At 36.6% G+C, this 1153433-nt stretch overlaps 6 protein-coding genes, 4 long non-coding RNA genes and 2 pseudogenes across 29 annotated transcripts; 6 read left to right on the forward strand and 6 right to left on the reverse strand.

Moving 5' to 3' along the window:
- The first annotated feature begins 548 nt into the window (after positions 1 to 548).
- CSRNP3 (cysteine and serine rich nuclear protein 3) lies at positions 549 to 198917 on the forward strand. Of its 5 annotated transcripts, none has more exons than XM_036090418.2 (8): positions 549 to 698; positions 11471 to 11598; positions 18266 to 18436; positions 49318 to 49406; positions 122426 to 122596; positions 172099 to 172358; positions 186495 to 186791; positions 189071 to 198917. In XM_036090418.2, the coding sequence occupies exons 4-8, from the start codon at positions 49394 to 49396 to the stop codon at positions 190151 to 190153; spliced, it is 1824 nt and encodes a 607-aa protein (XP_035946311.1). In that variant the 5' UTR covers positions 549 to 698; positions 11471 to 11598; positions 18266 to 18436; positions 49318 to 49393; the 3' UTR covers positions 190154 to 198917. The 5 variants fall into 5 exon arrangements, with proteins under 5 accessions (XP_035946311.1, XP_035946310.1, XP_035946312.1 ...); XM_036090419.2 differs by lacking the exon at positions 549 to 698 and adding an exon at positions 5964 to 6003; XM_036090417.2 differs by lacking the exon at positions 11471 to 11598.
- A 30867-nt stretch (positions 198918 to 229784) lies between these two features.
- GALNT3 (polypeptide N-acetylgalactosaminyltransferase 3) lies at positions 229785 to 273336 on the reverse strand. Of its 2 annotated transcripts, none has more exons than XM_078070927.1 (11): positions 272964 to 273336; positions 252432 to 253052; positions 248361 to 248533; positions 243722 to 243871; positions 241458 to 241692; positions 240854 to 240971; positions 239182 to 239382; positions 236641 to 236772; positions 236351 to 236452; positions 231737 to 231889; positions 229785 to 230865 (listed from the first exon to the last, which is right to left on the reverse strand). In XM_078070927.1, exons 2-11 carry the CDS (start codon positions 252941 to 252943, stop codon positions 230743 to 230745), a joined length of 1899 nt encoding a protein of 632 aa, XP_077927053.1. In that variant the 5' UTR covers positions 252944 to 253052; positions 272964 to 273336; the 3' UTR covers positions 229785 to 230742. The 2 variants fall into 2 exon arrangements, with proteins under 2 accessions (XP_077927053.1, XP_077927052.1); XM_078070926.1 differs by lacking the exon at positions 272964 to 273336 and adding an exon at positions 272648 to 272911.
- A 48904-nt stretch (positions 273337 to 322240) lies between these two features.
- On the forward strand, positions 322241 to 322327 carry LOC118534514 (U6 spliceosomal RNA; annotated as a pseudogene).
- A 13814-nt stretch (positions 322328 to 336141) lies between these two features.
- Positions 336142 to 417743, reverse strand: TTC21B (tetratricopeptide repeat domain 21B). 5 transcript variants are annotated; one of them, XR_013447197.1, is made up of 30 exons: positions 417606 to 417743; positions 413749 to 413878; positions 413547 to 413657; positions 410283 to 410449; positions 407620 to 407742; positions 404711 to 404868; positions 399709 to 399793; positions 398383 to 398481; positions 396249 to 396441; positions 395695 to 395792; positions 395164 to 395364; positions 391167 to 391296; positions 387763 to 387920; positions 386053 to 386274; positions 384058 to 384296; positions 382383 to 382455; positions 381792 to 381902; positions 380931 to 381069; positions 376857 to 376963; positions 369296 to 369484; positions 367754 to 367864; positions 366678 to 366759; positions 359039 to 359189; positions 358678 to 358839; positions 356413 to 356608; positions 352649 to 352873; positions 351591 to 351732; positions 351316 to 351476; positions 347648 to 347768; positions 344044 to 344057 (listed from the first exon to the last, which is right to left on the reverse strand). XR_013447197.1 is itself a non-coding variant. In XM_078070928.1 (29 exons), the coding sequence occupies exons 1-29, from the start codon at positions 417624 to 417626 to the stop codon at positions 336167 to 336169; spliced, it is 3936 nt and encodes a 1311-aa protein (XP_077927054.1). In that variant the 5' UTR covers positions 417627 to 417743; the 3' UTR covers positions 336142 to 336166. The 5 variants fall into 5 exon arrangements, 3 of the variants coding, with proteins under 3 accessions (XP_077927054.1, XP_035946308.1, XP_077927055.1); XM_078070928.1 differs by lacking the exons at positions 351316 to 351476; positions 351591 to 351732 and adding an exon at positions 336142 to 336232 and having other exon boundaries at positions 343990 to 344057; XM_036090415.2 differs by lacking the exons at positions 351316 to 351476; positions 351591 to 351732 and adding an exon at positions 341418 to 342553 and having other exon boundaries at positions 343990 to 344057.
- A 20086-nt stretch (positions 417744 to 437829) lies between these two features.
- Positions 437830 to 582084, reverse strand: LOC118534495 (sodium channel protein type 1 subunit alpha). Of its 7 annotated transcripts, none has more exons than XM_078070931.1 (27): positions 581886 to 582084; positions 515740 to 516052; positions 506236 to 506356; positions 504056 to 504143; positions 502320 to 502448; positions 500354 to 500445; positions 499194 to 499463; positions 495891 to 495954; positions 495243 to 495384; positions 494383 to 494589; positions 491839 to 492120; positions 490512 to 490892; positions 489121 to 489253; positions 488072 to 488310; positions 486375 to 486548; positions 485036 to 485392; positions 483108 to 483590; positions 465695 to 465818; positions 463791 to 463945; positions 461828 to 462001; positions 459352 to 459474; positions 451774 to 452055; positions 449319 to 449372; positions 447652 to 447789; positions 445255 to 445359; positions 443451 to 443721; positions 437830 to 441113 (listed from the first exon to the last, which is right to left on the reverse strand). In XM_078070931.1, exons 2-27 carry the CDS (start codon positions 516001 to 516003, stop codon positions 439936 to 439938), a joined length of 6030 nt encoding a protein of 2009 aa, XP_077927057.1. In that variant the 5' UTR covers positions 516004 to 516052; positions 581886 to 582084; the 3' UTR covers positions 437830 to 439935. The 7 variants fall into 7 exon arrangements, with proteins under 7 accessions (XP_077927057.1, XP_077927061.1, XP_077927059.1 ...); XM_078070935.1 differs by lacking the exon at positions 581886 to 582084 and adding an exon at positions 581250 to 581372; XM_078070933.1 differs by lacking the exon at positions 581886 to 582084 and adding an exon at positions 559977 to 560079.
- Positions 582085 to 582161: 77 nt separating this feature from the next.
- On the forward strand, positions 582162 to 847189 carry LOC118534498 (uncharacterized). 5 transcript variants are annotated; one of them, XR_013447198.1, is made up of 7 exons: positions 582162 to 582407; positions 631733 to 631912; positions 648503 to 648678; positions 662477 to 662575; positions 711655 to 711784; positions 842206 to 842399; positions 845690 to 847189. It is a non-coding gene; the product is annotated as an uncharacterized LOC118534498 (long non-coding RNA). The 5 variants fall into 5 exon arrangements; XR_013447201.1 differs by lacking the exon at positions 662477 to 662575; XR_013447200.1 differs by lacking the exons at positions 711655 to 711784; positions 842206 to 842399; positions 845690 to 847189 and adding an exon at positions 665776 to 667996.
- Positions 627507 to 801398, reverse strand: SCN9A (sodium voltage-gated channel alpha subunit 9). Its single transcript, XM_036090406.2, has 27 exons — positions 801126 to 801398; positions 730431 to 730738; positions 726982 to 727100; positions 726343 to 726432; positions 725689 to 725817; positions 724140 to 724231; positions 722942 to 723151; positions 717189 to 717252; positions 715611 to 715752; positions 713332 to 713538; positions 711470 to 711757; positions 709114 to 709485; positions 706253 to 706382; positions 704669 to 704907; positions 696059 to 696232; positions 694843 to 695199; positions 689891 to 690367; positions 665762 to 665882; positions 657240 to 657394; positions 653205 to 653378; positions 649022 to 649144; positions 644880 to 645161; positions 644170 to 644223; positions 643123 to 643260; positions 636851 to 636955; positions 634843 to 635113; positions 627507 to 631958 (listed from the first exon to the last, which is right to left on the reverse strand). Exons 2-27 carry the CDS (start codon positions 730686 to 730688, stop codon positions 630766 to 630768), a joined length of 5964 nt encoding a protein of 1987 aa, XP_035946299.1. The 5' UTR covers positions 730689 to 730738; positions 801126 to 801398; the 3' UTR covers positions 627507 to 630765.
- On the forward strand, positions 694975 to 708870 carry LOC144381621 (uncharacterized). The gene is made up of 4 exons (XR_013447203.1): positions 694975 to 695107; positions 706305 to 706337; positions 706861 to 707058; positions 707818 to 708870. It is a non-coding gene; the product is annotated as an uncharacterized LOC144381621 (long non-coding RNA).
- On the forward strand, positions 801750 to 815154 carry LOC144381620 (uncharacterized). Its single transcript, XR_013447202.1, has 6 exons — positions 801750 to 801861; positions 802030 to 802211; positions 804103 to 804177; positions 809613 to 809773; positions 813951 to 814005; positions 814951 to 815154. It is a non-coding gene; the product is annotated as an uncharacterized LOC144381620 (long non-coding RNA).
- Positions 839375 to 919200, reverse strand: SCN7A (sodium voltage-gated channel alpha subunit 7). The gene is made up of 25 exons (XM_036090408.2): positions 918848 to 919200; positions 900586 to 900821; positions 897251 to 897363; positions 896807 to 896896; positions 895371 to 895499; positions 893866 to 893957; positions 887763 to 887969; positions 884784 to 884853; positions 882912 to 883053; positions 878473 to 878679; positions 871990 to 872092; positions 871025 to 871263; positions 869758 to 869931; positions 867911 to 868267; positions 862329 to 862766; positions 859184 to 859289; positions 857232 to 857386; positions 854750 to 854923; positions 852401 to 852508; positions 849553 to 849831; positions 848516 to 848569; positions 847592 to 847729; positions 845935 to 846039; positions 845115 to 845385; positions 839375 to 842431 (listed from the first exon to the last, which is right to left on the reverse strand). Exons 1-25 carry the CDS (start codon positions 918855 to 918857, stop codon positions 841365 to 841367), a joined length of 5064 nt encoding a protein of 1687 aa, XP_035946301.2. The 5' UTR covers positions 918858 to 919200; the 3' UTR covers positions 839375 to 841364.
- A 37893-nt stretch (positions 919201 to 957093) lies between these two features.
- Positions 957094 to 967054, reverse strand: LOC118555646 (DNA primase small subunit pseudogene; annotated as a pseudogene).
- A 28304-nt stretch (positions 967055 to 995358) lies between these two features.
- LOC144381502 (uncharacterized) lies at positions 995359 to 1012785 on the forward strand. Its single transcript, XR_013446759.1, has 3 exons — positions 995359 to 995379; positions 1007394 to 1007503; positions 1012502 to 1012785. It is a non-coding gene; the product is annotated as an uncharacterized LOC144381502 (long non-coding RNA).
- Positions 1012786 to 1153433: the final 140648 nt, after the last annotated feature.

Genomic DNA, 1153433 nt, shown 5'->3' on the forward strand with positions numbered 1-1153433 from the left:
TATTCTAATTCTCAGGAAGAAACATCTTTTTCATACTGATTAGACTCTGAAACTGGTTTTAAATGGAAACAGTGCCAAACAGAGGTTGAAATGCAAATACATTACATTTACATCAACGGGAAGGGTCTTGATTCATTTTAATTTTATCTCTTTGCAAACTGCATATGCATAATGTTATCTTGATGTTCAGTCTCAACCTCCTCTATCTACATATCAAAATGTACAACGGAGAGATCTTTTTTGTTTTTTTCCCCTTAGTAAAATCAGTGGGAGCTGAAAAGACAGGCAATTTACCTAGGTTTTATCATGAGTGTTTGGCTTTAATTTCAGGTGCTTGAGACACTGATTAACCCTATTTTCCTAAATCCAAAGCAAGGCATTTTACTTCAGCTGAGTTCACCTGCAGATATTTCTTTTTTATAGTTTGGAGCTATTCTTTGAAATATCTTTCATCTCTTTATTCCTTTCCTCTTCGTATTCCTGTTCTCCACTCCCTCTCTCCCAGCTGCCAGGATTTGCCCTCTGAGAGAGTGGGGGAGGGAGGAAACAAGGGATGGCAGCAGAGCGGGGAGCGTGAGCCCGAGAACGCCAGGATCTGGCTTTGTTATTGGTTGACTGCTGCCTGATGGATAGACGAGGGAGGAGTGAACTCTTCAGTCTGTTCTGACGGAGCTGAAGTACAGAAACCATATTTACAGGTAAGAGCAAAAAAGAAAAAAAAATCTTTTTCTTCAAAACAGAATGCTTCTCAATGCCTATGGAGACAATTCCATGATACGAAAATTATTCTGAAGACGTTTCTCGAAAGTGTGTCCCATTCATTGCTGAAGGAAGCTTTGCAGTGAGCGGTTTTTGCTCCCTGCCAAACCATTAGCTGATAAAAACACCAGAGGCATGTCTTACCCTGTTTAACTTTCTAGGAAAGTGTTCTTGAAGCAAAATTAATAGATACAATGAGTCACCATGTGTCTTTTTTGTTTCTCTTCAAGTTTGTGTGATTGGGGATGAAAGGAAAGATGAGGAAAGCCCGGTAAATTCCACAGGTTCGGAGAAAATGGAGCTTTCTCTGAATATACGACATAAAATTTCATGTGGTGTCTTTTAATATTTAAAATACAGTAAATGGTCTAGGAAAATAATTTTTGTAGGTTGTAGACTCTTTAAGTGCTGAATTAGAATGAATGATTTGCGTTTAAGCTCTTTTATTTAACTTACTCCTCTTGATAAATCTCATGCTATTGAATAGTTGTATCATTTTATTTAGTAAATTGTAAGCTTATGTGATGAGAAAATAGCAACATGCATAGGGCTGTTTTCATTTTAAAAGCTCAGAAACCTGTTTGTGAAGGATTAAACATTGCTGTAAAAAAATAGCATCTTAATAGGCAAATTTCACTGGCAGTTTCATTTATCAATCAAATATATTTAGATAAAGGATTCTTCACAGCATTTAAATTGTTGGTAATATCCCTAGGGCAATAATTTTTTTTTTTTTTAACAGCTCAGAAGTTATGATTTTACTTCACCAGTTGCTTGTATCTCTTAATACTGTCTTTGATTTTCTCTTAGGGAAAATAGGTGAGAGTTCTAAATATATAGACTAAATGACACACTTACAGTAAAAAGAAGAAAAATAATTTTACTACAAGTCATTTAATTTTCTGGTCATTTTAATTCATAAACATGGGGCAGTTAAGGGAGGGGTGATCTCATTAAAATCAAGCTTCTTTTAAGAAATATTGCTACTGACCTGGCACACTGGCAATCAAGACTTGTTGATTATAATAAAATAAAAGTCTTTTACTGATGTAAATGATGTGTTCAAGTATTTTTAAAATACTTCCTTTGAATGACTCACAAACTAACAGGAATGAATATGTATCATATCTAAGAATTTTTTTTGATCTTGTCTTTGCTTTTTGTTTTTGTTTGAGAAATGGATTTTGTTTTTGAAAGACCAACAAAAGCAAAACAGTTCTTGAAAGATTAAAAAAAGAGAGGGGGAGAAAAACTACTGAATATTGGGAAAAGATCATCTAAATGAATGGAGAACTATCTTAAATTTCCTAAACATATTAAATATAGCTAATAATATGTTTACACACTTATGTCCTATTGACCCAAGCAAATACACTTGCATGGTTTATTTTGAACTATTTCTGGATTTCAAAAATCATTATACAATACTGAAATGTTGCTATGTTTCTAATTATTGATGGAATCTTCTGAGCTTGTTTTTTTAAAACAAAATGATGGTAGAAATTAATCTACCCCTAGATTGGAATTTAAGGTGATATATAAGACCAGATAGTTGTCACCTCCTAAAATGTGTTCGAAAAAAATAAATCAAAGCAATTATGTTTTTTGGAAATTATAAATTCCGAGTAAAGCTACCTCCAGGAATGAAGGGGAATTGATGAAAATTAGAGAGCAGAGTTCCACATGGTTTTAAATTATTCTGTTTCCTTGGAAACCAGCTGCTGCAGATGCATTTTGCTTTCTTTGGCTAAAAATATCATCCTTTTAATAATCGCTAAGGGAAAGGTTCTGAATAAAACCAGAGTACATTGTTGCTGCTTTTTATAATTTCCTTAATGGTTCACATATTTTGGATGAAAAGTAGATAAACCCTTTCTCAATCAGCATTTCCTATCATCCACTGGCAGACGTCTGCATGAGGCGTCTGCATGAGACATCTCCATGAGATAACTATGGTAGGTTTTACTGCAGAGACTACAGGAAAAAGAGTGTGTGTTGGGGGGGAGTGGGTGTGTGTTGAGGGGGATGAGGTGTGTGTGAGCGCGCTGGAGTGGAGGCAAGAGAGGGAAAAAAAAGCATGAAAGAAAACAGTTAAGAGCTTCCTGTCCAAGTGAAGGATGAAACAAGGCAAATGAAAACCATGTAAGGCTGTTCTGTGAGAGATGGCAAACGCAATACCATTTGTTTTTTCCTTTAGAGCATTTTTAAGATTCAAATATAGGTTTTTATATGTTATGTGTTTATATGTTATGTATGTTCCTTTTGCATAATACTTTCCTTTTTCTATTTATGTTTGTAATGGTTAGTAGTATACTGAATGAGACAGTAAAATTATGAAACATTTTAATGCATCAATCATTTAATCATAGAAAGAAAAGCTTGAGATCTATATTCAGGCTATGGATAGTGAAGAAGATCAAATTCATATTTTGACAGATGAAGACTTATTTAAACTTAATGTCCATACTGTTTCTATAATGGAGTCATTTCCTTACATTTGTAATCTAATATATAAAAAATTACACATCACAACAACCTAAAAACTGTTTTAATATTATTAACATAATGTATTTGAAATTTAAAAGGAATTATTATAAATACACATATATTCTTTTCATTTTATTTGAAGCCTTTTGCTTTACTTGGAAATAAAATTTCATTCTATGTGGCTTTTTTTAAATAAGAAGTAAAAATCACAATTATCATCATATTTTACCCTAGGCAATTTCCTAAATTAAAACATTTTCATTATAAATATTTTTTCTCTCGGCTAATTATTGAGAGGGAAAGTCATCATAAAGCTGTTATATCGTTCCTATTATTTTATTATAATTCAGGTAAGATTCCTATTTTCTCTTTTACCTCTCACTTCAATGTTTTTGACATATAATACTTTATTTTCATAACAATAGCCTTAGTCTTTTAGATTTATTGTTGGCAATGCAGCAAGTAAAATACCACATGCTTAAACTATATTTTAATATATTTAATATCTAACCAATATATTACTTAAATTAATTTGGTACATCAGAACATTATTTTTCACAAGGAGTTAGGGTGATGGGAGGTGTTTAGTTTTCATCAATTAACATGAACAAAGCCCTTCAGGGGCAACACGTTCAACATAAACACAGATGACATTAAAGAGCACACTGACAACAAAGCAGATGGATGAGGAGATGGGTCGTACAACCTGTGCGGATAACCCTTATTGCAGGCACGATCAAAGTTATAAAGTGCATTTCAGGTTCCTGAAAATAACACATTGCATAGGCTCACCTACAGATGATTTTAAAATACAGTTGGTTAGTAACGTCTCTTTGCTGCTCCGTGGTTCTTTATTTGCTGCAAGTAGCTGGCCAGATTCGTAGGTATGTTTACACGGGTCTCTTAAGTCTCACAAAATGTATTCAGGAAAATGAAATATTAATAGCTGCCCCTATAATGTAGGTAGACAACTTTATATCTGTCATGGAAATATGCTAGTTTGGCAAATAACCCCACATTGCTGGGAATGTACGGTGGGATTTAAAAGAAATGAAAATTACACCCGGGTAAGAAAGCCTGGGTCTTGTTTCCCAATGTTCAAATCGTGCTAGGTACTCAGGTAATTCAAGCAGATGAAAATTTGCTTTAACATTTGTACTATGGTAGGCCATAATTCAAAAATATTATTGATCGGAAGTTAGTTTTGACTTAGTATATATTTAATAACTGATAATTATAAGATAGGGCTTATCTAGGTATAGAAAGGGGGTTGGTCCAAAGCAGCATCATTACACTTTAATTACCACTTTGTACATCAAAAAGTAAGAACTGGATTTGATTATCAAGCTAATGATCACATTTGGATGTTTCGCATACTCTGTGAATCAGCTGGGCAGATCATTTGATTTGTCAGTCAATTATTCAGATCTTAGTTGTTATAATAGACTGAATAGTTTGACCCAAAAATTGCTGAGTGTGCATACTCTGAGAATACCAACTCAACATAACTTTTCAAGCATTTGATTCAAGATTATGATGACCTTGATAAATGTCAATGCTAATTCTAAGAATAACACTCTAGCAAGAAAAACCATGTGACAGGAGCTCAACTTTGCCATTCCTTTTAATCTTATGGCTAAGAGGTGAATAAAACCTATGTAATAGGTTCTATCTATGTAATAGAACCTTATTTCCAAAGACTTTCTACTTTAGTTAGATGAAGCGATCAAGAGCTTAACACAGGGGCTCCTGGTTGGCTCAGTCAGTTAAGCATCTGCCTTCAGCTCAGTTCATGATCCTGGATCCTGGGATCGAGCCCCGCTTAGGGCTCCCTGCTTCGAGGGGAGCCTGCTTCTCCTTCTTCCTCTGCAGCTCCCCATGTTTGTGCCCTGTCTCTCTCTCAAATAAATAAAATGAAATCTTAAAAAAGAGCTTAACCCACTAACTTCCAATAGAACAACAAAAAGTGGTACACATATTTCAATATTTCTCCTGACTTACATTGCACATTTGTACAAAAACCACCAGCCACCAGGCAAAAGTAGTTCTTATGTGAATTTTTGTATCTTTAAAGAATATTGATTATAAAATCCTTTGGCAAGTACTCATTTTATTTTCACATATTCCTTTTGAATATTTTAGTCTTCTGTTACCCTAGAAACATGGGACTGGCCTGTAGAGATAGTTTCTTCCTAGGTTCCTCATTTTACCTATGAAGAAAGAAAGGCACAGAGAGGGATTCCCACAGAGATTTTTAAGTAAGAAACTGAGCATTTGCTTATGCAAAATAACAACAGCCAAACACTATGTGTTTGTATTAAATATTGGATATAATGCATTAAATACTGGATGCAAGAAAAGCATCAGTTTAGGAGGACTTTGGAAGAAGGCGAAAAAGCATGGTGTGGCCAGATGGTCCACAAAGCATAACAGCACAGGAATTTTAGAGTTGCACGGAACTCTCCACTTTAGACCTGCCCCTGGTATCCTTTTACTGATCTCTTTGACTTACTGTCACAGTCTCCTTGACTTTTTGTGAGCTTGCTGTCACCATAAAAAATGCATTTGAGTTTTGTTTTCTAGTAAGTGTTGGTACAGTTAGCTGCTGTCATGTTGTGGATATATCACAATATATTTAATAAGTGAAACAAATAATTTCCCAAACAGGACTCCTGAATGCATTTACAAAGATTTCCTTTTCTCTCCCAGGTTGGGCTAGCCACAGAAAATCAATATCTGTCATCAGTCATTACCCAGGTAATACTGGTTGTGATGCTGTCAGCATATTAAGCCAGAAAGACTCTAAAAAAGGTTTTCGAACATTATTTAGAAAAGCCTTGTTTTACTTTCTCAAAATTCCTTTCTGGTAGCTCATAAAACTCATCCTTAAAGTTTGAGATTCTTTGCCCACTGTTACACCTAAATCAGTAGGGGCCCCAAGTGGACTCTCCCATGCTACACAATGAAGTCCTCTAGGGCTCAGTGTCAGATGGGAAGCTGAGCCTGGGGACTCCCCTTTTCAGCTTCTATATTCAGAGATCTCCACACAAGTTCTGTGCAGAGTCAATGAAAACAACCCAGAACCACCTCGGGCTTGTCCTGTGCTTCCTGCTATGGCTTCTTGATGTGGTCATGAAGGCCACTTTTTTGACCTCTCCATAAATTTTTATTCAACTATCTTAACTATAATTCTTGGTGGCAGGGGTGTCCTTTGTCTCTATCAACAACATCTAATATAATGCCTGATACATACTATGTGCCCCCAAATTGTTTTGCTGGCTGACTAAGGGAATAATTGTGTCAGATAGTCATCTTACCCTTGTCTTGTACCCTCCCAATGACAGACACCCATTCCATTCTGAGATAGTACCCTCCTTCCATGGGCTTCTCTGTTAAGGCTTTTCAATGTAACAATGTCCACGTCATGTAAATGTTGTTAAGCCATGCAAAATTACGTATTGCAGACATTTTATTGTGCAAACTCCATTTGAGCTCACCTACTCTAACAGGGGATTTCATCTGCATACGTTCCGCATCTCATGACTCCCTGTTCTGTGCTGTTTCATTATCTATTACTCTGTTTTTGACACACACATCATCATCATCACCATGTATTAAGTGAATAGATTAATTGTATATTAACAGAATTAATTATAATTTTTGTATTAATATGTAATAAACATTAAATCATGTTTGCATAAGAAGATGTAGTAATATCTATTTTACCAATCTCTGAGTGTTCTCATACATATACTCTTATTCAATTATTCTTCACTCTCTTGAGTTAAGTTGTTCAGCAACATTTGATTAAAATTAGAATTATTCAGCATTACTTTTCTTCTGCTCTGGCCCCTTGTTCTGCCATTTATATTGTGTTCTGGTGAACAAGTCTAAGCCATAATGTTTGGCAAATGACAATGCTGAATTACCTACAAAGAAATCAAGGTTGCATGCTGAGAGTTTATATATCCATTTTACTGGGGTTTCATATGTCTTGAGGTAAAGGTAGGCAGATAATATAAGACCAGTGGAAGTCCCAAAGTCTACCACAGCCAGGTAGAACTGACCAAAAAGAAAAAAAGGAATGTTATGCCCTGATGTGATGTCTGGGAGTTTAAAGAGAAAGAGTGATTCCTAATATACCATTACTGTGGTCATTTATGTGGGAACTATACTGTGGTATACATATATACACCTTAAATGAATGATTTAGTCAGCCAGTCAGCATGCCTGCTTCTAGAAAGGCATACTTTGAGCTAATGGGGTATTTTAACTTTGGCTGACCTATTAGTTTTTTAGGTAGTATAGCGTAATAATTGATGGGATGCATAACGGACTTTGCTGTCAGGCTGACTGTCCTTCAGCTCTTAGACATGCCATCTTACTCCCTTTGTAAATTTGAGCAAGTGACTTAAGCTATCTGAGCCTCTTTTTCCCTTTCTGTAAAATCTGGTTATCAAACTTGGGTGATATTGTAAAGACTGATAGATATATGTTGAACACTTTTCACCACAGAATTTGGAACATAATATGGAATTGTGTGTAATTTTTGTTGTTATTGCTAGTCATCCTTTTCTGTTTTTAAGCTAAGAATTAGAAACTAGGAATGGAAGAATGGAACCAAACAATACCCAGGGTTTTTTATGGCCTCCTAAGTATTATTCTTCATTAAGGTATTAAAAAGCCCATAAAATTCCTCTTGATTGGCAAGTTTTTCTACTCTTCCACATTAACTGCAATTAGATCATTGGACATCAGATAGTTAAGTTAGTATTGCATGAGATGATATTTTTCCATGTTTTCATAATGGTGAAAACAAATCCTAGAATCATTAATGGATAACAATGGCCGGACTTTCAAAATATCGAACTGGTAAAGCATTTTTCAAAGTTCTGAGAAATGTTATTGAATATTCCATGAAAAATATATTCTATGCTTAAATAAATTTGGAAGAATCTGGACGAAATTTAAACAATACCAATATCTGTATAGCTTTATTATGCTAATGCACAGTGAGATGCTCCAGAAAGGATATATAGTATTAAGAATTTTCAAGACTTATTTGAGGGCACCCGGGTGGCTCAGTTGGTTAAGCATCTGCCTTCGGCTCGGGTCAGATCCCAGGGTCCTGGGATCAAGTCCTGTGTCGGGCACCCTGCTCAGCGGGGTGTCTGCTTCTCCCTCTACCCCTTCCCCCTGCTCATGATCTCTCTTTCTCACTCTCTCTCTTTCTCAAAAACAAAAGACTTATTTGATCATAGACTCTCTTTCCAACACAAAACTTCATCCATTAAAATTTTGTGGATCAAGTTTGGTATATGCTACATTAGTCATTTTTAAGACAGATATGTATCTGTAATCTCCTGAAGATCTCTAATTCAGAGGTTAAAACATGGTATATGCTTTAATAATTTTTTAATATGAAAATAGTTCTGATGTTTCCAATATAAAACCATTTCCAAGATTACTCCATGAATTGCGTATTCTTCATAAGAGTAATATATCCAAATTTTATATTCTCTTTTTCCCCCTATGGTTTGTTTTTAAATTTCCACAAAGTAGCATGTGTGCTTAATGTTTCAAAATATTTGCTGTCACAAAGGAGCCTTATGTCCAAAATACATAAGTAACGTACATTCTAAGCTTCATCTTGCTCAATTATAACAAGGAAACAATAATACTCATTTCAGAGTCATTATAAGTGCAAATGAGACAGCACATTCACAGAATTTAGTTTCTGACACCAAGTAAGGACTCAGCAACATTATTATGATCTATTTATTTAAAAGAAAATCAATTTATTAATTAAGAAAAAAAATAGAACATAATGGACAGTATGAAGAAATCCCAAGGGATTCTGATTTAAATTCTAAGAACCGACTCGGATGTAAAAAGTGTTCATGACCTATTTCTTCTGTAAAAGTAATGTAAAAATACCAAAAATCACAAACTGGAGTGTGTTCCTTCTAGCTATAATAAAATGTCTCTAAACACAAACTTGATGTACACTTCACTGGGAAAAAGGATGTTAGGTAACTTAGACAAATGCAGACAACACGAACACACAGAAACCCATTAAGAATGGAAAGAAAGCTCATGGGAAAAAATAGTTCTAACTCACAAATATTCAGAGAAAACCAATTTCAAGCAGTGAGATACCATCAAAAGTCAAGAAACAGTATGGTGATTAAAAGTATGATTCCGAGTGCCAAAATGCCTGGGTTCGAATGCCGCCTCTAAGACTAATTAACTCTATGATCTTTGCCTAGTCAGCTCCTTTCTCTATGCTTTGGTTTTTCTTTGGAAAATGTTATTAATAATAAAGTCTACTTCATATATGTGCAATGAAGATTAAATTAGATGATGTTATACTAGTTTTTTTATTACTGTGTAACAAATGACCACAAATTTAGCAACTTAAAACAATGCCTGTTTATTAGCATATAGGTCAGAAGTCCTGCACTGTGTGGCTAAGTTCTTTGCTCAGGATCTCACAGGGTGGAAAGCAAGGTGTCAGTTTGGCTGAGTTCTTGTCTGGTAATTCTGCGGGGGTGGAACTCTACCTCCCAGGTCATTCTTTTTGGCAGAATTCAGCTCCTTGTGGTTATAGGACTGGGGTCTGTGTTTCCTGCTTGCTGGGGCTGGAGCTGCTCTTGGAGCTCGTAGAGGCTGTACACGTCCCATGTCACAGGACCCCTTCCATCCTCAAAGTCAGCTACAGAGAATCTCTTACTTTGAATCCTTCTCACCCTTAATTCACATCTCTAGATTTAAAGGGTTCATGTGATTAGGTCAGGCCCACCTAGATAATCTCTTATCAGGTCACTGATATGGGACCTTAAGTACTTACTCAAAATCCCTTTGCCCTGTAATGTGAACATAGTCACAGGAGTGATATCTCACTATATTTGCAATCCTGGGGGTGTAAAAGGCATACACACTAGGGGATAGGGATGCCACTTTAGAATCCAGTCTAATATATATGTGAGGTGCTAGAACAGTGCCTGGCACATAGTAAATACTATATGTGTATAGCTCTTATTCTTATGGAGTATCTGAAAAACTCACAGATATTTTATTTTATTTTATTTTTATTTTTTATTTTTTTGAACATTTATTTATTTATTAGAGAGAGAGAGAGACAGAGGGAGAGTGTGAGCAGGGGAAGGGGCAGAGGGAGAGAATATCCAAGCAGACTCCCACAGAGCACAGAGCCCCACATGGGGCTGGAGCCTGACACGGGGCGGAATCCCACGACCCATGAGATCAGGACCTGAGATCAAACCAAGAGTCAGACGCTTAACTGACTGAGCCACCCAGGTGCCCCAAAACTCATAGATATTTTTAAAAATAGCAATGCCATATTCATGGTAAGGGTGTGGTAAAATGATATCCCAATGCACCATTAAAGAAACAAATTGGTAGAACCTTTCTGCCAGGTAATTTGACAATGTATATTGAAAGCTTAGTACTTCCACTTCTAGGGCTTTATCCTAAAGATATAATCAGAGATATACACAAAGGTATGCAAAGAAAAGTTAATTATACTTGATTTATAATAATAAACACTTAAAGAGAAACTAAACATCTCCCTTTAGAGTTTTAGTTAAATATTATGGCATAGCCATTCAATGAAATGCTATGTAGCCTTAAGCACAAAAGTAAAATTGAAATAAAATAGTAACACATAGTTTTTGAAAAATATTGAATGAGAAGGAGCCTCATGATAGAAGTGGAGAAATTATAGGTTACAAAATTGCATATGCAGTGTTAATCAACTCACTCTTTTTCCTAGAATGCTAGGTGGCCTTTTAGCAAAACATGCTCACTTGACAAGGGAGGGAACAGACCCTGACAAGCATCCTCAGATTGCTGCAGGTACGACTAGGTTTCTAGAGACTTCTTAGGGAGCCTCAGCATCCTTCCTAAAGTTTGAGGTAGGTTTTTGGCTAGACAGGGTCACTTGACAAGGGAGGAAACATACTCACATGTCTGTCCATGTCCATCAGTCAGAACAACATGGGCATCCTCAGAAGAAGACTTTGCATCATCTCTCCTCACTTTTTTTTTTTTTTTTTTGTGCTGTTAACATTCATTCAATGCCTCAAAATACAAATAGTGTGGTCTGGTCACTCATTCCTAATGTATAGCCCTGCTTTATATTAAAGTGGCTAAGTTATGGTCTCAGTCAAGATTTTAGAGAATGGTTTTTGTTTTGTTTCAGCTATAATGCAAGATTCTGCAACACATAATAATACATACCAATGGAGGAGGTAGAAGTGAACGATTATGAGGAAAGCACTGTAGTGCACATTCTACCACTATACCACAGCTGTTAGCCCCGCTTCACAGGTGAGAAAATGTTGGCTCAGAGAAATTAAGTAACTTGCTGAAAAACTGCTATTTAGAAGATGGTGAAACCAAATTTTTAAGCAACTGGCTTCCCTCTTTTCATCATGTCATGATTCCTAATGGTTCCTGAGACTATATTTTTAAAGATATCCTCTGGAAATGTTAATGATTAACCTAGTTTAAATCCTCTGCAGTATGTATGTTCCTTGTACCTGAAGGCAAATTAGTGGTGACAGTAACAACAGATTGTTTTTTTTTTCTCTTTTCCAGCTCCAGCCTCTCAGATCTTAAATTTCAAAGTAACAGATGTGTTTTTAATTGGGGATCAAGATTATCACCACAAATTCAGATTAAAGAAATTCTTCCCAGTTCCCTCTCAATCAAATGGTTCCATAATCTTTGGAACTAGCATTTCTCCAGACTCTAGAGCCCAGGGTAGTTTCTACTACCTCTTGCTTTCTGCAATTAAATCCTTGATAAAAATCAATGCCCGGATCTCCCAAGTCACTTAATTGTCCATTTCTCCTTTGGGGATTTCCCTCTATCTTTCTCAGACTCTTCTCCTTTGCCCTACTTTCCCTCCATATTCCCAGGACCATCCATTCATTTTTATTCACCTTTATTCTGCCTCCTTCTCTAGCTCCAGCAATCTGTCCCACTCTTGTTCTAGTTTTTGCCAATTAACCTCAGTAATCAACTCAAGGCTACAGTTGTATTCTAGCTCTATAGGAAGTGTCCCTATTGCAGAGGAAATAAAAAGAACATAAAAATACATTTATGTGGTTGTGGATCTTTACTATTTAGATATTTGGGCTCTCTGGTATTAGCGTTATCTAATAAAAAAATCAACCATTCGGTATTTTGTTCTGTAAAACTTGCCTAATAACAACAAATATTTAAGTTCATAGGGGAGATCCATATAAGTTCTAAACTATTATTTAAAAAAAAATTCCATTTGTAGAAAGGTCAATGTACACAACATTCATAGTAGTTCTGACCTCAAAATGGCAAATTATATTTTTACCTTTACATTCTTTTAGCAATCTGTCTTGACTCAGTTACTTCTCAGTACATCATCAATTGAACATAAAAATTAAGAACATACAATTTTCTTCTCTTAAATACTAATAATCTCTTGCCTTTTGAGGGTCTGGGTTTGTGTTAAAGTATTAAACTATTGTTTCAAATATTTTAATTCAAAATCTGACTGTTCTATTTGACGGATATACAAATTGTAAGTATTTTCATATTAGAGCAGTACTAAGAAATTATATTTTATATTCTTCTCAAAAGGAATTACTAGATATAGAATCAGTAATAATATAGTATTCCCATTAGGTAGAGCAAGAAAACCGAGAGAGAGAGAGAGAGAGAGAGAGAGAAAAGAAAGAAGAAAGAAAGAAAGAAAGGAAGGAAGAAAGAAAGAAAGAAAGAAAGAGAAAGAAAAGAAAGAAAGAGAAAGAAAAAGAAAGAAAGAAAGAAAGAAAGAAAGAAAGAAAGAAAGAAAGAAAGAAAGAGAAAGAAAGAAAGAAAAAGAAAGAAAGAAAGAAAGAAAGAAAGAAAGGAAAGAAAGAAAGAAAGAAAGAGAAAGAAAGGGAAAAAAAAGAAAGCCAAAGAAAACTTTACTTTTTTGGACCTAGGAAATGCGAGACCTTTTTGGGGACTCTGAAGTAGAATTATAAAACTTTTGACTTCTAACAAATACACAAAAAATAGCATAATCTTTTTGATGCTTACAAATTTAAATTAAGCCATCTGTACTTCCCTGTTTGCTAACATTTTCTTCCAGCCACATGCTCTCAAAACAGTATTCTGTGTCCTAGGGTGACTTAATATTGTTTAGGACTGTTTCCACTTGACTATGTGGATGGGGAAAACTCATCCAAGGACATTCATAACTTTTCTTTGGTCTTCCTTCCCACTTCTTACTGCAGAAAAATGAATGGGGGAGCATCTTAATCTCACAATTTAGCTTCTCCTGCATGATCTCATGTCTGTTGCCATGGAAATAATTGTAGTATTGCAATTTTAGTCCTACAACCAGAGCACACTCCAGTGGGATCAGATTGGCAGACACAATCTGTAGGATGAATTCTCTCTCTTTCAACAAGTGTCTGCTATACTTTGGGACATTTTTTCCCCCTTACCTTTCCTTTCTTTGTATTTCCTCTGTGTTGAAGTCTACATCCCATCTCTCTTCAATGACTTTGTCCAAGATTCTTCAGGGCCACCACGGCCTAAAAGCATAAATATGAGAAAATCCACATAAATTATTTATATTGATTTCATATCACCTAAGGAAAATTTTTCAAATAGTTTCCTATAACTAATAAACTTAAGTTTTACCAACATTTTAAAAAATCTATCAACAGTTTTCAGTCTTTAGGATCTTTCCTATAATTCTTCTAAAATCTCTGTAAGTCACCTGAAGATTGGAAAGTCACTTCAACCAAATAATGAACGGTTATATTAGGTTACTACATGACTTTTTAAGCTGGAGACTGTCTAACTTTTAAACAGATCCAGAGTCCTATAATCCCTGCAGTAGCAGGTGATTGTTGTATATTTGACTTTTTAAAAATCTAGAATAGGGGCACCTGGGTGGCTTAGTCATTAAGCGTCTGCCTTCGGCTCAGGTCATGGTCCCAGGGTCTTGGGATCGAGCCCCACATCGGGCTCCCTGCTTGGTGGGAAGCCTGCTTCTCCCTCTCCCACTCCCCCTGCTTGTGTTCCTTCTCTCTCTGTGTCTCTCTCTGTGAAATAAATAAATAAAATCTTTAAAAAAATAAAAATAATAAAAATCTTGAATAAGTAACTTTAGAAAGGATGGTGAATCAAATAGTTATTAACTCCTTGCCTCTATTTTCCCATGGATAATGGCCATTGTCCATTTATTCTCTCTTTTCTGCCAAACTAAAAGAAATATTCCTTTAGAGTGACAAAGGAAAGCTTACTTTTTTATTGTTAATTTTATTTGCCAAAGCAACATCATAAAGTGGTACCAATGTATCTGAATTGGTCCTATTTGAAACCTAGCAGCTAGGATGGCCTTCACTGTCATAAAATAATTGTTAAATCTAAAGACAGAGGTGGTTCTAGGTAAAATTAAGTAATCCTATTGCTTTGGGAAGCACTTTGGTTCCCTTCCCCTTCTAAACTCTTTCTAAATTCTTCCTCCCCAAAAGAAACTATAACCTCTCCAGTCCTCTGACTAGTCAGGTTTTCTGATTCTAACTGCTCATCTGAGGCACTAAGTCCTCTCTAGGTATGTTCCTTAATTCCAGACCTTTCCCTTTCCCCATGAAATCTGTCGTCCCTTTACCATCGGCCCTGTGTTTTCTTGTGAAATAAGCGGCTAATGGGTACACCTTTAAAAAATATAAGTCAGATCTTGTCACTCCATTACTTAAGGCCTGTGGTGGCTTCCATCTCATGTAATGGCCGAAGTCCTCCCAGGTGCTACACAATCTAGCCCCCATTCCCCTCTGCCCTAATTGTGCACTATGCCCAGCCCAAGACCTTGGCACACATCATTTTTTTGTCCTGGAATTCTTTTCCCCCAGATATCAAAATTGCTGGCCCCATTACCTTCTCCATATCTTCATGATATCCTTCCTTGCTGTGACATTAGCTCTCCAATCAATTAAAAATGGAATATTTTCTATCAGCCAAACTTGTAGTCACTATACCACTTAACTGCTTATTTTTCTCCATAACACTGATCTCCATATGACATATTATATATTTAATTTATCTGTTTATTATTATTTATCTATTTGACTTTTTATTATTATTTACTTATTTGACTTATCTGTAGCTAGTAAATAAGCACCACTGGAGAAAGGAATTTTTTTCCTGTGCTCTAATTTATCATTTAATGATAAGATAGTCACTAGTTCCTGATAGAAGCATCTATTGAAATGTTTACTAGGGGCGCCTGGGTGGCTCAGGTGGTTGGGCGTCTGCCTTCGGCTCAGGTCATGATCCCGGGGTCCTGGGATCGAGCCCCACATTGGGCTCCTGGCTCAGTGGGGAGCCTGCTTCTCCTTATCCCTCTGCTCTCCCCCTGCTCATGCTCTCTCTCTCTCTTTGTATCTCTGTGTCTCAAATGAATAAATAAAAAATCTATAAAAAATTAAAAAATGAGATGTTTACTAAATAAATAATAAATAACCTCTAAACCTCTAAACCTCTAAAGGGCAAAAAACAAACAAATCTCATTTCTATAGAATGGCATAAATGACTAAATGAGGACCCTCAGATTCACTTTCTCAATAATTTGAACTGAGGTGTACGGAAAGAATGAGTCAACTAGTGTTCAGAGTTGAAACTTGTGAGATACAATGAAGTAGAGGCAGATCTGTCCAAAGCCAAAGCCATGCACCCACTGGGGATATAAGGAATCAGAAAACAAAGAACAGAGAGAGTCAGTCAGCAGAAAGACTTGGAACAAGTATATCCCAAGGAAATGTAGCTACTGCAACAGGAGACTGTGAGGTCAATGAGAGGCCCAAGGAGGGTAGACAGTCCCAAGGTCGCTACGTTTTTACGAAAGTCACTCTAGTTAGACTTGTTCTGTGTTACCAAAAGGCATAGATAGGCCTGCCATGCTGAGATATAATGGCTTCAGATGTTACCTTTCCTTGGTAGCATATATCGTGCAATGGCTTTTGTAAAACCAGTTTGTTCCTCCAGCTGATATTTTCTAGCAAAGGCATTTTGGGTATTGTGCTGAGTAACTGGAGAAGAGAATGTTTTGATTTCTTAGTCTGTGAGCCCTTCTGCGTCACCTATCTGAACCATTCTTTGTCATTCTTCTAGAGCCAGTCCAAGTTGGGCTTTAAATTACAATGTAATCTAAAAATTGCTCCTCTAATTTTATAAACAAGATTAATAAGAGAAAAGGGGATGGGGAATGTAAAATGTAACAGTGCAAAGGACTGCTTCTGAATGTGAAGGGGACACCGGCCAAGTGTTAGAGCAGCTTCAGCGGGGAAAGCATGGGGCTAGAATGACCTGGACCTTAGTAGCAGCTTCCCCCTTTGGCCTGGCTATGCATCCCTACTTCACCACAGTTCATGCTACTTACTACCAGCTATCTCCTTGGTTGTGAGAACATTTATTATTGTGCTTATGCTCTCAGAGTGATGTGGGCTGGCAGGGTTTGAGGATCCAGAGGGGTCCCGCAGGACCAGCCAAGAGGGTCCTTGGCTTTGCACAGGATAGAAGAGAGGAAGAGAGAGCAGAGTTTACAGAGAGAGAGAGTGCACATACAGGCAGAGCTTCCGGGAGGCTTGGAAGGGAAAAAAGAGTGAGTCTCATCTTTGCTTGGGGCTTGGGGTTTTTATTGAGGATGGTGGTCTGGTGCACATGTCTTCTCAGGCATCCAGGAACAAAAACAAGTGTTTAGGTGTCCTCCATGAGTCACTTATGCTCTGGAGGCAGAGGTCCTGGTGAGTCAGTGGTCTTGGAGAACCCTGCCCGGTCACTCCTTAGATGTTATCTACTGCGCTGGAAGACTCCAAAGAAGTCATTAACTCTGACCTTCACAAGGAGTATGTGCATTATCTGTTCTATAAGGCATGTGTAATGTGGAGACGTAGGTCCTAATAAGAATAGAAGCGGGAAAAGGAGCAAAAAAAAAAAAAAAAAAAGCAGTTTTTCATGGTTTCCCTTTAATTTTCCTGTCTCAGTAGGGTAGAGGAGTATTTCCTGATACCTTTGTTACAAATAACAGTAGACAAGAAAGAAGACTGAGATGACTTCATGATTTTATTACATCTGACCCTCTTTACTCATTGAGGCTACCTGTCACTGGAGGAACTGCTGATCATCTTAACAGTTACTCTGTAGCTATGAAGAAATTATTATTCTCAGAGGTTTAATGACTCACCTAAATTGACATTAACAAATTTTTTAAATACATCAGGCTACCTCTGACTGGCTTTCACTGACCATGTTGATGCAGAGAGTGAGGAGTCTCAAATTCATATTTTATCCAGTAAAAGATTTAGGGACTGTGGTTTACGCTGCATAAAATCTATTCAGCCAACCTCCTGGGCATAGGACTCAAGTATTCCCTGCAGCTCTGCTGAATTGACTAGAAACATGATAAGGCATCTAAATTCTGCAGGTATAGCCAGCCATTCCTAGCAACCAATTTGATTTTTGACGGACAAAGAGCCCCGGGAAAGTAGATGCCTTTGTACCCGAGAAAAAAGAAATCTCAAGCAAGACAGACATGCCCTAATCAGTATGCTCTGGGTATGACAGCATGCAAGTGAGTGATCTGTTTTGTTCTGAACTCTAGCTCTGTCAATGACAGTACACGATTTACTAGAACAAATCAAATAAGTGTGGTGGACTCCTGTTTTGACGTTTCAACACAGTGAACCGTATTTCCTTATGCCGTGCTCTGATTCCACCTTCTTAATTTGGGCTTTTTCTTATAAAATGCCGTTGTCAGAAATGAGAATGCAAATAACAATGAATCAGGGTAGAATTGTTTCCAACACTCTCAAACATTACGGGGAGAATAATTTCTGCACAGAGATGATAACGTGGTAAATGCAGTTCAAAAAATTACAGCCTCAGAAAACGATTTGGAGACTTGGACTATGCCGTGGTCAGACGTTTCAGGGCTCTGTTGTTCCTGGTCCTGTTACAGGTACATGTCACCGCGCTGCAGCTATGAGTGGAATTTTAAAGGGGAAGTTTGAAGAAATTGACGGCTCCTCACCCCGCTCCTCCGGGAGGGAATCAGATGATGAAGTTTTTAGCTGTGACGGCGCTGAGAGTGTTGATAGTGTCAATCCGTCCACTTGTAATGCTTTCACTGGTGAGTATCTGAAGCTGTATTTCAGGCTGTACTCTATCTAAACTGTGTTGGATGGTCGATTCCCAGAGTTTCTCTCTTTATCCACTGCCTTATATCTGCTCCAAGTTTTTCATCATATCAGACTTATTTGTAAAACGTGCTATCATTTTGGTTCATTAAATCTCAGTAGCATTCTTCTGTTCATCTCTATGGGGTGAGCCTGAGAGGCAGGAATGAGTCCAGCTGAAGGTAAGCCATTGAAAAGGATTTCCTCTGGGCCTTTAGCCTTCTAAAATCCATCTTTTTGAAATCTGATCAGTTGAGCTTTTTTGAACTTCTAATAATACTGGTCAATGAGCTATGGAATTTGCAGCGCTCGGTCCAGCACATTTATTTCCTAGGTGACAAAATGGTGTTTGTTTTTAGAAGACTGCTGCTCTGAACTCAAAGCCGTGAAAGCCCTCAGCTTCTGTCGCTTGAACCCTGGCAAACCTCAGACTTGAGGCCAGGTTCATGCCCTGTAGTAAGTGCCACTTTCTGCACGTATATAGCTTTCCTAAGCAGTTAATGTGAACAACATCATTTGCCTTTGTGTGGTATGTTCTAACTTAAAATTCTAGCCGCTCCAAACTGCCTTCCTTGTAACTGATGTACATGTAACTGATTTTGGAATAGGTGAATCTTTTCCAACATCTCTGTGTCCATTCAATCCCAGTCATTAGGGAAAGAAGGATCTCTAAAATAGCTTTAGAAGTTAATCATCCAAAACAGAACTAAACAAGGTCACATAAAGTCCCAGAGGATGATGGATATCAACTTCCTTTTAAAGCTCCTTTCCAGAAGTAAAGGTATAAATTATCCAACACAAAAGAGAGGTCTTGTGGGTTTTTCTTTCCATAATAGTTTTTTCTATATTATTTTTCTGAGGCATTTGTGTTTGGGGATTTTTACCAAACTTACCAAAACAACCTTTTCAAATTCACACTGATGTTCATGCAATGTGGCTCTACAACCCCTGAAATTCCATTTTTAATACTCTTTCCTCCACTCCCAAGAATTTGAAAGTTTGATATTCATGAATTCTCCCTCATCTCTGTGAGAAGCATTTAGAATAAAAATAGGTATAATTTTATAAGACCGTTTAGACTTTGTATCATTTATCTCTTGACTAAAGTTGAACTTACTTTTATGAACTTGTGGGAAGTATAAAAAGTAAGGAGGAGATAAAGGAAAACTTACAAGAAGGGAGAAAGCAGCAGCTGTTTCGAGAATGGGATTCTCTAGTTACCTAGGAAGGTTATTGTCAGTCAGTAGTTTTGGGGGGTAGGTTTGCTTAAGATTTATCCGTAGCCTTTCACCTCTTCTAAGCGACTGTCGCCCTATGGAGGGCACACACCTTGCTTTCACCCGCAGTGCTGAAGAATACTGAGCAATGAATAATGCTTAGACTTCTTTATTGAGTGATTGGATTAAATTTAGATAATTCTTTTCTTCTTTTTTATAATAATTATCTTCTTTGACAATAAACATTGTACATATTTAAGATGTACAATATGATGTTGTGATACATGTATGCATTGTGAAATGATCGGCACAATCAAGCTAATTAATATTCCGTCACCTCACGTAGTTAGTTTTCATTGTTGATGGTGGTGAGAACACTTGAGATCTACTGTCTTAGCAAATTTCAAGTAGGCAATACATTATTTTTATAATTTCAGACAGTTTTTAAAAGCCAGAGAGAATGAATCTACTGGCTGTCTTTATCCTTAGTGTATATTTAAATACAAGACCCTCAAGGATGCTATCGAATACCTTGCCTGTGTACCTTGGAGAGTTCTCCTTCACCAAGCCCTAGAATACTGCAGGAGCTGCCTAGAATTTTTTGACTTTTTCCCCTTAGCCACTCCTGAAAAACATCATCAATCTAGACTCTATTTCTTTGAGATACCACCTCACCAGGGCAGCAATTTCCACATGCCTGTGTTGTTTTTTTTAAACCTTCAGCATGCTTTCAACCTCCCTGGTGTCTATGTCTCTCCTAAAGTTACAAGTTGACTCTCTCCTGGAAAAATCAATTGTAGGACTCTCTATGCAAGATATCTATTGATTTCTATAGATTGTGAGTTCACAAAGTACCTATAATGTTCATTTAAACACCATCAGGCCCTACAATTGTGGCTCAAGATGCTTTCCAGATGAAGGTGATGTTCTGGTAGCTTCGAGGAGTTTGAAAAATTATAGGTCAGGCACTTGTTATGAGCACCTGAGCGCCCTGGAAAGGTAAAAGCTTGAGTGGAGAGTGGTTTTATTTGGATAAAATAAACTATTTGATAACTATTTGGACATCTGTTCACAAGTTTTCTGTTTCATCCCCATCATGAGAGTCTGTGGAGGAGAAGGCTCCAGGGTGCAGAGGGGAGAAGTCAGGCTGATAAAGAAAGTTGCTTCAAAGTTTCAGTAGCTCTCTTCCAGCACTGTTGCTAATGTACTTAGTGAATTTTCAAGGGTTTTGAGGGAAACGTTTACTGATGTGACTCTGTAAGGAAATGGTATGCATAATCGAACAACTCGTGATTGAATGTGTGATCAAAACCATGATTTGAGATAAATAGTGGGGAGGAGGGTAGGAAAGAATGGATGGAAAATGTGACCTATGGATGGTTTCCTGTTATTGTGAGATATTCTTAGCTTAATCACCAATATAAACTTTACTGATTATTTCATAAAGTTGGGCAAATGGAAGAAGAAAACCCATTTTAATTTCTTTTGAGAGAATCCAACACTGTGTAACAGAATAAGACGAAAACACTGGTGAAGAGTCAACCTCATTTTGAATTCAAAGAATGTTAGGACTAGTAGGGCCTTTGAGAACATCTAGACTGTTTCTTATTTTTACAGATGTGGAGACTGAGGCCCCAGCGAGAGTAACTAGAGAAGAATCCAAATGTCAGCTATTGGCAGAGGACTTTGTTGTAGATCCTTAGAGTCTACCTTTCTACTAGACTGCAACTGCTGCCCTCTGATGGGGCTGTTGTATCACTGACCACTAAGTAGGACCCAAATCATCAAGAGAGAGATATTGGCTGTATCTTTCGTGCCAGCTCCTCTTAGAAATAGGATGAGTTTATCTTTTGGTGAAAGGGCAATTGGCATTTCATCTCTTGTCTTTTTTTCTTTTTTTTTTTCAGTTGGTTTCTAGTGAAAGTGCTAGTATCTCTTGGATGTAATATAGTGCCGGTGATGAGTTTATGAATAAATTCAATGAGCTAAAGAAATAGTGGACAGAAAATTCAATTTGAGTGTAAATGAACACTTTCCCTTCCCCTTTCTGTAAGTAAGTGACAAGGCAGACTGTTGAGACTTCCCTTGTATGTCACTGACATTGATGGAAATATCTTACAGCAAACATGTTGTTTTACATTTCCGTGAAGGAAATTGGTTTGTCTTGGTGACATAATGCTACTTGTGATAATGTGAAAATGCTACAGTGAAAAGAAGATGAGATGAAGTATGCAGTGTGCATCTTTAACAGCAGCTAACAAATAGGGGGTTATTTCATTTACTTTAAAAGTAAAATCTTTGTATATTCCACTTTTGCCAGAGGGGTGAACGGACATCCTGGACTCCCTAGGAAAAAAAAAAAGATAATGATATCTTTCCATCCCTTGAACGGGTGGACCCTACATTACTTGTTCAATAATTCAAGACTTCAGAAACCCACTTACCTTGCATTTCGATTAGACTCACTTAGTCACAGCTTCTGGCTGAATGCAGTAATTATATTCCATTTTACTGCCTAGGTACAGAATTGGCTTTTATATTTGCTTGTTTGTTTTAAGCCCTGAAAAACTTAAATTTGGCTTTAAACTTAAAAGCACAATTGGTCTGAATTTCAAATACATTTTTATATATATCACTGTCATAGTGAATCTAGAAAAACAACACTTATTGCTTGTGGTTTTAACTCTCAGTTAGCAGCCATAAAAAACTGAATGTAAAGGTGTTCCTAAGTGAAGTTAATGGTACTATTTCTCACAGTATACAGTGATAAAGCCCTAGTAGGATGGGATCCAAAATATATCATAGCAAATCTTCTGATTTCCCACATCTATTATTTACTCAGGATGTCTATAGATGGAATTGATAGGGTAGCTGTATTTCTTTTTTTTTTTTTAAAGATTTTATTTATTTTTATTTGACACAGAGACAGAGATAATGAGAGAGAGAGCACAAGCAGGGGCAGCGGCAGGCAGAGGGAGAGGGAGAAGCAGACTCCCCGCTGAGCAGGGAGCCTGATGCGGGGCTCGATCCCAGGACTCCGGGATCATGACCTGAGCCGAAGGCGGCCGCTTAACCGACTGAGCCACCCAGGCACTCCGGGTAGCTGTATTTCATAAGAGCACAAGAATTAGAGTTGCTATTAAATATTAAAGACACCATCTTCACATTAGTGATCAGAATATTTTCATCTGACAATGTAATTTCTTTACACATATTTCATAGAGTATTTGCATGTTTTATAAACCTCTTGATAAGAATCACATCCTTATTTTGGGGTCACCTAGGAATAGTCACAGGCAATAAATAGATGATTGCCCAACTGCAAAAGATGGTGACTTAAAAAATGGATCCAAATGAAATTGAGGTGATTAAAATTCTACTAACCATTTTCAAAGCCCCATGATCTTTTGGCTTTGGTTTGAATACCAAAGGTTGACTGGCTTTATACTTGTTTATGATGGTGACGATGAAATCATAGTGCCTGAAGCAAATGTCCTTGTGTTTCTCAAAAGATTTTAAAATTCATCATGCAGATTAGGCACTCTGATGCTTTCTGACAGCTCGAGGGAAGTATATTTGTGTGCATGTGAATGCAAAAAAGAATTAAATCTGGTCTTGCTTAAAAAAAAAAAAAAGAGCCAGTTGGTGCTATTTCTGAATTGGCTGTGATATTTAACCATTTCACTCTGGAGAGTACATGTTTGTACTCTGAAAATGTTCCTTTTTTTTTTGTCTGAGGAATTTGGGAGTAAACTGGGAATGTTTTAGGGCCACAGAATTGTTGTAGCATATGTCTTATATGTTCAGCTACAGTGATCTGGCATGAACTAGAATTGTTAAATATCTCAAGTTTACTGAATTCATTTGACAGTGGGATTAAGGTTAAAAGTTTTCACATGTAATGAAGAATGAACAATCATAATAAGTATAATTAAGACAAATATTTGATTTTCAATCAAAGGTCAGCTCATAAAAATTAGAAAGACACTTTTAAAAATGATATTTAATGTTCAAGTAGGAAAGTGTAGTGAATTAAAATTGAAATGGATGCTCAGTTTGTTGTATTTGGTTTTATTTTATCTCACAAATAAATAATAGAATAGTAATAAAGATTGATTTATGTAATTTAGAATTCTAGGACTTCGAATGAAATGTTATGAAACTTGATTTACATAATGAACTATTAAATCACTTTAAGATCCTTAATGGATAGCTGCCGTGGTCTTAATTAGCATGACCAAAAAAGCAAACTCTATTAAAACAATTTACAAAGCAACATGAAAGCTAGGGAAGATTGCTAGACAGAGTGCTAAAAGCACTAGATATTTCTGGCTGAAATGCAATAGTGAGTCCCATTAGTTGTGATATGGTAAAGACCTGAAATGCATGTAAAACTACATATTTTTATGCCATGATTGGATGATCATGGTAATGGATATATTGTAAGATGTAAAATGTACACATTTAGTATTAAATCATCTTAATAAAATTACTTTTAAATATTCACAATTGAAGAATATTTAGTATATTTCATCCTAAAATGGCTCTGATGCTTACAGCTTATACATTTTTTAAAAATGTATATACTTTAAATCTTAACAATGTCAGGTTTGTGGTACTTAATTCCATCCCTGAGAAACTTGGTTTGGAAGAAATAATGACTATTAATTTTAAACATGGTTATTTTTTCTAATATAGCCGTCCTATTTCACAATTTCTTCAAAGATGCTGCTCACTATTTTCTTGTTATGTCAGATCTGACTTTCTGCTGTTTGCTATTTCTATGACAACCGTCATTTTAGCGTGGAGAGAGTAGTACCTATTTTAAATATATATACGTTTTCAGATACACACACACACACACACACACACACACACACATTTTAAGAATATTTTACTTACCAAAATAATTGATCATTAGGCTGGCAATTATCATGGTCATTAATCAATACTAAAATTAAATGTTATGCTAAGATCATGGCTACATTAGGACATATATATCTTACATTTGTCCTAGATTTTTAAAAAACTATGCATAAAGCTAGAGAGGCTGCTAAAGAAAATCTAAGAATTAAACTTGACTTAAGTAATTTATGGGTACTAATAAAGAAACATACATAGTTAGAAATTCCCCTCAATTATGAGGTAAATAAAAGTTTTGATGAAAAATTTATAAATGAATGGAATCCAAAAAGGATAAATACAGCCTAAATAAATATTGTTATATTTCAAATAACTTTTTTTAAGCATACATTAGCTTCGTAGCCAGAATATGGAAAATGGTTGAAATTTATCATTATAATTATTTTAAGCTCCTTGATAGTAAGAGCTGTAACCTATACTCGCCCCACATTGCTTAATGGTAATAATCACAACAAGCTTTATTGAACATTTATAATTTGCCAGGCATTGTGCTAGATGCTTTAAACAAATTATTTCATTTCATTCTGATGTTAGGTCTTAAATAAATTTATTTCTGATTGCCATGTTCATGTCTTTTTTGAAAAAGGAAATGTTTAATTGAGTAAATGATTTATTGTTTTAAACATGACATGAGTTAACTGAAATAGGCTAATTGTAGAGAAATTAAGATTTTTGGATACAATTGGGGTGACCTTCAACAGGTGTAGACTCAGGAAAAATGTTTTTATATCAAATTTTCATGAAATTTCCAATTTATGCACACAATATTGCCAGTATAAGTGAAATCCCTCTCCAACCCCTCTACATAGCTTTACCAACCTTTAAGTTTATTCATTAAGTCAGAATATTCTAAGATTAGAACATTGAAGTATTTTGAATCAATATGTTTAGCATTTACTTATTACTTTTAAAAGCTGAATGTATAAAAATTTTAGCTTTAAGGATGATTTTTGCAATATTTTTTCTTATGGTGAAAAATAGTATAGAACCTATATACCACACAATTAGTTAAATAATCTATGGAAAACCCATACTGTCAATTACTATGTGGTCAATAAAAACAGTTGAACAAATGTATCTATTGACATAAAAATATATTCACATTAATAAAGAAGTTTGCAAAATTATATTACATTTTCATCCCATTTGTAAAATCATATATGTATGAGGTAGGTATAAAATAAGATCTAGAGGTAAAAAGAGAAACATATTTTCTGTAGAAATATAGAAAACCTTAAGAGACATTTTCTCTGGGTAATAAAATTATGGATAATAAGTTTTGTTATTTATATATTTCTCAATTTTCACAATATCTATATATTTTCTCAAATTATTTTCTTATATTTTTCACCTAATAAGACTTGTGTTCATTAATTATAATAGCTTTCTAGATTTTTCACTAATATAATTACTGCTGTTATGACATGCTCATAGATAAATCTTAGAATAAACCCTTAAAAATGGAAATCATAGTTAAAAGGGTATCATTTTAATTGTCCTCCAGAAAGCTTTACCAATTATATGCCTACTTTAAGTAATTGAGTGCCTATTGCCCCACATTTTGCCCGTATACACCCTTTGGCCAATTTGGTTGGTAAAAACTGATTCCACTGGTGTTTTAACTTGAATGTCTCAGAATACTACGAAGCCAACTACTTATATGTTTATTTATCTGCTTTTTTTCCTGTGTATATAAATGGTCTATTTTGGTTCTTTTCTTATTATGATGATGATTTCTCTTTCATTGCTTTATAATATTAAGGATTATTTGATTAACACATATGCAATAATGTCTTTCCTATTTTGCCATTTGTCTTTTAACTCTGTTTATGTTTGCCATAGAAATATGTTTATGTGGTCAAATATATCATGGATTTGGCTTTTAGGAAATGCTTAGGCAGAACTTCTCTGCTCCCAAGATTAATTGTGCAAAAATAATTTCTTCTAGAACTTTCATAACTTCCTGTTATATATTTATATCTTTAGACCAGTTGAAAATTATGTTGGCATATTGTGTGAAATCGAAAGATAATTTTCCAGTTTTCCAAAAATCATATACTGAATAATATATTTTCTATTAATATGAAATTGTATTCTTTTCTTGAACCAAATTCTTACATACAATAGGGCCAGTGTCTGTGGTCTCCTTTCTGTTTCATGATCTGGGTGGTCATTCCAAAACCAACAATAGTGTTATGTTATGACTCTATAGTAAGTTTTACTATCTCACATAAGAGTTCCCAATTTTCCTTAACCAGAACAGAAACACCACACACTACCGTACTCTTTAAAGGCTCTATAAGCTATTTCACATGATCATTATTTGAATTTTAAAAGAATACTATCAAGTTACCAAACAAACCATTGCTATGACATTGGAATTACATTAAATTTGTAGGTTAATTTGGTTCACAAGGAAGGTTAACATCTTTGCTATATTGCTTTTGCATTTTAGGAATGCCAGATATCCTTTCATCTTTAACTGTTATTTTGCCCACAGTAGAGTTTTGTGCTTTTCTTCTTGCCATGCATTTTCCTTGCTGAGTCCCTAAGTTTTTAAAATATTTTTGTCCCTATTATGAATGAGACTTTTTTATACATGTTGTAACAGATTATTTTTGGTACTAAAGAGACATTGTTTTTCTTTTTTTAATGGAAATCTTCCCAGGGTTGCATCTTTATTTGGCCATAGGATATTCTTTACCCTACATGAAGGAGGTATCTTTCCATTAAGAGTTTTTAATTAATAATCACTATAAAGTTACATCAAAATCCTCATTAGTACATATCAAAACAATCCCATTTTTTATGACCTGTTAATATTATGAACTGAAAAATATTTTTCCAAATATAAAACTATTATTGCCTAGAGTCTATTACATCATAAGGTAATTTAATCTCACATGAGGAAGGGCACCTGGGTGGCTCAGTCAGTTAAGTGTCTGTCTTCGGCTCAGGTCATGATCCCAGGGTTCTGGGATCCAGTCCTGCATCGGGCTCCCCCTCAGTGGGGAGTCTGCTTCTCCCTCTGGCCCTCTCCCCCGCTCGTGTGCACTCTCTCTCTCGCAAAAATAAAAATAAATAAAATCTTTAATCTCACATGAGGATCAAATTTAGTCTGGCAATGTGTGTGCATTAAAGGGCCCTTAGAAATGTTCAAGGTTAATTTAAAATCCATTTTAAAATGTGTTTCATTAAGAAAGAACAAAGCTGAAGGCAACACTCTTCCTGATTTCAAACTATATTATAAAACTATAGTAATTAAAGCAATATGGTACTGACATAAAAACAGATACATGGATCAATGAAACAGAATAGAGATCCCCAAAATAAACTCATGCATATATGGCCAACTAGTGATTCACAAGGGAGCCAAAATATGCATTGGAGAAAGGTTAGTCTCTTCAGTAAATGGTGTTTTAAAAACTGGATAGTCACATACAAAAGAACAAAACTGGATTCCTATCGTACACCATTCACAAAAATTTCATTTTAATTTTGAATGCCTTTGAATCATTATCTCATTTAATCCTCACAAGACAACCTATGAGATGAGTGAAGGTGGTGATCTTGGTGGGATTATTCCCATGTTACAGATGAGGAAACTGAGAAGAAAATAGCATAAACACGCCTAAATTCCCACAGTTTGTACATGCGGGTGCTGGAATTAAAACCAGCTCATTTGCCAGAGCCAGCATTGTTAACCACTACACTCTGACATTCTTTCCTGCTTTGTCTAAGATTAGTTGACCATAGAGTTGAGGGTCCATTTCTGGGCTCTCTATTCTGTTCCACTGATCTATGTGTCTGTTTTTGTGCCAGTACCATACTGTCTTGATGATGACAGCTTTGTAATAGAGCTGGAAGTCCGGAATTGTGATGCCACCAGCTTTGGTTTTCTTTTTCAACATTCCTCTGGCTATTTGGGGTCTTTTCTGGTTCCATACAATTTTAGGATTATTTGTTCCATTTCTTTGAAAAAAGTGGATGGTATTTTGATAGGGATTGCATTAAATGTGTAGATTGCTCTAGGTAGCATTGACATCTTCACAATATTTCTTCTTCCAATCCATGAGCATGGAACGTTTTTCCATTTCTTTGTGTCTTCCTCAATTTCTTTCATGAGTATTTTATAGTTTTCTGAGTACAGATCCTTTGCCTCTTTGGTTAGATTTATTCCTAGGTATCTTATGGTTTTGGGTGCAATTGTAAATGGGATCGACTCCTTAATTTCTCTTTCTTCTGTCTTGTTGTTGGTGTATAGAAATGCAACTGATTTCTGTGCATTGATTTTATATCCTGCCACTTTACTGAATTCCTGTATGAGTTCTAGCAGTTTGGGGTGGAGTCTTTGGGGTTTCCACATAAAGTATCATATCATCTGCAAAGAGTGAGAATTTGACTTCTTCTTTGCTGATTTGGATGCCTTTTATTTCTTTTTGTTGTCTGATTGCTGTGGCTAGGACTTTTAGTACTATGTTGAATAGCAGTGGTGACAGTGGACATCCCTGCCGTGTTCCTGACCTTAGGAGGAAAGCTCTCAGTTTTTCCCCATTGAGAATGATATTCGCTGTGGGTTTTTCATAGATGGCTTTTATGATATTGAGGTATGTACCCTCTATCCCTACACTCTGAAGAGTTTTAATCAAGAAAGGATGCTGTACTTTGTCAAATGCTTTTTCTGCATCTATTGAGAGGATCATATGGTTCTTGTTCTTTCTTTTATTAATGTATTATATCACATTGATTGATTTGTGGATGTTGAACCAAACTTGCAGCCCAGGAATAAATCCCACTTGGTCGTGGTGAATAATCCTTTTAATGTACTGTTGGATCCTGTTGGCTAGTATTTTGGTGAGAGTTTTTGCATCCATGTTCATCAGGGATATTGGTCTGTAATTCTCCTTTTTGATGGGGTCTTTGTCTGATTTTGGGATCAAGGTAATGCCGGCCTCATGAAATGAGTTTGGAAGTTTTCCTTCCATTTCTATTTTTTGGAACAGTTTCCATTTCTATTTTTTGGAACAGTTTTTGGAATAGGTATTAATTCTTCTTTAAATGTTTGGAAGAATTCCCCTGGGAAGCCATCTGGCTCTGGGCTCTTGTTTGTTGGGAGATTTTTGATTACTGCTTCAATTTCCTTAGTGGTTATAGGTCTGTTCAGGTTTTCTATTTCTTCCTGGTTCAGTTTTGGGAGTTGATACATCTCTAGGAATATATCCATTTCTTCCAGATTATCTAATTTGCTGGCATATAGTTGCTCGTAATATGTTCTTATAATTGTTTGTATTTCTTTGGTGTTGGTTGTGATCTCTCCTCTTTCATTCATGATTTTATCTATTTGGGTCATTTCTCTTTTCTTTTTGATAAGTCTGGCCAGGGGTTTATCAATCTTGTTAAATCTTTCAAAGAACCAGTTCCTAGTTTTGTTGATCTGTTCTACTGTTCTTTCGGTTTCTATTTCATTGATTTCTGCTCTGATCTTTATGATTTCTCTTCTCCTGCTGGGTTTAGGCTTTATTTGCTGTTCTTTCTCCAGCTCCTTTAGGTGTAGGGTTAGGTTGTGTATTTGAGACCTTTCTTGTTTCTTGAGAAAGGCTTGTATTGCTATATACTTTCCTCTTAGGACTGCCTTTGCTGCATCCCAAAGATTTTGAACAGTTGTGTTTTCATTTTCATTTGTTTCCATGAATTTTTTTAATTCTTCTTTAATTTCCTGGTTGACCCATTCAGTCTTTAGTAGGATGCTCTTTAGCCTCCATGTATTTGAGTTCTTTCTGACTTTCCTCTTGTGATTGAGTTCTAGTTTCAAGGCATTGTGGTCTGAAAATATGCAGGGAATGATCCCAATCTTCTGGTACCAGTTGAGACCTGATTTGTGACCTAGGATGTGATCTATTCTGGAGAATGTTCCATGGGCACTAGAGAAGAATGTGTATTCTGTTGCTTCAGGATGGAATGTTCTGAATATGTCTGTGAAGTCCGTTTGGTCCAGTGTGTCACTTAAAGTCTTTATTTCCTTGTTGATCTTTTGCTTAGATGATCTGTCCATTTCAGTGAGGGGGGTGTTAAAGTCCCCCACTATTATTGTATTGTTGTCGATGTGTTTCTTTGATTTTGTTATTAATTGGCTTATATAACTGGCTGCTCCCATGTTAGGGGCATAGATATTTACAATTGTTAGATCTTCTTGTTGGATAGACCCTTTAAGCATATATAGTGTCCTTCCTCATCTGTTATTATAGTCTTTGGTTTAAAATCTAATTTGTCTGATATAAGGATTGCCACCCCAGCTTTCTTTCGGTGTCCATTAGCTTGGTAAATGGCTTTCCACCCCCTCACTTTCAATCTGGAAGTGTCTTTGGGTCTAAAATGAGTCTCTTGCAGACAGCATATCGATGGGTCTTGTTTTTTTATCCAGTCTGATAGCCTGTGTCTTTTGATTGGGGCATTTAGCCCATTTACATTCAGGGTAACTATTGAAAGATATTAATTTAGTGCCATTGTATTCCCTGCAAGGTGACTGTTACTGTATATTGTCTGTGTTCCTTTCTGGTCTGTGTTACTTTTAGGCTCTCTCTTTGCTTAGAGGACCCCTTTGGATATTTCTTGTAGGGCTGGTTTCGTGTTTGCAAATTCCTTTAGTTTTTGTTTGTCCTGGAAGCTTTTTATCTCTCCTTCTATTTTCAATGACAGTCTAGCTGGATATAGTACTTTTTTATTATTATTATGTTATGTTAATCACCATACATTACATCATTAGTTTTTGATGTAGTGTTCCATGATTCATTGTTTGCGTATAACACCCAGTGCTCCATGCAGTACGTGCCCTCTTTAATACCCATCACCAGCCTAACCCATCCCCCCACCCCCCTCCCCTCTAGAACCCTCAGTTTGTTTCATTCTTGGCTGCATATTTTTCTCATTTAGTGCTCTAAATATATCATGCCAGTCCTTTCTGGCCTGCCAGGTCTCTGTGGATAGGTCTGTTGTCAATCTAATATTTCTGCCATTGTAGGTTACAGACCTCTTGTCCCAAGCTGCTTTCAGGATTTTCTATTTGTCTCTGAGACTTGTAAGTTTTGCTATTTGATGTCGGGGTGTTGACCTATTTTTATTGATTTTGAGGGGGGTTCTCTGGCCTGCTGGATTTTGATGCCTGTTTCCTTCCCCAAATTAGGGAAGTTCTCTGCTATAATTTGCTCCAATATACCTTCAGCCCCTGTCTCTCTTTCTTCCTCTTCTGGGATCCCAATTATTCTAATATTGCTTCATCTTATGGTATCACTTATTTCTCGAATTCTGTCCTTGTGATCCAGTAGTTGTTTATGTCTCTTTTTCTCAGCTTCTTTATTCTTCATCATTTGGTCTTCTATATCACTAATTCTCTCTTCTGCCTCATTTATCCTAGCAGTTAGAGCCTCCATTTTTGATTGCACCTCATTAATAGCCTTTTTGATTTTGACTTGGTTAGATTTTAGTTCTTTTATTTCTCCAGAAAAGGCTTCTCTAGTATCTTCCATGCTTTTCTCAAGCCCAGCGAGTATCTTTAAAATCGTCATTCTGAACTCTAGTTCCGACATCTTACTAATGTCCATATTGATTAGGTCCCTGGCAGTTGGTACTGCCTCTTGTTCCTTTTTTTGAGGTGAGTTTTTCTGTCTTGTCATTTTGTCCAGAGGAGAACAGATGAATGAGAGAACAAAATGTTAACAGGGTAACAATGACCCCAGAAAAATATACATTAAACAAATCAGAAGAGATCTGAAACCAGGGGAAAAGAAAGGGAAAGAAAGAAAAAAGAAAAAAAGAATATGATCAAATATGATCAGGCTGGTGAATAGATCAGTGCCACACACTAGATTTTGGGTGTATTTTGGTCTGTTAGAAGAAAGTGCCTCCCAAAATTTTAAAGAAAGAAGAACTTATATATGTACAAAACTAAGGGTAAATATGATGAAGGGATAGACTATGACTGTAAAGATGAAAATTATAAAAGATTTTATAAAAGGAATTAATAAGATAAGAAGTTAGTTGAAAAAAGAAAGAAGAGAAATTAAAGAAAAAAGGGAGAGAATGTGTTCAGGCAGGAGACTAGAACAAAGCCATACACTAGAGATTCAGGGTGTATTTTGGTCTGTTAGAAGAAACTGTATCCCAAAATTTTAAAGAGAGAACAACTTATATATATACCAAAAATAAGGTTAACTACAATGAAGGGATAGAATATGACTCTAAAAATGAAAAATAAAAAAGATTTTTAAAAAAGGGATTGATAAGATGTTGGTTGAAAAAGGGAAAAAGGAAAATTCAAAAAAAATAGAAAAAAAAAAGAAAATAAAAAAAATTAACTTTGAAAGACTAAAGAATCAGGGGGAAAAAAGCCATGAATTCTATGTGCTGTATTCTCCTAGCGCTGGAGTTCTGCTATTCTCATTGATGGGTAAACTTGGTCTTGGCTGGCTGTTCTTGCTGATCTTCTGGGGGAGGGGCCTGTTGCCGTGGTTCCCAAATGTCTTTGCTGGAGGCGGAATTGCCCTGCCCTTGCCGGGTCTGGGCTAAGTAATCTGCTCAGGTTTGCTCGGGAGCTTTTGTTCCCTGCAAGATTTCCGTACAGCTTTGGAGGACGAGAGTGAAAATGGCGGCCTCCCAATCTCTGCCCTGGAGGAGCCGAGAACTCGGGGCCCCGCTCCTCGGTGCACCCCCAGAGAAAAGCAGTCAGTCACTCCTGGCTTCCTGGTCCCCAGCCACTCTCCGTGCTCAACTGGCCTGTGACCAAGTGTTTCTGTCTCTGGCATCCAACTGTGTGGAGTCTCCAAACCCAGCAGATCCCTGCGGTGCACTCTCGTGCCGCTCCTCCCAGGGGAGGAAGGGGAGTCTCCCCGGATCTGCTGCTTGTTGGGTCCCTGCTGGAGGAGCAGTGGCCCAACTGTGCTGCTGATCACGGTTTATGGCAACCCCGAGCTGAGAGCCCACTCCTCAGCTCCATCTCTGCAGCCGGCTTCCCTGCTCTGATACCTGGGAGCTCTGGCACACTCAGGCACCCCCGCTGTTTCTGTCACCCCGAGGGTCCTGAGACCACACTGTCCCAATGAGGGTTCCAACCCCCGCTTAGCCACTGGAGCAATGTCCCTCAGTGGAGCAGACTTCTAAAAGTTCCGATTTTGTGCTCCGCGGCTCTATCACTTGCCAGTAGCGGCCAACGGAGACCCCCTCCCCCACCGTCTATCCTCCCGAATATTGCCTCGGATTCACTTCTCCGCACGTCCTACCTTCCAGAAAGTGGTTGCTTTTCTGTTCAAAGAGTTGCTGCTATTCTTTTCTTCAATCTCCTGTTGAGATCATAGGTGTTCAGAATGGTTTGATCCCTATCTAGCTGAATTCCTGGGACCAGACTAAATTTAGGTCTCCTACTCCTCCGCCATCTTGCTCCTCCCCTCAAAATCCTTAATTTTTGAAGAACTTGCTACATTAAAGACAAGTGGTTCTTCAGTCCTCCTTTACATGAATACTAGTGAGAATAAAATGAAATGCCACTGGAAATGATAGAGATTGAGATTCTGGTCAAGTTTAACCCATCTATGCTGATTGCCACTAAAATTAGTTTCGTTAAGTGCCGTACCTCCGGTGTTCTTGCCCCTAGTACCTCCATGACTGAATGGGTATAAGTTCTTCCCATATATCAAGAGTCTATTAAGATTGTATCCCTAAGAGAATTAATGGAGAACACTGTGTGTAGAAGACTATGGCGATGTATTACAGAGTACCGGCAGAGTAAAAGCAGGCTCCTGTCCCAGGGAATATTCTCACTAGACGAGTAGTCCAGACTAATAGACATGAAACCATACTGAGAAATATCATTTTTATCTGGCAAATTATGTAGAATGGAGAAAAATCATCTCTGATCTCCAAAGGAAACTTTGACCTAGAAGAAGGTGCATCATTGAATGGGAACAGCCTTGGTGGGTGGGGGGAGGTTTGTAAATTCATTTTTCAAACAAAAATCCTTATTGGCAAGTGAGATCTTACTCTTAGTTCTACATAGTCAAAGCAAACAAACTGCTAACCACCTTTAGGATTCCAAGGATTTCTGTTCTATAAAGCAAAACCTATTAATTTCTATTTTCCACTTAATTGAGGAGTAGTAAAAAGATAAAGTACAGATATTGATTGATATGCAAGATGGAAAAGCTAGAAACAATAGTGTTCAGCACAAGTAAACAGATACGGTAGTTGACTGGGCCTCCTTTACCTTTTCTGCAAATGGGTTAAGGATAAATCATTCACTTACATTATTAAAAGAATTCTCTTTTGAATTGTTGAAGTAGGATAAAAGAGGATGAAACTGCTCTGTTTAGCATCCCACATATTATAGCTGCAGATTAACTTTAAATACATTTTTGTTTCTTTGTGGCCAATTTTTGTTTTGATAGCCTCCATCTGGCATTGATCTACATTCCTTTTGTAGTCTGATTACCAGGCATGAATCAAAGAAATCAACCCACTCCTCTGTCTTAAGAGGCTGGGGGAAATTACCTTCTTAGATTCCTTTTTTTTTTTTTTTGTATTTAAATTCCTTATTTAAGATAAAAGAGAAAGAGAATTCATTCAATATTATGTCAACCAAGACCTGTCAGCATAACCACGTTCATTTAATTTCTTTTACTGGTAACACATAACTATATCCATTCTTTAATTGCTTTTTTTTTTTTTTTTACTGGTGATATTCGACATTTGTCCTCATCCTCTTTAAAATATTCAGTTAATGGTCATAGTTGTGTTAGTCAAGACTTTTTATTGCAAGGGGAAAAAGCCCTAAATAATCTAGTTTAAACTAAAAAGAGACCTCTTAGTTCATGTAATCAAGAAAGACAGGGGTGAGGTCATATCGGCAAAATGGTTGTGGGGCTCAAGTGGCAACCTCAGCGCTCTCCCCGCCCCCTCTGACTTGCTTCTCTTCTCATTATGAGAAGGCCTCATTTTCTCTGACTGCATATGGGATTATGGGTTTCCCTAATCTGCACAGGATATCTGCCTGCACGTAGACACAGATGTCTTCCTAGTACTATGTTCTTGAAGGCAAGGAACAATCTCTTCTAATCCTGGCTCCAGCAACTTAGATGATGAAATATCTCGTCTTTGTGAGAATTATCTTAGTGTGTCAACTGTGTGCCCATTTGTGTTCAGATCTAGTCTGCCCTTCCTCTGAAAATTGTACCTTGCCCACTGGTTTCCAGGTGGATTCAACAAATGAGAGGCACTGGTGGGACAATATAGGGCAGGATGAAGGGATAAACCAGAGTATTCCCACCCACTCATCCATGCTTCTGCTGATACTTCCAGTGGCCACTGCATCTCCACCATAGTTAAGCCTTTGCTGTCATGACCCTACTTTTGTGGTCACAGACTCCATGGAGCAGCCTTTCCCCATATCTAGCTCCCATGAGGTAGCACCAGGTTTTGAGTTCTGGTGACGTCCATCCTTCCGTTTTGCCTCCAGCTGTAGGAGTGTTAGCTTCTTCTTACTATTACTGTTCTCTGAGTTCCTTTGTTTTCTGTTTTGTTTGGCATCTCAGCTCTTAGAAAATTGTTACAACCAGTTCACCATATGAAATTCCTTCCATTTGGGGGCGCCTGGGTGGCTCAGTCGGTTAAGCGACTGCCTTCGGCTCAGGTCATGATCCCAGGGTCCTGGGATCGAGCCCCGCATTGGGCTCCCTGCTCAGCAGAGAGCCTGCTTCTCCCTTTCCCTCTGCCTGCTGCTCTGCCTACTTGTGCTATCTCTCTGTCAAATAAATAAATTAAAAAAAAAAAAAAGAAATTCCTTCCATTTGGACCATCTAGCATTGCCTCTGTTCTCTGAATTGGACCCTGCCTCATAACTCTAGCCTGGGTCACCTGCCCTTCACTGAACCAATCACTGTGGCCAAGGAATGAGGTTCTTTGATTGACTAGATCATGGTCATTTACCCACTCTTGTGGTAATAAAAAAGGAGATGTGGAGTATGTTACCAGAAAAAAAAAAATAGGAGAAAGAAAAATATGTTGGGCCACCAATAATAATGGCTATCATACTAGTAATTCATTTTGATACCATAGTTAATAAACATGAAAATCTAAATCGATTTTTCAAAATAACACTACACAAATAAATCATGAATAGTGGAAATATCTCATGTCAATCGCTTTTTAAATTTGTAAATACTCTATCAAAATTCTGCCTTTTTGCTTATAAAATAATAAGTATAAAATAAATGAGAAAATTAGGGGAAAGGAAAGCAAGGTAAAAACAAGATTAAGTCAGGAGTGACGTTAGGTTACCCTTCTTCTGATTAAGAAAGAGAACTAATATGTTAAAGATCTGCTATGAGTCACATGTTGTTTTAAGTGCCTTATTTATCTTTCCTGAAAAATACAAAAATAAGAGTTTATATGCCATTTAACAGATGAAGAAACGGTGTTTCTTAACCTGATGTTAATTGCCCAAAATCACAAGGTAAGATGAAACCATCAGTAAGATGTTAACGTCTGTGTTTTTGATACACCAGAGACTTAGCCCTTTATATTATGTTATTATGCCACTAATATTTCTCCCTTGAACTGTATTGAATCAACATTTCCCTGCTTGTATTTAAAAAAAAAAAAATCTTCACTCAGGGTTCATTCATATTCACCTTCTGGTAAAATCACTTTATTATAGAGTCATCTATCATGAAGTCTATTAACAGACTTCTGTAACAAAATTCCCTCATATAATATCCAGAATGAATCCCTCTTTCCTTTATTCACACTTCATACTCAGCATTGGCACAATGTGTAACAATATGGTGTTACAAGCAGACCAATTTGTGACCAAGTTAATTACATGATTGTATACACCCCACTTCTGCCTGCCACAACATGCAATGTTTCTGAAATATGAAGAAAGTACATAAACATTTATGAAATAGTAGGTGCTGGGCACTTCCTACAGGAGCATATCTGTGAGGCTCCTTACATCTTATTGTGGCCGAGAAGATAAGAACATATTCTATAACACGATGTCTCTGATTTGTTCCTCATTATTCTTTAAGGGAATGCAAGTTGTCAGGGCAGCCCCAGCAACCATTCAAGACTTTATCTGGGTGTCCCTACCCTGTGGGACAGTAACAGTATGGTTTCCATGGGAGGAAATGCCCACCATAACAATTAAGGTAGATACCACAGGCTGCTTCGACAACTAAAAGTTGAGTGAACAAATTCTGAAAGTTCTTCCTCTTTTATTCCTGTCCGTGGATATTGCTTTTTCTTTTTTTAGGTTTGATTTCTATTTTCTGCAGTACACTAAAAGTACACCGACTAACATAGGCTGCAATTTAGCTGTGTTCCTAGGACCATCTGTAAGAATTTATGCATTTCCTGGGAATCTGATCAATTCTAGCAGTAATCCTCTATTTTCTCTCTGAGATTAAGGAGCCTGCAATCAATTTTATATTTAAAAGTTGATTTCTGCTTGAAAAAATTGGGGGCCCAATGTCCAGAAACCATTCTGTGCTTCAAAATTGATTTCCTGAATAATTCTTTCATGCAGACACACATGCATTTTTATGTGAAATCATAAATATTGTTTCACAAAATCTATTTAAGTTCTTTTCTCCCTCCCTTCCTTCTTTCCTTCCTTCCTTCTTCCTCTCTTTCTCTTTCTTTCTTCATAGTATTCCACAGCACAAGTTTACCCCTATATAGTCATCCATTCTCCTGCCAGTTGTTTTTTAAGTTGTTCTCACTTTCTTGATATTAAAACCTATGCTGCTCTAAATATTCATGTACATAGTGTATGTTCAATTTTATACATTGTTCTATCAATTACTGTTAAATTATTTTGATGGTATTTCCTGGTTTCAAGATAATCCACACATAATTTAATTAAAATATAATCTTATTTTGAGCTCCCTCCCTCTCTCTCTTTTTCTTTTTCTTATCCCTACTTCCTTCCCTCCCTCCCTCTTTTTTTTCCTTTCTTTTTATTTTGCTTGGTTTTTCCCTTTTCTTCCCCTGCGTTCATCATCTACATCTCTTGCTCCTATAGGTAACTCTTATTGTCCTAGTTTATATCCTTTCATTTTTTTCAATATCAAATAATTATAAATAAACTTACTGTCACAAAAAATTTTTTTGTCAAAAGTGGATCATCATATATACATTTTTCTTCATCTTGATTTTTTCATTGAACAATACCTTATGAAAATTCCCCAATGTATTTTTCATACCTCTATTTTATTCTTTTTGATGATTGCAAAATATTGGGTATATCCTGTTTTTATCAATCTTTCCCCTATGAGTGTTCATTTGTTTCAGCTTAGTTTTTATGCTACTATGAGCAAGGCTGTAATGCATGTTTTTTTGAAAAAGTCTTTATAACTGGTGCTTGATTTTTTTCCCTCTTTTTTTAGAGGAGGGAAAGAGAGGGAGGGGTGGGAGAGAGAATCCCAAGCAGGCTCCATACCCAGTGTGAAGCCATCACAGGGCTCTATCTCACAACCCTGAAATCATGACCTGAGCTGAAGTCAGGAGTTGGATGCTTAACTGACTGAGTCACCCAGGTGCCCCAATGCTTTGCTTTTTTTAAAAAAAATATTTATTTATTTATTTATTTGAGAGAGAGAGGGAGAAGGAGAGAGTCCCAAGCAGACTCTGCTATGCATGGAGCCTGAGGCGGGGCTCAATCACACCACCCCGAGATCATGACCTGAGCTGAAACCAAGAGTCAGAGCCCCAACCAACTGCACTACCCAGGTGCCCCCATTGCTTTACTTTTTTGAGGCTAGATTCTTAATAGTACGAGCACTGACTTAATAGATATTGGCATGTTGCTTTTTCAAAAGACAGCAAAACACATACTTCTACCAACTTTGCATATGATTATACTTTTCTCCATAAGTCCCAAGCAGAAAGTGTTTATTTATTTATTCAAAAAGATGAAGTCCTTCATCTCATGATGTTTATTTACATTAGTAGTCAAGAAAACGAGTAAGTGAATAATATGATGATGACACAAATATACTGTGAAGAAAAATAAAGCCAAGTTTGGCGTATAGAAATAGGGATGGCTATTTTAAATAAGTTGGTCATAAAAAGCTTCTGCAAGGAGTTGCTATTTTGATAGAGGTTTAATGGAGTGAGGGAGTGGGCCATGTAATATCTGGAGTAGCAGGAGACTTCTAGAGGGAATAAAGAACAAATGCAAGACGTCAGCAAAGAGCTTGATACTTCTGTGGATGGGCAATGGGGAATCAATGGAGAAGGCATAGACCAGGTGGGAGGCTATTGTCGAGTGATAGAAGTGAGAGATGTGGGACTTGGGGAGAAGTGCTCAGATTTACAATAAATCTTAAAGGTAGAGCTGATGGGAGATGCTGATGTTTAGATGGGAGGTTTAAGAAAAAGAGATAGACATGAATAATTCTTGGGCTTTTTAACTAAACTTTATATTTTGGAATAATTTTAGATTCACAGCAAAGTTGCAAAAATAGCACAGAATTAGCTAAAACCTTTGCTCAGCTTCCCCCAGTGTTAACATCTTACATAACCATGATACAGTTGTCCAGACTAAGATATTAACATTGTATCATTTATTATTATATTAACTAAACTACAGACTCTTTTCAGATTTATTCACAGATATCCTTTTTCTATTCTAATAAGATCTACTCAAGGATACTGTGTCGAATTTAGTCATCATGTCTCCTTATTTTCCTCTGTTTTCTCAGTCTTCCCTTGTTTTTTATGGCCATTACTTTTTCAAGAGCATAGTTAGAAGTTCCTCAATTTTAGTTTTCTCTGATGTTTTCTCATGATTACATGGGGTGTGGAAGAAGAAAGCCACAGGAAATGTAGTGCTCTTCTTGTCCAAATATATGAAGGACTAGATGATACCAGCATGCTGGTGATATTAATATTAGTCATTTGGTTAAGATGGTATCTGCCAGGTTTCCCCAATTTATCATTACTTTTTTTCCTTTTCTCCTATTCTTTGGAAGCAACTTATTTAAATACAGCTCACACTTAAGGTGGAGGGTGGGGATCAAGTTCTACTTCCTGAAGGGGAGAAGTATCTACATTTATTTTTTGGAATACTTGTAAGAAAGATTTGTTCCTTCTCCCCTATTTATTGATTCAGTCATTTATTTCCATGAGTATAGACTCATTGATATTCATTTTATTCTTTGTGTTATAATCTAATACTGCCATTATTATTATTATTATTTGCTTAAATTATTCCAACTTTGATCATTGAGAGTTCCTTAAGATTTGTTCTTGTATCCTTTTGACATGCCTGTGCCTGTTCTTTTTTTCTTTCTCTTCCTTTCTTTCCAGTACCATAAGATGCTTCAAGTTCATTTTGTGTTTTCCCTGCCCCAATCCTAGAATTAGCCATTTCTCGAGGAGTTACATTTTCATTATGAGTCACTGGGTAAACACTGATGTCATTTACTGCACTGGGAAAGACTGGAGTAGGAGGAGGAAGCCTGGAGTATATTATTTTCTTTCTTTCTTTCCCTCCCTTCCTTCCTTCCTTCTTTCCTTCCTTCCTTTGTTTCTTCCTTCTTTCCTTTCTTTCATATTATTATTATTATTATATTAACATGTTAACTTTCAAAAGCATATAAGCCATTCAAGCGGAGATGTGGAATAGGCTGTGGATATAAGAATCTACAGCCCAGAGAAGAGGTTCAAGCTAAAGAGCGAAATTGGGGATTCATAAATAAATGGTGGTATTTAAAGACATAGGACTGGATCTGCTTTTGTAAGAAAGAATCAGAGAAGAAATATCAGACCTCAATCTACTAAAGGATTTTGACATCAGGAAGATTAGAAGAAATTAGGCAAAGAGGTTAAGAAAGGGCAGCAGATGAGGTAGGAGATAAGCCTACTTCATGCATGGTATCCTAGAAGCCAAGTTAAAAAAAAAAAAAAACAAAAAGGAAAGTGATTATCTGATTCAAACTCTCTTGAGAGAAAATTTACCATTTGGTTTGTCAATATCCGAGTTCACTGCTGACCTTGGGAAGCGCTACTTCAGTGGAGTGGTAAAAATGAAGCCTAATTTGGAGGAGTTCAATATAGAATTGCATCTGAGGAATGGAGAATGCCCTCTCTGGGGAAGTTGCTATAAAATGGAGTTGAGAAATAAAGAGATGAGATGGGGAACTGATGTAAAGGGATTTTTTAATTACGTTTTTAATTTTAATTCCAGAATAGGTAACATACAGTGTAATATTAGTTTCAGATGTACAATATAGTGATTCAACATATAAATCACTCAGTGCTCATCAAGATAAGGGTACTCTTAATCTCCTCCACCTATTTCACTCATCTCCCCCCACCTCCCCTCTGGTAACCATCTGTTCTCTATAGTCAAGAGTCTGTTTCTTAGTTTCTCTCTCTCTCTTTTCCTTTGCTCGTTTGTTTTGTTTCTTAAATTCCACATGAGTGAAACATATGGTATTTGTCTTCCTCTGACTGACTTATTTCACTTAGCATAATACTCTCTAACTCCATCCGTGTTGTAAATGGCAAGATTTCATTCCTTTTTATGGTTGAATTATATTCTACTGTGTATATACACCACATCTTCTTTATCCATTCATTTACTGGTGGACACTTGGGCTGCTTCTATAATTTGGTCATTGTAAATAATGCTGTACGTATTAGGGTGCATGTATCCCTTCAAATTAGTGTTTTTGTATTTTTTTTGGTAATGAAATTACTGGATTGTAGGATAGTTCTATTTTTAACTTTCTGAGGAACCCCCATACTGTTTTCCACAGTGGCTGTACTACTTTGTGTTCCCACCAACAGTGCATGAGGGTTCCTTTCCCCCTCATCCTCGCCAACACTTGTTTTTTCTTGTGTTTTTGACTTTAGTCATTCTGACAGGTGTGAGGTCATATTTCACTGTGGTTTTCATTTGCATTTCCCTGATGATGAATGATGTTGAATATCTTTTCATGTGTCTGTTAGCCATCTGTATGTCTTTTTTGGAGAAATGTCTGTTCATGATTTCTGCCAATTTTTAAATTAGATTGTTCATTTTTTGGGTGTTGATTTTATCAGTTTTTTATTTTATTTTTTAAAAAAGATTTTATTTATTTATTTGACAGAGAAAGAGACAGACAGAGAGGGAACACAAGCAGGGGGAATGGGAGAGGGAGAAGCAGGCTTCCCGCTGAGCAGGGAGCCTGATGCGGGGTTTGATCACAGGACCCCGTGATCATGACCCAAGCCGAAGGCAGACGCTTAATGATTGAGCCACCCAGGCGCCCCAAGTTTTTAAATATATTTTGGATACTAATCCTTTTTTGGGTATGTCATTTGCAAATATCTCCTCCCATTTGGTAGGGTGCCTTTTAGTTTTATTGATTGTTTCCTTTGCTGCACTTCTAGAAGTTTTTATTTTGATGTAGTCCCAATAGTTTATTTTTGCTCTTTATATTCTTTGCCTTGTATCTAGAAAAACAGTGCTACAGCTGATGTCAGAGAAATTACTGCTTGTGCTCTCTTCTAGGATTTTTATGGTTTCAGGTCTCACATTTAGGTGTTTAATCTATTTTGAGTTTATTTGTGTGTATAGTGTAAAAAAGTAGTACTGTTTCCCTCTTTTGTATGTGGCTGTCCAGCTTTCCAAACACATTTGTTGGAGAGACTGTCTTTTTTCCACTGTATATTCCTTTCCTCTTTTGTTGAAAATTAATTGATCATATAACTGTGGGTTTATTTCTGGATTTTCTATTCTATTCCATTGACCTATGTCTGTTTTTGTACCAGTACTATACTGTTTTGATTACTATAGCTTTGTAACATAATTTAAAGTCTAGAATTGTGATATCTCCAGTTCTGTTTTTCTATTTCAAGATTGCTTTGCCTATTGGGGGTCTTTGTGGTTCTATACACATTTAGGATTGTTTGTTCCAGTTTTGTGAAAAATGCTGTTGGTATTTTGATAAGGATTGCGTAAAATGTGTAGATTGTTTTAACAGTATTTGCTCTTCCAACCATGAGCATGGACTGTCTTTCCATTTCTTTGTGTCATCTTCAATTTCTTTCATCAGTGTTTTATAGTTTTCACCTCTTTGGTTAAGTTTATTCCTAGGTATTTTCTTATTATTGGTACAACTGTAAATGGGATTGTTTTCTTAATTTATTTTTCTGCTGCTTCATTATTAGTGTATAGAAATTGAACAGAATTCTGGAACAGATTTCCTACAACTTTATAAAATTCATTTATCAGTTCTGATAGTTTTTTGGTAGAGTCTTTTGGGTTTTCTATATACAGTATCATGTCATCTGCAAATAGTGAAAGTTTTACTTCTTCCTTGTCAATTTGGATACCTTTTATTTCTTTTCATTGTCTGATTGCTGCAGCTAGGACTTCCAGTACTTTGTTGAATAAAAGGGATTTTTTTAAAGTTGGGAGATATTACAACATATTTGCAGACAGATGGGAATAATCTGGTAAAATGGCGGGGGGGGAATGATGATGCAGGAGCAAGAGGGAATAATTGAAGTAGCAAAGACCTAAAATTGGTGAGAGGAAATAGAATCCAAGAGAAGGGATTGATCTTAGGAGGGAGAGAGGAGTTTCTCCATTATAACAGGATTGAAGGCTGACTATATGGGTATAAATATCAAGAGTATACAAGATACAGATAAGAAGAGGAAATTGAATTGTTCTTCCAGTTTTCTTAGAAGCAGTATCATAAACTGAGAGAGAGATGGGCAGAAATGTTGGAGAGTTGCAAAGAAGTAAAGGTACTTCTGTTAGTGGTGTGAAAGAGTTGAAGCCTATGACCATATATCAATAGTTATGCCCGTAATGCAGTATCCTACATTTTCTCTAGTCATAATCATCTGTTCGGCGACTACGGGTAGTTTCATAGTAGAAAGAGATCTGAATTTAACCAAGTGATTTTTTTTCCTCTTTTTTTTTTTAAATTTTATTATGTTATGTTAATCACCTTACATTACTTCATTAATTTTTGGTGTAGTGTTCCATGATTCATTGTTTGTGTATAACACCCAGTGCTCCATTCAATATGTGCCCTCTTTAATACCCATCACCAGGCTAACCTATCCCCCCACCCCCTCCCCTCTAGAACCCTCAGTTTGTTTCTCAGAGTCCATAGTCTTTTTTAATCCTGCTGATCTGAAGAGGAGAGAGAAAACTCCTGGAGGTCAGTCTATACGCAAAGATAGTCTGCCATGTTGAATAACAGACCCTAAACTGGGAAGTGTGAACATGAGTGGGGGGGAGTGAAAAATGTGTAAAGGTTGAGAAACATTTTTGGTGGTCAAGTGTATGCTCTAAACAACTTGCAACATTTTGTTATAAAGGTTCATTAAGGCTTCCCTATAACCTGCTTGTGCCCTGTGACCGCAGAGCCCGAAACAACTTTTTAATCTCTTTTAATCTGTTTTATCAAGTTTGTACCTCTTCTTGGATCAATTTCACTAATTGGAAATTTCCTAGAAAATTATTTAATTCTTTAAGTTTTAAAATTTTTACCTAAATTTTCACCTAGATTTTCTTATAATTCTTGCAAATTTCCCATAATTATCGTTATGTTTTCTCCCACGTGTTAAATAGAGATCCATCTGAACAATTCTAGAGAAATGTGTGTAAAATTTTGAGCACAGCTGATTGACTGGAAGAATCCCATGGTGACTACCTGATACATAAACAGCCTAATTAGGACTGATTTAATTTGTTTCAGTAACTCTTGTCCACTTTACTGAAATGGAATGACTAAGTGCTATCATTTTAGAAAACTTTCTTGGTCATGTGATACTACTTTATTATAGTTCAACACATGTTAGGAAGACACAGAAATTCATTTTTTGTTGTTTGGTAAATGAGTAGATGCTGTGTGTATTTTGATAACTTCACTTTGACATGTGTGTGAAGTTACAAAATTAGAGTGATCTTGTTACTTAAGAAAGAATTCTAAATAGAATCAATGTGACTGTCAGTGGGGTTTTATTCTTTTAGAAAGATAGCGTCAAACTTTACATGGCAGATTGGTCTTTCCTGCTAGATTCTTTTGCCCTAGGCCCTTTGTTTCTGTCAGGAAGCTGTCCTTCAGAGAGAATGATGCTTTTGCTGGTTGCAGGCATATTAATTATGCAATACTATATTTTAAGATGCAGTTGCAAATGCAATTAAACTACTGTACTGAACTTATAAGTCTTATTATCACCTTAGAAATAGTGAACAGCAAATTCACATTTCTTCACTTCTGTTCACAAAGTGACATTTCCTTTTGACATACTGAAACTGATACGAAGCAGGCTTCCAGACATGCAGAAATGGTCAGCTTGGGGATCTCAAATTCTGTGATCCTGAGAGAAACAAGTTTATTCTCAAAATCTTGGCATTTGCAAGAGATTTTTTTTAAAAGACAGCAACAAGAGTGTCTTAAGCAAGCTATATTTCCTTATAGTTAATCAATGAATCATCCATTAAAAATAATACAAGCTGATCTGATAGCTCAGTCAAGGCTACCACTGAGATGTGCCTTCAGTAACCTCAGTGAAGTCTAGCATGACTATTGATTAAAACATGCCAACAAGAGCTTTGTGCCTCACTGACCTACTAAAGGTGCCCTTTAAGAAAATGTTGACAAACACGGGAGAGTGCCTTTACCCTTGCCACTACAAACAGCTGCTGGGATTTGTAGGATGGCTTGCAGTAATGTCCCTGGGCAACTAGGAAGTCAAGGAACCAGACACAAGGAGAGGTGGTATTCACCATTCCCTCTAGCTTCGCAAGACTGCAGAAATTTCTAAAAGTGAAAAACTGGGTCTCAGGGAATTTCTTAATCGAATCCCAGATATTAGAAAAGACCAGATATGAACCATGAATGTTAGGTGCACATTCCTAAATGATAACATAGGTTTATGTCAATATTACTTTTCATAGAACTTATAATCCTAAACCAGGATTCTTTACATGAGTACCACAAAAATTTATGAAGACAAATGATGGTGCATTTACATTAGTGTGTACATGTATACATTACATACATTCGTGTACATGTTCCTGGTCTTCCATAAATTTTGCTCTCCTTGAATATTTTACTTAGTGCCTAGGATGGTTATATTTATCCACAAATCAGTCCTGATGTCACTTGTCACTGCTAAGGCCATCCATAGGACTGGGATCCTACTCAAGTACAACCTTAACAGGCTATGCTAGGGGTATGCATCTTAGGTCGTGATTACTTCATAGACATAGGATTCCAGGAAAATGGCAGTCCCCACCAATCTTGTGTACATCACCACTGTTGTGCCCAGAGGGTTTGCAGAGGAAGAATAACAGCCCCTAGATCTTTCTGAGATACATTACCTAGAGATTATTCCTTTACAAAGTTGCCTGGGTCTCAGAGTGAGTTCTATTGATCCATAGATCTTAGCATAGCTCTTCAAATTCCCTCTCTCTCAATAAGTGTACCCACACTTGCTCACAGTCTCATACAGCCCATATCCCCAAGTCACATCCAGAGAACCAAGCTGCTGGGTTGGAATGGTTTTCAGCAATAACTACTGCACATTGCCCCAGAACTAGCATGATCCTCAGATGCCCAATCTTGGGAATTTGCATTGAAAATTACTTGTTCTTCCAGAATTATTTTTCCTTTGTGATGGACTCCTCCCAGGGGCTCGACTGGCCTCAGTTTGGGTCAACCCTATCCATCAAATATATGTTTATGTATTTGACTTTCAAACAGGTCAGAGTTTGGGTTCCTTTTTTCCATTACCAAGGGTCCTTTGGCCTCTATCTAAATTACAGGATAATTGCAGGTATGTAAATAGACTACCCTCAATGTCTATAAAAAGTCTTTTATTTATTTGGTTTGAAAATACAATTATGTTTTCAATTCCAATTTTAACAATCAGCAGTCAAAAAGTATTTCATCTCTTACTTCAGATTTAGCTACATGTCAAATATATGGCAGTTTTCATATTTATAAAATAGGGAGACTGAACTAGATAGCAGTTTCCCCATTTTTTTAAATAACAGTAAAAACTTTTTATTTTTAGGATAACATCTTAAACAATACCTCACTAGGTAAAAGTGACATTTAAATAATATGGAATTCATTAACAAGAAAATTTGAGTTGAGATTATGGATGACATTTATAGACATATTCAACTCAGCATCTAACTTATTTTTGGTATTTTGTTTTAATTGCAAATAATTTGTAAAATCTTTATTCAGTGGATATATTACAAGCAGGTAGAGAGATCTGTTAATATACTTGCTTATTGGTTTTAATTGCTTGACCTGCAATCTTAGGATATGTATATGTCATTAACAGAGAAGACAGAAAAAGTTATATTCTGAAATATTCCTCAAAATGAGTGTAACAGGTGATACAAGAGATTGTTTCAGTGGTCTTTAGTATGTCATCATTTGAGGGTATAATGTTCTCAACAGAGTTTAAGATATTTAAAATTATCTTTAAAACTGAATTTTGAATCAATCTCTCCAAAATTTCTCAACTTCTTCTGCTGAATCTGGACTTCCTCAGAACCAAACTAGACTCAGTAACCTCTAGTTAGCTCTATAATTGCAACTATAATTTGATAACATTTGTGAGTGAGTACCACGGATATTCTAGTCTGTTCTAAATCCATGTATAATGTAGATGTACATAAAGGAAGAAAGAGGCTCTCAGAGACACACTGTTCCTGAGACCTTTTTTTTTTCCTTAAAGATTTTGATGTTTTAAGATTGTCTGAACAACATCAGCCCACTTTGTTTGCTCAGGCTATTTCTTCATTCAAGTAACTCATGTATAGTATTTCTACACTACCTATTGTCATTGGCCATGGTCTATGATGGTTCATTTCTGGCTATTGTGGAAATAATAAATGAACCACCCTTCACAAACTTCTCTATCCCATCTTTAAGGAAAACTTTTACATTTGTATCTGACATAATGATTTACTTCAATATTTTAGAAGGGAAAGTTCATTAATTCTTTAGAGAAAGTGATTATGTACATTTTAGTTTGAGAAAAATACTAGTGTACAATAATAGTGAGGATTTCATCACCTTTTAAAATTATTGCACTAATCATTTTGAATTATGGCACTGTAATTTTAAAAATAAGATTTTTCTTAAGGCATGTTTATTTTAAAGAATGATTTGTCTAAATTATTTTCTTAAAACCTAAGATATCTTAAAACCAGGACATATAAATGTTTGAGTTAATTTTATTATTAAATAGTTTCCTTTAAGCAAATCAAAAAACTAATAAATATTCATTGTGATTGCTACCAATTATATAGCTATGACATTTTGGATGATTTTCCTGGATTTTTGTGTGTCTTGAAGATATGAATCCCCTGGAAACCAGAAAGTTATTGAAATCTAGTGTAATGCTGATTAATAAGATGGAATGTCTTGAACTTCTTGTGCATAGTAGTATTGGTTTATTGATTAGAAATTTGCTATATTCTTCTAGGATGGATATTCTTTCTGCTAAATTATATACAGTGTGATTATTTAGTTTTATATTTAATGCTTTGTTTATATTCTAGGATTCCTACTGATTTTCCTGTGTCACATTATATTTATACCATGTAGTTAGCTTTACTTTTTGCAAATATAACCTTATGTGACATATTGAGACATGTTTTCTTTTTTAAGGAAAAAATAAGGAGATGTCAACAGACTGAAAAGATGTTTTCAGAAGCATAGAGTCTTCAGAAAGATACTGGAGTTCATGAGATCTCAAGGTTAGCAGTTCACACATTATTATTTTCATGCTTTTACAGATCTGAGATATAAACTGCTCCAAGTTGTTCCTGCTAATGTGTAATTGGATGCTAAGGACACATGTTTACTTAAAATACATATTTTAAAAAGATCTCTTCAAAATTTTTTTAAAAAACTCATTTATACCAGAAATATAATATTTAGTTCACTTGGGAATGGTTAAAAGAAAATATTGTTTCAGTAGAAAACCATTGGTTATTAAAATTTGCTTTGCTTTTTATAAAGGGCAGCACTGTTAAAATAAAAATAAATAAATATTAGGCATCTTTATAAAATTTTATTTCTGATTTGTTAAGAAATGTACACCTACTCTGCAAATTTTTCATTTATTTTGTATCTTTGGCTGCAACATATAGCATGTACACAAATAGTTTAGAAGGATAGCTGATCATCAATCCTTCTACAATCCTTTGAATCCTACTCCCTGACTTTCCCTAAGTACAATCAAATAAATTATGCTTTTGTTGGAAAATGTGGTCTTAATAAAATGACAATTCATATGAATGAGCAGAAGAATATTTGAGGACCTTTTCTATGTTGTTTAGAGTCCTAAGTCTGGAAAAGCAAAGCAAAATAAAACAGCTTATTAAACAACTTATTTAATAATTGCCTACCATAAAATATTCATTTGGAAGTTTGAATTACAGTGTAGGTTGAAATAGTTTATTCTCATGGGATAGCTTGAGAAAGTGGTTGATTTCTACCTTCTTTACTTTGTAGGACCCAATATCAAATATTCATAATTTAAAATGAAAAAGTATTGATGATCTTTTATTTTGATTGCCTTGGTCAGACTTGTCTTCTACATCTTCTACATCTTTTCCTCATTCATCCAAGGGTATATTCATTCAAAATTTATTTAGTACTTACCATATGCATGGCAATGGGTTAAGTGCTTTGGTTGTTTCAAAATGAATAAGATATGGTTCCTGTTCTCAAGAATTGCCCAACCAATATGTTACTCAGAAATTAATTTTATTATTAACACAAGCAACAGATAATTAAAAAGACAAGCCAGATTTAAAAGGGCATGTAATGAATTCTAAAATGCAATGAGAATTATATGGGGATTGTTCATATTTTCACATTATGGCTTTTATTAACCTAGCATAGTGAAGGTTTATACCAATGGGAGTGTTGTTACTCTATTACAACCCACACCCAATTGATGTTTTATGAAGTAGCTCTTTAAGTACAACACAAGTAATATGAAATTTTTAAAAAGAAGCTTCTTTTTTGCCACAACTACAAATTTAATGTTGTAGGAAGTCGTTAATGCAAACACCTATGAAAAGAACAAAGTTGAGCATTGCCTACTTGGTGTTCTTTATTTTTATTCCAATACATTTAACTTCTTTATTAAGCTCACCAGAGAATTAATCATTTCCCCAACGACCTAGAAAGGCATGTATGTAGGTTTGAAAAGGATTGAACGCTATAAACCTCTAAGGGATCCACATGCAAATAGTAGCTGGATGAGTAAAGAATTTGCAGTGGTGTGGGAGTCCAGACTGCTTGAAATGGCACTGCATGCTTCTCATGAAAAGCTTTTAAGAAGGGGATAACTGAAGAAAACAGATCAAATCATTAAAAACAGTAAAATTGTTTTTTGAAAAGTCAGTGAAGACATCTCTTGCTTAATTGTGCCATTAGACAAGTGGTTAGATTAATTTACATAACAACTACAATTATTCAACAAATATTTATTTATCTAGTACCTACTATGTGCATGGGAGCAGCAGTGAATAAAATACACCAATATCCTTGCCTCCATGGAAATTACATTCTAGAGGGTGAAAATATATAAGCAATAAAAAAATTAATTATATATTATGTTAGGTGGTTAGAGTGCTATAAGGGAAAGGGAATAGAGAATGTAGAGGGATAAAATTTTAAAATAAGCCTAATGACTTAGTACTGCATAATTTACACAAAAGAGATAGATACTACCTTTGCCCAAATAGTGCCAACTTTTCTGAAAATGAATGTGATGAAATACAACGCCTACTGGTAAGTTTTCTAAATCATCATTTTTAAAGTAAATGTTGTTAATGTATATAAAATAACTAGTGCTTGTCTTCCTTAATTTCAGCAGAAGGAAAGGATGTATTTTTAAAATGATAATACACTTACTACATGTACATAAAATGTGGTCAAAGAAAGGTACAATTGAACATGGATTAGTCCAATCACTTACTAAAAGGGTAGAGGCTATAACTATTCATCTGTGTAGGGGAGAAAATTAATCCAATTTTTTTAATTGAATAAATATTATGAACCTAAAGTAGTTACAGATGTCTATGTCAATACATATAGATGACACATGGTGTTAAAAAGCTCTATATAATTGTCTTTCTGTTGTTTCATCATCAGTCTTATTATCATTTTAGGAGAGCTCTAAGTACTGGGACTACAGACAGAAGGGAATTATTTAAATACCATCTCATTCCCATAGTACTAATTTTTTAAAGGACACATGTCTTCCTTTGTACATTTAGTAGAAGATATATGGAGATTTGGAAATTAAAATAAATTCATCTATTTGTGATCATCAGCAAATGAGTCATCAAGTTTCTTTTGATGTAATCTGGTTGGGAATCTAGAGGTGTGTATGGCCCAGAAGACCTGTGCATTTTTTGCAACCCATCTAAACCATAGATGAATGTATCACATAAATTGATATTATCTTAAAAGCTATTCAGTATTGACTTTAGTGGTTAGAATTAAAAGGTTTAGCCAACTTGCTATGCAGAAAAAGAGGTTAAATCAATTCTTTTTCAGTGTTAATAAGAAGTTAATAAGTGAAAGGAATATCTAATCATCCAAATAAACAAAAATTGGATTAGGAGGTCTCAAAACCTAATAAATATTGCAACTCCTTCAGTATTCCAAAAGGCAGGTATTTTATTTTTTTTTTTTATTTTTATTTTTTTTAAAGATTTTATTTATTTATTTGAGAGAGAGAGAATGAGAGACAGAGAGCATGAGAGGGAGGAGGGTCAGAGGGAGAAGCAGACTCCCTGCCAAGCAGGGAGCCCGATGCGGGACTCGATCCCGGGACTCCAGGATCATGACCTGAGCCGAAGGCAGTTGCTTAACCAACTGAGCCAGCCAGGCGCCCGGCAGGTATTTTAAACAGCTTATCATCTAAAGTAAATAAATGTCCAGTATTGGAGTATTACAAGAATGATGCAGTGAAGGTCACAATTGTTTAGAAAGTCTATTTTAATTAAATAAGAGAATACTTATTGCATGTAGTGTGAATAGAACAGACAGTCAGCTCTATGAGTTTGACCAAAAGAGGCAACTGGTACTATTTGCTTTGGGAAAACCAAAAGAAAAGAAAACATGAGAGATGCAGAGGACTGGTGGAAGGCCATGGAGAAAATAAGGACATCTTCTTTTTCTTTTACTAAAATATTTTTTAAAAATTTTTAGTTTTTTAAATTTTTTATTTAAATTCAATTTAGTTAACATATAGTATATTGTTAGTTTCAGGGGTAAAATTTAGTGCTTTATCAGTTGCATATAACAAGGACTTATGTAATGTCACAGTGTCAGAGATAAATTCTTTCCAAACCAATATTCATCTTTGTTGCATTCATCTGGAAACTTCAAAGGAAAGAGCTAGAAGCTCTTTTGTTTAAGGATAACTGAAATGTGACTTTTCAAAAGCAAGTGGAAAATTTAAATTCCCTTACTTTCATCCTCCCTATATTTGCTTTATAATAGTTAAACCCAGGAATCATTTACAAATTTGTACCACAAATCCAGTTCCCCGTGGGCTGACTCTTCCATCCTTTCGCAAATCACCACCCAAAAATACACATCTTTGAATCCCACGTTACCTGGCATGCCTATTGCCCTGGGTCAGTCCTTTTCCTCCCCCTTTCTTCAGTGGTTCTCCAGATGATTTCCTACCATTCTCAATATTCCGTCAGTCTTATAAATAGTTTTAACTAATCCAGGTTTCTCAACCTCATCAATATTGACATTTTGATCAGATAATTCTTTGTTGTGGGGGCAATTTTGTGTGCTGTGGGATGATCAGTAGCATCCCTGGCTGCTCCAACCCCCGTTGGAGGGACACCAGAGATACCCCAACCCCCATTGGGAAAACCAAAAAATGTCTCTAGACATTGCCTAGTGTCCCCTTGGGACAAAATTACCCCAAGATGAGAACTACTGAACAAACCCTAACCTCCACAACCTCAATAAACATCCACTCCCTATCAACCAGAAAGCATCCTAAACACCTTCAGCATCTTGTTTTCAATTAAACCTCAACTGAGACATTTGACAGCTTCTCTTGTCAAAATGAAACTTACCTCTGTCTGACCATCTGTGTGCTTTTAGTTTCCTTTTATTTGCTTATGCCTGGCCTTGTACCTAAAATGTGTCTTACAAAATAATGAGTGGATATAAAGCAAGTGAGGAAAATTAGGGAAAGGGAAAAATAAGGTAAAAACAAGATTAAGTCAGAAGTGATGCTAGGTTCAAATGACATAAACCCTTTTCTTGTCACTTCTTTTTCTTTGAATTCAGGGAGACTTGGATCTTTCCATGTTCTCCGAGTCTTGCTTGAAATTTAGCTTGGACACCAGCACCTTACTGTCTACATTTCTACAGCCTGTCCTTTCTCACTGCAACCTTCAATCCAAAGTAGAGTGGACCTTCTCTTCTCTTACACCCAGGCGCAAGAGTGCTCCAGGAGCAAATAATCCACTCTGCAGATTTATGGTTTTCTAATCCGAGTTAGCTCCTCAATAGCACCCACTAATCCTTCACTCTGACCACAGTCAGCCACTATTTCAAAAGTTTATCACCCCACTCCAGCCATACAATCTCCCCCCTTCATTCTCGGTGCACCTGTTATTTTAACAAGAAAATTGAGGTCATTGTGTGGAAACTACTTGTGCCTCCTTGCAATTCCCTCCAGCATCAAACAGCTACATCTATCAACATTCTTACTTTCTTTCCTCCAATCTTAAATGATCGGGAATCCTTTCTATTCAAGGCAAAGCCTGTGTTTGATTGTATTCCCTCTCACTGATGCTGAGGCTTTGGCCATTAGTTATTTCCTTTTTGTCCTTTATCTTCAACTTTTTCTCCCTTGCTCACTCTTTTCCTTCAACCTGTATACATTCTTCAGATTTCTATCCAAAAAAGTAAGTCAGCATACAAAACAAACTGACCTCTCTCTTCACTAGATTTCACAGGCACTACTATCCAATTCTCTCCTCCCAACCCATTCAAACTCTCCATACAGCAGTCTACATTCATTATCTCTGGTTTCTAAGATCCAGTCACTCCTCAGCACAGTGCCATCTGATTTCTAACCCCATTTAGCAGAGCACGCTCTCTCTAAAGGCACAGATGACCTGGCAGCCCGTATCTTGACTGGCTCTCTCAGGGGTATTTGACACTGTTAAGTTCATTTTTCTTCTTCCACATCCTGGACTGTTGTGACACCCCACCTCTTGGTTTGCCTTACACCTTGTAGATCCTTTTGTAAAGGCCCCTTTGACAGGTTCTGCATTCTCTCCTCTCTCACAAAGTCTCGAATCACAAACTCAAATACTGATAAGTGGCCATAGGTAATATAAATGAGTGAAGTCAGCTAATTTAAAACAATAAACAATGTAGAGGCCAAATAACAGGCCCAAAAAAGTTCTTGAAATTTGACTCTTGCTCAAATCACAGTGCTCCCCAGAGATCCACCCTCAGCTTATTGTTCATCTATCCTCCCCATTGTCCCTGATCAAGCCGAACCACTCTTACAATTTTGTTAATTACATAGATGATAATGACTCCAACCTTTTTCTTCGATTAGGCGGCAGAATTACATATTACCCACACATGTCTATAGGATACCTAACAAGGACCCCCACACACACAAACAAATCATCAGAGCAATGAAATGGAATAGAAAGTCCAAAAATAGACACTATATACATGCAATAATAAAATGCAACAAAGAAATAATCATAAGTCAATGGAGAGGCCCCTCAATGAATGGCTATTAACACTCCAAGTACAGGTAATTAATTAGTGTCTGCTAAAGAGGGCGTTTCAAATGGGGGAGGGGGAATGAAGCAGAGAAGGAAAACGGCTTACTGGATAGAAGGTACTAGAACAATGTAACTATTTGGAGAAAAATAAAGTGTGATCTACACATCATATAATATTAAAGTAAAATGTAGGGGCGCCTGTGTGGCTCAGTTGGTTAAGTGTCGGCCTTCGGTTCAGGTCATGATCCCAGGGTCCTGGGATCAAGCCCTGTATTGGGCTCCCTGCTCAGGGGGGAAACTGCTTCTCCCTCTCCCTCTGCCTGCAGCTCCCCCTGCTTGTGCTCTCTCTCCCTCTGTTAAATAAGTAAATAAAATCTTTAAAAAAAATAAAGTAAAATGTAGATAAAGATTTAAGATATTATTTTAAAATATTTTAAATTATATATTTTTCAACATTTAAATTATTATTAAACATTAAATAAATTCAATAGCTTTCAGGTTTTTATGTACCTTTGGTTTAGGAAAGCATTTAAATACTGCAAAAAAGCAAAGAAAAATGAGAAGTCATTTATTCAGCTTTATATTTATAAGCAATAAAATTCACTCTTCTTGGTTATAGTTTCATGAGATTTGATAATTGCACAGAGTCTTGTAATCTTTACCACAATCAAGATACAGAACAGTTCTATCACCCCCAAAATAACCTTGAGCTGCCCCTTGTCAACTCCACCCTCCCCCTGAAATCCCTGGCAACTGATCTGCTCTGTGTCACTATAGTTTTGCCTTTTCCAGAATATCATATCAATAGAAACATACGGAATGTAATCTTTCACATCTGGCCTTTTTCAGTTAGCATGATGCATTTGGGATTCAGTCATGTTGTTATGTGTATCAATAGTTTGTTCTCCATTATTGCTAAGTAGTATTCCATTGTCTGTATGTACCACAGTTTGTTTATCCATTCACCCATTGAAGGACACCTGGGTTGTTTAGCTCTTAATGTTTGGAATAGAGCTGCAATAAGCATCCATGTAGAAATTTTTGTGAGAAACTATGTTTTCACTTATCACAGGTAAATACCCTAGTGAGATTGTGTATCACATGTTAAGTATATGTTTAACTTTCTAAGACACCATAAAACTGTTTTCCAGAATGGCTTATACCACCTTGCATTTCCACCAACGATGTATGAACATTCACTTTGCTCCATGCCTTCACCAGCATTTGGTGTTATCAGTTTTTATTTTATTTCAGTCATTCTAATTGTCATGGTGGTTTTTAATTTTCAGGTCCTTAAGGAATAATAATATTGAGCAATTTTCTCTGTGCTTATTCACCACCTATACCTTTATGAAGTGTGTGTTCAAGTATTTTGAAATATTTTGTCCAACTTTTCAAAAAGACTATTTTTTTAGGGCAGTTTTATTTAGATTCACAGCAAAATTGAGAAGAAAGTCTAGAAATTTCACATATATTCCCTGCCCCCACATGTGCACAGTCTCCCCCATTATTAACAACCCCTACCAGAGTGAGACATTAGTCATAATTGATGAACCTCCTTTGACATATTATAATCAAAGTTCACAGTTTACATTAGGTTTCATTCTTGGTATTGTATATTCAATGGGTTTGGACAAATGTATAATGCCATCATTGTAGTTTCTATAGAGTATTTTCATTATCCTAAAAATGTTCCATCTATTTACTTTCCTCCCCACCCCCACAATCCCCTGGCAAACACTAATTTTTACTGTCTCCATAGTTTTGCCCTTTTCAGTATGTTATATAGTTGGAATCATACAGTATGTAGACTTCTCAGATTGGCTTGTTTCACTTAGTAGTACACATTTAAGTTTTCTCCGTGTCTTTTTTGTGGCTTGATAATCCATTCCTTTTTAGCACTAAAAAATATTCCATGGTCTGGATGTATCACACTTTATTTATCCATTCACCTACCTGAGGACATCTTGGTTGCCTCTAAGTTTTGGCAATTATGAATGAAGCTTCTAGAAACATTCATGTGCAGAACTTTTGCTTGGACATAAGTTTTCAACTCCTTTGGGTAAATACCAAGGAGCACAATTGCTAAGTCATATGGGAAGAGTAGGTTTAGTTTTATAACAACCCACCAAATGAGGACCCCTGGGTGGCTCAATCAGTTAGCCTTTGACTCTTGATTTTGGCTCAGGTCGTGATTTCAGGGTCGTAGGTTTGAGTCCCAAGTGGGGCTCCGTGCTCAGCGGGGAGTCTGCTTGAGGTTATCTTTCCCTCTCCCTCTGCTCCTCCCCCACCCACTCTCTCTAACAAAACAAAACAAAACAAAAAAAGAAAAAAGAACCCATGAAAATGTCATTTGAAGTGTCTACACCATTTTGCATTCCCAACAATGAATGAGAATTCTTCTTGCTCCTCATTCTCTCCAGCATTTGGTATTGTCAGTGTTTTGGATTTTGGCCATTTAATAGGTGTAAATAGTACCTTGTTTTAATTTGTATTTCGCTGATGACATATGATATGGAACACCTTTTCGTATGCTCATTTGTCATCTGTATATATTTTTTGGTGAGGTATTTGTGCAGGTCTTTGGCCATTTTTTAAATGCTTTGCTTCTTTTTGTTAAGTTTTAAGAATTCTTTATGTATTTTTAAAAAATATTTATTTATTTTTAAATCAGAAAGAGAGTGAGCACAAGCAGGGGGAGTGGCAGGCAGAAGGAGAAGCAGCCTCCCTGCTGAGCAAGGTGCCCAATGTGGGACTAGATTCCAGGACCCTGGGATCATGACCTGAGCCGAAGGCAGCCCAAGAATTCTTTGTATATTTTATTTTACTCTATTTTTTATTGAGTAGCTTTCTATTGTTGAGTTTTGAGAGCTCTTTATAAATATTTTGGATAAAAATCTTTTGGGAAATGTGAAATTTGTAAACTTTTCCCTTTCTGTGGCTTGTTTTTTATATTCTTTACTGTTTTTCATAGAGTAGGGGTTTTTGACTTTTATGAAGTCTTATCTATCAAAGTTTTTCTTTATGGGTTATGGTTTTGGTTTTGTATCAGTAAATTCTTTGCCTAACCTAAGGTCACAAGGATTTTCACCTATTCTAAATATTTTATAATTTCATGTTTTACTTTTACGTATATGATTAATTTTGAGTAAATTTTTGTATAAGTTTCAATATTTTGCGCATAGACATCCAACTGTTCTATCACCATTTTTTAAAAAGGCTATCTTTTCCCTATTAAGTTGCCTCTGTACCTTTGTCAAAAATCAGTCATATTTGTTCAGGTCTATTTCTGGTCTCTCTATTCTTTCCCGCTAATGTATGTATTTATATGTTTTCCCATTATCACATTGTCTTGGTTACTGTAGCTTTATAGTAAATCTTCAGATCAGATAGTGTGCATCCTCTTCTCTTTCAAAATTGCTTTGGTATTTTAACTCCTTTGCCTTGACCTATAAATTTTAGAATCAGCTTGTTGATATCTGCAAAAAATCCTGCTGGGATTTTGATTGGAAAATTCATAGATGTATATTAGAAAATGCTCCAAATACAACCTACATAAGAAAAGACACTTGAAAAAATATTTGCAGCATATGTAAGTACAAATGGTCAATATTATTAAAATATAGAGAGTTGTTAGATATCACTGAGAAAATACAAACTTCATTAGGATAATTGGCAAGGCCTTGAGGGAACTTTTTACAAAAGAAATTCTGGTGACCTCTAAACTTGAAAAAGAAAATGTTCAACCTAACTAGTAGTCAAAGACACTTGATAAATAATGCTCATATAAACATATAAAGCTTTGGGAAATAGTGTAGCATACTGACAGAGAGCATCATTTTTAAGGTCAGACTGAACTTTGAGTTCATTTTCCACTTACCTGTGAGGTTTTAGGCAAACTATTTTTTTAAAGATTTTATTTGTTTATTTGAGAAAGAGAGAGAGTGCATGCACAAGCAGAAAGAGAGGCAGAGGAAGAGGAGAGAGAAAATCCAAAGCAGACTCCATGCTGAGTGTGGAGCCTGACGTAGGGCTCAATCCCACAAGCCTGAGATCATGACCTGAGCTGAAATCAAGAGTCGGAAGCTTAACTGACTGAGCCACCCAGGTGCTCCAGGAGTTAGGCAAACTTTAAGCTTTCTGATGTTCAGACACTTTACCAGTAAAGTAGATACAGAATCTACTTTGATTTGAGATTTGTGATGATCTACACATCATATAATATTAAAGTAAAATGTAGGGGCACCTGTGTACATGGTAAACACACAAATCTTAAATTTATCTAATGTTATCATAAATATATCTAATACTGGTGAAGATGTGGAGAAATGAACCATGTCCCACTATAGGAATGGACAGGTAAATTGGTTCAACTTTTCTAAAAAACAATTTGTTATTATGTATAAATGACCTTACTCTCTGTATACTCTTTGACCTAGGGATTCCAAATTTTTAAAAGCCTTAATGAAAAAGTCAATTATGAACACAGAGCTATGTATACAAAGATGTTTACTGAGATGATATTTAAATTAATGAAAATGAGAAACCTCTGCGTGTCTGGAAATAATGAATTAATTAAATAAATTATTAAATATCCACACAAAACAATAATCTGAGGTGGTTAAAATAAAAGTTTTTCCACAACATAGTTTATTATTGGAGACCTAAGTGAAAAAGGAGGCTATAAAACAGCACTCACAGTGTAATGCCACTATGCTTTCAAATGATGTGTAATGCATGGAAGAAAGGATGATTATGTAAATGCATATGTATATATGTGTATGCACAGGCACACACACATGTAATAAAACTGGTTATATCTGGGTGGTTAAGTGTAGATTTAATTTATTGTCTTCCTGGTATTTTTCAGTAGTCTCCAAATTTCCTCAAAATGCATCTTATTATTATAAGAAAAGATAACTTAAAATATGAAGTATGAAAGGATAGAAAATCATAAACTACTATAAACTATAAAAAGATAAATAGCCAACTACTTAAAACATTTCATAGGTGACAGTGAAGGGTGATTACCCTTATTATTTAAGGAAATCCACAAATTAATAAGAGCATCAATAAGGCTCCATAAAGAAAATGGGGTAAAAGAAATGAAGGAACAACTTGCATTAAAAAAGAAATATAAATAGCTAATTAACATATAGAAAAGTTCATCTTCAAAAGTACTCAAAGAAATGGGAATAAAACGTAATTTTATACCTATCAAATGAGCAAGATTTTTTACTGCATATCTGTTTCACTGACCTATCCTCTTAATGGAAATATGCTAGGGGCAAAATATGTCAAGAAACTTTCATATGCTTATGCTTTCTTAACTTAAACAAGCAGTAGATTTCCAGACAAGAGGAAATATATCATAGCATTATATATAATTGTTTGAAATATTGAAAATAACATACATGTTCTATATTAGGAGAATTGTTTTAAAAACTGTGGTACATCCAGAAGATATCACATTACACAGCTACTAAAATTTCATTTACAGGAAATTTCAATGACGTGAAATGTCACTAAATATGACATTTATTAGAATATGTTAGATGAGAAAAATACACATAAAAAAGTGGAGTTAATATAAATTATATATACACAAAGGACCATTAAAGTAAATAAAGGACAGGGAGAATAAATCAAATGATTTACCAATATATTATAATAATGTAAATATTATAGTGTCTGAAATGCAAAAATTTCCTTTCAGAAGTAGAATGACAAGTGATTTGTTCTTTTTTTATTCATTTCTAAATGTTTACAATTTTTATGTAAATCTTAATTTAAAAAAGAATCTGCTTATCTCGTCCCTGGCCCAAATCTTTTGCTGCTACTATGTTCACCATCTTAGTTATAAGTAGCCAGTCATCTTGACAGGTGGGTGGCTTGGTCGGTTAAGTGACTGACTTTTGGTTTTGGCTCAGGTCATGATCTCGGGGTCCTGAGATCAAGCCCCATATCCGGCTCTGTGCTCAGTGCAGAGTCCGCTTCAGATTCTCTTTACTGCTCCCTCCAGCTTGCATGCTCTCTCTCTCTCTCTTGCTTTCTCTCTCTCAAATAAATAAGTAAAATCTTAAAAAAGAATAAGTAGCCAGTCATCTAAGTCAGAAAGTTACAAAGTAACTAAGATTATTACTTCTTACTCACCAGCCACTTCCAGAAAATCATGACTGAATTCTATGGAGTTTCTTCCTCATGCTACTTTTCTTCTCCTCCTGAGAACTGCATTGTCACTGCTTTAATTCTGTTGCTCTTCATCTCTCACCCAGATAATGTGATAGTCTACTGATGAGTATCACAGATTCCATTTGTGTCTCTTCACATCCATTCTCGATACAGCTGCCCAGAAGCTCAATCTGAAACAAATATCTGACCATGACCTTCAGTTACCCTCTTAAATTTCTTCAAAGATTTCTTATACATTGTTAGGATCCAAGCTCTACCACTGAGCCAGCCAGGTGCCCCATCACAGTCCCCTCTTTACAGAGAGAGGCTTAGATCTAGTGACTCTTCCAGGAAGTCTTTCTGTGTTCTAGCACCTTGTGTTTGTGTCTATTAGATAATTGACCACTTTATTTAAATTACCTATTTACATGTTATCCTCCCCTCAAGACCAGTGAGTTCCGAAGTCTAATGCATATAACCTCCTATGGGGTGAGCAAGTGAGAAGCAAAGTAAAAATATTAGTATCTTTCTAGAATTTAAATAAAAATTTGAAAAAAATGAGTTGCATTTAACCTTGTTATTCCTATTATTTTTATTTTTCACATGAATATTATAATAAAAATTGTTGAAAAATAACCAAATTGATCGAAAAATATTAGTATCTATATTTATGATTTTTTATCATTTCTAACTTCTATGTCTAAATATTCATATAATTTAGATAATATAATACATTATATTACATATAAGTACATATACATGCATATACATATGTATATATATACATTTACTACATATATGCATATATTTTATATATATATATGTATATATATATGGGTGAAGTACATGCAGAAACTTTCTTTTTTACTGGTGGGGATATGTGATTTAAAATGCATGAAGACAGGGTGCTGGGTGGCTCAGTCAGCTAAGCAACTGCCTTCAGCTTGGATCAAGATCCCGGAGTCCTGGGATCAAGTCCTGCATCGGGCTCCACTCAGCGGGAAGTCTGCTTCTCCCTCTGCCCCCTTACCCAGCTCATGCTCTCTCTCTGTCAAATAAATAAATAAAGTCTTTAAAAAAATAAATAAAATGCATGAAAACCTTTGCTCTGAACCTTTTCAAGAGCAAAGAATACATTTTATTTATCCTGAGTATATAGCAAAGTGTTGGGCACATACAGACTCTCTGTGAACTTCACTGAAATTAAAATTTTAGCAAACTCTTATCTACATTTATGCAGTTAGTAGTGGAGTTATTAAAAATTTGGATTAAGGTGGAAAATTCTCTCATTTACTAACCTGATGTGTATGAGAGTTAGAGAGAACTTAAAAGAGAAAAATAAAAAGCAACAGAGGACATGTCCATACTAAAGTAACTTTCATGATTAAGAATGTTTTAAAATTGTGAGGACTATAAAGTTTTAACAGATACGTGCTTATAGTATTTCAGAGGAAGCTAAAATTCAACAGTGTTATAGACTAGAAGATCTATGGGGATTTATAAAAGGGAGTATACATTTTTGAAGCAAATGAAATTTTGAAGATAGAGTATGTTTGTTGACCCCAACTCTACAAGCTCAGAACTCACAAGTCCTTTAAAATTCTTTTCAAGGAGCTGTCCAATTTATATAGTATGTACATATGCATGGGGATATCTGCCAATCAATTCCAATACTAATCTGATAGAAGAACCAGAAGTCTAAACCACAGAGAATTCCATTCAAATAAGTTTGATTACCTTATAGTGAATGACTCTCTTAATTTTAATAAAATTATAGTTGCAGTTATGTATAATTCCAGGCAACAAGTGTAGGAAAAATGTAAAGAAAAGTCAACTTTTGGTTTGTATAAGAGCAAATGGATACAAATGAATGAATAAAATATTAAAAGCTGTGTTTCAGTGTTGTTTTCAGGGTAAAGTTGAAAGTATATATCTAAATATAACATCAGATGTTGGAAAGGAATTTTTCTCTCTGATTAGTTTTTAAGAAACATTTTATGAACATGATGAATTTGGAGGCCCTCTTGGGTTTTTTCCCTATACAATATTGTAGCTCTATGTTTTCCTGCCCCCCTCCTTTATTTTAAGCAGAGCTGATTCTAATTTAATTGTTTTTAGGTTTTTAACATCAAGCCCAAAATAAGCTTCTAAAACTTTGTGTTACTTTTTGAAAATTCTCTTCTATTCTAAGCATACATTTTCTGAAACAATGCTATTTTTATCTCACTCAAGATTACCTTTAAGAATCAGAAGAAATGAATCCATGGTATGAGATAGTTCTCATACGGTCTCATATATTAGAAAAAAATAAAAATAACAGATGGAACCTATTTCAGAACACCTAAAAAAATCCCTTAGTATTAAAGTTCTTTTATCTTCCAAAATGACTTTTCAAAACAGGATAATATTTTATATTTTGAGCACAATCAGTTAAGGAATTGTTCTCAACACAGGTTTGATTTCCGGTTGTCAATATCATCTAACTATTTCTTTTACACCCAGCAGAGGTGGTAGCTTTATACCTTTTTCTTAAATATAAATTGAAAGTGTTGAAAAATGGCTGTAATTTTATGCTTTATTTTATCTCTAGGTATTTTATTTTTCAGGTCTAAAGAAAGAAATATGGCATAAATAACAGCCCAAAATATAAAAGTACAATTAGAATTACATACTGACTCATTCCCAAACTCTCCTTAATCATCATCACCCTCATCTCAGACTGACTGAGGAACTATTCTGCTTTGAAATCCATTTTTTGATGCACCCTGTAGCAATGGGAATCCTTTACATGAATCTCTGTGCTTGACAATCTCATAAGGGTCAAGGGCATAACAAAGTGCTAAAAGAGGCCAAGCTGCCTCATGCTCACATTGTGTGCTCTGTGTTGAAACTTCGAGAGGTTTATTGATGCAGTGGGACTAGAAAAATGAGAACAGAACCAATTTTCTCCATGGCCTTCACCCTTTCTCACAGACCACAAGATAACCACTGTTATCAAAAGGAAACTAGAATTTTCCTCTTCTGTTTTTTGTCAAGCTAAAATAATGGGATTTCTTTTTTCTTCTCAAGGATGTTTTACTAGGTTAAATATCAATCTTAGCAGGATATTACTTATATTCGGGACAAGTAGTGTATTTCCATTTCTTTTTCTCTATTACTGATATGTGAATAATACGAGTATTAACATGATCTTACATTTAAGTTTAAAGATTTTATACCAACTTGACAAAAGTTAGAAAATTTTGTTTATGCACGAACAAAATATAATATTTTTTATGGTTTTCAATGTATCATAAAAGGTTTGTGTTGATAAAATCAATACAACCTATAATAAATCCTAAATCTAGGAGAGAATGAATTCTCATATTTGTAAAATTTGAGAAAAAATATAAAGAAAGAAAATTAGGTTAAAATAAGATGTTATATAGTGAAATTAATTATCTCATCAAAGATTATGCTACTTTCTCTAGTGAAGGAATATCTTGCTTTAAAATTAAAGAATCAAAGTGAGGTGTATTTCACTAAGACAAGGGCTGAAAAAACTGGCAGCCCGAGAACTAAAGATGTATTTTGTTTGGCCATCATAGTCCCTACCCCCCGCCAATCAAATTTCCATTACTTCCCCTTTTCTTACTCTGTGTTATTTCACATATTTTGTTATCTGTCCAGTCCTGAAGTCATCTGAATTTGTAACCTCAGCTTTAAAAAGTTATTGAATGATTTCCAAAACATTGACAACTGTGTAGAACAGATTCTTTTATATATTATCGGTAGACATGTAAATTCTTTACAACACCTTTGAGGGTATTTGGCAATATTTACCAAAACTTTGATTCCTTCGACTCTTCTCGCTCTCTGAAGTTATTCTACAGAAACACTTATATAGGTGCATAAAGGTTGTTCACTGATACATTGATGAAATTAAAAATCAGAAACCTTCCAAATATCTGTCAATAAGGTATTAATTAGTGTAATAAATTCTAGTAAATCCATATAATCAAATATTATATAGCTCTTTAATAAAAGAATGAGGTATTTCTAATATACTTTGATGTGAAAAGATATTAAGTAAATATTAAGTAAAAAAAGAAAGTGGCAAAATATTTTCATGTTTCTATGAAAAATTAGGTCATTAAAACAGTAATACATTAGTATATTGCTAATAGATATCAAACTGGTAATAATGGCTATCTTTGATGGGGTGGGTGGGGTTATGACAGATTTCTTATATTCTAAACCCATATCCCTATAATATTTAAATTAGTAGAACAAGCGTATGTAACACATAATAAAAATCTAAACTATAGAATCCAAAACACTGAAACTTTCTATAAAAATTTATCAGATAAAAAATCACTTTCTTATATTTGAACTTGTGTCAGAGCTTGGCTATTGATACAGTGAGAATAATGGTATATAATATGGTTCAAATTGTAAACAATGTTTGGGTTATGTTTACTAGCTTCTTGCTACTTTATGTCTTCTTATTTAAAAGAATAAAATGCATTTTTAGAGGTATAAGAAAATTGTTAAATTTTAACTCATTCTTAGGAAGAAGAAAACACTTAAATATTTAGGGACATATTTTTCATAGACATAAGAAGAGAAACATGTTTGGAGCTTCATGAAAAGTGTTATGCTGGGGACCAGGTCTATACCAAATGCTTTAGATATCTCTTCTCCTGACTCACATTTTAAAATTCTGTAATAACCTGTTTGGAAAGGAAAGAAAAAGTGTAATCCTCCTACTGTTGAGAAGAAAAATTTGTCATCTCTGACTTAATCATGAAATAGGCAGTAAGTTACAAAATAAACTGGGCAAAATTTAGATGCCCTGTCCTTGTAAACCATTTGGTCTACAAATGGACAGATGATATACAATATGACCTTCCTGTCATCAAGGATAGGATCAAGAGTGAGTCAAGCTTGCATGCAAGAGAAGGAATTTGTGTGCTAGCCTTGGAAAATTTTATGTCTGACCTGATCTCAGTGACAGGTTTATTGCCATGATGAGAAAGAATTAAAACCTTGCTGGCCTAGAGAGGAACTTGAAAATAAAAAGGGGATCACAGTCTGGAAAATGAGATCATGGCTTAGACTATTGTCATCATTATCAATAGCAAACATATACCAAGAACCCACCAGATGAAAGGTATTGAATTAAGTGTGGTGAGCCTGATGTGATAAAACCCACATGAGAAGCTGACAGAATGATATATATTCACATAATTGACTTAAGAGTGTATTTAGTTATTCTAGACATCATCAGAAGTGGTAACATTTGAACATTTCTGTCTCCCATGACACCACGTCTCCTCTCTCAGAAAAATGCACGCAAAAGTTTGCAGGTGAAATCGGAGGTTCATTCCTCCATAGATCCCTGGTTTTACTTTAAAATGAGTTTCTTAGGTTAACACTTGAGATGGAAAAGACAATCTGGATTTGAGCGCCAGCATATATGTACATTTGTGTGCCAATAATAAGCTTCTAAAATTTATTTTAATTAAATATTAACCAAGTATGTCAACACAAACTTTCTGAGCATTTGTCAGTTTAAACAGAAAATGTCATATATTCTAGTTGCTTGTCAAATGGTAGTGTTGTTGTTGTTGTTGCTTTAATGTTAGTTCAGGACAGGCGGCCTCAAAGTTTTAAAATGCAGATTCATTTGGCTTCAAATAACTCTTAGCTATTTACTATTAATCATGCTGGAATAGGTTGCTTCAGAGTGCATCTGGGTATGCCTTTTACTCCTTTCCTAAGAGTTGATGACTAAAGTTTCTACAGTGTTGCCGTAAATTAAAGCTGAATATACTTTTCACATGATTCTACCCATCAATGAACATGCTCATATCCAATGGCCACATGAAAACTATACTTTTTCACCGAAAGTATTGGTTCTTTCAGGTGACAAATAGATAATAACTGTCTTCAAGACTTAGATATTTTTCTAGGTGTTTATTGACCTCACCTTTATGAAATTACTCGTAGAATTTCTGGAGTGTGTTATGTAAAACATGTGTCAAGCCCTTCAAATCAGTATCGTGAACAGAAATGTATATACGGTTGTTTGAGCTCCGACTCTGCCACAAAGATGCTGATACAAACACAGATTCTGGCAGAATCTGCTCATCTTCCCCAAAGGGATATTTAATCATGATCCACTATATGTAACTCCTTCACGTTTGTTAGCTATTGGACACATTCAATGTTATATCCTAGGAGAATAAGATCTTAAAGTATGTTTTCAATTAAACAGATGAATAAATAATATGCTTTCCTATTAGTTAGTATGTATTAATTAAGATCTGCTCTAAGACTATATGTCGTTGCACTGGGTACAGCTATTGTTTCCACATTGTATCAGATGTATGGCAGTCCTCAAAGGGATACTGAAAACAGGATACTTAAAGTGAACAGTTAACCAGGAAACTCTGCATTCCCTTTCCTCTCTGGCTCAGGGGACCCTCCAGAAGAACTCTCCACCGCAGTTCATACATCTATTTTTCACATCACTCTATTGTCTCTGCTGCCCAGGACCAAAGATAAATCAACTTCTTCAAATGTCGGGAAAGAAGGACAGTGGATAACAAACTTGACTGCTACTGACACATTCAACTCCATGCTGCTTTTTCGTATTTGTGGCAAAGGGACAAAGCAAGGGGGAAAGTAACCACTTACTGAGCGCCGGTGGTTTATAGTTTCTGACTTGGTGAATACTGAGCTTTAGGGATCTGTTGGCCATACAGTAAATATATTCAGACACCAAACAACAGGGGACCCAAAGGCCCTTAATGCCAGAAACTTCACCTTGAATTTTCCAAAAGAGAATATCCCTGGATCCTAGATATACAACGAATCATATTTATCTGCTCTGTTACATCAGTGTTGTATTATGAGTAGCTGAAAGAAATAGTTTTTACCATTACCAATTAATATTTTCTGTCAGTATTGTAAGTGTAAATGGGGGAAAAGTTATTACTAACTTTAGACTCATTTCTTATGAATTATTAGCAATTATACAGAATGTAACACCTCCTCTCAATGAGCTCGTATTTTTTTTTTTTTTACATTTAATTTATGGTACCTCAAAGGAGCATCATTATGCTCCCTTTTCTGTGCCCTCTTGGTGTTTCCTCATTTCTTTCTCTTGCTTTTCCTTTTCCCCACCTTCCTCTTTCCATTTTCTTCTCTTCTTATTGATCTTCAAGTTTCCTTCCCTCTACCTTAATTACATGTATGACCTAGAACTGTGGCTTGCCTTCCATTTTTCTTTTTGATTTGTTCAATCCAGAAAACATTTATTATCTACCATGTGTACATACCATGCTCAGTGCTTACTGAGCATCGTAAGTGAAGAAGAACTAATTTCTGCCTTGAGGAAACTAGGGAGCTTTTTTTTTCCCTTCGGCTCCTAAGGAGTAAGAAAAGCAAAGCTAGAATGCTTGAGGATAAAGGAAGAGGACAGAGTCAGCCTCCATCGTTAGCATTCTTAGCAAGGACCACTATTCCGGCAGTAACCTCAGTAGTTCAGCTGTGGCCACGGCTCCTTCCGGGGACAGAAGCTGACATTTGAAGCTATAGCCGTGCCTATAAATACAAATACCCCTGAGAGAAATCTAGTTAATTAAGCTCTCCTTATTTGGGATTCCCATGGTGCATTGTTTAATTTCTTTTATTATTATTATCATTATATACCATTCTGCCTATAATTGTGCCATTTCCCCCAAACCAGTAGGAGAAAAGTGGGGCAGGCCATTTTGAGACTCTGGGATTCTAATTTCCAGGGATACCTTCATCCCTCTCATTAGTATTCTCGCTTCTTCGAAGATCATATTAGCTGCCTCTACTTTCCCATATTCTTCATAAAGTAATTATCCTTGTGTTCTCTATGACTTACCCACTGCCCACACTTCCATTCTATCTGTTCCTCTATAACTCTTAGGAAGGAGGAGCATGTCCAGTCTGTCCAGATTATTTCCATGTAGCTTTAAGAACCATTTTCTGGAATTCCTTTTGAAATGGATCATTGCCATTTTCAATGGCATTCCTCCTTAGTATCTTGCCTTGACATTTCTATCATGTTTTTCACAATAGTCTCCAGGAATAGAAACGGATATTCTATTCCTTTGCTTCAGTTGAAGTGTCCCCTTCCCCTTAATTAAAGAATAATGAAACGGCTTCTCTTTACACTGAGTCTTGACATATTTTCTGGAATGTGATGATACATTTGTGAATACTATTTTAGGGACATTCTCCTCATTTATGAAGGATCTAGCATCTGTCACCATTGCTAAGTACCTGCCTTAGCAAATTCTCAAATAGCAAAAACTGCTATGTATAACATTTCAGCCACTTCTTACTTTAAAATCACCCCAAATATATTTGGGGTTTTCCCCACACTTGTTAAAAGAACTTTTCTTAATGATGGACTAGCAAACATGAGCTGTCATGGGGTAGAGGTTGAGAAAGTAAAATGTTATTTAAGTAACCATGTCAAGCTCAAATTTTCTTTGAGTCTTGCCCTTTTTCTTTAAAATTCATGCAACTCTTTGCATTCAACTCCATGGCATATTTACGTTGATTATAAAACAATAGGATGTTTTGATTACTTAAAGCATTTTCTCCAAAGTGTTTTCAGTAAAACCATCGGATCAATATGCACTGTTTTTACTCTGTGGTTTCATGTTAAGTCCAACTTGCCTCCCCTGATAGGTGGGAAAAGACAAGAATTTGCTTTCTCTTTCACCCTGTTCAACTAAGATAGAATTTTCATAGCTAACCTACTTGATTTTCTTCCTAGTCATGTACACCCCCACTTTTTCCCTCACTCTTAAATAAGCTGACATTTTACCTGACATTATATAAAAGCCTCACCTGTTTGTCCAATATTTAATTATTTTTCCCAATGCTTATATATTTTGAGCATTTTTACATAGCTCCTTCTAGATGTCTTTGATTAAGAACTCCAAGAGGACAAATGCTTTGTTCTTTTCTATAATTTACAGCGTGACTTGCATAGCTAATGTATAACCAGATGTTTAATAAATGCATTTTGATGACGATTTTTAAATTTATTTTCCAGCTTCCTTTATATAACCTTCTTGCTTGAACTACTGTGGATTTCTATTGCACTCCAAGTGGTTCCCTGCCAGAGACATGGTTAACAATAAGAGAAAAGTAGGCAATAACAGCAGTAATTGTTGATATCAAAATGGCATAAATTTTAAAAATTAATTTAATATGTAAGAGAATTTAATTTTGATTTGAGACTAGTTCTTGGCTGAGCACGTCTGTTAGTGACTATGTTGGGACAAGTTGTAAAAATCCTTCTTGACTTAAAACCAAAGGTGCTAGAAATCAGGATAAATCTGCAGGTAAAGCCTAATCCTTGAACTTGAGAGATCTCCAGAGCTGCTGATAATATGCCAATAAACCCAAAGGATGAAATGCCAGAAGTAATTGACCTGTAGGCCATCCCTAATAAAACAACATGAAATTACAAGTCTCTCCAGCCCAAACCTCGAAGCTACTGCTGTTCCTGGAGAGAAGAGTGCATTGTTTCACCGAGGCAAGGTGTCGGCAGGCAACCGGTGCTCCCTCTCTTTTTTGCTTGAAAATGGCATTGAATAGGCTGTTGAACTTGTTTATATTATTTGCTTCAGTGCCTTGCCTTGGCAAATTACTCCCTGTCTTTATTGTTAAATTCAGTGCACTGGTAGTGTTTTAATTTTAGTTTGTAGCCTAGTGTTTAATGTTTCCACCAGTGTAAACAATATTGGATAAGTTGATATTCTCTCTGAGACAGAAGCTTATACATTTTATCTGGTCCTCTATTTGGAAGTCTTTTACTTGCTCCCTAGAAAGTCTTTATTTTTTGCATTTAAAGGTATCCTAATTTTATGGGAACCATAATTAATACCTATAATCTTGTCCTCTGCTCTGCTGCTATAGGCAAGGCATTCTCGTCCTTATGTCCTTTGAATGCTTAACGGCGAAGTCAGTTTCTCCCTACCATTCTTAGCTCACTAAGCTCTGGAGACAAACAGACTTGCCCCTCTATTTCACAAGACACCTCATTGATCTTTCCAGTTTTATCACACCAGTTCTTTGTTTTCCACAGGAATCCCTGCTGGCTTGTCCCTACAGGATTCTTGCTGTATTCTGAATTACCTAATTAGTCTAAATCTCTAAACCTGAACTCTGGATTCTGTAACTCAGAGGGAGAACTTAGCTGCCTGGTCTTGCCTGGAAGAGACAATCCATTTTCTGTCCTTGGTAGTTTGATAGTCCTTCTGTATTTATCTTTAACATAGTTTCTAGATATTAGTGTGATTTGTGCATCTAGAAATAGCATCCCAGGAACATTTTGCATATATTTTAAAAAGCCAAATAATTTTATGTGGCAGGGTTTTCTCTGGAAAGTGTGCCTTTCCAAAGAAAAAGCCAAATAATAACATACATACGTTGCCCTGACTGCTTGAGTTTGGAGTAGTTCATATTCCATCAAACAATCAACCTCTTTTGCTTGAATAGCCATCTGCAGGGTCAGTTGCTGTTCAGAGTTCAAATTCTAGCTCAATCCCAATCTGGCCTCTCTCTACCTCATTGCCTGGTAGGTAATCACATGCTTTCTACCACATGGAGGTTTTTAGACAGTGAGGAAGGACTGTCAGGTTCTATTACTTATTGCACAACTCACGTATTGGAGATTATAGTTTATAAAGGAAAAGTCCTTTTGCCTTATTCTCTACCTGATGGCTTTCCACATAGCTTCTAGAATTTGGGCTTTCAGTGACTCATGAGCATTATAGAGATTGTCCTAAGGCCTCTCTCCTTTGTTTTTAGCTACTTCAGGATGACCTTAAAATTGGTGGTCTGCCTATCACATAATGGGTGGTACCTCCCACCAAAGTTTTCTGCCCATTTTATAGCACAGATTCTTCTCACACATCTGGAGCACTGCGGGGCATCCAGCCCAACTGACACACACCGTGAGATACAAAGATGAATTAGGTCATCTATGCCTACAGAAACCATGGATATTGACACAATAGCTGCTGAGCTCACATGTGGCCATGACAGATGTCATGTCCCTCAGCAGCTCTTTCTACTCTAAGTACATGGGTCATAACCTAAGCCGTTGTTTCCATCCCTGCATTGTGCACTCCATGAAGGCACAAGTCTCCACAAACCCCAGGTCTAGGGTAAATGCTCACATTTGCCAAGTTAGTGGGGCAGACAGTGAATTATTGCTTTCCACAGATTTTATTTTTTTTTCAAGTTGTTTATATAATATCAGAAAATGAAGGTCCCGTAGGTAGAGGGCAAAACTGCCTTCTTACCACTGAGGAAACTGAGACTTTGTGTGGTCAAGTGATTTGTCCAAAGTCTTAGCCAGGTCTAGAACTTGGAAATCTGTTTACTACTGTAGTGTCCTTGCAGGCAGTCTTGAAATACAGCAATCACAGCCTTGGAGCAGTGATTAAAATTGTCAAAGACTATTTTTTTCAACTTGCCCATTCCCTTCCAGAACTTTTGATACATCACCCTAACACTTCTGACATTCTACTCCCTCTTCTGGAAAAATTAGTTTGCCTATTTCAGAGTATCCCTGATGGGATTGTTCTGTGTGAGTGAATGGCATGAAAAAACTAGAAGCGTTGAAAACCAGGCCTTTGAGAATTAGATGAGCTTTCTTTAAAAAAAGAAAAACAAAACACATACACACACACAAAAACCCATACCCACAAATTTTTGTATATAATTTCCTAAGACTCATGAATCTCTTAAAGCTCATGATTACCACTTGGTGTTGATCTTGTTAGCAATAGTAAAAAAAAATATATATATATATGATACATGTTGTGAAATATATATAGTGATATACAATAGATATGTGTATGTATATAAGACATATGTATATAAACATCTAATACTTAAACCAAAAGACTCAATTCATAATGTTAACATTAGCTGCGTTTTTCAGTTGTCAGTATATTATGAACCTCTTTTCATATAAGCAAATATTCAATGACCTCATAATTTTAATGGCTGAGTAATATCACACTCAGTATGGATATATCATATTATACTATCCAGTACATATTATAATATGTTCTAAACAGTGAGGTTGTTTATATTTTCCCACTATTCACAATGATCCTTAGAGTTAAATTTTTAAATACATATATGATTGTTCTCTGTGCATAAATCCTAGAAATGAATTTTAAGACATTTGATAAGAAATGCCGAACCAATGGACATTTATCTTACATAATTCTAATTGCAAATGATTGTGGTATTCTCTCTCAGTAATAGATTGTTATGTTGGAATAGACATGATTATTTAGAATAGTCATACCTTTTAAGATCTCTGGTGACAAGTTTTTATGGAGTATTCAGGAGTAAATCTGAATGATAGTTTTCTGAATTTATCAGGAATCTGTGCTTTAATACATACAGTGGATTCTCAAACTCCTCTGAATCAGATCGAACAACTGGTTGGCTCTTATTAGCAGTTTAGATATGTTGTGTGGCTGTGTCCTCTCCTGAATAGGCTGAGGGTGACTGTTATCTGGCTTCCTGGAATGGCTGAAACATCAGCTGACTCATATTTAATTTGAGGCCTTGGAATTTTCTTCTACTTGAGCTAGACCAGGCTGTCTCATCCATCTTCCCTAACTATGCCAGACATCTACCTGGACTGCAGAGCTCCAGCTGCTTTTATCCCTAAGGTCTTCCTAGATTCTAATATTTGTTAACCTTTCATTAATGAAATTTTTGTCTAATTGGTTAGCTTTTTTAAATTAATAGAATAAAATGCTTGTCACAAAAGGCATACAACTTAAATTATACTTAGCTAGTAAATATAGAAATAAAAATTAGTTGAAATGATTTACCTAAGATCTTGTGAACATTTAAATTATATTTTAATCAGGATTTGAAACTGAATGTGCTGTTATTTTTTTTAATTAAACTCTATGCTTGAACTCATGACCCTGAGATCAAGAGTCACATGATCTACCAACTGAGCCAGCCAGGCATCCTTACATGTGCAATTATTACCACATTTTAAATATCATTTAGTTATAGCTTAAAAAGATCAAATATATTATTTTCTGTTTATCTAAAAAAAAAAGCTGATTTACCTGGAGGAGGGACAAAGACTTCTCAGTCATTGAATTCAATTATTTTCGTCCTAATCAGGATTGTGTTGATTCTTCTAATGATTCTTCTAATGAAGGTAGAAGTTGATCTAAATAGTAGGATTTAGGGGCGCCTGGGTGGCTCAGTCGTTAAGCGTCTGCCTTCGGTTCAGGTCATGATCCCAGGGTCCTGGGATCAAGCCCCGCATCGGGCTCCCTGCTCAGCAGGAGCCTGCTTCTCCCTCTCCCACTCCCCCTGCTTGTGTTCCCTCTCTAGCTGTCTCTCTCTCTGTCAAATAAATAAATAAAATCTTTAAAAAAAAAAAATAAATAAATAAATAAATAGTAGGATTTAGCCTGTTTTAAACTTACAATAACATCAGTAATTTTAAATCATTCATTGAATAAATATTGATGAAGCTTCTACTTACTATGTGCAAGGTACTATTCTAGGGCCTTGAACACATCAATGAATAAAAGAGATCCAAATACCGCCTTCCAGGAGCTTATTTTCTAGTGAAAGGAGACACACAATTAGCGACTAATGTATTCTATAAAAACAGAAAATATGTGAGGAAGTGATATGGACAAAAGGAAAATAGAACTGGGGAAATGGGATCTGAAATACAGAGTAGGGAGGAGATTGTAGTATTAAATAAAGTAGATAATTCAGGCTTTAATGAAAGGGAGAAAATGGAAAGAAGTGGAGAAGGTAGCCCAGGGTTACCTGGGGCATTAATGTTCCAGGCAGAGGAGCCTGCCAGAATGGAGGCTCTCGGTGGGAGGAAGCTCCCATGACCACAGTACAGCAGGGAGGCTATGTGTGGCTGAGGTGATGAAGAATGACTAAAGGAAGAGTTGTAGGTGGTAGAGTCAGAGCGGTGGAGGGACTTCGTTTATATAGGCCCTTTTGGCTAATGAAAGACTTTATTACTCTGAGTAAACGGAGGAGCCCATGAAGGGTTTTGAGAAGAGGGTGGTGTATCTGACTTAGAGATTTAAAAGGATCCTCCAGGCTGCTATGTTAAAAATTTCCTGTACAAGAGAAGGAAGACAGAAACCTTTTAGGCATTTTAGACTGAGTGATAGCCGTGGAGGTAAAAAAGGGGTCTAATTTTAGATATGTTTTGAAGGCATTCCAATGGGATTTATTGATAGTTTGCATGTGCTAGAAAAAGAGAAGAGACCAAGATAACGGAGCAACTGGGAGTAAAATATGATCAGTAGACATAGAGAAGGTCACAGATAGCAAGATTGAGCAGAAAATCAGAAGTTCAGGTGAGGACATAGTAAGTTTAAAAGATCTGTGAGGGGCGCCTGGGTGGTTCAGTCTGTTAAATGTCAGAATCTTGATTTTGGCTTAGGTCATAATCTCAGGGTTGTGAGATGGAGCTCTGTTTGGGCTCTGTGCTGGGTGTGGAGTCTGCTTGGGATTCTCTCTCTCCCTCTCTCTCTCTGCCGCTCCCACTCCTCTCTTTCTCTCTCTATAAGTAAGTAAGTAAATAAATAACTCTGTTATATATTCAAGTGGAGATATTGAGAGGGGCAACTAGATATCAGGGCATTGACTTCAGAACAGTCTGAACAGAATATATGGGTTTGGGAATCTTCAGACTACAGATGATGTATAAAACCATGAGGAAGCATGAGATCACAAAGGCAGTAAATATAAATTAAAACAAGAGCCAAGATTTGAGATCTGACCCTCTCTAGTTTAATTAAGATGTAGGAGAGAAGAGCAGTACCACAAAGAGGAAACTGAGAAAGACCAATCAGTGAAGTAGGATTGAAACCCAAAAGATGTGGCTCCATGGGTCACAAGTGAAGAATGTGCATCAATGAGAAGGAAGTAATTGGTTTTGTTAATTGCTTCTGACAGGTCAAGTAAAAGGCAGATTAAGAATTGACCTTGCTTTTAACATCATGGAGACCACTAATGGCCTTGATGAGAACAGTTTTAGTGTGCTGGTGGGATTAAAGCACAATTTAGGAGGGTTTAAGAGAGAATGGGTAGAGAAGATTTAGTGTGTGCATAGATAATTATTTCAAGGCGTTGAGCCACAAAAGGGAGCAAAGACAGCGAGAGTAACTGGAGGGGAGATGGTATCAGGAGAAGGTTGTTACTTTTTTAAACAAAGAGATAACAGAATATTTACCTGAAAATGATCCAATGGAGAGTGAGAAATTAATGACATTGGAGAAGGAAAGAATTACTGCTTCAACTTCCTTGAGCAAGCAAGATGGGATAAGATCTAGTGCATAGAGAAAAGGAAGATATTGGAGAGATTTTAATATACTTTGACACTGTGTAATGTCAGGGGGTCATTCTAAATAGTTCAAGGAGTCCAAGATTCAGAGTGGAGGTTGGGGCACGTGGATAGGTATCTGGGGTTGTTATCACTTTTTTTCTAAGTTATTAATTTTTTTTTTTTAGCTCTTAAACAGTGGCCATGAGGATAGTGACCAGATCTATTTGATCTGCTTTGTGTGTTTGGTGCCTAGCATGGGTCCTGGCACATTAAATAGGTACTTAATAAATATTTTCCGATTGACTGATTAGATGAAGGAGCTATTTTCTTTTCCTCTCTTTTACCTGTATTTCTTAAAATTAACCTAACATTTATTACTTTTTTTTTTTTTTTTGAAACTTCAAGCTCTTTTAATGCGAGGCTCTCTGGGCATTTATTACTTTTTAAATGAAAGAATGAGCATTATTAATCTTAAAGAGATCAGTGGATCCAGGAATCTATGATTGATGATTTCAAGTGAAGTGTAACATTTGAAAAATAGTCTACCTTGGGTGATTTGCTAAATACTGTATAGTTGTGAACCAAAATTAAATAATAATAATTTTATATATATAATATTTTATATATAAATTTTATTATGTATAATAAATTTATATATATATTTTTATATACAATATTTTATATATATAATAAAATAATAAAAAAATAATTGGCGTGGATGCCAATAATGTGGTAGGGGGTTACATTTATGTAGTAAAATATTATAATCAGCTCCATTTCATAGATGAGGGAACTGAGACTCACAGATGTTAAGTAACTTGCCTGACATCACAATGTGAATTGAAGACCTGGACTCATTCTGGGTCTGCCTGACTCCCTGCTCCTTTCACTCAATCCCCTACTTCACAAATCTGTCTACCGCAGTTCTGGTTCTCTGCATAAAAATATTACCCAAATGCCTAATGCGATGTTTTCTTCAAATCAGACTCATTCTGAGCAGTTTCTTCACCACAAAAATTCAGAACTGGCTGTTTTATCCTGGCTTAAGGAATATTTTAAATTATTAGTCTTTTAAGAGATGTAGAAGCACATTTGAATGAGTTCAGAGCATTGTCCTCAAATGTATAGCCAGATTGTGTTTTATGGTAGGTACCTATCTTTATTACTCAAGGGGAGGTGGGGGAAGAGAAGCAAATTATAGTATTGAAACCCATCCATAATTTGGGACCCTGGAAAACTACAAAGCAGAAAGTGAATTACTTGTGCTTTTTTCAAAAGTGGAATTCCAATTGACCGAGAGAAAAGTACGGAACTTAAGTCAATTTTAGCTATGTTCTGATTTTTTAAAAATTTAATGTACATTCGTAACCATTGTAAAAATCTTTTCAAATAACATTAAATATGTTAAGCAAAAAGTGAACGCTTCCTCCGTATCTCCCTCTGATTTACTCCCCTCGTAATTGGTAAGCCCAGTCCATGCTGATCATGCGTCCTCTTAAAACTTTTACTGTGTATAGTAAAAAAACCCCACTATCTTAGTGTTCTCTTCTTTGGAACATACTGATGAACCACATTCAAGTTAACACCTGCAGAGTATATCATATTGTGAACGTGTCATTACTCATTTAACTATTTCTATATAAAAGGACATTTGAGAGTCTTTTCAAAATGTCACTATTATGAATAGTGCTCCAACAAGCACCTAAGTATTTCCAAAGAGTATGTTCCTAGTAAAATTACGAATTGAAGGTTTTGGGCATTTGAAAATTTTGACAAATAATGCCAAATTACTGAACAAAAAAACTGTGTCCTCAACAATGTAGGCAGAAGCCTGCTTTCATAGCCCTTTGTCAACACTGGATATTATTCGTCTTAAAATCTGCCAATCTGGGTGTGTGTGTGTGATTGGTGTCTGAGGTTTGTTGTTGTTTTGGGTGTCTGGGTTTTAATTTGCATTTTTGTGATTATTGGAGATATATGTATTGGCAGTTGGTATTTCTTTTCTCTATGAAGTACCTGAATAGAATTCAAAATATGCCCAGCTTCTCAATGATCTTCTTTTACTTTTTACTGAAATATTCCAGAGGGTACCTGAATTTCACCCAGAAAATAATAGTATATATGTCCAGGTCATTATTTTCAAAATAGAAAGTATTTCTTTTTGTGGAATCTTTTCTTGACTATAAAAGTAAATTACGATAATGGTAGGAAAAAAAGATCCAGGTGTGCAGAAAATTTAAAAAATTATTAAGAATGCCATTAAGAAAAATGTTAAAACCACTTACAGTAACAACAGGGGTAGCCACTAGTAACATTTGGGTTAACATCTATATATGCTTAACATGGTTTTGTAGTACACCATTTTACAAAAGTGACAGAAGATTACACATATCGTTGTGAAACCTGAAGGATTATTTCAAATTTTAATTTATTTTGTTTTTATTGTGAAAATAATGCACACTCATGGTAAAGCATGCAAATACATAGAAACGATATGGAACTCGAAAGTTTCTGCTGTACCCTGCCCTTGGTGATTTTTTGGTTTGCTAAATTACTTCCTTAAAACCTGCCTTACTATTTTGGCATTCGGACTCATATAGAAAGCCTACTTAAACAAGAGTGAGGTAGAAATTCCCTCAAAATATGCACTGACAATAACTAATCCAGAATTTTGCTTTTCCTGAAGTTTCATGGATGAAACATAGCCTTGGGGCTTGAAGACATGATTGGAGTCCCATTTCTGCTATTTACAGCATTAAAAACTGCTTCATTCCTCCTCAGTTGTAAAATGAGATTAGTAACACATCCTCTCCAACATACTCTGTGAATTAAATGCCAACACTGCCTGACACATGGGGATGTGCCCAATAAATTTGATTTGACTTTGAATTATCCAAACTACTCTATCTAACTGTATTTATCTTATAACTAGACTTATATAGGAAATGATGTTATGTTCACCTCATTTATTCATAACCCAAAGTCTGTCTTATCACAAAGATGGCAAAGAAGATTTTTTTTTAAGTATTGTATCATAAAACTTAAGAGCTTCACCAGGTCATAACATTTATTATTTTCAAGCAAAGGGAGTCTAAACTGTTTTGAAATCATTTATGTCATCAAAATTAAGAGATGCATAAATATGAACAAGCACATAAAACCTACAAGTAGCCTCTGGTTTTGTTGTTCTTCTTGTTTTTATTGACATGCGAGTGACATATTTAATTATGATATCTTAATATTTCTGTGAAGCATCTATTGTGGACAGGATAGCCTCTAAATAAAAGGTTTAGCCACAATGATGTCAACAATTAATACAATCCATATTCGTGGCATTTTTCAGAATTACTCCTTTAGGAATTTCTGTTCCGGTCTAAATAAAAGGGGAATTAGCTCTTAAAAATATTTTCCCATTGCTTACTTTCTTATCCTTTTAACTTTTCAAAAACTGTTTTCTGAGGTAATGTCTATGATTTTTTTTTAAGTGTAAAGTAGTAAAGATTTTTATGGCTTACTTAAGGGAAACGACTTTTGCATTCTTGATTTTTTGACTCTGGCTACTTAATCTACTCTTAGTAGATAAAAGGCCTTGAAGGAAGAATTTTGAGCTGGTGTTTCCTATTGTGAAGATGTTTCTATTTATAACCTGTGCTAATAGAGACTGCATTGTTATGAAGTCTCCATCTTGGAATTCTGTTAGATCTGGTAAGGACCGGAAATGATTGTCATTTTTTTCAGTGTGAAAATATGATAGTGTCTCCAAGACTCAAAACTAAAATCTATTCATTTAATTGGGAGGGTTGAAAGTCAGGGTAATAAATGTAAATTTAAACTTATGTGACCAATTTGAAAGTTTGCATCTATAGTCCACTGATCCAAGGTAATAGCTATTGTCTGCTTATGAAACTAGGCTAATAGAAAGTTTGGCCTCTCTAACACAGTTAGTGCTGGAGTTCAGTCAATTCTTTACTTGAGAAATATATCCTAGTTATTTACTCAACCTTAATTTAAGTTTAAATGTGGTAGCTCTCAGTCACATATAACATTATTGTTCTTAAAGCGCTGTTACATTTTTCTTCTATGTTATTCCATTTAAATCTTTGCAAAATTGCTGAAAGACCCATCTCTTCACTAGCACTCAAATTGGGAAGAATCAAAGGGGTGGGGAATATGACACAATCTAGCATGGGAAGGAGCGAGAGACCATATTTTTCTCTACCCATTAAAACCCCCTACAAGGCCACGCAGGCTCTAGAGTACAATGAAGATTCATTGTTACGGAGGAGCTTTCAATTTTTCTGTAGTCCATATGGTACAGATGATGTGTCTTTTCACATTTGTATTGACGTCTAGAGATAATCATCAAAATGACCTTGGAAATGTGCAGAGGAAAAAAAAAAAAGAACAGTCCAGCTCATGGTTTTCCTGTAGTCTGTGGCTCCTCACTAAAGTATCTTAATATTTTAGAGTGGGAAACATATCAAATCTTTAGCAATAAAATTGTTATTACATGTGTAGAACCATGAGTATTCTAAGATCTGGCTGAATAACCTTAGCCTTAGCAAGGAATTCAACATGTAGTAAAGTGATAAACATTCTTCCCAGACTATGCTGATCATTGTTAATGACTTGAGGGCAAAAAAAAGGACATTTGAGGGAAAAAAATAATTAAAAAAACCACCAAATTTTCAAATGTCACTGGCAATGCGTGAACAAACACAGAAAAGAGAAAGAAAGAAATGCAAGCCAACTGAAAGAAGGCAAAATGTTACTCTGTTATTGTAGAATGTTATTGAAAATAAGACCTTATTTTAGAGAGCAATTTAATATATCTGTGAGCCTATGGATGAATTATGATGTGGTCCTGTGGGAGAAAGAAAATCAAGGGGAACAGAGTAGACAATTTATTTTGAGTAGAGTGGGGATGATATTAACAGCTCAATTAAGTGCCAAGAGTTTAGAATTAGCTAAGAGTCATTGTCTTCCTGGGACAGATAAATTCTAGCTGTTTTAACTTGCTTTATGTTTCACATAAATGTGAACTAAAATGTGCTTACATTGTTCCTGTTGACAACAGAACAAACCAAAAAAGGCTACATTTGCTGAGGAGAAATGAAGATTCATCCATCTTTGTTTTCTAGATCATTGTCAAGACACAAATTCTTTTACATTTCTATATTTAGATTAATGTAGCTACATTTCCACTGGAGAAATCTGGCCCAATCTATTCTGAATCTTTCCCATTCCTACCTGTCCTACTTTCTCCCTCTGTTTCCAGCACTTGTCACTGGCTTGCTGTCTTGGGAGGTCACCATCACTCTGTAGGTAAATAATGTTTTTTCATCAGTTCTGTACTGTGTTCAGGGCTCTGACAAGAACAATTGTTTGATAAAACAGCAGAGGTCAGCTTTTCCTCAAACACAGTTTTTCTGCACTTTTCCTTTTATCATGTAATCTTGCTTTTTCTACCTCACGTCCTGAAGAATTGTTTCGCTTTACCTCTAAAGTCACTCCTTCAGGTCTACCTTCTCTTACCATTTTCTATCATTTGTTTTCAGAGCTAAACAGCTTTTACACTTCCTTCCTGTGCTACCACTCTCTGAGTCCAGATCTGCCTGAGCTTTAAACATAATCCCAAGGTCATTCCCACACGGAGTGGTAAAGCTCTTGTTTCACACTTGCTAGATCAATCTAATACCCCTAGTCAGTTCATCTCCCCTCAGAGCCCGAGGATATACTATTACGTGTTGTTCCCACCCAATACGAACTCCATAAAAGAATATTTAAACAGACATTTTGAAAGATCCTACCAAGAGAAAATGAAGTATCCTTCACACCTTATTTCCATAGTGCCTTGTCTATTTCCCCCCAAATCTTTTAGTCTCCTCCAATACCCAAGAGAGTAGTGGGAACTCCTGCTGTCTGGCTGTCTGCCCCTCATCTTTCTCTTTTTCTGTTGTCCCTAAGTGCTAAGTCACAAGAGGAGATGGAAATTACACATTAAAAACTCTCTTGTGTATCCAGCAATGGCAGAAGTCCATTTCAAAAGCCCCTGCAGATCTTGATAATAACTATTTCTTTCTAATTCTAGCTGTTCATTGTTCAAATAGAAAGCTGGGAGCAGAACAAAGTTGTATTTCCAGAGAAATCTAACTGGTAGCACTTCGTAACAAAGTAAAAGTTATGCTTACTAAAGTGCTGATTTATAAACTATGACTATGTCATAAAATACTGGGTTATCACTCTGGATCTGGTAGCAAAACAGGAATATGTGGATAATTCCAAAAAGAATAGCTCAGAACCCCGTACAAGTGTAAGCTATAACATCAACCTGTCTTTAAATGACCAGATACATAGAGGGAAATCTTTAAGAGTATTGGAACAGCCACAGAAATTAAATAAATATGAAAAGTGTGAAAAAGCAATCATGTTTATTTCCAATGAAGAGTCTAGCCTATTAATTCTCATGACATGATGATAAATCAGTAAGAGAGCCTATATCCTTGGTTTCTGAAGACTTTATAAAGAATACTGTCCTCCAAAGTATGGAAAATTCACTTTACTGGGAAAGCCAGTGTCTCATATAAAATCTCTGATCACTCCCCTTGCCCCACATCTTTCATTTATAAGCATGTTGGGCAGCGTTGCTCAAGGAAAATTTAATGAAGAGAGGAAAAAGCTATTAGTTTGTCTGTAAATAGGTAAATCATAATTATATGGAATTCCTTGTTAATATAAGATTATATACTCAAATAGTCTCATCAGAGGATTTGCACTTCTTGGTGCTCTGAAGCCCACCCCTACTACAGACCACTGCAGCCATCCTGATCAGTAATCTGGATAGAAAACCAAAGGTCAGTTGCAACACAGAGCTCATCCTGTCAGTATTAAGGTGAGTCATGCTTTGGTGTTGGCAACATAGTTGTCAGCTATGGACAAGGTAGGATAATAAAAGCTGGTATTTATTGAGCTCACCATGTACTGGTTACTCTCTTCATCACTTTATGTTCATATCTCCTTTCATCTGCAGCAACCTGAAAGGTACAAACTATCATCTTCCTATAGAGTTATTTACAGGCCCCATATCACTCCTTCCTTCCCTGAATATTATAGCATTTATCTCACTGTTACTCTCTCTAACATCATGCCTTCATAATTCTTGGATTATATGAAAATCCATGTAGATGATATCCAGTAGTAGCTTTACGACTACCTTCTCCAATAGTGTTATCTTTTACTTTCCTTCTCTGTACAAACCATACAACTTTTTATAACCAATAACTGCAATCCTTCTATGATCTCGATCTCAAAAAGCCCATTCTTCAACCACTAATTCCTATCTTTCTAGCTCCTTCCCTCTAGTAATCTGATTCTTACAATTCTTCAGCCCCATTAGGACCTACCATGCATTGATCTCACCACTTTTCCATTCATGCCTTCCTTTCTTCCTGAAATAAATGAGATTCCATGGCCCATCATTGTAATCACTTTCTTAAATTTACCCTCAACTCCCTTTGCCTACCTCTCTTGCTGGCATGACCCCAGCTCAGGTTCACACTCTGCCTATTTCATACCTATTTCTAGCCAAACATGCCTGGAAAAATATGTGCAACTATTTATTAAGATATTTAAATTAATAACTACTAATTTCAACTGAGCCTTGTCTGTAGTCACTAATCCTATCTTATTTTCCAGGTCCACCCAGTTCCTTCCTATCTAGATTCTCTCTTCTTACAACAAAACTTTAACACCTTCCCCACCATCTTCAAGATCAGCTTATGGTCTTGTTTCCTATTTCACTGAAAAGATAGAAGCAGAAGAGAACTTTCATAGGTTCTCTCCCCGCCTACCCATATATCTACCTTCTATTTGTCATTATGGATGAACTGTTTATGTTTCTATTCAAGACTAGATATCAACTCGTGTACTAGCTCTCATTCGTTGTTGCTTACTCAAAGGTATTTCTCCAGTAGATAACCCTCTCTGCTATATATGTTATCAATATATCTACCATATCATCTCTATCAGCATCTGAGTATACTTTTTTCTTTAAAAGTGAAAAGTATCTTTTCTCCCACATTACCTTCTACCTACTGCCCCATTTCTGTCCACTCACTCAGCAAAACTCCTTGAAGGAGCTGTTTACACTCTCTGGTCAGGCATTGCCCTACCACTTTATCAAAACCTCTTGTCAAGGTCACATTGCCCTCCATGTTTCTAAATCTAATTGCAAATTCTCAGTCTTCCACTTACTTGATCCATCAGTAGCTTTTGAGAGAAGTGATCACTCCGGCACGTTGTCCCCCCCGCCCCAACTTTTTTTAAACCTTCTTTACTTTGTTGGCAGGAAACCACACTTTCCTGGTTTCTTCTTACCAGTTTTGCTGCCTCTTCTCAGTTTCCTTTACTGGTTCTTCCTCATTTCCCCAGTCACTACATATTGGAGTGCACAAGCCTCAGTCCTCAGACTGCCTCTCTTCTCTGTTTACAGTCTAGAGGCTTTAAATATTTGTTCAATGGAAAATTTGTACCTTTATCTTAAAATCCTTCCGTGAACTTCAGCTTAGATAGATAGATAGATAGATAGATAGATAGATAGATAGATAGATAGATATAGATAGAGCTACCTATTTGACTTCTCCACCTCAACAGATAATAGACATCTCAAAGTTAATTTGGCTGAACCTGAACTCCTGTTCTTACCCATCCTTTGGGAAACTTTTGCAGGCTTTCCCAGCACGAAGTGCTAACACCCTCCTTGAAACTGCACAAATGAGGATCCTTGGAATCAAGTTGTCTCCTCTCTTTTCTCTCACTCAACATCCAGCAAATCCTTTTGACTCTACTCTAAAATATATTCAGAATAAATCATGTTTGACCATCTTCACCTGATCCAAGCCACCATCATCGTTCATCCAGATTACAGTAACAGCCTCCTAACTTGTCCTTCTTTCAACCCTTGCCCTGCTACAGTGTATTTTCAACACTGCAGCCAGAATCATCTTTAACCTTAACCAGATCATTCATTCCTTTGCTCAAGACCTTCCAGTGACTATTTATTTCACATGGAATAAAAATCAAAGTCCTTTGAATGGGCTACAAATGATAGCACTGTCTCTTGCTCTTCTTACTCCCTAACCACCTTGCCCAAATCCCTGATCTTGTCTCCTCTTCCTCCCTCCCTTGCTTACTGTTCTCCAACATTTTGCTCCCATGTTATTCCTGAAACATGCCAGAGCCTTTGCTGTTACTATTTCTTTCCGGAATTTTCTTCATTTTAGCTATTCTCATGGCTCATTTCCTTGTTTCCTTCAGGTCTTTGCTCAAATATCACTGAGTGACGCCCTCTGTAATCACTGTATTTAAAATTTGCTAACCACTTCCTATGTTTCACTTTACTCCCCATCCCTTGTGTACTTACCACTATATAACATACAGTGTAATTTATTTAGTTGTTTTCTTTTTACCTACTTATTTTGTCTCTTTTGTCACCTACTTCCACTAGAATGAATGTTCCTAGAAAGTGAAAAAAAAATTTGTGTCTAGAAGAATGCCTGGAACATAGTATATGTTTAGTATTTTTTCAAGAGTGAATTTAGTTTCCATTTTAAAGATGAGGCTTAGAAAGTATAAGCTCAAAACCAGAGAGCAAGTATGCTTGGCTTGCCAAGTTCTTCACTTCGGCCTGATTACTAGGTACCGGAGGAGGAGCTGGAGAGGCAATGATGAACCTACCTTGTTTACTCAATAATGATGAAGCTGAGACAGTTACAGAAGAGAGAAGTTGTATCTTCAATACAATTTGGTAAACCAAGTGGAAACAATGAAGAAAGGCTCTTACAAATTCAGAGGTGGAATCTTAATAGATAAGTAGGCATTAGCTAGATGAAGAAAAGAAATATTCTAGGTGATAGGAATAGCATGTACAAAGACACGAGGTATATAGTTGCATTTTATGTTCCGTCTCTATTCCTGGGGGATAATAATAATTCACACACACACACACACACACACACACACACACATAGAGGATTGGATAGAAGATAAGACGGAGGCAGGAAGCAGAGTCCAAGTGGTGAAGAGACTTGGTGCCATGCTAAGTATTGTGACAGTGAGTCACTCAGGAGTTCATTAGGGGAGTTTCTTGATTACATTTGTTTTAGATTGCCCACCCGGTGGTAGTGTGAAGGGGTGAGACCAGAAACTAGACTAGTGCAATAGTCCAGTTCAGCAAAGAAGTGTTGGCTTAGGACAGCAGCAGTAGGGATGCTGCTGAAGAGGCAGAAGAAAGAAACATTTGGAAGGCAAGCCAGTTATTCTTAGTACCTAATTAAGTAGAACTAGAAGTGACAGCAAGAAAGCACTGAGGATGATTCCAAGTTTCTTCACTTCAGCAGCAGGGGTGGTGTCACTGGACTAAGACCACAGGATGTAAGAGAGAGATGTCTGGTGGTAATACTACAGGTTCATTGTTGGACACACTGACTTTGAGACGCCTCAGGGAAATCCAAGTGGTGAAATGAGTTTGACTATCTAGTGAGATGTCAAGATCGGAGACACAGACATGAAGGTCACCTGCATAAAAGTGAAAAATCAAACCTTGAGAATAGATTAGGCTGGCAAGGCAAGAACAGGGTACAGGAAACAGTGGGCTGGGAATGCTGGGGAATACCACTTGGGAAGGGTTGCAGGAAAGAGAGTTGGATGACGGGGAGCTGCCATGGCAGTCAAGAATCAAAAGTCAGAGAGGTGGAAGATAACTAGGGGAATTTAATGCAAGTGACAGAAGTAGAATATTTTCAAAAGGGGAAAAGGGAAAAGTTTCTTCTGGAAAGGTCAGTTTTAAAGAAATGGTGGGAGCACATACCTTATCAAAGAATGGATTGAGAGATTTTAAATTAGAATAATTTTCAAAAATACTGGCTATAAAGAGGAGAGAAGGGGGCAATATCAAGATGGCAGTGGAAGAAGAGTTTCATTTTGTTCTCTGAATGAGATAAGAAACCTATGATCTGGGCTGATGTTTACACTAAGATTACCCACTAATTTTTTTTCCTTAAAAATTTATTTATTTGAGAGAGAGAGAGAACACATGGGGAGCAGGGAGGGACAGAGGGAGAAGGAGAGAGAATTCAAGCAGACTCTGTACTGAGCATGGAGCCCAATGTGGGGCTCGATCTCACGAGGCTGAGATCACGACCTGAGCTAAAACCAAGAGTTGGACGCTTAACCCACTGCACCACCCAGGTGCCTCTACCCACTAGTTTTTAAGGCTGGTACCAGATCTGGTTGGCTGGTTTATCTATTCTGAATGGTCAGAACCCAGAGTCATTAGTCAATGCTCAGAGTACCTGCTAAATATTTTTAATATTCCTTCGATTATAGGCTACAAGGAAGAAAATAGAAAAGAGGAATGGCAAACTTTTATAGCAGAGGTCAGCAAACTAAGGCTGAGGGCCAAATTCGGCCACTACCTCTTCTTATATGGCCCTCAAAGAAGGGCTCTTAAGTGGTTGAAAAAACAAAAATAAGAACATTTCACAGCACATAGCAATTTTATGAAAATCAAATTTTGGTGTCCGTATATAAAGTTTTATTGGAACATGGACACATCCGTGTGTTTACATATTGTCTACAGCTGCTTTCGCATTACAGCAACAGAGTTGAGTAGTTGTGACAGCCTCCATATGTCTTGCAAAAGCCTAGAATATTTACTATCTGGTCTATTACAGAGAAGACTTGTTGACTACTGATTTATAGTAGAATTTCCAAGACAAGAAAGGAAGATGGGATCAAGGCACACAGAGTGGTATTGGACTCAAACAGGAAAAAGGATACCTGATCCTATGAAGTGGGGAAAGGGTGAGAGGACTGTGCGAATACAAACAGGTTTGTAGCTAGAGGAGAAAGAGGAGGGAGCCCCGCACCACATCCACTCCCACACTCTTAAGTTAAATGTGTTGGCTGCCATCGACCATGACATTCTGGAGGACAAAAACTGTGTCGTGTTCATCTGTCTCCCTCACAGCGTTCAGCACAGTGCTTTCCTTTCAGCCACTCTCACTAAATATTTAATTGAATCCCAGGTGAAACTCTATTATAAGTGCATTCCTAGAAACCTCCACCCTTAGGGCCTTGCATTTAATTCTCTTACTATCTGGGCCCACATTTATTAAAGTTTGATGTTATGTTTAGAGGTGTGAAGAGCATGGAAGATGGCTTCTTTAGTTAATTTCCAGTTAGCTAAATGGAGGCAATATAGTCAGAGAGTTAATATTCTTATTCAAATTGGCCTGTTTTCCCCTTTATTTTCAGCCTGAATAGTTCCATATATCACTAAGGGATTTTGAGACTAAAACTAGTATTTATGGAGCTACTAGCAATGTAAAAAAAAAAACAAAAAAGGAACCATAGGAGACTTGAAAAAGTTAAGGGGGGAAATTATTACAGAGTACAATATATGGCAACCCTTAGTTATTTTATTTAGCCAGCATGCTGAGTTTTAAGAGTTTGAATTTTAACACCCTTAGCTATACACTACTCATTCACAATTCACAGTCTCACACCTGCTCATACAAATATATTGCCAGCCTACCTGAGAAGTACTTAAATTTGCTAATGAAGAGTTATCTGAAAACACAAGAACAGTCCAGATGACCAGCTTGAGTTTAGTTTTATTATGACCTAAATATACGCACACACACACACATACATATATGTTCACATGAATATACATATATTCACCCCAATTACCCAAATCACCAGATCGCTCTTGTTTACTTAAAAAGTAACAGCATGACAGTGGTAATCATATTGCAAAAGATAAATGTATCAAACCAACACCATTGTACACCTTAAACTTATACAATGTTATATGTCAGTTACAACTTAATAAATTAATAAACATCAAATTAAAAAGATAACAGCATGTATGTGAAAGTCTCAGTGATTTTTCCTATTCATCCATTGAGAATGGAAAGATTAATTTTTCAAGCACTCAGTTATCTAATGTTCTTTAGTCCCTTCAATAAATCTTTGCATCTCCAAAGGGAGTTATACATGTGATGACCTATAATGCTATTCATCTTGCCATGATCATCCTTATCATTAATCTTCTAGTAAGGCATAGATTGCTGAAAGGAACGCTCCAAAGTGACTGATGACAGCATCGTACCGCTCAAAGACAGAGAATGTATCTGTGCGTGCAACCTAATAGTAACAAGCACATTTTCATATTCCCATACCACAGCCTCTGATCTACAGACTAACTTATCTATAGTATAGCACCAACTTACAGGAAAGCAATGTGTCAGAAGCTGTTAAGAGAGAGAATGAAAAAAAAATGTGTAAAGAAAAAGAAAGCAAAATACGTTCCTCGTTAATTCATATGGGAATTGGAATATAAGGAGTGTTAGTTTCTTCTTTCTGATTGCATTATTTTCAACATAAGCAAATCAAATTTTGTTTCTTTGCCACTTTCTTCAATAAATCACTCTGGTACCAGAGAAAAGCAGTGTTTGGTCTGTGAAGGTGAGAGAAAACAGCAATAAAAATATAGTCTGTCAGCTGTTGATTTCTACTGATAGAGGTGTACCACTAAAATAACTTGTTCTAAATGGTATTAAACTCCTCATAAATAAAGGCTAGGAAAAACAGGATACAGTCATCAGTTGTGCATGCTTTTTACTAAATATCTTATTTTAAACTTTCTAACTGAAGAATATTTAAATGCACTAGACCAAGATAAATGTTGGAAAGCTGACTTCTAAAAAAAAAAAATGAACTAAACATAATTTATTAGCAGACTATTCTTTGGAAGGTGTCCCAGAGTCATCCATGAGTAAAGAAAAGGGATATATAATAGAACTAATAGTTGTACTAATGAGAAAAATCAGGTTCTATTGCCACCATTTAGCTTTGACATATTAGAATTTAAGGGAATATAACTAAATTAAGAGATCTGTAAGAACTAATAGGAAAAATATTAAATTTGTGTTTTTAAGTCATTTTTATACTGTCCTATTTGTCCTGTATTATGGAATTACTCTGTATGTCATACTTTTAAAAAAATGAATGGACCATTTTTTATTTATCCTTAATCCAAGGACTAAAGGTTATAGTTGGGAAGCTCACCAATCCTTTTATTATTTTACCTGGGAAATATCCCCCTTGTTAAATGGTGGAGGGAATGGAATTTTTTTCCTAAAAATATTTTTTGAATGGGAATATCAGATTTAAATAGTTTAGATGTACTCCTTCTAGAGGCAGACGACATTGTTCAGTGACTTCTGTAAAGCCATTTTGAAAATGACCCATGGTCCTGAACTGTGTAGTAAGAGTACCAGATAGTTACAACTCTTTGTTAGCACTCCCCTCCGCCACACTTTTCATAATCATCTGCGAACAATGCTTATCTATTTTCCTGTATCCTCTTCTGTCATGTTACTCTAGAGCCAACCCAAGGTGTATGCTATCTTTTCCCTCGGGGTTCTTGATGAATGATTCTGACTGCTCCACAGCTTTCCCATCTCCTCTGAGCGTCCACCAAACCACCGGAAGTCTGACTGCCATATTACAGCATTTGCTACCAAACTGAGCTTGAGTTGCTCAAATCATTCTGTTTTTCACAGTAAGAAAAGCAATACAGTAATCAGGTGACAAAGTACTATCTAAAAGCAAAGCTCAAAATATTTATGTATAATTTGGTGAACTACTCGATCAGTTATGAAATGCAGGTCCATATGGTGAACCAGATGTTGTCCCTTTATGGACTTGGCTTGTAGATCTAGTTTTTGAGTGATCTGTCTTTAATCTCTAAACGATTTGTTTCACTAGTGTTCATGAGGTGGTTTGGTTCACTGAAGCTTAAGCATTCAAGAGACCAAAAAATGCTATTATTTTTATATTTAGCTGTCCACTTTGGTACAGTGTGTTTAAGTCCAAGAAACATCTCTTTAAACACTATCCATTCATCTAACATATAAAGGAGATACTTTAATTCTCTATATTAGTTACTAAGGACTACCACTTGTCAAATACATTCCTGCAGTTAAATAATAAAAAGCCAGAGTACTTGAGTGAAAAAAGCATTTCTCTAAGCTAAGAAAATGGCCACTTGAAATATTTATGCCTTACTTTTCCTGTCGGTAAAGCGGATAAAGTTACAAGTGATCTTCCTGCTTGCGCATGGTGACTTAATGATGAAAAAAACCGTTTAAAACATCTCAGGAGAAAATTCAAGTCCTTAAAAAGGTTGAACAAATTCAAGCTAGGCAGCACAAAGCCCCTAAAAGGCCATATGAACTTGGACTTATAAAGAGACAGTGGTTGAGATCTTTTTTCTTCCTCTCCAAGAATAATTTCTTACTTTTCCAATTCAGTAATAATTCTTCTGTTTGTTCTGTGTTCTTGATATTCCACAAAAAGTCATTTCAATTTTGGCAATATAGTCACTGAATCCAAAAATGGACTGCTCATTTGGATTTTATTTTCTCTGCAAATATTATAAAATTACATTTACTCTCTCTTCTACAAATTTAATGCCAATGTTTATAAAATTGGTTCAGTATAGGCCACATTAAAATCTCTTTTGTCTCTGTGAAATTCTCTATAACTAAATTGAAATCTTACTATTTTCCACAGCACAGTATGTCCCTTGCCTGAAGAGGAAAGAATAGACAGTTGTGATAGACAAAAACTTAGGAAGGAATTTCTACTTTGTAAACCCTTTTTCTTTCTGGTCCATCTGTTGTAGGTTTGATGGGGGAGAGGGGCTTCTCATTATCAATCAATGTCTGAACAAGTATTTCTTATGTTAATGACTATTGAGGTCCAGTGAAATTAATGCTGAATGAATACAAATGAAAAGTTCTTCTATATGTAATATTACACATGGACATTTTAGTCTACCTTATATAGCTTTATATAACACATGTCATGAATTGACAGAAGCCTCTGTGGACAGAAATAGTATTCTTAAAATGTCTTACATATTGGCAGAGGTGTTGATCCAAAATATGAAAATGTTTGCGAAGGCTCATTAGCAAAGCCTTAATACCTCTTGCTGTGCATGCGTCTGTATTCTAAAAGAAATCTACCTATGACTTCAAAGAGACTGTGTTGGGTAAATAAGTGTGTGCAAAGTAAGTGTGAAGCACAACTTTTCTGTATTTGAAGGAAAAGAAGGGAAGGGAGGAAAATTATTGGCAAGAGGAATAGTAATGATGATTGATATTTGAGAAAAAGGCTCAAGAAGTTTTATCAGTAGGAGAAATTTTTAACAAAGCTGAATATGTGTTACCAGCTGTGGAATGGCTATAAGAGGAGTTAAATTGCAAGATATCCTGTCTGATCCAATTTTCCTAACTGTTGTGGGGGGTATGGGGGAGGAAGGTTGTGCAAGATCTCCAGCTTCTCATCATTTTTTTTTTTTTTAATTTAGACAAGCTCCAAAAACACAAACTGGAAACAAGTGTTAAACAATAATTCTGTCCTCTGAATAACAGCCTGCATGTTACAAACATTATCAGACATTCTAAAGACAGCTTTCTAAAGGCTTGTATACACTTTATATTCTAAAAACACATTCACAAGAACTTGTTCAACAGCTCTGAGCATCTCTAATGTGAAAGGCTCTAAGGATATAAATATGAAGATGACAGAGCCTTGAGATCCCAGTTTATTGGTGTCTTTCTAGAATGCAAACACATTAATACAGTATGATGTTATAACAATTATAGTAGACTAATAAACATGGAAGAGAGAGAAAGGAGTGGCCTCCTTTTCCCCCATGCGCAAAGGATATGGAGATAGGCTTTAGGATGGCACTTTTGAGCTGAGTCTTTAAGAGGGACTCAGTTCACCTGATGAAGGGAGGAAGAGAGTGTAAGAAATCAGAGTCCATCTTACAATGAATACTGTGCTGTGGACTGCGAATGGGCTTCTATTCCAAACTCTCTCATTTATAGCCAAAGATTCATTGGTTAATACAGATTAAAAGTTGCCCTTCACATTGTTGCCTGGACAACACTCTCAGACTCTATTATGGTTGGTTCTTGCCAATATACAATTAATAACTGTACCCAGGGGTGCCTGGGTGGCTCAGTCGTTAAGCGTCTGCCTTCGGTTCAGGTCATGATTCCCAGGATCCTGGGATCGAGCCCCACATTGGGCTCCCTGCTTTACGGGAAGCCTGCTTTTCCCTCTCCCGCTCCCCCCTCCCACTCCCCCCCCACTCCTCCTGCTCATGTTCCCTCTCTTGCTGTGTCTCTCTGTCAAATAAATAAATAAAATCTTTAAAAAATAATAATAATAGGGGTGCCTGGGTAACTCAGTTGTTGAGCGTCTGCCTTTGGCTCGGGTTGTGATCCCAGGGTTCTGGGATCGAGCCCCACATCAGGCTCACTGCTCAGTGGGAAGCCTGCTTCTCCCTCTCCCACTCCCCCTGCTTGTGTTCCCTCTCTCGCTGTCTTTCTCTCTGTCAAATAAATAAATAAAAACCTTAAAAAAAATAATAATAATAACTGTACCCAGATTCACTGACAGTGTGTTTAGTTTTAGATGTCTCAGCATCACGTCTCTCTGGGAGAGCAAGAAAGCAAGAGTTCAGTTGCTGGACTTTTGCATTGCAGGCACTCTCCAAGCCTAAGGAAGACTTAGTAGGAAGACACTAATATTTTCCCAATTCAGCATTTCATTCCAGGCCTTCCACTTTTTCTGTTGTTAAATTTCTACTGGAACAACATAATGCCCAGCTACAGATTTTTTTTTTTTTAATTCTCAAGCTCTTTCTCCATTTTAAATATGTATCAGGTTCTTCTAGTGCCCTTACTAGTTTTGTTATAATATAATCTCTTTCCTCCAGGTAAGTAAAATAATTCACCACAATGTAGAGCTCAGCAACTGGGTCAGAAGTAAGGTTACTCACTGACACCTCATTGTGCCACCTGCAATCACACCTTTGGGTCCATTGCCACTTAAACAGAGGGTGGGAGTAGATATGTGAACCTCTTTGCAGTGCCTCACAGTGAATTTAGAAAAAACAACACAGTGTGTGGTTGCTCAAAAAAAGCGTTGGAAAGATATCTGTTCATCAATCAAAAGCAATCATGTCTTAAGGGAGCCTCATAGACGGGATGGCATCAAGCGCCACATCCGACCCGAGGGTAGAATATGGAGACGGAGTTCAATTTCCCTGATATCTAAAAGCTTAAACGTACAGCAGCTGAAATCATTTGAACAATATTCTTATTTTGAAATGCTTTTCTTATTATTAAACTAATTCTAGCATAATTGCATTCAACAAAACAAGTCTAATATTAAATTTTACATTGCATTATTAGTAACAGAAAAAAGAACACTTGTGAAATATTTAAAAAGCCAAAATCAAAAATCAAAATCACCTATTACCTAACATCCAAGAGATAACTAGTTTTATGATTTTGATTCTATTTTTCCAATTATTTTATGCTTACACATATTGAAAATATTGAGATCAAAGTGTGTATATTGCTTCATAGTCACATATACTCCCTTAAGACCTTTAGTTCTTCTCCAGTCTTTTTCCATACATCTTAATCATAACAGTATTTGTTAGTATTTCTGGTAAATTTTTTCACTAATTTTGTACACATTTTTATTGTTTTTAAATAGGCACAATGATTCTGATTTTAATGGCTGTCTCAAATTCCGCCACATTAATAAACCTATATTAAGTATATTTAGATGATTTCAAGGTTTAATTATTCTAAGTGTGCTATCTTGAAATATCTTTGTCTTTAAAAGCCTTAGTCTTTCTGTAGTCCATTAAACCATAAATCTGTTGCAGCTACCTGGCTCCGTAGTGGCCGCAGAACATAGTAAATTAGAGTTAAGTTGCAAGTGGAATAATGTCCTCATCAGCTTCCCAGGTCAGAGAAACACTATATAAATACAATGTAGCAAACATATACAGACAAGGTTAAAGTCACCTCACCATGAGTGGCTGGAAAACAGTAGCAATATGATGCTCAATTTTTTTCTCAGCCATCATAATTGCATGTTCCATAGATAACTATCAGTAATTAAAGAGGCAAAGATCCCAGTCATGCTCTGGCCTCCAAAGAGTAGCAATTGCTGCAGTATCCATGGCTGTCAACTAGTTATCATGGATCATAATATTCAAATAAAATGTGTCTACACTTCACTTTATTCTTAATCCTACACGGTTTGCTATTGACCTAAGAAATTCTTAGAATATCTAGAGTTTCTTGAGACTATGATCAAAACTTGTTTTTACTAGTTTATTTACAGGACAGATGGCTTTTTTTTTCAATGGCATGTTGATATTCTAAACTAAAACAGGTGTGAAAAGAATATCTGTCCTTTAGCCTGACCACCCAAATTAAGTAGCACCATCTTCTAATATGAAGGGACACGTATATACTATGATCACATACGTACATAACAATCATATTCCAGTATAGTAAGGGTGTATAATTTTCTTCCCTCCACAGATAAAAATTAGAGCCAAACATGCTTGGATCATGGTTTCATGTAATCGTGCTCTTTGATAAAAATAGACATGAATAATGAATACTAAATAGGAAGCTGACTATATGAACAAGAAAGAAAATGCATGCCTCATTTCAAAGAAGCCAGTCACTAGCATTAATAGCAAGCCACAGGATTAAGCTCATTAAAACATTTGCCTAAAGGAGAAATCTAATTTATTTCTTGTATTTCTTCATGTTGTATGATTAATAGAAAGCATGGAGGTGGATTTTGTGATCTGGATCATGATTTTAAACTGCGCAGAACACTTTTATATAGTTATATATATATATACATACATATATATATATATATAACACCACCATAATTAAGTTCAATTGGTGGTATTCCAGACTTGAAGTTTTATTGTGGAAAAGTCACTCTTTGTTCTTTTTTAACCTTTAATCAGGCCACTGAGAGAAATTCTGTACTCTCACAAGTTATCTGTGATGGAGGGAATTGTGTATTTGGGTAATAGGTTTTGTCTGTGAGCTCCTCTGGCAGGCACTGAGCACGCAGGGGCCAAAATGGCATCTTTGTATCCTTAAAACTTTATACTCTTGCCTGGTGCATGGTAGACCTTCTACTACTGAATGGCTTCACATCTAAGCTTCTTTGGTATTTCTAACCAAGGGTAGTGGTGTCCTTATCCATGCTGTCTCCCAAATTAAAATTCCTGGATTCAGGGTTCTCCCTCACTTCCAGCCTAAATATCTGTTGATTTACTTTCTCAATATGTTTTCCTCTCAGTTCACAGGGGGGCCACTGTCTTCATTCAGAGCTTTGTAACTGTTTTCTGGGATATTTCAACAGTTCTCATTTGGTCTCCATTCTTCTAGGCCCTCTCTCCAATTCATTCTCCAGAGTTACCTAATAAATCACAAGCAAGCCACTTAAACACCCCCTGTGAGTACAAACTGATGCCAAGGTGAGTTCCAAACATCCCAGCATCCCAAATGCACAATCCCATGAAGATCAAATAACCTTATCATTCTCACAGTGAAATTTTTAGTTTTCTTCATACGTATATTAGTCATGCTTCAGAATCTATATATTCCAGCCCTTCTGCCTAGAATATACTTCTCCTTTTCCACAAAAGAACTTCTACTCATCCCTTCAGATTTATTTCCCATGTCACCCCTTCTGTGAAGACCACCATGACTGCCTTAGGTTACATGCTCCCAGTAGAGCCATACTGCCCTAAGCCATACTGCCTGGGTCTGGACACTGATTGTTGCATTGGCAAGTCACTTAACCAGTCTGGGCCTCAATTGTCTCATCCAAGAAGTAGAGATGGTAAAAGTAGTTATTTCATAGGCTTTTGCAATGGTCATATGAGTTAATTAATACATATACAGTAAAGCATTTTGGTCTTAGTAAGTGCTTGATAACTTTTAACTATTTTTATATAGTATTATTCACTCCTGTCTTGAGGTTCTTACATATTCTTCAATTATAGAACTTATCCCATTATGCTATAACTTTTTATATCTGTTTCTACCTCTAGATGGAGAGCCACTTAGTTTGTAGACTGTGACTTATTCATCTCTTTAAACTATCAGAGCACTGAACCAGGTTCTGAGCATATAGTACTCAGTGAATTTGAAATGAAAAAAATGTATGAATGAATGAATGAATGAACAAATGAACAAATGAACTCAGGTAAATAATATGCCAAAGCTGTTTCTGTATGACTCTATTATATAAATCAAAGTAGATTCAGTCTATCAGCCAATTCTATGGGTGAAATAAAATATAGGAAACTTTTTTGTGTGCCTTACCTCAAAAGCAGCCCTTTTAGTTATGGTGCAACCTTCCCATTGACAAGGAAAAGCCACCAGTCCTATTAAATTATTCTTTTTTCTTTTTTTACCTGTTCAGTTCACATTTGATTTTTGTATATGCTGTTTGACTCCATATTTTTTGTCCCAGGTTAGACATCTAATTCAGCATAAGAAGAAATCATTGTAATTAATTTTGATGGTTACTAAGAAATAATGTATTCTTTGTGTTCTCAGGGAGGAGGTTTGCTTCATTTACTCTTTTCTCTTGATAAATGCTGTTTTTAATGCCTTTGAGGTGATAAAGAGACTGAAGGGTAGGGGGGAAATCTGGATACTTTCTTCTCTGGGTCACTTTGCATAAAGACTTCTTTATAGCCATGTTCCCATGATTTATGTACATATTGTATGTGCTGTAGCAGCAATTATAGAGCTATTCCTACCATTTAACCTGCATCATTCTGAGTGGCCATTCACTGGCCACTTAACATCTGTTACTTTGGTAGCCTAATATCCAGATAGAATGAAGATTCAAAAGGATATAACTCCCAACAGGCTTGTTTACTTTGGTAGGTAATGGTGTGTGTGTGCTGTCTTAGCTTGCATTATCCAAAACTACCTGTTTTTTTATCTTAACAGAACTAGGGCATATTTGTCTTTTCCCTACAGTGTTTTCCTAACTTAGGAATCAGACAACAGGAAGAAACAAAAGTGCTGTCCTCTACGTACTTTATTTAGGGAAGGTCTCATTGTTTCAGTCTTTTGCAGACTCCCAAACACAACATTAACCATATTTGATAGGAACAATTTTTCACAATATCTGAAGGTTGACAAACTGAGGCCAATACAAATGAAAATACCTGTGAAATTACTAAATCTGTCTAACAAAACCAGTTTAATGTTCTCCACTTGTCATATGTAATTGGTAACTGATTCATAGAACCGTTGACTTTTAAGCTATAAAAGATCAGAGACTGGCTCATCCAACCAGTTTTAAATTCCTTCTTTCTTCATTAGGAGTTCCTTTCTTCTCATTCCTCACTCGGTACCTTTAGTTCAGATGCTCATCATTTCTTCCCATCTCTTCTTCATCAGCCTCCCTGCTGCTGCCTCAGCGCCCCATGGTCTAGCCACTCCCCAGCTGTCAGAGTTGCTTTCTTTGACACTTTGACCACACCACTTTTCTTATGCCTTGGTGACTTCTCAGCATCAATGTTGCAAAAATCTCCTCATCTCAAGCTTCAGAGCACTCCCAGAAAGATCATTAGACTTCCCTTTTCTCTTTCAACCTCCCATCACTTGCCTGTCATCCAAATTTCCTCAGAGTCCCTCTCATAGTTAGTTAGTTTCTGGGCTTTTCCCCAAGTACCATTTTGCAGATAGGAATTCTTTTCTCTTGGCTAGTTATGCCGTTTCTTCCCTATTTGTTCAGAAAGCCAGTTCCTGCAGTACAATCTTCTCAGATATCTCAGTCCTTCTTTGCTTTGAACACTCCGTGAATGTTTTTGCTTCTCTTTTTTCATGCTCCCAAGTTGTATTTCCTTTTAATACACCCATTCATTTTATTGAATGAAATTCCTTGCTTTCATTGAATATGTGTATCAGATTGTAGTTTCATGTACTTTAGGTTTATTGTATTGTCTCTGTCATACATGTCAATATGTTCTAGTTAGTAATTGCCAAGTAACTGCCACAATACTTAGTGGCTTAAAACGGCAACCATTTGATTATATCTTATGAATTCCACATGACAAAAATTTGAGAAAAGCTCAGCTAAGTGATTCTTCTCCACATAGTGACAACTAGGATCATTTTTTTGGTGTCCATTTGGTGGGCGGGTAGGTTTCAAGGGTCCAAGATAGCACTTTATACATGTGTCAGGCATCAGGAATGGCTAAAATGTTGGGCTCAGTTGGGACTGTTGACCAGAAAGCCTATATGCGACTTCACCCTGGCAGTCTTATGGTAGTTAATCCTCTTATGTGGCAGTCAAGGCTCTTGGAGAGAGTGTTCCAAGAGCTTCAAGTGGAAATGGCAACATTTCTTAGCACCTAGCCTTAGAATTTCCAAAACATCCATTCTGCAGCCTCTCTTGGTTAAGCAAATCATTAAGACTAGCTTAGAATAAAAGTGAGTAAAATTAGATTCAACCTCTTGATGGGAAGTATAGCATAGAATTTGTAGTCATCATATATGTGTGTGTGTATTTGATAAATGATTTTTAATTACAATAATGATTTTCTGATTTTAGGAAACAATGAAAATGTACAAATTGTATTAATTGTACATAAAATGCATGTTAAGTCAATAAAATATTCAAACTTTAAAAAAACATGTCCATACTTTACTACCCTCCCATAACAGGCTCAGCAATTTATTTCTTTTATTTATTTATTTATTTATTTATTTATTTATTTATTTATTTATCTATTAGCTAGAGAGACTACAATCTTCTTAGGAACAGTGTATATTTCATTTTTTATATCCCTAGCAACTGTTTCAGAGCTTGGTACATGGTAACCTCTCAGTAAAGGTTTGTTGAATTGAATTGAATTAGTCTTGGATTTTGAGGCTGACACGGGCAACTTATTGACTTCTCTGAATGTGATGTAAAGGAGGATGAAACGTAGCAAGAAAATCCTGCCTGATCAAGGGTAAATCCAGCAGGAGATGCTGGTGTATATGCCAATTAATACAGTTCCAGGAAACACAGGTGATGGTATAAGGAACTCTCCTCCATCTTCCTTCATGCAGTAGAATGCTCAAAGGATCATCCATTTAACATGTCTCTGCCCAAGTTACTGGATGAGCTGGATAGCACACATTTTGGGTTACTTCTGATAAGCTTTGGTTATTTTTGGGGGGGGCAGATGAAATGATTTTATGATGTATCTTTCTCATTAGAGAAAAAACAAGCTAATAAGAGTCATTAGTAAGAAACAAATATCTTCTTTCAATTCACAGTTTTTAGTGTAACAAAGTAAATTAAAACATCCTTTTAATCTTGGATAGAATTTGCTCCTTTAAGTTGTGATCTTGTGTTTCTCTGTTAATTTCAAATTTTAAGAATTCTTGGCTGATGAAACTGTTATATAAGCAGAGGCACCATTGTTCATTGTGTAATGTGAGAATCAGATGCTCTGCTGCAATTCTCTTGTCATGTCACTGACAGAGAGTTCCAGAATTTTGATTGGAAAGATGGGTATATTTCATAATTTGTCTTAATCCTGAGACAATTTTATGAGTGTTGTTTCAAATTAGTTACTAAGTTTATTTCTATTTTTTTTCTGCATGTATTAGAAAAATAAAATCATCTCTTGCTTCAAAAGTCCTGTTTGTCTCTGCTATTAGGATAATGTGTTTAAAAATTCTTTTAAACAATCATTAGGATTTTACATCATCTTTTCTTATTTTATTAATATTAGTTGACAATGCTTGGTTAAAGCCAATTTAGACAACTGAACTATAAAAATATGCTATATATTTCCATGACATGCTTTCCAAACACTTTGCTCTTCCTGTTTTGCAGACTTAAAAACTAAAGCATGAGATGCTAGAATAATTCACCAAATGACCAAGGTCATTTAAGACAATAGCAGACCTGGAAAGATTATTACTATTTCATGATCATTCTGTCCTTTTCTAGATCTTTCTAGCTCCGTTGTCCTCCTTTAAATACTTTTTTTTTTTAAATATTAATGGACTTAATAGGCTTTTACATTTTATATATATATATATATATATATATAGTTTATATAGTCTTTCCATGGGAGAGTCTTTATTTTACTGGTATTTGTTTTAATTGCTAGCTATTTCTATATTCCTTGTATTTATTTATTTATTTATTTTCCTTATTATAAATTATTTCTTTACATGCATTCATTCAAACTTCACATACATGTAGTTTTTATTTCCAATTTCACACCCCTTCCCTCCCTCTCCCAAGAATTTGGAAGTAATTTGATTTTCTGCTGATTCTTTCCTTCCATTTGGCAACCATTTTATTTCACTGTTTTTGAGGGTGATGCAGTAAAAGAAAAATGGCTGCCTTTTGTTTATTTCCTTGTACATTAACATGATGACATCATCAAAGATATTAGCTAGAATGTACATATCTTTAAAAACCTAGAGGCACACTATAATACATGAGCACTCTGTTTCCCTTTTTCTTTTAATGCCCCAAGGTTTTGTAGCTTTAGCGTAGCTCTTGTGTGCAGAGGAAAAAAATGAACATGAGCATTTTGGAACAAATGCATTAAAATGGTGGCATTTAAAACATATCTGAATAGTTTTCAATGTTAAGAAAAGCCCACCAAAAGGCATCTGTTTAAGTCATAAAACATTCTAAATCAATGTTAACTCAACAAAAAAATATTGTAAAGAACGATGTTAGGTCATTGTATTTAGGGGACTGGGCTATTTAGCTACACTTGCCTAGTCTGGCTTAAAATTATTTTTAAAAAATTTCAATTGACACCAAAAATTTTAAGTTTTAATTGTTTCCAGAAAATAATTTCTTATTAATGGAAGGCTTAAGCAGGTATATATGTTTACTATTTTTAAGATTACTGAATTATTTACAAATACTATTAAAATGTACTGTATGTCTATACAGAAAATTTATTTTCTGGTCTTCATTTATGATGCTTCTGTCTTTTCCTTCTGTGCTCTTTGTTGCACTTTGCATGTATTTGTCATAAAATTTCAACTGAGATTAACAAACAACAAGCTTTCAATTACCAATTCAACGTAGACAGATTATTAAAGAGATAAGAAATCGATTGTTTTTTCATCAAGTTCCAATAACTAAATAGCTTTTTCATTTGGAAATCCACAATCCATTTTCGAATGTGAAGAAATAATTTTAGGCAATTATTTAATTATTAAAAAACATTTTTAGAATGATACTCTGACTATATATATGTACATATGTAGACATGTATGTACATACACACATATATGTGTGTATAGATATTAATTTAACATCTATAGAGCAGAAAATTCCTGTAAATGTTAAATAGTCAGCTCTGAAACTACTTGTTAACACTGAAATCAGATAAGGTAAACCATATGCTTTATTGAGGTTAGCTGTCTAAAATAAGTTACTGCGATTTTAAGAATTAATATGAACCACATGTCCTTTAGATCTTTAAATTGAAATCTTCATTGTTCTTTTAAGTCAGCTGTTCTAGGAATGTGTCATCTTTTGAGAAGATAAATTAATCACCTACCTCATTCATACACATCAATAAGAGAGTTACCCTCTTATCTACTTTATCAAAAGTAATTAGAATAACTCTGTTTTTATTCATATATAGTATCTATTAGTGATTGAGATTTTTCATTGAGGAGATTTTGAGGGAAACAGCCACTTATCCTTTTAGAAAATAACCTCCTCCAAGAAAAAGAAACCCCAGCAACCTAAAGGTTAAAACATACTGTCAAATCATTCGGTTGAGCAAGGCTCTTTAATAATATTTATACAAAAGTACTTTCAGAAAGCAGAAGGTAGAAAACCGCTTTTTGCTAGTTCCCTTTCCTTAAATTATTATTCAGCCTCTTATTAAAATAAAATCTAGTTAACTTCTTTTGAATGCCTGCTCAAACGTTTTCCATAATAATAATAATAAAAAAAATCTTGTGAAAGGATTTCCATAAGTCGGGCTGCATTAATGACTTAGAGCAGCTTCATAATCTGTTATTCCTTCCTCCTAGCAGACCTCAGCTGATAAAAATATCCATAGACACAGTGAAGTCAGTGGCATGCCTGGCTTTCTCAGACAAAACTCCCATGTGATCACATATAGGCAGCCTCAGTGAGGCTGATGCCGTGCAGCAAGCAGTAGGTAATGAGTCTTTGTGCAGAGTGAAGCTCTTGTCGCTGAACAATAAAGCATACGGTACCAGCAATAAAACACAGGGCTGGCAAATTTAAGAAGATTCCGCTGAACCAGGAAGAACAGTGCCTTCGGTGATGCTGACACATATTATAAAATGATAATCTATTTATTTCGGATTCTAATTGATAAAGAGTGCAAGGACTAAGACTACAGCTATTTGAACAGGTCAGTGATTTTATAAATTACTCCAACACTTCCTTGTGTTTGATTGGATTTAAATTAGGATGGGCTAATGTGTGTTTTCCCTTAAACAAAAACTTTGCAAGATATTTGCAGTGTGTAATATGAAGGATGCACTTGAATTGACCCAGTGTGATTAAATTGTTGCTGTAGTCAGATGTGATAGAGAAATGTTTATATGATTATAGTGAACTGAAAAGTTATTTATCCTATTTAAAAATTTATGGGTAAGAAAAAAATGTATCCAATGATTTCTAATCTTTTGTATATGCAGAAATAATATAAACCAGAATACTACTAATAAATAGCTCAAATAAAAAGCTCCAAATTTATTTTTCCAGTGCTAAAAAATCCTGTATTGCAATAGTTTACATGTCTTATAAATTGATGATATATCATTCAGATTTTATTGATGTCTCTCTGTACACTGCAAGAGGAAGGTTTGGCATATTTAATTATTTAAATGAAAAAAATTTAAATAAGAAAATTTTGAAACGTTAATAATGTTACTATTAGAACAATGCATTTTGTATTTAACTACAGTAATATATATCTATACTAGTTGGTTGTGTCCCTTTTATTTTTCATTTTATGTATCTTTTGATAGGTGGAAAATACTTCATAAAGCCTTTTATTTTATAGATATCATTCACTCACTAATGGAGAAAAACAAATTAGCTTAATTTTCAAAAGAAGAGTGGATTAATTTTGTGATGATGCATATATCCATTGACTTACCATTTGGAAAAGAATGTGTGCCTTCATGTATATTTATAAAAATATGTACACACATGACCTTCTGTATCTAGAAAATAACCACTTCTTTGGTTTATGAGCAATAGAGAAGTTTATGTTTTAAATAGAGAGATTGCTGTGTGTAGGAAGACAAGGGAAGAAATAACTCTAGCAAATAATAGCACAACACTGAACATCTTTGCCAAAGACAGACAAGCATTACTGCTACATGAATCTTTAAATTTCAACACATAGTTTAACTTTGCTCTACATTTTTACTGCTGTATTGTTTGAAAGGCATCTTGGGAGCTAAATTCTTAACAATTAATTTCTTGGACACCATTTAGGATGATCGTCTTTAAGACACTAGGGCACATTTAACATTTTATAGAATTACCATAGTGACTTCATGTATTTGTACAGTAACTAAAAGATATTTATGCTTGTGAAATGCTGTTTAAACCACCACCACCACCACCACAACAGAAAATACCCCACGTCCCTGATTATGCAGGCAATATCTATGCCAATGGGAGAGAAAATAGCTATGTTTCAAAAACAAGAGAAGTTAATGAAATTTTTAAATTGGTTTTCCACATGTATTTAAATGAAGTATTTGACTATTTGGGTTTCCTTGGTTACCATAGTTGCTGCTGACAGCTTCTTTTGGTGGGGAGGGGTGGAAAGCAGGACTCTGTTTAAAACAAAGAGTTAAAAACACTTATCCATTAATAGACTCGGGGTCTGGGATGCAGGCAGCCCAGAGAAGCCCGTGCCCGCTCCCCAACGCCCGTTCCACCGCTCCGGTGATTCAGGTATTCGGGCACAACTGCAGTTCCACACTTCCTTACCCAGCATTCCGTTTCGGCTGCTGGAGGGCTGCCTGAGCCTTATGCAAATGAGACCAGCTCCGAGGCTTTGACTGCAGAAGCGAGGGCGGGTGGGGGGGGCAGAGGGAGTTCAAAGGTCACAGGGCCGGTGGAAGGCTGGATCAGTTGCCTGAAAAAAATGCACTGGGCTTCCCTGCAGCAGTGTTTTGCAGCGGTTAAATGAAGTGTGCTTTATTTCTCAGAGTGAAGATTTTACAGCGTGTGTGCCGTAGTCGTTTAAAGTGCACGCAGGTACGGTGACAGATTTCATGATGCGCCTAATTTTATTTCTATAAACGACACTGATGAGGACTGGCTATTTTAATTCATTGTGGAAATTGGCAGGGTGTTCTCAGTTTTCAGCTTCCCTTAACTAGTTTATTAAATCTTCTTAATGTTTTTTTCAATTTGAAACATGGGTGTTTTGTTCCAATGGAATAATTTCATGTGAGGAAAACATTGAATTTGGGCTTCTAAATAATTCTATTTTTTGGAAAGTTTTTGAAGGCAGAGAGATGTCTGGGTTGAGACATCTAGATAAATAAATATCGAGACTTACAACTTTTACGGGATTTTCACATTTTTAAAAAATGTATTTTTAATTAGACCTGGGTTCATAGCCTAAGAGTCTTGTGAGGTATCTGGAATTAAATAATGGAATTCTTTTGTTCATATCCCACAAGACATCATAAGGACAGTTTTAATAAGTTGTATTTTCATTTCATTTTAAGAGAGGGTTTCAGTTTTGATGGTGTTCATTCTATATTTTATTGCTAAGCGCTGCATCAAAGAAAGAATTTCTTATTTGGGGGTTATAGTTTTTAAACGCCTCTTTAATTTTTCTAGTTGTTACTAATTTTCTTTGGGACTTTTTAGACAATGACATTTTGAACTCAACATGTTCAACTTCCTATGACTTTTCCTTTCAGTTAAGTCTGGATTGTAAAGTGATCCTCATAAATGTCACAGGCAGGACAAAAGTCTTCTTTTTCCATGCACTAAATATCACACTTTGGTAAAATGTGTGATTACATCATAGTAAGGTCTGACCTGTACCAAACAAATGTGTACTCACGTTTATTGTTCATACTGCTTTTTTATTTCCAAAACATATTTTTAAATAAACTTAATGAAAGCAGCATGATCAGACTACGTTTATCCATATCATTAAAAATTTTAAATATATCAATTCAGCAGTAAAAATGTTGATGGGGAAAAAATGTTATCTAATTTGCATCAAGTGTGCATCTGTCTATATTACAGGTTGTATGTGTATGAAAATTTATGTTGGAAAGATGAAGAGACAAAATAATGTTTAGTCATGAAATTACTGCTTTATGCTTTTTTATTTGCATAAGATTTTAAAATGAATTCTATGAAGCTTACATACAAAGAGCTAATACATATTTAGATAAACTTAATTACTTTCTCTGCACTGAAAAGAGGGCGTTAATTTTATTATAACGATTAAGGCTTAGTAGTTTGGCAACAATATCTTTTATTTAAAAATGGGGGGTGGGGTGGATAGAGGGTGGACCAAAAGAGGAGGATAGCTGTTTAAAACAGTGAAGGACAGTTATTTCAAATATTTATGAAATCCCTTTGTGGTAGTTATTTAGGGCCAGATTCTTACCATTTATCACTTTGTGGGGACATTATGACATTTATCCTGGATCCTGAGATTAATTTAGGAAAAGAAATTCATGTTTTGTGTAAGTTTTTTAAAAATGCAAAAACTGCCATTTTTTTCTAAACTCTTTCTCTTTTGAAACTTTCAGTAATGACTGCAGCTAAAGGGGTATATTTTAAATAATTTCCTTCTTATGTTGAATGGAATATGCTGTCCTCTGACCCAAACAACACATTTGTAGACTCTTGTTTTACATATATATAAATTGCATGTGTGTGTGTATAATTATATATCATGAAATAAATATGTATAAATACTTTTCATATATGTTATATATTACATGTGATATATATTATATACATACGAAGTCAAATAAAATCTTTCTTATGGTCAACCATATTTAATTGAACAATTTTGAAACACAAGAATTTTTATTTTACTTTTACCTCAGGTCATGCCCATAGTTTGGGTCTACTAACCTGTGTGTGTGTTCTAGGCAGAGCATAGTGAGGAGGAAAGAGCCCAGCTTAAAATTCATTTAGGCAGTGCAATACTGTTAACTTTTAAATGCAACCAGTACCAGGTAGCACATTCTGAATATTGAAATAAAAACAGTATGGGCCAAAGAGGAAACCCTGTGACAGTTCTTGGAGAAAACCTGGTAATAGACAAATATGAAATAAAGAGAATTGTGCTTCCGTAAGCCACAAGAGAGCTATATGTCCTGCAGCAAATTTATGGCTTTGAATATCCTGGATAATTTATGTCTCTATGCAAATTCAGTCAAAACTTTGAAGTCTTTTTTGCATTAGCTTGAGCACACTACTTCCATACAAATCTCAGCAGCGTGGACATTGTAGGTTCATGGACTGGATATTTAAATGTATATAGAAAAATGTGCTTGTGTCAATGCAGGTCAAATCAAAATTGTAAAGTAGAAGAGTAAATAGAGTAATATAAAAACAAATCATTGAAGGATATGCAGTTAGTGTACTTGAAGAAATGGTGTTGTATCAGATTTCAAAGGAATCTTTAATGATTTTTCGAAAATTAATTTCCTGCTTTCTGATTACCAGTCTGTCTTTGTCATCACTCAGAACTAGAGACCATATTGTAAGCTTGGAAAAGATTTTAGGGCAAATATGTTTTACTCAGTCTAGCAGAATGGAACATAGTCTAAAATCTACAAATAACTGTTGTCATCTTAAAATCACTTGTGTAAGTTTTAGGTTGTATTATCACTGTATATGTACTTCTCCTGAACTTCTAGTGGCTATAAATAAGAGCAAAATGACTTATGATATATAAAAGGCAAATGCTCAAAATAATTGAGTATTCAAAGCAATCACATTTCTTTCTTTCTTTTAACCTGGCATTTCTTAGGAAACAAAATAAATGATTGCATTTTTAGTCATCTATTCTGGAATTTAAATAGAATTATATTCATTTTATCAAAAAGTATAGTAAGATTGTAAAGTGATTTTAAAGACTTATTCCATATTATTAGACACATGGCAATGCTATAGTAATACTTTGTCTAGCACAGTTGGGAAATAATCTGCACTAAATAAACCAATTTTCCAAATAGGTGAAGTTTATAAACTTACTGGCCAGTTTTTTAAAATATTAATTGCTTTCAGGGAAGCAAAATATAGAACATATCATTCTGCTTTGTTGAGCAAGTAGAAATCAGTTTAGGCTTTTCTTCATGGCATAAGAATCATTATTCCCACCATTACATTGGACTTACTGGAAAAGATAAAACTGCTCCCCAACTGTTCCCCAACACCAAACAGTGTTGCTATTATATGTTTTTGGTATACAATGGTATATGCTTTTTATATATTTTATATGCTTTTTATAATTTTACTCTTTTCTCATGTTACTACTTATTATTTTTTAATACATTTAGTCATTGCTCTTTATCTGAGAATAATTTAAAAATCAAGTTAATGCACTCTGTTTTATATTAAATTCTAAATCTTTTAGGCTTTGGCAGGCAAAGGGAGGGAGATAAACATCCCTCCATACTTTTCCTATATACTGAACTTCTGGTACGTGCACATACACAGTATTGTAAACACAGGGACATAAAAAATAAAATTTATCTTAGTTTTTCTTACATTCAGGGTATTGAAAACCGTTATTTGAACTCCAGTTCTTGTTACTACAATGAGAATCTGGCATATTACACCATCAATAGGAACTTGAAACTGCTTTGTTTAATAGGGAAATGAGGAATTTCTAACAGGTATACCAAAGAAAACACACAGACCAATTTTTGTGTGTGTGTGTGGCATTTGACTAAACATTGGTGCCATATACCTATTCTTACCAACTTTGGAGGTTGTGGTCTATTTCATTCTCAAATCCTGGGGCTCTGAGATTCACTACCTCCTACTCCCATGCTAGTTAGGAAGAGTTGTTGTTTGAATAATCTTTTATCTCCATACAAGTTTATGAATCCACATATTGATGCAGAAATGTATTTAGTCGTGTGCATGTGTGGGGGGGGGTGTGCATTTTCCCTAATCACATACAAAAAAAGTAAGACAGCTGAGCCATCAATCTTCATTTCTTTGAAAATTCACTAATACAGGGTATGTGTTAAGATATACAAGGTAGCTAATGCCATGCTAGCAGGCCAGGGTTCTTAGTTCACAAGTTTATTATAAAGAACACTGCAGCATTCTTATGCAGTAACATCATCCTACAGGAGGGGGAAAACTGTTCTATTCAAAACAACTCGCCAGGTTCTGACAATAACAAAGAAAAACATGAGGTTGAGATTTAAGAAGGGAAATAAACTGAGTGCAGAAAGAATCATACGATTAAATTAAATGGTATCCCTGAAAATAAACAATGATTTCAAAATTCACAAGTAGAGGGGAGGCCTCGGTACTTTTTTCTTTTTAATGTTCATTAAGCTCCAGTAATTGTTTACTGCCATCTTTATCTATAGTCATGCTGAGTAAAGCTATAGCTAGATGGAAGTTAAAGTGCATTCACAAGGTGTTAGTGTTTATATCTTATTATCTGCAGTCTTTCAGAGAAAGCAAAGGTAACTACAAATAGCGCTCTGCCAGAAACTGGTTTCTTGACCAACAGTGTCGCTTTAGCACGAAATGCATTGGTTCATTCTAAAGTGGTCACAGCTGTTGATGACAAGCGGCTTTGTATTTTACATGGTACATCTTTTGGTGCATGTGGGCAAGTTTTTTTTGAATGTTAACTGTTCTCAGACACTTTGGAGTTACTGTCATCCTTCCCATTTCCATTAGGTCAATAGGTGGTCTCATACACTGTGAAGAGCTTTGAAGATGTGAAGGAATGTTGGTTCCATGAACTTAGTGTCAAAAGATACTCTGTAAGAATGAAAGCTAGTCCAAAGTATTGGAGGGAGGGGGAGCTTTCTATTCTGGTCTTCTTTTACCTGTTAGCATTTTAAAGAGCCTGAGAACTAGACCTCAACAAACCTGGGTAATCTTGTTTAATACAATAGTGCCTTATAAATTTAGGGCAATTCACGAACAACCAAACAACCAGGAAAATATTGTGTTGTTTTCTTGATAGGTAAATGCCTTCACTATGTAGTTTCTTGGATATGTGAGTTCAAAGTATGAAGAAGAGTGTGAAGAAGCTGAATAGGTTAGGAGCTAAGATTTAAATTCCAACCCTGTGTCACTTCCAAGACATGGTCTGCTGCTTAGAATCCATGTGGCCTTGGACATGATACTTGGATCTGTAAGCCTCATCTTCATCTGCGCAGTGGGGTACATCATCTTTATGGTTTTTATGAACATGAAATGGCATGATGCATGCCTAGCACATAATAAGAACCTTGTAAAGGAGAGCTAATATTTTTCAACCCATAGGAGTTGATTCCCTGGTGCTGATAAGGCAAGTTCAGCTTAAGCCTGTAGTTACAGAGACTTTTGATGAAACATCTTAGATTTCAGCAGAAGAGGAAGAGACCTGCTTTCCAAAAATAGAAACTCATGAGCAGTTTACTGGAGGTCATACCTCCCTAGTACCATCTTCTATTCAGATGCGGCGAGTAGAGAAGGGCAGTACCACAGTCATCAAAGTTCAAGCTTCAGAGGAACCTTGAATCTTGCCAAGTGGAAGCACAATCTCCACAAAAATCCTCACATACGTTGTGGCAATATGTACTTTCATGAGCTCTCACTTTATATCTTTTATTGCTTTAAAAATCCTCATCAATGTGCCTTTGCTCTACTTTTTTTCCATTTCCATGTTGACTACAACTAAGGTGTTAGTCATTCATCTCTGCTCCATCCAGAGTTCCTGTCTCATCCACAGACTATGAACTTCTCAATTATAGAGAGCTCCTGGCACATAGTAGATGCCCAAGAAATAGCTGCTGATCCAAGCTGTAATGCAGCATAAAGAGTCTGATTCTAACGAATGAGTTAAAAGGGCTAATTTCTCTGAATCATGAAACAATCTCTGTGTCACGGGTTTACTGTTTTAAAGTTCCTCTAGATCAGAAGGATGTTTAGATATATTGTATCAATTGATGTTATCATAAAGTTTTTCAAAAGAAATTTAGTAGCATTCCTGGAAGGGCTTTTTGATAAATATACATGAATAACAAATGTTGGGTAAATTGGTGGGGAGGAGGATCATGACTCTCTGCTTTTGTAAAACTTGTTTGAATGGTGGAACTTCTCTAAATAGTGAGTTTCCACCTTCTGGGAGATTGTATGAATTTGATGTGACTTCTGTTGTGAACCAGTTTTAATCTGTGCCAGTCAAACCTTCACTGAGACTTCAAAACCCAGGTATTTAATCTTACACTCTATATTATTTTTACTAATTGCTCTTTAATGCAATGTTAGCCGCAGGTTGAAAACTTGTTCTATGCCTTAGGTAGTAAAAATCTAGATCTTGCCTAAGGTGGTGATTCATTTTTTTTTTTTTTTGTAAGTTCATTGTTCTTTTTTTTTTTAATGTTATGTTAATCACCATCCATTACATCATTAGTTTTTGATGTAGTGTTCCATGATTCATTGTTTGTGTATAACACCCAGTGCTCCATTCAGTGTGTGCCCTCTTTAATACCCATCACCAGGCTAGCCCATACCTCCACCCCCCCTCCACTCTAGAACCCTCAGTTTGTTTCTCAGACTCCATAGTCTCTCGTGGTTCGTCTCCCCCTCCGATTTCCCCCCCTTCATTTTTCCTTTCCTGCTATCTTCTTCTTTTTTTTTTTTTAAACATATAATGTATTATTTGTTTCAGAGGTACAGGTCTGTGATTCAACAGTCTTACACAATTCACAGCGCTCACCATAGCACATACCCTCCCCAATGTCTATCACCCAGCCACCCCATCCCTCCCACCCCCCGGTGGTGATTCATTTTAAAGAATGCCCAAAGTACTTTTTTCTACTTATTCCAATTTTTTAAATCTCCTTTATTTTTTGCACAGTGTCTTTGGCAGGATCACAGTGCTTGGATGGTTATGGTCTTAAAGCGTGGCCATATATTACCCTGATGTCCACTTTAGAGTACTTTATGAGGAAAATGTTTTCAAGGTTCTTTTCCCTTTGGACTATTCTGATGATTCTTCTGAAGTAAAAGGATATCATATCCCTTAAATACCCTTTGATCTACACTGGCTAGTCTACTTTATTATTTAATCAGAAGCTTTCTAAAAGACTGAAGAGAAACTTCTTAAGTGCTAGGGAGAAAAAAAAAAATGTTGTCTTTCAGTGTTGCTGTAATAATTCTAAATTCTTCTACGTATGTGAGGTCTTTTTTTCCCCCTTAATGCAGTAAGTCTTGCTATTCATCCAAGGAATTAGGCTAAGTACTGTTCTTTAGTCTTAATAGCAAGCACATAAAATAAATTTTTCATTGGCACTTTTCTTAGAGTAGGAAAAATAGGCTTACAATGGACACTTGATCAATTTTCAACAGTTTTAAAAGCCTAATCATGTTCTTGGTTAGTTTTCTCTGCTCTTGCTACGTAACAGATTTAACCTGGAAGTTAACTTTAGGGAAGGACTTGGGCTTCTAGTTCACATGTATTCCAGGATGCCATCTTGCCAAATACCAACTAGTGATCAATGTTTAGGGTTAAGAGGCATTAAAAACAAAGTTCTGTCTTTCTTATATTGGTACTAATCTTAATGGCAGGTAATGCGGAAAGCTTCTTGGGGTTCCCCCAGCCAGAGAGAGTCATAAAGAACACTTTTTCCATTAGTAATGGTGGAGGAACCTTTCATCAGCAAGGTCTTTATCAGCAAAGCATAAGTCAATTTAGCCCTTGGCATTTGCATACAGTAAGGGAAGTGGGTATGGACAACTAAGAGGCACCCACCTTTGATGGAGGCCATGGCTCTTATCATTTACTGCCGGGTAGTGGGAAATGCGTTGCATCAGAGCCTATTCTTACCAGTTATGTCTGTCCCTTATTTTAACAGAAGTGGAAATTGAGACCCAAGGAGGTAATCCTCTTACTTAAAATTAGGCCACTTGTTAGTAGCTGATCCAGGATTAGACTCCAAATTGATGACCATTCATTTACTGAGCAAGCAGTGGTGTACATATTCAGTCCCTGAGGAACCTTACAGTCAAGTGTGAGAAAATGGCAGGTAAGCTAGCAATTATGATACAGTTTGATAAGTACCATGTGCTGTGAATGCAGAGAAGTCACTTAACCTACAGTGTAGTGCTGGTCATGGAATACTTTTCAGAGAAAGTTTGGATCAGATCTCTTGGGAAAGTGATCTAGATTTCTGAAATCTCAGTTTCCTTTGTTAAAATTACCTTGCAGGATTGGGAGAACAATTGCACAGAGAGAATAGGTACAAAGAGTCTAGCCATAGTAGGTGTTCACTAAAAGCTAACTGGTATTATAAATGAAACAAGGCAATCCACCTTTTAGGAAAGACAGATGATGTTTGGGGGAAATTGTAATGCAACCTAGAACCATTCACCAAGCCACAAAGTTCCAGAGGAAGTCAGTTTGGAGTAGTTTTAGAGTAGCAGGTGGCAGCCAAGAGAACAGTGAAGAAAAGAACCCCTAAAATTGGTATGGAATGTCCCCTTGAGATTCAGTAGACCCCTTAGCACAGATGGCAGAGACCTGGAAGGACCGACCGCTGCCTTCGGAAGTGGATGACCCTGGTGGTAAAAGCGATAGGACGCAACAGATTCTCAAACTTCTTTGATACCTTGAACTAATGTGTTCACAATGAATCATTTCTCCAGGTTCAGGATAACCACCAAAACTGGAGAGATGTTATAAATCACCAGAGGAGAGGTCCTTAACCACGGAGTCCATGGATAGATGGCATGCATTTGTGCTTATGTGCACTTTTTTTCTGGGGAAAGCATTCATTTCTTTCATCAAATTCGCAAGCTACAAATCAGCAAGCTGCAAACATTTTGAGATCCAAAGCACATAAAATAACTCAGACCTTTAACTCAAGGTCACAGGCAACTCTGGCACAAGAAATTCATACATAATTGGGGAACCCTGCAATCATTTCTCCAACAAAAATATTCATTAGGCAGGAGTGCCCCCAGGGTTCTTGGCTTAAGCCGGTACCTGGGCAAGAGAGGTGTATTTGGCCAACTTGCGCTTCCCAGATTGGCAAGCCACCAGCAGCATTTTTCACATTGGTGGTGCCCCATGGAAACACCTTGCAGGATTTTACCTTGTGAAATCGTTGCCAAATCCCTATTCTCTTGGCGGCAGATATGTTCATTTCTTGCCAAATGGGTTAAAGCAGAAATGGTCCTAGTATTGTGGAAGATGATATCCCCTCTTTTTTTTTTTTTTTAATAAGAGAAATGCATAGTTCTGAGAATGTGTGGAGTGATGTGTTCAAGGCATAACATCTGATGCCAACTTTTTAAAATAATGATTTTCTTATTCAGCAGAAACTTTAGTCCATAATTGGTGTTTGATTAACAGAATAGTGTCAGGGCAGTAGTAATGTCAGTGTTTAGGGCGAACATCACAGATTACAGATTACTCAAACTCATGGCTTAAAAAAATCGGGGATGAGGGACACCTGGGTGGCTCAGTCGGTTAAGCGTCTGCCTTCGGCTCAGGTCATGATCCCGGGGTCCTGGGATCGAATCCCACATCGGGCTCCCTGCTCAGCGGGAAGCCTGCTTCTCCCTCTGTCTGCTGCTCCCCCTGCTTGTGCTCTCTCTCTCTGACAAATAAATAAATAAATAAAAACCTTTAAAAAAATAAATTAATTAAAAAATCGGGGATGAAAAGGATTTGATACAAACTAACTTGATTAAAATTGTATCCTGATAGTTAGGAACACATCTAGATAACTAAAGATATCCCACCAAAGAATTCAAAATAACAGAGTATGATTTTTCTTAGCTAATCTCTGATTTCTTAAATATTGGAATAAAACCTATACACCATTAATTGAGCAACTGTCCTCTTCATCTTCTATCTGGCCCAGTAACAATCTGGCTGATGAAGTGTGACATTGTGAATAATCTCGCTTTTGCCAGCTAGGCTTTTCCCACCTGCTATCACAGATGAGCCACACACCAGTATTTTTGTCAACCTGTTTGCAATGCTGCTCAGCTCATCATTAATTTGGTGAAGCAACCAGAAGAAACATCAAAACTGCTTTCCATTCTGAAAGAAAATAAAAAAAAGTAAGCTTCTTTTTCTATGCAACTTAATCCTCACACTGGTGCTTCCTAGGTCCCAGGCCCATCGTTGATTGAAGCCAGCAGCCTCACCTTATCAAAGTCATTGGAGTAGAATTTTATCATAGTTTCTTAGCTTTTTGTGCTTATTGGAAGAATTTGATGAGATCATAAAATAAATGATTTTGTTCTTTGATAAATCATGAAGAAATGTCCTCCCTGTTGTGTTGTAATGCAAGGTAACATGCCCCTTGATGTATGCCACATCACCAAGACACCAAGTGTCCTTGTGAATGACCCTTGCAGTTAAAGATGAGCCTCACTTGGGGTAACTACAAAACTAGCAAGGAAGCAATGCAGAGGATAAACCCAGGCTCCCAGGAAAAAGTGAACAGAGGGTTCAAAAGTGAACTCTCTTTTTTCCTAAGAGAGTACCATGTAAGGCTTCTGGTCTCAGCATCCTCCATGGAATAAGGACCTACCAGGTCAGATGAACTGGGAACTCACAGCTCACCACTCTTTTCTTTTTCTTTTTTTCACCAGGCCAGGGAAGAGACAGCATCTCACTAAAAAGACCTCCTCATTCTCATAGAAGGAAATTCTTGCCATGCCAAAATTACTTCCTTTTAAATTCATTTCTTCCTGTACCAGTGATAGGCCAGACCTGCCCTTAACCTATTAACCACTACCCACCTCCTCACCTTTTTTTTGTTCAATTGTTTGATAAACTCATTATTCACCCTAATGACCTTTCAAGTTTTACTTACTGAGTTTCATCTGATTGGTAAAGGGCAAAAATACTCATGTATGATAGCTCCAGTTGGTGGGTGGCATTTCTTATTTAGATGTTTTTGTTCATTTCATAGTCATTCTTTCTCCTCAAGAGCCATGAGCACCCCTTAGGGTTGTCAGCAGAAATGCAGGATGCCCAGTTACATTTGAATTTCAGATAAACAACAAATAATAGGTACAGATATATCTTGAAGGTGATTTATTTTTTTATCTAAAATTCAAATGTAACTGGGTGTCCTATATTTTTATTTGCTAAACCTGGCAACCCTGAAGTGGTTCTGCAAATCAGATCACTCACTCCTCAGAATTTGGGGACCGGTGATATTCTTAAGGCATATTTTCTGTGGTCATTTCCTTATGATACATAGCAAAGCATTATGACATCAGGACAGAATGAAAGGAGAAAACAGGATTAAATATTAGATGAATATAAGTGGGATAGTAAGAACTCAATGAGCTACCTATGAAAGCTATGAAATTTTTACGCTGTCAGAAGAGAGTGATATGAACAAGATTCCAACAAATATCCAAAGTTAGCTTCAGTCATTCTTCCAAATGCATTAAAATGTACATTTCTATCCAGCTTCTTGATTTGGCATTCTTAACGAAGCTCTCCCACTTACTTCAGTCTGCATCCTTCTGGCTTCTGATATTTTTTCCAGAAATACATTAAACAAAAGAATTGCACTTATAACCATAAAACATCTAGTGTAGTTCATCGACATTTTTTTGTGTGTGTGTGGAGAGATTTGAAAACATTTATACTGCTTTACTACTTTTTCATTAAATGTGCCCAGAGGCTTCTGAGCAATGGTTACATCTAATAAAAATTTGAGAGCAATAGTATATGTTAGTCAAGAATAGTGGATATCCAAGACCACAAGATGCTTATTAGAGTTTTATAACAAAGTGGTTATTAATTAAACTTGGCAATAGAAAGGGTATGAGGGTGCAGGGAGAGGGGAAGCTGTCCAAGTGGTGAATTTATAGACTATATTAATAAATGAAAAAATAAGATAAATCAGTGTTAGACAAGGAGAAAACACTGGCTTTGAAATGCAGTTGAACTTATTGAGGCCTCTGAGTGAGATTCTCTGGAGTAGTACCTAATTGAGTGGCTCTTTGCCTTCTGGCCATGCAGTTGAGTGATCAAAGGGCTGACCTCTGACCCAAGATGGGCTAAACTGTTACTTACTCCTTGGAACATTAAACTTGAACTGTGAGACATAGAGAGAAGTTCCTGGGCTTAAACCTGGTAACGGTGGTGCTCTAGAGAAAAGATCAAGGAATTTCTACAGTCATAATCCTAGAAGATGTCCTTATTCCTGCATTCCTTTAATTTTGGATTTCAGCTCGATCTTAGATTGCATGAACTAGTTCAGTATTTTTCCAACAGATGTCTGTGTGCTTAAGTTAGCTAGAATTTGCTTTTGGGTTGCTTGCAAGCAAAAAAAAAAAAAAAAAAAATTGTATGACGTTTTGAGGTCAGTTTCATCTTTCATTTTGATTCTCATTCAATCAAAAATGCCAGATATTTTGTTAGTCAGGAGGGACAGAGTGGTGAATGAGATGAACATGATTGTTTCATGGAGCTTTCAGACTAGCAGAGAAAACAGACACTGATAAAGTAGTTAAAGTATAGAAATGGAAGGGTTTTTTTATTCATTCATCAACAGACATTTATTAAGCACCTATAATCTATAAGGCACTATTCTAGACTGTTGGTACATCAGTAAAGAAGACAAAGATCCCTGCCCTTGTCTTAGCAGGGGATGAACACGGTAAGCAGTAAACATCGAAATATATAAATAAATAACATGGATTTAGAAGATGGTAAGTGCTATGGGAAAACAAATTAGAAAGGAGATTGGAAGGAATGGTATATCAAAAGTCCGGGAGGCCAGAGAGAAATGGCGGGTTGGAGAAACTGAAAGATTATTAGAGCTAAAATAGTTGACAACAAGGCAGTGGCTCAAAATGAAAATGAAGAGGTTAGCCAAAGTAGATTGTTAAGGACTTTATAAGCCATTTTGAGGATTTTGGACTCATCCTAAGACAATCCAAAGCCACTTAAGAGTTTTAAGCTATAGACTGACATGATCAGATTTGCATTTTAGATTTATCATTCTGCCTGCAACCTGGAAAACACATTGAAAGCAAACAGTAGTGGATGGGAGAGAATAATTGGGAAGCTCTTGTCCTAGTCCAAATGAGAAATGGTGATGCTCTTGACTAGCATATGTTTCATGAATTGGAAAACAGTAGCTGTGTTAAAATGGCTGTTATTGAGGCTTAGACTTTCAGCTTCTCATATTTAGAACAAATTAATGCCTGTCCAGATTTATCTTCTGTTCTTTGGGCTTTGATGCTATATAAAGCCAATTTGAAATGTTGACCACTTTTTCATTGGCTTCATATCCATGAAGTTTAATTATGCCTCATCTTTAGGAACAAAAATATGATAAGTGGATATTTAAGGAGCCGTGGCAGCCATAAGACAGGCATTCATTCTACTCACTTGCATCTGTAGCTAACTAGCCATGTATTGTCATCCTCGAATTCTGAGAGAACCAGTACAGGATACAAGCAAACCAGGAATATACAACTCCTTTATCAATAGGGCCTTTCCCTAAATTCTCATATCCTTTTCCTCCCTAGTGAGATAGTGTAGATGATGTAGGAGAAAACCACATGCTCTTTTTACCACCCCACCGTTGGGTTTAGATGAGGGGTTACATTCTTATAAGCAGTGGGTCATTTCACCCTCCTAATTTGTTGTGACATCTTGTTACACTCATGTAGTATTTTTTAAAGGCAATGCAACTAAATAAGTGTTATACTTGCTTGCTGCACTTAACAATATTGGTTAAGTTCAGCACTTAACCAGCATCATGGGTATATGTTAAGGTTATGCCCCTTTGTAATTATTTGAAATTTTAATTTCCAGCTTACATACTAATCCCAAACTAAGTGGTCAAACGTTTCTTCTTTCCTTCGAACTGTGTCTAGCTCAGGCTCTTTCAATCTCAAAGATGTAGGCAGAAATTGTATCTAACCTTCAACTCCTTTGCTTGCCAGTCCCAAATATAACAGCAAAAAGAAAGAGACTTTTCAATTTCCTTACCATCCCTCCAAAAATTTCCCCTCTCATTTCTGAAGAGAAGAGTACCTAGTACCACTTTTTACCATATTGGAACATGGTTCCCTGCAGTCCAATTGAATGTCCTTGGTTCTTGAGACATCTGCCTTTCCTAAGGAAGCTGGGATGGGGAAATGGAACTTAAGGATATGGTTTTTAACTGTTCCCATTGCAATACCTTATTATAAAAATGTACTTTTTAAACATGGGTTCCCATCTTGTATTACTTTTTGTCTTGGAGTCTCTCCCTCATGAATTACTTTGCATCTTGTTTGAAGTGAACCATTTTAAAATTTATATCCTGTCCTACTTTTATTTCAAGAACTTTATTTAAAATATCTTTTTTTTCTCTTGCCCTGCTCAGATATGCATGAACATTTTATGCATTTCACACTCTTTAAGATAGAGAAAATAATATGCTAATTTGAATAGTGGTAAAATCAGAGTCAGAATAGAGATTTTATTCTCAGAGAGTGGACAGTGCAATATCTTCTTAGGGCTATCAGTTATCTCCATTGTTAATATAAGTCATGCAAAAGACATGGATTGGTAAAACAAGGCAGTAGGAGTATTCTCAGTTGGATGGAGCCAGCATAGTGGATGTTTGCTCCTCGAGGACAGGTAACCTGTTCTATTCCCTTTTCTATCACCTACTCCACCCAAGGAGTCAAGCATATATACATACCAATTACTCAACATGTAGTTAGATGAGTAAATTGAGATAAATGATAAATACTTATGAGACATCTAATACTATACTTAATTTTACTAGAAATCACACAGGAGATAGTGAAAGAAGAGATTTTGATTAGGTTTTGAGACTGGGTTATGTCACTCTAGGGCTGGTATGGGGACACCCCCAAGGAAGGAAGAACCTAGGAAGGGAGCTGCTGGAGAGAAGACTAGAAATCAGACAAGTGGTCCTCCAATTTGAGTATGCAGAGTGCTAGGCACTGCCTCCTGGGAGTTTCCGATCCAGGAGACCTGAAGCGGGGCACGAGAATTTGCGTTTCTCACAATTTCCCTCCCAGGTGATGCTGATGCTGCTAATCCAAGTAGCCCACTTAAAAAACTACAGAATTAGACCTTGGAGAGCTGGCTCAGCTGAAGGGACCTGGACAGGCTGCTTGCTGTGTGATCTGCACAGAGAAGGGGTGATTTCAGACATGTCTGAGGGCAGTATCGAGAATAGTTTTTAAGTCTTGCCTCCTCTCGATCAACAGGACTGATGGCTACACTCTGGCAAGAAAAGGAGAGAATGGTTTTACAAACTCAAATGAGAGTTAAAATCAGCTGACATAAATAAGATGGAAGATGGGATACATGGAATCAACTTAGTAATACTTACAGCGAAGTTAACCTAATTTAGCAATGTAAGACCATGTACATATATATCTAAGCTAATTTATATATAGGTTATTCCCCGAAATATCCTTACACTGCAAGGAAAGTTTATGCTCTTTAGCTGACTGTGCAGACGTCAAGGTAAATGGGAAAGGTGGAGAAAGGGCAGCCCAAGGAGAGAGAAAAGCCCATTCATCCTAGAGAAAGCATTTAGGAGAAACCACTCCCACCCTTCCCCCTTCCCACTCAGCGCTGTCTCTCAGGTAAATAGCCTTAGAAGTTTCTGAAACCGTGGCAAGGACTTCAATAACCAGGGGTCCTGGGAACACATCTCATCTCATTGCAGTATTGAAATGGAAACTACCTAAAATTTAGAACTGATTTCATAGGCTTTGTTGTGTTCAGCTAATTAGGTTCTTGCATTTTAAAACTCGACTCTCAAGTTTTTGCATAATTATCTGTGTTTCTTCCACATGAATTTTGTATAAGGCAGGAATCATTTAGGACTCTGGGTGACGTTGGCATTTTTTTCATTATAGAACTTCATGACTCAGGTGGATTTTCTCAATTTGCCAACAAAAAAGGAATAGAGATATTACATTAAAATGAACTGTGGCTTTAACAAAATGATACATTTTGGTAACCAAATTTTCAATTGCTCGTATTAATTTAATTTTTGTTAATTTGAAAATATTACAAAAAGTAAACCTGCTTAGTGATCCTTCCAAGGAAGGGCTCAGCTCATGTTTAATAAAACCACATAAAATGACTCTGGAGACCTTGGCTACACATCTAGCGGTCAAATATTTCAATGCTTCGTTGCTCTCGTTCCTTTTACAGGTACATGTGACAGCGCTGCAGCTATGAGTGGAATTTTAAAGAGGAAGTTTGAAGAAGTTGACGGCTCCTCACCCTGCTCTTCTGTGCGGGAATCAGATGATGAAGTTTCCAGCAGTGAAAGTGCTGACAGTGGGGACAGTGTCAATCCATCCACCTCGAATCATTTTCCCCGTGAGTACGGAAACCATACCTGAAGCTGCTTGTCTGGTTCTGCAGTGAAAATAATTGTGTCATCTTGGTCATTTTTTTAAACCTTTATTACTAGTTTTGTTTTGTTTTTGTAATTGACTAAAAACAAGACATGATTAAGTAAAAATGAAATCTCTTTGAGGTAGCAGTAGATTCTTCTATTTGGATTGCTTTTGGCAGTGGATTATTTGATAGTGTTAATCAACTGACTCAATGAAAACAATGGTATTTTATTATTATTAATTTTAAGGAAGCACCCTACTGAGAGTAGATAGGGAAAGACAAGTCCAGGCCCAAAAATGTATCCTCCCATAGCTGAAATGATATTCGGGGGGGGGGGGGGGCGCACGGGGAGCGGGGGGGGGCAGAGAAAATAGATGCATTTGGGAGTAGAAGGTCTAGGTTATGATGAGAAAGAGCTTGCCAGCATGAAGAGATGAGAAAGCTGCAAAACTCTCCCAAGTGGTCAAGTGCATGCAGTTTATTCTTCTTTCCACCCATTCTTTTATCCTTCATCCTCAAGAATAATATGTAAAGCCCACAAATGAAAAAAGAGATGTATGCCTTCTCATGATTCCTTTTTCTGCCACACTGTAATGTGAGCCCTTCCTGTCATGAAAGGTATTGTGGAGATTGCAGGACTGAGAAAAATTCTTAAAGTAATACAATCTATAAGTTAAAAGAAACTGACTAGTAATAGCTAAAAGATCTTATATTTATGTTTCCAACAGGAAGATTTTACTATATCATGATACCACGGTAGATAACTAGTCTTAGTTTTTCCATTTTTCAATTAAGTGGCTATATTTTATTAATATATGATCTATAACATAGAATTTACTTTGGAAATGTGACAACCCAGAAAACCAAAAGAATTAACAATAGTTTTAAGGGGGTAATAAGAATCTCAATAAAACTGTTGAGTATGAAACAAACACACTAAAATCAAAAGCATTGCCTTAAACAGGCAAAACTAATAGAAAATGTAATGAAAGGGCAATTACAATGATCATGGCAGATAAAAAACCATAAAATATTCAGGGACAAGGTTATTGTGTAATGTAGGGGATCTGCAAATACATTTACATATGTCATGATGATATGAAATGAGCTTTTGTTTTTGATTTAAAAGAAGATGCATTGTACCTATTTGGTCTTAATATTAATAGTGATAATAGCAACAACATGATCGTCTGATGGAATTTCATGAAGATCAACAGAACAAGTGAGATAATATACATGAAAGAACTTGGTAAAATGTTAACTACTAAGCACATGTTATATTGGAAATTATGATCATAGCTAACATTTCTTGGGTACATAAATGCTCCAATAGCTTTATATACATTATCCCTACTCTTTGCATCAATTCTGTAAGTACCACTACCTTCAATTTAAGAGGAAATACCTGAGGCTCAGAGGCTAAGCATCTTGCCCAGTATCACACACAATTTGAGCCTAGGTACATATGTGTATGTGTGTGTCTCATTCCATAGTCTTCACTTTTTCCATTACCTCATGCTTCCCCTTAATTGTATAATATTGGACATATCTTTAAAATGTTGTTTATTGTGAATTGTAAAAGAATTAGGTGAATTAGTAAAGAGATGAGTTATGTTTCTGGATATAAAGATAAATAAAGTTATCAAAGCTTTCCACATTAATTTATACATATGAGTATAATATCAATAAAATCCTCAAGGGCATTTTCTTAGAAGGCAATAGAATGATAAAAATCGATTTGGGAAAATAAGCTAATGAGAATAAAGGTATATTTTAAAAAAGAAACTATAAATGTTGAAAAGCCATTCCAGATCTCAAATCATAATAGAAGATTATATAACTTATCTTTTTTGAAACTCTGCTAGATCTAGGAAAGTATAGAAAAATCTCAACATGTTATATATAAGAGTTTAATGTAAAAGAATAGAGCATTACAGAGCAATGGCAAAGGGAAGAAGTAGTTAATAAATGGTTGTGGTGTTAGAGTTTGAAAAAGAAGTAATTTAGATACACATCTCACAACATATGCCAAAATACATTCCAGATGGATTAAATAGATAATTTAAAAAAATCAAATTACGGGGATATTGCTTATTTATCAGACATTTGGTAGGATCATTACCTGATCTTTGAAGTAACAACAACAACAAAAAACTCACATTGCAAAATACTTATAATAAATACATTATCTATTATATTTAATTTAGTAAAAAACACATGTAAATTTTTTAGATAACCCCCAAAGGCATTCCACACAATAGCAAGTATGATTAACGAACATTTGAAAACATTAAACAATAATAATAACAATTCAGATTAAAATAATCCTAATGATATTCCATTAGTATGAAATCACAGAAATTTCATCTCCATGAAATTAGCACTCCTCTCTCCAATAAAAACTACTGATACCTAAGTGCTGGTGAAAGTCACAGTGTAAATCATAGGTACATACTTTGTGACTGATGGCAATGAAATTTAGAAAGCACTGGGTTAATATAAGAGCCATAATAATATTCATATCTATAAGTCTGTACTTCAGATAATTTACCTGAAGGGGGAAACATCAAAAACAAGTGGAAAACTACATAAGTGAAAATGTTGGTGGTTAGTGGTAGTACCAAAAAACGGGGGTTAAAAAAAATGGGGGTTGGAGGTGGAGAAGGGAAAGATAACATGTCTCAGAGAAGGAAAATGCTTTAAGTTATGGTGACTTATACAGTTTATTTTCATGATAGTTATGAAGACCTTATGACAATTATGTAAAATAAAATGCTCATGAGATAATGTTAAGAAAAATCAAACACAAAATCTTAACATACTGTCAGGGAAAATCTAGTATGCATAAAGGCAAGGAATGGTATGGCGCCCTAAGCACTGAAAATGATTTGATTTTTTGAGGTATTAAAAAGATGGATGGATTTTCATATTTATTAATTTAAAACAAATAAGTTTTAAATTTAAACTAAAACGATAACTGTAGTTCAAATTGTGTTTGTATATGTGGACAGCAGATTGAAATGGTGTGATCAGCTAAATCATTCAATACTGCAGCTAACTAGTAAAAGCTTTTATAAGTTAAGTCTAACAGAAATGATTTTTCCTATTAAAGAAAATAGACCTATTTTATGATGTCCAACAAGTCATCAAAATGGGGGCACTGGCTGGCTCAGTCAGTTGAGCATGCAACACTTGATCTCAGGGTTGTGAGTGCGAGCCCGATATCGGGTATAGAGATGATTAAAAATAAAATCTTAAAAAAATTAAAATACATATTTAAAAAGAGAAGTTATCAAAATATTTCAGCTCATCATTTATTATCAGTGGTAGCTGGCAATGTGTTAGTTTACTAAATTGCTGATTTAACTGTATTAAATGAAATCTGACAGAGATTAATTTTTAAAGATAATTAAATGATTAACTAAAAAGTGCCCTTTTCATTAAATAGTCTGCTCAGGTCACCATATTCATATTATGGAGAGGGGAGGAAAAAGTGGGAGGAAAAAGCACAGAATCAAGAGATAAAAATTCTACCTAGGATATTTATTGTATGAAAGACCTGAGCATGTTAACTAATGTGAGAGGGGTAGTTGAAAGGCCTTCTTGTTTCTAGAAATGTATTTCTAATTATTCACTTGCCCAAAAATTTATATACAAGTTTTAAGAAAATTTTTTTTTCATCTCGATTAAAGTATGTACTTAGCGGCAGTGGTCTTATCTGCATGTAAATCTATGGATATAAACTTTTAGGAATGTTATCATTGGTGAATCCTGTTTATTTAATATGTCTCTCCACTTTCCAAAAAAAACCTGTCTTAGAGTAAAGAAGGATTTTTGATGACTATCAAATTTGTGTAGCATTAGGAAACCAAATTTAGTTTCACATTGAGAGTTTTTTAAATGTGGTTATTTAAATCTCACCCATCATGAGCTCATCTTTCGAATTAAAAATACCCCATGTACTCAGTGCTTTATAGGCATTAACATATTGTGTAACATAACATTTTGTTGTCATTACAGATAGAGGCATTGATAAGATTGTTTGGTAAGTGTCAGCAGCTATGGTAGTAAAAAATTCCATGCTATTCTAAGCTTTCTGTAAAGATATTCAATTTGCAGCACATCACATTATGATAATAAAAGCTTCAAAATATAAATCAATAAGGGAATTATGCCTTTTTCCATGGACTTCTGAGTTTTGCTGGCAACTCGCATGCTCACCGGCGATCAACCAAAGTCATATCTTATACTTCCCTTGAGATAGAAGCATCTGGATTCTGTATTGCTGTTGAACGCTTTGTTTCATCAAATCCCTGTGGCTCTATAGCCAATCAGCCTGTACTTGAGCGCTGTCGAAAGGAAAGCTGCAAGAAGCTAGAGAGGAAGGATTTTTTTTCCTGCCCTCTCAAGGTTCTTGGCACTTCACACGAGTAATGAGAGGCTGTGTGATGAAACATCCTCCCAAAAGGAACACATTATTTTTCCTGAAACAGAGTGTTTCTACAAATAAATGTACAGTATTTAGGAAGTGAAAATATCAAGAGGTAAAAGAATAGATCTACACTGCGCATGAAAGCAGGTAGTCGATGTCTCACATAGGGATACTATTTTCTAACTGATAAAACACTTTCACATTCTTGAGTTCATTTGATATCCCAAAATTGTCATGTAACCATTTTATAAAAGTAGAAATTACCATTCAGAGATGTATTCCTAATTTACCCAAGAGCTAAGATTATAATGTTTCCCTCCCTCCCTCTTTTTTTCTTTCTTACTTCCTTCCCTTTTCTCTCTGAACCTGCACAGGGCATAAGTATGCTACCATGCTCACCCAAAAAGGCTGTTTCTCCAATGTCATTTCCCTCCCACTGACTGCACATTTCTTAATGGGATTAGAGATAGAGAATTCACAGAAAACAGATTTTGCCATGAAACTTTGTACTGGAAGTATGACTGAAACATACCTATTCTCTTACCCAAGCAGTTAAAATGCATTGAAGATTTAGATTCAGTTCCAACAAATAGAGTGTATCTTATGTTCCAAGCTCTGAGGTAGTTGCTTTCAGACATGACAAAGTGATAGACTACAAGTAGTAAATACAACTTAAAAATACAGGGAGAGACCATGTCTACACAGCACTGTGGTTTACTTCGAGAACTTACTATGCCAAAGATAAATGTAGCAATCTGCCTCTGAGCCTTTGATTTTTCAAACAATGGAGGAGTGTTCAGGCAGAAACCCAACACAGGAGTTTTAAGGGAAGTCTTTGATTAAGCAGGAGACAGGGTCACATGACCCTCAAAATCTCCTTTATACTCTGTGATGATATGATTCTAAGAACAAGGATCAGAATAGCATCTTAAGTTAGAGCTGAGACCAAGTAAGAAAAGGTAAGCAGCATAAGTCAAGAAAAGCTACTATTAAACTAAGAGATCTCCAGACCCTCTGCATCCCCTTATGTTGAAGAAGGCCAATTAGCATGGCCCTTGTCAATCAGGCCTGGAACCAGTTGCAGATACACTTATACTAGGTCAGTGTCCCTATCTGAACACCAGACATGGACCAGTTGAATAATTAGGTATTTAGTTGGTTGGGGATATGGGGATATGGGATATAATTTAGAGTGGAGGAAGATATGAGTTAGTGGTCCATTTAGAAAATATTCATTTGAACCTACTGTAAAGTCCCAATTCCAATGCAATGGAATTGTTTTCAGATCATCTCGTCTGAGAGATCTGAGAGATCCAGTATGATGAGTCGGAGATGGTGCCTCCATTGCTGCCTCCTCTGTCAGACCGTCCTTCAGGCTGAAATGTCTTCTCTGCCTCCCAGTCTCTATGAGGTTCAATACCTGCTTTAAGGGTCACATCAGATATTTCTTTCTCCATGAAAACTTTACCAAGTCTCTCATTTTACTCCACTCTTTACCTGAATCTTCTGGTATTTTGCCAACATTCAAAAATGTTGACAGTGGTTTTGTGTCTTCTTTCCATCCCAGGATCTCCCCCCAAACCATGATGTCAGTAGCCCCGTGAGGGCTCATTGAACCATTGGCCTCATATTTCCTTGACAACCTCTGTTCTGAAGTCTTTATTTCTATCCCATTTCTGTCCTTTACCTCCACTCCATTCAGCTGCTTATGTCCACAGCCTCACCCATAATATTGTTACAAACTAGAACAGCCCTACCCCCCAAAAATCAAATTTCAGTGTTCCAAACTCAGACCACAACCCCTTTTCCTCCCATGTCCTTCCTCCCCAACCACTTTTTTAACTCATCCTCTTGTTTTCCCCAATATAACACCCACCTCTTGTTTTTACGTACCTTTCTACCCTTTACCATTTGCTCCATTATTTCTGTTTTTTGGTTTTTTGTTTTTTGATTTGGAGGCCAGGACTCTTCACCATTTTCCTCCTGTATTCTTCACTCCATATTCCCTTTTTATTCAAATATCTGAAAACTTGAAAGAAGTTTTGAAGAAAATAGCCAAAACTGTGTTTTCAGATTCAGTGCTCATGGTTGCCATGCTGCCATCCTGCTAGGCACCCCCGGTCGGCTTTCTCTCCCATCTCACAGCGCAGAGTGTGTCAGACTGGCGTCACTCCACCTCCCACCTCGTACACAGCAGACCTTTCCTTCTCATCATGGTGGACCCCGCCTTCAATATTTGTCTTTCTCCCTTTAAGCAGGGCACTCAAAATGAGTTTTGAAGGAATGAGTGTAAGCTCATTAAAGGCAGGAACTAGGTCTTTGTATGCCCAGCTTCTTGTAAGCCTTTAATGAATATTTGCATAAATGGATGAAGGAATGGATGCTTATTAAGCACATGCTGTTTGCTATTCACTGCACAAGTAGTAGGAGCTAGAACTATGAAAGTACATGAGACATGATTAAGCTTCTGTAGAAACTCACAGTCTAATAGCACTGAAGCACATCTCCGACACACCCGAATTCTGTTTCCCATTGTAGTTATTGGTGTACCCACCTTATCTTTTCTGGAGATTTACAGAGCTCAAGCTTGTGTTCTTCTCAGTACTTAGACTGGTGCAAGTTCAATTACTGTTAAATTCTTGATGACGCTTAGCTTTGTAAAGAGTGGTCTTTTTTTAGTACAACTAAACCATACAAAGAAAAAAAAAGAATGCATTTATTGTAGGACTTTATAAGGGCATGGACATCAGTGGGAATAAATACCAATTTACAAGCTAACTCTGTAATTTATGATTTTGATGGGTGTCATTGTGATATATCAGGATCCTGATTTAACAGTTATTATATCCTAATACACGTAATGGTGAACTGTGTTTTAAATAGGGCCCCGTTGTAATTATGTATTCCTAACATGTACCTTTCTGGTTTCATTTGCTTATATATAGCTTTCCCAGGCAGAAACATCACTGTTTAATTGGATGCTGTGCAGCTCTTTATGCAGTCGCTGTATAACACACTTGAGGGAATCCAAGTTGCTTTCACCTTCACCATCCTTTGAATCAGCTCAGAAAAAAAAAGGCATTACCAAGTCAGATCACTAACATTACATAAATACAGTTCGTTTAGTTGTTGTTTGGTTTAAATTCAGCAGCAGGACCTCAGATTTAGCCTTAATAAATGGTAACATTAGATTTAGCTCTTCATTCCAGCTGATCAAAAATTCTGTTATTGTTTTATTTGCTTTTCCTCCCCCAGTCGTGTGTTATATAAATATGTCTCAAATCTGTCCACTTCCCTCCATTCATGTTGCCACCCAAGCACATCTGACTTTCCTCTCTCCTGGACTGCTGCAGGAGCCTTCCAGATGTTTTCTGCTTCCTCTCGTGTGGGAGCCTCAGTCTTATCTCTATGCGGGAGTCCATTGGCTCTCTTCATTTTTCTACTTAAATCCTTAAGGTGCTTTCAGATGTACTCATTGCCTCCAAAACCCTGTACAGCCCCATGATTGAGCCTTTGCTCTCCCCCCACAGCCTCCCACCCTCCTTTTCTGTCCATCTCCAAAATTCGGTCACACTGATCTTGACTCAGGTTTTGTTTTTTTTTTTATGTTTTTATTTAAATTCTATTTAGCTAACATACAGTGTAATATTCCCTTCAAGTGTAACATAACAAACCTTTCCTGCCCTAAGATCCTGCCTGGAACAGTCTTCACATGACTGACTTTATATTTCAGGTTCAGCTTAAATATCAGCTCTTTCCCGGAGCTGTCCCCGATCATTCAACCAAAGTAGGCAGGTCCAAAGTCCTCATGTCTTAGAGATGTATATGGAAGTTTTACAGGAAAAATGATAGATATCTTGGAGTTACTTTCAAATAACCTGGGGGGGGGGGATGAGGGAAAGAGCGAGAAAGAGAAAATAAGATTGAAAAAAATATTTATATTACTCTGTATTTTTATATAATTAACACTTTACATAATTCATTTTAAAAATATGTAGATCCAATTTATCCTAAAATTACTCTGAAAGAGTCAAGGGTTAAAAAATGACCAAGTAAAATTTTGAAAAAGAATAAGGAAAAGGGAAAGCATACTGACCCTTACAGATTTCAATATTTCAAATGCTAAAATAGTTAAAACACATAAAATTAGCTCAGACAGACTGCACATGGAATAAATAAAGAGCTTAGAAACAGACCCACATTTAAATGGCAACTTGGTATGTGACAGAGGACACTGCAGATGAGTTGGAAAAGGAGGGACTGCTCTAATAACTGACCTTTTAACAACTGGCTAGTCACATTAAAAAAGATAAAATTAGTGGGGCGCCTGGGTGGCTCAGTGGGTCGAGCACTGACTCTTGATTGTGAGTCAGGTCATGATCTCAGAGTCATGAGATCCGGCCCCTCTTCAGGCTCCGTGCTCAGCCTACTTAAGATTCTCTCTCTCCCTCTCCCCTCCGTCCCTTCCCCCCAGCTAGTGTGCACACATGTTATCTCTCTAAAAAAAGAAAAACAAACCAAAAACAAACAAGATAAAATTAGATCCCTACCTCTTACCATACATGAAAATTAATTCCCAGTGGACTAAATACCTAAATGTAAAAAAACAAATGAAAACTATAAAACTTGTAGAAAAAAATAGGAAAATATCTTTAGTCAGATATGATGCAAAAAAGACAAAGCATAAGAAAATATGTTTGAATACATTAAACTTGTTTATATGATCAATTATGCCATCAAGAAAGTGAAAAGATGGGCTACAGACTGGAAAAATATATTTGCAATTCATTAACTGACAAGAAATTAGTATTTGAATATAAAAGGAACTGCTACAAAAATAAAGAGCCAATGCAATAAAAAATAGTTATAGAATATGAATAGATAATACACAGAAAAAAAACTAATACAATCATGAACAAATGTTCAATTCTGTTAATAATTAGGGAAATTAAAATTGAAAGAAGACACCATATCACATGTATCGTAATATCAGATTGGCAAAATTTTAAAGTTTAACAATATCATGTATTGACAAGTGTGTGCTGAAGCATGAACTCTCATAATGCTAGTGTGAGTGTCAGATGGTTCAATCACCTAGAAAACCCCGTAGTGGAAGTTAAAAGAAAGATTAACTGTGCATCAGTATAGGATTGGATAACTGTAGTTTGTTCATATAATGATAAATTGGATGATTCTGAACCAAATAGTCAAATTTACATGTGTGTATTGTTGAGTGACATACGCAAACTGCAAAACTCTATATGATACACTTACATAATGAAAACACACAGAGCAACACTATATTTTATGGAAGTAAAAATATGCATAGGAAAGAATGATACCCAGCAATGTGAGGAATGGTACACGTAAAGATGAAAAGTATAAAAATAGGTGGTAGGTGCTTACCTGTACTTTCTCACTTTTGTCTATATTTTAGAAGTAGCAATCTTGGGGCACCTGGGTGGCTCAGTCATTAAGCGTCTGCCTTAGGCTCAGGTCATGATCCTAGGGTCCTGGGATTGAGCCCCGCATCGGGCTCCTTGCTCGGCGGGAAGCCTGCTTCTCCCTCTCCCACTCCCCCTGCTTGTGTTCCCTCCCTCGCCGTGTCTCTCTCTGTCAAATAAATAAATCTTTAAAAAAAATAAAATAAATAAAAGTAGCAATCTGAAGTAAATATGGTAAAATATTAACATCCATTAAATATGAATAGTAAGTACATATTATTTCTGGAAGTTTGGAATATTTTATAATTTTTAATAAGTTCTACATACCTTTCACTAGAGATTAAAGTCTATGGATTATCCCACCATTCTCTTTTCCATCATTTTCTTTCTCAGCACCCTTTTTTTTTCAGTCACAGACAATTTGCAACTATTTTATAGTATATTTGTTTTGGTTTGGTTTTTTGGGGGCGGGGGAGAGAGCATGCGCACACAAGTGTGAATGAGGGGAAAGGCAGAAATGAGAAAGAATCCCAAGCAGGCTCCATGCCCAGCATGAAGCTCAGTCTTGTGACCCTGAGATCATGGCCTGAGCCGAAATCAAGAGTCAAATGCTTAACCAACTGAGAGCCACCCAGGTGGCCCAGTATATTTGTTTATACTTGTGTATTTTTATATTTGTTTATGTTTGTGTACCTGTTTTGTTTAGCATTGTATTCCTATTAGGAAAAGGCAGAAGAGCCCCGTAGCACATTAGAAACTTCCAGGCCAAATTAGGCCATTACGTAGAACTAAATTTAATATATTCATTGAGAGTCTTCATCTTGTCCACAGTGATAGCCAAGTGATATTGCCAAATGTTTCCTTGAAATCCCTTCACACAATTCATTGCCTAAGGGAGCCATATCTTCCCCAGGTGTTAGGCTCTAGGATGCACAGTGACATTTAGAAAAATTCCCATTGGAAATTGCTTCTTGTGCTTATAAAATACACTACCCACTGTTGCGCTATATATACAGTAAGTCCCACGTGGCCTTTTCCCCCCCTGTGGTGTTAAGGTAGAATATTGTTTCTTTAGTTGATCATCAGTGAAGTAGTTGCTGTGTTTGGGAGCCATTGTGAGAGAAAAATATTTAGGTTTTCTGTGATTTTTCTTTCCCTAGTGCGTCAGTTAAATTTGTGCAAATGGGACTCTTGGAAATTCCTTTGGTTTGTTATAATTGGAAAATCCACAACCAAGGAGCCACGAGATTCTCAATCTAGTTTTAGTTCTGTTGAAAGTAGCTCTGATTGTAGTTAAATCATTTAACCTGTTTCTTCATTTGGAAAATGTGAGAATAGATTGATTTTCAAAGTATGGAAATTTGCATAAGTTTCAGGTAATCCTCCTTCCCTCCGAATATAATATGCTACTGATAATACTTTATGCTTGAGTTATTTATATCATATTTGAGGATATCTTTGTGTTTTCAATGTTTATGCTGTGTACCATTGGAATACCTATATACAAGTCCAATAGAATATTCCATTTGGTGATTTTAGCTTGTAGTTTCCACATAAAGAAGTGAAAATCATGTGAATTATTTTAATTGATTTGTTTTGGGATGTCTTGATTAAGTAGATAATATTCTCAAAGCATAGTATATTAGAACTATAAAAGACAGTTTAATAATATAGGACTGAGTAAAAATAAATGATGATATTTAGAGTAAGGAGTTTTATATGTTGGTCTGTTGGCAGAGAAATATTGGAGAAATAAATAGAATATTCATGTGCTTAATGATTTTTAAAAATTATTTTCAAAGCTGTCCTTAGCTGAAATGTGTAAGTGAACACTCTGGAACATCTCATTACCACAAAGGAATATTCTAACTGAAAATTTCTAAAGAAAGTCACAAAAGGATGAAAGATTAGCAGAAATGATTTATCTGGAACATTTTTAAAATGCATAGTCATTTGATATCCTGAAATGTTATTTATAACTGAATATCCACATTTGTCTCATTTATGTGCTAATTGTGTTTTAATATTGGTGAGGTCAACCCTGCTTGTGAACAGATTGTGTAGGCATTTAGACAGTATATTTTAAGAGGCATTTCTGTCCTAAAATATCTTTTACCACATGACTGAAAATTTCATCATGAATGTAATCCCTTTGGGATGACTATATTAAAATATACATATATGTGGCCTATCTAGTAGGTTTAAAATGTGATGTCTGGACTGAAATTTCCTGGATTCTCATCAAAAATTCTCTACTCAGAGGCAAGTAACGTAATTTCTCTGATATTTGGCTTCCTCATCTATAAATACTGATAGAAAACAATACTACTGGGGCGCCTGGGTCGCTCAGTCGTTAAGCGTCTGCCCTCGGCTCAGGTCATGATCCCAGGGTCCTGGGATCGAGCCCCGCATCAGGCTCCCTGCTCGGCAGGAAGCCTGCTTCTCCCTCTCCCACTCCCCTTGCTTGTGTTCCCTCTCTCGCTGTGTCTCTCTCTGTCAAATAAATAAATAAAATCTTAAAAAAAAAAAGAAAACAATACTACCTACATTGTAAGTTTGATGGTGTCTTAAATGAGTGAATATTGCTTTATACTGTACTTGATATTTAGTAAATACCCAAACAGTATTAGCTATGCTAATGATGATTCCAGTGAGGGACAACACAAATTTTATTTTATTTTTAAAGATATTATTTATTTATTTGAGAAAGAGAGAGAGGGAGAACACAAGCAGGGGGAGTGGGAGAGGGAGAAGCAGGCTCCCTGCAGAGCAGAGAGCCAGATGTGGGGCTCGATTCCAGGACCCTGGGATCATGACCTGAGCCGAGGGCAGATGCTTAACCAACTGAGCCACCCAGGTGCCCCAACACAAATTTTATAGTTATTCTGGAAAACTACCTATATAGACAGTAGGTACCCAGAGGAAAAATACATATTTCAGTTATGTTTTTGATAGAGTGGGAGAGACGTCTGGAAAGATCTAGATTACAGATGTAAATCCTGGATCTTCAGATCCAGGCAAGTCATGTAAGTGAGAAAGCAGACAGGTAAATGACAAGAGGGTATGGTGGACCTAGAGTGTATCTTCCTAAAAGGCTTTATATTTAATAATAATAATAATAATAATAATAAACCTATCTAATCCAGTGAAATTCTTCTTCAAGCTATTTTCAGTTTACCATCTACCTGTTTGCTAATCCTGGTCTAGGTAGTGGGACATTATTCAGGGAACATCATGAAATTCAATCACAAGCTGCTGCAGAAGGAAGAATTTCCAGCATACACTCACCATTTTTGTCAGCATTAGTTCTAAAAAAATTGTAAGGATTCAGAATAATAATCCTAGCAGTAATAACTGGCATTTATTGAACTTTCATTAAACGTTCAGTGCTAGGAACTGCACTCACATCTTATGTGCGTTCTCTTACTTAATTAGCACAACCTATGAAGCATCTGATGCTGATTTTAAGTAGGTACCCAGAATCACCAAGCTAATAAGCTTGTGATCTTTGCATCATTCTGACTTGGAATCCTGTACTTTATACATTGTTTCCTGTAATTAATGTTGAAAACAGCATTGTCAATCTTTCTCATGCTAACATCGCCTCTCAGACTTCTGAAAACATCTCCTGACAGTTGGCATTCAATTCCAGAAAATCTAATAAAGTCTACTGCTAATGACTCAAATAGCATAAAGATTCCATTTTAAATTAGAGAAGCTCAATAAATAGTGCATGGGTTGAGTTCACAGAGAATAAGCTCGATTTGCTTACTAAGTCTTGCATGCATATGGCTTTTTGCACTGGCATCATAAGCCTTTGTATTCAAATGCCACAGTCGATAGAACTTTGCCCACTTAGAGTTCTCTGCAGCTAAATCACCCAGTCTCTTTCTGAGTGGTGTTTTCTTTTCCAAGTAAAAGGAGTAGGGAGGAAGGGAAGAGATGCTGACATTGTTATGACTGAGGGGGTAAGACTGGGCATTGTGGCACCTCTCAGCCAGGCTCACCTCCCTGCAGGAAGTGTTTCAGAGCTGCAGGGAAGGGGGCATCTTGGCAGCTGCCTCCTCTTTGATTGACCACATCAGGCTTTAAAAGCATCTATGGGTTCATTAGCATCAGCCATTTGCGGGGCTCTTCTGTAGACCATCTTAATGGGAACGTGTGAGAGCTTTTATGAGTGTACTCCAAGATAGGATTTATGGGAAATAGTCACAGCAAGTGTTTGATGTCTTTTGGACTTATTCTCCTAAACTCTAGGCACCATCAGAACATCAATAAAGCATGACTTTTGTGTAAATATCAGGACAGAGAAGTAAGTGTTGGCACAGGTATTTCTGGGAATGTTTCTGTAACAGTTATCAAGGAGAATTTACTAGAAGAAATGGAGAGTAACTTGGGACTTAAAAGTCAAGCAGAGGGAAGAAAGGAGGGAGAGAGAAGATAATGCAGTCGATTGGACTGAAGATGTATACTTGTATACTCAGAATATGGGATTGAAAGGAAGAGGTAGTGAACAGGAAAACGATTGCAGGACGGAGGGCTGTGCTTGCTCAAGCACACGGCACAGATAGCAAGCACGTAGGTGGTAAATAAACATAGGCATTATGATACCAGTCGTTACTGTTCCAGTTAGCGTCTCTCAAAGTTCCCAGGTAAGAGACAAGAATCTATTGCTACCTCCTAAGAAGGGTGGGCTTCTTTTGAAATGGTAAAAGAAATGTGAGGTTTTCAAAAATATTTACTACTACACTTTACATGCATTAACGCATGCAAGGGTTACAGCAATCCTAGGAAATGGGTATTACTTTTAATTCTAATTATACAGATAATAAAACGGGAGTTCAGAGATTAGTGACTTTTCCAGAGTCCTAAGGGGGTAAAACCAGATTCCAACCCTGGCCAGCCTCACTCTGGTGTTTGACCCCTTAAACATACGCTTTCTTATGGAAACCTCAAAAGACCAGCTCAGTGAAAACTTCATTTCTTAATCCAGGCTTAATCTAAGCTTTGTAGAAATCTATGGGGGTATGATTTAATTTTCTAAGTAGAAAATAAAATCATTGTGAAATGATTTCATTTTAAAAGTCTTTGTTGTACAGCTTTGATTTGTATTGCCTAAAAAGTAAAAACATCTATAATTTAACATATTTGCTCTTGCCTTTAACTCCTCTTTATAACAATCACATTCATATTGTCTAGGAAATATTTATAAAACCACAAGGTGTTTTCCAAAGTGTTAAATGCTATTTGCACTCCTTAAAAACATTATTTTTGTTGTTTTCTTGGTAATCAGCTTGTTCTCCAATTTTTCAAAGTTGTATTTTGTATAGAGTAGCAAAATTGATTACCTTAGAAGTGCTGAATAATAGAACTATACCTGTGTAAAGGAGAGTGAGAGTACTATATGACTTGCATTCATTTTTTTCAAAGGTTTAATGATATATGGGTGAACATATCCATTGTAACCATCAAAACAGTGAAATTCCAAAAAGGTTGTCTTACATATATCAAACAGCTCTTTTTCTTTTGTTTTCATGCTTATTTTGTATTTTGAATCATTCCCACAAAAATTATATTAACATAAAATTTATATTAACTTAATTTTTCAGCCGTGGTGTGGGTATTTGCACCAGGGAAATTGGCAAACACCATACATCAAAATGACCAATTTATTATTTTGTAGATTGTGTAGACTTAAGAAAGCAATGAGATAAAATGTGAATACAAATTAAAATTATGTCATTTCTGTAGCTTTTGCATGGTACATAGCATAAAAAGATGAAAAAAATATTCTTCTAATAGTCCAAAATTATCTTACCTAGCAAAGAATTCATTCATGTCATGGATGAATGAGCTGTCTCAACATGCCTTCAATTCTTCATTTTCCTTTTACTCCTTTACTTAAATGAAAATGTCAACCAATATTTATATCTAAACCACACTTATCTGTCAATTGCAACCAGAGGTTGGTGATGGATACATAATTAAGAAAAAATCAATTGACAGTTGATTCGTGAGAACCAATTGATTAAATGGAATTACAATAAAGAGTATTTATATTTTATTATTATTTGCAAATCATGGGCTATGCATTCTTTATATAAGTAAAATTTATAATAAATGTATGCATTTTTGTGGGGAGCCAGTTGTTAAACATACTCCAGAACACCACTGGGTTTGCTCTATGATTATATTTAAACTCACCAGTTTTTTTGTGTTTTTAAATTTTTCTGCACTTTTCTTTTATTCCTTTGAATGCCCTGGGTATAAAATTTTAGTGTTTTTTAACTGACAAAATATTTTGTCAACTTTTATAAATATGAACTCATTACAAATTCTTAAAACTATAAGAGTTTGGGGGGAAAAAGAATTACATGCCATTCATTACAATGAAATGAAAAAATAATTCGAGTGATAACTTGTAGATATTTGCACTTAAGTATTTAATTTAAAAATCTAGCTTTGCTTTTATGTTTCTCAACTGTTTACAGTCCTCTTTTGCAGCAGGGTTTTGTCTGATGTGTGGTCAGTTAACTCAGTTAGAATTTGAATGTTAATATCAAGCTCAATCCCAGAGTGACTGCTGGACAGCTTTATTCTCCACTGTTACGGGTTAACCCTAATTCTGATCAGATAGCTACAGTATCTGTTCTTCAATACTAAGGAAACTAGAAGATAAATAAGTAAATGAAAACCTATCACAGTAACAGAAAAACACAATTCGAAATGTGTGTGCTGGATAATTTTTGTATACAGACCATAGTCACAAAGGATCAACAAAAATATTCCATCTGTGGCTTTTCAACACAGTTGTGGCAGGTCTTTTTGCTGTGCTGTCTTCAAGCAGTTGCTTGAAAAGCTATGAGTGTCTTTTTTTCCCCTCTCTTGGAAATTGAAGTGTATTATCTTATTAACATAGCTGTCATTGTCATCAACATTAGCTAACATTAACACCCAAATGGCACTGTCATTTAATTGGACTCTATGAAATTCACGAAGTTAGGCGCCCTTGCTACTTAGGAGCAATTGTAGCAGGAAGACAGGATGAACAAGAACTAAACAAATTGCCATTTACACAGATTATGCCATTTATATAATTGTGTAGCTGGCATAAGGAAATCTTTGCTATTCATTCACCTCTTCCCCCTGTCCACAGCGCATACAGTGCAAATTATATATGTGGAAGGATTATAGAGTGCTAGAATAACAGCTGTCACAGGGCCAGGAAATCCTCTGAGGGTTTTTTTTTTTATAAAGGGTTTATTAGGAGAACCAAATTTTGAGTTGGACTTAAAGAATGATGTGGTAATGTATTAGAAGTTAGAAAAAGAAGTGTATAGCGAGATTAAGCTAGATTATCCTTATGAAAGTTATTATTTATATGGTGTGAGTTTGGAAAGCTATTCAAAAATGCTATAACATGTTAGGAACACATTCCTTTTTATTTAGACGCACTTTTTTCATTCTCTCTTTTGGGGTGGTTAATATTAGCACTTTACAGTCACAAAACTATCAGGCACACCCAAGGTAGTATGAGTGATAAGTTTCTTTTTTTTTTTTTTTAATTTTATTTATTTATTTGACAGAGAGAGACACAGTGAGAGAGGGAACACAAGCAGGGGGAGTGGGAGAGGGAGAAGCAGGCTTCCCGTGGAGCAGGGAGCCTGATGCGGGGCTCGATCCCAGGACCCTGGGATCATGACCTGAGCCGAAGGCAGACGCTTAACGACTGAGCCACCCAGGCGCCCATGAGTGATTTGTTTCTAATAGAAGGTGTATGGGGTCCCAGTAGTGTTCTGTGTATCTGAATAACAGAAGAACTACAATAAAATCAAGAAAAGGAACAAGAAAAGAGAACTAAAGCCAAATCTCTTCTAATTTATAATTTTACCTGAAATTGTTCCTAGGAGAATACAGAGTAGATGAGAGATTTATTATAGGAAAATCCCCTCTTCTATATCCTAATTTTCTATTTGTTGAGTTGTGAAATTAAAACTCACACGGTATTTTTTTTCTTCCTGTCTAAACTTTTTTTGACTCAAGTTGTAATCTGCAGATTACAAGTATGGAATCACATTGACTCCTTTTGCTACCATAATAATTTCATTACATTAGTAGTGAGCCTAGGGAGCAAACAGTGCTTTGTGGTGAGTTGGGTTGTTGGCAGCCACGTGCGATCACCCCACCCATACACCCATATTGTACGTCATAGCTGCTGGCAAAATCAAGAAAGTGACAGAAATATCAAGAGAGAACATGTCAGAGAGAGAGAGAACATGTCTTTTTAAATCAATTATAAATTTCTGCACACACAATGTGTAAAGCATTATCAAAAAGAAAAGAGTTGGAGGCTCAGAAATGCTTGCCTTGTATCCTAGAATTGATTTGCTGGCAGATCCTACTATGGTCATTTTGACCTAGGGTATTTCCCTACTAGCTCAATCTGATAAAGATACTGAATTGCTATATAACCACCGAAGTCAAGAGGACTTAGAAATTCCAAGGATAAAGAGTTTAAAGAGTTCTTTAAAACTTAATAGGGAAGTCATTCATTTAATTATTAATTAAGCTAAACTTATTACTCTGGTTGGAATAATAGCCTCTTCCTAAGGATTGGAAATCAAAGAAAAATTCTCAAATGAAGGACATATATCTGAAGTGGGCACCCAAAGGAAATGCACCCTTTTTTCTTCTCTTATTTCTTGGGATTATACAGTGGACCCTCTGTCAGCTGAAACTCTGTATATAACTGTTGACTCCCCCAAAGCTTACTTACTAATAGCCTACTGTTGTCCAGAAGCTTTACTGATAACATACAGTTGATTAGCACATATTTTTTATGTCATATGTATTATATACTGTATTATTACAAGAAAATAAACTAGAGAAAAGAAGTTATTAAAGTCATAAGGAAGAGGAAATACATTTGTAGAACTGTACTGTATTTATAAGAAAAACCCATGTATAAGTAGATGTGTGCAGTTCAAAACTGTGTTGTTTAAAGGTCAACTGTAAATCACATAAGCAAAAATATTTTATTGCAAAAATTGTAAAAAGTTGAATTAAAGGCAGCTTTGGAGTTAATAATTATTGGTAATATGGTTTTCTATAAATATTACAGGATAAACCATCTAAGCAATTTAAAGGTTTACAGTTTTTCTTTTTGATCAATTTGATCCAGCCAGAGTTTATGCCTGTATAAACCTTCCAAAAATTATCTAAGGTATCTGATCATCTACTGTTCAAAAAAAAAAAAAGAAAGAAAGAAACATCATCTGCAAAGTGAATAAATATTTTTAATGTTCTAATTTTTTTTTAGAAATCTATACAGATGCTGTTATATGTAGTTAAATAAAACAAATTCAGTTAAAATAATTACAAGTCCAAAGTGGCTTTTCTTTTCATGTATTTCTCAATTAAAAGATAATGTGGGGGACCCCTGGGTGGCTCATTCGGTTAAGCCTCTGCCTTCAGCTCAGGTCATGATCCCAGGGTCCTGGGATCGAGTCCCGCCTCAGGCTCTCTGCCCATTGGGGAGCACGCTTCTCCCTCTGCCTGCCACACTGCTGCTTGTGTTCTCTCTCTCTCTGACAAATAAATAAAATCTTTAAAAAAAATAAAAAATAAAAATAAAAGATAATGTGGGGGAATGGTAATTTTGATAGTAAAAGGGGGCTTCAGTCTTGAAAACATTGAAAAACCATTGCTCTAGATATTAAAATACAATTTAATCAGAAATAAGGATATGTCCGAGGGTGCTCATAAGGTAGATCATTCAGCACTTACTAGTTTCTCATAGATGTCTCTGTCACTTCCTAGAAGATTACTTTGTACAAATTAACACTACATAAATGTCTATTTTAAGAATTGTGTAGGTTAATAAAGCAGAAAAGTTTTTAAATATTACCAAAGAATTTGTGAAATATTATAAGCATGCCCTTGATAATTTGTGACTGTTTTCCTATTATATCCTATAATGTTAGCCCATAGTGGGTACTGTAACTATTGGTATCCCATAATTGCAGTGGCTGAAATCTTACATTTGGTTTTTACAAGGTGCCTCCTCATTCAGTGGATGCTCACATATATTCTTAGAAGGAACTTATCTGAAGGATATTACATTATAATTCCTTTCTACAACTGAAATATCAATGTTGCCTATGGATTAAATGGCCTCAAATTTTGTTTATCATCCCCCAATTTCATCCTTTCATGTGTATGTATGTGAGATATGATTACATATAATAACAAATGCATATTATTTATTATGATAAATATGCATCATGTAATAAACATCTTATTTTATATGTATATGTGTATATGTATATAATGATCAGTTCTTTAACTGACCTCTTTCTATTCCGTTTTTCTTCATATTTACACTTTCTAAGAGAAATGACCACCACATAGTAACCTCACTTTCTTACCTTATTTTAATTTCTTTCCTCATTGTAAAAGAACATAAAGGTACGGTCACAGTATGATACACTTGAAGCTGGAAACCAGAAGGCAAACTAAAGAAATAGCAGTTCTTGGTAAGCAGTCTTGGATCATTCTAGTCCTGGGTGTTAGGCGGAGTCTTGTCGGACCACAGCTGTTCTTGGCAGCTTTGACTGCCGGCGCCCTACCAAAATATTATTATTTGTGTTCTTCTCGCCTCCTTCGGTCTTTTTTTCGAAATACCATTGACACCAACTCCGGCTTTCTTTCCTGGCTTTTCATCTCACTTTCCTTCCAGCAGGCACAATTTTCCTCAAGTATTCTTCCATTTGATATGCTAAGAATGGAAGACACAAAGAAATAAAACATGGCCAGGCCCTTAAGGAACTCCCAATTTCGCTGATGGGAGAAGAAGATGCAAACAGTTTTCAGCAGAGCAGAAAATGAGTCGGTAAAAACAAGGGAAAATCTGTGAAACAGCACAGAAGCAGAGTGTGTTACTGTTTAAGAGGGATACGGACCGAGAAAGTCTTACAGATGAGGGGATGTTGGAACTCTTATGTTCTTTCATGGCAAATCACATCGTTTCTGTGTTAAAGTGAATTTAGAGTGAAGGTCTCGTCATTGCCCCTCTCTGTCTTTTCTTGGTCTTAATACAATTTATATCACTGAAAAAAAAAATCTATCTGTTTTAAACAGTCTCTCCACATTTTGTCTTCTTACCTGTGTGTGTGCGTAACCTCACACGCACTCTGTCTTGCATCCCCTATTCTGACCCCATTTGTTCCTTGCCTTCCCACTTGATATTTCTACCTATGTGTGATATTGAATGTTTCTACAGACGAGAATGCTTAGTTTGTCCTTCAGAGCCTTCGGCTTTCTTACTTAGAGAATTTTCTTCAGCTCATTTAACATGTCCCCCTACTCTTACAACTCTCAAAGGCAGGCAGGACTTCCCTCTTTGTGCTGGTCTTTTGATTCTACTTTGAAATGTCTCCTTTCTAATTCAACTCTTGCTATATTTCTGCTGTATTTTCCACAGTAAAAAATGATTTCTGAAGTTATGGTGGCAGTCAGAAACGAGAAGGTCTCCAATTGAATTTAAAAAATTCTTCTTCCTTGCAAATAAATATTTTAAATTCTAGCAGCCCATTTCCCTTCTTTCATATGGTATTTTTCCACCATGTTACTCTCCAGCAAATCCTCCCTAATTCTCATTTGGCTTTATAGATCTCTTGATGGATTAGTTCTGGGTCTGTAGTTTTTTGTAAGAGTCAAAATAAGTACTTTGAAAAAACAATGTATTAAAGAGAGGCATATATTTAAATCACTTTTTCTTTGGTATCTATGTATTAGTTTGGCTGCTGTAACAAAATAATAGTAGTTTTAGCTACGTTGTAGAATATAGCTGATGCTCAAGCTTATTATGTAGCTTAAACAAAATGGAGGTTTTACTTCTCTCTAAACATAAGGGTCTACTCATAAACAGCCCACTGCCATATGGCGGCTCCTTGATTTTAGGAACTCAGGTTACTTCTATCCTCTTGATCTATCATGCTTAATGAAGTTTCCATGTTATGGTTAAGATTGCTATTTAGTCCCCTACCACTGTTGTTCACATTCCGACCAGTGAGGAGAGAGTAAGAAAAAAAAATGGGGGAAAAGACACTTCCTTTAAAAACAGGATCCAGAAGTTGCACACACTATTTTTTACTCATACATATTGGTCAGAATCTAGTCACTTCATGACCCCACTTAAATGCCAGCAAAGCCGGGTGACTAGTTTAAAATGGTATGACTAGAGAAGAAGTCAAGATGTTGGGGAAAGAACTACCAGTCTCTATGCCAATGTACACACGTATATTCTACTTTCCTGTCCAACTCAAACCTCCGGTCTTTAAATCCATCGGTACTCCGCCTTTCTGAAGAGTCTCTGTGCCTTTTGATACAATAGGCTCTTGTGCTACATTTATTGTTTCTTTGATGTCCTTAAGCAGCAGAGTCTTCAGCCCTCCAATATTTTGAGGATGTCAAATGGGCTCTTTCCCTTCCTCCTGGATTCCCACTCCTGAGAGTTGGATTCTACTTCTCGGTGGCTGTTGTCTAAGCTTTTTGTCCCGTGCCATTACTTTTTCTAATGCTCTTCTCTTCCCTTTTTGAGCAGCGTCGAGTGGGATGACTCTTGCATGTCTCCTTCTCCCCACAAAGGCAGCTGTCTCCTTGTCTGGCTTCTTCTGGCTCCTCTGGTCCCAGCAGCACGGGAGTTCTGTCACTTTCATTTTTTCATTCTTCTCTGGATTTTCCTCTTGCTACCCCCAATCCCTACATACAGTAACAAGAATCCCAGCTACCCTGTCCTGTCAGTCCTGCTCAGTTACCTTGTTGTCTTCTTTCATCCTGGGCCATAAAGAAGATTCAGGAAAACTATCCTGGAATTTTGGGGGGGGGGGGGAATTAGCCCTTAATTTACATAATTTTGATTTTTTAATAAAGGAATTTTATTATTTTTATTTATTTTAAGCTTTTCCATATATATTCGGAAGCTAAAGGGTAAAATAATCTTTATCAAAACACAGGCCCAGGTTTGGATTCTGAATATGTGCGTCCTACCCTGGTTCCATGGGGCCTCCTGGGGCAGGAACAAAGGTTCCAGCGCCCGCTCTATAGAATTGCCACAGAGAGCTTCCATCAGGCCGGTCCTTTTTTCTTCCTAAAACCTTCTCCAAAGTCAGTCTTTTTTTTTTTTTTTCCTTTGATGTAAGCTTACAATTTCCTCACTTTCAGGGATTTAAATTACTGCAAATGTTCTGTGGTTTCAACCATTTTTTTCTCCTTGATTTTTTTTCCTTTGAGGTGAAATTCACATAAAATCAACATTTTGAAAATGTACAATTTTCTCTCTCTCTCTCTCTCTATATATATATATATATTCCAAAGAATATATTTTTTAAAATTAACCTTGATGTTCTTCATTTACCATGAAGGATCAAGATACCTGTTTCATTATTATTTTTTAACAAAAATGTATACATTTAAGGTATATAATGATTACTACAATCAAGCTAATTCACACCCATCTCCACATCGTTATCGTGTGTGTGTGTGTGTGTGTGTGTGTGTGTGTGTTGGGGGGGGGTGAGAGCACCTGAAATCTACTCTCTTAGTAAATTTCCAGTTTACGGTACAGTATTATTAGTAGTATTACAGTATTATTAGTCATCATGCTGTACATTAGCTCCCTGGACTTATTCATCCTACATAACTACAACTTTTAAGGGTTCGTCCATTTTGAGGTGCCGTGGCACCTGCAGAGTCCCTTGTTGGCCAGCCGCTCTCATCCATTGTTAAACTGGCACTTCATAAATTTCCCCTTAGAGCTCCTTTCTCTTCACAAAAGCTGCCTGGGTTTTCTTCCCTTAACTAAGAAGCCTTCTGTTCGTCCCACAGCCCTCGAGGAAAGCCAAATATACTTTGGAAGGCCAAAGTTCTCACCTTTCCTTCCCCTGCCTCTCCATATTTCCTCCTTTTTCCTAACATCTCATTCCTTTATTTATTCTGTCCACTCCAGTGGTGTCAGCTACCATTCACTAGGATTCTCTTAGGTGCCAGATGTTATACTTGTTAATCTCCACAACCCGGTGGGGGAGATATTCTCATCTTACAAAGAGGAAACAGGCATAGAGAGGTTACAAAGTCTCAAGCAGGTGGGAAACTAAATAGTGGCTGAGCCAGGATGGAAATCCCATTGTGACCCTGGAGCCAACACTATGTCACACTGCCCTTTGGGCACATTTGTCACGTCATGTTTTCAGAGAGGTCATGCAGAATAATTGAAACAGTGCGACCGTCCAAAAGATCCAATTTCAAATCCTGATTCCATCATTTCGGTTGTCTCCTAGGCAAATCACTACACTTCTGAGTTCATTTCCGCACCTGCAAAATGGGGCCAGTGATCCATTCTTTCATTCAAACAATATTTACCGAGCACTTCTTTTGTGCCAGCCACTGTTCTGGCCATTTAGAGGATGGCAGTGAATAAGACCGACGCTACTCTGTTCTCAAAGAACCAAGGTGTTAGTGGGGACACATAGAGTAAGTATACATATCGCGTAGTTGTAAGGGCTCTAAAGAAAAACAAGACAAGGAAAGAAAGGGTAAGGAAAGGCTTTTCCAAGAAGGTGAAACTTAGGCAAAGTAAGTAAGCAGGGAGCCACATGGACATCGGGGATAAGAATATTCTAGGCAAAAGGAAAAGTGCAAAAACCTAAAGGCTGAATTTAGTAGTAACTAACTCAAAAGCTTATAATGATTAAGTTAATCTTTACAGTATATATAAATTGGTATATTTCAGGCACATTAATGTCTTCTTTCTCCCTTCAAAGTTTCCATGTATTGCTAATGCTTAATATTTCCTTGTCCAAAGCATATTCGAGCGCTGAACACATTTAAAAACCTACCGTTTTGCCTCATTGCTCTGACATGCTGGGACTGTGACCAGCCTCCAAACAGGTCAGCCCAGAGGGCCTGCAGCTACTGCTCGCGTTCTGCCACCTTCCATCCTGCTGCTCTGTCCTCTTTGTACCGAGTGACCAAGTGGCTTCAACGCAGTGTGAACCAATCTCTTCCCGCAGGTGGAAGTGCTTCCTCCTTCCATGCTTTTTAACATAGAATTACTTATATTGTCTCATGCCAGAGAAAATGCCCACTCCATGCCCTCAATTACATCCCATTTCCTGACGAACACAATGATCAGATTCTTTATCCCCCCTAGCCGCTCTTCCTTCACCATCACGTAGGCCTGTCGCCGGCCTCCTTCTTCCCCATGTGATACATGGGTGTTTTTGTGGCTTTATGCTTGCATGCACTTTAGAGAAGGTTATTTCTTCAGGGCTTCCTTTGAACCCCTTCACCTCCTATCTCACTATTCTCTTTCAGCCCCTGCTGGTTACCCTGGCTCTTCTATTAATGGGTCTTCTTCCCGCCCAGTATTTGACCACCCTGAGATCTTGTGGAAACCATTGAACTTGGGCTTGATGTTCCCCCTCGATATTCTCCTTCCACTCCAGGGCTGAGACCTTTACCTCTGACGCAAGCTTACCAATCGCCTCTGTAGTAATTTTCCTTTCATTTTCTTGATGTCCCCATTGTGTCTCCTGAGCTAGTTTGTTTGGCTTCCCACCACCTGAAATCCTTTGCCATTTCCCCTGCAAGCCCTTTTGCACTAGCTGCCTTTTCCATTTTAGCCACAAGTAGCTCTCCTGAGTTCTGTTCCCTTTCACTCTGGACCCTTGAAGTAGGCATAGCTTTACTGGGAAGTGATTTGTGCTGGTCTGTTTGAAATAGCTTTCTCTCTCTCTTTTAAAAAAGAATGCACTCATAGTCTCTCTCCTTTGAAACCCCACTTTTCCCTTGACATTGCAATGATTACTTGAGTCACCCACAAACTATGTTTTTGGTGCCCTCCTTCATTAGTTAGAAGCACTATCTACCTAAAAGAAAATGTCCCAGTAACACTTTCTTCCTCTTTTCATACGACCTCACTTAGTTTTTACAAATATTGCCCCACCCACGAGTAAATACAGTTGAATAAATACCTTTATTTTATCTTCACCACCCAGGGACAAGGTCAGTGTATGACACTTGTTCTTCTATGGATGAAAAACTATGATCTGAGAGGTTGTGCAATTCCACAGCCCCTCCCCCCCAAGCACACAGTCAATAAACAGCTGCCAGTTGGACCCTGTCCTCTGTAGACCCTCCCTCTCCAGTGCCCTCTTACACATGCCCCAGCAAGTGGCACTGGGGCTGTCGATGCCTTACGATGCTTGCTGAAACCAACTAAGGAACTAACAGATTCTCTTGGAGCCGTCGTTGAATGCCTAAAGAGCATGAGTAGTTCTTAGCCTCAGCCTATTCCATGGAATTGCCTCAAAATGTTTCCCGCTACTCTACTGCAGTATCATTTTATTAGTAAGCCTTACCCTTAGATTTCCGGGCAGGGGGGGTTTACTTCTAGTCTGGTTTAGTAGACTCGCATTACCATTCAGCCCTGGGGGATGTGCTCCAGATATGTCCCTACCCCCAACCACAAACATACTCTTCTTTCTGGTCTGCTTTATTCTCGTGACACCATTTTATGCCCTTTACCCCCTATTCTACCTCTCTTGTCCTCTTGGTTTACCAATGTGCCACCACTTACTAATTACTTTCTGTACTTACTAGCTCCTGATTCATGCACCTCATTCACACAGATAACGAAAGCTCCCGGGACTTTTCTTCAAAATGCTATGAATTCCAGAGGGCACGTATGCTCTCCCTATCTCTGTGAAGCTGCTGGAGCACCGTAGATAGGTGACTGGTCCAAGGTCGTTCGGTTACTCGTCAAGTCAGGAGAAAGGGCAGAATCCGAGGCAGAGTGTCATCTTGTCCCTTCAGCATCGCTCATGAAATATTCAACCAAGGGACAAATGAAGATATCTCTAGACATGTTCGTCTCCCATTAGTAAACATTAAGCCCCAGGACCATCAAATTACTGTTTGAGAAAACCTGAAGCAGTGGCCAAGCATTAATCCTATTCGATCACCCTTTTCTTCCCTTTAAAAGTTTTCGTCTTTATGTATCGTCATTTTGCATTCTACCTTTCATTGATTTCCTCTTTTATCCCTGGATGCCCTGCCTGCAGCATTCAGGAGACCATTCCTTCTCTCAGATCTAGAGGACCCCAAGCTGATTTCCTGTGGTTCAGTTCTCAACCACTTTAAAGAAAGGTTGCAGCTTTTCCTTTTGTAGTCAGGTGAATTTGATTGTTTAAAACAAGCTCGCTTTCAAAGAACCTCAACAGACTCTACAAAAGCTTAATCATCGTTTCTGTATGTAGACTAAAATAAGACCTAGAGCACACCACCCAAGGGTGCCTGTTCTTTGATTTTTGAAGAAATAAAAAAGCCCCTTTTTGTCTCCTCTTTTGCCTGAAAAATTAAATTCTAGTATTCTTAGTGAACAATGTATTAATCCTAAAAGCATGCATATGTATTTTGAATTGGTCTTTTCATTTTTAATTGCAATTCTTATTTCTTCTACACCTAAATCTGACTCCCTTCCTCCAACTGTTTATTCACCCTGCTTTTCTGACTTTCCTGCCTTCTCCTTAATCACTTTAAAGTCCACCATATTTTCTCCTGTCTGTTCTCCGCCCCTCTTACCTCCGCAGGGCATTAACTCCAGTGAGGGTGGTGACGTTTTGGGTACCCATGGCTGCCTGTCCTGGAGCTTTGCCCCTTTAGCTGGACACCAACAGCTCTCCGGCCTGGGGCTCCAGGGTCTCTCATTGCATCTCCTTCTCTCCCAGGTATAAAATAGACACTTTATGTTTATTCTGTACATGAATATATCTCTCACCGTCGTAAACTTTAACACCACTTGAGGAAATACTGACCTTGTATAGCTCTCCTCATGGGAATTTTATCAGAAATTCTTTTATTTCTCATATCATAAAATTGCTTATATTTCACATGCTCCAAATCAGCCATTTAGTTCTTCAGAGCTGGTGGAGCCAAGGCCCATTGCCCTCATTCACTCAACAAACATTTATTATAACCCTACCCAGGGACATACCAGGACATGTGAATGCCCCAGGGAGGCTAATTATTTGTTCAACGTTTTCTTATTAGGGCCAGGGTTTTCAATTATTTGTGTACCTTTTTCATTATGTTCAAAATGAGAGATTTATTACCTGCACTAAACATTATGTAACATTATAACTTAATTGTAATTGCCTTTCTATTGCAATTTGCTGAACCAGATAACTTCTGAGGAGGCATAGAAGAGGGTTTTAAATTTAAATGATAAAATAAATCACACGTTCCCCGTAAACAGCAGTTACGCCACGTGTCGTGCACCGTGAGAATTTCAGCTCTCAGTGACTGCGACTTGAGGCAGCGGACTCGGGCCGGGGACAGCATCTGTGCAGGAACACGGTGGTTCTGCCTGTCGCTGCAAGGAGCGGCGCGCTGTGCCTGCCATGTGTATCCGCAACAGAGATGAGTGATGCCAGTGAAGTCTTTTTATATTCTCACTCCTGGGAGCTGTTAACTTCGGTGGGAACAAGACCAATGTATATGTTGCCAGTTTTCTGGGGAAATCCAGGTTTACTGGCACATATCTTTTATTTATTCCAGTGATATTTCTGTAACCCATGATGGATGCCTCTATAGAATAGAATATAGAGTAGGGGCATCCATCATGGGTTACAGAAATATCACTGGAATAAAAGCAAGATGCACTCCATGCCCCAAAAGACCTCAGGCTAGCAGACGAGGAAACAGATAAATTACATAAATCAGTAATTAGACAACCAGAATATGTCACGGTGTTTAGATTCTATTTTTATAGCAATCATCTATTTTATAGCTTTCAGCAAAACTACAACCCTCGCAGGCCAAACCCATCCTGTCATCTTGTTTTGTAAGTTAAGTTTTATTAGGAGGCAACTACTCTCATTTGTTTGCATATTGCACATATGGTCGTGGCGGCTCTTTCACTAGAATGGCAGAGCCGAATAGCTGCAAGAGACCGAATGGCCCACAAAACCAAAATGCTTACCATCTGGCCCTTTATAGACAAAGTTTGTTGACCCCTGCAATAAAATATGTATGAACCTGTTTCAAAGGGCTGGGTTCAAATACTGTTGGCATTTAAAGCATCGCCTCAAGACTTGCTTGTAGTACTTTCACAGTTTCTGTGCTGCATGGCCAGGCCTAGAGACAAAATGAAATACGACCCTCATACACTAATGATAATAGAAAACCATTAAACATCTCATGAGTGCTTAGAATACAACCTAGGTATTAATTCCGAATTTAGTGAGGAAATATTCTTTTTTATTTTCTTATCAATGTCACAAAGCTGTCATCCTTTTAAGGAAAAGAAAGTGAAATAAACCAAATGTTGTTGTCTCTCTCTTCATTAATCGTCTATCCCTGCAATGGGAACTTAGAGCCTTACATCTACACTTTTTAAATCTATATCTAAAGATCAACACATCTAAATCTTTTATATTTTAATAAGTTCTTCGTCACAATATCTCATTTTGATGCATAAAGAAAAACCTTGGATTAAAGGACTATTCTTTCATGGGATACTTCCAACAAGTATAATTATGGCCTACCCCATGGTTCACCCACATCTTTATTTTGCTCCTGTTTTTATCAGAACTTTGCACTCTCAAGATTGGTTGAACAACAACTAAACTAAGCAACTTACCAGCTGTCAATTTCCACTTTTTGCAAAATAGAAATCCTTTATCTCATTTGTAGGGCTGTGCCAAGAATTAATGAAACAAAACTCGAAAAATGCTTTGCACCGTGGTAGACATGTGAAACATGTTAGTTTCCTTCCCTTTTTTGATATATTCTGTAATACTTGAACAATTTCATGTCATATTTAATGCAAATGTTCCTGTCCCCTTAAGCTTAGGAAAAGGACCCTCTGAGTGAGCCAGACATTGATTACAGGGGTTAAGCTTGTTTAATGTCTCCTAAGGCATTCATCCCAGTCGTTACCAGATTATACCAGCAAGTGATTTAAATTTAGGGATGCCCTACTCCAGAGGACTGATAATGCAATAATATTGTGCAAAGGGAGGCAGTCAGGACTGTCCTTTATTGTTTCTTTCTATCATTTAAATCACCCATAACTGTTGGAATAGGAGCATTAACCTCCTGCAGCCAGCAGGTTTTTGAGTCTCTAAGAAAGAACGTACCGGCCTCTCACGAAGCCTCAAACTCTGCCCTTAATACTATTTTGATCTTGTCATTTTTCCAGGATTTCCTATGAACCTGCATGGGAAATGTTCAGATATTTTTTTAATTAAAAAAAGAAAGCAATCCCTTTGGAGATTTGCAGCTTCCTCCGGTCTTGCTTTATTCAACATTCTAATGCCTTTCTTTGTTTTCCACACAATAGCTCCAATCCCCCGACTCTCTAGCTTCCCAAGACTCCCCACTGAGTACAGAATAAAATCCAGTCTCCTGACTGCAAGATTTAAACTTAAAGCTGAACTAGCCTGTTCACCTATTTCCTATTGGATACCAGGTCTTGTGTCTTAGGTCTTTGTTCATTTCCTCAGTGCTGAGAATAGTACCTGACACATAGTAGGGGCTCAGTAAATATGTTAATTGAACTAGTAAGTGAAGTATAAACAGACCCTCCTCTGTAAGCACCCACCAAAGATACAGTGGCGACTAAGAATGACAAGGGCCCCGTTCTTACAAAGCGTATATATTGATGGTCAAGACGGATAATAGACTGACACATAATATCAGGCAGTGCTATGGACTCGGACAAAAAAATAGAAGAGGGAAAGGAATGGGTGGGTGGAAGGAATGGAGGAAAGGATGGGCAGGTGGCTCTCCACCCCCCCACAGGGATGTTAGCGACCGCCTCTGTGAGTAAAAACATTTATTTCACGAGGAAGTAACTGGGTCTTGTGCTAGGTGCCAAGAATATAGAGACCAGTGAAGCATGTTCCTTGCTCATAACGTCGTGAAGAGACCTACATGCCAACCTGTGGAGGAAAGCCATTCTAACACTGTTATGGTGGCCTTGCTGTTTTATGTGCTTCTGTGTGCTTTACTGTAATCTCGTCCAGAGCTATGTGCTGCTCATCTTGGTATGCCCTGGAGCGCTTACAGTCCCCAGGTGTTCTAGGCCCAGCAGGCTGTTGGATTCAGCCCCTGCATCCTGAGGAGAGCGGGCCCAGCGCTTAAGCAGGAGCTGGGGGAGGAGCCGCCTGGACCTCCTGTCTTGGTGTTCTCAGCAGAGGGAGCTGAATGCTCTCCTCCTGTGACTTACTGTGCACACTGAGAAGCCCGGTGGCAGTGGGGAGAGCTGTCAAAACAGTGCAGCCGGGCGGGGCCCCTGGGGTGCCCATGAGGTCATCCTCTAATGCTTGAAAAGCTTACTGTGATCATAGTGGAGATGAGTGGGCAGAGCCTGGATAAACTCATTCTTTTCTCTCCATATATATCAAAAATGTACCCCAACACCACGCAGGACATTTTAATTCATCTTGGTTGACAAAAGCCTGCCTCTATTTTCCTCCCAGGAAAAGAGGGAATTTTAAGTGGAAATTTTAAATTCCAAAGTCTTCAGAAACTCATTCTCAAAGGCACATTTGAGACTTGACTCTCGGGGATAATCAGCCACTTCAATAAGGGAGCTGGTGTTTGGTGAGGCAGAAAGAAAAAGAGCAAGTGAGAAAGGGCAAGTGAGTAATTTGTGCTCGGGTAAGAATACGGCATCATAGAATGTTCGTACTCACGGGACAAATGCCTATTTTAAATCCCCAATCTTATTCATGTATTATTTACATATGAGACAATACTGTCTTGTTTACACACAGTCTCTTACCTAATGGTATGACTAGTCTAGGCTGGTCTAGATTTTGTGTTAGATGATATTAGTCATCTAGAGGTTGTGGTCATGGCCCAGTGCAGCTCACCAGGATTGCGAACCAGAATTGTGTGATTCTGTAGAGTTGAAAATTGATTTCGGAGTCATGGGTAATCATTGCATGATAAAACATGCAACCTTCCTCCATCTCCGTGACTCTACTTTTCCTCGCTCCATAGCCATTATCTTTTCCCTTCTGAATTGCTGCCCTGAGAGCTGCAAGTCACTTCCTTCCATTATGCAAAGCCCTTTTGCTCCCTCCAGCTTCTGCTCCCAAACTCACATATCCAAACACAACATGGGGAGAAGCAGACTTGGGGTAAAAAAAAAAAACAAACCTGGTTTTCGTTGTAACTCTGTTTCCTGAATCTATGTAAATACATGACATTGTTTTAATAGAACTCCTATTAACATTAAGAGCAACAATGTCTTCTGTTGGGTCAAATGAACTTACTTGTTCTTATCAGCAATGGCCAGTGACAGACTTATATGTAAGCAGATTGACAATTTATGCAGAAGCCACTTAGAAACTGCTTGGGTTATAGGTGCTTAATAGATATTTATTCAGTGAATGAATACATATGAATGCATGCATTCATAATCAGATGCATAAATTAGGAGTGTGTAGGTGAAGAGCTCTTTGAAAGAGTGAATAACATAGGAAGATAATCTGTGTGTTTTTAGAGATCTGTGTATGAGGACAGTTTTTCTAATTCCATCGATAAGACGTGTCTTGTGATGTTTTCCCAGTAACACTGATGTTTTTGTGTTATTCAAATACCTGTCTCCCATGTTAAGTTCTCATAACTAATAGCATCGATGTGCAAGACAGGCAGGTGATCACTATCACCATGTATAATCTTGGCTTCACAAGAACCAAATTAGCAAATGAACCAGATATACTTATCATAAATGGGTTATGACTGTAAAACATAAATATGTGATATCTGTATATATAAGTCACATGCATATTTAAATTTTAGAAAACTTACACTTTATGGATATTTTCCCACCCATTCCAAAATTCCATCATGCTAATACTGTTAATTTTTTTTTTTTTTTTTAGTTTTTTAAAGATTATAGTTTTAAGCATTAGCTACTCATTAGCCTAAAATGTTTTTGGGTTTTTATCAGTGCTGGAGCAGAACACACAGAGATTTGGGTGGATTGGGACTGAGGGCAGTCACTGGGCAGTAGGGTTTACCCCCGTGGAAGACAACCAGCAGTCCTATTCACAATGCTGCAGGTATTATGGCATACTCAGTTCTGATCTAAGCCAATTTTCTAGGTTTTTTTATTTTTTATTTATTTTTTTATTTTTAGGTAAAATGTCTGATATGGTGGAGAGAAGTATGGCAGAAAGTATGGCTAAATGAAATAGACAGGTTACAAAGCTGTGATTTTAGGATGATTTGACAAATCTATAGCAGGAACTCATAAAATAGCTTGGAATTAAAGGAACAAGACCAAGTCCTGAGTAGGACGAAAGGGGTAAAAGAGACTAATGCTCTTAACCCGCTTCTAACTGTCTGGGTCTTTATATACAGATTTAGCAGAAATGCTACTATCCAGTGGATGTGAGTACGCCCTGAGAAAAAGAACAGGCTAATTGTGTACCTGGCATGGTAATGGAGATGGAGCTATTAATATATTTCCAGGCTTATTCTCATTGACTCGGAATTAGTACTTACAGTTGGTCATGATAGGACAGGCAAGGAATGATACATTTATAGCCATTGTGGAGTGGTTTAGGCTCTTGAACATACTTCATGGAATTCTATATATCAGTGCTTGTACCCATGTTTAATGGAATTTTGAAAATGGGAAACATATGGTCATAAGTGCTAGGGTATAAGATGACTCATTTATAGTAATGCCACTTCATGAATGTATTAAACAATTTTGTTGTCTTATGTTCAGAAAGCTATAGAAGTGTTTCTTAAAATATAAAATGGAGGAGCTTAAAGTCGGAAAACTTTTGACTCTTTGTGATGTTAATTGTATAAAAGTTGGAAAATTCAAAACAGTGTAAAGAAGCAGATTTAAAAATACTTATATAATCCTATCACTCTGAAACAAACAATATTCGCTTTTTAGTGTACTGTCCTATTATTTCCTTGGTGTATTAGGTAGTTGCTACATATCGTTCGGCAATTTTTTTCTAATCTATTTTTTTTCCACTGGACACTATAACAGGCATTATCTAGTATTGTTAAAAAAAATCTGCAAAATCTTATTAATTTTATTGGCTCTAAAAATATCTCTTCATATAGATAGAACTTCATCTTACTCAACCATTTCTATAGTCTCGAGTATTTAAGTGGTTTTCGATTTGTCATTATTATGTATAGCTTAACGATGGACATGCTTGGATACAAATAATTCTCTAAAGCTCTGATTATATCCTTAAGGCTTATTCCTAGATCCAGAATTGTTTTTATTCAAAAAAGGTGAAGATTTTCTAAGGTTCTTGGCATATATTGAGAAATTGCTTTCTGAAAATGTTGTATAGTGGTATAGAAAAGTACTCATTTCTTTGCATTATTGCCACAAATTAAGATTATTATAATTCTGTATTATTTACTAAGTAGATGAGAGAAGCTTGAATTTAATTATTGTCTTGATTTTTATTTATTAGTGAGGTTGAACACTTTATATGTTTTAAACCTTTGAATATCATTTTATGTCACTTTTCTATTTATTAACTTCACTTGTCAATCAATTGTTAGAAAAATGGCCCACAAAGAGGAAGAGTACATATAGCTGGTTATCATTATCGTGGTGGTTATGTTCTATAAGGTTACAGTGAACATTAAATTAGCAAATACTGAACCACTGCTATCCTAGGGGAAATACAGAGTTAGGTTTCTGGGAGCTTCTGGTCATAATGTTTTCATCCACTGATCAATACATACCTTGTTGAGTGCATTTCTGTCTTGAAGACACCTTATTTAATATATATTATTGATTGATTAACATTATACTCGTGGGCAACAGCGCTGTGACTCATGCTTGAACAAAGCTTATGTAACACATCCATTTTTTTTTTTTTTTTTTTAACACATCCATTTTCTCAAGAAGACACATCACAGCCTTCTCACGCTTGGGAACACAAGGCAGCACTTGAACACTTCGCTGTGGGGCCATTTTAAACAGCAAAATGACCAATAGAAAACCCAAAAGTGCAAATAATATGGCACTAAACATAGCAGCTGCAGGACGCTTTTTACACTAGGAGAGCTAAAACAAGAAGGAGGGCTGTCACCTTGTTCGGCCTCAGCTGGGATTGTGAGGCTAGTTCAATTTTTCACTGCTCTGGGCCTGTCTGTGAATGACCACGAAAGCGCTGCGAATATTGATTTGGGGGTTACAAATAAGTTTTAGCGAGTAGGCAAATTTACAAACACAGAATCCGGGAATAATGAGGATTGACTCTATCTTCCTATCTCAGCAGTCTGGCCACAGGTGAATGGTGAGAACTATGGGTGAGTAAAGAAATGAATGAATGGACAGATGCATGCAAATCAATTCATTTTAAAGGGAATGAGTAAAAATAGGTGTCCTTTAAGTCCTATAATTTTGAAATATAGGCAGGAATTGCCATACCCACAGCAAGGAAAGTGCAAAACTGAGGCTGGCAAAGTCAATATGCTGACACCTGGGGAGAAACAGCCCACGGGGCAAGGCAATGCAAAGGGCTCCCACGTGAAGGCAGACAGAGACGAATGTGGACCTCATTTCCCAGCTTGTGACCTTGGTGAGAGCCACTCGGAGCCTCCATTTTCATCTCCACAAAATCAATATTAACATAGCCTCCTTAGACTAAAAGTCCCTTAAGGGTACATTTTATCCCTTATTCACAGTTACAACCCTAGGATTTTGCAAAATTCCATATATATATGCAGTGTATGTATTGCAGTTTATATTTGCAGTATACACACACACACATATCGATTATCTGTCAGACCTATCTGTCAGATACTCAATGCCAAAAATGTACCAAAATGAATGCAAAAGCCTCCCTAAAAAAGTTTTTAAAGCACAGAATGTTGCGCATTTAAAATACAGAATAAAACATTTTAATTGTAAAGCCCTAGGCATGTGGGACCAGTCCCTGCCAATAAATAGTTTACACATATTGATCATTCTATTCCAGACACTCTACTGCTTTCTATAAATGATTTATGTGAATCCAAAATATATGAATGATTTATTGATTTCTTTATTTTTATTTAACAAACACTTACATAGCACTATGCACTAAGCATTGTTTAACACTTTATAAATATTAATTTATAATCCTTGTAACAACACTATGCAGTAGGTATTATTATTAAAACCGTTTTAAAACAGGAGGCGTAGAAAGAAGAGGTAACTTACCCAAGGTCACACAGCAAGTAAATGGCAGACCCAGGATTTGAGCTAAGTGCTTTGGCGGCAGAGTTCGTGTTTATAACCTCCACTTTTTTGCGATAGCCCTAGGAGATTCCAGACAAGGAAACAGGGGTTAAACAACTGACCCAAGGTGGCAATGAACCTACTGGTGTGTCTGATTCCAAAACCTGTGTCTTTAGGATTGATGGCTCCAGGCCACTAGCGGTCTGGTAATAAAACAATAGAGGTTCACGACGGTTTACTACTAATCTGCTTCTAACTGCTTCTAAGGCCCAGGCAACTTGCTTTCTCTCTTTCTGTTCTCTTAATAACGCAGTTAGATTATCATTGCCATAATTGTGGATTTTGTGGGTTCTGGGAGCAGGTGTTCAAGGAATATAAGAAAGAGTATTAGCCTATTCTAGAACTAAGGAAGGGAGGCGGTATATTGTCAAGATTAACAGCTTGAGCTATGGACTGACAGTGTTTTCATTCAAATCAGCCTGCTCTGCTACCAGCTGTGAGGTTTTGATCAATTTTTTCACCTCTCTGGACCTCACCTTCATTTATAAAATGGGTACAGTTCTACCCATTCAAACCATGATTGCATTGATTCAGGGATTCAATGAATTAATACCTGTAAAGCAATGAGAAAGGTCTTTGGCACATGGTAAACATACAAATAAAATTTCGCCCCTGGGTGGCTCAGAAGTTAAGCAGCTGCCTTCAGCTCAGGTCATGATCTCAAGGTCCTGCGATCGAGCCCCACGTCCGGCTCCCTGCTCAGCGGAGAGCCTGCTTCTCCCTCTCCCTCTGCCTGCCACTCTGCCTACTTGTGCTCTCTATCTCTCTGTCAAATAAATAAATAAAATCTTTAAAAAAAAAAAAAATTTCACGGATAGATGCAATACCTTCAAAGTATCCAAGTTTGTCTTTTATACAGTTTAGTGTCTTGTGTACTAGTAGTTTTCCAAATTTTTGTGGTCACACACCTCTGTCAGCGCAATTAGTATGTATACCAATATCCTTATTTTATGTATAAATTATGGAAATTATATTGCTGTAGTAATGGATTTCATGCAATTTTAAACTAGACCACAGGTTCACCAAGCCCTCTTTCATCTTTTCCCAATACGCCCAAGCTGCCCTGGGGCACCCCTGGATTGTTGCTCCTCCCTTCCCCGAAGAATTCTTTGTTCCAAGCTACCTCCGGCCTCCTCCAGTCTTTCTCAATTCCAGTGACTTTCTAAAGAAAAAGGGGTAGCTGTTGAAGGAAAGTAATTATATCCATTACCATCTGGGAATAATAGTAGTCGCTCAACTCTCCCAAGATTATTCACACACTCAAAAAATATCCCCTGTTATCTTTACTGAATCCTTCACCAAAGGCCAGAAGTCTGGGGGCCAAGGCAGGGTCGGCCTTAAATTGATGCTGCTTCTCACTTTTTCCTTCTCTAACTCAAAACTCCCAAGAGCCCCTTTGGCGAGTGCCATGGTCTCTGGCGAGGTCAATGATGAATATTTTGCTGGTGTAAGTCACTTAAAAATTGGACTGAGAGACACTGAAGACCTTATGTATGTGAGAACAAAGTCAGAGGAACTGGTCAGTGGAGAATGCTGAGAACCAGATTTTGGAATTTGAGTTTGCTCCAGGTGATAAAACAGAAGTTCTTGAGAAGTGATGCTCTTTAAAAGTAGAAGAGGTCGAATCCTGCTTTTATAAAATACAGTATACTCATTACTCTGCTCAGTTTTTATTTCCATCCCAAGAAATATAAACTCTTAAAAGGTAGAAGGAAAAGAAACCTCTTTATTCTTTCCTTCCCTCCTTATACAGTCCAAACCTGAGATTACATTTGGCTTTGGAAAAACAAAATATATTTATTGTAACAAATAACCCACATGTCATAAGAGTAGCATAGAAAAGGGCAAACATCAAACATGGAACCTTTGTGATTGCTCTGCATGCAGGAGAAACCGGAAATACCTAAGAATGAATATATATATATATATATATATCCCTACATGCCACATAGATGTGATAGTAATGTTGTAGCTGATACCACTCCTGGGAGCTGCTGCCAAAATTGTTCTAAAGATCTTTGGACTGATCCTCTCCTTTGGCAAGCTATGAAGAGACCTAGGGAAAAAATGCTCTACTTCGTAGGAATAAAAATACCTCACTAAACATTCTTCAAGAAACTCTTTAGTTCATAGACACTTTGCAGGAAAGATTATTTCTTCGTGTGTTATGAATATTGCTTTTGCATAATAAGTGATAGTTACAATATACATGCCTGTGAAATGATCATTTCACAAGAATTACAGTGTTTAATAAGAGTAGAAGCCTATCAATAAATCCCACTCATTCATTAAACAGCTATGTACTGAATATCTACTGTATGCCAGACCCTATTCCAGGTGCTTGGGATATATGAATGAACAAAACAAATAAAAATTCTGTTGGGAAACACTCCTCCATAGGGTTTTGTGTTCCTTTGTGTCTTTCTGAGGATGTCAGGAATGCACTGCCCTGACTCCCCTTCCCCAGGGCCATTTCTCAGTGTTGGGTTTGTAGGAAGCAACCTTGAGGGATGAGGTTATGTCTCCTCCTGGGACAAAGAACAGGATTGCTAATTGCAGCTAAAAACCAGTGGGTTCTCAAGCTTGTTAGGCCTTTGGTACAGTGCAGACCTACTATGTGTAGCATTTCTCTGGTCCCTCCATATTGCCTCTGTGGACAATTTGGGGGACAAGGAATACCAACAGAAACATGATGCTCGTGCTGTTTGCTGTGTTACAAACAGTAAAGTTTGTTTTGGACCCAGAAGTCTGGTGTCTTTTGCCCCCATCGGTGAAACATCAACAGGATAACTTTTTAGCTTTAGGGTAAAATCAGTCCCACACATGACAGATTTCTGCCCTCATTCCACTTCTATTCTAGCCCATATTGTTTCGGTTCTGTCTTGCTTTTACATTTTAATAAAAGTTTAGAATTCTCCTTGCTTATTTCTGCTCCTTGTCTCAAGAAGTCATCTGGGCCTTTTACTTATGTCTCATCGCCACTCCCACCAAAAAGAGAAAAATTATCTGTCTTACAACATGACTATATATTATAAAACTTCATAGGAAATTAATAAATCTTGAGCAATATGATTTTATTTTTACAGGACGGTCACTGCTCTGAGGCAAAGATGACAATTTAAATACTAAGAGAGAATCATTTTGTAGATCTATCACTAAGGGACTGCTAAAGGCAGGACTTTCAGTCATGTTTTTGCTGGAGGTCAATAGTATTTAGTGATATTTTATCAGCAGGATTTCTCTTTCAAAATCATTTTATAATACTCGGGTAACTCTTCCCCTACCAAACACTTGCTTTTTAGAGTTGGATTTACAAGCTCATTATTGATGGATTGTTTACAGGTTTATTATGATGCCAGAGTTGGTTTGTTATGTTAGATCTTCTGATATGTAAAATATAGTGTATTTCAAATGGCTTCTAATACAAAAGTTATGTGTACCCTCAAGCCATGAGGGCAAAGTGTCCTCTCTCCAATACACATTTTTGTACTGAAAAGTACCCCGGGAAAATAAAGTGACTAGAAGTAAGGAAGGAAGGAAAACGTGTTGACCCTGGAGCTCCAGGGGAAAGCTGTTAAATGTCACTTTACCATTTAAAATTAAGGAAAACATATTTAGGAAATGTAAATATGTTCTTAACCCAGAGTTCAGTTATTCATTCATCTAATTTAGTTAAACAAACACTAATCAAGGAAGTCCTAGGTGCCCAGCGGTGTGTTGGTGTGTTGTATGCTGAGAGTTCCCCGGGAGTGAGATATGGTCCTTCTACCCTACGTCCGAAGCTGGTAGTAGAGTAGAAACACACACTCATATTATCAGTACCAAAGCAGGGATGATCTGGAAATGTGTAGAAAGAGCACTCACCTCATTCTTAGGGGGGTCTATGAAAGGCTTTCTGGAGTTGACATTGGAGATGAGTCTTAATTTTGTTTTTCTAGTAGATATTGGGTGATAATTCTATGCCAGACATTGTGCTTGAAGCAATTCATAGTTTTAAAAAATATTAAAAAGGACAACAAGGGCAATATTAAAAACCTGAAGTATATGCTCAATCAAAAAATATGTACATTTGTAGAAAAAATCATAGTTAAAATTTCTCTTTTGTTTTTGATGTTTACAATCCTCCCAAATCACTCATTGACAACCAGGAAACAGCACATCGGTAACCCCAGCTGCCCCCCACCGCTGCATTCCCAACCTCATCTTTCATCCCAATTTCGCAACCCTGCGTCTCTTTTTTAAACTTAGATTTCTGACATAGGGAGCCAGTAATATAGCATTGATGAATCTCTTCCTTTTATGTTTCTCAATGATTTGGATTTCTGTTTGGGATAAATATAGTAAAGGCTTTTTAATCTAACATATTAAAAAAAAAAATGCTTCCAGATTTCATCCTTCCTGGCAAAGGTCAAAGTTCAGTGTATAATCTTTGACTCAGTGTTGCTCTCCTGAATGACTGGATCTTAGAAAAGTTTTGTTGCTCTTGTTTTTGGAGGTTTGATTTTATTTTGTTTTCGTTATTGTTAGGTGATGTGCTGACCTGGATTATCATGATATATTAGGCTTGATGGGGCTGTATTGTTAGACCAGATGAGATACCGTGTGGGAAAGTCATTGAGCAGGTGGAAAGTGCTGTTTAATTCTTCTAACAGGAGAGGCTCATGGTGGTATTGAGAAAATGTAAAATGCGGCGGAACAGGTTACTAGAGACAAAAAACAGCAAATGTCTCCTCTGTCATTGTGTGCGAATTTTAATCAAATGGCCTGCGTCATGCAGCTTTATTTTGCATTGAGATATTCCATGTCCCCCAAATATTTCTCCGATGGTGGTAATGAATTGCATTGCCCTCTCGGTTGTAAGAGTACGGGTATTCTGCTGCGGAGCCATATGGTTCCCATTTATTTTAATGAGTCTTTGACATCAGGAGAATTGCTGAGACAGCAGAGGAAAGTGCTTACATCTTGGACTGCAGCCAGAGCTACGATTATTTATGTGTAGTAACGACTACCTTTTTCCTCAATAAGAAAGAATACCGTCTTAAGATGGTATCCATGTTGAGATTTTAATAAAATGAAAGTATAAGTTTATATATTTTGGAAATGGCTGTCACTTTAGTAGTAGTGAAATGTGTTTCTTAAGCATGAAGTTTTAGGGTTTAATTGCACATATGAGAAATTAAGGAAACAAGCTGGGAAGTAGGTATCCTTATTTGCTCACTGATAATAAAGGAATACTCTTTTTATTTGGTTTAACGGCATCACCGTTAGTACTCTGCATATGTAATGCTTTCTGTCTGTGATTCTTAAGGCTTTTTACAAAGGTAATTATTCCTGGTAATATTCCTAGGAGGTAGATAAACATAATTCTGAAAATATTAATGGAGGAACTGAGAAATGCAGATGCTCATGGATGTAATCTGTACAATGGATCTTAGCAATTATTAGAATTCAGATTTTTTTAATTGATTACATTATTTAACAATTCATTATTTTCCACGTCCCAGGACAGGATGATGTTGTCTCTAATTCATTAGTAATATGACATGCTTACAATCAAGAAATATCCTTTAAAATGTGAAGACAAATAAATACCTCCACAACAATGTATGTTCCATATGTTCGACGTGTAAATGCTAACACTGACTCTGTAGAGATCTTCAAGATTCCTTGAAAAATGTTAATATTACCTAAAGAAATGTATATAGTGTGAAAAGAGAAAAGAATTGATCTGGTCAAAATTCTATAAAAATAGCTCTTACCGGTAACAATGTCAGATGGCTAGATGAGTATGTGGACCAGGGGAGAAAACGTGCCCTTTTCCAGTCTGCTCTGGGCAAAAGGGAGCCGAGCACAGGGCCTAGATTTAGCAAAACTGTATCCTATTACATTGTGTTTCAAATATTTTACACAAGGATTTGAACATATAGATTTTTATTTAAGTGATGTCTTACATAAAGACAAAATGGAACCAGAAAGAAGACTGCACATCAAACAACAAAATTCATGATACTAGTCACTGTACATTTATGGGTGAATTGATAAAAAAGGAAAATTAGAATGAAAATCAGTAGATCATTCAGTTAGTGGTATTATTTCATCTATCATTTGATCTAAATTTGCTTTAGTTTGGCAATTCACCATCCCCAATATCAGTCACATTTTCTGGTGATGGCTAGAGCACTCTGTGGTCATAGCACATTTGCAGTAGAACGTCAAATTAATGCAAAGGGGACAAGGGTCAATGTTAAGTCAATTATATATTAAGATTTTCTACATAAAAGAGAGCATGATTTCTTTTTAAAATTTTTGACCCTTCAATTTTCAATTTCAATTTTATAACTTTAAAATACAGTATTTATTCCTTCCATCCCAATACATATGAGAACAATTGATTCCTTCCCCCCCCTTTTTTTTTATTCCCAAGAATTAGTGGGAAAGTGCAGGGGACATCGTTAATAAAATAGAAATGTGTGCATGAAAAATAGCTAGTTCTGAAAAATGATCATTCTTTGTGAGTTAATCATTTTAATTATTTATGACATCAAAGCTGGGAGGTCAAAATTTATACTTAGACTTAATTTTTGTATGCAGCTTTCTGAATTCACATAAAAATCTTGGGTGGTAAATCTTATTTTTTTTTCTAAGTTGAAAATTGCAAATAGATGATTATGCTATTAAAGCACCCCTAAATGTCGAATCCAGCTTGCAGCGTCTGAGGAGCTTGGGCTGGAGCTGTCTGGAGAGGCTCAGGAGAGAGCTCATCCCCTCTGTGCATTTCTCTCGCTTGCTTGTGTGGATATAGCCGACAGACTGAATGGATGACGACGTGACGTGCATGTTCATGATCCAAAACAAAGCTTTAGTCATCCAGCCTCAAGGGTCATCTTTTTATATTATTTCTATTTTTGCTCATTTTTTTTTTGTTTAATTGCATGTGCAGTATTTGGACGTATCTTGATAGAATACTTACTGCACACAGTCTTAGATGAGAAGGTTTTTGTTTTGTTTTGTTTTGCAAACTGGTGACTTAAACAAAAGAGTGTCATCTTGAATTTTTTCACTTAGAAGCTGCAATTCACAAAAGACATGATGAGTCTTGAGGGCAATCCTTTGTGAATATTTTCAACTTAATATTAGAATGGAAAAGACATGTAGCTAAATGATTAAACAACCTAATCTTGCCTAAGAATTATAAAACTATTCCTCCTCTGCAGAAGGACTGAAATCAGAATGATGACTGGTTCTTATGTATGTTTATCATATTTTATATGGTGCAAGTCTGTTTGCCCCTATACCAGCACACGAGTTATTTGGTTGGTTTGAAATGGGGAAGAGTGACATTTAGAGCCTCGGGAGAGAGATGTGCTACAATTTTAAAAGCATTTGGAGCTATCATTCACACTGTAGGGAGCCAAATACAAACTTGGATTTGACATCACGAGCATCCTTGTATGTGGGAGCTATTTTTCCTTGATTTTTGTTTTTGAATGCTCTTTCAGAGTAAAAGGGCAATAATACAAGGGGGAAAAAAACCCTGATTTGCCGTCCATTTGGAGGATTCTGACATTTTCTTACATTTGTCGATTCTGTCTCAGTTCTGATTACTTTTTTGGAAATGCAAAGCACTTCGACTGTAAAGTATTGGGTAGACCCAAGTATTGCCTGTCCAGTTGTTTGGGAGATTCTCTTTCTTTTGTTTGTGATTGTGTGTATGCATTTTATACCCTTCATAACTCAGTATAAAATAACATACTGAGTACACAATAATGTAACATTGATTTAGCCATAGATAATAGATCACTTTACATTCCATACTTAAGGTAATTTGGATTTTATTCATGGTTGGAAAGAAAATATCCCCAATTAGTCTTTACTTTTGTCTTGCCTCTCATTCACTCATGCCCCAAGATATTACCTTATTATCAATCTTGTAGAGTTTCTCCCACTTGAATGATTTACTACTGCCTTAAAGACCTTACTTGAGCAAAATAATGAAAGACGCAACTGGGGCAAGTATGTTCAGGAAACTTGAGGATGTAACTTAAAAAAATAAAAGGGGAGAATTAGAACAAGGAAGGATTGCTTTTAATAGCAAACTAGGCTTCATTTTCAAAGAAACTACTCCTATATTTCTTGGTTGCTGGATCCATTTTCACTTTTGTGGTTAGGATTTGAGACCATGTGGTTGACACCTAATCAAGAGGGGCCAACCTGGACACTCATGTCAAGCTGGAGAGGATATGAGAATATGATCACAGGCCATTTGCAGAAGTCACTTGTAAAGATTAGGGACATATTTTGTTTTAATCTTAATAACTTTAACCATTGGAAATTGATGTAATATCTGAGCTATGAGGCTAATTTTTATACAAAATATTTTCTGGTGAAACTGGATTTTCTGTTTGTAAGCTAAGCTTCATGACTTCATAACTGACTTGATCTTGATTTGTTCTTCAAAAGGTAAGACGCAGCATGCACACTTGCAGAGCCCCTGATTAATTTGGTGTGTATGTTTTAAAAAACAAGAGTTTTTATTGCCCAGGATTTACCAGATAAACAAGTTAATTTCAGTAATGTCATTTTGCTTAGACTAAATTTCCCCCAAATAAATGAAAAATAAACTCAAAATATAGACTTACAAGTCATCTGGCATTTTCCTTTTGAGCATAGTGCATAGGAGAGAGAAATATATTATTGACTTTAGACCCACATGGTAGAATTAATATTTTCCATAATTTGCCCCTTGTTCAACATCAGACTGGACCACTAACTCTCAACCTCTGTGTACCAAATTTAGTGCCAAAACACATAGCTCAGTTTACTGCTTTCTGCCTTTCAGGCTATGCCAGTGCTTTGCTGATGGTTGTTGGCACTAAAAAGAACAACTGCTTTGAGAGGGTCACTGGCTTGCTGCTCAAGCATTATTAGCTCCAGAGTGCTGCACTACGTGGGATCAATGGTCTAAGATGTGGTCTTCAGTCTTACAGGCCCAGACACAGGATGGTCTCTTGCATGCAGAGAAGGCAATCTCAGATGGAACGACATACTAACCACATTCAGAAATGACTGACTTGCACATCTGAAACAAATTTGATTATTTTCAGCAAGAGATAAAATTAATGAGTCAACTGGGTAGTCTTGTTGATCTGAAGATGTGTTCCAATTTGTATGAACAGGTTGGTTTATGAGTGTGGAAGTGGAGCAAAGTCAGATGAATTTTCTTAGAGCTTAATTTGATTCAACGACGATACCTTGATCTATTCATCTCCTCTATGGGATCAGAATATTCAGAATATTTGTCTCATCAAAGCATTGACTTTCCTGTATGGTCTTGCAAATATGCGTCCAACTTTTAGTTTTGGCTTCCATTTCAAATCCACTCTGTTCATAAACTCTTTATATAACTTATGGCACAGATTATTTTATTTTATCCACTTACATTCTTATCCTGGCATTGTGAATTAGGCAATTGCTCAATTCTCTTCTCCATTCACTTCTAAAGTAGTATTTTAGGAAGGCTCTATTCTGCAGATAACTAACATCAGTAACTCTGTGCTCTTTATTCCTTTAGTTGACCAAGATCGATATTATCTCCATAATATGTGATCATTTTACAGTAACACCAGTGTGCCCTGACGGGAACCATAATGGTGTTCTCAGGAGCTGTGTCCTGGGCAGTATACATAGTACTGTTGCATTTAGACACTTCCATTTCAGGGTGGTGACTGTGAATGGGATAAAAGAAATTGGGATGAAAGACACGAAAAACTTAGTATCATGTATGAAAACAGACTAATTATTTTTCAAAGAAGTAGTGAAAGACACCTTCACCCTTTTTCTACTTGCTCTTGACCTCACAGTGGTAAAGTGAATTTTGAACTCTGTAGAGACACAAAGTAGAGTTCAATCCCTCTGCAAATGGCACAAATTACTAGGTAAGCATATGAGGGAGGTTTCAGATTCCCTAAGGCAGATGTGCTGAGTGAATTTGGCCTGTTTTTTCCAGGCTTGAAGAACACAGACTCTTTTTTATGACTTCATTTTGTGATGTTAGTCAAATTGGGGCCTGGAGGCAGGAGATAGTCCATAAAGGCCCATTCTAGTGCTCCAATTCAATCACCAGAAGAGAGACGTGGGTGGCTCCTATATTCAGGAAAGCCACATTTAAAATATCTCCCACAAGGCTGATCTTATAGTATTTCAAAGCTTTCCTTTTAAATATATTCCATAGGCATTTTGGTCATTGTTTTTACAGTGCTATTTATAATATGCAAATTCTAGGACAAGGATAAGTACAGGTTTGAATTATAAACCCTCGTGGATAGGAACTGACACCAATCCAATCCTAACACACTTTGACCATGTTAGCAATGCCAAGAGCCCAGGGGAAGGGACTCAACAGTCTGCCACTATCGTTATCCTCAAAGCCTTGGAAAATTGTCTCTAAACTCTGTCTTTTTGGGAAAAGGTAATCTGGCTTTTTAGGAAGTGGTAGATTCATATCACAATAGATTCATCCAGAAGATTGAAGAATTCTTATAATCTAAAAGTACAGGTACAAATCTAAATAGATATTAAGAAGAAAAATTTGTCTAGACTAACATGAATTGTCTAAAAAATAAGTAATAAAATCATGAGAGATGTTTATAATAATTATTTTAAATGAGTTCATTAAAATCTTTTTTTTTTTAATCTGTAAAGTCATGGCCTTGAAAGGTAATGTCTTAAGGGCATAATTTTATGATATCAAGAGTGAAAAAGGTTGAAGGTTATCACCCCCAAAACCAGAGGCTCTCGCCTGCTGTAAGGTGGTGACGGATAAGGCTGTCAGATAGGGTGGCAGATTACTAGGCAGGTTGTTGAATTTTTCTTTCGACGGTAATCTTTTACATTTTGACAAATTCTTCCCTGTTTTGAGATGATTTAAATATACCATTATGAAGCAGATCAGAGTTTTTAAATCAAAGTTGAAAATTGTCTCTGCTGCCAGGAGTACAAGTATGTGCAGTGAACATATACATAAATAAAATGGGAAAATTGTGTACATGTTTGAAAGGCTTTGCTTTCTGGCAATCTCTTCTGGAGAAGTAAAACAGTAGAGAAGAGAAGAAGTTGGGAAAATGAAATTCTTGCCCAAATGTCATATTTCTCTTAACTCTGTAAACTTCTGAGTCTGTTCATTCTGTCTGAGTTTCTCATCACTGGAAATGAAAGCTCCATGTGGGCAGGAATCACCATCTGGTTTTTTCACCAGTATATCCAATCATCTGGAATGTGCCTGGCACATAGTGGGCCCTTGGTTTATAGTTATTGAATAAACCAATTCATGAAATGAGATGAATCATAACAGCCTCCCTGTATTTGGTTGGAATGCTTTGTGAGGTAGGGGCGGGGGGATATGAGACAAAGGAATTGAACCCCTTTGGAAGAAAGTGATACTGTAGTCCCTTTTCTCTCATTGCTTATACAGCCTTCTAAATCAAAATCCTCTTTGAAGGCAGCAGCAGTTGACACCTACCAGAAGTAGTATGACACCAAGTCTCAGCCTTGTTCAACTCCCTTAGGGTGGCTTCAGCTCTCTCTGTGATATGGTGGTTAAGAGCCTGGACCCTGGAATAATGAATCCCAGCTTCACTACTGGTTACATGACTTTGATAATGTTATTTAACCTTTAGTGACTTGGTTTCCTCAAATGGAGACATGGGTAATACCAACCCAAGGAGATGTAAGGATAAAATGAGATCATTCATGTAAAATTCTTTGCACAGTATAGCACTTGGGAAGCCCTCCATAAATGTTAGCTTGTATTACTTGTTGCTATCCAAGGATTTTTGCTCAATTTATTGTTTCTGTCTATTTTTCTACTTGAACATGCATATTAGTTTAGAAACAAAGTACCACTAACTCAGTGGCTTAGCACGACAGATATTTCTGTCCCACAGTTCTGGAGACTAGATTGAAATCAACGTGTTAGCAGAACCATGCTCTCTTGGAAAGCTGTAGCTTTCCTTGCATTTCCAGCTTCTGGTAGTCCTAGGCATCACTAAGCTTTCTGCAGCACACTCCCAATCTCTGTATCCATCTTCACATGAACTTCTCCCTTTGTCTTTTTACATCATCCCCCTGTGTGTGTGTGTTTAAATTTTCCCTTTTTATATGGACACCAGTTGTACTGGATTAGCACCCACCCCAATGACCTCAACTGATCATCTGTTTAAAGACCTCATTCCCTAATAAGGTTACAACCTGGGTCTTGAGGGTTAGAACTTCAACATACTGGTGGCGGTGGTGGGGAAATGACCCATAAGAGCATGATTCTATATTTTTCTTCTCAATTCAGTGTACTTTTCCTTCTCCAGTGGAGAAGCGTCATATAATATGGCACAGGATTGGAGGCACTTAAGTTTAAGTTTAGCTTTGCCACTACCTGCACTGAAAAAACTCACTCAAATTCTGCAAGTCTGGGCTACTTTATAAAATAGAAGGACTGGGTTAGATGATGTCTAGCATGTCTTCCAACTCCAGAAAGGTCATGTTTATAATGTGTGGCTCTCTTTTCCTCAACTACAGTGTGTATCTCAAACTTCCGTGATGTTCAATGCATCTTGGTGTCCCTGTAACTAACAAAGGTTCTGATGTATTTCATGACCATCTTCAACTGTCTCAGTGTATACTTGTATTAAAATCCCACTGTCTGTAATGCTATTTAAGTGTGGTTCTTATCAAATGAAAGCTTTGTTAGATTTAGGTTGTAAAAATGTCTAAATAGTGCCACTGAGCCTTTTTTGTGAGTTTTTATTGCTTTTTGAAATTTTCTAAAATTCGTAAATAGACATTTTTCTATGCCAAGTGCCCTCAATATCAAAATAAGATCCAGAATATAAGAGTTTGTAGTGTGTCTTTTCTGATTAGAGTATGATGCAACTCATGTGAAAACCATAAAACCTAAACTTAAGACGTTAGGGGAAATAAAATTAAATTCTGCCACTGACTCATAGACTATTGGCAACTTTCCTGAAAGTTTGCTTAGACTGCCGTTATAGAGGACTTAAAAGTCTACTCCACTACAGCTAGAAGAAAATTTAAGAAAGGAAATAGAAATCTGTGCCAGCTCTCAGATATAATATTTTTAGTGTCTCCTAGCCAAAAAGGGGTGACTGTAGATTCAATATCATCAAATGGCACTTTCTAATTCTTCACCTCATCTGAAAACCGCTGCCCTGGGTGTTCACTGAATTGTTCCTTTCTCTTTCAGCTTCCTCCATCCTCAAAAGAGAGAAGCGGCTAAGGACAAAGAATGTGCATTTTAGTTGTGTCACCGTGTACTACTTCACCAGGAGGCAAGGCTTCACGAGCGTGCCCAGTCAAGGGGGCAGCACCTTGGGCATGTCCAGCCGCCATAACAGCGTGCGCCAGTACACTCTTGGTGAATTTGCAAGAGAACAAGAGAGGCTCCACCGGGAGATGTTGAGAGAACACCTCAGGGAGGAAAAGCTGAACTCTTTAAAACTAAAGGTAAAAAAGCATTAGGAACTCACTTTTTGCAAAACCTCATATCCTTACCTTGACTTGGTTGAATTAACCATTTTCATATTTGTATTCATAGACCAAACTGGACATTTTACACAACAGATTGCCTGCTAAGGCTTTTTTTTTTCTTTTAAGGAAAAAGAGTAAAGTGTCTTCCCTGAAAGCAATGTGGAAAACTTACCTGACATCATTTATTTATTCATTCAATAAATATTTGTTATTGAGTACCACCGGGTCATAGACCCTATGCTTGGGCTGGGCCAACTGGTATCAAAAATAGATATGGTCCCTTCTCTCCTGGAACTTTCTTAGTAATAGGAAAGAAAAATATCAATCATGTAGACAAAATCAAATCATAGGTTCATTAAGTGCTATAAAAGGAGAGTTGCAAGGGGCTATGAAAGTTTGAAACAGGGAATTGGTATGGTCCAGAAGTCAAGGCAGGTTTCCTTAAGGAATTGACGACCGAACTGAAATCTGAACAGATAACTAGGCCAAAGGTTGGCACGAGTGGTTCAGGCAGCAGGAAGAGCCATAACTGCCTTGTGCTGGAGGAAGCACAGGGAGCACACAAAGGCTAGTGTGGCTGGAGCAGAGACAAAAAGAATAGGTTATTCATGAAGTAGATTATACATGAAGGAGGCAGGACGGGGCTTTGTAGATCATGTTAAGGCATTTTTTATTTTTCCTCTTCCTAAGAACGTCAAAAGTCATCCAAGAGTTTTGAGCATGGGGTCGGGGTGGTAGAATAATATGATCGGGTTCATGCTATGATGGGAGAATAGTTTTGGGGTAAGGGCTGCCATGCTGGTGGGGGAGCATGCAAGGTTAGACCAGTTAAGAAGCTATCACAGTAGTCCAGGAGAGAGATGATGGGAAGTTAGATAGACCGATGGTAGGGGAGATGAAGAGAAATAGACAGAGGGAGGAGGTTAGGAAGTAAAATCAACAGTTCCTGATGACGAGCTGGATTTGAAAGGAAAGGAGGGGTAGGGTCAAGAATGACTCCTAAACTTCTGGCTTACAAAACTGAACAGTTTGTGGGTAATAGTACTTTTCTTTATGAGGAGGATATGGCAAGGAATCCAGGAAGAGGAGCAGGTTAGAGCTGGGATTGGAAGGGAAGGGATAATGAGATAATGAGATTATTTTTGGACATAACTGATTTTGGGGAGGTTTTGATTTACTAAAGAGATGTCAAGGAGGTGTCCAGGCCACATTAGAGATTAAGTGGAGAGAAACACAGCTCAGAAAATGTCTTTCATCAACCAAAGACAATCTTTAAATATGTACTGATCCATCAGCCTCTCAATATATAGGAAACGCTCTCCCGCTCTCCCGCTCTCCTGTCATTATCTAATGACAAAGGAAATGTTTTTTAGGTAATCCAGGATACTTAACATAAAAAGCCTCTTATTAAATAGCTGAAACACCAATAAATACATCTGTGTTGCCTGTTACTTTAGTTCCCAGTATAAAGTCAAGCATCAGAGGTGTGCCATGTGTTTTAAAATACCTTGTTTTTATGTATCTTGCAGTTTATGTATCTGCCTTGTTCCCAACTGTATAAGAAGGCAGTTGCTTAAATTAAGCTAGGCACGACCTAGCCTAGAGCAGGTCTCATATTTCCTTTGTTGGTATTTTTGACAAATTTCACCAGAAGTCTTCTAAGATTTTTTTGGTAGCAATCCACTATTATTGTTGTTTTTCATGATTGCTTTGCATATAGCTTAGCTTAATAATAATTCTTAGATTTGCTTCTGAAATCCACCCTCTGCCTTTCTAACCCACTGTAAACCAACTCTATGCCCTACTCTAAGAACAAAGTCATTCTCCAAACTCAAATACTGGCAGAACAATAGTAATGGCTGCCATTCATTGAGGGATTTTTATTTGCTAGGCATTCTGTAAACTTTATTCAATTTAATCTTAACAAAGACCCAGTGGGATAGGTAAATTATGAGACCATGTGTGCTGAAGAAAAAGAAGCACAATGATGTTAAACACTGACTCACTCAATAGAAAACTGGTTATATTATCCTGTTACTTCCTATTCTAAAATTAATTGATTATCCCCCCTAGGCATTGGGAAAGACAATCTCTGTACCTATCGGGAGTCGTACCTTTCTGGGGTTTGGTACTGTGTGCAGTGGTCTTTAACAGCTGGGAGACTATAATTCTATCTAAGAACCAAAAGATTTATTGTGGCAAACTTTGAGGTACATTATACATGTGATGAATGTTAGGAAGAGCCACACACCTACAGGAACCTTCCATATCAGGCAGTAATATATTCTGATACTATAATTTGTATTCAGCTACTTTTATGCTTTTTCTTTAATAAGCTGAAGAAGAAAAGAAGAGGCAAAAAAATTCTCCTATTGATTCATCTTTTTTTTTTTTTCTTATTGTGCTTAGTGTTGGAAGTTGGAGAGGCAGTCATTCGAGTGGGTGTCATGGCTTGGTTTGTCATTGATAAGTGAAAACATGCAACTTTCCCTTTTGGTGAAGATATAAACAGAAGATATTTGGATATCATTGCTCCTTTCAAATGAATACCAAGCAAAAAGATAATGGGATTCTAAGGTGATCTGAACTTAGCCTTGCTGTACTAAAAATATTTAGAAACTCAGAAACATATTACACAAACCTAATTAAAGATCATAGCAATGTGGACCAGTTTGCTAAAAAAAATCTGAGAAGACTGAATGAAGAAACAGTTGTATATTTTAATTATAATTCCTTTAGTATATTAGCTTTTATGATTTTTAAAATATCATTGACTATACTTGTCTAAGGTTTAGCTATCCAAAATCTAAAATTAGCTATCCAAAAACATTAGCTATCCAAAAATAATCACTCAGATACGTGAAATTTCACTTTTCATGTAACATTTGTCTTGAAATATTAATATCGCTGGAGTAAGGAATAAAATAAATGTAGCTAAATTGATTCCATATTTTGACTGGGGCAGCAGTAGGGTCTCTGGCACAGAGAGGGGTCAAAAGAGGAAAGCAAGGAGTGTTATAAACTTCTCCACTTTGTCTTTGACTGGAGGTGGACCTCTGTGAGTGGCTGTGAACTATCTATTGAGTAAGGAGAGAGAAGGTAACATCTGGCAAGACACTTTCTAAAGCCCTCCCCATGGAGACCAGATACAACACCACAGGAAACTCACTGGACGTGGAACTGAGTAGTGTCCCTTTTCCTTATTTGAGAACCAACAGCCTAGAAGTTTCTCTTTCCACTGTGCCTCCAAGTCTTTCCAGGCTGTTTCTCTAGGTTCCAAATAGAGAACCCACTTATGCAATGGCACTCCTTCTGATGGGGCCTTCCTAGTGAAAGATTAGTAAACAGAAACATACACTACCCTCTTCTTGATGTTCCCTTATAATAAATAGTTTGGAAACAAAATAAGAATAGGAATTTAGTTTCTCACTGTAACATTGCTTCTTATTGAGTAATCCATCTCTTAATCAAATGATGAGTTAGACACATTGGGCAATAATCTATACAATTAGATGTGTAGAACAAGTCCAATTCCATTTGGGGGTTCAAGTGTCTTTTTTGTTGGTGGTGTTGGTGTTCAAAACATTGTCAAAAAACAATAGAGAAAGCTAAATGAATAAAATGCTTGTTCTTAGAAGAAATAACTAGCTTTAGATTTCTGAATTACAGAGAATAGTCCATTTTCCCTGTCAAGCCCATTCAAACATGTCATACTCTTCACAGAATCAAGGCAGTCATCTTAATACTATACTCTTTTCCAAATTAAGTGCTTAGATTTCATCATCTGCACCACATTGTTGAACAATTACATTAGCCTTTATTCCCATTTCACATGTATCTGTAAAATGCATTAGGCAGCCATTTATGCTCCAAAGAGTGTTGGCATTCCAATTGCCTCTGGGTTATATCTTACTGGATTCTACTACCTTGTTCTAGGAAATTTAATTTAGCTTTCACAGCCTTGACTGGCTCTCCTTCTCAATGTTTTTTCAACTTTGATTGTTCTCTTTCTCCTTTCTGAGATCAAGGGTCTGGCTCCACTCTGGTACCATTTCCAACTACTTCCCAGAGTTACATAGTTTTCCCAATTTTTCAGTCATGCATGTGTTCCTTGAGTGATGCTTGGTTGTTTGCTCTCTTTCTTCATTAAACAAGAGTTACCACCTGGTAGCTTTTAATGATCAACCTTTAATGATCAACCTTTTAAAAATTTCTATCTAAATTTTCTTCACTTGAAATCTTACATTTATGGTCGTGCTTTATTCACTTAGTGACTCACCCATGCGACATAATTCTCCACCTTCACCTCCAGCCCTGTTCCTTATATCCCTTCAACAGTCTTGTGATTTACTAACCTCTACGTGAATACCCCAAATGCTCTAGAAGATATAAAGGATTGGGGGTTTGTAGGAGATGGTTGACACACGCTATTATCTCAAATCTAGTTTCCAAATTTTTGTATGTGTCTTTAACTATTTCATCATACTATAGTTCTTTATTAGATGGGTCAAAGTCTGGTCATGGTATTTTTTAACTGCATTTATCCCTACAGAACTTCTCCGTTACATTCTGGAGAGATTGCTCAAGAGCATAGTTAGTGCCAGTGTTTCCAGAATGTATTCCTAAACGGAGGCCTGCTCCAACACCAAATGAAAAACTTTGATATTTGCCAAATACCTGTCATGTCATCTGTACAACCTATTTTGACAAGTACAGAAAAAATACACCTAACCATAGTGATGGAGACTGAGAGACCAGGCTTCAGCCCTGGGCAAATGCAATACATTTAAGAATATGTTCTTTCAAAATATTGCTGGTATTTTAGTTTTAATGGAACAATCAAACATATGTCATCAAATCTTTACATTCTTCCTATGCAATATATGTTGATCCTCTGGTTCAGGAGAAGTCAGCTGAACTGATTCTCCTGATTAAACTATGGAATGCATCCAGTGCTGTGCTAGAGGCAGCTCACGAAAGTAGCTCACTAAATTGTATTGTGCGTATATCTTCCCAGTGGTAGCTGGAAATCAGCTATGATGAGGACTGTTTACACCATGGAACTTGACAAACACAACATATTAGAACTTTTTTTTTTTCAGAGACACCATCGTTAAATATTTACCTGCACAATGTTGGCTTCATTTGGCTTAGTAGCCACCACTAAAAGGAGCAATGTTGATCTAAACCAGAGGCAGGATAATGGAACATATGAAAGTTTACATGTCTTATGTGTTGATGTTATCATCCTTTCTGGTGACTTTGGTGGTGGTATGTAAGCCACAGACACATTGTAAATTCAGGTTGCTGAAATTCTTACAGGCTGGCAAAACAAGCAAATCTTCCTGGCTCTTTGAGGGTATAATTAAATTGGTTCCAATTTGCCACCTGCAATTAACAACTAATGAACAGAAGAGTTATCCTATAAGATTTGACTGAATATCAAAAGAATATGAATATTTTTCTTTATTTTGCCAGAGAATTAGTGACTAGATTGTCTATCCAACTCATAGCACAAAACTATGTCCAGTACAAAGCCACTGACTGCACATCTTTGATGACCCGGAGCACATTGCTTTTTGAGAGAGCTGATTCTACTTATCCAGTTGTAATTGTTAGAAAGTTCTTCTTTACATTGACCAGAATGCTGCCATCTAATTCTATCTTTTAACCCTAATTCTGCCCTCTAGGCACACAGAATAAATCCTGCCCCTGTTCTCTAAACTCCAAGTGTTTGAAAGCAATGGTGGTGGATATGCCAATATTTGACAAGTGGGTTATGTGGGCTCCATGTGTTTCTTTCTATAGGTTTAGACATCCTTAGTTCTTCCCATTAATCCTCCTAAGACACTTTTCACTCTGGTAACATTCCCCTGGATATAATGCTGTTTGTTAATGTCTACCTCAAAATATGGTAGAATATTGTACCATAATACCAAAATATTGTACTCCAGAGAGGATCTATCCGGTATAAAGGAATGTGTTACATTATCCCCTCCCAAGTTGTGGATGCTCTATCCCTGAGTATACACTAAAGGTACAGTAGCTTTTTGGACCTTGATCATTTTGTTTGTTCATATTAAATAAGTAAATGTAAGTAAAAGAGCAACAACAAAAAGCAAGCAAACAAACAAAGCCCAGGTAAATCAGGTCAGCATCATCATATAAATTAAAACTTAATACATCTCCAGGCAAGAATCCTCTTTAGTGCTGGACATGACATACACGAGAGCGATCAATAAAGTTTGTTCTTTAATTTGAATAAGCCTGATGTTGTCATCCTCAAATGTGATAAGCCCACCCCTTAGCCTTCATCCAAGATATGATTTGAAAATTATATTTAACAAGACAGGGTCTAGGTTCAGGATATCCTCTCAGAGTAGTGATCCTCAATGGGAAAAGGGAACTTTCCCTTTCACCATCCCACCATGACCTCCACTGAGACTTGTTGGTGTATGTGCCACACCCCTCTTCCCAGCCTCACTGATCGTGTGGAAGTGCTGAGTGTCCCTGTTATTAGAGACATTTTCAACTGTACAAATAACTAAAAATTCATGTATCCAACCATACTCTTAATAATGAGTTCGCATTTTGCCCTTCTATGTAAAGAACATGAAAAATTTTGTCTGAGAATCACAGGACTAGATCAGTGGTTTTCTAGTTATGTTCCACGAGGTCGGGGCTCTATACCTTACTCCTGCTTTTATCTATTTTATATAGCTTGAGGTTCTGCACGGAGTCTAATTTGACAAATGGACATTCTCGCTTTAGTGACCTCAGTGATAACTCCAGTAGTCACGGCTCTCTTTCTTCAAATATTCAGAGACCATCTGTTTAAATAATCCTTTCTAGAGTATTACCTAGAATTAGTTTTTATTTTAAACAATTCACTCCCATTTTGATCATCTTTTGATATCTTTCCCCATAGCGCTTCACACATATTAGACTGAACAACCATAGCTTCAAGCTTTTTCATTGCTCGAGAGCGTGAATGGCCTGGACCTGGAGATTCTTACATATAACAGCTGAGTACTATCTCACTGTCTCCCCACCTCTTTTTTATATGTTAAATCCTTACTAACATATCTGTTCTCCCATTTCTGGTTTGAAGGTTTTCTCCTTGATAGAGATTGTGGAATCAGAATAGGAGCTAAATAATCCTTTGTGTCTTTGTCTCTACCCTTCCATTTCACTTGTCTATCATTTCCTTCTCCCCGCTGCTTCTATAACTTGCATGTACATTTTGTTGCCCTTACTGCACTGTATCACATTTATTGCATGGTCATCTCTCCACCAGGCTGGAAGCTCTTTAGATGGCAGAACTGTCATACATCTGTAAATCCTGTCACTTGTACAATAGCTGGCAGTATAGTGATTAAGCATGCATTCATTCATTCACTCATTCATTTATTCAAAAATATTTATTAATCAATTACTGTCGGACTGCAATTAACAAAGTTCTGGGGATACAGTGGTGAAAAAGACAGACTTGGTCTCTGTTCTCAATGCGTGCACATTATGTTGGGAGAAATATACATGAAGCTAATCATCAAAAATAATATATTATTACAAAATTAGGCAGCATACTATGCTAATTAAATACAGGCCAGGGTAAATGAGTTGAAAGTCGGCTGGGAAAATTCAACAGTGAACTTGGACCAGTTTCTTCTGCTAACATCTCCATTAGAAAGTCCGCCACCACATGCTCACAGAATAGGTGCCCAGAGAAATGTCATTTATCTTCAGCTTGCTTCCAGTTTTCTTCTGTTCTGAGCTCTTATTCTCTGATTCTCTGAATCATATCTTTCATTTCTGAATGAGCTAGGTCTAAGGAAGCTTGTACTGCTCTTCTGTCTGCTCCCATAGCACTGGGATCGGCTCTTGGAATGTAGCTGCAACCGTATCCTTTTTTCCCCCTTCTGTGTAGGGTTCTACTATTGCCCTAAGAATTCTTACTCTAAACTGCTCTTAAGAGCCTGGCTTTAGCTTTGAGGTCAAATAGACCTGAGTTTGATTCTCAGTACAATCACTAGCTAGACTTTGGCAAATTATCTTCTCAAGGCTCCAATTTTCTCAACAATTAAAAAATATTTCATAAGATTGTTGTACAAATTAGATGAGATAATTTATATAAAGTATAGAGCCCAGTGACTGGTTTTCAATATATGGTAGCTTGGGTCATTCTCAACATCATTATCATCACTATAATAAGCAGTAATCAGTGTTTGTGGAATTGAATTATTTTCATATTCTGATTTCTTTCCACTGTCATTTTTACATGTGCTAATAACTTTGTAATAACCAGGAGACTTTATTACTAAGAATACCTTTTAACTGCTAAAAGGGAGTGTTTTTATTTTTGTTGGTTTTGGTCTTGTTTTTAGCATTTTAGTAAATCCACATTTATGGTGGAATTCATCCCCACATGACATGGCAAAAGAAAAAAAAAAAAAGGCAGGGGGTTGAATGCTGACTTTCATCTGAGCCCCCCTTGCCCTGTGCTTGACTAAAGCAGTCTGAGAATCATTCCACTGATTCTGACAGTAATGTATCCCATCCTTCAAGTGTATTTAGATGGGCAAAGGTTTTACTCTATTGGGCTTATGAACTATTTGTTCATACTTATCAGTACAAATCAGACAGATTTGCAAAATTAAGATGTTTGCATTCTATTTAAAGAAAGTTATAGTCCTTTCAATTGTAGAATGAGTCTGGACAAGTTTACACAGTGACTCAAGAACTAAGTCTCATCTTAATTATCATTCCTGGAACAAAGCAAGCAAAAGTACACACACACACACACACACACGAGTCTTTGACCTTGATATTTTTCCATTATAATATAAATAAATGCACACAAGTAGGATAAATCTAAAGATAAAGATCATTTAACCAAATCCTGATTTAGGTCATTACTTATCACCTCTGAGGTGACTAAGGCAGGGGAACAGAGGAACTACTCTCTAGAGGCCTACAATTTATTTACTTTTTGTTCTTTGCTTATGGACCAAGACAGGAAGTGATCCTGCACAAGTCCAGTCTTCTGAATAATTTGTAGGCCAATAAAACACCATGCTCTGTTCCATCTCAGACCTTTGAAACTATATTGTTGCTGAGTGTGGAACGCCTTCTGCCCCCACTTGGTCATCTCACTGCTACTCCATCTTCAGAGTTTAGCTTAGATGTGGAAGTCTTTCTTCCTCACTCCACCACCAACACCCCCAGGTGCCCTGTGTTCACTCTCAGCTAGAAAATCCCTATGAACTGGATAAAAATTACTAGATTCCTCATCTCTTTACTCCAGTCCATTGAGATCAACACCTGTATCTTGTGCTCTGACATACCTAATGCTTAAATGCAAAGTAAGCACAAAGACTATTCAATATACTTTAATATATAAAAGTAGTGTACATATGTAATATCATGGCAATTAAGAGCACAAGCCGTGGAGTCAAGTATCTAAGATTGTGACTTGGTGCCCGCCCTTACTGCTTGAGATCTTGGACAAGTTATTTAGCACCCTGTGCCTCACTTTCCTCATCAGTTAAATGAGTATAATGATAGTATCTACCTGATGAGATTTTTGTGACGCTAAATGAGTTCATGCAGGTGAAGTGCTTAGAGCAGCGCCAGGCACGCAGAGTCAAAAACTGCTCTTATTAATATTGTTATAGGTATTTTTTTAAAGATTTTATTTATTTATTTGACAGAGAGACAGCGAGAGAGGGAACACAAGCGGGGGAGTGGGAGAGGGAGAAGCAGGCTTCCCACGGAGCAGGGAGCCCGATGCGGGGCTCGATCCCAGGACCCTGGGATCATGACCTGAGCCGAAGGCAGACACTTAACGACTGAGCCACCCAGGCGCCCCTCTTATTAATATTGTTAATCTCATCTTATATCTCTCCCACCTCCCTTTCATCCTCACCTCCAAGCTCTCTCTCTTTTTACACACACATACACAGAAACAAAAGTATGTTTGAGGGCCAGCATTATTTGGTAGTTAACCACAGTGTAGTTAAACCACATTTTGGCAAGTTTTTTTTTTAGCTCTTGGGAAGTCAATGTTACTTTGGGGAAAGAGCACTGAACTAGAAATGGTCCACGTCCCAGACTATCTTCTAAGGTATCTATCTCAAAAAGGAGCATTCCTTTGAATGTGCTCTTTACTCTGTATGCATTTTTTTTTTTTTATAAACAGAATAGATTTTTAGATACATTGTGTTTAATTACATGTAAGAGTTCAGCACTGCATTGTCTACCATCAGAAACTTGGAACCTTGAGGTACAGGGAAAAGCATATTAAATAGGGGTCAGGGAATTAGGTATTATAAGTGTGTGTTGGAGAGGTCACAATTAATCTGGGCCTTATTACTGCATAAAATAAGGAGGCTGCATCTGATGAACTAAAGCCTGAAAATTCAACGGATCTATTTTGAGATAGAGAAAAGACATTTAAAGGTAACACTCATATTGACAGAGAGAAATGTTATATATATGCAACGGAATCTTATCCAGCCATGAGAAATCCTGCCATTTGCGACAAATGGATGGACCTTGAGGGCATTATGCTAAGTGGAGTAACTCAAAGAAAGACAAATGTGGTATAATAGCACTTACATGTGGAACCTAAAAAAGCAGAAGTCATAGAAATAGAGAGTAGAATAGTGGTTGCCAGGAGCTGGAAAGTAAGGGAAATGGGGAGATGTTGGTCAAAGGCTATAAACTTCTAGTTATAAGATGAATACGTTCTGGAGATCTCATGTACAGCATGGTGATTGTGGCTCACACTACTGTGTTACGTACTTGAAAGTTGCCAAGAGAGTACATCTGAAATGGTCCCACCACAAAAAAGAAGTGGTAATTATGTGATACGATGGCAATATCAGCTAATGCTACAGTGGTGTTCATTATTCAATATACAGGTGTCTTAAATCGACACATACACCTTAAGCTTACACAATGTTCTAGGTCAATTATGTTTCAATAAAGTGGGGGGGGGGGGGAAAGAAAGAAATGTACAAAATGAATATTCTTGTGAAAATGGGTGGTAGAGTAAAGAAGTCAGGAAATGTAGGTGAGGCAATCTTGAAGACTCTCTGGTTTCTTTGCTCCAGATCTTGAGAGCATGATGGACGTGAGTTGTGCCCCGAAATAGGGAGCTCACTGACTTTTTTCCCTATTGCTCTAATATGAGAAGATGCTTTTGAAAATAATCTATATAATGCTCCAATTTTAAAGAGCATTTAAACTTGGTAGGTTTGGCCTGGGTTTTAAAGGAGCAAATGGGCACCGACCACAGGAGGGGCTGGGGAGGTAGAGAGTATCTCTCAATGGCTACCACAGCAGAAACTGTAAGGAAGGGGAGAAAAGGCAACTGACTAGGATGAACTCAAATATTTCCAATCTTCATTAGAAATGGCAGAGATGAGGGGTGCTTGGGTGGCTCAGTCAGTTAAGCATCCGACTCTTGATTTTGGCTCAGGTCATGATCTCAGCATCGTAAGATCTAGCCGCCCATGGTGCTCTGTGCTCAGCAGGGAGTATGCTTGGGATTCTCTCTCTCCCTTTGCCCCTCCCCCTGCTTTCACAAGCTCTCTCTCTCTCTCTCTCTCTCAAATAAAATAAATAAATTAAACTTAAAAAAAAAAAGAAATGACAAAGGTGATAGTGGGGAGGTGAGGAGAAAACCTTGCCACATCACCTCAATGTTAACACGAGATTTTGAAATCTGGATTAGGGCCCCTGTGGGTTCCTAAACGAGAGTGAAAACAGTATGTAGCTCTGTGTGAAGAGTTTTTAGATTCTTGAGTGAATTTTTATCTTGAAATGAAATTGTTTATTGTAATTTAAATATGTGGGAATAAGAGGCACATATTGTATTTCTAAGAGCACTTATATTTGGAATAAGCGTCATCTCTAATTTATTTGAGATAGCTTTTTTTTAATTTTTAGATGCCAATTGCTAATTCATATTCCCCTAACAATTTTCACTGATATATTAGCAGCCGTTTATTTTTTAAAAAATCAGGCCCTGTTGATATAAAATGGAGGGTTTTTCATTGTTTTGTGATGTTACCGGTTGCACAAGGGAACATAAAGATAAAACACGGAGAGTAAGTAGGAAAGAAATATTAAAATGAATCATGCTCACCAAGTCCTGGGTGTTGTACATGAGCTATGGAATCAGACCTTGACACGGCTCACGTAGACAGGCCAAGAATTAATGAAAACAAATCTAAATGCCACAAAGTGACAAGATGGGAAAGGTAATGCTTCCTATTTGTTAATGCAGCGTTACCTATCACAGAGGGTTGAGTATGTGCTAGATAATTACACACTTGAATTTCCTAGGAAATCAGATCTTCACAGATAGAAAGATGCTTATGCTTCTATTAGCAAATAAGAATTAACAAAAATGATAACAGCTATCAATCAAAGTAACATCCTAGTAGTGGACATCACAGAAACATGGAAACAGCTTAGCCAACATGGCATAAAGAAATGCCAACAAAGGAAATGCATTTGCAGGTCCCACTGAGAAGCAAAACCCCATAAAGGGGAAGGCCCATTGTTGCAAGAACACAGGCTTAAGCTCTGAATTATTCAAAAAATATAATTTAGTGGCATTTGAAAATGCAGTTCAGAGGCCCTCTGTAATATATTTTACTATACACTTGCTACTGTATTGTTTCCTCTTCTTGAGGGTAAAGACCAGTCTTCTACTTGTTTTCCAATGTATTCAGAGTTTTCCAGTTTGCGGTTTTTGGTCAATAATAAATATTTTTATCTGAATGTTGGACTTTCTCCTATGAAGATCAAAGGATGATGCCTGATGTCTGAGTATTTTAACTGTGGAATAACTGAACTGTTGTTAAGATTAAAAAAAAAAAATAGCATGGGGGGGCCTGGGTGGCTCAGTCAGTTAAGCGTCTGCCTTCGACTCAGGTCCTGATCTCGGGGTCCTGGGACCAAGCCCCACGTGGGGCTCCCTGCTCAGTGGGGAGTCTGCTTCTAGCTCTGCCTCTGCCTCTTCCCCCCCATCAAATAAATAAGTTTTTAAAAGTGGCATGGTAATAATTACAAGTAATGAAGTTTATGAAGTAAAAAATTTAAAAATTAAAGAATCAAAATAGCTTCTACATTTAGAGTAAGCCCTTATGGCGTTTCTACATTTATTCCTGTGCTGCTTCTCAGGGTACGTTTCTCGCTCATGTTCAGGGAAAATGTCTCTTTCTAAGTGCTTTTTTATGAAGGAAACATAATATGTGCTGGTCCAACAGTAAGAAGTGAAACACTGATTCAGGGTTTCCTGATGGATGAAATTAATTTAGAAAAGAAATATAAATAGAAGCAGAATAGTTATGAGTAGATGAGACATAGCTATCCACATGAGCTATGACGCAGAAGCTATTGCTTTGGGCACAGGTTCACGTGAAGTCCTTTGAGGGCTGAGTTTATAGTTTCGGTTGCCCGTTGGCAAGAGCCTGCCGGCGCTGCTCTCTGCTCCTTGTCTTTCTGATAGCACACTGACCTGACTGATTACTTCATATCCAGCCCTCATTCTTGGAATGTCCTGTAGGGTAACCGTGTTTGTAATCCCAATAGCACGGTGCAGGACGATGTTATTTCCTAGTTCACGGTTTTGCTGGCGCCCCAAAAGACAGAGTGGTTATTTCAAGGACATGTTTGCTGATTTAGGTGGCAGTGGCTTCCACTGAGATGCTGTCACCTCTGAACAAGGACACATTTATTCCACCATCAGGGCTGCCCATCACGAACTGAGTCTAAAGATAGCTTTCCCTAATGGGCATCTGTAACCTTTGGCCTTTTTCACATCGCACTGGCTAAAAACTCTAACTCCTTACATTAGGAGGTTCAGAGTTCCAATTAAGTCTTCTGTTACCAGTGCATTTAAAAGCCTATCATTCTGATGCCTTCCTTTTTCTTTCCTGTGACTTCTCCAAAGAGAAAAATAAAAGCAAATAAGATGACCCACAAACACTCTGGATTATGGGGACATGATGTTTTATAATAGTTTTATTCTACCACGGGTAAAAGTAGGAATTTGAGACCCTGCCGATGCTAAGTGTATTTGCTGCTTCGTGTTTCCAGATGACCAAGAATGGCACAGTGGAATCTGAAGAAGCTAGCACTCTTACCGTGGATGACATTTCTGATGATGATATTGATTTAGACAACACAGAGGTAGACGAGTACTTCTTTCTACAACCCCTGCCGACGAAAAAAAGGAGAGCACTGCTGCGGGCCTCGGGGGTGAAAAAGATTGATGTAGAAGAAAAGCACGAGCTGCGCGCCATCCGCCTGTCGAGAGAGGACTGTGGCTGCGACTGCCGAGTATTCTGTGATCCAGAAACGTGTACCTGCAGCCTGGCAGGCATTAAGTGTCAGGTAAGGATCTGGATTTCAAGGACTCCCAAGAGGAGACCTCATACCCCCCACCCCCCACGTGACAGAGAAAGAAGTTGCTCCCGTATAGGAAGAAACTTTGCAGCAAGGCACAACCTATGGCTCAAGAAGAGAGAAATACTAAGTCAGGGACATCTCTGGGTGTACATAATACGCTGATACAAATAAGATATGATGTGAGAGGCAACCCAAGCTGTAGCTTAGTCCATCAGAATTATTTCCTCTTGGATTCATTTATTGTACCAGCGTATTGTGGGCTTTTACAAGCACTCAGAGAGATCGTGACATCTCTGACATAGGAGTTTGTGTTTCCGGATCCATCGACGGGGTACAAAACGACGATAGGTGAGTGGTGGCACACACTGGTGGGAAAATGACAAGACTGGGACTTAAGAAAACGGAGTTCTACTCCTGGCTCTGCTTTCCACCAGCTGTGTGAAATTGGCAAGTCAGGTAAGCTTTCTGGGCTCAGTTTCCTTATCTCAAAAATGAGAGGGCTGTCCTGAACCGGCAGTTGGCAAACTGTGGTTCACGGGACAAATCTGGCTGCCACCGTTTCTGTAAATAACATCTGAGCGAAGCCCAGCCATTTTGCGTCTCTTTGTTTGTCTGTTTTGGTGTCGTCTGTGACCGCTGTCAGTGCTTTTACAGCAGCAGTGGGTAGTTGCCAGGGACACTGTAGGGCCCACAAAACCTAAAATATTTCTTCTCTGGCCCTTTACCAAAAAAAAAAAAGAAAGAAAGAAAAGGAAAAGGAAAGAAAAGAGTTTACGAACCCGGGGACTAGATGATCCTCAAGTCCCCGTACGTCTGTATGATTTATGCTCCATGATTGGTTAGGTGTCATTATTTTATGAGGAAACTTGCCTTTTTTGATAAGGACAGCCACTCAGGCAGGCAAAAAAAAGAGGCTAGTTCTCATCTGCTAAACAGTTGCTTAAAGTGGATTAACAGAAAAGGGATTCATGAGTAAGAAAACAGTTATAGATCTGGCTCTGCCCCCTGCCGTTACTTTTTACTGAAACCAGGATGACTGTGCTGAATCTGCCTTCTCCTCTGTGACAGAGGACATTCCCTGCGCCTGGATAAGGTGGCAAGCGGGGCCGGTTCTTTGTGGGGGCCCGTGCTCTGGTCTGCATACAGCTTAATTGGTAGCAATTAGCAAAGGTCTTGGGAGGGCCCTTGGATTGCTGAGAATTCCACCTACGATCACCTGAGCGATGAGTTCAGTCCCACCACACTTGGTGAACCCAAACACTCTGCCGACAGAGCCCAATCGCTCTAATTCTAGGATGTCGGTGACATGAGCATCCCTTTCCCTCAAGAAGCTTATAGCCTCCTGGAGTGGGGAGGGGCAGCGGAAAGCCAGGACCTAAATGCATGGGTCCACCAGCCAGAGTCATAAATGGGCACAACGGTCCCAGCCCTGCAGGACACGTACATGCACTGTGGACCAGGGATCCAAACAAATGGAAGGAAAACCAAGGAGAACGAACTATCAGGCTACATGAGACTAAGTGGTGTCAATCTGGCCATGTCGGGCAAAAAAGTTCATTTTATAATAAGCCAAGAAGAGGGGGGTGGCTAGTATGGAAAATGTCCTCTAGATTAAAAATAGCAGGTAGGGATGGGGACAGTAAGCTTGTGTCGTTTAACATTGGGCATGTGAGGCCGCGTGCTGTGGGGGTGAAGGGAGCCCGGGGAAGGGAGAGACTTTGAAAAGACAGGAGCATGGGGCGCCTGGGTGGCTCAGTCAGTTGGGCGTCTGCCTTCGCTCAGGTCATGATCCTAGGGTCCTGGGATCGAGCCCCGCATCGGGCTCTCTGCTTGGCGGGGAGTCTGTTTCTCCCTGTGCCCCTCCCCCCACTTGTGCTCTCTCTCACTTTCTCTGTGTCTCTCTCTCAAATAAATAAATAAAATGTTTTTGAAAAGACGGGAGCAAAAGTAATAGGCTGAGGAGAAGGGGGGGGAGGGGAGAACGGAGAGAGAAGAAAGCACGGGGAGGGGTGTCCGTGAACTAAAATGCCACACTTACAGCCGTGACTCATTTTTCTTTTGAATACAGGTTTTAAGCCCAGGCTGACGCTTAAGACGGTTACAGTCTTCCCTTGCCCTCTTCGTTTCTTTGCAGTATGATTATCATTGGTTCTGGCGCGAGTGGGATTAAGCGATGCCAGATTCAAAGGGGTTGCGGAGAGGTGCTGGAGTTGTCTTCCGTCTGTAAGAGTTCCACGGCGCTAATCTGTGTTCTTCCTTCCAAGGTGGATCGAATGTCTTTCCCATGCGGCTGCACTAAAGAAGGATGTAGTAACACAGCAGGTAGAATTGAATTTAATCCGATCCGTGTCCGGACTCACTTTTTGCACACGATCATGAAACTTGAACTGGAGAAAACCCGGGAGCAGCAGATCCCTACGCTGAACGGCTGTCATGGTGAGATAAGCGCTCACAGTAGCTCCATGGGCCCCGTCGCGCACTCGGTGGAGTATTCCATCGCAGACAATTTCGAGATTGAGACGGAGCCCCAGGCCGCCGTGCTGCACCTGCAGTCGGCAGAGGAATTAGACTGCCAAGGGGAGGAGGAGGAGGAGGAGGAAGAGGAGGAGGAGGAGGAGGACGGCAGCAGCTTCTGCAGCGGAGTCACCGATTCCAGCACGCAGAGCCTGGCGCCTAGTGAGTCAGATGAGGAGGAGGAAGAGGAGGAGGAGGAGGAAGAGGAGGAGGAGGACGATGACGACGACGACGACGAGAAAGGGGACAGCTTCGTGGAAGGTTTGGGCACCCATGCGGAAGTCGTCCCGCTCCCTTCCGTCCTTTGTTACTCCGACGGCTCGGCCGTCCACGAAGGGCACGCGAAGAATGCTTCTTTTTATGCCAACTCTTCAACTCTGTATTACCAAATCGATAGCCACATTCCAGGAACGCCTAACCAGATCTCTGAGAGCTATTCGGAAAGAGATCCTGTGAAAACCGGTACCCTGTCGCTGGTGCCTTACACCATGACCCCGGAGCAGTTTGTTGACTATGCCCGGCAAGCTGAAGAGGCCTACGGCGCCCCCCACTACCCAGCCGCCAACCCCTCTGTCATCGTTTGCTGCTCCTCTGCAGAAAGTGACAGCGGTGTGCCCTGCAATAGCTTATATCCCGAACCCAGGTCCAATCATCCTCAAGTGGAATTTCACTCATACTTGAAAGGCCCCTCCCAGGAAGGATTTGTCTCCGCGTTGAATGGTGACAGTCACATTTCAGAGCACCCTGCAGAAAATTCTTTGAGCCTGGCAGAAAAGAGCAGATTGCACGAAGAGTGCATCAAATCACCCGTGGTTGAGACCGTCCCCGTTTAGTAGCTCAAATGCTCCTAGGACCACCCCTTCTCTTACTGAAAGCCCTGTATTTCATTCGATTTCCTGGGCCCGTGGTTGTTTAAACTGGCGACCAAGAACACCCGGACTGCAGTGAATCTTCCAGACTGTATTTCGTTTTCTCCTTTCTAGCTACGTGAACTGTGGCGTTGCACAAATACGGTCTCTATGAGGATTTTAAAAGATTTCAGACTGTTTTGATAGAAAAATGCTAATTTTAAAAAAGCATAGCTCACAGTTGCCTACCTGTCAAACTGTGTGAAACCTGCCAAGCTGTGTAGATCAGAGCTCCAAGTTTTGGATTATCGGGCCTGTGCAAGATTGTTAACTGAGACTGGGGAGTAATAAGATTTAGAGTCCTAATTTTCGATAAACCTGAAGATGATGGTGACTTTTTAATGTAAAAGTAATTATTGTAAGAAAAAGATTTAATCGTTCCATGTGTATTTTATTTATGGTAGTTAGAAGTCACGTTTTGATGAAAATGAACAGCAGCATGTTCTTTTAAGCTGAAGACGCATAGTTAGTACCACCGCGCATGCCCACATGGATTGCGTCTGGAATCCATTCACGTTTTTATGATCATGACTGATCAGATTTGCAAATACTTTCTTAAGGGTGAAATAGGCCTATTTTTGCTATTTTGGACAAATAAATGAGTCTATATGTGCAGGTCCTTACACAGTTTTCTCTAAAGTTAAGAGTTAGGACAATCCTCTGGTGAGGGTCTAGTCATTGCCCTCCCTCAGCTGACTCCAGAGTTGGAGGTAGAAGGAATTGCCTTTCTTTTTTAAACAGCATCATCTTGGTTCTTAGCTTGGACAGCACCTTTAAACTCTACTCCCCTACATCCAAATGCACTTTAGTGCCCCTTCATGGTACCTTGTGAGGGGTGGGGACTGAGAACTCTTTGAGATGAAAAATTAAAAAAATTTTTTTAAATCTGTAACTATTATAAAGTTCATATAATTAATATAGAGGAATCATCCAATGATACTTTATGAAGGAAAAATGACCTATTTTCCTTCGCCACTCTGAAGACCTAACTCGGTAAAAGCAGAGGAGGCAGAAGAAACCTGGAAGAGACACATCCTCAGCAACCAGCCTTTTCTACTGCGTGATCAATCCATCTCTACAAAATGAGTATATAAGGAGATTTCCTTTTAGTGACTAGCTGATTGAAGGGGGCCTTTACCCAAATACTCAACTAGGCCTTACTTTTCTGAAGCGTTTTGATTTCTCTTGCCTGGGACAATTAGCAAAACAGTCCAGAATGCGTTGAATACTTTCTAATTACCTCACGTTCTCTTATTAAAGGGGACAGATAGAAATTAAAACATGCACTCCCCACCTTTAGATTATCTGCACTTGGTTCGTCGGAGGACTTCTAAGATCCCGTTTTCCTGTACATTAATTTAGGTACCTAACTAGTGTGTTCTACCTTCCCCCCCAATGCAATATGACTATGCTAAGTCTGTTTCATATTTTCAACCTTCTGTTGTTACAGCATTTCACATTTTATGCCTCTTTGAAATGTGGACATGCCTTGCTATTCAGTAACTGCATCGCTAATTTTTATGTCTTCTAGACTTAGGTGTTTAGAAATATGGATATAAATATATGGTAGATCTCAATTCTTTAAAAAATACTATTTTATTTCATTGAACTTAAAAATGTTTGATCTCAAGAAAGTCCTCCAGTGGAAAAGTTTCTACTAAAACTTGGTTTGGGGAAAACATGTCTCCTGGGCAGCTCCTTCCTCTTTGCGGTCAGTCCCGCCCTATCTCCCCCCTCCAGGGGGCCAGATTTATAACTATTAATGTTAACGTTAAAGGAGCTGTGGGTGTGTCCTTATGGAAGTAGCAGTAAGGAGGGCAGGCATGTGACTCTTGAATGATAAACCCTTTGGGTTAATCAGATTGGGGTTTTTGCTCAAATCTCAATAGTATGTCTCACGTTGTCTACAAAGTTACACTTTTTAGTGCTTGGTTTCCAAAACTGTTTCCCTTACCAATACAATCTAAAGAGCGCAGGCCCAAAGAAAAATGACAAGAGGCTACTGTTCCTTCATTTAGGCATGTGAAAAAAACCACATGGGTCCTATTTGCTGGACCATTACAAGCCCTTGAAATATTTACTCGTGAAGCAGTCAGCATATTCTTGGAACACAGATGGTGGCGGGGGGAGAAGAGACTCTGGCTGGGGCAAAGTTGAAGGGTAGAATGTCAGTCCAGTTTCTGCAAGGATAGATACTTAATTTGGTTCAGCTTTGTATTTGCAAGAAGGTTGACGCCTACTTGTTTGTTTGGCTAGGTCTCTGTTTTGTAGCTTCATTTCCAAAAGGATGCTTAACCTAGAAACAGGCAAACAAAAAAAATCAGAGCTTTTTCCCCTGTCCATTTGGAGTTGAAAGTCACTGGGCACAGAAGGATTAACCTTCCAAGCATGAATTCCATTCCAAATTTTCATACACATAAACTAACCCCTAAACATCTCCCACAAACTACATACACAGATTACCTATTAAAACACACACACACACACACACACACACACATACACACGATGTATACTACACACTGGAGAATGACAGATTTTAGGCTATGGCCAATAATAAATACTGTATTTTTTCCCTACCCTAGGACAGGATGCCGTTTTATGATCAAAAAAGAAGGTCTAGAAAAGAGGATAATTTGTAAAGCTATAGTTTGAAAATGTTGGGTCAAAGTTGCAAATAATATTAATGATGGATTCATTTCATTGTCACTTCCTTTCCCAGAAATGCTGAGAGAGCACAGTGTTCCATCTGACTTTTTTTTCCTTTAATAGCCCTTCTATTCAACAAAAACTGCCCACATGCCAGGAGAGCGCTACAGTCTTTCTAAGCTTTTTAAAATGGGGATCAAGCTAGATGCGGCCAGTTGGGATACTTAAGATCTTTATACTGAGACACAGTGACACCTGACCTGCAGCTGTTGTATTGCCCCCATAGTGTATCTAACCACATTTCTGTCTTTTTCTGACACGTGGCTTTTTAGTCATTGACTGCCAATGGCAAAGCGTCGTGCTTTGGTCCCTGTTGTTTTAGCACCAGCCCTACACTTTTTATTGGGGCTTAATTCCTAGTTATAATCCAGACCAGATTGATTTGCAAATCAAGTGGCTGGAGCAGCTTGCATTTTCCTTGTCATTCTAGGTTTCCTTTGGGAGAAAGAAGTCAACGAAAAAGATTTACTTAAGTTCCCCACCGCCCATTGTTTAATCATTGATTATTAAGACATAAGTAAAACGTGTTCGACTCATGTCTTTCGTTAGCTGAATAATATAGTTACTTTTTAAAAGTCAATCTTTTCTTTGTGATAAAACTATACTTTTCCCAGTGTACCAGCCACATATAAAATGTAAAATGAATATTATTCGAGTCATAAAATCTTCACAATCATTTATGGCCCAGCAATACCCTCCCCCCCCACACACACACACAAAAAAAACTCTATGAATTACAGAAACACTCGCCACAAAATAATCAAGAAGCTAAGATATTATGTGATTATGTTCTTTATATTTTTACATTCTAACAGATGATATCCCAGCAAAATTCTGGTTTGGTTATCATTAAACAGGGAAATAGATCATGATTTATTTCCTATACACTAATATATCATTGGTTCTCTAATTAAACTTCTGATATTGTACAAGTTTATAATTCTTTGATCTTGATATTTAGAATTTACTAAGTATCAACTCTATCAACAAATATTTATAAAACACGTACCCTGTTAGAGGAAGTGTTCTAAGTGGATAAAAAGAGGAGGTAAAACACTACACATTCTAAGGGATTGTGATGATGAAGAGGTACGGCATGAAATAATCAAGCCTCACTGTAATTCTTTTTTTTTGTTGTTCTTTTTTTTTTATTATGTTGTTAGTCACCATACAGTACATCATTAGTTTTTTTTATGTTATGTTAATCACCATACATTACATCATTAGTTTTTGATGTAATGTTCCATGATTCATTGTTCGCGTATAACACCCAGTGCTCCATTCAGTACGTGCCCTCTGTAATACCCATCACCAGGCTAACCCATCCTCCCACGCCCCTCCCCTCTAGAACCCTCAGTTTGTTTCTCAGAGTCCATAGTCTCTCATGGTTCATCTCCCCCTCCGATTTCCCCCCCTTCATTCTTCCCCTCCTGCTATCTTCTTCTTCTTTTTTTTTTTTTTTAACATATAATGTATTATTTGCTTCAGAGGTACAGATCTGTGATTCAACAGTCTTGCACAATTCACAGTGCTCACCATAGCACATACCCTCCCCAATGTCTATCACCCAGCCACACCATCCCTCCCACCCCCCACCACTCCAGCAACCCTCAGTTTGTTTCCTGAGATTAAGAATTCCTCACTGTAATTCTTTTAACTGGTGATTTTATATCACGAATTAGAAAAAGTGACATCAATTCTTGTCTAATTATATGCAAACTGTAACTAAAAGGATACTTCTTCTCCCTAAATTAATGGAATTCACTGGATGCTCTTCTTTTCCTCTCCCCCTGTCCAAAATTTCTGAATTAAATCTAGACTCAGCTAGAGGACCTGAATCGAATGAAAAAGAGATTTTCAGCTAATTGCTTCTTCAGTGTTAGGTCTATATAAGCGATGCTAAATTTATACTAGCAAATTCCTACCAGATAGTTTCCAAAGCTGGTTGACTCATATATAAACCAGGAAACATTTCAGGAAAACTTTGAAACAGTGATGTGGAACATAATCACCTTTACTTCTATTTATAAACAAACAGCCTAAAAAATTAGCAAAACCATAGTTCCAAGTTCCAAAGGCATTGCCTTGTAGCCTGTAGAAAACAGAGGTCATTCGGGCCACCTCAGTTTTCGCTGGGGTTACGAAACCATCAAATGAGCAGGTGGAAAATGGACATTCTCAAAAGTCAGATAGAGACTGCTTTTTTAAAAGGTGCCACGAGGCCTTCCATTTCTCCAAATATGACTTCACCTTCCTGTTTAAAAATGGCATCTGTCCTTATTCTCTCGCAGAAAGTTTAGAGTGTTATTACTGTAGCCAGTGTATAAAAGACCAACCTTGAGTGGGAAGTACCTTCTTACTTTCAAAGGCAAGACTCGAGTGTAATTTGAAACCAGAACTCTGTGTATCCTTTACCACAACCAACATGGAAAGCTTAAAGCCTTAATCGCTCTCCGTTCTAACACAAATTTGCAACTTCTGATTATATTATTCTGAGATCTGCTAACTTGTGCTCAAGCAACTTAAATACCTAAGCCACATGCCACAGCTTCGCACAAATAGCACAGCTCAACAGATGTTTACTGGCGCGTTAAAGAATTCAATTGACTTAATTTAACTGAATATCAGCAATTGAAAAGCCCACTAAAATTATGGCGGTGTCAGGGTGGGGTGAGGACGGAATCTAAGCAAAATAAGTGGTAGTGTCTCCCGGGAACCGTAATGTTTCCGCAGAGCTGAACAACTAGAATTTTCACCAGAAAAACTAGATTCACAAATGGCAGCCTGAAACCTAGAAGGGGCAGTGACAATCTCGAAACTCAGAGCCCAGTTGGTGTTCACATCTGCTGCCCACCATCCACATCGATTATGTCTTACTCTCTAAAGATCATTTGATGCTTGCTTTCAAAAATAAAAAAACCAAGCTCCAACATGCTAAAGAAACTATTTTTAAGATTTAGACACATTTTATATTAAAGTGACTGACAGACTATTGTCAAAAGTGATGAATATGGAAATAAAAGAGCTCTTTAATATTTTACCTGTCAAATCTGCATATTTAATGTGACTTTTTAAAATAGTCACTTCTAAGTTTTACTTCAACTCCTCTCAGCTTTCAAACTAGACCATGAGACCCCCTTCCAACCAACCAATGAAGGTGGGGTTTTTTGTTTATTTTCTTTCTTATCATAAATTCAAACTCGAAGCTTGATATGACCTGGGTTTTACCTGGTGAGTGGTCCCGCGGTTAGTCTAACTTTGGGCTGTCGGGAGAGTAAATGGACTGCCTTGGGTTTTGATCTCTGACAGTAGTAATTCAGACAGAATAATTGGAAGCAGGAAGGTGATTACAACCAGAATCAAAGCCTAAACCAGTTCATTCTTTATATGCAATTATTGTAATCTAATTAACATATAACCTGGAATTTTAGTAAATACAGGTACATGTTACATTCATGGAAAATGAAGTAATTTCAAAGATTTAAGTCATGTTGTTGACTACTTTCTTTCACTTGTGATAAATATATCACTATACAGGGTAATTGTTTCTTAGTTGCTACTTTACACTTGCTTATAATTCAAGAAAAGTCAACTCTAGTGTGTCATTTTATTTCATCTCATAAGTTGCTGGTAGAACTCAAGTTTCAAGAGATTATGATAGAATTTATTTTGGACAATATTTGCATTTAATGTGCTAATGATGACATTCCTTTCTTCGCATTACTCATTACCCCGGTGATAATCAAATCAGTTCAGTAACTCTCATTTTTGTGACATGTATGAGGCCATTTCAATATTTTAAGATGATGTATATTGATTCAAAGGATTTAGGAAAAGACAAATTGATGGTAGAAGTTAGCCTTGCCTTTGTCTACGTGAATTTATGTGGCCTGGTTGTATGGTTTTAGTGGCAATTTTGGAATAACTGTTCTGTTAGGTATGCCTTTCCTTCTACTTTGGCTTTCTCGTAATATTTTTATCTGGCTTGGGGGTGTCTTAAAAGTTTTTTATTGATGAGTATTTGGAAGGACATTGATTGAGAAAATATCTCTTGAAAAATTATGTAGGCGCTTCTATCACCAGAGAACTTTATCAAGTCTTACTGCCCACTATGTAAGACCAGAAACCCCTCTGTCAGGGATGTGTCCTCCAAATACAGTTTTGCTGTTGTCTCTACATAGGAAGCCTATTCAAAATTAGATAAGAATTTTAAACTTTGTAACATAATTTATCCAATTTTGTTTTGCTTCTCCTTTTTATGTTGGTCAGCAAGCTTTTCCCCTTAGCCGTAAAGAAAGCCACCCATCCTTAAAACAATTTCAAAGGAATTTGAAATTTTACTTATTTATTTTTGGAAATTTTATTTAAATGTAAAAGAAAGGAAGGAAGGAAATAAAATCAAAATCTGAATTCTCCTAAAGAGGAAAAACGTAAATATCTAAGCCTAAGAAATAAATTGCCTGAGGTTATTCTTTTTTTAATTAAGTGTTGTTCCTTGGATGCTTTAATGATACCCAAATGATATCTGAACTTGATAGACTTTAAATTTTAGTAGTTGGCACAGTCATTTCCTTTGTACCATAATTAAATAGGGTCCCCTGCCAAAGGTTACGCTCTGAATCTTGATTCATTAGGCGCTAGTCATGCCAAACGGGTGTCTTAGACTAGTTTAATCTTTTCATGGATACTCACAATGGCCAACTGTGTGTGAATAATGAAAAGTTTGAGATTCTTGTGTATTCTTCAAATTTTATAGTCCTGAGACTAGAAGAGATCTCCAGAGGTCATCTGCTTCATCCATCTATCTCCAGGGAGGACTGTCATTCAGGCATGCCCAACAGGATAGATACCCATCTATTCTTAACATCGCTAGGGAAAGCGGTTTCCTTGGCAACACAATCCAGTCCTCTTAGGTTTTTCTCACAATAAGAAAATATCTTGGCCAGTCTTTGTGGGCTAGGCACCTGGCAACAGTTGTGGTGATTTGGGCCATTGTCCTGGCAGACTCAAAGGACATTGGGTTTCCCCTTACTTTGATGATTATTGTATTTGATGACTCCGCAAGTCCCCTAAGAAATCAGATTCTTAAAAAATAAAGATGTGAGTATTGAGACCATGTTCAATACCATAACCTGCTTTCAACAAATATGACGGTAGTTTTTTTTTTATTTTTATTTTTTCATTTGTGTTCACCACTGCTGTAATGTCAGGAGGTAATGCTAAGAAAGGTGAATGTTTCAGATCCCCGGTGACAGACATCAGAGTTAGGATCAAGTGACTTGACTCACTCAATTTTCTGAGAAGTTACAATGACATCAAGTGAGCATTTTCTACCTTCTTGCTTCTAAATAAGTACCTTCTCATTAATCTTTCTCTACCCTAAAATGACAAATGAGAATCTCAAGCTTTTCCACTCCTTCTGGGGAAGATGTGACTAGTTTTGGAGAGTCTGCTATAGAATAAAATGACTCTGAAGAATTACTCAGCCACCATTTGATCCCAGCCTTTGTCCCCATGTTATTTTAAACAATGGCTGCCTGCCTTCTCAGGGATCAGCAGAATAATTTAAAAATTTGTCATCTTGACAAGGCCTGAAATCGAAGGGAGGAGTCTGGGAAGATGGTGATTTTTTTTTTTTTTTTTTTTCTGATTGCATCACCTGACCCCCTGCAGCTTTCAGAGCATTTTCTGTTTGCTCAGAGTCGTTTCCAACTCAGAGTCAGAACTAACCGGAAGATGAGGAGCACTCCGGAAATCAATGTTTCCTTTCTCCGTGGGATTTTTTTCAATCTAGATACAGCTGCTTATCTCCCCAACTCGGATGCTCTTGGTGAAATGACAGCCACATCGGTGTGGTTGTTCCCCACAAATAACACTAGGGGAAATAACCCTTTTGCTTTAAAAAAAAAAAAAAAGCTATAGAATGTTTATGTAAAGAATGTTGAATAATTTGGCCCATGTTTTAATTGACTCTAGACACCTCTATGGAAGTAAGTCTGAGGCGTAGTTTGTGAAACATGTTTCAAAAGTGTTTGATGTAAAATAAATGCTAGACATTTACAGTACAGACATAGTTAAAAAAATTTAAAAACCTGTAGATTACAACTCTGTTCCTAAGAACCTCAGCCTTTATTGTGTCTTAGTAAAGTTGATCTGCTTTCCTTTTAGTTTATTGCATTTCTGGTGTAATAGCCTCTTAAGATAGAACTATTAATACATATGTACTGGTTAATGCCTGTTAATGCAGAAAATGGCACTTTGTTATTTCAATGTGTTTCCCTCAGTGTCACAGGGTATATCAATTTGATAGGAAAAGGTCATTTGACATTGGTCAAAAATGCATTTTCCCCATTTAAAATATATATGTATAATTGGTTGCATAGACAAATGGCACCTTTTGCAGTATCTTTATCTTGATCATAGTCTTAGATGTCAACTGTCTCTCCACTTTCCAGCTGCCATAGCAATTTGGAACATTTGCAAATTCTGGTGAAATTGAGTGAGCTGAATGTAATGGTAGATCAAAGAATCCAAAGGACTTGAGTGTTATCCTTCAGTCTATGTTGAACCATTCAGACATTGGGAATGGTCTTTACACAAGGGAAGTCTTTTGAGAGTGTTTTTTTGTTTTGTTTTGGTTTGGTTTGGTTTGTTTTTTTTTGTTTATTTTTTGCTGACAAAAACAGTAATTTAAAAACTCAGTGAGATAAACTCACTGTAACATTTTGTTGACATTGTGATTGGTTTTATCTCTTCACTGATTTCTGTTACCGCTTCTACTCAATTTCAACAGTATTTCAATAGACATTTTCTTACTGTTATGTTCAATTTAATCACTCAGAAAAGTTGAAAGGGAAGAAAATCAAACAACAGTTCATACATACAGTCGCTTTACACTAAAACGTCATATTGTGTGTCACACAGTTTCTAGATTGATTTCTCTTGTGTATAAGTTATAACATCAAAGATGCCAAAGGGTATATAAAATAAGCTACAATAATATTCAACAGAACTTAACCTGGATCTTATGTTGTAATAATTTATTCATATTAGATGTAGTCTTCTGTATTTATATTTTCAGTATTTATTATGAATGACATGGAAATTCGTGTATTTATTGTGGCTTTTTATTGCAGTGTGTATATATATAAATCACAAATAAGCATTTTTAAGTCTTATCCTTAAGTTTCTTTTACTAGTGGCACTTGTATTATGCTGTACTTTTTATTATATATTGTACAATATCTTGTCCCTTTGTTTGCAGCAGAGTAAAACCGGTTTCTAAGTTGTATCTACTGTTGCATTCTTTTGTATTTTGTGTGAATCCTTTGTTCTTACATACTGAGCTGTCACAAAACACGCAGGAATACCTCCCTCCCTCTGGGTAACAGAGTCTTTAAACGGTGAATGGCTCCTGTGAATGGCTTATTACATTATCATCTCAAAGAGGTGTTAACTTTATTATGATTGATCCTGCTAACATTTTTCTTCCTCAACTATTCAACTCCTTCATCAAGTAATGATGTGTGAACAAATATGAGGGCCAGAGAGGAACTCCCTATTCAAATGAAATTTGGGAGGATATTTTGACAAAGATCCAATTTCTTGTAAATAGTATCCTGTAATACACCAGATTAGTAGTATTTCTGTTTTGCTTTGCTTAAAGCAGACTCTGTGTGATTTGGTGTTTAAAATATTTGTGTACACAGAGAGCATATAAATACCTGCTTCATAATGCTGAATTAAGGTAACCTTTTATTGACAATAGAACAAAGAGAAAATGGATCCTTCTTCATCTCCTATTATATACAAGTCACTGTCCTCAAACAACTTGTTTTCTTACTCTTGGACACTAGATTTATATTTTTGAAAGTGTAGTCATAATACGTGATTGTGAGAACATCCTACAACTCAAATTTGATCATGTTCCTCGCTTACTTAAAATATCTCCTCTGATAGTCCTTCCTCACTGCCAACAAGATAAAATCCAAACTCTTTGGGATGCCCCACGAGATCACCCAAGATCTGGGCACAACAAACATTTCCAACTTTTTTGCTCATCAAGCTCTCTCTTCACTTCACATGTCCTCCTTTGCCCACAAGACAGACTGCTTAGACCGTGTCCGCTACTCTATTTTTCACTGCCTTTGTTCAGCATGCCCCTTTTGTCCAGAACACACACCCCACAACCCTGTCCTAATAGCACAATTCTAATGACCGTCTGCTTGTTTTTCTGCTTGTTTTTCAAGGGAAAACTCAAATGTCTCTTGCTTTAAGTTGCCTTTCTGATTTTCCTGAAACTGGATTACCTGCTATTTTATACCCAGTGCAGACATTTCCCTTCACGGTCTACTGCACTCACTTATTTATGTACCTACTGCCTCTACAGGACTCCCTGAGAACAGAAAATGTGTCTCTACTCTCCATATCCTTAGCATCCAGCTTAGTGCCTGGAACATAGTAGACACGTAAAATGTTTGCTGATACATTTGTGGTACAATAACAAGGGTGCACTTGCAGAATTTCGGATGAGGGAAAGATGGCTGGCTGAAAGGGAGGAGAAGAAGTCAGATTCAAGGGGAGGGGGAATTTCAGCTGGTAGGAGACATTCCATATTCCACTTTATGATCAGCTTGAGGAGAGTCTGAGTCAGGACCAAGTCACACCCTTCCGTGCAGAGCAGAGGGACGTTGCTAAGAGCAGATGATTTACCTTTGGAACAAATGAACAATCAGATGAGAATCAATTCAAGTCAATTCAGATACTGAAAAGCTCTGAGAACCAGACCAAAGAATCTGACTTATATCCTTAGGGAAATAGGGAAATCCCAAAGACATCACGAATCAGAGTAGTTGCAGTACACAGATGGTTTGGGAAGATGAGAATGCCAGAGTAAAAATCTTCTCGGGAAGAAAATAATAATAATTGCTGAGGGCCTACTCTGTTTAGAGCACTGTGCTAGAAAATGAGGGGCCAGTGGTGCACAAGATAAGCAGGGTCCCTCCAGACCAGCGAGGATAGGGGTCTGGGTGATTGTGGCCAAGAAAAGGTCAGCTATTTGAAGCCCTACTGAGGTGTGAAAGATTAAGAGTAACGGCAAGATTATGAGTTTGAAATACTGTAGATGGAGTATGGGAAAGGATTTAAGAGAACAGATACATCATTACCAGACATTAGGAGGTTACAAGAAGGAAGATGTGTTCTTTTTAGACATTGAGTTGATTCTGGAATACTTAATGAAAATAACAATGATGGAGGGAAACAGGAGTCTAGAACTTAAATAAAAATGTAAGATTGGGGCAAAGGACTGTTTTGTTCGAGAATACAGGTTTCCCCTGCTATCCGGAAGTAGGGTGTTCCCACAAAACCTTTCATAAGCTGGAATGACGTATTACCATTTCGTAAAATCGAGTATCCTCTTCAGAGTTCTTTTGGTTATCAAAAGCAGCTACACTAGGGCTTTCACAGAAACCGAGTGGCCTCAAGTTAAGGAAATTTCAGAGAACAGGAAAAGCCTGGATGGAGAGAGAAAAAGAGGAGGAGAACGGAGAGGACTGAACATTTGCGAGGCGGGTGGTGCAGGTTGTGTTCTCCAGGAGCAGATGCTGAGATGGAGTTGAGCAAGTTTTTTTTTAGGGCTCAATACTTGTGGAAGCCAACGGGAGGAAGCAGATCAGGAAGAGGGAGAAATCAAGCTCTGATGCAGACCCAACAAAGCCCCAGCCAGGCCACCCCACTGGGGTACTCCGGAGCATAAACGGCTCCTCTGCCCTTGGTGGGCTGAAGACGGCTGGGCCTTTACAACCAGCCACGACCAGTCTTTGGGTGTAGTCCACCCCGGGAAGGGGGTGCTCTGGGGAAACATGGCACTCTATAGTAGGGGAGCACTCTCAGAAGCTGGGAAAATCCGTCCTTGAAGAGAAGCCCTTGAAGGTGGCATAGCTCCGTGTGTTCCACATTCCACCCCTCAGAAGCACTTCTTCATTTAAATTTCGGGGAGCAGGCCTTCTAGGATTCTGGAAAACTTAGACGGGTTTGGTGAGTGAACTACAGCCCCTGCCACTCTAGCTGGTCGTGAACCACAACTGATACTCATTATCTCCCTCTTTCACTATAAATTCTACATTCTCTTCTGCTTCAGCAACCACCTCTGCTAGTCTCGGTGGCTTACTCGGTGGTATGAGCCAGACCCAAGAGGCATCTAAGTGGTTATTCCTTCATGCTCCCAGGGTGTTACATCAGCCCCATCTCTTCCTGATGATCAAGGTTGTCAATTACCTCTACAAGGATGGTGACTCTTCTCCTTGCCCCAAAATGCCCAGGCAGCAGCAGGAGCGTAAGTTCTATGGGAATCTTTCGCTCCCTGATAGAAGTGTGCCCTGAGAATTAGGACCTTTAATCTGGTGGAGCCTACAGAGTTGCAGGGTAGGAAGCACAGATTTCCCCAGCGGGTCATGTTAAATGGGTCCATTTCTGCTTTCACCCCATGGAAGAAAGCTATGCCTTGGTATAAACTGAAAAGTACCCATGTTGGCTGTCCATCTACTTTGTCTCTAGATGTATCAGTTTCTACTAACTGTTTCCATAACGCTCTGTAGGTCAGGGTCCCTTGACTACCACTTTAACTTTGCTGCTCATTATAATTGTATCCTCCTTGTTTTAGTACTTACGTGTCATCACCTGTCCTCTATTGTTTTAGAGTTCTATCATCCCCATTGGCTACTACTTTAGGCCAAGAAATGTCCATGCTCCATATACCATCAGTAAGGGAATCCACATTACTAGCCAAGTGGTAAGTGCAGCTCCCAAACTTCTTCTTATTAACTGATTTTCTGGACCATTCCCAGTACCAAATGTCAGATTGGATTTTTTAGAAGCAGACTCTAAAATGGAGATGGACACGTAGGGTATTTATTAGGTATCAACACCTGTGGAAGCAAGGAGAAAAAGCAATTGGACAGAGGGATAAGCTGAACTATGATGCAGGTCTGACAAGGCCTCGGGCCAACTCACAGGGAGCCCAGAGCTGATACGGCCCACTGGAGTTGTCCCCTAGTGAGCCAAAAATGTCAGATCTTTATGTCCCCACCATGATCAGTCATTGGATGTGAGTACCCCAGGCAGGTCATGCTTTTGAGCAAGACATCTCTCTGCAGCTGAGGTCATCCCCAAAAGAGAGATAAGTTTGCCCTGATATGAATTTGGGTGGTACATCTCCACGTCCATCACATCAAAAGAAGAAGTAAAGACATGTAACAGTTAAGAGATCGACATCAAGTTTTGAACTTAGATTGAAAAAAAATGAACACATATATTTACCAGTACTATGGTTAGAAGCTCTCTTTGTTGGAATCTCTCAACAAAGTCTCCACTAATGTACTTTCTCATAGATGTTTTCCACGCACAAGTTCCCTATGCTTTCCACCACCCTGTCAGTATGGAACAGCTTCTGCTTCTTTGTCAAGTTTTCACTGGTAAAGCGAAGCAGCAAGCCAATTACCGAGATCATTCAGATGAAAATTTTACTTTTGCCTGAATTAGCCAGAGAATTGAAGCATAAATAGACCTTTTCACTTGACTGATTGAGATAATTGCCTCACTTTTCTAAAGGAGACCTATAGCTGGGAGGCTGTGTTTGGTCACCAAAACATGTTTGTAATATGCATTATTGACTTTTCTTGAAACAACTACGCTTGGCCAGGTGCCACACCCAAATGCTTGCCCTCATGAAACAATACACAGTAATACCATACCTGGAAAACCTCAGTGCTTGAAGTCTTTCATGTGGGCAAGCCGCAAAACACCCCAGCTCAGATCTCCAGAAGGGGTAAAATGGCCTCTAGGGGGTGGGGGGGGGGTCTGGGAGGAGGCAGCAGGGCAGGAGCTTGGCTCAGTGGATGCGATGCAGGAAGTGAGAATTAGCTCCAGGGGCATGGGGACAAATGGCCTTTCCTGAAAGGAGTGGGTAGGTGGACTTGAAAGAAACGTGTAATTTCCATTTATTATTGGAGGGGTGAGAGGAGTTAATAGAGAGACCTGAGTAGGGGCAGACATTAGAGCCGCAGCGGGGCTCCGAGCACAGCCTTTGGCCCGGCTCCTATGTAATAGCAGCGTTTTCTAACAGCAGGGGACACGGGGAAAGAGAGAGTCCAAAGAAACAGCACAGCATCTGAGTTTTTCTGCAGCATTACTATCTGGTGGCCTGCGGTTTCCACCGCACGGTCAGCAACGACCTAGAAAATTCACTGAAGAACAAGATACACATTAGAAAAACCCCTCACAAACTTGAATTCCAGGAGAAATGGTTGGCATGTGCCTGTAATCACTTTGTGATGGCTCCCCTCACTGGCTCACTGGCAGAACAGCTCAGATCCCCAACGGGAGTGGGAGGGCATACCCCTGAGGCATCCTACTTAACTTCTAAGTTGCCTGCACTTCAAAAAGAAAAAAAAAAGTTGCTAAAGTAGATTTTATTTTCTGAGTATCAAGGTAAATGAAGGGAAATCTCAGCCACAGAATTTATAAAATCCAGCAGAATTATTTTCTGATTTCTCTATTTATTTATCTTCAGTGGATGCTTAAAAGGTTTGGTGTTAAGATTTGTGATTATAAAATAATATGACTGCTTTAAACCTTTTAACTTTTAAAACTTTTATAGCACATCTAAGTGTTAAAACTATTTTTTTTTAAAGATTTTATTTATTTATTCATGAGAGACAGAGAGAGAGAGAGGCAGAGAGAGAAGCAGGCTCCCAAGGAGCAGAGAGCCCGATGCGGGACTCGATCCCAGGACCCTGGGATCATGACCTGAGCTGAAGGCAGATGCCTAACCATCTGAGCCACCCAGGCGCCCTAAGTGTTCAAACTATTTGAGGTGATAGATGAGATACCACAGCAAGCACACACACACGCATCAGGATTGATCTATCTAAATACGCTGCCTTTTTTTTGAGAAGACACAGTAGGGAGGCTGCCATTGTTCAAAGGTATCTTGAATTTCATTTAAAAAATTGTTTGGGATATAGCTTTAATTGTGACAAATCTTAATACTTTAGAAATCTGTTTGGCTTTTTTTTTAATATCCACGTCATTCAAATCAATTATGTTGAAACACCGATGAACTAGTAAAGTTAAACCATTTATCTAAAATAATAAAAATAGGGCGCCTGGGTGGCTCAGTTGGTTGGGCGACTGCCTTCGGCTCAGGTCATGATCCTGGAGTCCCGGGATCGAGTCCTGCGTCAGGCTCCCTGTTCAGCAGGGAGTCTGCTTCTCCCTCTGACCCTCCTCCCTCTCATGCTCTCTCTATCTCATTCTCTCAAATAAATAAAATCTTAAAAAATAATAAAATAAAAATAAAATAAAATAAAATAATAAAAATAGGGGCACCTGGGTGGCTCAGCTGGTTAAGTGTCTGACCCTTGATTTCAGCTCATGTCTTGATCTTAGGGTTGTGAGTTCAAGCCTGGCAATGGGCTCCATGCTGAGTGTGAAACCTACTTAAATAAAATAAAATAATAAGAATAAAATATGTCTTCCAAATTGTTCCCCAGGATTCCCCCCAAAATAATATTAAAAATGTCAGATAACGGTACTAAGTACGTATCAGCTACCTTTCCCATAGTTTTTGTATATGGCTATTTATTTGAATATAAGAACTGGTATATTTTATCAAAAATTTTAAAAACAATTTTACATATAGGTATCATCAAATGTTTTTATGTACATTTTGTCATCAGGAAGTCTAAGAAGACTAATTCAGTTAGTACAGGGCTAATTTTTTGCTTTGATCTAAGCCAAGACTAACAAATCTTGCTTGCAGAAGATACTGGCATGGGGAAAAACAAAACAAAACAAAAAACCTTTAAACTGATTATTTTATTTAAGCTGATCCTACAATAGATAGGATATTCTTGAAATTAACACATTCTTACTCTTTCAGTTTTATTTTTATTTACATTTATTTTAGCATATCCACTGGATTAGTTAAAAGATTCTAAAGTATGCTATGTTTAGAGACAAACAAGCCTTTAAATCTCAATGGTTGAAAACCCGGTCTCACTTCAGGTCCATCTTAAATGGGTGAGGCACTCCGCTCTAAGCTGACCTCCTGGGCTATTGAGACTGGGGAAGGCTCCACACTCTGAATCATTGCCGCCTCCGGGAGGGCATGTGGCTAATCACGCACTGCTTCTTTAAGGTTTCTAACTAGAAGTAACACATATCACGTCCCCTGCCGTTGCATTGCTCAAAATAAATCATACAGACAGAAAGAGAATTGCATTTTACTTCCTATCGTCTTACCTGATTCCCAACAAAGGTACTTGAATTATTAAAAGGGGGGAGGGGCTGGGTAATGCCACCTACTAGGTGCCAGGAAGAACAGAAACTGGTGACTATCAATAGCATTCGCCAAACGAGGAGCTTTATCTCAGTGCAGAGAAAGGAGACAGTGCTTCTTAGTCGAGAATCAAATGCAGCAACAGGATATAGTAAAATTTGAACTATATACTTTGATTTTCTTTTTTGTTAACAGCAAGAGGCCTACCATTGTATTTGCTGATTAGGTTTAACATCTGAATTTCTTTCCGAGTCCTACTTTTTACTGCAATAAATTGCGCTTAAATAGGGCTCTCTGGGGATTTCCCAGTGATTAATGAGATGGTGGGTAGGGCCACTCAGGATGGCTGGGAGGAGTGGGCAACGGCCTGCTGTCAGGGTTCCCACCTCCATCGTGACCGTTGCCATGGTGACAGCTGCAGCGGGAGCCCCCTGGGAGCCCACTAGACACCCCGCGGCCAGACCTTTGTATCGGACAGTGTACTATCCCCAGCCTTTCAGAATCAGCACAATGAACTCTTTAGCCAGGGTGTTTCTGCTTACTAACCTAGGGGACAGTTTATTCTTGCTTGGACTGTCACTGGCCAGATGTCAATTTAGAAAGAAACTATTTTCTCCTCCTTTTGCCCTCTTCCTCTCAGCTTATTTTCATCACACCCCATCATTTTTTTTTCTCATGTTATTGTTATGTACATAGGAGTTATTAATAGAGCAATTCACAAATTTAGATACAATGGAAAAGCCAAAGAAACAAATAGGGTCTCTCACACAGCACAACTCATCGATAGAATTTTCTGTGATGATAGAAATGTTCCAAATCCGTGCTGTTCAATGAAGCAGTCTCTGGTCACACATGGCTACTCAGCACTTAAAGCGTAGACAGTACAACTGAGTAAATTTTCAAATTTCTTTAATTCCTTTTAATTTTAATTGAAATAGCTGCATGTTGGTTAAGTGAGGACTACTGTACTGAGCAGCACAGTTCTAGAATCATATTTAAGCCTGGTGAGTTGTGCCACCTACGGCTGGTCAGGGAGGAACCATCCTCAGCAGCTTCCTCTCATTTGAAGTAGCGGGTTTATTATCTGCTCTAAAGCATGTTATTGTTATTGCCGCATACGGTATGCCTTGGCCTGCACTGACTGCCTCTTGTAAATTTAATTATGCAGCTAAAGAAAAAGGAGGGGAAGGAGACGTGATGATTTGGCCCATTACAGGTAATAATCATCTGGAAGCAACCCTTAAGGGGAAAGATGCTACTGTTTCTAAATAACATATTGGCCACATTACTGTGATTCTGCAAAAGAACCAGATCCTAACTAGAAGTCATCAGTTCTAGTCCCAGATTTTATGCTAGTTAACTGTGTTACTTAGAAAAAGACGCACAGCAGAGGGGTTTTTTGGCCTAAAAATCCTTATCTGTATGAAAAGGGAGACAATAGTATTCACCATGTGTTTACTAATATGACAGAGGCTTTATTTAAGTCTCATTTATTCCTTTTAACAAATTCATAAAGTAGGGATTATTCTGTACATTCCACAGAGGAGGAAATTGAAGCTTAGGAGGGGTAAGGGGTCAACACTTCCTACTAGTAATTGGAAGAACCAAAAGTCATTCAACCCTGAGTCTGTCTCCAAAACCCAAGCTCTGCCTACAGAATCTCATTAGAATAGGTCTAACATCCTCCTAATTCTTGTCGCTGAAGTGAGTGCCATGTATTTAACATATTGAATGAACTTTGCATACAACTAAATGTAGAATTCTTGACTGTACTCCATTTTTAAAAACATAATAATGACTGTAACCATTAGCAGCTTCCTAACCTGGACCCATCTATGGTGCCCTAATTCAGTGGTTTTGAACCCTGGCTTCACATTAGAATTATTTGGAGAATTTTTAAAAATACTAATGCCAGGGATCCTTCTCAAACCAATAAAATCTCCAGGAAGAATACGTCCGAAGGATAATTTGTTTTAAGATCCTCAAGTGAGGGGCACCTGGGTGGCTCAGTCGGTTAAGCGTCTGCTCAGGTCATGATCCCAGGTTTCTGGGATGGAGCCCCACGTTGGACTCCCTGCTCAGTGGGGAGCCTGCTTCTCCCCCTGCCTCTGCCTCCCCTCCCTGCCCAGCTCGTGCTTGCACTCGTGCTCTCTCTCTCTCTCTCTCTGAAATAAATAAATAAAATCTTTAAAAAAAAAAAAAAGACCCTCAAGTGATTCCAATGTACGGGTGCAGCTGAGAACTAATGTATCAGATGGCAAGTGGTGGAAACCTGGCTCTCCTGAGTCACCTGCTAGATCTTCATGGACCTGCCTCCAGGAGAAAACCCTTTGGTATCTTTTTTTTTTTTGAAGGGAACAAATCTGTGGTTTATTTTTTAAAATATTTTATTTATTTATTTGAGAGAGACAGAGATAACAAGAGAGAGCTCGAGCAGGAAGGAGGGGGAGAAGCAGACACCTCACCGAGCAGGGAGCCCGATGCAGGACTCGATCCCAGGACCCTGGGATCATGACCTGAGCCGAAGGCAGACGCTTAACTGACTGAGCCCCCCAGGCGCCCCAGCCCTTTGGTATCTTGGTCCATATGTTTCATTCTGTGGACTCATGCTGGAGGAAACTATCCAGTTAAGATGCGAGAGCCATGTCGCACAAACTTCTGACCACTGACTAACCGTGAAGCAAGAGGAATTTTTCATTTGAAGCCTCAAGGCTCTGAAGCCTCTGTCACATGCAAAACTGGAAGCAAAACAGTGCAAAGAGAGTACTCACCTGACGGGAGAAGGAAGGACACGGCAGCTTCGTTCTGGAGTCCTTTTCACGTGCAGCAGTGATGTAGTGACGCATGCCTACACTCAGGCTGCCCCGGGTTGACAAGGCTCCCAGCTGGCAGGTAACGCATAGGGATGCAGGTATTCTGAAGCAGGAGTCTCCCGCGGAGCAAAGGGATTTAATAACTAAGGTGGTTCCTAGACTAGAAAAACAGGCTTGCCCATACTCTCACACCTAAACCAACTGCCTTTTGTTTTAATTTGATCCAAGTTCTAAGCAGACTTTTCTCTTACCAAAAAAAGAAAAAAAAAAGCAATTGTACATCAAACATTTAGTAGCCCTCAGCACAGCTTAACTCTCACATGATTTTCAAGAGCTCAAAGTTTATGTTAAAATCGTGTTTTACTAATTTCACTCCTCTACTCATCCTCAAAAATCTTTTTTTTTTTTTAAAGATTTTATTTATTTATTTGAGACAGAGAGAATGAGAGAGAGAGAGCACATGAGACGGGGGAGGGTCAGAGGGAGAAGCAGGCTCCCCGCTGAGCAGGGAGCCCGATGTGGGACTCGATCCAGGGACTCCAGGATCATGACCCGAGCCGAAGGCAGTCGCTTAACCAACTGAGCCACCCAGGCGCCCCTCATCCTCAAAAATCTTAAGTGACATGCCTTTCTCAACAGCAGTGATTCACAGACTTGGAGAGTCTTGTTTAAAATGCATATTCCTGGACCCCACTCCCGGAGGTCTAGAAAGGGACTCATTCGAAATCTGTGTATTTTAGGGATTCCGGAAAACTGTGATAGGTGCTCATGGTAGGCTCAATAATGGTCCTCTAAAGATGTCCCTATTGTAACCTTCAGAACCTGTGAATAAATTGGCTTAAATGGCAAAAGGATCTTTGCAGACCTCCTGAGGTAAAGGATCTTGAGGTGGGAAGATTATCCTGATTATCTCTGTGGGCCCAGTGTCATCCCAAGGGCCCTAATCAGAGGGAAGCAGGAGGGTCAAAGTCAAAAAAAGGCAATGTCACATCGGGACGAGTGGTTGCAGTGATGTGCTTTGACGATGGAGGAAGGAGTCACGAGCCAAAGAATATAGACAGTCTCTAGAAGCCGAAAAAGGCAAGGGAACAGATTCTCAGATTGTCTCCTGTGAAGCCTTGAGAAGAAATTCTGCTCTGCCAGCATTTCTTGATTTTAGACTTCTGATCTCTAGAACTGTAAAATAATAAATTTATATCGCTTTAAGCCATTAACTTTATGGCCATTTGTTATAGCAGGTAATAGGAAACTAATACAGTGATCCATGAAATACAACATTAACCCAAATAACACACTTGCTATAGAAATCAGCTTCAATGCCTCTTTTTCTATAATGAACAGGAACCTAGAACAGGAAGGGTGAAGTAAATTATCCAACTTCACTCAGACTTGGGGAAAGTCCAGAATAAAAGTGGCTCTTAGTTTGGTTCTACTCTATCCTGGAGTTCAAGGTGTCCTTCTCGCTCTAGCCCAGCCTCTCCGGCATGTTCCTCTTCTTCCTCCATCCTTACTCCCATGGACAAAGCAAACTAGTAGACACATTTTCCTCCCTGAATAAGCCGCATAATTTGCGTTGCACTACCTTGGTGTATATACTTCCCTCCTCAAGTCCTTGCATTCTTGAATGATGAGGTTCCTTCAGGGTCAGCCTTGCCTCTCCCTGAGCTGTCCTGCGGCAAGAGGAGCACTGACCTCTGGCCTCTTTGATGTTGGTACAACTGTTTTTTAGAGATCAGGATGAAGAATACTCAGTGAATCTATTTATTCTTCAGTGTGATGATCTGATTGGCTCTGGGCTTGCTGATACTCCCTAAGGTAACAGTGAGGCAGGAATGGATGACTAAAGAACTTTAATCCAAGTCAAGTCCCTTGATTTTTAAGTTCTATGTCTTTATGAATTATCTTTAACTTATCTTAACAACTTTTAAATAATAAATTGGAACTACTTGTGTTGTTAGTGTAAATAGATACCTTCCTTGTTCAACAATTAAATTCTTGGGGTGCCTAGGGGGCTCAGTTGGTTAAGAATCTGACTCTTGGGCGCCTGGGTGGCTCAGTCATTAAGCGTCTGCCTTCGGCTCAGGTCATGATCTCAGGGTCCTGGGATCGAGCCCCGCATCGGGCTCCCTGCTCAGCGGGAAGCCTGCTTCTCCCTCTCCCATTCCCCCTGCTTGTGTTCCTGCTCTCGCTATCTCTCTCTCTGTCAAATAAATAAATAAAATCTTTAAAAAAGAATCTGACTCTTGGTTTCAGCTCAGGTCATGATTTCAGGGACGTAAGATTGAGCCCCGCGTATGGCTCTGCCCTGGGTGCAGACCCTGCTTGGGATTCTCTCTCTTCTTCTCCCTCTGTCCCTCCATGCTCTCTCTTCCACTCTCTAAAACAAACAAATAAAAAAACAAACCTGCACAGTTACTTGATTTATAGATGGCAACCTTGATATTTACATCTCAGTGGAGTAACACAGACTTTTTAAACATATTCCTTATTGAGACATAATTCACAAACCATAAAATTCACCATTTTAAAGTTGTTTTTAATATATTTACAGAGTTGTGAAACCATCACCACTCATTCCAGGACATTTTCACTACCCCACAAAAAAAAATCCTTGAACCATTAATAGACACTCCCTATTCTCCCTGCTTCTTAGCCCTGTCCCAGCCCCTGACAACAACTAATCAATTTTATCTCTCTATGGACTTGTCTGTTCCATGTAAATTAAATCATTCAATAAGAGGTCTTTGTGGCTAGCTTGTTTTACTAAGTTTAATGTTTTTAAAGTTCATCCATAAATGTATCAGAATCTCATTTCTTGTTACGATTGAATAACATACTCCTGTATGGATTTACCACATTTTTTTATCCATTCATCAGTTGACAGATATTTGGGTAATTTCCACTTTTTATGTAATATGAATAATATTGCTATAAACATTTGTGCACCAGGTTTTTTTGGTGTGTGAAAATATGTTTTCAATTCTATTTGGTATACAGCTAGGAGTAGAATTGTTGGAGCGTATGAAAACCTATACGTAACTTTTTGAGGTATTATCAAACTGTTTCCCATTGTTTTGGTGACTATGCCTATTTTATATTCCCACCAGCAATATATAAGGATTCCAATTTCTCCACATCTTTGGCAACACTTGTTATTTTCCTTTTTTATTTTAATTAGAGCCTTTCTAGTGGGTATGCAGTGGTATCTCATTATGGTTGCATTTCCCTAGTAGATAATGATGCTGAACCTCTTTTCTTGTGCTTTATTGACCATTTGCATATTTTTAAAGAAATGTCTATTCAAATTTTTGCCTATTTTTAGTTGGGTTATTTGTCTTTTTTATTATAGAGAACATAGGCTCTTAGATTACTCTAAGAGTCCAGAATTTGGAGTACACCTCCCAGGCATTAGCCAGCATCTTTCTCCTTTTCATAGATTCATTTGTGTATTTCAGGTCACCAGTCCTGTTACAGCATCCCCTTCCTCACAGCAATCAAAGTTAGGACCAAGAAATGAGTGGAGAAGCCACTCTCCCAGCTCCAAAGAAGTTTGGAGGGATGGTTGAATGGCTGCCTCCTTCTTGCCTCTCAGATCTCAGAGAGTCTTTGTTTGACCATGGCACTCACTTTCTAGTGTCATTATTTTGTTTCATACTTTCTGTGAAATGTGAAAAGAACTACCTAGAGGGATTCTTAGGTTGTCTAGTATCAGAGCCCCTAGATAGCCTCTTTATTCTGTTTTCTGTTTTTAAGAAAATCTGGCAAACTACAAGTGTACTCATATTCAATAGTAATTATCAGAAGTAATTCCACATTCTAGAAACTAATTTAACTCAATGAATGTGGTAACCTGGTTTAAGGTTAATCAGGAAAAAAAAAAAATGTCAGATGCTTTCATTCTTCCTACCCTCGTAAATAAAGCATAGTGAATATTTCATGTTCAGTTCTTGCATAATTTCAAGTTTGTCATATGGGTTTATTTTATTGCTACCACAGAGAGAAAAGAGGGTCTGAATGTACTCACTCCCCAGAAAACAGTATTTTAGCAGCACTTATCAGTAGTCACATACAGCTCTGCCACTCACCATCAGTAGAACTTCGGCAAAATGATGAACTTATCTGAGTCCCTCTCCCATTTTGGGGAAAATGGGGATAATAATACTATCTTACAGAAGAGTTTTGAGGATTGAAAACAATATTGTATCTAGCATTGCATTTCTTACAATAGGTGATCAGTAATATTAGCTGCTTTCCTCTCTTTAAATGTTTGTTTCATCTACAACTTTGTTATGGTGGGTAGAAGGGAGAAAAATTAGGTAAAAGATTACCAAAAGAAAAAACATTAGGGAAAGCAAAATAAGGCTCATCATGTATTTGGATACCAGCTAATGAAGGTCCACTCCAGACCTTCAGGTAGGAACCCGATGATCTGTGTCTTAACAAGCTCCTCAAGGATCCTAGTGATTGGCTAAGATAGGAAATTGGGGGTGCCTGGGTGGTGCAGTTGGTTAAGCTTCCACCTCTTGGTTTCAGCTCAGGTCGTGATCTGAGGGTCCTGAGGTCCAACCCCAACTTGAGCTCTGTGCTCAGTGGGGAGTCTGCTTGAGATTCTCTTCCTCTTCCTCTGCCCCCACCCCCGTGCTCTCTCTCTCTCTCAAATAATAAATAAACCTTTAAAAACAATAGAAAATTGATGCTGTACCTTTTATTTTTCTCCCCAGAAAAACTAATAAAGTTCAAAGTTGAACATTAAAGATAGGCAGAATGGGGGCACCTGGGTGGCTCAGTCATTAAGCGTCTGCCTTCGGCTCAGGTCATGATCCCAGGGTCCTGGGATCGAGCCCCGCATCGGGCTCCCTGCTCGGTGGGAAGCCTGCTTCTCCCTCTCCCACTCCCCCTGCTTGTGTTCCCTCTCTCGCTGTGTCTCTCTCTGTCAAATAAATAAATAAAATCTTTAAAAAAAAAAAAAAAAAGATAGGCAGAATGCAGTTGGCTTAACTACTGGGATAGAAATGATGCTAAAAAATTTAATAGAAACTTTTGTCAGGACTGTAAGAATGGACTGCTAAAGACCTATTGTATCAAGCACAAAGAAGGCAAAGATTTGCTGGGGACACAGTCAAATGCTGTTGCCTATGGGACATGAAACTTAAGACTCCCCATTCCCAGCCAAGATCAGTTTTCCTCTTCTATAGCTGTACTTAATTGAGTATGTGTAAAACTGAAAGTTGTTTTAATTCAAAAATAAAAATGCATAACACATTTCTTAGTTTACAGTCTTTGTTCCCAAAGTTAGCTCTAAATTAGTTGCTTAGAACCACATAAATATCTTTTAAAAGAGATAGTAATTGGTGCAAATGGTTAATGTACTTTTAGGTTTTTGCAGCATATTAAACATCTATTTGAAATAACATAGCAGAAGAACAGTTCAAATAGACCTATCTTAAGTTCTGGAAATAGAAGGCCATGGAGAGAATGAGCAAACACCAAGAGGTGAGAAAAGGGGAAACAAAGGGAAAGTGTGTTTCCTCTTCTTGTCTGAATGTGGGGTTTACCATAACGACAATGTTTTTTCCTCTTTCCTTGACGTTTTTGCTCCCTCCCCCCCCCGTACTGGTCTGCAGTGCCCTGAGTTATACCACAGGAAGACCAACCCTACCCCAGTCAAGGTTTTCCTCTACTTAGCAAACACACCCTGTACCTCCAGGATGTGCAAAATTATGGGAAAATCTTTATCTCATACAAAATCCTTTTATCATCTCCATGGAACCTACAGTGTTTTATGGAGGCTGTCATCCAGGAGAGATATAATATATGTAACTTATGGAATATTAGGCAACGCAAAACAGTGAAGAACAACAACAATAACAACACTGAAGTTAGGCTATCGGCAGGAATGCAAGGGCCTCTAGTTTTAACCCAGTTTTCAAAAAAACTCAAGGGGTACCACTGCTTGTAGTATTTATGCTGTTGGAAATGTGAAATTGTCCGTGGAGTCTTAAAAGACCGGAATTTCTTTCATTTACGGATAGCCCCAATTCCCTTAAATAGGTGGCACTTAAAATAATTTAAGTTACCAAAATCTCAGTAACACTCAGCTTTTCTTTACATATATATATACACACACATATATAATATTTATTTATTTATTTATTTATTTATTTATTTATTTATTTATTTTAGAGAGAGAGAGAGGGCACAGGTGAGAAGGGGAAGGGCAGAGGGAGAGTCTCAAGCAGACTCGCCTTGAGCGTGGAGCCCATGCGGGACTCCATCCCAGGACCCCAAGATCACAACCCAGAGATCACGACCTGAGCAGAAACCAAAAGTCAGACGCTTAACCCTTAACCAACTGCACCACCCAGGCGCCGCACCCAGCTGTTCATAATACACCAGATAAAGAGACATGGAGATAATCTTTTACTTAAATTCTTCGTGTCACAATGTTTCCATCATGCTAAAAAGAAAAGTAGAGTCAAAATGGAGATTCACTGTTATTTTTTCATTGTGTTCTCTTTTTAGGACATTGTAGTAGTTTTCTTCTAACTTTTAATTGTTACATAATTTCACATGTATAGAAAAGTTTCAAGAGTGTTACAAAAAATTTCCATATTCCTTTTACCCAGATCCCCCAAATGTTAAATTTTACTGTCTTTACTGTATCTCTCAAACATTCCCCACCCCGTGCCCCCCAAAAGTTTGGCTGTAAGTTGCAGAAATGATGTCCCTTCACCACTAAATCCTTCAATGTTTTACCCGCTCTGCTTGCTGGGTGAGTCTCCAAACCCTCTGAGGCACACGGGCTGGAGGGTTATAACGCCTCTCTCCCAAGACTTCCAGCTCAACGTTAGGCCCAAGCTTCCATTGACGGCAACATCTCCTCAGGAAATTTGGAGCAGCTTCTGGAGTCTCTTGAGAAGAAGAGGGCAGTAACTATTGTCTTTCCTGTCAGGGCCTTTGCTTTCTAACGCTTTTTGACATCCAAAGCTGCGCGAGTAGTAAAAAAAAATATATCGTTTCCCTCCCACCTTAGCTGCTGACCTAATTCAGCTGAACACACCCTATTAAATATTTACTAAACATCAGTTCGTGGAAGCACTATATCAAATGGGTACATAAGGGCAATGCCCACTGGGCGGGTTTCCAGTAAATCAAGAAGCACAGTTCTGAATTAGGAGAGTGGCTGACGCTCTGAGAAGAGTAAGTGTAACATGCACTTGACTGTTTGGAAAAACGGTTCTACACAATGGCAGGAAGTAGAAAAAGATACGTTATAAAGCAGAACCAGAAAGAGCAGAAGTACAGCATCAGAGAGGCTACATATCTCCCTGTGTTGAGATGGAAATAATCTTCCTTCATTGATTGTTCATCTTTCGCATTTGCAATTGCTCATTTCCTTGAGCACCCAGGGCAGATCTAAGTGTTGTGGATGCTGATGCTTTTACAATGCAGGGGTTTCTTGTTATGAAAATAAACATAAAATTATGAACATAGAGTCCCAAGGTAAATATATCTATAAAGAGAATTTAAACCTCAACAAATAAGCAAATTTTGAGGGGCTGACAAATAGCATAAATATCACAAAATCAATAATAATAACATACTAGATTTGTTAATTAACATGCCTTTACAATACTTTTCTTGCATTTTTTGGCTGCATGCTCTCTTCATATGATTTTTGTAATGTCATTTTCTACAGGGAGAATATAAAACTAATTCCCTCTTGGGGCACCTGGGTGGCTCAGTTGGTTAGGTGACTGACTCTTGGTTTTGGCTCAGGTCATGATCTCAGTGTTGGGAGGTGAAGCCCTGCGTTGGGTTCCATGCTCAGTGGGGAGTCTGCTTGAGATTCTTTTCCCCTCCCTCTGCCTTCCCCACCCCGTTCCTCCTCCCCCACCCGTACTCTCTCTCTCTCAAATAAATAAATAAGTTCTTAAAAAAAATAATAATTCCCTCTTACCTCTACCATGACTGGATAAAATTTCTATAAAAAATAAATAAGTTGAGGGCGCCTGGGTGGCTCAGTCGTTAAGCGTCTGCCTTCGGCTCAGGTCATGATCCCAGGGTCCTGGGATCGAGTCCCACATCGGGCTCCCTGCTCGGCAGGAAGCCTGCTTCTCCCTCTCCCACTCCCCCTGCTTGTGTTCCTGCTCTCGCTATCTCTCTCTCTGTCAAATAAATAAATAAAATCTTTAAAATAAATAAATAAATAAATAAATCAGTTGAGCCACGCGTCTGCCTTCGGCTCAGGTCATGATCCCGGGGTCCTGGGACCAAGTCCCACATTGGGCTCCCTGCTCAGTGGGGACCCTGCTTTTCCCTCTGCCTGCTGCTCCCCCTGCTTGTGCTCTCTCTCCCTCTCCCTCTCTCTGACAAATTAAATAAATAAAATCTTAAAAAAAATAAAAATAAATAAGTTGACTCCTTTATTGCTGCCAATTTTAAACAATGGTTTAAACTTCTCTTTATAATTACGTCCTTCATCCTGTGGATGGTGCAGGAAAAATTGTTCTGTAATAAGTGACAGGGTGGGAGTGAGGAACTTATCAGAGGCTTTCCAAATGTGAAACCTTTTGTTAGAGTGAGGGAGGAAGAACAAGAGGAGCTTGGGACATGGGGGAGGAGGAAGGACAATGAAAAGAGACAAGAGCGGAGAAGAGGAAGCAGAAAGCAGAGCTGGGGAGACAATGCTGAAATCATGTTTCCCAGACCTTGACTCATAAGGCCTTCCCTAACTTTTTCTCTTCTCCTATCACAAAGTGAATCGGAATGCCGAGGGGCAGGCGGGCTTCCATTGTTGAGAGAAACGGATCCTAAAAATAAGTAACAAGCAGACACGAATGGGTGACAAACATGATGAGCACTGCGGTGTCCACTTTTCAGTGAACCATAAAAAGATGTAAGCACAGATGGAAGAGGACAGTTGATCTTTGCTGTGAGGCTTGAAAAATAAAGACCAGAAATATAAATGCCGTCAAAATGTTGACTCTTCTCAAACCAGAAATTTTGGTTTCATATTCAAAGCCATGCCCATTTAGAAGAAACACACATTCATTTGGGTTTTGTGGTTTGGGAAAAGGACTGCCAGAGAGGAGGTGGTGGCCACAGCGGAGCATTCCTGGACGATCCGCAGCGGGCCCGGGGTGATCACCATGCTGGGGACTCCTGCTCCCTAATAGTCAAAATAGCAACAAGACCACAAATAATTCAAAGCCTGAAACATTCTCTTCCCTCCAGTTCAAACTCTCCTGCTTCTTCTATCAGATGGCTCCAGCCATCCTGCCCCCTCCACAAAACCTTTCCTCACTGACCCGGCGACAACTCCCTTTGAACTCCATATAAACACACAATTCCCATGGCCCCCTTGTAACTCCAGTAAATGCACTTGCTCTTTGCTTGCAACGTAATGCAAATCCTTTTATGCGGCATTTGTTCAATGCTCGTTGCTTTGGCTTCTCAGCGGTTATATTCGGCAGGCTCTTCTAAAGTATTGTGAGTTTCACATCCAATTCATCAAGCATTTTACTTAGCAAAACCTCTTCTACAGATAAACAAATATTTATAATTCATGCTCGGTGATAAATTAGAGACGAGGCCATTTTAAAGAAAATAAGGATAAAATAATGGTCAGCAAAGCAAACCGTCCTTGTGAGTGATGTGTATGCCTCCTTCCACACCCCCCCCTTACCTCCTCACCGTCTGCCAGTTCCTGCTTTTTTCACCTAACCTTTTTTCTCGTAATTATGAAATGCTTCATATACACCTAAGACCATATAAAATATAAATCTTCAGGAGCGCCTAGGGGGCTCAGTGGGTTGAGCGGCTGCCTTTTGCTCAGGTCATGATCCCAGGATCCTGGGATCGAGTCCTGCGTCGGGCTCCCTGCTCCGCAGGAAGCCTGCTTCTCCATCTCCCTCTGCCTGTCGCTCTTCCTGCTTGTGCTCTCTCTGACAAATGAATGAATAAAATCTTTAAAAAATATATATAAATCTTCATTTTCAAGAATAATAATAGAATGAACACCTGTGCACCCACTTTAAGAAACAGAACGTGCCTTAGACATGCCTGCGTGTCCCTTCACAACCACATCCCTGTCCTTCCACATTCCAAGGTAACCACGATCTCAACTTTTGTGTTACTCACTGACTTTTGTAGTAACCCAGACTTTTGCTATTCTTTCTCTCTAAGGATACATCATTTAGTGTTAAAACACTCAGTAGCAATCACAAGCCCATCTGTGTAAGAAAAAAAAAAATCAATATTGCCACTGATAGAAGACCTCTCCCGGAAGAAAATAAGCTGACAAAGGGCTCTCCATCCTAGTGTGGCTTCAGTTTCCCTGGGAGTTTACAAAAGTCATTAATAGTGAAGCAGAGGGAAATAGACAGGGAAAGTGAGCCTGCCAAAGTTAGGGCATCTGAGGGGTGAGTCTGGAGTTGGAGGTCTGGCAGTGATGTGCCAGGACAGAGGGCAACTCTGTTTTCTCTGCTTCTACGTTCACCGAGGCCCACTCCCTGCTCTCAAGAGGAGGTGAAAGATCACCCTCTTTTACCTTATCCAAAGAATAAACTCCAGATTACTGGTGTAATGTCTAAGCTGTCCTTCCAAGGACAGCTCACTTCATGTCTTCCACTAAAGCTTCCCTGACGTCCCCAGTGTGCATCCTCTTCGCCTTCTCCTGTCTTTGGGCATGTCACATCTTGGGCAGTTACTTCCGTGACTGTGTCATTTGCACCGGCAACGAGACCTTTCCACAGTGATGCATGTGAAATAAAGATGTTAAAAAATCTTTCCCACTTTATTTAGCCCTAAAACCAAACACATGTGTAATTGATTTTCTCATTTCCTTCTACTTTTTATAGCACAGCTGGAGGTTGTTTTACTCTCATAATTAAGAGGTAAACAGTAGGTGAACAAAATATTAAGAATGCCACTACCTTTTAAATAATCTTTTCTAACTATAGCTTTCTATGATGGTAAGTACCTTTACCGTATTAACTAATCTATAAAAATTAGTAAAAGAATTTTCCAGATTATCAGATATTGCTATCACCCAGAATTAACCCTGTTACATTGCTATTTATCCTTCCAGATTTAATTTTTTTTTTCACAAAAAACTTAGATCATCCTGAATATGCTGTTTCTCAACTTGATTTTTTTTTATTCAGTATATGCTGGGTTTCTTCCCATTTCAATAAATGCACTTCTAAAGCAGTAATGTTTAATGTCTGTATATGACTCCATACATGTGTAATAAAATCATAATAAAAGACGGGAAAATAAACACAAAATTCAGAAAAGTGGGTGTTTTTATTGAAAGGGGATTGGCTTTGAGAAGATTCTAGCCATGACTTTAGAGATATTAATATTTCATTATTTTTATACCGTACATACTGTTTATAAAACTTATACACAAATAGACGATTTTATAATATAGATACATCAAAATTCATTCAAGCAAACTCCTTCCAGTAAACATTTATATTTTTCCAATCTTTCACTAAACAACATTGATGAATATTCTTACACTAAAACATATTACAAATACCTTTATAGTTATCCTAGGACAAATCTCTAGAAATAAAATTGCTGAGTCAAATGGTTTGCATAATTTTGAGGTCATTAATATATATTGCTGAACTCCCATCCAGAAGGTTTTACTAATTTGAATCCTCACCAGCAATGCTTGAGTGTCCCTCTCTCTCTGTCCTCACCAACACTGACCACAATTATGAAAAAAAAAACACAAAATCTCTGCCAATTTGATTAGTGAAAATTTGTCTTCTGTATTTTCTCTAATTTGAATTTCTTTAATTACGGTGTAATCAAACACTTGATAAGTTTTGAGTCATTTCTACTTTTTCCTTTATTAATTACTTGTGAATATATTTTACTAATTTTTTTGATAAAACATTATTTTTATTGGTTTCTAAGAATTACTTATATAAAGATGCCAATCTTTTGTCCATCTTATATCGTGGTAGGCAGAATAATAGCCTCCCCAAAATGTTCACCTCCTAGCATCCGAGAACCTCTGAATATGTTGTGTTCTGTGTCAAAAAAGGAATTAAGGTTGCAGGTGGAACTAAGTTTGCTAATCAACTGATCTTAAAACGGGGAGATTATCCTGGATTATCCAGCGGACTCATAATGTAATCATAAGGGGTCATAAAAGTGGAAGAGAGAGACAAAGGCGGGACCCGAGTCAGAGAGAGATTTCAAGATGCTACAGTGCTGCCTTGGATGATGGAGGAATGGAGCCAGAACCAAAGAATGTGGGTGGCCTCTAGAGACTAGAAAAAGCAAGGAAAGAGATCCTTTCCCAGAGCTTCCAGAAGGAACACAGCCCTGCCAACAGCTTGATTTTGGCCCAATGAGACCCATTTCCGATTTCTGATCTCTTGAACTGTAAGGTAATAAATCTGTGTTGTTTTAAACCACCAAGTGTGTGGTAATTTGTTACAGCAGCAATAGGAAACGGATACACACGTTGCAAATGTTTTCTCAATTTTTTATACACAGAGTCTTTAAAAGCTATCAAACTGTGCTTTTTAAAATGTATTCACTATATTTCTTCTATTCTCAACTTCAGTGAAACAGATAAAATTTGATCCAAAACGCAAGTGGTCTAGTTTGGCTTCAAATATATATATTTTTTCTGTTTTGAGAAGTATTTATAAAAAACAAGAGATTGTTTCCTCTTGTTTTCCTCCTCTCTTTTTCCTTTCCTTTCTCGTGGAGGCGGCTGGGGGCTGAGGAGGTTAGAAGGACAAGGAGGAAATGGCATTGCTAGGGGCTGAGGAAATGCTGGTAGGAAGGGCGGCCAAGAAGGGCAAGGGCATAGTCAGGAGGCTGCTCACCTGCAGGGAGATTGAGCTAATAAGTAAATACATCGAAGATAATGGGAGCCAGGTTTCTCATGGTCAACGAAGGGATTTATAAAAATAGAAATGGGGAAGGCTAAGGTATTGGACTGCAACTGAGAGATAGAGAGCTATATAGTAATAAATAAAGATATGTGTACAGATATATAATTAAATAACATAGATATAATAAACATACCTGTGTCTGCCAAGAGGGCAAGAAGTAATAATACCCTACCAGTAATGAGCACACTGAGCACCCAGATACTGATTTCTACATGCCTCCGCAAAAAGGAACCACGTTCTGTGGAGAAATGGTCGATTCCAAGGCTGGGACAGAGAAAGTACAAAATGAGTCAGAAAGCACAGAAATGCTCAGAGAATGATGGGAACATGCTAAAAAACATCACAGGAGTCAGCTTGAAGAGGCTTCAGTGGCCAAATTTGGGACAATCAGAGCATCAGAATAAATAATGATAGTAATCAGATTATAACCCATTGAATGAAGCAAAAATCCATCAGGCCAGGATGAAGGAATGAATAAGAAAGGAAAGCTTTGGGGCGCCTGGGTGGCTCAGTCGTTAAGCATCTGCCTTCGGCTCAGGTCTTGATCCCAGAGTCCTGGGATAGAGCCCCGCATCGAGCCCCGCATCGGGCTCCCTGCTCGGCGGGAAGCCTGCTTCTCCCTCTCCCACTCCCCCTGCTTGTGTTCCCTCTCTTGCTGTCTCTGTCAAATAAATAAATAAAAATCTTTAAAAAAAAAGAAAGAAAGGAAAGCTTTTTCTTTCAGTAGAATGCCAACAAATGCATGGAGCAGGAACGATGACACATGTCACAGCGGAGTCATCGGTGGATGCTAAAGCCAGTGGGTAGTAGCTTCATGAAGAACCTATATGTTTGCATAGTCTTGGAGTATCTCTTAACAAAGCCCACCCACAAAGGGGAAAATGATGACCTTATGGTTTAGGAATCTGGCAGTTACAACTTGAATGAGTTATCAAGGTTAACATCTCCAGTGGTAGGAAGGATCAACACGGAAGGACTCTTGATGTAATACTGCAAGGACAACATCATCTCTGTGCTATTCCTGATAAGAATTAACGGCCTGAGTCTGGCCATTTGGAAATACCACAAGGCCTTAGGTTGATTGACATTCTTTATAACTCTAAAACTGTGAGCTACACGAACGTCAGGGAAAGACTGTGGAGCTGCTCCAGTCTGAAGGAGACTAAAGAAATATGAGAACTGGGGCGCCTGGGTGGCTCAGTTGGTTAAGCGACTGCCTTCGGCTCAGGTCATGATCCTGGAGTCCCTGGATCGAGTCCCGCATCGGGCTCCCTGCTCGGCAGGGAGCCTGCTTCTCCCTCTGACCCTCCCCCCCTCATGTGCTCTCTCTCTCTCATTCTCTCTGTCTCAAATAAATAAATAAAATCTTTTTTAAAAAAAAAAGAAATGTGAGAACTAAATGCAATGGACGATCCTGAATTAGGTCCTTAATATATCTTTCAGAAAATAAAGGAGGAGAAAACAACTTCCTAGTTTCGTGAGACTAGCACGAAATAACGCCCAGATAATGAAACCTGACAAAGCCATTACACGAAAATTCCAAACCAATGTCTTTCCTGAACACAGATACAGAATCCCTAACAAAATATTGGCCAATTAAGTCTTCCAAAATAGAACTAATAAACAAGTCCAGCAAGTGTGCAGGATACAAGGTAAATGCAAATGCAAATACAGGATACAAGATCAAATGCAAAGAACTTAGAATAGTCAAAACAATCTTGAAAAAGAGTAATAAAGTTGAGCAACTTATTCCACAGGATTTCAAAACCTGCTGTAGAACTACAACGATCAAGACATTTTGTATTGCCTAGAAAGACATGTAGAACAATAAAATAGAGTCTAGAAAGAGACGCATACAGAGCGCATCCATTCATTTTCAACAAGGACACCAGCGCAATTCTTTTGGGAAAGAAAGATCACAAATGGTATTGGAACAACTAGATATCTTTATGGAAAATTAAATAAATCTCAACCTCCATGTCACTCCAAAAACTATTTCAAGATCAGAATTATTTCAAGATTCACCCAAAATAAAATCTAGAAGAGTAAAGTGTTTAAAAGAAATATAGAAATATAGCTTCACAGCCTTGGAGCAGGCAAAGATTTCTCGGTATATAAAAAGAACTAAATATAAAATAAAATGTGATAAATTACAATTCATCAAAAATAAGGAGTTCTATACATTAAAACACATCATTAAGGAAATAAAGAGTCAAACTTCAGACTGGAAGAAAATAGTTACATGTGTCTAACAAAGGGCTTGTATTCATAATATATATTCATATATTTATATAATATATAAAAAGATCTTCTATAAATCAGTAATAAAGAAATCTACCCAATAAAATACACAGAAAGTTAAAACACTTTACAAAAAAGATATGACTGTCCAAAATGGACATGAAAAGATGTTCATTATTCATCAGAGAAATAAGAATAAAAACCACCATAAGATACCATTCTACATTCACTAGAATGCCTAAAATCAGAGACTGAAAATATCAAATGTTGGTGAGGATGCAGAGCCACTGGGAACTCTCATGTGCTGCTGGTGGAAATATAAAATATTACGATTTAAAAAAAAACACACATTGGGCAGTATCTTTCACTCATCAATTCTATAAACTCATTCCTAGGTGCCTGTGTAAGAGCAGTAAAACCATACCTTTACAGAAAGACTTATACGTGAATGTTTATAGTACTCTTGTTCAAAGGAGCCTCAAATTTGGAACTCAAATGTCCATCAGTGAAAAATGAATAAACAAATTGTGGTGTATCCATACATGGAATATTACTCAGCAATGAATCGACACACAAACCTTCATGGATGGATCTCAAAAATAGTATGATGAACGAGAAACAGATACAAAAGGATATATAATGTATGATTCCATTGATATAAAGTGGAAAAAATAAAAATGAATTCATGCAGATAGAAATCAGAAAGTGGTCATTTCCTGGGTTGAAAGTTTAAGTGGAAGGAGACACAAGGGCACTTTGTGGTATGATAGAAATATTCTATATCTAGTTTTGGGTGGTGGTTACAAGGATATCTGTAAGTTAAAACTCATCAAACCAAACCCTTGAGATTTGTGCAATTTATTGTATATAAATTACATCTTGATAAAAAGTTAATTTTCTAAAGCAAACTAAAACTTGTTGCTATAAGAAAACATGAATACGATATCTCTGTGCAGTACAGAAAATATTTTGACCTAATTGAGAGGCAAAAAACAGTGAGAATGTTCATAATATGATGGATTAAGTGGAAGCATGTTCATATATACTCTATGCATAGCCAATTAAATGTGTTTGCTTTACACTTTAAAGCAAAAGATAGTAAGGAAAGAACGCAAATCATGTTATAGTTTACAAATCCTAGGATTTGTACTAAAGTCATTTGCATTTTTTTAGCTTCCTGGCATCTGAACTTCTTTCCTAAGTCTATGAAATGTCTGCCTTCTGCTGCAGAGGTCCCAAAGCCAAGCTCCAGTGCTTTGAGAGGGCGCATGAACAGGCTCAGTCCGTCTGCACCCAGCTGGAGATTGATCCGGGAGCTGTTGAGAAAAGAAGCCGGCTGTGGGGATTCATTCTGGCAGGGGCAGCAGCTTGGAGGACACAGTCACAGCTCCGGCAGCAGTGGAGGGGGGGACATCCAGTAGCCAGTGCCGGCAGTGGGCAATGCCACCGCGGGGGGAAATCAGGTGCAAACCATTCATCTGGTGTTTGGTGACAGCAGGAGCAGTGTCCTCACCAGATGAGTTCTACCGCTTAATGTTCACTTCAAAGCTGTGTGCTCTGCTTTCCCCTGCCCATTTTTCTAGCCTTTTCTCCAGGGTTCCAAATGATTCTATAAACTCCTCAATACCCTTTCAAAAAATTCCTTTTTCACCGAAATCATCCAGAATTAATTTTTCTTGCCGGCAATAAGACCCTGTTGGGAAAATAAAATTAAAACACTCGAACATAGAATAACAGCAGAAATGATGCTCCTCCCAGTTATTTGGTTATTTTAAAAGTTTGGTTATTAAAAGGTTATTTGGTCTTTTAAAACAATTTTTAAGTCACTTTCAATAATTTAACATCCTGAGTTCAATTCATGCTTCCAAAGTATTTTTCACAATTAATGTTACGTTTTAAAAGAGGAGACATTTTCAAAATATCCACTGGCAAAAAACTAGATTTCTCCCATAATAATTTACACAGTGGATGACTGAGATTCTAAAGGAAAACCTTAAAGTTAAAAAAAAAATTGTTAAGTAGAAACAAATACATAGCTAACATTCAAGGGAGTATTCGGTCTATGCTATAGTACTCAAGAGTACTCAAGAGATATGCAGTACTCAAGATGCTGTTGTCTTCTGTGTCACTCTAAGAGCTTCAAGACATGTTAAGCATCCTACCTTTCCTTATCAGTTGTGAATTTATCAGTCATCAGTTTACTGAATCTACTTTATATCTACTCAAAATTTCCACCTACATAAACTCTTTAGGTAAAGAGTTTCATGGATTTACTCTTTCCTATGTGAATTAGTACCTTTATGTTTAGATTCCATTATTCTTATACCACTGGATTTTATAAATAAATCTATGACTCTGTAAAACACCTTTGGAAGAAATAATACATAAACTCAGAGAATTTTTTCCATTAAGATTTTTTTTTTAACTTGGATCTATCTTCATCAGTCCAAGCAAAATCCCTTTTTTTATGTTGTTCTCTCCTTTTTCCCCCCCATTTTTCCTGTTCATCTTCCATTCCTATGCTCATAGCCTTTCCCCATTCATACACATTCTGTGTTTAATATAAGTATTCTTGAAAAATACAGAGTTGTTTCATGTATAAGTATACTGAATTACTGAAAATTTAATGTGACATGAATTTCATTGCTCCTTACCTTGCCCTCACGAAGCTTCCATTTTGGTGGAGACAAAAGACAAATTCACAAATAAAATAAGACAGTAATTTCAGGTAGTGGTAAATTTAATAAAAGAAATACACAGGGTAGTGCAGTAATAATTGGGTTCCTTATAAAGGGTGGTCTCTTTTGAGAATGTCATTGAGCTGAAACCTGAAACATAAAAATACTGTGATGAAGAGCATCCATACAAAGAAGACATAGGCTTTGAAGCAAGAACAATGACATATGAGGTGACTAGAAGAGACACCTGCTGTGTCTGGAGCACGAGCCAGAGAAAAAGTGGTCATAGGCAGGGCAGGAGAAATAGGCAAAGAGTGGGTCATCTTGGGTCTTGTAGGCTGAAGCCAGGAGCACTGTTTTTATTTTAAGAACAACTGGAAGCCCTTGGAAGATTCAATGGCAAGAGGGTGATGTGTTTTTTATTTAAAGAGCAAACTTTAGTTTCTGTGGAAAAAAAAAAATCAGCTAATGGAATGAGAAAAAAGCAGGGAAGTTAGTTAAGAGACGATCTTGGTCCATGTGAGATATGATGGTTTGGAGAAGAGCAATAGGACTGGAGATAGAAGCTTGTGGTGCCATAGAAACCCAGAGAGGAGAGAATTTCAAAAACTTAAAAATGAGTTTGTAGTCAATCATTTCAAATGCTGCAGAACTTAGATATTTGAGGACATAAAAAGAAATATTGGATTTGGCAACTTGGAAGTTGTTAGTGACAGAAGATAGATTGGAGGTCGTTGAAGAATGAATGGAGGTTTTTTTTAAATTTATTTATTTACTTGACAGAGAGATAGAGAGAGAGCACAAGCAGGGGGAGTGACAGGCAGAGGGAGAGGGAGAAACAGACTCCCCGCTGAGCAGGGAGCCCGATGCAGGACTCGATCCCAGGCTCCTGGGATCATGACCTGAGCCGAAGGCAGACACTTAACTGACTGAGCCACCCAGGCTTATGCTATTTCAAAATTATTGGTCTTTCTGCTCCATAAGATCTAAGCTCAAAGGCATTATAAGACTCATTCTGCCTACCATAACTTTGGGCACAAGTTAGACATATAATAAATGTTAGTTGAATTGAAATAAATGTTGGCATTGTAATAAATTAAAGAATGCAGGTTTTGTTTTTTTTTTTTAAGATTTCATTTATTTATTTGAGAGAAAGAGAGGGCACGCATGTGAGTTGGGGAGGAGAAGAGGGGAAGGGAGAAGGAGGGGAAAGAATCTTCAGCAGACTCCGCACTGAGTGCGGAGCCTGACACTGGAGCTCAATGCTGGGCTCAACCCCACAACCGGAGATAATGACCCCAAGATCATGACCGGAGCAGAAACCAAGAGTCAGTTGCCTAATCAACTAAGCCAACCAGGCGTCCCAAGTCCCCAAGAATGCAGGTCTTTTAATGCAAGTTCAAAGTTACAAACAATGAAGTGAAGGAACCAATAATTTTAAAATATTTTCTTTTGTACAACTGAGGCTCAGCAACATTTAAAATATGAAGCCAATCATACTTTACTTCTTAAATAAGAATACAAGAGATCTCTATATAAAATGGACCAAAAAGAAAAGTGTTAAATCTATGTAGGCATCACATTTTTAAAAAATTACTCTATTAGATGCTCAAGGAATATCAGAAATTAGTACAAAATTTTCAAAATATCTAACATAGAATCCTCCACTCCCCATTTTTTATGCCATTACCACAAAATACTGGAGTTTTCCTTAAGAAATATCTGATGGCTCTACAATAGGTACTTAAATTAAGTATACAAAATTCATGCCCCCCCCATCTAATATAAATTATATATTTTATCCAAAAGAAGAAAGAAATTTAAATCAAATAATTACAACAGTGATAAGGATTCATTTTATTGTGTTTTCCACATAGAAGGATTTTTTTGATGAAAAAAATTCTTTACAAAGACAATCTAAATTGAATCAGTAACAAATAAAATTTAGCTTTTAAATGAGTCAAGTATTCTGCATTTGAAATTCAATTTCACAAACATTCAAGATTAGTGAATTTGGTAAGAAAAAAGGACTAGCAGAAAGGAAAAAGACACCTTTTCAACAGATAGTACTTTACAGTTTTTTTTTTAAATATTGCTTTGGGAAAACACACAGTATAGTTATTTAAGAAATATCTTTTAAGCAAGATTTAAGTGCTTTAAGTCAAGTGGGCTTCAGACTAAAAAATATTTTAAAATTTGCCAAGATACTGAAGTGTTAAAAATATTCTCCTTAATCATTTAATTTCATGTTTAAGGAAACCTATGACAGATAAGTAAACAAAAGGCAAAAAAGTTTACTTGCATTTTTATATAATAAATTCTAGATCTATAAAAATTTCCTGGTTTACACACAAAGGCCAATGCTTGACCTTCACTGATCCATTTCTATGTAGTTAAAAAAATATGGTATCAAATCTTTCTCCCTCCCCCCAAAAAACTAGAAGAAATATTTTAAATTGTGAGTGTGTGAATGGAGCTATGCATATCTTTAAGTGTACAAAACACACATATATCACTTTACTTAGAAAATTATTTTCATCATACTGTAAACATCTCTTCCCCTACATCTGCACATTTCAAAATAGTCTTTGGTATTATTAGTTATTGTGCTTTGAAACGGAAACTTAAAAGATTTCTGTAGCAGTGCTACATAGACATTTTAAGATATAAATAAGAAAAATGCACTTGGAATAAGTTACAATTAGCTGCTTTTGCATAATTTTCAAAAACTACAGTGTATGCCTAGTCACAGTTTTATGAGAAAGAATATCTCCTTTTTCAACTCCTTAATTTTAAGGAACACTTAATCATTTTGGCTAAAAATCCATTTTTGGAGTGGATCTGATGGATTGCATGACACCAAGCTCGGATGCTCTCCATTTGCTGAAAGGCACATTTTTAAGAATGGATTATATAGAAGTTGATCCTAGAATAAAAGGAAACACAACAGACATTAAATTTCAAGACTCATGGTTAACTGATAAATATGAAAACTACATTATGGTCTCATCGAAGCTAAAGGAGACTCACATACCAAAGGTACACAGTTAACTTTTAATCTTTCTCAGATCAACCTTGTCTTGATAAAATCTTGTTGGTTTCTGGTGTGAACAATACCATTTATACCACTACTTTTCAGTTCACAGGAGGTATTACATAAATAAAGAGATGTATAAAGAGTAAGGTCTGAATCAAGTTTTCAAATAAGAACCATCCCATTGGTATATCCATAAGTGACAAACTCTTTTTATAAATTATAAAAATCAGTCTTTTAGTGTTCTAGTATGGCACAGAACAATTTTTAGGTAAGAATTGCTGTGTTCCAGCTAAGCCTTAACACATATATTTAAAAACAGGAAGGATCTTTTTTGTATTCTCTCAATTCTAAATTCATTTTAAAAAACTACTGAAACAGGAGAAATGAATCACTTTAGGTGAGAAAAAGATAATGATTTTTTTTGTCTCTCTGCCATTATAAAAAAAAAAAAAAAAGTGACTGTTGCCAGAAGAATTGTAAGAGACTCTAAAGAGACAAATATGAGCAACTATTATTAATAATTTACAAAAGTGTTGATCTGTATAAGTTATGCTTTCATTAAACAACTTGTTTCTAAGAGTATTGAATTCATAGATACATTCTCTCATCACATTGGTAGACATACACAATAACAAAGTTAAAAAAGAGAAATTCTGATGGATAACATTAATAATGCTATGTTTCATGCATTTTCCCAGATAAGCAATTAGAGCTAATCAAAATAATTATAGAAAGGGGTGAATTAATTGCACTGAGGTACCTTCTGGATCTCCCATATCTGTTCTCCACTGGCCACTGTCCTGTGACCTTTGTAGGCACACGCTCTCAGCTGAACAAGACCTTGAGCAGCATGAAGACATAATTCCCTCTGGATGTTATGCCGAATTTCATGTTGAGCCGAGTATTCAAAATACTGTGAAAAGAAGAATGCTGTTACTGACCTGTATCCTCAGCCTGTATCCTCAGCTGCAAAATAATGGTCCAATAATACTAATTAAAAAAAACCCAGCAACTCACTGAATAATGAAGTCATGTGTATACACTCAACAAAATAATATAATAAAAATAGATATTAGAAATATAAGCTGAGCTTTTACAACAGCAGATGCTATAACCCTTTTCTAGCCTATCACCACAGGTAGTTAACGTGAAAAAGTAACGTCTCCCTCCCGTGTCAGAAGTGGGAAGTTACCAGGTGGAATGGAGGTTAGCTAGGACAGGTACGTCTCAGAAAAGGACCTGGAAACTTCTAGCAAGCACATTAACTGCCTCTCCCTCTCCACAAGTGTTCCTTCTCTCTTACTCATCTCAATTAATGGCATTTTCACTTACATTAGGAACAATTAAATGAGGTAATCTCCATGTCTCAGTTTCCTTGCCTGTAAAATGGGTAATTTAATAGTTTTCCTGCCCCACAGGGTTATGAGGATAAAAGGGCTAATATATGTATAACACTCAGAAAAATAACTGGTACATGGTAAGCTTTTAATTCATCTTAGCTGTTATTACTAGGATTAATGTTTCTCTCTCCCCATATGTCCAATTAATTAATTAGCCCCTTAGTTCCACTGAATTTCCCTCTCAGATGTCACCATTGTACTTTGCTCTGTACCTCACTTCTCTTTTTCCAGCACTCAGAATCTCTACTGTAGTACTTCCAGCTAACCTGCAATTTCTACAGTTTCACTCGGCTGCCAGTTAGTCTTTCATAACACTGATTTGATGTCCTACCTCCCTTACTTGAGTGAGTCACTACTGTTGCTAAGAGGAAGTCCACACTCCTTAACTAGTCCATGAGCTCTTCCATTTTCAATCTTACATCAACCACTGCCTGAACTCTACACCATGCTCTTTTCACACAATTTTACCAATGTAGAACATATGCATCCATAAGTCTAAGACTGCTTTACTGTGCGCTGACTGAAATATCCTTCTGAATCCTTCTCTGCCTAGCTAATTCCTTTTTTATCCTTGAAAAGCCAAATCAAATGTTACTTTGCTTCTTTAGTTTCCCTGAGCTTGTCCTACTGAACAAAATTACACCCTTTTCAGGGTTCCTATAGTACATCAGAAATAACTTTTATAGCACTCTATTGGAATTGTGCGTGTAGCTAGCTGGCTTCACCACAGACCAAAGCCAGGCAGTGTATCTAGTAATAACATCCATTACAAATCAAATATTCCATAATGTTGACATTCCAAAGGCAAAATAAGTGAACATAATGGATTTTCAATAATGAAATAATTAGTCTTAGCACTAAAATTTATTGAGCCCTTATTATGTGCTAAGCAGGGACTGTTTTAAACCCTTCATGTGTATTGGAGTAGGCACTCCACAAACATTAGCTGAATTAATCTTGAGTTCCCCTGGTCTTGGCCTCATGCTTAATTTAGCTCCTTCCACAAATACATCCATCATTTTTATAACCTGATAGTTCTTCAGATGGAGACACTGAATGAAAATGAGTGTAGATCATGAAAACCGCATTTTGGCTATACTTCTTCAAGAAAGATAAATCTTAGGATATCAAAGGTGGTAGGAAAGTCTGTCCAATATTTTATTTCACCCACGTTATTAAAAAAAAATCATTAAAAGGCAAGTTATAAGGAATAGGAAGTAGTTGAAGATACTTAGCCAGCCAAAAAGAATATGTAGTTAGCTCCCTGGGAACGCTGGAGAGACATAAGCTAGAACCAGGACAAATACGCTGGAATAGGAAGCCAACGAAGCAAAGCACCAAGTGCTACAAAGTCATAATGACTTAGCTGCCCTGCGCCAGTATATTGGTCTGTACGGTCACATTATCAAAATACTGACTTTTACTTGGCACATACAAATACTGTTACACTGGGGTTCCATGTTATACAAATATCACTATCTGCTCAAAACAGGAAAAGGGAGCATAAAGAAATGATCAAGTTGGATGATATCTCAAAAACGCTTAGCACTCAAGGAACTAAAATTTGCAGAGCAGTTTAAAGGCAATGTTTGACTGAAAAAAAAATTTAAAGGAAATAAAACAAAATAAAATTGATGGCTATATTACAGTGCTAGAAATCAGAAGACTTTTTTCTTAAAATATAAACCAGGAAATACTATTCTCCTGCTCAAAACCCTCAGATGGCTTCTGTCACACTGAGAATTAAATCCAAGTTCCTAGGGGAGGCCTGCAAGGCCTTCTATGACCAGGCCCCTTATCTACGTCTCTGACCTTGTTTCCCACCCTGTCTTCCTGGTCCACTCTGCTGCAGACACACACTAGCTTTCTGACTCCTCCACTGACCCGCCACCGGCCTCTAGCCTTGCACTCCCTCTGCCAGGATGCGCCCCTCCTAGAACACAGTTCCTCTCCAATCCCTTTAGGGCTTTGCTCCAAGGTCGCCTTCTCAAAGAGGTCCTCCTGAACCTCCGAAAACAAACCCCTCTCCCACTCCCCAGGTTCACATTAACCACCTATCCTGCTTCATGTTTCTTTATGCCCAAAATTACGTATTTTTTTTCTTTTCCGTCAAGATCACAAGCTCCACGAGGTAGAGATTTTGCCTTTTTCACTACGGTAACACTGCAAGTGACATTATAGTCTCTAAACAAATATTTATTGAAAGAATATGTGACCTACTTCTCCATTCCCAAGGGAATTTTTAAAAGACAGCTATATTGTATTTATAATTTACAAATTATTTTAGAGACAAGACTATACAAACATCTTTATGGCAATGACAAGAGAAAAACATATAAAACAACATATATTTTCAACTTTTATGATAAAATAAATGTAATGCTAGAGGAAGCCTGAGGAAAGTATTTATATTTAGCGATAAGATTTTTACAAATGACAAAATAATTCTCATTGTCCAAAATCTTAATTTTAACTAGCATAGTCCAGTGTTATTTCCAAAAGAATGCGATTATTTATATAATTATTTTTCTTTTAATATATAGAAGGAAATTTTAAAATATGTATGTATATATATACACATACACACATACACACATATGCACATATGTAGACATATACATGTATATATATATATATATATATATATCTGTGTGTGTATCTTCATTCCATTTCAGAATTACACCTTAATCATCCAGAGATGGATCCTATTCACTAGCTACGGCTTCTGGGCATCTGCGTCACCTACCCTCAGTAGATTGGTTCATTTGGATGAGCAGGGATTGGAACTAAATTAAGCTGAGGCTAATGAGTAGGGAGAATCATGGAAGAGGATAGACCAGGAGATAAACTGACTCTTTCTTCTTAAAACTGACATCACCAAAGTTCCATCCTCTTAAAATAGGACATCACAAGTATTTAATATTGCAAAAATCCTCTACACCCATCTTGGACTCTCTACCAAAATACCTGCAATTCACAGAAAAAAAGACACACAAGCTCCTCTCCTTTGTACCTTCCTCTTCATACTCTTCTCATCCTGTTCTCATTCCCATCAGCTACCTCACTAACTCCTATGCACCTTCCAAAAAATGTTTTCAAATGTCCTCTCTCCAAGGAAAATGTATGGGCACCCAGTCTAATTCATTCATATGCCCTCCTTCATACTCTTGAAGTACTCTGAATGCTTTATCCCAGATCTTTTCAGGCTGACTGTAACCACTGGCGTTGAAATGTAGATTTCCTGGAGGAGTCAAAATCTAAATTGTTTGAACCCAGCAGAATATCCATCTGGCATGCAGGGGTCACTCAGTGAATTTGTTGAATGAACAAATGAGAGTCCAATCTTTCCAGGAGTTAACTTGTAAAAGGCAAGGCAAGGAAGCTAAATACTAGAAATGATATTTTCCTAAGTTCTGTACCCATAGTAGGCCAAAGAGTGACATGTAACATTTGAGTCTTGATTGTTGAAACAGTCAAAGAGTGGTAACAAGCAGATATATCATCGGTGAAGGATAATCAAAAACATGCCCTTATTTAACAACATATTGAAATAATATCATGACCCACAAAGATAACTTCTAATACTGCTCTTTTGGTATTAACACTTAATATAATTTGCTATTGAATGCAGTTAAGTAAATATAGCCTTTATGTATAATTTTGCAAAATCACCTTGCCAGTAGTCCCCTAACATCAAAGATCCACTTAGAAGATCCCATTTTTTAACTTCAAATGGCTTTATTCTATTATTTTCTCATCTGCCTTTCTACTGAGTGGGTAAGCCACTTCAAGTTGTTTTCAGAGTCAGAAGGAGAGTCAAAATCAAGTACTCAGCAACTTTAATATTAATTGCCAAACTTAACCTAAAACATTTTAAACAGCCATTTACCTGAATACAAAGCTGATCTGGGACTTCTAACAACCTACTCGTGTTTGTGTCAGTGAAAAGGGAGGACTTTTAGTTCAGGGCTCACCTGGTTTCCCCCGAGGCCATGACATGTGTACAAAATTAACGGTTTGCCTCCTTGATTATTTTCTCCAACATCCAGACACAGAGGCTGACCAATGCTTTTAATCTGAAGGAAAATTTTCAAGTTATAGAAAAAAATTTTAATCTATGTGGTTGATATATTTTTTCAATTAATTTCAATAGTAATGTAAAATCTCAAAAGCCATAAACCAGAAAGTATTCCAATTTTCCCTGAACCACATAAATGTTTGTGGCGAGGCATATACCAAGTAAAAAGGAGCCGAAAATACTCACATATCCAGATATAACAGGATTAAGGTCTGGCACATATGCTTCTGGATAAATAGTGTTCAGATACCATGTAAAATTTTTACATTGAAGGCGGTGCTTTATTTCAAATCTTTTTGAAAGATCACCAAATGATTTCTGGAGAAAGATGAGAAGTAAAAAGAATGCTTAATCAAAACAGCACTGACAAAGGAGTTCAAATGCTATGATTTGTATTTATATTTGGGTCTTAAAAAAAGAATTCTGGGCCAAAATGCAAGATGCAATTTAACTGCATTCACCATTTATTCAGGCAAAAAGTACGCCTCCCTGCTTGTTTCTGCCTTGAAAGAGAATCAAGTTACCACTGTGGGTGCTGACGTAAGCCTATTTTATTCTTTCTTTGTGCTACCAAACCTCCCTTACTGAGGCAAAGATCTTTAGAGAAATGGTAGTGGGAGAATCCAAAATTGATCCTCATTTTACACCCAAAAATTATCTGTGAAGTGAGGTGTGAGGAAGCAGGTATAAACAAACAGTTGCCGGGACACCTGGGCAGCTCAGTCAGTTAAGCATGACTCTTGATTTTAGCTCAGGTCATGATCTCAGGGTTGTAGGATCAAGCTCTACCTTGGGCCCTGCACTGATCGAAGTTGGCAGAGAAAATATTTAACCTTAATTGAAATGATAAGCTTGAGTATTTAAGCTACTTATGTATTTTATATATATTCTCCCTCTCCCTCTGCCCCTCGCCCCCCCCACTCTCTCTCTCTTTCTCAAAAAAATTACATAAATAAAATAAACAGTTGCCAATACAATCTAATTCGTATCTCTTCTCCAGTCAAGACTACAAAAGACAACACAGTGGGGCATAATTTTTTTCTAGTTTTAAGGGTGTTACTCCTTAACAATAACAAAGTATTCATAGAAAAAGGCAAGTTTTTAATCAATTGCATTTTATTTTCCTTTATTTTAAAAAGACTAAGAAAAAAAATTTTAAAGAACACTGTTAAACTGAAAAGGTATTTGGTCTATAGGCAAAATTTTAAAGAAAAATTATATTTAGTACCTAAATATATACAAAGTTTAAACACTCAAGCTTACCATTTCAACTTAAGGTAAATATTTTCTCTGCCAACATCAATGTCTTGAATCCAGGGGTTTTAGCAAAAAGGGTAAAACTCTAAAGGACTTCTGGCTAACTTAGGCATTTTATCACAAGATCTGTTTGCCCTGTGGTAAAAACAAGGGTTTACTGGCTCGCTTGCCCCTTTGTGGGTGACAAGGGAGTGTAAGCTGCAGTTAGCGTCCACCTGCCTGCTTAGCCAAGTACCCGTGTGCAGTACACAGTCTGCCCAATTTGTCCTGCCGGCCTTACATAAACAGATAACAATCTAATCCAGTAGTGCTCTGACTTTGCATCTTACTAACATGTTACAGGGAGATACTGGAGACCAAAGAAAAGCTGGAAAGAGGTAACCAGACCTTTTGTTGTAACAGTCAAAATGCTAATGCCCTTTAATCTCAATATATACCCCCTGCAAATCAGCACTGTTTCTTAAAAAGGGTTGGGTGCCATTCACTGAGGCACACTCCTAAAACGTCTAGTTCATTTACCACAACCAATATCGAACCCGTTGGACCTCAGTGCCAATGTATTAAGCATCACAATTCTGCAAAGCTTTTATCCATGACAGGTCAGTAACAACAGTGCCATACATTTGCGAACACTTACTTCTTTATTTCATGACTACTCTGGGAGATAGGCAAGTATTTCACCTCTCAAGACGGAGAAGCAGAAAGAAGAAGGTTGGCTGAGCACACACCCCATGTTGGGCCAACCTCTCAACCACCCTATGAAGTGTCATCCCATTCTACAGTCTCAAAGGGGCTTTGCCAAGGTAACCCCTCCAGCAAGCAGTGCAACCAGAACTTGAAATAAAAAAAAAGGCTTGGGGCACCTGGGTGGCTCAGTTGGTTAAGCGTCTGCCATGATCTTGGGGGTCTGGGGATCAAGCCCCACATCAGGCTCCCTGCTCAGCGGGGAGTCTGCTTCTCCTTCTGCCTCTCCCCTCTCCCCTCTGCTTGTGCTCCCTCTCTCTCAAATAAATAAATAAAATCTTTAAAAAATATTTTTTAAAAAGCCTTGATATTCCTGGTTTATTATCCTGCCACATTCTGACACTGTGTCCATCCCCAGTTCAAAAAGCCACTTAGCACCTTTCTTTAGGTGTTAATTGCATCACCTAAAACCAGTTAAAAGTGGTTCCACTTAATCTTACTTTTCTTTGAGGAAAATCCTGAACCAAGGCAGTTACAAAAACAAAATATCTTCCATATTTAAAGAGTAACATCAAGTGGAATGCCTAATTTTTTTAAAAAGCAGCTTACTTGACTTTTCCTTAAAAAGAGAAAAAAACTGGCATCAATAAGATATATTTTGAGTTTAAAAAAACAACTTCAAACATAATTTTTTACAATGTTTTGTACTTGAACTGACTCAAATAAAAGAATATGTGAACTTGGTGTGGATTTTAATTGTAATTTAATTATTTAGCTCTAACTTACTTGTTTAACAATTTTTGCTGCATCTGTGTTTCTCCTATAAAATATTTCCTTGTATTCATCCATCCAGACTTCTGCAAGGCGAACTTGGTTGCGAGCAATCACCTGAGTGCCTTTTGGAAAGGTATGAGGGCTTTTGCTGCGAAAAACATGTCCAACAACAGAGCAAGGCATAATCTCCAACTGCCCACCACATTGCCATACCTGATAATTAATGATATTTGTTTAATTTACAGTATATTTACAAAACCAAAGTGCTGCTTTTAAGTTCATCTTTAAGATACTAATAAAAACAAAATATAGAAAAGAAATTTATTATAACCACAAATAGTCTCTGTCCCCTCCAGTTCAACTTAAATTCTTAAATAATAAAAAACAGTTTTATGAAATGGTACAAAAACTAAAGACAAAAAGGCATATTTTCAGAAAGTAATTTAATAAAATAGTGATTTCAGATCTTTCATAAAAACAAAGCCCCACGTTTCTTTTTTTTTTTTTTTTTTGCAAACAATTATGCAAGCTCTCTAATATATATACCAAAGACCAAAGGCTCTTTTGTATTTGACTTCTACCTTCTTACACAAGCTACATGGTCACTTCACTTGAACCAAAGATTCTCTCTTCTATGGCAGGAACTAGCAGTCTTGGAGTAAGTGGACCCAGACTCTATTTACTCCTTGCATATTCAATTTTGTAATTAAGAAAACAATTCCAGATAATACCCAAGTACAGTCTTGTGAAGTAGTTGGTCATTATAAAAAACTCATACCTATTTAGAGATAGAGGGTCAAAAAACTTATTTGGGAAATTATTAAATCAATACCTACTCACTTAAAAATCTTTAATACAGCAATCAGTTCTGCTGTAGTCACTAAGCAAAAAATCTAAAATGAAGACATGTTTAAATAGTCTGTGCTAGTATTAGGGCAAGAGGTCATATTCTTTTTTTTAAACAAATGAGAAAACTCAGTGGTATATTTAATTCAACAAATTGTGCCTGAAATCTAACATGTGTTAGGGGTTGGGAATACTTAAATGAATTAAAAAAGGCCCTCCCTTGAGCAGTTCAAATTTGGCTAAGATCATCATTGCCATTATGTGACGGAGCCAGAACTAAAACTTAAATCTTCTAACTCCTAGTTCAGTTCTTTTCCCACTAAATTCCAGTCTAAAAGATGAAAAATGAATGACAGAGTCATTGCAGAAAATGAACTCATGAAATCAAATAAGTGTACGTGGAGACCATCCAAAGTTTTTGTTTTGTTTCTCATATTAACTTTTAATATGCATAGGAAAAAAAAAAGCTCATTTAATGCAAAGAGTTAATGTCTTTTTAAAATTATACACAAATGTTTTTCCATCCTGACTCCCTTGATAATCAACTCATTTCCTGAAGCACTAGATTGAATTATATTTATCTTGGCTGGAATTCAGTAGCTACAAGTGCATTAATTGGTGCTATTGGCTGAACACAGGCGTTTAACTGATTCCTCTTGTTACATTGGCAGCAATGAGTTACATTTTAAAAGAAATACCCTTATTCTAAAATTTCTAGCAATTAAATTTTAGAAAGCACAAAAAGTAAAGACAGCACACATCTATGATAATCTGTATCAGCCAATTAGAACAAAATGTGTATTTTACTGTTTAATATGTACTATATTTATAAACTTACTCTGAAAGACATTTCTATATTTTCACCTCCCCAGATTTCCATTTCTTCATCGTAAGTTCCAATATATTCAAAATATTCTTTTGATATGGAAAAAAGGCCTCCTGCAAAAGTGGGTGTTCTGAAAAATAATCCATTGTCAAACTTCGTTATAAAAATTAAATAAGAAAGAAGAACTTATTTAAAGAGCAACTGAATCAAATTCCCAAACAAATTAAAGAGAGATCACAATTTCAAAAGTTTTACATAGGTTAATAAAAACTAAAAATGCTATCTTCAGAGTCAAGTTTTGTGGGGGTGAAGGGTAGTAGTTTAAATATCCTTTTCCCAGCAGAACAGAATTATGAAGTGTCTTCTAACCAAGCCTAAAGATTCTGAAGTAATGATTTATGAGGAAGACTAAAGACCTCACTTACTTCTACTTCCTGCTCAGTAATATCATGCGTAAATATATATATAAATGGCTTTTCATTCCCTACATAGAATGTGTATGTTCTTTATCTTGTTAGTGTGAATTACCTTGCAGGCAAAAACTGTAAAAAGGAAAGAGTGATTACATGTTTAAATAACTGAACTGCATATAAGACTTTGAGAGCAATCATCTTACTTAATTGGGTAGGTTTCATCTTTCCTTCTTTGCCTCTCGTGATCAGGAAGCGATTCCCAGCCAAATGAAAGACTCCAGTCAAAGTTTCCACGGTTGTGATTACTTCCATAAGGAGAAGGTTTGTTGAATTCAAACGTGTTTAGATCTATGGATGCGATATCCGGACTCACAACTGCTGTGTAGTTCTCGGCTATTCTAGCCAACAAAGGTTCTAACCAGCCATAGAAACACTCACCTGGAAGGAACATAATCCTAATCAATCCATTGAAAACACTGAGGGTTTTCTCCTTTGTCTTTTGAAGACAGTTTAGAGAAATGAATAATAGTCAATTGTGTTTTGAACATTTAACATCGAGGAGATTTCTTAAAGGTTTCTTGTGATGCGATGAGGGTAAAGCAAGATTCAGCATAGTTAGGAAAGTTTGTATACAGGAGATGATTTTTTTTTTTTTTTACCTTAGTGAGGAAGTAAAATGACACTGGAGTATTTAAGTTTCAGATGCTGTGTTTCCCTCTGAAACGAGCTATGAATCAAAGGTAACTTCTTGCTGATCCATGCCACCTAAACCCAGAAGTGTTCTGATTTATTAAACTCTCCCTGAGTAAGGTGTAGTAATCAAAATCATCATTTCTCTGACTGAGTCTTAGGAGAAAATAAGTCAAGGAGTCAGAATATTTTGATTTCAGCAGTTGGAGAAGGACCATTCAAACCTGCCCCAGCCCTAATGGAAAGTGGGGGCAAAGGAATGCCATAAAAAAGTCTTGGCCTGGCCAGGCTCACTTAACACACAGAATTCGGGAGATTCAGTCCTACCCAGGTTTCCCCATCAGGCAGAATTTGGCAGTTATTAGGAGGACCACTTGGTATCATGGAGATCCATCAAATACATTTGCCTGAGAGGAAGAATGCCCAGTCTGACATAATTGTAATTTTGGACCAGGAGAGGAAATATTGGAGAATGAACCATTTCCTTTTTTAAACACCTCTCTCTTCATTTAAGAGCCAGGTATTAAGAAAGTACTGGATATGATAGCTCTAAAGAGACTCAAGCAAATCCAAAAGCCCTCTGTAACAATTAGCATATAACCCAAACCATTTGCCAGGTCAAACATAATCTAAGGGCTAGTCAATTCAATTCAAAACTAAATGCTCATACAAAGAGTATAACCCACTAAATTTATAGCTGAGGGACTAAGTGACATTTTAGTAATCCCTAAAATGCACTTTATTTTTTTATTTTTTTTATTTTTTCATTTTTCTAAGATTTTATTTATTTTTTGAATGAGAGAGAGAGAGACAGGGAGAGAGGGAAAACAAGCAGGGGGAGTGGGGGAGGGAGAAGCAGGCTTCCCGCCCAGCAGGGAGCCCAATGCGGGGCTAGATCCCAGGACCCTGGGATCAAGACCAGAGCCTAAGGAAGGCAGACATTTAATGACTGAGCCACCCAGGCGCCCCTCCCTAACATGTACTTTAAACATGGACTCTAAAAATGCTATACACTTTCTTTAAAATCATTGACACTGGAGAACAAAACCATTAAAAATAAAAGGGGGGCGCCTGGGTGGCTCAGTTGGTTAAGCGACTGCCTTCGGCTCAGGTCATGATCCCAGGGTCCTGGGATCGAGCCCCACATCGGGCTCCCGGCTCAGCGGGGAGCCTGCTTCTCCCTCTGACCCTCTCCTCTCTCATGCTGTTTCTCTCTCGCTCGCTCTCTAATAAATAAATAAATAAAATCTTTAAAAAAAATAAAAGGGAAAAAACCAGTAGCAATAAAACAAAAATGGATAATATTCATTCTAAAATGCCAGAAGAGTTTGGAACACAGCACAAGAGGAGTCTGCAAATCTTTGAAAAATGAACTAAAATACAGAAATTGAAAGTATCAGGACCAGGACAAAACTTTCATTCATTTTAAACTGTTAAGAATCAACAGTAATAAGGAAAAACTTTTTTTTTTTTTTTTTGACAGAATGAGCATCTGAAAAAAAAAGCCCAGGCAAGGATAACTTGCTGGGGAAGTTGGTCACTGAAGGATACTGGAGTTGAGGAGCCTAAAACACAGAGGAGGTAAGAACTCCATTAAGTTAAAGGAGGTTCCTACCCAGAGCTGTAATCTGCTTCGGCCATCATTGCTATAATCACCAGTTGAAAATGATGTTAAAGAAAATACAATTAGTCATTTAAAGAAAAGTCGTCTTCAATTTTTAAATTGGAGGGAAGCAGAGGGAAAATGTTACAACTATGTCTATACATATATACTTACAGTGAGCATCTAAAAATGTGAGTGTTTCAGCTGTTGCAACTGTTGCTCCTAGCAACCTTGCAGTGATCAGACCTTTTCTCTCTCTTTGTCTGACTATTTTTACTATAGAAAATTGTTTTATATATTCTTCTAGTTTATCATGTAAGTACTCTGTAAGAAAAAAAATATCAGGATTAATTCTTCCTAAGTTTATATTCATATATAACACATGAAGGCTAATTAAAAAAACCACAGAGCAATGATATCTCCACATTTGTTGTCTTAACAGTTGCACACATTCTTCCATTAAGATGAAAATTGTATATTTAGCTCTTTAATGAAAAAAAATATAGCTATATATGCAAATCTTAACTTCTGAACTACTATAACACAAAACGTTTTAACACAGACTTCTCCTGTACATGAAATATCAATAAATATATTTGGGAGAAAGCAGAGACTTCAAATGGAGTAGACCTCAGGAGTTAAGAAGACTCATTTAGGGGTCTAAGAACATTAGCTAAGGGAGTGAGGGAAACTGAATTTGGCCAAAAACATATTTGACACTTTTTTAAAATTGGGATTTAAATCTGGAAATTTAAAGAAAAATGACAAGTATCAAAAGGATTCTGATACTTAGGCAGTGATAAAATAATTTAAAACCAAAACATTGAGGAAAATGGCAAATAGCAAAGTCCAAGGCTATCGCAGTTTGGGAATATTTTTACAGAGTCAGCATAAAATTTTTGAAAGCTCTGGAGTCCCCTGACACACAATTTTTTTTTCCAGTAAAAATATGACAGAAGAAGGGAGCATGTAGGTGAGGAATGAAGCTAAAAACAGGCTAAATCTTATTAATGGGTATATAATTTAAGATATTCATTCCAATTTGGATGAGAGACATGATAAGCAAGAGTTAAAACAGTAGATAAAAGAAAACACATTAATCACATCAGTCAGGTGTTGCTCATATCGTGAAACAACTTCTTAAGTCTGCTTTTTCACCATTAAATTCATGATTTTTTGTTGAGTATATAATATAGTTCCTCAGGTAGCCTTCTTAGGCTCATAGTACAGCCTCAAAAAGATCTGGGAATGCTGAGAACATCAATAAATGTCCTAGGGTAGATGTTTGCTTCTGCCAGATTTCAGAAGCAAGTACAGATGACTTCATCTGTGATTATGTTTGTTTGTTTGTTTGTTTTCTATTCTCCAGTGGTACAGATAAATGAGTTGCTTATTCAAAGCTTAAACATTCATAAAGAAGGTGAGAGTCCAGGAACAACTTCTGTGGAAAATAAATCTAAACACTGTTGCCACAGAGTAACAGACTAACTTTTTAACTGCCTTCTCAGGTACCTCAGAATTAATTCTCTGAAAGACAAGCAGGATTGTAATTTATCTTAAAATATAAATCATGGATATTCCTGTTTTAACCATAGATTTGACTTGTAAAATAAAAACTTATATAAAAACATTTCAAAGGTCTTAATGGGGATTGATTTTTTTTTTTTTAATGGAGTCACTACAGATTCCTTCAGTAAACTGTCTCACTGTTTGATTTGTTAAGGAATTTTTCATTTACCCACAACTTCTGAACTTCCTATACATTTTTATCTGCCCCTTAAATTCAGTCCCCATCCATACCCATCTTTTTGTGAGGTTAAGAGCACAAAGCTGTGAAATCCGATCTCCTGGGTTTATCTATTTATAGCACCATTACTTTTAGCTGTGTGACCTTAGGTAAGTTATTTTATTTTACCTGTACCTCAGTTTATCTCTAAGATGGGGATAATAACACCCTCACAGGGGATTGCTGGGAGGATAAAATGAAAAATTACTATACAAATAAAGCATTTAAGACAGGGCTTACCACATGACCTATGCTCTGACAATGTTGATTATCTTTTGTTTTACTATCATTGGGACTTACCTATCTTTGTCACTTGATTATCCACATATTTTTGCTGCTTTTCCCTAAACCAACTGAAATCAAGGATTATCATTTCTACCTCACACACTCCTTTACAGTGACTAGGGACACATTTTCCATAGTGGGTACTCATCATTAGATAGACCATTTATTCAATAAGACAAATTAATTACATTAGTATGCAAAGATATCCCTCACCAAGAAAACTATTAATTATTATAAAGAATTATAAAAATATCCAGGCCCTGGTGCCTGAGTGGCTCAGTTGGTTAAGCCACTGCCTTTGGCTCAGGTCATGATCCTGGAGTCTCAGGATTGAGTCCCACATTGGGCTCCCTGCTCAGCAGGGAGTCTGCTTCTCCCTCTGACCCTCCCTCCATCTCATGCTCTCTCCTCTCTCTCTAAAATAAATAAATAAAATCTTAAAATATATATATATATATATATATATATATCCAGGCCCTTTGACCAAGCAGTCTAACTTACCCAAAGATACAATTCAAATGGAGGAAAATAACACAAGCACAAGGATATTCATTAAACACTGTAGAGTGAATAAAGGTGAATGGTTAAGTAAAATGGTCCATCATGGTCATCAAAAATAAAGTTCTGAAGGTGAAAGAAATGGGCTAATAATAATATTATATGAAAATGTCAGATTTCAAAATTGATTTCTGGCATGGATATAATTAGATAAACATGTTTATTTAGACAGTGATTAAGAAAGAAATAGAAAAATTAAAATGAAATAGGAAGATTATGATTGGATATCACTTTCGTTTTTTTAAAAGAGATTTTATTTATTTGAGAGAGAGAGCACGCGTGTGCACACATGAGAGCATGAGAGAGAGAGAGAGAGCTTAAGCAGGGGGAGAGGCAGTGGGAGAAGCAGACTCTCCGCTGAACAGGGAACGGTGTGTGGGACTCAATCCCGGGACCCTGGGATCATGACCTGACCCAAAGGCAGATGCTTAACCAACTGAGCCACCCAGGGCCCCCACTTTTCTTTCTGATTTCCTTTAAATCTATTAATTTTATTTGTACAATTAAATAATAGAAGTTACTTTCAACTGAAGGCTTACTACAAGTAGCCTTACTGTGGCCCCGATTTCTCACTGCTTGAAAAATCAAACAAAATAAAAATCATCTGAGAAGAAAGCTCACAAAACCAGAGCAGGAATTTTTTTTTAATGACAAAACCTATGAGAGACATGCAGAACTTAATTAAATGTCACTTAAAACTCTATGGACTGCAGACCAAGTGGAAAGAATCAGAAAAAATTCTGAACATTTTAAGCAGTAAATAAATTAGTTGATTACAATTAAGTGGTGATATAACCTGGGTAGGAGGACTGGAAATTCAAGTCAGAGATCTGTATGTAGTGTTACCCATGAGGAGGAGACTTGAATTATAAAACTTGCCCATTTGGTGAATTGATTTCACATCCAGGTCAAAAATCTCTGGTGATAAGCAACCTTATTCCACTTAGATGTTAATGTAACTTCAAAATATAATCTCAGTTCACTCATGATATTTTGAAATTATAGAAATGTTTAGGATTGTATGTAGAAATAATTAAATAAGCCAGGTTAATAATTTTATGTTTTATTCACTTATTATCATTTCTTAAGTCTGGATAAATCTTGTTATTGATACGTCACTTAACAAGCAGTATTTTTTTTTCTTTTTTCATAGTACATAAAGTAATGGTTTATCTTAAAATAGATGTTGCTTTGGATTTGATGAAAGAGTATTACTATCTCCATTTTATAGATGAGGAAACAGCTAATTAGTATTAGAGTTGGAATTTGACCTTAAAGAATTTGGATCCAAACTCAACTCATTCAGGAATAAATTCTGTGATCATTGAAATAATCTGTATCTGACTGATATTTAAAATACTTGTAATGTTTGAAAATTTAGCAACATAGGGTATTTGTCTGATTAGCCTTGTGATTCCAATTTAAAATGTGTAATTTAGGACCTGACAATTGACTGGTAATTTTAAGTATAAATGCATTAAAGAATTTAGCTAACTTTGTAAACAATATTGGCATATTTAGCAGCCAAAGTAAAACAGAATGTAGCGACTCTTTAATGATTTTTAACTACTCATTTATATTATTAATATATTATTTATATTAACTCATCTAATCTTCAAAACAACCCTAGGAGTTATGCACTACTTACGTATTTCCTCAATTCTAAGCTGCACAATTGGAAACTTCTTATAATCAATGGCATCTTTGTTTTAATTGTCTGTGAGGGTTTTTTATTCAAGTGGTAAACAAACTAATGATGTATCATACAATACATTTGATGAAATATGGCGTTTTCCCCATTTTACTGAGAAAGAAACTGAGACATAGAGGAATTAAGTAATTTGCCCAAGTTACATAGCTGGTTAGGACCAGAGCTGGGATTCAAACCAAGGCAGCCTGACTCAAGGCTCAAGTTTGTGTTCTTAACCACGATGCCTTACAATAAAAGTCTTACACCGAGGACTACAAAGTTATGAATCATGGTACTTCATACATTTCTGAACTCTAAAATATTTAAATATGGACACACTTAGGTTCTCCTTTCATCCATCATACCTACCATTCAAGGTATTATATTCAAGTTCTGAGGTGGCATACAGAGAGTACAATATAATAAAATAGACTTTGGACAACATCAGATGGGATTTACTTGGGAAACAATCTAATTTGCATGTGCTTTCTTACCATCTACACTAGCATCATCCACCAAAATGATTTCCTTCAGCAGTATGGCGGGGGAAGAATAAAGCACACTGTGGACAGTTCTAAGCAGCGTGGACCAGGCTTCATTATGAAAAACTATTATGACACTGGTGGTAGGCAGGGGAGGACAGCGCTTAAATTTTTGTTCAATACATCTAGAAGAAGTCAAAGAAGTAGAAGAACAATTATGAATTTTATTACTTTATTTCACAGCTATGTCATTACTAAAATTATCATTATTTAAAATTTATCACCATAGGAACAATAGTGGACAAATATTTTCTATGTAAGTTGATCTTAATGCTATGGGAATATAAATAGATCACAACAAATTTTTTTACACAGAGATCATGTCCACTGACACAGATTACACGTCAAGGATTAAAATATGCTATTGTAAGTTTTCTCAACAATATAAAACACAAATAGCATTTCAAAAAGGGAAAATAACCTACAAGTGACACAAACCTGTAAAAATGGAAAATACTTGTAATTGCTCAAATAAAAACCAAGTTTTTCTTCTTCCTTGTAGAAATCATCCTTTTTTCTTATTACTTGCAATTTTTTAAACAGTGCAACTTTATTAAATGAATATTTATCTTTGCAGAGATTCTTATTTTCCTATGTAATATTTCTCAAGTTTTTAAAATCAATTTACTTAATCTATACTTGAACCAAAAGGGAAAAAATGGCTTACCATAAAATCTATTTTTTATGGTGTTTATGACTCAGCAAGACTTATTAAGTTGCTACCATATGCCATGCTGTGTTAAAGATTTTGCTCCAATAATCTGATCCACAGTTTATTTAAATAAGACCTAGCATTTTACAATACTAAACTTAAGAATTTTAAATAAAAATCCTAAATCCATGTTAAAAAGTCCTGTGATCCTGTTACCTTATGAAACATTATGGGCACAAGGAGAGAAGTAGTTTTTGGCTGATTAATGGTAGTACCCATTAGTTAAACACATTAGTTACAGATTAACCTTGAATTCATTTTTATAATAACATCTTCCTCAATGAAAATAATCTTCATGTGAAGCCGTTAGGTGTGGGTGGATCTGTATGGTCTCCAGGCTTGGAGACTGAAGCTGACCACAGTCCCTTGCCTACTGAGTTGAGGTGGGGATCAAAAGATACAACATATAGTAGAGGGCTTCAGACCACCGTAAAACCAAACAAAGTGACCCCGGGACACAAAAGATGTGTGGTCTATGGTAAAGATAAATAAAGAAAATAACTATCTTTAAGTTCACTTAAAAATCATAAATGGTTGTACAATTATAGACAATAGAGTATAAAATCCTCCCACACAGTAAAAAGGCACCACAAATACAGTGTGTGAACAATCAAACAGTGCTGTTCAAACCCAAAGATAAAGAAGTAAATCATTCACTTATGGAGATAAGAGTCTAGCACGCTTCAAATACTCTGTGAGGGTCCGTGGAGAAACCAGAGCCCCCAGTATGATACCAGAGGCCTGGGAAAGCCACCCTAAGAGAGATACCCTATAAACTCTCATGAATCACTTTCATAGCCATACCTCAGTATGAATGTGTTTCAGATCCTTTTCTGAGAAGAGGTCTTTAGGGTGGAATATTTGTAGTGATAAAAAAGGAATTAGATTGAGGATAGAGTATTAACAGAGTGTGTCAACACTGCTGAGTAAGAAAAGGAGAGGAAAGTTATAAGTGAAAGTGATTTTGCTCTCTCGTGCCTTCATGATTTCAAATATATATGCATAATCAGAAGCAAATAATCACATTCATCCTCACTGACAGATGAAAGCAAACCATTTATTTTAGATTGAATTTTGGATAAACTACCAATTAGAAATAAAGTCCAAACACAAACTACCTATTCATAATTACTCTTGACTCACAATTACACAGAAACAAATGACTAAATATAAGCTTGTATTTTTAAGACATAAAGGTTTACAAACCAACATAAACTAAAAGTAAAAATTATTAAAAACTCCATGCTATTTTCCTTTAAAAAAAAACCTTATGACTTAATTGTCTTATAAGCATTTTGGGGAGGAGTTTGGGGATTAAAAAAAAAATTTCCCTACATTTACTTGTCATGGGACTAATAAATATAATATTAATTGAGAATTACAAAAAGGTTTTGGAATTTTAAATATAAAACCTCACAAAAATTCTCATAAATAAAATCTGATCACTTTAATCTTACAAGGCTTTCCCTCAGTTTAAGCTAGGATTTATCTGCTTAACTGATAACTACTAATACCAAGTAAAGGTGTCATGTTATAACATTAATGCAAGTGATAATAAAATTTCACAGTATGATTTTATAAACCCCAATTATTCTGAAACAATAAAAAAGTATGTTTAACTTATGCTTTAGAAATTTTTTCACGTCATTTAAAGTAGTGAAATCAAACAACTTACCAAACCGACTGCATATTCCCAGTCAAACCATTTGTAAAATTTGACATATAGATATGTGCTTAAATTATTACATGAACATCTGCCTTTGGGAGACCCTGGATCTATATTTTTAATGAGCATGGAAAAGATCAGCAATTCTTCAGAAAATGTGTTCCTTGCTGATATAGGTTAAATTTGAAGTAAGAAAGTGTTAAATCTTCACCAGTTCTTCAGTTCTAGGTATCCAATTCCTATCCAAAAAAGGTTCTTTTGAGTGCTTAGTTGTTTTTCACTTACAATAATTTCATTAGTGAATACTATTGTAGCTCCTTAATGCTATATTGGGGGGAAAAACTTATCTTGAGCTGACATTGACTGTCACATCAAAGAATAAAAATTATGCTTCTTGATTTGTGATGTGGATTGCTTTTTAGTCAAGACCTCTCCCCAAATCAGTCAAATGCAATACTGCATTTTAACTATTAACATAAGAAAGGAACTATTCTGTGCCTTGTTATGAAGGTAGAATATTTTACAGACATCCATTTGTTTCTTCACACATTCATTTAAAAATGATGAGCACCTTAACTTTGAATCACACAGATTAGAATAGAGAGACAGAAGTCTAATCTACACAACTTCAATATTGAGTGATTCATAGTTAGAACAGGTATTCATGATCATAACTCTAGAAAAGTATGAGTGAAGCCATAGACTTAAGTCTATAAAAGTTCTTTTCTTCAGGTTCACTTCCAAATATAATTCTATCATAACCAGAAAGCAAATACGTAGGCATCGCTCGCTTGCAGTTTGTCTATCTTACACTTTCAACCAATCAACGGTGGTTTGAAAGTGGTGGAATTTATTTTAGCCTATTTGAATTCAGATAGAGCATTTGAACACAACCTCAAAGATAACAAAATGGTTAACTAAGGAGAGCACAGTAGGATCTGGAGGGAAACCATAGTAAAAATACTGTGTACTTGAGATAACATGTAAACAAAGTGACATAAAAAGCAATGTTGGCCTCTCAGAAGCTAAAGGGAGACAATTCTATACATATGATACTCAACAAAACTCTGGAGAAAAAAAAAAATCATAATTGAATTAGCAATTTAACAATATTGTTCCTTAAAAGAAAGGTTACAAAAGGTTACAGGGCATTGTGAAATACAATTACAGTACTGAAAGTAGCCACAAAGTCTGTGACTTAGTTCATAGAATATTCTTATCTAATAGCTCCAAAGTCTTGGCACTTTTTTAAACATTTCTATTTATTCTATAGCAATACACAGAGGAGAACCGAGACAGCTCCTCCGCCTCCCACATTTCCCATAAAAACGGCCCCATATTCCCTACTTAATAGATTAGAAAACTAAAGCATTTAAGAATAAAGGATTTCTTTGTGGTTCTACAGAAGTCAGATCTAAAATTTAGTTTTCCAATTTGTAAGGTAACAACTTTTCATGTCTGCAATGCCTCACCAAGCACAGATATGGTTGGCCTCAATACTAAACAAAAACATAATTAAACAAATTAAACAGCAATTGTTGATATTTGCCTCAGTGTGGCTGAAGAACAAGCACATTCTTTAGTTAATGCCCCTCCCCAGAAACCCTAATGTTAAACAGTAAACAATGAATATTCTTCAACATACTCAGGAGGTCGAGTGTCTGGTCCAAGATCTCGGTGTAAAGAAATCCTGTCACTTGCAAAAGCGTTAAAACAGTGTTTGGCTTCTCCACGTTCTTTTTCCTTCTGCTCTTCAACACTTAAATTGGTTGTCTTGAATGCTTTACCAGAAGCACCAGGTGCATTGGAATCCTGAGGTGGGCGGTCAAGAACCGGTTTCAATTCTGCTGCTGTATAATATCCTTGCAAACAGGGTCTCTCACCAGCATCAATGCTTTGCCTGACAGGTGCTCCTATTTGCATTTTTGGCATTGCATCTTTAATATTGTTTACAGCTTCTAACATTAAATCAAACATCTTGTTTTTGTTTATATTTCTTTCCATCTTTGATTCCTCTTTGGAATATTGAACACTTACTTCTCTTTGCATTAAAATCAAAAATATTATAAAGAAAAAAATTACTGCACCAAGCTTCCAGAACTTTTTATGATAATGTCTTTTAAGATGTAATTTTACTAGTCGCTTTATGTGAGCCATTCTGACATTAAAAGCTTGCCACTTGACAAATAACAGTTATAGTTTCCTCTGTTACTTATATTTTTTATCATAGAGTTGCTGGCAAGAAGATTTCATTAAATGGTAATACCTATAAACAGAAATGATAAATGGCATTAGTAGCTATTCATTCCTATAGGCAGGGGTCAATTCATTCATTCAAGCAACAGCTAAACATAAGGTATAAACAACGTACTCTTATGGTTAACAAAAATACAAAAATATCTTGCCCTCAAGAAATTACACTTTTGGAAGAACACATTGCTATAATTAGTTATAATCTATTAAGGCTATAAAACATTAGGGATTTCCCTCCAGTAAAAAAAAAAAAAAAAAAAAAACCTTGTAAGCTGTGGCTAATATTTACTATATGATAGGCATATAATTATTTTTATAAACAAATTTAGAGAATTTTTAAAAAGGTATCTTAACTCAATGACCAAGGGGCCAAAAGACTTCATTGAATTGATTATAAAGAAAGGGGGAAATCCATAAGAAAGCAAAGGTATATAGGGACTGTTAGGCATACATCTAAAATAGTGGCTTTTATTTTATGGAATTTGCCCTCAATGTATGAACCTCTACTCCAAACGAATCAGTTAAGATTATAAACTGGCATGCTCTCAAATTTGTTTACCTGATAATACTTGTGAATCCTGACAGAACCAATAAAGACTAGAAAATTAAGAGCATCTATTGCATTTTTATACCACAGCTATTTTCTTTTCTTTAACCACAGCTATTTTCAACAACTCACACAAATACAAAATCTAACAGCAAAAAGAAGATGGCACTAAGCTTTACTTGAAGTGACTCTAAAAAGGCAACAAAGATCATTGAGTTACAAAAGCAGTATTTGGTTTAATAAAATACTGCTTGCAGTTGACCCTAAGAACAGAGCAACATGTTTATTAAACTCTAATATGGGCCACCAAAAATGAAAGAAAAGAAAAAGAAAAAAGAGAACTTTGATGACAGCCTGAGTCACAGTGAGGGTTGATTTTCTTTATGATGAAGTTTTAAAAAAGGCAATATGAAGGGGTTTCAGTATATAATTACATACCATGCACCATTATACTCAATCCTATTTGCAGGGGCAAAGGGGAAGGAAAATGACTTTTTCCCTAAATCCTAACCATGTTTTAAGTCAAATTTAATTTATAGAAGTGAAAACTACGTTTGACACTTTATTCAGTTTCTCTTCCAAAGATATTGCTAAATTTAAAATTAAAAAGCCAAGTTCTAAGATGGATTCTCTGGCCTTTAGTAAGACATTTTAAGCTAAATAAATAAAATACGCAGAACTTGAATAGTTAGTTCTATATACTACCTCTATTTGGAAAGATGTATATGTATGTATGTATGTATGTATGTATGTATGGAATAGACACTTTGGCTTCAAAAGATAACTCAATTATAATGTATATTGCTCATAAAAATGAGATTTCAATATTACTGAATTTGGGTTGCTTCAAGAGCCGCATGTAAGAATTAAAATGACCTGGTTAGCTTTTTACATTATTTAAAGACATAATATAAATAGTTTTAGAACCACACAAATGTTGCTGTGCAAATTCTTATGTATCAAATGTTGTGCTAGGCTCTGGCTACCAAATTAAAGATAGCTCTTACTTTCAAGGAGCAGAGACTAGTAGGAAATATGGCATGCCAACGTGCAACCATAAAACATGTGCTAAGATGGAAGACTGAAAGCAATACGGGAGGTAAGGAGAAATGTTAGGGAAATTTTGCCAAAGATAACACTGGTGAGCAGAATCTTGAAAAGATAAGCAATTTTTAGGCAGGTGGACAAGAGAGAAGAGAAAGAGAGAATGACAGATGCAAACACATAAAAGCAAGACAAGACATGGGCAGTCCAAGTGGAAGACACAGATAGGAAATAGCAGGAGGGGACGCTGGGAGGTCACTTAAAGACTAGCACACAAAGTGAGTCTGGAATCCACCAATTTTGTTCAGAGTGGAAGGAAATGGATTATATTAAGGAAGAATCATAATCATATTTATGTTTTAGATAAGTCACAGGTTCCTCAGCACCAGTAAAGGTGATGAATACCAAAGAAATGAGGAAGGTAGAAAGGATGGAGAGGACTAATTCAGGAGTACAGGAAGTAGAATCAAATAGGACTTGGTGAAAGAAAGGGAGAATGGAAGGTGGATGGCTGAAGTGATGACATTAACAAAGGCAGGGAATATAGGAAGAAGGGTAGACTTGGGGTGGGAATTAGATAATTTGTTCAGTTTGGGAGACAAATTTGAGATGCTGATAGGACTTCCAAGGTGAGTTCTCATGAGCAAAAAGATACATAGGACTGAAAATCAGGGAAAAGTTCTGTGCTAGAGATGAAAATGTGGGAGTCAGTCTTGGGGTACTGAAGAGTTCACCGACAGTATATACAGTAAAGAGGCCAGAGAAATAGCTACATTTAAGGGGTGGGAGGAAAAAGGATAAACTGGAAAGATAGATCAGGGGGAATATGAAAACAAAATAGAGGACAGTCAAGGGAAAACAGGTTAACAGATAAAGTATCCATGTCATGTGGATATAGATTTTACAACCTGCAGTTTACCCTTGAGAGATGTTAATTCTTTGACAGTTGGTTCATCTTTAAAAGTAAACTGCACTAGACCTAGTCCAATGGGCTTTAGTGCAAAACCAGGAATGAACCTCGGCAGAGAATCCACTAGACTAGTTATAGTCCTGCCTCCAACATCTAGGGCTTAGGATCTAGGGTGCATTCAGAATAATAGGGCAACAACCTGATCTAAGAGGTTCTAGGAAGATAAGAACAGGCAAAAGTTGAGGCTTCATAGGATAATGGTCACCTATGAAATACTACCTGATCACCTTTAATCACAGTTTGATAAATAGATATAAATCAACCTATGTTCACCCTCCTTCCTGTCCCTGAGTCAACCACCAAAAATCCCCTTCCCCAGTGCTGCTAGTGATATTAGATCTCCTGAGCAGCCAGATATAAGCTAGATTAGGAATTTGAGAAGGAATGAGCTGGTCTTCTTAGGATGTTTTAACAACACATAAATCAGGAAAGGGTTCAGGGAAAGTACAGAGTAAAGGGAGATGACAGAACTAGATACTTCTATAACAATGATGGTTTTCCCAAAATATTATATGCCAGAAGTCATATTTGTGGGTAGGGTCGGGAATGAGAAAGAAGGATGGAATTAATGAGGTGGTTGGAAGAAAGGTTTTTTTTTTTAGGAATAAATTATAAACTAGAAAAGTCCTTCATCAATCGGACAAATAATCCTATCATTGTGTGTGTGTGTGTGTGTGTGTGTGTGTGTGTGTGTGTGTGTCTCTATCTACAGACGTCACTCAATTAGTAGGTTTTAGTTTAGGATGTCTCCAATGAGGGAGTCAAGGAAAACTCATGTAGGATACAGATAGTGTGTCCCTCATTCATGGTTGTTTTTCTGGCACTTACCAGAATGTTGGTGACACAGTGAACACCCAATATAGGTTTGACTGGAAAAGGAAAGAAGGACCAAGATTTCATTCATTATTAGAAATAATAAAGCAATAATTCATTTCTGTTAAATGTTGATTAGGTCCCTGATATTTTAACATTACACAGGTTCTCATTTAGTCCTCCAACAATCTTGTGAAGTCATTCCCATTTTACTGACAAACACTGAATGTCAAACTGATTAAGGGGCTTGGCCAATGCCATTTGTTTAAGTGGAAAGGTAGCATTCTCCCAAATGTGTTCAAATTTGAACTAAATTACTGAGCTTTTAACTTATCTGAAATAAGATCTTTAAGGGTCAAAAATTGATACTCTAGGGGCACCTGGGTGGCTCAATCAGTGAGGCGGCTGACTTCTGATTTCGGCTCAGGTTGTGATCTTGGGGTCCTGGGACAGAGGCCTGAGTCAGGCTCTGCACTCAGAGGGGAGTCTGCTTGAGGAGTCTCTCTCTCCCTCCCGTTGTGCCCCTAACACTGCTTGCGTGCACTCTCTCTAAAATAAATAATTTTTTTTTTTAAAGAAGAATTGATATTCTAAATGTAAGGAGATAAGGGAAAAACCTAAGGAAAGAACTACAAATAGCTTCATATCAGGTAAGGTTTTCTGGACAAATGAGTTAAAAAGGAAAAAAAAAAAACCCACACAACTGTTTTCAGAGCGTATTTTTAGAAATAAAGATTGAGGATGAGATTGTAGATTTTAACAATGGAGGATTAACAGATTGAGTCCTTTCAGTAGCAGAGTCTACTAATGTAGGAACAGGATGCTTTCCTCTTTTCAGATTATTTCAGAAGGGAATAGTCTTTTATCAATTGCTGATCACTTGAAGATTCCAACATAAATCTCCCAGGGATTTTTATATGACTTTTCTGTCCTTTGCTGCTAATGTGCAGTATCAGGATTCCATTAATGAAAATTACACTCAACATTAAGCATCTCTATCAGCGGTCTTCAACTCTGGATACACATTAGCAGAAAGCTCTTTTAAAAAGAGTGCTTTAGGCTTCCCCTCTAGAGAGTTTGATTTAATTGTTCCAGGGGCAAGGCATACATAGGGCCTGCTTTTGTTGTTATTTTAGGCTCTCTAGATAATTCTTTTTTTTTTTTAGATTTTATTTATTTGACAGAGACACAGTGAGAGAGGGAACACAAGCAGGGAGAGTGGGAGAGGGAGAAGCAGGCTTCCTGCGGAGCAGAGAGCCCCATGCGAGGCTCGATCCCAGGACCCTGGGATCATGACTTGAGCCGAAGGCAGACGCTTAACTGACTGAGCCACCCAGGCACCCCCAAAATAGATTCTTGATATAAAATGACCAAAAGTTATTTTGACTTAGATAGATTAGATGAAATCCAAAGCATGAATGGCCCAAAGTTTCCTGAAAAGGCTTAGAAATTAATGGTGATATAAATGAGGCACTGGGGTTTTATTACTAATTATAGTGTTGTAAAATCATTTTTAAAATATTTTATTCCCATTATAAAGATGGAAAAACCCATATTCTGAACAATAAAACACATAATCCAACATAATAAATGAATGAGTTAAAGAAAACCAGAATTCTTAATTCCCATTCCTGGGAATAACATCATGTTCCTAGACCTCACTACTTACCAAATTTGAAGACCTATGTGAAAACAGCCAGTGAAACAAAACAAATTTCTCCTAGAATCAACTTCCAATTAAACTCAGAAGTTTCAGAGATGAAAAAACAAAAAATCAGCACAACAGCAAATTCAGGATATAGAAACGAGCTGATGAAGGTCTTGTTCTTATTGTACTTTCTAAACCCTTAAATACACCTATCTAAAATGGTCACTTGCTAATTATAAAACATCAGATTCACAGGAGATAGGAATACCATGAAATTGTTTTTTAAACTAGAAAAAATTAATTTAAATTCAAAGACCTTCTAAATTCTAAAGTATAAATGTCTAAAATTAGAAAAATAAAATAAAATTCAGAAGCCCCTGGTCTTAAAGAATATCAATCTATATGCTAGTTTATATGTAGACATTACAAGAGGGCATTAATAATAAATAAAAATATCCACAAAATGATATTTTATAAGGCTAAAACAATATGCATTATTCTAACAGTCTGTGAGACTGGGTTAAAATCAATGGATTATTCTCAGGGGTAAAAATATGTTTCTCTCTGAAGAGAAAGAACTGAAATACCACAAATTAAAATAATCCAACTACAAAGCTGTGGCTACCAGTTATGTAGACTATGGTTTCTCAAACTCTAGTGTGACAATGAATCACCTGAGAATGTTGTTTAAATGCAGATTCAAATGGGAAAAGATCAAGATAAGATCCATCTTTAGTCTCTGTTGTCCCTTCCAGGTGGAAAAGGACACATTGCAAAAACATTAGTTAAGCTGTTAGTTTAATTTAAAAATTCCAACTGAAGCAATCTTCTAAAGCAGTAAAAACAGAGCATTTCATAACTGCACATGAAAGTAACATTTAATAAAATAAGAGGAAAGTGGTTCTTTCCATTTCTTGTTCCTATATTCAAGAGAATAAACTTTTACATCCCCAGGGATTTAAGGTCTGGTTCCAGGTGACTTTAACTGGCACAAAGCCTAATTGGTATATGAAATGTGCTTGCTACTGCAAGAATTAAAGCATGATATAAAGAGTTAAGGGTAATCACAAAAAGCAAAAAATTACAAAACTATATACCTAAAATGTAGCATAGATTGTAGATTAAGAAAAGTATAGCACTGCAAAATTAATATATACTGAATCACTGCCACACATTATCATCTAGATTTCCCAATCAAATTAAAACAAAACAAAACAAAACAACAACAACAAAAAACTTGTCCTAATAATAAACCTTATGTGCTCGGGCAGAGATTTTATTAAGTGCCCTCATCTGCTGGTTAGGGAAGGGAGGAGTGGCAGGAAGTCATTTCTGCTTGTATTCATTGGTAAAATCAAATTTCACAGTGACTTGCTATTGTGGTTTGTTAGTTTTGATTATGTCTAAGTCCATGTCCACATCCTTGCCTGCAATTCTTCTGAGCAGGAAGTGACTTGTGGATGTATGACAGGTGACAAACACTGATGCAAAGCAAACTGCACCGAGATGGAGGAGGCAGAAACATCCCAAAGATCCCAGCTAAAGACAAAGTAGAGTAGCTCTGGCTGGCTGGAAAATGCCACCAGTGGACAACTAATTGCATGTAATTGTCATAGAGTAGGATGACTTTCTGAACAGTAGTATCTGCAGGTTATGTGACAAAGAGCCTAGTGACAGAGTTGACCTCCAACAACTTAGAGGCACAGGTTTTAATACAGAAAAGCGTGTGGCCAAACATCCAACTTCTCAGCTAAACCTGGTCAGATAAGCATCTCCATTAACAATATTATCTTTGAAGGTGAAAGGTTATAGACAGGATTTTGTGGACCAGCCAATTCTACCGTTACAGTTTGGAGCAAACAAGTAATTATGGAACTATAATACACTTTGGGGAGAGGGTAGGATGATGGTGAAGGGGAGCTCACATACTCTCCAGCTACTGTGAATGAATCTGCAGCTGTGAAAGATATATACTGATAATTTATGACATACTAGACAGTAGAGAAATTTTGAGGAGTGATTTGAGTGGTCCCACAGATTACCCACTTAACTAGTACTTCCCCTGGGCAGAAGGACTACATTTTAAAAGATTTCTCTGTGTATTTACCTTGTAAACATAATTGATGGCTCTTGGATTAGTAAGGAGACAAAAACTACATAGTGATTTGAAAAAGGAAAGTTTAATCTATTATTGAGAGGATTGGAGTAACAGGGAATTGGTGAGTGAGTGAAAGAGAATTCTAAATGTTATAGAAGTAGATACAAGGGGCAACCACTACCCACAAGGCTGAGATGAGGGCCCAAGGAAGAACCCTCCCCTCACCGCGCTGAGATCCAGAGATCTCTACAGAGAGAGCACAGTGTTGGCTCCCTGATGGTGGAAAAGTGACAGAGGTGTTTCACTAGTGAGACTTGCCAAAAAAATCTGCCCTCTGTGGAGTCCCAGAAGAAGCCAGTCATAGCGAGGTGTCAAACCCTGGAACCTGCTAGGTGCTGAGGATAACCGCTTGCTTCTGGTTGCTGATGGCACCTGGAGTTAAGAAGCTGTCTTCTACAAGAGTCTAGTGTACGTTCATGTATAGCCTGGGCCAATATGGCGCCAGGCTGGTTCCTGGGATAAAATCTGGGCAGCAGGCTCCCTAGAAACCCAGTTTTGTGGGCCCCCCAGAGTGCACATGTGTGGGGCTAAACACAGAGTGTGGGGATCGGTGACTTAGGCAAGGGAACAGGTCCATGATGTCTATAACTCCAGGGTACAACACTACTGCCCAAGTCAAGCTCTGGAGAAAGTGCAGGGGGTAGGGGTGTGCCAACTCTAGAGAAAGATGTGCCACACAATTACCTAACACTAGTGAAAACTATGTGGAGGCTGAGAAATAGAGAAAAAATATGCCCAGAAAGAGCCTAACCAGGAAGCCACCCTGAAACCAGGAAGGGAAGCACCTTCTATTTCCAGTGTCCCTCCAGTGCCCTCTACTGGTAAGGCTTAACATCAATACCAGTCAGCAAAGGAGAAATATTTACAGGGCCCTGCTCCATTATTACAGAGCAGAAGAGACTACATTTGGACCTGAGAGACAATAAATTGGTAACAGCATAGTCTACCCTTTTGACTACTCAGTTTCCATATGTACACACTTTCTCACACATTTGAACTCTTGTACAATAACAAAACAACTCTATATTCTACCTAACAAGATGCAAGCATCCTCCGTACAAGTGAAGAGGAAACCTCAAAATGAGATGCAGAGTGCCGATAGCCATTGTATCCATTACTGTGACATTCTGAATTACTTTTCAAATTCTGTCACAATCCCACCTAATATTCTGTTACCTAAAGACTAAATTATAAACTTAATATTAAACAATTCCAATGTAATAATTTGTTTAAAGAAGAAGAAGAAAATGGGAAGGAGAGAAGAAAATGTCACCTCCAAAAATAAAGGTCTATTAAGTATAGTGACCCAGCTGAATGCCCAGAAATGTTACTGAAATGCTCCCAAATTTTTCTGGGTCTGATTACCCTCTGGTTCTCATAGACTTCACAAAGACATCTAAAGTACTTGCTACTTTTTGCTCATCAGATACAATCAACATAGTATTATCAACATAGTAAATCAAGGTGATATTTTGTGGGTTGTTGGGATAATTAAGATTTCTAGGACAGGAGAACTGACCTGGCCTTGGCTGTGCTAGATAAAAGCAAATTGCCTTTGGTGGTCCTTGTAAATTGGTATGGAGAAAAAGCAATTAACCAAGTCAATAGCTATATACCAAATGCCAGAGGCTGTGTTGATTATATCAAGTAAAGATATCACATCTGGGACAGCAAGCACATTTGGAATCATCCAGTGATTAAGTTTACAATAGTCCATTCATTTTCTAAGATTCATCCAACTTTTGCAAAGGCCAAATGAGCTAATCGAGATGTGATAGATATCTCAAGTCTTATTTCAAATCTTTGACGGTGGCACTGATCTCAACAATCCCCTTGGGGATACAGTATTATCTCTGATTTACTATCTTAGAAGGAAGAGAAGTTCTAAGGTCTTCCACTTAGCTCTCCTATCACAATGGTCCTCAATCTATGACTTAGAGAACCAATATAGGGATTCTGCCAGTCATCCAGAATGTCTTCCTTACACATTAAGGAAATGGAGAAATAAGCACAGGGTAGATCTGCTGACACCTGGGCCCCCTGTGAGTCAGACTTGAGCAAAGACTCCATCTATTACCTAACTACTCTAATTCCCCATTATGACTAGAGGGCCACAAATGGTATTTTGGCTCCCTAGGAATTCGTATGAAAGGTCTGAGTATTTTCTTTTCCCCAAAGCATGGCTACATGTCTCTCTGGAGAAGGCTTTTGAGGAAGATCTGTGGTAAATGCTTGAAGCAATTGTGCAGCCTTCCTCAAGACTAGGCCTCAACTTCAATCAAAGGGCTCTGGGCCTGTGAAGTGACTTACATTTGGAAACTGGGTAAGAGGTAATGATACTCAACTGTGGCAACCAAAGTCCATGTTTTTGCCCCCAGGCCTAGTTTTTTCTGGTATATACACAAAGTGATACTGTGGTACTGCCCATCTATTTCATTCATTCCATTTGCAAAACAATGCCTTCTGATTACATCTCTGTCCCCGATTTCCATTACTGCATATATCCCTTCTTTGTCTTTGGTGATTAAATGCTACCACTTGTCTTCTGCTACTATGGGATCCCATCATCTCCACTGAAACCAGGGAGCCAATCTTAATAGCCTACAAAGGAGAGCAACCACAGATTTTTTTCCCCCACTAATGCAGGGACTTCCCTCACTAATGTTTTTCTCAATATCTTAGTAAAGGGAGAGTATACTGGGCCTTATCATGGAACATAGTTAGAGGATAGGCATGCAGATTGCACACAGTAAGTTCAGCGAATATTCCTTTTATGAAGGAGTCCCAAAACTCACAATTAGTAGACAATTTCTATCCACTCATTCTCCCTTTTGAGGCCTCAGAATATTAAGGGATAAGGGAATGGGGGAGCAAGTGAGGAAGACTGCTTGCTGCTCAATTGCTATCACTTTGCATTCACCTTTCTACAGGCTTATCTACAACTCAATGGGTACTCATCCTCCACCTTTCAGCTTCCATTCCTCTCTAGAAAACGTGTCAGTGAACTTTCTATAAAGGGCTAAAGAGTAAATATGTTTTACTTTGTGGACCTTACGGTCTCTACTACAACTACTCAACTCTATTGTAGTTGTGCAAAAGCACTCATACACAATAGACAAATGAATGGGCACAGCCAGTTCCAATAAAATTTTGTTTACAAAAACAGGTGGTGGATAGAATTTGGCCCAAAGGCTGTAGTTTCCCAACTCCTGGTCTAGAAATCCAAAAAGTCTTCAACCTGAACATTTACATATTTCCCTGTACTTACCCAGTCTCCATTAACTTCCACATTCCCAGATATAAAAGAACCAAATAGTCCTTCACAAACCCGTAACATCATTAAAAAAAAAAAAAAAAAAAAAGGCATAAAATCAATGTCTGCCTTTAAGATTAGGCGATATTTGCACCTATTTTGAAACATACAATATCCCTCCACTTATCTAGTCACCATCTGAAATTCCTGCATTACCCACCCCTCATGGGTAAAGAATGAAAACGTCTTATTAATACATGTTTCAGTTGGAAATAAACCAGTGTCAGACTAAACTTTAATTCTTCTCTCAAAAGCCAACCTCAAACAGGATAATTTTCCTCAGGACCATACATAGTCAGTTACCACACAGTGAGGTCTATGAGAATGCTGAATGCCAAGCTCCATATAGGGAAGAGAGGGATACCTAATTCTGTGGGATTTGTACTTAATTCTTTAGGTAAAGGGGAGAGGCCCTGAGGGGTTTTAAATAAGGTGATGACCTAATCCCACAACTGAAATTTTAAAATGCTTATTCTTGAAGCTGTGCTGCATATAGATTTTTGGGGGCTGAGGGGCAAGCCAGAAAGGAGACTGAAGGTGATTAGGAGGCTATTAAAAGTAATCCAGGTGAGAGATTGAATAGAAGGGGTGTGGAGGTTTGGTAAGAGATCTGGGAGTCAGGGTTAGTTGAATTCAGCAAATGAATTGATGTGGAGGCTGGGAAGGTTGTTAAATGGTGAAGTGTGTAAAGATGGGTTCTTGACTTGCTGAAAAAGACCAGCTAAGGAACGCTCTCTGTTCTAGATTATCTGCAAAGGAGGACCTGGAGCTAAAATAACAGGGCAAGAGGCCATGAATGCTAACAGAGGTCATGATAGAGGGTAAGGGTATGAGAAGGAGACTGAGGTAATGACAGCAACAAGTCTTAATCAGTTCAAAAAAAATGGGTCATATCTGAGAAAAACAAAGGTCATGGTCAAAAAGCTCAAATAAAACAAAGAAAATAATTTGCATCAGAAGTCCTAGGTATGCAAATTATATATATTATATATTTTATACACATACACACACACACACACACACACACACACACACACACACAAAGAGAGCATTGTTTGCTCACAGGGAGGAAAATCAGGTGTCAGAGGGCAACAATGAAAGGAAGACTTATCATATACACCTCCTTACTTTTTTAAAATTTTGGACCCTGTGAAGAGAGTGACTACTTAAAAAATAAGCTGGAAAAAAGTGAAGATAGAATAAAGATTTTCTGACAGGTAATATCTCAAATTTCTTAATCCCATTTCTCAAGAAGCTACTGGGGAATGTAGTCCATCTACATGAGACAGTAAATAAACAATAAAATCATCCATATCTAAGAAATAGGGATTCCATCAGAAATGTCAGTAAAGAAAAATCCCAAACAACTGCTATGGAACAGCTCTAGCAAGCAATAGTCCAAATTGGAACGAGAGGATAGAGAGCTTCAGAAGAAACCAATAAATCGGTGTGATTATGTGGAAAAATCATACTGAAAAGATGTCGGAGTATATAGAAATAGAAACTGATATGTGGAAAAACTAAGCTTTTTCTTAAATGAATTAATTATTAACTCCATGATTAAAATAATTTTACTCAGACTCACAATATACTTGCCTCAGTAAACAATATGTACATAATCATCATAAGTAAATACTAAAATGGAAACAAAAAATGTGAGAATTATATTGGGAGGCAGAAGAAGGGAGAGCAAGGGGAATGTGTGTAAGAGAGCTAAATATTTATCTCCTTTAATGGGAAGTCAGTAGACAATATCAAATATTGATAACTTAAGAAATAGCAGTATATGCACATTATTGCAAAAGACAAATACCGCAAAAAACACCTAAAAGAGGTTGACGTTGTTGCCTAGAGGCAGCAGGACTGGGGGAGATGAGAGTTGACTGGATTTTTTAAAAATTTTTTATTCTTAATTTTTTTAGAAGATTTATTTATTGGAGAGTGAGTGACTGAGTGGGGAGAAGCAGACTCCCCACTGAGCAGGGAGTCCAACACGGGGACCCAGGGGATCCCACAGATACCCTAGTATGCTAGTAGAATGACTCTGCACATTAAAGCATCATTTTTATCTCCACAATAAGTTAAATAAAAAAAAAAAAAAGAGTTGACTGGATTTTTGTTGCTATTGCTGTTGTGAGCCTTTTAATAATTCTTTCTAATTTTACTTACATATAAGTAGGATAGAAGTACAGGATTTGGAATCAGACAGCCCGGATTTGAATACTGGCTCTGACATCTCACTGGCCTCATAGAGGCAAATTACTTAATCTCTCAATTTTCTTGTCTCTAAAATAGGGAGAAAAATAGCATGCACCTCATTGAGTGGCTTTGAAGATTAAATGTTTAATTCACGTAAATTGCTTAAAATATGCCTGGCACATAAGTGCTCAATAGTAAAATAGTAAATAAGGGCTAATACTTATTAAGACAACAAATATTAACTCTTGTTAATTAATAAAAAATATAAAGACATTAATTAATAACTAAAACCTCATTTTAAAAACAGGAGCCACATATTAAAGTCTTTTCCCTCTGTGAGAAAACTCACAAAGTTAACACCCCCAGGTACTAAGTTGGACTTTATTTCTTGAGACTACAGTCTTCACTTTAATCCACAGTTAGGGGTGGGGGTGGGGAAGGAGAAGACTGGTGAAAAATTCTACTTAGTGCTGGAAAGGGGGAGCTCAAACTGGAATCTGAAGGGTGAGTTTTAGCTAGATAGGCCAAAAGAGGAGGGAAGAGAGTTCCAGGCAGGGATGATGACCCTTGAAAAGACAAAGGCAGGAGGAACACGGTGATAAAAAAAGGCTAGCAGAGCCAGAACAGAGAGTAACATGACAGAGGTGTGCGCACTACGCAGGAACAAAATCGTGCCAGGCCTTTAGGCTGAGTCAAGGAGTTTACCTTATCCTAAGGTAATGAAGGGCTTTAAGCAGTTTTGAATGTTTTGAAAAGATCCCTCTGGGTACAGCATGGGGAACCAACCAGCAAGAATTCAGATAATCAATAGGGAGGCCATTTGCAAAAATCCAGGCAAGAGATGATGGTAGTGACAGGAATGGAGAAAAGTAGATAGATTTGAAAAGTATTTATGTAAGGGGCGCCTGGGTGGCTCAGTCGTTAAGCGTCTTCGGCTCAGGTCATGATCCCAGGGTCCTGGGATTGATTCCTGCATCGGGCTCCCTGCTCCGCGGGAAGCCTGCTTCTCCCTCTCCCACTCCCCCTGCTTGTGTTCCCTCTCTCGCTGTGTCTGTCAAATAAATAAATAAAACCTTAAAAAAAAAAAAGTATTTATGTAAGAGGTAAAACTGACAAAATGCCTTTTTTTTTTTTTTTGGTCTAGTCTGATTATATGATTTAAGTAAAAGCTGCCCCCCTTAACTCCTCACCAACAGCAATATACTCAATTGTAAAACATTCATAAACAAAAACTATAAGACATTTCAATCATAAAGTTAACTCTTCACTTCTAAATGGTAAAACCCAGGTCTTGGAACAAAACCAAAAGGCACAAAAATAATATAGAATTCAAAGGAATAAGATGGAAATAACAGCAACCTAAATTCAATAGACTAATTATGGACATGAAACAAGTTTCCTAACTCCTCAATTTCTGTGGTTGCTGCCCATTAAAAAAAGCAAATATCCTGCCTGCCCGATGCCTCTCCCCTCCCTGTGCCACTTTTACCCTAATATTTTTACTCCACAATAGGCTTAGAGGAAAGAGAAATATTCCATGCTTTGCAAATATCTAAAGGGGTGTGTGTGTGTGTGTGTGTGTGTGTGTGTGTGTACGAACACAGGCACAAAAGCAGATTATATTCAATCATATATGTAAAGTGCATGATAGAATTATGAATAGGACATCTCCCCCCAGCTCAGGTGTATATTGAGGTGTGTGTGTTGTGGGGTACAGTTTCCTAAGTGAGGTGAGAACTCAACTGAGTCTTAAAAACCAGAAAGAGTTATAGAGGTAAAGATAAAAGGAAGGTATCTCAGCAGGGGGGGAGTAACAAGAGAAAAGCACACAGGAAAAAACAATGAACTCTGTTGTTGGAATATAAAATTTTGGTTTACGGAGTACAGATCCATAATTAAACAAGGGTCAGATTCTGTGGGACCATTTTAAGGACCATGGGTTCTATCCTGAGCAATGAGAAGTTACTAAAAGATTTAAGCAGAGGAGAAATTCAGGTTTACATTTTTAGAGATCATTAGCTGAGGGGTTCTGCTGAGAACGGATTTGAGCTTAACACCATCTGCTAAGATTTCAGGTAGCAGGTGGCTATGGTACCCCAGTTAAGAGTTGATGAGACCCTGAACTAGAGAAGTAGAATTTGTGGGGGAAAGAAGGGTGAAAACGTTAACAGATTCAGTGATCTGATAGTTGTGGAGGTTAAGAAAAGAGAGTAAAAAAATGACTTCTGGATTTCTGCCATGATAGTTGGATAGTGGTACAGATCCATAAGCCATTCTCCAAAATCCCTGCAGCCAAATATGTTTTAAAATTCAGAATATTTTGAAAAAAAATTCAGAGTATTTTGGATGTTAGAAAGGAGATATGGTTTACATACCCAATATAACAGTGTACCCCCAGCAGTTCCTGGAACAATACCAAGTAATCAAATATAGCAGCATATCTGTAGAAGACACATCCCACCAAGTGGAATAAATGATAAATAGCTTCCTGACAGTGCATTTAGGTTTTGTAGCAAATTGAGTTCAAGTTTTGCTGACAAATGAGTTACCAAAAACATTTTGGTTTTCAGAGACTTTTTTTTTTTTGGTTCTGGAATTGTGGATAAGAAATGTTAAATGTAGTAACACCTACAAATAAAATATAGGAAGTAAAACAGGTTGTTTTTGTCTTTGATGGGATGAAGGTTCTGGTTTACTCAGGTATAATCTCAGATAATTATGACATCTTAAAGATGTCCAGCGGGGATTGGGATAGATGAACAAACTGGTTGGGACAGCTTGAAACTAAAACAATTACAGGGAAAATGTAAACTCGGGGAAATACTCTATTTGGTGCCAAAAATATGAGCCCAACTCAGAGAATGACTCAAGGAAATTTCATCTGTCAATAGTCACTAATGACCCAGTATTCAGAGTCCTCCTTGTCTCTGCTGTACCACATAAATTAATGCATTCTGGTCTCTTGCCATTGCTGGCACCGATTTGAATTCAATGTTGCTATTAGCAGTACATTAATTGTGTTAAAATTACCCAAATTATAGAAAATGAATTATTCTGATATTGATGCATAATTCTGATGCATAATTAGGTGATTGAAAATATGTTCTTCTCTATCAGATTTTCTAACCATAAAAGATCTGTCATAACAAATGCATTTCTACACTTTATGAACCAGAGAACTGAATATGTTCTCAAGATGATTTGGGCATTGATCATTTGCAAAATATTAAATATACTTATTTTCTTTTGGAGAAAAATTCCTTCTATCAGGAGTGAAAATTAAAAGCTTCTATGGAAGGCTTAATCATCCCATCAGAGCTTCCAAGCCTATGTCCCTACAGGTCACTTAGGGACCTCATCCAACCTCTCAATCTCCCAATCTAGTCTTTTTAGGGGCTAGGAGTCTGATTCCTAGAATTTGTCTCTTATATCTGTTTCATAGTAAAAGAAAAATATATATAAAATGTGAACAGACTACAACAATAAACTGGCTTATGTTTACTTTAATAATTTTTTTTAACATCCCATCTAGCACTATTAACATGCCATAAAATTTAGAACTTAGAACAGAGCTGGACAGAATTATTTTTCTCTCTCAAACTTTCACTTGGTAATTGTTACCATCAAAATCCCCTCAGAAAAACTTTTCGTTTTGCCTGTCCCCAAACATACTACACTATGTTGAAGGATCCATTTAAAACACAGTAATGTACAGTGAAATTTCATACAGTTCCTATGTTTGAGAGATTTAGTCTAGCATCAGGTCCTAGAGTCTCAAGTCCTAAATGTTTAATGAGAATTAGAGTACAATTCTATATTTTTAAAAATGTACAGTTTGGTTTTCTTGCTTTCAAATATGTGTGTGTATATGACACAGTATCCTAATAGAAAAATCAGCCTTAAAAACGCAAATTCAATAGGATGCCATTTTTTGCATTGTAGGTTCCAGCCATTTGTGGTCATAAAAATCAATCCAGTGTGTTGAAACCAGTATTTTTAAAATAATAGAGAAAATCCACGTTGTGAGGTTAATTATTGTTTTGTGAGCCTTGTTACACACACACACACACACACACACACACACACACACACACAGAGTATACTGCACTGAAGCATAGAATACATTTCTTATTGAGGATTACAGTCCAAAAAGAAGTTTTAAAAATACTAATGTTGAAGAAGTGTGCTTGCCAGCCAAAAATCTAGAGTGTTGCCAATGGAGGGATGACCCTGGGTTGCTGCCTCATAAAATATATTTTAAGCCAATACAATAAAAGATCAGAAGACTAAATTATGTTGTCCATGTTGACTTAAAAAATTAACTGTGGCTCTGAAATACCAAGGAAGGATTAAACATCTCAATCCACATGGCATCTTCAATACACATGTGATCCACAGTAAGAGAAGAATGACATCCTCACTCATTCTCCCTGGAGTTAGGCATCATCTGGACAAGTAGAAATTAGGGTAAATCAGAGCTGGACAAAGAACAACGGACTATTCTGTACTCATAAAGGCCCTACAAACTATATGAAAGACAAAAAGATAAACATCTTATGATAAGTGGGATTAAAGGTGGTGAAAAGATAACATGAGCCTTGAGTCAAGTCTCTGGAATAATAATGCCATGTCTACCACTAACTTGCTAACTTGCTGAAGTTAGAATACCTCTCTCAGCTTTGGTTTATCACAAACTGGATGGATTGACTAAATATCCAAAGTGAGAAGGGCATCCTGATAATGCTAGGACAAGAGGAGATTCCTGATTTAAAGCCTCATTATCTTAATCTAGGGAAGTTTGTTTGTTTGTTTGTTTTTTCTATTTTACAGATAGTTTAACTGAGGCACACTGTTACTCTAGCTAATGTAAACATGTTACATTTCTCCCTTAAGAGTAAAGATAGTCTAATGACATCTGGGTCAATAATCAATGAAGTTTAAATTAATACTCTAAACTTGAGGAACAACACCTACCTCTAATTTTTAAATAGTATTTAACATATGTATTTCTCTGAATGGAGAGATTAGGAGGGCCAGCCAGGCTCTTTTGACAAAAGCAGAAAGCATTGCTTGAAAATATCATTAATAATGACGTCCTGTTTGTGTGGCTGACTTTTTATCTTTAACTGCACGTTAAAAAAATAATAATAAATAAAACAAAAATGAGAGAGAGGGAGGCAACCCGTAAGAGACTCAACTATGGGAAACAAAATGAGGGTTCCTGGAGGGGAGGGGGGTGGAGGGATAGGGTAACTGGGTGATGGGCATTAAGGAGGGCACTTGACGGAATGAGCACTGGGTGTTATATACAACTGAACTCTACCTCTGAAACTAATAATACAGTATTTGTTAATTTGAATTTAAACAAAATATTTAATAAAAACAACAACAAACTATAGGATTTGCCTAAGGTATTTTGTTAAGTGTGCAAATTTAAAATATATTTTTAAAAACCAGCAAATATAGCATAAACAAATGTAGGCACTGGAATTGCCGTTTATTATTAGAAATCTCTATGTATAAATGCTATAGTTAAAGCGATATAAAAAGAAAGATGCTTGGTACAAATAAGCTGCAGAATGTTTAAACTAATATGTATGCTAGACTTCAGATATTAAAAAGTAAAAGTTAAATTTAAAGAATTCTAATTGTAGGGTATGACTTTAACCTCATGTCTTTTAGCCACAGACTCAAAGAAAATGTATACAGTAAAAGCAGCAACAGATTTTCTCACAACCGGAAATTCTCAAATGAAAACACAGCAACTTTCTTATTTTTTAACAACAGAATTTGAATTTAAATGTCTTCATTATGTAGTATAACTTTTATAGCAAGTTACACTGGCTTAATCACATTTTCTAAAATCAGAAAAATTGTTAACTCTATGGGGTTCTAAAAACAAATATAGTTATTTGATGAGTTTGAAGTGAAGTGTTTTTGATGAGTTTTGAGAGAGAAGGAAATAAAAGGCTAAGGTAAGCACCCGTTTCACCCTCAATTCTTAAGCTTCAGAAAAGCCTAATTAGGCAGGGAAAGGAATTTGGGCCTGGCACACCCAGGTTCAGTCGTGGCAGGATCCTGAAACAAAGTTTTTCTGAACCTTTGAGTCATATGCCACAGGCAAACCGGAGCCGCGATATACAGGGCTTAAGTCAACAGGTCCTTTCACGAGATAGTGTGCGGTTGGTGAGTGGCAGTTGGATTTCTTCCTGCCACGAAGAAAATAACTCTTCCCGATCAAACCGGAAAGCGGGCGCAGCTCTGGCTTAGGGAGTGCACCCGGAAAAGTGTACAGACCAGAGAGAGGGAGAGAGAGAGATGTCCGCGTCCCGACCACAGAGCGCTTTCCAAACCACTCGGAAACCATTTAAATGGCTAGGGCGGCCGCGGTTTCCAGCCTAGGACTGTCTGGGGTCCGGCTGGGAAAGTTGCCCGGCAAAGCCATGCCCTTTCCCGTCGCGGACTTGTTCCCCACCCCCCCCCCCCGCCCGCCCCGGCACCGGGACGAGAGGAGCCCAGCAACCTGTTAGCACGCGTGCAAACGCGGCCGTCTCGCGCCTAGCCCAGCCCCTCAGACCTCCCCCCACCCCCAACTCTGAGACTCTCCCAGGGTCAAGCTGCGGGCCACCGGGACTTCTGACCGGGTCCGGCTCCTCGGGAGCCTCCCTACAGAGACTGCCAGGGGCGACAGGGCTAACCCCCGGCGCGCCACCTGCCCCGGCCTCGGGCGCCCCTTTCGGCGTCTCGGGCGGGGCAACTGAAACACTGCTCTCGAGACCACCTCCAACCGGCCACTGGGACCGTACCCCTCTCCCCACCACGTGAACCTTCGAGTCCGTCCTACCGCCCCTTCCGACGCTGCCCAGGGTCTACTGGTCCCCCCGCCCCTGGCCCGAGCGCCGGTCCGCCCGCTTACCTGGCGGGTGGGCACGGCAGGACGGCGGGAAGCAGCGGCCGGGCGGGCGCTGGACTTGGGCCGGGCGCCAGGTGCAGGTGGTGGCGGCGGCGGCGCCTCCGGTTGCTGTCGCTACAGTTGCCGCTCAGTCCAGCTCCGCCTCCGCCGCCGCCGCCTCCTGCCTTCCCGCTGGGTCTCCTGCGTTGCCAGGAGAGGCCGAACCGAGGCTCCGCTTCCTCTCGGAGTCTCCCAGGTGAGCTCCAGCCTGCGACGTCGGCAGGGGCGAGGCCCCCGCCCCGCGCCTGCGCGCCAGGCTCCCGCCCCGCCCAAGCCCTACCTGAGCGCGCCAGGTGAGGATCGAGCGCCGCGCTCGCTGGGTGGGGGCGCTGTCCCCGCCGAGCGCAGCCGCCGCTCCCCTTCTCTCTCCGCGGACCGTGAGGCTGGTTCTCCAAGCGAGGCGCGTCTCTGTCCGTCTACATTTGAGGAGTCCTGCCCTGACCTGGTGGCAGTGGTCACCTTGTAACCAGAAGTCAGTCTGGGTCCTTGGGGAACCAGAAGGTCTGTATTCCCCTCACACACTTCTGCTCCTCTCCACGGTTCGCCAAAATGAAGGGGTGCCCTGCCGGGAGACTGGGGGGCCCAGTGCCCCGGAGAACCACCTCATGACGGCTGCAACTGTTGGCTCGTACGGTTTACTCGAGCAAGGTTCAGCAGCTTCTGTCACCAGTTAGGTTCGTGAGCTATTGGGTGAGCTTCCTTCCCATGTACTAGTCTTGATTTCATCACTTGACTCATTCGGCACAGCTAGTGGTTTCCGTTTCTGTAAGCGCGCGCTCTGGTAGGGGCGCCTCACGTCCAAAGGAGGAGCCTCCCTCTTCCAGGGAAGAGCCTCTGGTATTTGGCAGAGCGTTACTAACTTGGGGGGCACCAACCCTTCCTGGATTGCTATCGAAAGGCAAACCAATTCCCAGAGGAGAGAGAAAGCAGCGACAATAGAGAGAAACCTGCTGTCCTTGTTTGGAAAGACACTGGCTTCCTGGAGAGGTTTTCCTTCCACTGTAGGTTTGCTTGAAAGCTCACCATCTATTGGGAGGGTGACAATGCAGACTCTAGGGAGATAGGGGGTTTTGCCACTGTTTTTAAAGACAGAATTTGTCTAACAGTATTTTTTCCTTTTATGATATTTACAACTTTGTTTCAGCCTTCCTTCTGCTGTTATGACAAACATTGACACACCCAAAAGCAGGACTTAAAAATGACCTTTATGCCTTCCTATAAACTCATTCACTATTTGGCTCTATCTTTAATGTACATATAAATAGAAAAATAGCCAAAAATGTTTTAGTATCATGTTAAATTACATGGTGGTAGGTTTTTCTATAAAGTTTAGCTGTGGTCTTCCTCCTGTATTTTGACACATATACTTACGGTTTCTATTTATTGGTATGTTAGTGTTATGTGTGACCTAAAACTAAAATTTAGAAATACTGGTTAGTATAGTATCAATAGGTGTAACTTTAGAACTTGACTAGTCTGACATTGGTTTTAGCATCCACAGTACTATTCCTTTTTTTTTTTTGGAAGATTTTATTTATTTATTTGAGAGAGAGAAAGAGAGAAAGCATACAAGTGGAGGGGAGGGGCAGAGGGAGAGGGACAAGCAGACTTGTGCTGAGCAGGGAGCCTGATGCAGGGCTCCATCCCAGGACTCTGAGATCAGGACTTGAGCCAAAGGCAGACGCTTAACTAACTGAGCCACCCAGGTGTCCCCATCCAGAATGCTATTTCATACCACACCTATGAATCAGATTTAAAACTTCGGTTAGTTGTTTGTATTGTAGTTATTTTGCAAGCATCAAGGAAACTTTTTGCGTTTGTGACATTTTAATATCACTACCTACAAACAATTTTTAAGCTTTCCCTCTCTCCCCTGCAAAAAGTTCAAGAGCTCCTTATGTGTATGACCATACTAACTTGATAATATTTGTCCTTAGGTCCAAATCTGAAAATACTACCTACCCAAGTCCACCTACCCAGCCCCTTTTTTTGAGGTTCTGCAACTTTCTTTGTTGTTTGCCTCTAGATGGAGATTAGAGGCTCAGTCTTCGGGAAATTTGGGAGAAATCCTATGTGTATAACCACAGAGTCTGTTTCCCATGCCTTGCATCACCCATCTCTGAATGAGGCAGGAACCAAAGATTATCAGAGTTTTGAGGTCCCACCAGGCAAAGAACAACAATTTTGGCTGACAAGAGCAGAACAGAGCAAATGGATATAGAATAGCAATTTGGAATCCAAGGACTGAGATGCATTGACAGCAAGACAAGTAAAGTCAAATAATGATTGGAAAAAGAAGCTAGGGCAGACCTGCAAAAAGAGAGAGCAAGCAAATAAGACCAAAATGCTGCATGAGGGGTGAAAAAAGAACAGAACAAATATAAAAATCAGAAGTTACTAAAAATTGACTGCCAGTTTTACAATAGAGACAGACAATTTAAACAAGGAAAACAGTTTTTTGGGATCTGGCATACCTACCAGCATTATGGGTACTATTTCATTTCATTCTGAAAGCAAAGTCTTAAAATTAATAAAAGTTTTTTACTTAACAATAAAATCAAAATGCTGCAGGCCCAGAAGAAAAGTATTATGCTGCAATCTTTAATGCCCTAAATCCAATGAGATAAAGAGTTTTTGAAAGTATCATCCTATTCAAGATTATGAAATACAGAATTTGTGTTATAAAGGGGAAATTAGTATTTCTTTATAAAATAAAACCCAGGAGACTTAGTGTAGACATGCTTCTCAGAAACAAGCTTATTTCAGTCCTGCATGTTTGGCATGTAATGGCAGTTAAAATAGAAAATTAGAAAGATTTCACATAGGAAAGAAGAAACATATCTATCTACACACGGTGGGGGGTGGGGGAGAGAACTAGCCATAAAATGCTTATTTATATAGACTTAAAATAATATTCACTGTTTCATAATTTTTGTTAACATTTAAATTAATGCCAAGACCAGTATCTAACACTGAGTAAGTACTCAATAAATATTTGTTAAATTAATAAATTGATCCAGTAAATACCATGAAAAAAACCATCATGCATAATGTCTTACGCTGAGTACAACTCCAAAGAATGGTTTAACCAAATAGTATGGAGAAATAATCTAAGGCAAGTAGACTAATGGACTAAGAATTTGAGGGACAAGCGTCTAGTAACAATAGCTATCAGCTATCATGTCCTGATGTTTCAAAAGGCACTCTGCAAAGCAACTTATACTCCTACAAGTTAGTTTACTTCTGGGCTTAAATTTCCTCTTCCTCAAAATAAAACACTGGTACAAGGTGATTACCAAGTTCCTTTACACATTGATTCATGTAAATTCCATGATAAGATAATGGTAATGCAAAAAAAAAAAACAAAAATCCTCTGGATATAGGAATAGCAATTAATGGAAACCAAAGATGAAGGAATGGGAATTACTTAACTGAGATAGAATTTTTTTTTTTTTAGAGATTTTATTTATTTATTTGACAGAGAGAGACACAGCGAGAGAGGGAACACAAGCAGGGGGAGTGGGAGAGGGAGAAGCAGGCTTCCCGCGGAGCAGGGAGCCCGATGCGGGGCTCGATCCCAGGACCCTGGGATCATGACCTGAGCCGAAGGCAGACGCTTAACGACTGAGCCACCCAGGCGCCCCTGAGATAGGAATTTTAATTCATAAAATTAATTATAATATATAATATAACTAGTAAAATTATTCAGATTCACTAAGTCCAACTTTAAATGTCTTTAGTTTGTTAATTTGTTTGTTGGTTACCCAGGGCTTAGCAACTTTAGCTTGAAACATAACTGCCTGCCTGGCTTAGCCTTTAAAAACAATTTTGCCTTATGTGGAAACTGGAGTCTTCAGTCAGATCTCAAAGTCAAACTGAGAGTTTGGCTCAAAGACTAAACAGACTGAAATAATTTCTACTAAAAGAATTGAAAGGCTATTGATTTAAAAGGAGAATAGTGCTGGTACCATAGTGAAGAGCCACAAATATGTGGGTATTTTTTTTATAACTATTCAGCATAATGCTACATTGTGTTTAAAATATTATAAGAGTTAAAACAGTAAAACCATGAATAGATTATTTTTAGTATGAACTTTTTTGGACAGTGTCTTGTATGAAGATTGCTTATGAGGGTTTTTTCCCCTCTAAGAATATCAACAGAACAACCATCTGCGACTTTCAAAGAGGTACAGATTTCTATGATTGCGCTTATTGACTTAAAATGCAACAGAACTATGTTTTGTTAATCTTGTACCCTTAATGCTTGGCGCATAGTAGGTGCTCAATAAATATTTGATGAAATGGATTGAGTAGAGTGCAGTGTTTCAAGCTTTTAAGCATTAGCATAAGAGCAAAAAGAAATACCATGCTGAGTCAGGCTAATATTCAATCTAGCTAGCTCTAAATTCTGACGGTGGCATCAAAGCATTTCTTCTGGGAAAAGATGGTGATAGTCCTGCATGATGTTGACCTCAGATATGTACTCCAGGTGTCTCTTACTCACTCTTTCCTAAATTGATCTCTCTTTTTCTGTAAAATGGCTTTTTAAATTGTAATTCAATTCATATTTATTTTAGAAAAATCAGAAAATACAGATAAACTAAAAGGAATCAGTTGGAAACACCCCAAATTCCTCCCATGTAGATAAATCAGTGCTAACTACCAGACCTGTTTCTACTGTTTATCTCTCCAGATACTTTTGAAAAACAAGGGAGAGTGGAATGAAAGATATAGAAGGAGACAGAGACGTTTTTTTAAAATAAAAACTAGGTCATATTGGGATCTTGTTTTGTAGCCAGAGTTTTCTACTTAACATATCTTTCCATGTCAATGAATTCATTTTTTTACAGCATTGTTTTTAATTATTGCATGGTTTCTTTTTGTATGAATATATTTAATCAGTCACTTATTGGACAATGAAGATTGTTTTCAAATTTTGCTAAATTTTGCTATTCAAACCGTGCCATGATGCTCACATTCTTTAGTGCTCACTATCTTCATCTGTGGAAACATTTACACTGCCTTTCTTCTGACTTTGTTAAGCCACTTTGTATCAACCACCCAAGATCCTAAACAATGATATTAGAAGAATCACATCACAAAGACAAATCAAAGAAAATATATTAATGATTTAGCACTTCCTATGTGTAAAAATATTAATTCTAGTTACCAAAACTTTATGTAAAGCATACTAATTATAATTAAAACCTTATCAGAAGGACATCTGGCTGGCTTAGTTGGAAGAACGTGAGACTCTTGATCTCAGAGTCATGAGTTCCAGCCCCACGTTGGGTATAAAGATTATTTAAATAAATATTTTTTAAAAACCTTATCATTTTAGAAATAGGAAAGTAGAGTATGCCCTTAATATGGAAAAGTCAGATCTCTTACCTTCTCCTGATCATAGCACACTAAGCTTCCCACCTCTGAAAATCTGTGTGTCTTTCTTCACTTCTCCAAATCCCCTCCAGCCCAGTGAAGGCCCTAGTCTCCTATGGAACCTCCTAGACCAGCCCAAATCACCTTGGTATTTCTTAATTCCAGTGCAGTAGCATAAAGTAAATTTCCCTCCTCCCTTGGTCCTTGCCTCCCTCCTTACTCCAATTTCAAGAAGGCAGAATTGTGGAGAGACACTACAAATGGTATAATTTGTTGTCAAATGAGTTATGATAATTTGTTAAATAACTTAAGTCATAGAAGATAGGGATATTCTTTTAGCATAATAGCTCTCAGATATTAGGCCAAAAGAAATAGCATCATTGTGACTAAATTCAAGAGAGAAATATTGATTTTTCATGCATATTAGAAGGGGAATTTTGAAAGAAATTATATTTTTTCAGTGTCTTTGATTTTTTTTAAAGATTTATTTATTTATTTTAGAGAGAGAGAGAGCAGGGGGAGGGACTGAGGGAGAGGGGGAGAGAGAGAGAATCTCAAGCAGACTCCTGGCTGACTGTGGAGCTCAATGCCAGGCTCAATCTCATGGCCCTGAGATCATGACCTGAATTGAAATCAAGAATCAGAAGCTTAACCGACTAAGCCACCCAGGTGCCCCTTAGTGTCTTTGATTTTTAATCTATTAAGAGAAAAGTAATTTACTGCCCAAGTAGTATCTCATCATCATACCACCTTCTCTCCCCCCCCCTTTTTTTTATATTTGAGAGAGAGAGAGCATGCACACGCACTGCACATGAATGAGGGGAGAGGGAGAGAATCTCTAGCACACTTCCCACTGACTGTGAAGCCCGACTCAGGGCTTGATCCCACTACCCTAGATCATGACCTGAGCCGGAATCAAGGGTTGGGTGCTTAACCAACTGAGCTACCCAGGTACCTGCCTCCTTCTCTACATTTAATCACAAAATTGGAATGTACCTGTTCTCCACTCCCAATGGTTTCAGCAGACTCTAAGAGCACAGTGCATTCCTCACTTCCACAAAGCTTCAGGGACAGGGATTCCTGACATGCAACTGACATTTGGGGCTGCACACAAAAAAATCACGGTTAGGAAGGAAGTTTCTTTATTTCAATTGGAGCAGTTGGTGAATAACAGCGAAAAGGGGAGTGGGAATGTAGATATTATAGAAAGAGGTTAAATGGCTTAGAAATGACAGAGGAGGAGAAGAGTAGAGGACAGAGGAATCACCCATGTGGGACATCCTCTTAAGGCTTAAGGAGAATCTTTGGGGACACATCCCCCCAAGGCCCGGTACTGTGGCTTCACTCCTGGGAGTGAATACGGAGTGGAGGTAAACAAGGAATATCATCCAGTTTCTTTCCTTCTTTCCTTTTCCCCCTCACTGCAAACTCTGTACAGCTTTGGAATGATTAGCTAAACTCTGTTGTAAAGATCTTAGCATTCATCGAGATAGAGTGTATATTTGATTCACAGTAAGATAATACCCAGCAGGACCTCTACTAGCCTAAACAGTGTTCTGTGTGAATTAGAAAATGCCATCCATGAGCAGAGAGAGTCCATGAGTACATGGCTTGGCAAGTGGATGACCCCTTCCTCGAAGTAGATGCAAATCTACTCCAGGGCATCCAGTGAGCTGAATGGAACCCAGACTGCATGTCAACCCTACTTGCCCTTTGGCAGGATACTTTTATGCAGGGCATAGCATAACAACCTGGTGTCCAATCAGGTGAAATCCGTTTCTTCACCCTTTGTATCTGGAGTGTCTGTGCCACTTGCATTGACCAATAGAATATGGTAGAAGTGATGTTATGTCACTTCCAAGGCTACACTTTAAGTGATTTTTTACCCTCTGCTTCTATTCTCTTGGAATGTTGCCATGCTATGAAGAAGCCTGGAGTGAAAGACCATGTAGAGAGAGAGGCCCAGCTGTCCCAGACATTCAAGCTGAGCTCAGACCCTAGCCAACCACCAGCTAAATGCAACTTTGTTACTGATCCCAGGCAAATACCAGCGGAAGGACCACCTGGTTAACCTACAAAACCATGAGAAATATTAATTCATTGCTGTTTTAAGCCACTAAGTTAAGGGGGAATTTTTTTTTTAATTTATTTAACTATTTCATCTAAACTTGGTGTCTCAACAAGAACAAGAAGATAAGCACCTTTTACATTTGTGCACCCTCTGTACTCTCCAGAGAAAGGTTTTGAGATGCAAAAGCTTGGATTTATTAGAATTTTCAAAGTCTAAGCCTTGAATGACTCTGTGTAAAATATGTGCTATAAACCATACATTTTAAAGAATATATGCCCAGTCTGAATCAGCTTTCTATTTCCACCCCAAATCTTGATAAAATTTGTACAGAATGGGGAAAGAGAAGAGAGTCGGCGGAGGGGGGATGAGAGATGGGGGACATTGGCAGCATGCCTGAGCAGAAGCTCTGGAACGTCACCATGTAGGAATGCCATATTGCATCAATGCACACTTGACCCTAAAAAACAGGCTGTGAGGAGACTCTGACAGCAAAAAACAAGCTACCCTGCAGAACAGTGAGACCCCAGGGTTTATTTCTTGCCCAATGTTGAAGAATGGTAAGAACAGAAAACATTTCCAAATAGGGTATTGGACAGCCCCAAGGTCTCTTGTGCCCCAGGAAGATTCAAAGAGCCCCCCAAATGTTTCCCAATGCAGGAGAGAATGATTTAGATCGGGATGTCTTTGTAAATTAAATTTTATCAGAAGAGACACATGGCCATTCCTTTACCTATTGCTGTGGTTGCTTTGATGCTACCAAGGCAGAGCTGAGTGGTTGTGACGGAAACTGCATGGTCTGTCAAGCCCAAGATACTTACTATCTGGCCTTTTATTGAAAAAAAATTGCCGATCCTTGTTTTAGATGAAGCACAAAGAGCTGGGAAAACCTAAATTTTCTGCAATAACACATAACAAAAACGAAATGCTAACCATGACTGAAAGGGTCATGGGGACCAGGATGTCGTATCAGCAGGTGACAGCCTGGATACTTGTGATGGCCTAATGCCAAGTGTCCCACACAAATACATTTTCTGACTCCCATCCCATACCTTGGAACATCCTAGGAAGAACCTATGGAATGCAGTTGTGTTCCTCATGAAACAGGGGAAGTCCCAGATTTACTGATAGTTATTACCACCGGTGTTATAGGGATTTGAAAGAGAAATTAAACTTAGGTATAGATGTCAAAAAATAATTTTATATTGAGTTTCTCATATATCTGATTCTGTCTTCAGAAACTAGCACCCACTACAAGGCCTTCCATAGTAATAAGCACAGAACTGATGCAAAAGAAATCTATGTTGAATGTTCAGCCTCAGTAGGATTTCCTTTGGTCTCTTACCTTACAAAACAGCATGATGGTATTGCCTTTTTGTATAGGAAGTATGTAGTCACAACTCATGTCTTTCTTTTTTTTTAAGATTTTATTTATTTATTTATTTGACAGAGAGAGACACAGCGAGAGAGGGAACACAAGCAGAGGAAGTGGGAGAGGGAGAAGCAGGCCTCCCACCGAGCAGGGAGCCCGATGCGGGGATGCGGGGCTCGATCCCAGGACCCGATGCGGGGCTCGATCCCAGGACCCGATGCGGGGCTTGATCCCAGGACCCGGGGATCATGACCTGAGCCAAAGGCAGACGCTTAACCACTGAGCCACCCAGGCGCCCCTGACAACTCATGTCTTATATAAGCTTTCTCTGTTGATGGTGATGCGCATTCCTTCCCTCCATTGTAAGGTTTTTTTTTTTAAATTCCCTGAGACAACCATTCTCTTGTTCCAAACCTCAAAAGTAAAAGAGAATGGTGGTTGGGAAACATGTATGAAGGGAGTGGGAGGAGACGGTGGGGCAGGCATCCTGAGGTCTGTGGTTTATGTCACAAAAAACACTGGTGAGAGCTTTGGATGAAAAGGAAGTTGCTTATAATCTGTTGATATGACTTTATGTTCTTGTACTGAGAAAATTTTACTTCCTGCTTTGAGCTGGGATGTGGGGCAGGGAGAACATTTACTGAGTACTCACTTTGTCCCAGCAATTCTCCCTACATTATTTCATTTAGCCTCCACAAAATCCCTGTATAATCTCTCGAGTGAGGAGACCTCAAGAGGAGTTCAATCAAAGATGTATGGCTCATGGAGTTGGACTGGGAAAGCACGTCTGTCAGACCCAAAACCCATGCTCTGTCAAGCCCATCCTGTCATAAAAGTTATAAGATTATTTTGCCCTGAACCCCACGGTGAATGATTTTGTATCTTCAGCTTGTCTTTAAGGCATTCATTGACAAATTCTATTTTCACAGTTTCTATTTCATTTGTAAATGATAACATCTGGAAGAGTTAAGCAATATACGGGTTTTTTTCCCACACATATATCTTACAATATCTTCAAATACGTTAAATCCAAAGTTGTTAATTTTGTTTCATATAGAGATTCCTTTAAATATAAGATGCTGTGAAACAGTCATACCAAAAAACAAACACACTGATTTCTACAATCAGAACACTGAGGGGCGCCTGGGTGGCTCAATCGTTAAGCGTCTGCCTTCGGCTCAGGTCATTATCCCGGGGTCCTGGGGTCTGGTTACGCATCGGGCTCCCTGCTCAGTGGAAAGCCTGCTTCTCCCTCCCCCACTCGCCCTGCTTGTGTTCCTTCTCTCGCTTTGTCTCTGTCAAATAAATAAATAAAATCTTTAAAAAAATTTAAAAAAAAAACATTGAGGATCACAGGAATCTCTAGGTAACACAGGAGGATAAAAGAGGGCCCAAAGCTATCTTAATACAGCCTTCCATTTTAACAATAGATACACAAGTTGTTCATTTGGGCATTTTAAGTATAACTTTAAGTATAACAAAGATTGCCCCCAAAGCAGTTAAAAATCTGGCATAATTATATAATCACTGGTGATGTCATATTTAAAAAACATAAAATCCTCCAAAGTAATGCTTTGTACTATTTAATAGTATAATTTTGACCATCTAGTTATAACCAGAAAAATGTAAATGTCTCCAAATTGATATTTTGACATAAAAATATGAGTCTCTCCTACTTTTCAGTAATATACAAATTTCAGTTGAGAGTGAAACACTTGTGAAGAATTTTGGGCCAATAATTCTTGATTAAACCAATCTCTTGACAGAAGCAAAAATGTGAATTGAGAAGATACAATAAAACTCATTAATATAAAAAATAGAATTGTGAGTTTTGTAATTCAATTGTATTAGAGCCCATAGAAAGACAATAGATAGATGTATGGAATTGCAGTGTGTGGGCTGTACTAAAGAAATCATTCTAGAGGCATATGATATAAAGCTATTCAGTGAAAGGTAGACTAAAGTAAGAATCATCATGCATAGGGGCACCTGGGTGGCTCAGTCGTTAAGCGTCTGCCTTCGGCTCAGGTCATGATCCCGGGGTCCCTGGGATCTCGAGCCCCGCGTCGAGCCTCGCATCGGGCTCCCTACTCGCATCGGGCTCCCTGCTCGGTGGGAAGCCTGCTTCTCCCTCTCCCTCTCCCCCCGGCTTGTGTTCCCTCTCTCACTGTGTCTCTCTCTGTCAAGTAAATAAATAAAATCTTAAAAAAAAAAAAAAGAATCATCATGCATAAATACGTTTTACAACATCACAATGAGAGAGTTTTTAAAATAACTCTTCATTTCTAAAAATTGTCAAACACGAAAGACCTGAGACAGCCTGTCAATTTGTTTTATGGAATTTGACCTTTGGTAGCATCACAGGCCATAATGAACTGGACTGACTAGTTTTGCCATTTTTTTTTAAACAGCAATTAAACCTTATCATAATCTCACAAAAATCAGGAAATAATGTCCCAGGCCATACACAAGTAGATGAGTTATAAAGGACTGAAAATTATATTTTCAAAATATTTTTCTTAAATATAATAATGGTAATGGTTGTGTAGCAGTCTTTGCTTTTTATTGTTTTTACCAAATACTGAGCAGTTTCAAAAGAACATTTAAAACATATAATATACAATGAATGATAATGCAACAAACAACTGCGTACCTACCGCCTACTTCAAGAGAAAGAATATTATTCTGATACCTTCTGTGGGACCCTTTCGATTCTACCCTTTGAATTTTATATTTTGAATTTTATATAACTTTGAATTTTATATTAATCATTCCTTTGCTTTTCTTCAGAGTTTGCCACACATGTTTGTATACAACAAAATACTGGTTAATTGTGTACATTTTTCCCCCAGGTCAGTTCCTTTTTTTAGTTGAAGTATGATTAACCTACAGTGTTACATTAGTTTCAGGTGTACGATATAATAATTCAACAGTTCTAGACATTACATTGTACTCATCACAATAAATGAACTCTAAATCCCCTTTATCTACTTCATCCATCTCCCCACTCACCTCCTTTCATACATTTTTACATTTTTTAAAAAGATTTATTTATTTATTTTAGAGAGAGAGTGCGCGGGTTGGGGAGAGGTCGAGGGAGAGGGAAAGAATCTGAAGCAGACTCCCCACTGAGCACTTGATCTTATCACCCTGAGATCATGACCTGAGCTGAAATCGAGAGTAAGAAGCTTAACCAACTGAGCCACCCAGGTGCCCCCGGAACATTTTTACATTTTATATATTATAGAAATGTACGTATAATATTCTACTACTTGATTTTTTTTTTGCTCACTATTTAGATGAGACTTATACATGTTTTCTCATGTAGCTGTTACTATTTAATTTCACACTGTATTGGTTTTATCCACTCTGCTCTTGATCAACATTTGAAAAATTTCTAGGTACATGTATGAGAGAGAAAGAGATTACAAACAATATTGCTAAGAACATTCTTATACTTGCCTTCTGGTACATGTGAAAGAGCTTCTCTTGGATAAATACCTAGGAGTGAAATTGCTGGGTTATAGCAAATTTACCAGATAATGCCAGTTATTTTCCAGAGTGGTTATAGTTATATAATACATCCTTATGGTTTTGATGGCATGCTCCTTTACTGAACTATACCATATATGTGTATATATACACATAGAGAGATATACATATATATACACAGACATATAATTATATATATTACTCTTTTTAAAATATTATTTCTTTTCTGAAAATAATTTTATATGCTAGAAATCTAAATAATAGTATTAGTGCTGCTTTTTCAAAGAACCAAGAATTGTGAAAGATGTGGTTGATTGGGAATTTTTGTTATTTGTTGCCAGGAAACAAAATATTAACGAAAAAATGGGAAGAATGTTTTAGTTATGTCTTAACAGATGGAAAAGCAAATGTATTTATCTTTCACTTGCCTTCCATTACACTACCGATGTCTTCATTTCTAGGACTGAAATAGGCATTTGCTCCATTCTCAATCTTGGTCTTTGGTCTTCTAAAGAAGTCCAAGGGCTGATTGCTGACATTCAAAATAATGTGTTATGCAAGAAACCAATTTCAGGGATCAAGGGAAAGCTGCTCTTCTTTAGCTATAACTCCTAAAAATCATCAGGACGGGAGTACTGGAAAAGATTTCAATGTCTTTTTGTCTCCTCCATAATTTTTTTGTACTTTTTTAAAAATTTTATTTTCTCTTGTAACAATCCTCCACTTTAAGTTGAAGAGGGTTCATTTAACTGCCCAACTGGGTATATTTGAAATATTCTAAAAGTTTAGACTTTACTTAACTAAAATCCTCTGGGTACAATACCACCAGAAGCACATGCTTCTCATTTATATCTAATAAGATTTCTTTAATCAGTGCAGGCCTATAAAAACGTGTTGTTCTTCAGAAGAAACATTTTGTAAAATGCCAAAAAAAGGTGTTTTTTTTAACTGCCTTTGTGTAAACATCCTACTTTTCAAAGCTTCCTAATGCTGTAAGAACTCCAAATTATTTAAATTAGAATCAAGCAAGTGATGATATTATCTTGAAAATTCCTTGAGTGGTACCCTCCCAGCTCATGTGTTCAACTGATTAATGTGTGCGCCCTGTTGATCTCTTGCACTAGGACCAGAAATCTGTAAAATCCTATCTCGCGATTAGTGGCACAGTAGCTTAGATATTTCATGACGTGTTCATTCCAGTGGGGTAGTGCATTCACTGATAATGTTTTATAAATACTAAACGAGTAACCTGAGTTATTTATAAGAAATCATTGCTATTAACCTCATGAGGAATTATTGGCATTGAATACTATGATAAATATATCAGAGGTCTCTGCTAAAAATTAAACGGAGAATTGCAGAAATTTTCTAAGATATCCAAGAAAAAAATATATGGTTCCTAAATTATTTGGTCATTGTTATTGCTTTGTTGATGGAGGGCTACTCAGTGCAGAGATGCTTTCTAATCTACAATCCAATATTGCAAAGCAAACGTACCAGCCTCTAAAAAAGCAAACATCTTAAGTTAAAATAATAATGATATTAAGAGTGAATATTAATGAGGGGTGCCTGGGTGGCACAGTCAGTTAAGCGTCTGGCTCTTGGTTTCAGGTCAGGTTATGATCTCAGGGTCCTGAGATTGATCCCCAAGGCAGGCTCCACACTCTGCTAGGAGTCTGCTTGGGATTATCTCTCTCTCTCTCCCTCTCCCTCTGCCCCTCCCCACCAGGCACACACACTCTCTCTCTTTCTCTCTCTCTCAAATAAATACATAAATCTTTTTTTTTTTTTAAAGAGTGAATATTAACAAATGCTTATTATGTGTACTAAGCATTTGACATACCTTATTTCATTTAATTTGCACAAAAGCTCTATGAGGTCAGTAACAGTATTACCATGTTACAGATGAGGAAAGTGAGATTTAGAAGATTATGTAAATTATTCCAGACTAGAAAGCTATTGTGCAGCAAAGTGAGGATTCAGCTCATGCAGGCTGATACAGAAGCTTATGTCCTTAATCATACTGTGCAATTCTAAATAATAGTATGAGTTTTTTATTGGTAACTTCCTTCTCACATCTAAGAACTCTGATGGTCCAAAACCCAGGTATATACACTTAACATGTGAATGAGATGACTACTGTGTACATTGTGCTATGCGGAGTAATACAAGGACTCATTCACAGTCCCTCTCCCCAAGAAGTTTACAGTGTAGATGGGGGGTGGGGATAAAACACATGTAATCAAAAGCAAAATGTGACAAGTGCCATATGAGACATACTGTGGTGATGTACCAAGGAAAGAAATACTTTTGGCTAGAAGGACATGAAGAGTCTTTCTTTGTAAAGCAGGTGATATGAATCTTTTGAGGGGAGTAAAAGGGAAAGTCAGGATTTTTCACAAAGCATGCCCCGCAGCCAAAAGCTCAAGGCACGTAAGGCATGACTTGTTCTCTTTCAACCTGGTTGAGCTAGGACAGCTTATGTACAAAGAAGACCTGGATGCTAGGGATGAAGAATTTGTGTTAAATTATTAGACAAAAGGGAGCCACTGAAGGTTTTGAAGTACAGAGTGACACCATTCATTCAACAGATATTTATGGGGTGTCAGTGTGTGCCAGGCACTGTGCTAGATGCTGGGGTGAGCAGGGCCGGTCCATTCCCTGCCCTCATCATACCTCTTACAGGCTGATGGCAGAGAAAGAGGCCAATTTTCATCACCAGTGACAAAGTGATGATTGTACACAGAACAGGGGCAAAAACTCTGTGTAGAAAAGAAATTTGATGCTTTGGTTTATTTTCCCTGATTTTTTTTTTTTTCAGAAATAAACATTTTGCTTTAGAATAATTTGATATTCTATTAACATTTATTTTAAGATAGTATTAAATAATGACCTTTTTCTATTTAAAAAAAGTACATAATGAATCTGAACTTCACTGATTATGTTTACAGATCTGCAAAACATTTTCTTTTTTTTTAAACAGAAGTCTCCTGTTTGTCTTTTTTTTTTTTTTTTAAGATTATTTATTTGAGAGAAAGAGAGTGGAGAGAGAGCATGAGAGGGGGGAGGGTCAGAGGGAGAAGCAGACCCCCTGCTGAGCAGGGACCCCCCCCCCCCAACGTGGGGCTCAATCCCTGGACTCCAGGATCATGACCTGAGCCAAAGGCAGAGGCTCAACCAACTGAGCCACGCAGGTGCCCCTGTGAAACATTTTCTTGATACTAGTTTCTAGTACAGGTGATTTACAAAATTCATCTCAATCACTATTAAAATTGCTATTTGATCATTTAAGGCCTATCATTCCATGTCAGAGCTCTGTGGGATAAATTCCAAAAAGACAAAGGCTACTTTTTACAGGTTGGTTCCTGGCACAATACAAACTGCTTCCCATAGATACCCATGTTGGTGGGATGTCTTCGGAAATTCTGAATTTGACTCTATTTACTCTCCATATAGCAAATTACAAGGTTCTATTTGAGTTGGAGAATTTTGTAGTGACCAAATAAGTATCACAAATATGGGAAAGCCAGTTTCAAAAGGGGTCCACAGGAAAGACATATAAGCTAATTGCCCAACTATAATCAATCACCTTTATGAAAACAATTTTTGTGGTAAGACCTGCTTGTATTAAAAGTTTTCATAGGCTCAGGAACATAAAACTCAGATATTTTTGAAAATGAAAAACTAAAGAAGATTACTGAATTTATTCTAGGATAATAGTGTCTCAATAGAAAATAGCAGTTTAAGGTAAGCACTGCTAAACAATCTAATCCACATGGAGACACAAACTGATAGGTGGTGGTGAGCGAGGATTAATTAGGAATAAGAAAACAGATTGCAGCCATACTTTAAAAAGAATTTAAATATGCTGATGTTTAGTTTCCTTTAAACAGCTCCATACCTGGGTGCCTGGGTGGGTCATGATCGAGCCCGCGGCAGGCTCCCTGCTCCGCGGGAAGCCTGCTTCTCCCTCTCCCACTCCCCCTGCTTGTGTTCCCTCTCTCGCTGTCTCTCTCTGTCAAATAAATAAATAAAAATCTTTTAAAAAGGGCACCTGGGTGGCTCAGTCGTTAAGCGTCTGCCTTCGGCTCAGGTCATGATCCCAGGGTCCTGGGATCGAGCCCGCGTCAGGCTCCCTGCTCAGCGGGAAGCCTGCTTCTCCCTCTCCCTCTGCCCCTGCTTGTGTTCCCTCTCTCGCTGTGTCTCTCTGTGTCAAAAAATAAATAAAATCTTAAAAAAAAAACAACAACAAAACAGCTCAATACCTGATGTTGACAAATGTGGATACAGCTGGCAAAACAGTGTGTTAATTGCCAATATCACATAACTAATATTTACTCTAAAATATTTCTTCCAAATAATTTTCTGTCACCATCAGATATCCATATACATTTAGCATTCTTTGTTTATGCTTTGGAATCTATATTTATTATATTTTTCTTTCTCCTTTCAGGATTAAAACATAAAGTTTTATGTTCTCTACTATATCTACTTTAAGAATATTCTAAATATTGAAGATTTTATTTGCTCAAATAAATTGTATTTTTATGACAGAAAGAGCTCCTCATGGTTTCCATCCCAGCGATATTTCACTCCAGTGTTTACTTGTTCTGAAATTTCACAGCAACAGAAATTCTATTATATATTATGTTTTTATCTGGTATCTATTAAGAGTGTGTTTGGCTGCAATTTGGGGGAAAAAAAGCTGACTAGCAGGGACTTAACAAATAGAGGTTTATTTTCTGGAAAACTGGGCAGCAACATGTGGAAGAATAAAACTGGACCACTTTCTTACACCATACACAAAAAATGAATTCAAAACGGATGAAAGACTTCAATGTAAGGTAGGAAACCATCAAAATCCTAGAGGAGAACACAGGCAGCAACCTCTTTGACCTTGGCTGCAGCAATTTCTTACTAGACACATAGCCAGAGGTGAGGGAAACAAAAACAAAAATGAACTATGGAGACTTCATCAAGATAAAAAGCTGCACAGTGAAGAAAACAATCAACAAAACTAAAAGGCAGCCTAATGAATGGGAGAAGATATTTGCAAATGACATGTCTGATAAAGGGTTAGTAGCCAAAATCTATAAAGAACTTATCAAACTCAACACCCAAGAAGCAAATAATTCAGTTAAGAAAGGGGCAGAAGACATGAATAGACATTTTTGCAAAGAAGACATCCAGACAGCTCACAGACACATGAAAAGATGTTCAACCTCATTCATCATCAGGGAAACACAAGTCAAAACCATGATGAGATACCACCTCACACCTGTGAGAATGGCTACAATTAATAACACAGGAAACAACAGATATTGGTGAGTATGAAAACTGGTACAGCCACTCTGGAAAACAGTATGGAGTTTCCTCAAAAAGTTAAAAATAGAACTACCCTATGACCCAGCAATTGCAGTACTAGGTATTTACCCAAAGGATACAAAAATACTGATTCAAAAGGGTACATGCACCCCAATGTTTATGGCAGCATTATCAACAATAGCCAAACTCTGGAAAGAGCCCAAGTGTCCATCAACTGATGAATGGATAAAGAAGATGTGGTATATATATATATAACTAAGTGTTATATGTAAGTTTTGGATCACTAAATTCTACTCCTGAAACCAATATTACACTATATGTTAACTAACTAGAATTTAAATAAAGATTTGGAAGAAAAAAAAAACAAATAAAGGTTTGTTTTCTCACATAACAAGTCTAGAAGTAGGAGCTGCTGCCTTTGGTTTACTTAGTAATATAATCAATAACATTTATTTTTCTGCCCCACTGTCATTAGCATGTTGGTTTTCCTTCCCTCTGGTTACCATCTCAGGGCCACAAAAGACTGCCGCTGACCAGCAATACATGCATGCTCAAGCTACGACAGGATGGAGGGAGGGGTTCCCAGCTACTTCTGTCTCTTTTTGTCAGAAAGGTAAAAGGTTTCCCAGAAGCCCCCTTAGCAACTTCTTACATCTTAGGGCCACTACAAGTTTCAAAGAAGGCTGGGAGAGTAGGAAATGAGACTCTCATGATTTAGATTATCATGAGGCATTGCCCAGGCATGGGTACATTGACGTTTCAAACAGAACTATAAATTCTCAGCGAAGCAGGTGGGGGAACAGATATTTGGTAGGGAGCAAAAAAGGGTCTGTTTAAATGCCCTAATCATTTGGAATGTAAAATTCTTAAAGACTGGGGTTGTGTCTAGTCCTTTCCTTACATATAGGACTTAGGTCATAACAAGAATTGTTGACGGTACAAATCCTGTATTAGATATAGATATACGGACTACATTCTTTTTTTTAAAAAAAGATTTTATTTATTTATTTATTTATTTATTTATGAGAGAGAGAGAGAGAGAGGAGGAGCAGAAGATGAGGGACAAGCAGACTCCGTGCTGAGCACGGAGCCCGATGCAGGGCTCTATCTCAGGACCCAGAGATCATGATCTGAGCCGGAACCAAGAGTCAGCCACTCAATCAACTGAGCCACCCTAGCACCCCTGGACTATATTCTATATATTAAGGCAGTATCACTGAATTTCACTCAGTTGTACCAATAGGAGAGGTACTATACAAAACTTAGCTCAGACTGCTATAGCAAAATACCACGCACTGGGTGGCTTAAATAGCAGATATTTATTTCTCACAGTTCTGAAGGTGGGAAGTCCAAGCTCAGGATGCCACCAGATCCAGATTCTGATGAAAGCACATATCCTGGCTTACAGATGGCCAACCCACCTTCTTGCTGTGTCCTCATATGATAGAAAGACAGTATTCTTCTTAAAAGGACACAAATCCCAACATGAGGGCCCCATTTCATGACCTCATCTAATCATAATTACCTCTTAAGAGCCCCACTTTCAAATACCATCACATTAGGAGTTAGAGCTCAACATAGGAATTCTGGGAGGGACAAAAACATTCAACCCATAACATATATATGTAATATCTGATATTACATATATAAATATATATAATAACACATATATATGCAGAGTTTTAGTCCAAGTCTTTGAATACTTATTATGCATTCCTGTGACCAAAAAATTGTAGACACTGAAAAAATACTGACAGAAAATAGTTCTAGCTTTTAAGGCATTAAAGCCAAGACATAAAAGCTATAAATACAAATCCAAGCTGAACTAAAATGTTATGTGATCTATATAGTAATATCAGCCTTTTTACTTGATGGCCATTATGTATTAGCAATATAATGTATTTTTATTTTATTAGAATTTCCCAACAATGCTGCAAGGTAGTCATTGACCTCATCTTAAGGATTAGGAAACTGAGGGGCGCCTGGCTGGCTGAGTCAGAAGAGCATGTGACTCTTGGTCTCGGGGTCATGAGTTTGAGCCCCGCGTTGGGTGTAGAGACTGCTTAAATAAGTAAATAAATAAATAAAACACCTGAAGAAAAGGGATTAGGAAACCGAGAACACTGAGAGTTTAAGCAACTTGTTCCAGGTCCTCCAAGTCATAAGCAATGGATCTGAAGTTTGGAATAGCTCCCCTTCTTCCCCAAAGCCATGCTTGCACATAGCACACACACACACCACCACAGGCTGCTTACTTCATTTTGTGACTAGAAGCCTCCCTCATAATGTTGCTTCGTTTCACCCTTTTTCATTCCTCACTTTTTCATGGGTGACTTAGGTAAATGGGCAGAGGGAAACAAGAGCAGATTATGGAGATGATAAAATGATGAGGGATGAGATTATAAAGAGAGACAATGCTAAGAGTGAGAGGTGAATGAAAGGGTGGAAGAAGAGCCAAGAGAAAACCCATGGGATTCTGAAGGGAGCAAACAGGAAAGGGGAAAGAAGAGAATGAATACTGACGGGTATTTCTCCGGGCTGTGGATCAGTGGAATGGCAGTACCCCACTCCATGTCCCTGCTCTCTCTGATCTCTGGCCATGCGTGTGGCTTGGCCTTGTCCCTCTAACAGCAGGATTCTGGGAGAGGCTCGTGGTAGTGACTGAATTACACTTTCCTGAGCTATTCTTGTGTTCCAATTCTCCCTTGAAGGTCGTTTATGGTTAATCTCAAACCACATACATATTTAACTCTCCTTTTAGTTACATTCCAGAAGCCTGTTCTCAAACAAGCATGAGTTAATACTCTAAATTTCAGTAACCACAAGCTGAGATTAATCTGCCCTAATGTCACCGTGTTCCTTGTCTTCAAGTGAGTTTAAAGAATGATGTGGGAAAAGCCTTGCTCAATTTGCCACTCCTTTTACCCCACTATTAATGTAGCATAGAATCTCGTATATACTTAGCCAGTATTGCAATCTACCCACCCCTCTTTAACATTTTCCAAAGTGGTCTTTTAGCTAGATTTGAATGCTTCCTGTCCAGGGAGTTCCCTACTTCTGCAAATAGTCTTTTTTGCAGACAACTCTTTGGACAACTCTTTTAGAGACAGCTTTTTTTTTTTTTTTTGGCAGTCAGGATAACTGAGATATTCCACAATAACAAAGGCCTAAAACGTCAGTGAATTTTTAACAACAGAGGCTTATTTCTTACTTACATTATGTGCCTCCCCCAGGTCAGCTTGGCCCTGCCCCACTTTGACTTCCCTCTGGGAAAGGAGGAAAAGAGGAAAAGAGTTTATGGCAAATCCCATGCTGTACTGTAAGTGTCTACATTTCATTAGCCAACAAAAGTCACATGAAATCCTAACCCAGGGTGGGACAAGGAAAGGGGAGAAACATCCCAGAGAAAAAGAGCAAATATTTTGAATGATAATATAATCTACCACGTATTTATTGAGTTAAAATCCTTTTCCAACTAACATCCCACCTGTGGTTCTTGCTCATCATCTCTTCTTTCTACCAGTTCTCTAAGTATTAGAAAACTGCAGTCATGTTCTCTCCTTTCTAGTCTAATCAGCTCCAATTCTTTCATCAACCTGTTCCCTGTATTTAGTGTTCTCACCTAACATCCTCTTTTAGAGCCTGTTCAGCCATCTCAGGTCCCCTGGTGAGAAAATTGTTGGTTTATTCTCCAAAGGAGGGCATCCCCTGACACACTCCCCTTTGGGATGATGGGTTTTGGCTGATACTGAGTGTACAAGACAAAAAATAAAAAATAAATAAATAAAAAGCTTTCCTTAAAAAATACCTTATCCGATAGCTCTCCATATTTTTCATCAGCTCAGGCCCTTCAGCTTTTCACAAACTTCCAGGTCCCTTGGCTGTTACACATCAGAATGTGGAAATCTCGTGAGCACTTCTGAGAGCAGATGTCACATCCCTGACTATACTTTAGTTAATTCAGCAATTTGAAAAGGGCTGTGAATGGGAAAAAGTAGTTGTACTGGCAAAATTGCCCAAGCCTCCTGTTGTTGTATAGGACTGGTACACAGTATGGACTTCCCAAACAATTGGTCCCAGATCAAACCTGACTCCACTAAATACTACCTATGTGACCTGGGGCAAGTTACTTAACCCTGAGCTTTTATTTCCTCATCTAACAAGATTGGGATAATAATCGTTATTTTCTTCATGTGTTTTTTTTTTTTTTTTTTAAGATTTTATTTATTTATTTGACAGAGAGAGACACAGCGAGAGAGGGAACACAAGCAGGGGGAGTGGGAGAGGGAGAAGCAGGCTTCCCGCTGAGCAGAGAGCCCGATGCGGGGCTCGATCCCAGGACCCTGGGATCATGACCTGAGCCGAAGGCAGACGCTTAACGACTGAGCCACCCAGGCGCCCCTTCATGTGGTTTTTGAGAGGACTAGATGACACGACAGGGGAGCTCAATCAATGTATTCTCTTGTTACCATATTGAGGTCCTAACGCTCAAACCTATGTCTATCTCTATCTCCTCTAGCATCCCCTAGGCTCTCCATAGCTGTGCACGCTTTCTCTCCCCAAAATACCCTCTGGGCTTATGACATCTTTCATTCCCAATGTTAAAAATAAAACTAGAGGCCAAGGTAGAGGCACTTACCCCCAGGACAGTAAGCCAAGACCTAATTGCAGTTTCAACCTCTCCAAGAGTGGAATTTCTGGTCAGCACCAATGAGGTAATCTGTCACATCAGTGTCTCCATCCCCCAAAGGAAGATGAGGCGATCCACCTAATGAGACCCCCTGCGCGTCCCCCTAGGGGAAGGTGACCTTGCCTGAAAGAATCCTTTCTTTTCTTTTGCTATTAACATCCCTGCCCCACCCTTATTCCTATAAAAACCTTCCATTTTGTAAAAATTCCTCAGCGCTCCCTTCTATTTGTTAGATGGGATGCTGACCAACTCGTGAACTGCTTTAGATCTTCAAATTTACTCAGCTTAATTTCTGTTCTTTAACACCAAGTTGGCATTATCCAAGCTCAACCAGTATCTCTCAAAGTGTTGTCTAAGAATAGGCTGCATTAAGAAGCACCTGGGTGGCTTAGTCAGTTAAGCAACTGACTCTTAATTTCGGCTCAGGTCTTGATGTGAGATCCAGCCCCACATCTGTTTCCCCCCACCCACCCCACCCCCCCGCCACCCCGCTCAGCTGGGAGTCTGCTTGAGATTCTCTCTCTCCCTCTCCCTCTGCCCCTCCCCCCTGCATGCACATGCACTCTCTCTCTCTCAAATAAATAAGTCCATCTTAAAAAAAAAAAAAAAAAAAAGGAACAAGCCACACTGAAATCACCCGGTGGACCACTTGGCCCTATTTCAGACTTACTGAGTATGAAACTGGTTAGTCTGCATTGTAATAGGCTCTCTATGTAGGGTTGCCAGATAAAATACAGGACTTCCAGTTAACTCTGAATTTCACATAAAACATATTTTTAGTATAAGCATGTATCATGCAATATTTTGGGATATACTCATGCTAAAAAATTATTTATTTATCTTGAATTTTAAATTTAGCTGTGTTGTGTATTTATTTTTTTATTGAAATATAGTTGATACATTGCATCCTGCATTTTTAATTGCTAAATCTGGCAAATCTATCCCAGGGATTCTGATGCCTACTAAATTTGAGAACCGCTGATATAAGAGATTTGGCAAAAACATCAAATTCAACTTCATGAATTTCCTCTCAGGGAAAAAAAAAAAGGAGAAAAAGAAAAAAAGCTACAGAAATAACCTACATATCTCATGAGTCCCAAAACAAATATGCAGAAGAGCAAGGGTGCAGTTTTCTCTTTTTCAGAATAGGTTAGCTTTTGTTCCAGCAGCCACAATAGCAAAAGTAAACAAACCAGGAGCCAGAGAAGAATCCATGTCCTTATTTCTCTCATGCTAGTCTGTTTGTAGCTTTGGCTTGGGCTTTAGCTGTTCCCTCTGTGTTTGCCTTTCCTTCTTTCTTTCTTTTCTTTCTTTTCTTTCTTTCTTTCTTTCTTTCTTTCTTTCTTTCTTTCTTTCTTTCTTTCTTTCTTCTTTCTTTCTTTCTTTCTTTCTTTCTTTCTTTCTTTCTTCTTTCTTTCTTTCCACTGTTTTTTGTTTTTGTTTTCACTTTTATTACAGAATTTTCTCAAATGTACACATAAATAAAGAGACAAGTACAATGAACCCTCACATACCTGTCACCCAGCTTCTACAGCTATTCACTTTTGTCCATTTTTTTCATTTATAACCTACTTTCTTTGGTTTTGCTTGGTTTCCCTTGGGGTAATAGTATTTTAGAGGCCTTGTCTTTTTTTAAATTTAAATTCCAGTTAGTTAATATACAGTGCAATATTAGTTTCAGTTGTATGATATAGTGATTCAACATTTCCATACATCACCCGATGCTCAACACAAGTACACTCCTCAATCCTCATCACCTATTTCACCCAATCCAACAATTTTCACCCAACTCCCTTCTGGTAACCATCATTGTGTTCTCTATAGTTACCAGTCTGTTTCTTGGTTTTCCTCTCTTTTTTTTCCCCTATGATCATTTGTTTTGTTTCTTAAGTTCCACATATGAGTGAAATCATATGGTATTTGTCTTTCTCTAACTGACTTCTTTCTTTCTTTCTTTCGTTCTTTCTTTCTTTCTTTCTTTCTTCTTTCTTTCTTCCTTTCTTCCTTCTTTCTTTCTCTTTCTTCTTTTTGGTCTAATATCCCTATGCTGGTCATCATCTACTCATCTTCCATTTGGCACTTCCTCTTTTGCTCTCCCAGAAGACATACTGAGTATGTCTTCCTCTGTCTGCCCCAACTTCCAAATATCAGAATACTCTGCCACATGGCCATCATTCCCTTAATATCCAACCCGGTCTCCCTCAATTTCAGTCCTCTGATGGAAACTTCCTAACTCATAACTCTTTGCTTTTATGTGTAATATAGTAATGTGTTGTGTTTGTATGGTTTGTGTGCATTTATGGAGTCCTTAAAATAAACATTATCTTAGTGGATTTTCGCAATAACCCCATAACCTAAGCAGTTGAAGTGTCGGGGCTCAGAAAGTTTGAGACAGCAAGACTTTCGTCTGAGGGGTTTTATTGCTAGAGCAGTCCCTTTTCACTCAGCTGTTGCTTCACCTCAGCTTATTACACTTATGTTGTTCACCTGTCATTTAAGATAGTGATTAAAACACAGCTGTGTGACTTTGGGCAAGTTTTTTTTTTTTTTTTAAACCTTTCTAAGCTTCCATTTCCTCATTTGTAAACTTAGGTTACTAGTAGTACCTACATCATGAGGCACTGGATTTAATGAGACAATCCGGGTCTCAATGACTGCATTTTGTAAGTACTTCGGAAATATTAGCCATTATTAAAACTATCATCTGGGCTACATCATCTTCAGGCCCAGCTCTTCACAGTGCTGTCTTTCAGTAGAGGCAAAAATGGGAAATCTAGACCAAAACTAGCAAAACGAGAAGTACGAATGGCTGCACAAGGAGGTAATGGCCATCTAGGCTAATTTTTCTCTTAGCAAACACTTCCTCTTTCATACCATCCCCCTCCCTTTATTCTCACAACTTTATTCCTCTGTACAGTAACAGTTTTAGTGCTCCTGAACTAGACTCAACAGTCTGGAGAAGAACTAACCGAAATAGTAAGGTCCTTAGTCAAAAGCAGGGACTAAAGTGTGGTACCAATTGCTTGCCTCTTGTCTACCTTCTGCATTTATACTAACCTCCTTCACTTTTCCTTTGTTCCATAGTAATTGTGGTATCTGAGTGCCAGCTGGTTTGGAGCGACATTATCGCTATGTTCGTCTTCTTTTCCCATTAGGGTCTTTATATGATAATAAGCAGTGTGATAGCATGATACCCCTAGAGGATGAGATAGAGTGCCCCCTACTTGGGAGACCTCAATGCAGTCTTTTGAATTGCATCTATTGGGGCTATTTTCTTCAGAAAATACTCAGGGCAATGGTTCTGTGGGGAATGGGAAACAAATGGGTTTTGCACAAGGCAAATGAATGTCAAACTACAGAATAAGAAAGAGAGACCATCTGGATCAGTAGGTCTCAAGTTAGGGTCACTGTGCAGAACCAGAGGAGATGTAAGCAGCATTCTCTTCTCACAACTGGCCCAGCACTTGTGTCATTGCTGCCTTTCTCCTTAGACACAGCACACCACTATCCCAAAGATATGTGTGGGGCACAGCAGAGCAGTCTCCTCCAAAAATTTCTTTGGAAAGAATGTGATATTTGAGCCTTTTATTTTATTTTTTTTTTAATGATTTTATTTATTTATTTGACAGAGAGAGAAAGAGAGAGAGCACAAGCAGGGTGAGTGTTAGGCAGAGGGAGAGGGAGAAGCAGGCTTCCCGCAGAGCAGGGAGCCTGATGTGGGGCTCGATCCCTGGACCCTGGGATCATGACCTGAGCCAAAGGCAAGACGCTTAACCAACTGAGCCACCCAGGTGCCTGATATTTGAGCCTTTTAAAAAAGCCTAAAAGTGATCATCAGTGGGAAAAAATGGAATTTTAGAGGACTTTGTTATGTTTATTTTTGATTTAGAGTCTGTGGGCTTGGTTTGGTTTTTTTGTTTTTTTGGAATTCTACTTTTGGAAAGGTGGAAATGGGTACACATTATAATTGCTTTTATTGCTATAAACTCTAAATGGCTTAATCAAATTTAGACGAATACTGTGTAGGGATTGCTTGCCTTTTGCTGCTCAGACAGGTATCATAATCCCTTTACTACCCCATCTGGAAAATGCTGATTTGTTTTTCCTCTAAGTTGTGGAATTGTTGCTCTTTTATATCGAACACGTTGGATTATGTATTCCATACAGGCCCTCCCATGGAAGAAAACTGCCTCAGAAACCTTCAGTGGGTCAAATACCCTGTCTTTGAACCGTATGAGGAAGTAGACTATACCTGGGGCATACACTTGAACTTACTCTGCCCATTGAGATTCTAAGACTTTGATGAGGCCCATTTTAGTGCTATCTTATTCAACAAACAGTTCAATCCCACAAATATTGAGTAAGCAAGTGCCATCTGCAAGACATTCATTCAATAAATATTTCCAACTTCAACTATGTATCATGCACGAGAGATTCACCTACAAGAAAAAGAAGAAGAGAAAGAGATGGGGAGGAGGAGGAGAAACTATCCCGCTCTCAAGGAACTTCAAAGCTTCCCACGGAGAAGACATGTGAACATAATGGCATTACAATGCATGTATTACCTCCATGGACTGAGAGCTGGGGGTGGTGGTGGTGCTGAGAGTGTGGGGGGGTAGATCCTTGAAGAGATAACTGGGTGTTATTAGAAAAAGGGGAAATGGATGCTGGGAGGGTAGAAACTACTGCTGAAACATGCAAACTGAGACTTGAGTCATGCCTTAGGGAGAGGTAGGACTTTTATTTGAGTTGAAACACAGGCAGTGGAAAATATGGATGTGAGAGCTAAACATGATTTCAGACCTGACTTTGCCAACAAGCTGTATGACCTTGAACAAGTTATTTTGCCTCTCTGAGCCTTGTTGCTGAAATCGGAATTGAGGCCTCACCCTAAGTGTTAATGTAAACATTGGCTTAAGCCGGTCAGCCTCACACAATAGCTCCGAGTCTGGTGCCAACACTGAGCTATTAAACTTGGGCAAGTTATTGAACCTATCCGTACCTCAGTTTCCACATCTGAAAATGGAAATGATAATAAAAACACACCTACATCCCATGGTCGTGAGAATTAAATAATTATGTAATTAAAAGAGTGCCCACACATAGTAAGCCTTATAATCATTTGCTATTATAACCATGTATTTGATGCAATATAAGCCATTAAATTCGTATACTGCCTGGATAGCAGATGCCTAGTAAGGTTGGTTTTTTGTTTTTTTTTTTTTAATCAAATATAGTGCATTGTGCTAAACACTGTGAGAAATATAAACATGTGTTTTTAGAGAAGACAATGAAAGAAATTATATCCTAGTTGTAAGTAATATTCACAATAACCATAATCAAGACAGCGTGTGATAAATGTTGCAAAGAAGAACAGATACATCCTGTTGGTTGTATAGGAGAACAAGAGGTCAGGAAAAGAAAAACTATAATTGAGAGCCTAGGGGAAGGAGTGGGTGTTTCTTCCTGGGTGGAAGGAGAAATAATGATCCTTGAGTCAGCAATGCTAGGATAAGTAGGCTGCTGCTAGATGAACCAAGTAAGGAAGACATTCCTGGCAAAACCAAGTATGTTCAAAGGCAGAGAAGCATGGGAGGGCTCTGAGTGTTGCAGAGGAAATTCAATCATTCAAGGTAGATGGGTCATGAGGTGTAAACTTGGGGTCATCACTTGACTGATGGGGACACAAAGATAAATAAGACGTGGTAAGAAGTCTTTTTGGATGATGTGTACTGAAGATTGTTTCTTGTTTCTCATAACCTTTCTCCCTTGCCTTCCTCTTACTCCTTCTCCATTCTTTCTTCCTTCAAAATATATTTATTTATAGCTATAATGTGTTAGAGAAATGTGCCTTCCCTTATGACATAGTTTTGTCAAATCAAGATTTTTTTCCAAGTTACAGTGAGATCCCAAACCGGGTTCTTTCATGAAATACCTTGTTGGCGCACAGGTCTTCTCTGACCACCATGTCCCTGGAGGGCTCGGACAGCTTACAATTCTTTCTACAGTCCCCGGGGGCTTGGCACAGAGGAGGCAGGCAATAAATAATTGCAGAATTGAATTGCTTTGAGATCTTAAATGCTCTAGAGGGTATCTTCTTCACAACTTGGTAGCAAATTCTTTAAGGAACTGAAAGTTGGGTGTTTCTTAAGAGGGCATAAGCCTGTGGCGATCCTTTCTCTCTGGTTTAATAGCATCTACATGCTGATTTTTTTTTTTTTTTTGGCATTGGACATTCAAAAATGAGTGTTTTATTGACCTTAAATCAATGCCCATCACTGTTTCTGTTTTATACAGTGAGTTCTTTGTTTTTTTCATATTTTCATTGTGAAATTATTCAAGTGAAAAAACAAAATTTTGTCAAATCTACCAAACAGGGAGATTTTTAAAGGAGGTAGAGACTTTGACCGAGCAATTCTATTTCTAGAATTTTATCCTACTTACATATACTTACACGTACATGGGAAGACATATATCTCAATGTTTATTATTTATTGAAGCATTGGTTGTAAGAAAAAGAAAGAAGCTGGTAACAACCCAGCTATCCTTCAATAGGGAACTGATTAAATAAACTATGGTAATCCATATAATTAAATATTACGTCGGCATTAGAAAGAATAATGTAGATTTCTATGGGCTTATTTGGAATGACCTCTAAGACATATTTTTAAATTAAAAAAAAACATGAAAGATAAAGAGAAAAATAAAACTACAGAATAGGTATAAGGAAGAAAATTCCCATTTGTAAGACATATAAATATTTATCTCTATGTTTTATATATTCATTTCTTACATATGAATGCTGTGTATGCACAGAAAATTTTTGAAAAGATAAGCAAGAAAGTACAAATAGTGATTACTTCTGGATGGGAATCCGGACTAGGCAACAAGCATACTTTTCATCGTATATCCTTTGTATTGTGCATTTTTTGCCATGCTAATGTATGTTTTATTAAAAATTATTTAATTGAAGAAAGAAAAGTAACAGAGAGAAGCCATTTTTGTTTTGAAATAATTCCCTATTAATAAGCCCATATTTCCCAGCCCTAGTTTTATTACAAGGGCATCTTCAAATAGCTCAAATATGCATAGGATTATTTTAAGGATCTTAAAATAAAAATGAATGATAATTTAGTTTTAAAGGGAAACACTTCGGGAAAGAGAGAAGTGTTTTCAAAACGGGAGTAGTGTTCTGGTGAACAATCCTTTTGCATTCCTGCGTATCTTCACACTGAGTACAAACTCATAGTGTTCTTGTGGACTCCAGAGTAAACCTGCTTTATTTTTCCTGTATTTAAAGGTCAAAAACACCAGAGAGCCTATCATTCTTAACTTTAGCTCATTTGAGTAATATTTCTCTTTGCTCTGGAACATGGTTGGCTCTTGGGGAAAGAAACCAACTTTCCAGTTTCTGCTTTTCATGGTTTCTGCCTGCCCCTCGGCTTCAGGGCAGGTCAGTCACACAGATAAGCATTATGCCCAGAATAAAACTGGCTTTGTTTATCTGGACTAATAAATGAATGGAACCAGTTATTTTCATTGGCTTGGTCTGGAAGGAAACCAAACCAATTTTCACAGACCTTAAATTGGACCTCAGCCAAGCTCCTTGTCCTTACTAGTAATACCAGCGGTAACGATGAACCCAAGTATAGAAGTAAACATTTTTGCAAAGGTAATACATACTTATTGCCAGGAAAGGAAATTTGGCTAAAACTTGTAACTGTCGCTGGTTGCTCTGAAAGCTCTGAGAAGATCTGCTTCATTTCCATATCAATGAGTTTGAGGTTTGCGGGTCAGTGGAACCTTTCTTTATGTTCTAGAGGTGCCAATTTCCTTGTGGTCCATTATCGTAACCAAGTTATTCCACCTTACGCGGAGGAGCACAAAATGTGTGGTATCATCAAAACTTTTGTACAAACCTCTGTTTTACTCTGGAAACTTGTAAAACTCACAACTGTATTTCCAAGGTTCCCAGTAAGTACGCAGTTTATTTCCCATTTCATTAAGGAAACAGCGAGATGTTGACTCCCGTTGTGCACAGAAAATAAATGTTCTTATCACTGATGGTCGCTAAGCTTATGGAAGCAGTTACAGCCTCTGCTTTGGTCGTTGTTGTTCGTGCCTCTGTTTAAAGGGTGTCGCTGCCCTATTTAAGACTCACGGTCGGCCTTTTCATTACACTCCCAACACTGCCTCTAGATATAGTCCCCAAGGAAAATGGATAAAGTCATTATTAAAAAGAAAACCATAGGCCCAAAATGGCATCACTTAGGCCAAGTCCCCACACCACGGCTTAATACCAAATCTAATTGCAGTTTCAAGAACCGCCCCCCCCCCAAATGTATTTTAACAGGGCAGTCAGGCATTTTCTGATCAATGCAAAGGAGTCTGCCACAGGGACCCTCCCCATCGCCCAAAGGAAGATGAGGTAAACTGCATGATAAGAACCCTCCCTCACCCCTACGAACCCTCCCTCACCCCTACAAGAAGGTGACCTTGTCTGAAACAATCCTTTTCTTTTGCTAATAACGTTCATACCCCACCCTCCTTCCTATACAAACCTTCCTTTTTTTTTTTTTTAAGTTTTATTTATTTATTTGAGAGAGAAAGAACGAGAGAAAGCACAAGCAGGGGGAGGGACAGAAGGAGAGGGAGAGAGAGAGAATCTCAAGCACTCTCCTCATTGAGCGTGGAGCCTTACGCGGGACTCCATATCACGGCCTGAGCTGAAACCAAGAGTCTGGCCGCTCAACCAACTGAGCCACCCAGGTGCCTCTAAAAACCTTCCATTTTGTGTAACTCCTGGAAGTACCCTTCTATCTGTTGCCTGGGATGCTGTCTGATTGAATAGCCAGTTAGTTCTTCAAGTTTATTCTGTTGAATTCTGTTTTTTAACAATATTTAACTTACTTATTATCTTGCTCAAAGATTGGACAATTTCTTGGAGTTGCTTCCAGGACTATTATTTTAGGATGCAAAAGTTGTATAGCTATTTTCCCCATAGGTTAATCTGGATATATGAGAGAATGGAACAAATGCCATTAGAAGGAGGAAGGATTTGTAAAGAATTTAAATCAAAGAATAATTTTTTATAGTATGTATTTTTTTGATGAAAATCATTTATTCTTTCTGTGATTAAAAAATAATACCTAGGGGCACCTGGGTGGCTCAGTCAGTTAAGTGTTTACCTTCGGCTCAGGTCATGATTGCAGGGTCCTGGGATTGAGTCCTTGCACCAGGGTCCCTGTTCAGGAGGGAGTCTGCTTCTCCCTCTACCCCTCCCCCCTGCTCGTTCGCTCTCTCTCTTTCATGCTCTCTCTCTCTCAAATAAATAAATAAAATCTTAAAAAAAAAATGCCTGTTTGTGGTAAAAAAAAACTCGAGACAATTCTTTAAAATGTAAGAAAAAAAAGAAAAAGAAATCCAGCCATATTCCTCAGCACCCAAAGACAATCACTATGAACATTTTTGTGTACCTCTTTCCAGACATTTATATGGGTAGACATTAGGAACACACACATTTTTAAAACAAAAATGGGGTACCATACTCTTAACAATATGCCCTTGAGCCCTTTAAAATACATTAAGATACATAGTGGGGCACCTGGGTGGCTCAGTCGTTAAGCATCTGCCTTCAGCTCAGGTCATGATCTCAGGGTCCTGGGATCGAGCCCCGCATTGGGCTCCCTGCTCCGCGGGAAGCCTGCTTCTCCCTCTCCCACTCCCTCTGCTTGTGTTCCCTCTCTCCCTGTGTCTATCTCTGTCAAATAAATAAAATCTTAAAAATAAATAAATAAATAAATAAATAAAAATAAATAAAATACATTAAGATACATAGATAATTAGATAAGTATAGAGAGAGATAATCTCCACATCACTGTTTATAATGCTGCATAGTACCGGAATTCTACGGTAGTTATTTCACTAATCCACTATTAATGAACATTTAAGTAATTTCAATTCAAATGTTAAATAAGGCAAACATCCATGTGTGTTTGCTTGATTATCTCTTTAGATTTTATACCTAAAGTTTACTGACTATGACTACTTAAAATGTTTGAAATATATTCTCAACTGGCTCTCCAAAAATGTTAAAACGCATAGCACCGTTTCAGTATCGTTAAAGGGTAATTTCTACTTCATGGGAAAGTTACTTGGAAAGAGCCTTCAGATGAAAGGAGGGGATTAGAAGAGATGGAGGACCAAGAGATGGGCATGACGCTAGATGTATTTCTTAAAGTAAAAGGCATCTGTAAGAAGGTAGAAAAAATGAGTGCAGTTTGGAGATTTTAAAAAATAATGATGGAAAAGGTTAGGTGTTCCATGAAGTCAGAGAGCAGTTTAAAGCAGGTGTTGAAGAGACCAGTTACCTCAAGGAGAGAAACCCAAAAGTTTTAGCTTGAATCAGCTGGAAAGTTACTGTTTTATTCAGGAGATTGTACCAGATAGCAAGAGATCTTGCCTAAACCTGTTTTCAAATACAATACTCCCAACTTTTTAACGGGCTGTAAAAACAGGCCCTCCTTCTCCTACTGTACTTAAAAAATGTATCGTCTTATTTTCCCTCCATACATCTTCAGTTTGGACCAGAACCCACTGGGTTAGAGATCTAGTTAACAAATGTCCTTGAGGAGAAAATATATTTACAAATAAAAGTTATTACTTAGAAATGTTTCCAAAGTGAATTAAGATACCTTTTACACTTCTACAAATACTTAAATCCAGGTGTGTTTATTGAAATGGCTAAAACCATTATTAGTTTTGCAGACCTGGGAAGTAGAAAAACATCTTCTTCTGGATACTGTTTTTCAATCTGCTCACCCTTTCTCGGGTGCCAAACTTCCCCAACTGCCACCACTTTGTCCCTGCAGGTCTCTCCTCCTCCAGTCCAGCTTTGTCCTTTCAAGATAGGACTTTGGGGGGGTGGGGGGGGAGGGAGGCAAAGATCACTCTCTACACGCACTGAGTGCTTTAGTGTTTGACTGTTTCCTTCGGGCACTCCTAAATGGTGCTGACTTATCTGATGAACTTCTTCGAAAATTAATGGACTGATGGTAGTTCAGTGTGTTACTACTTCTGATAACAACATCAATTAAAGAGTGGCCTCCAGTGCCTCAGTGGGAACAAAATCCCATCATCGATTAAGGGGATTCAGGTTTCTTTCAACAGGATGTTTTCAGGTAAACCCACAATCACACCAAGTGAGAAAACAGCTCTTGGTTTCTATTCACAATTATAGATACTGGTGGGGAAATACTGACAAATATTTCAACAGAGCTTTCATTTTATTTAATTTTTAATTTTATCAGAGTAATATATGTATGCATACTTTTAATAAGGAGAAGAGCACTTAGGGCTTTTAATAAAAATAGCTAGCCCCTGTTCCATGGCCCCATCTCAAAAGCAGCACTAGATTTGTTCGTGATATATATATCCCCCCAATTTTTCAACTACTTGCTCACTCTATTGACTTGTCAATTTGAGATATCATTTTTGATTGATTTCCCTGCATGAAAAATGAAGATCAAGTAGTCTGATGCCCCCCTCCCATCACACACCACAAATACACATCCCCTCTTCCTGTCTTCCCGCTATAGTTATAGCATACTTCGGGGTTAAGTCCGTGTTTAAGATTTACATTGAATAACAGTGCATATCAGTCACAGCTGAACCACATCATGTTTTGTAACTTACATTTCTTTTCTTGTATTAATTTTTGTTTTAGGTGGACTTCAAAATGGCCCTGCGCTGTTTTGTTTCCTTAGGTTCCTACGTACCTATCGTTCACACACCTTCAATATTCTGACACAGTTGTTAAACCCTTAGTGAAATCTGACACATCAGTGAACTATCAGTACTACTTTTTCATGGACACAGTCTTCCTGGGGTCGTCTGTTTTTTTTGTACTCACGGCTGCTGCACAGATGTAGTCTTGGAAATTTCCTCTGCCCTTATCCTGAATATCCCCATCCTCGCTGATTTGTAATCTACCCATTTTAGTTTAGATTTCATGCCCTCCTCTTTTTCATTTACTCCCCCATTTTGAAGAAACACACGGTTCAGTGGCCTTTTGAGAATGAGGCCATCAGAGGTACACATGTTGAAATATTATAAATCAGAAACTGTTTTTATTGTGTCCTTAGGTTTGATTGTGGTTTGGCCTGGTACAGAACTCAAGGTTGGAAATTAGTTTCCCTCAGAATGTTGAACGTAGTGCTCCAACTGGAACATGGCCTGCATTGCTGTTGAGAGGTCCAATGGAATCTGAGCCCAGTTCTAAATCTTTGTCATGAGAGCTGATTTTTCTCTCTGGAAAACTTTTAAAGCTTTCTGATGATAAGCCTTAATATGGGCTTTTCTTCCTTCATTGTGCTAGACCCTTTATGTGCCCCTTTGATCTGAAAATGGTCCTTCAACTCCAAACTTTTTTATTCTATCACTTCTTTGATAATTATGTCTCCTCTGTTTTATCTCTTCTCTGATTGTGGAACTCTTACTCATTGGCTATGAAACCTCTGATGTTTCTGTCTTTTCTGTTCTATTTTTTCCATTTCTTTGCTTTGTATTTGAGTTTCTGAAAGAGTTCCTCAAAACAATTCCTCTGTTTTTATTTGTACTGTTACATTCTTTTTAATTTTAAGAACTCTTTTTTTTAATGTTCTTTTTAAAAAGTATTTTGTTCTTGTTTCATGATGCAATATCTACCTCTGTCTCTGAAGCTGTAATATAGAGACACTTCCACGGCTCCACGGAATAAGCTCCACGCTTGCAGCGTACGGAGTAAGGGTAAGGAGCTTAGACTCTGCAGCCAGTTAAAATACCAGTAGTGCCATTGATTATGACCTATGACCGTAAGCAAGTTACCTGACTTCTGTTTATCAGTTTTCTTAGTAAAATATAGATAATAACAGTACCTATTGGATAGGGTTGTTGGGAGGTACAAATGACATTAACAGGTACTAGGCAATTAGAAGGGTCCCTGGAAAATAGTAAGCCTTTATAATATGTTATTGTATCCATTTCCTCTGAATTCCTTTTTTCCCTGGTTTTATTTGATTTAGTCATCTTTTGTGTTAGGCACTTTCCTCCAATGCCTGATGATCCTTGGCTGTGTGTTCACATTTGAGAGTAAAGAACTAAAAAGCTGATTGGAAGCTCTGACTTTGGACCTCTGAGTTGCCACGTTGGAAATCCAATTCCCTGAGGCTGTCATGCGGGAGAGACCACACTGAGGGTCCAGAGAGGGCCAGCTGCTGTAATCACTACCTGCAGCCACAAGACACCCACCTCACCGAATCCAGTCAACCCCAAAGCCATGAGAAGTCATACAATAACAAATGAGTGCTGTTGATTCATGCCACTAAGTTATGCAACAGCAGAGAAATAATACAGAGGAGGAGAATGGACTCCACAATGAGCATGGACCCCAGCTAGTATCAGATCTTGTGACTTGTTAAGTTTCAATTAGTTGTCCAGAAATCACCTCCTGGATCTCTATTCCTAGAGTCTACTAGAGAACATCCTTGTTGGATTCTCCATAGACATTAAAAATGTTTCTCTCTCTCTTCAGTTCAAAGTCAATCATAACATCACAGCTGGGAGGTAGAAGAAGAGAAGCCCCTCTAAGGCACAGTAATCACTTGTTCCCTAAGTATTGAGATAATGCATAATAATAAACCACCTACAACAAACACAGTGTCATTTTTATCTAGATCGATAACACTCTTTTTCCCTTTGCATCTCATCACTTCTCTTACTCATCTTAAATTCATTCCTGTGCCAGAAACAGGATTTCAGAAAAGAGATTCCTTTGCAAACTCAAAAGAGTACTTCAAATTAAGGGAAAAGAAAATGAGGTGAGAGGGCCAGAGAAAGCTCAGAAAGCTAAAACAATTCTTTGAAAAGAGATGACCGCAAACATTAAGGCTTGACTTTTAGAAGCAGATAATTCAGCATAAAATGATGTGCAACGTAATTGCCAAGAGTATATTTGTTTAAACTGTGGTGCAGTTATTACCCTGTGGGAAGGATTTTCGGACTTTGAACATCTTGAGAGAGACCTTGTGTCTAAAACATATTTATTTCAAGTCAATAGACGTTGCTTACATTTCACTGTTTATTTTATTTCCACCACTGAGAATGAGATTAATCTTTCCCTAAAGAAGTCACTGCTACAAGGATGGGTAAAAGCAGACAGTAGTCCAGGAGATCTCACAGGGGGAAGGTAACTAAACATCCAAATTGAAACACTTAAAACAGTTGCAAACCATGAAATCAGCCATTTGGAATGTAACTGTCAAATTCAACCACACTTACTGAAAATTCCACTTGGTGTTTATTTGAAATGTTTCAAAACTCTTTTTTTTTTTAATTTTTAAAATTTTTTTTTTAAAGATTTTATTTTTATTTATTTATTTGAGAGAGAGAGTGAGAGAGAGAGAGAGCACAAGAGGGGGGAGCGGGAGAGGGAGAAGCAGACTCCCTGCTGAGCAGGGAGCCCGATGCGGGACTCGATCCCAGGACTCCAGGATCATGACCTGAGCCGAAGGCAGTCGCTTAACCAACTGAGCCACCCAGCCGCCCGAAATGTTTCAAAACTCTTAAGTTTAAGATGAATAGCATATTAGCCTAGCAGGGGAAATTTTCCCTATTCTAATTTTATTCAATTATAGTGAACTATGGGGAGCTAGTGTAAGTTGCCTGGAAGATATTTACTGAAACTGTCCTCACCATTCCCTCCTTGAAACTTAACCTTCAGCTGCTATGTGTACGAATATGGGGAGGATGAGTATCTATCCTGTAAGTGTCCTAGATTCAAAGAAAAACAGATTGATACCTTTTAAAATCTTACACCGCCTCAAAAATGATTCAGCCACTTTCATCTCCTTTAGAAGTGGGTGTCAGCTATGGGTTGTGGTCGAAGCAGTTGTAAACTATGAAACAGAGCAGTGGTTTCTAACTTGAACACGCATTAGTCTCACGGAGAGGGCTGGATAAGACACAGATTTCTGGGCCCCACTTTCATGACTTTTGATTCAGTCAGTCTGGCGGGGAGCCAGAGAATTTACATTTCAATCAGCTCCCAGGTGATGCTGCTGCTGGTCAGGGACCACACTCTGAGAACCACTGAAATAGAGCAATCAAAACCATTATGAAGACCCATAAGTGGTGTGTGTGTGTGTGTGTGTGCACACGCGCACGTGTATTATCAAATTATCTTGGGCAAGGAATCCATCTTAGCTGATTCTTTGGAAACGATCAACGTCAAGAAGAAAGCACAGACAAGCCAAGTCCTCAGGGTGGAACCCAAAGGGCGTACAGAGTGCTGAGGACAGAAGTAAGACAACATGTAACCTTTGACTTGCTTCTATTGAAAAGAGCTCAAAGCATGCACGAAGGTCGGAAGGTCGTCTGTAATACTAGATCCAGGGTGGGTCTTGGGACTATGTATAGATTTGGACTAACTGAATTAAATCAAAAGAAATTAATATTCAAAAAACTCACTACTATGACATCATAGATGTCTTAACTGGGGGATTGTTTTAACACAAATAGAGTCACTGAAAAGGGTAAAATCTTGACAAGCATCTCTCAAATAGAAAATGTCATCATCATCATCATTGTACTCATTATCATCAGTCTTTATTATTTAAGTGAGTTTTCATTGTGCTAAATAATTAACATATATTGGCTTACTTAAAGGCAACACTGTAAGATAGGTATACTTAAATCCATTTTAACTGGAAAGAAGGCTCTGAGACTTGACATTTACACAGCTAACAAGTGGCGAAGGGGATATACGAATCCTAGTGCTTCTGACTCTAAAACCTTACTGTGAAATAATTCTAATAATGGATATTTTAACAATTAAATGTTGGTTCACTTAATTTCAAATTAATAAAAAAGTCAACAAAGTTTGATAGGACCAGATGCTATTCCAAGAGCTTTCCTTGGTGATATTACACTTTTATATTCCTCACTAGCCATATGCAGTAGGCAAAAAAATAAAGTCTTAATGCCAACCCTGCCCAGGATGTTCAGTAGGGAAAGGTTTTCCTTGATACTCCAAATTGCCTGTTAAAGCCTTACCTACCTCTAATAGCACTGTGAAGATTTATCTAGCCTCTTCACAGTCTTTGCATTCTTCTCAATCATATAAATAGCTAAGATGACAAGGTCAAACCTGTAACTTCTCTCTAATCTATTTATCATCAAGCGAGAACATATTGTATCAAAGGAATACATGCTGGCTGGTGAATTTTAATCATTGACAGTACCCCTAGAAGAGCTTTTGTGTATTTCTCCTTTGTAGAGCAGGGAAAGGAGCTAGAGATAGAATGGCAGGATGTGTGGTAGAGTGCAGTTTGGAGGAAAAGAAATCCTCTTTTGCGGTAAGGCCCTCACTTTATTTGTAATGACTCCGCCTCTGGATCAAGAGTATTATGGAAAAATTATTACTAATTGTGGATTGTTACAAGTGGTAAAATAGAAAGCTATTACTCTTAGTCTTTATGTATCTACCAACATATATGTATGTGTGTGTGTTATGAATTGACTGCTGTAAACATTGTGTGTGCGTGTGTGTTATAAATTTACCACTAAAAACATTAAGCATCAATGGGGACAGTTATCTGTATCACTAGGTAAGATCTATCTGTCAAGGCAAAGGGCCTAGAGTTCTGGGGAATGGAGTGGGGTGGTCTCGTGGCCTACCAGAAGGAGAGAACTTCCATGACTGATGAAGGGTTCAAAGCTGAGTCAACTTCCCTTAACACAACCACACTCAATTGAGTGGTCGAAGCCTTCAAGTATTCCATTCAAGATTCAGCAGCTTCAATGGCCAATTCCACTTAGAATGCCAAGAAGAATGCCCCTGTAGTTCACTCATCTGCATAGAGCCCAAAGAACTGTTCTAAATCACAAGAAACACCTTCCTTCCAGACCTGAAGAGTGGGCCCGTCATCCTTACTACCTTCTGTTTTCTCGTTTTCTGGCCAAAGGTAGTGGTAAAATTGAGGAGCACTAAAGACATTTTGTTTTCTCCTTGTCTTGGGATAAAATCATCTTCTGTGGAGAAACGGTAATGAAACTTAATCAGGGCTTTAGGAAAAAACCCACATCTGAAACCTTGTTAGCACCCTTGTGTCACAACGGCTGGTTTTTCTTTCTGAGACTGGCCTGAAATTAAACCAGTCTTTGAAGACAGAACTTCATAGCAATCTCCAGAATGAGAAAGTCTGGACTTATTCATTCATTTATTCTTTCAAGAAATATTTACGGGCTGACTTCTAGGTGGCACAGCATTCCCGTGTTTTCTTGTTGGACATTAAAGCAGAAAATGAGTGGCAGCCTAACCCTCACAATCCAAAGCCTGACAAAAAATTGGAAAATTGAAATGGAGGTGGGGCTTGGTTTTTGTTTTCTCCTAATGTTTTTGGAAACCCCCATCCCTCCTGCCAACTGAATTTCCTGATGAAAGTGTGACGTTTATTATTCAATGACCAGGGAATTCCTGGATCCTTGGATGTCTAGAAGAGGCGATCAGGGTCATGGGTCACTGTGGCTCCCAAATGCTTTTGGTAAAGAGCCTGAGCTGGAACTTTCGGGAGTCATTCATTCTCTGGGCTTCAGTTTCCTAGGATTTCCGCCCTCCCCCCGCCCCCCCCCCCCAGGTTTTAAATGGACATTAAAACAAAACCAAAACTACTTCACAAAGAAATAAAGAGAGAACTTCCGCAGGGAACTTGATCATCAAATGTGAGATAACACATCCAAAATCACTAAAATAGGAACTTGAACCAGGACAGATTGCTTCAAATTGCAGGGGATCTAAAATGCCATATAAGAGGGTCAGACAAAATGCTTCACCAGTTTAAAGGGGGGGATGATCTGTTTCTCTGTGGAGCACTCCCCTATTGAATGTGTTTTGAGAAATGGTGCTATGGCAGTAAAATCAGGTAGCCCAACCTGGCCTTTTCCCTAGAGGCATGCCCTAGAGAGGCATGCCCCCTTTATGTTTTTTCCTGGGTAGAAAGAGAAAAGGAAGTTCACGGAGAATTAAAGCCTCACTCTCCTCTTTTGATAAAGACATCTGGCAGGAACCACCATGGAATTCCACAAGCATTAGTCCTTGGGAGATCTACATCACTGAAGAACAGAAAAACCTGTTGCTACAAGTTTCTCGTAAGGAATAATTTGGACTGACCAGTCTGGCTCTTCCACTCAATTTGGCCGCTGGTTTTCGAAGTGTGAACTTCTAGAGGTGTGTTTAGGTCATGGGTAGCTTTAAGCATACTGAAGAACCCTACTATTTTGACAAAATTGAGGATATGATTTGTTTGTGTTTGTCTATTTTATCTAATAAGAAAGAAACAGCAAGCTCCATTAGAGCAAGAATTTTGCCTCCCTGGCCTACTGCAGGTTCTAAATAAATAAGCAAGTAAGTAAATAAATGCCAGAAAAAAACCTGTGAAAAGATTTATGTAGTTCTATTTTGGGGATTTTTAATGATGAGGAAGGTGGCAAGAATTACACGGAATAAGAAAAAATGCAGCCTTTAATTTATTATGCTATCTGACGTAATTTGAAGATAAAGTGAATATGCCCAGAAGGCAGAGCTGGAGAAATCTGCAGAGAAATGGAGCCTTATCACCCAGAGTCTGCCTTATCTCTGGCCTTAGTGTTAAGACAATGTGTTTCCTTATTGATCAAATCTGTTTTTCTATTATTTGTGGTTAAAAGCATCACAACTGGTTCAACATCAATGCATTTACTTCCACTGAAGCAAATTCCTTACCAGAAATGCATTTATCTCCTATTCTAGGCACCCTTTTTTATGTTGGAAGATCTAGGGAGCCAGATTAGTCATCAGATGGTTCTCCCTTCCCCCCACCCAACCTCCATATCTCTAGCTCTATCTACTTCTATCTCTACCTCTATCTTCTTCTCTTTCTCTTTTTCTCTTTCTCTCTCTTTTTCTCTTTCTCTTTCTCCTCTTTCTCTTTCTCTTTCATCTCTTTCTCTTTCTCCTTTCTGAGAGTGAAGTCTTTTTAAAGGGAATGGGATAGTTATGGATAGTTTTCCAGAGGATATTAACTCAGTCTTTAGAATTCCAGTTAAAATATTGCTATTCAGAAACAGAGCCTCTCTCTAGTGACTGGGAAATTCAATGCACTCCAGAGCAAGACTTTTATTTCCTCTTGGACAATGATAGAGACCCTCTGTCCTTGTCTTCTTCTTTACTGGTGTTATATAGACCATCAGGGTTGAAAAGAAAGATAACATGAGCCTCAAGTGTGAGCAGGGAAATTTCCTAGTAGCCATATTTTTAAAAGTAATGAGAAATAGGTGAAATTAAATTTAATGATATATTTTTAAATCTATATATCTAAAATATCATTTCAACATGTAGTCAATATAAAATTATTTTTTCAATATAAAATTATTGTTATTTTACGTTCTTATTTTTCTACTAAGTCTTTGGAAGTCTGTGAAATCTTATTTTACATTTCTAGCACTCCTCAGTTTGGACCAGTCACATTTCAAGTGCCTAGCAGTGTAGTTGAAGCTGGATACAAATCTTGACTTCTGTTACAGCCTGAGACACATGGACACATAACATTTGATCAGGTAATTGCATTACCTTGTTATTGCAATCATCTCCAAACTAGTGTCATTCATCCTTTTATCTGATTTAATGCGGTCTTATGGTGTAATAGTTTTTTGTTTTGTTTTGTTTTTAAGTAGGCTCCATGTCCAACATGAGGCTTGAACTCACGACTCTGAGATCAAGAGTCATATGCTCTTGACCGGCTGAGCCAGCCAGTGCCCTGTGTGTCATAGTTTCTAATAGTAAGTGAACAAGCCAGTCTTCCTGATAGATATAAGGGAGGCCATTTATCTTTATCCAAGGATTTCCTTATTAGTCCTTAAAATATATATTACATATAATATATATATGTATAGAGAGAATATATTCTTTATTTCAAAAAGTGACTGAATGTTAGTTTTACAGCTCTTAGATAGAAATATTATAATTCATCCTAGGAACTCTACTTTTAAACTATGTATTGACCAAAAGTAAATATGTACAAAGTGTCTGTTTATTCATGGTAAACAGGGATAGCTAATGTAGCAAACAGGTACTCAAACAAAAAGTAAACTTTACTTTGTTGGCCTTTTGGTTTAAAAGTGTTTTTATCTGATTAGTTGCATTCTAACTATCTTGAGAAATGGATGAACTGAGTGTCCAAGAGACAGTGTATCACAGTGAAAAGAACATGGCCATCAGTCAAGCCACTTGGCTCTATTGCTTACGAGCTGTGGGACATTGGGCATATTTGTTAACTTCTCTTCATCTCAGTTTCCTCATTTGTAGAATGAGAATGACAACATACCATGATGGAGACTGTGAGTTTTATCCCAACATCTATCTTCCTTTCTTTATCAGCCAAAAATCCCCAGACGATAGCTAGACACCAGGATGCCCAAAGTCCACATTTCCAGCCTCCCTTGCAGTTAGATGTGCTTAAGTGATTAATTTCTCCCCAAAGAGGTGAAAAGAGAGGTGGCGCCTGCCACTTCCAAGAAGTTTCCCTAAAAGAAGAGGGAGCTTGCCCTTGGGCTTCCCTTTTTTTCCCCTTCTGCAGGCTGGGATTCAGATGCGGCCGGTGGAGATGAATTAGTGGTCTTGAAAAACGAGAGGTAAGCAGAGCGTGGAGCCTGACCCAGCAAGAGCAGGAACTTGGGCCACTTATGATTATGAAACCACCATAAACACCCTAGATCATTTGCCCAGGCTTTTAGAGAAGGAAAAAAAAAGGCATATTTCTATTTTGTTTGAGGTATTGTTATTTATTTTCTGTTACTTCCTGCCCAACCTAATGCACGCCTAATCCATAGGGCTGTTTTAAAGATTAAATGAGATAGTAGATGTCAAGTACTTTGTACAGCTCATGCACAATGGAGTGTCAGTGTCAATATCTGATTGCTGCTACTGTTATTAGGATAAAATAGCTCCATAAGAGACCACTCTAAGGGTCAAGTGAAAAATACAAGTGAATATGTTTTTTAATCTGTAAATCTAAAAATCTAAATGTTGGTCATAATTATCATCATTAAATTATTACAAGGAATTAACTAACTGCTAGCACAATCTACTTAGATCAATCTACCTAGGCCAATAAAAGAAGTAGACACAGACTTCTTTTGTTAGGTTTACTTAGTTTTAGTCAATTGTGAATATTTAGAGGCTTGTCATTATTTTGATGCTTTAGAACTTTGATGAAATACTCATTTGAGTAATATAAAGGAAATATATAGAACCCAGCAAAACTACGACATCTTTTATTTATTTACTTTTACCTTTAAAAAGTTCTCCATTACAAAAATCAATGTAGTGTTTGTAGTTAACATCAAGTACAATTACAAAAACTTAAGTAAAAGGAGAGTCCATCTCCTTCCTTCTCTTCCCCACCCCATTCTTTAGAATTAACTATATTACAGTTTAATTCATAATTCCTTATGGGTAAATATTTATTTTTTTTGTCTAATGACATAGATATACATTTTCTCTTTACAAAATAAATGCCATCATTTTTGCAGGAAGTTCAAAATTGCAGAAAAGAAAGTTTTGCAACAGCTTTTGGGTTTTGTTTCATTTTGTTTTCCAATTTAAAATATCCCTTGAACATCGGGGCGCCTGGGTGGCTCAGTCGTTAAGCGTCTGCCTTCGGCTCAGGTCATGATCCCAGAGTCCTGGGATGGAGCCCCACATCGGGCTCCCTGCTCTGCGGGAAGCCTGCTTCTCCCTCTCCCACTCCCCCTGCTTGTGTTCCCTCTCTCGCTGTGTCTCTCTCTGTCAAATAAATAAATAAATAAGTAATCTTAAAAAAAATAATAATAAAATATCCCTTGAACATCTTTCCATGTTAGTACATATCCATCTATCTCATTTTTAAACAACTTCTAGGGAGTCATTTAAACTTTTTACTTATAAGTTATTGTTAAATTATTTGTGAAAAAAGGAGATTGCCCTTGAAATAAAATAATAGTAGGTAGCAACTCTGAGCACTGTGAAAATTTCATTAGATGATTCAGGAGAGTGCTTAGCCTAAAGTCTGCACATAGTAAATGATTACTAAGTATAAATATTAGCTATTCTGGTATTGATAATAACAATAATTAAAGTTAACCATTTCTCAGAGCTCAATCTCAATAAATTGCTATTGTCAAAGAAGTGGTTTCTTATCCTCTATATCTATAAGACATTACTCAATATATATATAATATTCCTCATATTTTCAGTTTAGACCCTGCTTGGGCTCTGTTGTATGGTGGAGGAGGGTGTCATGTTCTGGAGGACTGTCAGACTCAAGTTGGTTCTCTCCAGGATCTGCTCAGCCCTTGACTATCCAGCTCAGTGCCAAAACTGAACAAAAAATATCGTCCACCCTTCAGCCAGCTGCTGAGGCAGCAAAGAAGGCATTTAGCTTCTAGGGCATTTGGGAACCTAAAGATCCCTTGTCAGAAGGAGAGCCGCCTGCTGGGTTGAGCCTTTGGGACCAGTGGGGATTAGGGCCTAATGGCTCCTGGATAGCTACCACGCAACCAGTGACGCAGCCTGCCCTGGGGAGATGAATCACAGGATGCAGTGGGTAGCAAGTCCCCGGGAGGAGCCAACTGGGGGTGTCTGCTCCCAGGAAGGGGCCGAGCTGATGTGGACTGATGGCCCTGGGACAGAGGGAGCGGACTGTGACAGGAGCTATCACTCAGGAGCGACAAATGGGAAATCCACCTTGAAAGATGGTAGCCTTCACCTTATAAATCTGATAATTTTGCCATTCCCCAAATGTCTTAAGTATAATTATACCAGAGCCTGAAAAACAGACTGAATTAGGGAAAAAAATGAAATCAAATTATTTCGTACAAACATACAATTCTGCCTTCAAATATGTTAGGTGCCCAGGTAAATAATGTTAAAAATAAATCCGAGAGCACCTCATTTTCTAAAACTGGAGTATTCAGGAATCTATATGTATCTGAAGTTGGTAGTAACTTTTTTCAGAACATTTCTGTTTCTTGTGAAGCTGGAGCCTTGAATGGTCATAGCTGGATCAGAAATAACACTGAACTCAGTACCATCATATACTTTTTTTGCTCTTGTAGCATTCGAGGCCCTGAAATCCATCTCTCACTGCTCTTGAAAAACTCTGGGTCTTAAAGAAGGAATACCTTTCGGTCATGTATCCACCAGGGATGGGGAGCCTTTTGATAATCCCCACAAAGTCTTTGCTGGCGGAGGTCTTGCTTGAACAGGCTGAGAGACCTAGGTTTGGATCTCAGTAGAAGTGCCTGCCACCACCATCATTCCTGTTTATATGAAGCCATTCTCAATCCCATAAACTCATAGGGTCATGGCATTTAGGACTTGTTAAATATCTTAGAAATTGCCAATTTGAACTCATTTTATAGAAGAGATAACTGAGCCATGGAGAAGAGTTTTGCCCAAGTTTAGATAGCTAATAATAATTTTATCCAAGGACATTATAATATAATCTTTTATGAGTTTGTTCATAGTCCCATTTTTACTAATGTATCACTAAAACTTTACTGTGTATTTACTGAGGTTTAAGTAGACAGGTAAAAATAAAGGCAATCCTGCTTACTGCTTAGGTCATAAAAAATGTTGGTTCTCAGTATAGACTTTCATATTCTGCTATTTTACTACATTCAAGATTTCCAGTTAAAATGTTGTGGTCACTTCCTCTGAGAAATCTTTCCTTTCCTCTCCAGAATAGATTGGGTATCCCTCCCATGTGCCTGCCCATCACCTTGGCTTTCTCTCTGATAACATTTGTGACATTATATTATAGTTGTCATTTAAATTTTGATTCCCTATAACCCTTAAGCTCTATCAAATGAAGGAGCCAGGGGCGCCTGGGTGGCTCAGCCGTTAAGCGTCCGCCTTCGGCTCAGGTCATGATCCTGGGGTCCTGGGATTGAGCCCCACATCGGGCTTCCTGCTCCACCTGAAGCCTGCTTCTCCCTCTCGCACTCCCCCTACTTATGTTACCTCTCTCGCTGTGTCTCTCTCTGTCAAATAAATAAAATCTTTAAAAAAAAAATGAAGGAGCCAAATAAGAGAGGGTACAAATAAATGTAAGAATTAAATAGTTACAAAGTTTATAAAATTTATAATTACAATTTAAAATTGATAATTACAAAAATTCACAAAGTTTTAAGAGTTCTAAGTAAGTAGGACAGAATATAATACTTGTTAGCAGAGTTCTCTGTCTTTGTCTTTATGTGCCTATTTACATGTGGGGGTATTGGAGGTGTGTGGCAGACACCATCTAGGGGACCCCCCACATTTCCTGCCTCCTGAGGTTCACATCTTTCTGTAATTCTCTCCTCTTGCGTGTGGCCTTTGACCTTCTTCAAACCAATGAATATGGCAGAGGTAAGGAGGTGTCACTCTTGAGATTATATTACCTTATTTAAGACAGTCTGGCAAGCGGACTTCTCTAGAGGCTCTCTTTGCTGGCTCAGAGAAGGAAGCCACGGGAAAGCCTGTGTGGCAAGGAGCTGCAGGTGGCCTCTAGGAAATGGGGGTGTCTGCTAGGAACTGAGGGCAACATCCAGCTGACACTCAACAAGAAGCCAAGATCTTCAGTCCTACAAGTGAAAGGAGAATGAGTTCTGCCAACAACCTGAATACACTTGGAAGAAGATTCTTCCCTATTTAAGCCTCCAGATAAGAATACAGCCCAGCTGACACCTTGCTTGTGGCTTTGTAAGATCTTAAGCAGAAGACCCAACTAGGTCATGCCTAGACTCCAGACTCACAGAAATTGTGAGATAATAAATGTGTGCTGTTTTCAGCCATGAAATTTGTGGTAATTCATCACACAGCAAGAGATAACTAGTATAAAGTGTTAGTTCATACAGATGCTGCATAAATAACTAGCCCTCCATTGGAAGGAAGGGAGGAAGGAAGGAAAGAAAGAAGGAAGGAAGGAAAGAATATAGCTTCAGTTAAAGTTTCTAGATTTTTTAGAGGATTTATTTGGTCACTTTAAAATCAGTTTAAAAAACACCCAAAGATGTTACCTTAAAAGATTTTAAGAAAATAGCAAACATCAAATATCTATCTGACCTGGGAGGTTTAGGCAAATTTTTATGGGTGAACTCTGTGAACGTATAGGACTGAAGAGGATCTTAAGAAGACCGGTGATTTATGTGTGTCTTCAGGCAAGGTTGTCCCTAAACCTTCCCAAACATACAGTGACAATGATGATGATGACATGAATATTATGAGGTTCCATTTATTGAGTTCCTCATATGCATCACACAGAATAGGAAGCAACTGACTTTTACAGAGCACTTAAAATTGTTCATGTATTGTACTGTGAACTTTATATAAATAATCCTATATTAAATATAGGATTTCTCTTTCACAGTAAGCCACGAGTATTATTTTCCCGCATTTTATTGCCACACGTGGGCTCACATACTTGGCATGCATGCAAAAAGAGACACATGGAAAGATAGCGCTTTATTCCAAGTCAACCAGCAATTAAGTTGTGAAACTGTGATTCACATACATAATTAACCATTCTCACTACCTGGAAATTTCCCCAAACAATCTGATTTCCAACTTTCATGCTATATTTTAATCTCAAGGTTGCTACAGATGTGAAAAAGGCAATTCATGGAAGAGAACGGCAAATGGCTCATAAGTATACAGTCCAATGGTCACCCTCACTAGCAGTCAGAGAAACATATATATATATTTATCAGGTTGGTAAAAATTAAAACTTTCAATAATATCAAGTGTTGGGGAGTCTGATTAGATCAATTTGCAGTATTTGGAGAGATTCACCATGTGTAGATCTAAGACCTAACCTAGGGCCAGCGACCTAGTTTGTAGAAGCTAGGAGCTGGTGTCAACCTAGATCTATCATTGGAGGAATGGATAATTAAAATGTGTTGGGTGCCTCCTATGAAATAACACACAGTGGTTAGAAGCAATGGATTAGTATATATAGCATCATCTTAAAAATACAGCATTGAATGAATAAAAAGTACAGGAGAGAATGAGATCTACTGTGCAGCACCACTTATGTATATTAAGGCAGGCATACATACAACCAGTTTATATATTTTTAAAAGACATTTACAATAACCTATATTGAGCTCATTAAAAGTGGCTGCCTGTAGGAGAGGGAAAGATAGATGGTGGGTGGTGGGGGAGGGATAGGGAACAGACTGGAAGAAAAAAAACATATGAAGGAAAATAAAGGTGGGGTCTTGACCAGACTAATAATTGTTAATTATGAACTAATTAAAACATCTCTCAGCATTTGAGGTCCCCCAAAAGACAACTAGAAATGCTGTGGAATGAAGCTTTATTATTATTGGCTAAAGACCTTATGTTGATCTGGGATATTTGAATTTAAAAATGGGTACCCAACTTTTTACTGGAAAGAAGAGTCACATCAGGATAATGCACTCTCAAATGCTGAGGGAAATAGAGATTTTTTTTTTTTCTAAAAATAAAGTGGGCAATTTCTTAGATTTGTACTTGGAGAAAACACAATGATAAATATTTTGGCAAGGTGTTAGAACTTGTGCATTAGTCTTGTCTTAATGGAAGAGAATCTGATGAAATCATTACATTTAAGCAGAGTAATCTTATAGTAGATGACGCTCTATCTATGTATAAACAGCCAAAAGAGACTTTCAGCCTAGGTTTCATGGTGCATCCCACTTATACACTCTCTAACCAAGGACTATGGGATCATACTCAGGTCTATGTGAATATCCAGCTCAACAAGGCAGGGCACACCAATGGAATTTTTTTTAATCCCAGTCAATCTGAGTTCACAAGGAAGAAATTACAAGGAATAGTTGACATATGTCTTTTCCAAACCATTACACATATTTGACATAGTTTAGACATGTGATTAAGAATATATTTTCAATCTAGTATTTTAGAACTCACTTAGGAAGTCACAAATTATAAATGAATGAATGAATAAACAAATAAACCAATGAAAGCAAGGCAAATGAAAATAGAAAATACGAGGTACATGTCTTTGCTATAAATACAATTATCACCATTGGCTATGAATTTGAGGGAGTATGTCCCACAATAAATGCTATCATTTGGCTGAAAATGATTTTTGCCTATTTTGAAAAGTAGCAGATAGATGGAGGATAAAGAAAAGGTGAGTAAGAAATTTAATGACACAGAGAACATTAGCATGGACGCTATGCAAGGATGACATATAAATTCGCGAAGTGTCCCATATTAAAAAAAAAAAAAGAAATTACTCCATTTATCTATACCTTTGGGGAATGATGAGATGTTTTATGTAAGTGATTGATCACTTAACCTGATGACTACTTTTTTTTTAGTTCACCCACCTCTTTTTCTTAATGTAAACACTTTCTGTGGAATTTTCTAGTTTGTACAATGGATAGAAATTAATGATATACCTTTAGGCATAAGATCTCCAGGTATCCATCAACTCTGATGTAACACAGTAATGTCTGTAAGGGCCTTCGGGGTGTAAAGCCTTAGCATCATATATATAGCCCTGAACTCCACGTTTACAAACCTAGTCTGCCTTTTATTGGTATCTTCCTTCTCAGTCTTCTGTCGTTTCCTTCTGCCATGATTGTTCTAGCTGTTCTACCCTTTCTTGGCCATCCCCATGCCTACCACATTCACATCCTCTCCCATCGGAAAAGAATCCACGGACTTTGTGACAACCATGTAGAGTAGCTATTCTCTTCTTACTTCCTGGTGTGTGTATCCAACTCGAATACCCAAGGCAAATTCTAAAAGCATAGTGGTACCCAGACTAGAAAATCCTTTCTGACTGAAATTATTTTAAATCAAACTGTCACGGTTTTTATTAGGATTTTCCTGTCTACTAATAGGTAAATGTGTCCCATTTGGAGTTTATAGTTCATTTCATTCTACAAGGTGATCCACCAAAACACCAGATATAATTTTACCCATACCTATTTTATTGTGCTCCTCCTGCATTTTACTAGGGAGTTCGAGATAAGTTTTTTTTTTCCTCTTTGCTCTCTTCTGCTAACTCCAAAATTTCCCAGAGGCTAATAAAATCTGAAACTTAATAAGTTCCTAGTTACAGCAACAGCAAAATTTTAGCATAGCTTAAGAGATATGAATAAAACTTCCCAGGCTTTTTTCTCATTAGAATGCTACTCTCCAGATACACAGAATAAGCCTCATGAATGAAGCTATGCTTAACAGTAGAACTGTAACAAAATTTCAGCAAGCAGCTTTTCATTGGAGGCCCTCTAAAGTTGAGCCTTTCACATGGCCCACAGTGTATAAACTATGACCTACAAACATAAGCCTTTCAAACACTAAATACAATGCCCTGTTCCTAGTAGGTACTTTATAAATAGCAGAGCACCATTTCCCTCTCTTTACTCCTTAAAATAACCTTGACCAGTAAACATTTCAACCCCATTTTTCTGAATGGAAATTAAAAATAACAATAACCACTTGGCCCTACTTGGTCAGAATGAAAAAAGGTACGTCTGCCTACCCAGGCTGATTACAGAAGCTTAGCGGTAAAACTATTTCTGAACTGGTCTGTGTTCTTCCAACTTGGAGGCCTCCTTAAGTATCAGCCACCATCCTGCTTCGCAGGACTGTAATTGCTCGAGTTGAGGAAGGGTTGGGTGGTCTGGGCTGTGCACCATGTCATGCACTGCCAAGTCAATCAAACGGCCATCAGGACAGTGTGAGGACAACTGAATGCCTATGTGAGTAATTCTGAGCCTGTAAGCACGGAGTGTACGCACGAGAACAACCCTTAAACGGCCTAAAAAGCATAAACTGCAATATGCTGGACTCCCACAGTCACATTCCAATTCAGTAATGTTTTCAATCAGTATTAATGAAAGGTCCTTTTTTCAGGGGCTCACATGTTATTTTCCTGAAAGGAACAAAACATGCTAGAAGACTATCTTCTAATTCCTATCTTTGTTTCTTTAATATTATTAAATAATAATGTACAGTAAACTCTGATGTCATACTGAGCAATACTTCTGTAAATCTAACATTTTTATTACACTCTCAAGTCACAAATACGGTTATATCACAAATTTACATGTAATGCATAGTCCCCAAAGAAAGAACTCCATTCCCTAAAAAAGTGACAAAGCATTTGGGCATATTTCTGAGCAAGAACATTCAAATCAAAATTATCAACAAGTGGAAAGTGACCGTTTTCAATGAAGAAAACTATAGAAAATAATTGAATCAGTTTACCATTTGTAGCAAAAATAAAATAATCCCTACCTGATGCATTCTGTGATACTTTAGAAACTCTCTAATCATGGCATTTGCAAAAAGAAACATATGTGTATCTAATATTTTTCTTCTGATATACATATAAAGTACAAGAACAATCATGGCAATCAAAAGTTTTATGTAATTTTTATTTTTTTTTATTTTTTTTTTTATTTTTTTAAAGATTTTATTTATTTGACAGAGAGAAAGACAGCCAGAGAGGGAACACAAGCAGGGGGAGTGGGAGAGGGAGAAGCAGGCTTCCCGCCGAGCAGGGAGCCCGATGCGGGGCTCGATCCCAGGACCCTGGGATCCTGACCTGAGCCGAAGGCAGACGCTTAACGACTGAGCCACCCAGGCGCCCCAAAAGTTTTATGTAATTTTTAAATTTGATTTAAGAATGTCCAGTGGAAAGCCACTTTTAAAGCATAATATCACAACAATTAAAACATCTACAGTTCATTAAATTTAAAAATATTCTTTTACTTTCCACCTGAAAGGTCAATAATTAATCCATGTTATTATAATTTATTTTGTAATCTACCTCAATTTAATACTTGCAGGATTAACTTATCTGCAACTTTTCTTTAATATTCTGGGATTCAAAGTTCTTTCTAAAAGGTTTCTGAAAATATTGGTATCTTTCTTCCCCTTGTATAAGAGGAGTTACTTTTTTTGGAAGGGGGGCAGTTGCTTTAAAAAAAAACACATGAAATGTGAGTGGGCATTCAGTTACACACTATTTTAGTTTTAAAATGGGAGGGGATGGTGGTGGGAAATACTCACAAAAAGATACCTGTCATGCAGACTCTTCAATTTGTTCATTTTATGTTTTCTTTCTTTTTTTTCCTCCTTAATGAATGAGAGGAAAATAAATCTTTGACATTCCAAGGAAGTGATTCTGAAGTGTAACCTCCATCAGATCATCTAGAAGATCAACTGTCCAACAACATTATATTAAAGGCAGTAAATAAGGTTGTTCCAAAGACCAGACGAAAGCTGGAGCTTCTGTCAATGGCCATGACTGAAGCTCATCATGGTTTGGACGCTGCAGCGGAAACCTCAAGCCTTATGCCCTGAGCAACAATGAAGATATTGTACAATCAACTAGGATTACAGTGGAGAAAAACAAAGTGCTTTCAGATCATAAAAGAAATGATTATCACGAGGAAAGAGAAGGGACTGTTGGATTTAAAAGGCAACCAGAGAAAAATAAAAACAAAAGTAAATATAAAACATCAGCACCCTACCCCCGAGGATGTTAAAATCACAAAGAATTTCCAAAGGAAATATAATAAGCTCACAGATGAAAAAGCATTTACACAATCCATTTTAGGATGTACACTTTGCTAAATGATCTGCAAAATAAGAAAAAGAAACTGATTCATTGTAGAGGTGCATTATCTGAAGAGTACACAGTGTCCAGAAATTCTGTTGCTTCTTTCATAAGAATCAGTGTGAGGTTTGCATTAGTAAAGATAGTGAAGTCATTTTATAAGAAGGAGGAGGAGGAGGGGGAGAAGGAGGAGGAGGGGGGAAAAGAAAGCTAGAGAACTAGTATCAAGCCAAGAAGCAAAAGGGAGTGTCAGCAATGTTTATTTCCAAATATGGAGAGGACTTATTGCAATATAATAAAGTGCCTCCTTTTTCCTTCAACCAAGATGGAAAGTTAAAAATCTCCAGTATTCCTGAAAAGAGATGGTTTCTGCAAATGATGCACTTTTTAAATACCTTTCAGTAGCTACTGTTGAAATTTGGCTCATGAAAAAGTTGCCAGAGGGGAGGGCAAAATAGGTGAAGAGGAGCCGGAGGTACAGGCTTCCAGTTAGGGAATGAAAAAGTCATGGAGCTCCAAGTCACAGAGTAGGGAATATTGTCAATGGCATTGTAACAGCGCTGTATGGTGACAGATGGGAGCTATACTTGTAGTGAGCATGGAATAGACTTGTCCAACCACTATGTCGGACACCTGAAGCTATTATAACATTGTGTGTCAACTGTTCTTCAGTATAAAAAAAAAGGTAAAAAAAAAAAAGCTGCAGTTACATTTTTCATGAGGCAAATGACACTAGGCACACCAGTTAGTTGTGCAATGTCTTGCCACTGTTGTGTTTCAGGTACACTTGTGTCAAAATTTGTAACAGTGTTTCTTATCCTCTTATGTCCCAATACACCAGATGTCAATGTTATTCTCCTATCAGTAACAGGCATCACTGCAGTAATCATGAATCCTTTCAGAGAAGATGATGTTGAGTGTTAAAACACTTCTCTAGTGGGAAGCTGAGAAGGGGCCACAGCTTTAAATACCTTGTTCAGGAGCTTCTGATAGGACCCCCAGGGGGTGTAAATCTCGTCCCCTTTTGAGAATCACTAATCTTCTCAAAGGTTTATAAACTCCTTTCCCCCTTAAGAATAACTGATCTTTGAATGAAGATAAAGAATTTATAGATTTTTTGGGGCACCTGGGTGGCTCAGTCGTTAAGCGTCTGCCTTCGGCTCAGGTCATGATCCCGGGGTCCTGGGATCGAGCCCCGCATCGGGCTCCCTGCTCGGCGGGAAGCCTGCTTCTCCCTCTCCCACTCCCCCTGCTTGTGTTCCCTCTCTTGCTGTGTCTCTCTCTCTCTGTCAAATAAATAAATAAAATCTTTAAAAAAAAAAAAAAAAAAAAAAAAAAAAAAAAAGAATTTATAGATTTTTTTCTCCATGCCAAGTTAGCAAGCTTCCAAAACATGGTGTATATATGCTGGATTTACCAAGGTCATTCAGTAACCCACATTTGGTAGGGTTTGCACTTTGAGATATATATATATATATATATATATATATATTTTTTTTTTTTTTTTTTTTTTTTTTCCCTTGTAGCAATGAAAGATTTATACCTATCCATCACTTTATTGTGATCACCAGCAGAGGAAAGTTGTCTGGGGTTAAGGGTGTAGACAGGCCGTGGGATAGAATGAAGTTTCACTTTGGCTTATCTGCTCAGCAATTCTTACCAAAGCTAATAAACCATAGATCAAAGTCATATGTTTACAGTAATATTAATGGCAACCTCAGTTTTAAGTAAATTATCTGGGCCTTTCACTCAGATGTGTGGATCTTAGGAAGATGAAGGAGGAGGTCAGACAAGCCTTGGCCGTGACAACATTCACTAGTATGACTAGCAACTGACACAATTAGCTTTAGTAGCCACGTAAGTCTTTAAGTGCTTAATGACTATTTTTCTATCCCAATGACTGAAAAACTATATAAAAAAGTAATCTCCTTATCCATAGGCATTGCATCCCACCAGTGGATTCTGTAGTAGGCTCCGTCTTCCTCTTCAGGATCAAAGCATTCCTTCCCCCAGCTGCCAGGATGTTGGCTGCTGGTGGCTCACAGCTAAGCCCTTTTTTAGGAATTATCCTTGGCCAAAGATTATACCCTTTACTGGAGTGGGGGGAGGGATAGCCTGCGTACAATGCAGGGCCAAGAGGAAGGTGGAGCAAGTGAGGAATGGGCCTTGCCACAAAACTCAGTAATCAAGCGAAATAGTATCTTCATGCGCTATTTTTAAAAATAAAAAATATGAAGAATCCACGATGATCAAATATGACAATTTTAAATAAAGACAGCATCTGTAAGAACTAATTTCTCTTTCGGCCTGAGGCTCCAATATGGGTCCACACAGCACTCCTACTGATCCCATCTTTATTTAATATGGTTCAATATTTTGTTCTTTGTGGATGTTGTATTAATTTAGATTTCTAGAAATAGTGCATTAAAATATTTATCTTGGTTACTGAGTTTTTTGGCACCCCTAAATTTTATCCTTGAGCAGAGCGCCTCCCTTACCTCACCCTAGTCCCAACCCTGGCAGGTGGTACCATTGCTTGGCTCATTTGCCCTATGGAGGGACAATGTTGAAGGACCATCCCAGCAACAGAATCGCTGTGGGACTGGCTGAAGCCTTTCTTGTGACTGCATTGAAGTCCGATTCTGCTTCTCTCATTCCCTTCCCAGTGTTATTCCGAAGAACACCCTTACGGGCAAGTCTCTGTCTCTGTGTGTGTTTCCCCTAAAACGTCCCCATAGAAGAGAGGTGAAAATCAAAACTCAGAGAAGCTGTGGGACTTGCCCAGGTTCTCCGAGCTCCTGAGTGGTGGAGATGACAACCCAGATGTGTCTAACTTGAAGCCTGGGCTACTCTTTGTAACACCCATAGACTAAGACCAGAATTTAGGACTACAGTCAAATAAGCCAAAGGTCAAACCCAGATACCAACAATCCCCATGCATTTACCTGATAGTGAACTGGAAATCAGGCTGATTTCCAGGAAGTAAGCCTCTGCTTATGTCAGACCCTGCAGCATACAGAATAATGCCCGCCCCACCCCGCAACAAAGATATCTACCTCCTAATCCTTAGAACCTAGAAATATGTTAACTGATATGGGAAAATGGATTTTTCATCTGTCATTAAGTTAAGGATCTCGAGATGGGCAGATTATACTGCACTTCCAGGTGGCCCAATATAAGCACAAGGGCCTTTTAGGGAAAGAGTTGTGATGATGGAAGCAGAGGTCAGAGGGGTGTGACCATGAGCCAAAGAATGCGGGCATCATCTAGAATCTGGAAAAGTCAAGGAACAGATTCTCCCCTAGAGCCTCCAAAAGAAACACAGTTCTCCTTGACCTTGATTTTAGCCCCATAAGAGCCATTTGGACTTCTGACCTCCAGCAGTATGAGAAAATACGTTCATGCTCTTTCAAGCCACTCTGTTTGTGGTAATTTGTTACAGCAGCAATACGAAAGGAAAACAGATCCCAAAGGTGGCATCTTTGCCCTCACGTCATGGCCCTGCTCACCACACTCAGAGGTGGAATGAATCCCTAACAGAAATCAGACAGAACCAGCAGTGGAATTTAACAAATGACTTCTCAGTTGTGTTATATAGAAAAAAATTTTTTTTAAAGAACTTGGATATGTGGAAGGATTGATGATCTTGTTCTGGCTCCAGATGGTCATGTTCTCCTAATGACAGATGGAAGTCAGGACAGGCGGGCTCCTCTACATGGAAGAAAGAGAGAAATGATTAATATAAGAAGGCCAGCAAGATCCAAGATCTCTTTAAAGCAAGCTTCTTTCTTTTCAGATTCTTCATTAATTCTCTTTGAATTGTGAATATTATATTCCTAATATTTTACAATGGAACAAACTACTCTTGTTTTTCTTCTCTTTCTTTGCTGCACTTGAAGAGTTTAGAGTTTAAGCTTCTGCACTGAAACAACAACAGACATTTTTGTTGTTCTTGTTGATCAGATTTGGGTTCTGATGTGCCATCAATTTTATTATAAAAAAGCTGAATATTGGGGTGCCTGGGTGGCTCAGTTGGTTACACCTCTGCCTTCAGCTCAGGTCATGGTCCCAGGGTCCTGGGATGGAGCCCTGCATGGGGCTCCCTGCTCAGCGGGGAGCCTACTTCTCCTTCCCCCACTCCCTCTGCTTGTGTTCCCTCTTTCGCTGTGTCTCTATCAAATAAATAAATAAAATCTTAAAAAAAAATTAAAAAGCTAAATATTAAAGAGGTTTTTGTTTGTTTTTTAAGACTCATTAGAAGAAAGGGACAAAATAGTTCAGCTAGAAGCCAAAACAGGAGAATTTGGGGCACCAAGAAAATATCTTGAACAGAAACAGAAAACAGTAGGGCTTCACTACAGGTAGGAAAGGGGTCCTGTCATGGCGACAGACAAGAAGAGAGAGGAAAGTACCAGTACCGTGTGTATGTAAATCAGGGGTGGGACGGGGAGGAAAAGGGGCAAGTGGAGGCGGTTATACCTAAGCACATGGGACCTGGAGCAGCCTCGCAATCAGAGTCTTGCGTCAGGAGTGTCCCCGCGAGATGTAGTACCACCAGCGACCTCACAGGAGCAGTCCTCGCCGGCGAGTGTTAGCTTTCAGCCAAGTGAGCATCTCCTGCCTCTGCAGCCTCCCTTGGCTTTACTAACTTGCCTTCTGCTTCAGCTGAAGATTTCGCTCCATCAGCTAGCATCTTGTTTGCGGCCACCCTGAAGAAATGATGCAGATCCATTTCCTTAAATTTTGCTTGGTTTCTGCCTAACTGGGTCTTACCTCACATTGCTTCAGGACATAATGTGAGCCCAAGAGAGGTGGGCTGGAGTCCTGGAGACTTAATGGGATAGCACAGCAAAAAATCCTTGGGAGCTAAATGGAACCAGCTTAATTTGTTACCCCCTCCCCCAGTATGTCTTTCACATGAGATGGGATAATGTTTAATGGCCTCCTTTTACACGATAATAGATTAACGTGTAAATATAAGGGTCATCCTGCACAGAAGGAATATGCAGGTCAAAGGTCTTGTTATAGATCAACATGGTCTTTGAAATAGCTTACTAATCAGTATGGAGGAGCACTGGTCATTATGGTTGTTTGTCCCCTGCTGTGGAAAAGCATCGGCCTGGACAGTTATGGAGTCACTGAGACTCTCAGCAAGGTAGGCCCCCTGAACTAGTTAGCACTGAAGTGGTGCAGAGCTTGGTAGGTCCTCGGCTGGGTTTTTTAGACATCTGGTAGAAAGCAACCAGATGAAAGAATTATGATTTTGAACAAATAATTTACCATGTTAAAAATTAGTTTATCAGTGAAACTTGAGGACTTCTCCCCATTATTTCACTGAAGTGTGTGCTTTTTTATGTAGATGGTCAGCTATGCTAGTGTCCGAATGACTTTTAAAAAAATATAGTGTATTAAATACTATGGAGGGAGATGCACAAAAAGATCAGAGGGCTGCCTGCCCAGAGCTTTCTGAGCCAAAGAGGGAGACTTGGGTAGCCTGTTTCACTGGGCGGCCTCTCTCGTGGCCAGAATGGGAGAGAGATGGGACCAAGGGGCTGTATGTCCGTCCCTGCATGTGGCTAAATGTGGACCACGGGAGCAGGGAAATGTCCCTGAGAAATGGAGAAGAGCACGTCTGCTCTGTTTGACGTTCTCTTGCCTGGCGCAGAAGATGTGTTCAGTGAGCATTTGTTGAATGTCTTGAATTAGTAAACAGCTGGATGGAAGGATGAATACAGACATGCAGAAAACAGCAGAGGAAAAGGGGTAGAGTCCTGCCCACATTCCAATTCGTGGTTCCAGTTCCTTCCCACCTCCTAGCTCCAGTGCTGACCTTCATAGCCCTCCATGAGGTCCTAAGAACCTCATGTGTAACTTGGGCCATTCTGTGTTGGTTTCTGTTACTTGCAAATTGTAATCACTAATGATAATGGGGAGTTTGGAGTCTCCTTTGAGACAAACATAAAAAAAAAATCTGTAAGACTTATTCTCCTTATATATGTGTATATTTATATGAGTGTATGTGTGTGCATGTGTATGTATATATAGTATCATGTACATATATAGAGCTCCAAATGAGCTGGATCAATTAATCAGTGTCCCTGAGCTCTCTTCCTTATATGTAAAATGAAGGGATTAGACTAAATGATCTGAATTTTTAAGAGGTAATGCTTTCTAGGAATTATGCCAATGATTTGTATAGAAGATATAATGTTGCCAGAAAACAGTGCCCAAGAGAGGCACTTGGGAAATTCTTACACTTTCCATGTTGTGTCGTTGCTGAAAACAGTTTGGCGGCTCTTTTGGAAGTGCATTCAGAGGTGGTCGCCCACTATTTGAACTCCCTCCACTGAGGCAGAGCTCCAGTTTGATGAAAGGGTGACTGAGGGTGTTGGCAACACCAGTTTGGGCAGAAAGCAAAATCTGGCTGTACAATAGCAGTTTGCCCATGACCTGGCCCTGGAGGCAGACCCCAGGGCGAGCCGTGTCATAGGGATGGAGTATCCGTGACAATGACAAACCAAATTGGAATGTCTGGAGGCGGGAAGGGGGAAAACCTGCAGGCGTCACTCACACGTGGCTGCCCTCTTTCCGGCTGGGACCTCGGGATCCCTCTCACGTTGAGCACAATGCTGGGCCCGTACTGTGTGTTCAATAAGTGCCGGGTGATTGACGGAGCCAGATTCATAGCGACAGCCAGGTAGCTTTACATAGATTTTCTTATTTCACACTGTCAACAGTCTCCTTTTTAGGCCCATTTCAAATGTTAGGAAAGAGACGTCAGGGACTTAAGCAACTTGTCCCAAATCCCACCACTGGCAAGCGGCAGAGGACTGAAGCCAGGCTGTCTGACTCCAGAGCCCACTATGGTCTCCTGCCTCCCCCTTCTCAGCCATAATTGGAGGCAAGCGAGAATGGCACAAGGCATTTTACCCTCTACCTGATTTAACTAGCAATCATGAAGACTCTCCATTAAATAATATTGATCTGAGCCATAATGTTCTCCTGAATAGCATCGTCTGCCTAGAAAATAAAGTTAGGGGATCATAAATGGTTCCAAACATTGTCCATCAATATTTTCACAATGTGAAAATAACATGCATTTCTAGCTGTTATTTTTACTTTTTATTTTCTGAATGTCTGAAAGGGCAGCGTATCTTCTAGAATACTCTTCTCTACGTGTCTCTGCTGCCCATGTGGGCTTACACTGGCATTGCATTATCGTCCCCTCCTTCTCTTATGTGCCTTCAGTTAGGGCAATTCTGCCACCCACTGAAGTTCAGTTCTAAAAAGCAAATAGCTTTGGCAAAACAGCAGAGGGGTTAGTTATTTTTTTTCAAGTTAGTGTGGAGAAAAGGGAATAGAACAGGTTCTTCCCAGCTGCCTGATTTCTAGTCAGCAAGCTGCATGAATCCCTGGTTGAACACATTTCAGCCATCCTGTGCCTAAGGAGAAAACCACCACTCTTGCCTGCGTCGCTATGGTAACTGATGCTCAGCAGGCAGTTGCAGTTTCATTTAACATAACTGGCTTTTAGAACTTGAGGGGAAAGTATGCTTTCATGTAAGAGAAAGGGAAAGGCGAGTGGTTTAATTAACGTGTCTCGATTTAACATAGGGATACAGGTCACTTCCACTGTTTGACCATAGCGTGTGTAGCTCTGTTTTGTATCTGTACCAGATCTAAGGCATCAAAGGATGGAACACTGCTCTCATCATGTGTGAAGTGTACAAAGTGGGCAGAAAAGCAGAGACGGGTTGTGTTGGACCCTTTGCGAAAGGTTTTTCACTTTATAAAACCATCTCGGCTTGAGAGTGTATAGAAGAATTGCTTCCTCTTCTCGCATCCACAAAGGAGGCCTGAGAGATGGGTTGCTAGGCAACCTCACACCGAAGACTGGGGCTCTTTGAAATTAACATAGCTGACCTCCCCGTCAGCTCTGCAGCTCTGCTATTCAAAACCATTTTGTGAGGCCGTAGGACGCAATAAAATAGCTATAAAATGTAAATACAAAAATAAAGACTAAGGGAAATACATCTAACTTTTTCCAGCAAAGACCAGGATTCTCTCAATGAAAAAGGCAACAGTATGAAAGGGCAGGTTGAGGGGAAAATGGTGTTAGTGGCTATAAATCTAGAAACTTGTATTTTGAATAATCTAGGAAGCAAAATCTCCTATGTTTTTAGAGATGTTTATAACTGCCACATAAACTATCATAGCAAAGGGTCTGAAAATACGTGAGGGCAAACAGAAATCAGTTTATGATAATAAGATCTGCTACATATTTTTAACAAAACACTCAACTCTCAGTCCTCAGAACGTGATGTTTTGCTTAAGCTCCAGAGTCTCCTATTCTCCTTCCTGCCACTACATCATTAATATGACACTGGTTAGTGTGGGAAGGGATGGCATTTATTTTCCAAGTAGATGAATATTTGGAGGGAGATTGCAAAGCTGGTTTATGAAGCAAAGCATACACTCTTGTCAGCAATAAATTATTTAGTTTGATTTTTAAAATACCTCATACCACTGCAAAATGCTTATGGCAACACTTTAAGATAGGTTGTTAAATTTATCAACATTAAAATCAATCAAAATTGGTGGTGCTGAGGAAGGTGGGGGACAGCAAACAAATCTTGAGGTCTTTAGTAGGTTTGTTTTTTGTCACGAGTGTTGGGTGAAGCAATTCTGAAACTATTTTAGATGGATTATAGGATTGAAGAAATGAACAAATATGTTGAGGTTGTTGGGACTCAAGGTCTCACTGTGGAATAAGGGAGGTACAAATGAAGACTGGGGGAAAGCAAGAAAGAACCCAAGATGATAAATCGGAATTGGAGAAATGGATGTAGTTTTGTGATTTCTAAAATATGTGTGTGTGTATTTATTTGTGCATTCATGTGTATGTGCACACATATATGTGTATACATGTGTACGTGTGCATATGCATGCATGTTTTTTATTTGCTCAAAGTGTTTACATTTCTTTTTAGAAGATTTATTTATTTGAGAAAGAGAGAGAGAGTGAGCAAGGGGAGGGGCAGAGGGAGAGGGAGAGAATCTCAAACAGACTCCCCGCTGAGTGCAGAACCTGACACAGGGCTCTATCTCATGACCGTGAGATCGTGACCTGAGCTGAAACCAGGAGTCAGACACTTAACCGACTGAGCCCCCAAGGCGCCCCTGCTCAGAGTGTTTAGAAACAATTCACCCTAGTAGCAGTGAGCACTTTAGCAGTAAGATCTTGATCTCTAACACCATCCCCTCACTAAAGGGAACCAGGGCTCCTTGGAGAAACTGCTGACTGCAGGGCTGGGGAAGGACAATTAGAAGTTCAACCTAAGACATTTTGTTATACTAGAAAGTAGGGAAGTGCTCAAAAAGGAAAAAAAAAAATGATGGGGGCATGTCCCAAGGCCAGAGGAGCCAGCTTAATGCAGGTCCCGCTGGCCAAATCTGAAACAATTCAAGCACCAAAATAAGGACATTAGTGACTTATGAGTCATTGGGGGGGAATAAAAAGAATTCATGAATCCATAAATAACAGATTAATTCATAAAAAGTAAAAAATAATAAGTAAGAAAGGGAGGGGCTCTTGCTTACAGTAAAATGCTGAGGGCTGACTGGTTGGTACATGTGGAGAATGTGCTGATGACAGACGGGACTGTCTTTTATAACCATCATGGTAAAGAAGAGATCAGGAAAGAATCATGCTAACCTAGGGAATATTTTTGAAGAAGAGTAGACTATTTGTATGATCTAAAAGTATCTCCTCACAGATTGGTTACTAGTTACAAGGGAAAACACTAACAACTCCAGAGTGGGAAAATTTGACTGGGTAATCAAAATTAATGTCATCAACCAGGACAGATGGACACTGTGTGCTTCCAGAGGATACCCTAAGGACAAGGCATTACTTATACAGGATTATGGCCAGGTGTGCTCAGTGTAAATCTAACCGTGAAGAGCTATCAGACTATCCCCAAATGAGGAACAACTCTACAATAAAGAAAAGGGCTGGATGACTGTATCCTTCAGACATGGCTGTGTTACAAAAGACAGAGAAAGGTTGTGGGAATTGCCCCAGCTTTAAACAAGACTAAAGAGGCATGACAAGCAATGCAGTCCCCGATCCCAGAGTGGAACCAGATTGGAGGAAAAGGATGCTATGGGATAGAGGACATTATGGCACCAACTGGAAGTAGAGTGGGAGATTAAAATTCCTGTGTCGATGTTAAATTTACTCAAGCTCACGACTGTACTGTGATTGGAGAAGGATTTCCATTTGGGAAATACACAAGAAAGTACTTAGGAGAACAGGGGCATGTATAATATATGCAACTTACTCTCAAAATGCTCAGAAAAAATTCTATGTATGGGTATGAGTATCTAAGTGTGTATGCATCAACGTATACAGAAACATACGTAACCACACAGAGAAGGCACACAGGATGGAGCCTTGAGGTAAGACAGTGGCAATATTTTTATATCTGAGTAAATGGCAGGTGGGTAGTCTTTGTACTCTTCTTATTCATGCAACTTCTGTAAGTCTGAAAAGATTTCCAAATGAAAAGTTAAAGTCAACCAAAAAAGAAAAAAAAATTCTATTTTTGTGAAAATAAAAACAATTTGTACTGGAACTAAAATAATGAATATTTGACATTTTAAGAAATCTATGAAAACAACAATAACAAAAGCGTACAAAAAGATCCGACACTATAACTTAAGAGTTATGTGTTTAGCACAGAGAAGTGCTAGCAGGATCCAGACACACCCTGTTTGTAACATTTCTTCCTCTTGCCTCTTTGTGGGGCATATGTTCAATCATTTTAACTTTGCTCTCGGGTGTTCTCAAAATCCTGGACTTTCCCAATTCCTCAATTCCCCTCCAAATGTCCTCTGCAATTTGTGACTTAAGTCAATGTGAAAAATCGGTCAGACGTTTTTCAAGAAATTATATGTCGGGAGAAGTTTTTATTCATTAACTAAAGCAATTTCAAGTATTTAACTTAAAGTGTTTGAAAAGAGCATTTATATAACTGCTTAGCATTTTAGCACATTTTTTTTCCTTCCAAGTTTTTAAACTTAGTTTTTCAAAGAAAGTTTAATCTCTAACTGGGGAGCAGAACCTCTTACCCTGGCTCATTAAAAGTGAGCATACTACTACTTCCCAGCTCTGTTAGTGACTTAAAAAAAAAATTTTTTTTTTAAACTTCTTACATCATTTACCCATTAAAAATAAAAGTAGCCTGCCTTTGGCGGAAACTGAAATAGTAATTACCTTCTTAAAATACCCTTATTTTTTTTTTTTAAACAGAGTTTCTTTTACGTTGCCAAAACAATTTGTTTGAAGAAAGATAAAAATAACATGCACACTATTTGAAAACAGTTTGGTTTAAAGATTGCCATAGCTTCTAAGGTTATACCACTCGGAAGGAAGACATTTAGAACCTGCTCATTACTCAGCTTTCATTTATGGGATCATATTGCTTTTGTGGGCATGGTGCCAGATTCATTTATGTGCACTGTAAGGCAGATTGTAGAGTGAAGCATTTTTCTAGAAAACATCTGGTTCTTAAGAAGAGTATTAAAAGGTGGGTAGCACTTTTTTCCGCCCATAACTATGATTTATTATGTTACAGTAACCCCCCTCTAATCTGGCAGGCAGACTTCCAGCAACCACCACCAGGAACCTGGAAGTAAGTGAAAAATACTTCAGAGCCCAAGGAAAACAGAGGCCCCCAAATTCCATGCATATGAAGCAGTGGTACTGCATTTAGGTCAAAGTCCATTTTATTTATTACAAAATTATTGGAGCCAATTAGCATAAGGGCTCCCGAGGCCACCTTTATCTGTCAGACCTCTTTTCTGCAGTTTTTTGGTTCTGATATTCTCCTTACAAAAATCACACATCCCTGCAAACTCTAATTCTTCTAAACGCCCCCAGACCCTCACCCTTTTCCTACTCCAGTTTTCCCCTCTTCTCTTTCTTGTATCTTCAATATCTGTTGGCTTTAAATATTCCAAGATGCTCAAGTAGCTCCGATCTTAGAAACCAGAGAAACGAAGCAAGACACTGGTCCCGTCACAGGACTCTGCAGCCAGCATGCCCCCCAAGCCCTTACCCTCAGCTCTGTATCTGAACATTTCCTAGGCTGTCTGCTGTCCGTAACGCCTCACCTTCCATTCACAGGGCTGTTACTAACCTACAAGGAATCTTTGTTCAGATTAGAAGAGGGGGCCCTCTTCCTCCAAGGGGGGGGAGGTTCAGGACACAAAACTGAACAACCACACTGTGGCCCTGTGTGAGTTCAGTTATTTCCACTGGCTTCTTATTGAATTTGGTAGGATCATCACTAGAACTTTATTAGAATATGAGCTAAAACTGCAGAGAACTGGCTTTGCTCTCAATTTTTCTGCAGTTGCGAGACTGTGCTCTTTACCCATTTTGATGAGAGAAACTTCTAGCCTCTTTAGTAATCCCATGTTCTCCTATTATCATGGCTATTACCACCCCTGTTAACATTTCCCGCAGTCTTTTTTTATCTTCTACATCCTGAATCTTTTCCTCTGACAAGTGAAATAAACCAGATTACATTTTGCATAAACAATTAGTAGTAAAGCGTGGGTGTTAAGAGTTGAAAGAATGTTAGCTTTTGTTTAGTTTTTCCTACTCATCTTTGCTCAGCTAAAGAACTTTAAACAGTCAGCAAGAAGCAAGTTTGAGAACGTTATTCTCTAAAAAAAAAAACCACAAATTTTTTTAGTGTATATGTTCATTGCAGCTAACTTGTAAAATAAATACATTTCTGATTATTTTGGCACTCAGATATAATGAGTTAAAATTTGGGTTAATTTCTTTAAAAAAAAAAAAGATTTATTTATTTGAGAGAGAGCATGAGTCGGGCAGGTGGGGGGGTGGAGGGAGAGTTCGGAGAAGCAGAGTCCCCGCTAAGCAGGGAGCCTGATGCGGGACTCGATCCCAGGACCCTGGGATGATGACCTGAGCCGAAGGCAGACGCTTAACTGACTGAGCCACCTAAGCGCCTCCCAAAAATTGGGTTAGTTTCCTCTGGTTTTGTATGTATTTATATCCATGCATCTATTTTTTTCCAAGTTAATATTTTATATGGAGTTATGTTTCCTGCTATTTCGCTTATTATTTTTTGAGAACTTTAGCAGTTAAAAATCTTTGAGAAGTTTTAAAAAACACATAAAAACATCTTTGAAAATAGTTTTGATGACTACATAGTATTCCATTATTGGGTAAACTTTAATATATTTGACCACTTCCTTTATGTTGAGTGTTTTGCTAACAAAAACAACAACAACAAACCCAAAAAACAAAAAATAAGCTTTTTGCTGTTACATTTTTTTTAACTGAAAAATTTTGAGAAATTTCTGAATATCTCCCATGAAAAACTTTCCTAAGTGCGATTACTCAAAGGACAAGCTCTTAATTCATGCTGCCGAATGCCCTTCAGGAAGGCTGACTACACTGTGCCAGCAGAGTATGAACATGTTAGCTTCCTTGCACCTTTGCCAGTCTTTCGTGTATTACTTCATCAGCGCTAGCAGTGCTATATAATCCTATTATAAGGCTAGTCACTTGTCTCCAGTCCCAAACTAAAAGTTTCTGTCAGTCTTAATTGGTCATTTGGTTTCCACAGCGACTCTACTACTCTAGTAGGGACTAGATGTACCCTAATGCAAGGTTCAACGTAGCTTCCTCAGCTGTGCATGCGGAAAACCCTTCCAGAACTGCTCTAGGTTCTTGACTTCTAGGGAAGAAAGCTATTTCTTCTTGGGACCCAGTTCATCATACTAGCTGGCTTAAGGTCAAAGTGCATTAAACTTGTAACTGCTTCCTCACCATGAGGGGATGGTATTCTGATCCGAGGTTGATAGAAGATTCTTTCATGTTGTGCTCCTCTGCTCTCTGTCCTTAGCGCAGCCCCCAAACTCTCATTTCACCTGATTCCTTCAACTAGCAGTTTGAGTTCCCGCTTTCCTCGATACGTGATCTTGGGTAGGTCACGTAAGGCCTGGTCATAAACCACGCCTCAGTGAACAAGAAGACATCAGAGACTGGTTAAGCGCTAAACAGTTTAAAAAGGGTGATAAGATACAGCATGACAGGATGGCTGCTTTAGACTTTGGGCCCGGACGTGGACATGGCCTCTGATGAGGTGACAATAAACTGACACCTGAAAGAAAGAAAGAATAAGCCTAGAGCAGGAAGCTCGGAGACAGGAAGCAGGGTAAGGGAGAGGAGAGCAGGGAGAGAACCCCAGGTTAGAGGAGGCTAGAGCAAAGGCAGAGATGGATGAAAAGAGATTATGCATGTAAAGAGTACAGCACAGTGTTTGGTGTGGGGAGGGGAGAGGACAGAGGGGAAAAAAGAAGGAGTAGGGTGGGGAGGAGGGCAAGCATGAATGAGAACCCTGAATCCCGTTCGGCTGAGCAGTCTTGGGGAACTCACTTGTCCTTTTTATCTCACCCTGGACTTCATTTTTTTCTTCTGTGAAGGTTTTTCTCAGTTGCAGTTACTACTTGGCCCTGTTCCACTCATAAGAAATAAGTAGAGCCACTGTTCATTAAGAGCCTAAGTGAGTCAGGTTCATTACGCGTTTTATGTATGTTTTCTCATTTAATCCTCACAACGACCTGAGGCAGATTATCCTTATATGCTTCTTTATGGATGAGAAAACAGAAGCTCAGAGAACCTACATAACTTGAGAAAGATTAAACACCTAGTAAGTGGTAGAGCCCAGCTGAAACCCAGGCTGGTCTGATTTCAAATCCATGTACTTAACTGCCGCACTACACTACTCCTCAGCTAGACTTCCTTTCGGTAATTTCACGTTTGTAAGAGCTGTTCACTCCACTCAGTTCATCTTGTTCCTCATTACTTGACTAGCTCTGTGATAGAACACTTAGTTTCTTCTGCTAGCCAGATGTAGACAAGAGAATTTTTTCTTATAGACACAATCCCTCTTACTGATGCAAAATGTCTTAATATAGGAAACAGGGCGTGAGCTTTGAAGTTGTCTGGGTCAGTATGGCATCCAGATTCTGACACTTTTTCTGTGACCTTGGGCAAATCATTTAGTTTGAAACTCCATCGTCCTCATCTGAAAAATAAGGGTATTATTTCTCTGGGAAGCTGAGTGTGAATTAGAAGACATAATGTAAGTAAAGTTCTTAGAATAGTACCTCACAAATGGCAGGTGCAAAATATTAAGTGGTTGCTAAAGAAACAAAAACAAACTCCCCATTTTACAGACAGGAAGACTGATTTGGAAGTGTCTTGCTGGGAGAAAAGATGTTCTACTTTCTCTATCCAATTTCCAGGACTCTAGCATTCCATGATGCAAATTCACTGGAACTACTTAAGGTACTCTGTTATATAATATCCTTAACAACGTCCATTCAGGCTGAATTACAAAGAAAGAGCTAATCTGCCGCAGTTCCAGAATCACACATTCTAGGGTTCTGGTGATCAACTGTAATAAGACACATGAAAGTGTTCTAACAGATATGAAATGCTTCATAAATGCTCTTAAATATTTTCATGAAATGCCATAAATAAGGTAGGTGAAAAAGAAGAATGATGAGAATTTTATGACGTATAACTGGAATTAGAAGGACTTTGGAAAATTGCAGAAGTAGTCAAAAACAAGAGAATATAGCTCAAAAAAAATAAACATAGGACACTTACAAGCAACAAGCGACTTAAAAATACTCTGCATTTATTGGAAATGCAAATGAAAGAGTAGACCCTATTTATGGTATTTTTAAAGACAACTGAAAAAGATGTAGACAACAAGTCAGAAATAATGCTAAACACTGAGTTGATTAAGATTAGGTTAAATTTAACCTGAGAGGCTGAGAGCCGCTATGCCAGAGGGTGGCAGGCACGGTAGGGGAAGCAGCTGTTTTCACAGGGTGTGCCTGGGAGTCCCTGCTGACCAAAACTGTCCTGTCACCCTTCCCGGCCAGATGTTACCGTGTCTCAAGTGCCATCAAGAGATCTAGTCTTTGGGCTAAGGTGAATTATTGCTCTGAGAGTTTACCTATTTCAACTGATTTCACATCCAGATTATTTCTTAAGATCACATTGGCATCGAAAGCAGAAAGAATGAGTTCAACAAAGGGAATGGAAGCTCCCATTCTTTACACTTTTCCAAAAAGATTTTTCTAGGAATGTCACATATTCCAACTACTCATTAACAGTGCAAATTGTTTAGGGGAGCTTACCCTGATTTTGCAAAACTTACCATGTCTTTTGAGTTCCAACAGCAATACAAACCATACATTTATAAAGTTTTTATTAAAATATACTTTTTCTTTTCATACATTATTTACAAGAACATTTTCTCAAACCTTTGAAACAACAGAGAATGTTACAAAAAATTTTAACAAAGAACAAAAGCATTTTGAATGTATTTCCTGAAATAAACAACTAATATTCCTTAGAAAAGATATAGGATACTTAATTACCTCGTATTTAACAAAATATTCTTTATAGAAATGGGTTATAATCTTTACCACAGAGACACTAAATCTGCTCCTAATCAAGAAAGCCAATCAAATAAACCAGCTCCCACTGACCTTCTCCATCAGAAACCCAGCCATTTGACATAGCATTTCTCCTTATATACAATAGCAGCCTCTGCTGGAGAAAGAAAAGTATGCTTCTGTTACAAAGTTTTAGCTCAAACCTATTCTGAACTATAAGAACTGAGGCCTGTCATTTCCTGCATAACCAACAAACTGAATTAAAACACTTTTCAAGGCCTCAAAGATATACGGGCCTTATCAAGTATATCCTTCCTGATTTTTGGATAAGTTGGATGTGCTTCAAGAACCTGCAAAAACAAAAAAACAAAAAACAAAACTAAAGCATGAGAACTTGTAAATGATTACTGAGAACTGGAGAGCTACAAAACTTGCTAGAAATGAGCATTACAGTTGAGATTTCATTGTATTAATACTACAAATATAACAACCCTTCTTAAAGGTGACAGCTGAAATGTGACATAACTCATAGTAATAGTAATTAGATGACAACAATAGAATACAAATACATGTGGGAAATACAACAAATATACTTACTTCCTTAATAGATCAGTTGCAAAAAAACAAGTATGTATCAATGATTTTAAGTATTTAGAAAATTTGGGCTATTCATATGATATTTAAAAAACCCTTACAGAGTTATTTTTGACCAGGAGCACACATCAGATTTACCTGGAGGGATTTTGAAACATATAAATTTCCAGGTCTACTGAGTCTAGGAGTGGGGAGATAGTCATTTTTAAAAGAATTCCACAAATGATTCTAATGTATAACTTACATTAATGCACAACCTTAACCTTAATGTGAAATACTGCCTTACAGAGTTCAGTAATCAATAGCAATCACTGAAGCCACGTATTTGCTATAATGATGCTGAGACAGCGATCTGGGGTAGGAGACATTACATAATTCTTTTCTAAGGAGCTTTTCTTGGAGCTCCTAACAATGTTGAATATAATGCCTTATCTGGAACAATGGGGCTATGCCTTATATATCAGCGAGACAATGTATATATAAAGAAGCTGCCAATTCTAGGGGCGCCTGGGTGGCTCAGTCGTTAAGCGTCTGCCTTCGGCTCAGGTCATGGATCCCAGGGTCCTGGGATCGAGCCCTGCGTCGGGCTCCCTGCTCTGCAGGAAGCCTGCTTCTCCCTCTCCCACTCCCCCTGCTTGTGTTCCCTCTCTCACTGTGTCTCTCTCTGTCAAATAAATAAAATCTTTAAAAAACAAAACAAAACAATGTATATATAAAGAAGCTGCAAATTCTAAAAGTGTAACTTAAGTATTTGTCATTTTAGTAAGGGATCGTTTAGTTAGGGATCAATTACAGAAATGTAATCGAATGACTTCTAAATAACAGAAATACCTCTTATCTCTAATTTATAAATCTGAATTCTCTACTAACCAGACTTGGACACGTTCACAAGAACTTCATTCAGAACAATGGCTTGGAGAATCAGTAGTTTTATTTCACATGCTTCTCCTCTAGCCTCTGTCTTTCACTTGATAGAAACATTTTATTATTGGAGCCCCAATTAAAAACATGTTTAAGGAAACTTGATCATTTTCTAAACTTGGAAAGGTGGTAATCTCTCTCAGATGTATCTGATGAGTCATTTAACCAAAACACAACATCCTCTACCTCTATTCATGTACATCTTGAGATGAACTAAAAGTAGGAAATCGTGCAGCTGAAAAGTTTTAAGACATCTAAATTGAAGTGTTACCTGGTGACATATGTCAATGGCATCCACATATCTTTTTGCTTTTAAGTAATTAAACGCCAGTTTGTATCCTGTTAAGACAAAAAAAAAAAAAAGCAAGCCATAATGATGTAGTACTATTTACAGAGCACACGGCTAGCATCACCTTTTTTGCCTCCTCCTTTGTTTGCTTACTCATGGGAGAAGTCTAAAAGAAGGCTGGTGAGCACACGAGAAGAGAGAGGTGATGGGATGACGGGAGGGAGAACAGGTACGACAGAAAATGGAGCTGGAAAGAGGCCTGCAGTGAGAAGACTGCCATCCTGCAAGACGGCTTTTGTAACTTACTAACAAAGTCCCATTTATGTCAGGTTATAGTGCAGACTCACCACCGGACAGTGAACGATAGCACAGCTGTCCATTTAGACAGCACAGATTTGTTTCGCCCTTAACATGTCAGGGACACTGTTCCTACAGGCAGGAGGTCTGCAGTCTATAGGAAATAGTGTAGGTTATTTCAATAATCACGCAAGTAAGTTACCACTTTCCAAAGTGAGATAAATGGTATGAAAGCAAGGTACGGGCCAAGAGCCCTAGAGCAGGAAACCTGGATAGGGAGGGGGCGGGTGTCAGCAACGCTTGCAGTCAGAGGGAGGAGGCCTGCACTGAGGCGCGAACACTCTTAGGCAGAGGAAGCTGCTCTCATAACAGGCAGTGGTGGGAGCCGCAGGAATGGACAGACCAGAGTACAACGTGACAGGGCAGAGCAGTTAGGACAGCCGCCCAGAAGAGGGTAGAGCAGTCGTCAGACATTCCACATCAACCGTAAGTAACAACTATCGCAAGTACTGAGACTAAAGTGCCAGGGTTCAAATACATTTAAAATAAGGTTTTAAGACAGTCTTAAAGGACTGCTGTTTTTCCATAAGAACGCTATGAGAGTTAGCAAACAGAAGGAGATAAGAAAGTAACGGTGGCATTGTACCCCACAAATGCGAAGTGATATACCATGGTGTAAAATAATATGTAAAATTCATAAATTTGGTATTTCACTTTACGTCTTACAAATATAAATTAGGTACATTTGAATGCTGCTCCTGGGCCCTAATAAAAGTACCAAAGCATTTTTTTTTTTTAATTTCAAACAAATATTTGAAAAGAATTACTGGCTAATGTAATCATAAGGTAGTGAACAGTAAGAGAGAGGAATTATCTAAAATTCATAATATTTGATATAAACACACATAAACATACATGCCTATAAAACTGTCAATGATGAAAACAGTAAGTTTCAGAGAGTTAAACTTGATATCATTACCAAGGAAATGTAAAACAGGCTAAAAATAAAGTCGGTGACATTTAAAAAGGAAAACAATTTAAGATGTCATGCCATGTCAATCATACTTTACATGGAAACTAGAGCCAAAAAGCCTGGATTTCAGTTTTGGTTTCTGGCTTCCTGACTAGCTTGGAGACCTGAGCAAGTCAGGTGAGCTGTCAATTTCAAGTTTCCTCATCAGAACCCCACCCCCAACTCCTAGTGTGGTTTTAAGATCAAATGAAATACTTGTGAAATGCTTTTAAAAGTTTTAGAGTGCCACACATATATTAGCAATTTAGTCAATTACTAAATTGGAAGCACAAAGTTTTAATGTTGGAAGAAACTTGACAGATCACCTTGCCCAAAAAATCTGAGAGAGGAAATAAAGGGCCAGAAATGGCGAAGAAAATGTGCACTGCTGCCACATTACACCTGTCAAGCTTATAAAAATTCAACACTATGTAATCAGGGGGGGAAAAGGTAGCAGGGGAGGGGAGTGGAGAGAGGAACATGAACACTGTGAACAGTCTAGTTAGTGGTGCCCTGTGCCCTGAGAATGGGTGCAGAGGGGCAGACATAGATGTGTTTTCTTCCTGGCTCTCCGTTCCTGGTGCTTCTCACAGTGATAGCACTCAAGCCTGAATCTTACGGAAAGAACAAGACCATAATTTGAAGGATTTCCTGACAACTGAAAAAGTGAAATGCACTGTTAACTTGGCCAGGCAACTGCGGGTGTTAGATGTAATGACCACCTTAAGGAAGAAACTAAAGAATGAATTAAGAGCCTCAGAGAAAACTTACCAATGAGAAGTCGGGGAAATTGATAAAATCATCTATAAAATACACAGATGACACAATGGGAGAACTAATAAGTTAGAATCTCTATATTTGCTGAAGTCTTCCAAGGAATAGAATGTTTAAATAATTTAACTTCTAAATGTATACCTTCTATGGAATAAAGTATCAAAATTACATATATTTTTAAAGACATTTAAGGAATTTTCATTTTACAAGCTGACTTGATTCTGTAGGATACAGGATACTTGAGAAGGAAAAATACCATCAACAAATGGTACTGTATTAGTTCCTCTGCCCTATACAAGTCTAGTAAAGTAACAGAACCCAGAAAAATACATGGTGGGGGAAGTCCTGAACTAACAGCAGTTAATGTAAAGATGACCTATCGGACTGCAAATTAAATCTGAGTCCATACCATGACATGGCTGCTAAAGACAGATGCCACCTTAAGGCCGAGTTAACAACTACTAAAATGCCTAATATAAAAACCAGCTTGATTATACATAATCTTAAGTATAATTCAGGAACTTGTTCATTTCTAGTACAACAGGTCAGGAGGGGTATGGACCAATAAAACGGCCTTTTCCAAACTCATTTGGCCATGAAATCTAATCTCCTCATACTCAACTCTCTCTTTTCATTTGTTCTTTTTTGTAAAGAAATAACTATTAATATCTCACCAAGTATTCCAAAGCACAGATTGGGAAGCACTATTTTAGAGTTTCCAGGAGACAGCAACAAGGAGGGTGAAAGATTTGGAAGCAAGTCTCAGGAAAAATGGGCGAGTAACTGAGATAGTTTGAAGAGACGCGTTCGGAGAGACAGGACAGAAAGCTGAATTAGAGTATACCACACGTGTAAGAAGGAAAGGGCTCTGTGGGTTGCTCCAGAAAGAAGACCTGGCAGCTTCAATGCAGCATATTTCAGCTCAGTACAAAGAAAAGGAAGAACATAGGGATGAGCTCCCTCACAATGTGGGGGGAGGCTAGTCACTAAGTATATCCTGGATCTGTCTATCGGGTAGGGATGTTGGAGAGTGCATTCCTTGAGTCTATCACTGGAACAAGCTGATGTTTCTAGATGCTCAGGAAAAAAAAAAAAAGTCTATGGTCATACTATCGGGGGAAACATGTTCCCTCTGTGACATCCATCACCATTTACATTAGTGTATAAAAGCACAGAGAAGTCCTGCAATAAAGAAACCTACAGAACTTGGTTTAATGAAATGTTTTCCTAACTGACCTGACGCGGGAACACTTTTCCCCCCAGCATTACCATTCAGAAATGGCTGAGGGTTAAGGGAGAGAAAGGGGCAGAATTAGATTAGATGTCCTTTAAGGTGACTGAGGACCAGTTTGAATCTCAAGAAATTATACTTAATAACTATTAAGTTAATAATCTATTATGAATATAAAATTTATTTTTTTCAGAAGGACTAATAAAGGAAGTTGGCTCTTAATGTATATTTTGTTCTTAAAAAGAAATCAAATGCATTTAAATGAAGATTTACAAATAGAACCCAAGTTTCCAGTGAAAACCTTGTATCTAATTTGTTAAACTCACCGACTGTTGGATTTGTCTGATTGCCATGTTTCCACGCCATCTCATAGTTTAAGGCAGCATCTGTGTATGCTTGCTCTTTTTCCATAATGTACCCCATATATTCATAAGCTTTGCAGCAAGACTGAAGGAAAATGGAAGATGTATTAATAGATTAAACTTGATTTGATGGGGTGCTTAGGACTGTAGAGGTCGACCACATTAAGTCATTTAATTGGCCCATAAAACAATGTTTTTCAACCTTGGCTATGCAATCAAATCATCTATGGGACTTAATAAAAGATTCTAATCAAGCCCGACTCCCATTCCCCCCAGAGTCAGGATTTTTAGGGGACAGGCAAGGGAATGTATATTTTACATATATACATATACAGTTTTTATTACAAATAATTTCAAGTTAAAATTTACAGTGTAATGAACCCCATGAACCTCTATCTTCAACAATTAAATCACGACTAATACTGTTTTAACATCTACCTCCCCATGCTCGTCCTTCTGTATTAGCAAATAAAAAGTCCTCAGATATTGTACCATCTCATTCATAAATATTTTAGTATGCTTCTTTAAATATAAGGACTTCCTTTAAACAGAACCACAGTTTATCATACCTAAAACGTAACAACTCCTTGGTATTACCAAATATCCAGTCATTATTCAAATTCCAACTGGTCTCAATATAATTTTGTTTTGACTTTAGTTTGTTAGGATGATGAGCCAAACAAGGCCCACATGTTGTGACTGGCTAAAATGTCTCTTAATTTTCCTTTGATTTAGAGGTTTCCCTTCATTTCTCTCCAGGTCTCTTTTCTTGTGGTTAAATGTAGCAAACAAGAATTTTTATCCTTGAGTTTGTCACAGCCCAGATTTAGTTGAGTGCATCCTTGTGGTGCTTATGTAATGTATTCCCATCTCACCGATATCTGGAAATTATAATTAGATCTAGAGGTTTAAATTTGATTTCGATCTTTGGGGACAGAGGTGAAAGGACTTCAGAGGTCAGTGCCCTGCTGAGCCACATTGGAGCCTGAGGCAAAAGGAAAAATGCACAACTCTGTATACGTGTTTTTGTGATTTTTTAATTGCTAATTTTTTCCCAAACATTAATTTTTACAAATCAAACTGAAAAGCGGGGATGTTGAAATTCACATTTTAAATCTGGATATTCTCTTTATACCCAAACAAAATTTATTATTTTATTTTCCTGACTTTAATGGGAGTAAATATGTCAATAATATTTTCATTAAAATCATTACCCATTGAAAAATACATAAAAACATGGATATGGAGGCATACCTTTCCCCTTTTGTTTCTGGCTTCAAAGCATTCAGCACAGCACTGTCAGATGCTATTTATTTGCCATTTTGATTTAAAAAATATTGCACTAAATTATTTATTATAATAATTTTTATTATAATTTGTTATAATATTCTATAATAATCTTGATTAAATGCTTATTTATCTACAGTGGACTGGATGTTTAAAAAATTCATACATTGAAACCCTCACCTCCAGTGTGATGGTACTAGGAGATGGGGTCTTTGTGAGGGAATTCGGTCATGAGGATGGAGCTCTCACGAATGGGACCAGTGTCCTTATAAAAGAGACCCCAGACAGTTCTCTCACCCTCTCCTTCCACCATGTGAGGATAAAACAAAAAGTTGGTGGTCTGCAACCCAGAAGAAAGCCCTCACCAGAACTGAACCAGGCTGGCATCCTGATCTTAGACTTCCAGCCTCTAGAACTGGGAGAAATCAATTTCTGCTGTTTATAAGACACCCGGTCTATAGGACTTTGTTATAGTAGCACCAGCTGCTGAAGATAATTCCTGAGACTTAAAGTGACCTTTTAAATTCTGGACCCCAAGTGAGGGTTTGACTTGCTCACCCCAGTCCGGCCCCGTCATAGATGGCATGTTCTTCCCTCAGGAGGCACATAATATCAGATTCTCTTTTTATGATGTTAAATCCATTCATTAATTTATCAGGGATGGAAAATGGTGATTGTCTATCACTCTTCATTTATTAGCTGGAAAATATCTATCATGAGAAACATCTCCTTTTATGCTCTATTGTTGCTCAGTAGTATAGTTCACACAGAAAAGGTAGGCTAAGTGCTTAATGCCTTCCCTTTATTCGCTGGCTTCAGAAATAACAGTTCATGAGCATAGCTCAGTGGTGACCAGTTAGGTTTTTGATTTCTTTTTTTCTTTTTTGGATCTTTGTAAACTCATGGGATTTAAACTTATTTGGTGTGTTTCAATCCACTGCAGTTACTATTCTTACTGATAGTTAATGTGTTCCAACTTTGGCTAGTGTGAGTGTCTTCAAGTTGGCTCCTAAGTCCTTGACGTGACTCTAATCATCTTCGATAGCTTCCTTGCCATCTGGTATGACAAGATGGTCTAGTATCATCTTGTACATTTCTGTCCCAGATCTGGATGATCTCCATCTTTTAATTATACAATTCAAGGTTTCTAAGCTCTAGTTCCTGAATCTCATGCTTCCAATATTGACATGTCTAATCAGCCAAACTGGCGCCTCTGAAGTAGCCATCGTGTTCAACCATGCAATATATCGCTGTCAGTGTTCTGGCAAACTGAAATTCTATCTGTACTGAAACCCTAATTCCCCTGTAATCTTGCTTAATCCTAGACTAGGCATGTAAGGGTCAGCCATTTGGCAGTTTACATTTTTCTTTTTCCTTTTTTTTTTTTTTTTAATTTAAGTATAGTTGACCCACAATGTTACATTAATTTTAGGTGTACAACAGAGTGATTTAACAAGTCTATACCTTATGCTCTGCTCATCACAAGTGCAGCTACCATCTGTTATCATACAATACTATTACAATAGCACATATTCCCTATGCTGTACCTTTCGTCCCATGACTTATTCATCCCATAACTGGAAGTCTGTATCTCCCATTTCTCTTCACCCATTTTGCCCATCCCCTTACTCCCGAGCCCTCTGGCAACCATTAGTTTGTTCTTTGAATTTATGAGTATGTTTGTTGTTGTTGTTGTTTGTTTAGATTCCACATATAAGTGAAATCTATGGTATTTGTCTTTCTCTGACTTATTTCACTTAGCATAATACCCTCTAGGGTCATCCATGTTGTCACAAATGGCAAAGACTCATTCTGTTTTATGGCTGATAACATTCCATTGTATATATATGCCACATCTCCTTTATTCGTTCATCTATCAATGTACACTTGGATCACTTCTTTTTATTTTTTTTTAAAGATTTATTTATTTATTTACTTAGAGAGAGAGAGAAAACATGAGTGGGGGGAGGGGCAGAGGGCCTAGAGGGGGAGAAAAAGAGAGAGAGAGAGAGAGAAGCAGACTCCCTCAATTAGTACTTTGATTTTCTTTGGGTAAATATCCAGTAGTGGAATTATTGGATCATATGGTATTTCTACTTTTAATTTTTTTGGGAACGTCCATAAAACGTTTTCCATAGTGGCTGCACCAGTACACATTCCCACCAAAAAAAAAAAAGGAAAAAGAAAAATGTAAACTGCCAGATGGCTGACCCTTACGTGCCTAGTCTAGGATTAAGCAAGATTACAGGGGAATTAGGGTTTCAGTACAGACAGAATTTCAGTTTTCCATAGTGGCTGCACCAATACACATTCCCACCATCACATTCCCACAAGAGTTTCCTTACCTCCACATACTCGCCAACACTTGTTATTTTTTGTCTTTTCGATTCTAGCCGTTGTGACAAGTATAAAGTAATATTTCATCATGGTTTTGATTTGCATTTCCCTGATGGTTAGTGATGTTGAGCATCTTTTCATGTGTCCATTGTGGCCATCTGTATGTCTTCTTTGGAAAAAATGTCTATTCAGGTCCTCTGCCCATTTTTAAATTGGATTATTTGGGGGTTTTTTGGTGTTGAGTTGTACAACTTGTCTGTATCTTTGGATAGTAATCTCTTACCAAATATATCATTGCAATTATCTTCTCCCACGTATAGATTGCCTTTTTGTTTTGTTGATGGTTTCCTTCTCTGTGCAGAAGCTTTTTATTTTGCTGTAATCCCAACAGTTTATTTTTGCTTTGTTTCCCCTGCCTGAGGGGTCTGGGAGTTTAGATTTTTGAAAACCTATTAATGAGAATCTGTTTTTCAAGCACAATTTAACTTAAAATTAGATGTACAGACTCTAAATTGATAAATGGCTTGATGTTTTAGGTTTTTAAAGTTCCTAAGAAAATAACTTAATAGCATTAGATGATCATAACTCTTTAAAAAACAAATGATCCACTTTGTAATCTAATATGCTGAAAATAAAACAGATTTACTATGATTAAAATGTTGAAGTAATTGCTATGAATCTGTAAAGATAAATATCCTCAAGTTTCTAAGTTAAGTACAATTATTTTTCAACAAATACTAACAAATTCTTAACTTAAAAAATGATAAAATAAAACCTTCTTTTTTTGTGACTAAACACCAAAATGCACTGTTACTAAAAGGCCTTGGATTTCCACAGACTTTAAGATTTTCAATTTCATACCTAAAGATAAGGACTTTTTAATAAACAAATTAAATGCTGAAAAGACTTTTACCCACAAAATGTATTATGCATAGTGGATTCTAATAATGTGAAAACAACATGCAGCTGCGGTAAATTCATCTAGAGTATTTCTTAATAGGAGGGACAGACGTCCGCAATTAACGTTCTTCTGCAATTTTCATTAGGTCTGGGATGAGCTCGATAATCACAGGCAAATGCTTGACATTCCATAAACACTCTCTATAAGTGGGGCATACCACAGCTGAAACTTGAAACTGCATAAATCTATCTTTATTTTCAAGAGCAAATGGCTTCTTTCTTCTTATTAATGTTTATTCCCTGATTGTGGTAAGAATAAACATTTAATTTTCAAAAAACACACAAGAACCCTTAGAAATGGACCATCATTCTATAATAACCTATTACAGAAAACTTTTACATCGAAGGTTAACAGTAATTTTTTACTCTTCGGTCACCTACCTTATTATGACGCAGGCACCGTTTCAGCAGCTCTTCCGCCATGTCGTATTTTGCTGATTGAATATAAATATCGGCAAGCAGCAGCCAACCCTTCTCAAAGTCCTCAGCATCAATAGGATTCCAGTTCATTTTCGCAATCCGCTTCAGCTGGTTTCTGGCTCGTGGAGTCTGTTTCAAGATCATATAAGCTGTTGCCATTCCCAGAAGTGCTGGAATATGATCCTTCTGTAAGAACGCAAAACTTCAGACCCCCAGATCCACAAACACAGATGTCCTATGTTTAAAAGGAAACATGGCAAGTAGCAAGGGCCTGTGGACTCCGTATCTGGCTCCTCATAGATAACTGTGATATGGTCATTCTTTAATGCACCAAGTAACCTCAAGCTACCATGAAGAAACTTGGTCAGGCACCACGTGGTCAAAATAATCCAATAAATACGCAGATGCCATAACCACACGATTCAGACAATTAGGGCGACTTGATCTTTAATGGGACTGACTAGCTATTATGGTTTTATATAGAAACAGAAAAAAACAAAATTCTATTTCAATATAATCCTAACTGGAACATTTGTGTTTCAGATTCAGCATTTTGGCTTCTTAGTTCTTTCACTTGTAAAACAAGAATGAGATTGATTTACCTGCAAATGATATTCCTTACCTATACGAACTTGTACTGACTTATCTATATTGACTTTTTATCAAAACTGACTTCTCTTGCTCCTTTTCCCTTCCTACTTGTTTTATTCAAAAGCTTTTTCACTCAATAAAGTTTGACCAATGAAATGTTATAAACAAGGCATGCGATTAATTAATCACTTGGAAATTATGAAATTCATGCCTTAAAATACTTGTAGACTTAGAGTGTAGCTTCTTCATAGTGTCTGTAAAACACAATGTTCTTTTAGAGGGAGTTCAGTGTCAGGAAATGTCACTCTGTGAAACCAACAAACTAATAAGAATTGGTATAAAATGGAAGCTATTGGTAATCTACCCAGGAAACCAAATTACCTAAGCAATATGTGTATATCCCTGATAAAACAAGGGTGGCTTCTTATATTTCAGCAGAGGGACTGTGATGTTTTTATAAAGGGGAAAGCTTCAGGTTAAAATACAAATAAAGGATGAGCAACTGTGATATAGAAATTATAATATCAAGACTATAATAAAGGTGCACGGTGAGATAGAAAGTTTGGGTAACCAATAAGGAACACTGCAAAAGGAGAATAGAGCAGTTTGTTCATTGTCCAACACTGACCATGGTTGGAAGTCAGAAAAAACCCTGGAATAGGGAAGGACAATTCCTTAGAGCTTGATGAAAATAATTTTTCAGAAGATAAAACTTCTTTGGTTGTAATTCTATGCCTACCCACAAACTTCCAGTATGTGATTTGTCCTTCTAATTAAGGAATGGCAAAAAGGTTTGAGTGCCAAATCCAGCCAACTGGTAGTAGGTTTCGGAGACACGAGGGGTATATCATCCATTTATTGAGGACCCCTACCCCCTGCCTCCTCCTGTAGAAAGGAAAGAAAGTAGAGGCCTGCTCTGAATTTGTCAGCCAGGTCCTAGAACATTCCAAGCCAAGAAGGGTCCTGTAAACATGTCCAGATCTAGTCACATGCTAAAAATATCCCACACTATACATTTAAAAATAAGCTCTCTGATTTTAAAATCCCACACCCTGAGTTTGAGTAGAATTAATCAATACCTCACAGCTTGATCACTACTGAATGAACTCAAGAATAGTTTCTAAAAGTACAAACCTGAGTTCCAACCCCTGCATTAGACCTGCGTGTCTTTTCTGGTGCAGACATCCTAAGGTGTTCAGCTGGCTTTCCTCTGTCTTTCTCAGTCACTCTGAGCTGCAACAACTTTAGATCACAGAGGACAATACAGCCGTGTTATAAACAACACACCCTTCAGGTTCAAGGTGACAGGATGAAAGCAGGTGGAAACATTTTGCTTGGGTTTAAGGTATCTTGCACTGCTTCCTCCCCTGACTTCCTATCACGTAACTCTTTTTCAATCAATCTGAACGCCACATAGTGTCGTGAATAGACAGGATGCTTCCCTGCCTGCCTGCTTTTGTTCATATTTTCCCCTGCCTCTAGAATGTATCTTCTCCATCTCTGCCTGTGGAAATGCAATTTATCGTGGTTCTTCTTAAATCATAGTTCTCCACGAAAGGGCCTCCCCACTCTTCCTAATATTGTTTCCTACAGCACTTTTACCTGCAGCTCTAGAACAGAATGTAATAGATTTTGGTTTGTACACAGTCAGTATGCTTTGCCTCATCTTCCCTGGATTGTGATACACTTGACAGAAGAGACTGTCCTTGGTTTATCTTTATGATTCCCCCACTGTCCTTAGCACCCACTGGCTGCTTAACGAATATTCATTATATTTAATACATGCAGCTTATGAGTTAAAAGGAAAAAATGCAAGATAAAACTCATTGTTTCTGAAACTTCATGCATCAGTCTTTGGCTGGTATGGTCAGCAGACAGATTTGAGGGTAGCATATTACTAATCACATATGTAAGAATGGTAAAAAATAATGCAGTCTCACCAACACAAGAAACCGGTATTTCTAGGAAATAGCCACAATGTCACTCACAGCTTTTGGTGTTCTCTCAAACATCACACTTTAAACTCTCTCTCCTACTTCGGGTCTCCATTTGCCAGCCACTGTCATCCGTCCGCTGCCCCGTGGCCTGCCCCCTGAGAAGATTACTTCACGGGCAGCAGACGGGCCCTGCTCTAGGATGTCGGTGCTGCGGGAGCTACCCGCTGTTTAGTTCCAAGGTGGCTTACAGTGCTCATAAAATGCCGTCTAGGATACGTGTTCCGAAATGGCAACAGGAGCTGCAGGTTCCCCAAAGCTCTCCCGGGTCCCAGGAGGCAGGAGGAAGGGGCCCCGGTAGGGAGTTTTTAGTAGCCTACTGCCACCACTATGACCACTGAACCGCAAGGAAACACAGCAAAGTTCTGTATATCCTCTGAGAGACACAAATTTTGAGTTTTTGGTGGCCTACAACACTGCTGAGTGGAAGAACACGAAATCCAGTGAGTATGCTCAGACCTAGCTATCGCCCACTGCTCACCGAGTGGGCACCTAGAACCCCTTCCTTAATATCAAGCCATTGGAGAAATACAGCACTATGTGAGGGAAGGAAAATCAGAGCGCCCAGAGAGTGAGAAGGTGGATCAGAGTGAGTTGGAAAGAGAAGAAAGCCTCTGCTCTAATTATTATTATTGTTGTTACTACTATTATTATTGCAGGGGGTTATTTCAGTGTTGCTAAAAAACACCACCATTATTCGCATGACTGAATTATAAGCTGTCAGTACTGATCCCATTTAGCCTTAGAGCTGGAAACATTTCAAGTTTGCCGAAGTGAAAAAGGTGAGCTATCAATGCAGCCAGGTGTTTATTTTCACTTAGTCACTTAAGCGAAACAACACAGAAATTCTCCAGACAATAAAGCCATTCCTTTGAGAGTTAATTTATGCCCTTTTGAAGAAGAATTTTCCTTTCTCTAGAAGTTACCATTCTAATAGAAAAAATATATCAACACATCAAAATAGTAACAAAATACTATCTTCTAGAAACGAAGGTACATTATGTAGAATTATGCCAAGGTATAGAGACAATTTTTACTTGTAATTAAGTCAATCTTCAGAAAATACACAGCTCATCACAATACATATTTCTATACTGCCAAGGAAAGAGAATATAAAGCTGAAAAACAAAATCTACTGACCTCAGATGTTGCTATCTTGGTGAAGGTATTCAATGCTTGCTCAACGTTAGACTTCTGTTTGGTAGCGACCAGGCAATAGTTTTCCAGGATGCGAAGCTGTATGTGACCCTGAATGGTCTGAGGTTTTAGTTCTTTAAGGAGTTTTTCTGCTGTTCTCACTGCTAACTGCACAGACTCTTGCTTTTCAGTTGAATTACTGTATACAATTAAAAATAAATCTCTTATGTCTATGACTCATGAAGTAAAATTCATTGAGATTAGACCGAGCCCCAGGGTACACTGGTTTCTTTTCTGTCACTAATTTGAAGTAATCCTTTTGCAGAATATCACTCATTCTCTTCTAATACAAAGTGAACCACAGTTGTAATGCATTACATTTAAACAAAATTAATACAGCTTTAATAAAACACCATTAAACATTTACTCACTTTAGACTGAAGACAAAAATTGGACAGTATCTACATGTGGTAAGTGTGTTCATTTCTGCTAACATAAAACTAGAATTCAGGATAAGTAGAATCATATAATTATCAAGTAGTAGATCTACTCAGAAAATGAAAGAAAGGAGGGAGTAAAAACTGACCTTGCTAAAGCACCTACTATGTGCCAAGCACTGCAATATTTTTAGCTGCCTATCCGACTCTCAGAAGAGAAGCTATGTATCTGGGGTGCCTGGGTGGCTCAGACAGTTAAGCATCTGCCTTCAGCTCAAGTCCCGGTATCATCCACTCCTTGCTCAGCAGGGAGCCTGCTTCTCGCTCTGCCCCTCCCCCTGACCCTGCTCCTGTGTTCTCTCTCTCAAATAAATAAAATCTTAAAAAAAAAAGAAACTATGTATCTGTCAAAAGGTTGTAAATTTCAAGTGCAATGACAATTCCAATATGTAGTATCAATTTTCTTATTTTTTTTGTTTAAATATATAAATCAATTAATAAAAGGAGACTAAATTCTCAATCACTAAAGCTACTGGTCTTTTTCTTAGGCTTTAGGCTTTATCTTCTCTAAAACATTTCACACTGTTTGGTACCTTCTTCAAAGTTCCCCTCCTTCGCCTTTTGTAACATTACACAGTTCTGGGTCTCTTTCTACCACATTGATTGCCCTTTTCTGACCTCCCTTTCCCCTCCAATCGCCTTAAATGTCAGCATGCCCAAAATTTAGTTCTCAAACGTCTGTCACTGCATTCTATTTGCAAAGAGGCCATTCACTGGGTTCCAACTATCTACTCTGAGGATCCGTCCCCCAAACCTGTATCTCCAGCTGTGACCTCCCTCTTGTTTTGTTGTTTTGTATTTTCAACTATTTGCTAGAGATTTCCAGGGGGACAGCCTACAGTTGCACAACAGTACGTTACCTTAACCTTTCTAACACAAACAAACATGCCTCTCCCTTGCTCTAAAACTTTCAATGGTCTCTATAATCTAAGCCTTCAAATCTGTCATTAAAACCTCTCAGCAGTCTGGTTCTAATTTTCTCTCACTCCTCTGTTCATCTTCCCCCGACTGCTTGGCGGCACTGCTAGGATTTCTATGAATTCCTGTAACACTTAATATCCATTTTGCCCATTTCTGTTTTGTCAGAGACTGGTTTCAGATATTGCCTTGCCTCCTAGATAAATTACTATGCTCCTGAAGGCAGAAACTACCTTATATACCCTATACATTTACATCTTTACATACCCCCTATCATGCTTTGCCCAATTCTGGGAACAGCAACAAACATAGGTTGATAGCAATAACACCATTTATCTGCAGTGCACTACAGGGGCTCCCAGCAGGGGCTTCGCGGTAACAGAGAAATTAATCCACATCTTGCCCCCACCCTTGACTACTACATTAGGTTAACTCTGAGCTTAGTTCACAATGCTGTTGCAGGGAGCAAATAAGACAATGCATATGAAGTATGAAGTGCAGGGTATGGCAAAGAACTACCATTTGCTAAGGGGTTACTATTATTGTGTGGATAACTTTTGCTAACATAATCACATTCTACAATTTACCCTGTTCTCAACAGAGTAACTAGGGGAGCGTCTTCATAACATGCTTCTGATTTCGGAAACCTCCTAAAAGCATTTCATACTTGTTTCAGAGAACAGCTATTCTAGCTATGATTTTTTTTTTTAATTTTAATTTTTTTTAACTATGATTTTTTTCATCTGACCTTTCATTAGTGCTGTCCTAGAATTGAGCCCTCTTTTAGAAGGTATCCTTGCCGATTATCCCTAGTGTTTCCAGAAAAGGGATAATTTGTCAAACGATAACTCACCCCAGGTCTCCATCCAGATTTTCAAATACTTCACCTCCAACAGTTTCATTATCTGGATTCAGACAGATTTCTATCATATTATAAAGGGCATTTTGGCCCCAGTCACTGTCCTTCCGAGCTTTATTAAAATGTCGAAGGGCATCATTTGGTTCTCCAGTATACCTTGTTAGATGTTTAAAAAAAAAAAATCACTTATTTCAATTGTTGACTACAAACTTTAAGTCATTTATAATCTCTTTGGTAAATAAAATTATTAACATTTTTTAAAATGTAGATCTATCTTAAGACAAGGAAATTTATTCTACTTTATTCACAATGAGAAAAAATCTATTACATAGGATTTATTCATCAACAGATTTACCAAAGATATAGTCCTTTACAGTATTGAAATCCTGGCTCCAATTTTGCTCTGGAGTTACGTTTTTCAGCCATTAAGAAAAATCTTGGAACATCCTCAAGTTTTCCACATCGTCTCAGGAAATCAATTAAACGAGATAATGTCATATAATTATCTAGAAACAAAGAATATTTTGGATATAGACAACATTTTTTACCTCTTGTTTTGACAGTTATAATCCTACTTCATTCAAGTATAGTTTACTTCAAATGAAGTAGAATTTAAATACAATCAAAAGGAATGCGTTAGGGGTTATAAATCCCTAAAGAGACTGTAAGGGCAACTGGATAAGGGTTTGGTTGGTCTGGACAGTGAAAGAAGCTAATCTATAAAATACAATCCAATCTATAAAAATGTACATTTGTTGTAACTTAATTTTCAACTGTTCCTGGGAACAAAACCTAGAAACAGTCTCTGCATCGGTCATCTAAACTCTAACTGTAAAATTCAGGAGCGTTGATGAGATTGCACAGGCTGAGTCTATCTCTGACGTCCTTATTCACTGCAGCTAGGAAGGGGGTGAGGAACACTACCTTTTGATTATAATGTTTGGGGTAGGCAATTAGAAATTTTACTCCAGACTTCCCTTAATATGCGTATGTGACTAATGTACTAGATGCTAGCTTACCATAATATAACTGTAATAAATTAGTCCCAGTATTTTTTTTTTTAAAAGATTTTATTTATTTGACACAGAGAGAGACACAGCGAGAGAGGGAACACAAGCAGGGGGAGTGGGAGAGGGAGAAGCAGGCTTCCCGCTGAGCAGGGAGCCCGATGCGGGGCTCCATCCCAGGACTCTGGGATCATGATCTGAGCTGAAGGCAGACGCTTAATGACTGAGCCACCCAGGTGCCCCTAGTCCCAGTATTTTAATTCTATTTTATCTTCTCCTAAGAAAAAAGAATTAATTTAGTTCTTTGGTGTCAGGTATAATTTCCTGGCAGTTTCCTAGAAAGCCTTCTTCTCCCAACTCTATCTAGTTCTTTTGCATCACTAAAATACTAAGTTTTGAGAAAAAATTAATATTTTTAAGATTGTAAAAATAATGCAGACACTTTAGAAAATTTGGAAAAACAAAGAAAAAGAGAAGTATAAAGAAGAAAAAAAAATCACTCATATTCCCACCAGCTGAAGATTACCACATTTTGGTACGTTTCCTTTCATATAGTTATGAGTGAAAATCATCCTATCGATCTTTAAAACATATCTCTTTGCTTATATATATACAAAGTTGAAGTCACACTTTGGGTTTTAATTTTGGCTCAACACTGGTACAGTAAACGTTTCCCAAATGTCAATAAATGGTCTTCAAAAACATGAGTTAAATGGCTGCATAACAGTCTATTATATTGATGGCTCACATTTTATTTCTCTGTAGTTGTCCTTTGTAGATAATTTGGGCTCTCAAGTTTCAGTTAGCACAGGACTCATAATAGGGGATTTGCAAAAATTCTCATTATATAAGCTATGCTGATCTTGTTTGTAGGGTTAGAATTAAAACACACAAACAAAAACTTTTTAAGCAATTTATCTTTGATTTTATGTTCTAAGAGAAAATATCATATGATCCAGCAAGTCCACTTCTGGGTATATATTCAAAAGAACTGAAAGCAGGGAATCAAGCAAATATCTGTGCACCAGTATCTACAGCAGCATTACTCACAGTAGCCAAAAGTAGAAACAACCCCGAGTTCATCATCAGATGAATGAATAAATAAAAATGTGGTGTATATATACACAGCGGGATATTATTTGGCCTTAAAAAGGAAGGGAATTCTGACACATGCTACAACACGAATGAACCTTGAAAACATTCTACTAAGTGAAATAAGCCAGGCACAAAAGGACAAATACCATATGGTTCCACTTTATATAAAGTATCTATAGGAGTCAAATTCATAGACAGGTAGAATGGTGGTTGCCAGGGGATGGGGAGAGAGGAGGGGGGGGTTATTGTTTAACAGGTACAGAATGTTAGCTTGGAATGATGAAAAAATTCTGAAGATAAATAATGGTGATGGTTACAAAAATAATTTGAACGTACTTAATGTCCTTTAACTGTACACTTAAAAATGGCTAAAATGGTAAATTTTATGTTATGTATTTTATGTTATCGCAATAAAAAATATTTAAAAAAAGAACTTCTGTAGGCTTTGTATCTACTCTATTGTATGATGTCAAGATAATCCAGGTTATGATGACAACATCATCATTCATCTTCCTTGACCTATAAACTTGGGTATCAAAATTTTGTTCTTCCTGCCTCCTGGCATCACTAAAAAGCAGAGGATGATAAGACTATAGCTTCAGAAAGAGAGGATTCAAATATCGGTCTTGTATTTTAGCTATGCAAATTCAAGCAAATTATTCAAATTCTCTGAGTCAAGAAATACTTATTTTCTTAAAAGAGGATTATAATCTTGACCCTCAAAATGTCATTGAGACCAAATAAAATAAGGTCATGAAAGAGCTTTAAAAATACAATGGTCATTAGGAATATTTACAACTCCAAAAGTTTTGATAGGACCTAGGGATAACTACCTAGAATAAAGTCACAGAATATAGAAGCTGTATTGGATTAGGCAGGACATAAAGGTTAAAATTTCAGGCTAAAGTTTTTTTTGTATGATATTGCTAATATCATCTAAAGTCAACCTTGGGAGGCCAGGTAATAATTATCACCTTCTAATATTACTGAAATGTATTATTAGTTTAAATTATAATTACCACTGGTAGATTAAATTACATTAACTTGTCTCTTAGTTAACCATGAAATTTGACAGCAGGCAAATTTCTGTACTTAAGGAATCCATTGAAAACTGAAATGTATTACATTCTAAAAAAACATAGCCCATACTTACTGATGGATAGTGAGAAAATATCAAAATACAGTGTGATGTGATGCAGCAGGAATAAAGTGCGAGGGAATTACAACGCATGGAATTCTTCACCTTTGCCTGGGGGAGGCAGGAGGTTTCGCACAGAATCAGACTTGTGGGCAGCCTGAAGGCTAAGAGGAGGATCTTGCCAGACAGACAAAGACATTCCAAGAGGCAGATGGTGTGTGCAGGGACAGAGCAGCAGAGCCCAGGGAGTGCTGCTAAGTCCAAGGTTACTAGATATTAAAGTGGAGGAAGAGGGCTGAGAAATACAAATGGACCAATAATTTAGGGCCATCTTATTTTCAAAATAATGCTATGATTTTAGACTCTACCCTGGAGAGCCATCCTAATTTTTTAAGCAAAGGACTAGCTTCTGATTTATAAAAGTGATATGACAGTCCTATGAAGGTGTGGGGCAGCAAGAAACGAGAGGCTGGAAGGTGAGTGGGGGACTGCACCGGGCTGGGTCCGAGGGGATAGCGGCCCTAATTTGAGCCAGGGGCTAGGACGGGTGGCCTGCGTGTGACAGCAGGCTCTTCAGCACAGAGAACTGATGGGACTTGTTCAGCAGTTAATGTCGGGGAGGGAAAACCCAGGATGATGTGGAGATTTTGAGAGAGAAGAAGTGTCACCTGTCAAGAGAAGAGTAATTCTATCTATAAGAAGGATTCTCTACTAGCTAGGTTAAGTCAAATTAGACAGTACATTTCTGAAGTAAGCTAAAATACAGCATTAACTTAAGGTATAACATGTGCTGCTAAGGATGACCTATAATTCATGCAGAAAGTATAGATACATAATTCTGATAAAACAGATCTGTGAATGGAGTCCTATTAGGAATAAAGCATAGACTACATAAAATATGACATAGACAACGACAATCTTCTTAACATTTTGTATTTTTAAATGACTAGGTATTTGAGTCATTCATTGATCCATGCAACCAATTAACATTTCTTCTGCACCATCTTACATGTCAGGCAATGTGTCTGACGCCAGGGATGTAAGATGGGTATGACATGATCCCTGCAAACATGAGGAGTTTGCAGTCTCATGGAGAAGACAAATGTATGCATACATATTTTCAGAAAAACGCTAGAAGAGATAAAGAGGTATGGATGAAGTTTCCAGGATTGGGGTGATCAACTCCTCCCAGGTGGTTGACTTTCTTTTAGGATCAGAAGTCCTGCATTGTCCAGGAGATCCCCCAGTCTCAGGCAAATTGAGGCATCACATAAGGCATCTTAAAACGTCGTAGGTGATGGCAGTAAGACCTAGGCTTTTGTTTTTGGCAAGGGATGAGTAGATTTTAGATTATGTGTTGGGAAAGACAGAGAAGAAGAAAGAAGGCAAAGTACACTATAGGCAAAAGGAAAAAGAAACACGCAAAGATTGGGAGGTGTGGATGTATGTCATTTGATACTTGATATTTCTGGAGTACAAGATCCTTACACTGATAAACTTACAAATAATTTACTTCGTATTTGTTTATAAACAGTCCAAAGTTTCCAGTCGACTAAGCCAATTTGACTATTATTTATTTTAAAAGAATGCTGATGCTAAGTTACCTGGCTGAGACGAAATTCACACAACAGATGAGGGCTTCTTCAAATCTTCCATGTGAACACACACTAGTGTCATCAATGGCTTAAAAGATTTGCAAGGGCGGAGGTGTGTTTTTAAAGAAGCCAGGTTGGATTATTCTCTCAGGGGGAAGTGCTACAATATGCGAACAGCTTAAGACAGAATGTAAATAGTATGTACATCCCCTTAAGAGACAATTCACAGAAGAAGAAAAGGACACAACTGAGTCTGGAACCCAGGAGAGGAACGCATGAGAAAAATAATTGAGGCTTAAAGAAAGCAAGAATCCACTTTGGGCAACTGGGCGGGTAGGACAGGCCTGTATTTTGGAGTCCTAGAGAGTAGAAGAGGTAAGGTGCTGATGTAAAGAACACGGAGCAGAAGCTGGGACCAACGAGGCCAAGAAACAACCGCATGGCTTGAGGCAATCCAGAGGTGGGCGAACATTTAAAAAGACAATGAAAATAATACAAAGAAAAATGCTGATATTACTATAAAGACAGATAGGACTTTTTTCCTTTCAATCTTGACCCTAGCTAGGGGTACTTTATTCGTAAGCATAAAGTGTTGTTCTCAAATACAAACTTTTTTACAGGTATAAACGTTAGTAAGTACAACACGGAGAGTCGCCCTACTTGAAGGAGAGCCGCCCGTGTGTCCGCGCCGCCCCGACCAGGCAGCTCTGACTGCCCCGATCCTCCCGCCACGAAGGCGTCAGGGTTTACAAGAACTGCATGACAGCTCTGGGGCTCCTCTGGGACTTCAAATTCTCCTTGGTAAAAACATAAGTCACGCACATTACTGTTTCTACCTTCCTTTCCTGTCTCCCCCTCCTTCCCCTCGCTCCTTTCCTTTGCTCCTTCCACTCTCCTTTCTAGTCAATATTCACTGAGCACCGAGCCAGCCAGATACGGTTCTAAACCCTGGAAACACAGCAACGAAGACAAACTTCGTGGCCACTTGATGCTTATGTTCAGTGATTTATAATTTTTGTTTTGTTTCGTTTTACAAGGGTGATATAAAACACCAAAACGCAAGACAGAAAGACGGAGAGCAGAGAGGCGCCGTGATGCAGGACGGCCGCGCAGGGGCGCTCGGAAGTGGCACTCTGGCGCCTCACCCTGGAAGAACGGAGTAGCCGCCGCCGGGCTGTTTGGGAGAAGCGGATTTCAGGAAGGGGGAGGGCAGCTCTGAAGTCTCTGGGCACTAACCTGCTCGGACTGCGGCCTACCTAATATCTCCTATCCCTTTCTTCCTCACTACCAGAATTCTGACTTTATACAACGTGGCACTGGGTTCAGGTAAAGGATGACACTTCCCACCATCTTTGGCAGCCATGGAGGTGCTTTTAGAAAGGAGTTTTTTAAAGAAAAAAAAAAAAGATGGTTCACTGGGGAGCTATGCCTTTTGGCCTCTATCCCAGCCTTCCTTCCCCATCCAGGCCCTGGAACATTGAGGCTAGAGTTGCAGTCGTCCTGGACCGTGAGGTGATCCTCGGAACGGAAGTTAGGCTGGTGACGACTGAAGAAAAAGGCAGAGGACTCAGGCGTCCTGATGATACTGTGGAACCTCCGTGCTACTCCCTACATAACCTACTTTTAAATTTCTTTCACATAAGAGAAAGACAAAAAGCCATAATTATTTAGGCCACTGGAATTTCAAGGCGGGGAGGCTCTGCTACTTTCAGCTGAAAGCATTTCTAAACTGTCCAGAGGCAAGGAACAGAAACGGGTGCATTACGACAATGGAGCAGTAATAATCGACAGGAGAGCTGTCCCCCGATGATGGGCGGCTGAGCCCCGGTGGCAGCAGCAGCACAGGAGGTAAAAGGTGATGGGATCCCAGACAGACCCTGAAGGTAGAGCTAAGAGGGATCTGCTGACAGGCGGCATGTGGTACAGACAAAGATGAGCCAAAGGCCACTGTAAGAATTAGGGCCTGACAAAGTGGGTAAATAGTGCTGCTATTTACTGAGGTGAGAAATGGAGAAGGAGCGGATTTGAAGGGACAGAAAGATCAACCGTTCTCCGTGGGCATGTTAAGCTGGAGATCCTCCAGGACAGCTAAGTGGGAACGTAAACAGACGGTGGTGTGTGTGAGGCAGGACGGGAGATGCACATCTGCAAGACAGCAGCACGCACACAGGACGTAAAGCCACGGGCCTGCATGAAGTCACCCAGCGGGCTGAATGTATAAAAAAAGAGAAAAAGTTCAAGAGCCAAGGTCTAGAACGTTCTGAGATTTACAGGTCATAAAGAGAAAACAGATCGAGCAAAGGGGTGGGGCAGCAGAAAGCAGAAACCCAGGGAAGCCTAGCACCCCGGCAGACAAGTGGAGAAAGTCCTTCCTGAGGGCGGGGAGAAGCTGTGCTAATAAGCACGACGGCAGGCCGAGCAGGCGGACAGCTGAGACCTGAACGTGGGCCTGGCAGCACGGAAGCGGCTGGCTGCCCTGCAGGGGCAGCTTCCCTGGACTGCAGGAGCGGAGCAGACTGAGGGGACGCAGCTTCGAGGCAATTTGCTAGAAAGGGAGATGGAAGAATGGAGCCATCATTGGGAGGAGGGTTAAGAATTGGTTTTTATTTATTAATGTATTTAGCATGTTTGTGTGCGGACAGGGGAAACGATGGTGGTGCAGGAGAGAGAGGTGTCAGGAGAGAAGCACTCTAGGAGGTGAGGGGTGGCGTCCCGAGTCCACGGGGAGATGATGGCACACCTGGGGAGGGCAATGGCTGGGAGCAGGCAGACTTCGTGACAGGTGGATGCAGACATTCTCTTTCAGTTGCTCATATTTTCCTACTCAAGTAGGAGGCAACATTTTTAGCTGAGGACAAGGAAGGGGCAGAGTGGACTGGAGGTTTGAGGAGGGAGGAGAAAGTGTAAAAAGTACTTAGAGGGAGCGAAATCATTAGAGAAATACAGCAGGACGGCCAGGCAGCATCTGAGGGCCCACTGGGGTCTGTGGTCATCACTTAAGGCGAGGCCAGTCCATGCTGTTGCATTTTCCTTATAGCTATTTCTGCTGCTCAAGGGCAAGTGTGGACTAAGTAGACAGCTGGATTCAACCGAGGTTTCCATAATAGACAAAAAGAGGCCATTATGCATTAGAAAAAAACATAATCAGTGGATATTTACCTGGTTTGCGTTCTAAAAGCTGCTGTAAATGAAACACTGCTTGTTCATAGTCCTGTTTTCTGAACATGAGGTCTGCCATCATCTGTAAAGGTAAAAGTCGGTTCTAAAAATGTTGCCATTATGTTTTAGAAAGCACATCTTTCCTATCAAATAGATTTAGGGCTATGCAAACACATACAAAAAACACGAGGGGGGCAAAGATTATAAAAAGGAGCCATTTAAAATTCAAGTATACCTTAAGCAAATTAGCACTGATATCAGCCTAACAGAAGATAATTAAGGATGTGAAACAGATCGCTCTGTTCACAAAACTTTATTTTTAGCAGAAAATATGTTCCAAGTAGTTATTTTAAAAACAGAAATTTGAAGGGAATTGCACACTCTATGTGTTATCATTGAAAAGATGCCTCCCTGGACTTGGCTAAAATGACGGGAAGATTTAAAAAAAACCAAAACACTCTTAAACCCTCAATATTTCAAAAGAATTTAAAATGAGCAAAATCTACTGAGCCTTTCTTATTGTGTGTTTTAAAAGGGATACTTTTTATATTTCTTTTTAGTTATAACTTTCAGTGAACCTCACGCACTGTCATCTATGCAGCTGTTTGAAAGCTAATGAATACCTCAACCCAGGCAAAAATGAGAAAGCAAAAGCAAAACTCTGAAACACACCATCTTAGAATGATATATGAAGTTTTCCTCTGAAACTCCAAAGTCCCACAGAAACTTTAAATGAGTCCAGCATGTCTGGGTAAGTACTTAAGGCTTAGTCTTTAGCAAGTTATAGCTTTATCATATGAACTCCTCCTGACCAAGTATCCTCTTCGGCATAAAGAAAAATTAACTACGCCCGCCAGGGCAAGTAAAGATCTGATCAGGTTTACCATTCTTATAAAACAAAAAGACTCTTGGTCTTTACTGGTAAAATGAACTAATAATGTTAAAAATATTATTTCTTCCAAAAGCCAACATGAGCTAGGTCTCTCTAGTATTAGTTTTATCTGGTAAAACTGAAAACTTCCCCATGGAATATAAAACACAACGGCCCTGATGGCACTGAAGTCTCGTGGACTGACCATGGTGGCAGCCTCACTGTCCTGGTCACTCTGGAGAAGGAGGGTACAGTGCCGCAGGCAGGCATCGGGGTCATCCTGTGCCAGGTATAATCGTGCCAGCTCCAACAGTATCTACAGAAAAAGCGCAACATCAGTCAGAAACTGTCTGGAATAAAACATGAGTAAGGAAAATGTCTGGACACAGATTACGCCTTAGTTGACCAGAACTGATTGCAATAAAAATGCCAAGCCTGAGAGTCAGGAAAGCTATGGGCATGTTCGGCTCTACTTTCTCTTATACTGGCAAAAAAGGGGAAAAACAGGTAGCAACTCACTTGAAAGGCAGAGAGACACAAAGCACTGTGAAAAGAACACTGGTCTTAAATCAGGGATTAGATTCTGGTCCAGGCTTCTCCACGATGGGCCTAAGTCCCTGTTACCTCTCTAAACCTGTTTTCCCATTTGAAAAATAAAAAGCTTGGAGCAGATGATTTCTAAGGTATGCTTCAGATTTCAAACCATGATTCTAACTCCCTCAGCCACCATTAAACAAGGTACCTGTTTGGTTATGCGTTAAAGGTTACTTCTGCCTTACATCTGAGTTGTATTCATTTTAAAATATTCAATTTAAAACCTTAAATTCTAACATATGGCTGTCTTTTGTTCCACACCATGAAATAAGTCAGAGAAAGACAAATACCATATGATTTCACTCATATGTGGAATTTAAGAAACAAAACAAACAAGCAAAGGGAAAAAAAAGAAGAGAAAGAGGAAAACCAAGAAAGACTCTTAACCACAGAGAACACACTGCTGGTTACCAGAGGGGAGGTGTGTGGGGGGGGATGGGTGACACAGGTGATGGGGATTAAGGAGGGCACTTGTTATGATGAGCACAGCGTGACGTATGGAAGTGCTGAATCACTGTATTGTACACTGGAAACTAATATTACACTGTATGTTAACTGGAATTTAAATTTTAAAAAAAGGAAAAAAGAAGTATTTAGCCATATATAAGTTTTTAAAAAAAATTAATCTATCAAGATCTGAAAGAGTAACAGGATTTTAATTTACATAACCAGAGACGTAAAGAAGTTTTCTATACCGGTATTATCCTTACATTATTCTCATGCTGAACCACTTGAGGTAAGAGATTCAATCTAGTCACCTTTTTTTGCATATCCAGCACCAAACAGCAATTGAAATACAGAGGTATACAACAGCAGTTTAGTAAAGTGAACTGAATCATCTAGATCCAGATATTCGAGATTGAGAAATTGTTTTAAAGTGATTATTAAAACACAGATTAATATCAACAAAACCAAAGAGCTTACAGATTTACTTTATATCACTTGTTCTATAATAACTTTAAAACTCTAACATTATTAAGGCATCATATAAGTATTTCAAAGAATTTCTAGAAACGATATTTATTTTTTAGCTTGTGTTTTTATTACATTTCTTTTTTTACAAATAAACTGGTAAGAATTTTCCATTTGGGGCAACAATGTAACAGATGACATCTGGAATAAAAGGTGGTGAAAACTGTATAAAGGTACTGACCTTATTATCTGTTTCACAATGAACAAGAGCCTCTCTATAAAACTTAATTGCTTTTTCATAGTCTCGCTGAGCAACAGAATGTTTTGCAATCCCTGCACAAATTTCAGCCGCTAAGTGTTTCTGTGCAGGAGCTGCGTCTGGCTGTTCCATCTGAACACGTTTTAGTACCCGAGCTTGTAATTCTCGAGCCTAGAAAAAAATAAGGATAAAAAAGAATTTAAAAAAGAAAGAGAAAATAAATTAAACGATTCTCAATAACTCACACATAGCATAATTGTACAGAAGATCTATTTAAGCATTACTGGCCCTCAATCTAACAAAGCCTGATCCAAAGAAAATGTCTTAATTAAGGTCTTAAACATGCGCTTGTTTGCAAATGAGCCAGCGTGCACGTATCTTTCCAACCAAAGTATAAGAACATTACTGGGTCTTTTCCCACTGTTAGAAGGATTATGTACAGAAAGCTCATGAAGGAGGAAATGCAGCCATGAAACAAGTATTTGAAAAGAATCTAGATGCTGTAATTAAATAAGTGGAAATGTAAAATGTTTATTAAATTAATAAACTAGTATCTAAAAATTATTAAATCAAATATTGGCAGGTTTCAGAGAGTAAGTACATCCACATATTGTTAATGGCATACGAATGAGTCCAATCTTTCTAGAGAGCACTCTAAACAAAACATGCCAACTTGATAAAACTAACCAGACTATTGAACTTAGTTGTTCCACTCTTAGGAAGGTATTATGGATATTACATAGAAGAAAAAAGGAAACATGTTATCTGTTATAAGGAAAAAACAATCTCTGTTATTTGTTGTAAAAAGAAAAAAAGAAACAACAACAAAAAACCAGAAATCTGAAAGCAACTCAAATGTGTAATGACGGGGAAATGACAAATCAATTGATGGTGTCTATATGAGGTCCAATGCTATATAGAAACCCAGAAAGAAGGCAGGGGCCTCCTTCAAGGTAAGAACGTAGAGTAGGCTGCTAAACGGCGAAAAGTATCAGCCTTATCACCTATATGTTTGATTTCTGAAACACTGAGACCTTCCTTTTGTAAGTGACAGAGAAATCCTAGGTTTTAGGCCTTCACAATAAAATTTAACTTTGAGCTATAGATAAGCATCCACTAATGCATTCATGCATTCATTTAACAAAGAGTAAATGCCCACCATCTGCCACACATTCTGCTACACACAGGGAGCCCTTCTGGGGACTCCTGTCAAAATGTTGGTTGACAACTGGTATTTGATGAAGATGGTCTAAAGCTGAGTATTGTTCAGAACCACGGGTCATAAAATTAATTTAAGGCATCATAATAAGCATTCTGTTGGAAATGAAAGAGGAAAGATTAGAAAATAATGGTGTATATAGCATGTGGTGAAGGTTAATACTGTTTCATGGAATTTTTACTTTGGTTATATTAATGTGTGCTTATTTTAAGTACAGAGATGTGCACATTTGTGTATTTCATGTTTTTTTATATATGTAAATATTGGTGTGTATGGTTTTGCACACAGGTGCACAAATGCACACACTCAATGACAAAAAACTCTGAAACAACCGGTCTAAATAGAGTGATCGTATCCTTCCATTTCGCAGTACCTTTTTTTTTTTTTTTTTTTTAATTTTTTTTTTATTGTTATGTTAATCCCCATACATTACATCATTAGTTTTAGATATAGTGTTCCATGATTCATTGTTTGTGCATAACACCCAGTGCTCCATGCAGAACGTGCCCTCCTCAATACCCATCACCAGGCTAACCCATCCTCCCAACCCCCTCCCCTCTAGAACCCCCAGTTTGTTTTTCAGAGTCCATCGTCTCTCATGGTTCTTCTCCCCCTCCGATTTCCCCCCCTTCATTCTTCCCCTCCTGCTACATTCTTCTTCTTCTTTTTTTCTTTCTTAACATATATTGCATTATTTGTTTCTGCAACGACGTGGATGGAACTGGAGGGTATTATGCTGAGCGAAATAAGTCAAACAGAGAAAGACATGTATCATATGACCTCACTGATATGAGGAATTCTTAATCTCAGGAAACAAACTGAGGGTTGCTGGAGTGGGGGGTGGGGTGGGAGGGATGGGGTGACTGGGTGATGGACACTGGGGAGGGTATGTGTTCTGGTAAGCGCTGTGAATTGTGCAGGACTGTTGAATCTCAGATCTGTACCTCGCAGTACCTTTTATACCTGTTGTTCCAGCTTAATTCTGCCTTCTTCCCTTTCAAAAGTATTTTGACTTGAATGATAAATTCTATGGTCACCCTAAGTCTAAAAGATATACAATTCATTCTCTAGATAGTGTCAGATAAGACCTCATTAGCTTAACTTCCTAGAGAAACACATTTATAAGTTAGATTTTGTGATGTTTTGCATTTTTTCTTTTTTTTTGTTAAAAGATTTTATTTGAGAGGGAGAGAGAGAGAGAGAGAGAGAGAGCATGAGTTGGGGGAGGAGCAGAGGGAGAAGCAGGCTTCCCACTGAGCAGGGAGTCCGACGTGGAGCTCAATCCCAGGACCCTGAGACCATGACCTGAGCTGAAGGCAGATGCTTAACCGACTAAGCCACCCAGGTGCAAAGAAATGCTTTGCATTTTCTTAAAGGTAAATAATCAGGGCAGATATTTTGGGCAAAATTCTTTTGCATTTCTTATTAAAGGCATTTCATAAAAGAACGCTCAATTATTGTAAGTATATACAATGATCATTATGAAACATTTTCACACAGAATAAAATTTTCTTCAAGAATTGATACCATTTCCTATGTTTTTCCTTGGATTCCAGAAAGATCAGAACTAAATTTAATTATCTATTACAATAACTATGTTAACCTTGATTGTCAATGCATTTACATTTCTCAGGGGTGCCTGGTAGCTCAGGTGGTTAAGCGTCTGCCTTCGGCTCTGGTCATGATCCCAGGGTCCTGGGATCGAGCCCCGCATCAGGCTCTCTGCTCAGCAGGAAGCCTGCTTCTCCCTCTGCCTACCCACCACTCTGCCTATCTGTGCTCTCTCTATGTAAAATAAATAAATAAAATATTTTTTAAAAATCAAATATCACATTACTTTTTATATGACGAATTGTAAGTGACAGAGAAATCCTATGTTTTAGGCCTTCACAATAAAATTTAACTTTGAGGTATAAATAAGCATCCACTAATGCATTCATGCATTTATTTAACAAAGAGTAAATGGACCTATATAGACATAATGGAAAAATCCACACAAATGAATGTTAAGTGAAAGAAGCAAAAATAATCTGTATTATTTAAAACTATATAAAGTTAGAAAGTCATAAAATTCTTAGTGTTTTATGGCATATGGGTTGTTTATATATGATTTATTTAATTTTATTTTCACAGAAAAGATGGTTAATTTAATATGTCAAAAAGTGATTTTTTCCCTGTAATTTTTCCTGCAACTAAAAAATTAAAATAATGTATGGTTTCCTTTCAGTCATTTAACTAAAATTTCAAGCACCTATCATGGTTGACAGATTTTAAGAGGACTCCCATGATCCTCACCTCTTGGTCTTCACTACCTTGTATAATCACCCCCTTTGTGTGAGGTGCGACCTATAACTTGCTTGTAACCAATGGAATATGGCAAATATGATGGAATGTCACTCCCATGATTACATCATGTAAGACTGTCTTGTTAGCAGACTCATTCTACAGCCTTTCTCCCTTGCTGGCTTTGAAGAACTAAGTAGTCATATTAGCTGGCCTATCAGGCAGGGTGCTGATGAACCACTAGGGTGTGAGAACCTCTAGGATCTGCAACAAGAAGCAAAGAAGAAGCTGGAGCCCTAAGTCTTACAGCCTTGAGGAAATGAATTCTGCTAATAACCTATGTAAGCTTGGAAGTAGATCCTCCACCAGACAAGTCTCTAGATAAGAACCCAACCCTGGCCATACCTTGACTATCTTTTTTTTTTTTTTTTTAAGATTTTATTTATTTATTTATTTAATTGACAGAGAGAGGGAGAGAGACAGCTAGAGAGGGAACACAAGCAGGGGGAGTGGGAGAGGGAGAAGCAGGCTTCCCGCCGAGCAGGGAGCCTGATGTGGTGCTTGATCCCAGGACCCTGGGATTATGACCTGAGCTGAAGGCAGCCACTCAACCAACTGGGCCACCCTGGTGCCCCCACACCTTGACTATCCTGACACCTTGTAGAGGACCCAGCTAACACATGCCCAGAATATGGACCCACAGAAACTGTGAAAAAATAAATGTGTGTATTGTTTTCATCGACTAAAATTTGTGGTAATTTGCTACACAGCACAGAAAACTAATGAGGCAAGCATTTGCTAGGGTCACAAAACATGGGACTATACCTACTCTCATGGAAATTTTAATATAAGCAGAAAGATAGATAATAAAATAATTACAGCAAATTATGAGGAGTTTTATGACTGGGAAATACCACTTCCCATGGGAGTACATAATATGAGACCTAACCTAGTCTTGGAGGTGAAGTGAGATATAAAGAATTACTGGTAGTTACATCCATGTTGAGTTTGGGAAAAGAAAGGAGATGGAACCAGAGTACAGACATTAGGAATTACAGGTGAAGGAAAGAAGGTAAGGGATACTATTGTTTGACCAAAGAATTAGAAGGAAAAATGGCTAGAAATACAGAGAAAATTTACATCAGGTAAGTTTGTTAAATAATTTGCTTTTTATTCTAGAGGGCAGTTTCTTCTACAGAGCAGTTACTACTACATGTTTATAAGCAATGGAATAACAAGATTAGGTCTGCCTTTCAGACCGATTACACTGGTGTTGTGGAGAACTACCTGGAATGAAACAAGATTGGAAGAGGATAGGGATCAGTCAGGAGGCTACTGGAGGAGTCTGGGCAAAAGATAATGCTGGACAGGGCTAAAAGGTGACAGAGATGACAGAGATGGAAAAGTGTGGAGTTATTTCAGAAATCTGAAGTTTTTAAAAAGTAAATTAATTAAGACTTGGGGATTCCCTAAATGTAGCAGTTCTGCCACTGCCTAAAATGTTTAGCAACTATGCAAAAATACTACGATGGAACTCCTAAATTTCTACACTGTGGGGATTAGGCTCAATAAATGGTTCCTGAATAAATGAGCATTAAATACCAAAAACTATCATTACATGTATAAGTTTCTGTTGGAACTGTAACTCAAGATTTATCTTTTTGGAGATCTGAATGCAGAGAATGTTAACAATTGGGAAGAATTTTATGGCTCTTTAAATTTTATTAAAGATGAATAATCTCCGTGCTATAACATATAAACTTAAAATTAATTAAATTTGGTTCACTAGCATAGTCTAACCATGTATACTGTTTATCCTCTTCTTAGTGTTGCTTGAAATATCTGCTCATATAACATAAGGACTCACATAACCAGGGCAGCTGGGACTAGTAATATTCATAAAAAGGTAAAATGGGCCAAATTCACTTCTAAAATATTTTAAACATCTAAATTTACTGAAATTACACTTCCTTTGTAGCTAATGGTAGCTAACCTAGGATTAGGTATAATTTTCTTACCATGGGATCAGAATATAAGGATAAAACATACCAACAATTAAGGATAAGATATTAACATTTTAAAGATGACATGTTGTAATGAAATCATAAATTTAGATGGGTATCACAGAAATCAAATGGCCCAAGCTCAATTCATTCACAACTGGAATAAAAAAAATTGGACATATTGGACAAATTGTTGAAATGTTATTTTACACACACATACACACACCCCACTGTTAGCTAAAGCTCAAAGTCAAAACATTTAATAAATTATTTGGAGAATGCAGAACTCTTCTGAGTACATGAAAATTAGGTCAAAAGGTGGCAAGTAGTGTGGTATTCTAGAAACCATACAGGATTACTAGTGAAGTACTCTATGTTCTACTTCAAGCTCTGAGAAGATGGAGGATAGATCAATTCACAAACCTGACTTAACTACCACATATTGAACTAAGCACTAAGTAATGCCAGAAACACATTATTTCAAATCCACATGGAACCTATAGCAAAACTGATTATAATATAGGACAGAGAGCAAGTTTTAACAAATATCAAAGGATTGAATTGTTCAAAGTATGTCTTTGACCACAGTGGAATTAAACTAGAAATCAATATCCAAAAGGTAACAAGGACTCAAATACAGAGAACTGGTCGTTGCCAGAAAGGATGGGGTGGAGGGATGGACAAAATAGGTGAAAGGGATTAAGAGGTACCAAAAAAAAAAAAGAAAAAAGATAACAAGAAAATCAGAACTGCCTGGAAATAACCCATGGGTTAAAGAAGCAATCAAAGTAGAAAGGAGGAATATTATGAACAGAGTAATAATAAACTTGTGGGAGGTAGCTAAAGCAATGCTTGAGAAAAATTATCACCTTAAATGAATAAGAACAGAACTAAGGCTAACTAATCCATTACCTAACATACTATTTCAATAAGCTAGGCAAAGATCAACAAACCAAACCCCAAAAGAAAGTAGAAGAAACTAATTAATGAGATAAAAGGAAAACATTTAATGAAGCCAGAAAAGGCAAAAGTTGGTTCTCTGAAAATATTAAGATAATAAACTCCCGGAATAATTGATCATTAACAGTAGAAGGAAAATAAAATAAAATCACCAATATCAGGCCATAAAAAAAGACATTTTTATAGCACTTGCAGACATTCAAAAATAGAAGATATAATGAACAAATTTAAAAATACAGCCGTTCAACCTAACGTAAGAGGTTTAAAAATGATCAGTCTGAATTCTAAAGATGTTGAATCCACTAATAAAAACCTTCCATCAATGAAGCCTCAAGGTCCAAACGGTTTTAACCGAATTGTTCCAAACATTAAAGAAACAGCAATAGTCTTAGAGATCCAAACACCTTCATGAACATAGATATACAAATTTTGCACAAAATACTAGTATCTTTAAATTCCAGCAATATCTTTTTAAAAATCACAATAAAGTGACATTTAAGAAATATAAGGGTGGTTTAGCATTTGAAAATCAATTTAATACACCACATTAACCGGGAACAAAATAATAGGAGAAAAGTCACATGATGACCTTGAAGGCTGTGGAGTGCTGTAGATAAAATTTAAGTCATTTATAAAAAAATTGTTAACAAACTAGAAATTGAAAAATCATCAAAAACCATCAGCTGCTTAGGAATACATCTAAGCAAATGTATATAAAACCTCTCCTTAGAAAAACCTTGAAATATTAAGAGAAATTAAGAAAGATATAAATAAGCAAAAGAGAAAAAAAATGAGTTCACATCCTGCCTATGACCCTATTTGTGTGACTTTACACAAATTATTAAACCAAGCTTCCTCAGCTATAAGAGATTAAAAATATCAACTTGCTCTAATTGTTATATTAATTAGCAATAACACATTTAAGCAGTACAATCCATTCGCATTCAATCATTATTTCTATTTTGGCTTATTTTCTGTGGCAGTTGAGCAGAAATAAATTGTCTTCCTCTTACACATGGCATTTTGCCTTCTTCTCCCACCTCCCACCCCACAACCACTCACAACCAAACACATTTACCTCTTGTAATGAAGTGATTGCATCTCCAGGTCTTTCCATTTTACTATAAACTTTCGCTAGAAGAACATGAGAACGTCCATCTTCCATGAGAGTGGACAGTTCATTTACTAGGAGAGAAGATATTGGGAACAAATATTCATTTTAATGAACATTTACATTCTTCTACAAGTTTTGAAACTGCTCTTTAGGAAGAATGACTTTGAACAATAGTGAATAAAGTTGAAAAATTTTTAGTCAGTTAACTGAAGGTTGGCCAAATTAAAAAAAAAAAAGATTTAGGATGAAAACTAGCTAGAAAAAAAGTTAAAGAACTGGATAACAACAAGGTTCTCTTAAACATATATTAAGAAATAACAATGTAACAACATACATAAAAATTTCAATTTACATTTTTAAGTCTGTAAACATCTTTGTTTACTGAAGTCATTAAAAAATAATACAGACTAGTTGCTATGGGCAATTAAGAAGATAACTGCTGTTTTTAAAATAATAGATACTTGACAAGCGATGAAGTATGGTCCTTAAGAGCACTGACTTTGATAGCAATCTGTCTGGTTTCAAATCTAGGCCTTCTCACTTACTAGCTATTTAACCTTGAACAAGGTACTTTTCCATTTTGTGCTTCTCTTCCATCTGTAAAACAGTGGAAACAATAGTACCTATCTCAGAGGGTTGTTGTAAAATTTAAAAAGTTCGTAAGTTACTGGGCGCCTGGGTGGCTCTGTTGGTTGGGCGACTGCCTTCGGCTTGGGTCATGATCCTGGAGTCCTGGGATCGGGTGCCACATCGGGCTCCCTGCTCAGCGGGGAGTCTGCTTCTCCCTCTGACCCTCCCCCCTCTCGTGCTCTCTCTCTCTCTCTCTCTCAAATAAATAACATCTTTAAAAAAAAAAAGTTCGTGAGTTATGAAACAAGTTCACATATGCAATTAAAATACTCTAGTACATGGTAAGTGCTATTTAAATACTTGGTATTATTATTTTGTGATTTAAGAGCAATAAAAGAACCCTAGATAAATAACAAAAATATATTTCTTCCAGTATCTATCCAGGGCATGGTCGGTGCCACACGTGTATCAAAGTGGTTTATATATATTGTTTCTTTAAAATCTCAGGAGGGGCAGGTTTTGTTATTGCTACTTTACAGGTAAGAGAAACTGTGAGACGGCACAAGGAACAAGGAGACTGTCACAGTGGGCCAGAGGAGCAATGTCGCACACATGAGAAGGGCCCCATACCCCACTGTGAAGACTTCGGCTTAACTCTGAGGGAAATGGGAGATGGCAGGGAGCTTGAGCAGACAAGAGCAGACCTACTCTGCTTAAAAGGCTCAGTGCTGCAGCTGTTGAGAGAGGCTACAGCAGGGGCTTGGGGCTGAGGACGGGCTAGGGAGGCCAGCTGGAAGGTCACTGCCAGAATCCACTTGAGACGACGGTGGCTTGCTTGTACAAGGCGACAGCTGTGGAACTAGTGGGACAGAGTGGGGTTCGGAATATATTCACAAGGTAGAATCAACAGGATTTCCTACGGTCAGGGACAAGGGTGACGGCTAGGATTGGGGCTCTCAGCAATGGCTAAGAGGGATGAAGCTGTTCTTGAGACGAAGAAGGCTGCGTGCGGAACAGATGTGAGGAGGCAGATGAGGAATTCTGACTAGACAGGCCAAGTTTAAGATGCTTATTAGAACCCAGGTGCTACGTCAGCTAGATGAAGGTGGATATGTCAACAAAACTGAGCCTTAGATTGCTAATTTAAAGATGGGGGTAATTATAATCACCTCAAAAACAAATGTGGACATTAAGGAAATTATAATGAAATGCTCAACAAATATTTATTATATGAAAGCATTTGTTACATAAATGTAATAAACTTAACACTCACACAAGTAGAATGTGCTACTTGAGTCTCTCTTCTTTTATACCCTTTCCAAAAATGCATATGCACATGCAAGGCCATCTGCAGTGTTTCAAGCAAGGTCTGACAGACCCAGGCAAATATTTTTATGGAACCAATAACACTTTATGTAGTAAATGCATCCCAAATGAGAAGAATTTAAACACCAACTTCCTCAAAGCTAAATTAAAAGACCATTTTGAAAATACTAGAAAACTCAAGAGTTGGGCTGCCCGTATCAGGTATCCAAACACATTTACAGTGAATAGGACACAGGCAAAAGCAAAATAACTCACGGTAAGAAAATGAAGATTCCCAGAATTAGCCATACACATAAATAAGTTTATTATACAGTAAAGGTGGCATCTCAATACATGGCACTGAAATAAAACTGTTCTCCATTTGGGAAACTATATAGTAAAAACTGTATGGGGATTAAAGCACATGGATTAATGTTCTATAAAAATTCCAGAAAAATATAAAAGAATATTTTTACAATGTTAGGATGAGGGAAGTTTTTCTGAGCATGATAGGAAATTCAGGACTCAAAAAAAGAAAAGACTGGTATATATAATAATTAAGTATTCTATTTGACTGAAGAAATAATAAATTCAATTGAAAAAAAACAAAAAAAGGAACAGGTTGGGAGAAAAATGTCTCCAAATGAGTAACAGGTGACAGATGATGAATCAGAGGTTCAGGGTCAAAGACAAAGGATATGAACAAAAACATCCTAGAAGAAAATGTGATCTACAGACATAAAATAATGCCTAGCCTTATCAATCATCAAAAAAATGCAAATTAAAGTGTTTTTCCCCCCTCTGATTAATACTACACAATTACGGGACATTTTTGGCCTTAAGAAAGAACCATGGGGCATGACTCAATTCTAGGAAGCACACAGAGGTATATAAACAAGGACTCAGTCTCAGTACTGTCTCCAACTTTTCTTCAATCTAAATGTCTATCAATAGGGGACTCATCAAATAAATTCTGATATCAACATATAGTAGAATGCTCTACCTGTGCTAAAGAAAATAAAGAAGAACTACACTTACTAACATGGAGAGAAGCTACTAAGCGAAAAATGCCTACTGCAGATGTGCAGCCTAATATGGTCCCATCTTGGTAGGAAAAATGTGGTAATTACGTGAGAGAGAGAGAGGCATGGTGGGGACACTAATTAGAATGATACACAAGGTAAATGTGGTCTTCTCTGGAGAGTGGGACAACACAACTTGCATTCACTTCTGTAATCTTTAAATTTTGGCGATGAGTAAGTGCTAGATTTTAATTTAAAATAAAGATCTTTAAAAAGCAAACTTGTAAGAAGGCAATTTATAGTATCCAGTTATGTTTTCAATGCACGTAGTTTTTGACTTAGCATCTTGCTCCTAAGAAATAGAAGCAAGTATATACCAACGAATGAGATACAAGGATATTTACTGTAACATAGTTTATTAATATCAAAAGAACGGAAAACCAACTAAATGCCCAATAATTGAAGGGAAGTTTAAAAAACACTATGGAGTTATAAACAAAACAAAACAAAACAAAAACTATGGAGTTATAGAATATTATGATGGCATTAGAATGATATGAATGTACTAACATCAAATGATATCTGGCACATGCTGTCTGTGAAAAAAAATTACAGGATGGGAAAAATAATCCATTTGAAAAGAAAATTATGCATATTACACTTATATATTTACAGATACACTAAAACACAAAAATGGTTACCTCTAGGGAGGTAGTTTGAGAACAGGGCAAGTAGAATTCACAGGAGAAATTGGAGACTTACACATTATATTCTTTTACAGTGTTGAATTTTTAAAAAAAACTTAAAAGAGGAGTAAAGATTATAAAGGTGTTTACTTGATGTATAAAAATATCAGATGTAGTTGTAATTTAAAGGGAACTCCCTTTATATCATTTTGGAAAGTAAAGTATCTTTCTATAACACAATTAGCTGTTTCATAAATCTGTTATTAGATTAGTCAAATATCTTATTTTAATAGAGTGACATGCTCATAAATGAAATAATCAACCTCACACATATAAGGCTGAAAATATATATAATACTGAGAATACAAATAAACATTTATATAATATAAAAATAAAATAGATCAGACCTATCAGGTATGGTATATATATTTTTCAAATCAGAAAGACTTTCATACCAGGTTCATGAGCTAGAGCATGTTGAAGAACTTTTTCTGCTTTGTCATACCATTTCAATTTTAATAGAAGCTCAGCCAAGTCATAGCAAAGATAATTTTGTTGTCCACTTTTCAGAGCGGCTTCATAGTAAGTGATTGCCTAAACAAAATGCATTTCAGTTAGGAAAATAAGGCAATGAGAATGGTGTTAAGCACAGATATTTTATACATTACAGACTTAAAGCATATAAAAATTGGAAAAAATTTAGGAGAAGCTTAGGCATGTACCTGCCTGTCAGTTAAGTATGCCATTTTTCTTAGACAATCAAACATCAGACAAGGCAATGAGCATTTCTTATGGAAAGCAGCTAACGAAAAGTGCTTAGTGAAACTGTTTTTACCAGTTTTAGTCCAGAGGCCAGTGAACTTCAGTGAATGCAAATACTCTGCTAGCGGCTGTATATATGTTCAGTAGTGACCAGGGATAGAACAAGACATTAACAACTGAAGGAAAATCCATTACCCCTACTAGAGGGGGGAAAAAAAAGCACACAGCTTATCAAAACTGGTTCAACAGAAAGGACATCTGTTATGCTTTGTCATAGAATGAAAAAGATGTAACCACAGCAATTTCATCGTAATTGGCTGCAGGGTTTAGGTGTAAGATGATGTCGGAAGTAAACTTCAGGGCCCAAACAGTCCTTGCAAAATGCAGCGATGAAGAGACACTGAGAAAGTCTTTAACATAAATTCCTGTTTGTGAATATAAATTTGGAGTTTACAACCGTCAGGATGTAAACAGTGCTTGCTAAAGACTTCTCATAAAGCAGGGTTTGAAACATTGAATCCTATAGACATATTTCAAACATATAAAGTACTTACCTTCGAATAGTTGTGGGTTTTGACAAGTGCTTTCCCAATTTTGCTTGCCAGTGTTCCATCTTTGGGATTCTGATTTAATGCTTGCTCATACGCTACTATGGCTTCTTCAGGCTAATGTTGGCGGATACAAAAAATAAGCAATGAATAAACAGCTTAGCTGGATCCCATTAAAGGACAACATTTCTATAATTAAGCTCTATACCTGGAGTATTCACTCAGTGAGACAAATAAAGCACATATTTAAGTCTAGAAATGTTAACAATTTCAGAGAGGTGACAGTCACTACTGTTAGGTGTAACTCATTAGGAAACACCATTTTGGCCAGTAGCTCTCTTCATTCTTCCACTTAAAAGAGACTCTTAACTTGCTTCTGGTACCATCTCTATTTCAAATGATAGTGCTGAATTATTGCATCTCAATTTGAAAACAACTTTTTTATTGTAATGGTTATTTCCTTTTACAGTGATGACTGGATTGTCATATATTAAATAACATTAAAAAATTCCTTTTAAGAGACTATGAAGCTAATCACAAAAAAGAGTTTTACCATTTTTTAAAAAAATCTGAGTTCAGTAGCATCAGAAACTTTACCTCTTGTATATTCATGTATGCATCACCAAGGAGAAGAAAAGAACGAGGGCTGGGCATTCTCTCAGCAATTTCTCTAGAAATCAGACCAACTCTATTTAGTAGACTGAATACAAATATCTTCTTCTACACCAGCTAAATACAAGGTAAGCTCACTTATTTCAATTAACCAATAGCCTTCAGAGTACCTTCTACATTTTCAACAGTGTAACACTGTAAAAGAAAAAAACCACCTACCCATACCCACACCCAGATTATTTATGCTAGATCAACTCTTTTTTTTTTTTTCATTCAATCTTTCCATTTTCTGAAATGCAGGTAACAAGAGTACTGGTAGACAGTAAACATATCAATTATACAGAAACAGGTTTTGTTATCGCTAATTCTGAAATGATGTGAGAGTGAAGGCACAAAAATATCGTGTGATGCTATTGCAACGTATGGTTTCTCATTCAATTGGTCCAAAAACTATTTGAGAAGTATAATTTTATAGATGTTGCTGAAGAACTGAAGTCTACAACTAATGTGTCAGATCTGCCTGAAACAAGCCTGTGCTTTTAACTATGATATTATAGAGTATCCAAAACAAAGCGACCCTATTTTAAAATATTTTTCTATCATGAGAGATGACAGTTAGTGCTGATCTTTTGGAAACATCATAGAAAATATGATCTAGGACCTCTAGTTCATCCATCTATACATGGGATGCTGCTCAGTTTCTTTGAATCACTCAGCACCTACAAAGAACCTGAGCAGAGTTCCAAGTTTGGGTATTTACATAATATAGATGAACCAATGACTGAATTCATCAACATGTTGCTGTGTTCTCAACAGATAAAAATGTTGATTTTCTCTTAAATAAAGTGTGTGCTTGTATATTTATCTTTTTGTTTGGGGAGAAAAGTAAGAGCAGCCTGTGTGTACGTCCGTGCACACACATGCACATGCACGCACATGAATGTGTGTATCCCAATAACCCCTAAGGGCACCAGTGTATAATATAACTGTTAAAGTCCCTGCCCTTTCACCAAGGAAAATTTGTAATCCATACCTTGGTGTGGTATATACTAAGCCATAATTTTGTATTGCTAGAGCTATCACACTGAGCATTAAAAATGGCCCTGAGGGGCGCCTGGGTGGCTCAGATGGTTAAGCGTCTGCCTTCGGCTCAGGTCATGATCCCAGGGTCCTGGGATCGAGCCCCGCACTGAGCTCCTGGCTCAGCGGGGAGCCTGCTTCTCCCTCTCCCTCTGCCTCTCTCCCTGCTCATGCTCTCTCTCTCTCTCAATCTCTGTGTCTCAAATGAATAAATAAAGTCTTAAAAAAAAAAAAAAAAAACGGCCCTGAACTGTTGTTACATTACACAGCTTTCTTAAGCTATTAGAATACACATAACTTGCTCTTGCCCATCCCAAACAGGAAGATTAAAGTGAAATCACATCTAATGAAGGACGACAGCTAAGAATCCAGAGTAAGCCACAGGTTGAAATAATCATAATCACTACAGCTTATGTCTTAGGGAGACTGAGTTACTTGGTTAGTGTGATTGTGGTTGGTAGTTGAACAGATTAGGGAAAGGGTCTATACGGTAAAGCAGTTAAAAGAAAAGAAAAAAAGAAATTTGGGGATTAATTTTAAGAAGTGTGTCAAAATACAATGGGTTAAAATAATCACTTACCTATAACAAGTAATATATAACATTTTCTCTTTTCTGTGCTTCAGATAAATATCTGCCATTTTCTCTTTGGCCTCTGTGAAATAAGGCTGCTCAGCTGTAACGTTCCGAAGCATGCTTAAAGCCCGCTCCACATCTCCTTGTGCCAGAGCTAGGTCTGCGTTAGCAATGGTAACACGTAATTCTTCAGACGTCCCAGAAAATTCATGGATGGCATCTTGTAAAACTTTTGCTGCCTCGTGCTGTAAAGATGAAGTTAAAATAACACTCTTTCAAAATATTCAACAAATTACATTAGAAATGAAGATTTTCTCCAAATCCAGAATGAACAGTAAATGTTAGAATCTTCATGAAATATTGACAGATTTTTGAAAAACACAAAAATTTAAAATTAAACTCAGAGACCAAATTCAGATGACTGTATAAATATCTGTTGGCTGAAAAGTGTTTTCATGACCGGGACAATGGGGGTTGCTACACGAGAGCTGCTGCTACTGCAATTTAATAAGCATTTACTTTGCATCCAGCATCTAATTCTCATAGAAATTCTCTGAAGTAGTTACTATCATTATCCCCACCGTGCAGTAAGGAAACTGAAATTTGGAGAGTGAAGAAGTTAACAAATGACAGACTCAGAACCCAAACTCAGGCAGCTTGACCCCAGAGCTTAAACTCTTAGCCATGCTCATTACTGCCTCCTTGATGGGATCCAGTCCACAATCCTCCCCTGTACCAAATGGCTCTTCATTAACTAGCAGATTACTTTATTCCCTATGCCAGGACCTCATTTCTGTTATGCCTCAGCTGAATACATTCCCTCAGTTCCAAATCTGTACCTCGATGAATCTAAAATGTCATTTATTTTAGGATTCATCTCAACTTAAGAGATTATAAGACATTTTGATTTCAGAAATGTTAACATGTGAAAAAAAATAGTGCATTCTGGAACCAACTATCTATGGTAGAACTGGTTCTTCTTAAATATATATTTAGGTTAATGTATTAGGGAAATAGAAATTATTTTGAGATTTGGCAAGTATCTAGACACAGCCTTCTTAATTTCCACTAAAATATGAAAATAACTGATGAGCAACTGTTGCAATCTAAAAAACAGATATAAATGTTAAGTTCCTCATTTTTTTTTTTTTAGATTTTACTTATTTATTTATTTGACACAGAGAGAGAGACAGCAAGAGAGGGAACACAAGCAGGGGGAGTAGGAGAGGGAGAAGCAGGCTCCCCACTGAGCAGGGAGCCCGATGCAGGGGCTTGATCCCAGGACCCTGGGATCATGACCTGAGCCGAAGGCAGACGTTTAATGACTGAGCCACCCAGGCGCCCCAGGTTCCTCATTTTTTATAAGGCTTTAACTCTTCTCTCAAAAGTGCATTCTTGCTTGCTTCCTACTTATTATTATATTATTATATGTATTATTTTAAGTATTTGATTTTACGATCATCCTATGAATTTACCAAAGCTGTATTCATCAAGTGGTTCTTTCGTTTTGCCAACTACTAGAATTTCAGGTTGGTACTTTCATTTGATTCCAGTAGTACTTGTGTGTACATGGACATGTGTGTGTGCGTGTGTGTGACTCTTTCAGGAGTCTACAGAATGATAACCATGTTATATTATTACCTTTCATGGTAGCCAAGGTCATTGAAGATTATATTACTACATACATCATATTACACTGATACATTTCATGGTACATAGTAATTTATATTATTACTCATATTAGATTACACATAGATTGTATTACTATATTGCCTGGTAGCTAATGAAAGCACACTGTTACCTAAGGTCATCCAGCTGCAAATTATGTTTAACGTCAGGGGTTTGCAGAAAGGACATGATTTGGTTCAAAGTAATGAGAAATAAATTTTCTAAACTCGGCCAGTTAAGCAAGAAAATAATTTCAGCTTTTTCATTTCCTACTAATATATATACTTGTCTAACAAAGTTCAGAGCTGAACCACTGAATTAAAACTTGACTACCTGTTCTCCATTTAAGCGGTGAACCTCTACCAACTCGAGAAAGATCGATAAACGATGGTTTGCATCAACTTCGGTTTTTCCGTATTTTGATTTTGAGGAAGCTCCAATTCTCATTCCTGGTAAACTCATTGCCATATGTAGAGTTTTAATTGCTTCTGCTATTTCACCCATTTTCTTTTGTGACTGAGCTTTTATCAAATGATATAAAGGGTATTCTCTCACCTGAAAAAAATAATATTTAGAAATACTTCCTTGGAGTGCTTACAATGCCAACACATAATTTACAATTCACCAAACATTAAAATAACAGAATCTCTGAGGATAGTCTACCTGTGATTGTATACATGAGGTCTATTTCTGTCTTTTTATTAACTTTCTGATCATTTATGGTGTTAAATCAGATTCAGGCAACCTGCCACTACCCAGCATCCTCCTGGATGACAAACAAGGTGATTAAGGGCTTTTACCATGATAGAAGAGAAAATACAAAAAAAAGCTTGTAAGGCTAGCAAATATATTTATTTGCTAAATTAGAAATTTGGAAATTTAGTTTTCAGGAAAGGAATTTATCTGGGACTTCTAATACTGATATCAAGTCATTAGATTTCTAGAAACACAGTTTTTTCCCTTTTATTTTTTAGTTTTAAGATTAAAAATCTCAGAACACTTTAGTCAAACTTGGTTTTACCCTTTGATACTACTCTGAAACACCTAGTTATGAAGACTCTATCTTTATTTTGGGTACCAAAAGTGTATACAGAAAAAATAAGAAAATGACAAAAAGATCGAAGAAGGAGTCGAAGGAGATGATCATGTCTAGGAAGGCTCCAGTCATCCTTAAGGCTATGGCTGTAAGCCTGAGCTGGGCATCACATTTTCTGGTGGGCTCTGTGTAAATACTCATGATTCTGTTCTTCTCGCAGAGATTTCGAGTCATTGGGATGGGGTACTGGCACTAGGGTGGTAATGCACCACTGGTCTTGAGAACTACTGACCAAGAAGCAGGCACTATCTTCTGCAAAGCCTGAATTCTCCAGTCCACTGAAGGGTCCTCACATAACAGGGTTCAAAACCCTGTGAAGCAAAGCAAAAGTCTGAGGAGCTCCTCCACGACTCCAGGTAGTTCAGGAAGCACCTGAACCTATGATTTTCCCTAATGCTTAGGGATATGGGATGTAACACAGAATGCCTTGGCTAGAAATCTAATGTGTTTATATCCTCAAACCACACATGAACTTTCAAAATGACTAGGTGTTCTTTGATGATGACTCTAAAAAGTTATTAAAACCCACAATCCAAGAAAGAAACAAGCAATAAATAAGAGTTCTTACACATAAAAATATTTGGCATAATGCTCTACAGTTTACAATTATTTTTATTTACATCCATTACTGCATTTAATGCCCACTATAACTGTAAGGTGTTATTATATGAGTTTTATAGAGAAGAAAACAGGTTCAGAGAGAGAAAAGTGGAAAAACCAGACACTGACCCCCAGGCCCTCTGTCTCCAAGTTCATATAGTTTTTTTAATGACACAACAACTGCCCCCACTTTTTCTCCTGCTTGTGAATCCAAACTTTTTTCCACGAAAAATAAATTTATTAGCAAAACGTTATAGGCAAAAATACAAAACAGGTGAATATGTAGACACTTGCTAAAGGTTCAAGGAGGGAGATATGTTTTATCCACCTGAATCTGGAATACGTACCTTAAAATTATAGCTCAGACAAAGTTCAAGTGACTGAGAACACAATTTGAATTTTTCCTGAGACAAATAAACCTGAGCTATCAGGAGATGAGCATCTGCATAAGAAGGGTTGTGTTCTAGGCAATGCTGCAGGTTATTATAAGCTGCTTCAATGTCACCTAATAAGAGAAACAAAGCATTACAATTCAAATGGTTGAGAGAGAGAGATGTGAGAGAGAAGAGGGACATGAATAGTTTATGGATAGTTCCATGCCTACCTGCCCCAGGTAGCCCCTTTCTAGTCTTCATGAAAGAATATACCTGTAAGTCAGGCCAGCCATAAGGAGCAAACCAGGGAAAGCTGTGAAAGGATCAGAGTCAATCACCATTGCTACTTCTGAGAGGACTATAAATGTACCTTTATTTATTTTCCTGATCAAAAAACTTTTTACTTAAAATTTCATTACAGTAAGTCTTGCAAAACACAGACATTTAAATAGCTAGAATTCTGTACTGTCACTTATATTAACAAAGAGGATATATAGTCTTATAATCATCCTTGGCCAGAAATTTTACCACTGTATTTAAAATAACAAAAAAAGCATTAAGGATATATTCCGGACATTCAGAAATGGGAGCTATTGATTTAATATGCCTTTAAATGCCAAGTGTAATAGCCAAGGTTTTGGACACACATCCTCTGTATACCTACGAGTCTTAGATGGAAGAAATGATCAAAATTAAAGTGACAGGAATGGTGGAATCTGTTAGGCTCGGGCTGGTAGATGGGGTAGAAAGAGGCTCTTCAGAGAAGGAAGAGTATAAACTCTAGGTCCTAGAAGAAATTTCTAGAGATATAACCCACAGCATTCCGCCTAAAGCCATCTCACAGACTGTGTTAAGTAGGTATAGGAACCCAGCTCCCCATTCAACCTTGCTAGGAGCACCAGGGAAGAACAGACCCTAGATTACTCTGTTCCATTACGCTCCTTAACCTCACCTGATACCTCAATAGACCAAACGAGGTTTACAGTTAGGGCTTCCAGTTCCCAAAGGCCCAACCTACCCATGACAGAATCCATCTACACAGAAAACAGTTTTCTTACAGACATAGGATTAATAAACAAGTAACAGGCTGAGGCTGCATAATAACATACTAAACATAGTATCAAAATTTGTCAATCAACCAACAAACATAATAAATAATATTGGATTATTTATTGTTGTGATACACTCTTAACACTCAAGAACTGAGCAGGCAGAAAAGGAAATAGGAAATGGGAACGTTAAGTATAATAAACTGGTGTGCAAATGACCACCCCCATGTTCTTTAAGGAGGAAAAGGATTAAGGAGATAGCTTGAAGGTTACTGCTAAGGGGGAAAGCACATAGGAAAAGAATCAGGGTTTACAAATAAGAGACTGAAGAATATGAGGACTGAATGAATAATTGAGATCAGAATCTTTCTTTTAAGTGTGATGAGGGGGCAAAGATGCGTGGTTAGTATTTAGAAGGTCACTAAACATTTAAAAATGAGAAATGGGTAATCACTGTTCCGGAAAATAGCCATATAAAAAAAGAACACAACAATATAACATTTTATTCTAAGAGCAGCCTAATTTCCTTTAAGGGAAAAATGAAAGACATTTCTGTCCTGCATGTATGTCTTTGTAACATAGAATTTGGCTGGTCTTTGTCCCAGGTTCTTGGGACAGAGTCTTAAAATCTTGGAATTTCCTGAGTGAGAGAAGTATCTTTGTTGTTTGAGGTTGGCTTTGACAATTTATATAAGTGAGAAGATGAAGAGTAAGCCCTAGATAGCTTATGTTAAGAATATGACTCAATGGGGACCAGCCATGCCAGAAAGACCAACCAAGCAGAGGATGGTGTTATCTACCTGAACTGGGGAGCAGGACCCTGGAGCCTGACTTCAATCACATGCCCAGTGATTCCATATCCATGCCTATATAATGAACCTGGGGTGATCTTCCCTAGTTGTTAATGCTCTCTACGTACCGTCATATATACATGTGTTGGATTGTTGGTGTGTACCAACTCCACAGACTGAACAATGGCAGCTTCACATTTGGAACCCTCCCAGGCCTTTGCCCTGTGCATCTCTCCCTTTTGCTAGTTTGTATTAGCGTCCTTTTGCTATACTAAAACTCTAATCATACATATAGCAATTTCCTGAATTCTAGAAGTTGTTCTAGTGAACTTGAACCTGAGGGGTCATAGAAACCCTGAATTTGTAGCCAGCTAGTCAGAAGTTCAGGTGGCCTTGGCAACCCCGGAACTTATGGCTCATGTCTGTGCCCTTAACCTGTGAAGTCTGGTCCAACTCCGGGTAGTTCTGGGGTTAGAAGTCATTGTAGTTGGCAGTTTTATCAGGATACCGCTATTCGGACATACGGCAGCACTATTTCAAATGATTTAAGGCTGCTGTTTTTAAAAATGCGGTCAATATAGGAGACTTTCACTTCTAGAGACTTTGGCAATTAAGAATTACTACACTGAGACTGATTTATATCAATTTTCAAAATAACAGATGTCTAATAAATTAATCACAGAACTCAAAGTCCCAGTTTAATTATTTAGTAGATAGTACCATTTCAACTCGGAGGAAAGTAGAAATTTCATGTGGCTCAACAGAACCTAACCAGAAGAAGGTATAATAGAGCCACTTCTTACATCTAGAGTATTTTAGAGATACGAGCTTTTGAGATCATCTAGTTTGTTTTTTTTTTAACAGTTAAAATTGAGGTACAAAAAATTAGCAAAGTCAATCTTCTAACTCTCTCCATTATATATAAGAAAAAATTGTTTAGGATGATACCTTTAAGTTGGTTTCTACCCCTTATGATTTTACAAACTTAATTTACTTTGCATGGTATTCATCTAGAAAAGGTACATAAATAGAAGCCCCAAAGGTTGGTCTACTATGTATATAGTCACAAACCCATTTATGTCCTAAAAGAAGAAGGTTATATATCTGGGGTTATTTTTTTTTTTTTTTGCTATACATAATCACAGAAACTAAACAGGAATTAATCAGTACATTTCATAAAGGCCCCAAACCTGGTAAACCTTGCATCTGGCTATGCCAATGAGTCAATAACTATGGACTAAAGACTATAAATTCTTACTGCCATCTAAGTATCTGACGGACTTTTTTTTTAAGTGGTACAACTGCATTTTCCCAGCAATTCACTTGATCAACAAATATTACATTTATTGTAATTTTTAAAGAATTAAATAGTACAGAATATTATGCAATTTTATTTTGGATTAAAATTATTTATTTGTGCACAAGTAAAATGCATTTTATGTGACTGTTCTCCATATATATACTTAGTTTATTTCCCTTTTGTTTTTGTCAACATCAGAATAAAAAAGTTATTTTAAGTTTTTAAGGTATATTCTACCTGATAAATATTTCACTTTTGCTATTAGGAAGACAGCTTGCAGAAGACCTGGTACAGTTCTTACTATAGTCTCCAGGATTGAGGTACAACGTCTGAGAAGTGGAGAGAGAGGTTGCCCAGGACTTGCAGGCTATAAACAAAACAAATTAGCATATCATTTTATAAGTCTTAGTATTTAGTTAAAAGTGAACACACACACTAAATTTTAGTATAACTAGCAAAACTATGTATTTTTCCAAAATTTCTGTTATTCTACTTTTGCATCTCTTTACCATAATGTGACTAATACTAATTTATCTGCCTGGGATCTATGAACAAACCATGTAAATAATGGCTTTTATTCAGCAAAATAGTTATGAATTACACAATTACTGATTTGATAACACGAAAGGAGTGTATTTGTTCAAAAACTGTAAAGGAAACATATTCAAAGGAAAGATAACTAAGAGGCAGAATTTCTTGCTGGAATTGAGAGTCAAGGCAATGTGAATTCTAATTCTAGACCTGCCTTGTGATTTATTCAGTTCAGTAACTTGCATTGCCCCCTAGAGTACTATAAGATCAGTTTCTGAAAATTCTTTTTTTTCCTAGTAGATATCAGAAGGTAGAAAACACTCATGTGCACTACACCAAATGTCTCATACCTTCAATTTTCTGCTTCTCTGCCTGGCATGCTGAAGGTCCTCAAAGGTTTTTGTTGTTGTTTTTTTCTCTTTTTATTAATACGCAGTAAATATAACTAAAAGAGTACTAGAAATTTATTGTTTTAATGGCTGTCTTAACCAATGATTACCCACTCACAAGCTAAAATGTGATATTAGAATTTAAATGTCAAATGTTCATTCTCCCTGCTTTGCCCTACTAATGCTGCTTCCAATCTTCCCCATTGTCCCCTTATGCCCCACAAGTATATAGTCTTAGCTAGGGTATGGTCTCTTACTGACAATCACTTCTACCATGAGACGTTGTTATTGACAAGAAAGTGCCACATCTCTTTGCTACCTTGCGGCACAAAAAAATGTGCAAAAATTTCAAAAGGAATTTCAAAATATGACCATTGGTGCCTAGAACACCTCAACTTCTTTAAATTTCTATAGCACTTATAATCTGTGTAATAAAATTTAGCATTCTATATTATCTTATACAATCCCATAGTAGTTTCATATTTTGTTTTGCTTCTTTTATAGGGCTAGGGTGCCTTGAAGATTGGAATTTTACACGTTTTCAAACAGTAATGAATACAGAGTAAACTCTTTAAAAGTATTTTTTTCACTTGAAAACAGTGAAAGTGTAGGTGATATAGTGAGGTTAAGGTTCTTTGCCATCTGCTAAGAATTATTTATTGAAAAAAATTATTATTATTTTTTTTTTAAAGATTTTTTATTTATTTGACAGAGAGGCACAGCGAGAGAGAGGGAACACAAGCAGGGGGAGTGTGAGAGGGAGAAGCAGGCTTCCCGCGGAGCAGGGAGCCCGATGCGGGGCTCGATCCCAGGACCCTGGGATCATGACCTGAGCCGAAGGCAGACACTTAACGACTGAGCCACCCAGGCGCCCCGAAAAAAATTATTATTTATTAGAGAACCACCATCATTTTTACTGTAAATGCTTTCAGAGTAAAGCATATATGGACAATCTCTAAGATAACACCTGTTTGATTAAAAAAAAACCTATATAAAGGGGCAAGGAACAGAGCTAGAGAGACAGACAAGTCTGTCTTTCTGATATTTCCCTATGAAAACAGCATTGTAAGTGCTAATTAGGTGCTATCACGCTGACAAAGGTTATATTGCAGGAACACAGAATGTTGTGGACTAGGGACACAATTACCACTTTACCACATTATTTCTTTCTCCACCTACAATTAATTCTTAGCATAGCTGCCAGAGAAATCCTTTTAACCTGTTGAGTCAGATCATGCTGGAAACCTTTTGCTGGCTCCTCACTGTGCTCAGAGTTGATGCTGGGGAAGTGACAACGACTTCTAAGGCCCCACGTGGTCTCGTATCCTCTCCTGTGACCTCCTCCTCACTCCCTCCCGGTCACATGAGTCTCCTGTGTCCCTCGAGGCCACAGCACAAGTGTTCCTGTGCCTGAGACAATCTATACCATATTTCCACAGGAACACTTCAAGTTTTTGTTCAACTTTTACCATCTCAAAGAGGCCTAACCAGACCATCTTATCCAAAATTACCACCCCCGACCCTAGTCTATTATTTTCTATTACATAATTGACTTGACTATATTATCTGTCTCCTCCGGCTAGTTATATATGCTTCAAGAGGGCAAAGGCTGTGGTTTATTCTTACACGACCACCTCGCCAGCTCCAAGCAGAGCCCTGGGTACTCTACAAGCATTTGTTGAGTGAATTCTGAATACTGCACAAGTACTGAAAAATGTATTTTGACTCTAAGCAACTGAGAACAGATCACGACAGGGGAGACTGGGATCAATCCTAGGTGTTATTCCAGAAGGGTTAATTTATTTTTCTTTCTTTTCAAGTTTTTATTTAAATTCTAGTTAGTTAACATACACTGCAATATGGTTTTAGGTGTAGAATTTAGTGATTCATCACTTACATATAACACCCAGCGCTCATCATAAGTGCCCTCCTTAATCCCCATCACCCATCTAGCCCATCCCCCACCCACCTCCCCTCCAGCAACCCTCAGTTTGTTCTCTATAGTTAAGAAGGGTTAATTTAAAACACATTATGAAAGTCTGTAAAAGGACTTGGTGATCAAAACAGCAGCATGGCTTCCCTAAAGAAAGGCCATTATCTTCATTTCTTCAACACAAGGAAGCTGTAAATCAGGGAGAATGCTAAGTATTATGCTTTTAGCAATGAGGTATTTGATAGTCCCTCTTAGGATATTCCTGTGCTGAATCGTGAGCTGAGTATACTAATGTTAAGTCGTCTGCTTACTGTCTGTAATAAAAAGAGTGCTGACTAATGGATCCACATAAATTTGGAAAGAATTCTCTGAGAATACAATAAAAGGTTCCATATTCAGTTCTATTCAGAGGTAGATAAGGCAAATAATGGAGGACAGTAAAGATCCATATAAAGCAGATGACAATCAGGATCTAAAAGAATATGGTAATCTGGAATTATGAATCTGAGGAGATAAAATTTCCTAGGGATAGAGTCTACACGTGGGTCCTCAGTTGCAGTGAATAATAGATCCAAGGACTTTAGTTAACTATTAATTCAATAGGGGTCAATAATATAATATAATTCACAAAAGAAAGCTAGAGGAACACCCAGAATTAGGGGAGGAAGAGGACCTGTCAAGGCCAAACCCATGTACGGAACAGTGAGCTTACTGAGAGCTTACTAACAAAATAAAGGCTGTCCTCAGGCTCACGGCCAGGGTTCTAACTATGTCATATAAAAAATAAATGGCTAAAAACCTGGAATTGTTTAGGGGGACCATGAAAACTAATTTCTAAAATCCAAAGGTCTGTGTTATGAATGAGGAATAATCCTTGCTTTGGCGAAGTAACTGGACTTGCTCTGTGCCACTCGAGAGAGCAGGAGGTGGACCAGGAAATGGGTGAATTTTTTTTTTAACACAAAGCTGAGTCTGACAACATCGGAAATACAGTCTAATAGTCATAGTCATACAGTAAGAACTGGATTTTTGAATGCACCCCAGGGTTGGACGGGCACGTAATGTGGATGCTGTGGAGTAGATTCAAATATCACATGCACGTCTGAATTAAATGACTTCTAGTATTTCTTCTAAACTGAAGATATTAAGATTTTATGAACCGTAAGTGAATATTTGTAAACCAATATTTATTATTTGATAGCAGTCATTGGTGTAAGTACTCTGATTTAAAACTATTTCAACTAATAGAGATATAAATACGACCATTAAGATGCTGATATAATCTAACATGTGAAAGACAATTTATTAGCACGTTTTATAAAACATCATATAAGTGATGTTGAAAATATTTTCGTTGAAAATAAGTCCCAGGATTACTTACCTGCATTGGACAGAAATTCAGATATTCGGTAATAATTTCTAGCAAGAAATCAGGATTTAAGTTCTCAAAATACTGTATGCCAAGTGGCAGATCTTCTAACTGTGAAAAATGAGCGTCCAGAACATCGTTTAACAAATTAATAACTTCCTCTTGTTGTTTATTTTTCTTCATAGCAAGAATTGCATGTAAATAGGTTAATTCCTAGAAATTAAGTAGTTGTCATTAATTACCCCATTCAGTTGTAAAGCCATTTATTTCTACTTAGATTTCAAACATTTATGAAGTGCTATTTATGTGCATTATCTGTTCGAATTTAAGTATTAGCCTGGACAAACTTTTAGAAGTTTTTATATTATACAAGAATATTTAAAGTCTAATTCTGTGTGGAGGTAAGTTAGTAAATGCAATTATATATTAAAATTAGTGTATATGTTAAAATTAGTGAAAGCCATTACTATTACTAAAATTTAAAATCTCGTATTTTATAAACAGTACCTAGGATCTACCATCTGATAAAATAAAACACTGTACCGCAGATTTTCCAATAGACTGCTGAATTTCCCTAAGGAATTCTAGCTGCTGATCTGCATCCTGTAACTGCCCTTCAATTAATCGACATCGGATAAATCCTAAAACCAAACAGGACAAAAACAGTCAAAGTCCACCTCAATTCAGGCATGTACACTTCAAGCTAACACAAACATTAATGAAACAGATTTTCCCTCCATAGTATATTAAAGTATTAATCATTATAATAAAGTATAATAGACTAAAGTAATACTACTTCCGATTTAAGAAAAAAAGAATAAAAGAAAATAAAATGGGCAGCTTTGTACCCAAATAAAATCAGTTACTAAGAAATTCAAAATTTATAGGAACTATCTCATAAAAATCTATTCTCTCAAGATATTTAAGAAATAAAAACTTCATTTTTAAAGACTTATGTTTTTTTTCTATTGTGGATAATGGAGGACAGTTTAATTTTAGAAAACCACAACATACATTTTTTTCTCCTTTAACAGCATGTATTAAAAGGAATTATGACTTGCATCTCTCTGAGGAACATTTAGAAAGAGCTGTCATACCAGTCAGTGCAGGGATGCTAGTTTCATCAAGTGTCATGGCAGTCTTATACCACTTCAATGCCTCCTTAACTTTTCCTTGTAAAATCATTTGGTATCCAAGTTCTGCAGCAAATTCTGATTGCTGAGGGGCTAAACTAAAAGCTCTTTCTAGTAATGTCTGAATTTTTTGAAGAATGAGTTGACTTCGCCCACACTAAAAAGAAAAAAGAAATTTTAGACTAGAAAGTCAAACACTTCTACTCAGGTGGGAGGATTATTTTTTCCTAAAGATACAAATTATTTGTACTTCATAGAAATAGAATGAAAAAATAAATAAAAGTATTTAATAATCAAATAAAACTTCTCTATTTACTATCTACACAGTACAGCAAAAGTTTATATCCTAGCAGAACTTAAAATCCTAAGGAGCTATTTTAAACAATAGCTTCTTGAAAAGTATACTCTAATGAAGTTGCTGTACATTTTTTAGAACTTTTTCTACTTTTCATACTTTCTAAAACTGTCTCATGATTGTTTTACAAATTAGACAAGAAAATTGTTAAAGGTTTATATATATATACATATATACATACATATATATATATATATATATATATATATATATATATATATATATATATTAATCTAATCAAACTTAAGACAAGGATTTGCTTTCCCCCTAAGGAGAAGGTATGCCACCAGGGAGAATATTTTAAAAGATCACGCATCAGAATCTTTATGAAAAAAGCTTTAAAAAAATTTTAAGAAATGGCAACTCTGCTGAAGTATGTAATGTTCTAACATAATAACTTTTAAGAGTAAAATACTAAACTGCTTGAATTTTTGTAAGCTTGTTTAAAAACTAATCAAAATAAATTATCTGGCAATAAAGTAAATAAAAAAGGTAAATATCTTCCTTAATTCAAACTCTTGTAATAGCACAGGATTTTTTTCCCTCTACATTTCACACAATCTGACAATCTGTTTTTTAACAAAAGAATTCAGTTTCAATGTCATTTAATAATTAAGATCCTTGATTTTTTCTTTCAATTTTATGTCTAGTATTTCACTTGTGTATACCGTTTCCCTTATTTTTTTCTAGTTTAATTAAGAACTTTTCAATCCTCTCATTCCTTGTATTGAGATTCTGCAGTACTTTTCTGTTCCATTCCTGATGATCTTCTTATTGGATGTTGTAATAGAAACATTTCTTTACTACTATTATTAAAAAAAAAAAAAAATCCCAGCCATTTTCCCTACCAAAATTGTCTCCCACCCATGTTAAAACTGTTTTTCAAATACAGTTGACCCTTGAATAACGCAGGGGTGAGGGTGCTGTCACCCATGCCCTACCCCCCTCTCCCGCACCACACAGTTGAAAATCTGCATATAGGGGCACCTGGGTGGCTCAGTCGTTAAGCGTCTGCCTTCGGCTCAGGTCATGATCCCAGGGTCCTGGGATCGAGCCCCGCATCGGGCTCCCTGCTCAGCGGGAAGCCTGCTTCTCCCTCTCCCACTCTCCCTGCTTGTGTTCCCTCTCTCGCTGTCTCTGTCAAATAAATAAATAAAATTTAAAAAAAAAAAAAAGAAAATCTGCATATAATTTTTGACTTCCCAAACACTTAACTATTAATAGCCTACATTGACCACACCTTCCTGATAACCGAAACAGTCTATTAACACATATTTTGTATGTTATATATTCTTACAATAAAATTATAGAAAAGAAAATCATAAGGAAAATACATTTACAATACTGTATTGATTGAACACATCTGCATTAAGTGGACTCACACAGTTCAAACTTGTGTTGTTCAAGGGTCAACTGTAGTTTCAAAAAACAAAATAAAGAATAACCCTAGTTATAAATCCTATGCTCTGATTAATAAATGACTTCCCACTTCCTTTGGAATTTCCCACTTCCCTATCCTTAAAGGCTCCACAAGGGCTACTTCCATGAAGGCTCCATTATGCCTTCTTATGGTTGGAAATCATATCTCCTCTGAACTGACTTTCCTACGAATGTATCACAAATTTACATACGTATGGTATTTTCATTCTAGGCCGTATGCTCTTTGATGCCTCAACCTTTGTGACTTGTTTTATATTCCCAGCCACAGATAACAGAGCTCTGTTACATAGCAGGCTCTCTTACAGTTCTGCTGAAGGCTACTGTGATCTTATAAAAAAGTTGAGCATTCTGTGGTTCCATGGCATCCAGTGCATTCTCTAAGTTTTCCAGCTTGGTGGCAGCCTAAAACAAAAGTATCAGTATAATTTCAAAATAAGAAACAAAGAATACATGACATATACACTAATAAGTATTAATATTAAAAAAAATCTTTGCTTTTACAAATTCCCTCTTGTCCAGTGAAATCTTCTATGTTGAGAAATGTATTAAAAGTTCTTTTAAAAAGCTCAAGAATTATGAATAAAGACCTGAGTTTTAAGATGTGTTTTTTAGGGGTCCCTGGCTGACTCAGTCAGAGAGCATGCGACTCTTGATCTCGGGGTCATGAGTTCAAGTCCCACATTGGGTATGGAAATTACTTACATAAATAAAACTTAAAATAAAATAAAATAAATAAAATGTGTTTTTAAAATATTTGTTATTAAATGGAAACCTCTGGGTAGATAAAGATACCCATAATATTCCATTAACTATATACGCAAAGCTCCCTCTCCAATAATTAGTTCATGACACACATGAGATATGAAAAATAACATATAATTATAAACATTAATATTATATGAGATCAGATTTTGGATTACCTATACAGTCTGGTTTATATTTAAAATATTTTCTAGAATAGAAAAATCATTAAGACACTGTAAGTAATTTCAATGCCTGGAAAATTTACTGAAAAGTTGCCCCTAGTAAAATTCCTCTGGTATTTACTGAAGAACTTATTAGTTGCCATCACATTTAACAATTTAACCAGAACGAAACACGATTCAAATCTACTCTTTGTTATAATACTATTTTATAATACTATTTGCTTCAGACTGGATTTTGGCATTCCATAACCCAGTACGTAATCAATGTGCTCATTACTAGAGAAACATGAATCTTATTATAAGGTCCGGTCCAATGGGATGTCATCCTAAGCCCATTTAAATTATGCAAACTCAGTTAAACTGTAAAAAAACTAAGAATTATATTTTGCATATATATTCTTCCATACCTAGCATCACCAGTTACATTAATCATGTATGTTACTGTATAGGAGTTTTATTTAGAAAACCACATATACTGTAATAAATGATTTAAGGAATTTTCAAGGTATTTTAACTATTCAATATTTTTGCTTTATTAGTTGATTTAAGAAGCTCATCACTATATTAAAGTGTATTTCTAGGAATCAAGTAAAAACTACCATGGCATACATTCTGAAAGAGCTCTTCAAGGCTCTAATGTACAGGCATATGTGTGTGTAACTACATATTTTTTAATACAGGAAACTTAAATAATACAACTTACCTTCTCTATGTCCCCCTCCCTACACAAATAGTAAAGAGCCAGGATCCTTAGTGCTTCCACATTTTGATTATCCTGAAGCATTAACCTGCAGAAAAACATTTCACTTAATGTTGAAATAAACTTAATGCATTTTTTTTTTTTTAAAGATTTATTTGACAGAGAGAGACACAGCGAGAGAGGAAACACGAGCAGGGGAGTGGGAGAGAGAGAGAAGCAGGCTTCCCACTGAGCAGGGAGCCCAATGCGGGGCTCGATCCCAGGACCCTGGGACCATGACCTGAGCCGAAGGCAGACACTTAACCGACTGAGCCACCCAGGCGCCCCTTAATGTGGTTTCTTTTATTTGAGGGTTTGAAAAGGCAGTTTGCTGGTCTGACTATTCCACTGTCTAAATAAGAATTTTAATTAGTAAGATAGCATATCCTTTATGAAAATTATCAACCTCATTATTTAAGCTAAAAAAAAAAAATTTCTGAATCTTCAATATGTTTTAAAAAGATATGAATAGATTGTATCAGTCTCTTTAAATCCTTTGGCAATCCGGGGTGCCTGGGTGGCTCAGTCGTTAAGCGTCTGCCTTCGGCTTGGGTTGTGATCCCAGGGTCCTGGGATCAAGCCCCGCATCGGGCTCCCTGCTCAGTGGGAAGCCTGCTTCTCCCTCTCCCACTCCCCCTACTTGTGTTCCTTCTCTCACTGTGTCATTCTCTGTCAAATAAATAAATAAAATCTTTAAAAAAAAAATCCGTTAGCAATCCTAAATAAAGTATTAGTTAACCATATCCAACAGTATATTAAAAGAATAATTTGGGGCACCTGGGTAGCTCAGTTGGTTAAGTGTCCGATTCTTGATTTCAGCTCAGGTCATGATCTCAGGGTTATGAGATCGAGCCCTACATCAGGCTCTGCGTGGTGCGTGGAGCCTGCTTAAGATTCTCTCTCTCTCCCTCCCCCCATCACCCTCTCCCTCTCAGGAAAAAAAAAAGAATAATTCACCCTGACCAGGAAGATGTATTACAAGAATTTCAGGAATGAAAAGATGGGTTAAACATTTAAAAATCTGTTAATGTAATTCACAACATTAAAACAGATTCCTATGTGATAAAAACAAATCAGAAAAAAATTAGTAACAACTCCCCTTTCCCAAAAAAGACATAAACTTAGCAAAAATATGCAAAAGCTATATAAATTCCTAAACTTTACTCAAGGACATTTGAAAAACTGAACAAATGGGGTAACTAACACACTAGGTTTCTTCTTATCATGAATGGTGTGGTACATTGAATTATTAGCTTCAATCTTCCCACCTTCCATTAATACATGCTTTCCGCCATGAAAGTGAGCAGTTCCTCCCATAAATGCTGACATGTACTTTACTGCTTCTTGGCTATGGACCTGGACATTTTCCTTATATTGGTCAATGGAACGTGACTAAGAATGGCAGTGTGCCACCCCAAAGTTTCAGAGGCACTGAATATTTCTGCCTGTCCTCTTGCATCTCTGCTATCACCATGAGAAGAGTTTCCTCTGGGTAGCTGCTGCTCTCTGGCTTGAGCCCAGAGAAGAACACCCTTAGAGCTGACCAGAGACCAAACTGCAATGAGGTGCTACACCCAGCCAGCTGGATCTAAAATTTGAAGCAGAACCCCGGGCAAGCCTGGTCGAGGTCAGATGATCCTTACCAAAGTGAGAAATGAGTGCTTACAGTCATATGCCCTGAGATTTGTAGTTGTTTGCTATGCCCCGATAGCTGCCCCATGATAATACTCATTTTTGGTTAAAAAATATTTTTCCCCAAACAATCTATAGATTTAATGCAATTCAAATCAAAATCTTATAAGGTTTTTTTTTTTTTTTTTAACTTGGTAAGTTAATTCTGACAGTCAATTGCAAAAGAAGAGCCAAGAAAAGTATCAAAAAAGAAACATGATAGAGAACTTGCCCTAAAAAAATATAAAAATCCATTAGAAATATAGGAAAGGCTAGACCCAGTTTAAAAAAAAAAAAAAAAGGACCAGTCAGCATGGGGGTCTCGGCGAATAGCTTTTGGTATTAAAAAGATGCTCAATCTCAACATAATTGAAGAAATGAAGATAAAAATAAGGTTTGATTCTACCAGATTCTACCACTTTTATTCTATCAGATTGTTAAAAACAAAAACAAAAACACCACACCAATAATAGCCAGAATTAATAAAGAAGGGGGAGGGGGCATCCAGTAGACTACTGATGGGAGTATAAATTAGTATAAATTCTTAGGAGAACAATTTGGTAGCGTCTTCCAGAATTTCAAACATGCATACCTGAGGTAGAGACTGCAATCTGTCCCCTCAAATCCATTCTCTCTTTATTTGCTTGGGCACACAGCTAGCCTGCATTTTCCTGCCACCTTTGCAATTAGATGTGGCCCATGGGAGACAAAGCACTGTATGCCACTTCTGGGCCTGGGCTTTTAAGAAAAGTGGAATGACTCCACCCTCTTTCCCTTTGTACCAGCTGGATAGCAATGTCATGAGGTTTTAGGACAAGGCAGAGTTGCAAGACGGAAAGGGACTAGGTCCCTTAATGATGGTGTGGAGGAAGGCTGCTTGATCAAGACTTACACCCACTCAAAATGGTTACATATCACAAGAAAAATTCTATTATGTGTTTAGATCTTTTTTTTTTTTTTAATAGGAGCTTAGCCTATCCTAACAAATATGATTCCCTTTAACTCAGTAATCCCTCATTTGGGAAACATCCTCCAGAAATACACCTATTTGTGTATAAAGGGGTGTGTGTGTATAGGCCTAAATGTCTACCAATGAGAAAAGATAAACTATTTGTATGTTTATTTTATAGATGTTTTCATTGTTAGAAAAGAATTATGTATATCTGTGTGAATGGATATAAAAGAACATCCACAAAATACTAAGTTAAAGAAAAATCAAGTTTAGGGGCACCTGGGTGGTGCAGCTGGTTAAGTATCTAACTCTTGGTTTCAGCTCAGCTAGTGATCTCAGGGTTGTGAGATCAAGCCCCGCATTGGGCTCCACGCTCAGCACTGAGTCTGCTTGAGTTTCTCTCTCCCTCTCCCTCTGCCCCTCCCCACCACAACAGGTACTCTCTTTCTCTCTAAAATAAATCTTTAAAAAAAAAGAAAAATCAAGTTTATAAACTATATAACAAGTCTATTTTTTACACACATCCCCCAAAATATATTTTTTATATATTGATTATCCCCTCACCCCCTCACTCACACAGTGCCTAGAAATCTAGAAAAATATAAATATCAAAGAGTTACTAATGTCCAAATTGTGGCCTCCAAATATCATTTCCCACTAAAAGGGATTAGACTGCATTCCACAATGGTTAATACCTGTTTGGGGCAGTAAATATACAAAATGACCCTAGTATATCTTGCTATATACCAAATAGCAAGGAAACTATCAAAGACTACTAGGATCATATGAAAAGAACTTAAAAACTAACTTGAAGAGGCTACTAAGAGCCAAAGATGAGACAATTTGAGCAATTATAATAACCAAAATGGTTAGAAACATGTAAGTTTAATCTATGTCATATAAACAAATCCAAACTACTAATCAGTCACTACTGCAGGATGCCAGGGAATTTTTAAACTTTTTTTGGGTTTTGAAACCCAGATATAAAAGACTCAAGCATTATCCAATTTTTCTTATATGAACTATAGCACCAGATAACCACCAGTAGATTAGAAGGTTTTTTTTTTTTTAAATAGTATTCCAGCTAAGAAATGAAGAAAGAATGATATAACCATATTAATCCTACAGCACCCACATACTGAGCATAAATTTCTGAGCCACCTGGGTGGCTCAGTCAGTTAAGTGTCCAACTCTTGATTTTGGCTCAGGTCATGGTCTTGGGGCTGGGAGATCGAGCCCCGCACTGGGTGTGGAGGCTGCTTAGGATTCTCTCTCTCCCTCTGCCCCTCCCCCCACCTACCTCTCTTAAAAAAAGAAAATTCTGCTAATAGCACAAAAAGACAAGCACAGATTATGTCCCTTTGATGAAAGAACACATCACCACTTACTAAATAATTGCAAAAAAAAAAAAACTGAACATGAATCTAACCAAGCCTCTATATCCAGTACCAATTTATAGGAAATTCATAGGATAGCAACAAGTTATGCGGTACATGGCATGTAGTCAATAAAATTCATATGGAAAACCTACAGGATAAAAGACTGGTTTCTTTAACTTACACACCAAAAAAAAAAAAAAAGGGGGTGGGAGAAGTGTGAGGCAGGTGGAGGGAGAAAAAAGGAAAATGAGAAGGGGAGGAGGGAGAAAAGAAACCCTCCAATGACTTCACACTTCAGAAGAAAAATCCAAATCCTTAAGATGACCAAGACCTTTCATATCCTGGCTCCCTAAGACCTTTCACATCCTGGCTCCCCAGCTCCACCCTTTTGCTCTGACTTCACTGTCCAGTCATTTTATCCCCTCCTACTCCTTAAAAATATGACACAAACTTTTGCCTCAAGGTTTTCGCACTTGTTTTTCCTTCTTTCTGCAAAGTCTTCTTCCAGATATCTGCATGGCTTGCTCCCTTAGTTCAAACGCCATCTGCTCACTGAGGCCTTCTCTGGTCATCCCATCAAATGGAACCCTTCCCCCCACTCCCTATTTCCTTCCCAGCTTTATCTTGTTCTCCATAGCAAACTCTCTAAAATACTACATAACCTCTTATTTGTTCTGCTTTTTATGTGGTTCCTCTCATTTGAATATAAGCTTCACAAGGGCAGGGTCATTTTCCATAAAAGAGTGTCTTAGAACAGCTATTCAGATATTTACATAAATCAATAAATTGAGTTTTTAAAAATCATGCAATGTTAAGTTCTTCAATTCTATATTGTTTGAAAAAATCAAACTTAAAATATGAAAAAAATCAAACTTAAAATATGATAAAAATATATAGTTGTTTTTTTTTCCCTGGAAATTATAACCAGATCCAAAGGTACTTGTATTATATTTTTTTACTTAACCTCTGTGCTGTTTCAACAGTCTGGTCCCAATCCTGTAAGGCAAGTTGTAGTTTCATTTTCTTTACAAAAGCAGGAAGGAAACTTGGAAAGTTCACTATTATCTGGTTCACAGTCTCCAGAGCACCGGAGTAATTCTGGCGCATCTCAAGGCATTGCGCCTAATGGGAGAAAAAATGTAATATCAAAACTGTGATCATATATACCAAGGTTCTCACAACAGTTATCCTGGAAGAGGTACAATACTAGTGTTTAACACATTCTATATTTTTGTTTTCTGACTTTTCTGTAGGGAACAGTTATTTTTATAATGAGAAATACAAAATAAGTTTTTAACAAAACAAAAATTTTAAAACATTACAGAACAATAAAAATATTTTATGTAATTGACTTTGTTATAAAACCCTAATTTAAATAACTAGAACAGAAAAATTATCTTTTAGAATAAAATATTTCTAGGCTATTTGCAAATAGCATCTAAAATGAAGAGATTTTGTATGTTTTTTTAAAAAAATTACTTTCAAGCTAAAGAAGATAAGACTTTAAAAAATAAGCAAAATAAAGTTCAAGCAACTCCTTCTAGCTCAACATTTTCAATTCTAGAAAGTATTTTAAGGAAATAACTGAATAAGACCACAAAAAAATATAGATTATAGTTATGGCAGATTTCTAATAGATATAATGGAAAAAATAAAAATAATCCAAAATGTCCATACAGGATTAAATTATAGCCTATCTATTTAATCAAATTTTAGGTGGTTATATGGATTTGTAGATCTATATTTACTGACATGAAGAGATGTCATTTATAATGCAATAGTTTAACTAGTTATCTTTAATGGTGATATTTATTCTTAATTCAGATATTACTGAATTGTGAATCTTTTTTACAATGTCTATGTATTACTTTCATAGTCAGAAAAAATAAAGCTATAGAGTTACTGCTTTAAGAAAAGATATGAGGCATACTTATCACATATCAGATTTTTTAAAAATTTGCTTCGAGATCTCCTTTAGGAATAAATTTAGTCCTGGAATATCTCAGTTCAAAATGAGCATCCAGTCTCAAAAGATGCAATATAATCCTAAAATTGGTTTGAGATTATATTTTCATGTATATTCCCATATAATTATATTCCCATATAATTAAAGTCTGAGAACCATCCAAAGATGCCATTATGTCAAAATAAATTACTATTAAAATTTCTAAATAGCTGAGAAAGATTAATGCAGAGCATTTTTTCAAATTACATATATCTTTAGAATCTGCCTAAATAGCTGGTAATGTAAAAAAGAAAATCATGTTAAAAGACCACATCTATTACTTCCTTAGACTGTCATCTCCCATATGATGCCACATACATATTAAATGAAACTAAATTTGCTGTGTATTTGGTTCACATCATTCCAAGTTGGAATTAGGCTAATGCAAACATCCTCTATTGAATTAATTGAAAAATAAATACATAATTGGGATGGGTTGTAGCAGAAAAAGAATTTAAACCAATCTTAAGTATTGGAGGAAAAAGGTAAGTCCCTCCTAAAATATATTAACACCTGAAATTGCCCCACCTTAAGAGATTATCAACTAGCTTTTCTTTAAGAAATAGGGAGGAGGAGAAATGATCAAAAAAAACTTTTTAAAAACTTGATAAATACTCAATTCCTCTAGCAGTGCCTTTAGGTAAAACTTGACTCCAATCACCCGGAATGCTAGTGTACCATAGGTGCGGATCTGAACAAGCTCACTAGCCACAGAAATTGACAAGAGCAATGAGGGGATATTAACAACAGCCAAGACACTAATAATCCTCTCCTCTTCCTTTTTATCCCCCCAATTACTGCTTATCTAACAAGGTGTTTTCCTAACATATACATTTAATTTCTTGTTGCCAAATCAAAAATCTGAAAAATTTTAAGGCGTTTTAAAGGCATCAATGGGACTGAAGGCCCGAATTATACATTTCTACCTACCAATGATTTCTAATGACTCTGTCAATTAATTGCTCATCCCTCACAATATAAGTCAGGTCATACTGTTTCTCTTTTCATCGGCTGCCTATCTGGTTCAAATTAAAAGCCAAAGGCTTTATACAATCAGCCCTGCCTCTCCTCATTCCCCCCATGCCCACCTGCCCCCACACCCACCTTCTTTTCCTCTAGCCTCCACTTCTAACCTCCGCTTTGCTCATTCCACTTTCATGTCCTGGTCTCCCAGCAATACCCTGAACATGCCTTAAGGTATTTCAACTTGTTATCCCCTCTATTTGTAATGCTTTCCTGCAGGAGCCCACAGAGCTTCAACTCTCACCTCCTATATATGTCTTTGCTCAAATGTCACTTTCTCTGACCACATCATTTAAACCTACAAATTCATAACCCAGCTCTACATCTCCCCCTTTACCTGATTTATTTATTTTTCCATTGCACTTATCACCTTCTAATACACTACATAATTTACTTATTTATTTATTTTTTTATTATGTTATGTTAATCACCATACATTACATCATTAGTTTTTGAGGTTTACTTATTTATTTTATTGTCTGTCTCCAACAACAGAGTATAAGCTCCAAAAAGCAAGAAGTTTTATTTTGCTTCAGGGTATCCCTAGTATCTGGAGTGATGCCTTGCACATATTAGACTATAAATGTTTAGTGAGTAAATAATATAGGAACCACCACCACCAACAATTAAAAACAATCAAGATTTAGGAATTTGGTAAGGAATACATCTCTCTAGTTTGTTGTTCACTGTCCTGTACAAATAAAATCCAAGTCCCTCCCATAATTGAGAGCTGATAAAAGTAACATGACAATTATTATCTTTTTTGAGCTACTCATTTTGTTGGGTTTCAAATATATTATGAATAAATTTTAAAACATGATTTATTTACCCTCACTCCAACTCACCTTACCCAGCAGAGCAAAAATATCATTTCCGTCTTGTAATCCCTCCTCAAAATATCTCAGTGCTTTTTTAGTATAAGGTTCTTTTCCTCTTGTGATATCAAGCCATGCTCTCAAAACCTGTCCCTGTAGAATGAAAAATTCTAATCATACTTTCATTTTATTGGAAATGAAAGAAATAAATGTTGATGAAAGAGGTAAACCTAACACCCTTTTTTGTGATTAGTAACAAAAAATCTGTCAAAAATGTTATGAATAATAAAAGAGTGTTCAGTAAAACTGTTTTCAAACCCTTTCCAGCCTAAGTCTTAGGAATTATTATGTATTTCAGCCCTTAAGGTTACAACATATTCAATATTAATATTAAGAAACTTATCAAACATTCCATTAATCCTAAATAACCAATATTCTTACCTGGGACTTTGGTTGTAAATTACTTTAGTAATTTGTGCCATTGAAGTGAGCACTAGTAAATTATTAATAGTAATTGTTAAACATGTAATTCAATACACAAACAAGAATCCATTACCTCTTTTTTTGGGCAAACAGACCAAGTGAACTAAGATGGAAAAACAGAAGTGTCTTGCTTGATACATATTAAAAATTAAGATAATCTGGCAACTATCTTAATCCTTGTGACTCGTCCAGTGAGTTTCAAATGAAAGGACAAATGGCCTCAGAAATCAAAGACTGAAGAAGTCATGGATGTTTACTTTCAGAAATGCTAGTGAGTCACCAGGTTATAAGGTTTATAGGATTAGAAAGAAGATGGATACATGTTACTGTACTTTTCAGTGTCCAAAAAAATTGTGAAATCTGTTCTTCTATCAAAAAATTTCTAGGTTAACTCATAAACTTATAAATCTTTAAGATTATATTTACCTCCCTGCATTTCACTTGAAAAGAAAGATATGAATACTAAAACAATGCTATTTCTCTCTTTTTTAAAGATTTTATTTACTTGAGAGGGCAAGCATGCGCATGTGTGCAGGAGCAGGGGGTGGGGGCAAAGAGAGAGGGAGAGGGACAGCAGGCCCCTCACTGAGCAGGGAGCTGGATGCAGGGCTAGATCCCAGGACCCCAGGATCATGAACTGAGCCGAAGGCAGAGATTTAACCCACTGAGCCACCCAGGTGCCCCTAAAACAATGCTATTTCTACTCACTAGATCAATGTCTGTATTTGAATCATTTCAACTATTGTCTCTGTGTGGATGATGCCCAGCCTTTTTTCTAGTCCAATACCTCGTCTAAACTTTCCTTCTTCCAAAAGCTCATCTACTATCTCCATCACACTGTTCTACCAGAGATGGAAACACAGCATGTCTGGAACCAAATATACTACCCCCTCCAAGATTACCTTCTCATCCCAACATTCTCTGTTCATGTTAACCTGAACCATGGTCTCTGAACTGTCCAGGCTTAAGACCTCAGAGAGACATCCTTGATATCTGACACCTCAAAATCTTGCCCCTGCCACTTATAATCAGTTGACAGCTCTTGTGGGTATTTAATAATTCTCAAACTCATACCCATGGTACAATATTTTAGTCTAGGCTCACAAAACCTTCTGTCAGAAAGCATGTACTACCATTTTTGGGGCTGCACTCTAGTTTCTCCCCACACCAGTTCATCCTATAAACCATCATTAAATCAGTCTTGTGAATTTGCACTCTAATAATACCACTGCCACGATTAAAAACCTCAATAACGGGGAGGCCTGGGTGGCTCAGTTGGTTAAGCGTCTGCCTTCGGCTCAGGTCATAATCCCAGGGTCCTGGGATTGAGTCCCGCATCGGGCTGCCTGCTCAGTGAGGAGCCTGCTTCTCCCTCTGCCTGCCATTCCCCCTGCATGTGCTCAGTCTCTCTCTCTCTGACAAACAAATAAAAATCTTTAAAAAAAAAAAAACAAAACACCTCAATGACCTCTCCATTGCCTATCAAATTAGATATAAATATGTGTACACATCTCCTTGTTTTTCTTATTTCCATTTATTATTTCCCACCTCAGGAGTACTGCTTCCCTTTTCCATCATCTTTGCATTTGGAAACTGTATCCATCTTTCACGTTTCAGCTCAAATGCTACTTCCTTCAAGAAATTCTTCCTCATTCTCCTAACACTTATAGATGCAATCTCTCCTTAAATTCTTAGAATAATGCCTAGCACAAAGTAAGTGAGCAATAACTGTTAATTACTATTTTATATTTTAATCACATGTCTCTCATACCACTTATAAATGTTCTCATAATATTAGCTGGGTATGTGCTCTATGACACTACTAGACTGATCCATCCATGTAAGTAAAGTTTATGTATTCCTGATCTTTGTATCATTAACAGTGCAAATATCAGCGCCTTGTATCTAGAGTTCAATAAGGAAAGTGAGAGGAAAGGACAGATAAGGAAGGAAGGGAGGAAAGGGACCAGGGAGGAATCTTTTAAAGAGTTAATAAATAGCATAAAAACAAACAACCTTAGACAACCACAATTTTACAAAATAAAGCTTTTACAATCTTTTACAATAGTTTTGTAATATTTACAATATTTACAAAATATTAAAATAAAGTTATTTATAAAATGAGAATAGAGTAGAATAATAAGGAATACTACTGAAAATATAAGCTTCTTTTACTAGTGTATCTATTTCAAAATAAGAAACCCAGTTACCTCTTTATTGCCATTTGACATTTTGATCATTCTGTCAATATACTCTCTAGCCTTGTCATGACGGCCAATGTGCCATAGAAATAAGCCTGCATGGTACAAAGCTTTCGGCCCAGCTCCTTTACGTTGCTCCTTCACTCTGGCATCTGATTCCAGAATAGCTTCTCTATCTAGGAGGGGAAAAAAGGCATTAAATGAAAATTAAATTCTAGATCAAGTGTTCATAATGGGTCAATTAACAGAGCACAGAATATAGTTCTTCTCTCTATAGCACCACTGTCTAATAGAAATAAAATACAAGCCACATTTGTAATTTAAAATTTCCTAGTAGCCACATCAAAGTAGCAAAAAGATACAAGTAAAATTGATTTCAATAATATATTTTATTTAACCTAATATATCCAAGTTATCATTCCAACACAAAATTGACATGAAAATTGAGATACTTTATTAAATTTTTAAAATCTCGTATGTATCTTATACAAAGTATATCTAAATTATGATGCTAAATTTTCTTCAAAAATACTTGATTTGGGGTGCCTGGGTGGCTTAGTCTGTTAAACATCTGCCTTCAGCTCAGGTTATGATCCCAGGGTCCTAGGATCGAGCCCTGTGTCAGGATCCCTGCTCAGCAGGGAGTCTGCTTCTCCCTCTGCCCCTCCCCCTCTCATGCTCTCTCTCTCTCTCTCTCTCTCTAATAAAAAGTTTAATAAAAAAATACTTGATTTGTACTTAGATTCCATAAAATTTATAGCTAAAAATAGCAGATTCATATATTCACTATTCCAAACATAACTTTTCTAATAACTGAATCAAGTATCAGTTTTTAAACTTACATTTAATTAGAATTAAATGTGTATTTTAAATTTAGTCTCTCAAACTAGATACATTTCAAGTACTCAGCAGCCACGTGTGGTTAATGACCACTGTAATGTACACTATAGTTCTACAGTTTATGTCATTCTCAAGATCTAAAGGCTAAATATGCATATTTTTTTAAATAATAAGACTTGAAAAAATTAGCAATGATTCTAAAATTATTAGGGGCAAATCCAAAAGTAGTACTCAAATTACCCAACTCCCTAATCCAATTCTAAAATATGTAAACATTCCTGGCTATTGTCATAGGCCAGTGAAAGGTAATATAATTACTATTATTTACATGTTTTAATACCGACTGCTTGGCAGCTCCCTTACAAAGACGGTCTACCTCTAATAACTCTAACCATTAAATCTATTAGGTATGTACTTAGGACACAAATGTCAATTGGATCCAAATCCTGAATTGAATCAGAATATGGATCAGCTATGCAATAAGTTATAAGAAATGTCAAAGTTGAAGGCTGTGATTCTAACCAACTACCTTTCTGGAAATACCAGAAAACGGTATTATCTCTTCCTTTTATCTCTAATGATACCAATGTAAACTTACATTATGAGTTCACGAAACAAAATTGTTTTTGGAAGGCTACAGATTGCCTGGCAAGAAGACCCTCCAACACTCCCACCTGAATACCTTCGTAAGTTCTCATTAAATAGTCATGATACAGAAAGAGAACTCATCAGGGCAGGGGCAGGATTTGTACTTTCCTGCTAGATGTCCATCCAGTCCCCATGGGGCGTCTGTCAGCGGTGACACCACCCGCACAAAGCTGGCTCTTACCAGATATCAGCTCAAGCTCTTAAAGCACGACAGCCCTTTTATAATCAGGGCTTATGTCAGCATTTAGGAAGAATGAACGTGAACAATCAAGGGCCTTCCTAGGCAATACTGATGGACATCTGGGTCTCTCCTGAGCTTAAGCCCACTCAGAATCATCTACGGCAGAAAGTAGAGTCAGTACTCAGGTGTTTCTACACAGTATTTCTGCCTCCATCTTCTTACTGTCCTGGAAATCACATTTCCCAACAGAACCAACACCCCTTGAGAATAACCAATTAAATGAAAACGTGATTCTAAGAGGAAAATATTTTGTACTAATTTGCTTTTTAGATTTACTGGCTATATCTCTCTATGCAAATTCTCTGCTCTACCTAATACACTCCTGCTGGATCAGAGACCCATACAAGAGCCTAATCCTGAACCACTTCGACCTATTTCCCATTGATTTAGCCTGACAAATACGCTTTATATTCAAATCCTACTTGTCCTTCAAAGACCAGATTAAGGCCCCATTTTCCACAAAACCTCCACAGCCTTCTACGGATTAACAGTACATATCATTTTCAGTTAATCATGGACTCATTTGTTTTCTCATAATTTTATTTAATAGTAACATTAGCATTTAACCTTTGTGGGTTTTACATTTTCTTTTCTTCACTAGACTATAAACTTGATGTCACAGACCACTTTTTACAATTCTTTTGTATTCTCTAACTATATTTGACATAGTTCCTTGCAGAAAGTAAGCATCTAGTCATTAGATTTGTTTACTTGTTACACATATTAATGTTTTAAATAACTTTTTGTTCATTTGTGCAAGTGTATGTGAGGTGAAGGAGGTATGTGATACTTTGCTGAGGAAAAAAATTTTCTAATATTAAAAAAAAATTCTGTGACATCTGATTGTTGTCTAATTATTTGAAACATGATCTATATTTACAATGCTATTAGCTCTTAGTGAATGTATATAAAAGAATACAATAGTATTTCCTCTTTATTACCTACAATTATGATATTCTGCTTCCACCATTAAGATCCACCATATATTGACAGTTCACACAATTTTAATTGCTGGTTTATGCATAAAGTTCTCTCTATAATTTACTTATACTTTCCAACCGACTACTGGATAAAAATTTACTGAATATCTTCCAAGAGCTAGCAAGCCCCCTGTGGGGATGTGTACAGGCCTTGAAGAAGCTTAAGATACAGTGGAAGAGATAAATTGCATGTAGCTATAGATTGGCACATAACAAGCTATAAAGCTGGCTGCTGCAGAGCAATTTCCGCATACACCTCTTCTGCGCTGTCCTTTGCTTAATAACTGCCAATATACATTCAACTTGATATTAATTCCAATGATCCCTATATATAAATGAAACTTCTGTCGTAAGATATATGGAATATGAGAGGGATATAAGACACATATTTCTTGTGCTTGACAAATCTGTAACCTTGTCAGGGAAGATAAGACAAATTGATAAAATAGTATTCACAGAAAATTATAATATAGTATTATTAGACTAAGTGCAATGGTAACTGAGAAAAATCAAAATGAATTGAGTAGAAAAAATTGTCTTAAGCCTTATACTTAAATACTATACCTGGATTAGGACTCATTTTATGGGCATATATCAGTGCAATTAGAGAACAAAGTGATACATCTTGTTTATTTTTAATAGCCTCAAATTCACGAAGAGCTTCTTGAGTTTTACCTGAAAATCAAAATTATAATGTGAAAAACTGTTCATACTACAAAACAAGAACTTAAAAATGTATGGAACATGTTTAATAATTAGCACGTACCTTCCATTAATGTACCATAGGCATGATAAAACCTGAACACTGGGTCATTGCCATACCTCTTAACTCCTTCACTGGCAGTAAGTAACACATGATGGAAATATTTCTCTTGACAATAGTAATTAATCAAAGTCTAAAAGGAAATAAGGACTAAATGTTAAAAGAGATTTTGCTGTTCTGAAATACCGTAAGAAACAGATATTTACCCAAAATCTTGATTAATCTAAAATTCAGATGTGATTTTTTTTTCTTCCAAGTTCCTGAAAATATTGTTAAAGACTAGCACTTAACACTAAGGAATGCAAAACACAATGAACACAAAATTTTTGAAAAAACTCAATGTTTCCTAATAATTTCAGTCTTCTTTTTCTAAATTGTTTGTTAACAATACTGAAGTTAGGCTACTTTCACCTCTCTCCTCTCCTTTGCCCATATTTTCTTAAAGGTTTTAGAAAATGCGAAAACAGACAAAAAACAGGAATAATAAGAGGCTTCCATTGCCAGACCATAGGATTCTTTTTTAAAAAATTTTGCTTCTATTTTGTTGTTATAGCATTACAGAGTAATAACAAACTGAATTCAGCAATTCATTGTCAAATGTTGTCTTGTTCTCTGAGTTCTACAACAAATAACTGTCAGTAAGAACAAATGATCTAAACTGTTTCTTAATGGAAATTACTATCTTTAAGCCCTTTCTGAAATTGTTTTATTTAGATTTACATGGCAGAAAACTAATATCGGGAGATACTAAGTTCTGATTAATTGGGTCTATGCTTTACACCTTTTTCTCAGGATCATGTGTAAGGCTTGGTTGCTAACCTAATCAAAGAGGGAAGTCAGATTCACTATCGCTGAGATACACCTGATTCACCTCCATTAACCAATCTGGGCCATCCCATACTCACCTACTGACTCTGAAGCTGGTACAGCAGGGGCGAGAAATAAGGATGAAGCAGCAACTGACAGGACTGAAATATGAGTGTCTAAACTGCTCTTTTTTTTTTTTTTTTTTACAGTCTGTTGTTTCTGAAGGGCTACAGTCCACATGCTTCTCTAGAGCAGGTAGGCAAACATTCTCTGTAACTTCTACTCCGCTTCCCTCCTTGCGGTTACTGCTCTCTAGTTCCTGTGCCCCCCACAGCACACTTCAGTAAAGTGCAGTTTTGCTCCAGTGCCCTTCCCTAAGATCGCAGATGACCTCTTAGTTTGCCACAACTGAGGACTTCCGTTCAGCATTTAAGCACCTACAACTCTCCTGAAAGGTATCATAAAAAGGACATGGATTTAAAGGTGAAAAGAACTGTTTTTAAATTTCTGGTCCATCTTACAGCACCTTAGTTTGCTCATTTGTAAAAAGGCTATTAATTATTTACAGATCATTGTGAGGATTAATTATGACATTATACTGTAAAGCTACTAAAAAAAATAAGTTCCTCTGAACCCCATAGGTTGATGAAATAAAAAACGTAGTATCCAATCAAGACCTCTCATCTAAGCTCCAGATTCATCTTTCCATTTGCCCCTGCTACCCAAGCCCGAAATCAAGTCATGGCATCCTCCCTTCCAGTTTGCCCAGTCCCCCGATTCTAACCAGTCAGTAAGGCTCTTCTGTCTCTCTAGCCTAGGGCCTACTCTCCATACCTTACCACTCCTTGGTTTGTTCAGTCCAACAAACATTTACTGCCTATTAGTGCCAGGCACTGGGCTAGATGCTGTGAATGTGAAGATAAGTAAAATATGGTTCCTAACCCAGAAAAGCTTAAATTCTCCAACTGAGACTAGAATCTAAAGACTAACAAATACAATGCAGTAAATGCAAGCAAGAAAAGAGCTTAGAAAGTGCTTTAGGGATGTCAAAGAATGAGGTTGGAGTACGGGAGGATGGAAGAATAAAATTAAGGGAAAGATTCTCCAGGAGGACTTCAGAACTGCCTCTTGACTCGTGAACTCCTCACTCTCCCTCCACACATACACATTCTCCCTATTTCCCTTTCGAGATCCTTGAGGAAGACAGAAGACTTAGCCAGGCACGGGAACCGCAACAACAGACATAAGAAATCAGCAACGATACACAAGGATGGGGTGGGGATGGAGAGGACTGAAAGCCATTTTATTTTGTAGAGCAGGGATTGGCAAACTATGGCCTGCTACATCTCTTTGTACGGGCAGCAAACTAAGAATGGTTTGTACATTTTCAAATGGTTGAGGGGGGAAAAGAAAAAAAAAAGCAAAAGAAGAAAAAAACACTCATAATGTGAAAATTTTTTTTTTTTTTTTAATTTATTTATTTGACAGAGAGAGAGATAGTGAGAGAGGGAACACAAGCTGGGGGAGTGGGAGAGGGAGAAGCAGGCTTCCCGCGGAGCAGGGAGCCCGATGCGGGCCTCGATCCCAGGACCCCGGGATCATAACCTGAGCCGAAGGCAGACGCTTAACGACTGAGCCACCCAGGCGCCCTCATAATGTGAAAATTTTAAGAAATTCAAACTTTAGTGTCCATAAATAAAGTTTTATTGGAACAGGGCTGTGCTCATTTGTTTAAGTATGTCTATGGCTGCTTTCAAGCTACAATGACAGATTAGATGACGGAGACACTCTGGCCTGAAAAACCCAAGATAATGTACTATTTGACCCTTTATAGGAAAAGTTTGCCATTCCCTGTTTTAGAGTCTTAAGAAAACAGATTATAGAATGAGGAGGTTGGAGAGAAAGGTAGGGTCTAGCAGGGCCTCATATTAAGTCCTTGGATTTGCTCCTCTAGTCTAAGTGATGAGGAATCACATAACTGTATTTAGCATGAAAGTGTTTTTATTAAAGATTTCATTTGGGTGGTAGTGGAAAGGATAAATTAAAGTGATGAAAAAAATTAAGTAGATGGGGAAAGGTTTCAGAAAATCATGTAGCTCAGGCAAAAAAAGCTGCCAGTGCTCCCTATCACTGCCAAATTGTCCTTCATCCACTTATCTCCATCTAACATTGTACTTCCTGTCTCTCACCCTACTCAGTGTAAGCTCCAAGACTGGGAGAATTTTTCTTAGTTTTAATATTGCAGGGCTGATTATCTTCAGGGCCTAGAATAGTGCCAGCAATATAGCGTGCACTCAATACATATTTATTTACGAACAAGTATTTATTGGGTTAATTTAAGGTTTTTGTCCAGCATTAGACTGTAAAATCTGTGAAGGCAAGGACGGTCTCCAGCTTCTAGTGGACACGGAGTGAGCCCTCCATCAACATGTGCTGAACGACTTAATCAGTGAACAAATGGAGACTATCACCCTACAAAAAAACTTGTAATTCTCAAGCCTCATGCCCCTGTTTTTAGATCATTTCTTAAGTGGTCCGTCATAAAATATTTGCTTAATAGATGATCAGTGACAGAGAGGACCATCACCCTCAAATACTCTTCCACTTTCAAGCCTCTGTCTTTGTTTTCACGTAATCTTTCCGTGCCCCTTTCTGTCCAACAGGTTTACTGACATGACTTTGCTTAATTAAGTCGTTAAAAATCGCACCGGGAGGCGCCGTTGGTGGTATTCGTTGACCAAGCTTTCTGAGCCGACGCGATACAAAGTACAAGTACACACCACAAACCGGGTGGGACAAGCACCCGAACGGCGATTCCTTAGCAGCTTGGCGCGCGGGCTGCCCTGGACCTCAGGATTTCAAAGCAGGGCCCACGGAGGTGGCCCGAGTGATGCAGCTATAGGCCCACACGCCACGCTGGGGCACCTGGCGGACTGGGGCAGCAAAAGCACAGCAAGGTAATGACGCCCTCGCTAATTCTGCCCCTCCCCAGGCTCCCCGGCCCCCACGCTACCGGCAAAGGCAGCTCGCGTCTAGGCCCGCGGCCCGCTCACCTTCAGCCCCTGCGAATCCATGGCTCCCACGGGGCTGGGTCGCAGGCCACCAGGACAAGCGCCCGGCGCAGCCCAGCCGAGAAGCCCGGAGCTCAGGGACCCCGCAGCCCAGGCCCAAACCCCGCTCGCGCTCCAGGACGCGGCGGGAGGGGCGGGGCGGGCCCGCGCTGCCATTGGCTGCCGGTGGCAGGGGGCGGGCTCTCAACGCAGGGATTTGCGGAGAGGAGGTGTTGAGAGGGAGGAGGTGCTGCGAGGGAGGAGGTGCTGCGAGGACCCGGAGGAAGGGCTGCGGGTGGGAAAGGGGGAGCGACCTGATGGTGCGGGAGGCGAAGGGGTTTCACACGAGGGAACGGCCCAAGGAGGACAGCGGGTGGGCGGGCCCGAGGATTTGGAATGAAGGAATTAAGGAAATAGGGCAGGAAGTAGGAAAAAGAGCAGTGTTTCCCATCTCTGGCTACAAAGAAAGACACCATTTTCTGCCCGTTTGTGTAGAGGCCAGTTTCCGCAATGCGGCTGTTTGGAGGCTTGACCGGCGCAGAGAAAAACCTTTAACTTTCACGTGTAGTAGTTGTATTACCGCCGCAAGGTGGCGCAGAAAATTCACAGTTCTTAACAGAAGGGTGATAAGCTTCTTGAGCTCTTTACAGACATTGCTGCAATCCCGTGTTTGTTAGAATATGCTTTAAATTAGTCCTTTTTTCTCTCAGATAATGATAGAGGCATTTTTTCCAGGATTTTAAGTTGACAATAAAATTACTTCCTGTGCATGGGGCGCCTGGCTGGCTCAGACGTAGAGCATGTGACTTGGTCTCCCGGTCCCGAGTTCTAGACCCACGTTGGGTGTAGAACTTAAAAAAAAAATTCATTCCTGTGCAAACTATTATGTTTGCACCCATTAGGCAACTCTATCAGCTGCTCATAGATTTCTTCAGGTCAGAGAATTAAATTGAATTATAATGAAGTAAGAGATTTCCTATTTCTTCTTCAAGATACTTTAAAAATAGTGGTAAAGATTTGAGGTTTAAGTGTTCTTTGTAGATTCCAAATTTCCATACCATTGTTAATTATCTTACTTTAGTTGATATATTTGGAAGTTGCCATAATCAAATTTTAAATTTGTTGAGCAGGAGGGGCACCTAGGTGGCTCCACTGGTTGAGCTTCTGACCCCAGGTTTGGGCTCAGGTCATGATCTCAGGGTGGTGATATCCAGGCCAGTGCCTAGCTCTGTACTAGCTCCTGCTCTCTCTCTCTCTCTCTCTCAAATAAATAAATCAATCTTAAAAAAAATTGTTGAGGAGACAATGAACATCAGCTTTTTTCCATGCTAGTAGGTTAGGTAATGACAATCTAGAAGGAAAAAGTGGTTACTTTCCCATACTTCAAGCCTAGTAATATTTTTCATTGGTTTCCTTTTAAAGACTGCTCCACCCAAAAAGGCACATACTGTTTTCATGAGGATTATCTTTTTTGTTTTCCATATTCATAGTCAAGCTAAACAGTTGTGGACAACTTGTAAGTGCTGGTCTGATTTTCAAAGCATGTGGCATAATCTGCTCTTTGTATGCAGCAGAAAATACCACAAGCCATCGTGCTCATTAAAGTTTATAATCTTGAACTCTTTGGTTTTGGTTCCAAGTGAAAAGTTCATCTGAAAGAAAATATCTAAGGCTGTGATTAAAGGAACAGGTGGTCAGCTACCTTTCTGAGAACTTTAAAGTCTTTTTTTTTTTTTTTTAAGATTTTATTTATTTGTTTGACAGAGAGAGACACAGCGAGAGCAGGAACACAAGCAGGGGGAGTGGGAGAGGGAGAAGCAGGCTTCCTGCTGAGCAGGGAGCCTGATGCGGGGCTCGATCCCAGGACCCTGGGATCATGACCTGAGTGGAAGGCAGACACTTAATGACTGAGCCAGCCAGCCCCAGAACTTTAAAGTCTAAACTTCGACTGTAAGACCACTGGAAGGCTGCATCCTTGGACCATATTAATTTAGCCCTTTATAGAATTTCCTTCATTGAATTTTGTTCTAAGGTTAAATTATTTAACACAAAACACCATGCCTAGCACTCCATGAGTGTCTGTTGGATTAAATCTTCTTTGGGAATTTGCTTTGACACTCCTGGCAACTTGATGTTCTCCGCATAAGGTAAAAAGTGTCTTTTGGATCTCAGGCCAGGAAAAACTGTCTTCCCTGAAAAACCACGGAATGTGTTCCTCAGCTCGGACATTTTTATTGGCTCACTTTTGCCTACCAACATTTGAGTATGGCATCTAAGACCCTTCACCTCATTGTCTTTTCCAACCTGCTTCACCCTTCCCAGAGCCTTTATTCCAGGCAAACGGGACAACCATTCTTTCTTCTGGGAATGCTTTTCCCTACTCTGAGCTCTTTTTTCATCTGAGAAAATCTACTCTTGATTCAGAGTTCATCTCAAATCTCATTCTGTAGGAAGGCTTTAGGATCACCGTAACTGGATGGACGTGAGAGATTGCATGGGATAGTAGCAAGAATATGGTCTCCCAGACCTAAGGTAGAGCTCTTGTCTGTTTACTTTTGTGACTTAGAAAGAAGTAATTTCCTGAGCCTTAATTTCCTTATTTACCAAAGAAACTAAACACTTAACATACATGGAAAGTTCCTGACATATACTAGGCATTCTACAACCAGTAATTTCCATGAAACATACGGTGCCCTGCAAGACCTACAGCACTTGTATATTCTTTGTATTATGGTCTTGGTGTGCTGTTTGCTAATTTAATCTTGTTTATTATATGGTGAGCACCTTAAGGCCATGCATGTAGTGTAGTGGGTAAGAGCTTAGTCCCTAGAGATAAATCATCTGGGATCATATCTTAATACTATTATTCACTAGTTGTTCATTTGGAAAAATTACTTAACCTCTCTGTGTTTCAGCTGTAAACTGAGACTAATACTTCAGAGAGTTGTTAAGAAGATTAAATGAGTTAATATTTAATGGACCCAGCAGTATTAGGTACATGGTAAGCAATGAATAACTTTAACCTATAATTATTTGTACTCCCAACTTCTCCAAATATAGAATATAGTATTGATTCTGTAAGCATTTAGTAAATCTTATGAGGACTGTTGGGGCCCTTCAATTGTGTCTCTGTTTGGCTTTCTTTTCCCCCATTCTTAAACTAAGCTACTTTTATCTATATTATTTCATTATATATTCTAGAAGTTAAAGGAAAACATTTAGGAAAAAGAAGTGGTTCTGGTGAAAACAAAAGTAAAAGTAAGAAAAAATAAAACAGAGATATGGAATTTGGAATCTGGTAAGAACTTTAGAAACGATTGTCCAACCTCTTTATTTTACAAAGGAGTAGAATGAAGTCCAAAAATATGAAATAACTCACCCAAGGTCTCACAGTTTTCTATTTCCAATCTAGCCTCCAAAGCAGTTATGAATAATGGACAAGATGAAGTGTTTTTCTTTTTTCTTAAGGCTATTACTCTAAAGTTGAAACAGGAGATAAAGAGGTTAAAAATGTATGAAATCCAAATAAACTAGCACACAGTTCAGTCTCAGAGGTGACATCATGGGAAAGTTAGAGATTAATGAAGTCAGGAATTAGAGTTATGGCTCTGACCCTTAATAACTCTGCAACTCTAGTCAAGTGGTTAATCTTTCTCTGCTTTAGTTGATATGTTTACAATTGGAGTAATTGGAAATAGGATCATAATATTTGCTTTGTCAATGTATAGACTAAATGAGATTATAGTAAGGTCATTGAAAAATTGAAAAACTCTGTGTAAATGTTCATATCACATTTACAGGAAAACTTCATAGCACAGTTACAAGAAAGCTCCTTAACTCATGAGCTGTTTGACTATGGGGCAGCCACCTTACTTCTCTGAGTTTAGGATCCAACCTTTCATATACTGTCTAGTGCTCTTTTCTTTTCCAAATAACACAGTACAAAAGTACCATATTTTTGAATCATGTATGAAGCATGGTATCTGCTGACATAAAAAATATGATTGTCATAACTCATCCATTTATTTATTTTTATTTTTATATTTTTTATAATGTTATATTAGTCACCATACAGTACATCATTAGTTTTTGATGTAGTGTTCCATGATTCATTGTTTGCGTATAACACCCAGTGCTCCATGCAGTACGTGCCCTCCTTAATACCCATCACCAGGCTAACGCACCCCCCCCCACCCCTCTCCCCTCTAAAACCCTCAGTTTCTTTCTCGGAGTCCACAGTCTCTCATGGTTCGTCTCCCCCTCCAATTTCATTCCCTCTTCATTTTTCCCTTCCTTCTCCTAATGTCCTCCATGCTATTCCTTATGTTCCACAAATAAGTGAAATCATGTGATAATTGACTTTCTCTGCTTGACCTATTTCACTTAGCATAATCTCCTCCAGTCCCATCCATGCTGATGCAAAAGTTGGGTATTCATCCTTTCTGATGGCTGAGTAATATTCCATTGTATTTATGGACCACATCTTCTTTATCCATTCATCTGTTGAAGGGCATCTTGGCTCTTTCCACAGTTTGGCTATTGCGGACATTGCTGCTATGAACATTGGGGTGCATATGGCCCTTCTTTTCACTACATCTGTGTTTGGGGGGTAAACACCCAGTAGTGCAATTACTGGGTCATAGGGTAGCTCTATTTTTAATTTTTTGAGGAACCTCCACACTGGAGAAAGGGGAACTCTCTTACACTGTTGGTGGGAATGCAAGTTGGTACAGCCACTTTGGAAAACAGTGTGGAGGTTCCTCAAAAAACAACTCATCCATTTAAAATTCTACAATTTTACTCATTTAAGTTAGGGAGAAGACAGTAATGGTCAAGCACGTGCCTTTCACATTTCTTTTGCTTAATAACACTATGGAGGAAGTTGAAGATGTGATCTAACTTCTAACAATATATTGTTTAATCATTTATTCATTTCATTCAGCCAAACATTTAATGAGTGCCTATGACTGAGAACAAAATTCTTGTTCCCACCCTCTTATACTTTAAAGTCTAGTAAAGGTAGACAGACATTGAATAGGTAGTCACAAAAGGAAATGAATAAATTACAATTAGTGACAGCTTTAATAGCTGTTTTAGGAAGGCAGTTAAACAAGAGACTAAATTGAGTGGTCTCTTCACAACTTTAGGGATTAGTATATTAAGAATGAAGTGAAATTAACATCACTTGTTACAGTCCAGAGACTCCTTCTAGTCAATTCCTACAATTGACTTCAACCACTGATACTTTGTTTTTCTTCAAAATGACCCAGACAGCTCAGATATCTGGCTAAGAACTTCCTGATAACAGAAAAATTTGCTTCTTGCTCACCTATCAGATGTAGTGACTGTTTCCACTCAAATACCATGATGGAGACTTACCAGGAAAGTTATTTTTTCTTGGGTTTCTTGATTATATCTTGACATTTCATCTATGCAAAAGTAGGAGAGAGAAGATACAGAAAAATACTTTTCAGAAGAGTCTGGTATTTTGAAATAGAAATAATGAATTATTTAATTGTTTACAACCACAATATACAGAACATCTTCACGAGATGCCATTTGTCATTCTTTCTACTCCTTTCAAGAACTTTATCTGATTATAAAATAAGAATGAAGAATAGTGATAACTCCCCCCTCAGCCTAGAATTTACTCACTTAGGTTCAAGTTCACATCTGAAAAATCTTACCCAACATCAGGTTCACACTGCCGTCTTCCTAGACTATTATTTCTGGGTATAAGATAACCAGAGGTCTGTTCTACTTTTTATCCGAAGGTTGAGAAAAATCAGGCCTTAGCTTTATAGGTGTCTCTTGATAACTTTGTTTATAGCAGAGTTTCCAACTAGTCACCAGCATTCCTTAGAGGCAATACATGCTAATGTAAAATGTTGAGTTTGCAAAAATAAGTGAGGGAACAGTGGCTTCATGCCCAGTACACTTGAGGTCATGAAGGATGCTATGCTCTAATGCGATTGTCTTTGAGTATGTCAGATATAATTTTTCTCAGCAACTTTCCTTTCTCTGCCTTTCCCATCGGTCTCTCTTCCCTGCATCCACTTCAGCATCCGTGTGACAGGCATTGTATGATCCCTCTGCTCCCCACTGAATTGCCTCTCCCAGCTTGTCATTCCAATGTTCTTATCCTAAATACCTCTTATTCTTCCAACTTTGACTTCTTTATCTACCAGAAATCAGGCCAGAAGCTCATTAGAGTGTCACCTTACCCAGAGGCACATGGCATTCCCTCCACAGTGGAGGCACCTGAGTCCATCTCCCTTAGGAAGAGCACCTTTCTCATTCAGAGTGATGCCTGGAAGCAGAGCTTCCCTCTGACAGCTGAGGAGATTTTTTTTTTTTTCTCACCTCAAAGCATCCAGGTTTTCTCTTTTCGCATCCAACTCCCAGCTTCTCCTTCACATGGCCCTCCTCATCGGCCCCTACCACTTATCTGAATTAGCTGAATTAAAACAGCTGGAGCTCGCACTGCTGGATCCCTGCTCATAAATCCATTTATAACTAGCTTTAATTTGTGGCAGTATATTTTTCCCCAGACCTTTACTTTGAGAATGTTCAAACATGTGAAAAGTTGAACAATATAATGAACACTCCTATACTCATCCCCAGAGAACTTTTCTGAGATGCTCTTTTGTATTGCTCTCCAGATTTTCCATTCTCTTTGATTTATGTAGACAACTAGGTCATTAGTATTTTGTATCAGGGTGGAAGCAAAAGTCTTTAGAAATGTGTTGCCCAATAAAGTAGCCACTAGCCACATGAGGCTGTTTACATAGTTAACATTGAACACTACATCAAAAATTAATGATGCACAATATGTTGGCTAACTGAACATAATTAAAAAAATAAAAATAAATAAAATGAATGATGATATATATATATATATAAAGAAAAAGAAAATAATGGATGTGCTAAAATCCGTAAGTGAATTATAATACATATTTGAACAGTGTATACAGAAAAGTGGAACCCATTAACAGGGTATTTCTTAGGGGGTGGGGAGAGGGATTGAGAGAACAATTGCATTTTCTGCATTACACACATCTAAATGTTTGAAATGTATTTAAATCAAGTTTTTAAATGTCAGAGAAAAAAATTAAAAAAAAATAAATTTACACAGTTAAAATAAAAATTAAATTCATCAGTTGCTCTAGACACATTTCAGATACTCAAGAGCCCCATGTGTAGTGGACAGCACACAGAGAGGACAATTTTGTCACCTCAAGAAATTCGATTTTACAGCACTTTAGAAGACTTTGGGATCTTTTGTAAAGTAAAAATCTTTTTATAAAGGATCTGGGTTTCTTGGTGGGTAGTAGGGGCCAGAGAAGTGCTACTCAGGCAAGAGAAGGAGGAACACTTTCCAGAAACAGAGACAGAGACAAAAGTCAATAGGGTCCTGTAATTTCAGGCATCCACCCCCTGATCTGTGGCAGTGCACCCAGAGGGAGATGAAACTTGAGATAAATGGGGGCATGGTGTACCCAGTAGAGCTGATTCTGCAATACTGACCTGACTATAATACTGACCACTTTAGCTGGGACAATAAGGATGTCATCAGAAGCTGTCTTGGACCGGAGGGTCAAGAAACTTCTCCCATTTTCTTAACACCGTATGAGCCTCTTGGATTCTGGTTGAGTCCTGGGAGAGGAGGATGTTAATACCAAGTGGAATGCATTTCCTGGCAATCCAATGGACTGATGCTAAGCTTTGGATTTTATTAGATTTAAAAGAAGAAATAGAAATTTTCTGCACACGTGAATTTTGGGACTGAATTTCAAGCCCACTAAAAATAGTGAACACTTTCTTTGGTAATTATTTAAAATATATACATGTATTTACATAGTGTGTGGGTTTTTGGCCACTGGGGGACATTGTTGCCCCATGCACAAGACAAACAGTGGTTCTCAAACTTGAGCATGCATCAAAATTACCTGGAGGGCTTGTTCAAACACAGATTGTTAGGTTGCCACCTACAAAGGTTCTAGTTCAATTTGGGGGGGGACTCAAAAATATGAATTTCTAACACATTCTCACATGATGCTGATGCTGCTGGTCTGGGGACCATGCTTTGAAACCTACTGCTTTAGTAAAAATTGTAAAATATGACATTAAGACTACTTATCAATCAAACTTGCTTCATCATTAGAGTATTATAATGGACACAGAGAACAATTTAGATGCTATAATAATAACTGGCCTTAGTCTAGCATAGGAATGTTGTGTGGTATTTCAATAGTTAGTAAGAGCACTTTAGGAAGTCATAGTTTCTATACAGTTGAAGTTCATAGTTCTGTATAGTGCAGTGGATGGAATGAAGTTTAAGAACAAAAAACTTCATGGCTTCTGAAGCCTAAATTAGCTTAGGTCTAGACAAAACTTGATCTCCAAATAATTGATTTAGAAGACGCCTCAAGATCCATACCTGAAAATTACAGACCCTAAAACATGATAATTTATTTCCAAATAGTAATTCAGACAATGTCAAAGACACTCAATTTGGCAGGATAATCCAGGGTGAGGTTCTGTTTTAGAGTTGTATTGGAGACTGGGACATAAGCTCTCTCATGAAATACAGCCTTCCAAAGCAGAAAGAAAATCATTTTTCATGTGTTCCTAATAACTGGTGGTCTTTCTATAATGTTGTATCTTTTTCTCCTCCAGACAGTTATTATATCAAAATCAATGTGTAGATAGCAGTCATCCCTTCTCCTGAAAAATCCTTTGTATATTGTCTTAAAAGCCTAGAAAACTAATGTAAGGTTTACTTGATTTACCATGTTAATTATGGTAGTTTATTGTTTTATGCTGCCAGAATTGGTTTTATTCTCAGAAAAATAATGTTTTGAAACTAGAATGGACCTTGGAAATTCATGTCTTTTCAAACCCTGCATTTTGTAAATGAGATTCCAATGTTCAGGGAAGTTAAATGATGAGTTCAAGGCGTTACAGATTTTATTAGAAGAACAATATTTCTGGTCTTCTGGAAGAGTGATTGACAAACAGTAGCTTAGGAAGTTTGAAAGGTTAAGTAAATGTTTGGATCTAATGTTACATGTAGTAAAAAGTTATGAAAAAATGTAAACCAAGTTTTAGCAATATTTGTCTTTGGGCTTCTCATTTTCTGCTGTGTAAATTTTATAGGCTTGATTTTGTTACAATAATCATGTTTTACTATTGTAATGAAAGACTGAGATAATTTCTATTTCAGAAATAAATGTAGCAGTACTTTTCAATATTTTAAAAGAAAAACTATATTGCTGAATGAGATAGCTTATTTTAAGTATAATTGTTCATAGATAATTAATTTAAATTACATTCTTTATTTATCATTCATAGGCTATGTAGGAATTGAATAGCATCATCTGGGCTAATAGTATTTGCCATAACTCCTCATTTTCATTCTCAAGTAGGCATTTTCTTTGAATAATAATGTGATGATATGTGGCTCCTATCATCTGAAATATGGCATTGTTAAGCATGCTGCTTTGCGTTGGGTTCACTGCAAAAAAAATGTATTATTGGCTTTATGTTTTTGATCCTAAATTTCAAGATGTTGTGAGAAAAGTTTTCAGTTTGCAATATCTATCCAAGTTGGTAGGTTATTAATTTATACAACTTTTAAAAAAGTACAGTGCTGGCACTATTCTATACCATGTGAGATGACTGTGGCTCCTGGCCTTAGAGGTCTTTTGGTTGTAGAAGTGTTTGTCCTGGAAGAGATGTTGGGAGATGAAAAATTAAAGAGTGTCCTTTGATGGCCCCTGCTTCAAGGAGAAGCACCTACACCTAACCCAAATGTCTAATATAAACATGGAAAATGTGAATATCTTTGACCTAGAAAACTCAATTTCAGAAATCTATCCAACAGAAATACTTACAGATTTCACAAAAATACCAGAACAAAGATATTCATTACAGCCTTGTTAGCTGCAAAGCGAAATTGGAAAAATCTAAATGTGCATCAAGAAGTGACCCATTAATTACATCTATAGAACGGAATGCTATGCACCATTTAAAAAGAATGAGGTAGATTTAAAAAATATTTTTTAAAGATTTATTTATTTATTTGAGAGAGAGAGAGAGTGCATATGTGAGTTGGGGGAGGGGTAGAGGGAGAGGGAGAAAGAAAATCCCAAGCAGACTCCCCATTGAGCTCAGAGCCTGACATGGGGCTCCATCTCACTGCCCTGAGATCATGACTGAAGCCAAAATCAAGAGTTGGATGTTTAACCGACTAAGCCACCCAGGTGCCCCAAGAATGAGGTAGATTTATATGTGCCAATTGGAAATATACCCAAGATATATTACTTAAAAGGGCAAGTTGCAGAACGACGTGATATGTATAGAACATGATATGTATACAACGGTATGCATACAACAATGCCTGGAGTGTTACTCAAGAAACTGTTCAAAGAAGAGAGCGGGAAAATAAGATTTTATACCTTTCTGTGCTGGTTTAGTTCTTTTTCTGAAATAAAAGGCATGTTTTGTTTTTATAGCCCAATCAAAAACAAACAAACAAACAAAACCACATCACACTTCAATAAAGTTTACAAAGACCAATAGGTACTGGTCCCTATCCCTATCATAACTTTTTAATTCTCATGTTTATCATAAGATGCTATTTGAGTAGAAAAAAAGGTTCCATAGCCCTAAAATATTAGAATGGTCATTGGAGTAGAAGTTAATCTTCCCTGTGTGATCTCTCTTGGTATTGGTAGTCTGTATAAATAAATGACCATTCATGGTTCAGATTGTCCTGCATCAAGATACCATGTCCCAATTGCCAAATTCTTTATCTGAGTGCACAGCTGTTTTCCCCAGAGGAGAAAGGGGGATCTTTCTTAATTTTTACAAAGGTCTGTGTGAGCTAATTGTGTCCCTGATGTTCAAATTTATCATATGTGCTGAAGTTTAACTATTTTGTTCTGTTTATTCAGCCCAGATTGCTGGGAAGTCTTGCACCTCGAAGTATCATACTGAATCAAACTCTAACTCAGGGGTGATCCTTGTGCCAGCACATTCTGACCATTAAATTTTTTATTGGTTAAGTACTCTTACCAACTAATGACGAGTTCCTGAAATCCTGGAAACTTACCAGGCTGCCTACCCCTAAGCAAGGGTTTCACAGACTTGCTAATCATAAGACTCTCCTGGGGAGCTTACCATAGCTTTCTCCTGCCTCATTCTAACAGCATAGCTCAGTAGATATTTTTTTCTAGAGATTTGAGCTGAGGCTTAAAACTGTATTTTAGCTATTGCCCTGGTAGGTTTTTAGAATTAGGTAAGTTTTAAAAAAAGAAAGAAAAGAAAAGAAAACTGCCCTAGGATTGTTGAAAGGGAAGAGAGGTTATGTGATAGGCTCAGAGACTTGGAGCCACCATATTGAAGTTATCCTAGGATTGATTTGGACACTTAAGGCAGAGTCCAGGGAGAATGCCATGGAAATACCTAGGTTTTGGTGTGGAAAAGAGAGAGTGTCTTAAAGTTGTAAGACATACCTGGATAGTATACTAAATTTCATGCAATTAACTGCATACTGAGTTTTATTTTAGCAAATCATACAACCTCTGCTGTATTTGAATGAGGTCCTTCCTCACTCTCCTTGTCTCTGAAGAAAATTATTTTCAGGTATTTTCACCGTTCTCCATAAATCCTATTATCCATTTCCTTACGTATTTATATGATCACAATCTTATAGTTACTATCTATAGTTTGCTCTAGCATTGCACCTATTTTAGGTTATCAGTCAGTATAACTCAACAGACTTTTCCCTAAGGTCAGGCAAATGGCTGCACTCTACAATTGAGGTTGATCAAAGGCCCAATCTGTTTGCCTTTAGAAATTTGTGTTTTCTATGACTGCAGGAAATACTGCTGAACAAGACATTTCTTCACCATCTTTGATGAAAGATGAGCATTAATAATGCAGGTAAGAATCAGGCCAAGTGATGTTGAAGAGAAAACAAGGTCCAGAAGCCCTAATTCCTTTTAGAGGAATAAATTTAAAATAGCAAGCTCAATAGTTCCACTCTAGCAAATAATGGGGTGAGTATTATACAATCCTTAAGTTCTAAAGAGTTAAAAATCAATTTATGAACTCTTATACCTTGGAAATATTTATGTATATACGTATCTATACCTCTATCTATGTCTTTTTCTTTATAGGTAGTAGAGAGGTAGTGTACGTACTCTTATGGATGGATATAATCCTCATCCACTTAAATATTTATTATATATATCCAATATTACTAAAATATACTAACACTGATATTCATTTGTAACTCTTGCGATGTTTTTTATTACCTTATATATCTTGTGTATAATGATAGCCCTCTGATATTATAGTATATAAGTAAAGAGGAAAATATCTTAGAGGGGTAAATAATTCTTGAAAATAGAACTATTTTGAGCAATGCTAAAAATTAATTAATTTGTTCATTTGCTAAATACCTACTGAAAATGTTCTGTGTGTAAAGCGCTATAGAGGATAGAAGGCATTTAAAGCCCGTCTCTGCCTATCAGACATTATCTGCTGTGTGTGTTCCTGTGGCGGAAGCGGAGAGGGAGGGTGGTCAGAGGAAGCAACCACATTCCAAACCACTGCATCCTGGCAGTTTAAGGGCCATACGAATGACATATATGAGGTGATCTTATGTCCTGGTTTGCCTGGAAGAGTCTGTTTTTATGCCTGTTGCTTCTGCATAATTGCTAATAGTCTCCTCCTCCTCCTAATAGCACTCTCAAAACTGTTTGGGTTTGGGCATATACAGCAAAATCCCATGGAGGTTCATAGGAGAGAAAATCAAGAGATTACAAGGGAGCTATCACTGAATCCCAGAGTTTGGGTTTGGTTTCAGTGGGAGGAAGTGAGATGAGGAAGGTACGTAAGGCTAGTGGTGTCTCATCATTGCTTTCCTGTAGCTTCTCAAATTATGTCTCTGCTTTCCCTTTCCTTTTCCTTAAAGTCAAAATCTTCTCTAGCATCTTCACTTCTACCTTAACTTATTTTACAAATATCTTAATGACTCTTCATTACTACACGTTGGAGCCAAAGTCCTGATATGCACTTAGGGCCCTTTATTATCTGACTCCTGCTTGCCTCTCAGTTGCTGTCAATACTCACTTTTCAAGGCGCCTGGGTGGCTCAGTCACTTAAGCGTCTGCCTTTGGCTCAGGTCATGATCCCAGGGTCCTGGGATCAAGCCCCGCGTTGGGCTCCCTGCTCGGTAGAGGAGTCTGCTTCTCCCTCTCCTTCTGGCCCTCCCCCCAGGTGTGCTCTCACTCACTCACTCTCTCTCTGTCTCTCAAATAAATAAATAAAACATTTTTAAAAAATACTCACTTTCACTTTATTGTGAATGCTCTGAATGTGCCATGCTGTTTCCCATTTCCATATGTGTCTTGGTCATCATCAGCTGGGCAAACATGTGTATAGTAATTACTATATGCTTGGAACTGTTGATCTAAAAGCTTTATTTGTATTAACTTATTTGATCCTCATAAAAATTATTATTACCATTTTACAGATGACAAAATTGAGGCAACAAAGGGTTAAGAAACTTTTCAAGGTTGTTCAGCTAGTAAGCAGTATAGCTGATATTTGAATCCAGGCAATCTGTCTCTAGAATCTATCCTTTTGACCACTATTCTATAATATTTCTGCTGTTCAGACTGCCCTTCCCCTCTTATTCTTCAAACCCAGGCCAGGATTTTCTGTCCTAGTTATTCCTATATCCTCCCTTAGAGTTACTCATCTACCCCTCTGTATACTCTGTAACGTGTACTTACGTATTTTGCTGAATTAGAAGGCTAACCCACACAATAACAGATACTGGGAAAGCAGGTTGATTCTGGGTAGTTTTGTTGGTGGCTGAGAGGAATAAAATGTAGTCAAATCACTTTGGCCTTATTAAGTAGAAAGTGATAGTTGAATATGCAAATATAAAAGACAAATAGAAAGTTGAAATCGCAGCATCAGCTCAGCAAAAGAGCTGATGGTGCTGTATAAATGCAAAAGGAGAGAAAAAGTTAACAAATGGTAAAGGCAAAGAATCTAAATTATAGGAAGAGACCTAGAATAGTTTTATGGAAGGCAAAGGAAGATGCGGTTTAATAAAGGTGTTGATGATGATCAACATCAAACTCTAATAATCTGTCGAATATAATAACGACTGAATAAAGATCAATGAATTTGGCTAATTGTAGCCTGGCAGGAATAGGACCCAGATTTGAGAACATTAAAGAGAGAAAGAAGGTGTTTGGAAGAATAAATATCAGCATTGGTTTAGTATTTGAATCTGTTAGAGTCACAATTTATATCAAACAGCTTGATGAAGAAACATAAAACCTGTATCTTAATGCTTTCCCAAAATGCGCGTGCCTGTGCACGTGCGCGCGCATGCGCACACACACATTTTGGCAACTTTAGCACAGGATAGTGAATTCATTAATATCTTAATGAGCAAATTAAACTTTCTATAACAATATATTTTTTCATGAAAAATTTACACTTAAAATATAACTTCCTATAAGTTATAAGAAGGTATTTACAAATGACATATCTGATAAAAGGTTAGTATCCAAAATATATAAAGAACTTATAAAACTCAACACCCAAAAAACACATAATCCAGTTAAAAATGGGCAGAAAACATGAGTAGACATTTTTCCAAAGAAGACATCCAGAGGGTCAACAGACACATGCAAAGATGTTCAACGTCACTCATCATCGGAGAAATACAAATCAAAACTATAATGAGATATCACCACACACCTGTCATAATGGCTAAAATTAACACAGTTAAACAACAGGTTTTGGCAAGGATGTGGAGAAAGGGGAACCCTCTTATGCTATTGGTAGGAATGCAAACTGGGACAGCCACTCTGGAAGACATAGAGATTCCTCAAAAAATTAAAAATAGAACTACCCCAGGAATTGCACTACTAGGTATTTACCCAAAGGATACGAAAATATTAATTCAAAGGGATACATGTACTTCAAAGTTTATAGCAGCATTATCAACAATAGCCAAATTATGGAAAGAGCCCAAATTTCCATCAACTGATGAATGGATAAAGAAGGTGTGTATATATAAGTATATATAATGGACTCTTACTCAGCCATAAAAAGAATGAAATCTTGCCATTTGCAATGTTGTGGATAGAGCTAGAGAGTATATGCTAAGTGAAATAAGTCAGAGAAAAACAAATACCGTACAATTTCACTCATATGTGGAATTTAAGAAACCAAACAAATGGACATGGGGGGAAAAAGAGAGGCAAACCAAGAAACAAACTCTTAACTATAGAGAACAAACAGGGTTACCAGAGGGGAGGTGGGTGGGTGGGGGGGATGGGTTAAATAGGTGATGGGAATTAAGGAGGGCACTTGTTGTGATGAGCACCGGGTGTTGTATGTAAGTGTTGAATCACTAAATTCTACGCCTGAAACTATTACACTATATGTTAACTACCTGGAATTTAAATAATAACTTTGGGAAAAAAAAGAACTTTTTGGTCTCCATCCCTTATAAGTAAAGGCTACATTCCTAGAAAACAAAACAAAACAAACAAAATGCTGCAGTTAACAGTTGAATAGCTCTGTGGATGTCTTTCCCTTCTAAGTAAACATTAAATAGAGAAGATGTAATTCATGATAACCAGGAATAGAGTATGTACATCTTTGCTCCATGTGGGTAATGTTCTTTGTTCCTATATCTACCTTTTGTAAGTATTTTCATCTTCTCCTCATAATGTTATTGATAATAGTCAGCATAACACTTTGAAAACTCAATGTGCTTATGTCAACAAGATTTTTTTTAGGTAATCTCTACACTCAACATGAGGTTCAAACTTACAACCCTGAGATCAAGAGTCACATACTCTACCAACTGAGCCAGCCAGGTGCCCTCAACAAGATTATTCACAGCCAAGTTTCCTCATCAGCATGACTGGGACCTGTATTTCATTTAATTTTAGCCAAGAGTGAAGGTGGTGAGTACAGAACCCTGATTTCAGAAGGTAAATTTTTAAAGGAATGAGATAATGGAACAGTGCATAAAGATGCGTCAGAGTTGAGCAAATTTAGTTTTCAAGATTGGAAGAACCATTTTGAAAGTGCAAAGCCTGACAGAAAGGATCAATCAAAAAGAGAGAATAAAGATATGAGAGAAGGTAAAGAGCTTATGGAGCAAGTTATCAGAGTGTGTAAAAATGAATGGGGAGAAATATCTCTGGACAGATAAAGGAAGGGAAAAGAGGCAGGGAGAGAAGGAAGGAGAAAGGAAGGAAAGCAAAGACAAGGAACAAAAAAGGGAATGGAAGGAAAAAAAGGAAAAGGAAAGGGAAGGGAAGGGGCGGGAAGGAAGACATTTTTCACTGGAGAGGAAAGAATTTGAGAAAGTTCATGACAATGTCCTGGTGTTTCTTGGTGAGTAAGAGGCAGAGCTCTCCGCATATATGAGGAGTGTTCTGAGGGGATGATAAAGCACTTGAACGACACTGAGTATGCATTTGGCATTGCAGATTATTCAGCTGTGATGGTCAGCATTTCTTGGTGATGCAACTTCTCCAGCAACACTCGACTGCCTGGAATATTTTCCTCCTCCAGTGCCAGTTCATTGATAACCTCAAAGAATATTCCCAGGTGCCAGGAAGAACAGTCCTATCAGCTGCACCTGATTGAAGCAATAATATTTTTGATTATAAATATTTTAATAAATTTATGGTGATCGAGAAACATTTCTTTTCTTATAATAATATGAAATTCCAGTGCACACATGATAGAATATGCAATTACAGGACATATTTGCTGTCTTTAATACAGTTTCTATAGTTCTAAGGTAACTTTTTGGTACACACATATACAAATTTATGTGGTCAAGTAGTATTTGTCTACCCCAAAGGTTCCTAGAATTTTGAATTCATGTACCAATAAAATACAAATGAGAGGACCAACACAAAGTCACCAATTTTTAATGTGGTCAAATAAAATATTAAAACAAATAACCCACTATTGTCTATTCTCACTGTAATTTCTTTCTTTTTAAAGTTTTTTGTTTGTTTGTTTATTTGTTTATTTGAGAGAGAAAGAGAAAGAGAGAGTGCTCAAGTGTGAGCAGGCAGGGGGAGGGGCAGAGGGAAAGGGAGAGAGAGAATCTCAAGCAGATTCTGTGCCCAGCACAGAGCACAGACACAGGGCTCAATCCCACGACCCTGAGATCATGACCTGAGCCGAAACCAAGAGTTGGGTGCTCAACCGACTGAGCCACCCAGGTTCATCCTTAATTTCTAAAAAAAAATTTTAACATAAAAATGATTTTAGTCTTTGAAAATAATGTAGAAGTCACATTTTTACAATGACATTCTTTAAATTGAATACATTAAGCTTTATAAATATTTATGACGTTATTCTTAATTTTCTGGCTTAACTCTAGGCATATGAAAACCTTGTCATGGGTGTGCTGGTCTGTGGAACTGTGTTTGGACTATTACTTCATACCTACAATGTCTTGTCCCAGCTCAGACAGCCAATAAGCTGCTTTCTTTTATGATATGGATAAAATCATCAGAGTTTAGATCATAAAGTTCCAATTTAGGTCTATCTAGTTTCAAATACAGATGTCTTAACCAGTAGGTCACATATGTCTTTTAAAGTCTTCTTTTTTTGACAATATAAGGATTATCATAAAGGGCAAGAAATGTAATCATTTAAGTGACTTTAGAAAGATGACTTCCAGAAAAAAAGAATTGTAGTTAAAATACAGTATTCTTTGAAGTAATTAGAGATAGGATTTCTAATTTTGAGGGTAGAAATAATCAATTCTAGGACACAAAAATCAAGTGATAGAGTGAACACACATACATACACACTTCAGTAACTTAACAGGAACAAAAAATTCCTCCCTTCCCCAAAGATATATCATGTTTATTTCTATATCTATCTATATATTAAATATACACATATACACATAATTCATTTTCCTTTGAACATATTTTCTTTTGAGAGTGAGTTGTAGACATCATCCCATTCACGCCTGAATACTTTAGTGTGCATTTTCCAAGAAGAAGGACATTACTTACAGTTATGTAATAGCTGCCTTAGACTCAATAAAATGAGAAAAATCAACGTTCATATATTAATTAATCAACAGTCCATATTCAAACTTAGTTTTCCCAACAATATCCATAATCGATGTTATTTTCCCAGTCTAGTATCCAATACAGAATCACGGATTGTGTTTAGTTCTCAGGCAGTTCCTGACCTTTCTTTGTTTTTCATGACTGTAACATTTTGAAGAATTCAATTCAGTTGTTTTTCAGAATGTCTTCAATTTGATTTTCCTTATAGTTAAATTCCTTATTTCTGGATAGTGTGATGTATCTTTTTCAGTGTAGTTGGCCCTGTAATTGATGATATCTTTGAAGGTAGTATCTTCTGGGTTTCTCCACTATAAACTCTTCTTAAAAATTTTTAATTAATGAACAAGAGATACTTTGAGACAATGTAATTTTCCTATTCCCCATCAAACTTTCATTCATGAGTTTAGTGTTCATTATTCTTGCATGAATCAGTTGTCATTATCACGGTTGCCAAATGGTGATTTTCTAACTCCAGTATTTCTCTTACACTTGTTAGTTAACTTTCACCTGTAAGAAAGAGATTTTTGCTTTTTTCCATTTATTTATATCAGCATATACTTGTAGATTCTTATTTTATTAAATGGGTTATAATCTACTACTATCGTTATTTATTTTGATTCTCAAATTCCCCTGGGTTTGGCCAGTGGGAACCCCCTTCAACCTAGTGTCTTTGTCCCACTGATGCGACTCATTATTCCTTGAGCCTTATATTACTTTCTGGCACAACAAATATTGTGCAAAATAATACCAAAAGGAATAGGGTAATTTATGATTATGTTTCACCAGCTCTTTTTGTATTTTGAAAAATACCAGTAAGTGTGGTGCGGATATGGAGTATTAAAAAAAAAAAAATCTGTAGAGATTCTCCTATAATCCTTATTTGTGTTGTTGGGAATTATTTTCAGCCACTAATAAATCAGAATTAATTGTCGTGATATTATGAAGGGATGAGGCAGTAAGTGTAGAAGGATAAGAGAAGCACTGTGCATGACTGCTCCTTTGCCTGTCAGGGCCGTGTCCCCCCTTCTAGATTCACAACAGAGATTTTACTACCCTGATGACAAGTGAAGGCTTCTCTTTCCTCATACATTTAGATAAGTTTTTTAGACTGTCAATCTTACTGTTGGGACCGCTCTGGTAACATTTCTATGATCTCTATGAATAGAATTCTTTGCTTGGCTTTATTGTAGTCCCCCAGTTCCAGTTCCTTTATCTACTTTTATCTACCATAGCCAGTTAGATTGAGTCTCCAAGCAGACCTAAAGCAAATCTTCGCCATTTGTCCCATTTAGGAAGCTATGTAATTACTGTGTCATCCGGACAGGTGACAGATGAAACAGAGAATGTTTTCATGAAGGGGCCATTTGAAAGGGTGTCGGCAAGATTGGGGGAAAGCTGCCAGGAATAGGGAAGTCCAGCCCCAGGTCTAAGGGAACAAGTAGGGGAGTGATGACCACACCCCAGAGTAGCTTTGGTTGTAGAATGCGATTGTCTGACCCAAAGTATATATGTTGATGAATGCACCACTGCCAACTGAGGGCAACTCAGCAAAGAAGGATCTGGGGAATAAACACCCAAGTTCACTCTCTCCCACTGGTGCTTTCTTTGCTGGTGCTTCCCAGTTGGGAGCCAGAGGGTAATGGAGCCCAATGATGTAATGCACAAAATCACTGTCCCACAGAGCAGGATGGAGAAGCATGGAGAGTGGTTCTAGAGGAGCAAACAAAATATCCACAAGGCAACTTTTAATTTTGGAAATATAGATTTAAGGGCTTCTTTTTGTACCTCAAAGGGCCATCCACCATTGCTCTGGCTCCCATACTTCTTTTCCACGTAGAGCCACCGGCTTATGCTCTGGTACTGGTTCCTTCTAGCAGAGCTCACACCCTACTGCTCGTAGACCCTGGGAGCTCATTCCTCCCAGTCCCATTTCTACCCCAGTTTTCTTACTGTCAGCTCAGGTAGACCTGTTTGTGTGTATATTTCCCTTTCTCCCCTAATTTGTAGAATAAAATGCCTTCATCTTCTCATAAAATGCTTTTAACAAAAAGTAACTGGGCAAACAATAAAATAAAAAATGTAATCTTTATTAGTTTTGCACATTTTTAATGTTGGTTAGCATCATTTAGGGTAATAGTAGCATTTTTCAGCATGCAGTTCACGAATACAGTTTATCTAAGTAATTTTAAGAAAAAGAGGAGCCTATGGTTTGCTTCTGTAAGAAACACAAAATGTCCTGATGTAATTGTCTCTGTAAGTTCACTACTCTCTGTTCTTGTGGGAAAAAAAAAATTGCAAAACCCGCATTATATTTAGAGCAATCTAGAGCAGCATGACTCCAAAGCAATGAAAACATGAACAGAAGTTAGAACGAAAAGGACAAAAATGAAAAAAAAAAAGCATTACCTTCAATCAGTTTGTGCAGGCACTACCAAAAATGTAAATAAAATTTTATACCCTTTTCCAATTGCAGAGCATAATTTGGACGTGACTTGTGAACATATATTGCCCCTTAAAATTATGAAATAAGCTAGAATTAGCGAATGTAATAAAAAAGCAGAAATCTACAACTACCCAGTCGTGTTTTTCTTTTCTTATTTAGCAAATGTCTTCCATGAAAAAGTACTATGGACAGAAAGTAAGAAAAGTGATTGTGATATCAACCCGAAGATAATTTCCTCTTTATATTTATGTACATAATGCTGAAAAACAAAATAAAATGACTTTGTACAGTATTTATATTTGCTTATAAAATCCTAAACACATTTTTTAACAGGTTAAGCAGTGTTTGTTGTTGTTGTTTTAAACATGTCTGTACAGTCTGGCTATACACCATATGTTATTCACTTAAAATTTAAAAATAACCAAAAAGCTGTTAAAGTGCTGCAAACTATTGCTTAATGACTTAAAGAAATGAGATCCGTTGAACAATTTCCTTGACTTCACCACTGACATATGGTTTCTCATAAATGAGATTCTGAGCAGTGGGAGAAAGCAGATACAGCCGCATGGTAATATAAACATGCACTGATAGCATCCAGATTATCTATAGTGGTACAGAATACATTATCTTACCTGTGTAAAGCTTGCACTCTACGTTTCTTGTGGTACATATTTGATGCAATAAATACTGTGCTTAGGTCATTATTTGTTTGCCCAAACGTGCACCACAGGGTAAAATGACTATTTACATAATAAATAGCATTTCATTAACATATACAGTTGTCAACCTCGCTGAGCTGAAGATGGCTAGCCAAAGTGCAGGATTAAGCAGAAATTTATAAAGGGTTCTTTTGGTCAGTCTTCAGGGGAGAAACAATGTTCATTTCTCAGTTTTGTTTTGTTTTGTTTTTAAATACAATAGACAGAAACACAACATTTATGACTCCAGACAGTTGAAGGAAGTTTGCACCTGCTAAGATTTAATGGCCTACCCCCCAGAAATGATCTACTTGGTCTGGGGGCTGGATTTGATAAAACAAGATCAGCAAAGCACCTCCAATTATCACCCAATTACCCCTCCCAGAAACATGGATGGAATTTAAGAACTCATTGTTTTCCTTGTGACTTGTTTTTTCATGCATGATCTCTAAGTGCAGCATGCCCTCATGCACACCACACCTTTGTGCAGATGGGAGGCCGTGTGATTGCGCTAACCCCCAGTGGCTTACCTATTGAAGAGGCCCTTTGTCTATTTCACAACAGAAACCCCATTTACAAAAATAGTCACATATAATAAACAACATATGGATTAAAAAAAAGATGAATCCCCTAACAGATTTTGTAAAAATGTGACAAATGTGGCAGTTGAAATGCAAAGAGTGGATACAATTACTACACTAAAGTGTTTCATGTTAGACAACCCCCAAATTATAGGTTTGCACCCCTTTGAACTGGTCCTTACAGTCTGAGTAGCCATTTTGTCTCTTATCTTCAGCAGTGTCAGCTGGTAGTGAGAACAGTAACCTCCTGTCGAGGTCGTCTTCCCTTTACATAGAGTTACAGTTTTCTGACAAGGGGTCACTGTCTTATTGTAGGCACAGACCTTAAGTAGATTTGTGTAAAAACAGTCAGTTTGGCATTGACCTCCCAAAGGAGTCCTGTTGACAAAAATACATCACCTTCACAGGCTGTAAACAATTTGTCACCCAATTATTCTTATTTATTTTCATTTATTTCCCTTTGGCTTTTTCATCTTTGCCTTCTTGCTCATGTTTTTCCACGATTGGCTTTGTTACCCGATCATAGGAAGGTGGACAAGCTGCTGTGGACATGGTCAGGTCAGTTTTTTCCGTAATTGAGTTTTCGTTTATTCTGTCAATTATCAGGTCTTCTTTTACAAGAAGATTAGCCCCACCTTTGATTTTATTTTTATTATACGTAAATGAAGCTTGTTTTACAGTTCGCTTTAGAAGGTGGCGCCTGTAAGCACGCTGAATAATCACAGCAGACACCTCCTCTTGTTTCCGTTTTAAAGTCGTAGTTATTGGCTGATAAGAGACCTTTGATGGGTTGGAAGCCATGAATCGCTCTTCCATCTGTATTCGGAGAGCATCCATCTCTCCACTCTCTCCCAGAACCCGCTTTGTAAAAGCAAATAAGATGTCAAGACAGTGGATTCGGTCACCACTGACCATAGGCAAATCCATGGCAATGAGCTGGAGTTTGTTCGGTTGTGGCAAATTGAGGGGGGGTTCGAGAGCAGCGGCAAACTGAGATAGTTTTTCAAATTCCATAAACTGGGTGGCATCAGGATCAAACTTCTCCCAAACCTCGTAGAACATCTCAAAGTCATCCTCACTCAGGGGCTCTGCGCTTTCCTCGGTAGCAACACTGAAGTTCTCCAGGATGACAGCGATGTACATGTTCACCACAACCAGAAATGATATGATGATGTAACTGACAAAAAAGAAAATCCCCACAGAGGGGTTTCCACAATCTCCCTTAACTGAGCTTCCAGGGTTAACTTTATTAGGATCACAATCAGGGGGCTTACTGTTGAGAATAGGTGCTAGCAATCCATCCCAGCCAGCAGAGGTGGTAATTTGGAACAGGCAGATCATGCTGTTGCCGAAGGTCTCAAAGTTGAACATGTCATCAATTCCAACTTCCCTCTTGACATAGGCAAAGTTGGACATTCCAAAGATGGCGTAGATGAACATGACCAGGAAGAGCAGGAGGCCAATGTTAAACAAGGCAGGAAGGGACATCATCAGGGCAAAGAGCAGCGTGCGGATCCCCTTGGCCCCTTTGATCAGACGCAAGATTCGACCAATCCTGGCGAGCCGGATCACTCGGAACAGGGTAGGGGACACAAAGTATTTTTCTATCAGCTCAGCCAGAAACATGCCTATGGATAAAAAATGAGAATATCAACCATTGAAGAAGTTATCCATTAAAAGAACAATTACAGTTCTGCTAAGTCTCCAAGGTAAAGTTTAGAGACTGAAATTCAGTTACATAACCTTAAATGTGACATGCATGTAATATATATAACTGTATATAATATATATTATAAATAAACCTTAATTTTGATATTCCATATTAAACTCAACTCGGTATTTGTTATAGACTAAATTGTGTCCCTTCTTCCTCACTGCCCCTCCCAATTCATGTTTTAACATATGAATTATTTAACATATGAATTATATGAATTTAAGCCCTAACTCTCCAATGCCTGGTATTTGGAGATAGGGTTTTGAGGAGATAATTAGGTTTAGATGAGGTCATGAGAATGGGGCTTTCATGATAGGATTAGTTCCCTTATGAGAAGAAACACTGGAGAACTTTCTCTCTTCCTGCCATATGAGGACATAGTGAGAAGGTAGCCATCTACCAGCCAGGAGGAGAGCTCGCACCAGAAACCCACCATGCTGGCAGCTTGATCTTAGACTTCTAGCCTTTAGAACTGTGAGAAAATAAATTTCTGTTAAAGCCACCCAGTCTGTGGTAATTTGTTATGTCTCTCCAAGCTCAGACAATATTCAATAACAATTTTACAATACTTTTTGTCTTTGAGGGATGTCTAAAGACTATCTTTAGCTTATACAAAATCCCAAGACTAAATCTAAAATAAATAAGTTAAAAATTATGAAGTCTGTCTGAACAGCAGTGGCCAAGGGTATAAGTACACACTTATATGAATACATTTTTTTTCCCTGAAATTGCCTATTGAATCCTTACCCATCTAAAAGTATCTGCAATTTTTAATGCTATTTTCATCTCTCCATGAACTTGATACTTGCCTAAACTTCCATTATATATATATACACACACACACACACTCTGGTACATTTCTAAAAGGATCCAAGCTGAAGCTCTTACTGGTCTCCTGTGTCTAATGTTAGTCTCTCAGCCTGTTTCTTTTTTTTTTTTTTTTTAAAGATTTTATTTATTTATTTGAGAGACAGAATGAGATAGAGAGAGAGAGCATGAGAGGGGGAGGGTCAGAGAGAGAAGCAGACTCCCTGGTGAGCAGGGAGCCCGATGTGGAACTCGATCCCGGGACTCCAGGATCATGACCTGAGCCGAAGGCAGTCACTTAACCAACTGAGCCACCCAGGCGCCCTCAGCCTGTTTCTTTTAAGCCTTTTTCTCCAATTGCCTTTTAAATGATGAAATAACGATTGAACTGAAGAGGAGTTCAGGAAACCAAGTGCTTTCAAGTTACACTGTCTCATTCTATAAAGAGTAAGTTAGTCTGAGTATGTGTGGGTGTGTGAGAGAGGGAGAGAAAGAGGAAGACGGAGTAAGAGAGAGAAGAGAGGTGAATACAACCTTAGTACCCTTTCCACAACTGATTACACCATAGATTGGTGTGGAAATCAAAGGCTACCTGCAATATATGGGTTAGATACAAGACCAACTTCTTCAGAGGGGGTAATGGAATGAAAATCTACCCAACAGAGGTGCCCCATATTGAATGGTAAGGTGTTGGCCCAATCATATTATCTGGTTTAGGGAAGAATGAATACTTCAGGCCCACAGATAGACTTTATCACTTCCCTGGAGCTAGAGTTGTATCTTTAATGAGATGAGCTATTGCTCATGTGATGTGTTGTACATTCCTGACTTTGAAGTGTATGACTGATAAAATGATGTCCTATACCACCTCACATCCTCTTGTGCATCATTGCTATAACCCTATTTCAAAGTTACCTAGAAAATCTCTACCTGATACCCTTAAAGAAACTACCATCTGTATTTGCTAACATTTTGTTCTTATCTTTATTTTCTTTCACTCTATGCCTTTCTTTATCTTGCCACCAGCTTCCACTCCTATCTATATCCTGATGGCTCTATGTCTGTATATCCAATGTAGTGTCTCTCTCGAGTACCAGACTAAATTTCTAGTTCTCTTCTCAACAGAGCATTTAGATGTTATACAAATTACTCAATCTCGACATGTCACAAACATTTTTATCTTAGTTAATAGCACATTCTTAGTTCAAATGAATGGGAATTTACCATTAGATTCACCATAATCTAAAATGGTTAGGCTAGGATACAATTCTGTACATATAGTAGGAGCCTCATCTTGTAAGAAAAATAAACACACCTGGATGAAATACATAAAAAATTTCAGAGGAGTTATTTCTGAGTGGTGGCATGACCTCTAATTTAAACTTGAATGTTCCAACTTTTACTTTTCTTAAACAGAACTTAAGAGATTTTAAATACTTCTTACCCACAATGGAGAGAATGACAACCACAAAATCAAAAATATTCCAGCCTATGGTAAAATAATAGTGGCGGAGGGAGATGAGCTTCAGCACACACTCTCCAGTGAACAACACAATAAACACCAGGTTGATGCGTGACAAAATGCTAGTCACATATTCACTCTGGTCGTCTGTTTCTACCATCATTGTGACCATGTTGAGACAGATAAGAATCATGATGCTTATGTCAAAAACTTGTCTGGTTACAAAGTCAAAGACCATTCCTTGAAATTTGTTCTGTAGGGAAACAGAAATGCTTTTAGCAACAAAGGAGTTTTCCTGTACATAATAGCATCTGCATAAGCACTTTCTGCATTGATTAACTTTCTAATATCATACATAATAACCACTGACCCTGAATTTTGTAAAAGATGGCTTACACATTAATTTCTAAAACTTAGCTATCGAAATTTCTATTTACCAGTATGTATTCCACAGAATAACAATCCTTGTCAAAAGGGGATTTCTGATAAGAAACATTGCATACTATACACTTCACTCAGAGGCACAAAATGCATATTAACATATTAAGATTATGAGAAGTTAAGAAACCTGCTTAATTTTGTTTTACCAGAATATCCCATGATCAGTTGGACCATGCAGCCATTTCAAAACATAGCATCTATTAACCTTCCATCTGTCTTATTCTCAAAGATTTGTTAAGGGGAGCTTGGAATTTCAAGAACACATTTATAACATTATGCATTTAAAGCCTATGTATGGCAATATTGATGTTCTTTCACCAAACAGTCCTTGCTGCTTGACACGGAATGCTGAGCCTACACAGAAATAATCAGACCAGAATGACATTCCTTATTCTTTGATGTCAAAAATTATGTCTCTGTCAATGATCTGTGGCTCTGCTCCCCATTTCTGCCACTTTTAGTCCCTGCAGGCCATTGTCTGGCTCATTTTCCAAGGCCGCTCAGGAACTCTGAAGATATCTTCTAGCTTACATTTTCCTACACATAGTTCACCATTTCTACTTCCAGTGTTAAGGCTTACCAGAGAACAGTATGTATTTCTCATCATTTTTAAGAAGGCAACTGTCGGCTAGCACAATATGAATGTTCACTACTATTTTGTTCCATAATGTACCCCAGGAATTATTTTAAATTCACAGATCATCATCACAAAAATCAATACAGTGTGGGATAAGCCTTCTCCATTTCACTGAGTTGTTTGGTTGGTTCATCACGGAAACATGAGAATTGTTATTTATCATCATGAATTGTATTTATTGACCCTGACTTCTGAAGACATTAGTAACTTCTAACTTTACAGCCATATATATGAACAGTAGATACTAGAATTCTTTTGTTCCCCACTCAGTACCTCTAATGGAAAATAAAATGGAAGTAAGATGTTATTTCACTCAACACTGTCAGTTTGTTAATCTAGCAGAAAATTGCGTGTATTTTAACCCCATCCAAGGTTTACTCCTCTCTTTAAGGTTACTTGGCAACTACTCTTGAATTATATGATCAACTTTTTCTTGTGCATATCACCTACTTATGTGTCTTTGCCATTTAGTTTGGATTCTAGTTGTGTAATTAGAAATCCCCTGAAAATAGGGTGCATTTTTGTTTCTTCTTTTTTTTGGTGGTCTCTCCCTTTTTAAAAATTTTTTACCATTACCATAAAAGGTATTAATTAATGAAGCTCTAATTTTTGCTGCTGGAAATGTTAGTTGCTATCTCTTCCGAGAGAAAACCCATGCAATTTTTTTGTTTTTGTTTATTTTTTCCCATATCATTTGGTATTTCTTACTCCTGGTCGAGGTATAGGCTTTTGTGGCTTTTTCGATCCTAATTTTTTCATTGCATTATAGTATTTCTTCTGTTCTTCTGTCATAAAGATGTCTTGGCCTCCAAAGTATAGAAAAGAAAAATAAAAAACTGGTTAAAACTGTGTCCTTTTGCACATGATTTTTCAATGTTAAACTTAAAACAGGAAAGGGACAGTTAAAAAAGGAAATGGATAACATAATTATGCTTAGAATTTTGAATTTGAAAAATAAGAAATCTATTTTTTAGGTACTACAATATTATTTAATTCTCTAATTATCCAAAATTGACTTTATTATTTTCATTATTATTTTATGGCAGAAAAAAACCCAGAAACTGAGAGGCTAAATATTTTCCCCAACACCATATACTCAGTGAGTGGTAAAATTTGATTCACTGAGAAAGGAAATGCTCAGTTCCTAACACTATACATACTGCTTTTCAGAAGTTAAAGACAATGATTTTCTTACTCCAGTGTAGCAGTGCATTATAGTATGTATATTGCAAGATGGGTTAAAGTTACTCATAAAAAGCCACTTTCACTCTGCCAAGAATTGGAACAAATGGATAAAAAGGAAATGGGCTAAGTTGGTAGAAGAGTTGGGGATCCATCAGAGATCATTAGTATGGCAAGGATGTGATAGGCCGGGAGATACAGAGGATTGCAACTCAGGCTAATAAGTGAGATAAGAGCCTGACATTGACCATAGAATATTAATAACAATAAAAGGGGATGGGGACAGGAATGTTCTATAAGCATCTCATACAACAGAAGCACTCATAATAAGAAAATATACTGAATAAATAAGATGAAGGAATAGTAAGCAAAGGAAGAAATAAAAATGGCAAAAAGCACTCAAAAATATGTTTAAACCTACTAGCAATAAAAGACATAAAAATTAAAATTAAAAGCAAATTTTCATTTATCAGATATGAAGTATTAAAAAATAGAATGTTTGATGCCTGTAAATTAGCAGTGACCTGGGCACATCTGTATGGATGTTATTATGAGTATGATTATGAGTATGATCAGGCATATTATTTGGGGGAAGCAAAATACTTCAGAAATTAGTCAAGAAAATCATTAAAGACTCTTTTTTTTTTTTTTAAGATTTTATTTATTTATTTGACACAGAGAGAGAGATAGTGAGAGCAGGAACACAAGCAGGGGGAGTGGGAGAGGGAGAAGCAGGCTTCCCGCCAAGCAAGGAGCCCGATGTGGGGCTTGATCCCAGGACCCTGGGATCATGACCTGAGCCGAAGGCAGACGCTTAACGACTGAGCCACCCAGGCGCCCCAAGACTCATTTTTTTTTGATTAAGACTTTTGACAAGACACTATTTAAATCATTAAAGATTAGAAACAACATAAATCATCAATTTGTTGGGAGATGGTTAGGTAAATTACGTTAATGTATATACAAAGACTTAACAGAATGGAAAAATACTTACGTTAAGTCAAAAAGAGAATTTGTAATTATATGCAACACCTTTTTTTTTGTTTTGTTAGTAGTCTCCACGCTCAGCGTGAACTCAACATCGAGCCCAACACTGGGCTTGAACTCATGATCCTGAGATCAAGAGTCAGAGGCATAACTGACTGAGCCACTCAGGTGCCCCAAGAATTTATAATTATAGATAAAATAATTTTGATACTAAGAACATATGTAGAAAAAGTATGAACAGAAAAGCATAAAATGTGAACAGAAAAGCATAAAAGTGTACATTACTCCCAAGTAATGATATTTCTTTACTTTTCATATTTTCCATATTGTGCATATATAATTAGGATGATAAAATGGGCTTTATAAATGATAATAATAAAAGAAAGAGCTATTGAATTCAACCTGGAACTAATAGTTTATAATTAAATATCAGGGAGAAGGAAGTGGAAATTATACAAGGAACCAATGAAGGAAAAGAAACACTAGGAGAAGTTTATGTCTTAGGCTTAATTTATTGCAAACATTCTAAGGGTTTTCACTAGAATGTATAGTTTTAGGAGGGGAATTACAGGGATAAAACAAGTTGACCTTGGAAAAGGGGCATATGCTTGGGTTCTTTTCTAGTTTTTTTTTTATTATTAAAAAAATTATTCTTTTCCAAAGGATTGAAAATGTGGCCCCTGGCTCTAAAAAAAAAAAAAAAAAAAAAAGAGGCGAGAGGTTTTGTGAAGTTATGTACAGGAATATGGAGCACAGTTGTTCTTGACTTTCTATAGTCTGAAAGAGATGGGCAGTGGGTGGCCGAAGGGAAGGATGCAAAATAGATTTTAACATATATGCTCACTTGGCTTCTAAATCAAAGTACTCATTTAGTGGAGAAAACATTTCAAATAATTTTACGATCTTAGTGGGAGAGAAAATATTAGAAATACTTATCTTCTTTTTTTGCTGGTTGAAATTATCTATGATGACACCAATAAACAAGTTCAAGGTGAAGAAGGACCCAAAGATGATGAAAATAACAAAGTAAAGATACATGTATAGACTTTCCTCATACTTAGGCTGGAGTTCCACCTACCAAAGAAGAAGAGTTTGTAAAATATCACAATACAATTTGTTGCTGGAAGTCGTTGGTGCTCTTTTGCGAGAATAGAAAAGAAAATGCCTAGTAATACTTAGCAGTACTTTTCTTTTTCCCTCTGAATCAGCTACAAAGTCTCTGAAATTAGCCTTTAGAGGTATTTTCATGTAAAAAAAATGTAATTATTAGAACACTTTAGAATCTATTTTTATAATTATAAATATAACTAGTATCTTGCTATTCAGATAGTAGAGTGCTAAATTTGGTAAATTTTTTTAGTACTGAATTTCAATAATTTAAAAATTATTAGTGAAAAATTTTATTTCAGAAAATATGTATAGACTATCTTAGACACAACCATTTGTGTATGCATGAATTTATTTGGCAAACGAGAATTGAGTTATTCATTTAGATGTTCAGCATCATACCTTTAACATTACAATAGTCATTGAATTTTTTAGATTAAGTAAACATCACTGTTTACTTAAGTAAACATCCATCTTATGAATCCTCAATTGATAATTTAGTCTTTGGATTGTACTTACAGTAAGTTTTCAGTAAGCTACCACATATCACATAATAAAGGGTAAATGAGTCACGATAGGTAGTTCCCTAAAAATTCATGTCCTTCTAAAGATAACAGAGTTAAAACCAACCAAACACACAAAACAAAATTGTGGTAACAAATGAAATAACATAACTCTGGAGGCTATCAGGAAGGTACTCAACATAAAACTAAAGCCACTTACGGAAAGTGTACATCAAAAAAGATAAGTGAGCTCTATCGGGTCAGTTAAAGATTACAAAGACAGAAATTATTTTTTGTGATAACAGACTAAACAGATTGGATTTCGGAACAGAATGATGAAGACTAACAAAACATACTAAATTTTTACAAAGTTTTGAAGAGCAGAGTTGGAATAAGCATGGATTTCAATTCTCTCTTTGAAGCCTGGAAGAGGCTATTATAGGAGAAACCAAATAAAGTAGGTCTTTCCCTTGGTGATACAAACTTAAAGGAAATGTTGACCACTGAAGTGATAACATCATTGGAAAGGCTCCAGTACATTTATGGATGCTAAAATCATGTAAAAAAATGAATTTGAAAGGGATTATTACAGAAATCTAAAGCTGTGTGGACAACATCCCTAACTTTTCACACTGTCTACTTATGGAGAATTAACTATACATTTCAACTACTGATAGCAATCATATATTTTTTCACATTTGCTCCTACACACCAAAGCTATTGTTGACTATATAATTAGTGGATAAAAAGAAAGCAAAATAGAAAAATATTCAACAGAAGGATATTCGTCACTTATCAAAAGAATTTGTTTTGATTTATTTTAGTAAGATCTTTCTGATAAACACCGTTATACTTGAATATCAATTTGAGTCATATTTTTTCCTTTTTAAAAATAGTCATCATAGAATCATCCCATTTGGCTGCTATGCGCTGTTGAATTAATTTTAGTACCTAACCAATATTATAAAAAGGCAGGATATAAGGAATACTTACATTTCTGGAGTCAACTGCTGCATACATTATATCCATCCATCCCTTAAATGTGGCCTATTAAAAAGGACATGCATGCTTTACTTTGGAATAATTCAGACTTGATGTTTAATAAATATTCTTACTTATCTATTTTTTTAAAAGGAACACTTTTGAAAGACATTTCAAAACAAATTTTACATGGATTTTGGACAAATACCATATCTTAGTAAGGCTTTTCATTTCTAAAACACATAATAAACAAAATGGTTATTTGAAATATCCTCCTGCTTGATAACCAACTCACAAATACTTCTCAATTCCTTAGAGTTAATGGAATAATGCTAATTTGAAGTAGAAATTTGGTGGAATACTTTTAGAAAGCTTCACAAATGCCAACACACTTGACAATATGTGTAGCAACAAAACAATTACAATTTAGATCTCCAATCCTCCGCTGAAATCTATCGGCTAGGTGATGACACTGACTGAAAGTTTAACATTTCTCCTGATCATAACACTCTGAGAATCATATGGGATTATATAAAGTCACAATTGCAACAATTCTTTTAAGAATTTTGAAGCATAGCATCCAGAAATAGTCCTTTATTCTATTTTTTTCCTCTGTAGTTTTTAATGAAAGTGAGTTAATATGGGCAAAAATGGAAAAAATACAGTAGACACTTGATGTTCCAGATTCAAGATAGATCCTAAGTCTAATAACTTATAGTAATTTATTATTTGTCATAGGACATACATTTTAACCCTGGAAGCCTGAGAGGATTGTTCTTAGGTAGTAAACAAGTCTAGCAAAGCTTTCGGCAACTGTATTCCAACACATCTTTGTTTTCATAACACTAACACTTGTGAAGTGGCGATGTCATGGGAAGAAAGCCAAGGAACGGTGCGTGTGATGGCAGTGAGGAGAAACTAATGATTCTTAGCTATAAAACAGAAGCTGTTTGTATGTCAGGGAGGGAAATGTTGAATGTCAATGGCTGAGAACAAGTCCATTACACACTAGGTATAGGAATAGAAAGTGATTCAAGGAAACATTTCAGTGAGTTGCTCATCAACAGAGGGGATTCTGTATAAAGCCAACTATAAAGTAGTACTTTAGAGTTTCTTCAGTGGTGGAATTTATTTCATGGCTTCATGCAAGAGCTTTACCCTACATTTCCAGAATTATTTAGCATTTTAAGGAATTGCTTGAAAATCTTTTTTTCTTTTCTCAATTTTACGGAGGAAGTGATATACTTTAGTGATATTTACAAGTGTGGTTATTAATTAAGGGTTAGGATAAACTCTCAAGAAAATGTCGTGTGTCCACTATAATATTTAAAGAATTCATACTTGCCAGATTTTTTAAATCCCTATTTTAATTGCATAAACATTCAGAGTAAGTCAGAAACATCTAGAAGAGAAATAGGAATTCCAACACGAAGATGGGAAGAACGTGTAAAGGTATCATATTACAGACACCTCTGAAAGAGATGCAAGGGGGTTTTGACCAGTGCAGGGTTGTTTGCTTGGTTAGTCTCCTAGTTGAGCAATTAAAAACATAATCCTGGTGAGTAGAAATGGATTTCTGCTCTAAAGCCTCTGTCGAAACACAAGGAAAGAACTTTTATAGCCTTTTTTTTAAGCTGAGTTTTCAGGGGCCAAAATAGAGCAGGATCTTTCTGTGTTTTTCAAACAATGTAGATTCTGTTTTTAGCCACTGCTTTGTTGAGAGGCAGCTCCTGCCAAAAGCAGCACCAAGTGCAAATCCTTAAAGGGCTACCACCTTTTGCGTTTTTATACACTGTGAACTATTTTTCTCTTGTGTAAATCAGGCTTAGAAACCCAGTAGTAAGAAGCATGAATATTTAGATAAAATAGACTTAAATAGTTGCACTGAAAGGCCATTTTATAGTGAGACCACAGCTGCTTGTATTTCATTTCTGTGTTCAGGTACTTCCCCGTATTATTTCCATTTTACTATGAGGATCTAACCCTAAAACCTAAATATCATTCATTCCCTGATCTTCAATCCAAATCATACAACTCAGTAGCAGTTAATTGCCACCTATCAGTTAGAATCCAATCAGGTGTGTGAAGTGTGTATGTTTGGGGAGCGTGATCCATCAGCGAAAAAAGCTTTCCAGTTGCAATAGGAAAAATAATAGCACACTTAATGATTAACCAACTTGTTCATATGGGAAGAGAGAGCAATATGAGCAGGAAGAGAATAAAACCTTTGGGAAGAGCTGAAATAGCTCATCACTATCAATTATGTCTGCACTGCATTTACAAGGACCCAAGGTGCCACCCATCTGGGCTCATACGCTTGTACTCATAAATCAAAATTAGAAATAAAGTATGTTATAAACTTTCTTTGTAATAACTAAACTCTTTTCTTAGTAACCTAGATGTATGTCATTACTTTGTTATTATTCCAAACAATAAACAAATTTCAGAGAAAAGAGTGTTCACTTACAACTTGAAGCAAAGAGAGATACCCAAATCCTACATTATCAAAGTTTACTTTCACATTTTTCCATCGGGCAGTCTCATTTCTTTCTATTAGATTTAGGCAATCAGAATGATTATTCACTTCGGTGATGTCAAACATGTCACCAGTTGTGGTGTTAATACAGTGGTAGAATTTGCCAGCAAACAAATTTACGCCCATGATGCTGAAAATTAGCCAGAATATAAGACAAACCAGAAGCACATTCATGATGGATGGAATTGCTCCTAAAAGGGCATTCACAACCACCTAATACACAAATGGAAAAAAAGAAAAGTCAGAATTCTTGTTTGTTAAAAAGGAAAAGACATTCCCCTAGTAATCTTTAGTATTTCTTTTTTTCTTTTATTTATTTATTTATTTATTTATTTATTTATTTATTTATTTATTTAGTATCGAGACTATTCTAGGATACTTAAAAGCAAAGTAAAAAAATCTTAAAATGAAATCCATTTGTTCTTAAGCAATACATTCAGGGAAACAAATACAGACGATATAAAAAAGAAACAAGAAAAAAAAAGTTTAAAAAAGAGGGGGAAGTACCAAAAGGTTAAAGGAAAGGCAAAATCAGAGGAATTTGCTGCCAGATGAAATTAGAATATTTGTTGTTTATTAGAAAAAAGAGAAGTAGGAAACCTAATACAGAAGATTAATTTTAAAAAAGGCAATATATTAAATAATGAAACTAAAATATTGGACACAAGTTGGTTTGGCCAATATACTTTAATAAATTAAAAATTCAGATATATAAATATAAAAATATTAATAAATGCCTACTATAGTTTTGTCCTTAATTATTCATGCATTGCTAAGACTAATAATAAGTTTTGCATAAGAAGCAAGACAATTTAGCATTATGTATTTCATTAGATCATCACATCGTTTATTTCAAGCTCCAGTCATGTCAGTTGTTTCATTTACTGAGTTTAATTCAATAAACTTATTTTAAATGAAACATAATAGAAATTGGTTTCTCAGGAAAAGAAGAAAAGGAGGGATGCCATATATAGGTCCCAAATCTGATGTGATTAACATCAAATTCTGTACTAAATAATGATCTATTCTTTTTCTATGGGAGTATGTTTTTTTTTCCCTCTTATCTTAATTTTTGGATCCCAGATGAAAAGATCTGAGTTTTCATATTTGGCAACACTGTAGGGATGGCTGTCCTTGCTCGCTTCCTGACGGTGCCCATTGGAGCTGCATGGGAGTAGCTAAGAGGGAAGACAAAGATAGGCCCTAAGATGCTCATAAGTGGCAGAGGATGCCTCAGACTTGAACATTGATAACTAAGTTACTTCTACCTATGTACTTCTGTTATTCTTGTCAATCGTAAATAATAAGCATCAAAATATCTTCTATCTGCAATTTGATGCCAGTGTATTTTTAGAGCAAAGTTTTTTGATTGCCTGTCTGAAAAAAACAAATACATGAGCCAATTCCTTATGTTTCTGAGCTGTGTTTAAAGTTTGCAAAGAACCCTAGACCTTCTGGGGTTCCAAAAACAGTGTGCTAAGTGGGCCTAAGGAAACAGTAAAACCACTGTTGGCAAAGGTAAGGAAATAGCATAAACATTTAGGTTGGTGGAGTCATCCAGGCAGATCCAGGTGATATAGCCTCTGCTGTCTACCAAACTGAAACATGGCACCTTACCTTATCTCATTTGCCTGTCTGCAGTAATACAGTTGATCAAATAAATCCTTATTTTATACTTCATTTTAAATGTGTGGATACACTTAGATTTCTCTTGGATTCAAAATTTGATACTTGGAATCAAGTTAGTTATTTCCCTCCTTTTCTGAATATTTTGCCTACCATGCAGATTTAAAAAAAAATAAAAACACCTTATTTTCATTGTGTATACACAGAGTACACGTTAGAATGCACATTTTTACCTACAACAGCCAATATAGAGCCTGGGTAGAATACTGGTGACCTATACCTATTTCCTGAAGTTCTTTTCACGTCAATCTGTAGGTCCCACACTTCTTTCTTCAAGCCCTTTCTCACCTCTGTCACTTCTTTCCTGCTTTCACTGTTCATCCTAGCTCTGGCCTCTAATAATTCATACGGGCACTATTGTCAGAGTCCTCTAACTTTCTCCTTCCCTTCATCTATGTGATATGAATTTATCCTCCCGAAGTCTCACTTTAAAATTAATGGATCCCCACTGATCATCAAATATTTTCCTTATGTTGGTATTCAAATCACCCCACAATGTACATTTCTAGTTTAAACTTCCCTAGCCACCTACCCTCATGCCAACCCAAGTGATACAATTACCAGACAACTGAGATGCCTCTGAAATCCCTTGCCCAGTATCCCCCTCTCTGGAACATTCTTTCTTCTACAAGGTCTAGTTCACGTAGCACTTCTTTCATGGAGCCTCACTTCACCCTCCATGTTAGCTTCCAAAATAAAGATGAGCGTTTCCTCTTTTGAATTTAAGACTCAGAATTCCAGTGCTGGCCAGGACCATAGAGATAATTTAGTATGGTGTTCTCTGTTGGCAATGAGAAAAATGAGCTAAGATAGATTAAGTTCAGAAAGTAGACTAGAAGTATCATCTAGTGCTTGCTCGTTCCATTCTACCTCACTCATTCTCCTTAGAATTGCTTCCATTTATCTGGTTCCACATTGCTCTGGATTCGAGTTAATTGCATTCCTGTAATCTTGACAGACAAGAGACTTTTTCTTTTTTTAACTTAAGATGCAAAAATATATTTGTGAATTCTCCAAGGTCTTGAATGCTTCGAATATGGGAATATAACAGAGCACTTTGAATATAGGGAAAAAAGGGTTGAATGAATGAGTAAAGATTAGCTTAGCATTTACTGATGAAAGCAGAATTTTTAACGTTACTTTGTATATGAGATGAGAATAAAGAGCCGGGCACAACAAAAAATTAGGGGTTAGCCAATAAGTTTGAGAGGTTTGCTTTGAAACTGGGAATTAGTTTTGTGTTAAAATGAACTCTCTGTAATTCATGATGCAAGCAAGTACTCTGAGGCAGCATCTTTCAGGAAATGATTTGCAACATTGGCCTACATTGGGTCCAGAGAAAAGGTTTATTTTTATGAAGATAAAAGAACTAAATGTTGGGGGCGCCTGGGTGGCTCAGTCGTTAAGTGTCTGCCTTCGGCCCAGGTCATGATCCCAGCGTTCTGGGATCGAGCCCCGCATCGGGCTCCCTGCTCCACAGGAAGCCTGCTTCTCCCTCTCCCACTCCCCCTGCTTGTGTTCCCTCTCTCGCTGTGTCTCTCTCTGTCAAATAAATAAATAAAATCTTTAAAAAAAAAAAAAAAAAGAATTAAATGTTGGAAAACATTTGGCATAGTATTGGGAAAGTTACTATACAAAGGTCCAGCATATTTAAAATTTCATTAAATTAAGCAATAAAGGTCAGAGAAAGGATTGTCCCTTCCCAAGAGCCCCACGCCATTTCTTGGTTCAGCACAGAGGGAGGTGTATTAATTCTTTTCAGGCTCTAGGGAACTGCAGTAATTGGTTCCCAAGAGGTGAAGGCACTGTGCAGAAATGGCCTGAATAAATTGGAAAGAACAGATTGAAGTTTCAGGATGCATAAAAGAAGATGTCTAAGGAAGGAACCGTCTTAATAAATTAATACTAGAGATTGCTTCTTCTCACAAATGTTTTGCAAAACGTCATCAATTGAATTTCTCTATTCTAGCACAATCCATTCTTATAAAAAACTCTTTCCGTATCTGGTTCATTAACTGCATTTTTATTAAATCAACACAAAATGAAGGATTGACAAGTATACAAATTAATGTTAAGAATTTTGATACATGTAGAAATGTCTTGGCTGAACAAATTATCTCTGAACTTCAAATAATACTACTCATGGATTCTAATGCTTCTTTAATCTAAACACAAAAACTACATGAATAAAAATCAAAAGCAGGCAAAATAAAATCACACATTTTTAAGTATGAAGAAGAATAATGAAATCTTTTTTTAAATCTAATGACTACATTTGTGTTGTGGGCTTTAATTAAGATAATTATCTTAGAAAGACATGATACAATTATCCAAACAAAATCTCCAACTTTATCTCTCTCAAAAATAAAAACTCTCCTTCTTCTACATTATTTTTAAACTTCAAGAATAAACAAAATATAGATTCATTTTTATAGATTCATATTTATAGATTCAATTTATGTTTTCATTGTGACATCTTCTAAGATCCTAAAAAGTTATTTGGGAGTGATTTATGCCAAGAAGTGAGTTTATGCATTAAATTCTACTTGATACACATGATAAGACATTTCTGTTTTATTTCTATGTAGGTATTCTAGTCTGTATAATTCGAATATGCGGATCTCTTTACATTAACTTTTCCCCATTTAAAACACAAATCACGTGGGCTGACTCAACTCTTAATATATTTTTGCCTCATTACATTTTGAAAATAACCCTCATAACTTTTCACTTAATAAAAATGAATATGGTCACATCATCAATACCAGCCTTATGAAAGCTGGAATATTGAACCCTAGCATCTTCTCACACATACCAACAAGGCAGGGAATCGACTGCTGGTATCTGGAGGGCCGTTTTCAGGACCCAGACCAATGTAAAAAAATGGCAAGGGTTTTTATGCTTCAAACAGCATCATCAATTGACAAGTTAAAGTTTTCACGCATTCATTCTAAACCCCCACCCTCACCGATCAGATAATCCCCCCATAAATGGATAAACTCCATATATACATAACTAAATCATATTCAGTGAAACTTAATAAAGATATCAACAGTTGGTGTCCAAATCCACAGAGGGTAAATTCACAAAGGTATTTTTCTCAAAAGAAAATTTAAGACAATTGAAAATAGGGGATTAGAATATAGTGTATTTTCCCTACTGTGGTGTGATAGGACCCTTCCCAACCCCTCCCTCGTCCCACTACACAAAGGCACAGTGAAAGGATGAAAGGTAGCAAAAGGGGTAATACAGTACCCATAATAAAGGGCTGAGGGGAGGAACCAGCGCTCCACCCCATCCAAGTTGGAGCAAGATTATCCTATATAAAATAGAAATATATAGTTTGTTATTAGTTAGAAATCTGTTATGACAGAACATTTGGTGTTACTTTATGTATATGATGGTCTCTGTTTCCCTATCAATCAAGACTTGAGTTCTTTTGAAAAAGAAGATATCTAAGATTTCTTAGATTAGGAAAGTAAAAATACAAATTTAAGTACAAATTTTATTTTACTCTAGATATTCATGACATCAATTCACTCAGTTCAATTTTACAAGTTGAAAAATTTGGACTGGAAATTTGAAATACAATAAATGTTTAAAAGCTGTCAGCCAGAAATGTGCATAAAACATGCAAAACATAAAGTGCAACGTGATGATAATTTATTACTTTCTAACTTCTTATCAAGCACTAAATACAACATGCTTTATTTGGTAATGTTGCATAAAAGCACATGCTTGAAAAAGTGACAAGTCAACAAAAATAAAATGAGTGCTTGATTTACACCCTGACAAAGCTATTGTTATTTTATGCTGCTAGGGAGGGAAAAGAATAAAATGAGAGTTTCTGAATATATTCAAATATCACTTCCCAATTATATTCATCATTATTATCTCTATCCTCACCGTCATCCATGTTTACGTTTTTTAGAAAGTAAAAAAAAAAAAATCCAAACACTAGAAACAAAAAAAATAGAATCAAGAATCAGGTTATTTTGTCTCTACAATGCCAAACACATGTTGAAATGATCAGCCATTTTAGGGTTGTGTACATGCTGTCGCAGAGGCAAGTAACCATATTCATAAACCCTCTAACTTAAAGATGAGTTCATCTCCTATCAGCACCAATAAGTTTATGTTTTTAAAATCCTCAGGTGCAAACGTTAACCTCTCCTTATAATACAGAAAGTATTATTGATTAATAATTACAGATAAGGTTATTTCTGTAAAAATCAAAAGTAGACCCACAAGACCAATGTTGTTATGGAAATAAAGTGTTAAACATGGGACTATCTGGCCACTTGAATCGTGGATTTAGTACATTTTCAAAAGATTAAATTCGAAATGTTTATAACAGCTTCAAATTCTTAGCATTGTTCGGATTTCAGAAGACATTTAAAAGGTATTACTTGGATTCAGGCAATATGTTTTCAAGTAGAATGTATAAAAATAATATTTTTCTCAAGAACTGAAATGGCCAGTCTGAAACAAAAGAAAGTGACATTTTAATTGGAAAATAAACTTAATTTTTACATACCCTGGAGAGAATTTCCTTTAACATTTTAGTAAAAATGTGAAGATCTCTGTGAGAAATAAAATAAGACTGTATTATATTGTGTTAAATTGTTTCTAGTGATGAAAAAACTTTCTACATATGTTAGGGAAATTAAAGACAAGTCTCATGTTCTTAAAAAGTGATATTTACAATAAATCTTATTTTAAAAGAACACGCAAGGCTATCAACAAACTAGAAGATGTAATTGGAAGTCTTCAATACAGCTCAATTTCCATAAACAACTAAACCCTAGGCAGGAAAAAAAAGCAATGTTTTTCTACTGGTTATCACACTTGTTAAGCAGCTTTGTTTTGGTAAAAGAAAATTCGACTTTTTTAAAAAAAAGGAACTACTTTTTTATGTTATACATCTTATGTATCAATGCTTCGTGAATTTTAACAAGGCATGGACAATAATAGGTCAATAATGGCAACATTTCTAATCTGTAATGAATCATAAAGAATGGTAGAATATTTCCTTGAAAGGAATAGTGTAACATTTTCTGTAACTCAAGTGAAATTTGAGTTATGCTTAATTTATGAATCATCTGTGGTAATGAGTCAAAATTATATTTTCTATTCATTATATTATAAATGCTTTATTTATTGTCATGAAAAATTGTGTGGATTTACATATAATCTTTAAGTTAGTATTACTATTTATATCAATTAAAAAGATTAATGCAGTTATAAATTGAGGTTACATTAAACATAACTTTTAAAAAAAAGTTTAAAAGTCAGTCAATATTTAATAGCTACCCTTAAATATATTCAAATAATGCAAACTTTGGCATTATACAGACAAAATTTTGACACTTAAAAATGGTTTTCCTTTACTTTTATACTTAGGCACGTGTGTGATTCACATTATTTTTGATAAAACTCATTAAGTACAATTTAGGTCATCACAAATGAGAAGCATATAACGTAGACTTCAGTGGATTATTATCATATCATTACACATAGTACTTTAATAGTGCATTTGCTTCTTTTTGTATACAGGTTTGTAAGGAAACTCCCAAGATGGATTAGGAAATAAAGTCATTTTAATGAGCACAGCAGATAAATGATATTATATCATTTCAAGGGAGGCCTAAGTTCTCTTGCATATCACCCAGAAGTAAATATGCAACAGATAAAATGATAAAGTAGCAATTTTGCAAGGATTTGCCATTCCTTTTGCATGCATGGGTTTTCCTTTATAGAATTTAATGTAATTAATTTAATTTTTATTATATGTAATACTTCACGTTCTTTCATTTTCCTTACCCTCATCCCTTCAAATCGTGATAAGGCTCTCAGAGGTCTCAGAGCTCTTAGTGTCCTGAGAGATTTGATGGCGCCAAGTTCTGAGTAACCCAAGGCATTTGCTGTTAAACTGACCAATGAAACCTGCACCAATAAATAAGGAAATAAAATCATGATTCAATTTACTATATAATAAGTATGATTTTTGCTTATAATTACTCAGAAGATAAATGGTTGCATATTTCCCATAAAGCTTTTAAAATTTTAAGGAAGTATTTTTAGCTTGATGCAAAAAAAGTGTTTTCAGGATGTTAATTAAAGGTAGTTGAATAAAAAAACCTTAAATGTCATATAATTTATTAATTGTTAAACTAATTTATTAGTAGAGCAATTAGTTAAAAAAACTAGATAAAAATTAATTTAAAAAAGGAAGAAATTCAGGTGTAAGAAAAGGTCATTGGTCATCCTTCTTTTATTTTATTAAGTTGTGGTGAATTTAGGGCTTTGTATGGCTAGTGATAAAATACAAAAGCAAGAAATTGCAATCCTGCATTGTATGTTCAACTAATTATAATTGATATTCTCAAAAATTAATAACTTGGCACATTGATTTTGCAGTTGATTTTTGAAGGTGAGTTTTTTGTTTGTCTTGCTAACACCTGTGTTTTCTCTAAAGTTTATTCTTGCGTAAACAATGTAACTTAATAAATAATTCCATCATAAAACTTCCTCAAATTTTTCTATACTAACTTACAGCTTCTGCCATGGTTACCTGGCTGAAAATGGATAATCAACAAATATTTGCCAAGTAAATAAATCAATGAATTTACTTAATTTGTATGAAATATGAGAGTACTAAGAAATAAAAATGTTAGGTGTCTATTCTCTAAATAAAAAATATACCAAAACTCCATATCCAGAATTATAATTTCTTTGGTTTGAAAGTGACTAATATCGGACAGTTTCACATACACTGGACACTATTTTTGCAAAATTTTCTATTTTTCAGTGTATTAAGTTGCCTTATATTTAAATATACTTTTTATATTACTTGCAACGTGCTATAATTTTTTTTGCATTTTTTAGAGAGATACACTGATCCTTATGAAATAATTAAAATAGAACAATGAAAAATAAAATATTATTATTGCAAAATGACAAAATCTCTATAGAATTATTTTCTTAATATATTTCAGGCAATTAAATTTACTATGTTGTATACCTGAAACTAATGTAACATTGCATGTCAACTATACTTCAATAAAAAATAAGTAAAAAATAACGTGCTTGTAATCTAGTAATTAAAAAAAATCCAACTTATAATAATAAAATCATCATTCTTTCCCTGAAATTTCAGACATGTAATAAGTGTAATAGAGAAAAGCGAAATTCACAGTTTCAAGTTAAATTATATTTAGATTTAAAATGTAGTGTGAAAAATTATGAGGAGTGGAAATATGATATAACTTCTAATGAAACCTCAATGTTAGAATTTTTTTTCTTTTGTAATGATGAAGCAATTATTCTTTTGAGGTTTTTCTCAATTTACTCATTTCATAGTAACATTATTAAGCTTTAAATAGCTCCGGCTTTGCCTTTGTTCAGAATTCAGGAGATGTAACATATGCATGACTCTTAGCTCTAGAAACACTTTCCACAATAAACCTGCGTAGTCCTGCTGGATTATTATCTATTACCTTTTGGGGATAAAACTCTTGCCTATGAAATCTGCGATATTTTGGACATACTTTTCTGAAGCTGAAATTATGCCAAATTGATAGCATGAAACATTTTGTTTAATAAATCTCAGAGGCAGTCACCTGTTTTAGGGGAGATGAAGTATTATTAATCATTGGGCATGGAATTTCTGAGCAGGGCTGTTTGGCGTGTTACAGGCTTGCCGCGAATTGAGTCAACATCCTAGGGGAAGCTCCTGCTGCTGCATGAACCAGAGGTTTTCCCTACACTCTGTACGCTTTACTGCCTCTAATGGAGTATAATCTATATAATCTACTCTTTAAACCTCCCCTTGAAAAACTTTGAGTATATCAAAGAGAATTTTTAAAAATTGACGGTAGCTCCCACCATCATCACTGTCCGTAATAATATCATCGTTTCAAGAGTCAAGAGCCAAGTAATTTACTCACTGGCACACGACCCATCAGCAATGGGACGGGATTTTAAACGCAAGTCCGTCTGACCCACAATATAAGGAATTTAAGCCACATACCCTATTTCACCACTTTCCCTACAAACTGCTGGGTTGTTTTTCTTCTTCTTATCCTAGACAACCACCATAGATCCCATCCCCCCAGTGCTAAACCAGTACTAAGCCTAGTTCTTACTACAACACTATCATTCAGCAAATTAGGTTAGTGTCTAGGAGGTAGCGTATCCTGTCAACACAGCATACTGGTCAGATTCACTGTTCTAGAATTAGTATACGGGTCAGACAAACTACTGGGAATGTAAAGACAAAGATACGGAGGATACTTACATCCACAATTAAGAAGTCCAGCCAACACCAGGCATTGGTGAAATATGTTTGATAGCCATATGCCACCCATTTTAGAAGCATTTCCAGGATGAAAATGTAAGTGAAAACCTTGTCAGCATATTCCAACATTGTCTTAATTGTCTTTCGCTGATCAATATATATGTCTTCAAATGCCTATAAAGAAAAGTTATATATTTTAGCTTTCTAAAACTATTATACCTAAGCTATTTTTCTGATCATATATATATACATATGATCAGAAACATATATATATGTTTTCCCTGATTTTATATATTATATATATATATATATATATATATATATATGTATGACATCCCATTGGAGTAAGAGGGTAGAGGAGTAGTAGTTATTGCTGTTTTTAAAATTTTTTTCCTCTCAAAGGTCTTTTAATGAATCAGGGGAAAGTTATACTCTCTATTGATATTATAGTCAGAAGAAAGAGGTAAAAGCATAATTCTCATGATTTAATTTGACTTGTTTAGGAAACAGTTCTTGATGTCATATCCTGATGGTGCTACCCCAACTTGAAGTTATTTATTCCTTTTGTTTCATTTCTTTTGCTTTCTCCTGTTGATTTTTTTTTTTGCCATAAAAAGGAGGTTGAAGAAATAAAAAGTGGAGGTTTATATTTTTCATAAAGCAGAAATTGTAACTGATCATCACATCGCCCAATTTTACTACATAGTTGGGCTCATTTGTCCCCCTCTCTCCCCTTCATTTTGTTGATCATTTATATTTCTCAGTAGAGATATGGTATGACAATGATGATAAGATGAAGATATATTTCACTTTAGATCATGATATGTGTGCTTCTAATATGAACCTCTATCCTTTTCATCTAAGTCTCACATTTGTTTCAGGGGCAAAAGATTATTTCTTGTATAAAGTGGCATGCAGACAAAGTTTATGTAATCAGAGAAATATGGAGGAAAATATAGGCTTATGTTCTAATTATAAATGTAAGTTAAAGAAACTTAAGTGATTATATTTCAATCAGACAAGCTAATTTTATCTGTCATCTATCTGCTTTACGACTTAAGTATTCTATTTGTGCCAGTGTTTCCCTAAAATGTTATTTATATGTTATGCTTTATATTTTTGTAAGTGATTTTCATACAAATATAAATTAATTTGATGTAAAAACCATCTTTGTATAAAGAGAAAGCAATCTTTAAATGAATCACTTAGGCATGCTGCCCAATATTTTTTGTTACCAATATTCATTGTTTCCTGAGTAGCATAAGAATAGTGGACACAATTTAAAAGGGACAGAGAAGTGGTCCCTAAGGACTTATTGACTGTCCATAAAGAGATAATAATAATACCATTCAGAGGCAATATTCATCAGAACTCCAAAGTTATATATTCTCCATCACAGGACTTCCATTAACTACACTGAGTTGCCATGCTTACCTTCTTGTTAAAATATGAGCAACTGAGTATTTGTATTCCTTGGTTATAATAAGCCGGAGAGACAAATTTTCTAGGTTACTTACTAGTAAGCAAAAGTTAATCAATAATTTATCAGAAATTGTATGTATAGGTAGTAGAAATAAATCCAGAAATGCATAGTTAAAACATTAAGTCTATAATCTGGAAGATAGGATGTCGGGTAATGAAAAATGTGTTAGAGACAGGTAGAAAAGTGGGTGGGTGGGTGGACAGGAGGTAAGTGAATGGATGGATGGATGGATGGATGGATGGTTGGATATAGAGATGTATATATATTCAAGGAAGAAGTCCTAAGTAAAGATAACAGTTTGAGATTTATCAAACAGAGGTAATGGCTGACACTATGAAAATGAAAATGGATGCAGGATGAGGGTTTGGGAAAAAAAATGCATTGGCTACTGTAACAGTGCATTAGAAATGATTAATAAGTCATCAGTATTAGGTTATCTTAAACTTAATATGGTACCACTTTTGCTTAATATTCACTTACCAGTGCACCACTGCTAAGGAGAATCATGAAGACAATGAAGGTCTCAAACCAATTATGTTCAACTATTCGGAAACACGTTCTTCTCAGGTTCCACCACTGTTTTCCCCTCCCTTCTTCCACACTGATTTGACAACATTTAAATCTTTGTACACAGCCTGCAAGTATAATGTTCAAACAGGAGTAGATGAAGTAACTTCTGCGGCTTTAGTAATATTCCTTAGCATGTCCCTGATTCATCTTCTCACTACAATTACCATCTCCATCTTGCTAGGTTAACTCTCTAAGCCTGGAGTAGTAAGAGCACATTCATTAGCTGTGTGAAGCTGTGAAAATTATTCAGCCTCCTTAAACAGTTCCCTGGCTAATAATACCTGCTTTTTCTGCCTCAACTCTTATTGTCCAAGAAAGAACTTTGTAGAGTACAAACAAGTGTAAAATAGCTTTGCCTTGTACTATGTCATTCTATTGCACTCTGTTGAAGTCACTCTAGTAGAGGAGTTCAAAATGAGGATTAGTGATAAATAGAAAACTTCCCTTTTTAAGAGGTTATGGAATAATAATGTAGAACTCCCCCAATAATGCTGGGTTTGTTACTGCTTTGTTTTCTTGTGGTGTTTCTAGAAAAGCTCATATAATTTTCAAAATTAAGTTAGTCCATTAAAATATGATTGCTTGGCCCTGCTTTGATTTGTCATTGCCTTCCTTATAGTGTTTTACTCACTCAAACTATCTGTGATTACCTTTGTAAGCACCATGGAGGATACAAATAACATTTTTTTTTAAAAAGGCAAAAAAAAAAAAAAAAGGTACAGCACATGGACCTTGCCACCAAGAACCTTACATTCTTGTTTTCAAGAAAAGATATAAACTCGGGAACCTCACCTCAAGGCAAAACAAAACAAAACAAAACAAAACAAAACAAAACAAAAAAACAAACTCTGCCCCCCCCCAAAAAAAAAACAAAAGAGGAAAAAGAAAAAGTCAAGTGTGCTGGAAGAAAAGAGAGGAAGGGAAGGAAGGAAGGGATGGGGAGAAAAAGACAGTAAAGATACATACAACAGTTCAAAACAGAAAGAGAAGAGCTCTCGTAAGATAATATACAAAAGTTATCAGGTGAATTAAATGGGTATATTTATTAATAGCTGTGGAGAGGCATAATAAGGAGTAATAAGCTCTTTTCCACCATGGTCAGATGAAGGTAGTTTTGAGAAAGACTTTGAGTGATGTGTGGAATTTATACTGGGAAATGGAAACAATATTTATCCGGTCTATGAAGAAGAGATCACTAAATAGAGAATATGCAAATATATTCATATCTTCAAAAGTCAAATTCTCGGGAAAATCAGACCATGGGAAATGCTAGTCATGGGAAAAACAAAGCTCTTAAAACTGTTGTCCATATTGTACCAGGCTCAACTAGGTACCGTTCAGGTATCGGATATGGGCTGTGCTTATTTCCTGCTTTGTCCAGTAAGCTTTGGAAAATGATGATTTTGTTAAAAAATCACAGTTTAGCATTTGCAAGTCATTTAACTTTAGTAGTCAGAAAGTTATTCTTAAGGCAAATTCTGTGTATGAGAATTTTGATTACTGTTTAAGATGCCACTCCTTGTGAAATCACCATTTTATTTAAAAAATATAAATTACTAGTTTTGATTACGTTAAAAATAGTTTTCTCCATGTTTGTGATCTTTTACACATAATGGGCAGAATTCACCAAAAATAACAATAGATTTTAAAACTGTTAGCATATTGGAGGAAATTGAAATAGATCTACTAAAGTTTCTATTCTATTATGAATGGTCCATCTTGGGTGATCAACAACTAAAACAAAACAAAACAAAACAAAACAAAAAAAACGGCACTCTCTAAATGGAAGATTAACATAGAGGTCATTTTCTTACCTTCAGTGAAACAGGCTTCAGGTTCAAGGGTTTCCTCAGGTTCCACCACAGGCTGCTCTTCCGCAGGTGCCCCAATGTCTACAGTGCTGCCTTCAGAGGAACTACTACTGCTTCCATTCAGTTTCTGTTCATGAGATGGACATAAAAAGTAAGTCACTTCAATTTCAGTAACTAATAGTCTAGAAAGAAAGAACTGGTGCAATGAACTGATTTTGGATTCCCCTTGAAGCAAAGAGATTTTAAGTTTGAGGGAAAGACGGATTGAATAAGAAAAGGAGATAAGGAAATTTTCTGTGTTATCTCCTTTTCCGTTACTCACAATGTTAGTATGAAATCAAATTGTTATGCTATGAAGTTACAAATGGCCATCAGGAACTGGTACTAAGCAAACCACTGAATTAGAGGAGCCCCAGAGGGAGGGTGAGGGGGAAGGAAAGTTAGTATAATTGTTCTCATTTTACAGCTAAGGGAGCTAAGGCTCAGACAGGTTATATACTTTGTCTAACATCATATAACCAGTAAGTGAGAAAGCCAATATTTGAGAGAATTACTCCTGAGCCCAAAGTCCATGCTCTGTCTTCTGTGCAATCACACCGTTTCTGAAACAGTGTATTGACACACTTATAACTTTTCCATCAATTTAAAACTGAAAATAATCCATTGAAAAAATAGCAAGTTTAGTCTAACAGGTGAAGAGAATCTATAATTCGATCTTGAAGTGAAAAACAAAAAACAAAGACATCTGTTCACACCACAAACTCATTATGGCATTTTATATAATATAAATATTCAGTATCTTCATGGAAATTATTTCATCAGCTGCAACAAGCTAGCTTTTTGGTAGCTGTAGACATGAGTTCTATTTAATTTTTGTTTGTTTACAGTAATTCTGTGAAACTAATTATATACTTGTTATAAAGCAAATGTCACAATAGTAACTTATGTGAAAGCAATAATAAAACCCTTTGTTATATAGCATTACTTCAACTCACAGGGAAATTTTGGTTGTTTTTCCTTGTCTGTTTCAAGTTTTCATTCAAATTTTAGTTAACATCTAGTGTAATATTGTTTATTACAGAAGAGAGGTTTCCAACCTATGTTCTGTGGAGACGTAGACTTTAACCCTTAGGAAGAAGGTGTAGGCCAACCAAGCAAGTTCTCGTTGTAACATTCTACAACTCATAGTCTTAGGATTTGAAATGATACAAGAGAGATGTGATGTTGAAAATGATAAGAAGGTTGGGGCGCCTGGGTGGCTCAGTTGGTTAAGCGACTGCCTTCGGCTCAGGTCATGATCCTGGAGTCCCTGGATCGAGTCCCGCATCGGGCTCCCTGCTCGGCAGGGAGTCTGCTTCTCCCTCTGACCCTCCCCCCTCTCATGTGCTCTCTCTCATTCTCTCTCTCAAATAAATAAATAAAATCTTTAAAAAAAAAAAAAGAAAATGATAAGAAGGCAATGCAGGGACAAACCTGGACTCAGGAAGAGATAAGGCAATAGAAGCTCAGGGTGGGTACGGCTGCTGTGTGTGCACAGATGAGTCAGAGGGGCTGGGTCTGTATCTAGAAAAATCCCTGATCATCTCTGACCAAGGGTAAGAGAAGAAAGTAATAGCTACTCCCACCTTGGAAACAGAGAAACCACTCACATATTTTTTTAGGTTAATTTTATTTAAAGTTAATAATTTTAAGTTAATTTCTGTACCAGCGCTATGTGCAATATTCATTTAATCACTAAACATTTATTGGGAGATACTATATTCTGAGATTCGTGTTAAGTCTCTGTCTCATAGAAACCCTTCATCAGCATAATGCATTATTTATCTGGGCTTTTTTTCTTTTCCTTTGCTGCATTTTTTTTTCTTTTTTATTGACCAAAGTGAAATGTACAAAGTACTTTATGGTTACTTTAATATTAATTTATTAAAATTAAGGTTAATCATTCTTAAGATTCATTTCAATTATGTTTTTTTCTTCTGTCAATTGTCCCTGTCTTTTGCCTATTTTTCTACTGGAGGGTTTGTGTTCTTATCAAACCGCAATTGCACTTGCACTTTATAAACAGAGAGTCATTTGTTTCCGTAACATGTAATATTTGCCAAATAAATTAGTTCTCTACTGCTGTGTATCAAATCGCCACAAATTTAGCATCTTAAAACAATTCCAATTTATCATCTCACAGTTTCTGTAGGTCAGAAGTCTGGTACTACACAGTCAGATTCTGTACTCAGGGTCTCACTGGGATAAAGTTAAGGTGTTGGCTGGGAATGCAGTTCTCATCCAAGGCTCAGGATTCACCAACCTTATGGGCTAAGGGCAGAGTGAATTTACTTGCAGTTCTAAGAGGAAGTTCCTGCTGTCCTGCTAGCTCATGGCCTTGAACCATTCAATAAGTGGAGGCCACCACAGTTCCTTGCCCCATAGGCCCCCATAGGCAGTCTTTCCTCTGAGCTAGCCAGAGCATCTCTCTCTCAATTACTCTTATGTGACCAGTGGGAGAAAACTACTCTGAAAGGGTTCCTCTGATTGGGTCAGGCACACCCCAGATAATCTCCCTTGGGCCATAAACATAACATAATCACAGGATGATATCTCATCATAGTCACAGGTTTCCACTGCGCCCAGGAGTGGGGATTACACAAGGGTAAGAGTTTTTGGGGTCATCTTAGGATCTTGCCAACCATACCAAAGTCTGTGTATTTTATTGGTTTTCTTTTCTAAGAACCACCTGCTATCCTAATATCATCTGCTACATTGACAAGTCATTAATTTCTCTACTTATATTCCCTTCATTTTGTTTAATTTCCAATTTCTCAAACTAAGTTTTTTTGTCATGTTCAATACTGCTTGGTCCTATTCCACAGATTCTGACAGAAAATGTTCTTATTTTCCAAATGGCTATTTATATATTTTATTTTCTCCTTAACCCAATATTTATTTAGGAGGGAATTTCTTAATTTTCAAATGGTTAGAACTTTTTCATTTTACTATTGACTTCTAGCTTACCTGTATTGTGATTAGATAATAACCCTATATGATATCTTCTATTTTGAATTTATTGAGGTTTACTTTGCTATCCAGTATATTGTTAATTTATATAAATATATACATGGACACTTGAAAATATGAATTTTCTGCATGTATAAATTATGAGATAATATATACATCCATGACATTTACTTTTATTACTTACATTATTCAAATTATCAGTGTCCCTCTTTAATTTTTTTGTTTTGTTTTATCAGAAGCTAAGAGAATGGTATTAAAACACTCACAACCATTTTTATGTATTTTTATCAATATATCCTTATATTTTTCATTGTTGAAATCTAAGATGATATGTATCCAAATTCTTTATTTCACTGGAATAATAACACAATTACTCAAAGAGGGAAGGCAAAGATTTTTAGATGTGTGGCAAAAATCCATCTCTAATAAAATACTAAAAAAATTGGATAACAGTGAAACTAGAACATTCTCAAACAAGTACTACTTTTGTCGATTTAAAAACCAATAAGGAAATAAAGCTTAAGCCCAGCAGGAGAAGAGAAATAATAAAATCAGAGCAGCAGAAATCAATGAAATAGAAACCAAAAGAACATTTGAACAGATCAACAAAACTAGGAGCTGGTTCTTTGAAAGAATTAATAAGATTGATAAACCCCTGGCCAGACTTACCAAAAAGAAAAGAGAAAGGACCCAAATAAATAAAATCATGAATGGAAGAGGAGAGATCACAACCAACACCAAAGAAATACAAACAATTATAAGAACATATTATGAGCAACTATATGCCAGCAAATTAGACAATCTGGAAGAAATGGATGCATTCCTAGAGATGTATAAACTACCAAAACTTAACATGGAAGAAATAGAAAAAACCTGAACAGACCCATAACCACTAAGGAATCTCCCAATAAACAAGAGCCTAGGGCCAGATGGCTTCCCAGGGGAATTCTACCAAACATTTCAAGAATTAATACCTATTCTTCTGAAACTGTTCCAAAAAATAGAAATGGAAGGAAAACTTCCAAACTCATTTTATGAGGCCAGCATTACCTTGATCCCAAAATCAGACAAAGACCCCATCAAAAAGGAGAACTACAGACAATATCCCTGATGAACATGGATACAAAAATTCTCACCAAAATACTAGCCAATAGGATCCAACAGTATATTAAAAGGATTATTCACCACTACCAAGTGGGACTTATTCCTGGGCTGCAAGGTTGGTTCAACATCCGCAAATCAATCAATGTGATACAATACATTAATAAAAGAAAGAACAAGAACCATATGATACTCTCAAGAGATGCAGAAAAAGCTTTTGACAAAGTACAGCATCCTTTCTTGATTAAAACTCTTCACAGTGTAGGGATATCATAAAAGCCATCTATGAAAAACCCACAGCGAATATCATTCTCAATGGGGAAAAACTGAGAGCTTTCCCCCTAAGGTCAGGAACATGGCAGGGATGTTCACTATCACCACGGCTATTCAACATAGTACTCAAGTCCTAGCCTCAGCAATCAGACAACAAAAAGAAATAAAAGGCATCCAAATCAGCAAAGAAGAAGTCAAACTCTCACTCTTTGCAGATGATATGATACTTCATGTGGAAAACCCAAAAGATTCCGCCCCCCCCAAAACTGCTAGAACTCATACAAGAATTCAGTAAAGTGGCAGGATATAAAATCAATGCACAGAAATCAGTTGCATTTCTATACAACAACAACAAAACAGAAGAAAGAGAAATTAAGGAGTTGATCCCATTTACAATTGCATCCAAAACTATAGGAATAAATCTATCCAAAGAGGCAAAGGATCTATACCCAGACAGCTATAGAATACTCATGAAAGAAATTGAGGAAGACACAAAGAAATGAAAAAACGTTCCATGCTCATGGATTGATAGAATAAATACTGTGAAAATGTCTATGCTACCTAGAGCATTTAATGCAATCCCTACCAAAATACCATCAACTTTTTTTTTCAAAGAAATGGAACAAATAATCCTAAAATTTGTATGGAACAAGAAAAGACCCCGAATAGACAGAGGAATATTGAAAAAGCAAAGCAAAGCTGGTGACATCACAATTCTGGACTTCAAGCTCTATTACAAAGCTGTAATCATCAAGACAGTATGGTACTGGCACAAAAACAGACACAAAAAGACACATAGATCAATGGAATAGAATAGAGAGCCTAGAAATAGACCCTCAACTGTATGGTCAATAATCTTCGACAAAGCAGGAAAGAATGTCCAATGGAAAAAAGACAGTCTCTTCAACAAATAGTGTTGGGAAAATTGGGCAGCCACATGCAGAAGAATGAAACTGAACCATTTCCTTACACCACACACAAAAATTGACTCAAAATGGATGAAAGACCTCAATGTGAGGCAGGAATCCATCAAAATCCTTGAGGAGAACACAGGCAACAACCTCTTCGACCTCAGCCACAGCAACTTCTTCCTAGACACATCGCCAAAGGCAAGGGAAGCAAGGGCAAAAATGAACTATTGGGACTTCATCAAGATAAAAAGCTTTTGCACAGCAAAAGAAACAGTCAACAAAACCAAAAGTCAACCGACAGAATGGGAGAAGATATTTGCAAATGACATATCAGATAAAGGGCTAGTATCCAAAATCAAGAAAGAACTTATCAAACTCAACACCCAAAAAACAAATACCCCAATCAAGAAATGGGCAGAAGACCCGAACAGACAATTCTGGAAAGAAGACATCCAAATGACCAACAGACACATGAGAAAGTGCTCAACATCGCTTGGCATCAGGGAAATACAAATCAAACCTCAATGAGATACCACCTCACACCAGTCACAATGGCTAAAATTAACAAGTCAGTAAACAACAGATGTTGGCGAGGATGCGGAGAAAGGAGAACCCTCCTACACTGTTGGTGGGAATGCAAGCTGGTGCAGCCACTCTGGAAAACATTATGGAGGTTCCTCATAAAGTTGAAAATAGAGCTACCCTCGACCCAGAAATTGCACTACTTAGTATTTACCCCAAAGATACAAATGTAGGGATCCGAAGGGGCACGTGCACCCCAATGTTTGTAGCAGCAATGTCCACAATAGCCAAACCATGGAAAGAGCCTAGATGTCCATCAACAGATGAATGGATAGAGATGTGATATATATATATAATATATATATATATATAAAATATATATATATATATATAATGGAATATTATGCAGTTATCAAAAAATGAAATCTTGTCATTTGCAGTGACGTGGATGGAACTAGAGGATATTATGCTAAGCGAAATAAGTCAATCAGAGAAAGACAAGTATCATATGATCTCACTGATATGAGGAATTTGAGAAACAAGACAGAGGATCATAGAGGAAGGGAGGAAAAAATGAAACAAGACGAAACCAGAGGGGGAGACAAACCATAAGAGACAATCTCAGTAAACAAACTGAGGGTTGCTGGTGTGGAGGGGGGGTGGGGGAGGGATGGGGTGGTTGGGTGATGGACATTGGGGAGGATATATGCTATGGTGAGTGCTGTGAATTGTGTAAGACTGATGAATCACAGACCGGTACCCCTGAAACAAATAATACATTATATGTTAATAATAATTTTAAAAAAAGAAAAAATAATAATAAAAACCAATAAGGCGGGGCACCTAGGTGGCTCAGTCGGTTAAGTGACTACCTTTCGCTCAGGTCATGATCCCAGGGTCCTGGGATCTAGCCCCATGTCTGCTTCTCCCTCCCCTCCCTCCCCTCTCCCCCTGCTCCTATGCTCTCTCTTTCACTCTGTCTCTCAAATAAGTAAATAAAATCTTTAAAAAAAAATAAGGCCAATTAATTCTTCCTTTTTTGTTTTTAAATTAAAATTTAATCTTACTTTGAAATTCACTATCCAAATAATAAAGCATTTGGTTCTCACAGTTAGTTTTTGAGTATAGATTATTTTAAAAATGATTTTCATATTTAAGCCATTAATCAAACTTTAATTTACCAATGAGCTAGTTCATTTGAAAATATGTATATTTTCACACATGACTCTCAAGCTAAATTCTACATTGACCTGTACTGATCATATATTTTCTGCAGGCTGACTTAATAAGTGAGCTGAGAGAACGCAGGGATCACATCATATCTAAAGCATCCACTTTGTCTTGTACACCAGGGCATTCAATAACCACTTAATAACTACAACACTGATGGTAAAAGCATTTTTCCTCCTCAGTGGATTTATGTAACATTCCTGCTTTTAAAAAATGTTTTCTACGATAGCAAATGATTTTGACCTTGAGGGTGAAGCAAAACAAAGCATAGCAAATAAAATACTCCACAATATTTTTTAAGAGTAAATGATTAAATGGTTTTTTCTTGTTGCCTGACCTGATGTTACAATGTTTATGTTTTTATTTTAGACTTCGTTTGCTACAGGAAGCTTATTTATAGGGTTTAATAGTTCAATTTATAATAAGTGATAAATTTATTAAAATATAAATCTCAAATTCAAGGGTCAAAAGGATACAGAATATGTGTGTGTATGTATATGTGTATATATATTTTTTTATTTTTGAAAAAATACTTATTTTTAAAGATTTATTTATTTATTTGAGAGAGAGAGAGTGTGTGCACACAGGGGGTCGGAGGTGGGGGGTAAAGGGAGAGAGAGAATGTCAAGCAGACTCTGAGGTGAGCTCAGAGCCCAATGCAGGGCTGCATCTCACGGCCCTGAAATCATGTCCTGAGTGAAATCAAGAGTCAGATACTCATCTGACTAAGCCACCCAGGAGCCCCCAAAATACTTATTTTTAAAGCTAGGCATGTATTATTTTAAAAGTGGGCATTTTATGTTGTTATATATACTTAAATACATATCCATCTTAAATTATATATAAATGAGATGCTCTACAACATCAAAAATATTAGTATTAATATTTTATTGTGTACATTAGGCATTAGTAAATATTTCTAGTGTACACTAGCATATTGAAAATTTAAATGACCCCTATCAAAGTATGTCAACAAACAATATCAAAGAAAAATACACTGTACTGAGATTTAGCATTTCCACAGAGTAGCTGGAAAAGTCAAATATTAACTCATTAATTCCCACATCATCCCTAAAACCCAGATGATTTCTTCATCAAGTTGTGGGTTGGAAGGGAAGTCTTCAGTGCATTATTCATATTTACTAAATATTAACTTGTTCTTATCAATTGTAAAATCCAGTGTTAATCAAACACTTCACCAAGGCAGAAGGGAAAGTGGAGGAATATAGCTCTAATATACTCTGAATTCTGCTTTAAAGTATGTCAAACATGAATTTTGTATTGATGATTAGATATAAAGGAAATAGAACATCTCAACATATATTGAACCAACAGAAAATTATTGTAATGCAAATAACTTAGAAACACCAAAAAAGGTCTGCAAAATTGCATTTATAATTCCCAAGCTAGAAATCAAAGTTGTAAATCAAATGAGTATTTTTCATTGTTAAATTCATTTTGTTGAAAGGGCATAGAGTCTCTAGTGTTCTTTTGACATTCAGTTTTCATGATAAATGATAACATATTTAACGAATATTTAATAAGTGTTTACTGACTGGAGGAACTGTGTAACTATAATGAAAGGGTTAAGAGTTCTGTTTTGAATCAGACAAGCTTGGGTTTGAATCACAATTAGTGGTTTTATGGATTTTAGCAATTATCTTCACCTCCTTAAGCTTTAGTTTCTAATTTGTAAAATGGTCCTTATGTCACATGATTGTTATAAGGATCAAACAAGATAACACATGGAAAATGCTTGCCATGTGCTTACCTGATAAATGGTAATAAGTTTCATAACAATATTATATAGTTGTAATATGTGCAATTGCTAATATTTGACCTTTTCAACTACCAAAAATATCAGATCATGCACAACAAGATTAGGACCTGGAAAAGGAAATAGAGAATATAATAGACCTAATACCTGCCCTCATGCATTCACAATCAGATGGAAGATACAGAGGAGCAAACAATTGTCACACACTGTAATTGAGTTAGTATAGGGTATCTTGAAAGCACCACCTAACTCAGTCTAAGAAGGGAGGGTAGAAGAAAGTAACATTGGCACCAGAAGGATGAGTTGGGTGGGGTTGAGGCAGGGGAAGAGGATGGCGTAAGAGTATTCTAGATGGAAAGAACAGGCATAAGGATCAGAACCTGACAAAGCATGGGGAGTTTTAGGAAATAAAAGATCAGTCAGTGTACTTGGATGGGGAGAGGTGGAGATTACTACTATGTGAGGCTAGAAAGGTCCATAACGGTCATTTTTTGCAGGGACTCGTGGGCCATGTTAAGTAGTATAGACTGTAAGCAAGGGGCAACTCCTGAAAGGTTAGAAAGAGAGGTGAGCTACAACCAGATCTGCCTTTTAGAAAGACCACTTACTATGTAGAGACTAGACTAGGGAGAGGGAACATTTGTGAGGATTGCAGCAGTTAAATCTGAGAGACGATGGAGGTCTGCCATTGTGTGGAGCTGGTGGAGATGCAGAGTACATAAAGATGCATCGGAGCTGGTGGTACCTGGTAATCAATCAGATGTAAGGAAGAAGGAGTTTGGGTAGCCACTGGTTAGATGGTAGCACTCGTCACAGAGAATAGTTGCCATCTCATACAGATCATGGCCCTGAGAAACTGTAGCTCAGGATAAGGAAATAGACAAGAGCTGGAAGGGACACACCCAACCAATGTCCAGATGGCACTCTACAAAGAGCTCCATGAACATCTGTGAGGCAATTATATGAAAATTCTGAGTGTTTTCTTTTCTCCTCCTTCTTCTCTCCTCCCTGCCCCCTCCCCAGAGAGAAGCTGCATCCAAAAGCAAACTGTTTACTTAATTTGACTTAGGAATAGTCTTGATCGATTTATTCATTTGTATACTTTCAGAAGGTATGACTGATAACATGAAACATGTCATTAACTTACATGATGCCAATTAACACCGATCCAGCACCTCATTTGTGCCAGGTACTGTGGAAGTTACTAGAAGTACAAAGATATGTATGACTACAGTTCTTATTCTCGAGTTGCCCACAAGATTAGTAAGTAGGATAGACAGATATACAACAGAGAAATAGAGTGCAATGCAAACCTTTCATTGTATGCAGCTAGTAGTTCTAGTTGGGGGAAATTCAGAGGGCTTTCCAGAATTAAGAGTTGTTTGATATAGTGAGCAACAGAGCAACAATATATTTTTGTGGAGTGAATACATGGACAAAGTCTTGAACATTGATTCAAGGTCATTTTGTTTTGTTAGATTTTACAGAGAATGGCAAGGAGAAGAAGGTAATTTCTAACAAGAAATGATGGAGTCCAAGGACAGAAACTTCATGGAACCGTGTGACTAGAACTGAGCTGAGTCATGGGGAATTAGACTGATGAAATGAGTCTGATCAAGGCTGTCCAATTGCTCATGATATATTTAAGACTGCTTTTTTTCCTCCCTAGGAAATGTGTTTCAGAGGGTAATTCTAGTGATACAGAAGAAATAATAGGACAGGAAGTGGGAGGTCAAGATTGGAGATGGATTTAGGAGATAAAATCCACAGGATTTAGCAGTAAATTTGATGAGGGCCTTCCAATTAGAGAAGTTGAGGATGAATCCGGGCTTCTCATAAGCCATTTGAGAGCTTTTATGGTTGGGAGGAAAGTAGCCTGGCTTTTTGGAAGCCAGGGAATGACAGAGCTTAAAGAATTAGGAAATACTGCAGACAATCAAGTGAGATAGGGTCACTGAACTTGGCAAATAAGAGAACATCAGTGATTTTTGACAGAGAGAAAGGTAGGGGAAGAAACCAGAAAGAAGATGTTTGAAGGTGACTGAGCAGTGGAAAATGGGAAGACACTGAGTATAATCTACTTTATCTTTTAAAGAAGATTGGCAATGAATTCAAGGACAGAAACTTAAGGAAGAGATGAGATCAAAGGAACGTTTAAAATTTCCATGATTTTATTTTATTTTAGGATGGAAGTCTTCTCCATTTATGTAAGTTTGTGGGAAGGGCTTCTGAAGGAGAAAGTGGGATACGGGATGGAGGCAGCAGTGGCTACATCAGAGACCATGAGAATTTGTGAAGAGACCATACAGAGAGAACAGTGGGGGCATACACACCTATCTCCCCGAGATTTTTAATATCCCCAGTGGGATGCTTTTCAGTGGGGAAAATTACGTTATCATGGTGTTCATGAATTGGGATATTTGCAAAAATCTTCATACATATCCATTTTGATTCAGGATTAACCAGAAACTTCCTATTCTTATTTCTTTATTTAACAGGTATTTACTGAGCACCTACTATATGCTAGGCACCATGCTGAAGGTGGGCTATACTTTGGTAAATGAAATGGACTAACCCCTGCTCTCAGGTACATTTAAAAACTGAGCATTGTCCACATAAGGCATTCACCGTAGACCTTTCCGTGGTAGTGTAAATTTAGTCTGCTGAGCAGTATATGCTTCAGTTGGGAATTGTCATATGTTCTTTAACCCAAATACAGTAAAGGTAAAAGTATTAAGTGAAAAATATCCACAAAGCAGCAAATAAATATTATTTTAACATAGATGTTATAATTGAGAGGGCAAATGAGAGTCTAGAAGTAAACGTTCACTACTCATTTATTTATTCACTTAATAAACATTTTGTACTCACTGTGGCCTTAAAGTGAGTAGGACCTGGTTAGTGTTTCACCTGTTCTCAAAGACTCCATAAGCTAAGGATGCAACTATAGAAATGCTTCCAAATGATTTGGAAGATTCTTCCAGGTAGCATTAAATTCAGAAGGGTATCTTCCTAAAACATAGCTTGGAGTAACCAAAGTCCAAGAGAATAAATGTTCTACAATTAGAAGTAGACCTCCATAGGTCAGTGTGGGATTCAGAGCAGATCAGTCTAACCTGCAGGCCAGTGCAGAAAGAAGAGAATCTTCCAGGACTCAGGGAGAGGACTCAGACACTTGTGACTATGCCATTAACCTATGACCTGTGAAGAGGTATTGGTAGTTAAGAACAACTCTAGGGGTGCCTGGGTGGCTCAGTCGGTTAAGCGTCTGCCTTTGGCTCAGGTCATCATCCCAGGGTCCTGGGATCAAGCCCCGCATCAGGCTCCCTGCTCGGCGGGGAGCCTGCTTCTCCCTCTCCTTCTGCCTGCCGCTCTGAGTACTTGTGATTCCTCTTTCTCTGTGTCAAATGGATAAATAAAAAAAATCTTAAAAAAAAAAAAAGGCCAACTCTATAATGGACACCTATTCCCTATTCTTAGTTCTTCAATAAACAATATCATTAATTTTATTTTATTTATTTTATTTTTTATTTTTTAAAGATTTTATTTATTTATTTGACAGAGAGAGACACAGCGAGAGAGGGAACACAAGCAGGGGGAGTGGGAGAGGGAGAAGCAGGCTTTCCGCAGAGCAGGGAGCCCGATGCGGGGCTCGATCCCAGGACCCTGGGATCATGACCTGAGCCGAAGGCAGACGCCCAACGACTGAGCCACCCAGGCGCCCCAACAATATCATTAATTTTAAAGTAATGCCAAAGAAAATATTTTTTCAGGCACTGTTAAGGAGATTTTGTATAACACATAGACTGTGTTGCCAACTGCCTAGATTCTTCTAGTCCAGGATCAGTCCTTACTATTTGTGTGACAGTGGCAAGCTACTTAAACGCTGCATTCAATGTCTTTATCCAAAAGATTGGAATAATATCTATCTGTTGGTATGAAGATTGAGTGAGACAGTGCATGTAAAACCCTACCAACAGTGTTTTCCTGTGGGAAGCACTCAACAAATGATATTTTATTAGCATGACCTGAATTACAAAGGTCCAAATGGCATTTTTACTCATTCTAGGGCTCACTCATTGCAAAAATAAGTGTACTTTTTTCCTAACTATTTTAGTAATATATTGTTTTTATTCCAAAAGGTATAAGTTTAATAACTCAATTCATTTAAAAAGTATTTATGCAGACAGAATTATAGTAGTAATTGTGCTGTTATCACCTTATGTTTTTGAGCACTTTTAACTTCCAAATAGCTTTTGTATCCTCATAATATTCCTATAAGCACCAGAGGACAGTTGTCCTCCTTTTACAAATTAGGAAATGGGATAATATAGAGTTAGTGATTTGTCCACGGTAGAGTTAAGGCCACCAGACTTTTAGTCTCATTATCCAAACAAATCAACCAAAACTCAAAAAGTTATTGAGCACATATTTGTGCCCAACTTTGCAGTGGGGGCCTCAGAAGACTAAAATTATATAAAATACAATCCGTAACCAAAGAAACATTTTCTCCCATCCAAGTACTAACCAGGCCCGACCCTGCTTAGCTTCCAAGATCAGACAAGATCGGGCGCGTTCAGGGTGGTATGGCCGTAGACAAAGAAACGTTTCCTAATTGGAGAGATATGATTTTATATTGCCAGTTTTGCCCAGTTTTTAAAGCTCTTCAAAATCTGTCTAAGCCATCATTCCTTATTATTAATTTTCAGTGGAAACCCATATTTCTAGCTGTTCCATTATTCTTACTACTGCATGAGTCAAGAAACCTTTATAAGGTTTTAAAAACAATTCCTTAGGTTATTTGAATGTACTTTGTGGGTTGAGGTCTGCTGGGACTTACAGAAGTGTTGAGTGTGACCCATGCTATGCTTTTCCTACATTTGGGGAAAAACACGGGACAATTATAGAAAGACAGCCGAAAAATTTGTCCTGGAATGGGGGACAGTGGTGCATAAGTGTGCACATTATGGGGGAAGCAAAACAAATACAGGTCTCCCTTTTACATGTCTCTTCATTTGTAGTCCCTTCTTCGTTTTCTGGAAACTGGGGCAGTCTGCTCCTTGCATACTCCCGTAGCTTCATCTCCTGTGACTTTATATCCCAGAAACATTAAACTATTACTGTGTCTAAACACATCATGTTGTGTCCTGTCTCTAGCTTTCTGTATATTTATTCTTTCTGACTGGAATGCTCTTTAGAAAAAAAAAGTTTCCTAACTTTTTAAAGGAGTCTACCATAACAAGAATTTAATGAGACAATTTAAAAATGAAACAGAAAATACAAAATCTGTCACTTTTCCAGATAAACCTGTAAAGCAATTTATTACAGAGGGCAGAAGGCAGACAACACAAAAGGACTAACAGTGGAATATGTTACTAGTAATTCTTACAAGAAAACACTGGCCAACAGAGTGTTGGGAATGCTATTAGTAATAATAATAATGACAATTTATTGAATATTTATAATTTCTCAGGTACTATGCTAACTACTTCACATTTATTGTCTCATTTAATTCTCCACAGAAAGTATGAAGGTGATTTTATCCCCATTCTTGAGATGAGAATTGAGGACCGGATAGTCAGGTAAGGCCATATGGTATGTGGCTAAAACGGAATCATATAACACAATGTCTGGCTCCGGAGAAAAATCTATTATGAACAACATTATAATTATAGGCTTTCATGTCTAAAAACAAATGCTTAGGAAATGGATAATAAACAATGACCATTTATAACTTTAACCCGGGGCGCCTGGGTGGCTCAGTTGGTTAAGCGACTGCCTTCGGCTCAGACATGATCCTGGAGTCCCGGGATCGAGTCCCACATCAGGCTCCCTGCTCAGCAGGGAGTCTGCTTCTCCCTCTGACCCTCCTCCCTCTCATGCTCTCTGTCTCTCATTGTCTCTCTCGCAAATAAATAAAATCTTAAAAAAAAAAAAAAAAATATAACTTTAACCCAAGGCATTGATATAATTTCAATAATGATCCATAATAGATAAGGCTCATTATTGAAATCCAAGCATGGAAACATTAACATATTCAAATGGAACAGGTCTAGCAGAGCCCATGGTAGGTAACATTGTGAGTCAATAAAGGTATGTCCAACATGGAAATTCATATTTAAAAGTTGAGGATTATCTTTCTAAAATCCAAATATATGTACAGTTGACCCTTGAACAAGGCAGGGGTGAAGGATACCAACACCCTGTGCAGTCAAAACTCCACATATAACTTTTGGCTCCCCCAAAACTCAGCTACTAATAGCCTACTGTTGACCAGAAGCTTTACTGATAACATAAACAGTTGATTAATATATACATATTTTGTATATATATTATATACTATATTCTTACAATAAAGTTAGAGAAAAAGAAATGTTATTAAGAAAGTCATAAGGAGGAGAAAATACATTTACAGTTCAGTACTTATAAAAAAATAATCAATGTATAAATGGGCCCACACAGTTCAAACCCATGTAGTTGGAGGGTCAACTATATATGTATGTGTATATATATGTATATATATATTTGCATATATATGTATATGATAATTACCACACATGTGATCATTACCATACATATATGCAAAACTACGGCTCATTTGTATCCTCCATTATCTAGTACAATATCTGGTGTATGGTAACTGCTGAATAAATGAAGGTAGGCAAAAGAATAAAGGCTAAAACAGAAAGAACCAAAATGATGAAATTACTTTAATACCCTATAGGCTGCATTCCTAATTTAGAATAAAGAATCTTCATCTTTTGAGGCACCTGTCATCAGTTTAATTCCACTAAAAGAAGAGCATCATATAAATTGTGCCTTGCTTTGAAGAGAATACAATATAAGACTAAGGAAGCAAAGAGGAGAAATAACTTTATATGGGTTTATTTCTGACGAAGAAGGAAGAAATAAATGGTGAACTAAAGTACCAGGAAATTTGTGACAATATGGTAATTTATAAAAGAATATTTACAGAAAGCTAATTAAAAAATAAATGAAAGAAACTGAAATGTAACGGGGATGAATAGAAATTTCAGTATTGAATATAAAAATTCAACTGGTTGAGATACAACTGCATTTCAATAGCAATTTTTGTGAAAAAAGATGACGGATAATTGCTTTCCTAGAAGCCCAACATAAATTGACAAGGTAAATGTCTAAGAAAGAAAAAAAACCCAACAATATCTAACACATTATTAGGTTGAATCAAGAGAAAAATGGAGTCTGGATCATGGGGAATAAAACTATATTTTCAAGTGTGCTCCCATCAGAGCAAGTGTGATAATGAGAATCCTTCAAAATGGTTCTATTAAACAGAGTTAAATGAGATGGAAAAGTTTAATCTGAGTGCCTACTTTGTAGCAAACATATTCAAGCATGTCACAATATAAAAGGAGACATGCATACATATCAGTAGCTAGATGTGAGATGTATGAGCCTAGAGCATGAGTTGTTTATTACCTATGCTCTGCCTTCTATCTCTGGGAACCAAAAAAGAAGCCATCCATTCTGCCTGGGGTCCAGAAGTTTTCATGATCACCACTTTCAAAGGCTGAAACAGTGTTTCTCACATTTAAGAACTCTGCACTTCAGGCAACCCCCCCTCCCCCCCACCCCCACCGCCACCCAGACCCAGGGCTTGCACTCTGATTAGGAAAGCAGTGCATTTGAGTTCAGCATAGGCAGCTGGAGCTTCATTCATCAGTGTTCCCTACATCACGCCATGTGCTCTGGTATCATCTATTCTGTTTAATTACAATTAAAAAAATTACTGGTATAATAAATTGGCTTATCAACTCCCACTGGGTCATGACTCAGAATTTGAGAAATGCTGCGTTACATTGTCTCTAAAGTTTCTATTACCCCAATATTTAAATTTTCAATTAATGCAATGATAATCCAATATATAAAATGATACAGATATGGAGAAATAGAACTGCCTCCAGTGGTTCAGTGGATAGTCATTTTTTAATAAAAAGATCAGTTTTTTTCTGTTAGCCCTGAACCATACAGACAAAAACAGTATAAATCATGTAAAATTTTTGCAGACAAAGTATTTGTTATGGATGGTCTTTGTAATAAAAGTTTCTTTTTTAATTCAACAGAGCATGTGGTAGCTATTAGTCTTCACCAAATATTAAATGTAAATCTGAAGATTCAAGACAAAAAAAAATCGGACTAGAAAAAAATATTGCCAAATTTATTTTAACAGTACTTTAGAACCAACTTTATAAAAATAAAAATCATTTAAAAAAAATCAGCTTCCATTGGTTCTTTAGTAAAACCCAAATCTTCAATGAACAACATTTGAACTGGGATAATACTCAAATTAATATCCTGAAAAAAATTATACAATGTTTTACAAAAATGATCTATAATTTTTCCCCCTGAATCCATTATCTGTGGACATGTGAAATGAGATGAGGATCTGCCTACCATTATATCTCTGTACTCTTTCTCTCCCCGTCTCATTACCACAAATCTGATTTACCCAAAGGCAGCAAGATACACACACATATATATTTTTATATATAGGCAATAATACATGTATATATATATAAATTTATACCTACCTACATCTATAAAATCTTACCTCTTTGCTTTCCTCGAGATCTGATTCACTACTGAAGTCCTCTGTGTTTAAATTTTCAAAGTCAGACTCTCCGACAGCAATTGGTACAGTCACAGTAAGACTGGGATTATTTATGAATGACATGTAATCGCTTTCATCAATAATGTATTTTTCAACACTGCTGCCGGTTCCTATTCCACTTGTGGTTCCATTCACGTCTTTAAGATAGTCAAGATCTTTTCCAATTTCTGTTGTATGATTGGACATACAACTGTCTTTCTTATTGTTTAGGTCATCAAGTGGTTTAATTTCATCTAAAATCTTTTGTTTTCTAACAAAGGATTGTTGAATAAATTCATATATTTTTCTCTTCACGTAAGCTATTCCCTTGTGCATCCTGTCCACAGCTATTTGGAGATTGTTCATTTCATTATCATCATCCGTGGCTGCAAGATTGTCTGCACTAAATGAGCTCAGAAGCAAGGCCAGAAAGAGGTTCAGGACCTTAAAAATAACACAGACATGATTATAATTTTACCCCAATGTAAAGAAGAGCAGATTGGGATCACTTATTCCTCTAAGTGTAGAGGAAACTGTAAGTTCTAACAGTTAGGTAAGAAAGAAACACCATAGCACAGTGATTAGAGGTTGGGTAATCTGAATTTGTGATCTGGCTCAATAGCTACCTCACTCTATGTCCTTGGGCAAAGACATGATTTCTGTTGGTCTCACATTCTCCCACTTACAGAATGAAGAAGTTGAATGAGTTAACTTAAGGTTTCGCTATGTTTAAAATTGTATGATTATAAGAAAACAGATTGAAATATGTACCACACAAAAGTTCTAACCTTAAAAATCATTGGTGTTTGCAATTACACACTTAAATACATTCTATAGTTCCTTTTTTGATAAACAGATATTGAGTTAGATATAAATTTTAAAAAATAATCATTATGATCCAGAATAAGAATCAGTACCTTAACATAGGCATTGACACTTATTTTCTTAACCTATTATATTTCTCATACTCCACTACTGATTAATTAGGAGAACTGTTTATAAATAATCTCTAATATTTCCATAAGACTGACACTTAATACATGTATCTTCTGGAATATATTAAATTTTTCTATACTATAAAGAGTAATTCATGTTTCCAACTTAAGAGAAGAATTGACCAGTTACTCCATTTGGGTAATCTCAGGCCTCACTAGCCCACCCTTATTTTGACTGAGAACCACTAGAAAATTGATTAACCTAGCTTGGCTAAAGCACCTGCCATATGACATAGAGTGATTGAACGCTATATGCCATGAAAGAGGCAAGGAAATGGTAAAATCATTATGAACACTTAAAGACACCACTCTTCAGTCCTATACTGGCAAGTAAGATTAAGCTTTCTTTAAAAATTTTTTCAGACTTCTCCCTCCCTTTTCTCTGAATTTGTAAAATGTTCCCAGCATATCCTTCAAGGCCTGTCTTCAGTAGGATACTCTATTAAAATGCATATACTAAATGTGATGAAATGACTGATGAAGTTGATTTGAATACAAAAACTGTAAGGTCGGGGTGCCTGGGTGGCTCAGTCATTAAGCGTCTGCCTTCGGCTCAGGTCATGATCCCAGGGTCCTGGGATCGAGCCCCACATAGGGCACCCTGCTCCACGGGAAGCCTGCTTCTCCCCCTCCCACTCCCCCTGCTTGTGTTCCCTCTCTCGCTGTGTCTCTCTCTGTCAAATAAATAAAATAAAATCTTTAAAAAACAAAAACAAAAACAAAAACTCTAGGGTCATAGCTATATCGCTGTGTTGTCAAAGTGAGACTGTATGCATATCCAAGCCTAGAGACTTTATAAATTATAAATCATAGTTTTTGTTTTGGACAAAATGGTCACCATTCTATTATGCTCTTAATCTATTTCTGAAATAGATATCTTAAATGGGTACATACCACCAGGTTTCCAATCACCATGACCATCATGAAGACAGTAAGGCACATGGCTTGACCAGCGACCTCCATACAGTCCCACATGGTTTCTATCCACTCTCCACACAGCACGCGGAACACAATCAGGAAGGAGTGGAAGAAGTCATTCATGTGCCAGCGTGGGAGCTCACAGCTGGTGGAGATCTTGCAGACACAATCTTTGTAGCTTTTACCAAATAGCTGCATGCCGACCACAGCAAAAATGAAGACAATGATGGCCAACACCAAGGTGAGGTTACCCAGAGCCCCCACTGAATTGCCGATGATCTTTATTAGCATATTTAATGTTGGCCAAGATTTTGCCAGCTTGAAAACTCGAAGCTGGAAAAAAAAAATATATATATATATTATTATGATCTTTACATATATTGAGGTTTACCAAGAAATGATTAATATTGAATCTCTTACAATATCTGCCCTGCCCTTGAACTCTCTCAGGCTCATGGCTAATTTTTGGACCCCCTAGGAAGAATCTTGTCCATCCATATTTTAACCATGTAGATCATTTTCCCTAAGAGTGAATTTTTTAAGATTACTTGGGGTCCAACCATCTTTAATTTGCTCTGTGAATGTGTTTCTAAGGCATACCAGGCCTGACACTAATATTAACAACTGAATCACAATAATCTCTGTTGAAAAGATACTCATTTATCAATAGCATGCAAAATGACACCATATTGAGCCCTGCTATAAGCAGAGGAAATTGTTTATTATTCATTAATACTCCTTTGGGGCACTGACATAGCTAGATGCCTGCATTTAAAAATTTGGAGATTTCTCACACCTGTAATTATTTCCCTGATTTGCAAGGACATATATGTAAATCAAAGGGCATGGTAAGTAATCCTACAGATTTTTCTCCTCTGATTTAGGGAAGGAGCATATTTTCCAGAGGTCAAATTAGGAATTTTCTGCATGCCCACCTTGCATCTGATTACCATCCACCATACAAAGGGCTGTTTATATTTTCAAGTTACTATTAAAATGCGACATATTTTCATTAAAAATATTTCCTTCAATCCAGAAATATTAACTGTAGTCATCTCTAGAAATAATAGTTAGTCACAACGGCAACTGAGTTATATATTAAAGTTTACCTGACTATGCTTTTTTTTAAACAAAGATTTTTCTAAATGAGTGGAGATAATTTTTTTTTCCATTTAGGGATAGTTTTGACAATGCAAATGTTACACAAAAATTAAAAATATTAGTAGTTGCATAGTAAAACCTATGAGAGTACTACGTAAGAACCCTGGTTGTTGGACAGGTTTTGTTTTTGTTGCTGTTTCGTTTTGTTTTTTACCAGTCGGAATGAACGGAGAACTGATAATCCTTCCACATTGGCGAGGCCAAGTTCTACCAGGCTAAGTGTCACAATAAAACCATCAAAGATATTCCAGCCTTCTTGGAAATAATAGTAAGGATCCATGGCAATAATTTTCAGAAACATTTCTGCTGTAAAGATCCCAGTGAAAACCTATGATCAAAACAAAGTTACTTCAATTCCATCAGATAATGATAAAGTAGAATGACTTAGTGTTTGATCATAGAATAAAATATTTATACTAATTTCCTCATAATGATTCTATTACTATATACATTTGTGTAGTAATTTATAGTTTACAAGAAAGGTCTCATCTACTTTATTTCATTTTATTGCCACAGAAGTTTATGAAGTGGCTAATGCAGGTTAATACAAACATTACTTTACCAGTGACTTGCCTGGTATCATACAACTAGAAAATGGCAAAACTAGGATTTGGGTCCAAATCTATTTTTAACTTCCATCACATCAAACTGCCTGTCCCTCCAGACCTTATACAGCACAGGTACTCATGATATCTTGCCCATGAACATTTTCATTTATCTATAGGTGTATTCCCATTTTCCTCAAATCCAATCATTATTATATGCATATATCTATTACTATAATATGTGTGTTACTATTATCAATTTGTTAAGCATGTGAAAAAATAAATTTACTTCCATAGTATAAATACCAGTGCTTTAAAACTGTAAATACTACAATGCAGGATGCTTTACATGTTTTGTTTTGTTTTGTTTTGTTTTAAGATTTTATTTATTTATTTGACAGAGAGAGACACAGCGAGAGAGGGAACACAAGCAGGGGGAGTGGGAGAGGGAGAAGCAGGCTTCCCGCCGAGCAGGGAGTCCGATGCGGGGCTTGATCCCAGCACCCTGGGATCATGACCTGAGCCGAAGGCAGACGCTTAATGACTGAGCCACCCAGGTGCTCCTACATGTTTTGTTTTTTACCATCAAAAATCTTACACCTCAAAACAAATAATATAAAAAATACATACATTACTTTAAAGTCCTCTTTCTTTCAGCAAATAAAAGCTAGTATTCCTAAATTGAGTCAACTGACAAACACTTTAATAATTCATGTTTTTTAAGCACAGAAGAGAAGGATTTAGGTGACAACCTTTACCAAAAATGGCCTTACTAATCAAATAATACACAAAATGTACTGAAGGTTTTTAATATTTGATGGTTTTGATATAGAATAGATGGATAAAACAATACATGTCCTACTTAGATCTTGGAAGTGGAAAAGCTGAATACATTTTTGAGTTGTTAAATTTTTGCTTATAATGATGATGACTAAGCAAAATAAAAAGATCTACTTTTTTTTTTTTAAGCCTTCTACAGCTAGGGAAACTGCGGCAATATCATTTCAAAAAGCATGTCCTTAAATTGCTTCTGTATCTTGAAAAAATTATAAATATCAATATTGACTTTTCAAGTAGTACTGTAGGCCTATGCCTATTGCTCTCTTCCTCAGTTTTTGCTTTGACATTAAGGGCTATAATGGTTGGCAAAAAGTAGGGTGTAGCTAGTTAGATATAATTCTCATCTTTTGGGAGCCAGGAGGTAGGAAAGGTGGAAGAAAGACTGCTTTAAGCTATTATTAAATGGAAACAGTTTCTCAAACAGAAAATTCAATGATTGAACACATTTACCTTCCAATATGCTTACCAAGTTTCCTACTGCAAGCACATTATTGAAATGTTCTGTCATTGGATAGTGCTCCATGGCCATGAAAAGAGTATTTAAGACAATACAGATGGTGATGGCCAGGTCAACAAATGGGTCCATCACAACCAGGTTGACAATATGTTTCACTTTTAACCAATATGGTGAACAGTCCCAGATTAAGAATATGTTGGAAAATTTATACCAACAGGGTGGGCATTTCTGTCTGGATTCTTCAAGTTCTAAATTAAAAATAAAAAAAGAACCAAAAGATATATTTTGTACACATATATATTTATTTCAGATCCACTAGACTTGTTTTTCAGTAATCAACACATTTTTATTTGCTACAGAGTCAACCTCTTTTGTACTTAAAAAAGAACTATAGAATTTATTCTTTAGACACCTGAAGATATTTCATCAGACATACACATAGAGCAGAGGTAGCAAAGAATAGTATTTTCCTCGTATGCATTGATAATATGGCTCAGCACTTGGCCTGAAGTGAATGGCCTTTTAAATGAAGTTTCAATAGGAACATGAGTTGCAGAAATGTAGATACTGTGTGTAATCCTATGTTAATATCTGGCTAAACTGTCAACCTAAACCTATAAGAGATAGGGTAGGGATCTATAGGAGCCAAGAATCGTCTTTTAAATTTGTTTTCTTCTGTGAAACGACCCACTCCTCCCCTCCAATCTTGATAGTATTTAGGATGATGTTGAAGTCCTAAGCTAAATGGAACAGAAGAGAGGGTCACTACGACTAATGAGATTAGCAGCTCTAACAGAGCTGCTTTATTCTGCATTTTCAAGGAATTGCCCCACACAGGAAAACATTCTTTAGATTTTCACTATCATTGTGCTTAAGTAACTTTTTTAAAGCTCCTAGAATATATGAGTAGGTATAACAAGTAATAACTCTTAAATAAGATCTACTATATTCTCTTTAGGAATGTATTGTTTCCAATTTACAAATAGAGATATTTGTTTCAAGTGAGACAATATAAGTTTAGTGAAAATAATTGAATGAAAATGGAATGTGTAACAAACCTTCTACTGTATTTGTTAAAATGCTGGCTATACTCATTGCTCTTTGCCTTTGGGAAGGATCTTCTAGAAAGTCCATGGAAACATGGAAAGAACTTGACCTTCTCTTCCTCATCTCCGTTTCGGTGGTTGTTCCCTATAAAGAAAATACTAATGTATTAAATGATTAACTTGAGCAATATGCCAAGCAAAGAACCAAATGTGACACAGTGAATTTCATGACACACATGCATCATGCACTTTTCATATTTAGCTGGTGATGACAGAGATTGCTGACTTATTGTATCATTAACCTGGAATATCCAAACTGTCAACCATTTAGTTATACAGCAAAAAACTGAGTTTTTTAACCCTCTACTTTCGTAATTTTATGAGACGTGATGTCATTTTGATATAGTTAATAAATCGCTTGAGAGACATATTTAACAGTTCGCCTCATTTCTGAACTAATAGTATAAAACTAACAACCTGAGAAGTCATATAAATGGTCAGGCATTTTATTTTGAGAAGGTAGCCATTTATTTTTCAAGAAATACAGATGATTACAACACATGTAGCCACCACCTCATTTTCTGTACACAAGACATAGATGGTCATTGACAACACAAACTGTATGTGAGAAACACACACATGCTACATGGACAACAGTTTCATCCAGGGTACCAAAGCAATAAGTCATCTAATTCTGACTTAGTCATGCCTCATCATGCTGATATACTTCCAAGTGAGTTACCCATCTAATAAGAGGCAGCATGTGTTCAGAAATTCCTCATCCTCATATACATTCACAAGCACGTAACATATGTTTGTACAGACAATTCTTTTATCTGTCTGTATTAACGATTTATTTATGTCTTGTCATTTAGATTCATTTTGAGAAGACTTATATCAGCATTTTTTTTTTAGGAAGACAAATGTGAATACTAGAAATTTTAAGATCACAATGAAGCTATCTATTTAGGCACAGTGTTCTTGAAAATCTTCTAAAATAAGTCAGAGCTATAGTGAAGAATCTGTTGGAAAGATTTATTATACACCCTTTATACTTAAACAGAGGAATCATTCGTTTACTTTTATACCAAAGCTTTAGAGGGTGTCTTGCTATCTAAGCTCAGTATGGGTATATAACAAATCCACCAACTGGAGGCAGTAATTTATTATTGTGCCTAATTTATTCTTAGCACGTTTAATAAGTAAATGCATTCGGTGTTATGCAAGAGAGTGTTGAGGCCTCAAGTTTTAGTTGGTTAGTCTATTAAATGTATTACAAGATGCAGGTGCATTCACAGCTTGACCAACCAGGAATCATTCTCAAAGGGTTCCATTCTGTAGAAACACTGGCTGGTGCAGCAATAATGGGCCAGCCATGCCTGAACTATTTAAAACTTCCTTACATTGTCATCAGTAGCTGGCTTATCTATTATCACCTCTGGCAGAAGCTGTCCAACAGGCGATGTAGGAACTGAAGGTCCACCAACCAAGGAAACCACACCATTGCAATCCACAGTGCTGTGCATCTTCCCATTCGCTGGAAACACTGCCAGCATCCGGGAAGACCTACTGGTCTGACTCAGGTTACTGTTGCGCCGCTCTCCATGTCGTCGGGGCACAAACAAGGAGTCTCTCCGGCTCTCGTTATCCTCAAAGGTGCTGTGCTCATCATCAGCAAAGTCATTCTCCGATCCCACATCCTTTGCTCGCCCTCTAAAGCTGAAAAGGCTTGTTCTGCTATTTCGCCTTGGAGAAAATAGGGAGCCACGGATGCTCAACAAAGACTAAAAGTTTGAAACCAAAAAAAGTACAATCATATTAATATAGCCGCTTGAAATGTGCTTTTAATTTTGCAAGATTAAGTTGAAGGACATTTCAGGATTCGTAAGAGAATGTGATTCACTCCTTTTGATTAACATTCTCACTTTATGTGCTCAAATTAAATTGGTTTTATAAGAGGAGATTTCTAGTCCTTGAGATTATGAATGCGGAGATAGATCACAACTTAAAGATACCGAAAAAACCAAACCCTGAATCACCATTTTTCAAGTTCGAAAGGAAACATCCTTAGCACATACTATGGACACCATCAACATTCAATAAACATTGGCAGCATGACCTTCACAAGGACACATTTGTTCTTACTGCTTTTTCCTTTCAAGGAATTCCAACACTTTTCACAGTTTTAGGCCATCTTTCTAAAATTACTTTACATTCATTATGATCCCTGTTTCATCTGTAAGGCACAGACTTCTGAAATTCAGAGTAATGTGCTTTTTGGTAGTGTATACCACACCTGATATTTTCAGAAGCACATATGGTTTATAAGAAAGTTAGGGGAAAAAAACCAACATAAAATAACCAAAAGAAGTTATTGATCAGCCAGCCCCGTATCCACATTTTTTGTCGGTTTTTGTTTTCATTAAAGAGGCTGAGGAGCAGAAAGAATAAACGGCATTAGTTTCAAAAGGTATCAGCAGATAGTATCAGGATGAGAATCCAGGTCTTCTGACTTTCAACCCAGTGTGGATCCCAGCTACAGAAAGCCACAGACTTATATATACGTGGAGTAAAATTTTCTCATAGCTACGTGAAGAAAGAATAGGTTTAAATGTAATAAACATAGCAGTCAATTCAGTTGACAACAATTCGTAAATCTGATCTGATTCTCCCCCTCTCTTCAGTGTTCTGATTTTCATCCATGCATCCTTTAACTCCGCGGTGCCATACCTGGTGTGGGGAGGAGTACCTCTTTTCATATGTCAATCGATTCCCTTCTATGGAGAAGCGAAACCCTTTCCTCCTGATGCTGTCTTCAGATTCAGATTTATGGAATTCATCCTCATCTTTCTCTTCCCCACCAGACTGCTCTTTCTGTTTTCTTTTCTTTCTCCGATTTCTTCTTTCCTTTGCACTCTTGGAACTCAACTTGGAGGCTTCGGATGAGCTGTCCGAGAGCCCCCCAGGGGCACTAGGTTCTCTGGAATGCTCCGAGGCGCTGACTGCGGCTGCCTGCCACATACATGAAGGAGAAATGGTTTTAGCATGGCATTAGCAAAGACTTTATCTTTTTAAGCTCAAGTATTGGCATGATATTTAAAAAATACATTTAGCTGACTCAAGCTGATCGCCCATAGAAGAAGCTCTGCAATGGAAATGGGATTTTCCCCTCCTTTCTCTCCAATAAAGGCTTTCAGGGTTAATGTGGCTTTATCTGTGCTAACGTTTATTGTGTTTATATTACACTGCAAAGGCCACATATTCGAAAGGATCAATCAGGCATCAACAAGAACATAAACTTATATTACTTTTTGGGATTTGATTCGCTATAAAAATTGGTATTTAATTAGCACTGTCTTCTTTTCTCTGAAAAAGAAATTGCAGCATGGAAGAAAAGCTAATGACTTAATTGAGGTCATATCCCAAGGTAGGAGGAATGAGATAAAAAGCTGAGGTCCTCTCCCCAGTTATTGAAACTGGGCTGCCAAAATATTATCAATCAAATTTATAGGTGATAAAATCCCTTCCTCGCCCCTCCATAATCCAGAAGACTGGAGAAAGGGCAGTCAACAGTTTCTACTAAGCAAGACAAGACATCCCTTTTCCAAATACCATCTCCAGCTTCTTTAGCTCAGCACTGGTTCTTGCTGGACATGTGGGCATGGAATGAAAACAATGCTTTTGATGATAGCTGGTACTGGTACTCAGTTGGCACTTTCTGATTATTACCATTGTTCTCAGAGTACCCTCAATACAGGGACTCTTGCCAATAAATTAATATTCCCCAAACAACTTTATTCTAAAGGAAAGACACAGAGTCTGTATGCAAAGAAAGCATGAGGGAAGATGGAAATTATAGGACAGGCATTTTATTGTACGATGAGTATTGACACCTCCCTATAAGAACAAGCAATCCGTAGGTGACCTGGTCTCCAGAAAATTCGTGACGTTCACATGCCTGTTGAATACTGCTTTGTCACAGAACATTATATTATTTCATCACTTCTTTATTTACTGTATAAGAAAGGCAAGTAAGCAACCATATTAAAAGTCTATATATTTTTGGTTAAAGAAAAGAATAGACTATCTTTTAAGAGCCAGATGAACATTTTTTTATATGATAACCAAAACTTTTTTTCTAAGAAAAGATAGCTTCTTAGGATTTTCTCCTAATGCCAGTGTACCCATTCAGTAAGTTTTTCAGCTGAGAAGTTTCCAAAATCAAATTTCCCCTTTAGTTATAAAAATCTTAAAACATTAAAAAGGCATGAGATGCAAATGTAGTGATCCAAAGGGGTACGTGCACCCCGATGTTTATAGCAGCAATGTCCACAATAGCCAAACTCTGGAAAGAGCCAAGATGTCCATCGACAGATGAATGGATAAAGAAGATGTGGTGTATATATACAATGGAATATTATGCAGCCATCAAAAGGAATGAAATCTTGCCATTTGCAATGACGTGGATGGAACTGGAGGGTATTATGCTGAGCGAATTAGTCAATCAGAGAAAGACATGTATCATATGCCCTCACTGATATGAGGAATTCTTAATCTCAGGAAACAAAGTGAGGGTTGCTGGAGTGGTGGGGGGTGGGAGGGATGGGGTGGCTGGATGATAGACATTGGGGAGGGTATGTGCTATGGTGAGCGCTGTGAATTGTGTAAGACTGTTGAATCACAGACCTGTACCTCTGAAACAAATAATACATTATATGTTCAAAAAAAGAAGAAGATAGCAGGAAGGGAAAAATGAAGGGGGGGAAATTGGAGGGGGAGACGAACCATGAGAGACTATGGACTCTGAGAAACAAACTGAGGATTCTAGAGGGGAGGGGGGTTGGGGGATGGGTTAGCCTGGTGATGGGTATTAAAGAGGGCACGTACTAAATGGAGCACTGGGTGTTATACGCAAACAATGAATCATGGAACACTACATCAAAAACTAATGATGTAATGTATGGTGACTAACATAACATAATAAAATAAAAAAATAAATAAATAAAAGAATTATACCAACAAATATTAAAAAAAAAAGGCATGAGAGAGTTCCACTGTGGTCAATATTGTAGACATCTTAGAAAAATTACACTAAATGATCTATAGATGATCAATATGTAGAAATCATTTCTAATCCACCATACTACCAGCTTCTATTAAGTAGAGTCAAACAATTATCTGTCTCTCACTTTCTCTCTGGTAGTTTTGTAACAACCAAAACAATAAAAAAGAATAGTACCATGAGACGGGACATATTTGATTTGGTGAATTTACCTGAGCTGTCTCCTGTTGCTTTTTAAGCTGTTCGAGCATCTGCTGAAATTCAGCCTCTTTCTGTTCTGCCTCTTCCAAGGTGGCCTGATTCTGTTCCTCATAGGCCATGGCCACCACAGCCAGGATCAAATTTATCAGATAGAATGAGCCCAAGAAAATGACCAGCACAAAAAAGATCATGTATGTTTTTCCAGCAGCACGTAACGTCTGACAATAAGAACATTAAAATTATTTTTTCAATATCACTTCACTAACTAGTGGCTTCAATTTTCAACTTACTTGTGTGTCATGTAGGACTCCGACATAAATAATAATTATGATGGTCACACCCCCTTCTACCTCCTTGACTGCTTCTTTATCCTCTTCTTCTTCCTTTTCCCCTAACTCATGCATTCACATTTTGATCTCTAGGAGGGAATTCTTGGACTCACCAAGAATAAAACGGAATCAAATAAAATACCATCGAGATTCCATCAAAGAGCTGAGCCTGTGATAAAAGTCAAGGAAGACATCACAGTTATCTTTCTATGTCTGTTTACTGATTTTCATCACCTGCCACCTGAGGAATAATACTTGAGGGGCAGATGGGGTGGAGGGGAAGATGGACCTTCTATTTGAGAAGACCTGTGTCTGGAAAGGGTGGAAAATAGGTTTTGGGCCAAAGGGAAATGAGAGAGAATCACTAGCCCTGTCATCTACGCTTACTGTGTGTTATAATCAATAGGATAAAGGACCTCAAATCTCCTAATTTCAAGTTCTGTTCCCTCTACTATATTATGCTGTGATTTGGATTTCATAACGAAGATGGTTTTCTTATACGCGTCTATGTAAATGCGGTATGTATGTCTTCAGATTCTCACCAGTTGATACAGATTTTCCCAGAAGTCCTGAGTCATCAGTCGAAACAGAGACAAAAAAGCCCAACTGAAGGTATCAAAGCTTGTATAGCCATAATTAGGATTTCTACCAGCTTTCACACACACATATCCTTCTGGACATTGACTATAAAAGGGACAAAAGAAAGTATTACAAGAAGTTCTGCTGACTTTTTATTCTGATAGCATGCTATACTTATAACATTGTCTACCCAGGAAAATTGGTTATTTCAAGGGATAGAAGTTATCTCAAGGGATAGAAGCATGATAAGTAAGTAACATACATTTCCCAGCTTTTGACATAACAGTTTTACTAGCCTCTTGATGCCATCTTTAAAATATTGCCTAGCATTTTAAATAATATTTTACAAAACTATTTTCTGTTGATAATTAGCATTTTAGCATACTCTAGCTCATTTTCCCTACAATGAAGCTTCTAGAGTTATCTTCTAGCTCACATATACTATCCTAAGGGACATAGCATTAAGGCAAAAGTATTATTCTTTGTCTTATGAAACATAAAAACTTGCCTAATCTTTAAATAATCCCTCACCTTAGAAGTAACCTTAATTATAGCAAATAAGTATTAATAAAGTATACACATACACAAGCACACACAAATTATTGGCTTACCCTGCATCAGAGCTATTTCCACATAGTAGTGCATCCAAAACACCCTCCAGAAAATAATGATATCCTGGTTAGAAAAAAGAAAGTCAAATGATGAGCATTTGCATTACAAATGCAATATAAAATTAGTGATAATCACAGGTGCTAGCAGAAAAATTTAAAAGATGTCAGTGTTTTTCCCACCAACCTTGTGAAAAATAAAAATTTCATGCTATAAAAATAGATAAGCATGACAGCAATTCCTTTGTTCTTCCAAAGGGCCACACATTTGAAAATAAAGGGATTGTATTTTTTCTTTCTTCTGTATATTTAAATACTATTTATAAATGTTTAACAGTTAATTATAACTTACATTCAACCAACTTCCAGAATATATCATAGGCAGTTTATAGCAAAAGATGCATAAATCATGTCAACTACTAAAAGAAATGAAATGAAAAATATTAAATAGTAAAGCTAAAATAATTACTAGAAGTGAATATTATATTGTCTCAAAGCTTTCTTTCTCTGACAAATTCCTTAGATTGTTTTAGTATCAAGTTGAAATGACACTTCTCTTGTGAATTGTTCCTTCATATTCTCTACTTCCTACCCACTAAAGAATGGCAAAATTAAGAACCTTTCTCCCTGTGTTACCAGAATAGGTAGCTACTTCCATTATTATTGTACTCATTGTCCTATATTGTAATTATTTGTTTACAAATATTGTTACTCCTTGAAAGAAAGTCTAATCATTAGTTACTTCTATATTACTATTGTTGGGGCTCAGCAGCCTTTCAATAAAGTTTATTGAATAAATAAGTAAAATGATGACAAAAAGAGAAATGTATCGAATTAAATCATCATTTTAAAAATTTAAGTTGACAATGTTACATTAGTTTCAGGTGTACAACATAATGATTCCACAAGTCTATACATTATGCTATGTTCACAAGTATAACTACATTCTGCCCTGACACACTGTTATTACAATATCATTGACATATTCCTAATGCTATGCCTTTTATTCCTGTGACTTATTCACTCTGTAACTGGAAGCCTGTGTCTCCCACTCCCTTTTACCCATTTTGGCCAACTTCCCACTCCCACCCCTCTAGCAACCATCAGTTTATTCTCTGTATTTACAGGTCTGAATCTGTTTTTTGTTTATTTATTCATTTGTTATCATATTTTTTAGATTTCATTTATGAGTGAAATCAGATGGTATTTGTCTTCCTCCATCTGACTTATTCCACTGCCTAGTGAAATAATACCCTCTAATTCCACTATTGAGTATTTACCCAAAGAAAATGAAAACACTAATTTGAAAAGATATATGCATCCCTATGTTTATTGCAGCATTATTTGCAATAGCCAAGATATGGAAGCAACCTAAATGTCCATCAATAGAAGAATGGATAAGGAAGATGTGGTGTACACACACACACACACACACACACACACACACGAAATATTACACAGCTATAAAAATGGATGAGATCATGCCATTTAAATAATCAAGTTTTTTGTTTTGTTTTTTTAAAGATTTTATTTATTTATTTGTTGGGGTGGGGGAGAGAGAGAGAGAGAGAGCGAGTGCACAAGTAGGGGGAGTGGCAGGCAGAAGGAGAAGCAGGCTTCTCGCTGAGCAGGGAGCCCGATGTGGGACTCGATCCCAGGACCTTGGTATCATGACCTGAGCCAAAGGCAGATGCTTAACAGACTGAGCCACTCAGGTATCCCTATATTCAAGTTTTAAGAAGAAAAATTTTTGGATTTTATAAAAAGAAATATTTTCTAGATGTTAAATTTTCAGAGAAATTTATTCGAAATTTATTCTATGCATAGTTTTATAGAGGATACAAAAATACATACATAATGGGAAATACTTCCACTGCTAATGTCTTTACTTCTTTGAACATAGACAAGAAAATTTAGATAGTATTTCTTAACTTTTCAATTAAAATGAAAGTGAAAGGAATATGAGAGTTTCTGGATGAATTTTTGATATCAGGTATTTATAAATGAAGTTTTATCCATTAAAGTCAATGATCTAGAAAATCTGAAGAAAATACAACTTTCAGTCATAAAGTTTATCTTTAACTTTTTTTTAAGATTTTATTTATTTATTTGAGAGAGAGAGGCAAAGAGAGCACAAGAAGGGCAGAGGGAGAGGGAGAAGCAGGCTCCCCGCTGAGCAGAGAGCTGGACATGGGGCTCGATCCCAGGACCCTGGGACCATGACCCGAGCTGAAGGCAGCCGCCTCATGGACTGAGCCACCCAGGCATCCCTATCTTTAATTTTAATAAATTTAATTTTCTATTACTTTCAAAGACAAACCATTTTATTTATATTTGCATTTGATTTAAAATAATATTTTCAACAGATGGAATATTGTTAGGCAAAATGATAAATACAAATTTATAGAGCTGAAAATGCCTCAGATATTTAGGATTTCTTTTACTTTGACTCTAAGAGAAATAGAGTCCAGCACATTTTCACTAGAAAGAACAAACCCTAAGTGACATCCTCATAGTCAGTTCCTTGATTTTAGATGAAGAGAAAAAAAAAAGCAGATTTCAGGGAGTTGGTGACAGCAGTAGACTTATTGGCATCATATGAAGTGAATAAGGGACATTTCATGTATTGCTTTGACATGTATTTTTCTTAATCTAGAGATTTGCAACTATTTGCAAATTATTTGTTGGCATATCACTAATGTCATGAAAGAATTAATCGGTATCATCCAAGATATTTTCTAGATCTCCAACTATAAAAAGACACTGATTAGGTTTTTTTTTTATTATATCATGACTTTAAGAATTATCCAACTACCAGTAATTTTTTATGACTAATCCTATTTGTTCTACACAACCAGTCACTAAGGTTTTTTCTTTGATTTTTTTTCCTAAGTATTACTCATTATCTTAAAATAATAAAGATACAAGCCCATCTAAAGACTAAGTTTTATATATTTAATACTTTTCTTTAAAAAAGACAGTCCCTTTCCCCATGAATTATGTTCTGTCTCTGCTTTTGAAACATTGCCACTGGCAAATACTAAAACTACATAAAAGAGAAAATTTTACTTACTTTCTTTGCAGCTGAATTTTTTAGCCTCCCATATAATGATACGACAGAAAATGGCATTTAGGAGTCAAAATTAGAACAGTTATCAGTAAAATAATTAAGTGTATATGCAAACCATTGACATGGTGATTAAGAGATCACAACCTATTATGCAATGATTTTGAGAAAATTTTCCATGCCTTGGTGGAAGGCAAATCAACAATGAAAAAATAAATTTACATAACAAAAATTCTTACTTGTATCTTGAACATATGATTTCCAGTCAAACTCAAAGTGAGTTTCATTGACAAGCGTGCCATTGTAATTCATAGTTACATTCCTCTCTATACTGTGTTCCTCCAGGGAAGCATTGGTGGGAGGCCATTGTACACATTTATTCCGCAGGTTGCCCATGAACAGCTGCAGCCCAATCAGGGCAAACACGCTCAGACAGAACACAGTCAGGATCATGACATCAGAAAGCTTCTTCACGGACTGGATCAGGGCCCCCACAATGGTCTTCAGGCCTTAAAGAAAGAAGGCTATGACTATGAAGACTTAGAAGGTCAGAAATAACAAAAGCCTCACACGATTTTCTTGAAAACATAGATTTCATGCATAAGTCTGAAAATAAGTAATGCTAGTGGAAAAGCTACACTTCATGGTAGGCTAAAGTGTTAAGGGGATAAGCTCTAGAAACAATGATCCAAACAATGAAATGAAGATCATATCCCGTTATGTTGGGAGAAAATAATGGGAGGTTCACGGTCTTCATGAAGCCTATATTAAGAAAAGGCTCTTCTATTTCTCCTTTTTGCTAATGAAATTCATCCCCTACTTTCATTAGGGTCAGTTATCAGTTTTATAGCAAATTACCTGAATACATACTTTTAAATGCCTATTTATAAGTAGGAAAAGTTTTGCTATAATTCTGGAGGTGCTTTGGGGTATAACTACACCTCAAGATAATAAATCCTCTATGAAGATTAACGCTATTCTTCATTATCTTATTTCCTTTCTTTTAAAACAATATTAGGATTTACATTGTATATACATCATCATCAATACCTACAATGAACAAAAAATTACAAATTAGTACATTCAATAGGGACCAAATCCCTGGTACAACTGACATGGAGAAAAAGACAACAAAACACGGCATCTCTAAATACAAATCACACACAGACTGTATATTTCAGTATCTCATGAAAAACACTATTAAACTCCTACGCTGATAAAAAGCGGAAAAATATAAAAACTTATGTCCAAATAATAAGAATTATTTCCTATAAAGCACTTGATTTTGATTATGATTTTGATTACTTTATTATGATTCCTGATTTTCTGTAATGCTGCCAAGCAAAGAAACTGTCACTGAAAATCATGGGTCAGCCCCATTTTTTAACCTAGCTCTCACCTGGAATGACTGAAATTGTTTTCAGTGCTCGGAGAACTCTGAATGTTCTTAGTGCTGAGACATTGCCCAGGTCCACAAACTCTGTCACGTATCTGTAATAGGGAGTTCACACACAACACAATAATACACAAGAAAAGTTGGAGATACAAGGAGCCTATCATCTTACACCAGTTTCTTACCTGGAATTACAGAAATAGTTTTCAAAGCTCTCAAGACTGAAAGTTCAAAGAGCTGAAAAATTGCCTAAGCTTACAAATTCTGTTACATACCTGTAGAATTAAATCAGTTATTCAAGATTTAAGCAGGATTTATATTATTTTCTTGGGCCTTTTATAAAGACCTTCTTGGTGATTCTAAATGATAATTTTGTTTTCTTAACCTACATAATTTAAGATGCAAACTTCATAAAGTATATAATCCTGTTGCTATTTTGGCAAGCAATATAATCAACATCGTGTGTAACTAAGGAGAATTGAGTAAATAGAAACTAATTCTTGGCTAGAGTTTGAGGGTTTCAGTTAGAAAAAAAAAAAAAGGTATGAAATCATCCAAGAGAAATTTAGGCAGGAAAAGGCAGATTGCCTTACTGACTATCTGTACATGTAAAGGTTTTTCTAGTGCAACTCCTAAGTGAAAGTTAGGCAAGGTAAGAACAAGATTTTTTGAGGGCTCAATGGTGTCCCTCCTATTACTGCTACTTTAGTCTCAAAAAACAATTGTCCCAATATGCTTTCTTTTGAACTGTGGCCAGAAGGAATGGGGAAGAATTGGCTTATCCTAACTAGTTATGGAACTAAGATGAGACAGGCAGCATTTGGAGCCCTGAGTATGTCAGCCCTACTTCTCCTCCTGTCTACCCCATTGTGCCTACAAGAGACCAAGAAAATCAGCTCCTGAAGGAATGGTGAGGGCAGGTGGACCACCTTCCTCCACACTAATTTCACCTACTCCTGAATGGCCTTCAATTACTTTTCTGAGTCTCTTCTTCCTTGGGGGAGTTTACCACTAGAAAAAAAAAAGGAGATGGATAGAAAAATTGTGCATATTACTGAGTGTATCTGGATGGGACATGAAGATAAGAAGGTTTATGTTGAGAGTAAAGAACGATACAAAAAGAATCACAGAGGGAAAGAAAAGAGGAAGAAAGAAATGGGATCAAGTGAGGAATAGGAAGAGACAGAGAATGTGTCTGCTCGTAAGTCTTAAAAATCAGTTTGCTGATGAAATAATAATTTACTATATTAGATACATAATATATTAAGTACCTTATTTTTTCCTATTAGTTTTATCTGTCAGAAGGTTTTGATGCTCATAGATGCTTATTTTCCATTATTCTACCAAACTAATAAAAGAAGACAGAAAGAGGGGTGTCTGGGTGGCTCAGTCGGTGAAGCATCCAACTCTTGATTTCCTCTCAGGTCATGATCCCAGGGTTGTGAGATGGAGCCATGAGTTAGGCTCTGTGTTCAGCGTGGGGTCTACTTGTCCCTCCCCCTCCCTCTGCTTGCGCTCTCTCCCTCTCTAAAAAAAATAAATAAATAAAATCTTAAAAAAAAAGAAGACAGAGAGAATACATAATATAGGTAAGGTCAATGAAAATTTGTGCAGCCAGCTGTTGTTTGTGGCTATAATTTCTTAAAGTCATTTTCATAGATGTATTATGAATACACCTGTGCTTTCATATTGTGTGCATGTGGGAGGCGGTTGTGTGTGTGTTGAACAAGTGGCAGGTATGAGGTTTGCTGACATGTTACTTGTGGAAATTGTAACTTCAACCCTCTGCAGAGGTTGTATGCCAAAGTGAAATGCCACTTTGACCTCTGTTGTGCTAAATAAAATCAGGAGCTTAAATGTATAAATCACACCAAGGTATTTTTCAGTTAAAGCAAGCTTAGTTTTTAAAAACATAAGCATGCATAGAAAGCCAAACCGTATTCTATCTTACAATTTCAAAAAAGGCACTTACGCAAATGTAATGACAGTGAAGTCGAGCCAGTTCCACGGGTCCCGAAGGAAAGTAAAGTCTTCTAAACAGAAGCCCCTTGCAATAATTTTTATAAGTGATTCAAAAGTATATATTCCTGTGAAGGTGTACCTGGAGGCAAGTATCCAAAAAGAACTGATAAAGCAATAATTTTCTTTTATAGCATATCAATTTCTTATCACTCTTCCATTGGAATGGAGGAATATTAAAAAAGGAATCTAAGCAGGTTGATGTTATTTTTATGGACATAAAACATACGCCTAAATTTACCCCTAAGATATGAAGAGTTGTTTTTAAAGTGTCATAAAGGCAGAGTAATAAATACATGCTGTTTAAAGTCTACGTAGCTACTGTCTGAAATGTCTTGGTATTGACATAAATGAATAGAACCTCCTGAAAATTACCCAGTACGAACATGATGGATAATAATATTGCAGAGGCATAAAATGATTTTCCTTTAGAAAGTAAAAAGCTAATTTCAATCATGTTTTATGAATGAGAGAACACTGACAAGTTAGCAAGTATTGTGGTTTTCTCTTTCTACAAATAAGACAGTTAACTAACTTGGAAAAAGGATTTTGTTAACATTAAAATAGGATAATTCTAGGGTCATAAGAGGTGAAAATTTAACCTAGAATAAAATGTTGGGCTAATTCAGAAATTTAGATGTTTCCAAAGTTTTAACCTTCTACTCAGAAGTTAGAGATCAAAGTCACAGAAACCAGGGGGACTGAAGATGGATGGGCCTCACATGTTAACTTCAGTACTTCAGGTATTCTTTGTATGTAAATTTTATGATTTCCTGTAGGATCTCTGCTTGTTTCTGATTGGCTCCAACCTGGAAGTGTCCAGGAAGGGAAAGGGCTCTTGGGAATGCCCTCGTGGTTGTTGTTTTCAGGGTCAGCAACCACAGGGCAAGAGCAGTTACAACCTGGGCAGGGTGAGCCTCCCCAGCACCACGTAACAGAAATCCAGTCTCTCTGCCCTCAGAGGTGACCCAGAGCAGAGCCGTCGGTGCAGTTAGTAATGCTTCCAGTTTCCAAACACACTACCGTTACTTTCACTTCAGTTAGTTTAGCCCTCAGTTTATTGAATTTTCAAGTTGTAAAATCCCAAATTTGGGGATTTTTTTTTTCACAGTGAATTTTTTGATGACAATGCTTGAAACTGACAGAGGCCTCACATGAAGTGGATGTGCTCGACGGCAATGAAAACTTGAAGAGGCTTAACACGGTCTTCTTACGGCCTGTGTAATAGCCCCTGATAAACTCTGAACTCACTGACTTCATCTGGAGTTTAACTGGAATCAAGATCTACCATATTGGTTCATTTCTGCCATTGTTTCCATCACATTTGCTTTGGCCGCTATAGATACTAAAGGAAAAACGGTGAGTGTCCAAGGGTGAGGGGATTCTGATCACCATCAAATATAGGTGAAGGACAGATATTAGATCTAATGCCAGCAGGCCCGAGGGCCAATGTCATTTGTCTTCCTGCTTTGTATGTGTGCTTAGAAATGGCTTTAATAAAAATACTCTTCCGTTTTGTTTGGAAAGTACACTGAGGCATAGTTTCAAAATCCTAAGTGCATAGATATAGATATACATGTCTATATGTCTCTATATCTATGTAGTTCTCTCTCTACACACACACACACACACACACACACACGCGCGTGCGCTCACATAGTAGGTGGTTTAAACATAAGTTGAACTTACTCTACATTCTTTGTCCAGTCGGGAGGGTTACTCATTGTCATAAACACACAATTTGTCAAAATAGTGCACATAATTAGCATGCTGAATAATGTAGGTAATTGTTAAGGAACACACAAAAGAAAATCCAAATCCGTGTATTATATTATATAAAACTAACATTGGAAGCTCAAACTGGAGTTTAGTCAGGACGCAGTGACTCATACACTTGTGGGCAATTATCTAATTTCTTTAAACTTCAGTTTTGTCATCTGTAAAATGTGGGCAGTAATATCACCCTCAGAGAGCAGTTGTATAGATGAAGTGAGATAATGTATGAGAAAGCTTTGAGTATAAAGTGTTGCTTTTGATACTATTATTGAATCAATATCTTTACTTCCCAGAGAACTTTAGTGGGCAAACTGTGCAATCTGGAGTGGCACAGATTTTGAGCAGAGAAAACTGATTTGAACTAATCTGAATTTGAACTAATTCAGGTGACTAAAATAGTAAATTGGGAAGGAAGGCACATACATGCAATATTGTAATTTCTTAAATACATGCTATAGAATAAGTTTGATACACTAAAAAATATGTAGTCAAAGTACAGCATGGTGCTGAGTGTGGGATCGCTCTATTTTGACTGATTTGTTCAAGTGCAGCCATACTGAATGTGAGTAAAAGTGAAAATTCCAGAAGGCCAGGACTTAAAGTGATATGAATGTAATTAAAATTCAACATAAAAGTGATCTTGGGCAAATCACTTGCCATGGAATCTTATGTCTCCACTGACTTTCCTACAGTGTAGCTAATCAAGTATAGACCTTGTCAGTTTGAGGTGCAGATTACATGTTAAAATGTGTAGGGTAGTTGGCGCAGGCCTAAATGTTAGTAGAGACGATCCAAGTGTTAGCTCAAACAAATGACTAAACATAACAGAATTATGGAGCTGAAAGGGACCTTGACAAACACCTAGTCTAATCACTATATTTCAGAAATCAGAGAAATAAGACCTAAGCTCTAGAGAAATTAGATAACTTGGCTGAGGAGTAGAACACAAGTTTCCTGCCTTCATATCCAATATTCTTTCCACTACAGTTTACTGCCAAAACAAAAATTTTCCATAACTGAAAAGGAAGTTTTCATCAAATGACCACATGATGGCACTAGGAGTACAAACTAGGATAAGGTAACCTCCACGAATGTAAAAACCTTGAACATATAATTTTTATGTTTTGAATCTTTTAATATTAATAACATTATATTTATACCACTAAGGAATCACTTGCTATCAGGTTAAAAATAGAATGGCCTTTTCAGATTTAGAATCTTTTTAAAAAAAAACAGGTAGTATGTGTTTATGAAAATTACAACAGTATTTTTATATTTATTATCACCAAAGCCATCAAATGAGACATAATCAGAAATAAAGTTTTTTTTTTGCCAATGCATATGAATAGATTAATTTAGTTGGAGTCCGTTTTTAACACCAATGGAAATCTCAAAGTCAAATCTCTAAAGACCATTTGGAAATATAATCTCAGCTTCTTTCATTAACTTCCAGAGTCTTTACTAAGCAATCAGTTTTCCATGACAGAGTCATAATTCAATGACTTAAATTTGAAATTCAGCCAATATTGCAGTATTTCCTCATGGATTTCATTAGGAAAGTTCAAGAATTAACTAAGTATTGGCCAAAGCCCCCTGACATTCTCCCATAGAAAACATACTTAAAGGTTTATTCTAAGGTACACTAAAATGCTTTATATAATAGATACGTCTAAACTTGGCTCTGGAGATAGATTTCTCTGTTATTATATCATTATTCACTGCAAATTCTAGATCGTCACAAACTTTGTACAAAGATGGTAAGGATAAATATAGCCACCTAACACTAGATTTGTAAGACTCAATACATAAAAGTATTTTTTAGGAAGATATATATATCTATATATAAAATGTTAGAGTGATGTATAATATATATTTGAAAGATATATGTATATAATATTAAAGACTTTGTAAGCTTCAGTGATATCTATGTGACTAATGAACTGTAAGAATAAGGCTTATATGACAAAAGAAGATACAAAATGAGTGATAAAAGCCATAGAGTATGGACATTTCCCAAGCCAATTTTATATTTAGCTACAAAGCACTTACAGATTTTACACACCAATAGTTAACATTGATCACTTGAAAAGGATATGAATGTACCAAAATCTTAATAGCTATTTTCCTAAGAGGATTGAAGGGAGTTAAAATGTACAGGGCAGAGGTGGCACTGAACCGGAAGATGGCCTTCCCTTTATTCAATACTATAAAAGTCTGTAAGATAGGAACACAACATAGAAGTATAAAAGTATAAACCATTTAAACTCTATTGCCTACTTCTGTTATTTGTCAGAATGAACTATTCCAATGTTGTGACTTCTAATGTGCACCATGCAGACAAGCTGTCACTGGATCTCTAACTAGAAAGGACATCCAAGGGTGTCACTTACCTTGTACCTGATACTTACCTGCAATTTTATCATACATAAGGTATTTAGCCAAGAGAATTTATTTATTGTCTTAATATTTTAAACATCTGAGTTAAGTGAGAATCTTAAATGGGTGCATATTTCATTTCATCCTAAGACTCTTAAGACACTACATTCCTTTTATAGTGATTTCAGCTTTCCCAATTCAAATATCTTGAAAATTAGTCCTGTAGAATGCAAAATCATTCAATAGAACTAACACATTTTTTGAAATTATTTTTTAACCCCTTATTCTTTAAAATAAATATCATCACTCCATGGGTAATAGGAAATAAAAACAGCCTCCATCAAACCCGCTCTTGAGTTAGAGGGACACAATCCAATAATTGATTTTTGGAAGCCAAGCTCCCTGGAGAGTATCTGTTGACCAGGAGTGCTAAATTCTGTATTGGGATTTCTGAGTTAGCTGACACATTGAATTCTAATCCCAATTGACTGCTTATCTCATGTAGTGCTTTTTTAGCACAGAGGAAAAGCTCAAAGCCCCCAAAGAACCTAGGATCCGTGAATGCGAATGGAATCACATTCCAAAAATTAGATATATTTAAAAGCAATTAGCAGTGTGCAGACAAAAAATAAAGTAGCAACATACAGTAACATAAATAACATATAATGAACGATTCTGACTCTGTGTTTCTTAAGGCATTTACTAATAATCATGTAACATAAAATTTACCATCTTAACTGAATTCTGAATGTATAGTTTAGCATTGACTTTTTAAAAGAATGTATTGGATGGCTTATTATAGTGAAGTACCTTAGCATCTTTTGAATCTAATTAGTTCAATAAAAATTTCATTATCACAACTCCTCAGGATAATATTTACTGCACGAAGTCACTTCAATACCAAAGAAAAAGTTCAAAATTGGTAGTGGAGGAAAAAGGCTGAGAAATAGCATCGAGCTTGAAATAGGTTTCTCTTTAGAGCCCATGGCTATAGAAAACTCATGAAACATTTTAACGTATGAATAATCATGTATCTCAGAACAAATTTCAAAACAGCATTTTGACTGAATCAGAAAGGAGATTCTATATATGAAATATCACTTTAAGGATACATTTGTATAACTTTTCATACATTAAATGGTGGTCAGGTTTGTCACTTACCGTTTCATAAATAGTTATTAAACTCAAGTAACATTTATTGAGCTCCTATATGATAAGCTGTTAATATGTATGAGCATGGCAAACACCTGGAAAGTATCATGGAACTAGTTCAGGTCCAAATATTAATTTAATTAAACTTCAGTGCAAAAGATGGTTATGAACTGTTTAGCACAATATTTGCAAAGCTCTGTGCTACAGTTTACAGGGAAAACAAAGAGACATGACCCCAAGAATTTTATATACTAGTAAATGTTCAACTATGTCAGCCAGCAGAAGAAAATCTAGAAGGATAAGCGAAGGTTTACCTACATCAGAGCTGTCCAATAGAAATATTATGTGAATTACAAATCTGAGCCCATATGTGATTTTAAATATCCCAAGAGCCATGTTCTTATAAAGTAAAGAAGCAAGTGAAATTAATTTTAGTAATGTTTTCTTTGACCTACTATATCCATTATATTATCATTTCGTGAAATCAATATTAAAAGTTATTGAGGTGTTTTGCACCTTTTTTTTCTTTTCATAGCAATTCTGAGTCTTCGAAGTCTGGATTCACCACATGTAAAGTACCATAGCCACACTTGGCTAATGTCTATTGCATTTGGCAACACAGACCTAGACGTACACCATGCATTGCACAGCGAGCTCCGACTCTCTTCAGCAAGTAAAATCAATTCTGATTTTAAAGGCAAACCAAGAAAAACAGGGAAACACCCCTCTTACTCGACAGTCTGACAATCTGGAGAGCAACATTAGGAAAATAGGAAGTATGATTTATTGGAACTCCTGTCGTTATTGAGAGTGCAGACTCTGGAGTCAGATGTCTGGCTCAAAGGTGACTCCGCAGCCTTCCAGCAGTGCGATCCTAGACAAGTTACTTCATTTTCCTGCGGCTCATTTGTCTCTTTTGAAAAATGGGAATACATATTCTTAGCTCATAAAGTTGCCGCGATTGCAGTTCAGTAGAGATTCTGATGTCTAGTATTGTGTATTTTTAGTAAATCCCTCAGGTGATTCTTCAATAGCAGAGCTGTGAACCCGTATCTGTTAATGGGCAACATTTAAAGTTGCCCAAATTGTCAGAGATTATGTTGTACACATGCATTAAAATCCTTCCCCTTGACCTAGCTGTATAGTCAGTAAGGAAACAATTATGTTAGAATAGTTTGGTAGAAATTGCTATTTATGAATCTGTGATTTTTGTCTCTGAGTTTTTAGAAAGTGATTTGTTTATAATTTTTTTTTTTTCCCAAGGTGGATGTTGAATTTAACAAGCCATAGTTTTCCAGTCTCTTTTTCTAAAGATGTCCACTATCTTAACTTTTCTTTTGATCTAGGGGCCATGTTCCTTACAGTAAATAGTTTCAGTTTAAGGCCCAATTTTATATTTATCTAAACATTATCCAAAAATTACCAAAATAATAGGACTGCCTCTAAATTTAATGCATTTGCCTGCTCTTAAAGTAAACGCCCTGGCAAAAGTAATAGAGGAAGGTTAGCAATGATCATGAACAACAGAAAATATAGAATACATTCTTGGTTGATTAAATTTTTGCTTTAGCCTCAAAATTAAACAACTTTCAACTTGTACATACACTATGCTCCAAAAATATATTTGGAAATCAGTTGTTTGACACTTGGAATATATTTTCCCACAGAAAGAATATATACATATACATACATATACACATAGACATATATATTTACATACCACTCAAAAGCCTCTGTAACTCTTAATGAAAAGGAATTCTGTATTAATAGTACTATGAAATCTTATCACCGTGTAGAAGAACTTGTGACTTGCAAATAGCAAAAGAATTCCAAGTTGGGCTGTCAGATGCACCTTTCCCCTTGATGTTGCCCTGGCATGTGAACAAGGGAAATTCCCTGGCACCATCTTCTGCCAGAAAGAGGATTCAACCTTTTCCTGGTTCTCAGCTGGTGGTTTGAGAAGAGCTTTAGAAGGGAGGGGCTGAACTGAGAGCCACGTGGCAGGAGGAGAGATGTTTCAGAAGTTCTGGATGTAAAGAACTTCATAGAAAGTCAAGAGATTTCATTAGTGCATATCTCTGGCAACATTCCTCATCCGGGCCAACTCCATGGCATCTAACACTTTTTTTTTTTTTTTTCTCCCCGCTGTGGGCATTCTAAAGGGTCTTACCTACTTCCCTTCCTATTTTGTGATAACCTGTGGATTCAGGCCAAAGATTTCCCTCCTTTTCTGGCTCACTGGGGAATGGAAAGCTTTCTCACAGGTTTACCACCTGGTGACTGAAGGGAGCATGCAATATTTAAACATTATTTTTCTATCCTGGTCTTATCTATTTTTCCCTTTAGGCTAGAGATAAGCAGCCTAAGAACAACTTGCAGCACTTGCCTGCCTGTGGCACACTCAAGCTTTAGTATCCCGCCTGCCCCTAATTACACATGTAGTCTTTAAGCCAGGGATCACAAGCCAAAATGCCCCAGAGGCTAGGTGGTGGGAGGTCCCTATCAATTTTTTGGTATACAGACCAGTGATGCCAGATCTGATATTATAAGAGAACTCCTAAATAAGCAGATCATACATGTGTGCATGTATGCATGAGTGTGTGTGTGTAATCTCTTGATTTATAGATCTTGGTAACTAATTCAAAATAAATAATATTGCATGAGTCAAACCAAATGTATTTGTGGGCTCAATACCTCACAGTTTTTTTTTCTTTTTCCTCTTTTTTAATCTCTGTTTTAAGCTCATGCAAAAGAGAAGAATTTGTACCCAGGGAGGAGTCTGTAAAGTTGCCTGTCCCTGGGCTTTAGCGGGGTGTAATGGTGGGGGAGGGGGTGGGGCCAGTTCGGGAGACAACCCCACCGGAAGTGCCCCGCTGGGCTCTTAGCCAGGGTTACAGCTGCCTGGGCCTTCACCTTGGGAGAGGAGAAACTGTAACCACAGGTGCAAATACAATCTGGGGGGCAAATATTTTCCAGCCTGTATCTTCAGCCTATACCATGGGTGTGGTACATTATTATATGCTCAAGTTTTCATTGACTGGAGAGGACTAGTTTGAGGCCCAGTTTTCTTGCAGACTTGCTGTGTCAGAACTTTGAGCAGATTACTCCCTGTTGATTTCTACATCTGCATAGAAAAGATGTGAATGCCCTTAGTGAATTCTAAAGCGCCATAAAAATATGAGAATTAAAAGGTTAAAAGTGTTTGTTTGTCTGGTCTCATACACATACTAACACTTGTGTAGTTGAAAGCAGGACCAATTTTCACATTGGAACTTTATTGCTCGATCTTTCCTCCCAAATTTCATATTAAGAAAACAATGCCATCTGATACTTGCACAGCTCCAAAATAGATTCAAATCCCATCCATTATTCTTGGTCTTCATTGTCGAAAATCTAGACCAAGCTTCCATAAAGACTCCCAACTTGATTGTTAAAAAGATAAAGTGGACCATGTCACTCCTCTAACTTAAGTCCTACTGAGAATTCATTTTGCCCTTAAACTTCAAACTCTTTAATAATGCACTTCAAAGCACCTTTATCTAGCCTTGGCCCACCTCCCCAACCGCATCTTATTCTCTTCCTACTTATTACAGCCCAGCTATATTGTATGTCCACTTGTACGCTGTTCCCTTTCCCTGGAAGACTTCTCTCTCCTCTTCTTACTACCCTTCAGATCCCAAATTAAATGCATATCTTTACAGAGGCACATAATTTAAGTTTCCTGAATCTGTCCTCTTGAAAAAAAAAAAAGGTGTTTATCACCCTATTAGAATCTGGTGGGAAATGTAATTTTCTAATTATTTTAGAAGTTGATATAAATCTAGGGAGTCTTAAAGATTTTAATTTTTACAAAGACAGGACATGCCCCTGACTGAGAGAAATAGGGAAGCAACAAGTTGGGTTTGGGAAATATTGCCAACCTAGGAGATGAGGGGTACAGCTTGCAAAGTGGTGTGAGTAGAGGGGCAGGAAAAGCAGCAATCAGCTTATTTATATTCTATTACTGACTTTTCTTTTCCAACGGCATTATCAGTGCAAAGACTGCACACCCGAAGTGGCCTGGCCATGGGCCACAGAAGCTGACAGATCTGTTTTAAATCTAGTGTCCGTTACTTAATAGCTTTGTGATCTTAGGCAAATTACTTCACCTCAGTTTCATTATTTTAAAATAAAGACAAGAGTTATCTTGGAAGGACATGAGGATTAAAGAGGAACTGTAAATATCCTGATAGTAGTGCTTTGAGGACAGAGTTATAATTTTTGCCTGCCTGGCATGGCTTCTTCAGCAGGCTCCATCTCTTCATTTTGGAGAACACCTCTGCTCCACACTGTCTGCCCGTGTGGCTCGGGTGGTGCTGACCCACCCCTTGGCAACATAGGTCAACATGTGCCATTAATCTGGTCGATGAGCCCATCACATACCCCAGACTACAGGAACTGGTTCAGAGGAGGTCATGGGAACTAATTAGAACCGATTCTGGGATTTTTGCTAGAGCTTTTGAAAAAAAAAGTGAGCTTTTTCTTGGGGTTCTTAGGCTGTAGGACGTTAGCTTGCTGCTACCTGTGGTGACTTCCGCCATCTTGTGGCAAGAGTCAGCCTGTGAATGCAGCCGGCATAAGAGAAAGTAGAGCCCAAATGGAAAAGGACTGTGTCCTGCTGTTGTCCTTTTAGCTGCTGGATTCTTTGATATTAAAACCAGATTCGCCCCACACATACATTTATTTATTAACTAATTAGTTAGCTTGTTCGTTTTCAAAAACTAGTTTCTGTTGGATTTTTGTCACTCTCAATTGAAGGGTTTCTTCCTAATATAGCAGGTGCTTAATAAATGCTAACCATTATTTTACTACCATCATCATCATCTGGGGATTGTTCCTGAGCCAGAGATGGGGAGGTGACAAGGAAGAAATAATGGATGAAGAGGAGAAAGATTTGGAAATCAAGTATAGTGCCTTGGGTGGAAGGGAGAGCCCTGGGACTGCTAGTTCTAGAGGAGCTAATGATATGCCAAAAAAAAAAAAAAAAGTTATAAATTGGGGACTGTTCATAAGACAACTTATGGAATCATAAGCTTTTATTTACCATCTACTTTTCTGATTAAATTACTATTAAATTACTTTTCTATTAAGTTACTTTTGCAAGAAAAACTCCCTAATCCCAATTAAAAACAAAACAAACAACTCCCTCTACCCAATATAACAATTTAAAAATTCCTGTAGCAATAACAGACCAGGCATGAATTTGAAATCACAAATTCATATATGACTCTTCATGCAGCTCCAATGAAGAGGCAGTATGCATCTTTTTTAGAAGAGCTGAGAAAAAGGGAGAATAAGTTGTTCATAAATGGCCCATGAGACAATCAAGGAAAGAGTACATTTTTAACTGGATACATATCTATATTCCATAATTAACAAACATCCATTTTCACTACAGATCTAAAATACCTCATTCTATTTCCAGGACACTGTCACAAAGGATATTTTCTTCTATGGTACTAATGAGTCATCTGTAACTTTAAGAAGAACATGAGAAGAAAGAAGCTTTCTGTAATAAAGAGTAGGTGAAGAATTTGAATGTATAGCTAAATGGTACAAAATTAACCCAAGCTATGAAAAGAAAAGTGAAAAAAAAATAAGGAAAAAAAAAAAGTGTGTGTTTACAAGCTAAATGTGCCTTGCCACATAGCTGAAGTAAATAAACAAACAAAAGGAACCCAACCTGGAATCATGTTTTGAAGAGCACTGGACCACAGCTAACATGATATGGGAAATTCTGTGATTGTATTCTGATAGCACTGTTATTTTATTTTTTGGTTCTTACCATGGACTGCTGAAGGCTTAAAACCTCTGGAAATGCTTCCATGCATCAGGAATGTTCATGAGATGATTGCTACTATCTCTCCAGTTGTTACTACAACATCATTGACCATGGTTTAAGCTACTTTAACAATTTTAGTGGAACTCTCGAACATTATATAACTTTCATATTTTAAACTAGGGCAAAGAAGATAAAAATATGTGGGCATATGCCATCTGAAAATACACCATCAGCAATGACATTTCCATAAGCTTACTGACATTGTCTTTTTAGAAGATCACAGAGGGCTTTAGTGTGGTTTGTGTTGTTCCTATTCCCTACATATAAATTTCTTATATGGATACCACTGTACTTTAAAATATAACATAAGGAATAGATTCTGCAACCATTTTTATTGTAGGCTTGCTTTGTTTATTCTATATATTAATAAGAAAGAAACTAGAGACTTTGTATATAGATATAAATGGCACATTAATTATCGTACTTGAGTTAAACCTTAGGGAAGGTTATATTTGTATATTCCAACTCACTCAGGCAATAAAATCCACATCCCCATTATCAGGAATAGTGGGAAATTTCATCCCAAGATGCATTTTCTCCAGTGACATTTCCACCGTTAGATGCTTTGTCTATGCCAGGTGAACCGTGTGGGTGTCATCCACTGTTTTAATGAAGGTCACCCTGCTGATCTCAGATACCCAAGTCAGAAAATAAAATTGGTTATCAAATATCAAAAGAAATATTCATTATTTTTTAAAAGGCTATTAATTTTCTAAGCATACCAACTTTAATCAGAGCAAATTAATTTAGAATTTAAGGCTACTCCTCAATACTGAAATAATCCAATTATGGAAAGAAAATTTAAGACTAGAAACCAGTGTCATGGCAACTATAGAAAGTCTTAACATGAAAATGTAAAAGAAGGAAATTTTAAACACATAGCTTAGTCGTGTGTCCTAAGCATGCAATGTCAGTTTCTAGGGGTTTCAGTGCTGCCGAGTTTCATTTATATTGCTGTTGAATGGATTACATTTGAAGACTTGCTTGATGTCAGCCCAGTGTTAAGGCAACGGACTTGCCTTACCTTGGGGAACACTCCTTCCTGATAACAATATTTCTCTTATCAGGTTGTCCTGCTTGCACAATGTGATTTGTTCCAAAATGCCAAAATGTTTTTTCTTCCTCACACAATGTGCATTTGAAGATAAGGATAGATGATGTTAGAGGCAACTTTGAATGTGAACCTAACAAAGTTTATAAAGGGTTACTTTAGCACAAGAATCTGGCTGACTAGTCATTCCTTCAGAGCTGGTCTTTCATCCTCAGTTTGAAGACCTTTCTTTTAACTATTTGAAAGGGTTTGCACAATTTTCTTTTCCACCTCCTTCATATCCTTTCTTACATATCATTTGTTATAAACCAATCAAGGGGTGTTTTGTTTGGGGACATTCCCTCAAGACAACAACTGTTATCAATCTGAAAACTCTTCAATTTAAAGGAAAGATTGATTGGGTAATCTGGTTTCCACATAAGGAATTGCTGCCCTTGTCAACATGTATTAATTTGGTCTTTCTCAAAGTATTCATTTACATTTTGATTTAACACTGTGATACAGCAATTCAGTTGTTTGTTTCATAGTTCAGTTAATTGATATACTGAGTTTTAATGGCTGTTACTGCTAAACATGATACTTCCCAAAGATACATGGATCCAAATGGAAAAAGTACATTATTATTTGCTCTGAATAATTTTTAAAACTGTAGTTTGTATAGGGATGTTCTTTTCTAAGTAGGAAATTGTTTCTGCAGGGAATTGATTTATTATATATAACATGATATAGAAATTGAAACCCTTGTGGCATCAAATTTTGTTCCATGAGAAATTAATACTAATATTTTTGAAATCTTTATCACTTTTGATAATTTCAGGATTTTCAAGAGCAGAAAACACATAAAATTGTATAGTAAATTCAATCTCTGGGGAGAACTTTTAATTTGTTAAATTAGCTGCCTGCCTACATCATACATTTATTTTTAGATACCTGTTTGTGGTGCATTTGGGAAAGCTCCATCTGTTATGATATAATCGATTTATTTCTTGTGGATGCATATGCATAAAACACACACAAATGTGTTTTATTTCTTAAACAGAAGGCCTTTCTGCTAATTTGGCACATGCTGATGCTATCATAGTCCAAGGTATGCAGTAGGCAATTAGCAGTAAAATATGCCTGATAAAAAACACTCACTTTTTTATTGATATAGTACGGGTCCAGATCCTCCAGCGGCTCTGACACCATCTCTGGAGGGATGTCTCCATAAATAAAAGGAAGGTTCTTTCCAGCTTCCAAGTCACTATTTGGCTTTGGGCCATTTTCGTCATCATCTTTCTTGTCTGGTTTGGGATTCTTAGCCTTTTCTTCTGCAATGCGTCTTTCAATAGCCGCAAGAGATTCTCTGGTGAAGAAGCTGAAGCTGTCAGGTCCTGGTGGTACAAGCACTGTTTGCTCCATCTTGTCATCCTGCACATTTTAATTACCATTTACTCCGCATATGAAAGTCCTAAAAAAAAAAAAAAGGGATGCAGATATTCTAAGGAGATTAAGAGAAGATTTTTTTTTTTTTTTTTTTAAAGATTTTATTTATTTATTTGACAGAGAGAGAGAGAGAGAGAGCGCGAGAGAGGGAACACAAGCAGGGGGAGTGGGAGAGGAAGAAGCAGGCTTCCCGCGGAGCAGAGAGCCCGATGCGGGGCTCGATCCCAGGACCCTGGGATCATGACCTGAGCCGAAGGCAGACGCTTAACGACTGAGCCACCCAGGCGCCCCAAGATTTTAATGTCTAAACTCTGGTCATGAAATATGAACTAGAGGAATGGATTTTTGTTTCCAACTAAATTGAAATATAATTATTAAATATACGTTTTTTTGTAGTAAGACCATTTAACACCAGATTCACTCTTTCAATCAATTTTTAAGTGTGCAGGACAGTATCGTTAGCTACCCGCACGAAGTTAGTTGTACAGCGGCTCTCTAGTACTTATCCACCTTGCATAACTGGAACTTCATACCCATTGCATATCAGCTCTCCATCCCCCCCGCCCCCCCAACCATCATTCTACTTTCTGCTTCACTGGCTTTGGCTTAACAGATACGTTTTCTATCTCAGGTTTTGTTAAGTGTCCCATGTTTATTAATTCTTGTGTTTTGCCGATATAGGAACTGTGCCATAACTTAAGAAAGTGATTCAACTATAGCCCTAATTAAAGTACATTAGGCTAAATACCATCATGTCCCTAATGGGCTGTTCACTCTGTGAGCCACCCAGATGAGGATGGAATGTATCCCCACAGAGGCAATGGAGAGCTTATCAACAGGATGAAGTGGAAAGGGAGTTGTCTCTGAGAGGATATAAAATCCAACCCTTAAGTCCTGACAAGTGGCTCCTGGCCAAGCTGATCAAAACAGTTTGCTTCCGCCAGCCTATATAACCAATCAAATAGTCACTACTGACTGAGTCACAGACCTGAGTCTTGATCTAATCTGAGGAGACAACTGGAACTGTGTGTGACCTGCTCACGTCATTAGCCATGCCAGGGTTGGCTTTCTTGGACACACGCAGAAAGAGACAGTTCAGTGTTGGACAAATGCCGTTTATGTGACTAGGAATGAGAAAAAGACTAAGCTGGGAAGAAATTCCTGGATTGGGCCTCAGGTGGGAGAAGACAGCAGAATTCTCCTATTTCAGGAAAAAGTGATCGGAAAGGAGCCAGGGTGCCATAAGCTCAACAAGAACGGAAGTGTTTTGCTTCCCTAAAGCAATAATGCTATTCTTGCTGATTCTATAGTCCTGTAGTGCTAAACATATTAGGAGGACCTGAGGCAAAACTCTCAACTCCAAATAGCAGAGTCAGATCTGATCTGATGCCAGGAGCCAAATCCCAAATGTATTGTTTCAAGGTATATTTAATATGAGCTCAAATTTCACAGATATTATGGAGCCAAAACTCAGAACCTAAGCTGCTTGGCCATGAATTTTATTTGGAAGCTGTGTTAACTCATTAAGGTCAACAAGCTATGATGCAGTTAACTGCAGCTTTGGTGGATATAAACTGAAATAATAAACCTGCAGCCATAACTGTTTTGTGAGGAGTCCTAAAGGGCCCTCAGATTTCACTGAAGGACATTCCTACTGCTGTGAGGTTTATGACCATACTTTTCAGTGGATGACCAGAAACAAGCGGGACATTCAAGTCTAAATTTATACCTTCCGTCTATTAAGTGAACTAACAAAACTTTCAGAGCTTCTTACAGTCTACCTGTAATCAGCTCAGGGCCTGGAAGAATAGAAAAATTAAATCAGTAAATTTAAATGAATGGAAAAGGAACATTTTTACCTTAAAACTCTACTTCTCTCATAAGGCATCAGGAAAACACTGGCAGCTATTTATTTGGAAATAAAAGTTTCAGGATAACAAGTGTGGTGCATTTTCTCATAAGAGAAGTATTATGCCACGGGTGTTTTCCCTTTTTAACTAATTCATTCTTTGACAGAAAATATGTGTAAATGACATAAATCATTTAAAAGAAAATACAGTGTAAACTCTTCCTGCCACCTGTTCTCCAATGCTTAATTCTGCTCCCAGAGGTAACCACTGTTATCTGTCTCCGTATATTTTTCCAGGTATGTAATAGGTAAACACTAGTCACATGAGTGTGTGCATATTCACACATTTTCTATTAAAAACCACATACACAGTATCTTAGTTTACAAACTCTTCTGCACCTTTCATTTTTCACTTAAAAATATATATTAGAGTTCATTCCTTATCAATTTTTATAGCTTCAACTCTTTTTATCACCTACATGGTTTTCCATTGTTTATATGTACTATAATTTATTGAATTAATTGTCCAGTTATGAGTACTCAGGTTGTTTCCAATCTTTTGCTATTTTAAATAAAGCTGGAACTAATTTATTTCATACACATATTTTCACATATCTGTGGACATTTTTAGGGTATCAGTTTCTAAAAATGGACTTGGCTGTGTAAAACGTGAATCTTTAATTTTGATATTATTGCAAAATTACTCGCTATGAAGTATCGGTTCCCCTGACAGCAATATAATGCTGTGCCTATTTGTCTACATCTTCACCACATAATGTGTTATTATATTTTCAATATTTCCAATCTGATTGGGACAAAAATGGGATCATATTATAGTTTTAATTGGCATTTGTTTTACTATGAGAAAAGCTGAACTTTTTTCCATATGGTTAAGAGCTGTTTTTAAGTTTTCTTTTCCGTGACTTCCTATTTAAATAACAGTCCATGTTTTCATTTTTTTCCTTTTTAATCTATATCAACTTTTTAGATATGGCATTAACAATTTAATTTGGGGCCTTTTAAAAAGATCTATTTTTGGGGCGCCTGGGTGGCTCAGCCGTTAAGCGTCTGCCTTCGGCTCAGGTCACGATCCCAGTGTCTTGGGATCGAGTCCCACATCGGGCTCCCTGCTCGGCGGGAAGCCTCCTTCTCCCTCTCCCACTCCTGCTGCTTGTGTTCCTGCTCTCGCTATCTCTGTCTCTGTCAAATAAATAAAATCTTTAAAAAAAATAAAAAATAAAAAAAAATAAAAAGATCTATTTTTTCTGAGTTTGTGGTGTTTCTGTGCTACAGGATAAGAAATTTAAATGTTAGCATGATGATCTAACTGTAACTCTTCTTTGGCTTCTAGATTTTGTGTAATGTCGAGGAAAGCATCCATCCCCGGGGGAGTGGAGGCATATATGATAGATCATGTTCTCTTCTTGCATTTTCAGCATTTTTTATGCTTTAATTTTATAAATTTAAATCTTTTGTCTATTTGGAATTTGTTTTCTAGATGGAATAAGATAGATTCTTTTTTTTCCCTTAGTTATTCCAACCAACATTAATTACAGCATAAGCTAACTTCTTCACCAATACATAATGCTACCTTCATGGTATGCTAAAAATATAAATATATATATTCATTTGTATGAACCCCAAAGTCAGCAACAAACTTTACAAAGTAATCCTAGATGTATTTTCATTAAAGTCAAGAAAAAAAAATCAACAGTATTATTTAACAATTTTCTGAAAGTACAAGCTAATCCAATTAGATGTGAGAAACAATTGCACTTAATAATAAAGACAGAGGAAGTAAAATTATACTTATTTGCATATTCTGTAAACGCCTGAAAAACTCCTACAAGTAGTAAGAGAATAAGTGTCTGGTTTCAAAAACATAAGAAACTCAATAGATTTTCTTTACAGGAGCAACATGCATTTAAAAACACAAAAAAGAAGCTAGAAGCTTTCCCTCTAAGATTAGAAACAAGACAAGGATAGCCCTTCTCACCACTCCTTCTCAACATTGAACTGGAAGTCTTAATTACTGCAATAAGACAAGAATAGGAGGGGCGCCTGCGTGGCTCAGATGGTTAGGCATCTCCTTTTGGCTCAGGTCATGATCCCAGGGTCCTGGGATCCGGCTCTGCATCAGGCTCACTGCTCAGTGGGGAGCCTGCTTCTCCCTCTCCCTCTGTGCTGTCTCTCTCTCAAATAAATAAAGGAAAAAATCTTTCAAAAAAAAAGAGACAAGAATAGGAAATAAAAGATATACAGATTAAGAAGGAAGAAATAAAGGTATCTTTGTTTGCTGATGACAAATTTTCTATGTAGAAAACCCAAAAGAATTAATTAAAAAACAAACAAAACTCCTGGAACTAATAAGCAAGTACAGCAAGGTTGCAGGCTACAAGATCAATATATAAAAAAATAAATTGCTTTCCTATACACCATCAATGAACGAGTGGAATTTGAAATTAAAAACACAAATCATTTACATTAGTGCCCCCAAAATGAAATTTTTAGGCATAAATCTGAAAGATTATGGATAAGGTCGATATGAGGAAAACTACAAAACTAATAAAAGAACTCAAAGAAGAGCTAAATAATAGAGATACTCCCTGCTCATAGATAGGAAAACTCAATAATATCAGGATGTCCGTTTTTCTCAACTTGATCTCTGTTGGTCTATTGAGCTATTGATCAGTGCAATCTCAATCAAAATTCTAGCAAATTATTTTGTGGATATTGACAAACTGATTCTAAAGTTTGTATGGAGAGGCAAAAGACCCAGAATAGCCAACACAATACTGAAGGAGAAGAAAATACTTGGATGACTGACAGTACCTGACTTTAAGACTTACTATAAAGCTACAGTGACCAAGGTAGTGTGGTATTGGTGAAAGTATTGACAAACAGGTCAACAGAACAGAATAGAGAGCTCAGAAATAAACCCATATATATTTAGTCAACAGATCTTTGACAAAGGCACAAAGGCCATATTATGGAGCAAAGGTAGTCTTTTGCAACAAATGGTGCTGGAACAACTGGACACCAACATGCAAAAACATGAATCTAGACACAGACCTTATACTCTTTATAGGAATTAACTCAAAATGGATCACAGAGCTAAATGTGAAATGCAAAACTATAAAACTCCTAGAGGAGAAGATAGAAGAAAATTTAGGTAACCTTTGGTTGGGGAATGACTCTTTTGATAAAAACACAACCAGCACGATCTGTGAAAAAATAATTGATGAACTGGATTTCATTAAAATCAAAAACTTCTGTTAAAGACAATGTCAAGAGAATGAAAAGACAAGCCACAGACTGGGAGAAAATATTTGCAAAAGATAAAAGTGATAAAGGACTGTTATCCAAAATACACTAAGAAGCTCCCACCTGGGCCACCGTCCCACATAATGGCAGAGATGATTTTCATTTCTTTAGGGCAGGGGCAATCATTTCTGAAGCACAAGAAGACTTAGCAACATTTCAAAACTGAAGGGTTACATTGTGTTCCTGTGTCTGAAGTTCTTCCTGCAGCTACAACCAGGCTGTAACTAAGGAGTAACATATATCCTAGGTTCTCTAGCTTCAACACCTTCCCAGGTTTGTTTAGAACCTGTTTTTTAATTGAACTGCCCTAGAAATAATGTAAATACATTTTGTTTCAGTTAAAAAGAAAAAAAATATATACAAAGAACTCTTAAAACTCTATAACAAGAAAACAATCAACTTGATTCAAAAAATGATCAAAAACCTTACTGGACATTCACCAAAGAAGATCTACAGATGGCACAGAAGCATATGAAAAGATGCTCCATACCATACATCATCGGGAAAATGCATATTAGAACAACAATGAGATAGATAATACTACCCACCTATTAGACTTTCTTGGCCCAAATCTAAAACACTGATAACACAAAATGCTGACAAGAAGGTGGAGTAACAGGAACTTTCATTTATTGCCATCTGGAATGCTAAATGGTATAGCCACTTTGGAAGATGGTTTGGCAACTTATAAAACAAAACTTACTCTTAGCATATAATCCAGCAATTGCTTTCCTTGGTATTTATCCAAATGAGTTGAAATCTTATGTCTACACAAAAACCTGCACACGAATGTCTATACCAGCTTTATTAATAAAAATTTCCAAAATGTGGTAGCAATCAAGATGTCCTGAAAATGCAAATGGATTGATAAATGGTGGTGTATCCTGACAATGGAATACTATTCAGCACTAAAAAGAAATGAGCTATCCAGCCACAAAATGACATGGAGGAAACTTAAGTGCATAGCACTAAGTGGAAGGGTCAATCAGAAAAAGCTACATACTGTATGATTCCAATTATATGACATTCTGGAAAAGGCAAAATTATGGAGACAGTAAAAAGATCAGTGGTTGCCAGGGGTCAGTGAGGAAAGAACAATGAATATGTGAAGCACAGAGGATTTTTAGGGCAGTGAAACTTTTCTGTATGATACTATAATGGTAGATACAAGTCACTATACATTTGTCTAAACCCACAGAATGTTCAATAGCAAGAGTGAATTGTAATCTAAACTATGTACTTGGAGTGATAATAATGTGTCAATGTAGATTCATCAATTGTAACAAAAGTACCACCCTGGTATGTGATATTGACAGTGGATGTGCTTATATGGGGGCTGGGCATATATGGGAACTTTGTACTTCTTGCTCAATTTTTATGTGAACCTAAAAAGTAGTTTATTTTAAAGGGGAAAACATAATTAATGAATATTTCATAAGTACAATGTAAGAATTAAAAAAAAAATCTTTGAATAAACCTAAAACAAAGTATAAATGGAAAGACATATCCTTTTCTTGGATAGAAATACAATATAATATATGAAATTTTCCTAAATTAATTAACAAATTAAATATATCCTTCAAAAAAAAACCAAGAAAATTTTAGAACTGCACAAACTTGGAAAAATAAACAAAAAATAACCAGAAAATTCTTAAAATTAACTGCTTTCAAATCCCTCTTTATTGTAAGAGCTGTGTAAGAGGAGGTATTTACAAATTCCAAATGACAGATTTCTTCTCATTTATTTATGTTTAGTGTTATTGTATTATAATCCAATAATGTACTTTGTACCATTTCTGTTCTCTGGAATTTACTGAGATTTCCTTTTTGTCCTAATAGAGATGGTTTTTTTAAATGACCCGCCAAGAACACAGAAAAGGTTTTCTTTGTTTTAAAGCTATAAAGTTCAGTATATCTCAGTTAAATTCACCTTGTTTAGATCTTTTGTATCTGTACATATTTTTGTTCTACTTGATCTACTATGAGTTGAAAGAGGAAAATTAAAGTCTGTTTTTAATGTGTTTCTATTTATTCTTGTAGTCCCTGTAATTTTTATTCTATGGATTTTAATGCTATGTTATTTGGTGTGATCTTTGGAGTGGACTGAACCCTTTACTACCATATATAGTCCTTGTCTCACTTTAATATCTTTCCTTCTGAGAGAAGACAATTTTGTCTGATATCATGTTATGACTCCTCCTTTCTTCTTGTTTGCATTTATCTGGTATATCTTTGACCATCCCATTTGGTTTCATCCTTTCCATTTCACTGCTTTTGCAACTTCCTTAATATGTATATGTTTGGATTTTGTATATAGCTATATTTTAAATATATATGATCATTGTGGCCAATCACTGCCCTTCAAAAGGAATGCTATGTTGGAGACCATTGCCCATGAAGTTGTGTAGATGGAACAGAAAGTTACTAAAAGCCTTCCTATTTTCCAGAAATAGTCCATTTGAGAAAAGCCCTCCAGACAAATCTTCCTGATAACTGGCTATGAGTTCCAACTGGAGAAGTAAACTACCAGGAAGATAGAAGAAAAGCATTTTACGTTGACAAATATGATCACTTCAACTGTATTACGTATAATTATAAATTAGTTCAGACACTGGAATTACATTTATATATGAGCAATTTCATGCATATTTTAATGACATCACACTGAGATTAATGAAAGGGTTTTTGCAACTCTAAGTAGACCTTATATTCAAATATCTATTTAAAAATAAACCTTATATTAATTATATGAATAAAAGATTTCAAATTATAACCCATCCCATAAGTTTATTTATGGAATATCTACAAACTATCAGATACAATTTAATATTAATATTTTGTCAGTAACACTATAGAAAAAACTTCTAAATTATATTTGGAATTTGTACATACTTTGCTAAAAAATATAAAAATAAATCATGAGTTTTTAATTTACACTTGAAAGGAAGCTTCACTCTTTAGTGCAAAAATGTATAACTAAATACATGGTTCTAATTTTATGAAATTATACCTCATTCAATATGGAAGGGGGGAACCTCACAGAATCTGTGATTCTGGCTTACACCTTTTTCTTTATGAGAGAACCAGCATTTATATGTGTCTTTGGGTTGACAGAAGAGCCCTTGCTAACTTTCAAAAGAGGTAAGATGACACGTTTACTTTCTTAGTGAAAAGACTTCAAAGACACAGGTGCATTTTCAAGAGGAATAGGGATATGCATTTAGACAAAATAAAAAAAGAAAACTAAAAAAAAAAAGAAGTAATCATAATTAGGAACACAAAATAACAGGAAGTGTATGTTAACAGATAGCAAATCTGAAAGAATAAAAAAAAAAGTTGGGAATAAGTAGCATAATGGATAATAGAAAAATTGAAGGGGCTCCTGGGTGGCTCAGATGGTTAAGCACCTGCCTTTGGCTCAGGTCATGATCCTAGGGTCCTGGGATTGAGTCCACATCGTGCTCCCTGCTCAGCGGGGAACCTGCTTCTCCATCTCCTTCTGCCCCCCTCTCCGTTGCCCCCGCTTGTGCTCTCTTTCTCGCTCTCTCTCAAATAAATAAATAAAATCTTTAGAAGAAGAAAAATGGAAGAAGAATGATTCTTTAGGAGGACAAGCAAAACAAAAGTAGCAATGAGATAAGAAGTCCTAAAGAAGATAAGAAAAAAAAAATCCAAAAGAAAATAAATGGAAGCCAGAGGCTGTTAAAAAAAGTTGTAAAAAAAAAATAGGATTTGTGACTGGAAAGAAATAAAGTAATAACCCAATATTAATTAATTTGGGTGAAAGACGAATAAAGGGAAAATTTATCAGAATGTAGAAATGATAAATAAAAGAAATGCATTCTGATGATATGAAACGGATATAAAAAAGGGAAACTAAATCAGTACCATTAGAATTACATTTTAGTAATACTACACATTCTTGAGGAGGCTTTGTAAGATCAGAAAGTTAATAATGAAAATATTCTGTAGCACTTCTAAGACTTTCCAAATTCCTTACATATATTATTATAATAAACATTCTAGTACTGGATGAAGTTTTTGCTTCTGGACATTCTGTAGCTCTCTTTTCTGTAGAAGATTCTGTATGTATTACATACTGGACTGGAGCAAATGTGTATTGCAGCCAAAAGATTTTTATACTAAGGTGGCCTGGACTGGTGAACAATATGGTTTTGATCACCTTTATAAAAGAGCTTCATTTAAAGTAATCTTACTTAATTCATAAGGTCTCATAGTTCAGACTTCTTTGGGCATCTGAACTTTTTCCACCCAAATGGAAATGTCTACAATAGCTCAGAATGAAGCATTTCATTTTCATCGCGGCATTTCACACAAAAAGCCTTAAACATGAGGCAATCTTATAAATGCTTTGTATGTGAGGAAGTTTGGCCTCTTATAAGTTAATGACTATGTAACTTCTTTTTGGAAAGCACTTCTATCCATGACAACTTGGGCCTGGGTGTACAGTTCTGCTTAACTCTGGAGTTTGGTTTGCGGGCTTTTTTGGGCTTTCACACACAGCTACATCCTCCAAGCAAACTTCTATGAGATATAAAGGTGATATTTTGTTACATATCTATCTTAGTCCTCTGTTTAATTTTTCTCTTGGTTCAGAATGTGGGTGAGAAAGACAGATGCTATTTAATGTTCCCCCTAAGAGACTACTAATACCCACAACTTTGCATTCTAATGTCATCGTGGGTTTAGGCAAAGAATAGCATAACTGTTAACTTCTGATGAGATATTTTTGCTTCCACAGTGTCCTTAAATTCCATGTTGTTTTTAAACCCTAAAAGTAATCCCCTGTCTTGACTGCCTGCCCCTCCCGCCACCAACATGGTGAGACAATCCTCATCTTCTCCTTCAAGCTTCTACCATTATGAGTTATTAAATTAATTACTGTTAGTTTATGCTTTATCTGGCCCTGGAAAAAAATGTACAGGGGGAAAAAATCAATTGACCAACTGATGAGTGAACTAAACATACAGCTTTATGTTTTCTCAGGTTGTAGCTTCTAAGTTTTTCTTTACAGACTGGAGAATATATGTAATCCTTACTGTAATAGTATTTTGATGCTGATGAGGAATGGGTCACTGGAGTCTACAAGACAGGCTTTCAGGTAGAGATGACTTAGTTTGCCTCAACCTCCGAACTTCTGAAAGGTTAAGTAAGGTGTCTTAAGAGAATCAAAGAGAAGTCATCCTAAAATGAAGAAATGCCAAACATTTAAAGAAGAGTTAAGGATCGGGCGCCTGGGTGGCTCAGTTGGTTAAGCGACTGCCTTCAGCTCAGGTCATGATCCTGGAGTCCCGGGATCGAGTCCCGCATCGGGCTCCCTGCTTGGCAGGGAGTCTGCTTCTCCCTCTGATCCTCCCCCCTCTCATGCTCTCTGTCTCTCATTCTCTCTCTCTCTCAAATAAATAAATAAAATCTTAAAAAAAAAAAAAAGAAGAGTTAAGGATCGTCTAATTCATCCCTCTCACTTAACAGAAAAACTGAATCAAAGCAAAATTGACATTTCTTTTTTTAGAATTTTTGTGCTTCCTACTTCCAAAATAAGTATGTGATATGTCCAGGGTCACACAGTTTAATAATGGCGGAACTCGAATCAGAATTTTTATTTCCTGACTCCCAAACCAGTGCCTGTCCATTTCTAATAGTTATGAAATAATTTCCAAGTACTTACATGATCTTGAACCTCAGTAAAATGTGGGCAAATATAATATAAGTAGCCAGATTAAACTAATATTCACTCAAATTATATTCCTTAGAGATACCCGAAACAAATCTAGTAAATAAAGTATTTTGGCAGAAATGGAGACTATCTTAGAAAATCTGAAAAACAGAAGACATCAAAAAAAAAAAAAGGTGATTGTAATATTTAAATTTAGAAACTATATCATGCAGGTTTAAAACCTGATGAACTATATAGGTCCACAGTCAATTTATATTTTACTTCAATAACCTTTGTTTTTTGCTTTTCATTTTATTTTATTTAATTAATTAATTTTTTTAAGTTTCAATTTTAGTTAGTGAACATACAGTGGAATATTGGTTTCAGGAGTAGAGTTCAGTGATTCATCACTTACATACAACACCCAGTTCTCATCACAAGTGCCCTCTTTAATGCCCATCCCCCATCTAGCCCATCCCCCACTCTTAACTTTTTTATGTTTTGCTAAACCTGGTTATTTCTAGTTATCTACCGAGCAGATCACTTTCTATAATTCATCTGCCCCACTTCAATTTCCCTAAAGGTTTCCTAACACCAAAGTTATAATTATACAACACTTATGCATCTTGATCACCTTATACTATATAATTTGAGGTGGGGAAAATTCACATATCTGCCATTCTGTCTTTAAAGTGGTTTGATTTTCATGCTGAGGAGAAACCAAACAGACTCCTGCCAAAATGACTGTCCGCTCCTATACAGTTCCTTACTATTCTGGGCACATAGACCATCTGGGCACGGCAATTCACCAAGTGTTTCAGTTGGTTTTGTGGTGTATCTGCCACCCATTCTACTAAAGAATGCTGCTGCCAGTAATAATAAAAATAACTAGGTAAAATGTTATTCTTACAGTTGTGATCACACATAACTTTTTTTTTTAACACCCAAGAAAGAAATTGCTTTTTACATAGAATTTCACAAGCCTAGGAAATATTGTTTTACAAATTTCTTTTCTAGAAATACTTTGGTTTGGTATGCGTGTTAAAAAGTCTTTATTTCCTTTGGTTTTTTAAATATCCATTTTAAGTATTATAATTGAGGTTAACTAAACAACATATTTCATCCATGTGTTTAAAACATTTACATTTTTGGGGTGCCTGGGTAGCTCAGTCAGTTAAGCATCTGCCTTTGGCTCAGGTCACAATCCTGGGGTCCTGGGATGGAGCCCCGCATCGGACTCCTTGCTGCTCAGCAGAGAGTCAGCTTCTCCCTCTCCCTCTGCCCCTCCCCCCACTTATGATCACTCTCTCTCTCAAATAAATAAAATGTAAAAATAAAGTTGCATTCCATAAAATGTTTGTAATCCATCCCTAAATTTTCATGCTATGTGCAGATATCATTTAAAATAAGGTTACCTATCTTATACATTGACATCTACATTGTGTATTTCAAGAGTGTTTTTCAGGGCATTTGAATAATAAACCACAAGCTCCAAAATTCACTCAATCCACTAGTGCCTTGGTCAATCCAATATCAATAAACTATTTTGTTCACATCGACATCATTTATTACTCTGTTGAAGAGATGGTCTATATTTACCTCAGATGCTAATGCAAAGTTAACACAAAGAGTGGAATAAAAAGTGCCATATGTTGAACCAAAATAAAACACTGCATTCTAGGGATGTTTAGAATCGAGAAATATACATTACTTTTTTATTAATAAAATTGTGCAGTTATTAGGCATTTGTACCTCACTGTATAATAATTGAATTAAATGTTCAGAAAAACAAAATAAGACCTAAAGTCCCAATCCCATCAATTGGAGTTAACTTTGAATATATCTTGGTTTGACAATATGTTTGAGGCAGTATTTAATGAATCGAAAAAAAAAAAAATACACTGACTCATTCAAATCCGTTCCCACAACATGCTTGACCATACATATACTGTTGTGGCCCAAACACTTGTATTCTTGCGCCACAGAGAACTTTCCTACTCATATTTAGCTCTAATAGATACCATCCTGCCTTCAATTCTATTTTCCTTTGCCCTATGGTAAATTTTATTACGCAAAGTTGTTCACTGGGTCCAGTCTTACCAGCAATTGCTATTTCCATATGATGCCTTTAACTCTACCATCAGTTTGTTCCCTGAATTCCAGAACCCATTCAACTACTACCCAGTGCAGGACATATCTTGTACTTAGTGTATTCCTGATGAGAAGATGCCCTGACGGTAGAAAGTTCTGGCACGTTTGTGTCCTCGACTTGCACTGAGAGCCTCGGCCTTTAAAAAACTTGTTACCTGGTAGCACCATTTATTGAAAGATAAATTTGTGTGTGCTCTGCTTATATATATATAAGTAGGTATGTATATATATATATTTATCATTTCGAGCAGATTGAATGGTAAGGTCTTTATCACCTAACGAATTTTAGTAGAGCAGTAAACAGAAGCTGTGTGAAGTCCACGCTTTCCTTCCTTTGGGTCAACTCTGACATGCATTGCAGACATGAGGTTAGAGGTCCCAGAGCAGAGAGATGGGGGGAGCTCCCTCTGTGAACAGTTAGAGTCTTTAGATGGGGAAGGGGACGGCGGCACCCTAGGCAGGCGACAGTGTTTCAGAGGGGGACAGATGGCAGGAGAGATCCTTGACAGGGAGAACCTTAGTCTCGCCCCAAACTCCTCTTTACATTGAGCATTGCACACTGCAGCAGGTGTAATGGACCCAAAGGGGTGAAATGAGTGCCCCAGTGGGATTCAATTGCAGTAGATGAGCAATCAATGCTTCCCCTAACGGGAGGATACATCTCCACCTACTGCCTTGTGACTCGCAGCCCCACTGGGTAGGCAATGTTCCTGGAATGTGCTTCCTTGCCCCACTGTCCCTTTGACCAGGTGACTTGCTTTGGCCAATGGGAAGGGAGAAGACGAACGGAGCCTTCAACCCCACAGAAGCTCAGCAGGCGATGTTGTGGGTCCACCCAGCCTTCTTCTTTTCCCTCATTCCTGAGAATGGCATGTGTCAAACAGAGCCTGCTCCCTCAGCCTGGGTCCCGGGCGGGAAGATCCGTGGACAGAGCTGCCAGAGCCAGCCAGTAACCACTAACAAGTTTGTATATCACTGAAACTTTGGGATTGATTTAACCCAGCAAAGCTAACTGACCTGTCAGCAAAAGCCACTAATCAATGACCAGATTGCTAAACTGGTTTAACAAATGATACAGAAGCATAGTATCTCTCAAACACAACTTTTGAATGAGATTCAGCCTTGCTCTAGTTTATTAGGTTCTGCCTGAAGGACATAATATCATTAGGATGGGTTTTTTTCCCTTAGAAGACGCTAGCCCACGTTATAAACCTTGTGAAATTCAGGGTCTCTCGTTGGTCATCCTACTCAGGATAACGGAGGGATATTCTCTGGCACAACTTGGATTAGTTTGTATTAAGAATATACAGTAAGAGCCTTAATGATAAACAAATTATTTAAATTAAACCCTCTTTGTAAAGAAGTCTTCTATGTTTGAAAGTAAATACTCTTATTTTGGTGGATGAGTGGTCCAGCCACAGAGGTTTGGGAGGATAGAGAGAGAGAGAGAGTAGAAGTCTCTTCGAGCTGGGTCTGTGGTTGGAGATTTGGAGATACTGAGTATGTGATGGAAGCACGGAAAGCCTCCCACACCTGTGTAGCGGGGACTAGGGAGGCACTGCCTAAGTCCAGGTTATACATGGCAGGTTTTCAACAGAGTGGATTATGGAGGGAGCCGAAGTACAGTGGCCAGTCCTGTTCATCTGCTCGCCTTCCCTTTCTCCTTGCTCATTTTCTTCTCTTCCAACTCTCCTTGATGCTCCATTTCTGCCCTTTTCCTCAGCCGCTCATCTCACTTATGTTGCTCATCTTCTTCACACTCCTCACCCTTCCCCTCTGTCTGTAGAAATGTCAGCAGTCCATTCAATATTTTTCAAAAACCACTATCTAAAAGTAATTTACTATCAATCTCACAGAGATCCAGACAGAATGAATGCCAGTATTCTTGATGCTCTCTGTCTCAGGCAGTGCAAGTCATTTGTGCCCGTTGCTGGTAAAGGTGGGAGTTATGTAGCCGTAAGGAGCAGCCAGGGAAAGAGCGCTAGAGTCAGCATTTGTCCTTTGCTATGGGACAATAACGGGAGAGAAAAAATCAGCCTTACTTGGTACAATTCCTGTTGAGGAAAAAAGAGGTCAGCACTAGCACTAGCATTTTAACACAAGATGTTGGGGGAAAAATTGTCACACTCCCTTTTTGCCAGTATTTACTTTGATAACCCTTTCCGGGAAATAATGCAATATTTTCAATCAATATATAAACCCTTTCAGGTCTCATGGCATGCATGATTAGACTTTGGTAGGATCTTTACTGAACGTCTAGGCATTAGCGTCCTTAAAAACTCATAGTTTTTGTGTGTTTTTTTAAATTTTTATTTATGGCTTTCCCCCTTCACTTTTACTTGTGTTGTCTGAACAACTCAGGATGTGAAATAGTTCAAGAGCAGTCCTTGAGCTGCTGTAGCTAGAAGGGTGTTTAAATGGTGTCAGACAGAAAATGTCCTAGAATGTGGAATTCTGCTCAGGGGGGTTCTTCTTTAGCATAAACTCAACTTGAAGTTACTTTTCCCATTCAAGGGAATTCATATGAAACCACCTCAGATATATAACATCTGAACATGGAACAATTACAGGCAAAGTAATAATATTATCTGCAATTATTGCTGTGAACTCTTGTTCAAAGATGAACCATATGGATACAAGGTAAGTTGAAAGAACTGACAGAAAATAGATTTTGAAAGATGAAAGATAGAGATAACGTCCTGATTCAAAAACTCACTATATTGAATTTTCTGTATATGTCATTTATCATCTATTCAATAAAATTTGCTTAATTATATTATATGCAATACTTAGGGTAGCAGCTTTTAGTCTGTAGTGTGGCTTCAGTCGTTCTGACTATATTCCTTTTGTGGAATACTGGTCTGGGTTAAAGTGACCCTCTCGGTATTGTTATAGTTTTATATAGATTGAGTGCCCATCAGCTGATGATGATCACAGATTCGTATAGAGGGGACACTACCAGATGTCCAGCACGTCTGTCAGAGCAGAGCCCTCGCCAGGTCTATTCCTGTCTGGTTTGTGACACGTGGTATGTGCAATCAGTTTTGTTCATTCCTCAAATATTTACTGAATGCATACCATGTACAAGGTCCTGGGCAGGGCTGGGAAGGATATAAGTTGGCAAGGGGGAAAAGAACAGTATTGGAAATACTGGAATGTAAGCAAATTTCTTTGATAGGCTGCCTTATGAAATAGACTTTAGGCCACTTGGAGAATTAGGTATTTCTGATCTTAGTGGATTCATTTTTTTTTTTTTAGTCCCAGAGAGGAAGGAAATGGACACTGAACACTGAAGCATTAAAAACCGGCCATCTTTCCTAACCCCACAAGTCAAGTCAATGTGTGGGTATGTGTGTGTGTGTGTGTGTGTGCACAACGAACTGCAATGCTGTGCTGAATTCTTATCAGTAAACCATGTTTTAATAATTGGGCAACCATTGTGTCATCTGTATTCACTGTCTCACACAAAATTATCAGGCCAGAGTGATTTTTCTCTAATCTAGATGCACATTTTAATGCTCGTATCATTTAAAGATACTTCTGGTACATCAAACTGAATGTTAATAAACATGTGAGACAAGAAAACCTAAAGTTCAATGCACGTCCCACATTCTTTCCACCTAACCATTTCTGTGGTGGCCACTGCCTTTTGTCAGATGTCAGTGATGAAGAACTGGAAAGAGATAGTTAAAACACAAATTCTTAAAAAAAAAAAAAAGACATGCTTTTTGGATCCATTTTTACTCTTCCATCTCAAAATGTTTTCTAACATTCCTTAAGTACTGAGAAAAATTTCCTTTTTGTTACCTTCAATAGCAGGTGGCAGCTGAAGTCATTTAAATATATGCTTCGTTAAATGAAACCTTATAAATAATTTAAATACCATTATTACATTCCACTAAGGCTTACACTCAAATTCTTTTTCCTTCTGCTTAAATTCCCAAATATTTCTCACCTGTTACTCCACTCCCACCTCCAGTAAAGTCCTAAAACTCCTGGGCAGGCAGGGCATTATTACTGTTAAAATGTTAGAGAGTTGGCCTAGAAAACTGCTAGATTTGTAGCAATAGCTGCTGTTCTTTTCTGGGTGGAGTGCTAGATGGAGGAAACATAATCCTAACCTGACTGGAGGTAGGGAGAGCCAGGGCCAGTTTAAGCCACGGAGACTAGCAACCACCATGATAATTTAAGAAATCTCAATATGGTTGCCAGAAAAAATACGACATCCAGTTAAATTTGAACCTCAGATAAACAACAGATTCACTTTTTTTAGTATAATCATATCCCATACAATATTTCGGGCATACTTACACAAAAAATTATTTATTGTTTATCTGAAATTCACACTTCCTGTATTTGTGTGCTAAACCTGCAACCCTCAATCTGAAGAAAGGCTTCTCTGCTAAAAATTCTTTTCACATTGCCTAAAATTCAATTAGTTAACATTTTAGTTCAGTTAACAAGCATTCCCTTTTAAAAGACAAATATCTCTGCTAAGTATGAATTGCTCGTACATCAGCGTAAATTAATTTAAAGAGACTGCTTATTTCTCAATGTCTAACTCATTTCTCTGTATCAAAGTGACTCAATCCATCAGACAGAGGGCCTGGGAATTCTTTTTTGTGGGAAGAGGTATCATGTGGGGTTGGGTGGGAACTGTTAGTTTCAGTGGAAGGATACTTACGGATGAACTAATTTTAGTGGGGATTTTCTGATCAAATAAACAAATGCCAGGGAGAAAAGATGGAATGGGGGCAGAGGTTAAGGTAGTAGCCTCAGAAAGAACTCACTCCTTCTAGAATTGTTCTTGAAGACAGTCCTTAACTGATGAGGGGAATCAGTAGTGGGCTTTATTTTTTGCAAGTGGAAAATGGTTAAATGTTAAAATAGTGACAAACAGATTTTCATCAATGGTGGAGAGATGGCGATAAAAATAAAACAGCAAGACAGATCAAGTTTACTAATTTCATTATGGCCTCACTATGTGTGTAAATCATGGTGGTTAAAGTGAATAATATTGGCTTCTATTTTTAACAAAAATGTCAAATAGAAGGCTCTGAAAAGCAAATTCATGGCATAGATAATATGTCCTTCCTCCCACACTAGATACTCAGGTTTCTTCTATTATAAAGAGTATGAACAATCCTTAAAGGCCTGGGTAGTGCATCTTTCCACATCAGTAACTTGTCCCCTTTGTTGATTTTATCACTTTCCTCTTGACTCAGGAGGTTGTATACATACAAACTCAAGAATGAAAGAAAGAGAAGGCAACTCAGATCATGAAGGAAGAAACTGCTGAACATGAATAACCATAATAACAAGGAGAAAAATGCTCTTAGACACTTGTGTGAGTCACAAACCGCTAAGAGATAAAGCAATTATATATTGCCTACAGTCTGAGAGGTGATACAGTGCATTCTAAGCAAAAGGGAAAGGATGAGTAAGAAGCTGGCAATATTTAGCTCTCCTTGAACCATCAGGCCCTAACACCTTCCCCAGTCACCGCAGTCCTGGCTTATATTGTCTTTACCACTCAGTGGGCACAAGACAGATATCCTTGTAAAATGAAACTAATATGTTATATATTTACCTTAGCTACAAACCCCCTTTTACCTCTGGTAACACCCAGAAGAATAACACACTTAACAGGCCCTCCAAAACCTTTGGTTAATTGAATAATTGTTAAATAAAATTCATACTTTAAAGCAAAATCCCCAAACATATTCTAAATTCCAAAATCTAATATTTTATATTATATTGTGAGTTGGCCTCTGGACAATATTGTTTGTCCCATGTAACACTCTACCCAGAAAAGAATAGTAGCGGTCACCACAAATCTAATATTTTATATATTAGATTATGTTTACTCATATTGCTATTTGTTACTCCTAACTAAATAATCTATGCTTAAAATTCCATTTTCCTAAGATTTCTGCTTTAAAATAACCCAATTTACCAAAATAATTCAAGCTACAATTACATTCTCTTTCAGTTACGAGCATTTTATTGTACCATAATCTACATCAAACATGTCAGGACATATGAACTAACCTGCATTGTATTTTTATTTTTTTGCCCTTTCATGAACAATGACTTTTATGGGAAAGTGAGCTAAACAGCTGACTGCCCGATGGGGAAAGTTATACAACACACAGCTTTGCAGCAGCGAACTAACGCAGTATAGAGATGCTGCGGAGAAGCTGGAAATCAAATCATTTCTTTCTGGAGCAGTACTCCTTGCTGTCAGCTGAGATGAAAAAGAGATTTTCTTTTCTTTCTTCTCTTTTTTTTTTTTCCTTTAGAAAAATCACATAACTAATCTAACTTAATTCCTTTATTTTTTTTTTTATTTAAAGATTTTATTTATTTATTTGACAAAGAGATAGAGAGCACAAGTAGGCAGAGAGACAGGCAGAGGGAGAAGCAGGCTCCCCGCTGAGCAGGGAGCCCGACTCGGGGCTGGATCCCAGCATCCTGGGATCATGCCCTGAGCCGAAGGTAGTCGCTTAACCGACTGAGCCACCCAGGCGCCCCTAACTTAATTCCTTTAAACACTGGCTACAAGGAAATGTATTTACCTCAGGAAATTGTTTAGCAATGTTTAGAAACTAGAGACATAGCACTTTTAAATATTTTTTTCTATCTAGTAACAAAGCAGAGGGTCCTTACAGAGGGACTTAGATGCTCCTGATTTGAATAAAGAAAATACTGATAAGTTTATTGAATGCTTTGTTTAGTTTGAGCCTCATTTTGAGTGTAGAAACAGAGTTATGAAAACATAGGGATTACGTGGTGGCGGTAGAGGACATTCACTGAGCTGTAGGGAAGGGACAGCCTGGCCTGTTACATTGGCAGGCATGACTCAGCACTTTAGGCATTTTCATAAGCTGATAAATTTTGCTGGCTGCATAGGCAAGTCAGGACCCCTTTCACTATTGGGTCTATTCACTATTGAAAAGACAACTTCAGCATTGAGGAAAAAGGCAAATCATGCAAATAATCAACAAGAACTACATCAACTAAATCTCTTGGGTCCTACTTTCTTCTCCAACTCCCCTAGAAATATAAGCATAATCATTCTGAGGTATTGGAGAACCAAAATGTGTGCCACACTGTGTTCAGTAAATATTTCTTTGAATGAATGAATACATGAATTAACTTGTAATCAATCCGTGGCTTACTCCAGGCCATCTGCTCAGTGCACAGATCATAAGAAGTATGATGTCACTGTTCTCCATCTCATGCTAACATGCATGTTCTCACTAAGCTAAGAGAACCCCAACATATAGCCACAATGAAAATTTTCAGTCTTATTCAAATAAAACTTCCCCTTTCTATGAAATTCAAGAATGTAACATAACATTTTAATTAAGTGAAAATATGTGGAGAATTAAAATAATATGGCACATTGCTTATTGTTCTAATAGACACTGAACTTTGAGGATGCAAACCATTGCATTTACAAAAATCATCTGGGGAGCTTTTAGAAAACATACAGTCCAAGATCCCACCCTAGAATTTGTTTCAGTGGTCTGAAGTTGGGCCCAGCATCTGTATTTAACCCACTTGTCCAGGTGATTAGGATGTAGAGCTTGTACTTGATCAACGGGCAAGTGCTGAGAAACACTGGTATAGAAAAACAGACTAGGTAAGGCATCCTTTACAAATATCAAAAGCAAGCTTTTGGCACCTCACCAATTGAGTTAATTCATGCAAATATTGATTTGTTAATTAGAGATGAATCCATGGTACAGTTAGTTTAAATGTTGGAAGGGGTCACTTCTGACCTGGAGATTTATCTTCTCAACCATGAAAGTTTCATGTTGAGATCACTGGATTTACAATAAGAATATATTTCAGTTCAAATTTTGGTTCTAGTCATTAGTAGAATTGTGACATTAAAATAGTTTCTTGACCTCCCTTAGCTTAATTCCATTATCTCTAAAATGTGAATAATTCTTATAATAACACACTTCAGGTGCTTACCCAGCCCTCACTCCTTTTTGGAAATTGTGTCCCAAGTGTAACCTGTGCTGAAAGATAAATCTGGACAAACATTTTTGTACCACCTGACTTTCCTAACCCTTTCCCATGGCCATAGCCTGGGAGGTTAAATGAGGACACTGATCCCAGGGAAGCCACTGCATAAGCTTAACTGAGCCAAGAGGATTCTCTTTTCTGGAGAATGTTCAATTTGGACTAAGACTGACTGAGTGAGTCAGAATGTTATGGGAACCGGAACTGAGTGATCTAGAGTTGAGGCTGGGAAGCAATGTCTGGCCATGAGCGAGCAGGGGATACCAGCCAATATGGCAACAAAGAGATCAACAGAAACAAGAAGTTAAGTGTGCAACCAAAGAGTAGGCTATTTTTATTTGGTTCCTGACTTCTCAATTCCAGTTCAGGCTCTTCATTGGCTTAGCTATGTTTTGGTCTATGGGATTTTCAATAAATAATCCATTTTACTTATGTTAACTTAAATATGATTTTAACCCTTGAAAACAAATATTCCCTGACATGTATACACAGTTTGCACATAAAAGGTTCTTAACCTTCTATTTTAACTGCCTGCCTTACAGAGGAGGACATGGAAGTATGGTAAAGTGTCGTGTCGCAGATGATGGAGTGACCTTATTGTCCCGACTGATTATGTCCCTGAGCAATGGAGCCATCCCATTTTATTCATAAAAGTGGACTAAAAGAATCCTCCCAGGCCAAAATCTTCCTCAAAAGGTCTTTAGCATAATCTCAAGCATTTGGACAAGCACCTTTGGGATGTCAGAGCTCTATGTTGTAAAAGATGGATAAAAATTATGACCAGAAAAAAAAAAAAAGGCAGCCATTATTATTATACCTTAAACATTAAAGAAAAAAAAAAAAGACTCTTGGTGAATGACTGATTTGGAGGAGAACTGTATACATCTGTCACAATGGGCTACCTACAAATGGAATCCCTGAACCACTTAATGAGGTGAGTGTTTGAAAGTGTCCTTTTAAATGATCAACTCAGATCTTGTAGAACATCTACCAGAAAGAACAAGTTTTAGTGCAGCTGACACTAAGTTTGTGCCCAGAATATGAAATTGAGCCAAATTTATTTTCCACGTAAAGTCACAGTTTTATACATCATTATATAATCTTTTGGCAGAAATAAGGAATAACATTCAGAATGTGGCACTTCAAAATTCAAAAGATCTTAGCATAAAAATACCTAGTGTTTTAGATGTTTCAAAGTAGGGCCAAATGCAGAAAATAAGTTGGATAGGACAAAAATACCAGGAATTTCTGTTCAGTTGGCATAGGCACAGAGTCGCTAGGCATATGTAGTAGAATTATATTCAATAAAAAAGGATCACTAAATACCAATCACCCAATCAATCAATCAATCACCGAAGGAACTATTAAATCACATAGCATGCTGTTACATGCTAGAGGACATAGGGCTATAAGAGATTTGCAGGGTGCTCCCTTTTAATTATTAACTTTCCTGTGCAGACAACGAGGACTGTCCACGTAATCCACCATGTCCTTTACCCTACCCCTTTCTTTAGCTGTTAGAAGCACAAGCTAAACTCAAGATCAGAAATCACTATTACTTTTCAGCTTTTAACAACATCTACTTTACCACTCTTTTTAACTCTTTGGTCTTTATTATTCTGATTTATATTGTATTTGATTTTGTAAGTCAGATTAAATCATTTTTGGAAGTAGAACAGAAAACAAACAAAACTCTCCCTTGCTACAATTTATGCCCATTTCCAGTGATTTGTCTTTCTACAGAGATAAAAAATTCAGTCACATACTCCCCGTATGACAAGCCTGCACACACTTGCAGGTAGCTATTTTGTCTCCCTTAGTTTTCTCTCTGCTAAACTAAAAAAATGTCACTCCAGAAGCATGGATACTATATGATCACTTGCGTTGTTCATTTCCTCTTTTCCAATTTCTGCCCAAGTTCACTGACCTGCTTAGAAACTGTAATAGAAAAATGGTAATAAGAATAGCATAAAGATAATGCCTGACTTTTGCATACATTTCCCTTAGTACAAATTTCTGTGTAAAGTTTTTTAGTAATAGAATATCTCTATTTAGCCTATGTCTTTGTATAAATCAATTTAATATTTGTTTAAAAAGGACCGAAACAATAAAATTGATCTTTTTTAAGTTGATCTTTACATATAAAAATATCCTATGATCCTATTCTTCCTGCTATTAATCAGAACAACAAATATAACTGACTTCTTTCAAACACAAGAGCCTTGTTGATTCTACAGTATGTGATGAATTAGTTTCTCCTCCATCTTGTTGTTTGTATAGTTTTTTTTTTTGATTCAAAATACACTACATTATGGTTAAATTTAACACTAGAGTTTCTCCTGCCTTTATGAACCAGTTTCTAAAAGCTTCAAGGTTATTCTAGTCCCTATTCCTATATCCCTCAGAGCTCTTAATATCATTTACTCCATGTCACTTAAATTTTTATTTTCAATTTCCACATCCAGATCAGTGAAAAGTTATCAAACAGTAATAGTTTTTGAATTGATTTCAATAGGGTATAGTTAATATATTTCTCCAGGATATCATGGAATCAGTGTTAATCATCTTGAATAACTTGAAATTACCCAAAGAGCAATATGACATAGACCAGTAATTGCGGGAAATAAGGTTTAGAGCTATTTTAAAGGTTCTAAGAATTTGCAATGCCAAATCCAGCTTTGGATTTATGTTGAATGCATACTTTACACATGTTCATACACTCTTTTTATATTATATACATGGTAATATGTAATAAAATATAAATTCTTTCATAGAAGGCTTTTTAATAATCAATGTTCATTATTACCATTAAGACACTGAAAGTTCAACTTCTTGACTGTGGTAGTCCTTCATAATTCTGATATGAAAGCTGGGGATTAATGATGAAAGATACATTTTTATAAGTAGAGCATTCTACCCTTTAAGTTATCAATATGAATGTATGATTTTTAAGGCTTTTACTCATTAAAGTTACATGAAAGAGAACTCTTATTTTATTTTCTTCACTTGTAGTTATAAAAGCCAGTAAGTAAATTTATATGCTTGAACATTAAAACTATTTGCCAGCCAAACATCTTCTCTATTTCTACATTTTAGGATACTAACATTTTAAAAGCTTTATGATGGCACATTCCATAAAATAATAACAAAAAAGAATTATATTAATATCCAAAATGACAATGACCACATGCCGAAACACCAATCTGGCTGGCCAATCCTTAATTTGGCATAGTTTTTCAAAGCTAAGAAATTATTGTCTGAGATTTAAAACAATGACATAAATAAGAAATATTTAAATTTTAAAAAGTACAACAAATGATAAAATAATCTTATTGTATTTATCTGAATCAATGCACTTAAAAAAGAAATAACCTAACTTTAAAATTGAAGGCATATCTTGGGCATATCTTTGTTAATTTAAAACCAGAGTCTGAACATTTTAATATGATAGTTATCTCTAAGAAAAGTATGTAAAGCACTTATTCATAATGCACAACATATATGCCAGCATTCAGAAGACATTGAATTAAGGAAGTAATTTTGTTTGCTAAAAATATGCAGAATTATTTAGATCATGTAATAACTACATTATATCTCATTGTTATTCAGATATAATAGGTATAGAGAAAATATCATTTACCAAATAAAACTTCAGTAAATTTGATGTTGTCTATTTTATGTATAATGGAAGGCTTTTGCATCTTAAAGCATAGTTGGATCTGTTTAAGAATAAATCATTCTTGGGTTGCCTACGTGGCTCTAAGCCTGATTTCAAGTTTCAGATATACATATGAAAGACATGGCGTCTCTTCGGGAGAAGCAGACAGTATATTAGAAGAGACGCGTTTGTTACACTGTGTACGTGGCACAGGAAGTTATCTATGAGACACAGAGGAAGCACAGAAGAGGCCATGATCAATTCTTTCGGGATAGGGGAGGAGTAGAAACGTTGCTAAGAGAAGCTTCCTAAGTAGGTGGTGGCTGACATGGGTTTTATAAAATGAAAGGAAATTCTCCAGGAAGACAAAGGAAAAGGGCTGAGGACATGTAGGACCTGTAAAGCTAATATGGTCTTTTGATCACTTAGGAAAAAAATACAAAATGGAATGCTAATAGTTTAAACACATTGACACAGTGCCAAGCATTGTGCTATGTACTTGATGAACATGAACTTTAGATTTTACTATACAATTTGTATGGCAAATATGTATCTTCGTCCCTATTTTACAGATGAGAAAACAAAAGTCAGAAGAAATAAACCCTAATCAAAGTCATAGAGTATTCAGTGAGAGCTGGGATATGAATACTGATTCATCAGACTGCACCTCCATGCTCTTCCACTATATCAGATTTGCTGGAAATATATCTTTGCTCATGGCAGGGTGCCTGGCACTCTGCTTATAAATATCTGCTGCGTGAAAGAGATGAGTGAATGATTTGATATCAAACTCAATTTAGTCACTTAATTTTATTGGTGGTATTTATGGATAGTGGAGAAAAGAGAAGAAAGATCAGAGACACAAATTTGTCATAACTTTCTTATGAAAATGATGGAACTAGACATTAATCAAAAAAGAATGTTTTAATTCTTAAGACTCAACTGCTAATCTTTGCAGAAATAATCCCCATTTTCTAGAAGAGGAAACTGGGGCAGAGAGAGTAAGAAAGAGAAAATGATTACCATTGTCTAATGTTACAGCATAATCTAGGATGGGAAGAACCAAAGGGTCCATTGGATTACCAACAGGGTTGTCCTTCATCATCTTATGAACGTATGGAAGTTCTAGACTGCTAGAAATACAAAAAATGATTGTGGTGGTTTAAAAAGTAAGTGGGCAATGAGAAATGAAGACACAGAATGAGTCTTCTTTCAAGAAGCTTGATTGAACAGAAGGACAAGATGTTACTGTAACTAGATAGAGGGAGAAGGAGCATTTTGATAAGAAGGGAAAAAAATCTTATATGCTGGAGAAAAAGAACGAAGCAGAGGATCAAGATTTGTGAGAAAATAGGTGTGGAGAAAACAGAGGAATTGGGAGGTTGATATAGAAGAAGAAACTGTTCAAAATGCAGATCCTTACTTAAGTGAGCAGAGATAACATTTCACTCCTCTTAATTTTTCTTCATCTATAAAAGGTGGCGTTGAACTTGATCGGACATGAGAGTTTCATAAAAGGAAGGGCTGGATAAGATCACTCCTAAGGTTCCATTTGGCACGTATATCCTTATAACATTTTCTATTTCTTCCCTTAGAATAATCCTTCTTAAAGCTAAAATAAGGTGTATTTTTTTGTATGGGATCTTCAACTGATATTTCTCGGTCAACAACCCTTAATGGAAAAGTTTCCTCATCTTTGAAGTGAATTGGCCACTTTGTCTTGCCAGCCTGCTGTTTATAAGAAAGTGCAAGGCTGCTGGTGAGAAAGGAAACAATTAATATCTAGTCCTGAGAAAGTACTTCCTCAGGGAATAAAAATAACAGAAAATACTTCATCTGTGGGAGAGCACTTCTAAAAGGAAATGAGATAATTTCTCAGTTTATTTCTGATATGTTTCAAAGAACCTCAGTTAAGTCCTAGGGGGAATGTCTTATGTCTTATATCTTATTTTTTAGGAATTTTGCTATAGAGGAAAGAATGTGAACTTTTCTTCACTTAATATTTTGTACACATTTGCTTGGTGTACCTTGCCCCAATCCAGTGGGTATTCTTGGTAAATATTTTCACTTTTAAAAGATCCCAGAGTCAATAAACTTGAAGCCTGGCTGTAACTGTTTTGATTGTTTTAAAAATCTTTGAGGTTGGGGTGCCTGGGTGGCTCAGTTGGTTAAGCGACTGCCTTTTACTCAGGTCATGATCTCAGGGTCCCCGGATCGAGCCCCACATGGGGCTCCCTGCTCAGCGGGAAGCCTGCTTCCCCCTCTTCCACTCCCCCTGCTTGTGTTCCCTCTCTCGCTGTCTCTCTCTGTCAAATAAATAAATAAAATCTTTAAAAAAAAATTAAAAAAAATAAAAATCTTTGAGGTAAAATTGCCATGCTATGGTGAGTGCTGTGAATTATGTAAGACTGTTGAATCACAGACCTGTACCTCTGAAACAAATAGTACATTATATGTTAAAAAAAAAAAAAAAAAAGAAGATAGCAGGAAGGGAAGAATGAAGGGGGGGAAATCGGAGGGGGAGACGAACCATGAGAGACTATGGACTCTGAGAAACAAACTGAGGGTTCTAGAGGGGAGGGGGATGGGGGGATGGGTTAGCCTGGTGATGGGTATTAAAGAGGGCACGTACTGCATGGAGCACTGGGTGTTATACGCAAACAATGAATCATGGAACACTACCTCAAAAACTAATGATGTAATGTATGGTGATTAACATAACATAATAATAAAAAAAATTGCCATTTGTGAGTTAAAAAAATCAATCATAAAATGTTTAAAACTGCTTTATGCAGGGTCTCCCCCTTTTATCAAAGGATTAAAATGAGGGACTGAATTTAGTTGTTAACATGGCTAACACCAGGCCTAAATGTAAATGAAATCTCTGGCGAAAGAAGTGAAATCAAAGTTATAATTAACAAATGATTTTGTGGACTACAGACCACATACCTATTAAAACTATTGCATACATACTTATACTTTATTGAAACCCTTTACATTAAAATAATTATCACACCTATGACCATATGAAAATAGTTTAAATCCATCTCATTTGGCTTACTTTGGTCAAAACAATCCTACGACATCTGTTATATTGGTAACTTAATAGGAAATTAAGCATTTTAATTGGAAATAGGATTAATGAGACTTTATTTGGTCAATGAATGCCTAATTTTTATTTCTGAATGGGAGTGCTAGACTGTATTTAACATTCCCTAGTGAAAAAGCCATCTTCCATGAAGCCAAGTGAGAAGATGATATGTCACACCTGTCCAACTTTTTTTTTCAGGGATAGTGACATGAAATTTAAGTTTTTACCACTACAAACTATGGAACTTGGAAATCAATAATTTTAACTGAGCAAAAGAACTTGTAGCAACAGGGGCGCCTGGGTGGCTCAGTCGTTAAGCGTCTGCCTTCGGCTCAGGTCATGATCCCAGGGTCCTGGGATCGAGCCCCACATTGGGCTCCCTGCTTGGCGGGAAGCCTGCTTCTCCCTCTCCCCCTGCTGTGTTCCCTCTCTCGCTGTGTCTCTCTCTGTCAAATAAATAAATAAAATCTTTAAAAAAAAAAAAAAAAGAACTTGTAGCAACAGTATGGGATCCAATCAGGAGACAGAAACCACATACTAAACAGAGAAAGTTGAATATGAAGAGTTATTAAATTATGAAAGGAGAATCACTATAAAGATTTAAGAAAGGCCTAAAGAGTGTCTTAGGGCTGAGGTAGAGCACCCAAAGGAGGATAAACATGGGAAGGTTCTGTGGTTGAAGCCCTGTTTCTACAGGACCGTGTCATTTGCTGGGGTGCCCAGGTCAGAGTGGACCACAGTTGTGGGGCCAGGAACAACCCTCCAGGGCTGGTGAATGGGCCTTCAGGAGGAATGGTGCCCCACTGTGGGCCTGAGTCCAAGAGCCTGGGGTGTCTGTGCTGGGAAGGTTGTGAAGTCACCAATGGGCTACCCAAACTGGGTATGTGGCTGGGAAGAACATCTCCAGATGTCGACACACACACACAAACACATCTCTAGTGGACCAGGCACTAGAAGCAGGTAAAATCAAAATGTAACATTTAGAACCAGAAATAGATGGCCCCTCCTCTTGCAATGCCCCTTCAGTGTCCTCTACTGACAATGTTTAACATCAGTGACAAAACTTACTGTAAAAGACAAATGCTTAAAGAGCCCAACATACTATGGCTGGCTAGGTACCAAAGGATGAACCTGAAGCTGAGGGTCAATAAATTGGCAACTGCATGTCTTGTACAATGATTATTATTATTCATAATTATTTTTGTCACAGGCTATACTTCTTATTAGCTACCTATGGTTCATTTATTTTTACCAATCAGATACTTACTGCCTACTCTTTGCTGATCCCCTTAACTACTTTTATAGGCCAATGTGGAGGCATTTTTGCTGTTATATAGACTGTTAACTTCTTCATTCACTGGCAGTTCTCCAAAACGAATAGCAAGTCATCTTTGAATTCCCATAAGCATTTATCTGCAACTCTTGCATTACTTGCTGAATTCTACCTCCCTTTATCTCTACTCGTGAATATGTCTCCTTTTCTGTTTTAGAGTAGCATCCATCTTTGCATTCATCACTGTACCATACAAAGCTCTTTCCTCCTGAATGGCACACAATAAGTAGCTGCTGAATTAGTCAATAAAATAATTGGAATAACAGTGCCATCTCCCAAGAGTGAGAGGTGCAAAAGCATAATAGTTCAACATTCAACAGCTATAATAACAAACAATGGCTAAAATACAGAACATTTTATAGTAAAGGAAATAAATATATTTCTTTACCTGATTTTCTTTTTTCCTAAAGTCAAGAATTATTACTCCTCACAGAATGTCTATTAATTATCTTTGGTGTTACATTGGGCATTATGACAAAGAAAAATCTTTGTTCTAAATTTAATATGGAATTTTGAATCCTATTATGACCCATCAAGACACAGTACTCAATATATATGAGACTAGTACATGTAAATACGAACATTGATTTTCTTAAGATCTATAGTATTGAAGCTTAAAGATGGTATAAAATATGTTCAGAGTTTCAAAGAAGTAATGAATTCCATTTTCTAAAGACAATATTTATATACCCAGCTTATATTTTTTATTTAGAATCTAAATACTTAAGAGTAAGTATCTTGGCAGTCTTACACATAGTCTTTAACACTAGTCTTATACAAAGTAGGTCCTCAATATGTATTTGTTAAGTGAATGAATAGTAAATGAAAAGAATGAGTGATGGAAAAATTATTTCTTGCTCTGACCAACATCCTGAACGTTCTACTCCAGGGTCCATTAACTATGAATATTATTATAATGCTAAATCAATGTTATTGGTCAATATTTCCTCTCACTTGTCCATCAGATTGTACAATCAGCATATATGCTAATCATAAATATAATATGGAACAATAGACTGTAGGAATAATGAAATAAATGTAAGGCTCAATGATGGAATATATGGAGTCATTAAAATTCTATTTTTGGATTATTTCTGATGGCATGAAAAAAATGTTTAAGATATAACATCTGATACTAAATTGAAACATTACAGGACTCTTACAATGCAAAGAAGAATAAAAATTATTTAGAGGAAAATATTAAAATATCAAAGACAATACCCTATTGTTATCGTGAGAAAAAATCATGTAAAAGATATTAAGATTGTGAATATTATTTTCTTCATTATACTTTTCTAAATATTCTAAGTTTTCTATAATGACTATAAATTTTACAACTATAAAAAATGATACTTGGATAATTTTTTAAAAGTTAGACTCAAGTAAGAAAACAACATATGCCTCAAAATGAGAAAAAAGAAAGTAATCAAATATTGAATCAACTCATAATGCTAAAGATAGTAAGAAAAAAAATTAAGAATGACTTTGAAAAGCAGTGTTAATCGTAATATATATGGGCTCTATAACAGGAGTTCAGAATTTGCATAAGAAATAAAAGAATTATTAAAATTACTGTATAATTCTTATATATAGTTTTATAGAATTGGTATTCTTATAGAAGTGGTATTAAAGTATGGAACTGTCAGGTGTAGACATTACCTAAAAATTGTTTTTGGTTTTGTTTCATTTTCATTGAGCAAACGCCTATTGAGAAGTAGGCAGTGCTGATAATATCTGGTCACAGCCGACACTAGATGGACCAGGGTCGCAAAAAACGTACAGGACCGCAGAAGGAGGCTGAGCAACAAGCACACTCAAGTACCTCTGGTGCTGCGACAGAAGCCGACACCAGCAACTCAGTCACCGCACAGCAGGGAGGGGAGTCCTCACGGGAAGCGAGAAGCGGTGGTGGCTTTTCAGGCAGAGAAGGAAGCAGCGGCAAAGACTTGGAGACAGAAACAGCTTCCGATATTCACAAAAATGCAGTTAGCTCGGCAAGACTAATGGTAGGGTGGATAGGCCATGGGGAAGAGAGAAACCTAGACGGCGCACAGAAGCCAGCCATCCTAAAGAAATTTGGTTTTTACCCGAGGATATCACTTAGAGTTTCAAAAAAGTGGTGATTTGATGTGCTTGTTAGAAAGGTCACTGCTGACTGTGTGGAGGGCTGACTCCAAGTAGGGAAGATGAAGACCAACAGAACATTCTTAGGTTGGTTTAGTTGAAGGATGATGAAAGGCCAAACAAAAGTGTTAGAACATTGGGGCGCCTGGGTGGCTCAGTCGAGTAAGGGACCGACTCCTGATTTTGGCTCAGATCATGATCTCAGGCTCCTGAGATCCAGTCCCACGTTAGGCTCCGCACTCAGCGAAAGTCTGCTTGAGATTGTCTCTCTCCCTCTCCCCCTCACTAGCTCATGCTCTCTCTCCCTAAAATAATAATAACAATAACAATAATAACAATAACAATAATAAAGTGTTAGAACATTTATCTTTTATGATCTCTGATTTACTTTGCAAAACTTTTTGTTCACTTCTACTAGAACTTACTGAACTAAACTGATGATGTATACAGCTCACATTACAGTTATGGAAAACTTACTGGTATAATGTGACAAATATTTTCTCTATCAGCATAACTTCCAGGGACTGAGTTAACCTGCATTATAATAATCTTATTATTGTTATAATAATCAATTATATTGATTCAATATAAGTTCTTAATTGATTCAATATAATTGATTATTATAATGTAAATGTACCATTGAAATGTACATAATGTACACAAATGTACATAAATGTACCATTGAATCTGATGAATTATCAAATTCATCCTTGTCATATAAAGTTTTGGTCTCAGGACCCCTTTATATTGTTAATATTATCAAGGACCCCAAAAAGCTTTTGTTTATGTGGGTTAAATTTATTGATATTTATGATAATAGAAATTACAATAGAGAAATCATGAAAATATTAATTTACAAATAACAATAACAAACCAACCACATGTTCAAAAATAATATTTTAAGTGAAAAATAATCATAGTTCTAAAAGAAAAAAATCTGAGTGGTGTTATTTTATGAATTTGTAAATTTCTTTAATGTCTGGCTTAATGTCTAGATTCTTAAATCAGCTTCTGCATTCAATCTATTATAATTTACATTTGGATGAAGAATATCTGGCCTCACATAGATTTGTAGTTTGAAATTTTTAATAGCCTTTTTTTTTAAAAGATTTTATTTATTTGACAGAGAGAGAGACAGTGAGAGCAGGAACACAAGCAGGGGGAGTGGGAGAGGGAGAAGCAGGCTCCCCGCGGAGCAGGTAGCCCGATGCGGGGCTTGATCCCGGGACCCTGGGATCATGACCTGAGCCAAAGGCAGCCGCTTAATGACTGAGCCACCCAGGTGCCCCAATAGCCTTTTCACTTAAATGTGAACAGTCTTCTTTGATAGTCTACAGAAACTAGACAACAGGAATCTGAAACCATTGTCAATGAACTTATACTCTGCTACACTAAAATCTATTGGTCTTACACTTTGAATAGATCCATTATCCCGGTATGATTTTGTATCAGTATCCATTGTACATTTGTAAATGTATCCACTGACTGACTTATGCAGGTCTTTGAAATGTTGAAACATTTCATTATCCATCTGTTAACATCACTACTAATCGCATCAGAAAATCCTTTAAGTTTTGAGAAGCTGCTGGAGTTCAGAAAGAAGTTTTCAAAAATTCTAATTTTCTCTTGAAAGCTCCAATGCTGCCACTGGTAACAAATATTCTCTGTTGTTTTTCCTGAAATGACAGGCTCACTTCATTTTCAAAAAATTATCTGCCAAATAGCCAAGTCTGAATGACCACAATTTGTCTGTCATTCGTTCAAGCAAAAACCATATTTCATGGAAAAGCAGCCAGTTCTGTTTGTAACTCTAACAACAGCACAGTGCGTTCTTTGGAGTCAACCATCCTCAGGCTTTGGAATGTGGCACATACTCTTGATGCGTATTTCCCCTTTCAGCACACAGAATATTATAACTGGCTTTTAATTTAGTGAATTTATTTATTTACCTGTTTTTACAGTGAGCGAATGGCAGTGAAGAATACAATGACCAGTAGCACAGTTTGGTGCCGCTGTCTTGGTAAGTTTAAGGCCAGGAGTTTTCATTGTTCTTGTACCATAAGGGCAAATGTCAATATAGTGAACAAAGGAAAAATTCTTTTGTGTGATCATGAAAGTAGTTTCGACCTGATCGATTCCCTAAAAGCTTTCAAGGGAACTCAGAGGGGTCTGTGGACCACATTTTGAAAATAACTGCTGAAATCATGTTAATAATTTTTCCATTTTTTTGTATTACATTCTGTATGCATCAAAAGACTACGAACATATTGAGAATATGATTGTGGGAATATTTTTAGATAACCACAGAGTATAAGGAGTGTTAGAAATGAAATGCAAAAACGGGCCCCTGGGTAGCCTAGTCGGTTAAGCGTCTGACTCTTGATCTCAGCAAAATGCCTAAAAATGACAAGAAAAAAAAAGAGAAGGAGAGTAAGGGAGAATAAGATAAGGTTTGGCCCCAGAGGAGAGCGAGCTGGGATTCCATTCTTTGTGATTGAGCTGGGATTCCATTCTTTCTGATTCCATAGGGAGGTTTATGGAAACTTGTGTTTTCTTTTTTCTTTGCTTACTGATGTCTATTTAAGTTCTTAATTATGTCCTAACTTCCTTTTTTGGAATGTCTTCAAAAGTCAGTCTTGTCTTCATTCATACAGGTTGACCTATAAACCTCTAAATGCCTTAAATATTGGTGTGCAATCTTCCAGACTCCTCAAATAGCTGGAAACCTGAAATGCCAAGGCCTACTGAAATGATGGCATTCTAGACCTGAAACCAGTCTGTTGCCTCTTTGGTTTTGAACCAACACACTGACATGCATAGCCCAAAATACCACTGGCCTTTTTAAATGGCGTATCACATTCCAGGGTAATAGGAAAACTGCTGCCTGGTAGCATTTGTCAAGTCTTAAAGTAACTCTTTCCAGGATTTTCAAATCCACTGAATTTCTTAGACTGAAATATTTCATGTGACGGAATTCTCTTAGCTTTTTCTCCTCTATGAATATGTGATCAGAAATCCTGAACGCTGGTTTCTTTTCTGTATTCAATATTTCTCTTTGATTTTAAAATTATTAGTATTTGCTTAGAAATAATCTAGATATTGTCATCTAAGACTTGCCATTAACCATCTATTCCTCGTCACACAGATTCGTCTCACTATACTCTCCACACGAATAATTCCACATCTCCAAATGCAGCGTATACTAATGATGACCCTCATGGCTTCCACCCTGTCCTCTGGCTCAATAGTACACATTGTTAATGTATTCTTATTATTCTATTTGATAATCTTATAAACTGATTTTGCCAATTTGATGAGTTTTATTGGAAGTAGTTTAAAAATTTATGTACAGGACGCCTGGGTGACTCAGTCGGTTAAGCGTCTGCCTTCTGCTCAGGTCATGATCCCAGGGACCTGGATGGAGCCCCACATCAGGCCCCCTGCTCAGTGGGGAGTCTGCTTCTCCCTTTCCCTCTGCCACTCCTACCCGTTCATTCATACTCTCTCTCTCTCTCTCAAATAAATCAATACAATCTTTAAAAAAATTTATGTACAAACTGCAAAAATATTTATAGGGTTTTTTTTGTCTGTTTTTGATGTTCTCAGTCTGAGGTCAGTTTTTACTAAAACAATCCATTGCACATAATAGGTGTGTCACAAATATAAGATGACTTCCCTAAAATGTTGCTGAATTCTAAAGGGAGAAGTTAGATTACCAAATTACACAATTTTTAGAACAACAATCCTTTGACATTTAAGGCTAACTTTATATTAGACCCCTTCCCAAAGCTCATCTATTGTTACCAAATTTGCAGAATACTAATTTTATCATAGAGAGTTTGTGGGCTGATAAAATATTCAAACATTCAACTGTTTATTTAATAACTTTATATTGAGTTTACTATTTTGATACAGATCCAATAAGGATCTTTATACAAAATAGATTTACCCAAGTACATTTGAAAAATAATGTATGCTAACATTTTTAAAAATTTTATTATATTTAAGTAATCTCTATACCCAATCTGGGGCTCAAACTCACAATCCCAAGATCAAGGGTCTCACGCTTCACCGACTGAGCCAGCCAGGCTCCCCTGTATGGTAACTTTCATTCTGGGTTTTAAAGCAACACATGCTTATTTTGGAGAACTTGTACAAAAAATACTTTGGCATATAAAATAAATTATAAGAGTGATAATTTTGCTTGTATAGAGTAGGGGTCATTTTATCATCTTTATTCTTCTATACTTTTCCTTCTTACTCTATGTAATGAGCATATATTACTTTTGTTATAAGAAAAATAAGATGTAATATTCTATTTTTTTAAAAAGAAAATTTGTAAAGAAGAAAATAGAAATCATAATCTCATACTGGAAATAACTATTACATTCTTTCCGGGTTTTTTTTTTTAAAGATTTTATTTATTTGACAGAGAGAGACACAGCGAGAGAGGGAACACAAGCAGGGGGAGTGGGAGAGGGAGAAGCAGGCTTCCCGCGGAGCAGGGAGCCCGATGCGGGGCTCGATCTCAGGACCCTGGGATCATGATCTGAGCCGAAGGCAGACGCTTAAAGACTGAGCCACCCAGGTGTCCCCCGGTTTTTCTTTTCCTCAGTAAAAACACTGTTGCTTCTTGTTTTTCATTACTGAGATCATACTAGATACATGTATGGTATTTTTTATGTACCCATTATACCTTGGGTGCAGAGAAGTAAACATTCCTGAAACACTGTGTTTAATGGCTCTATAAAAAATCTCAGTATTTGTAAGGACCGTGGTTAATTTAACCATTTTTCTAACATTGTGTATGTAGACTGTTTTCAGTTTTGTTTGGGTGGAATTACTCTTCCTAAACAGGGAATAGTTTGGTAGGACTGTCAGTGGAAGGGCACAGTTCACCCTTAACTAAGGGGATCAGATTTATAATCCAAACTTGACCAACCAGAGGCTCACTTCCTGGAATTTTAATTTCTAATCCAAGTGACAAGAAAGAAAGAAAGAAAGAAAGAAAGAAAGAAAGGAAGAAAGAAAGAAAGAAAGAAAGAGAGGAAGGAAGGAAGAAAGAAAGAGAGGAAGGAAGAGAGAAAAGAAAAAAAAAAAGCCTAAGGTAGTCGAATGAATTCATCCTAGGAGTCAAAGGCACCTTGCAGAAACCACCAGAAAAGTCCACCAGAAACCACCAGAAAGTCCCAAGTAAGGGCTAACCGACCATCATGGCCTTCCTTACTCTTGTCATTTCCAGTCTAGATTTCAACTACTCCTCAACTCCATGAGCTGTACTAACTTTCTAAGGTATTACTTTTATATTTAAATTAATCTCAGTCTCAGTTGCTTATTTGAAGCACTTTGAAATTAATTATTTATAAATTCTTCATGGATTCCTAATTTTTATATCCTTTTATGTCACTTTTCTCACTGAAACAAGTAAGAGCCTGAGCTAAGTAAACTTCTCATAGATTATGAGTACAAACATGACATTTACAGGCACACAAGTGTGATCAATGTCACCACTCTTTTGCTTCTGCCCACTTTGCTATTCATCACCCCCCCTTTAAACAGAAACCTACTTAATTGCCTTTATTGGACTATTAACACATATACAGACAACCCCTCATTATCCAGTGGGAGAAACTTATGAATAATGAAAACTCACCATTAGTATAACAACAATAATTTTATCAATGACAAAAAATGACTGATCAGTTTCTATCTTCTTTGCTCATTATTTTAGCAGTCATGAGTGTACCTAAGACAACTGCTATGGGCTGAATTGTGTCCCCCTCAGAATTCATATGTCAAAGCCCTAACCCCTAGAACCTCAGAATGTGACTGTATTTGGAGACAGGGCCTTTAAAGAGGTGATTAAGTTAAGATGAGGTTGTGAGGGTGGTCTCTATTACAATTTGACTGGTGTCCTTATAAGAAGAGGAAATTTGGACACAAAAAGAGATGCTAGGAAAGCCTACACACAAAGAAAAAACCATGTGGGGACACGGAGAGGGCTGCCATTGGCAAGTCAGTAAGAGAGGACTCAGAAAAAAACCAAACCTGAGAAGCAGCTTGATCTTGCATTCCCAGCCTCCAAAACTATAAGAAACAAATTTCTGTTGTTCAGTCTGTGGTATTTTGCTATGGCAGCCCTAGCAAACCAATACAACAAGCAACCCTCCTTGAGTGGTACTCCTCTATTTCAAGTTCAACGGTTCCCCCCAAATATGGGGGGGATATGTTTCATAAATATGAAACAAAAACAGACTAGAACCATATAAAGAACATGGATAATGTTTGCATAAGTTGGGGAGGGAATATACTGTACAGTAGGGATATTTCTTAGGAACTACTAGTAACCTTTCTGCAAAAACATTAGCTCGTTGCTCATTATCTTGTTAAATTTCCAGTAGAGTCACAAATGAATATGCTTTCAGTTATGAGAAAAATTTTGACATGAAGTTAGGTTAAAAAAATGTTTAACCATTACAGGTATGTGGGCCAATTTTCTTATACTTAAAGTTATACGGATTCTCAAAAAAGGAGAATCTCACTGCTCTTTTCTTAAAGAATAAAGGCAACCATAGCACCAGTATGTATAATAATTGGTGCTAAGAACACAGATGCCTGCCACACACAGCACGGCCAACAAGAGTAACGTGATGATTCAGTGGGGAGACAATAGTCTTTCCAACAATCTGAGGCCAAACCCTTGGGTCCCGGACCTGTTTTGAAAGCATAAACCTAACTACAGTTGTATTAGTTGCATTATTAACTTAGCTCCGCGTTCTGTTTTGTTCCCTACTTAATTATGTTTTGTGCACCTCGTAACCTCATGTATGATCACTCATTAACTTTGCCTTTTTACCCCTATTCCCTGTGTACCCATTGGTTGTGGAAACCTAACGGGTACCGGAGGGTAGTATCTGTCTTGAAATTATCTGATGTACCCGATCAGACCAGGTCCCAAATGGCACCTTATTGTCTGGAAGAATGCTTACCTCCAGATTGTTTCAAGCCCTCCCCTGCCTCAAGGTTTCAAGAGATGCCTCACCTCCCTCACATGTATTCCTCTTCTTCCCCAAACACAGAGAAGCTCTCCCTAGGCTCAACAGGGCAAGGCAATTTTGGGAATGATCTGCCTTCTCATTGATCTGCCCTTCTGATAATAAAGCTTTCTTTGCTTCAAAACCCGTGTCTTAGACATTGGTCTACTGTGTATCAGGTGCACGGACAAGTTTAAGTTTGGTAAGGAACTCGTGCTGGGACAACGGGATATCAACATATGGAAGAATGAAGTTGGATCCCTGCCTCACACTATTTACAAAGATTGACTCAAAATGAATCACAGACATAAATGTAAAAGCTAAAACTATAAATAGAATAGAAAAAAAAAGGAATAAATTGTCATGACCTTGGCTTAGGTGATGGTTTCCTATATATGACATCAAAAGCACAAATGACAAAAGAAAAAATTAAAGCCAAAAACTATAGATGCTTTCGTCACAGTTCAAGTTAAGGTTGTGGGCAGAACACCAAAGGAGGGAGAGGCCCTAAGAGAAGGAGAGGATTTTTGCCACTTACAGGGTTAAAAGCAAGGTTCATTCTAAGAAGAGAATTTCACACTTGCTAGAGAGAAATTACAATGTTTGTAGGTAACTGAGAGGGAGTGGGAGAAAACAGCTAGGAGATATAAAAAGATAAACCATTAGAATGTGAATTCTGAAGGAATAAAAACATAATGAAACATTTAATATAGATAAATATGAAAGCTGTTTATATTTTCCCATATTATTTTGAGATCCTGTTAATTCATTTGCAAAAAAATGGTTTGTTCAAACACTTCTGAGCATCTACTGTGTCCTAAGGAACCTGGGGGATGACAGACGGGTTTCCATCCTTACCATCAGCCCACACCTCCCAAATTTAGCCATTTCAGGGGAAAGTGCTGAAGTGTAAGCAAGATGGACTGGTTGCTTGGGGCGTTGTTGCTTTTTGGGTTTTTGTTTTTGTTTTTGTTTTTTAATTTTGACTGATTATTTGCAGACATCTAGCCAAAAATCTCAATCAGATTTTTTTCATCAAATAGCGCCGTTTAAACATTTTTTGAGCCAATTTCACTGCATTCTAGGAAACAGAATTTTTCACAGAACTTTACAAATTGTTAAAACTTTTTGGTGTGTAAAAATGAGTGGTTTAGGTTTATTTTGTTGGGTTTTTGTTTTTTGTTTTTTACCAGTAATTTGTCACCATTAAATATGCGACTTAAATTTACTTGACATTGTTCCTTGGTTTGTTTTTATAAATGCCAGGGACAATGACAGCCCTAAGCACACTGCCAGGGCCCCCCAGATCTGGCTGGTCACCTGTGTGGCTCCAAGTCCTTCCATTTCTTCTCTCAGGATTGCTAACAAGGCGGGTACCACCCCTTATACCTGTGAGACACTGTGCCCTTGGGGACCTTTGTGTTCTCTCTCTTCCCTCTGCCCTGAATGCTCTTCTCTCGCCTCATTCAGGTAAAAATCACTTTCTGCACCTCTTTTGCTATCTCTCTGCATGCCCCCCTCATCCTCAGCATTGCCTTACCCTACTTTATTTTTCCTCAAAGAACATATATTCTCTGCTTTTTCCTTACACACTGATAAGTCTACCAACTCCATCACTAGACTGAAAGCACCACGTGGGCAGGGAGTTTGTCTAATTCCCCATATTCCTGCACCTAGTATAGGAACTGTCCTATACTATAGGAGGACACATTTTTTTTTCCAATGAATGAGTATAGTATATTTAGGAAATCATTCTAAATTAAAGTATATGAAATTTCAGATGAATTGACATGGGAAACAAAGGCAAAAGAATCTTTACAATTTACAGCCCATTGACAGGTCCTTGGGACAGGCAGAGTGATCTTCCTCTAGGAACTCAACTGCCTATGTCAAGTCTTCTCTAAGGGCAAAAGGCAATCTTAGTTTAACATTAAGCCACCTCCAGGATCCTCGGAGTCTCCCTTAACATATAAGTATTCCTTTGGAAACTTTATCTCTACCCCCCAAGATATATGTTAGCAATCATCCTCCAAGCATATGGACCACTGATACACATCTGAAGGGTCTCATGACTGAGGTTTTACTAGACAGCAGTAAATGACCTTTTCCCAACAACAGCTAGCACCTCACGGTCCTGGAAACCTTGCTTCCAAATTCCTTAGAGACTTATGCTATCCCTAACCCCCTCCCAACTTGAAAGTATATAATCAGCCACTCCTCACGACCCCAGTACAGCTCTTTCTGCCCATGGGTCCTGTCCCCGTGCTTTAATAGAACCACCTTTTTGCACCAAAGTCGCCTCAAGAATTCTTTCTTGCCCGTTGGCTCTGAACCCCAGCGTTTCCACATCAGAATTACAGCCGCCATATATAGGCTGCACTACCTGAGTCCTGGTTATCTGGGCTAGATCCTAGCTCTACCATCACAGGAGTGATCAGGGATGGTTGAAAGCACAGATTCTGCAGCCAGCCTGTCTGGGTCTGTTTGGGCTCTGCACTTACTGTCTTACCAAGGGAAAGTTAACCTCATTAGGCTTTGGTTTCCTTATCCATAAATTGTTGATTAATAATAGTACCTACCTCATAGGTTAAGTGGCAAAATATCTGTAAAGGTCTGCTCAGAATAGTGGCTGGGATGGAGTAAATGCTACGCATCTTTGCTAAATAAAATAGTTAATAAATGGGAATCTAGGAACAGGGACAAGAGAAAAAGTTGGACAAGCAAGTTTGGGGAAATTTGGTTCGATTTTTTTTTTTTTCTGACCACAGTTGCTTGGAGAATAAATCCCTTCCCCACACCTCCCCTTCACTGGTATAATCTAAACAGAGATGTGAAACATGCTTAATTGACTAATCAGAATTTCAAAGGGTAGTGATTACTTCACAAATCACAGCCCCATTGACCCAAAGATGAAGACTGCAAAAGCGTCGTCGATAGCTCATTCTCAGTCCCTCTTCACCCTCCCCTGTAATCTCTTTCTCCTCCCCTCCCCCTTCCAAGGTAGCTGTTTACCTGGCAGGAAGTGATGGGTTTGGCCTATAATACCTTGTACCAGCAGGCCCCCAGGCTAAATTTTGGAGGGGTGCTTTCAAATGTCAGACTCATACCAGTATAAACCCAGGAGGACTGCCAGGTCTGTGAAGTCCTAGGGGTAACTCCAAACAAGCCCCAGATTTCCCCCTTCCTTTTCTGCAATACCCAGAGAAGGTGCTCTTGTGTTTTCTCTCTGAGTCTCTGGGCTCCCTGACAGTGCTCTCTATACAAGGAATTAGAATATTTCTTACTGGACTCCTCTAGGAGACTCTGGAGTTTTCATTCCCTATGTTGGTGGCAATAAAGTTTACTTATGGGTCTCTGGTCTGTCCCTTTGTCCCTGGTATTTCTAGTTGCTAATGGAGAATCCTGGCTGAGATCCCCAGTGCCTTCTCGGATACTGTATAATTAATTAGGCCTCCAGCTGTGCCTTCCCTTTCCCTCCCATGGATGGAGAAACCCTTCCCACCATGCCTTAAAGGAAAATTGCCCTAATAAATGAGTCTCCAGGTACCAAATTTCCCAGCAAGAAGGGGCCATGTAAACAGAGACTATTAGTACTGGTGGCAAATCCAACATATTAATTACTTTTACTAGTAGGAGCATTCCGGATATGTTGGCTACCTAAAAAAAAAAAAAAAAATTTGAAAAAACAGATTAACAACGTGAAGAGGGAAGAAAAAAAAAAAAAGCCATACAAAGGAGTTGCAGTGAGTTTAATGAAAACTAATTGCATTGCTGGGTTCGTGTGATATAACCAGCCACTGTGCTCTGTCCTGGTGGTTTATAATGTTACCTCACCCTCTCCACGAAATTGTTTTCCCGTAAATCTCTGTGGCCATCCATTCCTGTCTACACATTATGTTCCTAAAATAGACACCATCTAAAAATCTCTTCAAGGAGCTTTGTGGAGGACGGCCTAAATGGCAACACTGCTCCTAGAAGAGGGGTGCAGTGGTTTCCTAGCAATTACAAGGGCAACAGCCACAAAGGAGAGGTTTAAAGGAGTTTTTCACCATAGTTACTCTTCTCCCAAAATGCCCAGCCGAGGGGAAAGAGAAGTGTCAGGCGTCCAGCGAACGTGCATAAGCCCCGAGTTGCATCACCCTGGAGTGCCGGGTCTCGCAGCAAATAGGAAAGGTAAGCTACCCACTGCTCCGGACAGGAGAAACTCAAGCCGGAATCACCGACCTCAGCATGGAATTTTCCTATTTCTGTTCAGCATCATCCTCTTGGGATGCTTTAAAGGGCTTTATGGAGACATCTGTCCTGTTACTACACTAGCGCATCAGAAACACCACGTGAACCTGTAAATCCACAGGAAAAGAAAGCACACACATTTTATAGGTGTGAGAGCAACAGTGTCAGCAGTTCGCAAGTTTGCTATTGCATCTCAGAAAATATTTAGTCACATGCACAGACAGACAGAGCATTCCCCTGCTTTGGCTTGACTCGGTTCTCAAGACACGTGAAAAAGCACCTACCACCACTCTATTTGGACCAATTTGTTAAAGAGCAGTGACGCTTCTCAGCGAGTAACTGAAGAGAACAAAAAGAAATATGAGAAGTAAACGTGGGGGGTGGTCTTGAAACACATACCTCAAACAGGTAGGAGAGCGGGAATCCATGATAACAAAGATGTTTGAAAAGCCTCCCATCCACCCGGAAACCTTTCTCGTGCACTTTGGAAAAGCCAGCCGGTTCACCCTGGGAACCGAACAGCATCTGCAGTATCACTGCTGATCATGACCTCTGTCTAATTAAAAGTAACTCGGTGTTTCCTGCTTGGCATTCCACGGAAGAAGGGACTCTCTCCCACTTCCCTCAAGCTCCTTTTGTGGCGTGGTTCGATCGGAGTTAGGGGGAATGCATCATTGTTCCCTTCTTGTCCAAGACAGGAGGTATTTCTCCTCCAAAGCCCAGCCTCTGCCCGAGGAGGCTGAACACCCCTGCAGTGCTGAGCTCCAGCATAGCCCCGCTACCTCCTTCCTTCCTGTGGGGTTAACACTGAGATCTAATTTTTGCTCCATCCTTAGGAACAATATGACCTCTATTCACAGCTAGCTAGTCCAGCTCTAAAGCACGGGTGAAGGAGGGGGCTTCAAAAGGAGACCTTGAATAGGATGAAGGCAAGCAAAGGCAAGGAAAACTGGCCAGGTTCCAAGCTATTTCAGGCCAAAGAATCCCATCTTGTATCAAGATGCTGACTGCAAAACAAACCTGATTTCAGTTCGTGGAAGGTGGAGGGAGGAGGGGGAGGGGAAGGGGAGGAGAAGGGGAGGAGAAGAGAGGGAGGAGGGGGACCGTGGGTCCGAATTCACATACAAAAATGGACTTCCTGCTCAGCTCCAACTGTGTATCCACGGGCTCTTTTTCCGCAGGAATAACTGGAATGAATATGACTACGATCACAACAAAACAACCAGATGGCTTACCTGATGAAAAGGAAAATTACCCATCTGCAACGAGGAACAGCATCTCCCAAAGACAAGATGATAACAACGTGCCTTCAGTTGCAATTGTTCAGATTCCTTTTGCAAAAGGTGACCAAGTATTTACAAGGGCTGCAGTCTCCCCGAGGCAGCACACACATACACGAACACACACGCACACACACACACACACATGCACCACAGACCTCTGCAGTATCCTCTCGGCTTCATCCTCGCCTCACTCTATGGTACCTAATACAAATCAGCAAATAGCTTTGTTTAAAAAAAAAAAAAAAAAAGTGGAGGTAGCACCTTACATTACATCGCCACCTAGTGGCCAAACACTGAATATTTTCTCACCAGCCTGATTCATGTGTTCTTTCTCAACCTCTTTTCTCTGTCCTTCTTTTCCCCTTTTCCCTATGGCTCTCTCACTCTTGCTTCCTCTTGTTTCTCCTTCATTCCCAATTGCTCTATCATATCAAACCCCTAAAGACTCAAAGATGAGAAAGTTTAAAAGTAAATATAGCTATCTTCAAGCACAGCAAATATCTTGTGTTGCTTTTGCATTTTTCTTTAAGTGTCACTTTATTCTCACTATGAATCTTTGTTATCTTTACAAATTATATAATTTGTGAAAAAAGCATTGTCTTCTTCCACCAGGAGAGAATTGGGTGGCCCTTTATTGCTTGTCTATGGCTTTCCTTTGAAGATCTACTTGAAATTTTTCTCATTTTTAAGGTTGTGTTCAGTAGGAGGTTCTGCATTATAGTGAACTGCTCAGTGTGAGAAGATGCAAGTTTTACTTCATTTTCAACACCTGTGAGCATGTGCCTTTGAGCAAGTCACTGGACTCTTCCATGAAAACTTACATTTTGTCATCTTCATCTATATTTAGATGTTAAACAAGATTATCTTCCACTCTACATGTCTAGTTTTATTATACTTTACCACAATATGTTTCCTCATCTTGCGGATTTGACCTACAATAACATGTTTTGGTAAGCAAATAGATATTTTTTGAATCAAATGAAGTAACACCTATTGATAGAATTATAAAACCCATGTCTATCAGGTGTTCCCAAGACAATGGAGTATCCACGTGAAACTATTTGTAACTCTAGGAACTGAGAATAGAACTTTCTCTATTGTGTACTGTACTTTAAAACTGAAACAGTCTTTAACATCCGGTCATGCGTAAACTCACAATGAACTATGTGTAGATTAGTAATTTGCAGTAAATATTTCATGCTGGTTGTTTTCCACCAAACACAGTTACTGTTGACAACTGTCATTGGGTGTGACTTTACCATTTATTAAATGACATAACCTTCAATACTTTATCTATCAATTCCTTACCACAGAACAGTACAATGTTACTACTAATATTATTATAACTATTCCTTATGCAGCTGAAAATTCTGAGGCTTTCCGAACCTTATCAATAAGGCTCCAGGCCACACATAGCTTGCAAAGCAGTAAAACCAAGGCTGTTGGTTCCGAAATCTATTGATCTTTGCAACATTCTCAAAAGTCCACCTTTCCTCCCTGTTCTAGAATCACAAGGATATATTGTTTCTCTGTTCACAAAACATTTACTGAACCTTTTTTTATAAATTACTCGTGGGCGCATCTTCTCATCTATAAAAGAATGAAATTGAGTAATCATTTCTTGTTCATCTCAGCAATTCTGTATTTCCACCAAAGCCAATCCAGGTAGCATGAACACATTAATGGAAGTTATTCAGTGTCTGGGAAATGGTGTTTTTCAGTCTCTGGTAGAGTCAGGGCAATGTTGAAAGGAGCCGGAGGGACCAGTGACCAATATTTAGTAAGTAATTACTAAGCTGTTGGAGCTGAAGAAGAAGTGGGAAGTATGTGAACTAACAGGCGGTGTTTTTTTTTTTTAATGTTAGGCTAACATATTTCATAGGAACAGTACCTATAGCTTAAACATATAGGCATAAAAATAAGAACACCATTGGCCACATGCTTTCATGCCTTCTAATTGCTTATTATAAAGGTCAAGTTTTTGAGGGGCTGCTCACAACAATCCTCTCAACAGCTCTCCCTCTCTGGTCCACAGCGGTGGACCTGAGAGGGGAAGGGTGTCTGTCCATCTGACCTAGTCAAACAGAGCCGCCCCGTGTGACTCTCGCAGTGGTGGGGGACAGGCTTCACTGGAAACGCACAGCCCAAACCAGGTGGGCCAAGGCACTGGGAGCAAGGAATCACGCAGGGGTAGAAGACGCAGTGACAAACGATAGAGCCAGAAAACTTGCAATGACTTCTGTCTCCCGTTCCAGTCCTTCCCAAGATCGAGATATTTCCATGATGAACACAACAAACTCCGTTTTCACTTAGTTGGACTTAGTTTCTGTTACTCTATGGAGCCCTAGCCAGTTCACTCATTGCAGGAATCCAAATGCCCCAGCCCTTGAAAGCTATCAAATACTGCTCAGATTCTGGGCCTCTGACACTTCATTTATTCACCTCTTCAAGCTCCTGCTATATAGATAGATAGATAGATAGATAGATAGATAGATAGATAGATAGACAGATAGATAGATAGATAGATATGCCAGGCGCTTTTACAGAAACTGAAGTTACATCAGTGAACAAACCAGTGAACAAACCAGATCAAAATCCCTCCATTAGCGGAGTTTACTCCAACCTTTTAAACAGATGGAAAGGCACACTATTTTCACGGTGCACACCACCCGTCTGCCTCTGAATCTTTGTTCACAACCTTCACTTTTCTTGACAGATCATCCCCTGCCCCCCTCCCATCCATACATGGAAAATGCTACCCAGGTTTTAGCTCACATATTCTTTCTGCTCTAATATCTTTCCTGTTTCCTCAGTAGTTAGAATTGTGTTTCTTGTGTTAAAGATCAGCTTTACGTTTTATTTTGTGTGTTAAACTGAAGGAACCGAACACGAGAATAAATGGCTGTTCGGATACAGACTGAAAAAGAAAGGCCAATATCCCACCCACGGTACAAAGAGCATTTTTAAGGACTAGCCCATCATTCTGTACACAAGACATTTCATTCATCAGAGCTGAAGCAGTTTAACGTCATTGGTAACTTTAAATATTCCTCATATAAGCCTTGGCATAAAGGCAAAATACGAGTTTGTTTGTTTGTTTGTTTAAGCAGGCTCCATGCTCAGTGCGGGGCTCAAACTCCTGACCCTGAGATCAACATCTGAGCTGAGATCAATAGTCGCACACTTAACCAACTGAGCCACCCAGGTGCCCCCAAATATGAGATTTTTGTTAAATTATACACTTAAAGTCACATACTCCTAAAAGTTGGCAAAAGATAAAGTAAAAATGAAACTCTCTCTGTGCTAAATCTTAACACTGTTGCATTGTCTCTTTTGACCTTGTGCTGAGAGCTTTCTGTAGATTCCTTATTCACCTCCCAGATTCCTAAAGCCCCATGGAACCAGCTCTGCATTTTATTTACCTTTACGTAGCAAATTAATTTATTGAAATATAATTTTCTCTTTCTCACTGTTACCTTTCCAGTTTCAAAAATGAAAAGGTAATTTCCCTCCTTTACTTCCCACCCTTAATATTAGCCATTCCAGGAGATCCTCTGTCAACTTGTCTCAGGAGGTAGGAAGAATATACTGGCCACCTGTGAATGCACAGCTTTGCTCACCTGCTAAGAGGCTTAGGCTGTGCCCTTCCTATGAGAAAGTTTCTAACAAAGGAAAGAGAAGGAAAGCATAAGACGTCCTTTAGTCTTTGCCTTGTTCTCTCTGTCCTGAGAACTGGATCGTGACTTTGGTACACCTCTGCTGGGGGCTAACAACAGCAGTTCACTGCTCGGTGCGCCAAAGAGAAAGGGATGCTGTAATGGGGCCTCATGGCTGTCAGTACATTTTGGGTATTAGAGAGGAAGAGGGGTCACTCAGATGGAAAAAGCTGCACTGGGTCTTATTGTTTGTCAGTTCCAAGGCTGTGATTAGAACTTTGAGAGTGCAAGGGGAGAGCTCAGCATCAGAAGGCTGAAGAATCAGTGTGATTAATATCGGAATGTTATTTATAAATATAAATATATTTAAAATATATTTTCTATGCTAGAAAATAAAGGGATTTTTTTTTTTATCAAAACATTATGCTTGATGCCCATCTCTTGGAGTTCTGGACCTTTTTGTCAGCTGCCTTATATAAAGAGTTAAGTAACTCAATTAATTTGGGGCTTGGCAGGGAGAAGGAGCTCATCCTTGGACTTTGATGCAAAATTTCCCAAAGTAATGGTCAAATCATTGTGTTCTGAATTGTGGATTCCCTTGCTCAAAATTACAAATGACATTTGAGTTTTGAAGGAGAAAATGTGAATAGATCCTTCTGTAATTTGTTTGGGAATCTAGGCTCATTGAGTGATGTGAAGCTGGGTCCTCCCTGAAGGAAAGGGATTGGGATACTAGTGTCTGGAGTTGAAATTGGGCAGGAGTCTGACCCTGGGATGGTGTCCCAGAGGATATAATAGTGATGCCACACAGGCCTGCGGGTGGTGGCAGGCCTGACGGAATGGTGATTCCGATACCCACTGCATATGCCAGAGTCAGAATTTGAACCCAGACGTTATGATTCTAATCCACAGGACCACGGTATCATTACCTGGCTTCAAATCCTGGTTTTGCCCCATGTGATTGGAAAATGGAACTCAGCTAAAGAGCAGTTTATTGTAGAACTGTGATTCCACAGTAAACATAATTTACCACTTCAGGACTACTGGATTCCCCAGTAGTGTGGGATATATATATATATATGTATATATATATATATATACATATATATATATATCTCACATACATATACACACATGTATACATGTATATACAAATGTATATATATTATATATATATATTATTCTGTAAACATTTACTACTAATTCCTTGTTCTCTCCCAAGCATTTATTAATATAGTGACTTAAGCAGCCACTATTTTATTTTTTTTAAATTTTTTTTATTAACATATAATGTATTATTTGTTTCAGGGGTACAGCTCTGTGATTCATCAGTCTGACACAATTCACAGAGTTCACCATAGCACATACCCTCCCCAATGTCCATCACCCAGCCACCCCATCCCTCCCACCCCCCTCCACTCCAGCAAACCTCAGTTTGTTTCCTGAGATTAAGAGTCTCTTATGGTTTGTCTCCTCCTCTTGTTTCATCTTGTTTCATTTTTCCCTCCCTTCCCCTATGATCCTCTGTCTTGTTTCTCAAATTCCTCATATCAGTGAGATCATATGATACTTGTCTTTTTCTGATTGATTTAATTCGCTTAGCATAATACCCTCTAGTTCCATCCATGTCATTGCAAACGGCCAGATTTCATTTTTTGATGGCTGTATAATATTCCATGTGTGTGTGTGTGTGTGTATATATATATATATATATATATATATATATATATACTATATCTTCTTTATCCATTCATCTGTTGATGGACATCTAGGCTCTTTCCATAGTTTGGCTATTGTGGACATTGCTGCTATAAACATCGGGGTGCATGTGCCCCTTCGGATCACTACATTTGTATCTTTGGGGTAAATACCCAGTAGTACAATTGCTGGGTCATAGGGTAGCTCTATTTTCAACTTTTTGAGGAACCTCCATACTATTTTCCAGAGTGGCTGCACCAGCTTGCATTCCCACCAACAGTGTAGGAGGGTTCCCCTTTCTCCGGATCTTTGCCAACATCTGTCATTTCCGGACTTGTTAATTTTAGCCATTCTGACTGGTGTGAGGTGGTATCTCATTGAGGTTTTGATTTGTATTTCCCTGATGCCAAGGGATGTTGAGCACTTTCTCATGTGTCTGTTGGCCATTTGGATGTCTTCTTTGCAGAAATGTCTGTTCATGTCTTCTGCCCATTTCTTGATTGGATTATTTGTTCTTTGGGTGTTGAGTTTGATAAGTTCTTTATAGATTTTGGATACTAGCCCTTTATCTGATATGTCATTTGCAAGTATCTTCTCCCATTCTGTGGGTTGTCTTTTGGTTTTGTTGACTGTTTCCTTTGCTGTGCAAAAGTTTTTTATCTTGGGTGCCTGGGTGGCTCAGTCGTTAAGCGTCTGCCTTCGGCTCAGGTCATGATCCCAGGGTCCTGGGATTGAGCCCCGCATCGGGCTCCCTGCTCAGCCAGGAGCCTGCTTCTCCCTCTCCCACTCCCCCTGTTTGTGTTCCCTCTCTTGCTGTGTCTCTCTCTGTCAAATAAATAAATAATAATAACAATAAAAAGCTTTTTATCTTGATGAAGTCCCAATAGTTCATTTTTGCTCTTGCTTCCCTTACCTTTGGCGATGTGTCTAGGAAGAAGTTGCTGCGGCTGAGGTCAAAGAGGTTGCTGCCTGTGTTCTCCTTTAGGATTTTGATGGACTCCTGTCTCACATTTAGGTCTTCCAACCATTTTGAGTCTATTTTTGTGTGTGGTGTAAGGAAATGGTCCAGTTTCATTCTTCTGCATGTGGCTGTCCAATTTTCCCAACACCATTTATTGAAGGGACTGTCTTTTTTCCATTGGACTTTCTTTCCTGCTTTGTCGAAGATTAGTTGACCATAGAGTTGAGGGTCCATTTCTGGGCTCTCTATTCTGTTCCATTGATCGATGTGTCTGTTTTTGTGCCAGTACCATACTGTCTTGATGATGACAGCTTTGTAATAGTGCTTGAAGTCCGGAATTGTGATGCTGCCAGCTTTGGTTTTCTTTTTCAACATTCCTCTGGGTATTTGGGATCTTTTCTGGTTCCATACAAATTTTAGGATTATTTCAAATTATCTTTGAAAAAAGTTGATGGTATTTTGATAGGGATTGCATTAAATGTGTAGATTACTCTAGGTAGCGTAGACATTTTCACAATATTTGTTCTTCCAATTCATGAGCATGGAACATTTTTCCATTTCTTTGTGTCTTCCTCAATTTCTTTCATGAGTATTTTATAGTTTTCTGAGTACAGATCCTTTGCCTCTTTGGTTAGATTTATTCCTAGGTATCTTATCTTATGGTTTTGGGTGCAATTGTAAATGGGATCGACTCCTTAATTTCTCTTTCTTCTGTCTTGTTGTTGGTGTATAGAAATGCAACTGATTTCTGTGCATTGATTTTATATCCTGCCACTTTACTGAATTCCTGTATGAGTTCTAGCAGTTTTGGGGTGGAGTCTTTTGGGTTTTCCACATTAAGTATCATATCATCTGCAAAATGTGAGAGTTTCACTTCTTCTTTGAAGCAGCCACTATTTTAGAAATAAAAAACATTTCCTAGCGGAAAATAATAGACTCTTTACTTTTCAGGTTAATTTGTCCTTCTAAAAATGAGCCAGAAAGGAGTATAGAATTTACTTGCTATTACATAAATAAATGCAGAAATTGCCATTTAGATCCATCTCTTAGGGACCATAACCAACCAGTTTTTTATCAAGTTTAAAATTACAATTTCTGGATAGCACAAAATTGGTCTATTGGTTTTAGATTGTCTCATAGGTACTAGAAGATAAACATTATAACCATGGTAAAGTCCATACACCCCATGAAAGGAAGAAAGAAAGAAAGAAAAAGAAAAGAGAGGAGAGAGAGAGAAAGAAAGAAAGAAAGAAAGAAAGAAAGAAAGAAAGAAAGAAAGAAAGAAGGAAGGAAAGAAAGAAAGAAAGAAAAGAAAGAGAAAGAAAGAAAGAAAAGAAAAAGAGAAAGAAAGAAGAAAGAAAGAAAGAAAGAAAGAAAGAAAGAAAGAAAGAAAGAAAGAAAGAAAGAAAGAAAAGAAAAGAAAGAAAAGAAAGAGAAAGAAAGAAAGTAAGTCAGCTATTTCTTCAAACAGGGTATCAAAATATTTGAGCCCACCCCAGTTCCACTGGAATTTACTGAATCAAAGCTGTAATAGGTTTGTGATTTTTTGCACTCAGAGATTGCCATTCTTAAAATCACCTACAATATATTGAGCCTAAATAATTGGAATTATTTTTCTTACTGAATCTATTCTAAAATGTTTCTCAAGTAGCTAGAATCTGTGTTTGTAGGCACACAGAAAAATATTTAAAATTTTATAAAAAGTTTCCAAAAAGTCACTAAAATTACTTCTGATTCTTTCTTTCTGGTAGTAAAGGAAAATGAATGGTAAGGTTTGGGGGTTTTTTGTTTGTTTGTTTGTTTGTTTGTTTGTTTTGACCTCACCACAATGCTGTATTTTAAAGTGAGAGAGAGAGATGGAGGAAGGTTGTGGGATCATGAAGGAGGTCCTCACATGATGCCCAGTCTCCCCACGCCTTCCTGCCATTCCACCCAAAGCAATGAAAGCCAGAATTTAATTAGAAATGACCATTTCCAGGGATGCAGTTACTTCCTGTTGGAAGATTCACAGCAATTTTCTTTTAATTACATAGGCAGCTGTTGGAGTTGGAGAAGCAAACAGTGGTATTCTTAAACCAAATAAATAGGTTTTATGGGCAAGACCTAGTAATACACTAACATGATTTCTTGAAAGGGAATTAAATAGATGAATGTAAACCATCTGATGAGGTCAGCAATGCAATATTGGTTCACAAGGTTATTAAACTACAGAATTACTTTTTGTCACTTCATAGAATATTATTCATTCTCCATTATGAAACCATTCAAGCAATGTTTAAAAGAATTATTTCAGTGATCTATGAGTTTTTAGCTTAAAATCCTTTATTATTTGGGGCCCTGGCTTATTTTTTGGTCTTTTTTTCTTCAGCTAAAGTGTAAGAGTGCATTATCAATATTTACTGAGGATGACAGCAATGCCATTTTTCATAATAACAAACTTTTTGCCTTTCCCCAAATAAGCCAGGAGCCATCACACTTTTAATACTTGGTTTTCTTCCTTTCCTCTCTGGTCGCATCACCCTCCACCCTCTACCGTGCACCTCCTGCCCTGACTCTAGCTCCTAATCTCTTTGAGAGAAAGAACTAGGTCTTATTTCTTATTTTATTCCCAAACACACCCCAGTGTTTGTGGTATTTGCTGAAGGTGAACAGATGACATCTGCTGAGTACTGATGAATCAAAATTCCAGAATGAAATTCCACTAAGATTTATAGGCAGGATAAAAGAACTTTTAAAATCTCATGAAACAGAAAATCAATTGACATAAATCTTTACCACTGCTTCACAGATATGCTTTTGAGAATCCTTGAGGAATTGCGGCAGGGAAAGTTCTCAGAGATCATCTACACAAGGGTTCTTATTTTGGATAGAAGGAATGATGTCAAGAGAAGTGATGTGACTTGTCCAAGGTCACATAGCTAGTTTTATACCACAAAAGTCCATTCAAATTTTTTCCACTGTCTAACTATGAAGGAAATTAATATTGAGTAGGTGCATCAGCACATAAGAAGCGAAATGGAAGTGAGTGGAGTATTTCTAGATACGCCACAATTGATTTTCACTCATGTTTTGACAGAGAGATGGATGTGATGGTGTGTGTGATTGCAGTTACTGTTTAAGAAGGTGATGGACTAACCAACATTGGTTTTAGCAAAGGGTAAAGAAAGTGACCGTCTTTCAGTCTAGCTCCCCATGCCGATCTTAAATATTAACCACAAAATGTTCAAGTTCAAGGGCATGAGCACCAGGTACTCAGAGTAACATTGACAGCTTTCAGGAATGCAGATCCAAAAAGAGGCCCAGGAAATATCCAGCAAGCAAATGATCTTGAAGTTCTATAATGTCTTTGAAAAGCTGAAATGTAATCTAAAAATATATTTTCTGTTTCTTTAGTCTAACAAAACATTTAAATGGCTGTTAACTTTCTCATATTGAAAAAATATTTAATGTTTCACACGCCTGAGCTTTATGCCTCTTTCTTTAAATACATAAAAGCTTCATAAAGTTTGACTCTTAAAACAAGATCAAAGTACATCACAATATTTAAAGCAATAATCATGAATATTTAGGTTTAGATCTACTGCCACAGTAGGATAAAGAAAGAAAAGAAATATCAATACAAATAAAGAAAGTACATGAGCAATATAAAAAACTAAGTTACTGTGTTGGGTTCTATTCTGTGCTTACATGTGCTCTTTCCCTTCTCTTAGATCAATTACACACTATTCTTGGTTTTTGCCTGATCTATTTCATACAGCAATTTCCCCACTTTGCAAAGAAGAGTCAGCTACAGCTAGTGCTAAGAAAAATATGGTCGATTACTTATTGGGACCACAATACCAGTTTGTCATTTAAATATATTTTTAAGGGGCACCTGGGTGGCTCAGTCATTAAGCGTCTGCCTTCGGCTCAGGTCATGATCCCGGGGTCCTGGGATCGAGCCCCGCGTCGGGCTCCCTGCTCAGTGGGAAGCCCGCTTCTCCCTCTCCCACCCCCCTGCTTTTGTTCCCTCTCTCTCTGTGTCTCTCTATCAAATAAATAAAATCTTAAAAAAATAAAAATAAATAAATATATTTTTAAAACAAACATATCACTTCTCTATCTGTTGAAGAGGTTTAATTAGCTTTTATTTTATGAAGAGGACTTTCTTTACACTAAAAGATATAGCTGATATTTATGAATACAACTCTTTATTTACAAAATAAAACTGAACTTTGCCATAACTTAGCATAATCAAACATGTAGTTCCTGTTTCCCTAAAGGATTTTAACCAACATCTCTTTCCTTTCATGTTCAAAGACTAAGAGCCATTGCCTTTACCAAGAAAAGCTATCCATAATGTCTGCATGTATCAATAGAATTATGATGCTACCATGTTTTTCTGGGAGATTAACATCTTTCCCACATCCCTAAGCTGTCCCAACCTTCAGAAATCCATTCGTAAACTCATCCAAATCACGTATGATTACGTCTCTTCTATCTTCCCTTGGGAAAAGCAAGCATTCCAAATAATGGGCAGAGGTCAGGCAGGGCCCGCTTCAGAGCTTCTATCTCTTTAGAAGAGATTGGTAGCGACTGGGGTAGAAGGTGCATAGAGCCAGACAATCACCACATTTAGTCTAGTCCCACTAGATTTCCTTGGAAATTTTGCAGCTCGTAAACTGAGTTGCTAGTTCAGGATGGCCCCTATTCACGTTGGCTTGCTGAGCAATGGGATGTCTTAGCCACACCTGGATCACTTGGGGCTCAGGTGTGGGATGGGCGCTGGGCAGCGGCACTCCCATGCTACACAGTCTCCTGTCCTGGCTCGTCTATAGTCAGATAACAGACAGACTTGTCTACTTGCTAGGGGTTACTACAATGACAGGACCACTTCAATATTTTCCATGACCCTTGAAAAATAAGGAAGCTCAGAGGCTGATAGATTTGTTTCCATGTTCCACACAGTCTCTTTGAAAGTCTTTTACATCCTGGTTGTTATCATTACATCAAAGTAACCTGTTCCACCTCTCTGTGGGGAACAGCAGGTTGAAGAGGCAGGAAAGGGCTCCTTCTGGTTCTGCACCTCTTTAATTAACATATATGGGATGTGATCATTTACACGGCCGCCCCCCTCTTACTGTTTCTGAAACTAAGCAAATATAGAATGTGAATCTTTCCCTAACTTTAGCAGTGATAAAACTCAGAGCTCACTTGCCCTACTTCACAGGGTAGTTGCTGTCCCACAGGACAGCAGTACCTTTATCCACATCTTCATCAGCCCGGAGTCTCCTCTCTAGGGCATCACAAAAGAGTTATCTTTCCATGAAACCTCTACTGCTTTAAAATTCTGTAGCTCTGATTTAGGCAGAATCCTGGCAGGAAATACATGCTACACTCAGAAGCCGTTCAATGAAGATAATTTAATGGAGGAACATTTTACTATGTAGTTTAGATGGTTGACAAAGCACTCGGGAACTAACAATGGAGAGACGCCATGCCACACCTGGGTCTTAATGGATAAGAGAAGGAAACAGTGGCACCCGATGCTAGTGAGAGCAGGGAGTTCTGGAAGACCCCAGCAGGAGGTTTACCAGAGAAGAAGGCAGCCACTTAGGCTAGAAGGTGGGGTGTGGTGGGGAAGATCCTCTAGTTCCTACTCATGCCTGCCTTGGGCTCAACCCAAAAGAACCCAGAAGACAAGGGCTTCCAGATTATGTCTAACTATGGAGAGCAGCCGTTGGGGGCTGGAGATCTGTCCCCTGACCCACCTATTGTGCTTCCGCTCCCTTCCTGGGCCTGGCACTTTGCATCTCCTGCTGGGGCAGCCCCTCTTCTGCAATGGCAGCTCTCGCTAATGGCTGTCCTCCGCATGTGCACCTTCAGACCTCCCCACTGTTGCATGTCCCTGGCTGCCTCATCGTCCAATTTTGGCTCCCTTGAACCTACTCTGTGTAGAGTCCCTTCATTCCCACTGTCCTGGTTAAGACTTCCATTCCTTTGTAAGCATCAGGCAGATGATTTATAGTTCTATCAGATATGAAGGGCTGCTGGGAAAGGGGGAAAAAGCTATGTATCTCATAGTATGGATCTCTAGTATGTGGTAGGTATGCAGAAATGTATTGCTATTCAAATCAATTCTAACAATGATTTAAGAGGAATAATAATTAAATATGCCAGGACTTTAAAACATCATGACAATCTAATGAAGTAGATATCATTATCATTATCATGATTTTATAGATGAGGAAACTGAGCCTCAGAATAGTTGAGTAACTTGGCTGAGGTCACACTTAGGAGGGTCTCCAGGTAAGGGGATGATTAAGTGTGGTTTTGAAACCAACACTCTGTCTTCCAAGTACCCAATCGTAGCTTAAGTTCATATTGTCTTGTTTCATATAAAACTCTCTGCAGTATCACATTATTAAAATCAAGATGGTAAGTCTCTGGGACCCAAGTTCAAAGGCAAACAAAGGGGAGATGACACATCCACTCCTCACTGAGCAGGATTACATCATCCATGCTCACACGGACTGTGATGGAGGAGAGGTATTTTTACATGTGGCCAGCCCAAGAGAGTTTTAGGGGTATGGTGAATCTACAGTCTGGATTTCTGTCAAACGTGTTGGGGGTGTCACGTGGCAGGGTGGGAGGGTGGCAGATGGCGATTCTTCCTTCTCCTTGTTTTAGATTCTACAATCTTCCACAGAATGTGAAAGAGTGGAGCTATGTTTGGAACTACTCTCACCAAGTCAACAAATAAACTAAACACATGAGGAGTGGAGTGGAGACACTTGCCTCAATCTGGCAACGCTTGAGTTTCCAGAAGTCTACATTTGTTAAACATGGAGAGTCTCAGAAAGCAGAACTGCTGCGGATCATGAGCATTTGACAGTAAGTTCGCTCTGGCCAAGCCTCAGGTTGCAAACCTCATGCTTGATGAGGACTCTTTTTCTCAGCTCATTTTCTAAAAACAAGTGCTTTCTGGCTCTGCTTCATATTTGTGAAGACACAAACCACACCAACATGTGATACTCTTAAATTTTGAAGCCCTGCTTCTCAAAGTGTGGCAGTGGGCTCGCTGCGTGTGCATCTCTTGGGAGCTTGTAGAAATGCAGAATTTGGGGCTTTACTCTGTAGAATTTGCAGTTTAACAAGACTCGCAGGTGATTTCTGTACACATTAGAGTTTGAGAATCACCGCTGTAGAGGGTACTGTTGGCCAATGACCATCAGAGAGGCTCAGCTCCTAAGCCCACCCTCTTCCCTCTGCATTCACGCCCTATGAATCAGCCACTGCCCTTCTCACTGTCCCCTAAGCATGCCCACTCACCTTTGGAAGGCACGCTTGTCAGGTCTACTGGAGACAGGTACCCCTCCCCTCTTCTACCAAGAAAACTCCTAACCTACTCTTCAAGTAATATTTTGCATATCACTTGACCTGTTTGCTTTTAAAAATCAAAATTAACCTTCCTGTTTCTCTTCCCCCAGGGCCATTCTGAAGAGGCAAGCACTGTTAACGATTTCTTTTGAAACTTGTCTGAAATTTCTTGTGTTTATCAAAGCATCTGAAATGTATGTTTTTTATCTTTTTTTTCCAGAAATGACATTATGCTATCTATTGATGTACACCTTGTTTGATTTACATAATTTATCTCAAATTTTTCCCTTGTTACTATGTAATGTATGTTACATACGTTACACATAACGTATCCCCATTTTTTTCTCTTGTTATTATGTAACATATGTTATAATGTAAAGAGTATTCTGGCATGCATATAGATGGATACATCAAAAATCTATTTAATCAGTCTTCAAATGATAAGCATTTAGGTTACTTCCAGTTTTTTGGTTTCATTTGTTTCGCTTTGCTGTTATTTCAAACAATGCTGGTGTCAACATCACTTTCCAAATATTTTCCCCACTTGCACAAGTTTTCTGTGGGACATCATCTCAAGAAATGGCTCGGCTTAGTGGAAGGGCATGGGCCTTTTAACTTTGGTAGATATTGCTAGGCTTCCCTCCAAAGGCATGTTTACAGTCCAGCAACAGCAGAAGAGACCTGTTTCCCACACCTTTGCCATCATCAGGAATTATCAAGCTTTTTTCTTTGTTAACTGGAAAGTGATATCTAGCCTAAGTCTTGACTTCACCTGGGAGTTCCCCATAGGAGTTTATTAGCAGAAGCACAGAGACATGTGGGGAAGAAAGAGAAGGTACGTTCTAAGAAGAGGAGATATGGTGTACAGGCAGATGCAAGGCTGGGTCTGTGGAAATGGCTAGAGTTTGGAGGGCTGCGCAGACGCCAGATCACACAGGTCGCAGCACACTGCTGCAGAAGGAAAGATGGAACCGTGTTCACAAGGAGACCAGGAGAGGATGATGTCGAGAAGCCAAAACCGAACATTCTCCTTTTGTTTCCACCAGTTTGAGGGAGTCACCTATTTGCTCTAAGGCTACCGACAATATTAGTAGTGTCCTCATAATTGGCTTATGTGCTCCTAAAACCACTTCAGACAAGGTGGGTGTGTGTGTGTGGGCGGGGGGGGGGGGGCGGCTGGCTCATTGTCAGGAGGACAAGTTTCGTTAATCTGGAGACCAAAACATTTCTCTGTGATGTCATGGTCGTGCCATTGATATACAGTTTTCTCTAACATTTTCACTAGAAACTGTACATTTGAAACCCAAACACTCTTACTATTACTGCCACGTTCCCCTCTCCCAATATTCGATAATCACAATAATATCTTTAGGAAATTTCATATAGAAGATTGCTACCTGTTCTATTTTTCTTTGCGTCCCAAAATGAGAGAATCCCAACAGAACACTGATAACTCTTTTAAATATCCTATTTCTCTGTTTCACTTATTGGACATAAAAAATAATGTCACTTTATCAGAGAACTATAATTTCACTTAGAAAAACCAAATTAATTTTTCACAAATCAGCTTAGTTAACAAATTTCAGATTATGGAGACCTATGTGACTAATGATGCATTTTAGGATAAATGATTAAAAAGGCAACATTAAGAGTCACTTATTTTTCTTTAATTATCAATGGCTACATGAAACAGGTCTAGTAAATCTAATCATCTTGGCATTGATTGATACATGGCTGGCCACATTCCAGACTTAATCCCATTTACACAGAATATTGGAATTAGAAAAAAAATCAGAGGCATTACTTAATTTAGGCTCTCAGTTGTCGAAGATTTTACCTTAACTTGGTAGAAATGTGTTTGTCTTTATCTTTAAGTCCAAATTGTTTTTCAAGATAAATTAAATCAGCGTAATTCTAAATTTCTCTTCCAGCGATACATACTTTTCCTCTTAATAGTTGTTCCTTCTACTCTGAAGAAAAAACTTCTACATTTCCTAGGCTTTTCAAATCTCTCAAGGGATTATTTACCTCGATAATATAATTTTTAAGAACAGGGGATGACAACAACAAAAAAAGAATAAAAATGCTGGACACATGGCTGGCTAGTTATCTTAGGATACTGCATTTTTAAAAGTATCTTTAGGGGCAGTGTAAGAGTAGGTAACTGTTCATTCATGGCTAGCCTCATCCTATCTCCTCACCGGATCTTGACTCATCAGTGCTTTAAACATCAGTCATTGAATCCAGCAACTTTGAGTCCCAGAGCCTATATAATATCAATGTCTAGTTGCTCAAAAGAGATTGGGAGGACTCCTTGAGATAGCCTGATATATTTGGGAGCATATGATGCCAAATATTATTATAAACTATTATATTCTGAACACTGTTAGTATGTGAAAGATACTACTTGATATATATTATCTCTTCTAAATTCTTGACAGGAGATAGGATGATTCTCACTTGGGAGCTGAAGAAACAGATTTTCAGAGTTTCAATAATTTGCCCATCATCACAAAGCTAACCAGTGGTACGGAAAGGGATGGATTGACAACAACTTGCACCCCTAACTGAGGTAGGATGTAGATTGAGCACCTCCGCTCTCAATAGAAGACTGTAATATTGAGTTGAGTCACAGCTTCAAAAAAAAAAAAAAAATGGAATTTACAGATACTGTCAAGTCATTTGGAATTTATTGTATTTAATACATGTTTAAATTATCTTCTGTTATTGAATACATTTTTTCTGAGTATTCTAAAATGGAATATGTATGGTGGGTGACAGGTGGTGACTACACTTATGGTGTGGTGAGCATTTAGTATTGAACAGAATTGTCAAATCAATATGTTGCACGCCTGAAACTAATATAATACGGTAGGTCAACTTTACTTCACTAATAACAAAATGGAATAAAAGATCTTTCAAGTTCTTCATGGGTATTTACTTTAAGATCAAATAAAGTTGGAAGTGACTGTGTGATTCTGGGGTTGGGAAACTAGTATTTTAAAGCAAGACTTCCTACTTGAGGTTGGAAGCAATTTTTCACTTTGTAAGTCTGAGAAAGTCTCTAGATCAAACCCAAAAGATTTTTTTCTTAAGGTAAATAAAGAGAGTAGCATGAATGAGTTGCAAAGAGCTCCAAATGTATTGCAGCCTTAAGTGAACCTACCTCTTCCTTTGGGAATTTTATTTTTAACTCTGGATCTCATTTGCAAGTTGCTATTTAATTGACTGGGGTGAATGATGTTATGAAAAGCACAAAATATAAAGGAGCTAGGTAGCAATGATAATTATTCAACATCCATTCAACAAGTATTTACTAAGGCTCAGTATATGCTCGGTGCTGTGCCATGTACTGGGCGTCGCAGTGGAAAGAGATGGTCTGCGGCTATGGCTCCCCTTTGGCTGGTGGACACAGAGCTGACAGCGAGGTCAGTGCAGTAACTCTGCTAAAGCTCAAGTTTAGGTTAAATTGAATTCAGGGTCATCTCTGTTTTTTTCTTAAACAAGTTTTTTTTTTTTTTTTTTTAAGGCTTTATTTATTCATTTGAGACAGAGAGATACAGAGAGAGAGAGAGAGAGAGCACGAGCAGGGGGAGAGGCAGAGGGAGAGGGACAAGCAGGCTCCCTGCTGAGCCAGGAGCCCGATGCGGGGCTCGATCCCTGGACCCTGGGACCGTGACCTGAGCCAAAGGCAGATGCTTAACCATCTGAGCTACCCAGGTGCCCCCAGGGTCATCTCTTAGGAGGGGGAATAATCCCATCCTCTTGGACATTTTGAGAGCATTAAGTGACATAATACTTGTTACTGTAACTAGTATAATAAATGGTGTGTTGAAATCGTTCCATAAGTACTTAGTAATACATATAAAGAACAATTAATTAAACATATTATACAAATAAGTCAGGGAAAATATCTGAATCCTAGCAACTAAAACAAAGCATTGGTAACACATATCAACCCTTATTCTCTCTGAATGACTTTAGAGCAGAAAGACTCTTGAAATAAGTCTTTATTAAAAAACACTTAGGAATTATACTCACCAATGTGTTCAAACTACATACACTATTGAGTCTTGCTTTATGGAATAATGGGAAGAGAAGTAGATTTGGCATCTGAAGATCTTCAGTTTTATTTTCTTGTGGTAAAATGATAATAGTAATGGGACCTATTGTTTAGGGTTGCTGTGGGTCTCCAAAAGGATCATGTCTATAAAATTACTTGGAAATGCAGATATAATCATTCAAATATAAGCTATTATTTTTGATTAATCAAGATATAGTTGTCCAATACATTTTTTTATATCCACATTTTAAAGATTTTTTTTTTAATTTTTTTATTGTTATGTTAATCCCCATACATTACATCATTAGTTTTAGATATAGTGTTCCATGATTCATTGTTTGTGCATAACACCCAGTGCTCCATGCAGAACGTGCCCTCCTCAATACCCATCACCAAGCTAACCCATCCTCCCAACCCCCTCCCCTCTAGAACCCTCAGTTTGTTTTTCAGAGTCCATTGTCTCTCATGGTTCTTCTCCCCCTCTGATTCCCCCCCTTCATTCTTCCCCTCCTGCTACATTCTTCTTCTTCTTTTTTTCTTTCTTAACATATATTGCATTATTTGTTTCAGAGGTACAGATCTGAGATTCAACAGTCTTGCACAATTCACAGCGCTTACCGGAACACATACCCTCCCCAGTGTCCATCACCCAGTCACCCCATCCCTCCCACCCCACCCCCCACTCCAGCAACCCTCAGTTTGTTTCCTGAGATTAAGAATTCCTCATATCAGTGAGGTCATTATATCCACATTTTAGATTAAGTCCCTTAATTCACAAATATCTTAGGATACAATTTGAGTTTGTAGTACATTGTCCTAAAAAGAATTTCTAACAGTTGGGAAAAAATATGCGTGTGTGCATGTGTGTGTGAGTGGTGTGTGGCTTATCTATTTCTACCATGCATATCAGTTCCAGAAAATGTCTGGACTGAATTGCGGAACTGTTTGAGGTAATAATTCATGGGCAGATATCGTTAAAATTCTGAGATGCCAGCAGGCAAATGTGTAATCTTAAGGGCCAAGAGCTATTATTTAGTATGACTTCTAAAGACAGGTAAATGAACTTACATTAGATACCTGTTCCAGTCCCATGACTTTATGATTTTATGATTATGTAATATAACCCCAACTGCCTTCCATGAAAGGAAGATGGTTCTAAACTGGAGACCCTTGATCTTCTAAGCTCTTTGATGGGTCTGGGCATTTACATCTGGATATAAAAGCCATGGAAAGCTGGTCTGCTGTGTACACTAGAAGGAGAATTTGGAGCTCTCAGAACATCCTGCAAGAAGGGGGTGAGGAGCAGAGATGGGAGAGAGAGGAAAAATGAGGGGAAGAGCCCACATCCTCAGTGAAATCTATCAACCCCAAAGATGATTGGTATAGAAAAATCTCTGGTGGAAACTCGTGACAGATAGAATCTAGGTCACTTTTTAAGAGTGATGAGGTAGCATACATGGAACCAGGACTCCAGGATACAGAGGGTGATACAAGATTTTAAGTCCCGGAGAAGTTGAAGAAGGGTTTTGGACTTTGACAGACTGTGGAATTGCTATTTGAGCAAATTACACCTAGATCTTCAAGGGGGCAAAGAGACCTCAGTTTATACATGGCTTACACAAAAGAGACATATATCTATTTATTTTGTTAAGTTTGAAACTGCATGCTTCCAAAAGGAGAAATAGTATATCTGTCGTACTATTTAGTATACTAGAACTTTACAAAGGGGAGTTAAACTAGGCCAGCGATTCTCAGATTCGAAAACGTGGGGAGGGGATGGGGTGAGAATGAGGAGGTGGGAGGGGCAATTTTGCCCTCAGGGGAGATGTGTTAATGTCTAGAAATATTTTTGGTTGTCACAATTGAGGGTTGCTAGTCGCACCTTGTGGGTAGAGGGCAGGGATGTTGCTCATTATATGATGTACAGAACAGACCCCACAACAAAGACTCTCTGACCGCAAATGTCAATTGTGCTGAGCTGAGAAACCCTAACATAGGCTAACCTATCATTTTACAAATGAGAAACTGAACATCAGAGAGGGTCAGTGATGGGGGCCAAGTCACACAGTGAGCAAGAACTCCTTGCTTCCTGAAGAGTTGGAAGGGCTAAGTCCTTCACTGTTTCCCCACCACACTATGTGACTTCTAAAAGCTAAAAATGGAACTGCTGGAAAATAAAGCTTCTTATGGACAAATTTAGGCTGAAGATGTACTAAACACTAGCATAAATCCTTAAAACATAGTACTGCTTACACTGAGACATTTGGGCCACCAGAAAAATAGAGAATTCAATTATGTAACATACATTTGACTGTATGTAGTAAAAACAATTTTCATGATATTTAACCAAAGTTCTACCCAGCCTAGTGGTTCTCAAACTTTCGCATGCTTCACGGCCGCCTGGAGGGCTTGTTAAGAGACAAGTTGCCCCCCACCCCCCGAGAATCTGCATTCCTAACAAGCTTTCAGATGGTGTTGTGGCTACTCAGGAGGCCACGCTTTGAGAACCACTGGCCTAGCATTTGGTAGCTACTCAATCAATGTTGGTTTAGTATTGTAGGCATTTAATAATATAATCTCACCAAAAAAAATGTAATCTCACTTTGGCATAGATTAATTACTAATGCTACTTCGCACTTAGAGGAAAAATCATCCAGAAATGGCAGAACCAAAACTAACTTTAGACCTCATTTAACTCATATCTTTTACTTTAGAAATGAACAAATGAATATAACTATTTAAGCTCCATTAACAGAGAAAAGAATCCCTATTAAAAATCGATTTTGAAACAAAAATCATTTATAGACATTGAGTACTGGCAGTGTTATTGTAAGGATATATGAACCAAAGATTGTAAGTACAACTAAATAGGTATGCATTATTTTTCACATTATGTGTATGAGGAATATTCTGAATGCCAAACTGAGTAAAACCTTGTCTGATGGGGCTCTTATGCCAAGCTAGGTCTATGGGGACAATGCCTATTGACATCAGTAATATAAAATCAGGCCCTGAGGGATCATAACTGTCTCTTCAAATTATTTGGGAAAACATGTACATGTTTAATCAATTAAATATAGCATACAATGATAAGCAATATATTCCCATCATAAATAATCAATGTGCTACTGTTAGTCATGATTAACAGAGTGGAAGGTACCCAGAAGGAAATTCATTTCGGCAACATTCATTTTCATTCCTATAATTTAATAAAAAATAATGCAAGAAATTGCAGATACTTAAAAACTACCTGTTTGCTTAGCGAGTGAGTGTGCTGTCATTAATTGCCCCACGCCGGTCCTCATTTATGGACACTGAATATTCAGCCTCCCATTTACCTCTTAAACATCATGAGACTCTTTACACAACCTTTATTTTCCTAACTCATGACATCCTGTCCAAAGGCACGCAGGAAGCCAAACCCTCTCAAATGTGCTGCTTCTGTCTTGAACTTTTTAAATACCCACCTATCTTTTAAATTAGGTGCCATCTGTTGTATCAGGATCTCTGGTTAAATCTTATTAAAATTCCTTGCCAATATCGTACGGTTGCTACAATCTTAGCCTGCTACTTCTCCAGGCTTTTCTGCAGCGTTCAGTAAGAGCCTGCTATTTTAACTAATTCCCGTACCAGGACACGGTGTGAGAGTCTAAAACAGAATCAATGCTATACTGTTTCTAATTTTACTCACAGAGTGAATAACCGCTCATGTCAAATCTGGGATCATGCCTCCGAGTCCCCCGAACACAGCACAGTCTGAACCAGAGCAGTTAACCCAACATCACTCAGTGCTACTATCAAATGGCGCTTTTCCTGCAGGATTCACCTTGGAACGAACTAGGCAGGATTTATTATTTGTTGAAGTCACATAACTGCCAGGTTATGCAGGCTTCATTCTCATATTGTCACAGACAATCACAGCAGAAGACAAATACGGGAACACATCGAGCTTATGGACAAGGAAAGCAAATTTGCCATCAGACAAGGGCAACAGAAGAGCCAAGAACTGCAGTAAATCTCTGAGAGCTCGTAATGCTCTCCTGCGACACCTCCCAGCAAATGGATTGTATTCAGAGTTGAAATAGCCAAAGCAACATGCATTCCTCGAGGGCTAGAGAAGAGGCTTGATAAGCAAATCCTAATTTATGATTCATTTACTCCTTAAGTGTCTTAAAACTAGGATTGCTACCAGACTTCCTATGCTTACTCAAGCATGCTGACAAAACTGGACTCCCTTAGTAATTTCTCTCTGCCCCTCTCAGCATGGCTGACGGGCATCTGCCAAGACTAGAGCATATAAACCACTGAATCATGCAAAAATATTTACCCCCAAAAGATGTAGTAAAAGCTCAGCTTCCTCCAGCTTCCATAGTCCCTGAAGTGTTAATCTGAAGGAAGAGTTCCATGAGTTTTCACAGGCCAGCAGTGGGTCTCCTACACTTGACCTAGACAGCCTTACATAACGAAGCGTCGGGGCTGGGGAGCTGGCTGAATGTCATCTCCAGCAAGAGTAAGAAGTACTGGCAAGAGTAGGCAGGCGGGCAGGCTGGGACTCTGCATGCGAATCATGAAATCTGGTCTTTCTCTTCTGAAATGTTTTGGAAGGAGAGTTAAGAATAGCTCGGAAACTGGTCTTGTTGTTTTTGTGGGAAGAATGACCAGAAGCATAAAAGCTAAATTTTCCAGCAAGTGCAAGACACCGCTCTCGGTGTTTGCAACAAAGCTAAACAGAGTGAATGGCTGTCTGTAAAGTACTGTGCCGTGACACCTAAAATGAAGGGAATGGTAAAGCAAAGTAATGACTCAAAGGCTGCCGCCGGGAGCTTTTGTCTACCTTTAACTCATTGTGGTGAGTACAGGGGAATATGTGTATGTGTACCAGGAGTAACAGCTGGAGGGGTGAGCTGGTTTGCAGGATAACTGTTAAGAGTGGTAAAGAGGGTTTATGCTCCTAAAACATCTTTTTGCAAGTGAGACAGCGGCATTTTAAATCTTGATTTATCAAATTCAGAAGGGGGTGGGTTAAACTGGTTGTGCTTAATGCATTTCAATTCAGGTATTTTCGTGAAAGTAATAAGAAAATCAGGTTACCTCTCGATGATGGTGTGCAGATAACTGTCAAGTGTGTTCATTAATTACTGCCATTGTTGATACTAAAACGATAGGAATTTCAGCATTCAGATTTTGTATATGATGAATCTTTTTTTAGACTTTGAAAGCAATTTCTCAGAATGGGGCAAGAAGATCACTGTGCTTTTAAATAAGCTTTGTTACACTCACTCCTAGATATCTGGAGGATACTTTTAAACAGCAAATTAAAAACAGCATATTCTCCATCTAATTTTCTTTCAATTATCTCAAGTGTGTGCAATGCAAGTTGCGTTCTTAAAAGCTAGAAATAATAAAACCAGCCCTATATTCTGATCCTGAGTACAATGATATGACATTATTAAGATGATATTATATTGTTTAATTATATATAAAATTGTGGTTTGATGCGGGATGTGGGCTAAGATGTATAATTCCCGAGGCAACAGAAATAGAGAAGCCATGCATCATTTAAAAATAATATTAATGTGCTGCTCTTAGCTAGGAAACTTATCTACTAATGCATCACACTGAGAATAGAACAGGGAAATAAGAGAATTTTAGGTCTACAAAACAACATGATGATCTAATTCCACTCCATCATTTAACCCCTATGGAAACTGAAGTAGAAAGAAGTTAAACGATGTGCTTAAGGTGACTCTGAAGAAGAGGCGAATGGAAAGTGGTTTTTCTGATACTCACTGGCGTTTTGCCTACCATCTCGCAGTAAATAATTGTCCTCTAGTACTGGTGTAAAGGCCTGACGTACAATGATTTTTTTTTTTTTAATCATAGAAATGACAGAAAACGAAGTGGAATAGCACTAAATATCTGCTTTTAGGAACAGTCTGATTTTAGAAAATCAATTTAGGTAGTGGATGGAATGAAAAATTTTACTCAAGTATTTCTCACAACCATAATGAACATATTGGCACAACATTTAATTAAATTTTTCGAATTATGAAATCGGGTTCTGAACATTTGGCAATGGACACTACGTTGGTAGTTCAGATCTTTTTATTTTGTTAATGTTGATTGTGGAGCTAGGCTTGTCCCTTTCTTGGGGAGCTAATGTACATGAAATATACAACCCATAGAAACCAAAGAACTGGAAAATAGAATGTTTTAAAAGAGATTTGGTCTTATTACTTTCAAGTAAGCTGAGCTCTTGTAGTCAGGCACTTCTTGATCCTTGCATCCCTGCCCCCAGCACACTATTACTGGAAACCTCAACAAATGTTTACTGAATAAATAAATGGAGGGGTGAAATGCATTCAGGATAATCCGTATATGAGGGTTGCATATGTTATTCCTTAGTAGTGTTCCTTGGAGTCATTTTAAAGAACATAGAAAAATGATTTATAGAATATATCAGCTTAAAAATTGGCAAAGTAAATGAATGCTTCTGAAATACTTGTTTGGAAACTGTTCTTATTTAAAAAAAAAAAAAGCATTCTCCTGGTAACCTAGTTGGATCAACTTGATATAGGTTTGGCAGCTCCTAAGAGATAATCCAACTTTCACTAGGTTAAACAAATAGAGGTTTTGTTTTTCTCAAGTGATGTTAACTTAAGTGACATTAAGGTAGGACTTCACAGTCCTGGCAAGATCCACAGTCTTCAGGTGTCTGAGCCTTCCTTCCTTTTAGCCATCCTCAGCACGTGGCTTTCATCCTCTGATTTGTTGCCTTGTGGTTTCAAAATGGCTGCCTCTCCTCCAGCATCCTGAGTACATTTCAGGCAGGAGGGTAGGAAGTGCAAAGGGCAAAACTCAAGTTCCACCCGAATCAGTTCTTTCTCCAAGAGCTTTCCTGATTACATACGCATTGAGACTTATGTCTTATGGGTCATAACTGTGAGAAACGCCACTCTTCCTAATGAGGAGTCTAGAATAATTGTCTTTTTAGCTGAGCCTATTGCATTTCTGCATAGAGCTGGGGTTCTGTTTTTAAGGCAAATGGGGTTGCTTCCCCAGTATCCATTCTCCCTTAGCATATACTTTTGGTAGTTCTGGTAAAATTACAAAACATTCAGCATGATCATTTAGTCTAAGTTGATTTATCTTCCAAAAGAAGGAAAAAGCTTCTCATTTTTTATCCAGATCTTCTATGGAAAAAATTATCCTACTTTTGCAATGGAACATTACTTGGGTAGTAATGGGTTTATAATTACACTGTAGTCAAATAGATGCAAAGAGAACGTTGCAGATAAACTTTTCAGAATGAAAAGAGAAAATAATTCCATGTGCCCTTTCACCCCATATTCACCCCCAAAATAAGGTTGTCTGAAGTAGTTTCTTTCTGAAAAATATTCTGACTATAGAAGAAATGGACACTGAATTAAAGCTCTAATCTTTGAAATTTCTGTAATTACTACGTAAAATGGTGTCTGACTGATTTGGAAAAGAGGATTTTGCTTTGTTTTTTTTTTTTTCAGTTCTGCCTGTTTCCTTGCTGGAATTAGCTAGACTGAAAAGCATGTGGCTCTTCTTGTTGGGCCATGGAAGGGCTATGTGACATATTCCTATTAGGTCACAAGAATGTCTCTCTAAACCACAAGTTGTTCTTTATATTGGGACAAGGAATAATACTGACATCTTTAAAAGGACCTGGAACAGGATGGCCCCTCAGATCAAAAGTTTCACTTGAAACTTGTAGAAAATTCCTGGCCAGACTGTCTTAGAAACTCTCTGATTTTAGGAGGAAAAATGATGGCATTCTTAGCTTCTGTTAAACTCAGCTTTTATATGGAAGATAGTTGACCTTGAACCCAAGTCACAATCACCGTGAAATAACCTATTCGGAAAAAAAATGGAATATTGCGCTATAGCCTCTGCTAAACTGAAAAGCCACATGGAACATGGTGTTCATTTCACTACAGGAGTAAATAGAGGAATTCTTTGCAGAAAAGCAAACTCTATCCAGCCTGACCGAAGATAGCCAATTAAAGTATATTTAGTACCCGGAGGGTATGAGTTTTACAAGTCACACACTCAAGGGAGAACAAAACTGGAAATTTCTTCCTTTTCCTATAAATTAATTTAATTTCTATTTTAATGTCCCATTTTTGCCTAATGGCAGAAAATTTAATTATTTCTAGGTCAGCTCAATTGCTTTAGTACTTTTTCGGCTATCTCGGGTTTAGCTCAGTAAAATGTGAGATGTTTTGTCTTTGTCCTTTATATTAATTAGAATGACACTAGCCTCAGCCCCAAGTATACCCAAAAGTCTTGGTGGCTTAAGCACAATTAGGTTGTATTTCTTACTCATGGAAAGTTCTATGTGGTTGTTCCTGGCTGGCAAGTGGTATTCCATGTGATCATGTATGGATCTTGGATCCTTCTGTCTCGTGACTCCTCCTGCCTCTAGGCACTCAGAGTCAGCCCACAGAGGGAAAAAGACTTCATGAAGACTTCATGCATACCTCTTCAGCCCAGAAGTGACACACATGACTGGCTTGTATTTAAATGGTGAGGAATCGTTGTGTGGCTCCCCCTACAAAAATGGAAGGCTGAGAAATATTGTCCCTAACTGGGCAGCCACTTCTCAAAAGGGAGCATAAGTTATTGGGGTCACCAAGCTATCTCTGCCTACTTTTCATCTTTGCAGTTAATCCCTTAAGAAATATATCATCTTTTGCCAATTGTAATTTCTTGACATTAGAGAATTGAGGATTTAATGGGGCGAGAAGGGGACTAGCTCTCACTGTGTTAATGATTGATTATATTTTGCACCTGAAAATGGGATCACATCCTTTTTCTTCTACCCGCAGAGATCAGAGAAACTTTAGTATGGATTTCCGAATTTTTACATTGTAGTACCTGGAATTCAGGTCTATGATTTTACATTTTAAGTAAAATACCCCAAATTACAGCAGTCCCACATGCTATGAGAAACATGGCTGGTCCACATGAACCTTGAAAGGTTGGTTTTTGAACTCATTCTGATCCTAGCATCCAGCTAATGCTTGGCTATCCCTTGGGTATTTCAGGCAGGATGCAAGAAGGCACAGGGAGGAAGAGGTTGAGCCTATACCATAAAAGCAAAATGTTCAGAAATTCTCAGCAGACTTCCTCCTGGGTCTCATTGGCCAGAATTGTTCCATATCCACTCACAGGAACAAGAGAGGAGGCTGGGAAAGAGAGCCTTCAAGTTGGACTAATAGATGTTTCAAACAAAATTGGGGTTCTCTTAATAAGGAAGAAGGGAGAAAAGAATAACAATGTCTGGCTCAATATTAATAGGCCAATTCATCTGCTTGAGGTAATCATAAGCTTGTTTACACTTTTCAGAGGGCTTAGTATCAGTGCTGTGTGTGTATGCGAGAGAGAGAGAGAGGAAGAGATAGCAAAAGAGAGAAAGAGAGAGAGAGACTAGGTTTATTGGTGCTGTGGTGCTGAGCATGAACCCCTAGGCAATCCAGAGACAGCTTTCATTTAAATGGTTCTGTAACTTGGTGACTAATGAACCAGGATGTCTGTAGACTTACACTTTTGCCTTTCCATATTTTTCAGCCTTGGAGTCTCTTCTGAACTTGCTAGGACATATTCAAAGTAGGTGTTCTATTTAAACTGGGAAGAAGCACCCTTTAAAAAAAGCTTCTGTTCTCCTTCCCAGCTGCCTCTCTTCATTAAACGCACACACACTGCAGAGTTTCTAAGTTTTTGAGTAAAAAGGAGAATCATCTAGGTCAAAGTAGGTGTGTGGATGGGAGGATGGGAAAAGATGGTGCCTGGGAAGAAGAAAGAACCAAGTGTTCCATATTTGCCCTTTTTGGTGTTTTCTCTTTTCCAAATTGGCTTTCCAAGTGGGATCTAAGAATGTGCAAGCCGTGGCGCATTATCCAATGCATTAGAGTATTTCTAAGATGACCTTGAAGGGCTGGTACAACTGCACTGTCTTTTCTTTTCCAGAAAAGCTCCCCCCATATTCTATTTCTTATCAATTTTCACATAGTTAGCCATACTCAGGAATTCCCTTTTAGATCTATGAACAATTCTCAGACTAAATCAAAAGAAACATTTTACGTCCCCACCCACTTATTTTGACCAATGTGCCAGTCTCATTGAATTGCTTGTAGATACGAGAAAGCTTTATGATATCTCATACCTCTATGAATTTGCTTAGACTCTTCTCTCCTTTGGAGTCACTCATCTCCGCTCACCCCTACGACCCTGGCTTTGCCATCCCACCCACAGTCCTTTCCTGTCATCAGTGAAACATAATAGGTTTAAGAACCAGTTTTTTTTTTTTTTAAATACCAAGTCCCTATCTCTTCCCCCCACCCAAGTAGAAATTATTACTGCTTGTTGGGATGTGACCATGACTTAGAAAGCCCTTGTGTGCTCGTACTACACATTGTTAAACATATTTGCTTTCATACCATCTTCCTCAAATACCGGCTAACTATTTAAAAACCAGGACTGTGTTCTAGTCATCTTTGAATTTCTAGTACCTAAAATGGAGCCTGCTTGGGACACAGTATGCGTTCAATAACTATTCCTTGCAATAAAAAAAAATTGAAATTATTAATAACAATGAAGATGAACCCATATACTTTAAGAAAGCCAAGGATAAACAAACATGGATTTATGAAATAGAAAATCCTAGGAATAATAATTTATCCTATAAAAAGATGTTTCATTTCTTAAGAGATCACCAAATTTTCTTTGAAAATGTCATTTAATAGTTGTTTTTACATTCGGTTTTTCCACAAAAAATCTATTTCTTAAAATAAACACTATCTATACTTCAAAAATCCAATTGCTGTCAATGGCTTGACTTTTTTATTAAATGATAATCTGGTTATTGTAGCAGTTCTGCTTTGTTCTCTACATATTTTATTAAATCCATATGTAGGAGCTAAAAATACTTCCTTTTTTGAGAAGCTAGACATTGGTAGTCTATTTCAAAAAATTATAGAAGTGTTATCTATTATTAACAGAGTATAAATTTAATATTTTTGCCATATATTATATGTTTCATTTACCCAAAACTCTCACATTTGGTTTATCATTTTATTCTTATAATGTGCTTGTGATAGGCATTCAATTTCACCAGCTAATCCTACCTCTTCTTCTATTAAAAAATGATGGAGATAGAGTGCCCATGACCCTTCTGAGATCTCACGGTTAGTTTGCTGACCCTTTTCTTCTAATTAATCAATATGCTTTTGGAATTTACATGTTCTCAGGGTGGGCCTCGGTGCTGCTCAATGTGCTCGGTGACATTTGTAGTGTCGGCAAATCAAGCAGCCAACAACCATTGCTTGTGCACCTCCCTTTATTGCTTCTGCAACGTCCTCAGATTTTCAGTCAGAATTCCAAATTAAGCTATTGTATTTGGAACCCAGCTTTTGAAACCCTGTCTTCAAATAGCAAGATTTGGCTCCCTCACACATTGTGATGTGAAAATCTGAGTACAGGGAGCTCTAAAGGAGCAGAGCTCCCTTTGCTGAGGCCAGTGTTTCCCTGGAGGTAGAGAATTAAGATGTAGATGCTGAACTGGATACCCAGACCCATGTGTTCCTTTTGCCTCCTCTCTTTCTCACCCCTCCACTTTCCAGTTGGAGGAGGACTTGAAAATAATCAGATGACTTGCCTGAGGCCGAGTACCTAGTTGTCTCTAGGGGCAGGACAACATACAGGGCTTCTGGACCAGGGTTGCCTAAGGGAAGCATTAAATATCAAAGTGAACAATGAGCAGCCCCGTTTTGATTTGCAGATGTAGCTGGATTATAAAAAATTTAAAGTGTATTCCATTTAGCAAAACATCTAAACATGTTCTTCATAGTGATATTATAGATCCTGAGTCATCCTCTTCTTGCCCTTTTATCATTGAAGAAGTTGATGAGAATGTTGGACTAATAACAGACAAACATGAATTATAATTTACATTTGTATGAATGGGCTTAGTCCTTTGCAAAGCACATTTATGCATTTGATCCCCTAGAGACCTAGATCCTTACCGGACCCAGCTCAGTGTGGAGGTCTGCAGGGCAGCTGCTGACCTGACCCATTCCTCTGTTGAGATGAGCCCAGGATGCATCCTGAGCCCCGGACCTCTGCGTGCAGTGCTCTGCGGGGCACGTCACACTATAGGAATCTACTAATCAAGTGGAGGGCCACAGGGATGTGAGGTGAAAAATGTCAGGGAGGAATGTCCAGTCCTGACCCCAAACCTGCCACAGAGAATCTCTGCTACCATTTGGACCTCCGTGTGGCCTTTTGGAAGAGAAGCTCAGGATTTCAGAGAGGAGCTCAGACATGTGAAATCCAGTGATGAATAAATCTTCAGAAATGCCAAGCTCTGTTATTATTCCGAGTAACAATTAGTCCCCAGATGATTTTTATTTTGGGGAAGAAGATCTCAGAAGTGATTAGTCAACTAGCTGCACAGCTGCAAATGTCTTCGGATTTGAAAACATTGCCCTTTTGCAGAGGACAGACAACAAGGATCCAAATGCAAGCAAATTTTGCGTATACAAAAAAACTACTCCGTCAGCAAGCTTAATTAGGTAGAAAAAGTTTGTCTCTAATTCCATTATAAAGGCAGATTATAAATCAACCAATCATAGGATTTGGAGGCTGGAAGAAACCTCAATTTTGCTATTGCCCCACATGGCTAGCTTGGCAAATACAGAAAGCAGACGAAATTTGATTCTGATTAGTGCTCTAAAAGAAAAAAAATATTTCTATTCTGACACACACTATTTCTTCACTAATATGAGACAATTTTTAAAATGTAGTATGTTAATAGTTTGATATTTAGTCTTTGAGCCCTAATGAATTATTAGTCTTTAATAAACAATAACATTTAATATATATTAATGAGTATTAAAAACACATAAGCTTTTTATTTCTTAACATATATTTACTTTACAAAACAGAGCAGAGGAAATATTACCTACAAGAAATGCCATTTCTTATTCATATTCTTTCTGTAATCCTGGTTCCCTAGCATCCAGGGCAAATTTTGTAGGGGGAAATTGGAATAATAATGCCTTTTTCATAGGATTGTTGTAAATTTCAGTAGGAAAATACTTGTTAGTCACTGAGTCGTGTTGAGTGGTCGATAAAGTTCACTTCTATTTCTTGTTTCCTTCACATAAACACGGGAATTTTGGTCCCTGGTCAGCCAGAGGAAGACTATTTTTAGTCAAGTAACCCTTCAGATTGAACTAAATTGGAAATCTTTTCTTTGAGCTTCTTTTTTTAAAGTTTATTTTTATTCTCACTTCTCTGTAACAGAAAAGGTGGGAGGGCTGGAAGGGTCCCTTCATGGAGAAACCTTGCTTTCAGGATGTGTGATTGAATTTTTAAAGTATCCTTGCTTCTGATGTACTTAGCCATTTGCTGTATTCACTCTAGCTATTAGCAAGGAATATTTATGGACTCCCTACGCACATCTATCTTCTAGGACATACAACTGAACCCTTTTGGAATGTTTGTAGTCTGGGGAATACATGATAATATTATACTGTATGATCAGTATTGAGTGCTGGAAATACAAAGCACTTTGGAATTCAAAGAAGAACAGGATCACCCCCTCTTTTGGGGGTGTAAGATATCTTCTTGGAGAAAGTGGGATTTGGATAGAGAAGTGGAGGGGGCGGATTTCACAGAGAAGAACATGGAGAAGGTGGAGTGGTTAATCTTTCTTAAAAGAAAAAAGGGAAGAGAGGAATATTCCAGAAAAAAGGAAGAGGCCAGTTTATTTAGAGCCTGACGGTTTGTGCATTACCATGATTAATCACAGGAACAGTTGCCAAGTTTTCATTATAAAAATATTCTCCAGGAGAATTCATCAAGTTCTATTGCCTATTAATTTCTGTTGATGCATTTTATTTAGCATCTTCAATGACAGAGGACACTTTTTTAAAAAAAAGAAACGAAAGCAATAAGATGAAGCTCATTAGATAAATGATTTATGTGTGATATTTTAAAACTAAGCAATATCATTGCCCCAAGCAAATTACAAGTCTTTAGTTTTAGTATGTTTGCAGTGTCCTGGAAATGTCTAAGCTTAGGACTTAACATTTTTACTTAGTACATATCAGTTGATAGTGTTTTATCATCTCAAATTTATTATTTATCAAGAAATTATGAAACAAGGCAATGTAGTTCTGTGGTACATGTTTTAATTTGGAACTTTAAAAAATTTGGTTTAGGGGCACCTGGGTGGCTCAGTCAGTTAAGCATCCAACTCTTGATTTCAGCTCAGGTCATGATCTCAGGGTCATGAGATCGAGCACCAAGTCAGGCTCTGTGCTGGGTGTGGAGCCTGCTTAAGATTCTCTCTCTCCCTCTGCTCTCTGTCCCTCTCCCCTTCTCACCATCTCAAAAAAAAACAAAACTGGTTTACAGTCTTACTTTTACCATAAAAATAATATTGTATGACCTTGGATATATTTCCCATCTGTGAATCTGTGTAATCACGTATAAAATAACTGAGACTAAACTTAAATACATTTAATCCCTTCAAGTTTTAAAATTGTATAATATATATAGACACACATATATGTATTTTTTAAATTACAATACTCTTTTATTTTTATCTTTTTTTAAAACCACATTCATGAAAATGGGATCTGCACAGTTCAGATGGTTTTTTCTTAGGTAGCAAGAGAATTTTTCAAGAGCTGCATAGCAGCTTTTAGCCCAGCTAAATCTTACTGTCAAAACCAACATCCGGGGCGCCTGGATAGCTCAGTCGTTAAGCGTCTGCCTTCGGCTCAGGTCATGATCCTGGGGTCCTGGGATCGAGCCCCGCATCAGGCTCCCTGGTCGGCGGGAAGCCTGCTTCTCCCTCTCCCACTCCCCCTGCTTGTGTTCCCTCTCTCACTGTGTCTCTCTCTGTCAAATAAATAAAATCTTTAAAACAAACAAACAAACAAACAAACAAAAACCCCCAGCATCCTGGGGATGCCTGGGAGGCTCAGTCGGCTAAGCGTCTGCCTTCAGCTCATGTCATGATCCCAGGGTCCTGGGATTGAGTCCTGCATCGGGCTCCCTGCTCAACAGGGAACATGCTTCTCCCTCCCCTTTGCTGCTCCCCCTGCTTGTGCTCTTTCTCTCCCTCCTCTCTCTCTGACGAATAAATAAATAAAATTTAAAAAAAACCCAACATCCTAAAGAAATGTAATGAGATAAATGATGATTTTAAAAACAGGTCTTCTTTCTGTTCCTGGTTGGGTGAGGCTTGCAAGGAATTCTGAAACATGTGTAATTCAACATTCATTTCAGAACTACATGAGGCTTTGCAGTTCCAAAGTGTATCTACCCATACACTTGACCTGAATGACCTCTTACGAAAGATAAAAATATACTTAAGTCTCACCTCTGGAACTGTTGAGGGAGCCACCCTTCTGAAGACTGTGCTATTTTCTATCTTGAGGATATATCCCCAGGAGGCCAACAGCTGATGAGTGGTTACCCCACTTATGAGTATAGTTAAAAAGTCCCTCTGGTAATTGTCTCTCTCAATGTTCCAGCAAGAAGACTGAGCTCCCACTCTCTGAGCCTATGTGTGTTAGAGAGGATACTTGCCAATATCAACTAGCACAGACCATTGATTGAACATTGCTGATGCATCTCTATCAACAGAATGCAGGGTTTCTCAGAAACCCTGCAAGAAAGCCCATGACAGACTTCTGCATAGTTGTAGCTTCTCACGACCCTGAGAAAATCTTTCAGACATTTTCATAAGCCTGAGTCCTATATGGGCATGTAATTCTAGCTACACATAAATAAATAACATCAGTGCTAATAGTACATACACTCTGTATTATGAGGTAATTTTTTCCTAAATGCCTATTGCTATACATTTTTAATTCCCTTCAGAATAAATGGAAGCTTTTCTTTACAGAGCGGTTAATGAAAGATTAAGCCCTTTTTTCCTGTTTTCTCTATTTAATGAAAACAAATGTATACATCTTCTTTAAGGTTTGAGAACAGGAGACCCCATTTCTATTCCCCCAAAGCAGATTTGAATTTTCTAGCTTTGTTTTTTCATATTTAAAGGTAGTAAATTATATAAACCAAAATAAAACTATGATTACAAAAACTATTATTCACAATAAACCTATATTACATAATTTGAAGTTAGCCATGGTGTAGTGTAAAAATCATAGTAAAATACAGTTAGGCAGATCTGGATTGAGACTTTGGCCCTATTAGTTAATAGTACGGTGACTTCTGGAAGTTGCCTAAATTTTCTGATCCTTTGTTCTCATCTATCAAATGGAGATGATAATCTGAAACCATAGGGTCATAAAATAAGATAATGAAATAATGTGTTTGGCACATAAAAGGTGTTAAAAAAATAGGTGTTAAAAAAAAACTCTTCTCCGCTCTCCTCCCTAATCATGTTGAAAGCATAGGGCAGGTATTTAATGAACGCTTCACTGAAAAAGAAAAATCAAGAACTCATGATTTTATTTCAAGCCTCCTATTTTCCTTACTTATCCACTTTGCTGAGTTATCTTGATTTTTTTTTTTTTTTTTTGGCCACAACTACCACCTCTATGCTCACTGATGGCCTCCATATTTCTATGTCTGGTCCAAATCACTTTTCTGTGCTCCAGACCCTTATATCTATATGCTTTTTAGTACATGCCTCTATTAAACTCACTTTAAAGTCTACATTTCCCAAATTGAGTTTAGCATCTCCCTCTTACCATTAAAAAATATAATAGCAACCAAACAATTAGCTTTTCTTGCTTTGTTTCCTATCATGAGTGCTCAAGTTTCAAATTTGAGTTACAGCTTGGATTCTTCTCTAGCTTCTTCACACCCAATTCCTAAGTTCCATCCCTTCTACTCCCTGAATATCTTTCAGATCCATCTATAACTCTCCAGTCTTACTGCTACTACCCTGCTTTAGACCACCATCATTGATTGTCAGAATTTTTGCAACCAACTTTCAACTGGTCTCTCTGCTTCTAGTCATGCTTCTCTACAATCTCCTGCTCATTATGTAGACCTTTCTAAAAGACCTTTCTAAAAGATCTACTCCATATTGTGTCTCTTCCATACTGAAAGCCCAGGCTTATCACCGTTCTAACACAGCTTATATGATGTCCCCTTAATATGCTTTATTTACAATGGGGTGCTCTCTCTAGACCTCCTTGAGGACTCAAGCATTCATTGTAGTGTTACAGCCAACAGCTCCCAATTATGTCCCTCCTTGGGACTTTCCCTCAGCTGAAAGTACTTGCACAAGGTTATACCCTTCCCAGGGCAGCTGGCATTCCATGACAGCTCCACTCAGAGGTATGAAATTCCACCCACTTATCCCAAGCAGAGAGAAGTCTGAAGGTCCATCCCAATTTAAGAACTCTCTGTAGGGTTGGTTGAAGACTCTGTTGTGATTTTATTATAGCCCCAATTTAAGAACTCTCTGTAGGGTTGGTTGAAGACTCTGTTGTGATTTTATTATAGCCCAGCTTCTTTCCTGAACACAGAGATAGAAGTTGAGTAGTAGACTGCCTTCATTGCTTCACAGGTGTTGATATTGAAAGTTCTCCCAATAAACTTCCTGCATGAAAGCCTTGACCTCTGAATCTATATCCCAAAGAACCCAGCCTTTGACACAAGACTCTCCCCTGGACTATGCAGCGTTTCAGCCTCATACTGTGTGACTTCTTCCCTTTGCCTTCTATCCTTTATCCAGTCTGACCTAATTTCAGTTCTTCAAACATACAGTGGTCTACCTGTAACACTTGTCCTTTCCTTCAGGCTCTCCCTTCCCTCATTCTTTGGGTCTTTGCTTAAAGTGCCACTTCTTTCAGGAGGTTTTTCTGATCCAGATTCTAGTTAAGTGTGCTTTCTTTGTGTTCTCCTGGTGATTCCTTCCTCATTGCACTTGCCACTGCAACATTGTATTATTACAGCTCATGACCATGTCTAGTCTCTATTACTGATTGGTTGTAGGCTCTGTAAGGAAAGGGAATTATGCACCATTGTATCCTCATTCATTTCACAGTGTTTGGCTTATGCTGGTCTCTCAAAAAATGCTGAATGATTGAAAGAATATGTGAATGAATGAATGTTATTTAAGACTGGATTTACAGTGGTTAAAATTAAGACATTCATGGAAGAAGAATTTATATGCTTATTTAAGAATGATCATGTGCATTGTGGATGAGAACTTTAGTTTTTACTGAATATACCCATGTGTGTTAATTCAGTCATTAGCTCATTTATCATTCAAATGTAGGGATTTTTTAAAATTCTATAATGCATAGTCCTCCATAGGAGTTGGTCAAAAAATGTCAATTCCACTTCTGCTAAGAATTTATGTCCAATTGTATTATTTTTAAATATTTACTTATTTATTTGAGAGAGAGAGAGAGAGCGAGAGGGCTGAAGGGAGGGGCAGAGGGAAAGGGAGAGAGAGAGAATCTTGAGCAAATCCTTGCTGAGCACAGAGCCTGATGTGAAGCTCGATCTCATGACCCTGAGATCATGACCTGAGCTGAAACCAAGAGTCAGAGGCTTAACCAACCAAGCCACCCAGGCATCCCATTAGTATTATTTTTTTAAAAATACCTCTTCCAGAAACATCTGACTTTAAATTTTGTCAGAACCTAAAGTTATACTACTTTTTCCCTCCCACCATCTACTCTCTGTCTGCTGTTCCTAGCAATAGGAAATGAAGGACCAAAATTGATCAAATCCTGTTAGGGTAGTTTTATTAGGTGACCCAAGAAATAAAATAGCCCAACAATGGTGTTCAAAGTAGTAAATTCCTAGCCTTATGCTATAAAATGGGAAAGAAGGAGGAAAGTTGATATAAATGCCAACCATCCTCCACACTGACTCCCTCAAGTTGGGTTTCCTGGAAGCAGGACAGGCTCTTGGACATCATAACAATCAGACTTGGAGGTATCAGATGCTCCGCTGGGGAAGAGGGTGGGACTTCCTAAGCATTTCCAGGTTAAGAAAGTCACTCCTGTTGGCCTAGGGCCATTCTTCAGGAAAGGAGAAAGCTAGGACCTGTTTGACATCACACCAACAACAACTGGGGGATCTGCACGCTGTCCTGGTAAAGGGAATTTTACCAATGTCTATTACACTCTTCCCCACCTCTGTGTTTGTATCTTGAGATAACTGCAGTCTATGCATGCTGCTTGCTGTCTTCCTTATTTTGACCTCAAACTTTTCTTTTGGGACAGAGTACCAGAATTCCCTACATTGTCAGAAGTTATCACTAATTTTCTTAGAATTTACAAGTGGTCTGTGTGCTGTTGACAATCTCTTATCTCTAAATTTAAAACTGAAAATAATAATTCTAGTCTAGAATTTCATAACTTCTGATTTACTATTATTCGATCTCTCATTGAGATAGGAGAAGAGAATATTGAAATCTCGTAGATTCTTACAAAGCATGTTAGAAACAAGTTATTTTCTAAAGTTTCTAGATTATCCTTGTTTTTTAAATACATGGGGACATTGCTGGTGTCACTGGGAAATTTGCACATAAGTATATGTTTATTCCCAGTGAAATATGAGATGATCTGCTACTGAAACAATTAGAGGGCGTTAGAGGGAACCTGAGGAAAGTGGTATCATAGGTCCACCTCCCATGTAAGAGCTTGGCATAAGGCGTATACTTGTTCACAAAAAGATGTCAGCCTTCCAATCCACACATTTGATAGCAAAGGGGTGAGAATTTGCTCTTATCCAACATTCCAGAATATTCATATTTTAGACGCTTGTCAGAAACTGTAACACCAAACTCTGCTTTTGGACTCATCAAAATTTAGAGAGGTAGAGCTCATAGAGGATACTTTGATGGCATGCAGCTCAGTCTTCTCAGCAGTTTTTCTAGACCTCATTATTGCATAAGCAGAGAGCTTTATCCTGGGACCATACCGTTGTTTTGTTTTGTTTTGTTTTTTGTTTCGTTTTGTTTTGTTTTTAATCAAGTACAGAAACTAGAAGCATACAATGTTCAAATTCTAGAGAGGTCCACTGCAGGTTTCATTTGATTATAATCCCATCATTTTCACTGATGTAGAACCATGAGCGGCTGTGGTTGAAACCACTGCAGTGTCTGTTAATAGTCTGACCAAACAGTTTCAGTTTAAAACCAAAGATCATCTAAATATGTATCTTTTGGACAGAAGAAAAAAATTCAGTGAAACTTGGCTTCAAACTCAAGTTTAGAAAGGATTCTAAACAAGATTATGTAAGTCAAACTAAAAATGCATGCAAATCACTACCTAATTTGTATGAAACTTAGCACATTCATTGCTAAATTAGAAAGTAGTTGGACAATTCTTTGCTCTCTGGGGAGTGTGAAAACCTCCAGGCCCATGGCCAATAGACTGAATGCCTAGTTAACTTCAGGCTGCCTGGATACTCACTGTTGTTACTGAAACCTTATCACATGGCTCAGATCTAGCTCTGGCAGGTGAGATCTAGGGAAAAGGGAAGATCACGTGGCCCAGTTTGTCCATCTCAAAGGGCTTCTCTACCTTTGCCAAAACAGAGTGCATCCTTGTCTCTGGGAGGAAAAGAAAATTGTTTTAAGAATTGCTTATTAAGGGAAAAAAATTAAACTCTTTACAGATTTTTTTTAAGGTTTTTACCCATTTATTTGAGAGAGAGAGAGAGAGAGAGCACAAGCGGGGTGAGGGGCAGAGGAAGAAGCAGACTCCCTGCCAAGCAGGGAGCCTGACGCGGGACTCGATCCCAGGACCCTGGGATCATGACCTGAGCCGAAGGCAGACGCTTCACCAACTGAGCCACCCAGGCATGCCAAACTTTTTACAGATTTTTAAGAATACGTGTGTGTGCGTGTGTGTATACATACACACACACACAAACATATATATATATATATATATGTTTTTGTTTAAAGTCTAGTTAACATACAGGGTAATATTATTTCTAGGTATACAATATCATGATTCAACAATTCCATACATCAGCCCGTGCTCATCACCACAAGTTCACTCCTTACTCCCCACCACCTATTGGCCCCAGCCCCTCGGCCCTCTCCCCTCTGGTAATCAGCAGTTTGTTCTCTAACCTTAAGGGTCTGTTTCTTAGTCTGCCTCACTTTTTTCTTTTTCCCTTTGCTCATTTGTTTTGTTTCTTAAATTCCACATTTAAACCAATTTTGTGCTTGGAGATTAAACACTTAGCTTTTGCATAAAACATCCAAGTTGATGCAAAGAGAACACAAGAGATCTTTAGATTTTTATCCAGACAAAGCCAAAAGTAGATTGGTTACGGGGCTACATTGCAGGACTCTGATACTCACCTCACACCCTCTCGGCTACACAGGCCGTGAGACCTCTGCTGCTTTGTACCTGCTCTGCACAGGCTAGCTCGGCCTGTTTGGGTGAAGGCAGCTCCAGCTGATCTCAGGGTGGGCCCAGAACACTGGGGCCACCTTAAGGAGTCTCTCTCTGTGTTCTCCGCATCTGAAGCATTGTGCTACAGGGGCCGGCAGGGTATTAAATCTCCATGGGACGACCATTGACCAGGGGCAGACAGGAGAGAGGAAGGAACCAGCAAGTCGATTGTGTGTCTTTTCCTTCCTCTTTTTTTTTTTTAAAGATTTTATTTATTTATTTGACAGAGAGAGACAGCGAGAGAGGGAACACAGCAGGGGGAGTGGGAGAGGGAGAAGCAGGCTTCCTGCTGAGCAGGGAGCCCGATGCGGGGCTCGATCCCATGACCCTGGGATCATGACCCGAGCCGAAGGCAGACGCTTAACGACTGAGCCACCCAGGCGCCCCCTTTTCCTTCCTCTTAAGGACAGTCCCAAAGCATGGTTTTGTGACAGGGCCTGTGCAGAGACTTCCCACATGGCGAAGTGACCAGTTGTGTGTCTTGGTGAAGTAGGCCAGCTCCAAAATGCACCACCCGCAGAATGCACCACCTGAACTGACTTCCCGCTTCTTGCTTCTTTCCCTCTGTTTGCTCCTCTGTGATGGCCTCAGGCTGCTTGCTAGTCAGCCTTGGCTAGGACTAGAACAGAATCCCTGAACTACTGCTTGATGAAATAATTATGAAACACTAAATGTCAACCATATAACAACATTTCCAAACCCCAGCTTAATACTTCTTTTCAGGTTTTATTGTCATTAAGAAAACAGTAGCTAAACACAAGAGAAAAATGAGGAAGGCTTAAATGAGAAGTAATAAGAGTGGTTTTCATTGGTAAGTTTACTAGAGGTACCTAGTTTGTTTGTTTGTTTCTTTCTTTCTATGGCATATTCTTATTTTTAATTTTTTACCTAAAGTGCAGGTGTTTATGCATTTAAAGGATTACTACAAGAATATGTAAAATAATTTTATATTTTATCTTAAAATGTCATAGCTATTGTTATTTTTTTCTAATCTACTTTGAAGTATTATTCTATGAAGTATTTTGTTTCCCTTACTATATCTCAAGTACCAAGATGGAATTTAGTAGGTGCTCAAAAACTGTTTGAATGAATAAGGGAATGTATTGAAGGAAGCTTATGAAATACGTATTTCATTTCCAAAAGATCGTTTTGCCTCTCCACATCTCTACCATAGGACAACCGCCCTCCTCCATTTTTACCACCCGATTCAAGTCCCCATCGTCTCTTGCCTAAACTATTGCAAAAGCTTACTAATTATAATCCCTGCTGGTTTTCTTGCCCTTGCCCTGTTTAGTCCAGGAAGCATCCAATTAAAGGGACCTTTAAAAAGTGAAAATCAAAGTATGTCATTCCACTGCTTAATGCATCTAGAAGACAACCCAAAGCCCTTATCAAGTCACACAAAGCCCTCCATGATGTGGCCCCAGCCTGTCACTGGTCTTGTTTCCTACACCATCCTTCTCCTCCAAGAATTGCGCTCATTCCCACCTTAGCAGATTTGCCCATACTGTTCCCTTTGTCAGGAATGCTCTGCCTCTGGATCTTTATCTGACTTATTGTCTAGTCATTTCAGCCTTACATCATATACCACCTCCTCAGTGAGGTGTTTCCCTAGTGAACCAATCCACTGTTGCCCCTCTGCTGCCCCCTTCCCCATAGTCATTGCCTCTCACAGCACCCCAACTTCCTTTCATTCTAGATCTTGCCACTCCCAGAAATTAGCTTGTTCATTTATTTGTTTAGCTTTTTTTTCTCGTGCCCCTTCCTCACTCAGCACACACGCACTAAAATGTAGGCTCCAAGTGGACTTACGCACACTTGTTCAGCACCTGGTTCACACCAGACACAGAGGATTTATCTCCACTGTTAATTTTGGCACTAGAATTCTATACATAGCTTTTAAAGTTCTTTCATGTTAGAAATGTTATTGTGAAACCGCAAGCAGCTTTAACTTGAATCCAGTGAAGGAATAACGAACAAATGAAATACTTCTTTGATGACAGTGCCCCACAAAGATGTGAATTATATCCAGCTACTTATTTTGAAAAATTGGATGAGGGGATACGAAGATCGTTAGGGAAAACTACTTGTTCACTCCTTTAAACTCTCATATTTTGTTACTACTTTTATTCTTTTTTAACAAGCATGTTAAAATCTTTCTGGAATTTTAAAATACATTCGTGTCTCCACATTTTTGTGGTTGATGTTTTCCTAGGTCTAATAGGGTAACTCTTTGTGTTGAGGTGATTTTAGTTTTGCTTTTCTTGCAGGAAAATACTGGAGTAATTTCCCTGCAGAATTTAAGACTGAGATTACCCAAAGTAATTTCATCTAGTTAATTGTTCCACTGTGACCTAAGAGACCTTTCTTTCCCACTGCTGTTATCAGAAACTTGACATCATCAGATAGTGAAACAAGAGGTGCTCACAACTGAGGCCTCAGCCTAATCTTGGCATCTTTGCATGAAACAGACTAACTACCAGCTGAAGGCTGACCAAGAAGTCAGCAAGACTGCAGCAAAAATCCCTTCCGGTAGTTAAGAACTCAGGTCAGCAGTCCCTAAGAGCTTTGGAAGCAAGATTTTAATTTCTTCTACACTTATTTTCTCACCCTGCAACACACACATTTTTATGTACTCCCAAAAGTAATATGAAACAGAAGTATGTGTGTGTGTGTGTAGTTCGTTGCTCTGGGGATATGGAATAAGAACGTTTTTCTTAAAAGAAAGGACTTTAATTGTAAAAGACATCCCCACAGAAATTCTTTACTTATTAACATGCCTCCTTTATTTTCCTGGGGGAGAAAGAGCTCTATGGAGGATTAGTAAAGTTGCTAGCTTCCACATTGGTTTAATGTCTGCAGATAGAATTAAGGACAGTGTAATGTGCCCATCCTCCAATATTACCACTTCCTGACCAGGTTTAAATTGGATTTGAGGCCTTCAGTTTCTACCAATGGCAATATCCATGCTAACAGTGCTTGGGGGGCACGTTAAATGTTTCACCAATGGTTTTGTCTGGAGTCTCTGATGCTGTCTTTGTAGAGGGAAACTAAGTACATGATCTTGGATATTATCTGTGGGCAACAGACAAAATATTTAAATGTAGTGATTGCCGGGAAGGTGTAACATTCAGATGTCTTTACTGCTCTGTATTTTTACTTCTCTTTTAGTTGTACACTGACTATGACAAGCTTCATTTTGCAGTAGACCACATCTCTTAAATTTTCTTTTATTCCATGACTAGTTGGTAGAAAGGAAAGGGCAGATATGAATCCATCTCTGTACCTAATCCTTGGAGCTCCATTAAAATGAAAACTTCCTTGTCTTACTTTGTAGCCCCTTTGATCCAATGAATAAAATAATTTCATACATATTAAATCATTTCCCAGCAAGAGTTTAACAGGTATAAATATCATTTTTAGAAACTGAGCTCTAAATCATTAATAATGGATTCAAAGATTTCTCATCAGTTTAGTGAGGCCTTTCTCTAACTGAAATACCATATTTGCTATGGAAATAGCACTGATTCATTGTCTTCTTGTTTCTTGTGTTTATCAAAAATATTGAGCAACTACTTATTGGTGCTTGATTCGGTTCTGTGTACTAAGAAATTAAAATGTTGATTTTTCTCGTCCCTTCTTAATGTTCTACCTAGGTATACTATATTCACTAGTAGGATAAAATATCTTGCTCAGTTCTGAACAGCATGTGCAACCAGAATTATTCTTTAAAACATGTTCGTACTGAGACTAGTTCTCGTCACTAAAAAGGAATCTTATTTTCTCAATAATTTTCTTCCGTTCCCAAGAAGACATGAGAGGCCTACTGCTGCGAGCAGAATAATTAGAATCTTCTTACAGAGTGAGCTTTGTACTTACTCTTCTCTAAGATAATATAAGCAGTTAAAAGTAACACAAACATGAGAAACACATACTGTCGGTAAATTATTCTTTTTTGAAAGTACATACAGTCAACTTGTAGTTTATTCTCGGGCTTAGGGTATTATTCTTTTCCCAAAGTAAAATTAGTTGGTAAATGTTTTGTAGATTTATAAGTATATCCAGATACTGAATAAAAAAGAAGCATTTCTAAGACCTTTGTGTTCGTTTGGAGATGCCTGATGAATAACGAGGCAGCTATTACCTTCTGCCTGTGTTCTTGAATATAATTCTGTACAATCTAGATACCACTTGGGCACTAAGGATCCACGTTAGGTACAGCCTTGCTAAATTTGGTTAATTGATCCCTCTTCCCCTTCACTGTGAAGCAATGAACTGTCACCCACAAAGCCCCCACCCAATGTGAACCAGGTAGAATCATTAGCAACATGACCTTAAAGGAATATCCAAGTAGGTAGTGGATCTGTCTGGATCCTGAGAGCATCTTCATCTGGCAACCTGCCTGCTCTCTGCATTTAAGATTGACCTGATTGTGCTTCCTGCCCAAAAGCTCATTCTCACACTACGGGGCCAAGTCTGCCTCAAGGTTAAAGCCTCAGGATAGTATTCCAATTTAAACAGCCCCTTTGCCCTATGCTCATTCTACCTGCTATATGCCTAAACGGATTATAGAATTCATTCATCATAATGAACCTTGATCTACGAAACCTCACCGTTACATTCATTGAACTATAATGTATACCAGTTTTTCCAGTTATATTTTATTTGGAAACTGCTTTCCATTATTCTTCTTTTGGTAAGAATGCCAGGATTTACTTTGGGCAAATTACCTCTCCTCATTTTTGTGCAGTTAAGGTATTTTACTTTCTGCTAGTCAAGAGGAACAGTAAATGACTCAGGTTGGGCCAGCTGGATTTTCTCTCTCCCCAGGCTTAGAACTTTGAGCAGAGGGAACACAAGGATAGAAAAAGTGCTCAGAGCCTGTTCATTTTGGGAGTGGCACTCTGATAGGTCTACTACTTTGGATCTTCAGAGCCTGTTTCATTGTTCTTATCTTTTTTCCCCAAGGCCTCTTCTTCAACCTTTTCATGAATCTTGAACTATAAACTATCCTCACAATACATTGTTTTCTCCTTAAGTCAGCCAGAGTTGATTTTGTTGCTTGTCACCAAAGAATTCTAGCTGAAATATGTTGCTTTCTTGAGTGTCAGTCTGAACTGTATCTATATTCCTTACGGATTTAATCAACATAGTTATTTTTGAATGTGCACTTTGGGGTAAATTTTGACAGTTTTAGAAATGGTTTCAGTGAGGGACCTGTTACCAGCTTGCATTTCAGGCTTAGTTAAAAAGAAGATTAAGTTAATATACCATTTCCCTGGTTGTGCATTAAATATTTCTTTGGGTGCCTAGAAAGAGTATATTTCTATGTCAGATTAAGAGGGAGATATAAAATAATAAAAGATCCATATTTCCATATGAAAGGAAGTTTCAATTTATAGTCTAATAAGATTATATTAACCTGTTTATAAACCTATTATATTTAACCACAGAAAGTTAAACAAAAATGTAGGTCTTAAGTAAAAAACAAACAAAAAAAACCCCCCAAAAACAAAACTCACCATACAAAAGAGGTCACAAGGCAATCATGTGGTTCATTGCCAAATGAGGGAAGGGTTAACAAGGGCCACAGCGTCAGAGGAAGGTGAGATATGTAGTGTTGGAGTAATCTAAGGAAGTTTCACAGAGGCTTGCTGGAGGTTGGATGAACAGGGCCAAGAAGGATGGGGTGTCCAGTAGAGTAGTGTTGTTAATTTAAGGATGTCCCCCAACTCTGCAAAGCATGCCAAACCACGAAAGAGGACAGCTGTGGAGGATACGTTACAATAACATTCTCAAACTGGCCTCTGGCACATGGACACCTCACTCCTACATCCTCCAATTCAACTCTCATGTTAGCTTTCTTTCTCTCGCTCACATTGTCTGACTTGGCAACTCATTGGATCAAATCTCAGAGCTCCTGATCATCCCACTTTACTTGCAGGTTGCAAATTGCCTCTTTCCTCCAGTATTGATTTTGGAGTGTCCTCTTGGTAATGCCCTTCTTCCAAATGGCTCCTCTGCTGACATAAAACTGCCCTTTGGAGCAGCACCTCCTGGGTACATGACAAGCTTCTCTCCTTTAAAGTCCCCAAAGGCTGTAGTCCTATAACTGGGAGGGCCTGGATAGACTGAGGGCAAGAGTGATAAAGTACAGGCAAGAGAGCAAGAGGCCAAGGGCAGATGCAGAAAAGTGTATGAGATATTCGGGGGAGCAGCACTGACTAACTGGGATGACAGGATTCAATGGGGGAGCTGAAGGCAGATGCTTAGCCGACTGAGCCACCCAGGCGCCCCCACATGATTGTCTTTAAGCAGCACCATCTATATGATGCTATAGGAACATCGACTGGATTTTAGAAAGATTAATTTGGGAAGGTTATGTTCAATAGATTGAAAACAGGAGACTCTTGCAATAGCCTAGAGGTGGAGAGATGAAATTATTGGCTAGATGGTGACTCCATCTTTCACTTACATGGAAATAAGTGACTGAGGAGAGAGGCATATTAATGTTCCTAAGACCCAACATGGTTTTAATTATGCTGGGCTTATGCAGAATAAATTACCATTGATTGTTCTATAGATTTCAGAGCAAGCCAAGATAATAAGAAAAAATGATTCTTACCATTTTAACCAGATTGGTTGTCAAAAATAGTCTGATTCTTTGAAATTCTTCTACTTGAGGTGTGCAGGCGTAGAATATGCAGTACTGTTACCAATATAGGAAACCCCAGCCCCTGTCCTCCTACAAAGATTGATAATCAGGCAGCTGCCCAGGAACAGAAACAGCTCCAGGGCAGTTCAGGAGTCCACATAAGAAATTTTAGCAACACAGTGAACAAAAGTCCTGAGAAGAGAATACAAGAAGGGTAGAAAGAACAGCTGCATTTTGCCTGCATCATCCCAAGCCCCAAGCTGGCACTGAGCAGAGCGAAGAGGGAACTCCCCAGATAGAAAGAGTTTCTCTCCCAAGGAAAGGGACAGTGAGGTGAGTCACTGGCTTCCCTAGTCTTTTGTGGCAACAAATAAAGGGTCTGATTCGGTTTCACTGAAGACCAGCAAAGCTGAGACTTACAGAAATGGCTAGAGATAAAGGGTAAAGGACGCCAATGTCAGGCACATAGTGAGAGCAACTTCGGTTCCCAGTGACATGCCTTGCAGAAGACCCCTGTAGCTTTCACCACTGAAGAAACCAATGGATAGCACAGCTGCCTTGGGCCCCCTGCAGATTTCACCAGTTTTTACCCCTTCGTATTAGCATCCACAGGTGCCAGTTACTGGAGTCTTTTCCTGTTGCCTCCTCCCTGTCCCTGTTAGAGCCCAGGATCCTCACCAGCATCCATTCCAGGCCTCTGTGCTGTGAGTGCAAGATGCCAGGCTACATTCCCCGGACTGAGCCCCACCACTCTGGCTGAGCTGGGGGCTAGCCTCTCCAGCTATGGCCCTGCACACTGCTGGCCTGGTGCCCATTCACGGGCTTCCACTGCTGTGTTTGTGACCATGATAAGACAGTGTACATGGAAGCACACACTGACAGGCAAGGCCCCCATAGCTGTACGTGCACGTAGATTCAGCCCTATCTCCTATCACTGGCCTCTGCCGCTAGGCTTACCTGTAGCTAGCCAATGCAGCTACGCATCTACATGTTCCCAGCCCAACTCCTGAGACCAGCCTCCACTGAAATGCATGCGTCTGTGGTGAGCCGCTATAGTCATAGGAGTGCACACTGACAGCCAGTGTCCCCACAGCTGCCAGTAAGCCCATACGTGACCCTGGCCCTTGCAGCTGACCCTGGCCTCTGCCACCATGTGCGTGTCTGCCATCGGCCCTACTACTAACCAGGCACCGGCAGCTGACTCCTGCAGCTGAGGATGTACACACCCCGTGCTCCAGCCGCCACCACTGCCCACCATAGTCCCTAGCTGCTGGATCTAGAGGTGCTCCTGAGGACCCCATCAACCCTTGCAGCCACTGTGGATGCCCCACAGTGCTCACCATGGCAATCAAAGGCACAGCACAGGAAATATAGTCAATGGTATTGTAATAGCATCACATGGTAACAGATGATAGCTACACTTGTGGTGAGCGTAGCATAACATATAGAGTTGTTAAATCACTGTGTCATAGACCTGAAATTAAGTGTGTTAACTATACTCAAATAAAAAAATTAAAAATTGAAAAAATAAACTCCCAACAAAAAAGCTTAGAATCCCTGGTGAATTCTACCAAATCCTTAAGGAAGACTTAATTCACACTGATTCTTCTCAAACTCTTTCAAAAATTGAAGAGGCAAGAATACTCCCAAACTCATTTTACAAGGCCAACATATCCCCTAATACCAAAGCCAGATAAGGATACTATAAGAATGGAAAACTACAGGTCATTTACCCTAATAAATATAGATATACAAATTCTCAACAAAATACTAGCAAATTGAGGTCAGCAGAACATTAAAAGGATCATTTGCCATGATCAAGCCAGACTTATCCCTACAATGCAAGAATGGCTCAACATCCAATACATGTGAATATATCACATTAACAGAATTAAAGGCAAAAATCATATAATCATCTCTGTAGATGCAGAAAAAGCATTTGAAAAATTCAACAGTTGACAAAAGCTCAACAAACTGGGTATAGAAAGGACATCCCACAACAGAATAAAGGCCATACATGACAAATCCATAGGTACCACCATACTTAATTGTGAAAGGTTTAAATATTTTCCTCTCATCTCAAGAATGAGACATGCATGCCCACTTTTCATCACTCCTATTCAACACAGTAAAAGAAGTCCTAGCTAGAGTAATTAGGAAAAAAAAAGACATCTAAATCAGAAAGGAAGAAGTAAACTTGTTCTGTTTGCTAATGACATGATTTTGTATGTAGAAAATTCTAAAGACTCCACCAAAAATCTGTTAGAACTAACAAACAAATTCAGTAAAGTTATAGGACACAAAATCAACATACAAAAATCAGCTGTATTTCTATACATTAACAAACTATTTGAAAAAGAAATAAAGAAAACCAACCCCATTTACAATAGCATCAAAAATGATAAAACATTTAGGAATAAATTTAACCAAGGAAGTTAAATATCTATACATCAAAAACTATAAGACATTGATAAAAGAAATTGAAGACACAAATAAACGGAACGATATCCCATGTTTATGGATTGGAAAAGTTAATATTGTTAAAATGTCCTTACTTCCCAAAGCCATCTATAGATTTGATACAATCCCTATACAAATTTCAATAGCATTTTTCACAAAAATAGAAAAAGCAATCCTAAAATTCCTACAGAAACACAAAGGACAAATCTGGAGGCCTCGCTATATTACAAAACTATTGTCATCAAAACAACATGGATTTCATATAAAAATAGACACATAGACTGGTGAAACAGAATCAAGAGCCCAGAATGCATAAATGGTCAACCGATACTTGACAATGGAGCCAAGAATATTCAAAGGGGAAAGGATAGTCTCCTCAGTAAATGATACTGAGAAAACTGGATATTCACATGCAAGTGAATAAAATTGGATCTCTATCTTATACCACTCACATAATGCAAAATAAGGACTTCAACATAACAAACCATTAAAAAACTTTAAAAGCCCATAAAACTCTTAACAGAAAACAGGTGGTAAGCTCCTTGACATAGATCTTGGCAATGATTTTTTTGCATATGGCACCAAAAGCACAAGCAAAAAACGTGTAAGTCAGCAGGAAGGAGTACATCAAACTAAAAAAGTTTCTGCCAGCAAAAGAAACAATCAACAAAATTCAAAGACAACCTATGGAATGGGAGAGAATGTATAAGGAATACATAATTCAATAGCAAAAATATACAATCTGATTAAAAAAATGGGCTTGAACAGACATTTTTCCAAAGAAGAAATATAATGGCCAAACAAGTACATGAAAAGGTGCTTGACATCACTAATCATCAAGGAAACACAAATCAAAACCACAAGATACCACCTCACATCTATTAAAATGGCTACTACCAAAAAGAGAAAAAGTAGCAAGTTCTGACAAGGCTGTGGAGACAAGGGAACCCTCACGCACTGTTGATGGGAATGCAAACTGGTGCAGCCACTATGGAAAAGCGCATGGAGGTTCGTCAAAAAGTTAAAAATAGAACTACCATATGATCCAGCCATCCCACTTCTGAGTATAGATCCACAGGAAATAAAATCACTGTCCCTAAGAGATCTGCCCTCCCATGTTCATTGCAGCATTATTCACAATAGCCAAAACATGGAAACAGCTTAAGTACCCATCAACGAATGAATGGATAAAAAAATGTGGCATATGTGTGTGTGTGTGTATACATACATACATACATAATACACACACAATGGAGTATTAGCCATAAAAGAAGGAAATCCTGCCATTTGCAACAACATGAATGGATCTTGAGCTTTGAGGGTATTATGCTAAGTGAAATAAGTCACACAGAGAAAGACAGATGCTATGTGATCTCACTTATATTTGGAATCTGAAAGCATGGAACTTATAGAAACAGAGTTTGGAATGATGGTGGCTGAGGGGTAGGGGTAATGGGGAGATGTTGGTCAGAGAGTAGAAACTTTCAGTTAAAAGACAAATAAGTTCTGGGAATCCAATGTACAGCATGGTAACTCTAGTTAATGGTACTGTATTTTATAGTTAAAAGTTGTTTTGAGAGTAGAGTTTTAATGTTCTCACCATAACAACAACAAAATGGTAATTATGTAAGATGAAGGATGTGTTTACTAACCTTATGTGGTAAACACTTCACAATATCTACATGTATCAAATCATCACATTGGATGCTTACATTTGTACATTTTTATATGTCAATTAATATAGCAGGGGAAAAATCAGTTCTCTAATATTGCAGTAACTCGTATTCCAAAGTTTACTTGCTGAAGGTTTTTTCCAGACAGGAATATTTTCTCCAATTTTAATATAGCTTTAAGCATTTTACTGTTAGCATTGGCCTCTGTAGAGGGCAGTATGCTATCATTTTTTAATAATTAAGAACACATAGTCTTCAAGAATCTTCAAGAACATGATCTGAATCAGGTAGGATGTTCTTTATCTAATCACTTTGTAGTTTTGATTAAAGGTTTTCCAGATTCGTTGACTGAGGCAAGGAAGACACATAAGTCTCTAAAGTGAAAATTAGATATTATTCCTGTTGCTGCCATATTCAGAAGATAGTGCTATATCACTTTCTATGTATCATTTCAATTGCTCCAAGCAAAGAACACTTGGCAAGCAAGCCTTGCCTAATAGGGGAAGCCTGTGTTTGCTCCCCTCCACCCCCCGTACTGGTATCACTGTCCTCTACTTCCCACTCACTGGTGCGGATACAAACAGGGCCAGGGCCAGTGCTTTGCTGAACTTCATCATTTAAAGGTTTTTGTTATTTATAAAATTCAACACCCCAAAACTAAATAATCCAGTTAAAAAATAGAAGACGTGAGTAGACATTTTCCCAAAGAAGACATACAGATCGCTAACAGACACATGAAAAGATGCTCAACATCACTCAGCATCAGGGAAATACAAAACAGAACTACAATGAGATATCACCTCACACCTGTCAGAATGGCTAAAACTAACAAGACAGGAAACGACAGGTGTTGGCAAGGATGCAGAGAAAGGGGAACTCTCATGCACTGTTGGTGGGGATGCAAGCTGGTGCAGCTGCTCTGGAAAACAGTATGGAGGTTCCTCAAGAAGTTAAAAATAGAACTACCCTATGACAGCAATTGCACTACTGGGTATTTACCCAAAAGATACAAAAATACTGATTCGAAGGGATACATGCACCCCAATGTTTATAGTAGCATTATCTACAATAGTCAAACTATGGAGAGAGCTTAAATGCCCATCAACTGATGAGTGGATAAAGAACAACATGGTTGGAGCTACAGTGTATTATGCTAAGTGAAATAAGTCAGTCAGAGAAAAATACCATACGATTTCACTCATATGTGGCATTTAGGAAACAAAACAGATGAACATAGCAGGGGCGGGGGGAAGAGCGAGGCAAACCATAAAACAGACTCTTAATGATAGAGAACAAACTGAGGGTTGCTGGAGGGTATGTGGGTGGGAGGATGGGGTAGATGCGTGATGGGGATTAAGGAGGGCACTTGTGGGGGCACCCGGGTGGCTCAGTCGTTAAGTGTCTGCCTTCGGCTCAGGTCGTGATCCCAGGGTCCTGGGATCGAGCCTCACATCGGGCTCCCTGCTAGGCAGGAAGCCTGCTTCTCCCTCTCCCCCTGCTTGTGTTCCCTCTCTCACTGTGTCTCTCTCTGTCAAATAAATAAAGAAAATCTTTAAAAAAAAAAAAAAAAAGGAGGGCACTTGTGATGAGCAACCGGGTGTTGTACGTAAGTGATCTAAATTCTACACCTGAAACTAACATTACACTGTATGTTAACTGGAATTTAAAGAAAAACTTGAAACTACCAAAAATTTTTTTAAAATTAAAAAATTTAAAAATAAAATAAATTGGACACTATCTCTTTTCCTAATGATAAAAGTAATTCATACTTAGCTTTTAAAAAAAATCCAGACAAAAGATGAAATTCTTAAAAGCACAAGAAATTAAGAAGACGCACCCAAATACTGTCACCTAGAGACATTAGTGTATGATATATATGATTCTACATATTTTTTATGACTTTGTATACATATGAACTAATAAGAGTTTCAGGGAGTTGAAAAATGGTTAAAATAAGTAGAAATATTTTCAAACACACTCCCTCTTTTTGGGAAATATTTTCAAATTCATATATATACTCCCGTTCTATTTGTGATTACAGGAATAATACATGAACAGATATGTGAGATTGCTTATGATGGAACTTTGAATCTTATGAGGGCCTGCCCCCAGGACCAGAGGAGTAACATGGACTGGCTGATGATTTTTATCTTTGCTACCACTAAGAAGAAACACACAAAATTCAGCTTCATTCCTCTGTCCACTGTAGTCAAGTAAATTAAATTGGATAGCCTCTATATGTGGCCCTGGGGAGTGGGGACATTTACCAGCCTCCCTGATGAGACAGAGAGGCATGAAGAAAGACAGAGACAGAGACACAGAGAGAAAGAAAGACCAAGAGAGAAAATGAGAGAAAGCTTTGTAAGATGAACCAAATATAGCACTGAGCTGACAGCTGACAATTTTAAGAAACAAATGCTCTTAGGTTACTGTATAATATTATGACCCTATCCAGACCACATGGAAACACAAAAATCAACTTTACCTATGTAAAAATAAAAATGACTAGGAGGAAATGTATCAAAATGCAATGATTGTTTATCTCAAAGGAATATGACTTTATTTTGCTTTTCTTCTTTTTGGGTTTCTGTGTTTTTCAAATTTCTACAAAGAACATATGTTACTTTTGCAATCTGAGGACTTAATACTAGATTTTAAGGAAATTATACATGTTTCTGTAGTGCACTGTGTTCTCCCCAATACAGCGGGCAATGCAGACCCCTGTGAAAGGACCAGTGTGATGTGTCTGGCCTGGTGAAATGTGTGTGAGAAGCCTACCTGAGCTGGCCAGACTGCAGAGGACTGGTCTGTGATCCGTAAGTGGTAATTGGGCACTGAGATTTGGTTCAAGGTTGCTTTCACTTTCTTTAGTTTATACCAAACCGGCAAAAAGAGGTGCAAAGATTAAAAACCAGATACACCAATGACAATGAGTGGGTGGATGCAGCCCGCCAGAGCCCTCATTCCTTTCTGAGAAGCACCCAAAGTGAGCTCTCTTCAAGCACAATGAGCAAGCTGTAAGGGCATGGGAATCCGGAGCTGAGGGCTGGTTGCCTTTTATTTCTTTGGAGGCCAAGCCACAATTTAAGACTTACCTACTACCATTTAGGGTATGCCTTGCTGTCCACAAATGCATATTCTAGATCCATTTCTTACCATCAAATCCTGCAAGAGGCCTTTTACAGTGAAATCTATGCAACTTATACTTATACGAAGGTGTCCCTGACCTGGTTTCCCTCACTGCTCTTGCTTGCTTACTGTTACCCATTTAGTTCTCTTGACCCTTCAGGCCATCTAAGTGGGATCATGGTACCAGGCCTCTTTTAAGTGTAGCTCTCAGGACTGTGTATGCACTGAGTAAAGAGGAAGCTAAACCCCAGAGAGCCGAGTACTCGGGGCTGTCCTATTAACTTGAAGTGAGGAGAACTGAGACGCATGGGATTTATAACAGAACTGTGCTAATCATTAGCACACTCTCCTCCACCCCAAAGCTCCTTTCTGCTAGACCACTTAAGATGAACTTGAATGGTGACTATTCTTACGGCAAATGAGGGGCGTGAAGGACGACAAAGAAAAGAAAGGGACAAAGAAGAATTTCTTATGAATGTTAATTGAGGAATAAATTAGATGAACAGATCACTCAGAATCTGGTGTAATGATGCCCTACTGTTAGCTGCTCTATTGTTGTCAATAATAGTAAAGACTGGGAGTTTTGTCTGCTTTGTTCATGGCTTTCCCCCCTCCCCCCAGTACCTATAACAGTACTTAACACAGGAATCAGTCAATTCATGTCTATTGAATATCTACTGAATTTATTCCACAAAACAATCATTGGTTATCATTTCTTTTCCTTTTACATTTCATATTAGAGAATGTAAGACTTTGTTAGTAAGTTGGCGAAAATATTGCGTCCACTGGCGATTCAAAAGTGGCTCAATGATCATCGTGATATTGGAGCATTTAATATCCTATTCCTTCATTCCTTTTTAGCTTCTTGACTACAGTTTGAGGTAATTTTCTGTCCTTTCATTTCAATAAAATTATTTAAAATATCTCAACACTTAAATATTGGAAGAGACTGTTTTTCACTCTCATATGTACAGCATGAAACAGTAGCAGACATTTTATATTTCTTATAGAGAAGTTGCAGAGAAAGAAGTATGATATTTCTTCCTAGAGTTAGTTAGCTAACTGCTTGCATAGGCTTTATCCCAAGAGACATATTGGTAGACTCAACATGTCTTGGTATGAATAATGTCCTTTACTGTGGCCCAGAACATTCTAACAAAAATAAATCACAATTTCCATAAATAAATATAAAGAGTAAATACATAACTTCTATTTAAGTATGTCTCTGTCTCCCCATTCCAAGAAAAGATTTTGTTCCCCTTAGTAAAAAGCAAAACAACAGCTAAAATGACAATAAGGCTCAAACTGGATTTCCAAAATCCTAACCTAGCTGTATATATTAATATTCAGTTATATTGAACCATTAAGTTATATTTGCTAAGGCTCAGAAAGATGTTGAAATACAGTTTAAAATAGTCTCCTATTTTACTGTATTTTGTGAACTAAAGAATATGGATAAATTATGTTAAATTTCCCAAAGGAATGTTAAATAGACTGAGGACAGGGAGAGTAAAACATTTCCATGAAATTTATGTCCAAACATAAAGTAGTTTCATGGTCATTTTTTTTTTTTTTTGCATTCAATTACACATCTTTTCTAGTCATTTAAAATTAACTTCACTTTTCAATAGGTCTTCAAGATTCCTTCTAAGCTAAGCCCATAAACCCCCAAAGATCTCAGACTTATTGGATCTAGATCTACTATTGGTAGTCTTCCTTTCTGCAGGACATTCCGTCTCTAGGAGCCAAACTTTGTTCGTGGGTCACTGCAGCTACCCATAATTTCTCATCCTGGTTTTAGCATAAATTTTGTAAAAATCTCTTCCAAATTAGGGTGAAAAGTTGGGTACAGAGCATAAGATATCACGTTCACATGAAGTCTCAGGAGTAGGATCGGGACTCTAAGTTTCCAGGGGAAGAAGTACCAAGAGGGAAGGTGAAGAAACCAGAGAGAGAACCAGAGAGAACGAGACAAATACAGCACCGTCTGCTTTGATAGGCAGCATTGGAGGGAGACCCTGGGGGCAATTTAAACAAGAAAGTAAGTACAATTCACAAGGAAGAAATAAGTTTGTGAAACTTTTTTGAATAAAAAGTCACCTTATTTTTTTTCTGACTTATACCTAGACTAGTTTAACTATTTGTGGAGCCTGGAACCTAACTACATTTTGGAGTCTGGAAACTCTTTATTTCATTGACCAGAAGATGGAGCCATTATATAAAGAATTTTAAAAACTTGCAGGCCAAAATGGAACCACAATTTCTTTTACTATATTGTTATTTTAAACATTTTATAGAATCTGAGTAATCTCAGTGTCATTTTGTTTTTAACAATGGAAAGGAGGTAGTGTTTTAACCTCACATATGCAGTGAAATAGCATATTATTAGGTGATTGGCACTTAAAGAAGCACATACATGGAAGACTCATAGCTTCTATCTTCAATAGCTATAAAAATATATACTGTAGAACTATAAGCACATTGGTTACCTTGGACCAAGGCAGATTTCAACAAGCAGGTAACATCTGAGCTGCTACTCTAACATTCTCATTTGGGATTCTCATACAGCAAATAATCTGGGAAAATATATTTAAACTAGGAGCTGCACTAATATTTTTTTATCCATAATATTTAAACTAGGAGCTGCACTTATATTTTTTTTATCCATAAACCATCTATAAGCACCACTGTCATTATACCCACTCATAATAATTCTTCTCTATAATATTTTAAACTTTTCTAAGCATGTTCCAAAAATTTTTTAAAGATTTTATTTATTTGAGAGAGTGGGGGAAGGGCAGAGGGAGAGGGAGAAGCAGGCTCCTCACTGAGCAGGGAGTCTACGACTACGCAGGGCTGGATCCTGGAACTCTGGGATCATGACCTGAACCAAAGGCAGATGCTTAACCAACTGACCCACCCAGGCGCCCCTCTAAGTTTTTTTTTTTTTTTAAAGATTTTATTTATTTATTTGACAGAGAGAGAGAGAGAGAGCGAGAACAGGAACACAAGCAGGGGGAGTGGGAGAGGGAGAAGCAGGCTTCCTGCCGAACAGGGAGCCTGATGTGGGACTCGATCCCAGGACCCTGGGATCATGACCTGAGCCGAAGGCAGACGCTTAACGACTGAGCCACCCAGACGCCCTCCCCTCTAAGTTTTTAATATACTGCTCATTCTTAACCAGAACAGAAGACAAAACCAAGAAGTTAAACGTCATAGTCAACTAAGAAAGTAATCCAGCAAATAGAAGAGACTGGGACCCAAACGTGAGCTTCCCATCTCACCGATTCAGCACGGTCTATTTCTGGATCTTTCAACTGGCATTCAAACTTCTACTGTTCAACACACGCTTGAAACAAACTAGGAAATTGAGGGAATGAGTACCTTTTCGATAGGTCAGTTTCAGGAGCGGCGCTGAGAGTTGTGTGTAAAAAATATAGTGAGGGAGACAGACCATAAGAGACTCATAATCACAGGAAACAAACTGAGGGTTGCTGGAGGGGAGGAGGGTGGGGGGATGGGGTAACTGGGTGATGGACATTAAGGAGGGCACATGATGTGATGAGCACTGGGTGTTATATATGAATCACTGACCTCCACTGCTGAGACTAATAATACATTATATGTTAATTGAATTTAAATAAAAAATTGTAAAAAAATTTAAAAAATATAGCGCCTATGTATTAAAATCCAGGGCAACTTCTACTGGTTTTCAAGCTTAGCTGCACAATGGAATTACCTGGGGACTTTCTAAAATCTCAATACTTTCTAAAATCTCAATACCCAGGCTGAACACAGACCAATTAAAGCAGAATATTGAGGTGGGATCCAGGCATTGGTTTTCAGTCCAAGGGTGAGTCCAATAAGCAGTAAAGTTTGAGAACAGGGATCTTGACCACTGCTCTTCCAGCTGTAATGTACATACAAATTATTTGGCGTCTGGAGCCTCCCTACTTCAAGTGTGGTCACTGGACAAAAAGCCTCAGCATCCTCTGGGAAGTTGTCAGAAGTGCAGATTTGGAGCCCCAGCCTGGACCTACTGGGTCGGAGACCGGCAGTGCAGCCCAGCACCTGGAGTGATTCTGAGAACCACACGTCCATCTTGGGACCCATGTCCTCTTTTTGTCCTTGGCTGGTGGTGATTCCATCTTCACCGCCTCATGACAGTTTTGTCCTGGAAACTGACCCATTTTTGGTTTTTCTACCAGATTTGCTAAATAAGTAGGCACATTCTGTTTAATACTGACTCACTTTTTCTTTCAATGCCTGCTCCCCTTGATGTCTAGAATGTTAATGTTTAGAGGGCCGGGTGGGGGGGGTCAAAAAAAAAAAACTAGCAAAGAAAGTAAGAAAGAGGAGAGAGAGGGTTCCAAGATTTTGGTGGTGCACAGAACTCTGATTAATCTACTTTTAGGATTCTCAATCCACCTAATTTAATCTCCACATATAATTGATGCTAGCAATAAAATTGGTATCATCTGAAAGACATCCAGGATATTCAGAAAATAGCCATGATCTTAAGAAGCAGCTTGACATTTAAGCAAAGTCTGTTTTGTTTGTTGCTGGGTTTTGTTTGTTTGTTTTTGTGTGTGTGGCTTTTTTGGCTACCAGTCCCTGAAACAAATGAAAGATGTGGTCCCCGGAGTCAGACTGATCTGGATTTGAACTCTGGGTTCAGCCCTTTCATGATGGGCATCGTTGGGCAAGTTATCTAAGCTTATTTCCTCATCTCTGACATAGAACTAACAAATCAGTTTCATGGGCTCTAAGATAGAAGAGACAGAATAGAAAATGTTCCACACTATTCTTGGCACGTGGACGATAACAGCAGTATGCTGGAGCCTGCTTGGAACGGTGGAGAGGACCAGAGGTGCCCATCTCCTCCCAAGTCCAGTTTCAGTAACTTCAGGTTATTTGCTTGGAATTGGCTGTGGCGGAAGTATTGACACCATGGAAATCGACAAAGGGTACATAGAAACAAGAGCTTTTTTCTCCAGGAGAGACAGTTAATTATTAAACATTTACCAGCACCTGATCTGCTTTCCTTTTGTGGTGGTTTATTTCCCGATGGGCTGATTTTGGAGGTAATTTGCTTTTCTCTTATGAAGCAAACAAAAATAGCCAAACATAGCCCAAACAGGTGATAGGAAAGGAAAGGTTCCAGAAAACCCTTCCCTGCCATCCCTCTCCCAACATACATTCCCAAGATTTCCCTGTTAAATTCACAGACCGTGGAAAAGGTAACACAAAACTATGAGCAGACACTGACCTCTCTGTGGTATTAGTCCATCAGGGCTTTTCCTCTTCAAGCCGAACTAACGGAGTTCAGGACTCTGAAATAATCTATTTAACTAATACTGAGCATCTGTTGGATGTCAGGCCTTCTAGGAATGGAGATAGCTAAAATGAATAAGGTCTTCACCTCCTGTAATTATATTTATCAGTTGAGAGGAGATGAGTAAACAAATAGATAAAATCATAATAATTTTAGATATTAGTAAATAATAAGATGAAAAAAATAGTTTAGCGTGGTAGAGAATGGCTAGGGCAGTGGGGTTGCTCTGAGTAGGCTTATTAGGGAAGGCCCATGTGAGGAGGAGACACCGGAGCTGAGATCTGAGAAGACACAGCTGTGTTCTGAACAAGAGGAGCATTCCAGGCAGAGAAGGGCAAGAGCAAAGGCCCTGGGGTAAGAGGAGACTTAGTGGACCAAAAAACAGAAAGAAAGTCAGCGGAACTACAGCTTGTGAGTTTTAGAAAAGGGTGTGTGATGTGGGGCAGTTAAGAGGCCAGATCACGTAAGGCCCTTTGGAGTGCTAAGAAGTCTGCCCTTCCCGCTAAAGAATTGCGAGCGGAATCCAGAAGCCAGAAAGAAGAGCTCGATGGAAATTAGAGTTTCAATGGATCACTTTGCTCTGTGGAGAACAGATTGTAGGGAATCAAAAGTGGATCCAAAAGACTAGTTCAGTAGCTACTGTAAAGGCCTAGGCAAAAGATGATAGTGGTTAGGACTAGGGTGAAGGTGGTAGAGATGTAGAGAACTGGGCCGATTTGAGGTACAGTGTCCAGGTTAAGCCAATAGTACTTGCTCATTGCTGGATTTCTTCATCCATCAGCTAATTTCTAGCCTGAGTAGGTTGTAAAGAGAAATGACTTGTCTAGGAAATGAAAAAAAGAAAAACCTTCAGACTTGTTGTGAGTTGGAGAAAAGAGAGCTGTCCATATCGCATTCTTGATTTCAAGCCATTCCTCCAAAGAGAAATGATTAAGGCATTTACAGTACATCCAGCTTCTCAGAGAGCTTCGTGTTGTTAGCGAAATGCAGTTACAGTGTCGCAGGAAAATGAGGCTGCAATTAGATCACCAAATAATTACTCTCATGAAAAGAATTACAACATTTTCTAAATTTACAAACTTAAGGGGCACCTGGGTGGTGCAGTCGGTGAACTGTCCGCTCTCGGTTGCAGCTCAGGTCGTGATCTCAGAGTCCTGAGATGGAGCCCCGGCCTGGGGCTCCCTCCTCCTGCCCCCTGCTCCGAGCTCAGCCCTCACTACGGAGTCTGCTTGAGATTCTCTCTGCCTCTCTCTCTCTCTACCTCTCCTGCTGCTCGTATGCTCCCTTTCTCTCAAATAAATAAATGAATTAAAATTTCAAATTTACAAACTTAAGTCTCAGTCTTAATGAGTCTCCTTGAACACATTGTTACTTTTTTTTATTTCCCTACCTTTTTTTTTTTTTTAAAGCTATTTCCAGGTTTGCTCTGGGAGGCTTTAAAAATGAAGAGAAAATGGGCGCCTGGGTGGCTCAGTGGTTAAGCGACTGCCTTCGGCTCAGGTCATGATCTTGGAGTCCCTGGATCGAGTCCCACATCGGGCTCCCTGCTTGGCGAGGAGCCTGCTTCTCCCTCTAACCCTCCCCCCTCTCATGTACTCTCTCTCTCTCTCTCTCATTCTCGCTCTCTCAAATAAATAAATAAATCTTTAAAAAAAAAAATGGAGAGAAAATTATTTTGGAAGCTCAAGTTTCCTTAGAATGACCTTAGGTTTTATACTTGCCAGACAAAGTTCCAGGAGATTCCTAGACAGGAAATCACTTTGCATCCATTTAGTGTTCAGCAATTAGATGACTAGATATCTTGAAAAAAAAATCCTAATATGAAATGTCTGTTGGGTGAAATTTCATAAATATCTTTTTGAATGCAAAGCAAAGCTTGCAAGAAATTAGAGGAAGCTCGCAAGAACCCAAAGCAAAGAAACAGCAGGAAACCAGTAAGATAACTGCAGCTGAGCCCCTGGAGGTGGTGGGTGATCTCAGTAACGCAGTCTTGTTGTTGCTTCTTACTTTTCTGAGGTATAATAAATATACAGTACAGGGAAAAAGTTATACAGCTCGAGTGTAGGTACTTGTACTTCTATGTAAACACCACCTAGGGTAAGATACAAAACATTTCTGGTACCCCAGCATTCTCCCTTATGCCTCTCTAAGTCAATAACCCCCCAAAAGTCTCTACTCCTCTGACTTCTATTATCGGAAATAAGACTTGCCTATGAGTAAGATTCACAAATTAATTCATTCGCTATGTAATCTTTGGTGTCTAGCTTCTTTAGTTGGTGAGATTTTCCATGATCTTGCAAGTATCAGTAAGTTGTCCTTTCTTGCTGTGCATAGTATTTTGTTGCAGACCTATACTCCAATATTTATCCTTTCTAATTTTGATGCATTTTTACATTGCTTCCTGTTTGTTCCAGGCTATTATGAATGTAGTGTCTCTGAACAATCATATAAATGTCTTTGGATGGTTATAAATGCTCATTTCTCTGTATATATGCCTAGTATAAGATTTTTGATCATAGAATATGTTTAGCATTGATAGATACTGACAAACATATTTTTAAAGTAACTGTACAAATTTATGTTCTTGCTAGAAAGGTATGAGAATTTCTTTTGCTCCGTATATTTGACAATACTTGCTCTTGTCAGTCTTTTAAAAAATGTAGCCATTCCTGGGGCGCCTGGGGTGCCTTTGGCTTGGGTCATGGTCCTGGGGTCCTGGGATCGAGCCCCGCATCGGGCTCCCTGCTCGGCGGGAGGCCTACTTCTCTCTCTCCCACTCCCCCTGCTTGTGTTCCCTCTCTCACTGTGTCTCTCTCTGTCAAATAAATAAAATCTTAAGAAAAAAAAAAGTAGCCATTCCGATGGTGGTCTAGTGATATTTCATTGCTGTTTTAATTTTCATTTCTCTAATGAATAGCTTAAAAAAAAAACATAAGACTGATATTCCAATATATTGATAAGGTAGCATTTCGGTTTGCTACTTTATTATTACCTATATGCCATGGGTTTTTCCCCTCTATCTCTCCCTTACTGCTTTCTTTTGTGTTAAATACATATTTTCTAGTGTTCTATTTTAATTCCCTTGTCATTTCTTTTATTATATTTTTGTGGTTGCCCTGATGATTACAATTAATATTTTAACCTATAACAATCTAGTTTGGGTTAATACCAATTTAATTTCAATAGTATACAAAACATTTGCTCCTAAATATCTCCTTCCCTTCTCCATTCTTTGTGCTATTAAGTCATACAAATTACATCCTGACACCTCGTATGCCATCAACACAGACCTAAAATTATGGCTTTACACAGTTACTGTTTACATCCCATAGGAGAAAAGGAGGAATTACAAATAAAAAATGCATTCATGCTGTCTTTTATATATAACTTCCTGATTTGGTGACCTTTCTTGGTGCTCTTTTTTCCTGTAAATTTGAGTTACTGGCTAGTGTCCTGTCATTTCAGCCTAAGCGCTCTCTTTAGTACTTCTTGTGGGGCAGATGCGCTCACAACATATTCTTTCAGTTTTTGTTCACCTGAGAATGTCTTAATCTCTCCATTTCTGAAGGTTAGTTTTTCTGGGTAAAGAATTCCTAGTTCAGTGTTTCTTTAAGTACCTTGAATATGTCATCTCACTGCCTCTGCCCTCCATGGTTTCTAACAAGAAATCACCTGCTAATCTTAGGGTCAGATTTCCCCTTCCCCCTTGGTTTGTCCTTGGTGGTGGTGGTGGTGGTGGTGGGTGCTTGTCTGTTTAGTGGCTTACCTGGGCTAAATCAGTAAAGTCTGTCTTCTTTCTCATGTGTGGACACTGAAGTCTCTTCTCAATTAACTAGTGCTCAGCCAATGATTGGACGGAAATTTCTTTAGATGCCTTGGATCATTACATCTCCCAGCCTTTGCTGAGGCCCTTTGTTTTCTTGTTGAGACATGCTTTACGACTCAGGCCGGCAGTTTGCCACTCTCCCTTAGCTGTCATCTCCTGCTTATATAGAGCATCAAGGTCAGCCAGAGGTGAGAACTCAGCACATGTGCACGGCCCTGGCATGCGCGTGGCCCTGTACCTGTGGGCTGCTTGTGGGTTCGCAGAAATATGTTGGGGTTTTACAAAGTCCATGATGGAGGTGTCTTTCCCTGGCCTTTCCTTTTAAATTTTTTGGTAATCTTGTTTACCACAACTATTATCACTGCCCCAGGCAGCTGCAATGTTAGATAATTGCGAACAACCCTAGGGAAAAGGCTGTTTGCATTCGGTAAACTTTGAGTCAGGCAAAATAAAGGGTGCATTTTTCAGGCAATTGCCAGACAATTCTCTGGACACAGGGCTTTGGGGGAGCTCCAAACCTGTTCTGCCTCCTCCACTGGCTTTTAGGCTTCAGGTTTTCACTGAGATTATGAGACAACTGGTTTTTGAAACAACTATAAAGCTTGCTGTACTTACTGAGATTCAGCCATTTTTCTTGAATAAAAGCTCCTTTGGTTAAATTCAAGAGATATGAAAAAGTTGGTTTTGACAATTTTGCCAGTTCTCTTCCTTTATGGAGAAGGAGATTTTGAGAAGTCCCTACTTTGTCATTTCCACTGATGTCCTGAAATCTCAATTTAAAAATGGGCAGAAAATGCAAACACACACACTTCACAAGAAAGGATATTCAGTTTGATTCCTTAAGTTTTGATTTTTTTAATACCTACCCTGCTGTGTGCTGGAAAGGTGAATTTCATGGGAGGTGGGTAATGGTCATATTAAGGCTTAACATATTTCTCATTGCCTCATGTACTGTGGCTTTTGCATCTACAATTCCACCAAAAACACTGTCCTCAACAAGCGATGTGTTTAGTGTTTAGTTGTGTGACAACTCTGAAGGAGTTTGTGAAGCTGATCGCTTTCTCTTTCTTCGTATTCTGTTCACTCTCCTTAAAACTCAGTTTTGAGCTTCTACTTGTGTCTATTCTTCCTGGTTGACTTGGCATGTCTTTGGATTCACCCACCCCTGGGAAGCAATGATGCCTGGATATGTGTCTCTAACCCTGGCTGAACTTCATTTAACTTCATATTTTTATAATCTTTGTTATTCAGAGCTTATATTCAATTGCCTTTAGGACTTTTACTTTGACTCATAGTACCTCAAACTCCAACACATTCAAAACTGTTACTCCGATCTTAATACTCAGCTCCGGGCTGCCCCGGCTAGATAAAGCTCCTCTCATGTTCACAGGCTGCAATACGGAAAAATAGCGTAGTGCTATGATCGTTGACTCTCCCACCACCCAGTAGATGCTCAATATCATTTTATTGAATTTATGACTGAATCCTAGATTGAGAGGTACTTCAGAAAATGCATAATAAATTGCTGCCCTTTAAAGTTCCTACCATGTACTTATGTACTTGAGGACCACTGGGTGCCAGTCTCTCGTAGATGAACTTGAGGCTCAGAAAATATAGCACAGGGTTCAAGTTCACAGTCACGTTGTTAGTAAGTGACAGGTTTAAACTCATGATATGACTGCTGCTGTGTATATATTCATATATTTACATTTTTTGACAATTCTTAAAGGCATAAGATGGTATTGCAGTGGGAACAACAGAGCTTAGATTTCTTTAAGTGCTTTCAATGTCATGTCTAATTTGCTTTATTGATCTTACAAAGAGGAAGAGATTAGTTTTGTTGGTTTTAACTCCCAAGGTGACAGAAACAGGGGAGGAAAAGAGAGTTCTCTTACTCTGGGAAGAAATAACTGGACAGGAAGAAATGACAATAGGGAAAAGATGCCAAAGGCTGCCATTTTAAGCTGCCAGAATGACTCCTCGGCTTTTGTACAGTTCCAAGGGCTCCGTTTTTCTGTACCAGCGCTGGCTTCTTGAGAGCAAGCTATCCATGCCCCTTCTCGCTCTAGGCATAAGAGTTAAGTGAAGTTTTAACTTTATTTCAAAGAAAAAAATTAAAAGATGCTTGTCTAAAACCGTTCACTTCTTGACTGCAGTCGTTCTTCAGATTTCTGATCTAGGCTGTGGCCTGTGTCACAAAGCTAAAGGAGATTGCATCTCTTGTTCTCCCTGGCTCCCTCCCAGATCCCTTTCTGCCCATAACTCGGCTCTAAGTGGTATTCTGGCTGAGGTTCGTAGGAGGCAGACCCATTTATCTCTAAAATAAATGGACAATATGTGACTCTTTAGAGATAAACATAACTTTTCTTTTAGTTGCAAGTGCCAAGGCCAAATCAGGTAACTCTAAACCAGTCATCAATCTTTGTTCTGAATGTAGCGTCTAAATGAGATGGTTAGGGTAAGGTGACTATAAGAGGAAATAAATAAGGCAGGAAAATGAAGCATGAACGAATGCTTTTCCCACGTCTGTTTCTTCCCAGTCCTCTCTTATCAGAGCTGATTCAACTGAGGGCATCAACTAGAACCAATATATCAAAATGCACTAAGTTGTTCAGGAGATTGCAAGAGAATTCTATCTTTACTATTTTCTTAAAGGGAGTCGGAATAAGAGTTTGATCTTTAGAAGTTTGGTAGTTGAGAATTGAGAGTTTCACTGATTTTTTTTTTTAAAGATTTTATTTATTTATTTGACAGAGAGCACAAGCAGGGGAGCAGAAGGCGGAGGGAGAGGGAGAAGCAGGCTCCCTGCTGAGCAGGGAGCCCGATTCGGAACTCGATCCCAGGACCCTGGGATCATGACCTGAGCCGAAGGCAGACGCTTAACAACTGAGCCACCTAGGTGCCCCTTCACTGATTTTTTTTAAGAAAAAATATTTTCATGTTCACATATTCTGTTACTCTTCCCTTCGAGAAGTGGTTTCATGCCCCTCCTTTGAGCATGTGCTCGACTTGCATCTCATGAATAGAATGTGGTGAAAATGATGGATTGTGACTTCTGAGGGTAGGTCACAAAAGGCAGTGAAGTTTCTTCCTTGCTCTCTGGGGAAAGCCAGAACACTCAAGCAAACCCTGTGGAAAGATACAGGTGGAGGGGGAAGTGAGGCCTCCTTAAACGGCCGGTGAGGATCTGAGGCCTGCTAATGGCCATGTGAGTGAGCCATCTTGATAACAGATCTTTCAGCCTTCCTCAAGCCTCCAGAAGACTGCAGCCCCAGGTGACAACTTCACTCTCCAGACAAACTACTCCCAAAGTCCTGGACCACAGAAATCGTGAGATAATAAATGTTATTTTAAGTTACTAAAATATATATAGGTTTTCTTTGGTAGTGCTCATTTCAACTTTGCTAGGGGTCTAATGTCATTAAAATCAACTCTTATTTAAAATTCCCAATGATTATGAAACTTCAGTGTGTTCTGACTGCCCTGAAATATTCCCACTGGAGCCACCTGCTTGTTTGTATGGTATGTAGCCTTTTCAGATGGAATTCTTTCACTTTGTAATATGATTTGTCTTTGCTTTTCATTATTCTGATCGGCTCATAAAAACATTCTAAGCTGTTGCTAGTAGAAGTTAACTAAATGGAAGATGTTTTGTCCTCTATGAAATAAAACCAAAAATAGGACATACCAGCAAATATTACATCTGGAGCGAGAATAATTTTTGCTCAGTTCAGCTAGATTTTAAAATTGTTAACAAGACCTAAATCTTTTCTATATACTTCTGTCCATCGTTTTATCTATTCCTTTGCTGCATTTCAATTGTTTTTGAAAAATTTGAAAATGAGATTCAAGCTAAAACACATGACAAAACATTAAACATCCCTCCTAAATCGCTTAAAATTGGCTTTTTTCTTAGATCAATTGTTAATGTACCTATCTAATTACACTACTCGGAATAATAGGGAGTAAAGTATAGCATGTTTGCTCTACTGCTTGTTTAGAGCTATCAATTATTCATGTTACTTTTCCTGTGTGCATCAAATGCTATTGCAGCAAAGGTCTGGCCAGTATGCAATCCTCCCCTCCCTTGAGAGAGATTACCATGTACTCTGCAGCTTATTTTGCTTGGGTTATGGTATAGTGTTCTCTATAGCAAGGAAGAAGTTAATTCTTTTGTTGTAGGAACTTCATGTGATTGCCAATCAGTTATGTTAAGATGCATAATGATGTTGTGCAGGGACTATAATTTTATTTTGCAGTGATTATCACAACTGCCAGTACAGAGGTCCCTAAGAAGATTTTCTATCTTTCTACATGCCATTATAATAGCACATAAGCTTGAAATAATGGCCGAGTGCAGCAGCAATTATTCTTAGTGTATCTTATTTAAAAATCAAAAGCAGGACTGGATGCTCACAGCTAAAGCAAAATAGAGGTTTGGATTGACTATTTAGCTAAATATGGGAATGACCTCCTCCAAATTTTTCTTGCAATAAGCTAAACCTTTGTAAATATGCATGTTTCCTCATTTAGCATGTTGTTTGAATTCACAAATCTCAAAAACAGCTCAATTTTGAAATATTTTTGTGTATATATCATATCGCTAAATGTTTTTTACATGCCAGTAAGATGTGTAAGACTCTTTCGGGTACCATATTTACACAAAGTCATGTCAAATAGAGGAAATATTGTCATCATTTAGTATTTATGAAGAATGCATTGTGCTCCGATGAGCACAGGGGTAGCCTGGGCTCTTATATGTTTAGTGGCAAATTTGTTGCCACACTAACTACTACTACTACTAATGTAAATTATTGATTTTGTCTTGTCAGACGTTGCTCTGATTGCTACACGTGGATCTTCTCATTCTATTTTATGACCATAAATAGTGAAGTAGTACAATTATCCTCATTTTATAGATGAGAACGCTGAGTCACACATAAGTTAAATAATGTATTCAGGAAACTCAGAGAGTCATAGCTTAACTGGGATCCAAACACAGTTTTGGGTCTGGAACCCAAGCCCTTGGCCATGATGTGTGTTAAAGTCTCAATGACACAATTACGCTATTATATGAAAAAGATACCTGCTGTCACTGTGTGGCTAAATGTTTGCGTATCTTCACTTCTTCTCTCAGTTTTTTCCTTCTGCACAAACTCTGTTGTGAATGTCAATGAATTGCTTTAGAACTCTATACTCTTTGTCCCCATCCTTCTTATCCTGGAAGACTTCTTATGGAGCACATTTGAAACTATCTTTCCATTTAAAGAAAAAAGCTAATAGTAGCTTCAACGTAGGCCTGCACGGAACTTACCTCCTTAAAGATTATTCTCACAGAAACAGAAAATACATGCAAACATGACTTTATTTTGTTAATGGTTTTTATTTTTACATTCTATGGGTAAGGCTCAAGTATAACTACAATATAATTTATGACAAACTCAAACATTTTGAGCATCCACAGATGTATGAAAATTGTACAGAATTCAATGTAAACAGCATTATTATATGCATGGCTATTCATTTATTTTTATGAAGCAATTCTTGATTATTTTTCTCAAGAATATTACATCATAACCACAGATACTTAAAAAAACGTGTAGTCTCTATACATAGGTCCTAAACCCAGGCCGATTACTTGGCCATTCTAATTTAGCTGGCCCTCCTTTCATTACTTCCAGTAACATTTCTCCAAAATTGCTATTTAAAACTGCTTTATTTACATGTGCATTTTATCTTAAATCTTTTTAATAAAGCTATCAAAAATCTATAAAATCATGCTGAACATTTTGGGTTGAGGTTTTCAACAAGCAGCATTTAGAAAGAGCCCACAAGTCACTTATATCTTTTGCAAACTATGTAACAGTCAAAAAGCAAAATGAGATTCTCCCACTTTTCTCCAAATTGCATGTATGCATTTGTGTTCAAATCTTTGCTTCCATTTGTGTTTGCTTCCATTTTATTCTAACTTAAATTTTACAGTGTAACTGCCATTCTACATCATTAGGTGAAATGAATCCAGTGATTATGTAACTTAAAGATCAGCATGACAGTGCCTTCTGGAGGCATCTCATTATCAGTACTGAACAGTAACCTACATAAAAAGCAAAGGCTAATTTTACTTCAAGCTTACACGGTACAAAATAAGCTCTCAATTCCATATATTGTTTTTAATTGATAAAAAGTCACAATTAGACATTCCTGGGAAAACATATATATATACAAAACCTAACTATGTTATATTGAAAAAAAGTATTGTTCAGCATGAAATTGGTTCGGCATGAAATAAGAGAAAAGAGCAAATTTGTAAATTTTTTTTTTTTTTGAAATGCTAAGAAGAAACTGTTGAGGAACCAGTTGCCAGTATTTTTTATCTTACATAAAAATAAGGCAATGTAAAAACATTAATAGTAAATCACACATAAACCTGTCCACCATACGTCTTCATAATATATAAATATGCAAAATGCAGTTATATGGGTTTAAAATAATAAGGATAGACTGAATTTAAATCTAAGGTGATATTAATTTCTTAATTTAATGTATTAAAAATATTACAAATGTAATATATTTTGTACGGTTCCCTAATTGTCAAAACCTATTTTCAACAGGCTTAGCAGGCATGCAATGCAATGCTCTACATAGTCTAGGAAAACACTGCATGGTATCTTTCATATTAAATAAAAAAGGGGCTCAAATAACCTAAGATGAATGATTGACTGTAGGTGCAAAGAATCTTTGGCCCTAGATTTAATTTCATATGTACCTTAGGACAAATGTCTAGAAGTGATAATCTCCCTCACGGATGTTGTAAAATATGTCACAATTTAAAAACTTTCGAGATACGAAGTTCTGTGGAAATGTCTCTGTTTTTTTTCTGTTGATCTCATATCTGTGTTTCTTAGTCTGTCCCTCTTTCTGTCTGTCATTCTCTACCCATACTCTTCATTTCTGTAGGTTTTCTTAAAATCTCCTTTATTTTTAACTAGCCTGAACAACAAAAAATATGTTGTATTTATTATAGAAATATAATTTATGTTCTTTTTTAATTTAGAAAAGCAAATGAATGATATATATACTTGCTTTGAAAACTCCTACAAAATCTTCTAAATAAAATTACTTTCTACTTATGTAACTCAATTTTTGCCTATGCATAAGTAACTTGATAGGAGAAAGAGCTCATATTCCTGAAATAAACTCATGAAAAAAATGCATCATGGCCATTTCTTTTCAAGCCATCATCAACGAGGATTTTTTAAAACTAGATTTATAATCCTTGGTAGGCGGACAGCAGCTAAAACAAAATGAATATGTGCTTGGTGAACTATAAGCTCAGGGTACTTATTGACTGATATCAAATATACCTCATAATCCTAGAATTGTAAGTCAAAGTAACATTGTCCTCATTTTTATAGATGAAAGAGAAAGGTCCAAAAGGATTAATAGCACAAATTAGGGAAGTAAGTTAGTGGCAAGAAAGCAGGGTAGCAAGAATCCCCGTTGAATGATCTTTGACTCATGCTCAACACAAGTCTGTGTCGAAAGACCGTCATGTATCGTGACTTGAAAGTTTGCCATACACATTTCGGATGGCATGCAGGTGATGCAGTCCAGACTTTGCCCAAGCCATTATCTGCTCATACATGAACCACATTATCAAATAGATATCTGCACATCAGGAAGCACTTCACTGAAGAAAAATATTAACTTTGCTTTGTGCTAAAGAATGACTAGACAATACTGCCTGAGAAAGCAGAAATTTGTGACCAAGCAGATGAAGAGTAGGGTTATCATTGGTGTTTCAGGGCACCACAGCCAAGTGTTAGATTGTATAAATAAAAGTGAATAAAGCTTTCTTCCATTCCTTCTTTTCTTAAGCATCTTCAGTTTTTTCTTCTTTTGAGGAATGTGATATGTACTTAAAATAATTTCTCATGTTGTATGGTTATCATATGAACAAAGAAGGATATTTTAAAAGGCAGGGTAGGAAGCATGATACTCTAAAGGTAAGTCTTATCCTGGTTGGTCTATGAGTCAAGATGAATGAAAAATATTTGTTGAAGTGAATAGCCTACATACGTTTTTATTCGCATGGCATTGTCTAGGCACATAAAAATTGGTTCTGATGCAGTATAGAATAAATGTAAGCACCTCAAAATATAGAACGTCCTCTGTACATGGAGAAGAATCTTGCTCCCTAAAAACAGATGTGTTAACTAAACATTCGTTACTAATGGCCATTCCTTCTATCAGGACATTTCATTGCAAAGCCAAGGTAAACTACTTTTATAGATATCCAAATGATAGATGCGTGTGTGTTTGTATTTGCATGGGAAACAGGAATGTTCAGAATCCCGTGAAAAGATGACAAGGCGAATGTGAACACTTTCCACATGGTCGTCTGATTTATGAAAAGCAAATAAAATTAAACCAGCCTTGTTTGCTGTAATCAAGACTCCCTATAGAGTACTCTCACAATTCGTACAGAATCATTTACCAATGCAAATGTAGCCATCTGCTAATGCTGCCCACCTATTTAAGGGAATCAGAGCTAGTCACTGCACTGACTTTGAGAATATTTTGATAAAAAGTTTTGGCATAGACTTCCTTAAAAGAGTCTTATTAACACAAATATATCACCTTCAGAGGCTGTAAACAATATATCAAAAACAAAGCTCTATTTTTTGCTTTCCTTGCTATCTTTCCCTTTGTCTTCCTTTTCTGTTTTGTCTGTTTCATATTTCTCTTTGTCTGGCTTTGTTACACTGTCATATGAAGGTGGAGAGACAGTGGACGGGGTTGCATCTGTTTTTTCTGGACTCGAGTTCTCATTAATGTTATCAAATACCATATCTTCTTTATTGGGCAAACCATCATCTCGGTCTCCATCTTTTATGTATATGCTGGATATATTTTTGACATTTTGCCGTAAGCGGTAACGTCTGTAAGCACGCTGAATGACAGTAGCAGACACATCCTCTTGTTTTCGTTTTAGTGTAGTTGTTATGGGTTCATAGGACACTTTAGAAGGATTTGCTGACATGAACCTTTCCTCCATCTGTGAACGTAGAGAGTCCATCTCTCCACTTTCACCCAAAACACGCTTTGTAAAAGCAAATAAGATGTCAAGACAATGGATCCGGTCCCCACTGACCATGGGCAGGTCCATGGCGATGAGCTGGACTTTGTTTGGTTTGGCTATGAGAAGAGGAGGATCCAGGGCAGCTGCAAAATCAGAGAGCTTGGCAAACTCTATAAACTGGGTGGCATCAGGATCAAACTTCTCCCAAACCTCGTAGAACATCTCAAAGTCATCCTCACTTAGGGGCTCAGTACTTTCTTCAGTAGCAACACTGAAGTTCTCCAGGATGACAGCAATGTACATGTTCACCACAACCAGAAATGATATGATGATGTAACTGACAAAATAGAATATCCCAACAGATGGGTTCCCGCAGTCTCCTTCAACTGAACTTCCAGGATGAACTTTTTTTGGATCACAGTCAGGCGGTGCACTGTTGAGAATAGGTGCTAGCAATCCGTCCCAGCCAGCAGAGGTGGTAATTTGGAACAGGCAGATCATGCTGTTGCCGAAGGTCTCGAAGTTGAACATGTCATTAATTCCAGCTTCCTTTTTAACATAGGCAAAGTTGGACATTCCAAAGATGGCATAGATGAACATGACCAGGAAGAGCAGGAGGCCGATGTTAAACAAGGCAGGAAGGGACATCATCAGGGCAAAGAGCAGCGTGCGGATCCCCTTGGCCCCTTTGATCAGACGCAAGATTCGACCAATCCTGGCGAGCCGGATCACTCGGAACAGGGTAGGGGACACAAAGTATTTTTCTATCAGCTCAGCCAGAAACATACCTGGGGGTGGGGTGGGGTTGGAAATAGTTAAATATCCATGCTACAGAAAATTATGACTTTTAAGTAATTTTATCTGCCATCTTCTCTCTTACCATTTCAGGACTGTCATTTTATATTGAAAGCAATTTCCTAACAATCAAAAGATTGAGCAATCCCAAAGGAAAATGACTGATACTGCCATTGTGACATTTTCTCTCCCTTTATTAAGTTTGTGGACATTTTTTTTTCATCCATAATAATTTTTGATTATATGGGTGATACCTACTCATGTAGAAAATTCAAGCAATACAGTAAAGCGCTTAAAAGGAAATCTAAATCACCTGAAATGCCATCAATTATAATAACTGTTACTATTTTGTTGAGTATCACTTTAGACATTTTTCTGTGCAAGCATACACACACATTGTCACATGAATGTAATTATGTTACATAGGCATTTTTTATAATCTGAGTCACTTTATCATGTCATGGAAATATTTCCATTCAAATGGCAACAAAGTAATTTCTCATAGTTCCATAATGTTCTGTCCAAATAACCACATACTGAAGAATTTTATGTTGTTTTCAATATTTTTGGCTGAGGTAAATATTCAAGTAGGTATATTTTTTCTAGTTACGTGAGCATCATTTGATAATATGTTAATAAATGATCAGTGTATTTAAGATTTTCTTATATATCACCAAACCTATCTCCAGAAAGTCTGTATACCTCTTCACAATGATGTATGAAAGTGCTCATCCTCCACATGCTCAACCAGTATTGTGGTTCTTTAAATTTTTACCAGAAAATCTTTATGATGTTTCAAAACACCTCATTATAAATTTTTTGTTGGAAAAAAAAAATCCACATTTTTTTCTTGTTTATTGGACGTTTTGTGTGCTTGTTGTCTATTTTCAACTTTCTCTTTTTGGCCGTGTCAAATCCTTTGCCCATTTTTCTAATGAGATATTTACTATTTTCTTATTGATTTAGGAAGACTATTTTTCTACTGAAAGTGCTAATCCTTTGTTGGTCTTACATGCTACATACAATTTTTCCCTGTTTTGTCTTTCAATCTTTTTGATTGGGGAGAGGTGGTGGTGAGGTTTTCTCCATAGAATATTTTGATTTTTATATAATCTGTTATTTTTTTCTTCATAGACTCAAATTTGTGTCATAAATAGGAAGGACTATTCAGGTTCATTGTTATAAATTTATTTCTTCTTGAATCCATTTTTAACACTTTAATTTTTGATTCACGTAATCTTTCTACTGAGCAAATTAGTAATTCTCTATATAGTGAAGTTAAATTTTGAATTATCTATATGAATCCATTGAGAACACTGTTTTACTTCATCAATGTTATAATAGTCTAAGTATCTAGCAATATGTCACTCCTCATTACTTTAATTTTTCTTCCAGATAAATTTTAGAATCATTTAGACTTATATTGCCAATATATTATTTCCACCAGGCAAAAAGACTTATTGATATTCTCATTGGGATAACACTGCATTTACAAATTAATTTATTTCAAACAGGGTCATGATTACAGTGATAGCCTTCTTATCCAAGTATAAGAAAAGCCTTTCAATTATATAAGACTTCTTTTATGTCTGTTAGCTTTCCTCATAGAAGTCTTATGCATTTCTTATTAAAGTTGTTACTGGATATTTTACTTTATTTTTATTGCAAATGCAAATGAGATTTTTCTTTAGGTATACTTTCTAAATTTTTTGTCCACATATAAAACACTTACGAATATCGATACACGTGATTTAAAGTTTGTACCTTCTTAATTCTAATTGAATCCATTTTTTTGGTTGATTCTCTTTCATTTTTAAAGAATGTCATAATATGATCTGACAATGAAGATCATTTGCTCCATGTATCCCTCTGTTTTCTTATTTAATTGCATCAGCCAACACTGTTAAAAATAGAGGTGATTGAGGAACACTCTTTTTTTCTTCCTAACTTGAAGGGAATGCTTCCACTATTTTGCTTGTTATTACTCTGAGATTCCTATCTAAATTTTAATTTGTTTTCTGATATCTTAATACTTTCTTAATACTCTTTTTTCAAAAATTGATTTTGAATGCCTCTTCTAAGTGACATGGTACTCTATATTGAGGTGTTAGGTTATGTGACCTTTAACCTTTCTGGGCCTGCCTGTTTCATTATCTGTAAGTTGAATGTGTATTAAATAATCTCCACAATCTCTTTCTGTCTAAAATTTGTAATTCTAAAAAATAAATGCAACCCTAAAATATGGGGCAAGGCATGTGCAGATAGTGAGAAAACAAGAGGACAGAGAAACAGCTATGCTAATGAAAGGGGAAGAAGTATAAAATCATGTACTGTGATTCATGGCCATGACTGGGGTTGGTTGAGAAATGATTCTATTTTATAGACTTGCCAAGTATGAGGCCATAAGAAATGAAAATGGCATTTCTTGAGACCTTACCTTCACTTCGAATTCAGAAAGAATGTTTACAAAGAGTCAGGGTATTCTGGCTATTAATGATCATTAATCAAGGGACAGTTCTCATGATGTGCTAAAACTAGAGGTGATTTCAGATTCTCCATTGGTCTTTCTACCCCTGTATAGGTCTTTCTACTACTTACCTACATATAGACACAGTTGCTACTTCTTTGAAGGGTAATCTTGGAAATCAAGTATCAGGGAGTATTACATGCTTCTAACAAATAGAAAAGTTGTGGCTTCGAGACCTGGAGCATGAACCCAGGAATTCTGACACAGAGGTCTTTGTTTTATTTAGTTTTGTCTTTAAGGCTCCTTCGTACTTTCCTTTTACTTATGTACTCAAAAGTAAATTTACATTCAAGAATTCAGAAGCTTCTCTGAGCATAAGTGAAGTTTAGTTTGATTCAAAATGGTCTTACCTACAATGGAGAGAATCACAACCACAAAGTCAAAAATGTTCCATCCTACAGTGAAGTAGTAGTGTCTGAGGGAGATCAGTTTCAGCACACATTCTCCAGTGAAAAGGATAATAAAAACCACATTTATCCAGTATAAAACATCAGTCATGTATTTACTTTGTCCCTCTTTTTCTACCATCATGGTTACCATGTTGAGGCAGATAAGAACCATGATGGTGATATCAAAAACTTGGTTTGTTACGAGGTCAAATATACATCCTTGGAATTTGTTCTGTAACGAAACAAGAATAATATGGAATGTAGAGTAGATTTTGCAAGTATCCATTCATCATTACATTAATAAAAAATATTTTAAAAAGGTATGTCTTTAAAAGTTGCATAAATTATCCTTGGTCATAGGTTCTTGATTTTTAGAAGATATATTATTAATGAGTTAAATCTAACTCAGAGCGAATGAAACCTTTTTGTTGTTGTTGACTTCTGGTATATACCAGACCAGCCAGGTTTCCGTTGGTCGTGTATACTAACATTTGCTTTTAAACTCATCCACCCTAGTATGTTATATATGAATTGCTGTGGTCACAGGTAATTTTTTACTAAGAAAACCTCAGCTCCACTACCTGGAGTATTTCAAGTTAATAAAATAATATGTCTCTAAATTTCTACTTTGTCATATTATTTTAGCTAATGTGTTACATGGTCTTGCACTGATATGACTGTTATGGTATGAGACCTATAATTTCCTATCTCTTTCATGTATAGAACATATTTCCATACATACCCATACTTATATATCACCTTTCCTTTTAATCTCACTGCTAGTATTATGCTTTCCGGGAAACACGAGCTTTTTCAAAATCCTTTTTATAGTTACATTAGAAAGTTTTAAGGCATTTTACCAAGATCAAGTGGGGCAAGCAAAAAATTAAATACCAGGGCTGTGATTCAGTAGGTCTGGTTGAGACCTGGCAATGAGTCCATTTGAAAAGTGCTGGGTAATCCTCATGTAGGCAGCTGGGTACTAACTGGCTTTGTCTTCAGCTATGACTCTTTGGCAAGGTATGTTATGTTGAATATAAATTGAAATGCATATAATGCATTTACACTTTTGTGTCTCCCCCCCCACCCCCCGCCAGTTGTTAGAGGAATACAAACTATCCTTTGATGGCTAAGACTCACTATTTCCATCTAAGCCCGCTCTGGCTTTGACCTCACAGTAGAAAAAAAGTTTAGATTCATGATCAGTCCAACTGCTTCTCTTGCTATTTGTCACAATATCAAAAATCTGCAAGTTAGTTTTACCCTAATGATAGATAGCAATCACTACATCATAAAATCGTCATTTAGATAAATACATTTCAGTCAAAAGTAAATTTTATTTGTATCCTCTACAGACCATTGTACTCGTAGTAAGCTGTATAGCTAATATAAAAGTAAAACCATATATAATTACTTTTCATTTTTATAGAAAAATTAAAAATAAGAATATTAAGAACTGCAGTAATGTTCAAAATACATATATTTAGTTTTATAAGGACTTTTGTTCAAATATTAGCATTTATGTTTAAGAACTACTTGTACATTAAAGATGAATTAAAAATAATTTGAAAATTTATATGCTAGAGATATATATGTATACATATATATGTATACCTTGAACAACACAGGTTTGAACTGCATGGGTCCACTAATACATGAACTTTTTTTTAGATAAATATGGTACTGTAAATGTATTTAGTCTTCTTTATGATTCTCTTAATAACATTTCTTTTCTCTAGCTTACCTTATGTAAGAATGTATGTATGTACATACATATGTATATAATACGTATATATAAACTATGTGTTCATCAACTGTTCAGTTTACCAGTAAGATTTCTGGTCAACAGTAGGCTCTTAGTAGTTAAGAATTGGGGAAATCAAAAGTTGATACACATATCTTCAACTGTGTGGAGGGTTGGTGCCCCTAACCCCTGTGTTGTTTAAGGATGAATTGTTTTTTTTTTTACCCCTGGCCGAGGTATTGGCTTTTGTGGTTTCTTAGATCCCAGCTTTTTCATTGCATTATAGTATTTCTTCTGTTCTTCTGTCATAAAGATGTCTTGACCTCCAAGGTAAAGAAACAAAAAATAAACCTAGTTAAAACCGAAATCATTATCTAGATCTTTTCTCAGATCATTAAGACAGGTTAAAAATGTTTTATATAGAAATAAAATGCATTTTATTATGTGCCACATAGCTATAAATAAAATATGTCTTAAATAATTACTTAGATATAGGCCCATGACTCTCCATAAATAATGTAATGTGCATATATAAAATATATATATTGCATATCATAATTATTGGCTCAATTTTCTTTTGGTGAGGTAACCTGTGTTATTTTAAACTATGTGCTGATATTGGGGCGCCTGGGTGGCTCAGTTGGTTAAACGACTGCCTTCGGCTCAGGTCATGATCCTGGAGTCCCAAGATCGAGTCCCGCGTCGGGCTCCCTGCTCAGTGGGGAGTCTGCTTCTCCCTCTCCCGCTCTCCCCCTCTTGTGCTTTCTCTCTCAAATAAATAAATAAAATCTTTAAAAAAAAAAAAAAAAAAAAAAACTATGTGCTGATATTTCATTTTATCTGCTACTTGTCTCATCTGGCATTTTATTGCTAGATAACTGATATATTAGGAAGGGTTATAAGAAATAAGAATACTGAATATCTTTTTTGATGGTTTGTCTAATATTTGGGACTCTAATGAAAAGTAGGGGCCAAAACAATAACAAAAATAGTTTTATATTTGTTTGTATTCATTTACAAATGCCATATTCCTTTAGCACAGAAAAGGAATAAACAGTAGTGCCCTCTTATCCATGGTATCCCTTTCCGTGGTTTCTGTTACCCATGGTCAACTGTGGTCTGGAAGCAGGTGATCCTCCTTCTGGCATACTGTCAGAAGGTCAATAGTAGCCCAAGCTACATCACAATGTCTAGGTTATTCACCTCACTTCATCTCATTATGTAGGCCTTTTATCTCACATCATTATAAGAAGGATGAGTACCGCACAATAAGATATTTTGAGGGAGGCCATATTCACATAACTTGTATTACAGTATATTTTCTATTTTATTATTAGTTATTGTTGTTAATCTCTTACTGTGCCTAATTTATAAATTAAACTTTACCATAGGTATGTATGTAGAAGCCAAAACATGTTTTTTGTTTGTTTTTTAATTTTATTTTATTATGTTTGTTTTTTAAGGTTTGGTATATCTGTGGTTTAAGGCATCCATTGGGGGTGTTGGAACATCCCCTGCAGATAAGGGGTTGGGGAGACTATTGTACAATGAACATGTAACATATATATCTGTGCGTGTGTTTCAAGAAACTGGTGAGCTACTTTTTTCATTCCAATAAAGGAATTTCAATAAACATTATAAGTGTCAATATTGTACATAATAGCATCCTAAGTATTGAGGAAATTACCAAGGATCCAGGATCCTTGACCTGAAGGACTTCTTAATTGTTGAAACCCTAAGTTTCAACAGTAAAAATAACTAACATCTAAATGAAGTTTTTTGGTCTTTTCAACACTGTAAGTGTCCAAATCTCACAAAGAATGCCTATGTGTTCTTTTAGGATATGCTAATTTTCTTAAAATTATCTCTAATTTTTACATATTCATGTATTTTCTACATTGATCTATAATATCAACTTTTTAGTTATGGGATAAATTAGTATGATCCACGTAATTAGGAATTTATTTTGGGGAATTTACAGTTCTCAAATCCTTACTTAACTTGTAGGGTCCTGGAGTTAAAGATGATCTGGTTATGGTTTCCCTTTAGTTTTCTTGGATTAGGTAATATTCAGTTTCCTATTATATTGCATTTTTAAAAAATTTATCAAATACCTAATGGTAACCAGATTCCCCTTTCTTTCTTAATATGTTTTAATTTACCTTTATTCTGGTTGATACACAGTCTTTGGTGTTTATCTTACATACTGATGTTAGGCATCAGGGAGAGCCTTCAGGCCAATGTTAAGAGAACTACTCATTGGCAAGGGCTGAGTACCATAACACGTCAGGAACTTACCAGAAGAAGCTAGGAAAACACTGGGAAGAGAACGATGAATTTGAGGTAAAAATCAAAGCAGCAAATTTTAACTTCTCTTAATGACACCCTGGTTGCCAAAATAATAAAAGGTGGGATGAAACTAGGAGGAGATTACAAGATGCTCCAATAGGGGAGCTTGTGTTTAATTTGGTTTTACTGTAGCTTTAGAGACCTTATACAAAATGCATCCCTTTAAAAGCTAGATGGAAGATACTGTATAGATCAGGCTGGTCTTTTTCAATATTACACACTATGTCAAAGCTGTGTTACATAGTACTTAAGAATTTAGTTCTAGTGTCAGATCATCTTTGTTCAAATCCTCTGTTGTCCTTGGGCAAGTTTCTTAATGTCTTTAAGAAGACAGTTTAAGTCATGTTATCGTTACAAGAGTAGCTACACCTCGATGGTTTGTTGGGAGGATCAATTGAGATAATGCATTCAAAACACTCAACAGAATGCCAGATACACAAGCCCTCAATAATTGTTAGTTGCTGTTACTGTCGTTGTTATTAGCCTTCCTAATAAGGTTATAGTTACTGAAAGGGGTTGCTTTACTTAGAATTTACCCATATGTACCCAGGTCTATACTAGGTCTTTCTGTAAACAGACTACATACCTTTTCCTTTTATAACTTGAGCCTATTAATAATTTGTGTTCTAATTTTCCAAAGTATGTTTTCTGATGAATCAAACCCTAAATCTCATGAAATTATTAAACGAAAACATTACTTGTAAAAGTGATGGGTATTTGGAAAAACTAGTAAAGTGGGGTTGGTTATTAGAAGAGGTATGGGTAGTTGGTAGAGCCATGAGCTGAGACCAAAGTGCCGAAGTTAAAAAGCCTTAAGAGGCAAGAATACACTATGAAAAGAATATGGGCTTTGAAGTCAAACAGACCTTTGGGTCCTGACTGCCAATGGACCTGTTGCTTGATTTGAAACAAGCTACTTATCCTGACTAGGCCAGTGTATACACTTTTGTGTAAAGATGCCACTTTCATTAGTCTGGGCTATGGATTAGATGAATTCATAGACACAGAGTATCTAGCTGAAAGGCTCCAATGCAGTAGGTTAATTGAAGTGTTAGTCCTGTCTCTTAGTAGGGTGAAAAGAAACCTGAAGCCATTCAGAAAAGGTTAGAAAATAAAAGGTACACTTAAATTGCAAATGAAATACTGGAAGGAAGGTAGGGCATAGTGGTAGTTGTCAGTGCTTCTAAATTAGTAACTTTTGCCTGAGAGTAATGGTAATGGTGTCAGCCCAGCCTCCAGTGGCAATTCTTGCAAGGATAACACTTAAAAGCAAGGGGGTTAAAGCAATGAGGGCTGTGGCTGTCCTGTTCATGGTCACATGGCTTTATCTAGATACATGTCTAATTTATCCTATTCAGGGAATACTGGGGAATCATATGTATGTGCTTACATATCATATATACACATCTATAATGACTAAAATTGAAAAAAATAATTAAATTGAAAATTAGAGTATACTTTGTAAAATTATTTTCAAGATTCTCAATTTTTAAGGATTCTCTGTCTAAAGGCATGAATGTATGATAATGTTAGCTAAGTGTAACTCTCAGATATTAAATGTAAGAATAGAAGATGGAATTTTAAAAGATCTTTGAAAGAAAAAACCCTGTATTGGAAAATGTAAGCATAAATAACATTCAACATTTACTAAATTTTTTTCCAATTGTGAATATCAATCATGTACAATAATGATATTTCATTGCACGTACATCTGTCTTTTCTGAGATGCTAAGTCAATATCTAAAATCACTCTTTGAAGTCTAACCCTTATCTTTGAAAAATATCTTTTCCCGTGGATGATGCTGCAGCCACAGTACATCAGTCAACTTTGACAGGAAAATGAGACTTCTTAGATGCTTTATCTCTTACAAATCACAGACGATACTGTAGACTCTACCTCCTACAATCTCTTCTTTGAACATATCGCATATTCTCCATTGCTGCAGATGACTAATTTGAAGACTTAAGTGTGGTCGAGGTGGCAGGTAATGCAGAGTCTGACCTAGTCTTTGGTCTCTCTCCAATCATTCTATACATCATGACTGGATTCATTTTTTATTTTTATTTTTTAATAATTTTAATAATTTTTTAATAATTTTAATAATTTTTTATTATTATGTTCAGTTAGCCAGCATATAGAACATCATTAGTTTTTGATGTAATGTTCAACAATTCATTAGTAGCGTATAACACCATTTTTTAAATCAGAACTGAGTTTTCATGGTCTCTGGAAGACAAGACTCCAGTTGGATCTGTGATGAAGCTACTTTCTAGCTGTCAGATGACATGCAAGTAACACAACCTCTCTGAGGGGAAGTGAGGATACAACGTCTTTTAGATTTGTTGTAAAACCTAAGATTACACATGTGGAGTACAGAATTAGACACATCATCAAATCTGAATAAGTGCCAATGTCTTGATTATATGTACTCCCTTGCTCAAAATACTTCAGTGACACATCAGCTCCTACTGAAAAAGAAAGATCTGCTCTCAAGCAAGGCCTCATTCATCTTTTACTATTTCTCTTCTTAAAACTCCATTGTTACCAGAGGGGAGGTAGGTGGGGAGACTGGTTAAATAGGGCATGGGGATTAAGGAGGGTACCTGTGATGAGCAGTGGGTATTGGATGGAAGTGTTGAATCACTATATTGTACCTGTCATACTGATATTACACTATAAACGAATTGGAATTTAAATAAAAACTTAAAAAGAAGAACTCCATCTCAAAACTCCACTCAAACTGGATGAAGGCTATTCCTCCTGGATTATTGTCTCGTTTGTCAGCACTATGCATGTGCTCACACATTTCTCTACCCTTCCCTGTGGATTATTCATCTTTTTGCCTCTCAGTTGCTACAGGTCTTATTCGTCTTCCAAGGCCTACCAATTGTCACATAAATCATACAACTTTCTATAGCTGTTTTTTCTATTTGTATCTATTTTTTCCTCTGACTGCCCACTTATTTTTTTGTTGTCATTGCTTTGTTAACTTTCCTTATTAAACTTATCACTATTTCATATTGTAGTATTGGGGGATATAGAATAGTAGAGGACCTAAAAAATATATGAGGTATATGGGATTAACTGCTGACTCTATCAAAACTATCACTTACTTACTAGATGCATGATCTTGGGTAAGTCACTTAACCTCTCTGTGGCTGCCCACACTTTTAAGACAAAGTCTATAATAATATTATATTTTATGGTGGATGTTTTAGGTTGAATTGTGTCCCCCCCCCAAAATATATTTTAAAGTCCTAACTTCTGGTACCTCAGAGTTACCTTATTTGGAAATATTGTCATTGTAGATGTAATTAAAGTAAGGTGAGGTCATACCAGAGTAGGATGGGCCCTTAATCCAATATGACCAGTGCCCTTATAAGAAAAGGAAAGAGACACAGAGAGGGAGCATGCCATGTGACCACGGAGGCAGAGACTAAAGATATGCTCCGTAAGCCACAAGCTCCGTGAGCTACAAAACGCTGCAAGATGCAAGGAAGGATCCTCCCCTGCCAACACTTTGATTTTGGACTTGTAGCCTCCATAACCGAGAAAGAATAAATTTCTGTTGTTGGAAGCCACCAGTTTGTGGTAGTTGGTTCCAGGAGCCCTAAGAAATTAATACAGTTGACGTGAAGGGTAATGAAACAGTAATCTCAGGAGAGTATCTCATTTGCAACATTTAACAAATCTTAATTTCCATTACAGGTATCATTTCTTCTGCTGTAATATAAACTCCCTGAGCTCAGGAACCATGTCCGGTGTTGTTGTCCATCAAGGGCCAGCCCAATACATATCCCACAGAACAGTGGCTCAGAGAATGAATGAAATGTGTCTTGAATAAGTAAATAATTAGTGCACTAATTTTAATTATAAATTACTAGTCTTTTATAGGGAACATTGAAAAAAACTGAATACTTGTCATATTGCTTAAAAATAGTCAGGACTTAGGGGATTATTATTTTCTATGCAGAGATGAGTGATATTAAGCATATCTGTACTGTATCCTGGTCAATTATTTGAAAAATAAATGAAGTTCTAATGAAGCTAATTACTAACTGATATCAAATTAAATTTCCACATTATGTTTTTAGAAAAATAATTGTTCATATTTTTCAGTGCAGTATAAAAACCTTAAAATACTTATCTTCTTTTTCTGTTGGTTGAAATTATCTATGATGACACCAATGAATAAGTTCAAAGTGAAGAATGACCCAAAGATGATAAAGATGACAAAATAAATATACATGTAGAGGTTGTATTCATATATGGGCTGCTTGTCTACCTATAAAATTAACAAAAGTTAGCAGTATGTTGACAATAACATTAATCATTTTCTTTTTCACATGGTTTCACAAGTTAATCCAGATAGTTCTATCCTAGGTGAACTTGGCTTTTCAGAAGCCATAACATTTTAAGGATCGGCATAAACATTCTTAAAAATTTATTCAACATTAAGTAAATATTTATTACATGCTTACTATGTATATGAATATAATCTTCAGATGACTACAAAGGACTTAACCATACATAGTACTTGTTCTCAGATTGGTAGGACAATTTAGTAACTAAGTGACCTAATGTATGTTTTCTATTTCCAGAAAAAAACTGTAAAAGAGGAGATAACCATATTTATAGAAATTTTGCTGATTTTTTTTTCTTCATTTGATGACAGAAATGTCTTGACTGGATTTAACTTTCTTAGCATGGAACTCATTTCACATAAACTCTTCCACAGCATTTTAAGTATAAAAACAATAAAAACTTGAATAAAATTTTTTAAACCCATGAATAGCATTTGTTATTGAATTTTTATTTCGATAAACATATTCATTGAGCACTTGTTATTGCTAGGCTGTACAAAGTGCTCTACTTACATTTTCTCTTTGGATCCTCAGAACAATGCCATGAAGTGGACATTGAATTTTTTTGTTTTTTTCAGTCAATAAACAGGCTGAGAGAGGCAAAGTAATTTGTTCAAAGTCAGTTGCAGAGCTCATATGAGAGAGCCAGAATTTGAGCAAGCTCAGTCACCAAATGCTGCACACATAATTGCTAGTCTATTATTAGGTGGAAGTGCTTCATTTTGTGTGTACATACCAAGGGCTCCTTGGAGCTACTATTTGAAAATGGCCAAACTAAACTAAGGAGCTTTAAAAATTGTAAGTTTAGTGTAATAATGACCAATACTTACATTAACAGAATCAACAGCTGCATACATAATATCCATCCATCCCTTAAATGTTGCCTATAACAATAAAATCTGAATGTGAGGCTCATACTCTAAAATAGCCATACATGAGTTTAGTCCATTTATTGTTACATTTAGTGACATCAAATCACTGTGTTTTACTGTATTTTGAAATATCAATTTAATATAAAGATGCTATGTCAAGAACAAAAAGGACATGGTCCCAAGTCACATCTAAATATTAGTCCTAGTTAATTATTTACAGGTTGTTACAATTCCAGCAAAGTTTGCACATGAACTTTTATTTTTCCAGAGGTAGAGGAGAATTTTATGAACAAGGCAGGAAACATTTTTTTTCTCCATTTTTTTAAGGACCCTCTATGATAGTGGGAAGTTCTTCTCATTCCCATGTAGTGTAAAACTGGCAGTCCAAAAACTATTTATTTTTGGAGCAACATTCAGATGGTGTAAATGGTGAGGAGCCACATGACACCGAAAGTCTATTATGAATTAATGATTCTCAAATGCAACAGAACCTTTGCTTCTTAACTCATGTTTTATAGGCACATGTTCTAAGAAAGACCAAGTCTCCTTTTTAAAGTCACAAAGTACCTTATCTTTAATTTCTAGGTAATAGATTATTTAAAGAATGACTTCTATCCCTCATCTAGTGTCTACCAAAACATCAAGCATTCATGACAGGGCTCACTTACAACTTGAAGCAGAGACAGGTAACCAAGTCCAACATTATCAAAGTTCACCTTCAGGTTCTTCCATCGTACATTTTGACTAACGTTCATCAGTGCGGAACAATCAGAACGATTTTGAACTAGATTTGTTGGAAAGCGTGACCCGTCTGTGGTGTTAACACACTCATAGAACTTCCCAGCAAACAAATTTACTCCCATGATGCTAAATATTAGCCAGAATATAAGACACACCAGTAGCACATTCATGATGGAAGGAATTGCACCTATGAGTGCATTCACGACCACCTAGTATTCAAAAGAAAGAAAAGGATGATTAGGAGTAGTAAAAATGTTAAACGGTCGACATTAACAAAACACAATACAGAATTAAAGAAATTAGAAAAGCCACCGTTACATGTTTAAGACATTAAATCATCAACCAACATGTATTAACTGAATGTCTATGCTCAGTAGTATGCCAAGCAAGACAGAATGAGACAGGAGCCCTGTGAACAACAAGTTTACTAAAATACATGATGAACACACATTGAAACTATTAGCCACAGTGCAAAACAAAGTAACTAAAATGATACCACAGCTTAAATAAATGAAAAAATAAAAATAATAAACCAAAAACCTGATATATGTAAGGTGAAGTCCTAAATCTGCATACTCTAGGGAAAAAAAAAAAGAAATTTCTAAGTACGAATGATAACAAATAAAATGTACATTTAAAGGTTCATAATCCTAGAATGACCAGTGCTAAAATTCTCCCATATACGGAAACTATTGATGTATATAAGCTGGAGTTGAGGTTAGGAGTCTTTTATTGTATGAACCTTTTCTATTTAGTTGGTTCTGCTAATAATGTGATACGTGGATTCAGTTAAGACCTTGGGACCTCTGCTAAATGAGAGACACCTTTTCAAATTTATTATTCTAAGTCTAAATATACTTTATATTTAAGTCCTTGGCTAAATATAGACAATGCTTGCCTTGGTTACAATAAAAATGAGGTAGTTATCTTTAATACTTCCTTTATTTCTGCTTTTTGGCATTTCCACTGCTATTAATGACCAGTGCCTCTTGCCACTCCAATTTTCCTGCATGCAGACTAGCATAGCATTTATCACTCTCCAGATTTTCCTAATTACCCCACCTTTCAAAACCTACCTGTCTTTTTATACTTCAGCTCTAGTCTGAATTTGAGTCCAAATGTGTTAAAGACTAATTTGTTGAGTAAGAGCACTGTGTTCCCTCTTTTTTCCAGATGGTGAAACATTAAGCATCTCTGACTACTTTTCAGATTGTCTACAGCAGGAGGTGGAAAATACTTTCTTAAATATTTGTAGCCTTTGAGGTTTAGATGGTCTCTGTTGCAACTATTCAATTCTGCCACTGTGGCAATAAATCATAAATAAATGGATATGGCTGAGAAGCAGGAAAATTTCCTTTACAAAACAGGCAAGCAGCCTGTGGGCTTTAGTTTGTTGAGCTCTGGTCTAGAACAGTAGTCATTACCCTAGGGTCTATGGGCCTGTCGAGGTTCTATGCGAGCATGAAATTGTATGAAAAACATCACAGGTGTGCTTTTTTAATGAAGAGATGATTCGCATTTTTATGAGATTCCGATAGTGTACATGACACTGAAAGGATTAGGAAGAACAGGAGTAGAGAAGAAAGTTCAAAGTGGCCAACTCCTGTTCCAGTCTATGCTTTCATCCTCACTTCCTACTGGCCTCCCCGTTGTGCTTGTCAGTTAGGCACATTGATCTTCTAGTCATTGCTCAAACATGCCTTGCACACTCAATCCTGTGCTTCTCCCCCAGGTAGCGTCTCTGCCTGGAATGCCTACATGCCTGGGATTTGGACCCACTCTCTCAGTCATGGCTCCAATGTCAACTCCTTGTGAGGCCTTCCTAGACTTTCCCTGGCAGCCACTCCAACCTCCCCCATGTTTCTGCAGTGCTGCATGCTTACTACTTTATAGCTGATGTCCTAGAATAACTACTGTTCCCCTGTCTGTCTCTCCATGATTTTTGTCCCTATTCAATGTTGGGGGACTGGGTCTCTTCACCATTGTACTCTTTTTATAGCATAATAACTGACACATAGTTGGTGTTTAAAATGTTTGCTGGAAGAATGTGAGCAACGGTGCATCTCTGAGGGAGATAGGTACATATCGGTCTGATAAGAAGCCATGTGGGAAAGTCAATAAGCTTAAGAGCCTCAAGACTCAAAGGAAGCTAACTACAAAAATGCCTCAAATCATTGTTTCATTTGTTCTTCAGAATCATCCTGCAGTGTGAAGGAACATACCCTTTTTGCGTGGTTAATAAATGCTAAAGAGACATATCTGGTCCTCCAAATATATTAAACCATTCTCCTGCATCAGCTCTATTATAGATAAAGAACAAAGAGAAAAGAGGATAAAATAATGTGCTGGCTTAATTGCTGAGGGAAGTAGTTTTGTAAGGGAAAGCATATTCTTCATTCATCAAAATGCAGTATACTGATACTGAGTCCAGAAATCAGTCATAAGTTCTAGATAGATTGTAACATTCTACCAGTGCTCAAAAAATGAAGTTAATGCCAATGGATTCCAATCCCACCTTTCTGTATAATAACGTAAATTTAAATTTTTCAATTCTTATATGATAGAAAGGGTTGACTTATACTTATGATTTTTTTGTGTAATTATGATCTCTCATATACATGGGTACACTGGATGCATTAAACAGTCATAGTTTAGTAGAGATAACACTGAAGATCTGCTAGACTAAAAGATCTCGGATATTCACCTGAGGTATCAGATTTCCAAGGCCCATCCCAGAGTTTATAATCCAGTATGTCTAGAGCGGGACCTGGGCATTTGCATTTCTAATAAGTTCTCAGATGACGCTGATGGCTGGTCTGTGGATCGCACTTAGAGAAGCAGTGAGATAGACTAATCTACATGTTGAGTTATTCAGGGACTACAGGTAGAGAGGCAGTCATATAAATAAGTAAAAAACAGTATAATAAGGATTTTGTATGTCTGAACATAGAGGGAGGATGCCCACCTATGCCCCATGGTGAAGAGACAAAGCAAATTTAAATTGAGCCTTACTGGCTGGGTAGGTATCTGTCTGCTATATTGATGAGTCAGGGTTGGGACAGGGTAGGGAGAAGCATTCCCAGCCAAGAGAACAACAGAAGCATGAGAAAGCAAGTATAAAGCTGATGAAAAGGAAATTTGAGGAAAGCAGCAATAAATGAGGATATGGACTAATTGGAGAGAGTAAGGTCATTGTCCTCCATGTATTTTATGAAATTGCTGGTTTAATACAGCTCTTAAAGCTAAGTTGCTACTAGTCATTATTTATCTCACCTTGTTTGTCTCTACAAAATGATCTCTTTTCAGGCACCATGCAGCCTAGTACAAATTACGTAAATTCTCAGAGCTTTAGTTTTGTCAAATGTAATTTGGAGATAATTCTACTTTCATTGAAACATTTATTTTAAGGATGAAATTAAGTGTGGCTGATGCCGCTTCAATTCCGTTTTTTTCTTATGATTCCTACCCAGGTTAGCTCTTAAAAAAAATTTTTTTTAAAGATTTTATTTATTTATTTATTTATTTATTTATTTATTTATTTATTTGACAGAGAGAGCGCACAAGCAGGGGGAGCAGCAGGCAAAGGGAGAAGCAGGCTCCCCACTGAGCAGGGAGCCTGATGCAGGGCTCGATCCCAGGACCCTGGGACCATGACCCGAACTGAAGGCAGACACTCAACTGACTGAGCCACCCAGGCGCCCTATAAAATCTGAGCATTGGATACAGGCAAGTCCTTGATAACTTGTATATGGGAGATGTTATCAGAATGAATAGTGTTTCCTAGGATAGAGATTTTCATTTAAAAAAGAAGTCACTTATTTGGATTACTGCCTAACAAAATTATGTGAAGGAGGCATTACTGTATTTGATTTACTCTTTGTTAAACAATATGCACTGAATACTATGTATATGCATATGCACACACACACAAACAGTCCATCTATATGTATATATGTAGATATGTGTACATATTAATATAAACAGCCCATAATTTCTACATACTTATTTTTTTTATATTTTATACTCCATTTAGAAAATAAGGATATTAGAAAGTTTAGCATTTTCTTACCCTCATTCCTTCAAATCTAGATAAAGCTCTTAGAGGCCTTAAAGCTCTAAGTGTCCGAAGGGATTTAATGGGGCCAAGGTCTGAGTAGCCAAGAGTGTTTGCAACTAAAGTAACCAAAGAAACCTACAAAAAATAAAATTTTCATTAATCATTTCAATAAAATAATAAAGCACAAAGAGGAAAAGTCAATTTCAAAGATCACTAAGAGCAGATCAACAAGAATAATATTTTATATATCAAGTTGTCTCATCACTGCCTAAAAATAGATAAGATGAATGAATGCTTTTATAAGGAAATAGCTATAAAGGAAGGCTAATGAAAATAAAAAGAAATAGTAGAAGGAAAGTAGGTTATTTCTTATATCTGAATAAAGCTTTTCACACTTTTTGTCATCAATGATTATGTACTTGCTTATTAATTCTGAACTTATGCTTGATATATTTAATTAGATAGGCTATACATTTAATGCTTATGAACATGTTATACACTTATGCTATACATTTAATTAGAGCAACTATCAAAATTTCAATTATAATAAAACCTAGGTCATAACAAAGTGTGTGATTCTGAAGCTAAGTCATGAGAGTGTGGCATTGACTCAACCAAATCTAAGTCTAGTATAGACCTTATTCAAAAGCATTTTGAAGACTCATGATTTTGAGATGGAGCTAATTCCCCACAAATTGTTCTGCCTTGCAATTTCTCAGTACTGGTACCAAAGATTTACCTAGGAATAGTGGGAGAAAATCTCAATTGTATGGAAGAGAGCACAGGAGTATGTGATCTCACTGGCTTTACAATCAACACAGACATACGGAACTTTATCATGTTAGACCTGCCACAATGACCATAACCAGTGTCCAACAGAAATTTGTGTTCTTATCATAAACTATCTTAGAAGAAAGAACATGGACAGAAATAAAATCAATACACATTTTGGTAATCAGAGTAATGAGCTCCTCAATGACCTTACATCTGGATCTGCAAATGCATTCAGTCTCTGAGTAAGTTCCACTTAAAATATTCATTTGTTTTCACACTGTGAGTAGCAGGAAGCAATGTCTAAGAACAATGTCCGGAATGCAGCTCTTCATTATGAATTAACTACTGACTAAAAGATTAAAATTTTCCAGGGAAGACTAGGAAAACCTGAGAGTCAACCTCCTTATATTTAACTATTGACAGAGTAGAAAAATTCATTGCTCACAAGCTCACTGCTCCTGCTATCAGAGACAAGTAAACTGATTTATGAATCAAGATGTGTTGAAGTGTGTGTTCTTTCTCATGCAGTTGCTTCCAAATATCTTAATGTAACATTGTTTCTTTTTAAGTCTTTATGCTACATATCCAGCAGAACTAATCCTCCCTCATATCATTCTGAAATTCACCCAAGTCATTCAGGTCCATTATTTTCTTAAATTAAGTACACTTAAGAAAATATGCTCTTTAATTAGAATAGCAAGTATTCCTTTTAATCAGGAAAAAAAAAAGTTTTTAAATGTCTATTATAATGGGAATAGCCCCTACAGAAATGGCAGACCTAATTTCCAAACCACTGTTAGGTGTCATGATATTGAATATAATAGATACATATTATTGAGAAAACTAGAGATTACTCTGTAACTGAGAAGATATACACACATCTATTTATCTATGCATACATATGTATATATACAATATATGCCAATACTGATGACTAATGCTCAGGCAAATAAATTTCAATTAAAGAACCCTGTGGAAATCCAAAAATCCATCCTGTGAATATCGAATCAGATCAGTGGTTCTGAAACCTCAGTATGCACCAGAATTATCTGGAAGGCTTATAACAATAGTGTTCTGGGTCCCAATACCTGAGATTCTGATTGAGTAGATCTTGGGTAGGTCCTGAGAACTGGATTACTAACAAGTTCCCACCAATGCTGTTGGTTCAATGAGAACCAACTTTGAGAACAATTCCTCTAGATAATTGGTTCAATTTTTGAGAAATAAAATTTCAGTTCCTCCTCCAAATCTGCATCATTTGCATCTCTACCAGCAAGAATATTGTGTACAGCTTCACTCTCCATGTTGCATTTTAAAAATATTATATATAGAATATTATATATAATAGGTAATGTATATTTTTTATTTACATGTATATTTACTTACTTTTTCTCAAAATATTAAATAACATTTCAAATTGAAGCCATATACCTGAGTTCTGTATATTACATACTCTTAAGTATTAAGATTCACCAGCTCAGATTTTCAAATACAACACAAAATGATTTCTGCTACGAAATGGCTTTATCTCTTTCTTAACCTAAAATAAATTCAATTCTATGTATAAACTTTTATTTCACAGACTGAGTGATGAAAATAACTATGTTTGTGATAATATTTTTAAAGGTTTTTGAATATCTTAAATATTTTATAATGACTTTTAAAAGACCCTATCATATTTAATGGTTAAGAGAAAAGAAAAGAAATAACCTACATTCCTTCTATCATTTCTTCTTATTTAGGTTAGCCTTTCTTTAAATCTATTATGTTACAAAAGCATCTATCTTACCATTTATTTTTCTAGCCAGTAACTAGGTAACATATATATAAAAGTAAATTAAAGAACAAACAATATGGAATCACTAATATAAGGTCTCAAAAATTAGAGATCTCACAGAGAAGGCCTAAGAGAAGATAAGAGATGTAATGTATAGCTATACCTCAAAAAATTGTTTTGTACATCACTGATATAGAAAACAAAAGTGTTATTGTTTGCAATATTTTATACATTGAGCTGTTAAAAAAGAGTTTACTGAGCTTTGGATAACAGTTGAGAAATTGAACTTTTGAGTAGATACGATGAGTTTTGGTTTAATTTTGCAGTCAGATTTGGCTATTTATAATGCTTATTTGTAATTTTGATATCTATTAATGATGCTATATTTATCTTTTCTGAAAAGTTTGATGATGCAAACTCTTGGTTAAATGTTAGAGCGCTTGTTAACACTATAAAAATTTGCATGTTGCCCTCTGATTCCACATCAGATGGAAAACAAATCTCTAAGAAGTGTAACTGATTATAAGTTGTCCTTTCCCTAGCCACAAAGAGTAGATTTTGGAAAATCTAGGAGAATTAGTAGAAGATAGAAAAAAATAAATCATTCTGAGAAAAATTAGATTGGGAAATTGAGGTCATGAATTAATTTAAGAAAGCCTTTTAAAATAATATAAAACATAATAATGTAATTATTATATGTGATATATTATTAAATTATATCATTGACATAAAATAAAATTGAATACACTAAATAAGAATAAATTGATAAAGTTGGCCGTTGCACCATTTCTATTTGAGATGCCTTAATCTCACAGCTATTTTAGGATTTCTTTCCCATTTCAACAAGATTCCTAAAAAATAGTTTTGCTTTGTTAAAAATAATGCATAAGCTGAGGCATTCTTATATATTTTCCATCATCCAAGTATTGAATAGTTGTCTGAATTTATTACTTGAAATTGCCAATGCTTATTTTTCTGCTTCACTGCCACTCTAGAGATGAAGGGTAAGTTGGATGTTTCAGGCGGAGACAAGAGTTGTGACTAATTTTGGTTTTCCCTCTCATTGTGACAGAGATAAATATTTTGAAATTCCATGCCTCCCCAACTCCTTAACTTAGCTTTAGCACTACCATTTTACGTAACTTTCAGCTAACATATCAGACAACTTGATATATCCCTTATCCTCTTTTATTTTCTCATTTTATATTGTAAAAAAAAAAAATCAGTATTTTATCTTTTTAATCTGTGCCTCTGCCCTTTTCCATTCCCACCCCCCACCACCAAGTTTTCATTTTTTCTTCTTCCCAACAGGGATGATATTCAAATCATGTGTGTGTGTGTATATATATATATATATATATATATATATATATATATAATCACATTTTCTCTGATTGCAGAAAACATATGCACAAGTAAATTATAAATGTTAGAATGGTACAGGAAAGAATTCACACTCATTGCAGAATTTCTCTTTTAATATTCCTTACAGATATATTTCTACTGGCTATATTAATATTTCAAAAATACCTATAAGACTATAGTCTGAAAGTATAAAAAGCTAACCAAGATTAAAATATGATAACAAACAACATTAGTGAAGGTTCCTCAGAACACTTATTTGTAAGAATAAATCCAACCTACATCAACAATTAAGAAATCCAGCCAACACCAGGCATTGGTGAAATATGTTTTATAACCATATGCTACCCATTTTAGAAGCATTTCCAGAATGAAGACATAAGTGAATATCTTGTCAGCATAATCCAGGATAATCTTAATGGTCTTTTTCTTTTCAATATATATATCTTCAAAAGCCTGTGAAAATAGTATTCAAATTTCAATTCACGTCCACCTTAAAGCTTAGGATTCATAACAAAAGCAGGAAATAAAATTCTGATGGATGATTTTATACTGAAAGATATATACCATTATGGGCTAGCTGACTTTCTTCTGGTTTACAGCTGCTATGTAGCACTTAGTTCTAGACTTCTTACCAGTATGTGCCACTGGTCGCCAGAGGTTAAGAGAAATGGTGCAAAGAATAAATTAATTTATAATCCTCTCAAAGAACCATGATCTCTGATAACTGCAGCGATTTCTACTTCATCTGATTTCCCTTTATCTCTCTTCAAATTGGATGAATCCTGATAATTTAAGACATGATTCCCAGATCGTCCGGTCATATATATCTTTCTCACCCTGTACTCTCTCCTTCACTCTCACCAGTAGGATTTGGAGATCTCCTTCAGTTCTTATATGCTTGTGCATTCCCAGTGCCTAGAACTGTTCCAAAAACACAGCAGGAGGTAAGGGAGTTTGCTGAATGAATGAATGCAGTAGCTTATAGGACTGTGGAACACAGAGGATGGTTTCTTTCTTTGAATTCTGCACAATATTTAACATTCATTGAAAGCGTTAGCTCTACAAATTACTGTTACATTCAGTTCATGAATGTGGCACCTTTTAACACTCTTCTAGAACTTTTAGTAAGTGACGGATGGTGATTCTGTGGTCATAGCCACTAGTCCCTTGGGAAATAATTAGAATGGACTTAATGAACTGAGCTCACCGAAGACATTGAAAATGATTCCTGACCTAAACAGGTCTAGAGTATTAGGATTTGCTTTTTCAAGATTAAACAATATTCACTTCGTTGAAGAACATGAAAGCAAAAGAAGCTGTATCCTTAGTGGTAAACATTATACTACCTATCCATAGCCATGGGCTTGTCCATTCTTCTTCTTATTCCAAGTTCCTATATCAATACTTTAAAAATGATCCTTGGAACTTATTGCAAACTGTTGGTATCAGTATTGAAGATGACAGAGAAGTTGGGACACAGAGAATGAGCAGACTTACTAAGATGATAAAAGAAGGTTCTAGCAGCTGGCAGAGGTTCTGAATGTCAGTGGCACTGAAATGCAAGGGGGAACTTCCAGCTCTTAGGATGTTCTAGCCTCCCTTCTCCAAGTTGTTGAGGAGTGAGGCAAGCTACACAGACAGACACTATGGCAACTCTTCAATACTTGAAATGCAAAGATAAGGAAGGGGCTTGATCACACAGAACAAGAGGGTTGTTCCTGGAACTGGGGTGCAGAGCAGGACCAGTAGTAAGTCTTGATGCTGAGAGCTAAATACCCTGCCTGAGTGCACCTTGTTCTGACTAGTCCCAGAGCTGGAAACAGGATTCAGCCTGCAGGGCTCCTAGCTAACTTCCAGGACTAGTTTCGTGGATGTGGAAGCAAGGAGGCAAGGACATCATTATGTGAGCTCTACCCAATGTGGGGTGTAGGTTTTACTGTTACTCATTTCAGTCACCACTCATTTGTTTCTACATGGTGGGTACTCTCCTTTTTGAGAAGCCAGAAATCAGTGAAAAGATATGGTTGGCTTTGACTTTAGAGCTCAGTTAAGTTATGGGTCTGTCACTTACTAGCTTTGGGACACTAAACAACTTTTTAAACTCTCTGCCCAACTTCCTCATTGGTAAAATAAGCAAAACAATAGTTTTTTTCATAAGATTGTTCAAAGATTAAGTGAAAAAACTTATATAAAGATCTTGAAACATAATAAATATGTACTAACTCGGCTGTTACCTTTTTTTGTTTTATGGACAGGGATTTTAAAAATCTAGCTTAATTAGCAAACTCTCTGAGTAAAAACAGCAGTTTCTTAAAATACCTTTCCCTTTTCTTCCTCATATGATTCAATTGAATTTCAGGTTTTTTTTTTTTTTAAGATTTTATTTATTTATCTATTTGAGAGAGCGTGAGCACACAGGCGCCTGAGCAGGGAGAGGAGCCAAGGGAGAGGGAGAGAAAGAATCTCAAGCAGACTCCACGCTGAGTGCAGGGCCCAACATGGGGCTTGATCTCACAACCCTGAGATCACGACCTGAGCCAAAATCAAGAGTCCCACACTTAATTGACTGAGCCACCCAGGCACCCCAGAATTTTAGTTTTGAGAGTACCTCTTCCCAAAAAATGTCATCTTCCTTTTTCAACATTTTGAACAAGGGATTGCTCTAAACTTCTCTTTAATTTTTCTTTTTTACTCTCCTTTCTAAAAGTCTCAGTCACATGTGTGACTCAGCGAAATAGTTACTAGGAATACAAGATAATGTAGACATTGTTGAGATTCCTACTCGCATTCCACCCGATAAGAAGAGTACCATTTTTCTTATTCATCTGTTTTAGGAGAGGCCATCCACTGTAGGCCCTGAGCATCCCTTCATGTCATTGTTGGGTATGCCAAGAATGCAAGGCCCTGACTTGCTCTTTACTCAGGTTATTTCTCATGGTTGCCTTTGCAACAAGCAACCTTGAGGGATGAGACATCGTCTCTGGGACAAAAAAGCAAGGTTGATTACTGCTTGCTATAAAAGGACAGGGTTCCCTGGGGCGCCTGGGTGGCTCAGTTGCTTAAGTGTCCAACTCTTGATTTCAGCTCAGGTTATGATCTCCGAGTTGTGAGATGGAGCCCCATATTGGGCTCCATGCTGGGCATGGAGTCTGCTTAAGATTCTCTCTCTCTCCCTTTCTGCCCCTCCCTTCCTTAAAAAAAAATGGACAGGGTTCCCTAAATTTAGCGCTCTTCAGCTATGAAGCTAATCCACGGTGTGTGGGCCATTCATTTATCCCCATGCCATGCCCTCATGAGACTTGGAGACAAGGGGGACCAACAAAAACATGTTGAAGTTCATGTTGCTTCCAATGTCATGACTAATAAACTCCTTTGTCTCTGACTTGGAGGTCGCATGTATTCTATCAGCATCCATGAAATAGCAACAGGTTAACTTCTTATAAAAATCCAATTCCAGATCCATGAAGACTATCTATGAAACAATTTACAAAGTTCTTAAGTATTCTGTTTTTAGTATAAAGGAATTTCCAGTGGTATCTCTAGCTGGAACTGAGCTTCTAATGGTTCATCTCTGTTCGTGTCAGCAGGAAAAAAAAATAAGAGAAGGCTTAGGGAGTTTGTAACTCTCCCAGGTCCCTTTCAACTCTCATAGAAAGTGCTTGGTATATATGCAAGAATGGGAAACGTGTCCCATTCTCACCCTAAAATTACAGTTAGTTTTGCAAGATGCTTCATAAGCTGACACTGCCTATCTTTGTCACAGTACCTGTGGCCACCACTCTCCTCCCTGTATTTGCTCTTCCTCCAGCGTCACTTTCTACAACTTGGAAACTTTTAATTTCCTGAATACCTCATGATGTTTTATGCTTCCTTATCACTGTACACTTGTTCCTCAGCCCACCCTGTCTGGCTGGAAAATACTATTCATCTTTCTAGATCTTGTAAAACATCAACTACTTTTCTGAAATTTCAAGCAGACAATTGTTCATCTCTTGCTATAGAGCTTTATCAAGTATATTCTTCACTTACAAACACATTCCAGTTCTGTAATCCCTTGTGCCTCTCTCCCCAGTGCTCTCTGAACTCCTTGAGAAAAGTACCTGGATCTTATCCACCTTTGCAATCAAGGAAGCAAGAATAATGCCTGGCATGTAGTAGTGCTTACTAAATATTTACTGAACTAAACTAACATTTTGTCCTAGTACTAATCATAGGAATTCACTTTTAGGTAAAACAACTTTCATATTTTTATCCTCCAACTCATTTATTAAAAATACTGACTCGGGTGATTGCTTTAGGTGTCATATAACTTACCAGAGCACCACTGCTGAGCAGGATCATGAGAACAATAAAGCTTTCAAACCAACTGTGTTCAACTATTCTGTAGCAGGTTTTCCTGATGTTCCACCAGATTTTTCCTTTTCCTGACTCTATGTCAAGTTGGCAGCATGGGAACCTCCGCACACAACCTGACAAGAGAGATATACATATAAAATATTGATATTCAGAATAAATAAAATACTTATGCAAAGCTTTCCCTATGATGTCCCTCAACTGAATAATTTCTAACACTTACACTGCAGCTTGTCAATTATTTCTAACTTAAAATGCATTTTGTGCTTCCTTGATTTCTCATCAATCTCTTCCTAAGTGTTAAAACCACTTATTTTTTTCATTATTGCAGTCCTAATGCTGTGCTGATACATGATGAACATGGAATGAATGAATATTAAACTAAAATCTGAGGACAAAATGCTTTTCAAGACCTTCTTTGCTGATAAATTAATTTTCCTTGATGTGGATCTCATCTACAGTTTTCTGATGCTTCCACTGTATTAAAAAAAAAAAAGCTCTTCACAAAGCTTCAGTTCTAGATAATATTAAGAAAATTGGTAGAAGTTTCTAAAATTATGTTCAAAAGAATTTGATCTTGATTAGAAGATGCAGGTAAAACTGTTTCGAGTACTCTATGTTAAAAACAACTCTACCTTTGGAACTCTAGGTGTAAAACATGCTGCTATGGTAAGCTGAGGAACATTTTATTTACATTTTAGGTTTATTCATTCATTTCTCCATTAAACATTTATTATCTTTTATATACTTAGCTGTGTATATAGTTTCCTCTCCTCGGGGGATTTATTTTTGGTTTCGGTTAGGTAGATAGAGATAGAAATAAATGACTATAGCTGGATACGTCAACTAAAATCACATATATAAAGGGGTTATTTTGGAGCATGGAAAAAGTCTACCTCACCTGGCTTGTTTGCTGAGGAGAGACTGGAAGAGGCTTTGTGGAAGAACTGGAGCCTGAACTGAGTCAAAGTCTTAGCCAAAAAGAGTATGGGTGGAATTCTAGGCCAAGAAGGAGCAAAAGGTATTGTGCATAGGAATTATAAGCAGTTCAGAATTGTGATGAAAGCAAAGTGTACAGAGGCATGGGGGAGAAATGAGGTTAGAGAAACTGGTCAGATTATGGAAAGCATTTTCCTCCACATGAAGGAGTTTGGTCCAAATCCTATAGATGTTGAGGAGTAAGTGAAGTGTTGTTAGCAGAGAATGATATAGGCAGATGCAACTTAAGTTGATGTCTCCAACAGCTGAATGGAGGAAAGTTGGAAGAGAAGAAAAAAGAGGGTGGAGGTGTAGGAAGATTCAGAGCCAGAAAACCATTTAGGATTCTGGTTCAGTAGCCTTAACAAGAGGGATAGGTCATGGCAACTCTAGTTAGGAACTATAACCAGGGCTTGATGATTTTCTAGAGTAAACTTAACAAGTAATGCAGGAAATGTTAATAAAATATATAAAACAGTAAAAATGTCATATTTGTAGCCATGACACTGGGAATAGCAGAAAATTTTGAGGAAGTATTCTTTCATTATTCAAATTCTATTATCTGAGATTTGCAGACATCATTAATGAATGACTGAAGTTCTGACATATAGTTTCTTTGTCTCACTTTAACCTTACTGATCAACAGAAATGAAATTACCAACCACCCTTCAGGTTAAAAGCATACATGTTCATCAACTGCAATCATTGATTATCTATAAATGCAAAATTTTGGTAAAATTTAACAAAAGCATTGTGTGAGAATCAATGAGTTACATGGAATGTGCAATAACGAATATTGCTTATATTATTATTTGCAAATCATGTGCTACACACCCTTTATATCAGTAAAATTTATAGTAAACTGATGTACATATGCATACTCTCTTTTTCTTGGAGAACTGGTTGTTAAACATTCACCTGTACACCACAAGGACAGGTGGAATAAGAGAAAAACTTTGAAGGAGATGGAGACAGAGTAGAAGTAGGAGAGATGTACAAGGAGCTACAGTAAAAAAAGTCAGGGAGTAAAAAGTTTCATAAAGGGCTGGTGAACAGAACCATGACCAAGAAAGACCCAGAAAGATTATGACTGAAATTTCAAAAATTAAATTTCAAAAATTAAAGTTGATTTAAAAAAAAACCAACCACAATTACTGGGAAGAAGAGGAAGAACTGAAAAAAGAGAAACTACAATTAATTGATCTCTTAAAAATTTTCCTTTCAGAACGACTGTGTACTCTTCGTGGGAATGTAAACTGGTGCAGCCTCTGCAGAAAACAATATGGAGGTTCCTCAAAAAGTTAAAAATAAATACCATATGATCCAGTAATTCCACTAGTGGGTACTTACCCAAAGAAAATGAAAACACTAATTTGAAAAGTTACATGCACCCCTATGTTTATTGCAGCATTATTTACAATAGCCAAGTTCATTGATAGACAATTGGATAAAGAAGATATGGTGTATATATACCATGGGTTCTTACTCTACCATAAAAAAGAATGAGATCTTGCCATTTGTGACAATATGGATAGATCTAGAGGGTATTCTGCTAAGTGAAATAGAGAAAAACAAATGCCATATGATTTCACTTACATGTGTAATCTAAAAAACAAAACAAATGAATAAATAAACAGAAAAAGCAGAAACAGACCCATAAATACAGAGAACAAACTGATGGTTGCCAATGGTGGAGAATGAGGGGATGGGCAAAGCAGGTGAAGGGCAGTGGGAGGTACAGGCTTCCACTTATGAATTAGTCACAAAGCATAGGGAATACAGTCAATGGTATTACACACAAGAGCATGGTACGGTGGCAGGTGCTAGCTACACTTGTGGTGAGCATAGCATTACATATAGATTAGTTGAATCACTATGTTGTACACCTGAAACTAATACAATATTTTGTGTCAACTACACTTCAATAAAAAAGAAATCACTGAAAAAAAAAAGTTCTTCCTTCCAGTTAGAAGGAAGGTAAAAAGGGGGGAGAGCACTTTTTAGATACTTGTTTCAGAGGTTTGCAAGGTAGGCATTTTAAAAAATAATTTCCTTTTTTATAAAACAATATATTTAATTAAAAAATATTGAGTTTAACAAGTAATAACTTCAGAGAATCATAAAGTGTATGCCCTGAAACACAGAACCAGAATTCTTTTGAACTACACTGTTTAGGCAGTATCTTATTATGGTTCCTTTCATGATTCTAAAATGAAATTAGTTCATTGGCCCAGGTAATATGAGGTACACCCAGCACTTTGATTTCCAGCACTATAGGAATGTACCAAGCTATGTTTCCCACCGCCTCCCCCTGCAACCAAAGTCTCTGTTGTTTTTGCTATTGTGTGTATTTTATGTGTTCCTGTCCTTTCTCTCTGGAAGCTTTTAAGCTCCCAGAGGGCTAAAACTGCGTCAGTTATGCCCTTTGTTTCTGCTCACGGTACTTACTATAGTCCTCTACATATATAGTTTAATGGGTCATGTATAGTTGACTTAAAAGACGTAATTCCCCCCCAAAAATATTCTAAAATAATCCAAGCATTAGTAATGATCTGAAAGTTCACATCTTTGCAAATTCTAGAATTTACAAAAAGATTGGATGAACAAAAAACAAAAACAAACCCAGGGTGAATAGAAAATATACATATGCCTTCATTTAACCAACGTTAAATTATAGTTAACGTGACCTCAGATCTGAATGAATTCACCTTCACAGTATTTAAAACAATTACCTTACATCTCAAATGTATTTAATAAAGTTAGAATGTTTTATAAAATGATGTGGGAAAATAGTAAAAAGGTAGGACCAAAAATGGACTCCCAGATTATCTCTTCCTGGGCAAAAGAAAACACCAGAAGGAGTGAAAAAATTTAAGATGGAATTATTTTTTTTTATATCAACTTAATGCTTCAGACTTAAGAATTTATCTCAATATAAAAACAAATATCTTGTACAGAACAGAATCTATCTGCCTCAAGTATAATTACCAGAGGAGAAAGTTTCCTTTTAAGATTTTACTATCTGAGATTTATTTGTGTCAGTCTTAAAACTGAAGAGAAATATTACTCATAAGATTGAGGTAAGAAAAGGGACCCTACGTTCTAATTAGAAAAGTAAACCTTTTATCTGCGATGAAGGTTGATAAATATTGCTCTCGGGATTTATCACATCTCAGAGAGTTTCTCACTCTTATTTTGAAGCAAGAGTGTTCGAGTGCTTGTCTGGCTTTTATGCAAAGGCATATCCTAAGAGATTTCCAACCTAGCTGGTTAGCAATGTTATCACATCTTCTTTTTTAAAAGGACTATTAATTAAATGTAAACATAACAGAGAACCTCTCAAGTATTTTAATGGGTCCCCATGGGTAAAAGTTATTTCTTTTGGGTGGTTTCATTAATTTGTTCTCGTGAAGCATTTCATAAAGTCTATACTGTGTTTCATCATGTTAAACCAGTGTTCCCAGCCCCCACCGCACAAAAAAACTAACCAACATCAACCTCTTCCAAGACAGACTACCTATTAATAAAAATATAATAGCATAATCAGTATAATTAACGTAAAAATTGATAAGGAAAAATAAGTCTTTTTATAACTTCTTAAAAAATTTCTACATCTTTTAAAACAAGTGTTTTGTCCACATTTTCTTTAAAAAAAAAGACAAAAGTAGGAACAAGTGAGTTGTTATTGTGTTCTTAAAGTTAGAATTAGTTATTAGTTATTTTATAGGAAATTGAATTCAGAACATTTTGGGGGGAAGTTGAGTTGGTTCCTTCTACCAAATTAACAGAAAATACATTATTTTATGGAAAAGAGAGTATCCTTCTCATAACTTAATCCTGATTTTGTAATTTACTAATTGTATAATCCAAAAGGAGTATAATGTAAAACCAAGCAGAATCAGAGTTCTGTCACGTCAAGTTGTCATGACACGCAGAAGTAAGGCTAGTGAAGAACAGTGGCAGATCTAGAGAAGGAGCCCGGTATCTTGAATTACAAAGCTAATGGAACAGAACTAAGGAAAGGCCTGGCATAAGAGGGAGGAGGAAAGGATGCAAGAGAAATATGATGAAAATTACTAAAGTGATAGTTATGAAGTTGAAAAGGATTAACGGATGTGAGACAATGAACAACAAATCATTTTGGTGTTTGTTCTTCAGTGAAAACACAGCTCCTCTGATGTAACTCTCACACTCCCTATGATTTTTCTGCTGCCTTTCAGGTAACAAAAATCTCTGGAGGCCAAATGCTGCTCTAAACTGGCATTGGTTCTAGCTCAGCTCTTGTAGACCTATCACAAACTGGTAAGAGTCATTTCTATGTAAGTGAATGAGTTCTCAATTTCCCATCCTGACAACCCCAATCATTTTGAAGTCATTATGAGGAAGACATCTCCCAGTGTGAGACCCCAAATTTGGAATCGTTGTTGACTCTTTTTTCACATTTTCACATTGGAACCGACATCCAATCTATCAGCAAATTCTTTTAGCTTTCATTTCAAAAGCTACTCAGAATCTCTTACTTTCACCTGGATTACTGCAGAACATCCAAGAATTCACCCAGCATCTGTCCTTGCTATCCACCTATTTACTCTTAAGATGGCATGTTGTGAGACTTTTAAAGGAGGTCTTTATAATGTCCTTAAAAGTGCTTATGTTCTGGCCTTTACTACATCTCTGACCTCACCTTCTACCAGTCTTCCCATCATTCTCAATCTCCATACTGGCCCCTTGACTTTCCTCAAATATTGTGCTGCCTAAAATACTCTTCCTTCATACCTTTGCATGGCTCACTTCAATTTTCTTCAGGTCTCTGATCAAATGCTACCTTTTTGGAGAGGCCTTCCTGACCACTCTATTTATGTGATAGTAGGTTCCTACCCTTCAACTATTATATTCCTCTTTTCTTTTCACTTCTCCATAGCATGTATCACTTATCTGACCTACTAAATATTTACATATGTATTTGAGCAAGGGGCAGTGTTTTTTTCATTGCTCTATCTCTCTCCGGTGCTCAGGCCTAGGCCTAAAATACAGAAGATCTTTAATGATTATTTATTAATTGGATGAAAGAATGATTAAGTGGATAAATGGTGAGAGGCTCAGCAAATTGGCTGTCCTGTTTGATTTATCAGGCTGAGCCTCTTAGCCCAGCAGGTCCAGTGAGTATAAAGTTCCCAGTGGAGCACAGCTACTCAAAGTGATGGGACTCACAGATGTGTGTTTCCTCATAAATTTTCTTGTCTTTTTTAAAAAAAAAATATGTATTTGTTGATTTAAATTTTTATTGAGGGAGAACATACATTTAGCATAGTACACCAATTATAAAGATACAGATTGATATACTCATATAATAGTCACGTAGCTCATGATATAATATTTTAAGCATCCAGAAAGCACCCCCATGTCCTTTCCTAATCTGTACCCTCTAGAAGTAGCTACTGGCCTGACTTCTATCTTTGTAGGTTGATTTTGCCCATTCTTCCTCCACATCCCCAGCTTTACTGAGGTATAACTGACAATTAAAAATTGTATATGTTTTAGGTATACAAATTGGTAATTTGATATTAAGTATACATTATAAAATAATCACCACAATCAAGCTAATTAACAGCCCGTCTTCTCACACAGTTACCAATTTCTTCCCTGTGTGTGTGGTGAGAACATTTGAGATCTACCCTCTTGGCAGATCTCAAGTATACAATACAGTATTGTTAAGTATAGTCACACTGGCGTACATTAGCTCTTCAGAATGTATTTACCTTGTGTAAATGAAAATAAATTTTGGTCCTCAGTAAATTTTCAGCAGTCAAGGCCAAACACATCTGAAAATGTGTTTTTATAATATCTCCTAAACACTAGACTCAATTTAGAAGTTACGCATAACCTCAAAGGAATCACATAAATATTCGCATCAGTGCTTTGTAGGACTAACATAAACTTTTTATGTAGTTTAAGCTCAATAAGACAGCACTTGCAGAATGAAATAGCTTAGCATTAATGCTTTCTGTAGAAGGTTTAAGTTTTCCTAAAGCCCTTTTCTAATTTGAAGTCATAATCTGCTTGATAAACTTTCTAGTTATCCTGGAATTTTAAGTTAGGGTCATTCATAAAATGGGTAGAGGAAATCTTGGTAGCATCTGTACAAATTTAATGGTGTTAATAATTTATTGAGAAATAGGCAACACCTGATGAAATTCTTAAATGCCTTTAATATGAACACTTCTATAGGAAACTCTGTGTTTTGCTCATGGTACTAATTACAGCAAACACAAAATTTCTATCAATTGTTATACTTGTTTGTTTCTCACATAAAATGGAATTTAGCTTTGTATTTAAAGAAAATTCATGCGCCCATTATAGTTTGGTGATATCTTTATTTGACAGGCATTTTGCTAATGGCATGAGTGCTAGAGGAGGCTGGTTGAGAAAAATTATAGAGGATGAACGCAAGTCAATGATATCTACAAAAAATACTGATGCTGAGAGTAAGAGATAGTAAGTCATTAGCATTAACACTATGCTATCATAGCTTCTCTATAGAATTGTTAACAAAATATTTTTAAAAATAAAAAAAAGGAAAAGAAGGATGTTAAGAACTGTGGTAATTAATTTATGTTATCTTGTTTAATCTCCTTGCTATCCCTATAATTCAGATGGGGTTGTTATACCTATTTTATAGATGAGGTATCTGAGATACAAGATTTTCAAAATGTGCTCAAGGTCTCAGAGAGTTAGAAGTAGACCAATTAGAACTCATGTTTATCAGGCTTCAAAATTTGTGGTCTATGTTATTATATTATACTGCAACTCTAGTATAGGTTTGTGTTTTTACTTGAATGACACCATATTCGATTAGAAAATGCTGTACACTTCCATAGTTCAAGTTCAAAGTTACTACTTTGAATAAAATCGCTGAAACATTTCAGAAGTAGTAAGTTCAGTAAGTCAGGAAGTGAAAAGTAATCAAAGGAGGTGCTGTTAGAAAAGAATAGACTGAGGTGCAAAGGGTTTTACATGCTATGTTAAGGATTTCAGGTTTTATCCTATAGACCAATGGTTCTCAGCTTCTAGTGTGCATCAGAATCCCTGGGAGGAGGCAGACCCTGTCCAGAGTTTCTGATCAACTTGTGGTTTCTGTAATCAATGTGGGGCTAGAAAGGAAGAGGTCAGGGCTGACTCAAAAGTCTTTAGCTTGAGAGGCAGGATAGATCATGATGTCACTAAATGAGATAAAGACCACAAGAAGCTATGGATTTTATGGGGGAGAACTCACTAAAGTTTGTTTTAAACTTATTATACTTGACATGTTTTAAGGCAACCAGTGGAGATGACCAACGGGGAATTATAGGCATATCTGGAATTCAAATGTGAGGTCAGGGGTAAAGATAATGACTTAAGAGTCAAATAACACAGAAATAGATGTCCGAGCTCTAGATATGGATATAAGATAAAACCCCAAATACCAATAAATGGATGGCTAATGAACATCTTGATTTTTCTCTTACCATCTGTAAAACAGGCCTCTGGCTCATCTGAATTTACAGGTTCAGCCTCCGCTTCTTCTCCTTCTCCTGGCAGAGGGTTATCAACTGTGCTGCACTCAGAGGAACTCGACCGATTCAATCTCTAAAAAGAAATTCACCACCCCACCAGACAGTTCATTTAGGGGTCATTCAAATCTTATATTCAAGCCATATTCAATAATCAAAGTCATGCAAAGTGTTATGAAAAAAGATTAACAGTATGATGGCCATAAAAACGTATAAACACATATTGAGGTCAGGTAACCTTACAATACATCTATGCTTGATCTTTCTATCTACACATCCTGTGAAAAATAAATTTTATTATTTTTAGTATGCTAACAAGTAAGTATTTAGACAGAATTAGCATAAGGTATTTTTTGTAAAGTATAATATTTGCACAGTATTGGCCACATTTTTATTGTTTTATGTTTAATATAAATTTGTGTACACCAATAATTATTATATTCAGATAACCAAGACCCTAGTAGAAATAATACAAGTGCCAAACTGCCAATGCCTGAAATACTTGAAAGATCATATCTGACAGTTGGCGGAAAAGCTTGTTGATACTTAAAATTAAAAAAAAAAAGAAAGAAATTAGTGTAAAATGAAATCCAAACTTATTTGTTCTATTATCTCTTGGATTTAAGAATATGAACCAGGATGATATAGATAGAAGGCTTTTGATCAAGACAAAAAAAGTCAGATATTATATTGGAATCAAAATGCCGAAGACCATAGTAATTATTTCATCCAACACCACCCATTTTAGTATAAAATTTCAGGATATACTTGAAAAGATCATAAAGTATTATTTATACTGTCAAAAAACAGTGGCTACCAAAGTGAGTACCACATGCAAACTCTGAAACAAAGATTCAATGAAATTAAACATGGCAGACTCACACATGACAGGAATGAATTCATTGTCATTATGATCATATAATTGATCATAACACAAGCTTTTCCCGCCCAGAAATTTATGATCAAACATGATGTTTACAAACATACACATACACAGAAATTTTTAGAAAAAATACATACAGCAATTGTAGCAAAACTCTGTCAATTTTTCCTAATATTGCTTTATAAGGGGTAGAGCAGCACATCAATGGAAGAGTTCATTTTTCATTCTCATTTGCTAAACGACATGTGAATATTGAAACTAGTAGTTATTACAGCACATGCTTCCCTTATTAAGATTACAGCTTTACTATTTTTTTAGAATAGTTCCACAAATACAAGTGCTAAAAGTAAGGAAATACTCATTTCCATTAAATTGATTCCTTAATCTATTAATTTGCATTAATATCATAGGCCTAATCTGAAATATTAATTTTTAGAGATTTACTGGGAAGCTAAAAGTGTTCTTTATGGGTACCACATTCTCAGTGCTATTATTATCACACATTATTCAACATCAGTAAAAAAAAAGGCATTGATACATTATTGTACGTAAGGAATGATGTAAGCAAAGTTCTTTATAATGAGAGTAAAGAATTATGAATACTCTAATACTCATAATTTATTGACATCGGGGCATTATTCCCACCAGGTCAAAGAGTTTTATAATAGTATCAGTTATGAACAGTATCCCTATGAAATGTCATTTGATTGAATTCATCTAAAATGACTTGAAAATAAAGAAAATAGAAATTAATTATAAGACTGAATATATTTAAGGTTTTAAAATATACATTACTCCAAGAAACAATGGGGAAATGTATAATTACTAATAGGCCCTACTGTGCCAATTACCACAAAAACTAATTTTGAGTATGTTATCTTTTAAAAGACTACAGTTATTTGATGCCCTCAGTTCTTGACTTCTTAGCTGCATGTGGACTGTCACCAGGGAACTGAAAGACAACGTACTATAATTCTGTGGCGATGAGATCAAGACCTTCAAATGTGAAAAATGGGTTATTGCCCTGGATTTTGAGGCAAAGCAGTGGGAGAAACAGCTGAGAGAAAGAATGCAAAGCACTTTCCTGCTAGTAGCCAAAATACTGACAACTAGCAAATAGTTCTCATGGTTTCCTCTAAGGTGGTAACAATTTTTAAATAAAATGATTCTAATTTGCAGAATGCCTACTCAGTCTAAATTAATGAAAACACCTTCAACCTCAGTATTTGGTTTTCTCACTGAGCATTAACAAAGAAGATATGCCGAGTTAATTTGTAAGCAAATAAAATTAAGATGATTATATAAAGTATATTTTGTCATTTCTGAAACCTTTTATTTTCGTAGCTTTTATGGCAATTTTTTGTCAAGTAAATTCAGAGTTTGGCTCAAATTTTATATCATAAATGACAGTTATTCAAGATAATTCCTCATGAGAACAGACATTATCAAAATATTTAATATGAACTATAGTTTGTATCATAAGCCAAATTGCTATGGCTTTTTAGAAATTCAAGTTAAAATGTTTTTAGGAATTCTGTGTTTTCCTGGGGATGCATGAAGTATTCACAAAGTAGCTATTTTAGGACTGTATGTAACATTAAACATTTATGTGCATGCCCTAGTGATGTAGACAGTTCGGTTCTAATCTATTCATCCTTTAAATTTAATATTTACTAAAGTGGAAGTTTCTTTAACAGGGTCCAAAAGGATGCTTTTAAGTAGAAAGGCTAACATCTATAATAAAAACTTTCTCTTAAAGGGAAATGCATTTTATTCTCATAGCAGGTGTTGCTATATTTAACTATTGAATTTTCTTATTTTCTTGCTTAGTACCCAGAGAAGATCATGTCAATCATTAGAATCATTTTACAAAATAAATTATATGATTATTGTCATATCTATAAACTCAATCATTTGTAATTTAGTTTCCTTTCTTGTAACATTGAAAATTGAAGAATTATTAGAGTACACTAAGACCAGTGAAATAAATACTTTAGTGTAAAAAATTTCCCTTTCAATATTACAAATATGCTATTTTGTAATTTTTGCATGGATTTTATTTTTAATGAAAAGTGAAATATACTTTTTGTCTATTACATGGCAGCAAAGATTTTTTTTTTTACCTTTGACAGCCTAATTTTTTTTTAACCTTATATAGGCTGTAAACATAGGATCATAGACCTAAACTCATTAGCATTAGGAATAAGAATATGCCATAGACAGCATTCCTGCTTTTTTATTGAATAATATGGTATTGCCTGTAGGTACTTTCTAAAATTTTGTCTTTGTTTCTTTTAGGCAAAATCTATACACTTGATTCAAAAATTTTAAATGTGTAAATAATATATGGTAAAAAACAAAAGTCCTTTCCACTCACTCCCTAATTCTATCACCTTGAGGTACCTACTATATACACAGTATGTATGTATATGTATACACACACACACACACACACACATACATATATATATATCTTTCCATATTCTTTAATGTGTATCCATAAAACACTGAAGTAGTTTTGAAACATTCTAATCTTGATTATAAATGATAGCTATCTAAGAAGCCCCTTTCAACTACTGAATATACGATCAGGTTAAGATGGTGGAGTAGTAGGACCTTCTGTTTGCCTTGTCCCTTGAACACAGCTAGATAAATAGCAAATCATTCTGAACACCCAGGAAATTGATATGAGGACTGGGAGAACAAACTGCACAACTAGAGGGAGAGAGGAGACCACAACGTGGAAGGTAGGAGGTGTGGAGATGTGATTTGGGGAGAGAAGGATCACAGGTGCTGCAGAGGGGAGGGAGCCTTGATCACAGAGAGTGGGCAGAAAAACAGAGGGAGAGAGAGAGCAGTGCACAGGGGACTGCACAAGAAAAACACTACCCCAAAACCTGTGACTGGGAAAACAAGAAGGGTTGATTGTCGTGAGATTTTACAACCACTCGAGCTCAAAAACCAGAGTTTTAGAAGTCTGCACTGTGGTCGGTGTGGAGTCTGGTGGGCACAGCAGTGCTCCTGTGGAGAAGAAGGACAGGAGCCCGGGAGCACATGGCATGATTAGAGGATCCCCTGGGATGCACTGGAAGAGACAGTTTCCCCTTCTTGGTGTGCATCTGGGAAAGGGAGCATGACCTCTCAGGGGAAAAAAGAGCCAGTGGATGTCATTGTGCTCCCATTCCTTAGCATAGGGGCAGAGACACCTGCTGAGGGGAGCTAACCTAGAGGCTGGGTTTTTGCTGTGCTTTACACTAAACTCCAGTCTCCTGTGTGTTAGTGTGACCGCCCTTCTGAGACAAACTGGCACCAGTCCCAGCACAGTGAGACCCTTCCCCCAGAGGACCAGCTCAGGTCTGTGCTACACCAGGTCCCTTAAGTTTGGAGTTTTGAAACTCAGCCAATGTGTCTTAGATAAAACACAGGTGCACTGCATTGCTGGGAGGAAAGGCAGCATGGATACAAACAGGGTGAAGCCAGGGATCTGAGGGAAGCCTAGGACACATGAGGGGAGATTGTTCACTCTTCTGTGAGGGCTTCCTGGACAGCGGTGGGCAGGAATGCCCTGTGCAGGATGAGCCATTTTTCGCCCCTGCCCATCAGCATGCACTTTTAGAGAGCATAACAACACCAACAGTGGAGGCCTGAACCACTTACATCAACCCCTGCCCCCCTGTGCTCTGCAGGTGCCTCTTTACTAGGGTTAAGTGTGCCTGAGAACCAGAGCAGTGAGCCCCTCTCCCAGAAGACCAGCACAAATCCCTGCATGCACCAAGTCTACTGACCATAAAGTGCTGCAGAGCTTTGGCTCTATTGGAAAGAGGATCTGGCCTCTTTTAACAAGCAGACCAGAGCACACCAATTTAAAACTCACCACACACTGGACAAGATCCAAACACATCCCACTGCAGGCAGGAAGTAACTCTGCAGAAGACTGACCTGAGGGAAAGAACAGCCAAAACAGAGCAGCAGAGTGCACACAGCATACAACAGAAACACTTCCTAAAGTGCCAGACCCTGGACAGTATATGATCTCTTTTTCATAAAGCCATTACTCTCAGGAGCAGGAAACATAAGAAGCTTTACTAATACACAGAAGAAGACAGACACAGATTTTAAAACAACAATCATAAGGATACTAGCTGGGCTTGAGAAAAGCATAGAAGACATCAGGGAGTCCCTTTGTGCAGAGATAAAAGACCTAAAAACTAGTCAGGCCAAAATTTAAAAAAATGCTATAATGGAGATGCAAACTAACTGGATGTAAGGATTACAAGGATGGAAGAAGCAGAGGAACAAATAAGTGATACAGAAAATAAAATTATTGAAAATAATGCAGTTTAAAATAAGAGGGAAAGACAAATATTGGATCATGAATGTAGACTTAGGGAACTCAGTGACTCCATAAAGTATAATAACATTCACATCATAGGAGTCCCAGATGAAGAAGATGGGGAAAAAGGGAGAAGGTATATTTGAGCAAATTGTAGCTGAAAACTTCCCTAATCTGGGGAAGGAAACAGACGTCAAATGCGGAAGGCCCAGAGAACTCCCATCAAAATCAACAAAAGCAGGCCAACACCAAGACATATCACAGTAAAATTTGCAAAATACAGAGATAAGGAAAAAATCCTAAAGCAGCAATGGAAATGAAATCCCTAACTTTTAAGGGAAGACAAATAAGGTTAGCAGCAGACCTAACTACAGAAACTTGACAGGCCAGAAGAGAGTATCATGATAGATTCAATGTGCTGAATGGGAAAAATATGTAGCCAAGAATACTTTATCCAGCAAGGCTATCATTCAGAACAGAAGGAGAGATAAAGAGTTTCCCAGACAAACAAAAACTAAAGGAGTTTGTGATCACTAAACCAGCCCTAAAAGAAATATTAAAGGGGACCCTTTGAGTGGGAAAGACCAAAATTGACAAAGACTAGAAAGGAATAGAGAAAATCTCAAGAAACAACAACCTAACAGATAATACAATGGTACTAAATTCACATACACCTATAATGATTCTGAGTATAAATGGACTAAATGCTTGAATCAAAAGTCACAGGGTATCAGAATGGATAAAAAAAAAAGAAAAGAAAACAAGACCCATCTATATGCTGCCTATAAGAGACCCATTTTAGACCTAAAGACACCTACAGATTGAAAGTGAGGGGATGGAGAACCACTTATTATGCTAATGAATGTCAAAAGAATGTCAAGTAGCCATACATATATCAGACAAACTAGATTTTAAACCAAAGACTGTAACAACAGATGAAGAAGGGAACTATATCATAATAAAGGGGTCTATCCAACAAGAGGATCTAACAATTGTAAATATTTATGCCCCCAACTTGGGAGCACTCAAATATATAAAACAATAACAAACATAAAGAAACTCATTGATAGCAATACAATAATAGTAGGGGACTTTAATACCCCACTCGCAGCAATGGACAGATCATCTAAGCAGAAATCAACAAGGAAACATTAGCTTTGAATGACACACTGGACCAGATGGACTTAAGAGATATATTCAGAATATTTCATCCTAAAGCAGAATACACATTCTTTTCGAGTGCACACGGAACATTCTCCAGAACAGATCACATACTAGGTCACAAATCAGGCCTCAATAAGTATGAAAAGACTGAGATCATACCATGCATATTTTCAGACCACAGTGCTATGAAACTTGAAGTCAACCACAAGAAAAAATTTGGAAAGACCACAAATACATGGAGGTTAAAAAACATCTTATTAAAGAATGAATGGGTTAACCAGGAAATTAAAGAAGAAATTTAAAAATACATGGAAGCAAATGAAAATGACAACATGACATTCCAAAATCTTTGGGATGCAGCCAAGGCAGTCATAATAGGAAAGTATATAGCAATACAGGCCTAACTCAAGAAGCAAGAAAAGTCTCCTATGCACAACCTAACCTTATCCTAAAGGAGCTAGAAAAGGAACAGCAAATAAAACCTAAAGCCAGCAGAAGGGAAATAATAAAGATTAGAGCAGAAATAAGTGAAATAGAAACAAACAAACAAAAAAAACCCCAGAAGAACAGATCAATGAAACTGGGAGCTGGTTCTTTGAAAGAATTAATAAAATTGATGAACCCCTAGCCAGACTATCAAAAAGAAAAGAGAAAGGATGCAAATAAATAAAACCACAAATGAGAGAGGAGAGATTACAACCAACACCACAGAAATACATACAATTAATTATAAGAGAATATTATGAAAAATTGTATGTCAACAAATTGGGCAATCTGGAAGAAATGGATGAATTCCTAGAAAAATAAACTGTGAAAACTGAAACAGAAAGAAATAGAAAATTTGAACAGTCTGATAACCACCAAAGAAATCGAATCAATAATCAAAAATCTCCAAACAAAAGTTCAGGGCCAGATGGCTTCCCAGGGGAATTCTACCAAACATTTAAAGAAGAGTTAATACCTATCCTTCTCAAACTGTTCCAAAAAGTAGAAATGGAAGGAAAACATCTGAACTCATTCTACAAGGCCAGCATTACTTTGATTCCAAAACCAGACAAAGAGCCCACTAAAAAGGAGAATTACAGGCCAATATCCCTGATGAATATGAATGCAAAAATTCTCAACAAGATACTAGCAAATCGAATCCAACATTACATTAAAAGAATCATTCACACAATCAGGTAGGATTTATTCCTGGGCTGCAAGGATGATTCAATATTTGCAAATCAATCAATGTGATACACCACATTAATAAAAGAGAATAAAAACCATATAATCTTCTCAACAGAGGCAGAAAAAGCATTTGATAAAAATACTCAACAGAGTAGGGATAGAGGGAACATACCTCAATATCATAAAGGCCATATATGAAAGACCCACAGGTAATATCATCCTCATGGGGAAAAACAGAGCTATAGTCAAGAAGAAGACAGGGATGTCCACTCTAACCATTGTTATTTAACATAGTTCTGGAAGTCCTAGCCCTAGCAATCAGACAACAAAAAGAAGTAACAGGCATCCAGACTGGCAAGGAAGAAGTCAAACTTTCAGTATTCGTAGATGACATGATACTCTGTACAAAACCCAAAAGACTCCACCAAAAAGTTTCTAGAACTGATATACAAATTCAGTAAAGTTGCAGGATACAAAATCAATATACAGAAAGCTGTTATATTTCTCTACTCCAATAATGGAGCAGCAAAAAGAGAAATCAAAGAAGCGATCCCATTTACAATTGCACAAAAACCATACGCTATCTCAGAATAAACCTAACCAAAGAGGTAAAAGATCTGTACCCTGAAAACTATAGAACACTGATGAAAAAAATTGAAGATGACACAACCAAATGGAAAACATTCCATGCTCATGGATTGGAAGAACAAACATTAAAATGTCTATACTACCCAAAGCAATCTACACATTTAATGCAATCCCCATCAAAATACCACCAGCATTTTTCACAGAGCTAGAGCAAACAATCCTAAAATTTGTATGGAACCATAAAAGATCCCAAATAGCCAAAGCAATCTTGAAAAAGAAAAGCAAAGCTGGAGGCATCACAATTCTGGACTTAAAGATATATTTCAAGACAGTATGGTACTGGCACAGAAACAGACATATAGATCAATGGAAGAGAAGAGAAAACCCCGAAATGGACCCACAACTATATGGTCAACTAATCTTTGACAAAGCAGGAAAGGATATCCAATGGAAAAAAGTCTCTTCAACAAATGGTTTTGGAAAAACTGGACAGCAATATGCAGAAGAATGAAACTGGACCACTTTCTTAAACCATATACAAAAATAAATTCAAAATGGATGAAAGACCTAAATGTGAGACAGGAAACCATCAAAATCATTGAGAACACAGGCAGGAACCTCTTTGACTTCAGCCATAGCAACTTCTTACTAGACACTTCTCTAGAAACAAGGGAAACAAAAGCAAAAATGAACTATTGGGACTTTATCTGATAAAGGGTTAGTATCCAAAATCTATAAAGAACTTATCAAACTTGACACCCCCCAAAAAACAAATAATCCAGTTAAGAAATGGGCAGAAGATATGAATAGATGTTTTTCCAAAGAAGGTGTCTAGATGGCTAACAGACACACAGAAAGAAGCTCATCACTCATCATCAGGACAATACAAATCAAAACTACAGTGAGATATCACCTCAACCTGTTAGAATGGCTAAAATTAACAACACAGAAAACAGCAGATGTTGGCAAGCATTTGGTGAAGGGGGAACCCTCCTATGATGTCGGTGGGAATGCAAACTGGTGCAGCTAACCTGGAAAACAGTATGGAGGTTCCTCAGAAACTTAAAAATCAAACTATTGTATGACCCAGCAATTGTACTACTGTGTATTTACCCAAAGGGTACAAAAATACTGATTCAAAGGGACTCATGCAACCTGATGTTTATAACAGCATTATCAACAATAGCCAAATTATGGAAAGAGCCCGAATATCCACTGACTGATGAATGGATAAAGAAGATGTGTATATATACAATGGAATATTACTCAGCCATAAAAAGAATGAAATCTTGCCATTTGCAATGACGTGGTTGGAGCTAGTATATTATGCTAAGCATTATAAGTCAAAGAAAGACAAATACCATATGATTTCACTCATATGTTGAATTTAAGAAACAAAATAGATGAACATAGCAGTGAGTTAAAAAAAGAAGAGAGAGGGAGGCAAACCATAAGAGAACTATAGAGAACAAACTGAGGGTTGCTAGAGGGGAGGTGGGCATGGGCTAAATGGATGATGCGGATTAAGGAGGGCACTTGTGATGAGCACTGGGTTTTACATGTAAGTGATGAATCACTAAATTCAACTGCTGAAACTAATATTACACTATATGTTAACTAACTAGAATTTAAATAAAAACTTGTAACATTAAAAAATATGATCAAATTAAACGTTTTTTTTTTACTCTTCATGGTTCTTTTGATTGCCTAGAAGGTGTGTTTTCTACAACAATGAATATGAGTAGAGACTGTTAAATATAGGTGTCATATGAGAAACTGTGCTAAGCTGGTAACTTACAAATTTATTACTGACATATCCTGAAATAGGCATTTACATCATAAGGCTAGTTCATTCTAGTATGGATGGCAGTTAATGCTAGTTGGTCATTTCTTATTTCAAGAAGTATGAAGTACGATTGTCTAATAATTTGATAATCTGGCACTCAAAAGCCAAAAAAAAATCAAACCTATAGTAGCATTGTAGAAAACACCTTATTCAAAGAGGATGTTTGGTGTTGAAAACATTCCAAAGATGTTATATTTAAAGTATATACTATAATAGTGCTTGCTACATACAACAAAACATATCCTTTGAGGAGCAGAGCCTAGAATAGTTATTTCACCTGAGCATCAAAACAAAGAAACACAGAGGACAGCAAGAAGTTGAGAGAAGCAAATCAAAGGGAAGGGATGGGCATATATGGACAGAAAAATTACGGGAGACATTACTGATAAACTAAGCTCTACTGTATGTCGTTAAGTTTAAGAATTTTTTTATTAGTTTCAAATCAGTATCACCCATCTTTTAATTTTACAGTCTAATTTTACAAGTGATATTCATAATGAGGGCTCTAAATCATTAAAGGAGTAAAATGGTAAAGTTCATAATAAAGGATCAAAGGAGCTTTAGAGAATTCCACAAATAGCTACTATGCTTTGTGTAAAAGGCCAATGTTTTCCAAGTTACCCTTCTGTAATGGGATAACTTCAACTTTAAATATTTTTTTCTGATCTGGAACCAAAATATGCTTTCCTCTCCCTTGCAATTGTTAGGGTCCTTTTTGCCTTCTGGAGAAATGAAAATATTATCTTCCTACAGCTTTTTTAAAATTGGAGACTACCTATGGTATTACCATTTGTGTTTTTCATCTTAAGAGTATTGATACTTAGTTTCTTTACATGATTTAGCATTCTGGGCCCCTCAAGTCCTTCTAATCCTTTTCTGATCTCTCTGAAGTTCTGGTCTCTCTCAAGATTCTTTTTAAATGGTAATGCCAGTTAAAAACTACTAAAGATAACCTGGAAAATTCAATAGTATTTTCCTTTTGTTATCTAGATTTTCATTTTACTTCCATTTAAATTATGAGAAAACTTTAGTGTAATTACCAGTTACAATAAACTCTTGGCTCACATAATTATGGGCAACTAAAGTCCCAGCACTTTTTCAAAGAAAAGGCAAGAAGATGGAAGTTTCCCTTTCCTAGTGTTCTTTATGACTGCTAGAGAAACTGTGTGGGCTTTTAGAGAACAGCTGCTTGTTCAGCAGGAAATCTACTGAACACTTCCATCGAAGGGTCTACACGGGATATAGCATTAGATGATGCAGAAATAATGAGGTCAAATCTCAGGCACCACCACGGAAATTCAAAATAAAGCAAATGATTTCACTGAACGTTCTTAGTTTTCCCAGAAACTTCTACGTAGGGCACTTCCTATCCAATAACATGACAAGTTACATGCCTAAAAGGTTAAGATCTTGCATATAAAAGCAAACAAACAGATTTTGGCCACCTAACAAGATTGGACTGGTTACAGATTTCTCAGCCAGATCCTACAGTGTCCTCTTGGACCTCCACAAGGCTAGTGGAACTCACCAATAAGGCCTTGCTATGTGATCAACCAGCGGTATTGAAGGTCTCTGTGCACTAACACAGATCTGCTGAGAATAGATACTTAAGTAGCTGGAATACAGTGGGTCATATCAGAAAGAATATCTTACAGAGGACAATAGGGGAAGGGAGGGAAACCTGAATGGGAAGAAATCAGAGAGGGAGACAAACCATGAGAGACTCTTGGCTCTGGGGGGGGAAACAAACTGAGGGTTGCAGATAGGGAGGTGGGTGGGGGAATGGGGTAGTTGGGTGGTGGGCATTAAGAAGGGGTTGTGATGTGATGAGCACTGGGTGTTATATGCAACTAATGAATCATTGAACATTATATCAAAAATTAATGATGTACTATATGTTGGCTAACTGAATTTAAATTAAAAAAAAAAAGAACATCTTAAAAACTTAAAAACAAACATTTAAACAGTTCTACTACTGAAGCCTGCTAGAAAATTCCAATCCTTACTTACCCACATAGGCAAACAGGACAGCAAAATGTGAGGTAAAAGTGTAGACTCTAAGTCTCAAGCTCATTCATTATTTATAATTAAAAAAATAATAACAAACAAAAAATAAACTACTTGTACATTTATGTTATCCCCTAGAACCACTCCTAATGAGGAAGGGCAAGGAAAGACAAATTTCAATGAATGGAACAATTACCAGTTTTTTTAAACACATGGCTTTCTAATATTGAAAATACAATGTAAAATAAAATCTGGCACAGATAAAATATATCTTTCCTAACCTTTATGTAGGCAGCTTCTGCCAAAGAAAAAGATTATATTTCAAGTCTTCACAAATGAAATATCCAGAGCTTTTTGGTTTCAGGAGAATGACCATTTGTTAACATGCACCTCATGTTTTCTAACAGTTTGGTAAAAAATTTATATAGTAATAATAATTCAGGAATTAAACACACACACATACACACACACATTTCTGGAAACTGTTTTCTCAAAAATTGTGTGTTTCACCTATACATGTATACATACTATCATGTATGTATGCATCTTTATGTAGATTCTAAGGGGAGGAAATTTACTCTATTCTGAAACAAAATTTTTTTACAAGAGAATATTGCCTCTGAGTCACCACCCATCTGAAATAGAAAAGTATGTCTCTTACTTAGGAGCACTTTTAAAATTAACTTCAAGTAAACTAGAACAATATTAGTTTGCTTTTTTTTAATTGGAAACTGTTTGCATCATTATCACTAGAGCATATCATTTTCAAGATAAAGTTTTGCTTTCAACATTGCATAATGGAAAACAACAATACAGACATCCCAACAATGACAGAGCAATTCAAAATATGAACTAGATTATAAGAAAAAAGGCAAGATTCTTATTAACATGGATTTTCTCTTCACAGGAAATTATTCATTAGAGTTCATCCATTCAACAAGCTATACTAAAATTAAGACAAAATATATCTGAGTGGCATATTTTCTTTTATACTTGTTAGAAATACTAGATAAGGCAAACCATATTAGTTTCCAATTTTATAAAAAGTGTTTTATGTCTTATTGAAAGGTTTAGTGTTCACTTCATAATATGTTCCATTTAAACCTCTTACCTTCTTGATGCTATATGCGTCCTTATGAGATATAACCATAATAAGAAACATTCTCATCAGTGGATAATATTGCTTTTGGAATCAAATTAAGCATTTCAAGCACTTATAACTCATTCATTCATAGGCTGAGCCTATAAATTTTAATTGATGCATTTTATATATGATCAAATAAAATCAAATGTTAGTTACTGAATTGATTAAAGAAATAAAGCCCTAGTTACCACTGTGCTTAAAATCATTGAAAAATATATTCAAAGTTTAGCCTAGAAGCTGGGTACTTTGACTCTGTGTACCCAGAACACAGCTTATTTGTATGAGTCTCAATTTCTGTAAATACAGGTCTAGTACTTTTATGTTCTGAGATTTTATGTTTATGGCTAAAATATTTTCCCACAAAAATCATTTCTTAATAGAGTTTTAATTTACTAAATTTAAATGTGACTATTTTGTCCAGCTTTACTGAGATATAATTGACATATAACATTGTGTAAGTTTAAGGTATACAAAGTGATGATTTGATACATGTATATATTGTGTGTTTATATATATATGTGTGTATATATATACATATACATATATATATTTACCACATCCTTCCCACACATAATTACCATTTATTGTTGTTGTTATGATGAAAACATTAAAGTTCTACTCTTAAAGCAATAAATGTGACAATTTAATGTGACATACAATAGATTGGATTGGATTAGATTAGGAAAGGAAGTTGCTAGAGGTTTTCAAATTAAATATTGCTTCAATGACTTCTGTTACATTCTATATCTTACTTTTATAATCCATCCAATAAAAATCTATAGATCATGCACTTGAAATCACCTAAGGACATGAGAGATATATATCAAGGAAGTCATCAAGAGAATCACAAAAAATGATGGAATTGCCCCCGTGACATGCTATGATGCCAATTCATCTATAGAGCAATTGTGTATGTTTCTACTTTCTTGCAATGGGTCAGGCAGAAACATTTTGTAGCTGAACGGCATGCATGACACTGAAAAAAATATCATATATGTATGATTTTTTTTAGATAACCTGTATAAAAGTGGCCACATATGTCTCTGTCTGGTTAAAAGCACAGAGCTGCATCCTTGATTGATCCAGTTTGGTTTTACCCCTGTGAGAAGTAAGAAGGTTAGGTACCGAAGTTTAGAAATGTAGAATGATGAAACAGTTTAGTCAACTGATTTAAAATGTTTAAAGTCACACACCTGTAAGTAAAAATTAGTTATATGTTCAAAAATACATGCTATATGGTTAATGCAAAGCAGTATCTTTGAAACACAGTAATAAGACTGAATATCATTCAACACAGATTTTAAAACAATCAACTCAACAGTTATATAATTCTTTTATTTAGGGAGTGAATTTAAATACTATAATGTGCTAAGGCAATCTTTTGCATTCTGTTTGCTCTTTATAACAACCATTTAAAAATAAGTGATTCTCAATACTAGAGTGGGTGAGAGTAGGAGTGTGTAGTTTTTAAAAAGTATATTCTAAAATTAGAATTTCTTGATTTACTTTTAATTATCATATTTATTTAATTTTGACATTTCAAATAGCACTGAAGGAAAAATGTTTCCAAATTCAAAATATAAAGAATAAGAAACACTGATTCAAATGTCAGACCAAAATTTCATTGTTTTTAGACACATAAACAAATCTAGTAAAGATGAAAGAGTTTTCAAATAGTTTGAAACCAATCTGCAAAAAAGAAATGGTTAAGTAAAATTCTATAGAGTCTCTAGAACCCTCAGTTTGTAGGAGGGGTGGGGGGATGGGCTAGCCTGGTGATGGGTATTAAAGAGGGCAGGTACTGAATGGAGCACTGGGTGTTATACGCAAACAATGAATCATGGAACACTACATCAAAAACTAATGATGTAATGTATGGTGATTAACATAACATAATTTAAAAAAAGAGGAAAAAAATTCTATAGAGTCTTTTTTGTTTTGTGTTTTTAAGAATCTATGCATAAAAATAGGATCAAACCCAGCTTAACTGTATAATTAAGGTATAGTATAATTATAATTATACGATTGTATAATTGTAACTAATCCCTAAATCTTGCCAAACCAAATGCAATTCTGGAAGAGTTTATTGTATTTTCTGAAAGCAATGATAAAAAGAAATCTAAACTGCCTTCTTGGTGAAGGCAATAACTGCCTGTTTGAGGAAAAAACTTCATAAAAAATCTAAAGAGAGACCAAATAACAACATAATTAAAACCACCATACACTAAAAAGACATAAAATATTTAACCTTGATGACTACAAATATTTAAACAATTTTTTATCAAATCAATAAAAGGAATGCATTTTATAACAAGTAAGCACATTTAACTTTCTCCAAAGATAATGGCTTTTAAAATTAGAAAGACTGAATACTGAATAGATGAATGGGTAGATGGATTAATGAATCAGTGAATCAGGTAAGCAATATGAATGTCTGTTCCTCTGCCTGGGATTCCCTTCTCCACTATATCCACTCAATGAAATGATCTCCATCCTACAGCGTCTGTCTCAAGCACCACCTCCTCTCACATGCCCTCAACCTGGTAGAGTCTCTTACTCAATGCATCCTCAATGGACTGGTTTATTATTCTGTTATGGAATGTGCTTTGTTCTAGTTATATTATTGAGGTAGACTATTACTTAATACATCAGCATTAAAGAGGATTAGAAGCCAAATATGAACCAGCAAATGTACAATACCAGAAATTTTGATCCTTAATTGCAACATTATGGTGCATAACAGAAAATAATTATATTCTTACTCACATCTTGCCTTTCTATGGTATGTAATATGGTAGTTAAACCTTGGGGTTCAAATTTTAAGAAGACCCCAGAAACATCAGTGACTAATTAGCATCATTTCTTAATCTTTCAGTGTTTTAGTTATCTGTAAATAGAGATAAATAATATCCATTTTCCTGGTTGTCATAGGAGGAGAGTTATATAATGTAAAGGAAAGTGGCAAATGTGTACAATTTTTCTTTGGTCTCTTTGGTGCTTTCTTCTTTTGGGTCCTCTTCTCAAGTGTTGAGTTGCTTACTTGTCCTCTTACTTTGTGTGGTCCTTGTAGTGCAGTTGGTGCTGTGGTGCACTGTGCCAATCCCCCTTTCAGGCAAGCCTCGCCTTCCTCCAGCTACCAGCAGTGTTGGGGGCTGAAGGCTCACAGCTGAGTCCCAGCATGGGAATTGTCATGTGGAAGAGAGCTGTCTCACCCAAGGTTACATCTCCTCCCCTAGAAGGTTGGAGAGGGAACCTGCATCTGATGACTCACTGGTGGGAGCGTACAAAGACCTGACCTCTGTGCTTCAATGAGGACTACTCCAAAGGGTCATCCTACTACCTATAGGAGATGCCCATAGGATCAGCAGAGGCATCTACTGAAATTACAGAGCATGTCAATTTCTCCCTGTGCCCAATCATCTTGTTTCCCTCACTTCTTACAGGTGTTAGGTGTTGCTCCTGAGAATACTCCCCAGTAACTCTCTTACACACAGATTTCTCTCTCAGAGCTGGTTTCCCAGGGAACCTGACCTCAGGCTGACTCCCTGTATATCCAATGGTTAATACAAGTGAACACATAAAATCCCAACCTGTCTACAACTCTGACTTCTCCTCTTTACTTGGTACCTATGTTTCCAAATATATACTGTTTGGCATCACTTGGCTATCCAGCAAATAGCTCATAAATAAGATACCCAAATTAAACTTTAAATCTACTCTACTTTCTAAATTTTCTCCTCCTCCTACATATTTTTTAATAGCATTGATATTTATCCAATCTAAGATAAAACCTATTGTCATGAGTCAATCTGTATCTCCTAAAACGGTATGTTTAAGTCCTAACTGGTACACTTGAATATGACCTTATTTGGAAATAAGGTCTTTGCAGATGCGGTCATTAGGGTAGGCCCTAATCCAATATAAGTAGTTGTCTTATAAGAAGAGAAGATAGACACACAGGGAGAACACCATGTGATGATAAGGAACGCCACAGATTAACAAACCACCATCAGAAGCTAGGAAAAAGCAAGGCAGGATGCTCCCTAGAGGCTTCAGAGAAAGTATGGACCTGCCGAGACTTCCATTTGAGACTTTTAGAACTGTCAGAGAATAAATTTCTGTGTATAAAGCCACCAAGTCTGTGATACTTTATTATGGCAACCATGGGAAACTGACCCACCCTTTGCTACAACTCAGGACTCCTATATCCAGACCCTGAGCCACTACATATTAACTTGGAAGTAACTTAGAGTTTATCACCACCTGCCACCATCAATCCCTAGCTTGAGCCCTTATCAACTGTCCTTTGGATAAGTGCAATAGTTTCCCATCTTCTCATCTTTCTTCTGGGCTGGGCTTTATTACACCCCCAAAGAAATTTTCTTTAAAAGTACAAGTTTGCTTTTAACAAGGTATAACAAAACAAGACCCTAAGTTTCTTTTTTCTGTTAGATAAAAGAAACATATTTCAATCTCTTGTCATGGTACATCAAGCTGTTTGCTAGCTGGCTCCAGTCTACCTGGGTCACCTACTACTTCCCACCAGGCCATCCTCATATGTATTTAATTGGCCTCTTTACATCTGAATGTTTCCACATACACTGGGCTTTTTACCTCTATCAGAAAGGTCTCTCACCTACTCTGAAGAAAGAATTTATCTTTTCACCATAAAACCTCCATTTCCTCTGTGAAGTATTCCAATTTATTTTTAAGATTAGTTATACTCTCCTCTATCCTGTCTGCATATTTTGTCTTAAAACCAAACTCTGTTTTAATTCTTTTTCATATGTTTAATTATAATTTCTGGTTTCTCTATGTGTTTCTCCTCAAAGGCAGGAACCTTGCTTTACTCTTTACCACTTAAGACAGTGCCAAAGACAAAGACCTATACCCTACATTTACTGAAGAAATGAGTGCACTAATGATGTGTCTTCCTAATGTCTAGCAGGAATATGTTAAAAGGAAGATGCCCAGTAAATGTGAGTTGAACAAATGAATAGCAATGTTTTATAAAAAATGTTCTCTAATGTATTCTTTTGCAATCCCCCCCACAATGATCAAAGTTAATGAGGGGTTTATTTGAAATTTGGTTCCTCATGGAACATGAAATTTTGCGTAAATGTGTTTGCAGTGTTTTAAATGATGTTCTCTTGAAGGAGGGTAGTTTGATTATGTAAAATTTGAATATTTCATTGACCTCCTTTCTCCGAGGACCTCAGCTAGTTCCATCACAACTTTGATATGTTTTAAAACACTAAAGAATTATTAAGTAAAGCTAAGTATCTGTCTTTGGCTTGAAGAGGAATGACTGGGGCATCTCTCTAGGAGGAAATGTTTACACAGAATATTTCCTCTCTGCTGAGTATACAATATGAGCAAATTCACTTAAGCAGCCTTGATAAGTAGATACATTTGTCAAAAGAGCAGTAAAAAAGTACTTGGGGATTGGATTCACAGTGAATAAAGGAGCTTCTCTGAAAGCTCTAAGAGTCTGTACTACTTTAAAATCACATCAGGCTGTTTTGTTTTTAAATATTTGGAGAAATAAATTTGGATTAATGTTTTCCTCTGAAATTTGCATACACTTCCAAAGTCCATTTTACAATTCTATAAGCTGCTTCTTTTTTTCATCTTTAGAGCAGAGAAGGAAGTAATCTGTAGTGAAAGAAAATAAAGAGAGTGACTCTAATCATCTAAGAAAGAGCTCTCCATTAAAAAAAAAATAGTTTTTTAGTTTTACATTTTGAGACTTAGCACAATTTAGAAAAAAAACTACTACAATTAGGAATTTAGTTAAGCCAGATGCCAATCACATTAAATCATTGCAGGGGGGTGGAATAATTTTTTTTTTTCTGCAGCAATTCTTAGCACAGTGCCTGGAGCATAGTTGAGCTCAATAAATATTTATTGAATGAATGGGTGCATTTCATGCTTCATTTAAGGCTCATAATAAGGAAGTACTTCATTGCTAATGGTAAAAATCTGTGCAGTGTGTTGCTAATGTTTGCTGCATGCTTAGAGGACCACAGTGCGTCTCAGGAGGAGGCTGATTTTGAGAGAGGTCATTAGTTCAGTGTCTGCATCTGAGAAGAAGGGACAAGTCTTATTCTCATGGGTCCATGGAAGATAACAGTATGCCCTTCTCAATTCTGAGACAAACTATCTTGAGAGAAATGCTGATGTTCTACTGCCAATTATTTCCTCAGAACTGTTTAAGATATTTTACTAACACTTTAAACTCATCTCTTTGGTCATCTTCTGGTAAGGCGTTTTATTATAAAATATTTTTACTTCATTCTGGAGTGTATATCAGGACAAGGACACTTGCCTATATGAGATCTGATATTAGAAGAAGATGAAAAAGTCTCCATCAAATATAATGGGAAAACAGAATGCTAGGCCACAAAAGAGAAGTTTTTTTGTTTGTTTTTTGGTTTTCTGTTTTTTTTTTTTTTTTTTTGATGCGGCGGGAGGGAGAGGAGTCAAAGGTTAAAGATGTTGTTTCCCTAGGTTCAAAATGCAGATTCTTCAACAGACAAAGGGGGAAATATCCTCAGCCCCAGAATAAAGAAAATGCCATCTCAGAAACCTGGGTCCAAACATGCTAGGGATGAATTTAGGTTTATTTCCCATGCCAACTCAATCCATCACAGTGGCCACTGGGAACACCACTGATAAGAACTCTAAAGTTGCTTCCAGACTTAGGCAGAGAGTTCAAAGGATACAACCCAGATCTGGTGTTTGGAACAAGTTTCCTGTGTCTTTTACACACTAAAATTGTGAACCATTGATCTACATCATGCTACCTCTCTTGAATTTAACCTGTAGCAAGTAACAACTTATAGTGTTTATGTGACCACTCAGTTCCATACCGATAACTTTTAATCAGGCACTTACTTTCCAAAAGACACCTATCTGATTATTTACCTACATCATTTACTCTTCATTACAATTCTCTTTTGCTTATACAGAAACTAAAAAACAACAACAAAAAAAGAGTGGTTTTGTAAATTGCTCAAGATCATAGAGTTAGTAAATACCAAAGCTAGAATTCAAGGCAAATGTTCTATTTACAGAGGCTGTATTCTTAAACATATCCCAAGGTGGTGCTTAAGACTTAAATAACCCATATGTATTGAATCAGGCATTATTTTCTATTGGGTAATCAAGATTTGCCCTTTGGGCAAGGTTCATCAAGAATACGGCAATCACTCTTTCAAAGATACCCTAGGCATGAAAAAATTAGAAAGTTGAAAAGGAGGAAATAAGTAGTTCAAAAATTTGGGAACTCAAGTGGGAGCTGAAGATTAGGGGAATAGAGCAGGGAGGTTAGCATGGAACGGTAATAGAAGTACTTTTGATAAAGAAAATCTGCACTTTTTTAGTGGTGCAAGTGGAAAAACAAAACCAAAATCAAGTCATAATGAGAAACATTTAAATCTCAAGCAGCTGAAGAGAAAGACTATACATAGGATTTCACAGTTGGAGACAGCTTCATATTATCTCTAAGTTACCCAACAAATTTCCCATAGATCTTGAACGTTAGTTATTTCTCAAGTCCAGTATAGTAAAGTGGGTTTGAATGTACCCACACTGTGAGATATGTCATGGGAAATTTTTTTATGAAGAAGGGCAAACATTCCAAGTCCACAATTTTAAATCCATAATTTTAGATGATAATAATGATGATGAATTCAACAATAAACACAATAGATGGCATTGTTTTAAGGCTTACCAACTCAAATATGGTGCTAAATGACTTGAAGCAATTAGCTTATATATTCTTTATTACAACCTATGAGGCAGCCCTAAGCTCCTATGTATTATACCAAATAAACCACAGAAATGAAATAGTAAAAGTGTACATTTTTTCTCATGTAGCTATGACTATAAATATAAAAAAGACAATCAATAATATTAGAATGTTGCCATCAAATGATCCTTAGATAACACAGTTTTAGGACACTAAATTTCATGCTTTTTAAGAAGGGTTTATGGGATAGGTGGCAGAGTAACTTTATGGGTGGTTATAGCAGCATTATCAACAATAGCCAAATTATGGAAGGAGCCCAAATTCCACTGACAGATGAATGGATAAAGAAGATGTGGTATATATATACAATGGAATATTACTCAGCCATCAAAACAATGAAATCTCGCCATTTGCAATGACGTAGATGGAGTTAGAGTGTATTATACTAAGTGAAATAAGTCAGTCAGAGAAATTACCATATGTGTAATTTAAGAAACAAAGATAAATACCAATTTAAGAAACAAAACAGATGAACAAAGGGGGGGTGGATAAAAGAGAGAGGGAAACAAACCATAAGAGACTCTTAACAATAGAGAACAAATTAAGGGTTGATGGAGGGAGATGGATGCGTGATGGGGATAAAGGAGAGCACTACCCCTGAAACCACTTTTACCATATATGTTAACTAACTACAGTGTAAACACAAACTTGAAATCAAAACAAAAAAATAGTCTATTTCAGTAATCAAACAGTCTATAAACTAAATCACTAATTATAAAAAAAGACAGCTGGCCACTATGACATCACAGACCTCCTCTGGATGCCACAAGGTATGCAAATTTTTCAGAAGCATGGCTCAGTACCCCAGAGGAGAACTACTGGATATTAACCCAATGGGGATGTGTGTTTTATCCCTGAAATGGACAAAGACAGGGCAAAGAAGATAGAAATAGGACTGATCTATGAATCACAAAACTGGGACTCTTGTCATGGCTCTGCCTTTGAGCTAGGTTTATAACTGTGGATAAAGTCACTTTCTCTTATTGGGCTGGCTTTTACAAAATGAGGTGCTAAATGGGCAGATCTATCAGATTCCCATCAAAATGCTATAATTAACATAGGAAGAATAAGACTTTTGCCAGCCACAGGAGATCCATTTAAGGTTAGCCACCAGTTTTGAGCAAAGGAAAAATGACCATGTAAGAAATGATTCTTCCAAATATTAAGATTTAAAGAAGTGTTTGATAAACTCTGCCAGCTACCAAACTGCCTTAACACCTGGAATCCCAAACTTATTCAGAAAGTCTACCAAGCAATTGTGGTTTTTCAGTGATCTTCAGAGATCTCTGATCTTCATGAGCAGAAAAATGAGTAATTGCACTAGTTTCCCTTTCCACGTGAGACTAGGCTCAGATTACTTCCTGAAAAGGGTTTTGTGGAATCTGATATTCTACCTTCAAGCTGAAACAATCATACTTTTGAATTCTGGAGATAGTACTATTTCTGTGTAAAGGTTTTAAAAATAAAAATAAAAAATGTTATTCCTTACTTTGTCATCTTGGAAAGAATTTCTTTGACTACTTAGAAACACACAGTCTTAATTTATATAATCATGTATTCACTCAGTAAGTATTGAGCATTTACTATGCACCCAGCACTGGTCATATGGCTAGGACACACACACACACACACACACACACACACACACACACGTATGTATCTTTATTCCAAAATCCACTAGAAATTCATGGAGGGCAGGTCTTAGAATAGGGTTAAGCAGATAGAAGGCATGTGATAAATGCCTGTCAAACACTCTCAAATGTGACCTAAAGAAAGGAGTAATATTTTTAACTGATATCTTGAAATTTTAAAGATATACCATAAAAATGCTTGTCTGAAAACTCACTTATGGTTATTATATTCCACATCAATAAAAACACAGTTCAATTAATAAAAACAGTAAAAAAACCACCCTGTTACTTTAAATATATACAATTAGGTGTGGAGAAAGAGGATATAAAAAAGTTTTGATAAAAGGTTCCCGTTCTCAGTGAGTTTAGAGCACCATTTGATGCATACGATGATTTCTCCAAAAAAATAATAAAATATAAGGCTAAACAATAAATCCAGGAGAAGTCATAAAATTGGACAGGATTCAAAATGAGGAGTGCTCCTATCTCTCTGTGGAGAAATTAGGAAGGATGCAATAGCTACCACTTTTGAGCACTCTGAGTACTGTTCTAAGCATTTTGCCTGTGTTAATTCATGTAACCCTTATTACCCAACCCTATGACGTAAGGCCTAATAATTTTACACATGAAGAAGGTCTTAAAGGGGGGCGCCTGAGTGGCTGGGTTGGTTAAGCGTCTGCCTTCGGCTTAGGTCATGATCCCAGGGTACTGGGATCGAGCCACATCAGGCTCCCTGCTCAGCGGGAAGCCTGCCTCTCCCTCTCCCACTCCCCCTGCTTGTGTTCCTGCTCTCGCTGTGTCTCTCTCTGTCAAATAAATAAATAAAATCTTTTAAAAAAATGTCTTAAAGGATGTGTATAGGATTTTGACTGGGGAAGGAAATCCCAAGCAGAGTGATACACGATGCGAGTGTTTGTGGTCCAGAAGGAAACCAGGCAAGCACTGGATGACACAGCTGGTCAGCTGGTTGGAGCCATGGTGTGAAGACTTTATCAACAGTCTGTAATTCCAGAGACTTGGGGGACCAAGCATACTTCAAAGGAGTGACACGATTAGGATTGAATCGCAGTAAAATTAATCAAACAAGTGACCTGGAGTAGATGGAAACTAGAAGCAGAGACACCAGTTGGGACTTTACTTGGTATGGTTTAGGCTAGAAGTAGTGAATGCAAAGGCAAACAAAGGTGATGAGAAGGAGTGGTGGATTCAACAGACAGGAAACTGTATATGACTTTACAACTGATAACAAAAGGGGACAAGGGAAGGGAAGATTTAAAGGTACCTGGCACTTTCAAATCTAGCTAAGTATGATTGCATCAATTGTTAAGAACCAGTAAGTAAAACCTTACTACATGAACCTTCAGCAAGCTGCTGTGTAAACTCACAAACACAAGAAACTACCCATCAGTCTGCAATATCAGAAAGAACACAGCAAAATTTGAACTTTAGATTCATTTCACACTAATTAATAATAGGAAACAATGTGTATGAAACAATCTTACCCCTTTGCTGTATTCACTATCTGAATCACTGCTAAGTTCCTCAGTATTCATATTTTCCAAATCAGATTCCCCAGGTGCAATGGGCACTGTCACAGTGAGGCTGGGATTATGAATAAATGATTGACAATCACTTTCTTCCATCAAGCATTTGTCCACGCTGCCTCCAAAACCACTGATTTTGTCTTTTTCTTTGTGGAAATTGCGATCTTTGTTCATTTCAGCAAGTGTGCGGTTAGAGATACAGTTTTCCTTCTTACTATTTTGATCTTCTTCTCTTCCTGTGTCTTTGGCAATCTTTGGCTTTTTGGAAAATGCTTTGAGAATAAATTCATGTAAGGTTTGTTTCATATAATTTATTCCCTTCGTAATTCTGCCCACTGCAGTCTGAAGGTTGTTTGCCTCCTTGTCTTCTTCAATTGCTGTAAGATTGTCTGAGCTAAATGAGCTCAATAATAAAGCCAGAAATAGGTTGAGGACCTACATCAGGATGGGGATGGGGTGTGGAGAAATAGGGAGACAGGAAATAAAAAAGAAAATAAGCACATTTTTCTGAAATACAGGCCAAAATCCAAACCAGCATTAAAGATCCCTGTACTTCTTCACACAGAGGGAAGAACATGTGATGGGATAGAGACGAGGCTAGACTCTCATCACTGTCCTATCATATGTGTATCCTAGCTCCTGGAAACTCTGGGGAACAGAGGTCAGCCATACCCACGAAGGACTTAGCACAAGGAGCAAAGAGAATGCTCCCTCCCCATTATCATTATGCCATTCTTAGGTTCATTTCTGCAGCAGGAGTCCCTTGGCCAAATTCCCTTTTATAGGCATAAAAAGCCCTCCTAATGTTTACCTGTAATTAATATTTGTCACCTGTGAGAAAAAAGTAGAACAAGAAAATTGTGAGGAGTGTCTATTGTGCTGAAGTAACTGACACCAAGCTCTGTGTTTGCTTTTCCCAGAAGATACATGTCAGTTTGCTGCAACAAATGGAACATACAATACTTGCAAAGCTCCTGTAATAAAATATTCTGTCCAAGAATTGTGCCAGCTTGCAACTTAATGAGGCTTTTAAAGCATAGAAAAGGACCTGCCCACTGAACCCAATTCAAATGAGATAATGGCATTATGACTGTTTGGCCTCGTGCCAATCATTTGGCCCTGGAAGAAATAATCAAAGAGGGTAGGACAACTCCTAAAATCCCGTTTGTGTGCAAAACCATTTCTGTTTTTCCTCCCTGAGGTGAGGGACCAGGTGGACTCAATATTGTAAAAACAAAAAAACAAAAAAAAACAAAAAAACTCACAGAGGATTGAAAGTATTTAAATTTTATTTAAATTATATTTCAATATTGTTTTAGATAGGAAACAAAAAGGTAATTGAAATACCCTTTCATGTAAGTCTCTTCATGGACAAAAACATCTACCTCGTTAAAATAATCAAAATTAGGCCAAACTGAGGAGAAGGGACTCGTGCCTGAATTTGGGTCGACCTAAAACAATTTTTCAGAGATGTAAGTAGAAGAGCATAGTTTAAAAATGTCTATGTTAATATGTTTGATTTAAGAGAAGAGTCTGAGGGGGAGCAAAAAGAGAAAATCACAGAAAACAATTGCGATAAATCTTATGAAGGAATTCTGAAATAGTTTACTTTCATTTTGGTCTTTATGGTCAATGAGAAAATGTATTTATGTTTGTTTGTGTGTATGTTTTAACAGGAATGTTGATGAGAAGCCAAGGGCTCATTCTACAGCTTTAGTCTCCCTAATCAATGCAAGTACTAATAGTCTTCCTTTTTTCCTTTCAAATTTGTAATTAACTTTATTTTTCTACATTTACTGAGATATAATTGTTACATAACATCGTGTAAGTTTAAAGTGTACCACATGTTGATTTGACATATTTATACAAAATGATTACCACCACAGTGTTAAGGAACACCTCCATCATGTCAAAGAATTACCATTTTTGTGTGTGTATGGTGAGAACATTTAAGATCTATTCTCTTAGCAACTTTCAAGTATATAATACAGTATTATTAACTATAATTACCATGCTGTAAATTAGATCCCTAGAACTTATTTATCTTATAGCTGGAATTTTGAACTTTGACCACTATTTCCCCCACCCCCCCAGCCCCTGGTAATCACCATTCTAGTCTCTGTTTCTATGAGTTTGGCTTTTATAAGATTCCACATATTTCAATAATGTCCTCCTGTTCTGTCACATCTTCATTAAGGATAATAATGGTAACTTTCATTCCATCAAAAATCATAACAGTATTCTACTATTTTATCAAAATCTACTGGTACCACAATTGAAAATGAAGTCCGTTCTGTATCACACATCCATTATCAGATTAAGCAGAGAAAAAAATATTAATAAAATGTATGTCTGATTCAACATCATTCTGATTAATGTTCTTTCTTATTGTTTTTAACTATTTTAACTAATTGGTAGTAAAATTAAGGAGTAAGTGAGAAAAAAATGAAAGATCTGTTTAGCTGTAACTCTAATATGCAGAGGAGGACTGTATCAGAAACTTAATTTTTTGTTTTTCTTTTCAGATTCTAATTTTACATCATTGGTAATTCCTTAACCAGGAGTTGTTTATCTATTTTGTGAATTACACTTCTCTTGTCTTTCATTATCACTAGGAAATAATGAATAAATATCATCATGAGTCAGTGATTACCAGTTCTATATGGATGAAACATTCACTGAGATATCCCATCTATTTTTCACTATAAATTCATATTACTTTTCAAAGTAAACCATTACTGTTACACCTGTGTTCATGCTTAAATATTATTTTGCATATTATTCAAAGACCCACTTAAAAATTCTTCTTTGAGTCACTATTTAGAACTCTCTTTTCTTCCAATGTGTCAAGAGCATCTATTTTTGCCTCACTGCTAGCACCTACCACTTCTTCCTTATCTGATAATTTTGTGTACCATTTTCCCATGTCCATAGATAGTAATTACCTTGAAGACAGGGACTAACTCATAGGTATATATTTTTAATCACCCTGCAATACCCCAATACATTTCCTTTCACAGAGAAAGTAATAAAAATATTGAATGAATAATTCGAGAGTGCCCAAGGAATCCCCCTCACTTCATCCATGCCTGAGTGAATACTAAATATTTAAATTAGTTGTGACTAATGGCTTTGGTATGGTATGTTTTGACATCCTATCTTATAAGGAGCTACATTTCAATATTTTTATGTCAAAATTTTATTAAGAAGAAGTATACAAACAAATCACATTATAGGAGCTTATGAATACAATTGTTAAATTCAGAAGAAGAACCAGATAAAGCATATGCATTTTACTTCATATTGGAAGGGATTTATAAGCCTTTATAAAACTAGTAAATTTATTACTACAACTAGAGGATGATCAGTAATTACAGAATTCTAACTCATGGTGTCTACATTTCGTGCTGTAATGATCTAGAATTTGGATTGCATAATTTACTCTGTATATGTCTAGCCATTTAATGGCACAAAACAGTACCATTTAGTATATGACTTGGTGAATGTAGGTTTCTGTCTTAGGCTCTGAATTACTTTTGACATGGGGGCTGCAAGGACAAAAATAATTAGCAACTTATTTTCAAGCCAGTTGAAAGTGAAAGTATTAACCATATAGTTGTTAGTATACCCCACCTCCTGGGACTCCTAATGAGGAATCTAATGCCAAGGTGACAAACTAAACCAAGTCAACATGGTGGCTTTGAAAACTGAAGTGAGTGAGTCATGAAAGAACATCTTATCCCAATTTTCTCCTGTTTGTTAGCTTGAAAGTTTTTACCAATGGGTAGGTAAAAACAAACAAACAAACAAACAAAGAAGGAGTATAAGCCAAGCAAACACTAATGGAGAAATAGAAGATCAATTGTGAAAGAGATGCTATAGAGCAGTGGTGGGCAAATCTTTTTCTGTAAAGGGCGAGATAAAAAATATTTTGGCCTTTGTGGGACATAGAATCTCTATGGCAACTACTCAACTCTGCCATTGCAGAGTAAAACAGACACAGACAATATGTAAATGAATTAGCATGTCTGTGTTCTAATAAAATTTTGCTTACAGAGCCTGAAATTTAAATTTCATATAATTTCCATGTGTCATGAAATATTAATTTTCCTTTTATTTTTTTGACCATTGGAAAAAAACCAAAACCAAACATTCCAAGCTTGCAAGCCCATACAAAAACAGGCAGTATGCTGGATTTGGCACATGACTCATAGTTTCCTGATCCTTGCTATGGTTGCTAGTTTTATTATATATGACTATAGTGCAATGGGACCAGTCCTTTCAATTGCTTTGTTCCATTATAACTTCATTTTTGTTATTGTTAATTTAATCATATTCTATTTACTAGTATAACTTGGTATTTGAATGGACTTTTAAGATATAGGAAAACCACAGATTTAATTCATATGACATAATTTTCAAAATGAGAGAATAAAGTAGAAAACTTTCCATTAAAATAAATATTGTGAAGGGGCACCTGGGTGGCTCAGTTGGTTAAGTGTCTGACTCTTGGTTTTGGCTCAGGTCATGATCTCATGGGTTGTGAGATGGAGCCCTGCATTGGACTCTGTGCTCAGCAGGGAGTCCGCTTGAAGATTCTCTCCCTCTGCCCCTCCCTCCATGCACACACACACTCTCTCTCTCAAATAAATAAATCAATCTTTGAAAAAAATAAAATAAGTAAAATAATATAATCATTGTGAAAAATATAAATATGGGTTATCTGTCAGGGAAATTGAGACAATATTTCATTTTCTTTTCTGTACTTTCCCATATTAAAATGACCAATATTCTATCACAATTAATAGTTTTATGTGTAATTAATCCTAAAATTATAAAATAACTGATCTTATCATCATATAACAATTTTCGATGAAAAATTTTATACGTGTGAACCTCTGATTACATACCACTAGGTTTCCAATGACCATGACCATCATGTACACAATAAGGCACATGGCTTGACCAGCGACCTCCATACAGTCCCACATGGTTTCTATCCACTCTCCACACAGCACGCGGAACACAATCAGGAAGGAGTGGAAGAAGTCATTCATGTGCCAGCGTGGGAGTGTACAGTCTTCATTGATCTTGCAGACACATTCTTTGTAGTTCTTGCCAAAGAGCTGCATGCCGACCACGGCAAAAATGAAGACGATGATGGCCAACACCAAGGTGAGGTTACCCAGAGCACCCACTGAGTTGCCAATGATCTTTATCAGCATATTCAGTGTGGGCCAAGACTTTGCCAGTTTGAAAACTCGAAGCTGTAAGGAAACACAAAGGTTAATATTAATTATTATGAAAAGTGTTCAATGTTTCCAATCCTGAGTTTTGTCCCAAATTTTAAATTCTAAAATATTATCATTACCTAGCTAAAATTGATTATTTCTATTTTTTCCTGTCAGCTATTTTCAATATTCCTGTTATTTTGTTATAGTTGCCACAATATAATTACCATACATATTTTTGAAGGCAATTCAGGATTACTATAAAAGCCTCTTACTATGGTTTCAGATATTATTCCCTTTAGAATTGATAATTTATCCTTAATTCTCTTTTCTGATACTTAAAATTTTTTTAATTTGAATATAGTCTGATACTTTTATCTACTTTTTCATGCTGACATAGGATAAAGCCCAACATGTTAGAGAAAAGTGCTTTAAGTCCTTACATTTCTATATTTTTGATATCAGACAACAATCATTTTGGGGACAATAATTTGATCTTTAGTTATCAAACCCACAAAGTAATGAACATATTGTAGGAATTGAAATTCTGTAAACCATAAGCTTCTTACTGTGAAATAAATTATTGCCTACTGGCAAAAAAATATTTTCTTTACCCACTTCTTTTATACTAGTATATACAACTGAATATGTCTTTGAGATCCTAAAATTAATTCAATTACGACTGACCATGTCTTCAAGATGCTAAAATAAGAACATCCCTGTGATTTTTGAACTCTTTAAGAACTTTTGTGACGGAATGAAATTGATTATACTAGATACAAGACCTAATCTTGTCTTTTTGATTCAATCTTCCAAAAGACTTAAATAATAATGCAAAGCCTTAGGAACACCCTTTTATACACGGAATATAATGGTAAGGTTGGTCTATATTTACCAGTCTGAATGATCGCAGAACTGACAGTCCTTCCACATCTGCTAGAAAAAGCTCCACTAAACTTAAAGTCACAATAAGGCTGTCAAAAATGTTCCATCCTATTTGGAAATACTCATATGGATCCATGGCAATTAGTTTTAAGACCATTTCAGCTGCAAAGATCCCAGTGAAGACCTAAAGGAGAAATACAATGTTTTTTTTTCTGGTATTACTAGAAGTATAGAATCAAAGTAATGATGATTATGACTATTTGTTTTGCATCACTGTGCTTCAGGCAATGTGCCAGATCCTCTACAAATGTATATTATCTCATTTAATCCCATAAATCTGGTGACTATTTCTATAGCTATAATACATGCATTACAGGGATAAAAAGCTCTAAGTTTCCTGTCTACTCTCTTCATCTTTAGACAGCATTTTAGAAGAGCATATTAAAATCCCACATAAATAGGGGTGCCTGGGTGGTGCAGTTGGTTAAGTGTATGACTCTTGGGTTTGGCTTGGGTGGTGATCTCACGGTTGTGAGATCAAGCTCCGAGTCGGGATCCGTGCTCAGTGTGGAGTCGGCTTGAGATTCTCCCTCTCCCTCTGCCCCTCTCTTTCTCTCTCTCAAATAAATAAATCTTAAAAAAAAATTCCACATAAATAAAACCATGACAATTAACACAGTCACTTTTTTCAAAAAAAATTATGTGGGTCAATAAGTTATTCTGGAAGAAAATGAAAAGGAAATATAGATTGATACTGAAATTTTGAGCCAGTCTTTTTGTCTAGTCTGACTACTCTTAGGGTAATAGAGAATATGTTGACTCACTCTTTAAAGATTTATCAGTAGAAGAGGAAAAAGTATTTAATTGACACAGTGGGAGCTAAAGTAAGACTTCTAAAACTTTGACACAAAAGTGCATCACAAAACATCATTAATTCATGACATCGGTATTAAAGGACTGACTTAAAAAGACAACAGTGAAGGACTTGTTTATGAATCATTCAGGTTTGATTTGACTCAAAGAAGCTGACCAAAGAAGGCTCAAAGGGAAATGGTGAAGTCTTTAAGTGCTGAGTCAATTTAAAAATAATGCAGCATCAAGAAGACAAGCAGGAAGTACCCACACTTAGGGCTGTGGCAGGAGATAAGAAACACGATAAATTCTTTTGGGCTTCACAGTGATGCAGTCAACTCAGCAAGAAGGTACTGATTTTCATGATCTGTACTTCCACCAACAATTAGAAACTAGATAGTCCTGTCTTTTTTTTCAATTTAAATTTTGTTAGTAGCATACAGTGCAATATCGGTTTATAGAGTAGAATTCAGATTCATCACTTACATACAACACCCAGTGCTCATCACAACAAGTGCCCTCTTTAATACCCATCACCTGTCTAGTCCTGTCTTTTTCAAAGAGAAATCGAAGGCAAGAAGAATGCTACCTCAGAAAGCACATGGGGTACATACATCTTGACTGAAAATACACGGGAAAGAAGAATGACTCAGAAACAAACTCTTTGGCTCCAAAGATCAATTGTTTTGGGATCTAGGCAAAAGTAAAATTATCTTATACAGACATTCACAAAGACATCCAGAGTTATTGAAAATTTATGGAGAGTCATAAACTAGGATTCTTTGGCCATGAAATAGAACTTCTGCCTGCTTCACGCAGATTCTCAGAAACTAACACTTGTCATTTGCCCTAAGGCATTAATTAAGCCAAAATGTGACCAGCACTGCACATTTAAGAGATCACTCTGGCACCCATTTTCCTAATAGGATCCTCTGTCTTCTTGAAGCCTACAGATCCCTTGAGTGTCCTTGTGTCTTCTGTGTCCATTCCTCCCATTTTGGTTTCTTGGTATCCTTATTCTTAAGGCTTCTTTCAGCTAATTGATTTAAAGCATGATGATGATAATAATAACAGTAACAATAGGTTTAATTTGTTAATGACTTATGATATGCCAGACTAATAAGTAGAAAGTATTTAATCCTCTCAACAATATGATAAATGAAGTGCTCTTATTATATTATAAATAATGAATTATTTTTCTCATTTTACAAATGAGGTATAATTATTTTATGAATAAGAAAATTAAAGATTATAGAGATTAACACATTTGCCAAAGGTCATATAACCAGTAAGAGGCAGAATCAGAATTCAAATCCAAGACTTTGGGACTTCAAAGGCCCAGACACTTCACTTTTATGTCAAAACAAACCATCCATAATTTTTCTGAAAATATGTGGAGAACTCATAAGGAAGTGGCAATGTAATTATAAAATGAGTAAGAAAGTATCAAATTTTCAGAGTGTTGCTTTAAAGAGACATGCCAGGGAAAGATGGCGGAGGAGTAGGGGACCCTATATCAACTGGTCCCCGGAATTGAGCTGGATATCTACCAGACCACTCTGAGCACCCACGAAACCAGCCAGAGATGTAAGAAGATCTGGATCTCTACAAACAGAATATCGCAGGCAGTTGGTTTCGAGGTACGAAGCGGGGAGCCCTGATTCCATGGGCAGATATCGGAGGATAAACGGCAGTGGGAGGGCGCCTGGCCGTGGGGATCCTACACCACCGGTGAGCGACAGCCTCGCGCGCTGCGGACGGGCACAGACTGGCAGACCGGTAGGGGCGGGGAAAGGACTTTAGGGCAGCCCCCGGGGTGGAAACCCGGAGCAGCAGGGTCGTGCCGGCGAACTGCAGCCTCCAGGGGTGGAAACCTGGAGCGGTGGGGTCGCGCGGGTGAACTGGGAGCAGCTGGCGGTTTTAGAAGCACAAAGGGTAGAGACGTGCCCCGACCTGGAGGCAGCACTGGGAGCGCTGCGGAGGGGCGCACAACCCAGGACGCTGCAGTTTATAGCAGCACGGACAGAAACAGAGATGGTGTGGCCTGGAGGGCTCACTGAAGAACAGACTGTGGTCTCTCTGCTCTGAGGCAGAGGGTTGGAAACGGTCTCTTCTGCTCTGACTCGCGGATGAGAGGCGGAAAGCCGCCAGGGAAAGCCGCCAGAGAACAAAAGCCCCAAAAACTGATTCCTGCTGAGCCCATCCCCCGCCACAGGGGGGCAGGGCAACACCGCCCAAACAGGGTTGCCTGAGTAACAGCGCAGCAGGCCCCTCCCGCAGAAGACAGGCTGGGAAAACAAGAGGCCAGCAACTCTAAGGTCCCTAGAAAACAGGTGCATCTTGCTTGGGTTCTGGTCAATAATTTGGACTCTATACATTCCCTCAAACACCCATCAACAGAATGACTAGGAGGAGGAGCCCCCAAAATAGAAAAGACTCAGAGATTATGACTTATGCTGCAGATTTACAAATGGATGCAGATATAACCAAGATGTCGGAGATGGAATTCAGGCTAGCAATTGTGAAGACAATGGCTAGAATGGAGAAATCAATTAATGACAACATAGAGTCTCTAAGGGCAGAAATGAAAGGTGAATTGGCAGAAGTTAAAAATGCTATCAATGAGATCCAATCCAATCTAGATAATCTAACAGCTAGGGTAAGTGAGGCAGAAGAACGAATAAACAACCTGGAAGACAATATAATAGATAAAAAGGGAAAAGAGGAGGCCAGGGAAGAACAACTCAGAATCCATGAAAATAGAATAAGAGAAATAAGTGACACCATGAAGCGTTCCAATGTCAGAATAATTGGAATCCCGGAGGGAGTGGAGAGAGAGAGAGGACTAGAAGATGTATTTGAGCAAATCGTAGCTGAAAACTTCCCTAATCTGGGGAATGAAACAAACATTTGCGTCCTAGAGGCAGAGAGGACCCCTCCCAAGATCAAGGAAAACAGGCCAACACCCCGGCATGTAATAGTAAAACTTGCAAATCTTAGAACCAAGGAAACCATCTTAAGGGCAGTTAGGGGGAAGAGATTCCTTATGTACAGAGGGAGGAACATCAGAATAATGTCAGACCTATCCACAGAGACCTGGCAAGCCAGAAAGGCCTGGCAAGACATATTCAGGGTACTAAATGAGAAGAACATGCAGCCAAAAATACTTTATCCGTCAAGGCTGTCATTTAGAATGGATGGAGAGATGCAGAACTCTCACGACCGGCAGAAACTGAAAGAATATGTGACCACTATGCTGGCCCTGCAAGAAATATTAAGGGGGGGTTCTATAAAAGGAGAAAGACCCCAAGAGTGATATACAATAGAAATTTACAGGGACAATCTATAAAAACAACGTCTTCACAGGCAACATGATGACAATTAATTCATATCTTTCAATAATCACTCTCAACATGAATGGCCTAAATGCTCCCATAAAACGGCACAGGGTTGCAGATTGGATAAAAAGACAGGACCCATCCATATGCTGCCTACAAGACTCATTTTGAACCTAAAGATACATCCAGACTGAAAGTGAAGGGATGGAGATCCATCTTCCATGCCAGTGGACCTCAAAAGAAAGCTGGGGTAGCAATTCTTGTATCAGACAAATTAGATTTTAAACTAAAGTCTGTAATTAGAGACACAGAAGGACACTATATCATTCTTAAAGGGTCTATCCAACAAGAAGACCTAACAATTGTAAATATCTATGTCCCCAACATGGGAGCAGCCATCTACATAAGCCAACTGTTAACCAAAATAAAGAGTCATATTGATAACAATACGTTAATTGTAGGAGACCTCAATACTCCACTCTCAGCAACGGACAGATCATCTAAGCAGAAAATCAACAAGGAAACAAGAGCTTTAAATGATACATTGGACCAGATGGACCTCATAGATATTTACAGAACATTCCACCCTAAAACAACACAATACTCATTCTTCTCGAGCACGCATGGAACTTTCTCCAGAATAGACCACATACTGGGTCACAAATCAGGTCTCAACCAATACCAAAAGACTGAGATTATTCCCTGAATATTCTCAGACCACAATGCTTTAAAACTGGAACTCAATCACAAGAAGAAATTTGGCAGAAATTCAAACACTTGGAAGCTAAAGACCACTCTGCTCAAGAATGTTTGGGTCAACCAGGAAATCAAAGAAGGACTTAAACAATTCATGGAAATCAATGAGAACAAAAACACATCGGTCCAAAACCTATGGGATACTGCAAAGGCAGTCCTAAGGGGGAAATACATAGCCATCCAAGCCTCACTCAAAAAAATAGAAAAATCCCAAATTCACCAACTAACTCTACACCTTAAAGAACTAGAGAAAAAGCAACAAATGATGCCTAAGCCATGCATTAGAAGAGAAATAATTAAAATTAGAGCAGAAATCAATGAATTAGAAACCAGAAACACAGTAGATCAGATCAACGAAACTAGAAGTTGGTTCTTTGAAAGAATTAATAAGATCAATAAACCACTGGCCAGACTTATCCAAAAGAAAAGAGAAAGGACACAAATTAATAAAATTATGAATGAAAGGGGAGAGATCACGACTAACACCAAGGAAATAGAAACAATTATTAGAAATTATTATCAACAACTATATGCCAATAAACTGAGCAATCTGGATGAAATGGAGCCCTTCCTGAAACCTATAAGCTGCCAAGGCTGAAACAGGAAGAAACTGACAACCTGAATAGGCCAAAAACCAGTAACAAGATTGAAGCAGTGATCAAAAACCTCCCAAAAAACAAGAGTCCAGGGCCTGATGGATTCCCTGGGGAATTCTACCAAACATTCAAAGAAGAAATAATACCTATTCTACTGAAGCTGTTTCAAAAAATAGAAACAGAAGGAAAGCTTCCAAATTCATTCTATGAGGCCAGCATTACCCTAATCCCCAAACCAGGCAAAGACCCCATCAAAAAGGAGAATTTCAGACCGATATCCCTGATGAATATGGATTCCAAAATCCTTAACAAAATCCTAGCTAATAGGATCCAACAATACATTAAAAGGATCATCCACCACGACCAAGTGGGATTTATCCCTGGGATGCAAGGGTGGTTCAACATTCGCAAATCAATCAATGTGATAGAACACATTAATAAGAGGAGGGAGAAGAACCATATGGTCCTCTCAGTTGATGCAGAAAAAGCATTTGACAAAATACAACATCCTTTCCTGATTAAAACTCTTCAGAGTATAGGGATAGAGGGAACATCCTCAAGTTCATAAAATCTATCTATGAAAAACCCACAGCGAATATCATCCTCAATGGGGAAAAGCTGAGAGCCTTTCCCTTAAGATCAGGAACACGTCAAGGATGCCCACTCTCGCCACTATTGTTCAACATAGTACTAGAAGTCCTAGCAACAACAATCAGACAACAAAAAGAAATAAAAGGTATTCAAATTGGCAAAGAAGAAGTCAAACTCTCTCTTTTTGCAGACGACATGATACTTTATGTGGAAAACCCAAAAGACTCCACCCCCAAATTACTAGAACTCATACAGCAATTCAGTAATGTGGCAGGATACAAAATCAATGCACAGAAATCAGTTGCTTTCTTATACACTAACAACACAACTGTAGAAACAGAAATTAGAGAAACGATTCCATTTACAATAGCACCAAAACCCATAAGATACCTCGGAATAAACCTAACCAAAGAGGTAAAGGATCTATACTCTAGGAACTACAGAACACTCACAAAAGAAATTGAAGAAGACACAAAAAGATGAAAAAATATTCCATGCTCATGTATCGGAAGAATAAACATTGTTAAAATGTCTATGCTACCCAGAGCAATCTATACCTTCAATGCCATCCTGATCAAAATTCCAATGACATTTTTCAAAGTGCTGGAACAAACAATCCTAAAATTTGTATGGAATCAGAAAAGACCCCGAATCGCCAAGGAAATGTTGAAAAAGAAAAACAAAGCTGGGGGCATCATGTTGCCTGATTTCAAGCTGTATTACAAAGCTGTGATCACCAAGACAGCATGGTACTGGCACAAAAACAGACATACAGACCAATGGAACAGAATAGAGAACCCAGATATGGACCCTCAACTCTATGGTCAAATAATCTTTGACAAAGCAGGAAAAAACATGCAATGGAAAAAAGATAGTCTCTTCAATAAATGGTGCTGGGAAAATTGGACAGCCACATGCAGAAGAATGAAACTCGACCATTCTCTAACACCATTCACAAAGATAAACTCAAAGTGGATGAAAGACCTCAATGTGAGAGAGGAATCCATCAAAATCCTAGAGGAGAACATAGGCAGTAACCTCTTTGACATCGGCCACAGCAACTTCTTTCAGGATACATCTCCAAAAGCTAGTGAAACAAAAGCAAAAATGAACTTTTGGGACTTCATCAAGATAAAAAGCTTCTGCACAGCAAAGGAAACAGTCAACAAAACAAAGAGGTAACCCACAGAATGGGAGAAGATATTTGCAAATGACACTACAGATAAAGGGCTGGTATCCAAGATCTATAAAGAACTTCTCAAACTCAACACCCAAAAAACAAATAATCAAGTCAAAAAGTGGGCAGAAGATATGAAAAGACACTTCTCTGAAGAAGACATACAAATGGCTAACAGACACATGAAAAAATGTTCATCATCATTAGCCATCAGGGAAATTCAAATCAAAACCACATTGAGATACCACCTTACACCAGTTAGAATGGCAAAAATGGACAGGGAGAGAAACAACAAATGTTGGAGAGGTTGTGGAGAAAGGGGAACCCCCTTATACTGTTGGTGGGAATGCAAGCTGGTACAGCCACCTTGGAAAACAGTGTGGAGGTTCCTCAAAAATTTAAAAATTGAGCTACCCTATGACCCAGCAATTGCACTCCTGGGTATTTACCCCAAAGACACAGATGTAGTGAAAAGAAGGGCCATATGCACCCCAATGTTCATAGCAGCAATGTCCGCAATAGCCAAACTGTGGAAAGAGCCGAGATGCCCTTCAACAGATGAATGGATAAAGAAGATGTGGTCCATATATACAATGGAATATTACTCAGCCATCAGAAAGGATGAATACCCAACTTTTACAACAACATGGATGCGACTGGAGGAGATTATGCTAAGTGAAATAAGTCAAGCAGAGAAAGTCAATTATCATATGGTTTCACTTATTTGTGGAACATAAGGAATAGCATGGAGGACATTAGGAGAAGGAAGGGAAAAATGAGGGGGGGGAATTGGAGGGAGAGATGAACCATGAGAGACTATGGACTCTGAGAAACAAACAGGGTTTTAGAGGGGAGGGGGGATTGGTTAGCCCAGTGATGGGTATTAAGGAGGGCACGTACTGCATGTAGCACTGGGTGTTATACGAAAACAATGGATCGTGGATCACCACATCAAAAACCAATGATGTATTGTATGGTGACTAACATAACATAATAAAATTAAAAAATAAATAAATAAATAAATAAAGAGACATGCCAGCAGGGGAAAAAAAAAAAAAATCCCACACACTATCAACTCCCAAGATGGTGACCCTCTTTGGAAATAGTATTGTTATAGACCTCTATACTTCTGCAAAGTTATTTTAAAATAGTATCACCAGAATCTTGACTCTGTACAATGATTCATATTGTGAATTCTGGATGTGGATAATTATGTAGCTACATACCCATCTGACTTAAAGAAAAGAAATGACAATCATGACAACCAAAGAGAAGATCTATGGGTACATAATACACATTGAGAAACTCACCAAATTTCCCACAGTGAGTACATTTTTGAATTCATCAGTCATTGGGTGATGCTCCATAGCCATAAACATTGTGTTTAAAACTATGCAAATGGTAATAGCAAGATCTACAAAAGGATCCATTACAATAAAATAGACAAGCTTTTTGAATTTTATCCAATATGGAGAACAATTCCAGATCAAGAATGTGTGTGCAAATCTGTACCACCAAGGTGGACATTTTTGTCTGGACTCTTCAAGTTCTGGGGAAAAAAAACAACAGAGAACATAAAGCCAATCATTTGTTTATTTTATTCCTAACCAGGTACGGTACAAATCAGCAGTACACTTTAACACTGAAACAAGTTTTCTGTTTAGACTTTGCAAATTTAACAGTACTTCTTCTATGAAAGCATAGCATATTACATAAAAATCTTATATCACAATGTTCATTTACTAGAGCAAGCATAAGTTAGGGGAAGGCAGTGAAATTAATGACTCAAAGCAGATATGGGCAACTCCCAGAGAAACATACACCTAACATGTGATGGGAAACAGGAGAATCTATGTAGAAATATATATTTTCCACCAATATATATCCTTTCATAGGTGAAAACAATCTGAGAACCAAGAGACTAGAAATAATTTATGTAGTGACTCATTCAATAGATATGTCATACCATGAGCCTTTTTATTTCTCACCATTAAGTTTAGGAGGTGGAGGGAAGCTTTGTCTGAGGCCATCATGGAAATGTGTGGGTATGAGGTAGCAACCCAAGGACAAGGTGGGACCTGGGGCATATTGTAGGGGGAGAGGGTGGGAGCCAGTACATTTTAAAAGTTGCCACCCTTAACTCTCTTCTCAGTGCATCTCAGGGTCTAACCACTATTGTTCCTATTATGTTCTCTAAATTGCTTTCTCTAATGTCTTTTCATCATATTCTGAACAGATGTTACATCACATATTACCATTTTATAATTTCATTGAATGTGCTCAGAGGCAGCAATTTATAGACATCTGGAAGTATGTATTATTTTTTTGCATATTTGAATGATGATAAATTCAGAGAGACTAGTTTAAGTTTCTAAGACTATATAGTGAGAATCACCCAGCCCTGGGTTAGCCTAGATTTCTTCATTAATTACCATTAAGCTATTTATCTTTGAAAAGTCCTATCACCTAATGTCTTTAATCACAAAAAAAACTTTATCAATTTTTTTGAGCACATAAAGACCATTCCATTAGTGTCCATTGATTATCTTTACTAATGTTTATAACCATTTTTTATTCTTTGAATTCTTCCTAAGAATTTTATATACCTATTTAAGGCTGACCAGGATTTATCTAAATTCTGTTTAAAAATCTGTATGGGTGGGGCGCCTGGGTGGCTCAGATGGTTAAGCGTCTGCCTTCGGCTCAGGTCATGATCCCAGGGTCCTGGGATCGAGTCCCACATCGGGCTCCCTGCTCAGCGGGGAGCCTGCTTCTCCCTCTGCCTCTCTCTCTCTCTCTCTGTCTCTTATGAATAAAGGAATAAAATCTTTAAAAAAAAAAAAAGAAAGAAAAAAAAGAAAAATCTGTATGGGTAAGAGGGTATTATTACATACCTTCTACAGTGTTTGTTAATATGCTTACTCTACTCATTGCTCTTTGTCTCAGATTGGGATCATTCAACATATCTTCAGAAAGAAGGTAAGAACTGGAACGTCTTTTCTTATGTATTTGATTGGTTGTACCCTGAAAGAAAAAAGATGATTAATTAAAGTTCTAAGAATAGAATTCTAATAAATTATATGTGTAGAATAAAATCTTGCTTAGGTAGCTGTAGTGATTAAATAAAAGTAGAGACTAGGTTGCTGGGTTGGAATCATAGCTCTGCTACTTACTGGATATGTATCATTGGAGAGTTACTTAACTCCTGTCTCAGTTTCATCACTGGTAAAACGGGGATAATCATAGTACTTGCCTCCTATTCTTGCTTTGAGGATGAAAAGAACTAATGCTTAGGAAAATAACAAATAAAACAAGTTGCTTTTGTTGTTAAAATCACTTTCATCATCTATCTTTCTGGGTCTTGAATTTATTCAGATAGTTTTACCATGTAAGAGTCCTACATGAAAACAGCTAGACGTGTGTTGCAGTGATGTGTGTTAAAGGGGCAGAATCTCGGTATTCTCTGATAAATTTCTGTAATTATTCTTTGTTGAGGTAACAGCATTAATGGCGGCGACTGTAATGTTTGCCTCATGAATTGCTCTGAGTATATGATGATAAATGACTCAGTTTGAAAAGGACAATGGAGACTGATGGGAACTGTAGCAAAATGGAGAATGTAAGCTCCATCTAAAAGAGGTGACCACTTTCCGCTCTAAAGGATTGCTGCCATGCAGGACTATGAGCTCAGTCTTACCAGGTACACTCATTTTTATATGAAAACGTCTTGTTTTTAAATCTTGGCAACTAATTCAAAGTTAAAACACTGTGCTGGTTCAGTGCAGGCCAATAATACATACACACACACACACATACACCACTCACACACATATACCACAAACAACTATACAACTCTATATGTATCACCTATCTATCTGCTTAGGTGTGGTATGTGTGGTATGTGTGTATGTATAAATATACACACACAGCACTTTACAAACATATAAATATAGTTCTAGAGTTTTAAAGTTGTATAGTTGTTCAGATACAGTTATATATGTGTGTATATCACAACATGGACACATGGGCATAAATCTATGCTTGTGTGTCTGTCTGTATGTGTATGTGCAGACATACAAGCACACGTATCTGAAGGTGGCTATTTGTAGAGACCTATAAGATCCAATCTCTAATTTACTGACTTTCCAGAAAAGGCAATTTTTCTCCAAGTCAAACAAGAGTAACAAATTCTTTTTCATGTAGACATGTTTTACTTGTCCAGGTTATATTATTTGTCATGCAGTTTTTTCATCTAAACTGAACATTTTGCCACACTATTACGTTTATTGCATTTCTGTTGAATCCTAGAGTATCTACTAACTCCTCTAGTTTTGTAGTTTGTTTCAGGATTTATGGTAATACTGATTTTCCTATGGTAAAAGTAAAGTCTTAAATAAAAACATTTCATTTAAAGATACGAAATAATATCCAAATTTGATATAAATTCTATATTTCACAGGTAACACATCACTGAAAAGAAAAACACAGCAAAGATCTGATTCCATAGAAATTTAACATGCTCACTTGATAAGGAAAAATATCTTGGCAGAAGGGCTGAAGCTGTATCATGCAAGCACAGAGGTCACACGTTACCTAAAAGCACATGCATTCACTCCAACTGAAATGTTTGTGGCCATGACTTTGATGGAACTTTATTCTCACTAAAAATACTATGTTGTCTGAAAATATGAATATATGAATAAGTAACATGAGTTCAAAGTTTGTTAGGTTAGTCAAACCCCCTGCTGATATTTGGTCATGCAATATAATATGGTGAGTGGTCTAAAGAGGTAACCTAGAAACTCCAGAAACCAGAAAGTTCTCTTTCAAGCCTAATCAGACTCTTTTTCTAACCACTCAATTAATCCTAAACTCTTGAAGTTGTTGCTTTGGACTGGTTGTTTTGTTTTCGCTTTTATGTGTATATGTTTGTATTAATGTATGTAGTTTGGATATTTTATTTTTATTCATAGACACCAGACAAAAGAGGGTTTTTTTTTTTTTTAAATGAAAAGAGTAATTTTCATTTATGTATGGGGGGAAAAGCACAACTATTCTAAATTATTTCCAAGTTCAGAAGCCTAACACACACTGGAGAGAGCAAAGGTGTGGTGGGTTAAGAGTACAAGCTCTGAAACAGAGGGCCTCTGTTTGAACTTCAGGACTACTGTTTATTAGCTGAGTGAACTTGAACAAGCTGCTTTAGTTCTCCGAGCCTTGGTTTCCCTCTTTGTAAAACAGGGATAATAATATATCACCTTATAGGGCCGTTGTAAATACTAAACACACGTTTGCTATTATTATTATTAATTTTAAAACTCAAGATTCCTTGCACAAGGAATAAACAGTATCTTGACAAAGATAGCAGGAGGCGGCAACTAATCCAAACTTCCTTACAGAAATGGGACCTATTATCAATGAATAAGATCAGCATTAGCAATGCATTTCCTGTGCTGACATATATGTATATATGTTTTATACATTGTTTTCTAAAGGGATGGTTTACAATATTCAAGTATAATTTCATTAGATAAGTTCCTTTTTTAAAAAATGGAGTTTTAAATATCTTTGCATTAGACGTCTACAGCATATGGGATGAGAATTCCACGAATGAGTTAAAGGTGTATTTCTACAGTAGAGGTATTGCAAGACACAGAGCCATTCACAGGACCACAGAAGGCCCCTCTAGCAGAGAGACTGACTGATGCAAGAATAAGGGTGGAGCCATGCCTGAGCTATTTTAAAACGTCCTTACGCTGTCATCAGAAGTTGCCTTATCTATTATCACCTCTGGCAGAAGCTGTCCATTGGGGAGCATGAGGGCTGAGGGTCCATCAACCAGGGAGACCACACCATTGCAGTCCACGGCACTGTGCATCTTCCCATTCAGCGGCAGCACTGGGGGAGACCTACTGGATGGGCTGACGTTACTGCTGCGCCGCTCCCGAGGTCTGTGGGGCACAAACAGCGAGTCCCTCCTGCTTTCGCTCTCTCCAAAAATGCTATGCTCATCATCGGCAAATTCAGTCTCCGATCCAACATCTTTCCCTCGACCTTTGAAACTAAAAAGGCTTGTTCTGCTGCTGCGCCTTCCAGAAAACAAAGAGCCTCGAATGCTGAGCGGTGACTGCAGAGAAAAGATGACATTTATCGGCTGAAGCACCTAAGAGTAGAAGCGCACAGAACTACCACGGACCCCACTGAGCTGAGGCCAGGTGGCCCTGTGCTGGTTTAAAAGAAGCGTATTTAAAAACAAAGGAATTTGGCAGCAAGACAAACTCTTCCAAATCAGGGATGAAAAGACTGGATGAATCCATCCTTTCAGGACCGGGTAAATTATTTATTGCCACACAGGTCTTTCCTACTCTGTCTGGCCTAGAGTGACATCTCCATTCTCTCCATTGTTTCTATCCCATTCATCTTGCTACAAAGAACATATCATTTTTAAAAAACTTTTGGTATTAATACCTGTTATTTAGCTTTTCATATATCAATCCCCAAGTTCCATAAGTAATTGAAACTTTCTTGAGGCCAAAGGCCACGCTGTATGCTTCTTTGCCTTCCATTGCTTGCAACTCCACTTTACATATTGGAAGCTCAGTCAAGGTATGCTGAGAAAGACCTTTTAATGTCAGTGAGTTTACAAAGTCATAAAACACAGAGAACTTGAAATAGAGATTGCCCAACACCAAAGAGGGGGGGAAAGTCACATCTGTTCGACTCATGGCCGGGATAAACTGTGTCCATAAACCAAACTGAATGTTTATTCTTTGGAAGTACCTACTTCAATACATGTTAGTGCTTCCTATGTAAAGGACAAAGTGGCAGGCACTCTGAATAATGGAAAGTGAGTATAACCAAGTCTCTGCCTTAAAACAGGCTTGGATTGCTCTTGTCCTATTTCCTTTTATTGATATCACATGTATTCAAGTTCAGTCTCCCCAGCTAAATTATAACATCTTTGAGGGCAGGGACTCTATCCTTTATTTCTATGTCCATCTGGCAGTGTCTTACACACTTAAGTAGTAGAAATTTTCAATGTAGACATAAATGAGAAGGATAGTAATTTCTGAGTGGGGCACCAAAGAGCAGATTGGAGAAGGGAGAGGGCAGAGGCAAATGTGCGGGGCGAGCGGCATCTGAGCTAATGAAGGAAGAACGGGTGCAACTACACCAGGTGGAAAACAAAGAAGAAAATCATCCCACTTAGAGAACACCACACGTACTAAGTAATAAGGTATAGGGCATGTAGGTAAGAGTGAACGATCATGGTGGACTGAGGGTATGTGAAGGTAGAGAAAGGGGGGAAATGAGGTTGAAGCCAGTCCACAACATGGATAAGATGTGGGTCTTGTTCTGTAGTCAATGATTAACACAGTCGGGTTTTTTGGGGGTTTTGTCTTGTTTCTTAAAGTTGAACCAAGGGACAGCTTTGTTTTAGAAAAATGATTTGGAAAGGTTGTGTGATAGAACACAGGGAAATGTTTAGGAGAATAGAAGCAATTGTTTTTCTTAGAGGTCTGTAGGCAGGGAAACCTGAGATATGGAGGTTTCTGTGGAAAGAGAGGGAAAAAAGCAAGAGAAATTTTACACAAGCAGAAATAACAGACTGTGCGACTAGATGTTAGTAGCTGAAGCAGTTGGGGGTGGGGACTGTCAAGGTGTCTCCAAACTTTTCCAGCTTGGGTGACTGATATTTAGGCGGTACCATTACTTACAGTGGTGGAGAAACTAATCTAAGATTAGTTTTTAACCAATGAGGCATTATGAAATACAGACTAGATAAAAATGTAAAAGCTAATATATAGTGTAAATAATTTTTTCATTTCTACAACAGTTCTCATGAATACTTTGTTTTTAAAATTTGTTTATCAGAGAAGATCATATGACAATACTGAAACTATAAGTTCCTTCAAAAATGGTCAAACTTCAATGGAAAACTATGGACATCTATGTTCTTTCCATAAATGTCCAATGATCAACACGTTTTTACCCAAAAACATACTGATGAAGTCATTCACTCTACTCTCCTGAGATCCCATCTTCAAAATAAAACATTTTGCTCTATAATCCTACCCCTGGCATTATGCATTCGATAGGTGCAGGGGTACCTGGTTAGGGGTAGACAGTCTCTTTTCACGTGCTCGTCTATGACCTTCAACACCAAGGTGGAAACTTTGTCTCCTGATACTCTCCTCTGACTCTGATTTGGACAACTTCTCATTGTCTCCCTTTTCTTCCCCACTGGAAAGCTTCTTTTGATTCCTTTTCTTTCTTCTGTTTCTTCTTTCTTTAGCACTTTTAGAGCTCAGTTTGGATGTTTCAGAGGAACTCTCAGAGAAGCCCATCATTCTGCTTCTCCCAGTACTTGTGTATTCAGCTGCTGCAACTGCAATTGCCTGTTGGACCAAGAGGCCACACATAGCGTAAGTCATTTCCAAAGTCTGGGAGACCCTATGATGGGGCACCTCTCTGCCATGAATGTAATTACACTATGCACATAATCATGTCCCTTGTACATGAAGTGATGCCGTTTTCTTTGCACTATGACCAGAGAGCTTACAGAGCACTCTTGCTTTGTAATAAAGCCCTATTTTACTTCGGAATTAAGCTATTACACACTATTACTATATATATAATAAAACAATTTAAAATAGTATATACGAAGGTTTTACTAGGTAATTTTGGAACATAAAACTCACATAAACCATACAATAAGAAAATGTGTACAACTCATTCAGGTAGTTAATTCAATATTATCAATAGAGTCAGGTACTCAGTTTAATGAAGACTGAATTATCTGAAAATGAAAATGAATTATTACAAAATACATCTCACGAAAATGAGGGACTTCTAAGGGTTTCCTATTAAATTCCTGGGATGACCTAGCGTTAACCCTTTATTAAAAAATTATGTTTTTACTATTAAAACAATCCTTGTAAAAATTTGGAAAATAAGGACATTGTGAATTAAAATTAAAAATCACTCATAGTCTTACATCCTGGAAATAATTGGTGTTAATATTTCTTCCAATTTTTATATGTAATTTTTAAATGGTTTGCATATTATACTAAATTTTGTATCTTACTAATACATTATTATATTAACACATTTCACTGTTATAATATTCTTAAAACACATAATTTTATGGCTGAATAATACTGAGACATAAAAATATCATAATTCTATTAACCATTTTTTAATTTTTAAACATTTAAATGCTTTCTGATTTTTAATATTTTCAGATACTGCACTGAACATCTTTCTGCATTAAAGTTCTCTGCATGACAGATTACTACCTTCCCCCTAATAAGTTAGATACTTTGAAGATATTTAACTAGGCTGAACCATCAAATAAATTTTAAACTTTTGCAGAATATTTAAATTTGTGTTCTCTTAGTACAAACTTTCTCTAACTTCTCTACTGAAGTGCCCCTCTGGAGAGGAGAATAAGAAAGAATCCTCAAGAGTTTGTGTCTTAGCCTAAAGTGGCCACAACCATAAGTATAGGTTTTCTTAACAGCTCATATTTTTTATCTTGAAAGTTCCTGCCACATTAACAAAAATCGATGCACATTTTGCTTTCTACCCCATAGGGTATCTGTTAACTTAAACATTTAAATAATTTTCCCTAAATTCTGTACACAATTGTTATTCTGGTGAAACATACCATACCTGTTTTGGGACTTTGCATAATGCTATGCATACTGAGTCATCATGGATAACAGGTTTAGGAGGAATGGCTTAGAACATTCTCTGTGCTGGAATGAGCTGGTTATGGGGAAGGGTACAATGGGACACATGCCGATTCTAACTCAAACTAAAATTGGTTCCTTTGACCACACCAGAATGAAAATTCTGTTTATATTTAAAAATCCAATAAGGAAAATCTCCCTGGGGAAGGCCACAGAGCCTCTGCTACTCCCCTTTGGACTTCGACTTCTAGGAAGAATTTTAAACCAAATAATAATACCTCAGCTTCTTCTTGCTCTTTTTTAAGATGATCTAACATCTGCTGAAATTCTAACTCCTTTTGCTTCGCTTCTTCAATGTTTGCCTGGTTCTGTTCTTCATAGGCCATGGCAACCACAGCAAGAATCAAGTTTATTAGATAAAAGGAGCCCAGAAAAATCACCACAACAAAGAAGATCATGTAGGTTTTCCCAGCAGCACGCAATGTCTAGGGAAAAATGGAAATTATTATTTTAGGAACACAAAGATCTTTGGAAAATTATTTCAACTTGAATGGCATATTAGGCATGAAGAAGGTGGGGAGGTTTGGTATAATCCCATGTTATCAAAAATATAAAGGAATAAAATTATATCTCTGAGGAAAACAATCAGTATTAAAATACACACTTTTTCAGTACAAAGGATGTAGCCATCTATTAAACTTATATTAAAATTAGGTATGGTTCTTCACTATTTTTAAGACTAATAATCCTGAATTTTTTTTTATCCACAGTCTGAAAATTACTCAAAAACTAGCTGCTCTGCTCATTTTCATATTAGAGGACCAGATAATATCTATAGTCCCTTTTGCTGATACAATTCTATCTTTACCAGGAAGTATTAATGATGATGTGTTATGTTCACACAAAGTAGACAGCTTTACTGAATGATCTTATCTGCTCATCTACTCTTATATTTACTTTTCATTAACATGTATTAAAAATTTCTGAATGCAGTATATGGTAAAAAAATTCAAATGGTATAAAAAGCTATTACATGAAAAATATCTCTCTCCTATCTCTGATGCCTCCTCATTTCCCTTTTCTATCAGTTATTGTTGTTACAATTTCTTCTCTTTCATAAAGTTTTAGTAGTGGTTAATGGGTATACTCATTTTCATTTTCATAGGAGTTCTATGTTGCATTCTGCAGTGGTTCCCAGCAACATGTTAGAAAGTCTGCCTCCCCATATCTGAGCCAGACAGCGTCTCTCTTTTGATCTCCATCATTCTAACCAGTAAGAAATTAGAGGTCACTCTAGTTTGAATTTGCATGTCTTTAATTTTGAGTAAAACTGAGCATCTTTTTATACACTTAAAGTTCTCTGTATTCCTTTTTTCCTCTGAAGTATATACTTACAGAATTTCTATATTCATTTATAATATTATCAGAAATGAAGCAAACATAAAACAGGCCACAAGAAGAATCTGGCAATTCAGAGAAAAGTGATTCATTTTTATATATAATACAGAATAACCATTTTCATCTCCTTCCTCTTGGGGTTGGGTGCTGAGAATATGTAAGTGAAAAGATGCAGCCCACAGGCCCAAAAGGATCACATCTACGCTGGAGGAGATGGCTATGTGAATTAACAATTACAGCACAAATGATGGATAAACTGAGGAATATTCAAAGGGCATGGAGATCTAGGGGAAGGAGGAAATGAGTTGGGACAGGAACATTTAGAGAAGTGAACTGAGTCTTCAATTCTTGTATTAGTTTTCTAGGGCTGCCATAACAAAATACTACAGACCGGGCAGCTTACACAACAGAAATGTTATTTGCTCGCAGGTCTAGAGGATGGAATATCCAAGTGTTGGTGTGCTGGATTTCTCCTGAGGTTTCTCTCCTTGGCTGGCAGATGGCTGCCTTCTCAGAGTCCTCATGCGACCTTTTCTCTGTGTGTGGGCACATTTCTGGTGTCTCTCAGGTCCTCATCTCCTATTCTTATGAGGACACTAGTCAGATTGGATTAGGACCCACCCAAATGCCTCATTTCAATTTAGTTACCTCTTTAAATCCCTAACTCCAAAAATAGTCATTCTAAGGCACAGGGAGTTAGGACTTTACCATATGGAAGGGAGGGGATACAATTTAATTCATAACAACTGTACATGGGAATTCAAAAACTAAAGCATGATGAACCTAGGAGAGCCTGGTGTTTCGGGCACTCCAAGCAGGGCAGCATGTGCAGAAACCAGCGTGGACAGGAGAGCTACAAGAGCCATGACGGTGTATTTCCTGCTATTTACTTAGAACCCCATGGGATGCTATATTCAGAAAGGGGGAAAGGGAACTGGAGATCAGATAAGCCAGGAAAGGATAAGACAATAATTTATGATTTTAAGAATTATCCACTCGAATAGTGCTGGAAGTAAAACATGTCTAATTTTAGTGATAAGAGAATAGGGTTTTGTCCTTTCTAAATTGAATAAAACATCTCACATAAAGTCCAGCAAGGAACATTCACCAGCTTTTTATGCCATTCAAAAATGCAATGAATGTTTCTCTTGGCACTCACCTGCTGGTAAAGGTTTTCCCAGTAATCCTGGGTCATTAGCCGAAACAAGGCCAAGAAGGCCCAACTGAAAGTGTCAAAGCTTGTGTAGCCGTAATCAGGGTTTCTGCCAGCTTTCACACACCTGTACCCTTCTGGACACTGACTACATATGAAAAAGAACGTCACAAGTTAGAATGCTTCTAGGACGCAGGTTAAAGAGTGCTACAGAATAGTTAGACACCCCAGGTTCCTGTTCTAGGGAGACAATATTGAATAATGATTAAGAACACATTATTTGGAAGCAGGAAGAACTGGGTTTGAAGCCCATCCCTATGATTTACTAGTTGGTGACTTTGCCAAATTACTGAACTTCTCCAAGGCACAGTTCACTCCTTCTGTGAGAAAAGGATAACACCTACCTCAAAAAGTGAAGACTGTTGTTAAGTTTAAAAAAGATAATAGATGCAAATTACCTAGCCCAGCTCCTGTAGATATAAAGCATTTAATAAATGGCACCTGCTATTAGCATCATCATTAAAACTTAGAAACTTCCACCAGATGCCAAATAATAGTTCTTGCACCATAAATATTGATAAATAGGCCTCCACCAAAACTGGGTTCCCCCAAATTATTCTTGGAGCGAATCAGAATAAAAAATAGCCTAAATAGAGCAATCGTGTAAGTTCATAAAGATTTGTAGCTTTATGATATTTTTCTAAAATTGGTGGATTGATATCCATGATGCCATTGAACAGTATTTGAGCTGTCTCTGGGAGCAGCAACCTTATTTGTTTAATGTTCCAAGTATACACAGAGTCTGGTGAAGAAATATCTGGTCAGGAGTGCCTGGGTGGCTCAGTCATTAAGTGCCTGCCTTCAGCTCAGGTCATGGTCCCAGGGTCCTGGAATCGAGCCCTGCATCGGGCTCCCTGCTCTGCGGGAAGCCTGCTTCTCCCTCTCTCACTCCCCCTGCTTGTGTTCCCTCTCTTGCTGTGTCTCTCTACATCAAATAAATAAAATCTTAAAAAAAAAAAAAAGAAAAAGAAATATCTGGTCAGGGGAGAGCAAGAACAAAGGCTCTGCAGCAGAAATGAATTTGGTGTATAGGAGAAACTGCAAGATGAGTATTTTGCATAGAGAGGAGATTCTTAAAATATCTTTACCCAAGTCCATGGGTTCCTTTTGTTTAGAGTGGCCAAAATATCACTGCATTCAGTCATTTATGAGTCATTCTTGATTGGAAAAAGAGTAGAATTTAGGAACAGGACGTTGATTCTGTCACTCTTCCTTCCAGAAAGAAGAAAGACTTGAAACTATCCAGCCAACTTTTGGTGGGGTTTTCCGGAAGTAACTTTCTACTTTCTTAAGATTTATATGACTTGTGTCTTGTTTCACTTCAAGCACTACCTCCAAGTTTTGCTTTCAGAAGTATGCATTAACCATAAATGTTTTAAAGTTTGGGCTCACTGTGGGACATAATAATGCCATGAAATATATGAAAGCAATATAAAATCAAAGGTTCTGATTTAAAAAAAAAAACTGATTGGATACGCTTTTCCCCTTTTTGTAGCCTTTTGACTAAAAACAAATACTACTTACCCTGAATCTGTGCTCACACCACAAAGGAGAGCATCCTTAGATCCCTCCAAGTAATAAAAATATTCTGTTTAGGAAGAAATTCAACATATAACATTAGACAGTGACACAGAAGATAGGTTAATTAGTATAGACATATTCACACACCTTCAGGCCCAGTCTCAGGCAATGTGCATTCATTTATTTATTATATTCTCATATATTCTCCCTCAAATACTTATTGATAACCTCTTATGGGCCAGGCACTGAATATAATAATAAAAGCATGATAAACAAGATCATTAATTTTGTGGATCTTTCTTTATGTGTAGGTAAGGGTGGAAATTAGGCATACAGAAGGACAAGTAAATAAGTAAGTAAATAAATAAATATACAAGGTATTTTCAGATAGAGATAAATGTCCTGAAGAAAATAAGATAATGTGATAAAATGTGGTCAGGGAAGGCCTTTCTAAAGATAGGACATTTGAACTGGGGCCTAAATGCTACAAAGAAGCCAGCCATCCAAAGACCCTGGTGAAGAGATATTTTTGGCAGGGTGAAGAGCAGGAAGGAGCAAGGGCCTTGAGGCAAAAGTGAAGTTAGTGTATGGAAGAAACAGCAAGATAGGCAGCCTGGCTACAGTGTAGTTTGTGGAGAGAACTATGGTGGCAGTGGTAAGCAGGTGTCAGATGATGTCAGCCTTTGTATGTTATGAAAGGAAGTTCGGACTTTAAGTATGGTTACAAGTAATAGAAGTGGGAGGTAGAAATGGGAGATAATCACTATTTGAAAATGTCACTCTGGTTGTTTTGTGGACTGTGGACTATAAGAGAGCAAGTGTGAAAGCAGGAATATGACTTAAGTGACTGTAGTGAAAGGCGACATGGCTAAAACTCAGAGAGTAGCTGTGCACATGGAGAGAAGGGGATGAAAACAGAGTGGAGAGGACTTGCTGCCGGAGCCGGAGTGGAGGTAGAGGGGACATAAGAATATGATCATCAGGTAGGTAGTTTTCAAAGCCATGGGACTTGAGTTAACCCAAAGAGAAAGTGTAGCTCAGAAAGGGAAGGGGAGAAAAGAGAAAGCAGGGAGCCCCTAACTGAGCCCCAAAGTATTCTAGAAGAGGTGGAGCCAGCAAGGCCATACTATAAATGGACACACCTGTCTTCTGAAATTCTCTCGTTTATTCAACAATCAGTATTTATCTAGGACTTAACGAAGTTTCAGATATTGAGGATATGGCAGTGAACGAAATGCACATTTCCTCATCATGGTCCCCTCTGGGTCCATTTTCAGGCATAAGGGATCCCATAATCTCTTCCTCCATACACTATCAAGGCTTACTGTCAAGACAAGGAGCTGATCCAACCACGCACAGTAAATGTATAAAGAACTAACAAATATCCATGCTTTTTAATAAGGGCCCATCTTCCCATTTGGCTCAAATCAAAGAAATAAAGATGTAATGATTAGAAGGCCTTTGGAGTGATAGTGGAAGAAAGACTTTGAAGTCAGATATACTTGGATTTGAATGTTGCTGCTACCGCTTCCCATGTAGGTGAATGATCTCACCACGTTAATGGTTAGTCACTACCACTGCATCTGTAAAACGTGCTTAGGACGCCCGCTTTGTAGAGATGCTGAAGAGCACAAAGGGGACAGTGCGCGTAAGGCACTTACTGCAGGGACCCACACGCTCGACACGGCTGCTCAGAGAGCAGCAGCCGTCATTACTAAACTACTAAGCAATTCCAGAGAAGATGAACTGACTGACTTATACACCATTTTGTCTTACACAGAAGATACAAATTTTAGAAGACACAAATAAAACAATAAAGTCTCCTAGTTTGAGGTGAAAGTTTAGGTGAGAATGCACATGAACAACTTTTTGGAAAAATTCCTGTGCCTGAGGTAGGGCAGGCATGACGGAATGAGGAGGGAGGAGGTTAAGATGCAAATTTTTTGTACATAAGCTTCCAAGATATTTTTGTAGTGGAAGGATTACTTTAGAATTATCCTTTAAAGTAACTGGCTCACATTTACCAACTACTGAGGAGCTGCTTTATAAGAATGGGCTCTAGAGCGGCCTGTACTAGCGCATGGCAGGGCGAACAGACTCAAGTCAGTACAGGAATGATGAAAGGTAAAGGCAGTAGCTCACTCTGGTCTTATAGAACACTTTAAAATAATCCCTAAACAAGCAGACATTAAATTATTCGAATAATTAGTCTCAAGAGTATTAAGGTTAATATGTAAAGGGAAAACGTAATGCAAAGAGAAATAAAAACATATGTCCATGGATCATATGACCTCACTGATAGGAGGAATTCTTAATCTCAGGAAACAAACTGAGGGTTGCTGGAGTGGTGGGGGTGGGAGGGATGGGGTGGCTGGGTGATAGACATTGGGGAGGGTGTGTGCTATGGTGAGAGCTGTGAATTGTGTAAGACTGTTGAATCACAAACCTGTATCTCTGAAACAAATAGTACATTATATGTTAAAAAAAGAAGATAGCGGAAGGGAAAAATGAAGGGGGAGAAATCGCAGGGGAGACGAACCATGAGAGACTATGGACTCTGAAAAACAAACTGAGGGTTCTAGAGGGGAGGGGGGTGGGGGGATGGGTTAGCCTGGTGATGGGTATTAAAAAGGGCACGTACTGAATGGAGCGCTGGGTGTTATACGCAAACAGTGAATCATGGAACACTACATCAAAAACTAATGATGTAATGTATGGTGATTAACATAACATAATTAAAAAAACAAACAAACAAAAACATATGTCCAAAGTAAAACTTACACATGAATGTCCATCATAGCATTATTCCCCAAAGTGGAAACTACTCAGATGTCCATCAATTAATGAATGAATAAACAAAATGTAGTATGTACATACAATGGAATAGTATTTAACAATTAAAAATAAATGAATGACTACCGCATGGAGGAACCTGAAAACACGCTAAGTGAAAGAAGCCAGACACAAAGACCACATATTGTATGATTTCATTTATATAAAATGTTCAGAATAGGTAAATCCATAGAGACAGAAAGTAGATAAGTGGTTGTCGGGGGTTGGGGAGTAGAAGGAATGGAGAGTGACTGCCAATGAGTACAGGATTTCTTTTGAGGGAGATGAAATTATTCTAAAATTAGTGATATTTGCACAATGTGACTATATTGTGAATGTACTATAAAACACTGAATTGTATAATTTAAAAGGGAGGATTTTATAGTATGTGAATTATCTCACTAAAGCTGTTAAATAGATGTAATTCAGTATAATAACAAAGGTTGTGGATAGTAATAGATAAGCCCAACCTCACAGTAATAGACATATGGGGATAAAAGGAAATAGAAAATTGTAAAATCCACACAACAAAAATCTAGAACTGACACTCAATCGAGTGCAGATTCTGAGGAAATTTTTTATTAATTTCAAGGCCAATGGTACAGAATGGTAAGCCATAATTGGTGACCTAAACATCCTATGATTAATTTTATCCAACCTGGTTCAGAAAGACAGCTTTTAGCAACTATATATGACTTAGGCTTTTGGCGTCAAGGGTTTATTCCTCAACCAAGAGGCAATAATAAGTCAACTCTGAGAACACTAGTGCAGGGATCAGGTAGAGGCAGAATGCCTGCAAGTGACACACTGCATTCTGGGAGACTGTATTCTGTGGAGTCCCCACAAGGAAAGCACTATAGATAATATAGACAGGAAAAGCCCTGGGAGTACTATGACCAATACTGTGGTTTTTCCAGGAACTGTTCTTATTAAATGTCAAACACCTAGAAAATAGGAGTAAGAGAGTATTTTTCTTTATCCCAACAGAACCACACCATATTAATGTACAATAGCTACTGGAAATTTAGCTACCAATTGTGCACATGAACCTTTCCTTCACCTGCAGTAGCAAGAAGGAAGTTTGATGAGCATCAAAGTAGACAATGCTTGGCGTCAATGGAAATCTATAAATTGTATGTTTTGAAACAGGAGGTTAGACAGTGGGCTCATTTATTTGATAATACATTTAAAAAACACCTCCAAAAAAGGCTTTGCCATAGGCACCAGAAAACACTTTCAGAACATATTCAGGATTTCTCTGTAGGCTGCCTTTACCATCGTAATTCTTTCATCTCTTCAAGAATTCCAATTCGTTTACTTCACCATTTTCTCATAATCTATCAACCAACTCCTGGGTTCACTTCTTTCCTTGTCCAGTTTAGACACTCGTTTTCATCGTCCTTTTACAATTTCCACAACTTCCAAGTATTTCTCTCAGTCTATCATATTAACCTGGCCCAACCTTAACCCTACATGTAATCAAAATAAAAAAACTGGTAGTGATCCTAGTAAAAAAAAGTTAAGTTTGAGTAAGTATTGTAAACCGATTATTAATTGTAAATGTGAACAATTGTCCATAAGATGTGTTACTTTTATAGTATATAAATTAAGGAATAAAATTCTTTGTAAATTGAAAATAAAATTTAAGATTATATCAATAAAAATCAGAAACTTAAAAAATAAGTAAAAATAAAATGGAAGGGAAAATATGCTAAATTCCTCATCAAACACTGGTAGTAAAGAAATTTTACATTAAATATTTTACTTGAAAACTTTCAGTTTTCTCATTTTAGGCTTCTATATATTTTTTTTGTTTTCTTTATTTACAGTCTTTTACTATATTAGCTAGGTTGTATTTGCTTTTATCTTCCCCAGTGAGTGGGAGAGTATACATTTAGTAAAGTAAGAAAATGATGTATATTCTTCATAATCCAAGGAGAATCCTGACCTTTACTCCATGACCTTATTCTGTCAAAGGCATACACACTTGGAAGGTTTCTTGATGTCCCCACCCCCACTCTGGATCTAAGTATCTATTAAGGTTTATGGGTTCATGTGGGCAGCATCATACAGACACACTGCAGGTGTTAGAAAGCACAATCTTGTTTGATCTCATTTTCACCCAAATTCATCAACAGCTCTGGCAAGAGAAACTGTGTTAGGGGACAACTGTTCAGAAAACATGCAGTTCAGGCTTTCTGTAAGATATTCTAAAATATGCTTGTGAAGAATTAAGAAGACTTCGAGACTGTGTGTACAGATCGACTCATATGTTTCCTACAGAACTAGTTCTGATGAATTAAACTTTGATATAATGCCACTGGCTAGACTGAGGGAAGCCCTTAGAAAGAGCTGTGAAACTCATCATTGATTATAGGGATAGTGCTGATAAGCTGAGTAAACCCACTCTGCTTTATACAAATCTTCAGAAATACTATCAAGCAGACATTTTAATATGTGATAATTAATATGATTGTTATACTAGGATTTATACAACTATATATGTTACAGATATAATACAAATGTAAAAATATATTATCATATAATAAATAAATTACCCTATAAACCTAAGTATGAATTATACAATAAAACTATAGTATATAAAACACATAATATGTCTTATGATGAAATGTAATGGTTAATATTAAGTCATAGCCAAATGTATTTCTCTAGAGCAAATTTATTCATTTTTATCTTACAGAAATTGGGTATTTTGGAACTATATCATGTGTCTAATACCAGAACTGCTAGAAAGCTTAGAACCAGGGAGATTTATGAAAATATATAACAGGATCCAAATGCACACTGCGGCAGCTTTCTATACACTCGAGCAATTTTGAAATAATTAAAAGGAAAGCAACATTTCATTGCTAAAAGAGAACAATCTTATTTCAACCTATTAACAACTTCAGGGACATTCTTACTTTTATAGTCTTCTTCTTCAAGGGTATCTATTATGCTTTGTAATGTTTCATTATTTTCCAGCGGATCCCGCAGACATTTATGCTTCAGGTTGCCCATAAAGAGCTGCAGCCCAATCAGAGCAAACACACTCAGGCAGAATACAGTTAGGATCATGACATCAGAGAGCTTCTTCACAGACTGGATCAGAGCTCCCACAATGGTCTTCAGTCCTGAACACAGGGGGCAAAAAAAAGTGTTCCTAATGAAATAAAGCCTCTGAATGAGAAATAAAAACAAAACACAAGCTTGCCTAGAAATGCATGCATTATATTAAATCAATGACCTTAAATAACCTAGTTTGAAAAAAGCCTACCAGCTCAAAAGGGTCGATTTGCTGTTTTTTATATATTTTTTGTTTCTATATAGTACAGCAAACGATAAAAATTGTAAAGTGTTTCCAAAGAGTAACCAAATCGTCAAAATGAATAATTTGGTTGCTCAAACCATACCCATATTTGCTTGTAAAAATAATTTTTAAAAGTGCTAATTTAGTAAATGCTTGTCAAACAAACCATCTCTCTATAAAGACATTAAAACAAAGAGGCTGAATTGCAGCACAGAGTGACAACTAATTTTCAGTTAAGAAATGGTTTGTTGTGGAAAGCTAAAAAACACAGTACGACATGCAATACCCCCATGCTGATATTTTTTATCTCTTTTCCTAACTGTATGAAAAGCAATAAAAACAAATTGAAATTTTCATTCCTGGCTAAACAAAATGGAAAATGATCTGTTACACAGGAGGGAAAATTTCAAGTTGAGATGTGAGCCAAATGGCCATCTTTATCCTCTAAGACCCATGCAGTTGATTAAACTCAAAGGCTGACTTTTAATAGTGATTGTGAAAAACATAAAAAATCAAATTTAATTAAAATGGCATAAGAGAAAGTCGTTCTTGTCTTTCCTCCAAACGGTCAAAGTCAGCCCTGGTGTTTAACCCCACTCTCACCTGGAATGACTGAAATTGTTTTCAGTGCTCGGAGAACTCTGAATGTTCTCAGCGCTGAGACATTGCCCAGGTCCACAAACTCTGTCACATATCTGTAATAGGGAGTTCACACACAACACAGTGACAACACACACACAAACAAACGAAGAACAACTCCCAAATAGTTGGAGTTATGAGTGGCCTAATGCTTCACACCAATCACTCCTTACCTGGAATTACAGAAATAGTTTTCAAAGCTCTCAACACTCTGAAAGTTCGAAGAGCTGAAACATTGCCTAGGTTTACAAATTCTGTTAAATACCTGTAGAATTAAACCAGAGTTATTCAGAATTTAGATAGAGTCTGTGATACTTACCTGTGCCTTTACTCAAGGTATTGCCTATATTTGGAAAATTCTTATTTAAATGGACAGTTCTGCAAGCCCTCTTTTTTTTTTCACCTATCACAACTAATTTAATTTGATTAGATTTGATTTGACCCCTTTTACATGAGCAAAATGCAAATATATTATTAAAATGGTTCCATACACTTACATGCCTAAATAAACAATCAAATGCTTCAATTATTAGACCTCAACATTATGGTAATATAGATACTTAATATCCTATAAAATGTCAGCAGCAAACCGTGAAAACTCTATGCTAATTAAAAGAAGCCAGACACAAAAGGTCACATACTGTGATTCCATTCATATGAAATGTGTAGAATAGGCAAATGCATAGATTCAAAACATTGATGAATAGTTTCCAAGGATTAAAGGGAGAAAGAAATAGAAGTGACTTCTTTTGGGGATGATGGAGATATTCTGGAATTACAGATTAGTGATGGTTGCACAGCTTTTTGAACATATACTAAAAAAAACCACTGAATTTTAACTTTAAAAGGGTTAATTTTATGGTATATAAATTATATCTCAATTAAAATAATGAGACCCCTGAGAAGAGGCAGCCTTCTTTGACACAATGTTGTCTTATCAGCAGGTGGCAGGTACAGCTGCAGCAGTCACGTGACCATGAAAGAAGCGAGTCTGATGGACAAGGAGGTGGGCAGGGTGGTGAGGGAATGGGAAACTAGAAATCCTAAGACTCTTCTCTATTGTCTAAATTCCTCCAGTGAACATGCATTACTTTTAAAATTCAAGATGATAGAGGGAAAATATTGTATCTAGGTTTGAGATTTCAAAAAAACAAGGGAATATTTCTGGCAAATGTATTTGGGAAAAGAACAGCAGTGTGAATTAATTTAAATTATATTTTAATGTAATGTTTTTCCCTTAAAAATAAACTGTAATACGCTGCAGATGTAATACACATACAATTCACTGATGTTAGGATTGGTATGCAGTGTTAGATCTTATAAAAAGATTTACTTCTATATTTTAATATACTTATTAGCTCTTGATTAGTATAGGTTATAATTAAAGGCCCGAGCTTTTTCTGTGATTCTTACAGGTTTTATTAGTTTTTAAATAAGACATGGAAAAAGGTGTGAACCTTACTTGCACTGCATAGACTACCCATCCAAGTGCTGAGTATGGAGGAGAAGATCAATCTTAATGATGTCATACACTTTTGAATGAGAAATGCTCTTCCTCAAAAATTAATATTTGCCTATCAATGACTAGCTTTCACAGAGTATCCTTTAAATGCAACCTTTACATGCAGGAAAAGTCAGACCCCAAAGGCTTGTTCTTACTGGAATACTGTGCTGTCTGTCATTCTCACGAGTTTGCCATTTCAAAAAACTGAATGTACTTACGCAAAAACAATGACGACAAAATCGAGCCAGTTCCATGGGTCACGAAGGAAAGTGAATTCTCCTACACAGAAGCCTCTTGCAAGGATTTTGACAAGTGACTCAAAAGTATATATTCCAGTAAAAGTATACCTAGACACAATAATCCGATGGGATATTAAATATGAGGAGAATACAGCACCATGTAAATCTTTATTTTTTCTGATCAACCAAAGAAAGACATCTATTGGAGTGTGGCTGTTGGCTTATGGATCCATTCTATTAGAATAAACTACAGTAAAGATATTTCCAGAAAATCTTAAAATGTCCATATTAGAAATTCTTCCAGAAAGTAGAGGTATTCAAAATGACTAAGAACATAGGTATTAGATCTGCCTGGAAAAGTCCTACATTACTCCTATCAGAAAGACACATGTCTAAGAACAAGGCAGGACACCTGATACTTTCTTTCTTCTAGAAAAGACTGTAGCATCTGATTATTCTATTCTACCGGTAGCAGGTTAATACCACAGAGGAAGAAAAAATAACTGAAAGAAAAGCAACCACATAACATGGGAAGATAAACACAATTCTTAGAGCTGCAGTAACTTTGTGGCAGGAAAGAAGAGGAATAAAATAACACAGAGACGATATTAAAATGTATTTATACCCACTTACTCTACATTCTTGGTCCAATCTGGAGGGTTACTCATGGTCATAAATATGCAGTTCGTCAGAATAGTGCACATGATAAGCATGCTGAATAAGGTAGCTTAGAATCAAGGAATATGATAAGAGAACACAGTGGGAGCTTTGAATACTTGATAATGACACTTGTTAAAATGCTAACAACTTTTTCCTAGAAAATAATTCTTTATGAGTTTATAACTCTTCTTTTAATCTCTTTGAACAAGGGAGTCATATATAAAGTAATTTATCCTAAAATGCTAAAATTGCTGTTCTCCCAATTTTCTGAGTCTTACACCAAATTATATTGAAATTGGTAAACTAAAACCAGTCTTTTCAGGTACAAAAGGACTAAAATCCATATTTGAATAAATAGCAAAAGCCATATTTTATTTATTTATTAAGATTTTATTTATTTATTTGAGAGAGAGAGAGAGCATGAGCAGGGGGAGGGGCAGAGGGAGAAGCAGACTCCCTGCTGAGCAGGGAGCCCGATGCAGGGCTCGATCCTAAGGTCCTGGGATCATGACCTGAGTTGAAGGCAGACACTTAACTGACTGAGCCACCCAGGTGTCCCACAAAAACTACACTTTAAAGAACCAATGCTAGTAATCATTTTAAAAAGGATATGAGTGTACTAAAATCTTAATAGATATTCTTCTTAGAGGACTGAAAGGAGACAGCATGTACAAAGCAGGGGTGGCATTGAAACGGAAGATTGCTTTCCCTTTGTTCAATACTATGAAAGTCTGTGGGAGAAAAAGAAAACAGCATGAAATTGAGAATCCAAAATTTCACCCTAGCATGTTTATACCAGCAGTTTACCGCATGTGCATGTGGTAGGGTCATATTAAAGAAACACTGACATCAGACTCAAGCAACATGATACCACTGCCATTAATGAGCTGTTTAGGTCGCACTGGCCAATTGCTTCTTAGTAAATTAAGAAGTGAGCCATTTTTGAGCATGGATTGCCTGGAGTTCCCAAAATACAGCATCTTCTCTTTTTCATATCCCTTTAACACCCAAATCAGTAACAGTAAGTGTGGCCACTGGAATTAGTTTAGAATACAATTTCCTTCTATCATTTCACTGCAGTTTAAGCAAACTAAATAGAAACTAGCTATCTCTGACTTTTGCCCTAACACCTTGAGAATTTTAATACTTGTTGGCTATTATCATGATTAATAGCAAGTGTTCCAAATATGAGTCCTTTCAAAAACACATTTTCATAAATTTAAGGAATATTAGAGTTAGAAGAATCCTATTACCCAGTTCAATTTTCCTATTCTAGATATAATTCTAATAACAGCTAAAATAAATGAATACAAAGTAAAGGACTTGCTTGCTCCTACCCACAGTAATTTTTAAAAATAATACAAATGAACCAAATATTCTTGAAAGGTGTTATGTAACCATTGCACAATAAGGGACAGTCTCCATGGCTTTGGTATTTAGTTAAAAATTTAAAAACCCAAACAAATAAACAGCAACAGCAAGAAAACATTCACGCAATCTAGGAAGACCAAGTTCAAATCTTTGTCTTAGTTTTCTATAGTTGCTAGGCAAATTACCTGTGCTATTGAGAAGACATTGACTTGGTCTTTTGCTGTTGTTTAATATGAATTTTATATAAGTTTATGAATGGGCTTCTGGGAATAAATATTTTTCACCAAATTGGGGACCTAAATTCGAGTATGTTGCTTTTTAACTGTATGTGGCAGTGTTCTCAAGAAAACAAATCAGAATCCACTATTTTCAGATGTTCTTTTACAGTCCTGGTCACTTTCACTATACTGGTTATGCCTAAACATAATTTAACATAAAGTTCACTTTTACACTGAAAATTAGTTTTAAAATTAATATCTAGTCATTGAGTACAACCACCGTCTTTTTAAATCTTAACACGCTGTGCTTTTTAAAATTCATTCATCTATTATTTTCTGCAATTGTGTAGCGAGCAACTATGTAATAAGGAAAATGAGAAGGTACTTTTTATTTTGCCTGTCTCATTATTTACTCGTCATTATTTCTTTCACTTCTGTGAAGTTGTTAGCATAGTGGTTGCTGTACTACAGAAACTAAATTATACTAAGAGATGTTGCCCAGAATATCCCAGTAGGGGAACCAACTTGAATTTTAAAAATCTACAACTTCTAAGGTATAACATTTTGCACATTTCTTAATTTCCCCAAGCCCTCTTTCATCTTAAAATAGGATATTACTCCCTTTCTCACAGTATAATAAATGTGTGCTAATTTATAGAAAAAGTCCAGTGCCTGACACAGAGATCCTTAATACATATTAGCATTCGTCCTTTCTGTGTCAGAATACTGACTGATTAATTAGAATGCTGTGTAATATTTCAAGGCCTTCACAGGTATTCTATTTTTTATTGCTGTGCTGCCAGCCTGTTGAGATGCTGGTTTTAATGTGAAGCAAAATATTAGGTATTGCTATTCATGGCAACTACCACTGAGGTAGATGTGTTTCTACTGTCAAAATATAACTTATATTTTATATCTCTCAAGATATTTAAAATATGTTCTATTTTATCTTACTTGCTAGATGTCTTATGAAGAAATATTCCCTTTTAGGGATGCCTGGGTGGCTCAGTTGGTTGGGCGTCTGCCTTCGGCTAGTCATGATTTCAGGGTCCCGGGATCAAGTCCCAAATCGGACTCTCTGCTCAGCGGGGAGCCTGCTTCTCCCTATCCCACTCCCCCTTCTTGTGCCCTCTCTCTCTCTGTCAAATAAATAAATAAAATCTTTTTTAAAAAAAGAAAAAGAAATATTCCCTTTTATTTATGTTTTAAACAAATCAAAATGTTTTTATTATTATTATTTTTTAAGATTTTATGTATTTGAGAGAGAGAGAGCACAAACAGGGAGGAGGGGCAAAGGGAGAGGCAGAGGGAGAAGCAGACTCCCCACTGAGCAGGGAGCCCAACGCGGGGGTGGATCCCAGGACACTGGGATCATGACCTGAGCCGAAAGCGGATGCTTAACCGAATGAGCCACCCAAGCGCCCAAAATCTGTTTTTAAATGGACTTTATTCTGCCTTTCTGGACCTTTCTAAGTCTACAGGCACTATATTGGCAAAGCAATGTTGGAGAAGTTATGGAACTTCTGATCTAATCCTTTACAGACTCCTCTTAGTCAACTTCAACTTCAACCTGGTTGTGTCTGCTACCATGTCAGAAATGCTGTACTCATTTTCTCAAGGGAATAAACTTTACAGCAGTTGTTTCCAACCTTCTCCAATTTTCCTAATGTAATAAACACCTTCTCAGCTCTGCTACTCTCAGCATTTGACTTTCAGAGGACAACTTCCATTCCTCTGCTCTGGAAAATATTGACACCAGTTAACATGGATTTCCTCTGATGTGCCTGCATTTACTTCATGACTGCATTACTTCAACATATCAGGACTCAAAGTCCAACTGTTTGCCCCTCAAGTCTCTCCACTTTTCTAACACAAATACAAACTGACCCATAGCTTGTCTTATCTGTTAACATCTACAACTAGCTACAACATTATTGCAACCCTCTGTATTTTTCTCCCGAGAATAATTTTTTCTTTACTTTCAAGGTGCTATTTATACCCTATGTTAAAAAGGTTTTCAATTTATTTGGTGCCTCAAGTGACCATCTTTCTGGTGGAAAAAATTTCAAATTTCTCAGCATGAATGCATTACTAGTTGAATGATCTTATATATTCCCATGGATTCAGCTGTCACCTAAATACAAATGCATTCTGGACATAGGCCAGGTCTTAGTTCTCAAATTGACAGTAATTTTATTCCTACAGGTATAAATCTATGTCATGTCCAAAAAGGCAGAACATTATATTGAATATTTTGAAAGAGTAAGGATATCAAAATAATATGCCAGTGACAGAACCAGTTTTGATGAAAAATTAAAAGTACCTATTCTGAATATCCTATATATGCATTTAACTGAACATTTTTGTCATGATGTGGTTTTTCACTAACTTCCACTTAATCTCAATATAAAATATCTCTCTGAACAAAAGAAGCAAGCAGAGCCTGCACTACTGCAGTCACAATAAACTCACTTTTTTGTCTGCATAGTAGGGGTCCAGGTCCTCCAGGGGCTCTGACACCATGCCTGGGGGGATGTCCCCATAGATGAAGGGCAGCTGTTTGCCAGCTTCCAAGTCGCTGCTTGGCCTCGGGCCTTCTTCATCATCATCTTTCTTTTCTTCTTTGGGTTCCTTTGTTTTTCCTTCAGCAATACGTTGTTCAATGAGGGCAAGAGACTGTTTTGTAAAATAGACAAAACTCTGAGGTCCTGGGGGAGGCAACGTTGCCATCTTTTCATCCTGTATATTTTATTTCCCCTTCAGCTCCTTACATAAGAGGCCTAAGTGGAAAAAAAGAAATAAAGTGTTAAATGTTTGCTAGCCAGAAATGGCACATTAAAAATAATAATAAACAGATTTGGGGGCACCTGGGTGGCTCAGCTGGGACTCTTGATCTCAGCTCAGGTCATGATCTCAGGGTCATGAGATGCACTTGCCTCTGGCTCCTCATTCAGCAAGGGAGTCTGCTTGAGATTCTCTCCCTCTCCCCCTTTCCTTCAGCCCCCCCCCCCACCGCCCTGCCGCTGCGCCGCACCCCCAGTCATGTGGTCCTGTGCATGCGTGCTCTCTCTCTCAAATAAATGAATAAATCTTTAAACATATTTTTGGTTTCAACTATAAGAAGCAATGTGTTCACAGAATTATGATGTTGAATTAGCATTTATTGACTACTATGCGCAAGATTTATTTCCCACACTCTCTACCATCTTTATTTAAAAATTTGAACTTAACACTTCCCAGCTTTTAAAGTGAAAAAGTGACAACTAAATGAAAAAAAAAATCTATTCCCTTTACTTTTCATTTGTATTCACTTTTAGTCCAATTCAGTTAACCGTTCTCATTTAAAATTCTTTACGACAGTGCTTCTGATAGTACCACTCTCCAGGTTCTCTTGCCTCTCTGATCACCTGATCCTCTTCTGTCTTAATTTCAAAATATGCTCACAAACTTCTGCTTCTCTCTCTTGGAGAAACTCATTTCTTTGAAATGAGGTGATGGAAAGATTGTTTTATTCTATTTTGCATATTTAAATTTTCTTACAATTACATATCCCTTTAGAAATCAGAAAAAAATATATTCTCATTTTGAATTCAAAACAATTTGGGAAAATAATTTAGGAAGAACAAAGAAAAGAAATTTGGAACATATCCATGATAGTTTCAATTTAAAAATTAAAAAAAAAAAACCAATAGGATATGCATTTAAACTCTACTTCCCTAAATAACTTACATATCTATACAAAACCTATAGAAAAAAAAAACAAAATAAAAAAGTCAAGTTCCATATATTATTATCTTGGAATGTTATAAATAAAAAAGCATAAAAATAATAGTTCTTATTTTATTTTATTGTATTTTTTAAAAATTTTATTTTATTATGTTAATCACCATACATTACATCATTAGTTTTTGATGTAGTGTTCCATGATTCATTGTTTGTGTATAACACCAAGTGCTCCATTCAATACATGCCCTCTTTAATACCCATCACCAGGCTAACCCATGCCCCCACCCCCCTCCCCTCTAGAACCCTCAGTTTGTTTCTCAGAGTCCATAGTCTCTCATGGTTCATCTCCCCCTCCAATTTCCACCCCTTCATTTTTTCCTTCCTACTATCATCATCATCTTCTTCTTTTTTTTTTTAACATATAATGTATTATTTGTTTCAGAGGTACAGGTCTGTGATTCATCAGTCTTACACAATTCACAGAGCTTACCATAGCACATACCCTCCCCAATGTCTATCACACAGCCACCCCATCCCTCCCACCCCCCACCACTCCAGCAACCCTCACTTTGTTTCCTGAGATTAAGAATATCAGTGAGATCATATGATACTTGTCTTTCTCTGATTGACTTATTTCGCTTAGCATAATACCCTCTAGTTCCATCCACGTCATTACAAATGGCAAGATTTCGGGTTTTTTTGATGGCTGCATAATATCCCATTGTATATATATACCACTTCTTCTTTATCAGTTCATCTGTTGATGGACATCTTGGCTCTTTCCATAGTTTGGCTATAGTGGACATTGCTGCTATAAACATTGGGGTGCACGTACCCCTTTGGATCCCTACATTTGTGTCTTTGGGGTAAATACCCAGTAGTGCAATTGCTGGGTCATAGGGTAGCTCTATTTTCAACTTTTTAAGGAACCTCCATACTGTTTTCCAGAGTGGCTGCACCAGCTTGCATTCCCACCAGCAGTGTAGGAGGGTTCCCCTTTCTCTGCATCCTTGTCAATATCTGTCGTTTCCTGACTTGTTAATTTTAGCCATTCTGACTGGTGTGAGGTGGTATCTCACTGAAGTTTTGATTTGGATTTCCCTGATGCCGAGCGATGTTGAGCACTTTTTCATGTGTCTGTTGGCCATTTGGATGTCTTCTTTGGAAAAATGTCTGTTCATGCTTCTGCCCATTTCTTGATTGGATTATTTGTTCTTTGGGTGTTGAGTTTGATAAGTTCTTTATAGATTTTGGATACTAGCCCTTTATCTGATATGTCATTTGCAAGTATCTTCTCCCATTCTGTCGGTTGTCTTTTGGTTTTCTTGACTGTTTCCTTTGCTGTGCAAAAGGTTTTTATCTTGATGAAGTCCCAGTAGTTCATTTTTGCCCTTACTTCCCTTGCCTTTGGCAATGTTTCTATGAAGAAGTTGCTGCAGCTGAGGTCGAAGAGGTTGCTGCTTGTGTTCTCCTCTAGGATTTTGATGGACTCCTGTCTCACACTGAGGTCTTTCAACCATTTTGAGTCTATTTTTGTGTGTGGTGTAAGGAAATGGTCCAGTTTCATTCTTCTGCATGTGGCTGTCCAATTTTCCCAACACCATTTGTTGAAGGGACTTTTTTCCATTGGACATTCTTTCCTGCTTTGTCGAAGATTAGCTGACCATAGAGTTGAGGGTCCATTTCTGGGCTCTCTATTCTGTTCCATTGATCTATGTGTCTGTTTTTGTGCCAGTACCATACTGTCTTGATGGTTACAGTTTTGTAATAGAGCTTGAAGTCCGGAATTGTGATGCCACCAGTTTTGCTTTTCTTTTTCAACATTCCTCTGGGTATTTGGGGTCTTTTCTGGTTCCATACAAATTTTAGGATTATTTTTCCATTTCTTTGAAAAAAGTGGATGGTATTTTGATAGGGATTGCATTAAATGTGTAGATTGCTCTAGGTAGCATTGACATCTTCACAATATTTGTTCTTCCAATCCATGAGCATGGAATGTTTTTCCATTTCTTTGTGTCTTCCTCAATTTCTTTCATGAGTATTTTATAGTTTTCTGAGTACAGATTCTTTGCCTCTTTGGTCAGATTTATTCCTAGGTATCTTACGGTTTTGGGTGCAATTGTAAATGGGATCAACTCCTTAATTTCTCTTTCTTCTGTCTTGTTGTTGGTGTATAGGAATGCCACTGATTTCTGAGCATTGATTTTATATCCTGCCACTTTACTGAATTCCTGTATGAGTTCTAGCAGTTTTGGGGTGGAGTCTTTTGGGTTTTCCACATAAAGTATCATATCATCTGCAAAGAGTGAAGAGTTTGACTTCTTCTTTGCTGATTCGGATGCCTTTTATTTCTTTTTTGTTGTCTGATTATTGTGGCTAGGACTTCTAGTAATATGTTGAATAGCAGTGGTGATAGTGGACATCCCTGCCGCATTCCTGACCTTAAGGGGAAAGCTCTCAGTTTTTCCCCATTGAGAATGATATCCGCTGTGGGTTTTTCATAGATGGCTTTTATGATATTGAGGTATGTACCCTCTATCCCTACACTCTGAAGAGTTTTGCTCAAGAAAGAATGCTGTACTTTGTCAAATGCTTTTTCTGCATCTATTGAAAGGATCATATGGTTCTTGTTCTTTCTTTTATTAATGTATTGTATCACATTGATTGATTTGCGGATGTTGAACCAACCTTGCAGCCCAGGAATAAATCCCACTTGGTCGTGGTGAATAATCCTTTTAATGTACTGTTGGATCCTATTGGCGAGTATTTCGGTGAGAATTTTTGCATCCATGTTCATCAGGGATATTGGTCTGTAGTTCTCCTTTTTGAAGGGGTCTTTGCCTGATTTTGGGATCAAGGTAATGCTGGCCTCATAAAATGAGTTTGGAAGTTTTCCTTCCATTTCTATTTTTTGGAACAGTTTTAGAAGAATAGGTATTAATTCTTCTTTAAATTTTTGATAGAATTCCCCTGGGAAGCCATCTGGCCCTGGGCTCTTGTTTGTTGGAGATTTTTGATGACTGCTTCAATTTCCTTGGTGGTTATAGGTCTGTTCAGGTTTTCTATTTCTTCCTGGGTCAGTTTTGGTAGTTGATACATCTCTAGGAATGCATCCATTACTTCCAGATTATCTAATTTGCTGGCATAGAGTTGCTCATAATATGTTCTTATTGTTTGTATTTCTTTGGTGTTGGTTGTGATCTCTCCTCTTTCATTCATGATTTTATTCATTTGGGTCCTTTCTCTTTTCTTTTTGATAAGTCTGGCCAGGGGCTTATCAATCTTATTAATTCTTTCAAAGAACCAGCTCCTGGTTTTGTTGATCTGTTCTACTGTTCTTTTGGTTTCTATTTCATTGATTTCTGCTCTGATCTTTATGATTTCTCTTCTCCTGCTGGGTTTAAGCTTTATTTGCTGTTCTTTTTCCAGCTCCTTTAGGTGTAGGGTTAGGTTGTGTATTTGAGACCTTTCTTCTTTCTTGAGAAAGGCTTGTATTGCTATATACTTTCCTCTTAGGACTGCCTTTGCTGCATCCCAAAGATTTTGAACAGTTGTGTTTTCATTTTCATTGGTTTCCATGAATTTTTTTAATTCTTCTTTAATTTCCTGGTTGACCCATTCATTCTTTAGTAGGATGCTCTTTAGCCTACATGTATATGAGTTCTTTCCAACTTTCCTCTTGTGATTGAGTTGTAGTTTCAAAGCACTGTGGTCCGAAAATATGCAGGGAATGATCCCAATCTTTTGGTACTGGTTGGACCTGATTTGTGACCTAGGATGTGATCTATTCTGGAGAATGTTCCATGGGCACTAGAGAAGAATGTGTATTCTGTTGCTTTGGGATGGAATGTTCTGACTATATCTGTGAAGTCCATTTGGTCCACTGTGTCATTTAAAGTCTTTATTTCCTTGGTGATCTTTTGCTTAGATGATCTGTCCATTTCAGTGAGGGGAGTGTTAAAGTCCCTCACTATTATTATATTGTTGTCGATGTGTTTCTTTGATTTTGTTATTAATTGGCTTATATAATTGGCTGCTCCCATGTTAGGGGCATAGATATTTACAATTGTTAGATCTTCTTGTTGGATAGACCCTTTAAGTAGGATATAGTGTCCTTCCTCATCTCTTATTATAGTCTTTGGTTTAAAATCTGATTTGTCTGATATAAGGATTGCCACCCCAGCTTTCTTTTGTTGTCCATTAGCATGGTAAATGGTTTTCCACCCCCTCACTTTCAATCTGGAGGTGTCTTCGGGTCTAAAATGAATCTCTTAAAGACAGCATATTGATGGGTCTTGTTTTTTATCCAATCTGATACCCTGTGTCTTTTGATTGGGGCATTTAGCCCATTTACATTCAGGGTAACTATTGAAAGATATGGATGTAGTGCCATTGTATTGCCTGTAAGGTGACTATTACCGTATATTGTCTCTGTTCCTTTCTGGTCTATGTTACTTTTAGGCTCTCTTTTTGCTTAGAGGACCCCTTTCAATATTTCTTGTAGGGCTGGTTTTGTGTTTGCAAATTTCTTTAGTTTTTGTTTGTCCTGGAAGCTTTTTAGCTCTCCTTCTATTTTCAATGACAGCCTAGCTGGATATAGTATTCTTGGCTGCATATTTTTCTCATTTACTGCTCTGAATATATCATGCCACTCTTTTCTGGCTTGCCAGGTCTCTGTGGATAGGTCTGTTGCCAATCTAATGTTTCTAATATTGTAGGTTACAGACCTCTTGTCCCGAGCTGCTTTCAGGATTTTCTCTTTGTCTCTGAGACTCCTAAGTTTTACTATTAGATGTTGGGGTGTTGACTTTTATTGATTTTGAGGGGGGTTCTCTGTGCCTCCTGGATTTTGCCTCCTGTTTCCTTCCCCGAATTAGGGAAGTTCTCTGCTATAATTTGCTCCAATATACCTTCTGCCCCTCTCTCTCTTTCTTCTTCTTCTGGGATCCCAATTATTCTAATATTGTTTTGTCTTATGGTATCACTTATCTCTTGAATTCTGCCCTCATGAGCCAGTAGTTGTTTATCTCTCTTTTTCTCAGCTTCTTTATTTTCCATCATTTGGTCTTTTATCATAGAAGTTAGAGCCTCCATTTTTTATTGCACCTCACTAATAGCCTTTTTGATTTTGACTTGGTTAGATTTTAGTTCTTTTATTTCTCCAGAAAGGGTTTCTTTAGTATCTTCCATGCTTTTTTCAAGCCCAGCTAGTATCTTTATAATCATCATTCTTAACTCTAGTTCCGATATCTTACTAATGTCCATATTGATTGGGTCCCTGGCAGTCAGTACTTCCTCTTGTCTTTTTTTTGAGGTGATTTTTCCCATCTTGTCATTTTTTCCAGAGGAGAATAGATGAATGAGAGAACAAAATGCTAACAGGGTAACAATGACCCCAGAAAAATATACACTAAACAAATCAGAAGAGACCTGAAACCAGGGCAAAAGAAAGGGAAAGAAAGTAAAAAGAAAAAAAAAAGAAAAAGATTAAAAAAAAATATGATCAAATATGATCAGGCTGGTGAAGAGATCAGTGCCATACACTAGATTTTGGGCATATTTTGGTCTTAGAAGAAAGTGCCTCCCAAAATTTTAAAGAAGAAAAACTTACATGTGTACAAAAATAAGGGTAAATACGATGAAGGGATGGAATATGACTATAAAGATGAAAATTATAGAAGATTTTATAAAAGGAATTGATAAGATAAGAATTTGGTTGAGAAAAGAAGGAAGAGGAATTAAAAAAACAAAAAGGGGCAGAGAATGTGATTAGGCAGGAGACTAGAACAAAGCCATATGCTAGAGATTTAGGGTATATTTTGGTCTGTTAGAAGAAACTGTATCCCAAAATTTTAAAGAGAGATGAACTTACATATATACCAAAAATAAAGTTAACTACTGTGAAGGGATAGAATATGACTCTAAAAATGAAAAATAAAAAAGATTTTTAAAAAAGGGATTGATGAGATGTTGGTTGAAAAGGGAAAAAGAAAAATTAAAAAAAAAATAGAAAAAGAATATTAAAAAAATTAACTTTGAAAGACTAAAGAATCAGGAGGAAAAAAGCCATGAATTCTATGTGCTGTATTCCCCTAGCGCTGGAGTTCTGCCATTCTCATTGATCGGTAAACTTGGTCTTGGCTGGCTGTTCTTGTGGATCTTCTGGGGGAGGGGCCTGTTGCCATGGTTCTCAGATGTCTTTTCGGGAGGCGGGATTGCCCCACCCTTGCCGGGGGCCGGGCTAAGTAATCTGCTTGGGTTTGCTCTCAGGAGCTTTTGTTCCCTGCAAGATTTCCGTACAGCTTTGGAGGACGAGAGTGAAAATGGCGGCCTCCCAATCTCTGCCTCAGAGGAGCCGAGAACTCCGGGCCCCACTCCTCAGTGAGCCCCCAGAGAAAAGCAGTCAATCACTCCCGTCTCCCCGGTCTCCAGCTGCACTCTGTGCTCACCTGGCCTGTGACTGAGCATTTCTATCTCTGGCACATGACCCGGTTTGGAGTCTCCACACTTGATCTTAACCAAAAGGCAGAGAAGCGATCTCCAAACCCAGCAGATCCCTGCGGTGCGCTCCGGCGCTGCTCCTCCCAGGGGAGGGAGGGGAGTCTCCCCCCATCTGCTGCTTGTTGGGTCCCTGCTGGAAGAGCAGTGGCCCGACTGTGCTGCGGATCACGGTTTATGGCAACCCCGAGCTGAGAGCCCAGTCCTCGGCTCTGTCTTTGCAGCTGGCTTCCCTGCTCCAATACCTGGGAGCTCTGCCACATTCAGTGACCCCCAGTCTTTCTGTGACCCCGAGGGTCCTGAGAGCACACTGTTCCAGCGAGGGTTCCATCCCCCCCCTTAGTCACTGGAGCGATGTCCCTCAGCGGAGCAGACTTCTAAAAGTTCCGATTTTGTGTTCCGTGGCTCTATCACTTGCCGGGAGCGGCTGATGGAGGCCCCCCTCCCCTGCCGTCTCTCTTCCCAAATATCGCCTCGGATTCACTTCTCTGTATGTCCTACCTTCCAGAAAGTGGTCGCTTTTCTGTTCAGAGAGTTGCTGCTCTTCTTTTCTTTGATCTCCTGTTGAGTTCGTAGGTGTTCAGAATGGTTTGATCCCTATCCAGCTGAATTCCTGGGACCAGATGAAATTTAGGTCTCCTACTCCTCTGCCATCTTGCTCCTCCTCCTAACAGTTCTTGCTTTAAAAATAACAAACTCATTATTTCAATGAGTCAGGGTGACTTTGTAACTTCTCCATTAAAAAATAAAAATAAGTCTTTTTTTTTCTTTTTACATTAAGATTGCCTCAGAGTAAGGACATCCCAACATCTATTATGTCGACCCATTGCAAATGGCTTGAAAAGCTGTATAATAAGTAATATCACCAAACGCAGAGGGAGAGTGAACTAAGAGAAGCCATGGTCTGCTCTTTTATTTTCCAATGCTAAATATAAAAATTAAGCAAATCATAGTAGTGACAACAGAGATTACATAGATTCAGAAAAAGAGGGGGGAGAAGCTAAAACTATTCTTTTCCAGGTTTCTCCTATTTCCATATCAAACAAAATAAACTTCAATTATGTTTAGAACAAAGTGTATGACTTTTACCCTCAGTTATTTGGGCACAGTATAAGAATACTCCTTACCAGAAATCTATGTATTTTAAAAAGACCTTAGTAGCCTTTTAGAAACTGTACCACCTCAATCTGAGAAATAAGGCAGTGAGTGCAGTTTCCCCTTGGGTTTAGGAGATTCCTCAACACTTTTGGAAACCATACAGGGGAGGGAAGATTACTTCCCACAAAAGACTTTCAGTGTACACATACCTGGTATTTTGGAGAAAAGATGGCAGAAGAACTGGTATTTTTGTACACCCTACATTCAAAAGGAGGTGTCATCTCTTTCAGGAATTATTTGACAAATTCAGGTAAGTAGATGTCATGAACTCCGATGTCCAATCCCCAGTTCCACTATCCCTATTCCCTTTTCCCTTCTTTGTCTTCCCCTCACTCTCTATTTATGCACACCCTCAACATACAGGTTCTGATTCACTAAAGTACATACAAACAGCAGGGCTGGTGTCCCTGGTACCATGCTTGGGAGGTACTTTCCAGGTTAGGCTGGTGAAGGAATACGGTAAGCATCTGTTTACAATCACTGTCTTGGAATGTAAGCTTAAGAGACTCAGATCAGATTCTATCAACATCCTCTAGGTTGGAGGGTATAGGGGAAGTCACAGCCTCCTATCTGGATTATGGGAATAAATAATGGTATAAACTTTCGAGGAGAATTCTACAATATCTATCAAAAACCTTAAATATGTTAATTCATTTTTATTGCCAAATAACCTCCCTTCTAGGATTTATCCAAAAGCAATAATCTCAGATGTCCTCAAACATTTATGAAGATGTTCACTGCAATGTTTCCATAATATTGAAAAATTATAATTAACCTAAAAGCCTAATAGGGTTTCATTAAATAAAAAATGAACATATAATGAAAAACGGAGTGGCATTTAAAGAATGCTTTTAAAGACTATTTAATGAATTATAAAAATCTTATAATGGATAACTAATGTGTGTGTTATACACACACATTCCTGTATATTCATCTCAATTTTTAAAATGTACAGAAAGTCTGAAATTAAATGCACAATATATTCAATGAAGGTTATTCACAGCTGAGGGATCATGGGTTATTTTTATTACTTTCTTTGTAGCTTTATTTTTCAAATTTTTATAAGGAAAATTCATGCATTTTTATCCAAAAAAATTACTTTGAAAAGATGCATTGAAATTTATTTGACTTGAATTTAATAAATTTAATAAAATCAATCAATATTTATTTTTATGTTTAATTTAAAATTTTGAAAGATATTATATTTCCACTAATTAATATTACTATGACTGCATTTTCTTTTGAATATTGCACATAAAGATATTTTTATGTTCTCATGACTATTTTGCCCAGCTACCATTAACCTCAATATTAGATGATACTTACACACCTACTGAAAACAAAAAATGAAGGTAGTATCCTTGTATCTAGGATTTCTCACAGTTAAAATAGATATAAAAATATTTATTCTGAACTCCCTTCTTATCTATTATCTATGCCTATATGCATGTACTATCTATCTATCTATCTATCTATCTATCTATCTATCTATCTATCATCTATCACCTATTTTTTCCTCATACATTTTTCCAGTCAAGGCACTTTCAACTTCTAATTTATGACTTCTAATGGTCTTATCCCATGTGTTTATTACCCCCGGCTTCCAAATTCCCATTGCAATGAAAATAAAGGCGGACAGTAGGGAAAAGTTTCATTATGTCATTGAAAACCAGAGAAGACACTGAAGAGTCTTCATAAATCTGAAGAAGAGAGAACAGATAGGACTATCCTAGTGAGGAGATTAGCAGAAGCCACAGCCTACACAGTCATCTGAGAAAGTTAAAACATAGAAAAATATATTTCTGTTCAGCAGAGAAGTCATAAGAGTTGGCCCATGGGTTAACAAGGTCAGAAAACAAGTTGACAAAGTATATCTACCCAACAATATTACAGGTCACGTTTCCACATTTCCTCCTCTATATCCAAGTGTGAAGCAGTGTGATTTATCCCCAGGCTAAACCAAAACATTAATCTCTGAATTAATTGACATAAGACCCCTAGGGTGTCAAGGGGAAGATGGACTTTTTTTTTTTTTTAATTTACTACCTTTTTCTCAGGTGTTTTTGAATTTTTATTTCTATTTTCATTTTAAATACATTAGTTTTTCACTGAATAATTCCTCAAATTATTTTGGGAAGTAATTGGGTATAAATTATAAAGCAGCCTATCAAAAACTGCTGTGAATACTGGCCCATGCGATATGAAATAATATGCCATAAAAGAGTTCTGTGGCTAAATTTCAAAAATACTGGAATAGAAAACAAACAAATTTCTCTGCCACTAGACTATTAGAGATTTTATACATTTAAGAGTTTGATAGAGTTGATATATGGCAGATTCTGAATCTGCTAGATCACAGGACTCTTGTTGTTGTTGCTGCTGTTTTATTTTGATAATGTTAGAAATGATAAATTATGAAATATTTCAAACACACAGAAAAGTATAGAAAATGATAGATTTAACAAACTTTAACAGTTTCCCATATTTGCTTTGGACCTTTAACTTTTTGTTTTTTGAAGAAATAAAAATATTCAGTTACAGTTGAAGCCCCCATCACCATTCTCAATTCAATTATCTTCACTTCCTCACTCATTTCCTAAGGAAAACCTCAAACTGGTACAGAACCCTTTGTATTTCACATGTTTATTTCTCATGTGTTCTTCAGAAGACAGTTTGGAAACACTGTTTTGAATAACAAAATGGCACAATGGTTTGATGCTAAAATGGTAAAATTGAACCTATTTAATGTTTACTAATTACCTTTACGCCTTGTGGCTTTGCTATATTTTCTTATTACCCCTGGTATTTTGGTATATTATTTAGGATATTCCATGAAGGTAGACTCTTCTTGCCTTTTCCTTGCCCATATCCTAAAATGTAGCCAATCAGACACATACACACCATCCACATACACAAAGCTTGCAGGCATTCCTCTCTGTCAAGGGAGGATTTGTTTGGGAAACAGACATACATAAAGGCAGAAGCAACCCTAAACAACAGCAACATAGTCTTTCATTCATAAATATTAATAGATAATTAAGGATGAATTGGTAATCAAGGACTACCAAACATATAACTGAAGGACAGAGATGACCAGACCAAACTCCTAACTCTAGAAGAAAGAAAAAATTTAGCAAACATAGGGGAATATTAAGAGGTTAAAATTAGTATTCTCAGAGAAATTTGAGAAGATAATCTCTTACTGAAAAGAATAAGCTATCAAAAACAATAAAAAATTCTTGGTAATTGGAGGCACGACCATCAAAATAAAAATTTCAATAGAATATTTGCTGAAAAGAAGTAGAAGTCAGAATTTTAGTCACCTTTCAAAGGTACTTTACCAGGAAGGAGCAGAAGTGAGAATTCTCAGGTGTGTGAGAATTGATATGTGTGATGGTCTCACAAGTATATATATGTGAAAAAAATTCATAGCGTTCTGTACTTTAGATTTGTGCCAATACAGTAAAGCAAAAGAGCAAAGGAAAACTCAAAACAAAATTCAGGAGATGTGGAATAATTTAGGGAGTCCCAGCATCAGTCTCTAAAGAGGGAGCAGCAAATGAAGAGAGAAAATAATACAAAAAATGATATAGGAAACGTAATCAAGAGTCATCACGCTGAAATATATGAAAGAGGTTCAATTAAAAAGATCATTCTAGTGAAAATTTAGAACTCCAATAATAAAGACAAGGTTTTGAAAAAAAATCTATATATTAGACCCATAATCTATATAATAAACTGGAGACAATTTGAAATTTATTTTGTTAATATCTCTCTTTCAAAGGCCTAATGTGTCACACTGCAAACTCCCACAGGTAAGAAATGTCTTCTACTTTCTCTCTTAGATGAATATGGAACATTTTTTTAGATGCCTCCTATGGCTGGCTTGCTGAAAGTGTGATTTTCAATATTACCAAATATCACTGAATCTGACACCAATTCTTCCATAATTAGGTTTAGAAACTGGCATTACATTATACTAATATCAAGAACCCATAGTATGGAATTAACAAGTATTATTCCCTACTATTTTCTTAAGGACTATGTTTTAAAAGCTCTTTTCACTTATGTTAGGTAATAGTAAGAAGGCAGCGAAGTGTCACTTGTCCCTATTGCTGCCAAAAATGCATGTCAAAATAAAGGTATACTCCATTGTGGTTCTCGACCACAGTGGATAGAAGAATCATCCATGTAAATTAAAAAAAAAATACAGCTGCCAGGGCTCACCCAAGTAATGCTGAAACAAACTTTTAGGGAGAGGGCCTACGCTTGTCTACTTTTAAAAAGCATAAATTATTGATGTGAATCTCCTTTTAAGAACCATTTTTTTTAAAGATTTTATTTATTTATTTGACAGAGAGACAGAGAGAGAGGGAACACAAGCAGGGGGAGTGGCAGAGGGAGAAGCAGGATCACTGAGCAGGGAGCCTGATGCGGGGCTCGATTCCAGGACCCTGGGATCATGACCTGAGCCAAAGGCAGACACTTAATGACTGAGCCACCCAGGAGCCCTTTAAGAACCATTTTAAAGCAACAAATGCACTAAAGTGAAAACGTCTGATGAATACATACAACTTAGTGACCAGGTTTTATTACTTAACAAGAGAAAAACAAATCCAATTAAAGGTGTACAAAACTTTTTGGATTTTGTTTTATTTTGAAGAGTAGAAATGTAAAATATCAAAGTTCAAAATCTCCATTTTAAAATTGAAAGGATAAACATAAATTCCACTCAAGAAAAGCACCACACACACATATATGTATATATATTACATTGTGTATAGACACACACACACACACAATGCAATATTACTCAGCCATCAAAAAGAATGAAATCTTGCCATTTGCAAGGACGACGTGGACGGAGCTAGAGGGTATTATGCTAAGCAAAATAAGTCAGTCAGAGAAAGACAAATACCATATGATTTCACTCACATGTGAAAACAGATGAACATAGGGAAAGGGAAGGAAAAATAAAATAAGATAAAAACAGAGAGGGAGGCAAACCATAAGAGACTCTTAACTATAGGAAACAAACTGAGGGTTGCTGGAGGGGAGGTGGTTGGGGAGATGGGGTAATTCGGTGATGGGCATTAAGGAGGGCACATGATGTAATGAGCACTGGGTATTATATAAGACTGAGGAATCACTAAACTCTACCCCTGAAACTAATAATACACTATATATTAACTAAGTTGAATTTAAATAAAAAAATTAAAAAAAAAAAAGAAAAGCACCACATATTTTGAACTCTGAATCTGTTATGCTCAGTTAAAGAAAGAAAAGTTGGAATGAAGAGAGACACAAGGAAGAATGAGAAATGACACTGAAGGATGGAAGGAAGAATGAGAAACGACATTGAATGATGGAAGGAAGGATGGAAGGAAGATCTTTTCAAATAAGAAAAGAGCATAATAGGAAAGAAAGGGATGTGAGATTAACAAAAATATCCTCAGTCCCTTAGTATATACTTCCAGCTCTAAAATCCAAGACAATGAAAAAAAGCAAAGCAAATTCTTCACCATGTTAATTTTTGGTTTTAATTCTCAATATTTTAAGTATCACTCATGTTGGGCTCACATTACTTCATCCCTATTAGGCTTGGAAACTCCATTTTTGTTTCCTTCATTCTCTCCACTTTCATTTGAGGCATGCAGCGCTCCTTGCTGGAATGCCCCTATACTCACTCATCCTTCAAACTGGTCAGCTCTTATGTGACCTCAGATAATCGGCTGCTACCAATAAGCGAGGAGAAGGAGGATGTATTCCTGATGTAAAATCACCAAGAGCTACATCTAGTTTTTCCAAGTATTTATTTTAAAAAGCCAATCTTCCATGGTGACTAGAGTCAATAATACTGTATTAAATATTTGAAAGTTTCTAAGAAAGTAAATCTTCAAAGTCCTCATCAGAAGAAAAAAAAGAAAAAATTTATAATTAGGTATGATGTCAGATGGTAACTACTTATTGTAGTGATCATTTCACAATGTATACAAATATCAATTCATTATGTTATACACCTGGAAGTTATGTAATATTATATGCCAAATATACTTCAATTTTTGGGGGGGAATAAATGACAGTATTGCAAAAAAAAGATAAAGATATTAAAAGAAACATGTTTATTTAATCAACTTAAAAACTATAGGTATGTATTACTTTATGGACACTATTTAGGAGTGTATACACTTAAAAAAAAAACCATGAGTTTCTAGTTTCTTTCTAAATTTGAGTTTCTGCAAGACATTGGAAATATGGCTCAATTTCCAAAATGTGAAATAGATAAAATCCTTTGGGAATAGTTAACATATACCACAAAGTATACTTGTATTAAATAAAGAAAAATCCAAACTGGTTCCAGTAGCTCACAGATAAGTAATCATCTTGACGTTGAACATCACAATCCCTGTTCTACCTTTTATAGCTATTGACCCTGCCCAGATGACTTAACTTCTCTGAGCTTCAGTTTCCTAGTTTGAAAAATGGTGTTAATAATCACTGCCTCAAAGAGTATTTGGATTAGGATGGTTAAGTCTGTGTAAAGTACTTAGTAGAGAGTTTTCCACATAGTTACCATGAAAAAAAAAATGGTGCTGTTAATAGTACTAACTTGTTCTTCCATTTGAATTCCTTACTTTGAACAATTTCATCATGCATCTATAATTAAGATCTATTAATTTCATTAATCTTGAGGGTATTTCAATTTATAGGAATTACTAGCCTTTTAAACATGAAGCATATTTCACACATGGGTATAAAAGAAGCAGAGTTTTGGTTTAGAGTAGTGATTCAAGTGCAAGTTCTAGAGCTAGAAAGACTGGAGTTTGAATCCTGGGTTTGCCATTTACTAGCTATGGATGTGACCTTGGTTATTGAAGTTATGCATCCACTCTGAGCCTAAAATCATTGAAGCATTTAGAATAGAACCAGTTACTTTGTAAAATATAATGTTAGACACTGCAAGTAGCCCTAGAATAAATATTGATTGCTCAGAGGTTTAGATTGCTGCTGGAATTTAAGGAAAGCCCATTAATTCATCTTTGTTGCCTTGAACTTTATATGAAAACTTGGAAAATATATTTTTTAATTAGACAAAGTTATGTGGCTCAAGAGGTATATCAGTAATTTTTCTTTTTTCTTTTTTTTTAAATTGAATTGTTATTTCTGAACAAGCTCAGAAGGAAATGAATTCTTCCACTTGGTTCACCTTCTGAGAAGCATTAAATATCATTAATGGAATCTGTGAACAGAGTACAAGAATGATCCCTTCCTTCAAGCAAGAAATATCACAGGTAGTCTCTCTAGAGTTTTAGGGACTCTGGATGCCTGCTATGACTCAGAATAGACTATTATTCTGAAAACTGTCTTCTATTATCAGCAACAGCCTCCAGGAAGCTGCTTTGGGGGATTCCTTTAGTCCTCAGAGTCCTATGAAGCCTTTTCACATGGGATAACCCCTGAGAGTGAGACCGGGCGGCGGAGGGGGCGGGGCTCACCTACATACTTGGAAATCAAATTGGGTATCTCCCAGAAATCACTTAGTGAACACCAAAACCAATTCTTACCTAAAGGACTGAAAGGAGAAAATGTGGGCTGTGCCCTTTATCTTACACTGGCAAAGGTCGCAGGGGCTTCTATTACCTTCTTGGCCCCATGGCAGGTACCTAATACTGGAACACTAAATTGTAGTTCCCAATTGATTTATTAATGTCAGAGTGTCAACTCTATTGTGGTTCAGATAGGATATGTGTGTATTATGTCCATATAATTTTGTAATATGAATTATGCTTCGGTAATGATTATTATTAGCATACTTTGTCTTACATATGAAATCTACATTTAAAGAATGGAATTAATTATTCTCTTAAAAATATTTCCCATAGGGGCAGCTGGTGGCTTAGTTGGTTAAGTGTCTGCCTTCAGCTCAGGTCATAATCTCAGGGTCCTGGGCTCGAGCCCTGCATCGGGCTCCCTGGTTGGTGGACAGTCTGCTTCTCCCTCTCCCTCTGCCCCTCCCCCAATTCATGCTTGCTCTCTCTCTCTCTCTCTCTCTCTCAAATAAACAAATAAAAATCTTTAAAAAAAATAAAAATATTTCCCATAGAATTCTTCTAGCAGTAAATTTTATTTGACAATTTTCAACATTTCTTGTAGAAAGCAAGTAATATTTGAATTTCTTATTTAACTGTGACTAGAGGGATTAAGATAGGATATTTCCATATATCAAGAAGGAGAATAATCACACATTCATGATTCTATAATAATATCAGACACTGTTTTATATTGTCACTGAGTCTCTTACCTATAGATAAGTTAAATTCTATATACATAAAAAATTAAAATTGGTTCAATAAACCATTTTGAAGATCTGCCAAAATCTGAATCAAATTAGGTCAGATCTAAATTATTTAAGACAGTGGACCAATGTAAAAATAAGTTAAATAGAATGTTTTATTGATGCTGACTGTTGTCAAATGAAAAACTGCTTTGAAAATGTCACTTCTCTGGAAACGGATAGTGATATTTTCCCACAGGTATAATCTTGGCCAGAGTACCATTAATTTTTAAAATATTCTCAAGGCACCATAGAATCTATGAATGAGCATTTTCAAAAGCACTGTAAAATGAATCATAGCTAACATCAGCAATGATAACTCATGTTGATAATATGTTCCCCCTTTTTTTAAAGGTTTTATTTATTTATGGAGAGAGTGAGAGAGACAGTGTTCGCGTGAGTGGGGGGGAAGGGGAGAGGGGCCAAGGAAGAGAGAGAGAGAGAGAGAATCCCAGGCAGACTCTGGGCTGAGCGTGGAGCCTGATTTGGGGCTCCATCTCATGACCCTGAGATCATGAGCTGAGCCGAAATCAAGAGTGGGATGCTTAACCACCTAAGCCACCCAGGTGCCCCAATAATATGTTCCCTTGTTATGATGAGAACGGTACCTTCTTTGTATAGTCTTTCTCCCCAAAACTCATAGTTTTGATCTAATGAAAAAAAATCAGAAAAATCCCAATTCAGGGACATTCTACAAAATACCTTGACCAATGTTCCTTCAAATTGTCAAGGTCATCAAAAACAAGGCAAGCCTGAGAAACTGCCTCAGCCTAATGATGCCTAAGGAGATAATGATGGTTAAATGTAATGTGCTATCCTGGACATAACTTTGGAGGAGAAAAAAAGACAGTGGGGAAAAACTGAGGAAATCTGAATCAAGTAAGGACATTAGTTAATAATACTAATGTATCATTATGGTTTCATTACTTGTGACAAATGTACCATACTAATGTAAAGCGTTAATAACAGGGGAACTGGGTAGGGACTCCATGAGGACTTTCCATACTGTTTGCGGCATTTTTCCATAAATCTATTTCAAGATAAAAAGCATATGTAAAAAAAGAAATCACAGATGTAGAATTATACTAATAATATGCAAAGTTAACAATGTTCCAGCAAATTTGAATTGATTAAATAAACATATTGCCATTATCTATAATGTACCTTATGAACAAATGAAAAAAGCCTAATTAAAAAATGGGTTATAAGTAATATATAAAAATAATATTTTACACAGTATCAAATAACATCACTTTGATCAATAAAAGATCCATTAGAAATGCTGATCAACTTTTTAAAGTTATTATGTTTGGGAGGATAATTTTCTATAAATGTGCTCTCTTGGATAAGGAATGAGCTTACAACCTATAAACATAGAAATAGGCTGGAGTCACAATGTCTGAGTCCTAATTATACTTGAGAGTCATTATGATTAAGTAGGCCAAAAAATATATCTGCGAGGGATTGTGTGCATTCCCTTTTGGAAAAATGGTGATTTAACTTACCTGGTAGTGTTAAGTACACTATTTTTTAAGTTGTTAAATTAAGACTTTAGTATATATCGATCTTAATGATTCTGTTAAGATACAAAAGGCTCTCTTTTGATTTCTGTGTTACTTTAGGAACTGTGGGGTAACACTGAGATGAAATAAACCCATTTGACTCAGAAATTCTCCTTTTACTGATAATGCACTTGAACACTTGGTAATGTGACCAAAACAAAGCAACAGCCAACTCCACTCTGGCTGTCAGGGGTACATGTAACCATTTCTTATAACCACAAAAGCCTCTTTGGCCACCACGACATTTTAAAAACTTCACCTATTTGTTCAGTGACATCCCCTTCACAATGTTTCCATTTCTAAAATCTAAAATCCCATGATAAAAAAGAAAGACATCATCAGGAAAGATGGAAGAGGCAATGTTTACTTTCAGTATAAACTGTTACGATCTACGCTCTCTTCCATGAGAACTGAAAAACTTCCAGATGAGTCTTCCCAGCCTCAGTGCAGGAGAGGGAACATCAAGATCATAGAAATCCTCTATGTCAACAACAAGGAAGATAAAGCTGACACATCTGAAGACAAGCAGAAGTGCGCTTTAGTCATCCAGTTGCTCTGCTATTTACAGAAGAAAATGAACACTGCTAGAAATCTGGAGAATAGAGGGAAAAGATAAAAATTAAACCAGGTTTGAGTCCACCCCTATCTGCTCCCTGAATTGTAATTAAAACAATCATTCAACAGTTTTTCATTTTACTGATATTTGAATACTTGACGGCATCACTGGAGGAAAGCAGAGACAAATACCCCTTGGCTGTAAGGAATACACTTGACAATCTGGTTCTACCCTTGGCAGGATGACCCTAGCATTTATGTTGCAAACCACGATTTTTTTGTCAAGAATAAATGCTACATTACATTGGACACCGAGACAACAGGCATAAACTGGGACTATTCTGGGCAAGCCTAGATGATACACTCATCTTATTTTGAGAGGTCTTAGGAGAACCTACCAAATAGGACCTAAGACCCTGATTTTGTTTGTAATACTTCTTTTCATGGAAGCATATGTAACTAGTTGTCTTGATCATAATTCTTTATCAAGGTATGCCACAGTTACTGTCTGCTTTTCTGAAAGACAGATTTTATGGCTCACAGAAGTACTAAAATAAACATAAGCAGAACTTAAATCTTAACTTCTTAGGATCTGGGGTGCCTAGGTGGTGCAGTAAGTTAAGCGTCTGACTCTTGATTTTGGCTCAGGTCATGATCTCAGGGTCCTGGGATCAAGCCCCATGTTGGGCTCTGCACTCAGTGAAGAGTTTGCCGGAGATTCTCTCTCCCTCTCCCTCTGTCCCTCCCGCCATGTGCTCTTTCTCTCTCTCTCCCTCTCTCTCAAATAAATAAATAAATCTTAAAAAAAAAATTCTTAGGATTTAATCATAGTGACATCACTACTGTTTGGAAATCCTGTACCTTGATTAAATGGCATCCTAGTGAGCTGCAGAGCCTGGGACCTCAAATAACTGAAGATTCCCAACTGCAGGCTGAAGGCTGGAAGCACCATAAGTCTTATCCAAATACTGCTTGGCATTGCATTTAATCCACAATAAAAGAGCTGTGAAACTCCTTGACTATTTTTTTTAATTTGCCGTCTTGAAATTTGTCTTACTTTGGTCAAAATAAATACATAATTTTTAGCTCTGATTTTGGCAAACCCTCCAACACTTTATGAATATCAGTTTATCATTTGAGAAAACTGTATAAATTTTCAAATTGTTGACTGTTCTACCTCTAATGTTTTACCTTAGCCTTTGCCCAGTCTAGGTGCAGTAAAACCAATGATTACAATCCATTTTACTCAGGGATTTAGGTGATGGCCATATTATTTGCTCTGTTACCTGAAATTTAAAAATGAACCAAATTTTTTACATTTAAGTAGGCAGTAAAGAGACTAGAATTAAGATAGCCTTTATGAATCTACATACAATCCTTTATTTCCTCAATATAATATCTCCATTTGCTTTTAACTTTATATAGTTCCTAACAATGTCATCAGAAGTAAATAGGCAAATATAGTACAACCTTATCAATTAAGTGCCTATCCTCATGATGGATTTATCCTGTCCATTTCACTAGAAAGCTAGTTTGAACCAGGGTAACTCTCCCCAAGCCCCCAGACCCTGCTAACTCATAGTTATCCCTCACAGTATTACGGAGCTTTCGCTGACAAGGTGGGCTAGGTACATTTATTTGTGTCACCATTTAACTACAGCCCTTAAATAGATAGCTTTACTTAACTGTTAGAATTAGATGTTCCTGGGAACTTCTAAAATTATGAAATCCTAGAGGGCAGAGTTGTGCTTGGAAAAAAGTAGACCTGTCACTTATTTTCTGACAGTATGATAATATAATCTGATGGTAATATATTACATATATTATTCTGATGATGACAATCCAGAATACTAAAGGGAGTAAAAATATTCTTCTAGAGTGAGGGAGCTCTATGTTTTCATCCCAGTGCTGCTCACATGGTTTGTTTAGTTTGGAGCATTCATTGAACTGTACATTTAGGATATATGTATATTTATATAAGTATATTGTACTTCATGAAAAGTTTAAAAAGATGAATATGAAATTAAAAAAATATTTTCCAAAAAAGGCAAACTGAGAGAATTCATCACTGCACTAAATATACACTAACGAAACTTTTTAGGCAGAAGGAAAAGATCTTAAGAGCAGAAGGGAAGCGCAGAACGAAATGAACATCAGAATACGTGTGTCTGTGTATATAAAAAATTGACTCGACAAAAGAGAACAATGACTACACAAATCATTAATGATATCTTATGGATTTTAAGACTATGTAGAATAAAATGCATAAATGAATTGCAGCTTGTATGCTTTCTTAAATTCATCAATTTGTATATACAAACTAAATTTCCTTCAATCTTATTTGATTTTCAATTATTTCAGTCTACCACATTTGAGTGGTTTTACTAAGAATTGTTCTCAGATTTTTTAAAAAAAAATACATGGAATTTTTCTTTTTGTGCAGAAAACACTGTCCATGAAGACCCTTAGAGTATAACTGTTGTAAAATATTACTTTTAGTCTTACTTTGAAAGACCCTTCACTAACTGAAAATTAGAGAATAAATTTTAAATGACTAGTCATCAGTTGAATTATTTGCAATATTATTATGTGTATTAAAATTTATTTTTAAATACCATCATAATAACTGCTAACAGAATTAATGGAATATGCTTGGAAACTTTTCTTTATTAAGTTACAAAAGACTAAAGCAAGAAGACCTAAATATTATCACTTTAATTGTTCTAATTACCAAATCAAAATGAAGGTAATCCTAATTTTAAGATCATCCCTCAGTAGGATGTACAAATAATGATTGCTACATGTGTGAAATCATGTGATGCTAATATTCCTTTAATATGTTCATTCCACTTTATTAACTCTTCAACAAATATTTTAAAAATGATTACTAAGTGCCAGACACAATGCCAGGTGCTGGGGACACAACTTAGCAGCCTTGGTTCTTGTCCTCTGGGACCTTTGGTCCATTGGGAAATATGGGCAAGTAAACAATTGCAATCCCTCTATCACACAAAAGTAATGAGAATATACAGGAAAGGCACCAGACTTTGGCTTCGGAAGGAAGAGTTAGGTCAGAGAGGGAAGATGAGTAGAAGTCAGCTGATCTGTACTATGACTTACATCCCTGATAAATCCTCTCCCTTGACACTCTTCATTCATAAAATTGTTTATTACGTGCTTCTTGTGGTCCAGAAGCCGTCTTTGTCATTTTCTAGGTTTGTCCCCACCTTGTTGTCTTCATTATTCTCAGCTTTCTAAACAATAAAAAATTATCTTTGACTTTGTACTTCTATGGAATTTGAAATGTATAACTTCATAAACTTTTTAGATTCTATTCCTAATTTATCTAAACTAGTCTAATCTAAATTTTAAAAAGTTTGCACAAAGCTTGAAAAGAGTACATCATGATTTAGTTATATTGTAGATAATATCAACCAAAGTTGCTGCATTCTATAGATTTTTTTAACCTCAGGTTTGGAGTTAAACTCCCCAGATCATAGCCAGTTATCGTCATTGCCTATCTCTATTATTATTTTTTCCTTCCTCAGCCCCATATCCCATTCCCTGCCACTCTAGCTCCTTCCCATTCTCATCCTTAGGCAACCATCCTAACATGTTTACTGTACATCTTTGTATTATGTTTTCGTAAAAATTGAATATTATCTTGGATGCTGTATCTTAAATTTACATAAATTTCATGTCATATGACTCATTTTATTTGTTTATTTTTATAACTAAGCACTATGGTTTTAAAGATCCATCCAGGTTACTATAAATAATTCTAATCTGTATTTCTAACTACTGCGTAGTGTTCCAATGTATATTATCAGACATGTTACCTATTTGCTCTTAGAACACCTGGGTGCCACCTAGGCCTCTCACAACTTCTCACAACCCAGAGACAGATCCAGGTTTCATGGGTCCGTAGCTTACACAATTTTTTTACCAGGGGGATTGAGAACAAAATGTATATTACAAATAAAAATTAGATACAAAAATGAATATTAAAAATGAGTTCAGAAATTAAATGGATTTCCATTTTTAAAAAACTAACCAATATCACAAACACCACAAGTTCCAAAATTTAATTAACTTCCTAGAACACTTAATCCTGTTTCTCCATTTATGCCTTCATTCTCTCTGATCATCTCTTCATAAGGCAATGGTTCTGTAATAGAGGGAATAGAGGGAATCTTATCTTTCCTTTGTCATAACTAGTTGAAATATAGGTGTGTGTGTTTATTACTGATAGTTGAGCAAATTTCTTTGAGCTGTACAACTCATTATTGGCAATAGCATATAAATTTTTAAAATTACTGTCACATTTGGGAAAGCTTCCTATTAAGTTCCTTTCATAGATGAGCTGTAAGGTAACAGAACATTTTGAAAGTCCTTGTTCAATGGCTAATCTTAAATACTCTGAATTGACAACACTCTACCCACTTTGTCATCAATGTCCTCAATATAGTGATGTATGATGAGTTTTGTGTTATCTTATGTATTAGGTATTTCATGGCAAACCAGCATAAAATTTAATCTTTTTTCCTCAACATATTTATATGCTTTGCTCTTCTTCTTTCACTGGATTACCAAATAATCCAAGAATCTATTTAATACCTTCTATAAGAAATACCCCTCTTCCTCTTAGTGAAATACTGTTTCTCACTTTTGCTTCTGATACAATAAAATTTTGTTACATTTTGTTACTCAATGTTAATATAATTTGATTTCCTTGCTTTTTATAATTTTTATATTCCACTAATCTTGTATCTGAATTTTCTCTCAGTATTTTAATACAAAAAGTTAAAAATGACAAAGAAAGTGCTTTTCATATGTATAACATACATAAATATTATATATGTTCAGTAATTTGCAATTTTAAACTTCAAATACTCATATACTTTCCAAATTGTAGTTAAACTGTCATTTTTGAGCTTTATCATGTTCAGGGTTAGAGTCTTGTACCTCATTTGTATTTGGTTTTCTCTACAAAATCTTTGAAGGTATATTTTATAATTTCATTGTCCCTAATATGTGCAGCTTGGAAAGCTTTATTAATAGGCAGAATACATGAAAGAAAATTCCAAGTTCGGCATTTGTGTTTAATATATGCCATCTATAAAATGCAAGAAGAAAAAAAATGCAACTGTTGAAAAATACCAAAGTAATCACAGTTTCAGGTACTGGGAAGACAGTTTTTCTTCTCCAGCAGGATTAAAGGAAAACCTGTACATGGCACCTGTTCTATATACTTAGTGTTTTTCTAAGAATGTATGTATGATAAATGTACATGGAAGTGACTGCAAACCACATAATTGCATCCCATTGAAATCCCATTAATGCACCTCCAACTAACTCCACTTTGCTGCAAACCAGATATGCCCATGACTACTCTAACACTACTTAATAAGAGGGAAATTATGGTAATAGTTAAGATACCTTACTTTTATAAATCTTACCAAAATAGATAACCATGTAAACACATTGCTAAGACTCCTCATTCCTCAATAAACTCACTTGTCACCAGCACAAAATAACAATGTCATGAACAACTTTGTACGTGTCCCTTTATGGAGTTGTGTAAGAATTATTGGGAAATTGTTACCCGGGAGCATAACGGCTAGGTCCTAGGGTACATATATATTTAATTGAATTAAGCAGTGCCACATTCTTCTCCAGAATGACTTTTCTACTCTCCCACTAGAGTACTCGATGAAGTTTCTGTATCTCTACACCTTCAGCAATACTTGGCATTATTCACTTGTACATTTATAATATTGTCTTCCCAAGGAGAGTTTGTCTCAAAATTTTCCCAACTTTTACCAGACTAAGAGGTGAAAAACTACTTTGTTCTGTTGAGTTAGGATTGCTCTGGTCTACAGTGATGTTGAGCACTCTGTTTGCCTATTAGCTCTCTGGTTTTCTTCTTATGTAAATTCTTTGTTCTTACCCTTTTTCCAATTTTTCTATTGTGATTTTTGTCTTTTATTGGTTGATTAGTAGGTATTCCTTGTATATATTAGATTTTAATATGGACTGAATCCCTGTCTCTTACTATGGAAATCTAAGGTGAACTATCTTTCCTTTCCATTCCGGCTAGTGGGGTAAGGCCACATCTCCTACGCAGATCCAAATGGATTCACTTGCCCTTTACTTTGACCCTGAAATGAGTGAAGCAAGATGAAGGAAGGGCTGGTTGGAATTCCTTTGTGCTGGAGCCTTTGTGTTGCTATGGTAGAATCTAGTTGTGGCAGAATGGTCTAGCCGTCCTTGACACATGGGTCTGCTGAACAGCCTCCAGTCCTCCCTTTGGTCTGCTCATTTTCCCACTCAGCTCATCCAGCTTCTCAAAGCCTTCTGATAATTCTGTGAGGACCCTGTACCTTCCAATAAGTATCTCTTTGGCTTGAGACAGCCAATGTTTGTTCTTCTCACTTTCAGCCAATATTCTTGTTTAATATGGGGAAATTACTTTTGACTCATTGTGTAGAAACTAGGTTATGACAAAAACAAGCTAATTTTAGACAGGGCAGTTTTGCTAAGTGATTAAAGTACTCCTTCTGAATTATCTGAAAAATAATTATCTGAGCTCAGAAGTAGCAATTTGAAAGAAAAATAATGTAGTCTATAAATGTAGAGCCCATTTCATATGTCTGCTTAGTTTATAAAATATATGATTATTTTGCTTATAATCTCTATTTAAAGTGTTTCTGCAAAATCACTAGTCCAAAACTTCTATTCTTCAATCTAAATTCAGTCTTTCACACTCACTTTAAATATACTGCTCTTTTATCTCTTCCACTATTATTCTCAGCATTTGAAAATGTAATCATGGACATGTAGATGCAACAAACTCAAGACCATTCTCTAAACTGACAGGGTCATAATTCTTCAGTGAGCAGTACAAGGGTTGTCAACTGGCTAGAATAAAACAATTCTGATAATTTAAAGTCTTCAAAATTAAATTTTCTTTTGAAATTACATTTTTAATTCATTTCATTATAAAATATTTGTAGTTTCTCATCCTTCAGAAAGTTGGGGACATACAGGAATATTGTTATGAGAAATAGAAATGCTAATAATAAAATAATTAAAATAACGATCATAAGAATGCTATATTATTTGATCTTGTCCTAAACTAGTGGTTCCCAATAGGGCACTTCTTCCCTACCCACCTCCCCTTGGGTTGGCTTGCTAGACTTACCAAATAAAAAATCACAACATTCAGTTAATTTAAATTATTGTTAGTTGCCTGTGCACATTTTGGGATAAGTAAAAAATATGCATGTAACATATTTATTCCAAAAATGTATTCATTGTTTTTCTGAAATAAATTATCAGTATCTAAGTTACACACATCTTTTCTGAATATTTCCTTAATGATCTGGCTTTCATGAACAGCTCCTTGTTTTGCAGAATTTGCTTATAAAATTTCTTGCAATTAAAGTTTATGTTCTATTTACCTTGTAATATATCTTCCATAGCAATCACATCAATTTATTTCATTCTTTGAACATTCATTAATGAGAAAAAATGTTCAACATTAGCTTAATGAGGTGGAATACTGAACACATATTGACATAAAGTCAACAACTCTAAGACATGTGAGTTTTTTAAAGCACGTAAGTACTATCTTTCATGACATAACTTGCTTTTTATTCTTGAGGATCAGGTTGTATCTCTCAGACTATGAATTTTTAAAATGTTATTCACTGACAGAACATTGCTATAATTTTATTCTCTTCTTGACTACACATGATGATTCTACTTACTCCCATTCTGTAAGATTATTTAGCAACATCCATATAGAAGAATCAAATTCTTGAAGGGATGAAGTCCATTTCAAAATATAGTCATGACATGGGGTGCCTGGGTGGCTCAGTCGTTAAATGTCTGCCTTCGGCTCAGGTCCTGATCCCAGGGTCCTGGGATCGAGCCCCGCATTGGGCTTCCTGCTCAGTGGGAAGCCTGCTTCTCCCTCTCCCACTCTCCCTGCTGTGTTCCCTCTCTCGCTGTGTCTCTCTCTGTCAAATAAATACATAAAATCTTTTAAAAAAAATATATAGTCATGACAACAGCCATTAAGTTATTCTCTTCAAGATGGATTTGTTTTTCCCCACTTATACCTAGGTAATATTATCTCTTTTAAAAACAGCCTAGGCATTTAAGGGATAACATTTTCACTAATTTTCTCTTTCATACATTTAACAAGTTCTTTTAAGCAATGGAGTACTCAATAACATTCTGTTCTCTTTTTCAAGCTGCATAATCCTACTGCTAAAGAGATAATGAAGACTCTGAATAAGAAATACATAGACTTCACTCAATGGATTATTTTTTAATCTATTTATTTGATAGAGAGAGAGAGAGAGGAAGCACAAGCGGGGGGGGGGGGAGGGGCAGAGGCAGAGGGAGAAGCAGACTCCCTGCTGAGCAGGGAGCCCGACGTGGGGCTTGATCCCAGGACCCTGGGATCATGACCTGAGCCAAAGGCAGAGGCTTAAGCCACTGAGCCACCCAGGCTCCCCTCAGTGGGTTATTTTAAAAGTCAGCAAGAATTTGTGGGGACTTTTCAGAATTAAAGTATTATATCAGTGCTTCAAATAAGCCAAGGATTCTCTCAACTTCATTTGTTAGAGTCACTAACTTTTAGAATACAAGAGAACTGAAGACTACTAAATGCAAAAAAAAAAAAAATATTATAAAAATTCTTTAATTGTTCAATTTGAACAGAATAAATGCTGAAATAAGAAAATAATTTCATGACAATTACTGCCACTATAAAGGACACCAGGTGCTGTTCATCTTGTACAATATGGCAAAATGGCCAACACCATCCAGAGATTCATTTATGCCTTGTTTCAACTTCCAATAAATTGCGCCTTTAGGCAAACATCCACCAAATTTATATTTTTATTATCTCTACCAAAAGTATAATTTTTTTTAAATTTTATTTTATTATGTTATGTTAATCACCATACATTACCTCATTCGTTTTTGATGTAGTGTTCCACGATTCATTGTTTGTGTATAACACCCAGTGCTCCATTCAATACGTGCCCTCCTTAATACCCATCACCAGGCTAGCCCATCCCCCCACCCCCCTCCCCTCTAGAACCCTCAGTTTGTTTCTCAGAGTCCATATTATGATTAACTCCTAAGTCAGTAAGAGGGAAGAGTACTCACTGTGAACACTTGGTGAGAAGAGTCTAGGGAGGATACTAAGCACCCTACAGGAATGCCTCCCAGGACAAAGGATTATATAGCCCAAAATGTCCATCCTGCTGAGTTGAGAAACTTAGGCTTAGAAATCACAATTTCATCTGGTGGCCTCTTTGATTTAGTACTGGCTTTGGTTCTTACAAAGTTTCTTTTTAATATCTAATTTGGCTCTAATTGCTTTTTATATTATCTAATTGCCATTTACATTGTAAACTCTCCTGAGGGGTGTTTTAGACTGCCATTAAATCCACAAAGGTAGTCACTTTTTTTTAAAGATTTTATTTATTTATTTGAAAGAGACATAGAGAGTGAGAGAGAGAACACAAGGGGGGTGAGGGGCAGAGGGAGAAGCAGATTCCCCGCTGAGCAGGGAGCCTGACGCAGGGCTTGATCCTGAGACTCAGGGATCATGACCTGAGCTGAAGGCAGATGCTTAACTGACTGAGCCACCAGGGGCCCCTAGTCCCTGTTTTCAATTAGAATCCTTCCACTGTCATTGGCTTTTTGGTCCAGGCTTTGGTACTCATATCAGAGTACTCTCTGTAAAGAATACCTGCACTGAGCGCTAGACCTTGTACATTGACACTAATTCATTTGGGAAATAGTGTCTGACTGTTTCCATTATTTTATAAGGAACCATGACCTTGAAAAAATAAAGTGGAGAGAAAGCGGATTGGAGAAGAAGGTATATGCAATGACTATGAATTGATTTAAACAGGAAGATGAACAGATCTGTATTTTATAAAACTCCCGTTTCGCACAGTGCACAGGGTGGCTTTACAGCAAAGAGATCAGCTAGCATGTGAATGAAACTGGTATGCCTGAGGGTATGGTATGCTGTGGTGTAGAGGTGTGGTCCTATCTGAGAGATCACGAAAAGACAGAATTGACAGTTGAATGTAAGACTCCAGGAGTGAGATGAGATGCAAGGACTACTTTCAGCTGAGTTGGTCAACCAAGTAAATGCTCCCATAATTCCATATGGTAGGAAAACTAGGAGGATAAGGCTTGAACAAGAAAGGAAAATGATGGGTAAGTACTTAGCCAGGCTGTTCTAGAACTCATTACATGAGCCTGGCTTGGAAATAGTAACTTTGGAGTCACCAGAATATAAAGGACTATGTGAGGGGTGCCTGGGTGGCTCAGTCCTGGGATCGAGCCCCACATCGGGCTCCCTGCTCAGCGGGAAGCCTGCTTCTCCCTCTCCCACTCCCCCTGCTTGTGTTCCCTCTCTCGCTGTGTCTCTCTCTGTCAAATAAATAAATAAAATCTTTAAAAAAAAGAAAAAAGAAATACGTGACATTGACCAGGAAGATTCCTACACTCCAATAATTAATAGTCTTTAAAAAAGACTTGTATACAAATAACCATAATACAAGGCATGAGACAATTACTTAAATAGAAGTATTTAAAATGTATTTTGGGAACACAAGGAAATAGAAGTGAGTTTGAACTGGTAATAAGAAAGACAAGTCCGAATTCTACAGAAGAACATGGTTGAATGCAGATTTGTAAAGGTTAGACTGTGTAAGCCAGGTGCCTTCTTTTTAACCCTACCTCCAACACTTAGAGGCTGTCTCTTTGGTCAACTTACTTAACTGGGCGTCTCAGTTTACTCATCTGTAAAATGAGTATGAAAAGGATGTTGGGGCACCTGGGTGGCTCAGTCGTTAAGCGTCTGCCTTCGGCTCAGGTCATGATCCCGGGGTCCTGGGATCGAGGCCCGCATCCGGCTCCCTGCTCCGCGGGAAGCCTGCTTCTCCCTCTCCCACTCCCCCGGCTTGTGTTCCCTCTCTCGCTCTCTCTCTCTCTGTCAAATAAATAAATTAAAAAAATCTTTAAAAAAAAAAAAGAAAAGGATGTTGGACAATTAAATGAGTTAATGAATATGAATTTTTTTGAAGCATACCTGAAACAGTAAGATCACAGTAAATGCCTATGATTACTGTCGTTATTGTCATTATTAATCAGGCAGAGGGAACAAAATGAACCAAGGCATCAGCGCATGCATCAGAACACACAGAGCAAGTTAGAGCAATGATGAGAGGCCCGTGGAGTACTTGGTAGCACTCTACCAAGGTATGAACTGGCACTTGCTAGCAGAGTAGTAGTGAGAGGCATTCCCCTTCTATGGCAGACTTTTTGGTAATCAAGGGAGCACTGCACATCCATACAAGTCCTAGGAGATGAGGTTGATGTTGAACAAGTGTGGGAGTCACACCACTTAAAAGCTGCATGTTTCACCAATCAGTTGTAACTACTCTGCATGAAAGGGGCATGTCCACTCATTAAGGGTGGCCCAAGGTAAGACAATCTCATCAGGCATTTAGAGTTCTACCTGTTCAGATGGGCCCTACCAATCCGGGATCATTTTTCATCTTCTGTTCAGTTTTCCTTATATTTAACTGATACTAGAGGTTACTGTTACAGCCCATCTAATGTACAGATGTATAGCAGCCCTATCCCTACAGCACTTCTTGTCCCCTCCTCTCTAGGCAACTTTCATTTATTTTTTAAACCTTTATTTTGAACAAGTGATTCACAATGCCCGTGTGTCTTACTATGCAGATGTTACCTTGATCACTTAGTTTAGTTGAATTTTTTCAATCTTCTCCACTATCAAGTTCCTCACTTTACCTTTGTTGCTGTTAAAGGAAGATAGCTTAGACTATGGAAATCCTGTTTGTCCTCAAACATTTGCGTACTAATTTTAGTATCCATCAGTGGATCTTGTGTGCGATATTTATTACTGTGGTGTTTGCTGACTGGTGATTCTATCTCAGGAGTCTCTGTTAACGTGAGTAACAGGACTTATTGATAGCATTCACACATTTTTATGTGTTTCCAAGGAAACAAAGCCAGAAAGTTAACTGAACGTTGAATTATCATGGAGAATGAGAAAGGGTAAAGTTAACCTTTTACCCACGGACACTGGAAGCTTCTTAGGCTACAGAGCAGGTTGTGAAGTGCAAACAGATGTAAAGGAGGAGAAAGGGAAAAAATGGAGAATAAGAAGTTTCTAAACTGGGTGTCAGGGTATAGCTGAGGATTGTTCAATATATTTTGCTGGAAAAAAAATCATTTCTGCCTCTAGTTCTTTAGAATTCATTTCAATTCTTGGAGTCGAGCAGGGTTGGATGTGTACCTTTGGCCCCTTTTTATTTCCCTGTCTCTCCTCTCAGAACACTGTGGTTACTCCTCCCTCCTCCAGCTAACGTGTTTACTTCAGAATCTGTTCTTTTCAATGGAAGCACTCATCACACTTTGAATTATTTGCTTCATGTCTATCTTCTTGGCCATGTGGTCAACTCTGTGTGGGCAGTGACCAAATTTATTTTGTCTCCAGCACGTAGCATAGTGCCTAGAACATAAATATTGACATATATTAATACTATTAAACAAATGAAATAGAATGGTTAAGTTCTATAGTATTACGTGTGTGCTATTCTAGATACATTAAGTATTACATGGGCTTCCATGAGCCAGTTGTGGAAATACTACATATTCCTTACAGGAAGATGTATTCTGAATTCCTAATGAAAGCCTTATAAATGAACACCTTATAAGTGAACTTCTACAATGCAACTCAATAGCATGCTTCTGACAAGAATTTTCCTTTCTATGAATAAAGTTTAAAATAAAAAAAGTGTCCCTCTGTAAACTATCTTATTTGATCTGATTAACAGACTTTTTAAAATATCAATATTCTAATGTTCTTCTTAATTTTAAAAAAGCAAAGTGAAAAAAAATAGCATCACTTAGTTAATAAAGACGATCATAATGTAGCAGAAAAAGTACTAGTATGAACCTTAAAAATACCTATATTCATATCCTGGCTCTTACTTTGGTCATCTATGAGACCCTGAGCAGATCACCCAGCTTACCCTAGTACCAGTTACCTTACTTGAAAAATGTAAAAGTTAAATGATGATCTTTAATTTCTTTTCTAGTCTAAAAAGTATATTTAAATAGCTATGACTTTGCTGAATTTGTGATACTACCAGAATTTGTTTAGCACATTTTGAATAAAAAGCACAGTGTCAGTAGATGATTATTTAATAAATCCTTCAATAGTATTTGATAATGAGAATGCCTTTTGAAACAATAAAAAATAAACTAAACTTAGCCCATTATGTGGAACAAAAGAGGAAATATGTGTGTTCTAATATTCATTCTTGCCTTTCTCTGAGAATCCTGAGTAATCTGCCCAATGCAAAAACTGCAGTACCCAGTTATCCTAACAGGTAGGGGTGAGATAAGTACTGATGAAAGAAATATGAGAAGTGTTGCATGAAGCTTCCTCGCAGATCCCTGAAAAAGGAGAATTTGAGTCCTTCCTCCTCTCTGTTGCCTTGAATTTGAATATTGGCTCTCCAACAATCAATCATCGTGGACTGCAACGTGACCAGACTGGAAGTCAGGAGTAACAGAACAGAAAGACAGAAGGATCTGTGTACTCATGATGTTATACACACACACTACCAGTTCTGGAAGTCTACCTTGGGTTTCTGTTAAGTGAAAGAATAAAATCTGGGAGTTTAAGCTGCTGTGTTCAGGTCTCTAATATTATCAGCTGCATCTAACTCCAAATGACACTAAAACAATATTCAATAGCTATCAAATTAAGTGATACTAATTTGATACATATTAAATTAAACTGATTAACTCGGAATATATAATTATACTTAGTAGCATCAAATACAACACTGAAACACATTTTGTATGCTTCTGTTCTTTTACATTTATCCAACTTTATTTGATTTTTCACAATTATTCTTAATTTTAAAAAATTATTTTAATCAGTGCTTGATATGTTACCATATAGATTGGTTCTCTCAAAAAGCACAGATTTGATGAATTTCAGAGGGCTAGAGAAACAATTCCATAACTGTACAACTTTAATACCATAATTAATATTATTTTTCCAAAGAGAAATACAAAGCACGGAGCAACTGTGTCTTAGGTAACATTCAAAAGAAGGTCAAGGCACAGCAAAATTTCAGTTTTACTTAGAAGAGAATTCCATGGAATATACACACAAATACAGATATAACATTTTAATAAGACTCCAATTACAGTGTATAAAGACCTTGGTCTAAATGATCTGTATATAAATGACTATATTGCAGCAATTCTTCCTAATTGAAGTTTTCCAAGACCAAAAATACTAAAATCTATTTTATAGCCTATAAATAAAAAGAAAACTTGAATACTTTAAGAAGACTACATTAATTACTATCCACCAAGGCTCAACAATTATTAATCACCTTGATTTAATATGCAAATCTCAGATGGCAATTAGCAGACTCATCGTTCTGAAAGAACAGGGCCAGCAAAGCCAACATTAAAATTTAACCATTAATCAACTTTTAGGATGGAGCAAATATTTTAAAATGCACCTCACTCTAATGGAGCAAAATACTATTTAGTTCCTCAACCATTTCTGCTTTTCCAGGACTAAATTTAGGATAATTAAAAAAACCTATTTCATATATATTCTATATCATATATATCCTGTTTTGTGTTGGTTTTATTTGGGGGTTTACTGTTTTGGGGCATGGCATTTTTAAGGCTGGGACAATTAAAATTCTATACTGGGGACAGATGATACTTGTTTTCATTTGTAAACCACTCCATATGAACAAAGTGCAATGCTGGTTAAAATTCTACAGAAGGGTGCCTGGGTGGCTCAGTTGGTTAAGCGACTGCCTTCGGCTCAGGTCATGATCCTGGAGTCCCTGGATCGAGTCCCACATCGGGCTCCCTGCTCAGCAGGGAGTCTGCTTCTCCCTCTGACCCTCCCCCCTCTCATGTGCTTGCTCTCTCTCATTCTGTCTCTCTCAAATAAATAAAAAATAAAAAAATAAAATAAAATAAAATAAAATTCTACAGAAGTTCTTTTCACAATTTTTGACCAAGTCCCACAGTGCAAACTATATTTTACTTATATCTGAAACAAAGTTTCACAAAAAATATTTATTCTTATTACAAGTAATACTCATGTTCTCTCTTCTAGTCCACTCCCATTAGTGTGCATGCATGCATTAAATCTGCATGCTACAATTCACTAAAATCCCGTTTAAAAATACTACTCTAGAGTGACTAGAGTTTAGAGAAAATCAATCAGACCTCTCAATTTGAAAGTAAGGAAATGGAAGCATCACCTCGAGGTTACTTTGTTCAAGATGATAGAGCTGTGTATGGACGAGCCAGGCCTAGGACTGAGGTCTGTTTATACCCAGTCCTGTGGGAAAAGAGCTAATACTAGGTGAGGAGTGTCTGTGTTTTTAAAAGTTCAAATTGCAGAAGTATATAGCTTAGAATATGTACTGGTCAAAGAGTCTTAGCAACTGAATCACTGAAGTTTTTTATTTTATTTTACTTATTTTTTATTTGGGGGGCACTTTTAAGTTTTTATTCCAGTTACTTAACAGACAGGGTGTATTAGTTTCAGGTATATAATATAGTGATTCAACAATTCCTGAATCATTGAAGTTTTTAATTGATGATTCATTTGGCTTTTTTCAGCAGGCTTGAGTTTAGAAATTCAATCAGTAAGTAGTTTATTTGGTAAACTGTCCTTGTAATTAAATAAAACAATCCCCAGAAATTTAATTGAAGAATGCCTACCCATCAGTAACACCTAGAAGCCACATTTTGTTGGTCTGTTTATGTCACATTTCTGGCATCCTGCTCTTTGAAAATCAAATTTAAAATGACAGGCAGGTTGCTCTTAACTTTCTTAAAGCACAGTGTGCTTTAAGGCATGAACAAGTAATTGCAAACTCTCTGATATTTAATGTATCACAGAAAAGGTTCATTTTGTAGATAGCAATCTTTTATTGATAGCAACATAAGTTGGGAATTTCTAAATTTGTAATTTAGAGCTTATAGTAATTAAAATTAATAAAAATGCAAAAACAGGTGAGGAGAAGGGGACATTAAAGAAATGCTGTGAAGGAAATGCATTTTCTCAGAATTTTGTTGATATATAACAAATCTCTAGGTCCTTGCATTTTTATAGGCCCTGCCCCTAAGTGTAATGAATTTATGAAGGTGGAGGAGAAGCTTCTTAAATCTATTACCATTTATCCCTACAAGTCTCTATATTTAAATAAAAAGGAAATATATTAATATCAACAAAACTGAGTCTCTTGCATCTAAGTGTCTGCTCAATATGTATTCATTAATTGCAAACTCACCATAGCAAAGAAAAAAAATTAATATTATTATAAAAATCACCTTAAGAAAAATCAGTTTTTTATTTAAGTAACTTTTATATTATAAAATGGTAACAAAACAAACGAGAACCTTAGTTCTCTATATTTTTACAATATTTCTTTTTGAAATTAGTCTACTGTCTAGAGGGGCAGCATATTATAATTTTAAAACTCTGCTGTGTTGTTACAAAAGCATGTTGGCTTTACCATTGTTCTGTGAAAAGCAAGTGATTTATCCTCTCAGATACCTAGGCACTATACATTTCATTTCACTGGTAAGGAACCTACCTGGCTAATCTGTTGGCAAGAGGGCACGAGATAAGTTAAGGCATATCAAAAAAACTGGTTAGTTTTATTCTAGAGCATCACAACTAAGAAAAAAGAAAAGGAAGGAAGGAAGGAGAGAAAGAAAGAAAGAGAAAAAGAGAGGAAGGAAGGAAGGAAGGAAGGAAGGAAGGAAGGAAGGAAGGAAGGAAGGAGAAAGAGCGAGAAAGGAAAAGAAAGCAATTGGATAATCTGTCTCCTTAATGAAAGTGAGTGAAAACAAAATCCCCAAATAATACAAACTGGGAAGAATGTAATTTTAGAAATTTTACAATTTATATTGACTGCATTTGACACGGGGTTTGTTCCAAGCTATGCAATTGTCACATTGATATAGATTATTTAAAAGCAAGCTACATGGGCATTTTCACCAACCATTGTTTCTACATCAACTCCACTACTACTTCTCCCTCAGTTTTACTTCTTCTCTTTCACCCAGTTCTTCTGATTCTTGGTTTCTAATTTTTATTTTATCAGGTTTCTAATATTTTAGAATCAGGTCTCTAATCACATCATAAAGTTTATTTCTTGACACACAAATGTATGCCAAGAATGTGGCATCATATACTTCCTCTATATTTTATTCTTAAATCTATATTTCTTTGTATTTTTCACAGACATTAATATGCCAACACATTTTCTAAAGAAATAATTTCTTTGGGGAACTTTCTTAATTGATAGTACCTTTTCAGTAAAAAAAAAACAAAAACCTGAAAATATATTTCACATTCATGGCTAACATAGACATATGTATGTAAAGATACATTTAATTATAATGGTTTTACAATTTTCACAACCCTTTCACATATAGCAATGTTCTGGTATGTAAAATGCAAATATTCTTTTCTCTTTTTTTTAATACAAATGGTTACATCAAGGTTTATAGAGTTCAGTATTTGCCAAGTCATGTTTAAGGAAATATTGGAGCTATAACCAGAAGTCAGGTTTTGAGCTTTGAGTTCAGTACCTTCTACCACTTCATACTACTTAAGATAGGTCATTTTGATAGTGGGTGATGAAGAATTAGCAACAATAAGCCTAATATTTACTCTTTTAATAAAGGGCAGCAGTTTAGCTAATATGCCTAAACACATACATGAATATTTTTGTTTAAAAACTCTTATAAAGAGACACTGACAGGGGCGCCTGGGTGGCTCAGTCGTTAAGCGTCTGCCTTTGGCTCAGGTCATGATCCCAGGGTCCTGGGATCGAGCCCCGCATTGGGCTCCCCGCTCTGCGGGGAGCCTGCTTCTCCCTCTCCTGCTGCCCCCACTTTGTTCCCTCTCTCGCTGTGTCTCTCTCTGTCAAATAAATAAATAAAATCTTTAAAAAAAAAAAAAAAAAGAGACACTGACAGGAGTTCATGGGAATGAACTAGGTCTATTTGTGAATAAATTCTTAGTTCACAGTTGCTGTGGGAAAAAATGAAGGATCCAATTACAAAGTCTGAAAGGTTTCCTATAATTAGTGGCTATTATATTACTTTTGTTTATGACATAATACAGAGGGAAGGAAAAATGGGAGAGGAATTGCTGGTTCATTTCTTCATTGTTTTCCTAATTGCTTTTTTACTAACAGCTTACATTTCAAGGAAGCCAAGCTATAATCATTTCATCAATAACATTAACCTGTCATTTCATTCAGGAAATATGAGGCAAGTTTTGGTCTTAACTTTAAGAATACTAGGAGATCCTCAACTCTTTTATATTGTCTTGTAAGCATACTTGCAGAACAGTGTGGTCAATACATAGGAAATGTCTCAGACTTATATTTGTGTGTGTGGCATAAATAAATACTTACCAAAGTAATAATTAATTGAGTGATGACTGCATATACTTTCTAAAAATCTTTCATGAAGATACTGTTTTTGACATTTGAGAAATTATGTCTTTCAAATAGAAAAAAAAGAAAAGCAAATTAAACATCATAAGCTCACATGTTTAGAATATATAATATTATTTTGAAATAATATAGAATTATTGGATTATTTCAAGTTTGTGCAGGAAACACAAGTGATTTAAATCAGTGGTAGAACCAATCTCTTCAATAAATCCCATATAGAGATGTTTATGTTGTTTGGTCACTTTCTGATATAACAAGCCAATAATGACCCCTACAACTTGCCAATAGTCAATTCCTGTGCTTGGTTTCCCTGCCTTTCCTTAAGATGGTGATAATTATAGGATAATGTTTTCAATTTAAGAGAATGTCCCAGACTCATTTTTACTAGCAAAATGATACTAACAACAACAACGACAATAATAATAATAAATTGAGGGACGCCTGGGTGGCTCAGTGGGTTAAGTGTCTGCATTTGGCTCAGGTCATGATCCCAGGGTCGTGGGATCGAGTCCCGTATCAGGCTCCTTGCTCAGCAGGGAGTCTACTTCTTCTGCCTGCCATTTCTCATGCTTGTGCTCTCTCTTTCTTTCTGATAAATAAATAAATAAATAAATAAATAAAATCTTATAATAATAATAATAAATTGAGCATCTTCAAATACATGAATTTATACTATTGTTAAATTTTAAAGAATCTACATGTCAACTGTAGAACATTATATATATTAAAAATATATATAAAATTGGGCGCCTGGGTAGCTCAGTGAGTTAAGCGTCTGCCTTTAGCTCAGATCATGATCTCAGGGTCCTGGAATCGAGACCCACGTTGGGCTCCCTGCTCAGCAGGGGACTCTGCTTCTCCCTCTTGCTCTGTCCTTCGCCTGCTCATGCACACTCACTCTCTCTGTCTCATTCTCTCTCAAATAAATAAATAAAATCTTAAAATATATATAATTGAAAATTTAAAGACACTGATTTTAAAAAAAACTCTTCTAGCATCCTTCTTATGTGTGCATATTCCACTTGGAGACCACAGATTATGCCTTCCACATGTCCAAATCCCAACCTATTTGACAAGTTCAGCTCATGTCTCATATCCACCAGCCAAACTTCCCTGGAGTACTCTGACAAACATGTCCTCATCTATTCTTACCTTCACATTACAAAAATACATTTTTCACATAGCATACATCTAGTTTTAAAACTAGCATTCTTTCAATATCAACATTAATTGTAACATCTTCTGTTTAACATCTTTCTAGGTGTTGTAAAATTAACTATATAGTGCAGGAGAAAATTCTTATTCAAATGAAATAATTATAAGACTAATTTTTTGGCGGTGAAAAAGAGAGCACACAAAGTTTTTGTCATAGCCTCTGCTAGTTTTACAGGAGAAAATTACATATTTGGGATAACCCATTTAGAATTCTAACTGATGTTTTATTTTGAAAAGAAAACAAGAAGTCTTTACATATGTAAAAACTAAGCTTTTAAGAAATATTATATATACCAAATTTTTTTTTTAGAGAACTGGGAATGTTTGTGTTTCAAAGACGAAGTCTCGATGCAAAATATTTGCCAAATACCTTTGCTGGAAAAGAAAAATAAATAAATAAAATCTTGCTTTTATTTTTTTTTCCAAGAACTATTCTATACATTTTAAAATCAGGCAAGAGGAAGCCTTTGGTGTGAGGAATACAGCATAGTATTAGGAACCATGAGTCAGGCAAGCCTGAGTTGAAATTCCAGCTCTAACATATTCCGGTTGCGTGCAATGGACAAGTGCCTTTACATTTCTAAGCCTCAGATTCCTCCTCTAAGAAGTGGAGAGGACAATAGAGTCCATCCTTATGTTACTGTGTGCATTACAATAGGTAATGCATATAACACCATCTACGTTATATAAATACTTTATAACACAAAGTGCTGAGAGGGGTGTTGAACACAAGAAGCACTCAATAAATATGAAATCTCAAATTGCTAAGGTCAATTCTATGCTTGTGTGAGATAACAGGCTAGGGTCAAGGGGGATTGGCTGAGCGTAGGTCTTTCCTTGGAGAAATACTAAGTGTTCCTAAAGGAATCCTATTCATTGCATTAGCTTCAGTAGCATCATATTCCAATCAAGCAAACTAAACTGGCATGGATAACTGCTTAATTGAAAAATTATTAACCATATTACATCACTTAGAATAAATGAAGCCTCGTTAAAACCTTATTTTGATATATTTTTAACTTCATAAAGCTTTTTAGTATCTACTATTTCATTTGAACCTGACAACATTTCACTGCTGAAAAAGATACCATTAACCATCACCTAGGAGTTAACATAAATGTGAAACATGAGAAACCACAAAGTAAAGCCTTTTGGTGAGAAGGCATCTTATGAAACTAAGGATTTGTAATTTTTACATTAGCTTTGAAAGGGGTCTTCCTAGTCATCCTTCAGGAGAATCGTTCAACCTTGCAAGAATACTGGTCTTGGCCGACAGAAACTAGAGAATAAATTTTAAGAAGATGTATCTGAGCTGCATAAACAATCATGATACCAGCAAACAAAATTTTCTGCTACTATGATATTTTTTTTCTCCACTGCATGTAACATCTGATTTATTTCGACATTCCTTTTAGTGATCCCTTTCATGTGTGTTTTATCAAAAGCCACCTAAAATTCTTTGCGCAGACAGGAAAAAAAATAATCAAGCTAACAAACCCAGAGATGGAAATTTCCATCACTGATGTCATAGATGTGACTTTAGATGAGAAAACCCAAAATATGTGGGAGGAGAAGGTCACTAAACATAAAATTCTCTGCCTCTGATGTGAAGCAGGAGTGCAAGTCAGAAAGCAGTTGAGTCATGTCCTTTGTTATCCTGGCAAGCAGCTTTTTCTCAAGGCACCAAAACGGAGCTTTGACCATGTTTCAGACCTCATAAAATTGATAAATTAGATTTGAGCTCCTTGTATTGCAAATACACACCCAGTTACTCCAGGAGTTAAAATCTCACAGCTGTCATGGAAAACGGGAACCCAGTGGCCTAAATAGGGACTTCTGCTATCATCTGTATGGGAGAATATCAAGCAAATCGCTGCTCTTTGATACATACCTTGATTTAATGGTACCCAATGTTCTTTCATAGAATTTCTATTCTTAGGCTATTCTTTAGGACATTTTGTGACCAAATTGGTACTGACTTTTGATGTGCATGGGCTAGAAAATTAGCCAGTGATAAGGAAGCTCATACAAAGCTGTAAAGGTCATCAGGAAAGAATAGAATATCTGAGGGTAGGTGGAATTGTGCTATAGAAGAAAATGAATATATCTATATATCTATAGAGACAGAGAGAGAGGGAGGGAGAGAGCAGTTACTTTCTCTTCAATGCTGTGTTAGAAATGTAATCTCTTCAGCGACACTAAGAATGTTTTTATCCTCATTTCAATTCATGGAGAATTAGAGATTTCATTCGATACTACTAGAAAAGGTTAGAAGCAGGCTTTAAACTCAGTTCTAGCTCTGTTGAATGTGTTCACCATGTCGAGGTCAGCAGGCTCTTGAAAAAGCGGGGAAAAATAGGGAAAGGGGGATTACTGACTGACAAAGATGTAAGTTACAAGCAAACACAACAGAAATATTTCAAATCAATAGAGGAATAAAAAAAAGGTATATTTGCCAGAAGTTCCTGTTGCAGATGAAGGTATCCGTCGCTTTCTTTCTTTCTGATCTCCGCCAATTCTATGTTGCCACGATATCCTTGGTTGTGTAGTTCCCAACTATCCCACCTCCCAAAATAAAACTACAGTGCCTCGTCTATATCTTTCTATTTTCACCACAAGAGGACATCTTTTTACAACAGAAGTTATTAGCTACTAGGGGGAAAAAAAAAAGACTGCTTAAACATAGGCATTGTAAATTACACTCTGCAGTTCTTCTCACTGAAAAAGAACTAGACCTAGCGTTCTCCCTGAATCTCGGGAATATTCTGCACTTAAAACGACCACCATGGAACATGCAATAAAGTTCTATGGCATTAGAGCTGCTAACTGGGATTTATAGGCTGCAGAGCTCTTGTCATCTGCCTTGAAACCACCAAGATGGAGAATTCTGTCCTGAAATATGAATAAGGAGTGTCTCATCCTCCTGCTCTCTGATCCTCTCGATTAACCTGTGCTGCTGTGGGAGGTAATTTGTCTCGCTACTTGCAAACAAACAAGGAAAGATGGTTCAGTGATGCCCTAACACTTGGCCCCTCTTTCCTGCCTTAGTCCATATCTCACAAAGGCCATGGGCTTGGACATGAGATAGAAAAATGGGGCAGATCATCATGAAAATCTTCACATGATTTAGCTCCAACCTTAATTCCAAAACTTAATACCAAAGACCATGAACCTTTTCTCTTTTTTTCCCAAACGAATCTACCATGACTTGGCATTTCTCAAAGATCATTTCAGTCTTGCCTCGGGAAACTGAACACAAACACAACTGACCCTTCATTCATCTCAAAAAAAGTAAGAGAATTTACTAAGATTCTTAATGTTTTTAAAACAACTCCATATTATATGACAGAAAACGTATCAGGCATTTTAAGGTACACCATGCTTGAGCCATGTCGACGGCACAGACACAGGCCTCCAGGGGCGTTTCTCCTAATGAATGAGAGGTGCTCTGCCCAACTATCTGTGAAAAGATATGGTTCAGCGGCTGCCTTGACAACATAACCAGCACATTAGTGACCCGAGGGACTTCAGAGATACCTGCTATTGTTTGACACCAAGAGGAATTGGAAACTTACTAAACATAGAGCAGGTGCAGAGAAACCTATCATTGTTCTCTCTCTACAGCATGGGTTCAGGTGGGAATCGAGCTCACTGTAAAGGGCAGATAATATATATATAAGTACATAATAAAGTATATGACTTCTAATAATAGATGGAAAAGCCAGGAGAGGAAAGACTCAGAAAGATAACAAAAACATAGAAAAACGGACATCTGTACAATAGTTCTGAGACAGTCATTCAAATCATTTGAGCCTCAGGCTGGACAGAACTCAGTTTGCTTCAAAAGCTGGCTATTTCGAATAAAAATAGAATGGGGAACTGCGACCGGGACTGAGTCACCCGCGCGTCTGCCACATTTCCCACATCAGTCTGATGACACCTGACTGGTCTACTTTTTAAAATGTTTTTGTGTATGATGGTGACCCTGATTTAACAAGAATGGCATTTAGAGAACACAAGAAGTATCAGCACTGTGAGTTTGTCTGAAATCTTTAGGCGCTGTGCCGCCACTCTCTCTTTCCATCTTCCTTGCCCACGGCCCTCTCCCTCTTCCTTTTCTTCTCCAGGATCTGATACTTTTAGAGTATTCTGTTGTTTCTACTTACACTTATAACTCCTGAATCAAAATGTGAAATATTTTCATCACGTCGAGTAACTATTTAAGAATACAGAGGAAAATAATTTCACAACATTGTCCAAGGTCCAGGAGGTTCATGAATCATTGCTCTTAGAAAGCCTTTCACACTCAGGGGACATTTTTTTCAGGCAAGCAGTCACACTGGGAGATTAGTGTTCCTAGTGGGTGATGTACCTCCTGTACAAGTTGTGTTTGTTTTTCCGAGCTTAGTAAAGTGCTATTTAAGTGGATGCCCGATTGAGGTGAAAAGCCTTGAGTTCAATGCTATTTAGAATGCCTCTCAACTAAGTGTTTCATAATTAACTAATTAATGCTCAAAACACACCTGCAGCACTGTTAGTACTATTCCATCATTCTTCTGAATTATAAACACATTAAGCCTTTATGTGAAGTAATCAATAAATGACAACACTGAAAATAAATCCAGGAATCAGTATCTAAAGTACCTGGAATTGACTGGTGGTAGACTATCCTCCCCTAACCCCATCCTTCACATGCATATTAAATTCATGTCCCAGAATGTAGTCTAGTACATTCTGATCTTGAGCTTTTATAATGGGGTCATAAGGAGACAGAAAAGGATAAACATTTAAGAAAAATATAGGATAGGTGTACCAGATAAAAAACATGGCACCCAGCGGAATTTGAATTTCAGATAAACCCAGGACCTGGCAACTTTTTTTGAGCATGTTCCAGAAGGACGGAGCCTTTTTCCTACAAGACGGTGGGGGACTCAAATGAGGTGCACACTGAGGGACAACAAGTGGGAGAGATACTGCCCATTTCACAGCTGACAGCCTGCAACTTTCAGACAGGATACCAAGCAGCAGTCAACTCATGAGCCAGCGAAGATAGCTAACGTACCACCTTTCTACACGTGCAATTGTCTGTTGATTATTATATAGATGGTTTTCTACAAACCAAGAATGAAAAGGCTTTCCACTGTAAAAATATTTTTAAAAAGCTTATTTTCCAGCCAGGTATGTCCTTTAGGTTCAGTATACATATCTAGCTTTTGATATACTCTTATAGTACCCTGCTCATTTAAATGACACTACTAATCAGTAGCCAGGGCTAGAAATGACTACATTTACTACCTGGGGACTCACAATAGTCTTAATGTCTAATCAACAAGTCCTATTGATTCTTCTTTCTAAATCATCCCTAACTCATTCGCTTTTATATCCTACAGCTTTTCTCTTTTTTTCGTTACCTCTTACCTGCATTATCACAATAGTCTCCTAATTTCTAGGTTTACAGTTTTTTCCTCTTATCCATAGGCTACATAGTCATCAGAGTGGCAAACAGAAACTGACCACATCACTTCTCTATTTAAGTCATCAATGGTTCCCCCAGGGTTTAGGAAATTAGCCCACAAGAGCCTTTCCTAAATGGTCCCAGCCTCATTCCCTGCAATTCACTCCCACCCACCTATCCAAGACTGGCTTCTTCAAGAGCCTAAGGACCACTTCCCTAAGTCTCCAAAGTAGCTACTCTCATCATGATTTGACATCTTATTCATCTTTCTACTCTCAATATTTAGCCTAATGGGGCACATAGTAGGCAGTCAATAAACATTGATTCAATGGCTATACACTCTTTTCTCTTTTCCTTACTTCAGAAGGAAGGGAACAGAAAAGGTGAGGAAAAGCTCAAAACTGAAATCCTCAATGAAAGAAAAGCAGTCACAAAGTTTATGTGTTTTCCACTTCCCTCTTGCATTTATTACTTTCTATGCAACTAATTTTATTTATTTCCCAATTTCTATATTGAACCAGATGTTGAGCACTTTCTCCTCATCTTGCAATTTAGGAATATTAAACAATCTCAGTGGCCAGAGGAAATTAAAATATTGTCAATTCTGCAAATTAGAATATCTCCACTACATTTTAAATTAGGGCACAACTTTACCAAACACTCTAAGTAGATATTGGCAGTAACGTTCTATAGGAACCTAGCAAAACTGTATCTATAAAAATGTTTCAAATTAACATGATAGGTCCACTACACTTTCAGTTGAAAGCCTTTCTACTCTTGGTTCATAGACTTGACTCTAACTTAGTGTGTAATAGCTAAACCATCGCTAGGCACCAAAAACATTTATAGAATGAGTAGTTTTGACTAGGACATCTCTATATTCTATATTCCTTTCAGTATGAAAATTGTATTCCATTTTTCCTGCATGTGTAATTTATAGGTAATTTGAGTATGTTACATACTCACAGAGATTATCAAACAGGCTAGTAAGGATGTCCCTTTGGGCACTTCATATTCATTCTTGTCTGGGTTTTGACTGTGATACCTCTCTTGTATAATATCCCCACCACTTGGTCTCATGAAACCAGACATCCCTATATGTGCCTCAGCAGCAGAAAACCCAATAAAATCAGAGCTGCCTGCCTTCATCTCTGCTGACTTTGAAGGTTTAGAAATTTAATAGGGAGAAATTTTGATTTGAGTGGTAGGAATTAGCAGGTATAGAGGTGTGCTCAGGAATTCACTAATGAAAATTTTTAAATGATAATTCCTTTTGATCACTTCTTTAACTGTGCTTCCTATTATCTTGGTCCATCAAATTAAACTCTTGGGGACTCAGTGTAAAATACGGAGGTAGACCATAATTTTTGAAGACTCCTTCAACCTAGGATTCCATGATTGCAAACACATTCTCTGTCAGTCATTTTGCAATTGCTTGCTAATAGTCACCAAGGAAAAAGTGAATGCATGCATTACCTCAAGTGGGTTAGTAGCGAGTATATTAATATATGATGGGCATCATATTATTAATCAAATACAGTTATAACAAAGAATGAGAAACAGGAATTTCTGGAACTTTAAATATAGTCAAGGTTAATCCTATTTGATGTGACATTTCTTTATGACTAAATTGTGTTTAAACATTATTTTAACAAAAAAAAAAAGAAAGCTTTTTTGGAAAGCTCAGGGAAATTTTCATGAACACACATAACAGAAATATACTTTTTCTAACTAGATATTTAAGACATATATATCAAATGAAAAAACATAACTTGGGAACACAGAATCTTTAAAAAATAACCTGAAATATGAAATTCCTAAAACATAAAGAACAATAATATAAAACAAAAACAGTAAAGAGGGATGAACAAGTCAGAAATCTTTCCTTTGTAATGTGTTATCAACCACACAAATACTTCATAGTTCACAGAAAATCATGAACTACATAAATCTCAACATGAAAAAATGTCCTCCTGCAACTGAACTGAGGAATTTAGAGATGATACATGTCAAAGGTAAAGATGTGTTCCTTTTTCAAGCAGAGAGATGGGTCACATGATGATGTTCTATTGCAATATCTTCATGGCTCCCTTGCCAAAAGACTGATGTATATTTAATCACTTTATCTAATGGATGTGATTTCTCAAGTCACAGTTACCCATTAGGAAAGCTCTTGCTCTGGTTCAGCTCAGCAATCTGATTACATTTCCTGACTTTGTGGTTTCAGAGAAGCAGAGCTAGTGGAGAATTCCCTGGCTGATCCATCTGTCTTTGCTATGGACAAACGAATACAATATGATCGTCTAAGTCATTACGGTTGGGGGTTGGGTAGAAAAATCATGTAGATTCACAAAGTCCAAACCTTTAGAGCCAGGTGCCCATATGGTTAACTTTAATTACCAAAGAACAGACCTAGTATTTTATTTTTTTAAAAAATGCCTTATCCTTCTTGATTGAAATAGGAATAAATTCCATTCTAGAGATTTAAATAATTACTATGAAGCACATCATTAGTGTATCTGATGCCACCTAAGAATATGTTTTTTGCAAAATAACACAGTAACACTTGAGAAGCCTTTTTTTTTTTAAATTCCAGTATAGTATGATATGGTGGGTTTTTTGTTTTGTTTTGTTTTACTGTTTTAAGACAGTAAAATATGAGCGCTAAGCGATGTTAGAAATACTGTTTTCCACTGTCCACCTTCTTCAAGCTGTTCTTAAGAAACACATACAATGTAATAAACACTGGGTATTATATGCAAATGATAAATCACTAAATTCTATCCCTGAAACTAATACTACAGTATATGTTAATTAAATTGAATTTAAATAAAGAATTTTAAAAAAAAGAAAGCAATGTTGAAACTATACTTCGTGTGGCTAAAAAAGAAAACTTATACATGTAAGAAGGAAAAAAAAACTGCTAACTCAGAAGATTGGTAAGTTTTCCTATCATAATTTAATGGAGTATCATTCTTACACAGCCCTACTTAAGACAGCTTAATAGAAAATGTAAAACAGATAAATCCATACTGATTTAATGATGTACTTTTAAAGATTGCTCTACTCAACAAATATTTACATGGTTGGTAAATGCATTCCTTTATTGAGACAAGAAATAGAGCATATAAAATATGATCTAAATAAGAAGTAAAGTTCAAAAAGTGAAATACCACAGCAAATTAATGATAGTGACAAATTAAAAACATAAACCTAGCATTAAGAGCAGAGTGCAGCACAATTGAAACTAAGAAACCAAATGATGCATTAGCAAGGACCTTATATCCCATTGTGAAATATTGCAGCATTTAGGAAAGCAATCCTCAATTACAAAATATTAGCCATTAACTAAAATACACGCATCATGTTTATTTTTAAATCATCTTCATTAGAATTTTAACAAATTCTTTAAAAATACTGTTTCAAATTTAATTTTTCTCCTTAGCTATTACAACACCGTAAAATATTCTCCTATATCCTGACCAAGATACCATTGCTCTACAATTGTAAGGAGATATCAAGACTTTCATGTTAATTAAGCTTTAAAAAAGGGAAGAAATTCCAAACAGAACCTATTTTAGGAATCCCAGTGTTCCACCTGAAAGGTGTCTCCAGGTTTCTGCGCTTCTGCATTATGTTGCCCCCATCAGTTGAAAACTGGATGTCATTTCTCTGCAAGTGCGATTAGCCATAGTAGTAGGTTTCAATTTAGGAGCATTAGGAGTTGTTAGAACAATAAATTGTTTTCTCTATACCAGGATTTGAAAATTTTAAGGACGTATCTTTCCATTTTATCTGTTTTTCTTATTGAAGCACCACAAGATTTCTTTTGGAAAAACAACAACAACAAAAAAAACACAGCTGTGCTGTAGAAAATGCTTAAAAACACTTAGTTGGGTAGTACTAAGGAAGTTTGGTTCAATTATAGAATGTTCATTCAGTGCACAAGAGATTCTGTTTTAACAATGGGAAATTTGATGACTTTCCTCTGCTTAAAAAAAAAATCCCCTAGCTCTCCACTACCTACGCGATAACCTGCCCTGTGTCTGGTCTGGCATAGAGAGCTTTTCCTAATCTGAGGCTGACAGACTCTTTACCTCCCCTCTTTGCAGTCTACATTCCAGCTACATCACTCTACATTTCATTTGCCCAAAAGGCAGCCAGATTATTTTACAATCCTTGCCTTCTCATGATGCTCCCTCTCTCCAGTTTCAACTATTCTGATCACCTGATTACTTCTCTTTTAATATTCAGTTCCACATCTCTTCTCTGAAGCCATCTGACTTCATCTCCTATCTTCCTTCCATCAGATATAAATTAGCTCTTCATCAGCTTCTCCTCTCATCTCTCCTGTCTGCTTTGGACAGCAAAAGTCCAAACTTTTGGACTTTTCCAAAACTGCCCCTGAAAGCAGGAGTTTGGTTTGGTTTGGTTTTGTTGTTGTCATTTTTTTTTTTATCATAGCTGCAATAATGCTTCATTTCTTTCATCAGTCTCCATGCCTGTCTTCTTCAACTAGACTCTAAGCTCCCTAGATATGAAACTTATCCTAGGCATCTATTATTTTGTACTTTTTTTTACAGCGTTTATAAATCTTTATTTATTTTATTTTATTTTTAATTTAAATCCTAGTTTTGTTAACACATAGTGTATTATTAGTTTCAGGAGTAGAATTCAGTGATTCATCACTTACATACAACACCCAGTGCTCATCACAACAAGTGCCCTCCTTAATCCCCATCACCTATCTAGCCCATCCCCCACTCATCTCCTTCCATCAACCCTCAGTTTGTTCTCCATTATTAAGAGTCTCTTATGGTTTGTTTCCCTCTCTCTTTCTTCCCTCTCCCATATATTCATCTGTTTTGTTTCTTAAATTCCACATATGAGTGAAATAATATGGTATTTTCTTTCTCTGACATATTTCCTTTAGCATAATACACTCTAGTTCCATTCACGTCCTTGCAAATGGTAAGATTTTCATTGGTTTTGATGGCTGAATAATACTCCATTATATACACACACACACACACACACACACACACACGCACGCACACCCCACAGATTCTTTACCCATTTCTCAGTTAAAGGACATTTGGGCTCTTTCCATAGTTTGGCTATTGTTAAGAATGCTGTTATAAACATTGGGATGCATGTGCCCCTTTGAATCAGTATTTTTGTATACTTTGGGTAAATACCTAGTAGTGCAATTGCTGGATCATAGGCTAGTTCTAGTTTTAACTTTTTGAGGAACCTACATACGGTTTTCTAGAGTGATTGCGCCAGTTTGCATTTAGGCATCTTTTATTACCAATGATATCATGATATCTAGACATCATGGAAACTTGTTAAATGCTTGATGAATGACAACTTCTACTCCAAATTCTTGAAGAAGTGTAAGCATCTTGTCCTTAAGGTAACACACATATCACACAGATTGTTAAGGAAACTTTAATTATTACTTAACTAAATTACTTAAGATTTTTTAATATTTTGAAAGTGTTTTCAACTACTTATAATAATTAATGACTATCACTGACTTTATACCAGAAACATTCTTTAAAAATTCATGGCATCTCAATTTTTCTTTTTCTCCACATTTGAAAAATGAAAACATATCAGAAACAAAACAATTCCTAACCTTATATGTAGCTTAACATGTGCAAGAAATATACAAGTTTTGCTGTTATAGTTTGTTTCTCACTTTAATGACACTAATATAAAAACTACTATCTGCTTGGGTTTAATCAAAGCAGCTTTCTTTCAACCTTCAATAATAATGTTAAAATTTTGATCAGATGAATGAGATGGGAGAACAATATGGTGGACACGACCTAATTAAACTTTAAAATTCTATAATTTTGAAGTACACTACTCTTAGCAGAGGTTAAAAAGCCATTAGAAGTGTTTTTCCATTTCACCAGTGCTTAAGCCCCCCCAAAATTGCAAATACTTTATTTGAAGTGTATGTTTGATTAAGGACAAATCACCAAATGTCTGGATTTCTAACAAAGTGATAACTTAATTGTTTTAGAAATTCAGGCACAGATACAATAGTAGATTATCGGTTAATTCTTTTTTTTTTTTTTTTAAGATTTTATTTATTTATTTGAGAGACAGAGAGTGTGAAAGAGATCACAAGCAGGGGGCAGGGGTAGAGGGAGAAACAGACTCCCCGCTGAGCAGGGAGCACAATGTGGGACTCGATCTCAGGACCCTGGGATCATGAACTGAGCCGAAGGCTGACGATTAACCAACTGAGCCACCCAGGCACCCATTGTTGGTTAATTCTAACTTAAATTTTGCCATTAAATAATGTAGTTTATTTAAAATTTGTAGGTCAAGTTACATAGAAAACATTTTATTATCATTAACTCCAAGACAAAATCCTCTCCAGAAAGTTGTGCATATAATTAATTTGGTGTTATTAATATGGTTAAATATAAATATAGAAAATTTTCATTGTTAGAAAATTTAGAAAATATTGAAAGGCAGAGAGACCAAAATAAAATTAACCTGTTCAGAGAAAATCACTGCTGTTATTTTGAGGTATTTACTTTGAGGTATTTACTTTGTCTTTTTATCTACATACATTTGGCCAAAATGTTTTCAAGAAAGCTATAAACATTTATGTTCTTTCTAACAATATATAAGCGTATATTTTTTCCAAACCTAAACAATATTAAGTATAGCAATTTAAAAGTGCTTCCCAATTTGATAGAGAAAATATTTTTTTTAAATGTACATTCCATGGAACATTTCTGTTTCTTCTTTGATAAATCTGTTTATTTTCTTGGTCCTTTTTATATGGGGGTATTCATTATTTTCTTCTTTTGATAAAGGGTCTCTTTATGCTAAGAATATTGATCCCTTTTCACAAAAGTTTCTATTTATTTTTTGCCAGTTTGTCATTTTTTAATTTTTGATTTTTGGTAAACCTGGTTTTTAAAAATAATTAAAAGTATATAATTACTACTTAAAAGAACTATACAGTTATTTATAATTAAAATATTCTCCCTTTTGTGTATATATATTTTTTCATAGTGTGAAAGCAGAGTTTTATTTCAAGATCTATTTCTGGGAAGCACAGGACTGAGATATTCACATAATCCCTGGAGTCTTATCTGAGGCTGAGAGAAGTTACTTATTTTACCTCAAATGGAACCATCTAAACTTTTCCTCTTCTCTTTTCTCAGTGTTTGGGTAACACACCTCCTCATATTTTCTGTACTATATTTTCTGAATTTGTTATTTTGAGTAGCAAAATGTCTTCAATTCATATGACTCTAATCTAAATATAATATTGCAAATAACAATATTATATATTTTTATACTCATTACAGTTTGCAAAACACTTTTACATGCATCACTCATTCATTCAAATTCATTCCAGACATATTTTTGAGGACCTATCATTTGATTATAATCCTAAGCTTCAGAGCAGTTAGTAACTCCAAGAACAGAACACTTTTAAGTTGAATAGTTGGGCCAAACTGCCAGTTTATGACTCTCATTTTTTCCCTAAATAGCATTCTTATATTTATTGTTGAAGAATAAATATAGCCAGGAAACTCAAAAGTATGTATAAAGAAAAGTAATTCTCCCTCTCTTCCTTGTTTCCCAGCTACCCAGATTCTTACCCTGGAGGGAGCCACTGGTACTAATCCCTTGTGTATCCATCTATGTGTTTTTATAAACACATATACACCCATTAATTTTCCTTTCCACACAAATCATGTCCTGTATCCACACTGCTTTACATTTTGCATTTGACACTTAAAAATATAACCTGGAAATATTTCCATATTAGTATGTGTAGAACCATCAACTCTTTTTACAACAGTTTCATAAATTCCTATTTGCATAGATATGTCAAAATTATTTGGCCATTCCTCCTTGCAGAACATTTAGGCTGTTTCTCAAAGCCACAATGATTATCTTCTCATACATAGCCTCACAATATGAAATTATATTTGTGAGATAAATACCTGATGGTAAAATCTCTGGGTCATAATTGTATCTGAATTTTTAATTTGGAGATCATATTGCCAAGTTAATTTTCATAGAGGTTCTACCAATTTATGCTCCCCATAAACAATAGGTCAGGGATTGTCTGCACATACCCTCAACACGGTGTTTTATAAAATTTTTTTCATCTTTGCTATTTTAAGAAGTGGGAAATGATAACTTCCTATTGTTTCAGTTTGCATTCTTTCTTATGAGTAAGGTTGGGGATTTTTCATACCCTTAAAATGTGCTTCCTTTCTGTGAACTCTGTACATAGCCTTAGTCCATTTTTATAATGGGCTATTATTCTGTTCTTATTCATTTAGGAACTCTGAATATAATAATAAAATTAGCTCTTTTCTGTAGTATAAGACATAAATATTTTTAACACTTTGCTGTTTTTTATTTATTTATTTTTTTTGGTTTATGGTAGATTTTGCCCTTTGGAGCATTTACTGTATTATTAAAGTGAATTCAACAATCCTTTCTCTAATGACTATTGTTTTTACATTACCTTAGGAAAAAAATCTGTACTTCAAGATTTTGAAAAAATTCTACATGTTTTCTTCTAATTTTTTTTTTTTTTTTTTAAGATTTTTTTTATTTATTTATTTGAGAGAGAGAGAATGAGAGACAGAGAGCATGAGAGGGAGGAGGGTCAGAGGGAGAAGCAGACTCCCCGCCGAGCAGGGAGCCCGATGCGGGACTCGATCCTGGGACTCCACGATCATGACCTGAGCCGAAGGCAGTCGCTTAACCAACTGAGCCACCCAGGCGCCCCTTCTAATTTTTTTAAAAGATTTTATTTATTCTTTTTAGAGAGGGAGAGCGGGGCGGAGGGAGACTGGAGAGAATCTCAAGCAGACTCCCTACTGAGCGCAGAGGCTGATGCAGAGCTCAATCTCATCACTTTGAGATCATGACCTGAGCTGAAACCAAGGGTCAGACAGTAACCTAACTGAGCCACCTAGGTGCCCCATCCACATGTTTTCTTCTAGTAACGTTTCTTTTTCTTTCTTTAAGATTTTATTTATTTATTTGACAGAGAGACACAGCGAGAGAGGGAACACAAGCAGGGGGAGTGGGAGAGGGAGAAGCAGGCTTCCCGCGGAGCAGGGAGCCCGATGCGGGGCTCGATCCCAGGACCCTGGGATCATGACCTGAGCCGAAGGCAGACGCACAACGACTGAGCCACCCAGGCACCCCTTCTTTGTGATTTATATTTTATATTTAAATATTTGATTCATCTGATATGTATCTTGGGTTAAGCTATGAAGTAGTGATCTGAATTTATCTTTATCTCCATGGCTATCCAGTTGCCCCAATGGTACTTATTAACTAATACTTCCTCCCACCTATTTGAGATGCCATTTATAATTCTCATATATAATTATGTCTATTTCTGGACATTATATTTTCTTCCACTGCACTATGTATTTTATCAATATCATAGCATTTTAATTATTCTAGTTTTATAAGATGATTTTAATGGGGTTAGCCTTATCAGATATTGGGGTTTAATGGGGTTAGCCTTATCAGATATTGCCCTTTCTTGTGTATATTGTCCTAGATAACTAGACTCCCATTATCTAATTTCAAAAATCTTATTTTTGTTTTCATCGGGATGCAGTAAATTAATAAACTTAAAAAGAATTTTCTATATATGCTGTAACTCCTTTTCTTAATACCTTCTCTTTAGATCATAAATACAAAGTATACCATCATAATAAGAAAAATGGGCTAACCTGGCTACCCACTTTAGAGCCTCTAATGTTAAGTACATCATTTCTAAATTAAATATAATAATGAATAAGTAGCCAATCATTTTTATTAACGCTTATCATTGCATCCTTCATGTTTAGCACCATGGTAATCATATTAATAAATTCTTTAAATAATTATTGTTTCTTATTAGGGGACAACAATGACTAGTCTAATCACTTCAAAAGAGCAGTTCAATATTCCATGTCCTAAAATCACTCAAAGAGTTTTTCTGAAATTTTATAGTATTTGAACAATTGATATGCAAAAAAAAAAAAAGCAAAACAAAAAATGACTTAAGGTGTGTATGTGATTTTATATTATGAGTTGCAGATAGATAATTAGGGATTTATTTCGAGACTCTTTGATGAAAAAATTATTAAAATGCTGTGATCTCGGTCTTTCTAACACACTACAATGATTATTTATATTATACCTTAAGACAGAAGTTGTCTCTATTTGTGGGCTTACAAAATATAGTTTTCTCAGGTTTATAAGAAATTAATGTTTATAACTCAAGAAGTGTATTACTTTGGGGGAAATTATGTTTATTGTCAATGATTGCTGGCATATCTGAAATTGTTAATAGAAAAATTCATATTGTTCCATCTATACATGTTGTATGAAGAAAAAAAGGAAAATGTTTCTTAACCCATATTAAATCTTCTCTGTTAGTCAGAATTAACTCTTTCCTAAGAGCCCAAACTATCACAAACTTAATTAACCTCGGAGATCACTAAAGTATGGCTGCAGAAGAGGTTATACGCGTTTTTATAAAGTGTTATATAGAGAGTGCATTTCCACTCTTTGATTATGCATGTATCCACCTCACCCAAAACATCAACATGGTTTAGGAGAAAGGGCATAATAGCTTTGGTGCCAGGCAGATTTAAGTTTGAATCCCATGATTATAACACCTAAGGAGCTCTGTGGCATTATGCAAATTCCTCATAAATGAGGCAGGGAAATTATCCACCTTACAAGGTTATTAGGAAGAACAGAAACAGTTTCTGAGCCTACCACAGTGCCTAGTCTAAATAAATATTAGCAATATTATCATCTTTTCCCATATATACTGCAATTTTTATTTTATTATTTTTTTAAAGATTTTATTTATTTATTTGTGAGAGAGAGAGAGAGAGAAAGCACAAGGAGGCGGAGTGGCAGGCAGAGGGAGAATCAGGCTTCCCACTGAGCAGGGAGCCCAATGCGGGGCTCCATCCCAGGACCCTGGGATCATGACCTGAGCAGAAGGCAGACACTTAACAACTGAGCCATCCAGGTACCCTGTCCCCTTAAGATTTTAATGAGGTTTTACTTTTATCCATTAATTCATGGTTTATCATTTAAAAATTGCAGTATAGGGATGCCTGGGTGGCTCAGTTGGTTAAGCATCTGCCTTCAGCTCAGGTCACGATCCCAGGGTCCTGCGATCAAGCCCCGCATCGCATCCGGCTCCCCACTCTGCGGGAAGCCTGCTTCTCCCTCTCCCACTCCCCCTGCTTGTGTTCCTTCTCTCGCTGTGTCTCTCTCTGTCAAATAAATAAATAAAATCTTAAAAAAATAAAAATAAAAAAATAAATAAAATCTTAAGGGGAGAATATTTGCTGCTTATGTTGTATTTCATTTTCCTAACATGTTTGTGGCTTTGATCTAAAATCTAGATCTGCAGTAAAATAGGAAGACAGCATAATAGAGTTGTTAATTTTGTGGCTCCAGAGTGACAGAGACCGGGGTTCAAATCTCATCTCTTTTACTTACTAACTTGTGACTGTGTAAGTAAATTAACCTCTGTAAATCTTGGTTTCTGCATCATAAATTAACAGGGCTGAAAACGATTATCCTATAAGGATATCCCTATCCTATGGGAAAAAAATGAGACACTGCATTTTAATCATTAAGCACATTTCCTGGTACACTTTAAATGTGTAATATATTCTAACCATTATTATCAGTGATTTTTATCAACTTTCTCACAAATGGATTTTGCTTATAGAAAGAATATGATAATCTTTCTATACCAGGAATCTCCCTAAGTTGCTAGCATATTCTTCCAATCATTCAAGGACTTTAATCCTAGCATACAAGAAAAAAAAATGAAATAAGGCGGCTACCTTAAAGGTAAGGTAAATATTCAGAGTAAGGAAAGGTGACTTCAGAATAGATAAAGTTTTGTATTACATATACAGGACCTTTTCTTCTTAAAAATATTTATTTCAACTTCGGATTTTAAACAAAAGAAAACTATGATCATTGCAAAACCAGAAGACACTGCTTTCTACCAACAGATGGAAATATGTATCACACACAGCCATTTAGTTGCTACAAATGTAAGGCTCATAAGTCCATGCATGCATGCAGAATGTGTGCACTGTTCTTAAGTGGTGACGAAAATTATTAAATCTATCAGGATTGTTAAATGCAAACATACTGGGAGGGTTGTAATATTTGAAACCAAAGTAGAAATAATAAAATAGTTAAAAGTGTAAGAAAACAAGGAATATGGCAAATTCATAAAAGATTAATCATCTGACAGTAAAAATGATTCTTTAGGACTGAGCAGCATCATGTGATGGTTAAAAGTGCTGAGCCTAGGTAACATCCAGCAAGATACAAAGAAACATTATTTTAAAAAACAAAAAAACATTCTAGAATGGGTCAGAGGATTTTCTTCATCAGAAACTTAATTGACAAAGCAAGAGAAAGCTAGGTATACATTTAAGAAGGTAAAATCCAAGCATAGGGATGCTGTGGATGAAATATTCCTGGCAGCCCAGGAATGGTTCAATAGCAAAAGGCCCTTTAATTCAATATCAGAACAAGTGAGTTAAGTAGCATGCAGGCCAAGGGATTCTTTGGAATATCTGTGGACATCATTGAGAAAAGTTGTCATCTACTTATAAGACTTTTGGTGTAGACATTCCTTTAGAGTATGTATCAGCAGGGGAAAGAGGTACTATGGAATAATTAACATAAATTGACAAACAAGCCTTTTGCAAACTAATGTGTTCACCAACAGAGGAACTTCCATGTTTCATACTTCTCTACTCCCTCTTGGAACCAGAGGCTAAGATTATGGTGAGGCATTTGGTAGCCCTGAACTTAATCTGGGAATATGATGAAATCCATGTAATAATGTTTAAAATGTATTCTCTTTTGAGGTTGTTGTTATTGTTTGAAAGATAGAAGATGAAGGGTATGGCTATTTTTTTAAAGGGGTTAATTAAATGTATGATAGCATTTCTTACTTTTCACCATTTTGAGACACGATTTTCAGAATTCCATAATAGATATATACAGACTTAGAACAGCAGATAAAATTCCAGATTAGAGAGCAGCCACAGAGTGACAAGTAAATTGGAAGAAAATTTATATTCCAGTAGGTATCTGGCTGGGAGACTTGGATTCTGAGATAAGGTGAGTATTGAGGCAAAAAGAGTCTAAAACAATTCAAAGGCAAAGGTACTTAATTTTTATTTGTAGGCTTTACTTCTTTTATTATTCTAATCAGTTCAGTGAACTGTTTATAAGCAAAAAGATGTTCATATGTCATATTTTCATGACAATGTAAAGCATACTCAGTGACCTTGAGTTGCCATAAATAGTCACCATTTTTCATTTGCTGGTAGCTACCCAAGGGGAAAAGGTATTGCCTATGGGATTTAACCTCCACAAGGACTATCTAATGGAACAAAAAATATTTGTGGTACAAACTCTAACCTTCAAACTTCAGTTCTCAGTAGCAAGCTCTTCTAAAAACACTTCTAGCAAAATTGATTGAAAAATTAGTATCTTCATAAGAATTAAGGAATAGAGGAAATATTTTTAAACTTATTAAAATGAATCTAAGATTCTAAAAAGTAGAAGTCATAGATTTACTAAATACTTAAGAAAACAAGACAGTCTTTCATTCATTTGCTCATTTGTTTACTCACTCAAGTATTATTTAGTACTCTGTGTAAAACATTGTGCGGGGTTGGAGGAGATCTAACTGTAGCAAAACAGAATTCTTGCTCTACTTAATCAAATCATCTAATACTGAGGATTGTAATATAAACAGTTCTTGAATTTATTAACTAGTTAGCAAGAATCAGAATTCCTAGACTATATAGGAAGGGACCAAACCCAAATAGTTTTCAAATATAGGATTGGTCAGAAGGATGAATAAACCCAATCAGCAGAAGAATATGATAATCTTTCTATACCAGGAATCTCCCTAAGTTGCTAGCATATTCTTCCAATCATTCAAGGACTTTAATCCTAGCATACAAGAAAAAATATGAAATAAGGCAGCTACCTTAAAGGTAAGGTAAATATTCAGAGTAAGGAAAGGTAAGGTAAATATTCAGAGTAAGGAAAGGTAAGGTAAATATTCAGAGTAAGGAATATTTACCTTACTCTGAGTAAGGAATATTTGAGCTAAAAAACTAGACCCCTAAGAGGGGTGCTTGTGTGGCACAGTGGGTTAAGCCTCTAATTTTTGGTTTCAGCTCAGGACATGATCTTAGGTCTTGATCTCAGGGTTGTGAGATGGAGCCCCATGTCGGCTCCATGCTCAGTGCAGAGTCCACTTGGGACTCTCTCTGCCCCCTCCTCTGTGTGTGTGCACTCTCACATGCGCGCGCTCTCTCTCTCTCTCAAGTAAATGAGTAAATCTTAAAAAAAAAAAAGGAAAAAGAAAGGCCTCTGCAAAAGAAAGGCTAATGGAAGTTGGAGACTCTTAGACTCTATAATGTCTATGGGGATTGAAAAAAAAAATGGATCCAATGGATCACAGACCTAAATGAAAGAGCTAAAAGTATAAAATTATAATAAGAAAGCATAAGAGAAAATATTCAAAACATTGGATTTGGCAATGTTTTCTTGGATATGACACCAAAAGCACAGGCAACAAAAGAACCAAAACAGATAAACTAGATTTCATCAAAATTGAAAACTTGTGTGCCAAAGGATACTGTCAGAGAATGAAAAGGCAACCCAGAGAATGGATAAAATATTTGCAAATCATATATCTGATAAGAAATTAATATCTACAATATATTAAGGATTCCCAAAACTTAACAACAAAAACAAACAAATAACTATTAAAAAACAGGCAAAGAACTTCAATAGATATTTCTTCAAGGAAGATGTACAAATGGACAATAAGCACATGAAAGGATATTCAACTTCACTAATCATTACAGAAAAGTAAATAAAAACCACAATGAGATACCACTTGACACCCAGTAGAATGGTTATTATTTAAAAAAAGAAAAAAATAAATGTTAGCGAGAGTGTGGAGAAATTGAAACCCTTATGCATTGCTGGTGGGAATGCAAAATAGTGCAGCTGATGTGGAAAACGGTATGGCAGTTCTTCAAAAAATTAAACAGAATTATCATATGATCCAGAAATTCCACTTGTGGGTATATATCCAAGAAATTTAAAGCAGGGATGCAATCAGATATTTGTCCACCAATGTTCACAACAATATCATTATTCATAATAACCAAAATGTAAAAGCAACCCAAATGTCCATCAACTGAGGAATGGATAAACAAAATATGAACTATACATACAATGAAATACCAGGCAGCTTTAAAGAGGAAGGAAATTCTGACATATGCTACAACATCTATGAACCTTAAAAATATTATGCTAGGTGAAATAAGCCAGACACAAAAGGACAAATATTATATGATTTCACTTACATGAGATACACAGAATAATCAAATTCATGGGTAAGGAGAGTAGAATAGTGATTACCAGGGACAGGGGTAGGGGTAGCAAGGTAATGTGTTCTTGTTTAATGGGTACAGAGTTTCAGTGTGGAATGGTGAAAAAGTTCTGGAGATGGATGTTGGTGATGGTTGCCGACAATGTGAATGTACTTAATGCCCCTGAATTACACACTTCATAATAGTTAAAGTGGCAAATTTTATGTTATAAATACTGCACCACAATTATCATTATTTTTTTTAATTTCACAAGAATTTGCTGAAAACTGTAAGGAAGAGAGAGTCAGTAGAATACCAAAGTTATAGCAGTTAGCAGGGGAGTCAAGCTTGACAGGATACACGTGCTTCCCTGGTATCTGTTTTGCTAGGCAATACTCCTTTCTATCTATGCAGTACCACTATTTCATAAGAAATTGTACAACAGATACAAAAAAATCAATCAAAATATGCAAAATATTACTGCACTCTCACCATGTTTTAGTTTCCTGGATTTAAACATTTAAAGATACTCTCATTTGTAACCTCTGTCATGTTAGCCCTTTTGTCCTCAAATGGTAATAAGGGCTTCTAAGAATCTAATTTATTGCAGATGGGAAGGGAATATAAGACATTTACATATAAATCACAAAGAAATGGCAAGAAGATTAATTTTATATGGAAATTAGGAGTTTCCCAAATATTTATTTGGATTGTGTGGTACCTATATTCAGAACGGGATCCAGTTTAAAAAAAAAAAAAGGCACAATTCATCTCCCCCCGAAGTTTGTCCCATGCTGGTCACTGAAGCATTTGCTCATTATACAGACCTCTAGGCAGACTTAGTAACCTTTCCCAAATTAAGAAAATTCCCATATCTTCTATTACTTTCTACCTTGCTCTCTGCACTTTAGCCACACTGACTTCCTTGCTTTTCCATAAACACATCAAATACGCCTTCAGGCTGCTGCAATTGCCTCTTCTTGTGACTGGAATGATTTCCCTGTTGCTTCCCTGGCTCCCTCACTTCCCTACCTCAAATATCACCTCTAAAAGGCTTTTCTAGCCACCCTTATTAAATAATGCCTCCTTCCCTCAATTCTCTGTGTCCTGCTGTATGTTTCTCCACAGCATACAGATAGTGGGTTCTGTTTATTTACTCATTATCTATCTCAAAACTAGCAAGAAACCTCCATGTTCTGTTCACTGCTATATCTATGCTCTCTGCAATAGTACCCGAGTAGCTACTCAGTAAATACCTGCTGAAGGAAGAGAGTGAATAAAGGAAGAAGGGAGGAAAGGAGGTATTGCTGTTCATTTGCAGAAACATAAATGCTGAGAACAGTGATGCTGTTTTAGAGCTGACCTGGAGCCACTCAGCCTCCCTTTACCGCTACCCTTGGGATCTCTGCCAGGCTCTCCCTCCCCACAAACCTCAACGGCACTGATACCAATTTGGATGCCAACTCCCAACCGACACATTTCGGATGCCAATCAGACACAGCTTAATGACTGATCACCAGCTCAAGACAAATCGGTTAGAAATTTTAGTTTTAACTTTTTTTTTTTTTTTTACTGTTGGACTACAGTCCACTTCTTAAGCAAATCCTCCAATAGATAACTGTCACTTTTAGGAAAGGATCAGGGTGTCAGTCTTTGTAGTATATCAAATTGAGTACATGTTAAAACATTTTGGCTCTTTTATGCAAAGAAAGCTAAATATTGTCATCTAGAATTGATGAACCCAAACTGTGGCAAAAAATAAACAGGAGTGCTATTCCTTTCCTGAGTAAGAAATAAGAAATATGACTCATTCATCATGACCTAGTAATGATAAAAAGCTAGGTTTGAGAAGTCTAAATTACTAAACTCAACTTATTTCTCCCACATACTTAGTAAGTTTCAGTGAAAAGGAGCTATTTGTAATGAGTTGAGCATCTATTGGTGTAATAAATATGATTCATTTCTTCAGCAAATTTGTCTCGAGAATGACTGCATCTAAGGCACCACGCAGGGATACTAATAGGAACAAGCTATGGTCTCTACACTTAAAATCTTAACAGTCTGGTGGACAAGCTGCCAGTCAACAACCACTAGAACTCAGATATATCACAGAACTCAAGCTTCTAATTGTCACGTTTATATACCCCACTAAAATGCAGTATCTAAGTAGACAGTAGATATTTAAAGATCATTTGCATTAGAAAATTATATATAATGCAAAATAAATTTTCCAAAAATGTTTTAAAACCCTTAAGAGTAAACACCTTGAATCATTAATGTTAAACTTTAATCGACATAAATCATTGTCTCTTTGTGACAATAAGTACTATGATTTAGATTACATTTGAGTGTATCAATTTGGGGTACTAAAAATATCTGTACTCCTCTAATTAAAAATGTCTATATTCTCTATACATAAGAACTTTAAATGAACACTCTCTTCTTCTTTCCTAACCCTGCATAAGGTCACTTTGCTTTCTCTACTGCTCCATCCCCTAACACCCAGGATCTCATACATGGCTTCATTCCCTCTTTCTTCTCCATTTCATCACTCATATTTGAGGCTGAATGGACTTTGCCTAGACATTTCACACTCTTATCCCTTTTAATGGGACTCATCCTTTTCTTTCAAACTCTTGTCTAGGTTGGGAAAGTTCCTTTGATTTCCTCAAAATAAAACAAGCAAAACATTCTAATCATGGCCAAGTCAGAGTAATACAATAACATCCCTAGACCAGGAAAGCAAAGTCCCTCAACCTTTAAAACAACCTCAAAAGCACTTTAAATGTCTTGGTACGTTTCATAATATCATAATGTCTTCAAACTTCCACCTAAATCTCAACTTTGGTTTAACACAAATAGACCACCCAAGAATCAGTATTCAAGATGAACATTTAAACAATCTTCAATCTGTCTTATTCACTAGGGTTGTAATTACATAGTCTGCTTTAACTGCAAATGGAGATTATTTCAGCTCCTTTATGGATTGAAAAGATTTCAATCCTTGGTAATGTAATCACTAGGTATATTTGGGCGGGATACGTACAACAGCATTCATAGGATAAATACAATTTTATTGCCTCTGAAAAGAATGTGCACGTTACTCAGGTTAGTGATCACTGCAAGTCTTTAGGAAGGTTAGCAAACTTCTGAGCCTTAGTGTTCTCAACTCAAAAAGTGGTTGTAAAGATTTAAAAGAAGCATCTGAAGATCCCTTAATGAACTGCTTGGCAAAATTGAGCTCCATATTTGAGGCTGTTAAATTAATGTTATTATCAGAAATCTTAACAATATGTAAATGGTGCTGCTATCCATATTTTTCTTTATGACAGTGTACCTGTTCATATATTCATTTTCTGTCTTCATAATGTTGCCATGACCCACCTCTTGCAATGCATAGTCTATTATCTTTGTAACTGGGGAAGAATTGTGGATTGCTAAAGAAAACAATAAATAAAACAACTCAATTATTACCCTTAGTTCGATGATTTCCTTTACAAGATTTGGTTTTTGTTAATGATCACCAATGAAATAAAGTAAGTGAATTGTATTGGCAAATATTTCCTTCAGGCTCAAACATCTTATTTGCTGATTTAAAAATTGAGAGTTACATTCCTGATGATTGAAGTACTAGAGTGAGTTTGATTTCACACATAAGTGAGAAATTTCATATGTTATTTAAAAAAATTCCAATCAAAGTAGATAGTTTTAAGATGCATTATTAGGATATCTGGCAGGTCACCTCTACTGAACTGCTCTCTATTAATGAAAAATTCTGATGGATCAGGTTCAAAATCAGAAAGAAAACCTAACTGGATAGTTAACAAATTCTTGAGTTTTAGATACTTCTTTCATGTTTTTCTACTTATAAGTTTTTAGATACTTCACATAAACTATTTGTAATAGCTTATTACTGACAACTTTACCAACAGAGAATTCAAAATGGAATGGTCCTATTAGAGATGTATAACTAGAACTGTCTTTAAAAACAGGATTAAAAGTAAATGTAACAACAGTGCACTTTAAATGCTGTACCATTTGTATTCAAAATAGAATACATTTTGATTATAATATACTAAGTTACCAAATGTCTACCTACCATTATTGAACACCTCCTTATCATGTGTGAGACCCTGAAATGGATTTTTTGTATAGAAACCTAATTTGTATAGAACCCCTTAGAAGAAGACACTTCCAATCCTACAAATAATGAAGTTGCATTTGAGAAAAAGTATTTGGCTAAGACCACATATATAGCAAGAGAAATACCTAGAAAAACACATTTCAACTACACTAACATGAATACAAATTTATTCCTCTGTATTTTTAACCCTTTATAAAAATATTTTATAAATATTCTGAAATATAGTAAGGATGTAATATGAATTTTTAAGAATGTCTCTGCATAACAACCCTATAAATATTCATTCCTGAAAGTCTGTCGGATGATCTCATGAGATTGTAAGAACCTTGTTCCCACTTGACCCTTGAGGATGCCATTTCTCTTCTCCTTACATGAATTACCATGAGCCAAGTTTGTCCCGGGTAAGAAGAATATGTGTTACGTTAAGGGGGACAAATCATCACTTAAACTTTGTTATATTTTATTCCATGAAAGGATCATCTATAAAGATTAGTCCCATAATACTCATCTACATGGAATGTTAATTTTATGAATGTTAATATATCATTATCCAGAGAAAGCAAAGGAAGGCATAATTTACCAATAAAATATTCAATGTATCTTATTCAAAATGTACATACAGTTAATAAGCTATCCTTACCCTAAATCCTGGATGGTCCATTGTCCATTGGACTTGAAAGAATAATCACTTATTCTTTAAGTTAAATCAATAAATAAGAGGATACTTTTTTATCAATAACATTTTTCTCATTTTCCCCTGTTTTACTTTTCTGTATGGATTTTAATATCTACCATTTACTTCTTTTTTTTTTGAATTTCTAATTATAGACTCTCATGAAGATGAAAATAATTACTTAGATTCTAAGATACACAGTTTATGAGCAACTAGTACAGTTGACAGATACTACATCTAGTGAAATCACCCCTATTTTTTGAAAATAATCAGATGAGGGGCACCTGGGTGGCTGTCATTAGGTGTCTGCCTTTGGCTCGGGTCATGATCTCAGGGTCCTGGGATCGAGCCCTGCATGGGGCTCCCTGCTCAGTGGGAAGCCTGCTTCTCCCGCTCCCCCTGCTTGTGTTCCCTCTCTCCCTGTGTCTCTCTCTGTCAAAAAAAAAAAAAAAAAAAAAAAGAAAATAATCAGATGACACAGGATGTCCAGTTTGGCATATAACACACAGAAAATTTCATTAGAAATTTCTACAGAAATGTTTTGTGCTTATTTTTTTAATGCATCTGTCTAATCTTATTAATCCTTCTTTAGGAGCTCCATTTTCCAATTATTTGTATTAATAATTTGACCAAACAGTGGAGAAAAATTTGTATTACTGCCATATATATCAAATGTTCAGAAGATGATATGCAGAGAAGAGAAAAAGGGATAGAAAAAGGCATACATTGCAGAGCAGAGATGGTAGGTTAATGACATGGTAAATGTACTTACTCCCTCTAAATTTCCAAGTGAAGAATCAGGTGCAATTAGTTTTATTGTATTTTGATAAATGATTCAGAAAGCTTTGTAAAAAATCCAAGGAGACATTTTAAAGAAATTTATAATCAATAATAAAAGTCTCTCAAACACATGACAAAAGGAAATCATGAAATGAATAGCAATGAAATTACAATTAAAGAAATTGTATATTTTAATAATAATATATGGCATTTTGGGCTCCCTGTTACATCAGTTTAAAAATCCAAAGGTAATCCATTTCCTGTATAAAAGAAGAAATAACAGCATGTTTTCCCTTAAAATACAGTTGTTATTCTAAAGAAAAAAGAAGAAAGAACTCTTCTCAGTGTGGCTAAAAAGATATCAAATAATCCAACTGTATATATAATGTCAACTCAAATTTGTCTGTGGCAGATTATGTTTATTGGCACTGTTCAAGGCATTCCCACCTCCTGTCCCTCTTTATCATGGTCTGGCCTTTTTCCTCACCACCCAGAAGAGTTTTGTTCCTCCAAAGTTTACTCTACCTTTGGCTGCCTAGAGCTGATGGCTTTCCCTGTTGCCTAAAGCCATTTCCTTCCAGCTATACATGGGGGTGGGGGGTGGGGGAGAGCCAGTTAAACCTTCAATGAAGAAATTCCATTTTGCAGGATGGCAAGATACCGAAACTGTTCTCTCACATTCTACAAAAGTAGTCTACCCACATTCTGTGAATGCTCTTCCATAAATCCTCAAATGCAAATTAGTTTTATACAATCTTATAATATCCATTTTATTAATGCACTGCCATCTTACGTGATATTCTAACTTACATCATTCTGACGAAGAAAGCTATACTACCCCTGTGTAAGAATAATAAGCTAATTTGTGACATGTAAAACAGGGGGCCATCTCCAATTAGCACACAGGGGCACTCCCACCCATTACAACCACAATGTGCCACCTTAGCAGCAAATTTAACAAAATTCATGAAATAGTTTAGTCCTTCCAGAAGAAATATGATTGCAAATTCTTTACAAGAAAAAAAGCTGGTCACTCGCTAGATAAAAAATATGAAAGCTGCTTGCCTAAATGAAAGCTAGATTTTCAACCACATGTTAATACCAAAAATATTTAATATCTTTAAATACAGATTCAAAAAAAAATAATAATGGGTGGATTATTGCCATATGAAGTGTGTATATTTGTATAAATTCTCGTATAAATTGACACTATCATTAACCAGCATGAATTCTGAAGCCCCCTTTCCTCCACACCTAATAATAGTGATAGATCTTCACGGATTAGCCCACAGTGTCTCTCTGAACCTTCCCAAGTGGACACTTTGGATTTGTGAGATAATCTGCCCCTTGAACCCGGAGTAAACACCACCTCGGATCATGTCAGTACCGGATCTATGGCCTCAGCCTCATTTGAACATACTTCCATCAACTGAGCTCATTCAAGTATCCATATTTATTACAAAACAATATTGTAAATGTAGTGATTACTGATAGACCCTCAAATTGTTGGCAAAAGATACAGAATTAAACCTAATAAGGTCATCATTGCACGTTAGAAGTCACTCATACAAAAGTCATATTGGCTTATGCACTCCAGTTTTCCTTCCAAATATATCTTAATCCAGTTGTGGTCACTGCTTTCCTAAGAATATGTTATAATCTACTTACCTTTGAACACATTATAGCCTACGCTGCTGAAAGATGGGAATACATCTCAGGATATTTTACTCCCTCAAAATCATAGTACAGGTTCGTAAATGTACCAGATGCTCAACAAATAAAAAAGAAATTGAATCATAAAATGCAGAAATAGACTGGGTTGATGTGCTCTATGGTGAAATAAGTCATGTCTTTGTACTTTATTATTTACATAAATATTTAGGAACCCCCCACTACTTCATGCCAGGCACTGTTCTGGACACTGGGCCAACAATAAAGACTTGGTCTCTGTTCCTTTAGAGCTTTCAATATTCAAATCCACAAAATATCTGCATGCTATAATAAGCACCATGAAGGAAACAAACAAGTACCAAGACAGAGACTAACAGATGACAACCTACTTTTGACAGGTAATCAAGAATGATCACTTGAGGAAGAGACCTTTGAGCTGAAATTTAAAGTTTGAGAAGGAGCTAGCCATTCAAAGAACAAAAGGAATAGTCCACGCACTGGGAACAGCATTTAAAAAGCCTTAGGGGGTGAAATTATTCCATGTGTTACAGGTACTAAAAGACCAGTGTGACTGGAGCATATAAATGAGGGGGATGGATTCAGTGAGCTTATAAAAAAGGGCCAGATCAGAGAGAGCTGTGTGCTAACAGAAGGAATTTGTTGTTGATAGATTTCTATGTGTCTGCATTTATTCCTTTTTTTCTACGCAGTTAGTTAATGAATGTTTTTAAGGAGAGGCACAATGGTATTGCTGTGTATGGAGAATGAATCGTAGGGGAAGAAACTATGGAAGTAGAGAGACTAATATGAAGCCTGTAGCAGAAATCCAGGTAAATTATGATGGTGGTTTGAACTAATTTATTGGCATAGTAGACATAGAGAACAAGGCTAAAGAGATATATCTGAGAAGTATAAATGAATAGAGAGATATTTGGAAGAGAAAACTGATAGATCTAAATCTGGACTAGTTATGGATGAAATGCTGTCTTGAGGAAGAGAGAGAGCAATAACATTTGGATGGTGAAGCCATTTTTTCAGATGTTAAAGACTGGGGGAAAAGATCTAAGACAGTTTTAGAGAAAATCATAATCATACCATTATGACATTTAGAATGATCCATTTACATTAATAAACTTCAAGCTCCTCAGCAAGGTCAGGCCTTGGATTAGAAAAATACCAAATAAATCCTCCCAGCATATCACATTCTTTCATGTATCTACTAGGAATAGAAATTAGATAAATGTTAGTTTATATTATTAATGCAAAATGCAAGAGTCTATTTTTTTTTTCTTGCCACAAAGAAAGTGGTTTGGTCATATTGAATACAGTGAATAGGACTCCACTGATTCCACCTCTGAATTTCTTACATTTTCTTTGCTGCCAAAACCCACCTCAGCAACAGGTAGCAAAAACAGAAGCACTACCACTGGAGGGTTCCCATGATTATTTCCTGGTCCTATGGGACACAATGAGGTATAAGGATGCTCTTGGCAGAGAGCCAGACCTGACTCATCTTTCTTCTGTAGACTCATCAAGGTACCCAGTTAGCCCTACCCTAAACCATAGGAATCATGGCATATTGTATACTGAACCTCTGTAAAAATATGTCACTGTTGTCCCATGATTGCACAATGGTTCACTTCCAAAAGGGAACCTCCAATAGACAGGTAATTTATTTTATTTTATTTTTTTAAAGATTTTATTTATTTGACAGAGAGACACAGCTAGAGAGGGAACACAAGCAGGGGGAGTGGGAGAGGGAGAAGCAGGCCCCTGCCGAGCAGGGAGCCCAATGTGGGGCTCGATCCCAGCACCCCGAGATCATGACCTGAGCCGAAGGCAGACGCTCAACGACTGAGCCACCCAGGCGCCCCTAGACAGGTAATTCAAACATATACAAAATGCAAAAATGTATCTTAAGCAAAACTATTACCAGTTGCCTAAAGGCACACTCTCCATTACACCAAAAGTTATATTTTGTCTAGCATTCTGTGAATAAGCTATTCTAACAATCATGATAACTCCATACATAAGGATCAAGTAAGACTAGCTTTGAATAATAAAAAAAATTTTTAAATCCTATTTACCATAGTTCCTGAGAAAGTAAGTTCTAGTTTAATTATTTTTAAAAATGGAAAAAGAATTTGAAGACGTTTCAATAAAATGGACTATTCAATCATTGCATTTGGTTTGCAGATTATATATAGTTAGGTCTTATCGACGTTAAAGCAAAAATCATGGAAATATATTTTAAATTCTCGAAAGAAAGGAAGGAAGGAAGAAAAAAGAAAGAAAGAAAAACAATGTCTTCCTCCTGCCCACTGGGAAGGAGGAAAAATAGAAAAGAACATTAATTGTGTTTCTGAAAAGAAATGAGCCTCCCAACACTGACGCACAGAAACTGAAAATCCACCATTCTTTGAAAAGCCTGTGTTGATTTGGTCTTTATCTTATTGAAGTTAGCTTTTTAAAAACTCCCCTAAACTTCTCAGATAAAAAACTGTTCTTAGCTTCAGAGGAGATAAACATTACTAGGAAGGCTGCAACTATAATTTAAAAAGAAACACTAAAATAATGAGTAAAATGTTTGTTATAATCACAGAAGTTGACATTAAAGTTTCTTAGTTTGGTAATCTTGTTTTGATCTTTTGTCTTTAATACAAGTAACGAAAATATCTATTTTTTCCCTGAAAGTAAATGACAGTTTCAGTTGAGACCGATAAAAAGTTAAAATGATTCTAAATCTCTTCTGAATTGCACTATAAAATGCTTATTTGTTGGGGGGATTGTGTTCGAGAAATGGGGCTAAGCAGTTGTCTATTCCTCATGTTTGTGAGCTGCGAAGGAGTGCGGCGCTGCTTCGCTGTCCCTACAGGTAGGATCCGCTATGCTGGTTCTGCACGCTCACCTTTGCAGATGGGAAATACAACACAGGCCTTTTTTCTCGCAAAGAATACGACCTGCCCCTGGAATTGAAACCCATCCAACAATTTTGCTAGCATAGACAGTAAGAAAGAGCGGACGCAAACCATCAAGTATAAGTGCCTTTCCTTTCCACATTTTCGGAACCTGCCAGCAAACGCACACAGTCAAAATCCGCACTGGAAACAGGCGCCTTTCCAGCTCCTCTTTCTCCAATTGCTTGGACCTCTCCGTTCAGCTTCTCTCCTCTCTGCTTTCGGGTGGCCTAACACCAAGTGGCCAAAACCGCGAGATGGGAAAATGGACACAGGTGGGTGTGGCGGCTGAGGCGAGCACTGGCGAGAGACGGAGGGCTTCCCGGTCCGCCACACTAGAGGAGCAACAGAAAAGCCACTTACTTGCAACCCTGCCCGCCGACGATGCCCATCCAGCGCGCCCGCACAATCTGGCCTGTGAGGAGCGCGCGGGCTTCAGAGACCCTCGCTCCTGGTCTCTCCCCACCGGCGTTCTCTCTGTAGCTCCTTCGCCCTCTTTCTTTTGGCTCCTGTTGCTCAGCCGGCGCCTGCCACCCCCAGCCGCTGGCACGCAGGCTAGCCCAGCGCCAGCCCAGGCGAGAGGGTGGAATTGGAAACCAGACCCCCGCCGCCGGAGCGCTGGCCAGGGCCAGCACCGAGACTGAGCCCCTCCTTCCGGGGCGCGCCCAGACCAGCGGCAGCCCCGCCCCCGCCCCCCGCGGCAGCCGCGCCGCCGGCTCCCCCGCCACTCCTCCCTCCCCGCCCTTTCCCCCCCGGCGTCGCCCGCTCTCCACGCCCGCGGCTAGCGTCCGGCTGGACTCGCTAGGAGCGCTGGGGCCACCGGGCTGCCTCTTCTCCGATGTGCGCTGGGAGAAGGCAGGGGAGGGGGCCGCGACCTCCCATCCACGGCTACCCCATCGGGCGGGGCGCGCGCCTGTGTGTGTGTGTGTCGGTCCAGCAGCCTCAAGAGCCCTTCCCTTACCTCACCCACCCCCCCCCCCCCCCACACACACACCTTCCTCCCTTCCTCCCTTCCTGCTCAGCACAACCGGCTAAGGTTTCCGAGAAGTCGCTGAGTGTGGTTTGGTGAGAAGCCGGGGGAGAGCTCCAGGCCGAGGAGGTGAGGACCAATGGCAAAGGCCTGACCAGTGTCTCCTGTGCCCCGGGCTCTTGAGGATTCAGGACTGGGAATCGGTTCCTTCTCAGAGGCTTTGCCCATGGAGACTGGAGAGGTGCCGCGCAAGACCTATCTCTAGGCTGCGATTTTTCTTTTCTCTTTTTATAACAGATCGATCGGGTTGCCGAATCTTCGAAGGCCGGCAATGAAAGCGTTTCCTTTCGAAGGTGGAGCGAGGAGTCAGAGGATGTTGTGGGTGGAGAGGGAGATGTGGGGTAGAGGCTGCTCTCCCAGACCTGGACCCGCTCCTCTGGATACATCATCAGTCATATAGGTTCCGAGTTCAGAGCTGGGTAGGAACGACTGTGAAAATGAATCTTTATAAAAATTTTTGTGTGGTGTGTGTGTCTCTGTATGTATGTATGTTTTCTACAGCAGTCTGCTGGGAGGAACAGTAATAAAAACAGGATTGAATTATTTTTCTCAAGAAGAAACAGGAAATTTCCACCAAAAGGAAAGATCAAAGGATTATGTTGGGGTGGGGTGGATTTCTGGATTCAGGCCTTAAAAGAGGGCAAATCACATTGTATCACATTGTATAGTGTACAATATAGTATAAATATAAGTGGTGGGCATTTGCATCTATGGTTTATTTGCTTCCACACCTTCTACGTGGAAATGATACTCAGTGGTAAATACACAGGATTTTAAGTCCCAGGGTTTACCTATCCCTGCTGCTACTGAGGTTTGCCCTGGGCGTTGACCTTACATTCTTGACTTGTAATGTGCCATTGAAGGAAGGAAGCTTTCTGTTTTACAGGCTCTCCACTGAAGGGTGAACTTGGACACCTGGAGATAATTCTCAATGCCACATCATAGCCAAGTCATCTTCTCTTCCTTGACTGGTCTCAGAGGTAGAAAGAAGAGTTCAACTATACTAGGAGTGACAGCCTTTTTTTTTTTTTTTATTAGATTTAATCAATTCTGCTCTCTCTCTCTCTCTCTTTTTTTTTTTTCTTGGCCACATTCAAGTCCCTCCTCAACTAAATTGTCCAATGAATAATCATAGAGAAGTAAAGTGAGTTCAATCAACCTTCTGTCTTAAAGCTCTCTGACATCTGATCTCATATCTATCAGGGAATAATCCATATGATGTTCAGAATAATTCAAAACCACAGGATTTCAAATCATATTTTTTTTCCTTAAGAGGATAAATTAGAACACAAACACTTTAGCTGAGTAAGACAACTGAAAAAATGATCAATGCCTCTAAAATGATGAAATTTATTAATATAATTAACACAGATTTGATCAACAAATTCCAAAATACTCAAAGCTTTAGAGAAGCAAATGTATGATATTTTAAAAAGTAGTCTATGATATTTTAAAAAGTATGATATTTTAAGTATGATATTTTAAAAAATAGTCTAAAATAAAAAAAAATAGTCTAGCACCATTCCTAGAGATAGTGCAAAATGAAGATAAGAATAGATTCAAGATGAATTGATAAATAATGGTACCATATGGAATGAATTATTATAAGACATAGAGTCACTTTTGGTAGTTGTCATATAACACTACCCAGAAAACATCACTTGGGATAGTGATGGCATATTGGACTAGGTGATCCATTGGTTTAATGAAGTGTAGCAGTTTTTAATAGTGGACAAAAAAGTACTTCCCACCAGTGTGGTAGGTGATTTGGTGTCCCTCTCCTTCTGCCACTAAAAAAATAATGAATAACATACACCATGCTTTGTCGATTTGTATATATATACAGTTGATCTTTGATCAACACAGGTTTGAACTACATAAGTATTTATGTATGATTTTTTTCAATATATATATTGGAAAATATTTTTGAGATTTGCAACAATTTGAAAAAATTCCCAGATGAACCACATAGCCTAACAATATTGAATGTTAATATTTGCAATGCTGTATTATGAATATGACTATAATACTGTATGCCATAAAAATTTTATAATGATTCATTCATTAGCATATAGACTAGGCTACCACGAAGCAGTCATATCAGTTATACTAGGCTACCATAAAGCAATCACATTGCTGCTTCTTTGTTATTAATGTGTGAATCATTATACCTATAAATAAAAATGAATTTCTTTTTCACATTATCTTTTTTGTTTTTGATGTCTAGTGTTAGTAATAAATACATATTCTACTCTAAGTGTTCACCCACAAGTACATATCATACTGGATATACCTATATTCTTGTTACAGGTTGTCCAAAACAAAACTTCCTTGGTCTGTCTGAAGGATCCTTGGAAGGATTTGCCTATGAGCTCATTGGCAAAGGTTGGTGTATATTATTAATTATCTTCCCAATTCTCTTTTATCTCTCAACCATTTACCCCATAAATATTGTATGTGTCATTTTTAGTCTCCCAAACATTTTGTAATCTGTTGCTTCTAGTCTATGCTGTCTGTATTTTTATTGCCTTTTTGGCAGCTCTGAGATTTTTGTCTCTGTTTAAATCCAGGAAAGAACTATCTGAAACTCTCATTAAGTATTATACTAAACATACCTGAGAGTTCATCAAACATTAAGTGATGGTGTCACCTGTGCTATTGAGAAGGTTAAAGGATAGGCTTGAATTATGGGAGGCAGAAAAGATATCTGGTTGAACCAGACAACAACCAATAAATTCCTAAGGCTATTCACAAATGATGTTCTATAATTTGGGCACAAAAAGTAGAGATATTTATGTGTTGAAATTAACCAATAGTATATTTCAAAACAAGAATAGGAATAAAAATTTATTTTACTTTGTGATACCATGGAAATCCATACTTCTGTTTTGTCCACAATTACCTCTCCAATTGTTAAAACTTCTATAAAGTTCCTGGAGGAGAGAGAAATAGACAGTAATATGAAGACAGTAAATTAAACAGTACAGTACCAGAAGAGTTTGGTTTTTTTTTCCACTAAATAGGATTATAATTCTATATTTATCTTCTAATATCTGCTACATGGCAATATTCTAACTTGAGTAAAAACAATTATGCTGTTGTGAAAATGAAAGAATAAAGCTACAATTTTTTTGTGTATACATAGCTAAAAAGCAGGTTTCAAAAGTCAGGTTTCAAAGTAGAATTACAAAGAAAGAGAACTATAATTAAAACAGTGCAATACACAACGAAGATTATCAGTCATAGGTTGGAATAATAAGAAAGATGGACAAATTATGCAGAATGAAACAACAAAAGAAAAGTGGTTTCCAAAATGTATCAGCATTAGAGTATTTGCTCTTTTAAATTGACATGGTGTGAGTTTTTGTGCCAGTAAACTCATGTGAAGAAAAATAAACGTGTTTTTTCTTGCATGTGGTAGATGCTTTGTAGTATATTGATTGGTCAATTATTCATGAATTCCCACTAAATCAAACAGCCCACCAATGAGTCCTATACCAGAACAATGCTTTTGTTGATCAGATGCTTTCTATGGAATGCCTTTTCATCAAAACTTCTGTTCTCAAAGTTCTCTTCTTGCAGAAGCCTTAAACTAGACTAGATTACCCAATATACAAAACTTTTGTGCTTAGACATTGGGCAACATGATACACAAGACTGTGATCACTGAGAGAAAAGACATAAACAAGGTGCATCCTATGATGGCCCCAACTTACTACATGAAATTAGTTTCCAGACTGTAGCACAGGAAGGGGAAAATACAAAAAGAGCCCCACAATCTCCCTGAATTGAGAAGATGGAAACTGAAGTTTAAGAGGCTGAAGCAGCTAGAATTTGTAAGACAGAGTACCATAGAGAAGAAACCTATACAGAAATCTGCAGAGGAGTGCCCTCACGTTTTTGGTGGATACTGACATGTGGTGGTGTGAGAACCAAATTATCTAAGGCCAGGGAAAGAACTAATGGAAAACTGTAGGTAACAAAATCCTAGACTTCACATGGGCTAGAAATAATTTGTGTTTCCCCCAGCCAAAGTAGAAAAACCTCATCACACATAAGATACTGGAGGGTCCTTAGAAGGGTATTGTCTTAGTAATGGGGCTATATTATTTTTAGATTAAAGTTGCTTTGGATTTACACTAACAAAGCTTAAAAGCAGACTTAAAAGGACCCAACTGATTTCAACGTGCTTAAATTCTAGCTAGAATAAAGCCCAATACTTTCTAAAGGACTTAACGATGTAAAATTAACATGACTAGCACCAGATTTAAAAACTTACCAGGCATGCGGGCGCCTGGGTGGCTCAGTCGTTAAGTGTCTGCCTTCGGCTCAGGTCATGATCCCGGGGTCCTGGGATTGAGCCCTGCATCGGGCTCCCTGCTCCACGGGAAGCCTGCTTCTCCCTCTCCCACTCTCCCTGCTTGTGTTCCCTCTCTCACTGTCTCTCTCTGTCAAATAAATAAATAAAATCTTAAAAAAAAAAAAAAAACTTACCAGGCATGCAAAGAAGAAGGAAAATATGAGCCATAGTCAACAGAAAATTCAATCAACAGGAACAGATCCAGAAATGGCAAAGATGATAGAATTAACAGTTGAGGACATTAGGTTCCATATTGTAAGTGTACTCTGTATGCTCAAGACTGTAGAGAAAAATCTGAACATTATGAGGAGAGAAATAGAAGATATAAAAACAACAAATTGGAACCTCTAAATATGAAAAATATGATATCAGAAATGAAAATTCACTTTATATGAATGCAATTCTCAGAAGAACAAAGACTATATGTGTATATGCAAAATAGAAAATTCATGACCTCTGTAATCCCAAACTTCATGTGCAGCCTTTTTTAACAGTTTGACTACTCTCATTCCAGACTTTAATTTGCCTATATAAATAAATATGTCATTATTATTTGAAACAGTAAAATATTAATGCAATAATTGCTTTGCAGTTATAATAATTTGTAGGAATCTGTGATCATCCTTAGCTTTGGATAAGCATTTTAATGTATTTACCTAACATATTACATTTATTAAGTTCACCCTCAAGGATCAGAAATTTTCTTCCATTAAAGATATATGAAACAGATCCTGAAGATAGTTCCAAAAGAGAAATTTAAAAATATTTCAGCAATAGTGCTAGTGAAATCAAGATGTAACTTCCCAAGCTGCTACTTTAAATGGGATAACAGCTATTTAAATGTATTAATTTCAGTATATTTACTGAATTAAAACTTCTATTATTTGACATAAAATGTAGTTTGGAAACATAGGCATCCTTTTTGTTGTTATTTTGATTGCTGTCAGAAGTGGAGTGTTGACTAATTTGACTGTATAGTTTAGGTTGTAGTAATAACTGAGTTTTGTCAGTAGTAGACGTTAAAGCAAAGATGGGAGTGGAACATTTGAGAAAGAAGAAACTGTTAAAAAAAAAAAAGACAATAGATCTAAAATGGAGTCATCTGTGCTAAGTCCCTGGTCAGCAAATCAAGACTTAATACCTAACTTAATTGCAGTTTCAACGTCTCCCAGAAATATAATCTTTAACTAGTCAATCTGGAATTTCCTGGTCTGCACTAGTGAGATAATCCAGCCAATAGACCCAAAGAAAGACAAAATAATCATCTCTTTCCTTGTCCTGCCCCTTCTAAAGGTCTCCCATTTTGTTTAGCTCCTTTCTGTTTGGTAGGTGGAATCAGTCTGATTCATGAATTGTTGAATAAGGCCAATTTGATCTTTAAATGTACTCAGTTGAATTTTGTTTTGTTTTAACAAAACAATGGAATAAATATTCTCAGGCTATGTATGGATCAAAAGTTTAGAGAGCTAAAAGAGTGGGAAGGCTTGGGGAGGTCTGCAAGTTTTCAGTGTTCAAAGGGTCTTGCCTGTATTTGTAAGACCTTATTTGCTACTTATAGAGCCCCACATTCTAAGTACTAAATTTGTTTTTTTAAAAGATTCCCAAACTGAAACATTTTATTATGTAAATAATGATCAGTTAAGGTTTAATGTTGAAATCCCAGATTTTCAAACGATCTGATTACCATTCTTGTGGGGGTTTTTTGACATTTAATTTTTTTAACCTTGTGTTTTAAGCACTAATAAATAGACTCAAATTTTTATAGCTTCGAGGAAAGACACATCCACACACCAAAAATTAAAAAGAAAAAGAAAAAAAAAAGAAATCAGGTTTCTTAAAACAGAATGTATTTTAGAGTGATGAATAAGATATGATAAATTATAAATTTGAAGTCTTTTGTAGCAATGTCTAAATTTGTTAACTATTCCAAAAAAATACTGATATTCTTAGAATGCATTATTATATGAACTGTAGTAAAGACAGGTTGAGTGGTAAATACACTGTATTTTTTTTTCAAATGGTCAGTATAATTTTATAAAAATTTCAGAAAAGTAATTACTTTTAACTCTTGAAATTATTTTGGTCCTTGCCAGTGAAATTAATGATAACACTTGCTGAAGTTTTAATATGTCCCAGACATTATTTTTAAAGATTTTATTTATTTATTTGACAGAGAGATAGAACCAGAGAGCACAAGCGGAGGGGATGGCAGAGGTAGAGGGAGAAGCAGGCTCTGCACTGAGCAGGGAGCCTGATGCGGGGCTCGATCCCAGACCTCCGGAATCATGACCTGAGCCGAAGGCAGATGCTTACCCATCTGAGCCACCCAGGTGCCCTAACCAGACATTGTTTTTAAAACTTTACTTTTTTAACCCAATTAATCCACACAACAATGCTTTGAGGTAGGTAATATTACCATCCCCTTTTTTGCAGGTGAAAAAGCTAACATTTGAGAGATTAAACAACTTGCCAAAGGCCACAGAGCTAGTATGTGGGAGAGCCAAGGGGTCACCCTAAGCAATCAGGCTCTGGAGCCCGTGTGCTTAAGCAATGAGCTATATTACCTCCACAGGAAGTGGCTATCGTATGTCTCACAATATATGCATTCAGAAAATACTGGCCAGGCTACATTACAATTATGAATTAAAAATTAAATTTGGTAAATGTAGATGAACAATACAAACATAAGGTAAGTAAACCTCTCAGTAGTTCATTTATTCACAATTAAACCTGTTGACTGAAATCAAGCATGTAGAGAAGTTAAACCACTTCATAGTATAGTAGAAAGAGGACAGAAGCCATTTTCTAATTTACCAATTACTACTGTGTCTTTCCATGGGCATGTCTCCTAATGTCTGTGTGTTTTAGTTTTCTCCTGCATAAATGGGAAGGTTTGTACTAAATAACTTTTAGGGTCCTTTCTTCTCTAACCTTTTAGATTTCTTTTATATGAGTATGTGTAATTTTCTAAGTCAAATTTAAATTGAATATTCTTTTATTGAAACATATAACCTCCAGAAAAATTGTTATTTGTGAGCAACATGTATTCATATTTTTTCTATGACTCCCACTTCTGGAAGGTGTTGCTAAAATAGCTAATTAATGTATTTTGATACAAATTAAGAGAAGTAATCAAATGAGATTTAATTGAATAGAAGACAGGCTCAAATATGAAGTTATCTTTATAGTACTGGATTATGACTTTCCTTCAGAGGTACCTCAATACAAATTCTAGCACACTGTATACAGTGAATACTCTGTATATACTATTAATTTGCATACATAAAGTTCAAAATCGCTTTCCTCCTCCCTCATTCATTTTTGATAAATGCTACATCTACTGCCACCTGGTGTTCATAATGTCAAATATTTTAGAAAGGACTTTCTAAAATATTTTTCACATTTTTCTTTTTTTTTTAAATTTTTTTAAAGATTATTTATTTATTTATTTATTTGACAGAGAGTGAGAGAGCACAAGCAGAGGAAGCAGCAGGCAGAGGGAGTGGGAGAGGGAGAAGCAGGCTCCCTGCTGAACAGAGAGCCCGATGCGGGGCTCGATTCCAGGATCCTGGGATCATAACCTGAGATGAAGGCAGCCATTCAACCAACTGAGCCACCCAGGTGCCCCCTTTCACATTTTTCTTTCTTCCTTCCTTCCTTCCTTCCTTCCTTCCTTCCTTCCTTCCTTCCTTCCTTCCTTCCTTTCTTTCTTTCTTCTTTCTTTCTAGAGCAGTTTTAGATTTACAACAAAATGGAAAGGGAAATATAGAGATTTCTCATATACCCCAGCCCCCACGCATGTATAGCCTCCTCCATTATCAGCATCACTCACCAGAATGGTACATTTTTTTTTACCCAGGAATGAATCTACATTGTCACATTACAATCACCAGAAATCCATAGTTTACTTTAGAATTCACTCTTGGTATCGTACATTCTATGAATTTGGACAAATGTATAATGACATTTATCCACCATTATAATATTTGCTTCACCAATACCACACTATTTTGATTACTGTAGCTTTATAGTAAATTTTGAAGTCAGGTACTGTCAGTCCTCCAGCTTTGTTCTCCTTCAATATTGTGTTGGCTGTTCCAGGCCTTTGGCCTTTCCACATGAACTTTAGAATCTGTTTGTTAATATCCATAGAATAACTAGATATGATTTTGATGGGATTGCAACGAATCTATGGATCAAGTTGGGAAGAACTGACATTTTGACAATATTGAGTCTTCTTATCCATGAACAGAGAATCTCTCTCCATTGATTTAGTTCTTTGATTTTATTCACCTGTGTTGTAGTTTTCCTCATATGGATCTTGTTATAATTTTCTTTACATGAGAAGCAAAGGGAAAAGTATGTTTTGTTGATGTTCAGATTTAAGAGCCATCTCTAGATGAGCAGAAGGGAACCACTTCTGAGTATTTGTAAGAGTGATATGCAAAGAAGTCATTTCAGTTAGTAAATATTACAGGTTTAATTTTGATTTATTTTCTTTTTCTGAGATAAAAATTTTTTTAATGTTGAGATACATTTTTAACAGTTTGTAATTGTTTTATGCAAACTTCTCTTTCTCTACTTGTGATTTTGTCACAAATATTCATTTAACTTATTTTTAATTTTTTAAATATTTTTAAAGATTTAATTTATTTATTTGACAGAGAGAAAGAGAGAGTATAAGCAGCGGGGGGGCGGGGGGGGGGCAGAGGGAGAGGGAGAAGCAGGCTCCTCAGTGAACAGGGAGCCTGACATGGGGCTTCATCCCAGGACCCTGGGATCATGACCTGAGCAAAAGGCAGACACTTAACCAACTGAACCACCCAGGCGCCCCTCATTTAACTTATTTTTAAGGGACTACACCTGATACAGAAAAGCCTTCCTCAAATCATATAACCTTGTGTTAAATTGATTTACAACAAAGTAAAACAAAAAGCTCTCAGAAATATATATAAATTTGAAACAAAAGAGGGACAGTATAAATTGGTATAGAAGTTAGGATATTTAAATTTTTTGAAAATTTAAATGTAATTAATATTTTATAAAGCATAATTTATTTTTATTTTTTTTTAAAGATTTCATTTATTTAATTGACAGAGAGAGACACAGCGAGAGAGGGAACACAAGCAGGGGGAGTGGGAGAGGGAGAAGCAGGCTTCCCACAGAGCAGGGAGCCCGATGCGGCGCTCGAACCCAGGACCCTGGGATCATGACCTGAGCCGAAGGCAGACGCTTAATGACTGAGCCACCCAGGTGCCCTGCGTAATTTATTTTTAAAGTCTATCTCAAATAAAACCTTTTCTATATTATGAACAAGATATTTTTACTTCTTCCATTACAATAAAATAGGTTGGAGGAAATTCAAGATATGGTGGTTAGAGGGACCAGGTAGACAGGAAACCCAGGGGAGAAACAGGGAAATGCCCGTAGAATAAAAGTGCTGTTTAAATGGCCTTGAGTGAAGAAGGTAGGTGATAGTATCCATGGGGCACACATGCTCTTCAGAAGAGTTGTACATACAGCTCTTCAGGAAGGTCTATTTAATTCCAGGGCCTTGGTTGTCTTCTAAGGCCTGAACTCATCTTAAAAGTAGATTACTCCTGAGTGTGGCAAGGCTTTGAATAATCCCTAATAGAGTTCTAAACAGATATCAAACTTGAACATTGCCCCTAATTGCTCCTCTCAAGTTTCCTACTTTCGCTGGTCTATACTCTTGAAGGAGAACAGAAAAGAAAAAGTAATGGCAAGTAAAGGCAGATGTGGGGAGACATCTGATGATGATCTTTGTCCTTTATGATGAAATGCAAAAATATTAATAATCAGAGGCACCTGGGTGGCTCAGTCGGTTAAGCATCTGACTGGCTCAGGTCACGATCTCAGGTCCTGAGATCGAGCCATGGGTCGAGCCCCGCATCAAGTCCTTCGTTGGACCTTGCTCAGTGGGAAGTCTGCTTCTCCTTCTCCCTCTGCCCCTGCCCCTGTTTGTGCTCTCTCTCCCTGTCTCACTCTCTCTCAAATAAATAAATAAAATTTTAAAACAAAAACGATTAATAACCAAAGTACTATTTCATAACTTTGTGTCTTTGCTTCGGGGTTGGCTCTGAACGGCTTTTGTCCACAAATGATCAAAGAAATCCTAGTACATGTTGACAAAGGAAAAGGTCAATGGCAAATGTTGGAGATTTGTTGGTCTCTAGAAAAGCAGACACTTTTTGTTTTATGTAAGCAAAGGACAAAGGAAAGAAGAATAGAGCAAATGTTTTCCTTTTATTTCCTGAGATTTCTTTCTTTCTTTCTTCTTTCTTTCTTTTTTTTCTTTCCTTCCTTTTTTTCTTCCTTCCCTCTTTCATAATTCTTCCTCATTTTATTTATTTTGGGGGGGGATTTACACCAAAGTCTCTCAAAGTTATTTATTTCCATCACAATTCCCACTATCCTTGCTTGAGTGGCATGAACTTTTATCTGAGTTATAGCAAGTCTCCATACCTGCTCTGTCACCCTTCAGCATTACCAACTCTAACCAATTCTCCGTGCTCCCTTTTTAATGGGTGGCCTTCAGGATCACGGTCAAACACCCAAATGTATGCATTGTTATCTCTAGTGGCAAGGCTCTGCTCTTGCGCCTTCCTTTGGTGGAGTATTCTGCCCCAACACCTGTGCTTACCTCACTTCTATCATCCTGCACATCTTAGATACCACATTCACCAAACCCTGATTGATGAACTAAGTATCGGTTAAATTCTACTTCTCCATGCTTCCATTATCTCCCGAACTTCCCCTTATTAAAACATTTACCACATTTTATGGCAATTTTTTGTGGGGTGCCAGCAAAAGTATCTCCCCAAAAAGTAATGCTTGAGCTGGACCTAGGAGGTTGTTCACGACTTAGTCAGGTGGGTGAGGTTGGTTGGAGGAAGAGCACATTCCAGGCAGACGGAATATCATGTGCAAAGACAGAAGCCTTGGCACACTGCAGGTAACTTCAGTTTCTGTATAGATGAAGTTCGTGTCTTGAATATGCCCTGCTACATTGCCTGGCATTAATTTGGAAGGGAGACATTCTAAATGTGTTGAAAATATGAATTATCACCATTGTATTTGATTTTTAGAAGCATGATTCTTATTAAAAAATATGTATTTCTTCAACAACACTGGGAAGGATGATTGAAAAATAATACAGGGGAGAAAAAATAAGCAACTAAAGAAACTAATGAAGTAAATGGAACAGTATGGTCAGAACTGAGAGGTTTGTTTTGTTTTAAGTAGAATTGGGAGGAAGTATTTATTGGATTCAGGTAGGAGAGTAGATAGAAGTATTTAGGATAAATCAAAAAGTTTTGACATGGATGACAATGATGATTTTATTAACAATCCTACCCCTCAAAAAATAGTATTGTAAGAAAAATAGATTTAATGATGGACGATGATGAGTAAAGTTGTATACATATTGAGTTTGAGATGCTGTGACACATCCAAGTGGAAGTGTTTAGTAAGAAAGTCTGATACATGGACATCAACGTGGTGTTGTCATCAAAAAATTCCAAATATGATATTTAAAACCTATATTATATATTTTTAAAATTGCATTTTAACACTGAAGGAGTACACACAACATAATCTAAGAATAATGTAGTACCTTTAACAGGAAAAAACAAAAACCTGTATCAAGCTTTACACATACATATATAGATAATTTTATATATATTGCTAATTTTCTAAATTAGAAAGTTACAACTTAATGTTACTTGCCAATCACATTGCACGTAATTATTTTCTTGACTTACGCTTGTCATTTTAGGGATCCATATTTGCTAGCACAACAGAGCAGAGAACAAAGATTTTGGTGTATCACTGTTAGTAACTTGTAGCAGATGGTGTGGTGTGTTACCCATCCTCCTTGGGGAACAATGGATTCATTCCTTAAGTTAGAGGGAGTTTTCCTCTGATCTTCTATCTCAGAAGAAAGTCTGTATTGCAAGGAATATTGAGAAAAGTGGAGTCAATTGCTCTATGTTATATTGTTCTGGGGAAACTGTAGAAATCTGAAGCAATATTTCTGACTTGGTCTTGAAAGTTGGAGAATAAAAGGGTTAGAGGCCAGGGAATTAATGAGCTAATTGTTAGAGCTGTGAGAGCTATGGAGACTGGAGAGCCCTCCGAGCCAGCGAGATGGCTGCTTGCAATGAGGCTGTCGGCTGGGGCGCCCTGACCCTCGACAGGGAGAAGTCCGAAGTTGAGGACAGGTGAAAACTCCTCATGGAACTGTACCAACTATGGGCTGCATTGACAGCCTCTTGTCTAGAGATAGACTCTGTAGTATGATAAAAACACAGAGTGCACCCCAAATCAAATGATGCACGAAAGATCTGGACTTAATAAGTACAGATAGCTTGAACTCTAGATGCTTGTCAGAGAATTTATTACATTCTTTGCTTCAATACCATTGTTGAAAGAAAGCAGGTATTGTCTGAAGATTCAACCATGCAAATGTACTTCTGATGTAGGGACCCCCCCAAAATATATATATATAATATAAAATTATATATATAATTTATGTAAATTATATATATAATATAAATTATATATTTATATTTTATAAATTATATAAATTATATATAAAATATAATATTATATATAAAAATTATATATATAAATATATAAAAAATTATATATATATAATATATATGCAAATAATGAAACATGGAACAGATATATATATATATATATATCTGAGCCAGGCCATCAGTGAATTGTGAACTGGTACCCAATTGATGCAAATTGTTTTCCTGACCTCTTAGGCCATTAACCCACATTAAGGGATGTTATCATAAGCATCAGCCTCACGGGACCTGGAGAAGGAAGAGGATGGCGACAGAAGGCTGAAACGATGGCCACTGGCTAATTGTAGCTTTTAATGATCTACCCTACAGGTTTTGGAAGTCTTCCATATTATACATATTTGGAAAATGATCTGTATCTCCAAGCTGGCTTGGCAAGGACATTGTTGTTCTCAGGAATTAAAAACATAATGACTACATTTTGACTGATTTATTTATTTCCTTTAACATTCTTCTATCAATCAGTTTGCTTTCTATCATTTTCCCTTGTGATTTAACTTTGTGGATCACTAGTAATGAGCTGTAGGATAATGCAACCTTGTTTCTTTCCTACATTTAAGTTCAAAATTCCTCTATATAAACAAAGCTAAACAAATGTATTTGTGTCAGTATTAAAGAACATCTTTCCCTTTTTAAAAAGGAGATGGAACTGCCCTATGAAAGGATGCAGCTTACGTGGTGTCTAAAAGCCTGGGCTTTTGAGCAAGTAAAGCTTGTTAATGTGTTGAACATTCTAGGTTCTAGTTCTCTCATCTTGAGAACAGACATGCTTTGTATGAGTCTGAGATTACATAAGACTGTGTCTGTAAAAATACCTTAACACTGGGTTTGGCCCATAAAACACATGAGTAAGGCTCAATGATAAACACACAAATAGAGTGATAGGCAGCTAAGGTTTTTGAGTGTTCATGACATCCCAGGCATTGCCACACAATCACATTAAATTCTCATTATGAACCGGGGGTTAGACATATTTACTATTCCTATTGAGCAGATAAAGATACTGGAGCTTATCTTAATAAATAATTTTATACACAAATAATAAATGATGCTATACCAACTCTTCTGAGTGGAAACAAAAATCAACAACTGAAGAAGGGAGGAAGAGAAGGAGGGAGGGAACAAAAGAGGGGGAAGACGGAGAGAGACAGGGACAGAGACAGAGACAGAGAGAAAAGAGTAGTTTCCTTTAGATGGTTGGAACGAGAAATACTCCTTTTCATTTCAGGGATTTTGACCATGCAGTTTCCTCTGATTATAAGGTCATCCCCATTCTCTGTCAAACTCTTTTCATCAGTTATATCTCAGTCTTATGCCAATCTTCAACTCCCAAGACTGGGTCACATTCTCCCCACCGTATGCTTTGAACTTTTCTTTCATTATGCTTGACACAATTGTAATTGTCTAATTATTTTTCAGCCAAGGCTGCTAAACCAAAGGCGAATATATCTACTTTGTTTATTACTATATCTTCATGCTAAAGGATGCCTGGTAAAGAGAAAAAGCTCAATTATTAAGTGAATGAATGAAATAATAAAGAAGAAGAAGACAAGTGAATGTGGGGCAGATGGTGACGATATATTCCACCAAACAGCATATGTAGCATATGCAGATATGGAAGTGAGAAATACAATAGAGCATTAAGAATTAAAATCTGGGGGTGCCTGGGTGGCTCAGTCATTAAGCATCTGCCTTCGGCTCAGGTCATGATCCTGGAGTCCTGGGATCGGGTCCCGCGTCGGGCTCCCTGCTCAGCGGGGAGTCTGCTTCTCCCTCTCCCACTCCCCCTGCTTGTGTTCCCTCTCTCGCTGTCTCTCTGTCAAACAAATAAATAAAATCTTTAAAAATAAAAAAAATAAAAGAATTAAAATCTGTTGGATGACTTTTATTTTTTTTATTATTATGTTATTATGTTAAGTTAATCACCATACATTACATCATTAGTTTTTGGTGTTCCATGTTTCATTATTTGCATATAACACCCAGTGCTCCATGCAGAACGTGCCCATCACCAGGCTAACCCATTCTCCCAACTCCCTCCTCCCTAGAACTCTTCAGAGTCCATCGTCTCTCATGGTTCATCTCCCCCTCCGATTTCCCCCCCTTCATTCTTCCCCTCCTGCTATCTTCTTCTTCTTCTTCTTTTTAACATATAATGTATTATTTGTTTCAGAGGTACAGATCTGTGATTCAACAGTCTTGGATAATTCACAGCGTTCACCATAGCACATACCCTCTCCAATGTCCATCACCCAGCCACCCCATCCCTCCCACCCCCCACCACTCCAGCAACCCTCACTTTGTTTCCTGAGATTAAGAATTCCTCATATCAGTGAGGTCATATGATACATGTCTTTCTCTGATTGACTTATTTCGCTCAGCATAACACTCTCTAGTTCTATCCACGTCGTTGCAAATGGCAAGATTTCATTCCTTTTGATGGTTGCATAGTATTCCATTGTATATATATACACCACATCTTCTTTATCCATTCATCTGTCGATGGACATCTTGGCTCTTTCCACAGTTTGGCTATTGTGGACATTGCTGCTATAAACATCAGGGTGCACGTACCCCGTCGGATCACTACATTTGTATCTTTGGGGTAAATACCCAGTAGTGCAATTGCTGGATCATATGGTAGTTCTATTTTCAACTTTTTGAGGAACCTCCATACTGTTTTCCAGAGTGGCTGCACCAGCTTGCATTCCCACCAACAGTGTTGGAGGGTTGTTGGATGACTTTTATATGTGAGGCAGGGAGTGAATGAAAATGAAATCAAAGAGATAAGCAAAAAATAAGTCATGGAGGGACCTGTATGACATGCAAAGGAGCTTAGACTTGATCTTGTCAGTGATTGGGTAACTAGTTAGCTGTTAACTTACAAGCAATTTGATTCATGAGTTTCTCCCTGCACAGGGTGATAAAGAATTCATAGTCTAGGGGTGCCTGGGTGGCTCAGTCAGTTAAGTGTCTGACTCTTGATTTCAGTTCAGGATGTGATCTCAGGGTCCTGAGGCCAAGCCCCGAGTCAGGCTCCATGCTCAGCGTGGGTCTGCTTGAGATTCTTGAGATTCTCTCTCCCTCTCTCTCTGCTCACACTTTCTCTCTCTCTCTCAAATAGATAGATAGATGATAGATAGATAGATACATACATACATAAAATCTTAATAAGAAAAGAATTCATAGGCTAATTCAAACAAGCACAGGGGAACCCATGACATGGATACTTGCCTACTTAAATTTATTCCTGATTTCTTTATATCTTTCCTTCCCTTATTTTCTTTTAGCTTCATTTCCTCCTTTTCTTATTCTTAAAGCCAAACCATAGCTTCCAAACCATTCCCCTAAATGATGTGGCCCCTGCCTGTCTCCTCCCCTTCATCTTGTGCTCTCTCCCATTCACTCACCATATTCAAGCTCATGAGTCTTCTTTCAGATCTTAGAATCCACTAAGTCTATCGTGAGCTCTATTCTTTTCCTAGGGCTGCTGTAACAAAGTATGGCAAACTGGTCACCTTAAAACAATGGAAATGTATTCTCTCACAGTTCGGGAGGCCAGAAGCCTAAGATCAAGGCATTGAGCAGGGTTGATTCTTCTGGAGGCTCTTGAGGGAGCATCCTGTTGCTCCATGTCTTCCTCTTGGCTTCTGGTGGTTGCTGACAACCGCTGGTGTTCCTTGGCCTATAAATGTGTCACCAAGTCTGTCTTCATGTGGCATTTTCCCTGCTTGTGTGTCTGTGTCTCTGTGTGGTATCCAAATTTCCCTCTTCTTATAAAGGCACTTCCTCTTATAAGCCCATCCTAATCCATCATGTCCTCATTTCAACTTGATTGCATCTACAAAGACCCTATTTCTAATAAAACCCTATTTGACTTTCACAGATACTGGGGTTTGAACATATCCTTTTGCAGGGTACAATCCAACCCACAACACCAGCCTAGAGTCTTCCTTAGCCCTTCAGATCCTGGCATGGCTGTCTTCTGGTACTCCCTCAAGTACCAGCCCAAATGTCACCTTCCCAAGTCAAAAGTGATGCCACACTGAAACGTCCCCTTTCCCTAATGCCACACTTCATGCCTCACATCTATTTCTCAATCAGTTTCTATTATACCATCCAGCCTGATTTTCTTCATGCAGTTTTCACTATCTGAAAGTATTTTGTACAAATATATATATTTTTTGGTCTATGTCTTTCCGTAGAATGTAATCTCTGCAAAGAGCAGGGACCCCATCTCTCTTGATTACTGCTATAACCCTAGCACCTGGAAGAGTGTCTGGAATAGAGTGAGCTCTTAAAATCTTGCTTAATGAAATTCATTCTGTATTCAGTCAGTTATTTATGGCCATGATAATAATGTATAACACACAGTCAAAAAATCTTATTGGCATACAACAATCAGTATTCATTGCCACAGTCAGGAGTTTACTGGGGGTTGGGTAGGTGGCTCTGCTTTCTGAGTTGGTCTTACTCACATGTCTGGAGCTTGGCTGAATGTTAGTAATCTAGACTGATTGGGACTGGCCTCAGCTGGGGCACTTGGGACAGCTCAGCTCTCCTGGACAGATCTGTCATCATCCAGCACCTAGCTAATCTAGACATATTTTCACAAAGAAGACAGCAAGTGGAAACATGCAAGATCTCTTGCAGCTTAGGCTCAGATCTAGTATGGAGAACATTTTGCCACATTCTAATGGACAAAGCAAGTCACATGGCCAAGCTCAGATTCAAGGGTGGAGAAATGAACTTATATCACTCTATAGTGAGATAAACTATAATATCACAAAGTAAAGGGCATGGATAGAGGGAAGAGCAAAGAATTGGGACCCTAAATACAATCTACCACAAGAGTACTTTTGAATGTTACCTTCACTCCATTCTAGAACAAGATAGGGTACAAATAAATATCTATAGAAATAGAAGCATTTTTTTTTTTTTCTGTTTTAAGACACCCAATAGATTGACACTTCCCTTGTTTTTACTCAGAAGTACTAAAGTGTAGTAGAGTCTGATTGCGTAGACTTGATTCTTATCTCTACCGTATACTACCCTACGTCATCCATAAAATGGGGACAATAACAATACCCATCCAGAGGATTTTTTGTAAGGAAGTAATACAAATAAAACGCTAAACATAGTGCTTGGCTTACAGTAAGCATTCAATAAACGATAACCACTATTATTAGCTATTCATTACCATTGAGGGCAGGAGTAGAATACATAAAGTCTTCATTACTTTCAGGACTAAAGTGTTCAGTATGGATTTATTTAAAACACTTTTTTCTTAAAATTTGCATGTAACTAATTTGGTTTATAAAAATTTCCCCCAAGAATCAGTGGCCCCTGGCATATCTATCATTTATACTGTAGATTAAATTAAAGAAAGCCATAATCAGAATTAAGAGTAAGACTAGTGGGGCGCCTGGTTAGCACAGTTAGTTAAGCTGCTGACTCTTGGTTTTGGCTCAGGTCGTGATCTCAGGGTTGTGAGATCAAGCCCTGAGTAGGACTTCACGCTCAGCAAAATGTCTGCTTGAGATTGTGTCCCCGTCTCCCTGCCCCTCCTGCTTGTGCTCTCTCTCTGAAATAAATAAATCTTTTTAAAAAAGAGTAAACTAGTATGTGCTCTAATAAAGTGAGATAGCCTATGATTTATTAAAATTATATATAAATTATTAATCTATAATAATCTTCTGATTTATACTATTTCATGAAATCATTAATTCTACTAGAGTCCAACTTGGGGCCTATCTTGTGATTTAAAAAGCATTAGTTCAAAGGCACTCCTTCATTTGGATATATTTGATGGCTCAGCCAAAGAATATTGACTACTTCTGAAGAGAAAGTGTTCTGAAATCATAATGTAAGTCTGTGGGAATGTGTGAGAAGTCACTAGTCAGAGCACTGTATTCCAATACCTTGGCTGAAGTTGTTCTTTTCCATTATGGGATTACATTACATAAATAAGTAGAAAGGGCAGAAAGGAAGGAAGGAGGAAGGGAGAAATGGGGAGAGCAGGAGGAATTGAGGGAAGCTAAAAGGAAAGAAGACAGGAAGGAAGGAAGGAAGGAAAGAAGGAAGGAGAGAGGGAAGGAAGGAGGAAGAAAGGAAGCAAGGAAGAAAATTGTGCTATTTTTTATATCTGGAAATGTAATTGTCCCTTTTATTTATTTGTTTGTTTATTATTCATAATTGTCTTTGTTATGTTTGGACAATTCCTCTTCCATGTGAATTTTAGGATCATCAGCTTGCCTGGTTCCAACAATAGCAACAATATTAAAAAGAACATTATTTGGAATTAATTTCAGGAGAATTTATATCTTTTTGATTTTGAGGCTTTTCATCAGCACACCTATCCATTTATTACTTTTTTAAAAAAATAACTTATTAGCTCTTAAAAATTTCTCCAAGATGATCTTGTTCATTTTTAAAAGTGACTATTTTAATTTTGTAAAATTTCCTGTGCTCCTGGAAAAATTGTATATTCTTTATTTGTGGGGTGCAGTTTAAACCAAACTCAATAGTGTCCTTCATATATTCTAAATCTTACTAATATTTCTTTGCATAATGTTTCTCAAAGAAATATATGAAAATATTTTTCTATGAATATATTAAAATCTTTCTTTATATGAATATATAACTTCTCATTACAATTCCATTGCTTTTTGTATCACCTATTTTAATGCTACCTTATTAGGTTATGTTTTTTCCTTTAATCGCTAGGTAGTGTCCTTCTTCACCTCTTTTTTTTAAAAGATTTTATTTATTTATTTATTTATTTATTTATTTACTTGAGAGAGAGTGTGTGTGTGAGCAGGCAGAGGGGCAGAGAGGCAGAGAGAGAGGGAGAGGGAGAGAATCTCAAGCAGACTCCCCACTGAATGTGGAGCCTAACATGGATCTCACGACCCTGAGATCATGACCTGAACTGAAACCAAGAGTGGACGCCTAACAGACTAAGCCACTCAGTCACCTCCCTTCTTCACCTCTTTTAATGCTTTTTATTATATATTTTATATTGTGTGAAGTTAATATTGCTTCACCCCATTTTTAAATGACATTTATGTTTCTTTTTCTCTTCTTTCAATCTTACTCTATGATTTCCTTTTTTGCGTATATCTCTTGAGGAATACATATCTAGTACTTGTTTCTTTTATTTATATAGTCTTAAAGCTGCATTTTTTAAGAACAAATTTTATGGAGTTATTTTTGTTCTTGTGTGTATTTTTGTGATTTTTATTATTTATTTAAAAAAAAAGATTTGTTTTTTTTTTTAAAGATTTTATTTATTTATTTGACAGAGAGAGATACAGCCAGAGAGGGAACACAAGCAGGGGGAGTGGGAGAGGGAGAAGCAGGCTTCCCACAGAGCGGGGAGCCCGATTTGGGACTCAATCCCAGGACCCTGGGATCATGACCTGGGCCAAAGGCAGACGCTTAACAACTGAGCCACCCAGGCGCCCCAAAAGAGATTTGTTTTTGTTTTGTTATTTAATTTTTGCCTTTTGAGTTAAATACAAAACATATTAATTTGTGACATAGACTCATAGAAGTATGTATACAGATTTACAATACATTTTTGAATTAGAAATTTTCTAAACAGTTTTAGATTTACAGAAAATGTAAGGTAGTACAGAGTTCCTCTATATCTCACACCCAGTTTCCCTGATTATTAACATCTTAATTTAATATAGTACATTTGTTACAATTAAAATGAACTAATATTGATAGATAATTATTAACTAAATCCATAGTTTATTCAGATTTCCTTAGTTTTTACCTAATGTTCTGTTTCTGTTCCAAAATTCCATACAGGGTAGCACACAACATTTCCTTGTCCTGTCTCGTTAGGCTCCTCTTGACTGTGACAGTTTTTCAGGCTTTCCTTGTTTTGGATGACCTTGACAATTTTGAAGAGTACTAATCAGGGATTCTGCAGAATGCTACTCTTTTGGAATTTGTCTGATCTCTTCCCCATGATTAGACTGGGGTTATAGAATTTCTGGAGGAAAATCACAGAGATAAAGTACTTTTTTGTAACATCAAATCAAGGCTATATACTATCGGCATGATTAATGAGTGTTGATCATGACCATTATCCGACTGAAGTAGTGCTTGTCTTGTTCTCCACTGTGGAGTCATCCTTTCTTCCCCTTTCCATCCTGTATTCTGACAGCTGTATCTATTTTATTTACTGTAATTACTTATGTATTTGAATTTATTTCTGGCATCTTATTTTTTCCTGTTTATTTTACTCTTGAATTTCTTCTTTTTATTCTCTTATTGCCTTCTACTTATTGATATGTTTTATTTCCTTTAATTTCTTATGATAGTTATTCTTGAATGTTGATAGCATTTTCTTACCCATGTATACATTTTTCTAAGAAAATATTTTATTCATTATATTTAACTTCTTGCCAGAAAAATAGGCTACCTGCAGATTACCATAATTAAAGCCTTAAAGTCTCTTTTCCCAGAATTTTCTTTGCATACATGTATGTCTATATAATTTAGCATAACAAATTATACATTTTTCAAATCAAGTTTATTGATACATAATTTATATCCAATTCTCTATCTTATATGTACAGTTCAATGAATTTTGCCAAATGTATCGTTAGTTGTGTAACCACAACTGCAAGATACTGAATTGAATATTTCCATTGCCCAAAAGCTTCTCTTGGTCCCTTCACCCCATATCCAGGCCCAGGCAACCACTGATGTGCTTTCTATCACTGTAGTTTTGCCTTTTCCAGAATTCGTTTTAAATGGAATCATAGAATATGTAATTTTTTATATCTTCTTTCTTTCACTTAGCACAATCATTTTGATTATCAGTAGTTCATTTCTCTTTTTTTCTTTTTCTGAATAATATTCCTTGTATGGATATATCACAGTTTATCCATTCACTAATCAATGGAGATTTAGATTGTTCTAGTTTGAGATTATCATGAAGACACCTGCTATGAACACCCAATAAGATTTTATACAGACATTTGTATTCATTTCCCTTTGATACATACCCAGGAGTGGTTTTTCCGGGTAACAAATCTGTGCTTTAAGAAGTAGTCAAACTATTTCCCAAAGTGCTTATATCATTTTGCATTCTCACCTGTAATATATGACAGCACCAGCACCTGCCATTGTCATTCTTTAAAACTTTATCCATTCTAGTGGGTACACACTGGTGTCTCATTGTGGGTTTTATTTGCATTTTCCAATGTCCAACTATGTTGGGCTTATTTGTTACTTGTATCTCTTCTATGTGTCACTTACATCTTCCTTTTGTGAAGATGTGTATCCAAATTTTTTGCCATTTTTTTAATCTGGTTGTTTGTTTTCTTCATATTGATATGTAAGATTTCTTTATATATTATGAATAAAATTTCCTTGTCAAGTATATGTATTAAAACATTTTTCCCAGACTATAATGGACTTATATTTTCTTTGCAGTGTTTTCAATTAGCAAATGGTTTTAAATTTTATGCAGTCTTACTAATACATTTTTTTCTGTAATAGTTTTGTTTTTATTCTTGTTTAAGAAATCCTTCATTTACCAAATATTAGAATGGTTTTCTCCTACCTTTTCCTATAGAATTTTAACAGTTTTAGCCCTTATGTGTAGATCTAAGATTTATTTCAAGGTAATTTTTATTTAAATGGTGGGAAGTATAGCCAATAATTAATTAATTTTTTTTTTAAGATTTTATCTATTTATTTGACAGAGAGAGACACAGCGAGAGAGGGAACACAAGCAGGGGGAGTGGGAGAGGGAGAAGCAGGCTCCCCGTCGAGCAGGGACCCTGATGTGGGGCTCGATCCCAGGACCCTGGGATCATGACCTGAGCCGAAGGCAGATGCTTAACGACTGAGCCACCCAGGCGCCCCTAATGAATTATTTTTATGTGAATGTGGTATCTTACTGCTCTAGCACAGTTGTTGAAAACATTTTCTTTCTCCATTTTGTTATCCTGGTAACTTTGTTGAAAATCAATTGATTGGATAGTTGTAGATTTATTTCTGGACTTTATTCTGTTCCAAAGATATATGTATATGCTATACTTACCTTAATACACTATCTTGATATAGTAGCTTTTCAAATCAGAGGAGGCAACTCATCAAATTTTGTATTCTTTTTCAAAGTTGTTTTGGTTTTTCTATGATCTTTGCATTTTCATATAAATTTGATAATTGACTTGATGATTTCTACTGTGATGTTGATTGGGATTGTGTTGACTCTACAGATTGAGGAAAAATTGACATCTTAACAATACTAAATTTTCCAACTCATTAACAGAGTATTTTTTCCATTCTCAGAAATGTTTTACAATATTCAGAGTACAGATTTTGCACATAGTTTGTTAAACTTATTCTTAAATACTTTACATTTTTATGATCTTGTATGTAGTACTAGTTGTTGACTATTTAACATCAATATCTCAGTAATTAATTCATATTATAAACATTCTTTAATTTTGTTTAATGACCCTTCATCTTTCTAAATTCCTTGTATGTAATAGCTTTTAAAATTTTTATTAAAAAATCTGTGGGACTGGGCACAGTGTTCTTTGGATCAGTGTTTGCAGTGGTATATTTTATCCCATCTTTGACCTTGATCTATTTGTGTCTTCCCATTTAAAGAAGGTTTGGTATTTTTTAAATCTTATTTGACATCTTTGTCATTTAAGTAGAGTGTTGAGACTATTTATAATGTACCTAATTACTGATATAGTTGAGCTGAAATTTACCATCTTGCTATCTTACTATTTGTTTTCTAATTGTCTTATCTTTCTTTTTTGTTTTTTGTTTTTAAGTTTTCTTCCTTTTTAAAAATTATTTTAGTGCTTTTTTTAAGATTTATGTATTTGTTTTCGAGAGAGAGAGTGTGCGAGCAGGGGGAGGGGTAGAGAGAGGAGGTGAGCAGACTCCCCGCTGAGCGTGGAGCATGAGACATGGGGTTGGATCACAGGACCCCAAGATCATGACCTGAGCCAAAACCAAGAGTCAGATGCTCAACTGACTGAGCCACCCAGGCGCCCCTATTTTAATGCTTTTTAAGATGTCATTATCTCCCCTATATTAACTTATTAGCCTTCTCTTTGTGAGATATAATGTGCATTTATGTGCATATATCTGTGTGAGATATATATAAATATAAATATATATAAATATATTTATAATATATATAAAATATATAAATATATATAAATATATTTATAAAAATATAAATATTTTTAATTGCAATATAAATACAATATTATATTAATTCCAGGTGTATCGTGTAATGATTTGACATTTATATCCATTACAAAATGCTCACCATGATAAATGTGGTTACCCTCTGTCGCTATACAAAGTTACCACAGTATTGTTAACTATTTCCCTATGCTACACTTTACATACCTGTGACTTTTTATTTTATAACTAGAGGTTTGTACCTCTTGATCCCCATTACCTATTTTGCTCATCCCTCCAGCCCTTTCTGCTCTGGCAACCACCAGTCTGTTCTCTGTATTTATGAGTCTCTTTCTGTTTTGTTTTGTTTTGTTTGTTTGCTTTGTTTTTTTAGCTTCCACATATAAGTGAAATCATATGTTATTTGTCTATGTCTGCTTATTTCACTTAGCATAATACCCTCTAGGTCTATCCATGTTGTCACAAATGACAAGATTTCATTTTTTATGGCCAAATAATATTCCATTGCATATCTTGTTCGTGGGAATATAAATTAGTGCAGCCATGATGGAAAAAAGCATGGAGGTTCCTCAAAAAATTAAAAATAGAACTACCCTATGATCCAGTAATTGTACTTCTCCGTATTTGCCCAAAGAAAATAAACAAACAAACAAAACTAATTTGAAAAGATATTTGCATCCCTATATTTATTGCAGCATTATTTACAGTAGCCAAAATATACAGGCAACCTATGTGTCCATTGATAAATGTTTTATATTTTTAATGGTTATTCTACAATTTAGAATGTGCTTTTTTAGTATATCACAGTCTAACTTCAAATATTACACCATTTCATGAACACTGTACAAAACTTTATTTCAATAGACTTCCATTTCTTCAATATTTCCCTTCGTGTTGTAGTCTTATGAATTTTTCATATAATATATAAACACATTATAAACAATATACATTGCTATTATCTTTGCATTATATAGTTAAAAATTTTAAAAGATATTAAAATGAGAAAATATGTATTTTATATTTATCCACATTTACCATTTCCAGTGTTCATTATTCCACGGTTTAAATCCACATTTCAATTTGATATCATTTACCTTCTACTCAAAGAGCTTCCTTTGACTTTTCTTGTAGTGCAGCACTACTGTTGATATATTTTCTATCCTAATTTTGGAAAGATTACTCATATGTAAAATTGGTAGACATTGGTCCACAGGTCACTGAGGCTCTTGCTTTTGTTTTTTGTGTTTTTTTTTCTCTGTTAAATTTGCAGTTTTTATTCCTACGTATTCAAGTTCACAGATCTCTTCTGCAGTTTCTAATCTATAGTTAAACCCATCCAGTTTTTTTCTTCATTTTGGATGATTTTATTTTAATCTCTAGAACTCTACTTCCATTTGAATTTCTTTTATATTTCCAATTTTTCTCCTTATTAACTCATTTGTTCCTTTACATTCTTGTCCATAGTTATACTATTTGGAATAGCTATTTTAACATTATAGTCTGCTTATTTCATATTTTATATTATAACAATCTTTTTCTTATTTCTGCTTAAAAGTCATATTTGCCTGCCTCTTTCCTTGTCTGACAGTGTTGACTGGATGCTGAAAATTGTGAATTTTACATTACTGAGTGCTGCATTTTATTATATTCCTTAAAGAATGGCACATGTTTAAATTACTTTCAGATTAGCTTAGAAATCTGAGGCTTGTATTGAAGTGTATTTAAATCAGGTCTGAAGCAGGCTTTAATACAGGGCAAGGATCCTGGAACTTCGTTGTCTCAGGACCCTTGCTGTCAGATTTCACAGTCCTGTGCTGCCTATTGCCCACTGTCTAAAAATATTTCGCTCATAGATTTTGTCAAGTTTTCTTGTGGTTTACAGTGAGATGACAATTCCCACAGCAGTTAATCTTTCATAAATGGAAGCATAAGATCTTGACTTTAAATCATTTTAAGTAAATCCCTCTTTCCCAATGTTTGCACCTCACACTAATGACAGCTTAAAATTTTATTTGTTTCTCTTCCATATCAACATATTTAATTTTCATGCATTAAACCAACAAAGATAAGCAGGAATAACTAAGATATGGAGAACATAGCTATAACAGAGCAATGATGTCAATAAAGCTTCCTATAGACAATCAGGAACATAGAATCTCCAGAAGACCTAAATAAATAGCTCTACTTTATAATCTCAGAGAGAAGTTATTCAGATACAGTTAATATTTTATAGGACTTATTGATAACATCACAGCCACTGAACTGAAACAATATAAAATGAAACAAAACATACAGAAATCATTGTAATGCTGTCTCACAAATGCCCATAAATGCTTACGATCATAATAATTCACCATACAGTTAGGAGAGTGTACCACATTTCAATCTTCTTGTTAAAGAAGATTTGTGTAAGTCGAGAGGCTTATATCTGTCATCTATAACGTGGCCATGGGGGCCATCCACCTGCTCCCCACCCACAACAGCAGCAATTAACTTTAGCCAATTGTGTTGATAATTCTGGCTGAGGTGGAATGCCCCAAAACTGCTATATTGTAGGTTTAACACGTAGTCTGTGATGGGGGCGGGGGGGAGGATGTGCCACCATTTTTTTTTTTTCATCTAAAATAATAAAAAGGTGATGTGGTCATATTGGAGATTAATGGTGGCTGTTCCAGGAAGGTGTTTGGAGCCTCCTGACATTTCTTGTCACTGGTGGTAAGAAAATGGACGAGAGTGGATTCATACTTTATCAGCTGTTCCTTGGGTAGCACATCAGCACTTGCCGCCGCCTCACAGGCACTTAACCTAATTATAAGGTGGCCTCCTGATAAACTGCCTCTGCCTCTTACCTACTCTGCAGTGGAAGAATGGCTCTGTACTTTCATACTTGTGGCTTTAAAATATTTTGTATTTCTCTTTAGCATTACGATTCTGGTTATTGCTACAATTTACATGGGTTTTCAGTAGAAAATAAATGCAAGTCAATGCAAGCTAATGCACATGCAGTCGATGCCGTGCAAAGCTTTTAATCACACTTTCTTCCTGTACAGATCAATTGCTAATGAAGGTATCCAATTACTTTCCTCAGAGTGTGTTTGGGAATAGCATCAAGTGAAGAGATCTTGCTATGGTCACCTGTTTATAACTATGCATTATTCATGAGACCTTTCCCATGTGCCTCAAATGCTGTAGCAGCAGAGATCCCCAACAACCCGTGGCTGGTTTGGCTTGGGTTACACTGCAGTAGAGAATCTTTGTGTCCAACGGAAGAATACAGTGTCTTCTGCAAAAAGCAATGTGAGGACATAGCAATATATTTAATAATAGAAGGTCCAGGAGAAAAGCAGACATTTAGAGATAATTCTTAGTAACTTTCTGTGATATGAAAGAAAATATATCAACACGTCTACTTTAATCAAACTGATTACACCATTGCCGAGTCTCACTTGACCTAAATGTGTCCGTGCTTCGCCTTGATCTAAAGAAATTTCATTTAGTTGAGAGAACAGATACTTTTCTTCACCAGGACTATTAAGCATGATTGATGGAGCAATTAAACAGAAATATGTATTTAGCAAACAAAGATAGCTCTTTCACAAGCTGAAACAGCATGACACATCCAATGATCAAAAAGGCACTCCTACTTCACTGTGCACTATTTTATGAATTTATAATAGTTTCCTTCCAATTCAGTTGTTGTTTAAGATCTTGGAGAGATTTGTACTGAGCACAAGTGAAAGTCAATGCAGAGTTGGAAACTACTGGTCACGATACCCATACAACTAACAAAGGTCAGTTATAATGGGATGTCATATTAGAGTGCTCTTTTCTCGACTGCACTGCAGCCTAACTATTTTTCTAGGTCTAAATGCTAGAGAATGTGATCTTGCTATAATGACGTGGAAATTTTTTTTTTTTTTTTTTTTTTTTTAAGATTTGGATCTTTGCCTAGAAATGTAAGGAAGAAGTTTGGGACATCACTTCAGTGTGACACATAGGTTCTTTTTTTTTCATAAAGGAGACAAAACGTGATCTGACTAATTGCTACTATTTTATGCTTATCTGAACCAGGCACTTCTATCTTGTTGCTTATCATTCATTGATTATTGGTCTTACTTGTTTCGTTACAGATGGCCCATATCTTCACCCAGATTCCAATCGGTGGAAAGAAATTTAAAAGAATAGAATTTAGGGGCGCCTGGGTGGCTCAGTCGTTAAGCATCTGCCTTCGGCTCAGTTCATGATCCCAGGGTCCTGGGATAGAATCTGGCATCAGGCTCCCTGCTTGGCGGGAAGCCTGCTTCTCCCTCTCCCACTCCCCCTGCTTGTGTTCCCTCTCTCGCTGTGTCTCTCTCTGTCAAGTAAATAAATAAAATCTTAAAAAAAAAAAAAAAGAATAGAATTTAGTTACATGGCCAGCTTTCACTGGAAAAAGAGGTTGTAAAAGGTAGTATTTATTCCAGAAGGCTGTGTTTAGCTAATAATTAAGAATGCTATTACCATAGAAGAAGGTGAGAGTAAATTTGGAGGGACTAACTGTCATTTTTTTACATACTTAGAGTCCTCTTAACAGTGAGAAAAGAAACCTTTATCTCATCTAAAGCTTACACTTAGAAGTGGTTTATTGAACAGTTTTCATTGTGATGCCTTGAGCTGTCTGTTTGGGGAGGTCACTATCTCTTTTTCGGCTGGATAGACTGGAAGCTTTGAGAGCAGTAAGATTCAAAATTCTTGGTGATGGATTTCCAAGTGCTCAGGCTGGGTTGTGGCAGCAAAAAGTGATTTTCTGAGCAGGGGATTCAAACAATTGGGACTTGAAGCAAGAGAGGAAGAACTGGGCTGCAACTAGTGAAAGTGTTTGTTCTAATCATGCTCAGACTGTTAGTGTGTGGTGAAAGGCTAGACCAAGTCTCATGATCATATCACATTAGTACCTGTGGTACCCTTACCTACTAATAATTTGAGTTGTAGCATATAATACTTTTAATTATTTTATGTCTTTTTTCATGGTCTCTTGGGCTAGATTATAATTTTTAGAGGCAAGAGAGTCTATTTTATTTTGTTTTTCTATCTAAGCACACAACCTGGTAACCTGGCTTTTGGCATATATAAGACAGGCTATGATATAAGAATTTTAACACAAAAAGAAAATGAGACTCTATTTTGCATATTTTAAGATATTATTTGATATTAATTCAGATTTTTTACCTTGTATTTTACCCTTTTCCTGAAACTAATAAAACACTGTATGTTAATTATACTTGAACATAAATCAATAAATAATAATAAAACACAAGTATAGCATGTAATAAGATTTCTTTCTCTTCCTTCCTTCCTTCCTTCCTTCTTTCCTTCCTTCCTTCCTCCCTCCCTCCTTCCTTCCTTCTCTCGCTCTCTCTCTTTTCTCTTTTTCTCTTGGCTTAATGAAGAGAAATGAGATGTAAGCTTTCTCTGGCAGAAATTATTATAGGAGATAGGATTTGAATTCTTTCAGTCTCAAAAACTACAAAAGGCCAAAAGTTTGGTTGGTATATGGATCAGGGATAAGCTCTTATTATGGAAAAAAGTCATAGTACAAGGAAATAATTTGTGGAGAGTTCAGCAAATGGGCGTATAAAAGGTGTGGGCAAGGTGTAAGGAGAAATCAAGGAATTCTGCTTCTAGGCCTGAAAGGGGTGGTACAGGCATCATAGTTACTGGAAATTTCTAGAGAATAGATATTAACTGTAAGGAAGGGTCCTTCACAGAAGGTGTGGTCACAGGCAAAGAATGGAAACAAACCTAGTAATCTGGGAAGGAGAAAGCACTTTTTTCTGGTGTTTTTTATTGGCCAAACCCAACCAGAAGCCAGAGGGCAAGAGAACCCACTGAAGCAGCTGTTGTGAGTGAGTCTTTAAGAGGAGAGCAAGGAGAAAGAAGGAGAATGGTTTTGGTGGAACACAGGGTAGATATCCAGGACAGCTGATGGTTCATGGTTACAAATACATGACTTTTTTAAAAGATATATTTATTTGTTTGAGCAGGGGAGGGGCAGAGGAAGAGACAGAGAGAGAGAGAGAGAGACAATCTTAAGCAGGCTCCACGCCTAGTGTGAGCTCCATCTCACAAACCCAAGATCATGACCTGAGCCTAAATCAAGAGTCAGACGCTTAACTGACTGAGCCACCCAGGCACCTCTGAGGAACACATTTTGAGAACCACTGTTCTAAATGAAGATTTATCCATGCAAAAATTGATCATAATTTTTGATGGCCTAATTACATTTTTATTACTATTATTCTTTGTGTTAAATAGTGATGCTTGTTAATAATGATAATTCTAAGCAGCCTGATTACTGGCAATATAATTTTACACTACTTCTAATAGTTAGTATTTAGTACTTTCATAGTATTTTAGTTATTTTTAGTATTTAGACTAATACTAACTATATTTATATAATTGTCCAATTAAAGTGATGCCTCATTTATGTGATATTGGAAAATGAAATATTCTACATTAATTAACTTTTCCTTTAACAGTTTTGTTTTTTTTTTTTGACAGAGAGACACAGCGAGAGAGGGAACACAAGCAGGGGGAGCAGGAGAGGGAGAAGCAGGCTTCCCGCTGAGCAGGGAGCCCAATGCGGGGCTCGATCCCAGGACCCTGGGATCATGACCTGAGCTGAAGGCAGAGGCTTAATGACTGAGTCACCCAGGTGCCCCTCCTTTAACAGTTTTAACAGACCTTTAAAAAATATGTTATGAGACTTTTGGTTGAGACAAGATGTCATAGACCATATTTTCTCTGGTCTTTTCTGCTAAATACAACAGTGCACAAAACACCACCAAAGAAGGACCCTGAAGGTGGTAACAAGAAGGCAAGCTGATTTGAGACCCCACAACTGGAGACATAGTGCAGTGAAAGGCACCTTGCACCCCAACACCCAACAGCAGAAGTCCACCCAGCCTTGATCTAAAAACAGAAGGTAGTCCAAGTAGGCTTATTCTTCCCCTGAATCTAAAGAGAGTCCCTCTGGCAACATTAGACAAGCCTGCACTACTGACAAGAATTTCTTGAGGGCCCTACCAAAAGTAAGGTGACTGGGGAAGAATTCTCCTTTTCGGCTGTGCCTGAGATGTCCCTTTTCTAGCGAAGCAGGTGGATGGAACTGGCCAAAAGAGACCAATCTGCGAAAGGTGGTCTGATCCAGAAAGGCTTTTTGATCCAGAAAGTCTCTCTTTGATCCAGAGGCCTGCATAAGACTCTCCTTCCTTGTCCAGAGACACAATAGGTGGTGGGTGAGCCAGCAAGGAGGATGTAGCCACAAGTAGCCCACTTCAGAGAGCTTCCTTTTCTCATGAGCTACAAGTAGAGGGAGTCTCCTCTTTTCCCCCACCATCACTGAGAAAAACCAGATTGCCTGACCTGTGGAAACTTCTTCCAGTCCCTTAGGCAGCACCAACAGAAACCAGTGGGAGTCCAAGCTGCACCAGATAAACCAAGAAGACCAAAATAGCACTACAAAGCCTCTGAAAAATTAAGCCACCAGAGAACCACAGCTCACAAAAACAGATCAAGACCTATGTGCTAAACCTAAATAGTGTGACTACCTGCTAAAATGAAAGACTTAAATAAGATCCAGTATTTCCCACCATGGTAGAAAAATTCCCTGAGTATGATGAAAAAAAAAATCATTCAGCATGCTAAAAACTAAGAAAATCACACCTTGAAGGAGAAAAGACAATTAGGTGACACAAATCTGAGATGAATCAGATGTCAGACTTACCTGAAAAGTATTTTAAGGCATCCATTATAACAATGCTTCAACAATCATTTATAAATTCTCTTGAAACAAATTTAAAAAACAGAAAATCTCTGAAGAAATAGATTTTAGAAGAAAAAAACAAATGGATTACTGAACTGGAAATACAATAACATAAATAAAAAACTGCATAGATGGCTTAATAGAATAGACTGAAGATGACAGGAGAAAATCAGTGAACTTGAATATAGAACAATAGAATTCACCCAATCTGAACAATAGAGAGGGAAAAAAATTGACTGGAAAAAAAATGAACAGAGCCTCAGGGACCTATGAGACAATAACAAAAGAGCCATCATTCATGCAACACAATCCCAGAAGGAAAGTAGAAAAGAATAGAAAAGTTGTTTGAAGAAGTATTGGCTGAAAAATATCCTAAATTTGGTAAAAGACACAAGCTTGTAATTCCAAGAAGCTGAGTAAATACTAAGCAAGATAAACACAAAGAAATCCATGCCAAAGATACACCGCAGTTAAAATTTTGAAAAATAAACACAAAAAAAAAGTCTTGAAAGCAACTAGAGAGAAATGAGTATTACCTGCAGGGGAATACCAATTCAAATGATAATGGATTTCAAATCTGAAGTCATAGAAACCAGAAGAAAATGATATCATGTTTTTCAAGTGCTGAAATAAAAGAACAGTCAGCCACATATTCTATATTCTGTGAATCCATACTTGAGGAATGAAAGAGATTTAAAAATATGTTCAGAAAAAGAAAAGCTAAAAGAATTTATTACTAGCAGACATATTCTTTTTTAAAGTTTAGTAATATATTTTGTTTAACCCAAAAATGTATATCAAAATGTATATCAAAAATGTTATCATTTCAACACATAAGTACAAAAATATTAAAGAGGAATAAAATATCTTATTCTTAAAGATTGGCTAAACAAAATTCTTCAAACAGAAAGGAATTGATAAAAGAAAGAATGCTGGAGCATCAGGAAGGAAGAAGGAATAGGCAAAGAGCAGAAATATGGGTACATTCAAAGAACCATTCATTTCCTCATGAGTTTTAAAACCATATTTGATGATTGGAACAAAAATTATAGCATCATGGTCATCTAGGTGGTTAAGCATCCGACTCTTGATTTCAGCTCAGGTCGTGATCTAAGGGTCATGAGATCGATTGAGCCCCATGACAGGGTCCATGCGCAGCATGGAGTCTGCTTGAGATTCTCTCTCTCTCCTTCTGCCACTTCCTCAACTCGTGCATGCTCTCTCTAAATAAATAAATAAATAAATAAAATCTTTATAAAAAAATTATAGCATCATCTGATTCCCATGACAATGATACTTAAAAATAAGGAAGACAAAGGGATATAACTAAGAATGAGGTTTCCACACTTCACTCAAAGTGGTAAAATGTTGACGTTAGTGAACGGTATAATTCATACATAGATAGAGGGACAGATTAGTAATACTCAGAATGACTACTATATATATACATATATATACATATATATTGAAACAAATTAATACATATATACATAATACATAATACAAATACATATATATATATGTATATATATATACACACACATATATATACCAAAGATATACAAGAGATACATTCAAAAACAAAATCAAGATGGAATCCTAAAACATATTTAAGCTTTGTGTGGGCAGACCAGAAAAGAGAAACAGAGAAATCAGAAATAGAGAAATGAGACCAGAAGAAACAAATAGAAAACAAAAAATAAACGGAAACCTTAAGTGCTAACATATTAATAATTACCTTGAATGTGAATGGTCTAAATACATCAATAAAACATGGATTAAAAAATGTGACCCAGCTATATACTGCTTACAAGAAACTCATTTCAACTCCAATGACATCTGTCTGTTAAAAGTAAGAGGATGAAAAAAAAGAAGACTGCCCTTACCAATGTGGGCAAGCATCATCCGATTCACGGGGGGCCTGAATGGAACAAAAAGATGAAGGGAAAGGTAAGTTCTCTCTTTCTGTCCTTGAGCTAGGACATTGATCTTCTCCTGCCCTTGGACATTGGAGTTCCTGGTTCTTGGGTCTTAAGATTAATTCCAGGTCTTGTGCCCCTCCCCACATTCTTTGGCCTCTGCCTTGGACTAAGAACTATACCATGACTCCCTTGTTCTCAGGTCTTAGGATCTGGGTTGAATTATACCACTGACTTTCCTGATTCTCCAGCTTGCACATGGTATATTGCCACATATCTCAGCTTCTTTAATCCTGTGAAACATTTCCCATAATAATAAATATCCTCTTATAAATCTATATACAGGTATCCCTCACTTTTCGAAAACTTGAGTCGCACCACTTTGCTTTTACAAAAGAGCTACATTAGTACCCGTTATCGCTAACCAAAAGAAATCCAAAGAAGATTTTCACTTTTATGAAAAGAAAAAAAGAAAAGAAAAAATTAAAGGAAAAGTGAAAATAGCGTTGTTGTTGGTTTTTTTTTTTTGCCATAAGCTGTTATCCAGGCAGTGAGAGCGGCCCCACCAAGCTCCTTGCCTGGACCTACACTCAGCATCTCAGCATCAAACTGCCACACCTTTTTTTTAAAATTTTATTATGTTATGTTAATCACCATACATTACCTCATTCGTTTTTGATGTAGTGTTCCATGATTCATTGTTTGTGTATAACACCCAGTGCTCCATTCAATACGTGCCCTCTTTAATGCCCATCACCAGCCTAACCCATCCTCCCACCCCCCTCCCCTCTAGAACCCTCAGTTTGTTTCTCAGAGTCCATAGTCTCTCATGGCTCATCTCCCCCTCCAATTCCCCCCCTTCATTTTTCCCTTCCTACTATCTTCTTCTTTTATTTTTTTAACATAAAATGTATTATTTGTTTCGGAGGTACAGGTCTGTGATTCAACAGTCTTACACAATTCACAGTGCTCACCATAGCACATACCCTCCCCAATGTCTATCACCCAGCCACCCCATGCCTCCCACCCCCCACCACTCCAGCAACCCTCACTTTGTTTCCTGAGATTAAGAATTCCTCATATCAGTGAGGTCATATGATACATGTCTTTCTCTGATTGACTTATTTCGCTCAGCATAAGACTCTCCAGTTCCATCCATGTCACTGCAAATGGCAAGATTTCATTTCTTTTGATGGCTGCATAATATTCCATTGTATATATATACCACATCTTCTTTATCCATTCATCTGTCGATGGACATCTTGGCTCTTTCCATAGTTTGGCTATTGTGGACATTGCTGCTATAAACATCAGGGTGCACGTACCTCTTCAGATCCCAACATTTGTATCTTTGGGGTAAATACCCAGTAGTTTTACAAATGACATATCAGATAAAGGACTAGTATCCAAAATCTATAAAGAACTTATCAAACTCAACTCCCAAAGAACAAATAATCCAATCAAGAAATGGGCAGAAGACATGAACAGACATTTTTCCAAAAAAGACATCCGAATGGCCAATAGACACATGAAAAAGTGCTCAAACTGCCACAGCTTTGAACTGTGTTTGTGAGCATCCATACTTCATCTTGATATATTTTGTGTATTTATTAGCAAGTTGTGTCCTAAGGTATCAGAAAAGCCTAAGAGGTTTTTTTGGGTTTAGGAATGATAAAATTTTTTTTCACATAAATTAGTGGTAATTACTTCTTTACTTTACGTCATTTCAGCTTATAAAAGGTTTTATAGGAACACTCTACTATTGGATAGTGGGGGAAACCTGTGTGTTCTATTAGTTTTGTTTCTCTGGAAAATCCTGACTACTACCTTTTTAAGGATAAAGACAACCTTATTTATCTCTAAATTCTTGTGTCTAATAGCTAGGAGGTGTTGAACAGAATCTTATGAAAACAAAAATGGGAGAGAGAAAGGGAAGATTGATGATGAGATTTTATGTGATTGGGAACTCTGAACTTATGGATCATTTTAAGTTACTCTTACGTGATGTAGACGTAGAATCCAGGACTAGGGGTGTTGTGCCTCCTGGATGGTTCATAAACTAACTAGCTGGAATTGAGAGAAAAATCCTTTGAGCTCACATGTGTTTTTGAAGTCAAAGAAGATAAGAGGTTCACTTACAGATGAGGAGATGAGTAAGTGTCTGACCCTGACAGTGTTAGGTTCTCTAACATAAAAGATGAAAGTCCCCACCTGGAGAGTGAAGACCCCGTCACTCACTGGAGTTCTATATTGACTGTTAGAATTGAGAATGTGGACCTGGAATCTCTGGAAAGAACAGTTAAAGAAGGAGGGGGTTCAAGAACAAAAGGACAAAATAAAGCATATCTGGGAAGGGATCAGGGTGCTCAGAGTAATTCTGCTCTAATTTTCCGTCCAATCTCTGGAGTACACGTTTTTATCTTGTCTTTAATTCCCCTTTCTCTTTATAGTCTAGCCGGAAGAACCAAAAGCTCAGAACCTTAGGTGTCATCTCTGTATGGACTCCTTTTCTTAAAAATGTCTCTGTGTTGATTACAGTTACCTTCTTCTCTAATTGATAAAATCTTTCTTTTCCTTCTAGGGTCCACTTCACTAACTTTACCTATAATTTTCAATGTAGAACCCATCATTCTTTCCTGAATACATATTGGGATTTACACCAATAGTATAAAAATTACCATATATTATAATTAGCTGTTTTCCCTCAGTAGTCAGCAGGTTCTCTAGTCTCAGATTTATCTTTGCATTTATGTATTATGTATGAGTATCTATGCAGGCTCTGGGTTTATACCTAGTATCTAGCATACAATAAATATTGAATGAAGAAACTTCTACAGTTTTATTCCTTGTGTCTTTCCTTTTTCCAGGGGTTGTCTCTACTTTTAAAATTCCCTCCACCGAAGGAGAGATTGAGAAAGAGAAAGGGGGAGGGAGAGAGAGAGAGAAAGAGAGGGAACTTATCTCTCTTCAACAACTTAATTCATCTTAAACTTCTTCTGCCTCTAGCTAGGTCATTTATTACTAGACAGTTATCGTAGATAGGGGTTAGATATTAAGGCTCTAAAACTAGACCTGGTTTGAGGTTCTGGCCTTGTTGTTTACAAGTTCTGTGCCATATAGAAGCTCTTATAACCCTTCTAAGTTTATTTTGTTCATCTATAAAATGAAAATTATCATTGTTTCATGAGTTGTTGTGAATGCCTCGTTCATGCATGACAAATACTTAGAACAAGGCTGGGCTTAATAGTCTGTTCAATAAATGGTAGCTATTTCCAGTATCTTTAAAACGATTTTAAAGTATATTCATTATATTTATTAAAGGAGCAGAAAGAAAATTTTTAAAGAAGCAGACTGACAAATCATAGCACACCAATCAGTTTAATTTCAGCATTATCCTCCATAAAGCAAATTCTAATTAATACTGAGATATACCTAATAAACTTATGACTTTGATAGGAGGAGTACTTTGTAAATTTTGTCAATGTGTAAGGGTCTCTGTTAAGCTTACTAAAATTTATTTTACAATTTTTTTTAACCCAAAGGAAGCACAGTTTTGCCAGCTTTGAATTTTGAGCCTGAATGAATAAGCTTTAATGTAATTAGGCTCATTTGAAAAAATTTTTATCATACAAAGTAGGCGACCTCACTTATCAAAGAAAAAAACCCAAAGCTTACTGTGGTTAACAGGTTGTATTTATTATTTTCTATAGTTTCTAAAAAGTAGAATATATTGTAAGACTTTGTTAAAAATAATTCTTTACACAGTTTTTGGAAGGTTAGTGGCAAACATGGTTTACAAGTAAAAGATATAATTTTCAAACTAAAATCAGTTAATGGTCTTGATTTTACAGAAGCAAGTTAAGGTTAAGTTTAAATATCTGAAGCGGTTTCTACATTAAAGCATTTCCAAGAAATAGAAAACTAAGAAATTTAGATAAAGCACCAGCTGTCACCATGTCACCAAGTTAACACTAGTTCCTCACTGGTCCCCATCACATGATGACGAATGGGAGGAGAAAGGGAAGGAACACTTACAGAAAGAAACAGAACCCTGAAATTACATTTACTTAAGGGTTTCCCCCAAAGGCATCTTGGTCAAGTTAATACATTTCTGAGGAGCAGAAATAGGTTATAATAGTTAAGGCTCAAGATCATGCATTCATAATAAAATACAATTACTGACATTTAAGTGATATTGAATGTCATACAACATATTTAAAGTTTGCCATTTAAGTCAACAGTACATATTTTCTTTCTGAATCCTTTAGGATTTTGTAGGCACATTGAAATCAATCTTCATACAAAGGGAACAATATCAGAATCTTGTATTACATGGATGCAAGTGGCTGCATTTTTATGATTATGTCCAAAAACAATTATTTGTACCTATCAAAGATAGGTACCTTTTAAAGATAATTTTAATAGTGAAAATTAGTGTTTAGGATTTTCAAGTTTTTCAAACACAAAACATTTTACAGAGTGTGTGTGTGATTAGAATAAAAACAGCAAAAACAAACTTAGAAAGATAAATGAGTAAGTGAAAACTAATTTGTATACACTAATATTACATAACATTACCAACAACAAACTTGTATTTTGATCTCCTACTCGGTGTCCTCACAGTTTCAGTGGTCATTTTCTTTCTCTAAGTTACAGAGAATCGTAAAGAATAGTGAAAAGTATTTCAAAGTGGACGCAGTTTCCCAAGTAAGGATCAAGACTCTGAAAATGCCTAGACATAATGGCAAGCCTTGACTCTTCTAATTCATATTATGACTTTCATTTGCCAGACCTCAGATGTTCCATTATGGATAAATGGTATAATATATATCAGTCTTATGATAAGATAATACATGAGTCTACTAACAGTTTCTATATCATTTTAGTAAACGTATACTTTAAAAAAGTATAAATGAGGAAAATATAGGCCATAATTCTAGTTCTCTTTGTGTTTCTTATTCTCTGAATCCATTCTGTTGAAGAGCTAGAGCTTAGGTAGAACTAGCCAAAGAGATGAAAAACCAGGAATCCAAAACCAATCAAATAATATTAATCCTCAGTAAAAAAATAAAAGAAAACAAAAACCAAAACCAAGGCTCCAGTCAAACAAACATGGTTTGGATCAGCCCAAGAGTATCTGTGGTTGATCTCAAAGGAACTTTCTAAGAACTGCCTTTTTCTCTTCCCCCAGTTGGCATCTGTCTAGGCAAGTTAATGATTTAATGGCCTGTAGCACTGTATTTTTTAACACTATCCCACCTTAAGAAAGTACTTATTGTACTTGCTTATTTGTAACTAAGTCCTTGAATCCCATAAAGTAGACATAAAATATATGAGGAAGCCCCTTTTGCTACTAGTCTCTACTATCACCTCACCAATCCTCTAGGAGAAGCACACCCCATAAAAGCCAGATAGAGAAAACAAGCCATTTGGATTATCAAATGGCAATTTTAAGGCATTTTAACTCATGGAAGTGATTTTAAGGGGTTGTCTTGGTTAGACTGAATATACAACGGTAAAAAGTAAACTTGACATGGAGTCTTGTGAACACAAGCTTAACTTCCATTGATTGTAGACAACTGGTGAGTAAGTAAAATCTTTACTTCTTTGATCTTTTTGTTTCTGATTCAAACTTTTAACATTTTTAGAAGGTGAAAAGGTAGTAAGTGGGATTAGATTTGGCCTTGAATAATTGACTTTTCCTCAGCTTTGTCAAAATAGGCATTTCCTGCAGTAGCTTGAACTTCTTTGTCATCATCTATCATACGAATATCTGATGCATTTTTGTTGTTTTGCCTCAAGCGGTAACTTTTATAAGCACGTTGAATTATGGTTGCTGAGATTGCCTCTTGTTTTCGTTTCAGGGTAGTTGTAATTGGCTCATATGTGATCCTAAAAGGGTTGGCTGATACAAACCCTGATTCCATCTCTGAAATCATTTTCTCCATCCTCAAATCTTTACCCATAACTCTCTTTGTTAAAGCAAGTAAGATGTCAAGGCAATGAATTCTGTCTCCAGCAGCCATGGGAAGATCCATGGCAATGAGCTGGCCCTTGTTTGGTTTTGCCATAAAAAGAGGAGGGTCAAGAGTAGCTGCAAAATCTGAAAGCTTGCTAGAGTCTATATACTGTGTCCTATCAGGATCAAACCGCTTCCATACCTGAAAAAATTTCCTAAAATCATCTTCATTTAATGTCTTGCCATTTTTTTTAGAAGCAATATTTAAAAATTCCATGACAACAACAATGTACATGTTTACTATGATCAGCCATGATATGAGTATGTAACTGACAAAATAAATAATCCCAACAAAGGGGTCACCACAATCTCCTCTAACCTGAGTCCCAGGGTTAATTTTATCAGGATCACAGTCAGACCATTTACTGTTGAAAATTGCATTGAGCATCCCATCCCAGCCAGCAAATATTGTAACTTGGAAAAGACAGAGCATACTGCTGCCAAAGGTTTCAAAGTTGGACACATCATTAATTCCAGCTTCCTTTTTAACATAGGCAAAATTGTACATTCCAAAGATGGCATAGACAAACATGACCAGGAAGATGAGAAGACCGATGTTCAATAATGCTGGGAGAGACAACATCAAAGGGAGCAGTAGATCACGGAATACCTTTGGTCCTTTCCCAGGACGCAGGATGTGGATAATCCGTGAGAGTCGTATCAGTTCCATAATGGAAGGAGGCACAAGGTAGTATCCTATCGTCATAGGTAGAAATAGTTCTTGGTGTGGGAGAAGATAAAACAGGCAATAAAATCATTTAAATATGATTGTATTTAGAGGAATATAAATTATTTTATTTCATTTATTATTTCAATTACTTATTTATTTCAACTATTTATTTATTGTTTCAAGTATTATATCATTTTTTCTATATGTTAAGATCATTTTATTAATCCTTCCCATTCAACAGAACATATTGAAAGTGGGAATTAGCCAAATATTAATTGTGGCAATTTTCAGGGTCTCTAGCAAAATTTGGGAGAGAATTACATGTATCATCATCTTAAGAGTACTATTGGTCAAGTACTTGTGGAATCACAGATGGTATAGTTGTATAAAGAAATTTAGTTCAATCCAGTCTTTATTGGATATCTAATAAAGGTGTCATGCAAATATGCAAAAGTGAATGACCTGACTTTTGTTCCCAAAGACCTTATAATCTAGAGAGTAAAGGTAGATATTTAAAGTAATTATAATGCAAGGTAGGAAGACCTAGTTGATAAATATAATTACAAAAATGTCTGACATTCAGTGATTCACAGATTATAATTTAATTTATTTATTTCATAAATAGTATTTGGGCCCTTAGCAGCTTTAAATCGAATTAAATAAATGAGCCTTGGCCTAGAACTTTTTTTTTGTAGCAGTTGTGGGTAGATGAGGGGACTATGGGAGTGAGAGACATAACAATAAAACAAGGTAAAATTACAGTTACCCTAAAAGTATAGGGGATGTTCTCTGGAAATACTGGAGAGAGTGAGGTTCATTTTGAGTTGAGAAGGTGGGGAGGAAAGAATCCCATGAAGCTTCTAAATGAGATGGTATGTTTGTTGAATCTGGAAGGATCATGTCTCATATTTCCATTCAATTTGGTCATTGTCGATGATGACATTCTCTCTGACATTCTATCTTACCTATATCTTCATCTCCACATTGTTTTAGTGAATCTTCTGTTCTGACTCAAATTTTCATTTGTCCTCACAATCTTCCAAATTCTTCCATTATGCCAGAGGTATACCTATTTAATTGTAGACAATTTTTTCTACATCCTCTTCACTACATTTTCTTCACCCCCTTTCTTAAGTAAAATCTGACTTTATCTTGAGGACACTATTTCCCTTGGGACATTGTCAAACACAGACAGCTCTTTCTTCCTGCTCCATATTTCTCGGGGTAGAAAAATGGAACGACCAAGCATCTTTCATTCTTTACAATGTGATTTCCAGACACTTTAAGTCAATTTTATAAAGAAAAAAAAGAATTGTCTGTCCTGACACATTGTGGATCACGCCATTGAACTGTACTATCGCCTACCATTTCTTGGCTCTATGATCTATTTATTCCTCCTCATTTACACTCATTGTAGACTTAGTACTTGGCTCACTGTGGCTCTTTCCACCCCAATACCTACCATCAACAGCTCATTGAAAGGCCAGTCTTTCTTTCTTTGACTTTCTTAACTGTAATAATTTCCATCATTTGACTTTAGTCATATGCAGCTATGGCCACATTCTGGACCCAGGATTCTTCACCTTCTGAGATTTCAAATTCAAACAGCTTTCTGTCTGACCGTGATTTGCTCTCCTTCGAGATCTCTGATTCAGTAACTCTCACTTTCATCCCAAAGGGCTTTTTAATTCCATATTCCTCTACTTTCTTCCTATCAGCCCCTTCCTGCCTTTATGTACTTTTCTTTCAAGCTTCTTGTGCTTGTCTATCAATAGTTGGACTGCTTCTACTACCAAATGAATAGGTTGAATTTTCTGGAAGCACAAGTGGGCAGATAGTTTGTCCACATTTTCACTACTAACTATATAGAATAGTATCTGACACAATAAACATTTAAATATTGTCTCTCATGGAGCTTACATTCTAGTATGTGTCTTATGTGGAGGCAGTCAATAAACAAACTTTTCCCTGCCTAAAACATTTTTATCCTAGATTCTTTACTTGGCTAGCCCCTTATCCAATATGTCTCTATTTAGATTTTCTTCATCCATGCAGTTTCCTCTGACCTCTACTTACTGTTAGGTTCCCCTCACTCTTTTGTGCCACTGTAATACCCTGTGCTTCTTCCGTTATCACAACGTTAATAGCACATTAAATATGTACTATTTAATCATCTGTATCCCTTACTAGATTGTAAACTATGTGCATACAGGGATTACGCCTACCCTGTTTACTATTAGATTCTTTGCATATAGCATAATGTCTATTCACAAAGGGGATAATCAAATATATTTGTTAAATAAAAGATGGAGATTCCCGGGTAAGAGAAAACTGGTGATAAATTTATTAAAGCCTAACACTCTAGTGTTGTGAAAGTTGTAAACAGTTTTAGAGATTAGAGAAAAAAGAAGAATAGGGACCGTGAAAGGTTATATCATGCTAAGACATAAAAAGCTCCTTCTAGAGCCATCCTAGAAAATACTGTATGTGATACACTGAAGGGGTGACCTCTGAAGTAAAGTGTATGTATTAATTCAATACGTATTTTTGAACACCTATAGCTGTCAGGTAAGTGTACATGTATGAATGCAAAAATATAAGCCATTCCAATTGGAATAAGAAGGATCTCTTCTCTGTTTTGCCTATTAAGAGACTATATCTCAGGACACTTTTAGTATAAGAACTTGCCTGAATTAGTATTACTATAAAAGAAAATCTGACTAAAAATCTTACCTGTAACAGAGAAAATGACCACCATAAAATCAAAAATGTTCCATCCAATGGTGAAATAGTTGCAATGGAAAGCGATGAGCTTCAGTACACATTCTCCAGTGTATAGTATAATAAGAATTAAGTTAATCCAGCAGAGAGCAATGTCCACATTTTGACTCTGTTCATCACTTTGTATCATAATGGTTATTGCTTGAAAACAGATAAGAGCTATAATGATGGCATTAAAAACTTCATTTGTTACCAGGTCAAAGATGAATCCTTGGAATTTATTCTGTGGATGAAAAAAGGAAAGGTATAACAGCCTTATTAATAGGTTATATACACACACATATTGTCTGTATGTTTATAATTTCCCTCCTAGCATAAACAGGAAAATACATGAGGGCCTAAGTTTTTACCAAACTATAATTATATTGTATATAGTCAAAAAAACAAAAGACCATCCAAACTTTGTTAAGGAACATATTTTTAAATTTTGTCAAAAGCATTTGTGAAGAATTTCAAAAACACATTTCATTTTTATTTTTATTTTATTTTTTATTTTTTTTTAAAGATTTTATTTATCTATTTGACAGAGAGAGACACAGCGAGAGCAAGAACACAAGCAGGGGAGTGGGAGAAGGAGAAGCAGGCTTCCCGCCGAGCAGGAAGCCCGATGTGGGGCTCGATCCCAGGACCCCGGGATCATGACCTGAGCCAAAGGCAGACGCTTAACGACTGAGCCACCCTGGTGCCCCAACACATTTTCATTTTTAAAAGAGAATATACATAAGAATTTTTTTTTCTGAAGCTTAAAAAACAAATCTAGAGGTTTTCTTACTCCTGGGCGACGGATTGTTTTTTGATAGTCCTCACACAACAGCCTCCTCAGTGCACGGGATTGTTTCTTCTGTTTGACTGTTATAAAGATATTTGAGCCTCCCTGGTAAAGAAATGAAAGAAAAAGATTTAAAATCACATTGAATCTAAATTTTACCTTACCATTAATAGACATTTTGGAAAGCTTGGTAATTACTGATTTGATATTTTACAAAGGGCATAAAGGCAATGATCTAAATCACATTTAACCACGTCTGACTTTCTGCACACAAATCCACACTAAACACACATAGACTATATGGTAATGACTGATATCAATTATCTTTTGGTTCACTTTCTTGTGGGTAGGCAACTTTTTTATCTTTTCAGGCTCTTGAGGCCTACCTCATGTTAAACAGAGATAAAGGAGAAACAGTGGGGGATAAATGGAAAGGTTTACTAAGAAAAATTGAATTCAAAAGCCAAAGGTAAAATTGGTTTGTACCTTCTAATAAGCAGGAAAAAATAGAATTGGTCATTTATGTCTTTTTATAAGTTCATATATTACTTAATTTTCCAAATAATACTTACCAGAAGATATTTTTATACCATTACGCCAACAGCACCTTGTGCTTGCATCTTCATAGCACCTTCTAGAGCTTATTTATCTTTGTGTTCCTAGTGCTAATTTCAATATCTTATACAAAATATATAAAGTGAATAAGAGGTAAACAGTTAATGTTTTGTTAATCTAGAGATTAGGGATTATTACTGCCCCAAGTCAGGACTTAGTCACTTAAATTTGACAAGTCACCAATTTGAAGTCCAGAAGCAGATCCTAGGATGTTATCCCATTGGGTTGAAGTCCCAAGAAGCTGAAGCATCCAATCAAATGCATATTTGAACACTGTTCTCCTAATCCCATTTGATTAGCAGAGACTGAGAGCGATTTGTTTACCAGATTCTGTACATGGCTGAACTTTGATGACATGGCTGAAGATAGAATTTCAAAACAGACTATTTTTTTCTTTGATTTTTTAGAAGGCTTTCCTACACCTCTAGAAAATAGGTCTCTGTGGTTAAAATAAGCAGGCTTAAATGACTTTTGAGGCCTTTGCATTTGCAGAAGCCCTGAAGGAAATCTTTGGGTGGATATGGCGCCAAATGGGCTGTTTGGTTCTGTCTCTGAATTGTCTCCTACTTGTTTCAAGCACTCCTATTTAGGCCATATATCTAGGATTTAGGGTTCTCTCTACTTCTAGCTGGAAAAGCTACTGTGCTGACAAAGATGTCTATGTTGGTTATGACTCTGAAGCTTTGAACATATCAGAGAGTAAAAATGTGTAGCTGATTTTTCTTGAACTTCTTCACATATTTGTGCAGATGTACCACAATATTATTTGTTTGTCAGCATGTCATTTTTTACAAACATATATAAACACTTGTGACTTTTAACCTTTAAACTTGCCCATTTACATTTGAGTACAGAAAACAATGTAAAGATGAACATTTTATCAATATTTCCCAAATATGTAGGAATATCAACCTGTTTTTTTTAACTAAGTACTAAATAAAAATGACATTAAGCTGAATCCCAAACCAATTATTTGAAGCAGGACATTTTTATAAATGTGCTTGATTTTCTCAGGCATTAGTGAGCAAAGAATATTTGTACTTATCTTTATTTTATGCTTGTTGAAATTAGCAATAATAACACCAATCAGCATACTCAAAGGAAGAAATAATCCGATAATAATAAAGTTGATAAAGTAACAATACATGTAGATGTTGTCTTCGAAATTAGGTTGCCTATTTACCTAAAAGTTAAATTAAAAAATAAGCAAAATAAGATAGGGCATAGCAGATTTTCAGGGCAGTGAAAATATTCTGTATGATACTGTAATGATAGTTATATGTCATTACACATTTGTCCAAACCCATATAATGTACAACACCAAGTGAACCCTAAGGTAAACTATGGACTTTGGGTGATTATGATGTGTCAATGTAGGTTCATCCTTGGTAAAAATGTGCCCCATTCTAGTGAGTGGTGTTGATAATAGGCCATGGAGTGGGAACAGTAGGTGTATGGGAAATCTCTATACCTCCCTCCCAATTTTGTTGTAAGCCTAAAACTGCTCTAAAAAGCAAAATCTTTAAAAATAAAAATAAATTAGAAAGTGAAAAAATAAGCAAAATATTGATACACCAACTTTTTAAAATATAAGATTTGTGAAACAATTTACAACAGGAAAAACTAACAGTTCTACATGAGGTAATGTTTCCTCTTTGTTTTTGGTGAAGTGATATCATTGTTTTATGTGGATTTTAAAGTTTACTGCATTGGTTTAAACACTGTTATGAAGTCTGATAATCCTTCAAATGGGCCTACTGGGCTTCAACCACTGTACATAATCCTGGAAGGATTTCGTTTTCACTTCATTTGCGAAATATGCAATCTGAAATGTATTTAATTTCTGTCTAGCATAAGCATTTACTTTTATCATGTTATTTATCCTGTTATTGTTGGTACCCTGTTCTTGAATTGCGAAAATAACTTTGCTTGAACCTTAACAATGGCTCTAAGATGATATTGTACTTACATCAATAGAATCAACTGCTGAATTCATAATAGTGATCCATCCATTAAATGTTGCCTGTAAAAATGGCATGTATTTAATTCTTATGGAAATCTTAAGCTTCATGGCAAATAAAATGTAAAACTCAATTTGTGATTAATATAGTAAAACATGATTAGTAAGGCTGGCCACATTTCAATATGCCATGTAATTGAGACCTTTATCATTTTCATTACTGCATTTATATTGTCTATTAACAAGTATTGAAAACCACTTAGCTTCATTGTAGTAGCTTAATTGTAGTTGATAACAAAATATTGTAAGATAGTATAAATAGAAAGAGAGAGAGAGGTAGATAGATAAATGGTAAATAAATACATGCTGCCCAAGTGTTATTTTTACTTTTAACTGCTATATATGTGCTTTTCTATGGGGGAGGTAAGACAAGAATGAATGATTTATCTCCTCATTTCTTTCTTTTTTTTTTAAAGATTTTATTTATTTATTTGAGAGAGAGAGAATGAGAGAGAGCACATGAGAGGGGGGAGGGTCAGAGGGAGAAGCAGACTCCCTGCCGAGCAGGGAGCCCGATGCGGGACTTGATCCAGGGACTCCAGGATCATGACCTGAGCCGAAGGCAGTCGCTTAACCAACTGAGCCACCCAGGCGCCCTATCTCCTCATTTCTGTTAGATGCTGGGTTACTGAGGAGCCAACGCACTAAGTAGAAACAAAACAGTAGTACCCTGAGCTGGACCAAAAATTGTGACCCTATTACCTCATCAATGATGGTTGAAATAGGTTTCCAGTACCTGCCATCTCCCCTGTCAATCCTACCTTCATCTGTACTTAGAAACTTCTCCCAGCAGAGGAGGGTCTGTGTTTCACTTTTGTCTTTCCAAATAAGCCTAGTGTAGCATGTCCCATAACATGTATCTACTAATAATTGCTAAAATATGTTATAACCAACTCTAGTAATCATCCACATTTTGTCCTTTATGTCCACCTATAATATGAATGAACATATAAAAACATTGATTAAAAAATCAGAAGTGAACTTACTACTTGAAGCAATGAAAGGAACCCATTTCCAACATTATCAAAGTTCAGTTTTGCATTCTCCCATGGCATGGATTCATTAAACATAAGGCTTTCACACTGACTCTTATTCATGACTTTGGATATAGGAAACCTTTCTCCACTTGTTGGGTCAATGCATTCATAGAACTTGCCAGCAAATAAGTGTACTCCCATGATGCTAAAAGCCAGCCAGATCATAAAGCAGACCAGAAACACATTCAAAGCAGGTAAAGTTGTTTTTATCAAAGCTCTCACAACCACCTGGCATTTAAAAAACAAACATGTAAACTTTAGGTAAGAAATGTGAATTCACTTTAATTAGAAATACTAAATGTAATGTCATATAGAAATAACGAAAAAAAAAAAAGGCCGTCACTAAAGATTTAATAGGTCACATGCCAGTATTTGAATAACCTAAATAATAAATTTCAATGAAAAAATATACATTAAAAATCCAGACATTCTCAAAATTTTTGTACTAAAATAATCACTAAGAGGCAACAGAGTTGATTAGCAAAATAATTATTTCACTGATTTAACATGTGTATCAAACTTCCTGTATTGTGCCAGAAACGGGGAAGACATCTGAACATGTGTGAATATGTGTACGTATTATTTAGAAAGTACATAAAATGAGAAAGAAATAGGCCTACATCTAAATCTTAGTGATTCTAACTTTTGGGAGGATTAGCCTACAAAGCAGACACTGAAGTGGCAGGGGAAATAAGAGGAAGACCAAGAGATCGTAGATCAATGAAGTCAAGGCAAGAGGCTATGTCAGGAAACACTGAATGAACAGCTGGAGCCTGCAAAATCACAAACCTCCTCACTTCACCACTCTGTCACAGGTGAGCCACTCCAGAGCGGGAAGTGTGGGAAGGAAATCTACAACCTCGACTTGAATAACAGTAATAGTCTAGAATCACTGTCTCCATTTCCTCAACTCCCTTCCTTCTTCTTTTTTTTTTTTTTTTTTAATTTATTTGAGAGAGAGAGAGAGAGAGAGAAACAGCATGACAGGGGAGAGGGTCAGAGGGAGAAGCAGGCTCCCCGCTGAGCCGGGAGCCCGATGTGGGACTCGATCCCAGGACTCCGGGACCATGACCTGAGCCGAAGGCAGTCGCTTAACCAACTGAGCCACCCAGGCGCCCAACTCCCTTCCTTCTTAAATATTATAATCAGAATTTCATTCTCATCCCTCCACTATAGCTGTTACGGCAAATGTAAACCAGTTCCTATAGCCAACAGAAATTTTCACTCTGCTATTTCTTTGTCTTTCCCTTAGCATTTACACTTTTGACTCCTTTCCCCCAACCTCATTTCTTTCTCTTTTTTTTTTGTGAGGCACCATTGATTCTCTTTGCTACCATTCTATCCTTCCTTCCCTCAGCCATTACTGGATATGTATTCTTTTTGCTGTATTTCCTTGCTGATATTCCTTAGTTTTCTGGCTTTGAATAAATGTTTTAACTCTTAGTTGTGCTTTCAGTAACACTTCATTTTATTTCTAAAACTAAGTCACAGATCCTTGGTTGGCACTTAAGGTATTTTGAGAGGCTCACTGATACCTCTAAAGAAAAAAATGCTATGCTTATCAGAAAATATACTTATGGAAGAATAAAAGAAGTAGATACAAATATTGACACAAATATTTCAGTAATCAGAGCACCCAAGACTGGAGCTTATTAAATATATAAAGCATTAATTTTGTAATCATGTGACTCCTTATATATTCAATGATATATTTTCAGAAATCATTCAACTACAGAACTTCCAGAGGTTGAGATGAAGCTTAAGATCTGAATCTGTAATAGAACAGAACAGAGAGCCCAGAAATAAACGCACGCTTATATGGTCAATTAATCTATGACAAAGGAGGCAAGAATATACAATGTGAAAAGACAGTCTCTTCAATAATGAGCTGGGAAAAATGAGCAGCCACATGCAGAAGAATGAAATTGGACCCTTTCTTATACCATTAAACATAGATAATTTTCTTATTGGATCCTATCTATATTGACTATGTGGCATTCTGTAATATAGGCAGGCAAATAGGCAGGTTAATGATAATCTATGTAAATGAAAAATGCAAGAAAACATTGATGTGTGATTATGAAATGAAAGGTAAAATTAGATTTTTTCGGCCATTTCTGCACATAGTTGAGCACTGTATATTACATAATTATACTGTGTGTGGTGGTCATCAACTCTGTTTTCTTAATTAGGTCAAGCCATAGGGAGCAGATTTCTATTTTAGGCCCAAAAGATTGAACATTAGTTGTTTCATGTGGCTCAACCTATTAGTTTTTCTCACATTGTTCAGAAGAGGTTTTAACATGTTGGTGAGGGAGAAAGGACAAGAATTCATAATTTGTGATGTGTGACTTAAAAAAAACTAATTTATTTTAAAATTCACTTTCATTCAGTATAATTACTTAGTGTGTACAATATTCCTATAATTTTAAACAACTAGGTGATCAAAGTTTCATTTTCTGTCAGTTGTATTTTTAACATTGAGATAATTTTATTAATACTCATAGATATCCATGTGGGCTAGAATGGTATTAGTTTTTGAAACTTTATATTTTCTCCCAACTATTAGGGGTTTTCTTCTTATTTTTATGACTTTTCATATCTTTTGAGTAATAAAGACCTAATATTTTAGTAAGTATAACTAATATACCTTTCTTCTATATATTAAAATAGTAGAATATAAGTTTTTTGCATTAATATTAAGGATGCAAATGAGAAGACTATGAAGATTTAATTTGTAGAAGTTTAGAAATCTTAAATAAAAATCTACACATTAGCTTAGAAACTTTTTTCTTACCTTCATTCTTTCAAATTGAGATAGAACTCTGAGTGCCCGAATGAATTTAATGGAAATAAGTGGTTTTAATTCCTCCCGAGATTTGCCGATTAAGCTAAGACAAAACACCTAAATATATTTAAGGAAAAAAAGAGTTAATAGGGTTTAATTTTAATGTAATCAAAAAAATCTGCAAAATAAACTTTGTATTTATTACAAAAAAGATAAAAAGTCAAACCTTACGAAGAAATATGCAAAAGATTTAATGTATACTTCCATATATCTTAACAATGGCATATAGAAATGTATAAGAAAATAACTGTGTTAAAATTACTTTAAAAAAGATAAAACAAATATTTTCTGGTAGTAGGAATATATATTATTGAGATAAACAAAAATTTGTATATTTGACATACTTTATGATCAAGGGTTGATATTTATATCAATTTTTAGTTTGAAATTAGATTAAGAATCAGTTTCATGACTTTTTGCAATCTAGTAATAGTATACTATGTATTCATAAAAGCAAAGTTTGGAATATATTTACATATGAATTCAAACATAAATATGGTTAAGATAATAGAATAGGATTTCAGAGAAGAGGATCAAGGAGGATATGAATATTTTTAAGTCCAAGTACAAATTACAAAAATGTATACAATGATACTAAGGTGAATAAGAGACTCTTAATCTCAGGAAACAAACAGGGTTGCCGGAGTGGAGGGGGGTTGGAGGGATGGGGTGGCTGAGTGATGGACATTGGGGAGAGTATGTGCGATGGTGAGCGCTGTAAATTGTGTAAGACTGATGAATCAGAGACCTGTACCCCTGAAACAAACAATGCATTATATGTAAATTAAATAAATAAATAAAATAAAAATAAAAATAAAATACTAGAGACTTAAAAAAAAAGATGCTAAGGTGATTTTTTAAAGTAAGCCCATGCATAAAAATCATTCGGGGTTGGGGCGCCTGGGTGGCTCAGTGGGTAAGCGCCTGGGTGGCTCAGTGGGTAAGTGTTCAACTCTTGGTTTCAGCTCATGTCATTATCTCGGGGTCATGAGGTTGAGCCCCATGTCTTGGGCTCCATGCTCAGTGCAGAGTCTGACAGTGATTCTCTCTTTCCCTCTCCGTCTGCCCCTCCCCCTGCTCTCTTTCTCTCTATAAAATCAATCAATCAATCAATCAATCTTTTAAAAAACCAAACAGGATTAATAAATGTTAATGGAAATCAAGCAAGATGGTAGAGTTATGATTAACTTTTATAATATCTTCATATATTCTGTACTTTCATTGCTTATAGGATAGGAGCCATTTGTTCATTGAACAAAAATTACTGAGTACCTATTATGATACATGAATTGTTCTAGGCACTGGGGATAAGAAGAGAACCATATTGGGAAAACAATTCTTCCCCAAAGGAGCTAACCTTTCAGTGGGGGAAGACAAACAATCATAATGAATAAACAATGAATATCAATTAATATATAATATTAATAGGTGCTATGGAGATGAAGAAAGCAGAGAAAGGAAAAGGGAGCATTGTAGTGGATGCAGTTTTACATACAGTAGTGCAGAAAGACCTAACTTCAGCATTTTTATTTGAGCAGATGTAAGTGAGGTGAGCCAGCCAAAGTTCCAGGTGGAAGGAAAAATAAGTGCAAAGGCACTAAGATGGAAGTCATCTTGGCATACCTGAAGAACTTCAGGAAGGTCAGTGTTGGTGGAGCAGTCTGTTGACTGGGATGGGGGAAATGGACAGTAGTAGGAGATAAGACTGGATCATGTAGAGACTTGTAGGCTTTGATTGCAGAGAATGTAGCTTTTTACTCTGAGTGAAATGGGGTGTTTATTGGAGGGTTTCAAGAAGAAAAGAGACTTGAGCTGCTTCTATTTTACAACAGTAGAATGCATGTGGTTGCTCTGTGGAAAACAGAATGAAGGTGTACAGTGGTGGAAGCTGGGATCTCAGGCTGAAATCTGTTCCAGTGATCCAAATGAGAATTTTTGGCACTTGGATCAGTGTGGTGAGGGTGAAGGTTATGGTAAGTAATCTAATTTTGAACATATGATTTAAAAATTGAGTCAACAGAATTTAAATATTTGAGGATATTGATGTGCAATAAGCCTATTCTGTTAGTAGTGGGTTCACAGGTGATTGTTAGAATAATCCAGGAATGAAATGCTGAATTTTTAAAATATTAGGATGAGAAGAAAAGGACAATTGTTAAGCATTACATTACAGGGGATTTTGGTAACTGAAAATGTACAGAGAAAGGAAGATATAAGTAAATGCAAGAGTTAAGTAAGAATCAGAGTAAAGAAGAAAATCAAATAATAAACTTTTAAATTTTTCTTTAAAATACATACAATAACAACCATGAAGTCTAGCTTGTACCAGCCATTAGTGAAATAGGCTTTAAAACCATATGCCATCCACTTTAGAAGCATTTCCAGAATGAAGATGTAAGTGAAGATCATGTCAGCATATTCTAATAAGATTTTAATAGTCTTTCTCTGGTCAATATATATATCCTCAAAAGCCTGTGGGTAAAAAATTTAAGGATTAGTATACATGCAATTTCTAAAAAATCTTCAGCATAGAGAGGAATGAAATACCCTCCCTAGTAAGCACTTGGTGAGCAAAGTCATAGGTTGTAGTTTAAAGGTTGGTTCAATTTATTTGGATTTATTCACATAATCCATAAGTATCATTTTCTGATCCCATGCCCATAGCAGACATTATTAATTGGTCCCAGAACTTCTTCTTATACACACTGAATTTGGCACAGTGGTCCAAAAAACTCTCAAATCAGTTAATCACACTAAATATATGAGGTGAAACCTTTACTCACATCTGACTGGTTCTTATCTCTAATTCCATGTTGCCAACTCGCAGATATATGCTAGTTGCTAATAGAGAAGTAGAGATTTTTTCTAAAATGTGTCTTCAGATATCCACACTGCTGTTAAAAGAAAAGTCACAAGGCTTGCTCTGCTGCAGAAATAATCAGGTAAACCAGTGGAAGCACATGAATATGAAATAAAACTATAATCATGTCTCCAAAGCTTCTCAGATTTAATAGGTTAACCCTAATTTTACTGTGGAGGATGCAAAGTCTGACAATGTCATTTAAAGCAATTTTGTGTTTTTATTTTGGCACTGAAAAAAGGCAATAAAGTACCAATAACATCAGGCAGACTTGTATCAAAGTGCATTAAAGGTCAAAAAGTAATCAAGGATTAATATAAGTGTATGCAAATAATGGTGTGATTCTTACAAGCCTAATGTTAAATAAGAGTAAATATAACATGACAGTAGAGTTACTGACTTTCAGTTGAACCAATTACGGAGTAAAAGTGTCTATATAACTAAATCATAAATATCTAAAATGATTATAAAGGACTTTATTACATGTATTTATTTATTAAATAGTATAGAACGCAAAATAATATAAAAAGATATACAAAAGTCTCCAATTAAAAAAAAACATAAAAAATGGGCAAAACTGATCTATGGCAGTTGAAGTCCACATACCAGCTACCCACGTGGAGTGTGGAAGTAATTTTAGGGGTCAGAGTGCATGGTTCTGGAGTCCATGTAATGTTCTATTCCTCAAGCTAAGTGACAGTTACACAGGTGCATTCACTTTGTGAAAATTCTTTAGCCTATACACTTAGAATTTCCATGGTTTTCAGTATGTGTGCTAAATATCAATATAAAGTTTATTTAAAAAATGTATGCAGTACAAAGTCTGGTTCCCAGCTGTGACTCCATTTTCTCTGCTCTGTGCATTTCACAATTAACTATTTCTTGTGTATCCTTCTCTGATCTTCAATCAAATATAAGAAAATAATATACATTTTATTTTTCTTTACTTCCTATGTAAAATGTAGCATGCCTCATTCAATATTAAATAAATAAAACAATTTCAAAATACATGAGTGACCGTAGGAAACATGAATGTTAATAGATATCTAATAGATATACTTTATTCTAGATCTTCCTTTTTTCATTTATTACTATATCTTGAAATATCAGCATGCATACAGCTTTTGTATTTTTTTAAAGATCTATTTATTTATTTTAGAGAGAGAGAGTGAGAGAGAAGGGGGAGAGAATCCTGAAGCAGGGTCCCTGCTGAACATGCAGCCTGACCTCGGGCTGGATCTCAGGACCCTGAGATCATGACCTAAGCCAAAACCGAGTTGGTGGCTTAACCCATTGAGCCACCCAGGCACCCCAGCTTTTATATTTTTAAAATAGCTGCACAGTATCCCATTGGGTGATTGCACCATAGTATATTTAAACAATCACTTATTATGGACTGTTTTTGCTTTTCAATCTTTTTCTATTACAAAGAATTCTTCAGTGAATAGCCTTGTAAATGCCTTTAATACATGCTCAGATATTTGTAGGATAATTTCCTAGAATTAGGGTTGTTGGGTCAACGAGTAAATACATTTTTGGTTCAAAGTTTGTTTAAAAGTATAGACAGTACTTCTCTTTCCTGATTGAATTGGTACCAAAGTACTAGCACAGTACAACAGTATGTATGTGCATATTATTAAACTTTGTCTCATACATAAAACTTTATTAAAGTAAGAATTAGATATCTAACATTCATTTTTCCCACTGTCATTCATATATTTCAAAATTGTTTTACTTATTTAATACTGGAAGAGGCATATACAGAATTTAAGAAACTGTAATGTATGTCTTCCAAAGGTAAAATCACAGAATATGAACTTTGCTGCTATAAAAAGTTTTCCAGGGAAAACTAACATGATGACTTTAAGTAACAGATTTCAGGTATATTTTTTCCCATAAAAGCCTCACATACTTACTTACCAGAGCACCTGTGCTGAGCAGAGTGACAAGGCCAATGAAACACTTAAAACAACTGTTTTCCACTATCTTGCAGCAGGTTTTCCTTATGTTCTGCCAAATTTTTCCTTTCTTGGATTCTCTACTAAGTTGGCCAGATGAAGATCTTTGTCTATAATCTGTCAAGAATGAAACTGCTAAGAAGAAGAATCTTAAAAATCATGAAAAAGTAAACATCTCAAACTTTCTACCATATTTACAGAATCTAATACAGGTGCTCTCTGACTTATAAACATTTGATTTTTACCCCTGCTGCTGTGACCACTGCAGTCATTGAGGAAAGAAAAGAAAAACTTAACTTGTGAGTAGTTTGGAAACAGTACAGGGAAAGAAATTGTGAAAGGCAGAGATGACTTAGAACATCCCCTAGCCTTGTGGGACAGAGTCTGAGAATAGAATTTATCCCCTACTCTTCAAAAAAAACCAACCAAACAAACAAAAAAAAACCACATACAACATCTTCTACATACCACATTTTGGTATAATGTCTGAAAGTTCATTCTCTGAAGATTCACATGGCATAATAATCATTCTCATTTAAGTACATAGATATTTATGAAACATTAAGAAGTATAATATTATTTAAGTCAGTTAAATTGATGTCAGGTCTTAGGTGGCATGAGAATGGGATTCTGATTGAGACTATCTGAGGAGCTCCCCTGGATTACAGAGTACTTTGTGGGTAGGATGCATGTGCAAGGGTTGAACTCTACCTTCTGGTTAAGAGAATTAGCTTATAAAACCCCAGACTTGAGAAGACAGTGCTTAACAGGTGAGAAAACGAAGAAACAGGGGTGAGTGGAGTTTAAAGTCAATGCATTTCATTTTAGAATTTTACCTACTGTCACTTTATACATCTTTGGTCAAAAAAAAAAATATATATATATATATAGGAAATGTTTCCCCCTTTGTCTTGAATGATACAAGTCCTAGAAGTTGAGCTACTGAGAGCAACTTCTTGTTTTGAATAGAGGAATTTGAGCATTTAGCAGTTATCATTCTGATTTCCAGTGATTTCCAATGTCCAGAACCTGTAATTATTTGTTAATCTTTCTAGGAAACTAATTTGAATTATAAGTCATCAAGAGATGTATGTTACGTATCTCGTAAGTCAATTGACTGAAGCCTTATACATTTCTTCATATTCATATGAGATATAAAAATAAATCACCATTACATGATTTGTTTTCCTATGAAAGATAAAGGATGTTTTCATATGAGTATTTTGAATATCGACTGTATCCCATGAAGCATAAAAATACACAACACATGCACACATGCATGCACACACATACACATACACTTATTTAATCTTTTTACCAATCCTGTGAGGTAAGTTTTATTATTATCCTCAGTTTACATATTAGGAAATGAGCCTGAGAGGGGTAAGTAAAAGCTAGTCGATGGGCTGGGATTCGAACTCTGGCTATCTGATTCCAGAGCCAATGCTCTTAACTACTGTATTAAACTTCCTAGGAAATAGGCCCTCTCCCTCTTATCCAAATGTTGACTTTTTTATTTACATTTCCTATAAATTTTATCAGGATTCATATGGGCATGTGTGCATGCACCATATATTTGTGTGTGTGTTCCTTAACCAAATTAATAAACTCTCTAAAATTAAAATATATCCAATAGTATTAGGTTAAGAGAAATTTAGTCTAATTTCAATATAATGATCAAAGGAACTTATTTTTTTTTTTAAGATTTTATTTATTTATTTGACAGAGAGAGAGAGAGAGCTAGAGAGGGAACACAAGCAGGGGAAGTAGGAGAGGGAGAAGCAGGCTTCCCGCGGAGCAGGGAGCCCGATGCAGGGCTCGATCCCAGGACCCTGGGATCATGACCTGAGCCGAAGGTAGACGCTTAACGACTGAGCCACCCAGGCGCCCCAAAGGAACTTATTTTTTTCTTACTGTTTTTCAGATGCTTTGGCTTCTCACATTCATAAGCCATTTCTTCTTCTTCAGAGATAGCAATGTCAACTGTACTGCATTCAGACGAGCTAGATTGCTTTACCTTCTGAAAAGTAAAGTCCCACCAAAAAAGCTGTGATTAAAGCTTCACTGGAGTTCATTTCATTTTCAGAAATAAGAAAAATTGTGTACAGAAAGACTTTTATCAGGTTTAAAGACTTTTCAGGCTAATTTCAGGATTGACATTAAAATGCATACATATCTCTGTGAGTTGAGGTTTTAAAAAATTAATTAAAAATTCATTTAAGCTAAAATATTTAACATTCAGTTCATAAAACCATTCTCCTTAAAGATGTATAGAATACTGGATCTCCAGTACCCAAAAGGATTTGAGTTTCAAAGCTCTCTTGAAATTATTCACAAGGGTTCCATATAGGCCATTTCAGCTAGATGAGCAGCATCAGAATATTACCCCTTGATGCTAAAGATGGGTAGACAAGAGTACACTTAGTTTGTATTGTACAATCTAGTCCAGACATGCTTGTGTTTACCATCACAGGATAGGACTGATGTGAAGTTATCCTGAGGTGAAATGAAGAAATGGCACAAGGAATAAGGGTCAGGAATAGACCTGGGAAAGTGGTACCAGCCCTATGGAGAGAGGCTATTTGCAGGGATTGACATTCTTTCTCACTCTGCTCTTGACTGAAGTACAAGTCTGTATAGGATAAGATAGCCATGACTTTGTATATGTGGTAATAATGCATGTGACATGCATGGCTTTTATTTGAAATGATTTTCTCACAATGCTTTATTTTACTTCATTTTAAAATAAATATACAACGTATCATCCTTTAAAACCCCCAAGATCCTAAAGTTAATAAGGAAGATTATTTTATAATTAAAAAGTAAGATAAATGTATTAAAACATATGGGGAAAAAACAGTCTTATTTCTTAAAGATTAAGGAAAGATCTAAGTAAAGTATATCAAAAGGAAAATTATAAGTATTGTGTCCTACCGATTGGTCTTATCCACAATAAATGTCAAGGAAATCTCATCTAATTAGGAAGCTCTGTTTGCCTTAGACCTTACATGGTCAATTGTCAGTAAGACATTTGGTGCTCAATTAAAAAAATATATCCATCAGGAATAAACAAATTGCTTTTATTATTTCAATTCCTCATATTTTCTTTATTTCTGATGAAATAAAGGCTCTAGCAAGGTACTGATTTGAAAGTAAACAATAAATAAATGAATATTATATAGCACTTGGACATTCAATAATTGAAAATCATACACCTTATATTTATGTTATTTTAGAATTCTTACATCAACTATATGATGTCATTTTTCCAAACGTTTTTTAGTATGTATTATTCTAAATTTAAAAATAAATCAATTGGGATTCAAAATTATAAATAATTTTATTAGAAGACTACTTAATAGCATGAGAAGGCAACCATTCTATACTGTTACATTATCAAAAGTTATAAAATCCAATGTAAAGTTCAATGTTATTTTTATTTTTATTTTTATAAATTTAGTTATGTTGCAACTAAAAAATGGCTGAAAGTTTAAATACCAAAGAAAGAAGAGAATGTATCTCAGAATTATCAAATCACATGTGATTTTATATTCTTTGTTTTTTAGTAGATCAGCATCCTAAAGTACTCATGAGCTGTATAATCTTTAAAGTGTCTAAATTAAAAATGTAACTAAATATACAGATAACTGAATAAACCTATGAGTAGCTAATCAATCAACAGGAGCATTGATTTTTTGCTGCAAATTATGCAGCATAAATTACAACTCCTGAAACCTCACCATTTACAATTATATTTAGTGTCATCCTTCCTATATATGTTCATATCCCAGACTTTCTAATGAGATTGGCAAGAAGTTTCCCAGAGCATCTCAACATGATGTGCTGTGATAAATAGCAATTTTACCCAGAAATAGATGGTAGTCAAAGTTGTAACTGAAGATATGTAAGTGTAGCTGGAGAAGAGTTTTCCCTGTTTTCTAGAAATGGTATTAATTAAGGGAAAATGAACCTAAAAATATTGGGCATGCTAAGGAGTGAAAGTGTTTCTCTAACACAAAGATAGATGCCTTCACTAGGAGCTGGAAGGATTTTGAATAATTGCAATTCAACTCCTGTTAGGCCAATTTGAGAAGTTATTGCAGAGCAGCTGCCAAGCTGGAAGAGATCTGGGCAACAAGATGGTGCCAGAGACTTTTCTGGGGATGTGGAAAGAGACATTGTCTTCCCCCCCTCAGTGCCTGTGAGTGATCTGAGATGGTTCCCTACTGAGGTACAATGCAAGAAGCTCACAGAGCAGATGTGATCTCTGTAGATGTAGCGTTCTATTAAATTACACCTCCTACTGAGATATCTTAGTGCTTGCAAATGAAGACACTAAGGTTGATTCCAGTAGGGTGTACATTTTAGAAGCTAAGTTAACAGCAATATCTATACTTCTTTGAATGTGTTGGGTTTTTTGTTGTTGTTGCTGCTTTGTTTTGTTTTGTCCTGGAATTGATAAAGCTACACACTGCTCACAATTCAAGCTGGTTGGTTTTCTTTATTCTTTTAGGCCAACTCAATTATATATGTTATAGTAAATGTTGCAGAAATAAAGTGACAAGAATCCTAGAATTCTAGCAAGTAAGAAAGTATTTTAGCTTTCCTGTAGTCCAGTTTCACATTTCAAAAATGATAATGCCCAGGAGAGTTTAATGATTTCTCTCATAATACACATTGATTTTGAAAACTTAGTTTTCTTCAATATGTTTTCATCATCCCATACTGCCTGCTTATTAATTTACCAAATTTTGCAATTATATTATCTAATTTTACTAAGTGTTAACCATAGACTGGACATTGTTCTATGCACCATTGAACTATTTTTCTCAGTCCTATCCTCCCTAAGAAATAGATTCAATTTTACCTGAATTTATAGAGAAGGAACCTGAAGCTTAGACAGGTAAATTAACTTGATCAGGAGCATACAATCAGGAGCAAGGAGTGCTATAGCTAGGATCGAATGGGTTCTCTAACTCTGCAACTTCAACACTAATTCACTTTCTTACCAGGAATGCCCCAAATCAACAATAGCAATCAGAATATTCAAACATCTTACCTCTTTACTGCTCCCATCCCCTGACTTGCTTTGAACCTCCTTATTATCCAGATTTTCTATATCAGATTCTCCTGAAGCAATTGGTACAGTTTCTGAGGCACTAGGACTGGGGATAAGTGATTGACTCTCATTTTCAGTCATTGTGTTTTTCTCTGTGCCACTGCTTTTTTCCTTATCCTTGAGGAAATCTTGAGTGTTGCTTAATTCAGAAAGGGTATGGTCAGAAATAGTCTCTTTAACATATACAGCATTTACATCGTCCATTGTGTCCTTTGAAACATTTTGGTTTTTGCATAACATTTTAGAAAGCACATAGTTTATTCCTTTCTGAATCTTTGCCACTGCACGCTGGAGATTTTTTGCTTCATCGTCCTCTTCAGTTGCTGTAGCCTTGTATGAACTAAATGAGCTCACCAATGCCAGGAACAGGTAAATTATCTAAATGAGGAAGTAAATGAGGTTGAGTTTATCTCACTTTTTGTTTCCTTCTAAACAATAAAACATCTTTTTTAAAAAGCTGACCTGAGATTTGCAAACAGAATACGAACTACAATGCTATGTAAACTCTACTGTTCTTACAGTGGGTCAAGTGCTGTGCTAAGAGTTTGTACAGCCAGAACTCATTTTAGGGTCACAACATTCTGTGACATATCATTTGTTTCTCTTTTATATATGAAAAGGGCCAGGCTTACAGGTGTCAAATATCAAAGGTCATATAGATCGGACTCAAGTCTGTCTCATTCCAAAGCTCGTTTTCCTTCACTGAGCCAGGCTACCTCTTCCAGGATGAGAAAACAAACTGCCTCTTCAGGTGGCTGTCCACTTCAGCACTGTCCCAGGAAGACACACAATGACATCTTCACGAGTTCTGCAAACCCACAAGGAATATCATGGGGAGAAAGCTATTCCTGGTTCTGAAGGCTGCATCTAAATTTTCTTGCACCAGGCTAGCACAGGGACTGGGTAGGTTAATTGATTCTCTGTAGTAATAAATTTGGTTAGATAAGAAAGAGATGAGTGAGGGAAGAATCATTCCTAATAGCTGTAAGTTATTTGAACTCAAGGACAGTGTATATTTTGACCTTTATTATCACTGAAAGATATGATCAAGCCACGTTTAGTTTCCAGAGAATCATATTTTTATCTTGTTTGTAATTGTAAGACATAGATAATATTTTTGGAGTTTAGAGTTGGAGATTCATATTGATAATTCTCTTAGACTTAAAAAAATAATTTGAGCATCTTGCTTGTTATGGAGGTTTTTCTGCCTCTCTTTGGGTATCTGAGCTTTTTATGATTCAATTTCTTTTATGTTTTACATATTGTTTTTAACAGGCAAAGTTCAAATGACATGAATTATGTTTAAGAATATATATATATAAATAATATGTATATATGCTAAGATAAAATTTACTTACAGATAATATGGGCAGAGGCTCTATGGCCCTTGTACGAATTACATTATTAGCATTTCTATCATTCTTAAAAGACAGTGAGTTCAGGATGTTAAGAGGGCAACACCAAATATAATTTTAGGTTGTTGGTTGTTTCTTTTCCTTCCTTTGGTTATTAAGCATGGTGAGAAATAAGGAAAGGAGGTTAGGTAAGAATTTCATAACTATAAGCTTCATGTGAGCAGGAACCAAGTTTTCTCTTAAGTAGACAACTAACACAGTGCTAGGCACAAAATAAGTGATAAATACACATTTGTTGACAAAATTAATTATAGAATGAATGAAAGAATAGATTTTGTGATAGGATTTGGACAAGGAAAAATTTTGTTACTGTGGTTGTATTTTTAAGAGCTTACAATCTAAGATTTCTTATATCTTAGACACACATACCCCACACACAATACCTGCAGATTTACATATACAGTAAAAATGTTAAAAGGCTGAAAATGAAATTCAAAATGCTCTGAACTATGGCATAAAGAAAAATCTTGCAATACTACAAGATGCTACTGTATTGTTCAAGTATGCACTGAATTAAAAGTAGTCTCTTAAAGGAATAAAAAGGAAAAAGAGAATGTGTAAATGACCAAAACTATAGAGGACTGGCTACTTTTTATTTGAGCATTAATAAAGAAGGAAGGGGGAAACAAAGATTATATTACATAAGTTTAGAGTAAATTTGTTCTAGTCATAGTGTTTTTATAAAGAGATTCAAAACATTTTTTTTTGTTTTTGTGTTAAAAGATAAAAGATAAAATAATGTTTATAAAACAAAGCATTTAAATGTCTCCCCTGAAATTTGCCCTCCCCTTTACCTCAAGGATATCTATCTGTTAGGTGAGAATTGAGCAATTCTTATCAAAATAAAGTAGTAGGGAAGAGAAAGAAGATTTAAGACTTATTTAAGTAGTTATTTTTCAAGTATTTTTCAAGTATTTTTAAAGTACAAGTAATAATTTGATTAGTAATCAAGGAATTTAACATACGTGAAGATTCTATTTTAATATTGTTCAAATTATATCTTAACATACATTTAATTTGGGAATATGTAAACATGTTGAGTAACATACATATTTATCATCAATTTTTTATTTTTAAAAAGCTACTGCATTTTATATTGTTTTCTATTTCTTTTCTTTTTGTTTCTATCCCTCAACCAGAGACCACAATTCACTTGGTGGCAACTACTTAAATTACAGGTAAAAACACTTGGAGGGTTTGCATGACTGAAACTTCTAAATAATGTTTAATTAACAAAATTCTATAAATGTAGGAGTTATAATTTTCTAGAGTTTAAAGAAAGTGAAACAAACATTTATGAATATTTTATAGAGTACTAGCTAATATTATTTAAGTTACAATAACCGTATAAGGCGTATATTATTGTTATGTTCATTCTCCTATTAGAGATTGTCAGGCTTAAAGAGGCTGAGTAATATGCACAAAGCTATTTAATTAGTAAATTATAGAACTGGAATTTGAACCTATGTTTTCCTGGATCTGAACTCTGTTATTTTCTACAACTTAACACTGCATATAACTATTTTAAAAACCACTTAAATACTTGCTTTTGTATATGATAATGTTTTAAGGTTTCCACTTAAGGCTGAATCATTGTGGGAATTTTGTTGGGCAGATAAGATAAAGTTAAATCTAAAAAATGCGAAATACCTTCTTTTTACACCAATATTGAGTTTTAGTGTGAAATTACAATGCTATAATGAAATGAGTTGGAAGTACAGGGGAAAAGATCTACAGCCTTACAGATTCTCTCCTTGCATTTTTTTCCCTTGTATTTACTCTAGTGTTATTATCATGATGTCCCATACGTGGATGACTGTTGAGGGGAATAAAGTTTAAAAGATTCAGTAAGCCAAGCAATATAATGACCAATCAATTGGAAATGGAGGCTTGTGTAACTCCATTTTACCCTGAAATCCCTCTGTCTATTGACATCAAGTTTCTGATCAGTAGGAAAGAGAAAAATAAGAAACAGAGTGGAGTTCAAAAACAAAGAAACAGAAGTACAATTATATAACAGCCTCAGCATTTTTGCTTCTTTGTGAAGTGTGTGTGTGTGTGTGTGTGTGTGTGTGTGTGTGTTATTTATGCCAATAGCCATTAACAATGGCCCTTCCTTTTGGGAACAGAAACTTATATTTCATTTGGGAAATCACCCTTATCTCATTATTAGTTGTGTGACTGGAATGATACCAACTCCAGCTCCAGGACAGGGTTCTGAGTAGCTTAACATAATAATATATTAATATATTCTACACTCTGCACAATAAATAATAAATGTATTCCACACCCTGAGTAATAGAGATTGGTTTACAAATAGACATGTGACTCAGAGCTAATAAGATAAGAGGAGAAATTTGCTGTGACTTCTAGGAAAGAAACAAGAATTTCTCTTTTATTAGACTTGACATGATATGAACACATGAAGCTTTACACTGCAGCAGCCATCTTGATAAAACAGAGGCCACTAGGGGCGCCTGGGTGGCTCAGTCGTTAAGTGTCTGCCTTCGGCTCAGGGCATGATCTCAGGGTCCTGGGATGGAGCCCCACATCGGGCTCCTTGCTCTGTGGGAAGCCTGCTTCTCTCTCCCCCACTCACCCTACTTGTGTTCCCTCTCTGGCTGTCTCTCTCTGTCAAATAAATAAAATCTTAAAAAAAAAAACAAAAAAAAAACCAGAGGCCACTAGCCAGCAAGGGGCATAGAGAAGACAAATCTGAGATATGCAAAGATCTGTCTCTAATGACCTTGTTTGAACATATGTGTCATACCACAACTGAAGTGAAATCTATCTCTGACATTTTGAGTTATGCATGCTGATATGTATGTTGATTTTTGTTTCAGCCAGTAAGAATAGGGTTATGTCAGTGGGACTTGAAAGTGTACTGATAGCTACAGAGGCAGAGGTCATTGAAATATTTTTACATGTTGGACCCTGTTCTAGGCTTGGATGATATAGAGAATAGTCTTGATCCTTTCCTTTGTGGAGCTTAGTTTAATAAGGAAGGTTGAGATAAGTACATCAATAACTAAACATAATGTCAGCAGTGCTAAGTGGACAGGGTTATAACCAAGGTGAAACAGAAGCCATGAGGAAGGGCACCAATAGATACAACGGAGTCTAACCTGTGATTTTTTTTTCAGTCTTTTGGAAAATGTATTTTATCTCTATGACTTTATGAATAAAAACCAAATGTTGAATCCTCTTTTTTCCTGTAAGAGCAGTTCTCTTTTATAAGCCATTCCCTTTTCTTGGAAGAAGTGAAAGCTACTTACTCAACACATGTAACACCAGTTCAGTTACTGGGAATTTAAAAGTGATAGCTTCCTCTTTTAGTTAATGCACAATAGTTTTATAAACCAATGATTTTCAAACTTTGCTGCACAATTTAATCAAATGAAAACTTTTAAAAAATCCTGATGACCAGACTATGTCCACAAAACAATAAAATCAGAATCTCTGGGAATGGATCCAGGGCATTACTATAGTTTTATTAATTCCCTAGGTTATTCCAATGTGCAGCCAAGTTTGACAACCAGTGTTACATTTAAGTGCTTCTTAAAATTTTAATGTGCATACAAATAACCTGGGGTTATTGTTAAAATGTGGTTTCTACTTCTGTAGGTCTGGGATGGGGTCTAAGAGTCTGCATCGTTAACTATTTCCCACATGATGTCAATGCTATTTGAGTAGCAAGGTTATAAAACAGTGCTATCCAACAGAAATATGATGCATGTCACATATGCAACTTTCTAGTAGCCACATTAAGAGCATAAATAAAAACAGGTGAAATTAATTTTACTAACATATTTTATTTAACTAAATATATCAAAAATGTCATCATTTTAAAATTCATTCAATATAAAAATTACTACTAAAATAATTTACACTCTTTTAGACTTCAAATCCAGTGGGTATTTCCACTGGTAGCACATCTCAAATTGAACCACTCATATTTCAAGTGACCGACAGCCACATGGGGCTAGAGGCCACCATATTGGACAACACAGTTAATAGACCACTGGATCCCATAAATCCACATCATGAAAATACCAGACTACACTGCATCAGTTTTTCAAGGAAAATTTAAAAGCATGGGTTACTTACCAATAAGTTTCCAATTAAAATGACCATCATGTAAAAAGGAATACAACCAAATTGGCCTGCTACCTTAAAGCAATCCCACAAAGTCTCTATCCACTCTCCACAGAGAATCCGGAACACATTCAGGTAGGAGTGGAAGAAGTCATGCATGTGCCAGCGTGGGAGTCGACAGTCTTTGTCTATGTTGCAGACACATACTTCATAACTCATACCAAACAGCGTCAGGCCAACAACAGCAGAAAAGAATGTGAACATGAACAACAGCAGGACCAAGTCTTTCAGGGCCACCAAGGAGTTATTAAGAATCTGCATCAGAATCTTAAATGTCAGCCAGTATTTTGCCAACTTGAAAATTCTCAACTAATACAGCAATGCCAGAAACAACAAAAATAAGAAACAAACAACAAAAAACCTGGTCACTATTTATTATGATGTACATTTAAAATTTTTATCAGCATTATACACATACACATACAGTCTTTAGTGTAATACTCAGTTTTAAGTATTATTAATACTAACCACTGAAAATTAATTTTTATACAATTCTTAATACACCATACATATTCTGTATTTTTTACACTAGATCCCATACATATCTTCTTCTGTTGATCTGTCAATTTCCACTCAATATTATATGATTATAACTACTCTAGTTTTATGTTTTAATATCTGGTAGGGCAACTATCCATTCTTTGTTTTGCTTTTCACAACACATAGGAAATTCTCCCACATTCTGCCATATAGATGATATTGAAAAGAGTCTGTTAGGTCCCATTAAATTCCGTTGAAGTTTCTATTATGTATTTTCCTTTAAAGTAACATATCAGAAACCAAACTCAGCAGTCTAGGTTTAGTCTGAATATTTCTCTTCTTTTCACTAGGTTTTTTATTTCTATTGATACAGGATAGGATTACCTTAAAATTTTAGTCACCATATTACAGTGAACTTAATCATCTAAAACTGAAACATCATTTTTATATATGTTATACCTTCCCCAACTTTTCTAGTATATGTTGGCTTTCTGGACTCAAGAGTAGGGCTTCACTTTTATCCATGTAAAACTGAATCATTTCTATTCAGTCCATATTAGCCTTTCAGATACTTTGATACTATCTTTTATCATATTTTTTTTTTTTTGGTATTTACCAGTCTTGTTTCATCCATAAATATGATAGGTACATCTCATATATGTTTATCTTACTGATTAGAAAAGTCTACGGGTGAGGACTTAAGACAGTGTTCTGAAGAATTATTTGGATGAGATCAAATCTACTTAATTTTATTGACTCCTGCTACATTCCTTCACTTCTTACCAGAATACATTACTTATCAAGTACTTAACATTTCCATACATACTCTTCTAATAACATTATTTCCTTGGCTAGTTTTCTAATTCTTACTACCACCCTACATTACAGACATATACTAATTCTTAATAATTTTCATAATAACATTTCCCTGGTCTGACTGGTCTTTTATAAAGTTTTCTAACTCTACAGTTAGAAATACCTGATTCCAGTTCCTTAGTTATACACTGGCATTCAGCTTCTGGGACTCCACATTATCCTGTTCCAGGGATCCAGCTGACAGTAACCCTGGTCCTGCTTTCTAAAACTAGACCTTAAATTTGCTACATATGTGGATTATTTCCTTTGAGGCTTTGGTCAAATGACAGCATTGGAAAATGCTTATTCTTCCTGGCACTTTCTAAGCTCTTTACATAAAAATTAATTCATTTATTACTCCAAATGTCCCAATGGGATAGGTATTACTATTTTTCCCATGTTGTGTCTGAGGAAGCTGAGATAAATTTTCATAAAATAAAATTTAGATCTTGGATTCTACTTACCACCCTGAATGTTTGAAAAAGAGCCATTCCATGAATATTTGCTAGATAAAGCTCTGCTAAACCATGGAACACAATCAGGCTATCAAAAATGTTCCAACCTACTTGAAAATACCCATATGGATGCATTGCAATTATTTTCAAAATCATTTCTGCTGTGAAAATTCCAATAAAAATCTAAACAAAAACAAAACACATAGATGAGAATATGCTTCCAATTACACTATCAGAACCCTCATACACAAAAGCTATAACTTTTCACTGACACATTCTTCACAGTTCCTCTGTCAAGATCTGATTAGTTTTGGAGTCTGTATTAAAAGGATAGACTCAAACATTTTTAATTTAACAGTCTAACATCAAACATTGTATACAAAATCTTCAATTATTAAATAAAAACTATCCTGAAAGACAACAAAAGAATATTTAAAGATGAAAATCTTTTCATTTTGAATGGTTCCTTTTGGGATATGGAATACATGATAAGAGATTTAATTTTTTAAACTGTAAAAGAATTTAAAAAGTACATATGTGAACCAGGACAAAAAACAAAAACAAAAACAAAGTAAGCCTATGAACACTGTCTCTTGAAAACTATACTGGCAGAAATGACTAAATTGTTGTATTGTTATCAAGTAAATGTATAATTCAAAATGGGTAAACAGTTTGGCAATTTATACTAATACCAAGCAACAAAAAACAACCACCATAAAAGCAAAGAAAATTAAACATTGTATATTTTCTTGAATGTGACTTGTTTTTAAACTCACAGAAATCTGTTTTGCTTTTTGCATTGTATTGATAAAAAAAGGATAAGTTCCCATCTAAGGCAAAGATAGGTGGCTAGAGCAGACAGGGCAGGTACGGTTGTAGTCAGGATTCAGAATTCAGGTGTCAGTGAGGAACTTGTATTTGTTATTTCACCTCTGCCCTGCTCTGATCTTTGGAGCTATGGTACCAAGAAAGGGTATGTTTGGGAAGGGAGAGGAAATAAATAATATTTCCACTTAACCTAACTGTCAAGCAACTGACTAGAATCTCAGACTTAAATGGCAGAATTTTAAACTTTAGCTACAAACCTATTCGATGATAAGAACACCTACAAAGCAGAGCTGGGGGTGGTTGGTTGTGGAAGTATGAACATAATACTTCATCTGATATGCATATAATGCATTTGTAACATATTGGAGTTATAAAATATAATAATGGGGATTATGATGACTGAAGAAAAGTTGAAATCGCAAATGAAAATAATGTACAAGAGCCTTACCAGGTTTCCAATGCTGAGAATATTGTTGGTTTCTTCACTCATTGGATAACATTCCAAGGCCAAAAAACATATGTTTAGAATTATGCATACAGTAAGGACAAGATCAGTAAATGGGTCCATTATAATCATATGGATAAACTCTTTCAATTTTAACCAACAGGGAGAACAATTCCAGATTAAGAAAGTTTTAGCAAATCTATACCAACACAATGGGCATCTCTTCCTGGATTTTTTAGGTTCTGAAATGAAGGAATAAAAAAGTTAAACATTAGCAAATTGTTTAAGTTCTAACTAATAAAATATTTGACTTTTGCATGCAAAGAGATGTTTAAAACTAGACTTCTGATTTGGAATTAGCAAATAGAAATATTTTGCACTAATAAAAATCAGAGCAAAGCAAATTTCCTCTATTTTGTTCATGCTTTCTGAGTTAGACAAATGAAATAAGACAAACCGTGTATTAGAAGCAAAACATAGGAGTTTCTCTCAAGAAAATAAATATGGAATAAAGTTGAGAGTATTATGATTTGTAATTTCTAGATTTTTATGCTTTACAAAATAATACCTTTTAATATTGTCCATGATAATGAGTTACTGGTTATATATAAAAAAGCAGATAGTACAGAAAGGATCTTAATATATTACTGTTATATTATCCAACCTCTATTTTTAGTTATAAGTTAATACTTCTTTGTTGCTTTCAATGTTAAAGAAAATTTCTTAGCACTATTTGGTGAGTGCTAACAATGTCTAAAATACCAATGTCTAAAATACCATATGTATGGAATTGCTCATTTTAATATTCCTTTCTTTCCTTTCCAATGTCTAAAATATCATGTGTATGGAATTGCTTATTTTAATATTCTTATGTTATTCCTTAAATATTAGTTATCATCTAAAATTCTAAAGAAATTGCAGGATTCCTTTAAAAGTGAATCATAGTGTCTAAATATTTTTTACTTTACCTTCCTCATGTCTGATAGCAGCTGTAGCATCATCCAACATATTCAAAGAAGAGATCATAGAAGTTGGTGATCTTTTCTTCATTTCTATTTGTGTGGTCTTGGTCTAAAAAGAAATTAGATGAGTCTAGTGCTGGCTTCTTCCCTTTGTAGATACAAGACTATAACTATAAGAAGGTTTATAACCTTCTTTAAAATGCTGATTCTTACCTCCAGAAATCGTTTTGGGTTTCATCTTTTGCTACTCTTTACACTATAGGCAGTATTAAACTGATATAGGATCATTTGTGTAATGAATGTGTATAACTTGCAACTCAACAAAATCATTTCATACTATGAGGTCAACTATAAAAGGAGGAAATCAGAAAATACTGGTTTTATTACTCATATTTGACAAACCATTCAATGTATACTTTAGGATTATTGCAAAATATCCAGCTGGCAATCATGCTATTGAATAATAGTATTTCTCAAACACCTTAAATTTTTCCTTGAGGGTATTTCATAACTTTGAAAAAAACTCTCTTGATAAAATCAAAATTATTTGGTTTTGTGATAATGAAATAATCTTGAATAGTATGAGGTAAAAGAATGGATTTAAAAGAGTTGTTTTGGCTAGAACATGTAAGATAATTCCATAAAGGAATCAATTCTTTCTGTCATGTCTCTTGAGTAATGGTTTTAAGATATTCTGTTTTGCCAATACGGTTACACAGAGTTCCAAAGAAGTCCTGCATTAGAAACACATTCTTAGGGTTTGGTGTAGATATTACAACTTCTATACCATCATAGTTATCACAAATAGAGCTCAGATGTTTCTAGTGACCAAGTATAAAACTTATATTTGAATTTAAACTCTAAGAAACTGACAATAGTGGGACACCTGGCTGGCTCAGTCAGTTAAGTGTCCAACTCTTGATTTTGGCTCAAGTCATGATCTCAGGGTCATTAGATCGAGCCCTGTATTGGGCTCTGCACTGGGTGTGGAGCCTGCTTAAGATTCTCTCTCTTCCTCTCCCTCTGCCCCTCCCCCCTCCACGTGTGTGTATGTGTGAGTGTGTGTGCGCATGCAAAAGAAAAAAAACTGACAATGGGTAGATAATATTACACCACAGGGTTCTCAACAGATTTTACATTTGGCATACAAGAGAATGATATTTGTATGTTTGTTAACTTGGTAAATAGGTGTGGCTAAATAGGTGAAATAAATAGTAAATAAATTTGAATAGGCAAGGCTGCTCTGGAACAGAGGTAAATGGCATGGGGGTGCTGCTTCACCAACACTGAAGGGATTAGTGATCGAGGCTCAATAAAAACAGATACCCAGCACACCCTGGTTGGCAGGTTCTGTTGTGGTCTTTCTGAAGTGGCATAATAGATATCAAGGAATCATCATATTTATCTCATTCAGTATCAGTCAAGTTCCCTCTAATTTCATAAATACTAGAGTCAGAGGAGGTAAAAAACCAACTCTATTCTATACTGATTCCATCATGAAAATGACAGATTCTTCAGGTTTACAGATCTCTGTTCTCTCATTATTATTTTTTTTATTGAAAAAGTAAGCTAAAAACTCAGGGTGTGAGGCTAATTTATTTACCTTAACTAAACTTACTCCAGAAAGTATTTTTTAACTGACTTACAAGGTTACATAAGATATAAGTTATAATTTACACAATTTCAAATTTCCATGAGTCAAAAACCAACAGAAGCATAATTGTTCTGTTTTTAAGGTCTAACAGGGATTTCCCAGGTGTATCTTCATAAAGACGATACTTGGTGATATACTGAATAATACCCTCTACTAGTCCTAATATAAAGGAATTGCCTCTCCTAGAGATGTTTCTAATAATGACAATGTCTGATGGAATCACCCCAAGAAGCAATTTAGTAAAGATGATCATCTGTGTGGAGTGGGTAGAGTGAGGAGAGTAACAATGTTCTTGTTGATGTAGTCACATTTAATTCTCTACTTACTTGGCTTGAACTGTGGATATATTTTAGAATATAAAATGAATAAACTCCATATCAGTCTAGTAATATAGTTACCTAAACGGAGTTCTTAAAAATATTGAATGAATGCCTACAAGTTGGCCAACTACTAAGGAAAGGACCATTTTATAATGCAAATTAAGAAGATAGTGACTCAGTAATCTCCTGTTTGGAAATTTAAGAGCTAATAAGGGCATATCCAAAGTTAAAATTAGACTAGAAAAAGGACCTGGGATTCTTGTTCTCACAACTGGTTTAAATTTTCTCTAGAGAGGAGGTATGAGTAAGAAAGAATCCAGTCGTATTTCTAGCATTTAGCAATGAATACCTGAAGTATTCATCTTGGACTCAGATTTGTTCTCTCTACTGCAGCTACACTGGCCTTTTTAATCCGGACTTACTCTGTTCCGTCCCCCTACTTGGCATGGACTCATTCTTTAGATCTCAGTTCAAGCGTCAGTTTCTCAGAAAACCCTTTTATTACTCAGGGAAATCCTTTATTATAGGCTCTCAAAACATCATGTTTCTTACTTTTATAGCACTTGCCATGGTTTCATTTATTTTTTTTTTTAGTAGAGAATAATGCAGTGAATCACCAGGTACCCAATATCCAGGCTTAAAAATTAGTAACATTATACCCTTCATTTCTCGTGTATTATTCACCCTACTTTATTTAAAATATTTCAGGAAAAATATTTCAGATATCATATAATTCTCAGAATAAACTTTGTAAGACACAAAATCACAACATTAGGATCACAATCAGAAAATTAGTAATTCCTTAATATTATCCAATACTCAGACCATGCTCCATTTTCTTTCATTGCTCAGAAACTTTCTATTATATTTTATTTGTTCCAATCGAATACAAAAAAGATCCCCATATTGTATTTTGTTCACAGGTCTACTGATTATCTTGTGACTTTATTTCTTCTATATGATTTATTTGTTGATGATAATGGATCACGTATAACTGTAGAATTTTTCACATTCTTGATTTGGCAGATTGTGTCCTTTTAGTGTAAATTAATGTGTTCTTCTCTTTCTTATAGTCTCTAGAAAAAGACAGATCTAGAGGCTTACTAGACTTAGCTCAGATTATGGCAAGAATACATTGTATGTGGTGTTTTATATCTCCTGTTTCATAACATCAGGAAACACACAATGTCTGGTAGTCTGAGAGGTACAATTTTGTGTTTATGATAATTTTATGGTCTATCTCTACATTAGGCCATTAACTTCATGAAGATAGATACTATATTTGTATTTATTAACATTTTAAAATCTCCAATGCTTAGTAAAGTGCCTAGCATAGGGTAGATTGTCAATAATGTCTTATTTAATTAGGTAGATGAGCTATAAGAATGCCATTTTAGATGGGCCAATATTTTTAAAAATATTTATATTCCTACAGTTGTATATATCTGATTCTCTTCTCGAGGTTTGGAAAGCGACTGGCAATTTTTAAGAACGTTTCATCTGCCACCTGTGTATTTGATGGAATAAAATAGTGAAAAATGAAGTAAAGTGTTGAGAAATCAGATACCAATAAATACAAGTCAAACTTTGCAACTGGAACTCCTCAATAAAGATAAAATTTGAGGATTCATGAAGATGCTTATCATATGTGTGGAACATAGTCAACACTCAATAAATATTATATACTATTATTACTATTATCATTATTATTATTTTAATTGCCCCCTAAAAGGGGGATATAGTCAAAGACTTAAGAGTTTTATGTTGATGGAGTATTCTCCATTATGTACTGCTATGCCTTCTTGTGTTTCCTATAATTAGCCATTTACATTTTTTTCAGTTGCTCAGTATACTCTAAGCACTGCCAAGTGCTTTACAAGAATTTATTTCATTTGGGGCGCCTGGATGGCTCAGTCATTAAGCGTCTGCTTTCGGCTCAGGTCATGATCCCAGGGTCCTGGGATCGAGCCCCGCATCGGGCTCCCTGATCCGTGGGAAGCCTGCTTCTCCCTCTCCCACTCCCCCTGCTTGTGTTCCCTCTCTCACTGTGTCTCTCTCTGTCAAATAAATAAATAAAAAATCTTTAAAAAAAAAAAGAATTTATTTCATTTGAATCTCACATCAACCTCTGAGACAGATTCTACAATTATATGCATCTTGCAGATAAAGAAGATGAAGTTCAGAAAGGTTAACAGACTTGGCAAATATCATACATCTATTAAGTGGCTAAAATAGACTGAAATCTATTTTTATCTGACTGCAAAACTGTGCTTTTAGCCAATATGATCTACTGCTTTGCTACAATGTGAGAATATGAAGCATCTAAGTAATCTCTCAGTAATTCCAACATCAGAATTAGAATCTGATTAGTCTTAAATCAGATAAGTCACCTAAAGGGTCCTCAATATGTGCCATTTTAAATTCTTCTCTTTCCAGTATTTTCTTAAGTATAAATAAAAAAGGAAAAGAAAGTAAATCTTGTGAAAATGACCTTCACTCTTACTTCCCAAAAAAAGTTTTTCATGACAAAATGTTCTAGTGCTCTTCCACGAAAAAAAATCCTTTACAATTGAAAGATTTTAATTAAAACCAGAATGTCTTCATGTGATCTAAATGAATGGAGATATTAAGAAATTGGGAAATAATTCAAGTTCTTCCTAAGCAGAGTTAATAGGGCATCTCATCTTGGGATAAGAGAAGTATTGTGCTCTTGGATACATTTGTGTGTGGCCCTTGACATTTGAAATACCACTTCAAAATAAATTACACATTCAACATATCATTCAGACCATAATCATTCAATCAGAAGGACCCCACACTCATTTCTAGAGACAGAAATCTTTTGTAATTTTTTCTGTGACTTCCTCATGGGTGGTATAATGACTATACTCAATAGCCTTTTTTAACACATGTTTTCTTCATACTGTCTATAATTGCTTCTTGTTTCAATGGTATGCATGTTATGAACCATGCAGACACAGCATCTATCAATAGATACTAGATAATTGGTGTGATCCTACATTATGTTGTTCAGTTCCCACGTTTTTAGTAGAATTACTTTTCTAGAGCTTCTTCATTGATGATGACTTAATAAAGAGTTTTATATGTAGGAAAGTTAACATTTTCCCCCTTTTGACCCAGAAGTTACCTTTAATATTAATGAACGTCTTAGCCAGCCTTACTACGCATTCCACTTAATGCCTGAGTGTATCTTGGCTCTTTACTTTCCCCATCTCTTTTTATCCTCTTCCATATGACAGGGTCTCAGTATAGCTTCTTTCTATCCTTTGTCTGCTCCCTTAGTCTGTGATTTTACTATCGAGTTTGCTTCTTTTTTCCAGTGTAAACAATCTTTATGAGCAGGTGTTGAGAGTGCAAAATGTAACAAATCTAGAGTGGAATGGAAAAGGAGGCAGGGCATGGCTCCCTCTCCCAAGTGAAGTCCTGTAACTAGGCCACACCAGTCAAGGAACACTCAACTTGACTGTGGCCACTTTGGGCCCAGCACACTCCAAAGGCCAAGCTCCTAGGCAAGAGGGTTCTTTACAACACAGGGGAAGGGAGCAACACCTGGAACAGGCAGGGGCTGTAACCTACCCTAGGCCACTTGGCTCCTGCCCACCATACACCTCTACAGCTCCAGGTAGGGGTATTAGGAGAGTGGGCTAAACCTATTCCTCCCCCAGCTGAGAAAGAAGTATGAGATTGCCAGGTCCTACTGAATATAAGAAAGCTACTTCTGGTTGCTCTCCTGGGTCCTCTTCCTTAATACACTTATGGCACAACTTTGATTTTTTAAAGATAATTTCTACAATTTCTTTAATGTTACTTCTATCAATATTTTTAGATTCATAGATTGAATCTTTCATTATGAAGCTAAAAATCTGAAAATAAACTCAAAAAACAACACTAAAATAATTGAAAATTAGAGTAAAACTTTACTAAGTTTTACTAATCATGGATTTAATTATTCCATGGATAAATAATTCCTTATATCAAGATACATAGTGCATTTCTTCTCGGAAGAGCTAGAAAGACAGTAAGTGTATTTGTTTGCTCTTTTTACAACTTTAGTACTATACTTTAAATCCATGCTTTCAGTACTTCATGATTTCTAAATTATAGAAGGCATTATCACTTTTGAGTTGAATACTGAAATTTTTCAGTTAATTCTGATGTACTATCTGAAGCAAGTTGAATTAATAAACTAAACCTGCATTAAGGGAAGTCAAGTTTGAAAACTAATATATCCATCATTTATCAGCAGTAGTAATACACACTTTGGAACAAAAAACTGTCTTAAAGAAATATTTAAAGATGTTGATCACTCTTAACACAGTGCACTGAGGAAATAATGTTGAATAGCAAAAGTGAGCCCACTTATCAAGATCCCCGTTGATCTTCTTACCATGTACAACACACAGATACTGAGCACCAAGTAGAAAGCAATATACTCCAAAGAGAGAAAATAACTCAAATTCTGTGATTCTGTGAAGTACTAAGAAAAATTTATACCTCAGCTGCTTCGTCTCCTTCTTGAAGTGCTTTCAAAGTCTGCTGAAATTTTAGCTCAATCTTCTTAGCTTTTTCAGCAGCTTTCTGCTTTTCTTCTTCATAGGACATAGCAAGTATGCCCAAGAACAAACTTGCTATGTAAAAAGCAAACCAAAAGCTTATCACAACAAAAAATATCATGTAGACCTTCCCAGAAGCATAAAGGATCTAAGGAGAGTTGGAAAACAAGACAAAAGAGGAAAACATTATTTGTCTTCCTGTAATCTCCTATTTTAAAATGAAAAAAATGAACTTTTATTATTAAAATAATTTAGTTGTAAGTGGAATGTAATCACAGGACAGTTTTACTGGCTCTACCTGGAGAAATAAGAGAAAAGCTCTTCAATTTTAGATATATATGTAAGATATAAAAATGCATGATACAAAACCAAAGAAAGAATTCAGTTAGGCATCTGGCTTTTAGGTCTTCACTAACAGAGAAAACATATTGAAAGGAAAACATTGTCATTTCTCAATTAAGAAAGCTGGACAGTCTAAAGTAAAGACCATTTCCTTTAGGGGTGCTTGGGTGGCTCAGTCGTTAAGCGTCTGCCTTCGGCTCAGGTTTTGGTCCCAGGATCCTGGTATTGAGCCCCACGTTGGGCTCCCTGCTGGGCTGGAAGCCTGCTTCCCCCTCTCCACTCCCCCTGCTTGTGTTCCCTCTCTTGCTGTGTCTCTCTCTGTCAAATAAATAAAATCTTAAAAAAAAATTAAAAAAGACTATTTCCTTTACAGTAAAATCTTTAAATATATCAAGCTTAGTAAAAGTCAGAGAATGAATATTTAGAGATTAGCTTCTTCTTATCATTACTTTATGAAAACATCATAACGAGGCATAAACTTAGGTCTATTCAAAGAGGTTTGAAACAGGAAAATTTTTCTATGTCAGAATACCTGCTTTGGTGAAGGATATTTAGACAAATCACATGGGAAAGTCATATAATTCACTTATTGCAGTCATTTATGGATAGAAAAAAACCAAGATTTTAGATTTCAAAACTGAGCATTGACTAGCTTTTATTTCATAATAATTACTTAAGATAGATGAGAGAATTTAAAACTTTGAAAAATTCTAAGTAATTTATACAGCCCACTATATAAGTAATATAGGCCACTGATTTATCATCATGGATTAAAAGTATATAAACAAAATCTAAAAAATACAGATGAGACTAATGTTAATTTTTAAGTATCCACTTGAATCAATAGATAAGTATTATTTACAGAAAATATTATATTGATAGAACAAAGTTAAAAATGTTTACAGATTAGTAAGTTCTAACATTCAAACAAAAATAATTTCTTATTAATATATAGTATATTTATCTTGAAAGGTATTTTTAATAAACCTATTTCCCCAAAGAGTCACCTATTTAAGATTTGGTTAAATATTTTTCCCACTGAACTAGCTATCATCTACAGTAGTACATTCAAGAGTCAGTAATAGATATTATGGGATATACTGCCCACCATGCACATTAATAAATGCTTTGCTTATTATTTCATTAATTCTGTGCAGCACATTTATGTGGTATTTACTATTATTTCTTATATGCAGAAGGAAGATGAAAATTAGGCAAGATGACATGTTAAAGATCTGACAGCTATGGAGAAAGACCTGAATCCAAAACTTTTGCTTTTCCTATTATATGAAGCTGGTGGAGGATAAAAGAATACACTTTTATGATGATGGAAAAGTATACACGTTCTGGTTCTAGTATATTTTAGTTTGAAATTGGGGTAATTATGGCATCAAAGCCTAGGTTTGTTACGAAAATCAAGTGAAGCAGTGCATGTGAAGATGCACTTAGTCTATGGCAGATGCAGTAAAGGTTAACTATTGTTAAACATAACATTATGTTTATGTCCATGAGGACTGGCACTTTGTTTTGTTCATTTCTGTACCCATGGTGTATCAAAGAGTATTTGGATCAAATAAATATTTTTTTTAAGATTTTATTTATTTATTTGAGAGAGAGAATGAGATAGAGTATGAGAGGGGGGAGGGTCAGAGGGAGAAGCAGACTCCCCGCTGAGCAGGGAGCCCGATGCGGGACTCGATCCCGGGACTCCAGGATCATGACCTGAGCCGAAGGCAGTCGCTTAACTGACTGAGCCACCCAGGCGCCCTCAAATAAATATTTGATGAATGAATAGAGAATTGTATTCTCTAAAACATAAGCTACATTCTTTGGGAATAATTGCTGAATTTCCCTAGCCATAGTCAGTTCAGTGTGGGGCAATGCTGAGAGCACAAATCCAATTCAAATCAAAGCAAACCTTCTCTACACTGGTCAATAACAAGAGTACAATATTGATGAAAGTCCTATGTGGACTCCACCAGGGTACTCCCACACTGATTTTTCATTTCACTACTAGTGGGAAAGGATTTCCTTTAGACCAATTCTAACAAGAAAATTAGCTAACATACTTAGAGGGCTGTAACCAAAAAACAAAACATTACATAAAGTGATACAATTTATAAATATTCACTTATATTTTGTTTATTAAAATTTCATTAAGAATTTCTATGTGTTTGATGCTGAGAACTCAAAAATTAAAATGAGATAAAAAACTTCTTCTCAGGTAGCATATCTCCAGTGGGAGAAATTACTGAATAAGAAATTAAAATAACCACACTTAGGGACGCCTGGGTGGCTCCGTCGGTTAGGCATCTGACTCTTGATTTCAGCTCAGGTCATGACCTCAGTCTTGTGGGTTCAAGCCTTGTGGGGGCCTCCATGCTGGGCATGGAGCCTCCTTAGGATTCTCTCTCTCACTGTCCTTCCCCTTCTCCTCCCGTGTGCGTGCGTGCGTGCGTGCATGCTCTCACTTTCTCTCTCTCTCTTTCAAAAATAAATAAATAAAATAAAATAACTACAATTAGGGGCAATTATACAGTGCCATGGTATTCTGCTGTAGGACTTGCCTAGCTGTGAAAGGAGAGTTTGGGGAAAAGCTCAAGATTTCTTCTGGGTTTGAGATATGAATTTGAGGTATGAGACTGAAGATAGAAACTTGAATTTAGGCTGAGGGTACAACATACATTGAAACAAGAAATTATGGGAAAAAGCTCACTTAGGAAACAGCAAGCCTTTTCTATACTTAAATAAAGCAGAGAGTGAGTATATATTGGGATATCATTAGAAAATACATCTGGAGAACTATGCAGAAACTAGATCTTAAAGGGCACTATAGACCATGCATTTGGACTTTGAACTTCATCCCATAGGAATGCAGAAACCTCTGAAGGATTTTTAGAAGTAAGATAACATGATAAGATTATTTTAGAAATAAGTCCCTAGTGTTGTGGAGGAGGCATTGATACTTGTCAAAGCTTGGAAAATAACAATATAAATAAATACTCATCTTATAAAATTAGAAAAATATAGTTTGCATTTTAAAAAGTCATTTTAATATTTTCATGTATTTCTTTTATTAGAAATATAATTGTATTGCATGTCTGTTTAGTTTACTTGATTTTCATTTAATAACATACCACACACCTTTGTGCTAAAAGTCCTATCATTATTAATGGCCTGTACAGGTCATTACACACACACGAACACCATAATTTATCTATCCAATCATAAAAAGTATAGAGTGCATGTACATGTTTAAAAAAAAGAGTGTTCTCCTTCAACTGTACATACTTTGGAAACTTAAAGTAATTTATTTTATTTAATATACTTTGATATTAACTATGCTGCTAAACTAACATTGCATATTCCACTGTGATGAAACTTCTCTTAGAAAAACCAAATCACCATTCTAATGTGTATTATATCTTTCTGAGAAACTATGGCAAATAAATCATCAGTTATGAAGAGAGACTCTCAGAATTTGATTTCAAGTCTCAAAATAGCAAACTTTCTGTTATAATCAGAGCGTGGTTAAATATTACAGGGAAATGAGAAGAAATAGAAGAGTTGAAGTGAAATACACATTGTAGGCATTAAATAAACAATTTCTTAATACATGGTAATCTCACAGGTTCAAATTTTTTGACTGAAGAATTAGTACTTACCAATGCTCTTTCCTTAGTTAATATCAAATGTGTGATAGCATAGAGCAGAGCAGTGATCTCTAGAAGATACACGTGTTGTAACTTGGGAGAGGTTACCCAACCACTCTGATCTCAGTGTCTTCACATAAAAAGCATATATAGTTTGGTCTTGCAGGATTGTTTCAAAGATTAAATGAGATATACATAAGGGCACAGACTTGGGCACAGTGTTAGCATACAGTTTGACATTCAGTAATTCTGATTCACTTTTCTTCTGTCCTCAAATTCTTCTCCCCACAGAAATTTAATAAACCATGTTACATTTGACTATTATTTTAAAAGGGAGGAGCATGGCACCATTTTTATGTGCACTGCAGATTCTCTCTGTTCTTACCTGATGATAAAGTGCTTCAGGGTAATCCTGTGTCATTAACCGAAACAGGGCAAGTAAGGCCCAGCCAAAAGTGTCAAAATTTGTGAAGCCATAATCAGGATTTGTGCCAGCTTTCACACACACATATCCTTCGGGACACTGACTAAAGACAAAGAAAAGAAAAACTGCTTACTCTTAAGTAACTTTCAGATTATGGCCAAATCATAAATACAGAATACCCACCCATGAATATTAAAGAGCTCTTTCTTCCACAGGAATTAGTCTAAACAAAGCCCAGTGAAAAAGCAGCCAATGAGGTAGATTTTAAGTTAATATAAGTGAACAGTGGTAATTAATCTAGAAGGAAAAAGGGCCTCACAAATGGTTTTTTGCCAAGCCTTGTTAAAGATTTCTTTGGTACAGAGTATCAAAGTGAAAGCATACGTGATGGGAAATAACAGTCATAAAACAAAGCTACAGTCGTTGAGGGTTTAATTTTTAAATGCTCTCACCTCAAGCCCTTGGATCCCATTATTTAAGGGCGAGAAAACACTTATGACATTGATAATTTATAAGCAGCACTTGCATGTTTGTAGAAAGATCAGATTAAAGATTTATCTCATTTCCTTTCATGGACTCTTCATACTTTTATCTTCTGGGGCTTGAGTATTGTGATTGGTTATTACAGGGGTGGCCAAATAAACCATGCTTCCCTCTATCCACACTCTTGTGTAGTTTCTGCCAATGTTATTCTGGCCATGTGACTTGTTTTGGACTTTTGTTAATAGTTAACAAATGGGATGCAAAGAGAGGTTTCAAATATACTTGTGCATCCAGGCTTGTGAAATTGCTGACCCACAGAATCTGAACAAATACATTTTCTTCTTGTCTTAAGGCACTAAATTTTGGGATTGTTTACCATGCAGCAAGGTATGATGGCTACAGGTGAAACATTGCATGACTTTCTCTTCTGATCTTGAAATACATCCTTGTGATTCTGATTATCCACGATCAGATAATTTCAACAAGCATTTCAGGTCATATTTGACTTTGGGATGTCCATGAAAAGGGTTAGCTGGAGTGTGATGTGGCAGACACAGTGAGATGGGTTCACAATACCGACTTGAGAATAGAATGGAAGCCCACTGCTGGGCAGCGTTGAACAAGAGACAAAATGTCTAAATCACATGAATATATAAACTACATTAACTCATGCTCCTCTACCCCCATATGACTTTTGTTAATCTGGGCCCCAGAGCCTAAGAAAGAGCAGTGTCTACAGTGGGCATCAAATCATTTCCACCTGAGGAAAGTCACATAAGGCATTCCTGGAATGCTACTACTGCTGAGAAGAACTGTATTTCTACTTTCTTTTCTCTTCATTTGAAATTATAGGACAGTAAGACTTGAGAGTTTTGTCATATCACTGAAGAATTATTTATAAGTACAATTTTTAAGAGCAATAAGAATTTTATTAATGTAAATTATAGTCATAAAAGATATACAAGCTATAAAATAAGTGAAATAACAGCATATCTTTCCTATTTCTTCTCTTCAAAGGCTTCTGGCCCAAGAAAAGATTATATCATCTTTCTTGATAATTCCCACTAGCTCTGGAGTACACAGAAAACAAAAAATCAGATCTTTATTAAGTCCCAGCCTTGCCATTTGCTAACTTCATGACCTTGAATAAATCATGTAAGTAGTCAGTTTATTGCTTTTTCCTATAAAATCAGGGTAATAGTATTCCATGTTGTATACTTCTCAGCATGGTTTTAATGATAAAATGAGATAATGTAATCAAATGAGAAACATCAGCCAAAGCAATAATCTTTCAATAAATACTATGGATCCATGATACTGGCTTGATACAAGAACATTAACACCACTTACCCAGCATCTGTTCTGTTACCACAAAGAAGAGCATATCTTTCTCCTTCCAAATAATAAAAGTTTTCTGTTTCTGAAAAATAGGACAGAAATTATATTCTATTATCTAATTTTGAGTGAAGAGCATATCTGATACCCATTTAGATCTGCATAGAAGATGAACATCTCTCTCGATAGTGAAAAGGAAGGAACATATAGCCCACCTTTTTTTTTTTTTTTTAAATCTACAAGATTATCCCAGCATGTGATGCACAGGCCAAAAGATGTCTGGCAATCCACCTACTTCACTGCCCCAAAAGTGATAAACCCCAGCATAAAAAGAGGAGAATCACTTTCAAAATTAGAGTTCTGGGAAATGAATACTAACCAGCCAGGTATGACCAGAACCCTGAAGGAAAAATTCCCAAGACTAAAGTGTTTGAAAGCTGAGGACCTTTTCTCTTTATTTTTTTTTTTAAGATTATTTATTTATTTATTTGACAGAGAGAGAGAGAGAGCGCACAAGTAGGCAGAGCGGCAGGCAGAGGGAGAGGGAGAAGCAGGCTCACTGAGCAGGGAGCCCGATGCGAGGCTCAATCCCAGGACCCTGGGATCATGACTTGAGCCGAAGGCAGACAATTAACTGACTGAGCCACCCAGGCACCCCGAGGACCTTTTCTTCCAAGGGTTTATTCCTAATGATCTTCCTTAACAGAAGACTGTATTTCTGTCTCTAGGTTTAAATGCCATTCTCTTCCTATTTCGAAGCTTATTTTTCTACATTGAGCATCCAGTGCCAGTTACTCACCCTGATGTCACCTAATTCCCACCACAATCCCAACTAATCTGAATCATAGCCCGTAGAATTTATTTAGGTATCCTTATCTGCTGTCATTTAAAATGTAAATTGTGTATTTACAGATATAAGCTACCAGGGTTGGGAACATGCATGCTTAGAAGCATTGATTTTAGGTTCTGAATTCAAATCACAGAGATCCAACACATGAGATCAGTCCTGAATGTATGTGTGTATGTATAAAATTGTATACATATACATATGTACATACACACACACACAACTGAATTACTCCAATCCAAATAATGTCACTTTAACTTGTTACCTAAAATAATTTTAGAAGAAGTTTTAAATCATAGTTAGGAACAATTGATCAGATCTTTTAAGTGGCAGTCAAAAACCAAATGAAATTTGACATTACTAGAAAAAGGCGCTCCCAAATATTCTTCTAAATTTAAGGACTTTGACACGGCAATTAGGTTAAATAATATTTTACAAATATAATATTTTCAGCAAGTCCTAACACATTTTAAGAGAAATGGAATGACTAGAATTGGACAAATTTTAAAGTGGTAATCTTTAAAAAGTGATGTCTTTATAATATAAATTATGCTTTAACTAAGATGAAAAGAACCTGGACTTTGTTTAGTAATACAATGAAGTAGTAAAATTGTTTATTTTTTATATAATTTGTATATTTTTGTTATAACCAAAGAAACCAAAGAGTGTTTCAATTGGAATCTAAGATTTAATATCTATTTCCTGTTGCCCTCACCACTAGAATCAAGAACATGAAATAGACACATATAATAAGGAAACATTTCACATACCCACATACCAATAAATTTGTATTATTTGCATCATAATGATATTATAGGGTAAACTAAAGAGTAAAATTCATTAAGATTTGTTTTGGAACTTATTATATCCAAATACAAATAAAAAAATGTAAGGGGACTACATAAGATTTATCAACAATTTATTTTTATTAGTTTAAAAATATACTTTTATATTTTTCTAAATACTGTCAGAAGGACCTGATAGTAGTATGCTAGAACATTCACTGAATTTCTCTGAACGTCCATTTTTCTGTTTGTAACATGGGTCATTCACTTCTCTGCAGGATTATGGTGAAGATATATGATCAGGCATGTGTATTACTTATATATAGATTACTTATATATAGGAGCTAAGCAATATTTATTCTGGCATTATTACTATTTGCCTAAAGTATGTTTATTATTTACCAAATGATAACTCAAAACATTTAAAATGAGCAGCAGTAACTGAACTCCAACAACAGTACAAATTTCTATAATGTAGTCTATTTTATATTTATAAGGTCATTTTAAAATTTCTAATGAGTAAACTTAAATTTATATTTTAAATAAACAACTTTATTGAAGAAAGGTAGTATGAGGATTCTACTTTGATGCAACTGCAAATAAGACTTTGGTCATATTTTAAAGGATAAAATTTGCAAAATTTAGCAATTTCAAACTTAGGTTTCCCTTACTGAACTGTCTGAAGATTGGAATTTTGCAATTCTGATAAATGAAACTGATCCAAATCCGCACAGGTCTCCCCCACTATCAGAAAGTAGAGCCTTCCTAATGAAACCTTTTGTGAACGGAAATGGCCTAAAGCAAAGAAGCAATTACCATTAGTTTATAGGGAAAAATTTGTGCGCATCCCCAGGCCCCAAACATAACCTCTCTTCAGCTTTTTTGATACGTTAGGACACATCTTGCTAACAGATGCACAAAATAAATTGAGATAAAGCATAGGTGATCACAGACACAATTCAAAGCTATGGAAGCTTGACACTGGGAGGCTGGGTGTGGTTCCAGGGGAAGGAGCTTTGGTCCTGCCACTCTCCCTAAAAGGATGCATGCTACCTTTATAATGGCTTGCTGCAAAACAAAAGCTGAATGCTATTTTTACTTTTAGCATTTATCATAAAAGTGAAAATCATCTTCAGATTTCCTTTGGTTAGAGAGAACAGGTACTCCTGTAGGTCTTTAGTAAAAGCTAAGTGGCAACATGTGAAATTTCAAAAAGCAGGGGATATGTGTACTTGAGTATAGGTAACAGCATTTACAAGAAGTTCATTCTGAAGTTGAGTTTGGTTCAACGCTTCTGTGAAGGCTGCTTGTTCGCTAAGAAAAATTTTAACTTTTTTAACATAGATGGCAAGTGAGTCTTACCTCGGCTATAATATGGATTTTCAGTTCTGTTGTGCAGGGTTGCAGTTTCATTTTCCTGGGGCCATCGCAAACACTTATGCTTCAGGTTGCCCATGAAGAGCCCCATCCCAATTAGAGAAAATACACTCAGAAAAAACAGAGTTAGGGAAATAACACCAGTAAGTTTCTTCAAGCAGTGGATGAGGATCCCTACGAAAGACTTCAGACCTAAAAAGAGAAAGGTTTGTTTTTGATAAAGTAAAATACCCTAGGTAAGCAGCTGTTAGCACAATTCCTCCATGGCAAATGCATACTCCATTGAGATCAACAGCTTTGTGTTTCATAATCTACATCATCCATTATCTAGATCTAATAAGTAAAATGAGTAGAAAATAAAATAAATAAAAATCTGAACTTTAAGGTTTCTATATTATTGCTAGCTTATTACATCTGTTAAAATAATTCAGGCACAAATTTTAAAATTAATTATTTGTTTTTCTTTACTATAAAGAACAAGACTTTTTTCGTGGTTACTGCTTTTCATACCAACCACCACTGTTTATAAACATAAGTGTAGAGTTATAAATCAAAATAGGTTGCAAATGTTGTTGAAATAAGAAATAGTTTGAAATAACAGTATTCTATACTATTCTTTCATTAACTTTTTAAGAATTCAACTTTTGGAGCTAATTAAATAAAACATGAACAAATTTGAATTAAGAATGAGAATAACACACCATTGTGATATCTGTAGACTGTATTTACATTAGAACACTTACTAATTGAGAATTCAGCCTTAAAACTGGCTTTATTTAAGGAACTCATTTTTCTATTTATTAAATAAAACCTGTTCAAGAAACCTTTATGTACTGCTGGTGGGAATGTAAATTGGTGCAGCCATTGTAGAAAACAGGATGGAGGTTCCTCAAAAAATTAAAAATAGAACTACTATAAAATCCAGTAATTACACTGCTGGGTATTTATCCAAAGAAAACACGAATCCAAAAATATATATGCACCCCTGTGTTAGTTGCAGCATGATTTACAACAGCCAAGATATGGAAGCAACTTAAGTGTCCACTCATAGCTGAATGGATAAAGAGATGTCATTTACATATATAATGGGATATAATTCAGCCATAAAAAAGAATAAGATCTTGCCATTTGTGACAACGTGGATGGATCTAGAGTATATTGTGCTAAGTGAAATAAGTCAGACAGAGAAAGAAAATGCCATATAATTTCACTTTATATGTGGAATCTAAAAAATAAACCAAATGAACAAATAAAAAGAGCATAAACGGAGTCATATATACAAAGAACAGACTGGTGGTTGCCAGAGGGGAGGCGGTGGGGGACATGGACAAAATGGGTGAAGGGGAGTGGGAGGTACAGACTTCCAGTTATGGAATGACTAAGTCACAGGATGAAAGGCATGGGGGATATATAGTCAGTGTGTTGTAAGAGCCTTTTATGGTGAGAGTGGTAGCTACACTTGAGGTGAGCATGGCATAACAGACTGGTAGAATCACCACACTCTACACCTAAAATTAATGTAACATTGTGTGTCAACTGCACTTCAATTTTTTTTAAAAGCTCAATTCTGTAAACAAAAAAAAGAAACAAAAACAAAAATAATGTAATTGTACTTCATAGATAAAACCAGTATTAACCTTCCTTCCTCCCTCCCTCCCTCCGTTCCTTACTTTCTCCCTTCCTTTCTTCTCTTGTTTCCCTTGCTCTCTTGTTATTTGTTGGTCTGTTTATATTTGGGATCCTAATAACTGTTCAGCTTAACAATGGATAAGAATGTACTAGCTCTGTGATATTATCAATATTACTATGTTTCTGTTTTATCTTTAAAATGTGGCTAATAATACCTGTTTCATATATTATTGTGAGAACTGGAAATCTATAATTTTTTTTTTTTGAGTTTTTGACTTTGTGGGGCCCAAACTCACAACCATGAGATCAAGACCTGTGGTGAGATCAAGAGTCAGATGTTTAACTGACTGAGCCACCCAGGTGCCCTGAAAATCTATTTTTTAGTGACTTCTTCAGATGATTGGATTTCTTGAGTGTATTAGGATAAGGTTGAAATAAAGTTATTCCTGTGGTTAAAGAAATGTGATATCTAGATTAAATATACAATTTTAATTGCTACCATATGCAAATACTTGTTTATAGCTTATTTTTGCCACTTGGGAGTTGTACTATTAATTTTATTTTGCTATATGCAAGCCTTTTTTTAAAAGTGTTATATTAGAAATAGAATTTCTGTATCATAATATATGTAAGTATTAATACATTTATGTTCAATTTGTTTTTAAGAGATGTTGAACCAATGTATAAACCAAATATATAAATACATAGTCAAGCTTTCACTAAAACTGGGGTGTTTAAAAAAATCTTTGCCAATTTATTAAAAGAAAAATGGGATCACTTTGCTTTAATGTAATTTCTGTGATTACTATAATGAACTTTCCAAATATGTATTTTTTTAATTTTTTAATTTTATTATGTTATGTTAATCACCATACATTACATCATTAGTTTTTGATGTACTGTTCCCTGATTCATTGTTTGCATATAACACCCAGTGCTCCATTCAGTACGTGCCCTCTTTAATACCCACCAAAATATGTATATTTTATATACATATTTTCATTTGGCAACTCTCAAATGAGTTCTTTGGCAACTGTCATGAGTTCTTTGTATATTTTCTTTTTTTAATTGAATTAACATACAGTGTTTATATTAGTTTATTATAATTGTTCAATTTGTGTATTTTGCATTACATATTATTTTTCATGATTTACAGGAAAGGTAACATTCAAATCCTTATAATGGCTTGTCAGGAAACATAAATTCATGCAAAAGGGGAGCAGAGGTGACTTGGATGAATATGCCTGATTTATTTTCATTTTATTTTTAAAGATTCTATTTATTTATTTGACAGAGAGAGAGACAGCAAGAGAGGGAACACAAGCATGGAGAGCTGGAGAGGGAGAAGCAGGTTCCCCACTGAGCAGGGAGCCCGATGTGGGACTTGATCCCAGGACGCTGGGATCATGACCTGAGCTGAAGGCAGACGCTGAATTCATCCAAATTAATTTAGGTTTTAATGTTAAAAATCACTAGATTTTTATAATTTTGGCATCTATTTCAAAGTTTTCTGAAACACAAATAAAATATGTTTCTAGTTTAGGCATGTCTGTTATTACTTCAGATTTATAATATTTGCATTCTGTTTTACATATCACTAACAACAGTTAATTTGAAATTCATTCTGTGTTGAAATGATTTCAGAGTTCACTGTGATTACTTCTGGTATTAAATCTTCCCATTGTTGAATGTTTTGTTTTCATACCAGTTATTCAGGAAAGATACACATATAAAATTTCAGAACTCTTGCATGACTGAGAATATCTTCCTATCAGCTTCACATATGGATGACAGACAGGTATAAAATACTGGTGTCATAACCTTCCTGTTTACACTTCCTCCAAGCTCTGAAACTACACTGCCTATTCATGTTCAATATTATCAAGAGGTCTAAAAATAACCTTTCCATAGGCAATTTTTCATTGCTTTTTTCTTGTAGGATTTTTATAATACTTTTATTTCTTAGAAGTTTAAATTTAAAAAATGTTATAATGTCTAAGTATATCTTTTAGTTTTTTTATCTACTATAAAAATGAACCTTTTCCAGTTGTGAGAAAAATCTCAAGTTAAAATTTTTAAAAAATTTTCTAGTGTATTTTTGAATAATTTGTCTTTTACATTTATTCTGGTCTCATTTTTAGGGTCACCAACTACCCATAAGATGGAACTTAGTTTCCTCTTTTTCATTAACCCATCCATTTTTGGTTCTATTGTATTGATATAGAATTTCCCTCATTTTTCTTCACACAAGCAGTTTTGTTTTACCATACCATAATACTGTACAGACAATACCATATTTTAATGCTTCTATTACCATCAAATATTCACCAAAAAATTCTAATTTTTTAAAAGATTTATGTATTTATTTTAGAGAGAGAAAGAGAGCGAGCAGGAGTGGGAGGGGCAGAGGGAGAGAGAGAATCTCAAATAGACTTCCCGCTGAGTACAGAAACCATGACCTACAGATCACGACCTGAGCCGAAGCCAAGAGTCGGACTCTTAACTGACTGCGCCACCTAGGCGCCCTGGGTATTATAATTTTTATCATTTTTTTGTCTGATAGGTGTTTTTGTCTATTTTATTATAGCATTTTCCTCTTTTGCTTAAGTCTAGGTTTTCTTCTGAAGGCACTACAAAAGGGGCGCCTGGGTGGCTCAATCAGTTAAGCATGGACTCTTGGTTTCTGCTCAGGTCATGATCTCATGGTCATGATCTCAGGGTCATGGGATCAAGCCCCGTGTGGAGCTCAGTGCAGAGTCTGCATGAGATTCTTTCCCCCTCTGTTCCTCCCCGCTTGTGCCGTCTCTTAAATAAATAAATAAATAAATAAATAAATAAATAAATAAAATCTTGAAGGCACTACAAAAAAGATGACTTCTTATGCTTGCCCCTATTCCTTAGGGCATAGTTTTTATTTTTTTTTTATTTTTATTTTTTATTTTTTTTTAAAGATTTTATTTATTTATTTGACAGAGAGAGAGATAGCGAGAGCAGGAACACAAGCAGGGGGAGTGGGAGAGGGAGAAGCAGGCTTCCCGCCGAATAGGGAGCCCGATGTGGGACTCGATCCCAGGACCCTGGGATCATGACCTGAGCCGAAGGCAAACGCTTAACGACTGAGCCACCCAGGTGCCCAGGGCATAGTTTTTAAAGAAAAAAGAGGATTATTTTTATTTTCTTAAATAGTATGTTTCCCTTTTGGTATTGCAAAGTACTTGCATATGTTCTATATTGCTGGTATGTCCATTGATTATTTTCTCCCTTGAAAAAATAGCAATTTCTATCAGGCTGTGTGTTTCCAACTCCACTAAGACATGTTCTTCTTGTATTGACTTGGATTCACCTGATTTGTTCTATAATCTTCACATCTGAGCCTAGGATGAAGACACAGATGATACAATTTTATGTTCTAGTAATTTGTGGAGAGTAGTAAGGGAAGTAGAACTGTGGGAATTCCTATCACCGCAACTCTTCTCATTGGTGCTTTCTTCACTGGGTTTGGTGAAGCTGCCATGCACAGACCATTGTTGTTAAACAGCTTTATTGAGCTATAATTCATAAATCATACAATTCACACATTTAATGTGTACAATTCAGTGTTTTAATATATCCACAGGGCTATGTACCATCCATCGTCCAATCTTTTTACTGTTTTGCCTAGGCTAGACTCCAAGTACATGGTATGCATATATCTGGCCTTCTTCATGGTGTTGCAGTGGACAAAAATTGCCTGTAGATCTCATTTCTGGTATTATCACACTTGCCTCTGGGTTTATTGGCCCACCTATTTCATGCTTCTAACTCAGCAGCCAAAACACTGAGTGTAGTTCTTTCATATCGGATTGTTTTTAATCCATTCTTAACACAAATTAGAAGGTGTTGGTGGGCTTCTCTAGGATATCTTTAGGAATGGGAACTATAAATTAGTCCTCAGCATCTTCTATCAGTGTGGTCACAGCTCTACCTTATTTAGCAGAACCTCCTTTAACTCTGTGGCATGTGGAATGCACCCTATCCAAGCACTCAGAGCAAAATGGAATTTATCTTATTTTATATTACTTTGTTCATTTCAACTGGTTTTTAGAAGCAGTGAAGAAAAGAAGGCATATTAGGTATCTGTCTAGATTGCTATCTCTCTCAGAAGTCTAAGGACAATTTTATAAGTTCATATTTAAGATGGAAGGATAAATAAGAAAAAATAGAATATATTTTGATTAATCTCTATATTTTATCATTAAGTATTGAACCCATCTCAAATAAATAACAGTCAAATGTGATTTTTTTTTTTTTTGCTTTCCTGGAGTGACTGAAATAAACTTATAGATCAGATAATTCGCTGACTTCAAAGATGAAACATTGTTCAATTTAGTATTTCTCCAAGCAATTACAGGGGAGTTCAAAAGAATACAGGGTAGTACATAAATCAAAATGAAGACAAGAACTAAATGCCATTTCTTACCTTGGTTTAGGGGAATAATTTTCAAAATTCTCAAATTTCTTGAAATTCTAAGTATTGTAATGGAGTTGAGAGCTAAGTATCTTGTTATGTGCCTGTGGAATTAAATTAGAGTTATTTAAAAGTCATACTGAGTCCATGCTGCTTATCATTGACTTTTTATACTATTTAAACTTATTTTTAAAACCACATAACCAAACGTTTCCCTTGCTCTCATTGTTCCATTTTGCAAATACTTGCCTTATTGATTGGAAGACAAAGATTTTTACAGTGCAAGGTAGCCAGGTAAATATTAATCCACAAATTATGATAGTTTATAAAAGCTTGACACTGTGATTAGTCATAATTCCATACCAGGCACCCTATATTATGTTCATAAATATTTTGTTATTTAATCACTGAAGAGGTAGTTAAAATAGGAAAAATCTATAGTTTTTTAAGTAATGAGATTTAAGTACTTAAGCTTCTGATGATGGTCATGGTGAGGATGATCTTGATGGTAATGACGACGGTGATGATAGCCAAAGGCAGGGTGTATAGTGGTTAAGGGCACAGCCTGTAACCAGAGTGCTTATGTAGAAATCCAGGCTCCCAAGTTACCAGCTGTGTGACATGGAAAAATTACTGATTCCTTCTTGCCTCAGTTTCTTCAAAATTAAAGTGGGGATAATAATTCCTAATTCTGAGGCTTTTTGTCGGGATTAAACAAGCTCATACATGTAAAGTGCATAGCTTAGCACCTGGCATACAGGGCTAAGTAGTAGCTGTGTTAGCTAAGTATTATCTATCAGTACTGGCAACAGCAAAATAATGGTAGTAATCAAAGTAGTAGTGATAATAATTTCAATGATATTAGCTACTATTTTTTATTGCTTACAACATGGCAGACACTGATTATGCGCTTTATGAAGTCTATTTGTTGTTTTAAAAAATCAACTCCAAACTTAAAAATGAATATCATTTTAAATTATATTTAACAGGAGTTTGGTGCCAGTGATCATTTCCTTAGCCATAAAACAGAGCACACTAAATAGAATCATTGAAAAAATACTCATGTAAATCATTAGAATTTAATGTAACACTCTCGAAAATGTGTGTGGGTGTGTTTAAGATATTTTATTCTGATATCTAGTGTTTACTGGTCTTAAGCAATGTAGCTAAATAAAATGTAGGTTGGAGATGAAATCAAACATGTTAGGATCTTCTTGTAAGTCCCCAAGAGATTTTCTATGCACTGAAAATAATCACTTAAAATCCTAAAATTCAACCTCTGTTGTTTTGCTTCAGATAGAAAACAGATAATATCCCATTCCTTTCATTTTTATTGCGTATTCTGAGAGCTAGTTCAGTTGGAGCTGCCTGAGAGTCATTATGGCTATGATTTATGAAATATTTTTTTGTTCAGAGAATGTTTGCAAGCAGAAAACTTTGTAAATCTTAATGTTTCTTTATGAAAAGTATTTACTTAGCAAGGTATTAAGCTGTTTGTAATTTGAAGAAATACTCACTCAAACAAAGTTACACTGAAATCGAGCCAGTTCCATGGATCACCAAAGAAATAAAAACGTTCTACCCAGATGCCTCTTGCAATGAGTTTTGTAAGTATTTCAAATGTGTAAATTCCAAGCAAAGTATCCCTGCAGAAAATTTTTCATATAAATGTTAAAAGTGAGAATAATGCATTGTCAGAAATAATAGGTCTATGGTAACCGTTTGGCAACCAACCAAACAACCAATCAACCAATCCACCAACCAACTAGACAACAAAAAGTCTATGCTCCTTGAACCATAGGCTAGGGCTTTTAGGGTGGGCTATGTCTTACAGCATTAACCATGAAATTTGACTATCAATTTTTTTCAACAAGCCCTAGCTAGAGTTATAATCTTCACATATATTTTGGTAAATAATGAAAATACAAAATGTCAAATTTATTCCACATTGGAAATCACACAATAATTAACTGAATTACAAGAGTATGAAAGAACTAATTTTATTATATGCATATATAAGAATTTTGTGGTGAATCAGTTTTATATTTACCTTCCAAAATTAACTAGTTTTAAGAATTGAATAAAAGCTTAAGATGTAGCATCAAGAAAGGCTTCTTCTTGGGGCACCTGGGTGGCTCAGTCGGTTAAGGATCTGTCTTTGGCTCAGGTCAAGATCCCAGTGTCCTGGAATGGAGCCTCACATTGGGCTCCCTGCTCAGCAGGAGAGTCTACTTCTCCACTTCTCCGCTTCTCTGCCCCTAACCCCCACTCATGCTCACCCTCTCTCTCAAATAAAAAAATAAAATTAAAAAAAAAAAAAAAAAAGAAAGGCTTCTTCTCTAGAACTTTTAATGGACCTTTCCATCATTGCAGTCTAATGCAAGCCAAACTATTCACATCATTCAAGAAAGAGAAGAGAAATAGAACAGAAAGGAAGAAATAGAAATAACTTTCTTAGAATGGAAAGGAGTAAATGTTATTTGAGTTTAAAGCAAATCAGGTGTGGAATGTCAATAGTAAAGAAAATCTGAGGCACTGAAATAAAATATTAATCATTACTAATTAACTTTACAATAAAACCTCATTTGTATGATAGATAGACATAAACATATAGCTAAGTGTTCAAACATTTATATCATGTTGACTTAACATGTTGGGAAATAGCAGCATTTAAAGTCCAACTAAGAATAATGAAAGGGCAGAAAAACATTAAAATTTATTAACTGATATATATGTGTATTTGGTTTTACTTGGAAAATTCATTAGTTGTGCTATATATATAAAGATTATATTATGCACAATGAGTTTATATTACAATGAATATTATACATTAAATATAAATAGTAAATTGTAAAATGTTAAATATATAGTATATAATGTACTATAATGCAGTATGTTAAATATAAGATATAATCATATATGAGATAATGTATAATAAAATTATTTGACTTACTGTAATATTGGGCCCCATTTTGGCATCTCAGTCACGGACATAAATATGCAGTCAGTCAGGACACTAATTAAAATGAATAGTCGGAAAAAGGTAGGTTACAGTCAAGGAATAATGGATAAAAATAATATTGGAAATATGTGTTTCTATATCATGTTCATATGTATATACATGAGATAAAATAGCTTTTTAAATGTCAAAAAGAATACTATTCATATTGAAAATCAAGGAGGATTAAGATTTGTTAATATTTACTACTGCTGTGTGTACTTGAAAATAATTTTTAAATGTATTTTCAAATATGGAACACTTGGTGCAGTTATAATCCAGTTTCCAATATGACCTAAAATGAGATATCAATTCAAAAAAGAAAAAGACTGCAGCAATATTTGAATAGAATAGTTGCATTTGTTATTAGTACAGTCTAAAGCCAATAGAAAAGGATATGGATGTACCAAAATCTTAATAGCTGTTCTTCTAGTTGAACTGAAAGGAGAAAATGTACACCACGTGGCATTGAATCTGAAGATTGTTCTACTTTTATTTAATACCATGAAAGTCTGTAAAATGAAAAAAGAACATCAAGTAAAATTACAAGTAGGAACTATAATCTCATCCATTATGCAACATATTGCCAATGATCATTTCAGTTGTGAATTCTAACAGTTACACTTTTCTTATATTTTGATATTGTTTTACAGACTAAATCAAATGGAAAGATTTCTTCTTTTAAACATTTTCATTGATATTTAGGATTATCTACCACCTTTTTTTTTTTTTTTTTTTGCCAGTGTTCTAACAAAGCCATTTGCCACACTCCAGTCCTCAAGTCTTCTTGCAGAACTAATGTAATAGGAAGAAATCATTATCCTAAAGGCTCATGAAGATGCATTTAAAGAAACTCAAATTTAATGAATATAAAAAAAGGTTAATTTTATTTCAAAGCAAATAAGGCATGCAATTACAGTAGTAAAAATGACCCAATTCACTAAGATATTTTATTAATCACTAGTAAGTATCTATGGTATAAAACCCCACTTGTATGTTATCATTGACATAAACATACCTAAAGCAGAAAGTTACATCATGTAAAAGTAATATACTGGGATATAGAAGCGTTAAATCCAGAAATAATGAAAGATCAGAAATATCCTAAAACTGAGTTATATATGTATATGTGTGCGTATATATATGTGCATCTATTATAGATACACGTGAAAGTGTCTACCTATGTGTGTATGTCTTTGTGTGTGTGCATATATATCACATATACACTTTTACTGTATATGCATATCCACTTGGAAAATTCATTTATGATGGAGTAAAAATACATTATATATAATGATATTATACCCATTATAATATAATATAGTATATAATACATAGTATACAATGTAATATGATACAATATAATATACCAAATGATATATATAAATATAATCTATTACATACGTAAGTATCATATTGTATGTTATATATAATTATATATTAGAGGTATCTATGGTGAATGTATATTGGCATTTATATTTGTGTCTATATATATAAATATATTAGTGAGGACAAATATATATGCATTGATATTTTATGAATACATGTTCTAAATGGAAACCAACTGTGTTATAATTCTCCTTAATAAAACACTTTTCCAATATACAGTCTGTGGACATTTTGGCATGTATTGTAGTTATTTTCCCTCTTTCCATTTCAAAAGCAAAGACAAAATAAAAGGGCTCCCCAAAATCTGATTATTTAAAATGTGCTTTCTGTTATTTTCCAGAACAATCTCAAAATTCATACAAGAGGTAATATATGTGTGGGGCACTGGGGTGGTGCAGTTGGTTAGGCATCTGACTCTTGATTTTGGCTCAGGTCCTGATCTCAGGGTTGTGAGATCGAGCCCAGGGTCAGGCTCTGCACTCAGCATGGAGTCTGCTTAAGACTCTCTGTGCTCCTCCCCACCGCGCTCTTGCACTCTCTCTCTCTCTCTGAAATAAATAAATAAATAATAAAAAAGAGGTAATATATGTGCAATCAACTAGCTTATGTTATTGTGAAGGAATAATTCCAGACATAACAATTTTCCAGTTAATGTTTGAGTGCCAAAATTATTTAATTTTAGGATTATTTATTGGTATGCCATCCTTAACAGAATAAACTGAATGTAATTCACATTTTTAATACTTTGTGTCATTATTAATAATAACACTTTTTATACAAACTATCCTTACAATTTTTGGCTTGTTTTATTTTTCAAAATCTTTAGTTTTATCTTCAATAACAAACTTAGATTTGCCTACCATATCTATATATACTACAAAGAACTCAGAACTCTGCCAGAGTAGAGTTACTTCTAAGGTTATTATGTGAAGTCAACTGTTAGGACTTAAGCATAGCAAAAGTGAAAACAGAGATAATTGAGATGAAGAGTTACATTTTCACTAAAATGTTCTGAAGATTTTACAGATGTTTTATAGGTAATGTTACATAATGCCCATGGAAGCTATGAGAGCTACTGGAGTCTTTGTTAATATGTAAATTTACAATGCCAATACTCTTCCACCATGCAAATATTTGAAAGAGTTGTGTTTATGCAAAATCATCACGTTGCCTTCCATCCAGAGACTTTGGTTCAATTCCATTTTGCCCATTTGGTAATATCACTGAATGCTTTACAAGAATATCAAATTACATTTGTCCAAAACAGAACTAATCCTCCTATCCCCCAAGCTTAATCTTTTTTAGAATTATTTCTGTTTTTTAAGTAGCAGTACCATTATTCCAAGCTGGAAATTTTGGCATTATTAGTCTGTCTTCAAATCCTGTTGTTTCTTCTCAGGTTTGTTACATTTTTCCCTCCTCTGAAACCTTCCTATAATCCAGGCCTCTTGACTTCAGGCCTGGATTACCCTCTTTCCTATATCATCTTTCTGACTCTATCTCTTTTATGCAATAGTAATTTAGAGGTCTTCAGATTAAACTTACTTAAACATTGCATTCATCACATCAGTTCATTGGCCATCACATTAAATCCATGTTGACATCTTCATTTCCTCATTCCTTTATTTCCCACAACTTGCAATAGGGGTTGAGTTCTATCATCACCCTGTTTCTTCCCTATTCCAATTAATATCAAGATCTTCCCTTTGTACTGTTAAAATGTGATGTGCTCTCCAAGCTGTAATTCAAATTCTTTTTCTTAAGGAAGACTCTTCCAGCTTTGTTAGCCCACACAGATCTTTGCCTTTACTAAGCATGATTATTCTTATTTTTATCATTTTTGTGCTTGTTTTTGGATTGTTCAAATATTTAGTTGGCTCCTCAAGTCATTCCAGGGATAAGACAGGATGTGAATGTATGAATTAATAAAAATGGTAAATAAAATATAGATTGGTTTTATTTTCCCAACTACTGAACAAGCTTATTCAGTTGAACATTTAAAATTACTGTACATATTATAAAAATTTTATATTATAGTTATTTTAAAATCAATAACCTTAAGTAGCCAATCATCATGCTCCCATAAAACAAGTCATTTACATTAGGGCATAACAGTATAACCTATTAAAAGTAGAGTAACTCCCAACAAACTAACCTACCAGGCAAGGAATCAGTTTTGATAAAAATCCCAAATATTTGTGAAATTTCTTATCCAGTTTTTTATAACTTAAAATAACTCTTTGACTTATTCTTCATTCTTTTTAAATCCTATATCAATTAGACTTTTTGCACATCTGAAAAAAAATAATGAAAATGTAGTCACAATTAGTTCAATTAATCCTTACATTTTTATTCTTATAGTATGGGTCCGCATCTTCCAAGGGCTCCAACAGCATTCCTCGAGGGAGATTCCCATAAACAAATGGAAGCTCTTTTCCAACTTCCAAGTCAGTGTTTGGCTTTAAATCTCTTTGTTTCTCACTGTGCTTTTTAGCAATATGCTGTTTCATAAGTTCAAGAGACTCTCTGGTGAAGGGGACAAGGCCCTTTGGTTCTGGGGAAGCCATTTCCAATTTTGTACCTGCAAGAAATGTATTTTCTTCAGTTCTATATAAAATTTGGGTATATAAAGAAAAATTTTAAATTACAAATGGTTAGGATATGATTAAAAGAGAACAGCAAACTGAATACATGTATTCAAAGAAAATTCCTCAGTTTTGTAGATATATGAGTTGTTAAACTAGGTTTTGTTGTACTTGATACTATACTTGTTAGTAAGTTCATGAGTGACCAGTCCTACTTCATTTACTCATCCACTGAATTCTCTTTGTTTTATTGAAATCTTCCTATCAGTTTCTCCCTCATAATAAAAGAGTTCTAAAGCTCTAGAGATTTTGGGGGACCAAACCTAATTTTTTGTCTCTCAGCTATATTTAACCATTAACTAAACTTTTCTTCTTTAAACTCATTTTCATTGGCTTTAGGCCCCATTCTTCTGTGTCTCCTCTTATAGCTCTGATTACTTCCTTCACTCAGTTCTTTCTCCCAAATTTTAATTTTGATATCCTTTAAAATTCTGCCTTTCTTTTCTGTTATATCCATGTTTTTGGTGAATACATAGGCAAACACTGAATTTCAATTACTGTACATGGATATTTACCAAGTCCATTTCCCAAAACACTCTCTTCCCCTCAATTATCCATGTGACAATTACACCAATAATAGCAATTTAACAAGTGAAAACAAAATTCATTGTTTTCCTGAATGACTAGAATTGTTCTTTAACCTTTTAGCCATAGTAAAAACAAACACACATACAAATACACAAACTTAATACCTTGAAAATTATTCATGACATTTTTGTTTGTCATCAATTCCTCTGCACAAAATAATTTTCTTACAATTATTTTCAATTTATGTATTTAAATATTATCCATTGTTTACATATCTATGTCAAGGTAGACATCTTTATAATTCTATATCTGGATTGTGCTAGTAGTCTCTACAGGTTTCTCGCAGTTCTAAGTCTTTGCCTATTTCAAGTCATCCTAAAGGCCACTGAAGTTAGTTTTCATTAAATATAATTTCATGCATCAATTCCCCATTCATGAACTTCATTTTATTCTCTCACATAAAAATATGTTCTTTTGCTGATTTTCTCCATCCTATTTCCTATTGAACACACCTCACATATCATATTTTATTGGGGGAAGTCAAAACGCTTTGAATCAGTACAATTTATAAATACAAGCTACGGATAACTGATGTTTGCTCTTACATATAAAATCTTCCTTTAAAATATTTATAAGCTTTCAAAATTGTATTCCTTACATGGAATTCCTTAAATACATATTAAATAGTTTCTTAATGACTCATGGTTATAGACTAATATAAATAAAAAAATATCATGAACCTTGGAATTAAATAGAACTACATTCAATTCCTAAATTCTGTCATTAATGTTCTTAGTGGTCTCAGTAAAATTACTTAATGTTCTTGAACCTGTCAGTCATAAAATTGGGATTCCTTCTCAGGTTAAAGAAGGATAAAATAGAATAATATGGGTGAAAATGCCGCGTACAGTGATTGGCACACAATAGGTGGGAAGTAAATGTGAATTTTCAATTGTGATAAGATTTTATATCTTAGAATAATGGGCCAAATCTAATAGAATAAGATATAGCAGGAATACATGTGAGGTTTTGAAATTTGAACCAAAACAACCTATCTGTACAAGTTCAATAGATATGTTTTTGCAGAGAAAACTGCCAAGGGATTTTACTTAATAATAATCGCAATATAAATCAATACCGGTTTGTTTCTGTCAAAAAAACTTAATATAACTTTTGTCTGTTTTGGAGGAGGCAGTCTTTATTTTGCTGCGTTCCATAACCACACCCGAGAGGCCTGTATGTAAACTGAAGGGTCTTCAAACGGGATCCGAATGTTGATTAGACTCAAATCACACCATCTATAGACCAGTTAAAAGAATGAAGGCTATGTTAGTTGAAAGCAGAAAAGACTCAAGTGGAACATTATCGATTCCAAGTATCTCAATGATTCCCACATAGAAGAGAAATTAGATTCAAGTATTATTAAAAAAAAAGAAAAGATGAACTAGGATCATTGAGCTGAAGCAGAATACATTTGGCTTAAAATAATAAAGTATTTTTTAAATAGCTGTCAAGACATAGAATAGGACGATTTGGACATTAATCCTTCCTTATAACTAGCAATATGAAAGCATGCACTTCTTGACAGTTGGGTAGAATAATTTAAATGGGTCCAAATATTGATTGGTTGCAACCTTATAATTTTAGAACTTTCCAACCTTAAAATCTTTGGATTGAATTTTCAGAGTACCACATGACCTAAAAGTCTGGGCTAACTATTAGCTAAACTGAACCTATGCAGCATTGAATTAACAAAATCAAAAGCATCTTTTTTCTTTTCAGATTACAATAAAAGTACTTCTTATATCTTATATTTTTAGGATCCACTGTAACTGCTAACAAATATTATTAAGCTTATATATGTAAAGAATATTGTCCCTAAAAGTAGATACAAAGGGAGGTTCAAACTTATTGCAAAGACACTGTTATTAATGAAAATATTTTTGAACACTTTCCATTGAAACCTCAAAATTAAATTTGCAAGCCAGCCTTTTTTTTAAGCTTATTTATTAAAGTAATCTCTATGCCCAACGTTGGGCTTGAACTCACAACCCCAAAATCAAGAGCTTCACGCTCCACTGACTGAGCCAGCCAGGTGCCCCTGCAAGCCAGTCTTCTTATTCCATTGTACAAATATAATCTTTTTTTCTCCTGTTATCACCTCATACATAGCAAAACAATCTTTGGTTCCTTGTTCTGTCACCTACTAGCTATGAGACCTTGATAACGTAGCCTGTCATACTTTCTTCATATGTAAACTTTGGGATCCCTTATGTATCTCACAAGGTCATAAATATTAAACCAGACCGTATACAGAAAGCCTGGGCCACAGTACTGACTTTGCCAATGTTAATTCTCTCTCCCAACTCAGTCAGTTATCCCAGAAGCCATCTCTAGTAATGATTTTAAGGTTGAATGAAACCACTCTGGGTTGTTGACTAGGTGAATGAATAGACAGTGGGCATTCTCTTCTATGGTATGACGGAGAAAGGCAAGCATTTATCAAATGGAACTGGCTTGCATCCTCCTTTTAGATGGCTAAGTGCTGACTTTAAATTATTGATCATTACATCATAATTCAGTGAAAGCATTTCTGTGGGGAATTTATAAAATATGGTCAGGCAGTATGCTTTCCAGTGAGTGATCTTAATATAATGCTAAAGCCTGAAAAATATAGAAAGATTAATAGTTAATCTGTCCATTAGAATGTCTTTCTAAAAAACTGAATAGCTAAAGTAAGCTTTTGGCAAAAATTGTATCAAAGTCAACTCGGACTTGGCTTCTAACAAGTTCCAGTTGTACTGATATTTTATATTGTTGATTAAAAAGCAAGCCAATTCTCTTGGACATCAGTTGAAAGTCGCACAGCCAGCATCAGTATGGAGGAAAGAGATGCATTCTTTTGAAAAATATTCTCCTTAAAACAAATTTCAAACATATGAAGTAAGTCAATATTTGTCATAATAATAATGGCAACTTCACTTATAGTTACAATTACTGAGTGGCTACCATTGGAGAGGCACTGAACTAGATGCTTTTAGTTCTATGATCTCATAGTCTCACATATCCTTGTGGTCACCATTCTACCAGTGAGGGAGCAGAGATTGATGAGTTTCATGATTTCTCCATCACTGTAGAGCTAGTTAGGTGGTAAAGGGAGATGCTAACTCAGGTATGTCTAAATCTAAATTTGGGCATCTTTAAACTACACCACAAAAAAGCTATAAATTTTCAGACAAGTGTAAACAATCGATACCTCTGTGTAGCTACCTTAGACATATCCAAAAACCAATGGGCTTACTGGGATAATTTGTTTCACTGACTAACTGACCAGTTGATGTCATGTGAGACTGTCTGGAAATTTTCTTTTTTGTAAATGTCAAAGTCAAATATTTTGGAAAATTTTGTAAAATTGAAGGTGAGCTAGCATAGTGGACATTAATTTGGAAGGGAGGAGGTGCTGCTTAGCATGTGATCTTCTACATAGATTTAGAAAATTTGTTATTGTATGAATCATGGTGGGAGACCTCCTACAACAGAAAGTGGAAAGGACCAGATAATGTAGATAATGACTTTTCCAGGGTCTCATGGATCTAAGGAATGACAACATGACCTTGCCAAGCCAATCAAATGCATCAGCTCAAGATTTCTAATTTTGATTTAATGACACAAAATAAAAGAGGCAGTGAAGAATCCCTTTTTTGCAAGAGAGGCAGAAATTTCAGCAGAAACTTTCAGCAGTTTTGGGGGTGATAGTAGCAAAAGAGGCAGTATCAGTGACCAGTGCTGTCTTTTTGGTTGTCTGAGCAGAGGTGTTCTGACGCCCACTGGCCTGGTTCTGCCTTATGATGTTGGCTGTGATCTTGGCTCTGACTTAGTATACTCTGCCTATGCCCCCTCCCCCTATTTTCTTTTGTAGATACCCAGATTTAGTATTACTGAGATTAAGTTTATTTTCCCCAGACTAATTTTGTTATTGTCATTAAGCATAATTTGAAATATTAGTATAATATAGAATCTACATAAAAACTAAATAGTTTGCTTCAAACAAGAATGGAAAAATAGAGGTTATTAAATAACTGATACAGGGAACTTCGTGGAAAATGTTTTTTTCCCCCATTATTTTCACAATTAGGGTGAGCATTCTCTTTCTGTTAGTCATTTTAAATCAAATTTAGAACTTACTTTCCATAAAGCTTTTGGAGCATGAAAGAGTGTGCAAATGAATTTGGTTTTCATTACAGGCATTTTGAAGTTCAGGCATTCTCTGCCTTCTGGTTATGCTGATGGTGTGGGTTTTGTGTAGTTTTGTTTTTCTTTTATCCTGTATTATTTGGGGAGTATATATGGGGAAGTTCAGAATTGGGCAGTGTCCATTATCCTTGTTCCATATACTTCTTATAGCCAAATAAAACTTAGATGGTTCAGTGATTTAAATGAAAAATAAGTTTAAAAAAATCTAAACAATGAGGGGTGCCTGGGTGTCTTAAGGGTCTGCCTTTGGCTCAGGTCATGGTCCTGGGGTCCTGGGATCAAGCCCCACATCGGGCTCCCTGCTCGGCAGGAAGCCTGCTTCTCCCTCTCCCACTCCCCCTGCTTGTGTTCCCTCTTTCGCTGTGTCTCTATCTGTCAAATAAATAAATAAAATCTTTTTTAAAAAATCTAAACAATGAAAGTTATAAAAAGAAAACTTAAGTGAACAAATTTATAATAATTTAAAAAAGGAAGTCCTAATTTAATGAAGCAAACTACTGGCTAAGATTTGGGGAAATAAGCACTCTAATATGGTAGTGTTAATAGTACAACTTTTCTAGAAGGAAATCTGGAGCTAGTTATCTAAATTAAAATGTATATACCTCATCCTAGCAATTTGAGTAATAGAAATTTATTTCATTGGGGGATGGCTGGGTGGCTTAGTCAGTTAAGTATCTGCCTTCAGCTCAGGTCATGATCCCAGGGTCCTGGGAAGGAGTCCTGTATCAGGCTCCTTGCTCAATGGGGAGCCTGCTTCTCTCTCTGCCTGCCATTCCCCCTGCTTGTGCTCTCTCTCTCTCTGACGAATAAATAAATAAAATCTTTAAAAATAAATAAATAAAGCAGTATTTTCTAGAGAACATATTTAAAAAAAAGGAATTTACTTCATTGGTAGACCTCAAACCAATTTCTATGAATAAGATTGCTCAGAGTAGTATTTTGATAGCTAAGAATAAAGCAGTCAACATGATCTCAGGTGCAGCTACTAAAATATATTTATACACACACACACACACATATATATATATATCTGGATCATATGACTTACTGTCATACCATATAAGGTATATGGAATATGGAAGAAGTACCAGTTTAGATTAGGGATAAGAGAGGTAATGTTTTGTATTTTTGGGGTTTGAGGTGTATCTGAAATATCCAAAATCAAGAATTCAGATATTAACTAGAAATTTGGATCTGGAGCTTAATAAAGACAAAATGTATATGTGTGTGTATATATTTTATGTACACACATAAATATATGTGTATATATTAGTATACATATACATATATATACCAAATATGGTCATATGGTTATATAGATATATAAATAGTTGAAATCAAAAAAGTATAATAGATTATGTATACTAGCAAATGTGAAATTCTTTATAGAATGATATTAAGAACAGCCCATTGAAAAGCATCTACCTATCATTTAACATTTGTGATTTTAAAAAAGTTTATAAAGCAAGTGGTTATATGTATCACTACTAATAAGTGTTTTAAATCAAATGGATAAAAAATAAGAGATATCATAGTCGAAATATTGAAAGCACTTAAAGAAAAGTGGCATACATTAGGAAACAATAATAAGATGATTACTGGCTTCTCATCACAAAAATACAGAAACCAGAAGACTGTGTAATAATGTTTTTAAAGTGTTGAAAGAAAAAAAGGTAAATCTAGAATTCCACATAAAGCAAAAGTATCTTCCAATAATGAAGACAAAGATATTCTTAGATGTTTCAGATGGAAATTTAGATCTTCAAGAAGAAATGAAGAGCAAGAGAATTGGTAAACATGTGGGAAAATATAAAAAATATAAAGCATAATTATATTCAAGAGAATAGACAGAAAAATAAAAACTGTGGCATATTATATAATAGAACACAACCCCAGCAATAAAAACAAATGAAGTAATGATAGACATACAGATGAGTAAGTGCCAAACATTACACTGAGTGAAAGAAGCCTTCCAGCAAGTATCACAAACTACATGATCCACTTTATATGAGGTGCTAGAACAGACAAAACTAATCTCTAGGTGTGGAACAGGAATTTAGTGGGAAGGATGATATACTTTCTGGGGTGATAATAACGTTCAACAGCCTATTAGGACATCAGAGCACACAGGTGTACATGTTTGTGAACACTGACCAAATGATACCCTTAAAGTTTGTGCATTTTCCTTTGTTTTACCTTTAAAAAACCCATAAACAGGGGCGCCTGGATGGCTCAGTCAGTTAAGCATCCAACTCTTGATTTCAACTCAGGTTGTGATCTCAGGGTTGTGAGAGGGAGCCCTGCATCGGGCTCTGGGATGGGCCTCGAGCCTGCTTAAGATTCTCTCTCTTTGTTTCCCCCTGCCCCCTTCCAAATAAATAAATAAGTAAAAATAAGAAAATAAAAGGCCTGTAAACAAATACTGAATTCTAGTTAAATGTATGAATTATGAAGTGTTTATGGTGAGGTCTGCTGGTATTTGCAACCTATTTTGAAAAGCAATATGGAAATATGAAGAACTGACAGGTGGTTTGAGGAATGCATAGATAGATAAATGATAAACTAAATATTATAAAATGACAACTGAAAACTCTAGGTTCTGAGTGTATGGGTGTTCATTACACAGTTCTGTCAATTTTTCTGTATGTTTAAAATATTTTTAGAATAAAAATTTGGAAAAAATGTTTGGTTCAGGAGCTAGATTATCTGAATTCAAACCTGGGCTTTAGCATTTTCTAACTATGACCTTGAGCAAAGTACTTAACCTCTCCATTCCTCAATTTCCTAAACCATAAATGTGAATAGGAAGTGCTTACCTCACAGGGGAATGTGAGCATTGAGAGAGTTAATAAGTAAGTATAAAGCACCTAGAACAGTGTCTGCTGGTTACTACACAATAAATACTAGCTATTACTATTTTTAATCCTTTAAAGCATGGTAATTTTATTTTTAGCCATCTTTTTAATTGAAATTATGATATTATTTCATGGAATTTATAAAAAGAATGGGCAGAATGTTATTTAATTTCTTTTTTTAAAAGATTTAATTATCTTAGCGGGTAAGGCAGAGAGAGTCTCAAATTGACTCCACGCTGAGTGTGGAGCCTAATGCAGGGCTCGATCTCACGACCCTGAGATCATGACCTGAGCTAAAACCAAGAGTTGCTTAACTGTGCTACTCAGGTGCCCGTTATTTAATTTCTTATTGATAAATCAAAGTAATAATAATATTCAATTATAATAATTGCAATACTATGACATCCTTAAGTAATTTTTAAAACTCAAAGAGTTCTGCTTTTTACATTTTCTTCTGCTTTACTTATTTATATCTCTTTTATCATCAGACTTCTAGATTTTATTCCTGCTGCTTACAAGTTACTTGCTTCTATCTGCTTCCTCTTCTAACGATTGCCTCCAGCTTATTAGGTGTAAACATCATTATAATAAGCTAGAGATGACAACCAACCAAACTTTACAGTTCTGGTTCTTCATAAAACTTCTCCCTCCTCCCTATCCCTAAGTGTCATTATTTTCTTATCCTGAGATATAGCTGGAAGGGTTGAGATTGATGAAGATTGACTCTTGGATAAATAAGGCAGAACACACATCTCTTAAGATTCCTAGATTCCACTCAGCTTTAGGAGAAGCTGATGCTATTTCTTTTTATCATAAGTATAATCTAAATCATGTCTCAACTACTACCCAATGACTTAATGTCCCAAGGGTATAACTATTTCTATGTAAGTGGACAGATTGGAAGGCAGCTGGCTGGACAGACTTAACATAACATAAATAGCCTTCTAGTCCAGGAAGCAGACAAGCTCCAGTCTCCAAAACTGGCTCAGGCTTCATTCCATTTATTGCATAGCTAATTTATATTTCTGGATTCTTTGTGTATTTGCATCTCTTCACTCCAGTTGGTGATCACTTTGTTTTATTCCAACTATTTTTCTTGCCCCTGGAATTGTTTACTCTTTCCTGACTTAGATGACTTTTGATTTATAGCTCTGACCTTTACATTCTCTGTAATTGTGTTCTGCCCAGAGTTTAGTCAATTTCGGCTAAGGCTCCTCAATATGTGTGTCTGACCTAGTACTGACCTACTTTGGGGGTCCCAGTTCTGGGCTTTTGGGGGTTTCAGATTTCATGATTGCTCACTTCTATCCTTCCCTAGTTCCCCTGTCCTAACCCCTCTCAGACCCCTTGGAGCACATTATTGGAATATGTAATCTTGCAGAAAGAACTGTGTTCTTATTTTCATTTATAATTCTATATTTTACCATTTTAATTTCAGATATATTTAATAATTGAGCTTCGATTTTTCTTTAAAAATTGTTTTTGCATTTTGATATGTCATTTATGGCAGTAAGTTTAACCATAGTGTTTGCTTTTGACATAATTTATTTAGCAATCATTTGTGGAATATATACTCATTAGGTGCCAAGCACTGTGCCAGACAGCAGCGCTGGAAATATTAATAAAATATAGTCACTGAATTTAAGGACAATGGGAGACAGACTTGTAAACAAATAAGAACCAAGTCATCTTGGTCATATCTGAAAACTAAGCTTCGGGGCGCCTGGGTGGCTCAGTCGTTAAGTGTCTGCCTTCGGCTCAGGTCATGATCCCAGGGTCCTGGGATCGAGCCCCGCATCGGGCTCCCTGCTGCGCGGGAAGCCTGCTTCTCCCTCTCCCATTCCCCCTGCTTGTGTTCTCTCTCTGGCTGTGGCTCTCTCTGTCAGATAAATAAATAAAATCTTAAAAAAAAAAAGAAAACTAAGCTTCAAGAGAAACAAAGACTGAAATTAAAATCATCTCCAACATGTCAAAATTTCCAATAATCTCAGAAAAATTAATGTCTCTCTTCTTGAGAGAGGAGCAGCCAGAATGCTTCAGAATGACACAGTCAATACACACAATAGAATTAGAAGTTCATAACCAGGGTCAGATAACAAAGTCTCTCTTTTTGCATCTGATTGCAAACTTAGGAAGAACAATGAACAGAAGGAAAAGTTAGTGGCAGTTGAAACACCAGGAATGGATGCAGCTGACTGGGAATAGGATCTCAGTGAGGGTCTCCTGCCTCACTAAGGAATGCCACTATATATAAAAGTGATAAAGACAATAGAAAGTGAGGTTGCCAGGAACACAAAAGTAAAGTTGATTCTGCCTTAAATATTCCTACTCGAATCTCCTAAGACAACAAAGGTTTTGATCCCTACCAATCAGTCTGTGAAAGGGGTCTAACCCAACATTCCAAACCCCTCAATGTCCCAAATTTCTCCAGATGTTCTCAAAACTTCTACTGCTTTGAGAAATTGACCTCTAGAATTTCTGAATTATCCCTTGTTACTCCAACAAAATGAGCAAGTTGTAAAGGAGCCAGGATCTTCCTAGAATTGTATTCATAGTGAACCCAATCTGTCAGATCCTTGACCAAAAATTTCTGACCAGAGGCCATGTTAGGGCTCAACAATTGAGAGAAAAGTACCCTTTGTTACTTCCCAGAGGAATGCAAAGGGGCTCTCTCATGCAACCAGATTCTATAACTTGCCTTCAATCCTCAAGTACTTGATGCAACTGGCTCCAAGACCTGACCCTGGTTTCTGTTTAAAAAAGTCCAAACTGGCACTCTCCCTGGAGCTTTTGGGGACATTCACAACTAGCTGACCTCCATGAGCATCCTCTTAACCTGCAGTGAAACTGTTAGATTTCCTTGAACCTTCATCGTTGCCCACCTTTTGAGCAGTAGAACTAAGCTCAGAGATCCACGAACTCTGCCCAAAATCTGTGACCAGATGGAAGAGTTCAAAACCAGTTGTCATGGAAGGCCAACCACAGACCTCTGGCACCTAGTTTGGCTCTGGGTTAGCTTGAGATGGGCACAGGACCTTGAACAATGTAGCAGACCGTGGGCAGCTGACTAGATGTGAATCCTGGGGCCTCTAGGAGGACAGAGAAGGTGAGAGGTGAGAGTTGTATGGAAAGAAAATCCTCTTAATGCAGCTGATTTGAATTATACCAGCTCTTGACTGCATATTGGAAATCTCCTGGTGCTAATATTGAAAATCTAGGAAGCAGCAGCCCAACCCAGACAGACAATATCAGCATATCTTGAGCTTGGGCCCCTTGAGATGAATCTAATGCAGCTTGCCAGACAGAAAGAGTCTTTTGGCAGATAGCCAGGCTTCATCCACCCACCTTTATAAAGCAAGCAGAGACATCATTACATTTTGGGGGATTGTTTTTTTCTTGTCTGAGCTCCTAACTATGAGAGATGAAGCTATACCAGAATTGCTAAGGCAAATACCTGCTTTAGGACATAACTTCTCCAGAAGATCCATATGTTTTTCACCTCTTTGGGTAGTTTTTTTTCCCTCAGCTCTAAAACAGTCCTCATTCTCTGGGTGTTTATTTGGCAATGATCTTACCAGATGTTGCCGTTTTGCCACAGAGATCCTGGGGCAAAACAGCTCTAATGTTTGAAATCAAAGAAATGCAACTGGGACATCCACCTTATCCTATTGCTTCCAGTTCCATCCAAGATAATGAATCTATCTTTTTCTTCTACTCTTCCTCTTGTTTCCAATACATCTAATTTCATATTTAAGTAGCATGGCCAAAAGTCACAGTTTTGGAGGACAGTTTGGATTTATGCCTATTGTTGAGAACTAATTATTAATAACATTCTTTTTCCTTTTCAAAATCATCTTTAGCGGGATGATGAATGACGCAGCCATCCAAGCAGTGAGCCAACGTTCAGCCTCTTTAGCTGAGTTCCCAGGGAAGAGGCTACGTGGATAGAATTCTATATCGGCAACTGCAGCTGCATCTTCTTAGAGATAATGAAGGACAGGGAAGAAAGAGGATTCCAGAAGTCAATGTTTTTCCTCTTTTCTATGTCATTCCCTCTTGCTTCCCCATCCCTTAGTTTGATTCCCAAAGTAGAGCCTGCCAATAATGCAGTCAGGCTGGGGAGACAGATTCCACACATGTAGGAAATGATTGCCCAGGACAGGCACAGCTCCCTTACTTTTCTCCCACTTTAGGGAATGGGAAACACTGCATCTAAATAATCAACCTTTATGCTTTCTGGGAAGCTGGAGTTGATCCTAGGATGAGCTAGAGTAGCTTTGCCAAAGAGAATTATGAGATGTTCTACTGTATACCAGATAATATATATTTATTCTCCTAATGTATTTTCTAAAAAGATTTATAGTAGCTTACAAGGGTGTAGATCAGATAGCAAGATAATATAAATTAAGAAAAATGAAGCAAAAATAAAAATAAGACAGTGGATCCACAGAATAAGGATAATATCCCAAATGCCAATTTCACTCTGACATAGAATAGGAGATAAGAGTAAAAAGACTTCTCACTTAGTTTCCAAAGTATTTTCTCTATCAGACATGGACAATGCATCAAGCCTATTGCACCAATGACATTCAGATAACTTTTAAAAAAAAGTAATGATAGTAATGACAAGGCTGATAAACAAATTAACTAGAGACTGGAAGGTACTACATGCATAAGTGAAGGAGACAGAGTTAATGTGATCATTAAACTGAATCTATAGTGTTGAGAGTGTAGGAAACATACCAGCTTCAGTGAAGTGACCAATTTAGATTGACATTTTTGTTCACTCAGACCACTTAAATGCACTTCCCATATATATTATGGCTTATATTTCATCTTTCCCACATTCTGTGATGACTCACAGCTAAATTCTCTGGTATAGAGCCTTTTCCCTTAGAGCTCTCTCTCCCCTTTTTTTCTCCAGGGTTTACAGCTTAAATGATATGAGAGGCATTGATTTTTTCTTATGGAGGGTACAAAAATAATATGATTGTCTTTTAGGAAGCGGAAAGCTATGAGGAAAGATGACTGAAGCTCATGAAATTCTGACAGATATGGATAAGATTAAAACAGTCAATCATTTTTATAGTAAAGCTCTAGAAGACATCATTGAAACTCTTCTCAATGGATGCAATCTTGATATGGAAGCAACAGGCATCATCCTTACACAGTTCATCTAGGAGTGTAAATAAGCACATTATTTTTTCTGTTTGGCAATAGTTTCTAAAATAAAGCTGCATGTACTCATGGGCCCAGCAATTAACTTGTCCTATGAATATTCTTGTTGAAGTTTGAAGAAAGTATGTTTGCAAAGATGTTAATCACACTATACTTTTAGTTTCAAAGACTAGAAACAACCAAATAGTCTAACCTAAGAAACTGATACCATAAATTTCAAAATGTTGCTATCATGGAATGCTATTTAGTAATAATGAAAAATGAGATACATATGTCTGTGCTCAGATGGAAAGATTCCCAAAATAAGTTAGTGAAAAACCTAATGTTGAAATTGGCTTGCATTGTTCACCTTTGAAGTATTTTATAAGAATTACATACATAGTGTTATATATGCTAGTGAATGCTTAATGATCCCCCTCTGGAAGGAAGGAAGTTGCTACATCTATGGAGAGGGGTTGTAAAAGTGTCAGGGGATTTTGTCACCTTCTGGTTAATATTTCTATACTACTTGAACTTAATTTACCATGTATATGTATTACCAAAATCCAGAAACGGAGAGTTTACACACTGAAGGCTTGGGAATAAAGAACAGATGGACCAGAGTGGCACCAATCCACCTGGAATTTTGTAGCTGTCTCTCCTCTTGACTTGAACTGACTTGGTTTTCTGCTTTTTGATTATTTTCCCACTTTAGCTGCTTACTTCTTACTTAGTTTTGATGATCTTGCTCCTACTTTTTACCTCTCCTGAGCATACAGTCTATCTCACCTGACTTTCCCCTTTGTCTTCGGACCTGGATTCTTCCTGTAGCCCTGCTCTGTTCCCAGGTCAGTCTATTTTGGCTTCAATACACCCACTTAATTCTGGACTCAACTCCCTCTGACAATTTCAGCCAAGTATTCCTAGAATATATCATCCTGCAGAGGAAAACTGTAAATAAGTAACTTTCAAAAACATACGTATGCATTGCCATTTTGTTTTGATTATAGTCCCTAAGAATTATAATCCAGGAATTCCTCTGGATTCAAAAACTAGGAAAACACCCTTGTAAATAAATGAGTACCACCAAAAATCCCAACAGACAGGTCCCAACTGTCCCTCAAATAAAAAGATCTCTTTTGAGGACTGAATTCCCCCCCAAAACTTAGTAATCTTGGATTCTAGTAATGGTTCATTAAAATAATCAGGAGCTGAGGTCTTCACAAGTATTTTCTTGCCAGGGTGGAGGAGTGCAGGTCATATACATTCAGAGTGGTACAATTTATACTGAAGAGAAGAAATATGGACAAAGGTATCATGTGACAAAATCTTAGTGTCTGGTCTCAAATTCACTTACCAGAATTAGCCCAAAGAAAGCTCAGTGGACATTTGAAAGCCCTGAGTGGGTGCAGGACAGTAAGCCATGGTGTAAAATGGAGTCTCACCAGGGTGAGCCATTATGACTAGTAATGGAGGCAGGGAAGGCTTCCAGGAATATGAAGGAAAGCTCCCTCAGTTTTAACTAAGCCCACTTGAACTTCTCTATGGCAGCCTTATGGTTCACTAGCATGTTTCACTTATTTCTATGGATACGATAACAACTTCCAAGCTGTGCCTGTCCAGCCCACCAAAACAAGAATATTGGAGAAATGCCAGAATCTTTACAGAACTAACTGTTCTTGTGACCCTAGTCAGTCAAACCCCTGACCAGAAGAAACTGGCCAGAGTCCATTTAAGAGCTCAGGAAGGAGGAATGAATTCTTGCCCCTGCTAGAGTAATACAAAGGAGAGATTGTTATATATGTAACTTCTATACCCATCAGCAATCCTGAGGCCTTTTCGCCTATGGTTTTAGATGCAATTAGATCTATGGAATACAAAATTAAAAAAAAAAATCCAAAACTGTCACATTTACTGGAACCCTGGAGGTCTCTTACAACTGGCTACTTACCTCTACTTCTGATCATTCTGAAAGAGTTGGTCTGCTTTTCCAGGATCTACTCCCACCTCAAAACTACTCTAGCTTTTCAAATGTAGAACCAAACACATAGATATTCAACTCCTTCTCAAATTGAAGAGCAACTTTGAAACATATTGGGGTGAGACTGGATATGGACCAGAGCCAAAGTTATAGCCTATAATCAGGTGCTTGGACCCTGCAACCTCTGGGAGAACTCAGAGGATTAAAGACTGGTGGATCAGTTGCCTCACTCTGGCATTTGAAGTAGAAGGGAAGAAATATTCCACTCAGCACCATATATTCAACCACGTACTGTGGCTCCCAAATCAGCATCCTTCGGTTCTAGTTTAAAACCAAATTCTCTGTCCTAATCTCGGACTTTTAAAGTCATAATTTCTCTGGCCCGGGTTGAGGGGGTGTTGGTGAGGGGTGCTAGCTTCAGCATTTTGGCCAACCTTTTGTTTGATGTTGATATAGTCAGTGTGGCACCTGCCTGCCACCACAATGATTGTGGTGTCCACAGCTGTCCACAGAGTGGTTACCTTCAGCTAGCAATAGGCTGAGTCAATCCAGTCAGGAATACTCTGTATGTAACAGGGATAACTCTTTGCAAGGCAAAGGAGGGATCTCCCGCTGGCATGGAGTACAACTAGAATAAGCCTGATTTATAAATAGCAATGAATGAACAAATCCATGGAAATTATGATCCCAGATGGGCCAAGAGATACAGACCAGCTGAAAAACATCCCTAGAAGCCCTCAGGTGAAAACTTACTCTTCAGCCTTAAAGGTTTCCTCCTTCAGCATTGCAGAGGTGATGACTTACTTGCCTGGCCTTGGTCAACCCACACTAATAGAAGAGAAAGGGGCCAACTCAGGGAAAAATGAGATCTGTACAAGTTCATATGATGGTGGATGGCTACATTGTTAATAGCTAGTCAGTGTGGGCGGGACTTACAGATATCCTCTCACAGCTGACCAAACTGATACTGGTTAGTAAAAATAGTGGGACAAGAGTCCCAGAAATCAAGAACATCGCTTTTATACTAATGCCCCCACCATAAGCTTTTAAGAGAGGGTCTATGATGCTAGCTATAGGGTTGTCAGTCAATCTTTGAGTAGCCGCATTGTGGTACAGATCCTATCATAATGAGATCTAGGACTGAGATGTATTAGGATACTTCTTGCCTAAGTAAGGTATTGAGCAAAATATTGCTGTTTCATTCCCAGGGTGCTTTAAAGCTGTATTCATCCTACCTGGGCAAAATTAGTCAGAGTGTATATCAACTACCCTACCAGAGCCTCTCCCACAGGAGGCTGTGAGACAGAATGCCAGGATGTTTGGCTCTACCTTCTGCTCCTTAGTGGAGACTGATAAACTGCAGCAGGTCGTGGGGCCTGCCTATGTCACTGGGGGTCTATAGGTCCCTTTTCTTGAGCCTACATCCAATTTCAGGTTTTTCTCCTCTTGTTTTCAAACACATCGATTGGAAAGAAGGGGCTCACAGTACCTCTTTCCCTGAGTCCAGGATTACAATGAATCCCAGCAGTTAAGAGTAGAATATTGTATACCTAAACTTTCTTTTCTCCTACATTAATTAATGGGCCAAATAAATTTAGCAATATCCAATATACTTACGTCCCAAGAAGTAAGACCACATACCTAAAATAAAATTTAAAGCTAAAAAGAGGAAGAGGGTAGAGCTTATTTTGAGAATATTCAAAAGTATTTAAATATGAATTATTAACCATGGCACACAATTTTGTGAAGATGGAGTCTCACAGGTTAGAATATACTTTAAACTGTAGAGGTGCCAAGAGATCAGAACCTGGGTTTGAATTTCTTTTCCTTTAGTGCACTGTAGTGAGGCTGTCAAAGCCCCTTTCATTTTTATATAAACATAAAATGAGAGCTAGAATAATGAAGTGGATAAAAACACAAAACAATTCCTTATACAAGCAACAGTTACACATGATATTACATTTACAAAACCCTTCATGTAATCTGTGTTGTTCAGTCCTTATCAGGATATGTAAGCTTTTGATGTGTCATTTACAAATAAGAAAAATAAAACTTAATCAAAAGTTAAATAACTCATTTCATTTTTGAAAAGTGAAAATCAATTTTTATAATTCTAAATCTCAAAGTCTTTATTGGACTTCAGCTTAGTATTGATTAGCCAACCAACCTCAACAGATTACCTATGGGTCTTATCTTCTTGATTTGTAAAACTAGTGGCTGGATTTTAGAAACTTTAATTAGAGCTAGAAAATAGCAGGTATGGTGCACAAGACTCTGTTTACTACATGGCCCAGATTCTTTCTATTTTGCCAAAAACTACTCTCCTGAACAATAGCCAGGAAGAAAAGTATCCACAAAAATACCACCCAAACTTCTCATTTCAAGAGAATTTTCTGGCCAATATCCAAATTTGACTCCATCATTTCCATTAATAAAAGGAGCATATCAGTGTGTCATTCCACATATTTTTATCATTTGTCCTGCTTTGACCAATATCCTAAGTATTGGAGGCAACACATAACAAGAGTCACAATGAATACATCATCACTTCTAGAAGAAAACTTCCAGAAGGTATTCAGTTTACAGGCTAACCAAGACAAAAACAGAAACAAACCTGTTGATCCAAACAATACCAAAATGCCCAGCCATTTAAAGTGGGCACACCATTTCCCATCACATCTATGGCTCTGTTTTTTTTTTTTATTTTTTAATCTATGCCTCTAATTTTATACTGTTGATTCACATATGAAAAGCACCAATTTTAAAATCACTAAGTTAATTTAAAATAAGAGACAAGATTCCTTCAAAGTATACTCCATCCTGAGTAAGCTTTTATTCCCTCTATTCTATCATTGTGTCATGTAACCTAGAAGTCATTGCCATATAGGGTTTCTAGAAATTAGAAACTCTTAATTTCTGCTCTGTTAGTGTAAAGCATCTTGGCTTCAGAAGCTTACCTGGTGGGATGAGAAAACTGACCGGGGACACAGTGCAGAGTAAACATCCGCACACCAATGCTGCCTTTGAAGTAGCTCTCTTAATTCAGGTCCAGAATCTTAAATCTACTGCTCAAGACTCTAAGGATGTATATGGGGTGGGGCCGGCTGGGGGTGGGTGGGAAAGGGTGGCAGCAGATGGCGGCTCTCACCATCCTGGGGCTGGGCACACAGCAAGAAAAGGCACTTACTTGCTACCATGTGACGGGTCTCCAACAGCGCCTGAGGGAACCCTGAGAAGCAGAACTCCCTGGAGCCCTTTTCGCCTCCTGGGCTTCTTTTTCTTCCCGGATCTCTCGGGCTTTCCAAGTTCTGGTTGCTTAGGAGGTGTTGCTAGGCTGGCGTCTCTCCTCACCAGCTGATGCTACAGGTCACGACGGCTCGGCGGTGAATGGGCCCCACTGGATTCCCAGCTAGAAACCGGGTCCCTGGGGTGGCTGCCCAGCCACTGGCCCAGAGACCCCTCCTGGCCAGATGCGCAGTGGAGCCGCGCCTGCCGCCTTGATGCTGTGTTTGTGTCTTTCCCACTCCTCCCTCCCATCTCCCGGCCACGCCACCGTCTCCCCCGCCCTCATCCCCAGGCCGGTGCGCGACTTGGCCATCCAGACCGGGCGTGGGCGGGGTGATGGAGACCGAGACCCGCAGCCGCCACCGCTTAGGCCTGACCGGCAGCTGCTCCGCTCGGGTCTCCTCCACAGCTGCTGGAGAAGGGAGGGGGCGAGAGGAGGGGATCCGTGAGGAGGGGGAGCTGATGCAAGAGCATGAAAAGATGGAGAGGATAGGAAGAGGGGGTATGCAGCTAAGGGTTTTGGAGGGGTGGGAATAAGAGAGAGAGGAGGGGAGAGGGAGAGAGGAAGACAGCAAACTCAGGTCTTCACCTCCAGTTGCTTTCTCTCTCCCCTTACCTAGCTGTCCCAGTAGAGCTTGTCAGGGGCAATTGTCGGCCTGCAGCATTCAGATCTGAACATTGCTTAGGGGTGTGGGGGTGGGGGGTGGGGGTGAATGGGTTGGAGCTATTACAACCTCACTCTGGATTTCTTTCCCGCTCTGGTGACTTGAGATACAAAGGGCAGAGGAAAAATCATGCATATTTGGAAAAACTGTGTGCAACAATCAAGTTTGGGGGTGAAAAGAAGAGCTGTTGGACCTTCTTTCCCAAAGGGAGTTTGGAAACTTTGCTACACCACAGAACGCTCATTTTATAACCCTATCTTGTTTGAAAATGGTGAACTAATGAATCGTTGAACATTACATCAAAAACTAATGATGTACTATATGCTGGCTAACTGAATATAGTAATAAAAAAAAGAAAAAAAAAACAATTTTTACAACACACCAAGAAAAAATAACAAAAATGAGGAAAAGGGAAAAGAAATCGTGTATATTTGTAAGAAGCTCTAATTGTATATTCCAGGCATGAGACAGAAGGGTAAAGTGGAACGAAACTAACACTGGTTCTATGCAAACCGTGTCAGGGACGGCATGTTTCATCCATGACTCACAGAAAAGGCCTTGTTACATCTTTTTGTTTGTTTAAATTACACACTTGTTATGAAAGATTTCAAACATATACGAAAATACAAAGAAAGTGTAACAAACTCCTTTGTACTCATCACTCCACCTCAATCACACTGCCTCAACTATTATCAACACGTAGCCAATCTTGTTCTATCTATACTTGCCCCCTCACCTTGGATTAGCTTAAAAGTAGTCCAGACATCATAATATTTTATCCAAAATTATATTAACATAAGACTCTGAATAAGTTCTTTAAAAATACAACCCCTTCAATACAACCCAATACGATTATCATAACTAAAAATTAACAATTACTTCATAGTGTCAAACATCCACTTGATTTCTTTTTAATAAACTATACAGTGGCTAACTGAACATAATAAAAAGAATGTATAGATTATCGTCTTCTCTTTCCCACACTTTGTGATGGCAGTACAAGTGAATGTTCTAGTGCATAGAACTTTCTTTTGGGGCAATCCAACTTATGCATCCCTTTTCACCCAGGAAAATCTAAGCATCTTGCAGTACATTAAAACATAAGAAACATTTAACAAATTTAATATTAAATATTTTAAAGCTTAAATAATATACTTGACATAAACTGCTTTGTATAATGTGTAATGAACACAAGATGCTGTGCAAACCAAAAATAGAAACAAGAGACAAATAGAAGGGAAACCAATGATGTTGGATTGATCTTCTGAGCTGGGCAATCATTTTTTGTTTTTCTGGAGCAAATATGTTGCTAATGTGGGAAAAAAGGCTGAAGAAAATTATTAAATTTCCTTACTACTTGCAGCCCACTGACAAGTCCTTGAAACAGGCAGAGTGACATTCCTCTAGGGACTCAGCTGCCTCAATATTAATACTTTGCTACGGGCAAAAGAAAACCCTAGCCTGACTCCCAGGATCCTGTAACTTTAACATATAAAAATTCCTTTGGAAACTTCCTTTATCTTGTGTTGGCAATCATCCCCCAAGCATATGACCCTCCAGTATATATCTGAAGGGTCTCATGACTAAGGTTTTTATTAGACAGTAATAAATGACTTTTCCCCAACAACAGGTAGCCCCCTCAAGGTCCTAGAAATCTTGTTTCCAAAATTCCTTAGAGATTTATGCTCTCCCTAATCCCCTCCCAACTTGAAAGTATATCATGGGCCACTCCTCATGACCCCAGTGCAGCTCTTCCTGCACACGGGTCCTGTCCCCGTGCTTTCATAAAACCACCTTTTTGTACCAAAGACGTCTCAAGAATTCTTTCTTGGCCATTGGCTTTGACATTTTTCCTACATCATTGCCACCATTGTTAGGTAATATTACTAAGTTAATCTGACAAATTTTGGCGATCATTATGCTCCTAATACTGAGTTGATGAGATTCTTTTGAATTGCTCAGTAGAGGGAAGCTCTTTGTTTTCCACACTTCTGCCTTAAGAACCTTATAATCAAACAGGGTTTTAGAGGGGAGGGGGGAGGGGGGATTGGTTAGCCCGGTGATGGGTATTAAGGGGGGCACATACAGCATGGAGCACTGGGTGTTATATGAAAACAATGGATCGTGGATCACCACATCAAAAACCAATGATGTATTGTATGGTGACTAACGTAACATAATAAAATTAAAAAAAAAAAATAACCTTATAATCATGTTTTCTAAGCTGTGTTTCTTGAGTACATATTCAGAAGGTGGAAACTCTAGACCTGCATGTCCTACCTCATCAAGAAAAAACTGATTTTGGTGAGGATATGGAGAAAGGGGAGCCCTCTTACACTGCTGGTGGGAATGCAAGCCGGTGCAGCCACTCTGGAAAACAGTATGGATGTTCCTCAAAAAGTTAAAAATAGAGCCACCCTACGACCCAGCAATTGCACTACTAGGTATTTACTCCAAAGTTATAAATGTAGTGATCTGAAGGGGCACCTGCACCCCAATATTTATAGCAGCAATGTCCACAATGGCAAAACTATGGAAAGAGCCCAGATGTCCATCGACAGATGAATGGGTAAAGAAGATGTGGTGTATGTGTATACACAGACACACACACACACACACACACACACACACACACACACACACACACACACAGTGGAATATTACACAGCCAACAAAAAATGAAATCTTGCCATTTGCAATGACGTGGATGGAACTAGTATTATGCTAAGTGAAACAAGTCAGTCCGAGAAAGACAATTATATGATCTCACTCATATGTGGAATTTAAGAAACAAAACAGAGAATCATAGGGGATGGGAGGGAAAAATAAAATAAGATGAAATCAGAGAGGGAAAAAAACCATAAGAAACTCTTAACTATAAGAAACAAAGGGTTGTTGGAGGGGATGAGAGGTGGGGGATGGGGTAATTGGATGATGGGCATTAAGGAGGAGGGCATGTGATGTAATGAGTGCTGGGTGTTATATGCAACTGATGAATCACTGAACTCTCCCTCTGAGACTAATAATATCCTATATGTTAACTAATTGAATTTAAATAAAATAAAATAAATTTTAAAAAAATAAAAGAAAAATCTGCTTCATCACACTACACTCAAACCTGATAGGTGCCTAGGGGAATTATTTTCCTTGCAGCCTGCTTAAGTGGGGGCTGTTTATTCTAACCTCAAAGATGTCAGCATCAGGAGTGTGGATGGGACTCTTGTTTTTATTCTCACTCCATTTCACCACGTCCAGGTTTGGTAAAACCTTAAACAATTCTCCCAAAATGCAAACAAATCAAAACTCCTTTTTTGAAGATATGTGTGTCTAGCTGTGTCATCTTTTTCTTCTTCTAGTCCAGCATTCATCTTTTAACTTTATGGGCATTCTTATTTATTAAGGATTTACTTTCTGGTTGACAATCTTCTCCTCTACCCAGACTCTTTCTATTATTAATAACTTTCCCATCCATTTGTATACCAACAACATTTGGATGAAACATCTAATATCCTAGCTTCTGATTTCCTCCCTAATAGAGGATCTCTTTCTCCACTCCACCTCAGCTATAATTCCCACACTTTGAATCTTGTCATAGCTAGCAACTGCTTTGTTTTTCTCCATAACACTTATCTAACATGCTAAATATCAATTGCTTATTTGTTTATTTTATGTTTTGTTCTACCAGAATGAAGGCTGCATGACAATTCTTGTTTATCCCCTACTACGAGGTAGCACTTAGAACACGGGTTGTAATGTAGCAAATCCAGTAAATTTGCTAAAGGAATGAACACCAAGCATGCCCCTAACCCACTATGTGCTTCCCAGAAAAATGTAGTGATTCACCATAGAAATAGATCATAGAACACACGTAATATGAAGAACATGAGAATTGTTGATCTGCTTTCATTCTGCCTAATCTCTGGTACTTATATACTTTAATGCTTTTGTAATATATAGGTAGGAAAATTTCCCCTGGTTGCAGAATCTTGATATGAAGCACAGGTCTCTCTGAAAAGAAAGGGTAAAAACAAGAAAGTCCAATGATATCTATGGGGAATGCCAAGGCACTCAAGGAACTAAAGCCCTCAGCATCCAAGAGGAACTTCCCTTACCCTTATTCTAGTGTAATAAGGAATAGATGTTGGCTTGGGTTTGTTGTCAAAATCCAGGCTTAGATATCGTTCAGAGTGAATATAATATAAATCATATTGCAGGAAATCATTTGAATGATTTGAATCATTTGAATTTTAAAGTTCTTAAGACTTCATATTTTTTTCTTTTTAGCTAATGTTAGTTAGCTTTCCATATGTCATGTGCAATATCATAAGAAAATACCTAGAATCCATTTTGTCTTAGTCAGTTAGGGATGCTCTTGGTGGTTTCTAAACAATAGAAATTGATTTCTCACAGTTTGGGAGGTTGGAAGTCTGAGATGAGAGATCCAGCATAGTCAGGTTCCAGTGAGAACCCTCTTCTAGGGAGCAGACTATTGGTTTCTACTTGTATCTTCACATGGTGAAGAGCTGAGAGAAGAAGCAAGCTCTCTCATGATTCTTATAAGGCCACTAAACCCATTCATGAGGGCTCCACTCTTTGATCTGGTCTAATCCTAATCACTTCCCAAAGGCCCCATCTCCTATTACCAACACACCGAGGAGTAGGGTTTCAACATATTAATTTGGGTGCATGTGGGGGAGGGGGCTACAAACAGTCCATCCATAATACTTGCTTGTTTTCTTAAGACTTTATTTTTTAAAATAATCTCTACATCCAACATAGGACTCAAACTTACAACACCAACATGGGACTCAAACTTACAACCCTTACAAGACTCACATGCTCTACTGACTGAAACAGCCAGGCACCCCTATTGTTTCACTTTTTGTCATCCTCACATACGTACAGAAAGACAGTACTGCAAAGCCAGAATCAGTTCCTTTACCACTATTTTTAAATGTATAACATTCTATTTATGATTCTATTTATATGTTTGAGTTCTTTAAAATTATTCTAAGAAAATCTCGCCATAGTCTTCCACGCTATCCCAGGTTCCAGATCTGTAAGAATCTGGACAATGAATGAAACTATAGAGAGTTATTTAACAGTGTCAGAGGAACACAATAAATGGCTTGCTTATTAGGGATTCTCAGAAGTGAAAGAATAGACCATTGATGGTTAAAGCTATTTGTCCTCCTCTACAAAGCAGTGGAGAATAACATTTTATCGGTTGATACTTCCTAAACTGATTTCAATTTCAATTTCTTAGCTTCCTGGATGTATATACATACACACCTGGATTACATATGTTTACATATATAAAAATATACATACATACATATATATATAATACACATACATATATATGTAATATGCATACATATATACATACATATATATATATACACACACATATATATATAAACTCATAGCCCCAATTTGACTCCTTCCAAAAATCTTCCAAAGATAGGCACAGTCAATAAAAAATATCGGGGTGCCTGGGTAGCTCAGTCATTAAGCGTCTGCCTTCTGCTCAGGTCCTAATCCCAGGGTCCTGGGATCGAGCCCCACATTGGGCTCCCTGCTCAGCAGGAAGCCTGCTTCTCCCTCCCTTGTAACCCCCTGCTTTTGTTCTCTCTCTTGCTGTCTCTCTCTGTCAAATAAATAAAATCTTAAAAAAAAATAAAAATAAAGAATATCAGCAAAAAGCCATATTAATATTGGAAATCAGGGGCTCCTGGGTGGCTCAGTGGGTTAAGCCTCTGCCTTCAGCTCAGGTCATGATCTCAGGGTACTGGAATTGAGCCCCTCCTCCAGGGAGCCTGCTTCTCCCTCTCCATCTGCCCCTCCCCCCCATTTGTGCTCTCTCTCTCTCTCTCTCTCTGTCAAATAAATAAATAAAATCTTTAAAAGTAAACAAATAAATAAATATTGGAAATCAGCAGAGAAAACTGTCAAATATCTCATATGGAAAACACACACTCATATAGTATATGGTGGGTCATTTTGTACCTATACTTTATAGTTTGTCTCGGTCCTAAGAATCAGATTACAAAGATCACAGATATAGCTGACGTTTCTGTTCAAAATGTTCCTGATCACAATGCATTCCATTTTGCAATTTTGTATCCAATAATCATGTATCAACTAATTCTTAACCAGGCTTGGCAGAAGCCCAGAATATTTTCAAATGAAAAAATAAAATAGAAAATAAAGATAATTACAAATTTGCAATTTGTTGTCATTTATCTAGAAATCCCATTATAATTTACGTGCATATATATGAAATAGTTGAGTATATACATGTCACATGTAAAAGTCAGATTTGACTGCTGTAACAGAAACTTAAAATAACTGTGACTTTCTTTCTCTCAAACTTAATAATCCAGGTATAAGCAGTCCAAAATATCCCCGAATGAGGCTCTTTCAATTTTGTTGATTTGCTATCTCTAGTGTATTAAACCTTCATTCACATAATTCAAGATGGCTCACCAATACATTTTTATTCCAGGCAGTAGAAAAAGGGAATAGAAGAAATGGAATTCATGCCCATTCCACTAAATATTACAATCTAGAAGTTTTATTTTACACATTCTTGCGTTCATATAATTTTAGCCAGAACTTAACCCCATAGACACAATTGGTAGCAAGGAAGGTTAAGAAATGTGATATTCATTCTGGTTTCTATTCGGTGAGTCAAAAGTTGAGGTTTCTACTAATACAGAGAAAGGTAAGAATAAATATTGTGGGATGACCAGCAACTTCTGCCATGCCGTGTCTGTATCTGCAATTGGCATTCTATTCAGACTTCATGCCCCTGCCAAACAGCAAATTAGAAAAAAATGTTATGACTTCTAAAGATTAAAGGACTTACAAATGCATAGCCAAAATCATCAATAAACATTTCTCCCCACCTAAACTACAATTGTCAGGCAAGAAATTCAGATTGAAGGACTAATCGAACAGTTATAGAGTCTAGTTTGTTTCCTCAAATGCATTAGGTTTCATAATTTTTTTACATTATTTATTTCTAACACTTTTTGGTTTGATAAAATGCCAGCTCAAAAACTCTTCTTACAACTTTTCCTTTCCCAAATATTTCAAAACAGGGAGTACAAAAACCAGAAATTGCTAGCAGGATCTTCAGTGAAACAATGAAACATTTATAACATCAAAATACAATATATGAAGTGAAATGCAGATGGGAAAATTAAAATAAATGATTTAGTAAAGTGAAACAAAGAAAGTCTAATCTAGTTGCCTATAAAGACTGATCCTGGTGAGAGAAACTAATCCTTTCTGCAGACAACTAGAAAATCTCAGGAATTGAAGAGACCTGGTTATCATACAAATGGGCAAGTTTGGGTGCTATAAACAGGAAGTTATTTGAAAATCTTTAGGCCACCAGAAGTCCAACTCTAGCCCACTCTGCTAACTGCCCTCTTCCTCAATCATGGTAGGAGATATGTTCTCAAGGAAATTTGGATTGCAGTGGCTTGAAATCTGGGATACTAAACACAGAGGAGAATGAAGAGAGGTGCTGGACTGAAAAGAGGAACATTAATAAAAATTTATATTCTCAATGATGACTCTTCCCTCTGCTCCAGGTTCTTTCTCTTAACCAATACCCAGAATTCTAGTAGTTACATTTTATATTTCAGAAGAGAGATTCTAGGATCTTCCACTAGAAAACCTGATCTATCCCACAGGATAGACCCATGGATTCTGGCATTTTGGTGTCCTCAAGAAAAAAGTTGGCTGATTACTGAATCATCCTAGAATAAAGCCTTCTATTCCACAGGATTTATTCCCTTAACCCTCAGACACATACATAAATGTATAGAGTATCCATTTGGTTACTTAGGGATCACGAAACAAGAATCATTGAACATTTGAGGAATGTCTTTAGCATGGCAGAAAGGAACTAAAACAAATCTATTGAAAGAAGTAATTCTGTGGCCTTAGAGACAGAGCAAAGCATAGAAGAAAATTCAAAGACAATATAATTAACATGAGAAATAATAGTGATATATCCATGGAACAAGAATAGGATGCAAAAAAAAAAAAAAGAATAGGATGCCCTACTTTAAAGGAACAATATATAAATGACCTCCTGGAATCTATCTATGACAGATGATGATGGTGATGATGATGATGATGATGATGGTAATGTAGAAAGAGCTTGAATAATAAAATTGTGGAAACCACCAAAAATGTACAAAGAGATGGAGAGCAGTATATTAAAGATAAAATTAGAGAATAAATTCCAAAGGTTCAACCTTCAGCTGAAAGGAATTCCAGAAGAGAGCAGAGAGAATAAGTGAGAGCAAATTGTTAAATAAATAATACAAGCCAATTTCTTTGAATGGAAGGGCCTAAGTCTCCCAAGTGAATGGACCAACAGAAAGCCAATCAGTTTAAATGAAAATAATTCCTCAATGAAAGAAAATTATCATAAAATATTATAATCTTTAGATAAAGAAACGATTTTAAAACTCCTAGACAGAAAAAAGTGAGTTAAGAGCAAGGGATGCTCAGTATATCTACTGCCCAAATCTTGAGTGCCATATCATTGTCCAATAAAATTAACCAGGACTCCTTTGAGAAATGGCTGTTTCTAGGACTAGGGCAGGAAATATACAAGATGAATCTGGTGCATCTTGTAGCACCAGAAAATAAAGAAATGCTAAAAAAAAAAAAATAAAACAAACAAACAAAAAACCCACCTCACATTAATGGGGGTGTGTCGAAGCAAAGGGACTTGGAAGCCAACCAAAAGAGCTACTAATGACCAAAGCTAGAACAATTTGAGCAACAAAATAAAAAAGTAGTGTTGAATTATAACTCAAAGTTTAAAATATCCGTGAGTCCATACTGATATAAATAAATGATTGAATAAATTAATAAATGTGGGAGAAGAAACAAATTTCCCATGCAAAAGAATTCTAAATAATTTATGTAGATAAACCACATTAAAGGAGAGGGAGAATAACTCCTCACCCCTGAAGCGTGGGCTGGGCATAGTGACTTCCTTCCAAAGTGTAAAGTATGTAAACAGGGGAAAAGAGTAACTTTAAAGTGTAGAAACCTAACAAACATTACCTCGGCCAGGTGATCAAGGTCAACATCAACAGTCATAAATCATGTTGACAGTTGACGGTGAGATGGAACCCTGCAGTAGGCACTCTTGATATGACTTGATGAAAATGGCACTTCACATCTGTCGTCTTCCTCCCAAAACACATATCCCCAGCCTAAGAGAAAAACATCAGATAAAGTCCAATAGAGGAACAACCTACAATATACCTGACCAGTACTACTTAAAACTGTTAAGAATATCAAAAGAAGGAAGTCTCTGAAATTGCTACATCCAAAAGAAGATTAGGATATGACAACTACATGTAAATATGGTAAGCTGGATGGGATATCAAAACAGAAAAAAATGACATTATGTTAAAAAACAAAAGAAATCTGAATTATGAACTTTAGTTAATAATTATGTATCAATATTAGTTCATTAATTATAACAAATATATCATGCTAATTTAAGATGCAAATAAGAGGGGAAACTGTGTGGAGAGTAGGGGCAGTGGTATGTGGGGACTCTGTATTTTCTTCTCAAAAATGTTCCTTGGTAAATCTAAAACTGCTGTAAATAACAAAGTATTATTTAGGATGAAAGTATGATGAGCAATGGTATTCCCATAATCTCAAAGAACCTAGTCAGAAAATAGGTATTAGTTCCAAAGGGAAAAATAGCAACTTTACAGTGGAGTATCCTGACAGAGGCCAACATAATGAAATGATCAAAATTAACATCACCAGTTATAAGACATGCTAACATCATGTTCGTTCTGATAAAATGCACTGAGAAGACATCAATACCACTTCTGTGGTATTTTGTCAAATATGCATAAACTCAATTTAATCAGGAGAACACACAAGACAAACCCAAATTGAGGGATAGTCTTACAAAATAACTGGTCAGTACTCTTCAAAGGTGTCAAAGTCACTAAAGGCAAAGAAAGACCAAGGAAATGTCATAGATTATAGGGACTAAGGAGACACAACAAGTAGATATAATGTGGAATTCTGGATTACATCCTGTAGCAGTAGAATAACATTGGTGGGAAAACTAGAGAAGTTCTAATAGATTCTGTAGATTAAGAACAACAATCAGGGATTGGGCTATAAATAGGTTTATTAGTAGCAGCTTTGGAATCTAGAAGGCAATGGAGTGGTAAATTCAAATTTCTAGAGCAAAATGATCTCCAATCTAGTACTTTACACACAAACCATCAGTTAATAATATAAGAGAAGAATGTAAATGGTTTTCAGGCATTGGACTTCTCAAAATTTATTTTCCATGCATTTTTTCATCTATGCATTCTTCCTTAAGAAATTATGAGAAATGTGATCTCTCCAAGAAGGAAACAATACAAAAATGCTCCTGGGACCCAATAAACAGGTTTCAAAACAAAGGGGCATTTCCCAATGATGAGAAGGAATGTGCCAGGGTGAGAGATGCACTGCACGTCCCAGGAGCACCCAGTCCAGATTAGATGAAAAGGTACATTGAAGTACATGGAGGCATTTTACAGAGATTTTGAAGGGTGTGAAAAACTTAACCAATGGCTAAAATTTTTTTAAAAGTTATTCAAATATTAACTCTGCAAAAAACAAAAGTGCATATATGTAAGGACATACAATTATAGTACTCTCCTTGACCTAGCAGAATCATATTATGAAAGCAACCAATGTGGGTTTAATCAGTGTGATACAGCCACATTGGCAGGATGTTTGCATGGAAAGGGGATGAAAGAGAGGGAAAATGCTAATTTTTCCATAGTAGAAATGTGATACATAATATTTAAAATTGATTAAACAAAAGAGAGCAGTATCTATATAGTATGTATAAATTCGGTAGAAGATTATATATGAAAATAGCATCAGGGTGCCTCAGTCGGTTAAGCATCCAACTCTTGATTTCGGCTCAGGTCATGATCTCATGGATGGTGAGATGGAACCCTGCAGTAGGCTCCATGCTCAGCAGGGAGTTTACTTGAAGATTCTCTCCCTCTGCCCTTCCTCCCCTCTCTCAAAAATAAATAAATAAATAAATCTAAAAAAAAATACAGCTAAAATGATTTAAAGGGTTGCCTACGGGGAAGAAAAGTTAAGAAGATGGGTGGGTTTTGTTTTGGGCCTTTTAAGACCATTTAACTTTTTACACTATGTTTATGTTTTACATTAATAAAACAAAATTAACTGAAAATAAGTTGATACATAATTTCCCAGGAAGTTATGATACTATCATGAAGATATAAACAATGTCCTTTCTCTCTGCCCATTGCTGTTTTATCTCTTTACCCTATAAACAAACAGACTTGAAATGAGAGATTTCACAAAACAACTATTCATGAGATGAATTTCCAAAAAGATGGCACCTCCATCTTCTCATCTGGGAAAATGAGAGGAACTTCCAAAAAACTACCAAATCTTAATTTGGCTCTTCTCTTGTTATATGAATATTGCATTTAAAGCCATATCCTGAGAAATTCACCTATACTTCTGTTCAAACTCCACCCCCACATTCAGTGGAGCCTGTCTGCAGACTCCGTGTTCTAACCTCCCCTCTGATGACAACTCTCTTCCAGAAGTAATTGCATCCCTTGCAGAAACAGAATGTAATTGACTTCCAGGACCCCTGCTCCCCACCCCTGCCCCCAAAATCACAGCTGATGGTTAGAACAAATCTTGAATGAACCAACAGTCAACTTGCAATGAAACATTTTAGGAAGGTTCATATCCTGCCAACACTGTCTCAATTTGTGCAACAAACATCAGCTAAGGTAAATAGTTGAATCATCCGAATCCAGCATTCTGAAATGTTTATAAATGGTGAAGAAATCAGTTTTTTTCCCCTCAGCATGTTATTCAAAACAGAAAGAATTAACTATCATTTCATTCTGAGTCAGCTTCTGCCCCAACAGTATCTCAAACCATTTTGCCTCTTGCTTTATTTTCCCTTCAGCTGTTTATTCTTCAGTTTTTAAATCTTTAAGGATAGAGATAGCTACCCCAGCTATAGGCTTTCATATTACTTATTGTAATTAGGTTATTAGTTGTGTCACTATTTGTTCAATTGTATCTTCTTCCTAGATATATCTACATGTATGTATCTACATTTCCAGAATGTAACACCCAAGGAATCAGAGAACATACTGTGCTTACCACTGTGGCTCAGTATGACTTTGGAGATTTAAGAATTGTTGCATGTGTTACTGTAAAACAAGATAATAATATATCTATGTCTAAAGTCATTAGGACGATTAAACAATGCAATGAATATAAGGCTCTTGACATAGTAATTGCTTAATAAATGTTATATTTTATTGTTATTCAACTTTGTACTACAGATTATTAAGGAACAATTAGAACAATAGCAGAACAACAATGCAATTTCCAAACATCTCCTTTAGAGTAAAATAAATATAGACAGGTTAAAGGAATAGTGTCATATTGCAATCAGACAGCATTCTTAGTAATTGTGACTACTTAATGCAAAGTGCAATGAGGATTTGGACAGGTTGGCAGAAAACAAATTGTGCATGATTAGTAGGAAAGAAAAGATTCCCAAATGTACTAAATGTATTAAAATTACTTGCCATTACCAGTGATATTTACACTACCCTTTTGTGGGTTTATTTTTTAAAAGATTTTGTTTACTTATTTGAGAGGGTAGGAGGGGCAGAGGGAGAGCAGGGAGCCTGATGAGGGGCTTGATCCCAAGACCCTGAGATCATGACCTGAGCCAAAAGCAGACGCCCAACTGACTGAGCCACCCAGGTGCCCCTACCTTTTTATGCTTTTATTACATTAATTGGCATTCTTTTACTTCCACTCAAAGAACTCCCTTTAACATTTCTTGTGAGGCAAGTATGGGGTGATTAATTCTCTCAGCTTTTCTTTGTTTGGAAAAATCTCTATCCCTCCTTTATTTCTGAAGGACAGCTTTGATGGTTGTAGAAGTCTCATTTGACAGTTATTTTCTTTCAACATTTTGAATACGTTATCCTATTCTCTTCTGGCCTAAAAAGCTTCTGTTGAAAAATCTATCAGTAGTCTTATGGGGGTTCCCTTTTATGTAAGTTGTCTTTTCTCTCGCTGTTCTTAAAATTTTTTCTTTACCTTTTACTTTTGACAATTTAATTATAATGTGTTTTGGTGTTACCCTATTTGGGTTTAGCCTATTTGGGTTTTTGGGGGCCTAATGGATATGGATGCCCATTTCTCTCCCCAAATTTAAGAAGTTCTCAGCCACAGTTGCTTTAAATATGCTTTCTGCCCCATCTCTTTCTTTTGTCATTTTGGAATTCCCATAATGTGAATATTGTTTCTTTCCATTATATGCCATAATGCCTGTAGGCTTTCTTCACTCTTTCTCATTCTTTTTTCTTTTTGTTCCTCTAACTGGGTAAGTTCCAGTGCCCTGTCCTGCAGGTGACTAGTTCTTCTGCATGGTTGATTCCACTTTTAAAACTCTCTATTGAATTCTTCAGTTTAGCTATTGCATTTTTAACCTGAGGATTTCTTTTCTTTTCTTTTTTTTTTTTTTTGTGGTTGCTATTTCCTTGTCAAACTTTTCATTTGTTCATGCATTGCTTTCCTAATTTCATTTAGTTGTCTGTCTGTGTTTTCTTGTAGTTTACTAAATTTCCTTAAGAGGATTAATCTGAATTCTTTGATACTTCATAGATCTCTGTTTCTTTAGGGTTGATTATAGCAGCCTCATTAGTTTGGTGGTGCTATATTTACCTGATTTTCTGTGATTCTTAATTCCTTACGTTGGTATCTGCACTCCTCTTCTAAAATTATTAAAGTTATACTTATTAAAGTTTTATACCTATAAAGTTAGGTCTTTCTTTGCGTATTTCTGGTCTTGGTACAAGTAGATATTATGTAAGAATATTAAAACATAGTACTGAGCACAATTGGCTTATGTTAACTGCTTAATTAATACCTGTTGCTAAATTAGTTTATAATCACGATTCTTACACATTTTCCATAAAATGTAATATATTGTATAACAGAAAAATTTTTCCACATAGAAGTCATATTTAGCAAAAATATTTGGGGAAAGCCTGGGTGAAACCAAGAAGTTTGAAGCAGTATTACAGGACTTTTTAGTATGACTATTCAAGACTGTCTCTCTCTCTATCCAGGCTTTCTTCTCTATTATGACCAAAATTAAGGTCTTTACTCCTTCCTAAGACATACTTCTCTCCTTTCTTCCTGATTCTTTTTCTTACCTGCTTACTGGGACCTTGATCAATCACTTTTTATCTTTTTCTCCATCTTCAAATTCTCTCATTAGACTAACCCATAGATATGCTACACATTTCATCTACAGAAAAAGACACAAATGCACAAACCTAACAAGTTTTGCAATTAGGGGTGTCTGGCTGGCTTGGTCAATAGAGCATGAGGCTCTTCATCCCAGGGTCATGAATTTGAGCCCAATGTTGGGCATAGAGATTACTTAAATAAATAAACTTAAGGGGCACCTGGGTGTCCAGTTCTTGAAATCGTCTCAGGTCAAGATCTTGGGGTCATAGAATTGAGTCCTGCATCAGGCTCCACACTGAGCATGGAGACTATTTGTGATTCTCTCTTGCCTTCTCCCTCTACTCCTCCTCGCTCATGCTATCTCTTTCTCTCTAAATAAATAAACAAATAAACTAAAAAAAAAGTTTTACAGTTAGTTTCATAAGATTTGTGAACCAGTTTGAAGCTCCTTTATTAATTGAAAGTAAGCAAACTCCTGGTCGACTATAGGCTACCATTCTCTTTCCTCTGCCACCTTCTCAAATGAACAGTTTATACTTGATGTTTTTGCTTCCTCTCCACTCATTCTTTCATTCTACTCTGGAATTTGGTTTTAGGCTCTTTCTCCCACTTGCTCTTGCCATGGTCACCAATAAGAGCCTCTTATATGAATAAAATACCTTGCAGAAGACACACAGGTAGTGGTTAGTGTCTCCATAAATTGCCGTACTAGTTTATCTTTCCTTTAATTTATATTTTCACAAATATTTTTCAAAGTTTACACTACAAAAGTCAAAATTGTACATGTTTTAATGCCAATTAACTGATATTGTGTATTATCATGTCTTATAATTCAGTAATTTCATTTTGTTACAATTTTTTCCCTCTCTGGAAAATCATGGTGTTATATTAGGTACTGGAAGTGGGAAAGTACTGTATACAATTATAAGAAAAATCACTAAATGCCAGAATCAGTGGACACTTTTCAGTTTCTATTTGGCTAACACCTCTTTTGTATTATTTCCTTCTTGAAATTGTAATTTTCCTTGTGCTTGCTGACACCACACTTTTCTGGTTCAATTTCTCTCACACATCATCTCAAGAGATCTGTTTTTATTCCAGCTCTTTTTCTAGTCCAGTGCTATCCAAAGGAAACTTTCTGCAGTGATGAAAATGTTTTATATCTGCCTGTCTAATAAAAATTGTCATTGGTCATACGTAGCTAGTATTTGAAATACAGCTAGTGAAATTGAGAAACCACATTGTAAAATTTTATTTTATTGCAATAGATTTAAATTCAAATAGTGACATGTGGCTAGTGGCTACCATAGTGGACAGTGTAGTGCTAGCAAACAGTGTGATCTTCGAGAAGATATTTTTTTCTCAGTCACTTCATTTGCAAAAATAAAGGGGTCGGAACAATTGGTTTCAATGATACTTTGTACCTCTAAATTTTTTCTTGTGTTTTTTTCTCATAGAAAATGATTTCCTAAAAACATCAATCCCAAAGATTTTCCTTTTCATGCCTTGAAGCAGCTTAAATACTCAGTTATTGGCATTTATTCAGACAGCATTTGCACAAAGGAAATGGAAAGCCACAAATTATAATTTAGTTGCTAAGAGAGATTTTAAAAGTTCTCATCAAGAAAACAAATTGTAACTCTGTGGTGATGGATGTTAACTAGATTTATTGTAATTATTTCTCAATGTATACATATATTGCATAATTATGTTATACACCTAAAACAAATACGTTACATGTCAATTGTATCTCAGTTAAAAGAAGAAATTATAGAAATTATAGTTTGCTATTATAAGAGGCATATATATTAGCTGTCTGTTTTAATTGAACTAGTAAGCATTGACTTAAATAAGATAACATAGGAATGATGTTTAATTTAATAATTATTCCATTTTAAATAGTTATGAACTAGTACATTATTTCTTAAGGAATTTTCCTCAATATATTTTTCAAAGATCTGCATACGGTGGGCATTTGAGTAAATGTGACTGATTAAAAAAGTTTCAAATTAAGTTTTTCCTTTAGATACATTATATTTTAAATAAGAAAATGCCCTAGTGCCCCCTGCTGTTCAAACTAAGCCTTATATGCTACACAGTCGATGTCCCTCCACCCTATATCCCCATGGTTTTATTAAGCTTTTTCTTATAGGAGGTACGGTGTTGTGCAAAATTTTGGTTCAGATAGATCTATTTTATTGCAACTGTGACTTTGGTGAAATTAATAATTATACATGATATGTTTGAGTTGATTCAATTGGTATATCTGAAATAATTCCTATCTAAAATCAAATTTCAGAGTCTGTGTTGGCTCTCTTTATCTCACTATTTTTCTCCTTCTTTCCCTTACTCCTTTTCTACTCTCTCCCTCTCATTACTCAGTTTATATATACATTTCCACACATTTGCTGTGATGCCCACCTTCATTTAGCTTTCCTTTTTTCTTGTTCAGATTAATTGTAAAGAACAGCAAAAATCAGATGTTATTAGATATTCAGAGCTGACAATGATCTCTAGATAGCATCTAGTTCAACTCTCTCATTGTAGAATTTAAGATATATTTCATAAAGGACATTGAAGATAACAGATGTCAATGATAGAGTGCTAGATGTCCCGCCCACTCAGGCCTTTTCATTCTTAATTCCTCAAAGGCAAGCAGAGGTAGTTTTCATTGTTAATTTCATACACAGATATTTGTAGGATACCTATGTGCCAGATACTGTGTTAGCCACAAGGCAGACCCCTTTTTTCCCTCATGAAAAATACAGTTTTATAGAGGATACAGACAAATAAATAGAACTTACAGTACAATGTGGTAAGTGCATTAAAAGAACAAATAGAAGGTATTATATGGGGGATCAAAAAAACTGTTCCAGATCTAGATGACAAAGATCAAAAACACTTCTCGTCAAAAGTGATGGCTAAGCTTTGACCAATGCAGCAGTTTTGACAACCCCTTAAGTCAGTTTGGTTGTAACTACAAGAAATTTGGCCATGAGGTATAAGAGCAAAGAATTTATATTTCTGCAGACCGTATTTGTTTACAAGTAGGGATTGATGTGTAAAGAGAAAAGAAAAACAAAGAATCCACTGATTAAATAACTGAGCCTCCCCTAAACCCAAGCACAGGAAAAAGCTAGGAAAGAAGAGAAACAGGTAAGGTGGCAGAAAGGACATTAGAAGGTTTTTAAATCACTTCAGTAAAAAAAAATAGCACTAAAGTGCTTCAGAGAAAGAATCACATTTGAAATTCCAGACAGAGAATAAGGAATTTATATAAAATCAGTGCTCAAACTTTATTTTAATAAGATAAAGAATACAAGGAAACTTTTAATATATTTTGGCGAAGGGTAATTGCAAAAAAGTGACCATTTATATTGGGATCTAGAAAAAGAACGTTGTAGGGCAGAATTAGTTACAAGATCCAGATCTTGTTTAAGAGAAAAACACTTGTTTTAGAAAATTATATTTTGTATTTTAATGATAATTGAGAATTTGTCTTCTGAGACATCTACAACTGCAGATTTTGAAATTTATACAAATGCTGTAATTGTGACTAAAAGAATTTTCTGCAGATAATCAATAGCAATTACTTTTTGGCTTCCCCCCTTATAGTCATTAGGAATAAATGTCAGTATTTGTAATGGCACAAAAATTAGTCTTGCTGCACTTGTAATGATTTTCAATAGTCCAAGAGCAAGGAAGAAAAACTAAAAATGCATTTAGAGAGTGAAGATAATGTAAGAAATATATTACTGCTTAGGCAATTCTGTGAGTTTTGGGGACTTTGAGACTAAGAAGATTATGATTATCTGAGAACTCACAATTACATCTGAAACATAATATCTTCATTTTACTTAAAACGAGTTATTTAAATATATATACAGTTGAAAACTTTATTGATAATATTATATATAATACATTCTTAGCTCAATCTCAAACTTACAATATTCATTTCATGGGGGGTTAATTATTTATTGAAGTCAGAGGCATAATGGAGTATGTGAATAATGCAGTGTATTGTACTTTCCAACAATTTGTTTGTTTGAAAATAGCCTAGATTCTCTCTTTAGTGGGGCTCCTCACTCCTCACCCAGTTCCTTCATTCCCTGTCCAACTAAGATCTGGTTATACTTTATCATTTTGAAACTTCAAAGAATCCTAAATTTCTTACTTGGGTCTCAGTTATTTGGGGGGCAGTTCAGCCTACGTTCCTCTGACATTTAACATGGTTGAACAATAATGCCTGTACTTAGGTAACTCTAGGCTTTCCTGTGTGTAGGCAAGTAACTAGACCATAAATAAATAGGCCCCTGACTCCAGAAGAATGCAGAATACCATTTTTTTAAATTAAAAACATTCCCAATTCTGCAGGTTTGAAGTCCAGTTAAAATGATCATTTAGAGTATTCTTAAAGGTGAAATGAATTTATTAAAAGGCAGCACAAAAGGAACAAAGGCACTGAAAATACGGAGCTTTGCCCTGATGACTGTTAGTACAGCCAAGATTCATGGAGCCCAAATTATATGCTGAGCTAAAGGCTCTTAAGGGAAGTAAGATTATCATCTGAACATAAGTAGTGAGTCCAGGTAGACTTATACCAGGGTCCATGTTCTTTTTTTTTTTTTAATTTTATTTATTTATTTGTTCATTTATTTATTGACAGAGAGAGCAAGAGAGGGAACACAAAAAGGGAGAGTGGGAGAAGGAGAAGCAGGCTCCCCATTGAGCAGGGAGCCCAATGTGATGCGGGGCTTTATCCCAGGATCCTGGGACCATGACCTGAGCCAAAGGCAGACGCTTAATGACTGAGCCACCCAGGCGCCCCTACCATGGTCCATGTTCTCAATCCCTAGTGGATAACCTCTTAACCCTTAGATTCTACGCCAATTTATAGTTCTTCAACTTCTATTTGCATAAAAAATAGCTTAAAAAGAACTTACTGCAAAACTAGGAGATGTGGATGGAGTCCAGGGATTTACGTTTTAACTGCAGCCCAGATCACAAGATTTGATATACTAAAGTACTGTGCTATACTGGTTTGGCAGTGATCGTGAATATAATAATGGAGTCATTTTGTACACATGAGCATCAGTCATTTGTTTCCTTTTTTTTTTACTTTATTTTTTTAATTTTATTATTTTTTTATTATGTTATGTTAGTCACCATACATCCCATCATTAGTTTTTGATGTAGTGTTCCATGATTCATTGTTTGTGCATAACACCCAGTGCTCCAAGCAGTACGTGCCTTCTTTAATACCCATCACCAGGCTAACCCATCTGCCCACCCCTGTCCCCTCTAGAACCCTCAGTTTGTTTCTCAGAGTCCATAGTCTCTCATGGTTTGTCTCCCCCTCCGATTTCCCCCCCTTCATTTTTCCCTTCCTGCTATCTTCTTTTTTTTAACATGTAATGTATTATTTGTTTCAGAGGTACAGGTCTGTGATTCAACAGTCTTACACAATTCACAGCACTCAGACATTGAGGAGGGTATGTGCTATGGTGAGTCATTTGTTTTCTACCAGTTGGAGGAGCTATCTTCTCCACTCAGTACCCTGCATCTCCTAAGCGCTGCCTCCACACATTACTGCCCAGCACCAGCCAAACTCCTTCCTAGGGATGCTCTGTTTTCTCCCAAATATTCACTTTTCCTAATGTAACTGCTTTGACTAAGCATTGGCATCTTCTTAGAATATTATGCCAAGAGTTGGAAGAACATAATACTCCTCACAGGCCCACTGGGACTGCTGAGGAGAAAGTGTTGAAAAGCAACTCTTTCCAAGCTTTTTACTAAAAGCCATAAGTGACAAGTTAAATTCTAATCCATCTTCTAAACATGATTAAATGGAGATGCTAAGAGGAATGGAAAGAAGGGAGCAGTCATCTCTTATGGTAATAACATCATTTCCAGTTTCATCATAACTTGGATATAAAAGAAATGTTAGGGTGCCTGGGTGGCTCAGTCATTGGGCACCTGCCTTCGGCTCAGGTCATGATTCCAGGGTCCTGGGATTAAGTCCCGCATCAGGCTCGCTGCTCGGCGGGAAGCCTGCTTCTCCCTCTCCCACTCCCCCTGCTTGTGTTCCTGCTCTCGCTGTCTCTGTCTCTGTCAAATAAATAAATAAAATCTTTAAAAAAAATAAATAAATAAAAGAGAAACGTTGAACAACTTGTAAAACTAATGAGCATATTGGTCATTTTTATTCCTTACTTCTAATCACCCGTTCTCTGCTTTCATTCTTTTCTAAATGTATTTCTTTTATTTTTTTAAAGATTTTATTTATTTATTTGACAGAGAGAGAGATAGCGAGAGCAGGAACACAAGCAGGGGGAGTGGGAGAGAGAGAGAAGCAGGCTTCCTGCCGAGCAGAAAGCCCGATGCGGGACTCCATCCCAGGACCCTGGGATCATGACCTGAGCCGAAGGCAGATGCTTAACAACTGAGCCACCCAGGCGCCCCATCTAAAGGTACTTCTAAATTTGTTTTACAGTGAATATTATTTATAACCATATAAACAGGATCCATTTTTAGTCATCATACCAAGTTTTATAATGTCTGACAAATACAGAGTGGATGCGGGAGATGTTAACACGACTGATGAAATGCTCTAAGAAGTGTTATGAAAACATGAGACAAAAATATACCTGGGTAAAATTATTGGTATTGTTAAAGCTTGCTAGCAACATTGGTCTTATTAATATATTCTGAATTTCAATGTACAGTTTATTTTTCTAATGATAAATTACTTGGGGATATTAACCTGGTATGCTCTGGTAGGATGTGTGTCCCACGTCTTGAAAATGTGGTAGCTCGGAATTTGCAAAAGCTCAGAGATTCAATCCAACAGTGTTCTTGAGTATCAAACTGAAAACTAGCAAATAATTTTTTTTATTAAAAAGGCAACACTTGAAGTATGGTATATATTTCTGAGTTCAACAGGCAAACTCAGGGAATATGGGTGTGTCTGGCACTACTCACTTATTTCTACCACAGCTTCTCAAACTCATTTATGTTCCCTAGACCAATTCTTTGGTCCCAGTTGCTGGAGATCTAATAACCTTATGTGGACTTTGTCCCAACTGTTGCAGTACAACCTAATGCTAAATTTTGTGAGGCTTGCTCCTCCTACCCCTTCTGACACAAAGAAATTTCCATGCAGCAGGTGGAGGGATTTACCCTCCTGATGGGAGCTGACCCAGCCAGGTGAAACACCTGGAAGTGAAGGCCAAGTAATACTCCATGAGGAAAACTTTGATGAGGGATAGAGGGCCAGAGAGAACCCGAATAAATTCCCTCTGAACTTCCTCCTGGCTTGGACTATTTGAGATGCGGTAGTTCCAATCTGCTTCTCTGAAAACATCCAGCGAGACACAGCAAGAGCTCATCCTTGCTACAGAGCTGTGCCTGCCTCAGTTAAGCACTCCTGTATATCTGTTCTCCCTTTTATAGAAATCAGAACCTGAAGCAGAAGCTATTGTCTTATGCCCTGTTGGTGACTGTAGCACCTCAGAACTCAGCTCCCATGGTACTTCAATCACCAATGAAAATCAGGTAAACAAGATTTTACTTCACATTCTATTTTTATGTAATCCTATCTAAGACAATGTGGCTGGCTGAGCAATATTTAATAACACAGTTTTAGTCCTAATGCAAGTTTCAATGGGTAAAGGAGTTTATTCAGCTCCCATTGGAGGAAGGTATGGAAAGTCATATGAAATCTACTTCACCAGGGAAGCCTGAGTTAGGGAATCCAGAAATTCTCCAATATGGAGAGTTGTATCCCCAACACTGCATGCCCAGCTCAAGGCTGCCTGGACATTTCTAGAAGGAGATTTGGAATTGTGGTTGACAGGCACCCCAATTTAAGACTACAAAGACTTCTGAAAGGCAAGGGAAAGGAAAACATAATATAAAAAACTGAAGTTGGGAAAATAAAGAAGCAAAGAGGCAAATGGTTCAGAATTCAGCTAAGAGAAGGAACCCTGGCTTGGAAAAGAGAGTTTGGAATAAACTGCTTTACTAATGTCATACTACCTTTACATCCTTGCAGATATAATTTGATAACAGCATATTATCCTTTTCATGTATTATTAGATTTGATGTGCTAATATTTTATTTAGAGATTTTGCATCTATGATTTTGAGAGACATTGGCATATAATTTATCTTTCTTACAATAATCTCATCAGATATTAGATCTGTGGTTATTTTGACCTCATAAAAGGATTCAAGTAGCTTTTCTATTTTCTGAAGGAGTTTATGTATATGTCTAAAAAAGTTCACATGTGAAACAATGGCTTTAATGCCATAATCAAGTTCTCAAATAGGTACTGAACTATTCACATTTTCCATTTCTTCCCATGCCAAATTTGGAAAATTACTAATTTTTAAGAAATTAGTCCATTTCATTTAAATGTTTAACTTATTGGAATAGAGTTGTCCATCATACTCTCTCTTACCTTTGTATACCTGCAGGATATGTAACAACATCTCATTTTTAAATTCTTTATTTGATAATTTCCTTTGTTCTTAATTAGTCTTGTTATTTATTTTTTCTAATTTTTAAGTCTTTAAAAAACTAAATTTGGTTTTATTGACTTCTCTCATTCATTTATTTTCTATTGTTTGTGCACATTATTATTTATTTTCTTCTCTTTTATTTTAGTTTGATTTGTTGATATTTTCCTAGCTTCTTTAGATGGATTCTCCAACGATTCATATTTAAGGTTTCTTCTTTTCCACAATATGCATTTAAGTCTATACATTTTACTTAGCACTGCTTTAGCTGCATCCTATAAGTTTCTGTTTCCTTTTTTCATTTTCATTTAGCTCAAAATATTACTGATAATTTGTTCAATGGACTATTTAGAAGTACGTTATTTAATTGCTGAAGAGTTTGAGATTTCCTTTTTGTTTGTTTTGCTATTTGCCACTAGCTTAATTCCACTGTGGTCAGATAAATATTCTGTATGATTTTTAAACCTTGAGCTTTATGGTCCAAGACCCTGAGGTATTTTCTTAAATGTTCCATGTGCTCTCGGGGGGAAAAGTGTATTCTGTTGTTAATGGGTAGAATGTTTTATATGTCAGTTACTTTTGTTAATAATGCTGTTCAAATATTTTATATGTTTCCTGATTTTTTGTTGCCTTCTTTTATGAGTCACTGAAAGAGGTTTGGAAAAATATCCTACGATGAGTGTGGATGTGTGTATTTTTCATATAATTTTCTCAGTATTTGCTAATTTTAAAGATTTTGTTTATTTATTTGGGAGAGAGAGCACATGCTCACAAGCAGGGGGAGGGCCAGAGGCCAGGGAGAAGCAGGTTTCCCACTGAGCAGGGATGTTGTGGGGTTCCTTCAATCCCAGGACCCTGGGATCATGACCCGAGCTGAAGGAAGACGCTCAACTGACTGAGCCACCCAGGTGCCTCTGCTCTCTAATTTTAAAGCTAGATTTTGGATATACAAAGATATAATATTGTGATATCTTCCCAGTAGGTTCAACCTTTTCTCATTATGAAATACCATTTTATTTCTACTGAGGTTTCTTGTTTTAAAGTATTTTTGGTTGATTTTAGAAAAGCTACACATTCTTTCTTTTGGTGAATATTGCATGGTATATCCTTTTGTATCCTTTTACTTTCAATGTTTCTTTTTTTTTTTAAGATTTAATTAATTTATTTATTTGAGAGAGAGAGAGAGCATGAGCTGGGGGAGGAGCAGAGGGAGGAGCAGAGGAGAGGGACAAGCAGACTCCAAGCTGAGTGTGGAGCCCCACATGGGGCTCAATCCTAGGACACTGAGATCATGACCTGAGCCAAAATCAAGAGGCAGACACTTAACTGACTGAGCCATCCAGGCACCCCTTTCTATTTTACTTATATTTAAGGTATGTTTATTGTAATTAGAAAATAGTTAAGTCTATTTTCATCCAGACTTAAAATCATCTCTTAATGTTATCACTGGCATATTTGAATCTCCATCTATTAGCTTATGCTTTTTTCCCAGTTTTCCCTTCTGTTCGTTTCCTTTTTCTTCTTTCTTGACTTAATAAGAATTAATCAAATACATATTTTAATATTTCTATTTTCCCTTATATTAACTTCCCTATAGATTGTGTTACTCTTTTGGGAGGAGGAGGGATGAATTTTCCAGAGATTACACAATGGATCCTTGATTTATTGAGTCTATCTTAAATTAATATTTTACTCTTTTGGGATAGTACAAATGGATATATAAATTATGGTATATCCAAATTAGTGCTACATAACAATAATCTGGATGAACCTCAAAATCATAATATTCAGCCAAAGAAGATATATAGAAAAGAGCACATGTTTCAGAATTCTATTTCTATAAAGTACTACTCCAATCAGAAAAAGTAATTTGTGGTGATAACAATCAGGACAGTGGCACACAATCAGGCAACTGCTCCCGGAGTAGGAGCCCAGAAAGCAGCAGGGCTGAGGTGACACCCCGTCCCCGCCCACCTCCGCTGGGAGGATTGGTGCCGGTGTGCACACAGAAGTCTGCGGAGTTTGGTGCACACAGAAGTGCTTGACTGCTGTTCCCTGAGGGTGCGCTCAAGAGTGGGGGCCCTGATCTTTCAGGTCCGAGCGGAGATCTGGGCGCTGCTATTTTTGTTTTTTTTTCACCCTCTAAAGTGGCGCGAAAAGCCTTCAGGGAACAAAAGCCACAAAGAGCAACCTGAATCAGTTTACACTGAGCCCAGCCCCCTGACAAGGGGCAGCGTGAGACTCCGCCCATAGTCTGTGTAACAGGCCCCTCCCCCAGAAGACCAGCAGGAACATCAGTCAAATACCAAGTTTATGGATCACTCAGAAATGAAAAACTCCTGCACTAGGGAAAAATACTAGATAGAATTTGAGGTTTTTTTCTCAAGAGTCTTTAGTCTTTCAGTTTAAAATTTTCTTTTTGTTTTTCCTTTTTTTCCCCTTTTCAACTAGTTTCTCATTTTATCAACTCATTGTTTTTAAGTCTTTTTTAAATTTTCATTTTTACATTTACATTTTATAGATATACAATATGGATGCCAAAATTCTCACCAAGATGCTAGCCAATAGGACCCAGCAGTACATTAAAAAGATAATTCACCATGACCAGTGGGATTTATTCCTGGGTGCAAGGGTGTTTCAACATTCACAAATCAATCAATATGATACATCACATTAATAAAAGAAAGGACAAGAACCACATGATCCTCTCAATTGATGCAGAAAAAGCATTTGACAAAATACAGCATCCTTTCTTGATTAAAACTCTTCAAAGTGTAGGGACAGAGGGAACATACCTCAATATAATAAAAGCCATATACGAAAAGCCCACAGTGAATACAATTCTCAATGGGGAAAAAAAGAGAGCTTTTCCCTTAAGATCAGGAACATGACAGGGATGCCTACTCTCCTCACTGTTGTTCAACATAGTACTAGAAGTCCTAGCCTCAGCAATCAGACAACAAAAAGAAATAAAATGCATTCACATTGGCAAAGAAGAAGTCAAACTCTCACACTTCACAGATGACAAGATACTTTATGTGGAAAACCCAAAAGACTCCACCCCAAAATTGCTAGAACTCATACAGGAATTCAGCAACGTGGTAGGATATAAAATCAATGAAGAGAAATCACTTGTATTTCTATACACTAACAATGAGAAGAAAGAGAAATTAAGGAATAGATTCCATTTACAATTGCACCAAAAACCATAAAATACCTAGGAATAACCTAACCAAAGAGGTAAAGGATCTGTACTCTAAAAACTACAGAACACTTATGAAAGAAATTGAGGAAGACACAACGAAATGGAAAAATATTCCATGCTCATGGATTGGAAGAATAAATATTGTTAAAATGTCTATACTCCCCAGAGCAATCTACACATTCAATGCAATCCCTATCAAAATATCAATGACATTTTTCACAGAGCTAGAACAGACAATCCTAAAATTTGTATGAAACTAGAAAAGACCCCAAATAGCCAGAAGAATGTTAAAAAGAAATCCAAAGCTGTGGCATCACAATGCTGGATTTCAAGCTCTATAACAAAGCTGTAATCATCAAGACAGTATAGTACTGGCACAAAAACAGACACATAGATCAATGGAACAGAATAGAGAGCCCAGGAATGGACCCTCACCTCTATGGTCAACTAATCTTTGACAAAGCAGGAAAGAATATCCAATAGAAAAAGGACAGTCTCTTCAACAAATGGTGCTGGGAAAATTGGACAGCCATGCAAAAGAATGAAACTGGACCATTTTCTTACACCATACACAAAGATAAACTCAAAATGGATGAAAGATCTAAATGTGAGACAGGAATCCATCAAAATCCTAGAGAAGAACACAGGTAGCAACCTCTTTGATCTTGGTCGCAACAACTTCTTGCTAGACATGTTTCCAAAGGCAAGGGAAACAAAAGCAAAAATGAATTATTGGGACTTCATCAAGATAAAAAGCCTCTGCACAGCAAAGAAAATAGTCAACAAAACTAAAAGACAACCTATGGAATGGGAGAAGATATTTGCAAATGACATATCAGATACAGGGCTAATATCCAAGATCTATAAAGAACTTGTCAAACTTAACACCCAAAGAACAAATGATCCAGTCAAGAAATGGGCAGAAGACATGAACAGACATTTCTCCAAAAAAGACATCCAAAAGGCCAACAGACACATGAAAAAGTGCTCAACATCACCCAGCATCAGGGAAATCCAAATCAAAACCTCAATAAGATACCACCTCACACCAGTCAGAATGGCTAAAATTAACAAGTCAGGAAACGACAGATGTGGCGAGGATGCAGAGAAAGGGGAACCCTCCTACACTGTTGGTGGGAATGCAAGCTGGTGCAGCCACTCTGGAAAACAGTATGGAGGTTCCTCAAAAAGTTGAAAATAGAGCTACCGTACGACCCAGCAATTGCACTACTGGGTATTTACCCCAAGGATACAAATGTAGTGATCTGAAGGGGTACGTGTACCCCAATGTTTATAGCAGCAATGTCCACAATAGCCAAACCATGGATAGAGCCAAGATGTCCATCAACAGATGAATGGATAAAGAAGATGTGGTATATATATACATTAGAATATTATGCAGCCATCAAAAAAACTGAAATCTTGCCATTTGCAATGACGTGGGTGAAACTAGAGGGTATTATGCTGAGCGAAATAAGTCAATCAGAGAAAGACATGTATCATATGATCTCACTGATATGAGGAATTCTTAATCTCAGGAAACAAACTGAGGGTTGCTGGAGTGGTGGGGGTTGGGAGGGATGGGGTGGCTGGGTGATAGACATTGGGGAGGATATGTGCTATGGTGAGCACTGTGAATTCACGACTGATGAATCACAGACCTGTAGAACTGAAACAAATAATACATTATATGTTAAAAAAAAAAAAAAGAAGATAGTAGGAAGGGACAAATGAAGGGGGGGGAAATCGGAGGGGGAGAAGAACCATGAGAGACTATGGACTCTGAGAACAAACTGAGGGTTCTAGAGGGGAGGAAGGTGGGGGGATGGGTTAGCCTGGTGATGGGTATTAAAGAGGGCACGTACTGCATGGAGCACTGGGTGTTATGAACAAACAATGAATCATGGAACACTACATCAAAAACTAATGATGTAATGTATGGTGATTAACATAACATAATAAAATTAAATTAAAAAAAATAGTCCAGATATGAAAACAACCCAAGTGTCCATTTATTGATGAATGCATAAAGAAGATGTGAGATATAAATACATACACACACTGAAATACTACTCAGCCATAAAAAAAGAATGAAATCTTGCCATTTGCAACAACATGGATGTATCTAGAGGGTACAATGCTGAGTGAAATAAGTGAGTAAGAGAAAGACAAATACCATATCATTTCACTCACATGTGGAATTTAAGAAAAAAACAAGTGAATAAAGAAAAAAGAGACAAACAAAAAAACAGACTCTTAAATACAGAGAAAAAAACTGGTGGTTGCCAGAGGGGAGGTGGGTGGAGTGATGGGTGAAATAGACAAAGGAAATTAATAGTACACTTATTCTGATGAGCACTGAGAAATGTACATAATTGTTAAATTATTATATTATATACCTGAAACTAAAATAACACTATAAAACCAAACATTAAACAGAATATTTTATATATTCTGCCTTGATTAATACCTTTTCCTCCAAATTACAATTCAAGTCTGGTCATTTTGCATATCTTTTTTTTTTTTTTTTTAATTTTATTTATTTAACAGAGAGACACAGTGAGAGAGGGAACACAAGCAGGGGGAGTGGGAGAGGGAGAAGCAGGCTTCCTGCTGAGCAGGGAGCCCGATGTGGGGCTCGATGCGGGGCTCGATCCCAGGACCCTGGGACCATGACCTGAGCCGAAGGCAGATGCTTAATGACTGAGCCACCCAGGTGCCCCATTTTGCATATCTTTTAACAGTAAATTTCAAAATCACACATTCATAGTTCATCAGTACTCTTGGCTCATCTCTAGGGTGATGATTTTAATTCTAGATAAACCCTGTTTTCGCTTTGGGGAAAGATTTTTCAGAGTCAAAAATAAATCCAACACAATTTCTAGTCTCTTCCAGTCTTCCCAGGAATGCAGCTGCTATCTATCCAACTAGTTAGTCAAGCCAGAAAATTACAAGTCATCTGTCACACCTTCTCCTTGAACCTCACACCTATTCTGTCATTATTAGTGGAACTTGTTCACTCTTAAACAGCTTTTAAATCCATAAACTCATCCACCTGTATGCTATCACTACCCTATCCTAGCCACTCTCAGTTCTCCTCAGTATGAATGCAATGGCCTTCCACTGGTCTGTCCATATATCTTTTATTCCAAGCAGTCTCTGAAGAAAAATCCTTTCACACTATAAAACTGATTACATCAGCCCATTTCTCCTAAAGACAAAAACCAAAATCTTTATTAAGCCTCACATGGAAACTCACACACACATAGAAAGATTCACATGGCCCTATATGGTCTGACACCTTTCTATCCCTTGTCCCCTTTCACTTCAAGCACTCACTGTGCCACACCCCTTCCTTCCCTTCGTAAAACAGGCCAAGCTCCCTCCCTTAATCATCCTTCAGATACCAACAAAAGCTTTGTTGACCATCCTGAGTGGATCAAACTCCCCTACTTTTACAATTATAGCAATTGCAACATTAATAATTTAACATTTCTATGTCTCATTATTCAATCAATGTTTGTCATCTCCCTGAACAAAAGCTAAATGTAGACAGAACCCTAGTTTGTTTTTTTCTTCATGACTATCACAGGCACCTAGCACAAGATATGACATATAGTTCTAGCTCCATTAATGATTTGCTGAATGAATTAATGAATGAAAAAATGATCTGTCAACCTTAAAAAAAATAAAAACAATTTTAGTTTCTATTGAATCTTCTTAAAATTTCTAAAAGCTTAGTATCTTACTAAGGCATATTCTTAAAAATCATTTCCCTACTTTATTTCACTTTCAACATTTCTTATACCTCTTGGCCATCTGTTTCTTTTCCATCTTTCCTCTATTTCCTCCCAAGAGAAGTCCTGTGCTCCAGCCAAAGCAAATCTTACCACCTTCTCTTCTCCAGCTTTTCCTTTTACTCACTATCAGAACAAGCATGGGGCTCCTTGGTTAGCAGCTATTCCTTATGGAAATAAGTAAGGAAACAATGGCTAACATCTATTGAGGGCTCTGCAGTGTGTCAGGCATGGTTTCAGCACTTTACATAGACTGGCTTATTTAAACTTCAAAAAACCCAGTAGATAAGGGCTAAAACAATTCTATTTTAATGAGGAAAAATGTGAGGCACAAAGGAGTTAGTAATTTGTCAAGATCAGAAGGATGAGAATGGTTGAGCCCCTGTCTGAGCCTAGAAACTCTGAGTCTACTGTCTATGATCTTCATCATTAACCAGTATGCTATGGTCTCCCTAAAGCCACAAAATAATTCGCAGCAGTGGTGAGCCTGGAAAAGGCAGTGAAAACGCTTGCACTTCCATTTTTTTTTTTTTTTTTTTTTTGCTTGTCACACACTCCCTCATGCACCCAGTGTCACACACTCTAGAAAATAGCCAATAAAAATCAGTAGAATAAATTAATGAATGAAGGAATTGATTAACGAATCACTCCATCAGGTGGTAAGTGATTTAAGGTGTTGAAGAAACAGTGATTCCCTAAGCAGCATGTGTTAAAGAGAATATTTAGGATAGACTGTAGGGGACAGCTTTGAAAAAAACACTAGTAACTAGATACATAATAATTTACGTGTGAAGTGTTGGGGCTTGGACTAGAGTATAATCATGAAGCTGGTCAGATAGATACCTTTTACAAAATTTTTAAATGTGATGTTCTTTTTCAACTCCTTTGACTGTCATTTACATAACTGTAGAAGGACAGATAAAGCAGATAATAGGAAAGGGAAGGCAATTTACATCTACAAATTGTTTAACTATCTCATAAAACAGATTAAAATAATTACATAATTACTCTCGAAAAAAGGCCAGCTTCTGCCTTAACAGAACTTATTTCCCATTTAATATCCCATAGAAATTATATTGACCTCTTTCATTGTAGTTTTAGTGATAAGGAAGGAAGTTAAACTGTTTCGAAAAAGGCTTTTCTCTTTTTCATCTCTATTATTTTCCCTTTTCTAGACCGCATTAAATTTAGACTCAAGTTTCTAAATGCTACTGTAGTAGACAGAATGACATCCTCCGTCGCCAAAGATGTCCATGTCCCAATCCTCAACACCTGTCAGTATGTTACCTTACCTGGCAAAAGGGATTTTGTTGATGTGATTAAATTAAAGATCTTGTGTTGGGGAGACTACCCCTCCATCTGAGTGGATCCAATGTAATCACAAGAGTCCTTATAAGAAGGAGACAAGGTGTCAGAATCAGAGATAGTTTCGAAGATAGAAGAAAGGGCCATGAACCCAAGAATGCAGGAGGACTCCAGATGCTGGAAAAGATGAGGAAACAGATTTTTCTCTAGAGTCTCCAAAAAGAATGCAGTCCCCGGACACCTTGATTTTAGGACTTCTGACCTTCATACCAGAAGATAATGAATTTGTATTGTTTTAAGCCACTGTGTTTGTGATGTTTGCTACAACAGCAATAGGAATTTAATACCCCTATGGTATGACCATAACTTTGGGTTTTTTTTGTTTGTTTTGTTTTGTTTTAAGGTTGGCAAAGGAAAAAAGAACTAGTATTGATTCACCCAAAAGAGTCGATTATTTTGCTATTGCTGAGGACAGAGAATTAAAGCAATTCTTGGAATATTCTAAAGAAATCCAATTTTGTTTCGTTTTGTTTTCTGAGATGGTTTAAGTGGCTTCAATGTATCTTAGTTTTTCAAAACTGAATTACCCCTGGAGGAGTAAGAGATTGATAGTGGGAGAAGGCGAAGAGGCAATGTAAATGTAAATACCTGTAGACATTGATTTAGATATGTGCTTTATTCATGAAGTACCAAATATTTTATGCCATTGTTTTGATTATTGGAGGAAAAAAACCAATAGCTCCTGAGAGTTAATGATATAAATCCAAGCATGTACCTGTTTGATATACAAACTTCACTACCTAAAAGGCATTCTGGAATTACACTGTTCAAACCAAACTTTTCTAGCAAATTAGAGGCTATGTTTACAATTTCCCCTGTGTTAATTACTCCCTTTTATCCACACCCTAAACTACAATTCACATTTCAAATTATTTACTTTCTACTAGAATACAGTCTTCTATTAATTTACCCATAACCTAAAATTTAATTTCAGTTTTGTATCTAATTAATAAATGCTTATCTTTTTTCATTTGTTGTACATCTAATCTGATGTGGAGAACAAAGGCAAAAGAAAAAAAATTAAATTTCCTTACAACCTACAGCCCATTGACAAGTTCTTGAGACAAGTCCTTGAGAGAGTGATCTTCCTCTAGGAACTCAACTACCCTGATGTTAATACTTTGCTAAGGGCTGGGTGGCTAAGTAGCTCAGTCAGTCGTCTGCCTACGGCTCAGGTCATTACCTCAGGGGCCTGGGGTCAGCCCCTAGTTGGGCTCCCTGCTCAAGGGGGAGTCTGTTTTTCCCTCTCCCTCTGCCCCTTCCCTGCCCCCTTTGTGCTCTCTCTCTCTCTCTCTCTCTCAAATAAATCAATAAAATCTTTAAAAAAAAAAATACTTTGCTAAGGGCAAAAGTTAACCTTAGCTTAACATTAGCCTGACCTCCAGGATCCTGTGAGTCTCCTTTAACATATAAAAATTCCTTTGGAAACTTCCTTTATCTCTACCCTGCAAGTTATATGTTGACAATCATAGGGACCACTGATATACATCTGAAGGGTCTCATGACAGATTTTACTAGACAGTAGTAAATGACCTTTTCCCAACAACAGCGCTACTCCTCACAACCCCAGTACAGCTCTTTCTGCCCACGGGTCCTGTCCAATGCTTTCATAAAACCATCCTTTTGGCACTGAAAACACCTCAAGAATTCTTTCTTGACCGTTTGCCCTGAACTTCAACATTTTCACATCATCATCCATCTATCTACTAGTCAGATCCTCAAATTTAAGAAAACAAACTTTTTATGTGCCAGACATTTCTCTCACCTCCGTTACAATTACCCAGGGAGAATTCTCACATTCCAAAGTTTCGTTTTCCTTGTAGCTGCAGAGTGCAAACTGACAGGCTGTGATCTCACTAGATGAGGCCAAGAGAATTTGTATTTCTGCCTGATTGCATGAAAGCAAAGTTCTGATGACTGTCCCAAGCCATGGGCTTAGGCAAGACTTTTAGATTCTAGAATCTGAAAGGAGCTATTTAAAATGTTGTAAACAAATGAGGTTTTTCCTCAGTAACTTATTGGCCTGACACTATATTTTTCAAAGAATGTATCTTTGTGCCTGAATTACATTCTTACATACGGATGAACATTTGAACTCCATGAAAACAATTCTTCCTTTAATGTCCTCGTTCTTGCCTTAATCATCACATTGTAGTTGAACTTCATCATATCAAAGAGTTCATTTAAGTGGTGACTACCATTGACCCTTGTAATTCATTCCAGTCTTCTGCAATTTCACCTTGTCTCATTAGGTTCAGTTCCAGCCTGTTTCATGATCATATTATAATTTGTTAGTCTTCCATTAACTTCATTATAGGCAATTGTTTAAGAAATTCTCTTAAAGATTTGTCAAATGGAAGGGAATTCAACAGATTTTAGAGTTACTCTGCCTTTGGGTATACTCTAGGCAGATAATAACGTTCCAGAAATAATGTGGACTCTCAAGTAGCCTCAGGCATGTATTATAATTTTTATGGTTCCTATAGTCAGGAGGTTTGAGTGAGCCTAATTATTCACTCTTCCCATCTTTGGGAACTTAACCAATTAAAGTCAGACAAGAACCCAGTAAGTATTAAAACAGGTTCAGAAATTTTACTAGCAAAACTGGATTGAAGAACATAGCAGGGTATTTCTATTTTTATTTTCAGCCTCAAGTCTCTGATCTGTCCATCACATTGCAGGCAGACAAGCTGGGCCTAAAAGAAGCCCTGCTTCTTCAGTTTATTCCATGGAATTTATAGGAGCAAGCATTTGCTGTGCTTGGACACAACTCACTCCAAAAGGACAAGAGAGAGTGGGTCCATGCTGCCTCAGTTATAATGCTTTGGTCCTAACCTGATGATTATGTGATTCAGGGGATGGTGAACTCTTAATTAGAATGTTCACTTCTTCCACCATTAGGGAGAACTCAATGCTGGAGCAAGGTGGGAAGGGAGGATGGGATGAAGTATTGCTTCCTGGGAAATGGAGTGGAAGTGCCTTCAGAGAAATATGGACATGTAGCAATAACTTCCTGAACCCTGAAAAACACCTTCATGTGCTGTGTATATGATACCGTGATTCCAAGTATTGCTGTGGAGCTCTTTAGAACTTGAACTAAGCAGACATGACTTTAGATCTCAAACTGCCACCTTTCAATTAGAACATTAGGCAGATATCTTAAGTGTCTAAACTTCAGTTTCTCCATCTGGAAAAGGGCAGTGATATCACTACCTACTTCATAGGGTTGATGTGTATATTAGGTGAGAAATTACACTTAATAAAATAAAATAAAATAAAATAAAATATATAAAATGCCTAATCTGTAGAAAGGCCCCACCAAAGTGATAGTTATAATAGTAATTATAATAATTATTTTATTATTATCTTTACTATCATTCTCAAATGGATATGTTCTTTGTTTTGAAGTGAATTTGCTTATATATACTCACATATAGATCTATGGTCCCTAGTCACTCGAACCCAGGGTCAGTAAACACAGCCCATAGGCTAAATTCATCCCCAAATCTCTTTTTTTTCCTTATAAACAAATTTGTATTGGAACACAGCCATACTTATTCATTTAAATGTTTATGGCTGCTTTTGAGCAACCATGGCAGAGTTGAGTAGCTGGGACAGACATCAGACACAATCCAGCTCACAAAACCTAAGCTATTTACTTTTGGGCCCTATCGAGAAAAAAATGGGCAATTACTCCTAACCTCTGTGCAGGAATATGTGAAACAACACCCATGTTGGATGGTAAGAAGCTCTTATGGCAATTCAAAATTAGATGGAGTATTGATACACTTTGAAAAACTTATTAAAAATGTTAAATTTCAAAGCCTCTGATTTGGGTTCATGGAGCAGTCAGACTTTGAAAACTTTGCTGGGATGACTTTGAAATAATGCTGTGTTTGGCCCCTTCAACCAGACACAAATAGGCATGTTTTTGTTTTATATTATTGTTTCTTAATAAAACATTTTTAAGCGAATTGGTTCTTTACATCTTTACTAATTTTCTTTCTTCATTTGAGATTGTCATTCTTTTTCTAATAGCTTGAGATAAATACTAATTCCTTTATTTTTCATCTTTCTTCAAGAATAATGGAGTATTGTGAAGGTCAAACTTTTTTTCAATCCTGCTTTTTCTAGATCCCCTAGGTTTTGCTATAAAGTATTCTCCTTTTCATTGTTTTTTAGTTCATAATTTTACTTTTTTGTTCTCTTTGATTCAAGAGTTGGGTGTGCCTCTTAATTCCTAAATAATTATGAAACTTTTAAAATTCTTTTTCTAGTTTTATTTTATTATGAGAATGTGATCTACAAACATGCTACTTTTGGGATTTAAGATACTCATTTTAGCCAAGTGCATGATTAATTTTTGTAAATGTTTTATAGGTATACAACAAAGATTATTCTCTATTTGGTGAATTTAAGCTCCCCCTTCCCCTAAATATAGCCTAGTTACATAATCAAATATATTTATTTTATTATTCATAGCCTCTAGGTCTTCATTTGTTTTTTGTCTATTATCTCAATCCAGTTCTAAAATGGTTATTATTGAAATATACTTGCACTAAAAGGAAAAAAAAGCACAATATGTCCTCATTCGTGCATATGTAAAATTGTCCTTAGATGTGTTGTGAACTTTGTTATTTCCAGGTGTTACGGCCATCCTGACTTTCATCACCATCTCATTGTTATTTTCAGCAAATCAGGGTTTCTATCATCTCAAACCTTCCTATTTTTAAAGCTCATATATGAAAGAGCACTTGCACTGATTGGCTCTGTAAGTATTAGGCAAATTCCTTAGATCTAAGAATGTTTCTCTTGCATTGCTGTTTTTCAGTACAGCAACTAAGAAACTCAAAGCAACATGCCTTTGACTGTAGCTGCTTTGAGTTAGTGCCCAGCCTTATGCTAGCTGCCTAATCTGAATCTTGTCTACTATGATGGCTTAGTTTTAATTTCTAAAATATGATCCTACCACAGGACACTAGATGGAGCTAAAATCTCACTTAATGTTTCTCATAAGGCACACTGATCCCATTTCTCCCAAATCAACTGTGATTTAGGTTTTTTTTTACTCTGCCATTTTCACGATCCTCATATATAGACCACAATCAAGAGTGGCATTTGTGTTTGCTTGTTTTGCACAATAGTCTGTAATACTTCTTAAAAAAGTTGGCAAAGAGAAAGGAATGCAAGGCATTTCAGTGTATTGCCTGCATTAGTCTGCTCTATGTAAACCAAAAGATAAAAGAAAAAAAAAAGACTGTGTAACTACAGAGAAAACATTGTAAAGGAAATGCAAAGAAAGGAAAATTTTCATAAGTCATGGAAAGCACTAGCCCAATAGCTTGCTTCTTAATGTTTCTCAGAAAATAGAATGTAAACCAGAACAACTGTTATGTTTCGATTGGCTGTAAAGCCAGGCAAAAGAAATCTGATACTTCAAAATCTATTGCACAAAATCAAACAAGGAAGAAATAAAACCTTTAAAATTAAAGTATCAGATATATAGAAATTCCAAGTGTTTTGACAAATACAACAGTTTTGTTGGATTTTTTGTTGGTATTTTTCCTAAGCTGTTTCTTTATAGGGGACTAATCCAATTGTTTCTGAGGGAAGAAATTAGGAGCTACAACTCCTAGTTGTAAAAGATACTCTACTAGGCCCTAATATTGTAATATAGTAACTCATATCTTTTGAATTGAAGTTTTCTTAGGCATAGATACCCAGTTTAAAATGATTTTTTAAATGATTTTTAAAAGTGTAGCCTGACTAATGAAAATATTAGTAAGCAAAATTAGGAAGTAACTGAATGAATACACACTTCAGGTATAATTAAGGGTCAAAGATTTAAGGACAAAGCTCTCATTCACCTAGAATAGTCACTGCAGAAATATGGAGGCTGTATCCATTAGGGTGAGATTAAAATCTCAGGCATATTACTGCTCGCTTACCTCTATCTACAGCAATTGGTAGAGCTGAGTATTCATATTGGGAATCTTAGAATTATCACTGTGTAATATTAAATTTTATAAATTTACCTGAAATCCACTTATTCTTCCTATTATTGCCCCTTCAAGGAATCTTGACACTCTCCTTTGGTGTTCTCAGGAGTATTTTCAACATAATTATTTCTCAAGAAAAGGAAATTTTGCTTTGAGCATTAAGATGCATACATGGTCCTGCCATATTTATTGAATGGCTTTTAAGTATTTGATTTTAGACTGAAAATATCCACATTGGTTTGGGGGAAATTGTTATCTTCGGAAGTCTTTTTGTAAATCATTCTTCTTGAGAACTTAACCTTTTCAGGACTTACCCAGGTTTTCACGAAACTGTTTGAAAACTTCCATATAGGGAGCTAGAAAGGACTTCTTATAATCTCTGATTCTATGTTTGATATCAGATTCAGTTTTCATTCTCCTCTTTTTCTTCTTCATTAGTGGAAATGTTACCCAATTCGTGGCAGATGGAGATTGTGTTTAGAACAGCAAATGGATCAAACTGATCTACTTTCTGTAAATCAATAGGCACAGAAATGCAACCTATTTTAGTGTGAATATTAAGAGAACTCTTCAGTAAAAGATGGATTCTTTGCTAACATTGATATCCAGCCATGGAAAACAGGGTCGGGGCGTGATCTCCCACTCAAGCCTGGGTCCACATTTGTCACTTTTTATGTTATTCTGACATCTGCTGGCTACCGTCTTGAAATGCTCCCAATGCTGAAGTGAACTGTGATGCTTTTGGAAGATTTGTTGGAAGTTCCTCATGAATTGTCTCAAGGGCAAGGGCTAAAATCTTATCCTAGCTTTCTTTATTTTCAAGAATATATTGATCAACCAAGGCATATTTTTCGACGTATTTTAAAATTATGTTTATACCAAAGGTGAATTCTTTGACTAGGTGAACTTTGCTCTTAACATCTTCACCACCCTTCACAAGACTAACAGTCAAGTATCCCAGAATGTACTGCGGAGGACAATTTCCTGATTTATCACAGACCCAACAAGGAACACCCCTCCTTCCAGAAGATACCTAGAGATGATGCTTAAATCCAAAGCCCTCCTTCAATGCTCAGTTGATGATGCATAATGGCCATCATCCTGAGGGTCTGAGACTCAGAACATGTCTACAGAACCAGAGCATCTAACACACTGTCATAGCCTGTGATATCAATGTCAAACCTCAGTTCTTTATCCCGAGCCAGGGAAGCTCCGGGCTTCACTGTATTACGCTGATTGGGTCTGTGGGAATATACCGCGCACTTCGTGCATCTCCTTTCTAGATCACTTTGGGTGTTGAAGGACTGGTAGCAAATGTAAATGTCATCTTGCAGAATGAAACTCACCGTGTGAAAGCCATTTTTTTTTATCACTCCGCCATCGTTCGGCCGGCACAGGTAGTAAAGCTGAAGCAGCTGGGCCAGCTCAGGCGGTCAAACGTCTCCGCCTGCGTAGAGCGCGGGACTCCACGCCGCAGGATCACCACCACGGGAATTGGCGGGAACAGCACAGCCCGAGCCTGCGCCACAGCGCGGCGCGGGCTGGCGCCCTCTGCAGGGGCCGCTGGAAATTGTAGCTCCCACTTGGGGGTTGGTCTGGGCACCCCAGGGGCTCCCGCGGTCTCGGCCTATCATCTCTGGGTTCACTGCTCAGCCGGACGCGAGGAGGCTGCGTGCATTTCAGAAAGAGGAACTTCTGTGGAAAGGTGAGCTTTTGAGCCGACTGAGAATGAACACGCAGAGGAAGAGATACAAAGTACCAGGGCAAGAGAACGGGAGGAGAGGGTCCATGCTCTCTCCAGGAGCACGGCTCTGCCCCCGTCTCCACGTGTTCACCAACCTGGAAGCTCCCAGAGCAATTTTTAATTCATTGCAAATTGCGCGCTGCAAAAACCTGTGTGTCCCTGAGGAAAAGAAGGAGGTTGGAAACACAGGGGCAAGTATCAAGCCTATTTGCCTGCCCTGCTTAGGTGTTAACTGCTGCCAGGAGTCTGAGCTCCATAAAGTATGACTTAACCTTAGATGGAGTTCAAAATTTGCTTATTAGTCTCCAAATCTTAAGGGCCAAAATGGTTCAGAAATTTGCCAAAATAAGACGTGATTTCTCTCCGAGTAAAACTGCATTTGATTCTTTCAGAACTAGTAATCTAAATTTCAAAATAGTGAGAAAAAGAAACCGGTCAGTTGGTATTTGACCCTCCTGTTCATTCCCTATTTGGCACAATGCAAAAAGTTAGTATTACATTTTTTTTGGGGGGGAGAGGATCTGGTTTAAGAATATTTTTCCCTATCCTAAGATCGTAGGTATATTCTCCTATATCTTCTTTAAGAAATTAAGGTTTATTTTTTCTTTATTAGACTGGAATGCATTCTTTTTAAGTCTAGTGAAGAAAAGAACTTGCTGTGGGAGAAAGCCATGGACGGTCTCAGGGACCCCAGGAAGATAAAATGTATTAAAATATTTACCATGCCTTTTCAGGAAGACAGAGATATTGTTGAATTGAAAGAGAAAGAAAGAAAGAAAGAAAAAAGAGGAGGGAGGGAGGAAGGAAGGAAGAAAGGAAAGAGGAAAGAAAAAAAGAAAATAGTAAGGGGTAGAGTAGTGACTGGACCAAAAAAAAAAAAAAAAAAAAAAAAATTGAAGAACGAATGAATTTAAAACCATCAAAAGAAATTGGATCTGTCAAGTGCAGGGCAGGAAAGAAAAATGAAAAACAAAAATTATTATAAATAAAGAAATACAAAGAAACTTGGAAAAAATATTTGTTATTAATCAGCTCTGGCTGTCAAAATAGAATACCGTAGACTGGGTGCCTTAACAGAGATTTATTTCTCACATTTCTGGAGGTTGGTAAGTCCAAGACCAAGATTCAGTTTTTTGGTAAGGGCTCTCTTCCTGGCTTCCAGAAGGCTTTTCACTGTATTCTTACATGGTGGAGAGAGGAAGCATGCTCTCTGGTGCCTCTTACAAGCGCACTAATCCCAACATGAGGGTCACACCTTCATGATTTCTTTGAAATCTGTTTATCTCCCCAAGGCTCCATCTCCAGTTGCCATCACATTGGGCATTAGGGCTTCAACATATGAATTCTGGAGGGACATAATTCAGTCCATACCATTCCACTCCTGGCTATACAACATTAATGCCATTCTCATTTACAAAATGCATGCATGCCATTCCAGCAGCCCCTAAAGTCTAAACTCTTTCCAGCATCAATTCTAAAGTCAAAGTCCAAAGTCTCATATAAATATCAAAATCAGACATGAGTGAGACTCAAGGTATGATTCATCAGAAGCAAAATTCCTTTCCAGCTGTGAACTTGTATGAAGTTATATTTAAGGGCAAAATCAAGCACATTAGCAATGGGATGAAGGGAATAAGAATAGTGATCATGAAAGAAAGGCAAAAATAAGAAGAAAGAGGACAGGCAGTGATATATGATGGCAATGTGCTTTTTAATTTAAAAGTGTAATTAACAATTCTTTCAGACTGAGCTCCAATAGAAAATCAAAACAATAAAATGGAAAGAAAGGAAGAAAAAAAAAACCCTTAATATTTGATGTTTACTACTGGGAATTCTGAATGTTTTATTTAATACTTTGAAAAATGAACATATTGAACATCTTAATTTATTGGGCCTCCTAGGGAGAAGGGAACCCCCCTCCCAGATATTTCTAAATGTGAAAATCTTTCATTACTTATTCATGTACTATTTATTGTTAATATTATCTAATACTGTACTACTACCATTATGTCACTACAATGCATTGATACAGTGATTCATGTTTATCTTGCTTGTTCTTCCAAGTGTGCTTTCCAACTGAAGATTCATGTCTTCCAATTGTACTAGAATATTCTCAGCCTTACCTCTTTTGTATTGTTTCTCCAACACTTCCTCAGTGTCTTTCTCATGCATTCCTATCAGAGATACATTAGATCCTCTCACTAAATCAGTCATTTGACATCTATTTCTGAACTTCTTTTTTGTGTTTTCACTCTTTATCTTACTAGCTCATCTATGTTTGCTGTGCACTTTTTTTTTTTTTATTTTTTTTTTTTTATTTTTATTTTTTTAAAGATTTTATTTATTTATTTGACAGAGAGAGACACAGCGAGAGAGGGAACACAAGCAGGCGGAGTGGGAGAGGGAGAAGCAGGCTTCCCTCCGAGCAGAGAGCCCGATGCGGGGCTCGATCCCAGGACACTGAGATCATGACCTGAGCCGAAGGCAGACGCCCAACGACTGAGCCACCCAGGCGCCCCTACTGTGCACTTTTTTAAGATAAAAAAGAAAATAATACTTTCTTTGACTGTGTTCCTTTTCAACCTAAAAAAAAAATCTGTTAAATTTTTAATTTCAATAATTACATTTTTAATACCTGATATTTAGAACTAGTTGTTTTTCATATTGTCCTGATCTTTGTTTCATGTTTACCTTTTTCCTGTGCTTCTGAGAATCTGCAACATTACTTATTTTAAGGTCATCTCAGATACACTATTTTGTATTGTATCTGAAGTGACCATCTTGTGAATTTTGATTTTTTAATCTATTGCTCTTATCATTCTTTTCCTCATTGGTTTTGGAATTTTGGTTTGTAGGCCCAGCTATGATGGCATTTGTCTCCCCTTCCTTCCCTCTCTGTGCTCCTGTTGTCTGGTTTTGGGTGTCTCAATTTGGTGTTTATAATCCTGTGTATATAACCAGATATTATATTGTCAGCTTAGCACTTGCATCTTCTGGGGTTAGTGGGGAAACCTCAGATTAAGTCATGGCCTAGCAAGTGGCTTGGTACCTGATCTTAATGGGAAGATTTTTCTGTTTGTTTTTTTCCCTCATATTCTTAGGTATGCCTCTTTATATAAGTCATTTGCTTGGGAAAATTATAGCTTTTCTATGCTCCCCATTCATAGGCCTGGATCCAAACTGAACCCAGATTCAGTGTCTACCTCACTGAGGCATTTTAAATCTCTGCTTCCCCCATCTATTGTGCCTGTTGCTGGACACAAAGCCCAAACACCTGAAGTTTCAACCCTGCTTTCTGTTTTTCACATCTGATATTTCATCACTGGTTCCATAGACATTTATCTTATTTTTAAGAATTGCTTTACTTTAAAAATTTTCCTTTTCCAGACTTTCTCTATAATTGATATTTTTGCTTAATGTATGGAACTGTCTCAGTGAACTGTGTCTGCTGTCTCAGTCTTCTTTTTCATTAAAACAAAACAAAACAAAATAACGTAAAGCTTAAAGTAAGACTGAAGAGATTCTTTTCATCATCTGAAAGAAATTCTTTCCTCAAAGTCTTAAATGTATAACTATATTTTAGTCTCCATTCTAAAATCTTTCATGAGAGTGAAGTTTCAAAAATTATTTTCCTAAATTTGTACAAATTATTTTTAATCTGCTAGTTGCTGGTCAAGATTTTTAAAGTTTAAAATGATATAACTTTTAGAAGAGTTAAGTCACATTTTTGTCTTTTGATGACATACTAGCAAAAGGGTATTTGCAAATGATATTGCTTATAAAGAGAGACTTATTTTTAGTAGCTTAGTCAAACTTATTTTCATGGATTTATTTTGTAAAAATAAAACTTGGGGTTGAATATGCTTTATCTGAGTCATTAATTTGGGATAATCTTTTCACTGGAAAGTACAATGTCACACCAACCCTTGTCAAAATATAAAATTTTGAAAGTGCATTAAAAATAATGTAGTACTTACAATTTTGCATGAATATTTTAGTCACAGAGAGAAATCTGTTTTAAATTAATAAGAAATATCTTCTCAAATGTGTAGTAGCTACTTGTTATGTGAGTTTTTATAACAATGCTGTTAAAATATTCATTTCTATGAATCATCTTTTTCAGATATTTGTCATAAGGGTATTTATTTATTCATTCGTGTCTAACATGTTTAGAGAATACAAAGTATATACTTTTTCAACAAAAAAGTTGCCAACTTTATCTTCATAAAAGGTAATACTGTTGGAATTAAAGATAGTAAAAAGATACCATTTTACTCCCTAAAAGGCACAATCAAAATAAATTCCTATATTAGATTAAATTGCATTTGGCTGATTTAGTCCTCTTTCGGTCTTTAGCCATTAGCTATCTCTGATTTCATGTCCCTTAATTTTCAAATTCTTTCACTTAATTTGACAAGCAATAAGTAACAAATAATATAATTACAAACCTTCTAAGCCATTTTAGTAGTCTTTAGCTTAGTGTTTTATTCTGAAATTATACTTAAAGAATAATCTAGTCATAAACTAGATACAAAGAAACAAAGCTGACCAAGTTCACATGAATTATATATAAAAAGAACATGGGATCAGAGTCAGAGACCTGAATTTGTATTCTGTCTTCACCACTTAGTGCCTCTGTGACCTTAGGAAAGTTGAAGTCTCAGTTTCATCATCTGTGAAATACTGGAAATAACACATAACTCCTACGTTTATTGCAGGATAAAATGAGATAATGTAAAATCATTGACCCAATGCTTATCCTATATCAGGGACTCTCTCAGTGATGATTATATCAGATATGAGAGTTAAAGATTATCTATTTGATTTCTTGGAACCAAAGTATCTAAACAAATGGCCTTTGTATTTTCGTCAATATTCCCCCCCGCCTTTTTTTTTTTTTGACTACTTACTATGAGACCTGTATAGACTTAGTTTGGAAGTGCAAACATGAGCTTGAATTCTATGCTGGTGAGGAAGAACATTTATACTTAGAAAATTTTCCTAATTTCTAGTAAAGGTCAGATAGGATTTAGTCATGGGAATAAGAACCAGGATATAAGATAATCAGACATTAAGAAAACTATTATCTCAGTTTCTTGCTCTCTGTCTCTCTTTCTGGGTTCATATTTTCTCTCATCTCTACTTCTCCTTGTGGGTCAGCTTCTTTCATCTTTCTCCTGGCACATCAAATTTCTTTGTTCCAGTTGCTCATGTCAGTCCAGTGACGGCCACATTAGACTCTTTCAATGCAGGGACTGCACCTCTAATCTCTCTGGGTAACAACTTTGCAGTCCTTGGAGACAAATTCCCATTGACCCTGTTTTAGTTGACTGTCCACCTACTTCATTTGGCTGTGGCAGGTGGCAAGGTCATGGAGTAGGCTGCTTATTCAGAAGAAACTGAGAGCATCCAAGGATCTAAGGATGTGGTCTGTACCGGCAGGAATGAGTTAGTTTCTAACTACTAATAAATATTCCAAAGAAGGGGAAGTGTATTATTCAGAGAAAAGGGAGTTTTAAAAAAAGCCAGAGCATAGGCTGATTGAAATAAGATCAACCATGCCATATCTGACTTCATCTAAATTTTCTCACATCAAAATCTCTTATTATAATGCAGTGACAAAAGAGAAATATTTATGAGTGTTGAATAAACTATTACATGAATCTAAGAACTCCCTGGCAAAGAGTTTTGGTGTCTTGATAAAATGTTATAATTGTTCAAAACCTTCTTTTTTTTTTAAAGATTTTATTTTATTTATTTGTCAGAGAGAAAGAGCACAAGGAGGGGAAGTGGCAGGCAGAGGGAGAAACGGACTCCCTGCTGAGCAAGGAACCTGATGCGGGACTGATCCCAGGACCCTGGGATCATGACCTAAGCCAAAGGCAGCTACCCAACCAACTGAGCCACCCAGGCGTCCCGTTCAAAACCTTCTTTAGACACCTTTATAAATTATATTTTTTTTGTGAACTCACTTGCTTCAGTCATCTTGCTGAATGAACAAAGACAAAACATTTGGCTTCACTCTACTCCAGAGATACAAATTGTTCCTAGAACCACAGCCAAATAGAAACTATTGGTTTGAAAAATGAACAGGTGAGAGCCTGTCTGTATGTATTTTTAAATATATATATGTTTATACAACAATATTTGAGGAAGGATTTATGGTAGCTCATTCAATATTGCATCAGAAAATATTACTTTACTAGGAGAAAGTAAACAGCATGTCCTACTGAAAGTGGATAAAGGACATCACTCTACATTACACACAAAAAAATCAATAGTATTATCTGGAATTTAGATCTAGGAAAAAAGAAGTGACATTCAAGGACAAAGGATAAGTTGGACAGAAGTAGAAACATAATTTGGATTCTTAACACCAACTAATTCTGTAGTGAGGATGGTGAAATTTAAAACATTGCAGCCAATTCAGAGAGGGGAACTTACCTAAATTAAAAGGAAAAAAAAAAAAACATTTCAGACTGTGTGCCAATCAGGAGAATTAATATATGATTTACATGCTGAAGATTACTTCTTTTTTTGAACAAAATTACCTGTAGTAAAGTTTCAGATCAACTAATACTGAATGTCTACCATATATTAGATTCCATACTAAGTTTCGAGGATAAAGAATTAATAAAAGTTACAATGCCTTCCTCTAAGGATTTTAAATGAGAATATTAGATGAGTAAAACATGAATACACATAATTATTAGTTCACTGTTACTTTCAGAATGATAGGAGCATGTATACAGTACCAAAAAAATATGAAGAAAGTTATGTTGAAACTACCAGTGTGTAAATCACAGTTTGATTACTAATCCTATAGGTTTCAGGTTTATGAAGACTGGAGATTTCACCATAAATCCTGATGTTGCCTTGCTGAGGTGAAAAGAATTGACAACAGATTTCTTTTCTTTGGAGCATCAAAACCTTAGGCCAAATGCTTGAGGTGTTAAATATTAAATCAAAACCCAGTCAATGGATAAAGGAGTTTTTTTTTGTTTGTTTGTTTTATATAGTAGGGCCTTCCCATGCATCTGAAATCAAGCTTGGTAGACAATTACCTACTTCACGCCTTGTGCATGGAAAGGGTTCCCTTTCAACATGACCCCACTTGGGACTCCTGTTTGTGACAGATCTAAGACAACGTTCCTGGCTTTCTTGTACCTATTTTTCATTCCATAGTCCCAGTTTATTCTTGCCTATGACGTTGTATGGTTTTCTTCTTATGACCTTATACTCTAGGTAACATTTGAAGGCTATCCCTCATTTGTGTGCTCAGACTTGGCATCCATGATTCCCTTTATTTTGTCTTGATGACCTCAGTTCTCCCTAAACTTTTTCCAGTAGTTTCATGTCTGTCTACATTATTATATATCAATAGTGACATACAATTTTTTATGCCTTGATTACCTGGCCCAGATTTTGTCCCTTTCTCCTTGCAGCTTCCCATAAAAATTTTGGGATTATATTAGGGATATCTAATAGTTCTCCCGTATTGCTCAAAATCTGCTTTATATTTGGTTATTAGATCAAGGTTTAACAAACTTTAAGCAAAAGCTATATTTATTTTTATTCTCACTGTATCTACAGATTCCATCAAACCCACCCCCCTCCTTCTCCTAGTGCCAGTGTGAAGCATCTTGGGATAAATCTGTGATTAGAAGCTTAACTTGGACATGTTCAGTAAATACCTGTTAACAGTAGTGCGAGTGAATGGGTTGGTAGACAATGGAAGCCATAGGGTAAGTTCCTAAGTACCAGTCTCTCCTCTCACTGCAATGTTTTGTCTCTGCTTAGATATTTGACTAACAAATGTCATTAAAAATACAAGTATTATTTAGGAGAATAATTCCTTAGGAATTATTTGACAACCTCAATTATGATTACATACATTAGTAATACTTTGTTGACGTTTCCGTTGAGAGCACATGTAGAACACAGGACAAAGATATGAATAGATGGGAGGCAACGTTAGAGGGAAGTGAATGGAAGGATTTTTATGATACCACGTACACTAATTACTGAGACTGAGCAATTAGGAAATTTCTGTCCTAATCTTAGATTTGCCTCTGACTATAATTGGCAAACCATTGAATCCATGTTTTCTAAATTTTCTTTTGAAAATAAAAGAAATTAGGTTTGATACTTGAAGTGCCTTTGCTCACCCTGTGCAAATTTTGGCATGGGGGTTAGAGCTTCCTTCTTTGCTTTAGGTTATTTTTTACTAAAAATAAAAATATTTTTATTGCTTTAAACATTCCACTGAAATGATAGCAATTTATAAATCATGAAAAGGACAAAGTAAAATACAGAACACCAAAAATATTGTAAACACTTTTGAGGTGTGGGGGTTACTTGTATTTAAGTATCTTTTTTTTATTTATTTTTTTATTATTATGTTATGTTAATCACCATACATTACATCATTAGTTTTTGATGTAGTGTTCCATGATTCATTGTTTGCATATAACACCCAGTGCTCCATGCAGAACGTGCCCTCTTTAATACCCATCACCAGGCTAACCCATCCCCCCACCCCCCTCTCCTCAAGTATCCTTTTTAATATGGGATATTAGTAAGATACACAGAGTGCAAAAATACAGAATTAGCAATTGTATACATTAGTGGCATTGAACACCCTGAGTGCTTGCATTTCATATTCTTTCCATATTCTTCTAATTTTTAGTTATTCAATTCTCTCACATTCTGAACTCCCACTCTTCTAGTCAAGGATTTATAAACCATATATAATAAGGCATAAATATATGATAGAAGTTGAATTTCTTACTCCTTTCAAGAACACATTCATTTAAGCAGGGTCAAGTGTTTAAGCCATATGACTGGCATTCAGTGTGGAAATATCAAGAATCAGCCCATGGTTAAAAAGTTTTCTTTTTCTCTTTAAGAGCAGAACCTTCCAATGCAACTGAAATCAAACATTGGCAATTAACTCTTTCATGCTAAGACAATGCTATTCTTAAATTCATTATCTGTTCTCTTATATTTCAGAAAAACTTGTATATGAATTATCCATAGCATAAAATTTGCTTAAATGTTGTATTTTTCATGTCATAGTTACAAAGATATTTTAACAATAGGACAAAACACAAAATGTATAAAAATTGAAGTAAATTGAATTTGACTTTACCTATGCTATCTGAATCTAAGACATAGTAGACAAATCAATTTTTTTTTTTTACTTGTATGCATTTATATGCTAAATGGGAGAGGAGAAACATTACTTTAAATCTAGAGAGTCTGAGTATATTATACAATGGAGTTTAGAGTGTTAGACTGTTTTGAGGGCCGTGTCATCTTGGCAGTTTTCAAAGGTGGTATGGAAGTCTGGGCCTGAGGAAATGGTCCTGTGTAAATAGTGTAAGCACTGACCAGAAAGGCAAAAAGTGATGGAGAATAACAGAGCAATGGATGCTGACCATTTTTAATCCCTTCATTGTAGATTTATTGGTCTTAGTTTCTGTGGCCTGGGAAAATTAATTTTATTGGTATTCCCTGTTCATATTTTTCCTTTTATTTCTAGTATATTATCTGTACACAATAACACAAGATAACAGTTTGCAAATAGGGTATTAAAAAGCTTAGAGAACTTAATTTGATTTACCTTTGAGATTTATTACCTTGAAAAAAAGAGGCATAGGAGAGAGATTCAAGAACTTCATTGTACAACAAATTGAATGAGACCGAGAGCTGAGATTTTAGAATATAAATTAATTGATTAATATGTAATCTGGTTGTAAACAAACATAATGTACTTATCTGTGTTTATCTCCATTAAGGATAGATAATTTCTGCTTGAGAAGTATGCCTGCAAATTAAAAATACAGTATAAGCATTATTCTATCTTTTCACAAATATGAATACGTGTGTTCCTACTATTTAAAAAAATACTTCACTTATAAAGTCTGAGCGGCTCTGATGGGCAATCGAATTAAACTCCCATCACAAGACAAAATGATCGTCCTATCCATTCATAACTGTAACACTCAATATCATTGCTGACTATATATGGTGTGGACTTCTAAGTTAGCTTTATAGAAGCCTGAATTTAACAACAGTTATGTTGGTATATATGTGACTTTGTATATTTCATTAAAAATATATAAATTTGCCATTATCCCATACTCAAAATCTTAGGCGTAATTCACAAGAGTTAAAACTTAAAATGAGGGGCTCCTGGGTGGCTCAGTCGTTAAGCATCGGCCTTTGGCTCAGGTCATGGTCCCAGGGTCCTGGGATCGAGCCCTGCATCGGGCTCCTTGCTCGGCGGGAAGCCTGCTTCTCCCTCTCCCATTCCCCCTGCTTGTGTTCCTTCTCTAGCTATGTCTCTCTCTGTCAAATAAATAAAAATCTTTAAAACAGCAACAACAACAACAAAAAACTTAAAATGATGTGTGCAAAGAGGGATGCAAAGGAGTTTTAAGTTATTTTTCAGATTTAAGGTAAAGCTTTTTGACCACACTTTAACAGGTGCTATATTGTTATTTTTAAAGCATCACTGGAATGTATTCCATTTGAAAATATAAAGACTTTCTGCTGAAAGCTGAAACCACTGAAAGTAGCAAAGGCCATCCAGAAAACGGTCTTTTTACTGAGGGACTGCTACCTTACTTAGAGACTATTAATTTGAAATGATTATAACACAGTGTGAAAACTATTACATTTATAAAACATCAAGCCTGATTCCTTTGTAAAAAGTCTCACCAGTCTGAGATTTTAAATATAAATTATTCAATAGCTACTTCTTTTTTGTACTTTTTAAGTGATTATGCACTGTAAATATGGGGTGGTTTCAAAATAAAAAATTCACAGGGGGCTACAGCTTCCAACTAAGATGGAGTGGAGTAACACGATCTACACTTTCACAAGAAAACAAAACAAATTTCTCTCTCTATATATTTCAATTATTGGAAACCAGATAACACAGGACAGTGATCCCATCCTAATCCCTCCTGCCTACCTCTAGCTCGGGTTTTATCCTAAATTTTGAAATGGAAAAATTAATTCTGCAAGCACCTACTTTATCTGCCAGTCTTCCATGGCTGACAAGGTTCCTAAGAATATATACAGAGCACAAGAGTAAGAAATTATGGAGAAAATAACATTAATTATTTGAAATATAATTCTGCTCAGACTGTTAAGATGAAGATGTCAGGCACAGATTTGGGTGCTGGTTGGGGCCTCTGATCTTTCAGCACATCAAATGGTCAGATGGTTGTTTGGTAGATTTTTCTGGTTGTGTTTCTCATATGATATCTGTTCTAAATTATTCTTTGTTCTAAATCTATCATCTCTTGTTACTCTCCTTGAAACTGTCAACAGAAAGCAAAACTTCCTTATGATTTGATAACAATTATTTTGGTAACTGTGACTAGGAGCAAAAAAGTAGAGGTGAATGAAATATTTTTAGTATAGTTGGCCAAAGTCTGAGTGAACTACTACAGTTGCCTAAGGGAAATTGTGCTTAATAAAGAGCTGTTCCAAATTGGTGCTAATTACCATCATTTACATTTTCATAGATAATAATCAAGGACAAAAATGATACAATTAATGATATTTTCATCTCTTTTATGGAGATGAGACTTCTAGAAGATTAAATAAATACATAAGTTAAGTAGCCAAAGAATAGGATTTGATTTTCAGAACCTCAGCCTATGATTCAGGAATTATTTGATCCTAGAAAAGACAATGAATATGTTTGGTGGGAGAACCTATAACTTGATCGAATTTAATTTGATCGATAACTTGATTAAATGTAATGGGGTTGATAAGATCATATGGTCATTTTCAAATGTTAATATAATTCAAATCAATAATACATTTTAAAAATAAAATTTAACAAATTTTAAATTTAATTCACTTAAAAATAAAATTTATTTAAAGATAAATTTATTTAAAAATAAAATTTAGAAAAAAATAACATAAAATTTAGGTGTGTCAAATCCAAAAGATTTAAACTAAGAAAAGGAAAACTGGTTACAAGCAGGGCTTTTTGATATGCTCAGATTTTTAAATATGAATTTATAAATGATGTGTAAGAAGTCTTACATAACCATAATAAAAATATCCCACAAGAATAGAGTTAAAAGCTATAGATCTTAAAGAAGATGTTAATGAATGCTTTTTTTTAAATTTTATTTTATTATGTTAGTCACCATTCATTACATCATTAGTTTTTGATGTAGTGTTCCATGATTCATTGTTTGCGTATAATACCCAGTGCTCCATCCAATACGTGCCCTCCTTAATACCCATCACAGGGCTAACCCATCCCCCCACCACCCTCCCCTCTAAAACCCTCAGTTTGTTTCTCAGAGTCCATAGTCTCTCATGGTTCGTCTCCCCCTCTGAATTCCCCCACTGTTAATGAATGCTTTTAAGGCTATTTTCACAAGAACAAGAAAGAATTCCTATTTGGAATAAACAATGTAAAAATAAGGAGAGAAAGAGAGAGACAGAACACAAAATTACTACTTTTATTTTTTTGGGTTTTTTGGCTATTTGCTTCCTTAGTAGGAAATGTGTACATATTATTAGGGTAATTACATTGGAGAACACTGAGAAATATCAGATATTAAAGGCAGGAATGTAACACTGCTGTTGGTAATCTCTTAGATATAATAGACATGGGACAATATACTAGAAAATGGAATATTCATAGATGTTGACATTGTTTTTAAAAAAAGTAAAAAGTAGTCAGTCACTCCTGGGGGGTGGGAGGGATGGGGTGGCTGGGTGATAGACATTGGGGAGGGTATGTGCTATGGTGAGCGCTGTGAATTGTGTAAGACTGTTGAATCACAGACCTGTACCCCTGAAACAAATAATACATTATATGTTAAAAAAAAAAAGACAATAGGAAGGGAAAAATGAAGGGGGGGGAATTGGAGGGGGAGACGAACCATGAGAGACTATGGACTCTGAGAAACAAACTGAGGGTTCTAGAGGGGAGGGGGATGGGGGGATGGGTTAGCCTGGTGATGGGTATTAAAGAGGCCACGTACTGAATGGAGCACTGGGTGTTATACGCAAACAATGAATCATGGAACACTACATCAAAAACTAATGATGTAATGTATGGTGATTAACATAACATAATAAAATTAAAAAAAATGTTAGGGAAGTTTTAGACTTTTAAAGGGCATACTTTGGGGTGCAGGAGAATTCAAGGCAATCTCTTCCTATATTTCAAAGATCAACTGACATCTCATAGGAATACTCAGGATGGATAAAATGGGGTGGAAAGTGTTTATGTGAGAAAGAATAATAAATGCAAATGTTTAGTCAAAAAAAATAAAAAAAATAAAAAAAGTAAAAAGTAAACTGAAGATCAAGAGTTCAGTCCTTGGTAGTGCCTATGAATAAATTATTAAAATTAATTATTTTTAAGTTATTTAAAAGAAAAATTAATCTCTGACTTTATTAAGAACATTTCTCTGAAAGACGTATTTCCTTTTTAAAAAAAATTTTTTAACTTGGTTAATATCACTGTAACTGTAAACCAAAACGTGGTTTCTTGGTCTCTGTTGCTGTAGACTAACTTTATCAAAATAAGAGTGGTTAAGTGCAAGTTCTGTTTTGTTTTGTTTTAGATCTTATCTATTTATTTGACAGAGAGAGACAGTGAGAGAGGGAACACAAGCAAGGGGAGCTGGAGAGGGAGAAGCAGGCTTCCCGCTGAGCAGGGAGCCCAACGCGGGGCTCTATCCCAGGACTCTAGGATCATGACCTGAGCCGAAGGCAGACGCTTATCGACTGAGCCACCCAGGCGCCCTTAAGTGCAAGTTTAATAGGAACCAAGATAGTATGACCTAAAAGTTACATAAAGAATTTCCATAAGCTCCATTATAGCAGCAGCAAAGAATCAAATAGAAGAACAAAGATAACAAAAGAAAAATCCCATGGATTACAACTTCATTAGAGCCAGGTGACAGGGGATTTCACTTTCAGTTAGGATGTGAAAAGACATGCTCATCCTTCACTCCTGGAGTAACACAAAAGGAAACCTAGGGAAAATAGAAAATCATACTTATCTATGAGACTACTGAAGAGCAGTGGATGCAGGAAAGTCCTGATGAACCAATTCCCAGAAAGAGAACCAATTCATATGTGAGTAGTGACCCAACTGCTTGGTCTGGTTCAGGCAGGAGTAGGAGGAAGTCTGGCAAAAAATATAAGAAATTGACCCCCTGGGGTGAGGCCAGGTAAGCTATTGGTTAAAATAGGGGCACGCAGGAACGCTTATGGTCTTGAATACAGTCAAAATGAGAGAATAGTTTGCTTGTTTCAACAACTGTCTCCACAGTCCGACAGCATTACCAGCTTTGCTGAGAAAAGGACAGTGAAGGTAGGGCTGAAAAGCAAGAGAACAAAGCAAAACACAACAAATCAATCAATCAGTCTAATGCCAAGCACTTTAATAATGGAGTCCCCGAGGAGAGAAACAACAAAACAGGACAGAATGTGTTCAAAGAAATGGTGATTAGACAGTTTCCAAATTTCATGAGAGACATTAATTCACAAATTTAAGATATTCAGCAAATTCCAGACAGGATAATGCAAGAAAATCATACTAAGGTACATCATAGTAATACTACTGAAAATTCATGATAAATTCTAAAAGCATCCAGAGAAAAAAGTCACATTATGTACAGAAAAAGTTAAATCTGGTGTCTGACTTCTTATTACGAACAAAGCATGCCAGATGGTATGGAATGATATCTTTAAAGTCGTTTAGAAAAAACAAACAAACGAACAAACACAGCCCCTTCAAAAAACAAACAAAAAAGGCAACTATAAATATAGGTTTATATGCAGCAAAAGTAACCTTCTAAAGTAAAGGCTAAATAAAGACATTTTCCAGATAAACAAAAGGCAATACAACTTGTGGTGGCCAAAAGTTCTACATCACAAGAAATGCTAAAGACAGGGCATCTGGGTGACTCAGTCAGTTAAGTATCTGGTTTTAGCTCAGGCCATGATCCCATAGTCTTGGGATCTGGGCCCCAGGGCGGGCTCCCTGCTCAGCGGGGAGTCTGCTTCTCCCTCTCCCTCTGCACCCCCGACTCGTGCATGCTCTTCCTCTCCCTCTCAAATAAATCAATACAATCTTAAAAAAAAAAAAGAAAGAAACGCTAAAGGCAATTCTTCAGTCTAAAAAAAAGAAAGAAGTTGGAAAGGTAAATCTACAGGAAGCACTGAAGAGCATTATAAATGATAAGTAAGTACTTTTAAAACACTTTTTCTTTCTTAATTTCTTTAAAATACAAATTGTGTCTTTAAAGAACAAATAGTAACATTTGTTGTGGGGTTTTTTCACAAGTAGTGATAAATGACATCATAACAATAGCATAAAAAGATAGCAGTAGAGTATCATGGAACATTACTTTTGTAACCATCTTATATTATACCTAAACTGGAATATTTTTTTTATTTTAATTCCAGTGTAGTTAACATACAGTGTTATACTAGTTTCGGGTGTACAATATAGTGATATAACAATTCTATGTATTACTCAGTGCTCATCATGGTAAATGTACTTTTAATCCCCATCACCTATTTCACCTATCCCCCTACTCACCTCCCCTCTGGTCCATGTTTTCTCTCCATAGTTAGGAGTCTATAGTTTTCTGGCTTGTCTTTTTCCTTTGTTCATGTTTTGTTTCTTAAATTCCACATATGAGTGAAATCTTAAGTTATTTGTCTTTTTCGACTGACTTATTTCACTTAGCATAATACTCTCTAGCTCCATCCATGTTGTTGCAAATGGCAAGATTTCGTTCTTTTTTATGGCTGAGTAATATTCCATTATATATATCACTTCTTCCTTAGCCATTCATCTATCAATAGATGCTTACATAATTTGGCTATTGTAAATAATACTGCAGTAGACATAGGCGTGTATATATCTTTTTAAATTAGTGTTTTCATATTCTTTGAGTAAATAACCAGTAGTGGAATTATTGGATCATATAATAATTCTATTTTTAATTTTTTGAGGAACTTCCACTGTTTTCCATAGTGGCTGCACCAATTTGCCTTCCCACCAACAGTGCACAAGGGTTCCTTTTTCTCCAAATCCTTGGGAACATTTGTTACTTGTGTTTTTGATTTTAGCCATTCTGATAGGTGTGAGGTGATATATCCTTGTGGTTTTGATTTGCATTTCCCTGATGATTAGGGTGTTGAACATCTTTTCCTGTGTCTGCTAGCCATCTATATGTCTTCTTTGGAGAAATGTCTATTCATGTCTTCTGCCCATTTTTAAATTGGATTATTTGGTTTTTTTGTGCATTGAGTTGTGTAAATTCTTTATACATTTTGGATACTAACTCTTTATCAGATATGTCATTTGCAAATATCTTCTCTCATTCAGTAGGCTGTCTTTTAGTTTTGTTCATTGTTTCCTTTGCTGTGCAGAAGCTTTTTATTTTGATGTAGTTCCAATTGTTTATTTTTGTTTTGTTTCCCTTGCTTCAGGAGACATATCTAGAAAAATGTTTTTATGGCTGATGTCAGCAAAATTATGGCCTATGCTCTCTTCTAGGATTTTTATGGTTTTGAGTCTTCCATTTAGGTCTTTAATCCATTTTGAGTTTATTTTTGTGTATGGTGTAGGAAAATTGTCCAGTTTTTCTTTTGCATGTAGTTATCCAGTTTTCTTTCCCAACACCACTTTTTGAAGAGACTGTCTTTTTTCCATTGAATATTCTTGCCTCTTTGTCAAAGATTAGTTGACCATATAAGTGTGGGTTTATTTCTGGGCTCTTTATTCTGTTCCATTGATCTAGGTGTCTATTTTTGTGCCAGTCCCATACTGTTTTGATTACTACAGCTTTGTGGTATATCTTGAAATCTGGGATTGTGATACCTCCAGTTTTGTTCTTCTTTTTCAAGATTTCTTTGGCTATTCAGGGTCCTTTGTGGCTCCATAAACAAATTTTAGGATTTTTGTTCTAGTTCTATGAAAAATGTTACTGGTATTTTGATAGAGATTGCATTAAATCTGTAGATTGCTTTGGGTAATATGAACATTTTAACAATATTTTCTTCCAGTCCATGAACATGGAATATCTTTCCATTTGTTTTTGTTGTACTCAATTTCTTGCATCCATGTTTTATAGTTTTCAGAGTACAGGTCTTTCACCTCCTTGGTTAAGTTTATTTCTAGTTATTTTATTATTTTTGGTTCAGTTGTAAGTAGGATTTTTTTCTTCATTTCTCTTGCTGCTAATTCATTATTAGTGTATAGAAAAGCAACTAATTTTGTATCCTGTGACCTTATGGAATTAATTTATCAGTTTAATAGGTTTTTGGTAGAGTTTTTATTTAGGGTTTTCTATGTATATAATATTATGTCGTCTGCAAATAGTGAATGTTTTACTTCTTCCTTACCAGTTTGGATGCCCTCTGTGTCTTTTTCTTGTCTGATTGCTGTTGCTAGGACTTCCAGTACTATGTAGAATAAAAATGGTGAGAGTGGATATCTTTGTATTATTCCTGATCTGAGGGGAAAAGGTCTCAGTTTTTCACCATTGTGTATGATGTTAGCTGTGGGTTTTTCATATATGGTTTTTATTATGCTGAGGTATGTTCCTTAAACCTACTTTGCTGATGGTTTTTATCATGAATGAATGTTGTTCTTTGTCAAATGCCTTTTCTGTGTCTATTGCAATAATTAAATGGCTTTAATCCTTTCTCTTGTTGAGATGATGTATCACACTGATTGATTTGCAAATATTGAACCACCCCGGCAACCCGGCAACCTAGGAATAAATCCCACTTGATTTTGGCGAATGGTTTTTTATAATGTGTTGTTGGATTTTGTTTGCTAATATTTTGTTAAAGATTTTTGCATCTATGTTCATCAGAGATACTGGCAGTAGTTTTCTTTTTTTTGTAATGTCTTTATCTGGTTTTGGTATCAGGATAATGCTAGCCTCATCAAATAACTTTGGAAGTTTTCCTACTTTTATCTTTTGGAATAGTTTGAGAAAAATAGGTATTAATTCTTCTTCAAATGTTTGGTAGGATTCACCTTTGAAGCTGTCTGGTCCTGGACTTTTGTTTGTTGGGAGTTTTTTGATAACTGATTCAATTCATTGCTGGTAATTGGTCTGTTCAAATTTTCTATTTCTTCCTGATTCAGTTTTCAGAGGTTATATGTTTCTAGGCAGTTATCTGTTCCTTCCAGTTTGTCTAATTTGTTGGCATGCAATTTTTCATAATATTCTCTTATAATCCTTTGTATTTCTGTGGTGTTGGTTATTATTTCTCCTCTTTCATTTCTGATTTTATTTGAGTCCTCTCTCTTTTTCTCTTTCTTTTTTCTGTTTTATTCCTTTCCTTTCCTTTCCTTCTATCTTTGTTTCTTTTAAATTTTTTTTTTATTTATGGCCTTGCTAAAGGTCTATCAATTTTGCTGAACTTTTCTAAGAACCAGCTCAGCTCCTGGTTTCACTGATCTGTTCTATTGTGGGTTTTTTTTGTTTTGTTTGTTTTGTTTGTTTTTTAGTTTCTATATTGTTTATTTTTGCTCTAATCTTTATTATTTCCTTCCTCCTACTGGTTTTGGATTTTGTTTATTCTTCTTTTTCTAGCTTCTTTAGGTATAAGGTTAAGTTGTTTATTTGAGATTTTTCTTGTTTCTTGAATTAGGCCTGTGTTGCTATAAACTTCCCTCTTAGAACAGTTTTTGCTGAATCCCAAAGATTTTGGACCATTGTATTTTCATTTTTATTTGTCTACATGTATTTTTTAATTTCCTCTTTGATTTCTTGATTGGCCCATTCATTGTTTAGTGGCATGTTATTTAACCTTCGTGTATTTGTGTTTTTTCCAGTTGTTTATTTGTTTTGTGGTTGATTTCTAGTTGCATAGCATTGTGGTTGGAAAAGATGCATGGTATGACTTAACTCATTTGAATTTGTTGAGACTTCTTTTGTGGCCTAATATGTGATCTGTTCTGGAGAATGTTTCATGCGCACTTGAAAAGAATGTGTATTCTGCTGTTTTAGAATGGAATGTTTCAAATATAGCTATGAGATCCATCTGGTCCAGTGTGTCATTCAAAGCCACTGTCTCCTTGCTGATTTTCTAAACTGGTGTAATATTAATTCAAGAAAGATTGTGATAAATCAAGGATACTATTTTAGTCCTTAGAACAACCACTAAAACATTAAAACAGAGGTATTCATAAAAATGACAGAGGGAGTAAAATGAAATGCCCAAAGGATTATTTTGAAAGTACTCAGTTGGGGATGCCTGGTTGGCTCATTCAGTTAAGTGTTGGCCTTCAGTTCAGGTCATGATCCCAGGGTCCTACATCGGGCCCTTTGCTCAGCGGGGAGACTGCTTCTCCCTCTGCCTGCTGCTTCCCCCTGCTTGTGTGCTTCCCCTGCTTGTGTGTTCTTTCTTTCTCTCTGACAAATAAATAAATAGCCTTATCACAGGGATTGTTCAATGTTACAGCTAAATGACAGTATTTTGGGAATAGTATATAGAGGGATCCTGCCTTGGGTAGAACATCAAATAAAATGGAAGAAAAGGCCCCGTCAGATTCTAGGAATCTATTATCTGCTATTTTATTGCAATACTCACAATTTCAGTTTTCTGATTGCCCTTCCTCTGCAGCCCAAAAAGCATATTGTATCCTTTAGAGGTCATCTTTATTTATCAATAGATTTTCATTGTATTCATAATTGCCTTAGGAATTAAGGTACTTTCCAGATATAAAGAAAAATGTTCATAATCTTAAATAAGAGGGAGTTCTCATATCTTATTAAAACTTAAACTTCATTAGAATTTTCAAGCTCCATTAAACTTAGTTAAGCCTCATTAAATGAGGCTTAGTGTGTTTAGCCTTCTTAAACCAAGCTGGGAATAACTAAACTTTTTGAAATCCTGATTATGCTTTTAGGCTCAAAAGACTAGATAATACTGGTTAAGCATCAAAAGCTAATTAACCGGGGATCATTTAACATCTTTTCATCATGGTTGACAGAACACTTAAATTGTTAAATCAATTTGAATTCCATTAAATAGTTTTAAATATTGTTAAAATTTGTTAAGCTTCATTAATCCAATTAATCATCATAAAGACAGTAAATACAAACTTTTGTTCAATTTTTAAGAAAAATTCTTGTTTGGTTTGGACAAAATTCATTAAGTTTATGAGTAACTGACATTAATATTTTTGTCTTCCTTTAGAATTATTAAGCTACTCCTATTTAGAAATGAAGACACTGAATCAGTGGAATTATAAGCATTTCCTTTATCAACCTATACATCCAATGTCATAGAGACTCATTTAAAATCTGTTGCACCGTTTATGATTTAGACTTTCTCTATCATTTCTAGCTCTCTATTTATCATCTAAATGAATAATGAATGAGTGGGTAAATATTGCCAGATATAATTCCATATATATAATTATTTGTTATTAAAGGGAAGGAAATGCATAGCAAAGGGCACCTGAAGGAACCCACAGTTATTTTTTGGATTACCTTTTGCCCTCTGGTGAGCCATTAGACTATTTCTTTATTTCAGTACCATGTGAGTTGATATTTGAGGATGTCTCTACACTCTTCAGAAAGTTAAATATTCTTAACGATTTCCTTCTAATTTCTTTTCAATTAAAGGAATGTATCAATCAGAATAAGGTAATGTAAAAGGGAAATGAAATGCTTGAAAAATGTTTTAAAAAAGTAACATTTGTTCATTCTTTAACAAATATTTTCATTTAAGCATGGGATGCTGTTGTTTATGTACAACTTATTATTTATTGATCAGATAATACCCAGGTCATGAAGGACAGTTAACTTAAATCAATCACTTAATGCCTAGGGCCAGTCTCTACCAGGTTACAGTAGCAATGCTAGAACTGTGCAGAAGAGGACGAGTCCTTAGTCTAAAACCCTACTCTGGGTTCCCTTATAACTTGCCAAGTTTTACTGATATTTCCAGTGCTATTGGACATGGCAGGTAATAAAGATAAGAATAAAAATCCAAGCGAACATTGTATCTCTTTTCTCACAGGGTATAGTGTAGATTGTCTCTCACTTTAGAAAGGGTATTCCAGCATACCTTTCTTTTCTAGATACTGGACAGATATGTTGGGCTCCTTAACTTTTGCAAGGTTCATCCCATATCCTCTTGCATGCCTGTGTTTTACTAAGGCAGCTAGAAAGTTTGTCCCATCCTGTAGCCAGGGCCAATCAGCATGATGTCATCAATAAAATGAACCAACCTGATAGTTGAGGAATAACAGGTCAGTCAAGGTCCCTCTGGATTATGTGATGACCAGGAGCAGATGAATCGACATATCCTGTGATAAAACAGTCAGGATGTTTTATGTTTATGTCTGTTGATAGGAATCTAAAGAAAGCAAAATAGGAGTGCCTGGAGGGCTCAGTTGGTTAAGTGCCTGTCTTTGGCTCAGGTCATGATCCCAGGGTCCTGGGATTGAGCCCCACATTGGGCTCCCTGCTCAGCAGGGAGCCTGCTTCTCCCTCTCCCTCTGCCTGCCGCTCCCCCTGCTTATGCTCTCTTGTTCTCTCTGTCTCTCAAATAAATAAATAAAATCTTAAAAAAAATAAAGCAAAATAGGTATGTTGGGATATATTGGTTTTATCCACTAAAATCTCTGTTTTCCCATCACAGTTGTGATTGGTAAAATGATCTGATTAAGTTTGCAATAGTATCTAATCATTTATTTTGCAAGGCCTCTCTGGCTTTTGTATCAACCACAAAGGTAAATTAATGGGAGAAACAGTAAGAATCATCAGCAGTCTTCTAGGTATTTGAAAATTGCTTTGATTTCTGCCCATCTCCTGGGATAGGACATTGCTTTTAATTTACTCTCTTGGTGCAGGTGTGATATAATGGTTTCCACATGACACACTTACCATAATGACCCTCACTTCACAGGAACAAATCTAGGGATTCTTTTGGTTACTAAGTATATATTCTAGAACCAAAGAAAGAACCACAGCATATGGCCATGACTTTAGTAGATGTCTCGTGAGATGAGATGCCTCACACCACAATTTCATCTTTAAACTGACTTCCAGTGCCACTTATTCTGGCCATGAATCATAGCAGGGTTTTGGGTCTTTAAAGATTAGCTTCAGGGGCGCCTGGGTGGCTCAGTCGTTAAGCGTCTGCCTTTGGCTCAGGTCATGATCCCAGGTCCTGGGATCGAGCCCCGCATCGGGCTCCCTGCTCGGCGGGAAGCCTGCTTCTCCCTCTCCCACTCCCCCTGCTTGTGTTCCCTCTCTCGCTGTGTCTCTGTCAAATAAATAAATAAAATCTTTAAAAAAAAAATAAAGATTAGCTTCAATTCAGAGCCAACATCTAATGTTTCTGGAAGGTCTGGATATTTCCCTTTCCCCAGACATGCTCACCTTGCTAATATTTACATTAGCAAGTTTCTGCAATTCTTTTGGATAAGGGCTATCTTTTTCCAGAGTAGATCTTTTATTTCTCCATTTGGAGTATGGTAGGATAAAAATCTCTTGTTTGGGACTAGAAGCAATAAGAAGTGGTGAGGTCTGGTCTTTATGCAAAACAGGCATCCTTGAGGCAACTGCCTGAAGTGAAAGATTTTATGGACAGTAATGCTGGTAAGGATTGGCTGCTTTTACAATTAAGGAAGGTTTAGGATAATTTAGGGATTCAAATTTCTTGGTCCTCTCTGTTTTTACCAAAATGGCCCACTATTCTAGGTTCCAGTGTCTTGCACACCATGCCTTAATGTTAGTGAAGAGGCCTGGTAGAGTGCTACATTTAATTGGCACTGCAACTTTGTAACCCTTTGTAACCCTCAAGCTCAGTGTTATCTGTCTTATGACTGTGGAAGATAAGGAATCTTCTGAAACTTTCATAGAGATTGTCTAATTCCTTTTCTTTATTCCCATGTTCTGAGCTGGGCATTCAAGAACTTAAACTTCTTACTATACCTAGGTAACATCTAGGGTTTTCAGGAGTGTAAGCACATCTTGAGGCTTGAAGCTACCTAATGCACAGGTATGGAAATAAGCAAAGGTGAAATAGTAACCATGTGTTCAGTGGAATTTGTCTGAGCCTCAGGTCTCTGATTTGTTCTGCTTCTCTCTGAAATACCTGAACCATAAACTCTGTTTTACTTCCGGCACTTCGGTGCATGAATTCTCTCCATTATTCCCAGTAACCACCACTAGCTTTTGACTCTGTGAGAACTCATTACAAAATTAAAATGTCTTAAGATTTCTCTTTTATAAATTTTTGTAACAGATTCATCCAGACTCCCCACATCTCCTGAGTCCTGTTGAGTAATGTTAGACATACATCTTCAGTTCCCTCATTGTGCTAAAAGAATGCAATCTTGTACAAGTGCCTAATTCTTTTAATAATAAATGAAATTATATTTGGTTCCACAATGTATAAGAAAAATTCCTTGGTGTCCATCTTTCACTTATTTATAGAAACCATTAATCTTTAATATTAACTCACTCAAATTTTGCTTTCTATCTCAATATGAACAAGTTAATGATCAAGAATAAAATCTAGTATAAGAAACATATTCTAAGTTATTTCATTGAAAAAAAGGGCAGGTCTATTTGATAAGTAACATTATGCATTAAAAAGCTTTTTCTTTCTTTTTTTTTTTTTTTTAAAGATTTTATTTATTTATTTGAGAGAGAGAGACACAGCGAGAGCGGGAACACAAGCAGGGGGAGTGGGAGAGGGAGAAGCAGGCTTCCCGCTGAGCGGGGAGCCCGATGCGGGGCTCGATCCCAGGACCCTGAGACCATGACCCGAGCTGAAGGCAGACGCTTAACGACTGAGCCACCCAGGCGCCCCAAAAAGCTTTTTCTTATATAGAAATGCTTTTTTATAACACCCTCTACTATGCTATATTCTGCTTTGAATTAGTCTCCTCTGGAAGAGGAACTTAGAAAACTTGATTTAACTAACAGCTAAGAATGATTTATAATTAATATATCAATTATTCGTATGTAAATGTTTCCAGGCTACAAGAAATATGTATACAATTTGTCACATAAACAGGGCAATTTCTTCATAAGATAAATATACTTAGCAAATTATTTTCTCATAAAGCAAAGGTAAAATTAAGCTGAACCCTTACTGAAATATCAAAAATGTGAATAAGTCAGGACCAAATTAGCTTTTCCTGCAGACTTAAAAACAGTATCTAATAGCTTTACAATCATGTGATGTTTAATATCCATATATTTGCATATAATTTACTTTTAAAGATATCTTTAATATTTATATGGCAACACTGCTGAAAAATGTAGTGAATGTTAAAAGCAGCAATAAAATGCATTCATTGTTTGAAAAAGTGTCTCTCCCAAGACTAAATCAATGACTTCCATATTAAATTTTCTTAGTTTATGCTTCTCAACAATATTTTTTCTACTGCTGTAATGTCACAAATGTAGCAAGCTGACTGCAAATCAAACGATGTTTATTCTGCTTCTAGTCACTAACACTAAAACAAAAATTTTGGAGTCCAAATTTACCTGACAATTTTGCAGATGATGCATGAGGCAGATTAGCATACCTCCCTTAATTTTCCTTCACTATTTTGGCTTCAATATTGAGAGCAAAAGCCAAGCATATCTGCATTCAAACAAAAAGGTAGTGAAAGAACAGTCACCTTACACTATGAAAAGTGCAGTTGATGGACAATTTAAATTGAATGTCTCCTGATGTTTGGGAGCACTTTCAACCATCTGGGGAGAATTAGAACATTGTGGCGCAGAACCTGGGATTGTGGGTTGAATTGTGTCCCCAAAAAAAGATATATCGAAATCCTAACCCCTGGTACGTGTGAATGTGATTTTATTTGGAAATGGGATGGTTACAATCAAGTTAAGCAATCAAGTTAAGGTAACCTAACACTGAATTAGGACGGGCCCTAATCTTGTATGACTAGTGTCCTTATAAGAAGAGGAGAAATGACACAGGAGACACACAGGGAGAATGCCATGGGATGAGGGAAACAGAGTTTAGAATGATACATCAATAAGCCAAAGAGCACCAGAAATTGCTGGTGTGCACCAGAAGCTAAAGAACATCACGGAACATGTTCCTCAGAGCCTTCAGCAAGAGTATGGCTCTGCCAGCACCTTCTAGCCTCCAGAACTGTGAGAGAATAAATTTTTGTTGTTTTAACCCCCCAGTCAGTGTCAATTTGTTATAGCAGCCCTGAAACTAATAAACCTGAGGGGTTTTTTTATTTTTAAAAATGAAAGAATTAAAAAAATTATTGATGTATAGTTGACATGCAATATTATATTAGTTTCCAGTGTACAACATAGTGATTTGATCTTTATATACATTATGAAGTGATCACCATGTTACCATCCATCACCATACAATATTACTACAGTGTTACTGACTGTGTTTCCTAAGCTGTACTTTGCATCCATCCCCGTGGCTTATTTATTTTATAACTGGAAGTTTGTACTTCTTAATTCCCTTCACTTCTTTCACCCATATTTCCACTACCTCTGCTTTGGTAACTGCTGGTTTGTGCTCTGTATTTATGAGTCTGTTTGTTTTGTTTGCTTGTTTGTTTATTAGAATCCATATGTAAGTAAAATCATGTGGTAGTTGTCTTTCTTTGACTTATTCCACTTTGTCTTATTAGGATAATACTCTCTAGGTCTATCCATGTTGTTGCAAATGGCAAGATTTCATTCTTTTTTATGACTGAATAATATTCCATTGTATATATGTACCACAGCTTCTTTACCTATTCATCTATTGGGAAACACTTAGGTTCCTCTTATATCTTGACTATTATATATAATGATGCAATGAACGTAGAGTGCATATATCTTTTTGAGCTAGTGTTTTTTTTTTTTCTTCAGATAAATACCCAGAAGTGAAATTGCTGGATCATATGGTATTTCAATTTTGAATCTTTTGAACAATGTCCATACTGTTTTCCATAGTGATTGCACCAGTTTACATTTCCACCAACAGTGTATAAGTGTTCCCTTTTCTCCACATCCTCTCCAACACTTGTTATTTCTTGTCTCTTTGATACTAGTCATTCTGACAGGTGTGAGGTGATATCTCATTGTAGTTTTGATTTGCATTTCCCTGATGAAGAGTGATGTTGAGCATTTTTTCATGTGTCTGTTGGCCATCTGTATGTCTTCTTTGCAAAATGCCTATCAGGTGCTCTGCCCATTTTTTAATCAGATTGTGGTGATTTGGTGTTGAATTATAGTAGTTTTTTATCTTGGATATTAACCTCTCATTGGATATATCATTTGCAAATATATCATCTCCCATTCAGTAAGTTGTCTTTTAATCTTCTTGATGGTTTCTTTTGCTGTACAAATGCTGTTTAGTTTGATGCAGTCCCAATAGTTTATTTTTGCTTTCGTTGCCCTTGCCTGAGAAGACAGGTCCACAAAATATTGTTAAAAGGGTTTATTGCCTATGTTTTGTTCCTAGGATTTTTGTGGTTTCAAGTCTTACATTTAGGTCTTTAATCCATTTTGCATTTATTTTTGTGTTGGTGTTAAGAAAGTGGTCCAATTTCATTCTTTTGCATGTACCCTGCCCAGTTTTCCCAATGTCATTTACTGAAGAGACTGTCTTGTCCCCTTTGTCATATACTAATTGACCATATATGTATGGGTATATTTCTAGGCCCTCTGTTCTGTTCCATTGAATTATGTGTCTGTTTTTGTGCCACTACCATACGGTTTTGATTACTGTAGCTTTGTAGTATACAGTTAATCCTTGAACAACACAAGTTTAAACTATACATGTCCACTTATATGCAGATTTCTTTTTCAATAAATACAGTACTATACATGTATTTTCTTTATGATTTTCTTAATAACATTTTCTTTTCTTTAGCTTATTTTATTGTAGAAATAGAGTATATAATACATATAACATACAAAATATGTGTTAATTGACTGTTTATGTTCCCAGTAAGGGTTCTAGTCAACAGTGGCTATTTAGTTAAGTTTTTGGGGATCAAAAGTTATACATGGGGGCGCCTGGGTGTCTAAGTTGGTTAAGCATCTGCCTTCAGCTTAGGTCCTGATCCCAGGGTCCTGGGATTGAGACCTGCATTGGACACCCTCCTCAGTGGGGAGTCTGCTTTTCCCTCTCCCTCTGAGCCTCCCCCCTGCTCGTTCTCTTGCTCCTTCTCTTTCGTCTCTCTCAAATGAATAAATAAAAAATTTTTTAAAAAGGTATACATGGATTTTTGACCATACCGGGAGGGTGACACCCCTAGCCCCCATGTTGTTCAAGGGTGAACTGTAGTTTGAAATCTAGGAGTGTGATACTTCCAGCTTTGTTCTTTTTCAAGATTGCTTTAACTTTTCAGGTCTTTTGTGGTTCCATACAAAGTTTAGGATTATTTATTTTAGTTCTGTGAAAAATGCCATTGGTATTTTGATAGGCATTGCATTGAATCTTTAAGTTGCTTTGGGTGCTATGGATGTTTTAATATTAATTCTTACAATCTATGATCATGGTATATCTTTCCATTTGTTTGTGTCTTTAATTTCTTTGACTGATGTCTTACAGTTTTCAGAGTACAGGTCTTTTACCTCTTTGGTAACATTTATTCCTAGGCATTTATTCTTTTTGATGCAATTGTAAATGGAATTTTCTTAAATTCTCTTTTTGATAGTTCATTATTAGTGAAACCTGAACTTCCATTAGAGGTACTGTTTCCACTGAGGCCTTTATTGAAATATGTGTTTTTAGAAGACTGTGAGTTAATATATCAGCAACTATTAACATATCTTCTGGAAAACAGATTCTCTGAAGAAGTGAAACAAAATCAGATATATTTTTGACAAGGATAAGGAAAGTTACAACATTTGGGACTCTATCCACAAAAGGAGTGAGACAGCTGGGGCCTGACTATTTGTATTCTCTACTTATTCACCAGGTAGAGCAAGAGCCCATTAACTGGAAAGAGGAAAAAAAAATAGCATTAGGTGCTAGCAAATAGGGTGTTGGAAATACCTATATAATTTCACACTGTATTGAAGATGAGGGCAGAAGACATCTAAATTTCCTATGATGTTCATATTAAGACCAAGGGTAAGAGGGATAAAGAAATTCATTACATGGAATAGAAAGAGAGGTTTTTAGGCATTATAGTGTTCAGTATTTGCCAGTGTTAGAAAAAAAAATGTTGGCTTATGAACATTAATGGAACTAAATTAGTCTAATAAATTGAATTAAATTATTAGTTAACATGTAATATAGTGGTAATATCAATTCAAATGATATGGTGATAAAGAAAGTATATTCAGGTGTTAAGAATGGACCATCAAAAACTGCAATCATCTGGCATAATTTCTTTTATCTAATCCCTGCATAAAGCTTCATTGAGATTTTCTGGCAGATATAGTCATTTAAGCAAAAGCCCTGATGTTAGATTACTATAGGTAAAAGCTACTCTAGAAATGAAACTTTACAATTTGAATATAACAGAACTCATAATTATCATTTTAATCTCTCTAGTGAAGCAATTTTTTAGGACATTTATTTGTTTTGTTACCCAAATGATGAAAAAGACCATGTAGTCCAGACAAACTATTAAAGCTTTCTAAATACAAATTTACCTGGCTTTGGAATGGAATTTTTTTAAGGCTTAACAAACTAACCATATTATAAAAAATATCAGTTTAGTCCACTACCATAGAGTTTCAAACATGCCTTAACTGTCATGGGATTTATTTTTCTTCTATATAAGGTCTTGGAATTCAAGTACTGTTGAGGCCACTAGAAGTAAATTGAGGTCTGATAAAACCTAGAGACTTATTATATGTAATAGCCAGAAAATTATTTTAAACTTGAAATAGCCAAGAAGGATTACTGACATTCTTTCACTGCAGTGTTGGCTTGACTATCTAGTTAGGCAGTTTCCAACTCTGAAGGAGCGAAAGGTTAACTTGTAGATTTTTGTCTGGAAAAGAAGCAAATAATGTCTGTCCCGTAGAGCAGATAACACAGAAGATTATTGTCTGTGATCATATTAGATGTAGGTAGTTTCATATCTAACACAGAAATCTTATCCTAACATTTCTTTGTTTTATTCTTTTCTTTTTTAAGATTTTATTTATTTATTTGACAGAGAGAGAGAGAGAGAGAGAGAGAGAAAGCGAGAGCAGGTGGAGTGGCAGACAGTGGGAAAAGCAGTCTCTCCACTGAGGAAGGAGTCTGACACAGGGCTCGATCCCAGAATCCTGGGATCATGACCCAAGCCAAAGGCAGCCACTTAACAGACTGAGCCACCCAGGTGCCCCTATCCATTCATCTATTGATGGACACTTAGGCAGCTTCCATATCTTGGCTATTGTAAATAATGCTACAGTAAACATAGGGGTGTGTATATCTTTCTGAATTAGTGTTTTCATTTTCCTTGGTTAAATACCCAGTAGTAGAATTACTGGATCATATGATAATTCAAGTTTTAATTTTTTAAGGAACATCCATACTGTTTTCCACAGCAGCTGCACCAATTTCTATTCCCGCCAACAATGCCTGAGGGTTCCTTTTTCTCCACATCCTTTCCAGCACTGGTTGTTTCCTGTGATTTTTATTTTAGCCATTCTCACAGGTGTGAGGTGATATCTCGTTGTGGTTTTGATTTGCATTTCTCTGATGATTAGTGATGTTGAGCATCTTTTCATGTAATCTGTATGTCTTCTTTGGAAAGATGTCCATTCAAGTCTTCTGCCCATGTTTTAATTGGATTAGTTGTTTTTTGGGACTGAGTTTTATAAGTTTTTTTTCATATGTATATTTTGGATATTAACCCCTGATTAGATCCATCATTTGCAAATATCTTCTCCCATTCAGAAGTTTGTCTTTTTGTTTTGTTGATGGTTTCCTTTGCTATGCAAAAGCTTTTTATTTTGGGGGTACCTGGGTGGCACAGTTGGTTAAGCATCCAACTCTTGGTGTCAGCTCCAGTTATGATCTCAGGGTTGTGAGATCAAGCCCTGCTTCTGGCTCCACAGGCAGCATGGAGTCTGCTTAAGACTCTCTCTCCCTCTCCTTCTGCCCATTCCTCTTGTGCTCTGTCTCTCTCTCAAATAAATAAATAAATCTTAAAAAAAAAGTTTTTTATTTTGGTGTAGTCCTAGTAGTTTACTTTTGCTTCCCTTGCCTCAGGAGACGTATCTAGAAAAGTGTTTTTATGGCTGATTTCAAACAGATTACTGCCTATGTTTTCTTCTAGGAATTTTATGGTTTCAGGTCTCCCATTTAGGTCTTTAATCCATTTTGAGTTTATTTTTGTGTGTGGTATAAGAAAGTGGTCCAGTTTCATTCTTTCAGTTTTCCCAGTACCATTTGTTGAAGAGACTTTTTCCCATTGCATATTCTTGCCTTCTTTGTCATATATTAATTGACCGTAAAAGTGTGGGTTTATTTTTGGACTCTATTCTGTTCTATTGCTCTGTGTGTTTTTGTACCTGTACCATACTGCTTTGATTACTACAGCTTTGTAATATATCTTAAAATCTACACGATGTTTAAGTTTATGAAAAATGTTAATTTACATTCATGTAAATTGAATCATAATAATGACAGATGCTTTTATATAACAGTGATTATGCTTTACATTTCCGAGCTTAAACACAATATCTAAATTCTTTGGTAATTCAAAATTTTTGTATAATATTCAGAAGAGTTCATGGATAATCTTTACATACATAAATAATAATTACTTAATATTGAATCCTGAAACAAGGACTATTAAACATATGTTTAAGATTATATACCTTTGCTTCTTGGTTTTATATGCTGCAGAGTAGCAGTACTGTTGAATAATTTTTATGAATGTGTTTATCATTTTTGGACTTTAAGATGAATAAAAAGGTGTGGCTATAGAAAGTTGTGTTATGTATACTTATAAGCTTGGCTAGTCTGCAAGCATGCTTGTATATGGCAGTTTTTACTTTTTTGCATCTCAGTTTTTTCTATGAATAGAATTACTTTGATGAAAAATTATAATTAATACGCATGGGTGAAATTATACCAGGAACAGTAATGACAAATATAACTACTTTTCTTAAGAAAGGAGTTTAAAATTTTTACTGTAAATTATTGTATTAATCTAAGTATTATATTAATGCTTTTTCTCTGTTAAAATGTTAAAATAGAGTCTTAACAAAGGATAGTAAAACGTCATTCTCTATCTTCTATATACTGGGTCCATTATCAGAAGTTTTATATCTTTTCAGCATAATTGGTTGTTTTTTATGTTGACTTTATCATGTCCTCAGTTGTTAAACAAAACCTTTTCTTACTTGTGTATGTGCGCTTTCCATTTTTTTTTAAGATTTTATTTATTTATTTGACAGAGAGAGAGAGAGCACAAGCAGGGGGAGTGGCAGGCAGAGGGAGAAGGAGAAGCAGGCTCCCGCCAAGCAGGGAGCCAATGTGGGGCATGACCCCAGGATTCTGGGATCATGACCTGAGCCGAAGGCAGACGCTTGATCAGCTGAGTCACCCAGGTGCCCCAGTGTGCTGTTTCCTTAAAATCATGTTGTCCTCTGGGTTTATATTAAAATATTTTATTGTCCCTTTGGTTACATAGGCAACAGAATATTGTTTCTCTGTCAACCATGATTAGTATTAATCTAGTTACAAATCTTTGAATACTCCTGATTTTTGACTTTCAAGTTTCAACCCTAAATTTAGAAAATATAAAATAAAAATTTCACAATATTTTTCACAACTGAAATTATCTATGAAATTTTCTATAGAGCTCATGGGAAATCCATAAATTTGTTTTGTCTTATAAAAAGGGAGATGCTAGAAGAATTAGGTTTGATTGATATATTTCTAATTAACTTAAATGATTATTGGATCCAATGAAATACACATTCTGTGCTTAATATGGGAGAAATGTCAAATTAGAAGAATTATTCAGCCTTCCTTAGGTTTATGTAGGTAAAATGCACTTGATATAAATGTTTTATTCATTTATTTAGATTTGCAGTTAATTTATTTTTTATTTTTTATTTAAATTACAGTTAGTTAACATGACATAAATGTTTCAGATAGTATGAACTTCATAGGATGTATCTTGAGTTGTTGTCAATGCCCTTGCTGTTAACTTATAGATTTTCTTTCTGCAGAGATATAAATAATTTCCAACTAATAGAACAGATAACCTAAAAGATTATGATTTTTGGATTCTGTTGGGTATTAAATAATTTTGTATTTTATCCAGAAATCTTTGTCTAACATTTTTAAATTTTAAATGTATATTTTTTCTCAGTGCTTTTTGAACCAATCATAACTTTTTATAATTTCTCTCACTAATGAATGAGCTAAATAAAATTTTTGACATATGGTTATGTTATATTTGTATAAGACTCATGGTTCCTTTTTAGCATACATTTTGCTTATTATGGTAAGATACACATTAAATTTACCATTTTAACCATTTTATAATGTATAATTCAATAACATTAAATTTATTGAGAATGTTGTATAACAACTGCCAGTATCTAGTACCAGAACTTTTTCATTACCCCAAATGAAAATCTTTTGAAAATCATACTTTAATATAAAAATATTTATTGAGTATTTGTTTTGTTTTGTTTGTTTTATTTTTATGTTTTTGGCCAGGACTTTATTCTAGGTGCTTGGATATAGAAGTGAATTAAAGAAACACCCCCTACCCCCAACTCTAATGTGGTTTATGTTTTAACAGAGAAGAGGAAAATGCAACAAGAGAATTAAGTAAAATATGTAGTATTTTAAATAGTGATAAATGTGGAAGAGAGCAATAATACATGGAAAAAGGTTACAAAATGTCAGAGTATGGGAAATCACAATGAAAAAGCTTCACTGAGAAAATGACATTTGAGGAAATATCAAAAACAAAGTATGGGGATTAGCCATGTGAATATTGGGGGTGGAGGAAGACTTCTAGGCAAAGGGAAAATGAGGTGTAAAGACCTGGTGTGTTTGAGGAATATCAAGAGTTTAGTATGAGAGGAATTATTGAGGAGGAGTGTAGTGAGAGAAAATTTCAGAATAGAAATGGAACACTTGATTATAAACATAAATCAACAAGGTCATTTGTTTTTAATTTGAATGAGATGGGAAGCCATTGAGAAATGGTATGATGTAACTTATGTTTTGAAATAATTATCCTGGAAGCTGTGTTGGAGAAGGACCAAATGAAGCAAGGACAGAAGCAATAGGCCAATTAGAAGAATATTTCAGTAATTTGGGTGAGAGACAATGGTGTCACAGATGGAGTGGCAGATAGAAGGTAGAAGATATTGGTTTCTTCTGGATACAGTTTAGGCTACACTTACAGAGGGCTTGCTGGGAGATCACTGTATGTTTGTGTAAGAAATAAAGTATGTGGTGATATCTCCATTTTATTTTATTTGAACGATTGAAAAAATGGAGTTGCTAGACTGAAATGAAGAAGATTGTAAGAGGAGCGGGTTTGAGGGGAAAAGCAGGAGCTCAGATTTGGAAATGTTAAGGTTGAGATGTTTGTTAGACATCCACCTGAAGTTATCAAATGGGTATATGAATATACAAGTTGAGAGTTCAGAGAAGCAATTCATGCTGGGGATAGGCATTTGGGAACTCTCAAAATGTAAACACTGTTTAATCTCATGAAATTTTATTAGGTTATAAGGCATAGAGTGTAGATAGGATAGAATTAAGAACTAAAGACAGGACTCTAGGATGACTCAATATTTAAAAGCCAGGGACATGAAGAGGAACCTCCAGAGAGGCTTGAAAAACCAGAGACACAAGAGCAAAACTAGGCAAATGATGAAGGACTGGAACTTCTATAAAGTCAGGGGCTGAAACCAGATCAAGATGTGGAAACAAATTCTCCAGCTATGCATAGGCAATGAAATAGTTTCTTTTACATACCTGAGATTCAAATTAGACTTTACCTGGCATTCCCTTGGGTAAGACGGAGCAAGTCCAGAACCGAGCCTGCACTGCACAGGATATAGGTTCTGGGATAGTCTATGCTGCTCCTCACAATAATTTAAGGCCTACTTTATGCACTCCATAGAGCCTCTCCTGAATCCATCATGAAACCCTCTAACAGGAAGGGATGAATATGTTAATATGTTAGAAAACAATGCAAAATGGGCTATCAAACAAAAATAACAAAGCAAACGAAAAATCCATTGCCATGAAAAAGAGCATACTCATGAGTGGAAAAGTCATACCTGAGAAAAAACATTCAGATCGCTAAAGTAATTTGAAGGAATTTTAAAACATGCTTATTTAAAATCTTCAAAGGGCATCCATGTAATGGATGAGAGATTGTAAAAGTACAGATTAATGTGAAAAAAACTAAGAAATATTTTTTGGAAATTAACCATTTTAAAAATTAAAAAAAATATTAACTTTTAACATTAATTAGCCATTAACTTTAAAAATCAATACATAAATTCAGTTTGGACATAACTGAAGAAGAAGTGAATTTGGTAATAAAATTAGGTAGATTTCTATAATTCAACAAAAGATAGGGCCTATGAAAGAGAAACTATAGCAAGAAGCTGTAATATGTATGTAATAAACTTTAAAGAATTAGATAAAAGAATGACTGCATACCATTAAGAACAATGAACAACAACAAAAACAAACAAAAGAACAATGAACAATATTCAAAACGTTTTGAAGTATAAATATAGATTTCCTATGCAGAAAAGACAATCATATTAAAAATAGGGTTTATCTTAGCAACAATTTATGTCAGAAGACAGTGGAATATCTTCAAAGTGCTGAAGGAAAATATCTCTGAACCTGGATTTCTATGTATAAGCTATTTTTAAGTTATAACACACACATGCACACACACACATATACACATCAAAACAGCTTATCGCTATCAAGACAGGGAATAAAATAAGTCCTCTCAAAAAGGAAACAAAAGTGACAACAAAGTTGGTATCCCTCATACACAGAATCACCTTTAAATGAAAGAAAAACTATGATGGAAATCACTAGGATCTAAAGAATTTCTGTTTATCTAGGCACCATGCTGTAAGTTATTTCCCTTCACTACTAAGAGAAGCTAGTCGTTCAGAATATTTACAACACAGGATGTTACACAGAATCCTGTCTTCCCACTAATCAAGTTAAAATGGATCTTAAGACAAAGAAATTTTTCTGCATGATTGAAAGTAATAATTTATCTGTGTTATGTTTTCTTGCCATTTAATGTCTATGAAAAGTACTCTCTGCATGTATAAATGTAAATTTTTATGTTAATATCATGAAACACTTAGAAAAGTATGAGTCAGAATGTGTGGCTAGTTTTTAAGATTACATCGGTTCATTGATTAGATTTATTGTAAATATTTCAGATTTAACTGAATTTCAAATTAAAACCAAAATACTGTGATTTAAAATATATGTGTATTGCAATTGTTTTTATCAGAACTATCCTTTTCGCCTCACATTATGAAGACTCCAATATGATTTCTATTATTTACAACAATAGCTCAGAATTTTTTATTCTTTCAGAAGTTTAAAAACAAGCTTAAATAAAATGAACATGTTTTTGAAGTGTTTGTTCTTCAATCACTCCACAGACTGTCATCGATATTATACCAAGAAGAAAAATAACCCCAGGCAAAAGGAGTGAGATTCTAGAAAGAAAGGTGAGCAACATATAAAACACTTTGAAAAAATTAAAGGGCCCTAAAATAAAATAATAAATACATTCATACTTCACATGTTTTGGGACAGGAAGTGGGAGTTCAAAGAAAGGTTAAAGCTTAGTAAGATCCTTTTCTTTGGGGGTTGATATGCTGATTTACTTTAGAATGTTTTACTAAAATATTATTGTAAGTATGTCTATTAGTTGTTATTGGTAACCATTAAAAGAACAGAAAAGGGGCGCCTGGGTGGCTCAGTCGTTAAGCGTCTGCCTTCCGCTCAGGTCATGATCCCAGGGTCCTGGGATCGAGCCCCGCATCGGGCTCCCTGCTCCGCGGGAAGCCTGCTTCTCCCTCTCCCATTCCCCCTGCTTGTATTCCCTCTCTCGCTGTGTCTCTCTCTGTCAAATAAATAAATAAAATCTTTAAAAAAAAAAAAAAAAAAAAAAAACAGAAAAAGGACATCTAACTCCTATACCTTTATGTATTCTTAATAAAGAAATTTTAAATTCTTATATGCAACAATTGAGTATACTGCTCATGTATATATGTATGTATTATTCATGGTAAAGTATAAAATATTATTAGGAAACGTACACACCAAACTCATGATGGTGGTTGTCTCTGATGGAGGGAGGGTACTATCAGAACGAGATGGAGATAGGGCTTAATGAGAATGCTTTCTGTTATGGAGCAGAGACTTTAGGAAACATTTCAGAAGCATGGGGTAAAGTGCAATGACATAGCTCCTTTCCCATCTATGAGTGATTTGGGGAAAGGAAAGAGGAAAAAGAGACAGGAGCAAGAGGTTATCAGCCTGTGTCTCCTGAACTTTCATGTCCAGGTGTCCTTGTTTGTTGAGGACGGTTAGATAACTTGAGGGTAGAGTATTCCACTATTCCAGATTGATCTTTCAGTTCCTGGGTAGAAGTCTCTCTCAAAAGTTGCCTAGCACCAACTTGAAGCAAGACTATGATAAAATGAACTTAAACGTATACCTTCTCATACTGCTGAAGTTGACCTTGATATTTCTCTTTCTTAAGTGTCGCAATTCCTATACGGTGTGAACTGTGACTTAACGTGCCGCAGAGCTGCCATAACAAGGTGATTCCAAAACTGGTGGGAAGGTACAATGAGGCAACCAATAGGAAAAACGGTTTGGCTGTTTTTAAAAAAACCTAAACATACCTACCATACCACCCAACAATTAGATATTTACTTTGCATAGATGAAAAATACAGCCACAAAAATATTTGTACATGAGTGTTCATAACAACTTTATTTGTAATAATGGCCAAAGCTGAAAACAATCCAAATGTTCATTAATCAATGAATGGATAAACGAATTGTATTATATTCATAGGTAACACAAACAAGAAACAAATTATTGGTACATTCAAACACTTAAATAAATCCCAAAATAATTGAGGAATGAAAGAAATGAGACAAAAAAAAAAGTAGATAATATTCAATGTATATAAAATTCTAGAAATTGTAAACAAATCTAGAGTGACAGTAAATAAATGTTATCCTGGGAAGTGAATGATGATATATGATGAGGTTTAGATTATGAAAGGGCCAAAAGAAACTTTGAGAATAATAGAAATGTTTATTATTTTGATTGTGGTGATAATTACTTGGGTTTGTACAAATGTCACAACTTATCAAATTGTACAGCTAAATATGTGCAGTTTATTATACACCAATTATATCTCAGTAAAGCTGTAAAAAAATATTTAAAATGTGCCAACGCTCTGCAAAGGGTAACTGAGGTTTTGTGCCGTACATGCGCTATTGATACAAGGCAGTGTACTGCCATTCTAGCATACTGTGAGAAAACATCATCCCCTTGTCCTTTAAAATAGTTCTATAAGTTGGATGAACATATATTCCATCACACAATGCATGCTATGTTTTTTTTTAATTTATTTTTATTTTTTTTAAGATTTCACTTATTTGAGAGAGAGAGCAGAGAGAGAGAGATAGAGCACACGAGCAGGGGTGAGAGGCAGATGGAGAGGGACAAGCAGGATCCCTGCTGAGCAGGGAGCCCGATATGGGGCTTGATCCCAGGACCCTGAGATCATGACCCGAGTGAAAGGCAGCTGCTCAACCGAGTGAGCCACTCAGACATCCCCATACTGTTTTAAAGACAAAATGGCATGATTATGCTGATGACAAAAACTAAAAAAATATAAGTCAGATTCATCATATATTGATGAATGGCAATAACCAATGTTAATGAGTATTTCAAGAAGTGGTTACTCCCATCCAATGCCAATGGTAATAACTTACTAGAAAAAATTATGACAGTGTTTTTTTTTTTTTAGATTTTATTTATTTATTTGTCAGAGAGAGAGAGAACACAAGCAGGGGGAGGGGGAGACGGAGAAGCAGGCTTTCCTGCTGAGCAGAGAGTCTGATGCAGGGCTCGATCCCAGGACCCTGGGATCATGACCTGAGCCACCCAGGTGCCCCAAATTATGACAATTTTGTAATGGTTATTGACTGACATTTGAAATTAGACTCATGAAATAATTATGGATGTTCATTGTAATCAAAATACAATATTAACATAGGCTATCTATCCCCGGGTCATAGAACAAAAGATATTTCAGTTTTTCATTTTGTTCATCTTTATTTGTTAAAATTTCCTGCCATCAGCATGCATTAATCTTGGGATAAGTCAGTTTCCCTGACTACCCCAATGAAAATAACAACTCTCCATGTATATCTCACTAGCCATCCCCTTAGTACTTATGCCTTCTGACATCCTTTTCACTTGTTTGTTTCACTATTTGTTTATTCCTATATCTTTCCAGCTAGAATTTGAGCTGCATGAATATGAAAAATTTTTCTGTTTTTTTTATTGCTCTACTGAGAATAGTTCCTGGCATATAACAGACATTCAATAAATCTTTCTGAATAAGAGAAAAATAGCAATAAGTGCAATTTAAAAATTGATATAATCAGTAGGAAATCAAACTCCTTTGTATCTTGAATTGATTCAAGGCAGAGAATTATTGTGAAATAAATAAGACTCTTTTTTCTCTTTCAATTTGCCTTTCAAAGTACAGGAGTCCCCCTTTTCCGTGGTTTTGCTTTCTGCAGTTTCAGTTACCCGTTGTCAACCGAGATCCAGAAGTGGGGAGGTGACCTTCCTCCTGACATACTGTCTGAAGGTCAATAGTAGCCTAATGCTGCATCACAATACTTGCATCATTCACTGCACTTCATCTCATCATGTAGACATATGTATAGAAGGAATAGTAGGTAAAGTAGGTAAAGTACATTTACTCTGTCTTCCTAGAAGCAGAAGTAAAAATGCAATCCTGTTTTAATATAACTGTTCTATACAATTTAATATTTCCCTGCCTTTATCAAGAAATGCTGTTTTCTTTCCTTGCAGTACATACCCAGCCACGCCTCTCTGGCAAAGGGGCAAACTCATTCTTCATGCCAGAGCTCAAGAATTTCTATGATGTTAGATCTTCCCTAACCTCCATTTCTCTGACTGCTGTCACTTACGTTATTAATGCTGCACTACGTATATCACTGTGTGAGCACATTTACCCTGGGTTATTTTAACTCATTGTTGAAACAGCTGGCTTTCATATTGTCTTTCTTCCCTTATAGAAAGGATGGTGCCTTGTTCATAATGTATGCAAAAAAGGCACAGAGTCTGACAACACTATAGAAAAGTTGAATAGGTTTTGAATAAGTGAATGGAGGGGCACCTGGGTGGCTCAGTCAGTTAAGCATCTGCCTTCACCTCAGGTCATGATCCCAGGATCCAGGGATCAAGCCCTGCATTGGGCTCCTTGCTCAGCAGGCAGCCTGCTTCTCCTTCTCCTTCTCCCCCTGCTTGTGCTCTCTCTGTCAAATAAATAAGTAAAATCTTTAAAAATAAAAAAAATAAGTGAATGATACAGGGATGAAGGAATATCAGGTTTTAAGTGGACATAAGGACTAGGTATTTCTTGAGGAATATAGAGTTGAAACAATACCTTAGTAAGTGTGAAAAGAAGAGACATAAATAAGAAATAATTCAATTTTATTTTATTGCTAATAGGTAGCTTCCTGGAGGATACAAAATGAGAGATAGGAGAAAAAGAGATACCTTTTATGTGAAATAAAATGTAATAATTCTGGTTTTCCCTCCTCTGTATTAGTATTACTACAAAAGGATCCATTTACTTGGCAACCTCTTAAAGATCTTATTATCTCAGTTAAACTGAAAATTTTAGTTGGAAATGTTAATAAGAAAAGTTGATATGAGGTAACAGTGTATTAATTGCCATGTACCTTAATGATGAGTTTTCATTTGTTTAATAAGTTAGAAAAAATATATATCTATATGAATCGTGTATTTCTCTATTGTGCATCTAGCAGAATATCAATAGCGGTAGTAAAATATTAGACTACTATTAATTTAACCAGCTGTTGGCAAATGGTAAATGGCAATTTATGCTGATTTTAGGGGAAATGGGTTTTTTTTTAAATGATAGATCTCTTTCAAGTCAGCCTAGATATCATTAATGAAAATAAAAGCTCAGGGCTCTGTATTTTTATGAATCTCCCAAGTGATACATCCATGTTTACTCACCATTGATTTAGACCATATTGTTTATGTTAATACATTGAGTAGGATAACCCTGATATCATTCCAATGAACATTTCCTTTTAAAGGCTTTAAAATTTTTTTAGTAAAAGCTTTATTGAGATAAAATTCACATACCATGCAATCACCGATTTAAATAAATAATTCAGTGGGTTTTAGTATACTTACAGAGTTGTGCAACTATACCACAGTCTAAGTTTAAAACATTTTAATTCTGTCCCAAGGAAACCCAAGACCCATCGGCAGCAATTCCCCATTCCATCCCCACCCAGCCCTAGGCAAACACAAGTCTACTTTCTGTCTCTGTATTTGCCGGTTTTGGACAGTCATATACATGGAATCATACAATATGTAATCTTTTGTGACTGGCTTCTTTTACGTGTCATAATGTTTTCAAAATTTATGCATGTTATAGCATGTGTCAGTACTTCATTACTTTTACCACTGAATGATATTCCATTGCATGGATATACCACATTTGTTTATCCTTTCATCAGTTGATGGACAGTTGGGTTGTTTTACCTTTTGACTATTATGAATAATGCTGTTATGAACATTCATGTACAGGTTTTTTTGTGGACATAGATTTTCATTTTTCTAAGGAATAAACCTAAGAGTGAAATGTTGGGTCAATGGGAGCTTTTGAGGAACTGCCAGATCATAGTATACAAGACCTACACCATTGTACATTCTTATCAACAGTGTATTAAGGTTCTAATTTCATCACATCCTGTCAACATTGTTATTATCTGTTTTTTTTTTATTATAGGCATCCTAGTGGGTATGAAGAGTTATCTCATTATGGTTTGGATCTGCATTTTCTTGATGGCTAATTGTAGAGAGCACAAACAAGCTGTGGGGAGGGGCAAAGGGCAAGAGAGAGAATCCTGGAGCAGACTGTTTGCTGAGTGTGGAGCCCGATGCAGGGCTCGGTCCTAGGACCCTGAGATTATGACCTGAGCTGAAACCAAGAACTGGCGGCTTAACCAACTATGCCACCCAGGCACCCAAGCCTTGTGCATTTTTTTTTAACTAGACACTTAAATATCATAATGTAATGACACTGGAAATCAGATTCTCCACTTTCCTTAGGGTTTGTGGCTTTGACTATTGAAAGCTGACTAGTCCATTTGTTTAGTGACTTACTATTTTCACAGAGATTTTATTTCTTGTGTTGTGGTCACCGACGTCTGTTCTTAGGTTGTGTTCAGCTAGTGTTTTGACAGAGGTTTCGTTGAGTACAAACTCCTAAAGCAAATGACCCCCCTCCCGCACCTCCCCTAGTCTTCGCAGATTGGCTCTGTGCCAGGGTACTTCATTAACACCTAGCTAGGTAAAGGCTTAGAGTTATCTCAGATATTTCTGAGCATGCATCTTGCACTGGACATGCACATGGCTTTCTGAATTCCCCCCATATTAGTGTGTGCTTTTGAATGCCCTAATTTCCCAAAGAAACTCCCTTGCTTTTCCTCCCAGGCCTCAGGCAGTCTGAGAGGACTGTAATCTTTTGCTGCAGATCATATCCATTTTAGGATGTTTTTTGAGCAATTACCCCACTTTCCAGGCCTGGGTGAATTTTTAGGTGAAAAAGAAACTAGTACCTTTGTCAGTCCTTCATAGAGCCCTCTCACTGGTTAGTATGGGCGTACACAAAAACTTAGGAGTCGGGTCTGCTCATTCCTGCCACAACCAGGGACTAGCATCCCACCCTGGAAATACAAGACTTCACATTTCTGACTCTTGCTAAACCAGGGAGGGGGTGGGGCAAGGGCAAGTTGTTCCTCCATCTTAATGTTGCTTTGTCTTGATTTAACATTTTCTTGGCTGCTGCAAACCTTTGTTTTCCAGAGTTCTAACAAAGTTGGTTCTAATTAAATTCTGCGTTTTTGATCTGTTGGGGGACAGGAGCTTGGAGCTTCCTACCCCACTGTTTTGCTAACATCATGTTTCACATTTTAGTTTGGAGTATGTGACCCTGATGATTAAAGATGTTCTTCCAGAAGTTTTTTGTTTTATGTATAACATTTATATCTTTGATTCATTTGACTTAATTTTAGTATATGGTGCAAAGTATGGATCAATGATTGATCCATACTTTTGCATATGGGTTGTTCCTATTGTTCCAGCACCATTTGGTGAAAAACCTGTCCTTTCTACTGTGTTTCCCCCACCCCTTTGTCAAAAATCAGGTGTTCATATCTATTTACATGTCTGTTTTTTGTTCTGTTTCATTGACCCATTTGTTTTTATGTCACTATCACATAGCCTTGTTTACTGTAGCTTTATCATTATACTTGAAATCAAGTAATTTTAGTAATCAAAATTTCTTTTTTTAATATACTTTATTTTTTAGAGCAGTTTTAGATTCACAGCAAAATTGAGTACAAAGTATAGACATGTCCCATATACCCCCTACCCCAATACATGTATAGCCCTCCCACCTTATTAACATCCCCCACAAGAGTGGTACATGTATTATAATTGATGAACCTACATTGACACATCATTATGATCTCGAGTGCATAGTTTACATTAGGATTCACTCTTAGTATTGTACATTTTATGGGCTTAGACAAATTTATAATGACATGTATATACCATTACAGAAAATTCTCTTCTTTTTCAAGGTTCTAGTGTACATTATTTGCATTTCCATTTTAATTTTAAAATTGGATTTTTAAAATTTCTACAAAAATATCTGCTGGGATTTTGATTAGGATTCTATTTAATCTGTAGGTCAATTTGGGGAGAATTGATATCTTAATATTGAGTCTTTTTGCTTATAGATATGACATATCTTCATTCTGTTAGCAATGTTTGGCAGATTTTAGTGTACAGTCTGTCAGATTGATTCTGGTCTTTCATAATTTTGATGCTATTGTAAATGCTATTGATTTTATAATTTTTATTTTCAGTTGTCAGTTGCTATTATATAGAAATACGAATGACTTTTATGTATCAATCTTGTATCCCAAAATCTTGCTAAATTCACTTATTAATTCTAGTAACTTTCTTATAGATTCCATATGATTTGCTACAAAAATAATGAGGTCATTCACAAATAAAGGATGGTGTTTTGTTTACTGCTATATCCTGATGCTTAGAATAATGTCTGGCATAGAGAGGGTGTCTAATATGTATTATTGAATAATGATTATTTTTGAATGAATAAATTATTTTTACCAACCATACTAGCTTTCAGATACTGAAATGCTGGCAATGGATGAGCTAACCATTGTGATTTCCTAAGGAATGAGTAGGTCTTTTTGATACTGTATTTATGAAATAGTCAACATAAGAATCAAAATCTACTCTAACATATCAGGTTTTCATGCTCCCACAAGTTATGCTGAATTTAATGTTTGGCCTAAAATCATAAGACTGCCTTTAGATCTATTCCTCTCCACAGTGAATTATTTAACTAATTTTTATATGAGTTTCTTCATTTACCTTTATGCTTTCAACCGTAAACATGCATCACTGATTAAAATGAGAATCATGAAACTGTTGAATATAATCAAGATAATAAACAAACTAGAAGAACCACAAACTTTCCAGGTGTATGAAAAGATTTGGCCTTATCTGTGAGATTACTTTGACACAAAGAAGGAATCATTTTTCTAACTATAAATAATAAATCAGTAAGAGTAATTATAGAATCTTAGTATATCCACAGTTGCTACCTTATATATCATTTTTGTTCTTGTGAAATTACAAACAAGTCTAAATATTTCTGCCTTTTCTTTGATAAAAATGAGAGCAGTAATTTTATGTAAACATTGCATTTGTAACATGAAACATTTCTGAAAGAAAAATCTCAAAAATTCCTTGCAAATGCAAAGAGAAAATTCTTGGCAAGGAGCAATATAATTTAAAATAAAAATAAGTGAAATCTTGCTTGATGTTTCCTTCAAAATAAGTTTCAAGAATCACCTTCAAAAGTTGAAATTCTATAATATGAGAAAATTTAATGAAGCCCTTTTCTGTAACTATAGTTAAATCTCTTTAAAGGCAAAAATGTTACACAGCTAAAAAAAAAAAGTTTTCCTGATTTTCTGTTTTTCCACAGTTAATTCTGAAGCTTAGAATTATTTATGTGTCAAAACCAGGAGGACACTCCACCACTAAACATTCCAACCTGCTATTAATTAAGAAGGACATAATATATACTATTTTTTTCTATTTAAAACATTGAATCTACCTGCTTCTATACTAAGCCACCCAAAAGCAAACACAAAATGAAACTAAACACAAACAAAAATAGAAAAAAGCAAACACAGTGTTTTCCTCTTATTTTGAATTATTTTTATCCACATTTCCTCTTCATCCTTACTAATCTATTATCTCTTTTGTTGGCAAGCAGTATGTCTTATTCTTATTTATGCATGCATGTCCCTATGTATCAACTTCCTTGTTTCCCAGGACATGGAAGAGAATTTGACTTTTAATATCTCAATAGACAGATATTTTAGTTTTAAATCCATAGTCCACAAATAGATTTCTGTGGTGCATGGATTTGATGTATGATGAAGCCAATAAAGAACTCTCTTAGAATGAACAATATATCAATGGCCTCATGACAGTTAGATAGATTAATTCAAATTAATACCAAAATAGACCATGATGTATTACTTTTCCAATAGTACTTCATCTTCTCATTTTTCACATAGTGGAAATAAGAATTCTCACTGTGCAGGGTAGATAATATTTAGAAACCTTTACATTCTCAAATTTGAGTGACTTGTATAAATAAAATCCATGACAACACCTGTAAGAAAAAAACAGAATTATATTACCTTTTTTTGGTGACAAAAGGACCTGTTTAGGAGACATCAATGAAAGTGGTAAAAATGTATTAGATATTTTCTTAAGCTGAAGTGATAAAATTTCTACTTTCAAGTTTTGAGATACAGAAGTCCAAAGTTCCGTTTTCAGAAGGAATTAATTTTTCACATTCTGGCATCAAGAATATGCATAGTCTTGATATCTGTCTGTGATTAGAGGGAAAGCCATAAGACAAAGGCAAGCTCTGGAATAATTTAAAAGACTCAGTCTTTGAGAGAAAAAAAATGGAGAGAAATATCTATATGGAAAACCCTGTCATATTTAGAAAAATTACTTTCACTCAATCATTTAGATGCCTTCAGGAAAAATTAATATACAACGGTTTTAAACGGTAAACCTGATATTAATTGCTAGCTAAAATAACTACCAGTAAATTTAATGTCTCTCACTGTTTTCCCCAGTAAATCTTTTGGCTCTTCCTCTTTACATGTGTTGGTTTCATCAGTGAGGCTGTTATTGAGATCATGGTATCAGTTCCAGGCTTTGGATCAATTTATAACAGTAAAAGAGAATGGGCAAACAGTCATTTAATGAATTAATTCCAGAAGATAAAAGAATAATTGCATCATGGTTTCCTGAAAACTTCTTCTCACATCCCATTGGTCCAAATTGCCTCACATGTCCATTCTTAAACCAATCACTGAAGAGGAAGGATGGGGTTGCTATCTATTCACTTGGGCCCAAGTTAGCTTTTGGAGGTGAGGTAGGCTTCTTCTGGCACATAGGGACTATATGAGGAAAGAAATTATACCTATGCCAAACAAACAAAAACGGAACTCTGCTAAAAATGAGATGAAAGGGAGGAATGAGTAAAATTTCTATTTTCAAGTTTTGAGATATAAAAGTCAAATGCATGACAATGTACACTATAATCATGTATATAGTATTAATGACTATAAAAATACATCTTCATATTGTTGATGCAAATAGATTAATGTTTTTTTTTTTTGAGAACTGAGTCTTACAGATACAATATCAGCTTCTGTATTATATTGGGTTGTTGTGGTCAATAATTTTGTTCCCATTACAGAATCAGATTGCTATAAAGGTGACAAAATTTCCTATTCCAAACAAAAAGAAAAGATGGCTAAGACATAGTCAAGCTAGCCTATAAAATAATTAATTGAAATGCTATTCCTTATTTTATGTGTTCTTCTTATATAATGAAATTCAACCCAGCCCCCCAAAGATTAGATGTATATCCATTTGGGTCATTCCTAACTCAGCTCCACTTAGCACTGAAGATTAAAATCCTTCAACCTGCAGATTTTACTTTTCTCAGTTCCAAATTCGTTAATAAATTGGAATCCCATTTCTTCTTAGCAAGTGAGATTTGGAATATTAGATGAATGCTCCATGTAAAGTACATGTTGTATTTGGACTCACATGCTGTTGTGGTTAGAGACATATTTGGGCCCCTAAATCACAACTTTCCCACATCCATTTCAGCCACTGTACACTTTGCCATTTGTTGGAAGAGAACACAGGCCTTCTGGCCATGTGTTTCCAGTTAAGAATAAAAAAAATAAAGGAATATGTGTTGTAATCTTCCCTTCTAGTACCTTCTTTGCCTACTTGACAATTCCATGTTCTGCTATAACAAAGAAAAAAAAGGAAGAGATTATAATTAATTTTTTTTAAACTGCTTCTTTGATTAATAAAAAAAAGGTTTTTTTTTTTTGCTGTATCCCAGAACATGTGTTCAGTGGGCAGGCTTGCATGGGGCAATTCAAAGATCCTGGCTCCTTCCATGTTATGCTACTTCTATCATATATGGTTATAGATAATTTCTCTTCCAGCTGGAGAAGGAAAGAATTCATAACATCTTCCTGTTTCATCCACATTTTAGCCTAGATGTGACACATGTCCCCTCTGCTTACATTTCTCAGGAAAAATGGAGACTTGAAAAGGGTGGGACAGCCCCTCTCCAGAAATCAGTCTTTTCTGTGAAAGGAGAACACAAATTGTTGGAGGACCAATAGCTACTGGTCAAAACAGTGATATTACTAACCAGAGAGGTCGTCTTAATAATTATTCTAGGAAAACACGAACACACACTCATCTTGGAAAATATTTCATAACCCCGAAGAAGTGAGATTTAGAGCTTTAAGCACTTGGACACTTCAGCTTCTACTGCAAAACCAAAGAACAAAAAGATCCTGAGAAACTCTATTTTACTTGAGTATCTACTTTTTAATGAAAACCCAGACTTCTAGTCATGTTGGCAGTGTGAAGTAGTCCAGTGAAACCCACAAATAATGACTATAAAAATTGAAAAAAAAATATAAACAAACTCAGTGTTTTGAAATAGTGAGACATTAAACAAAGCAAGCAGAAACAATGGGGGAAGGGGGGTAGCCTTTGAAAGATAACTGTGATAAGAATTACAAGAATGTGACTTTTCTTTTTTGTCTGAGAATACTTTCTCTCCTTCCCCCCACTGCTTAGCTCTACTAGCAGAAAAGTCTTACTCCCTCAAGGTAAGAGTGGACAACATTTGAGTTTAATAGAATATCTGGAAGCCACAGAGCCGCATACGGGGTAACTTCTCAGATCTTAATATAATTTAAACTACATATGCTCAGGAAAGTTTGCCAGTTACCCATTTATTGCTTCTTGGCTCCAAATTCATGTTTTATTGTTTACAACAATGGATGTGGGCCCTGTGAATAAATACCTTGTTCTCCAGCTGGCGGTAGCATTGTTAGTAGAGGGCATTGGGTTGGCGTTGAAGGAGGGGGGAGTTGGGCTTCCTAGTCCTGGGATGCTCCCAGTCAGCCTCCTGCACAGCTTCCCAGGCTTACTTTAGCTCCTGCAACATGGGTCGCATCTCTGGTGCTCTGTTCCTACAGTGTACAGCACTGGAAGCCAGCATTTGCCTTGGCATCTCTCTCAGGCAGATATCTTGCAGTGAAACACCTCCCCTTGAGGATCTTTCCCTGGCATTCTAGAGGGTGGATTTCTGGCAAGTTCTGCCTACATGGTGACTTTATCACCCAGTGAGCCACTGCTGTGTCTCCAGCAAAATCATCTCAGTCCTGGGACCTCTTCCTTGGACTTAAGATGTTAAGATATGATTTCTTGTCGAAGCTTGCCTTTTCCGGCACAAAAACCCTGTAACATTTTTACACACGCTATCTGTAGGAAAGTGAGACAGAGGCTGGAGAAATTCACACAAAGCTGCTGCGGAGGAGTTTGTAAGTGTGTTTCCAGGAGATCTTTGAAAAGTTACACAGTATGAGATTTTTGAAAAGAAGACATGTAGGTCAAGCTGCAGACTTTTAGTTAAAATTGAAAAATTTTAGAACAAGTCATCTGAAAGGGGGCGGGGGTTATGTTCATAATTTTCCTCTTTTTAAAAATTATGTTTTATGGCAGGCATCTAGAATGAAATTTTGAAACTTAATACTTTATGAAATGACTTGAAAGAAATGGTATATTCTCTGTCCCAACTACTAAGGTTATGATGATACTTGATTAGTTGTTCAATCTGATTAGATCAACTGCCTTTAGTAAAATCCATTAAGAAGTGCTCACTTCATCTCAACACACAACGAGGCAGTGTCACTGGAGTTCAGCTAGTGTTGGGGGTAAGGATGGAAGTGGGAGTAGGGTACAGCTGGATATTCTCAAACCCAGTTTTCCTTAATAGATGAGATTCCTGTTCTGTAGTGTTTGAGTCTGTAGAGACCCTGAGGAAAATTTGCCCGTGCAGCAGAGAAACCCAGAGGGAAGAAACCTGATTGTTCACACTTACGCCTGGTAAGTGTCTTGGGAGTGTTCTCAGGAGGTGGAATAAAATCCTTTATATCTTATTTTACTCAAATGTGCCTTTTTTCTTCTTATTTTCTCCATAGCTAAGATGTGTAGAAAACCTTGGGATAGGAGGTTGGCCATTCTGAATGGAATTTGTCTTTTTTCCTTATAGCTATTAAAGTCACCTAATGAAAAACTAATGAAAAAAATTATATATACATACATATATAAAAGAATACTGTTTGAGGATCCTTAAACAGTTTTAAGATCAAACTATAATTTTATTTTTATTTAACTTTGAAAGTTCTAGTTCTTATATTGATTTAGCAATTATCTTGTATTTTTCTTTAAAAAATGATGTCTTAGATTCTAAGAGGTTTTGTAATAATAAGGTAAGTTCTGTTTCAGAAGGAAAAGAATTTGTATACTGGAGTTGAAGAAGTAAGTAAATGTAAGGTGGATGGTGATAACCAACTTTCCTATTCTTGGAAAGGGAAAGCCACAGGCTAGAATGAGCTGTGTGGAACTGGACTAGAGGTAGAGACATCAGTATGAACTCATGTTTAACCTAATATAGATGAATGGATACAGCAATAATTAGAGATACATGTGTAAACATTTCCTAGCTCAGTCTGCTCGGAGGGCCCAGAACCAGTGATTAGCATAGTAGTAGTGAGCACACCAAGTACCTAGATTATGGGTTTCCTTTGACAAAAAGAATCAGGACTCCTTGGAGAAATGATCAGTTCTAGGCATGAAGTAGGTGAAACACAAGATAAATTTTACAGTGCCAGAAATTGAAATTTGAAATACAAATAAAGTGTAGAATTTAGTTAATAGTAACATACCAACGTTGGTTTCTTAGTTGTGACAAATGGTTATGTAAGATTTTAATAGAGGAAATTGGATGAGGGGTATCTGGGAACTCTCTGTATTATTACAACTTTTAAAAAAGATTTTATTTATTTATTTTGAGAGAGAGAGAGAGAGACAGACAGAGAGCATGAGCAGAAGGGAGGAACAGAGGGAGAGGGAGAAGCAGACTCCCCGCTGAGCAGGGAGCCCGATGTGGGACTCGATCCCAGGATCCTGGGATCATGACCTGAGATGAAGGCAGCCATTTAACTGACTGAACCACCCAGGCACTTTGCTATAAAGCTAAAACTTTGCTATAAAGCTAAAATTACCCTAAACAAAAGAGCTTCTTTATACATATACTTTTTTTTTTGAAGGTTTAGTTTTTTTAAAATTTTATTTTATTATGTTAATCACCTTACATTAATTACATCATTAGTTTTTGATGTAGTGTTCCATGTTCATTGTTTGCATATAACACCCAGTGCTCCATTCAGTACGTGCCCTCTTTAATACCCATCACCAGGCTAACCCATCCCCTCACCCTCCTTCCCTCTAGAACCCTCAGTTTGTTTCTCAGAGTCCATAGTCTCTCATGGTTCTTCTCCCCCTCCGAGGTCCCCCCTTCATTTTTCCCTTCCTACTATCTTCTTCTTTTTTTTTTAAAACATATAATGTATTTTTTGTTTCAGAAGTACAGGTCTGTGATTCATCAGTCTTACACAATTCACAGCACTCACCATAGCACATACCCTCCCCAATGTCTATCACCCAATCACCCCATCCCTCCCACCCTTCACCACTCCAGCAACCCTCAGTTTGTTTCCTGAGATTAAGAATTCCTCATATCAGTGAGATCGTATGATACATGTCTTTCTCTGATTGACTTATTTCGCTTAGCATAATACCCTCTAGTTCCATCCACATTGTTGCAAATGGCAAGATTTTTTTTTTATGGCTGTATAATATTCCATTGTGTGTGTGTGTGTGTGTGTGTGTGTGTGTGTGTGTACACCACATCTTCTTTATCTGTCATCTGTTGATGGACATCTTGGCTCTTTCCATAGTTGGGCTATTGTGGACATTGCTGCTATAAACAATGGGGTGCACGTACCCCTTCAGATCACTACATTTGTATCTTTGGGGTAAATACCCAGTAGTGCAATTGCTGGGTCGTACAGTAGCTCTATTTTCAACGTTTTGAGGAACCTCCATGCTGTTTTCCAGAGTGGCTGCACCAGCTTGCATTCCCACCAATAGTGTAGGAGGGTTCCCCTTTCTCCACATCCCCGCCAACATCCGTCGTTTCCAAACTTGTTAATTTTAGCCATTCTGACTGGTGTGAGGTGGTATCTCATTGAGGTTTTGATTTGGATTTCCCTGATGCCGAGTGGTGTGGAAGCTGGTGGCATCACAATTCCGGACTTCAAGCTCTATTACAAAGCTGTAACCATCAAGACAGTACGGTACTGGCACAAAAGCAGACACATAAATCAATGGAACAGAATAGAGAGCCCAGAAGTGGACCCTCAACTCTATGGTCAACTAATCTTCGACAAAGCAGGAAAGAATGTCCAATGGAAAAAAGACAGTCTCTTCAACAAATGGTGTTGGGAAAATTGGACAGCCACATGCAGAAGAATGAAACTGGACCATTTCCTTACACCACACACAAAAATAGACTCCAAATGGTTGAAAGACCTAAATGTGAGACAGGAGTCCATCAAAATCCTAAAGGAGAACACAGGCAGCAACCTCTTTGACCTCAGCTGCAGCCACTTCTTCCTAGAAACATCGCCAAAGGCAAGAGAAGCAAGGGCAAAAATGAACTATTGGGACTTCATCAAGATAAAAAGCTTTTGCACAGCAAAGGAAACAGTCAACAAATGGCAAGATTTGTTGGTAGAGAAACCGACAGAATGGGAGAAGATATTTGCAAATGACATATCAGATAAAGGGCTAGTATCCAAAATCTATAAAGAACTTATCAAACTCAACACCCAAAGAACAAATAATCCAATCAAGAAATGGGCAGAAGATATGAACAGACATTTTTCCAAAGAAGACATCCAAATGGCCAACAGACACATGAAAAAGTGCTCTACATATACTTTTTTAAAAAATTAAATCTGTATGATTCCAATCTGTCATTTTACCTCACAGTGCAATAAAAATTACATCATCTGCATGTCAATTACAAAAACTAAATCCATGATGTCTCAAATAGGCATTCAGTTGAATTGAGCAGTAATTACAGATACCATGAAGAAAATGAGGGGAGAAAAGAAACTATGCATATAATTCTTTTAAAATTAAATTAATATTAAATTAAATTTTTTTAAAAAGAGAAAAATTCTAAATTTATAAAATTTATTGCATGGAGCCAGGAGTTTAGACTCTTTCAGATACCCTGATCAGCAGATGTGGAGGATACAAAGGATACAGTAATTCATTATAAAGTAGTATTTTAGAATTTCAAGGGCATTCAACCCCCCACTAATATACATATATAATTTGGTTTCTATAGTATATATAAATCAAACAGTGCTTTTAGTACCCCAAGATAAGTTGCACTATTAAATCTGCTATTAAAGAGATTGGATTATTTCCCAATTCCTCAATATCTTCATTCATTGTGCTCTTTTTATATCCTATATAACTGCCATGATTTAGCTAGGATATCTTCCTAGAAGAGCCCTTGAACAATTTTGCAATGTAAGTGTTTTCTGGAAAAGAACTCTTAAAATAAGTTTAATAAGATTTATTATGTTTCTTCTAAAATTTCTTGGTAAGAATACGTTAGAATGAAAAGAATTTAAAACAGAGCATTCTAAGTCTTTGGAAGGTGGCTGATCCAGTTTAAGAACAATTGAACTCATATTTCAAAAAGACATAGGAAGGACTTTTCTGAGGTCAAAGTCATGGGGAAGTTTTTTTGTAAAAGCCTCAATTTCTACCATTAGTGGGTTTGAAAGGCAGATTGTATAGCCAACAGGTTTTAGAGTCAGAGTTAGGATTAAATGCATCTTCATGCACCATCTATGTGATCTTTCGGCAAATAAGTGTTTTTTTTTAATCTCTGATTTTTCATATAAAATGAGAAAATAGGAGCACCTGAGTGGTGTAGTCGGTTAAACATCTGACTCTTGGTTTCAGCTCAGGTCTTGATCTTAGGATTGTAAGACTGAGCCCCACGTCAGGCTCCATGCTCAGTGCAGAGTCTGCTTAAGACTTCCTTTCCCTCTCCCTCTGACACTAACCCCTGGCTCTAGCTCTCTGTGTCTCTCTCTCTGTCAAATAAAACTTTAGAAATAAAATAAAATAAAATAAAATAAAAAATAAAATAAAAAATAAAATAAAAATAATAGTAATTACATACCAGGCTAATGAATGAATCAAAGGAAATAATGTGCCAGCACAATGCTTAGCACATGATAAACATTCAAAATATAGACTCTAATTACTAAATGTCCATGATTCCTTTTTCCCAAACTCCAACACTTACCCTAATCTTATAATTCCATTGTTTTGCATATTAGTACATGGTGTTATATGCTGGTACACACCATCATTCATTGTCTAAGGGGGAACAGACGAGGGATGTGAATTCTCAGGAACTTCTCTCTGGCTAATGATGGCAAAGCTCTATCAGTACCTTGAGGGTGGTCACTGAAGAGAGTCTACAGTTGCAGAGTCCTTGAACTGTGATATTCAAAACATTTCTTAGACTTTCTTTTTTCTCCTCTTAAGTAAACTAGGAAGGCTAGAGGGGTATGGAGTTGTCCAATTTAATTGCCTTCTCCCAAATCAGATAAGGCCCTGGGAAAGGAGTTTCTCTTGAAGCAGGTCTCCTTGACTGGGCCTATTTCAAAATGGTCACTTTTTCCTCTTGCTGTCTGAAGCACTCATCAGGTTTTCTCCCATCTTCACCACAAGAACCTGGAGTTTCTTGAGGTTAAGCCCATGAAAGTGTAGGGGCTTCCCTAGGAGTGGGCCCCCAGGAGTTTTAGTGTTCAAGCCAGTCCCTCCTCAGCCTCCAGGAATTAGTCAATTACGACCTAAGTGCTCCTGCAAGTTATGGCTCCAAGGGGCAAACTGACCTCAGCTGTTTTTCTTTATATTCGTCTGTCTCTCTGGTGTTTAATGCAGCAGTTTGCCCTGTGACCTCAGATCCTGGATGGATGTAAGAAGAGCTGTTGGCTTTCAGATTGTGCGGTGGTGACTTCCAAGCTCTTTACGTGTCAGAACTAAAACTGTAAGTCCTGATATTTTTTATTAGTTATTTTGCAGTGTAGCTTTCCTGACAACACTACCACTGTCCATTCACAGTATAAATGTGTACGCATGCAGCTTATTCTTAAAAATTCTTGAGATTGTTTTCTCTCTCTATGTCCAAGATAGACAGGTTTTTTTTTTTTTTTTTTTTAAGTCTCCCCGAGAAAGGGACAGACAGGACTAGGCAGGAAGACATAGATAAGGGGCTCCGTGATCAGGCTCACATAAATCCCCAAAATGTGGAGGGGTAAGGAAACCAGAGATAAGGAAACACTCCAGACCACCCTGCCCTAGGTGACTGAGGTGGGAGTCTTATTTATGACCCTCTCCTGTGGTCAATGGAAAATAAACAGACCCTAAAAAGAAGTAAGCCATTAAAGATGTTATCACTAGCCCTGTTTACATGAAGGTGCTGTCAGTAGAGAATTCAAAAATATTTAAGTTCCCTGGTTAACTTTCTATAAAGACCAACCCTAAAACCCCTCAGTGGCAACCCTGTCGGAACCCCTCACTCCTGAGAGCTTTTTTTTCTGTATCGTTGCTTAATGAAACTATCGCTTTACTCTCCTTTGTCAGCGAGATTCGTTCTCCAACTCCATGAGACAAAAATCTAGCTCTCCGCTTCACCTCTTTCTTGGCCATAACATTTTCTAGTTCCTTTTGTTTTCCTGAGTGTGTTTTGTCTTTTACAATCAAGATTGTATTTAGAGTTCTCAATTCCAGTGGTTTAGGTTGTTCTAGCCCAAGGCCTTGTCTTTGTCCTCTGAAAGAAATTGAGATAAGCAAAACCCTTAGGCACATTCTGGTTTCCTGACCCTCTTTCCTCTTGGCCCCTTACACTAATGCAAGTTCTGATGGGAATTTAAAGGTTGTTCCATTATTTTTTAATCCAAAACACCCTTTTGTTTTTGCGTGTTTTCAGTTTTTTATTCGTTGACTTGTTTTGGATATCTAGTCTGAAACTGCTTCACAACTCTGTTGTGGAAAGTTCAAATCCCAAAATAAGTGATCCTTGGATCACTGAGATGTTGTAGGTATTATTCATCAATAGAAGGAGTTATTCACCCTATATGTGCCCAGCTCATGAAATGCAATGAACAAGATATCATTAGATAAATTCTATTTCCCCTAAGGTATTTCTATCTAAAAAATGTGTTGAGAAAAAGTTTTCCCTTCTTCCATTCTACATTCTTTGGCTGGTCTAAAAATTAAGTTGACATAAGATACAGTAATAAGAGAAAAATATAAGACTCAAAAATGAATCTGAAGGAAGTGACCAAAGCAATTAGATTTTAGACCTTTTGGACAAAGAAACAGTAAGTTTGTGAAGAATTGATGAGATGAAGAGGTTTGGGCTTGGGGTTGTAAATTAGTGAAGTAACAAGGCTGTTTATATAGCCTTCTTGGCCCTAAATTTCCTATTTCTGGTGATGAGGATGCCTTCTACCCTCCTAGTACAGGGAGGGTACCTTTCATATGGAAGATTTATTTCTTGCCTTCAGGGGATCAAAGGAGGGTCAGAGTGTCCTTGCACTTCCTGCTTCTCAAGTGACTTTAAAATAATATGCCAAAATGGCATATTCTGGGGTGGCAAAAGAAAGAAAAGTAACTCTCCCCTTCAACAGAAAGAGACACATTTAAAAACTCTTGAAGGGCGCCTGGGTGGCTCAGTTGGCTAAGCGACTGCCTTCGGCTCAGGTCATGATACTGGAGTTCCGGGATTGAGTCCCGCATCGGGCTCCCTGCTCGGCAGGGAGTCTGCTTCTCCCTCTGACCCTCCCCCCTCTCATGCTCTCTCTCTCATTCTCTCTCAAATGAATAAATAAAATCTTTAAAAAAATAAAAAAAAATAAAAAAAATAAAAACTCTTGAAAAAGCAAAGGGTTAGAGGAACATGTATAGAGTGATAAGGGAACACAGTGAAAAAAGAATGCTTAGATACTGGGGTGAACAGTGTCGGGGACGGCTGTGGGGAACCTGAGGCGGGAAACCTTGAAGAGTACCTAGAAATGTTCTGGATGAAAAAGGATATGTAGGATTTTCCAGTAGTCAGAAACAATATAAGCATAGGTAACAGGGGAAGTGTGGCTGGCCTATGTTGGTGGAAGATGAGGGTAGAGGAGAAATGTATGAATCGGACCACATGATAGTGGGTTTTTTTTAAGATTTCATTTATTTATTCATTATTTATTTGACAGAGAGAGACAGAGAGAGACACAGCAAGAGAGGGAACACAAGCAGTGGGAATGGGAGAGGGAGAAACAGGCTTCCCGATGAGCAGGGAGCCAGATGCGGGGCCCGGACCCCAGGACTCTGGGACCATGCCCTGAGCCAAAGGCAGACACTTAATGACTGAGCCACCTAGGTGCCCCACATGATAGTTTTTATGTTAAAAGAAGTCTGGATTGTATTTTGAAGATGGGATTGGAAATGCTGGAGTATTTTAGGCAGAAGAATAGGAACATGGAGAGAAGTATGCTTTAGAAAAACCATACCAATAGATATATAGAGCAGTGGTTCTCAAAAGTCAGCATATGTCAGAATCTGGAGTGTTTGTTGAAACCAGGTCTCTGGGCATTGCAGGAATTCTCTGCCTGTAGTGCCCGCAGTTCTTGGTCACGTCGCTGCTCCGAAGAATGAAGAGGTAGACCAGACGAAGAGTGGTGGGCAGCAAAGCAGTTATTCAGCGATGGTCTAAAGCTCCCGGAGAGGGAGGGGGGGCCTGAGAGGGTTGCCCCAGGAGTTTCTAAGTGTAAGGGTTTTAATGAGCTCTTTTGCGGAACTATCTTAAGCAATCAGGGTGTGCTGAGTTGTGCCAATCAGGGCTTTGGTCACGTATCTACCTATCAGGATAACGTCAACGTGCTGATTGGTCTTTTTTGCTGACACCTGGGGGCTTATGTCTTAAATGCCCCTTGCCTGTGATATTGACAAATGCTTTGTGGTTCATTGCCTTATTTTAGGATGTTTTGCAGAAGTCATTTCTGCAAAGGCTGCAAAACAACGCTAGTGCCGTCCTGTCTAAGCTGCAAAACAAGATGTCAGTGCTGTCTTATTGTAGCTGTCCTGACTCCATATTTTCTTGTTGGAGACCCTGGCCTGACTACCTAACTGTCCAACTACCTCCTAACATGGGCATAACCCCCTAGCTTTTCTGTTTCTAAATCAGGGTGGGGCCTGAGGACTTGCATTTTTAACAAGTTCCCAGGTGATAGTGATACTGCTGGTCTGAGGATGCACTGAAAGTCACTGGTGGGGAGATTTTGTAAAATAAATGAAGGACAGGCATGATAACAAGGCCAATGAGCTAATGTGAAAGCAATAAAATCAACCAGGCACAAACAAAATGAAACAAAGGTGGCAACACCAGAATTATTGACTCAGTGTAGTTATATTTTAGTAAATAGACAAATTTAAAATCTTTTGCTGTAGTATATATTCTTGATTGATCACTTTGACCCCCTTCTCTCCTTCTTCTTTCCCTTCATCCATTCTCTTCCTCCTTCCCTAATGGATGCTGAGAAGTGGAATACCTTGCTAGAGATCCAGGAAGGAGTTAAAATATGCAAAATAAATGGAAGAAACAAGGACAATAGATAGGGTTATTAAATATTCTCCAATTTTAATGATTTGGTATTTTATGGTACAATTTTTACATTCTTGTGGGGCATCATAATTTTAGGTCCTAAATCCTTCTAACATCTTAATCTGGCCTTGAGTAATTGATTGGAGAAAAGTGAAAACAAAAACAACCCCCCCAAAACAAAACAAAACAAAACAACAAATCAAAGAAACTGGGAAGAGATAAAGCATGCCAGATCATGGAACATGAACATGAGAAAGGTAAAAACAAAAACAAAACCCCCAAAAAGTAATTTTTAGGTACAATAATTTATCATTAGTTCAGTAAGTTTGAATGAGGATGAGGTTAAGGAATTTATGCTATATATTCCCCCACGCCTTGGCCCTCCAGTGAGTGGGGGTAGCTTTACTCCTATAGTTAGGTTTTGTTTTGTTTAATAGGGTATTGGAGAGGCAAATGAACAAACTGAAAACTTCTCCCAGTATGTGAAACCACTTGTTTTATTAGTTATGTAGTGAAAAGTGCACATGCGTTTATTTTAAATTAAAGCGGAAGGCCAGACTAAGGGGGGGCGTTGGGTTCTGGTGTTCCAGAGTCTGACATTTAGGTCAATAGGATATAGGTTTCTGTTGATAGGTTTTTGGGGGTATTATTGCTCTTACAAGGTGGTTTGGTCCTATATATTAGTATATTTTTTGTATATAAAATACCTTTATTTGATTACAGGGGTAGAAATACAGTGTCCATTATTTTTCATGAATGGACTTATTGTCAGTTTCCTGCTTTTAAATTGGTGGGTGTGGGTTTCCTTGGTAACTGTCATCCTGCATAGCATTGGCACAATGTTATCAAACATGGGCCCAGTAGAATAGACCAGTGTTTGAGAATGTATGTTTGGTTTGCTGTACCTTCTGGATGAGGAAAGAAGGTACTTCATCTCTGTGAAATTAACCTTTATGAAAATCTCAACGAGGCATAGCTTTTCCGTGGTTACTCAGCACTCCTTATGGAACTATCAGTGTGATTGCTTTTTAATTTTGAAAATCTTGTCACCCTATCCCAGGTGACCTATCTCCAGCCTTAAACTGTCTGGGACATTCTTAACCTTAACTTTCCACGAAGACTTTTTTTCCTCACTCAACTCGAGATAAATTGCTTTATAGCCACTTTCCCACATAGTTATATTTCAGTGCTTTCTTCCTTCCTGTTCCTATAGCACCTTATAGATTTTATCAGTGAAGAGATTATAAATTCTTCAGTGGTTAAGAACTGTTGTATACTTACCTCCATATCTCCGTGAATCTGAATGCATTTATTACCTTGGATTATTGCCAACCTCTTTCTTCTTCCAAAGCCCCTGTTTCTTCTTTTAACGTGAACCTCCTGTTATCATCCCACTGAGAGATATGTGCTGCATATTCTTAAACTGCCTTGGAATTGTTTTCTAGAACTCTGATCTGTACGTCATGTATCCAAAATAAAATGGCCACCAGGAGAAGGTGATAGGATTTGAGATAACCTCAGAAATGCAGTTGGTGAGATAGAAATCACCATTTCTTATTAATACTAAGAATAAAGAACTATTTCTCTCATAAAACAGTTCTGGGGGCTCCTGGGTAGCTCAGTCGGTTAAGTGTCTGTCTTTAGCTCAGGTCATGATCCTGGGGTGCTGGGATTGAGCCCTACATCGGGCTCCTTGCTCAGCGGGGAGTCTGCTTCTCTCTGTCCCTCTCACCCTCTCCTTGTTCATGCTCTCTCTCTCTCCCTCTCTCTCAAATAAATAAAATCTTTAAAAACAAGCAACCCCCCCCCAAACAAACAAAACAGTTCTATATCAAACTGAACAATAAGGGTTCAGTGTTCTCCTAGTACTCAGCTAAACACAAAAGGTTTAGAGAGGCATTTGTTTAAAACCACATTTTATATTAGGACCTGAAATACAAGCATCTTTTTACCACTTATTCTATTTTCAAAAATCACCATTAAAATAGCTTTTTTTTTTCCTCTTCTCTGCACATTCTGAATCACAAAAAAGGATTCAGAGTGTTTTGTGCATGGTACAATCTGCAGTGTCTTATTGACACATTGGTATATTCTTATGTACTCATTATTGGCTTGTTAGTTGAAAGATCTTTGTGTCTGTATTGAGGGTCTTAGCCTCTGGACTGCACAGCTTGCCTTCCAGATTTATAATGTAATCTATTTCCAGGTCTTGCCTAATGTAAAATGCAGGCAAGTTACTTTAACAAGAGTCTTGCTTTTTTGCAGCAGCTCTTGCTACTGCTGGCATCATTGTTATTCATGTACAAGGATATAGCTGAAAAGACCAATCCATGATCAAGCAAGAATAACTGTAAATTGAAAAGGTGTTATGGGGAAATCAGAAAATGTAAAAATAAGAGAAATCAGTGCAACCTTTCAACATGTATTCTAAAATGTAAAATAATTGTACTACATATTAAAATACTAATTTCCACCCCCCCCCTCCCCCTGGCATTTTTCTCTTTTCTTGGCTATTACTTGTGATTTTGCTAAAATTAACAATGAAAATCCTATAACCAATGAGTTGAAAATTCTAAGACCTTGAGAAATCTACACATTTCTTCTTGAAGCGGATAGCATAGTAGTGAGCTAACATTCCCCCATTAGCTAGACTCTGGATAATGGTACACTATAGACCTACTGCTGTGCAGAATAGATGTTGGCAGATGTTGAACCTTTTGTGAAATGAAGCAGGTTTTACAAATGTTATGTGTCTGAATTAAAATTGTGGGGGTATTTGGCCCAGTTCCCAAGGTTTCTCAATGCTTTTACTGAACAGATTAGTATCAGTTAAACTGATTATCGAAGAAAGTTGCAAACATGAAGAGTGGCTCTCAAACATCATGTTTATGCAGAAGGTGAAATAAAAATTACAATTTTTTTGTAACACAAATTTAGGTGGGGTGCATCATTAATATATGGCATTGAGTGTGTCTCATTTATTTTATAGAGTCACCAGATGTTTTTTAACTTGTACTAGATCATTCCCAGTAACATCCATTTACCATAAAGTGTTTCAGAGAATTTTACAATTGATGCTATCAATTGCATCCAATAAAGCCGAATCATAAGAAAATTAAGATGTACTTCATAAAGAAATCACTTTACTATTTCAGAACAGAATGTTCATGGAATTGAGAAATAAGGTGTGTAAGAAATATATATGTGGCTATTAGTAATAAAAATAAAGGAAAAGATTATAGCACTTCAGTAGGTAAATTTGTCACATTATGTAGTATACAGTTTATATTGTAGTCCAATCATCTACAGGTGGAAAAAAAATAGCCAAAACCTTGACATTTTCTGCAGTTAGTTATACTCATGTGTTTTGAAATGAGAAATGGCATTTTAGATCACATTTCATAAAACTCTAAGTGGGTACTAAGACATTTAAGGACATTTAATGAAATACTTTATTTCTTTGGAAGTATGGAGGCATGGGGAAATTAATAAATATAGTTTCTGTTTAAGGTCAAAATTAGTCACTTTTTTTTTTTTTAAGGAAGTCACACATTATATTTCAGGAGTGTCCATTTAGTTTTACATCTACTTCTGAATATGTGGCCATTATTCACATCCATAACTACTGACAGTTACAGGACTATCTTACTTGTTTATGCAGTCTTATAAGAGTGGTGATCAGAGTCCCACAGTTTGAGCATTGTATATATTCTTTGATTGCATGCTGTCATTCTCATTTTGCATATGAGATGGCAGAGCTGTGTGTTAATCCAGAGTCCATACCTTGCCATTAGTAGTAACTACAGTAAGCTGCCTTTTATTGAGCATGAATTATATTTTGGTTGCTTTATATTCAATTTTCTGATTTTTTGTTGTTGTTGTTCAGATGAGGAAACTGAAAGAAACAAAGTTTAGTGACTTGTTCAAATTCATAGAGCCATTTAGTATCTGAGCTGTATATTTGAACCCAGGCCCATGACACTGACATCAGCTCAGCTCATTCTACCACACCACCCTGACTCTTCTCGTGGTGTCTTTATAATGAAACAAGAGTGGTCAGTGATTTTTTTTTTTTCCACTTAGATAGCAGTGTATCTAAAGGAGAATTTGAAGGTAAGCAAAACTTTTATTTTGTATTTCTCATCTCTACCTTCTATATCAATATCACACCACTTTTTTTTTCTGTCTCTAGACATCCTAGCCTACGTGACCCAGGGTCCTTGACTTCAGGATGCCATCATGTTGCCCTCTCTTGGCAATAACCTTTAGTACTTCTCTGTTATCTCTACAAAAACTTTGCTCCCTTGTTAAACTTTACCTCTTCTATGACAGGAGACACTGGGAATTGCATTCCAATTTCTAAGCTGACAGTTGACAAATTAATCTTCATATAAGTGCTAATGACTGTTACAGCTTAAGGGCTATGTCCTTTCCACTGGCATATATGCATTTTAATAGTTATTTTAAAAATGGTATATCGCTTTGTGACGGGATACCTGAGACCATAGCAAGGGATTTAAGGGAGAAATTTGGGGGGAGAGGACACTTGTCAGACACCTCAAATATCACTATATTTGCAAGGAAAGCTAACTTTAGGATTTTTTTTAATGTTTTTAAGAAAACTGGTGACAAATACATCTAAAATACAATACTGTTTCCAAAGCAAATGATGGAGAAAAAATCGTTAAGATCACAGTATCTTAAAATAACAAATGTAAGATTAAACTACCCACTTAAATATGTATTTGGAATAGAAATACAGTGGAAAAACCAGTAAGAACATTAACCTGTAGATACACCTGACACAGGAGCCAAGGGAAGATGAGAAGTGATTGGAAGGAAATGGAACTATAGTTTAAGAAAGTGGCTTTATGGAATAAGGATGAAAATTCCTTCTCTTTTTTAATTCATGTTTCTAATTGCATAAAGTAGTTCTATTGCTTTAATAACCTATGGTAGATGTGTCACATATAATAATGGAGATAAAAATAAGGTCACTATAAACCAAGTGACTAGAATTATGCTATAAACATTGCTTATATCCACCTAGATGAAAAAATTTAAGAGTATACTCCAAGAAAGTAATTCTCAGTCATAGGTGTTCTATCCGAGAAAAATTAAACCCATAGCACTAGGTCTGGGTCCATATAATAATTTTTTTGAGGTCTCCAAAGTTGATTCTAATGTGATGTCAGAATTGACAAACTCTGGCCTAGGATGAGCATGTAATAAGATGTGTAGAGGGACTGATTGAAAACTAGAACTTATTGTTTGGTAGAGATTACTTGTGCTTACAGTATTTCTAGAACCCTTTGTGTTCCTGGACATATAGGATTATTTGTTGATCTTAGAGCTGACTTTCTTCAGTCATTATAATGGAAGTGGTGTCATTTAAAATTGCTTCTCCATATTCCTTTCCCTTACTTGCGTGAATCCTGAAGCATTGTGTTAAAAGGTGCCATAAGAATGCTTAGAATTCTGAATTATCTCATGAATGTTAGCTGTCTGTCCACCTTTGCATGAATGAGAATGTTAAACCACTGAGATTTTTTATTTTTTTTATTTTTATTTTTTTAATTTTATTTTATTATTTATGTTAGTCACCATACATTACATCATTAGTTTTTGATGTAGTGTTCCATGTTTCATTGTTTCCGTATAATACCCAGTGCTCCATTCAATACATGCCCTCCTTAATACCCATCACCAGGCTAACCCATCCCCCCACCCCCCTCCCCTCTAAAATCCTCAGTTTGTTTCTCAGAGTCCATAGTCTTTCATGGTTCATCTCCCCCCTCTGATTTCCCCCTCTTCATTTTTCCCTTCCTACTACCTTCTTTGTTTTTTTTAACATATAATGTATTATTTGTTTCAGAAGTACAGGTCTATGATTCATCAGCCTTACATAATTCCTAGTGCTCACCATAGCACATACCCTCCCCAATGTCCATCATCCAGCCACCCCATCCCTCCACCCCCCACCACTCCAGCAACCCTCAGTTTGTTTTCTGAGATTAAGAATTCCCCATATCAGAAACCACTGAGATTTTGATGCAGTTTGTTAATTAATGCAACATAGCTCTGCCTTCTGATTGACACACATAACTCCAGATGCCCATAATTCTCTCCTCCAAACTTTTTATTTTACTATCATTATAACAGAGAGTGCTCTTATTTCCAAGTGTAATCTGTCAATTTTCATGATCTTAGTTACATAAGAAAAGTTTTTCTTATTTTGTTTGCCTTTTGTTTTGTTTCACCCATATATCCCATGTATTGGGGCAGATTTGTATCTCATTAAATATTTTTTGAATGAATGAATATACTTTGTATCTCATTGTTTTCATATTCTCAGAAATTTCTCTTCCATGAGTATTTGAAATTGATATCTTTGACTTAAACTATTGTACCATCTGTCCCCTCAATTCATAGCCAAATGCTTATGTCATGTACTTACTTTTCACTGTCTTTAAAAACCCACTGAAAACCCACCCCTATCATTTTATTAATGAAAATTAGAAAATATATCAGTAATGACCTTCTTATCTCTTAGTACGGTAGACATTTTGTTCAGTTCTCCTCTTACTTGGTCTTAATAAGCAGCAGTCAATGCTAATGATCACTCTCTCTTGAGACATTCTCTTCCTTTACTGCCAAAGCACTATTCTAGTTATCCTCTTCACCCTCTGGAGGCAACTCTGTTTCCTTTGCAGGTTTCTCCTTTACCCATTCATCAAATGTTAGAATTCCTGAAGATTCAGGCCTCTGCTTTCTTTTAAGGCTATCTTCTCTCTAGAGGCAATTTGCTCAGAGGCGATTACTCCAAAGAAATATTTTTCTAGCTCCTATCTCTTTATGGAACTCAATATTTATATATTCATTCATAAGATGTTTGTTAAACTTTGATTATGCGACAGACACTATTACAAGCACTAGAGGCACATATAAGACTGGACACAACATCTTGCTGTTATGGTGCTTTTGAGTATAAGGGAGAAGCTGAAGCTTATTTCAGCTGTGAATATTATATTATGATGTCATTACTTATGTTATAGCTTCTCATCCATTGGAGTATAATAGCCTTAAAAGCAGAGAGCATTTCTAATTTTTTTTCATTATATTTTCACTTCCTAACATAGTGCCTGGTAGGAAGTCCAGGACTATTTGTTGAATGAATGAATGAATAAGTGTACAAATAGTTGATAGCCATATCTTATGTAAGAGATTAATTTTGCTTTATTTACTTGCCTCTGAATAAATCTACTGTACTCTTTTATACTTGCTATTCAAAAACACAGACACCTAAACTAAGAAATGCAAACAATTTCATATCTTGCCTTAGTTCCAACTAGAGTAACATGTTAAAAATATCAGCCAAATCCTCTTCAGATGTAAAATAAGATATAAAGGTAAGCATTCATATTTAGGTGAAAACTGTAGAAGTCCCTTGATCCTTTTGAGAATTCCAAAGGGTTTTATGAATATTTTTAGTTGTCTTTATTTTTCTAAGTGAAAACTCAGATTTGGAAATGACTACTAAAGTTCAGGCTGAAATTTATGTGCTTTAACCACAGCACAACATTCCTTTGATGTATATGAGGTTATTTTCTAAATGTTAGTTCCACACAGACACTAAAAGCCAGATTCTGAAAATATAAACACTAATTATTATTTTTTTAATATTTTTTATTTATTTGACAGAGAGAGACATGCGAGAGAGGGAACACAAGCAGAGGGAGTGGGAGAGGGAGAAGCAGGCTCCCCGCTGAGCAGGGAGCCCGATGCGGGGCTCGATCCCAGGACCCTGGGATCATGACCTGAGACAAAGGCAGACGCTTAACGACTGAGCCACCCAGGTGCCCCAGAAAGACTAAGTATTTTTTAGTGGAGATGGTATTTTCATATTAAAATGGTGTGGCCAATATTTAAAGGGACATTTAAAGGAACAATTGTCCGTTTCTATGACCACAAAGCCAGTGCCACCACATAGGGCTCTGTAGGTTGTGTAGAACACACAATATTGCCTCAAGAGGGCAAGCATGGGTTGAAATTAGTTCATGGGATATGTGGGAAAGTGTCTAGTTTCCACAGGTCACTGAATTTTAAGATCTATTCCTAAAGAGTTTTTAGTCTCTGACACTACAGTTGACTTAAAAATCCCTGAAAGGAATAAAAAAAAAAAAAATCCCTGCCTAACCCATTGTGTATCTAGCATATCTAGGGCTGGCTCCCGAGGGCCTAGGAAAGCCAGTAACCAGAGCGCTGTACACCAGAACACATCCATTCTAGCATACCCAGGTCTAATTAATATCCATGAGTGGATTTTATGAGTTCAGGAGACTTCTGAACAGGACTGAAGGCTCTTGCTTGAAAATGGGAACTAGCATTTTAGTCACAGTTGCCCATCTATCCTGGGAATTCTTGGCACACAATCTGGGAAGTTTTTATATCCTCTGTGGGTCCCATGCCTGGAAATTAAAACAAACAAACAAAAACATGGCTTTTTGAAGTTTTTTTTTTTAATTTAAATTCCAGTTAGTCGACATACAATACAACATTATTTTCAGGTGTACAGTGTAGTGATTTAGTACTTCCATATATCGCAGGTGCTCATCACAAGTGCACTCGTTAATCCCCATCACCTGTTTGACCCATCCTCCCACCTACCTCCCCTCTGATAACTATCAGTTTGTTCCCTTATAGGTAAGACTGTTACTTGGTTTGCTTCCAACCCCTCTTGCCTTTGCTCATTTGTTTCTTAAATTCCACATGAGTGAAATCATGTAGTATTTGGCTTTCTCTGGCTTATTTCACTTAACATATCACTCTAGATCAAATGGCAAGATTTCATTCTTTTTTGATGAAGTTATATTTCAGCGTGTGTGTGGGGGGCACGCGTGTGTGTATTACACCTGCTTTATCCATTCATCAGTTGATGGACATTTGAGGTGTTTCTAGAATTTGGCTATTGTGGATAATGCCGCTATAAACATTGGGGTGCACATATCCCTTTGAATTAGTATTTTTGTATTCTTTGGGTAAATACCCGGTAGTGCAATTGCTAGATAATAGGGTAGTTCTATTTTTAATTTTTGAGGAACCTCCATAGTGTTTTCCAGAGTAGCTGCACCCAGTTTGCATTCCCACCAACAGTGCAAGAGGGTTCCCCCTTTCTCCACACCCTTGTCAACACCTGTTGTTTCTTGTGTTGTTGATTGTAGCCATTCTGACAGGTGTAAGGTGATATCTGTTTGTAGTTTTGTTTTGTATTTCCCTGATGCTGAGTGACGTTGAGCATCTTTTCATGTATCTGTTAGTGATCTGTACATCTTCTTTGGGAAAATGTCTACTCATGTCTTCTGCCCATTTTTTAACTGAATTGTTTATATTTTGGGTGTTGAGTTTGATAAGTTATATATTTTGGAGACTAACTATCAGATATGTCATTTGCTAATGTCTTCTCCCATTCCATAGGTTGTCTCTTAGTTTTGTTGATTTTTTTTCCTTCATTACGCAGAAGCTTTTTATTTTGATGTGTCCCAATAGTTTATTTTTGTTTTTGTTTCCCTTGCCTCAGGAGACCTATCTAGAAAGAAGTTGCTACGGCTGATGTCAAAGAGGTTACTGCCTGTGCTCTCTTCTAGGATTTTTATGGTTTCATGTCTCACATTTAAGTCTTTAATCCATTTCAAATTTATTTTTGTGTATGGTGTAAGAAAGTGGTCCAGTTTCATTCTTCTGCATGTTGTGTCCAGTTTTCCCAACACCATTTGTTGAAGAGACCATCTCTTTGCCGGATATTCTTTCCTGCTTTGTAGAAGATTGACCATATAGTTGTGGGTCCATTTCTGGGTTTTATATTCTTTTTCATTGCTTTATGTTGTCTATTTTTGTGCCAGTGACATACTTTTTTGATTACTACAGCTTTGTAATATAACTCAAAATCTGGAATTGTGATGCCTCCAGCCTTATTTTTCATTTTCAGGGTTGCTTTGACAATTTGGGGTCTTCTGTGGTTCCATACATATTTTAAGATTGTTTGTTCCAGCTCTCTGAAAAATGCTAGTAGTATTTTGATAGGGGTTGTATTAAATGTGTAGATTGCTTTGGGTGCTATAGACATTTTAATAATATTCTTCCAATCTATGAGCATGGAACGTCTTTCCATTTCTTTGTGTCGTCTTCAATTTCTTTCATCAGTATGTTATAGTTTTCAGAGTACAGGTCTTTCACCTCTTTGGTTAGATTTATTCCTAGGTATCTTGTGATTTTTGGTGCAATTGTAAATGGGATTGATTTCTTAATTTCTCTTTTTCATTATTGGTGTATAGAAATACAGCAGATTTCTATACACTAATTTTGTATCCTGTGACTTTACTGAATTCATGTTTAACAGTTCTAGCAGTTTTTTTGATGGAGTCTTTAGGATTTTCTATATAGCATATAATGTCATCTGCAAATAGTGAAATTTGACTTCTTCCTTGCCAGTCTGGATGGCCTTTCTTTTTAATTGCTATGGTTAGGACTTGCAGTAGTATGTTGAATAACAGTGGTGAGCATAGACATTGCTGTCTTTTTCCTGATTGTAGAGGAAAATCTCTCAGTTTTTCCCCATTTAGGATGATAATAGCTGTGGGTTTTCCATATATGACCTTTATTATGTTGAGGTATATTCCTTCTGAACCTGCTTTGTTGAGAGTTTTTATCACAAATGGATGTTGTACTTTGTCAAATGCTTTTTCTGCATCTATTAAAATGGTCATATGATTCTTATCCTTTCTCTTATTGATGTGATGTATCCCACTGATTGATTTGCAAATACTGAACCACCCTTGCAACCCAGGAATAAATCCCACTTGATCGTGGTGACTGATTTTTTTTTTTTTTAATTGTATTGATGGATTCGGTTTGCTTATATTTTGTTGAGGATTTTTGTATCTGTGTTCATCATGGATATTGTCCTGTAGTTTTCTCCCGTGTGTGGGTGTGGGTGTGGTGTCTATCTGGTTTTGGTATCTGGGTAATTCTGGCTTCATAGAAAGACTTTGGAAGTTTTCCTTTTTTAGTTTTTGGGATAGATTTAGAAGAATAGGTATTCTTTAAATGTTAGGTACAATCCACCATGAAGCCATCTGGTCCTGGACTTCAGTTTGTTGGGAGTCTTTTTGATTACTGTGCTAGATATTGGTCTGTTCTAAGTTCTAGTTTTCTGTTTCTTCCTATTTCAGTTTTTGTAACTTCTGTTTCTAGGAATTTATCCATTTCTTCCAGGTTGTCCAATTTGTTGGCACATAGTTTTTCATAATATTCTCTTATAATTGCTTGTATTTCTGTGGTCTCTTCTCTCGCTTGTGATTTTATTTGCTTGGGTCTTTTCTTTTTTTGATAAGACTTGCTAGAGGTTTATCAATTTTATTCTTTTTTCCCCAAAGATCCAGCTCCTGATTTCATTGTTCTATTTTTTTTAGTTTCTATATCATTTATTTCTGCTCTAATCTTTATTATTTCCTTCCTCTGCTGGGTTTAGGCTTCACTTTTTCTAGCTCCTTTAGGTATAATGTTAGTTGTTTATTTGCAATTTTTCATCTTGAGTTAGGCCTGTATTGCTATATACTTCCCTCTTAGGACAGCTTTTGCTGCATCCCAAAGATTTTGGACCATTGTTTTCATTTTCATTTGTTTCTATGTATTGTTTTATTTCTTCTTTGATTTCCTGGTTGACCCCCTTCATTGTTTAGTAACATGTTGTTTAACCTCCATGTATTTGTGGTCTTTGCAGATTTTTTCCCTATGGTTGACTTATTTGCTTTATGGCATTGTGGTCAGAAAAGGTGCATGGTATGACTTCAGTCTTTTTGTATTTGTATTTTTGTATCTGCTGAGGCCTGTTTGGTGACCTATTATGATGTATTCTGGAGAATGTTCCATGTGCTTGAAAACAGTGCAGATTCTGCTGTTTTAGGATGGAATGTCCTGAATATATCTGTTAAGCACATCTGGTCCAGTGTGTTATTCAAAGCCATTGTTTCCTTGTTGATTTTCTGTTTAGATGATCTGTCCATTGATGTAAGTGGGGTATTAAAGTCCCCTACTATTATTGATAAGTTCTTTATGTTTGTTACTGTTCTATATATTTGGGTGCTCCTGTGTTGGGTACATAAATGTTTACAATTGTTATATTTTCTTGTTGGATTGTCCTCTTTATTATATAGTACTCTTCTTTCTCTCTTGTTACAGTCTTTGTTTTGAAGTCTAGTTTGGTAGAAATATTGTTATTCTGACTTTCTTTTAATATCCATTTGCATGATAAATATTTCTCTACCCCCTCACTTTCAATCTGCGATGTCTTTTTTTAAAGTCTAAAATGAGTCTCTTGTAGACCTATAGATGGGTATTTTTTTTTTTTAATCCATTCTGACACCCTATGTCTTTTGGAGTGTTAAGTCTATTTATTTGAAGTAGTAATAGCTATCAATAATTAATGATATCACTATATTTTGCAAACCATATGTCTTGTTGGCTTGCTTTTGTTGATTTTGATGTCTCCTGCATCCAGAGGTCTGTTTGCTTCCCCAGATTACGAAAGTTTCTAGCTATTACTACTTCAAATAAATTTTCTTCCCCCTTTTCTCTCTTCCTTTTCTGGGACTTCTGTAACACAAATGTTATTTTTTTTAAGCTTATTTAAGTAATCTCTATACCCAATGTGTGGCTTGAACTCATGACCCTAAGATCAAGAGTCTCATGCTCTTCTCACTGAGCCAGCCAAGTGCCCCTGCACTGAGTTCCCTAAGTCTATTCTCATTTTGCATAATTCTTTTTTTCTCTTCAGCTTCATTGTTTTCCATTACTTTGTGTCTTAGGCCACTAATTCATTCCTCTGCTTCCTCCAGCCTGCTGTTCATTGCATCGAACCTGTTTCCAATCTCATTTATTGCATTCTTCATCTCTGATTCTTTTTTAACTCTTTTATCTCTGTGATAAGGGTCTCACTGATGTCTTCTTCCGTCAAGCTCAGTGAATATCCTTATGATCCTTGTGCTTTAAATTCTCCATGAAGCATGTTATTTATATCTGTTTCTCTTAGATCTCTGGCTGTGACCTTATTTTGTTCTTTCATTTGGGATGAATTCCTCCTTCTTTGCATTTTTGTCCCTGACATGTGCAGTGTATGCTCTGCTGTTGTGTTCTGGCTGCTCTGTTCTTCAGGCTAGTCATCTGCAGGGGCTCTCCTTGCCTGCTGTGGGCAGTGTTTGGTCCCTGGCCTGAATGTAGTGAGTTTTAGCTAGGTGTGCTCTGGTCCACTTGTAAAATGAAACCTGTCACCACCCCTACCAGAACTGAGGCCCTGCAAAACTGGTCAGGAGATGTGCTGTGGGCAGGGGTTTGTGCTGGTCTTCGGGAGAGGGCCCTGCTGTGCTGGGACTGAGGCAAGCTTGACTGAGAGGGCAGTCCCACCAGAGCACAGGGGGGTGGGGCTTGTTGTAGGCAAGTTAGGCAATCAGTGCCAGTGCTACCCTGCCTCCAGCAGGTGGCTCTATATTTATGCTGAGGGGCCAGGGAGGGAAATGGCACTGGCCAGCTCCTTTGTTTCCAGGGACGAGCTCTGAGAACAGAGAAAATCTCCCCACTATGTTCCCTGGTGCTCTTCAGATTTCTGTTTCCACACTGTTGGCCCCCTGGTTGTTTGCTTGTTCTTCTCTCCAAGAGCAGTGCTTTGCCCTCAGGACTCTATTTTAGCCAAGCTTGCTAACCTTTAAAACTCCAGGCTTTAAGTTCCATTGGTTGCAAGAACTCCTGAAATTCAGCCTCTCTCATTTTCCAAGCTTTGGGGAAATGTTCTTCTCCTGTGTTCCCCTGTGTGCGCCTCTTTCTTGTCCCTCTTTGTAACTACAGTTCCCTCCCTTCCTTGGTACCTTCTATCACTTTCTCCCCCAAACCACATCTCCACACTTCCTACTTCTTTGATGTGGCCTCTTCTCTTATTTGTGGAGTTTGTTCTGTCCTTCTTCAGGTTGACGTTTTTTTGGGGGGGTTGTTTAGGATGATTTGATAGTTACCTAGTTGTGTTCGTAGGATGAGGTGAGCCCCTAGGGCCGTCTTACTCTGCTGCCATCATCTCTCTAAAAAAAAAAACAACAAAAAACAACAAAAAAACAAAAAAACACAAACCCATGGCTTTTAATGGTAAGATATGCTGTTTTGCAGCTACCGCAAAATGGCTTTGTATTTCAGATACAATGTTTAAATCTAGATTTACATTTACACTCTATTTGTCAATCTGGTTCATCTTTTCACTTGAAGGTGACAGGCAGAGGTTTGTAATGTCACTTGGGAAATGGGGGGAAAAACAGCAAAGGAATCATTTAAACAAAGTCAGTCTAAAATTGTTCTTAGAATCACTTAGCCTTATACCCAAGCCAGGAGATTTTTCAGAAAATCATCATTATTTATGTTTTATGTACTGCCATTTACTTTTTGAAGTGCAGGAAATCAATTCAGTTACATGAGGGGAAAAACTACAGGGGGGAAAAAGACTAATAATAAACTGAGAATGCTGGTATTTGAAGAATTGCACAGTTCAGCCTAATTAGTCTTGAAATGGTAACATTTGCTGATGACAATTATCATACTTATTTAGAAAGTGAGCTCACTTTCTAAATGCATATATGTTCTATTCTTAAATATGAAATTGTTTTTAGGTGCATATATGTTCTATTCTTAAATATGAAATTGCATCTTCATATATCAGTTGTAAAAACATAGGTTTATATTTAAATAGATTATATGATCTACTTTATCTATAAACTTTTCACCAAAATTTCTAAGTTTTTTAACAATCACAGTGTCATGCAACCATCACATCAATTTGAGAACACTTTCATCACTCCAAAAAAATTCCACACCCATTAGCAGTCATTTCTTATTTGACCCCAAATCCTGCAGCCATAAGCAACTACTATTTTCTGTATCTGTAGCTTTTTCTATTTTGATGACTAGAATATTCAATATGTGGTCTTTTGTGACTGGCTCCTTTCACTTAGCATAATGTTTTCAAGATTCCTCCACTGCATCATCCTTCCTCCATCATTTCTCCACTGTGTCGCTACTTCACTTCTGGTAATTACTAAATAATCCATTCTATAGATACACTGTACATTCATCAGTTGATGGGCATTCGGGTTGTTTGCTCTTTTTGACAATTATGAATAATACTGCTGTGAACATCAACAGAGAATTTTTTATGTGTATAGGTTTCCATTTTCTTGGGTATATATCTATGGTTGAATCCTATAGAGTTGCAGGGTAATATGGTAACTCTGTTTAACATTTTAGGAAGTGCCAGACTATTTTCCAAGAAGCTGTACCACTAGTGTTTGAGGCTTCCAATTTCTCTATATCCTTATGAACACTAGTTATTATCTTTTTTATTATAACCATACTGGTGCCTATGTAATGAAATCTAATAATTTTGATATACTTTCTTTGATGGCTAATGATGTTGAACATCTCATGTATTTATTGGCCATTTATGTCTTCTGATTTCTTGCAGTAATGGTTGATAGTTTTCAGAGCATAAGTTTTATAGTTCTTTTGTTAAATTCTTGATTTTTGATGCTATGATAAATGTGAATTTTATTTTTCAGACTCTTCATTGGTAATATATAGAAATAGTTTATTTTTGGGGACACCTAGGTGGCTCAGTAGGTTAAGCATCTGACTTCAGCTCAGATCATGATCTTGGGGTCCTGGGATCAAGCCCCATATAGGGCTCCCTGCTTGGCAGGGAGTCTGCTTCTCCCTCTTCCTCTGCATCTCCCCCCCACTCATTCTCTCTCTCTCTCTCTCTCTCAAATAGATATTAAAAAATAATTAGAAATAGTTTATTTTTGCGTATTGACTTTTTACAGTTTTTTTGAACTCATTTGAGTTCTGTTTTTCTTTAATGGATTTCTTGGGATTTTCTGTTTGCAAGACATCATTTGCAAATAGTTTTATTTCTTCCCCAAATGTATTCTTCTTATTTTCTTGTCTATTTGAACTGGCTAGCACCTCTAGCATAATGTCAAAAAAAAAAAAAAAAAAAAAGAAAAAAGTTAGGCAGAGCTGATGGCCTGTTTCTTTTCTCTTCCCTGATTTTAGGGAGTAAGCATTCAGTCTTTCAACCATTAAGTATGGTTTCATTTTTTTTTTTTTCCTCTTTAATCCTAGACAACCTATCAAGGTGTTTTTGTCATGGAAGTATATTGCTTTTCGTCAAATGCTGTTTCAGTATATATTGAAATGATCATGTGTTTTTTATGCTTTATTCATAAGGTATAGTACATTAATTGATTTTTTTTTTTTTTAAGATATTCAACTTTGCATTCCTGGGACAAATCCCATTTCTTCATGATGTATAATCCCTTTGATATGTTTGATTTGTTTGGGTTCATGGTATTTTGTTGAGATTTTTGAGTCTGTATTAATAAAAATATATTGATCTGTATTATTTTCTTGTGATGGCTTTGTCTGGCCTTGATATCAAGGTAATACTGACCATATGAATTAGTTAGGAAGCCTTCCTTCCTCTTCTTTTTTATCGAAGTCTTTGGGAAGAATGGATAATGTTTCTTTAAATGTTTGGTAGAATTCCATCAGCAAAATCATCTGGACATGTGCTTGTCTTTGTGGAGTTTTAAAATTACTAATATTATATAAGCTCTAATTGGTATAGGCCCAATCCAATATTTTTGTTTCAGTTTTAGAAGCTTGCATCTGTCTAGGAATTTGTTCATTACATTACAAGTCTACATTACAAGTAGACTCTTGAACTTTCTTTATTATTGGAATGGTCTGTTTCTCCCTGTAATCCTCTCAGTTTTTTGCTTCATATATTTGGGGTTTGTTTTTAGGTGCATATATGTTTATAATTGTTAGACTTTTGTTGATGGATCGGCCTGCATTTTCTTATGTTTATCTCCATTCTATTCTTAATAGAGTCTACTTTCAATATTTGAACTACCAAAGATTAATAAAGAAATGAAAAACTTAAACACTATAAATTAGACCTACAGATATCTATCAATATTCCACACACCAATAGCACAATATACATTCTTCTTAAATGTATATAGAACATTATCCAGGATATATCACATGATAGGCCATTAAAAAAAAACCCACAAAGAATTTAAAAGGACTGAGATTATACAAAGTACAGAGTGAAACTAGAGAGAGTAAAACTAGAAATCGGTAACAAAAAAAAATTGGGGAATATTGACGTATCAGTGAAAATTTTAAGACCTCTATATAGCAAATAGATCAAATAAAAATTAAGAGAAATTAGTGAATATTTGAGATGAATTAAAATGAAGACACAGTATATACAGAATATAGCTAGAGAAGTGCTTATGGGAAATTTATAGCTAAATGAAAACATTAAAAAAACCAGCAGACATCTCAAAACAATAACCTAGTTTGCTTCCTGAAGGCACCGGATGAAGGAAAGCAATTAAACCCAAAGCAAGAAGAACAAAAAGAAATAAATATTGGAATATAAATCATAGAGATTAGAAAAAAAACAAAATAAAAAACTTAAAGTTGGTTTCTGAAAGAATTTTTTGTTTTTAATTACAAAACTTCAGCTGGATTGACAAAAAATGTTCATAGCAGCAATGTCCACAATAGCCAGCTGTGGAAGGAGCCGAGATGCCCTTCAGCAGATGAATGGATAAAGAAGATGTGGTCCATATACACAATGGAATATTACTCAGCCATCAGAAACGATGAATACCCACCATTTGCATCGACATGGATGGAACTGGAGGGGATTATGTTAAGTAAGTCAAACAGAGAAAGACCATTATCATATGGTTTCACTCATATGTGGAACATAAGCAATAGCACGGAAGACCATAGGGGAAGGGAGGGAAATCCACAGTGGGAGACATCAGAGAGGGAGATGAACCACAAGAGACTATGGACCCGGAGAAATAATCTGGGGGTTTCAGAGGGGAGGTGGTTGGGGGAGATGATAGCAGGGTGATGGGTATTGAGGAGGGCACATGCTGTGATGAGCACTGGGTGCTATACTTAACTAATGAATCGTTGAACACTAAATCAAAAACTAATTATATACCATACAGTGGCTAACTGAATATAATAAAAACAAGTTTTAAAATCTTTCATATTAAGAAATCTGAATAAACAAAATAACTGAAAAAAAATAAAAGCCATTATCGATGGGGGGGAATGTTTATCTCCAGTAATATTTTTTGATTTAGAGTCTATTTTGCTTAATAGGAGTATAACCACTCCATCTTTCTTAAGGTTGCTATTTGCATGACCTAGGCCTTTCTATGTCTTTGTATCTTTGAATCTAAAATGTCTCCTATAAACAGCAGCATTTGATTCATGCTTTTTTTATCTAGTCTTAAAATCTTTTGAATAGATTATTCATTTCCTTACTCACCATTTTTGATATAATTGGATTTAATTTGTCCTTTTACTGTTTAATATGTCTCATGTCATTTTTCTTTATTTCTCCTTTACTGTTCTTTTTTTTAATTTATTTTTTAATTTTATTATGTTAATCACCATACATTACATCATTAGTTTTTGATGTAGTGTTCCATGATTCATTGTTTGCATATAACACCCAGTGCTCCATTCAGTATGTGCCCTCTTTAATACCCATTTAATACCCATCACCAGGCTAACCCATGCCCCTCCCCTCTAGAATCCTCAGTTTGTTTCTCAGAGTCTATAGTCTCTCATGGTTCGTCTCCCCCTCCGATTTCCCCCCCTTCATTTTTCCCTTCCTGCTATCTTCTTCTTCTTCTTCTTCTTCTTTTTTTTTTTTTAACATATAATGTATTATTTGTTTCAGAGGTACGGGTCTGTGATTCAACAGTCTTACACAATTCACAGCACTCACCATAGCACATACCCTCCCCAATGTCTATCACCCAGCCTGTTCTTTTTTTAAAGGGAATATTTTTTAGTGTAACATTTAAATTTCTTTAATGATTTTTAAGTATATTTAAAAAGTATTTTCTTAGTAGTTTAATGAGAGCTTCTCACGTAAGAATCCACTTCACTTTTTTTTAAGAGTGGGGGAGGGGCAAAGAGAAAGAGAGAGAATCTTAGGCAGGCTCCATGCCCAGTACAGAGCCTGACAGGGGGCTAAAGTCACAACCCTGAGATCATAACCTGCGCTGAAATCAAGAGTTTGTTGCCTAACCAACTGAGCCACCCAGGAGCACCCCCCACTTTACCTTTATAATAATTCTAGTGAGACATAGAAATGTTCTTCCAATATAGCTCTATTTTCTCTTCCCCTTGTGTTGCTATTAGTTATACATATTACATCTCTATATGTTACCTAAAAATACATTCTTTTAATTACTACTTTGTATAATAATTTCATGTCTACTAAGAAAGCTGAGAAAAGGGAAATCAAGTACATATTTAGTCTGTTGTATTAAACTTACTTACTATTCTGAGTTCTCTTCATTTCTTCCTGTAGCTTCCCATTATCATCTGGCATCATTTACTTCAGTACAGCTTTCTTCCTACCTACCTCCTTGGTGCTGCTATCGTAAAATTCATTACATTTCTATTTGGTATACCCCCAACAATGCAATTATAAACCTATTTATTTGAAAAGAAACAGAAGAAAAGAGAAGTATTTGTTTATATTGTCTCTTGTAATTATATAGTTACCTTTACAGATGCTTTTTGTTTTTCATGTAGATTTGAATTACTGTATCACTTGCTTTCACTCCTAAGATCTTCCTTTACTTTAGTTTTTTGTTTTGTAAATGTCTTTATATCCTCTTCATTTTTGAAGATAGTTTTATTGGCTATAAGATTCTTGGTTGATAGCCTTTCTTCTTTCAGTAGTTTGAATCTCTGTCCCTGTGTCTTCTGATCTCCACTATGTCTGATTATAAGTCAATGATTAATCATACTTGGGTTTCTTTGAATGTGACAGGTGATTTTTCTCTTGTACTACCAAAATTTTCTTTGTCTTTGGTCTTCAGAGTATTTTCTATGATGTGTCTGTTGTAGCTCTTTGTGTTTCTATTGCTGTAGCTCTCTTTGAGTTTATATTACCATAGTGTAGGTGCCTGACATGTAGCTTTTTTGACTTTAACAGAAGTGCTTGACATTAAGCTTTTGATCATTGAGACATCCATTTTAAAGACCTACATCTTGAATGAACATATTGCTAGCTCTACAACTAGATAAAGATTCAGAATACCCCCGCTACTAAAGTTCTGCTTTTAGAAAGCCCTGGGTGACCTAGATAACAGACTAATTGAATACCCCTGTGTTTCCCTTTCTCACTTTAATTTTCATTCTTGTTTTAAATATGAAGAGTAAGCCTGTGAAAGCCTAGGCACTGCATTCTCAACTCCAATAAAGGCAGATCCCCAATTCCTTTCTCTTTCTGGTGTCTGTCCTCTGTCTGCCTCTCTACCCACTACCTTACTCTGTGGCCCCCAGTGTGCCCTGTATCCTCTACGACTTGTGAATAATAAACATTTTTTTCCCTCAAAGTTTCCTGATGTTTGTTGCTAAGGTGCATCTTGTAATTATAAGAACCACAAGGGCCTGCACAGCCCCAACATTTGGTTCCAGTCAGCGAAATGTCCGGGGGGGTTTGCTATAAGTAGTGCAGGTTCATTTGAGTGCCCCAGGCATTCCTAGCTTATACCATCACTGTCAGTAGGCTGGAACAAACACAAAAGAGCTACTTGAAGTTCATCGAGCTTCTTGGAGGGTTTAGATTAATGTTTGTTTTTGTTATAATATTGGGACATTTTCAGTTACTTTTCTGATTTTTTTTTCCCTTCTATTTCTCTCTACTCTTCTGGTAACTTCGATTATGTAAATGTTATATTTAATGGTGTCCCACATTTCTCTGAGGCTCTGTCCTTTTACTTTTTTTCTTACCCTTTTTTCTCTGTTCTTCAGATTGTATAATCTCTATTTACCTATGTTCAAGTACCTTGATTCTTTCTTATGCCAGTTCAAATACACTATTGATCCCCTCTAGTGATTTTTTCCTTTGTGTCACTGTACTTTTCAACTGCAATATTTCCATTCGGTTCTTTATTCTCTTTATGACCTTGTCTTCACATCTTCCATTTTTTTTCTCTAATTCTGGTTTCTTTTAATTCTTTAAACATGTTTATAGTGGCTTCTTTGAAGCCTGTGTCAATTAAATGTGACATCTGGACCCTCTCAGTTTCTGTTGCCTGCTGCTTTTCCTGTGTATGGGTCACATTTTTCTGTTTCTTTGCATGTGTAATTTTTTGGGGGGAAAGTAGATATTGTGGTTGTGGTAATTTGGAAACTGATTCCCTTCTTCCATCTTTGATATTATGTTGCTGTTTGTTTAATGACTTGATGCAGTTATTTTCTTTTGCTTTATAATAAATCATCACAAACTTGGCAGATTAAAACAAAACAAATTTATTATCATATTGTTTGGAGGTCAGGAGTCCAGAATGATTTTCCATGGGCTAAAATCAGCATATAACAGCTTGTCTGCTTTCCTTCTGGAGGCTCAAGAGGAGCATCCACATCCTTGCTTTTTTCCAGGTTCTACATTTAATTCACAGTTTCTTGACTTGTGGTCCTCATCTATTTTCAAAGCCAGCAATAGCTAGTCAAGATTTCTCACGCTGCATCACTCTAACACTGACTCAACTGCCTCCCTCTTCCATATTATAAGGATTTTTATTATTACATTGGGCCCACCTTGATAATCTAGGAAAATATGCCAATCTCAAAGTCAATTGATCAGCAGCCTTAATTCTACCTGCAAACTTAATACCTACCATTTTTACTTTTTAGCAATGACAATATGACCCACTTTGAAAAGCCATTATTCTGCTGATCACACTTGGGTAGAATAATTTCGTGAAGTGCATTTCTCCAGTGTGAGGTCTCTGAAGCCACTCCCTGTAAGGAGCAGCCTTGGGCATGAGCACAGTCATCCTGGATGACTTTATTTTACAGACTGGAAAACAATGGTTCTTAAACATCAAGAATCCTATCAAATGCAATATTGGTATTTATCAGCAGAGCTCAGACTAAAAACTAGTTATTTTACGTACCAGTTTAGTGCAAATTTTGCCTTATCAGTCTATCTTCCAAATATATCCAAGTGGGAATTGCAATGATGGTGGCTACATAAATTCATCTTCATGAAGGGAATGGTGTTATTAATGACTAAGTGGACACATACACTCATTAGACAAGACTGTCACAATTAAACTTACTTTTTAAATGCTAAAGTATTTGTTTTAAAGGAAACTTCTCCACTTTGTTGGGTACTATTTGTGGACAAATGAATTTAGAAATGATTTACAAGATAAAAAGTTAAATTTATAGCTGTTTGCCTTGATCAGTGTGTTCTGAATATATTCCAAAACTTGTGATGTGATCTGGGTTAATTTGTACTGAGGTAATAAATGTAATTATTACATGGCTATCATAAAATCACTGTCTCAGTGCGCCTGGGTGGTATAGTCGGTTGAGTGTCTGACTCTTGGTTTTGGTTCAGGTCTGATCTCAGGGTCTTGGGATTGAGGCCCACGTTGGGCTCTGTGGTCCATGGGGAGTCTGCTTGAGTTTCTCTCTCCCTCTTCCTCTGCCCCTCCCTGCTGCATGCGTGCTCTCTCTCTCAAATAAATTTTTTAAAAAAAGAGAAAAAAAGAAAATGTCTCTCTAGAGAATAATGAGGAAAGAGATCAAATTACAAGACACTAAGTACTTTGTAGGCACTGATTTTTGTCATAACCACAAAGTCTAATAATTAATATTTATTCAGTAGTTGTGTTTTTGTGAGAATTAGATGTTATTCCACCTTTAGAAATTTTCATACTGTTTTTATTGCAACTCATCTGTAAAATGTTATAATAAGAAAATTAGAATTTTGCCTGAAATGCTAAATGCCAGGATGTATTATCCAGATCAGCATTAATAGCTATATATTAGTATTTGTCCATTTTATAAAAATGGACTCTTGAATAGTTTTTGTTAAATACTGAATGAAAGAACTTTCCAAGTACTGTACCGCTATGGACAAGCCTCACAGCAACTGAATGAGTTCTTAAAAAACAAAAAACATGTGTAGCTGAAGCAGCATATAAAGATAACATACACTGAATAAATTAGGATTATCAATAGCAAGATCAGATATATGAAGTGAAAGAAGGAAAATAAGAGGTAGTACTAAAGAGGATAAATCTACTTAGAATTATAAATGAGAGGGAGAGTCTAAAAGGAGAGGTCAAAGAGTCCAAGTTAATTGTTCCAGATAAAAAAATGCTACAAAGAGTAACAGCTCAACAGTCACATGAATTTATGAGAGGGCAGAGAAACGACCAGGGTTTTATATGGGTTAGCTTAATTGGAAGCTCTTTAATGCATCAACTGTAAACATTATTCATTAGCAATATTAGCACCTAGTTCTTAAAGTGGATGTTTCACAACCAAAAGAGCTACTGAACTAGGGAAGGCTCATCACTGAAAGGGTCAAGACTTTTCAAGGAGAACTTGAAGGATATACTGAAATTCTAATGGTTTTGCCATGTGTCTGGAACTTACATAAAATGAAATTTTTCTACAGGTTTGCTGCCTCTTGAGTAGAAAATACCTACCTATCAAAATAGTGAATGGTTACTATACAGGAAACTGAGCAAAAAGACAATATACTTAATTATTATAACTCCAAAGGTTGCTTTTTTCTGAATATCTTGAATGCAAGAAAATGAATGTATATCCAGTAAATTTGGTTAGAATGAGTGTAGAAAAATTATATAATATCTATATCTATCTTACCTTATGCATGATCTTACCACTAATATTGCAGACATACGCTGTTCAGCATGAAGGCAAAGGGTAGTAAAATGCCTCCGTGGTTTCTACAAGGTTTCTCCTTGGACTTCAATGATTTTTCCTTGTGGGAACCTAAAAGAGGTCACTGTATTTGGTTGGTTGGTTTGAATTTGCAGTATGCTGCAAAATTCTCAAAGATGAACAGGAGTTTTTTTGTTATTCTTGTTCTTGTTTTTTGTTTGTTTTGTTTTGTTTTTGTATGAATTTAATAATCAACAAGGATCATTTGTACAGGATCTGAGTAAATGAAGATCTTGATTAGGACAGCACTACTCACTTTTCATGTATTAAGGTAACTGGTTTAACAGCTTAAGCCTAAGTGATCTTCAAAAACAGCTATCTCCTATCATTGTGGCTAAGGTTGGTGTGTGTTATACAGTGTAATATTTTTAATAATCATACTTCTAATAGCACTTTTAATAATCATACTAATAACACTTTTAATAATGCTGAATTTGTCAAATTAGTTTTATTAAATTATGGCTAATTTAAGGTTAAACCACTGATAATCAGATTCTCACTGATTTGTATATATTTGTTTGAATGACCTAAAAAGGGGGGGGGGTGGAGATTTATGGTTAACATAGGACAAGTTGAGTAGATATTGTCCATAAGAAAGTTAAAACAAAACAAAACAAAAACAACACCACCTATTGTGGTGGGAAACTATTTGAGACCTACTGATTTAGAACAATATGTCTAGGGAAGTTCCTCAATAAAAAAATAAATACCAGGAGAATTTGAAAATTCTGATTTTTCTACCACATTACTTTTCCTCTGTGTCTCTGTATCTTTGGGATTCAAAATATAAATGTTGGAAGGCAGGAAACATTTTAGTCGTCTTTAAAAAAAATAGCAGTTTCTTTCAGTTGAACAGTCAAAGAAATGCAATGGGAGCGGCAAAACCAAGATATGGCAAAACACTGAACTAATCTGAAGCTATCACAAGCCAAGAGAACAGAAGAAATAACCCGTGACTTTGTCATAAATAATACTGAGGAATAAAATAGTGATCTGTAGATTAAAAGATCAAGCATGACTGTTAAAGGATCAAGGATGACTGCTGTGTTTTCAACTTGAGTAGCTGGGGGAATGTTATTATTTTCTTTGGTAAAGATTTATTTTTTTTAAAGATTTATTTAGAGAGAGAGAGGGTAGGGAGGGGCAGAGGGAGAGAAAGAATCTTAAGCAGACTTCGCACTGAGCCTGAAGCCCAACACAGGGCTGGATCTCACAACCCTGAGATCACAACCTGAGCTGAAACCAAGAGTCGGATGCTTACCTGACTGTGCCACCCAGACGCCCCAAGATTTATTTATTTGAGAGAGGATGTGGGGGGAGAGGGTGGGGAGGGTTAAAAGGAGAGGGAGAGAATCTTCAAGCAGATTCTCCACTGAATGCCAAGCATGACGTGAGCCAAAGCCAATAGTCAGCCACTCAACCTGCTGAGCCACTCAGGTGCCTCTGGGGTAATGTTATTACTGAGATAGAGAGATGGGTAGGAGTAGAGGGTGTAAAGAAATTAAGAATTCTGTTGGAACCATACTAAGGTTGATATATCTAGTAGATGCCCAAGAGATATTGGTTGGAAGTTGAATTAACAAAGATAAACTTAGGGAAGTGGTCAGCACTGAAATAAACTGGGGTTCATGTAGAAATTAGGAGATAGGGAGAAGATGCTTATTGTAATCAATAAATGTTTGGATATAATTGTCCATATTTCTTTTTTTTTTTTTTTTTTTTTAAGATTTTATTTATTTGACAGAGAGAGACACAGCAAGAGAGGGAACACAAGCAGGGGGAGTGGGAGAGGGAGAACCAGGCTTCCCGCTGAGCAGGGAGCCCGATGCGGGGCTCGATCCCAGGACCCTGGGATCATGACCTGAGCCAAAGGCAGGCGCTTAATGACTGAGCCACCCAGGCACCCCGTAATTGTCCATATTTCTGAAGTAAAAGTAGAAAAATACTGTATCTTGTTGGGAAGTCACTACTGCATAATTTAACCAAAACTAACATTTTTAAGTGCTTATATGTGCCAGGCACATTTTCAAATACTTTATATTTATTAAAATGATATTTTCACAAGTACTATTATGAGTCCGTTAATGTTTATTATCAACACTGAGCACAAAATGGTCAAGGCAGGGTCTACCTAATAGAGGCTAAGGAATTAGATGTACCAGTAGCCTAAGAACAGCGTAAATGCTTCTGCCAAACTCCAGGGGAGTTCTTGGGCTCCATCTTAATAGTCATGAGATCCTGAGGTTAGTGACACTTTTTATTCATAGGTGGAAGGTCTAAAGGCCTCTTTCCTAATTTGAAATTAGTCACCTTGCAGAATCACCTGCAGGAGTGGGTAGTACATGCATCTGAGCTGGTGATGGGATTGCCTTGCTTTTGTTAGACCACTGTTACATCACTAAATTTCCTGCTTGATTCCCTTATGTGTCTGAGAAGGATTTTAAAAATAAGCAGCTTAAAAAAATTAAAGGACATTGAAAGTTCATATTGAGTGGGTCTTTATCTTTTTAACTTATATTTGAGAAGACAACTTTTGTACTGCTTTGGGTTGTCCTGATTATCAAAGCCTAACTTCTGGGATACATAGATCCCAGTTCTGACTTGCCTTGGCAATTTTTAGGAAACTGCTACTGTAGTGCAGAGGAAAACTGTTTGCCTTGTGTCAGAATGACCTTCATGTAAACTAACCTAATAGGCATTGGCTAGATATCACCTTGGTTACAAATTTTTTGCAGAAATGAAATTGACATATTAAAATGCATTCAACCTAATTTTATTGAGGAAAATATAAGCAAAAATTAGCCATCAGATAAACACACACAAACTAGCATTTGAATTTGATACTACACACACACACACACACACACACAAACACACTCACAAATCTTGTACAGAGTTCAGGCTGATATTCTTTGACAGTGCTGGCAATTTCCATGCATAAATCATGGAATATGAGATTCATGAACCACACTGACTGAAGTGAATAATGATTCCGTAAAGTTTAAATCTGACTTTCTGTGAAAGCCAGACTTTCTCGAATGAGGAATAAACTTTAGAACTCTATGGGACATATCATATTAGAGACCATTATATTTGTAAAAAGAAGAAAAAAAAAACAGTCCCACAGAATGAGAAAAGATTGTGTTTCAGTTTGTTTCTACTCATAAATTTTTCTCCTAACTCATTTTTATTGTAGGTACCTAGGGAGTCCTACTGAGCTCTGCAATTTCACCTGTTGTGTGATGCATGCATGGAGTTGCTGATATTTCTTCTTAACACTGTAGGAAATGTAGAGCAAACAAGCAATTTGTAAGGGATTTTTTTTTTTAAGCTGTAAGGGATAAGGCTATGGCCACAGAGCTTGATTAGCTAAGAATGGATTCTCTAATGAAGATATGATTACTGGTTAGCTTCAAGCTTTGTGATTCTTTGCTGGAAATACCACTGATTTTTCTGAAAGCATTTTAAGGAGTGGATTTCAGAATGGAAGAGCAAGCTCTGGTCCAGGGTCATGTATATATCTTGTACTCCTGGCTTATTCTCTTATTTATTAAATAGTATAATCTCTTCTCTCTTCAGTTTTCTTATGTATGAAATAGGGATATGGATACTGTCCTTTTAATGTAGTGTGTTTGTAGAGATCAAATGAGAAAATACATGGATAACATAGAAGCATGCATATAGTATAGTTATACAAATGTTATAATGTATTTTTAATCACCCAGACTCACACAACCCAAATGAAACATTTTTTTAAATCAAGTATAGTTGAGATACAATGTGTTATTGATTTCAGGTATGTAACATAGTGATCTGAGAATTAGACACATAGTTCTTGGGGTGAATATTTAAAGTTATATCTGTCACTGTAGTAAGTTATTATGATTGACTATATTCCCTGTGCTGTACTTTTCACCTGTGACTTATTTTATAACTAGAAATTTATACCCCTTCACCTATTTTTGCCCATCCCCCATTCCCCTTCTCTCTGGGAACTACTGGTTTGTTCTCAGTATTTGAGTCTGGGTTTTTTTTTTCCACACATAATTGAAATCTTATAGTACTTGTCTTTCTCAGTCTGATTTATTTCACTTAGCATAATACCCTATAGATACATCCATGTTGTCTCAAATAGCAATATTTCACGTTTTTATGACTAATATTCCATTGTGTATATGTGTATGTATACAAACATATATGTATGTTATATACAAACATATTTAATGTGTTTATTCATCTATCAATGAACACTGGTTTGTTTCCATATCTCGGCTATTATAAATAATACTGTGATAAACATAGAGGTGCATGTATCTCTTCAAGTTAGTGTTGTCATTTTCTTTGGGTAAACATCCTACAGTAGAATTACTAGATCATTGGTATTTCTATTTTTAATTTTGTGAGAAATCTCCATACTGTTTTCCATAGTACTGCATCAATTTACATGCCCACCAGCAGTGCATGTGGGTTCCTTTTTCTCCACTTGGTATGTCTAGTCTTTTGGATGGCTGTTCTGACTGGTGTTAGGTAATACCTCATTGTGGTTTGATTTGTATATCCCTGATGATTAGTGACATTGAGCATTTTTCATGTGTCTCTTGGCCCCAAATAAAACATTTTAATATTTACTTGGTTTTTTGATCAACACCTTAAAAAGTGATAGAGTCTCAAAAGATAACTTTAAAATTTAATTTTTAAAAAATTGGCCTATTTATTTATTTATTTATTTATTTTTTAAATTTTATTATGTTATATTAGTCACCATATAATACATCATTAGTTTTTGATGTAGTGATCCACGATCCATTGTTTTCATATAACACCCAGTGGTCCATGCAGTACGTGCCCTCCTTAATACCCATCACCGGGCTAACCAATCCCCCCTCCCCCCTCCCCTCTAAAACCCTGGTTTTTTTTCATGTGTCTGTTAGCCATTTGTATGTCTTCTTCAGAGAAGTGTCTTTTCATGTCTTCTGCCCACTTTTTGACTTGATGATTTGTTTTTTGGGTGTTGAGTTTGAGTTCTTTATAGATTTTGGATACCAGCCCTTTATCTGTAGTGTCATTTGCAAATATCTTCTCCCATTCTGTGGGTTGCCTCTTTGTTTTGTTGACTGTTTCCTTTGCTGTGCAGAAGCTTTTTATCTTGATGAAGTCCCAAAAGTTCATTTTTGCTTTTGTTTCACTAGCTTTTGGAGATGTATCTTGAAAGAAGTTGCTGTGGCCGATGTCAAAGAGGTTACTGCCTATGTTCTCCTCTAGGGTTTTGATGGATTCTTGTCTCACATTGAGGTCTTTCATCCACTTTGAGTTTATCTTTGTGAATGGTGCTAGAGAATGGTCGAGTTTCATTCTTCTGCATGTGGCTGTCCAATTTTCCCAGCACCATTTATTGAAGAGACTGTCTTTTTTTCCATTGCATGTTTTTTCCTGCTTTGTCAAAGATTAGTTGACCATAGAGTTGAGGGTCCATATCTGGGTTCTCTGTTCTGTTCCATTGGTCTGTATGTCTGTTTTTGTGAAAAATTGGCCTATTTAAAAACAAAGATGACTATTGGTTTCTGTGTAAGTTATCTGTGCAAAGACTTCATGTATTAAAAGCAATTCTTAGTAGAGAATTTCTTGAAAAACATTCCTCATAGGAATATAGAAAAATGTTTCTGAATATTATTTCAGAGGCTTATACATTTTTAAAGCTTCTTGATTACTTATTCAAATTTACTTGCATCTTCCCATCTATTCTAAAGCACCATTATTCAAGGGGGTGTGGACAGTATGGTTGTCTTCAAGCAAAACTAAACAAAACTAAAACAACAAAACAAAAACCAACAAAACAAAATAAAAACAAAAGCAAAACAACTGAATCTGAAAATCAAAAAGCAAACTTCTTGGGCCATAACAGTTCTTTTGCTTAATATGTTTATAAACAGAGATGTCATTTGTTTATTCATTTGTTCAACATCAACTATTTGTTGAGTATCTACTGTGTGCTAGAGTAGTGGGGATAGAGCAGTGATAAAAGCAGACAAAATCTTTGTCTTCATAGAGCTTGCATTCTCTGAGCCAGTATTACCATGTGGAGTAATGAGCATTCTCAGCAGAGATAACAGCAGTTGTAAAGACCTTGAGACAAGCAAGGTTGGCATATGGGAAGATCAAAAAGGAGGTCAGGTGGCTGGAGCGGAATGAGAGAGAGAAGAGTGATACAAATGAAGATGTGGCAGTAGGCAGGGCCAGATACATATAGGTGTTGAGACCTATATGTAAGAACATTGAAATTTATAGACTTGGTGTGCATAAAACTGTTAGATTAATGACTTTTGCCATTCATTTAACATAATGACTTTTCCTCAAAATACTGTACCTAATGAGTGTGACATCATGTGATATTTTTATTACTTTCAGCACATACTAATCAATTTGGCATATAGTTTTTATTCAGAATAATATGTGGATAAATTTGAATTATGTAGCATGTTGCGATAAACCTACCATGTTTGGGTTTTCATAATTGCACAAAGTATGAGGGGTGGAATAATAGAATCTTCTACCATTTATTTGTTGAATACACATGTTCTATATATGAATACACATGTTCTATATATGTGTTTTAAAGCACCTTCTTATTGAGGCTTAATTTGGCCCAAATGTCTTTTTGTGCTATACCTCAATTTTTTTTATTCTTTTTTTTTTAAGATTTTATTTATTTATTTGAGAGAGAGAGAGAGAGAGAGCTAGTGAGAGAGAGAGCAAGCACGAGCAGAGGGGAGAGGGAGAAGCAGGCTCCCCACCAAGCAGGGAGCCCGACATGGGGCTCGATCCCAGGACCCTGGGATCATGACCCGAGTGGAAGGCACACGCTTAACTGACAGGCACCGCTATACCTCAATTTTTAAGTGAAGTTTGAGTGCATAAGTAATCATGAGCCCTAAGACAGTTAAATATTTGTGAAGAATAGGACACAGAATTATTCATGTACAAAAGATGACTTACTTGCAAACTCCTCCGTCACCCACCATTCACAATCAAGACTTTCTTCCTCTTTTGGCAAGTACCTCTTTAAAAATTATGTTGTATATAGTTCTTTACTTTCAATTATTTATTGCTTATATGAATTTGTTCTCACTATACAATTTTTCTGAATGTGAAAACTGGGTATTTTGGGTTGAAGGAAGAAGGTATCTAAAAGTCTTCATTAAAATCAGAGGGGGAGACGAACCATGAGAGACTATGGACTCTGAGAAACAAACTGAGGGTTCTAGAGGGGAGGGGGGTGGGGGATGGGTTAGCCTGGTGATGGGTATTAAAGAGGGCACATTCTGCATGGAGCACTGGGTGTTATACGCAAACAATGAATCATGGAACACTACATCAAAAACTAATGATGTAATGTATGGTGATTAACATAACAATAAAAAATGGAAATGACAGAAAAACAATAATAAAATTAATGGATTTTAAAAATTAAGTACTTTTCACTTATGGCAGAGTGTTGAAGGATAAATGAAGCTCATTAGGTGAGAGAGAACTGTGTTTTGAGATGGGAGGACCATGAAGAACCAAGGTAATTGAATGAAGGTTGTCTGTTTCAAATTGACTTTCTCTCCGGAGCTCTAAATATAGTGTCAAACTTTAAATAGCAATTTCTTTTGCTAGTAAGAACCAATGATGACTACAAAAATAACAGAATTTCTGCCTTTTAGGGCATACCATCATGCTTGCTTAGCTAGACACAATTGCAAAAAAAAATCTTTATCACAGCCCAGGCTAGAGGTAGAATACCAACTGTTTAATAATTTTGTTTTTGGTTAAAGCTGATTTCTAAAATTTTTTTTTTTAAATTTCAGATTCTTCAAATAAATGCTCCTTTTATATTGCGAAGTATTTTTTATAAATTCTGTTTTCTACCATTTTTTCATATTTGAATAGGGCCCAGGTGTACAGGATAGGTATTTAATATTTAGGGTACATGGAATATTTTTATTGTTTTCTTTTCAGATCTAAATTTGGAAAACCCCAATGTGGATCCTAACAGATAGTTATCTAAAGCATTAGCTACTGGATGGTTTTGTTTGACTCTTACTGTTCAGTCAATGGAGGCCTACAGTTTTTCTTCAGAGAATATAGCTCATCCAGATAAATGCTCCTCATGGAGAGTTAGAATGAATTTGAAGGTACAAGCAGCTTTAATGACCAGTAGTCTTTTAGCAGCATGGAATTCTTTCTCCCACCCCCCAGCACTGTACACTCTACCAATAAAATGCTTCCTATCATTCATTTGCCTTTTCCTGACACTACCAAATAGCACTTTCTGTCTTTTTCTATTTTTCTTTCCTATGCCCCTATCCTTTACCTCTGTCTTTATATTTGTCTCTTTCTTATCTCTACCATTATCTCTTACATTCCAGATCCCTAAGAAATTATCTTTCTGAGTTAGCCATGGATAGAACTTTTATACCAGGCCCCCTGAAGTCACTGGTCATCTCCTAGATAACTGATTTAGTTCGTGTACCATGTCCTGATCTAATTTATTATACCAAGGGAACAGGATAAAATGGTATGAAGCCTGACAACATAAGTACACAAAATCAGTTCCAGACTCTGTTCAAGAGCAGTTTGTTGTCATAGCAAGAACTTAATGGTTCTATATCCAGAATAATCTCTCCCTCTCTCCCCCCCTCAGCCCCTCCCTCCCCCTCCCCCCCTCTATTGAACTGCTCATAGAAGACTTCTTATTTGTACCATTTCTCAATAACTAGATTTCTGTGGAAAACCATATAGCACTGTTCATCCTTATTCACTTCCTACTCTGTTGTGTACTGGAGGCATATTCCCTAATTGGAGGTAGAAATTATTACACTATTAGGATTGGGCAAAGTAAAGAGCATGACTCTTTCTCAGCATGACTCAGAGGATAATTCCCTGTGTAGTTGGGTTGTGGACATGAGGTTTTAGATTTACATTACTCTTGAATACCAAAGTGTTAAGATAGTATGATGGTTCAAATATTTTTTATTCATTGAGGAAAAACAATGTTATTTTGGCTACAGGGTAGATTATATAAAATAATCCATTCCTAGTAATAATGAAGGTAAATTCTCCAAATGTTATGTGTAATTTCTTTATTATCATATGCTGTTATTGCCAGAGAATTTTTGAATTTTGGAAATACAGGTAGTATAATCAACATTCTAGTCACTTTCCAAAAGCCCCTCTTGTTCTGCTATCAGAAATACTTAAAAGCAAAGGTCCAAATTTACAAGGTCAAGTGATTGAGACCAAATAGGTAACACAAATGAATAGAAAAGGCATACTATAATATGATTGGGTGTGGGGGGGAACCATAGCCAAGTAGAAAATATGTGCCATGTCTAAAATAGTCCAAAATAAAATTTACATTTCTTAGAACACTGTTGTGGCACATGAATACGTATGAGCCACATTGGGGTTATGGACTTTCAGATTATAACATGTGCCTGTTCATTTTTTTTTTCTTCAAATAACTCACCTTACGGTAAGAGAAGAAGAAATAACCAGATGTAGTCCAGGGTAAGAGGGGATTTCTTAATCTCACGTATAGGAAAATCAGACTAGTTTATGAGGAGAAAAATATAAATTATAGGGGAGAAAAAGAAGAATCAAACAGATGCCAAACTTGTAAGAGACTTCTGGAGATGGCAAATATAACCTTATGTAAGATAAATTGTTTCTCGTCTTCTGAGCCTGAAGCCTAACTTTGAGATTCACTGAACTTCTCATCTTATATGCCTGTGCTGAAAACTAATCCCAATGAGGTCTCCTGTGACCAGCCAATTTAATATTGTGAGCACCCTAGCACTTCTAATCCTCTTAACCTTGTAGTACTTTTTCTTTTACCCACAGCACTGATCCATAACACTGATGTTATATAACAGTAAGCAATATGTATGTATCATAGTAACATGTTATATGTCATGGTCATTGCTGTCTATTTTCCTTGCTAGGATGTAAACTAGATGAAGGCAGATACCTTCATCACTTTTATCCTCGGATGTATCCCAAGGTCCTAGAATAAATCTTGAAACATGATAGGCTTTCAATAAATATTTGTTAAGTGAAAATGTAAGTGGACATGGGTATGAATAATTGTAGGTAGCAAATAAATTGGCCTTTGAATGACCTAATATTCTTGCAAAACAGAAAGAAGGGCTATCTGTTTAGATATAAGGATTTGAAGGAGTAGCAGGGTCTTTGAGTAGAATGGTGAATACCTTAAGAAGCTAAAGGCATGAATAGAAAATCATCTGTCCTATTCTATTGAAACCCTATCTAAAGGTGAATGCTTTAATTTTGCTATGGTAACTTGGTTCTGTGATTTTTTTTTTTTCCCCCTCTAGCAGGACACTGAAGCCTGTGGCAAAGGAATCATGTACTTCAGTTGAATTAAAGTAGTGGATTAGCGGATTGGAAGTGACCCAAGAACAGGGAACACTGATAAGATAACAAGACAATGTTTAAAGCATTAGTCTAAAGAGGAAGTAAAGCCATGGTGAGGCATTAGCTTGGAAGAAAATTTAGGCTTTAAGTATGCAGAGATATCAGAGAGAAAAACAAGCAGGAATACTTAGAAAAGGGTGTGAGAACATTATGGTTAGAATAGTCCTTTGTAAAAGCAAGTTACATGAGAGCAGGGATTATTATCTGTACACCCAGAAGTACTTAGCACATAGTAGGTCCTTAATGCATGCTTGTTAGATGAATGGTGAGGTCCAGAATGTGACCATGAGAGTAGGTTCCTATGGTACAGGACAGGGAAAGAATTTTGAGATGAGAAGGAGAAGAATATCAATGATCAAATTGCCAAATGATTCATACCTGCTCTTAGATGCTTCTGTGAAGACCAAAGAAAGCAATTGGAGGCCTTGCGTTAAAGACCTTAAATAGCAGGCCCATATGGCTTGTAGGTCTGTACAGATTGGATGGAGAGTAGATGTCATGAATGCTGAAAAAAGAGATTTTCTGTATCAGAGTGGAAGAATAATAGTTTTTGAAATGAAAAAAGCTAATTTGATCCATACTAATTTTGCATCCAATGCCTGAAATATAGGGAAATGGCTGACAGAACAAATTCTCCAAAAAGTTATAGCAGGAACAAACCAAGTTTCATTTAAGGCAAAGGGGTAGAAGAAGTATTCTTTGAACATTCAGAAGCATAAGAGGATTGATTTACAATGGAATAGATCTTCCAAAGGGTGCATGGTTAAGCGAAAAAGGCTGGGGAGGAGGCAAAGGGTAATTATGGGGGAAGAAATCCTTCAGATGATAAATTATAAAGTAGAACCTACCAGTACCCCTGGAGAAGGATTGATAAACCTCCTCAAAGGGTAATACCCAGTGTTTTGAGAAAATCAAAGTAAATTTCAGTGACATTAGCATTTATTATTTGTAACTAAAACAAGGCTATTATGCTCTGAGAGTATCCCTATAATTAATACTTATTTATTGAGCATGATGATGAGCACTACATTACATTATCTCATTTAATTCTTATTGTATGAGGTAACCACTATCCTTCTTCATATACTGGGGCTCAGGGAGGAAGAGTAGCTTGCCCAAGGGTACAGACAGTAAGTGGAAGAGTTGAGACTTAACCACAGAAAGTCTGATTATTTATTAAGATTTTATTTAATGAGAGCAAGAGTGAGTGAGAGACAGAGCACGAGCAGGGGGTGGGGGCAGAGGAGAGGGAGAGGGAGAAGCAGACTCCCTGCGCAGCAGGGAGCCAGAGGCGGAGCTCCCCCCAGGACCCCAAGGTCATGACCTGAGCCCAAGGCAGGGGCTTGACCGACTGAGCCATCCAGGCACCCCGAAAATTTGATTTTTAAATCCTTCATTCTTAGCCCCTGGTACATCTGCCATGCTTTAAATCTCAGAGTTCTTCATATCTTAATATAAAATAGGCTTCCCTTCTTGATTTACATTTCAGGTTTTCAGTGTTCCAAGTGCATCTGACTCTGCCAGACTCACACAGACACAACTCTCAGTGACATAAACATGAAACTGTAAGATAACACTCAATTTTGAAGATGTGTGTTGAGAGTACAAAATAGTGTTGTTTTAAAATAGAAACTAAATGATTTGAAGTTTTGGTATGAATATATATGAAAATTTCACTGAAAACAGTGAACAAATTCTAATTTACTGGCTTAGATTAGAGTTTGGGAAAGGGAGCAAAGATAAAGAGAACAGACATTTATATGCCTACTGTATATTTTAGACACATGATTTCTATGCATAATCTAATTAAATTCACCTAACAATTGTGTAAGGTATGTATATAATTGAGGAAACAGTTTCAGAAAGGTTAAGGTCTTACAGTTATCAAATGGCAGATCTGGGATTTTTGAAGTCAAGTACAAAATACTCTGAAAAATTCCAAAAATTTCTTTCACTATCCTGTGCTTCCTGATAGGAATATAATCCAATTAGTAGAATTTAGCTCTGTGCATACATTTTATGGGAAAATTTATGTAAATGAAAGGCATCTGGTTAGATATAGGGGTGCCAGCTAGTTTGGTCTGCTATGTGTACTAAAACAGACTAAAATTTGCCTGCCCACACACAGAAAAAATGATATTCTATATGAGAAATTTGATAAAATTCAACATACTCCTTTTCACTTCATGATGATTTAATTAAAATGTAAATTTTAATCCTAAATGAAAACAACAGCAACAATAATTAACATTTACTAGCACTTACTGTAAGACACTGTGCTAAGCACTTCATATATATATTAAATTAATCATTACAAGTCTACTGGGTCCTTCATATCTTGGGTTCTGTCTCTCCAGCCTTGATAAGTATGTTTTATATCAGTGGTTCAACAGTGCTGATCCACAGATTGGTGCTGGTCTAGCTTCAAAGAATACATCCCAGATAAAATAAACAAGCTAGGAGGAGGACCTTATTTAAAATAAATATATTTATTTATTTTAAATAAGTTTCCCTAACAAATGAAAGCTTTCCCTAATGTGACAAAATACATACCTTACTGATTTAATATGCAGTATGTTGCATTAGCCCATGGATTACTCATGGCTCTAACAATTAATTCCATACTGGTATGTGACATATGAGTTGTATCAAAACATTGAACATGTTTAATAAATCTGTAGATTTTAATTTTCCAAAATAATGATCCAATCTCAGAAATGAAGATTCTGTCCAGAGCACCCAACCATCCTAAAGTGTAGACAGAGCTCTTTTTCCCCCATAAGTGACAACATTCAAATCTAATTTATTTTATCAAATGAAAAATTATCATACTTAATCAAATATAGTCCATGTAGATCATGACAGTGAATTTATAGAAGGATCCCACTTCTCCAATAGAAGGATCCCATTGGAATACTAGAATGTTCTAGTATACAAGGTAGGGCTTACAGTAGTGTAGTTACTAAGTATTGCAACTGAAGGATATGCTGAAATCCCCAGTGATGTCGATCTGGCAATTAGCCTGATTCTTTTGTATCTTTATATTAATTTACAATATTATCCCAAATTATAGGTCTACAAAGTGAGTATGTATACTGAAATACAAGGTCACATTATAATACCTTTTTTTTTTTTTTTTTTTTTTTTTACAAGACTGACATTTTTTGATGTCCTTGTTTGGATATTTTTATTCAATATTGTATACTTAGTGAACCCAAGAAAAATAGCATGTGAACTTCAGTGATATTTATGAACAGAGTTCTCTTTAATTAGAGCAAGCCTGCAAAGTATAACGTGAAGGGTACACAGTGGTATATCCTTTCTTCAGAATATCTCTCCTGTTGGCCCTACCTTAGGGCATAAAATTAATTTATTCTTAAGGCCTTGAAAGCTACTGCTAGAAGAAAAATGTTACCTGTGAAAAATAAAGCACTGCTTTCACATTAGAATTCAACTGTTTTGTTGATAACTTTTTGGTCACTACTATCTGTCTACCTGCAGACCACATTTGACCTAATTTCCAGGGCTCAAAAAAATGCAACAAGTGATATTTATAAATTAAGCCAAAAAAAAAAAAAAAGTCATTATCTCTTTGTTTAAGGATACATTTATATATATGTTCTTTAAGATCTTTATTTTCCAGAAAATATCTTAAAATAATTCCTTCCATATTACTTTGAATTCAATAAACTATTTTGTTGAGTTTAATAGTGAAGTGACTATTTAGACTTAATACATTGAAATAATTATTAGTTTTCCTAGTAAAGAAATGGTCAGATTGTGTCTTCCATGGTAGGCAGAACTACTGGTGAAGGTTTACAATGAATGCCTGATTTGAGCACTTTAGTTTTGTGTTGTAGAATATTATGCCAAATTAAAGGAAGAGTTGACTATAATCCTCTTGTTTTCTGTGTAAACTTTGTAAATGGGGCTTTACCTACTTTTCTTCCCTTATAATATGTGACCTTGTCAACAGATAAATATTCCATGCATTTTTAATGAAATTATTTAATAAACAAAACATCAAAATTTATATGTGGTTCCATATAATGGGAAGAGCTTATTGTACTGTACTGTTGCAAGGAATACTTTATGGATAAAAGAATACATTATATGTTAAAAAAAAAAAATAGCTGGAAGGGAAAAATGAAGGGGGGAAATCGGAGGGGGAGACAAACCATGAGAGACTATGGACTCTGAGAAACAAACTGAGGGTTCTAGAGGTGAGGGCAGTGGGGGGGATGGGTTAGCCTGGTGATAGGTATTAAAGAGGGCACGTACTGAATGGAGCACTGGGTGTTATACGCTAACAATGAATCATGGAACACTACATCAGAAACCAATGATATAATGTATGGTGATTAACATAACATAATAAAAAAAATCCATAAAAAAAGAAACACAGTAATTACATATTATGTGTCAGACAAAGCTGTGTTTAATTTTAATATGTTTAATTATATATCAGAATTGTTCAGAGGTATTTTGTGTTCAGGGAGATACCATTTTAGAGAGGGACAAGGTAAGATTTCTTTAGAATATTCCTTTGCATTTAGTTACCATTCTCATTTAAATACTTCTTCCTTTTAAGATGTCCTTCCTAAAATTTCATCAACCAAATGAGTTTTGTTCTTAGGCTAAGTAGGAAAATAAAATGCTTCATGCATTTATTCATTTTTTCATCCAGATGGTATTGGTTGAATATTTTCCATATGCGAAATGCTGAGGACACTACAATTAACAAGACATGTGTTTGTACTCAGGAGCTCTCCATCAGGTGCTGAGAGACAGGACAACCAAAGATGACAATCCAGTGTGATAAGAACCATAATAGAGAAATGAACAATCTTGGCTTTTCTAATCACCTGCAGAGATGGGATGGTGAAACTGGAGTGGTGGTAGATACATTTCTAGGACGGCTTCCAAGAGCAACTGAAGCATGAGTAATCTTGAAGAATAAAGTACAAGATCATCAGGGTAGAGGAAAGAAGTTCCAAATACAGGCAGGGATCAGTAAATTTAAAAAACAGAATCATAAAAAAAGCATAGTCTATCCAGGGGACTAAAGTAGTTTAGGATGGCTGAATGTGAGATGCTTTAGGGGAACATGGATAGATACATGATGAAAGGCATGGTATAGACCAGGTAATGAAGGGGCTTATAGATTATACCAAGGACTTTAATTATCACCTAAAAGGCCATGACAACCACTGAAGAATCTTGAGCAAAAAGTTGGGAGTTGGATTGTAGAAAGCTTATTTTAGCATAAGAGTTGTGGAGAATGGTGAGGTGGCCAGATTGGAGACAGAACTATTAGTCAGAATACTTTAATGAATGGTGAGATTCTGTTCTAGGGCAGTAAGAGTGGGCATGTTAAAAAAGGAGACATCATAGCTGAGATGCTTAGGTGTCAAACAGGACCTTATTAACTGATGTGGAGGCAAGCAGGGTAGGAAAGTTTTCTAGGATATGGCCTTATTTTTACTTTGACTTTTTGCTGGTAAATGAAAATTATAATAGGAAAAATAGGTTTGTTGAAGACTGCAGAGAAGATAGAGCTCAACCACATAGTACATGTTGACTCTGAACTATCCTCAGGACATTCTGACCAATGGCTATGACTGTAGGGGGGAGAAAAACCTATGGAGTAAGAACAGACCATAGAGTTGAATTTCCTATGTCTGAGTCCTAGATCTATTTACTAGCTAGGGTATACTTGGAGAAATACTCAACCTATGTAAGCCTCAGTTTCCCCATATGTAAATAATTTTTATAAACACTAAATGAAATATTTCATAGTAAATGCATTCCAGGGCATGGCATATAATATACTCAATAGATACTGCTGCTGTTATTATCACTATAAAAATAGGCAATATTTGAGTCTTATGTTCAAGAGAAATAAGTGAACTAGAGAGATGGATTTAGAGCTGTGGATTTGAGAGTTATCAGCATGAATGATTTTACTTTTTCATCCAGTGATCTGCTGTTGCAGTCTTGCTACCATAATCACTGCTTAACAAACTCAAAATTGTTGAGTCTTCAAATCAGCTGTGTATCTCTTCTGGTCTTGGCTCTTTTATATTTCTGTAATCAGCTGTGGGTTGCTGATTTGGTATGGGTTGTCTCATATGTTGGAAGGTTGGCCAGATGTTTACTTGTTTAGAATGGCCTCAGTTATTTTTTGTATGTGTCAAAATTTCCCCAGCAGATTTCAGTATGTTCTCATGGAGAGGCAGATGTACAAGAGTAGACAAGCCCAGTTATATATAAAAATACATATAGATTCTTATCAAGCCTTTACTTGAATGATGATTAATAACATCCCTTTGCTTATGCTATAAGAAGTCACATGGTTGATCTCAGTCACACTAAGAGAGGACTACAATGTTAGAGGACAAAGGGACATTGATATGGAGTATAAGACATTGAGACTATTCAATCAATCAGTCAGTCATTCTATTTATTGACCTAGAGCCATGAACTCACACTGTGACCATAAGGTAAAACTAGATTTCTCCTTCTCATATATTGGACTCTTTCTATTCCATGATTTCTCCTCCCTCCCTGCAGCTGCTCTGTGTGAGCTGTTACCTTTTCATGTACTTCATGGAAGGTTTCTATATCAGATTTCTGAAGTGGAACCACTTTAAGACTTCCTGCGTTAAAGGCAACAGACAAAATACTGTTTTGATAAAAATGATTACTAGCCTTGAATCATTCCATAAATATTTATTGAGCATTTTTAATCTTTTAGATCCTGTTTTGGGTGCTAGGAATAGTGGTAAATAAGTTAGACCTATTCCTTTACCTTATGAACTTAGATTCTACTAGGGAAAACAGACAATCAACAGTTAACCAAAAAACATAAGAGATTTTTGAGCATGGTATAGCATAGGAAAAAGATAAGGCAGAAGACAGAATGAGTTTATCAAGAATGATTTAGAGTGGTAGGAACACTAAATAGGGTAGTTAGGAAGGTCTTTCCCAGAGAGATCGGTCTTGAGCTGAAACATCTGGGAGGAGCTCTCAGTCATGTGAGATCTGGGGAGAGTATTCTAGGTGGAGGGAGTAAAAAGTACTGAAGGCCTGGGGTGGAAATAAGCTTTAGTTCATTGGAATATCAAGAAAATCAGACTGCTGAGGAAGACACTTGGAGCTTTGTGTGCCAAAATGTGGTAGCATTTGGAGCTCATTGCAAAGCAAAGGGAAGCCATTGGAGAGTTTTAAGCAGGAGAGTAACAAGCTATAATTTTTGAGCACTGAAGATATTTGGGATATTTTAATGGCTATACTTAACGTCTCCTGGTCCAGAACCCTCATCTGCCTAGAGCAATGACTCATGCAAGTGAATCCTGTTGGTACAGTGATTTTTCCCAATCACTGCCCAGTTTAAAATTTAGTTTGTCCTGATAAACTGTTGCGACAAATGAAAGTGTAATTGCAATCTTAGTTACTATACACAATGTAATAATTTTTCTCCATCTCTTCCTCATCAGAAAACTCCAAGGAGTTTATATTTCACCTACCACCTAAAGAGTAAGAATTATTCACATGGAGCATAGGAAGGTAGGAGGAAATTGAAAAGTTTTCTAGTTGATGTGTAACCAGTTCACAGCCAGCCCTGTCTCCTGATTCTATTCTGCATCCCCTATGAAGCCCCTCCACAGTTCCCTGCTATTGGGAAGATCACACTCTTTCTTCAATTATTCATTCTCCAGCAATAGGTCTATTCTTAATTTTCAGCTGATACGACCTATTGGCTCCACTGAGGGGTTTCTTGATGGACAGGGGGAGGGGAAAGGGATAGTGGAGAGGAGGGACTTGCAAACTTATGTCCTCCATGGCCAACTCTATCTTACTGAAAACCTAGGAATTACTATAAACAGCTGCTCTATAAGAAATTGAGTTAGTTTTAATATTTTGTCTTCCTTCTCTGCTTGTCTCCTATTGTTCAGCAGCTTATCCTGTGCTCAGTGATTTACAATGGCAAACTAGCCCTAGTCCCTATGTTTAGAACCATTCCCTAACCCCAATTCAAGAACAGATATCTAGTGGTGGGGAGAATATCTTCAAGGGAAGATTCATGTACAAACCAGATCTCCCAATGAAAAGGGTAATGCATCAAGGAAAACTATGGTGCTAACAATGTGACCCTTCCCTAGGGGAAAAAGCAAAAAAATTCTAATGTTCCAGAAAGACTCTTTCCTTCTAGAAAAACCTTTTCCATCCAGAGGCTTTTAACCATCTCCTCTTGCAGGTAGGAGAGGACCAGAATTTTTTTTTTTTCCAGTTTTATCAATGGACCCTTACTAACTCTAGATAATACATAAATTCAATTTAGCCATCTGCATTTTTTGTTCACTGAAGACTAGGCTAGGAATTGTCAGAAGGGAGGAATGCACAAATACTCCAGGTGTTGTTCCATTACATATGATTTTTTAAAGTATAGCTTTTTATGCTATATAAAGAACAGATTGGGGTGCCTGGATAGCTCAGGTCCTGATCCCAGGGTCCTGAGATCGAGAGCCCCACATCGGGCTCCCTGGCAGGGAGTCTGCTTTTCCCTCTCCCTCTGCCCCGCCCCCCAACTCTTGCTTACCACATGCTCTCTCAAATAAATAAAATCTTTAAAAAGAACAGATTATGGAGTGGTGACATGGGTGGGTGGAGGTGGAAAGGCACATGTAGAAGCAAGAAGAGGTGTTAGGAGGCCATTATGGATAATTCAGTAAAAGAATAAATTGGATGAATCAAAACCATATGGGGCACCTGGCTGGCTCAGTTGGTGGAGTATGCAACTCTTGATCTTGGGGTTGTGGGTTCTAGCCCCACATTGGGTGTAGAAACTACTTGAAGATAAAATCTTAAAAAATGCCATGTTGTATTTTCTTCCATAGAGTGCCTAGCAGAGAAATAGGCATTAGAACGTTTCTTCTATGTTGGCTTATCACTTTTGAGGGAATATCTGATGCTTATCTAAGTTTTTTGGCTGTACCTTGAGGAAGAACAAGGAACCCAGTGCTGGAAAAAGTTACAGCATTTTAGAGGTATCTGGAACATTAAGTTTATTGCAGATTTATACGATCTAGTAAAAATATTAACATGAAATGGTTTTAAGTAAGGCATTTCTCCATGGGCCTTTGAAATTTCTGACTAGGCATTTAATGGTTGAATTTTATTATTGGTTTAAATAGGATATAAAGTCTGAAAGAAAAGTGCATGAATCTAGAATCGGAGATATAAATATATAAGCAATAGCTAGTTAGCAACTTGAAATAGATGGACTTAGCAAACTTTAATACTTTTTGAACAGTCTTTTAAAATTCTATTGTGTTCTTTAGGAAAAATTATATGGATATTTTAAAGACAATCTCAGTTGATTTTTTTCATTATTAAAGAAAAAATACCAGGACAAATGGAAGGTCATATTTTCTCTATTTTATTAACCTTACAAAATGTCATATAATCTTAGGAGGTAAAATCTGAGAATAATAAAATAGAATAATAAATCTGAGAATAATAAAAATTTTGCCTTTATAAAAATACATAGAAAATGTGATTATTTTAACCTGAACTGATGCATTGTGTCAGTGTTCTAATAGTATTGCCACCAGATTCACCTAACAGTTTGGTGTCAAATTCAAATTTTTAGTATACATGTTCAGTGAGCAATGAATTTAAGGTCAAACTTCATTAGCAATGAATACTGATATCCATGCAATTTGTCTTTTTCTCTCTCTCACTCTCACTCTTTCTCTCCTACTCTTTCTTTCTCTCTCACTCTCTCCTAAAAGCCCTGGCAGGGTCCATTAGAAACAGAACTTTATTGACCTGTTATATATATTTTCATACTACATATAATTCAGTTTAACAAATTCTCTTCATTCTCCAATCTCACTTCCATTGGTATCTTACTCTCTTCTTATAATATAAAAATACACAGCAAGTTAGAATGATGCAAGTGTAGAGATTTGGGCTGAGTGGTGTGACTGATCATAATTGAGCTGAATTATGAAGTTAGTACTCCAGAAATTTCCTTTGGTTAAAGTGGGGGTAGAGATCTTAGTGCTACCTCTTGCTCAGACTCTTTTGGGAGGCTGAGTCCTTAAGATTATACCTTTCCTGAGGTCACAAATGGTACTGGAGGTAAAAGTGTGGCTGTCAGCAATAATGTAGATTTATTCATTGGGTGAATAAACAGGTCTGTTTGTTGTACCTTCACCAATTGTTAAGCACTACTTTGTCCTCCCTACCATCAGTCTGCAATAAATACAGATGAGTTTACTATATATGGCTTAGAAGGCTAATAATCCTGGCTGTTGTTTCTATTTGTTTGCAAACACAGTTCCTCCAGAGCTTTGCAATTCAAAGTATGGTCCATGGAAGGCAGCATCAGCCTTGCATGACCTGGGAGCTTTTAAGAAATGGAGAATCTCAGGCACTGCCTCAAACCTACTGAATTTAATAAGATTCTTAGATTTTACTGTATATTAACATTTTAGAATCTCTAGAATAGCAGCTCTCAATAGGAGTTGCACACTAGAATCTTCTTTCAAAAACATATAAAAACTGGTGTTCTCCCTCAGGTCAATTAAGTCAAAATATGTAGGATGGACTCTAGGCATTGGCCTAAAAAAATTAACTTCTGCATTTGAAGTTCTCTGGGGCTAGGAGCCACTAGATGGCTTCCAGCCCAGGAGTTTCAACATAGAAAGAAACAATTCCAGAGACCTTACATGGTACATTCCATCTTTCCCCACTGATAAAGTATGGGAACAGGAACAAAGGAATTCTACAAGGTAACTCGACTAAATTAGTTAGGTCGGTCTCCTTCCTGGAAGAGGGGCTGGCTCAGTCACCTATGCCAATCAAGGCACTCTGAATAAGAGCCAAAAGTTGGATTGGCTCTCATGTGCTGGATTCCCATCTTTGGAGGCAGTGATTCAAGATGATATGATCCTGGTGTCATAAGGCTCCTGTAACACATGTTTTTGAGGCTCTACTCTGGCAGAGAGGAGATAGTACAGAAGGAATCTGAGGCACAGGAGTGCAGCAACAATACCAGAAGCTTAGTTACTTTTGTAATCACAACTCTGAGAGGTCCAAGCTCCCACTCTAAAATATCTAACTTTTTTCACTAAACTCTAAATCATGAGATCCACTCTCCTGGATTTACTTAAGCTGTCCATTTTCCTTGCTGAATATGAACCAACAGAATTTTCATTCCTGATCTATACAGTCTACTTCAGAAAACAGGGAATGGAAAATTAACCTTGCCTATGCATCTTATTTCTTACCAACCTGAGTGTCTGTAATATACTAAACCTGTGTTGACTTTCAGAAAGCCAGGCAGTCTCACTTTCATTCTGTTTTTTCTGCTAGAAATTTAGAATGAAGTCTTGTTTTTCTTTTTGCTGTTCCACTTTGGTAGTCTTTATTTAAGAACTCTCTGGTCAGTCTTGTGGCTACCTTGCTGATGCTGCATTCCAGTTGTTTTTTTTTTTTTTTTTTTTAATTTACTATTTTTAGAAAACCTTTGCACAGGTAGAGTGAAATTAGGCTGTTGGGAGGAGGCTTCAAATTATTGACATTGAAGGGATTAATTGATGTTTGCCCAAATGTTTTATGTTAGGCCAAAAGCTTTGAGAGGAACAGTGTTTTGAAACAATTTGTTTAGGAAAAATAAGGTACATCAGAGGGTTAGGGAAGAAGGCAGAGTAGGAAGCACCAGGAATCTATCTTTCCACCCAGACAACAATTGAACTAGAAGAATCTGTTTGATGTAAATAGTTTGGAGTCTGGAATCTATCGAAGGCTTAAAACTTCTAGGGGAAACAGAAAAGTATGGCCCATTCAAAGGAAAAACAAATCAACAAACTATTTCTGAATAACACCCAATGGTAGATCTACTAGACAAAGACTTTAAAACAGTAGTCTTAAAGATGCTCAAGGCAACTATGGTAGGTGTGGAGAAAGTCAAGAAAACAGCGTACTCCATGAGTATATCTTATAGTACATTCAGCCTCTTGGATGGTTATAGTTATGTCTTCCATCAAATTTGGGAAGTTTTCCATCATTATTTCTTCAGATAGGCCTCCATGCTAAATTGCAGTTAATTTTGGTCAATTTTAGCTACCTATCTCCCACTCTCAGCGTTATGGTAGGAAGCTGAGCATATGTTCCTGGAGCAACCTGCACACACACAGGTTGTAGAAACCAGGATGGACAAAAAGGACCCATCCTCCAAATATTGGGGATCTGTGCTGTGACCCCTAAGGGCTGGTTCTGATCACAGAGGTTCAAAGAGTGTGATGGCTATTGATGTTGGACCTTCTTCCATTGTTGCAAGCCCCTCCCCTCAGGAAGGAGTGATCTCTAGGGTATTTAAAGGGCTAACATCCTTTTTTTCTCCTCCTCCTTCATTTTTCTCTTTTTCCCCTTTTGGGAACCAGATATTAAAGACTAAGGCATTAGAAGGCAACTGCATATACAAGGGAAATTGGAAAGTGACCATACATGCCCAGGGAAAGGTACAGGTTCAGAAAAGTCCTAGGAAGACTTTAAGTTTACACCTTAGGCTGATAATGTCTCAGACAGCCTATAACAAACAGTAAGTAAATACTGGGGAATGGGGAGAATATGATTTCCAGAGTTACCACATTATTAGATTCAAATATCCAGTTTTCAATAAAATTTACAAGGCATACAAAGAAATGCTCCAGGGAGTCCTGCAGGATGAAATGATTAAAGAACACTAGACAGTATGTCTATGTCCATACTACTCAGAGCCATATGAAGAAGTGTCTCCATAAAGGTAAATACATGGACATCTATAAAAGCTAGAATTGTAACAATGAATTTTAACTCCATTTCTTGTTTTCTACATGATTTAAGATAATAATACATCTTAAAACAGTCTAAAAGCTATCATTGTAACTTGAGTTTTTGCTCTACATTTTATTCTCTACATAATTTAAGAGACCTTTAAAAAAAATTATTAGCTTCTGTTTTAGAATGTAGACTATATAAGATGTAATTTTGTGACAACAACAACCAAAAGATGCGTGCAAAGAGCTGTGAAAGGAGCAGTTTTTGTATATTATTGAAGTTAAGCTGGCATGAATTTAAATTTGAGTGTTATAACTTTAGGGTGTTAAATGTAATCTCCATGGTAACCACAGAGATAATAGTTAGATAATATATACAAAAGGACACGAGAAAGGAATTTAAACATCACAGTGTTAAAAAAAAAAAAAAAATCATCTAAACCCAAAAGATAGTAATGTAGGAAATGAAGGAAAGAAAATCTATAAGGCATATAGAAAACAAGTAGCAAAATGACAGAAGTTAGTTCTTGCTTATCAGTAATTACTTTTTTATTGAAGTAAGAATAACATACAGTGTTATATTAGTTTCATGTGTATATCAGCAATTAAATGTTAAATATATTAAAATTTCTAAATCAAAAGACAAATATTTACAGAACAGATAAAGAAGGTTCAACCATATGCCGTTCACAATAGACATTAGATCCAAAGACACAAATAGATTGAAAGTGACTCAATGGCAAAGATACTCCATGCAAATAGTAACCAAAAGAAGAAATCAGGCATGGCTATCCTAATATCAGACAAGATAGGCTTTGAGTTAAAAAAAATGTTAGAAGAAGGTTATTGTATAAATAAGTTTCAAAGCAGTAAGAAGATAAAACATTTATGTACCTAATAATGACCATCAAAATATATGTAGCAAAAACAGAATTGAAAGGAGAAATAGACAGTTCTACAGTAGTAATAGGAGACTTCAGTACTTCATATCAGTAATGGATAGAACCACCAGATGGAAGAAATAGGGGACTTAACAAAATAAACCAACTAGATCTAACAAAGAAAAACATTCTGCCCAACAGCAGTGTATATTTTCCTTTCAGGTGCACATGGGACATTTTTCAGGAAAGAACATATGTTAAACCACAAATTAAATCCCAGTAGATTATAAAAGACATTATACAAAATATCTTCTCTGACCACAGTGGCTGCAGTTTAGAAATCACTAACTGAAATAAAACTAAACTTTGCAAATTTGTGGAAACCTAACACACTCTTAAGCAACTAAGTGTTCGAAGAAATCACAACTGAAGTTAAAAAATACATACAGATGAAAAATGAAATCATAACATGCAAAACATGGGATGCATAGGAGTGTTAAGGGGAAAATTATCGCTATAAATGTTTACATTAAACAACAACAACAAAAAACCCTAACTTTAGATAACAAGGAACTAGAAAAAGAACAAACTAAACCTAAAGCTGACAAAAAGACAATAATAAAGATGAGAGCAGAGGTGGAGACTATAAAAAAGTAAAGACAATGAAATCAAAAGTTGGTTCTTGGAAAAGATTAGCAAAATTGACAAAATTTAGCTTGATTTTTAAAGATTTTTTTTGAAGATTTTTTAAAGGTTTAAAAAAGACACTACTAAAAACAAATGAGAATGGAAACATTACTGATTCTAAAGAAATAAGATTTTAAGAGTATTATGGACAATTGGATGACTCAGATGAAGTGGACAAATTCCTGGAAACACAGAACTTATCAAAAGTAAATCATGAAGAAATAGAAAATCTGAATAGACCCATAACTAGTAAAGATATTGAATCAGTAATCAAAAATCTCCCAACAAAGAAAGCCCTGGACCTGACGGTTTCATTGGTGAATTCTACCAAACATTTAAGAAGAATTACCATGATTCTTCACAAACTTTTCCAGAAAATTGAGGAGGAAATATTTCCTAACTCACTCTGTGAGACAAGCATTACTCTGATACCAAAGCTAAACAAAGATATTATAGGAAAAGGAAACTACAGATCCGTATCCCTCATGAACACTGATGCAAAAATCCTCAAAAAATACTAGCAAACTGAATTTAGCAGCTGGTTAAAAGGATTGTACACCATGATCAAGTAGAATTTATTCCTGGTTTTCAAGGATCATTTAACATATGAAAATCAATCAATGGAATATATTAACAGAATAAAGGGAGGATGGAAACACGTGGTCATCTTAATTGATGCACAAAAATCATTTGAAAAAATTCAGCACCGTATGATAAAAATACTTGACTGACTAGAAACAGGAGGAAACTACCCAACATGATAAGAGCATATGGAACACCCACAGCAAATATACTCAGTGAGGAAAGACTGAAAGCTTTTCCTCCAAGGTCAGAATAAGGCAGATACCCACTCTAACTACTTGTATTAAATATAATATTTGAAGTTTTCTAGTCAGAGCAATTAGGCAAGAAAAATGTATCCAAATTAGAAAGAAAGGAAAAAAAATTTCTTTTCACAGATGACAAAATCTTCTATGTAGAAAATCTTAAAGGTTCCACCAAAAAAAAAAAAAGACCTATTAGAACTAATAATTCAGCAAAGTAGGTACAAAGTCAACACACAAGTCAGTTGCATTTCTATGTACTAACAATAACCTGAAAAGGAAATTACAAAAATAATACAATTTACAATAACATCAAAAGAATAAAATAGTAAGGAATTAACCAAGTAGGTGAAAGACTTGTACATTGAAAACTACAAAACATTGCTGAATGAAATTAAGACATAAATAAAAACATATTCCATGTTAATAGATTAGAAGACTTACTATTATTCAGATATCAAAACTACCCAAACTGATCTACAGATTCAATGTAATCCTTATCAAAAGTTGATTTTTTTTTTTTTTTGCAGAAATAGAGAAACCCACCCTAAAATACATACGGAATCTCAAGAGCTTCTATAACCATCTTGAAGGAAAAGAACAAAAAACAAACAAAAAAATGAAAGAACTCACACTTACTGATTTCAAAACTTACTACAAAGCTACAGTAATCAAAACAGGGTGATACTGGCATAAAAAAAATATGTGAACTAATGAAGAATAGAGAGTTTAGAAATAAACCCTTTCATACATACCAAATAATTTTTGACAAGTACGCCATGATCATTCAATGGGAAAAGGGCAGTCTTTTCAACAAATGGTACTGGCAAAACTGGATACTGAAGAATGAAATTAGATTCTTAATGAACACCATATACAAAAATTAATTTAAAATTGATCAAAAACTTAGATGTAAGTCTTAAAACTGTAAAACTCAGAAGAAAACATAGGGCAAAAATTTCATAGCGTTGGATTTGGCAATGATTTCTTAGATGTGGAACCATAGGCACAAGTCACAGAAAAATAAGTTTTATTTCATGAAAATTAAAAACTGCCCAAAAGACAATATCAATAAAATAAAAGCCAACCTACAGAATGATAAAAAATATTTGCAAATCATATGTAGAAGGGGTTAATATCCAAAATAGAGAACCAGATCTCAAGAACAAAAAATAAATAGCCATATTAAAAAATGGGCTAAGTGTTCCATGATTCATTGTTTATGTATAACACCCAGTGCTCCATGCAGAACGTGCCCTCTTTAATACCCATCACCAGGCTAACCCATTCCCCCACCCCTCTCCCCTCTAGAACCCTGAGTTTGTTTTTCAGAGTCCATAGTCTCTCATGGTTCGTCTCCCCCTCCGATTTCCCCCCTTCATTCTTCCCCTCCTGCTATCTTCTTCTTCTTCTTCTTTTTTTTTTTTTTAACATATAATGTATTATTTGTTTCAGAGGTACAGGTCTGTGATTCAACAGTCTTACACAATTCACAGCGCTCACCATAGCACATACCCTCCCCAATGTCTATCACCCAGCCTCCCCATCCCTCCCATCCCCCACCACTCCAGCAACCCTCAGTTTGTTTCCTGAGATTAAGAATTCCTCATATCAGTGAGGTCATATGATACATGTCTTTCTCTGATTGACTTATTTCACTCAGCATAATACCCTCCAGTTCCATCCACGTCATTGCAAATGGCAAGATATCATTCCTTTTGATGGCTGCATAATATTCCATTGTATATATATACTACCTCTTCTTTATCCATTCATCTGTCGATGGACATCTTGGCTCTTTCCAGAGTTTGGCTATTGTGGACATTGCTGTTATAAACATCGGGGTGCACGTACCCCTTCGGATCCCTACATTTGTGTCTTTGGGGTAAATACCCAGTAGTGCAATTGCTGGATCATATGGTAGCTCTATTTTTAACTTTTCGAGGAACCTCCATACTGTTTTCCAGAGTGGCTGCACCAGCTTGCATTCCCACCAACAGTGTAGGAGGGTTTCCCTTTCTCCGCATCCCCGCCAACATCTGTCGTTTCCTGACTTGTTAATTTTAGCCATTTTGACTAGTGTGAGGTGATATCTCATTGAGGTTTTGATTTGGATTTCCCTGATGCCGAGTGATGTTGAGGACTTTTTCATGTGTCTGTTGGCCATTTGGATGTCTTCTTTGGAAAAATGTCTGTTCATGTCTTCTGCCCATTTCTTGATTGGATCATTTGTTCTTTGGGTGTTGAGTTTGATAAGTTCTTTATAGATTTTGGATACTAGCCCTTTATCTGATATGTCATTTGCAAATATCTTCTCCCATTCCGTCGGTTGTCTTTTGGTTTTGTTGACTGTTTCTTTGGCTGTGCAAAAGCTTTTTATCTTGATGAAGTCCCAATAGTTAAAGAGGGCATGTTCTGCATGGAGCACTGGGTTATATGTAAACAATGAATCATGGAACACTACATCAAAAACTAATGATGTAATGTATGGTGATTAACATAAAAAAAATAAATAAAAAATGGGCTAAGAACTTGAACAGCTATTTCTCCAGAGATCTAAAAATGTCCAATAAGCACATGAAAAGATGCTCAATATCAGTAATCATTAGGAAAATGCAAATCAAGAGTATAATGAGATGCCATCTCGTGTTCATTAAAGTGGCTGCTATCAAAAGAAGAGAAAATAACAAGTGTTGGTGACAATGTGGAGAATTGGAACCCTTGTGCACTATTGGTAGGAATGTAAAATGGTACAGTTGCTGAGGGAAACAGTATGGCAGTTCCTTAAAAAGTTAAACATAGAATTGTCATATGATCCAGCAATTCTACTTCTGGGTATATAACTAAAATAATTTACAGTAGATTCTCAAAAAGATATTTGTACACTTATGTTCATAGCAGCATTATGCACAGTAGCTAAAATCTAGAAGCAATCCAGGTGTCCATCTTTGAATAGATAAGTGAAATATGGCATATACATAAAATGGCATATTATTCAGTCTTAAAAATGAAGGGAATTCTAACATATGCTAAAGCATGTAAGGACATTATGCAAGCAAAATAAGCCAGTTACAAAAAGACAAATACTGTGTGATTCTGTACACTTGAGGTATTTTGAGAGGTCAGAACTACAGAGACAGTAGAATGATGATTTCCAGGAGATGGGGCAAGAAGAGCATGGGAGTTATAATTTAAATAGGTATAGAATTTGTTTTGCAAGATGAAAAAGTTATGAAGATGGGTGGTGGTAATAGTTGTACAACCTTATATATTTAATATTAGTTAAGTGTACACTTAAAATGGTTAAGGTATTAATTTTATCTTATTTTACCACAATAAAAAAAATTAGAAAAATACAAATAAGTTAGTCTTTGAATTAGTGGTTAGTAACAGCTTTTTTCACTTAAACTCAATAAATCATTGCATTATCATTTTTATGTAAACAGTGCTTTTCCTACTCATAAGTGGTAAAAGCATAAAAATGACTCAGAAATGAATGAAAGAAAAACTTAAATTGAAAATTATATATGGATATATAAACATTGCAAAAGAGATGGTATTTGGAAATGTTCAATCAAAATTACTACTTTGTGAAAACATAGATGGCTAGAAATCTTATTTCTGGAAGAAAAAAAATTGTTCAATTTGATTTTGAATTAAGTTTTATCATTTAGCCCTTACCAAAGAAATAATTCTAAAAGGTGTACTTAGAAGCAGGCAAAAATGACTAATTTTAGCTTCCAAATTTTGCTTTAAGACAAGACAAGCTCAACTGCTTAAAAAGAAAACTTTACCTAAGAACTAAAAAAAAAAATCATAGATTTTGTAGATTGGAAAACTCCTTCTAAACCAGTTCTGATAAAAATGTTATTTTGATCCAAAACTCCCTACTTCCCAATGCCATTAAGAATGTGTAAAAAGAAACTTAAAGTTTTGTAAAATATCTCATTGCTAGTACTTGCCATTACTTCGCATGATTCACAAATCGATTTTCTGGCTTTATATCTGTGAGAGACAGTGGGCCTTTTTAACACCATAATTTTTCATAAGCTGATGAGTACAGGGATGATGAATGAGCCTTCATCCCACAGTCTCCTCCAAGTGGACTCTTTAAAAGAAGGTAGTTGTTTTGAAGTTATCTTTATTTTAATTTTATTTTACTTTCCATTGCTTTGCAAAGCTTTCTGGAAATTACATTATTTCCTTATCAGTTATTAAACCCTACAGATTACTTTTGTTCAAGTATAGAGGTTATTTTTAGTACATGGAGTTGAAAAATGAGACATATGGGTACGTTGTGCTAGCCCACATCCGAAGATAAGACCAGCAGGTAGTATTAACTTCTGGTTGTGGCTACAAATTATTGATTAGGAAAGAGGTTCCAAATATGTATGAGAAGAGGCAGAAATGATATCCTCAAAAAGAAGGCCAGCATAGAGGAGATAACTACTCCATCCCCAGGGTGCAGCATCATGCAGGCACTTAGGTGGGCTACAAAAGGCAAGGTTTCAGAGGGTTGCAATGCAACCATGTGTGTCTTTAGTGTTTTTCTTGTCTGCGGCTTCTTCCATTTATTGAAGATGATTCCATCTGACACTCCTAGATATCCATAGCTCATAAATTCTTTCTGTTCTCCCAAGTGGTATCTACTCTCAGGAAACATAGGTTCACTGCTTCTTTGCTTAGAGGTACTTTTCTTTTGACAGGAGATGAATACAGTATAGGAATATATAGGGGTAGGTTGATTGCATTACTCATGTCTTACAAATATTGACATGGGACATATGTAAGGATACAGGACATGAGAAAAGTAAATAACTATAGAAAACTCTCTTTGGGGCGCCTAGGTGGCTCAGTCAGTTAAGCATCTGCCTTCGGCTCAGTTCATGATCCCAGGATCCTGGCATCGAGTGCATCAGGCTCCCTCTGTCTGTCTGTCAAATAAATAAATAAAATCTTTTTTTTTTTTTTTAAGATTTTATTTATTTATTTGACAGAGAGAGACGCAGCGAGAGAGGGAACACAAGCAGGGGGAGTGGAGGGGGAGAAGCAGGCTTCCTGTGGAGCAGGGAGCCCAATGCGGGGCTCGATCCTAGGACCCTGGGATCATGACCTGAGCTGAAGGCAGACGCTTAACTATCTGAGCCACCCAGGTGCCCCTAAATAAATAAAATCTTAAAAAAACCTCTCCCTTACCTGTCTGTCCATCCATTCGTCTATCATCCATTCATTCAATTTACGCTATCTTATTCTCTCTCCCTCTTCTTTTCCACCCTCCCCTTTCTATCTTTCTATCTATCATCTATCTATCTATCTATCTATCTATCATCTATCTATATATATGTGTGTGTGTGTATTCATCTATTCATTTTTCTGAAGTATAGCTTACATACGGTAAAATTAATTTTTTAATATAAAATTCTGAGTTTCAACAGTTACATAACTACCACCACAATCAAGATAGAAAACAGTCTTGTCACAAAATATTTCTCTTCTGTTCTACTTAATCACTGCCCTAACCCTAGCCACTGACAACCAATGCTATGTTTTCTCTTCTCTCAATTTTGCCTTTTCCAGAATGCCATGTAAATGAAAACCTATGGCCTTTGGAATCTGACAACTTTTACTATCATAGTGTGTTTCAGGTTCATCCATTTTGAGATGGATATTAATAGTTTATTTTTATCACTGAATAATATATGTTGATGTACTACTGTTTTTATAGCTGTTCATTTATTGAAGAATATTTGGGCTCTTCCTAGTTTCTGGTGATCATATATAAGCAAAGTCACTATAGACATTCACAAACAAGTTTTTGTATGAAAGTAAACTTCCATGTTTCTTGGGTAAATCCTTAGGAATGGGATTCTTCCTCACTTTAAATAATAAATTAATGCTGTGGTTTTATATATTCTCTTTTGTGAATGTATCTCGTGTGTTGAGGCAAAAACCCCATTAGATCTGAATGTACTGATAAAACTGAGGTTCTGGACTTATGAAGATCAAACCCTGGGATAAAATCTACTTGGTTAAGGGATATTGCCCTTTCATATATGGTATTTTATTCTATTTGTCAATACATCTTTCAGAACAGCTTTATTGAGATACAGTTCACATACCATAAAATTTACTCTTTTAAAGTGCACAATCCGGTGGGTCATTTGTGTATTCATGGAATTCTGCCTCATTGCAACTGTCTAATTTTAGAACATTTTCATCACCCTAAGAGAAACCACACATTTACCACCTGCCTGTTCTTATGCCAGACACTTCCCATTTCCCTCTCCTCCAGTGCCAGAAAACCACTAATCCACTTTGCATCTCTAAGGATTCACCTATTCTGGACATTCCATATGAATAGATTCATACAACATGTAGTGTTCTGTGACTGATCCTCACACTTAACATGTTTTCAAGGTTCATCCTCCTTATAGTATATATTAATACTTCATTCCTTTTTAGTACAGAATAATATGGTTGTTACATTTTATCTGTATATTTATCAATTGAACATTTGTTTTTTTTTTCCCCCTCACCATTATGAATAATGCTGTTACGAACATTTGTGTATAAGTTTTTTTGCAGACGTGTGCTTTAGTTTCTTTTGGGTATATACCTAGGAGTGCAATTGCTGGATCATATGGTAACATTAACAAAGTACCAAAATGTTTGAGAAAGTACCAAAATGTTTTCCAAAATGGCTGTACTGTTTCACATTTCCACTGGCAGAGAGTATTCCAATTTCTCTACACACTTACTGAAATTTGTTACTGTCATTTTTATTTTAGACATCCTAGTAGATGTGAATGGTATGTCATTGTGGTTTTGATTTGCATTTCCTTTAGAACTAATGATTTTGAGCATCTTTTCATGTAGTTACTGACTACTTGTATATCTTTGGAGAAATAACTATTCAAATCCTTTGCTCCCTTTTTAAATTGGGTTATGTGTCTTTTTATTGTAGAGTTGTAAAATTTCATTATACATTCAGAATACAAGTCCTCATCAGTATGTGACTGGAAAATATTTTCTATAATTTTCTGTTTCATTTATTTTAATTTTTACTCTAAACTTTTTAATTCTCCCTTATGCTTACTTTGGGTTTAGTTTGCTCTTCCTCTTCTAGTTTCTTAACACGGAGGGTTAGGTAACTGATTTAATTCTTTTCTAATATAGGCATTTACAGCTATAAATTTTACTCTAAGCCTTGATTTAGCTGTCTACTGTATGTTTTGGTATGCTGTGTTTTGTTTTCACTCCTCACAAAGCATTTTCTAATTTACCTTCCTTGCATATTCTATAATCCATATGCCATTTACAGATGTTTGAATTTTCTCATATTTATGGATTTCCCAACTCTTTCTGTATTTCATTTCTAATTTAATTTCATGGTGGTTGAACAAAATAATTTGTGATTTAAATCATTCTAAATTTATTGAGTTGTCTTTTATGGCCTAACAGATGGTTTATCCTGGGAGATATTTTGTATGGACATGGGAAGAATGTGTATTTTGTTGTTGGTTGGAATGTTACATATATGTTTGGACTAGTTATTTTATACTGTTCAACTCTTCAATTTCCTTGTTGATCTTTCTTATTGTTCTGTCTGCAAGTGGGCTATTGACATCTTTAACTGTTAAATTTAGTTAGCTATTTTCTCTTTAATTTTGCAAGCTTTTGCTTCATGTTCTTTGCTGTTTTGTTGTTACATGTATGCATGTTTATTGTATCTTCCTGATGGATTGATCCTATTATAATTATAAAATGTTCTTCTTTGCCCTTATTTTTTTTGCCCTTATTTTTTGTCTTAAAATCCATTTTGCCTGATATTAGAATAACCACTTTTCTTGATTGTTTGCATCATATATATATATATCCATGCTTTTATTTAAACCTTTTATTCTTTGCATGTGAAGTTTGCCTATTATATGCAACATATATTTGGGTCATGTTTTTATCCATTCTGCCAATCTATGATTTTGATTGGAGATTTTTAAAAATCTTATTAAAAATAAAAATTTATATTTATTTAAAATCTGTAAAATCTGTTGAGATCCATCAGAAGATGAAAATGAATAATATAGTTCTGAGTATTGATGAGGATGTGGAGCAACTAGAACTCTTTACATTGCTGGTGGGAATATAAATGCTAAATAGTTTGGATGTTTTTGATAATATAGTTCCTTAAATAGTTAAGCATGTACATACTGTAGTATTGAGCAGTCCCACTCTTGGATATCTAGAGAAATGAAATTGTATGTTCACATAAAACCTGTACACAAATGTTTGTAATACTGTTCATAACTGCCAAGAAATGTTAACAACCCAGATGTCATTTAATTAATAAATGGATAAAGAAACTACAGTATATCTATGATGTACATCAAATGGAATACTCTGCCAGCAATAAAAAGAAACAAATTATTTTTTTTAAGATTTTATTTAGTTATCTGAAAGAGAGAGAGAGAGAAACAGCATGAGAGGGGAGAGGGTCAGAGGGAGAAGCAGGCTCCCTGCTGAGCTGGGAGCTGGATGCGGGACTCAATCCCAGGACTCCAAGATCATGACTTGAGCCGAAGGCAGTTGCTTAACCAACTGAGCCACCCAGGCGCCCAAAAAGAAACAAATTATTGATAAATGCAAAAACTTAAATGACTCTCAAACACATTGTATTGAGTGAAAGGTTACATACTGCGTGATTCTAGTTATAGGACATTCTTGAAAAACTATAGGGATTGAAGAACAAATCAATGGTTGCCAAGAATAATGTGGGGAAGAGGGTGACTATAAAGGAATAGCAGAGAAGAGTTTTAGGATGAATACTTATTGCTATAAGCATACATGAATCTACATATCTGTTAAAATTCATTGAACTCTACACTCCCCCCCCCAAAAAAATCTCTTAATGTAATTAATAATGTAGGTTTTATGTCTGCCAGTTTGGTCTTTGTTTTCTATGTATTTTTATCTTTTTTCCCATATTTTACTTCATTATTATTTTCTTTTGAGTTAGATCAATATTTTATAATGTACATTTAATTCCCTTGTCTATTTAAAAAATATATTTTCAGTTTTCTTAGTAGTCACCCTAGAGATTAACATCTTAAGACAATTGAATTTGAATGATACCAACTTAATTCCTAAATTGTACAGAAACTTTGCTCCAATATAGCTCTGTTCTCTCTCTTCTCCTTTAGGCTATTATTGTCATACAAATTACCTGTTTAAACATTTTAAGCCTTTCAATAGAGATTTAAAATTATTGCCTCAAGCAATTACAATTCAAATCAGAGGAAAAAATGAGTTATAAACAAAAATACATAAGAGCAAGTGCTGAGTGCACAAGCAGGGGGAGAGGGAGAGGGAGAAGCAGGCTCCTGGCTGAACAGGGAGCTCCATGTGGGGCTCCGTCCTAGGACCCTGGAGATCATGACCTGAGCCAAAGGCAGACACTTAACCAGCTGAGCCACTCAGGCGCCTCATTAGTTATTAATCTTACTGAGAATCTTTTATATGTGATCTGCTGATTTTTCTCTTGCTACTTTTAAGATTCCCTCTTTGTTTTTATTTTTGACCGTTTGATTATGGGTGTCTAGACTTGGATGTCTTTGAGTTTATCTTATCAAGAGGTCTTGAGCTTATATTCATGTAGAATGAAATTTAGGAAGTTTTCAACCATTTCTTCGGATCTTCTTTCTACTCTTTCTCTTCTCTCCTGGGACTCTCATGAGTATTTGGTACATTTGATAATAACTTATTGATCGATGGGCTCTGTTTATTTTTCTTAATTGTTTTTTCCTAGTTCCCTCTGACAGAATATTCTCAAGTTTGCGGATTCCTTTTTTACCAGCTCAGATTTACTGTTAATTTACTGAATTTTGTATTCTAGTTATTGTTCTTCTCAACTGTAGAATTCCTACTTGGTTCTTTTTTTTTTTTTTATTTTACAATTTTTATCTCTTTGTTGATATTCTCTATTTGGTGAAGCATTATTCTCATGTTTTCTTTAATTCTTTGGATATGTTTTTCTTTAGCTTTTAGAATAGATTTATAATGTTACAAAATCTTTGTCTAATCCACATCTGGGCTTCCTCAGGGACAGCTTCTGATGACTACTTTGTTTTTTGTGTATGGCATATACTATCCTATTTCTTTGCATGTCTCATAAAATTTTGTTTAAAACTGGGTATGTTAAATAATACGGCAACCTGGAAATCAGATTTCCCCTCTCTTGCCTCTACCCCATTCCTCAGGTTTTGTTATCGTTGTTCTTTTTGCTTCTGTTTGTCTGTTAAGTAACTTTACTGGCTTTACTGGGCTAATTCTGTAAAATCTCTGTGTGTGTGTGTGTGTGTGTGTGTGTTTTATCATGTTTGGCCACTATCTATGCTCCGTTAGCTTAGTAATCAGCCAATGATTGGAAATAGATTTGCTTGAGTCATCCTTTGCTAAGGGGTTCTGTATGTGTTGGCACATGTCTTCAGTGCTCTTAGAATTCTTTCTTAGCTTCACGTTCTGCTTATACAAAGCCTCAAAATCAACCAGAGGTGAGATTGGGGCCTTCTCAGTTCTTTTCTGAACATATTAACAGCCCTGCACATATTTGTGATTTTCTAAATTTTCAGGAATATGTCAGAGCTTTATAAAACTTCCTATGAACATCTTATTCTACCAATTTATTCTTTTTTCTTTTTTTCCCTTCTTCCCTCTTCCCTTCCCCTCCCCTTCCCCTCCACTCCCCACCAGCTATTATTTACTCCAACTACTATTGCTGCTTTAGGCAGCTGCATTATAAACAATTGCTGCTGATTTTTTTTTTCCCACGTATGTCCTTAGGATAGGAATTTTCCTTCTGAGCAAGCTTTTGAGGAAGTACAAATAATAACAAACACTGTGAATGTTTTTTTTTGTTTTGTTTTTGTTTTTGTTTTTCTCCCCAGGGAGCTACCAGATAGTGACTATTTCTTGGGACTTTTTGGACTACTCCAAACTGCCCTCTCTAATGGCTGCTAGGCTGCTGGTTTTCACAGCTTCTGTGTTGTGAGGCTGCTGGTGTTTTAAGTTAACTGTGATTTGAAGAGAGTGGTGTGAGATAGGATGAGTTAAAATGCCACAAAGAGTATTCATTCTTAGATTCAGCCATTTTTTCCTTGAGTAAATGTTTCTGGACTGTTGCCTTAGGTTTATTTCTGGAGTTTTGATAAAGTTGATTTTCTCCAATTTTTCCAGTATTCTTTTTGCATTTATAGAGGAATGAATTTTGAGGTCTTAATCTGTCATTCTGGAAGTATATCTACTCTTGTGAATATATTTTTGAGTTTTTTTTCCCATCTATCTTCATAAGGTTTGTAATTTTATTTTAGTATTTAGTGTTAGGTATTGATATTGATGTAATGCTGGCCTCATGATATCCACTGGCAAATACTCTTTTTCTGTCTTCTACCCTTTGTGTAGGATAGGCATTGTTTTATCTCAAAGCCTTGATAGATTTCAGCAGTGAAGCCATCTGGGCCTGCAGTTTGTTTGTGGGAAGGTTTTAAATTTTAGATTCAAGTTCTTTAATACATACATATATATATATATATGCATATGTATATATGTATATATGTATATATGTGTGTGTATATGTATATATATGTGTGTGTATATATATATATGGCTATTGAGATTTTTCTTTTTGTGTCAGTTTGTATAATTTGCATATCAAGAAATTTGTCTCCTACATGTTAGCTGTTCCATTTTGGGCATAAAATTTTTAATATATTTCTTACTCTTTGATGTTTGTGGATTTTCTATTAATGTAGCTTTTTCACATCTTATTGTTATGCCTTTTTCTCTGATCAATCTAACTAGAGGTTTACCAATTTTATTAAGGTTTATAAGCCAGTCTGATTGGTTTCATTGATATTTCTCTATCACACCTCTTTTCTAATTCCTTTGTGCTATTACAGGTTATTTCTGGACTCTATATTGTACTGATATGTCCGTCCTTATGCCAGTATCACACAGTTCTCAGTAGTATAACTTTATAGTAAGTTTTGAAATTGGGAAATGTAAAGTCTCCAACTCTGTTCTTCCATTTTCAAAATTGTGTTGACTATTCTGGGTCACTCACATTTGCATATAAATTTTACAATGAGTTTCCCAATTTCTGCAAAAATACCTGCTGGGATTCTGGTAAGGATTCATAGAATCTACAGATTACTTTGGGAAGAATTGTCACCATCAAAGACCTCGTTACAGGGAATGCAGAACTTCATTTGACTTTATTTGAGCAGTTATTGTGTGAATGTACATAGAAGAAGTGACCTATAAAATCTTAGATAAAGAGCTTAAAATTCAGTGGGTTGATTTTTATCAATTGTCTAAGAGGAGGACAGAGGTAGTGAAAGAGTAGAAAGGTTTGAATTCTGTGCCTAGAGGATAGGAGCAGAGGATAAAACACAGGAGGGGAGAGGGCACAGAAATGCAAGTCTGAGGGCCTTAAATACCAAATACAATACTAGGGCTGATAAGTTGTTTCTGGGGAGAAATGCAGTTTAACATGGATAGTATATAATTGCATAGGAAATGTGTGTAGCACAAAAATAGGCACATGAGATACGTACAAGGCTTGGGGGGATTTTACTTCACTGGTTCTTACGGTTTCAGCTAGACTATCTTAAACTTTGAGGAGGGTACATGTACAATTGTATACTGAGGATGAGTGTATGTCTTATACTAGGTCAGCATGTTTCAGTTTTGTGGCCAAGAAGCCAGGGCTTAATGGTGGGATGGCTTTTTTGTTTGTTTTTGTGGTGATAACATTTAAGATCTACTTTCAAGTATACAATACACTGTTTTTAATTATAGTCACCACACTATACATTAGATCCCCAGAACTTATTTATCTTATAACTGGAATTTTATACTTTTTGACTCTCCCAATTTCCCTCACCTTCAGTCCCTGGCAACCACCAATCTACTATCTTTTTATGAGTTTGGCTTTTGAGATGCCACATATAAATGAGATCATGCCATATTTTGTCTTTATCTGACTTATTTCACCTAGCATAATGCCCTATCATAATGTTTCATCCATGTTGTATTTGCAACAAATAGCAGGATTTTTTTTCATGGCTGAATCGTGTTCTTGTGTGTGTGTGTGTATGTATGTATGTGTGTGTACATATATACACTACAGATTTTTTCCCCATTCATGTATCAATGGAAATACAAGTTGTTTCTATGTTTTGGCTCTTGTAAATAATGCTGTAATGAACATGGGAGGTCCGTATCTCTTAGAGGTCCTGTTTTTATTTCCTTCAGGTATATGCCCGGAAGTGGGTTTGTTGGATTGTATGGTAGTTCTATTTTTAATTTTTTGATAAACTTCCATATTGTTTTCCATAATGGTTGAACCGGTTTACATTCCCATCAACAGTATATAAAGGTTCCTTTTTCTCTACATCCTCACCAGCATATCATAGTCTCTTGTCTTTTGGACAATAGCCAGCCTAAAGGTGTGAGGTGAAATCTCCTTGTGGTTTTGATTTGCATTTTCCTGATTAGTGATGTTGAGCACCTTCTCATATACTTGTTACCATTTGCATGGTATTTCTGGGAAAATGTCTATTTAGGTTCTTGTTCATTTAATTGGACTGTTTTATTTTTGTTTTTGCTATGGAGTTCTATGAATTCCTTATGTATTTTAGATATTAACTCATTATCAGATATATGATTTACAAAATTTTTTTCCCCATTCTATAGTTTGCCTTTTCAGTTTGTTGGTTGTGGGGTTTTTTGGGGGGCGGGGGTTTCCTGTGCACAGGTGTCATAGTTAATATGTGGTCTCACTTGTTGATTTTTTTGCTTTTGCTGTTTGTGCTTTTGGTATCCTATCAAAATAAATCATTGCCAAGATCAATGTCAGTGAGCTTGCCTCAGTTTTATTCTAGGAGTTTTACAGTTTCACATCTTCTATTTAAATCTTTAGTACACTTCAGGTTAATTTTTGTAGGTGGTGTAAGGTTGGGGTCCAATTTCATTCCTTTGAACATGAATAGTCAGTTTCCCCAACACCATTTATTGAAGAGAATCTCTTTTCTTGTGTATTTGATTGGCTTCCTGGTCAAATATTAGTTGCCCATATATGTGTAGATTGATTTCTGGGATCTGAATTCTGTTCCTTGGTCTGTATGTCTGTTTTTATGCCAGTACCAAACTGTTTTGATTAGTATAGCATTGAATATAGTTTGAAATCAGGAAATGTGATGTGTCTTGCTTTATTTTTTCTCAAGATTGCTTTGGCTGTTCAGAGTCTTCTGTGTTTCATGCAAATTTGAGTATTCTATTTCTGTGAGTAATGTCATTAGAATTTTGATAAGGGTTGTATTAAATCTTTAGAGGTCTTTGAGTAGCTTAACTCTCCACTTATTTGTGTCGTCTTCAGTTTCATTCATCAATGTCTTGCACTTTTCAGTATGCAAATCTTTCATGTCTTTGGTTAAATTTATTCCTAAGTATTTTATTGGCTTGGATGCTATTGTAGATGAAATTATTTTTTAAATTTCTTTTTCATATAGCTCATTGTTAGTGTGTAAAAGTGAAAATTTTTTCTTTTTTTTTTTTCTTTTGTATGCACTAACTTTACTGAATTCATTAGCTTTAACAGTTTTTGGTGGAGTCTTTAGGATTTTCTATATGTAAGATCATGTCATCTACAGAGATAATTTTACTTTTTCCTTTCCAATTTAGATGCCCTTTACTTATTTTTCTTGCCTAATTGCTCTGGCTAGAACTTTTAGTACTATGTAGAATAGAAGTAAGAGTGGGCACCCTTGTTTTGTTCTTAGAGGAAAAGCTTTCACCCTTTCACCATAAAGTAGGATGTTAGCTGTGGGCTTGTCATATATGACTTTTATTAGGTTGAGGTATGTTCTTTCTATATCTACTTTGTTGAGAGTTTTTTTTAATAGTATATTATTAGTATTTTTTAATTTAAATTCAATTAGCCAAGGTATAGTACATCATCAGTTTTTGATACAATGTTCAATGATTCATCAGTTGAGAGTTTTTATCATGAAAAGATGTTGAATTTTGGCCTAGTGGTTTCTACCATGTAAAATTTAAATGTTCTGTTGGGATCCAAATAGTAATTTGAAAACTTAAAATCCAAGTATTGAGTAATTTGGATTTTTAACATAAAACATCTTTATATTTTCAGATCCAAATTTAATCTATAAATTCCCTTTATGCCTTTTATTTATCTAATTTAAATTCACTAATTAAATACCATTTTGTGAAGACTCTTAAGCCCATTTACTGTGTATTTTGATTAGAGTTATTAATAAAATTTATAAAACTCAAAGGCAGCTGGTTTCATTTTTAATGATCATTATCAATATAGCATTTCATAATGGAAAAAAATGTCCTTGGTTTTTAAAGTAGAAGTGAGTATAATTCTTCCTCTGTTGTTTTAATCGTAATTTGATTGAGGCATAAATGTGATTTTAATGAAAAATAATACTAATAAAATGTTTGTATTTAATACCTTTTATGCATTATTTTATGCTCCTCACCCTAAGTAGAACAGAAAAAGGGAAAAGAATTAACTTGGGTTTTTTCTTTATACTATCTGCCTCATGGCTATAATTACTTGGAAATCAAAGGCAAATCTGAGGATTATTAGAAGAAAATGCCTGTGGTTATTGACTTGTAGGAGGTAGAGTCAAACTGGGATTGAGCAAGTGAAGAAGCTGTGTTTAAAGGTAAGAGAGAGTGTATCATTCCAGAGAGATATAAAAGGCAGGGAGGAACTGTTGTTCAAAGACAACTTTTAATACAGGTCGACTTTTGTGTTAGAAATATGCTTAACTTCAGAGTATTCTTTTTAAAAAAAGTCTATGCATTAATGGGGCGCCTGGATGGCTCAATTGGTTAAGTGTCTGACTCAGGTCATGATCTCAGGGTCATGGGATTGAGCCCCATGTCAGTCTCCATACTCAGCTTGGAGTCTGCTTAGGATTCTCTCTCTCCCTCTCCCCCCCGCCCCAGCTCATGCACACTCTCCCTTGCTTGCTCTCAATAAATAAATGAAGAAATCTTCAAAAATCTATGCAAAAACTATAAGAATTATATTTACATTATAACACTTGGTGATAACATTGAGGAATCAAGAGCAAGAGCTCAGACTTTATGATCGCAGGTAGAGCAGGACTTCTGGAGCCTGTGAGTAGGTTGAGGTTCTGCAGAAATCTGCTCCTCTCAGGGGTGATTTCTGGTCCCAGAGAAAGAGTCACTGGTGCTGGAACTTTCCTGGGCCATGTGGTCCTACTATCCCTAAGTGGTGAGCTTCCCTAACCCTCTCCCCAAAGGAGCTCCTAGGTTCAAATCTCAAGTTGTAGACTCTACTACATTCCAAGTTGCCTCATAATTTCAGTCAATGATCCTGACCAAATTCTTTCAATCTAAAACTAAAATCCCAAGGGAATTTGTAAATGAGTAATATGCACTATTGAGACCCAAGTGAGAGACAAAATACAGATGGGAACCATGGACCTAATAATAAGATAGCAAGAGTCTGGGATGTGCTAAGTTAGAGTAAGTTAAAGGAGCAATCAAGTGGTTGAGATACATGACTACTTTGTCTTTCTAGGAAAGGTTATGAAGAACCTTTGAACAAAGGTTGACAAAGCAGTTTACTAGAAACTGAAGATAAATAGAAAGTAAGAAACACATTTGACCCTGATGACAACTTTAATGAGAGCATTTAAGACAAATGACAATAATATAAAACCTAGGATGAGAGGCTGAGTTTTAGAGATTTTGACATGTCAAAATATGCCTGCCTGGTATACTGGTAAGGCAGGAAAGCTAGAGGCCTATTTACTTTGGGCCACTGACCTTCAGAAGAGAAGAGCTGTTATACGCAAACAATGAATCATGGAACACTACATCAAAAACTAATGATGTGATGTGTGGTGATTAACATAGTAATAAAAAATATAAAAATTAAAAAAAAAGAAAAGAAGAGAAGAGCTGTTAACATTAGAGTTCAGACGTACCAAAGCAGGGCTGAGGTGATATAGCTTGAATGAGCTCTCTTTAGAGCTCTATGGAGCAAATTCTGAAAGAACTCAGCCTATGGAAAGCAGGAGCTATGGGTAATGGTTTGTATTAAAGGCTTAGTGTACAAAGGGAAGAGGTAATTCTGAGTGTAGACAGGTATCAACCATTCATATTTGTCTTCTGGTCCAGTATCCATTGGAATTATGTCTGAATCTAGGAGTGTTATAGTGAAGAAACAAAGCAGATTCTCTTCCAAGGTGCCTTTCTTTAGGTTGTGGCTTTCATTCTGGTACAAGAGCTTTATAACAGATAAGAAGCATAAGTCATTTCATTTAATCCTTACTGTGAACTCGGAATGAAGTTATTAGTGTCCTTATTTTACACAGGGGAAAATGGGGGCTTTGAGAATTTCTATTAATTTTTAAGATTAAAATAGTAAGAACTGGATTTGGATTTGATTCTGAATCCCATGCTATAGCATTGATTGTGCCTGCCCTCAAGAAATGGAGTAAACATGCAAATGGGAAAAGATTTTCATTATGGAGACTTGAAGTTTAAGTCTTAAAAACAAGAAGAAGAACACTTATTTGCTGTCCTTTTTTTTTGGTTGTGCAAGAGAGTCGAATATTTTAGGAAAAAAAAGCAATTGGGTTGAAGCTGGGAAAAAAGACATGGTAACTCTGGGGGCAAAGAGACTGGTCTCTACTCTATGGAAAATTTGGGTTTGGGCCTGCATTGAATGGGTTTGGGTCTAGCTGGAAAAGAGAACTGTCCCACTCTGAACTGATGAAACCACTCTTTAGTCTCCCTTTATTTATTTCTACTCCCTTTCGTAAGTTAACATTCTGGTGAAAAACAACAAAAACTATGATGAAGGATAGTTGGAAGAAAGTCAGGCAGGGGCTCCTGCCCTAAGAGGAAACGACTCTGGAAAGAGCCCTCCACCTTTTCCCAAGTGATAGATGACAAAAACCTGATTGGATGACAGGTGCAGGAAGGGTTAATCAGATTAAAACAGCCCTCCAACAAGCCCATAAACTCTTAGACTTAGAAAAATCTGATGTCAACCCTCCCAGGGAGCTCCTTCTTCCTAGGGAGCTCGATACTATCACTTTACTATCTCCCATTAACTTTCCTTTGCTGCCCACCACTTTTCGTCTGGTCTACCTCTTCATTCTCTGAAGTGACATGACCAAGAACCACAGCACCTAAGGAGAAAGAAATCCTTTAACAACTATACATGTGCTTTTTGCTTGTCAGTCCTAAGCAAGAGACAGACCCAAAGGATTTAATTAAAAGCAAGACATTCTTTGACATTTTAATCCTTTAATATCACTAAGATACCATTAGAATTCCAAACTAAATTTAAAATCATCTATGCTTTTCATTTGAGAATTAATCTTAGAATTTTTATTTTTCTGAATCGGATCTGCTCTAACAGTCATTAAACAACAAAATTTTTTATTGCTATGTGCTGGGTCTATGGTATTGTGTAGGTAGCTAGCCTCCTTCAAGTGGGCCATGACATCATTTTGTTTTCTTCCAAGTTCTAGAACTATTCTTAATTAAACTATTATATTGTTAGGGTGAGCTGCATGTAATTTGGCATCTTTCTTACAGTTTTAGGGATACATTTGGAGGATGTTTCTAGGCAAGTTCTCTAAATCTCCTTAGAGAACACTTATAATAATCATTTGAAAAATATATTAGAGAAATTGTCATTCAAATGTTTTTGTGTATTTTCTACTTTAGGGTTACATTCCATTCTTCTTGTGCTTTCTCACATACAATGATATATCAAATTTAATAGACAATATTATTAACATCCTCAATGAAAAATTTAAATTCACAAAATAAAATGTTCTAGTTATTATGTATTTTTATGCTGATGAAAGATAACGGTATTATAATTTTTTAAATGTAATTCTGGTTTTAACGTGCACTACTATAAAGAGAATATGGAAAAAAATGGTATGGTTATGATCTTAGACAAAATGCTGTTGTCTCCTTTGTCTGCGGGTCAGAATTGACAATTTTGACTGCCAAGAGAAATAAGGCTCTTCCAGTTACTGCTTGTTCTTCTTTCCTCCTTACTCCATAGAAAACAGATTTTACTTTTTTTTTTTTAAAGAATTTATTTATTTATTTATTTGACAGAGAGAGACACAGCAAGAGAGGGAACACAAGCAGGGGAAGTGGGAGAGGGAGAAGCAGGCTTCCCGCGGAGCAGGGCGCCCGATGTGGGGCTTGATCCCAGGACCCTGGGATCATGACCTGAGCCGAAGGCAGACACTTAACGACTGAGCCACCCAAGCGCCCCCAGATTTTACTTATTTTTAAAACCTAAACTACTTTTATAAATAACAATAAGTTATGAAACTTACTGTAAGTAAGTTATGAAACTTACTGTCATTTCCAGATGTAAACTCTTTGTTTTAGTCCTTTAAATAGTAACTCTGTGAGCCTCTTTATCAGAATGACTTCTTTCTTTGAGTGAGATGATGGGAATCAACTTGTCTAATATTGCGATATCACACCAACATAAAAATCCTTTCTTGAAGAACTAGGAAGGGTGTTTTCTACCTTAATTTTTCCAATGCATACTTTGGTCTGTAATCATTTAAATAAACTATATCTGGGGCAGAGCATTGAGAGTTCTGATATTAGCATTTACTTAGCAGATTATCAACAGAAGTTCTGTGTAATAAAGAATTTACCCTTGTCCAAAAAAAGAAGTTTGGCCTTTGCCTTAGGCTTTTGGGAGGTAACCTCTAAGCCCTTGGGATATCATGCCTGATGGGAGTGTCTGTGTTTGTTTTGGGGCTTTAGATCACTGGATAGTCTTATGGTGGAGGCCAACATCATCAGAAATACCAACAGTGTCACTTAGAGCAGAGACTTTGGGTCATGGGTATCATTGGACCTTCAGAGATTAGCTACATGGGAGGTCGATCAATCATGTCTCCAAAATGGAGCCCTGATAACAACTCTGAACATTGAGGCTTGGGTGAGCGTCCCTGATTGTCAGTATGCTGTATTTATTGTCATGTACTTGTCTATGACTTCATGGGCAGAGGACAGCTGAATCCCTGAATTTGGTACCTTTTCTGAACTCTGCCCTATATGTTTCTTCCCACTGCTGATTTTGACTTGTATCCTTTCCCTGTAATACACCATAAATATGAGAATAAAAATTTTTTTAGCATAGTTCCGTGAGTCCTTCTAATGAACTGTAGAACCTAAAGGTGGGCTTGGGGACCCTCAAACTTGCAGTTGGTGTAAGTAGTGAGGATAGTCTTGAGTGGGAATTGCTACCTCTAACCAGACAGTTGGCTAGAACTATTATGCCTTTATTCTCCTAAATAGAAAAAACTCATGATTCAGCAATGGATTGAAGCCTAAAAAGTACAGTTAATGAATAAAAACTCGGGCATCTTTCTGGGAATGTTTAGGTGTATGTTTGCACATGTAGTTTTCTATATGCTTACTTTCCATATGTTGACTTCAAAAACTTAAAGTAGTGTGATAAACTTACATCTGAAGTTAAAAAACTTAATGTGGTAAGACTTTTACTTTCAGGAAGAGTAGGGTGCAGGATTGGGGGCCGTAATTGACTCACCCATCACTGGAAATTGCATTCTAGAATCTAGATGGTCAGGAGCCGACAAGACAGCCATCACCTGCTCTCACAACTGTGGAGCTAGCCAGTACTCATCCCATCTGCAAAGGATTCTGTCATTAATCACAGGTCTGAAGGGAACCCTTCATTCAATTGTATCCAGATTCTTAAGCGTTTTGCCACTGAGGTTTTGATTCAGTATTACAAAAAAAATACAGAGAAAATGAAATTTTTTGGACTGAAAGAGACCTCAGTTTGAGTTCTAGCTTTGTCTTTAATTAGCTGTGAAAACAGGCAAGCTGTTTTAACCTCTTTGGGCCTTAATTTCTATTAAAAAAAAAAAAAGTTGAACTAGAATATCTTTTAGACCCCACATGGCTTTCAAATGAGATGATGTTTAAGTAGTTTTAAAAACTTAGCTTCTAAACATAGGTCAGATTTCCAAACTTGAGAGGCCAGAGGCACGAATCCTGGTGTTCTCTCTGTGCCTGCTAAGCTAAGAAATAAAAGTAAACTGCTTTTCTCCCTCCAGAAAACAGGTGCAGTCTGGCATCTCTCTTCATACAAGCTTAAGTTTTTGCATTGTGAATAAGTTTAGAAAACACTTTTACCAAATGTTCATTGCATGCCTGCTTTTCTGTCATTTAGGGAGTATATTTTTAATTAACATAATATTTTTATTTTGCAGTACAGATTGTTTTAACAAATTCCATAGCCTTAATTTATAAGAACTGCATTTTTTAATTATTTATGATTAAAATCTGTTACTAATTGTAATGTTTTTATGATACTTGTACTTCATTACAATTCTGTCTCTCCTTAGCATTTCCAAAGCATCAAGTCATTTTGTGATCTATATCAGGCCGTTAATATGTGTCATCATAGGGTGGATAGAACGTAGAGGAGAGTAATTGGGGTCAGGGAAAGAAAGGAGAGGAAGAAACAAGAAAAAAAATACAAGAATAAATAACTTCAACCTAAATAAGAAGTACCTTGATGGTATTTCATTTATGTAAAACGTGTGACTGTAAGTGTGCATGCACATAATTAGAAAAACATGTTTTAAATGAATGTCTATATACTGATATGTGAAAATAGCTACTTAAAATGAAACATGAAAAGACAGGTTACAGATGAAGGTATAATGTGTGAGTCAATTCTGAAAACAAACACCTGTGTGGGTGTATATATTTGGGTATGTGTTTGGATGAGCAAGAGAAAAATGAAAGTGCAAGTGCCAGGCTACTAATATGGATTTTGCAAGGCAAATAGGCCTTAGTGGCTGGGTTGGGAAGAGATGATAATCTCTTGCTCTACCCAATTCTGAATTTTTTCATTTGATTTAATGTATACAGACCTTTTGTAATTTGAAAAACATCAAATTAGATGTAGAAATCTAAACTGGTGGTATTTATTTTTAATGTACAAAGGACTATACATTGATGAATCTGCACTACTGCATTTGTGTACTTAGCTAAATACTCAATTTATAAAACATTTTTCATAAAACTGAAAATTTTCTTGCATTTTTATCCATGTTCAAATGCTTAAATTTATTGAACTACTAAAACTATAATTCCATTGAATATTTCAAACTTTTTAGACAGCAGGCAAAACATACACAAACACAAACATTAATGGACTGATACTCATTGTATTCAAAATCCTTGCCAATACATATTTAATGCTTGTTTTTATGTATTTTTTAGCTTAGTTGACTAAATGAAATTGGGTGTGTGATCAACTACAATTTCTAGAACTTTTCTCATGAAATCTTGTTAGATGAAGTCTGACCATTCTCCCCTTGACAAGTAACTTGTATTTCTAATTAAAAAATAGCTCATATTTATTAATATTGAGATAATATAATTACCCTTGTATCCACATGGCAGATTAATACCTAATTTTCTAGACTTTTCATTTGTATATATACTTTTTACTAAAATGAGATCATAATTCACATATTTTAAACTGAATTATTCTTAGTGTACATGTTCAGATATTCTTAATAAATAAGACAATATATTTTACTATGAAGGTATAGAATAATTTATTTATTTATTTATTTATTTATTTATTTTTAGAGATTTTATTTATTTGACAGAGAGACAGCGAGAGAGGGAACACAAGCAGGGGGAGTCGGGGAGGGAGAAGCAGGCTTCTGCTGAGCAGGGAGCCTTATGTGAGGCTAGATTCCAGGACCCTGGGATCATGACCTGAGCCGAAGACAGACGCTTAACAACTGAGCCACCCAGGCGCCCCCTAGAATAATTTAACACAATTTACTTAACCAGTCATCAACAATTTGAAATATAGGTTATTTACAATTCATTCTGAACTTAATGGTATTGAATTAAACAATGTACATAAATTTATGGGATATCCATAATTTCCTTGGTATAAGGACTTGTTGCATCAAGGAATATAAAATATACAGTACTGCTAATAGGTATTATAAGTAGATACATTTAAATGTAAAAACTCAAGCATTTTTGGTTTTTCAGAGGTGGGGAAGAATTTCATACACCACTGGTGAAAGTGTAAACTGACACAGCATTTTTGGATGATGATTTAATTATATCTACCAAACAAGGAAAAGAACAGTCAGTTATAAGTTCTTTTTTCTGTCAAATTTATAGCCTTTTTCTTTTGGCCTAAAGGAAAAAATCAAATGCATTTTTTTCCTCCTGTTCTGTTGAAATTTTTTTTAATCCTGAATCTGTTCCCAACATCAGAGCCATAGTCTTCACTTTGTCCGTTTAATGAGTAGATCTTCTGAGTGTCTATTTACAATGAGTAGATTATGAAACTTTGAACAAGATATGCCAAATACAAATTAAAGTTGTGAACTGCTAAGGTATTATTTTTCTTTTTAACTTCTGACCCCCTTCATCCATTTCTCCCACCCCCCACCTCTGGCAACCATTAATCTGTTCTCTTAGCTTGTTATTGTTTTTGATTCCACATATAAGAGAGCATGTGGTACTTGCCTTTCTGTGTCTGACTTACGTAGCATAATGCACTTGAAGTCCATCATGTTGTCAAAATGGCAAGATTTCGTTCCTTATATCTTTGTGTGTATATGCATATAGCCACAATTTCTTTATCCATTCATCTATTGATGGACACTTAGGTTGTCTCCATATCTTGATGATTGTAAATAATGCTGCAATGAACAAAGAGGTGCGTATTTTTTTTTTTTTTTTAGTGTTTTCGTTTTCTTGGGATAAATATCCAGAAGTAAAGTTGCTGGATCATATTGGAGTTCTATTTTTAATTTGTTTAGGAACCTCCAAACTATTTTCCATAGTGGCTGCACCAAATTTACATTCCTATCAACAATACATAAGAGTTTCCTTTTCTCCTCATCCTCCCACCAATATTTGTCTTTCTTGTCTTTTGAAAATAGCCATTTTGACAGGTGTGAAGTGGTATCTCATGGTGGTTTTGATTTGCATTTTCCTGATGGTGTGTGATATTGAGCATCTTTTCATGTACCCTGCGGTCTTCTGTATGTCTTCTTTGGAAAGATTCTATTCAGATTTTCTGCTCATTCTTTAATCAGAGTGTTTTTTCACTATAGAGTTGTATGAGTTCTTCATATATTTTAGATATTATTTTCTTATAAGATACATGATTTGCAAATATTTTCTCCCATTCAGTAGATTCTTTTCCTTTTGTTGATGGTTTCCTTTACTGAACAGAAGCTTTTTTAGTTTGATGTAATCCTATTTACTTATTTTTGGTTTTGTTGCTTCTGCTTTTGGTGTCAGATTAAAAAAAATATCACCAAGGCCTATGTCAAGGAGATTACTGCCTGTTTTCTTCGATGAGTTCTGTGTTTCCAGGTCTTACATTCAAGTCTTTAATCCATTTTGAGTTGATCTTTAAATGTGGTATAAGATAGTGATCAAGTTTCATTCTTTTGCAAGTGGCTGTCCAGTTTTCCCTACATCATTTACTGAAGAGACTTCCCTTTCCTCCTTTTTGCATTATTGGTTCCTTTGTCCTAAATTGACTGTATATGTGTAAGTTTATTTCTGGGCTCTCTGTTCTGTTCCATTGATCTATGTTTTAATGCTAACACCATACCATTTTATTTTTATTTTCTTATATTTTTTTAAAGATTTTATTTGTCAGAGAGAGAGTGTGAGAGCACGCACAAGCAGGGATAATGGCAGAGGGAGAAAGAGAAGCAGACTCCCCACAAAGCAAAGAGCCTGATGTGGGACTCCATCCTGGGACCCTGGGATAATGACCTGAGCTGAAGGCAGATGCTTGACCAACTGAGCCACCCAGGTGTCCCAAAACCATACCATTTTAATTACTATAGCTTTGTAGTATAGTTTGAAATCAGGGAGCCTGATGGTCTCTAGCTTTGCTCTCCTTTCTCAGGATTGCCTTGGGTATTTGGGGTCTTTTTGTGGTTCCATACAAACTTTAGAATTGTTTGTTCAGTTTCTTTGAAAAATGTCATTGGAATTTTGACATGGCTTGCATTGAATTTGTAGATTGCTTTGGAGAGTATGAACATTGTAATAATATTGAATCATCCAATCCATGAGCTTAAAATATCTTTACTTGTGTCATCTTTAATTTCATTCATTGAGGTCTTACAGCTTTCAATATAAAAGTCTTTCATCTCCTTGGTTAAATTTATTCCTAGGTATCTTATTCTTTTTGTTGTAAATGGGATTTTTAAAATTTCTCTTTCTGATAGTTATCTGTGTATAGAAAGACAACAGATTTTTGCATATTGATTTTTGTATCTTAGAACTTTACTGAATTCATTTATTCTAAGTTTCTTGATGGAGTCTTTTAAAATTTTCTTTGTATAATATTATGTCATCTACAAATAGTGACAGTTTTACTTCTTCCTTTACAGTTTGGATACCTTTTACTTATTTTTCTATACTCAGTTTTTATGCTTTCCTAGGGTTATGGTAATATTTATTTTTTTATTGTTTTATGGTTTCAGAGCAGAAATATTTTAATATAGTTCATGTATTCAAATAATCTTTTCAGATCAAAAGGGAAAAACAAAAAACAAAAAGCACTATCTCAGGCCCATCTAAGTTACAATATCTAGATTATCAACAGATAGATTCTTTCAGTCCTGGTACCTGGTTGCTTCTTTGGCAGTGAGTCAAATCTTCACCTCTCTTCAGATCTGGCTTCCTGTGTGTATATTGGTAAGACTTCTTTATTTTTATCTGAATTATTACATATTTTAACTTACTATCTTCTCTCTAAAGCATACATTGTATATGTATGGTTTGATTATCCAGCATTACATATCCTATGGAATTATTATTGTATAATATTGGTTCACTTTCTTAGCATTATTTTTTTTGAAAGACTTTTTTATTTATTTGACAAAGAGAGAGACAGCCAGAGAGAGAACACAAGCAGGGGGGAGTGGGAGAGGGAGAAGCAGGCTTCCCGCAGAGCAGGGAGCCTGGCGTGGGGCTCAATCCCAGGACCCTGGGATCATGACCTGAGCCGAAGGCAGATGCTTAACCATCTGAGCCACCCAGGCGCCCCCTTTCTTAGCATTATTAAAATGTTAGGAATGCGTTAGTGTCATTATAAGTTGGTGGCCATCCACAGAATTAATGTCTTAGGTTAATAGCTCAGAATCATTTTCTTATGTCCTATCTATTTAAAACATTTGTCTAATTAATCATTTTATAATATAATATTGAACTCTTTCCACCTAGCTATAATGAGAGACCATTGGTGATGAGCAGTTGCTAGTTTTGCAGGACACTTTGCCTTATGCATAGTTTATTGTATTTACTCTTACTTGTACACAGAAAATGGTATACAACTTATACCTTATAAAAAGACATACACAGGTGCCTGGGTGGCTCAGTTGGTTAAGCGTCTGCCTTCGGCTCAGGTCATGATCCCAGGGTTCTGGGATTAAGTCCCACATTGGGCTCCTTGTTCAGTGGAGGATCTGCTTCTCCCTCTGCCCTTACCCCCTGCTAATAATCTCTCTCACTCTCTCTCTCTCAAATAAATAAAATCTTTAAAAATAAAATTAAAACACATACACTTGGGGGCACTTGGGTGCCTCATTCAGTTATGCATCTCTTGATCTCAGCTCAGGTCTCAATCGCAGGGTCGTGAATTCAAGCCCTGAGTTGTGTTCCACACTGGGCATGGAGCCTACTTGAAAAAGACGTACTTAGTAAAAGCAAAATGCCTATGTGTATTAACATTGATGTATTAATTGACATTATTAACAGTGCTATCACTGACATGTATTAGCATTGGCTATGTTTATTGAAATGACTAAAATCTAAAACATATCCTTTAATATATATCCATGTTTTGCATAGCTAAAACCTTTTGTAATTTATATTAGTTATTTCCTTTCAATATGATAATAAATGAAGAGCATTTCACAAGCTCAATGTATTTTTATTCATAATATTAATGAAGATTGTGATTATAGTGGCTCAAATTGTCACAACTGGAACAGTGGTAGCCCCATGAAGTTGTGTGGTTTGTTTTGTTTTTATTTACTGTCACCCCATAATTCCTAAAAGCATTCTTGCCTTCTGACAATAATAAAATGTTCTAGGACCAGAGTTCTTCCAAACTACAGAATCAGCTGGACTACTAGGATCTCTCATACCTTTCATAGAAAGAGGCCATAATTTGGAAACTTGGACTTCATCAGATTGGTGGTGGTGGGTCAAGTCCTGCGGCTGCCATCAACCAGGTTGAAATATAAAGATAATCCTTTTCAATTCCATGTGTTAACACTGAATCCAGGAAAAGGCTCACATGTATGAAAACATAATCAATGGTAGAACTGGAAACATATAATAAAGAATGGTTATTCAATATATGTTGCTATGACAATTGGCTATCCACAAAATAACTAAAATCAGATCTCAATCTCAAATCATGCACAAAATAAATGCTATAAAAAGACAAAAATAGGAAAAGTAGCAATTGAAATGATTAGAAGAATATAGATTTTTAAATTTTAATACCCAGCTAAAGAGTGACACAATGTGAGCAAATTATAAAAGATGGATTAGTATATTAAATAAGATCTGTGTGTCAAGAGACACTATCAACAAAGTGAAAAGAATTTGAAAAGACTAGATTGAGAGAGTATTTCAGTGCATATATCTGAGAGAGGATTGGTATCAAGAATATATACTTAACAACTATATACCATTAAGGAAAGAAAACAATTTGATATAAAAATGGGTGAATATGTAAACAAGCACTTCAAAAAGTAAAATTACATGTTGTCAATATTGACATGGGAAGCTACTCAACCTTTTCAGAAATCACAGAAACACACAACAACTAAAAACTAACACCATTCTGTTGGGCAAATCTAAAGAAGTCTGATAATTCCAAGTGTAAGCAGGGAAATGGGGAAATCAAATCTCTTGTGCAGTACTGATAGAGGAGGGAGATATAAGCATGTAAGAATATAGCTTTGAAGAACAATTTTGTGTTCTGCAGTAAAGCTGAATATATAAATACCCAGCAATTCTGCTTCTCAATATATCAAGCAGAGCAGCATTTTTTATATTTTTTCATCATCTCTGCATAGACATATACAAGCTAATACAGAAGTTCTGTGGGGGAGGAAAAATAATTTTCCCTCTACCCTTCTGAGTTCCTGGCTGAGACACCCCTATAAAAGTTAAACAGGAGAAAAAAACAGAGAAGTTTAATAACGTATATCTTCTATATACATGGTAGAGACCAAGGAAAACTGAAAAACTCTTTGAAATGGCCCAAGCTAGCACTTTAACCTCTCCAGCTAAAGATAAAAGATGTTGGGGGTAGGGGAGGCTACTTTGGAGAGGTTACTAGGAAAAGCAAGTAAATAAGGGCAAGGTTGTTATACAGATTTTAGTGGTTGACTTCTCTGTTAAGAAGAGTTTGTAGAGATTTAGTCATCCTTCTTTTCCTGGTACAGAGGGGGGGGCATCCTAACAAATTGAGATTTCCCTTATAAAAGTAAATGTTTCTTACAAAAATGTAACTCCCGCTCAGTTTGTAAGAGCTTTTTCTATATCTGCTGTTTATTAAAAATAATCAGCCTAAAATAATCCTGCCAAAGAGACCTATTTTGGGGTGGCAAATTCTGTTCCCTTTGGTTTCAAGAAACAATTTTTACACTTGAATTTGCAATGCACTGTTATTCTTTTTTTATTCTGTTTTTAATCACATCATATCATTGTTATATCCTATCCAGAACTGCACAGACCCCATTGTTTGGTGGTCCAGAATGATTGTACTCCTCTGTGTTCAAGGTGACTAGTCTTCACTAAGAAGGCACTCCCAAAATGGCAGAGGTCAGTGTCTATTCCCATGTAAAGCCTCCTAAGGATCAAGTCTGACCAGAAACAGACTGGTTCAGGAATAAGCTATAACACACATCCAGAATCGCTGTCCCCCTTCCTCTATAAGGATATCTTCTTCTGAGAAGATGATTATATTTACCGTACACCCATCTTTTTGGGAAGTTGGTGTGGCTGCACATGATTCGTCCTTCCTGAGTCATTTCAGGGCCTGTATAATCTCTTTCAGAGGGGCTGTTTTTAGTGATTCCAGTGATTTTTCTGACTCCTTTCTGACTACTGTTAAAGAACAAAAGATCAACTGAGTAAACTTGAAGTTCTAACTGGCTTATTAAATCATTCATATATCAGGCAATATCCCACGTAGCAAGTAGAGGGGAGCTCTGAGGAGTTGTGCAAAATGGAAGATTTTTATAGGAAGGAGGGCAGGGCAAGCAAGTGACTAGCAAAGGGAAAGAAAGGATTGTTCCAGGCAAGGCCACCTTTCCTTAGGGGGGAGGGGCAGGGGTTTTATTAGGTGGATTACCACATCTTCCTTTGGGGGATAGAAAGGGCCCATGTGACAGATTACCTCATTGGTGCTGATCAGAAAATTCCTGATTGACAGACTAAGACTTAATATTTCTGGGGGAGGTTGAAACTATGGTTAGATTAGGTATTAAGCCCCAGTTTAGTGACTTGGCCTGGCCCAAATGACACCAATTGGGGCCTGTGATTTTCTTTTTAACACTAGAAAAAAGGGAAGAAAAATGTGTGTGTGTGTGTGCGCGCGCGTGTGTGTAAATATACATATGTAAATATATGTATGTGTATATATAAACAGATGAACGGCAATAAAAAAAAAAAAATACCCTAGAGAATCTCCACTATCCTCTGTGTCTGCTTACCTTGGAGTTCCCCACTCAGTGCCTTAATTTCTGCTGAGGTTTTGTTTCCACTGGGGTTTGCTTCTCAGACAGGTTGCTGTGGGTCCCACACTGCAGCTTGGACAGTGGTGTGCAACCATCCCCTCCATTTCTCTACTCCACCTGCAGAGCTTTCCTTCCATTCTGTATTTGCCCACTGCCCGCAGAATGACATCTAAGGCAGTTATGAAGCATTGCTTGTATAATTCAGCATTGTATTATTCAGGTGACATTTCTTGATAAAGCAATTTTATTTTTAAAATTTAAAGGAAGTTAAAAGATTTGACACACCATTTATGCATTAAATAATTAATGATAGAAAATGTTCTTATAAATGTTTTGGTTGTTCTTGATCCCAGAATTTAAATGGCATCTTTCTATATTTTAAAATGATTCAATCTGTCTTTGACATAGCAGTCTCTTAAAAAACACTTGCTACAAGACTTCCTTTACCTTCAGAAATACTTGCTTAGATATATTTTCTGAAAGAATGGGTATTCTCTTTAGGGACTTCAAGTCACTAGAGATTCTGTTTCCTTTTGTGTGTTCTTTTGAGGATTTGTTTCAAGTACATAATACTAACACATCTTTATAGTGTCTTTTTATTTTTGTTATTTTTTTAAAGATATATTTATCTTAGAGAGCGTGCGCAAGTGAGCACAAGAGCACGCAAGTGGGGGGGAGAGAGAGAAACTCAAGCAGACTCCCTGCTGAGTGCAGAGCCTGAAGCAGGGCTCCATCTCAGGGACCTAAGACCCTGAGCTGGAACCAAGAGTCGGACGCTTAACTGACTGAGCCACCCAGGCGTCCCTATAGTGTCTTTGTCATTGTTGAAGTAACTCTTTAGTTTAAAATTTTCATGTACTCTACATATCAGTAAAGTAAGTGGAGAGCTAACCACTGACAGCCTCCTACGGGGGGGAAAATCTGCAAGAAAACAAACAAACAAAAAAAACAGTAGTGAAGAATAAAATTAATGATGATAGCCTGACCCTGACAAGAAAATGTTTTCATTTCATGTTTTATTTTCTTTAGGTTGTAAACACAATGACTAGATGTGTCAAGCAGGTTGCAATGTTAATAACATTTGTAGGTGCATGATTTGCAGCAAACATCTGATTATGGTTGACTTCATTTAAAGCTAAAGCCTTTACAGAAGGCATATTAATATTTGGTGTTTGTTGCTTGGGATGCGTTCTGTTTGTCACGACCTGAGGCCTCAGAGGGCCAAGGGAGAGCATTCTAATTAACCCAGGGTGAGGTGCAGTAGTGCAGAACTGTTGTGTGTTCTGTTTTGTCTTCTTTTCTTTTTTCCTTTTAGTAACTGTAATAAAGCATATAACCAGAATTTTGAAACCACAGACAGGGTTCCTCTGTGTGAAAGCTCTGCTAGCATTACCACAAAAGACAGTTACTGCAACTTATTGGCTTCATGTAATTTGTGTTGTTGGCGTTTCTTGAATTACAACTATCAGGACAGTTTGGGGGCTAGGCTGCCACACTTAAGGAATTATATATGGCTTGTAGGTCTCTGATGTGTTGTTAGAGAAATATGCATATATATTTCAGTAATTAACGGTTTAAGGACAGTGAGCAACTTTTGAAAATATATTTTAAGGAAGATCATACACCTATCTTCAATAAGAAAGAATAAAAAACTATGGAAGGAGCTCAAGATAGAGCAAATGAATGAATTCTCTAAATTTACTTATTACTTCTGAGTTTTATCGTGAGAAGTGGATAAAAGGAAGTTAAATGAATTAATGATGTAAAGGATCTAATATGGTATCTGACCCTTCAGATTGCTTCTCTACAGGCCTTAGTGCAGTTTGATGGAATGAGGAGTCTGGACATCTGTCAGAATGAAGGAAATAGTCTTCTATCCCAACTCTGGCTATCATCCAATTTGGGCATATCAGACTCAGAACTTTTTCAAGGTGCGTCAGCCAGCCCTTCTTTATAAACCGCTCTGAAGAGTCTGATGGGCTTTCTCCTAGGTGAAACTAGGCAAAACAAACAAACAAACAAACAAAAAAAAAAAACCCAAAACCACCACCTAATGATTCTTCTCCAGAAAACTATTCTGAATCTTTCAATGACTTCTCTGAGTACTCTTTCCTTGTGTGTTTCCACAGTTCTTTTAACTGTTTGGATTATGGGTGTGTCTAGTCATTTTATACCATGGCTGCTTTTCTATAAAGTGAGTGAATATTCCTCTCAGAAAAATATTTTATCATGAAGACAATTTAAATTTATCTTTTCTCTTTCAAGGCAGAGGGAGAGTATAGGAGACTATACTCAAAGCTACTTTGAGTAGCCCACTTTGTTTTGTTTTGTTGACATTTTCTTAGAATATTTCAACAGGTCACATTGTGATTCAGTCATCTTATTGAATATGCTATGGGGGAAAGTTCTAGAACAGGTGGGATGAATGATTTGGTTATTTGCATATTATAAATAAAAAAGTGGAGTTGGTGTTCATGTTGGTTAATTGTGTGTTAACTTGACCAAACTAAGGAATGCCCAGATAGCTGGTAAAACTTTATTTCTGGGTATGTCTAGTTTCAGGAAGAGATTAGCATTTGAGTCTGTAGACTTAGTCTGCTGAGGGCTTAAATAGGACGAAAAGTGGAGAAAGTACAAATTTGCTCTATCTGTTTAAGCTGAGACACCCATCTTCTGCTCTCAAACATGAGTACTTATGCTCCTTGGGCCTTCTGACTTGAACCAGAACTTAGACCATTGGCCCCCAGTTCTTGAGCCTTTGGACTTGAATTGACATCATTGGCACTTCTGGTTCTGAGGTTTCACACACTATTAGCTTTCCAGTTTGCAGATGGCAGATTATGGGACTGCTTAACTTCTGTAATCATGTGAACCAATCCCTGTGGTGAAGTTCCTGTGAGCTCTATCTATGTGTTTTTATCTATATCTATATCTAATACTGGTTCTGTTTCTCTGGAGAGTCCTTACTAAAACAGTGTTAAATCCAAGATTGATTTAAAAACAAATATTAATACAAGACTAGTAGTTAAAAGCCATATTTATTTTTTTGTTTTTCTCTGCAAAATTACTTCATGAATATGAACTAGTCATGTCAAGCCTGAGACTAATGTACTCACCTGTAAATGAAGGCATTGTACAAAATGAACTCTAGTGTCCTTTTCAAAACTCTGAAAATCTGGGTTTTATTATATCTTTCTCATTTTTTTACTAATGAAGTAGGAGAGTTGTGGTTGCACAGATCAAGTGAATATTTTCTGATTCATGTTTCTGTAGCTCCAAACATTGGTTATAGTGAGTTTCTTTCTCAAACTCTTGGCTAAATTGCCTCAACATCTGTACTGTTAGAGCTTCCACACCTTCTCAAATCAGAACAGTCCTGAATCTGCATATTCTAGAAGAGCAGTTCAAGTACCTGAATTCCTGATGCTAAATGATATGTGATAACAGGGAGCTTTTCCTTTGGGTCCCGTATCCCTGAATTCATTTTCTTAAAATCTTCTATGTTGTTTTCATCTTTGGCTGAGATGCTAGTTCTGGTAAAGTTTCTGCTAGGCTAAAGATATCTTTAGTTTTTTATTGACAAGATAGCTATAATACAAAATAATTCTAGAAAATGAGTATTTTATTTTCTGCCTTAACCTTCATGGATCTGTGTAATTTTTAAAAATTATGTTTATCATTTATTTAGTACTTTTCTGGCTAATTTTTATTTTTAACAAAGATGAAAATCTTGTTCTTATAAATGTAAAAATGACAGTCATGAATTTCAGTCATTTCTGACTGTTGAAATTTTCCATATATTTCTGAAAAATATTTGGGAAAAAATTTTTCCATGTATTTCTGAAAAATATTTCTGAAAAATATTTACATGAAAAAGTAAAAAAAAAAAAAAAAACAGTTGTCATCTTTACTTACCTGTTTGCCAATATATCGATTCATTTGTTTGCCAGTATTTATTGATAGGCTATTTCTACCAGGTTTGCTACATGATGGAAATATGTCCACTTTTTTTTGTCTTATCCATTAATAATGTAGAATATAGAATATATATTTTAGAATATTATATTGTATAGAATATAATATATATAGAATATTATATTTTATAGGATATCTATAAAATATAGAATATATTTTGATCCATACTAATTTTTAAGTCTGTCATCTCTGAACTGTGTTTTTAATGATACATAAAGTATACCTACTGTCTAGAAATGGTTTTTTTTTTGAAATAAAAATGTATCTTGTCATTTAGAAAAATGCAAAACAATCACTGTATTTTTTGTGTTCCAAATAGTGTGAAAAATCAACATTAAATAGCTCTATGTGAGAGGGGTCTATTGATGTTCTGAAAAGTGGGCTGCCTTTGATTGTGCTTTCCTAATTGCTTCTCATTGATTATGCCATACCTGTAATGGTTGAAATTGTTGGATAAACACTTTTCTATCGATACAAACAGAAGATGTTGAATTTTTTCTTTTGATTTAATGGGTCAAAAATAAGTGTTTATGGTACATAGACATAAAATGGGGATCTATATACATTTGACAGTTTGTATATATAGCATAGGCAATTTATACTAATGGATTATGAAGTGGAGGAAGGAAAGGCAACAGGGAAATGAATTTTACCAATGTGGTCAAGGTCTGGAAAACCCAATCCCTGTTGGCTGGGATCTGTCTGCCCAGGTAGACAAAAGTCACTCGAATCATTATATCACAAGGTAATGGCTTCACAGTTTCTAAAGTGATTGCTTTAGAAATATATATCTCCCCACCATGTTGCTCCTTCCCTCCAGCTTCAATAACAGTAGCAGCAACAGCAGTTTAGAGGCTCTGGCTCTTTAGAACTCTTGGCATCAGCTCTGTGGGACCCTCCTTTGATGTCCTGTAACTTCACCTCTTTGTCTTTTGTTCCCCCAGGCCTTGGGATGGTGGCTGCTTCTTGGTGTTATTTTATTTGGGTAAACTCAGTGTTAATTTTGGAAGGAAACCTTCCATATCAAGAAGGTTTGACAAAGAAAAGGTCAACTGTTAAAATGCTCTTTACGCTTGCTTTTTGGAATGGCTGTACTTTGCCTGGGACTTTCTGCAGCTGATTATGAAAGCTAGCATGACAAAAATGCTTCAAAATGGAAGAGTGGTTGTCATATATCTCATGGTTTTTCCTTACCAATAAATCTGTCCAAACAACAGTTGGCTTTGTTCTGTAAGAACTATGTCTATTTATTTGCTGTTTGTTTCTCATAATACTACTTGAATATCTCTAGAATAGGCATTGAAGTCTTTCTATAAATTAATCCCAGTAGCTTTATATCTCGCAGAAAACTCCTAAAGCTTAAGGCATGACAGTAATACAATTATCTACATCCTCAGATGTTATCTTCCTACAAAGAGAATTATTTTTGCTTTTGGCAAGGAGTTCGGGTAAAGGGTGATCACCTAATTCAATCAGGGATTCTACTGATTTGCAGCTAGGTTTTAATCTTTGTAAGGAAAGATCTACAGGTTCATTTCTAGTTTATCCTTATTAATTGTTAAGGTTCAAGCTATAAGCTTTCGGTGTTTATCAGTGACTCATCTCTGTAGTGTCTGTGAACTACAATTTTTGCCTCCTCTGCCCTGTATTAACAAAAGGTCTAGGGGCGCCTGGGTGGCTGAGTTGGTTAAGCCTCAGCTCTTGATTTCGGTTCAGGTCCTGATCTCAGGGTATTGAGATGGAGCCCCTTGGTGGGCTCTGCCAGGGGTGTGTAGCCTGCTTAAGATTTGATTCTCTCTCTCTCCCTTTCCCTCTGTCTCCCCCGACCCCCATGCACACTTGCTTGCTCTCTCAAAAAAAAAAAGTCATTAACCTTCTCAGCTTCTAATCACCCTTCCTACTCACCCGTTTTTAGTTAGATTTTCAGTCTCTTAGTTGCCAGCTGCAAATAGATGAAAAGATGTATCAAATAGTGTGCTCACCTCTAGGTTTCCCTTTCCTTGATTTTGGGCCATCAGGTCCTTGATGTCTTTCTTGGTGGCTCTCTGATGTCTTTAAGTCAATTTTGTTTACTTAGTTGAAGATTTTGTCTAGCTTTTTTAGTTTCCTGTTTCAGTAGGTCAGTTGTTTGTTATATATGAATTTACCATTACTAGTAAAGAGCATAAATCCCATTTATTGATTTAATTTAAGCCAAAGAGCAATCATAAATCCTTCAAGGTACCTGTCCAGTCAAACTGCTATTTGATCCCAAAAAAGCAAAGTGAAGAGATGAGATCATTAGAGTCAGCAAAGACAGATTTTAATAAAACCTTCACTCACTTTTTATTAACTTATATTCTTCACCTTCAACATGAGAGTAATAAGGATCTCTAAGAATCAAAAGCAAGAGAAGTTGTGGGGAAAACATTTTGTTCATTGTTGCATGCTATATAAATATCAGTTGCTTGTAATTATCATGTTCTTCCAAAAGTATAATTCCTTGTGATATAGGCTCTACTTATGGGAAGAGTTTGGGGATTGAATGAAACAGAGAAAGGGGTTATATAATCATAAAATCAAAAACTTGAATGGATGCTTTACATCCTTGCTACAAAAATATTTCTAATTTAAAATCAGAAGAATAAGCTATGTCCTGGACAAATCACTGCCTTTTAGGTTTAGGTCAATTAATGTAAATTTAATTAGACCTTTTCATATATGATCTAAAGAACCCAAAGTTCTTTATAGGTTCTTTCTTATAAATGAAAGTTTATAATTGTTACAGATAATTTTTTTTTAAGATTTTATTTATTTGAGAGAGAGAGAGAGTGTGTGTGAGAGAGCAAGAGCAGGGGGGCGGGGCGGAGGGAGAAGCAGGATCCCCACCAAGCAAGAAGCCCGATGTGGGACTTGATCCCAGGACCCCAGGGATCATGACCTGAGCTAAAGGCAGATGCTTAACTGACTGACTGAGCCACCCAGGCACCCCTGGGTAATTTGTATTGAATATTTATTAGTCATATCCATTGGCCAAACTATATTCTAAACACTTCTTTTTATTACTTATTGAATACTTACAACTACCCTTTAACAGAGTTACTGTGTGTATTTCTATTTTATATATGAGAAAATCAAAGTCTAAGTTAAGCAAGTTGTCTAATATTTGTAAATAGTAGAGCCAAGATTTGAATCCTCAATCAAGAGTCTACATTCTTTTTTTTTAAGATTTTATCTATTTGACATGGGGAGAGAGAGAGAAAGCAGGGGGAAGTGGGAGAAGCCGGCTCCCTGCCGAGCGGGGAGCCTGATGTGGGGCTCGATCCCAGGACCCTGGGATCATGACCTGAGCCAAAGGCAGACGCCCAACCAACTGAGCCACCCAGGTGCCCAGGAGTCTACATTCTTAACCATCATTCTATATTGCCTTTGTGTCAAATGATTTAGAAAAAAAATACAGAATAAAGGTGACATCTAAATAGAAATGGTAGAATTTGCAAACTAAATCAAGGCTAGATAGATGCCATAATCTATATAACAGTTGGTGGGGATTTCTGGTTTTCATTCCATTAATGTTAAGATCAACTGATGTGACTTACTGATGAGTTTAAGTAAGAATTCGTTAAAGCATCTATAACATGTTAATAAGAATAATCCTTTATTTAACAGACAAGGGTACAAAGCTTGTTTTTTTTTTAAGTATTATCTAACAAAAGTAGGGGAAACTACATAAATGCTTATGCTTCATGGTATGGTTTAAGATTATTAGATTTGATTCAGAGTTTACTCTGATGAAATTGCAAAAATTAGGAGAGAGAAATTGATGAATTTCTGTTGATTTGACAAGACAAAGAAGATGGGTTATTTTATATAGGAAGACTGTCATAACTTGAAGATTGGATTCTAGATGAGGGTCCCATTAAAACATATATCAACCACTACTACTAGTTAGTTTTCAAAGACACTGTATGGATACAGTAAACCTCTTGCATAAATCATTTATGGTTAAATTATTGTTTTTAGTTGTGAAAAGAATTATAAACGAGTAGTAGAAATTGAGTTTTTATTTTATGTACTTAAACATTTATCTATAGATCATGAATTATGTGCTAGCACAATAACTATCACTAGTAGTTAATCAAGATACGTTTATTTGCTTATATTGTGTAAAAGAAACTGACCTTCGTCCTCTCTAAAACCATCAAAATCTGTCTGCTGATTTTTGTAATATATATGGAATAACTCCCTTAGCAACTATCATAAATCAGATTATCTCTGCTTTCTGGATAAAGATTAATCTTTTATACTAGAAAACAAATTTCCTTAAACCCGTGATTCTTTCAAAATTCAAATAGTACTTAGTAGTATTTAAAAAATAAGTTACGGTGTTACAGATAATCACAATGTCATTTACATCCTTTTAAACAGTGAACCCTAAAACCTCCCAGGAGATTTTTAAAAACACAGATTTCCAAGTTTCATACCATGGACTTTTTATCCCCTGGGTATATGACTTGGGTCAAACCTGAAAATCTGAAGGTTTTTTCATAGTCACACAGCTTTGGGAACCACTGCTTTATGAGGTACCATAGCATAATCAAGCTTTGGAATCTTAACACATCTAGATTCAACCCAAGTTCTGCTGTGTCCTACCTGGGTAATGTTGGGCAACATGTTGACTTTTCTATGCCTGTATTCCTCAATCTCTTTATCTTCAAAATGGTTTCACTCAAATGTGGAACATAAGGAATAGTGCGGAGGACCACAGGGGAAGGGAGGGAAAACTGAATGGGAAGAAATCAGAGAGGGAGATAAACCATGATAGACTCTGGACTCTGGGAAACAAACTGAGGGTTACAGAAGGAAGGGAAGTAGGTGGATGGGGTAACCGGGTGATGGGTATTAAGGAGGGCACGTGTTGTGATGAGCAATGGGTGTTATATGCAACTAATGAATTGTTGAACACTACATCAAAAACTAATGATGTACTATACGTTGCCTAATTGAACATAAAAAGATAAAAATTAAAAAAGGCAGATAAAAATAACTATCCTTATGATATGCAGTAAGGACTATGAAAAACAATGCATGTTAAACAGCCAGCACAAACAATGAGTAATTGACTCAATAAATAAGAGCCGTTTTTGTTCTGAGGTGTTTTCCCCTCAATAAAGATTTACCCTACAATACGAATGACATTAATCCACTTAACGTTTCTTGTTCTAGAAATTTCACTTGAGAATCTCAATGATGATGCAACTTCAAGTAATTTCTAGGAAAAGTAGTAGTGTATTTGTTTAAGGTAAAATAATGAAGCAACCCTGAAAACAAGTGGTTGAAAACAAGGATACACAATGAATGAGGAAGACTGAGATTAAACTCAAGAGTCGAATCCTCGCCTCGATCGTGATTCTACAAAGTACCATACTCTAAATATGCCTTTTTTTTTCAAGTTTAAGGAATACATATTTCTGGCTTTGAAGAAAGAATCTGAGAAGAAATAGTGTGCTGTGGTCCTGATGTCTATTCTCTGGCACATCCTGATGAAGTATTTAAATGCTAACAGATAGTTTACTGAATGCTTCCCCAAGAGGCTGTATTCTGCCAATTAGAGGTAGAGAATAGTGTGGAGGTAAATTTGTTGAAACAAGGAATATAGGATGAATGGAAAATTATTAGTCACCATACTACCAACTCTCCTGACACATTGAATGCCATGGGTGGTGTCAAATACAGTGACAGCATCTGCCTGAGGGCTGACTGTGGGGTCAGTGTGTCTCACCTTTGGAAGGATGGTTGGGATGCTTCCTTCTTTGGTTTTCTTTTCAGATGACACTGAACCAGATGGACTTTATTTAAATGTAAATAAGTTTCCAAATCTTAAACATCAGTCCTTCTACTTTCCATGTTATTAGCTACAGCTACATCCATTTTTGGAATTCAAATATTATGGTTTTAGTGCGATATTTACAAAAGGTCATGGTCAGGGAACACTGTGTGATCTTAGATTGGATAAATCTATATTAGCAACATGTCAAAAAATAATGGTTGTGATTGATCTCTGAATGTCACTGAGATACTGTGTCTTCCTTCTTCTCTCACCTCTCCTACCAACTTAATGTAAAGACTAACAGATGGATGTGTCTCTTCTAAGTACCATGGGGCTATTCCAAGGAATCCTCTCAGAAACAGTCATTGGTTTTGAAGGGCTATACTGGAATTCCAGCTGGCTTTAAATTATTCTGAGTCAGTAATGGTGAATCTAAATACCTGTAAGAGCTTTCTTATTTTCTTGGAAGGATTTTAGAATGGGATTTTAGATTTAAAAATATTTTTTAATATTTATTTTAAAAATATTAGCTTTAAGTCATGCACTAGGATAATCAGAGTACCTGAACTAGCCCAACTCAGCCCTTTTACTGCTAAGGTGACTATATGGCATTCCCAGATTTCACATTCGTACATTTACCTATTTCCTCTAGTGTTCTGTTCACCTGGTACGTACGTACTAGAAATGTCTAATCATTTCAAAACTACCAGATAATCTTTACCTTTTACCAGGATTATTTCTGCACCATGTAGATTGGATGTTGGCACCACCACACTACCATGTTCTTAACAGGCAAATGTGTAGAGAAAAAGCATTTCTAGCAGCATGACAAAGTCTTAGACATTGGACCTCTCAGTGACCCTTCAATTCCATGGCCAAAAGACCTAAGAAAAATTCCAAGTAGCTCTTCATCAAGCATAAATTGAATTCACCACTGTGTCTAAGAAGACAAAAAATTTCCTCTGCCCTCTTAGTTTAATTTGCAGCTCCCCCCACCAAGATAGAACTTAACAAAAAATATAGTTAGCAAGGGATAATGGATTTAATCACATCTATATATATATGGGAGTTTATGTAAAGAAATATGACTCAAAGAGGGAGTTAGAATGTGGTGCTTATATGCTATCTTAATGGATGAAGGGAAGCGGGGTACAAAGGGCACTTATAAGGAAAACAACTTTTTGGAAAGAAAAATAGTGCCTTTCAGAGAATGGATGGGAGATATGATAGTTCTGAGACAATTCCTGTTTTGATGTGGTGCCAGCTTCTTATCTCAGAGAGGATTAGAGGATTAGAACTGTTCTCCAACAGAGTTCATGAGGCATTCTCCGAGTTCTTTTGGGAGGCTGTCTTAGACAAAGGATTTAAGAAACCGAAAAGCCTTCCGTTTATGCCACAATGGCATGTTCTGGACCCTTTCCAGAAGTGTTATGGGTTGAATTGTGCCCCCAAAAAGATATGTCAAAGTCTTCACCCTACTACCTATGAATGTGATCTTATTTGTGAGTAGGGGCTTTGCAGATATATAAAGTTGAGGTCACTACTGTGGGCCCTAATCCAATATGCTTAGTATTCTTTTAAGAAGAAAACACCATATGAAGACACAGGCACACAGGGAAAACATTGTGTGATAACAGGCAGAGATAGGAGTGATGCAGCCACAAACCAAGGAATGCCAAGGATTGACAGTCATCACTAGAACAGAAGAAGCAAGGGAAGACTTTTCCCTACAGGATTTACATGGCTCTGCTGACATGTTGATTTTGGGCCTCTAGCCTCGAATATTGTGAAATAGTAAATTCATGTTGTCTTAAGCCACCCAGTTTGTGATACTTTGTTATGGCAGCCCTAGGAAACTAATAAAGCAGGTATATAGAACCGAGAAGGGGTCTTTTCTTTACCACAGCATGTTTAATATTTTTAAAAAATTATGAGGATGTGGAGAAAGGAGAACCCTCTTACACTGTTTGTGGGAATGAAGCTGGTACAGCCACTCTGGAAAACAGTGTGGAGGTTCCTCAAGACGTTAAAAATAGAGCTACCCTATGACCCAGCAATTGCACTACTAGGTATTTACCCCAAAGATAAAAATGTAGTGAAAAGAAGGGGCACTTGCACCTCAATGTTGATAGCAGTAATATCCACAATAACCAAGCTGTGGAAGAAGCCGAGATGTCCTTCAACAGACGAATTTATCCATTCGAAGATGTGGTTCATAAATACAATGGAATATTACTCAGCCATCAGAAAAGATGAATACCTACCATTTGCATCAACATGGATGAAACTGGAGGGGATTATGCTAAGTGAAATAAGTCAAGCAGAGAAAGACCATTATCATATGGTTTCTCTCATATGTGGAACTTAAGGAATAGTGCAGAGAACCATAGGGGAAGGGAGGGAAAACTGGGAAGAAATGAGAGGGGGAGACGAACCATGAGAGACTATGGACTCTGGGAAACAAACGGAGGGCTATAGAAGGGAGGAGGGTAGGGGGATGGGGTTACCGTGTTGTGATTAAGGAGGGCATGTGTTGTGATGAGCACTGGGTGTTATATACAACTAATGAATCATTGAACACTACATCAAAAACTAGTGATGTACTATATGTTGGCTAATTGAACATAATTTTTAAAAAAATTACATAAAAGTCCACCCTGTAGCTTTGCAAAATCACACGGGTGCACGCACACACACGCACACAGACACACACCCTTTCTGAACTTGAAAATCAGGTCTGGTGAGTCTAATAGACTAAGGAAAATACTGAAATTCTTAAAAGAAAAGTTCAAGCAAAAGTTAGACCTATCTGAGGTGTTTTTATGAGCGTAGTAAATCATTTACCTGATTCATAAATACTATAATGTATTCATAAGCAAATGATAGATAAATTGTTCAAAAGAGAGCAAATGTTATACATTCATCTCTGCCTCTTATTATTACCACATATAAATCAATTCAAGATTCAAGTGTTTAGAAGCACCACAAACAGTGGCATACTGAAATACATGAGAGTACGATGGTAGTGATACATTTTTCTACAAGTGGTTATTAAGTTCTTCCTATGTGAAAGACACACTTTAGATACATAAATATGGAAAATATGTGGTTTTCAGGAAGTATAAATGGACAGGACCCAACATAGTCTAAGAAAAGAGCCTGAATACACAGGCAGAAAAGAGAAGGTATGTATAGGAAATAGAAACTAGCTCTGATTGAATTAACATAGGATTTATGAACAGGAAGAATGAGAAATAAGGTTTGGGTAAATTGGAGAAGCATTGTGGGAGATTCTGAATGGCTATTGATAATATCTAACATTAATTGAATATTTAACATTTGTTAAACTATACTTTGTATATGTACCAATTATTTAATCATCACAGTAACACTGTGAAATAGATACTAATACCATAACTATGTAGATCAGGATATAGAGGCACAAAAAAGTTAGGCAGTTTCCTAAGAGTGACATTTTGGAGTCCACAGGATTTGAATCTAGGAGGTTTGTCTGCAGTACTCTTAATTATTGTGTGTTACAGGCATTCTAAAAGAATGACAAGTGGAGAACTAAATAATTTGACACATTTTTTGTGGGCAATGATGTATAATTGCTAATTGCAGAAAAATATAAAAAGAAAATGTGATGTATATACACAATAAATATTATTCAGCCATAAGAAAAAATGAAATCTTGCCATTTGTGACAAAATGGATGGACTCTGAGGGCATTATGCTAAATAAAATAAGTCAGGTAAATTCTGTATTTCACTTATATATGGAATCTAAAAACAAGTCATAGTGATATAATGTATACAAGATGGTGACTATAGTTAATAATACCATATTGTGTATTTGAAAGTTGCTAAGAGTAAATCTTAAAGGTTCTCATCACAAGAAAAAATATTTTTTTTGTAATGGTGTGGTGATAGACATTAACCAGGCTTAACTGTGGTGATCATTTTTCAATATATACAAATATCAAATTATTATGTTGTATATCTGAAATTAGTATTTAAGTTATATCTAATATGTTATATTTAAATTCACAATAAATAAAAACACCATTGACAGAAAAAAATAGCTAATTATAATGGAGTACTTACTACGTGGAAGCACCCTGCTAAGCACTTTATATGCATCGTCTAATTTAATCATCATATATCCCTGTAAGTCAGGGCACTGAAGATTTTAGAGGTAAAGTAGTGAAATTTACCAAAATGTTAAAGTAATGCTTTGTGGAAAATATCTGGCAAATTGTATACTGGATCAATGTGAAAAAGTAAGAGAAGTGAGAAAAGCATGTATGAAGCTGTTTTAATAATCCAGACAAGAAACCTAAGGGTCTAAATTTTGGGAAATGGAAGTGGGAGAAGATAAACTAATATGAAACACTATAGAAGTAGAGTAGATATTATGTGGCAACTAATCATTATAAGATGATAGAGATTATGAAAAATCATTCATAAATCTTAGATTCAGAACCTGGGTAACAGAGAATGGTGGTGCCAGTGAGACCATAGGGGGAACATAAAGGGAACTAGAAAAGGTGAAGATGTTCTATCACGCACAAATTTATGAGGTTGACTCTTCTCAATGGGAGTGGTTTAGGTCTTGAGAAGTCTTGGCAAGAGCTCAGAGAACCTTCAAGACTGGGAAGATATCTTTTGCGTAGAAGGCAAAACTGTAAGACTGGAGAGAGAGAGCTAACACAGGGCAAAGAGGGGGTGGAGAGATGGGCTCTAAAGGATTGCTACCTGCTCCTTAAGTATGAGGAGTCTTGTCATTCTACTTCTTCCTCTTGTTCCTCTACCTCTTTCTTCTAACACTGCCCCCCTTTCTTTTCCCAGTATCTTGGTATATAGTAACCAAATGATTAAAGAATGAATGAACAGTGGAATAAAGGAATGAATGAATAAGGGAAATTTGTAAAATACTTATAAAACTATGTTTGTAAAACTAAAGTTCAAGAAAAAGAAATTTAAAAAATGGGAAAAAGATGAGAAATTTAAAATATTACTTAGCCTATAAATTACTGTGCTATATAGATCCTAATGATAGATGTAAGTTTCCTTCTGCAAAGGTATGTATAAATATTCCTTAAAAATTCAGTCTTATAAATCAAATGTATTAGAAGACTTTTTAGATTTATTTATTAGAGTGTGCGCATGCAGCAAGGAGGGGCAGAAGCAGAGAGAGGGAGAGAGAATCTTAAGCAGATTCTGTGCTGAGTGGGGAGCTGGAGGCAGGGCTCCATCTCATGACCCTGAGATCACAACCTTGGCCGAAACCAAGAGTCAGACATTTAACCGATTGTGCCACCCAGGTGCCTCTAGAAGACTTTTTTTTTTTTTTTTTAAGATTTTTTATTTATTTGTCAGAGAGAGAGAGCAAGCGAACACGAGCAGGGGTGAGGGAGAGGGAGAAGCAGATTTCCTGCCGAGCAAGGAGCCTGATGCAGGACTCGATCTGAGGACCCTGAGATCATGACCTGAACCGAAGGCAGACGCTCAATCCACTGAGCCACCCAGGCATTCCTAGAAGACTTTTTTTAATAGCAGGAATATTGTCATTATCCCTAGAATAAATTGAAAATGCATCCCATATTTTGAATAAATTTAGATCATACAATATTATTTATAGCACAGTTTCATTTGTTTAGAAAGTATCTCTCTTCCTAGGAGAAAGTTGCCTTTCTCTTATACCATATTTAACAACTCTCAGTATAAGTAAAAAGATAAAGAATATCTTCTGTGAACCCATGTCCCTATTTCTTGAATTTTTCTGATATAAAAGTTTACCTCTCAGAGTAAAATTGAAGAAGACCTGAAAAAATTTTATTTTATAATTCTCATAGTCACACATGTATAACTTTTATAGTTTTATATAATTTATGTATTTCTCACTTCTCATATGTATATATCCATGCACATGTATATAAGAACCTTTATATATGTTATACCTCATATATAAATGTCATACATAATATACACATCTCACCTAACATATTTAATTTCTTTAATAGTATTTGTCCTACCATGTATCCATTTTGATGCTGCTTTCCATGTTCCTCCAAACTAAAATCTCAGACCTTTATGAAAGTTGCATCTCTCAAAACTTTTTGAGTATTCTGAGTACTGACTTGTGATGTTATGTGTTTTTGCATAATCATATTGTTGCCAAGGTCTTTTTCTATATTCAATGTATAAACCACTGTGTGTAGCTCATCACATTCCATGTGCAATATTTTCTTTCTTCCCAGCCTGCAAGTGTGATCCCATGATTTGCAGGTGATCTATACAATCATTCAGGACTGCTTTTATGGGAGGGAGACAAAGTCTGCCAAGACAGCACTATTCTGCCCTCTTTTTCACTCTTAGAAATAAAGTGATATTTCATTTTGTTTTAAATACACATTCCCTGGCAAAACCAGGACAATACTAGTGGAAGTTTTCAAGTGTACCATAGGCATTCTTAGGGTTATAAGGTTTTTAGGATGAGAAGAAAGAGATGTGATCTCATGAAGTTACTTGTTTTTACTGAAGGGGAAACTAAGTGTCAGAAAGAATAAATGACTTTTTCCAAATTTGCACAGCTTTTGGATGGCTAAGTTGGGACTAGAATTGATTTTATTATTTCTCTTTTGCTTTGTTGCCTCAGTGACAAACATTTTGAATCCTATTTTCCAATGACAATTACATGAGTTTCATTTTAATGTAAGAAAATATATTCAGTCTAATACGAAAAACTTTTCCTTTTTCCTTTGTATTTCAAGTTCATACTTACAGATGGTTTATGAACATAAAGCAGAGCATCAGATTTTCTCTGCTGTTCCCTCTTTGATCCAGTGTGCTCAACTTACTGGGAGCTGAGCCTTGATGTCATTTCCATCCTTCTCACTTACAAGAGACTTAACCAAAGTCAAGATAATAAAAACCGTGGCAATTTTATAGATGTTTATGTTTTGTAAAAGCAGATCTGCGAGTGTTAATCTGTATTTTACCTCAGAACTTCCGTATTTCTGTAGAGTTTATACTGTTCCTTCTTTTTAGCTTCTCAGTGCTTTTTTCCTGTTGGTGACACTGGATTCTCTATAATGGACCATGTTTGTGCAAACAGACAAAACTTAGAAATCAGAGTGAGCAAGCATCATTCTCATTCTGTAACTTTATTCTAAAATTTGAAGAAATCCTAAGTGAACTGTCATTTTTATTTTGTTATGTTAATTTATTATGTTATGTTAATGTTATTATGTTTATTATGTTATGTTAATTTTATTATGATTTATTTTATTATGTTATGTTAATTTTATTGTGTTATGACACTTAGTTAATCACCATACATCATTAGGTTTTGATGTAGTGTTCCATGATTCATTGTTTGCATGTAACACCCAGTGCTCCATTCAGTACATGCCCTCTTTAATACCCATCACCAGGCTAACCCATGCCCCCACCCCCCTCCCCTCTAGAACCCTCAGTTTGTTTCTCTGAACTGTCATTTTTAAACCAACATTGATGTTTGGTGTTTTTGTTTGTTTGTTTGTTTTTTCCTAGATATTGAAGAATAAAGAAGCAGTTCTTACCTTGATGGAGCTCATGATCCAGTAGGGGAGATAACAAACTTAACTCAGCTTAAAATACCATAAGCATTGCCATATAGTACCAAATGCTATGGGAGGTTAAAAAAAAAATCCAGATGTTGATTAAACAATCTTATTTTTATTTTTTTAACAATCTTCTTAACCCAAGAGAAAAGACCTCTTGAGATACCCAACACAGCAGAGGTTTGTGTTTTTTAATATGGGTTCCTTCTCTCAATCACAGAACACAGAAAATGCTTGAGCGACTTCTGTCAGTTCTCCCAGAGATGGCATATGACTAGTATTATTCTAGATTTAGAGGAGATATGGTAATTTATTGCTTATAATGGATGCCTTAGGACATTGGGGCTTAATTCTTTCATGGAATCTTAGTGAGGCAGCTCAAGTATCTCTCTAGAAGGGCCATAATACTGAATCATGCTGGGATTGGTCTTTAAAAGATTGTTCAACTGTCCTAATTCTCTGTGTGAAGAGCAGCTCAAAGACAGCCACGTGGATCAAAAAGGGAGAGATTTGTGGATATGAGAGTTAAAGTTTTCTTACTTTTACAAACAATTCAGTCTGATAAAAAGTATGAAAATGGAATCCTAGATACTAGCAGTCTGGAGTATAAACCTAAGGAGTCTATACATAACATTAAGAAAATAATCATCATGTTCTATCACATCCTCTATGGTAATTTGACCCAAGTTGAAATAAGTTTCCAGAACACAAATTAGAACTGGTCCCATACAGTCTAATTTCTAGTGCTCATTTCAAAAACAACAAGAATTTAACATTTGTTGGAATCTATTGAAGCCAGGTCCACTGAACAATTCACTTCCCTGGCAATCAAGTTGTCCAGTGGCCTATATTTAGGTGAATTGAAAATAACCATTTGATGACTGTTAACATTTAGCAACAGATCTGTCTGCTCCAGAAGCTTTGACACTCTATACCTGGCAGAAGGTTAGAGCCAGGGGCAACTGGGTGGCCCAGTCAGTTAAGTGTCTGCCTTTGGCTCAGGTCATGATTCCAGGACCTTGGGATTGAGCCCTGCATTGGGCTCCCTGCTCAATAGGGAGTCTGCTTCTCTCTCTGCCTGCCGTTCCCCCTGCTTGTGCACTAGCATGCTCTGTCAAATAAAATCTAAAAAAAAAAAAGCTAATTCTTTCTTTTGTAGGTCACTTGTGCTCTCCTCAGAGCTTCCCTGCTAGGGTTTTCTATGCATAGCTCCTATATCTTGAGTATGAATTGTCTTCTGGTGGCCACATCCCCCTCAATCTCTGTTTTCCTGGCTGCCACCTTCCACAGACACTCTATTGGAGTCCCATCCCTCTCTTCTTGAGCAGGAGTAAGCTCACATTCCTAGGTTATCCACATCTCTTGTGGATAGGGATGCATGGGAAACATTCATGCATCCTGGACTCTGATAAGTTCTTAGAGTTCAAACTGAATCCAGTGCAATGACTTTCCTTCAAAATGCAACCTTCTATGCCTGGAAACACTAGAGAGATCTCTATATAACCTCAGTGAAGGCCCAACCAACTAAGCTGGTGGTTAGCCAACTGGTTTCTTTACTCCTCCTCATCTAAGGATGAGGCATGAGGGAGTGGTACTTACAGCAATCCTTCTACAAAGAGATCCTCTCCAGAATTCTCTTTATAATCTTCTATCTACTCCCAACTGAGACCTCTTATAGTCACTATCTTTTTGCAGAGTTCAAGAGTAACAACACTGGTCTTGCACATTTTTTTAATTGATTATTTTCCATGTAAAAAAAAAAAATCCTCACTGCTTTTGAAAGGAGTTACTACAAATTACCCTATTGTGAATGCGCAACCATTGTTTGACAAAAGAAATTGCCCCAAACATGTTGTGATACCATGATCACACGGTAAGCATTGTTTGTTATGCCAGATATGAGAATGGATTAGATCAATTGTTGTACGTATGTTTAACATCAAAGAAGTTGAAAACATCAAAGAACTAATGTTAGTGACTAATAAAATAGGCTTAATCACATGATGTAGTATTTTTCCTTTATTCTTCACCATGCAAACCACATTCTTTTTTGAGGGGAATATGTCATTATATAGAATTATTGGGCCAATAGTCCACATTTACCATTATGAAATCCCTAGTGGGAGATCTTCCCTCTCCCTCTTTCCTTTAAAATCAACATGAAAACATGTGACCTCTTTCAGCCAATCAGATGCTCCCATATGATGCTTGCAGAATCTCTATTTCAGGAAGTAATAGAAACACAAGGATAGATAGAAACCATTTAAGTCTAAGTATGCATGATAGGCTAACTAAGATCCTAGCAAAAGATTTATATATTTTTTTAGTTGAAAGCTAATTAAGCAAATTTATTTAAATCCAGTGCCATTGAATCTAGGTTGCCTCCTTAGCAATAGCAGTGAGCAATGACCCAAACCTGACTGACCATATCCCTATGTTTTTCCTGGGTGGCATGAGGCCCACAGTGAGTGGTCTTTCACAGGATTTTTTTTTTTTAATTTTTATTGTATTTTTAAAATTTAAATTCAGTTAATTAACATATACTATATTATTAGTTTCAGGGGTAGAGTTCAGTGATTCATCATTCTTATATCCAGTGCTCATTACATCACATGCCCTCCTTAATGTCTACCACCCAGTTACCCCATCCCCCATCCCCCTCCCCTCCAGCAACCCTCAGTTTGTTTCCCATGATTAAGAGTTTCTTATGGTTTGTCTCCCTCTCTGATTTTGTCTTGTTTTATTTTTCCCCTCCTCTGTTTTGTTTCTTAAATTCCACATATGAGTGAATCATAAGATAATTGTCTTTCTCTGATTGACTTATTTCACTTAGCATAATACCCTCCCGTTCCATCCACATCCATGTAAATGTTAAGTGTTCATCCTTTCTGATGCCTGAGTAATATTCCACTGTATATATATACCACATCTTCTTTATCCATTCATCTGTCAGGAGACATCTGGGCTCTTTCCATAATTTGGCTTTGTGGACATTGCTGCTATGAACATTAGGGTGCAGGTACCTCTTTGGATCCCTACATTTGTATCTTTGGAGTAAATACCCAGTAGTGCAATTGCTGGGTTGGAAGGTAGCTCTATTTTCAACTTTTTGAGGAACCTCCATACTGTGTCCCAGAGTGGCTGTACCAGCTTGCATTCCTACCAACAGTATAAAAGGGTTCCCGTTTCTCTGCATCCTTGCCAACATCTGTTGTTCCTGACTTGTTAGTTTTAGCCATTCTGACAGGTGTGAGGTGGTATCTCATTGTGGTTTTGACTTGTATTTCCCTGATGCTGAGTGATATTGAGCATATTTTCATATGTCTGTTGGCCATTTGGATGTCTTCTTTGGAGAAATGCCTGTTCATGTCTTCTGCCCATTCCTTGATTGGATTATTTGTTTTTTGGGTGTTGAGTTTGGTAAGTTCTTTATAGATTTTGGATACTAGCCCTTTATCTGATATGTCATTTGCAAGTATCTTCTCCCATTCTGTAGGTTGTCATTTGGTTTTATTGACTGTTTCCTTTGCTGTGCAAGCACTTTTTACCTTGATGAAGTCCCAATAGTTCATTTTTGCCCTTGCTTCCCTTGTCTTTGGAGACCTGTCTAGCAAGAAGTTGCTGCAGCCAAAGTTGAAGAGGTTGCTGCCTGTGTTCTCCTCTAGGATTTTGATGGATTCCTGTTTCACATTTAGGTCTTCTATCTATTTTGAGTCTATTTTTGTGTATGGTGTAAGAAATGGCCAGTTTCATTCTTCTGCATGTAGCTGTCCAATTTTCCCAACACCATTTGTTGAAGAGACTGTGTTTTTTCTATTCTTTCCTGTTTTGTCAAAGATTAGTTGACCATAGAGTTGAGGGTCCATTTCTGGGTTCTCTATTCTTTTCCATTGATCTATGTGTCTGTTTTTGTGCCAGTACCATACTGTCTTGATGATTACAGCTTTGTAATAGAGCTTGAAGTCCAGAATTGTGATGCCACCAGCTTTGGTTTTCTTTTTCAACATTCCTCTGGCTATTCAGGGTTTTTTCTGGTTCCATACAAATTTTACAATTATTTGTTCCAGTTCAGTGAAAAATGGTGATAGTATTTTGTTAGGGATTACATTGAATGTGTAGATTGCTCTACGTAGCATAGACATTGTAACAATATTTGGTCTTCCAATCAATGAACATGGAATGTTTTTCCATTTCTTTGTGTCTTCCTCAATTTCTTTCATGAGTGTTCTATAGTTATCTCTCACAGGATTTTTAAACTTGGAGGCAATGGTGAAGAGTTCCTTTCTCTCTGTGTATAAAGATGTCAGCTTTGGGGCCTAGAAGTTCTGATAGCCCAATCCTTACCTCATTGATAGTCTGGACAAGAGAAACTAGACAGAGATGAGATGCCAGATGTTGAGCAGAAATGCTTATATAGAGTTTAAATTCCTGGTTATCTTGTATTCCATCTCTATAATTCCTGTGGTTTGTTTATATGCATCAATATATTTTCCTGTTTTCTTAAGCCAGTTGGAAGTGGATTTCTGTTGTTTGCCACCTAACTGGCCTGAATAAACTATGGTCCTTCAGATGAATTTGCACCTATCACTCTGTCACTGTAGTTATTTTTTTTTGCTTTTTTTTTTTTTAAGATTTCATTTATTTATTTGACAGAGAGACACAGAGGGAGAGAGAGGGAACACAAGCAGGGGCAGTGGGAGAGGGAGAAGCAGGCTCCCCATGGAGCAGGGAGCCCGATGCGGGGCTCGATCCCAGGACCCTGGGATCATGACCTGAGCTGAAGGCAGACACTTAATGACGAGCCACCCAGGTGCCCCACTGTAGTTAGTTTTTAATGTTGGATTGGTAAATTAGAAAGGTTGACAGTTAAAAAGTGAATTATATTATTAAAAATGTGGGGTTCCTATAGAATGAAGATGAACTATAGAAATCCTAAGTTAAACACATTCTTGTGTAGGCACACATATCCATCACTTATTCCAGACACAACACCATTCCATCAGCTGAGAACAGCTGTAAGGGAGAATCTTATAATAATTGTCTATAGCAGAGGAATAGAGTGATTAAATTTCTAGAGTCACTCACATCAGACTCAAGTCTTGGCATTGTCTGTTATTAGCTAAGCGATTTAAAACACATTACATAAGTTTGCTCTTTGTGTGCATTCTTGTGAGGAATGTATCTCTGCATATGTAGTGCTTAGCAAAGAGCCCTTCTGAAAATATAGTGAGCACTAATAAAAATTAGCACTCATTATTAGCATAAGGCTAGAGGTTATTTCTATTCAAGTCGGGTATTTTATGAAGCAACATTCTGGTATTGTAGGTAAAGGTTATTGTCATCTCTATGTATCTTCCAAAAAGTACATTTCAGCTATCATTTTCTCCCTCATCATGTTTCATAGCTAAGAAATGAGTTTTAAAAAGTGAATAATAAGCAGAGGATAACCTCTATTAGCTGAAGTTAATGGGGACATAGAAAAACTTTGGTTAATTACAGGCCATGGGAAACTGATAATAAATAGTTTAAACATGATGGAACAGATAGTAAAACATAATTTTGGATGATGGATTGATTTAATCATAGTTGTTTTGTAATTAAAAATTAATTACTATAAAACAGGTTGGGGGTAATATTGCTTTTGCGGATATGGCTGTGTTAAAAACTGAATTTAAATAGTCCAATAAAGTAGTTATTCATGATATTCTCTTCCTGATCCATTTATTTCCTTAGGATTGATTACCTCTGAAAGCTTTCCTGACATAAGCTTTTGTATGCTGAAAAAAGGGAGGTGAAGCAAAGCATCTCGATTAGCTACAAATATAGATCAGTTCTTCATAGAGTTTACCAGAACAAAGAGAACCCATTGCATGCCCTTAGAAGATGCCTTCCCAGACCAGCTGCAATGGAAAGCCCACTTCGCTTTTAATCGTATTTTTATTTTCCTTTTTTTCTTTTAATTGCAGTATAATTAACATACAGTGTAATATTAGTTTCAGGTGTACAATATAGTGATTCAGCACTTCATACATCACCCAGTGCTCCTCACAACAAGTGCACTCCTTAATCGCCATCGCCTGTGTCACCCATTCCCCACCCAACTCCCCCCTGGTAATCATCCTTTTTCAATAGTTAAGAGTCTGTTTCTTGGCTTGTCTCTCTTTTTTCCTTTGCTCATTTGTTTTGTTTCTTAAATTCCACATATGAGTGAAATCATACGGTACTTGTCTTTCTCTACCTGACTTAATTCACCTAACATAATACCCTCCAGCTCCATCTATGTTGTTACAAATGGCAAGATTTCATTCTTTTTTTATGGCTGAATTAATCGTGTTTTTAGATTTAATAAGTTCTTAGCAGAAGTTCAGGTCCCATCAAGTAAACTCTTTATAAATTGATTTTTTTCTTGATGTAGTTGAACAAAGAAGAGTGTTAATTCTCTTTTTCAAGACATGTAAGAGAACATGGGGTTTTACAGATTTGGGCTCCAACTGATGCTTCTCATTATGCTTTATGTGCTTGCTTATTCAGAAGAAAAATGCAAGAACTTAATTTGAATGTGTGTATATGTTAGATTAAGTTTGTTTTCAATCTTTTTTTCAGAATAGGATAGATTTTTTTTAAGTTTCTATTTCCAGTTAACATACAGTGTAATTTTAGTTTCAGGTGTACAATATAGTGATTCAGCACTTCCATACATCACAGATGCTCATCACAAGTGTACTTCTTACTCCTCATCACCATTTCATCCATCCCCCACCCACCTCCCTTCTGGTAACCATCAGTTCTCTACAGTTAAGAGTCTGTTTCTTGGTTTGCCTCACCCTCTCTTCCCCCCCGACTTTGCTCATTTGTTTTGAATCTTAAATTCACATATGAGTGAAATCATATGGTACTTGTCTTTCTGACTTATTTCATTTAGCATAATACTCTCTAGCTCCATCCATGTCATTGCAAATAGCCAGATTTCATTCCTTTTTATGTCTGAGTAATATCACATTGTGTGCATGTGAGTGTGCATGTGTGTATGTACACCAGATATTCTTTATCCATTCATCAGTTTATGGACACTTGGGCTGCTTCCATAATTTGGCTATTGTAGATAATGCTGCTATAAACATTGGGGTGCAAGGATCCCTTTGAATTAGTAGTGTGATTGCTGGATCATAGGTTAGTTCTATTTAACTTTTTGAGGAACCTCCATACTATTTTCCACAGTGGCTATACCCAGTTTGCATTCCCACCAACAGTGCAAGAGGGTTCCCCTTTCTCCACATCCTTGTCAACACCTGTTATTTTCTTGTGTTGTTGATTGTAGCCATTCTGACAGGTGTGAGATGATTATCGCATTGTACTTTTGATTTGCATTTCCCTGATGGCAAGTGATGATGAGCATCTCTTCATGTGTCTGTTGGCCATCTGGATGTCTTCTTTGGAAAAATATCTATTCATGTCTTCTTCCCATTTCTTGACTGGATTATTTGTTTTTGGGGTGTTGAGTTTGATAAGTTCTTTATATATTTTGGATACTAACCTTTATCTGATATGTCATTTGCAAATATCTTCTCCCATTCCATAGGTTGCCTCTTAGTTTTGTTGATTGTTTCCTTTGCTATGCAGGAGCTTTTTATTTTGATGTCATCCCAATAGTTTTTTTCACTTTTGTTTCCCTTGCCTCAGCAGACTTACCTAGAAAGAAGTTGCTATGGCTGATATCAAAGAGGTTACTGCCTGTGCTCTCTTCTAGGACTTTTATGGTTTCATGTCTCATATTTAGGTCTTTAATCCATTTTGAGTTTATTTTTGTGTGTGGTGTAAGTAAGTGATCTCATTTCATTCTTTTGCCTGTTGCTGTCCATTTTTCCCAACGCCATTTGTTGAAAGGACTGTCTTTTTCTCATTGGATATTCTTTCCTGTTTTGTCAAAGATTAATTGACCATGTAATTGTGGGTTCTTTTCTGGGTTTTCTATTCTTTTCCATTTATTTGTGTCTATTTTGTGCCAGTAACATACTGTTTTGATTAGTACAGTTTTGTAATATAACTTGAAGCCTGGAATTGTGATATCTCCAGCTTTGCTTTGCTTTTTCAAGGTTGCTTTGGCTATTCAGGGTCTTTTGTGGTTCCATACAAATTTTAAGATTGTTTGTTCTATCTCTGTGAAAAATGCTGGTGGTATTTTGATAGGGATTGCACTAAAAGTGTAGATTGCTTTGGGTGATATAGACATTTTAACAATATTTGTCCTTCCAATCCATGAGCATGAAATATCTTTCCATTTCTTTGTGTTATCTTTAATTTCTTTCATCAGTGTTTTATAGTTTTCACAGTACCGGTCTTTTACCTCTTTAGTTAGGTTTATTCCTAGGTATCTTATTATTTTTGGTACAATTGTAAATGGGATTAATTCCTTAATTTTTCTTTCAGCTGCTTCATTATCGGTGTATAGGAATGCAACAGATTTCTGTATATTGATTTTGTAGCCTGTGGCTTTACTGAATTTATCAGTTCTGGCAGTTTTTTGTGGTCCTTTGGGTTTTCTATAAGAATAGGATAGATTTTCAAAAAAATCCTAAACAGTGTCCTTTTTTGCAATAGGATTCATATTTCAGGGTTTTGAAGTCTTTTCAAGACCATTTTTTTTTGAACATAGAACTAATGACCCTAAAAATAAGGACTTTAAGGATCAAAAATACTTCAAATTGAGCAGCTTAGCTGAACTAACGGGTGGCTCTGGTTGTTGCTTAGATAGCATTTTGTTCCTAAAGCCTTTTATTGCTTCAGGAACACACACAAACACTCACACAGTCTCTTAACATATTAATGATTCAACTTATTTTCAATATTTGATATTTTGTATTGGTGAAAATAAAACATTTAAACATAGAGAACTATCACTTACTTGAGAGCCAGCTTTGGGTTGGAAACCCTGATTTGTTTTGACTCTTATGGTGTAGTCTAGGGCAAGGACCCTACATTTTCTGAGCCATACATTCTCATATGTAGAGTGGAGGTGGTAATAAATACCTATCAGTATTATATTAAATGGAATTATAAAGGTAAAGCATTGCATCCTCTATTTGATATATAGGATATGCTTAATACATGGTAATTATATTGATGGTGATGATGTTAATAATGATGTTTTCTTTTTGTATTAGTCTCAGGGAAAGTGATCACAAACCTCATTTCTGCCTCCAGTCATACTTAGCTAATATGCAGAACACACAAACAGCTACTTCTGTGCATTCAGCATCAGTTCCAACCTATCAGGCTTTTCAAAGAAATTGCATGTGTAGGCTGCGCATGATAGAAATAATTTTCCCTAGTTTGATAATTCAATCTGTAAGGAGTTTTATAACTTAGTATCTTTTTTACACCAAACAATTTAATGTATTAAGATGACTAAAAATCCTTTTAGAGACTGCTATGATTTTCTATCATTGAATTTTTTAGTCTTCATATTAAAATGAATTGTTAAAATATATGTTCTATACTCATCACTTAAGTAGCATGGAGTATACAGAGATTCATCTGATATCTCATAATTATTCTTAAACTTCAAGAAGAATGTTCTGGACAATAACAAAAGTATAAGTTTGGAAATATTTTAACTTGTAGATATGTGAATAATAAATAAAAAATTTTTGTTTACATGCCTAAATCCTATAGAGGCTCTACAAGGATTCTAATCAACTTCATTATGCAATTTTATTGCATTTTTATGCTTAGAAATAAATGTAGCCTGTCTATACATTTTGGAAATGTTAGAAGTATACCATGTTGGCCCTGCTTTATGTTTCTAGAATTTAAGCGTGAAGAGAGAGGAGTTAAAAGTTTTCAGAAGTGGGAACATGGAAATTTTTTTTTTTTACATTCACTCTGTTTGAAAAACGTGTTCATTGCCACTGGAACATTCATTGGTATACTGAAAGCAGAATTGCACCTCACTGTTATTACAAACTACCGCAATAGTTCAAAATAAATTTAGTTATTAAATGCAGATTACAGAATTCCACTAATGGCGAAGGAAGAATAAAATTTTGTTTTGGTTTTGTTTTTTCCTTTTTTTTAAATTTAGTTTTTAATATCAGACTATGTATAAACCCGTTTCTTCCTTTTAGCTGGAATCCCAAATCCGACAAGTGAGTTAACCGTTTAATTTTTGTTTAAGGAGTAACTGGTTCCCAAAGTCCCAGCAGAGGGCAGCAAAGCCTAGATGTTAACACTAACTCTGACCAACTGAGGAGCAAGGATGAAAATTACATGCGACTGATTTGGCTTGAATGGGATGTGTGTAACAGAGGGCAATTCTTTTGGACAACGGAGAGAGTTTTAGAACCTCAAAACACTAGATAACTCTATTCAACACAAACTGAGCAGCTCCTTAAGTTTATGAAGAAAAGGGTCACTCAGATTGCTTTTTCAATGATCATCTAACCCATTGAGTAAACAGCGTAAGATTTAAATTGATTAAATAGATTTAGAAGGATCAGAAAGATAAAAAGAAATGTTGAGCATAGTGAATGGAACAATCTGAGTGATGGGTAGCCCATGACTTTTTCCTCTTTTGGGGACTTCTTTGCTCTTGCTTGTGTCCTTTGTTGTCATCTGTCTCCCTCTCACAGATACTAACCAATGTAATGCCTATCATCTAGCCTCTTGAGCAAAACTAAATGGGGAGAATTTAAGATACTCCAGAGTTTTGCAGGTAGAGGTGTGTGATTTTGTTCCCTAAGAACAGGAGAATCTATCTGTGAAGTATAATTGACAAAATTGGTAATATTGTTTTAATGGAAAAAATCCATGACCACACTGAATATTCGATGGAATAAATAGTGCACTAGCTATTTCTATACCTCTAACTTAGTAAAATGTTCATTATCTCAAGGAGGTTTATTTAACAGTTGAAATAAGATCTGAAAAAGCTAATGGCCACGGGGGATGGAACTATTTTTTTCTGTTATTGGTAATAATGGGGACATTGTGTTTTCAGAGCCAAGAAGCAAATAAAAGCATACTTAGAAGTGCCCTCATCTATCCATTCATCAAACCCCTGGGGGTAACAAAAAGTATGGTTATGCGGTAATTGTTTTGCAAATGGGACCTTCTTTTTAGCTCTAGTGTAGTAGGAGGTCCTTGTGCCTGCTGGGAAATTTTGGAGACAAAGAACAACAGGATGTTTTTCTCCCCAACAACAGCTTCTATTAACCTCCTGATGTTTGGCTCAGAGGGTTGTGATTATGATCCTGCTGACATCAGCTACCCATCTAAAATAAAGGAGCAATGTTTTGGCTCAAGCAGTGAGAGGCTGAAGACTTGGAGGTTTTGTACCTGATAAAGTAACCGTGTGAGAATTAAGTGTGAGGAAACATGTTGTGCCATCTCCCTACTGTCTAGTGATGATGTTATTCAACTCAACAAATACCTAATGACTTTCTACTATGGTCTTGGTAATTCATTAGGTATTATGGGGATACTGAGATGCATTAGGCAAGTCACTTGCCCTTTGGAAGCTTATAGCCTTATTGTGGAGAGGAGGTTTATAGAAATACAAAAATGCAACACAACTTAAATGCTAGGTTAAAGGGATTCCTGTCAGAAAGGAAGTGTGATTTAGACATTAAATGAATCTGCTTGATGTTTAGGAGAGGAAAGAAAATTCTTCAGGCAAAGATACGTATCAGAAAACACTCTAACTTGCTGCCTGTTATAATTTACGTATCTCCATTTGGTTAAATAAAAATACTCATCACTCTATATGCTTTCTGGCATTCTGATGAGTAAGCTCTTCTACTTTTCTTATTTTGTAAATAAGGCAATCAGGGTGTGGAGAGTTTAAGTGATTAGTCTAGGGCTAAAAGTATTGGGAGTTAGGGATAGTATTTGAATATACTTCACTTGAATTTTTTTTTTCTCTTGTCCATCTTAGAGTTGTGAGAGCCACTTAGCAAACCTTCAATAATAACCATATTGATGGTTTTATTAAATATCAACTAAAACATATTAAATCATTAAGGTAATTTTAAAAAATCTTTCATATTAAGGATGAAAATCAGAGAAGAAATGTATACTGGGTTCTTCATGCTCTGTGACCAGGCTAAAATGAGGTAACTATCAAATTTGAAACTGAGTGACTCCAAGCAATGCCTCTCTGCAGTGAATATTCCTTACTGATGATAAAACTATCTTGATGCTGCTAGCTTTCACCTGTAGATTTGCAAGCTTTTCTAGGACAAGAATAATGTCTTACATAAATTTTTAATACCTTACACATTGTTATTGCCTGTTAAGAGGGAAGGGTTAACTTGTCCCAACACTGCTCATCTGCAGGCTGGTCTCCCAGGAAAGGAATTGACCTCTGTGCAAAGCCCTATGAAATTGGCTATGGCTGGTGCTTAAGGCAATTAAGGTCAAAGACAAGACTTGGACTCCAGTTTTCAGATGATGCCCAGAGGAAGAGCTATTTCTTTACCACCCAAGATTGGTGATATGGCTAATTCTGCTTCTTTCTGTAACATATAAGTCTGCAAACACAAAGTTTGGACCCTGACACTTGAAAACTCCAGAGCTAAGCTGACAGATGGGACTGAAAGCCCATATCATCATATTGATAGTGTGCCATAGTCCTTGACCACAGCAGGAGATGGGGGATTGCTTTTCTTTTCTTTTCTTTTTTCTTTAAGATTTTATTTATTCATTTGAGAGAAGATAAACGAGAGAGAGAAAACGAGCCCAGCGGGGAGGGGCAGAGGGAGAGGGAGAAGCAGGCTCCCCGCTGAGCAGGGAGCCCAATGCAGGGCTCGATCCCAAGATCTCAGGATCATGACCTGAGCTGAAGGCTGATGCTTAACCAACTAAGCCACCCAGGCATACCAGAGATTGCTTTCCTAATCAGCTTAATAACCCGACAGTATGAGAAAATGAGTTGTCCTCACCCTTAGAAGGATGGTTACAACTGCTTAGTACATAGATAGGGGGAATATTAGAGGAGAACACTGTCCATTCAGAAGAAATGGATAAAGATCATCCCCTTCCTCTGAGTTTAGATAGCAAACTGGTCAGTCTGAGGAGTGGTTCCTGGGTGGGTCACCAGGTAACTGATCTCCTCAAACCTCAGAATCATCTAGTTTCTTAGAAGCTAGGCAGAAGCTTTTACTGTCCAAATGCAGATATCTCTACAATTTAATCATTGAATGGACTGGGATAGATGGCCCTTTCCTATTAGGATATCCAGACTCATTCCTTCAGATAACTCTTCACAATTTACTCATTTTGACACTGGGCAGTCCCAAAGTGTGTGTGGACATATATATATATATAATATATTCCATATCTATCTAGCTCTTAATATAAAATAGATACATGGAATATGGGATAGACCTATATCTATTCCATATATTGAGAGAGAGAGAGCCCTAGAACAGTTAAATGAAAGACAGCCTGAACTAGCACTGCCCTTGCTTTTACTGAGAGACTGGCTAGACTTCTTAATGTTGTCCTAAGGACAGTTCTTTCTTGTAGGAATCCATTTCCTCTGATCTGTCACTTAGAGACCCACAAACTGGAGGGTGATAGGAAATTCCTGGAGTTCCACAAATGCATATAGGGACCTGATCCATATACACTTTCCCATCTTTTTTTGTCCCCTGTACTCAAACTTCCTCAGGTAATTGGCAAAATCTGAATAGCACCCTATATGGAGGAGTGAGCAGACACCAACTTGGAAGGCACTGCTGTTGACTGGCTGGCTGGCCTGAGCCATCCACCTGAGGCAGCAGCCGCTGTCTTGGACCCTACTCATGTGATGGAGCAGCTCCAAATCTAAACATCTTATGCTGAACATTCTGTACTGTTCATTCTCACCTGGGTTGTAGCTACAGATCAGTGTGCTCAATTGCCACAGGGTCATGGACGTGTAATGCGTGGCAGTAATGGTGTGACCTTCGAGTAAGCAAAACAGCCCTTACCTAACAGGGAGGTATGTCAGGGCCCCCAAGGTTCCAGGCTTAGTGATTCCCTGGAAGGATTCTGGCTTCTCAGAAAAGCTGTTACACTCATAGTTACAGTTTATTACAGTGAAAGGAATACAGATTAAAACCAGCAAAGGTAACAGGTGGCATGAGTTAGAGTCCAAGGGAAACCAGGTACAAGATGCCACCTCCCAGTTAAGTTACACAGGGTCACACTTAATTCTCTCAGCAGCAATATGAAATGACTTTCAAAGTGTTGCCGCCAGGGAAGCTCATCCAAACCTTGGCATTTAGGGTTTTTATTAGGAGTCAGTTGTGTAAGCTGCATGACTGACTTCAGCTACTCAGACTCCAGCATATAACACACACACACACACACACACACACACACACACACACACACACACACAGAGATCCCCCGAGGCAAAAACAGGTATTTGTCATAAAACATTTTTTAGCATAAACTTATCTGGTCAAATGGGTGTACCATGGCCTGTGGCCTTAAGCACACAAGAACACTTGCAGAATATTCCCAGAGCTCAAAGATTATTTCCCAGGAGCTGGCTAAGAGTCAGGCTTGAAGAGAAGCCTTTCTTTGCAATTTGCAGGATTCGAGCAACCTGGGTCTGTGGAGTTAAAACTTTTCCTGCCCAGAAAGAAGTACCTGAGGTTATGGAAGGTGAGAAGAAAATGCATACTAAATTGTCTTGCACTAGAAGTCTTCCAAGATAAGTGTCACGTGGCAGCACTGAATTCAGTATTCACATCCTTAAATGATGGCCATCTCAGCTATTCTGTTGTGATGTTGGGCTTGCTGTGGAGTACTGGCATACCAAGTGGAAAGTTAGTAGCCATTCCAGAGTCTACTAATAATACAAATATGTTCCTGGGGCCTCCCAAACTCCTGGCAAGTATCATTGAATTATAGCAGGTGGCACTATCTGCCAAATAATCTCCTAACAGTGAATCTAAAGCCCAAAGCTGAGCTGGGATTATGACTCTTCCTCCTCTAGTCTTTGGAAGGGACTTGAGAGCCTGCCATTTCTCCATCTCCATGCTACAGCCATGGATGGCAGCTTTCTTACACTTTCTGGAATGGATATCGTATATCTTTTGGGCTGTTATTACCAAAGGGCCTTCCAGTTTACTTTGGGAGAACGTGACTTTCTTCTTGTGGGTGGTTATCTGGCTTTTCTCAGTCATCTTCTGGGTCTCCTACATCAATTACAGTGACTGGCCTCCCAGCTCTTACAGTTTAAATGATACAGATTTGACGGAGTGGGGTCCATCATTTGGAATCAGGAGGGTGAATTGAGAGATTCTAAAACTGGCTCTGTAGGTTGGCTTCACCAGAAAAAATAAATGGTTCTCTTTGAATTTCAGTGGAAAAAGGCTATGGTAAAATACTTAAGGAAATCAAACCTGCTTAACTATGAGATCATGGCAGAGTGGGTTTGCTCTTTACTCATTTGGTAAATTTAAATCCTGCTGCTGGCTTACTGTCACACAGGTGACCCTTGCCCAAGCTGTCAGTGCTGAGCTGGCAAGAGAGGGTAGGAGCCATATTATTAATACATGATACTGTTGTTGAACCCTGGTTTCTAATCCCAACAGGGAAGGATCAATGCATCCCTACTCATCTTAAAAATCCCCACAAACCAGGGAGACCTTGTACTGGAACCTGATGTCCAACCCTGTTGAGTTTTTGTGTGTTGTGCCAGAATGTGCTAGATCAAGAAAGGATTTGCATACCTGCTATTGATCCTGCCTGCCTAAGTTCCTTCTAATGAATTCTCCTCTAAAACAACTGAACAGATTTTAGGTGGTCAAGGTAAATGACCAAATGGCCTTTTATCTTGGCTATTTCCATGATACGATTCTCAGCTCAGGCGATGGAACATAGTGGAGAAATATTTTTTGAATGTTTAACTTCTTTATGTGTTTGAGTCTGGGCTGTAGGTGGGATCAGTTCATTATTAAACTAGGCTTACTCTTTTCTCCCTTTTCTATGGTGGAAGCAAGTTTTAACCTTTTTAAGTCATTTTGAATGTCTGAGAAAGTGGTTAATACTACTTGGTTACTGGTGCCTTGGGACTATTAATTGGTTTTTACAGCATATTAACAAAACACTTAAAAGACAAATAGCATAATGAAAAGCACTGAACACATTGCTCATAAAAATAAATGTTAGGAATCTATACTTCTTGCTTTATCCTTTAAGGCATTTCCAAGCACACTAACCAGACATCCATTTTATTTTTAAGGTGAGATCTTCAAAAGCAGAGAGTTTAAAACTGAATTTAAAGGCCAAAACTGTAGATACCACGTGTTATAGTCAATTTTCTAGGTAGTTAAAAATTCTAAGAACTTACCTATGGCACGTAGGGCTTTGCTATATGATTTATGTGCTGGCTTACTTTATTATGCACTGTTGAGAAAAGACTGTAAAATATTCTAGATAGGCAGCCATTTGCATTTGGGAGCCAAACAATTTGCATACTGATAGTATGCAACTTTCTGAAAAGAAGGGGAAAAGGAGCCTCAGGACTCGCCACAGAAAAAGGAGCAAGTTAGAAATCCCATGGTTTGGGGGATGAGAGTGTAGCAACAGTTTTTATACAGTTCCATTTTTTGAGTCATATATCTACTGAAAGAGAACTTGCTCTATAAAAACCTTATAAGCAATGAACTGTTTATTTCAGAATGAGGCTCTGGGGAATAATCTCATAAGAAACACATCTTGCATTTGTAGAGAAACCCAAGGGGATAGTATTCATGAAGCATTATCCCAGTGTAGGCAGAAAATGACAACCAATGCAAACTCATCAAACAATTGAAAAGGAAATGCTTGATTACTGAATAATTTTTTCTCCCCTGCCTCCTGCTCTTTCCCAAATGCATAAATCCATCATTCTGTCTTATAGACAGATTGATCGTTCTTTCTCTTTGCTTTCCTTCCCTGTTCCAATATGATTGTTCTCTCTAAGTCCCACCTTGCTACCCACCCAAGCAAAGCAAAAGCAAAACTCACTGCAGACTCTAAAGTTTTCTTAAGTTACAAGTCGGGCTTTATATGTCATGCAATCTCTATCACATGCTTTGTGAATAATAATTCTTGTTACAGGTTTAACTCCTAAGGTTTAACTATGGTATAGGAACACATGGAGAGCCGTTGTAGTGTCAGGTGTTCAAGTGTTTGAAAGATTATCTGTCTTATAAATTATAGTGGATTCAAGGTTATCCCTATAATAATGTCATGTTCACTGACTTGCACTTGCTTTTCAGAATGAGAGAGAGAGGGCTGGAATTACAGCTAGGTGAGAGCATTGAGTTTAACTCTGAGCTTATTCGGTGGCCTGGAGAGGATCACGTATATGACCTTTATCCACAGGATGGGTTAAGACCGGGGAGCCATTGTCCTGGATGTCCTGTTCTGTTGGTTTGATGACATACAGGCATATATTTCTTCATCTAAGTCCAATGGGTTCCCTCCCTATCTTCTCTAGATGTTTTTTTATTTTTATATTTCAGATCCTCTTCTACATGGATAGGATAAAGATAGTAAAAGCAAGCAGTTTCTTTTGGTTCTTTAATTCTACTTTCCAATTTATTCTACCTGACAATAACCACAGAGAGAGTTCAAATCGCAGACAGACAGAATGGGTGGTAAAGTAACAAAAATGGTAAGCAGTAGCTCTCAGAAAATAAATATATGTCTCTTTCATTGAATGCTATAGACCTTCTTCACTTTCAGAATAATGATGGGAAAGGTCAGAGAGCGTATGGAGACACTGAAATTAAGCTACCAAATATCCAACATGGTGTCATTGTACTGGTGGCTCAGAAAGTTCGTCCAGTTGAGAAATGGTAAAAGCCTTACTATATATTCACAGAAAGCATCATATTGCATCACAGAAGCCTTTTTTGATGGAATTTATTACTATTAATAGCAGAGAGGTATGATCATTTTTCTAGGCAATCTGAGAACACATATCTTTTAAGCAAATACACTGCAGGACTTAGAGATTTCTATTCCTCCGGCATCTTGCAAGTATTGAACCACTGCAGAGTAGACAGTGGTGATCAAAAGAGCCATAAGAGTTACAAATGAAAAGAGAATTCATACAAGTCATCAAGATGACTTACTGTGTTCAGGAGGCCCTACAGGAAAATCCTTTTATTGAATTCTATAATTGGGGGATTTCCTGTGGTGTGTGATATCGCCTATACACATTTCAATTTTTCCACGAAAAGGGGCAGAAGGAAGGAGCTGTACTAGGTCTGCTGCTTCTCAAATTTGCCCTGTTGAATTGCCCTGATGAGATTTTGGTCTATAAACTGACCATGAAGGATGACACATTTAACCAAGATCAAATCTGAATATTTCATGTCCCTGCCTGTGTAACCCTATAGTAGAAAGACTGAGATCCAAGTTAATTAGGAGTTTGCTGTTAGGAGCTAGACACTGTTTTCTATAAATCTGTACTATAGAACATTGCAAACCAAAATCTGACAGCTTCCATGGTTAGAACGTCCTGTTGCTATTCTCTTTCCCCCACCTCTCTTTTCTGTTGAGGATTCCTATCTAAATATAAAGGTATTTTCCTGACTCTTCATTCTCATCATATCACACATTCTCGACCTGTTCTTTTCAGAGGATGAGGGTTCCATGTTTTCCCAGGAATTCAAGGTGAAAAAATAATTGTCCTGTAAAAGCTAAACCTTAAAAACCGTGTTTAAAAGCAGAGCAATGCTGTTACAGTATAGAGGCAACAGGTCCCAGGCTGTAAGATCTGCCTGTCCTTGGATGGCAGGTATTAATGTACATTCCTGAAGGGCTGTAATAGATGGCAGGGAGGTCGATCAGTCATGGACTCATAGGAAGAGGCAAATACTAGCTGAAGCTGCCCATAGAGCAAGAGTATATTGCTTAAGAACATACCATCTGTCTGGTCCAGGTGGCAGTTATGACTCCAGAATGGAGTGAAAAAGTATAAACTTTCTTTTTATGGTTCAAAGGTTTAATGGCATTGGGTCACACTCTTCACTTATTCTGATCACATACTCACCAGGCAATTTACCATTCATGATTTAGCTTTCCCTGAAGCTTGCTTACCAGGAGATAGCATATTGACTGCAGAACTCCGCCTGTCCAGTGCCTTTTGGCAGTTATAGATTAGAGTTTTCATGTTAAATTAACAAACTGATATCCAGATTCTAACTTGGCATTCTCTAGAATTGCCTATAGGAGTGGTAAGTACATGTGAAAGAGAGAAGCCCAGTATCTTTCATCTCAACAAAGATAATTCTCTAAAATAATTTGGCATTCTGGTTTTAAACTCAAATCTCTTGAGTTAGTGGGAGTCTGTTCCTAGATAGGGATTTAGGTCACAGACAGATAAAATCAGGGTTGTTAGCCTTTGAGGCTAAGGTATCCCAATCTAAGACGACAACAGTACGTTCGGTAAACTCATGTCACCCTGTCTGTTGCTACTTTACCAAGAAACCTGCTCTCCCTGGGATTACTCAGACTCTTTTGCTACCATTTCTCAGAAATACTGCACAGAACTTAGAATGAACCTGGTTTTTTTTTTTTTTTAATGACCCAATTGTTTTCCTTACTACTGCATTTTCATACTGCATAATATTCAACCAAAGAGTGATGTTATAAATGATGTCTAGTCCTCAAACTTTTGCTTTCCAGTGAATCAGAAATCTCTCTGTCAGAAAGATTTGAAATTCCCAAAGCTGGAAGAAAGGTGGAAAGAAACATTCTATAATGCTAGCATATGTATGATCACTTCCAAGCTGCAAAGCAACCCTGTAGAGAAACACCTATGATACTCCCAATTAAGTTTGAGAAGACTGAGGCTAACCCAAGTTAGATGACTGATCCAAAGTTTTGAAGCTATTCTTTCTGTTTTCAAAGCTTACATTTATTTGTCCATTTGTTGTTTTCGTTTAGTTCTAGATGGATTAATTCAGGTATATGCATGTGAGATGGTAGAGGTGGATAAATTCAGGAGCTGAGTAAAGCTAAGGTTCAGAGAATCCTTTTGGAAATACAGAAGTATACTAAATGAGTGCCTCAGGCATGTGATCTCAGTGAAGCAACTCTCCATTCTCTTTATGTTGTAGTAATGCTTATCTCAGGGTGAAAAATAGTAAACATGTGACAAACATGTTAGTGCTTAGTCCACATAAAGTTCTATAACAAAATGGTAGGTAAACAATTAAACTGCAGATTTAATAATTCATGTTTTATTTAGCGTGATACTAGTAGTTGACATCTTTCAAAAAGCATATATGTTGACATTAGAGGCATTATTCTAAGGGTGTTGTATATATAGCATTAAGAAGACTCTACACCTTTATAAACAATTTGGATTGCAAATCAGATTGAATTGCAGAGTTCAGAGAAGTTGTTATTTCTAAATTACTGCGTTAGTTGAGTCTTAAATTATCATAATGTTGGTGGTTTGTCTGGGTGTCTACCTGAAAGGGGAAGAGGTAGTTTTGATTTCATCTTTGGAAAAGGAAAGTGAGGTTAAGTGTTACCTGGAGAGGTAGGCTTCACACAAGCTTCACTGAAGGGTAGGATTTGAAATAAATGTCCAATGATGGACTGGGAAAGTGGAGCTGATAAAGCAAAGTAGGAGTGCTGATTATAGAGTTCTTAAAAGCAAAATGGGTATTTATAAATGTGAAACTTATGGTATTACTTTGTTTATTATACATCTTCCTTTGGACCCCATTTATCAGAAGAGATCTTCTTGACACTTAACAAAACATCATCATTAGTAAACCCAAGAACATGACTTCTGTATTTGGATCTCCTTAAATTTCCCTCTATCTTCTTGAGTAATTGATTTATCTGTAACTTGTCTTTCTTGAAAGGTGGAATCTTTGCCTGCTTCCATCCTTAGAGGAATCATAGCCAAAACTCAGTCTTTAGGATGAAGTCCTCCCTCATCCACAAGAAATGGACTTGGTTTTTCATGGTTAATTTCATTCCAGTCATCTTCACTAAGACATTTTGCATTAAATCCTTTTGTGTGTTAAAGCATTTTAGGAATTGTTGCTGATAATAGATGGAAGTTGTTTTCTTCTTAATGCTTTTACTTGGAAAAATTAAAAGTACCATTCTATCAAAATTTTTAAATTACTACTTGGTAAATTTTAGAAATCTTAGTTTTTTTTGTTTTTTTTTTGTTTTTTTTGTCCTTGAAACCTGTAAGTAAAGAAACTTTGAGGATATTTAGAATGTGGAGATACACAGAAGGAAAGCATAACCAGACCAGCCCCTAGTCACCTGTATGTAGACCATTCACAGTAATTAATTGGTGCCCCATAATTGTGCTAAGGGGGTGCCCTTTATTTTTGGTTCTTACTTAATGTTTCCACCACCTCTCTTCCCTCACAATGAGCCTGATCTCCCTTCAGACACCTCCTATCCTATCCTCTGGTCCCTCTCTGATCAAGTATGCCTTTGCAGCCTTCCATCCTTAATTACAAGTTGGGAAGCTGTGCAAATACAGAGCTTTAGTTTTCGAAATAAAGAGAGGAGTTTTTCCTAGAAGAGGATGTGCAGATGGACAAGATTAAGTGGGTTTATGGGATGGGATTATACTTCACTACAAAATAAAAAGGACGCATTTTTCAGAAGCACTTTTTTTTTAATAGGAAAGCATTATCTTGTCTTTAATATGTCTAAAATTGGAATCATAACAGACATTTAAATAGAGTAAGCATTTAGAGACAGATGCTGTGCCAGTGTGATGGAGAGTTCTTTGACTATTTACCAGTGTTTATTCAATTAATAGATATTTAACAATTCCATGCTAATAGATTTTATAAGTAAGTGATATTTTCAGTGTACATTGTATTCTAATTTTAAAAAATCCTGTTAATTAGAATATTTAACCAATAAGTATGTCCTATTACATAGCCAGGCAAGATTCATCCATCCATTTATTCACTCATCTATTCATCCATCAGACATGAATTAGGTACCAATTATGTGCTGTTGATACAAAGATAAATAGAACAAAGCAGGGGACAGAGACAGCCATGAGAACATCTGATTACCACAATGTAGTATGTGATGAAGAAGAGGTAGGAGCAATTATCTAAGGGAGCATATAAGGTGTCCCCTGGAGTTATCATGGAATGCTTCTGGAAGAGGACATTTGAATTCAGTATTGAATGAAGAATTTTTCATGAATATGAAGGTATGTGTTGGTAGGGGAGCATTTATTGGAGAAGTAAGAAATAGGAGATAATTTAGGCAACAGAGAAGGTATGGTTAAAGATGAGAGGGAGAAAAATGTGTGGAACATTTAAGACACTCAGAAAGTTTGGTATGCTTGGAATTCTTGGTGCAGGTGGAAAGGTGGTAACAGGAGAGGGAAGCTAGGAAGGAACAAGGATGATTTTCCATGAAAGCTCTTTGGGCTTCACTCTCGATGTAATGGTGTACCATTGGAGGATTTTAAGCTGAGAAGTCAAATAATTATTATTTATTTTAGAAATTTTGCTCTGGTTGTATTGTACGTAGATTGAGTGTCTAGCTCCCTAGCTAGACAAAGTAGAAAGATATTAAAAACTCCAGGACAGAAATAAGGGCGAGGGCTAAGACAATGGAAGTAGAAGTTGAGATTAGTTGAAACAATTTCTAGGCAGTCCAGTCAATTAGGCAAAGTTAATATGAATATAAGAGGTTAAAGAAGGAAAGTCTAGAATTATTCTCAGCCTTCTAGCGTGGATGGTACAGTGGAGAGATGTGCTGATAACTAGAATGGGAGAAAATGTGCAAAGCTTTGGAAAAGTCTGTGAATGATAGAAATGTACATTCTTAAGAGTCACTTTGAAATAACTGACACATAGTGTGTTGTTTGAATTGCCGTAGTAATTTGTTCACATACACAATTTCTGTTGTTTCTATTTTACCATCTCTTGAAGGCAGAAACTATGCAAGTGGCTTTCTTTGTACAATATTCACTCAAGTATAGACCATTTTGATGATGATAAAGCTATAGCCAGGAAAATTGGATACACCGTTAGAGCAGAAAACACCCGCCATTAAGTTTTGAGTCTCAACTTAAAAAGCTTTTGGTTTCTAAGTATACTCAGTCTTGAAGATGAATGGCTGTATTTCAACATTAATCAATTTCAAGCATAGGAGGAACATAGATTTATGCATTCCTTGAAGATAACATTGGGAGAGCAGTTTAACCTAAACAGTTTCCACTTAGGATACCACAGTGTGTTTAAAATGCAGTCAGATGATTCATTTGGCTTTTTGTTTCAGTTCATTTGGTGGTGCCAAGATGAAGCTCTGAGCCACTGACCAGAGTGCATGGTGGATTCTGTTATGATTACATCCTCATTTCCACCTACCTAAAATGCAAAGAGACTAGGAAATGTGTTGCTAAATGAATGATTGCCAGGGACTACTCACCATCTTCACCCTTTTGTGTATGGTGGGGTTTCTCTTAGACAAAGACTAAAGAAATACTAGATACAGTCTGCAAGCCTGTTGTGGCTGATAGGTCTCTGATGATTGAGTGCCTGTTAACACCTGTCCCTGTTCAGTGCTACACATGCTGCCTTTTTTGACTATTCCACTATTTTTTATTAGGTCAGCCAAGACAAGAATGGAATATTTTTTGCCTAATTGCCTCTCTGGCATTTTCTGACTAGAACCCGTTCCCTCAACTCTTCCTCAATCTCTTTTTCTTTCCCCAGACCTGCTCAAGTGTAGACAGTTGAACAAGAGCATGGGATTTAAATTGAGCTGGCTACAGCCCTGATAATTTTACAGGATTGGCATTTTGTCCTCATCCCTTTTATCTTCATAGAATGTGTTCTCTCTTCCAGAGAGACACAGTCCCCTGCCTTTTTTTTTATTATTATGTTATGTTAATCACCATACATTACATCATTAGTTTTTGATGTAGTGTTCCATGATTCATTGTTTGCGTATAACACCCAGTGCTCCATGCAGTACGTGCCCTCTTTAATACCCATCACCAGGCTAACCCATTCCCCCCACCCCCCTCCCCTCTAGAACCCTCAGTTTGTTTCTCAGAGTCCATAGTCTCTCATGGTTTGTCTCCCCCTCTGATTTCCCCTCCTTTATTTTTCCCTTCCTGCTATCTTCTTCTTTTTTTTTTAACATATAATTTATTATTTGTTTCAGAGGTACAGGTCTGTGATTCATCAGTTTTATACAATTCACAGCGCTCACCATAGCACATACCCTCCCCAATGTCTATCACCCAGCCACCCCATCCTTCCCAACCCCCCCAGTCCAGCAACACTCAGTTTGTTTCCTGAGATTAAGAATTCCTCATATCAGTGAGATCATATGATACTTGTCTTTCTCTGATTGACTTATTTCGCTCAGCATAATACCCTCCAGTTCCATCCACATCATTGCAAATGGCCAGCTTTAAACTGTGAATGGCTGCGTGGTATGGCAGGTCCCTTGGCTCACTCAGTTGCACCTGGATGAACATTTTTTTGTTTTCTGCATGTATCAAATATTGCTCAGGATTCCTGACATTGAAATCTTTACCATGCCCATAAATATATGAAGACCCTCTTAGAGCTAAATTATAAGTGCCTATAAAAACCCTATAACTTAAAAACATGACTGGAAGAAAGAAGGCAGAGGGACATTAAAGGTTAAACCTAATTACATGTTTAAATTCTCATTTGGTTGAGTAATTTTTTTTTGTTATTGATGAATAAATAGGAGTAAAATTTTCAGTTTGTGTAATTCTGTGGAAGAATGCTCAAAGCATACTGTAGGATGAGATCCTAAACCATTATGCATTTGTCATCAAGAATAATGCATTTCCTGTTTCACCTGGTTAATAAGGACCTTAAAATCAATTTGCCTCTCCTGGAATTAATGTATAACCTTTAATTCTTGCTGAAGGTCTTTGAGGTTGAGAAGTTGAGTTTTCTGATGTCTTTGCTGTTGACTGAATATGATTACTTGGTAAGAGAAAGAGAAAAGAACATTCACTGCAGCGAGGAAGTTTGGGGAAAATATGCAAATGAAAATTTATTTTATTACACAATAAAAATGTAGTGCAAAAATAAAGCCAAAGCAGCTGAACCTGACTTGAAGCAAAGGGCTGAGTATAATAATCATTATTATACTGAATTTGTTCCTCTTCAGGCAGGTATCTTGAATCTGTGATTTTCTCACTTTGTAGAGAGTGTTAAATCCTTTCAGGCTGCTAGCCACCATTTAATTTAATCTCCAGTTCTTTTGAACTAAAAGACAATTGAAAACATTTGCAAACATCACCAAAGTACATAAGTTATTTTCTTCTGCTTCACTAATTGGACAAATTCTCATAGTGGCTGATAAAACATTGCCTATTATAGTGCTCAAATTGTTTGATATAATAGTCTTTTTTTTTTTTTTAGCACATTTATTCTGTTTAAGAATTGTGGGTTTTAAGAAGTGGGAGCTGTTTTCTAATCTTGGTTCTACTGAGTCTTTGCTAGTCATAGTCCCTTGTCTGAAACTCAGCTCCCAGTCTGTAAAATGAGAGACCAGCAGGCAGAATCGATGCTTTGTTTCCTACTACTAATTCTCTCCAACTGTTTTTTCTTGAAAAATATAGGTGCCAAAGACACAAAAATCTTTGCCCTCTTTGGTTCTCTAACTGATCTAGAAGTAAATGAAGTATTTTATATCCTCTGTCTTATGTGTGTTCCCCTCGATTCTGAGATAATGTTAGATGACATTTCGGAGTTTGGGATAGGACTATGAACACAATCCTCCAAAGGATGTAGAGTTTGGAATAAATAAGGATAGTTAAGCAGTCTGTCTTGGCAAAGGTTTGTAGAGGGAAGATCAAGTACTCAACAGTGTGCATTAGGGTGCATACTAGATGTTACTGGAAGCTGATGGATGACTGAATGTTGACATTTTTCATAGAGAAATTGACCTGAAAATAAAATATTTGTGAAGTATTTTGACATGTAAGGTCTTTTATCCTTCTATAAAAATACTTAAAAGCCATAGTTGGTATATGCATGGATATTTAAGAACGGTGATGGTGATCTTAATGTCTTGTCCTCTTTTTTCTTCTCCTATGCTATTATTACAAAATGGTGGAACTAGTTTCCAAATCTTTTTTGTACCTGTTGAGAATTTCAAAGGAAAAAACACACTTTCTAAGGTCTCTTCTTTACTCAAAGAAAAGTTATCTGAAAATGTTCTTCTCTTCCTCCTTATTTTGCCAGATTAGCATTTTGTTCCATGAAAGCCAGGATTCATAGTTAAATGAGGAAGAAGAGATAAATCTTCCTTATGGAAGAATTCCAAATAATTTTTGAGATACAGCCCCTACCAATATTTAGAACTTAACCCCCTGCCTCCTTGAGTGTGGGCTACATTTGGTAGCTTGTTTCTAAGAAATAGAGTGTGGAAATAAGTATTAGTTCTATAGTGGAAAAACCTTGTAAACACTATGTGAGCTAAGTGATCAAGGTTAACACCAGCGATAACTCATGTTGATACCATGTAACAGTGATAGGACAGGATGAGAAGAGCATTTACCTCTGTGATATATTCTTCCTCCAAATCCCTAACACCAGTCTAATCATGAGGAAGACATCACATAAACTCAAATTGATAGCATTCTACAAAATAATTGACTAGTACTCCTTAAAATTGTCAGTGTCATTAAAAAAAAAAATACAGTGGCTAAGAAACTGTCTCAGATCAGATGAGGCTAAGGTGATATGATGACTAAATAGAATGTAACATTCTGGATGGGATCCTTGATATTAAATAGGATTCTAGGTGTGGGGGGAGGGTAGACATCAATAGAAAAACTAGTGAAATCCAAATAATAAGGAGCGTGCTAAGACTGGTTTCCTAGTTCTGGCAAATGTGCTATGTAATATAAAATATTAACAATATGGGAAAGTGGGTGAGAGAACTCTGTGCTATCTTTGCAACTTTTATGTAAATCTAAAACAATTATAAAATTAAATATTCATTTAAAAAATAAAAGCCTAATTTCTTGGCTTATTTGATTAGCATTACCACTTCATTTATCTCATTTTGCAGTGAACTTTCTTAACTTGTTTTCAATTTTTGCCATTATGTTTGCATTGATTCTTTTGCTTTGAGAGTCATGAGGAAGTATATATAGAGAGACACTGGAATTATAAATGGTAAATTGTTATTTATGACCCACAATGAATACAATAAGAGGGGTGGAAAAGCTTTTTTTAAAAATTTATTTTACAGAAACAACCAATACCTAAAATGTCTGAGAAGTTATATTTTGAGAGAAAAATTGCATAATTCTATTTGAATGAAATAAAGTCAGTTGATTCAACTCTTTCTAAACTGGGTTTTAGGAAAATACTTTGTAGAAAGTCATACTATGAGCTCAGGAGTTCATAGTATTGAAATCATTTAGTGTTGACTGTGGTGTAAATAGTATCAGCAGATTAGAATTAAGAATTGAATACTTAGAAATTATAAGCAAACTTTAACACACAGCCTCTTTAATTGTGGAGTTAAGAGAACTGGTTTCTAAGCAAACTTTTCTAGCTATTTGCAAAGTCCACTCAACAAAAGAATAAGGGGTATTCCCTATGTATAAGATATTGTGGTAAGCTGTATTTAAGACCAGATCAGTTTGTAACTTAATTTCAATTATTTAACTCAGTTTAAGTGATACTGACACTCTTCATCTGCAGCATAGTTTTACCTGAAATCTAATCCTCACATCAATTTTTCTTATTGATTTATCTTGCTACCTAAGTTACCATGTTGAACCTCACCGTAGAACAGAATAGGTTTGATGTCTTCTCACATTCCAGTAATGTCTTCCATTCTGTTGTTATGAAGGAATTCACCAAGGAAGTAATAGATATTATTTGCTATCATAGTCAAATGTATTTATCTTATTGAAATACCATTGTAAAACAATGCTACAAGAAACCAGAGTATAAGATAAATTAACTATGGGGGAAAAAAGTAATAAATTGCTACAATTTATGGATAAAAGCAACTCTAAACCTCATTACTGCCTACCCCTAAATGAAGACTTAACATCTGTACAGTTCTCTAAATCATAGTTAGGATGAAACAATGACACCATTGTTAAAATTTCACAAGGAAGTTCTGGCTTATGGAAACATTTGGCAATAGTCACATAGGGCAAAATTGTGAAGTTTGGATTATGAAAGACATGACTCAAAATGCAATTTGCATACTGATAAATTATTAATTACAGCAGAGAGGACACAGGTAACCTTAGAGAAAATGATTCAGAATCAAAATAATATCGAAAGAACAGCAACATGTTTATATTTAATTTCTTTTCATGAGACAGTTGCATTTTGTTATGCTTAGAGGAAGAACCAAAATTCAAAAAAAAAAAAAAAATAGTCCTAGGAAAAGAATATAATTCTAGAAGTATCTTACTGCAATAAACTCTAGGGGCTCCTAGGTGGCTCAGTCATTAAGCGTCTGCCTTCGGCTGAGGTCATGATCCAGGGTCCTGGGATTGAACCCCGCATTGAGCCCCACGTCGGGCTCCCTGCTCTGAGGGAAGCCTGCATCTCCCTCTCCCACTCCCCCTGCTTGTGTTCCCTCTCTTGCTGTCTCTCTCTCTCTGTCAAATAAATAGGCAAAATCTTTAAAAAAATAAAATAAACTCTAATAGGTGCTATAGAAAGAGTACATGAATTATTAGATGTCGTCTGATCATTATCTGAGTTAGAATCAAACACAGTAGTTTTTGATTTTGGCCAGTTGTAGTGAACTCTAAGAATAAGCAGTAGTAAATCATAAGGTGCTTTGCTCAGGGTTTTCAAGGTGGCACATTGTTCAATTTGTAAAAATACTATGTAGAGAAGAAGCTAAATGACACATATGTTTCAAAGACATCCCTGGAATGTGCTGAGGATTTATGGAGAGCAATTCAAGGTCATCTTTGTGTCTATGCAAAGGAAAAGAAAAACCTCTGCAAAGAGAAACAAAAAGAGTGAAAGTTTTAAATTATTCATAAAAATGAATGCATTACCAAACCTATTCCCAGAGAACAGTATATGTACGTCTATTTTGTAACTAGAAATTGTTGGTCTTGGCTCTCCAGAAAACATTTTCAAACCATACTCCTTAATTCCAAAGAGATATTGAAGAGAATTGGATAAAGATCAATGAAAAAGAGTAATTATTTAAGAACTGGATGAATAATATATTGGCTTGCCACCTGCAATCTTCTATACATTCTAGCACAATCTGAAGATAACTTTATTTTGTATAATGCTTTCAGTCTCTGAGGGGAAAAAATAAAGGAAATGGTGCGGTAACTGATAGGAACTGAATCCTAACAACCTTATTTTAAATATAAATTACAGTTAAATGGAGCAAGGTTCTGGTAATATACAATCTGTACAACTAAGATGGGATAATAGTATATGGATTGCTTGTTCTTTAAGTTTTCTGTGTTTTGGATACTAGCATTTTATGATTTGTATCAATAAGTGAGGCAAACACAATGTTAATAGCTCTTACTTGAATATTTCAGTTCTTTCTTGTTAAAATGAATAGGCCATCTACATTCTGACTTCCTAGCTGAACTGGCAGAATTCAGAATTTGGTGACTTTGGCACTGATTTATCAGGTTTCTGTTTTTTCCTTGAATATATATTTATATTTGATGTTACTTTTGCATCTCTCCCAGTTTGTCAGAGAATGTGGAGTGTTTTTATATATTTGAAAGCTGAGTAGATCAAAGCTGCTGGGGAATTGAAGAGAGGTAAGATTGTGTCAAAGTTAAAAGGACAGACTTGAGCTGAGTTCTAAACCTGGTCTTTTCACTGATGAGCTTTTTAAATTGAAATAAGATAATAAATGTCACTAAGCCTCAGTTATCTTTTGGTAAGATGAAACTTATAACAATAATATTAACAAAAGGAATTTCTGCCTTGTTGGGTCATTGTAGAGGGTGAGATAATGCATTACAGATTGTTGATAGGTCGAGTTAAGAGTAGCAATTAGTATGTGTATATGGTGGCTTAAAAGAGAATAACAAAAGGTATGTATATTTGTACCTTTGTATATTTAACTTTAATATGGAGAAGTGATATCAATGCATTTTGTATTAGAATAGTGCAATTGAATGCAAATTTATTTTGGGAATATACTAATAAAAATTCTAAAGTAAATACTAGGGGTAAATTATTCAATTATCTTTTTTCCTAAAAGAAAAATTCCTTAGAAACTGACAGAATTTATAATCACAATTGATGAACATGAAAAAATAATATAGTATTGTCTGATACATGTAATTGCTCTAGTGTCTGTAATCTGTGAGTCTCCCTTGATTTTTTTTTTCCTCCTTTCTTAAATGGGATTGGATTAGAACTTTCCTAAGATTCCTTCTTGTGCTAAAATACTGCTGTTGTGCTACAAGTTCCTCAAGAACAGTGAGAATAATAACTGCTTCCATGTTTACACTGCTTTGTGGTTGACTACTTCTCAGAGTCTCACAACAATCCAATTAGGGGCCATCCAAATCCTGTTCTTCTTTAAATTAGAATGGAGGAAAATGAGATGCAGGAGCGTCAAGGATCATATCCAGAGCTACATGGCTAATAAGGGGCAGAACAGGGGTAAAACTTGGCCTTTATATCTAGGGATTTTCCTTTAAGTTGTCATTGCTTTGTGAACCTTTGTATATTTTTCTCAGTCCTGTCTTTGAGGAACTAGAGTAGGACCTTAAACATAGTGGGTGTTTAATAAATGCTTTATCAGTTACTTAACCGTAAAAATAAAACAGGATAGGAAATAAGTAATCTAATTTTCCAATATAGTTTAATCTTAATTTCCTTCATGCTTTCATGTAATTTCTTTGGGGTAAATACTCAAGTTCAAGTATTTATGTTCAATCACTAATCACAGTTCCCTTTTTGATTATTTTCCTCTTCTTAGGCATTATTGCTTCTCCATGTCCTGGTCTCATTTCTAATTTCACAGGGTTGCCTTGTACTGTTACTCAGAAGTAACTGGGAGGAAGGGATCATGAAGAAGGTTAGGAAAGTTAGGCTTACTTTGTTCAAAATGGAAGGGAAAATCCACTTCTGCATTTTATTTTGAATACTCGGGCCCATTCACTGGTTTATATCTATGGTTGGCTCTGGACGTGAATGCTCTTATATTAACTCTTTTAAGTGGCTCATGAGATGATCTTTAGGACCGATCTGGGTTCCTAGGAATTTTCTAGGTCTCACTAGAGAGGGTTGCAGTTCCATACGATTCTTACAGTTCAGCCCCCCGGCACCGAAGCCATGGTCTCTTCTTCTCTCTGGACAGCCTCCTGGGAGGTGACAAACTGACTTAGGCTCCAAGCTACTTTCTGGGAAGTGAGAATCCTAGAATCCTAAATTCATGGGAATTTGGAGGTGGTTTCTGCCCCCTCTCGCTCATGGCTGTGCCACTGTGCTATCTTTCTGCAGATGCAGACTATTCCTATGGTTTCTGTTATTTACCAAAATAAGAGGATACCATGTAACTTTAGAGTGACCTGCATGTGTTAATGAACATTCTCCTTCCCCTCTGCAAATACCTGGGGAGGGGTAGGTGACTATTCATGCTATTCTTATACCGAATATAGTACAAACTCTTTTCTTTACTCCTTCCAACTATGCTCTGATATCAAATGCCCTATGAGGCATCCAGTCCTGTTTGGGGCTGGACAGTTCTTCATTGTGTAGAACTGTTCCAGGCATTACAACAGGTGTTTTGCCGATGGATCCTGGGTACTAAATACCACGAGCATTAATTATTCCCTACAAACCTTCAATTCTTCTAGAAAGAGCTTACACTTCTGATTGAGAATCCCTGGATATAACAGGTGTTCTCATTCCCATATCATTGCCAATTGTTTTCTTCCCTTACACCTACTAGTTCTCCATTGCTGTAACTCTTTGTTATCAGCGGTACATTTTTGCTTTTTATTTAATTATATCTAAATTTTTTCTAGTTTATTGAGATATAATTGACACATAATATTGTGTGTATTTAAGGTATGCAGCCTGTTAATTAGATACATTTATATATTGCAAAACCATCACCATCATAGCATTAGCTACCACCTCTGTCACATAATGTAATTGCTGTTTCTTCTTTGTGGTGAGAACATTTAAGATCTTCTCTCTTAGCAACTTTCAAGGTTATAATACAGTATTTTAACTATAACCATCCTTTAGCTATACATTTTTATAGGGGGTAGAAGTGAAGCCTCAAAATCAAAATTCATTCAATTGTTACAAGTAAACACAGATGCTCCTGATATTTCAGGCAATGCAAAAGTTAAAAAAAAGAAAACCTATACAAATTTCTGGAAAGTCAATAGAAAATTGAATAGATTGTTATACAGTTATCAAAGCATTTCTGTAAAATTAAATTTTTATGGGATGGGATGGAGACATAATCTTTTCTGAAAAAGGGAATAATTTTTAACACTTAGAAGTGTTGGAACTTCGCTTAACCAAACTGAAAGATTGTGCTGTTAAGAATTCTACAAAAATGGCGTGGGGGCGCAGGAAATCAATCAGTTAAGATATTTTTTAAAAATAAATTTGAAGAACATTAGTTGTAAAATACCTCAGTGGTAAGACCTCTTTAAATCTCAGGCCACAGGGGGCGGAGCAAGATGGCGGAGGAGTAGGAGACCTGGATTTCGTCTGATCTCAGGAATTCAGCTGGATAGGGATCAAACCATTCTGAACACTCTCTGAACAGAAAAGCGACCACTTTCTGGAAGGTCTTTTCTGATTTGTTTAGAGTATATTTTCTGGGGACGTTGTTACCCTGTTAGCATTTTGTTCTCTCATTAATCTATTCTCCTCTGGACAAAATGACAAGACGGAAAAAATCGCCTCAACAAAAAGAACAAGAGGTAGTACTGACTGCCAGGGACCTACTCAATACGGACATTAGTAAGATGTCGGATCTAGAGTTCAGAACATCACTTTAAAGATACTAGCTAGGCTTGAAAAAAGCATGGAAGTTATTAGAGAAACCCTTTCTGGAGAAATAAAAGAACTAAAATCGAACCAAGTAGAAATCAAAAAGGCTATTAATAAGGTGCAATCAAATATGGGGGCGCTAACTGCTAGGCTAAGTGAGACAGAAGAGAGAATCAGTGATATAGAAGACCAAATGATGGAAAATAAAGAAGCTTAGAAAAAGGGAGATAAACAACTACTGGATCACAAGGGCAGAATTCGAGAGATAAGCGATACCATAGAAGAAACAACATTAGAATAATTGGGATCCCAGAAGAAGAAGAAAGAGAGAGAGGGGCAGAAGGTATATTGGAGCAAATTATAGCAGAGAACTTCCCTAATTTGGGGAAGGAAATAGGCACCAAAATCCAGGAAGCACAGAGGACCCCTCTCAAAATCAATAAAAATAGGTCAACACCCTGACATCTAATAGTAAAACTTACGAGTCTCAGAGACAAAGAGAAAATCCTGAAAGCAGCTCGGGAGAAGAGATATGTAACCTACAACGGTAGAAACATTAGATTGGCAACAGACCTATCCACAGAGACCTGGCAGGCCAGAAAGGACTGGCAGGATATATTCAGAGCACTAAACGAGAAAAATATGCAGCCAAGAATACTATATCCAGCTAGGCTGTCATTGAAAATTGAAGGAGAGATAAAAAGCTTCCAGGACAAACAAAAACTAAAGGAATTTGTAAACACGAAACCAGCCTTACAAGAAATATTGAAAGGGGTCCTCTAAGCAAAGAGAGAGCCTAAAAGCAACATAGACCAGAAAGGAACACAGACAATATACAGTAACAGTCACCTTACAGGCAATACAATGGCACTAAATTCATATCTTTCAATAGTTAACCTGAATGTAAATGGGCTAAATGCCCCAGTCAAAAGACACAGGCTATCAGATTGGATTAAAAAACAACACCCATCGATATGCTGTCTGCAAGAGACTCATTTTAGACCCAAAGTCACCCCCAGATTGAAAGTGAGGGGGTGGAAAACCACTTACCATGCTAATGGACACCAAAAGAAAGCTGGGGTGGTAATCCTTATATCAGACAAATTAGATTTTAAACCAAAGACTGTAATAAGAGATGAGGAAGGACACTATATCCTACTTAAAGGGTCTATCCAACAAGAAGATCTAACAATTGTAAATATCTATGCCCCTAACATGGGAGCAGCCAATTATATAAGGCAATTAATAAGAAAAGCAAAGAAACACATTGACAACAATACAGTAATAGTGGGGGACTTTAACACCCCCCTCACTGAAATGGACAGATCATCTAAGCAAAAGATCAACAAGGAAATAAAGACTTTAAATGACACACTGGACCAAATGGACTTCACAGACATATTCAGAGCATTCCATCCCAAAGCAATGGAATACACATTCTTCTCTAATGCCCATGGAACATTCTCCAGAATCTATCACATCCTAGGTCATAAATCAAGTCTCAACGGGTACCAAAAGATTGGGATCATTCCCTGCCTATTTTCAGACCACAATGCTTTCAAACTAGAACTCAATCACAGGAGGAAAGTCATAAAGAACTCAAATACATGGAAGCTAAAGAGCATCCTACTAAAGAATGAATGGGTCAACCAGGAAATTAAAGAAGAATTAAAAAATTTCATGGAAACCAATGAAAATGGAAACACAACTATTCAAAATCTTTGGGATGCAGCAAAGGCAGTCCTAAGAGGAAAGTATATAGCAATACAAGCCTTTCTCAAGAAACAAGAAAGGTCTCAAGTACACAACCTAACCCTACACCTAAAGGAGCTGGAGAAAGAACAGCAAATAAAGAGAAGAGAAATAATAAAGATCAGAGCAGAAATCAATGAAATAGAAACTAAAAGAATAGTAGAACAGATCAACGAAACTAGGAGCTGGTTCTTTGAAAGAATTAACAAGATTGATAAACCTCTGGGCAGACTTATCAAAAAGAAAAGAGAAAGGACCCAAATCAACAAAATCATGAATGAAAGAGGAGAGATCACAACCAACACCAAAGAAATACAAACAATTCTAAGAACATATTATGAGCAACTCTATGCCAGCAAATTAGATAATCTGGAAGAAATGGATGCATTCCTAGAGATGTATCAACTACCAAAACTGAACCAGGAAGAAATAGAAAACCTGAACAGACGTATAACCACTAAGGAAATTGAAGCAGTCATCAAAAATCTCCCAACAAACAAGAGCCCAGGGCCAGATGGCTTCCCAGGGGAATTCTACCAAACATTTCAAGAAGAATTAATACCCATTCTTCTGAAACTGTTCCAAAAAATAGAAATGGAAGGAAAACTTCCAAACTCATTTTATGAGGCCACCATTAGCTTGATCCCAAAACCAGACAAAGACCCCATCAAAAAGGAGAATTACAGACCAATATCCCTGATGAACATGGATGCAAAAATTCTCACCAAAATACTAGCCAGTAGGATCCAACAGTACATTAAAAGGATTATTCACCACGACCAAGTGGGATTTATCCCTGGGCTGCAAGGTTGGTTCAGCATCTGCAAATCAATCAACGTGATACATTAACAAAAGAAAGAACAAGAATCATATGATCCTCTCAATAGATGCAGAAAAAGCATTTGACAAAGTACAGCATCCTTTCTTGATCAAAACTCTTCAGAGTATAGGGATAGAGGGTACATACCTCAATATCATAAAAGCCATCTACGAAAAACCTACAGCGAATATCATTCTCAATGGGGAAAAACAGAGCTTTCCCCCTAAGGTTAGGAACGCGGCAGGGATGTCCACTATCACCACTGCTATTCAACATAGTATTAGAAGTCCTAGCCACAGCAATCAGACAACAAAAAGAAATAAAAGGCATCCAAATCGGCAAAGAAGAAGTCAAACTCTCACTCTTTGCAGATGATATGATACTTTATGTGGAAAACCCAAAAGACTCCACCCCAAAACTGCTAGAACTCATACAGGAATTCACTAAAGTGGCAGGATATAAAATCAATGCACAGAAATCAGTGGCATTCCTATACACCAACAACAAGACAGAAGAAAGAGAAATTAAGGAGTCAATCCCATTTACAATTGCACCCAAAACCATAAGATACCTAGGAATAAATCTAACCAAAGAGGCAAAGGATCTGTACTTAGAAAACTATAAAATACTCATGAAAGAAATTGAGGAAGACACAAAGAAATGGAAAAACGCTCCATGCTCATGGATTGGAAGAACAAATATTGTGAAGATGTCAATGCTACCTAGAGCAATCTACACATTCAATGCAATCCCCATCAAAATACCATCCACTTTCTTCAAAGAAATGGAACAAATAATCCTAAAATTTGTATGGAACCAGAAAAGACCCTGAACAGCCAGAAGAGTGTTGAAAAAGAAAAGCGAAGCTGGTGGCATCACAATTCCGGACTTCCAGCTCTATTACAAAACTGTCATCATCAAGACAGTATGGTACTGGCACAAAAACAGACACATAGATCAATGGAACAGAATAGAGAGCCCAGAAATGGACCTTCAACTCTGTGGTCAACTCATCTTCGACAAAGCAGGAAAGAATGTCCAATGGAAAAAAGACAGTCTCTTCAACAAATGGTGTTGGGAAAAGTGGACAGCCACATGCAGAAGAATGAAACTGGACCATTTCCTTACACCACACACAAAAATAGACTCAAAATGGTTGAAAGACCTAAATGTGAGATAGGAGTCCACCAAAATCCTAGAGGAGAACACAGGCAGCAACCTCTTCAATCTCAACCGCAGCAACTTCTTCCTAGAAACATCGCCAAAGGCAAAGGACGCAAGGGCAAAAATGAACTATTGGGACTTCATCAAGATAAAAAGCTTTTGCACAGCCAAAGAAACAGTCAACAAAACCAAAAGACAACCGACGGAATGGGAGAAGATACTTGCAAATGACATATCAGATAAAGGGCTAGTATCCAAAATCTATAAAGAACTTATCAAACTCAACACCCAAAGAACAAATGATCCAATCAAGAAATGGGCAGAAGACATGAACAGACATTTTTCCAAAGAAGACACCCAAATGGCCAACAGACACATGAAAAAGTGCTCAACATCGCTCGGCATCAGGGAAATCCAAATCAAAACCTCAATGAGATACCACCTCACAAGTCAGAATGGCTAAAATTAACAAGTCAGGAAATGACAGATGTTGGCAAAGGTCCGGAGAAAGGGGAACCCTCCTACACTGTTGGTGGGAATGCAAGCTGGTGCAGCCACTCTGGAAAACAGTATGGAGGTTCCTCAAAAAGTTGAAAATAGAGCTACCGTACGACCCAGCAATTGCACTAGTGGGTATTTACCCCAAAGATACAAATGTAGGGATCCGAAGGGGTACGTGCACCCCAATGTTTATAGCAGCAATGTCCACAGTAGCCAAACTGTGGAAAGAGCCAAGATGTCCATCTACAGATGAATGGATAAAGAAGAGGTAGTATATATATACAGTGGAATATTATGCAGCCATCAAAAGGAATGAGATCTTGCCATTTGCAACGACGTGGATGGAACTGGAGGGTATTATGCTGAGCGAAATAAGTCAAACAGAGAAAGACATGTATCATATGACCTCACTGATATGAGGAATTCTTAATCTCAGGAAACAAACTGAGGGTTGCTGGAGAGGGGGGGTGGGGTGGGAGGGACGGGGTGGCTGGGTGATAGACACTGGGGAGGGTATGTGGTCTGGTAAGCGCTGTGAATTGTGCAAGACTGTTGAATCTCAGATCTGTACCTCTGAAACAAATAATGCAATATATGTTAAGAAAAAAAAAAGAGAAGAAGATAGCAGGAGGGGAAGAATGAAGGGGGGAATCGGAGGGGGAGACGAACCATGAGAGACTATGGACTCTGAAAAACAAACTGAGGGTTCTAGAGGGGAGGGAGGTGGGAGGATGGGTTAGCCTGGTGATGGGTATTGGGGAGGGCACGTTCTGCATGGAGCACTGGGTGTTATGCACAAACAATGAATCATGGAACACTACATCTAAAACTAATGATGTAATGTATGGTGATTATAAGAATAAAAAAATTAAAACAAAACAAAACAAAATAAATCTCAGGCCACCGGCTCTGCATATTATGTCAAAATTCACTACCTCTAACTCCTACCTCCTCTTGTTCCCTCTCATTGTATCATCCTATCCAGTTTTTCAAATATTTGCTTTAATTCTTAGCATAAAGAACATTGGAAAAGAAATTAAAATAGCAAGGATGCCAATATCTCTAGGCCCAGACTGCCATGACTCTGAAATGGAAATACAACTTAATAGGTAAGGAAGAACATAGAAGTGCAAATAGGGGTGGGCGTGGAGGGAGTAATAAAACTACAGTGTGGTTAATAGTGCAATTCTTCTGTAAAATTAAAAATGAAAAGAAAACATTCTCAATGTTATGAAGGCAGGAAGACCAAGAAAAAACTTTCCTCTCTCTTTCAATTTTAGATAGAGAAATTGATTTGCATTTGCAATTTTAGTGCTTTTTAGTTTGGTTTTATAGTGAATTAATTTATAGTGAATTTATTTAATCAGACTTGTAAAATGAGTGACAATTCTAATCAGAGGGTAGACTACTCAGTCGACTAGGCAAACAAAATGACTGAATACTACATTATAAGCAGTTGATACACATTAAAGAAGATCTAGTGTATTTAGGAATCGAATATCCTGTAATATTTCATAGGCCTCATAAAGACCGAGAAGAATTTAGTTGTAATATTATATACAGAAAAATGTGTCTCTACTTACTAGATTTAAACTAAGAAGAACAAAAGTCCCCAGACAGCAAAAGCTTAACTCTGAAGAAAAAATAAAAATGATCCATTTTCACTAAGCAGTTGTACCATCACTGTTTATTTCATTGATTAAAATGTTCAGTCCACTGTGCCAGCCATAAAGGGCTATAGTAATGTGTAGATATATTATCTCCATGAAGATTACATTGTGGAAAAGAGACTTGTATTCTGATTTCATTCTGTAACAACATGACCACCTACTGACTTTTCAAAAAAAGGAAAATTCCATCTGTTCAAGGACTGTACCTTGTACCTCACTTCCCCCATAACTACAGCAACACCCCCCACCGCACACCCACGGCCTGCTGGCAGGGTCTCTCCTTTGCTGTCTTATCCACTGCTCTCTTGCCGTGTCTTCAGTAAACTTCTGTCTTCTTTGTTCTGTCTTGGGTGACTTCTTTCACCACCTGTGCCCCCGCCTTCCACCTGATTGGGTTGCCCCACATTGTAAATGTAGACTGTAATATATAAATACAGGAATACATATGTGTATATGTGTGTGTGTGTATATATACATATGCACACACATACACATGAAGGAATGTGATGTAGGAAACAAGGGCGGAAGAAAAATTATTAAATTTCCTTACTCTCTACAGCCCATTGACAAGTCCTTGAACGGGCAGAGTAATATTCCCCTAGGCACCCAGCTGCCTCGATCTTAATGCTTTGCTAAGGGCAAAAGACAATCTTAGTCTGACCCCCAGAATCCTGTAAGTCTACTTGTACATACAAAAATTCCTTTGGAAGCTTCCTTTATCCCTACCCGCCAAGATACGTGTTGGCAATCATCCCCCAGGCATATGACTGACTGATATACATCTGAAGGGTCTCATGACTTGAGTTTTTACTAAACAGTAATAAATGACATCTCCTAACAACCACTGGCTCCCTCAGGATTCTGGAAACCTTGTTGCCAAAATACTTGAGAGGCTTACACTATCCCTAACCCCCTCCCAACTTGAAAGTATATAATGGGCCACTCCTCATGCAGCTCTTTCTGCCCATGGTTCCTATCCCTGTGCTTTAATAAAACCACCTTTTTACACCAAAGGTGTCTCAAGAATTCTTTCTTGGCTATCGGCTTGGAACCCTAACATCTCTCTTATATCAGAATGCAGTGGGGCAATTATTTATAGTGTATATAACATATTAATTTTTTAGAAGAGACACAAAGCAAATATGTAAATTTTGGTATCAGTTGTTTTTGAATGGTTACATAGGTGCCTTTTTTATTAAGTTTCTGTATGTTCGAAAACTACTTAAACACAATACATGAGCAAACGAAAACCATTCCAGAGGAAGGCCAACATTATTCTCACAGATAAATAGTGCAGTGAGAGGTCAAGAAAGAAAGCATCTCCCAGATTCCTGAATCTTGGTAGTTCCTGCCTGTCTCTTCTCAGCCACACCATTTAGGGTA

The sequence above is a fragment of the Halichoerus grypus genome, chromosome 4, assembly GCF_964656455.1.
Source record: "Halichoerus grypus chromosome 4, mHalGry1.hap1.1, whole genome shotgun sequence".
Classification (NCBI taxonomy): domain Eukaryota; kingdom Metazoa; phylum Chordata; class Mammalia; order Carnivora; family Phocidae; genus Halichoerus; species Halichoerus grypus.

Excerpts from the sequence above, each read along its gene's own strand:
- CSRNP3 (XM_036090418.2), top strand. Across the intron at positions 172,359-186,494 it reads TGAACTCTTTAAAACTAAAG|ATGACCAAGAATGGCACAGT; the intron begins GTAAAAAAGCAT and ends TCGTGTTTCCAG. Across the intron at positions 186,792-189,070 it reads TGGCAGGCATTAAGTGTCAG|GTGGATCGAATGTCTTTCCC; the intron begins GTAAGGATCTGG and ends CTTCCTTCCAAG.
- GALNT3 (XM_078070927.1), bottom strand. The coding sequence starts at position 252,943 with ATGGCTCACATAAAGCGACTAGTAAAATTACATCTTAAAAGACATTAT. Across the intron at positions 243,872-248,360 it reads GGATGATGCTAGTGTAGATG|AGTACTTACATGATAAACTA; the intron begins GTAAGAAAGCAC and ends TTTTTCTTACAG. Across the intron at positions 241,693-243,721 it reads CACATTTTTAGATGCTCACT|GTGAGTGTTTCTATGGCTGG; the intron begins GTAAGTATATAT and ends TGTTCCTTCCAG.
- TTC21B (XM_036090415.2), bottom strand. The coding sequence starts at position 417,626 with ATGGATTCGCAGGGGCTGAAG. Across the intron at positions 413,879-417,605 it reads TGGATTCGCAGGGGCTGAAG|ACTTTGATTAATTACTATTG; the intron begins GTGAGCGGGCCG and ends ATTTCCTTTTAG. Across the intron at positions 381,070-381,791 it reads AAACCCACAACTATTCGAAG|GCAATCACTTACTATGAAGC; the intron begins GTAAGTACTTTA and ends CATTTTGTTTAG.
- LOC118534495 (XM_078070931.1), bottom strand. The coding sequence starts at position 516,003 with ATGGAGCAAACAGTGCTTGTACCACCAGGACCTGACAGCTTCAGCTTC. Across the intron at positions 495,955-499,193 it reads ATCATATGTTCAAGATACAA|GATATCATTATTTTCTGGAG; the intron begins GTAAGAATTTTT and ends TTTTCTAACCAG. Across the intron at positions 494,590-495,242 it reads GGGAAAATCTGTATCAACTG|ACGTTACGTGCTGCTGGAAA; the intron begins GTGAGAATCTGA and ends TCTTATTGTCAG.
- SCN9A (XM_036090406.2), bottom strand. The coding sequence starts at position 730,688 with ATGGCAACGTTGCCTCCCCCAGGACCTCAGAGTTTTGTCTATTTTACA. Across the intron at positions 724,232-725,688 it reads TTTGTCGTCATTGTTTTTGC|GTATTTAACAGAATTTGTAA; the intron begins GTAAGTACATTC and ends TTAATTCTACAG. Across the intron at positions 649,145-653,204 it reads TGGATTTCTTAATTGTTGAT|GTTTCTTTGGTTACTTTAGT; the intron begins GTAGGTTGGATT and ends TATTTTTTGTAG.
- SCN7A (XM_036090408.2), bottom strand. Across the intron at positions 897,364-900,585 it reads CATACTATAAGAATAAAAAT|ACTTTCATGGTATTAAATAA; the intron begins GTAAGGATTAAT and ends TTCATTTTACAG. Across the intron at positions 895,500-896,806 it reads AAATGGGGCCCAATATTACA|GGATACTTTGCTTGGAATTT; the intron begins GTAAGTCAAATA and ends AATTTTCTGCAG.